The sequence below is a fragment of the Bufo bufo genome, chromosome 2 (genome assembly GCF_905171765.1).
Source record: "Bufo bufo chromosome 2, aBufBuf1.1, whole genome shotgun sequence".
Taxonomy (NCBI): Eukaryota; Metazoa; Chordata; class Amphibia; order Anura; family Bufonidae; genus Bufo; species Bufo bufo.
The window spans coordinates 127,440,069-128,593,501 of record NC_053390.1 but is presented as its reverse complement, the minus strand read 5'-3'; the positions used below and the strand labels follow the sequence as shown (position 1 = coordinate 128,593,501).

General features: G+C 42.8%; 1 protein-coding gene, 1 long non-coding RNA gene and 1 pseudogene across 3 annotated transcripts; 1 reads left to right on the top strand and 2 right to left on the bottom strand.

Annotated features, from left to right (window-relative positions):
• Positions 1 to 182,271: 182,271 nt before the first annotated feature.
• Positions 182,272 to 1,087,815, top strand: EDIL3 (EGF like repeats and discoidin domains 3). Of its 2 annotated transcripts, none has more exons than XM_040421516.1 (10): positions 182,272 to 182,588; positions 399,802 to 399,930; positions 592,765 to 592,827; positions 678,290 to 678,403; positions 774,465 to 774,646; positions 888,072 to 888,227; positions 931,133 to 931,277; positions 976,608 to 976,792; positions 1,079,309 to 1,079,464; positions 1,085,637 to 1,087,815. In XM_040421516.1, exons 1-10 carry the CDS (start codon positions 182,522 to 182,524, stop codon positions 1,085,784 to 1,085,786), a joined length of 1,347 nt encoding a protein of 448 aa, XP_040277450.1. In that variant the 5' UTR covers positions 182,272 to 182,521; the 3' UTR covers positions 1,085,787 to 1,087,815. The 2 variants fall into 2 exon arrangements, with proteins under 2 accessions (XP_040277450.1, XP_040277449.1); XM_040421515.1 differs by having other exon boundaries at positions 592,765 to 592,893.
• LOC120992986 lies at positions 662,818 to 662,994 on the bottom strand (annotated as a pseudogene).
• Positions 1,087,816 to 1,103,373: 15,558 nt separating the features above from the next.
• Positions 1,103,374 to 1,121,442, bottom strand: LOC120991369. The gene is made up of 3 exons (XR_005776645.1): positions 1,121,317 to 1,121,442; positions 1,109,139 to 1,109,144; positions 1,103,374 to 1,103,384 (listed from the first exon to the last, which is right to left on the bottom strand). It is a non-coding gene; the product is annotated as an uncharacterized LOC120991369 (long non-coding RNA).
• Positions 1,121,443 to 1,153,433: the final 31,991 nt, after the last annotated feature.

The window sequence follows — 1,153,433 nt, the reverse complement described above, 5'->3', positions numbered from 1 at the left end:
TGACAACACCTTGGGAAGGCCTTCTTTCTGTTCCACAATGACTGTGCCCCTGTGCATAAATAAAGGTCCATAAAGATATGCTTGGGTGAATTTCATGTGCAGGAACTCGAGTGGCTACACAGAGCTCTGACCTCAACTCCATTGAATACCTTGGAGATGAACTGTAATGATGAACGTGTGCCAAACCAATATCAGTGCATGACACACATGAAATGATCTTTTAGCTGAATGGGCACAAATCCCAAAAGACACCTTCCAAAATCTTGTGAAAAGCATTCCTAGAAGAATGGAGAGTATTATATGTATACCTGCAGATACAAAAGGAGGTTCATCTCTATTTTGACACCCATGGTATTGCATTGGGATATCCAACAAACTCATAGAGGAATGATTGTCAGTGGTTCACATACTTTAAGTGGTGAGTATGATGATCCATTTTAGGTAAAACAGGAACTAATTTCGACATACTGTACTGCAGAATAACTTAATAAATTACAGCACTTCTGCTACATTGGAAAAGTATCTCTATGTCCTATTTCAATGTGGCAGCTCCAGATTACATGTGAGGCTCATTTCTGAGATCTGTAGAGACGGGGCCGCTGACAGACACATATTAATTTTGACTTTAAGAACATAATTTGTCCATAGTAGAGGAACACTAAAGAAACTTATACTTTTTATTTTTTGGGATCAAGCAGAAAATCAGTGCAAATGTATTAGAATCAATTTTGAAATTCTCATATGCATTTCTGTTATCCTGAATTTTTCCTTTTATGAGCAGGGCAACTGCAATAATAGATATGGACAGATATGGATCATTGCCAATACAGCAAAGCAGAAGATAATATGCCTTTAATTGCAGCCTGTATTCTGCCCTTAGAATAGCGGTGAAAGTTTCTCATAAAATAGCCTATGTACTCTGCCAAGTAGCAGGAGACTCAAGGGGCATTTTATTTCCCTGCAGCCTGCCTGACATTTCACCCTCTTTAAACATTAGCTTTAAGAGTCAAAATGACATTTTAAGCATCAGTGATATTCCTGGATTTCCAGTTATGTATTTTTATGGTTTATTCCATACATTAGGCTAAATGGAAAAAAAAAATCTACAGGAGAAAAAGCAACATAAATGAAAACAGCAACAGCCTGTAGTGATCTACTGCGTGTCAGGGGTTATCTAGATAACAGCAGCAGTTGTGTGGACTTTATATTGCCTAGCAATATAAGGAGGTTAAATATTCCTTAACCTCAAAGAATGCTACTATCTTAATTATGCATGGTTCAGGGGATAAGATACACAAGACATAATTCTTCCATTTTCACACAGTGTATTAAAGGATCCAAATGACAAGATGAGTATTACCGAAGTTAAAAAGATTATTTGCTCAAAATTAATATTTTCCCTATGACCACTTTCTCATGACAGTAATTTTGATGTTTTGTATCAATGTTTGTAAGTCAAAACCAAAAGTGGTCACACAGAAGAAGTGCAAAATCTTTTCCAGTCAGGGGCGGACTGGGAACTTAAAGTGGCCCTTGAAAAAAAAAATATATAAGTGGCCCCAGATACCACAGTGCAGCACAAAATACTGCCTAAATGTACAAACCGGATTCCAAAAAAGTTGGGACACTATACAAATCGTGAATAAAAACTGAATGCAATGATGTGGAGGTGCCAACTTCTAATATTTTATTCAGAATAGAACATAAATCACGGAACAAAAGTTTAAACTGAGAAAATGTACCATTTTAAGGGAAAAATATGTTGAATCAGAATTTCATGGTGTCAACAAATCCCCAAAAAGTTGGGACAAGGCCATTTTCACCACTGTGTTGCATCTCCCCTTCTTCTTACAACACTCAACAGACGTCTGGGGACCGAGGAGACCAGTTTCTCAAGTTTAGAAATAGGAATGCTCTCCCATTCTTGTCTAATACAGGCCTCTAACTGTTCAATCGTCTTGGGCCTTCTTTGTTGCACCTTCCTCTTTATGATGCGCCAAATGTTCTCTATAGGTGAAAGATCTGGACTGCAGACTGGCCATTTCAGTACCCGGATCCTTCTCCTACGCAGCCATGATGTTGTGATTGATGCAGAATGTGGTCTGGCATTATCTTGTTGAAAAATGCAGGGTCTTCCCTGAAAGAGATGACGTCTGGATGGGAGCATATGTTGTTCTAGAACCTGAATATATTTTTCTGCATTGATGGTGCCTTTCCAGACATGCAAGCTGCCCATGCCACACGCACTCATGCAACCCCATACCATCAGAGATGCAGGCTTCTGAACCGAGCATTGATAACAACTTGGGTTGTCCTTGTCCTCTTTGGTCCCGATGACATGGTGTCCCAGATTTCCAAAAAGAACTTCGAATCGTGACTCGTCTGACCACAGAACAGTCTTCCATTTTGCCACACTCCATTTTAAATGATCCCTGACCCAGTGAAAACGCCTGAGCTTGTGGATCTTGCTTAGAAATGGCTTCTTCTTTGCACTGTAGAGTTTCAGCTGGCAACGGCGGATGGCACGGTGGATTGTGTTCACTGACAATGGTTTCTGGAAGTATTCCTGAGCCCATTCTGTGATTTCCTTTACAGTAGCATTCCTGTTTGTGGTGCAGTGTCGTTTTAGGGCCCGGAGATCACGGGCATCCAGTATGGTTTTACGGCCTTGACCCTTACACACAGAGATTGTTCCAGATTCTCTGAATCTTCTGATGATGTTATGCACAGTTGATGATAATAGATGCAAAGTTTTTCGCTGGGTAACACCTTTCTGATATTGCTCCACTATCTTTCTGCGCAACATTGTGGGAATTGGTGATCCTCTACTCATCTTGGCTTCTGAGAGACACTGCCACTCTGAGAAGCTCTTTTTATACCCAATCATGTTGCCAATTGACCTAATTAGTGTTAATTGGTCTTCCAGCTCTTCGTTATGCTCAAATTTACTTTTTCCAGCCTCTTATTGCTACTTGTCCCAACTTTTTGGGGATTTGTTGACACCGTGAAATTTTGAATCAACGTATTTTTCCTTTAAAATGATACATTTACTCGGATTAAACGTTTGATCTGTCATCTACGTTCTATTACAAATAAAATATTGACATTTGCCATCTCCACATCATTGCATTCAGTTTTTATTCACAATTTGTTTAGTGTCCCAACTTTTTTGGAATCCGGTTTGTATTAATTCTGAGAGCATCAGATCTTAATGTACCTGGCTTTTGACCAAGAGGAGGGCTTACGTCACCCTCTGGGCATCGGCCCACCAGGAAATTTCCCCGTAGAGTCAATGGCCAGTCCATCCCTGGTTCTAGTATACAATGTCTTTTCTAGGTATACTATAGGTTCCTCTTCTCCTTTTAATTTATGACCAGTGTAATATACTGACCTGAATACTGACATGTAAAAGTGTCCTAAAATGTGAAAGAGTTGTGAGTTAGATTCTCAAGCCAATCTAAAATCTTCAATTGGCTGTAAAACCTGTAAGCACATAGACCAGGGGTGTTGCTGGGGTCTCAAAAGATCCAGGGCCCAAGCCCCAATGCATATGGGCCAATTCTATACGTCGACCAATATTCCTCCGTTTACTGTCCTCAGAAATGATAATTCCTCAGCCTCTTCCACCATGCAGTCCCATGTAAATAACATTATTTCCCTCCTCCGCCATAGAGTCCCATGTAAATACCATCACATCATCGGTCCAACCCCCTCCAATATACAGTCCTATGTAAATAACATCCCTCTCTATCTACAGCCCCCTCCAAAATACAGTCCCATGTAAATATCATCACACCATCTCTCCTGCCCCTTCCAACATACAGTTCCACGTAAATAACCACCCCCTCCCCAGCTGCCTTCAACATACCGTCCCATGTAAATATCACCCTCTCAATATTCAGTCCCATGTAAATAACATCACTTCCTCCCCCAGACACCTTCAACATACAGTCCCATGTAAATAAAATCACCCCCTCCTCAGCCACCTCCAAAATGCAGTCCCATGTAAATAGCATTACCCCTCAACATTCAGTCCAATGTAAATAACATCACTCCCTCCCACAGCTGCCTTCAACATATAGTCCCATGTAAATAACATCACCCTGCCCCATTCACCTCCAACATGCATTCCCATGTAAATAACATCACCCCCTCAACTTTCAGTCCCATGTAAATAACATCACTCCACCCCACTGTCCCATGTAAATAACTTCCCTCACTTCACCCCTAACATACAGTCCCAGTTAAATAACCACAACTTCCAGCATTCCTCTGTCTCTTTCTTCACTTACCTCTCCTCATGTAGCAGACCTCACCACAGCTTCTTCCCAGGACTTCTCTTCACTGCTGAGCCATCCTCTCCTTGCACTGGTCACATGATGGTGACATCATCGCAGGTCCTTTTCAGCTACTGCACTTTAGAACTGATCACATGGTGTCACGGCGGACGTGCACTCAGACTAACAGATAAACCACCAACCAGGCTCTAGGCGAGAGGCAGGGGAAAGGTCACCTCCTAGCTAATCCCTGACCTCTCTCCCTGCACTGCTCAGCCCACATGCAGACCTTGGTGGTAGGTATGATGTGTCCCCGTGACTGGGCAACACCCTAAATTCCCTGAGATGGTGAAGAGGGGAAATAGGAGCAGCCTGCTCGCACAGAACCTGGATGGGAGAGATGACACAAAACAATCAAACTTGAAACCAGACTTATCTTTCTGAGCTGGAACAGACAACCTTCCTTCCTAGCTTCCAAGACCAAAGTGATTCCTATAATCCGCTCAGAGCACTGGGCTGGAGTGCTATTTAAACTAATGACCACACCCAGTGCACCTGATGGGAGGCGTATCCAGCATGGCTCCAAAACAAAACACTAAACTCGTGCTGCTATTCTGGCTGACCTCCGCACATAGTCAGGGCGGGGCATGACACATGGACTGTGATGTCATCACAGGTCCTTCAGCTCTTGCAGGGCATTAGATTAAATTGTATTGTCGTCCTGGGGATGGCAATACAGTTGGACCTAGCAAGCAGGCAGGATATTTGGGGCCTTAGACAAAACATCAGGAGCCCAGGCCCCCGAAAGTTTTAACCTAGCAAAGCCCCTGACATAGACCATCATAGACATTTGTCACGCCTTGCCCTGTGAATGTGCGGAGATCTGTCAGACTGACTGCACATGTCTGACTTTCAGGTGTACTGAGTTTCATTGTTAGTGAGGCTATTTATCCCTCCTTCCCCTAGTGGCCTGTGCGGGTTATAGTTCTTTCCTGGGAGCTCTTGATTTGCGGTGGATCGTCTGCTCCAGCTCTGCTCAAGATAAGTCCTATCCTTCATTTCCCTTTGTGTGTTTTATCTAGGCCTCTAGAGAGACGCTTGCTTCCTCCTGGTTTGAAGAAGCAGGTTGCCTCTTCCCTTTTTCCCTGCTGCTTAGGGTTTGCCCAGGGTATTTAGGTTTTGGCACGAGGGCATGTGCATATCTACCCTCAGGGTATGCACATGGGCACAGCAGTTTAGGGAAAGCTTTTAGGGATCGCTAGGAGGTGACCCTTTTCTCCCAAGCTTTTGGGCCTAGTCGTTTGTTCTGTTTGTTTTCCCGTGTTTGGTTATTTCATCGCTTACCTACCTATTGTGACATTATAACCCACATAAAAAAACAGTCATATTCCTGCTGTTTGTGAAATGGAGGCTATGGATGCCTTGGTTGATCGCATGCAGGGATTATCGCTGGAGGTTGCTGATCTCTGCAGTTCTGTTGCACGGTGTCAGAATGCTCTGGCGTCTGGCACCGTTGGAGGAAATCAGGTCTGCTTACAGCCTAAAGTCGCAAATCCACCATAGATCTTATTTCCCAGAGATTCTGGTGGCCAGGGTTGCGCAAGGGTGTGGAGGGTTATGTGACAGATTGTGAGACCTGTGCATGCGCGAAGGTGGCTCACACTCGGCCTTCAGGATCCCTTCCTCCTTTATTCATCCTGTCTCATCCTTGGACGCATTTGTCCATGGACTTTATTACCAATTTACCGAGTTCCTCTGGGAAAACATCTGTGCACATTCTGTATTTTGCGGAATGGAACAGCTGTCCCCTAATAGAACAGTCCTATTCTTGTCCATAATGCAGACAATAATAGGACAAGTTCTGTTTTTTTGCTGAACGGACACACGGAAATACGGAAACGGAATGCACATTGAGTAACTTCCGTTTTTTTTTTGCGGACCTATTGAAATTAATGGTTCCGCATACGGTCCGCAAAAAAACCATAACGGACATGGAAAGAAAATACGTTCATATGCATAAGCCCTAATGCTTCTTTTTTATCTTCTTCTTCTCCATATATAAATAATTAAGCCCACTGGACAAAATCATCAATTAGGGTAGAACACAAATCATGCAGTCTTCTTTAAAGGGGTTCTCCAGGAATTAAGAAAATAAAATACTTATTTATTACTTTATTATAAATATGTTCCCAAATACCTTTCATTAGTTATAATGTCTCGTTTTGTCTATGGAGCAATCATCTGAGGAAATAAAATGGCTATTAGTACACACAAAGCCTGTCACACAGCAGGACAAGTTTCTTCAGAGCAGTAAGCTAAAGAGCTGTCTCATCTTATATTTGTCATGGGTTATGATCCTGAATACAGTTTAATATGATCTTCAGCTGAAACTCTGTAGGAATTGAGTTCATGAGGAGACATTAAGGACAGAGATAATGAGGATAATGAGCAGCAGCACTTGTATGCAGTCTCCATTACCACAGCACCACATTACTACAGTCTGTCCTCTCTGTACTTCAAGTCTCCTCATGAACTCCATTCCTACAGAGATTCAGCTGAAGATTGTATCATCTGTATTCAGGATCATAATCCCTGACAAGTAGAGCAGGGAGGAGGATTTTGCTCAGTGTTGTGAAGTAACTTGTCCTCTTCTGTGATTAGCACAGGTATTGTGTGCACTAATAGGATGGCTGCCATTTTATTTCTCCTAATGATTGCTCCCCAGACAAAATAAGCCATTATAACTAATGAAAGGCATTTGGGAATATATTTATAATAAAGTAATATTTAAGTATTTTTAAATATTTATAATAAATTATTTTTAATTACTTTCAATTACTTAACCACCTCCGGACCGCCTAACGCAGGATCGCGTTCCGGAGGTGGCAGCCCTGCGCAGAGTCACGCATATATGCGTCATCTCGCGATGGCCGAGATTTCCTGTGAACGCGCGCACACAGGCGCGCGCGCTCACAGGAACGGAAGGTAAGAGAGTTGATCTCCAGCCTGCCAGCGGCGATCGTTCGCTGGCAGGCTGGAGATGTGTTTTTTTTAACCCCTAACAGGTATATTAGACGCTGTTTTGATAACAGCGTCTAATATACCTGCTACCTGGTCCTCTGGTGGTCCCATTTGTTTGGATCGACCAGCAGAGGACACAGGTAGCTCAGTAAAGTCCCACCAAGCACCACTACACTACACTACACCCCCCCCCCCGTCACTTATTAACCCCTTATTAGCCCCTGATCACCCCTGATCACCCCATATAGACTCCCTGATCACCCCCCTGTCATTGATCACCCCCCCTGTCATTGATTACCCCCCTGTAAAGCTCCATTCAGATGTCCGCATGATTTTTACGGATCCACTGATAGATGGATCGGATCCGCAAAACGCATCCGGACGTCTGAATGAAGCCTTACAGGGGCGTGATCAATGACTGTGGTTATCACCCCATATAGACTCCCTGATCACCCCCCCTGTCATTGATTACACCCCTGTCATTGATCAACCCCCTGTAAAGCTCCATTCAGACGTCCGCATGATTTTTACGGATCCACTGATAGATAGATCGGATCCGCAAAACGCATCCGGACGTCTGAATGAAGCCTTACAGGGGCGTGATCGATGACTGTGGTGATCACCCCATATAGACTCCCTGATCACCCCCCTGTAAAGCTCCATTCAGATGTCCGCATGATTTTTACGGATGCACTGATAGATGGATCCGATCCGCAAAACGCATCCGGACGTCTGAATGAAGCCTTACAGGGGCATGATCAATGACTGTGGTGATCACCCCATATAGACTCCCTGATCACCCCCCTGTCATTGATCACCCCCCTGTAAAGCTCCATTCAGATGTCCGCATGATTTTTACGGATGCACTGATAGATGGATCCGATCCGCAAAACGCATCCGGACGTCTGAATGAAGCCTTACAGGGGCATGATCAATGACTGTGGTGATCACCCCATATAGACTCCCTGATCACCCCCCTGTAAAGCTCCATTCAGATGTCCGCATGATTTTTACGGATGCACTGATAGATGGATCCGATCCGCAAAACGCATCCGGACGTCTGAATGAAGCCTTACAGGGGCATGATCAATGACTGTGGTGATCACCCCATATAGACTCCCTGATCACCCCCCTGTCATTGATTACCCCCCTGTAAAGCTCCATTCAGATGTCTGCATGATTTTTACGGATGCACTGATAGATGGATCGGATCCGCAAAACGCATCCGGACGTCTGAATGAAGCCTTACAGGGGCGTGATCAATGACTGTGGTGATCACCCCATATAGACTCCCTGATCACCCCCCTGTCATTGATTACCCCCCTGTCATTGATTACCCCCCTGTAAAGCTCCATTCAGACGTCCGCATGATTTTTACGGATCCACTGATAGATGGATCGGATCCGCAAAACGCATCTGGACGTCTGAATGAAGCCTTACAGGGGCGTGATCAATGACTGTGGTGATCACCCCATATAGACTCCCTGATCAACCCCCCTGTCATTGATCAACCCCCCTGTCATTGATCAACCCCCCTGTCATTGATCAACCCCCCTGTCATTGATCAACCCCCCTGTCATTGATCACCCCCCTGTCATTGATCACCCCTCTGTAAGGCTCCATTCAGATATTTTTTTGGCCCAAGTTAGCAGAATTTTTTTTTTTTTCTTACAAAGTCTCATATTCCACTAACTTGTGTCAAAAAATAAAATCTCACATGAACTCACCATACCCCTCACGGAATCCAAATGCGTAAAATTTTTTAGACATTTATATTCCAGACTTCTTCTCACGCTTTAGGGCCCCTAGAATGCCAGGGCAGTATAAATACCCCACATGTGACCCCATTTCGGAAAGAAGACACCCCCAGGTATTCCGTGAGGGGCATATTGAGTCCATGAAAGATTGAAATTTTTGTCCCAAGTTAGCGGAACGGGAGACTTTGTGAGAAAAAAATTAAAAATATCAATTTCCGCTAACTTGTGCCAAAAAAAAAAAAATTCTATGAACTCGCCATGCCCCTCATTGAATACCTTGGGGTGTCTTCTTTCCAAAATGGGGTCACATGTGGGGTATTTATACTGCCCTGGCATTCTAGAGGCCCCAAAGCGTGAGAAGAAGTCTGGTATCCAAATGTCTAAAAATGCCCTCCTAAAAGGAATTTGGGCACCTTTGCGCATCTAGGCTGCAAAAAAGTGTCACACATCTGGTATCGCCGTACTCAGGAGAAGTTGGGGAATGTGTTTTGGGGTGTCTTTTTACATATACCCATGCTGGGTGAGAGAAATATCTTGGTCAAATGCCAACTTTGTATAAAAAAATGGGAAAAGTTGTCTTTTGCCAAGATATTTCTCTCACCCAGCATGGGTATATGTAAAATGACACCCCAAAACACATTCCCCAACTTCTCCTGAATACGGCGATACCACATGTGTGACACTTTTTTGCAGCCTAGGTGGGCAAAGGGGCCCATATTCCAAAGAGCACCTTTAGGATTTCACAGGTCATTTACCTACTTACCACATATTAGGGCCCCTGGAAAATGCCAGGGCAGTATAACTACCCCACAAGTGACCCCATTTTGGAAAGAAGACACCCCAAGGTATTCCGTGAGGGGCATGGCGAGTTCCTAGAATTTTTTATTTTTTGTCACAAGTTAGTGGAAAATGCTTATTTTTTTTTTTATTTTTTTTTTCATACAAAGTCTCATATTCCACTAACTTGTGACAAAAAATAAAAAGTTCCATGAACTCACTATGCCCATCAGCGAATACCTTGGGGTCTCTTCTTTCCAAAATGGGGTCACTTGTGGGGTAGTTATACTGCCCTGGCATTCTAGGGGCCCAAATGTGTGGTAAGGAGTTTGAAATCAAATTCTGTAAAAAATGACCTGTGAAATCCGAAAGGTGCTCTTTTGAATATGGGCCCCTTTGCCCACCTAGGCTGCAAAAAAGTGTCACACATCTGGTATCTCCGTAATCGGGAGAAGTTGGGGAATGTGTTTTGGGGTGTCATTTTACATATACCCATGCTGGGTGAGAGAAATATCTTGGCAAAAGACAACTTTTCCCATTTTTTTATACAAAGTTGGCATTTGACCAAGATATTTATCTCACCCAGCATGGGTATATGTAAAAAGACACCCCAAAACACATTCCTCAACTTCTCCTGAATACAGAGATACCAGATGTGTGACACTTTTTTGCAGCCTAGGTGGGCAAAGGGGCCCACATTCCAAAGAGCACCTTTCGGATTTCACAGGCCATTTACCTACTTACCACACATTTGGGCCCCTAGAATGCCAGGGCAGTATAACTACCCCACAAGTGACCCCATTTTGGAAAGAAGAGACCCCAAGGTATTCGCTGATGGGCATAGTGAGTTCATGGAAGTTTTTATTTTTTGTCACAAGTTTGTGGAATATGAGACTTTGTATGAAAAAAAAAATAAAAAAAAAATCATCATTTTCCACTAACTTGTGACAAAAAATAAAAAATTCTAGGAACTCGCCATGCCCCTCACGGAATACCTTGGGGTGTCTTCTTTCCAAAATGGGGTCACTTGTGGGGTAGTTATACTGCCCTGGTATTCTAGGGGCCCAAATGTGTGGTAAGGAGTTTGAAATCAAATTCAGGAAAAAATGAGGAGTGAAATCCGAAAGGTGCTCTTTGGAATATGGGCCCCTTTGCCCACCTAGGCTGCAAAAAAGTGTCACACATCTGGTATCCCCGTACTCAGGAGAAGTTGAGGAATGTGTTTTGGGGTGTCTTTTTACATATACCCATGCTGGGTGAGATAAATATCTTGGTCAAATGACAACTTTGTATAAAAAAATGGGAAAAGTTGTCTTTTGCCAAGATATTTCTCTCACCCAGCATGGGTATATATAAAATGACACCCCAAAACACATTCCCCACCTTCTCCTGAGTACGGATATACCAGATGTGTGACACTTTTTTGCAGCCTAGGTGGGCAAAGGGGCCCATATTCCAAAGAGCACCTTTCGGATTTCACAGGTCATTTTTTACAGAATTTGATTTCAAACTCCTTACCACACATTTGGGCCCCCAGAATGCCAGGGCAGTATAACTACCCCACAAGTGACCCCATTTTGGAAAGAAGAGACCCCAAGGTATTCGCTGATGGGCATAGTGAGTTCATAGAACTTTTTATTTTTTGTCACAAGTTAGTGGAATATGAGACTTTGTAAGAAAAAAAAAATAAAAATCATAATTTTCCGCTAACTTGTGACAAAAAATAAAAAGTTCTATGAACTCACTATGCCCATCAGCGAATACCTTAGGGTGTGTACTTTCAGAAATGGGGTCATTTGTGGGGTGTTTGTACTGTCTGGGCATTGTAGAACCTCAGGAAACATGACAGGTGCTCAGAAAGTCAGAGCTGCTTCAAAAAGCGGAAATTCACATTTTTGTACCATAGTTTGTAAACGCTATAACTTTTACCCAAACCATTTTTTTTTTACCCAAACATTTTTTTTTTATCAAAGACATGTAGAACTATAAATTTAGAGCAAAATTTCTATATGGATGTCGTTTTTTTTGCAAAATTTTACAACTGAAAGTGAAAAATGTCATTTTTTTGCAAAAAAATCGTTAAATTTCGATTAATAACAAAAAAAGTAAAAATGTCAGCAGCAATGAAATACCACCAAATGAAAGCTCTATTAGTGAGAAGAAAAGGAGGTAAAATTCATTTGGGTGGTAAGTTGCATGACCGAGCAATAAACGGTGAAAGTAGTGTAGGTCAGAAGTGTAAAAAGTGGCCTGGTCTTTCAGGGTGTTTAAGCACTGGGGGCTGAAGTGGTTAAGTAGTTTACTATAGTAGTTTCTGATGTAGTGACTATTCCTATTCAGCAGAAGACTTATTTTATATTTCTGTGCAGGTTAACATGTAGCTGTATAGTGTACTGGTTAACATCCTTACCTCTGATGTACAAGCTTGGGAGTTTGAATCCCGGCAGAAACATTTCAGAATGTGTTTTATACATGTTTTTAGCCATGATATATTTACATATATTATTATATATTTAGAATATATAATATATTATAATATACACTCACCTAAAGAATTATTAGGAACACCTGTTCTATTTCTCATTAATGCAATTATCTAGTCAACCAATCACATGGCAATTTGTTCAATGCATTTAGGGGTGTGGTCCTGGTCAAGACAATCTCCTGAACTCCAAACTGAATGTCAGAATGGGAAAGAAATGAGATTTAAGCAATTTTGAGAGTGGCATGGTTGTTGGTGCCAGACGGGCCGGTCTGAGTATTTCACAATCTGCTCAGTTACTGGGATTTTCACGCACAACCATTTCTAGGGTTTACAAAGAATGGTGTAAAAAGGGAAAAACATCCAGTATGTGGCAGTCCTGTGGGCGAAAATGCCTTGTGGATGCTAGAGGTCAGAGGAGAATGGGCCGACTGATTCAAGCTGATAGAAGAGCAACGTTGACTGAAATAACCACTCGTTACAACCGAGTGTCATGGTCTTACCTGCTTGCTGCTCTCCTTCGTTTGACATGTGCTGGCGGCCATCTTGGTTTCTGGGTTTTTTGTAGCCTTCCACCCTGCGGCTCCTCCTTCCCCTGGGAGGAGCTGGATGCCTAGCTCATATATATAGGAGGTCTGTGGCTTCAGTTCCTTGCTTGGTCCTCTTGTGTTCACATGCTTCTAAGACTGCTGCTGCTTCTGGTTCCTGATCCTGGCTTCGTCTGACTACCCTGCTGGTTCCTGATCCTGGCTTCGTCTGACTACCCTGCTGGTTCCTGATCCTGGCTTCGTCTGACTACCCTGCTGGTTCCTGATCCTGGCTTCGTCTGACTACCCTTCTGGTTCCTGACCTCTGGCTTCGCAAAGACTCTGCTCGGTTTCACCATCCGTTTGGACTTTTGCTTTACAGCTTTATTTTCAATAAAGCCTTCTTATTTTCATTTATCTCTTGTTGTACGTCTGGTTCATGGTTCCGTGACATTAGGACCAAGCCATGAATTCTGACGGTACAGGGCCATCCTCGCTACCCACGCTGGTTGCCAGACTTGATCAGCAGGATCACCTGTTGGGTCGGTTCGCTGTGGCGTTGCAAACCCTGCTTGAACGCACGGCTCATTTCGCTCCCGTTGCCGATGGGTCGGTTGTCGCTCCTGGGCTCGCTCATACTGCCGCTCCGGTTGTTGCGCCAGAGTCTACCCCGACACCTGTTGTTGCGCCTGCGGTGTTTCGGGGTATGACCGGTTCTGCCCCTCTTCCACAGCGCTTTGGGGGAGAGCCAACTCAGTGCCGAGGTTTCCTTAACCAGGTGGGCATTTATTTCGAGTTGCTGCCACATGCCTTTCCTACTGAGAGATCAAAGGTGGGCTTCTTGATCTCGCTGCTCTCGGACAAGGCCTTGGCCTGGGCCAGCCCTTTATGGGAGAACAACAATCCGGTGGTTGCCGAGTTTTCCGGTTTTGTTGTTTCTCTTCGGAAGGTATTCGATGTGCCGGCTCGTGCTGCCTCTGCTGCGAAGCTCCTTATGTCCATCAGACAGGGTTCACGATCCGTAGCTGAATACGCCATTGAGTTTCGTACCCTGGCAGCAGAGGTGGGCTGGAATAATGAGGCTCTGGTCGCTGCTTTCTCTCATGGTCTCTCGGATGCGTTGAAGGATGAGGTTGCAGCTAAGGACCTACCAGTTGAGCTCGAGTCTCTTATTTCTTTCCTGATTTTGATTGACACCAGACTCAGGGAGAGACCTTCCTTTAAGGAGAACCTGCGGAGGTCTTCTAACAGATTGGTGCCTACGTTTGCTGTCCCACCCGTGCCTCCCTCTCCTCCCACGCCTCCTGGGGATGACTTGTCTGGGGGTGAACCCATGCAGCTGGGGTTTGCTCGCCTGTCCGAGGGGGAGAGGGCACTCCGGAGACGCGAGGGCCGATGGATGTACTGTGGTCTCGGTGGGCATTTTCGGTTGGCATGTCCGAACCGTCCGGGAAACGCTCGTACCCTGAGATCCTGTCGGGGGCAGATCTTGGGTGGAGTCTCCTCGTCCCCGGTTTCCCGTGTTGACAAACCACTGATCACTGTTGTCCTCTCCTGGGTCGGGGGCTCGGTGACGACCCAGGCGTTGGTGGACTCTGGTGCTGGTGGTTTGTTCATTGATAGTGTGTTCGCTGCCGCCAATTCCATTCCTCTGCAGGCTCGAGGTTCCCCACTGGCTCTTGAGGCGATAGACGGCAGACCCCTTCTGCCGCCACACGTGACTCATGAGACCCTTCCAGTGGGGATAGCCATTGGTGCCGTTCACAGAGAGTCGGTCTGCCTCCAGGTTATTTCGTCTCCACACTACTCGGTGGTCTTGGGGTACCCCTGGCTCCAGAAGCATAATCCGACTTTCGATTGGAGATCGGTCGAGATCCTCTCGTGGTCACCGCAGTGTGGGGCTAGTTGCATCCATGGGTCTGTCAAGTTGCTGTGTACTTCCTCGGACTCTCTGTTGCCTCCTGAATACGAGGAGTACCGGGATGTATTCGATAAGGTGCGCGCGGTTGCCCTACCTCCGCACCGCCCATACGATTGTGCCATAGAGTTACAATCTGGTGCCGTTCCTCCTCGTGGCAAAGTCTATCCACTGTCGGTAGCGGAGAATGAGGCCATGGAGGAGTACGTGAGGGAGGCGCTTTCACGCGGACACATTCGCAAATCTTCGTCCCCGGCAGGGGCTGGATTTTTCTTTGTGAAAAAGAAGGGCGGTGAGTTGAGGCCTTGCATCGATTACAGGGGTCTCAATCGCATCACGATCAAGAACGCTTACCCGATACCCTTGATTTCCGAGCTGTTCGATCACCTTAAAGGGGCCACGGTCTTTACCAAACTCGACCTGAGGGCGGCATATAACCTGGTAAGGATCAAGGCGGGCGATGAGTGGAAGACCGCGTTTAACACCAGGACCGGTCATTACGAATCCTTGGTTACAGTGGCGTAACTAGAGTGTTATGGGCCCCAGTGCAAACTTTGTATCGGGGCCCCCCTACCCCCCGATTTTTATAAAGAAGCGGCAGATTTTCTTACTAATGGCTTTCCCGTGTGGCTAGTCCGCTGCGTGAATGAGGGCCAAGCCCCATTCCGGACAGCAGAGACACGGAGCAGTAACACGATTGATAATTCTCCGTGCCTCTCTGTGACCTTTTTACTAAAAAATCACAGAGAGATAAAGTGGTCACCGTGATTTTGTAGCAAAACGATCATAGAGAGGCATGGAGCATTATCAATCATGTTACTGCTCGGTGTCTCTGCTGTCCGGAGCGGGGCTTGGCTCTCTTTCACACAGCAGATTAGCCACACGGGATCCGCTCGTGTGAAAGAGCCCAATGCATGGCTACACTCACCCAATCCTAATAAAATCTGGTCCTACCTCATCCAGGGTGTCGCTGGCGTCGGTGTGATGTCCGCTGGATCCAGAACAAGGTCCCTGTGGTGATAGAAAAAAAAAGAATAATCACATAAGGAAGGGATGGTGACTACCCCTGTGAAACTACCAGCTGGGGGCGCTCTGCTGGCCTGGTAGACTGAGCTATGCCAATGTATAGCAGGGTAATTTAGGACATTTCCCCTAAGTGCTACCACACAGTACTAATGTCCACATTGTGGCCCCTCACAGTAGTAATGCCCATCTTGTGGCCTTTCACAGTAATTAAGCCCACCTTGTGGTCCCTTCACAAAAGTTATGTCCTTCTTGTGGCCCCTCACAGCAGTTATGCCCACCTTTGTTCCTGTCACAGTAGTTATGCCCAGATATGTGCCCCTCACAGTAGTTATGCCAAATATGTGCCCCCTAACAGTAGTTATGCCAAATATATGCCCCCTCACGGTATTTATGCCAGATATGTGCCCCTCACAGTGGATATGCCCAGATATGTGCCCCTCACAGTGGATATGCCCAGATATGTGCCCGCTCACAGTGGTTATGCCCAGATATGTGCCCACTCACAGTAGTTATGCCCAGATATGTGCCCCTCACAGTGGATATGGCCAGATATGTTCCCCCTCACAGTAGTTATGCCAGACTATGTGCCCCTCACAGTAGTTATGACCAGATATGTGCCCCCTACAGTGGTTATGCCATATTATGTGTAGTGATGTCGCGAACATAAAATTTTCAGTTCGCGAACAGCGAACGCGAGCTTCCGCAAATGTTCGCGAACTGGCGAACCGGGCGAACCGCCATAGACTTCAATAGACAGGCGAATTTTAAAACCCACAGGGACTCTTTCTGGCCACAATAGTGATGAGAAAGTTGTTTCAAGGGGTCTAACACCTGGACTGTGGCATGCCGGAGGGGGATCTATGGCAAAACTCCCATGGAAAATTACGTAGTGGACGCAGAGTCGGGTTTTAATCCATAAAGGGCATAAATCAACTAACATTCCTAAATTGTTTGGAATAACGTGCTTTAAAACATCCAGTGTGTGTATACGATCAGGTATGATGTTGGCACTGGCAGTGGGCACACTACAGTCAGTGGAAGAGGGCCTGACACACTGACTGGCAGCAGGCAAGCAACTGAATTTAGACTACTGTCTAAAAATTAAATGCCTTATTTATCGGCAAGCTACTGTGCCACCCGGTATCAGTGGTTGGCACTGGCAGTGGGCACACTACAGTCAGTGGAAGCGGGCCTGACACACACTGGCAGCAGGCAAGCAACTGAAATTACACTAAAGTGTAAAAATTAAATGCCTTATTTATCGGCAAGCTACTGTGCCACCCGGTATGAGTGGTTGGCACTGGCAGTGGGCACACTACAGTCAGTGGAAGAGGGCCTGACACACACTGGCAGCAGGCAAGCAACTGAATTTAGACTACTGTCTAAAAATTAAATGCCTTATTTATCGGCAAGCTACTGTGCCACCCGGTATCAGTGGTTGGCACTGGCAGTGGGCACACTACAGTCAGTGGAAGCGGGCCTGACACACACTGGCAGCAGGCAAGCAACTGAATTTAGACTACTGTCTAAAAATTAAATGCCTTATTTATCGGCAAGCTACTGTGCCACCCGGTATCAGTGGTTGGCACTGGCAGTGGGCACACTACAGTCAGTTGAAGTCGGCCTGACACACACTAGCAGCAGGCAAGCAGCTGAAATTACACTAAAGTGTAAAAATTAAATGCCTTTTTTATGCAAAGTCCTGTGCCAGCCGGTATGAGTGGTGGGCACTGGCAGTGGGCACACTACAGTCAGTGGAAGTCAGCCTGACACACACTGGCAGGCAACTAACCTTAGATTAAAGTGTAAAAATTAAGTGCCTATTTTTTAAGCAAAGTCCTGTGCCACTCGGTATGACAGGGGTGGGCACTGGCAGTGGGCACACTACAGTCAGTTGAAGTCGGCCTGACACACACTAGCAGCAGGCAAGCAGCTGAAATTACATTAAAGTGTAAAAATTAAATGCCTTTTTTAAGCAAAGTCCTGTGCCAGCCGGTATGAGTGGTGGGCACTGGCAGTGGGCACACTACAGTCAGTGGAAGTCAGCCTGACACACACTGGCAGGCAACTAACCTTAGATTAAAGTGTAAAAATTAAGTGCCTATTTTTTAAGCAAAGTCCTGTGCCACTCGGTATGACAGGGGTGGGCACTGGCAGTGGGCACACTACAGTCAGTTGAAGTCGGCCTGACACACACTAGCAGCAGGCAAGCAGCTGAAATTACATTAAAGTGTAAAAATTAAATGCCTTTTTTAAGCAAAGTCCTGTGCCAGCCGGTATGAGTGGTGGGCACTGGCAGTGGGCACACTACAGTCAGTGGAAGTCAGCCTGACACACACTGGCAGGCAACTAACCTTAGATTAAAGTGTAAAAATTAAGTGCCTATTTTTTAAGCAAAGTCCTGTGCCACTCGGGATGACAGGGGTGGGCACTGGCAGTGGGCACACTACAGTCAGTTGAAGTCGGCCTGACACACACTAGCAGCAGGCAAGCAGCTGAAATTACATTAAAGTGTAAAAATTAAATGCCTTTTTTAAGCAAAGTCCTGTGCCAGCCGGTATGAGTGGTGGGCACTGGCAGTGGGCACACTACAGTCAGTGGAAGTCAGCCTGACACACACTGGCAGGCAACTAACCTTAGATTAAAGTGTAAAAATTAAGTGCCTATTTTTTAAGCAAAGTCCTGTGCCACTCGGGATGACAGGGGTGGGCACTGGCAGTGGGCACACTACAGTCAGTTGAAGTCGGCCTGACACACACTGGCAGGCAACTAACCTTAGATTAAAGTGTAAAAATGAAGTGCCTTTTTTTTAAGCAAAGTCCTGTGCCACACGGGATGACAGGGGTGGGCACTGGCAGTGGGCACACTACAGTCAGTTGAAGTCGGCCTGACACACACTAGCAGCAGGCAAGCAGCTGAAATTACACTAAAGTGTAAAAATTAAATGCCTTTTTTATGCAAAGTCCTGTGCCAGCCGGTATGAGTGGTGGGCACTGGCAGTGGGCACACTACAGTCAGTGGAAGTCAGCCTGACACACACTGGCAGGCAACTAACCTTAGATTAAAGTGTAAAAATTAAGTGCCTTTTTTTAAGCAAAGTCCTGTGCCACACGGAATGACAGGGGTGAGCACTGGCAGTGGGCACACTACAGTCTGTGGGCCTGCAGCTCCTCACACACAGGCAGGCCAGGCAACTGCAATATGTATATAAAGGAAAAAAAAAAAGCAGACTAATGTTGCAGCCCTAAAAAGGGCTTTTTGGGGTGCTGTCAGGACGCTGTCCTTACAGCAGAGATCAGATGAGTCTTTCAGGACTGGAGTGGACACTGAATTCACTAGCCTAGCTATCGATTTCCCAATTAAATCAGCAGCAGTTACAGTCTCCCTCCTCTCACTAAGACTGCAGCTTCAGAATGAATCTAAAATGGATGCTGTGCAGGAGGTGGGAGGGTCTGGGAGGGAGGGTATGCTGCTGATTGGCTGGAATGTGTCTGCTGACTGTGAGGTACAGGGTCAAAGTTTGCTCAATGATGATGTATAGGGGGCGGACCGAACATCGCATGTGTTCGCCCGGCAGAGGCGAACGCGAACAAGCTATGTTCGCCGGGAACTGTTCGCCGTCGGATAGTTCGGGCCATCTCTAATTATGTGCCCCTCACATTAAATATGCCCACATATGTGCCCCTCACAGTGGTTATGCCAGATTATGTGCCCCCCTCACAGTAGTTATGCCTTTATATGTGCCATCTCATAGTTATGCCTTTATATGTGCCCCCCTCACAGTAGTTATGCCAGATATGTGCCCCCCTACAGTGGTTATGCCAGATTATGTGCCCCTCACATTAGATATGCCCACATATGTGCCCCTCACAGTGGTTATGCCAGATTATGTGCCCCCCTCACAGTAGTTATGGCAGATTAGGTGCCCCCTCAGTAGAGATGCCCACTTTTGTGCCCCCTCACTCTAGTTGTGCCCATCAACCCCCCCCCCCCCCTTCCCCTTCCCCTTTGCCCCCAGTCTGCAGTGTTAGGAAAATAAAAAAAAACACATACTTACCCTCTTCCCTGATGTTGCGCTGCCACACTGACATCGCACTGCTGGCTGTACTAAAGGCAGTTTCCCGGGCCTTCAGAGCTCCTCCCACAGCCAGCAGCCCGATGTGCGGCCAGCAGAGGGAGCGCTAGAGCTCCTGCTTCACTGATGATCTGGAGACAGCCCGGCAGTGACAAGAACTGCCGGGCCGAGTGTATGTGAGTGAGTGCGCGCGTCCTCCCTCTTCCTCCCACCCCCTCTGCGCAAACCTCCCCCACCTTGCCTCATATTAAACATGTAATGGAGCGCCCTGACGGGGCCCGGCATTGTCACTGTACTTCATGCCGGGCCCCTTCACAGCGCTTCATTACATGTTAGTACAGCGGGCCCCCTCCCCCCGCCGGGCCCGGTCGCAGTCGCACTCCCTGCGACCGCGATCGTTACGCCCCTGCTTGGTTATGCCCTTTGGGTTGTGCAATGCGCCCGCAGTCTTTCAGGAATTCATCAACGATGTTTTCCGTGACCTGTTGCAGCAGTGTGTGGTAGTCTATTTGGATGACATCTTGGTATATTCTGAATCCATGGAGGCCCACATTCTGGATGTCAGACGAGTGTTGCAACGGTTACGAGAGAACAAGCTGTTCGGTAAGCTTGAGAAATGCGAATTTCACCAATCCCAGGTAACCTTCTTAGGTTACATCATTTCCGCTGAGGGGTTCTCCATGGATCCTGAGAAGGTTTCGGCTGTCTTACAGTGGCCCCAGCCCAGTGGTCTTTGTTCCCTGCAGCGCTTTTTGGGCTTCGCCAATTATTATCGGAAGTTCATCAGGGACTTTTCCATGCTGGCCAAGCCTCTCACGGATCTGACCAGGAAGGGCAGTAATTCTCAGGTCTGGCCGCTCGAGGCCATCCGAGCTTTTGAGGCCCTAAAGTCCGCCTTTGTGTCGGCTCCGATTCTGTCGCATCCCAACCCTGGGTTGCCCTTTGTCCTCGAGGTGGACGCGTCTGAGACGGGAGTAGGCGCCCTTCTGTCTCAGCGTAGAACACCAGAGGGTCCTCTGCTTCCTTGTGGGTTTTACTCCCGGAAACTGTCTTCCGCGGAGTGCAACTATCAGATTGGTGACAGGGAGTTATTGGCCATCGTGCAGGCCCTTAAAGAATGGAGGCACTTGCTCGAGGGTTCGGTGGTTCCGGTTCTCATCCTGACGGACCACAAGAATCTGACCTACCTTTCTGAGGCCAAGAGATTGACACCACGTCAGGCCAGATGGGCTCTGTTCTTGTCACGTTTTAATTACGTGGTCTCCTACCTACCCGGTTCCAAGAACATCAGGGCGGATGCCTTATCACGGCAGTACTCCGAGCTGTCCAGGGAGGAGTCGATTCCGACTTCGGTCATACCTCCGAATCAGATCCTGGCCGCCATTCGCACCAGCCTGACCTCTCCCCTGGGTGAGCAGATTTTGGCGGCTCAATCTGGTGCTCCCTCTGGGAGACCCAACGGCAGATGTTTTGTGCCTGAGGAGTTGCGCACTCGGTTGTTGCGAACCTACCATAACTCCAAGACCGCGGGGCATCCTGGAAAGAATCAGCTGTCCTGGGCTGTTTCACGTCTGTTCTGGTGGCCTTCCCTACGTTCCGACATCGCCGCATATGTAGCGGCATGCTCCGTTTGTGCCCAGAGTAAGTCCCCTCGGCACCTTCCGTTGGGCCTTCTGCAACCCATAGCCACCGGGGAGCGTCCATGGTCACACCTGGGGATGGATTTCATTGTGGACCTCCCTGCATCCCGAGGCCATACGGTCATTCTCATGATTGTGGATCGGTTTTCCAAAATGTGCCACTGTGTTCCTCTCAAGAAGTTACCCTCTGCACAAGAGTTGGCCACGATTTTTGCCAGGGAGGTCTTCCGGTTGCACGGTTTGCCTAAGGAGATTGTGTCGGATCGGGGGAGTCAGTTTGTGTCCAGGTTCTGGCGCGCCTTTTGCTCCCAGTTGGGGATTCATCTCTCCTTCTCCTCGGCCTACCACCCTCAGTCCAATGGGGCCGCAGAACGATCCAATCAGGCCTTGGAGCAATTCCTTCGTTGCTATGTCTCCGATCACCAAGACAATTGGGTTGACCTCCTGCCTTGGGCTGAGTTTGCCAGGAACACGGCGGTGAACTCTTCCTCTGGGACGTCTCCCTTCATGGCCAATTATGGGTTCCAACCTGCCGTGTTACCAGAGGTATTCTCTCCCCAGGATATTCCGGCTGTGGAGGATCACCTTTCCGTCCTACGTGCTTCTTGGGTACAGATCCAGAAGTCCCTTGAGGTCTCTGCGCAGCGCCAGAGACTCCAGGCTGATCGCAGACGAGCGCCTGCTCCTTCCTACCAGGTCGGAGACCGTGTATGGTTGTCCACCCGCAACCTCAACCTTCGAGTGCCCACTCCCAAGCTGGCGCCTCGCTTTGTTGGTCCCTTCCGAGTGCTTCGCAGGGTAAACCCGGTAGCCTATGCCCTTGCGCTTCCTCCTGGCATGCGGATCTCCAACGTGTTTCATGTCTCCCTGTTGAAGCCACTGGTGTGTAATCGTTTCACTTCCTCGGTTCCTCGGCCTCGTCCGGTCCAAGTGGGCAATCGTGAGGAATATGAGGTGAGCAATATCCTGGACTCACGCCTGGTCCGCGGTCGGTTGCAGTTTTTGGTCCATTGGCGTGGTTATGGTCCAGAGGAGCGTTCCTGGGTTCCCTCCGCAGATGTCCATGCTCCTGCCTTGCTCCGAGCCTTCCACGCACGCTTCCCTCAGAAACCGTTTTGTGCTCCGCGGAGGAGGGGCCCTTGAGGGGGAGGTACTGTCATGGTCTTACCTGCTTGCTGCTCTCCTTCGTTTGACATGTGCTGGCGGCCATCTTGGTTTCTGGGTTTCTTGTAGCCTTCCACCCTGCGGCTCCTCCTTCCCCTGGGAGGAGCTGGATGCCTAGCTCATATATATAGGAGGTCTGTGGCTTCAGTTCCTTGCTTGGTCCTCTTGTGTTCACATGCTTCTAAGACTGCTGCTGCTTCTGGTTCCTGATCCTGGCTTCGTCTGACTACCCTGCTGGTTCCTGATCCTGGCTTCGTCTGACTACCCTGCTGGTTCCTGATCCTGGCTTCGTCTGACTACCCTGCTGGTTCCTGATCCTGGCTTCGTCTGACTACCCTTCTGGTTCCTGACCTCTGGCTTCGCAAAGACTCTGCTCGGTTTCACCATCCGTTTGGACTTTTGCTTTACAGCTTTATTTTCAATAAAGCCTTCTTATTTTCACTTATCTCTTGTTGTACGTCTGGTTCATGGTTCCGTGACACCGAGGTATGCAGCAAAGCATTTGTGAAGCCACAACATGCACAACCTTGAGGCGGATGGGCTACAACAGCAGAAGACCCCACCGGGTACCACTCATCTCCACTACAAATAGGAAAAAGAGGCTACAATTTGCACAAGTTCACCAAAATTGGACTGTTGAAGACTGGAAAAATGTTGCCTGGTCTGATGAGTCTCGATTTCTGTTGAGACATTCAAATAGTAGAGTCCGAATTTGGCTTAAACAGAATGAGAACATGTATCCATCCTCTGATGGCTACTTCCAGCAGGATAATGCACCATGTCACAAAGCTTGAATCATTTCAAATTGGTTTCTTGAACAAGACAATGAGTTCACTGTACTAAAATGGCCCCCACAGTCACCAGATCTCAACCCAATAGAGCATCTTTGGGATGTGGTGGAACGGGCGCTTCGTGCCCTGGATGTGCATCCCTCAAATCTCCATCAACTGCAAGATGCTATCCTATCAATATGGGCCAACATTTCTAAAGAATGCTATCAGCACCTTGTTGAATCAATGCCACGTAGAATTAAGGCAGTTCTGAAGGAAAAAGGGGTCCAACACCGTATTAGTATGGTGTTCCTAATAATTCTTTAGGTGAGTGTATATAAATATATTATGGCTAAAAACATCAGGAGTAGTTCCCCACATATTATGCATTCATATATATCAGAAGTATGATTTTATCTATATATATATATATATAGAGAGAGAGAGAAAAATGGCGGCACTGGCTACAGAGAGAAATTGCGGGTGCACGTCCCAAGGGGAATAGACTGGTGTCCCCGATGAATAAATCCGGAAAAAAGAGCGGCACTCCAAAAAATAAAAGCAAGTGAACCTTTATTCACCCCAGTGGTGCAACGTTTCGGCTCTGGTCACGAGCCTTCCTCAAGCTTGAGGAAGGCTCGTGACCAGAGCCGAAACGTTGCACCACTGGGGTGAATAAAGGTTCACTTGCTTTTATTTTTTGGAGTGCCGCTCTTTTTTCCGGATATTTATATATATATATATATATATATATATATATATATATCTCAAAACATGCAATGCAACAGCTCTCTGCAAACCAAATAAAGTACAAAAATTCATAATAATTGCTAGTGCTAAACTTATAAATTAGAGATGCTTGGCAAATCATTTTGTACAAAATGATTTTAGCCCGTCTGCCGCACGTCAAGGCGATCTCTGTAAGACGGGTTCCTAAAACTAAATTCTACCTGTTATGTGCCATAACGGCTACCATTCAATTCAGGGAGTGTAGGTTCCACATGCATGCTGGGCCTGCTTTAATTTCTGTCATCTTTGGTGCCAAAATGGCCTCCATTATATCCAAGGAAATATAGGAATAGTCACTACATTAGAAACTACTATGAGTTTTTTCTGACACAGTTTAGCATTCAGCTTTATAGTTGAGTAGATAAGGTCCTTGCCTCTAATGTACAAGCTTAGGAGTTCAAATCCTGGCAGAAACCTTTCAGAAATTAGATTAAAATACACTGGGGTGTCCCCAGGCACTAAGTCCATATATGGATATAGCTATATATCGAGTCAGAGCAGGGACTCCTAAGCTGAACTTGAGTCCCGACACCCTCCCCTCTTCAGAGCAGGGGGTGACTGGGGTTCTTCCATTGAATTCCATTGTGCTTGGGTACTCGGTAGAACACCCGAGCATCGCAAAGTGTTCTACACTAGCACGTTGGTGTGGTCGCTCAACACTATTAAAGAGGTATTTTGGTTGTTAGAAGTTATCACCTATCCACTAATAACTATTGGATCGGTGGGGGTCCAATGGCTAGGACCCCCACCAATAAAATGACAGCACAGCAGACCAATGGATCCACAAAATAATCCAGAAGAAAGAAATTGCAGCACTCTCACAAAAAATGAGTCTGGAGCTCATTTATAGAGCCGATGTTAAAATGTGAAGAGCATGATGAGGAGGAATGTTTAAATACCAATTCTAATTAAAATTTATTGGGTGGTTCATAGTGAAGAGCGGCAGGGGCAATATTCGAATTAGCGATATATCATGAATATTTAGGCAAATATTAGTGATTTTGTGATATTCATGAAATTCTTTTCGATTGCACCATTATGCGCACGCACAAATGCACGCACTATTAGCTAATAGCTACATAAGTGATGAAAATGGTTGGCAGCAACTTTCGAGATAGTGAGGAAGAACTCCTGATCACGGTAACTAATTGTACATTACAGCACTGTTTTAGATTTTAATTCCATGCATGTCATAACAATAGTTTTATATACAGATAGAGTTTTTAAAAGTATTCGAGATCGAGCTAATCGCCACTATTGATTCGAATATTTTAGCGCAATACATACAACTTCACCTTTAATCAGGTCTGACAACATAATACTAATTGTTGAACTTAGTATTGTAGGGACATCACAGCACTATTCTGTATCATGTATGTATGTACAGCAGAGAAATCTCTCTCACAAGCACATTACACATTTATTTTCCTGCCACACACTATATATATAATAACACACATTATATACCCCACACATACATAGTCTATAGATGAAAGTTTGGGTCCTGTTGGTCAGGAGAAGCTTTCTTTGTCTGACCGCCATAATTTGCTGGTTCATTTAGCATTACCCAGGGTGCACCATGGGGAGGCGAGCCAGCTGTACACCCCATACCATACTGTCACTTCACTAGACAGGTACATCTGCTCAGCTGGCCAATATATATGATTGCTCAGACCCCACACACATACAAAAGCAATACAATGTGATCTTATAACGGTAACTTTACGAACGTGTGCACAACGTGTGCACCCTATTTCATGGATCACATACCCATTCACTTCAATGGGTCCGCGATCCAGGAGATGCGATGCGGCACCCCACGGAAGCACCTCAGAGTGCTTCTGTGGTGTTTCTGGCTGTGCCTCTGAACCACAAAAAAGTAGTTCATGCACTTTTTTTTTACGGAATGGACAGATCACGTACCCTTTCAAGTGAATGGGTCTGGGATACGTCTGCAGCAGACGCACGGATGTTGCCCGTGCATTGGGGACCTCTATTGTGGTCCCAATGCACGGAAGGGCCGGCACACTAAAAGCCTTTTTTTTTTTTCACAGACGGACAAAACAGACAGCTAAACCCTACACTATCGTATATCCCTATCTAACCTAAAGTACACCCTGCACTGGAAACTATCAGCTAAAATATTCCCTAACTAACCTACACTATCTAGCACTAACTATATGGATTATATATTTAAGCTAACTAACTCTATAACCTACACTACACCCTGCACTGGACCCTATCTGCTACAATATGCCCAAACTAACCTAAATTATCTAACGTAAACTATCTGGATAATATATTTCAGTTAACTATCTCTATAACCTACACTACACCCTGCACTGGACCGTATCAGCTATTCAGCTACACAATTCCCTAGAAGTCGAAACCTACCTGGCGATGTATGAGAAAGTGGCCACCAGGGAAAAGCTGCCCCAAGACCAGTGGGCTGAGGTCGTCGCTCCTTTTCTGGCATCAGAGTCCCTGCAGGTGTATTTTGACTTACCAGACGATCAAGCGGCCGACTACCCAAAAGTAAAGGGTGAGATTTTGGCAAGACTGGGTGTGAATGTGCTGGTCTGGGCCCAGCGGGTGCATCAGTGGGGGTTCAATCAGGCTGAGCCCGTGAGACCCTAGTATTATAACCTGCTCAACCTGTTGCAAAAGTGGCTACAACCTGACGTGCTTAGCTCCACTGCTATGCTGGACCGGTTGTTAGCAGACAGGTTCTGGAGGGCTCTGCCACCCCCTCTCCAATGGATTGGCCAGGTCTCTCCAGGTAATGCGCTTGAGATGGTCAACTTGGTGGAGCGCTATGAGGCGACCCGGAACTTGCAGGGGGGTTCTTTTGGGAGGGGTCAGTCAAATCCCGTAACTCTCCACCCCGGACCCGGCGACTGGTGCCCACCAAACCTGCCCGGGATGTAACCCCTGTGGACCCTGCTCCAATAATAAGCTTGCGGTGTCGGGACCCTGGCCATTTTTGAGCTGACTGTCCACATCAGGGGGAACCCATGGGCACGAACTATGGTTTCCGTCAATCATTGTATGCCATGAAACTGTGTGCAGAGGGTGCTCCGGAGTCTCTGAACCACCTGTGCCAGGTGGAGGTGGTAGACACTCCAGCGGAGAGTCTGTTGGACTCAGGGAGTCTAGTGACCCTGGTAAGGGCTTCCCTGGTATGCTCCGCTGAGTACACCGGCCGTAAGGTCAGAGTCATGTGTATACTTGGGGACTTAAAAGACTACCCTACTGCTATGGTGTCTCTGTCCACGGATTCAGGCAGGTGGACCCACGAGGTGGCTGTCACAACCAACCTACATTATGAACCCATTTTGTGGTTCATTAGGATATGTTGTATCGGGTAATTCAGCTGTGAGGTGAATCCATTGAACAGTTGGTGGTGCCCCAGGCTTATCGCAAACTCGTGTTAGAGTTAGCCCACCAGCATGTTCTCGGAGGTCATCTGGGAATGCAGAAAACACAGGACCGTATACTACAATGGTTTTACTGGCCCAGTGTGTTTAAAGAGGTGGACGAGTTCTGGAAGTCTTGCCCGACCTGCCATGCAACTAGCCCCCAGCACCTTTTTCACAGTCCCTTGGTACCTCTCCCGATCATTGAAGTACAATTTGAGTGAATCGCTATGGACCTAGTAGGCCCAGTACCGAAGTCCACTAGGGACCACCAACACATCTTGGTTGTCCTTGATTACGCCACTCGGTACCCGGAGGCAGTGCCACTGCAAAATACATTGGCGAAACTTATAGTTAAAGAGCTAGTGGAGATGTTCTCCCGAGTGGGGCTACCTAAAGAGGTCCTGACTGACCAGGGGACCTCTTTTATGTCCAAGGTCATGTGGGAACTCTGTAAGTTGCTGCATATTAAACAGTTACAGACGTCCGTGTACCATCCACAAATGGACGGACTGGTTGACAGGTTTAACAAAACACTAAAAACCATGTTAAAAAGGGTGGTGTCCAAAGATGGAAAGGATTGGGACCTTCTTCTGCCCTATCTCATGTTCACAGTGCGAGAGGTGCCCCAGGCCTCTACTGGGTTCTCGCCCTTCGAACTGCTATATGGCAGACATCTTCGTGGCTTGTTGGACGTAGCCAAAGAGGCGTGGGAACAACAACCCACTCCAAATAAAAGCGTCCTTGAATATATTACCAAGATGCAACAGCATATAGAGACCATTTTGTCTCTTGCCAGGGAGCATATGGAGGCCGCTCAGCAAGCCCAGAGTCGGATCTATAATCGGCAGGCTCGGGTCCGGATCTTTAACCCGGGTGATCGAGTTTTGGTTCTGGTCCCGACCGTGTACAGTAAGTTCCTAGCCAGGTGGCAGGGACCCTACGAGGTATGTGAAAAAATTGCAGAGGTAAATTACAAGGTACACCAGCCGGGAAGGTGAAAGCCGGAGCAGGTTTACCATGTTAATTTACTAAAACCTTGGAAGGATAGGGAAGCCTGTACGGAATACAGCCTGCGGCCGAGCTTTCTAGGGCAAGAGGTTCCGGCTCCTCTGTCTGATGCAAAGGAAGCTGTTGCCACAATAAAAATTGCTGACAGCCTCTCCTCTAAACAGGCTCAGGAAACCAGGGAGTTCGTTAGTCGGAACACAGATGTGTTCTCAGACCTCCCTTGACGCACTTCCGTAATCCAACATGATATTGTCACTGAGCCTCAGGCAAAAGTCCGGTTAAAGCCATACAGGGTACCCGAGGCTTGTCGAAAAGCCATCTCGAAGTGCAGCTCATGTTTCGGCTTGACGTCATTGAGGAGTCTAAAAGTGAGTGGGCCAGTCCTATAGTCTTAATTCCCAAGCCAGACGGGATGTTACGATTTTGTACCGATTTTCGGAAATTAAACAAATATCTAAGTTCGATGCATATCCCATGCCTCGGGTAGATGAACTTATTGAAGGTTAAAAAACAAGAAAACAGAGCTCATAGTACCAAAAGTAAAAATATTATTTTATTGTAATATAATTAAAAAGATATACAAAGCAATAAGTAATGTGCCGTTAAAAAGTGAATGGAAGCAGAAAAAAGAGCACCACCCTGGGATAGCACACAGGTCAAATGTAAAAAATGGTGATCAATGGAATGGATTATATTATATACGGTACAGTGACCAACCAGTGACCGAAATAAATGCAGCCTAAATAACGGATGAGTCAGCGGTCAGAAAAAAACTCACACTGATCCTGTACCTGTTGCTCTGTTGATTTGTTGACTACCTCAACCCACATACAGTAGATACATGTGTTGTATAGCTCTGTAATCCACATGTTTATGTCACACATGTGTTTATGTTATTTCTCTGTAATGTATTTGTCACAAAATCCATTGTAAGGTGAAACGTGTGACACACAGACATATCCTTCACCAACAGTATGTAATGATCCTATCCATGTTTAAAACCAAAAATAATAAAAATATAAAAAAAAAAAAAGAAAAAAACTCACACGGCAAAAAAGGCTGGAAAAAGGGGTTTGCATTGCAAGTGCAACATGAATGGAGTAAGAGCAAACCACAGTAGTGACTAGGTAAGGAATATCCTAAATCAGGTGCCGTATAGGTAAAACAGAGCAGAGACTCACCAAAAATGACCGTGTGCTATATCACCCAGGATGGCGCTACCCCAACGCGCGTTTCGGCGTGCCTTCGTCCCCTTTTTCTAGCCTTTTTTGCCGTGTGTTTTTTTTTCTGACCGCTGACTCATCCGTTATTTAGGCTGCATTTATTTTGGTCACTGGTTGGTCACTGTACCGTATATAATATAATCCATTCCATTGATCACCATTTTTTACATTTGACCTGTGTGCTATCCCAGGGTGGCGCTCTTTTTTCTGCTTCCATTCACTTTTTAACGGCACATTACTTATTGCTTTGTATATCTTTTTAATTATGTTACAATAAAATTATATTTTTACTTTTGGTACTATGAGCTCTGTTTTCTTGTTTTTTCGCCTGTTTCACTCGGGAGCTAGTACCGAGTTACAACTACGGGTGTCCTTTTGGTTATACTGGGTGGACACTGTTTTCCATTTTTTATCAATTGGACACCATTGGTCTTTATTGTTTTTCCTTATTAAGAGGTTAGGCCAAGCCAGGTATTTTCTGTTTTGGACCTCACCAAAGGGTACTGGCAGGTACCGTTGGCAGAGGCTGCCAAAGAGAAAACTGCCTTTGTTACATCAGAGGGGCTGTACCAATATAAGGTGTCACCCTTTGGCCTGCATAGCGCCCCTGCCACTTTCCAACGTCTAATCGATATTGTACTTCATCCACATCGGCGGTACACCTCAGCTTACCTGGACAATATTATCATTTACAGTACCGACTGGGAAAGTCACCTGCCCAAAGTACAGGCCGTAGTGGACTTCCTTCGAAAGGGGGGACTAACAGCTAACCCAAAGAAATGTGCAATCGGGTTAGAAGAGACTAAATACCTTGAGTATGTCATTGGGCGTGGAGTCATCAAACCCCAAGTAAGCAAAATAGAGGCGATTCGGAATTGGCCTCGACCTGCCACCTCTAGAAAAGTAAAGTCGTTCCTGGGAATGGTGGGCTATTACATGAGGTTTGTCCCCCATTTTGCCACTTTAGCAGCTCCGTTGACAGGACTCTTAAAGGGATGAAAGTCCGTGATAGTCCGCTGGAATGACCAGGCGGAAGAGTCTTTCTCCGCTTTGAAGTCGGTCCTGTCTGGGTCCCCGGTTTTGGTGATGCCCGACTTCAAGAGGGAATTTGTGGTACAGACTGATGCCTCCGAAGTAGGCCTTGGTGCGGTACTGTTTCAGGAAGACAATGGGGAGGAGCATCCCATTGTCTTCTTCAGCCATAAGCTCACTCCAGCGGAGACCCGGTACAGTATAGTGGAGAGAGAGTGCCTGGCCATCAAGTGGGCACTCGAGTCTCTCCGCTATTATCTGTTGGGGAGGAAGTTCCGTCTAGTGACCGATCACTCCCCTCTCAAGTGGATGAGCCATGCCAAAGAGAGGTATGCTCGGGTCACCAGGTGGTTCTTGTCTCTACAAAACTTTAAGTTTACAGTAGAACACAGGGCAGGCCAGTTACAGGGAAACACGGATGCCCTGTCCCGAGTACACTGTCTGGCGTGTGTTCACCCACTCAGGGTTGAACAAAGGGGGAAGGTATGTAGGAAGGCGCAGGGGTCCATCATTGACAGAAGGTACGTGTCACCGAGGTTCCTGGCCTCGGTGAGATAGGAATCGGTAGGTTAGTGTGTCAGCAGCAGCTACTTAGTGTGGCTGTAAAGCCGATCCGGGCCGGTTCTTATTGGGAGCAGCCAAAGAGCAGGGTGGGTGGCTGTTCGCCACGTTCCAGGCCAGGTTTTGGGCTGGGATTTAAAAACCCAGCCAGCAGCTCAGCTGTGTGTGGAATGATCCTCCAGGTGATAGTGGAGCTGTGGAAGCTCTGTGTTTGGGAGCTGAGGAGTTCCGCCATACTGCAAGGCTGAGAGCCGCATGAAAGCCGCCTGCTGGGAGTCAGGCGTCCTAAAGCCTGCTGTGGACTGCCAGGTGATTTATGTTTTGTTCTGTGGACTCTTACTGTGTGAATCAACTGTGGTCTTGCCTCTGTATTGCGTCCACTTACCCTACCTACCAGAGCAAATCCCTACTATATACAGTGCTGCCCATAATTATTCATACCCCTGGCAAATTTTGACTTAAAGTTACTTTTAGTCAACCAGCAAGTAATTTTTTGACGGGTAATGACATAGGTGTCTCCCAAAAGATAATAAGACGATGTACAAGAGGCATTATTGTGGAAAAAAACATTTCTCAGCTTTTATTTACATTTGAGCAAAAAGTGTCCAGTCCAAAATTATTCATACCCTTCTCAATAATCAATAGAAAAGCCTTTATTGGCTATTAAAGCAATCAAACGCTTCCTATAATTGCAGACCAGCTTTTTGCATGTCTGCATAGGTATTTTTGCCCATTCATCTTTAGCAATGAGCTCAAAATCTTTCAGGTTGAAGGGTCTTCTTGACATCACCCTGATCTTTAGCTCCCTCCACAGATTCTCAATTGGATTCAAGTCTGGACTCTGGCTGGGCCACTCCAAAACGTTAATGTTGCTGTGTGTTTTGGGTCATTGTCATGCTGAAATGTCCACTGGTGCCCAAGGCCAAGTTTCTCTGCAGACTGCCTGATGTTGTCATTGAGAATCCTCATGTATTGCTCTTTTTTAATGGTGCCGTTTACTGTGATTAGGTTCCCCTGTCCACTGGCTGAAAAAACACCCCCAAAGCATTAGGTTTCCACCACCATGTTTGACAGTAGGGATGGTGTTCTTTGGGTTGAAGGCTTCTCCTTTTTTACGCCAAATGAAGGAAACATCATTGTGACTAGGGATGAGCGAACCCGAACTGTATAGTACATTTTCGTAAAAGTCCGGGTTCGGGTTCGGTGTTCGGCGCTTTCTTGGCGCTTTTTGAAAGGCTGCAAAGCAGCCAATCAATAAGCATCATACTACTTGCCCCAAGAGGCCATCACAGCCTTGCCTACTATTGGCATGGCTGTGATTGGCCAGTGCAGCATGTGACCCAGCCTCTATATAAGCTTGGGTCACGTAGCGCTGCACGTCACTCTGCTGATACAAGCGTAGGGAGAGGTTGCAGCTGCGACGTTAGGGCGAGATTAGGCAGATTAACTCCTCCAAAAGACTTCATTCAGTGATCGATCTACAGCTGTGGATCATTGAAGTGCTGATATTCAATTGCTCACTTTTTTTAGGCTACCCAGAGCGTTTTTTATATCACTTTTTTCTGGGGTGATCGGCGGCCATTTTGTGGCTTGTGGTGTGCCAGCACAAGCTACCACCAAGTGCATTTAACCATCAATAGTGTGGTTATTTTTTGCTATATCCTACATCAGGGTCAAGCTTTCATCAAGTGCATTTAACCATGAATAGTGTGGTTATTTTTTGGCCATATACTACATCAGGTGCAGGCTGAGCCTGTGTCACCCAAGTGCATTTAACCATCAATAGTGTGGTTATTTTTTGCTATATCCTACATCAGGGTCAAGCTTTCATCAAGTGCATTTAACCATCAATAGTGTGGTTATTTTTTGGCCATATACTACATCAGGTGCAGGCTGAGCCTGTGTCACCCAAGTGCATTTAACCATCAATAGTGTGGTTATTTTTTAGCCATATACTACATCAGGGGCAAGTTGAGCCTGTCACCCAGCGCCTAAAAAATAGGCCTGACATTTATATTCCTCCAAATCAGTACTGTTTTAGCTGGTCAAGTTATTTTTAGTGACCGTAAAAGCACAGTTTTTGTTCTGGGTTAAAAAACAATTCCCAAATTTGCCATTCTCAAAATTAGTGGTTTCTGCTGTATCAGGCCTACTTTAAATCTATCCCTAAAAGGGTATATTAGATTCAAGGTGCTGATAGGGTCATTCTGAAAAACTTGACACACACGCTACAGTGCAGATACAAGTCTAATTCTGTGATTAAACGTATACCTGTCACCTAGCGACTAAAAAATAGGCCTGAAATTTATATTCCTCCAAATCAGTACTGTTTTAGCTGGTCAAGTTATTTTTAGTGACCGTAAAAGCACAGTTTTTGTTCTGGGTTGAAAAACAATTCCCAAATTTGCCATTCTCAAAATTAGTGGTTTCTGCTGTATCAGGCCTACTTTAAATCTATCCCTAAAAGGGTCATTCTGAAAAACTTAACACACACGCTACAGTGCAGATACAAGTCTAATTCTGTGATTAAACGTATACCTGTCACACAGCGCCTAAAAAATAGGCCTCACATTTATATTTAACTAAATCTGTCATTACTGGTGTGCCTGTATTAGTGTAATACGCTACCTAAATAGATAGCCAGACAGTGTTAGGTGTCTGTAAAAAAAGGCCTGAATTTTAATTCAATACATTGGCCCGAATAATATTTTTCTTATTGTGGTGAACGGTAACAATGAGGAAAACATCTAGTAAGGGACGCGGACGTGGACATGGTCGTGGTGGTGTTAGTGGACCCTCTGGTGCTGGGAGAGGACGTGGCCGTTCTGCCACAGCCACACGTCCTAGTGTACCAACTACCTCAGGTTCCCAGTAGCCGCCAGAATTTACAGGGATATTTGGTGGGGCCCAATGGCGTTCTAAGGATGGTAAGGCCTGAGCAGGTACAGGCATTAGTCAATTGGGTGGCCGACAGTGCATCCAGCACGTTCACATTATCTCCCACCCAGTCTTCTGCAGAAAGCGCACAGATGGCCCATGAAAACCAAGCACATCAGTCTGTCACATCACCCCCATGCATATCAGGGAAACTGTCTGAGCATCAAGTTATGCAGCAGTCTCTTATGCTGTTTGAAGACTCTGCTGCCAGGGTTTCCCAAGGGCATCCACCTAGCCCTTCCCCAGGGGTGGAAGAGATAGAATGCACTAACGCACAACCACTTATGTTTCCTGATGATGAGGACATGGGAATACCACCTCAGCACGTCTCTGATGATGACGAAACACAGGTGCCAACTGCTGCGTCTTTCTGCAGTGTGCAGACTGAACAGGAGGTCAGGGATCAAGACTGGGTGGAAGACGATGCAGGGGACGATGAGGTCCTAGACCCCACATGGAATGAAGGTCGTGCCACTGACTTTCACAGTTCGGAGGAAGAGGCAGTGGTGAGACCGAGCCAACAGCGTAGCAAAAGACAAAGAGGGAGCAGTGGGCAAAATCAGAACACCCGCCGCCAAGAGACTCCGCCTGCTACTGACCGCCGCCATCTGGGACCGAGCACCCCAAAGGCAGCTTCAAGGAGTTCCCTGGCATGGCACTTCTTCAAACAATGTGCTGACGACAAGACCCGAGTGGTTTGCACGCTGTGCCATCAGAGCCTGAAGCGAGGCATTAACGTTCTGAACCTTGGCACAACCTGCATGACCAGGCACCTGCATGCAAAGCATGAACTGCAGTGGAGTAAACACCTTAAAAACAAGGAAGTCACTCAGGCTCCCCCTGCTACCTCTTCTGCTGCTGCCACCTCGGCCTCTTCTGCTGCTGCCTCCGTCTCGGCCTCTTCCTCCGCCTCTGGAGGGACGTTGGCACTTGCCGCCCAGCAAACATGGGATGTACCACCAACACCACCACCTGCGTCACCAAGCATCTTAACCATGTCACACGGCAGCGTTCAGCTCTCCATCTCACAAACATTTGAGAGAAAGCGTAAATTCCCACCTAGCCACCCTCGATCCCTGGCCCTCAATGCCAGCATTTCTAAACTACTGGCCTATGAAATGCTGTCATTTAGGCTGGTGGAGACAGACAGCTTCAAACAGCTCATGTCGCTTGCTGTCCCACAGTATGTTGTTCCCAGCCGGCACTACTTCTCCAAGAGAGCCGTGCCTTCCCTGCTCAACCAAGTATCCGATAAAATCAAGTGTGCACTGCGCAACGCCATCTGTGGCAAGGTCCACCTAACCACAGATACGTGGACCAGTAAACACGACCAGGGACGCTATATCTCCCTAACTGCACACTGGGTAAATGTAGTGGCGGCTGGGCCCCAGGCGGAGAGCTGTTTGGCGCACGTCCTTCCGCCGCCAAGGATCGCAGGGCAACATTCTTTGCCTCCTGTCTCCTCCTCCTCCTACTCAGCTTCCTCCTACTCTTCTTCCACCTGCTCATCCAGTCAGCCACACACCTTCACCACCAACTTCAGCACAGCCCGGGGTAAACGTCAGCAGGCCGTTCTGAAACTCATATGTTTGGGGGACAGGCCCCACACTGCACAGGAGTTCTGGCGGGGTATAGAACAACAGACCGACGAGTGGTTGCTGCCGGTGAGCCTCAAGCCCGGCCTGGTGGTGTGCGATAATGGGCGAAATCTCGTTACAGCTCTGGGACTAGCCGGTTTGATGCACATCCCTTGCCTGGCGCATGTGCTGAATTTGGTGGTGCAGAAGTTCATTCACAACTACCCCGACATGTCAGAGCTGCTGCATAAAGTGCCGGCCGTCTGTTCGCACTTCCGGCGTTCACACCCTGCCGCTGCTCGCCTGTCTGCGCTACAGCGTAACCTAGGCCTTCCCGCTCACCGCCTCATATGCGACGTTCCCACCAGGTGGAACTCTACCTTGCACATGCTGGACAGACTGTGCGAGCAGCAGCAGGCCATAGTGGAGTTTCAGCTGCAGCACGCACGGGTCAGTCGCACTGCGGAACAGCACCACTTCACCACCAATGACTGGGCCTCCATGCGAGACCTGTGTGTCCTGTTGCGCTGTTTCGAGTACTCCACCAACATGGCCAGTGGCGATGACGCCGTTATCAGCGTTACAATATCACTTCTATGTCTCCTTGAGAAAACACTTAGGGTGATGATGGAAGAGAAGGTGGTCCAAAAGGAAGAGGAGGAAGAGGGGTCATTTTTAGCACTTTCAGGCCAGTCTCTTCGAAGTGACTCAGAGGGAGGTTTTTTGCAACAGCAGAGGCCAGGTACAAATGTGGCCAGACAGGGCCCACTACTGGAGGACGAGGAGGACGAGAATGAGGAGGAGGTGGAGGAGGATGAGGATGAAGCATGTTCACAGCAGGGTGGCACCCAAAGCAGCTTGGGCCCATCACTGGTGCGTGGCTGGGGGGAAACACAGGACGATGACGATACGCCTCCCACAGAGGACAGCTTCTCATTACCTCTGGGCAGCCTGGCACACATGAGCGACTACATGCTGCAGTGCCTACGCAACGACAGCAGAGTTGCCCACATTTTAACGTGTGCGGACTACTGGGTTGCCACCCTGCTGGATCCCCGGTACAAAGACAATGTTTCCACCTTACTTCCTACACTGGAGCGTGATAGGAAGATGCGCGAGTACAAGCGCACGTTGGTAGACGCGCTACTGAGAGCATTCCCAAATGTCACAGGGGAACCAGTGGAAGCCCAAGGCGAAGGCAGAGGAGGAGCAAGAGGTCGCCAACGCAGCTGTGTCACGGCCAGCTCCTCTGAGGGCAGGGTTAGCATGGCAGAGATGTGGAAAAGTTTTGTCACCACGCCACAGCTAAGTGCACCACCACCTGATACGGAACGTGTTAGCAGGAGGCAACATTTCAATAACATAGTGGAACAGTACCTGTGCACACCCCTCCACGTACTGACTGATGGTTCGGCCCCATTCAACTTCTGGGTCTCCAAATTGTCCACGTTGCCAGAGCTAGCCTTTTATGCCTTGGAGGTGCTGGCCTGCCTGGCGGCCAGCGTTTTGTCTGAACGTGTATTCAGCACGGCAGGGGGCGTCATTACAGACAAACGCAGATTCTCTGTTACGGGACCTCTCTCCTCTGTCTGGGTGCCGGGGCCTAAATATGTGACAGTGGCCTGTTCCAGTGGTGGGTGACGTGAAGCCTGATTCTCTGCTATGACATGAAGACTGATTCTGTGCTGACATGAAGCCAGATTCTCTGTTACGGGACCTCTCTCCTCTGCCTGGGTGCCTGGGCCTAAATATGTGACAGTGGCCTGTTCCAGTGGTGGGTGACGTGAAGCCTGATTCTCTGCTATGACATGAAGACTGATTCTGTGCTGACATGAAGCCAGATTCTCTGTTACGGGACCTCTCTCCTCTGCCTGGGTGCCTGGGCCTAAATATGTGACAGTGGCCTGTTCCAGTGGTGGGTGACGTGAAGCCTGATTCTCTGCTATGACATGAAGACTGATTCTGTGCTGACATGCAGCCAGATTCTCTGTTACGGGACCTCTCTCCTCTGCCTGGGTGCCTGGGCCTAAATATGTGACAGTGGCCTGTTCCAGTGATGGGTGACGTGAAGCCTGATTCTCTGCTATAACATGAAGACTGATTCTGTGCTGACATGAAGCCAGATTCTCTGTTACGGGACCTCTCTCCTCTGCCTGGGTGCCTGGGCCTAAATATGTGACAGTGGCCTGTTCCAGTGGTGGGAGACGTGAAGCCTGATTCTCTGCTATGACATGAAGACTGATTCTGTGCTGACATGAAGCCATATTCTCTGTTACGGGACCTCTCTCCTCTGCCTGGGCCTAAATATGTGACAGTGGCCTGTTCCAGTGGTGGGTGACGTGAAGCCTGATTCTCTGCTTTGACATGAAGACTGATTCTGTGCTGACATGAAGCCAGATTCTCTGTTACGGGACCTCTCTCCTCTGCCTGGGTGCCTGGGCCTAAATATGTGACAGTGGCCTGTTCCAGTGGTGGGTGACATGAAGCCTGATTCTCTGCTATAACATGAAGACTGATTCTGTGCTGACATGAAGCCAGATTCTTTGTTACGGGACCTCTCTCCTCTGCCTGGGTGCCTGGGCCTAAATATGTGACAGTGGCCTGTTCCAGTGGTGGGTGACGTGAAGCCTGATTCTCTACTATGACATGAAGACTGATTCTGTGCTGACATGAAGCCAGATTCTCTGTTACTTGACCTCTCTCCTCTGTCTGGGTGCCGGGGCCTAAATATGTGACAGTGGCCTGTTCCAGTGGTGGGTGACGTGAAGCCTGATTCTCTGCTATGACATGAAGACTGATTCTGTGCTGACATGAAGCCAGATTCTCTGTTACGGGACCTCTCTCCTCTGCCTGGGTGCCTGGGCCTAAATATGTGACAGTGGCCTGTTCCAGTGGTGGGTGACGTGAAGCCTGATTCTCTGCTATGACATGAAGACTGATTCTGTGCTGACATGAAGCCAGATTCTCTGTTACGGGACCTCTCTCCTCTGCCTGGGTGCCTGGGCCTAAATATGTGACAGTGGCCTGTTCCAGTGGTGGGTGACGTGAAGCCTGATTCTCTGCTATGACATGAAGACTGATTCTCTGCTGACATGAAGCCAGATTCTCTGTTACGGGACCTCTCTCCTCTGCCTGGGTGCCGGGGCCTAAATATGTTACAGTGGCCTGTTCCAGTGGTGGGTGACGTGAAGCCTGATTCTCTGCTATGACATGAAGACTGATTCTCTGCTGACATGAAGCCAGATTCTCTGTTACGGGACCTCTCTCCTCTGCCTGGGTGCCTGGGCCTAAATATGTGACAGTGGCCTGTTCCAGTGGTGGGTGACGTGAAGCCTGATTCTCTGCTATGACATGAAGACTGATTCTCTGCTGACATGAAGCTATATTCTCTGTTACGGGACCTCTCTCCTCTGCCTGGGTGCCTGGGCCTAAATATGTGACAGTGGCCTGTTCCAGTGGTGGGTGACGTGAAGCCTGATTCTCTGCTATGACATGAAGACTGATTCTGTGCTGACATGAAGCCAGATTCTCTGTTACGGGACCTCTCTCCTCTGTCTGGGTGCCGGGGCCTAAATGTGTGACAGTGGCCTGTTCCAGTGGTGGGTGACGTGAAGCCTGATTCTCTGCTATGACATGAAGACTGATTCTCTGCTGGCATGAAGCCAGATTCTCTGCTATGGCATGAAGAGACTGATTCTCTGCTGACGTGAAGCCAGATTCTCTGCTATGGGACCTCTGTCCAATTGATATTGGTTAATTTTTATTTTTTTTATTTTTATTTTAATTAATTTCCCTATTCACATTTGTTTGCAGGGGATTTACCTACATGTTGCTGCCTTTTGCAGCCCTCTAGCTCTTTCCTGGGCTGTTTTACAGCCTTTTTAGTGCCAAAAAGTTCGGGTCCCCATTGACTTCAATGGGTTTCGGGTTCGGGACGAAGTTCGGATCGGGTTCGGATCCCGAACCCGAACATTTCCGGGAAGTTCGGCCGAACTTCTCGAACCCGAACATCCAGGTGTTCGCTCAACTCTACTTGTGACCAAACAATTCAATTTTTGTTTCATCTGACCATAACACAGAAGACCAGAAGTCTTCTTCTTTGTCCAGATGAGCTTTTGCAAAGGCCAAGCGAGCTTTTGTGTGCCTTATCTGGAGAAGTAGAACCCAGAAGTGTGCAGTGTCCATTGGATTGTCTGCCTTGAGACATTGCCACCAGCAGAGCCCAGATTCACCAGGATGGCCTTGGTGGTGATCCTTGGATTCTTTTTCACCTCTCTAACTATCCTACTGGCCAGCACAGGTGTCACTTTTGGCTTCCAACCACGTCCTCCCAGATTTTCCACAGTGCGGAACCCCTTGTATTTTTGCTCAAATGTAAATAAAAGCTGAGAAATGTTTTTTTCCCACAATAATGCCTCTTGTACATCATCTTATTATCTTTTGGGAGACACCTATGTCATTTCCTGTCAAAAAATTACTTGCTGGTTGACTAAAAGTAACTTTAAGTCAAAATTTGACAGGGGTATGAATAATTATGGGCAGCACTGTGTATATATATATATATATATATATATATATATATATATTACAGAAATATCAAAAAATGCCAGTAGAAAATGTCCATAGACAAGTATTATAATAATGTTTGCCAGTAATAATAGTAACCATTATATCAGTAATACTGTTTGAATTCATCGCGTATGAAAATGAATATTCTAGCGAGCAACATAAAAATAAAATAGAAGAAAAGAACTAAAGGAAAAAAGCCACACAGCAGTCATCTGTCATGTCAGGAACAGCAGTTGTTTAAGTCCCACAGAAACACATTCACCATGACACCAAGGAAAATGGATAATTAATTTTAGTAATAGGTATCATGTTCAGGAGTTTCACCACAGTGATGTATGAGGCGGTTCAGATTATGATGCTGTCCAATACGCAATCTATAAAATAGCCTATTGACCATGCTGTATTGAATTATTAATAATCCTGGAATGCCATTTAGATATGTTTCACTGTGGAGCGAGATTTTGAGTTAAATTTCATATTGATCAAAAATGCGCTATTTTTGCCTAACAAATTGGTTTCCTGAAGGAAGAATATATGAGTGTTATGTTGTTTCTGTCCTATCATGTAGGATTAATTGCTCGTGAGGGGAATCGATTTCTACAGTTTCAGAATAATATTTTAGAGGGAAAATGGATTTATATATCTTTTCTTTCATATAACACTGATAACATCATTATGTGTTTGCACAAAATGTTTCAGTCTATTCATCTGGAAATTGCTGTTTTTTGTTTTTTTTTACATTTAAGGGAAATATGATGTGTTTCCATTCCATTCCATGTTGTTTTATTAAAGGGGTTGTCCAGAATGAATATGAGAAGATTGAAGCTCTCCATTATTCTTTTCTGATTGCAATTTCTTAAATTATTCATAATGAGTCCTTGGTTATATATGGTTATCTCTCAAAGTTGGTACTATAGAAATGAATGGAGCCGCAGTGCAACTCATACGTTTGTTGCGACCATGACTCCATAGACCCATAGGGTTGCGGTCGCAGCTAACAGGCAAGTGGCACTACTTGGGCGTAACACCTGTTGCGCAACCAAGATTGCCGCATAGCCCATCCCTTAGTGCAGCTGAGTTGTGGTGGCTGCTTTGCTTCCATCACTACAACTCAGCTGCATTAAGGGATGGGCTATGCGGCGATCTTGGTTGCGCAACAGGTGTTACGCCCAAGTAGTGTTACTTGCCTTTTAGCTGCGACCGCAACCCTATGGGTCTATGGAGTCATGGTCGCGGCAAACATATGAGTTGCACTGCGGCTCCATTCATTTCTATAGTACCAACTTTGAGAGATAACCATATATAACCAAGGACTCATTATGAATAATTTAAGAAAATGCAATCAGAAAAGAATGATGGAGAGCTTCAATCTTCTCATATTCATTTTACAGCATATATAAAAGCATTTACTCTAAATGCAACTGAATCATGGCTCAGATTCCGTAATCTTTTTATTCCTGGTCTGGCTTTAACTGATTGCGTTCGCCTTCTATGACATGTAAGCTGTGCGATCTACTCTCCCCTGTCCTGAGATTCCTCCCTTTACCATGTAGATTCTGCCATTTTGACACTGTTATTGACTATGTGATTCCTCTCCTACAGACTCTGCTGTGGGTGCTCTCCTCCTTCTCTAATACATCTTTCCCTCCTATCCCTATGGCTTATTTCACACAAGCTATATGTAACTCATCAGGGTTCTATCAGTGAAAATCTGAACTTTTTTTTTTACTTTTGGTTCAGTCTGCACCAGATTTTTATGTAATTGCATTCACTTTGTAATTTTTTTCCCACAAATGTCAGCAGTTTCCATAATTTTGTTTTCATCAGTAAAAAAAAACACTCAGGGGCACATTTAGTAAGAACGGCGTTTTAGATACCGGTCTTAGCAAAACCAACAACAAGTAGACAAACTGACAAACTTAAATGTGTGTTACACCATATCAACAACAACCAAAAAACCGAACACACATAAATAATGAATAAATATATATTTATCATTACAAAATAATTCATTAAATAATACAGTATAAAAACAGCAATGTTGGAGGTACTGATCCACACAGGTGTGTCACAAAGATACTACCAGTCCCAAGTATGAACTAACCAAGAGGCAGTAGGTACTGGTAGGTCTTAATATCATTTGGCCTATTGCACATTATAATCCAGGCCAATTTGTACCATAGATAGCTACCACACCATATGACTAATTACATATAATGTCTGGCAGGTTGGTTGCACTGTTGTAAGCATATACATAGGGAACAACCGTCCTCAATATGCAATCCACAGTATAAGTCCAACCCACAAGGCAATACTCTTAACAATAATGCATGTGAAAAATAGCTAACATTGTCATACAGACCGGGAGAGTCGCAGGGCACACCAACCCCAACGCACGTTTCACCTGAGCTTCTTCCTGGGGGGCGTGTCTACATATCCCACCCATCTCTCTTTTTATCCTACCTAAGATTGGGCCAGAGGTCCGTCATTATCCAAGTCACCTGAGGTGGGTTGAGCGATCCAGCTGTGCGGCGCCACTCCTATATATATATATATATATATATATATATATATATATATATATACACTGGGGTTTTGTTAGAAAAAGCTGTGAGAGTAGAGAATTGGTTGTGAGAGGAGCAGAACAGGCTTAGTCCACCATGTGGCTGCCATATTAGCCTCTTGGCTCTGGCCAAGCCAAGGGAACACATAGAACAAGAACAGTATTACAGCAGCACAGCACAGACTAATGAGTCTACGTCTGGTATAGAGAAACTCTAGTGGAGATTAGAGCTAAATTAGCCAATGAACTTCACAAGCACCAGTGACCAGGAGGAACCTAAAAGTACCTGGACACAGCCGGATGATTAATGCACAAAATTATCCTTTACCACATGCCTCTATGGAACCAATATTTATATTATTGCTTTACCGTATAAATGAACTGTACTGACTACCTGAAGACAAGTAACCTAAGTAAAAGTTCAACTGTTTCACTGCAACCGACTCCTCATATTTTCCACCACCGACCTTTGCACCTAACGGTGCTGAAGTCACGACCCTCAGGGTCCCAGCCTCCAAAGCACCCTAAACACCTAAGTGTACCTCCATCAAGGGCACCTCAACTACCATCTGGCTGGAGATCCCTGTACTAGAGAGTGCCCCAGAGGATCTAGTACTGTCTTCCCCATCACTGCACGCCGGCCCTGGGAGGCTCTGTTAACCATGAGTACAAACTATTACTACCCCCATCGGCCCACCGTAGCCCCACATGTTGGCCCTGTGGCCCGTTAGCTGCAAGAACTGTACTTGTTGTATGTCCAAATCCGTGCTGGGGAATCATGGTGGCTCAGTTGTTAGTACTGGTGCCTTGCAGTGCTGGGGTCCTGGGTTTGAATCTGCATGGAGTTTGTATGTTCTCCTTAAGGCCTTGTGCACACAAACGTGTGCGCCCCGTGGTCGTGCTGTGGTCCGCAATGCACGAACACCGTCCGTGGGCCCAGCGCAGCGGATCGCGGACCCATTCACTTTAATGGGTCCGCGATCTGGCCGTTCCGCAAAAAAGATAGGACATGTTCTATCTTTTTGCGGAACGGAAGTACGGGATGAAACCTCACGGAAGCACTCCGTAGTGCTTCCGTAGGGTTCCGTTCCGTGCTTCCATCCCGCACCATTCCCCATCTCCGGATTTGCGGACCCATTGAAGTGAATGGGTCCGCATCCGTGATGCGGAATGACCACGGAACGGCACTCGTGTATTGCGGATCCGCAAATGCGGTCCGCAATACGGCAACAGGAAGCACACGTTCGTGTGCAGGAGGCCTATGTCTGCATGGGTTTCCTGCAGGTAGTCTGGTTTCCTTGAACACTCCAAAGACATACAGATAGGAAACTTAGATTGTGAGCCCCATTGGGGACAGTATGTGATGCTAATGTCTGTAAAGGGCTGTGGAATATAGTAGCGCTATATAAGTGAGTAAAATAAATATCTCTATGTAGATAGCACATCAAGCTGACAACCAGAAGTATACCAGGTGACCTCGTAAGCATGGTGCACTCCTATTAATTTCTATGGGGATTCCGAAAATAGCCGAGCACACCTCTCGTCTCTTTTCGGAGGATTGGTGGTGGCTGGACTCGGCACTGCTGACTACCACCTTGCCAGATTTTTTTTTAGAGATAGGTGAGACCTGCACCTATCAGACAATGTGGGCATATCCTAGCGATATGCCCTCATTGTCTGAGATGGGAATACCCTTTTAAACCGCAATACACATGTTCTATAAAGTACAGTCTGATTAACACAGTTTATAGCCTTCCCGACTCTCCCGGCTTTCCACAATCTGCGCTGTTACTACATATAAATGATGGAGAAGGATCTATGATATGGATATTATAAATCTTTTAACATTTCCATTAAGTAAATGCATTTGAAAGATAAAAGTTAGAATGTGAGCCTCTATAATAGGTGGAACATTGCGTCTTTACTGATGTGGAGAAATAGTTCAGGAATATGCGTTGGTTTAAATCAACCCTTTAAAAAAGAGTTGTCAGTGTACGCTAGAATGAGAATATGCTGATAACAGGACTGAGATGGATTGGTTGATTGCAAATTAAAGTGAAAAACAAAACAAAGCATGATTTAGACAGAAATATTAACGATGGGCTAGCTTCATACAGTCCCTATTGTGTAATGACGTCATACCAATTCCCACCATTGTGCTTACATTAATAATGGATTTTACTTACAGGAAGCCATTAAAGCGACCTTGAACAGCAGTGTGGATTAAATGCAGGGGTTTTTAAGTAATGCTATCACTAACAAATGCAACCGCAATACGTGATGACACATCTTTCAATTTACCACATTTCTAGGAAAATTCCTGCCAAACATCTGTGAAGTCTGAAAAAATGGTAAGTTCTACAGAACCTGAGCTGAGCACATGGAGAAAATTTTGACATTGACTCCAGAGTTGAGGGTAAAAGAGGTTATGCTTGTTAGTTTTGAATGATGTTTTAAAAGATACACTAGACAGTAATACCACTTAAAGACAGCATACCGGTTCTGATTCTAAAGTAACTACTGTATGAGTTATGTCCTAGGCTCGGATACACATTGATGGTGCTCTGTAATATGTCCAGGGATGGGACAGGTTCTCTTGATGCCCAAGACAGCTTCTGAGCGGTCTTACATTTAGATCTTTTTATACGCCTAAAACAGGCATAGAAAATGGTGAAAGACACTGGCCTGCTGTCCGATCCCCCAAAATTTTAGACCTGGAATGCACTAACCATTGTGCCGCTATCTGCGCCTGAAATACGCCTAATTTAATCATATTTCCACATAGTAAATGAACCCCATAATTTATAGTAGATTTAACCCAAATACGCAGAAAATTGCCTTCTAAAAAGAATTGCAGGTAGTTTATGATCAGAGTACATAGTAACATAGTACATAAGGCCAAAAAAAGACATTTGTCCATCCAGTTCGGCCTGGAATTCTGCAAGTTGATCCAGAGGAAGGCAAAAAAAAACAACTATGAGGTAGAAGCCAATTTTCCCCACTTAAGGGGAAAAAATTCCTTCCCGACTCCAATCAGGAAATCAGAATAACTCCCTGGATCAACGACCCCTCTCTAGTAGCTATAGCCTGTAATATTATTACACTCCAGAAATACATCCAGGCCCGTCTTAAATTCTTTTAGTGAACTCACCATCACCACCTCCTCAGGCAGAGAGTTCCATAGTCTCACTGCTCTTACCGTAAAGAAGCATTTTCTATGTTTGTGTACAAACCTTCTTTCCTCCAGACGCAGAGGATGTCCCCTCGTAACAGTCACAGTCCTGGGGATAAATAGATGATGGGAGAGATCTCTGTACTGACCCCTGATATATTTATACATAGTAATTAAATCTCCCCTCAGTCGTCCTTTTTCTAAAGTAAATAACCCTAATTTTGATAATCTATCAGGGTACTGTAGTGCCCCCATTCTAGTTATTACTTTAGTTGCCCTCCTCTGAACCCTTTCCAGCTCTGCTATGTATGCCTTGTTCACAGGAGCCCAGAACTGTACACCGTACTCCATGTGTGGTCTGACTAGCGATTTGTAAAGTGGTAGGACTATGTTCTCATCACAGGCATCTATGCCCCTTTTGATGTAACCCATTATCTTATTGGCCTTGGCAGCAGCTGCCTGACACTGGTTTTTACAACTTAGTTTGCTGTTCACTAAAATTCCTAGGTCCTTTTCCATGTCAGTGTTACCCGGTGTTTTACTATTTAGTATGTACGGGTGACTTGTATTATTCCTACCCATGTGCATAACTCTACATTTGTCAGTGTTAAACCTCATCTGCCACTTATCGGCCCAAGCCTCCAATCTATCCAGATCCCTCTGTAGTAGTATACTGTCCTCTTCCGTGTCAATTACTTTACACAGTTTAGTGTCATCTACAAATAATTTTATTTTACTGTGCAAGCCTTCTACAAGATCAATAATAAATATATTGAAGGGGATAGGGCCCAGTACTGACACCTGAGGTACTCCACTAGTGACAGTGACCCAATCTGGGTGTGTACCGTTAATAACCACCCTCTGTTTTCTATTACTGAGCGAGTTACTTACCCACATACAGACGTTTTCTCCCACTCCAAGTATTCTCATTTTATATACTAACATTTTATGCGGTACAGTGTCAAATGCTTTGGAGAAGTCCAGATATACGACATCCATTGATTCGCCGCTGTCAAGTTTAGAACCTACCTCGTCATAGAAACGGATTAAATTAGTTTGACATGACCGATCCCTCATGTGCTCCAAGATAGCATCTCTTTTAGAACCTTCAAACAGTTTACCCATGACCGATGTTAAACTTACCGGCCTATAGTTTCCGGACTTTGTTTTTGGACCCTTTTTGAATATTGGCACCACATTTGCCATGCGCCAATCCTGTGGAACACTACCAGTCAGTATAGAGTCCTTAAATATCAGATAATAAGGGTCTGGCTATGACATTACTTAATTCTCTTAGGATACGGGGGGGGGGGGGGAGCATCCAGTCATGGCGATTTGTCTATTTTAATCTTTTCAAGACACTGCTGTACTTCATTCTGGGTCAGACAGGGCACTTTTAATGGGGAATTTAGTTTTACATTCTGCATTTCATCTGACAGTTTATTTTCTTCAATGAATACAGTGGAGAAAAAAATATTTAATAGCTTTTCTTTCTCCTCATCGCTCTCTGCAACTGCCCCCTCATCACTCTGTAAAGGGCCGACACCTTTATAGTTATACGTTTTACCATTTATATAATTGAAGAACATTTTAGGATTAGTTTTACTCTCTTTGGCAATTAAACTCTTGGTCTCTAGTAGAGTTAAGCGAACACCTGGATGTTCGGGTTCGACGAACTTCAGAAAAAAGTTTGAGTTCGGGGCCCGAACTTGACCCTGAACCCGAACCCCATTGAAGTCAATGGGGACCCGAACTTTGAGCACTAAAATGGCTGTAAAAATGTCATGGAAAGGGCTAGAGGGCTGCAAATGGCAACAAAATGTGGTTAAGAGCATGGCAAGTGCTTTGCAAACAAATGTGGATAGGGAAATGACTTTAAATAACATAAAATAGGTAAAAAAATAAATAATAATAATCTTGATCTAGGAGGACGAGGTCCATATGGAGTAGGAGGTTGAGGAAGTGGTGTAGGTGGAAGCGGCGGTGGAGGAGTAGGAGGTAGCCTACACTGCTTTTAAATATATTTGGGGATAGGACGCTAAAACAAAATAACAAATTCTTTATTAAATTGTCTCAATAAAATATAGGGGTGTCTACCCAAACTGCACAAAGCAGCAACTTGAACCGTCACTGATTTATGGGACCACCCTCACAGTAACCACATAGATAGAGGTGGGACCATATCGGGATGAATGAAGGGTGGATCCCACAAACTAGAACCCACCAACACTTAGGGGGGCCAAAACACCACAGGGTCCTAGGTGTGTGACCTGGGTGAGGTACTATCTATCTGGATATCTGGTACCAGGTGTGACACCAGGTATCACTCCTAACAGTGAATGTCAGCACGCAGACATCCACTGCATTAACAGGACTGTGGCAGGGCAAAACCGTTGATAGAACAGTGCAGAGGCCCAAGATCCTACTGTAGCTTGAAAGAGCACAGTGATTTTACACCGTTGTCCGCTGATTCCACAGATGTCTACAGAACCTGTTCTATTAATTGCCTATACAAGTAGAGCCCCCCAACAAGGTGCAGCGGGTGTCAGCAGTAAGTTTGTGTTGACGTCACTGATAGAGTTGAGCGAACACCTGGATGTTCAGGTTCGAGAAGTTCGGCCGAACTTCCCGGAAATGTTCGGGTTCGGGATCCGAACCCGATCCGAACTTCGTCCCGAACCTGAACCCCATTGAAGTCAATGGGGACCCGAACTTTTGGGCACTAAAAAGGCTGTAAAACAGCCCAGGAAAGAGCTAGAGGGCTGCAAAAGGCAGCAACATGTAGGTAAATCCCCTGCAAACAAATGTGGATAGGGAAATTAATTAAAAAAAAAAAAAAAAAATGAACCAATATCAATTGGACAGAGGTCCCATAGCAGAGAATCTGGCTTCACGTCAGCAGAGAATCAGTCTCTTCATGCCATAGCAAAGAATCTGGCTTCATGTCAGCAGAGAATCAGTCTCTTCATGTCATAGCAGAGAATCAGGCTTCACGTCACCCACCACTGGAACAGGCCACTGTCACACATTTAGGCTCCGGCACCCAGGCAGAGGAGAGTGGTCCCGTAACAGAGAATCTGGCCTGATGTCAGCACAGAATCTGTCTTCATGTCATAGCAGAGAATCAGGCTTCACGTCACCCACCACTGGAACAGGCTACTGTCACACATTTAGGCCCCGGCACCCAGACAGAGGAGAGCGGTCCCGTAACAGAGAATCTGGCCTTATGTCAGCGCAAAATTTGTCTTCATGTCATAGCAAAGAATCAGGCTTCACGTCACCCACCACTGGAACAGGCCACTGTCACACATTTAGGCCCAGGCACCCAGGCAGAGGAGAGAGGTCCCGTAACAGAGAATCTGGCCTTATCTCAACGCAGAATCTGTCTTCATGTCATAGCAGAGAATCAGGCTTCACGTCACCCACCACTGGAACAGGCCACTGTCACACATTTAGGCCCAGGCACCCAGGCAGAGGAGAGAGGTCCCGTAACAGAGAATCTGGCCTTATGTCAGCGCAGAATCTGTCTTCATGTCATAGCAGAGAATCAGGCTTCACGTCACCCACCACTGGAACAGGCCACTGTCACACATTTAGGCCCCGGCACCCAGACAGAGGAGAGCGGTCCCGTAACAGTGAATCTGGCCTTATGTCAGCGCAGAATCTGTCTTCATGTCATAGCAGAGAATCAGGCTTCACGTCACCCACCACTGGAACAGGCCACTGTCACACATTTAGGCCCAGGCACCCAGGCAGAGGAGAGAGGTCCCGTAACAGAGAATCTGGCCTTATGTCAGCGCAGAATCTGTCTTCATGTCATAGCAGAGAATCAGGCTTCACGTCACCCACCACTGGAACAGGCCACTGTCACACATTTAGGCCCAGGCACCCAGGCAGAGGAGAGAGGTCCCGTAACAGAGAATCTGGCCTTATGTCAGCGCAGAATCTGTCTTCATGTCATAGCAGAGAATCAGGCTTCACGTCACCCACCACTGGAACAGGCCACTGTCACACATTTAGGCCCCGGCACCCAGACAGAGGAGAGCGGTCCCGTAACAGTGAATCTGGCCTTATGTCAGCGCAGAATCTGTCTTCATGTCATAGCAGAGAATCAGGCTTCACGTCACCCACCACTGGAACAGGCCACTGTCACACATTTAGGCCCAGGCACCCAGGCAGAGGAGAGAGGTCCCGTAACAGAGAATCTGGCCTTATGTCAGCGCAGAATCTGTCTTCATGTCATAGCAGAGAATCAGGCTTCACGTCACCCACCACTGGAACAGGCCACTGTCACACATTTAGGCCCAGGCACCCAGGCAGAGGAGAGAGGTCCCGTAACAGAGAATCTGGCCTTATGTCAGCGCAGAATCTGTATTCATGTCATGAACAACAACTTGACCAGCTAAAACAGTACAGATTTGGTTAAATAGAGAGGTGAGGCCTGTTTTCTTTTTGCGCTGTGTGACAGGTATAGGTTTAATCACAGAATCAGACTTCTATCAGCACGCTAGCGTGTGTCTTAGGTTTTTCTGAATGACACTATCAGTACCTTCAATGTAAGATATTCTTTTTGGGATAGATTTCAAGTAGGCCTCAAATACCAGAAACTAGTTATTTTGAGAATGGCAAATTTGGGAATGGTTTTTCAACCCAGAATAAAAAGTGTGCTTTTACGGTCACTACAAATAACTTGACCAGCTAAAACAGTACAGATTTGGTTGAATAGAAATGTCAGGTCTATTTTTTAGGCGCTGGGTGACAGGCTCAACTTGCCCCTGATGTAATATATGGCCAAAAAATAACCACACTGTTGATGGTTAAATGCACTTGGGTGACACAGGCTCAGCCTGCACCAGATGTAGTATATGGCCAAAAAATAACCAGACTGTTGATGGTTAAATGCACTTCGGTGACACAGGCTCAGCCTGCAGCTGATGTAGGATATAGCACAAAATAACCACACTATCGATGGTTAAATACACTTGGTGATAGCTTGTGCTGGCGCACCACAAGTCACAAAATGGCCGCCGATCACCCCAGAAAAAAAGTGATCTAAAAACGCTCTGGGCAGCCTCAAAAAAGTGAGCAAGTCAATAATAGCACTTCAATGATCCACAGCTGCAGATCGATCACAGAATGAAGTCTTTTGGAGGAGTTAATCTGCCTAATCTCGCCCTAACGTCGCAGCTGCAACCTCTCCCTATACTGATCATAGCAGAGTGACGTGCGGCGCTACGTGACTCCAGCTTAAATAGAGGCTGGGTCACATGCTGCACTGGCCAATCACAGCCATGCCAATAGTAGGCCTCTTGGGGCAAGTAGTATGACGCTTGTTGATTGGCTGCTTTGCAGCCTTTCAAAGAGCGCCAAGAAAGCGCCGAACACCGAACCCGAACTTTTACGAAAATGATCGGCTTCGGGTCCGTGTCACGGACACCCCAAAATTCGGTACGAACCCGAACTATACAGTTCGGGTTCGCTCATCCCTAGTCACTGATTATTTTGCCCTTCCTAGGATCCATCAGAACAATAAACCCCAAAAAACGGATCCTGTCTGTTGAGCATCCGCCTTCACTCGGTCAGCATTTGGTCAGTAATCCATCAGTATTTTTAAAGCCAAAAAAAAAAACAGGAGTGGATCCAAAACTGAGATGACACGTAAATGTAATATTATCATGTCTGATGTGTTTTGTACCCACTCCTGCTTTTGGCTACCAACTCACAAGCCAATTCTGATGAGACCATACAGGCCTTACAGCCGCTACACAGAGAGGATCCGTTGTGCGTCTCATTTTTTATTCCTTCTGACAGATCAGAAGAAGGGTCAAATAAATGATGATGTCAACCAGGCCAAAAAGGCATAATAGTGGTTTAGTCCTAGAGTGGGGAGGGTGGAAGAACAGCTTGAGAAGTCCACAGTGTGGACTAATGACATAGTGTTGAGGTGGAAGCAGCATGAGGAGACCACCAAGTGGCCCAGTGACATAGTGGGGAGGTGTCAGCAGCAGCATTAGTAGACCACAGAGTGGCCCAGTGACATAGTGTTGAGTTAGCAGCAGCATGAGGAGGCCAAAGACTGGCAAGGTGACAGTGTTGAGGTGGCAGCAGTAGCAGCATGAGGAGGCCACAGAGTGGCCCAGTGACATAGTGTTGATTTAGAAACAGCATGAGGAGACCACAGAGTGGCAAGGTGACATAGTGTGGAGGTGGCAGCGTGGCGGTTTCCTCCCACACTCCAAAGATATACTGATAGGGAACTTAGATTGTGAGCCCCATTGGAGACAGCATGATGCTATAGTCTATAAAGCTATGTGGAATATGTCAGCGCTATAGAAGTGCATTGAATAAAAAAATATGTAGAAGTCTGTTTCTCACTCCCCTTCCATTCATTCACATCCCCTACCATCTCTTGGTTGAAATTGATGGACATGTCTTTTTTTTCAACTGCACTATGTAACCCTGATGCAGGTGTCCAATAAAGTAAGAAGTTGACTGTTATTACAGAAATAAATGAAATATCAGATTAATAATATTAAAGAATGACAGAACTTTACACCAATGATGCTACATAGTGGTGACTATACAGCAGAGTACATTTTTCTGTAAGATCACATGGTGCCCACATAGTGAAGTCCTATAGCCCATTTTTTTACAGCAATTCCTATGTGGTGGTTTCCAACCTACACTGTCCATGCTTATGCTGGTATTTTTCTGGCATTAACATTATTTTTTTCATAAACTAATGCCTACCTGTAATGGTACAGAACACCAAGCAACCAGACAGAGGTTAACCACTTCCCATCTGGGCCCTTTGCCCCCTTCCTGACCAGGCCAAATTTTGCAAAACTGACATATCTCACTTTATGTGGTAATAACTTTGGAACGCCTTTATTTATCCAAGTCATTCAGAGATTGTTTTCTCGTGACACATTGTACTTCATGATAGTCATAAATTTGAGTCAAAATATTTCACCTTTATTTATGAAAAAATCCCAAATTTACCCAAAAATTTGAAAAATTCGCAATTTTCTAAATTTCAATTTCTCTGCTTTTAAAACAGAAAGTGATACCTCATAAAATATTTATTATTTAACATTCCCCATATGTCTACTTTATGTTGGCATCATTTTGGAAATGTCATTTTATTTTTTTAGGACGTTAGAAGGCTTAGAAGTTTAGAAGCAATTCTTCAAATTTTTAAGAAAATTGCCAAAACCCACTTTATAAGGACCAGTTCAGGTCTGAAGTCACTTTGTGGGGCCTACATAGTGGATACCCCCATAAATGACCCCATTGTAGAAACTACACCCCTCAAGGTATTCAAAACCGATTTTACAAACTTTGTTAACCCTTTAGGCGTTCCACAAGAATTAAAGGAAAATGGAGATCAAATTTTTAAATTTCACTTTTTTGGCAGATTTTCCATTTTAATCAATTCTTTTCTTTAAGACATCGATGGTTAACAGCCAAACAAAACTCAATATTTATTACCCAGATTCTGCGGTTTACAGAAACACCCCACATGTGGTCGTAAACTGCTGTATGGGCACACGGCAGGGCGCAGAAGGAAAGGAACTCCACATGGTTTTTAGATGCCATGTCCCATTTGAAGCCCCCTGATGCACCCTTACAGTAGAAACTCCCAAGAAGTGACCCCATTTTGGAAACTAGGGGATAGGGTGCCAGTTTTATTAGTACTATTTTTGGGTACATATGATTTTTTGATCATTCATTATAACACTTTATGGGGCAAGGTGACCAAAAAATTGGTTGTTTTAGCACAGTTTCTATTTATTTATTTTTACAGCGTTCACCTGAGGGGTTCAGTCAAGTGACATTTTTATAGAGCAGATTGTTACGGACGTGGCGATACCTAATATGTATACTTTTTCTCATTTATTAAAGTTTTACACAATAATAGCATTTTTGAAACCAAAAAATTATGTTTTAATGTGTCCATGTTCTGAGAGCTATAGTTTTTTTATTTTTTGAGAGATTTTCTTATGTAGGGGCTCATTTTTTGCGGGATGAGGTGACGGTTTTATTGGTACCATTTTGTGGGACATACGCGTTTTTGATCACTTGGTGTTGCACCTTTTGTGATGCAAGGTGACAAAAATTGCTTGTTTTGACACAGTTTTTTTTTTTTTTTTTTACGGTGTTCACCCGAGGGGTTAGGTCATGTGATATTTTTATAGAACTGGTTTTTACGGACGCGGCAATACCTAATATGTATACTTTTTTTTATTTGTTTCACTTTAACACAATAATAGCATTTTTGAAACCAAAAAAATGATGTTTTAGTGTCTCCATGTTCTTAGAGCTATAGTTTTTTTATTTTTTGAGAGATTTTCTTATGTAGGGGCTCATTTTTTGCGGGATGAGGTGACGGTTTTATTGGTACCATTTTGTGGGACATACGCGTTTTTGATCACTTGGTGTTGCACCTTTTGTGATGCAAGGTGACAAAAATTGCTTGTTTTGACACAGTTTGTTTTATTTATTTTTTACGGTGTTCACCCGAGGGGTTAGGTCATGTGATATTTTTATAGAGCTGGTTTTTACGGACGCGGCAATACTAAATATGTCTATTTTATTTTATTTTTTCTATTTTTTTTTTTTTTTTTTATTCCTTACTTGGGATTTTTTTTTTTTTACATGTGAAACTTTTTTTTATTTTATTTTTTCAACCCTTTATTTTATTTTTATTTTATTTTACACTTTTCGTCCCCCATAAGGTCATACAAGACCTCTGGGGGACATTTACTTCACTTTTTATTTTTTTTTACACTGTTGATTTCTCCTGTAACTGGGGCTGACATAGTAGCCCCAGTTACAGGACAAATGCACCCCTATAGAGGCTGTACAGCAGCAATCCTGCGCTGTACAGCCTCACAGCAGGGCTGATCGAGGTCTCTGAGAGACCTCACACAGCTCCTGCACTCTCCGGTCACGGCGGTCAAATGACCGCCGGGCCGGAACAGGAAGCGCACAGCGCTTCCTGCTCTGCAGACACAGCGCTCGGTGAGCGCTGTGTCTGCAGCGATCGTGAAGGCAGGGACACCTGGGCACTGTCCCTGCCTTGTCTTAGGGTTGCCCTGCTGTCACTGACAGCGGGCAACCCGATCAGCAGCTGCACGATTAGCGTGCAGCTGCTATTTCTGACAGGACGTTTTAAAACGTGCTGACAGAAATAGACGTCCACCCATAGGACTTTTATATCCTATGGGCGGACGTGAGGCGGTTAAACAATATTGGATTTATTAAATAAACGGCAGTACAGTCCAAACCAGTAAGCATATACAGGTAACCAACCCGAATAATAACCTGTGCAGGGAAACGCCAAGGGGACAGTCAGTGACCAGGCCAAAGTTCATATGCGCAGTATTAGTCCATGTAACGTGGTACCTAGGGATGAGACGTCAGGATTTCCAGGGTCCGAGACAAGGTCATACACAAGACAAACTGTTCAGCAAAGATGAGGCATCCAGAGGCATTCTCTAGAGATAAATTGAGGAAGGCAGAGGTCATGCACAGGTAAGTCTGGGAGAATATGAACCACAACATACACCCGGGTTGTCAAATCAACAGTGGGCACTGACCAGCCAGGGAGATCACATTTTAAGTACCTACTAGCCAATCACAAAGTGCCATGTGTTTATTCCTCATAGGTCATATAATGATCCTAATCCCTGACACTTGTGCAGCCTAGGCTGGTCCTTAGTCACTTAACCCATGCCTGCCCTCTAATCTACTAGAATTTACGTACAAGTATTTTCCCTGTCAGCGGCCGGCGTAGCGAATAAGATGCGCGTACATTCGGCCGCGTATCCTTTTGCGTACCTCCTCTGAAGCGTGCACGCAGACGTTCGAGCAACCCAGCATTAATACACAATCGTGTCGGTACGGACACCGCAGTGGAACCTACAGGTGATACCGGAGACAGGACCGGCCACTGCGTGCCCCCACCAGTCCGGTCAATCTGCCTCCGAGATCCCGGCGGTCTTCTTCCCCGGCGACCATGCGGCCTCACTACCGCGTCTGCCCGCAAAGGAGTCAGAACCAAAGATTCCCTAGGCACATGCGTGACCTGTCCCTTATCCAATGGGGTTCTCCACAGGCCCAGCCCCACGAGGACCCCTGGGGGCCCCAGTGGATCGCGGAACAGGAGAGTATCTCACACTACCATATAGTAGTACCCATGTAGCAATGGTAGTGGTGCCATTTTGCTTGAACTATAGGTACATATAGAGAACACAACTACTTTTCCATCACAGAATGTTTTTATATATTGTGACATTGCTCCAAATGTAAAAACAGTATAGCCAAGCAACTGAATGTAACCATGCAATACAAATGCTGATGCCAATAATACAAACTGTGAACCTTTCTGCTGAAGACAAGTGTCAACAGAAAATGTTCAGCAAATTAATTTCACCTCGAGTATTACAGCAGAGTGCTCATTCTACACGCACAATGACAGATGTTTTACTTATACAATTTTAATTATACACTCTTCAAACTTTAGTGATGCTTCTGGGGATAGAGGAGAGCTGCTTCCTGGGAATACTGCATCTATAAACAGGAGGAAATACCGTATCAGTGGTATGTCATCTAGAGACAGAACGCTCTGGTGAAGACTGCGAGTGTATCAGCGTGCCATGATTCCGACAAAAGCCAAGTCTATAAGCATAAGCCATTTTGTCGCTTCGAAAAGACTTTAAAGCGGATGTATCATCTAAAAACTCCACCAGGCAGCGTATTGTTAAATGGAACACAAAATATAGAGGCACTTGACAAACAGAAGAGATCAAAGAATACAGCAGACTGAAAGTTATGAGTCTAGTGTATTTATGAGAGGAGCATTCTGCCCACCTCCCCTCGATCTCTTACCAGTGACTGCACACATAGAAATCTATCAATCACTATGAGGAGGGTGTGGAGAGGCAATGAGAATACTCTAAAGACATACAGTATATGTACTGTATAACTATGAGTTACTGTATTCTTTGACAGTCCCTTTCAGTCAAATGACAATTTTTTCGCCATGTAACTGACCTGTCCCTGTATTATGCTGCCTTTAACCCTTTCAAGACCAAACCATTTTTCACATTCGTGACCAGGTCTAATTTTGCAAATCTGATGTGTCACTTTATGTGCTATTAACTTTGGAATGCTTTTATTTATTCAAACCATTCTGAGATTGTTTTCTCATGACATCTTGTACTTGATGTTAGATGCAAATTTGGGATGATATGTTTTACCTTTCTATTATAAAAAATTTAAAATTTACTGAAAATTTGGAAAAATAAATAATTTTCTAAATTTGAAATTATATGCCTTAAAGGGAATCTGTCATGTGGATATTTGATTATAATCTAGCTAATTATATACAATCATTAACTACTAAAAAGTACCTTAGATGTATTCACTTACTGGTGTGACAGATGGTTATCTCATAATATACACACAAAGATGCCGCATGCCGCATGCTAATGAGCCGATTTGAGTCCTGCGTGATGTCATTGAGTCCAGCGTATATTTAATTCAGAGCTATAGCCACTCCCCTGCCCACCTGCTGCTGGTTCATATGGAAACAAACTGTCATTCAGCAGCAGGTGGGCGGGGAGAGTCAGGAGCTCATTAATATTCAGGACTCATCATTATCAGCTGGAGCTTTTCAATACAAGATGTTGGCAGATTGACTGGGTCAATTAAAGAAAGTGACCCAGCATTGTGCTAAGAGAATCAATCACTTATTTATGTTGCCCTTAGTTAGGACACCATAAAACTGGTGACAGGTTCCCTTTAAAGGCAGATAGTGATAACTCATTAGATAGTTTTTACTTAAGATTCCCTATATGTCTACTTTGTGTTGGCATCATTTTAAAAATTACATTTTATTTTTCTAGGATGTTAGAAGTCTTAGAAAGCATTTTTTTTCAAATTTTCTATAAAATTTTCAAAACTGACTTTTTCAAGGACCAATTCAGTTTTGAAGTCACTTTGAGGTCCTTATATAATAGAAACCACTCATAAGTGACCCCATTTTAGAAACTACACCCCTCAAATTATAGAAAAATGGTTTTACTAACTATGCTAACCCTTTTGGTGTTCCACAAGAATTAAAATAACATTGAGGGGAAATAAAAAAAAATCTGTTTTTGTGCACATTTTTTATTTTAATCAAATTTTTCCTATAACACATCAAGGGTTAACAGCAAAACGAAACTCAATATTTATTACCCTGATTCTGCCGTTTACAAAAACACCTCATTTATGTTTGTAGACAGCTGTATGGGCACACAGCAGGGTTCAGAAGGAAGGGTGTGCCATATGGTTTTTGGTGGGCAGATATTGCTGGAATGGCTTTTGGGTGTTGTTTCATATTTGAAGGCACACTAGGGCACCCCTACAGTAGAAACCCCCAAAAAGCGACCCCATTTTGGAAACTACACCCCTTAAATAACTCATTAAAGGGAGTCTTTCACCTAATATCACCATTATAGAACACTAACATCAGGATCTTCATTACATTCCCCATATTAGAATGCTACCTTCCATATTGCTGGCTATCGCCGATCTTCTCAGAAAAACACTTTTATTCAATATGTTAATTAGCTTCTGAAGGTGCCCAGGGGTGGCGTTCATGTGTCCGGTGCCCAGACCCCTCAGCGCTTTTCATACGAAATCCCTCCCCTTTAACAACTCTGGCCCACCCTAGGTTTTTCTGATTGCGTCCTCCTCTTAGTGAGAAATCCAGCGCCAGCGCCGTTCAACAGATTTGCTGCGCATGCGCACTTCATTCCCCATTGTGGGCAGAGGCACAAGGCTGGCTAGATCGGGATGTATGGCAGGCACATGCGCATTAAACGCTCTTCTGCCTCTGCCCATAATGGGGAATGAAGTGCGCAGGCGCGGTGAATCTGTTGAACGGCGCTGGCGCTGATCACTTTGACCTCACAGGCGTTTCATAATATTTAGAAACACTTGGCTGTGAAAATGAAAAAATATATTTTTTACAAGAAAAAGTCCCTTAAGGCCAAATTTTTCACTTTAACAAGGGATAACAGGAGCAAATTGCACCCCATATGTGGTCGTAAACTGCTGTATGAGCAGACGGCAGAATTCAAAAGGAAAGGAGCGGCATCTGCATTTTCTAACATGGAATTTGTTGAAATAGGTTTTAAGGGCCATAGCTTTTTAATTTTTTTTGTTGACTGAGCTGTGTGGGGGCTCTATTTTTTGCAGGATGGGCTATAGTTTCTAATAGTACAATTTTTGGGTGCATATTACTTTTTAATCGCTTTTTAATTAATTTTATGAGGTGAAGTGGGATAATATTGCAATTCTGCCGCAGTTTTTTTATTTTTTATGGGGCTTTCCACGTGGTATATTCCATAAGATACAGTACTTTTATTCTGTGTGTTTATATGGAGATGGTGATACTAAATTTGTATTGTTTTATTCATGGTATACCACTTTTATATCATAAAATCACTTTTTATTAAACTTTTTTTTTTTGCCTCACCAAATCAAAGACCCCAAACGACCCATCAATGTAGCTGTGTGAGAGTTTTTTTTTTTTTTTTGCAGGACAGGCAATTTTGGAGTCTATATGACTTTTTTAGTGGTTTTTATTCAATTTTTTAGGAGTTGAAGTTGCATTTCTTATTTTTATTTTTTATGGGGTTCTCCATGTAGTATATTTGATATGATAATTTTATTCTGTGGGTTGATATGGTTATGGAAACACCAAATTTTAATAGTTTTTTCATGTTCTACCACTTTTATATCATAAAATCACTTTTTCTTAAACTTTTTTTTTTTGCATCACCAAAATCTAAGACCCATAGCTTATTAATATTTCCACCAAAATAGTTGTATGAGGACTTTTTTTTTTATGGGATAGGCTGTAGTTTTTATTGGTATAATTTTTTGATTGCATATGACTTTTCTATTGCTTTTTATAAAAAAAAATTGGAAGGTGGGGCAAAAAAAATAGCAATATCACCATTTTTATTTTATTTTTATTTGGGACAGCATTCACTGCATAGTACCATGACAATTTTATAGATCAGGTAATTACAGACACGACAATACCAACTATGTATAGTTTATTTTATGTTTATCATTTTTAATCTCTTATAAATGTGTGGATATACGAAAAGGCAATTTATTTTATATTTAATTTCCCTTTTTAATTTCCATTTCTTTCCATTGCAAAGTATAATACTACCAGTTATTACACTGATAGATGGCAACACTGGACGCCTTTGCAAGACGTCCAGTTGCCATGGCAACCATCGGGCCGGAGCCCTCTCCCTCCATTAACCCCATGGATGCCACTGACCACGGCATCTAAGGTGCTACTGCAGTGTCAGCATACAGCTGACACTCACTGCTGATGGAGGCAGCTCAGGAATGGAGCCGCCACCATCACAAATAGCAGGGGGATCTAGCAGGGGGGCCCACCAGGGGTGGGGGGTCGAAATGGGGGCAGGGCCGGAACATATGGGGGCAGGGCTGGCATGGAGTAAACACAGCCAGAATGTATGGAGCATGGCCAGCACAGAAGGGGCACCCAGACCCCAGGGAGCAGCATGCAGGACATCAAGGGACAGACAGGCCACATCAGAGTGCAGAAAGCAGGGGCACAAAGCTGGGCATGGAGCAGCAAGTGCCTGATTTTAGGCTCCGATCTGTAAAGTGCAGATCAGAGCCTGAAACCGGCATTTTTACACTGCCGCGATCCGATTGGTCAGTCTGCACAGACTAACCAATCAGAGTGATCGCCGGCAAGGGACCACTCTAATTGGTACTTTGCCGGCTTAAATGGACTATATACTGTCTCTGACAGTGGCAGTCCATGGGCAAAAGCTTTAATCCAAGAATTTTGCAGCGCTTGGATTAAACAGGTGCCATAACGTTTATATATGTGCTATCTGCACGGGGCATGTGCAGATAGCACATATATAGCACGTATATTTTATATATAATGGTTCCCTCCCAACCTCCAGTCTCTCTCCTCGATTATGTGATTTTTTTCATTTTTGCAATTTAGTTTTTTGCTCCTAGCCTTCCCTGAGACTTCTTTTTTTTTTCCATTCACATAGCTGTGTAAGGAGATGTTTATTTGCAGAATAAGTTGTACGTTCCAATACCACTATTTAATATGGCATATAATGTAGAGGGAAGCTGGAAAATGGGGTGGAATTCGATGGGGGGAAAAAACGCAATTTCGCAACAGATTTCTGAGTTTTGTTTGTACAGAGTTTACGGCGGAAAAACTGATTTATGCTCTTCATTCTCCAGAGGAGCATGTATGGCCTATAAGCTTCATCACTCCGATTAAGGCACTCTCTCTCCAAAGCCTGACTTGTGTATAGATAAAAGAACTAAGAAATGGGGGTCATTCAAAAATAATGTTGTATTATATCTACTAAAAATGAAAAAATAGAAGCTTTTTGCGCTCATTTTTGATCAAACGTTTGTCGGGCCCATCTACCAGGCGTCAAGGTGGCTTCCACAGATGGGTTCCTAACACTAACAGAACTGCCTCTCTTGGACTTACCCAAGTCTACAATATTCAGGGCGATGTAGGAACCAGCTACATTTGTACTCTGTTCAGAAGCCCCAGGCAGATGGGCGTTGCTTAGTCTAAAAGAGGCACTATCCTCAATATATACTACAAGAAAATTTAGACTAACACAATCATGGTCACAGGTGTATATCCATCAAGCAAGCATATAAAGAACTAATAAAAGCATGCTGCCTAATATTTCACATGTAAACAATAGAACTGAGAAATGGGGGTCATTCAAAACTAATGTGGTATTATGCCTACTAGAAATGAAAAAAATAGAAGCTCTTTGCGCACATTTTTGATCAAACGTGTGTCGGGCCCATCTATTAGGCGTCAAGGTGGCTTCCGCAGATAAGTTCCTAACACTAACAGAACTGCCTCTCTTGGGCTTACCTAAGGCTACAATATTCAGGGCGATGTAGAAACTAGCTACATTTGTTCTCTGCTCAGAAGCCCCAGGCAGATGGGCGTTGTTTAGTCTAAAAGAGGCGCTACCGTCAATATATACTACAAGAAAATTTAGACCAAGGCCTCTTTCACACGGGCGTCGCGTATGAGAGCCGGATAGGATGCGGGACGCGATTTTTGGAGTTCTGTAGATTTTATTATTTTCCCTTATAACATGGTTATAAGGGAAAATAATAGCATTCTTAATACAGAATGCTTAGTAAAATAGGGATGGAGGGGTTAAAAAAATAAAATAAAATTAAACTCCACTTGTTCGCGCAGAGTACAAATGTAGCTAGTTTCTACATCACCCTGAATATTGTAGCCTTAGGCTTCTCTTCTTTCTTCTTCTTTGATGACCTGTGAGGAAAAGGACCTTTGGTGACGTCACTGCGCTCATCACATGGTCCGTCACATGGTCCATCACCATGGTGATGGATCATGTGATAGAAACGTAGAAATATAGAATGTGTCAGCAGATAAGAACCATTTGGCCCATCTAGTCTGCCCTATATACTGAATACTATGAATAGCCCCTTGCCCTATCTTATATGAAGGATGGCCTTGTGCCTATCCCATGCATGCTTAAAGGAACACTGACAGGTATATATATGACAGTACAGGTCTTATAAAGTGTATTAGAATCATCTAAGTATCCCCCCTGTCCACCTTATAATAAATACAGTAAAATGAAGTTTTATAACCTGCTTGAATTGTGTTCAATCTGCCCAAGGGGCGGCGTTTCATCTCCACTTGCGCCCAGCCAGCCTCGCCCCAACTGCCGTTTGAAGCGCCGCCCAGCTCATCAATATTCACTTCGCTGGGCGGCTACTAGTGTCCCCAACGCAAGATCCAGCGCATGCCCAATACAATACTATGGGCATCGGCCTCCGGCTCATCTTCAGCGCATGCGCCCGGCACCCTCACTGGCCGGGATCGCATCGCGCCTGCGCACAGTCTGATTCTCAGAGGCCGGTGCAGCCTCTGCTTTATGCGCATGCGCCGGGTACAATTCATAGCAGCGCTTCAGAGCGCTGCTCTGTTACATCTCAAAAGGGGTTAATTAGTGCGCAGGCGCGATATTAGTGCGGATTAGTGCGCCGCCCAGCGAAGTGAATATTGATGAGCTGGGCGGCGCTTCAAACGGCAGTTGGGGCGAGGCTGGCTGGACGCAAGTTGAGATGCAACGCCGCCCCTTGGGCAGATTGAACACGATTCAAGCAGGTTATAAAACTTCATTTTACTGTATTTATAAGGTGGACAGGGGGGATACTTAGATGATTCTAATACACTTCATAAGACCTATACTGTCATATATATACCTAAATATGCTTTTTGGGCCTGTCAGTGTCCCTTTAAACTCCTTTACTGTATTTGCAGCTACAACTTCTGCAGGAAGGCTATTCCATGCATCCACTACTCTCTCAGTAAAGTAATACTTCCTAAAATTACTTTTAAACCTTTGCCCCTCTAATTTAAAACAATGTCCTCTTGTAGCAGTTTTTCTTCTTTTAAATATTCTCTCCTCTTTTACCTTGTGGATTTCCTTTATGTATTTAAAAGTTTCTATCATATCCCCTCTGTCTCGTCTTTCTTCCAAGCTATACATGTTAAGGTCCTTTAATCTTTCCTGGTAAGTTGTATCCTGCATTCCATGTACTTGTTTAGTACCTCTACTCTGAACTCTTTCCAAAGTATCAATATCCTTCTGGAGATATGGTCTCCAGTACTGTGCACAATTCTGTAGAGCGGCATGAGCACCTCCCTCTTTCTACTGGTAATGCCTCTCCCTATACACCCAAGCATTCTTCTAGCATTTCCTGCTGCTCTATGACATTGTCTGCCTACCTTTAAGTCTTCTGAAATAATGACCCCTAAATCCCTTTACAGAGGTTAGGACTGTATCACTGATTTTATATTCTGCTCTTGGGTTTTTACACCCCAGGTGCATTACCTTGCACTTATCAACATTAAATTTTAGTTGCCAGATTTTTGACCATTCCTCTAGTTTTTCTAAATCCTTTTCCATTTGGTGTATCCCTCCGGGAGAATCAACCCTGTTACAAATCTTAGTGTCATCAGCAAAAAGACACACCTTACCATCGAGGCCTTCTGCAATTTCGCTGATAAAGAGATTAAATGAAAATGAAACAGTTGACGCAACCTCCTGTATATATTATTTCCAAGTGTGTGAAAAGCTTCCTTCACCTTTGAAGCCTCATTGCAAGCCAGATCATTTGTCTCAAGATGGACCATGTGATGATGTGATGAGCGCAGTGACGTCACTAAAGGTCCTTTTCCTCCCAGGTCATCAAAGAAGAAGAAATAAGAGAAGCCGGGCTGTGCAAACAAGTGGATGAGGTGAGTTTAATTTTATTTATTTTTTTAACCCCTCCATCCCTATTTTACTAAGCATTCTGTATTAGGAACGCTATTATTTTCCCTTATAACCATGTTATAAGGGAAAATAATAAAGATCGGGTCCCGATCGTCACCTAGCAGCCATGTGTGAAAATCGCACCGCATCCGCAGTTTGTGATGCAATTCCGATTGCACAAACAGTTTCCCAGAGGGACAAGAATCCGGTGTGTCTCGAGGGGCCTCTAACACCTTTACCTCTAGGTCAGGGTAAAGAGCGGATATCACCACCCCTTCCAAAAGTATAGGACTGGGATTTTCAAAATCACCATCTCCAGGAAAACTACATGACAACTGCCTTGATGTTTTTAACTCCAGGACAATAGATGACAATTAAATTGAATCTGTTGAAAAACAAAGACCATCTGGCTTGTCTCGGGTTTAGTCGTTTAGCTGACTCCAGGTAAGCCAGGTTTTTGTGATCTGTGAACACCGTGATCGGATGAATCACCAACAAATGACGCCATTCCTTAAAAGCCAACTTAATGGGCAGTAACTCTCTGTTACCCACATCATAATTTCTCTCTGCGGAAGAGTTTTTTTTTTGAGAAAAAAGCACATGGATGCCATTTACCAGGTGACGGGCCCTGCGATAAAACTGCTCCTACCCCCACCTCGGATGCATCCACTTCCACAATGAAAGGTTGTGATACATCCGGCTGCACCAATATAGGGGCAGAAATAGGCATTCCTTAACCACTTCACATCCGCCCATAGGATATAAACGTCCTATGGGGGGATGTTTATCTCTGAATGGATATTCTGGAACGTCCATTCAGAGATGGCAGCTGCACGCTAATCATGCAGCTGCCGAGCGGGGGGCCCACTGTCAGTGACAGCAGGGCAACCCAGAGAGAAGGCAGAGACAGTTCCCAGGTGTCCCTGCCTTATCACGAAGCGCTATGCCGCTTCCTTTCCCGCCCCGGTGGTCATGTGGCCGCTGGGGCTGGGAGAGTGCAGAAGCTGTTGGGTCTTCCATAGACCTCGATCAGCCCTGCACTGAGGCTGTACAACATTGTATTCTGCTGTACAGCCTCTCTGGGGGGTGTATTTCCCCTGTAACTGGGGCTACTCTGTCTGCCCCAGTTATAGGAGAAATCAATGGTGAAAAAAAAATGTGAAGTTAAATGCCCCCCAGAGGTCTTGTATGACCTTATGGGGGATGCAAAGTGTAACAAAAAATAAAACAATAAAGTGTTTTAAAAAATAAAAATAAAAAAGAGGTTTCACATGTAATAAAAAAATTCCCCAATTAAGTAATTAAATTATTTTTTTTTAAATAGAAAAAATTAAATAAAATAGACATATTTGGTATTGCCGCTTACGTAACGACCGGCTCTATAAAAATATCACATGATCCACCTCATCTGTTAAACACCATAAAAATAACGGTGTAAAAAAAAAGCCTTTTACATTACAAAAAGTGTAACTCCAAGTGATCAAAAAGGCGTATGCCCCCCAAAATAGTACCAATCAAACCGTCACCTCATCCCGCAAAAAATGAGACCTAAGACAATTGGTCAAAAATTAAAAAAAACTATGACTCTCAGACGATGAAGACACTAAAATATGTTTTTTTATTAGGTAACGCCGCATCCGTAACAACCAGCTCTATAAAAATATCACATGACCTAACCCCCACCATAAAAATAAAAAAATAAAAACATTGCCAAAAAAGCTATTTTTGGTCACCTAGCATCACATAAAGTGCAACACCAAGTGATCAAAAAGATGTATGCCCCCCAAAATAGTAACAATCAAACCTGATCCTGCAAAAAATTAGACCCTAAATAAGACAATCGTTAAAAAGACACTAAAGCATTATTATTTTTGTTTCAAAAATGCTATTATTGTGTAAAACTTAAAAAAAATAAGATAAAGTATACATATTAGGTATTGCCACGTCCATAACAATCTGCGCTATAAAATGTCACATGACCTAAATAAAAACTGTGCTAAAACAGCAAATTTTTTGGTCACCTTGCCCCATAAAGTGTAATAATGAATGATCAAAAAATCATATGTAACCAAAAATGGTACCAATAAAAACATCAACTCTTCCTGCAAAAAACGAGCCCCTGCACAAGACGATCGGCAGAAAAATAAAAAAAAATATGGTGTTCAGAAAATGGAGACACAAAAACTTTTGTTTTTTCCAAAAATGCTTTATTATGTAAAACTGAAACAAAGAAAGAAAGTAGACATATTTGATATCATTGTGTCCGTAACAACCTGCTCTATAAAAAATAGCACATGATCTATCCTGTCACATGAATGTTTTAAAAAATAGAAAATTAAAACAGTGCCAAAACAGCCATTTTTTTTGTTAACTTGCGTCACAAAAAGTGTAATATAGAGCAAGTAAGGGTACTTTCACACTTGCGTTTTTCTTTTCCGACATAGAGTTCCGTCACAGGGGCTCTATACCGGAAAATAACTCATCAGTTTTATCCCCATGAATTCTGAATGGAGAGTAATCCATTCAGGATGCATCAGAATGTCTTCAGTTCAGTCGTTTTGACTGATCAGGCAAAAGAGAAAACCGTAGCATGCTACGGTTTTATATCCGGCGAAAAAACTGAAGACTTGCCTGCATGCCGGATCCGGCATTTTTTCCCATAGGAATGTATTAGTGCCAGATCCGGCATTCAAAATACTGAAATGCCGTATCCGTCCGTCCGGTCTGCGCATGCGCAAACTGAAAAAAAGGTGAAAAAATTAATGCCGTATCCGTTTTGCCGGATGACACCGGAAAGACAGATCCGGCATTTCAATACATTTTTTCGACTGATCAGGCATTTTTAAGACTGATCAGGATCCTGATCAGTCTTACTAATGCCATCAGTTTGCATACGTTTTGCCTGATCCGGCAGGCAGTTCCGGCGACGGAACTGCTTGCTGGATCTCTCTGCCGCAAGTGTGAAAGTACCCTAAAAATTATATGTACCCTAAAATAGTACCAATAAAACTGGCACCTTATCCCCTAGTTTCCAAAATGGGATAAGGTGGGTCTTCAATGGGACATGGCATCTAAAAGCCAGTTCAGCAAAATCTGCCTTCCAAAAACCATGCGGCACTACATTTCTTCTGTGCCCTTACATCATTTTATGACCACATATGGGGTGTTTCTGTAAACCGCAGAATCAGCGTAATAAATATAGAGTTTTGTTTGGCTGTTAACCCTTGATGTGTTAAAGAAAAAAATGGATTAAAATGGAAAATCTGCCAAAAAAGTTAAATTTAGAAATGTCATCTCCATTTTCCTTTAATTCTTGTGGAACACCTAAAGGGTTAACAAAGTTTGTAAAATCAGTTTTGAGTAACTTAAGGGGTGTAGTTTCCACAATGGGGTCATTTATGGGGGGTTTCCACTATGTAAGCCCCACAAAGTGACTTCAGACCTGAACTGGTCATTAAAAAGTGGGCTTTGGAAACTTTCTAGAGGCGATATGGAATTTTAAGAATTGCTTCTAAAATTCTAAGCCTTCTAATGTCCTAAAAAAATTAAATGACATTTCCAAAATGATGCCAACATAAGTAATAAATATGTTATGAGGTATCTGTCACCAACTTGCCTGTAGGAGCTCCAGCGCTGCAGTCTGGGGCTCGGACACTGCAGCACGGTGCCAGACATGCTGTCATGCCAAGCCCCTTGGTGACTCTGAGTTTTGTCCACGCCCCTCTTGATGGTGTTTAGGCCACGCCCCCTAGATGCAGTGTAGGCCATGCCCCCTCCCGAACACTCGCTTTGGTCACGCCCCCTGATGATGTCACACAGGAGACACGCCCCCCCCCACCCCTAGTGATGTCAGCACTCAGGTGATTAGCTCCCTATTTAAGGCAACTACTGGCAATCATCTTTGCAAGTTGTAGGTTTGCAAGTTGTTGGCTTATTATTTGGGAATTTGGTATCTGATATTACTGTAGGGGAAAGTTTGGCATCTAGAAATTAGCTCAGTCAGTGAAAAACAGTGATAATATATTCTTCAGATACATAAATGAAAAAAGGAAACTAAAACAAGGAATTACCAAATTAAAAACAAAAGAAGGAAGGTATATGGAAGATGATAAAGAACTAGCTGACTGCCTCAATGAATCTTTCTGTTCAATTTTTACAAAGGAAAATGAAGGAAAATGACCTAAGTTAGGGAGGAAGACTAATGAATCTTTTGATGCATGTGTCTTTACAGAGGAAGAGGTTCTAAGTCAGCTGCCTAAAATTAATATGAATAAGTCACAGGGGCCTGATGGGATACACCCAAAGTTATTAAAAGAGCTTAGCGGTGAACTAGCAAAACCATTAACGGATTTATTTAACCAATCACTGGTAACAGGAGTCGTCCCAAAAGATTGGAAATTAGCAAATGTTGTGCCCATTCACAAGAAAGGTAGTAGGGAGGAATTGGGCAACTATAGGCCAGTAAGCCTGACATCAATAGTGGGGAAATTAATGGAAACCATACTTAAGGAGAGGATTGTGGAACATCTAAAATCCCACGGATTGAAAGATGAAAAACAGCATGGCTTTACTTCAGGGAGATCGTGTCAAACTAATCTTATTGAATTTTTTGATTGGGTGACTAAAATAATAGATGGGCAGTGGCTGAGGGACAGACAACAGGGGATTGTAGTCAACGGAGTATATTCAGACCATGGTCTTGTTACCAGTGGGGTACCTCAGGGATCTGTTCTGGGACCCATATTGTTTAATATCTTTATCAGTGAAATAGCAGAAGGCTTCGATGGTAATGTGTGTCTTTTTGCTGATGACACAAAGATTTGTAACAGGGTTGATGTTCCTGGAGCTATACACCAAATGGAAAAGGATTTAGGAAAACTAGAGGCATGGTCAAAAATCTGGCAACTAAAATTTAATGTTGATAGGTGCAAGATAATGCACCTGGGGCGTAAAAACCCAAGAGCAGAATATAAAATCAGTGATACAGTCCTAACCTCATTATCTGAGGAAAGGGATTTAGGGGTCATTATTTCAGAAGACTTAAAGGTAGGCAGACAATGTCATAGAGCAGCAGGAAATGCTAGCAGAATGCTTGGGTGTATAGGGAGAGGCATTAACAGTAGAAAGAGGAAGGTGCTCATGCCGCTCTACAGAGCACTAGTGAGACCTCATTTGGAGTATTGTGCGCAGTACTGGAGACCATATGTCCAGAAGGATATTGATACTTTGGAGAGAGTTCAGAGAAGAGCTACTAAACTAGTACATGGATTGCAGGACAAAACTTACCAGGAAAGATTAAAGGACCTTAACATGTATAGCTTGGAAGAAAGACGAGACAGGGGATATATGATAGAAACTTTTAAATACATAAAGGGAATCAACAAGGTAAAAGAGGAGAAAATATTTAAAATAAGAAAAACTGCTACAAGTGGACATAGTTTTACATTAGAGGGGCAAAGGTTTACAAGTAATATCAGGAAGTATTACTTTACTGAGAGAGTAGTGGATGCATGGAATAGCCTTCCTGCAGAAGTGGTAACTGCAAATACAGTGAAGGAGTTTAAGCATGCATGGGATAGGCATAAGGACATCCTTCATATAAGTTAGGGCCAGGGGCTATTCATAGTATTCAGTATATTGGGCAGACTAGATGGGCCAAATGGTTCTTATCTGCCGACACATTCTATGTTTCTATTGCTTCCTCCTTCCGCTTAGTGATTGTGTTGGTAATGATCTCCTGGTTTGACTCTTTCTGGCACAAGTTCCCTTGATGTTTGTTTGTCTGTTCCTGTGTGTGAACAGGTACCTGCGGTTTACGCGGAACTTGGAGTGTATCTCTGCACTTACCAGTATAGGGACTGTCGACCAGTTGTGGACTTGTCGCCTAGGATTTGTTCTGCAAGTATGCAGGGTCAGAGGGCTGAGTTCAAGTTAGGGCTCACTGTGTGATTGTGCGTCCCTGCCTACAGTCGTGACAGTATCACTTTCTGTTTTCTTTTCTTTTCAATTTTCTTTTTATTGATTTTAAATAAATTCCATTGCAAAAACGGAATATAAAGGAAACAAATAAACATTTGTGACACAAGATACATAATCAGTGAGGCAGTACAATGTTACATCAACAGAGCATGTCAATACCATATCAAAGCACATTGCAAAGTGTAAGACCTAGGCAGTGCAGCCATACAATCATGGGTATAGATTGGACAAGCACATGGAGCGCTTGGTTGCAGCTACCTTAAATAAAGTGAGGACGCAACTATAGAGCACAAGCCATGAAGGTTGCCAGGCCCGACCGCTTATGGTGAAATAACTACCTAGCTTTGCTGGATAGTTGCGCCGATATGACAGCAGAGCTATAGTCCAATACATTATATATATATATATATATATATGTATCATGTATGTAACCAATAACATAGGACATAATGCAACAAGGAATAGGAATTGGAATTAGGGAAAGGAATAGGGGTGGAGGGGGGAGGGTGGGGTCTGATGAGAGGGCTGGGATCTAAATCTGAAGTTTAAAGTCAGTCCGCAGTGGTTTGTGATAGAGAAGTAAGTTGATGCAGTACCTGAGAGGATGACCGGAACTCAATCCAGTCGTGCCAAATGTTTTGGAATTTGTAGTGAGATCGTAGTTCCCATGCTGATAATTCTTCCACTAAGAAGATGAAGTTAACTTTTTGTAGCCATTGAGCCGTGTTAGGGGTTTTCGGTTGGTTCCATTGTTGTGGTATTAAGGATTTGGCCGTGGCCATGAGGTGTTGGAAATGGATCCTTTTCCCGGGAGGGATGTTTTCTAATCTAATGTTGAGAAGGATGGAGACTGGGTTGGGATCTGAGGTTAGAGACCAGATTTGTCTGGACATTTTCAGAACATCAGACCAAAATGGAGTTAGAACAGGACATGACCACCACATGTGTAAGTATGAGGTTTGTGCAGAGTTGCATTTCCAACACACGTCTGTATCAAGGCAACCCATTTGTTTAAGCCTGACTGGATTACGGTACCATCTAGAGATGAGCTTAAAAGAATTCTCCTGCAGTCTTGTGCACCGTGAGATGCCGTGAGAATTCTTGTATATCTGTATGGATTCCTGCGGAGTCCATGTGGTAGCAAGATCTTTACTCCATTCTGAGATATAGTATCTGTCTGTAGGGGAGTTAATGATTTGTAACACAATTTGGATTAATGAAAGGATCCTCATGGTATTGTCTTTGCCCTCTCTTCCGGACACGAATCCAACCTGTTCGGGGGAGATCAAGTCGGGTATTATAGGTTTGAGTCTGTTTGCTAAGAGGTTTGCGTATAATTTTAGATCGGTGTTTAGGAGCGAGATGGGTCTTTAACTGCCACAGTTGGCAGGATCTTTGCCCTCTTTGTGAATAAGAGTAATGTAAGCCTCTAAAGCGTGTTGAGGTATATTTGAGCCCGAGAGATAGGAATTTAGCGTGTCCATTAGCTGAGGGAGGAGAACTGAGGAAAATGAGTCATAGTAGGAGCAAGGCAAGCCATCTGGACCTGGGGCCTTTTTCGTAGGACATTTTTTAAGCGCTGTGCGAACCTCATCTATAGAGAAAGGCTTAAGTAGAGATGAATGTAACTTGGGATTTAGTTGAGGGAGGTCAAGCCGTGAGAGGAATTCCGAGATGGCCGACTGGCGCGGACTCCGATCATGTACTCCAGTTTCTGAGGGGAGTTGGTACAAAGAAGTATAAAATCGTATGAATTCAGTCTCTATGTCTGATGGGGCTGATGTGATTTTACCTGAATCCTGTCTGATCTCTGAGATGTTGGTGTGGGTTTTTTTTACGTTTGATGAGGGAAATCATTAGTTTTGAAGATTTGTCCCCGTGTGAAAAATGCGTGCCTGGTTGACATATATATTTTTTGCGGAAGACAAATTCAGTGCGTCTTTGAGTTGGAGACGGGCTTCAGTAAGATTCTGGAGATGGGGGGTAGATAGGGATTGTTTATGAATTCTTTCCAGTTTAAGTATTTCGGTGTTTAGTGACAATATTTTTTGGTCTCTCTGCTTTTTGTGGAACGAACCTGCTGATATGAATTCACCTCGAACAGTGACCTTGTGTGCTTCCCAGACATAAGGGATTGAGGTGCCTTTGTCTCTGTTTTGTTGAAAGTATAGTTCTAGACGTGATTTAATCTTATTATGTATCGAGGAGGTAGATAATAATGTTTCATTAAGCCTCCAAGGAGGTTTAGCCTGAGAAGTGCTTGTAATAAGCAAGGACATTTCTACGGGCGAATGATCAGAATGGACACTAGGGCCGATCTCTATAGAGCGGAGTTTGGGGAGTGAGGATTGTTGTAGCAAAAAATAGTCTATTCTGTGGTAGGAGTTATGTGGAGTTGAATATAGGGTGTAATCGCGATCCGTGGGGTGATCGAAACGCCAAACATCTCTTAGAGAGAGAAGTTGAAGGGAATTTTTTATATGATTGATTGCCCTGTGAGATAGAGCAGACTTACCAGTGGACGTGTCTAACAAAGGATCTAGAGCTAGGTTGAAGTCCCCGCCAACTACTAACAGTCCCTGTGATAAGCCATTTATCAGTGTAAGAACGTCACGTAACCAAGGAGCTTGTTTTATGTTTGGGGCGTATAGATTAGCTAACGTGACTGGTATACCTTCTAGCTTTCCGACTAAAATCAAGAATCTGCCATCCTTATCTTTTTGTTGGAGGGCTAGGTCAAAAGATACACGCTTTGAAAATGCAATGGCTACTCCCTTCGAATTCTTAGTAGGAGTGTGGAAATGATACCATTTGTCAAAGAAATGCCCTCGCAGAGCCGGTGTCTTTTCTTCCCGAAAGTGAGTTTCTTGAAGGAAGATAATATCTGAGTGGGCTTTTTTCAAAGCGTGCAGGATCTGACTGCGTTTGATTACTGCATTAAGACCTCTGACATTATAAGAGGTAAATTTTATGTTGGCCATATGAAAGTAAGTTTAAACTGTATCGTTGGAGAAAGTGTGGACTGAAGGAAATTTTGTTGGATATGCCCAGCGCCCTTGGGGGTTAAAAAGGTGGAGGTGGGGGGGGGGGGGATGAATGAATGGGTGCGGAAAAGGTTTAGAACCATGAGAAACGTGTAAGTATCAACATAGCCAGATAAAGATATCAGAGCTAATAAGAACATAGGACAAAATTTCACAATCAAATAAACTGATAGCCATGAGGGTCATGGCTGAAAAAAGCACTGTTGTGTGAGTGATGAACAAACATAAACAGAAAATGTAGGTATTGCCTATAAGGCCCAATGCCCTCAATCAGAGAGGAGTGGGACTTATAAAGTGACTCGGTGGGGGAGCCACCTGGTCTCAAGGATTCTTGGTATTAGGAGGGCGGAAGTGTCAGGACTGGAGCAATGGGAGGCAGAGGTAACCCACTGCCCCGTCCCGGTCTCCCCCTCAGCAACCAAGCAATATCATCTTGTAGCAGTGTAACATATGGCATATAAAACAGAGTGAATATTAAGAGCTAATATTCTATATACTTTATGATCTGCCTGAAGAGGCAGTGGGGTGGAGGGATAGAGAGAGGAACCCGAGCGCCAGGCTGCTTTGTCTCCATAAAAAACAAAACAAAAAAAAAAACGAGATGCCTGGGCTAAAATGAGAATTATGGAGAAAGTGAGAATAAAAAGGATAATATCTCACCAGATCCGGGGCTCCCCAGTCCGAACCCCCGCAAAAGGGAAGACTAACAATATAGCAACAATCAACCATGAACAATAATGATTATATCGTAGTGAATCCCAAAAAGAATATGTCACCCAGCTCCACTGGGCTTCAGGTCGGGTCCATCTCGATTCTTCTGGGGGTCATCTTTCCTTGTCTCTTCCGATTTTTATTTCTTCTTTCTGATCCTGCGGTTTCCCAAGGAGTGGGTGGAGGGATCATAGGTAGACCTGTGAGGTCCTGGATCGGGGACCAATCTGGGATGTCAACGTCCGAGATATTAAGTTGTGTGCGGAGATCTGGTAACTCCATATGATTTCTAAGGATATATCTTTTACCCTCACGTGAGAGAGAGAGGCCAAAGGGGAAAAGCCATTTGTATGGGATGTTTCTTCTCTGCAGGATTTCGGTAAGAGGTCTCAGGATGTTTCTTTTAGAAAGTGTGACTCTTGCCAGGTCTTGAAAAATAGAGATCGCAGAGCCCTCTAGTGGGTTAGGAGGGTTTGTGCGAGCTAGTCGTAGTATGTCATCTCTAACTTTGGAATGGAACAGACGACAGATAACGTATCTGGGAGGTTCTTTTGGTGTAGGTTTGGCTCTAAGGGATCTGTGGGCCCTTTCAATGGTTATCTCCAGAGGGTAGTTATCTCCCAAAATCGCCATGAAAATTTGTTTAACAGTGTCAGGAAGGGTCTCTGGAAGGAAAGACTCTGGAATTCCCTTGATCCGTAAGTTGTTACATCTAGCACGATTTTCTTGATCCTCCATCCAAATTACAATCTTATTCATATGTGATTGGCAGGAAATAAATGAGGTTGTCGATGCTTCAGTGTAGGAGACAATTTGAGATTGAACGTTCTCTAGTTGTTCGACTCTGCTTCCAATGCTCCTGACATCTTGTTTTATGTCTTGTAATTCTTTGAGCACTGGTTCCAAAGCCTTAGAAAGGGCTTTTCCCAGGAAGTTTCTTGAAATTGGGAGGCCCCTATCCTCCTGAAATTCCTCCGTATCACTATCCATGTCTGAGGTATCACGTGATGTGTGAACACGTTTTTTATCTTCTGTAGGAATCTGTGCAGGGGTATGTTTGGTTGAGGAGGCCCCTTGAGTTTTTTGCATGTAAGAGTCTAGGGAGCCTGATACTTTTATAGAGGAGGATGTTCTAGATTTCCCTGGTCCAATTTTGACCATATTGGTGGATAATCAGGGATGGACCCGATATATTTTGTAGACGGGCAGTGTAGCTTTTGTGGATCACTCGCTGTAGGTGGCCCTCATTGGCCAGTCATTGAGAGACTATGAAAAGATTGTGCTTATGTAAACCAGTTCGCTTGCAGTAATATCACTGTAGCATGAAAAAATTGGGTCAGGGGCCCTTTAAGAGACAGATTTGTCGGTCTCTAAACAGAGACCTGTAAAAATTTAGGCTTGGCCTATATAAATTTGGTGTAAACGCCGGGGTAAGCGTTTATATTATTGCCTGAATGAAGAGGTGATGTAGTGTAAAGCAGGGATGAGTGTCTAATCAACTTTGCTGCTATCTCTACCCCCCGCTTGCTGCCCGGTAACTGACACTTCTTTTCAGCTGTATAATTAGTTAGGAGATAGCTGCACACCTATAGCTTCAGCTAATGGATCCACAGTAGTGTTAGGGATCCCTCTGATTGCAGGCAGCAGCCTGAAGTTTCTTATGTGAACAGTCCTGCGCTTAGGCACCAAGTCCAGAACCCTACTCTCACCACAGTCTGGGGCCCGATTATAGAATTTAGCTGAATGAGCTTACCAGCAAGTTAGGTGTCCCCAGCAGATGGTCTTAGGCTGCAGGTGAGGAATCTTTTCCGGTGCGGAGACTGTAATAATCGCAGGGCTGCTGGTGAAGAGTCAGGAGTGCCTCCGGTGCTTGTCTCGGATTTCTGTCTCCTCCGGTTCTGTCAATCAAGGTGTCGGTAGCTTGGTATTGCGGCGATTTTTCTTCGCTCTGTTTAGCAGGTATGTTCAGAATCTTGCAAACTTATTCGCGGTTATCCGATTATATTTCGGGCCACAGGTTACAAGTGAATCGTCGCTGCTTCTGCGCTGCTGCGCTCTTTTATAGCTGGCGGCAATTTAATACTGGCGGTATCTTGATCGCGGCAGTACCGGCAGCTATCTCTCTTGTTCAGCAGTGTGTAGAAAGACTCACTTTTTGCCATCCGGTCTCTAGGAGGCTTTTAGCTGTTAGCACTGAAGCAATCTAGGCCGCTGTATCACCGGAGTGCTTCACCGGGTTCTGTTGTTCCAGGCCTCGTGAGCGGGAAAGTTTAGCTTGATTATAAAAGTTCTTACACAATCCAGTGCAGTGTAGGCAAACCGCTGATGAATCTATGCGATAGTGGTGCGGGGTGACCCTATTAGTCTGCTTACGAGATGCGGCAAGGAGTCGAAATATAGGCCGGCGCTTCAAGATGTGCTGTAGGCCGCACTGTCCAACAACCTCTGAATCCAATAAAAATTGTATCAGTCTGTTCTGGTTGGAGTCCTGAGTCCGAGTATCTCGTTTTTCGGCAGGAATAGCCTAAATTCGTTGTTTTATAGTGATTATTTGCCACACAGCATGCAGAGCTCCACAAAGCTGCTTCCACTCGGCTCTGCAGCTAGCTCCGCCCCCATCACTTTCTGTTTTAAAAGCAGAGAAATAGAAATTTAGAAAAATGTGAATATTTCAAAATTTTGGGTAAATTTTGGATTATTTCATAAATAAAGGTGAAATATATTGACTTAAATTTACCACTGTCATAAAGAACAATGTGTCACAAGAAAACCATTTTAGAATGGCTTGGATAAGTAAAAGCGTCCCAAAGTTATCACCACTGTGACAACGTGAGAGGTTTGGTCTAGGAAAACAGGTATTTTCCTCCCAGCATGTGCTGCTGGGCAGATTTACAGCCAGGTGAGGTGTGATGCTTCAGGATCTCAGCAATACGAAGAAATCATGAATGCGTCCGGTTTTAAAATCACAAAAAATCACAAGACCCCTCTACTGCACACAAAGAGTTAAAATCATTATTATTTTTTTCAACCCAGAAGTAATTCACCTTGCTAGCACAGCTCATAGCTCATATTTTTCCCATATTTTCCTCATATTTTATGGGTTAGGAAAATATGAAAGGAACCATCTCTTCTGAGGTTGTTCGGGTTATTCTAACACACCTTCCTGGAAATCCGCAAACAAATCAGAAATTCCCTCTCTGAGATATGACGGTTCTCAGGCACACTGTATTGTTTTCCAGTCATATTTGATATCAGATGATGCACAAAATTGTCCTGATTATAAATATGAACTTTATTTCCTAATTTGACCTATGGGTACGGAGAAACTGGCAAAGCAATGATGCTGCCAGAATTTCTCCCTCTTGGGGCAAGGACTGCCCCACTTCCAATTACACAAGGCTGGACTTGTGCATGTCACAGCCACTCCCAGCTCCAGAGTGGGTAAAACAGGGTGACCCAAGCAGATCCTAGTCCTTCATCTACCATCTGACGTCGACTAACATCATGACCGCCTGCTGGACACGGCCACCCCGCCATCTTGGATTATTCCTTCAAAGACTTTATCTTTTACTGGACTTTACCACAGTAATTCTGAGCTTACAGACATTATATTCCCTTCCACCTCTTACCTACTTCTTTCCAACCAATCTGTTTGACTGGCAGGCATATTTATCTGTCAGTTTTAATGTATATATTTTTTGTGTATAGTTTTTAGAATAAAACTAACAATTTAATCGTTCCAGTTTTGCCCTTGTTACTTGACTATCTGGTCTATGCTAAGAATTCTGTCCTCAGAAGAGACATACTATTGCATTGTCTTATTTTTATAAATTGTTAATTGGTTAGCTAGGTTGCAAATAGCCGTTTCTTCCCTTTAGGATTAGCTAGCCAGGGTCTCTTCGCCCCGATTCAATATGAAGAGTGGTGGCAGCATATTAATTAGATTTCCAGCGCAAAATCAATAATTTTATTTTACCGATTGTATCATGTATGGGCACACGAACCAATCATAAACGTCTACTGTGCTCACAGTGGATTCGCCTCCAGATGTCTCTAGTGAACGAGACCTGTATGGCAACTGTGGCATAGTATGATGGGATTGGTGTGTGGTTGTCACATGAGGTTTTTTGGCAGCACATGGCTGTCTCCTCGCCATGCTGGATAGACTATTAGCCAATATACTGGATCGGTTAGGTGTCTCATGGCAATGCCCTTGAGTTGGTGGACCTGGTGGAACACTATGAAGCTACCAGGAATCTAAAGGAGGGTTCTGTCGGGAGGGGAATCGGCAAACCTCTGAAAACTCCACCCCAGGCCTGGAGATTTGAGCTGATAAAACAGCCCGGGGTATACCCACGGCAGACCTGGCTCCAATAGTCTGCTGGCAGTGTCAGGAGCCTGGCCATGTCAGGGGGGAGACCAGAACCCTCGGAACATGAGACCGAAGGGCCAGCGGTAGGGGTGACCTCCACTTCGGTGGAAGAGGGGGAGACAACCCCGCTAAGTGTGATGGTGGGAGACGTGGAGGACTTGCTGCCGGGTCCTGAATGGGCAGACCTCAATGTCTCAGGGGATAATTTTGGTACCGCCCAACGTCAGGACCCAACCCAATCCCATGCCTGGGAAAATGTGTTAACAGTAGATCGTGAACCACAACAACCTGGGGCAGAGTTAGTGTTTCTAGTGTTTCCCAGTTTTGTGATTCATCAAGATATGTTGTATCGGGTAAACCGAATACAGGGTGAGCCTATTTAGTGGTCCCCAAGGCTTATCGCAAGCTTGTGTTAGATATAGCCCACCAACACGTTCTTGGGGGTCACTTAACTTAGTACCATGTGGCAGAATAGCTCACATGTGACCTGCTGATGAAGGGACGTGCCTGTCCTGAAACGCGTTGAGCCGGATTTATACATGTATTGCAATAAAGACAAGTGAACAGAAGCACCCGTGTGATTGGCTGTCTTCATCTGTTAAGATTCTAGAACTGATCCAGGCTGGGAGGGTGTTTGGTTTACAGGTGTATTATGCTTATCCTAGTAAACCGCCTCCCTTGTGAAGTGAGTAAATAAGCATACGATACTATAGAATTTTTTTTTATATTTACTTGTATCCTTTTAAACAGATTTTGCTTATTTGTTACAACTCTCTTGCCCTACTATACCACACTATGACGTGTATGACACTACAGAAAATGGTCTCTTAGGCAATTGAGACACAATGTAGTGTACCTATGCTCATCCATATCTGAATTGTTCCTACCTTGCCTGTACATTTATATATATATATATATATATATATATATATATATTTTATTTTTTATTTTTTATATATATATATATACATTTATACACATTTTATTACACTTTTTAGAATTTTTAAGTATATGTAAAACCCACTGTACCCAAAAATATCTCAACACTGACCTACCACTATTTTGTGAGTATGTGCAAATATTTTTTTTTTATCAAACATCATCAGAGCTTCACTATTGCAGAAGCCACTTGTATTCACAGAAACCTCTAAGAAAAGAAATCGAAAAAAATAGTAGATTTACCTGGGGTATATCTGAACCAAGTCCGTGGTTAAATCCTGCGTGATTGCATGGGAACGTGGATCTCCGTCAGAATAAAACCAACCAGCTACCCTCCGTGGTTGGGTATTATATACACGCCTTGGTTGACATAGCGCTGTATAAGTATAATCTGTGCAGTGCAGGTCAAATAACCGTACGGACTTACACTATCTAAACTTTTATCAGTTGCAGGATATCCATATAAAGGATATTTGCAGCCCTCGGTTCTCTTTCAAAAGGGAGAAGGAAGAAGGAAAAATTATTTGCATACTGGCCTTGATGATATGCGCGGTCCAAACTCTATATTCAGACACTCTGGTCGACCTGACAAACCCCGAGCAGCCTCTAGCCTTTATCACTTCATTTCTTTCAGTCCACTCCTACAAACCCGAGGCGCCTCAAGTTTTTCAGATCTAGTGGAATCCCTTCCAACAGATCTGTCTGACCCTCAAACTCTCTCTCTCTCCCTTTATACCCAATATACGATTGCTCAGACCCCACACACATCCAAAAGCAATACAATTCGATCTTATAAATAACGGTAACTTTATGAATGTGTGCCGGCTGTGGCTATATTGCTTTACAGATCACGTACCCATTCACTTCAATGGGTCCGCGATCTAGGAGATGCGGTGCAAAACCCCACAGAAGCACCTCCGAGTGCTTCTGTGGTGTTTCTGGCTGTGCCTCCGAACCACAAAAAAGTAGTTAGTGCACTATTTTTTGCAGAACAGACAGATCACGGACCCTTTCAAGTGAATGGGTCTGGGATCCGTCTGCAGCAGATGCAAGGATGTTGTCTGTGCATTACGTTTGGTGCCTTAGCCCTAACTTAAATATGTGACCTTTAAATACTTAAATTGTTTTTGCTGTGTTGTGGATGACATTATTTTCAATCCGTATATGTAAAAAATTTTGAATTATATGCTTGCTTCTTTCTCCTGCAAAAGGTGCTTCAACAAAATATTAGTTTAAGGGTGTGCACACTTATGCAACCGTATTTATTTTATTTTTATCTTTTTTCTTCCCTCTATCTACAGTCGTGGCCAAAAGTTTTGAGAATGACAAAAATATTGGAAATTGGAAAAGTTGCTGCTTAAGTTTTTATAATAGCAATTTGCATATACTCCAGAATGTTATGAAGAGTGATCAGATGAATTGCATAGTCCTTCTTTGCCATGAAAATTAACTTAATCCCAAAAAAACCTTTCCACAGCATTTCATTGCTGTCATTAAAGGACCTGCTGAGATCATTTCAGTTATCGTCTTGTTAACTCAGGTGAGAATGTTGACGAGCACAAGGCTGGAGATCATTATGTCAGGCTGATTGGGTTAAAATGGCAGACTTGACATGTTAAAAGGAGGGTGATGCTTGAAATCATTGTTTTTCCATTGTTAACCATGGTGACCTGCAAAGAAACGCGTGCAGCCATCATTGCGTTGCATAAAAATGGCTTCACAGGCAAGGATATTGTGGCTACTAAGATTGCACCTCAATCAACAATTTATAGGATCATCAAGAACTTCAAGGAAAGAGGTTCAATTCTTGTTAAGAAGGCTTCAGGGCATCCACGAAAGTCCAGCAAGCGCCAGGATCGTCTCCTAAAGAGGATTCAGCTGCAGGATCGGAGTGCCACCAGTGCAGAGCTTGCTCAGGAATGGCAGCAGGCAGGTGTGAGCGCATCTGCACGCACAGTGAGGCGAAGACTTTTGGAAGATGGCCTGGTGTCAAGAAGGGCAGAAAAGAAACCACTTCTCTCCAAAAAAAACATCAGGGACAGATTGATCTTCTGCAGAAAGTATGGTGAATGGACTACTGAGGACTGGGGCAAAGTCATATTCTCCGATGAAGCCTCTTTCCGATTGTTTGGGGCATCTGGAAAAAGGCTTGTCCGGAGAAGAAAAGGTGAGCGCTACCATCAGTCCTGTGTCATGCCAACAGTAAAGCATCCTGAGACCATTCATGTGTGGGGTTGCTTCTCATCCAAGGGAGTGGGCTCACTCACAATTTTGGCCAAAAACACAGCCATGAATAAAGAATGGTACCAAAACACCCTCCAACAGCAACTTCTTCCAACAATCCAACAACAGTTTGGTGAAGAACAATGCATTTTCCAGCACGATGGAGCACCGTGCCATAAGGCAAAAGTGATAACTAAGTGGCTCGGGGACCAAAACGTTGACATTTTGGGTCCATGGCCTCGAAACTCTCCAGATCTTAATCCCATTGAGAACTTGTGGTCAATCCTCAAGAGGTGGGTGGACAAACAAAAACCCACTAATTCTGACAAACTCCAAGAAATGATTATGAAAGAATGGGTTGCTATCAGTCAGGAATTGGCCCAGAAGTTGGTTGAGAGCATGCCCAGTCGAATTGCAGAGGTCCTGAAAAAGAAGGGCCAACACTGCAAATACTGACTCTTTGCATAAATGTCATGTAATTGTCGATAAAAGCCTCTGAAACGTTTAAAGTGCGTGTAATTATATTTCACTACATCACAGAAACAACTGAAACAAAGATCTAAAAGCAGTTTAGCAGCAAACTTTGTGAAATCTAATATTTTTGTAATTCTCAAAACTTTTGGCCACGACTGTAAAAGATTTCAATTTGTTTTTCAATTCAGTTGTACAGTTTATAGGTCACATTAAAGGTGGAAAAGGTTCTCAAATGATTAGCAACCTAGTACTCCATGGGGTCGTCGGTGCTCATGTTGTCGGAAGCACCAACGGACCCCATGTAGTCTGCCATCATGCCGGCCAGCCGCTAATGGTGACTGCTGCTACTGGATCGCACAGACTGGTAAAACAACCTAATCTTACCCATGAGATCACCTGCTCGGCTGGAGCTGCTGGGGCCAGCCACCTGCTGGGTGAAATGGGCGGCGACAACTGGAGCGTGAGGGTTTGCTTGCTCAAGCCGGAGAATCAGACAGGCCCACAGGTTTTGCTTGCGGGCATCCCTCTGGCTGGATGGGATTAACTGCTCCAGTTTCCCCTTGCAGCGGGGGTCTAAAAGGGTGGCCAACCAAAACTCATCCCTCTCCTTAATTTTCCTAATCCGGGGGTCCCTCCTGAGGCGTTGCAGCATGTGGGCAGCCATGGAGAAGAGGACATACCACTGTGACTCTTCTTGGCTGCCCGGCACCATGACTTCTTGGTCCTCCTGCTGCTGCTACCGCCGCTTCTCCCTGTGGGAGCCAGCCCGCCCCCGGACTAACAGTGCCCCCAGCACCGGCACACCCTCCTGACCAGGCCCAGACTCCTGGGCGTCAGCAAAATCCTCCACAAATTCCTCTTCCTCCTCCTCGCCTCGTCTTGCTCCACCAAGGCACTCTCCCCAGCGTCTAGCAGGCGATCTAGTGTCCTGTCCAGCAGGGACACTATGGGGAGCACTTTATTGAGGCCGACATGCTTCCCTCTGACCATCTTGGTTGCCTGATCGAATTGGGCCAACATGTGGCAGACCTGGTGTATCTGCCCCCACTCCGCATTGTTGATGTAGGGGAGTGGATGTGATTGCCTGGAAGTGCCTTGGTCCAGCAGGTATTCCCTGACCGCCCGTCGCTGCTCCCACAACCTCTCCAGCATGTGGAGTTCCACTGCGTCACACTGTCCACAATCAGGCTGTGAGGGGGCAGGCTGTTGTCCTGCTGCAGTTTGGACAGGGACGCGGTTGCGGTTAGGGAGCGTCGGAAGTGGCTGGCAATCCTACGTACCCTTTGCACAATGACACTCAACCTTGTGTATGTGCGTAGGAACTTCTGTACTACAAGGTTGAGGACATGTGCCATGCAGGGCACGTGAGTGAGACTGCCAGCATGGAGGGTGGCCAGGAGGTTGCTGCCGTTGTCACAGGCAACCATACCTGCCTCTAGCCTACGGGGTGTCAGCCACTTCTGGACCGGAGCCTGTAGTGCGGTCAGAACATGAGGTCCAGAGTGTCTCCATTCTCCTAAGCTCACAAGCTGGAGCACGACATGGCATCGGATGTGCCCCACACTTGTGTAGCTACGGGGACGCTTGCTGGGGGGCTCAGCTGCGGAGGAGACAGTGGCTTGAGTGAGAGCAGCAGTTCTCCCCTGGACACCCTGGGGCGGCACCACAAACTCAGATGCCGCCACATGTGATGATGATCCCTCCACGGCGCCTCAGAGGGACACCCAATGAGTAGTAAAACTGATGTATCATCCCGGCCCATGTCTGCTGGTCCATACATCCATTGTCAGATGCACCCTGTCGCTGACAGAATGATCTAGCGACAGGGATACATTCTGCACAATGTGCTGCTGTAGGGCAGGGATGCCGGTCCTGGCAAAAAATGGTGGCTGGGGACACGCCATCTGGGTTGGCCTGCTCCAACATCTGCCGGAATGGATTGCTGTCCACAATATTAAAAGGCAGCAGATGTTGGGCGATAATCCTTGCCAGGAGCCCATTGAGTGAACGCACGCGTCGGTCCCCGGGGGCGTAGGGCGCGATGCGTTCAAATGCGTGGGCAACCGACAGCTGGCGCCGGATGGCATGCGAGGCGATAGAGGAGGTTGCAGTGGAGGAAGAGGTATGGCTGCCGGTATCAGTACCTCTAGGAGAGGAGGCAGGGGAGTGGGTACGCATTGTTGGAAGGGGTTGGGGTGGCTGCAGTACAGTGGCAGGAGCTGCTGTCCCCTGCACACTGCTGGTGGTGCTGCTGCTACGACCAGCCTACATCTGTTCCCACCCCCACCAGTGGTTTACTCTCATATGCTGGGTAAGGGCAGTGGTACCCAGCCAAGCAACAGACCTCCCTCTCCTCACCCTGGCACGTCAGAGCTGACAGATGGCAATTGTCACATTGTCTGCTTCCAGGGTGAAGTAAGCCCAAACAGGCGACTTACTGTCAGATGGGGTGGTGCTGACTTGCGCCTGTTCGGGCTTGGTGCGCACAGGTGGAGCTGGCTGCTGCTGCCTCCTCCTGCTGGCATTACCAGTGGAGACCCTGACACTGGGCTCACTGGTGACCTGGCCAACCATTTCCCTCGGGTGCTTACCTTCCTTATCAGTGCTGCTGTCGCCTGACAAGGGAGTTAGCACCCATTCTGGGTCACCCTCCTCTTTGCCCCTGATATGTCAGACCCAAGGCCAACCTGTGGTGGACTGAGGGGAACAGCAGACGTGGAGTCCCTGACCTTGCTCCGCTGTACCCTTTCTGACGCCTGGGTCTGACAAGGTGCGGGGGTTCTGTGGCTAAAACCACCCGCACCAGTTGGAAGGGATGTCACTGGGGTACTGACGGGAGGTACCCCCTCCTCCTCCTTCTCTTACATCCCTTCCAAAAGGTCCTGACCAAGCTCTAGCTCGCTCTCCTGCATTACCACCCCAAAAATGACGCTGTCAAACAGCATCAGGGTCGATTTTTGGGGGCTGGTCCTGCAGGAGGTGGTGAGCTGCTGCTGCTGAGAGCCAGGGCAGAGGACTCCATGCCACTGGTCTGGGTCACGAATGACACTGCCTTGGTGTCCTGCGATGAAATAGGGTGACTGCCATGCCCAAAGAAATCACGGATGAGGCAGAGGCCCCTGCCACCTGGGCCCGCCCCTCCGTGGGTAGAGGAGCGGCCCCGTGCTGGCAGCAGTCCAGCACTGAAACCAACTCCCCTACCATGACCACGGCTGGCTGCACGCCCATGTGCACTCATGATGAATATGTGGGTTTATATATACACCCCAAAAATACAATTTAATAAAGAGGGAATTTGGGCAAACTTTATTGGGGTGGGGAGAATGTGGCAATAAAGAAATTACATATACAATAAACCGAAAAACAGTAAAACTATATATTTTTTTCACACAAAAAAGACGCAGACACTAACTAAAGCCTAAAACATTGAGACTAAAAGACTGTTTTTTTGTTTTTTGTTTTTTTCATTGACAAAAGCCGAAAACACTAATCACATTCACTACACAAACTGGACACTAAAACACTAAGACTAATAAACTTTTTTTTTTTTTTTTCACAGACGGACAAAACAGACAGCTATACCCTACACTATTCTATATCCCTATCTAACCTAAAGTACACCCTGCCCTGGAAACTATCAGCTAAATTGTTTCCTAACTCCCACTAACTAACTATATGGATTATATATTTAAGCTAACTAACTCTATAACCCACACTACACCCAGCACTGGACCCTATCAGCTAAGCTAAACTATTCCCTAACTAACCTACACTACACCCTGCACTATCTGTATTATATATTTTAGCTAACTAACTATATAACTGACACTTCACCCTGCACTGGACCCTATCAGCTACATTCTGCTCTAACACTAACTATATGGATTATATATTTCAGCTAACTATCTCTATAACCTACACTACACCCTGCACTGGGCCCTATTAGCTATTCACCTACACTATGCCCTAATTACTATCTAACACTAACTATCAAGAGTATTTATATTCGATTGGAAATGATATGCAAAATAACCGTGGAGCCCTGTAACGGACCGGTTCAGCAGACAAGGGGTTAAAATCCGTTTAGGCGATATGCCCCTTTTCTGAGAGACAGGCCCAGCTACTGCAGGATACACCAAACTCCCGAACTGGATACAAAGTAGCACTCCAAACTGGAACCTCACGAATAGCTGCTAGCAGACGAACAGGAATCAGCTTACACTCCTGGCAATCAGTCTCTAACAGCATACAGCGGATCCCCCCAATAACGAGACAAGGCTCCGTGTTGAGGGTCAAGCAGTGGTCTGACTGTACTTCACGTACAGCCTCTTTTATTCATAAACCACAAACATAGTACTGCCCACAGGGTTTTGAAATGCAACCAATCAGTAATTTACAACACATACAATGTAAGTACAGCAACAAATCGTTCACGACCCCAGAGGACCAGAAGGGAGACTGCGTCACAGGACAGATACAACATATCCCCACAATGCATCATGGTTCCCTCCTCTCTGTCCCGGAGACAACCGAGGAGCAATCCAATTATCTCTCAGGACAAAGGGAGATCACCAATACACATGTGAGGACAACAGAACAGACATCACCATTTAAACACACAATGGGACAATGGCACAATAGAAACACACCCAGCATTTTCCTCCCAAGCTGACAAGTTACACTTATTATAAATTGTTACAACTTTGTGAGTTTACATTGGCCATACATATAACTAACATCAATTTAAACAGTATAACTTGGGGACAAACCTATCCAAAATTCACTTGAATAGGTTCAGGGGTTTAAAAGTTAGTATATGGCCCATAATCCTGGGGCAAGAGGCCGATAAACAGGCCTCTCCAAAACCCAGTGGCGTGGTTGGTTTCGCCACAAGCCCCAGTTATGGGTCTTCAACACAGTGAAAGCCAGATATCCTTCAAAGGAAGGAAAACCGAGCAAAGGGGTGTCCCCATTACAGAGATCACCAAATCCACCATATTAAGTGGCCCCTCTTTTACAAGCTGTGTTGAAGACCCATAACTGGGGCTCCACGGTAATTTTTCATATCACTGTTTCCCAGGGAGCTTTGCACTTTGGATTGCTGTGTCGAGACTCTTAAATGACGCTCCACAGTGTTTTCTGTAGCTGGTCTCCCTAAGATCAGCTATTGTTTTGTTTGAGTAGTCTCCAAGGCATTGCTCACGGTTAGCCAGAATCCTACTCCACACTGATGAGGGGCAACACCCCAAAACAGCTGTCTGTGGTTGGATAACTGGCTTAGGTTTTCCCCGTCACATCCTTAAAGCTAGTAAATGAGCGGGATCTTGACATAGGGGCCACTTAATATGGTGGATTTGGTGATCTCTGTAATGGGGACACCCCTTTGCTCGGTTTTCCTTCCTTTGAGGGATATCTGGCTTTCACTGTGTTGAAGACCCATAACTGGGGCTCCACGGTTATTTTGCATATCACTGTTTCCCAGGGAGCTTTGCACTTTGGATTGCTGTGTTGGGACTCTTAAATGAGGCTCCACTGTGTTTTCTGTAGATGGTCTCCCTAAGATCAGCTATTGTTTTGTTTGATTGGAAATGATATCATACAAAGCACAGCTCTAGAATAAAGCTCCTCTCTCTCTCTCACATCGAACTCCACAAAAAGGGCTGCTGGGGAGTGTCTTCATTTATATAGTGAAGGGGTAAGCAACTTTCTGATTGGTTGCTAGGGATGTTGCTAAGCTGTGACAAAGCCTTCTCATTGGCCCTTCAAGCTAGAAGAAGGGAGGTATGTGTACTGTGTTAAAAAAATGTGAATATTCGTCATTACGAATATATTGCACTATATTCTAAATATTTGCGAATTCTCGAAGTGCCGATATTCACGATAGAAATTCATAATACGAATATTCGCGATCAACACTAATAGTAAAACCCTAACCAAATCCTGACTGACTACCAGTATGAACAGACCCCAGAGGTAGGTGTGTTCATACGCAGGAATACCCTGGTACTAATGGCAAGGATAAGACTACCTGTTCCTCCAAAAGGAATGACGAACAGGAGTCTCCTTCAGGCCAATACAAACAATAGGGAAATGCAACACACAGAACCAAAACAAAATACAAGAAGGGAAAAGAAAGACTTAACTTCAAAGGGGCTATTGAAGCACCAGGATCTCTGCCGAGATCCACACACCAGCAATCCACAACTGAAACTTAAGCTATAAACAGCACAGCATTGTGGGAGAAGTAAATATAAATAAGGAAGATAAAATGACTACATTAACACCTGAGGCAAGGGGTGTGGTCATACCAGAAACAACACAGACGCCTATTGATCCACAGGGAAAACCTGTCAGATCAAACCACGTGTTGTCAGTCTCACCGATCTCTTGCCACCTGATGCGGGAATGTCCGTGACAGTACAATGACCTCTGCACAGGTCACAGAGCAGCCTAGAAAACTCTCCCATAGAAATCAGTGAGGTGCCCTCCTGACCATTGTGTCTATGGCCCATGGGGTCTTAATGCTTTATTTAACAGCTTAGACAAGATGCCCCCCCCCCCATAATCTTGTTCAGGAAATAGAATAAAATTCTATAATCAGAAAATAAAAGCAGATTAGAAAAAAAGGATATGTGCTACTTTCTAATTTTAACTGTCAGATAAAAATTTTGTGACACATTTCCTTTAATGCACAAAGACATAGGTGAACAGTGAACAGTGAATACATGAAAGTGTAAGTTGCATTACTGCTGTACTTACTATATGAAAAGCTTTTTGTACATATTTTTTAACAAGAATGTCGGCCCATCTACCAGCGACAAAGTGGATTCTAACAGATGGGACCTAAACTAACAGTCATGCCTCTCCTGGGGTATTGGCCTTCAAGGTTCAGGGCAAAGTAGGATCCAGCTCTGAGATACTCGGATAAAAGCACCAAGTAGATGGGCGGGAGAGGCATACATACAGTACAACATGAAAGAGAATAAGCCAGCACCTTCAAAATATATATTAAAAAGGGGCACAGGATCTATCTATCTATCTATCTATATATCTGTCTGTCTGTCTGTCTGTCTGTCTACAGTATCTATTTATTATATATGAAGACCTAGATTCCTTTTCTCAATGCAAAGAAATATACAGCAACAATTGCAAACCTTGTATTTCTAGACCCCAAGAGGCATTTGTCTTCAACATTTGTTGCTTTGCTGCAGTAACAGGTTAATATTTCATTATTTGGAGAAATGTTTAAAACTGTGGGACATGATTCAATGGAATGTGTAAAGACCTAGAATAGAATAAACTTGCTGAAAAATCTTTTCAGCAGTCATCGTAGACATGTTATCAATGTACATGTTGTTTTTTTCTCTAAAATATATCTGTTACTGCTCAAATCACAATAAACTAACAAACAGACAAGGGTAAATAGTGTATTAAACAATCACTAAAGGTGGATCTAGATGGGCAGATTATCAGGAACGAATGTTCCTGCGAACGCCCATTCCCGACAATCTGCCTGTGTAAATGTGCTGCCAATCATCCAATGAACGAGTGAAACGCTGTTCATCAGGTGTTCCTGTCTTTAGTGCAGGCACCTAAATTGTCGTTTTGTTGCAGTCTAAATAGGGATCTGCTGCATAGAAACAGTGCGAATGTATGAGGATGACCGATCGCAATAGCGATCCCTCGTCCTCATACTGTGGCCATATTCTTTTGCATTTTGTCTTAAGAATGCTATTTTCCAATATATCCATGTTATAACGGAAACTAAAAAAATGAAGTTCGGGTCCCCATTGACTTCAAAAGGGTTTTGGTTCGGAATCAAGTTCTGGTCCCAAAATCAAAGTTTGACCTGAAGTTCGCCCAAACCTGGCAAACCCGAACTTTCACGGGTTCACACATCACTATTAGGAATCTAAAGATGCTATGATCATAAATAACATCCTAGATCCTAACATAATAAGGCTAGATATACTATATTGAAGGCAGTAAATTTGCTGGCTGGCTTATGGAATATTCTCCTTGCTTTTAATGTTTTGGTCTGTGGTTGGGAATGGGAATGAAGAACAATAAGGTAAATTTGCTGCACCATTTGCTGCACCATGTTTTAATAACAGGAGAGCACATCTAATAAATTTCGCACATGCCTGCCCATGCACCAGAAACTGAGATATATGCCTGCTATAATTTTATACAATTTCTGGCAAAAATTTTAGTAAATCTGGTGGACTACAGGAGGTATGTCCTCTCTCGTTAAATCTCACCTACTTTTTTCATCACATTTGAAATGTGGTGAGAGAAGAACAAAACTGCAAATTTACAAATCTGTGCACAAACGTTGCAAGCTCCAAAAGTTTAAATTTTTTAATGCCAAAATTTAGGGCGGGTTGACATTGGCATTACGGAATTGCATTATAGGTTCTGTTATAACAGAGTTATAATGGAATTTACCCGTATATACTCGAGTATAAGCCGACCCGAATATAAGCCGAGGCCCCTAATTTTACCCCCAAAAAATGGGAAAAATTATTGACTCGAGTATGAGACTAGGGTGGGAAATGCAGCAGCTACTGGTATATACACACACACTCTGCATTAAATACAGGGAGTCAGACTCCCATCAACTGGGCATTTATTATTATTTTTTTTTTTAGATTTATCAGGTTGTTTATTATTATTTTTTGTTCCCCCCTTCATACTTGGCCAGGGAGGGGGGGCTGTCCAGGGGGAGGGGGGGATGTCCAGGGGGAGGGGGGGCTGTCCAGGGGGAGGGGAGGCTGTGCAGGGGCCGGTACTTACTGCCGGTGTAAATCTCGCGGTCTGCTCCCAGTGTAAATCTCGTGGCCCGCGTGTCTCGCGAGATTTACACTGGGAGCTTAACAGAGATGCCGCGCGGACGTGCTGGGAGCTGACCGGAGCAGCTGTAAAGGTAAGTAACAGCTTCTCCGGCCCCCAACATGTCATGGTCTGTATTATGGCAATGTAAGTTGCCATAATACAGACCTAGACTCGAGTATAAGACGAGGGGGCTTTTTGAGCACAAAAATATGTGCCAAAAAACTCGTCTTATACTCGAGTATATACGGTAACTGAATTTTAGGACGGAAAGCAAAACGAAAGCCTTTAAGATGATTCAGTTTTGCTCCATCCTAATACATGTCTATGGGGGCCAAATAACTATTTTGTTTGGTTCTGTTATACATGGCGGGAAAAAACTGTCCCCCAATGATTGTTCAGAGGTTTGTCTAAGGTTTTATATACAGTATGTGAAGATCATCATGAGAAAATATTTGAATCATACCATAAAATGACATGCCCAGAGACTGATAGGCTGTATGTTTGTGTGAGTATTGCACAATTTGCTCTTGGTTATTAACAAAAATTAAATATAATTTTAAATAATGAAGCATTTCATATCCACAGGTCCTAGGCAAATCTTTGTGTTTCCATATGTTACAGAGTATAAAATCAACCATACGTTTAGTCTGATTCTTTAATCACACTTCATAGCATCTAGTATCTACTTTTTGCTAACCTACTGTACATTAGAGGAGAATTTGTCATATCCTGATTGTGCATCAATTTATATTAACCCCTTAAGGACTCAGCCCTATTTCACCTTAAGGCCATTTTTTGCAAATTTGACCAGTGTCACCTTAAGTGCTGATAACTTTAAAACGCTTTGACTTATCCAGGCCATTCTGAGATTGTTTTTTCGTCATATATTGTACTTCATGACACTGGTAAAATGAAGTAAAAAAAAATCATTTTTATTTATAAAAAAATACCAAATTTACCAAAAATGTTTAAAAAATTGCTAATTTTCAAGTTTCAATTTCTCTACTTCTATAATACATAGTAATACCTCCAAAAATAGTTATTACTTTACATTCCCCATATGTCTACTTCCTGTTTGGATCATTTTGGGAATTATATTTTATTTTTTGGGGATGTTACAAGGCTTAGAAGTTCAGAAGCAAATCTTGAAATTTTTCTGAAATTTTCAAAAACCCAATTTTTAGGGACCATTTCAGGTCTGAAGTCACTTTGCGAGGCTTACATAATATAAACCACCCAAAAATAACCCCATTCTATAAACTACACCCCTCAAGGTATTCAAAACTGATTTTACAAACTTTGTTAACCCTTTAGGTGTTCCACAAGAATTATTGGAAAATAGAGATACAATTTCAAAATTTCTCTTTTTTAGCAGATTTTCCATTTTTATAATTTTTTTCCGGTTACAAAGCAAGGGTTAACAGCCAAACTAAGCTCAATATTTATGGCCCTGATTCTGTAGTTTACAGAAACACCCATATGTGGTCGTAAACTGCTGTACGGGCACACGGCAGGGCGCAGAAGGAAAGGAATGCCATACGGTTTTTGGAAGGCAGGTTTTGCTGGACTGGTTTTTTTGACACCATGTCCCATTTGAAGCCCCCTGATGCACCCCTAGAGTAGAAACTCCATAAAAGTGACCCCCATCTAAGAAACTACACCCCTCAAGGTATTCAAAACTGATTTTACAAATGGCGTTAACCCTTTAGGTGTTCCACAAAAATTTATGAAACATAGAGATACAATTTCAAAATTTCACTTTTTTAGCAGATTTTCCATTTTTATCATTTTTTTCCGGTTACAAAGCAAGGGTTAACAGCCAAACTAAGCTCAATATTTATGGCCCTGATTCTGTAGTTTACAGAAACACCCATATGTGGTCGTAAACTGCTGTACGGGCACACGGCAGGGCGCAGAAGGAAAGGAATGCCATACGGTTTTTGGAAGGCAGGTTTTGCTGGACTGTTTTTTTTGACACCATGTCCCATTTGAAGCCCCCCTGATGCAACCCTAGAGTAGAAACTCCATAAAAGTGACCCCATCTAAGAAACTACACCCCTCAAGGTATTAAAACTGATTTTACAAACGTCATTAACTCCTTAGGTGTTCCACAAGAGTTATTGGCAAATGGAGATGAAATTTTTGAATTTCAATTTTTGGGCAAATTTTCCATTTTAATCCATTTTTTCCCAGTAACAAAGAAAGGGTTAACAGCAAAACAAAACTCAATATTTATGGCCCTGATTCTGTAGTTTACAGAAACACCCCATATGTGGTCGTAAACTGCTGTACGGGTCACACGGCAGGGCGCAGAAGGAAAGGAATGCCATACGATTTTTGGAAGGCAGGTTTTGCTGGACAGTTTTTTTTGACACCATGTCCCATTTGAAGCCCCCCTGATGCAACCCTAGAGTAGAAACTCCATAAAAGTGACCCCATCTAAGAAACTACACCCCTCAAGGTATTCAAAACAGATTTTACAAACGTCGCTAACCCTTTAGGTGTTCCACAAGAGTTATTGGCAAATGGAGATGAAATTACAGAATTAAAATTTTTGGGCAAATTTTCCATTTTAATCCATTTTTCCCAGTAACAAAGCAAGGGTTAACAGTAGGGATGAGCGAACCCGAACTGTATAGTTCGGGTTCGTACCGAATTTTGGGGTGTCCGTGACACGGACCCGAACCCGAACATTTTTGTAAAAGTCCGGGTTCGGGTTCGGTGGTCGGCGCTTTCTTGGCGCTTTTTGAAAGGCTGCAAAGCAGCCAATCAACAAGCGTCATACTACTTGCCCCAAGAGGCCATCACAGCCATGCCTACTATTGGCATGGCTGTGATTGGCCAGTGCAGCATGTGACCCAGCCTCTATATAAGCTTGGGTCACGTAGCGCTGCACGTCACTCTGCTGTTACAAGTGTAGGGAGAGGTTGCAGCTGCGACGTTAGGGCAAGATTAGGCAGTGATTAACTCCTCCAAAACACTTAAGACAGTGATCGATCTACAGCTGTGGATCATTGAACTGCTGCTATTCAATTGCTCACTGTTTTTAGGCTGCCCAGAGCGTTTTTCAGTCACTTTTTTCTGGGGTGATCGGCGGCCATTTTGTGGCTTGTGGTGCACCAGCACAAGCTGCCACCAAGTCCATTTAACCATCAATAGTGTGGTTATTTTTTGCTATATCCTACATCAGGGGCAAGCTGTCACCAAGTCCATTTAACCATCAATAGTGTGGTTATTTTTTGGCTATATCCTACATCAAGGGCAAGCTGCCACCAAGTCCATTTAACCAACAATAGTGTGGTTATTTTTTGGCTATATCCTACATCAGGGGCAAGCTGCCACCAAGTCCATTTAACCATCAATAGTGTGGTTATTTTTTGGCTATATCCTACATCAGGGGCAAGCTGCCACCAAGTCCATTTAACCATCAATAGTGTGGTTATTTTTTGGCTATATCCTACATTAGGGGCTTGGCTGTGCTTGCTATTTTATTGAGGGGTGAAATACAATTGCCAAAATAGCAGTACCCAAAATCTGGTGTTTCAGCTGTGGCCAGCCAATTGTAATACTGTCTGCTGTCTGGCAAAGGATATATTTTTGTTCTGGGTTGAAATACAATTCCCAACTTAGCAATTTCCTAAATTAGTGGTTTCTGCTGTATCAGGGCTACTTTAAATCTATTCATTAAAAGGGTATATTAGATTCAAGGTGCTGATAGGGTTTTTCTCAATAACTTCACACACACGCTACAGTGCATATCCAAGTCTAATTCTGTCCGTAAACGTACACCTGTCACCCAGGCCTAAATAATAGGCCTCAAATTTATATTCATCCAAATCTGTGGTTATTGCTGTAGCTGGTCAAGTTATATTGTGTCCGTCAAAGCACAGTTTTTGTTCTGGGTTGAAATACAATTCCCAACCTAGCAATTTCCTAAACTAGTGGTTTCTGCTGTATCAGGCCTACTTTAAATCTATCCCTAAAAGGGTATATTAGATTCAAGGTGCTGATAGGGTCATTCTCAATAACTTCACACACACACGCTACTGTGCATATCCAAGTCTAATTCTGTCCATAAACGTATACCTGTCACCCAGCGCCTAAATAATAGGCCTCAAATTTATATTCAGCTAAATCTGTGGTTATTGCTGTAGCTGGTCAAGTTATTTTGTGTCGTCAAAGCACAGTTTTTGTTCTGGGTTGAAATACAATTCCCAACCTAGCAATTTCCTAAATTAGTGGTCTCTGCTGTATCAGGCCTACTTTAAATCTATCCCTAAAAGGGTATATTAGATTCAAGGTGCTGATAGGGTCATTCTCAATAACTTCACATACACGCTACTGTGCATATCCAAGTCTAATTCTGTCCGTAAATGTATACCTGTCACCCAGCGCCTAAATAATAGGCCTCAAATTTATATTCAGCTAAATCTGTCATTACTGCTGTGCCTGTATTAGTGTAATACGGTACCTAAATAGATAGCCAGATAGTGTTAGGTGTCTGTAAAAAAAAAAGGCCTGAATTTGAATTCAATACATTGGGCCAAATAATATTTTTCTTATCGTGGTGAACGGTAACAATGAGGAAAACATCTAGTAAGGGACGCGGACGCGGACATGGTCGTGGTGGTGTTAGTGGACCCTCTGGTGCTGGGAGAGGACGTGGCCATCCTGCCACAGCCACACGTCCTAGTGTACTAACTACCTCAGGTCCCAGTAGCCGCCAGAATTTACAGGGATATTTGGTGGGGCCCAATGCCGTTCTAAGGATGGTAAGGCCTGAGCAGGTACAGGCATTAGTCAATTGGGTGGCCGACAGTGGATCCAGCACGTTCACATTATCTCCCACCCAGTTTTCTGCAGAAAGCGCACAGATGTCGCATAAAAACCAAGCCCATCAGTCTGTCACATCACCCCCATGCATACCAGGAAAACTGTCTGAGCCTCAAGTTATGCAGCAGTCTCTTATGCTGTTTGAAGACTCTTCTGGCAGGGTTTCCCAAGGGCATCCACCTAGCCCTTCCAAATCGGTGGAAGACATAGAATGCACTAACGCACAACCACTTATGTTTCCTGATGATGAGGACATGAGAATACCACCTCAGCACGTCTCTGATGATGACGAAACACAGGTGCCAACTGCTGCGTCTTTCTGCAGTGTGCAGACTGAACAGGAGGTCAGGGATGAAGACGATGCAGGGGACAATGAGGTCCTAGACCCTACATGGAATGAAGGTCGTGCCACTGACTTTCACAGTTCGGAGGAAGAGGCAGTGGTGAGACCGAGCCAACAGCGTAGCAAAAGAGGGAGCAGTGGGCAAAAGCAGAACACCCGCCGCCAAGAGACTCCGCCTGCTACTGACCGCCGCCATCTGGGACCGAGCACCACAAAGGCAGCTTCAAGGAGTTCCCTGGCATGGCACTTCTTCAAACAATGTGCTGACGACAAGACCCGAGTGGTTTGCACGCTGTGCCATCAGAGCCTGAAGCGAGGCATGAACGTTCTGAACCTTAGCACAACCTGCATGACCAGGCACCTGCATGCAAAGCATGAACTGCAGTGGAGTAAACACCTTAAAAACAAGGAAGTCACTCAGGCTCCCCCTGCTACCTCTTCTGCTGCTGCCGCCTCGGCCTCTTCTGCTGCTGCCGCCGCCTCGGCCTCTTCCTCCGCCTCTGGAGGAACGTTGGCACCTGCCGCCCAGCAAACATGGGATGTACCACCAACACCACCACCTGCGTCACCAAGCATCTCAACCATGTCACACGGCAGCGTTCAGCTCTCCATCTCACAAACATTTGAGAGAAAACGTAAATTCCCACCTAGCCACCCTCGATCCCTGGCCCTGAATGCCAGCATTTCTAAACTACTGGCCTATGAAATGCTGTTATTTAGGCTGGTGGACACACACAGCTTCAAACAGCTCATGTCGCTTGCTGTCCCACAGTATGTTGTTCCCAGCCGGCACTATTTCTCCAAGAGAGCCGTGCCTTCCCTGCACAACCAAGTATCCGATAAAATCAAGTGTGCACTGCGCAACGCCATCTGTGGCAAGGTCCACCTAACCACAGATACGTGGACCAGTAAGCACGGCCAGTGACGCTATATCTCCCTAACTGCACACTGGGTAAATGTAGTGGCGGCTGGGCCCCAGGCGGAGAGCTGTTTGGCGCACGTCCTTCCGCCGCCAAGGATCGCAGGGCAACATTCTTTGCTTCCTGTCTCCTCCTCCTCCTACTCAGCTTCCTCCTCCTCTTCTTCCACCTGCTCATCCAGTCAGCCACACACCTTCACCACCAACTTCAGCACAGCCCGGGGTAAACGTCAGCAGGCCATTCTGAAACTCATATGTTTGGGGGACAGGCCCCACACCGCACAGGAGTTGTGGCGGGGTATAGAACAACAGACCGACGAGTGGTTGCTGCCGGTGAGCCTCAAGCCCAGCCTGGTGGTGTGCGATAATGGGCGAAATCTCGTTGCAGCTCTGGGACTAGCCGGTTTGACGCACATCCCTTGCCTGGCGCATGTGCTGAATTTGGTGGTGCAGAAGTTCATTCACAACTACCCCGATATGTCAGAGCTGCTGCATAAAGTGCGGGCCGTCTGTTCGCGCTTCCGGCGTTCACATCCTGCCGCTGCTCGCCTGTCTGCGCTACAGCGTAACTTCGGCCTTCCCGCTCACCGCCTCATATGCGACGTGCCCACCAGGTGGAACTCCACCTTGCACATGCTGGACAGACTGTGCGTGCAGCAGCAGGCCATAGTGGAGTTTCAGCTGCAGCAAGCACGGGTCAGTCGCACTGCGGAACAGCCCCATTTCACCACCAATGACTGGGCCTCCATGCGAGACCTGTGTGCCCTGTTGCGCTGTTTCGAGTACTCCACCAACATGGCCAGTGGCGATGACGCCGTTATCAGCGTTACAATACCACTTCTATGTCTCCTTGAGAAAACACTTAGGGCGATGATGGAAGAGGAGGTGGCCCAGGAGGAGGAGGAGGAGGAAGAGGGGTCATTTTTAGCACTTTCAGGCCAGTCTCTTCGAAGTGACTCAGAGGGAGGTTTTTTGCAACAGCAGAGGCCAGGTACAAATGTGGCCAGACAGGGCCCACTACTGGAGGACGAGGAGGAGGATGAGGAGGAGGTGGAGGAGGATGAGGATGAAGCATGTTCACAGCGGGGTGGCACCCAACGCAGCTCGGGCCCATCACTGGTGCGTGGCTGGGGGGAAACGCAGGACGATGACGATATGCCTCCCACAGAGGACAGCTTGTCCTTACCTCTGGGCAGCCTGGCACACATGAGTGACTACATGCTGCAGTGCCTGTGCAACGACAGCAGAGTTGCCCACATTTTAACGTGTGCGGACTACTGGGTTGCCACCCTGCTGGATCCACGGTACAAAGACAATGTGCCCACCTTACTTCCTACACTGGAGCGTGATAGAAAGATGCGCGAGTACAAGCGCACGTTGGTAGACGCGCTACTGAGAGCATTCCCAAATGTCACAGGGGAACAAGTGGAAGCCCAAGGCGAAGGCAGAGGAGGAGCAAGAGGTCGCCAACGCAGCTGTGTCACTGCCAGCTCCTCTGAGGGCAGGGTTAGCATGGCAGAGATGTGGAAAAGTTTTGTCACCACGCCACAGCTAACTGCACCACCACCTGATACGGAATGTGTTAGCAGGAGGCAACATTTCACTAACATGGTGGAACAGTACGTGTGCACACCCCTCCACGTACTGACTGATGGTTCGGCCCCATTCAACTTCTGGGTCTCCAAATTGTCCACGTGGCCAGAGCTAGCCTTTTATGCCTTGGAGGTGCTGGCCTACCCGGCGGCCAGCGTTTTGTCTGAACGTGTATTCAGCACGGCAGGGGGCGTCATTACAGACAAACGCAGCCGCCTGTCTACAGCCAATGTGGACAAGCTGACGTTCATAAAAATGAACCAAGCATGGATTCCACAGGACCTGTTCATCCCTCGTGCAGATTAGACATTAACTACCTCCCCTTAACCATATATTATTGTACTCCAGGGCACTTCCTCATTCAATCCTATTTTTATTTTCATTTTACCATTATATTGTGGGGCAACCCAAAGTTGAATGAACCTCTCCTCTGTCTGGTTCCCGGGGCCTAAAAATATCTGACAGTGGCCTGTTCCAGTGGTGGGTGACATGAAGCCTGATTCTCTGCTATGACATGAAGACTGATTCTCTGCTGAGTCGCTGACATGAAGCCTGAATCTCTGTTATGGGACCTCTCTCCTCTGTCTGGGTGCCGGGGACTAAATTATATGACAATGGACTGTTCCAATGATGGGTGACGTGAAGCATGATTCTCTGCTATGACATGAAGACTGATTCTCTGCTGACATGAAGCAAGATTCTCTGCTATGGGACCTCTCTCCTCTGCCTGGGTGCCTGGGCCTAAATATCTGACAATGGACTGTTCCAGTGGTGGGTCACGTGAAGCATGATTCTCTGCTATGACATGAAGACTGATTCTCTGCTGACATGAAGGCAGATTCTATGTTATGGGACCTCTCTCCTCTGTCTGGGTGCCGGGGACTAAATTATATGACAATGGACTGTTCCAATGTTGGGTGACGTGAAGCATGATTCTCTGCTATGACATGAAGACTGATTCTCTGCTGACATGAAGCCTGAATCTCTGTTATGGAACCTCTCTCCTCTGCCTGGGTGCCGGGGCCTAAATATCTGACAATGGACTGTTCCAGTTTTGGATGACGTGAAGCCTGATTCTCTGCTATGACATGAAGACTGATTCTCTGCTGACATGAAGCCTGATTCTCTGCTATGGGACCTCTCTACAATTGATATAGGTTCATTATTTTTTATATTTTTTTTAATTTTAACCACTTAAGGACCACAGGTTTATACCCCCCTAGTGACCAGGCCCTTTTTTACAAATCGGCACTTCACAAATTTAGCGGTTTATTGCTCGGTCATGCAACTTACCAACCAAATGAATTTTACCTCCTTTTCTTCTCACTAATAGAGCTTTCATTTGGTGGTATTTCATTGCTGCTGACATTTTTACTTTTTTTGTTATTAATCAAAATTTAACGATTTTTTTGCAAAAAAATGACATTTTTCACTTTCAGTTGCAAAATTTTGTAAAAAAAACGACATCCATATATAAATTTTTCTCTAAATTTATTGTTCTACATGTCTTTGATGAAAAAAAAAAATGTTTGGGTAAAAAAAAAAATGGTTTGGGTAAAAGTTATAGCGTTTACAAACTATGGTACAAAAATGTGAATTTCCGCTTTTTGAAGCAGCTCTGACTTTCTGAGCACCTGTCATGTTTCCTGAGGTTCAACAATGGCCAGACAGTACAAACACCCCACAAATGACCCCATTTTGGAAAATAGATAACCTAAGGTATTCGCTTATGGGCATAGTGAGTTCATAGAACTTTTTATTTTTTGTCACAAGTTAGTGGAAAATGATGATTTTTTATTTTTATTTATTTTTTCTTACAAAGTCTCATATTCCACTAACTTGTGACAAAAAATAAAAACTTCTATGAACTCACTATGCCCATCAGCGAATACCTTGGGGTGTCTTCTTTCCAAAATGGGGTCACTTGTGGGGTAGTTATACTGCCCTGGCATTCTAGGGGCCCAAATGTGTGGTAAGTAGTTTGAAATCAAAATGTGTAAAAAATGACCGGTGAAATCCAAAAGGTGCTCTTTGGAATGTGGGCCCCTTTGCGTACCTAGGCTGCAAAAAAGTGCCACACATGTGGTATCGCCGTACTCAGGGGAAGTTGGGGAATGTGTTTTGGGGTGTCATTTTACATATACCCATGCTGGGTGAGATAAATATCTTGGTCAAATGCCAACTTTGTATAAAAAAAATGGGAAAAGTTGTCATTTGCAAAGATATTTCTCTCACCCAGCATAGGTATATGTAAAATGACACCCCAAAACACATTCCCCAACTTCTCCTGAGTACGGAGATACCAGATGTGTGACACTTTTTTGCAGCCTAGGTGGGCAAAGGGGCCCATATTCCAAAGAGCACCTTTCGGATTTCACTGGTCATTTTTTACACATTTTGATTTCAAACTTCTTACCACACATTTGGGCCCCTAGAATGCCAGGGCAGTATAACTACCCCACAAGTGACCCCATTTTGGAAAGAAGACACCCCAAGGTATTTCGTGATGGGCATAGTGAGTTCATGGAAGTTTTTATTTTTTGTCACAAGTTAGTGGAATATGAGACTTTGTAAGAAAAAAATAAAAATCATCATTTTCCGCTAACTTGTGACAAAAAATAAAAAATTCTAGGAACTCGCCATGCCCCTCACGGAATACCTTGGGGTGTCTTCTTTCCAAAATGGGGTCACTTGTGGGGTAGTTATACTGCCCTGGCATTCTAGGAGCCCAAATGTGTGGTAAGTAGGTAAATGACCTGTGAAATCCTAAAGGTGCTCTTTGGAATGTGGGCCCCTCTGCCCACCTAGGCTGCAAAAAAGTGTCACACATGTGGTATCGCCGTATTCAGTAGAAGTTGGGCAATGTGTTTTGGGGTGTCTTTTTACATATACTCATGCTGGGTGAGAGAAATATCTCGGCAAAAGACAACTTTTCCCATTTTTTTATACAAAGTTGGCATTTGACCAAGATATTTATCTCACCCAGCATGGGTATATGTAAAATGACACCCCAAAACACATTCCCCAACTTCTCCTGAGTACGGAGATACCATATGTGTGACACTTTTTTGCAGCCTAGGTGGGCAAAGGGGCCCATATTCCAAAGAGCACCTTTCGGATTTCACCGGTCATTTTTTACACATTTTGATTTCAAACTTCTTCCCACACATTTGGGCCCCTAGAATGCCAGGGCAGTATAACTACCCCACAAGTGACCCCATTTTGGAAAGAAGACACCCCAAGGTATTTCGTGATGGGCATAGTGAGTTCATGGACATTTTTATTTTTTGTCACAAGTTAGTGGAATATGAGACTTTGTAAGAAAAAAAAAAAAAATCATCATTTTCCGCTAACTTGTGACAAAAAATAAAAAATTCTAGGAACTCGCCATGCCCCTCACGGAATACCTTGGGGTGTCTTCTTTCCAAAATGGGGTCACTTGTGGGGTAGTTATACTGCCCTGGCATTCTAGGGGCCCAAATGTGTGGTAAGTAAGTAAATGACCTATGAAATCCTAAAGATGCTCTTTGGAATGTGGGCCCCTTTGCCCACCTAGGCTGCAAAAAAGTGTCAAACATGTGGTATCGTCGTATTCAGGAGAAGTTGGGCAATGTGTTTTGGGGTGTCTTTTTACATATACTCATGCTGGGTGAGAGAAATATCTCGGCAAAAGACAACTTTTCCCATTTTTTTATACAAAGTTGGCATTTGACCAAGATATTTATCTCACCCAGCATGGGTATATGTAAAATGACACCCCAAAACACATTGCCCAACTTCTCCTGAGTACAGCGATACCTGATGTGTGACACTTTTTTTGCAGCCTAGATGCGCAAAGGGGCCCACATTCCTTTTATGAGGGCATTTTTAGACATTTGGATCCCAGACTTCTTCTCACGCTTTAGGGCCCCTAAAATGCCAGGGCAGTATAAATACCCCACATGTGACCCCATTTTGGAAAGAAGACACCCCAAGGTATTCAATGAGGGGCATGGCGAGTTCATAGATTTTTTTTCTTTTGGCACAAGTTAGCGGAAATTGATATATATTTTTTTTCTCACAAAGTCTTCCTTTGAGCTAACTTGGGACAAAAATTTCAATCTTTCATGGACTCAATATGCCCCTCACGGAATACCTTGGGGTGTCTACTTTCCGAAATAGGGTCACATGTGGGGTATGTATACTGCCCTGGCATTCTAGGGGCCCTAAAGCGTGAGAAGAAGTCTGGAATATAAATGTCTAAAAAAATTTACGCATTTGGATTCCGTGAGGGGTATGGTGAGTTCATGTGAGATTTTATTTTTTGACACAAGTTAGTGGAATATGAGACTTTGTAGAAATAAAAAGAAATATTTCCGCTAACTTGGGCCAAAAAAATGTCTGAATGGAGCCTTACAGGGGGGTGATCTATGACAGGGGGGTGATCAATGACAGGGGGGTGATCAGGGAGTCTATATGGGGTGATCACCCCCCTGTCATTGATCACCCCCCTATAAGGCTCCATTCAGATGTCCGTATGTGTTTTGCGGATCTGATCCATGTATCCGTGGATCCGTAAAAAACATACGGACATCTGAATGCAGCCTTACAGGGGGGTGATCAATGACAGGGGGGTGATCAGGGAGTCTATATGGGGTGATCACCCCCCTGTCATTGATCACCCCCCTATAAGGCTCCATTCAGATGTCCGTATGTGTTTTGCGGATCCGATCTATGTATCCGTGGATCCGTAAAAAACATACGGACATCTGAATGGAGCCTTACAGGGGGGTGATCAATGACAGGGGGGTGATCAGGGAGTCTATATGGGGTGATCACCCCCTGTCATTGATCACCCCCCTATAAGGCTCCATTCAGATGTCTGTATGTGTTTTGCGTATCCGATCCATGTATCCGTGGATCCGTAAAAAACATACGGACGTCTGAATGGAGCCTTACAGGGGAGTGATCAATGACAGGGGGGTGATCAATGACAGAGGGGTGATCAGGGAGTCTATATGGGGTGATCACCCCCGTCATTGATCACCCCACTGTAAGGCTCCATTCAGACGTCCGTATGTGTTTTGCGGATCCGATCCATGTATCAGTGGATCCGTACAAATCATACGGACCTCTGAATGGAGCCTTACAGGGGGGTGATCAATGACAGGGGGGTGATCAATGACAGGGGGGTGATCAGGGAGTCTATATGGGGTGATCAGGGGTGATCAGTGGTTCATAAGGGGTTAATAAGTGACAGGGGGGGTGTAGTGTAGTGTAGTGGTGTTTGGTGCTACTTTACTGAGCTGCCTGTGTCCTCTGGTGGTCGATCCAAACAAAAGGGACCACCAGAGGACCAGGTAGCAGGTATATTAGACGCTGTTATCAAAACAGCGACTAATATACCTGTTAGGGGTTAAAAAAATCACATCTCCAGCCTGCCAGCGAACGATCGCCGCTGGCAGGCTGGAGATCCACTCGCTTACCTTCCGATCCTGTGAGCGCGCGCGCCTGTGTGCGCGCGTTCACAGGAAATCTCGGCTCATGCGAGATGACGCCAATCGACGTTAGCGTAGCATGGGGGAGCCGCCGCAATGACGCCTTTCGGCGTTACAGTTGCGGGAAGTGGTTAATTAATTTCCCTATCCACATTTGTTTGCAGGGGATTTAACTACATTTTGCTGCCTTTTGCAGCCCTTTAGCCCTTTCCTGGGCTGTTTTACAGCCTTTTTAGTGCCGAAAAGTTCGGGTCCCCATTGACTTCAATAGGGTTCGGGTTCGGGACGAAGTTCGGGTCGGGTTCGGATCCCGAACCCGAACATTTCCGGGAAGTTCGGCCGAACTTCTCGAACCCGAACATCCAGGTGTTCGCTCAACTCTAGTTAACAGCAAAACAAAACTCAATATTTATGGCCCTGATTCTGTAGTTTACAGAAACACCCCATATGTGGTCGTAAACAGCTGTACGGGCACACGGCAGGGCGCAGAAGGAAAGGAATGCCATACGGTTTTTGGAAGGCAGATTTTGCTGGACTGTTTTTTTTTTACACCATGTCCCATTTGAAGCCCCCATGATGCACCCCTAGAGTAGAAACTCCCAAAAAGTTGCCAAATTTTAGAAACTACGGGATACGCTGGCTGTATTTTTGGTACTAGTTTAGGGTACATATGATTTTTGGTTGCTCTATATTACACTTTTTGTGAGGCAAGATAACAAGAAATAGCTGTTTTGGCACCGTTTTTATTTTTTGTTATTTACAACATTCATATGACAGGTTAGATCATGTGATATTTTTATAGACCAGGTTTTCACGGATGCGGCAATACCTAATATGTATACTTTTTTTTATTTATGTAAGTTTTACATAATGATTTCATTTTTGAAGCAAAAAAAATCATGTTTTAGTGTTTCCATAGTCTGAGAGCGGGCATCCTGATTTCAGCGGGCATCCTGTCCCGATTAACCCCCGCCGCAATTGCGGTTTAAACCCATGACGTACCGGTACGTCATAGGTCCTTAAGGACTCGGGAAACATGCCTTACCGGTACGTCATGCGTCCCTAAGGGGTTAATGGCCTCTCCTCCGGATAGGTCATCAATATCTTATCAGAGGGCTTTCGACACCCAGCACCCCGCCAATCAGCTTTTTAAAGAGGACCAACATATTTATCATTATTTACTCCAGAAACAGGGTCAAATAATGACTGAAATCTACAGCAGATCTGAGTTGCCATAGATTTTATACTGGTGCACTGACTGCCAAAGGAGGCATGTATAATTTATGATGAGGCCTGCGCTTCTTCATAAATAACGTGCCTCTTCCTGTAGACCGGGGCCCATCAAGACCTGTGTAGCTTGATAAATCAGGACCTAAGTGTTAAAAAGTGCACAAAGCCTTCAAATTTACCCCATCAGAGGAGCTATCTCATCTTAAATTTTATTTTAATGTAAGTGACATTGGATCTCCAAAGAAAATTTAGGGAAAGGTTTAGATATAGTTTACTACCTTCAACATAGAATGATTCCCTTCTATAAATCTGTGCGATATAAAATATTGCTTTAAAGGGGTTGTTCCATTATAACAACATCCCCTATCTACAGGATAGAGGATATGGGGTCCAACCACAGGGGCCTCCACAAGAAAAGGGCCCCATGGTTCCCCATTTGAATGAAGTGTTGGACTTGCATGAGCGCTACTACTCTATGGAACTGTCACTTTCGTTGAAATTCCAGCAGAATCAATAAACATTGATGTAGTGGGGTGCATATATATCAAAAGTTCCAGCATAGAAAAACAAACCCCTAAAATAACACTTTAATGGTATACTTTAAAAGGATCCCAATAGGGTCCACCATATGAAAACTAAATAATATACAGACGAAATAATGTGACCGATAACCACATCCAGCAAAAATTGATCACCTGGGGTGCGGGAATAATTGTCCCTATATCTACCCCTATCCTAATACCTCAGCCCAGGGAGGGCTCCTGATGGTGGAGGCCCCCTGTCCACGTACCTAAACTACTACCTCTTACAGGTCCCTATAGGGGTGTCGCAGGGATGGTTAAAAATTGCCCCAGGTATGAGGTATGGATATTAAACTGCCATATATATAGGTCAGCTGGATGGAAAAAAGAAACACAAAACATATAGTACAGACACATACAGAACATATGATTGGTCAGGGTTGACGTTATAGTCATACACCTTAGCTACCTCGACGCGTTTCCCCCTAGACAGTGCTATGGGATCATCAGGAGGTGCACTTTCGTTGCATTCAAATGGGGATCATGGGTTCCTGTTTTTGTGACCAGCAGAGGCTCCATACTTCGCACGCTTTGAATTTTTACAAAATTTGGATCAAAACTTACAGGTATTGGTTTCAAATATATTTATTCATCTTTAGTATCAATACTGCCATTTACAGGGCAAAGAAATCTACAAATAGGGGATAAGATATGAACATTAATACTCCATCCACAGTTGGTGTGAGCTCATTGCACAGAAGTGCCTCAAATCATGTTGGGATTATACCCTTCTCAAGTGGGTCCTTCATACTTGTGCTGGACCCTAAACATGGACAAAAACAAGGGTAGGAAGCTAAATTCTAAGGTCCATCATACTCCGGTACGCAAAAAAACTGAAGGAGGGAAATATCATTACTGGTTCCTGTCCTGGTGTGAGGTGGAGGGTATGAGGGTACTTTAGTGTGGGGTTTGTACCATGCAGCCTCCTCTCTTCTATGCATGCCTTTGCTTTATCTACTTGTGACATTTTGATCATGGCATGCCTATAAAACGCTATTGGCTATTTGGAATAAGAAGAGATTCTACATTTTCTGCTAATGATCTCAAATCAAAATGTATAACACTGCCGTTAAGAACTTACAAATGGCAACACTTATGTTGAATTCATTATTGGTGTTCATGTTTTCAGCAACGAATACAGAAAGCTAATCCTCTTTTACCATTCTTGTGATTGTGACAGACAAAAGATTCCATTAAGAGGTGATCTTTGCAGCTCAATGTTCAGTCTATTCAGCTAATCTTTAACTTCTTTTTGAGTCAAATACATTTATTGATACTAGGCTAAAATGATCTTCCAATAAATAAAGATAAACTGCAAATGGCAAGGCAGTCAATGTATTCAACGCTCAATAATAAAGTTAGAAATTATACTACATCGCCATATATTTTTTCTATTAGAACCCCTAAAAAATCTGCCAGCCCCAATACTTAAGCACATCATTTTCCCATGAAGTCATTAATTGTATACAATATTGCTCAGTACCAGTTCATTAGTGGATGTCCATAGCAATAGGTGAGATTGTCGTGCAGATTTGGCCCTTAAGCGGTTTTCCAAGATTTTTTAAAAATTAGCACAGAGCTGAAAAAATAAAGAAAAAAATTCTTCCCTATCTTTTAAATGTCCTTCACCTCCTGCAGCACTGCTCCAGTATCCACTGCTCCGATCCCTGCTGGGTCTGCAGCATTCCTGTGTCATTCATCATTCACATACCACTGCAGCCAATCACTGACCTCAGAGGTCACAGTACATGACCACTGCAAGGCCCAGCATGGACCAAAATGGTGGCATGGGTGCCGCAATTCTTTATGGATCACCCCTTTAATCCTTCCACCTTTATGCATTTGGGGCCTTAGTGACAAAGCTATTTTTTTCATTTTTTCATCCACTGAGCTGTATGAAGGCTTGTTTTTTGCTGGACAAGCTGTAGTTTTTATGGCACCATTTTGGGGTCCACACAATGCATCAGGCGCAGAAGAGGGGAGAGAAGGATAATTTGAGTTATAGTAGCAAGAATGGTGGTCGTATAACTCACAAGCACACTTGTTCTTTCCTTCGAGGTACTCTCTGGTTTCGGGGCTCTCCTGCCTGATGTTGGTTGAGGTCCTCTTTAATGTTGAAGGTTGTGGTGAGGTTCAAGGCATGGTCCCTTTCTGGAGCTGTGCATGTTGCTTTACAGGAAGCAATGTAGTGCTACAGGAAGGTTAACAGCAGAACGGTTCTTTACGGAAGGATCACATTCAGGCACATCAGTTACAGTTCTCAGCATGCAACATACTGGTGGGTGTTACATAAAATGTATTTTCCGCAGTTCTTACAGGTGAAACAGGTGCATAGCTCAGCATGGAGATTGCCATGGCAGGCCTGGAAACTTCAGCAGCATCCTGGCTGCCATGGCAACCGATCAGAGCCCCGTGATTTCACTGCAGGGGCTCCAATCAGAAGGCAGAAGGAACCGCATCTCTCTGCCTCAATCAGCATTGATTAAACACCTTGGAAGGAATTTATAATTTACCCCATGCCAGTTTTCTTGTAGTAAAAAGTCGCAAACTGTGTACAATAAGTGCAACTGTGTATGTGCATGTGGTGGTTCCCCGCAATCCTTATCATTTTTCAGAAAAGGGGGTTTGGCGAGAGTGGGACGGGGCCAGCGGGACTGACACATTTATCTTTTACATAATATTTTTTATGTAAAAGAATGGCTGGGCTGGATTTCAGTTACGGCACAAGAACTGCTAGAAATGCTCTTAATTTATGATGTGGCGTGTACCTTGTCATAAATTAGGCAAATCATCCAGCAGTGCAGGGGAGATCATAGACCAGCATACAAAAGGATCTCAACAGAGCTTCTAGTTTTCACTCCTGTCTCTCTTCTGGCCTACTTTTGTAGATGTTTCTTTTGGTTTTTTTGCTGGCCTTGCCATGGCTGGTGCCCATGGAAAAGGGGTAGTTTGTGTGTCAATGCTACATTTTGCATCTTCTCCCTTTGCAGTTGAGACACTAAAACACTTAGATTCTAGACCCTTGTAAACTCTTCCTTCCCTATGGGTAAAAAAAAACGGCACCCACTGTCACAGTGCTGTTCACTGTGACAGTTGTGGCCGTGTAGGCTGGCTGCATGCCCTCTCGCGTACTGGCTGCAGGCTGATTCCTGTGTATGCTGGTTGGGGCTGCGGGCTGGCCGCAGTGTCTTGTGTGAACTGTTGCCTGTGAATGTGTGTACTCCCCGTGTCTGCATCTATGTTAAGTTCTTGTCAATGTCGCCGTGTAGGCTGGCTGCAGGCTCTCTTGGGTACTCGCCGCAGGCTGACACATGTGTATGCTGGTTTCTTGGGACTACGTGATGGCTGTGGTGTGTATGTGTGTGTGAACTGTGGCCTGTGTTTGTGACTTCTATGTCTGCATCTGTGGTTCCTGTCACTGGTGCCGTGCAGGCTGACTGCATGCGCTTTGTGTCCTGGCTGTGGGTGCTCCCATGTATGCTGTTTCTGTGATGCGTGTTGGCTCTGGCATTCTGGGACTGAGTGTACTGTCACTTGTGATTGCATGTCTTGTGCTTCTGGTACTCCCTCCTGGTTCTGGTGGGGTTAACTTTCCCTGATCTGTTTTTGGGTGTGGCTTATCAGATGCCCTCGTTATCGTAGCTATTTCTACCTGCGAGCTGTGGGGCTTGTGGTCAGTCTGTCTATTGCCTTGCTGGGTGTAGCCCCTTGCTGCTGACCCAGGGGGGTTTTCCATCTGCCCTTCCATGTGGTGTTGCCTGCTATGGTGTTGGTGTTGTTGTATCCTTGCCTATTCCTTGTCTTATCTTCTGTACCGGTTCTGTGTCTTGATTCACTCTGTTCCATGTTTAGCCTAGCAGTGCTCTGTGTCTGATAGCCTGGCAGTGCCTACTGCTTCTGATCCAGTCTGTTCCATGTCTTGCCTGCAGTGCCTTACTGCCTCTGTTCCTGTCCTGTGTGTGTCCTGCCTTCATGAGAGGGTCCCTGGGTTCTCTAGTCTGTGTGCAGGTCTGCATGAGACTGCCGTGCTTCCATTCCGCTTGGGGTCTAGGCACCTGCTTCGGTGCTGGTTCCCGTTTGTCTTGCTGTCTGATCTATGTCCTGTGTTTGCTTGGGTTCCAGTTCTATTGTCTGTTTCTGCTGGTGGTTTCACCAGCGTGGTTCTCTGCAGTTAGAGGCCAAGTGTACCGTGACCTTCCTGGAAGTTCAAACAGTGACCCCTAGGCCCAGTTCATCCCCACCACCAGGGGCTCTGTGAAGAATGTGGCTCACTGTCTCTTTGCCCGCTGGGTTTTGCCTCTGGTCTGCTGGTGCACTTGGTTCTGTGGTAGTGCTACCACTATTGCCTAACCTGCATATGTTACTGTCAGTTGGTCCCTGGTCTGTTTTTGCCTGTGCCATGCTTGCATGACTTTATGGAGGTCTGCCCTGGGCTCCTGGCAAGTGACACCCATTTAGTGGCTGGTGGGTTTAAATATGGCATATTAATTTTATATGCATAGAAATACCAAAAATACATTAGTTATATGAAAGTACAGTTTTAAAGTCCTTTTGCAGTGTATGCCTGTTCTGCAGTGGGATGCTGCAATAGCTTACTGATTAACTTTTATTAACTTCCTGGGACGGACAAGAAAAAAACAGCAATACCGCCACTGAGTTTTTATGTTGTAAATCTTGCAACATTCACTTTGCAGCACATATAACATAACAATTTTGAGTACATAACACTTTTTGAACACTTTTTATTCAGTTCATTTTCATGGCGAGTAAGCAAAAAACATTTTTTGTTTACAGCTTTCACTGTGCAGGATATATTACATGATGATTGTATTGTGCAGGTTGTTATTGATGCATCAATACCAAATATGTGGAGGACATTTTATTTTTGCTATTTTTTTTCCATTAAAGCATTTATTCGATGTAAAAATTAGCATTTTTTATTTTGTTAACATGGATTTTTTTTTTATTAAACTTTATTTAACTCTTATTTTTTTCTGTTTATTAGCCCCGCAAGGGGACTGTGACCTGTGATCTCCTGATCACTTCTATAATACACTGTACTGCTTATGTAGTACAGTGTATTATACTGTCAATACTATACTGACAGGAACTATCAGGGTGTGCCAGAGAGGCCTCTGGATGCAGTGTACGGACATCAGCACCCCACAGTCTGACTTGCGGGGTGCAAATGTCTGACAGAGGGTGCTCCATCCCTCTAAACAGCTTAGATGCCACAGTTGATATTGACCGTGGCATCGAAGAGGTTAAGTGGGCCGGATCGGCACTTCTTTCATATGAGAGCAGAGTTCCTGCTCTGCACTGCACAGGAGACCAATGTGGCGTTTGTTCTAAGCTGCCGTAAAAAGGTGGTGGCCTAGAATAAAGCCCATTAATCACCATCGCAAATAAACATATCAGCAGTCATTAAGGTGTTTAAAACATTCTGGAATCAACTGATACGTGGAATTCCTTTGCTTAGGCTAAAATGACTAAGGAGACTTCTGAACAAAATTGGCAAGACACGATAAAGGACAAGGAAAGGAGAAAATGACAGAGAGAGGCTCAGAATGTTCGTCTTATGTTTTGACAGATTTCAGGTTGTCTGGTAAAACATTGAGATGGGTCTTCTACTAAATGTTTGTAGTTTTCATATTGTATATTAAAACAAGCAGTACAATACAATGAATAGATGAATATCAAAAAAGGTAAAGGTCCAATTTAATGACATCTAGTATCATATAAGATATGTTTTAGCTACTTTCCATTGTTTCCTCCTGAAGAAGATTTGATGGTGGTAATGGTGTGCTTGTCCTATGAAGTTATATTAGTATATTAGATTGTTCTATGAAGTTATGTCATAACTTGTGATTGGTGGAGGTGGAGGTCAGTGGCGTACATAGAGAAGTAAGGGCCCCATAGCAAGGATCAAACCAGGCCCCCCACACAGGACCGAAGGGTTTCCACCTAAACCCCTTTCAGTGACCCTTGGGCCATTTTTTCCACTGCTTCATTTGCTAAAAATTGTTCATTTAGAGGAGAGTCCTGACCAAGTTTTCGCCCCCAGTAGAAGAGGAGATGATCCCAACTGGGCCCACTCTTGCAATGGGCCCCACAGCAGTCGCATGGTTTTCCGCTATGGTAGTTAGTCCCCTGGTGGAGGTTCAGGTGATGAGACCCCATCAATTGTTGCAGCAAAGGGGCAGAAGCACTCTACTGCCTATCATTAGCTCCCCTTTATGAGTTTATGAGGCCATCGGAAAGACAGTCACAGGCACCAAAGGAACAAAGAGCTTGGCTGAGAACTTCTGCACCTTTGTTTCAGTAACAACTTCTGACATGTCTCTGTTTTGTAAGTTTATTTTTTTATTTTTTTAACTTCCAGAATTATATTTTAATTTAATATATTTAATATATTTTTAAATATCTTACAATGGCACTGTTAATGGAAATCCCTTTAAACTTGTTATTTCACACTTATTAGATTCCATCAAATAAAGTAAAACTGAGAGCAATAAAGTTATGATAAATGGCTATACCTGATGATTTACGGCATACAGCACTTCCTCCATTTTGTCTCTTAAAAACTGTAAACCGGTTACATTTGGTCCAGCAGCATCCATGGGGTTGCTTCTTTTGTGTTGCCTTGTTTTAGCTAAACAGAGGTGACATTTTCTCTTCTGTCAGCAGCACTGAGGAACCAGAATGACAGTTTTAATCCTGTAGCTATTCTACCACAGCTGTGGACCAGTCAGAGCTAGGGGCTATTCACTGACTGATTACAAAGGTCTCGGAATGTCATGACGAGATTTTGAAACTTTCCTACTATGCTCCAGGTCTGTCATATATCACTATGGATTTAACATATACTTGTTTACAACACCTACATTTCTGGTTTATGCAAGTATGAGCTATATAAACAACCTCAACAATGAAATTGCAATACTTTGAAGGAAAAGTCATGGAATTATTGAAATCACAGAATCGTTAGACATGTTACTGATATTCAAATAATAAAAAATGGAAACAAAATATTCAAACATATCGATTCATTCATTTTTGAGTCAGAATCGCATGCACTCACACGCCTTGACATGCTATCAATGAGGTTATTAATGGTAGTCCGAGAGTGTTCTACCATGCTGAAGCACACAAATTGTCAAGGTCTGCTGCTGGCAGCTCCCTTTGCAATTGCCGACCAATGGCATCCAAGATGTGATTAATCAGACATAAGTCCAGAGACAATGCTGGCCATAAGGCTATGCAGGCTGCTTAGAGTAGCAAGAGAAATGCGTGGCCTGGACTTTTTCTGTTAAAAGAAACTGCTCCTGAGACACTGTCACGGCTGGGGATGGGGGAAACCCTCAGCCGGGCGATGTCTCTTTGAAGTATAGCTGTTAGGCCAGGACAGGAATCAGGGAGCAGGTCACCTCCTATCACATCCCTAATTCTGACCCTGTCTCCTAGCCGTATGAGCCGACCCTGATGCTGGGAGGGCTCATACACTGGAACCTGTAATTCCTACTAGCCCTCAGGGTGGCCTTGGACTAGGAGAAAGGTAAGACGACCTGTTCCTCCTCGACACGGAGCAACAGGAGTCTCACTGGCCAAGCTATAAAGGAGAAGGGGAACATATACAGACATATGGCAATGGCAGGTAGTTGAAACTAGTATCACACCTACCTGCCACAGACACACAGCCTGGAACCCGTGCACAAGTGCTGCAGTCCACAACAACATAGACGGACACAGCACACACCAAACATCACACAGGAACCCAGGAACCCAGGAACCATACTCTGCAATAAACATAAAGACACCACTAGACATATAATATAAAAGAACAATAATGTCTAACATAAGTTTATGACCACAAGGGTGCCCTCACTGGCAGATGGTAAATACAAGGAGGGTGCCTCCAGCTTACAAACAAGGCTGGAGTACCCCTCAAACATAAGGTCTCAACTGAGGCTTTATAGCCCAAAGTAGCCACACCCATACTCAGACACACACAGTGTTCACACAGAGAAGGAATTAACCCTTCTCACACCAGGGAAGGGAAGACAGCAACTTAAAGGGAGAAAGTGCACACAAACACACTCACCTGTTACCGCCGGCAACGGCATGCGTGGCAATCATGTCCTGAGGAACAGCCAGCAGGCCGAGACACTGCCACCACATGCACACAACACCAGACGTTGCCGCGGACAACCACAAGTGAAGGGAGGCAGAGGCGGCTCTAGACTTTGTGAGGCCTTAGGCGAAACTCAAACATGAGGCCCCCACGAAGATCGTTGGGATGCCCGTGATCTCCCGTACGGCACCCCAGCTCAGTCCTCAAGAAATAAGCTGTGTCACATACCGCACGGAGCAGTGGTGTTGTCAACACTCCCCCTCCATGTATCTCTATGGAAGATTTGGAGATACGCAAGTGCTGTATCTGCGGCTCTCCCATAGATACATGGAGGGGGAGTGTTGACCACCGCTCCGGGCACAAGGAGATCCGCAGTACCATACATGAGATCGTGGGGGATCCCAACGGCCAGACCCCCCCGATCAGACACTTATCTCCTATCCTTTGGATAGGGGATTTATTTTCCTATCCCGGAGTACCCCTTTAATATGCAGTGACATCACAGTAAAGGGTTAATATGCACAGTGACAACACAGTACTGGCTTATATTCACAGTGCATATTAACACTTTGCATTAACCCTGGCCCAGTTCTCTAAATTGACCATCCCCCCACACACCGCATTTTGCTGTACTTGCTATACAGCAGCACATACCTGTCACATCCAGGGCCTCCAGGTGACGTCTCCTCGGATGTAGATCTTCTCTGTCATCGTCTTCTGCATTCAGTCCGGACTCTTCTCTCAGCCGCACCTCTTCTCTGCAGAGTGTGACACACAGACATCTTAGCTTCCTCACATTTCTATCATCATGCCCCAACCTGGAGTCTCCACAGTGTTATCCTGCTGCTTGATGTGCCCCCCAATACCCCCAAATACTATACTGAAGAAATAGTGCTCCCATAGTAATAGTGCTCCTCATAGTCCCACCAATAATAATTCCCTTCTAGAATGCCCTCATTAGTAACACTGCCCCCTACAGTGCCCCCATTAAGTAATTTGCCCCACACACTGCCCATATTAAGTAAGTTGCCCGCCACACTGCCCCATCGTGTAATTTGCCCCCCACACTGCCCCATTAAGTAATTTTCCCCATCATGTAATTTGCCCCCCACACTGCCCCCCATTAAGTAATTTTCCCCATCATGTAATTTGCCTCCAACACTGCCCCATTAAGTAATTTGCCCCCCACACTGCCCCATTAAGTAATTTGTCTGCCACACTGCCCCATTAAGTAATTTGTCCGCCACACTGCCCCCATCAAGTAATTTGTCCGCCACACTGCCACCATCATGTAATTTGCCTCCAACACTGCCCCCATTAAGTAATTTGCCCCCCACACTGCCCCATTAAGTAATTCCCCCCCCCCCCACACTGCCCCCATTAAGTAATTTGCCCCCCCACACTGCCCCATTAAGTAATTTGCCCCCACACTGCCACCATTAAGTAATTTATCCACCACACTGCCTCATCATGTAATTTTCCCCCACACTGCCCTCATCATGTAATTTGCCCCCCACACTGCCCCCATTAAGTAATTTGCCCGCCACACTGCCACCATTAAGTAATTTGCCCACCACACTGCCCCCATTAAGTAATTTGCCCCCCACACTGCCACCATTAAGTAATTTATCCGCCACACTGCCCTCATGTAATTTTCCCCCCCACACTGCCCTCATCATGTAATTTTCCCCCCACACTGCCCCCATTAAGTAATTTGCCCGCCACACTGCCCCCATTAAGTCATTTGCCCCCCACACTGCCACCATTAAGTAATTTTCCCCCCCCCACACTGCCCCCATTAAGTAATTTGCCCGCCACACTGCCACCATTAAGTAATTTTCCCCCCCACACTGCCCCCATTAAGTAATTTGCCCCCCACACTGCCACCATTAAGTAATTTGCCCCCACACTGCCCTCATCATGTAATTTGCCCCCCACACTGCCCATTAAGTAATTTGCCCCCCCACACTGCCCCATTAAGTAATTTGCCCCCCACACTGCCACCATTAAGTAATTTATCCGCCACACTGCCCTCATCATGTAATTTGGCCCCCCACACTGCCCTCATCATGTAATTTTGCCCCCCACACTGCCCCCATTAAGTAATTTGCCCGCCACACTGCCACCATTAAGTAATTTATCCGCTACACTGCCCTCATCATGTAATTTGCCCCCACACTGCCCTCATCATGTAATTTGCCCCCCACACTGCCCCCATTAAGTAATTTGCCCACCACACTGCCACCATTAAGTAATTTGCCCGCCACACTGCCCCCATTAAGTAATTTGTTCGCCACGCTGCCCCCCATCATGTAATTTGCCCCCCACACTGCCCCCATTAAGTAATTTGCCCCCCACACTGCCCTCATCATGTAATTTGCCCCCCACACTGCCTCACAAATTTTCCCACACACTAGTGCCTCATATTATGTAATTTGCCGCCCACCTTGTACTTGGCAAGGACATCCAGGAACATGGCAGAGATACATCTGGACCTGCTGGACGTTTTAAGTCATCCGGTGGTCTGCAAGTAGTTAAGTGAAACTTCAGAGCGCAACCGCGTCCTGCTGCGCGTAATCCTGCGAGACCTGTGACCTCCCGCAGCGGGTATCACGGATTATGCGCTGCAGGACGGAGGGTGGCCGATCAGTGGACAAGTACCGGGGGGGTGGAGAATAGCATTCTGGGCACTGGAGCTCAAGCCCCAAATGTTTTTGACTTAAGGATGCTCCCACCCGACACCGCCGCAAGTACAATTTGTACTTGCGGCGGTGTCGGGTGGGAGCCAGAGCGAGGCCCCCACCAGCGCGAGGCCTTAGGCGGCGGCCCTAAGTGGCCTAATAGAAGAGCCGCCTCTGAAGGGAGGTGACACAGTGCACACAAACACAACCTCGTGCACAACAAACAGACATACAAAGTGCATACATACATACACACCCAACCAGTGTAACCGCATGCACTTGACAGCAAGCTGCCCAGCACCAGGTCAGGCTGCCAAACTGCCACATACATTATGTTGCCAGCGGCAACCCGAGGTGAGGCAACATACTACAGCCCTCAACCTGTGATTGACAACAAGACAAGACAGCAGGCAACTGCATGCGGTTCCAGAGTCACGACCATGACCATAGGTCGTGACAGACACTTTGGAGAAATGGCTGTACCACTGGTTCCCGGCCAAATCAATGTTGAGCTGTTAGTGTTCCTGAAATGAAGACTATAGTGGTCTGGCTACTGTACATGATGCCACCCCACACCATAATCCTTGGAGTAGGAGCAGCGTAATGTTCTCTTGTGAAGGCATCTTTATGGCATTGCCCATGTGGTCTGCAGACCAATATCATCACGTCCGAGACAAAAGTGGGACTCGTTGCAGAAGAGGATAGATCTCCATTCTTCTATTGCTGTTTTGACAGCCAATAACATCAATGGAATACCTAAAGTTGAATGTCTGTCGTGCAGCCAAATGTCGTGAAAGCACCTTCTGATGGTTTGTGTAGACACTGTTTGCTGCCTAGACTTCAGATGTGTAGTCTAATTTTATTTGCAGTACAGAACGGATCAATAAGGACCATTCTTCTAATCAGAAGATCTGTCCATGCCTCTGTATACCTCTTGCTGTAACTCCAGGTTGTCATTGTTCTTCCAGAACACGCAAAGTTGAACAGTGCTGACATCTCAGCCTAGGCTCATTGTGATCTGCCATACTGATAAACCAAGCTCTCTCAGTTAAAAAATTCTGTCCCACTCGGTTTGCCACATGTGGTAATAACTGAAAAGTCGACAAACATGAGTTATCGCGCAATCATCTCTCATGATATAATCCAATTTTTGAGGTTTCATATGGTTATAAAAGTTTGTTTTTAATCTGGCTTTATGCCCCTTACACATGTGACAGATTAGAGCTAGGAACTTCAAAAATCTGATCATCTGCAGCATCCTAGTGACACCTGCTACTTCCTCGATTTTCACCAACCTTACGGCTTGTCCATCTTGATAGGCAAGACAGACCCAAGGACGAGTCATAAGATATGCACCGATAAATAACATACAGAAAATGCGAAGTAAGATAAGGCCACTAATGAATAAAAGCAGACCACAATGGGGTCAAATGATAGGAGCGGCTCTTAGTGGTCTGCTTTTATTCATTAGTGACCTTATCTTACTTCGCATTTTCTGTATGTTATTTATAGGTGCATATCTTATATACATGGTATTGATTGTATATCCTTAACTGTGGACGTTCAGTGGAGTCTGTATGTGTCGGTCCTATTTTGTCACCGACATGCTGTTTATATTGTATACAATTTTTAAATGTGTCTGTCTTTGGGTGGATTTAATAAACTTTATACATTTTTATCCATGAATATTTTGGATGTGCATTTATAGGGAGGTTCTTTTTGACTCGTCCTTGGGTCTGTCTTGCCTTGATTATCTTAACCACCCCTTTGCACTCCTTGGATTATTTGTATTTATTAGTGTGCCCCCTCCTTCCGTTACTCATAGGTTGTCCTTCTTGATACTGCAATTTCAATGTTGAGCAGTGTAGTTATTAAAACTGCCTTTTCCCTATCTTGTAAATTTACTGAAATGAATAGGCTCTTTTGAGTGTTTTAAAGGAGTTATCCCATGATTAATGTAAACCATATGTAACACCACAGAGTTGTGTTACTAAACTCTTCTACCCCGCTACAATCTTTTAAGAGCATTTACATTGTCATCTAATGTTAATTTTAGCTTACATCCTCACAAATGTGCATTGTAAGCCTTGTTAAATGTATGTTGCTGAAATTTCCATGTTCACCAGCAGGTGGCAGCAATGTGGAAAGGACTTAGTTTCAGTTTAGTGTTTCTAGACTGGAATAGTTCATTCCAGTTCAGCTCCCCTCTGTGAGCAGAGTGGATTATTTCCATATCCTGCCTCATGGGGAGGGAAGGAAGTTAATGTGAGTGTGCCAGCCACCCCTGCTAGGGGAAGGCTGTGCGTGTAGGAGCTCCCAGATATAGGGATCCAAAGCCAGGATCTGGTCTCGGCTGAGACATTGATCATCATCCCCAGCCTGAGCCTTGCAGCCTCAGCTGGAAGAAGCAAGCAGACAACTCCAGTTACAGGAAGAAACCATACCCTGTGAAGATAACTGAGTACAGACCAGAGACCCAGGAGAAGCCATATTCCTCCTCAGCTAGTCAGTCCCCAGACAGCAAAAGATAGAAAGTGCAGAAGCCAAATTCCTGCCACAGTTTAGAGCTAACAAGCAGACGTCCTTTCCTGCAAAGCTCCAGGTACATGATAGAGCAGAAGATATATTCCTACCACACATTGCCAATACCTGCTGGGACCAAAGACTAATGCTGTACCTTGCTTGGATGAAAGCTACAACCAGTAAAGACAAGTTTGAACTTTACCCAAGGTCTGGATCTCAATTACTGCTGCAAATTCCTCAATTACTCCTACTAGCACTACACTCAATTTATTGCAAGTGATCCAGGAGTCCAGCTGTACCCAGGTAGGAGACACCGTTGACACCATTACCACTACCATACAGAGACATTACACCACTCTGGCATTCCTAACCTGGTACGTGAGTTACAACACCTTAAAGGGGCCCTGTGACAGTACCCTGCGCATGCTGCAATTGGCGTCACGAACAAACTATAGACTATTATACCCATATCCTGACCCACTGCATAATTTGGCGTCCGTGGAACCGTACCATGGTCATTGCACATATACTGTATGACAATCTATTTCTACCAAAGATAGAACCAGCCCTTTACCTCACAAGGATCCAGAGATCTCCCCATTCATTACTCTGCTAGATTTATATCAAGCTGGACCTCAAGTGTCTTTTTTCTGCTGTAGCTCTGGAGGCGTGTCTTTTCTGCTGCAGCTCTCTATCTATCACAGCTAAGGAGGGTGTTGAGGGATGAAACTGAGCATGTGCGGCCATCTCAGTGAGCCAAAGAAATCAGAAAAAGAAACAAACAGCAGGTAGTGCTATACGGATACATTTTATTGAATAACTCACTGACTATACAACATTTTTAATTCCATTATAAAAGAATTCAGATCCAGGCGCTGGTTGAAAACTAGAATATTTTTGGTGGGACAACCACTTTAAGCATTTAGGTTATCACATTTAAATATATGCAATATTTTGGAAAATTGTAAACTCTAAATTGTTATACGCATATTTTATATTTTAAATGTATACTTCACATATAAATTAATCCATTGCTCAGATGCATCTTGGGGTCTCTACATACATGAAATTGGCACTGGCATTTTTTTTAACCACTAAACAAATGCCAGAAATAACTATTAGCATTATTTTTTTCTGGCATCTTTTGCAACCTGCGTGCCTAACAACTAACATTTTTTCATGGTATTTATTGCCCTATACAGAAGGTGTTGTCACAGTGTTTAAAAAGACACCAAGAACTCCAGCATGCTGTTTTTTTAGGAAACAGGAGAAAAAAAACTACCTTATGAATAAAAATGACAGGAACAAAAATATTGTGTGCCTTACATTTCATATTTCCCATAGACCTTTAGCTAATGTGTGGATCTGGCATTTATCTGTCAAAAATGCTGTAAAAAAGGCAGGGGAAGCCATTAAAAATGCAAATGTGTAGCAAAAACTTGTGTGAAAGGACCCATACATAGGTGGCTAGTAGGGATGAGCGAATCGAAGTCGACAAAGTGGAGTTCGATCCGAATTTCAGGAAAATTTCAATTTGCACCGAATCCAAATTTTTTCACGCTTCGTGGTAACGAATCAAATTTTTTCCTAAAATGGCTGCTGCACGTGTGAGGACATGGAGCAAGGAACTCTGGGAAGGCGGGATCACCCATAATGCCATGCATGCAGCCAATCAGAAGCCAGCCAGCCCTGTGATGTCACAAATAGCCTCAGCCATCTTGGATTCTGCCATTTTCCAGTGTACTTAGTGCAGGAAGAGATGCCAGCAGGATCTAGGTTACAGTACTAGAAAAGACTTCATTGTGCTAAAATAAAAGATTTACAAGTTCAGGGAAAGATTATTCAAGGTGTAGGAAAGGATAGGGAGGAATCATTCCACAGCATTTATGTAGAACAGGGTTCAGTAGGCGAGGTTGACTGGGTAATAGGAACAATCCTATTACACTTTGCTGCACTGACTGGGGATCCAAATTTCTATTATACAGCTCTGTAATTCCAGCAAACCGTTTTTGTTATTGGGGTGTAAGTGCTGTTTGATACAGCCATTAACAGGGTTTATTACAAGGAAATATTTATACGTCTAATTTGCCCTTGTGGGGTGCAGCTATATGTTATAAAGCATTTTTTGGCTTGTATTAGTGGGAAAAAAGGGCTTATTAGCCGTTGTGTGGCAAAGTGAAAAAATTACAGCCCTTTTTGTAGTGTATTAGTGGCAAAAGAAAAATGTATAAGTGGAAAGAAATAAGGGCCTATTTTCCATTCAGAGATGCAGTTATATGTTATAAAGCCCTTTTGTGGAGTGTATAAGTGGAAAAAAGAAAAATGTATTTGCCATTCAGCGGTGCACTTATATGTTATAAAGTCTTTTGTGGAGTGTATAAGAGGAAAAAAGAAAAATAGATTTGCCATTCAGCTATGCAGTTACAGTATATGTTCTAAAGCCTTTTGTGGAGTGTATGAGTGGAAAACAATAAGGGCCAATTTGCTGTTTAGCGGTGCAGTTATATGTTCTAAAGCCCTTTTTGTTGTGTATTAGTGGCAATAGAAAAATATATTTGCCGTTAAGCAGTGCAGTTATATGTTCTAAAGCCTTTTGTGAAGTGTATAAGTGGAAATAACAGTGCCATCACCAGATCCCCCATAACAGTGCCATCCACAGATCCCCATAACAGTGCCATCCACAGATCCCCCATAACAGTGCCATCCACAGATCCCCCATACCAGTGCCATACATAGATCCCCCATACCAGTGCCATACACAGATCCCCCATACCAGTGCCATCCACAGATCCCCCATACCAGTGCCATCCACAGATCCCCCAGAACAGTGCCATCTACAGATCCCCCAGAACAGTGCCATCCACAGATCCCCATAACAGTGCCATCCACAGATCCCCATAACAGTGCCATCCACAGATATCCCATAATAGTGTCATCCACAGACCACCATTAGTTCAAAAGCCACCAAAAGCACACCTTTTTGTTAAAAAAAATCATTCTTATTGCCCTCCTCTAAAACCTAGGTGTGTCTTCTGGGCCGGTGCATCTTATAGGGCGAAAAATACGTTATATGTTCTAAAGCCTTTTGTGTCATGTATAAGTGGAAAAAATAAGGGCCTATTGCCGTTCAGCGGTGCAGTTACATGTTCTAAAGCCTTTTTGTGGAGTGTATAAGTGGGAAAAAAATATATATATTTGCTATTTAGCAGTGCAGTTATATGTTCTAAAGCCCATTTTGTTGTGTTTTAGTGGCAAAAGAAAAATATATTGCCTTTCAGTTATATGTTCTAAAACTCATTTTTGCGTGTATTAGTGGCACAAAAAAAAGTATTTGCCGTTTGGCATGTATTAGTGGGAAAAAAAGGGCTTATTAGCCGTTGTGTGGTGAAGTGATAACATTACAGACTTTTTTGGGGTGTTTCTAATTTCCTTTTTATCTATTTATTTGATCTAATAGTATGTCAGACAGAGAAGTGCCAGGCCCTGCAGAGGGGAGTGGCAAAGGCCTAAATGTTTCTGCCGCAGGGACAGGTCACAGCAGAGTGACTGTTGCTGTTATTCTGTTGAAAGCAGATAGAGCAGTATTTCAGTAAAAAAAAAAAAAATATATATATATATATACATATATATATATATATATATATATATACTCACTGCCCTGTTGCAGCAGGAGTCACAGCGAGAGGCAACTGCCAGTGTCATCTATCGGTCGTGTCTTGACCAGCAACCCAGTGGTTCTTGAATGGTTGACTCGGTCATCCACTTTCTTCCCAAGAGACATCAGACACCCCATTCAAGAGTCAGTGGGTTCGTCAGACACAACCCTTAGTTGGCATGGCCCGGGAGCAAGCCCTGTGCCCTCACCTATCCTCAACCTGCCGCTGAACTTTTCTGTTCCCTCAGCCAAAGAAGCACTATATGCTGTGGGCTCACCCCACTATACAGCGAGGACGAGCTACTAGAGGACAGTCATCAGCTACTGGCCAGGCAAGATGTGGAGGAGACATACACCTCTTCTTCCCCTAGGTGGACAAGTAGTGCTGAGCAGAATGGCGTGGGCAATCGTGTTGTGAGCGGTGAGGCTCCTGACCCAGACACCGTTGAGGAGGACATCGGTGACAGGCAGAGAGTACTTGATGATTATGATGTAGCTGATGACACTTGCGAGCCGGGTGGATTAGGGGCTTCATCATCATCTGAAAAAGAGGGTGGTACGAGTAGCTTGCCCGTGAGGCAGCGGTGGAGCCAGCAAGTCGCTAGCGTAACCTGGAGTCAGCAGGGTAGCAGCAAGAGGTCGGTAGCGAAACATGCCCAGGGTAGACCACCCGTTTCGCAGGAGCCTACCTGCCCGGAAAGTAGTGGTGCATGGGTGCATGTGAAGTCTTGGGGGTAAAATTACCTACTCGGTGGTGTGGCAATTTTTTGTTAAGCCACCAGAGGAGGTGAACATGGCAATATGTAGAATCTGTGGGCAGAAGGTGAAGCGTGGCCAAGGTGCCAATTTTGGCACCATGGCCCTGTGTCAACATATGCAGCGTCACTATAAAGTGGCCTGGGAGAACCGTGGCTCCGATGTGGTGGTCCAGCCTGCCGCAGCAGCTGCTGCTTCACACAGTGGCACTCAACTAGTTTCAAGCAGTCAAGGCTCCACCACCTCAGCCAAAAGGGAGCTCTCTGTCCTTCTCATCTGCTGGTCCAGATGCTCCTGCTCATCGTCCACCTACTCATCGTCAGCCATTCCATCAGCAATCGATCACCGAAGCGATTGCCAAGAGAAAACAGTATGTGTGCACTCATCTAATGGTGCAGAAGCTGAATGTGCTCCTGTCCAAGTTGCTGGTGCTGCAGTCCCTCCCTTTCCAAGTGGTGGACTCTGCACCGTTCAGAGAACTGATGGCTTGTGCCGAGCCGAGGTAGAGAGTCCCAACCCATCATGTATTTGCCAAAAAGGCAGTAGCAGCCCTGCACTCACATGTAGAACAGAAGGTGGGACAGTCCTTGATCCTGTCGGTGTCTGCCAAAGTGCACGGCAGCGCCGACGTGTGGAGATGTAACTACAGGTAGGGACAATACATGTCCTTTATGGCCCACTGGGTGAATGTGGTTCCTGCACAGACACACCAACAACCTGTCCAGGTGACGCCGCTTCCGTCTCCACGTTCTCACGCCATCGGTTCTGTGACAATGTCTGCCTCTGCCTCCTCATCCTCCACTGTATTCTCAGCCTCCACTGCAGTGACAATCCACAGTGCCCCTCCAGCATACACATGTGCAGGGCACGTTGGTGTCACGCTGTAATGCACCTCGTTTGCCTGGGCAAACAGAGTACACAGGTGAGGAATTGCTTCATGTCCTTCATCAAGAAATCTAATACTGGCTATCTCCTGAAAAACTGAAAATCGGAACCATGGTGACCGACAATATAAGAACATGTTGTCAGCGCTGCATAAAGGAGGGCTGAGCCATGCGCCCTGCATGGCATACGTGTTCAATCTGGTTGTCAAGTGGTTCCTGAAGACGTTCCTCTGCAATGGCTGCTATGGCAGGGTGGGGGGTAGGGGTAGGAGCAGTTCCAGCTCCATCAGCAGCAACTTGAGTCTAGAATCGCTAATGAGCAGCTTTCTTCACCTGCCTAGTGAAGAAACTACTCACCAGCAGCAGCTAGACCTGGAGATGGACCTGAACCAGCAGGTGGTGGCATATTTGGACAGTACCCTGCTACCCCACATTGAAGATCCGCTGGACTACTGGGCAGCCAAACTAGATTTGTGGCCGAAACTAGCAGAGTTTGCCCTTGGAAAGCTATCCTTCCCAGCTAGTAGTGTGGCATCAGAGCGGGTGTTTAGTGCGGGGGGGCATAGTTACCCCAAGAAGAACTCACCTGTCCACCCAAAATGTGGAGAGACTTACTTTTGTCAAGAGGAATCAGGCGTGGATCAGCCAGGATTTCCACCCACCAATATCTGATGCATCAGACTAGATCATCCACGGTGCCACTCCAACACTTTGACTAAAGAGACCGGTTTCTTCTGGCTACCTGCTTCAGCTACTATTCTGATGCTGCCCTGCCACCCACCTGATGCCACACATTTGATGCCAAGTGCTCCTTCTTTCACCCACCATCTTCAGCTGGTTCTCGTATTGCCACCCACCTCCCCACTCTGTCACCGGGTCACTCTGTGGTCGTCATAATCAATATCACAATATAACAAAATAATAGCAAAGACAGGTGCACTCTGCGGTCTTACTAAACCCTCAAACTGATTTTAAAAATGAGAGATTAGTCAACATGTCCTACGGTGTAGGACATGTCTAAGCCCGGGCACCACTCCATGGTTTCTCAAGTAGCCCGGGACCTAACACTCTCCTAACTGAGCCGTATGGGCAATACCAGAAGCCAGTGGGCAAATTACAGGAGCATGAGGCCGACTCACAAACAACTCACCAGTTACCTCCAGCATGTAACCATGCTTGCAGTGGGAGGAGGGAGGAGTCTGCGAGTCCCACTCAAGACTGGCCGATATAGCCCAGGCCTCACAGGTGCACCTAAATGTGACCTGTAGATGGAAAACAGGCACATTTAAATTGGAGTTTAAATGTGGTCTCCTGATGCTGCTGCCACCTCCACGCTATGTCACCTTGCCACTCTGTGGTATTCTGATGCTGCTGCCAGCTCTCCACTCTGTCACCGGGTCACTCTGTGGTCTCCCGATGCTTCTGCCAACTCCACACTATGTCACCTTGCCACTCTGTGGTCTCTAGATGCTGCTGTCACCTCCACACTATCATTGTGCCACTCTGTGGCCTCATCCTGATGCTGCTGCAGCCATCTCCACACTCTGTCATTGTGCCACTCTGTGGCCTCCTTATGCTGATGTCACGGACACTCCCGTGACAGGTGTCAGGAGATCTGAGAGATTGGCAACACATGGGTTAGGGTGGGTTCACATCTGTGTTCTGGATTCCGTTACAGCTTTCCGTTATAAAATTGTTTTAACAGAAAATAACGGAATCTACAAGATGGAAGTCAAAACGGAAGCCTTTAGAAGTCTATCCGTCTGGGTCCCGTTATGCAAGACGGAAAACAAAGTCTTGTCAACAGGACTTTTTTCTCCATTCTGCATAACGGAAACCAGACGGATCCGTTATGCTTCCCCATAGACTTCTATTAAGACGGAAAGCAAAAGAGAATTATTTTCAAAGGCTTCCGTTTTACATTCCATCATAATACAAGTCTATGGGCAGCATAATAGATCCGTCCTCCCGTCTTATGGATTTCGTTATTTTCCGTTATAACCATTTTATAATGAAAAGCCATAACGGAATCCAGAACGCAGATGTGAACCCACCTTTAATCTGACTTGTTCCCTGTGGATCATTTGCGTCTGTGTTGTTTTGGCAATGCCCACACCTCTTGCAGATGTTGTTGGTTTGGCCATTTAACTTCCCCTATTTATTACTGCTTACCCCTTCTGGGGGTGCGGTTTATAGATTCAGCTTCTGGACTCTGAGCTAGCTAGTTGTTGGATCTCAGTTGGGCTCCTGGCATTGCCTTAGCTCCACGGGAAGTTAAGGCTCGTCTTCCTTTTGTATTTTTTTTTTTTGTATTTCCCTGTCTTTTGGATCTAGGCCTGAGGGAGACTCCTCATCATCCTACTGGTGGAGGAATAGATTGTCTCAAGTTATGTCACTATACCAGGGCCCTGCCCTACAGGGTGTGTTAGGGATCTAGGTTCCTAACTTTCCTATTCCTACCATCGTGGTCAGTTCATACTTATACACTAGTTATTCAGGACTTGGATTAGGGTTGTTCTAGGAGGTGACCTTCTCCTCTACCTTAGTTTCCAGGCTTAGTTCCTGTCCCCTTTCCTCCTGTGTTCTGTGTGGAGTTTCCCACCCACCGCATACATGACAGCTGCCCCCACCTCCGCACTCTGTCATTGTGCGACTCTGTGGCCCCCTGATGCTGCTGCCACCTTCAGACTCTGTCATTGGACCACTATGTGGTCTCCTCATGCTGCTTCCACCTCACCACTATGTTATAGGGCCACTCTGTGGACTTCTCATACTGTTCCCACCTTCCCCACTTCATGACTGGGCCACAATTTTGCCTGTCGGCCTGGCTGAAATCATCATTTATTTGACCCTTTTTCTGATCTGTCAGGAGGAAGGGAAGGGAACGAGGGATCACCCACAATGCCATGCATGCAGCCAGTCAGCAAATCAGCAGCTAGCCAGCCACTGCGATGTCACAGACCTATAAAAAAATCTCAGCCTGCTCGGTCTCCGCCATTTTACAATGAACTTGCAGGGAGAGACGTGACAGGCACTAGGGACAGTGTTTGGTAAAGACTTTATTCACAAAAAATAACTATTGAGCACTTCAGGGAAATATTATTCATATTGTAGGGATTTATTAATGAGGCATTAACCACACTGTATGGAGAGAGCAGAGATCAATAAGAGTGTAAAGCCTGGGTATTAAGATCTTTGACACATCAGTAATTCCAGTAATCCTTGATTCTGTTATTGGGGTGAAATTATGGTCTGATACTACAAGTTTTAAGGTGTTCATTTTGTATCTATCAGTACATTCATTCATCCATGATTCTGTAGTGAAAGTGCGGTCTGATACAACCAGTTTTGAGGTGTATTTAGTTTATGTATAAGTACATCCATCTATCCATCCATCCTTGCTTCTACTACATTTCCGGCCTTTGCTGCATTTCTGACAGTCCAATACAACCAGTCAATACTGCTGTTACATTGTCGGTTGACAAATTCACATTTTTTGTGACCGTGAAGTAATTGTATTAAATTTGCCTGTCACACTGTTGTGTGACCTCAATACATTTTTCCTCTTTATGACACCGGCACTGCCTTACTGTCAATGAACTTAATTGTTGACTATTGGCGGTTACATTGTCGCCTGACATAAACCATCTGTAAGTTTGGTGGGTGAACGCAAAGAATAAGGAGAGCGTCAAATAATGGACATGGCCCCGGTCGTGGTGCTGCTGGTGTTAAAGAGCTCCTGTTGCAGGGAGAAGACGTGGTCGATCTGTGCCAGTTACACGCACAAGTGAAACACCTTCCTTAGGTGCAAGTAGGTGTCACGACTGTGACTGATCCAGACAGGTCTGGGAGGAGAAGGTCGCAGCGACTTGCTACTCGCGATAGCTTGTGAGTTTGCTCCGTGGTTCAGGGTATGTCATCTGGGGTTTGCCTTGTGAACCTTTTTGTCCTGACTGGGAGTTTGTAGGCATCCTTCTCAGGTGAGTCCTGTCTGCCACTCCCAGCTACTATATTAGTTTCAGTTTCACTTGCAGTCATTGCCAGATATAGTCCTTACTTCCAGTGCTACTCTGACCTTGGAAGGAGATCGTTTGATGGTGTTGCTGTGGAGCTCTTGTCCGGCGTGGACTGTCGTGTTTGGGATCGCCTTCTCTGCTCGTGACTGGATAAGTCTATCTCTGCTGTTGTTTGTTTGTTGCTGTCTTCCCCTGTTGTTTTCCTAGACGTGAGTGATGGTGACTAGCGCTCCCATCGGCCTTTCCCCAGTCCAGTCTTGTTAGGGCGACTGAGGGTTTAGGCATCCTGCTCGCCGCACGGGTTCACACCCCGTCTAGGGTATCAGGGCAGACAGGTGCCAGCTTAGGGTTAGTCAGGGGTGGCCATTCTATTTCCCATCTGTAGATAAGGGTCCCCCTTCCCCTCCGTCTGGTGCGACACGACTGCTGCTGGATAGCGGTCGTGACAGTATATCTGGCCATTTAAAAAAAAAAAAAAAAAAAGGGACATTTCTTTTTTTTTTTTTTCTGCTTGCTGTTTTGCTTTGTATTTTGTCTGTTCCACTATGGATCCGGTTTCGGTTTTGGCGAAACAATTACAGGGGTTATCCCTTGAAGTGGCAGGATTAAAAGCAACAGTGCTGCAGCAGCAATCCTTGGGTTCCACCGTTGCTACGGGAAACCAAGGTACTCCTGAGCCAAAAGTGGCTTTACCTGATAGGTTCTCAGGAGGGAGAGACCAATTTGTAACCTTCAGAGAAGCTTGCAAATTGTTCTTCAGGTTACGCCCTAGATCCTCCGGCGGTGAGGAACAACGGGTGGGCATTGTATTTTCTCTCCTGCAAGGAGATCCGCAGGCTTGGGCTTTCTCCCTACCATCAGACTCTCCGGCCTTACGATCAGTGGAGGAGTTTTTTGAAGCCCTGGGTCTCGTATATGATGACCCGGACAGGGTCTCACTGGCTGAGTCTAAGCTACGTAGACTTCGGCAAGAGAACCGGTCTGCTGAACTATATTGTTCCGAATTCCGTAGGTGGGCTACTGATACGTTATGGAACGACTCGGCCCTTAGGAGTCAGTTCTGCCAGGGGTTGTCTGAAAAATTAAAAGACGCGCTGGCGGTATACGAGGTCCCTGGGTCTCTTGAGGCTGCTATGTCTCTGTCCATAAGAATCAACAGACGACTCAGGGAGAGACTATTAAATTTTACGGAGGCCTCTATAGGGCAGGGATCGGTCTGTTATGGTCCAGTCGAACCAATGCAAATAGGGGGCGCCACTAGACGGGTGAATCCTCCTAAGTTCCGCCGTAGGTCAGAGGTTTGTTTTCGTTGTGGGGGGAGGGGTCATTTTGTAAAGGTTTGTCCCTCAGAACCCAAGAGACCACAAACAAAGGAGCCGCCGGAAAACTAGAGTCCCCAGATTTTGCGGAGGAGAACAGTCTGGGCGTATTCGTTTCCTCCATACGCATGTCTCAGTTTTTGTTGTCCGCTACCGTTGAGGCGGGCAATAAAACTGAGATCTGTTCCGTCTTTTTGGACAGTGGGGCGGGGGTCAACTTGGTGGATTCACGGTTTGCTCAGGCTCTGGGTTTTACTCCGGAACCGGTATGCAGAACTATTCCTGTTTTTGCCATCGACTCCTCCCCTCTTACTCAGAAAGAGTTAACTCAGATCATCCATAATATCCATCTGCAGGTAGGGGACCTCCATAAAGAGCATATCTCTTGTTATGTCCTGGACGGTCTTCCGGCTCCTATGGTATTGGGGCTTCCCTGGCTGGTGACTCACAATCCAGTGGTGGATTGGCAGGCCGGGGAGATTGTGGAGTGGAGTGAACATTGTAAGGACAACTGCTTGAGTAGTAGGTTTTCTACACTCTCTGTAACATCTTTACCTGCCTTTCTGTCAGATTTTATGGATGTGTTCTCTGAGAAGGGTTGTCAGGGGTTACCACCTCATCGTCCATATGATTGCCCGATTAATCTATTACCTGGGGCAAAACTACCTAAAACCCGGTTATACAATCTTTCCGGCCCGGAGAGGAAGGCTATGAAAGATTATATTTCGGACAGTTTGGCTAAGGGACACATCAGACCCTCTTCTTCACCTGTGGCTGCAGGGTTCTTTTTCGTTAAAAAGAAAGATGGGGGGCTACGTCCTTGCCTGGATTTCCGGGAATTAAACCGGATAACTATCCGAGATCCCTATCCTCTTCCTCTCATTCCCGACATCTTTAATCAGGTTGCTGGTGCTAAATGGTTCTCCAAAATGGATCTCAGAGGAGCCTATAACCTGGTTCGCATCAAAGAGGGGGATGAGTGGAAGAAGGCTTTTAATACTCCGGAAGGGCATTATGAAAATCTGGTCATGCCATTTGGTCTTACTAATGCGCCTGCGGTATTCCAACATTTTGTCAACAATATTTTTAGTCACCTTATCGGGAGATTTGTTGTGATATATCTTGATGACATCCTGGTCTATTCCCCGGATCTGGATACTCATAAGATCCATGTGAGACAAGTGCTGCAGATATTAAGGGCCAACAAATTGTTTGCTAAGTTAGAAAAATGTGTGTTCGCCGTAAAAGAACTGCCATTTCTGGGGTATGTGTTGTCAGATTCAGGTTTCCGCAGGGATCCAGAGAAAGTCCGGGCGATTATAGACTGGGATCTGCCTGAGAACCTGAAGGCATTGCAACGCTTCCTGGGGTTTGCCAATTTTTATAGAAAGTTTATAAAGAACTATTCCTTGGTGGTCAAACCACTGACGGACATGACCCGAAAGGGATCCGATTTTTCCAAATGGTCACATGCAGCCAAAACTGCCTTTGCATCTCTGAAGGAGAGATTCACCTCGGCCCCTATTCTCGTACAGCCAGATGTCTCGCTTCTTTTATTGTAGAGGTTGACGCATCAGAGGTGGGGGTGGGAGCGGTACTATCTCAGGGCCCGTCCCCTGGTGAATGGCGTCCGTGTGCTTTCTTTTCGAAGAAATTGTCTACTGCAGAAAGGAACTATGATATTGGCAACAGAGAACTTTTGGCTATTAAGTTGGCTTTTGAGGAGTGGCGTCATTTTTTGGAGGGGGCGGTTCATCCCGTCACGGTGATTACTGATCACAAAAACGTATCATATCTGGAGTCTGCTAAACGTCTCACCCCTAGACAGGCTCGGTGGTCGTTATTTTTTACTAGGTTTAATTTTGTAATAACCTATTGCCCGGGGGCAAAAAATACTAAGGCGGATGCATTGTCTCGAAGTTTTCCTGGAGGGGGTGATGTTGAGGTACCAGAGCCCATTTTGCAAAAGGGGGTGGTGGTCTCTGCATTACACTCAGGTTTGGAAGGGAGGGTGTTGGAGGCTCAGGGGGACGCCCCGGCCTCCTGCCCCTCGGGTAAACTGTTTGTGCCAGAAAATTTACGACTGGAGATACTAAAAGAACACCATAACTCCACACTGGCAGGACACCCAGGTAGTAGGGCAACCTCTGAGTTGGTGTCTCGTCGGTTCTGGTGGCCTAAATGGCGCCAGGAGGTGTTGAATTTTGTGTCTGCATGTGCTACCTGTGCTCGTTCTAAGGTAGATCATACTCGTCCGGCAGGGCGTCTTTTACCTCTGGCCATCCCCAACAGGCCTTGGACGCACCTGTCAATGGATTTCATTATGGATCTACCAGTATCAGCGGGGAAGACTGTTATTCTTGTAGTTGTTGACAGATTCAGTAAAATGGTGCACTTTATTGCTCTTGCCGCATTGCCTAATGCTAACACACTGGCTCAGGTTTTTATTAACCACATCATGAAGCTTCACGGGGTCCCTTCCGATATTGTTTCGGATCGTGGTACCCAATTCGTTTCTAAATTTTTGAAAGCTTTTTTTTCTCGTTTACGGGTTCATCTGTCGTTTTCTTCATCTTTCCATCCGCAGTCCAACGGTCAGACTGAACGTACCAATCGAAACCTAGAGACATATTTGAGATGCTTTGTTTCCGAAAATCAGGAGGAATGGTCATATTATTTACCGTTAGCCGAATTTGCCATTAATAATCGTCGTCAAGAATCCACTGATAAGTCACCATTTTTTGGTGCGTATGGTTTCCATCCTCAGTTTTGTACGTTTAGTGAGGGGGGGGCCGTCTGGGATTCCTGAGGAGGAACGATTTGCGTCTTCACTTTCTTCAGTGTGGCAGAGTGTGCAAGAAAGTTTGAAGAGAAATGGTGGTAGATACAAACGTGCGGCTGATAGGAAGCGCTCTGAAGGTCCGGACCTTGGGGTGAATGACTTGGTGTGGTTGTCTACCAGAAATATCAAGTTGAAGGTTCCCTCGTGGAAATTAGGTCCAAGATTTATTGGTCCTTATAGGGTAATTAAGATCATTAACCCGGTGGCTTTTCGTCTGGAGCTACCTCAGACTCTAAGGATCCATAATGTCTTCCACAGATCTCTGCTTAAGAGATATGTAGAACCTCCTGAACCATTGCCACTACTGCCTCCACCGGTGGTTGTTGATGGCAGTCTTGAGTTTCAGGTAGAAAAGATTGTTGATTCACGATATGTTCGCCGCTCTCTTCAGTACCTGGTGCACTGGAAAGGTTATGGTTCCGAAGAGAGAATGTGGGTTCCAGCATCAGAGATAAAAGCGGACAGACTCATTCGGGCTTTTCATAGCTCCCATCCGGAGAGGCCTGGTCTTGAGGGTCCAGGGGCCCCTCGTAGAAAGGGGGGTACTGTCACGACTGTGACTGATCCAGACAGGTCTGGGAGGAGAAGGTCGCAACGACTTGCTACTCGCGATAGCTTGTGAGTTTGCTCCGTGGTTCAGGGTATGTCATCTGGGTTTTGCCTTGTGAACCTTTTCTGTCCTGACTGGGAGTTTGTAGGCATCCTTCTCAGGTGAGTCCTGTCTGCCACTCCCAGCTACTATATTAGTTTCAGTTTCACTTGCAGTCATTGCCAGATATAGTCCTTACTTCCAGTGCTACTCTGACCTTGGAAGGAGATCGTTTGATGGTGTTGCTGTGGAGCTCTTGTCCGGCGTGGACTGTCGTGTTTGGGATCGCCTTCTCTGCTCGTGACTGGATAAGTCTATCTCTGCTGTTGTTTGTTTGTTGCTGTCTTCCCCTGTTGTTTTCCTAGACGTGAGTGATGGTGACTAGCGTTTCCTTTGGCCTTTCCCCAGTCCAGTCTTGTTAGGGCGACTGAGGGTTTAGGCATCCTGCTCGCCGCACGGGTTCACACCCCGTCTAGGGTATCAGGGCAGACAGGTGCCAGCTTAGGGTTAGTCAGGGGTGGCCATTCTATTTCCCATCCGTAGATAAGGGTCCCCCTTCCCCTCCGTCTGGTGCGACACGACTGCTGCTGGGATAGCGGTCGTGACAGTAGGTGACAGAACCTTCAGCGTTATTTGGTAGGGCCGAATGCGGCTCTGCCTCTACGGATGGTGAGGCCAGAACAACTACAGGCGATTAGTAGATTGGGTGGCTGACACTGCCTCCAGTTTCTTCACATTGTCTCCCACCCAGTCCCTTGCTGAAAGATCAGAGTTGGCACCTGCAGTCCATGACCATCAGTCTTTCACCTCACCCCCTTGTAAATCAGCCAAGCAGTCTGAGACCCAAATCATGCAGCAGTCTCTGCTGCTTTTTGATGACTCTGCTAGCATGGTTTTCTAGGGTCATCCACATAGCCCTGCCCCAGAAGTGGAAGAGATTGAGTGCACCTATGCCCAAACATTTATGTTTCAGGATGAGTACATGGGAGGACCACAGCAGCACGTCTCGGATGATGACGAAACCCAGGTGCCAACTGCTGTGGCTTTCTGCAGTGTGCAGACCGACAAGGATGGCAGGGGTGAAGGCTGGGTGGAAGATGATGTGGAGGACGATGAGGTCCTCAACCCCACATGGAATCAAGGTCATGCGAGTGACCTGTCTAGTTCGGAGGAAGAGGCGGTTGTCGCACAGAGCCACCAGCACAGCAAAAGAGGGAGCAGGGTGCAAAAGCGGAGCGGCCGTCTCCTAGACAGTACGCCTGCTACTGCCTACCGCACTAAGGGACCGAACACACCAAAGCCAGCTCCAAAGAGTTCCCTGGTGTGGCAGTTCTTCAGACAATGTGCTGACGACAAGACATGAGTGGTTTGCACGCTGTGCAATCAGAGCCTGAAGTGAGGCATAAAGTTTCTAAACCTAAGCACAACCTGCATGACCAGGCATCTAAGTGCAAAGCACGATCTGCAGTGGAGTAGACACCTCAAAAATCAAGAAAGGTGTCTGGCTCCTCCTGCTTCCTCTTCTGCTGCAGTCTCAGCCTCTTCATCCCCCTCTGGAGTGACAGTGGCACCTGCCACCCCGCAAACAGAGGATGTGCCAGCCACGCCACCACCTGGGTCACCAAGCATCTCCACAATGTCACATGGAAGCGTTCAGCTGTCTATCTCCCAAACACTGGAGCGAAAGAGGAAGTACCCCCTACCCACCTGTGATCCCTGGCCCTGAATGCCAGCAATTAAAAATTCCTTGCCTTTAAAATGCTGTCATTCCGTCTGGTGGAAACGGAGAGTTTTAAAAGCCTTATGGCGGTGGCTGTCCCACAGTAAGTCGTTCTGTACTTTTCCAGGCGACCCATCCCTTCCCTGCACAACGAAGTGGGGGACAAAATCAGGTGTGCACTGCACAACGCCATCTGTGGCAAGGTCCACCTAACTACGTATACGTGGACCAGTAAGCATGGTCAGGGACATTATATCTCCCTAACAGCAAATGCAGTGGCGGCTGAGCCTGAGGGGGATAATTGCAGGGCGTTTCTCTTTGCCTCCTGTTGCTTCCTCCTCCTACTCCGCTTCCTCATCCTCTACCGCCTCCTCAGCAGGTCAGCGTAACACCTTCAGCACCAACTTCAAACGACAGCAGGCGGTTTACAAACTTATCTGTTTGGGGACAAACCACATAAGAGCTGTGGACAGGCATGGAACAACAGACCGATGAGTGGTTGGCACCAGTCAGCCTCAAGCCCGGCCTGGTGGTGTGCGATAATGGGCGAAATCTCTTAGCAGCTCTGGGCCTAGCCGATTTGATGCACATCCCTTGCCTGGCACATGTGCTGAATTTGTTGGTGCAGAAATTCCTGAAAAATTACCCCAATATGTCAGAGCTGCTGCAGAAAGTGTGGGCCGTCAGTGCGCGCTTTCGGCGTTCTCAACCTGCTGCTGCTCGCCTGTCAGCGCTGCAGAGTAACTTTAGCCTTCCTTCTCACCGCCTCATATGCAACGTGCCCACAAGGTGGAACTCCACCTTGCACATGCTGGCCAGACTGTGCGAGCAGCAGCAGGCGATTGTGGAGTTTCAGCTGCAGCACGCACGGGTGAGTCGCTCGGCGGAACAGCACCACTTCACTACCAATGACTGGGCCTCCATGCGAGACCTCTGTGCCTTGTTGAGCTGTTTCGAGTACTCCACCAACATGGCCAGTGCCGATGACGCCGTTCTCAGCGTTACTATCCCACTTCTATGCCTCCTTGAAAAAACGCTTCTGGCTATGATGGAAAAGGATGTGGCACAAGAGGAGGAGGAAGAGGGATCATTTACAAGTGTTTCAGGCCAGTCATTCACAAGTGGCTCCGAGGGTGGGTTCCTTCACCAACATACGCCAGGTACACAATTGTCCAGCTAGGGCACAGTTCTGGAGGATGACGAGGTGGAGGATGAGGAAGAGGAGATGGAGGAGGAGGAACCGTGTTCACAGCAGGGTGGAACCCAAACCAGCTCATGGCCATCAGTGTTGCATGGCTGGGGGGATACAGAGGACACAGACGATACACCTCCCACAAAGGACAGCTTATCGTTGCCTCTGGGCAGCCTGGCACACATGAGCGATTACATTCTGCAGTGTCTCTGCAACGACCGCCGAGTTGCCCACATTCTAACTTGTGCTGATTACTGGGTGGCCACGCTGCTGGATCCCCGTTACAAGGACAATGTACCATTCTTAATTCCGTCACTGGAGCGTGATCGTAAGATGCGCGAGTACAAGCGCACGCTGGTAGACGCGCAGCTGATGGCATTCCCACCTGACAGCGGGGGCTCAGTGGAAGCACAAGGCGAGGGCTGAGGAGGATGAAGAGGTCGCTAACACAGCTGGGACACCGCCAGCACCTCAGAAGGCAGGGTTAGCATGGCCAAAATGTGGAAAAGCTTTGACAGCACGCCACAACAACCAGCACCACCAGCTGATATGGAACGTCTTAGCAGGAGGCAGCATTTCAGCAACATGGTGGAGCAGTATGTGTGCACATGCCTACACGTACTGACTGATGAGTCTGCCCCCTTCAACTTCTGGGTCTCCAAATTGGGCACATGGCTTGAGCTTGCCCTTTATGCCTTGGAGTTTCTGGCCTGCCCTGCAGCCAGTGCATTGTCTGAATGTGTGTTTAGCACGGCAGGGGGAATTATCACAGACAAGTGTAGCCGCCTGTCCACAGCCAATGTGGACAAACTCACGTTCATTAAAATGAACCAGGCATGGATCCAACAGGACTTGTCCGTACTTTGTGCAGAATAGACATTTATACCGGCCTCACCCAGCCATTGTTAGGCCTCTTTCACACGGGCGTTGCGGGAAAATGTGCGGGTGCGTTGCGGGAACACCCGCGATTTTTCCGCGCGAGTGCAAAACATTGTAATGCGTTTTGCACTCGCGTGAGAAAAATCACGCATGTTTGGTACCCAAACCCGAACTTCTTCACAGAAGTTCGGGCTTGGGTTAGGTGTTCTGTAGATTGTATTATTTTCCCTTATAACATGGTTATAAGGGAAAATAATAGCATTCTGAATACAGAATGCATAGTAGGTGATCAATTGAGGGTTAAAAAAAAATAAAAAAATTAACTCACCTTCTCCTCTTGTTCGCGTAGCTCCCGGTCTCTTCTTTACTTCTCAAAAGATTAACTATCGGCTAGGACCTGTGGTGACGTCAGATCACATGCTCCAATCACATGGTCCATCACCACGGTGATGTACCATGTGATTGGAGCATGTGATCTGACGTCACCAAAGGTCCTTTAGCCGATAGTTCATCTTTTGAGAAGTAAAGAAGAGACCGGGAGCTACGCGAACAAGAGGAGAAGGTGAGTTAATTTTTTTATTTTATTTTAACCCTCAATTGATCACCTATTATGCATTCTGTATTCAGAATGCTATTATTTTCCCTTATAACCATGTTATAAGGGAAAATAATACAGTTTAGTCACCTAGCAACCATGCGTGAAAATCGCACCACATCCGCACTTGCTTGCGGATGCTTGAGATTTTCACGCAACCCCATTCACTTCTATAGGGCCTGCGTTGCGTGAAAAACGCAGAATATAGAGCATGCTGCGATTTTCACGCAAGGCATAAGTGATGCGTGAAAATCACCGCTCATCTGAACAGCCCCATAGAAATGAATGGGTCGGTATTCAGTGTGGGTGCAATGCGTTCACCTCACGCATCGCATTTGCGCGGAATACTCGCCCGTGTGAAAGGGGCCTTATACTCCAGCGCACTCATTCTCATTGTTTTATTTTTTATATTTCACAATATTTTGGGGTGTACCCTAATTTAAACAAAAAACAAACAAACAAAAAAAACATTGTTGGCTACCTCCTCCTTCGCCTCTTTCACCTACACCGCCACGTCCACCGCTTCCTCAACCTCCTACTTCATATGAACCTCCACATTCTAGATTAAGATTATTATTTTTTATTTTTACATATTTTATGTTATTTTAAGTCATTTTACTAATTCGTCTTATACATTGTTGGTGACATTCCCAAATTTTTGGCTGCAATATACCCCTGCTCTACATATTGGACAGGGAGATTAATTTAGCTAATTCGTCTGTTACTTTGTCGGGTGAAATTCACCAATTTTTGGCTGTGATATACCCCTTGCAAATCAGGCAAGCATTCTGAGCCCCAAGTCATGCAGCAGTCTCTTATGCTTTTTGACTCTGCTGGCAGGGTTTCAGTGGGCCATCCACATAGCCCTGCCCCAGAAGTGGAAGAGATTGAGTGCACTGATGCCCAACCACTTATGTTTCAGGATGAGGACATGGGAAGACCACCGCAGCACGTCTCTGATGATGACAAAACATTGGTACCAACGGCTGGGGCTTTCTGCAGTCTGCAGACCGACAAGGATGGCAGGGGTAAAGATTGGGTGGAAGATGATGTGGAGGATGATGACGTACTAGACCCCACATGGAATTAAGGTCATGAGAGTGACGTGTGGAGTTTGGAGGAAGAGGCGGTGGTCGCACAGAGGCACCAGCACAGCAAAAGAGGGAGCAGGGTACAAAAGCGTCTGTTACATTCTTGGGTGACATTTTACCATTTTTGATGTGAATAAACCCCTGCTTTGCATAGGTGACAGGGACCTAAATTTCTAAAAGTCGTCTGTTACATTCTCAGGTGACATTTTACCATTTTTGCCGTATACAAAACCCTGCTCTGCATAGGTGACATGGACCTAATTTTTGTAAAATCGTCTATTCAATTGGTGGGTGACATGAACCCAGTTTTACCGAGAATAAACCCCTGCTCTGCATAGTTGACAGGGACTGAAATTTTTTTAAATCGTCTGTTCCATTGGTGGGTCACATTAACCCATTTTTGCCATTCAAAAACCCCTGCTCTGCATAGGTGACAGTGACTTAAATTTATAAAATTTGTCTTTAATTGACTCGCGCCCCCTCCTTTCATTCAATCCTTCCGCTTTAATAACTTGTCCCACAATTCCGCCCGATCACATTTCAGCCATTGACCTGCCTTGGATGTGGTATCCCTTTCTCTTGGTGCTCCCTCTCCGGCATGGAACCCTGATTCCCCGTTACCCTTGATCACCATGGTAGGCGCATAAAAGAAAGCGGCAGCAGGGCCTCTCCTGTGTAACGTTTCCTAATCCAAAATACCACAGTGACATTCCTTGCAATTTTTTATTAATCATTCCAATAACAGGGCATCTTAAGAGTCCTGTATTGTTATTTATCGTCACTACCTCCCTGAGTCGTGAGTGAATAATTGACGCGCGCCCCCTCCTTTACTTGGATGCTTCTGCTTCAATAGCTTGTCCCACATTTCCGCTCGATCACATTTCAGCCATTGCCCACCCTTGGATGTGGTATCCCTTTCACAGGCTCCCTCTCCGGCATGGAACCCTGGTTCCCCGTTACCCGTGATCACCATCGTAGGCGCATAAATGAACATCGAAAGTTGATAGGGAAGATATCCAATTAGATCGTGGACATCACGGGGACGTGTAATATGGTGGAACAGTATGTGTGCACATGCCTACACGTACTGACTAATGGGTCTGCCCCCTTCAACTTCTGGGTCTCCAAATTGGGCGCATGGCCTGAGCTTTCCCTTTATGCCTTGGAGGTGCTGGCCTGCCCTGCAGCCAGTGCATTGTCTGAACATTTGTTTAGCATGGCAGGAGGGGGTTATAAAAAAAAAGCGCAGCCGTCTGTCCACAGCCAATATGGACAAGCTCAAGTTCATTAAAATGAACCAGGCAGGGATCCCACAGGACTTGAACGTACCTTGTGTAGACTAGACATGTATACCGGCCTCAGTCAGCAATTGTTGTACTCCAGCGCACTTTCTCTTTGTTTTATTTTTTATATTTCCCAATGTTTTGGGGTCTACCCAAATTTGAACAAAAATAAATAATAAAATAAAATGAAAAACAAAACCAAAAACCAGCGTTGGCTACTTCCTCCTCCACCACCGCTTCCACCTACACCGTCACATCCACCGCCTCCTCAACCTCCTACTCCATATGGACCTCCTCCTCCTAGATCAAAATTATTTTTAATTTTTACGTATTTTATGTTATTTTAACCACCTCAGCCCCCAGTGCTTAAACACCCTGAAAGACCAGGCCACTTTTTACACTTCTGACCTACACTACTTTCACCATTTATTGCTCGGTCATGCAACTTACCACCCAAATGAATTTTACCTCCTTTTCTTCTCACTAATAGAGCTTTCATTTGGTGGTATTTCATTGCTGCTGACATTTTTACTTTTTTTGTTATTAATCGAAATTTAACGATTTTTTTTGCAAAAAAATGACATTTTTCACTTTCAGTTGTAAAATTTTGCAAAAAAAACGACATCCATATATAAATTTTGCTCTAAATTTATTGTTCTACATGTCTTTGATAAAAAAAAAATGTTTGGGTAAAAAAAAAAATGGTTTGGGTAAAAGTTATAGCGTTTACAAACTATGGTACAAAAATGTGAATTTCCGCTTTTTGAAGCAGCTCTGACTTTCTGAGCACCTGTCATGTTTCCTGAGGTTCTACAATGCCCAGAAAGTACAAACACCCCACAAATGACCCCATTTCGGAAAGTACACACCCTAAGGTATTCGCTGATGGGCATAGTGAGTTCATAGAACTTTTTATTTTTTGTCACAAGTTAGCGGAAAATGATGATTTTCTTTTTTTTTTTTTTTTTTCTTACAAAGTCTCATATTCCACTAACTTGTGACAAAAAATAAAAACTTCTATGAACTCACTATGCCCATCACGAAATACCTTGGGGTCTCTTCTTTCCAAAATGGGGTCACTTGTGGGGTGGTTATACTGCCCTGGCATTCTAGGGGCCCAAATGTGTGGTAAGGAGTTTGAAATCAAATTCTGTAAAAAATGACCTGTGAAATCCGAAAGGTGCTCTTTGGCTCTTAAACACCCTGAAAGACCAGGCCACTTTTTACACTTCTGACCTACACTACTTTCACCATTTATTGCTCGGTCATGCAACTTACCACCCAAATGAATTTTACCTCCTTTTCTTCTCACTAATAGAGCTTTCATTTGGTGGTATTTCATTGCTGCTGACATTTTTACTTTTTTTGTTATTAATCGAAATTTAACGATTTTTTTGCAAAAAAATGACATTTTTCACTTTCAGTTGTAAAATTTTGCAAAAAAAACGACATCCATCCACCGCCTCCTCAACCTCCTACTCCATATGGACCTCCTCCTCCTAGATCAAAATTATTTTTAATTTTTACGTATTTTATGTTATTTTAACCACCTCAGCCCCCAGTGCTTAAACACCCTGAAAGACCAGGCCACTTTTTACACTTCTGACCTACACTACTTTCACCATTTATTGCTCGGTCATGCAACTTACCACCCAAATGAATTTTACCTCCTTTTCTTCTCACTAATAGAGCTTTCATTTGGTGGTATTTCATTGCTGCTGACATTTTTACTTTTTTTGTTATTAATCGAAATTTAACGATTTTTTTGCAAAAAAATGACATTTTTCACTTTCAGTTGTAAAATTTTGCAAAAAAAAACGACATCCATATATAAATTTTGCTCTAAATTTATTGTTCTACATGTCTTTGATAAAAAAAAAATGTTTGGGTAAAAAAAAAAATGGTTTGGGTAAAAGTTATAGCGTTTACAAACTATGGTACAAAAATGTGAATTTCCGCTTTTTGAAGCAGCTCTGACTTTCTGAGCACCTGTCATGTTTCCTGAGGTTCTACAATGCCCAGAAAGTACAAACACCCCACAAATGACCCCATTTCGGAAAGTACACACCCTAAGGTATTCGCTGATGGGCATAGTGAGTTCATAGAACTTTTTATTTTTTGTCACAAGTTAGCGGAAAATGATGATTTTCTTTTTTTTTTTTTTTTTTCTTACAAAGTCTCATATTCCACTAACTTGTGACAAAAAATAAAAACTTCTATGAACTCACTATGCCCATCACGAAATACCTTGGGGTCTCTTCTTTCCAAAATGGGGTCACTTGTGGGGTGGTTATACTGCCCTGGCATTCTAGGGGCCCAAATGTGTGGTAAGGAGTTTGAAATCAAATTCTGTAAAAAATGACCTGTGAAATCCGAAAGGTGCTCTTTGGCTCTTAAACACCCTGAAAGACCAGGCCACTTTTTACACTTCTGACCTACACTACTTTCACCATTTATTGCTCGGTCATGCAACTTACCACCCAAATGAATTTTACCTCCTTTTCTTCTCACTAATAGAGCTTTCATTTGGTGGTATTTCATTGCTGCTGACATTTTTACTTTTTTTGTTATTAATCGAAATTTAACGATTTTTTTGCAAAAAAATGACATTTTTCACTTTCAGTTGTAAAATTTTGCAAAAAAAACGACATCCATATATAAATTTTGCTCTAAATTTATTGTTCTACATGTCTTTGATAAAAAAAAAATGTTTGGGTAAAAAAAAAATGGTTTGGGTAAAAGTTATAGCGTTTACAAACTATGGTACAAAAATGTGAATTTCCGCTTTTTGAAGCAGCTCTGACTTTCTGAGCACCTGTCATGTTTCCTGAGGTTCTACAATGCCCAGAAAGTACAAACACCCCACAAATGACCCCATTTCGGAAAGTACACACCCTAAGGTATTCGCTGATGGGCATAGTGAGTTCATAGAACTTTTTATTTTTTGTCACAAGTTAGCGGAAAATGATGATTTTCTTTTTTTTTTTTTTTTTCTTACAAAGTCTCATATTCCACTAACTTGTGACAAAAAATAAAAACTTCTATGAACTCACTATGCCCATCACGAAATACCTTGGGGTCTCTTCTTTCCAAAATGGGGTCACTTGTGGGGTGGTTATATTGCCCTGGCATTCTAGGGGCCCAAATGTGTGGTAAGGAGTTTGAAATCAAATTCTGTAAAAAATGACCTGTGAAATCCGAAAGGTGCTCTTTGGAATATGGGCCCCTTTGCCCACCTAGGCTGCAAAAAAGTGTCACACATCTGGAATCTCCGTACTCAGAAGAAGGTGGGGAATGTGTTTTTGGGTGTCATTTTATATATACCCATGCTGGGTGAGAGAAATATCTTGGTCAAATGCCAACTTTGTATAAAAAAATGGGAAAAGTTGTCTTTTGCCAAGATATTTCTCTCACCCAGCATGGGAATATGTAAAATGACACCCCAAAACACATTCCCCAACTTCTCCTGAGTACGGAGATACCAGATGTGTGACACTTTTTTGCAGCCTAGGTGGGCAAAGAGGCCCATATTCCAAAGAGCACCTTTCGGATTTCACAGGTCATTTTTTACAGAATTTGATTTCAAACTCCTTACCACACATTTGGGCCCCTAGAATGCCAAGGCAGTATAACTAACCCACAAGTGACCCCATTTTGGAAAGAAGACACCCCAAGGTATTCCGTGAGGGGCATGGCAAGTTCCTAGAATTTTTTATTTTTTGTCACAAGTTAGTGGAAAATTATGATTTTTTTTATTTTATTTTTTTTCATACAAAGTCTCATATTCCACTAACTTGTGACAAAAAATAAAAACTTCCATGAACTCACTATGCCCATCAGCGAATACCTTGGGGTCTCTTCTTTCCAAAATGGGGTCACTTGTGGGGTAGTTATACTGCTCTGGCATTCTAGGGGCCCAAATGTGTGGTAAGGAGTTTGAAATCAAATTCTGTAAAAAATGACCTGTGAAATCCAAAAGGTGCTCTTTGGAATATGGGCCCCTTTGCCCACCTAGGCTGCAAAAAAGTGTCACACATCTGGTATCTCTGTATTCAGGAGAAGTTGAGGAATGTGTTTTGGGGTGTCTTTTTACATATACCCATGCTGGGTGAGAGAAATATCTTGGTCAAATGCCAACTTTGTATAAAAAAATGGGAAAAGTTGTCTTTTGCCAAGATATTTCTCTCACCCAGCATGGGTATATGTAAAATGACACCCCAAAACACATTCCCCAACTTCTCCTAAGTACGGAGATACCAGATGTGTGACACTTTTTTGCAGCCTAGGTGGGCAAAGGGGCCCATATTCCAAAGAGCACCTTTTGGATTTCACAGGTCATTTTTTACAGAATTTGATTTCAAACTCCTTACCACACATTTGGGCCCCTAGAATGCCAGAGCAGTATAACTACCCCACAAGTGACCCCATTTTGGAAAGAAGAGACCCCAAGGTATTCGCTGATGGGCATAGTGAGTTCATGGAAGTTTTTATTTTTTGTCACAAGTTAGTGGAATATGAGACTTTGTATGAAAAAAAAAAAAAAAAAATCAGCATTTTCCACTAACTTGTGACAAAAAATAAAAAATTCTAGGAACTCGCCATGCCCCTCACGGAATACCTTGGGGTGTCTTCTTTCCAAAATGGGGTCACTTGTGGGGTAGTTATACTGCCCTGGCATTTTCCAGGGGCCCTAATGTGTGGTAAGTAGGTAAATGACCTGTGAAATCCTAAAGGTGCTCTTTGGAATATGGGCCCCTTTGCCCACCTAGGCTGCAAAAAAGTGTCACACATGTGGTATCGCCGTATTCAGAAGAAGTTGGGGAATGTGTTTTGGGGTGTCATTTTACATATACCCTTGCTGGGTGAGAGAAATATCTTGACAAAAGACAACTTTTCCCATTTTTTTATACAAAGTTGGCATTTGACCAAGATATTTCTCTCACCCAGCATGGGTATATGTAAAATGACACCCCAAAACACATTCCCCAACTTCTCCTGAGTACGGCGATACCAGATGTGTGACACTTTTTTGCAGCCTAGATGCGCAAAGGTGCCCAAATTCCTTTTAGGAGGGCATTTTTAGACATTTGGATACTAGACTTCTTCTCACGCTTTGGGGCCCCTAGAATGCCAGGGCAGTATGTGACCCCACATGTGACCCCATTTTGGAAAGAAGACACCCCAAGGTATTCAATGAGGGGCATGGCGAGTTCATAGAAATTTTTTTTTTTTGGCACAAGTTAGCGGAAATTGATATTTTTAATTTTTTTCTCACAAAGTCTCCCGTTCCGCTAACTTGGGACAAAAATTTCAATCTTTCATGGACTCAATATGCCCCTCACGGAATACCTGGGGGTGTCTTCTTTCCGAAATGGGGTCACATGTGGGGTATTTATACTGCCCTGGCATTCTAGGGGCCCTAAAGCGTGAGAAGTCGTCTGGAATATAAATGTCTAAAAATTTTACGCATTTGGATTCCGTGAGGGGTATGTTGAGTTCATGTGAGATTTTATTTTTTGACACAAGTTAGTGGAATATGAGACTTTGTAAGAAAAAAAAAAAAATAATTCCGCTAACTTGGGCCAAAAAAATGTCTGGAGCCTTACAGAGGGGTGATCAATGACAGGGGGGGTGATCAATGACAGGGGGGGTGATCAATGACAGGGGGGTGATCAGAGAGTCTATATGGGGTGATCACCACAGTCATTGATCACGCCCGTGTAAGGCTTCATTCAGACGTCCGGATGCGTTTTGCGGATCCGATCCATCTATCAGTGCATCCGTAAAAATCATGCGGACGTCTGAATGGAGCTTTACAGGGGGGTAATCAATGACAGGGGGGTGATCAGGGAGTCTATATGGGGTGATCACCACAGTCATTGATCATGTCCCTGTAAGGCTTCATTCAGACGTCCGGATGCAGTTTGCGGATCCGATCCATCTATCAGTGGATCCGTAAAAATCATGCGGACGTCTGAATGGAGCTTTACAGGGGGGTAATCAATGACAGGGGGGGTAATCAATGACAGGGGGGTGATCAGGGAGTCTATATGGGGTGATCACCACAGTCATTGATCACGCCCCTGTAAGGCTTCATTCAGACGTCCGGATGCGTTTTGCGGATCCGATCCATCTATCAGTGCATCCGTAAAAATCATGCAGACATCTGAATGGAGCTTTACAGGGGGGTGATCAGGGAGTCTATATGGGGTGATCACCACAGTCATTGATCATGCCCCTGTAAGGCTTCATTCAGACGTCCGGATGCGTTTTGCGGATCCGATCCATCTATCAGTGCATCCGTAAAAATCATGCGGACATCTGAATGGAGCTTTACAGGGGGGTGATCAGGGAGTCTATATGGGGTGATCACCACAGTCATTGATCACGCCCCTGTAAGGCTTCATTCAGACGTCCGGATGCGTTTTGCGGATCCGATCCATCTATCAGTGGATCCGTAAAAATCATGCGGACGTCTGAATGGAGCTTTACAGGGGGTTGATCAATGACAGGGGGGTAATCAATGACAGGGGGGTGATCAGGGAGTCTATATGGGGTGATCACCACAGTCATTGATCACGCCCCTGTAAGGCTTCATTCAGACGTCCGGATGCGTTTTGCGGATCCGATCCATCTATCAGTGGATCCGTAAAAATCATGCGGACGTCTAAATGGAGCTTTACAGGGGGGTGATCAATGACAGGGGGGTGATCAATGACAGGGGGGAAATCAATGACAGGGGGGTGATCAGGGAGTCTATATGGGGTGATCAGGGGTGATCAGGGGCTAATAAGGGGTTAATAAGTGACGGGGGGGGGTGTAGTGTAGTGTAGTGGTGCTTGGTGCTACTTTACTGAGCTGCCTGTGTCCTCTGGTGGTCGATCCAAACAAAGGGGACCAAGAGAGGACCAGGTAGCAGGTATATTAGACGCTGTTATCAAAACAGCGTCTAATATACCTGTTAGGGGTTAAAAAAAACACATCTCCAGCCTGCCAGCGAACGATCGCCGCTGGCAGGCTGGAGATCAACTCTCTTACCTTCCGTTCCTGTGAGCGCGCGCGCCTGTGTGCGCGCGTTCACAGGAAATCTCGCGTCTCGCGAGATGACGCGTATATGCGTCCAGGCGGAATGAATCAACCACCTCCAGGACGCGTCTGTGCGTACAGCGGTCCGGAGGTGGTTAAGTAATTTCCCTATCCACATTTGTTTGCAGAGCACTTGCCATGCTCTTAACCATATTTTGCTGCCTTTTGCAGCCCTCTAGCCATTTCCATGACTTTTTTTAGAGCCATTTTAGTGCTCCAAAGTTCAGGTCACCATTGACTTCAATGGGGTTCGGGGTCAAGTTCGGGTCCCGAACTCAAACTTTTTTGTGAAGTTCGGCCGAACCCGTCGAACCAGAACATCCAGGTGTCCGCTCAACTCTAGTCAGAAATCATTTCACTAAATCCAAGCAGGTAAATCAATAAAAATGGGAAATATATTGAATTAAACTGAGCATTCTGTCAAGCAGGGTTTTCTCGTACTTCATCCTATGCAACATATAAACAGGCCAATAACAAACATGTAAAGTAGAAGCCATAAGTTCCAGATCTTCAGTAATAAAAATTGGCGAAGTTTTAAAAAATTTGATTGGGATGCTTTGCCAAATTTTCCCAAAATGTTCTGAATTAATTAATCAATAAGCGCGTTAAATCCGCTATATCCCGGCCTGCAGGGACAAAGTATCTCTATGTACATCACTGTGCATTGCAGCAACATACATAGCTAAACTTTTTTGGTAGTAAAACAGTTACTGTGCATCTGCATGACAGGTAGGATACATACAGTGTATACATGTGCGCATTGGCGTGCGTCACTAGGCTGAGTTAACATTTGGTCAGTTAAGATTCCAAAACACAGAACAGGTGCAGATCTTTTCATATGACCTTATCTGCGAGTAGGATTGGCTCCTGATTTTGTCTCACCATGCAGTAACTGCTGGAATTTCAGTTATTTGACAGTTATTTCAATCCAGCTATTATGAGCCAAATCATTACACCTGATCTCTGAGTAGGCTTTACTACTGTTTTTGGCTTGCAATAAATGATGGAAATAATTGACCAAATAACTGAAGTGTGAACTCAGCATAAATAATATAACAAAAACAAAGACAGGTGCACTCTGCGGTCTTACTAACCCTCGTACTGGGGTAAAATTGAGAATTAGCCAACATATCCTGCTTGGAGGACATGTCTGAGCCAGAGCACCGCGCCAAGGTTTCTCAAGTAGCTCAGGACCTAACGCTAAACCTACCTGGGCCGTATAGGCAATACCAGGAGCCAGTGGGCGAATTACAGGACCGCAAGGTCCTACTCAAAGCAATCTCCCAGTAACCTCCAGCATGTGACCATGCATACATTGGGAGGAGGCAAAGAGCTCTGAGCCCCACCTAAGACTGGCTGATATAGCCCGGGCATCATATGTGCACCAGAATGCTGCCTTTGGATGGAAATAAAGGTACATTTAGACTAGGAGTTTCTACACCTCCAAAAAATTCAAAATACAAACTACAAATGCTGAACTCAGTATAACTGAATAAAGTGGTGAACTCAACCTTACAGGTCAATGTCTGCATCAGGTATAGTGTACTTAACTCTGCAGTGGCCCAAGATTCTACAATACTATACAGTGAAAGAGTGGTCTCGTTTTACACCATCTGCTTTTCCACACAGATTGTTCATTAATTTGTTAATCACTGATTCAACGAAATTGCGAAAGAGTGGTCTCATTTCATTGTTTCTGGGATGTGCACATTGATTGATAGATAAGGTATTGTGGAGCAGTTCATTCCCGGCTTGACTCCGTGCATCCAGGCTGCCCAGGTGCAGAACAGCGCGACACTGCCATGGTCTGATTAGGTGGTATGCTGGAGGACCATTGTGCCTACAGTGGAAGCTGAGGACAAAGTTGAGTATGAAGAGGCAGAGGGGAACATTGTTGCTAAAATCACAGCATAAGAATGTGGAGGCAGCTTCACCACCACTTTGCAAAGTTGCTGGTGTGCCTGGGCAGGAATGACAATTATTCAGTGGGCTGTAAAAGATATACAGTATATATATTGTTTTTAACCACAGTTAAAGCTCCACACGTAAGCACTGCTGTGAACTGTACCGGACACTGACAGGCTCAAGGACTGGCCCACCTTCTGCTCAACATACAGTACAGACCAAAAGTTTGGACACACCTTCTCATTCAAAGAGTTTTCTTTATTTTCATGACTATGAAAATTGTAGATTCACACTGAAGGCATCAAAACTATGAATTAACACTTGTGGAATTATATACATAACAAACAAGTATGAAACAACTGAAAATCTGTCATATTCTAGGTTCTACAAAGTAGCCATCTTTTGCTTTGATTACTGCTTTGCACACTCTTGGCATTCTCTTGATGAGCTTCAAGAGGTAGTCCCCTGAAATGGTTTTCACTTCACAGGTGTGCCCTGTTAGGTTTAATAAGTGGGATTTCTTGCCTTATAAATGGGGTTGGGACCATCAGTTGCGTTGAGGAGGATACACAGCTGATAGTCCTACTGAATAGACTGTTAGAATTTGTATTATGGCAAGAAAAAAGCAGCTAAGTAAAGAAAAACGAGTGGCCATCATTACTTTATGAAATGAAGGTCAGTCAGTCAGCCGAAAAATTGGGAAAACTTTGAAAGTAAGGGCTATTTGACCATGAAGGAGAGTGATGGGGTGCTGTGCCAGATGACCTGGCCTCCACAGTCACCGGACCTGAACCCAATCGAGATGGTTTGGGGTGAGCTGGACCACAGAGTTAAGGCAAAAGGGCCAACAAGTGCTAAGCATCTCTGGGAACTCCTTCAAGACTGTTGGAAGACAATTTCAGGGGACTACCTCTTGAAGCTCATCAAGAGAATGCCAAGAGTGTGCAAAGCAGTAATCAAAGCAAAAGGTGGCTACTTTGAAGAACCTAGAATATTACATATTTTCAGTTGTTTCACACTTGTTTGTTATGTATATAATTCCACATGTGTTAATTCATAGTTTTGATGCCTTCATAGTTATGAAAATAAAGAAAACTCTTTGAATGAGAAGGTGTGTCCAAACTTTTGGTCTGTACTGTATGTATGCAGGGTAGGTACAACTTTTTAGAAAAGTAATGACGGCTTGGGACATGCCACCTTTGCACAAGCCATCAGTTCTCTGAAATGGGCAGAGTCAACCACATGGAAAGGGAGGGACCATAGTACCATTAACTTGGCCAGGAGAATGTTCAGCTTCTGTGCCAATGGATTGGAGTCCACGCATATTGTTGTCTTTTTGCAATCGCCTCAGTGATCAATTGCTGGCAAAATTGTGACAAGGAGTAGGAGGAGGAGCATCAGGACCAGTAGACTTCGTGAAGGAAACATGGCTCTCTTCTACTGAGGTGGTGGAGCCTTGACTGCTGGAGAAGGGGTGCAGGACCCTGGGAGATGCAGCGGTTGCTGCATGAGGCTGTACCACTACCTTAGTGCCACGGTTTTCCCAGGCCATTTTATGTTGCCGCTTAATGTCATGACGCAGGGCCGTGGTTCCAACATTGGCACCCTGGCCGCGCTTTACCTTATGCCCACAGATCTTACATATAGCCACACTGATGTCCTCCGGCGACTTGATGAAAAATCCCCATGGCAATTTACACCACTACTGCATGTTGACTGCCTGCCACTTCCTCTATGAAGCCATATACTGCTAGTTGTTTCCGGAAAGATAAGCTCCTGAGTAGCAGACGGTTTTCCCAGGGCATGTTTGGTTCCAGATTTCACACTGCTGCCACCCTGCTGGCTCAGCATCACGCTGCCACTGTCTCCCGAGCAAGCTTCCACCCTCACCTCCTGATGATGATGAGGATGATGAAGTCCAATCTTTACCTGGCTCCCACGAGCAATCTGTTACATCATCAGCCACTACTCTCTGCTCCTCACAAGTCTCATGGCCGCATCCCTGACTGCTCGCTACACCTGCTCCTATGCAACTCTCATTGTTGCTACTTGTGCATCTACAGGAGAAAGCAGCGCAAGTAGCTGGGCAGTAGCTGCTGACTGTCCTCAATAATATCTTCCTTGTCTGACAGAAGGAGCAGCAAAGGAAAGTGTGGTGTCAGAGGAACCCACCGATTCCTGGTTGTGAGTGTCTGATGTGAGTTGAAATTATGTTGAAGACCAAGTTAAACATTCCAGGATGGTGACATTGGTTGTCAAAACTAGTGTTGGGCGCGAATATTCAAATCGCTAATTTTAATCGCGAATATCTCCACTTCGAGAATTCTCAAATATTTAAAATATAGTGTTATATATTCGTGTTCGCGAATATTCAAGTTTTTTTTACTTGAACACCTGATCCCTTCCTGCTTCTTGCTTGAGGCTGCAATATCTTTGTCAGAGCTTAGCAACATCCCTAGCAACCAATAGGAAAGTTGTCTACCCCTTACTATATAAGAACCTCCCCAGCATCCATTTTCTGCATTTGTTTGCATTTATGAGAGACAGCAGTGTCATTGCTGTGCTCTGTGCTTTGGTGTGTCATTACATTAGTTAGTTAGTTAGTTCATATATACAGTCCTGATCAAAAGTTTAAGACCACTTGAAAAATGGCAAAAAATCATATTTAGCATGGCTGGATCTTAACAAGGTTCCAAGTAGAGCTTCAACATGCAGCAAGAAGAAATGGGAGTGAGACAAAACATTTTTTGAGCATTCGATTTAATGAAAACAACGAATAAACTGAAACAGGCTGTTTTTCAGCTGATCAAAAGTTTAGGACCACACCTCCAAAAAAAAACTAAACCCCCCCAAAACAGAAATCCAACTTCCAAACATAAACTCAGTAATGAGTAGCTCCGCCGTTATTGTTTATCACTTAAAAAATTTGTTTCGGCATGCTTGATGCAAGCGTTTCCATGAGGTGAGTGGGAACATTTCTCCAAGTGGAGAGTTTTTTTGCCTTTGCCATCACAACGTGTGACTACCTGGCACGAAGGCCATCTACTGTCTGGAACTGTTGTCCATTTTTGTAAGCTTACCTTGCCATCCATCCCCAAAGGTTCTCAATTGGATTTAGATCAGGGGAACACGCAGGATGGGCCAAAAGAGTGATGTTATTCTCCTGGAAGAAGTCCCTTGTCCTGCGGGCATTGTGTACTGTAGCGTTGTCCTGTTGAAAAACTGAGTTGTTACCACACAGACGAGGGCCCTCAGTCATGAGGAATGCTCTCTGCAACATCTGGACATAGTCAGCGGCCATTTGACGCCCCTGCACTTCCTGAAGCTCTAGTGTTCCACTGAAGGAAAAGGCACCCCAGACCATTATGGTGCCCCCTCCACTGTGGCGCGTAGAAAACATCTCAGGTGGGATCTGCTTGTCATGCCAGTAACGTTGGAAACCATCAGGACCCTCAAGGTTACATTTTTTCTCATCAGAGAATAAAACTTCCACCTTTGAATGTCCCATGTTTGGTGCTCTCTTGCAAAGTCCAAATGAGCAGTTCTGTGGAGTTCAAGGAGACAAGGTCTTTGAAGAAGTTTTTTGTTTTTGAAGCCCTTCAGTCTCAGATGCTGTCTGATGGTTATGGGGCTGCAGTCAGCACCAGTATGGGCGTTAATTTGGGTTGAGGATCGTCCAGTGTCTTGACGGACAACCAATTGTATCCTCTGGCTCAGTGCTGATAAAAAAAATTTGGGTCTTCCACTTGACTTTTTTGTTCCATAACCCTCCGGATCATTTAAGAAATTCCAAATGACGGTCTTACTGCGTCCCACCTCAGCAGCAATGGCGCGCTTTTAAAGGCTTGTGGTCCTAAAATTTTGATCAGTTGAAAAACAGCCTGTTTTAGTTTAATCGTTATTTTCAATTAATTGAATGCTCAAAAAATGTTTTGTCTCACTCTCATTTCTTCTTGTTGCATGTTGAAGCTCTACTTTGAACCTTGTTAAGATCCAACAATGTAAAATAAGATTTTTTGCCATTTTTCAAGTGGTCTTAAACTTTTGATCAGGACTGTATAATACAGATAGTTAGTGGAAGATAGTCAGTGTAGGTTAGACAGTGATATAGTGTAGCTGATAGGTTCCAGTGCAGGGTGTTAGATAGTGTGATAGGTTCTGCTGTCCATACATACATGCTACAGACATAGTTCTGTGATGTCACAAATTCCCAACAATGCTTAGTGCACCAATCAGTAATATGTAGTCAGACCTGATAAAATGTGAAGTTGGATGTATTGCGCAAAAATATGCGCATCTATAATTGCTGAATTGCTCAATCGCGAATATATTGGAGCACTCTATCTGCATATACAGGGAGTGCAGAATTATTAGGCAAGTTGTATTTTTGAGGATTAATTTTATTATTGAACAACAACCATGTTCTCAATGAACCCAAAAAACTCATTAATATCAAAGCTGAATATTTTTGGAAGTAGTTTTTAGTTTGTTTTTAGTTTTAGCTATTTTAGGGGGATATCTGTGTGTGCAGGTGACTATTACTGTGCATAATTATTAGGCAACTTAACAAAAAACAAATATATACCCATTTCAATTATTTATTTTTACCAGTGAAACCAATATAACATCTCAACATTCACAAATATACATTTCTGACATTCAAAAATAAAACAAAAACAAATCAGTGACCAATATAGCCACCTTTCTTTGCAAGGACACTCAAAAGCCTGCCATCCATGGATTCTGTCAGTGTTTTGATCTGTTCACCATCAACATTGCGTGCAGCAGCAACCACAGCCTCCCAGACACTGTTCAGAGAGGTGTACTGTTTTCCCTCCTTGTAAATCTCACATTTGATGATGGACCACAGGTTCTCAATGGGGTTCAGATCAGGTGAACAAGGAGGCCATGTCATTAGATTTTCTTCTTTTATACCCTTTCTTGCCAGCCACGCTGTGGAGTACTTGGACGCGTGTGATGGAGCATTGTCCTGCATGAAAATCATGTTTTTCTTGAAGGATGCAGACTTCTTCCTGTACCACTGCTTGAAGAAGGTGTCTTCCAGAAACTGGCAGTAGGACTGGGAGTTGAGCTTGACTCCATCCTCAACCCGAAAAGGCCCCACAAGCTCATCTTTGATGATACCAGCCCAAACCAGTACTCCACCTCCACCTTGCTGGCGTCTGAGTCGGACTGGAGCTCTCTGCCCTTTACCAATCCAGCCACGGGCCCATCCATCTGGCCCATCGAGACTCACTCTCATTTCATCAGTCCATAAAACCTTAGAAAAATCAGTCTTGAGATATTTCTTGGCCCAGTCTTGACGTTTCAGCTTGTGTGTCTTGTTCAGTGGTGGTCGTCTTTCAGCCTTTCTTACCTTGGCCATGTCTCTGAGTATTGCACACCTTGTGCTTTTGGGCACTCCAGTGATGTTGCAGCTCTGGAATATGGCCAAACTGGTGGCAAGTGGCATCTTGGCAGCTGCACGCTTGACTTTTCTCAGTTCATGGGCAGTTATTTTGCGCCTCGGTTTTTCCACACGCTTCTTGCGACCCTGTTGACTATTTTGAATGAAACGCTTGATTGGTCGATGATCACGCTTCAGAAGCTTTGCAATTTTAAGAGTGCTGCATCCCTCTGCAAGATATCTCACTATTTTTGACTTTTCTGAGCCTGTCAAGTCCTTCTTTTGACCCATTTTGCCAAAGGAAAGGAAGTTGCCTAATAATTATGCACACCTAATATAGGGTGTTGATGTCATTAGACCACACCTCTTCTCATTACAGAGATGCACATCACCTAATATGCTTAATTGGTAGTAGGCTTTCGAGCCTATACAGCTTGGAGTAAGACAACATGCATAAAGAGGATGATGTGGTCAAAATACTCATTTGCCTAATAATTCTGCACGCAGTGTAAAGCTATTGTAATGTTCTGCCGTGCCGACCATTTTCTCCAGTCTCAGGAAACATCTAGCAGCTTGAAAAATGTAGCAAAAGTGACCCATGCCCGTATTGCACACTTAATACGGGCATATTACATTGCCGATTTTCACAATCAAGAAAATGATCGCAAATTCTCCAATTTGAAAATTTATTACGAATATTTGCCTAATTATTCACGAACTATAGCAAATTCGAATATTGCCCCTTCCGCTCATCACTAGTCAAAAAACGACCACTGGATGACAGTGGCAACTCTGGCATGTTGCTGCAGCTGCTACCGCCCCCCTCCTTTCTGCTGCTACTTCTGCCGTCTCCAGCAAACAAGGTGTGCATCCCATTAAAAGTAAAAATAGACAGCTTAGTCAGCCCAATTTGAGAATCAAGGCCTAATGGAATTACTTATCTATAAAACAAGTGGAAACCACAATAACAGTTAAATTAGATTACTTATTTAGCTCAATTTGAGAAACAAGACATAATACATCTGTGAGGGGGAAGAGGAGGGGGTGGCAGGCCCATCTCATTCACCATTTTCTACGCCTGTTTTAGTCATAGAAAAAGGTCTAAATGTAAGACAGCTCGAAGCTGTCTTACATTTAGAACTGGCGCTGGATGCGCCGAAGTTATTGAGAGGCCTGCGATTCTTCATAACTTCGTTGAAACCACCGCCAGCTATAGGGCTTTATTAAGACTGGTGTCTAAAATGCTGATCTTAAAGGGGTTATCCGATTTCAGAAACATCCCCCCCATGTGCCGGGCCTCTCACAGGTAATATACTTACCCCGCTCCTTGCGCCGATCCTGGTCCCCGAATTGCCGCTGCTGCTTCTCCATGCACATGGATGAAAACATCCAGTGTCGGGGGGGGGGGGGGAAGGCAGCCATAGGCAGGGGACAAGGGATTTTAGATTGTGAGCCCCATGGAGGACAGCTTGATGCTAATGTCTGTAAGGCACTGCAGAATATGTCAGCGCTGTATAAGTGTGTATAATAAATAAAAAAAGAATAAAATATTATATCATGCAATAAACTTTTTTGACTACTTTTAAAGTTCATGTACAAACCGGATTCCAAAAAAGTTGGGACACTAAACAAATTGTGAATAAAAACTGAATGCAATGATGTGGAGATGGCAAATGTAAATATTTTATTTGTAATAGAACGTAGATGACAGATCAAACGTTTAATCCGAGTAAATGTATCATTTTAAAGGAAAAATACGTTGATTCCAATTTTCACGGTGTCAACAAATCCCAAAAAAGTTGGGACAAGTAGCAATAAGAGGGTGGAAAAAGTAAATTTGAGCATAATGAAGAGCTGGAAGACCAATTAACACTAATTAGGTCAATTGGCAACATGATTGGGTATAAAAAGAGCTTCTCAGAGTGGCAGTGTCTCTCAGAAGCCAAGATGGGTAGAGGATCACCAATTCCCACAATGTTGCGCAGAAAGATAGTGGAACAATATCAGAAAGGTGTTACCCAGCGAAAAATTGCAAAGACTTTGCATCTATCATCATCAACTGTGCATAACATCATCCAAAGATTCAGAGAATCTGGAACAATCTCTGTGCGTAAGGGTCAAGGCCGTAAAACCATACTGGATACCCGTGATCTCCGGGCCCTTAAACAACACTGCACCACAAACAGGAATGCTACTGTAAAGGAAATCACAGAATGGGCTCAGGAATACTTCCAGAAACCATTGTCAGTGAACACAATCCACCGTGCCATCCGCCGTTGCCAGCTGAAACTCTACAGTGCAAAGAAGAAGCTATTTCTAAGCAAGATCCACAAGCTCAGGCGTTTTCACTGGGCCAGGGATCATTTAAAATGAAGTGTGGCAAAATGGAAGACTGTTCTGTGGTCAGACGAGTCACGATTCGAAGTTCTTTTTGGAAATCTGGGACGCCATGTCATCCGGACCAAAGAGGACAAGGACAACCCAAGTTGTTATCAACGCTCAGTTCAGAAGCCTGCATCTCTGATGGTATGGGGTTGCATGAGTGCGTGTGGCATGGGCAGCTTGCATGTCTGGAAAGGCACCATCAATGCAGAAAAATATATTCAGGTTCTAGAACAACATATGCTCCCATCCAGATGTCATCTCTTTCAGGGAAGACCCTGCATTTTTCAACAAGATAATGCCAGACCACATTCTGCATCAATCACAACATCATGGCTGTGTAGGAGAAGGATCCGGGTACTGAAATTGCCAGTCTGCAGTCCAGATCTTTCACCTATAGAGAACATTTGGCGCATCATAAAGAGGAAGGTGCAACAAAGAAGGCCCAAGACGATTGAACAGTTAGAGGCCTGTATTAGACAAGAATGGGAGAGCATTCCTATTTCTAAACTTGAGAAACTGGTCTCCTCGGTCCCCAGACGTCTGCTGAGTGTTGTAAGAAGAAGGGGAGATGCAACACAGTGGTGAAAATGGCCTTGTCCCAAATTTTTGGGGATTTGTTGACACCATGAAATTCTGATTCAACATATTTTTCCCTTAAAATTGTACATTTTCTCAGTTTAAACTTTTGTTCCGTGATTTATGTTCTATTCTGAATAAAATATTAGAAGTTGGCACCTCCACATCATTGCATTCAGTTTTTATTCACGATTTGTATAGTGTCCCAACATTTTTGGAATCCGGTTTGTATAATCTTACAAAAGTGAATGCTATGCCAACTAACCTCAATAGTTTGTCTAGTTTGTCTAGACTGCTGTTTATAACATTACCTCTTTCAAGAGTACAGTTCATGTCACATTGTCTCTTTTACTGTTAAGAGTTGATGGTCTCTGCATAAAACCAACTTTCAAAGCACTTTCAAAGCAATGTAGCATTAAAAATAAGATTTTTTTTGTGCTTAACAGCATTCTTTATATGTTCTATCTTTTGTTGTATAGTACTAAGTAGGTGAAAAGTTTGAAAAGAGTATAAGCCTGTGTTATGAAACATAGTTCATTGAAAAGCAGAACTTACCAAGGTTTGGTTTATCTGTCAGATAAAACAAAGTGCAACAGTAAATAAAACTAAACCATTAGCAGGTTGGTTCAAGCTTGAAGTGTCTAAAATTGAACTAGAGGCAGAACACTTTGGGGTATTCACGTATTAACTGTAGTCTCATGTTATCAGTATTGGATAATTATTCTGACAATTCTCAAGTGCTACTGTCAGCTTTTGTTCTTCCAAAGAGGAGTTTGAACAGGACACACTGTGTGGGCAGAAATATCAGATCTAATAAATCTTCTGACTGCTATGCGCTGTACATTTATGTAATTTTCAGGCTGCATACTCACATTCCTCTCCCTTGACTGATTTGTGTTATTCATACAGGTGAAAAGAATTGTTTCAGTATAAATGGAACAATATGAAGATTTAGTGGTGATAGAAATAGCTGTAATTAATTAAAAACTATATGTAATAAATGTATCATTTTGTAATCATGGTTGATTAAAGGTAGTTTGTCCCCAAAAAATACTCTGACAAACCAGGCACCATACCTCCGATCAGTGATTTGGGGGTACATTTGTCATCTTTAAAGGGGTTGGCCACTTTCTGGCTACTGTTGATCAATGTGTTTGTTAGGTGATTATATGACACTTACTAATATAGTCTTTGTTGATATTCTGCAACATTTTGTACATTTCATAAGGTATTTTTCCTTGTTGGTCATCTTTTGTTCCAAAGGTTCTAAATAGAGAATTCTGGCAGCACTGCATTGCATTTCAAAGATATATGTGATTTATTGCAGAAGCCAGATTGCATATGGTTTCATCAATAAATCACATATCTCTTTGAAATCCTATGGATTGCTGCCTATATTCTCTAATTCGGACTTCACGTTTGGGGTGAGTTGGACCAAACCGCGTTGTGGTGTGCATCCACACTTCTACTCTTCTAAATTTTTTCACTTGGAGTGCTGTTCTCCCTGTTCTCAAACAGAGGTTCTGTCCATAAAATGGCTGCTAATGGAAGGTCAGGTGACCAGTCAAATCACTCAGCCTTCTACACTCAAACACACTGCACCTGCACTAAACTCTCACCATTGCAGATGGCAGATGTGGTGAATTTGAGTAGAGAAAGCTGAGTAACATGTCTGAAGTTATTTTTGCCTGGTCATATGACCTTCCATCAGTGGCCATCTTATGGATAGGTGGACAGCACAGAGGATTTGCCCAACAAGGGGACATGACTTGAACAAGGGGACTTGAAATATAACAAACGGTACGGGAAATTAACAAAGGTTATATTAGTAAGTATCATATAGTTATCTTACCTACACATTCGTCAAAAGTAGCCAGAAAGTGGCCAACACCTTTACATTTTTTTATTAGAACTGTATAAGTTTATGTTGGTATGTACGATGTACCATGGAATGTGTTTGTGGTATGTGAAAACGGCAATGGTAGTGACCAATTATAGAGAGTAAAGGAAAGATATTGGACAATTACGGTCAGATGACGAAAGAGGGGAGGAACGGTGCAGTTCCAATGGTCTGAGAGAGACACAGAGCAAGAAAAAAAGGGTCTTAGAGACCACAGGAGGCAGTAGGAAACCATGAGTAATGACCCTGAGAGATTGAAGCAGAAACAGGAGGCTTGGTCAAAGAAAGAGTCTCTGAAAATGTCACGATAGAGATCAAAAAGAGTGGAAACCCACAGGATTTCAGTGATAAACCACCCTGACTGATCAAACACTTGAGTATTTACAGACTAAAGGTGGATTTAGATGGGCCAACGAACAGCAGATTGATGGGAAGAAGGTGCCCCTTCCTGACAATTGGCTGCTCGTTAAGTGGACCTGAGCCGCTGCATTTACATGCAGCGATCACCTCCACAGTATGAGGATGAGGGATCACTCATCCTCATGCAACTGCATTGTTTTAGTGTTGGGCGCAAATATTCGAATCGCAAATTTTAATCGCGAATATCGCCACTGAGAATTTGCGAATATTTAGAATATAGTGCTATATATTCATATTTGCGAATATTCTAGATTTTTTTTTTACTTGAACACATGATCCCTCCCTGCTTCTTGCTTGTGGGCCAATGAGAAGGCTGCAATATCTTTGTCACTGCTTAGCAACATCCCTAGCAACCAATAGGAAAGTTGCCTACCCCTTACTATATAAGAACCTCCCCAGCAGCCATTTTCTGCATTTTCTTGCATTTATGAGAGAGACAGCAGTGTCATTGCTGTGCTCTGTGCTTTGCTGTGTCATTACATTAGATAGCTTATATATATATATATATATATATATATATATATATATATAATACAGATAGTTAGTGGGAGATAGTTAGTGCAGGTTATATCCTGATATAGTGTAGCTGATAGGTTCCAGTGCAGGGTGTTAGGTAGTGTGATAGGTTCTGTTGTCCATACATACATGCTACAGACATAGTGCTGTGATGTCACAGGTTCACAACAATACTGAGTGCACCAATCAGTAATATTTAGTCAGACCTGCTAAAATGTAAAGCTGCAAGTATTGCGCAAAAATCTGCGCATCATTAATTGCCGATTTTCTCAATCGCAAATATATTGGAGCACTCTATCTACATATAAAGCTATTGTAACGTTCTGCCGTTTTTCTCCAGTCTCAGGAAACTTTTAGCAGCTTAAAAAATGTAGCAAAAGTGACCCACGCCTGTATTGCGCGCGAAATACGCACATATTACATTGCCGGTTTTTGCAATCGAGAAAATAATGACAAATTTGTGAATTTATGATGAATATTTGCCCAAATATTGCAAATTCGAATATTGCCCTTGCGGCTCATCACTACATTGTTTCTGGGCAGCAGATCGCTATGTCTAAACAATGATCTGCTGCCCAGAATCAATAATTTAGGTGCCTGCATGAATTACATTTTCACCCGATGAATGAGAATTTCATTGCACCTTTACACTGTCAGATTGTCGAGAACGAGCGTTCACAGGAATATTCATTCCCAATAATCTGCCTGTTTAAATCCATAAATTTACACCCAACAAGATAACTCAGGAATGGATCTCCTCATACCGCTGTCTGCATATTATAATTCTGCATTACCATCGTAAAAAAAAGTGCCCTCCAGAAGCAGAGAAGCTGCTGACTGCTATTTAGTAAAACAATGTATATAAAATAAAAACATGTATTCATCTGTACAGAAAATGGATAAAAGCTCCAACATGTTTACAATCTTACAATGTTTCATTTAGGAGATCAAGTACTTTTTAACCTTGTGCAAATGAGCAGTTAAGTGCACAGAGGGCGGGCCCAAGCCACTCTTGCTCCCTGGCTTCTCTTGCTTTCTCTTCCAGCCCCTCCTTCTCCTTCCTGACAGGGTCGGGTTTCTGCATAGTCATCTCACCAATCAAGAAGAGGGAAAGGCTGGCAGAGGAAGCAAAGCAGAGCAAGGGGTTTCTGACTGGTCTGGGTCCTCCCCATGCACCTCCCTCAGACTTATTGAAAAGTTTAAACTATGCATAAATGGGTATGAATTCCGTAAGAACCTGAACCTGCATTTGTTCTGCATTTCTTGCAAATCAATCCCAAGAGACATGAGTAGGTAAAACTATTTTTTGGGACTGAAAATAATTTTCCAACTTTTCTTTGTTGTGTCCAGCACAAACACAGGCATAGCACATACTGATGTACTTTGGGCTATTTACCATTGTCGTGTTGCTCCAATGTATTATGTGGTTTTCGTTGAGACTGCAGAAAAACCTTGTTAACTGAAAGGGCCACCACCATCAGCATTTTTATCACATATAAGGAGCATATATGTGAATACTCTATGTAATGTGTTTTACAATAAAAAATAAAAAAATGGATGGATGGCTTTTTAGATATAATTTCTGGAAATTGCTCCATGTATTCTACTTTCTGTTCTGGCTCGGTAACTTCCTCCTTTCTTTGGTCTTATAACATTTTACTCAGCTCATCCTCTGTGGTCAGAGAGACCCCCTCTGTAATAATTCAATTAGAGCCTCACACATTACACTGATAAGTTCAATGCTTTTCTGTGGGCATCTTTATCTAGGAGTATTAAGAGACAAATTGGGCTGTCCTACTGTTATTCTCATTCTACATCTACTATCATAGAAGATAGCATTTTCCCCTCAACAGCAACAGTAAACTGACAATGGGCTCCCTATATATATAGGTGTTTTATCTCTCTATGCTGACTGCTACAGAAGGACAATATTTGGAATTTAATTTTCAATGGTATAGTATTGCTCAAATAAAAAAGAAATACAGCCAAAAATTATAATAAAATAAATAAAAAATACCCCTATTTCATGGAGATGTGTCAGTTTAGAGAAGTTTTCCAAGAGTCAATACTTATCAACTAATTTGAATGGAAAGCTGGTTCACTGATGAAGGGACCCATAGACTTTGAATAGAGCACCACACATGTATGACCACTGCTCTAATTAAAAAAGGGAGAATATGGGTCCCCTCATACTCGTGACCACTTAGGGTTCCTATGGTGATACTCACTGTGATAAGAATACATACAAACTGAAAAGAATGGCGTGGCATTAACCAAGCTGGAAATGCTCAAACCCACATGCAGTTGTGCATATATATAGGGGAGCAAATCCTGCACTTGTGGCCCGTTGCTAATGACGATCCCCAGCAAAAATGCATACAGTGGAGGATGTCCGCAGCGAACCACAAGTACCACAATAGACATCCTACACAAGATAGCAATTATGTGGATGTGGTAATCAATATAGCAATATAACAAAATAATAACAAAGACAGGTGCACTCTGCGGTCTTACTAAACCCTCAAACTGATTTTAAAAATTGAGAGATTAGCCAACATGTCCTACGGTGTAGGACATGTCTGAGCCCGAGCACTGCGCCAAGGTTTCTCAAGTAGCTCGGGGACCTAACACTCACCTACCTGCGCCGTATGGGCAATACCAGGGGCCAGTGGGCAAATTACAGGAGCACTGTGATAAGATACAAATCGTGTGAATAGATGGTAAGTTTTGGATTCAGGGAAATCCCCTTTAACTCATCAAAAATTACCCTTCGGAAAGAATTGAAAGTGTGACTTTTGCTCAGAGAGAACACACTCATCTGACCACCAAATCTATATTTGCCTGATTGGAGTTGTTGCAGAGATGGAGGAGGGTAATCATACAGATGTCTCCTCCCCCACGGTTGCCAGTTTAGATCCTGAGCAACACTAATTCATCTAGGAACCTCTGTCTCTGTACAACCTGAATGTAGCAAAAAACACTTTCAAAAATGAAGAATATTTAAAATAGTTTTTAATTGAAAAACCTTACAGTCTGCTTTGGCTCTGATGTGGACCTAGTAGTGATAATTATCTACAGGCAAACCCTGTGTGAAGTCTAATTCTCAGCATTTGTTACCTTTTTACATTATCCCTTCTTCTTACTAAACTAAAGATACCAAGAGAGAGCAGATGGAAGGAAGTAACACATGTCTGCAGAATCACACTACACAGGGTTTGCTTTCTGTTTGTACCCATGGAGACAAATAGATCTTTTTAAGCGCTGTACACACAAAACAGTAGGAGATTTAGAGATGAGCAAATTTCTTGAAAATCATTTAATGTCCAATTCAATAATGTATAGCAAAAATTGTGTGGTATTATGTTAGCCACAAATATCTATTTGATATTAAAGACTTTTGCATTAAAGGGTTTCTGTCACCTCGCAAAACTCATTATTTTTTTTTTGGATAGTTAGATTCCTCATAGCGCGATATAGGAGAATATAATAGTCTTACTTACTTTCATGCGGCCGATTCTTTATAAAACGAACTTTTATAATATGTAAATGAGGGCTCTACCAGCAAGTAGGGCGTCTACTTGCTGGTAGCTGCTGCAGAAATCCGCCCCCTCGCCGTGTTGATTGACAGGGCCAGCCGTGATCTCCTCCTCCGGCCGGCCCTGTCAGTAATTCAAAAATCGCGCGCCTCTGGTCATTCGGCGCAGGCGCTCTGAGATGAGGAGGCTCGTCTCCTCAGCACTCCCTCAGTGCGCCTGCGCCGATGACGTCTTCTCTTTCGGTGATGTCATCGGCGCAGGCGCACTGAGGGAGTGCTGAGGATACGAGCCTCCTCATCTCAGAGCGCCTGCGCCGAATGACCAGAGGCGCGCGATTTTTGAATTACTGACAGGGCCGGCCGGAGGAGGAGATCACGGCTGGCCCTGTCAATCAACACGGCGAGGGGGCGGATTTCTGCAGCAGCTACCAGCAAGTAGACGCCCTACTTGCTGGTAGAGCCCTCATTTACATTCCAAATTGATTCGACCTTGAATCAAATATTCTCAAATTGCTCTGAAAATCAGTATACAAGAGTCTTTGGTCTCCTAGGGCTCATACTTTTTTCTGAATGTCACCAGAATGTTCTCCCCCTGGTATCGGTGACCATGGTTCTGAACTTCAGTTGGCAAGGAGACAGCCAGGATTTGATTTCTTGGTTGATGACACTGAGCAGTTCCTCCCTGGTATCACTTAGTTCGCCCAAGTGGGATAGGTGCAGAAAAGCGTGACACTGCCATGCTCTGCATAGGTGGTTTGCTGGAGGACCACTGTGAACTGTGCCTACACTAAAGGCTGAGGACAATTTGAAGGATGAGGAGGCAGAAAAGGACATTGATGCTGGTATCACAGCATGAGAATGCAGAGGCGGCATTGCCAACACCTGGTCAAGGTGCTGGTGTGCCTGGGCAGGAACCACATTTGCCTGGTGGGCTGAAAAGGACATATATTATCCTTGACCATAGTTACAGCTCCACATATTGGCACTGCTGTGAACTGTGCCAGACACCGACAGGTTTAAAGACTGGCCCACCTTCTGCTGTATGCACGTATGCAGGCTGGAGCAGCTTTTTTAGAGAAGTAGTGACGGCTTAGGATTCTCCACCTTGGCTCAGCACAAGCCATCACTTCTCTGAAATGTGCAGAGTCAACCACATGGAAAAGGAGCACGTTCAGCTTCTGCACTGTTGGATAAGTGCACGCATACTGTTGTTTTCTTGCAATTGCCCCAGTGATCAATTGCTAGCAAAATGCATTACAAGGAGTAGACGATGGGAATGAAACATGGCTTCCTTCTGCTGAAGTGGTGGAGCCCTTGACTTGTGGAGAAAGGGTGTGGGCTGCTGGGACATGCATCAGGCTGTACCACTACATTAGCTTCACAGTATTCCCAAAACCCTTTATGGCGACGCTCCATGTGTTGACGCAGAGCCATGGTGCCAACGGTTCACCTTCAGCCCACACAACTTACATAGGGCCATGCTGACATCTTCCAGCAACTTGGAAAAAAATTCTCACACCGGTAGGTATGGCATTTTACCCCACCACTGCATGATGATTGCCTGCTGCTGCTTCTATAAAGCCATGCACTGTGAGTTGTTTCTGTACAGGTAGGCTTCTGAGTAGCAGACGGTCTACCGTAGGCACGCTTGGCTCCAGATTGCACACTGCTGCCACCCTGCTGACTCACACCCATGCTTGCCCCCTGCTGACTCAGCCGCATGATGCCACCCTGTCGCTGTCTCATGAGCAAGCTGCCACCCTCACCACCTGATGATGATGATGATGATGAAGCCCGATCTTTACCCGACTCCCACGTGCAATCGGCTAATATCATCATCCGCTACTGTCTGAATGTCACTTATGTCATCCTCACTAGTTTCATGGCCGCGACCCTGACCACTGGCAACAGCTGCTCTCATGCGACTGTCATTGTTACTACTTGCATTCCTACAGGATGAAGCAGCAGACCTCTCCTCCAAATCTGGGCTGGGCAGTAGCTTCTGACTGTCCTCAATATCTTCCTCACAGAAAAACGTAGCAGAGACGGCGGCATACATCAGTTGCCTGGCAGAAGGAGCAGCAAAGGAAAGTGGCAGGTAAGTCCACAGAGCTTGTTCCTGGGCCATGACAACTCAGTGTGATGTCAGAGGAACCCACCGACTGCTGGCTGTGGATGTCTGATGTCATTTGAGATGATGTTGAAATCCGAGTCAACCATTCCAGGACAGAAAGATTGGTCATTAAAACACGACCACTGGATGACACTGCTGATGCTAGTTCCTGCGGCTACAGGAACATTTTTTCCACTGCCCATTCCTTTGGAAGGCCCTGGCACCTTTTATCCACCCCAATTTGACAATCAAGGCCAAATGGAATTGCCTATTTACTAAACAAGGTGGACATTGTTCAGTTAGATAGCTCTGTGCCCTACACAGGAATTGATGCAAAGTGGGCTGTCTCCTATGGATCCCTTCAGCTTCAGGTTACAGAGCCTACGCTGTCCCTGAACTGTCCCTGCAGTCCCCCTGTGTTCTCCCTATGCTCACCCTACAGTGTGTGAAAACTCTTCCTATGATCTCCCTACACTATCCCTGTGTAGCTGGCCAGCTAAGACCTGTCCTAGGTTGCTAGTATAGTATACACAGTTTATGTGTATAAAGAAAATCCAGCTAGTAACCTTAATACAGTTCCTATGTTTATGTGTTAGATACAAAAGCAGAGTTATTTACTGTGACATCATGTTTTGGATGTCATATAACTGTTATATTTTGTGTTCACAGAAGTAGAAAAAGATAATATGCCTTTAAGATTCATTTTGTAATGTAAGGTAAGCTCAGTGACACAGCAGAAACAACAGAAAACTTAGTGTTAATCTGTTGTTTCTGGGAAGAAGTCTAGACGAATCGCAGCCAGCTTCTCACACAGCAAGAGTTTTCACCAATCACAGCCAGCCTCACACACAGCCTGTCTGAGAATTCCCCCAGCTCCTGCTGCTAGAATCATTATTCACCAGAGACAGGAACTGAAGAGACATTCACTCCACTGAGAGCTGAGTTTTATGGGAACAGAAGGCCAAAATAGGTAGTTAAAACAGTTATATAATGTTCCTGTTGTTAGTATTGTGTTTAGAACTGTATACTGAACCAGTTATTTGTGTGTTTACTTACAGTTCCACCAATTGCAAACCACAAATTCAATTGCATACAAACGGACTACTGAGCCATACAATCATACAATCCAAACAAATTGCATACAAATGCGAACTGCTCATACCAGATCATAAACAATTGTATAGAGATAACTGCAAACCAAGTAGAGCAAGTGAACTAATGGTTAACCTCAGATATACCTCTCAGAGAGATCATAAAGTGCTTAAATAACTTAAAGTGAGAGTACAGATACTGAAGAGAGAAATATATCCACCATTTTATGTTGAATGACAAGATTGAACAGTTGAACCACCATCCTATGCATACCGCCATTTTATGATACTTTATTAAACACGTGTTTTGTACATGGACTATCTGCTGCGGAGGCGGCATATTTATATATGAAGATAAGTTGAAGTTAATAAAGAAGTTATTTCAAACATTTGGTGTGCTCTTTAAACCTACTGCTTCCATAGAATGGAACTAGAGGAATTACAGAGTAACAGACAGTCTGGTTAGACTAAAAAGTCAGAGATATCAAAATTCTTCTAATGCCACAGTGCAAAAGGCACTTCAAAGTTCAGCGCCTGCCACACCCTTCACTGTCCTTGTACTGGGCCTGCAGTCTCCCCCCTCCAATATTCCACAATTAAAGGCTTCTTGAACACTGTCCCTAGTGCTTGTCACATCTATCCCTATACTCATATATCACAGTGAAATGGTGGAGATCGCGGGCGGGATTAAGATTTTTATGGGGCTGTGACATCACAGAGGATGGCCATCTACTGATTGGCTGGCTGCATAGCATTGTGGGTCATATCGCGTTCATGGACTTTTTACTTCCACCTTGTAACACATGTAGCTGACATTTTAGTAAAAAAAATAATTCTAAAACTATGTTCGAATTCCACTTTGGATGCTTTGTTTTGCTTAACAGTAATCATTGGTAATAGATGATGTGGAAACAAGTGGAAAAGTAGATGGCAGAAGGGATGTTTAACCTGTAGGGCAGGAGAGCTGTTGGGATTGGGGAAGTGGGTTTGCAACTAGGGGGTAAGGTTGGTGGGGCTTTCTTCTTCTGTCACTCTGGAAATGCCTCATGACCTTTTTTTCTCTCCTCTTTTAGTAGTTTGCTGGATCCAACTGCTGTTCACCTGCTGCAACACCTACTGTACTCTTCATATGTAGTTTCAGGATGCAAGGGATAAAGGTAACTGTAACTTTAATTATTAGGTTAACATCTATATAATGGTCAAGATGTATCGGCCCCATGTGGCTCCTTTATGTAATTCTCATACAAAAGGGGCTATTCTGGAAATTGCAAGCCACAACAGCAATAATGATATATTGGTATATTGTGCCATGAACATAACAAGCCAAACCCCATACCAGCAACAGCCCCTGTGTGGCTAACTTATTGTATGGCAGTTACTAGTTTTCTGGCTCCACTTCTTTATGGCAACAATCCTACGGCCATCTTTCATCCATCCACCATGTTCGGCCCATCTGGTATAAACAGTAGTACATGTTTAAAGATAAATACCATCCGGTTCATAGTATATGTATAGTTTTCCATTTTCCATTTGAAATATATGTCTACAGTGTTAAAACATAGGGGGAGATTTATCAAACTGATGTAAAGTAGAACTGGCTTAGTTGCCCATAGCAACCTATCAGATTCCACCATTTTCCAATGGAGCTATGAAAAATGAAAGGTGGAATCTGATTGATTGGTTGCTATGGGCAACTAAGCCAGTTCTACTTTACATCAGTTTGATAAATATCCCCCATAATTTATGTTCTTTCAATAGTTTTCCATTTGACTGAACACAGCCATTTTCAATTTTAGTGTGTACATTTTTATATTTCTTCTCAGTCCATTTTTGAAAGTTTTTTATTGTTTGTATTGTTTTTAGAGCAGTGGCAGACCACTGCTCTATAGGCAATATAGGCAGACCACGCACTGGCTATGGGGCCCGTGAGGTTAGGGGGCCCGGCCTCATGGATCCGCCCCCTTTCCGACCTGAATACACGCTGCATTAGTTAACAGTGGAGAGATAAATACCGGCAATGGGGCGTTCGGGTCGGCAGCCCTGGGCCCAGTGTCAATGAGGGGTACATTGCCACCCCAAACGCCCCAGTGCCATTACATATTTACATTTTCATTTGGCATTATACACAGCGCTAGTGCTGCGCTGACAACAGCAGGCTGGAAGGAGCAGGGAGAGTGAGCAGCCAATTCCTCCAATCAGGAAGCAGCTCAGTGCCTGATGTGCCCGCCCCTCTGTGAGGTCTTTGGTGGAAGTTTGCTCCCACAGCTAGCAGCTCGGTAAAGTACCAGCCCTGCATTTACTTTTATCAGCAGTGATGTCCCACATGCTGACCCTCCTCTGGGTCCTCCTGCCCCTCTCTTTGCTTGTTAACCCCCAGCACTGCCTTCACTATTCCTAGGCTGTGTGAGAGGGCAGAAGGAAGCAGAAGCGCTCTGCATGATAGAGCTGAGGTGAGAGGAGCTGATAGGAAGACGGGCTGTTTGCTGCAGCAGTGAGGGTCAGACAGGAGCCTCAGCTCTGCTCACTGTAGTGCATATGTATTCTTTCATATGGGACCTGTGGCATGTGCTGGATGCTCCAGATAGACTACCTCTGAGTGAAGGATGGGACATGACTAAAAATGCTCAGCTCTGCTCCCTGTTAATAACATAGGGAAAAGTTGAGCTGTGAGACAGAGCTCTAATGCTGTGGACCTGCAGAAGATCAGTCCCAGGGGTCACATTGACCAGTGTGGACAGTCCTGCTGCAGTAATAAACCCTATAGGCTCTCCTCTGATTTACACCCATCATAAAATAAATAAAACTTAAAGGGTAAGGACGAGTTCATGTCCCGTTTTTTCCATCCGTTTCATGTACATACAGTGGCATCCTTCATCATAGAGTTTGAAAGAAAAATGTATATTTTAACCTATACGGTTTTTCTATTGGACTCTGCAGGATAGAAAAGCATAGGGTGCAGCACTTTTTTATCCCTCCCCCCCCCAACATATAAGTAAAAACGGATGGCAAAAACGTGATGTGAACACAGCCTAACCTTTTATTTAGCTCCCGCACCTTCACTAATCAGCTTTAATAATTAAACTTTTATTGGGGGGGGGGGCCAATTCTGAGTTTTGCTATGGGGCCCCATTTCTATGTACGGCCCTGTTTTAGAGCATATAGTACGGGGCCCATTTCTGGTTTTGCATCTTCCCTTTTACCTCCCAATGTTCCAGTAGCCATAACTTTTTGAATTTTCCATTCATATAGCCATTTAAGGTTTTCTGGGTTTTTACATCACAGTGATCACTGTGCACTGAAAATATAATAATGTCCTTATTCTATGGCTCAAGGTGAATACAGCGATACCAAACTAGAATATTTTTTTATCTACTTTCAAAAAAATAAAAATCTTTAAACATTTTCTTTTCAACATCATTTTCTGACACACATTACTTTTTTTTATATTTCGGTCTATAGAGTCTTATGAGGGTTTGTTTTTGTGAGATAAAATTTCGATTTTATTGGTATGATTTTTGTATTACGTACGACTTTTTGATCAGTTATTAAATTTTTTTGTTTGTTTTTTTTCCATTATGGCGATCAGCACCCATTACATTTTTATTCATATTTTAGTAGTTTAGACATTTTCAAATGAAGCAATACCTAATGTTTTTTTATATATATATTTTAATATGCAAAATTGGGAAAGGGGGGCTAGAACCTGGGATCTTTTGATTTTATGCCCTATTCACTCTAATAGCCATTCCCCGTCATTGCGGTGTGATACAGCAGGCACTTGCTGGTTATGGAGCGGGTTCAATGCAGCAGCCCACTCCATACATTCTCTCAGCCACCATGACATATGGGTATACCTGATTTATAGTGATTTGTGACAAATTAATTCATAATGAATCAAATTTCTTGTTGAAATTCAGCGAATTGACCGAATCAAATGTTTAAAAACTTCTGGGGTCATTTATCAAACTGGTGTAAAGTACAATTGGCTTAGTTGCCCATAGCAATCAATCAGATTCCACCATTTATTTTTGACAGCTCCTTTGGAAAATGAAAGGTGGAATCTGATTGGTTGCTATTGGCAACCAAGTCAATTCTACTTTACATCACTTTGATAAATCTTGCTGATGGCTGACATGGGGGGCTGATGGCTGACATGGGAGGCTGATGGCTGACATGGGGGCTGATGGCTGACATGGGGGCATGATGGCTGACATAGGCGTCTGATGGCTGGTCAGACCTGAGGTGCAATGGAAAAAAAATAAAATTCTTATTATCCTCCTCTAAAACCTAGGTGCTACTTATGGGCCAGTGCGTCTTAGAGGGCAAAAAATATGGTCTTCAAACCAGCGATTGTCTGAAGCAGAGAGAAGATACCAGGACCACACAAAGGAGAAGCCAGCTGCTGCAGACGGGACCAGGGCCAGGTGAGCTGTGAGGGGGGGCACCAAAATGTAGCTTCGCTTGTGTTGGCAAAAATCCTTGCACCGGACCTGAACGGAATCCGGTATAATTTATAAATCAAAGCCTTGATACCAGTGTAGACAGAGTCTTATATCCTATATGAAAATAGAGAACAATCACATTCTCAATTCCATTTTTTTCTATCAGACTAACCCATATGAATCGACCCCTAAGAACTGGTTGCAATCAATATGAAACTGAGTAATTCTTTCATCATTCAATCTCCCCAGCACTTTACATGTAAAGTAATCTCTAGTGGCTACCATCCCCCTCCACGTATCATGGCAGCTCATAGGCTTGACATATAGGATCACTCCCAGGCATAGTGTTTTCATGTACGCGTTTTAATTCCTATGCTTTGTTCTACATCTCTGCTTCTGGAGAATATATTTCATGTAGGTTGTGATGGATATATGAGCAGTGAGTGAAGTTTCATTAATAATCTGTGCAGGACGGACAGGTTAACTGTAATCTATTTTCATACTGCTGTGATCTTTTCTGAATTTCAACTTCACTTCCTATAAGGATGATCCTGTAATTGTTCTGTGTAAATGACATTCTGCTATTAATGCAATGCCTTAGGAAAGGCACATCAGGAGACTCGCCATGGCCGGCCTGATTGCAGAATCCCTGCTAAGCAATGGAAAGGTGGTATAAAAGATTTTCGGCATTCCTCTTTCTGCAATCTGGTCCTGTCACCATTCTGCTCTCTACTGAAGTAAGACAAAAATTGCTTAATAATAACATGCCTTATACAGTGAGACCAGATACAACTCAATTTGTAGCACAAGAGGAGCTTTCTGAGGTTATGAAAGGATAAGACGTACGGACAGGTAATAGAAGAAGAAAAATAGCACAGAAAATATGAGACAAAAGCTGCGTTATGTTCCGAAAATTGTGTTAATTATAGAAGTGTACAGCGATGACTAATAGGAAGTGAGTGAGGGTATAAAAAGTAATAAAAAGCGAATAACAATAAAAGCACATTTCAAAGACAATAATAAAAAAAAGACTTTGTCAAAAAAGAGGAACATTTGAAAAAATAGCACAGGACAATGACTGCCACCTAGTGGAAAGCATTTTTGTTAATATACAGGGAAAAAAACAACATAATTTGGACATTTTCTCTTGATTTAATCGATTTTGCTGCAAACAGAACTACTTGCATTTGCTTTTTACATATACTGCACTTATGTGATGAATATAAATAAATCAGCCACAAAATATATATTTTTTAATTGTACTATAACTACACATTTGATCATACTGGTATTTTAAAGAGGATGTTCACCTCTGGGGACCTTTTCTGCAGAGGTGCCAGCATGGCTAGAACCTGTGGTGGGAATCATACTTACCTGATCCCACTGTTGGGTCCCGATGCACATTATTCCTTCTTAGGCTCAGCAGGTATGGGGTCTACCCGCATCAACATTTGGTTTGGGACAGGTCACATTGCTGCTGTAACCATTGACAAGGGGATACCCAAGACCTATGGCACCTGAGATATAGCAATGGAGCCATAACCCAGTGGTGGGAATCAGGTAACTATGATTCTCTCCCCAAGTCCAGCCATGTTAAGGGGGACAGGGTGTATCCAGAAAAGGTCCCCAGGGATGAACAACCCCTTTAAATGTAGCTTGTTCCCTCAGAGAAAAGTAGGGGGGGGGGGAGTTGAAAAAATTGCTTGTTTTTCTGTATGGTCAAAGGGCTAATTTACTCACTGTTCCATTGCATTATCCTATTATACATGACATTCAAATAGTCCAAATACATTTATTGGCCATTAACTTTTTATAAACTTTGCATAAATCAAAATTAAAGGTAAATATAAGAAACATGCAATCTATCCATGCTATTTTCTTCACTTATCAGCTCTCCCTCTCCCCAATTCGTAAATTAACATTAATTCTGAATTCTGTGATAAAGTAACATTAAGAGACTAAGGTGTACTGTAAGCTCACTGAAGTATTATAATACAAGCTTCTATAGAAGTCTGTGGAGAGAGAAAGAGAGGCGGAGAGGGCTGCAGAGTGATAAATAAGCTAAGACGCTGGAGCAGCTAATAATAAGTATTGAATCTATTCTCCACTATTTTATTCACATTAATACTGCCTAGTACTTCTGTCTTATTTAGTGATTCTGAGTGATTCTGAGTAATTAAGAGAGTATTAGGCAGCAGAATCTTCTGTTCTCTCCATGTGTACTCTGTGGGAGACATCACAGCAGCTAGTCTACATCCACTAACTCAGGGACAACTGAAAAGTAATAATTATGAGATGGAACCTGCAGAAGGGAAAATTGCAAATACGACCAGAAATACTGTTGTTCCTCATGGACCCACACATTGTAGCTTATTCTTGAATGTTATCTGAAAGGTAGATATGCTTTAAGTTTCTTTCTAACTTCTAATTGTACCACAATCGACGAAACTAAATTCCTTGATTAAAATATTTAAAAGCAGGGATCAATTTTGTTCTGGTGGTGAGTTAATGTGTACCTCAGGTCAAAGCTGAAACCATCTTAGAGCTTGAGCTGCAAAGCTTGGCAATGAATGCAACCGGTGTCCGCCAGCTGGAAGCAGAGTACAGTACTGAAGCAGCATGGTAAATGTAGCCTCACAGCTCGAAGCTCCATGGGCAAGCTAAAATGCAAGAGGAAAGATCCAAGATGAAGGATGTGGGGAATGGAAAGTAATTAGGCACAGGTACACCTTTGACAATGTTCACATAGTCAGTTATTATATCCATAGTCATGCAGCACAATTCAAGAAAAGATAAACTCTGGAGTGCTTCATGAATTGGAGAACAGCTTGGACCCTTTACGTGGCCACATACCTTAGATATCTGTCGACAGCTATTCTTCCCAATTCATATACGTACATATATTCTCAATAAGGGGAGGACAAAAATCCATTCAAGATTCCTCTAGGGGCAGATTTATCTTTCTTTAGAACAAAAGATGGAAATGATGAAATCCAACATTCCCTCCTTTACTTAAACCTCTGTTATGGGAGAATCAGGACACTCCCATGCACATTACTGGTTCCACCTACATTGGTGGGTTCAGATGTTGATTACCTAATGAGTATGGCCAACTTTGGTGCTGGGTGCTGAACATTACTCTACTCCTTCTGTTTCCCACATCATCTTTCTGTTCCAGTCAAGATAATGCAGGATTTAGAAGGTTCAACTGTTGGGCTGATACTCAGAAACAAGCATTATTACAAACTCGCATTCCTGAAATAGGCTTGTGTAAATGTGTTGCCAATCACCCGATGAGGTAAAATGCTCATTCATCGGGTGAAATGAACTGCAGCTCTTTACCTCCACTGACGAGCAGGTACTTATTAGGAAGGAACTGTTCCTTCCCCATAACTTCTTGCCAGGTCTGGCTGTGAAAATCCAGCATAAGAGTTGTCTCTTGTCCTTTACCATCTGGTGAGAGAAGAAAATGGGAGTCTTCTGAAAGCTTTCACTTTCTTCTACCACTTAATGTCATCACCTCCATGGCAGTGTCCTCCAGTAGTAGCCATAGGTGTTACATTCCTTCAGATGAGGCCATGGCTGAATCACTAAAACTGGAATGAACTGCAATACAAAGCATAGTCTAGAAGTGACTCTATGTTGTTGTTTTTTTATGTCAGACAAGCCTTCCCACCTTACCAAGTCATTCTGGTTTACAACCCAAGTATCCTGTCTACAGTCGTGGCCAAAAGTTTTGAGAATTACATAAATATTGGAAATTGGAAAAGTTGCTGCTTAAGTTTTTATAATAGCAATTTGCATATACTCCAGAATGTTATGAAGAGTGATCAGATGAATTGCATAGTCCTTCTTTGCCATGAAAATTAACTTAATCCCTTTCTGATTGTTTGGGGCATCTGGAAAAAGGCTTGTCCGGAGAAGAAAAGGTGAGCGCTACCATCAGTCCTGTGTCATGCCAACAGTAAAGCATCCTGAGACCATTCATGTGTGGGGTTGCTTATCATCCAAGGGAGTGGGCTCACAATTTTGCCCAAAAACACAGCCATGAATAAAGAATGGTACCAAAACACCCTCCAACAGCAACTTCTTCAAACAATCCAACAACAGTTTGGTGAAGAACAATGCATTTTCCAGCACGATGGAGCACCGTGCCATAAAGCAAAAGTGATAACTAAGTGGCTCGGGGACCAAAACGTTGACATTTTGGGTCCATGGCCTGGAAACTCCCCAGATCTTAATCCCATTGAGAACTTGTGGTCAATCCTCAAGAGGCGGGTGGACAAACAAAAACCCACTAATTCTGACAAACTCCAAGAAGTGATTATGAAAGAATGGGTTGCTATCAGTTAGGAATTGGCCCAGAAGTTGATTGAGAGCATGCCCAGTCGAATTGCAGAGGTCCTGAACAAGAAGGGCCAACACTGCAAATACTGACTCTTTGCATAAATGTCATGTAATTGTCGATAAAAGCCTTTGAAACTTATGAAGTGCGTGTAATTATATTTCACTACATCACAGAAACAACTGAAACAAAGATCTAAAAGCAGTTTAGCAGCAAACTTTGTGAAAACTAATATTTGTGTCATTCTCAAAACTTTTGGCCACGACTGTACAATTCCCAGGATCCTAGCAGTGCATATGTTAACAAGCTTATATATCTGTCAATGATCAGAATTGTTGGAAATATTTCCAAAAGCATCTTTTGGAGCTGGAGCTGATTATGAAACCAGCTACTGTGTCCACCTGAGATACATGTTCCATGAAATAAGATTATGGAGCTTATTGTATGCATATATTACATTTACCAACCTTTCCCTGTATGAAATGCTAACAATATATCTCAAAATTGAGCTTTGTTAACTGTTCTGCCAGCTTCTCAGCATGCACCAGATCTTTTTTTTGCTTAACGTTCTTACAATTACCATACCCCATCCTATTGAAACAATGCTATAAATACATAAAATCTTTATACTGGGAGACTCTGCTGAAATGAAATAAAACAAAAGTAATACAAATCAAATTAAAATGAGACTACATAATCCCTTCAGTGTCAGATGGGCACTGAGGGTTGCGCTGGATTCTGCTACTGGTGCTGCTGGCACTGGCAGGATTAAACATCCAATATGCATTAAAAGAAGGATTTAAGGCACAGAATAAAAAAAAGTCTTTAAACTTAAAAGTTAATGCAATCTTAGTGTAAATAGGGAAAAAAAGAAAGTGTTCTGCGTAATGTACCGGGAGCCATGACAATGCACAGGTGACAAAGCAATTTCTTTCCATGTCCGTTCTGTTTTTTGTTGCAAAACTATTCACTTCAATGGGTCCGGAAAAAAAAACTGAATGATGATGAACAGAAATGACTCTGTGTGCATTCAGTTTCCGTATGGGCCCATTCACACGTCAGTATTTAGTAATCCGCATTCGTTTCACAAATTTGCGGAACGGAATGCGGACTCATTCATTTCAATGGCCCTGCAAAAAATGCGGACAGCACTCAGTGTATTGTCTGCATCCGTTGTTCCTTTCCGTTATGTCAAAAAAATAGAGCTTGTCCTACTATTGTCTGCAAAATGCAGTCCGTGGTCCCATTGTGGTCAATGGGTCCGCAAAAATGCAGATGACATGCGGAATGCATCAATATTTTTTCCGCATGTCATCCGCAATTGCGCATCCGTTTTCAGGGAATAGAAAAAAAATTATGTTAATACCCTAGCAGCATATATTCCTGCTTCCATTTTTTGGGGGGAGGAGGAACGGATGCGGATGTACTGTACATTAGGTAAAAACTGAAGGTTTTTGTGGAAACACGGATCCGCAAAAAACGGAACAAAAAAATACTGACGTGTGAATGGACCCTATGTCCCCAAGTCTGTTACGCAAAAAAAAAATAGAACATGTCCTTTTCTTGTCCTTTTTGCGGACAAAGACAGGCATTGTTACAATGGATCCACAAAAAAAAAACGGATATAACATGGATGTCACATGGATGTCATCCATTTTTTTTTTTTTGCATATATGTGTTTTGCAGACCGCAAAATACATACGGTTGTGTACATGAGCCCTAACTTTGTATTGTGCTACTCCCGTTATTCCTATTGGAAACAAATGAGTATGGTCAGTATTTTCAGTCCGCGTCCCATCCACATTTTTTGCGGACTGCACATAGACTCATTAATTTCTATGGATAGCCACAAATTATAGAACATATCTTAATTTGTCCATTTTGTGGACAAGAATAGGCATTCTTTCAATGGGGCCTGCAAAAAATGTGTGAGTTGATAAATGACTGATTCCATTGTCAATGGCCTGCTTCCTGGGCACTTACTGGGAACACAGGGAGTGGTAAAGCCAAGTTGTCAATTTTCATCATTTATAAGGAGGAACAACAGAGGAATGGCACCAGGCAGAGTTCTAAGAAAAGATGCTGGAGCGCTGATATTTGTATGGTGAAACCAGACATGTAAAGATGACATGTATATTACCGCAGTTAGGACCCCTCATGTCAGCCAGCACAGAGAACCGCTGCAAAGAACGCCTCTGTGTTCACTGAGATCATCGGAAAGCCGCATGTGTAAATGAGATACAGTATAACGACGTATTCACATGTCAGCGAATCAAGGACGTGTGCTGCCCCTGTTCTCTACAGACACCACACGTACCAATTGATTTCAATGTGTTTTTTCACACATCAGTGATTTTATACTGATCATGGGTCAGAGGAAAATCCACGGCGGTATGCATTACCTTTGAAGTCTGTGAAAACCAGCTACACAACACGGATGGCGTCCATGTTCTGTCAGTGATTTTCATGGACTGAGGGTCCGACTGCCGGGAGGCCCATAATTCTCAGAATGAACAGACCATAAAGCAGCTTATGGCCTTAAAGGGACACTGACAGGCGAAATCAGCATATATAGTTAGATATATCACATTACAGGTCTTATAGAGTCTTTTAAAAGCATATAACTATCCCCCCTGTCCACCTTATAAAGAGCGAAATATAAAGTTTTATAACCTGCATCTGCGGTCAGCAATCTGCCCAAGGGGCGGCGTTTCATGTGAAAATGCGCCCAGCCAGCCTTCCCAACTGCCGTTCTTAAGCCCCGCCCAGCTCATCATTATTCACTTCGCTGGGCGGGGCTAGAACTCTCCCCAGTCCCGATCCTGCGCAATTCAATCCTCCGGGCATCGTTCATGCCCAATCTTCTGCGCCTGCGCCCCGCCGTGCCGTCGGATGCACTATAATTAACCCCTTGGCTTATATGATGTGAGTGAGCAGCGCTCTGAAGCGCTGCTCTGAACAGTGCATGGCTGAGGCTGCAGCTGCCTCGAAGACGCAGGCTGGTGTGTGTACGCAGGCGCGATCTAACGGCACGGCGGGGCGCAGGCGCAGAAGATTGGGCATGAACGATGCCCGGAGGATTGAATTGCGCAGGCGCAGGATCGGGACTGGGGAGAGTTCTAGCCCCGCCCAGCGAAGTGAATAATGATGAGCTGGGCGGCCTTAAGAACGGCAGTTGGGAAGGCTGGCTGGGCGCATTTTCACATGAAACGCCGCCCCTTGGGCAGATTGCTGACAGGAGAAGCAGGTTATAAAACTTTATATTTCGCTCTTTATAAGGTGGACAGGGGGGATAGTTATATGCTTTTAAAAGACTCTATAAGACCTGTAATGTGATATATCTAACTATATATGCTGATTTCGCCTGTCAGTGTCCCTTTAAAGTGCCTTTTCTGTACTAAAATATGACTATACATTTCTAATATATAGCCATCATACACAGATAATGGTACAACCACACAGCACTGTCCGGTACAGGCTGCTGCGGGCCCTCATTTAGTCTGCACAGCCTCAAGGTAACCGACCACAGCACAGCTACCTCGTAATTGCAATACAATTGCACTGTGTGGTCATAGCCTACCTCATATCCGTGCCTCCATTTTCGAGATCTTCTATCAAAAATAATCTCTGGAGTCTGTCAGCAGATTTGTACCTATGACACCGGCTGACCTGGTACTTGTGGACTTGGCAGCTGAAGGCATCTGTGTTGGTCCCATGTTCATATGTGCCCGCACTGCTGAGAAAAATGAAGTTTTATTATATACAAATGAGGCTGCTCGTCAGTGGAGGTGAAGACAACGCTGCATGTACATGCAGCAGTCACCTCCACTTCATGGGACGAGCGATGGCAGTCATCGTCGAAATGATTGTTTCTCGGCAGACACAATCTGCTGCCCAAGAAGGATAACTGAGGTGTCATTTTACCTTATAAGCAAGGGTTTTGCTTGATCATAGGCTGATCTGTGGCACCTTTACACAGGCAAATATTAGTAGGAACATTCATTGGGCCATCTAAATGCAGCACTAGACTTGCCGACGGTGCGGCTATTACTAAGTCTAAGACATAACCCCCCTCCACTGTCCTGGGATGAACCAGCATTGATGTGGTTGGCACTGTGTCCATCCCATCTGTGTTTTCCCCAGCAGGTGCCAGCGCTGGCTAATTAAAGAGCAATGGAGGGAGCGGGTTTTGGAGAGAGGGGCCCTGGCTTAGACTTGCTGAGAGCAGCTCTATTGGCATTGACTCTGGTGGTCATGTTTGTTAGAAGAAGTCAGGGGACCATATTTCAGAAACAAAGCCCCCATTATTCAAGTGGACGGCACCAGTTATCATGACTACACATTTCCAATGTAAAGTCAAATTTTAGGTTGGGATTAGAGGGTCATTTTAAGAAATGGGAATGTCTAAAGGGAATGCTGTCAGGGTTTTGAGGCAATTGCCTTTAAAGATATTAATTAATCTATACCAGGGATGCTCAACCTGCGGCTCCCCAGCTGTTGTAAAACTACAACTCCCACCATGCCCTGCTGTAGGCTGATAGATGTAGGCGGTCAGGGAATGATGGGAGTTGTAGTTTTGCAACAGCTGGAGGGCCGCAGGTTGAGCATGCCTGGTCTATAACAATACAGTAGAGCAGGCATTCAGGTGTGGTGCAACACTGCAACCTATTTTTCCAGACTACAGATTGTTAGAAATGTTAACCTGTAGTTTGCTGAGGGCAGATGTGGGGAATGCTGGATGACTACTACTGCCAGCAGTGATTATGTTCTATAGAACCATATCTATTATATTGTTATTATGTTGATTTGTAGGCTGTGCATTTGAGAGAGTGACTACATTTTCGATAGTCATGCCTTCATCTGGTTTTCACCTGGTCACCATATGTCATCAATGTCTTCTCTGTGTGTATCTGACCACTGTGACCCCCAGCAATACCTGGACTGAAGCAGGACTATTCCTAACCTGGTGGTGCCATGAAGTGTTAAGCAGCCCATTCACAATAGAGAATGGTCTCCAACATGGTCTCTGATGGCATAACTAAGTCTACTTTCACACTGGCGTCTTGGCTTTCCGTTTGTGAGATCCGTTCAGGGCTCTCACAAGCGGTCCAAAACGGATCAGTTTGCATTCTAATGCATTCTGAATGGAAAAGGATCCGCTCAGAATGCAGCGTTTTGGTGTCCGTCTGATGAAACTGAGCCAAGCGGATCCGTCCTGGCACACAATGTAAGTCAATAGGAGACGGATCCGTTTTCACTGACACAATCTGACAATAATAGAAAACGGATCCGTCCTCCATTGACTTTAAATGGTGTTCAAGACGGATCCGTATTGGCTATGTTAAAGATAACACAAACGGATCCGTTCTGAACGGATGCAGACGGTTGTATTATCTGAACGCATCCGTCATGCACAAAACGCGAGTGTGAAAGTAGCCTAACGCACAATCAGTTTTAATCGTGAGATAATCTGGATCCTTCTCGAAGAATTGCTAAAACATGACTATTTCCTCATGTTAGTGCAGGATCTTCCACACCTTCCTTGTCATAAATCAGTGAACCCATTCAAAACTTTAGCAAACTACAGCCTGCTGACAGAGGTCCATGGTAGGACTAGGAAACAGAATCCAGAAACCTTCACACCTCCCTGAATGAACCACTCTTCTCCAGAAATCTAATCCAAAGCTGCAGCACTACAGGACTGTAGGAGCAACCAGGCAGCTGCCAAGTAAGCATCACCCTACACAGCATCTTCATGTAGCCATCCCTATTCCTTCCATATCTTATCTAGCCCTTAGAGCGCACTAAAGCAAGGGTTCAGTTGTAGGACTTCTTCTCCCCCTCCTCCAGCCTCAGCCTCTCTGCCTGTATCAGAAGCAGCCCAGCTCCACCAGTCTGATGCCACTGGGATAAGCTATGTACCGTGCATGTAAATCTTCCTGCCTGATGTGTGGATGCTCTGCAGCACAGTCTGCAGCTCCCTCCTGCTGCATGCTGCTGGAGAGCCTTGAAGACAAGTGAGGAGGATGAAGTAAGTCAGCAGGAGGAGCAGGTGTCTGGGCGGTGCAGCCACATTCCCTTCTTTCCATTCTCTCTTTCCCAGTCTCTTCTCTTCATTCTTTCTTCCAGCAGAAGGAGCTACTTGTCTGACACAGGCTGGGAGGCACGCTGCCAGTGTTTGTACACACAGCCCTCTCACCACACGGACTGGGATATAAATCTCACATCATCGCGCAGGATTGCGCACAATCGCACCTCACGAGCACTGGCGACTACTTCCCCCATCAGCCAGTGAAGGTGGAGGAGAGGAATACTGCTAGAAGAAGCAGCTGCACGCTCTCCTCGTCGTACAGGGGCTTCCTTGGAGGGATCTATAGCTTTCTAGTGACCCAGAAACATGATCTTTAAGGAGGTCACAAGCCTCCTACTGAGTGTCAGCTTATGGGTACCACTCCTGGTGAAAGGTAAGTGATGCTGCACTTTTCTTTACTGCATGTCAACTCTCTTGGAGACACATACATCTTAGAGACCAGAAGGTGTAAAGTGCTCCACTGGGAATGGAGGGGGGTAAGGTAGGGAATTGGGCATTGACGTGGTGCTCCATCCCCATGTGGATTATCCTTGGTGCCATCTGCAGGATCTGGTGTCTAATGAGATGACGGGGAGAGAGCTTAATTGTAATCCCTCTCAGTGGTTAGCAGGATTGAGAGAGCAGTCCTTGTGCTTCCTTCTGCTGATGTGAGATGCTGCCATGCTTGGAAATGAGGACTATAGAACAGTCCCAAGTTATTTTGTGACCTGTAACTGGTGTCAGGTGTTCATAACTCATGTGCTGTGGAGTAATCCTATACCAGTTCCATGGGAAGAGTCTCATGAGGATGGAAGTTATGTTAGCACATAACATATTTGCCTTTCTGCATAGGAGTGATATGAAAATACCAACTTTAATTTTTTTAGCAAAAACAAGTGTACCTCAACATGCACCCCTTATGGGCAATTCTGCACCACCTTGAGCTTAGGTATCTATATACTGTACATTGGTGTCTTCCAGGCAGTACAGGTGCCTTTAATCTGTCCCTTAAGTTCTACTGAATATTTCCACCCTGACTACATTTCCTTTTTCATGGTTGTTCTCTACCACCTGCTCAGCCCCTGAGCTCTAAATCCAGCTGCACCTGTTCCCTGTGAGGCACCTACCCTTCTCCTGCCCTAAGCACTGCTTGGACTTTTCACCCCAGCCTGCACCCATGGCTTCTGGGCTGCCAGGCTCTCAGCACCTGTACTAAAGATCTGCAGCTATAGCCCTGCTCAGCATGTGAGTGGAATAGCCTCCGAACTTCTCCTAGTAGAGGGAGAAAGGTCTTCTCATACACAGACACTTTGTCATGGCTTGTAGGAGTAGGTCTAAGGATGAAAGGAGTGGATGCGATTAGTGCCTACCAGAGTGTGTAGTTCGTTTTCTCTGCCTGAAATATAATGAAGCCTTTGGGGCTTTAAATTGTGTGAACAGGCACTGATCTGATCTCCCAAATTAATATAAATATCACATAGGGAGTGACCGCTTCCGTGAAATAAATCCCTTCTCCCTCAGTACCGCTGCTTCATCTTGCTAGGTTGTCAACCTCTGTTCCCATGAAGAGTTGTGATTTAGAACATCTGTATCAATCTGCAGCAAAAACACCATTAAATGAGGGGGGATTGCACAGGAAGCCTGGATGCATATTGTTTACTTGGCCACAGTGCAGCCTATAGATTTATCTCGTAAGGAAACAAGAATGCAATCAGTAAAGCCAGCACTGCCGTCATTAGATTATAGATTAGAACAAGAAGTCAAAAGCCATCCAGAATAGCTTTAATAAGCACTTGAGCTGAGCAAATAATTTCTCTCTTAAGAGACATATTTTCCGGTGTGTTTCTTAGTATTGATTGTCCCAGCACTTAGGTCCAGAAATGAGAGGAAGTTTATTCCCCCGCCCCCCCCCCCCACCCCACACACACACCCTTTAGACTACCCAAGAGTGACCTCCTGCCATTCCCTGTAGTCCTGTAGGTTGGTTGATGAGGGCAAGAGAGGTCTTACTGCAGACTTACTGCTCATTGTCATAGGCCAATAAAAATAAGTTTATCTCAGACTGCTTTACCTCTGATAGATAAATAGCGATAGATAGATAGATAGATAGATAGATAGATAGATAGATGGATAGATATGGAGAGATATAGATAGATAGATATGGAGAGATATAGATAGATAGATATGGAGAGATATAGATAGATAGATAGATAGATAGATAGATAGATAGCGATAGATAGATAGATAGATAGATAGATAGCGATAGATAGATAGATAGATAGATAGATAGATAGATAGATAGATAGATAGATATGAAGATAGATAGATAGATAGATATGAAGATATGAAGATAGATAGATAGATAGATAGATAGATAGATAGATAGATAGATAGATAGATAGATAGATAGATAGATAGATTGATATTAGATAGATAGATATATGATGGATAGATAGATAGATAGATAGATAGATAGATAGATATATGATGGATGGATAGATAGATAGATAGATAGATAGATAGATATGAGATAGATAGAACAGATATATGATGAATAAATAGATAGATATATGATGGATGGATGCATATGAGACAGACAGACAGTGACAGTTAGACTGTAATCTTCTCAGGTGGTTATAGAACATGAACACTCCAGCATCAGACCGTCCATCTGATGTTTTCAGGACTTAAATTCCTATTAATATCATAGGACCAGCAGATGTGTTCCATACCTAAGACTCTACTGAACCTCCGTCTGCTGATTAGGAAGCCATTCATGTCATCTCTATAAACTATCCTGAAGAGTTTTCATCCATTAAGTAGAAAGATGCCATCCAAACCAGCAACCGACCTTCTAGAAAGTGAAACGCGTGGTGTTATTGTTGTGCTTTCTTTACTTGATAATATGTATTCTTTTAGCGTTACGCTGTGGCAGACGCTAGTTCCATCTCAGCCTATTCAGACAGATGTTATTTTAATGATGCTACACATTATAAATACAAAGGCGACTTCATAGATTGGAAGAGGAAAAATGAGCTTCATTAACATAGAAACGATTGTTACTCATGCAAGCCGGCCTGGTGGTTTGTCGGGTTCTTTTATTCTAAAGTCTTCATGCAGTCTAGGAACCATCACCAGTCCTCAGACTGTCCCCTCTTTAGTCCAGGGCTGTGGGATTCCTGATTCTGCTCTGGATCACGTCTTTAAATTATTTCTGCTTTCAAATGAAACCAATGGATCAGTCATCAAACTGAATATTGTATTAGCTATTTAATAATTCACCAGCATGGGCCGTTCTTAAAATTCAATAACATTAGACACAGTGGCGAGAAACACGTGAGATTATACAATCTGTCATGGTGGCTAACACTCATATCTTAATCCTTTAAGCAAAATGTACCCCATTAAGGTCTAGACAAATTCATTTGTTTTACAGATTGACTTCTCTGGGTAGCTTCAATTCCCTGCTCTGTCTAAAATGAACTATTGAAGGCTAGAGAGTGGATATTATTCACTTGCTGTGAAACCCACTCGTCAATTAAATATTCATTTGAAGGAAAATCTACTTTTTCATCCTTTTTTTTTTTATCCATTGTAGATTTATAATTTTAAAGGTAATGTAATAATCTCTAATGTAACATTTACCAAAGCATTAACATGTCTATCCTTCTTCTTTCTCTGAGAGAAGATCAATCAGTTTAATGTGGTCATTTCTGAAAACCTGCATAATAAGATCCGAATGGGAAAATAGATGATTTTATTTTTCTCTCTAGTAAGAATTTTCTTCTCTTAAAAAAAAGTGTCCAATTTTCCTAACTCAAAGTTGATGACTAAAAACTTTCGAATTATGATATCTGATTTTTAAGTACATTGGAATGCCAGTAGCCAGGCCAACGAGCTGTAAAATTGAATGTCGTCCTTCCTTAAAATGTGTTATTTGCCAAATTACTTAGTCTCCCAGGCTTAGTGCGCTTTAACATTTACATTCAGGAAGAAGTCAAGATTTTCTGTTTTCCCGATGAGTGGAAACTAATGGAATTTTTTAAGTGTGGTTGGTGCCCACAGTAGCCTTACCTTCAAATGCTTCCAAATGTTATCTAGTCTTAAATAAGAAGCCAAATGGTCTGTAGCCGTTTTCAATTTAAAGCTGGTATTTGTCATTTGCAGTTCTTACAACCACTGCCTTCAACTTATGAGATGACGGCATACTGTATGTATCAGTCAGTAATGGCCACATGCAGCACTGGAGAGAAATGAAGGTTTTTATAGGGTATATATTCCCGATAATGAGTATTCAGCTTATAACTTTCCAGCTGTTGTCAAACTACAGGTCCCAGAATGCTCTGACAACCACAGGTTGGGATCTGTAGGTTTAAAATAAGTAGAAAGCTCCAGGATGGAAACCACTGCTCCACATAATCATTTGTATGTAGGGTATAATATATATTAAAGGGGTAGTCCGAGTGTTTTATACTGATGATCTATCATCAGGATAGATCATTAGTATCTGATCAGTAGGGGTCTGACTCCCGGTGGTATGAAGAAGCCATGTGCTCTGATGAGTGCCGCGGCCTCTTCTTGGGCCAGTAACATCATGTTCATCAGTCGCATGGCCTACATTCACCTCCGTCTTATTTAAGTGAATGTGGCTGAGCTCCGATACCAAGTACAGCCGCTATATATTGGATGGTACTGTGTTTGGTAAGCTGCAAGAAGACCGCAACTCCCACAGGAGCATCACAGCATCTTCAAACAGCTGATCGGCAGCAGATGCGGATTGGCCATAGACCTTACAGGGAAATTTCCCGGTGGGCTGATGCCCACGGGGCGTTCTGGGCCCTCTTATCGGTTGGCCAGTGGAAGTTTTGGGGGATGTATTTTGTGCTGCTGGCAGTATTTTGTGATGGACTGTGGTATTTGACTCTGTTGGGGTGGTATAATATGCCACAATATGGTATTGCTAGCCCTGCCTTCCATCAGTTTGGACCCGACTACAAAACAGGGCCACTTTTAACATTTTTTCCAGGGCCACTTTAAGTTCCCAGTCTGCCCCTGATCAGCAGGGGTCCAAGGAGTCAGACCTCCATCGATCACATACTGAGGTTAAGTCATCCTTATAAAAAACCTGGAAAACCCCTTTTATGTTTCTCCGTTCTTAGTCCAGTTTACTTCAGACAAGGTTGTGCTTTATTGTCTTTTGCATCATACTTTAGTACTTGCTATGCTGAAAACTACTGTCTATGTGTTAAATAGATTGTCTAAGATAATTAAAAATCTTGGATAACCCCTACAATTGTTTTAAAAAATCATCTTGTACTTACCCCTTTCTGTAGCAGTGGTCCAGTCCTGCTATCACTGCTTCTCTGCAAGTTGCAGTGGGATAATGGCAGCGTATGACACTTGACCGCTGCAGCCAATCACTGTCCTCAGTGGTATAATGTTGAGTACAGTGATTGGCTATAGCGGTGACATTCCATACACCTGCACATCACAGTGTTGGTGACAAGCACAGTGACGTGCAGCTGTACGGAACGTCACCGCTATAGCCATTTGCTGCTCTTGGCACTGAACCATCTGTAAAAAGCAGCAGGAGGAGACCCGGAGAAGTGCTACAGAGAATGGCCCTGGGTTACATGATTTTTTTTTATTTTAGGCAATGGCAAGGCTTGTCTGAGATTTTTTATTTTCCCTGACAACCCCTTTAAATAGTGGTACGTCAGAATCAACTGGACTTGATTTAAAACCCTTCCACGTAGCGTCCTTATTTCAGCTAAGTAGTAAAGAGGTTCGCAGCCTTTATAACCTTGTGGGCAATATAACCATCTTAAAAGGGTTTTCCAAAATCAGAAAAAAATTGGACAAAGGGGGAAATACCATAAAATAACAAAATAGCTTGATAAATCCACTGCCAATCTAGTGCCAATCCGGTCTTTGTTTACTTTGCTGCAGTGATGATGTATCTGTCTATCCATGTGACTACTGCAACCAATCACTGACCTTAGCAGTGTACAGCCGACCAATGAGTGATCGACTGTAGTGGTCACATGGCTATACAAACACATCATCTTCTTCTTCTCAGCAAAGGGTTCTACAGAGCTAGATCATCAATATCAGATCTGTGGAGGTCCACCAGCTGTTTGAACAGGCCACAGCACTCTTGAGAGCACGGCATCCTCTTTACTATTTAACTGCAAGCCATCTAACTGGTAGTTGCGGTGCATTGCACTGTTTCAAGTGCAGTTGGACGAGCAGTTGTAATTATACTGCACAACTGCTACAAGCTGGAGGGTGTGCAATGCCCACATGAGCACATCGGCCTCTTCAAAAAGCTGCCAGATCCCAGCAGATCTGATATTGATGACCTATCCTGAGGATAGGTCATTAATATACTGAGGCTGCACAACCTCTTTAAACAAATACCAGTGAGGTACACTGGAACAGCAGCACTAAAGTGGTGGGAGAATTTTTTTTCTGTAAGTTTCCCACCTGTAACCATTTGTTTTCCAGTCTCAGAAAACCCTCGAAGCTATAGAGAGTGAGGTGTCTACATCAAACATCAAAGGGGCATAAACTTTTAAAGAGAGGTATCTTCAATAGGGTTGATGCCATCTTGGTGGTTGGAGAAAAACAGCATAAATGCTGTGCAACACATTTCCTAACACTTTCCTACCCATATTAGACAGATGAAGCCTTAGATGAGGATGATATATCATATATATGTATATATATATATATATATATATATTTATTTTTTTATAAGTCCACTAGAGTATCACTTACCACTGCTATATACTGCACATATCTTTCACTACCTAAACGTTCCAAATCTACACTAACATAGCTTTTGTCATTAGGTAACAAGCATGAAAAGCAATACCTCACTGTGTGAATGTAGAGGTGAAATCTAGAGCAAACTAAGAGTGTATCTGATGAAACTGGCTAAATGGGACATACTATAGAATCCAATAGCTATATTGTCAGCAAATATGTAGATAAAAAGCCATGGATCGCACATCTACATGCCTTGCATTGATCTATTGCATCTCAGCATAATTTATAACCCTCTCCATTGAGGCACTTAGTATACATTTTGATTAAAATGCATAGTCCCACTCACCAAGATAAATGCATGGTGTGGATGTTCCATCCATGTCTTTTTTTTCTATAGATTGGTAAATGTAATGTCAGCAAAAATATCACAAGCTTCTTCCAAATAACGTTTGTGCTCAAACATCTTACAGTATATCTAGCACCTGGTTTATGTCCCTAAGTACCTTCTAATAAAGAGCAGAGGAATAAGCACGCAGGTCACGCTTCCTTCTCCCTTACAAGTGAAGATCAAGCTCTGATGTGCTAGTCGTGTAATACGGACTGCATGGACCATTTATTATTAATAACGATTTCTAATCATGCTTATAACATGTACAATAGATAAGATAAAATTCTACTATCCTGGTTCATTGAGCCCACCAGAAGAAATGATCCAGAGGGCTCACCCTCATAGACTTCAAAGGGCCCCGGGGCAAGTATAACATGTGGCCTCCTAGTTGGCCACCTAGTTTCTTGAGTGTCTGGGCCATTTATTATTAATCACGTTTTCTAATCATGCTTATGACATGTACAGTAGATAAGATAAAATTCTACTACCCTGGTTCATTGAGCCCACCAGAAGTAATGATCCAGAGGGCCCACCCTCATAGACTTCAAAGGGCCACGGGGCAAGTATAACATGTGGCCTCCTACTTGGCCAGCTACATAGTTTCTTACAGTATATATAGCAGCTGGTTTATGTCCCTAAGTACCTTCTAATAAAGAGCAGAGGAATAAGCACGCAGGTCACGCTTCCTTCTCCCTTACAAGTGAAGATCAAGCTCTGATGTGCTAGTCCTGTAATACGGACTGCATGGACCATTTATTATTAATAACAATTTCTAATCATGCTTATGACATGTACAGTAGATAAGATAAAATTCTACTATCCTGGTTCATTGAGCCCACCAGAAGAAATGATCCAGAGGGCTCACCCTCATAGACTTCAAAGGCCCCTGGCGCAAGTATAACATGTGGCCTCCTAGTTGGCCACCTAGTTTCTTGAGTGTCTGGGCCATTTATTATTAATCACATTTTCTAATCATGCTTATGACATGTACAGTAGATATGATAAAATTCTACCATCCTGGTTCATTGAGCCCACCAGAAGAAATGATCCAGAGGGCTCACCCTCATAGACTTCAAAGGCCCCGGCGCAAGTATAGCATGTGGCCTCCTACCCAGCTACATAGTTTCATGAGAGTAAAGTGCTTAAAGGGAACTTGTCATCAACTTTTTGCTGACCTCACTAAGGGCAGCATAAATTTGTGACATAAATGCTGATTTCAGCGGTGTGTCACTCATGAGCTAAAAGTAAGTGGTTGCTGAGAACCATTGTCATAATCATTGCAGCCCAGGCCTTGAAAAGAGTCAAATCTACCTGAGAGGAGTCATGGTTATTCATAATCTCCTGCTCTCCCGTCCATCTGCTGATGATTGGCAGTTCTCTCCTAGACAGAGAGGGAGAAAACTAGGTAGAAGCCTGTCAATCATCAGCAGATGGGTAGGGAGAGCAGGAATTTATGAGTAACCATGACTCTTCTCAGGTGGCCGTGACTCTTTTCCAGGCCCAGTTTGCAATGATTGTGAGGTTGGTTCTCGGCAACCACTTACTTTTAACTTATAAATGACAGACCGCTGAAATCAACTCACCTGTCTCTACTTCATACTGCCGTTAGTATGGGCAGCATAAAGTTGATGACAGGTTCCCTTTATCACAGAGCTGCTTTGCAACAAGTTGTTTAATGATGTACGTAACAATTTCTCTTGAGAATTTTAATTCAACAGTAACAGTTATGACAATAGTTAAATAGTCCTTTATGTACAATGAAGCTGACATTAGCAATCACTGGTGTTTTCTTGATAAATTGCTGGTGGTCCCTTTTTCCTACTGGGCACCTGTACAGCTGGTATGTCCATCCCTGATCTTGCTTCAAGGTCAGCTACAAATTAAAAAAATTTCTGCTAAACCTTAGGGGCCCTATTTTATTAGAGGTTATTTATTGTGTCAGAGCTTGGGCCCACCCGAGGATCCTCTGTATTCTTGTGGGACTGTCCAACCCTGCTGGGCTGCTAGTGTCTTCTCATCACTTCTTCATGTCAACTGGGATTCTCCATTGAGGAAACCCATATTTTTTCTCAAATTTGCAATTTAAAAACACCATCAAGATTTTAAGATCCATAAATCCGTAGAATGACACTTGAGGGATACATATATTTTCAAATAATTTGCAATAAATTGTATATTCAGTGGTGCCGATAATTGCATAAACCTGGATCTTCCTTAGCTAAGGGCATTATACTGTATTTTCAGGTCTGATGGATTAACAGGACAATCACAATAACCTGTACATCTGGTGTATTCGTGATGATAGCGATGCCTCCACTTTAACCGTTTTCCTTCAGCCTGCCTCATATTTAACTGTCAATGTATTAGCCTGTATAGTCATAAGTGAGAGGGATGAAAGGAGTTGAGGAGAGAAGGGGACTGGGAGACCATGCTGGAGCCCTTTGGGATATCAAAGTTTGACATGGAATGAATAGATAATGATGAACAGAGAAAAATGTTAAAATCTTGAAAAAACTTAAAATTTGGAGTAAAAAGCTGAATGTACATGTTTATATTGGATTATGTGAAAAAGTAGTTTATGTCTGGAGCTGCCCTTTGAATATGAAAACCATTAAACTCTGTGTATTTGCATTTTGAATAGGAAACTTTTGTTCGTGATATGACTACATAATACCAGACACAGCGGTGTCATCGAATCTGCTGTCTCTCTGTAGAACTGTTTTGTTTGCGGCTTCCAGTCTGCCACTGTTCTTCGTTTCGGAAAGCATTGTACAAGACATTTTGCTTTGTGTTGCTATTTTAATGATTCATCAGACTGGTTTATGTGGTTAATGAAATCTACTTTATATAGTAAATTGACTTGTTGGTATTCAGCCTTTTTGCTGGAAGATCATGATACAGGATGTAAGAATGTTTCTTCAGGACAAAACTTGTAATGTCATTCATTTGGAATTTAGGATGTGGGCGCTCCAGATTTACTGGGGAAAGACTGGACAGCACCTAATAATACCCGAGGATGCAGCAATATAGCATGTTAAAACCATTAGCGATCAGTTTCATTAGTAAGCTGTGTGGGATAAGTCTTATCCAAGTATTTTGCAGGAGACAACTTATATAACAAAGGTAGAATTTCTAGAGTACTACCAAAAACCTGGCAAGTTGGCTTTAATTGGCTGCAATATCATAGGCAATATGTGTATGATGGTCCTCCGACTGTTATACTGCTGAAGAAATATAGGTATGTGTTCTTAACACTATGGGGCAGATTGATCATAGCCCAATGGCTTACACCTTGTCATAATTTAAATGTAGGATCCAGCAGTCTATGTGCCTGAACTGAAATCTACCCCTCCTCACCCTCACAGTGGAGAGGCCAGCGAAGTAATGGTACTTGCGAAAGTGCCATTGACAAAGTCGCAAATGTTTGTACATTGGGATGTACTTAAGCAGTTTTAGCCCTATATATATTCATACATACATTAGAAAATAAGTCTCGTACACACTTTTTGCTATTCTACATTTTAATACTTTTTATACCTAAAGGGGTTAGCCCATCTAGGACATTGATGGCATATCGCTATGGTGCTATCTAGAGAATGGGTCTCTTAAAGTGAAGGAGACCACGCCGCTCATGTTCGGCGTAGACTCCATTCATCGCTATGGGAGTTCTGAAAATAGTGCTTGGCAACAGTGATGGCCAGTTCGCATTGTTCGCCCGCGAACACATGCAGGCTGCCAGCTTTTCTCACAAGTCCGGCGAGGCGCAGGTAAGTCCTTACCTGTGCCTGTGCGCGAGCCGGTCTGAAATTAAATGCGGTCACCAAGAGCAGACAGTTCCGAGAACAGCCACTGGAGGCCTTCATCGGGCTGTTCTCGGAACTGCCTGCTCCCGGTGACCGCATTTGATTTCAGACCGGCTCGCGCACAGGCACAGGTAAGGACTTGTGAGAAAAGATGGCAGCCCGCATGTGTTCGCGTGCGAACAATGCGAACTGGCCATCACTGCTTGGTAATTTTCTTAACTTCTATAGTGGTGAATGGGGGGGGGTGTCATGTCAGGCTACTCTCTGTTCAGTTTGGTGTTTCCATTCTGGAGATAGTAGCACGTCCAAAACATGGGACTAGCATCTATCTGACATTGATGGCATATCCTAGTGACATCAATGTCCCAGATGGAAAACTGCTTAAAAGAGAAGCTTGAAACTAGTGTTAAGCAAACCCGAACTGTAAAGTTTGGGTCTGTACAGAACCTTGCGAGTTTGGGTACCCGGACCCGAACCTGAACTTTGCCGGAACAGTTTGGGTTCGAGTTCGGTGTTCGGGCATTTAATAAAGCTTTTGAAAGGCTGCAGGGCAGCCAATCAACAAGCTTTTAAGCTGTGGGCACTTTGAAGCCATCACAGCCATGCCTAGTAATGGCATGGCTGTGATTGGCCGGTGCATTATGTGACCCAGCCTCTATACAAGCACGTGTAGCACCGCCCATCAGCTCTGAGTAGTGCAGGAACAGGAAGCAGGCAGATGAAGCGAGGGAGAGTGTTAGGAATCTGGCTATTTGTTTTGTGGGTGACCTATAATAATTTTTTGTGTGTGTAATACACCAGCTTTGTACCCCTGACACAGAAATCTAATTTGGTTGTTAATTCTTTGGGTGACCTATAGCAATTTTTTGTGGGTGCAATGCACCATTTTTGTACCTCTGACACAAAAATATAATGGTTAATCTGTCTGTTAGTTCGGTGGGTGAAATATTTCCATTTTTGGTGTGAAGTACACCTACACTGCATACGCGACAGGGAAATTAATATAGTTAATCCGTCTGTTAGTTCAGTGGGTGACATATACCCATTTTTGGTGTGAGATACACGTGCACTGCATATGTGATAGGGAAATTAATATAGTTAATATGTCTGTTAGTTTGGTGGGTGAAAGAGGAAGTACCCCCCCCTACCCACCCACGATCCCTGGTCCTGAATGCCAGCATTTCAAAATGCCTGGCCTTTGAAATGCTGTCATTCCATCTGGTGGAGACAGAGACTTTTAAAAACCTTATGGCGGTGGCTGTCCCAAAGTACGTGGCTCCAAGCCGCCACAATTTTTCCAGGGTAGCCATCCCTGCCCTGCATAACCAAGTGGCAGACAAAACCAGGTGTGCACTGCCCAACGCCATCTGTGGCAAGGTCCACATAACTACCGATATGTGGACCAGTAAGCACGGGCAGGGACGTTATATCTCCCTAACAGCGCACTGGGTAAATGCAGTGGCGGCTGGGCCTGAGGTGGATAGCAGTTTGGCACATGTCCTACTGCCACCGAGGATTGCAGGACATTTCTCATTGCCTCCTGTTGCCTCCTCCTCTACAGCCGCCTCATCCGGTCAGCGTAACACCTGCACCACTAACTTCAGCACAGTCAGGGGGAAACGGAGGCAGGCTGTTTTGAAACTCATCTGTTTGGGGGAAAAAAACCAAACCACGCACGAGCTGTGGACGGTCATGGAACAACAGACTGATGAGTGGTTGGTGCCTCTGAGCCTCAAGCCTGGCCTGGAGGTGTGTGATAACGGGCAATATCTCGTAGCAGCTCTGGGGCTAGCCTGTTTGACACACATCCCTTGCCTGGCGCATGCGCTGAATTTGGTGGTGCAGAAGTTCCTGAAAAATTACCCCGATATGTCAGAGCTGCTACAGAAAGTGCGGGGCTGTCTGTGTGCGCTTTCGGCGTTCTCACCTTGCTGCTGCTCGCCTTCCTTAGGCCTACTTAGGCCTTCCTGCTCACCGCCTCATATGCGACGTACCCACAACTTGCACATGCTGAAGAGACTGTGCGAGCAGCAGCAGGTGATGGTGGAGTTTCAGCTGCAGCACGCATGGGTGAGTCGCTCTGCGGAACAGCACCACTTCACCACCAATGAGTGGGCCTCCATGTGGGATGTGTGTGCTGTGTTGTGCTGTTTCGAGTACTCAACCAACATGGCCAGTGTCACTGTCGCAGTTCTCAGCATTACTATCCCACTTCTAGATCAAATTTAAAAAATACTTTGGGCAATGATGGAAGAGGATGTGGCACGGGAGGAGGAGGAAGAGGGATCATTTCCACTTTTATCAGGCCAGTCAATCATGTGGCTCGGAGGGTGGGTTCCTGCACCAACAGTTCTGCAGGATGAGGAGGAGGAGGAACCGTGTTCACAGCAGGGTGGCACCAAAACAGCTTATGGGCATCAATGGAGCATGGCTGGGGGGATACAGAGGACACAGACGATACACCTCCCACAGAGGACAGCTTGTCTTTGCCTCTGGGCAGCCTGCACACATTTGCGACTTCATGCTGCAGTGCTTGTGCAATGACCGCCGAGTTGTCCACATTCTAACCAGTGCTGATTACTGGGTGGTCTCCCTGCTGGATCCCCGCTAGAAGGACAATGTGCTGTCCTTAATTCCCTCACTGGAGCATGATCGGAAGATGCTCGAGTACAAGCGCTCGCTGGTAGATGCCCTGCTGATGGCATTCACACCTGACAGCAGGGGCTCAGTGGAAGCACAAGGAGAAGGCAGAGGAGGAGGAGGAAGAAGTCCCAAACACAGCTGGGGCACCGCCAGCACATCAAAAGGCAGGGTTAGCATTGCCAAAATGTGGAAAAACTTTGTCAGCACGCCACAACAACCAGCACCACCAGCTGATACGGAACGTATTAGCAGGAGGCAGCATTTCATCAACATGGTGGAACAGTACGTGTGCACACATCTACATGTACTGACTGATGAGTCTGCCCCATTCAACTTCTGGGTCTCCAAATTGGGCACATGGCCTGAGCTTGCCCTTTACACCTTGGAGGTGCTGGCCTGCCCTGCAGCAAGTGTATTGTCCGAACGTGTGTTTAGCACGGCAGGGGGGGTAATCACAGACAAGCGCAGACGCCTGTCCACAGCCAACGTAGACAAACTCACGTTCATTAAAATGAACCAGGTATGGATCCCACAGGACTTGTCCGTACCTTGTGCTGAGTAGACAAGTATTCCGGCCGCATTCAGCCATTGTTATACTCCAGCGTGCTTTCTCTTTGCATTCTCTTTACTATTACCCAATGTTTTGTGGTCTTCCCAAATTTATATAAAAAAAATTAATTAAATGTAAATAAAAAAACAACAAAAACAGTGTTGGATACCTCTTTGACCTACACAACCACGTCCACCGCCTCTTCAACCTCCACTTTGGCCTCCTTGTTCAAGATTAGTATTATTATTTTTTTTTCTATTCTATGTAATTTTAAGTCATTTCCCTATCCATATTTGTTTGCAGGGCAACTGTTCTGCTCTTACCCCCATTTTTGCTTCCTTTTGCAGATCTCTAGCCTTTATTATGACTATTTTACAGCCATTTTAGTGCACCAAAGTTCAGGTCCTTATTAACTTTAATGGGGTTTGAGTCTGAGTCAAGTTTGGGTCCCGAACCCGAATGTTGACCCGAAGTTCGGCCGAACCCGGCGAATCCAAACATCCATGGGTCCGCTCATCCCTACTTGAGACATGTAGCCCACAGAAGGGAACATCATAACTGGGTTGCTGGGTTTCTGGGAAGATGATTCCGCCCAAACCAGACACACAGGGAAGTGTCATAAAATTGTTTATTGGCATAGTGTTATAGCATGATCGCACATGTGAGAGGAGTTTAGCTGAACAAGTCAACAAGAGGACTCTTAACGAATCAGCCTGAAATCAGTTCCAAAGCCATGGGAGACAGCCTTGTAGTTCGGATGCAGCATGTCTGCGGGAGTCACCATTACAATCACCACCTGCAGCAAAGCATTCCCACAACTGGCTAGATACCTGAGCCCCCAGACACTAGTAGAGAGCGTGCCCCAGTTTTTGAGACATATAACAGCAATGCAGCCCACTGGGGTTAGCCAAACAGAAAAGATCACCTGTGGTGAGTCAACGCTGAGTGCAAGTGGAAGTAAAGAGTACAAATTGCCTAAAGCATTGTGCTGGATTGCAGAAGACTGTTCAGAACAGTTCCCTTCTGTAATTCAGTTCAAGCTTCTTAAAGAGACTGTTTTTGAGATTGCTAATTGTGGTTTCAGCACAGTTCAGCTCTTGTCACTCTAAAGAGAGAGAGAAAAAAAAGGGTGGCTGTTGATGGTTGTTACGAACAAAGTTTACGAGTTACATTTTTAATTGTGAGTGTTGAAATGCATCTTTCAAATCTTTTTCAAAGGGTATGTCCAATTCTGCAACCTTCTACTGACTTCTTCACCCTACTGACATTTTCAATTGGATTGAAATTCATTTTGTAAAGAAACCGCCAACCATCATACTATTAGAGACCATACAATGTCTTGTCTGGCATCTACAGTGTTGTATACCTAAAGAATCATTAGTGATATAAACAGGGATGTTAATTACTGTGAAAAGAAGAAAAGGCAATTCCATCTGCTATAGATATTTGCAATTCCCAGTTATTTAATTTAGCTGAAAGTGTATTTTACAAATGAGGTCAGGTGAGAGATCATGACCGCCTCTGTTTAGAAGATTCCACTGTGACAGACAGCTGAGCAAATCAAGGGAATTCTGTACAGCAGAACAATCCCTGTTGGAGGAAGCTAGAAGTTAAAGGCTGTTGTACACGCCAAGCAAATTAACCTTCTTTGATTGTCATAAATAAAGCATACATATGGTGATGATTTACCTCCTGACTTGTCCAGGGTCGGAGGAATTCCTTTGTAAATGGAGGCAGCCTTTTCATCTGTACAGTGGGTGAGCACGAGTTATTTTTCTCTGAAGGTTGAAGCCGGTTATGTAAAAAAGCATTGCCATAAAGACACATCTGAGTTTTTAACTGCTTTGTCAAGACTTCAGTTTTATCTTCACACTTTGATACACTTTATCCAATTTTAGATCAAAATGCAAATCATGGAGGGGAATGTGTGAAGGTGCAAGGGTTTAGTTAGATGGAGGTAAAGATGAAGTAACAAAAGTTCTTCAGTTAACATGTACTTCAATGATATACTACCTTATTTACTTAAAATATACCATACCAACCATTTTTTATGCTTCAATGCATTAAAAAAATTGTAAAAAAATGAAATAACTTCTCAAATGGTTTTAAGATTCACATTAATTTTGTGTCTACAGCTTCTGTGCAAACCTATGCTTCTTCATGGATATAGACTACAAACTGGACATCCTCTAGCCATACTCCCGTTCATTTGACCCCCTACTTCTTGCTAACCTAAACCTACAGTATTTGTTCTGACAGCGCAAGGACAAACTAAGCAGATTAATGGGAGAACCTTGTGTATAATAATACTTGATTCTTGCACCCCTGAGGAAATGAATTGAGTGATTGGAGGAGGATATTGATATTGGCTCCAAAAAATTTATTTTAATGTTTTGGGAATGGTAGCTTCAGCACACCAACCTAATGTGTATGGGAAGCTTGATGCTCTCCCTCAACAGATGATGTCAGAGGAGAAAAGGATCAGGTGAAGTCAAAGGGTTATACCCAACTTAGATATTGATGGCACATCCCTAGGATATGCTATCAATGTCAGATAGGTGTGGGTCTCACTTCTGGGACCCACTCCTATTTTCAGAAAAGGATTCTCCAGTAAAGAAGAGCACACCACACATGCAGAGCATGTTCTCCATTTACTGCTATGAAAGTCCTGAAAATAGCTGAGCAAGTGCGCTCGGCTGTTTTCAGAAATCCCATAGTGGTGAATGGAAAGCGTTCTGCTCATGCACAGCTACCTCTCCGTTCACCGCTATGGAAAATTCTAGAAATAGTCCAGCCAGCACTTCGATATTTTCACAACTCCCATAGCAGTGAAAGCAGGATGCCTGCTTGTGCTATATGCTCTCCTTCACTTCAGGAGGCCCTTTCTATAAATAGGAGGTAGGACCCACAACGTAGAGATAATCCATCAATATCTGAGATGGGAATGCCTCTTTAATTTTTTTGTCCTCCTAGCTCAGGGATCATCAACCTTCGGCACTCCAGCTGTTGTGAAACTACAACTCCCAGCATGTCCTTTTACTTCTGTGGGAGTTCAGAAAACAGCCAAGCAAGTTTGCATGGTGGGAGATGTAGTTTCACAACACCTGGAGTTCCGGAGGTTGCTGATCCCTGTCCTAGGTGATAATCTGTTTCCAGAGGTGTCTGGTAGTGGCTTTCTCTTCTCTCCCCATTGAATACACATTCACATTTGGCCAAACTGAACGTGTATGGGGGAAGTCAGAATGGTGTCAGGAGAGATAACTTGGGCAAACAATTATTCAGCTAACAGCTAAGGAGTATGTACATGTACAGTATGCCTACCTGTAGCCCATTAGGTAAAGAAATTGTCACTGTTTCTGTATAGGATCTACTCATTGTGTGGACTAAACTAGCCTACCAGAAGACTAGGGGTAGTTAGATGATAATTTTTTTCAAATGCCCCAGTGTCTCAATAATAATATTAACATTCATGATTAAGTTTAGCACTTGCTCCACAGCAATCCCTTCTTCATACATCTTTTGTTGCCATTAGACTGGGTCTGTCTATTTGACCGTGTAATTGCCGGATGCTTCGTCCCACTTATTGAAGGTTGCACTATTGAGAAGATAGATAACATGTTCTCAAGTCAAGGTTAGTGTTTGATTTCAACATTTTGTTAGTGTTAGTGGAGATAAGGGTGGAACTGGTATGTGTGATTCTCCAACAACAGAGACATCTGGGTGATCCACATGTAAGAGTGCCTGGTTGAAGAGTGATGGTTGGTTCTGTGATTTCTAATTCCTGATCTGGCTTGGTGCCAAGGTGTTTTAAGAGATTGTGTTCTATGAAATGTGATGTTTGGGCTAATTGCCAAGAACTTTAATGTGCATCATGATTTAGTGTGTTCTAATGCGACTATAGGGATTTCTTTAGAGGCGTTATATATACTGATGAAATTCAACTTGCAGTGTGCTCTGTCTTCTGTCAAAGGTGTTATATTCCATTTAAGACAGTCTCTTCGAGACCTTAGAGCTTGGGAGAGCAAAGGTTTTGGTTAAACTTTTTTTCCTGAACCTTTTCATTTAAAATGCAGATTTGAATTTTGATGCTGGCTTGTAAGGTGTAATTCGTCTGAACCTCTTATATTAACTATACGTGACATACAACATCCACCAGTCCATGCTCTGATGTCTGCTGGTAGATTGTGACCTGTGATGATAGCCACTAACTGGTGTACAGCATTCTAAGCCTCATGGTGATACTCCCAGTAGACAGAATTAACCATAAGCCAGCATTGTCCCATTGTTATTTCCCCAGAATGTGCACTTTAAGTCTACTTTCACACTCGCGTTTTGGCTTTCCGTTTGTGAGATCCGTTCAGGGCTCTGACAAGCGGTCCAAAACGGATCAGTTTGCACTCTAATGCATTCTGAATAGAAAAGGATCCGCTCAGAATGCATCAGTTTGCATCAGTTCAGTCTCCATTCCGCTTTGGAGACGGACACCAAAACGCTGCTTGCAGCGTTTTGGTGTCCGTCTGATGAAACTGAGCCAAACGGATCCGTCCTGACACACAATGTAAGTCAATGGGGACGAATCCGTTTTCACTGACACAATCTGGCACAATAGAAAACGGATCCGTCCTCCATTGACTTTCAGTGGTGTTCAAGACAGATCCGTCTTGTCTATGTTAAAGATAATACAAACAGATCCGTTCTGAACGGATGCATGCGGTTGTATTATCTGAACGGATCCATCCATGACGGATCTGCACAAAACGCGAGTGTCAAAGTTGTTCATCCAGATTTGTTAAGTACCTGCACAGAAAGCTACTTACATCCACTATTATAGTAGATCTAGGTCTGACTAGAGACTGAAGAGACTGAATGCTGTATGTTGTGACGGCTCAGTGAAACCCGAAGACATACATTTTTTAACATCAGTCCATTTTCATAAATATCCTCTTGATAACGTTCACCATTCACAAACCTTAAAAGCCTAGCTCAGGCATGCCTTTATCCAGAAACCTCAGGGGAAGTTGAGCAACATGGTGACCTGAGGTTTCAAGCAGCTGAGGGTACATGAAAGGATGCGCAGCACATTTCATGCACATTCTGTTAATGACCGTTACAGTTTAATACAATTAATAAAATGTGTGCTTTAGCTCAGCAGCACTTCGGTTATATAGCAGAAAAAATGCAGAGGAAAGTTTTTTTGTTTTTTTTACATGATTTGCTAATTAAAATAGGGCACATTCAGACATGTCAGTATAGCACATTATGTCACGCCATGGAACTCTCCCTATGCTAGTCAATTACATGTATCTTGTTAGGGCAAAGGTGTAAGCCCGATTTAGTTGTTAAGTCGTGTTCACACATTACACGTGCAGCAGCCATGAGAGGAGAATGGAAGTGGTAGTAGTTCTGTCAATGATAATTGAGTGCATGTACCACAGTGGCAGTCCTCATACCGATACCACCTAGATCCATGCAGTGACTGGAGGGTGCACCCTTTCTTCACTCGGGGCACACCCTAAGGTTCAATTATCTGCCTGGTGGAGATTGGGGTGCCCTTGGTGCAAGGTGTTTTGTCAGGGTGCAATTATACAAAAGGTTAGGTGACACTCCAATAAAGTATTTTTGCGGGTAGCAGGAGACGGTTCCCAGGCCGAGTAGCAATGGTAGAAATAAAACTCCCGTACTCCACTGGATTGCTTCAAGTGTTACGTTTATTAAACAAGCGGATATCCAGTTTAAGATTGCTGAACGTTTTCGGCTATATGCCTTCTTCAGAGAACTGGAAATATATACATAGATATGCAATCAATAAACAATAATATAAAGGTGTGATGAGATATACAGAATCAGAGTTATACAACAGGTTAAACAAATAGTGTTAATCATATAGACATCCTACCGCAACAGGGGGACATCTCCGATTACTGCAAAACTATAGACAGTTGTGTTTCCAGGTAAATTCTGGATATTAATGTATATCAATGAAGGTGATGTCATCTGCTGGATCCTAGTAAATGGCTCCCCAAACTCACACGGTCCAAACAGATTGGTGTATGGCCACTCACCTAGCGCTACCTGGGGTGTTAACCCTTTGCAACAACTTTTTCTGCTTCAGGGCTCCAGCCCTCCTCCTCACCTCCACCAAGTGCAGCTCATCAGGTAAGTAACAAAATCATGAAATACGGTCTCAAGCTCTTTGTTCAGACATTTAATATCACTATTACTGCTGACGATGTTCTTCTTCTCACTGCTGTTGATGCTCTTCTGATGTTCTTCTGTAGCTCTAATCTATGCATTGGTGGTTGATATCCCCACTTGCTCCATATCAATCTTTCCTTATGTTGATGTACTTTAAGCACCGTTAATCGACAGATATTCTTCCTAACGAACAGCCATACACCAATCTGTTTGGACCGTTTGAGTTTTGGGAGCCATTTACTAGGATCCAGCAGACGGCGTCTCTTTCATTGATATACATTGATATCCAGAATTTACCTGGAAACACAACTGTCTATAGTTTTGCAGTAATCGGGGATGTCCCCCTGTTGCGGTAGGATGTCTATATGATTAACAGTAGTAGTACATCTGACACTATCAAGGCACATTTCCAAGTAAAACACAGTATGAGTATTCCCAAATAGCTAATTATGGATAGTAGCAGTGATGGGGGTTGTGGTGCTCCTTCTCTCTGTTTTTCTAAAGTCTATCTGCAGAACCTTAGGTATGCAGTTGAAGCTCTTAGTAGATGTTTCCGTAATTCCCAGGCTGAGGGGTACAAAATCAAGTTACAGTTGGCCAAACCTTCTGAAGCCATGGAAGGTGTGTTAGCAATGTTCCCTCTCATTTCAGTAAAGTTTCTTTCTGCCAAAACCAAACACAATACGTTGCTGTCTGACTCCAATGCAAGGCCTTGCAGATTATGGATCTTGTAATCTTACTTTCTCTTTTCTCTTTCTGGAGCACTTTGGATGAGGTAGCTTTAGATGTAGATGTCTGAGTGCACACAGGGGGAGATTTATTAAAATGGTGTAAAGTAGAATTTTCTAAGTTGCCAATAGCAACCAATCATATTGCGCCGTTCATTTCCCAAAGGAGCTGTGGAAAATTAAAGATGGAATCTGATTGGTTGCTATGGGCAAGTAAGCCAGTTCTATTTTGTACCAGTTTGCTAAATCTCCTCCACACACTCTACTGAATGGCCAACCCATGTCCATCTGTTGGCAACCTAAAAGGGGTTGAGTCAAGATGTTAACTCTGACATCCATACAATTCTGTTTGGTGCACTAGTACAAATCTATCTCCAATCCTAGTCTGATACCTACAGTAATACAATATGACCAAACAAGGGTGAAACAATATGGGTACAGTGGTAGCAATCAAAATGTACCCTCTGTATCAAACTGTTAGCTATGTAAGAAGAATTAGGTCAGAAGGGATTTTAAGCGTCTAAATTTAACTCCCTCCTGACCCACTTCTGCTTACGTAGCTGATAATTTGCTACAGCATAACATTATAATTTTCCGCTGTCAGTGTGGAGTCCAGGATGGACACATATTTGTACAAATGCTGTATTTTGCTGACATAGTATTGCCTAGGCTGGTAATGAACCCTCAGCTCTAAACGGGGACTATATCTGAACCAATTTTCAGTTCTTAAATTTAAATATTAAAGGGGTGTTTCTTTTCTCAGGGGGCATGTCCTTTCTTCTGCAGCTTTCTTTATTTTCTTGGTATAGCCTCATAACAGTAGATACAGCTGGTGACAGTTGAAGGATGTAACTGAGCATGTGTGACCATGTTCATTCAGTTCAGTAGAGGGATGTGCACATTAATATACATTAAACACCAGGGGGCACCATTATAATAAAATAAAGGGAATATCTCGTGACAAAAGCATTTCTGTAACAGAAGGTAAATTACAAAAGTAACTTTTTTTTCATGCTGAATTATAGTAAGAGACCTGAATTATATTACGAGACAAGCAGAGACCTCAAAAAAGTAAGTTACAGAACGTCTTATTATTCAATGATAAAGCTTAATCTACTTAAGACTGGACATGAACACTGGATCCGTTACCTATAGCAAGACTATTAGATGACAATATGGCACCTCATGAAGATACCATGTGGTGGCTCGTTGAATGTCTTGAATGGCTGAATAACACATCATATAGGCTCTGTGCACACCGAGAAGTATGATGCCTACTAAGGTTCATCAGTTGAGGAACTTTATTTTACCAGAGCATTGCATGCTTTATTACATTTGACAAGAAGTAATTAGTTTATCATTATTGGCTATTGATGTCGATAACAGTTTGAGGGTTATTATCTACTAAGCTTCCTAGCCATTTTCTCATCTCTTGCTGAATGTCAGGCTTTCGAAATTGCCAGCTGAACGCCCCCTTGCCCTGTCAGTATTGGCAAGCCCTATGTGTATCTTTAGCAATCTAGCCTTGAACAATCCAGACAGCCAGTGTGAATACTTATTTTGCTTACAGTCTGGTTTATCTGACACTTGACTTTGGGAATACACTTGTTTACTGCTTCAGTATGGAGTCTTGGCCTTCAGTATGCTCCCCAGTGATTATACAATCACCATTGTGCATAAGAAATAGAACTTAGGGCTTTCTCTTGGAAGTTAAATTCCATCTGGTCTGTAGGTGGTCGAAGCGGGCATTGATTTTACTATTCGAGACATATGGCTATGAAGTTTTCTTTTAAATGGTTGCATGAAAAGAATATCTCTAAGTGTTGGGTGTACTGTAAAGAATAGATAGGGTCACTGTGACTTAAGGGTCCATTTACACATCCGCAATTCCATTCCGGATTTTGCGGACCCATTCATTTTCAATGGGGCCGGATGCTATGTGCTGTCCGCATCCTCACTTCCTGATCCGCAATTCCGTTTCTGAAAAAAAAAATAGAACATGTACTATTCTTGTCCGCAACTGCAGACAAGAAAAGGCATTTTCTCTTATAGTGTTGAGGTCCGCGAAATGTGGAACGCACATTGCTGGTGTCCGTGTTTCGCGGATCAGCAATTTTCGGATCCGCAAAACACCTGTGGACGTGTGAATGTAATCGGTTCCTTACTATAATGCTGTATGGTAACACTTTTTCTAAAGCTGCATTTTCCTGTAGCAGGCAGATGTACAGTAGTGTGGAGTATATTGCTCAGTCAGCATACATCTAGTGGAGTGGTACGTTTCCCACTTCTTTTTGGTAAAATTGGGATTTGATCTAAAAATAAAGAGCAGAAGCTTCATAATGCATAATCTCTTATCGTCCAAATTTGGGCAAAAAATATAAAAAACAAGCAGTAAACATCAGGTTTGTGCTGCAGCTTTCTCATGATTTTGAAACCTCACTTACAAATTCATTAAACATATAGTAGAAGGTTTATCAATGCAATTAAATGGGTTTTCTGAGATATTATAACCAATGAGCTATGCTCTGGATAAGTCATCAGTATCTGAACCGTGGGGTCTGACACCCGAGACCCCTACCAATCAGCTGTTTGAGAGGACACATGTGCTCGCAGTAGTGCTTTGGCCTTCTCGTAGCTCTAACAACACCAAATGAACAAAGGGACACACATATTAGATAATCACAGATTTTTATTAAGTAATAAACATTACAAGTGACATAAAATAATAATAATATTAGCAGCAGCAGTGCAGACTAGAGCTACGACAAGCAGCTCATTTGTCGGATAGGGGGTACCTGATCCTAATACAGGGGGAACATAAATGCCGCAAAAGCAGGAAATATAAGGACAAGCCCCACTTAAATATAAGTAATCCCTATAAATATGTAAAACCACACTAATATGAGCATTATGAGGGCCAACTAGAAAGCACCTCCAATGAATAGGTCCTAGGCAGTATTAGAACCGGCATCAGTAGTAATAACAAACATGTAAAAACAGCAGCAAATTACCTGAAATTAATGGGATCACAAGAGGATCAGACCCTGAATCGACAAAGAGAGCTCCCCGACGTACGTTTCGCTCCGCTTCTCGCAGCTCTGCCTAAGCCAGGTGACATCACGTTCATTTGTAACATGGCCTAGGAGGAGCTCAGCCCCATTTACATGAATGTAAATTGCCATACCAAGCACACCCGCTGCCATACCAAGCACACTGAGTTACCATACCAAGCACACCCGCTGTACAATATATGGTACTGTGCTTGGTGAGCTGAGAGAAGGCCGAGATGCTACTACATTTGGATTATGAAAACCCATGGCCATGTTGAATGTACTGTATATTTCACAGTGTATATGGTGAAATTCTTACTCAAATGTAGTATACAACTAACAGCACATTCCATAAATATCAGATAGATGTGGGTCCCCTCGAGGAACTTCCATAGAAAGGAATGCAAAGAGCCCTTCGAGCATGGCCGACTCCCTATACACTGCAGATGGCAAATGGGGCCCAATTCTTTAGATAGATATGGTATGGCTCAAAATGGCAAATGAGAGAACACAACAAAGGCAGGCTCTCATAGGTAAGTATGTTTAAATCAGTTGTTGGTGGATGAGAGAGAAAATGCTCATCTTATTTTGTTGTGCAAAGATAGACACAACACTACTGTAGGCGTCAGAGTAGTCTTTGAAGGCCGGTGCTGCCGATGTCGTCACTGTATTGGAGGCCAACCATCAGAAGGTAGAAGTAAAATGGGGTTTTGCTGTTTTTTGACAGCAGAGAAGCCGGAGCTTCTGAGCATCTGGAAGCACCCTCGGGCTCCCACCCACAGACTTGAAAAATGAGTATATATGCTCCGAAACGCATAAACAATTTACCCTGATACATATGTCCCAGTTGTGTTAGCGCCAAATGATGTCCATTCAGCAGCGCATTTGATGTCTCTTGAACTGCTGAACCCCATTTTAGATAGATGTGTGTCCCAGAGGTAGAATCTAGTTTACATTTCTTGGATTTTTTTGGGCATAGCCTGTGGTTATGCCATAAACATCCAAGATGACAATACCCCTGTAAGAAAAACAGTGTAATCTGACAAGTTGGTATGAATGTGTACAGTAGGTTCTGGGAGAGTACACAATTTATTGCTTAAGATGAGTGTGGCGATGAGAATATTTTTATAGTTGTCATTTCTGTGAGTTTGTCCCATTGACAAGACATGGATGATTAATTGGATAACTTGCAGTAAATGTTCATATAAAAGCCTGGGCATTGTTCACTTTTCTGTAAGAGCTCAATTTAATCAGGCCCCTTGTAAATCCAAAAATGAGTTGATCTTCCAGAATTGTATTGGCCCGAAAACCAGTCATCTATATCAGACCAGTAATTGGTCCTACATGGGCATATCTGAAGTAAATTGGCTAATCACAAAATCTTTCACAGTGGTCCCTGTAGATAAATTTAAAAACCACTGCACTGTGCTTGCATCCGAGGCAGTCTGCGGCAACTCATTGCTTTTTATCTTTAGTTTTACTGATGTGACTGTAGGTCAGTTTACAGCATTAAACCTTATTCAGACTTATATATTATTTTTGAATAAGAAGTCCCAACTATGAATCAAATGTCTTTCTATGAAGATATTCTCACCTCTCTAGTTCTGAAGGGCTGTACATCACTTCTAATATGTCTCAATATGCAGCATGTGCATTCAGATGGCTGCATAGTCCCTATAGAGGTCCAAGGAGGCTAATAAACCAGATCAGTTACAGTGTATAGATCTGTGTTGGACATCAGTAGAGCATCCTTATTATGGATCAATATTTGTGCTTGCAGATTGAAAACCCTTACATGGAGCTTAACAAATGAACCTACTGTAACAATACTCTTAGAAATACTGGAAATTAATCTGTATTTGTGTCCTTTTTAGCTCCCCCTTTACTAGGGGATTATCATGAAGCACATATGACATGGTTATGATGAGGCCTACAAATAGACATTAAGAATCATGCCATGACAATGCAGTTTGCACAGATCATTTACAGCACACATGTCCACTTCAAGGTTACATGAGTTTTGCATGTGCTGATTAATGTTGAGCGAAGCGAAGCATCCGAAGATTAATTCAGTCTGAAATTTAGGAAAACTTTGATTCTAAATTAATCAATATTTCCTCGCACTTCATGGTAACGAATCAGTTTTCCTAAAATGGCTGCTGCATGTGTCAGAAAGCAAAACTAAGTGTAGAGGAGACAAGCCCAGGAACGCAAGATCACCCATAATTCCGTGCAGCCAGCCAAGCTGCAGATGGAAATCCCATGTGATGTCATAGCCCTATAAAACACTCATCCCGCGCGGTCTCCGCCATTGTCCTGTGAGCTGAGATGTGGCAAGTGCTTATGTGCTAGGGACAATGTTGCTGAAAATAATTACTAGGGGGAGACTGCAGGAAGACTTATTTCCCATCAGTTTTATTTATTCCTTCAATTGCGTATTCCTACATCAGCCGTTAACTAAGATATATAATTCAATACCAATAAGATGGAAGCCTTTATTATTACAGTGCCCTCCAGTCTGCACCCCTTAGAGGGGGCAGTTCTTAATGATGACCTTCCTCAGAAGGAGCTGGATGTTCCTGATGACCTATTCTCATCAATATTAGATGATGTGGAAAAGGAGGAAAAGCAGATGGCAGAAGAAGGGCTCCTATCTGTAGGACAGGAGAGTGCTGGGGTTGAAGAATATTAATATTCAGGGTTTACTGTTAAATAACCTGCAGGAGATTGCAGACAAGAACAGCAATAATATACATATTGTCCCCCACCTAACCAGCCAAACCCCATACCAGCAACAGTCCCTGTTTAAAGGTGCATTAAAGATGCCACGTGGCCATTAAAAATTGAGAAGGACTATACAGTGCAGTTTTTATTATAAAATGAAAGGCAGCTGAAGCTAATCAGCCTTGCGGTTCTTTACCGCAGCATTGCCACAAGCAGCCCGCAGCATGGCTGCTCTGTGGGGCTGTACTCTAAGGCAGAGGGGCCTGGGTATACCTGATTTTTAGCCATGAATTGATTCGGACTGAATCAAATTACTTGGCGAACTTCAGCGAAGTTGCTCAACCGAATTTTTCAAAACTTTGCTCATCTCTAATCCTGATTTATTATGCCAATTTAATGAAGTGTATTCTACTCTGGAAGCAATCCTTCAAAAATGGCATGGGTCTATAAGATTCTATGGGAGTCTAAATAATTAGATATTATAAACATTGATAGAAAGTTAGATCATAGATACTGTAGATACATAGATAGCTGAATAGCTAAATACAGTAGATAGATAGATAGATAGATAGATAGATAGATAGATAGATAGATATGAGATAGATATTGGATAGATATTGGATAGATAATGGATAGATATTGGATAGATAGATAGATTGATTGATATGAGATAGATTGATTGATATGAGATAGATAGATATGAGATAGATTGATATGAGATAGATAGATAGATAGATAGATAGATAGATAGATAGATAGATAGATAGATAGATAGATAGATAGATAGATAGATACAGCAATCTATTTTTTTCACCCCAGAATCTGAAGTGCTGCCTCATTTAAAAAATAAATATAGATAGCTAAATACAGTAGATAGATAGATTTATTGATATGAGATAGATTTATTGATATTAGATGGATAGATAGATAGATAGATAGATAGATAGATAGATAGATAGATATGAGATAGATAGATAGATAGATAGATATGAGATAGATAGATAGATAGATAGATAGATAGATAGATAGATAGATAGATAGATAGATAGATAGATAGATAGATAGATAGATAGATAGATAGATAGATAGATAGATAGATAGATAGATAGATAGATAGATAGATAGATGCAACAATGTGCTGTGCAACTGAAAACCCTACTTCACCTGTAAAAGCTGCACAACAAAATATAGTATCACAAAACTGGAATAATTTGCTGTGAAACCATTGCATTTTCCCTGCACTATGCACCACAGCCAGAACATGTAATAGCACCTTCTGCTATTTGCATTATTCAGGCTGGGAAAGGTTAGTTTTAAGTTAAATTTGGACTTTTCACCGTAATTACATTATACAAACATTGTACCAACACCAGCTGTATATTCAAGAAGGAAATTAAAGTAAAATTTATTGTTAAATCCACTTCAGCTGGTCCCGTGAGGACAAGAAAAAGCCTAGAATTCCAATAATGAATTATCTAATGTATTTGTGAAGGTAATGAACAGCTTCATTGTGCACAGGCAGAAGTGTCTCCACGTGGCTTCTAAGCCGTGGTGTTTTATGTCAAGGTGCCTCCTAATAGATCATTTAAGTGCATTCCCAGTTAAGAAAACTTTCTAGGTTTCTTTCTGTTAAAGTAACTAATGGATTTGTATTGCTATCAACTGGAATGACTATTTTTAATTTCTAGTGAAAACTACATACTGTATAGAACCTAGGGAATATTAAATGTAAAATCGTATTGCATTTATATCAATGTATTATTGTCTACTGGATTAAAAAGGACCTGTCACCATTCCGGACATATACATTTTAGTAACTGTTGCATCCTCCCACATGTATGGTCTGAGACTATCTCATCAGTACTGTCAGACTGTGCGGGGACACCCCCCAACTTGTCACACCCAACTGGATCTTTAGTGTCACCTGCTTCTATTTAATTCCTACGTTTTAGCAGGAATAATAAAGGAATAGATGCTCCAGAATGATTATTACACGGTGGAAGCAAGTAGTTACTAAAACAGAGGTTACAGGTCCTTTATACTGACATATAGAGCTTCATATTTAGCACATTGTACAGCACAAGTTTATTTTTATGTTACTTCATATTTAAGGCGGTGCTTTATGGATAATTAACCTTGTCAGTTGCTGTCGCTTTCTGCTTTAGTCAGCAGGTCACCCACGACTGAGACGTGTCAGTGTGTTCGGTTATATGATGGCACACGTCATATAATGAAGTGAATCTGTATACATGTATCCTGTGTCTATGTACCCTATCACCAAGTGCAGTTCATCGAACGGAGGCATTTGACATCATCATACCTTTGTGGTATGTAATACAAGTCAGATTTAGTGAAGAATAGAAGCTGACATAGCAAAAGAAAACCCTGAATTCTAATTGTGAGACCATTTAATATGAATTTAGAATTTGAATTGAGGAGAGACCTATCTATCAAGTTGAGCCTTGTGAGGAGGAGCCAGTGGAGACCAGCGCCATGACTCTTCTTCTCCCTGGTGCCAGGGATCTTTCAGTATTTCATGCTACCTCTAATTTTAAAAGGGTATTCTGGGACTTAAATATTGATGACCCAGCCTCAGGATAGGTCATCAAATCAATATTTGAACAGAGGGGTCCAGTTCCCAGCAGAAGCGGTGGTGGCACTCAGCTGAGCGCTGCATCCTCTTCTTCAGTCTGTGAAGTCACGTCCATCAGTCGTATGGCCCATTCATGCAAATGAGATTGAAATGCAATATCAAGCACAGCCACTATGCAATGTACGGTGCTGTGCTTTCCATACAAATCAGAGGAGGTTCAGGGAATTGGGCTTCTTCTAATCAGATATTGATGACCTATCCTATCCTCATTTACCTACAGTAAGTTTTTTTTTCTCCTTACTGTTGGTTTATAGAGATGTCATGTGTTCATTAAACAGAGTGCTTGAGCAGCGAGGGGCTGTCCTGCTACTCAAGAAGCTTTGTGCTGCCACTTGCATGGGGTTGTGCGTAGCGTTTGCATGGAGTGCAAACTCCTCTTCAAAAAGCTGACACCTGGCACCCCTGCAACTCAGATATTGATAACCTATTCTGAGGATAGGTCTACAATATATACCTTCTGCACAACGCCTTTAACAGGAACGGACAATTCACCCAACTCTGACAATCTCACGCCTGCTCCGCTGTTCCAAGTTTTGGTGCAAGTACTGAAGCTTTGCTGGCACTGTGCATGTGCCATTACCTAAAAGTGGTAGCAGCAGGGCCTCTGCATTCCAGTCAGGGGCAGATTGGTAACTTAAAGTGGCCCTGGAAAAAATACTAAAAGTGGCCCCAATTTGTAGTCGGGTCCAAATTGATGGAATGCAGGACCAACACAAGAATGCGTGGCCAGAAATACCATATTGTGCCACATTATACCACCCCAACAGAGCAAAATACCACAGTACCTCACAAAAATACTGGCCCCATCAGCACAAGATACATCCCCAAAAACCTCCACTGGCCAGCCGTAAGGAGGGCTCAGGCAGCCCCTTGGGCATCGTCCCACTGGGAACTTTCCCTGTAAGGTCTATGGCCAATCTGCCCCTGGCTCCAGTAGTAGCAGCAGAGCCCCTGCGCTTGCACTACTACTCAGAGCAGCAGCACAGCACAATTGTGAGATTTCCGGCCCTGTCAATCAAGAGGCAGTGGGGAGCTTGTAGAGCAGCGGGGACAGCCCCTCGGTTCTCCAGGACTCTGATGAACAGATTGATTCTTACAAATGTATTCACTCATCTCAGTTTTTTGTAGCTTATCATCACTTCCTTCTTGCTGTAAGCAAAATTATTTTAGCACCCCAACTTAGTAGTCAGCTTGTGCTGATAGTCGCCCATCAGCAGAGCTGCAATGTAAAGTATGGAAAAGGGACAAAACAACAGCCTGAGCTAAAACTGCCATTTTAGTTTATTTTTAATATAGTGTAGGGGCAGTGATGTGTGTAATATACTTCATTAGGGAAAGATGTTTCTTTGTTCTAGAAAACAGGATGTAAAGTTTTCTTAATAAAACTCTAAGAGAGTTGCTAATAGGAGTCTGTCTTCAGTAGTGATGAGCGGCAGGGGTCATATTCGAATTCGTGATATTTCGCGAATATTTTGTAAATGATTACAAAGGTAATGATTGTGTAATATGCGAATTTTCGTAATTCGAATTTTCGGATTTGAATTTTTATTGCGATTTTTTCAACTTACAACTATTAGACAAAGAAGATTATAACACTATATTAGCTAAATTGCTCTATATTCGATTTTTTTTGAATATTCGCTATATTGCTAGAACTTAGTTTTTTCGAATATTCGTAATATTCTAAAACAAGAATATATAGCAATATAGCGAATATTCGAAAAAAACGAATATAGAGCAAAATTCGCAAGCACTACTAATCCTAAAGTCAAGTATATTGCAGCCTTCTTATTGGCCCACAAGCTTGAAGCAGTGTACTGATAAAAAAATAAAATAAAAAAAATAAAAAAATATAAAAATAAAATGAAAATTTGAATATTCGAAATGACGAATATATATAACTATATTCGAAATATTTGCAAATTTTCGAAGTACCTATATTCGCGATAAAAATACGAAATTCGAATATTCGTGATCAACACTAGTCTTCAGCATTTTACTGAAGATGTCTGTGCGTAACACACAGAGGCTACCAGTCTGCGTCTTATCACTATGTACATGTGCCCCAACTATCATTGCCCATCACCCTGCCTATCTGATTTGTTAGGCTGAAGACAGACTTTCCTTAGCCACACTCGGTTAGAGCTCTGCTAAGAAGATGCTTTAAACTGAAACAGTTACACATTAACGAGGACCTTTCACCACTCCTTAGATGCCTGTTTTAATAGCTTCATGCATTCCCCATGTAATAACAATTCCGGAACATCTACTCTAATGTCTGAATCTTGTCCCATTCCTCTATTATTTCAACTAGAAGTTATGAATGAATTGCTAGCAGTCTGCAGTAAGGGTACAGAAGGGTGGTAACAAGTTGGGGGTGTGTACCTGATACCTCATACAACATAGAGCCATAAGAATGGATGTTCCAGAATTGTTATGACATGGGGAATTCAAGAAGCTATTAAAACAGGCATCTCAGGAGCGGTGAAAGGTCCTCTTTAAGGAAGCTGGGGTTGTTCCACAGACTACCTTACATTTCTTTTTCAGTTTAGAATATTATGCAGTTCAGCTATAGCCCCTGAAGAAAATATATATATCAGGTTATCGTTACCCATGGGGTACTAGTTTACAGATAGCCTTTCACCATGAAAATGCAGTTCAATGTGTGGGCAGCATGTTATAGAGCAGCAGGAGCTAAGCAGATTGTATATAGTTATGTGGGAGAAAATTCAGCAAACTTGTCATTTATGTTAAAATTTATACTCTTTCTGAGCTCAGTATTCATGTAGAGGGTCTTATCAGAGAGATTGACTGCTATCTATGTATACACACTAATACATAAAATGTTATCATTCATTAATAGGACCACTCAAGCAACTACTGTGCTCAGAAAGAGCAGAAATATACAACTTTTGCTGAATCTTTTCCCATATATCAATCTGCCTCTCTCTGATGCCCACAGTTTGCACTGCATTTTCATAGTGACAGGTCCCCTTTAAATAGAATTCTGCTTTTAGCATGGCCCAAAAACATTTAGTTGACATTGTGATGATATGCTTATTTTTTTATACATTGAACAAAAATATAAACACAACACTTTGGTTTTGCTCCCATTTTGCATGAGCTGAACTCAAAGATCTGAAACATTTTCTACATACACAAAAGACCCATTACTCTCAAATATTGTTCACAAATCTGTCTAAATCTGTGTTAGTGAGCACTTCTCCTTTGCCGAGATAATCCATCCAACCTCACAGGTATGGCATATCAAGGTGCTGATTAGACAGCATGGATATTGCACAGGTGTGCCTTAGACTGCCCACAAAAAAAGAGCACTCTGAAATGTGCAGTTTGATCACACAGCACAATGCCACAGATGTTTCTCTACCATAAGCCGTCTCCAAAGGCGTTTCAGAGCATTTGGCAGTACATCCAACCGGCCTCACAACCGCAGACCACATGTAACCACACAAGCCCAGGACCTCCTCATCCAGCATGTTCACCTCCATGATCGTCTGAGACCAGCCACCCGGACAGCTGCAGCAACAATCGGTTTGCATAACTAAAGAATTTCTGCACAAACTGTCAGAAACCGTCTCAGGGAAGCTCATCTGCATGCTCGTCGTCCTCATCGGGGTCTGGACCTGGCTGCAGTTCGTCATCGTAACCGACTTGAGTGGGCAAATGCTCACATTATATGGCGTCTGGTACGTTGGAGAGGTGTTCTGTTCACGGATGAGTCCCGGTTTTCACTGTTCAGGGCAGAGGGAAAACAGCGTGTGTGGCATCGTGTGGGTGACATCAACGTTGTTGATCGAGTGGCCCATGGTGGCAGTGGGGTTATGGTATGTGCAGGTGTATGTTATGGACAATGAACACAGGTGCATTTTATTAATGGCATTTGGAATGCACAGAGATACTATGACGAGATCCTGAGGCCCATTGCTGTGCCATTCATCCACGACCATCACCTCATGTTGCAGCATGATAATGCACGGCCCCATATTGCAAGGATCTGTACATAATTCCTGTAAGCTGAAAACATCCAAGTTCTTGCATGGCCAGCATACTCACCGGACATGTCACCCATTGAGCATGGTTGAGATGCTCTGGATGGGCGTATACGACAGCGTGTTCCAGTTCCTACCAATATTCTGCAACTTCGCACAGCTATTGATGAGGAGTGGACCAACATTCCAGAGGCCACAATCAACAACCTGATCAACTCTATGCGACGGAGATGTGTTGCACTGCGTGAGGCAAATGGTGGCCACACGAGATACTGACTGGTTTTCTGCCCCCCCCCCCCCCCCCCTCAGTAAGGTAAAACTGTGCACATTTCAGAGTGGCCTTTTATTGTGGGCAGTCTAAGGCACACCTGTGCAATATTCATGCTGTCTAATCAGCGCCTTGATATGCCACACCTGTGAGGTGGGATGGATTATCTCGGCAAAGGAGAAGTGCTCACTAACACAGATTTAGACAGATTTGTGAACAATTGAACAATATTTGAGAGTAATGGGTCTTTTGTGTATGTAGAAAATGTTTCAGATCTTTGAGTTCAGCTCATGCAAAATGGGAGCAAAACCAAAAGTGTTGCGTTTATATTTTTGTTCAGTGTAATAAATATTAATTCAGCATGGAAAAAGTCTAATTTGCACAACTAAACTTTTGATGTTATGTAACGATCTGCTGGAAGAATATAAGTTTTAGCTCCCGCTCTTTATTTCCTTAGTTTATCCGGCTGTACAGTACATTTGGCAAAGAATGCTGTCTTAAGGATTTGTAGCCTTGGTATATGGCAGAACCCTAAGGCACACAACTCTGTGCCTGGCAGGTTTTCTGATTGCTTGCTGTGATCAAAGCATATGTAAAAGAAACCTTGGTTTTCTGTGCCTGAAACAGTCCTTAAAGGGGAATTGTCATGAATCTTTAATATGTGATCAGTGTTATTAAAAGGAGATTTTTTCCTAATTGATCTCTATGTGTCTAGTGCTGAAAACATAATCTTGTATTACAGTAGTAACAAAATGCTGTCTCTACTCAAACTCTGCATTCCCCATCCCTTGGTGGGATCCAACATCATAATGGTATAGTAAAGAAATTGTGTGGTACCTGGAAAGGGTAATGAATAGCTGAAAACCATAGAAAGGTGTCTGAATTAGTTTTGTAACCTCTTCCACGTTTTTATTTCATGTCTAAGGGTTCTTTATTTTGAAGGTCTTGGAGAAGCTGTACTATCAGTTAATGTAGCTATTCATATACAATATATAAAGTGAATAACATTGATTATCTCATTACAATGCCACCCAACAAGGGATGAAAATATTTGGGGAAATCAAACAGTCAGTTATTGACGTTGATGTGTTAAAAGAAGAAAAAATGGTGAGTCGTAAGGATGTGAGAGACGTTGCGGGCCCTTTCCTAAAGATCTTAGTGAAAACCCCACTGGAGGAAGATCCAGCCAATTTATTATGACCCAGTGGTTCACTGCTTAAAGATTAATCCCAGGTTCATAGCAAAAGTGCTAATACCAGGTTCACTGCTAAAGAGTTAATTCTAGGTTTACTTGTAAAGGGTTAATATCCTGCTCACTGTCAGAGTTTGTCAGGATGTTTACTGTGATACTGATTCTGATCTACAGTATGCACTATGCAACCCAAAAAGGCTATGTATGGGTAGAAACAGTTAACTGACAGTTTCTTAGTTTCAGTTGCCAGGTGATAGGCTGGCACCATTTTCTCCTGGTTAGTGAAGTCTGCTAGTAAGCAAGCTGGAGTAAAAAACAGTTTTGTTGGTGCTACTGTCAAATTGGCCAAGATAGAACCCTCTCCAGGAAATCACAATTCCTGTTAGTGAAAGCTGCCAAAAAAGGCAACTTTGCCTGGAACTCCCTCTGAGGGCAAAAGCATTTGCAGATGGTTGAGGACCATGAAGCCTTGTTTGGACTAAGTCAGTAAAGGTAACACACACCTAGCGCCCTTAGACCTTACTGCCCACCATCTGGGTGTATTGCTTCTGGTGCCCGCCACACTTCTTAGATGGACTGGCCATCGGATCTAGGAGTATACACCGCAGTTGAGCACTAAAGAGAAATATTGAGGAATTGCATGCCTTTGGTCATTTAGAAAGATCATAGCCATCTCCTTTTTTGGAAAAGCCTAGTCTGTGAAATACTTCAGGACTATGCCTACTGCATGTATTTTTATTGTGACCCCTATCATCTATTCCGTAAAGGAGAGATGTTACTTTGCTATAACCAAGCCAGCCTGATCTGAGGTGTTTGTATCTTATCATCTACCTTCTGTTCTCCTGCCTTGCACTCCACTACCCATCCTTCTTAACATCAAGGACAACCCAGCCACCACCAGGCAGAAGACCCCAAAAGTCTAGGATGTGTCCCATGGGGAATAAAGGTTTCTCCCCTTCATTTACTTCCCACATGGCTCCGGTGAGTGTGGGAGCTGGGATTAAGCACAATTAGGACTACAAATACCCTCATTGCCTCAGTCGCCGCTCCCATCCTCACTCCTCCTCTGTGGGCTGGTGCATGGTAGATGTGCATGCCTCAATACATTTTTTGCATTTTCTTCTCCAGCCAGGAGCTGAAGTATATTTCTGGTATAGTATGCCTCAGTTTTCTGATGCACATTTTGTTAAATGAGTAGGGTTGTGGAGCTCCCACCTGTGACCCTCTCTTGCCTACAACTGGCAAAATATTTGGAAAAGTGGTGATGGTTTCATAAAAAGCTAAAAAGTTAAAAATGTTGTCACAAAGCGACACTTGCAACAAAATTTGTTACTTTTCTACATAAAAAAACTGACATGGGCCAAGAAATAAAGGTGTTGTCCCACAAAACAATATTCTACATTTTCAAACAAGCACCTGGACCTGAATACTTTTGTAATTGCATATAATTATATAATTAGTGTAGCCACTGATATATTCACTGAAATCTATCTGCATAGCGCCACCTGCTGTTTGATGTTTTTCTAAATTCTCTCTCCAGCTCACTGAAGTTCACATACTTGCTCAGTTACATCCTTCAACTTCCACCAGCTGCAGCAGAAAAAAACACTTTCCCTGAGAAAGTGAATGCCCCCCAGCTTGAAATAAATCTAGCAAAACAATTGCAGTAGTAAATGGGCAGTTCTCTGGCTCTATGTGAGGTACAGGGCTGGTTCTAAGTTTGTTAGAAAGAGACTATTGACAAAAAACTACAACAGCTCAGAGCACGGACTGCCGGAGGATCCTTCAAATTTATGACGAGGCCTGCACCTGGTCATAAATTAGGCGTATCCTCCAGCAGTGCAGGGGTTATCATGCCCCGGTGTAAATTCCCTCTAAAGTCTTTTACATCATCTGGACCATTGGGTGTGGCACCAGGCACCAGGATGTGTTTTCAAATACAACATGTTCTATTCATATTTAGCATGTGTTCTCCTCTGATAAAGACTAGTGGAGTATGATGGGGCAAAGGGGGCACTATGCTTGGGTGTGGGCTCTCACCTATTTGTTTTAGCAATTACTGATGGTCCCAGCAGTGCCACTTCACAGATCATACCGCTGCGATACATGGTAGATCATTTCCTTTAATGGCAATGAAAGGGTTCTCCCTGAATTACTATTGTTTTTTTTAACAAATATACTCATATAGTTGCTTACCTCGTGTACATCTTCCCCATGTTTTTTCTTTTCTTTAATTTGTACTTTCCTGTCCCAATTTCCCCATGCGAACCAATCATCCTTGTCCTGTATGTAGCACTTCCTGTAGCTGTAACCAACCAAACCCATGATGCACTGCTCTGCCATGGCTCCAGCACTGCCCTATGCGCCCAGCTAGTTTGTATCTTATTCCGACCAGCTATTAACATAGACACTACCCTATCACTGCCCCATCCATGGACATAACATCACAGGAAATGAGACAGAGCTGCATGGACATGGTCATGTGACTGAAGCCCAGAATGGAAGATAGGATCAATAAAGGTAAAATAAATACATTACAAAATTCCCTTCACAAATGATTATTTTAAAGGATGTTGGTGCAAACTGGAAAAAAACCCTCAAGGCTCCAACTGACCAGACATTTTTTTGTATATTTATTGGATATATGTCTGTTGCTATTATCCTTCTTTAGAGGTTCAAGATAGACACAAATATGGACGTGTCTGTATCTTTTTGTGTGATTGCCTTGTATCTGTAATAAAAGACGAGAACGGTCTATTTCTAAATGTCACAGCAGACAGGATTTTTGAAAGTGGATTTTAAACCTGTCTACAACATATATTTTTGCAAATGCAGTATATGTAAAATTAGCATTTCATCTCTTTCCTGCCCCTCACTGAGCAGTGGCCTCGAGGTCTCATGATCAAATGCACTGACCGACTTTTTGCGCCCCCTGCTTCTGGCATTTTTAATGCACAGTTTTGCACTTTCATGTTTTACCTCCTGTTTTCATTCTTCTTTTCTTGTTACATTGCTAGATCATCACCTCTGATAATATTACTTTGAAATGTAATAGACAAAAAAAAAAAAAAGCAATGCACAGGCAGGGGATGGTGTAAAATAACAAAAGAAGCGTAACTTGCTTATTGATCTCATGCAAATCCAGCACAGCCATTCTGTTCCTCCTCTCCTCCGCTCTTTGTTTACATAGCGGCAACGTCATTTTCAAAGCTAGTGACTGCAGCAGCCAATCATTAGCCTCAGAGGTATACTTTTGAAGATAGTGATTGGCTGCAGTTAGGGGTGGATTGGCCATAGACCTTACAGGGAAATTTTTCAGTGGGCCAATGCCCAGGGGGCCGCCTAGGCCCTCCTCACAGCCGGCCAGTGGAAATTTTTTGGGATGCATTTTGATTTTGCTGACAGTATTTTATGATGGACTGTGGTATCTGGCTCTGTTGAGGTTGTAGAATGTGCCTTTCATCAATTTGGACCTGACTACAAAACGGGGCCACTTTCAGTATTTTTTCCTTGCAAGGTATGCAAAGCATGTCACCTTGCAAAATGGATTGAACCATTAAAAACAATAGAAATTGCACATAATATCTATAAAATAGAGCACCATCTTACATGTCATACCAATGGCGTTATTTGTTTTATAAAATGCCCATGTACAAAATTATATGTTGGCAGAACTAAAAGAACACTACTAACTAGAATAGGGGAACATATTAGAAACATAAATAAAAAGTTTGAAGACCAATCGCTTTCACGCCACTATAAAGAGAAACACAATAGGAAATTTGCAGGATCAAAGTTCGGAGCATTAGAACAAATCAAACCTGACCCTAGAGGAGGGGACTTTGTTAAATTAATGTCAAGGAATTAGACAAAATGGATGTACAATCTAAATACCCCTGCACCAGCAGGACTCAACCGAGAGACTGAATTATTTGCATTTCCGTGAAGAGTACTTTGACAAGCCCACACTTGTATGTATTAAACATGGACATATCGAATCAAGTAACATCTATATAAATGTATGCCTGATCACCCAATTTCACACTAATAAAATGTACCTAAATAGTATTACTATAGGGGTTGATATGTGGATGCTGAGACATGCTGTTTGTAGCTGAGAATGGTGAGGAAAATAAGACTAGTAACCATAGAAACGGACGCCTATTTATTCATGAGCAGGAAGGACCAGAACTATCCCTGAGGAAGGAACTTGATAGTTACGAAACGCGTCGGGTGAGTTTTAGCCCAAACAGGCATCCGTACCTAGTGTGACATCAGACAGAAGATCCTCTCCATCGGATTACTAGCGCGGCTTCCCTCGCGCGCACGTGTCACCGGCCGGGACCGCGCGCGCTGGCAGTGGAGGCTGAAGATTCACCAACTTCAAGGTGGAACAGCAGAATAGCGCCACCATCCTCCCTTAAAAGTGGTGTATTTCCCCTGGATTAGCATTCTAAACCTGTGTAGCACCTATATCTTAGGAGCAGTGAGAGTAATCGGCTTTTAAAGAAATGTTATATTTTTAAATACTGCAGACAAATAAAGCCAATAAACTCCCTCATTAAGCATTCTTCTATCAAATATTGAACTGTAAATATGCGCAGATAATTTCCAGATCACGCTACTTTTTCCACTCTACTACATCAGCGTGGGTCTAGTTACTTACCTTTTTCTGACTTGAATTAAAACTGAGGGGCTAGGCAATTAACCCTCTCTAGACCGAGCAGCGACACACTCCTTTGGTGTGTAAATCAGTGCAGTACTCGTCTCCATTTTTTAATGCAGCGCGGGTTCCATGGATCTATTACAATTCAAATACGGTTAAGGGTATGGACAGGTCTGCAGGTGCAGATTATGTAGTATTGCAGTAAGGCCGCATTCACACATACGTGGACTTTCATGGTCCATGGTCCGTGAAAACCTTGCCTGCCGTTCTGCTGAGTGCACGAGTGCACGGCGTCATTGGTGGTCCGTGAAAATCCACGAATGCGTGAATGAGGCCTAACACAGCAGCTCACTAACTACTCACCTTTTGGCAACTCCAAGGGTATCACAAACTGTTAGGACTCAGCTGTGTTCACTCTACTTGCAGATGTGTTCCCATTGACTTAAATAGGTCAGCGATCTGCAACATACGGCCAAAGACAGAACATGTCCTATCTTTTGCAGTGCAGAGGCACAGGGCTGATGCCTACAGAAGCGCTTCACAGTGCTTCCATGGGCTTCCGATCCACGCCTTCACACCGCAAAAAGATAGGTGAAGTCCTATCTTCGGTCGTATCTGGGGGATACAGAGTGCACACGACCAGTGCCTGTATATTGCGGACTGGCCGTTTGCTCAGTGTCCGTGCTGCGGACCGTAATCATGCTCAGCCCTTAACCAGAGAAATTGTTAGTTCCCTTTCTACCATTTAAGTCTTCATAGAAAAAAATGACTTTTTTTGAAAAGGAGTCCCTCCCTGTAACCCATGGGATTCCTGAATAACCTGTACAGACTTTTTTTATTTTTTTTATCTACGACCAGTTTACGGTATACTTGCATTTGTAATTTTGCTCCATTTAACATGAACATCTTATGAAGAGCGTACAATATATGTAAAAATTGTTACACTATGATTTTTTGTAATAATAAAATATACACAGATTCACCTTGTTTGATGTCACTTGGTATTCATAACCCATTGGGAAGATTTTGATGGAGAATCCATTTCCATCATTGATGCTTTGTCAAGGCATTATGCGGAACATTATGCAGTACATTTTGTTTGAGTCTACATCCAAAGCCAATATTTTCTTTTTCTTTCTGTGTATAAAAAGGAGATTGCACAAAAACTGGAAAACACTTTAATATTTTATGCACCTGCATTTTGTATTATTGCATGTTAAAATGGAAATCTCATATCACATAAAAATGATAGATTTTTTTTTTCGCTAGAGTTATTCACATTCTGTTCAAAAGATTGCTCATCAATCAGGGAATAAATGTGACTTTTATTTTATTTATTGGTTGCCTTAAGCTACTATATAATCGCAGTGCAGTATTGCTATACGTGTAACGTTAGTTATGTCAAGGGCAATGACTGACATGTTACGCGACATGACAACAAGCATGCAAATGGTGAAGTGGGCCAGGAAAGTGCCCCAGGCAGAGAGGGGATTTCCTGTAGAGGGGAAAGTAAAATCGATAGCAAGACAGAGATCTGAGCTCATTATATATAATGCTGAATTTGTGTGCTAAATCACATGTACTATATATGGCTTTACTCTCTTGTACTCTCTAATTTGATTATGTAGTACAGAGGGGGGGGGGGGTAAAGCTTTCCATTTACAAAAATAACACCTGAGTGCAGTAGGTCCTAAAGGCTCTCATTCCCATATGAGAAAACCATCTTATAGTGGCCTCCCTAATATCCCCAGACAGATGTTGTCTGAGAAGAAGGATCAGACAGGTTGAATTTCAACACCTTTTCCTTTTGTTTTCAGGGCAGATAAGTAGCTGCTATTGGCTGGTAGCAATTTTCTCCCCTCTTCTCATTGATAGCACAAGTGTACTCAGCCGACCCAAGCAAGAATTGGAGTATCAGGAGGAATAACTATCAATTGACCAAGTGAACGTCAGCTATTGAAGGTGTGAGAGCCCCTAGGATCAGCTATTTACAGCTGGGCCTATCTAATAGATAAGGGTAGTCTAAAGGGAACAACTCTTCTTAAAAGGTTGTTTGAGACTCAAATATTGATGATCTATTCTCAAAATAGGTCATCATTTTCTAATGGGAGTCTGATATAAGGTATCCCAGAATGGGAAGATGTCTCTTTAACATATCCAGTTGGTAAATCATTGGACTCATATACCGTATTCTTCGCCCCATAAGACGCACCTGCCTATAAGACGCCTAGGTTTTTGAGGAAGAAAAAAAGAATAATTTTGAACCAAAAGGTGTGCTTTTGGTGGGTTTTGAACTAATAGTGGTCTGTGGATGGAGACTGTTATGGGGGATCTGTGGATGACACTGTTATGGAGGGGATCTGTGGATGACACACTGTTATGGGAGATCTGTGGATGACGCACTGTTATGGGGGATCTGTGGATGACACTGTTATGAGCGTCTGTGGATGGCGCTGTTATGGGGGATCTGTGGATGACACTGTTATGGGAGGGATCTGTGGATGACACACTGTTATGGGAGATCTGTGGATGACACACTGTTATGGGAGATCTGTGGATGACGCACTGTTATGGGGGATCTGTCGATAAAACTGTTATGAGGATCTGTGGATGACACTGTTATGGGGGATCTGTGGATGACACTGTTATGAGGATCTGTGGATGACACTGTTATGGGGGATCTGTGGATGACACTGTTATGGGGGGATCTGTGGATGACACTGCTATGGGAGGGATCTGTGGATGACACTGTTATGGGAGGGATCTGTGGATGACACTGCGATGGGGGGATCTGTGGATGACACATACAGATGTACCATGGTTAGCACTCCCGCTGTTAACTCAAATTTCTTAACTCATTTCATTATCTTGAGACAAAAGCCATTGAAAAGCAATTGAAGGTGTTTGCTTAGATTAGATAACCAAACTCAGAAATCTTAGAAAAAAGGAGTGCTAACCATGTGACATCTGTATATAGCATCTTATGCTATATTTGTGTCATCCACAGATTCCCCCCATAACAGTGTCCCTGTGTAAATAGTGATCACCAATACAGGGGGTGGAGGCCGGCAACTGGTGTTGGAATCACGGCGGGGCCCGATGCAGTCTTTGTACTCTATTACACCGGGCCCTGCTCAAATCAGTATTCATATGTAAAGTGTAGGCATGGAAGCTTTGTTAAAGTATTGCAATCCTCTGCAGCAGTATCACAATCCACTGTAGTACTCACTATGAAACTATTGTAGCAGGCAGGCTAGCCAGCAGCGTAACGTCACTCACTTCGTCACGCGCTTGCTCTGCCTGCTTCATTAATAAAGTGGGAGGAGCATGCGCGTGATGAAGTGAGTGACCGGACTGCATGCCAGCCTGCCTGCTACTGTAGTTTCATAGTGAGTAGTACTGTACAGTGGATTGCGATACTGCTGCAGAGGATTGCAATACTTTAACAAAGCTCCCATGCCTACACTTTACATATGAATACTGCTGTGAGCGGGGTCCTGTGTAATAGAGTACAATGACTGCACCGGGCTCCTCTGCGATTCCAATACCAGTTGCCGGCCTCCAGCCCCTCCTCCCACAGATACATCTCAGGTCGCGCTGTGCAGCATCGCGGCTGGTTATGTATCAGTGTTAGCAGAGTAAAAATGGCAGCATTCACCCCTTAAGATGCTTTTGGGGGGAAAAATGCGTCTTATGGGGCAAAAAATATGGTACTAGAGAGATGTGCTCATGTGCATCAGATGGGATAAGAGTAGTAGAGCAGTTGCTTTAGCTGTTGTAGCCTTCTAAATATTTCAATAGGATTTCTTCAGTATTGATATACCTTTCAGGCACTTCTTGGCTATAAAAGATCAGTATTCATGTTTCACAAGCGGCATTGGAAATATCGTTCCCTGTTTTATCACTTTGTGCCTCTGGTAACAGGTTAAATTTAGAACTTTAGCTGTGTAGCATCATCTGTCCTTATGTTTCTTCTCTTCTTACAAGACTGCACACATTACTGTGAGGTGTATAAGGTGTACTTTTAAGGGAAATTCTGGTGGCGGAGGGGAGACTTCTATCGACCATCTCAGGAAACAAGCAATGTTACTTTACGGTCTTCTTTAGTGGCATAAATCATGCAAGCAATATCATGCACTATAAGGTATGGTATAAACTTTATGGGCACCATTTTCAATGACCTCTATAGCTGTGTTAATTTCATTTTAATTGTCTTAATAACAGTCATAAATAAAGATGATATCCAGCAAAATGAATAAAGCCCTAAGGTGATAAGAGCCATTCATCTGCATTAATAAACCATCTGGTAAAAGCAGAAATATTGCAGCATTTCTTAATAAGACTGGTACCTCTAAGACCACCATCATACCATTATTTAACACCATCTAAACTCAGCTCACGCACGGAATAATATATGTCATTATGCATGTCAACTCTTTAACACAAAGGAATTTGTACAATTAGCGTGATTTGAATATAGTGTATCATATTCTTATCTCTTGAGTAATATTAGGGTGCAGCTAAGACTATCTGGTTGATATAGGGATAAACAAGAAGACATATAGAGTTCCAGTGAAAGTTTGGACACACCTTTTTATTCCATGTTTTTTTTTTTTTTTTACATTTCATATTATAATCAGTTTCATTATTTGAAAATTTTATGGTTTTCATTAGAGATGAGTGAAGTGAGCTTCCAAAGTCGCTTCATTCAAAACTTTGGATGAATATTGTACAGAGATCCGCCTCTGTACAGTATTAGAATGTATGGGCTCAGATAAGCTGAAGTTAGTTATTTGCAAAGTCGCGTGTGGCTTCGTTGAATAACTTTGGCAATTGAGTGGAAAACCACTTTTAAAACATGAAATCAAACTCGGCTTCGGTTCAGACTGGTACGTCGGAACCGAAGCTGAGTTCGATTTTAAAGTGGTTTTCCACTTTAAAAATCAATTACCGAAGTTATTCAACAAAAGTCACGCACGACTTTCTGAATCACTAACTTCGCTTCATCGGAGCCCATACATTCTAATACAGTACAGAGACATATCTCCGTACAGTATTAATCTGAAGTTTTGAATGAAGCAACTTCAGATGTAACATCCGAAGCTCGCTTTGCTCATCTCTACTTTACATGACTGAACTTGAGGATACCTTCAAAATTCTGGAAATTTTCCAGGTTGACTGGCCTTCATATTTCAAAGTAACGGTGGACTGTTGTTTTGTCTTTACTTTGAGTGTTTCTTGCCATTATGTAGATTAAAACAGTAGTACAATACAGCTAAGCTCCTTATGGGACTGTGTACCAATCCTACCTCTGCACAACACAACTGAAGGTCTCAAACACATTATGAAGGAAAGAAATTCCACAAATTTAGTCCTGAAAAGTCATACCTGTTAATTGAAAACCTTTTCAAGTGACTAATTCATGAAACTGATTGAGAGAATGCCAAAAGTCTGCAAAGCTGCCATCAATGCAAAAGGGGGCTACTTTGAAGAATCTAAAATATATTCCATTTCTGTTTCTTCATAATTTTCATGTCTTTAATATGAATCTACAATGTAGAAAAAAAATTAATGAAATGGAAAAGTGTGTCCAAACTTTTTCTGGTACTATATGTAAAGGGGTTGTTGGGAAGCAACAAAAAACAAGCTGGGGGACGGAGGATTTCATAAAATAATAAAACTGTTACTTAAGGCCCTTTGAACTGGCCAATTTTTGGGCCAGTTATCAGGCCTGTGTAAAGTTGCTGCTGATTTTTGATGAGTCATTGCTTGGGTGAAAGTTTTGAAGATGCTGCACCCAAAAATCATGGTTTCTGGGCAGCAGATCGTGTTGTATAAACAGCGACCTGCTACCCAGTAACAATGATTTTCTATAGAGATCAGCAACCAATGTAGCAGTTGCTTGTCCCTATACATCGGAGATGATTGCTGCATGTAAATGCAGTTGTCACCTTCTCTGAACAGCAGGCAGTTACCGGGAACAAATTATTAATTCCCGATAATTGCCTGTTCAGTCTGTCCATGTATAGTGACCATTTCCTGTTTATTCCGGTGCCCCCACTTGTTTTTATTCACAGTGCTTTGTTAATGATGTTACATCAATACAAGTAACTACAGCCAATCATTGGACAGAGCTGAACTAGTGCCCTTAATTGTACCCAATAAATAGAACCATAGAGTGCCCAAGGGGGATCATAATATTATTAGTTCAGCCCCTAACCTCTATAGAAAGTGAATTTTTCTAGATTCTTAGTTGTTTCTATGCTAATGGCTTAGGAAGCTCTCAGGAGTAGAGAAAAGGTATGGAGAGCAGGGCTTAACAGGGACAATGAGGAACAGGTTCCTAATAGGATCACCTTTTTGGGGCAATCACCCTATATTATACAGCACTTTAATGGATGCATTTGACGAAGAGTTCCAGGGAGAACATACAGCATCTATACCACAAAAGTCAGAACTGCACTGACTCACTTAAAATTAAATTTTATGCTTCTCAACAAAAAAGTTTTAATTATAAATGGAAGAAATATTTGCAATTGATTGTATTTATAGTACACATACCCACTAATTCATGTAATTTATCTATAGGGGGTCCTGTCTAGCGATTGCAGGGGCAGATTGGGAACTTAATGTGGCCCGGGAAAAATGTAGAAGTGGACCCCATATTGTAGGTAGAGCCAAACTGACAGAAGGTGTGGCCAAGCCAAGCAGGCGGGGTTTTTGGGGGGCACTGTGTATTTATTTATTTTTTTAATATACAATTTTAAAATGCATTTGCCATTTTGATCACATTTTATTCAGTTTTTTGGGGTAGATAAAGCGACAATAAAAAATAGCAAATGCTCAATTTTTATTTTTTTCCATTATGGAGTTTACCGTATGGAATAAATACACTTATATTTTAACCCATAGAGGTTAAAATATAACCCATACACTGGTAATACACTTACAGCCAATGATTTACAATACAGAAGTATTGTAAAGCATTGTAAAGGGGATCAGACCCCCAAAAGTTGAAGTCCCAGAGTTGGACAAAAAATAAAGTGAAAACAAAAAGTTTTACAAAAAAATTAAAAGCTTCAAGTAAAAAAAAAAGGTGTACTTTTCCCAAAATAAAGTAATTTATATATTTTTTTAAATAGGGAAAAAAAGAAAAGTAGACATATTAGGTATTGCCGTGTTTGTATCGACCGGCTCTATAAAAATATCACATGACCTAACCCCTCAGATGAACACTGTCAAAAAATAAAGTAAAAACTATGCTAAAAAAAAACATTTTTTTTTGTCACCTTACATCACTAAAAGTGCAACACCAAGCAGTCAGAAAGGTGTATGCCCCCAAAAATAGTACCAATATAACCGTCACCCCATCCCTCAAAAAATGATCCCCTACCTAAGACAATCGCCCTAAAAATTTAAATAAAACTATGGCTCTCAGAATATGGAGACACTAAAGCATCATTTTTTTTTGGTTTAAAAAATGCTGTTATTGTGTAAAACTTAAGTAAATAAAAAAAGTAAACATATCAGGTATTGCCGCATCCGTAACAACCTGCTCTATAAAAATACCACATGACCTAACCCCTCAGGTAAACACCGTAAACAAATACAAATAAAATTGGTGTCAAAAAGCAATTTTTTGCCACCTTTTTTTTTTTTTTTATATAATAATATTTTTATTTTGAAAGTATACAAAGTTAATACATAAACCAATTTAAAGGAAGTCAGTATATATAATAAGACAGACATACATATCCTGCCCCCCCCCCCATTGTCTGTCGTTCTCCTTAATTCTTCACATACAACATAACAGTGGATACATTCAGAAATAACTGCCTACGTGGCTCAGCGTGCTACTCTCCGCTGCCTTTCCATATCCTCATACATTTTTATTTGTTGAAGGTATAAATCCCACTCCCTTGAAGAGGGCTGGGAGGCTGAGCCCCAGTACTTCACCAATACAGCTTTCGCCACCATCAAACCCCTCATCCAAATCCATCTAACCTGGGGGGAGACTTCTGTTTCCGAACCATAATCTCCTAAAATCACTGTCGATATCCCCGGGTTGTATTTCATTAAAGATTCTTTTTGTAGAGCCAAGAATACCTCGCCCCAATATTTACTTATTTTATTGCAACTCCAGAGCAAATGGACATAGTTCGCATTAACATGACCACATTTAGGACAACAGCAGTCCCGACCCCTATTTTGGGGAAATTTTCCTTGAATTTGGGGCGTATAATAGAGCCTATGGAGGATCTTGAATTGTATTAGTCTATGTGCACTGGAGACTGTCGCCCTTCTCACGTTCCTATAAATAGAAGGCCAATGCAAAGGGGGGCAATTCAACTCTTGCTCCCATTTACTTGGGCTTTTGAAAGGCGTTATAGCCACCAGTGCCTTACGGAGTTTAGAGTAAAGACTAGATATTTTCATCTTCTCATCCTTCTGGGCATAACAATAATCAAAAAATATATTCTCGCGTGGGTGAATACACCCCCTATTCCTGGAGGCTTCAAATAAGTGTTTCAAACGTGTATACATAAATAGATCCAGTGGTGAACAATAATTAAATCCAAACTCTGAAAGTGTTTTAAGCCGACCTAAATAAAAAAGGTGAGACACCATATAGATGCCTTTCCGTGTCCAGTAACCAAAATCTGTAATTTTGAAGAACTCCTCCAGCGACCCGTTCCACCCCACAGAGGAGTGAAACCAAGCGGACCGGAGACTTTAAGAATCTCCTTCAGCCTGTTCCACACCCTCTGCAGTGAGTAAGGGACCAGCAAGGACCTCCTCATTCCCATAGTGCCAGTTTCCAAACATACAAAAATATTATCTATTGGTGTGTCAATCACTCTATTCAAGTATCGTGATAGTAAACTCTCTTTCCAATGACAACACCGCTGAATCTGTGCACAGAAGTAGTAACCCTGAAAGAAGGGTAGTGCCAGCCCACCATCTACCTCCGACAACCATAGATATCTCTGCTTTATACGAACTCTCTTCCTACCCCAGATTAAGTCATTAATCAGAGTCTCCAATCTATGAAAGAAGATGTCATCAATCCAAATAGGGGAAGCACACATCGGGAACAAGACTATAGGTAGAATAATCATCCTGATCAATGCAATTCGGTCTGTCTGTGCCAATCTTAGCTTCCGCCAAGCGCCAACTTTAGTTCTCACTTTATCCAAAACAGGAGCAAGATTCAGATCATAAAATCTACTTATTGGGAACCCTATCTTAACCCCCAGATACTTCAAAGAATCGTTAGGGGCCAAAATACAGACTAGGCTCCCCACATCTACAGCTTTCCGGTTCAGAGGGAGGAGCGATGACTTTGTCCAGTTGATCATATATCCTGATAATTTACCATAAGATTCTATTACCTCTACAACATACGGAAGGATTTTCCATCCCTGATCCAGGAACAGAATCACATCGTCTGCATATAGGCTTATTTTATCGCTCACTCCCGCCACTCCGAAGCCTTCTATACGATTCTCCAGACGGATCCGACAAGCCAATGGCTCGATAAAGAGCGCGAAGAGGAGGGGAGACAGGGGACACCCCTGTCTCATCCCTCTGAACATCGGCACAGGAGAGGAGCACATACCATTGATACTAATACGTGCAACTGGCTGTGCATATAACATTTGAGTCATTTCCAAAAATGGAATTCCAAAACCGAAGTGGGACATCGTAGCCCAGAGAAAAGACCACTCCATCCTGTCAAACGCCTTCGCGGCGTCTAATGACAGGATGGAGTGGTCCACACCACCCCCAACAGACAAATTAAGATAGACCCTATATATGCTCGTCTGAATTTGGCGGCTAGGGATAAAGCCCGTCTGGTCAGGGTGGACCAGACCGGCTATAACCCTCTTCAAGCGATTAGCCAAAATTTTTGCAAAGATCTTATAGTCCGTATTTAAGAGCGAAATGGGTCTATAAGACCCCACATCGCAAGGGTCCTTGTCCTTTTTCAGGAGCAAGATAATTACTGCCTCTTTGAATGATGATGGTAACGAGCCAGATATGCAGGATTCGTTAAAGACCTGCAACAAAATTGGCAAGAGAGATTTGGCATGGAATCTATAAGTTTCAAACGGTAGCCCATCTGGGCCAGGCGAAGAACCATATTTTAATACCGGAAGAGTCGCTTGAAGTTCCTCCAAGAGAATAGGGGAGTCCAACATCGCTCTCTCCTGGGTAGATAACTGGGGAAGCGCCAATTGTTGGAGATATTGATCCATATCCGTACGTCCAAACATAGAGTCAGATTTATAGAGGGTAGAGTAATATTTCACAAATTCCTCTCTTATCTCCTCTACGGATCTCACCCCAATTCCCTGGGAGTTCCTGATTTCTTTTATATTAGAGACCTCTCTCTGGTTGGCCACCAAACGGGCCAGAAATCTACCTGTTTTGCCGGACTCACAAAATCGGTTCTGACCTTGAAAGAAGAGCTTATGTTGTGCTTTTTTATATAACATTGTCTTCAGCTGAGAGTTGGCCTCCTTTAATTGAGCAACAAGATGCTCCTCATGAGAGTTAATCAATGCGTCACGCATACTCCCTATTGAGTCTGTCAACTGTTTTTCGCTCCGACGTATTTCAGTTCTAAATCTATGAATTTTATTAAAGTACAGACCCCTAATATGTGCCTTCAGCGCGTCCCACACAAAATGGATGTGTGTTGATCCTACGTTAAAGCCCCAGAATTCCTGAATATCATGGTTTACCCCGTCCTGCTCCCCTATCACCTCAAACCAGTGTGAGTTCAGTTTAAAGGCTCTACTTAAAGTTGGAGCCTCCACAAACATAATCAACATAGGGGAGTGATCCGAGATTCCATGAGGCTCGTACCTCATTCTCCGGACACGTCCGCACAGATCCCGACTAGCAAATGCCAGATCAATACGGGACATAGACCCGTGTGACTGGCTAAAGCATGAAAACATTTTTTTATTGCCATAGAGGTGGCGCCAGATATCAACCAGCGCCAGCTCCTGGAACACCGCAGTCAGAGGGGACCCAGTGCGAGCGCGCCCAGAGAGTGAAGAGAGCCGGTCCAGCTCAGGGTCTGGTACCGCATTAAAGTCACCTGCCACCAATAGAGCACATTGATTTTTTGTAGAAATATATTGAGCTAAGAGTGAAATGACATTTGATTTAAATGGAGGGGGAATATATATAAAGGCCAGTATCACCTCCTGCCCTTTCCAAAACCCATAAAGAAATACATAACGTCCCTCTTTGTCTATTACACTGTCTAGCGGTTGGAACTCTATCCCTCTATGTATGTATACACTGACGCCTCTTGAGTAAGATGAAAAACAAGCATGGTACTCCAGAGAGGCCCATTTCTTTTTCAGTGTATAGATCCTATCTTCTGTTGCATGAGTCTCTAATAATGCAACAATCGCGGGCAAATGACGAGTCACAAGGTCGAATACTACCGTCCTCTTTACTCTATCTCCCAACCCTCTCACATTCCAACATAAAATGTTACATGTCATAAATATGAGTAAGAATATCTACACTCTCAACGGAGAGGCACACATAGCCACGAGGCGGAGAACGACAGCCAATCCCTCCCTAAAACCCACCCCCCAAAACCCCCCTATGTGGTTGACAAGGCGTTTTACAATACCCATCAACCTCTCACCTACCACCAAACCTCCCCCCCGCCACCTCCCCTCACCCACACCCCTCCCCACCTCATCTTCATAATAATTCATAGACCCCTGGAATCCAACCATTGTGCCACCTCCTCATGACTAGAAAAGAAGCGAACAGTATCTTTATCTACCACTCTTAATTTAGCGGGATATAACATTGAGTATTTGATGTTGGCTGAGATCATTCTTTTTTTAACCTCAAAGAAAGTTCTTCTTTGGTTTTGCGTCTCTCGAGAAAAGTCAGGGTATATCGATATCAAGTTATTATCAAAATATGTTTCTAGTACTTCTCTTTTACGTTTGAAGACCCAGTCCCGATCCTTTGAACAAACAAATTTAGCTAGTATTGCCCTAGGAGGGGCACCTGGGGGCGGTTTTTTAAAAGGGATCCTGTGGGCCCTTTCCACACAAAAGGTAGATATATCATGCTCTGGCCCTAGGTTCTCTACAAGCCACTTCTGTATAAACTTCGGCGTATCATCCTGTTCCGCCCCCTCTGGGAACCCAACAAGACGCAGATTGTACCTACGTGATCTATCCTCCAATTCTACCACTTTCTTTCTTAACCATATACGATCCTCATCAACTTCTTTAAGTCTGTTCTTTAATATACTATTCTCTACACTAATACAATTAACTGACGTTTCCAGTTCCTTCACCTTTAATCTAAGCTTCGACATTTCATCTCTTATTATAGTTACGTCCCCCTGTACTACTGCAAGGGAGGAAGCCAACTCTGCAACCGAGGTGCTGGTAGCATTTACTACTCCCAGTATATCCTGCAATTTTTTATTAATACTCTCAAATCCGTCACTATAAGATGAAATGGTCTTTGATATCCCCTGCTCTGACCGCTCCACATTGTCAGGTCCTGTCTCAGCCTGAAGAGCAGACCTCTGAACCCCTCCTCTAGTTTTGGGGGGTGGTGATTTCAGAAATTTATCTAAACGAGCTTGTGGACTCCCTCCTGATCCACTTCTTGGAGGGGATAGACCACCTGATTTACGATATTTTGGAGGCATTTTTTTTTTTTTAAAAGACCAATATATTACGCCTATGAACACCGTACCTAGACGACTATATCTCTTATACAAATGTGTACAGGACACCCATCCAAATTAAGCTGGCATATAAAAGAAAGAGGCAAATACCAGACATGTACATATAGCATATCAGGAAATAAAACACTAAATAAGTGTGGTTGCCACAAGCCCAAAATATGTGCGAATTGACTGGCTACCACGCCCAATTAACCATCACATTAAAGTTACTCTAAACCATTATCTAATAAGGTTAGGGGAAATGAACCACAGACCGACCAAGAAGAGGTAGTCAGAGGTCATATAGTGGTCAAAAAATTATGAGAAAGATATGCAGGCATATTAACAAATTAATAACAGACAAAGTACAGAGTACAACAAAGTATCAGAGCCGGTTTTTTAAGGAATATGTCCCATAAACAATGTGCAGGAGGAGAGCACCCAATAAAGGGGGAGCCCTCTTACGCTTAGTATGAGAAGATCAAAGTTTGGCTTTTCAGATATATAGTTCAGGAATCAAATTGCCATTGGCAACTAGGTTTACCAGGGGGCAACAGTCCATCCAGGGAATCGGCGGTTAGAGTTCAGGAGTCTGAAAATTAAAGAAGAGATTTATGGGCCTTTACTGTTGGAATTACTTAGAACCACTTATTCCGCTGAGGTTTTTTTTTTTTTGGGCCTTTACATTCATTATTCGACGAAATGTCGCAGCCCCAGACCCTAGCGATCAGCCCCAGGTCCCACAGGTCTCACCAGCGAGGAAGGGAGCGCTGGCACGGAGGTCTAAGGATTCCACGCCACCACCATTGTCCGGCCGCGTCGGGGGTCAGCACACTCCACAGCACTCCATCTGGGGGTCCCAACAGCCAATTTAACCCGCAGAGTGCCTGAACCCCTGCTTCACCCACACGGGCAGCAACCTAGTTCAGCCACTAACTTTTCCAGCTCCAACTCCTCACACCCCCCAGGCAGCAGGGCAACGTAAAATCAGGTGCAGCAAATGAGGGCTAGGAGTGGACATCGGGCATCAGAAAGACAGTGGTGTAACAAGGGGGGCGCTGTACAGTAGGAGGCTAGGTACTGCAAACGGCTTAGGAGGCAGACATCGGGCATCAGGACATCAGTCCATCATATCAGAAGCTTACCACCGCCGGCCGGGACACGACACCTCAACAGAAGCAGGAGCAGGAGCAGAAGGCCAACCACCAACACCCGGCACCTCCACAAAGAGAGGAGCAAGACATCATGCTGGGGGGCGACTGCAGGGAGGCGGGCTCGAGCGACAGAGCAGGAACAAACAGCCCGAAGGCCAGAGCGGATCCCAGCATGCAGCAAGCAGGTAAGTCAAACTTCCAGCGGTAGTCGGCTAGCCAGGCCTGGCCAGGGGGGCAGCATTGCATCGGCGCTCCATGCGTTCCATGCGCACCTGGTAGCCGAACAGCGCGGGTGAGGCGGAGCCAGAGAGGAGGCGGCAGCCGAAGGAGGAGCGCGGCTGACCTACGTCATGCCGCTTGTGATTTTTTGCCACCTTACATTACAAAAAAGTAATAGCAAGCGATCAAAAAGTCATATGCACCCCAAAATAGTGCCAATAAAACCGTCATCTCATCCTGCAAAAATGATACATTATTTAAGACAATCTCAGACTATGGAGACACTAAAACGTTTTTTTTTGTTTCAAAACTGATATTGTCTAAAACTTACATAGATAAAAAAATAGACATATTAGGTATCACCACGTCCGTAAGAACCTGCTCTATAAAAATATCACATGAAGTAATCCCTCAGGTGAACACCGTAAAAAAAAATATGTATAAAAAATGTGAAAATAAAAAAAATATTTGTTACCTTACTTCACATAAAGTGTAATAGCAAGCGATTAAATAGTCATATGCACTCTAAAATAGTACCAATCAAACTGTCATCTCATACCGAAAAAAATGAGCCCCTACAAGAGACAGTCGCCAAAAAAAAAAAAAAATACGGCTTTCAGAATATGGAGACACTAAAATATTTTTTTTTCAAAAATTCTTTATTATGTAAAACTGAAACAAACATACCAAAAAAATCTATCATATATGGTATTGTTGTGTCTGTAACAACCTGCTTTATAAAAATACCACATGATCTAACTTGTCAGATAAACGTTGTAAATAACAAAAAATAAAAATGTGCCAAAACAGCTATTTTTTGTTACCCTGCCTCACAAAAAGTGCAATATAGAGCAACCAGATATCATATGGACCCTAAAATAGTACCATTAAAACTGCCACCTTATCATGTAGTTTCCAAAATGGGGTCTGTTTTTGGAGTTTCTACACTAGGGGTGCATCAGGGGGTCTGCAAATGTGGCATGGCAACATAAAATTATCCCAGTGAAATCTACCCTCCAAAAACCATATGGCGTTCCTTTCCTTCTCTGCCCTGCCAGCAGCTTACGACCACATATGGGGTGTTTCTGTAAACTACAGATACAGGGTAATAAATATTGAGTTTTGTTTGGCTGCTAACCCTTGCTTTGTTAGCTAAAAAAAAAATAGATTAAAATGGAAAATCGGCCAAAAAAGTGAAATTCTGAAATTTCATCTACATTTTCCTTTAATTCTTGTGGAACACCAAAAGGGTTAATAAAGTTTGTAAAATCAGTTTTGAATACCTTAAGGGGTGTAGTTTCCAAAATCCGGCCATTTATGGGTGGTTTCTATTATTTAAGCCTCACAAAGTGACTTCAGATCTGAACTGGTCCATAAAAAGTGGGTTTTGGAAATTTTCTGAAAAATTCAAGATTTGCTTCTACATAGTAACAGGGTAACATAGTACATAAGGCCTAAAAAAGACATTTGTCCATCCACTTCGGCCTGTCATCCTGCAAGTTGATCCAGAGGAAGGCAAAAAAAAAACTGTGAGGTAGAAGCCAATTTCCCCCACTTTAGGGGAATAAAAAATTCATTCCCGACTCCAATCAGGCAATCAGACTAACTCCCTGGATCAACGACCCCTCTCTAGTAGCTATAGCCTGTAATATTATTACGCTCCAGAAATACATCCAGGCCCCTCTTGAATTCCTTTATTGTACTCACCATCACCACCTCCTCAGGCAGAGAGTTCCATAGTCTCACTGCTCTTACCGTAAAGAATCCTTTTCTATGTTTGTGTAAACTGTCTAAACTTCTAAGCCTTCTAATGTCCCCAAGAAATAAAATGGCATTCACAAAATTATCAAAACATGAAGTAGACATATGGGGAATGTAAAGTAATAACTATTTTTGCAGGTATTACTATCTATTATAAAAGTAGAGAAATTGAAATTTGGAAATTTGCTAATTTTTCCACATTTTTGGTAAATTTGGTACTTTTTATATATATAAATACATTTTTTTGACTAAATTATACCACTGTCATAAAGTACAATATGTGATGAGAAAGCAATCTCAGAATGGCCTGAATAAGTAAAAGCGTTTTAAAGTTATCATATCACCACTCAAAGTGACACATGTCAGATTTGCAAAAAAATTACCAGGTCCTTAAGGTGAAATATGGCAGGGTCCTGAAGGGGTTAATAGTACAGACATTTTATGCACAACAATGACAGTGATCTTTATTGATATTTATTTTTGTCATTATTGTAATTAATATAGCGAAATAGGCTGATTAGATTTTTTTCTTTGCATTTTCAATTTTTTTATTGTTTTAAAAACTTTTTTTTTATTTGTTTTCACTTATTTTAAGTTACCCTAGGAGACTTTAACATGCAGTCATCTGATCGCTTTTCCCATAGACTGAAATTATTTGCCACTGCAGCCTAAAGGCGATTTGCTGTGTCTTACTAAGTCTTCTAGGAGTCTTCCAAAGGCTTAATGCTGCCATAGCAACCTCAATCTCATCACAGTGGATCCATTCAAGCGCTGAAGGTGCAGAGCTCCAGGGGCAAGATACCTCAGATGTTGTGGTCACAATTGACCACAGCATGTGGGGGGACAAATGTCCACGATTGGCCTTATTTCAGATCACAGACAATGCCTCTGGGTGTCTGCTGTGTAAACATTGAGTGAGGGTAATTTCTCTAACTAAAAAATACTAGTATTCACATATAATGCACTGGTATCTACAGATACACCTCTGTATACCAGGACATTGGGATAACAGCAAAAAGTCTAATTTATTTAGTAATCACAAAAATGTAATGAAGCAAAAACAATTCCACATTTTAGCTCTCTCTTAATATATAGAGACATTTTTTTCCATAAATAACAGTATGCTGCCATCTTGCTTGAAGATCTGGCGCGAAATCTTGCGCGGAGCAAGATTACGTCATCACGCCGGCTTACGTGGTGACGTCATATGTCACCACACACGGGATTTTGGCCAAGATCTTCAATCAAGATGGCAGCTGGCAGCCCATTGTGAGCAAATGGAGGAGGTAAAAAAGTTATTTTTTTTAATACTATTTCAGGTTAAATCGATTCGCTCAATCAAATCAAATCAAATTCATCCTGAAATTTGGATTGAAATCCACTTTGTGGATCTAAGGAAAGATTAATTCTAAGATATATTATATAACTCTGCTCAAATAAGCAGGACAAGTGCATAATGTTCTGTACTGTGCTCTGCTAAGAAAGACCTGGGTTCCTAGTATGAGACACATTTAGAAAGACAACTGGCTTAAATGTCTCTTTTTCAGAGAAGCATTACTTGGGGACACAAGCAGGGCAATGGATAAAATATTTTATTATGAAAATGCACTGATTTAAAGTTTGAGGCTGCCACCAAGGAAGAATGTTATTGTGAAAAAGCACTAACTGAACAGTGCAATGCTACCACCAAAAATTCAGTTGATAAAAAAATTGATCTATGAAACACAAGGAGATATGTAAAAGTATACTTACTGGTGATGAACAAATCAAATCTATTTACATTTTTTCCTGAATTCTGTAAAAAAATAAAAATTAAGCTGCTAATGAACCCAAAATTTTTAAGATCCATTTCGGCAAATAGAATCGGAAATGAAACAAGTTTTATGAAATTTGCTCATCTCTAGTAAGAGATTTCCTGAAAAAAAGATATTTTCCTTTTTCAATAGTTTTATTCCATAACCTACTTATCAATAAAAATCCAAGGTCACTTCTAACATTCACAATCATTTACAGTTGTACATTCAGTATCCTTTATGATGCATTTAGAGAAGTGACATCATCAGGTCATCATTACAGCCAATGACTCTCAAGCTTTTCAATCTTTTACAAAAGCATTGGGACTTGCTGTTCGAAATGATGTAATTTGCAAGGTATTTTGTTTGTATTGGTTTGGTATTATATTACACAATAAGCTGTGAGCTTCACCTGTAAATGGAGGGTAAGTTATAATCTGCGAACAAGCATTCCGTCACTTTGTGTTTGATAAGTTCACTTCAGTGCGAGAAACACAGTTATTGCCCCCAAGCTATTGAATTTTGTGTGGGAGAGTTGTGCTGAATAAGATAGTGGGAAACTGGGAATGATACATCAGTGGAAACAACAAAGAGGAATACAGAGATATTATTTGCTCTCTAATGTGCTTGCTGCCTAGACACATTAAACAAATGCTTAGCTATGCTATGCATAATTTAGTACACAATTGAGGTTACTGGTGCTTCTTTATTAGAGGTGCAGCAAGCTCATAACTGGTATGAAATTCATATAGTCTTGTGCTGCACAGAGATATGCTAGAGTGGTGCTTTCTAATGGTCTTAATTTTTTACATCTTTGAATAAACTGTGTTTATTTTGTAATTACATGTTTTTTAGCAGTTTTTAAGTAAAATATTTAGTAGTGATTTCTCATCTTGATAAATTCTTAGCCTAACATCAAATTATTATTTTAAATGCCTAAATAAGGTGTAAAAAAAAAAGATTATTTGATTTCCATTTCAACTGAGAATTACAAAATACAATCAATGACATGCTTATATTTCAGTCAGTTAACTGTATTTATTTAAAGGGGTATGCCAGCAAGAAAAATAAAGTGTTCTGTGTGTGTGTCTAATGAGTGCACTTACTGATATATTTTAGTGCTACAATCTTATGCTGTCAACCGCGGTCCTAGCATTCCACGTTCTTCTTGTGCTCAATACAGGAGAGAGTTTTCAGCTTTGGCATGTGACCTGTGCCATGTGTGAAGGGGGACTTTCCTGTTTCACTAGCTAAGCAAGCCCTTGTTTCTATCATAGCTCGTTCATAGTAAAAACAAATACATTCAACTCAAAAGTGAGTTTGTGATGCGCTTAAGGGTACTTTCACACTAGCGTCAGAATAATCCGTCAGGATCCGGAAATCAGTATGCAAACGGATATCTTTTTTTTCAGGATCCGGATCCGGACTTAATCATTGAAATACCGGATCTGTCTTTCCGGTATAATACGGAAAAACGGATCCGGTATTTATTTTTTTCACAGCTAGAAAGCACTGCGATTGCGCAGACCGGAAAACCGGATCCGGCGATGCAGTTATTTCTGGAACACTTGGTACTGGATCCGGCATCAATGCATTTCAATGGAATTTTGGCCGTAAAAAAAATGCAGCATGCTGCGATATTTTGTATTGTCAAATACCGTACAAGGGACGGAACGGAGGACATCCTGATGCATACTGAACGGATTCCTTTCCATTCAGAATTCATTTGGACAAAAAAGATGCATTTTTTCCCGGTATTGAGACCTTATACTGGATTTCAATACCGGAAAAGAATAACGCTAGTGTGAAAGTACCCAAATATAAGATGTAAATGATAGGGGAGACAATGATACTCAGGGGTACTCACACCATTTGAGGGACAGGAGGAATAAGTTTTGTGACAAACTCCCCTCTTTTGAGTTTGCCACGAGTACTTGGAGAGGACTACTTGCCAGCCTCTTACCATGTGATTACGGTCCCATGTTGAATGCATCGGTTTTATGCAATAGCTGCATAGTTATATAAGTTCATGTATTTTGCTGTCTTTTGCTACCATGTGGCTAATGGAGTCTTGCCCCTGTCATTGGGAGATAAGTGGATCACTTCTCAATTGTCTCCAGGACAAAAGACTGTGTAGAACCGGTTTTGGACAGAAAACCCATGAGTACAGCCAGGCCAAAGAGACTTTTACTAACTTTTGAATTCCTGGATTAATTCGTGCCATTTTGGGATGTGTTAAATGTCTATGTGTATTGTAAAGGGTGGGACATTGTATATTTGAGTAAGTGATGTCTATCCTATTGTCTCCCCGTGTGTATTGGCGATTTCCCTTTGTCCTGAGAGATAATGGAATTACACCTCAGTTGTCTCCAGGACAGAGGACATTGTGTATTGTCCTGCCTGGGATAATTATGTTAACCATTGTGCACCATAATTGTATCACAGGCAGAGGGGAGGATTTCTGATGTAATGAATGGGAGTGTTAGCTGTGTTGTAATATGTTTATTGGTTGTTTTATAAGACCCTGTGCCGAAATGGATCTTAAAAATTGTTCAACGGAGGTACCCAGTCGGGGTGCCAGGCGATCGGTTACAAGTTTTATTAGCAGTCAGTCCAGTATTGATTTCTACCAGTAATTGGTGGAAGCAAGAAATAGGCACGGAGCACTCATCACTTGGTAATTCAAGGGTATATTAACTCAAGGTGTTTCAAAGAAAACTAAATCTATCCCCTTTATCCGAAGTACATACAATACAAACTAGATGTCACAAAAAAAACTGAAACCAGAATCCAACTGCGCAGAATTTAGTAAGAAAAATCATGTGGTCTTGTTAGATGGTCTTATTTTTGCCCAACAGGGTTAGGGAATGTAAGAAACCTTTACTTGGGAGGGCAGTTTAGTGGTGAACACTAATTTTGCCTTGAGTTTGCATGCTCTCCCAGTGCTTGTGTAGGTTCCCATTGGGTACCCTACACCAAACATATAAAGATACTTTACGTCTTATGAAATTGTGTCTGTGTGCCTATGAGATAAGGAAATTAGTGATCTCCAGTGAGGAAGTGAAAAATGACAGTCATTACATTCTGTGTACAGTGATGTGGAATATGTTGATTCTTTGGAACAACAGGAAATAATGTCAAGTCATGAATATTCTAGATGAAGTTTGAAATTAGAAGACTGTATTAGATAATGACAAGCCAGGAACTAAGGCAGTACAGTGGTCCAGTGGTTAGCACTGTTGTCTTGCAGCGCTAGGGATCTGAGTTTATATTTGACCATGGGCAACATCTGTATGAATTTTCTCCCACAATACAAAAAAACATACTGATAGAATAATTTTAAATTTAGATTGCAAGCCCTAATGGGAATAGTTATCAATGTTAGTAATGACAGTCTCTATACAGCACTGCACAACATGGTGATGCCATATGACTCAATCAAATAATGCTATTGTGATCTATACAATGAATATGCTGATTATTTTGGTCCCCTGCTCATTAATGGGAATCTGTCAGTTCTGAAACATCCACCAAATTGGAGTAATCGGTGTATAGTGTAGCTGACGCCAAGTCCGGTTATGTAATTTGTATCTTCATACTCTCTTGCATTCCCATACTGTGCTCCCACAAACCAGAGTAAAATACATTGAGAGGGCTCCTGAGCTCATGCACATAATGGAGAGGACTCAAAGAGGAGTCCTCTCAATGCATTGTACTGCTGGTTTGTGGGAGGACAATGTCAGGATGCAAGTGAATATGCAGATAAAAATGACAGTATTCCTTACAGCATCCCTTACACTATACACCGCTCACTTGAGTGCTTTGGAGCTGACAGATTCCCTTTAATGCCTGTGTTGTAGCAGGAAGTATGACACATATTTTGTCTATGAAAAATCTGTGTTACCCATTTAGTGCTACAATGTAGAAACTATACTGTAACAGTGATCCCATGGAGTACAAAGTCTATGTAATGTGCACTTATTGACGGCCTGCAAACACCATCCCATCTTTCTTCATAATTAAGAATAATAGCCCAAAAGAAAGGAACGAGGATAACATATTTCCTGAAAAAAAAATAAAACTTTCTGGGATCTGCTCCTATTTTTAGTTGAAAAAAATAGGGAACAAGAGAACATATACCAGTATGTCAGTAGTTACATCCCCGGTTAGGCTCAATTGACACTAGTATCACTGTCCAGCTGCATTCTGCTATGAAACCTGTCAACCCACTTTGCTTCATTAAAAGAAAGTAATGCTAAATGTGCATATACCATAGGTTACACCTCCACTGTGGCCAATTTAAGCAGTCTCATGGCCTTTTCTTGAATCCCATACTATGTAATTAGTGCATTGAACCCGCCGTACAGGTAGCACTTTATTATTTGCATTGAGTGGGAATTCAATGCGACATCTTGTATATAAAACATATTTAAACAGTTCCTAGCATTCTCCCATAGTGCAAGGATGAAATGTCTAATTTCTGTGGCATTTATTTCAACAGCAAAGGTTTTCCACTTAAAAGAAGATGGCATTTATAAAATATCAGTTTAGGGGCTTAGTGGCTTTTTAATTAATGGGCTGCACGAGCCTTAAGACATGTTCTCAAGCAGTTAAACATTGCTCTGGAGACTTTGCACATTACTAAAGTCTGTAGAAAAAACACAGCAGAAGTCATTTACTGGCTAGCACTTGTGTTTAGGGACAGGCACAGTTTTTACAGATTTGTCCCTAGAACTGCTGTATTGTACAGCTGTACAAAATACCCCTGCTTTTTTATTTGACCACCTAGAAAATCAAGGTAATGTTTTGCTTTTCCTTCATGCTAAAATGGTTGACTTATTTTGGACTACATGTCCTCCTATAGTGCTACAGTGAGATAAATGGGGCATTTCACATAAAATTGATACTTTGGCCTACCTTCTCTAATGTAAATACACAGACTTTGTCATAAATGTTACGCAATTTGGGGTACCGATATTAACAGAAGTCATCTGCTCCTGGTCTGAAAAGAGGACGTGGTCTAGTGAGACATGGATGTGGCTTCACAGGAAATGGGCATGGGTTAATATGTGACATGTTATTCCAAAATTGCCCCACAATTCTAGTCTAAATTCTGTCATAAACTAAGCAAACAAATAGTTGGATAAAGTTAGGTAAAAATATTCCTGCACCAGATTTATCATCCAGCCTGAGCCCCTATGATAAATCTGGGGAAAGTCTAGACAGCTTGTCTATGCTTACACCAGATATAGGATTTTTAAATCCGCCCCATTGTATTATACCTATTGCAGGGCAAAAGGGCGGATTATGACTTAAATGGTTTCATGAACTGGATCACCTGTCCTCAGAATCTGCACCACCACAGTGTGATACAACTCTTCCACTAGGCCCACAGCCCTTTTAAACAGCTGATCATCAGGTGTGCCGAGAGTCATACTCCACCAATCTAATATTGATGACCTATCTGGAAGATAGGTCATCAATGTCATGAAACCGTAATTCATCCTTTAAAAAACATTAAATGCAGAAGTCATGCATGGTGTAGTTCTGCTGATGGAGTTACAAGATAACAGTTGATCAGCAGGGTTACTGGGTGTCAGCTCCGTAGAGATGAAATTGATGGTCTAGCCTGAGGATAGATCAAAAATATCAAAGTCTTAGACAACCTGTGTAAGCCTCAAATATACCTTAGTAGCATTAGGGATAAATAAATAAAAAATTATTAATAGAACAAATTAAACATATCCTTTTGTATCATGCGTTCATTAATGCCTCAGAACATTGCTATATTTATATATATCAGGTGAGCTTGGATTACTCCTTTGGAATATTATAAATATAGGAAACATTACTGAAATGTCAATTTATTTTTTTAAAATGTTTTCCATCAAATATTTTTGATTTATAATTTTATTTTAACCATAGACCATAAATACTTACTGTCAAAATGTCCCAGCTACGTTACCTTTTTTTTTGTAAAGCAAACCACACTACTGATCACCTGATTGCTAAGAACCTGGCTTCTAGTCAGTCGTGGAAGATATAAGCAATCACACATTTCCCATTTCTGACCCTGTAACATATTGTGGTACTATGTTAGTCAGATTAGAAGCTCCTCTTATTTAGAGCTCCACTGACATTACTAAGGGCTAGAGATGAGCAAATAAATTCTAAACAAATCAAATTTGTTATGAATTTCCCCTAACATGTTGGTTTTCTACTGAAAGCAGAGAAAAAGGCATCTGTCACCAAGGAAAGATACTTTTTGGACTGTTTTCTTTTTTTTATAAATAAAAGCAGACAGTGCAGTGTGTTATTAAACAGGCTATTTTTTAGCGCCAGTTACCATCCATTTATCCATAGCCATATGTCACTGTCACTATGTCATTACTAATATTGTCTTTGTGTTATAGAAAGTGGTTGAATACAGTCCTAGGAGACCTCAGCGTGTCACAGAAGACTTTTTTGGCAATTGGAGCTCTTTCTATTTGGACCAAATTTTTTTTCACGCCAAAACAAATCTGACAACCAATTCCACTGAATCAGACCCAAATCTAATCTTGTGAAATTGAATTAGTCCTGATCAGATGACATGTCTTCTCTACTGATTATTTCATGCATCTATGGATAGCTTGAGGAGTCATGCTGAGAAAGTTTCTCATAAATATATTTAAAGATTAATTGTATGGTTTTGTCTCCTTGCCATCAAATATCAAACATTTTTGGGGAGTGCATACTGTAGCAGCAAACAATTAAGACTATCTCATAGTACTCAATAAAATGTTCTCGTTGCTTCTGGTGTCTGTAGTACAGCAGCCATCATCTCCAGTAGATAAGGATAATCTTCATCCCCACCAAATGGTCCCTGCTCTGACCTCAATCTGTTCTTTCTTAGCAGCTGCAGAGTAGCTTCAATGTGTTGTGTCAGATGTTAATAATTTACCCTATTCTACACTTCTGTTATTCCTTATGGTTATCCAAAGGAATCTCACTGTGAAACATCTATTTTTTCCTGAGAAAAACAAAATTTATTGTGTGCACTAATATAATTCTTAGAGATCAGTTCTGAAAGGAAATCATTAGGATAGGCAATTAATTAAGATTGATCATAGTCATATATAATTCTACCCAAAACTCTGACTTTGTTACACTTTAAATCCATAAAATTAAAGATTATAAATGTTTATAGTGTAAGCTTATTTTATTAGCATTTTGGGAGGGTAGAGGGTTGGGGGTCCAGTAGAGCTTTAGGTAGAGCTTCCAACAGAATTTCTACCGCCTTCCACTGCATGCACCTTTATTATACATATTGCTATGTTGCTAGTTTGAAATTACTTTTATTATCTAAGTTGTTTGGCTTAAAATTTCCTTGTGCTCTGTCTTTGGAACTCTCTTCAGAAGACTGGACTTTTGCGTATGTGCAGGCTGCATCATCTAATTGGGTCCTTAGCCGAATATGACATACTTTAGACCTCCTCTTCCAATGTATGTTCTAGACTTGTTTGTAATCAATTTCTGGTCTCTATGGAATGCAGGGATCGGGTGGATGTGCAGATATGATGTAGTGGTACTTTCCCTTCCAGCACACTTGTCGGAGTTTTACAGATTAATTAAGGAAGTAATTATCTATATAACTACGTGACTGGCCACCTAGCATATAACACCACCCATATCTCATCCCATGGAAAAAGCCATCAGGCAAAACATTCATTGGGAAGGTGATGTTTGCGCCAGTTGGGCCTTATGTGTCTTATGCTAGTCTATTCTGCTGTTTGGGTTTTATCAGTTGCCTATACTCTAATTTACTATACTTATCATCTGGGCTGATCCCTAGGAAAGTGTGGACATTCATTATGGACTTTTGTGTACCCCTTATTTGTTTTAATTTGCATCTGTGGACTAGGGATTCCTGGTGATCTTCAGTAGTGAAAAGGTTAATTTCAGCATCCCTAATGCTCTAGCATAATCATTAGGTTATTTTACATCGAGCTTTCTCTGTGTAGCTTCACTCTACAGGCTGCATTTGACAGGAATCTGAATATAATAGACTGATTGCATTCAGTTTTCTTTTCTGTCATGAGTCCTCTGCTTGATCAATGAACATATGGCAAATGCAAGAGCTTTTCACCCTTGTGTGAGTTCACCCAGCACTTCCTTTAAAAGGGTATTTTGGTTTTGCAAAATATAAATTTACAGGAAACATTATCACATACTAATAGCGATTGTTTATCTGTAATGCCTCGTTTTTCTGCACTCCATCGTGATCATGTGACATTTTGTGCTGTGTTGGTTCCCTTACTCAATGACATCATATATATATCTGAGGCATGGCAAGGTTTTTAAGGCTCTGCCCTGTCAACACAACATCATTAATGACCTTGCCTCTGAGGTCAGTGTTCTGCTCATTCTCCTGGACCCTGCCCTGTAGGCGTGATTTCAGCATTAATACCGTGCCTTAGGCCTCATGCACACGACAGTTTTTCTCGGCCTCTGTTTCGTTTTTTTTGCAGGTACGATGGAGACCCATTCATTACAATGGGTCAGCAGAAAAATGCTGATAGTTCATCCGTTTGTGTTCCGCGTCCACTGTCTGTGTTTCCCTTCAGCAAAAAAAATTGTGCATGTCCTACTTTTTCACATTTGCGGACAAGGATAGGCATTTATTACAAGAGATCTGTGGGAAAAAAACGGATCCTCCAAAAAAAACAGATGCCGCATTTTGCGGATGCAAAAAACAACTGTCGTGTGCATGTAGCCTTAGGCCTCATGCACACGACCGTTGTTTGGGTCCGCATCCGAGCCGCTGTTTTGGCGGCTCGGATGTGGACCCATTCACTTCAATGGGGCGGCGGCAAAAGATGCGGACAGCACTCTGTGTGCTGTCTGCATCCGTGGCTCCGTTCCGCGGCCCCGTTAAAAAAAATATAACATATCCTATTCTTGTCCGCGCTTTGCGGAAAAGAATAGGCATTTTTTCATTGCCGGCACTCGTTACGTTCCGCAAATTGCGGAAGGCAACACGGGCGCCATGTGCATGAGGCCTTAGGGTAAGATTCTTATGGAAGGGCTTCAAGCATGCTTGGATCTGTGATTTCTGAACTTGGAGAAGCAAGAGAGGCAAGGATTGGTGCTATAGACACTACCTGTGAGTCCTGCGGCAGGATGTAAACACAGGGTCCAAGTGACAGATTGCAGGAGTCAAAATGTACTCAGAACTTTATAATATGACTTACATAATGCAGTAAGGTAGAATGCTGGTGTTATATTTTTTTTGTATGCAACCAGAAAACCACTTTAAATCACCCATCCCAACTCATACTGCTCTTTAACATGATCTTTGCGTATCTTGTATATGATGAGTGGAAGTCATGGCTAGTGGTAGCCTTCAAAGTAATCTCTTCTGTCACCTTTCTCCTACAGTGCATATGTGGCACCTTTGGTGCAATTTTGGAGACTGTGGGAAGTGGTTCTGATTAACAAACTGGGCCGATTTACTATTCCTGTCTAAAATGTAGACAGAGTAAACATAGGCAGTCTAATGAGCCACCAAATTTATAACAGTGGCTCAGGATGTTGTTACGTTTTGAGACAAAATCTAGGCAAAATCACTTGTGCCCTGTGGGCCCTAGGGCTGTATTGCACATTTTTGTTATGGTTGTATTACACTTCACAATGTTCGAGCAGTGTGAGCCCCAATAAATAACACATCTATCGATGCTCATGAAGCACAGGCCAATGCAAACTGAAGGTGGGAAGAACGCTTGCTATCGCATTTGTTTCTCTTTCATCCTGTTCTGTTCATTATTGGCAGCACAGTCCTGATTACACAGGGAGACATGCTGCTAATAATCTGGTATCTTTCATCCTGATAAAAAAAAATGCTCATCAGACAACAAACTAGTGTTTGCTCGTTGATCGGCTGCTCGATTGTATGGGCAAGTTATAAGGAACGAGAGTCCCTATGAATGCTGGTTCCCGATAATTGTCCCAAAAATAATGCATTCTAATAGGGCTCTTACAGCTTCATAACTAGACACAATATTTCTCTTCTGAATCCTCCTGTCCTTCTTTTTATCCCCATTCTCAGTGCATTTTATTATACCTGTAATGGCACAGATTCCAGCTATTGGAGTATGTTATTCAGCAACACCTCTGTGTGGATGGACAACTGAACTTGGCACTTCCATACACTATTACCACACTAATGCATAGAATTTGATTATATAATATATATATATATATATATATATATATATATATATATATAAAAGCTGTAAGATATTGTTTGCCCTTGTACATACATAAGAAGTTGAAGATAAGCTTTAATGAGTCAAAAGCTTAAAAGATTGTCATATTATTTGCATTCTGAAATATTGCCCTAGTAATCCTGAATTCTAGATCTCATCTACAGCACTGAAATACTAGCTTAGCGGAAGGCAGACATTTATTAATGTAGATTTTTTTTTATAAAAATGACTTTCATAGAAACTTTAGAACACCATGATGAACCAAGTATAATTGTGATAAGGCAATTAAGCATTGATTATGTTTGTCACTGTAAGATCAGACCCAGGGCAATTACTTCGAGTTATGTATAATGGACAGTTGCAAGAAAAAGTATGTGAACTCTTTGAAATGATATGTATTTCTACACAAATTGGTCATCAAATGTGATCTGATCTTTATCTAAGTCACAACAATTGACAATCACAGTCTGCTTAACCTCTTAAGGACACATGACGTACCGGTACAGCATGTTGTCCTGGTACTTAAGGACACATGACGTAATGGTACATCATGTATAGCTCCGATCACCGCCGCCCGGCGGGCAGTGATCGGAACCCGGTGCCTGCTCAAATCATTGGCGGTGCTTAGGGGGGCGGGCAGGCATGCGATCATCCGCCCACCCCCTCTCTCAGGATAGCCGAGCGGTTTGCAGAGTGTCAGCACATTGCTGACACTCTGCTTGAAACGCCTGACATCTGTGCTGGCACAGATGCCATGCGTTTAACTTCTTCCATGCCGTGGTCCGTTGGGACCGCTGTATGGGAAAGGTTAGGAGGGAGGGAGCTCCCTCCTTCTCCCATCGTGGGCTGCTGTGCCTTTTCATCCCCCGATGGGAGAGGGAGGGGGCCCCCCTCCCTCCCCATCACCCACTGCTCTGCTGTGGCAGCGAGTGATGGTTACCTTCACAGGCGTCCAGCTGTCCATGGTACTGATCAGAGGCTGTCAATGGTGCTGATTAGACTTCTGCTAAAAGGCATAAGTCTAATCAGACTTTGTAAAGTGAAAATACAGTACAGTGCACTATATAGTGTACTGTACTGTATTATACAGACATCAGACCATTGATTGAAAACAAAGTAAAAATCAAAAAACACATTTATCACTGATTAAAAATTAAAACAATAAAATTCCCTACACATGTTTGATATCACCGCGTCCGTAACGACCTGATCTATAAAACGGTCATGTTACTTTAGCCGCACGGTGAACGCCATAAAAAAACAAAATAAAAAACTATAATGAAATTGAAATTTTGCCCACCTTACTTCCCAAAAAAGGATATAAAAGTGATCAAAAAAGTCGTATGTACGCCAAAATAGTACCAATCAAACCGTCACCTCATCCCGCAAAAAATGAGACCCTACCTAAGATAATCGCCCAAAAACTGAAAACACTATGGATCTCAGAATATGGAGACACTAAAACATGATTTTTTTTTGGTTTCAAAAATAAAATAATTGTGCAAAACTTACATAAATAAAAAAAATGTATACATATTAGGAATCGCCGCGTCCGTAATAACCTTGCAGTTATCTTTACAGGACGGCTATTCCTAGGGAGAGTAGCAGCAGTGCTGAATTTTCTCCATTTATAGACAATTTGTCTTACTATGGACTAATGAACAGCAAGGCTTTTGGAGATACTTTAATAACCTTTTCCAGCTTTATGCAAGTCAACAATTCTTAATCGTAGGTCTTCTGAGAGCTCTTTTGTGCAAGGCATCATTCACATCAGGCAATGCTTCTTGTGAAAAGCAAACCCAGAACTGGTGTGTGTTTTTTATAGGGCCCGGCAGCTGTAACCAACATCTTCTATCTTATCTCATTGATTGGACTCCAGTTGGCTAACACCTCACTCCTTTTACCACCTGCACTGTGAATGTTTACATGGTGTGTTCAATAAAAACATGGTAACATTTAATTCTTTTGTGTTATTAGTTTAAGCTGTGATTGTCTATTGTTGTGACTTAGATGAAGATCAGATCACATTTTATGACCAATTTGTGCAGAAATCCATATAATTCCAAAGGGTTTACATACTTTTCTTGCAACTGTAGTTAAATATCTTGGCTCATCTTGGGCATAGTTTGCTGAGACAGTTTTGTATACATTTTCTGGGCCGGATTTTACTTGGACTGGCAGTTATGTTTGGCAGTGGGAGCTGCCAGTCCACACCCTTCCAGCACGGGTATTCCCTTTCCCCTGAGGTGATCGCAAGCGAGACCTGCTGAAATCAGGCTGGCATAAAGTACCTCCCAGTATGTAAGTGTGGGGGAGAAATTCTTTGTGCAACAAAGTCCTGCTGGAGGCTTTGTAAAAGTGGTCTCAGCTGGGCTGGCTGAGGGCCATGGGGCTAGGTGATAGCCTGAACTTTGGGGGATTCTGCGAGGTCTGGGAAACGACGGTTGCAAGTTCAGAGTCGGCAGGACTGCTAGACCACATACCCCCAAAGGTACTAGACTTGCTACAGCCTGAGAGCTGCATATTACCGTGTGTGAACGGTGCTTTAAGTGAGGTAGGGATATCATATGTTTAGAGCCCAGACAGGCAAGGTGTTAATTTATGTTTGTTCTGTGAAAATAAAGCTCATGTTTGGACCTTGAAATTGGTGTCTGGCGAAGATACTTGTGACCCCCGGAAGAAAGTTAATCCCTTACATATGGTGGAGGATGCGTGCAGGTGTCCCTGCTCAAAAGAGACCACTGGGAGGGTCCCTCTACTCTGCAGCAGTTTCACCTTAGGATTGGGAGGGTCCCTCTACTCCTTCAACATTCAAGTCAAGTTAGAAATAAGATAGTAGAGTTCAGTCTCAGTTTATAATTTACCACGGCTGCAGAGACCACTGATAGATGGGAATATGTCGCTATTTTTCATCATTGGCACCTTTTTTGACTGATTTATATGCTGTAGCTCAATCAATCAGAATTGATTGGCTAAATATGATCTTTTCCTACTATTCACGTAGGTTACACACAATGTTTTAGAGGGGATAAATTATATACTATAAATTCTGCATTCAAATGTGAACAGTTGTGGAGTTATAGTCCTCTGAAAAAGTATTTACCCTCTTTTAGATGTCCCCTGTTATAAGTATTCCTAGAAACTACTTACTTTGTTATTCAGTATTCTTAAAAACTATTGAACTTCTTTTAGATGTTTGCCGTTATTAAGTATTCCTAAAATATAAAGTATATACACATTTTAACAAATTGTATGTATGCACCCATCTTCTGCTTTACATCAGACTCATCCAGATGAGTCTGGGCAATTTGTAGAGAAGACAAAACTGAAAAACACTCTTCCATTAGCAACTAGTTAGATACTTGCTGTAATGCTTTAATTTTCTAACCTATATGCTGGAGTCTGGTTGTCATCAAGGGAATAAGAACCATAAAAGTCACTATGATTGCTTTGTGGCTGGTGGATATGGTAAGTGACTGTGTGCACTGATCATCAAAATATCCCAACTTTACCAAATTCGGTTAGTGGAGGTATTCATCCGGGTGATAAGGAAATAGCTTTTCTGTACCACGAGGAAAAGGGGAGATAAGGGTAATTATTATTTCTTCTGAGGTCCTCATTATGTATCTAGTATTCTTTATTATGCTCAGTTTCACTACTCTTGTTTGTTCTCATTTCTATACATAGGCATCAGTGAAATGCCTTTCATTAAGTAAGGAGTTAAAATGGTAAATGTTTGGGTCTAAACTGTATTTTTCTGTTCTATGTATTGCGGTGATGTAACTTTAAAATGTATAAATTGCTTCCAAAACAAAAACTTAGTGAAAATGTAATCAGAAATGACTTTTTTTTTTTACATTTCTTTAAGTAGATAAACCTTATTTAATTTCACATAGGCCCATTTTCTATTATTAGGGAAATCTTTATATATTTTTTTATTACAGGCTTTAAAGTCCTTTTTTCTACACCAATGTATAGTATTACTTAAAGCTCATGTCTGTTTTCAAAGCATCTACAAACATTTTGTGTAATCTTAAGCAAATTTTGTGTTACAATTTTCTAAAATATTTAATATAGGCAAATCTTACATTATAAAAAAAATCTTGCATTTGAATTCGTAAATTGGATGGGTAGAGGATCAAGGGAGTTCAAATGCATTTTGTTTTTCACATTACAATCAGAAAATTGCTTTCACTGTTGTGATTCCTTGGCTCAGTCCTGTAATGGCAATATCCAGTTCACAATTTAATTAAACCCTGCATGTGCATAGGAAAATCAACACAAATAAGGGTAACATTACATGAGCTATCAAAATGAAACCATTATAAATCATGGTGTCCTACTACCATTAATATGTATGAGGGCGAGAGGGCTTATTGGAGTGCTTAGATATAATCTTCACCAGTGGTGGTCCATATCCAATATAATGTGAGCAAACTGATCCAAGTATTTTGCAATCATTAAGATGATGATGCTTTGCTAATAAATGCAGACTTGAAAATTGTCCATGCTTGATTCTTGAAAATGCTTTAATGCTGCTCACAGAGGTGAAATAATAAGGGTTGCACAGCCAACAACTGCTCCATTTCCCAAGAAGCCTACTGTATCTTCCTGTATGACTTGAGAACACAACTTAGAATACTGATCTAAAGCCTGGACTTGTCCAGTGCCTGGTATTAGGGCAAACATATGACTGGAAAAAAGGAGGTCTGAATAGAGTCTTATTAATAGGAGATAAAGGGCTTCTCCAGGAATTTTAGGAAATCCCTAATACTGTCCTAAGAAAGATCCTTTAGTTAGTATTTATATTTACCCATCCCCGACTCCGCTGATGCCACCATCTCTGAGGCACTTACAAAAGCTGCAAGCTAATCCGGTTCCGACTAAATGTGTTCCATGGTCTTCCTGTTCAGCTGAATTTACTATTTTTCAGATGAACAGGAAGAGAAGGGCACACATTCCGCCATACCTGAGCAAAAGTGCATGCACGAGTGCAGTGGGGACTGGTAAGTATTAACTTAATTATCTTTCTTCCATAGGACAGTATGGTGGACCAATTTCTTAAAATGCTGGGAGAACCCTTTTAAGAATTAGGTCAATGTTTTAACTTGAAAAGTATAATTTTGAAGATGAAAAAATGAACTTGATTTCTGATGAATTTCATTTAGATATTTGCCTACATTGCTTTCTATATGGGAATGCCAATGTGGGACCCCCAAGGCTTGGGGAACTAATCCATTGATCACTGGAAAAACTGGGGAACAGCATCAAGTTAAAATAAGGTTTTTCTAGGTGCGATGTTGTCAACCCGCACAATAATGACATAATTTTAACTTTCACCATGGGGTTTTCTTACTTCTATGTATACCCTGCTGTCCATCCTCATGAACAGGAAGCCATTGATATACAATAGTTCCAAGATCCTTACTGCTATTACACTGCTGCATAAATATTACTCATCAAAGGACAGAAGATGGTAAGAGAGTAACAAATCAATTGTACTGATTGAGAGTTCATCTAGAATTTTCCCAAAGATTTGGATTATAAGAACCCGAATTTCTTGTTATTTGTTTCGAGAGAATAAGAGACAGAACCCTTATACATTATACTTCACTGGATAAGATAAGTGCAAGTCTGTTCTTCTTCCAGATTGAAAGAGAATCCCACGCATAATACTCCAATGGAAATGAGACGTGCAAGCCTCAAACTGTGCTTTTTCATGATAAGATTTTACCCTGGTGGTAGCCTCCAACTGTTCAATCAGTTCTTTTTCATAAAGAAAAGCTTTTTTTGCATACCTTCGGTTTCGCAAATATGTTCAAATTAGCTTTTCTTCCAAAAAGAAAAGAATACTAAGCCTGATGTAGCGTTTAATCTCTCATGGGCAACATCCTCTCTTCCACTGTACTTGTCTGTTTCTAAGTTTATGTTAATTATACTTGTATAGTTTTACATTGTGCACAGATACAGCTGTCACAGTCATAACGCGTTAACTAGATATGATAAGTCACCAAGTGGGTGTGTTAACCCTGCTACATCCATATGTGTACCACCTCTTAGATTTACAGTGTCATGGAATTAATGACTATTTAAAATAAATAATATTAATAATGCCAGTAGAAGTAACACATGCTAATTTGCATATACTTTCCTTAGAAATACAGCACAGAATTGGCTGGACTGCAATACTCCTCATGCATACTAGGTGGTCTCCTAAATGGGAAAGAGCACCCGACCTCGACAAAGACTACTCAGCTAAAGAAGTCAATTTTCTCTTGAGACACTCAGTTTCAGTATCCTTTTGGAAGGAGAACTGACTTGTGTGTCTTATTCAGAAAAGTATAATATGGGGTCATCCTTTTGGAAGGACAACGGACTGGTGTGTCTCTTTTCTAGTGGAGTGTTACTTCTCTCTCTCTTCCTCCTTCTCTCGAACTTTAATAGTTCTTTTGCTTTGAGTAAGAGCATAGTATCTGAAACAAATTTCAATAAATGTGCTCATATTTACAGGGAGTGCAGAATTATTAGGCAAGTTGTATTTTTGAGGATTAATTTTATTATTGAACAACAACCATGTTCTCAATGAACCCAAAAAACTCATTAATATCAAAGCTGAATATTTTTGGAAGTAGATTTTAGTTTGTTTTTAGTTTTAGCTATTTTAGGGGGATATCTGTGTGTGCAGGTGACTATTACTGTGCATAATTATTAGGCAACTTAACAAAAAACAAATATATACCCATTTCAATTATTTATTTTTACCAGTGAAACCAATATAACATCTCAACATTCACAAATATACATTTCTGACATTCAAAAACAAAACAAAAACAAATCAGTGACCAATATAGCCACCTTTCTTTGCAAGGACACTCAAAAGCCTGCCATCCATGGATTCTGTCAGTGTTTTGATCTGTTCACCATCAACATTGCGTGCAGCAGCAACCACAGCCTCCCAGACACTGTTCAGAGAGGTGTACTGTTTTCCCTCCTTGTAAATCTCACATTTGATGATGGACCACAGGTTCTCAATGGGGTTCAGATCAGGTGAACAAGGAGGCCATGTCATTAGATTTTCTTCTTTTATACCCTTTCTTGCCAGCCACGCTGTGGAGTACTTGGACGCGTGTGATGGAGCATTGTCCTGCATGAAAATCATGTTTTTCTTGAAGGATGCAGATTTCTTCCTGTACCACTGCTTGAAGAAGGTGTCTTCCAGAAACTGGCAGTAGGACTGGGAGTTGAGCTTGACTCCATCCTCAACCTGAAAAGGCCCTACAAGCTCATCTTTGATGATACAAGCCCAAACCAGTACTCCACCTCCACCTTGCTGGCGTCTGAGTCGGACTGGAGCTCTCTGCCCTTTACCAATCCAGCCACGGGCCCATCCATCTGGCCCATCAAGACTCACTCTCATTTCATCAGTCCATAAAACCTTAGAAAAATCAGTCTTGAGATATTTCTTGGCCCAGTCTTGACGTTTCAGCTTGTGTGTCTTGTTCAGTGGTGGTCGTCTTTCAGCCTTTCTTACCTTGGCCATGTCTGTGAGTATTGCACACCTTGTGCTTTTGGGCACTCCAGTGATGTTGCAGCTCTGAAATATGGCCAAACTGGTGGCAAGTGGCATCTTGGCAGCTGCACGCTTGACTTTTCTCAGTTCATGGGCAGTTATTTTGCGCCTTGGTTTTTCCACACGCTTCTTGCGACCCTGTTGACTATTTTGAATGAAACGCTTGATTGTTCGATGATCACGCTTCAGAAGCTTTGCCATTTTAAGAGTGCTGCATCCCTCTGCAAGATATCTCACTATTTTTGACTTTTCTGAGCCTGTCAAGTCCTTCTTTTGACCCATTTTGCCAAAGGAAAGGAAGTTGCCTAATAATTATGCACACCTAATATAGGGTGTTGATGTCATTAGACCACACCCCTTCTCATTACAGAGATGCACATCACCTAATATGCTTAATTGGTGGTAGGCTTTCGAGCCTATACAGCTTGAAGTAAGACAACATGCATAAAGAGGATGATGTGGTCAAAATACTCATTTGCCTAATAATTCTGCACGCAGTGTAATAGTAACCTTTTAGAGAGAGACACACATTGTGGCATCTGCATGTGGGAGAAACAACACAAACATGCGTCGGCCAATACACACAGTTTTACAGGTATGATTGGATGTTACCTAAAAAATGGTGATATGATGAGTGGTCTGTAGTTCTCATTGGCTATGACTGGACAATGCTTGCGTTTGTATGAACCATAGTTCAATCAACTATATGTAAGATCTAAATGTAAGGGTGAGGCCATACGGTCAGGTTTCTGCATGCGGTTTGAAGCCAAGATCAGGAGTGGATCATAAAAGGAAATAAAGTATAAAGGACAGCTATGACTTTTTGAGTACACTTTTGGCTATGGCTTTCAAAACTGCATCAGGAAACCTGACAGTGTGTCCGTATCCTAATAGTGAAACAGTGATGTCAGTGAAAGCCCATAACTCAGAGGATGATTCGATGTGTTATTTCTGGTAATTATATGATCAAGTATGTCCAAGTCTAAAATATATTATAAAAGGCTCCCGGGAGTCTTATCTGACAAGTTTCCTGTAAATGAAAATGTAACTGTAAAAAAATGCAGTGCAATAGCGTAATTCTTACCAATTGTCAGCTGCTTAAATCTTAATTAAAATGCAGTTGTTTTTTTTAAAGGACAAAAAAATTACATTAGTAAAAAAAAAAAATCAATAGGTTATAGTCTAACCAGCTGAGAGGATTAGCATGGGATTGCAAAAATAAAGCTGTTATTAAAAAGTTGATATATTTTTCAAATTGTTGTATTTGGGATTTAGTACATATGTGCATTAGGTAAAACATGTATTTTAGAATCTAGCATTTTTTTATAAAAAAATAAAAATAAACTCCAATTTCCATTTTACCGTTCACATTGTAATTAAAATCCAACACTGCAAATTGCTTTGTGATTCTTCATGCATCAAACTCTCACAAACTGCTGCATACTGTGAACCTTGATTAGACCGGCATATTCATGCTTACATTTATATCATCATCATCTCACGCAGAAATCTGCATTCCAGCAGCCAGGCATCACACTGAGAATAATATTCCGAGAAACATGTGCACATATACAATATGTGTGTGTAAATATAGACTCATATATACAGAAATAGCAACATATGTATAATGATAAAGTGCAGCACTGCTCTATCCCCTATGTAGGTATGAATATACAGTATTTATGTAAGTAATTTTCATCAGTGCTAAGTTCAGTTTTTGGAACTAAAATTAAGCTGGCCATACTTCAGATAGTTATCAGCTGACAGCCTCATGCACCTGCATGCTTGGCTAGGGGGAAAGGAGTAAGCCACTGCCAGAGACCTCTGGTTCCACACTGCTGCATTTTTTTTACAGATGAACCCTTAGCCAGAATTAAAGTAGACTTCTCTCGTGTGTTGGCGGTTTGTAAGAGGATCAGAAACTTGTAGGTATAGTCTATGACTAGAGTTGAGCGAACACCTGGATGTTCGGGTTCGACGAGTTCGGCCGAACTTTCGAAAAATGTTCGGGTTCGGGATCCGAACTCGACCCGAACTTCATCCCGAACCCGAACCCCATAGAAGTCAATGGGGACCCGAACTTTTGGGCACTAAAAAGGCTGTAAAACACACCCGGAAAGGGCTAGAGGGCTGCAAAAGGCAGCAAAATGTAGTTAAATCCCCTGCAAACAAATGTAGATAGGGAAATGATGAGTTAACATAAAATAAATAAAATTAAACAATATTAATTGGAGTGAGGTCCCATAGCACAGAATCAGGCTTCAAGTCACCCACCAATGGAGAAGGTCACTTACTATTATTTTGACCACAGCACCCAGACAAAGGAGAGAGGTCCCACAGCAGAGAACCAGGCATCATATCACCCACCACAGGAGTAGGCCACCATTAGTTACTTTGACCCCTACACCCAGACGGAGGAGAGAGGTTACACAGCAGAGAATCAGGCATTTAGATCACCCACCACAGGAGTAGGCCCCCATTGAATCAGACCCCGGCAACCATGTCAGATGGCACAAGCATAAGCTTTATATCAATCAGCACAGGAGAAGGCGACTTTGACAGACTTTGACCCCTACACCCGACGGAGGAGAGAGGTTTCAAAGCAGAGAATCAGGCATTTAGATCACCCACCACAGGAGTAGGCCCCAATTTAATGGGACCCCCGGCAACCATGTCAGATGGCACAACCATCAGCTTCATATCAATCAGCACAGGAGAAGGCGACTTTGAAAGACTTTGACCCCTACACCCAGACGGAGGAGAGAGGTTTCACAGCAGAGAATCAGGCATTTAGATCACCCACCACAGGAGTAGGCCCCCATTGAATCAGACCCTGGCAACCATGTCAGATGGCACAACCATCAGCTTTATATCAATCAGCACAGGAGAAGGCGACTTTGAAAGACTTTGACCCCTACACCCAGATGGAGGAGAGAGGTTTCACAGCAGAGAATCAGGCATCATATCAACCACCACAGGAGAAGCCACCATTTAGTTACTTTGACCCCTGCACCCAGGAAGAGGAGAGAGGCACCACAGCACATATTCTGGCATCATATCAGCCACCACAGGAGAAGCCACCATTGAGTTACTTTGACCCCCCGCACCCAGGAAGAGGAGAGAGGCACCACAGCACATATTCTGGCATCATATCAGCCACCACAGGAGAAGCCACCATTGAGTTACTTTGACCCCCGCACCCAGGAAGAGGAGAGAGGCACCACAGCACATATTCTGGCATCATATCAGCCACCACAGGAGAAGCCACCATTGAGTTACTTTGACCCCTGCACCCAGGAAGAGGAGAGAGGCCCCACAGCACATATTCTGGCATCATATCAGCCACCACAGGAGAAGCCACCATTTAGTTACTTTGACCCCTTCACCCAAACAGAGGAGAGAGGTTCCACATCAGAGAATCAGGCATCATATCAACCACCACAGGAGTAGGCCACAATTTAATGGGACCCCGGCAACCATGTCAGATGGCACAACCATCAGCTTCATATCAATCAGCACAGGAGAAGGCGACTTTGAAAGACTTTGACCCCTACACCCAGACGGAGGAGAGAGGTTTCACAGCAGAGAATCAGGCATTTAGATCACCCACCACAGGAGTAGGCCCCCATTGAATCAGACCCTGGCAACCATGTCAGATGGCACAACCATCAGCTTTATATCAATCAGCACAGGAGAAGCCACAATTGAGTTACTTTGACCCCTGCACCCAGGAAGAGGAGAGAGGCCCCACAGCACATATTCTGGCATCATATCAGCCACCACAGGAGAAGCCACCATTGAGTTACTTTGACCCCCCGCACCCAGGAAGAGGAGAGAGGCACCACAGCACATATTCTGGCATCATATCAGCCACCACAGGAGAAGCCACCATTTAGTTACTTTGACCCCTGCACCCAGGAAGAGGAGAGAGGCACCACAGCACATATTCTGGCATTATATCAGCCACCACAGGAGAAGCCACCATTTAGTTACTTTGACCCCTGCACCCAGGAAGAGGAGAGAGGCACCACAGCACATATTCTGGCATCATATCAGCCACCACAGGAGAAGCCACAATTGAGTTACTTTGACCCCTGCACCCAGGAAGAGGAGAGAGGCCCCACAGCACATATTCTGGCATCATACTAACCACCACAGGAGAAGCCACCATTGAGTTACTTTGACCCCTGCACCCAGGAAGAGGAGAGAGGCCCCACAGCACATATTCTGGCATCATATCAGCCACCACAGGAGAAGCCACCATTTAGTTACTTTGACCCCTGCACCCAGGAAGAGGAGAGAGGCCCCACAGCACATATTCTGGCATCATATCAGCCACCACAGGAGAAGCCACCATTTAGTTACTTTGACCCCTGCACCCAGGAAGAGGAGAGAGGCACCACAGCACATATTCTGGCATCATATCAGCCACCACAGGAGAAGCCACCATTGAGTTACTTTGACCCCTGCACCCAGGAAGAGGAGAGAGGCCCCACAGCACATATTCTGGCATCATATCAGCCACCACAGGAGAAGCCACCATTGAGTTACTTTGACCCCCGCACCCAGGAAGAGGAGAGAGGCACCACAGCACATATTCAGGCATCATATCACACACCACAGGAGAAGGCCTCTTCAGTGATTTAGGCCTTTGGACCCAGACAGAGGAGAGAGGCACCACAGCACATATTCTGGCATCATATCAGCCACCACAGGAGAAGCCACCATTGAGTTACTTTGACCCCTGCACCCAGGAAGAGGAGAGAGGCCCCACAGCACATATTCTGGCATCATATCAGCCACCACAGGAGAAGCCACCATTTAGTTACTTGACCCCTGCACCCAGGAAGAGGAGAGAGGCACCACAGCACATATTCTGGCATCATATCAGCCACCACAGGAGAAGCCACAATTTAGTTTATTTGACCCCTGCACCCAGGAAGAGGAGAGAGGCCCCACAGCACATATTCTGGCATCATATCACACACCACAGGAGAAGGCCTCTTTCAGTGATTTAGGCCTTTGGACCCAGACAGAGGAGAGAGGTCAGAGATTAGCTTCATATCCCCCAGCACAGCAGAAGACCGCTTTATTTGACTTAGGCCTCAGCACCAGACAGAAGACAGAGGTAGCATGGCAGAGGTTATGGCTTCATGTCACCCGTTAGTTTAAACCGGCCACTTTCATCTGGTTAGGCCCCGGCGCCCAACAGAGAAGAGTTTCATTCAACTGTGGGTTTCATAAAATTTGTATCAAATAAAGAAGTGGCCCGTAGACAACAAGACATGTTTTAGGCAGTTAATAAGGACTACTCTGCACAAGGGAGGGACAGGTCCTGTGGGATCCATGCCTGGTTCATCTTTATGAAGGTCAGCTTGTCCACGTTGGCTGTGGACAGGTGGCTTGCGCTTGTCAGTAATGACGCCCCCAGCCCGTGCTGAATACGCGTTCAGATAAAACGCTGGCCGCCGGGCAGGAAAGCACCTCCAAGGCATAACATGCTAACTCTGGCCACGTGGACAATTTCGAAACCCAGTAGTGAATGGGGCCGAACCATCCGTCAGGATGTGGAGGGGTGTGCAGACATACTGTTCAACCATGTTAGTGAAATGCTGCCTCCTGCTAACACGTTCCGTATCAGGTGTCGGTGCAGATAGCTGTGGCGTGGAGACAAAACTTTTCCACATTTCTGCCATGCAAACCCTGCCCTCAGATGAGCTGGGCCGTGGACACAGCTGCGTTGGCGACCTCTTGCCACTCCTCTGCCTTCACCTTCCACCTGTTCCCCTGTGACATGTGGAATGCTCTCAGAGCGCCTCTATCAGCGTGCGCTTTGTACTCGCGCATCTTACGGTCGGCGCTCCAGTTCAGGAATTAAAGTGGGCACATTGTCTTTATACCGGGGATCCAGCAGGGTGGCCACCCAGTAGTCTGCACACGTTAAAACGTGGGCAACTCTTGCTGTCGTTGCGCAGGCATTGGAGCATATATTCGCTCATGTGGGCCAGGCTACCCATGGGTAAGGACAAGCTGTCCTCTGTGGGAGGCGTATCGTCATCGTCCACCGTATCCCCCCAGCCACGCACCAGTGATGGGCCTGGGCTGCCACCCCGCTGTGAACTTGCGTCATCCTCGTCCCCCTCCACCTCCTCCTCCTCATCCTCCTCGTCCTCCAGTACAGTGCCTTGGCTGGCGACTTGTGAACCTGTCCTCTGCTGCTTAAACAAACCTCCCTCTGAGCCACTTCGAACAGACTGGCCCGAAAGTGTTAGAAACGAGCCCTCATCCTCCTCCACCTGGGCCACCTCCTCTAACATCATTGCCCTAAGTGTTTTCTCAGGAGACATAGAAGGGTATTGTAACGCTGATAACAGTGTCATCGCCACTGGCCATGTTGGTGGAGTACTCGGAAACAGCGCAGCAGGGCACACAGGTCTCGCATGGAGGCCCAATCATTGGTGGTGAAGTGGTGCTGTTCGGCAGTACGACTGACGCGAGCGTGCTGCAGCTGAAACTCCACTATGGCCTGCTGCTGCTCGCACAGTCTCTCCAGCATGTGCAAGGTGGAGTTCCACCGGGTGGGCACGTCGCATATGAGGCGTGGAGCGGGAAGGCCGAAGTTCCGCTGTAGCGCAGACAGGCGAGCAGCGGCAGGATGTAACGGCGGAAGCGCGCACAGACGGCCCGCACTTTATGCAGCAGCTCTGACATGTTGGGGTAGTGGTGAATGAACCTCTGCACCACCAAGTTCAGCACATGCGCCAGGCAAGGGATGTGCGTCAAACCGGCCTAGTCCCAGAGCTGCCACGAGATTTCGCCCATTATCGCATACCCACCAGCCTGGCTTGAGCCCACCGGCAGAAACCACTCGTCGGTCTGTTGTTCAATACCCCGCCACAACTCCTGTGCGGTGTGGGGCCTGTCCCCCAAACATATGAGTTTCAGATGGCCTGCTGACGTTTACCCCGGGCTGTGCTGAAGTTGGTGGTGAAGGTGTGTGGCTGACCGGATGAGCTGGGTGGAAGCAGTGGAGGAGGAAGCCGAGTAGGAGGAGGAGGCTACAGGAGGCAGAGAATGGATGCCCTGCGATCCTAGGGGGCGGAAGGACGTGCGCCAAGGAACTGTCCGCCGGGGGCCCATCCGCCACTACATTCATCCAGTGTGCAGTTAGTGAGATATAGCGTCCCTGGCCGTGCTTACTGGTCCACGTATCTGTGGTTAGGTGGACCTTGCCACAAATGGCGTTGCGCAGTGCACACTTGATTTTATCGGACACTTGCATGTGCAGGGAAGGCACGGCTGTCTTGGAGAAGTAGTGGCGGCTGGGAACCACATACTGCGGGACAGCCATGGCCATCAGCTTTTTGAAGCTGTCTTGTGTCCCACCAGCCGGAATGACAGCATTTCAAAGGCCAGCAGTTTAGAAATGCTGGCGTTCAGGCCAAGGGCTCGAGGGTGACTCGGGGGGAATTTGCGCTTCCTCTCTAAGGTTTGAGATATTGAGAGCTGAACGCTGCTGTGTGATATAGTGGAGACGCTAGTTGACGGTGGCGGTGGTGGTGGGTGTCGGTGGCACATCCTCTGTTTGCTGCTCGGCAGGTGGCAACATTCCTCTCGAGGCGGAAGCCGAGGCAGCAGCGGTAGAGGGAGCAGGGGGAGCCTCAGCGAGTGCCTGGTTTTTAAGGTGTGTACCCCACTGCAGGATCATGCTTTGCATGTAGATGCCTGTCATGCAGGTTGTGCTGAGGTTCAGAACGTTAATGCCTCGCCTCAGGCTCTGATGGCAGAGCGTGCAAGTCACTCGGGTCTTGTCGGTAGGACATTGTTTAAAGAAGTGCCATGCCAGGGAACTCTTTGAAGCTGCTTTGTGGGGGCTGGGTCCCTGTTGGCGATGTCCAGTAGCAGGCGAACTCTGGGGGCGGCGGCTCGTCTGCTTTGGCCCCCCCTGCTCCCTCTTTGGCTTCGCTGTTGTCTCGGTCTCACCACTACCTCTTCCTCTGAACTGTGAAAGTCATCGCCACGACCTTCAGTCCATGTGGGGTCTAAGACCTCATCGTCCTCTGCATCGTCTTCCACCCAGTCCTCCCTCCCTGACCTCCTCCTGTTGAGTCTGCACACTGCAAAAAGACGCGCGAGTGGGCACCTGTGTTTCGTCATCATCAGAGAGTCGGTGACTCTGCTGTGGTGGTATTCCCATGTCCTCTTCATCTGGAGACATAAGTGGTTGTGCGCCAGTGCATGGTAGTCTTCCTCCACTGGGGAAGGGCTAGGTGGACGCCCCTGGGAAACCTGGAAGCAGAGTCTTCAAACAGAAGAAGAGACTGCTGCATAACTTGTGGCTCAGACCGTTTCCCTGATATGCTTGGGGGTGATGTGACAGACTGATGGGCTTGGTTTTCAGGTGCCACCTGTGCGCTTTCCGCAGAAGACTGGGTGGAAGACCATGTGGTGAACGTGCTGGAAGCACTGTCGGCCACCCAATCGATTAATGCCCTGTACCTGCTCAGGCCTTACCATCCCTAAGAGCGGCATTGTGCCCCACGAGATATTGCGGTACATTCTGCCTGGCTAGTTGAGGGAGTTAGTTCCCTACTGTTGCGCCTGGGCCGAACGGCCACGGTCCTCTACCAGCAACAGAGGCTCCACGGACACCACCACGACCCGCGTCCTCGTCCCTTAATAGTATTTTTTCTTCATTGTTGCGATCCAACTCGCACCACAATGAAATATATTATTTTTTATAAGGCAAAATCCCTCACTGGAATACTTTCAGTCTTTTGACTGTATGGATTACAGATGGAATGACTGTTATATGTGAGTACCGCTTTCTTGACAGATTCTAGTATGGGTACATATATGTTTTCCCAACCCCAGCACATTAGTTTGCTAATTCCAGATGTATGAAACGCAGGCCTAACTGTATCTAGTATATTGAACGCCAGATAAACTAACTTGGCCTTTTTTAAATAAAAAAATTCCCTCACTGGAATACTTTCAGTCTTTTGACTGTATGGATTACAGATGGAATGACTGTTATATGTGAGTACCGCTTTCTTTGACAGATTCTAGTATGGGTACATATATGTTTTCCCAACCCCAGCAAATTAGTTTGCTAATTCCAGATGTATGAACCGCAGGCCTAACTGTATCTAGTATATTGAACGCCAGATAAACTAACTTGGCCTTTTTTAAATAAAAAAAATTCCCTCACTGGAATACTTTCAGTCTTTTGACTGTATGGATTACAGATGGAATGACTGTTATATGTGAGTACCGCTTTCTTTGACAGATTCTAGTATGGGTACATATATGTTTTCCCAACCCCAGCACATTAGTTTGCTAATTCCAGATGTATGAAACGCAGGCCTAACTGTATCTAGTATATTGAACGCCAGATAAACTAACTTGGCCTTTTTTAAATAAAAAAAATTCCCTCACTGGAATACTTTCAGTCTTTTGACTGTATGGATTACAGATGGAATGACTGTTATATGTGGAGTACCGCTTTCTTTGACAGATTCTAGTATGGGTACATATAATGTTTTCCCAACCCCAGCAAATTAGTTTGCTAATTCCAGATGTATGAAACGCAGGCCTAACTGTATCTAGTATATTGAACGCCAGATAAACTAACTTGGCCTTTTTAAATAAAAAAAATTCCCCTCACTGGAATACTTTCAGTCTTTTGACTGTATGGATTACAGATGGAATGACTGTTATATGTGAGTACCGCTTTCTTTGACAGATTCTAGTATGGGTACATATATGTTTTCCCAACCCCAGCACATTAGTTTGCTAATTCCAGATGTATGAAACGCAGGCCTAACTGTATCTAGTATATTGAACGCCAGATAAACTAACTTGGCCTTTTTTAAATAAAAAAAAAATTCCCTCACTGGAATACTTTCAGTCTTTTGACTGTATGGATTACAGATGGAATGACTGTTATATGTGAGTACCGCTTTCTTTGACAGATTCTAGTATGGGTACATATATGTTTTCCCAACCCCAGCACATTAGTTTGCTAATTCCAGATGTATGAAACGCAGGCCTAACTGAATCTAGTATATTGAACGCCAGATAAACTAACTTGGCCTTTTTAAATAAAAAAAATTCCCTCACTGGAATACTTTCAGTCTTTTGACTGTATGGATTACAGATGGAATGACTGTTATATGTAGTACCGCTTTCTTTGACAGATTCTAGTATGGGTACATATATGTTTTCCCAACCCCAGCAAATTAGTTTGCTAATTCCAGATGTATGAAACGCAGGCCTAACTGTATCTAGTATATTGAAGCCAGATAAACTAACTTGGCCTTTTTTAAATAAAAAAAATTCCCTCACTGGAATACTTTCAGTCTTTTGACTGTATGGATTACAGATGGAATGACTGTTATATGGTGAGTACCGCTTTCTTTGACAGATTCTAGTATGGGTACATATATGTTTTCCCAACCCCAGCACATTAGTTTGCTAATTCCAGATGTATGAAACGCAGGCCTAACTGTATCTAGTATATTGAACGCCAGATAAACTAACTTGGCCTTTTTTAAATAAAAAAAATTCCGCTCACTGGAATACTTTCAGTCTTTTGACTGTATGGATTACAGATGGAATGACTGTTATATGTGAGTACCGCTTTCTTTGACAGATTCTAGTATGGGTACATATATGTTTTCCCAACCCCAGCAAATTAGTTTGCTAATTCCAGATGTATGAAACGCAGGCCTAACTGTATCTAGTATATTGAACGCCAGATAAACTAACTTGGCCTTTTTTAAATAAAAAAAATTCCCTCACTGGAATACTTTCAGTCTTTTGACTGTATGATTACAGATGGAATGACTGTTATATGTGAGTACCGCTTTCTTGACAGATTCTAGTATGGGTACATATATGTTTTCCCAACCCCAGCAAATTAGTTTGCTAATTCCAGATGTATGAAACGCAGGCCTAACTGTATCTAGTATATTGAACGCCAGATAAACTAACTTGGCCTTTTTTAAATAAAAAAAATTCCCTCACTGGAATACTTTCAGTCTTTTGACTGTATGGATTACAGATGGAATGACTGTTATATGTGAGTACCCCGCTTTCTTTGACAGATTCTAGTATGGGTACATATATGTTTTCCCAACCCCAGCAAATTAGTTTGCTAATTCCAGATGTATGAAACGCAGGCCTAACTGTATCTAGTATATTGAACGCCAGATAAACTAACTTGGCCTTTTTTAAATAAAAAAAATTCCCTCACTGGAATACTTTCAGTCTTTTGACTGTATGGATTACAGATAGGAATGACTGTTATATGTGAGTACCGCTTTCTTTGACAGATTCTAGTATGGGTACATATATGTTTTCCCAACCCCAGCACATTAGTTTGCTAATTCCAGATGTATGAAACGCAGGCCTAACTGTATCTAGTATATTGAACGCCAGATAAACTAACTTGGCCTTTTTTAAATAAAAAAAATTCCCTCACTGGAATACTTTCAGTCTTTTGACTGTATGGATTACAGATGGAATGACTGTTATATGTGAGTACCGCTTTCTTTGACAGATTCTAGTATGGGTACATATATGTTTTCCCAACCCCAGCACATTAGTTTGCTAATTCCAGATGTATGAAACGCAGGCCTAACTGTATCTAGTATATTGAACGCCAGATAAACTAACTTGGCCTTTTTTAAATAAAAAAAATTCCCTCACTGGAATACTTTCAGTCTTTTGACTGTATGGATTACAGATGGAAGACTGTTATATGTGAGTACCGCTTTCTTTGACAGATTCTAGTATGGGTACATATATGTTTTCCCAACCCCAGCACATTAGTTTGCTAATTCCAGATGTATGAAACGCAGGCCTAACTGTATCTAGTATATTGAACGCCAGATAAACTAACTTGGCCTTTTTTAAATAAAAAAAATTCCCTCACTGGAATACTTTCAGTCTTTTGACTGTATGGATTACAGATGGAATGACTGTTATATGTGAGTACCGCTTTCTTTGACAGATTCTAGTATGGGTACATATATGTTTTCCCAACCCCAGCAAATTAGTTTGCTAATTCCAGATGGATGAAACGCAGGCCTAACTGTATCTAGTATATTGAACGCCAGATAAACTTACTTGGCCTTTTTTAAATAAAAAAAATTCCCTCACTGGAATACTTTCAGTCTTTTGACTGTATGGATTACAGATGGAATGACTGTTATATGTGAGTACCGCTTTCTTTGACAGATTCTAGTATGGGTACATATATGTTTTCCCAACCCCAGCACATTAGTTTGCTAATTCCAGATGTATGAAACGCAGGCCTAACTGTAATCTAGTATATTGAACGCCAGATAAACTAACTTGGCCTTTTTTAAATAAAAAAAAATTCCCTCACTGGAATACTTTATGGCTTTTTCACTGTATGGATTACAGGTGGACTGGTATTAGTAGGGGTGACACAAGCACACCCAAGTCCCTGATGTAGGATTTCTATGGCACAGACCACTATTACAAGTGATTAAATGGACGTTGGGAGAGATTGTGCTGCAGCACTAGTCCCAAGATAGCCGCCGCCGTATCAGCCCAGTAACATGTGCCCACAAAATGGTCTGCACAAACCTTTAAAAAAAATAGCCTGTGGACTGTGCTGCAAATCGCTATTGGTCTGAATCCCAGTGTAGATGTCTGACTTGTTTTGGAGCTTTGGAATGCACACTGTGGCAGCTTCTGCTGCAGCACTACAAGTCGCAAAAGGGCGGCCGGCGGTCAGCCCGGGTACATGTGGATGAAAAATCACTCAGGCCACTCTAAAAATAGCCAATCCTATCAAAAAAGAGCCTCAGCTGCAGTTGTTCAGATGAATCACAGGTGGAGGAGAGAAATTTGCTGTCCAGTTATTCAATTATCCCTGCCTATTCTCGCCCTAGCATCAGCGGCGTCTAACCCTGTTCTATTCACATCGGGAGTGAGCACCGTCCCGACGTGCGCACAAGCTTATAAGAGGCTGAGTCACATGCTGCACTTGGCCATCACAGCCTTGCCAATAGTAGGCATGGCTGCGATGGCATCTTAGGGGCAAGTAGTATGATGGCATGTTGATTGGCTGCTTTGCAGCCTTTCAAAATGCGCCAAAATACATGCCGAACGACGAACCCGAACTTTTACGAAAAAGTTTGGGTTCGGGTCCGTGTCACGAACACCCCAAAATTCGGTACGGACCCGAACTATGCTCGAACTGTTCGCTCAACACTATCTATGACCATTACACATGAGATAGCACAGTGCCAGAAACTTGGCAAAATTTAACTTAATCAGCAGATTACTCAGATTGAGGCAACAGACATATGATTATAAACTCTCAATGAGGGCACAACTTAAGCCTTTAGTAACCACCAATGGACATGTGTATTGCAGTCACTAAGAGATTTTAGGATAGGCAGCTGCTTCTTTATGGCTGCCTAGTTTAAATGTCAGCTCTCTTATGACAGCAAGGGTCATCCTCTAATGACTTGGATTAGCTGAACTGCCAGTCTTGGATAGTTAGATTCTTAGATGCCGCAGTCAATAGCATAATCTAAGTGATTTCAGAGGGAGGGAGGTTCTATTGTCACCCCTCTTCACAACTGTGAATGTGATTATCAGGTGCCATTGCTTCTAGATGGTAGAAAGGGGTCTATTAAAGGACCCCAGGTCTGCCATCTGTAACTGCAAATAGCAAACTATACTGTACTACATAAGTAGTACAGTGTATTGCGGAAGTGATCAAAGCATCACATGTTGAAGTCCCCTTGTGGAGCTAATGCAGTCCTGATCAAAAGTTTAAGACCACTTGAAAAATTGCAAAAAAATCATATTTTACATTGTTCGAACACTGTATTGTATATTACATTATTTTATTTATTTAAAATTTCTATCTTCATGTGCATTTTATTGTATTTATTTTAACTAGTATACATAGTTGTAATAAATTGTGAAGCTTGCTTCTGTGTGGCTTCATATGTAATAGTGTGCCAATCTATTGTCAGAAGCTTAATTTGAAAGGTGAATCTATTTAGATTGTGCACCTTTTCCGTGTGAGCTATTTCCATCAATTTATCCCAAGTCTGGATCTTAACAAGGTTCCAAGTAGAGCTTCAACATGCAACAACAAGAAATGAGAGTGAGACAAAACATTTTTTGAGCATTCAATTAATTGAAAATAACGATTAAACTAAAACAAGGCTGTTTTTCAGCTGATCCAAATTTTAGGACCACATGCCTTTAAAAGGCCAAATCTGTGCAAAGATGTGCATTCATTGTCATTTTTTGTCAGGTAGTCACACGTTGTGATGGCAAAGGCAAAAAAACTCTCCCTTTTTGAACGTGGTCGGGTTGTTGAACTGCATAAGCAGGGTCTCTCACAGCGCGCCATCGCTGCTGAGGTGGGACGCAGTAAGACCGTCATTTGGAATTTCTTAAATGATCCTGAGGTTTATGGAACAAAAAGTCAAGTGAAAGACCCAAAAGAATTTCATCAGCACTGAGCCGGAGGATCCAATTGGCTGTCCGTCAAGACACTGGACGATCCTCGACCCAAATTAAGGCCCTTACTGGTGCTGACTGCAGCCCCATAACCATCAGATGGCATCTGAGACTGAAGGGCTTCAAAAACAAAAAACGTCTTCAAAGACCTCGTCTCCTTGAACGCCACAGAACTGCTTGTTTGGACTTTGCAAGAGAGCACCAAACATGGGACATTCAAAGGTGGAAGAAAGTTTTATTCTCTGATGAGAAAAAATTTAACCTTGATGGTCCTGATGGTTTCCAATGTTACTGGCATGACAAGCATATCCCACCTGAGATGTTTTCTACGCGCCACAGTGGAGGGGGCACCATAATGGTCTAGGGTGCTTTTTCCTTCAGTGGAACAGTGGAGCTTCAGGAAGTGCAGGGGCATCAAACGGCCACTGGCTATGTCCAGATGTTGCAGAGAGCATTCCTCATGACTGAGGGCCCTCGTCTGTGTGGTAACGACTGAGTTTTTCAACAGGACAACGCTACAGTACACAATGCCTTCAGGACAAGGGACTTCTTCCAGGAGAATACCATCACTCTTTTGGCCCATCATGCGTGTTCCCCTGATCTAAATGCAATTGAGAACTTTTGGGGATGGATGGCAAGGGAAGTTTACAAAAATGGACAATAGTTCGAGACAGTGGAGGGATTGGAGAATGATGTGATAATGTTATTTATGCTGCAAAGAGAAAAAGTTTAGAAAAGTTAATCAATGAGTTACGTGTACTCCAAAATAGTGCTTTAAAAAAACTACAATTTTCCCTGCAAAAACAAGCCCTCATCAGTGAAAACACACTGAATTGTGACACAAATTGATTCACTGTGCTAAGTAAAAAGAAATAAAACAGTGTGTGCCTCTTACCATTAGCCATCTGGACGGTGCTTTTGTGCTATAGAATTACAGTGTCCTGGCCATTATGCAGTACCCCGATTCTGCATTAATTGTTAGGGTGATTCCCAAATGGAATGTTAATCATGGAGGAATGGGTGTGCTAATGGCAAGGGCACAACATAAAACAGAGCAGGTCAATATCCGACCTATAGCATATCACAGTCACTAATCCAGTTAGCCTAGCACCTGATCCCTGGTGTGTTGCTCCAGAAGAAGTCCAAAGTTCTATATGTAGAAATTCCAGCAACATGAATATATTCCTCAATGCTTCTTTATTACATCATGTAGAAAATTCATATACACTGGACGCGTTTCGGCCCATCCAAGCCTTTCCCAATGTTGTCCAGTGTATATGAATTTTCTACATGATGAAATAAAGAAGCATTGAGGAATATATTCGTGTTGCTGGAATTTTTACATATAGAACTTATAGCATATCACAGTGAGCAGAAAACAATACTCATTATCTTTGGTATAACAATACCTCCCTTTATTGTCCAAAGTACAAATAATTTCATCCAGGATGGCAATCACAGATAAAGCTGGGTCTTCAGTGAGTCCTCATCACTAGAGATGGCCTTGTGGTTCGCCCGGCGGTCGTTTCACTGCGAACTTTGCATGTTCGCGATTCGCAGAACATGCAAACATATGGAGATATTTGCGCCTGCCATATTCTTTTACATTGTGAAGAATTTTGACCCATGACACATCCATGAGGGACTACAGGACAGCCAATTGAGATGTTTCAGCACATGGACGTACCCCCTACCTTATAAATAAACCTGATCTGTCACCATTTTAAATTCAGTGTTTTGCCAGTGTAGGGAGAGGTTGCTGTGTGGAGCAGGGACAGGATGTTAGGGACACCAAACGCTAGCTAATAGGGCCACAAAAGTCCTTTTAAGGACTAGTATAGGTGTGCTATCGATAGGTGTGATACACAGAGGGGTGCGATAAATAATTTACTTTTATAATGAGTCAAAAACACATAGATGTATATAGTGATTACCTGGAAGTCAGGGGCCTGGGGCTAGGGGCTTACTAGGGCCATTTTTATATAGGGTAAGGTTCCGGACAGGGTCGCTCTTATCAGGGCGGGTGGTCTCTGGTTAGGCTATCAGGGCCAGAATTGCACCCCCCTGTAAGGGCAATATCAGGGACAGTTCTTTGCCCACCCTGTCCTTCAATACCACATCATCATCTAGCCCAGGGATAGATGGTTTTTGCTTTCCCTCCGGGATTCATGACGTGCACTGGAACCCTCTGGATTGTGGTAGGACATATGGTTTCTTATTTGGTGCCGCCGAGCACCTGATTTAGTGCCGCCGAGCACTTGTTATTGCCTACCACATCTATGCTTTTTGCTTAACTCTAATAATTTAATTTATTTTCAGTTTGAGGGATATCTTTTCCATTCACACGTCAGAACGGGTGCAGACCCATTCATTTTCAATGGGGCTGGAATGTGCTGTCCGCATCCGCATTTGCGGATCCACATCCGTATTTGCGGATCCACACTTCCGCATCCATGCTTCCGTTTCCGCAAAAAAATTGAACATGTCCTATTCTTGTCCGCAATTGCAGACAAGATTAGGCATTTTCTATGATAGTACTGGCGATGTGCGGTCCACAAATTGCAGAATGCACATTGCCGGTGTCCGTGTTTTGCGGAACCGCAAAACACTTACGGACGTGTGAATGGACCCTCATAGTAAAATTATTAAAGGTTAAGTTTTATTTTTATGTATATTCTAATGCCTTCCTTGTACAATGTTATAATATACTTTCTATGTTAGAAAGTATATTATAGTGCATTTGTATTGTGCGGCAGTTGTGTGCGGTTCTGCTGCGATACTGCAGGTATATAGAGGGACAAGCGTTATTAGAACAAATAATTATAACTGGTGTGATATATCAGTCGCCCCCCAAAAAAAACTGATTGAAGCGGGGTGTTATATACCAATATACTTTCTTTATAGTGCATTTGGGTACTGTATAGTGCAATTGCGCATGCGCGTAAGCGAAAATTATATTGCCGATATTTCGCATTGAAAAAAATTATGAATGTAGATCACAAATTCGAATAATACATCTGGTATGTCACTGTCCATGTTGTGGGACTATTTGTGCACTTCTAGTAATTATTTCTTGGCTGCAAATATGAGCTGAATGTTTTTCAGGTTTGCCTGCCATTAAAACGAATGGGACCCACCGCAAACTTGCGCTTTGCGAACAGATGTTCGTCCATCCCTACTCATCACATTCATGGTTCCAGGTGACACGCCCATGCTAATGGCAAAGACACTGTCACCTTACCAGCACCACCCACATGACTGTTGATGAGCAAATTTACAAATGGTGCAGGCTGTTGTCTAACTTCTTATTATCCAGTACAGGGAAATGATCAATGTTAAGGCTACGGCCAGGGCCGGCTCCAGGTTCATGTGGGCCCTTGGGCGATAAATCCCAGTGGGCCCCCATGAGGCATTTTTTTACATTGACATGTCCCCCTGTGGCTCCTACACGGTATAATGACCCCCAGCGGCCCCTATACAGTATAATGACTACTAGTGGCCCTTCACACAATATAATGACTACTAGTGGCCCTTCACACAGTATAATGAACCCCCAATCCCCCCCCCCCACTGTATAATGACCACCTGTGGCCCTGCATTCAGAATAATAACCCCCAGTCGCCCCCATTTAGAATAATGACCCCCAGTAGCCCCCACACTGGGGGAATACTGTATGGAGGGGGCTCTGGGGGTGATTATACTGAATGTAGGGTCATTGGTGATCATTATACTAAATGGGGGACACTGGGGGTCATTATACTATGTAAAGGGCCCTCACAGTATAATGACCCCACAGTGACCCTCCATTCAGAATAATGACCCCCAGTCGCCCCCACACTGGGGGTTATACTGTATGGAGGGGGCACAAGGGGTTATTATATTTAATGGGGGCTCTGGTGGTCATTATGCTAAATGGAGGGTCAATGGGGATCATTATACTAAATGGGGGGCACTGGGAGTCATTATACTGAGTAAGGGGCCCTCACAGTGTGATGAATGACCCCCCAGTGGCCCCCTCACATACCTATCATTGCAGGGGAGCTGGTGGTCCTGTCATTCACTAACCGCAGCTCCCTGCTCTCCTTCTCTACGGCGGCCCGCTGCAGCAGTGAGACAGGCCTGGAGGAGAGAAGGAGATGTGCAGTGATGTAGCTAGAACTGACTGGGCCCCACAGCGAAATTTAGTACGTTTTTCCTATCGGTTTGATGTATACAAATGGACGCCACTGTACGGCATCAGTCTGAGGCATCTGTTAACGCAGACATTTTTGGTATACATTAAATGGATGGAAAAAATAGGATGTGAACCCAGCCCTAGTGTCAGAATAAGGCTACTTTCACACTTGCGGCAGAGAGATCCGGCAAGCAGTTTCGGATCAGGCAAAATGTATGCTAACTGATGGCATTAGTAAGATGATCAGGATCCTGATCAGTCTTAAAAATGCCTGATCAGTCTAAAAAATGCATTGAAATGCCGGATCCGTCTTTCCGGTGTCATCCGGCAAAAATGGATCTGGCATTTATTTTTTCACCTTTTTTTTCAGTCTGCGCATGCGCATACCGGAAGGACGGATCCAGCATTCTGAATTCCGGATCCGGCACTAATACATTCCTATGGGAAAAAATGCCGGCATTCAGGCAAGTCTTCAGTTTTTTTAGCCGGAGATAAAACCGTAGCATGCTACGGTTTTCTCTTTTGCCTGATCAGTCAAAACGACTGAACTGAAGACATCCTGATGCAAACTGAACGGATTAATCTCCATTCAGAATGCATAGGGATAAAACTGATCAGTTCTTTTCCGGTATAGAGCCCGTGTGACGGAACTCTATGCCGGAAAAGAAAAACGCAAGTGTGAAAGTACCCTAAGCACCAGTACACAGCGGAGCAGTGTGGCGGAGAGGGGAGGCCGCCATGTACTGACAGAGCGCTAACTGGTCCTGGTGGTCAGGGATTAGGACTGTGCTTCCCAAGGATCATTTTCTACTGGGAAATACAGGGCACAGTATAATACACTAGAATCTATAAAATATAAAGATATTAGCCCTACCCCCGAATAATAATACAATTAGGGGGTCATTTATTATATAGAAATACGTCTATATTAGGCGTATTTCTGACACAGATGTGGCGCAAAGGTCCTTAACACCGCAATCTGTATCTTTTCCCGCTCATGCCAGGTCTAACAAAAGTGGTGTGGGCAGGGAAGGGGATACAGTTATGGCCATGCAGTTATTGGATACCACCGCCATATAGTGATAACACCGCCATATAGTGACCAGATAAAAGGGTATAAGAGGGCACAGTACAGGGTGGGGGGCACAGTCACGTGACCCTGTGACATTAGAAGGTCCTTTATGGTGAATGCGGTTCAGATGCCACCATAATGAGAGGCAGAGTGAGACAAGGGCCCTGGATGGACAGGAGGGGTGGACACAGCAAGTAGGTGGAAGGGGCTCTGAGGGGGATTCATACAACAAGTAGTGGCAGGAAGTCTGTGCAGGGCAGCAATAGGAGACAGGAGCTCTGGATACATGAGGGAGGAAAGGAGACAGCAGGGGCTCCATGAGGATGATATAGGGCAGGATATGGGGGGGCAGGTGTCATGGAGACAAACTGCTTAATAAAACAGTAACACAACTAAATAGAATGAAGCAGCAGTGTCCCCCCCCTTTCCTTCTGTCCCACAGAGAAGAGACAGTCACAGTGCAGACTCACAGACTGTCTCCACACTTCTCTGCTCCAGCTCCAGTCATGCGGTCTCTCTCCTCAGGCAGCGTGTGTCCTGTGTAGAGGGGGCGTGTCCTGAGTCTCTGCAGCTCAGAGGGCCCACCAGAGGGGTACTGCGTATGTGAATTGACAGCAGCGAGAGCTCCCATCTGTATTGATGGAAGTGCTCATAGCAGCTCAGTGGGCCCCCCCAGGAGCATTGGGCCCCGGCACTTGCCCGGGGATGCCGGGTTATGACGCCGGCCCTGGCTACGGCCACATGATCAGATTTCTGTATGTAGTTTTGTAACCCAAAAATCAGAAGTGGATAATAAAAGGAGATAAAGTATCAAGGATAGACATAACTTCTCCTCTTTATTGAATTCACTCCTGGTTTTGGCTTCTTAAACTGCATGTAGTAACCTGACTGTGTGGGCATGTTTAAAAAAGGCATTACCATGCACTATAACATCATGGCATTGGTTAACTCTCCTAAAATTTAGTTCCAGGTCCCTCTTAAGGACTTCCTAGCAGAAGCCATAAATAACCCAGGTAGTTATGTGTGCTTAGCGGTCACATTGACCTTACACACATATCTCTCACATAAACAGGTGTTGATAATGAATAGTACAGGTCATAGCTGTTAAACATCCAATACACAAACCAGCTTGAGCCTCGGAAATGTAATTAGAAGAACTGCTGTGTTTTGTATTTGATCTGATTTTGGACTACCTCTTTGCACAGTAAGCACAAAAGTACTAAATAGAAACCTGCTGGGTAAAAATAACTGCTTGGAAAATCGGTCTGTCTTTCAAGGTGTATAACAAGAGGTGTGTGTGACTGTGATTGTTTCCAGGTCGTGGTGTCTGACAACCATATAATAGTTAGAGTTACAGATCGAGTAAGCTTGGAAAATGTCACATAAAATACCATTTTATAGCGCTTTTCTTAACTGCTGCACATGCCTCAAATATTGACATCGACCATTAATTTATTTTGTCCCGATGGAGTTGAGTATATTACAGTATATTCTGCAGAATAGCAAAGGGATTAATTGAACAAAATGTTCTATAGTGTAACCGATCCTTCCCTATTCCAGCTGAGAATAGCTTGTGATGTTTTTGCATTAATTGCAAAACGTGCTATACTTTATACAATATCTAATGTGTCTTTGGGAATTCAGTAAAAAAACAAACATCGACTTTGTCTTTGTAATATATATATATATATATATATATATATATATATATATATACATACATAATACGGTTAAGGTTTCCAACTATACAAATCTTATCCCCTTATCTACAGGATGGGGGATAAGTATCTGACTGGTGGGAATCAACCATTGGAACCCCTAATGATCATGAGAATGGGGACCCCCTGTCCCTTTATGGAGTGGCAGGTAAAGCATGCATGATACTTTTCCATTTACTTTTTGTGGGACATCCAGAAATAGCCGAGTGTTGTACTGCCATTTTTGGCAGTCCGGTGGATTATGAATGGAGCAGAGGCATGCATGTTTGGTTCAGTTTGTTAAAAAAAACCAGTCTGTTTACCCTGTATATGCACCAGTCAAGTCCTCAGCCTGCCTGCCTTATGTTTACCTCATCACTATTAGCAGATCTCTAAAACCAGCACTCTAGGCTTGGGGACTGTTCAGACAATACCTGTTTTCTTCCATTTGTGGTGCATTTTCTGACCCTGAGCTTCTAGTGCTTCCACTGGATGAGATGTCAACTACACTGGGACTATCCCAGGAGGTAGTGGTCCGGTTGCTTCCCTGTAGCGAAGTTCAGATCCTTATATAAGGGTAAAGGGTGAATACTAGGGGAGCACCAGAATAATGCATTTTGGGTTTAGCCCAAAGCCAAACTGGTTAGGTTGCACAGTGAGTCCACACTCTCTGATTTGTAATGCTTTCTTTTCAAATTTCAGATAAAACAATTTGCAGATGCAACAAAATATAATTAATCTGAACAATAGCACAGTTTCTGAACAATTTAATGCTGACGATTTGTTCCAGGTTCTTATTATACTGAGGGTACTACCGTATTTATGAGTCCACATCCGTTCTGCAAATTAGCGGAGTGGATGCAGACCTATTGATTAAAATTCTGCCGCAAAAGATGCAGACAGCACAACGTGAGCGCCGCATTTGGGGAGTGCTGTGATCTCTTCGAAGCCTATGAAGCACAGAACCATACATTGTATAGTGGCTGTGCTTGGTATTGCAGCTCAGCTTCATTGACTTGAATAGGAATGAGTTGCACCCTGGTCATATGACTTATGTACAGTGACGTCACTGGCCTAGGAAGAGACCTAAGTACTAAGGGAACACACGGCCCTTCAAACAGCTGATCGAAAGGGGTGTCGGGAGTCATATCTCCCCGATCTAATTTTGATGACCTATCTTGAGTATAGACCACCAACATCAAATTTCCACATAACCACTTTAAGGCGTCTTTACACGGGCTAATTGGGAAGGCAGTCATCAGGAACAAGGGGGGTCATAAATACACCTACAGTACAGACCAAAAGTTTGGACACACCTTCTCATTCAAAGAGTTTTCTTTATTTTCATGACTATGAAGGCATCAAAACTATGAATTAACACATGGGGAATTATATACATATACATTGAAGGCAAAAGGGCCAACAAGTGCTAAGCATCTCTGAGAACTCCTTCAAGACTGTTGGAAGACCATTTCAGGGGACTACCTCTTGAAGCTCATCAAGAGAATGCCAAGAGTGTGCAAAGCAGTAATCAAAGCAAAAGGTAGCTACTTTGAAGAACCTAGAATATGACATATTTTCAGTTGTTTCACACTTGTTTGTTATGTATATAATTCCACATGTGTTAATTCATAGTTTTGATGCCTTCATAGTCATGAAAATAAAGAAAACTCTTTGAATGAGAAGGTGTGTCCAAACTTTTGGTCTGTACTGTATATTAGGTTTATTTCTGGTGCAGATTGCGGTGCAAAGTTTATTTGCACCATAATCTGTGTCTTTACCCTGCTCACGCCAGGTCTAAAAAAATGGGTGTGGCATTTATATGCCTGTTTTAGGGATAGAAAATGGTCTAAATTTAAGCCTGCAAGGAGGCTGAAGTTATGTAACTTCGGAGGATCCTCCGCCAGCCCAGGGGCTTATTAAGACCGGTGTGTAATAAGCCCCTGTGTGTCATAAGCCCCCAAAGTGTTTACGATAATTTCCTGCTTGTGATCACTACAGCAATCGTTAATGCAGCCGCTCATTCCCATATAGATTCATTAATTCTGGGCAGCAGATCTCTGTCTACACAGAACTATCTGCTGCCCAGAAACCATGATTTTGGTGCCTGTATCAACAATGCTCTCATATGTTGAGCGAGCAAATTACACATTTACACTGGCCAATTATTCAGAAAGAGCATTTGTGGGAATTTTCATTTCTGATAATCAGCTCATGTAAAACACATTTGTAGGGTAAAATTCTATGCAGTATCTGTTGCTTAGTCATATATTTTTGGCTGTAGACAATTAAGATATCTTCCAAATGAATTTTGCCTATTGCTGCATTTTGTTTAAACACATATTTCTTTTTGCTCTGAGGCTGCTTCATTGAGTCTGCTGCCTTGGCAATGTTGGCAGTATTGGTTGTACATTTGCTGTTAGCATCACTATTCTGCCAGCCTCATGGCTCTTTTCTCAGTATTTCTTGTTTCTAGCTTGAAATAAGAGATGGTGGACAATATACTAAAATATATTAATAAACCTAATTCTAATATACAGTATGTTGTCCACCATCTTAGATTATCCAATGGTTGCCAATAACACAAAGCATACTATACAAAGTGTTAACTGTAAGGTATTAAGCTCTGTTCAGCTTGAGTCTTGCCTATATTTCCTCCCCTTCCTCCTAATCCCCAGGTACGTAGATCCTCAGATGTAAGCTCCACATCGACGTTCTCTTCTTGACATGGCCCTCCTCACTGGAATTCCTCTCTTTTCCATTTTCCATGCCACAGACAAATACCTTCTACAACCCTGACTTTTTACAACAAGTTTCCAATGGTCCTTGATGGGGTCTGCCAATTATTCCTGCACCTACCCATTTGTCCCTATAGGCTGTAAACCAGTTTGGGCAAGTTGCTTTTAAGTTTCATCTGTAGACTTTTTTCCTAAGCTTCTTATTGTGGCCACACAATATAAATATTAATATAGCTGGAAGTGCATAATTTTTTATAATTTGTACATTTTAGGAAGGAATCATTTCCTTAAGGCTACATGCACTCGACCGTATATGTTTTGCGGTCCGCAAATTGCGGATCCGCAAAAAAATAAACGGATGACATCCATATGCCATGTTATATATTTTTTACGGGGCTACGGAATGGGCATACAGATGCGCATAGCACACGGTGTGCTGTCTGCATTTTTTGCGGACCCATTGAGATGATTGGGTCTGCATCCTATCCGCAAAAAAAACGGAACGGACACGGAAAAAAAATACGTTCATGTGCATGAGGCCTAAGTCTAAATGCCCACGACCATATGTGTTTTGCGGTCCTCAAATTGCGGATCCACAAAAAAAACTGATGACATCCGTATGCCATCCGTTTTTGTTTTTTTTGCAGATCCATTGTAGCACTGTGTAGGTCACTGTTAAGGGGGCAGGGGCCACTTTTAAAGGGGCAGCTGCTGTGAAGGTCACTGTTAAGACAGCAGGGTACTGCAAGGTTACTGTTAAGGGAGCGAGGTACTGTGGAGGTCACTGTTAATGGACCAGGGTACTGTGGCAGTCACTGTTAAAGGGACAGGTGCTGTGGAGGTTTCTGTTTAGGGGGCAGGGAACAGCAGAGGTCACAGATAAGAGGATGGTGCCTTATGGAGGTCAGTGTTAAGGTGCGGGGTGCTGTATAGGTCACTGTTAAGGGGAAGGGCCTCTGAGCAGATCAATGTAAAGGGAGTCGGGTGCTGTGAAACTCACTGTTAAAGGGGTGGGCTTCTATGAAGGTCGAAGTTAAGGGTATGGGCTGCTCTAAAGATCCCATTTTAAGGAGGCAGGGCACTGTGGGGGTTTAGTGTTAAGGGGTGGGGGGCTGTGGCGTTCACTGTTAAGGGGGAGGGGTGCTGTAGAAGTCACTGTTATGGGGGATACTGTCGATATCTTTTAACGACACACACAAACATTAAATGAAATAGATGAAATATACCCGTGTGAAGTTGGGTCCTTCTGCTAGTATATATTATATATATATATATATATATATAAAGACAAAAAACCGGCAGCACTCCAATTCGTGGAATAGTCACAGTCATTACCTCTGGCTGTGACCTTCTGTCTATGCTCTCGCTGCAGCTCCGTTTCTGTGTGTTCTTTGATTCCTTATGAGTTAACTCCCCTGTGTGCCTATTAGGAGTTAATCCTCTGTCTGCTCCATGGGTGTGGCTTCTCTGCTGCACCCATGGAACCTGTATATAAGGCTGAGGTTTCCTCAGTTCTGTGTCAGCTCTCCTGGTGTGTGTTTTCTTGTCCTGCTCCTGTTTGTACTCACTCTCCCATGCTGCTGACCCATGGGATCCGTGTCTGTCTGTCTGTGCTCTGTGGGTTTCCTACTTCTTCATTCCCATCCTCTTTGATGTCCTCTTTCCTATGTTTCTGTTATCTGTTCTGCCAGTTATGTTTGTTATGTTATATGTCTCTGTTCAGCAAGCCCTTGCTGCACCTTTCTTTGCAGCAGAGTGCAATGCGCAAGGCCATGCAGTTTACTACTGGTGGAGCAAGTCCTTCTCTGCTCATTGTCGCTCCTCTTTCCTTGCTATGTACTCCTGCTTGTGTTATTAGTTGCCCTGTTTGTATTTGCCTGTCCGTTATGTATGCCTATGTGCCGTCGGTACCTTCTGGTACCTGTTGTCCATTCGTTCCTGCTGTCACTGTCTAGTTCACGCTCCAGAGTGGACCCTGGCAACTTCCTGCTGCAAAGTCTAACCCTACCATCTGGGGCTCTATGAATACCAGGAGTTGCTTAGTCACGCCCCTCTGGAGTATTACTAGACAGTGGCGCAGTGGGGGTTTTCTCCCACTGTGCTGACGGTACATAGAGCTCATATTTTGTCTGTGCTGCCTTCCCTGGTTTTTGTTTGTGCAATAAACTCTTATGTGTCTGTACCTGATTTCCATTTATTGCTTGACGACGCGGTGGTCTCTCCTGGGACCTCCAACTCGTGACATGAACTCAAACTTTATTCACCCATGTGGTAAGGTGTTTCAGCTCAATACCAGAGCCTTTCTCAAGCAAAGAAATAGGACAAAGTGACCAGTATATAAATATCAAGAAACTTACAAATGTGCAATTATATCATTACAGCAAGTGTTCAATTAATTAATCAACGTCAAACCATAATATTTCATTATTCATGTAAAACCTGATTCAAAAAAGTGCATAAAAAACACATATCAACCAAGTGTGTAAATAAATACATGTGGATGATGTGCCAAACAGATGTGTAAAAGATTCCATATGTAATCAATAACAAGCTAATATGCTTATAGTGGACAGAGAATTTATATTTAGCAGAGTCTTTCAGATGCACTGACTGCAGGGGTCATCGATAGTGATCTTCTTGAGTATTTATCTGTGACACATCCGGTAACCCTAATAAAGCACCATGTGCAAAAGATCAAACAAAAGGGGACAATTAGGGATGAACGTGAATACACTGACCAGGAGCTCCATGACCTCGTGTCTGTAACTACATTGCGCATGCCTAAGGTTGCGTGCATGATTGTCAAGACGTCATGACGCTTGAACGTCTGTGGAGTTTGCGCACTGTGTACTTCTCACCTTCCACGGCCATATTGGAAAAGGCAAAGGATCACACGAGCATCATGTATATCCAAATGTCTAATTCCACACCGGTTGGGCAGCCATAATATAACTAAAAGTCAGGGCAATAGGAAAAATGGACCACGGAGTAGGATGAATGTCCACTTGTCAAGCGGGCATCACCCTCCACTCACCAGGGAAACAACAGGCGGAATCCCGCATGCCACTGCAGGCTCCACCTCCATCATCCCTGTAGATCCAATCCATAAGCCCATGAGGGTTCTCCTCAAGACATAACACCACAGAAATATCTAAAAATATATTTTTGTCATGGCGCAACCTGGGTATGATAAACAGTAAAAACAAACATCAAATTATGAAAGCTATGAAGTTGCAGACGTCTCCAGCCAGTGCAGCTCACGTCCACCCTTCATCTTGTCCTCCATCAGTATGTCATCTATGAAAAATAAAAAATTCTGTTAGGAAAATAATAATAAAAATTATATTAAATATATATTTTTATCCTAGACTAACTACCAAATAAGCAAGAGAAGTCCCTACCATACCTGCAGGGACAGAGGGCAAGCCACCATATCACAATACGTTCCAAATTTTATAATTAACATTGAGACCATTAGGCCTAAGGCTGTTGAGAGTATTGTGGGGATTTGCTGTGGTAGACAGGATAGCGGACACATTATAGAGGCAAGGAACCAGTGTTTTATTCACACTGAACAAAACATAACAGTCTTGGTGCTTGTTCTTACACAACAAAACAAAACAATGTTCACCTAGAATCCTAGGTGTCAGTTCACACTCGGTTAAATGCTCAGCCACAGAAAGGTTCACTGGCTGGCTTCCAGGCAGCCTGCATGCCTGTTTGCAGTCTTCAGCCTTCAGCACAGATGACTCTACAGCTTCACTGTCAGTTGGAGGTAGATCCACACCACCTGATAGTGCTGACTGCTTTATAAGCCTGCCAAGACCCAGCCTGGAACGTGGGGAGTAGCCACCCACCCAGCATTTTTCACAACTCCCAGTAAAAGCCATAGAAACATAGAATGTGTCGACAGATAAGAACCATTTGGCCCATCTAGTCTACCCAATATACTGAATACTATGAATAGCCCCTGGCCCTATCCCATGCATTCTTAAACTCCTTCACTGTATTTGCAGCTACCACTTCTACAGGAAGGTTATTCCATGCATCCACTACTCTCTCAGCCGTCATGGATCAGCTTTACAGCCATATTAAACAGTTGAAGTGTCAGACTGCAATCTGCAATAATGACACTTGAGAAAAACCGTCTCTTACCTCACCGAGGCCAGGAACCTCGGTGACACATACCGACCATCAATGACGGCCCCTTGTTCCTTCCTACAGTATGTATCCATTGTAATTCTTTTTTCTTAAGAAGATTTAATCTATTTCATCCTCTTCTGGGCATGGGGATGTGGTCAATAATCTAGCACCTTAAATCCCTCTGCGTATGTTTAAAATCAGAGAAATGTTTAGAGACAGATATGTCATGATGCTTTTTTTCTGATGGTATTGCGATGGTTGTTAAGACGAGTTTTTAAATCTGTTGAGGTTTCACCCACATACATTAGATTGCATGGGCATGATAAAACATAAATAACAAAATCAGAGTCGCATGTTAGATGGAAACGGATATGATATAAAAGCCCTGAGACTGGATGTAAAAAAAGATTGCCCTTACGGATATACCGACAATTAACGCAACAGAGGCACGGAAAACAACCAAATCCTGGTTGCGTTAGTGTGGACTGTCTGATGGTTATATTAGGACCTACAGTCGGGTCCATAAATATTGGGACATAGACACAATTCTAAATTTTTTGGCTCTATACACCACCACAATGGATTTGAAATGGAACGAACATGATGTGCTTTAACTGCAAACTGCCAGCTTTAATTTGAGGGTATTTACATCCAAATCAGGTGAACGGTGTATGAATTACAAAATTTTGCATATGTGCCTCCCACTTGTTAAGGGATCAAAAGTAATGGGACAATTGACTTATCAGCTGTTCCATGGCTAGGTGTCTGTTATTCCCTCATTATCCCAATTACAATGAGCAGATAAAAGATCCAGAGTTCATTTCAAGTGTGCTATTTGCATTTGAAATCTGTTGCTGTCAACTCTCAAGATGAGATCCAAAGAGCTGTCACTATTAGTAAAGCAAGCCTTCATTTGGCTGAAAAAACAAAACAAACCCATCAGAGAGATAAAAAAAAATTAGATGTGGCCAAAACAACAGTTTGGAACATTCTTAAAAAGAAGGAACGCACCAGTGAGCTCACCAAAAGACCCGGACGACCACAGAAAACAACTGTGGTGGATGACCGAATAATTCTTTCCCTGATGAAGAAAACACCCTTCACAAGAGAAGACTTCACCAGAGAGAAGACTTCACCAGAGCGAATAGAGAGGGTTTACCACAAGATTTAAACTATTGGTGAGCCTCAAAAACAGGAAGGCCAGATTAGAGTTTGCCAAACGACATCTAAAAAAACCTTCACATTTTTGGAACAACATCCTATGGACAGATGAGACCAAGATCAACTTGTACCAGAGTGATGGGAAGAGAAGAGTAAGGGGAAGGAAAGGAACTGCTCATGATCCTAAGCATACCACCTCATCAGTAAAGCATGGTGGTGGTAGTGTCATGGCATGGGCATATATGGCTACCAATGGAACTGTTTCTCTTGTATTTATTGATGATGTGACTGCTGACAAAAGCAGCAGGATTAATTCTGAAGTGTTTCGGGCAATATTATCTGCTCATATTCAGCCAAATGCTTCAGAACTCATTGTACGGCGCTTCACAGTGCAGATGGACAATGACACAAAGCATACTGCAAAAGCAACCAAAGAGTCTTTTTAAGGGAAAGAAGTGGAATGTTATGCAATGGACAAGTCAACCACCTGACCTGAATCCGATTGAGCATGCATTTCACTTGCTGAAGACAAAACTGAAGGGAAAATGCCCCAAGAACCAGAAGGAACTAAAGACAGTTGCAGTAGAGGCCTGGCAGAGCATCACCAGGGATGAAACCCATCGTCTGGAGATGTCTATGCGTTCCAGACATCAGGCTGTAATTGACTGCGAAGGATTTGCAACCAAATATTAAAAAGTGAAAGTTTGATTTATGATTATTATTATTATTATTATTATTATTATTATTATTATTATGTCCGATTACTTTTGGTCCCTTAACAAGTAAGAGGCACATATGCAAAGTGTTATAATTCCTACACCGTTCATCTGATTTGGATGTAAATACCCTCAAATTAAAGCTGACAGTCTGCAGTTAAAGCACATCTTGTTTGTTTCATTTCAAATCCATTGTGGTGGTATATAGAGCCAAAAATGTTAGATTTGTGTTGATGTCCCAATATTTATGGACCTGACTGTGTGTCTGCCCTAACCAATTGGTCACGCAGACATTTTGATTTCCGATACGAAAATAGTAGAGGCGACTTGAATTCAGGTACATTGCTGAGACATCCACCCAAGATGTCCCAATGTCGCCTAATAATTTAGCTAATTTCATTACTACGTTTAATATAAGTAGAGATGAATGGAATTCTGGCTTGTTTCAATTTAGATTTTTGATTAGTCAGAAATCAGGATGTTTTTCTATCCAATTTGCAAACTGCATTTTTATGTTCCTGAAGTAGCTTGTGTGGGTAGACCCTTTCTAAAAATTTGTCTTCCATGATGTTCAATGTGCTACCCAGCCTGCTAGCTCAGACACTATACGTCTGGCCCTAACAAATTTCGAATATGGAAGATGTTTTACCATCTGTCTAGGATGGCAACTGTTATAGGATAGTGTTCCTATCAGTGGGTTTGGTGTATGATTGAGTATGAAGTGTGCCATCGGAAAAAAACACACTGGCATCTAAGAATTGCACTTCTGTAGTAGAAAAGACCAAAGTAAATTGCAGTGCACTATCAATACCAATCAGAAAGGTTAGAAAGTCCTGAAGTACAACCTCACTAGCAGTCCATATGAGGAAGACATCATCTATGTATCTCCACCAACGCAAAACACATGCTGGAAGTGGTGGGACACATAATGTCATCCTCAAAACATCACATAAATATGTTTGCGTAAGTAGGGGCCACATTGGACCCCATGGCCACGCCCCTTTTCAGTACGTGTCTTGAAACAGAAAATACACTGCTCAAAAAAATAAATGGAACACAAAAATAACACATCCTAGATCTGAATTAATTAAATATTTTTCTGAAATACTTTGTTCTTTATATAGTTGAATGTGTTGACAACAAAATCACACAAAAATAAAAAAATGGAAATCAAATTTTTTAACCCATGGAGGTCTGGATTTGGAGTCACACTCAAAATTAAAGTGGAAAAACACACTACAGGCTGATCCAACTTTGATGTAATGTCCTTAAAACAAGTCAAAATGAGGCTCAGTAGTATGTGTGTAGCCTCCACGTGCCTGTATGACCTCCCTACAACGCCTGTGCATGCTCCTGATGAGGTGGCGGACGGTCTCCTGAGGGATCTCCTCCCAGACCTGGACTAAAGCATCTGCCAACTCCTGGACAGTCTGTGGTGCAACGTGACGTTGGTGGATAGAGCGAGACATGATGTCCCAGATGTGCTCAATTGGATTCAGGTCTGGGGAACGGGCGGGCCAGTCCATAGCATCAATGCCTTCGTCTTGCAGGAACTGCTAAACACACTCCAGCCACATGAGGTCTAGCATTGTCTTGCATTAGGAGGAACCCAGGGCCAACCGCACCAGCATATGGTCTCACAAGGGGTCTGAGGATCTCATCTCGGTACCTAATGGCAGTCAGGCTACCTCTGGCGAGCACATGGAGGGCTGTGCGGCCCTCCAAAGAAATGCCACCCCACACCATTACTGCATTACTGACCCAATGCCAAACCGGTCATGCTGGAGGATGTTGCAGGCAGCAGAACGTTCTCCACGGCGTCTCCAGACTCTGTCACGTCTGTCACATGTGCTCAGTGTGAACCTGCTTTCATCTGTGAAGAGCACAGGGCGCCAGTGGCAAATTTGCCAATCTTGGTGTTCTCTGGCAAATGCCAAACGTCCTGCATGGTGTTGGGCTGTAAGCACAACCCACACCTGTGGACGTCGGGCCCTCATATCACCCTCATGGAGTTTGCTTCTGAGCGTTTGAGCAGACACATGCACATTTGTGGCCTGCTGGAGGTCATTTTGCAGGGCTCTGGCAGTGCTCCTCCTGTTCCTCCTTGCACAAAGGCGGAGGTAGCGGTCCTGCTGCTGGGTTGTTGCCCTCCTATGGCCTCCTCCACGTCTCCTGATGTACTGGCCTGTCTCCTGGTAGCGCCTCCATGCTCTGGACACTACGCTGACAGACACAGCAAACCTTCTTGCCACAGCTCGCATTGATATGCCATCCTGAAAAGGCTGCACTACCTGAGCCACTTGTGTGGGTTGTAGACTCCGTCTCATGCTACCACTAGAGTGAAAGCACCGCCAGCATTTAAAAGTGACCAAAACATCAGCCAGGAAGCATAGGAACTGAGAAGTGGTCTGTGGTTACCACCTGCAGAACCACTCCTTTATTGGGGGTGTCTTGCTAATTGCCTATAATTTCCACCTGTTGTCTATCCCATTTGCACAACAGCATGTGAAATTGATTGTCACTCAGTGTTGCTTCCTAAGTGGACAGTTTGATTTCACAGAAGTGTGATTGACTTGGAGTTACTTTGTGTTGTTTAAGTGTTCCCTTTATTTTTTTGAGCAGTGTAATTATGTCTCTGAATAATGTTCAAAAGGACCACAAAAAAGTCACGAGCCTGTGCAGAAAGAGAAGACATCTCCAACATCCTCAATACAGCAGAAATCCCCTTGTCATGATCAATGGAGGTGTATAGGGAGGTGACATCGAATGAGGCCAAAATCACAGTTTGACTAGGAAATCAGATGTGTCACGTATATATGAAACACCCCCAGTTGAAAAGTTGCGCAATATTTTGTCAAGAAAAATGGCAATATGGCTGAATACAGAGTCTGATCCTGATACAATATGACATCCCGGGGGAAACAATCAAAGATTTATGAATTTTGAGTAGTATATATATTGCCGGGGTTACCGGATGTGTCACAGATAAATACTCAACAAGATCACTATTGATGACCCCTGTAGTCAGTGCATCTGAAAGACTCTGCTAAATATTAATTGTCTGTCCACTATATGTATATTAGCTAGGTATTGATTATATATGGACTCTTTTACACATTTGTTTGGCACATCAGTCACATGTATTTATTTATACACTTTAATCATGGTTGATATGTGGTTTTTATGCACTTTTTTGAATCAGGTTTTACATGAATAATGAAATATTATGGTTTGACATTGATTGGTTAATTGATCACATTAGTAATGATTTAATTGCACATTTGCCAGTTTCTTGATGTATATATACTGGTCACTTTGTCCTGTCTCTTTGCTTGAGAAAGCCTCTGGTATTGAGCCGAAACGTTGCCTTGCCACATGGGTGATTAAAGTTTGAGTTCACTATTCCACGAATTGGAGTGCTGCCCGTTTTTTATCTTCTGTATATTGGGTAAGCTTATTCCCATTGGGCTTTGCACCCTCTTGTTATTAAATATACATTTATAATTTTTGTGTACCATTGCTGTTTTGCTGTTTTTCATCTTAGGTTCCTATAAGAATTTTATGTAGTACATATCTTTTAATAGTGCAAAAGGAAACCCAAAAGTGAATAAAAACTATAATAAAGCTGGATATGCTGAATATTTTTCCAAAGCAGAATGAGTTCAATAAGGTAAAATTAAAGCCTAGTAAACATGAGAAGAGTTCATTTCAGAGCAGGTGGCAGTGCTGTTCCATGTACTTTTTGTCTCAGCTGAGCATTTTAGATGTTTTGTAGGTTTACCTAGAGCACAAAACAATGATATCCAAACAGCCTCTTGTGCTCTCTCAGATGCAGCTTGTTATATTTATTATAAAAAAAAAAACTTTAAGCACAGGAAATCCAGACAGCGAAACAAGGTCAGGACACAATCGACAAATGTGTAGGTTGTAAAAGTTTTGTATGTGGCCATATAAAGATTTATGCATCACATGATCATTTACCTGTATGGAATATTGATTTGATAATAGTTATTTCATATAGTGGCCAACATTTCAGCATTACATAGAGTTGCTTTTCTCAGTGAGGTATGTGATTTACATACATACAGTGGAACACTTTGGAAAACGTATGTGGTGCCTTAGACATCCCCCATCAAGTAGGCCACACTATATGAACATGTTTGTGATGCATGGGATAGGCATTAAGCCATCCTTCATATAAAATAGAGCCAGGTGCTATCCATAGTATTCAGTATATTGGGCAGACTAGATGGGACAAATGGTTCTTATCTGCCGACACATTCTATGTTTCTATTGCTTTAAAATCTATGTCACTGTGATTGTCAAACTGATTGATGAATTCATCAGATATAAATTTCCAATCCTTTCAAAGGCCGCATTTAGACTTCCTGCAAATATTTTTCTTCAGTATGGCATTTTTTTTTCAGCGATAGCAAACTGACCCTATAGGGCCATGCACACATCCATTTTTTGTATATTGATTGATGAGAATAGCCCTTTCCATTGACAGTAGTGAGAAAAAAAAATAGAATTGACTTGAAAGGTATCTGTTGTTTAAGGAAACAGCATACGGTAGCTCCCATACACCACCTGGTGTTCAGGAGATTGTCTCATTTTGCTTTAGTAATGGTGTGATGAAATAACTCACTGATCATTAGAACTTTCACTACTTACGTGGACATTTGTGATAGGGAGTAGACATGGTAGGAACCTACTGAAACATATGCTCACTCCCTAACCAATACAACATACAGTACATGTCCTCCTTACAACAGTCATTGTCAGATGACAAAGGTCTCCTGTTCTGTTGATCGTTGGGGTGCTTTTCATCATTTTTTCATTATGCTTTTCATCATTGTAAAATCAAGAGTCACCCAAATTTCTAATATCCTAGAACAGATTTACAGTATGAGTAAATTTACACCAAATTTCTGGCATAAACACATTGTAAAATATGACATTCATCCCTTCATATTTATGAAGCCCACACTTTCCTGAGTAAGCAAGGATTTAGATTACGTTCATAAAACATCTGTTTAAATATACACAATGTCAGTTTTTAAGGGGCTTTTTTTAACTGATGCCTTTCTGAGAAACAGATGTTAAAAAGGGTCCCCTTTAACTGTGCCACTGGAACTGGTTCTCTATATTGGCCCACCATTACATACATATATATATATATATATATATATATATATATATAAAAAAGACAAAAATTGGACTGCACTCCAAAGGACTTTCCAATGAGTCAATGTACTTTATTCACCCATCAAGTGGCACAGAGCGACGTTTCGGCTCATACATGAGCCTTTCTCAAGCGTTTGTGTTTCACCCATATGCTCCTTAGTTTGGGATCAAGCCAGTCGGATGTTTATTTATAAGTTCCAGCTTTCTGCAACATCATCCGTGACATTATAAACCGCCATAACCGTCTTAAGCATGGATCCGGTTTCAGCCTTGATTGACCGCATGCAGGGTCTTTCACTGGAGGTAGCAGATCTCCATAAAACTGTGTCTCCGTTTCAGGTGACCGGTTCTGCTGGCGTTCATGGAGTTTGTTCCGAGCCTAAGATCTCGCTTCCGGATACGTTTCGCCTACTTCCCCATTCCTCTGGTGATGAGGAGCAGAGGGTGGGGATCATCATCTCGCTGCTCAGGGATAACGCTCAGCCTTGGGCCTTTTCGCTGCCGGTGGGGGCATGGCCGATCCGATCGGTGGATACATTTTTTGTAGCCCTGGGGCAGATATATTATGACCCGGATCGTATTGCTCTGGCTGAATCTAAACTGCGTCTTTTATGCCAGGGTAAACAGTCCGCAGAGATATATTGTTCTGAATTTCGGAGATGGGCAGCTGATACTGGTTGGAATGATGCTGCACTCCGAAGACAATTTTTTTTACAGCACAGAAACCTGACATTTTAACAGGGGTTGGTAGACTTTTTATACCCATTTGCATATGTGGAAGGCACATATGCAAACTTTTGTAATTCCTACACCGTTCACCTGATTTGGATGTAAATACCCTCAAATTAAAGCTGACAGTCTGCAGTTAAAGCACATCTTGTTTGTTTCATTTCAAATCTATTTTGGTGGTGTATAGAGCCAAAAATGCTAGAATTGTGTTGATGTCCCAATATTTATGGACCTGACTGTATACATATATAGTGCAAGGTATAATAGATGCAGTGTGTACAGATATGTAAAATATACAGCAGTGTACTGATAAGGTAAGAGGTATAATAAATGCAGCGTATTAAGATATAGATGAGCGAATCGAATCAGACGAACTGGAATTCTATCTGAATTTGAGGAAAAATTTGATTCGCAACGAATGCGAATTTCCTCGTGGTAACGAATCACAATTTTTCCTAAAATGGCGGCTACACCTATGAGGACATGGGGCAAGGAACTCTGGGAAGGCGGGTTGACCCATAATGCCATGCATGCAGCCAATCAGCAGCCAGCCCTATAAATACGGCAGCCATCTTAGAGTCAGACATTGTCAAGCATTCTGAGTGCAGGGACAGGCGTAAGAAGGCGCTAGGGACAGCAATTGATAAAAACCTCATTGTGAAAAAAAAAAAGTGAAAAAACGATTTATAAGTGCAGGGAAAGGATAGGGAGGAATCATTTTACAGCATCTTAGTGCAGGGAGAGACTTCAAAAACGCTAGGGACAGTGCTAGAAAAGTGATTTACAAGTGCAGGGAAATATTATTTTGGGATCCAAATAGCCATTATACAGCTATGTCATTCCATCAATTTGTTCTTGGGGTGCAAGTGCTATGTTGAAAAGCCTTTAGTGGCTTATATCTTTTCAAACAAGAAAAATATATGCGCAGTTCACTTCTGCAGTATATGTGCATATGTGTTGAAAGCCTACAGAAAGAAAAAAATATATACGCCCTTCACTATTGAACTTATTTGTGGCAAAAGCGTTTAGTGGCCTTTTTCATTATAAAAAAGAAAAAAATATGTGCACTTCACTGATACAGTTATTAGTGGCATTAGTGGCAAAAGGGTTTAGTGGCCTATTTCATTATAGAAAGAAAAAAATATATGCACTTCACTGGTGCAGTTATTTGTGGCAAAAGCATTTAGTGGCCTATTTCAGTACAGAAAGAAAAAATATGTGCACTTCACTGATGCAGTTATTAGTGGCATTAGTGGCAAAAGGGTTTAATGGCCTATTTCATTATAGAAAGAAAAATATATATGCACTTCATTGGTGCAGTTATTTGTGGCAAAAGCATTTAGTGGCCTATTTTGGTACAGAAAAAAAATATATACGCACTTCACTGGTGCACTTATTTGTGGCAAAAGCGTTTAGTGGTCTATTTCAGTACAGAAAGAAAAATATATACGCTCTTCACTGGTGCATTTATTTCTGCTGAAAGCATATACTGGCCTATTTCCGTACAAAAAGAAAAATATATTCTCAGTTCATGTTGGTGGTTATTTGTGTTGAAAGCATTGCTGGGAGTCAGCAGTGTGACAGCAGTGGGAGGTCGGGAGCCAAACGTGCCCGGGATAGAACACCTGCTTCGCAGCAACCTACCTACCCGGGAAGTAGTGGTGCAGGGGTTCACGGAAGTAGCAGCAGTAGCAGTCAGTCAGTACGGCAGTTGTATGTGTTATTTTGTATTTCAGTACAAAAAGAAAAATATATTCTCAGTTCACGTCGGCGGCGGTTATATGTCTTGAAAACATTTAGTGGCCTATTTCAGTCCAAAAAGAAAAATATATACGCACTTCACTGGTGCACTTAATTGTGGCAAAAGCGTTTACTAGCTTATTTCAGTACAGAAAAAACTAAATACGAACTTCACTGGTGCATTTATTTCTGGAAAAAGAGTATAGTGGCCTACTTCAGTACAAAAAGGAAAAAAATATACGCACTTCACTGGTGCATTTATTTCTGCTAAAAGCGTTTACTGGCCTATTTCAATAAAAAATAAAAATATATACGCATTTCACATATTATTATTTCAGTACAAAAACAAAATATATTCAGTGTTCACTTTTGCAGTTATATATTGTAAAACCTTTAGTGACGTATGGTATTTTGGTAGAAAAACTAAATATATTACGCGTTCAGCACTACAGTAATATTTTTGGTAAAATCTTTACTGACATATTTTGGTCTTAAAACAAAATGTATTCAGCTGTCATTGCTGCAGTTATATGCAGTAAAATCTTTATTGAAGTATTTAGGTCGAAAAACAAAATGTATTCAGCGGTCAGTGCTGCAGTTATATGCAGTAAAATCTTTATTGAAGTATTTTGGTCGAAAAACAAAATGTATTCAGCGGTCAGCGCTGCAGTTATATGCGGTAAAATCTTTAGTGACGTATCTTGATGAACTTCGCGACTTTTCCGGGCTCAAAGCTATCTTGACGCTTTGTCTTCTCATTGTCTGTAGCTACTATAGGCCTGTTCATGCCAGACAGGTTCCCCCAGAAGTATCTGGGTCGATAAGCAGCCGATACCGCACTTGCATCAATCTTGACAGGATTTGTCTCCAGGTGGAGAGAAATAGTTTTTTGGAATGCTTTCTCCATCGTAACCCCGTCTTCGAATAAACGGAAGATTCTCTCCTGTCTTAGGCAACACTTAATTTTTATTATTACTTTTATTAAATATTGAATATTAAATTGAACTATTGAAATATGTTATCCCAATCTTCGAGGGAAAATCACAGACAATTAATTTGCCAAGCCTTTTGTGCCGGAGATTGTGTATTATTAAATCGTGTTCTAAGCAACACTTTATAAAGTTGAGAAATTTTAACCTTCTGTTCTGTTCCATATTCCCAATAAATGAATGGAAGAAGCGGCCACTCTGTGGCCTCCTCATGCTGCTGCCACCTCCACAATCTCTCGTCGTCATGCCAATCTGTGGCCCCCTTATGCTGCTGCCACACCCGCAATCTCTCGTAGTAGTGCCACTCTGTGGCCTACTCATGCTGTGGCCTCCTCATGCTGCTGCCACCTCCACACTATGTCACCTTGCCACTCTGTGGCCTCCTGATGCTGCCGCACCTTCACACTATGTCACCTTGCCACTCTGTGGTCCCCTGATGCTGCCAGCACCTCCACACTCGGTCATTGTGCCATTATGTGGCCTCCTAGTGATGCTGCTGCTGCCGCTACCTCCAGACTCTGTCATTGTTCCACTCGGTGGCCTTCTCCTGATGCTGCTACTGCTGCTGCCTCCACCTACAGACTCTGTCATTGTGCCACTCGGTGGCTTCCTCATACTGCTGCCACCTCCACACTCTGACATTGTGCCACTCGGTGGCCTTCTGCTGATGCTGCTGCTGCCGCCACCTCCAGACTCTGTCATTGTGCCATTTTGTAACTTCCTCATACTGCTGCCACCTCAGGACTCTGTCTTTGTGCCACTCGGCGGCCTTCTCATGATGCTGCTACGGCTGCTGCCGCAACCTATTGACTCTGTCACTGTGCCACTCTGTGGCCTCCTACTAATGCTGCTGCTGCCGCCACCTCCAGACTCTGTCATTGTGACACTCGGTGGCTTCCTCATAATGCTTCCACCTCTACACTCTGTCATTGTGCCACTCGGTGGCCTTCTCCTGATGCTGCTACTGTTGGTGCCGCCCCCTCCTGACTCTGTCATTGTGCGACTCTGTGGTCTCCTGATGCTGCCGCAACCTCCAAACTCTGTCATTGCGCCATTATGTGTCCTCCTGATGCTGCTGCAACCTCCAGACCCTGTCATTGGGCCACTCTGTGGTCTCCACATGCGGTTCCCACCCTCCCCACTTCATGACTGGGCCACTATTTTGCCTTTCGGCCTGGCTGACATCATAATTTGTTTGACTCTTCTTCTGATCTGTCAGAAGGAAGGAAAAATGAGACACACAACGGATCCTGTTTGTGTAGCATCTGTAAGGCCTGTATGGTCCCATCAGAATTGGCTTATGATTGGTAGCCAAAAGCAGGAGTGGGTACAAAACTCAGAAGACATGCAAATATTCCATTCACGTGTCCTCGTTTTTTTTTGATCCTGTCCTGTTTTTATTGGCATTAGCAATACTGATGGATTATTGAGCAAATGTTGACCGAGAGAAGGCGTATGCTCCACAGACATGATCCGTTTTTTGTGGGTTATTGTTCTGACGGATCAGAGGAAAGGCAAATTAATTAGTGACGTCAACACAAACTTAGTGCTGACACTGTCCACCGGGGGAAGGGGGGGGGGCTCTACTTGTATAAGCGTTTAATAGAACAGGTTCTGATAACATCTATGTGGAATCAGACGGTGTAAAAGGAGTGTGTTTCTTCTTGGCACTAACATCGACCTGTAAGGCTGAGTTCATACTTGAGTTATTTGGTCAGTTTTGGCCTTGTGACTGCCCAAATAATTGTGCATTGATTCTAAGAGCGACACCTGTCACCTGCATGTCATACCGACTCACAGTATTATTTCACTACCACAGCATACTCCCTATGAGTGTTACAGCAAGGCACAGTGTTCTACATCACTATAAAGGCTCTCAGCAGCCAGGAAATAGCAGTTTTTTTACGTAATTCCAAATATATTCGGATCGAACCAAATTTTTCCTGAAAAATTTGGCGAACCAGCGAGTCAAATTTTTGAAAAATTTTCTCATCTCTAAATAAGATATATAGTATATACAGCAGTGTACTAACATCTGAGGTAAGAGGCATAATAGATGTAGTGTGTACAGATACATAATATATACAGCAGTGTACTAATAAGTGAGGTACGAGCTGTAATTTATACCTCATACCTCACATATCAGTACACTGCTGGTCAGGAACGAATAGTGAGAGGGGCTAATAATGGGTTATGGGGGCCGAATTTAGATTCTTGCTATGGGGCCCAGTGATTTCTATTTATGCCCCTGATCTGTACTTATGAAAGTGTTGGAAACCATGCGATGCACTTTTTGAATGACTTTATATTGGTAGCTAGAGTTCATAACCGAAGGAACACATATTTCCTTAGAAAGTCTGAAATGCCTGAATAACCTTTCACTAATCAAGATTGACTCTGCGTCTGCTAAAATGTATTCACATTCTAGAAAAAACACTTATTCATTGTAGCATTTATTAACTAGCAGAACAAGCACAAGTGATTATAATTGAAATGAAAACCAGCAAAAGTGAAATCGAACTCAGCGGTAGCAGAGCTCTGTATTAGAATGATTGGACCAGAAATGACATTCCCAGATTTAGCAGATTTAGGCCTCTTGCACACAAATGTTTTTTTTCCCGTTTACATTGCGTTTTTTGCGTTCCGTATACGGACCGTATCTGGAACCATTAATTTCAATGGATCTGGCAAAAAAATACGGAAGGTACTCCGTATGCCTTCCGTTTCCGTATTTCGGTTTTTCTGTTCTGTTCAAAGATAGAACATGTCCTATTATTGTCCGCATAACGGACAAGGATATTACTGTTTTGCGGACCGCAAAATACTGAAAAAAACATACGGTCGTGTGCCAAGAGGCCTTAGAATTTCTCAAACATTCAGTTAAATGCAGTGATTTAATCTACTGCTAATTAGCCAATGTATATTCCTGAAAATAAGCTTTGGTGATTTGCTGAAGTACTGTATCTGGAAAAGAAAGCAAATTAAGTTCAAGCTAATATTAGACTTATAAGGGTACGGCCATACGGTCAGGTTCCCTGATGCAGTTTTGGAAGCCAAAACTGGGAGTGAATTCAAAGAAGAGGAGAAGTCGTATCTGCCCGTTAAACTATTTTTTATGATTCCAAAACTGCATTAGGAAAACCGACTGTGTTGTCATACCCATAGGCTATCTGCACACACATCTTAGTTTTTCCCATAGACTTCAGTGTTTTTTTTTAAATATAAACTTAAAATCCACGCCAAAATCCTTAACAAAAAACACATAAAAAATGCACTAAAACCATGATAAATAGTGCACATTTATGTGCCTTTTTTATGTGGTTTTGGTTCGGATTTCATGCATATTTTCTGCATACAATATAAATCTGCAACGTCTGAAGGCCTTAGGCCCCTTTCACACGAGCGAGTTTTCCGCGCGGATGCGTTGCGGGAGGTGAACGCATTGCATCCGCACGGAATCCTGACCCATTCATTTCTATGGGGCCGTTCACATGAGCGGTGATTTTCACGCATCACTTGTGCGTTGCGTGAAAATCGCAGCATGCTCCTCTTTGTGCGTTTTTCATGTAACGCAAGCCCCATAGAAATGAATGGGGTTGCGTGAAAATCGCAAGCATCCGCAAGCAAGTGCAGATGCGGTGCGATTTTCACGCATGGTTGCTAGGAGACGATCGGGATGGGGACCCGATCATTATTATTTTCCCTTATAACATGGTTATAAGGGTAAATAATAGCATTCTGAATACAAAATGCATAGTAAAACAGCGCTGGAGGGGTTAAAAAAAAAATAAAAAATCATTTAACTCACCTTAATCCACTTGATCGCGTAGCCCGGTATCACATCTGTCCCCTTTACTGAATAGGACCTGTGGTGAGCATTAATTATAGGTCAAGGACCTTTGATGACGTCACTCCGGTCATCACATGGTACGTCACATGATCTTTTACCATGGTGAATCACCATGGTAAAAGATCATGTGACGTACCATGTGATGACCGGAATGACGTCACCACAGGTCCTGTTGCTGCACAGAGATCAGATAAAGCCAGAAGGAGATGCCGGGCCGCGAACAAGTGGACTAAGGTGAGTTAAATTTTTTTTTATTTTTTTTAACCCCTCCAGCGATGTTTTACTATGCATTCTGTATTCAGAATGCTATTATTTTCAATTATAACCATGTTATAAGGGAAAATAATACTATTTACAGAACACAGATCCCAAGCCCGAACTTCTGTGAAGAAGTTCGTGTTTGGGTACCAAATACGCGCGATTTTTCTTACGCGAGTGCAAAACGCGTTACAATGTTTTGCACTCGCGCGGAAAAATCGCGGGTGTTCCCCGGAACGCACCCGCACATTTTTCCGCAACGCCCGTGTGAAAGAGGCCTTAGGGTGCCTTCACATGTGGAAGAATTTTCCACAACAAAATATAAACAATAAAGACATCCCTTTATCTTAACCTATAAAAAGGGATTAAAGGTGTCAATACCTGCGTTCTGTTCCTCTGTGGAATCAATATTCTGCAGTGAAACAGAATTACAAGTAAAGTTTTATTGCAGATTTCTTGTAACTGAATGCCTCCATTAATTTCAATGGAGATGTAATCTGCATAGAAATCCACATTACCACACATAAAATCTGCATTATAATCCACCACGAAAACTGCAACTTTGAAAAATCTGCACGTGTAGAAAATTCCACCATGTGTGAAGGCGCCCTTATGTGAAAAAGTTGCCGCTGGACTTGTGGCTTTGGAAGTTCCTAAAGGGTTTCTCTTTTTTCACTTCCACTCTCTTCTGGTGAGGGATAACCACTATTCAATGTAAAGTTAATGTATAGTATTTGTCATCATATAGCCCAACAGAGTTGCAGTCTAGTTTGGAACTTACAGGGCAATTTTTTTTTATATGGCATTTAAAAAAAAAAAAATTCTATCCAGTGAAGGCTTGTTGGCTTTTTTTTATTGCAGAAAAAGTTTAGTTTCTTAAAGGCATCATTTTGGACTATTATCTAAAGCTTTTTTTTAGAACTTGTTTTTTTTTTGGGGGTGACATCATGAAAAAACACTGCAATTTTGGCATTTGTTTTTATGGTGTTCACATAATAACTGAATTCTGCAGGTCGGTACGATTAGGGCAATACAACATTTGTATAGTTGTTTTAATTTTTTTCTACTTACGCAATACAAATGTTATTTTTTTAATATAAATATTTGTTTTTGTGGTGCTGCATTCAAAGATCCAGAAGATTTTTATTTTTTCATTGACCAAGTTTTTATTAGATCTTATTTTTTGCCAGATGAGTTGCAGCTTTCATTAGTTGGATTTTGATTACGGTACTTTTTATTGCATTTTTGGGAGGTAGAATATAGAAAACCCGGAATGTTTGCACTTTTATTTGTAAAATATTCATCCTTCTATTTTCACTAATATCACTATATGAGAATAAAAAGTGGTCATTTTATTGTAGGGGTCATTATGGCTGTGGTGATATCAATTATTACTTTATTATTTTTGTTGTTTTTCTACACACTTTTTTTAACCTATGATCTTCTGATCGCTCATACATTACATTATTTCTATACCACAGCGCATTATATCAGTTATTGTGAAAACTGACATGCAGCCTGTTCAGCCCTGCAGTAAGGTGCCAGCTGTATAGTACATGAAAGCACGGGCACAGGTCCTGAACCCATGCCACCACAGTGCCATACTGTAATGTCTCAAACCTACTTGAAGCCACCTAATAGTGCAGCACATGGGGGTAAGAAGTTAATAGCACTCCATGCAAACTTGGAAAGGGCATCTCTACTTATGAAGAAGCCTCCTAACAACAATGATGTTGATACTGTTAAGGAAGATCTAAATTAAGCAATTAGACTGCATCGAGCAGTTCTGTGACATGACTGCTAAAAGTCTCAAATACTCAAAAGTCTCAAAATTTTGTCTGGCAAAAGTTTGAAATAAAACTTAATATGGTTTTCTGGGACCCCAAAAATTGTCCTAAATGCCAGGACATGCCAGCATGGTATAAAATAAAACTTTAATTGCTTCATTCTCCCCACCTTTCCCCATTCAAGCTTCTACTGCTGCTCCTCCCAGTTGTCTTGGTTTCTGGCAGTGCACCAATGATGTCACTGACTATTACACCTTCTCGCTGCAGACAATCACTGACCTCATCGGTCATAGTATATACCCATGGCTGTTTTAAAGCTTATGGCTTTAATACAGCTGCAACAATATGCTCATATAATTATCATGAGAAACCAGTTTACATAATGGCAAATGTTTCCATAGGACCCTGTTGACTCAATGTATTCTGAAAGACATATGTTAGGGAAATTTCCATCAACATGCCTTTTTCAAACGACATTATTTGGTACAGAGGCATTTTGCAACAAAGATATACCAATCTGTATATATTTTTTTTACTAGGTGATGTACGCTGTGGTCGGTATGTTGGAAGCTTCTTCAGAGGTATATATCAGAAGTATCTCCCATCATACACCTCTCACACACACTGAGAGCATGGTGTGAACTAAGCATTAGGACTCGTTCACATGACCGTTTGGAGCCCATACTGTGGACCATAAATTGCAGTCCGCAATGCACGGGCACCAACCATGGCCCAGCCGCATGGGGATTGTGGACCCAATCACTTGAATGGGTCCGCAATCCCTCCGTTCCGCAAAAAGATAGAGCATGCTCTATCTTTTTGCGGTGCGGAGGCACGGAACCCCAGGAAGCACTCCGTAGTGCTTCCGCAGTGTTCCGTTCTGTGCTTCCGTTCCGCACCGTTCTGCATCTCCAGATTTGCGGACCTATTGAAGTGAATGGGTCCGCATCCGTGATGCGGAATGCACATGGAGCGGTGCCCGTGTATTGCAGATCCGCAAATGTGGTCCGCAATACAGCACATTGGGCAGCACACGTTCGTGTGAATGAGCCCTTAGAGAAATCCTCAGTGGTTCTCAACTTGGGTAGCTGTACTGTAGCTGTTCTGATTGGAATGCTCATGATATCTACCTTTTGTATTGCAGAAAACACACCAAGCTGTAGGTAACTGTATAAATGTCAAGGATTTTTAACCTTGCTCTTGTCTGTAAATGTCAAATGTGTTTGAAGGAAAGACACAGCGTGCTGTTTGTGATATTTTAATTTAAAGTCCACACATGTCCATTTTCTTTTCTGTTTCTTCCTGAAAATGTTCATAAAGATTTATTGAGATCCAGATGTTCTGATAATACTGTATGTGCTTTTAGCATGGAACTACTTTATCAAGTGGAATTTCAGAGGCATATAAGCAAATGGTTAAGAGACCTATCTGTTTAAACCTTTCATTTTATGGAGATTTTCATGACTGCATGATAATCCAGGGTTGTTGATCATTCAGTGCTTATAAGGACTCTTCCTACCTAAATGTGAATTTCTTAGTGCATTTTTAATAGATTTCAGAATATATTTATTTTAAGTAATTCCATGTATTCGTCTATATTTCCTGGCTCTATAATTTCCTCGTTGTTTGGCCTTACTTGCATACATCCTTAACCCCCTTCAGGTCATTGCCGTGGCCAGAGAGAGAAGGAGTTACTCAGTTACGATATTATACATTACCATAATAAATGCAATGTGTACCTTTTTCTAGGCTTATCAAGAAAAAGAGCTGCCACATTGGTTTCCCAATTCTACACCTCCCATTGTCATGAGAATTACCTTGCAGATAACATTTTCTCATAACAGCAATGAGGTTTTATAGTTTATGTTGACTTCTGCATTAAAGGGAATGTGTCATTAGAAAATGATCTGTTGTTTACATCATATTTTTATGTTAAACATATTTTGAAATTTTTTTTTTTTATGATGTTATTTTTAATTTTCCAAGTCTATATCTATATTTAAAAGAAAATCATAAAATCACACTGGCCACTAAGTCTAATAATAGACACCACTTACAGATCACTTTACTGCAGTTACCTGCTTATCTGTCATAATAAGCATGCCTATAATGATATCACCTCTGTGTACAGATAAGACAGGGTCCACCATTCACGATAGGTGATTGTCAGAGCTTATCTATTCTTTCCTTGTACAATGACCTCCGCACAGGTCACAGAGCATGCCTAGAAAACTCTCCCATAGAAGTCAATAGAATAAGATCCATTCCATTGTGTCTAAGGCCCATGGGGCGGCCATACAGCAATTTTCTTAATGTCTTATTAATGCTGTTAAGAACAGCTCAGGAAAGATGTCCTCCCCCATAATCATGTTCAGGAAATAGATTTAAAAAATTCCAATCAGAAAATAAAAACTAATTTGCAAATAATGAATGTTTTTCTATCTGATTTTAACAGGCAGATTTTTGGTGACACATTTCTTTTAATACAGTTTTGTTTATTTAATTTACAATGGTATAGCACTGTTAAAGGGTTTCTGTCACCCCACAAAACTCTTTTTTTTTTTTTTTTGGATAGTTAGATTCCTTATAGGGCGATATAGGAGAATATAATAGTCTTACTTACTTTCATGCGACCGATTCTTTATAAAACGAAGTTTTATAATATGTAAATGAGGGCTCTACCAGCAAGTAGGGCGTCTACTTGCTGGTAGCCGCAGCAGCAATCCGCCCCCTCACCGTGTTGATTGACAGGGCCAGCCGTGATCTCCTCCTCCGGCCGGCCCTGTCAGTAATTCAAAAATCGCGCGCCTCTGGTCATTCGGCGCAGGCGCTCTGAGATGAGGAGGCTCGTCTCCTCAGTGCGCCTGCGCCGATGACATCACCGAAAGAGAAGACCTCATCGTCGCAGGCGCACTGAGGAGACGAGCCTCCTCATCTCAGAGCGCCTGCGCCGAATGACCAGAGGCGCACGATTTTTGAATTACTGACAGGGCCGGCCGGAGGATGAGATCCCGGCCGGCCCTGTCAATCAACACGGCGAGGGGGCGGATTGCTGCTGCGGCTACCAGCAAGTAGACGCCCTACTTGCTGGTAGAGCCCTCATTTACATATTATAAAACTTAGTTTTATAAAGAATCGGCCGCATAAAAGTAAGTAAGACTATTATATTCTCCTATATCGCCCTATAAGGAATCTAACTATCCAAAAAAAAAAAAGAGTTTTGTGGGGTGACAGAAACCCTTTAAAGTGAAAAAGAAAAAGCCAAATAGTTTTTGAAAATTGTTTTCTATTGATATTGAGTTTAAAAAGCACATTTCCTCACAGACGTGTCCCTTTAAAGTGCTTTTAATCTAGTTAAAAAAAATAAAAAATTATCAGAGCAATTTGCTATAATCATTAATCATCCCTATTATCATTAGGATTACCTTGCAGATAGCACCTTCCCCTTACAGCAACAATATACTGACAATTGATTACTTATCTACATACAAGTTTTTTTTTTTGTGCTGCTTTGGCTATTAGTAATACTGACCTGTATCTGTGATATATTGCCCTTATTTAGGGCAGCATATTAAGATGGCAAATTCACTTTAAGGGAATTTTGCTGTAAAGAAATTTTGTTTTATATATTTTATTTTTGGATTGAATAATCTCATTTGTAAATTTAATTACTATTTTTCTCTCCATGTATAGTCTACACTTATAATTCACATTATGTTCTGATTAGATTATTCCAGAACAAAGGCTAATGCTGCTAGATAATCATGTAAATGTTTTAATGCAGCATTCGTGGGGCTGCCATACAATCAGCGATGCTTTCTAATGAAAAGCATCCATCATTCTTAATGAAAGATATTTGGTCTTATGTAGTTTTTATTTTTTGCCAAGATCTGTGCTCTATAAATCCATTTTAATACTCAGTTTACTCAAATGTAGTTGTCTGCAAAGTAAATTGCTAATCTTTGGTTTGAATACACGGCAATGTTCTGCATAATCTGTGCAGATCACTAATAATAATAGCAATAATAAAGTGAATTTTCAAGAAGTGAGAATGTTAATTGTAACACTAAGTAATGATTCAGATTGTGCTGAGGTTGTCAGATGACAGTGACGGTTTTGCTTAACAGTAGTGATGGACGAACATTGGCTGGGACGGTTCGTGAACGCAATCAAATGTACGCAAACCGCAAGTTTGCGGCAGGCCCCATTTAATGGCAGGTTTAACCTAAAAAACCTTCAGCTCATATTTGCAGCCACTAAATAATTACAAGAAGTGCACAAATCGTCCCACAACATGGACAGTGACATACCAGAGGGGGATCAATGGCAAAAATTCCCACAAAAAATATGTATTTTAATCATGGGCCATTTTTATGCGTCTTAAATTGAAACTCTCAAAAATGTGCCCTGCTGGAGCCTTGACAAATTTTATTTTAGACCACGGGAGTACAGGCCACAAACATTAGGCATGAACTCTGCCTTATAGGTCGATGTTAGTGTCAAGAAGAAGCGCACTCCTTTTACACCCTTGTCAGCTGATTCTACATAGATGTCTACAGAACCTGTTCTATTACACACTTATACAAGTAGAGCTCCCTAACAGAGTGGAGAGGGTGTCAGCAGTAAGTTTGTGTTGACATCACTGATTAATTTGCCCTTCCTCTGATCCGTCAGAACAATAACCCACAAAAAACTGATCCTGTCTTTGGAGCATACGCCTTCACTCAGTCAGCATTTGGTCAGTAATCCATCAGTATTGCTAAAGGCAATAAAAACAAGAGTGGATCTAAAACAGAGATGACACGTGAATGGAATATTTGCATGTCTTCTGTGTTTTGTACCAAGTCCTGCTTTTGGCTACCAAATTATAAGCCATTTCTGATGGGACCATACAGGCCTTACAGCTGCTACACAGAAAGGATCCGTTGTGTGTCTCATTTTTTCTTCCTTCTGACAGATCAGAAGAAAGGTCAAATAAATTATGATGTCAGCCAGGCCGAAAGCCAAAATAGTAGACCAGTCATAAAGTGGGGAGGGTGGGAACAGCATGAAGTCCACAGAGTGTCCCTATGACAGAGTGATGAGGTGGAAGCAGCATGAGGAGACCATAGAGTGGCCCAATGACAAAGTCTGGAGGTGACGGCAGCATTAGAAGGCCACAGAGTGGCACAATGACAGTGTGGAGGTGGCAGCAGTATGTGGAGGCCAGCAAATAGCCAGGTTATATAGTGTGGAGATGGCAGCAGCATGATACAACAGAGTGGCACTATGACATAGTGTGGACATGGCAGCAGCAGCAGCATGATACAACAGAGTGGCATGGTGATATAGTGTAGATATAGCAGCACCAGGAGGCCACAGAGTGGCAAGGTGACATAGTGTGGACATGGCAGCATCAGTAGGCCACAGAGTGACAAGGTGACAGTGTGGAGGTGAGTGGCAATACTAGTACTCGCTGAAGATGGTGGGTAAAAGGAGCACTTGGCATCAGATGTTTGGCATCAGGCGGGTAACAGCATCAGAATAGTAGCTGAGGCAGGTAGCCAGAAGAAAACGGTCTCTTTTGTCAAAATGTTGGTGTGGCACCATGGATGATCTAGTCTGATGCATCAGGCATTGGTGTGTTGAAATCCTGGCTGATCCATGCCTGATTCATCTTGATGCAGTGTCCCACTATGTGCTATATGTGGGCACTTTAAACTCTTGCTAAATGTCATATCAAATGTATTGTGGTATCATGTTGTAGTTCCCTTTAATAGGCTGGCAGTGTCATTTATCTTTATTCGCTCCTAGGTGGTGCAGGAACCACTTAGATAAATAGCTGGGGGGGGGGGGGGAGGTGTACAGTTAGTGTGTTCGATGTTAATGAAGAGATGAGGAAGTTAATGGAGGAGGTAGAAAGATTTTACCGCATATCAGTGCAGCGCTTAATGCCAAATACAAGTTTTTTTTAACAACCAAAATATTTCAAAAGAGATTTTAGCACATATCAGTGCAGCGCTTAACACTGAATACAAGATTTTTTGCCACCCAAATATTTCTAAAGAGATTTTACCACATATCAGTGCAGCGCTTAATGCCAAATACAAGTTTTTTTAACAACCAAAATATTTCTAAAGAGATTTTAGCGCATATGAGTGCAGCGGTTAACGCAGAATACAAGATTTTTCTCCCCAAAATATTTCAAAAGAAATTTTAGCACATATCAGTGCAGCAGTTAACGCAGAATACAAGATTTTTTCTGAAGTGAACGAGATGTAGCGGAGGAAGTAGGTCCTCGCTGGAAGAGCGAGACGCGGACCTTGTGCGGTTTCAGTGCTGCAGAAATGTCCCCGTAGTGTCCAGTAAGCAATAACGTAGATAGATGAGGGCTGGAGTAAATTATTATGCATTTTTGTGCAGGGTTAGTGCATAGTGTATTCACCTGTATTGGTGCGCTGCTCTTATGGATGTCGTAACGCAAGTGCGCAACATACGTAAATACAAAATTTTAACACAACGTAATTCAGTCCATACCGCAAAAAAGGACTTTCCCACATATAACTGCAGCGCTGAACGCTGAATATATCTTGATTTTTGTACAGAAATATGCCACTAAAGGCTTTACCTCATATAACTGCAACAGTGAAAGCTGAATATATTTTTATTTTTCTACTGATATACGTCAATAAATGTTTTTCAAGATATAAGTGAATGGCAGCAGCGAATGTATATTTCTTTTTCTACTGCTATACGCCAGTAAAGACTTTACCAGATATAACTGCAACAGTGAACTGAGAATATATTTTTCTTGTAGTACTGAAATGCGCCCCTATACGCTTTCACTAGAAATAACTGCAGAGGTGACCTGAGAATATATATTTCTTGTTGGACTCAAATAGGCCACTATACGCTTTTAACAGAAATAACTGCAGAAGTTAACTGAAAATGTATTTTTCACTAGAAATGAATGCAACCGTGCAGTGCGTTTAAATGTTTTGTGTATTACTGAAATAGCGCCCTATGCTCTTTCACAAGAAATAACTGCAAATGATTTTAGCGTAAATAACACCCCTGCTTCAATCAATTTTTTGGGGGGGGCAACTGGTATATCACACTAGTAGAAATTATTTGTTCCAATAGCGTTTGTCACTCTATGTAGATGCGGTAATGCAGCAAAACCGCAAACAAATGCTGCACTACCTAAATGCACTATATAGAAAGTATATTATTTGTATATAACACCCCTGCATCAATCAGTTTTTTGGGGGTATTTGGTAATTCACACCAGTAGAAATTATTTGTTCCAATAGCGTTTGTCACTCTATGTAGATGCGGTATAGCAGCAAAACTGCAGACAAATGCTGCACTACCTAAATGTAATATATAGAAAGTATATTATTGGTATATAACACCCCTGCTTCAATCAGTTTTTTTGGGGGGAAACTGGTATATCACACCAGTAGAAATTATTTGTTCCAATAGCGTTTGGCACTCTGTGTGGCTGCAGTATCGCAGAAGAACCGCACACAACTGCTGCACAATACAATTGCACTATAATATACTTTCTAGGTTAGAAAGTATATTATAAGTATATTACACCCCTCAGTGTGTTGCACCTATCGATAGCACACTTATACCAGTCCTTAAAAGGACTTTTTTAGCCCTATTTGCTAGTGATTTGTGTCCCTAACAGTCTGTCCCTGCTCCACACAGCAACCTCTGCCTACACTGGCAAAAGACTGAATGTAAAATGGAGGCCAGATCAGGTTTATTTATAAGGTAGGGGGTATGTCCATGTGCTAAAACGTCTCAATTGGCTGTCCTGTACCACCTGATGGATGTGTCATGGATCAAAGTTCTTCACAATGTAAAAGAATAGGGCGGGCGCGAATATCGCCATATGTTCGTCCGCGAATTCAACTTAAAGCTAAGTTCCTAATGGTTGATGGCTAGAATTGACAAATATAACGAATATAGCACTATATTCTCAATCTTCGTTATATTCTAGCAATACAACCATTAGGAACCCAGCTCTAAGTTGAATTCGCAATGCGTTGAGTTCACACGAGCGTGTCCGGATAAGGTCCGGATGCGTTGCGGCAAACCCACGCGAGTAGGTACCCAATTGCAGTCAGTTTTGACTACGATTGCGTTCTGTTGTTCAGTTTTTATCGCGTTCAATGCGTTTTGCACGCGGGTGATAAAAACTGACTGTGGTACCCAGACCCGAACTTCTTCACAGAAGTTCAGGTTTGGGTTCGGTGTTGTGTAGATTGTATTATTTTCCCTTATAACATGGTTGTAAGGGAAAAGAATAGCATTCTGAATACAGAATGCTTAGTAGGTGGTCAATTGAGGGTTAAAAAAAATAATATTAACTCACTTTCTCCTCTTGATCGCGTAGCTGCCGGTCTCTTCTTACTTCTTTAATCACGAGCTGTCGGCTGGATGATAATGATCAGGTACAGAGACCACAGCCCAGGCCGGCATAATAAAGGTTTTACTTTAATGAATACATAATAGGAGTCACAGTTCAAATAAATGCAGCAGGCATAGTTCTTAAGTATTTCAGAGAGTAGGTTTTTTCCAAAAAAGTTATTTATAGAAGGTGGCAATGATGGTAGTAGTCCTCCATGAGTCTCTCTCTCTCAAATAAAAACCAGCAATCTTCCCAAATGACCATAGGAATGCAATATTCAAAATATATCTGCAAAGCCCAGTCTGTGGGGTGTAGTCCTTGATAAGATGGCCAGTCTGTCTCAAAAGCAATAAACCCAGACCGCCAGCAGTAAAGTCCAAAGCAATAAGCATGTGTTACCTTTACTTTGTATCAAGAAACCACGGCACTCTATAGCTGCTTTTAAGTTGCTTGTTTTATTTCATTATATATCTTTTTTGATTTTTATATATCCATCCAAAAATTAGCCACTGGCCAACGTTTCGGTCTAGTCTTAGACCTTGTTCACGGCCTAATATATAAACAAGTAAATGTTTTAAATTAATATTTTAAATTAATATATACACCAATAGAAAATAGTTGTTTGTCAGGTAACATATAATATAATATAGTTGACAATGTATTTATAAGTATATCATTATTGGGAAGAAAATCTCTATCATATAAGAGAATACATAACGGACGCATGCGCCCGCACATAATCCATCCGGCACGAGTTTCTCCCCGCCCCTGACACTATCAAGTCTGCTCATGCGTCCGCTTGCGACGCCAGTTACCTGACATGGGATGAGTGAATACTATTGATTCGCTCTACATATGCGCCTGATTATGACGCCAGCTATCCCCTCGCTACCTTTATAAACTATGCAGACTATTAGCGTCCCTACACCATCCCAGAGACTCCTTACTATGCAGACTAAGGTATGTGCGCTCCTACAATTTATGCCTAAGGATCCTGCCACTATCTGTGAATATGTTCAAATACCAGGAATTCTGTTAGTTACCTGTTACCTTTATCTGTAGATCTGGCATTATATCTAAGTCTACTGGCATTATACCAAAGTGGTCTGAACTATATTAATTGTATTACCTACATGATAGAAATACTGTTTTAGTCTCTACCTAATATTATATTGTTTGGATTCCGCAGATACCCTACGTACATCCTGTTACTGCTATATGGATATCACTATCACAGCGTCCCAATTTAGACTACTGCTCTCATCCAGTGTCATACTATGTTGTTGATAGATCACCTAAATGTACATATGCTTATATGGCTTTGGTCCATTATGTATTCTCTTATATGATAGAGATTTTCTTCCCAATAATGATATACTTATAAATACATTGTCAACTATATTATATTATGTTACCTGACAAACAACTATTTTCTATTGGTGTATATATTAATTTAAAATATTAATTTAAAACATTTACTTGATTATATATTAGGCCGTGAACAAGGTCTAAGACTAGACCGAAACGTTGGCCAGTGGCTAATTTTTGGATGGATATATAAAAATCAAAAAAGATATATAATGAAATAAAACAAGCAACTTAAAAGCAGCTATAGCGTGCCGTGGTTTCTTGATACAAATTATATGCACCTTTACCACTGAGCACCACCCACCATATAAAGGAGTGCCGCTCAACCACCTTTTCTCAACATATGTTACCTTTACTGACTCAGTCTAAGCACTGCTTGTATGGTCCTCTACCATCTTTTTTTTTTCCCCTCAGAAGTAGTTGTCAGCAAGGTTGCTTTTTCTGGCAATCTTCAGCTCTCAGGAATGTTATTTTCCTAAAGAAGAGTTCTTTTAGGGACCTTTTGGTATTATAGAAACAGGTATTTTTTCTTGGCTTGGTAGGAACTTCCTAATGCTAGCCAGGGGAAAATGGGACCAGCCATAACATGGCAATGGTAAATAAGTTTACCTGCTTCTTGCCTACACATATACAGTACAGACCAAAAGTTTGGACACACCTTCTCATTCAAAGAGTTTTCTTTATTTTCATGACTATGAAAATTGTAGATTCACACTGAAGGCATCAAAACTATAAATTAAAAAATGTGGAATTATATACATAACAAACAAGTGTGAAACAACTGAAAATATGTCATATTCTAGGTTCTTCAAAGTAGCCACCTTTTGCTTTGATTACTGCTTTGCACACTCTTGGAATTCTCTTGATGAGCTTCAAGAGGTAGTCCCCTGAAATGGTTTTCACTTCACAGGTGTGCCCTGTCAGGTTTAATAAGTGGGATTTCTTGCCTTATAAATGGGGTTGGGACCATCAGTTGCGTTGAGGAGAAGTCAGGTGGATGCACAGCTGATAGTCCTACTGAATAGACTGTTAGAATTTGTATTATGGCAAGAAAAAAGCAGCTAAGTGAAGAAAAATGAGTGGCCATCATTACTTTAAGAAATGAAGGTCAGTCAGTCAGCCGAAAAGTTGGGAAAACTTTGAAAGTAAGGGCTATTTGACCATGAAGGAGAGTGATAGGGTGCTGCGCCAGATGACCTGGCCTCCACAGTCACCGGACCTGAACCCAATCGAGATGGTTTGGGGTGAGCTGGACCGCAGAGTGAAGGCAAAAGGGCCAACAAGTGCTAAGCATCTCTGGGAACTCCTTCAAGACTGTTGGAAGACCATTTCAGGGGACTACCTCTTGAAGCTCATCAAGAGAATGCCAAGAGTGTGCAAAGCAGTAATCAAAGCAAAAGGTGGCTACTTTGAAGAACCTAGAATATGACATATTTTCAGTTGTTTCACACTTGTTTGTTATGTATATAATTCCACATGTGTTAATTCATAGTTTTGATGCCTTCATAGTCATGAAAATAAAGAAAACTCTTTGAATGAGAAGGTGTGTCCAAACTTTTGGTCTGTACTGTACATAGCCTATTTGTGTCATATAGTGCATTGTATTGCAGTGAACACTTTAACCACTTTAGTAATTAGCTATATCTTCAATGGAGTTGTCTCATTTCAACAAATGGTGTTGATCATGTGGATAAAGTTAATAAAAGGCACTTACTATTGTACTATGATTGTCCATATTGCCTCCTATACTGGCTTGATTCATTTTTCCATCGCATTATACACTGCTGGTTTACAGGGGTTATGGCAGCAATGCAGATACGAGGTGGCTAGGATTGTAGTTGCTGCACATGTTTGTCTATGCACACTTCCGCTCTGTTCACCAGAAAAACTGGTGCTTTTTCCTATAGTGTGCAAGCACGACCACTGCTACTGGATTGCAGGGTGGTCATAACCCCTGAATACAAGCAATGTATAATGTGATGGAAAAATGAATCCAGCCAGAAAAGGAGGCAATATGGGCAATCACAATACATTAGTAAGTGCCTTGTATTAACTTTCTCTATATAATAATTACCATTAGCTGAAGTGAGACAACCCTTTTAACCCTTTAGGCTAGTTTCACACTAGCGTTCAGGTGTCTGCTCGTGAGCTCCGTTTGAAGGAGCTCACGAGCGGTCCTGAACGCAGCCGCCCGGCCGCAATGCATTCTCAATGGAGGCGGATCCATTGAGAATGCATCCGCCTGCCAGCGCTCAGCCTCCGCTCCGCTCAGTGAGCGGACACCTGAACGCTGCTTGCAGCGTTCGGGTGTCCGCCTGGCCGTGCGGAGGCGAGCGGATCCGTCCAGACTTACAATGTAAGTCAATGGGGACGGATCCGCTTGAAGATGACACTATATGGCTCAATCTTCAAGCGGATCCGTTCCCCATTGACTTTCAATGTAAAGTCTGAACGGATCCGCTCAGGCTACTTTCACACTTATAAAATTTTCTAAGTTTTAATGCAGACGGATCCGTTCTGAACGGATGCAAACGTCTGCATTATCGGAGCGGATCCGTCTGATGAAACATCAGACGGATCCGCTCTGAACGCTAGTGTGAAAGTAGCCTTAGCAATGAACCTGGTATTAGCAATTTAGCAATGACAGGTCATTGCAGATATGCATCATATTAAAGCAGATCTGACAGGTAAATTTTACTGGTATATCAGAGGGCAGCATGGGTTGAGAAATAGATGCTGAGGATATATAGTATCTATGACTATATTTATTAATTTTATGTAAAAAGCTATTTAAATTCTGTCAGGACTCTGAAAGAAAGCCTGTAATACCTGCTTCGCCAACCCACTTAGAGTGATTGACAACTTTTCTTAGAGGAATGCTATTTACAAAGTGGCAATGCCACAGACCATCGACGCTACTTAGTAACAATAGTGCAGCAGTGTCCCAGACAGTGCCGTACCTCCGCTGTAGTTACATACAGGAAACAACTTCAATTAGAATATGGGGATGCCGCGCACCTCTGATTTACCTACTATGTGTTATAATATGGGGGTACTGTTTAGGGATCAAGCCTAATGGGCTGTTTTACCAATAGTTGTGCTCTTTCTAATACCCTAACCTCCCCCTTCTGCACTGTTAGTTTATTCATTTCATATCCTTTATCCTCACTATAAAGAACGACATAGAGGTAGAGGTAGATTTGAAGGTTCATCCTTTTATGGGGTCGAAATAGTAAAGGCGGACATACGTGGAGGAGATCATATTAAATATATGTCAAAGAAAGAGACCCAGTGGATCTTTAACATAGATTCAATGGAACCAAGGGGGTTAAATAAAGAAATTGAGTTGTTTGGATTTGACTAAATATATTACAGCAGCTTAAGGGTTAAACATACAAGGATCGCAGCTGATAAAAGACAGACAAAGATGGCACCCAGAAGAATCCCTGACGAAGAGCACCACAGTGCTAGAAACGCGTTGGCTGAACTCCCCTTCTTGGTGTCTGAGAGGAACCGTAGCTCTGGTGACGTCACCTGCTCCACACTGTGATTCAAAAAGTAAAGGCTACGCCACCGGCCGGGGCGACCTTTTGAATAAGACTATTAAAAGAACTTTGTCTGCCTTCAGTGGAGACCGTTGGAGCCCCTTGAATAAGAGAAATAAGAAAATCAACAAAACCTGAACCAAACCCTCAGCGGACTTAGCAATCATCGCGAGGAGGATCTGGAAAGAAAATAAGGTAAAACAGCCCATTAGGCTTGACCTCTAAACAGTACCCCCATATTATAACACATAGTAGGTAAATCAGAGGTGCGCGGCATCCCCATATTCTAATTGAAGTTGTTTTCTTAGAGGAAGATGTTATCAAATAAAAAGTGACCATAAGACACAAATTAAATTATCTGCCCCTTTATTACTTCCGCTTTGGTGCTCCCATTGTTTTTTTCTCTATTTTGCAGCAGTGATGATTTACTATAAATCTGCGTGACTACTGCAACCAATTACTGGCCTCAGTAGTGATGCTTGCATGTATGGCACAAGGTCGCTGAGAACAGTGATTGGCCTGCAGCAGTCACATGGATGTGAAGTCATCACTGAAGGACATGTAAACAAAGACTAATGGGCTACAGGAATAGGGGATTTAGCAGGTAAATTATGGTTATTTTTAATTTTTTCATGTTGCTAGCTGTGTCCTGCTGTGTTGATTGCTTGTTCCCATAGGGAACTTTAGAAAAAAGTGTAAAAAAAAAAATCTAAATCACCCCCCTTTCCCCAGAATCAAAATAAAAATAAACAATAAAAAATAAACATCAGGGGCATCAACGCATGCAAAAATACTGGCATTATTAAAATATAAAAATATTTATCCCATAAGGCAAATGGAAAAATAAAATAAAAAAGTAAAAATAAAAAGTGAACAAAAAGTCATAGACAAATTGCATCACTGAAAAACACAGATCACCCCGCAAAAAAATGAGCCCTCATACAGTACAGTTCAGTATAAATAACTGCAACAAAGTTATAGGGATCAGAACATGGCAATGAAAAGAAAAAAAAGAAAAAAATTATTTTTTCAGTATCAAAATGCAAGAAAAACGATACATATGTGGTATCACCATAATTGTACTGACCTGGAGAATGAAAGTAAAAGGTCAGTTTTACTGCACATGGAACGGGGTTAACAAATAAGACAAACTATAAAAATGTGTTATTACTGTAATTGTACTGACCCACAGGATGCTTTAAACTGTGTCTGAATTGTGATTTTTTTTTTTCAATTATACTCCATTTCACATTTTTCCAGCTTTCCTCTATATGGTAATATTAAATGGTGCCTTTAGAAAGAAGAACTTGTCTCACATATTTTTCCATGTAAAATGCTGTCTCTTTACAGCATTAAAATGTATGTGCTCCGGAGAGGCTAAGTGAATTATCGTGAATAACTTTGGTATTTGATTATTAAACTTGAACACCATTTTAAAACAGGTATCCGAAGTCGACTTTCGAACCAAAGTTTTAAAATGGTTTTCAAGCCTTGCTGTAAAGCATTAGAACAAATTCTGGAGCAAAGTGACTTCGGATCTTGGAACCGAAGCACGTTTTGCTAGTCCCATAGTATGAAGCATTTCTAGTATGGTAAGTCTCCTTACAGGGTTGGTCTCTTTAATTAAAAATTTAAATAGTTATAGCTTATGAAGACTGAGAAAAAACTAAAATAAAAAAAGGAAAATTGCTTCGTCAGGAAGGGGTTAAAATACCAGAGTAACATTTTTATTTATCTTTGTATTTTGAAATTAAAATGATCTTTGCAATATAATTTGTAGACCAACAGAAGAAATAGCTTGTACATCATAGATGGTCCTATTTGTAGACTGCACAGGGCTTCACAAATAAACTGTAAAAGTAATTTCCAGAATAAATTTATTTAATTTCCTTGGCAAGGCTTTGATCAATAGTTGTAACTATAATGACACACAGCTAAGTAGCCTTAAGACAACACATACAGATTACACAATCAGAGCCGAGTTCTATTTCGAGACAGTACTCTGAATTCCAAGGAGAAAAGCTTTAAATTCCCTTATTTTTTATTCTGTTCGATATAATGACTCAATCAGTTCTTTTTATGAGCAATTGTTCCCATTTCATAAAGATTTGAATACTGGACAATTCAAGCAACTATGCCTTCACCTTTTGTCAAGCTAGGTAGATATTGTATTTTTAAACTCCATTTAACATGAAGAATTCTTTATAACTAGGTTATATCTTAGCAGCCAACTTTAAAACTTGTAACTTTTCTTCTGATATAAGGTGTCTTAAAAATGAAAGAAAAGAAACCACATTCTAGGCTAGAAGTATATCACACAGTCTGGCTCTGAATCTTGGCAAACAATTCATGTTGAATTAATGTATAAGTACCAGGCACTCAAGCTTGTAATTTGGTGATCTCCATTTAATGTGAAGAATTAATTAAGAATTAAGTTCTTGACATGCCTTTGCTAAATTCAGATATTTAGAACAAAGAAAAAACACTTGCCCATGAAAAATATCCAAAGTCGTCATTTCAGTTTCTTTCAAGGTTGTAGATTGTCTCCCTAGATTTTTCACATAAATAAGTAATTGACCTATTTTATAGGTGTTGCATTTGCATTATTTAGATGGAAGTGGCTAACTTGTAAGCCATTCTTTGGAGTGTCAGTAAATATCATGTCACCCTTGTTTAAACTGTAGGGTGCAAGAAGTTAAAATATTACATAAAATATGTCTTTAAAGTGTTAAAGTGCAAAGAGGACTTCTTCCTTGAAAGTGAAGCATAACTCCATGTTAACTTAGAGTTGAACAAAGCCATAATATGGCACTCAGTGCATACTTGTAACGGACCGTTTCAGCAGACAAGGGGTTAAAATCCGTTTAGGCGATATGCCCCTTTCTGAGAGACAGGCACAGCTACTGCAGGATACACCAACCTCCCGAACTGGATACAAAGTAGCACTCCAAACTGGAACCTCACGAATAGCTGCTAGCAGACGAACAGGAATCAGCTTACACCTCTGGCAATTGGTCCTCTAACAGCATACAGTGAATCCCCCCAATAACGAGACAAGGCTCCGTGTTGAGGGTCAAACAGTGGTCTCACTGTACTTCACGTACAGCCTCTTTTATTCATAAACCACAAACATAGTACTGCCCACAGGGGTTTGAAATACAACCAATCAGTAATTAACAACACATACAATGTAACTACAGCAACCAATCGTTCACGCCCCCAGAGGACCAGAATGAAGACTGTGACATAGGACAACATATCCCCACAATGCATCATGGTCTCCTCCCCTCTGTCTGGAGACAACCTGAGGAGAAATCCAATTATCTCTCAGAACAAAGGGAGATCGCCAATACACATGTAGATACAACAGGACAGACATCACCATTTAAACACACAATGGGACAATGGCACAATAGAAACACACCCAGCATTTTCCTCCCAAGCTGACAAGTTACAATTATTATAGATTGTTACAACTTTGTGAGTTTACATTGGCCATACATATAACTTACATTAATTCAAACAGTATGACGTGGGGACAAACCTATCCAAAATTCACTTGAATCGGTTCAGGGGTTTAAAAGTTAGTATATGGCCCATAATCCTGGGGCAAGAGGCCAGCAGCCAGTCCTCTCCAAAACCCAGTGGCGAGGTTGGTTTTGCCACAATACTGTACATTTATATGCCTCATAAAGAGGGATACATATATTTTCTCTGATCCATTTGGACATATATCATTCAATGTCATATTATGGAACTATAGGAATTTCTTTTAAAGCAATGCCTCTATCATTTAGTGTTCTATGAGCCCTAAATGTTAATCTGGAATGTTCAGGACTGAATGATGTTTTCCAGAATATCAGATATTTTGTTTTAGTCAGGTGTAATATTTACCAAAATTATATGTTATTTAACATGAAATATCACATATACAGTGGATATAAAAAGTCTACACACCCCTATTAAAATGTCAGGTTTCTGTTGTAAAAAAAAATAGACAAAGATAAATCATTTTAGAACTTTTTCACCTGTAATGTGACCTATAAACTGTACAACTCAATTGAAAAACAGACTGAAATCTTTTAGGTAGAGGGAAGAAAAAATATAAAAATAAAATAATATTGTTGCATAAGTGTGTACACCCTTAAACTAATACTGTGTTGAAGCATCTTTTGATTTTATTACAGCACTCAGTCTTTTTGGGTACGAGTCTATCAGCATGGCACATTTTGACTTGGCAACATTTGCCTACTCTTCTTTGCAAAAACACTCCAAATCTGTCAGATTGCGAGGGTATCTCCAGTGCACAGCCCTCTTCAGATCACCCCATAGATTTTCAATCAAAATCAGGTCTGGGCTCTGGCTGGGCTATTCCAAAACATTAATCTTCTTCTGGTGAAGCCATTCCTTTGTTGATTTGGATGTATGCTTTGGGTCGTTGTCATGCTGAAAGATGAAGTTCCTCTTCATGTTCAGCTTTCTAGCAGAAGCCTGAAGGTTTTGTGCAAATATTGACTAGTATTTGAAATTGTTTATAATTCCCTCTAGCTTAACTAAGGAGCCAGTTCCAGTTGAAGAAAACCAGCACCAAGAATGATGCTGCCACCACCATGCTTCACTGTGGGTATGGTGTTCTTTTGGTGATGTGCAGTGTTGTTTTTGCACCAAACATATCTTTTGGAATTATGGCCAAAAAGTTCAACCTTGGTTTCATCAGACCATAACACCTTTTCCCACATGCTTTTGGGAGACTTTAGATGTGTTTTTGCAAAATGTAGCCTGGCTTGGATGTTTTTCTTCGTAAGAAAAGGCTTTTGTCTTGCCACTCTACCTCATAGCCCAGACAAATGAAGAATATGGGAGATTGTTGTCACATGTACCACACAACCAGTACTTGCAAGATATTCCTGCAGCTCCTTTAATGTTGCTGTAGGCCTCTTGGTAACCTCCCAGACCAGTTTTCTTCTCGTCTTTTCATCAATTTTGGATGGACGTCCAGTTCTTGGTGATGTCACTGTTCTGCCATATTTTCTCCACTTGATGATGACTGTCTTCACTGTGTTCCATGGTATATCTAATGCTTTGGAAATTATTTTGTACTCTTCTCCTGACTGGAAGCTCTCTGTGGACCATGGCTTTTGCTGTGGGATGTGACTAAGAAAATTTCAGGAAAGACCCACTAGAGCAGCTGAACTTTATTTGGGGTTAATCAGAGGCACTTTAAATGATGGCAGATGTATGCTGACTCCTATTCAACAGGATTTTGAATGTGATTGCTTAATGCTGAACACAGCTACATCCCCAGTTATAAGAGGATGTGCACACTTATGCAACCACATTATTTTTTTTGTTTTCTTTTCTTCCCTCCACCTAAAAGATTTCAGTTTGTTTTTCAATTGAGTGGTACAGTTTATAGGTCACATTAAAGCTGGAAAAAGTTCTGAAATTATTTATATTTGTCTAATTTTTTACATCACAGAAACCTGACATTTTAACAGGGGTGTGTAGACTTTTTATATCCACTGTATATCAAGATTTTTATTATCCATCCTCTTTCTTTTAGCATGGCCTGTTTCAAAATATTAACTCTAGAGATGACAGAATCAATCTAAAACATGTCAAATTCAAATCAAATTTTGAAAAAAAAAAATTGTGAAAAAAAAGTGAAAGATTTAAAAAATGAGTCCTAGGAGACCTCACAATGTCAATTACAAATGTTCAGGTCAATTGGAGGTTTTTCAATTTGGGCGGAATCGATTTGTGCCATAATTTAATTTATAGTGATTCCCTATCTGTAATCAACATCTTATTTAGTTCTTATAATTTAATAATTTTATATTTCAAGAGCCTCTGTCAGCATCATCAACTCTATAAAACCATGGATATTGCCTGGTAGGGTTGATCACGCTGAGTAAAACTATGTATCTTTTTTCTCCTTAGAGTTAATAAGTGGCGGCATATATTATCTTTTATATTCATGTAGATTTGGTATTTGGAGAACCAAGGTGTGCCTATACCGCTAGGAGCACCACTAGCACTAGCACAATGCCCCTTGTACTTTCTGTAGTTACCCCTCCCCGTTAGTTTCACCTTAAGACCTTGCTTTGTTGTTGTTTTCCGGTATTGAGATCCAGCAGAGTATCTGAAAACTGGAAAAAAATTGGTTCTGTTTAGTCCTAATGCATTCGGAATGAATAAAGATCTGTTCAGGATGCATCAGGAGGTCTTCCATTCCGGCAGCATTCTGTTTTTAGAGGGACACAAAACCACTGCAAGTTGCGGTTTTGTGTCTGGTTATCGAAACAGAACAAACCTTATCCGTCCCTAAAAACAGTGTAAGTCAATGGTTACAGATGCGATTTTTTTAGGAGCCGGTTAGTTCCATTTTGATTTCAGACAACTGCACCCAAACAGAAAGCATGCGTCCTGATGTGCAAAATCAAAACTGATTCGTTTAATTCTGGTTTTGAGATCCTCTGCCAGATCTCAAAACCTGAATTAACAACGCAAGTGTGAAACAGATCTAACAGAAAACTCTTTTACACTTGTTCTGTAGCTTCTTCAGTGTGTGTTATGCATTCTGTTGCTGCTCTGACATATTATGGATCAATAGTGCATTAAATGTTAAACCCTTTTCCACTCTCTCAATCCATTTGGAAGAAAGAGAAAAGAGCGGAAAGAAACCAGGAGCATAAAAATGCTGCTCTAACCTTTTTGAAGTGGTAAACATGCTGAAAGGTGGGGCAAAATCCTTTTAGAGATGCAGACCCATCTAGCTTTAAACTTAGTGCATTAGGTTAACAACAGTAGCCATTGAAACGCATGGTGTAACTTCCTACAACGTTTATTTAGTGCATTGTGAGTGTCGAAATAGAGAAGGATATATCTTTTTAATGCTAAGAATTCTCTACAGTACTAAATTATAGTGGGGGGGAGGAGACAACATAATTCAAATGTAAGACAATTCTGTTCATATGAAATAGTAAACTGTATACCTAGACCCTTCTATATAGAAAAGATGAGTCTCATTGGTTCCATATGATTGCCCTGTAAAGTGCCATAATCTCAATGTTTTTATGGAGGGCACCTTAGCAATATGGCAGTAGAACATGTCACACATCTGTTTGTCTTCTTATGTTGCAAACAAAGGTGCAGCATGGACTAATAGCAGTCTATAGGCGCTATATTATGGATCTGTATTGAAGTATCTTATTATTACTAGTGTTGAGCGTGAATATTCGAATTGCGAATTTTTATCGCAAATATCGGCACTTCGAGAATTCGCGAATATTTAGAATATAGATATATATTTGTAAAAATGAATATTCGTCTTTTTTTCATCATCTGAACCCATTACCTACCTGCTTCTTGCTTGTGGGCCAATATGAGAAGGCTGCAATATTGTAGTCTGTAGTGAATTAGAATATTCTTCATTATTTAATTTATTTTATCTTATGCGAAAAATCGGCAATGTAATATGCGCGTTAATCGAGTAAGGGCGGGTTATAGGCAACTTTCCTATTGGGTTGGCTTGTTAGAATTCTCGAATATGTAGAATATAGTATGATATATATTAGCAAAACCAATATTCTTTTTTTTTTTTTTCATCTGAACCCATTACTAAATGTCATTGTAATTGTATTTCATATAGTGCTATATATTCGTTTTTTAGAATATTTGTCATTTTTATCCATCTGTAGTTATGATTCCTCCCTGCTTAAGGGCTCTTTCACACCTGCGTTATTGTCTTCCGGCATAGAGTTCCGTCGTCGGGGCTCTATGCCGGAAGAATCCTGATCAGGATTATCCTAATGCATTCTGAATGGAGAGTAATCCGTTCAGGATGCATCAGGATGTCTTCAGTTCCGGTACGGAACGTTTGTTGGCCGGAGAAAATACCGCAGCATGCTGCGCTTTTTGCTCCGGCCAAAAATCCGGAACACTTGCCGCAAGGCCGGATCCGGAATTAATGCCCATTGGAAGGCATTGATCCGGATCCGGCCTTAAGCTAAACGTCGTTTCGGCGCATTGCCGGAGCCGACATTTAGCTTTTTCAGAGTGGTTACCATGGCTGCCGGGACGCTAAAGTCCTGACAGCCATGGTAAGTGTAGTGGGGAGCAGGGGAGCAGTATACTTACCGTCCGTGCGGCTCCCCGGGCGCTCCAGAGTGACGTCAGGGCGCCCCAAGCGCATGGATCACGTGATCGCATGGATCACGTCATCCATGCGCATGGGGCGCTCTGACGTCATTCTGGAGCGCCCCGGGAGCCGCACGGACTGTAAGTATACCGCTCCCCCGCTCCCCGCTCCTACTATGGCAACCAGGACTTTAATAGCGTCCTGGGTGCCATAGTAACACTGAAAGCATTTGGAAGACGGTTCCGTCTTCAAATGCTTTCAGTACACTTGCGTTTTTCCGGATCCGGAGTGTAATTCCGGCAAGTGGAGTACACGCCGGATCCGGACAACGCAAGTGTGAAAGAGGCCTAAGTTGCTTGTGGGCCAATGACTGTTCACTTCAGATGGAAATAGATGACGAATATAAAAAAAAAAATATATATACTGTATAACACTATATTCTATAGTGCTATATATTCATTTTTTAGAATATTTGTGAATATAGTGCTATATATTAGTTTTTTAGAATATTCAGCATTTTTTGCATCTAAAGTCATGATTCCTCCCTGCTTAAGTTGCTTGTGGGCCATTGACTCATTGACCCACAAGCAAGAAGCAGGGAGGGATCATGTGTTCTTACGAATTCGCTTTACGCGATTTTTACATTGCCGATTTTTCGTAATCACGAAAATAATCTCAAATACGAACATTTGTGAATATATCACGTATATTCTACCACATATTTGCAAAATATCACAAATTTGAATATTGCCCCTGCCGCTCATCACTAATTATTACACTCTGAAGTAGTCTTCTGGATTTTTCTTTAAGATTTTAGCCCCCTACCTGTGAACACTATCAGCCTGATGACCACAGCAACTGAATTACAATTTTGTGTTACAGAAGACAAATGTTTTTGGAGCTGATAGGGATTTTAGATGGGTAATAGAAGTCAGAAAGAAATAAACAAAGGGACATATCTATGGTCACAATTACTTCTATTCTGCAATAAATAAATGTGGGTTCGTGACTTGTTTATTATTTGATGAGGGTCTATTTTTTATTCCATGTTTTTTGAGTTGGTACCCCTTTTGCCAAAGCTGGTCTGAGCTACAGTATAAACAGCAGGCAGCTCAATCAAAAACTCCTAATATTACCTAATTACTTCTGTAGAGGAATGTAGTGGGCATGCTCTGTGGCATGTGCTCTGCACAGGGGGAGATGAGCTGTTGAGCTGTCTGCACTGTGTTGTCAGCCTCCAGCTTTATACGAGAAACATTACCTTTCATTATAGTTCTTACCTGAGATGATAAGATAAATATTGATACTGCCCCCAGTGTACCCAAGCTGAAGAGTGATCTCTAGCAGGCAAGAGGCAAAAAAAACCTGTTAAAGGAGTTGAACAGGTTCTAGATATAAAAGGGCATATGTCACCAGATTTTTAGCTATGAAACTCGCTGACCTGTTATATGTCCACGCTCATATGCACCTGCATTGCTGAGAAAAATTATGTTTTAATATTTGCAAATAAGCATCCAAGAGCAACGGGGGTGTTGTTGTTACCCCTTTAGGCTTTGCTCTGTATAACTGCTGCACCCTCTCCACTTTGATTGACAGGGACTGGTAGTGAAAACATCATCACGTCTGACCCTGTTAAAGTGTAGAGGGTGTGGCAGTTGTAGAGAGCAGAGGTAATGGCAATACCCCTATTGCTTCCAGATGCTTATTTGCATAAATTAAAGGATAACTTTCATGTTTTCATAAAATATATATATATATATATATATATTAGCATATGTTACTGCTGCAGCAGCATAAAGCAATCTTTAGTTTCTTCACATACCACCGTTTTTCTTGAGTTATCCCCTTATTTACGGCTGTCTTGAATCTTTCAATACGAGGATCTTCTCAAGATGGCTCCTCTGCCAGTTCTCTGAGGCCAAAACTGCCTTCCCTTACTTCCCATACACACTTGCTGTAGCCAGCAGCTTCCTGCCAGCCAATCAGATTGGATTGCTGAAAGACACGCCTCCTCACTCTGAAGCCTAATGCAGGCATGCAGTGTGAAGGATCGCCCCTCTGTCTTCTGTTTACATTAAGTTGAAAGAAAGATGAGCCCTAGAGCCAGGTCTTTTAAGGGAGCAGTGGAAAGGGACAGGAGACATTAATGAAAGCTGTTATTATAAGGTAATTACAGATCTTTTTGAAATCATTGACAGACTAACTAAGGTATACATGCCTAGCTCTATTAAACTAGCAAATAAAAAATATGACAGTTACCCTTTAAACATAAATTTTTTCTCAGTAATACCGGTACATATAAACATGGGTCCAACACAGATGCCTTCTGCTGTCAACCAGACATACAAAAGGTCAACCATTTTCATAGGTACAAATCTGCTGACAGATGTCCTTTAATGACCCATTCTTAAGATAGGTCATCAATATCTGATTGGTTGGGATCCAACCTTCGGCATCCCACCAATGAGCTTTTCTCAGGAGCTTCAGGCAGTGTAAATAACAGATGATAGAGCTGTGCTCCCGCTCCAGGTGTTGGACCCCCACAGATCTGATTTTGATGACCTGTCCAAAAGATAAGTGATCAATATCTACTACTGTCTCAGTAGCCAGTGAGAAAATTGTAATAGTTCATGTTAATATATATATATATATATGCATTTTCTAAAATGTTTAAGGTTAATATAAAACTGATTTAGAATAATAGTGCATTTTCTGACAAAAGATTCACTTTTAATTAATCTAAATGTTAGATCTGTATAATTTTCTGCTTCTAAGACACTTATTCTAAATATATTATTAACTACCATATGTATACCCGGTGTCTGCCTGATTTTCTTTGATGAGGAAAATAAATTACTTTTAAACCTTTTCTGACCCCCTCCATACATGTACGGCAGAAGTCGAGTCTTTAAACATAGCGCCCACTCAGAAGCTGAGCGGACACCACAGCCACCAGCAGATATCTGAAGCTATTGTTTCTGATTGGCAATAATGCTGATCATTGACATATAACCCTTCAGATTCTGTGGTCAATTGTGACCATGGCATCTGAGAGGCTTTTCTCCAGAAGCATTGTGCTGCCGGGGCCCGAATGGAGATTGCAGGAGTCTTTCATTTGCTGTAGTAGCCTCAAGCCTTCTAAACGTTTTGAGGCCACCACAGCAATATTTTTTATAGAGGCCTGTGGCAGGGCTACATAATAATATAGCAAATGTCCCATAGACTTCTTGGTAGATAATTGATTTTCCTTGAAATGGCGGTAAAAAAATAATTTTAAAAATCATACTTACCTCATCCATTTAAGCACAAAGAGGCCACCGTGACCATCTTTCTTGAAGATCCAGACCGAAATCTCATGTGCGGTAACGTATGACATCACCACGCCAGTCGTGCGCCACACAAGATTTTGTGCTGGATCTTCAAGAAAGATGGCCTCGGCAGTCTCTTTGCGGTCAAATGGATGAGATAAGTAATTTTTTATATTTTTTATGAGCAAATGCTTTAATATTAATCTCAGATGCTGATGAACGTGGCATCTGATGCGGTTTAATGATGTGGGGTGGCACAATCACCATTTCCTGTCATTGCACCTGCTACTTACCAAAAAATGCACTTTGTGACGAAGTCATTCATCACAAAGCAAATTCTTTTGTAAAATTCGGTGAAGCAGCTGAATCGAATTTTTAAGAACTTTGCTCATCAGTAATAATCAGCCAGTGTGTAGTGAAGCTTCACAGTCTGTATACCTGGCAAGAGTAGTCTTGCAGTAACTTACTAAACTGCAGTCAGGGATCATCTGGTCATTTACCCTTACAGGGAATGATACGGACATTAAACTCATTGTCTGTGGATATATCTGACTTCACTGACTGTCTTAATACATTCCCCTTGTGATATTCTATCAATATAACCACACCTTGATTAGTACCACTATATAGTACCACTATATATTTGCGTCTAACAGCCATTTGCTGATTTTTTATACACTTGAAAATACACAAATACAGTTACATTTCAGTGGTGGAAATTGAGAGGGGGCTACACTATTGCACAAAATAAAGCTGTCTCCCCTTCCCCCTGGGGGAATGGCAGATATCCCTCTTGAAGCTTCTGGGGGCTGACAAACATGACCCCTCTTTCCACTTCTGCTTTATAATACCAGCTCCTCCCCACTTTTAAAAGTAATTGTGTAACGGGGTGCCGAAGGCGCACTCGGTCTCCCAATCAGTCGCAGACCTGCTGCTTAGCTTCGGGAGCGAGGATCTATGTTTGGCCTCATTCCTAGGGTGGTTTTGCTAGCTGGGAGGCTCCCTGCTCCTAGGTCTGCCTTGAGCAAACAAGCTGATCACTCGGTGCTCGACTTGTCTGTCTGTCGGTCATGTGACGCTGCCCACGTCACATGACCCTCACTCCCCACTATAAATACAGGCAGCCTGCTGGCTACAGGTTGCCTGTGATTTTCGTCCTATAGGCTTTGTACTTTATTGTTATTAAGCTATCTCTGGAATTGAACCTCGATCCGCCTCTTGACACCTCTTCTGCCTGCTCCCTGTACCTCTCGGATTTTGACCTCGGCTTGTTTACGGATTTGTCTTTGCCTCTTCCCTTGTTTTGACGTGACCTCCTGGACTGACCTCGGCTAGTTGACCCGCCTCGCCTTCCGTTTTTGTTCTACCTCTTGTCCGCTTATTGCAACTTCTCAGTGGCTGTCCTCTTCCCTGCTGTCTTTTTCTCTCTGCTTGCACTTAGTAGGTTAGGGACTGTCGCCCAGTTGCGCTCCGTCACCTAGGGCGGGTGGTGCAAGTAGGCAGGGACAGGGGACCGGGTGGCATCTCAGGGGGTGCACCTCTGCTCTATCTTGATACCCATTACTCTACCCGTGACAAATTGCTTAATAAAGTAAATAAAGTTTATTTTTTGATTTTAAAATGTTTCAATGGCTAGTGAACAGGGCAAATCTGTAATTACCCTGCGCTACTGGTACTATGTAAATGGAGTTCAGTGGTAAACATTAAACATGCTGCAGGGCTCTCACAAGTGCTGCAGTGCCTTAAAACAGTTTATGGAGGGGGGTGGGGTGCAGTGGGGGTTTGTCGAGCGTCAGATTACTACAAGCTTGACATTGATGACCTATTCTGAGGATAGACCTATATTATTCTGAACCTGAAACCCCCCTTTGAAGGAGTTCTCTGGGTCATTTTGAAAATGTTGCTGGATTCTGACCTATGGAGTGAATGTAGACTGCTCAGTACTTACCTATCTGTCATGCCACTGCTGCTGCTCATTTCACTGTGCTCAGACCACCTGCGGGTTCCTATGTTCAGGTGCCAACTGGATGGGTTCCCTAGTCTTCCTGTTCAGCTGCATATACAGTATATTCGGAATATCCTCCAGCTGGTATGAACAGAGTGGAGGCTAGAAGCATCAGCGGCAAAATGGAGAAGTAAATACTGAACTGATTATCAGGATTAGCACCCAGCAAGATTTTCAAAATAGAGAACCTCCTTAAGGCTGGATTCACAAATGCAGTTTGTGGCAGTTTGGGGTAAAGTTTTTGATTTAGCATTTGTAGACAAAGATTGGAGTCTGAAAAAAGCACCAAAATTCCAAATGTAAATTAAACCCAATGATGAAAGTGAGACAGTTTACAGTATGGTGGGTGGAAGTTTATTATTTTCTTAGGTTGACATCAATTTCTATATATTCAACTGATGCAATTCCCATCAAAACAGTTCCACATTGTAGAAAAAAAATCTAAACTAGCACAAATGAGAATGACAGTAAAATATGAAAAAGCAAAGTGCATATTGCGTGCAGATTGGTATTATTTGGTAAAGACAGTTTTTCCATTTAACCTTTTTTTATTGTGTATTTTGTCTTGACTGGTTATCTATTATGCCTTGACTTTTTATCTGCGTGCTGTCAAACACCATCATACACTTGACAGTTACCACATAGTAATTTGTCTCCAGTTCAGTGGGTGATAAAAGCAAGGATTTCGTTTTCTAAATGTGTCAAATGGTTCTCCTACTGTAGAAACCTGTCACCCGATCCTCAGGAGATGCACAATGGTGCAAAGCGAATCATTCCATTGAGGGTTTGGACACATGTAAAATGGTATTCTAAACATTACTTTTAATTAAAAAAAATTGTTATCTAAACCACTCTAAATGTAGTGTACGCCAGTATAATGGGGACTACATGTACAGTAAATAGGGTGAGCAAGCTGAATAAGAAAATTAGCAAGAACAAAATAAAGTTTGCATGTTTTTTGCAAAGTGGCAAGAGTATTATTAGAGCAGTATCTTATATCTATCCATGCTTCTGAATTAAATGAGCCTTCTATTCACATCTGCTAAACATTATATGATATAGCAGCTGGAGCCCCTACTAACAAAATGTTGTGGCTAGTGTTGAGCAAATCGAAGTTAACGAAGTGGAGTTCGATCTGAATTTAAGGAAAAATTTGATTTGCTGCAAAGCTACATTTCCTTGTGCTTTGTGGCAACAAATCTATTCTCTCTGAAATGGCAGTAAAAATGTTTAGAAAATCATACTTACCTCATCCATTGGAGTGCGAAGAGGCCGCCACAGACATCTTTCTTGAAGATCTTGTGAAATCTCGTTCGTGGTGACGTATGATATAATTTCACAGCTCTCAGAATCCTATGTATCATATATAATTTGTTTTCCATTTACTTCCACCATCTCTCACCATCAGATATATTCTCCATACACATCACTCAGCATAGGCTACACCATTCTGCCTCTAACTCTACGTGTAGTCTCAATTACTCAGTGCAAAGTCCCTTTTACATAGGCCGGTTATTGGGAACAAAGGTTCGTACAAATGCTCGTTCCTGATAATTGCCTTGTGTAGAAGTGCTTCTGATCATAGAAACATAGAAACATACAAACATAGAATGTGTCGGCAGATAAGAACCATTTGGCCCATCTAGTCTGCCCAATATACTGAGTACTATGGATAGCCCTTGGCCCTATCTTATATGAAGGATGGCCTTATGCCTATCCCATGCATGCTTAAACTCCTTCACTGTATTTGCAGCTACCACTTCTGCAGGAAGGCTATTCCATGCATCCACTACTCTCTCAGTAAAGTAATACTTCCTGATATTACTTTTAAACCTTTGCCCTTCTAATTTAAAACTATGTCCTCTAGTAGCAGTTTTTCTTCTTTTAAATATTCTCTCTTCTTTTACCTTGTTGATTCCCTTTATGTATTTAAAAGTTTCTATCATATCCCCTCTGTCTCGTCTTTCTTCCAAGCTATACATGTTAAGATCCTTTAATCTTTCCTGGTAAGTTTTATCCTGCAATCCATGTACTAGTCTCTGAACTCTCTACAAAGTATCAATATCCTTCTGGAGATATGGTCTCCAGTACTGCGCACAATACTCCAAATGAGGTCTCACTAGTGCTCTGTAGAGCGGCATGAGCACCTCCCTCTTTCTACTGGTAATGCCTCTCCCTATACACCCAAGCATTCTGCTAGCATTTCCTGCTGCTCTGACATTGTCAGCCTACCGTTAAGTCTTCTGAAATAATGACCCTTAAATCCCTTTCCTCAGATACTGAGGTTAGGACTGTATCACTGATTTTATATTCTGCTCTTGGGTTTTTACGCCCCAGGTGCATTGTCTTGCACTTATCAACATTAAATTTTAGTTGCCAGAAAAGTTTTCCTAAATCCTTTTCCATTTGGTGTATCCCTCCAGGAACATCAACCCTGTTACAAACCTACAAATCTTTGTGTCATCAGCAAAAAGACACACCTTACCATCGAGGCCTTCTGCAATTTCGCTGATAAAGATATTAAACAATATGGGTCCCAGAACAGATCCCTGAGGTACCCCACTAATAACAAGACCATGGTCTGAATATACTCCATTGACTATAACCCTCTGTTGTCTGTGGAAGTCTGTGTCTTGTCAGATCACTCTAACAAGCAATGCTCATTCACTAACCCTTAGGATACCGGAGGTTTATTTGCATTTTCATTTTTCTTCCCTATGTTCCTTGAGCCATAACTTTTTTATATTTCTATTCACATAGCTGAATGAGAGCTTATTTTTTGCAGGAAAAGTTGTACTTTCTAATGGCAGCATTATATATGGCCCACAATGTCGTGGAAAGCGGGAAAGAAATGAATAAATGGGGTAGAATTGGAAAGAATGCAATTCCTCTACTGTTTTACTGGTTTTGTTCACACAGCGTTCACACAACCCATGCCCTTAATTCTATGGGTCAGTATGATTGCAATGATACCCCATATGTATATATTTTTTTTATTTCTAAATAATGTAAAAATACATTCAAACTTTGGTAAAAAAAAAATTTGGGGACAATCTACATTTTTTGTGGGACAATCTATAGTTTTTATTGATACCACTTTGGAGTGTGTGACTTTTTGATCACATTTTATAACTTTTTTGGGGTAAGAGAAGCAATGAAACAATGGCAAATTGGTCATTTTGACATTTGCCGTATTGGAAAAATATTTTAATATTATAACAGTACAGGCGTTTTTGGTCACAGTGATACCCATGATGTTTATATTTTTTGTTATTTATGTATTTATTTTTTATTATGTGGAAAGGGGGTGACTTAAACTTTTATATATATTTTTTTTTATAAATATTTTTTTAGTTTTTTTTACTTTTTTGTAATAATTTTGAAGTTTTTTTTAATTTATTTTTTATTCATTTTTTAAATGCACTTATTACTGACTATTGCTCATTTCTTATTTTGACCACCTAGTGGCCAAGATAAGAATTGCAGCTTCAATGCTCTCAGCATCTTCATTGGCCACAGAGAATGCCGGTAAGATGCCTGGAAGCACAAGCTTCCAGGGTTTTGACCCTTTTGATGCCGTGATCATACTTGATCACAGCTTATAAAGGTTTTAATTACCATGATAGACAACAGCGGAGACCTGCAGGCCATGAAGCCCACTGCACGTGCGAGCAGGCGCCATGTTTGCCTATTGCTCCAGAGCTGTACATGTACGGTGCTGGTTGCGAAAGGGTTAAGTGAAAGCATTATTAATATAGACACCAAAATCATCTTTCTTGACATGTATCTTTTACCCACAAACAATGAATCTGTATGGAGATGAGCGATCACAGTATTATATAAATGCAGCTCATGATCAGACAATAATCGGGAACAAACGGTCCGTTCCCAATAATTGCTTGGTGTAAACAGCCTGTGTAAAGGGTCTTTAAACCGTATGTTATTGGTAAAAATAATACATACTGTATAGGCTATATTTCGTCCCATCTATGTCAAATATTTGATTACATTGGAGGAATTCCTATTTAATGTTGGGGTCTGAGTTTCATCTGTTTCAGTAATAAGTATATGTTTGCTTTGAACAGCATTATGTATGCAGTGCCTTTGTAGAAAAAAGTATCATTTTTCATGGTAGGCTTAAGCAGAGCCTTGCTTCATATCTGCTAAAGAAAATTTATCTATTTCTGTGTATAAATGAAATGGAGACAATTAGCATTTAAGTGCTCTTATGTATCAGAGTGAAGTAGAGTGGGATCTAATTTAGTTCTGTGGTTTTAGTTGAGTTTATTACATTTAATTTTATGTTACCTTTTTTTCTTTAGTTGTATAAGTTCATGAACTACATTAGAGAAAGTTTTGTTTGATTAAACTGTGTATTGTGATTGCTTCTTCTGCTTAAAGGGGTTGTCTGAGCATTTAATACTGAAGACCTATCCTCAATATAGATCATCAGCTGATCAGCAGAGGTGCCAGGTGTCAGACCCCCCCAAAAAAAGATCACATAGTGATGATCTAGGCTGAGTATAGGTCCTCAGTATTAAACACTTGGACAACTCCTTTAGGTTGTTGTAGTTCAAAGGAGCAAAGTATATACAGTATCTCACAAAAGTGAGTACAAACCTCAAATTTTGTAAATATTTTATTATATCTTTTCATGGGACAAAACTGAAGATATGATACTTTGATACAATGTAAAGTAGTCAGTGTGCAGCTTGTATAACAGTGTAAATTTGGTGTGCCCTCAAAATAACTCAACACACAGTCATTAATGTCTAAACCTCTGGCAACAAAAGTGAGTACATCCCTAAGTGAAAATGGCAAAATTGTGCCCAATTAGCCATTTCCCCTTACTGGTGTCATGTGATTAATTAGTGTTACAAGGTCTCAGGTGCGAATGGAGAGCAGGTGTGTTAAATTTGGTGTTATCGCTCTCACACTCTCTCATACTGGTCACTGGAAGTACAACATGGCACCTCATGGCAAAGAACTCTCTAAAGATCTGAAAAAAAGAATTGTTGCTCCACATAAAGATGGCCTAGGCTATAAGAATATTGCCAACATCCTGAAACTGAGCTTCAGCACGGTGGCTAAGACCATACAGCCATTTCACAAGACAGGTACTACTCAGGACAGCCCCCCCCCCCCCATGGTCGACCAAATAAGTTGAGTGAACGTGCTCAGTGCCATATCCAGAAGTTGTCTTTTCAAAATAGACTTATCAGTGCTGCCAGCATTGCTGCAGAGGTTACAGGGGTGGGTAGACAGCCTGTCAGTGCTCAGGCCATACGCTGCACACTGCATCACATTGTTCTGCATGGCTGTCATCCCAGAAAGATGCACAAGAAAGACCGCAAACAGTTTGCTGATGATAAGTAGACTAAGGACATGTATTACTAGAACCATATCCTCTGGTCTGATGATACCAAGATAAACTTATTTGGTTCAGATGGTGTCAAGTGTGTGTGGCGACAACCAGGTGAGGAGCACAAGGACAAGTGTGTCTTGCCTACAGTCAAGCATTGTGGTGGAAGAGTCATGATTTGGGGCTGCATGAGTACTGCCGGCTGTGGAAGCTATAGTTCATTGAGGGAACCATGAATGCCAACATGTACTGTGACATACCGAAACAAAGAATGATCTCCTCCCTTCGGAAACTGGGCTGCAGGGCAATATTCCAAAATGATAACGACCTTAAACCCATTTCCAAGATGACCACTGCCTTGCGAAAGAAACTGAGGGTAAAGGTGCTGGACTGGCCAAGAATGTCTCCAGACCTAAATCCTATTAAGCATCTATGGGGCATACTCAAACGGAAGGTGGAATAGAACAGGGTCTCAACATCAACCAGCTCCATGATGTCATCATGGAGAAGTGGAAGAGGATTCCAGTGGCAACTTGCGAAGCTCTAGTGAACTCCATGCCCAAGACAGTTAAGGCAGTGCTGGAAAATAATGGTGGCCACAAAAAATATTGACACTTTAGGCACAATTTGGCCATTTTCACTTAGGGGTGTACTCACTTTTGTTACCAGCGTTTTAAACATTAATGGATGTGTTGAGTTATTTTGAGGGCATGCCTAATATACACTGTTATACAAGCTGTACACAGACTACTTTACAATGTATCAAAGTGTCAGATCTTCAGTGTTATCCCATGAAAAGATATAATAAAATATTTACAAAAATGTGAGGGGTGTGCTCACTTTTGTGAGATACCGTAACTTTGTACATGATGCAAACAGGTTAACTTTATCAACATCCAATTTGTGAGATATGAATCAATTGCCAACTTTGTGTTACCATTCCCCTTGTCAAAGGGATGTGTACCTCTGTGAGCTCTGATTGAACAATGTCAGTCTGTGCAGGGACATACCCCAAACAGGTAACACCCAATTGTAAATTTAGTCATAAACCTCTAGTAGTAGGAATAATAAGGAATGGCACAACATAGAATCATAAGAAAAAAATGCTCCAGAATTATCATTTCATGTTAATGCAAGTATTTACTAAAGCAGACATGTTAAGAGAGGTTACAGATCCTATTTAACCACTTCCCATCTGGGCCCTTTGCCCCCTTCCTGACCAGGCCAAATTTTGCAAAACTGACATATCTCACTTTGTGGTAATAACTTTATCCAAGTCATTCAGAGATTGTTTTCTCGTGACACATTGTACTTCATGATAGTCATAAATTTGAGTCAAAATATTTCACCTTTATTTATGAAAAAATCCCAAATTTACCCAAAAATTTGAAAAATTCGCAATTTTCTAAATTTCAATTTCTCTGCTTTTAAAACAGAAAGTGATACCTCATAAAATATTTATTATTTAACATTCCCCATACGTCTACTTTATGTTGGCATCATTTTGGAAATGTCATTTTATTTTTTTAGGACGTTAGAAGGCTTAGAAGTTTAGAAGCAATTCTTCAAATTTTTAAGAAAATTGCCAAAACCCACTTTATAAGGACCAGTTCAGGTCTGAAGTCACTTTGTGGGGCCTACATAGTGGATACCCCCATAAATGACCCCATTGTAGAAACTACACCCCTCAAGGTATTCAAAACCGATTTTACAAACTTTGTTAACCCTTTAGGCATTCCACAAGAATTAAAGGAAAATGGAGATCAAATTTTTAAATTTCACTTTTTTGGCAGATTTTCCATTTTAATCAATTTTTTTCTTTAACACATCGATGGTTAACAGCCAAACAAAACTCAATATTTATTACCCAGATTCTGCGGTTTACAGAAACACCCCACATGTGGTCGTAAACTGCTGTATGGGCACACGGCAGGGCGCATAAGAAAAGGAACTCCACATGGTTTTTAGATGCCATGTCCCATTTGAAGCCCCCTGATACACCCTTACAGTAGAAACTCCCAAGAAGTGACCCCATTTTGGAAACTAGGGGATAAGGTGCCAGTTTTATTAGTACTATTTTTGGGTACATATGATTTTTTGATCATTCATTATAACACTTTATGGGGCAAGGTGACCAAAAAATTGGTTGTTTTAGCACAGTTTCTATTTATTTATTTTTACAGCGTTCACCTGAGGCGTTCAGTCAAGTGACATTTTTATAGAGCAGATTGTTACGGACGTGGCGATACCTAATATGTATACTTTTTCTCATTTATTAAAGTTTTACACAATAATAGCATTTTTGAAACCAAAAAATTATGTTTTAATGTGTCCATGTTCTGAGAGCTATAGTTTTTTTATTTTTTGAGAGATTTTCTTATGTAGGGGCTCATTTTTTGCGGGATGAGGTGACGGTTTTATTGGTACCATTTTGTGGGACATACGCGTTTTTGATCACTTGGTGTTGCACCTTTTGTGATGCAAGGTGACAAAAATTGCTTGTTTTGACAAAGTTTTTTTTTTTTTTTTTTTACGGTGTTCACCCGAGGGGTTAGGTCATGTGATATTTTTATAGAGCTGGTTTTTACGGACGCGGCAATACCTAATATGTATACTTTTTTTTATTTGTTTCACTTTAACACAATAATAGCATTTTTGAAACCAAAAAAATGATGTTTTAGTGTCTCCATGTTCTAAGAGCTATAGTTTTTTTTATTTTTTGAAAGATTTTCTTATGTAGGGGCTCATTTTTTGCGGGATGAGGTGACGGTTTTATTGGTACCATTTTGTGGGACATACGCGTTTTTGATCACTTGGTGTTGCACCTTTTGTGATGCAAGGTGACAAAAATTGCTTGTTTTGACAAAGTTTTTTTTTTTTTTTTTTTTACGGTGTTCACCCGAGGGGTTAGGTCATGTGATATTATTATAGAGCTGGTTTTTACGGACGCGGCAATACTAAATATGTCTATTTTATTTAATTTTTTCTATTTTTAATTTTTTTTTTTATTCCTTACTTGGGATTTTTTTTTTTTTTACATGTGAAACTTTTTATTTTTTTATTTTTTCAACCCTTTATTTTATTTATTTTTTATTTTACACTTTTCGTCCCCCATAAGGTCATACAAGACCTCTGGGGGACATTTACTTCACTTTTTATTTTTTTTACACTGTTGATTTCTCCTGTAACTGGGGCTGACATAGTAGCCCCAGTTACAGGACAAATGCACCCCTATAGAGGCTGTACAGCAGCAATCCTGCGCTGTACAGCCTCACAGCAGGGCTGATCGAGGTCTCTGAGAGACCTCACACAGCTCCTGCACTCTCCGGTCACGGCGGTCACATGACCGCCGGGCCGGAACAGGAAGCGCACAGCGCTTCCTGCTCTGCAGACACAGCGCTCTGTGAGCGCTGTGTCTGCAGCGATCGTGAAGGCAGGGACACCTGGGCACTGTCCCTGCCTTGTCTTAGGGTTGCCCTGCTGTCACTGACAGCGGGCAACCCGATCAGCAGATGCACGATTAGCGTGCAGCTGCTATTTCTGACAGGACGTTTTAAAACGTGCTGTCAGAAATAGACGTCCACCCATAGGACGTTTATAGTCTATGGGCGGACGTGAGGCGGTTAAGTTATATAACATCAGAATTGGGAAGTATATGACAGTACCACATGGCCCCATATATTTTTGCAGGTACTGTATTATTATTTTGTCCATTATGAAGACATAATCTTCCTGTGCATATGAGGTTTTAAACAAAAATTGTCAATATTAGATTAAAGTTATTCATTTTTTAATTTGCTGTTTTGAAGTGTTTTATTTTTTACTTTATTTTCACTATGATAAAGCAAGATCTCCTACCCAAATCAACTATACATAAGCAAAAACATGTCTACCTCAGCTCCTCCAAATCTTTATGGCTTTGCATATTCAATAGTCAAGGTAATTGGTAATGTTTTAAAGCTGCATTGGCTATTGGTAATTAGTGTTGAGTGAATCAAAGTTCACAAAGTGGACTAAGATCTGAATTTCAGGAAAAATGTTGCCACTTGTTTTGTGATAACTAGGGATGAGCGAACCCGAACTGTATAGTTCGGGTTCGTACCGAATTTTGGGGTGTCCGTGACACGGACCCGAACCCGAACATTTTCGTAAAAGTCCGGGTTCGGGTTCGGTGTTCGGCGCTTTCTTGGCGCTTTTTGAAAGGCTGCAAAGCAGCCAATCAACAAGCGTAATACTACTTGCCCCAAGAGGCCATCACAGCCTTGCCTACTATTGGCATGGCTGTGATTGGCCAGTGCAGCATGTGACCAGACCTCTATATAAGCTTGGGTCACGTAGCGCTGCACGTCACTCTGCTGATTCAAGCATAGGGAGAGGTTGCAGCTGCGACGTTAGGGCGAGATTAGGCAGATTAACTCCTCCAAAAGACTTCATTCTGTGATCGATCTGCAGCTGTGGATCATTGAAGTGCTATTATTGACTTGCTCACTTTTTTAAGGCTGCCAAGAGCGTTTTTAGATCACTTTTTTTCTGGGGTGATCGGCGGCCATTTTGTGACTTGTGGTGCGCCAGCACGAGCTATCACCAAGTGTATTTAACCATCGATAGTGTGGTTATTTTGTGCTATATCCTACATCAGCTGCAGGCTGAGCCTGTGTCACCGAAGTGCATTTAACCATCAACAGTCTGGTTATTTTTTGGCCATATACTACATCAGCTGCAGGCTAAGCCTGTGTCACCCAAGTGCATTTAACCATCAACAGTGTGGTTATTTTTTGGCCATATATTACATCAGGGGCAAGTTGAGCCTGTCACCCAGCGCCTAAAAAATAGACCTGACATCTCTATTCAACAAAATCTGCACAGTTTTAGTTGGTCAAGTTATTTGTAGTGACCGTCAAAGCAGACTTTTTGTTCTGGGTTGAAAAACCATTCCCAAATTTGCCATTCTGAAAATAACTACTTTGTGGTATTTCAGGCCTACTTGAAATCTATCCCAAAAAGAAAATCTTACATTGAAGTTATTGATAGTGTCATTCAGAAAAACTTAAGACACACGCTAGCGTGCTGATAGAAGTGTCATTCTGTGATTAAACCTATAACTGTCACACAGCGCAAAAAAAAAACAGGTCTCACATCTCTATTCAACCAAATCTGCACAGTTTTAGCTGGTCAAGTTATTTGTAGTGACCGTCAAAGCAGACTTTTTGTTCTGGGTTGAAAAAGCATTCCAAAATTTGCCATTCTGAAAATAACTAGTTTGTGGTATTTCAGGCCTACTTGAAATCTATCCCAAAAAGAAAATCTTACATTGAAGTTATTGATAGTGTCATTCAGAAAAACCTAAGACACACGCTAGCGTGCTGATAGAAGTGTCATTCTGTTATTAAACCTATAACTGTCACACAGCGCAAAAAAAAACAGGTCTCACATCTCTATTCAACCAAATCTGCACAGTTTTAGCTGGTCAAGTTATTTGTAGTGACCGTCAAAGCAGACTTTTTGTTCTGGTTTGAAAAAGCATTCCAAAATTTGCCATTCTGAAAATAACTAGTTTGTGGTATTTCAGGCCTACTTGAAATCTATCCCAAAAAGAAAATCTTACATTGAAGTTATTGATAGTGTCATTCAGAAAAACCTAAGACACACGCTAGCGTGCTGATAGAAGTGTCATTCTGTGATTAAACCTATAACTGTCACACAGCGCAAAAAAAAACAGGTCTCACATCTCTATTCAACCAAATCTGCACAGTTTTAGCTGGTCAAGTTATTTGTAGTGACCGTCAAAGCAGACCTTTTGTTCTGGGTTGAAAAACCATTCCCAAATTTGCCATTCTGAAAATAACTAGTTTGTGGTATTTCGGGCCTACTTGAAATCTATCCCAAAAAGAAAATCTTACATTAAAGTTATTGATAGTGTCATTCAGAAAAACCTAAGACACACGCTAGCGTGCTGATAGAAGTGTCATTCTGTGATTAAACCTATAACTGTCACACAGCGCAAAAAAAAACAGGTCTCACATCTCTATTCAACCAAATCTGCACAGTTTTAGCTGGTCAAGTTATTTGTAGTGACCGTCAAAGCAGACTTTTTGTTCTGGGTTGAAAAAGCATTCCCAAATTTGCCATTCTGAAAATAACTAGTTTGTGGTATTTCAGGCCTACTTGAAATCTATCCCAAAAAGAAAATCTTACATTGAAGTTATTGATAGTGTCATTCAGAAAAACCTAAGACACACGCTAGCGTGCTGATAGAAGTGTCATTCTGTGATTAAACCTATAACTGTCACACAGCGCAAAAAAAAACAGGTCTCACATCTCTATTCAACCAAATCTGCACAGTTTTAGCTGGTCAAGTTATTTGTAGTGACCGTCAAAGCAGACTTTTTGTTCTGGTTTGAAAAAGCATTCCAAAATTTGCCATTCTGAAAATAACTAGTTTGTGGTATTTCAGGCCTACTTGAAATCTATCCCAAAAAGAAAATCTTACATTGAAGTTATTGATAGTGTCATTCAGAAAAACCTAAGACACACGCTAGCGTGCTGATAGAAGTGTCATTCTGTGATTAAACCTATAACTGTCACACAGCGCAAAAAAAAACAGGTCTCACATCTCTATTCAACCAAATCTGCACAGTTTTAGCTGGTCAAGTTATTTGTAGTGACCGTCAAAGCAGACCTTTTGTTCTGGGTTGAAAAACCATTCCCAAATTTGCCATTTTGAAAATAACTAGTTTGTGGTATTTCGGGCCTACTTGAAATCTATCCCAAAAAGAAAATCTTACATTAAAGTTATTGATAGTGTCATTCAGAAAAACCGAAGACACACGCTAGCGTGCTGATAGAAGTGTCATTCTGTGATTAAACCTATAACTGTCACACAGCGCAAAAAAAAAACAGGTCTCACATCTCTATTCAACCAAATCTGCACAGTTTTAGCTGGTCAAGTTATTTGTAGTGACCGTCAAAGCAGACTTTTTGTTCTGGGTTGAAAAAGCATTCCCAAATTTGCCATTCTGAAAATAACTAGTTTGTGGTATTTCAGGCCTACTTGAAATCTATCCCAAAAAGAAAATCTTACATTGAAGTTATTGATAGTGTCATTCAGAAAAACCTAAGACACACGCTAGCGTGCTGATAGAAGTGTCATTCTGTGATTAAACCTATAACTGTCACACAGCGCAAAAAAAAACAGGTCTCACATCTCTATTCAACCAAATCTGCACAGTTTTAGCTGGTCAAGTTATTTGTAGTGACCGTCAAAGCAGACTTTTTGTTCTGGGTTGAAAAAGCATTCCCAAATTTGCCATTCTGAAAATAACTAGTTTGTGGTATTTCAGGCCTACTTGAAATCTATCCCAAAAAGAAAATCTTACATTGAAGTTATTGATAGTGTCATTCAGAAAAACCTAAGACACACGCTAGCGTGCTGATAGAAGTGTCATTCTGTGATTAAACCTATAACTGTCACACAGCGCAAAAAAAAACAGGTCTCACATCTCTATTCAACCAAATCCGCACATTTTTTAGCTGGTCAAGTTATTTGTAGTGACCGTAAAAGCAGACTTTTTGTTCTGGGTTGAAAAAGCATTCCCAAATTTGCCATTCTCAAAAATAACTAGTTTGTGGTATTTCAGGCCTACTTGAAATCTATCCCAAAAAGAAAATCTTACATTGAAGTTATTGATAGTGTCATTCAGAAAAACCTAAGACACACGCTAGCGTGCTGATAGAAGTGTCATTCTGTGATTAAACCTATAACTGTCACACAGCGCAAAAAAAAACAGGTCTCACATCTCTATTCAACCAAATCTGCACAGTTTTAGCTGGTCAAGTTATTTGTAGTGACCGTCAAAGCAGACTTTTTGTTCTGGGTTGAAAAAGCATTCCCAAATTTGCCATTCTGAAAATAACTAGTTTGTGGTATTTCAGGCCTACTTGAAATCTATCCCAAAAAGAAAATCTTACATTGAAGTTATTGATAGTGTCATTCAGAAAAACCTAAGACACACGCTAGCGTGCTGATAGAAGTGTCATTCTGTGATTAAACCTATAACTGTCACACAGCGCAAAAAAAAACAGGTCTCACATCTCTATTCAACCAAATCCGCACAGTTTTAGCTGGTCAAGTTATTTGTAGTGACCGTAAAGGCAGACTTTTTGTTCTGGGTTGGAAAAGCATTCCCAAATTTGCCATTCTCAAAAATAACTAGTTTGTGGTATTTCAGGCCTACTTGAAATCTATCCCAAAAAGAAAATCTTACATTGAAGTTATTGATAGTGTCATTCAGAAAAACCTAAGGCACACGCTAGCGTGCTGATAGAAGTGTCATTCTGTGATTAAACCTATAACTGTCACACAGCGCAAAAAAAAACAGGTCTCACATCTCTATTCAACCAAATCTGCACAGTTTTAGCTGGTCAAGTTATTTGTAGTGACCGTCAAAGCAGACTTTTTGTTCTTGGTTGAAAAAGCATTCCCAAATTTGCCATTCTGAAAATAACTAGTTTGTGGTATTTCAGGCCTACTTGAAATCTATCCCAAAAAGAAAATCTTACATTGAAGTTATTGATAGTGTCATTCAGAAAAACCTAAGACACACGCTAGCGTGCTGATAGAAGTGTCATTCTGTGATTAAACCTATAACTGTCACACAGCGCAAAAAAAAACAGGTCTCACATCTCTATTCAACCAAATCTGCACAGTTTTAGCTGGTCAAGTTATTTGTAGTGACCGTCAAAGCAGACCTTTTGTTCTGGGTTGAAAAACCATTCCCAAATTTGCCATTCTGAAAATAACTAGTTTGTGGTATTTCGGGCCTACTTGAAATCTATCCCAAAAAGAAAATCTTACATTAAAGTTATTGATAGTGTCATTCAGAAAAACCGAAGACACACGCTAGCGTGCTGATAGAAGTGTCATTCTGTGATTAAACCTATAACTGTCACACAGCGCAAAAAAAAACAGGTCTCACATCTCTATTCAACCAAATCTGCACAGTTTTAGCTGGTCAAGTTATTTGTAGTGACCGTCAAAGCAGACTTTTTGTTCTGGGTTGAAAAAGCATTCCCAAATTTGCCATTCTGAAAATAACTAGTTTGTGGTATTTCAGGCCTACTTGAAATCTATCCCAAAAAGAAAATCTTACATTGAAGTTATTGATAGTGTCATTCAGAAAAACCTAAGACACACGCTAGCGTGCTGATAGAAGTGTCATTCTGTGATTAAACCTATAACTGTCACACAGCGCAAAAAAAAACAGGTCTCACATCTCTATTCAACCAAATCTGCACAGTTTTAGCTGGTCAAGTTATTTGTAGTGACCGTCAAAGCAGACTTTTTGTTCTGGGTTGAAAAAGCATTCCCAAATTTGCCATTCTGAAAATAACTAGTTTGTGGTATTTCAGGCCTACTTGAAATCTATCCCAAAAAGAAAATCTTACATTGAAGTTATTGATAGTGTCATTCAGAAAAACCTAAGACACACGCTAGCGTGCTGATAGAAGTGTCATTCTGTGATTAAACCTATAACTGTCACACAGCGCAAAAAAAAACAGGTCTCACATCTCTATTCAACCAAATCTGCACAGTTTTAGCTGGTCAAGTTATTTGTAGTGACCGTCAAAGCAGACCTTTTGTTCTGGGTTGAAAAACCATTCCCAAATTTGCCATTTGAAAATAACTAGTTTGTGGTATTTCGGGCCTACTTGAAATCTATCCCAAAAAGAAAATCTTACATTAAAGTTATTGATAGTGTCATTCAGAAAAACCGAAGACACACGCTAGCGTGCTGATAGAAGTGTCATTCTGTGATTAAACCTATAACTGTCACACAGCGCAAAAAAAAAACAGGTCTCACATCTCTATTCAACCAAATCTGCACAGTTTTAGCTGGTCAAGTTATTTGTAGTGACCGTCAAAGCAGACTTTTTGTTCTGGGTTGAAAAAGCATTCCCAAATTTGCCATTCTGAAAATAACTAGTTTGTGGTATTTCAGGCCTACTTGAAATCTATCCCAAAAAGAAAATCTTACATTGAAGTTATTGATAGTGTCATTCAGAAAAACCTAAGACACACGCTAGCGTGCTGATAGAAGTGTCATTCTGTGATTAAACCTATAACTGTCACACAGCGCAAAAAAAAACAGGTCTCACATCTCTATTCAACCAAATCTGCACAGTTTTAGCTGGTCAAGTTATTTGTAGTGACCGTCAAAGCAGACTTTTTGTTCTGGGTTGAAAAAGCATTCCCAAATTTGCCATTCTGAAAATAACTAGTTTGTGGTATTTCAGGCCTACTTGAAATCTATCCCAAAAAGAAAATCTTACATTGAAGTTATTGATAGTGTCATTCAGAAAAACCTAAGACACACGCTAGCGTGCTGATAGAAGTGTCATTCTGTGATTAAACCTATAACTGTCACACAGCGCAAAAAAAAACAGGTCTCACATCTCTATTCAACCAAATCCGCACATTTTTTAGCTGGTCAAGTTATTTGTAGTGACCGTAAAAGCAGACTTTTTGTTCTGGGTTGAAAAAGCATTCCCAAATTTGCCATTCTCAAAAATAACTAGTTTGTGGTATTTCAGGCCTACTTGAAATCTATCCCAAAAAGAAAATCTTACATTGAAGTTATTGATAGTGTCATTCAGAAAAACCTAAGACACACGCTAGCGTGCTGATAGAAGTGTCATTCTGTGATTAAACCTATAACTGTCACACAGCGCAAAAAAAAACAGGTCTCACATCTCTATTCAACCAAATCTGCACAGTTTTAGCTGGTCAAGTTATTTGTAGTGACCGTCAAAGCAGACTTTTTGTTCTGGGTTGAAAAAGCATTCCCAAATTTGCCATTCTGAAAATAACTAGTTTGTGGTATTTCAGGCCTACTTGAAATCTATCCCAAAAAGAAAATCTTACATTGAAGTTATTGATAGTGTCATTCAGAAAAACCTAAGACACACGCTAGCGTGCTGATAGAAGTGTCATTCTGTGATTAAACCTATATCTGTCACACAGCGCAAAAAAAAACAGGTCTCACATCTCTATTCAACCAAATCCGCACAGTTTTAGCTGGTCAAGTTATTTGTAGTGACCGTAAAGGCAGACTTTTTGTTCTGGGTTGGAAAAGCATTCCCAAATTTGCCATTCTCAAAAATAACTAGTTTGTGGTATTTCAGGCCTACTTGAAATCTATCCCAAAAAGAAAATCTTACATTGAAGTTATTGATAGTGTCATTCAGAAAAACCTAAGGCACACGCTAGCGTGCTGATAGAGGTGTCATTCTGTGATTAAACCTATAACTGTCACACAGCGCAAAAAAAAACAGGTCTCACATCTCTATTCAACCAAATCTGCACAGTTTTAGCTGGTCAAGTTATTTGTAGTGACCGTCAAAGCAGACTTTTTGTTCTTGGTTGAAAAAGCATTCCCAAATTTGCCATTCTGAAAATAACTAGTTTGTGGTATTTCAGGCCTACTTGAAATCTATCCCAAAAAGAAAATCTTACATTGAAGTTATTGATAGTGTCATTCAGAAAAACCTAAGACACACGCTAGCGTGCTGATAGAAGTGTCATTCTGTGATTAAACCTATAACTGTCACACAGCGCAAAAAAAAACAGGTCTCACATCTCTATTCAACCAAATCTGCACAGTTTTAGCTGGTCAAGTTATTTGTAGTGACCGTCAAAGCAGACCTTTTGTTCTGGGTTGAAAAACCATTCCCAAATTTGCCATTCTGAAAATAACTAGTTTGTGGTATTTCGGGCCTACTTGAAATCTATCCCAAAAAGAAAATCTTACATTAAAGTTATTGATAGTGTCATTCAGAAAAACCGAAGACACACGCTAGCGTGCTGATAGAAGTGTCATTCTGTGATTAAACCTATAACTGTCACACAGCGCAAAAAAAAACAGGTCTCACATCTCTATTCAACCAAATCTGCACAGTTTTAGCTGGTCAAGTTATTTGTAGTGACCGTCAAAGCAGACTTTTTGTTCTGGGTTGAAAAAGCATTCCCAAATTTGCCATTCTGAAAATAACTAGTTTGTGGTATTTCAGGCCTACTTGAAATCTATCCCAAAAAGAAAATCTTACATTGAAGTTATTGATAGTGTCATTCAGAAAAACCTAAGACACACGCTAGCGTGCTGATAGAAGTGTCATTCTGTGATTAAACCTATAACTGTCACACAGCGCAAAAAAAAACAGGTCTCACATCTCTATTCAACCAAATCTGCACAGTTTTAGCTGGTCAAGTTATTTGTAGTGACCGTCAAAGCAGACTTTTTGTTCTGGTTTGAAAAAGCATTCCAAAATTTGCCATTCTGAAAATAACTAGTTTGTGGTATTTCAGGCCTACTTGAAATCTATCCCAAAAAGAAAATCTTACATTGAAGTTATTGATAGTGTCATTCAGAAAAACCTAAGACACACGCTAGCGTGCTGATAGAAGTGTCATTCTGTGATTAAACCTATAACTGTCACACAGCGCAAAAAAAAACAGGTCTCACATCTCTATTCAACCAAATCTGCACAGTTTTAGCTGGTCAAGTTATTTGTAGTGACCGTCAAAGCAGACCTTTTGTTCTGGGTTGAAAAACCATTCCCAAATTTGCCATTCTGAAAATAACTAGTTTGTGGTATTTCGGGCCTACTTGAAATCTATCCCAAAAAGAAAATCTTACATTAAAGTTATTGATAGTGTCATTCAGAAAAACCGAAGACACACGCTAGCGTGCTGATAGAAGTGTCATTCTGTGATTAAACCTATAACTGTCACACAGCGCAAAAAAAAACAGGTCTCACATCTCTATTCAACCAAATCTGCACAGTTTTAGCTGGTCAAGTTATTTGTAGTGACCGTCAAAGCAGACTTTTTGTTCTGGGTTGAAAAAGCATTCCCAAATTTGCCATTCTGAAAATAACTAGTTTGTGGTATTTCAGGCCTACTTGAAATCTATCCCAAAAAGAAAATCTTACATTGAAGTTATTGATAGTGTCATTCAGAAAAACCTAAGACACACGCTAGCGTGCTGATAGAAGTGTCATTCTGTGATTAAACCTATAACTGTCACACAGCGCAAAAAAAAACAGGTCTCACATCTCTATTCAACCAAATCTGCACAGTTTTAGCTGGTCAAGTTATTTGTAGTGACCGTCAAAGCAGACTTTTTGTTCTGGGTTGAAAAAGCATTCCCAAATTTGCCATTCTGAAAATAACTAGTTTGTGGTATTTCAGGCCTACTTGAAATCTATCCCAAAAAGAAAATCTTACATTGAAGTTATTGATAGTGTCATTCAGAAAAACCTAAGACACACGCTAGCGTGCTGATAGAAGTGTCATTCTGTGATTAAACCTATAACTGTCACACAGCGCAAAAAAAAACAGGTCTCACATCTCTATTCAACCAAATCCGCACATTTTTTAGCTGGTCAAGTTATTTGTAGTGACCGTAAAAGCAGACTTTTTGTTCTGGGTTGAAAAAGCATTCCCAAATTTGCCATTCTCAAAAATAACTAGTTTGTGGTATTTCAGGCCTACTTGAAATCTATCCCAAAAAGAAAATCTTACATTGAAGTTATTGATAGTGTCATTCAGAAAAACCTAAGACACACGCTAGCGTGCTGATAGAAGTGTCATTCTGTGATTAAACCTATAACTGTCACACAGCGCAAAAAAAAACAGGTCTCACATCTCTATTCAACCAAATCTGCACAGTTTTAGCTGGTCAAGTTATTTGTAGTGACCGTCAAAGCAGACTTTTTGTTCTGGGTTGAAAAAGCATTCCCAAATTTGCCATTCTGAAAATAACTAGTTTGTGGTATTTCAGGCCTACTTGAAATCTATCCCAAAAAGAAAATCTTACATTGAAGTTATTGATAGTGTCATTCAGAAAAACCTAAGACACACGCTAGCGTGCTGATAGAAGTGTCATTCTGTGATTAAACCTATAACTGTCACACAGCGCAAAAAAAAACAGGTCTCACATCTCTATTCAACCAAATCCGCACAGTTTTAGCTGGTCAAGTTATTTGTAGTGACCGTAAAGGCAGACTTTTTGTTCTGGGTTGGAAAAGCATTCCCAAATTTGCCATTCTCAAAAATAACTAGTTTGTGGTATTTCAGGCCTACTTGAAATCTATCCCAAAAAGAAAATCTTACATTGAAGTTATTGATAGTGTCATTCAGAAAAACCTAAGGCACACGCTAGCGTGCTGATAGAAGTGTCATTCTGTGATTAAACCTATAACTGTCACACAGCGCAAAAAAAAACAGGTCTCACATCTCTATTCAACCAAATCTGCACAGTTTTAGCTGGTCAAGTTATTTGTAGTGACCGTCAAAGCAGACTTTTTGTTCTTGGTTGAAAAAGCATTCCCAAATTTGCCATTCTGAAAATAACTAGTTTGTGGTATTTCAGGCCTACTTGAAATCTATCCCAAAAAGAAAATCTTACATTGAAGTTATTGATAGTGTCATTCAGAAAAACCTAAGACACACGCTAGCGTGCTGATAGAAGTGTCATTCTGTGATTAAACCTATAACTGTCACACAGCGCAAAAAAAAACAGGTCTCACATCTCTATTCAACCAAATCTGCACAGTTTTAGCTGGTCAAGTTATTTGTAGTGACCGTCAAAGCAGACCTTTTGTTCTGGGTTGAAAAACCATTCCCAAATTTGCCATTTTGAAAATAACTAGTTTGTGGTATTTCGGGCCTACTTGAAATCTATCCCAAAAAGAAAATCTTACATTAAAGTTATTGATAGTGTCATTCAGAAAAACCGAAGACACACGCTAGCGTGCTGATAGAAGTGTCATTCTGTGATTAAACCTATAACTGTCACACAGCGCAAAAAAAAACAGGTCTCACATCTCTATTCAACCAAATCTGCACAGTTTTAGCTGGTCAAGTTATTTGTAGTGACCGTCAAAGCAGACTTTTTGTTCTGGGTTGAAAAAGCATTCCCAAATTTGCCATTCTGAAAATAACTAGTTTGTGGTATTTCAGGCCTACTTGAAATCTATCCCAAAAAGAAAATCTTACATTGAAGTTATTGATAGTGTCATTCAGAAAAACCTAAGACACACGCTAGCGTGCTGATAGAAGTGTCATTCTGTGATTAAACCTATAACTGTCACACAGCGCAAAAAAAAACAGGTCTCACATCTCTATTCAACCAAATCTGCACAGTTTTAGCTGGTCAAGTTATTTGTAGTGACCGTCAAAGCAGACTTTTTGTTCTGGTTTGAAAAAGCATTCCAAAATTTGCCATTCTGAAAATAACTAGTTTGTGGTATTTCAGGCCTACTTGAAATCTATCCCAAAAAGAAAATCTTACATTGAAGTTATTGATAGTGTCATTCAGAAAAACCTAAGACACACGCTAGCGTGCTGATAGAAGTGTCATTCTGTGATTAAACCTATAACTGTCACACAGCGCAAAAAAAAACAGGTCTCACATCTCTATTCAACCAAATCTGCACAGTTTTAGCTGGTCAAGTTATTTGTAGTGACCGTCAAAGCAGACCTTTTGTTCTGGGTTGAAAAACCATTCCCAAATTTGCCATTTTGAAAATAACTAGTTTGTGGTATTTCGGGCCTACTTGAAATCTATCCCAAAAAGAAAATCTTACATTAAAGTTATTGATAGTGTCATTCAGAAAAACCGAAGACACACGCTAGCGTGCTGATAGAAGTGTCATTCTGTGATTAAACCTATAACTGTCACACAGCGCAAAAAAAAACAGGTCTCACATCTCTATTCAACCAAATCTGCACAGTTTTAGCTGGTCAAGTTATTTGTAGTGACCGTCAAAGCAGACTTTTTGTTCTGGGTTGAAAAAGCATTCCAAAATTTGCCATTCTGAAAATAACTAGTTTGTGGTATTTCAGGCCTACTTGAAATCTATCCCAAAAAGAAAATCTTACATTGAAGTTATTGATAGTGTCATTCAGAAAAACCTAAGACACACGCTAGCGTGCTGATAGAAGTGTCATTCTGTGATTAAACCTATAACTGTCACACAGCGCAAAAAAAAACAGGTCTCACATCTCTATTCAACCAAATCTGCACAGTTTTAGCTGGTCAAGTTATTTGTAGTGACCGTCAAAGCAGACTTTTTGTTCTGGGTTGAAAAAGCATTCCCAAATTTGCCATTCTGAAAATAACTAGTTTGTGGTATTTCAGGCCTACTTGAAATCTATCCCAAAAAGAAAATCTTACATTGAAGTTATTGATAGTGTCATTCAGAAAAACCTAAGACACACGCTAGCGTGCTGATAGAAGTGTCATTCTGTGATTAAACCTATAACTGTCACACAGCGCAAAAAAAAACAGGTCTCACATCTCTATTCAACCAAATCCGCACATTTTTTAGCTGGTCAAGTTATTTGTAGTGACCGTAAAAGCAGACTTTTTGTTCTGGGTTGAAAAAGCATTCCCAAATTTGCCATTCTCAAAAATAACTAGTTTGTGGTATTTCAGGCCTACTTGAAATCTATCCCAAAAAGAAAATCTTACATTGAAGTTATTGATAGTGTCATTCAGAAAAACCTAAGACACACGCTAGCGTGCTGATAGAAGTGTCATTCTGTGATTAAACCTATAACTGTCACACAGCGCAAAAAAAAACAGGTCTCACATCTCTATTCAACCAAATCTGCACAGTTTTAGCTGGTCAAGTTATTTGTAGTGACCGTCAAAGCAGACTTTTTGTTCTGGGTTGAAAAAGCATTCCCAAATTTGCCATTCTGAAAATAACTAGTTTGTGGTATTTCAGGCCTACTTGAAATCTATCCCAAAAAGAAAATCTTACATTGAAGTTATTGATAGTGTCATTCAGAAAAACCTAAGACACACGCTAGCGTGCTGATAGAAGTGTCATTCTGTGATTAAACCTATAACTGTCACACAGCGCAAAAAAAAACAGGTCTCACATCTCTATTCAACCAAATCCGCACAGTTTTAGCTGGTCAAGTTATTTGTAGTGACCGTAAAGGCAGACTTTTTGTTCTGGGTTGGAAAAGCATTCCCAAATTTGCCATTCTCAAAAATAACTAGTTTGTGGTATTTCAGGCCTACTTGAAATCTATCCCAAAAAGAAAATCTTACATTGAAGTTATTGATAGTGTCATTCAGAAAAACCTAAGGCACACGCTAGCGTGCTGATAGAAGTGTCATTCTGTGATTAAACCTATAACTGTCACACAGCGCAAAAAAAAACAGGTCTCACATCTCTATTCAACCAAATCTGCACAGTTTTAGCTGGTCAAGTTATTTGTAGTGACCGTCAAAGCAGACTTTTTGTTCTTGGTTGAAAAAGCATTCCCAAATTTGCCATTCTGAAAATAACTAGTTTGTGGTATTTCAGGCCTACTTGAAATCTATCCCAAAAAGAAAATCTTACATTGAAGTTATTGATAGTGTCATTCAGAAAAACCTAAGACACACGCTAGCGTGCTGATAGAAGTGTCATTCTGTGATTAAACCTATAACTGTCACACAGCGCAAAAAAAAACAGGTCTCACATCTCTATTCAACCAAATCTGCACAGTTTAAAGGTCTCACATCTCTATTCAACCAAATCTGCACAGTTTTAGCTGGTCAAGTTATTTGTAGTGACCGTCAAAGCAGACTTTTTGTTCTTGGTTAAAAAAGCATTCCCAAATTTGCCATTCTCAAAATTGTGGTGAACGGGAACAATGAGGAAAACATCTAATAAGGAACGCGGACGTGGACATGGTCGTGGTAGTGTTAGTGGACCCTCTGGTGCTGGGAGAGGACGTGGACGTTCTGCCACACGTCCTAGTGAACCAACTACCTCAGGTCCCAGTAGCCAGCAGAATTTACAGCGATATTTGGTGGGGCCCAATGCCGTTCTAAGGATGGTAAGGCCTGAGCAGGTACAGGCATTAGTCAATTGGGTGGCCGACAGTGGATCCAGCACGTTCACATTATCTCCCACCCAGTCTTCTGCAGAAAGCGCACAAATGGCGCATGAAAACCAAGCCCATCAGTCTGTCACATCACCCCCATGCATATCAGGGAAACTGTCTGAGCCTCAAGTTATGCAGCAGTCTCTTATGCTGTTTAAAGACTCTTTTGGCAGGGTTTCCCAAGGGCATCCACCTAGCCCTTCCCCAGGGGTGGAAGAGATAGAATGCACTAACGCACAACCACTTATTTTTCCTGATGATGAGGACATGGGAATACCACCTTAAGCACGTCTCTGATGATGACGAAACACAGGTGCCAACTGCTGCGTCTTTCTGCAGTGTGCAGACTGAACAGGAGGTCAAGGATCAAGACTGGGTGGAAGACGATGCAGGGGACGATGAGGTCCTAGACCCCACATGGAATGAAGGTCGTGCCACTGACTTTCACAGTTCGGAGGAAGAGGCAGTGGTGAGACCGAGCCAACAGCGTAGCAAAAGAGGGAGCAGTGGGCAAAATCAGAAGACCCGCCGCCAAGAGACTCCGCCTGCTACTGACCGCCGCCATCTGGGACCGAGCACCCCAAAGGCAGCTTCAAGGAGTTCCCTGGCATGGCACTTCTTCAAACAATGTGCTGACGACAAGACCCGAGTGGTTTGCACGCTGTGCCAACAGAGCCTGAAGCGAGGCATTAACGTTCTGAACCTTAGCACAACCTGCATGACCAGGCACCTGCATGCAAAGCATGAACTGCAGTAGAGTAAACACCTTAAAAACAAGGAAGTCACTCAGGCTCCCCCTGCTACCTATTCTGCTGCTGCCGCCTCGGCCTCTTCTGCTGCTGCTGCCGCCGCCTCGGCCTCTTCCTCTGCCTCTGGAGGAACGTTGGCACCTGCCGCCCAGCAAACATGGGATGTACCACCAACACCACCACCTGCGTCACCAAGCATCTCAACCATGTCACACGGCAGCGTTCAGCTCTCCATCTCACAAACATTTGAGAGAAAGCGTAAATTCCCACCTAGCCACCCTCGATCCCTGGCACTGAATGCCAGCATTTCTAAACTACTGGCCTATGAAATGCTGTAATTTAGGCTGGTGGACACACACAGCTTCAAACAGCTCATGTCACTTGCTGTCCCACAGTATGTTGTTCCCAGCCGCCACTACTTCTCCAAGAGAGCCGTGCCTTCCCTGCACAAACAAGTGTCCGATAAAATCAAGTGTGCACTGCGCAACGCCATCTGTGGCAAGGTCCACCTAACCACAGATACGTGGACCAGTAAGCACGGCCAGGGACGCTATATCTCCCCAACTGCACACTGGGTAAATGTAGTGGCGGCTGGGCCCCAGGCGGAGAGCTGTTTGGCGCACGTCTTTCCGCCGCTAAGGATCGCAGGGCAACATTCTTTGCCTCCTGTCTCCTCCTCCTCCTACTCAGCTTCCTCCTCCTCTTCTTCCACCTGCTCATCCAGTCAGCCACACACCTTCACCACCAACTTCAGCACAGCACGGGGTAAACGTCAGCAGGCCATTCTGAAACTCATATGTGTGGGGGACAGGCCCCACACCGCACAGGAGTTGTGGCGGGGTATAGAACAACAGACCGACGAGTGGTTGCTGCCGGTGAGCCTCAAGCCCGGCCTGGTGGTGTGCGATAATGGGCGAAATCTCGTTGCAGCTCTGGGACTAGCCGGTTTGACGCACATCCCTTGCCTGGCGCATGTGCTGAATTTGGTGGTGCAGAAGTTCATTCGCAACTACCCCGACATGTCAGAGCTGCTGCATAAAGTGCGGGCCGTCTGTTTGCGCTTCTGGCGTTCACACCCTGCCGCTGCTCGCCTGTCTGCGCTACAGCGTAACTTCGGCCTTCCCGCTCACCGCCTCATATGCAACGTGCCCACCAGGTGGAACTCCACCTTGCATATGCTGGACAGACTGTGCGAGCAGCAGCAGGCCATAGTGGAGTTTCAGCTGCAGCACGCACAGGTCAGTCGCACTGCGGATCAGACCCACTTCACTACCAATGACTGGGCCTCCATGCGAGACCTGTGTGCCCTGTTGCGCTGTTTCGAGTACTCCACCAACATGGCCAGTGGCGATGACGCCGTTATCAGCGTTACAATACCACTTCTATGTCTCCTTGAGAAAACACTTAGGGCGATGATGGAAGAGGAGGTGGCCCAGGAGGAAGAGGAGGAAGAGGGGTCATTTTTAGCACTTTCAGGCCAGTCTCTTCAAAATGACTCAGAGGGAGGTTTTTTGCAACACCAGAGGCCAGGTACAAATGTGGCCAGACAGGGCCCACTACTGGGGGACGAGGAGGACGAGGATGAGGAGGAGGTGGAGGAGGATGAGGATGAAGCATGTTCACAGCGGGGTGGCACCCAAAGCAGCTCGGGCCCATCACTGGTGCGTGGCTGGGGGGAAACACAGGACGATGACGATACGCCTCCCACAGAGGACAGCTTGTCCTTACCTCTGGGCAGCCTGGCACACCTGAGCGACTACATGCTGCAGTGCCTGCGCAACGACAGCAGAGTTGCCCACATTTTAACGTGTGTGGAATACTGGGTTGCCACCCTGCTGGATCCCCGGTACAAAGACAATGTGCCCACCTTACTTCCTACACTGGAGCGTGATAGGAAGATGCGCGAGTACAAGCGCACGTTGGTAGACGCGCTACTGAGAGCATTCCCAAATGTCACAGGGGAACCAGTGGAAGCCCAAGGCGAAGGCAGAGGAGGAGCAAGAGGTCGCCAACGCAGCTGTGTCACGGCCAGCTCCTCTGAGGGCAGGGTTATCATGGCAGAGATGTAGAAAAGTTTTGTCACCACGCCACAGCTAACTGCACCACCACCTGATACGGAACGTGTTAGCAGGAGGCAACATTTCACTAACATGGTGGAACAGTACCTGTGCACACCCCTCCACGTACTGACTGATGGTTCGGCCCCATTCAACTTCTGGGTCTCCAAATTGTCCACGTGGCCAGAGCTAGCCTTTTATGCCTTGGAAGTGCTGGCCTGCCCGGCGGCCAGTGTTTTGTCTGAACGTGTATTCAGCACGGCAGGGGGCGTCATTACAGACAAACGCAGCCGCCTGTCTACAGCCAATGTGGACAAGCTGATGTTCATAAAAATGAACCAGGCATGGATCCCACAGGACCTGTCCATCCCTTGTGCAGATTAGATATTAACTACCTCCCCTTAACAATATATTATTCTACTCAAGGGCACTTCCTCATTCAATACTATTTTTAATTTCATTTTACCATTATATTGCGGGGCAACCCAAAGTTGAATGAACCTCTCCTCTGTCTGGGGGCCGGGGCCTAAATGTGTGACAGTGGCCTGTTCCAGTGGTGGGTGACGTGAAGCCTGATTCTCTGCTATGACATGAATACAGATTCTGCGCTGACATAAGGCCAGATTCTCTGTTACGGGACCTCTCTCCTCTGCCTGGGTGCCTGGGCCTAAATGTGTGACAGTGGCCTGTTCCAGTGGTGGGTGACGTGAAGCCTGATTCTCTGCTATGACATGTATACAGATTCTGCGCTGACATAAGGCCAGATTCTCTGTTACATGACCTCTCTCCTCTGCCTGGGTGCCTGGGCCTAAATGTGTGACAGTGGCCTGTTCCAGTGGTGGGTGACGTGAAGCCTGATTCTCTGCTATGACATGAAGACAGATTCTGTGCTGACATCAGGCCAGATTCTCTGTTACGGGACCTCTCTCCTCTGCCTGGGTGCCGGGGCCTAAATGTGTGACAGTGGCCTGTTCCAGTGGTGGGTGACGTGAAGCCTGATTCTCTGCTATGACATGAAGACTGATTCTGCGCTGACATGAAGCCAGATTCTCTGCTATGGCATGAAGAGACTGATTCTCTGCTGACATGAAGCCAGATTCTTTGCTATGGCATGAAGAGACTGATTCTCTGCGGACGTGAAGCCAGATTCTCTGCTATGGGACCTCTGTCCAATTGATATTGGTTCATTTTTATTTTTTTTATTTTTATTTTAATTCATTTCCCTATCCACATTTGTTTGCAGGGGATTTACCTACATGTTGCTGCCTTTTGCAGCCCTCTAGCTCTTTCCTGGGCTGTTTTACAGCCTTTTTAGTGCCCAAAAGTTCGGGTCCCCATTGACTTCAATGGGGTTCGGGTTCGGGACGAAGTTCGGATCGGGTTCGGAACCCGAACCCGAACATTTCCGGGAAGTTCGGCCGAACTTCTCGAACCCGAACATCCAGGTGTTCGCTCAACTCTAGTGATAACGAATCAATTTTCACTGAAATGGCAGTAAAAATGAAAAATAAAAATTATACCTACCTCATCCATTTGATCGCGAAGAGGCCGTCGCAGACATCTTGCTTGAAGATCCCACTCTGCAGTGACGTATGACGTCACCACATCACCCGATGTGATGTCATCATGCGCCACTCAAGATTTTTTGCTGAATCTTCGCGATCAAATGGATAAGGTAAGTACAATTATTATTTTTTAATTAGAAAACACAAAAATGCTTTAATATTGATCTCAGATGCCGTGATGAACATAAATTTGAGTGGTCCAGTGATTGGAGGGGGCGGCACAATCGCCGTTCCCTGTCATTGCACCCACTATTTACAAAGAAATGTGCTTCATGACGAAGTCATTCATCATGAAGCGATTTTTTTTCATAAATTCGGCGAAGCAGCCAAATCGAATTTTAGAGGGCTTCACTCATCTTTACTGGTTCCGAAGGGACATAAGATTTACATTGGCCTCAAAAAGATATAAATCTATAAGGAAAAAGTTGATAGCAGTTTTCTCCTTTTGTTTGTGCATGCATTATATACAGTGAAGTAATGGTTTCAGTAAATAAACGGTAAAACCTAAAGGATAAAAGTCTGAATTGGTTTCGCTTCATTTCAGAGCATGGCGCCTTGTTAAGCTCGTTTGCTTTCAATAGATTTGCTAATTAGAATTTGTTGAACCTTTTGTATTTCTGATCATGAATTAAAGAATCAAATTTACTTGTTAGGCTCAAATGACAGCGTGCTGGGTCAAATTGCGAGCCCTCGTAAAGCACAGTGGAAGATGAACACATGTAAGAATGTTGTGACAGCAACTAATGAAACTTTCCTGTGCCCTACAATTATCCTTTTGCACCATGTGCAATGAATACGTTTGTACTGCAAGATTTCATTTATCAAGCACAAGCTACCTGACTTAACATCACACTGTGAAAGAAAAGAAAAAGTCAGAGTTAAATATTACACAGGAAAGGTTAGAAAATACTCAGATTTCTTTATTGTATTGTCATTGTGTACTAATTAAAGAATTTTTTGGTAAGAGGAATATATAGATTCAGGTTTAAATGCAGAGGTGCTTAAGCTGCTTGATATCTGGGAGGATAAATCATAGTTCACAGTGCACAATACTAATCGGATTATTCTATATAGACCTAAGCAAGCCGTTCTCTTGGCAGCACATGAAAATCCTCATTGACGTTTAGTATTTTGGGCCATTACCATTAACTCTACAGCGGTGCGTGCCCTTACTATTCCTTTGAGATCCAATGACCATAAAATGGTCATTTCATATTTCCTCTCAATGCTCAATTCAGTGTGGAATATTTTATACTCCTGTTTTATAAAATGTGCGGGTTGTGCCGTGGTTAATGTGTTCTTGGATATTAAAAACTGCAGTTTTCTGTGATATTAATATTGGATTTTGAGTCTTTGGTGTCAAAAGCATTTTGACTGATCATAGACATCCTGAACTTTCTCTTCAATCGAACTGAGCGTTAAGCTTTGTAGTAGATACTGAGCACTTCGGACCATCAGATTTGCTTAGAATTACTTATCAAGGTTTTATAAATCAGTTAATGTGATGATGTTATAGTAATGGAGTATAATAAGATCCAACAGGCATAACCAGCAAAAGAGAATTCCATGCACATAATCTGACCAAGTATTGCTCATCATATATATGGAGCTCTAAATCTGACCCCAGCAGAGATCTAGTGGAGGAAGCTGCTGCCAGTAAGAAGAGCACTGTAGGACAGAAGTAGAAATGCATGGTAGCCATTCATATTCATGTTATATAAAGACAGCTCAAACCCACCATAACTGGACCACACTCCTAGAATAGCTCTTTGTTCTGGCTCTAATAAGGTATATAAACAAGGTATGTCTTCATGAGAAAAACACTGTAAATGTTCCAACAGGTATCACAATACAGTGTCAATAGACAAAACAATTAACAATTATTAATGGTTGTCACATCTACTGTATATCAAGCTAAAGGGTTTACTCATGATTGACTAGGGATGGAATACAGGTTAGTAGCAAAAAAAGGTAGTAATATGCATTGAGCTAGTGGTTGTGTTACAGCATTGGACAGGTCCAGCAGAGTAACAGAAGATCCTCCCATGGGTCTACAGTCGTGGCCAAAAGTTTTGAGAATTAGATAAATATTGGAAATTGGAAAAGTTGCTGCTTAAGTTTTTATAATAGCAATTTGCATATACTCCAGAATGTTATGAAGAGTGATCAGATGAATGGCATAGTCCTTCTTTGCCATGAAAATTAACTTAATCCCAAATAAAACTTTCCACTGCATTTCATTGCTGTCATTAAAGGACCTGCTGAGATCATTTCAGTAATCGTCTTGTTAACTCAGGTGAGAATCTTGACGAGCACAAGGCTGGAGATCATTATGTCAGGCTGATTGGGTTAAAATGGCAGACTTGACATGTTAAAAGGAGGGTGATGCTTGAAATTATTGTTCTTTCATTGTTAACCATGGTGACCTGCAAAGAAATGCGTGCAGCCATCATTGCGTTGCATAAAAATGGCTTCACAGGCAAGGATATTGTGGCTACTAAGATTGCACCTCAATCAACAATTTATAGGATCATCAAGAACTTCAAGGAAAGAGGTTCAATTCTTGTTAAGAAGGCTTCAGGGCGTCCAAGAAAGTCGAGCAAGCGCCAGGATCGTCTCCTAAAGAGGATTCAGCTGCGGGATCGGAGTGCCACCATTGCAGAGCTTGCTCAGGAATGGCAGCTGGCAGGTGTGAGCGCATCTGCACGCACAGTGAGGCGAAGACTTTTGGAAGATGGCCTGGTGTCAAGAAGGGCAGCAAAGAAGCCACTTCTCTCCAAAAAAAACATCAGGGACAGATTGATCTTCTGCAGAAAGTATGGTGAATGGACTGCTGAGGACTGGGGCAAAGTCATATTCTCCGATGAAGCCTCTTTCCGATTGTTTGGGGCATCTGGAAAAAGTCTTGTCCGGAGAAGAAAAGGTGAGCGCTACCATTAGTCCTGTGTCATGCCAAACAGTAAAGCATCCTGAGACCATTCATGTGTGGGGTTGCTTCTCATCTAAGGGAGTGGGCTCACTCACAATTTTGCCCAAAAACACAGCCATGAATAAAGAATGGTACCAAAACCCCCTCCAACAGCAACTTCTTCCAACAATCCAACAACAGTTTGGTGAAGAACAATGCATTTTCCAGCATGATGGAGCACCGTGCCATAAGGCAAAAGTGATAACTAAGTGGCTCGGGGACCAAAATGTTGACATTTTGGGTACATGGCCTGGAAACTCCCCAGATCTTAATCCAATTGAGAACTTGTAGTCAATCCTCAAGAGGCGGGTGGACAAACAAAAACCCACTAATTCTGACAAACTCCAAGAAGTGATTATGAAAGAATGGGTTGCTATCAGTCAGGAATTGGCCCAGAAGTTGATTGAGAGCATGCCTAGTCGAATTGCAGAGGTCCTGAAAAAGAAGGGCCAACACTGCAAATACTGACTCTTTGCATAAATGTCATGTAATTGTCGATAAAAGCCTTTGAAACGTATGAAGTGCGTGTAATTATATTTCACTACATCACAGAAACAACTGAAACAAAGATCTAAAAGCAGTTTAGCAGCAAACTTTGTTAAAACTAATATTTGTCATTCTCAAAACTTTTGGCCACGAATGTAGGCTCTGACACCATAGTGGGTCCCAAAGACCCAAATGAAAAAAAAATAAAAAATGTATTTGAATTAAAACTTATAAGACTTCAGAATAATTTCCTCCAGTGGGCCCAAGAAATTGCAGTCTTATAAGTTTTTGTGGTTAAAATTGACTTTACGACTGTCAAAAGTAGCAATAAAACAATAATTATACTGCTTCATCATAGTTCATTTTTTGACCAATTAAACAGATACATTCTGAAATGATGATATTGGGCTTCCCCACACTAAGCTCTCTCCTCTACCATCTAAGCATCTGTCCAGCCACCCACCTCCACCTTATGCCAGTCATTGCACTGGTTGCCCATAAAACATAGAATTCAATATACTGCATATGTAATGCCCCAGAGTGGCATTACCACTTCTGCACCCTGCTGCTATCTCTAATGGGCTAACAAAGCGTCATCTTATGTATTTTGTTCAGGTCCTATACACTGTGCATTTTCTAATATTTGTAACTGTTATGTTCCCATGTAATGTGCCTGGTTCACCAGCAGGTGGCAAACATGGCAGAGCTGTATGTAGATAGAATGGAACCTTCCATTCCATTCAAACCCATCCTCTATGGAGGAGTAAGCTAGTCCCACTTCCTGCAGGAAGGGAGGGGACCAGTGAGAGTTAGTCTAGCTGTTAGGGGACAGGTGTTCAGGGGCACGTCTCTGCTGGACGTGCCCAAGCAAGCCAGGAAACCTCATCTCTGCTGGCCATGGAGGTCAAAGCTTAGAGCCTCAGGAGCCAGGAGGAAAGTTCCTTGGCATCACCTAGAGCCAGACCATACGGAGAGAAAATGCAGCATCAAGAAGAAAGCAAAGATTCTATTTAAGCCTATCAGTACAGAGCCAGAGAGAAATGTAGCAGAGTCGAATTTGTCTGCCAGTTTTAATGCGAAGCCTGCTGGGACCAAGACAAAGTCTGAAACTGTTTCAGAGAATGTTTATGCAAAGTAAAGCTGCTGTTCAACTACATACAAGGTCTGGACTCAATCTTTCTTTCAAATCCCTCAATTATTCCCCCTATTTGTTAAAATGATCCTTTACGGTAAGAGCAGTGAGACTATGGAACTCTCTGCCTGAGGAGGTGGTGATGGGGAGTTCACTAAAAGAGTTCAAGACAGGCCTGGATGTATTTCTGGAATGTAATAATATTACAGGCTATAGCTACTAGAGATGGGTCGTTGATCCAGGGAGTTATTCTGATTGCCTGATTGGAGTCGGGAAGGAATTTTTTCCCCCTTAAGTGGGGAAAATTGGCTTGTAGCTCACAGTTTTTTTTTTCCCTCATCTGGATCAACTTGCAGGATAACATGCCGAACTGGATAGACAAATGTATTTTTTCGTCCTTATATACTATGTTACTATGTTACTATTTATTGCTTCGAAGCCAAAGCCTGGGTTCCAGCCGTATTCAGGTAGGAGTACCGTGACATTTTAGTCTGTACTATACTCGGCATTCCTATACCTGGGTCGCGTTATATAGAGGGCCCTAGGGGGGAGGCCGCCCATTGCATATGCTTCTCACTTTTATCCTCAAAGCTATCTATGGTGCTGTACCCCGCCAAAATTGCTCCCTAATCTTTATCTACCCCCCTATCTGTGCTTTCCATTTCTCCAGTCTGTTACGACTACTATCCTCCATAATATGAATCTCTCACTCCTGCCTCCTAGACTTTTTTCTAGATGCACCAGTTCGCTGGAATTCTCTACTCCAGACAATTAGATTAACTCTCAGCAACCAGGAATATAGGTGTGTCCTGCAAACACACCTTTTTAGGATGGCCTATTACAATCCCTAATCTATATCTTCTCTATTCACCCTCCAAAATTATTCCTCAAAACCTGATCCCTTCACTCATCAGTATCTCCTACAACCTATGCACTCAGAAGCACTACAGATACTGGATGGTGCCTGGCTCGTGCAGCTTTAGATGTGCTTCCCTATTTAATTAAGATAGCTGGACCATTGCATAAAACAAGCACTTTTTACCTTTTGTGTCACCTTTTTTTCCTCATTGGTTGCAAAGTCTTGCAAGCAGGACTCTCCTATTATTTGAATTGATTAGTTTGTTACAATGTAATGTCTGATTTTGTTTGTACACATGCTCTCTAATTGTCAAGTGCTGCGGAATATGTTAGCACTTTATAAAGTAAGATTGTTATATTATTATACTGGGGGGTTGTTCAAAATAAGTTTAAAAAAAGCTAAGGGAAATTGTATAATACAAATCTAAGGGATAATATATAGTAAAAAGCTAAGGGTAAATATATAGTAACACTTCCAAAACACAACAATAAAATTTTAAAGTTGGTTAATAGACAATTTTTATTTTTTTCTCTAAATACTATATCATGGTCACTTAGAACACAGTATCTCTCATGGTCATAAAACCAGAGTATCTTCCATTAGTAATATGATAAAATAATGTATTTAAATGAGCGGTAAGCTAATTATTTCAGAGTTTAAAAGAACAAAGTAGTTAATGTTCTTATCACATTTTATTGAATTCTAATTACTATAGGTGTCCCCTACTGAATCTTTACACATTTTTTACATTTCTTGTTCCACTGTATCTAAGGATATGAGGTAGACACTAATCCTTTTTAACTAATTAAAAGTGACAAGTAATAGGGACTAGATGAGAAGATATACAAAATTACTTTTAAACAATTTTATTGAATATATTGTGTACTTCTACAGCTAAGTGGGTGACCAAAAGGATAAATATTGCATGTGCTACAAATGGCACACGATGAATATACCAATATTTGGGAACTATGCCAAGTACCTTTTAAAGGCTATGTTCTGGGCTGAAAAATGTTCATATTGCAATCTTGAAAGAAACATTGAGGTCGAAATATGGTTGCAGTGGTAAAATCCTAGGATTTTACCATGATTTCATCGACAAAATTTGTCACATAGTTAAAATTGAGTAAGGTTCTCTTTTCATTTTTAGGCCCATTATTTGCTAATTGGTTTAAAAATATGTCATGGTGACTTGTTTGCTTTTCTTCAAATAGTAAAGTAAAGTAAAGCAAATAGTACAAATGATAAAAGTCTGCCTGTTTGCACCGACCACTGGAAGGAGGAGACTTAGTAACTTACTGAATTTATTATAGTGTTCAATTGAAGCTATATATATCTTTATACTCGTGGTGATGGACACAAGCATCAGAAGCTCTATATCAGGCATAAAACAGAGCTTTAAGATTCTAGTATAAAATCATATAGAACGCTGAATTTTGGATGTAAAATAAAATGATAGATCTATGATAGAGACAGGTTCTCTTTAATTTTAAATGGACTTGTTAAATAACTTACATGTACACTACTGATTTGCCAGGTATAATTAGTTTGATCGGAATTTAAGCATATAATTTATGAATAACATTAATGTTTGCATTTGTACTTTTTTAGGTCTGATTAACATTTCCAGATCTCATGAAGTTAGTTTTGTTAATTTGTTATGGCACAGTACTTTAAGTAATGTAAATTAAAGTCAGTCTTCCATTTTAAGGTATTTTTTTTTTTTTTAAGTAAATCAAAAAAAGGTGATTTTCTTTTGATTCAAAGATGTTTGGTCTATTTTCTAACATGAAATTTTGAATAATCAACATTTTTCTGTACTTACACATTCTGGATAGTTGTCACATGCATCACTTGACATTTTTGTGCAGCATTAGAGCAAAACTTTGCCCTGACAAGGAAACCTACTTTATACATCCTAATTGCCCAAATGGGCAGTTCCTAAACAATACTAGATTATCTTTTTATGTGAGCTAGGAGCGAATCCATCAGCTGCCATTGTTCTCTTATGCCAACTGTTTTCTGAAAGGTGTAAGGCTACTTTCACACTCGTGTTTGGTGCGGATCCGTCATCCATTCAGATAACACAACTGCATGCATCCATTCAGAACGGATCAGTTTGTACTATCTTTAACATAGCCAAAACATAGACAATTTCTAATGTGCCATATTGTGTCAGTGAAAACGGATCCCTCCCTATTGACTTACATTGTGTGCCAGGACAGATCCATTTGGCTCAGTTTCGTCAGACGGACACCAAAACGCTGCAAGCAACGTTTTGGTGTCCGCCTCCAAAGTGGGATGGAGGCGGAACGGAGACAAACTGAGCCGAACTGATGCATTCTGGCATTCTGAGCGGATCCTTATCCATTCAAAGTTCATTAAGGGCAAAACTGATCCGTTTTGGACCACTTGTGAGATCCCTGAACGGATCTCACAAATGGAAACCAAAACGCCAGCGTGAAAGTAGCCTAAAATAATAAAAGACCTGTTAAGAATCCTAAGCAGAAATGACTAAACAATCTCAAGCATATTTTAGGTGGATGCTAAACATTTAAATACAATGGTTTCTTAATTTTTTAAGCTAAGCAATAGCTGTGCAGGTTACCCTATTTTGTGGGTGAATCAAATCAAACTAGTACTGCTGTCTTACAAAAGCATATTCAGAAATATTCATAAAGTATCACAGTTTGTCAAATGCTTGCTAGTAGTGATGGACCAATATATGCCGGGACGGTTCGCGAACGCAATAAAATGTTCGTGAACCCCAAGTTCGCAGCAGGCCCCATTTACTTTAATGGCAGGCGAACCTTGAAAACCTTCAGGTCATATTTGCAGCCATTAAATACTTACTAGAAGTGCACAAATAGTCCCACAACATGGACAGTGACATAGTAGAGGGGGATCAATGACAAAAATTCCAATAAAAAATATGTATTTTAATCAGGCACCATTTTTATGCGTCTTAAAGGGAAATTCTCAAAAATCTGCCCTGCTGAAGCCTAGAAAAATTTGATTTTAGACCAGTGGATTACAGGCCCCAAACATTAGGCATTCACTGGACAGAAAAGGTCAAGTGATTATGTGGCTGGAGGTATACTAGATGGTCATTGGGTAACAATTTTACTGCAGGCCAGTGGAGTACAGGCCCCAAACATTAGGCATTCATCTGACAGAAAAGAACAAGTGATTATGTGGCTGGAGGTATATTAGACAGTCAGTGGATAACAATTTTACTGTAGGCCAGTGGAGTACAGGCCCCAAACATTAGGCATTTACCGGACAGAAAAGATCAAGTGATTATGTGGCTGAAGGTATATTAGATAGTCATTGGATAACAATATTACTGCAGGCCAGTGGAGTACAGGCCCCAAACATTAGGCATTCACCATACAGAATAGATCAAGTAATTATGTGGCTGGAGGTATATTAGACCCTCATTGAATAATAATTTTACTGTAGGCCGGTACAAATACATGTCAAATACATATTTTTAAAAGAACTAAAAATCCCCCCTCTTGAATAAACCCCAAATGATAATAGGTGAAATTCGATAACACGTGGTCGTCTCAAGTGTTGAATTCTTCCGAGGCCCCAACATTTAGGCATTCACTGTACAGAAAAGATCAAGCGATTATGTGGCTGGAGGTTTTTTAGACGATCATTGGATAACAATTTTACACAGCCCAGTGGAGTACAGGCCCCAAACATTAGGCATTCACCGTACAGAAAAGATCAAGTGATTATGTGGCTGGAGGTTTATTAGACGGTCATTGGATAACAATTTTAATGCAGGCCAGTGAAGTACAGGCCCCAAAAATTATGCATTCACCGTACAGAAAACATCAAGTGATTATGTGGATAGAGGTATAATAGACTGTCATTGGATAACAATTTTACTGCAGGCCAGTGGAGTTCAGGCCCCAAACATTAGGCACTCACCGGAGAGAAAAGATCAAGTGATTATGTGGCTGGAGGTTTATTAGACGGTCATTGGATATCAATTTTACTGCAGATCAGTGGAGTACAGGCCCCAAAAATTATGCATTCACCGTAAAGAAAACATCAAGTAACTATGTGGCTGGAGGTATATTAGACGGTCATTGGATATCAATTTTACTGCAAGTCAGTGGAGTATACAGGGAGTGCAGAATTATTAGGCAAATGAGTATTTTGACCACATCATCCTCTTTATGCATGTTGTCTTACTCCAAGCTGTATAGGCTCGAAAGCCTACTACCAATTAAGCATATTAGGTGATGTGAATCTCTGTAATGAGAAGGGGTGTGGTCTAATGACATCAACACCCTATATTAGGTGTGCATAATTATTAGGCAACTTCCTTTCCTTTGGCAAAATGGGTCAAAAGAAGGACTTGACAATCTCAGAAAAGTCAAAAATAGTGAGATATCTTGCAGAGGGATGCAGCACTCTTAAAATTGCAAAGCTTCTGAAGCGTGATCATCGAACAATCAAGCGTTTCATTCAAAATAGTCAACAGGGTCGCAAGAAGCGTGTGGAAAAACCAAATCGCAAAATAACTGCCCATGAACTGAGAAAAGTCAAGCGTGCAGCTGCCAAGATGCCACTTGCCACCAGTTTGGCCATATTTCAGAGCTGCAACATCACTGGAGTGCCCAAAAGCACAAGGTGTGCAATACTCACAGACATGGCCAAGGTAAGAAAGGCTGAAAGACGACCACCACTGAACAAGACACACAAGCTGAAATGTCAAGACTGGGCCAAGAAATATCTCAAGACTGATTTTTCTAAGGTTTTATGGACTGATGAAATGAGAGTGAGTCTTGATGGGCCAGATGGATGGGCCCGTGGCTGGATTGGTAAAGGGCAGAGAGCTCCAGTCTGACTCAGACGCCAGCAAGGTGGAGGTGGAGTACTGGTTTGGGCTGGTATCATCAAAGATGAGCTTGTGGGGCCTTTTCGGGTTGAGGATGGAGTCAAGCTCAACTCCCAGTCCTACTGCCAGTTTCTGGAAGACACCTTCTTCAAGCAGTGGTACAGGAAGAAGTCTGCATCCTTCAAGAAAAACATGATTTTCATGCAGGACAATGCTCCATCACACGCGTCCAAGTACTCCACAGCGTGGCTGGCAAGAAAGGGTATAAAAGAAGAAAATCTAATGACATGGCCTCCTTGTTCACCTGATCTGAACCCTATTGAGAACCTGTGGTCCATCATCAAATGTGAGATTTACAAGGAGGGAAAACAGTACACCTCTCTGAACAGTGTCTGGGAGGCTGTGGTTGCTGCTGCACGCAATGTTGATGGTGAACAGATCAAAACACTGACAGAATCCATGGATGGCAGGCTTTTGAGTGTCCTTGCAAAGAAAGGTGGCTATATTGGTCACTGATTTGTTTTTGTTTTGTTTTTGAATGTCAGAAATGTATATTTGTGAATGTTAAGATGTTATATTGGTTTCACTGGTAAAAATAAATAATTGAAATGGGTATATATTTGTTTTTTGTTAAGTTGCCTAATAATTATGCACAGTAATAGTCACCTGCACACACAGATATCCCCCTAAAATAGCTAAAACTAAAAACAAACTAAAAACTACTTCCAAAAATATTCAGCTTTGATATTAATGAGTTTTTTGGGTTCATTGAGAACATGGTTGTAGTTCAATAATAAAATGAATCCTCAAAAATACAACTTGCCTAATAATTCTGCACTCCCTGTAGGCCCCAAACATTAGGCATTCACCGGACAGAAAAAATCAAGTGATTATGTGGCTGGAGGTATATTAGATGGTCAGTGGATAAAATTTTTACTGCAGGCCAGTGGAGTACAGCCCCCAAACAATAGACATTAACAGGACAGAAAAGATCAAGTGATTATGTGGCTGGAGGTATTTTAGACAGTCAGTGGATAACAATTTTACTTCAGGCCAGTTGAGTTCAGGCTCCAAACATTAGACATTCACCGGACAGAAAAGATCAAGTGATTTTGTGGCTGAAGGTATATTAGACGGTTATTGGATAACTAGTTTACTGTAGTCCAGTACAAAAACATGTCAAATACATTTAAAAGAACTAAAAATATTAAATTGGATTAAAGGGAACCTGTCACCTAATCTGAGACTTTTAGACCGCTCAGATCAGGTTATAGACTCCTTTGCCCACATTACAATCGTACCTTTATTTGTGCTGTCCCTCGCCGAAATCATCCAAAAAAGACTTTTAAAACTTATGCTAATGAGGTTCGGCAAGTGCCCAGGGGTGGCGTTACTGCAGCAAGTGCCCAGGCCCCTTGGCGATGTGCCCAGAAAACCACACCTATTTCACCCCTCTGGCCCGCCCTCCTTTTCTATTATTACCTCCTCCTCTCCCTCACAAATCCCGCTCCACACTTGTCCTGCACCTGCGCACTGCTGTGCCAAATATGGGCAGAGGAACACGGAGTTGAACTGCGCATGTGCCTGTCCGTAGCTTGAAATCCAGCGGGTGGAAGTAACCAGCCGCTGCAGAGGACTGCAGTGAAGCCAAAGAAAGGGCAGGTCGGCGCAGCAGTGTCTTTCCTCTAGCAGGCGCGAGATTTGTGAGGGAGAGGAGGAGGTAATAATAGGAAAGGATGGCGGGCCAGAGGGGTGAAATAGGTGTGGTTTTCTGGGCACATTGCCGAGGGGCCTGGGCACTTGCTGCAGTAACGCCCCCCGTGGACACTTGCCAAACCTCAGTAGCATATGTTTTAAAAGTCTTTTTTGGAAGATCTTGGAGAGGGACAGCACAAATAAAGGTACCACTTTAATGATGACACAGGAGTCTATAACCTGATCTGGGCAGTCTAAAAGGCTCAAATTAGGTGACAGACTCTCTTTAAAAACATGGCTAACGAAATCCCCCCTCTTGAATAAACCCCAAATAATAATAGGTGAAATTCGAAAACACGTGGTCGTCACAGGTGTTGAATTCCTCCGGGGCCCCAACAATTAGGCATTCACTGTACAGAAAAAATCCAGTGATTATGTGGCTGGAGGTATATTATGCTGTCACCATATAACAATTTTACTGTTGGCCAGTTAGACTACAAGCCCCAAAAATTATGCATTTACCGTACGGAAAAGATCAAGTGATTATGTGGCTGGAGGTATATTACACGGTCATTGGATATCAAATTTACTGCAGGCAAGTGGAGTACAGGCCCCAAACATTATGCATTCACCGTAAAGAAAAGAACAGGTGATTATGTCGCTGGAGGTACATTATGCTGTCACCGTATAACAATTTTACTGTTGGCCAGTTAGACTACAAGCCCCAAAAATTATGCATTTACTGTACGGAAAAGATCAAGTAATTATGTGGCTGGAGGTATATTAGACGGTCATTGGATAACAATTTTACTGCAGACCAGTGGAGTACAAGCCCCAAACATTAGGCATTCACCGTACAGAGAAGAACAAGTGATTATGTCACTGGAGGTATATTAGGCGGTTTCCGTATAACAATTTTACTGTTGGCCAGTAAGACTACAGGCCCCAAAAATTATGCATTCACTGTACAGAAAAGATCAAGTGATTATGTGGATGGAGGTATATTACACGGTCATTGGATATCAAATTTACTGCAGGCCAGTGGAGTACAGGCCCCAAACATTATGCATTCACCGTACAGAAAAGATCAAGTAATTATGTGGCTGGAGGTATATTAGACGGTCATTGGATAACAATTTTACTGCAGACCAGTGGAGTACAGGCCCCAAACATTAGGCATTCACCGTACAGAGAAGAACAAGTGATTATGTCACTGGAGGTATATTAGGCGGTTTCCGTATAACAATTTTACTGTTGGCCAGTAAGACTACAGGCCCCAAAAATTATGCATTCACCGTACAGAAAAGATCAAGTGATTATGTGGCTGTATATATATTAGACGGTCATTGGATAACAATTTTACTGCAGGCCAGTACAAATATATGTCAAATACATATGTTTAAAAAACAAAAAATATAAAATTGGATTAAAAACATGGCTAAAAAAATCCACCCATTTGAATAAACTCCAAATGATAATAGGTGTTGATATCCTCCGAGGCCCCAACAATTAGGCATTCACCGTACAGAAAAGATCAAGTGATTATGTGGCTGGAGGTATATTAGACGGTCACTGAAAATAAATTTTTCTGCAGGCCAGTGGAGTACAGGCCCCAAACATAAGGCATTCACCGGACAGAAAAGGCCTTTTATGCCACTGTATTTACGTAAGACAGGGCCTATTATTTGTTCTGGGTTGTGGCTCATATGTGTGGGCTGGAATGAGGAAATTCAATTAAACCTGGTCGTCACATGTGTTGAATTTCTCAGAGATCCATGCCTCATTCATTTTTAGAGATATGAGGTAGTCCACACTGTCGTGAGCTACGCGAGTGTGCTTATCGGTCATGATCCCCGCTGCTGCGCTGAGCGTCCTTTCGGACAGGAACTCGACGAGGGGCAAGCCAAGAGTTCCATGGCAAATTGTGCAAGCTCATTCATCCAGCACACCCAATAGTCCAGGGGTTCCTCGCTTCTCAGAGCGTCCAAACCGGCTGTTAACCGATGTAGTCGGACACCTTTTGGTCTAGGCATTCTCTGGGGCTGGACCCAGAGGGCGGCTGTCGATGGGTTGGCTGCAGGAATGATCTCATATCCGAAGTGACCAACACATCTTCAAACCGCCCTCTTCTTGCAGGCGCGGTAGGATTGGTACCCGCACCTGTTTCGCTGTGGGTGGAAATTCCTCTGCCAGCTCCCGCAACAGCAGAATGCAGCATCTCTCACAGCAAGGCCTGGAAATGCTGCATTATGCCAGCCCTCTGTGATGCTAGTAACATGTCTGCCATTTTGTGTTTGTACCTGGGGTCTAAGTACATTGCCACCCAGTACTGGTCCTTGCCCTTTATGATTTTTATACGGGTGTCCCTCTTCAAACACTGGAGCATGAAGGCCCCCATTTGCACTAAATATAAAGTGGCCGGCTCATCGCCCAGCAGAATGTCGTCCTCGGTCTCCTCCTCCCAGCCACGGACAACACCAGGGATCCCCGAAAATTTTCAAGTCTGCTCTTCTTGCTCCTTCTCCTCTCCCCAGACACCATCCTCCTCTGACTCCTCTTAAGACTACTGCTGACTTGCTCCCCATGGGAATTCATTCAGCATTGCGACTTTCTCATCTCCCAGCTCATGCTCCTTGAAGTCTTGATCAATGACATGATGCAATGCACGTTCTAGAAAGAAGGTGTAAGGAAGTCTGCATGCGTCACGATTAATCGGTCACTGGTACGGTGAAAAGACACCAAGCTCCCCAGAACCTGTCCTGCTGCAAAGTTAGTACAGGCAGTTAATGGCACGCTGCTGCTAGACCAACCTATCAAGAATTTACAAGGTGAAGTTTTAGCTCGTCGGGTTGTCACAAATCAGACGTCTGACGTGCAGGTGGTGTTGGTTGTGTTGCAGCTGAACATCAGAAAGGCGAGCCATGGCCGTGTAAGATATTCTAAAATGGCCAAAGATTTTCCTGGCCTAAGACGCCCTGGACTCTGGGGTATTTGGCAACGAATCGCTGCATGACTAAGTTCAGGATGTGTGCCATTTTGCCCTGTTTCAGCACGTTCAGCAGATTGGCACCGTTGTCGCACACCACTTTACCAACTGTCAAATTGAGCAGGGTTAGCCACTGATCGGCCTGTGACTGCAGAGCTGAAAGCAGTGCAGGACTGGTGTGGCTCTTGGCTTCCAGGCACAACAGCCGCAGCACAGCATGGCAACGTTTCACCTAGCACATCGAATAGGTTCTGGGGAGCTTAAGTGGTGCAGCGGAAGATGCAGTAGCAGTGGAAAAGGAGGAGTCAGCCGAGGAGGAGATGGAGGATGGAGTTGGAGGAGGAGAAGAAGAGTCAGGCCTCCATGCAATCCGTGGCAGTAACACCAAATGGGGTGCAATAGGTATATCACACCAGTTGCAATTAGTTATTCTAATAGCGTTTGTCCCTCTATATAACTGTGGTATGTCAGCAGAACCGCACACAACTGCTGCACAATTCAAATGCACTATAATATACTTTCTATGTTAGAAGGTATATTATAGGTATATCACACCCCTCAATCAGTTTTTTTGGGGGGCAACAGGTATATCACACCAGTTGCAATTAATTATTCGAATAGCATTTCTCCCTCTATATAGCTGCGGTATCTCAGCAGAACCGCACACAATTGCTGCACTATGCAAATGCACTATAATATGCTTTCTATGTTAGAAAGTATATTATAGGTATATCACACCACTCAATGAGTTATTTTTTTAATAATATTTTATTATTATTATTTTTTTTTTTGGGGGGGCAACAGGTATATCACACCAGTTGCAATTAGTTCTTCCAATAGAGTTTGTCCCTCTATCTAGCTGCTGTATCTCAGCAGAACTGCACACAACTGCTGCACAATACAAATGCACTAGAATATACTTTGTATGTTAGAAAGTATATTATAAGTAAATCACACCCCTCAGTAAATCACACCTATCAATAGTACACCTATACCAGTCCTTAAAAGGACTTTTGTGGCCCTATTAGCTAGCATTTGGTGTTCCTAATAGTCTGTCCCTGCTCCACACAGCAACCTCTCTCTACACTGGTAAAAAACAGAATGTAAAATGGCTGCCAGATCGGGTTTCTTTATAGGGTAGGGTGTATATCCATGTGCTGAAACGTCTCAATTGGCTGTCCTGTCCCACCTGATGGATGTGTCATGGGTCAAAGTTAGGCACAATGAAAAAGAATATGGCCAGCCATATGTTCGCATGTTCGGCGAACCGCGAACAAGCAAAGTTCGCCGCGAAATGACCGCTGGGCAAACCGCAAGGCCATCTCAACTTGCTAGTTCGTATTCAGTCTCTACTGCTGTCACTCAGATCAAGCGGTCGCCAGTGGAAATGGCGAAACACATTTCGATTGCATCTCCTATAGTCTTGTGGAGAAAGCAGGACTGCAAAAACCCTCACGTACAGGATCTATCTTGTTGCAGATAGATATATGCACTATTGGAGGTGCATATCTCTTGCAATAGTGTTTCACTATGAGAGGCATATGTCTTTTGCAGTGGTGTTTCACTTTTGTAGTTGCATGTTTCTTGCTTTCTGACTACACTATTGAAGGAGAACTGCGTGAGTATGAGTTTGCCTTAATTTGGCATTATAGTTTATAAAGATATACAATGTATTTCCCCAAAATTTCAGATATCTGTGTCAGCCAAAAGTTCATGGTGTGAAAAACTCTCATATACACCTAGACTTAGATTTTATTGACCTATCTTTATATGTCAGTCCTGGGGAGATGCACAGTGCAATATTAGTTATATACTTAGCAACATTGTACTTAATAAACTGGGGGTATGTAAGCCCCATCCTGGGAAGACCCAACAAACCCACCTGGGATGGCCTATTTATGCTTCCTATGAGCCCTAATTTCTCAGGACTGTTTGCCAGAACTGATTAGGGACAGTCCCTGCAAATTCATGACTGTTGCCAACCATGTAATTACACTCTTAAAGAGGTAGTCTCATCTTTCCATTACTAAGGTTTCCTTAACTTGGAAACAGCATAGCTTGCCGTGCTACACTGTTTCATTAGCTTCTGTGCACTGCATTGGACGTTACTCAAACAGTGTGCTGGATAGTTGGGGATTTGTCCCATCTCACCTTAGTAATGGCAAGATGAGGCTACCCCTTTAATTTAAGGAAGCATCATTAGTCTAAATACTATTTCTAGAAGCTGACTTATCCTTGTCTCTATGCGCTTTGCATGAGAAATAATACTAGATGTAGCATGAAAGGAGACACTGTATCTCTTATGCTGTAAAATTGTATTTATTTTCAACAATCTATGGGATACAGACATTTTCAGGAGATAAAGACTCGTTTTTTATGTACCTGCACATGCTAAAGGTGCTAGGTACCATTTGCAATTATAATCCTATGTACATTGACATTACATTCAGTGCTCTGTGTTTGTACAATTATCTATTATTCAAAGAGGGTTGATGTCCTTAAATATAATGGTTGTAAACTAGCAAGGTCATGGTTCTTAATGTTGATTTTACTACAACTACATTTACATATCCTATTTACCTGGGTCACTTCCAACCAGCTCAATGTGGCATGCACACGTACTATATATGAGATTGCAGATTTGTGTAACATGCACAAATATATCTTATAAAGCAAAGATTTGCTCAGCGTAGAAGAATTTTATTGATTTGTAATGCTTAGGCTAAGGGAGGGTAATTAACAACCACATATTTCTTTATTGGAAAGATAGTATGTTGTGATTTAGATGAGGTTTATATCATACAGCAAAAATAAGCATTTCACATTCCAGCTATTGGTATCAGCCAAAGCATTAAAACCTCTGAGAGCTGAAATGAATAATGATTATTATTATTATTTGGGAGCTATCTTGAAGTTGATGTTTTGGAAGCAGGAAAAAATCTTATTGTGTAAGGATCTGATTGACTTGTCCAAAATGGCAGGCCTCAGTACTAGTACCTACCAAAATAGTCCACAAAGGACAACTGGTGAACTGGTCAAAGGGTCATAGATGCCAAAGGCTCAATGCTTGGTCCCTGGGAAGCAAGACAAGCTTGTGTGGTCTGGTCCCATAGAAGAGACACTTTACCACAAATACTTTAAAAAGTAAATGCTGGCTATCATAACACTGCTTGTTGCTTATGTAAATGCTAAATGCCATGCTGACCCCTGTCCTTAACAACAAACTCTTACAATGGGCTTGTGAGGATCAGAACTGGATAATGGAGAGAAAAAATGGCTTGCCAGATAAATCACCAATTCTTTTACATCCATCAATTACTTGTGGGAGAGATGGCACTATAATGCACTATGGGAAGGTAAGACAGGGGAGGCATTATGCTTTGTGCAATGTACTTTATGCACCAGGCCAGCAGCCACAGGTACCCTCCTGAACTGTACTGTATCACCATCCTTAGAACGGTGATACAGTTGAATACAGTGGTGAAGGTGGTAGTATATTGTGCTTCACTGTGCTTTTTTTTCTGCTGGGGCGGTGTTTTCTTCTGCATAGTTGTATTGCAGGCCACACTTACTTTTGTTGTCCCTGCCTTCTTGTGTTGCTCTGCCTTTTGTCACTTTGGACCTGCCTACAATATGAGGCCACTTTTAAAGGGGTTCTCTGGGAATTGAAAATACTTAAATATTACTTTATTATAAATATATTCTCAAAATACCTTTTATTATTTATAATGGCTTATTTTGCCTGGGAAGCAATAATCAGGGGAAACAAAATGGCTGCTGTCCTATTAGTACACACAAAACCTTTCCTGATCACACATCAGGACAAGTTACTTCACATCACTGAGGTAAAGAGCCGCCTCATCCTCATCCTCCTTTCTACTCGTCAGGGATTATGATCCTGAATACAGTTGATAAGAACTTTAGCTAAATCTCTGGGGAATTTAGTTAATGAAGAGACATGAAGTACAGAGAAGACGGACAGGAAAGACTGTGGAAATGTGGGGCTGTGGTAATGGAGACTGTAAACAAGTGCTGCTGCTCATCAGTCACACTCTCACCCTCCCCTCATGTCTCCTCATCTTCTCCATTCCCATAGAGATTCACCTTATTCAGGATCATGATTCCTGACAAGTAGAGCAGAGAGGAGGATGAGGAAGCTCTTTAGCTCAGTGTTGTGAAGTAACTTGTCCTGCTGTGTGATTTAGGATCGGTTTTGTGTGTACTGATAGGAAGGCGGCCATTTTATTTCTCCTAATGATTGCCTCCCAGACAAAACAAGCCATTCTAAGTAATGAAAGGTATTTGGGAATATATTTATTATAAAGCAATATTTAAGTATTTTCATTTTTGCTTCAATCCAAATTTATTTGTGGTGAATTGCATTAAAAATGCCTTGCGGTAACACGCATAGGGAGTCTGCTGTGGTAGTGAAATAATACTGTGAGTCAGTATGACATGCAGATGACAGGCGTCACTCTTAGAATCACTGCACACTTCACTTATTTGGGCAGTTATGGGCCAAAACTGACCAAATAACTCAAGTGTGAACTAAGCCTTACAGGTCAATGTTAGTGTCAATAAGAAGTGCACCGTCGGCAGCTGATTCCACATAGATGACTACAGAACCTGTTCTATTAAACGCTTATACAAGTAGAGCCCCCTCGCCAGAGTGGAGAGGGTGTCAGCAGTAAGTTTGTGTTGACGTCACTGATTATTTTGCCCTTCCTCTGATCTGTCTGAACAATAACCCCCAAAAAATGGATCTAGTCTGTTAAACATCCGCCTTCACTTGGTCAGCATTTGGTCAGTAATTCATCAGTATTGCTAAAGCAAAAAAAGTGGATCCAAAACAGAGATGACACGTGAATTGAATATTTGCATGCCTTCTGTGTTTTGTACCCACTCCTGCTTTTGGCTACCAAATCATAAGCCAATTCTGATGCAAAATAGGGACTATTTAATGCCGCCCTTACAGCTGTTACATAGACAGGATCCATTGTGCATCTCATTTTTCCTTCCTTTTGACAGAACAGTAGAAGGGTCAAATAAATGATGATGTCAGCCAGACCGAAAGGCAAAATAGTGGCCCAGTCATGAAGTAGGGATGGTGGGAACAGCATGAGAAGTCCACAGAGTGCCCCTATGACATAGTGGTGAGGTGGCAGCAGCATCAGTAGGAGGACACAGGGTGGCACAATGACAGTGTGGAGGTGGCAACAGCATGAGGAGATCACAGAGTCGCAAGGTGACATAGTGTGGAGGAGGCAGCAGCATCAGAAAACCGCAAAGTTGCAAGGCGACATAGTGTGGAGGTGGCAGCAGCATCAGGAGACCACAGAGTGAACTGGTGACAGAGTGGGGAAGTGGGTGGCAATACCAGTACCAGCTGAAAATGGTAGGCAAACAGGCGAGTTCTTCTTGGGGTAACTATGGCCTCCGACGCACTAAACACCCACTCTGAAGCCACACTACTGGCCGGGCAGGACAGCTTTTCCAGGGCAAACTCTGCCAGTTGTGGCCACAAATCACGTTTGGATGTCCAGTAGTCCAGAGGATCTTCAATGTGGGATAGCAGGGTTCTGTCCAAGTATGCCACCACCTGCTGGTTCATGTCCTGCTTCAGGTCTTGTTTCTGCTGCTGCTGCTGCTGGCCAGTAGTTTCTTCAGCCCTTTAATGAGTAATGAGGGGGGAGTCGCAGAGAGCGACAAGGAGAAAGCAAAGCTGTAAAATATTTTAACTCTCCAATGTATTCACTGAGGAAAATAAACTGTCAGATGAAATGCTGAATGTAAAAATAAATTTCTACATTAAAATTGTCCTGTCTGACCCAGGAAGAAGTACAAGAGCGTATTAAAAAGATTAAAATAGACAAGGGAATTGAGTAATGTCAAAGCCAGACCCTTATTTCTGATATTTGCGGACTCTATACTGACAGGGAATGTTCGACAGGATTGGCACATAGCAAATGTGGTGCTAATATTCAAAAAGGGTCCAAAAACAGAGCCTGGGAACTATAGGCCGGTAAGTTTAACATCTGTTGTGGGTAAACTGTTTGAAGGTTTTATAAGAGATGCTATCTTAGAGCATCTCAACGGAAATAAGCAAATAATGCCATATCAGCATGGCTTCATGAGTGATCGGTCATGCCAAACTAATTTAATCAGTTTTGTATGAGGAGGTAAGTTCTAGACTTGACAGCGGCGTATCAATGGATGTCGTATATCTGGACTTCTCCAAAGCATTTGACACTGTACCACATAAAAGGTTAGTATATAAAATGAGAATGCTTGGACTGGGAGAAAGCATCTGTATGTGGGTAAGTAACTGGCTGAGTGATAGAAAACAGAGGGTGGTTATTAATGGAACACACTCAGATTGGGTCACTGTCACTAGTGGGGTACCTCAGGGGTCAGTATTGGACCCTATTCTCTTCAATATATTTATTAATGATCACGTAGAAGGCTTGCATAGTAAAGTATACATTTTCGCAGATGACACTAAACTGTGTAAAGTAATTAACACTGAAGAGGATAGTATACTACTACAGAGCGATCTGGATAGATTGAAGGCTTGGGCAGATATGTGGCAGATTAGGTTTAACACTGACAAATGTAAAGTTATGCACATGGGAAGGAATAATTCAAGTCACCCGTGCATACTAAATGGTAAAACACTCGGTAACACTGACATGGAAAAGGATCTAGGAATTTTAATAAACAGCAAACTAAGCTGCAAAAACCAGTGTCATACAGCTGCTGCCAAGGCCAATAAGATAATGGGTTGCATCAAAAGGGGCATAGATGCCTGTGATAAGAACATAGTCCTACCACTTTACAAATCGCTAGTCAGACCACACATGGAGTACTGTGTACAGTTCTGGGCTCCTGTGAACAAGGCAGACATAGCAGAGCTGGAGAGGGTCCAGAGGAGGGCAACTAAAGTAATAACTGGAATGGGGCAACTACAGTACCCTGAAAGATTATCAAAATTAGGGTTATTCACTTTAGAAAAAAGACGACTGAGGGGAGATGTAATTAATATGTATAAATATATCAGGGGTCAGAACAGAGATCTATCCCATTATCTATTTATCCCCAGGACTGTGACGAGGGGACATCCTCTGCGTTCTGAGGAAAGAAGGTTTGTACACAAACATAGAAGAGGATTCTTTACGGTAAGAGCAGGGAGATTATGGAACTCTCTGCCTGAGGAGGTGGTGATGGTGGGTACAATAAAGGAATTCAAGAGGGGACTGGATGTATTTCTGGAGCGTAATAATATTACAGGCTATAGCTACTAGAGAGGGGTCGTTGATTCAGGGAGTTAGTTTGATTGCCTGATTGGAGTCGGGAAGGAATTTTTTATTCCCCTAAAGTGGGAAAAATTGGCTTCTACCCTACAGTTTTTTGTTTTTTTTGCCTTCCTCTGGATCAACTTGCAGGATAACAAGCCAAACTGGATAGACAAATGTCTTTTTTCGGCCTTATGTACTATATTACTATGTTACTATATCCGAACTGACAACACATCTTCAAACCGCCCTCTTCTTGCAGGCGCGGTAGGATTGGTACCTGCACTTGTTTCGCTGTGGGTGGAAATTCCTCTGCCAGCGCCTGCAACAGCAGAATGCTGCATCTCTTGCAGCAAGGCCTGGAAATGCTGCATTCTGACAGCCCTCTGTGATGCTGGTAACATGTCCACCATTTTGTGTTTGTACCGGGGGTTTAAGTACCTTGCCACCCAGTACTGGTCCTTTCCCTTTATGCTCTTTATACGGGGGTCCCTCTTCAAACACAGGAGCAGTGGAGTGCCCTGGCTCCTGCTCATTGCCCAGGAGAATGTCATCCTCGGTATCCTCCCCCCCAGCTACGGACAACACCGGGGATCCCGGAAAAGTTTAAAGTTCCCCTCAAAGCCAGCTCTTTTTGTTTTTCCTCCTCTTCCCCCCAGCCACCATCCTCCTCTGACTCCTCTTCAGACTCCTGCTGACTTGTCTTAGATGGAGTAGCCTCCCCTGGGAATTAATTCAGCATTGCGACTTCCTCATCCTCCTGCTCCTCCACGGCTTGATCAATGACACAACGCAATGCACGCTCCAGAAAGAAGGCATAAGGTACAATGTCATTGATGGCACCCGGGCTGCGACTGATTAGTTTGGTGATGTCAGGAAATGGCCGCAGAAGTCTGCATGCATCACACATGAGCAGCTACTGGCTCGGTGAAAAGAAACTTTTCAGAACCTGTCCTGCTGCAGAGTTCGTACAGGTAGTTGTTAACGGCATGTTGCTACTGGAGCAGCCTATCAAGCATATACAAGGTGGAGTTCCAGCTCGTCGGTCTGTCACAAATCAGACGTCTGACGGGCAAGTTGTGTCACCGCTAAATGTCAGCAAGGCAAGCCATGGCCATGTAAGATGTTCTAAAATGGCCAGAGATTTTCCTGGCCTGCCGCAAGACGTCCTGGACCCCGGGGAATTTGGCAACAAATCGCTGCATGACAAAGTCCAGGACATGTGCCATGCACGGCACGTGTGTCATTTTGCCCTGTTTCAGCGTGCTCAGCAAATTGGCACCATTGTTGAACACCACTTTACCAAATGTCCAATTGAGAGGGGTTAGCCACTGATCAGACTGAGCTGAAAGCAGTGCAGAACCGGTGTGGCTCTTGGCCTCCAGGCACAACAGCTGCAGCGCAGCATGACAACATCTCACCTGGGACGTCGAATAGGTTCTGGGGAGCTTGGGGGGTGCAGCGGAAGAGGCGGTACCAGTGGAAAAGGAGGAATCAGCAGAGGAGGAGACGGAGGATGGAGTAGGAGAAGAAGAAGAGGCAGGCATGCATGCAATCCGTGGCGGTAACACCAAATCCACACAGGAGCCAAGGGTTATATGCTTGACAACCATCAGAAGGTTCACTCAGTGGGAAGTAAAAGTCATGTACCTTCACTGCCTGTGTTTGCTAGACTACGTGTCTGTGGTCAGATGTATCTTGGCACAAACACTGTGTGCCAGAGATATATTCACTTGCCGCTGAACGTGGCCATATAGCTCTGGGATGTCTTTCTGGGAGAAATATTTCCTTCTGGGGACCTACAATTGCGGTGTGCCAATGGCCACAAATTTTCTAAAGGCCTCAAAGTGCACCAGTTTATATGGCAGTTATTGGTGGGCTAGAAGTTCCAACAAGCCAGCAGTCAGCCTTTGGGCAAGAGATTTTTATCCGGCGTCATCAATTTTTTACTCTTGAACATTTGGGCCACGGAGGCCTGCCTTTTGCCAGATGAACGTGACGATGGGACTGTGGAAGGTGGAGTGGAGGAGAAATAGGAGGAAAGAGGAGAAGGAGAAAAGGCAGGACGTGGAGCGCAGGGAGTGTGGCTTTGTGGGCTCTGACGGCGTTTGCACCACTGGACTCGGTGATGGGAATCCAGGTGCCTTCTTAAGGCGGTCGTCCCTAGTTGTGTGTTGGACTTACCGTGACTTATGCATTGACAGCACAGGCTGCAGATGGCAACACTATTGTCACTGGAAGCAGGTATATCACACCCCTCAATCAGTATTTAGTGGAAGCAGGTATATCAAACACCTTAATCAGTATTTTGTGGAAGCAGGTATATCACAGCCCTCAATTAGTATTTTGTGGAAGCAGGTATATCAAACCCCTTAATCAGTATTTTGTTGAAGCAGGTATATCAAACCCCTTATCAGTATTTTGTGGAAGCAGGAATATTGCAGCCCTCAATCAGTATTTTGTGGAAGAAGTTATATCAAACCCCTTAATAAGTATTTTATGGAAGCAGGTATATCGCAGCCATCAATCAGTATTTTGTGGAAGAAGGTATATCAAACCCCTTAATCAGTATTTTGTGGAAGCAGGTATATTGCAGCCCTCTATCAGTATTTTGTGGAGGCAGGTATATCAAACCCCTTAATCAGTATTTTGTTGAAGCAGGGATATTAAAGCCCTTAATTAGTATTTTGTTAAAGCAGGTAAATCAAACCTCTTAATCAGTATTTTGTGGAAGGAGTTTTATCACAGGTCTCAATCAATATTTGGTGGAAACAGGTATATTGAACCCTTTAATTAGTATTTTATGGAAGCAGGTATATTGCAGCCCTCAATCAATATTTGGTGGAAACAGGTATATCGAACCCCTTAATCAGTATTTTGTGGAAGCAGGTATATCTCAGCCCTCAATGAGTATTTTGTGGAAGAGGATATATCAAACTCCTTAATCAGTATTTTGAGGAAGTAGGTATATCGCAACCCTCAATCAGTATTTTGTGGAAGCATATATATCACACCCCTCAATCAGTATTATGAGGAAGCAGGTGCATTGCAGCCCTCAATCAGTATTTTATGGAAGCAGGTATATCAAACCCCTTAATCAGTATTTTGTGGAAGCAGGTATATCAAACCCCTTAATCAGTAATTTGTTAAAGCAGGTATATCGCAGCCCTCAATTAGTATTTTTTGGAAGCAGGTATATCAAACGTCCTAATTTGTATTTTGTGGAAGCAGGTATATTGCAGCCCTCAATCAGTATTTTGTGGAAGTAGGTATATCAAACCCCTTAATCAGTATTTTGTGGAAGCAGGTATATAGCAGCCCTCAATCAGTATTTTGTGGAAGCAGGTATATCAAACACCTTAATCAGTATTTTGTGGAAGCAAGTATATCACACCCCTCAATATATATTTTTTTGCAACAACAGTTATATCACACCACCCTGTTTATTTGGGGCAAAATGTATATCACAGCCCTCAATCATTATTTTGTGGAAGAAGGTATATAACACCCCACAATCATTTTTTTGGGGGGGCAACAGGCATATCACACCCGTTGCAAATAGTTGTTCCAATAGCGCTTGTCCCTCTATATAGCCGTGGTATCGCAGCGGAAACGCTGTTAGAAAGTATATTATAGATATAAAAAGTGTTAGTGGAGTGCACACAAAATATCTGGTTCAATATGGACTTGATCAAATAAAATGCTTTTATTAAATATGCAACCCTAGAGTATATAAATAAATCATAAATAATAATAAAACCTACTGCACATTTCATAAAATTGATGTCAATCCAGATATATATGTAACACCTTATATGTAATCAAAAACACAAAAATCGCTCTCAGATCAATATATCCAATGATGGTAAGAATCACATATCATATATAGAGAAAATTTAGCTATTCATCCTAAGAGTATTATCAGTTCTTTAGTAGTTCTGGCGAATGCCACAAAAGTGAATCTCTTCATGCAGATAACTGTAAAAATTGTGGAAACACGTGCCACTGCACTTATAGTGGTATAGAGAATCGTTCATGTAAAGCAGCATATCCAAAATATATATCCTGCTTAACGGCTCCACACCTCAGATACAAGATACCAGAAAAGAAGCAGTTATTCTCCTCAGAATTTAAACAGCACTCCGTGGTCCACTTCTCACACCCAGGTAAGTTGCAATACGGACACATATACACAGACTTCTTTTGTGTACATTACCAGTCCGGCGGGAGTTGCGGCTACGCTCTTTGAGTTTCGCTGTGAAGCTGAGGAGTCGGCGTTGGGTCACGCTGTATTCGCACTACGTGGCATCCCACGTGTGCTGAGGTAAATCACATGACGACTATGTCCTCCAGCAGTATCGTCGTAGTGTGCTTTACTAGCAGTCTCCAAGCCGCTAATGCGGGAGGAAGAAAAAACAGGAAAATAATCTATAAATAATAAGTCTTTGCTATATATCTTTGATATAGTGGCTGCTTGTTGGTCCTTGCTGCACCCCAAACGCGTTTCGGAACAACACTGTTCCTTCTTCAGTGGTTAACCAACAAGAAGCCACTATATCAAAGATATATAGCAAAGACTTATTATTTATAGATTATTTTCCTGTTTTTTCTTCCATCTTCCATCTAACTGCATGGAGAGATGATCTTTTGTGGCATTCGCCAGAACTACTAAAGCACTGATAATACTGTTAGGATGAATGGCTCAATTTTCTCCATATATGATATGTGATTCTTACCATCATTGGATATATTGATCTGAGAGCGATTTTTGTGTTTTTGATTACATATAAGGTGTTACATATATATCTGTATTGACATCAATTTTATGAAATGTGCAGTAGGTCTGGTACTCTAGGGTTGCATATTTAATAAAAGCATTTTATTTGATCAAGTCCATATTGAACCAGATATTATGTGTGCCCTCCACTAACACTTTTTATACAAACATTTTCCTTGTCAGCTTGGGGTGGATTGTGGAGTGAGCACCATATTTGTATCCACTCACTAGGTGTAGCCACTGCTATTTCACTTGATTGTATTAATGATGTAGACGTACTAATCCAAAATATGTTTACTGCCTATATAAAGTACGCTAAAAACAGTTTATTAATTACTCTAAAAATCTCCACACAAATAGGCTTAATAGGGTCAATTGGAATGTCTCAGACTATATTATGCTGATTTCTATAGACACCCTATCACTGATACTCCTTTGTTTTTAGGAGTGTAAATAATTGGTGTAGTTCCTCTATTGATCAGCAGAAGCATGATACACATAACACATAACAGGGCTGTGAACCCATCAGGGCCATGTGATATCAAATCTAGTGCCTGGATAATCAATCCCAAGTGTATGTCACTGAATACAACCTCCTTTATATTAGGAGGATATACACTAGATATGGTAATCCAGGGAAGATCTCAGGTGGCGCTGTGTATATTGGGCAAAACCCTAAACAGATCGCCTCCTTAAGATGAATAACCTATAAGGCTCTAGATGTAACGACGAGAGTCAGTCTGCATATGTGTCAATGCAGATATGCTTTGCTCGACACGTTTCCCAATCCAACTGTCTGTTGGTTCACCAGGAGCAAATTTCTAAGTCCCCTGCTAACACTATATATTGCCACCCTAGCGCTGGGTGTGCAATAAGTGGCAAAAGACTTAGAGATATTACTGACTAAGAGTGCTGCACGCCACTGATGTCGTGCGTGCAGCAATGAGCCTCCGGCATGTATTGGCCGTGATGCGCGCGTAGTGCGAGCTTGTTTAAATGGAGGGGGCTCCTCCCATCTGTATACCAAACCTCCAGCAGACGTCCAATAGAAGGTAAACAAGCCGCATGGCTACGCCCTCTACTCACGTCATCACCAGGGGACACGCGATCCATTGCATTGTCAGACTAAGGACTAACAAGAAGCTGGCGCCGCCCCCCGTTGACGTCACTGCAGGGAGCTAAACCGCTCATTACTCGTAATCTATGTAATTCCGCCTATTCACCAGCGTCATCAATCAATATGGTAAGTGGGAGGATGAGTAAGTGACGTGTATTCCGTCTGCTTCCAGAGTATTGGTCAATACAGTGAAGGGGAGGAGAGAAGGTCTGTGACGCAAGCTTGAGTCACCAAATAGGCGGGGACAAAAGGCTGAACGGATACACTTAGCAGTCAGATGTATATAGTGATACCAGAAGAGACCATAAAGGTTCCCCATGATTACAGGGAGTGCAGAATTATTAGGCAAGTTGTATTTTTGAGGATTAATTTTATTATTGAACAACAACCATGTTCTCAATGAACCCAAAAAACTCATTAATATCAAAGCTGAATATTTTTGGAAGTAGTTTTTAGTTTTTTTTTAGTTTTAGCTATTTTAGGGGGATATCTGTGTGTGCAGGTGACTATTACTGTGCATAATTATTAGGCAACTTAACAAAAAACAAATATATACCCATTTCAATTATTTATTTTTACCAGTGAAACCAATATAACATCTCAACATTCACAAATTTACATTTCTGACATTCAAAAACAAAACAAAAACAAATCAGTGACCAATATAGCCACCTTTCTTTGCAAGGACACTCAAAGCCTGCCATCCATGGATTCTGTCAGTGTTTTGATCTGTTCACCATCAACATTGCGTGCAGCAGCAACCACAGCCTCCCAGACACTGTTCAGAGAGGTGTACTGTTTTCCCTCCTTGTAAATCTCACATTTGATGATGGACCACAGGTTCTCAATGGGGTTCAGATCAGGTGAACAAGGAGGCCATGTCATTAGATTTTCTTCTTTTATACCCTTTCTTGCCAGCCACGCTGTGGAGTACTTGGACGCGTGTGATGGAGCATTGTCCTGCATGAAAATCATGTTTTTCTTGAAGGATGCAGACTTCTTCCTGTACCACTGCTTGAAGTAGGTGTCTTCCAGAAACTGGCAGTAGGACTGGGAGTTGAGCTTGACTCCATCCTCAACCCAAAAAGGCCCCACAAGCTCATCTTTGATGATACCAGCCCAAACCAGTACTCCACCTCCACCTTGCTGGCGTCTGAGTCGGACTGGAGCTCTCTGCCCTTTACCAATCCAGCCACGGGCCCATCCATCTGGCCCATCAAGACTCACTCTCATTTCATCAGTCCATAAAACCTTAGAAAAAATCAGTCTTGAGATATTTCTTGGCCCAGTCTTGACGTTTCAGCTTGTGTGTCTTGTTCAGTGGTGGTCGTCTTTCAGCCTTTCTTACCTTGGCCATGTCTCTGAGTATTGCACACCTTGTGCTTTTGGGCACTCCAGTGATGTTGCAGCTCTGAAATATGGCCAAAACTGGTGGCAAGTGGCATCTTGGCAGCTGCACGCTTGACTTTTCTCAGTTCATGGGCAGTTATTTTGCGCCTTGGTTTTTCCACACGCTTCTTGCGACCCTGTTGACTATTTTGAATGAAACGCTTGATTGTTCGATGATCACGCTTCAGAAGCTTTGCAATTTTAAGAGTGCTGCATCCCTCTGCAAGATATCTCACTATTTTTGACTTTTCTGAGCCTGTCAACTCCTTCTTTTGACCCATTTTGCCAAAGGAAAGGAAGTTGCCTAATAATTATGCACACCTAATATAGGGTGTTGATGTCATTAGACCACACCCCTTCTCATTACAGAGATGCACATCACCTAATATGCTTAATTGGTAGTAGACTTTCGAGCCTATACAGCTTGGAGTAAGACAACATGCATAAAGAGGATGATGTGGTCAAAATACTCATTTGCCTAATAATTCTGCACGCAGTGTAATCGCGATAGAACTAATATAGAGAGATATAAAAGATGTATATTAGAGTAGCACTTAGAAAAAGTAGATAGAGGGATAGAGGACCCATTAGGCACTCCTATAATACACATGGGTACCATGGATATCAAAACTAAAGAAGAGAGATATTAATATTCCATAAACGGTTTATCATTTAGGAGCAAAAAAATCACATTGAACAGAAATGATATAGATGGCTATTACTAGACGGGAAATATTCATTCAATGAAGCATGCATATGAAATCGCATCATTGAAGCCCTTAGGCTTTACAGTGTTTAAGGTGAAAATCCACTGTGCCTCTTTCCTGAGGAGCAGTGTATCAATATCACCTCCCCTGGGTGGTGGTCTGACATGTTCTATTCCTTGGAATTTAAAGCAGTCCATGACACCCGGGTGACAGATGGCCACATGTTGTGCAATAGGGGTATCTCCAGAATTTTTGATTTTCAAATGATGCTCTCCTATGCGACCTCCTAAATTCCTGTTTCGTTTTCCATACATATTGTGAACCACAAACGCAGGTTGCCAGGTATACCACCCCAACTGTCTTACAGTTGATGAAGGATTTAATAGAATATTCATGTCCTGTGGCCGAGCTCCTAAACCGTGTGCTTTTCAAGATTACTTTGCATGCTATGCAATTACCACACTTGTATGTGCCATTTGGTATATTAGCCCCCAGCCGTGTAACATTTCTAGAGGTACTGAAGGCACTATGGACCAATTTGTCCTTGATGTTGCCACCACGCCGGTACGTAATCATAGGATAGCTGCCTACTAGATGTCCAACATCCGGGTCGGTTTTTAAAATGTCCCAGTATTCGGTAAGCAACGCACGCATCTCCCTATGTGCTGTATCGAAAGTACCAATTATCCGTACCTGTGCATCATCAGATGTTCTATTCCTAGGATGCAGAAGTTGTTCTCTATCACATGCTGCCACATGTTGATATGCTTCCTTCAAAACAGGTTTGGGGTAACCCTTCTCCGTAAACCGTTTCTTAAGGTCATCGGCCGAAGCCTTAAAATCTGACCACTGAGAACAGTTGCGTCTCATTCTAAGGTACTGTCCCTTAGGGATACCCCTCTTGAGTGGGTAAGAATGTCCACTCTCCCATCTCAAGAGGGCATTAGTGGCCGTGGGTTTACAAAACACTTTTGTTTTGATATGACCTGAGGGGTCAATCTCAATTGCAAGATCCAAAAAGGTAATCTGTTTTTCATCAATTACTGATGTAAAGAACAGACCCAAGGAGTTGACATTCAATCTTGATACAAAGTCAGAGAAACTCTTCTTCGTGCCCTTCCACAAGATAAAAATGTAATCAATGAACCTCATCCATAATAATATGGACGAGGTCCATTGTTCCATCTCCTCGTTAAAGACAACCTCTCTCTCCCACCATCCCAGGTGCCACTGCTATCACAATATTATAGGTATATCACACCCTTCAATCAGTATTTTTTGGGACAACAGGTATATCACACCTATTGCAATTAGTTGTTCCAATAGCGTTTATCCCTCTATATAGCTGTGGTATCGCAGCAGAACCGCACACAACTGCTGCACAATACAAATGCACTATAATATACTTTTTTATGTTAGAAAGTATAAGTATATTACACCCCTCAGTGTATGTCACACCTATCGATATCACACCTATACTAGTCCTTAAAAGGACTTTGTGGCTCTATTAGCTAGTGTTTGGTGTCCCGAACAGTCTGTCTCTGATTCACAAAGCAACCTCTCCCTACACTGGCAAAACACAGAATGTAAAATTGCTGCCAGATCGGGTTCTTTGATAGGGTGTGGGTGTGTCCATGTGCTGAAACGTCTCAATTGGCTGTCCTGTCGCACCTGATGGATGTGTCAAAGTTTGGCGCAATGCAAAGAGTATGGCGCCGGAGTACATCGCCATATGTTAGCATGTTCGGCAAAATGACCGCCAGGCGAACTGCAAGGCCATCTCTACCTATCAATAGCTTTTATTCTAGCCATTTTTTGGCTAATATAGAGCTTGACCTCTCCTACACATTACCAACATGAAGTTTTCCTAGCTGGAAGGCATTTTACCTAAACTAATACCTTTTAAAATTCTGAACCTTGCCAAATTTTTACATGATCACAGGTTTGTTTGCCATCTACTCTACTAGGAAAGACTTTATTCCCAATAATTGTAAAAAGTACAAATCAACATACAGGTTTTATAGGCGGAGATTGTTTTGTGAAGGAAGTTCAGATTTTTGCTTGATCTCTAGAGGACATAGTGGTGGCATGGACACTGAAGGATCAGCTCATAATCTTGAACAGATGAGAAGTCTCCTAGCTTGTAGATCTTATGACATCTAATTCAACCCTATACTTTCAGCTTTTTGACTGAGTTATGAAATCAGCGAAAAAGGGCAATGCTTACATAAAGGCTACAGAGACTGTTACTTGCAATGGATGTTTTTTAACCTTCATATTGTATCTTTTTTCTCTTAACTGTTGCTTGAGGCCTTTCTGGGACTCTGTCTTACAGAATATGCTGAATCAGTTTACCTAGGGGGGAAATGGAGTGGAAAATTGAATCTGCATTAATATGATATGCAAGCTTTAGACTTGTTGGCATTGCACTGAGAAAGTTTAAAGCAAACCTTCATGTTTTACTTCTCAAATTAACGTTATGCCTCATGATTAGCTGCTCTTAACAAAGATTTGAAATAGTTATTCAAATTTTATAGTATAGAATGTCTCTCCAGGTCTGCAGAAGGCATACGGAGAATAGTGAGCTGTGCACTGTTATATTTTAAGAGTACTTTATATATTTTATTTCAGTTTTATGCATATTTTTCAGCAAAAGCAGAGCCAGTTTACATATAAAGAAGACTACATCTAGAATGTAAATTATAGTCTAAGTTATTCCATAAATTTTTGCATGCTCACTGGGTAATGATGTGTTTAAGGAATATAGCTATATACTCTAGAAAGTATTTCCATCGAAGGCTGTTCATATCAGATGGCCACATTTGTTCTTTAATCTGTATTATATCAATAAACACTCATTTATATTAGTAAAACTAACCTTAGTTTCATGTTGCATTCTATATTCTACAGATGAAACAAGATTTATATATGTGGTAAAATTCCTTCAAACTGGTATTACAGGTAATAAATAGTCTAGTAGATAAACTCCAGGAAGAAAATGCAAAAAAATTATAATATTTATATGAATATATATATATATATATTTATTTATATATATATAAATATATATATAGCTGTTGGGTGTAATAAAAGATCCACTTTTCTTCACTGGAAGACCGGAGTGCTGACTTTCCATTATTTAAAAAAAATAATAATAATAATAAAAAATAAAAAAATATATATATATATAAACTCACCTAAAGAATTATTAGGAACACCTGTTCTATTTCTCATTAAAGCAATTATCTAGTCAACCAATCACATGGCAGTTGCTTCAATGCATTTAGGGGTGTGGTCCTGGTCAAGACAATCTCCTGAACTCCAAACTGAATGTCAGAATGGGAAAAAAAGGTGATTTAAGCAATTTTGAGTGTGGCATGGTTGTTAGTGCCAGACGGGCTGGTCTGAGTATTTCACAATCTGCTCAGTTACTGGGATTTTCATGCACAACCATTTCTAGGGTTTACAAAGAATGGTGTGAAAAGAGAAAAACATCCAGTATGCGGCAGTCCTGTGGGCAAAAATGCCTTGTAGATGCTAGAGGTCAGAGGAGAATGGGCCGACTGATTCAAGCTGATAGAAGAGCAACGTTGACTGAAATAACCACTCGTTACAACCAAGGTATGCAGCAAAGCATTTGTGAAGCCACAACACGCACAACCTTGAAGCGGATGGGCTACAACAGCAGAAGACCCCACCGGATACCACTCATCTCCACTACAAATAGGAAAAAGAGGCTACAATTTGCACAAGCTCACCAAAATTGGACTGTTGAAGACTGGAAAAATGTTGCCTGGTCTGATGAGTCTCGATTTCTGTTGAGACATTCAAATGGTAGAGTCCGAATTTGGCGTAAACAGAATGTGAACATGTATCCATCCTCTGATGGCTACTTCCAGCAGGATAATGCACCATGTCACAAAGCTCGAATCATTTCAAATTGATTTCTTGAACATGACAATGAGTTCACTGTACTAAAATGTCCCCCACAGTCACCAGATCTCAACCCAATAGAGCATCTTCAGGATGTGGTGGAACGGGAGCTTTGTGCCCCGGATGTGCATCCCTCAAATCTCCATCAACTGCAAGATGCTATCCTATCAATATGGGCCATTATTTCTAAAGAATGCTATCAGCACCTTGTTGAATCAATGCCACGTAAAATTAAGGCAGTTCTGAAGGCAAAAGGGGGTCCAACACCGTATTAGTATGGTGTTCCTAATAATTCTTTAGGTGAGTGTATATATATTGTAAGGGATCACTCTCTCAGGGGGTCACAATCACAGACTTCTCCTCTGACAATGGGGTTCGTGTCCAAAAGGTGCTTTATTTTGGCACTTCAGCACCATCACACACACAAACATAGAAAATAAACACCACACCTGCCCATCTGGGCTCTGCCTAATACACATGTTTTCTCTTCCTCACCTATAGAGTGCCATTCACACACGGAATTACATCCGGCTTTCTCAACCATATATGGTCTAGCAGCTTCCAGGATGTGACCACACCAGCACCCTTAAGTGAAGATGGTCAAGAAGTCCTCCCGACATAGGTGTCACTGGGTCCCCCAAACTTCAGGCTTTACAAAGCCTTGTGGCCCCCCAGCCCTCCTGGCTGAGACCACACAGAGCCTCTCTGGCTTCCTCAGCCTTTCTCCCACCACATCATACACAGAGGGTTGTTTTATCCCTCCTTGATTACAGCAGAAGGCCTCACCTGTAGGGTTGAGCGAACCCGAACTGCAAAGTTCCGATTCATACCGAACTTTGCGAGTCCGTGTGCCCGGACCCGAACCCAGACTATTTAACTGAAGTTCGGGTTCGGTGTTTGAGTGATTTTATTATTTTCCGTTATAACATGGTTATAACGGAAAATAATAGCATTCTTAAGACAGAATGCTAAATAAAATGGACATTGAGGGGCTAAAAATAATGTAAAAAAATTATAAAAATCACCTCATCCACTTGATCGCGCAGCCCGTAAACTCTTCTTTCTGCATGATCTGCAAAATGACTTGCGATGACGTCACCGCGCTCACCTTCAAGATAGAAGATGTGCGGTGATGTCCTTGAAAGTTCTTTTGCAGGTCCTGAAGAAAGAAGAGTATAATGGCTACGCGATCAAGTTGATGAGGTGAGTTTTTTTTAAATTATTTTAACCCCTCAAAACCATTTTATTTAGCATTCTGTCTTAAGAATGCTATTATTTTCCATTATAACCATGTTGAAGTCAGGGTCCCTTTTGACTTTAATGGGGTCCGGGTTCGTGGTCAGGTTTGGGTCAAGTTCGGATCCCGAACTCAAACTTTGACTTGAAGTTTGGCCGAACCCGGCGAACCCGAACTTCCATGGGTTCTACTCACCTGCGATCACCTCCGGCAAAAGACAATACATGTAGTGGAAGGGTGTGGACTGGCAGATCCCACTACCAAACCTATCCCCCAGTCTACATGAAATCCAGCCCAGAACAACTTCTACCAAAAACTGTCTCAGGAAACGACACTTTGTTGAAACCACTACAGCTTTCTGTATTTCAGTTGTCTCACCCAGCTAAGGTATCTGGGTGGGATATACACGCCTCCCAGCACTTATACTGTACACATCACCAGAATATATATACAGTATATACACTCACCTAAAGAATTATTAGGAACACCTGTTCTATTTCTCATTAATGCAATTATCTAGTCAACCACTCACATGGCAGTTGCTTCAATGCATTTAGAGGGGTGGTCCGGGTCAAGACAATCTCCTGAACTCCAAACTGAATGTCAGAATGGGAAAGAAAGGTGATTTAAGCAATTTTGAGCGTGGCATGGTTGTTGGTGCCAGATGGGCTGGTCTGAGTATTTCACAATCTGCTCAGTTACTGGGATTTTCACGCACAACCATTTCTAGGGTTTACAAAAAATGGTGTGAAAAGGGAAAAACATCCAGTATGCGGCAGTCCTGTGGGCGAAAATGCCTTGTGGATGCTAGAGGTTAGAGGAGAATGGGCCGACTGATTCAAGCTGATAGAAGAGCAACGTTGACTGAAATAACCACTCGTTACAACTGAGGTATGCAGCAAAGCATTTGTGAAGCTACAACACGCACAACCTTGAGGCGGATGGGCTACAACAGCAGAAGACCCCACCGGGTACCACTCATCTCCACTACAAATAGGAAAAAGAGGCTACAATTTGCACGAGCTCACCAAAATTGGACTGTTGAAGACTGGAAAAATGTTGCCTGGTCTGATGAGTCTCGATTTCTGTTGAAACATTCAAATGGTAGAGTCCGAATTTGGCGTAAACAGAATGAGAACATGTATCCATCATGCCTTGTTACCACTGTGCAGGCTGGTGGTGGTGGTGTAATGGTGTGGGGATGTTTTCTGGGCACACTTTAGGCCCCTTAGTGCCAATTGGGCATCGTTAAAATGCCACGGGCTACCTGAGCATTGTTTCTGACCATGTCCATCCCTTCATGACCACCATTTACCCATCCTCTGATGGCTACTTCCAGCAAGATAATGCACCATGTCACAAAGCTCGAATCATTTCAAATTGGTTTCTTGAACATGACAATGAGTTCACTGTACTAAAATGGCCCCCACAGTCACCAGATCTCAACCCAATTGAGCATCTTTGGGATGTTGTGGAACGGGAGCTTCGTGCCCTGGATGTGCATCCCTCAAATCTCCATCAACTGCAAGATGCTATCCTATCAATATGGGCCAACATTTCTAAAGAATGCTATCAGCACCTTGTGGAATCAATGCCACGTAGAATTAAGGCAGTTCTGAAGGCAAAAGGGGTCCAACACCGTATTAGTATGGTGTTCCTAATAATTCTTTAGGTGACTGTATATATATATATATATATATATATATATATACAGTACAGACCAAAAGTTTGGACACACCTTCTCATTCAAAGAGTTTTCTTTATTTTCATGATTATGAAGGCATCAAAACTATGAATTAACACATGTGGAATTATATACATAACAAACAAGTGTAAAACAACTGAAAATATGTCATATTCTAGGTTCTTCAAAGTAGCCACCTTTTGCTTTGATTACTGCTTTGCACACTCTTGGCATTCTCTTGATGAGATTCAAGAGGTAGTCCCCTGAAATGGTTTTCACTTCACAGGTGTGCCCTGTCAGGTTTAATAAGTGGGATTTCTTGCCTTATAAATGGGGTTGAGACCATCAGTTGCATTGAGGAGAAGTCAGGTGGATACACAGCTGGTAGTCCCACTGAATAGACTGTTAGAATTTGTATTATGGCATGAAAAAAGCAGCTAAGTAAAGAAAAACGAGTGGCCATCATTACTTTAAGGAATGAAGGTCAGTCAGTCAGCCGAAAAATTGGGAAAACTTTGAAAGTAAGGGCTATTTGACCATGAAGGAGAGTGATGGGGTGCTGCGCCAGATGACCTGGCCTCCACAGTCACCAGACCTGAACCCAATCGAGATGGTTTGGGGTGAGCTGGACCGCAGAGTGAAGGCAAAAGGGCCAACAAGTGCTAAGCATCTCTGGGAACTCCTTCAAGACTGTTGGAAGACCATTTCAGGGGACTACCTCTTGAAGCTCATCAAGAGAATGCCAAGAGTGTGCAAAGCAGTAATCAAAGCAAAAGGTGGCTACTTTGAAGAGCCTAGAATATGACATATTTTCAGTTGTTTCACACTTGTTTGTTATGTATATAATTCCACATGTGTTAATTCATAGTTTTGATGCCTTCATAGTCATGAAAATAAAGAAAACTCTTTGAATGAAAAGGTGTGTCCAAACTTTTGGTCTGTACTGTATGTATGAACAGCGTCCTGCTTTTCTGTGCATTGCACTGCCTGTAGTACATTCACTTTTCTACTGTTTTCCACTACTGTAGACTTTTGCTCATTTTCCTCACTCTACTTTGACATTCTATACTTGACTGTTTTCTCTGACGATTGCCAGAATAAAAAAATTCAGCTGTCGGCTGAATGTGTAAATAAATCTGATGATATATATAGAGGATTGGTACCAAAAAAGAGCTTGAAGGAAAGAAAGGATGCAGTTCAAATACTTTTATGGACAGCTCTGTATATTGTACTAGGACAGTTCAAGTTACTTTAATGTAGAAAGTTAATTTTTTAACGAGTAGAATTGTCTTGTTCTGGAGAATGAAAACTATTTAGACAGAAATGTGTTTTCTGCTCTCAAATACTGTAAGCATGGAGTTGGATATCCACATTATTGGAGGAACCACCAATTTTGTCTGTCTGTATTTTCTTATAATCTTATAATAGAAAGTGCTATAACATTATGACTAGTGGGAGTCCAACCTTTAGAACCTCTTCTAAAACCAAGAACAAAGGAATTGAGATTCCATGATTCCATCAGCTTTTTTTCCTGCACAATGGCGGGGAGTTGCATCTCAAAAAGGATATGCCATACATGTCTAATAGATGCTGGTCCTATCTTTGGCACTCACACCTATCTTTAAAATATGCCCTCCTCTACCATCTACAGCCAGGATGTAATCATTACAAACAGCTAAGTGGGCTATGTTGGCAGATACAGAAACGGTGTGTCATAGCATAGACCATTTAGCTGTTTCTGAAGCTCTGAGAGCATCTTCCAGCCACATCCAAGTTAGTTGAGGTTGGAGAGTGAAGTTAAGTTTGGGACTGCAAAAGCTATAAGGACAAAGCTGGTCCGCATTTAAATATTAGTTAATTTGTAGTTTATTGTCTAGCCAAATGCACTCCAGTTATATTTTTTGTTACATTGTGAGCCTAGTATATAATATATACTGGTAATGTAATGTATATAATTGCTAAGTTGGAATTACCCCTCTAACTTCATTCTGAGGACAGGTATGGGTCCAAATATTTGAACCCCTACTGAAGTAAAAACTTTTCTCATATCTTAGTGAAATGATAGGAAAAACATTTTAAGGACTTACAGTCAGCCATACAGAAACTTTAAGCAGAAGTGCTTTAAGTGCCTGAAAAATCTCCCTCTCCTCTTCAAAAATTCTACCCAAAGGAATTTGATTCTATCGAACCAGAATCTTTTCAGAAATTCAGGTAAAACTAAGATTCTAGCTAACCAATTTAATTCCTTAGTCCAGATGTATCTATCGCTACCTCTCCTCTAAGGATGAGTGAACTGGTTCTACTGGTTCATGATTCAGTCTAAATTTTTGTTGAGGGAGAGCGAGAGAATTATAAACGTGTATTCCTCAAAAATATATATGCATTGTCTAAGGGGTACTCTTTCTCATTATGGAGAGCCCCTAGTATGCAGAGTACAGTATGTGCACAAAATATTGTAGGCCAGGCGATGCCCCTCTGGGTTTGTGGATAACATATTCAAATTAGCTTTCCTAAACCTATCTGATGCCAGCAGATGTTAGACATGATAATTTGCATTTATTTTCTCCAGAAATCAAGTGGAGCATTGTCTATCCAACAATAGTCATCACGTTTATCAACCGGCCTCCATAATAGAAATAGTACCCACCCAGGGGTTCCCCATAAGGCCTTGCTGCTCTCACCAGCTTTTTACTGATAAAAGGTTCTTTATCCAGAAAGAACTATTTGCAGATGTGAGATTGGCTTAGCTATTTTCCTATCTTTGCTACATAAGCCTGTTTAAAAGGCTGGAAAATGTCTCTTCCATTCCACTGTGTGAAAGTACTCTGGATGCAGTACTTTGGATGCAGTGTACCATTCACTGTAACAGTTAATTGCTTTGCAGTTGCAGAAGTAGTTATAGCTTACAATTTTCCAATTCACCTTAATGTGACAGCTCCTTCCTATTCACATGAGGATACATCATCAGTATAGGAAAAACCGACAACTTTAGCTATTTTAATTCACCATTTTGGATCAACTATAGATTAACTAGACAGACCGCTGAAGTAACATTCATCTGAAAGTGAGACAAGAGAATTACAACACACACAAAGCTTACACTTTTCTCAATAAAACATGCTAGCTAGTTAATTCTTTAGAAGGATAAGAGAAACAGAAAGTCACAAGAGAAATTGTGGGGTACTCTTTGGGGTTCTCTTTATCATTTAGGAGACCAAAAATATTCAGGTATTGTATGCCAGGTGACTTCTTTCTTTCTTTCTTTCTTTCTCTCACTCTCACTCTCTCATTGATTTGTGCCTAAATCAATTTTTTTTAAAAAATATGGTGAACTTCAAACAAACCAAATCTTGCCTGGTTCTTCCATCTCTACTCTCCTCTTTTCTCGACATGTGCCTGTTTTTTTATTTTTTTTCCAAACCTTAGCAGACATCTGCATAGTTTTGCACACTGTACTCTCGACAAGCACTACCTAGAAATGCCTATGGGTCTTGTATTGGGTCAGGCAATATATTATTTTTTTCCTGTCACTCTCAAAATATACCATATTGTTAATCAGCTTATGTCTATATCTATATCTGTAAACTATTGTAACTGATGTTCCCAGCACCCATAGTTTGCATTGTGAGGCACACCAGATGCCTCAAAACTCATCAACAATTTGTCATTTGCTAAACAACCTATGCAAATTAAAGTGTGAAATGACTAGAAGTTCTTTAGAAGATGAATTTATAGCATTTCTTACAGATTCCTTGTAGAATAATTTAAAGTACAGTATTTTAAGTAACATTTATGTTATTTTAATTACAATTATATGATGTTTAGTTAAAGCTTTTCTTGGATGAACATTTAGCAGCATTGGTCATCATTAGTGATGAGCAAATTTATTGAAGTTCAATTCAGATTTGATTTAAGTCTGAAAAATTGCCCTGAAAAGCTGTGGATAACATTCCAGATTCTCCTAGGACCTTATATATTAAGCTCTTAAATGCCAAGCCAGCATTATCTTAAAGTGATAGCGACATATACTGTACGGCTATGGGTAAAAACATGGCTCCTGCCTTTTTTTATGTTTTAAAATGTTTTATTATTATTATTATTATTTTTTTTTCAGACACACTTCTTCAAATGTCCTGTCTTCTGGCTAATGTAATTTTGAGAAATTCACCTAAATCGAATCACCAAAAATTTTGATTTGACCAGATTTTTTTTATTCTTCATTATTAAATTCTGGTCAAATGACTAATACATTCTGGTCAAATTCAATTAGTTTAGAATAGAGTAGATTTAGTCATCATGGCTAAGACTTATCTTATATAAGAGCATAGCTACAATTCATTCTGGCACCATAACTGCTGGTTATAAAGAATTGGTGATGGACCCCACAAGGAACCTGTTAGCTAAATTATTGCATGCTTAATGGAAATTTCCACCCAAAAACATTATTATGGAGATGGTTAGTATTAGAGATGAGCAAATTATAAAAAAAATGGCATTTTCCCAGAAATTTGCTTTGTGACGAATTACTTTGCCACGAAGCGCATTTCTTTGTAAGTAGTGGGTGCATTGACAGAAAGTGCCGATTGTGCCGCCTCCGGTCACTGTACCCCTCAGATGCCGTGTTTATACATGATTGGTATAAATAACAGAATGTACAATAATAAAAAAAAAACTTTGTGGTCTTAGATTTGCTCACCACTAGTTAGTATGTTCAAATATGTCATCATTTGCAATTCTTCTTATAGGTGTTCAGAGATGCGCTGAAATATATTGTCTGGAAGCTATACATGAGCTCTGGAATTTTCTATATTATGGTGACATGACACAGCATACTGGATTAGGCATTATAGCGCAGCTTTGAGTTCAGGGAGTGGTAGGGAAAAAAATTGAGTTTTGCACTCCTTATCTGCAGTACTACTCATCTACAGTGTTACTGCATATAATAATCCAAGATCGTGGTGACAGATTCAAGGGTCGCTTCTATAGATGAGCAAATTTCTTAAAAGTTCAATTCGGATGATTTGCCGAATTTCACAAAAAAATTTGCTTTGTGACGAATTACATCGTCACGAAGTGCATTTTTTTGAAAGTAGCAGGTGCAAAGACAGGGAGCTGCGATAGCGCTGCCCCCATCATTGTTCCCCTCAGATGCCACATTTATACATGATCGTGGCATCCGAGTGTAAAATTAACAATAAAACATTTTTTTTTAATCAAACTTACCGCCTCCATTTTCTCGCGACGGGCCAGCCGCCGCCATCTTACTTGAACATCTCGGCCGAAATCCTGTGCGGCGCGATATTACATCATCATGCCGGCCTGCATGAAGATGTAATCTCGAGCCACATGGAATTTTGGCCGAGATCTTTAAGCAAGATTGAGGTTGGTGGCCCGTTGCGAGCAAATGGAGGAGGTGAGTTTGAATTTTTTTTGTACTATTGAATCGATTCTCTGACACGAAGTACGAGGAAATTCGGCTTCTAGGCGATTCAAATTTATCCTGAAATTTGGATCGAATTCCACTTTGTGGGATTTGATTTACTAATCTCTAGTCATTTCCACAGGACAGCCTTCTTTCATGAATCTCGCTGATCATCATGTATCTAGCTGATAAAACATCCATTGAGCAACTAATATGGGATTATGCATTTCACCTAAAGCATGCAAGGGGAATATTACATAGCACCCATACCAAATGCAGTCTCCAGCAAAATTGACTTTCAAAATTCCCCTCATTATAAATCTCCTTCACAGTTCTCAGCCCATGCCACACGCCAAAATCATCTGTTTTGTTCTATAGTTGCATAAATTATTACATGTAACAAACGAAATTAAACGTCTAGATAGAATAAAGGCTAGAAACTCCTTCATTTAAAAGAAAGGGTGTCATTTGTTTTGTTAGAAAGTTCTTGGGCTGCGAAAAGTGCTGTAGTGGTGATTTTCCAATTTATTCTTCACACCATTTGTTTACTATCAAGCTTATTTGTCTAGCATTAGTAAAGCCAAAAGTAACTTTTTAGAGATTTTTTTCTTCTAGATGTTTTCTTAAATGTTCACTATCCATTACTTTTCTTTCACCATTTTATTAACAAGGCATTTTCTTTCATAGATGTTACTGTTAACTGAGAAGGACTTATTGATCAACCATTCTATGTTTTTATTCACAGGGGATGTGTGTGAACCCAACCCATGTGAAAATGGAGGAATCTGTCTGTCTGGTTTATCTGAGGAAACCTATACATGTGAATGCCCAACTGGCTACAACGATCCCAACTGTTCTAGTATTGTGGAGGTTGGTAAGTGCAAGCTTGTGATCAAAATGCAGTTTTCTTGTTGGTACCATTAAGTTATATTGTGATATGAGAAGCTTTTATTTCATATTTGCATTACTTTCCGCTAGTCTAATTGTAATAGCGCTTGGCCTTTAGAGAGCCTCCATTAAAAAAATCTTATAATATGAATCTCTTTTATCTATAATATGTTTACTATATTCAGATCTTATTGTGGCTGCAATACACAGATCTTTTTTTTTTATTTTGACAGTGAGGTCTGTGTGTCTAGGTAGGACAGTTGTCTCCAATGGTCTCCAGGTCTATGTTCTGGAAGACATGGCTTGAAGGAAATGTGTCACCAAAAATGTTATCTGACAGTTAAAACCAGATAGTGATACATTTTTCTAATCTGTTTTTATTTTTTGATTACAGTTTTATTTATTATCTAATGTCATTATGGGGGCAGTCATCTTGCCTGAGCTGTTCTTAACAGCATTTAGAAAGCATTAACAAAAATTGCTTTACGGCAAACACATGGTCCATAGACACATTGGTGTGGAGGGGAGCTCAATGACTCTATGGGAGAACTTTCTAGACATGCTCTGTGACCTGTGCAGAGTCATTGTACAAGGAAAGAATAGATAAGCTTTTAAAATCAACTATTGTGAATGGTGGATCCTGTCTTATCTGTACACAGAGATGATATCCTTACAGGCAGGCTTAGAATGACAAATAAGCAGGTAAATGCAGTAACATGATTTGTACAGATCAAGAAGTTGTGTTTATTATAAGGCTTAGTGGCCAGTGTGAAAACTGCAGGATTTTATTATTTTTCTTTTAAATATAGATAGTGACTTGGGAAATTAAAAATAACATCATAAAAAAAACTTAAAAAATATGGTAAACATAAAAATATGATGTAAACAATAGATAATTTTCTAATGACACATTCCCTTTCAAATCCTGCCTGTAATAATATTACATTTGTATATAGATAAGCAGATAACTGCAGTGAAGTGATCTGTACAGACAAAAGAAGTGGTGCCTATTATTAGGTTTAATGGCCACTGTGAATCCACTGCAGGATTCATGGTTTTTGTTTAAATATAGATATTGAGATGGAAAATTTTAAATAGCATCACAATTATTTTTTTTTTATATATGTTGAACATAAAAACTTTATTTAAACAATAGGTCATTTTTTGATGACACATTTCCTTTAAGATAGGACATGCTCTGAATTTGAAAAACATTGTTGTGAATAGCATCACTTACTTTTTTGGGTCCGTGTGCTGTCTGTGAGCAGTCTATTGCACACATGATAACACATGGACAAGAACTACGGCAATGTGAAAAGACCCTAAAAAGGATTTTCAAAGTCCAAATAAGTGAATTTTAAGTGAATAGAGTAGGATACCCGGTCAGGACAATCATCTATTACCCAGAGCGGAGTTTGGAAACAAAGAGTGTGACGGACCCCCAGTACTCAGGAAGAGTATGTCCACCCCTGTATTCTTCCTTCCTCAGGAGATATTGCAAACCGCTGATCTGTAGCTCCCAGTTTCCCCAGTCACTGGACGAGAATCAGTGTAGGTGAAACAAATTCTGCTTTATTGAACAACTGCACAGACTTATATACAGAAAGTGAACAGATGAGACTATAATCTTATCCTATCCCCCTTCCCCTCCCCAGACATTCTGTCTGCCCCCACACCACAGGGGTCCACCTGCTAAAATAGCTCCAGACAGCCCTAGCAGGAGCCTGGCCAAAATGTCATTGTCCTGAGCTCTTTCAGAGTACAGTGGGAGATAACGAAAGGGGGGTGCTGACAGTCTTTTGAAACAAGTTACACAACATAACATAATTACACATATCCAACAACAGTACACAATTAACTCAAACTGATGACCATGTCGTCACATAGCTCCCCCAAGTTAAAGGATGGCAGACCCGGTGAGATCATCTACGGTCCACTTGGGGATGCCCATGAGGGTACAGTCACCCTCTTCCATTCCGTTTGCCGAGATGGTCCATGGTCATTGGCCCTAAGTTTCCAGAGCCTGTGTTGAAATGCATAATTGGATGGCTGTAGTGCCAGGCTCCACCGCAACATCCGTCCCTGGGCCCCGGACCCCCGATTCAACCAAAAAAGGGGGGTCTCCAAATTCCTTTGCCCTTAGTCGCTAGGAAGGAGGCTGGCCATCAGCTCCTTCCAGGAGCCCAGGTCACGGTGGGTTCCGTGACAAAGAGCTTCTCTTCCTTTGGTGGATGCAGTATAAATGTGCATGTGCCAGCTGAATTTTGGGCACAAATCATGCCAAAATTCCACTGCCAGCTGCTTGGTGTCTGCCTCCCATTGTTTTCAATGGGAAGCAGTGCTGCAGCTCAAGGGTCAGTGATTTCAAGCCATGAACATGCCAAGAAAGAACATGTTCTGTGCTTCAAGCCGGGTGTCCACTTGTGATTTGGGTCCATTCAGTGGAGCGGGTGCGCAATGTCCAGATGAACAACCACAGCAGAAACCATGGATTTTGACAGCATCAAATATGATTTTGACAGCATCAAAATTTGCAATGTGAATTAGCCCTTACACAGAATCCCTGGTCAATTCAATGGAAACTATGTAATTGCTAATATCTACTGTGGTGGTACTGCAGGAAAATTAAATATTTCCCCAAGTATTTACAGCACAAATCCACCTTGTGATCAGTTTATCACAATAGACTCTTCCAAAATATCACTCATACCCCTTTAAGATATGGTTATGTTTGGGTGCTTGGAGACAAGGACTGTATTGAGCCAATAAATCGATGCAATATGGTCATCATGGTTTATCTCTGATAATAAAAAGGGTATAACTTTTCGATTACTATACGGCGTGCATTTATTTTTAGTATGCGTGACCTTACCTCCGTGTTGTTCTTAACGTGAAGTTGTTAATGTTTAAATGAAGCCATTAGTGAAACAATGCTTTGTGTTTTTGCATTTTCATTCTTCACCTTCTAATTACTTTCTATTGAATCAATAGTTCTTTCAAAGTTTGTAACTTTTTATCTGTGCTAGTTAAGCCACATACTGTTTGCAGCCGTAATTAATTTGACCGTCTGTACCATTTCTCCTACCAGTCTATCATTATGTGTGTTTTTGTACAAGTGTAGAAAGAATATATTCTGTATCACCATTTTGTTTGTCAAACGGTGTGTTCTGCCTTTCTAATAAGTTGGGCATAAATTACTCCAGAGTAACAACCGAATCTACTTTTATTGCAAGTATAAAGTGAAACTGAAGAACAGATAGAAAATGGGGTAATTTATTAAGAACATCGTTTTACACAACGGTCTTAGTAAACCCCTACACCTGGCTGTGGATCCGCCAGAGTTACGAAGAGGCGCCGGTCTCATCATAAGTTTGCCGGATCCACCACTGCTTCAAATTTTTAGACCGCTGAAGAGCTATCTTACATTTAGACTTTTTTGTAAGCCTGAAACAAGCCCCTTCCCCACCCATACCACACCCACTTTTTTAGATCTTGCGTGAGCGGGGAAAAGTCAGATTGTGGAGCAAGTAACCATTGTGCCGCAATTTGCCTCTGAAATACGCCTAATATATGTAAATGTTAGGCCTGGTCCTTATGCCATACCTCCCGCTGTCTCATCTGTCATATCCTTAGCATCTCCTGCTTTGCTGCCCTCTGTCATTTATGCTTCCAGGGGCGTGTGCTTCCTGCCTCCCAGCATACTCCCTGGGTGGGCTTTCCAGTTTAAATAGCAGCTTCCTCTTCCAGGAAGTTGCCTGAATGTGTAGTTACTATTAGTAATAGCAAAGGTGTTCTGTTACGATCTTCTGTGTTTGACCATTCTGTTTGCCTGCTGCCTGCATCGACTACTGGACCTGTCTGACCCTGAGCCTTTCTGATCCTCTGTACCGCATTACTATCTGATACCGGCTTCTGACCTCTGGCTTGTCTATGACTACACTTCAGATTTTGCCTCTGACAATCATTATTATCATCAGTAACTGCTGCCTTTACTTCAGTCTTCTCTGCAATATCACATCTCACCAACATTTCTGTTATAGGACTCAGTTCACACTAAATGTGATTGTTACTGAAACTTGAGCTATTGGAGCGTTACCTGTTGTCTGATGCTGTGAGTTAGCTATCAGCCATATTAGCTAATCCTGTAGGTAGTGATTCAGATCCTCTCTTGCTGCGTTCTGTCCTATCTCCTGTGAGAGTGCTGAATAACACCTTAGGGCTGTGATGGCTAACCTCCGACAATCCAGCTGTGGTAAAACTACGACTCCCAAGATGCTCCCTTGCTTGGCTGTTCTCAGAACTCCATAGAAATAAATGGACCATTCTTGGGAGTCATAGTTTCACTATGGCTTCATGTGGTTTTAGAATCGATAGTAAATAGCCGCATGACTTTGCCAGTAAAGCCAGTTTTACCTGTGATACTTTGCAGCCATATCAGCAGCCATATACAGTAAATCACAGTAATGCCTGTGTGATCTTGCAGGTAAGGCTACATGTTACAGCCACAATTGTGCAACCATTTACTATCAGTTTGAGAACCGCACTGACCATATGTGGGCGTAGTTTTCGGCAACATGCAGCCTCCCCTACATGAATATTTGCCCCAAGGGAAATGCCAGCTTTAACAAACATTAAGTATAATTATATAGCTCAATACACTGTTGTATTACATGATAATCCACAATTCAATTGTAGAATGTGACTACTTCAGATAATATATGCATAAATCTTATTTATTCGACTCATGGTTATGGTATTTTAAGTCTTAAAGTCAGAAATTTTGACCATGCTAAACTGCTGCTAGCACTAGGTAAGGGCTGGGGAGAGCAATACAAACATAAGCTTTGATGGCGCTTTTCTCATCAGGAGTAGTAAGAATATGAAATGTTATTCTGCCAAATTCATTTCTCTCAAGTGCCCAGGACAAGTCTTCTCTGTGAAGTGTTCTCTACTACTTTGCTATCTGCATTGAGCTGCTTCAAAGCCCTTCCCATCTACTCTGAGTGTCAGCTGTGATGGATTTCTGGTTGGGTGCTACAGCTATTGCTCAGAGCAGAGAGTAGAGGATGTGAAGCTGCGTAAAGGAGTTTTTCTGGGGGTGATTTGAAATGGCCATTGGCAACCTGTCCTATAATGTCAGAAGGACTGGTTGCCTCCACTTGCAGAGCTTCCTTTCCATATACTACATATTGGTGAGATTTCCTGTCAGGCTGCTAAGCCATGATGGCATATCTTAGGCAGAATCACATAATTACCATCTATTGTAGACCAGCAATTTAGTGTGTAGTGAGGTCCTACACCTCACTCCCCTAAGCAGCTCTGCAAGTTGTAGCAACCAGTCTTGCTCACAGTTTAAGACAGGTTGCTGGCGGCTACTTAAAATTATTCCCAGAGAATCTCTTTAACATTGAGAAGACTGCACAGTGAAGTCCATCATGGTCACTTGAAAGAACAGAACCAGGCAGAATAAAAGTTCATATGCATACTACTCCTGATGAGAAAAGCTCCACAAAAAATATATTTGTTCTTTGATCATCAATCTCTACCTACAAAAGTTTAGCATGGTCAAACTGCTGACATACGTCCTTTAAAGGGCTCGTCTCATTTGGAACTATTTTGAATGAAGATCTGATAGTGAGTACTAGCAAAGAATTTCAATGAATATTTATGGATAAGTTAAAAACATTAAACCACTTTAAGTCTTTGAGGGCAGTTATGTTTTTACATACAGTAGGTAACATACAAGGTCTGACAATAAAGTTAGTGAACTTATTGCAGTCAAAGTGCCACATACCTCATTGTCAAATTTTATTGTGGTTGTCTTTAAAGTAGTCCTCTTGGATAGCTATGCACTCGTGTCAGCACCTTGCCCGATCTTCAAAGCAATTTTTGAACTGTTTTTGTAAAATGGCCTTCAGCGCTGCTATTACCTTTGATGTCATTAATATCATCAAAATGCCTTCCTTTCAATATTTCCTTTATCTTTGGGAACATAAAAATGTCATTGGGTCTTGATCTAGAAAATAGGGAGGGTGTTCCAAAAACAGGTATTTACTTACGAGTTAAAAAGTTGTATCCGCAGATTCTTGTTTCATCACCTGTGATGACATGACCCAACTTGGTCGGTGTTCATTGGTGAGCATCTTGGGGATCATTTTTGCAAACAACTTATGTAAGCCAATATTTTCAGTTAACTTGCTCTGCTATGCTCCTGTGTCACGGTGGGGAGTGGGGGAAACCCCCCAACCGTACAATGTAAAAAGGATAAGGGTAGCAACTAGGCCAGGAAGCAAGGAAAAGGGAAGCAGGTCACCTCCTATTGCATCCCTAATCCCCTCCCTAACGCCTAACCGTATGAGCAGACCCAGATGGTGGGATGACTCATACTTTGGATACCAAATATCCTGAGTCACCCTGGAAATCCCTCACATAGGAGCAGGGGAGAGACAACCTGTTCATCCACAACACGGAGATACAGGAGTCTCTAAAGGCCTAGAAGCAGGGAAAAGGAGAGACCATTCACAGCAAGAGGATCGGCAGGTAAGAACAACAAGACAACTCACTTACCTGCTGAAGCCTCCACAACTGGAACCCGTGCTTCAGTATAGGCGCCCCCCATGCTCACACAGTGCATGGCAACCCCAAGCAGTGCTGCAAACAGGCATCAACATACAGGGCAAACGTCAAACATACATGTAGGGACAAACACCAACAACAGCCCAGACATGTAACAACCATGAAGAGGTACAACACACCCTGAACATAAACCCACACCCAACAAATAACAAGTGAGGTAGGAAACTGGGAGAAAACACAAGGAAAGACAATTTATGTCCAATAAGGTGGCCCTCAGGGACTGGGCTGGAACACCCAGGCAAGGAGCAAAGCTCCAACACCAAGCAAGGCTGTAGTACAACTCCACCCAGCCAGCAAGCCACAGGTTTATATCAAGCTTGCGGCCACACCCAGGAAACACCTTAATCCCCACTAGCCAGAAGATTAACCCCTTTCTCACCAAACAGCAGGGTGGCACACCTTAATGGGGAAGTGCACGTGCAAAAAAACAAACTACACGTTACCCCTGGCAACGAGTCTGCACGGCAACGCGTCAAGGTCAAACACCAATATGACCGTGACATCCCGACAGTCAGCCGATGATCTTCATGCACAATTGGACTTGTTTTTGGTCGTCCCGAACTCTCTTCATAAATGACACGTTCTCTGCCTTTAAAAAAACATTTAATCCACAGCGTTATCTCCATAAACTTGCAACATCATCTCCCTTATTTCTCTTCCACAATTGCCATTTTTAACAAGAAATGTTATCACTGTTTGTTGCTCTAATTCAAGCTTTGACATTTTTGTGAAGGGATACAAAAACACATACTGACATTACTAGTCACCAATCAGAATAATATTGTTGTGGGTCTACAAAAACAGTGATGAAACGCAGATATGATAAGGTTATGAAACCATACTGTATAGTGCTGCCCCGACTAGCTGACAGTGAGAAGTTTGCAAACTTTATTGCCAGACCTTGTAGATAACTTAGTTTCCTAAAGGAACACTAAATATTCACAAAAAAAAATTAATTGCATAATCTTTGAGTCTTTGCTTTCTAATATTTCAATTTAACTCCTAAATATAAACAATATATCCAATAAGTCCAACTATTCTTAATGTTCTCCATACAGTCCTAACTGGCTAAAAGATAACTTGCTGCAGCCTTCACCCTTTGCTCTGTCTGCAGTAGGACAAAAATATAGCCAAGTCCTACCCCCTTAGCCATTCACCAGCTAAAAATGGAAGATATTAGCGAGAAATTAACCTTTTTTCTCAGTTTTTATATATATTTTTTTTATAATAGCGTCTCGGGAACATACAGAGCACCTTGCAGACTGACAAACACATGGGGCAAGTTTATCACCTGTTTAATTTAATATCTCATTTATAGGTTGTTTCAAATAGATATTGGCTTTGTTACAGTCCATCTCCTAGAATTTTTGACGATCAGGGGAAGTCTTTTTTGGCCATACATTTGAATGACCCACTTTCCACATAATTAGAAGGACAAAGCTCTCCATCTACCCCATTTTGGAGGTTCTTATTCCGAGACCTCACTCTATGGTGGTCTATGTCCTAAAATGGCATATGGAATGTGTAACCATCATGAGACAACTCCTTTAACAAAATATAGTAATATTTCAAAACAGTTCCTCCATCTTTATGAAGTTAGATATATTTGTTTTTTATAATAAATTCACATAAAATTCTGCAAATCATAGATCTAAAAGATCCAATACAAATATAGGAAAGCAAATGCTGCTGGTATCTGTTAATCAGTAAAGTTCATGACAATGATCATTTTCACACTTACAGATTATACCTTTATTCTGATTCTAGGGAAACAAAAAGTTGCAAATATAATTAAAAAAAATAGTCCAATTTCTCACCACGATGGGGATTTCTCAGCTAAGGAGACAGAAATATCCACAAACTAAACATTACATGTATATGTACTTTTTAATTGAATGAATGACATTATACTTGACCTGCTATTTATAGGTGGTAATTTATATGTACACACGATTATTAAATGGACCTCTTTATATAATGCATCGTATCTTGCAGATGCTCATAAATGTCATTAAGAAAGCTGGAGGATAGGCTTCATTAGATATTCACGAGAGCTGAAAGAGGTCACACAAAATATCTCCAGAACTGAATCCAAAGGAGTAGATCTGCTTCAGCTGGCCTCCGATTGACACTTTGGAAAGGCATTTAGTGCCTGCAACAGATTTCTGTGCATGGACTTCGTAGACCTGCTGACATGTGACTGATAAGAATACATTTCTAGGAATAAAAATGCATGATGGGAAGTCCATGCGTTTCTCTCCATACATTCAACCTTTTCATGCTTTTTGCATGAGCCTTACATTTAGAGCCCATTATGGGATTGGATCTTGTTCTGTGAGATTAATAAAGCCTTTGCCAAGGCAAACTTAAGTTATATGTACACAACTTCTACATTAAGCCATGCTATCAACTCCTATATGAAGACATGCTATCAACATGTGGATGAGTCCTCAGGCTCCTATATTTCATTGTTACAGCAGTTAAGTTTTTTTTCCACATTACTTAAAAAAAATATTGAAATTACCCTCACAATTCCCCATCAATGCCATTCCCATGCTCGCTTGGTCAAAGCTATTTGTGCTGGAAGGGCAAAGAAAGGTTTAATCTGCAAATCACTGGCCATACTAGTGAATTGCCTCAGGCAGTGATTGGCTGAATTAGTCGAAACCAGGAAACAAAGAGGGACAAAGACCAGATCAGGATTGGAGTGGCAGGGAATCGGTAACCGAATGTGTTTGAAAGGAAAACTCCTTTAATTAATCAGTTTATCTAGTAAGAAGTATTGCTATACCTTTTACGTAACCACTTTCACTTTATACATTTTTTTTATAATTACAGTGTACTGCTCTTTCGTCCACATGCAAGTTTTAACCACATGTACATTTTTTGGAACTACCCAATTTTTATGCAGCAAGATTCACTGTTATGCTTCTTTTGAAGAAGGTGTGCCATAACATTAGAAGGGTTACTAAAGGGTCTCTTGCTTATATACTTTACAGTGTGAACACATGAAATAGACACTAGATATGTAAGATATTGCTCTGAGTTCACTGTGCAGCATAGGAAAACAAGAAGATTATAGATTCTTTTCCTCAACTCACTGTAAAATCTTCAATCTCTCCTGCCTCCAGGATGAAAGATATTTCTGTCTGAGGCTTTCCATGTGAGACCGTGTTTTGCAATTTATTGAACAGAGTATGAATTCTTAGGTTTCCTGTCACTAACAAGCTGCAAAATGGTAGACAACAAACTTCATGGTCATCACTCATTGAAATATTGGGTTATCCAAGTTATAAATCAAATAGCCCTATCTGTCTCTCTATGTAGTATGTATGTATGTACGGATGTATGGATGTAGAAGAGTTAACAGTCACAGTTATAACACGTTAACTAGATGTGATAACCCGCCAAGCGTGTGTGTTAACTCAGCTACATTGTTTGTTCAGTTAGGTCCATACATATTTGGACACTGAGAAAAATTTAGTTTTTATTACCTGTTTACTAAAACATATTCAAGTTATAGTTATTTAATGGACATGAACATAAAGTCCAGACTTTTAGCTTTCAGCTCCTTTACATGTGGCACCCTGTTTTTAAAGGGACCAAAAGTAAATGGACAATTGACTCAAAGGCTGTTTCATGGGTAGGTGTGGGCAATTCCTTCATTATTTCTTTCTCAATTAAGCACATAAAAGGTCTGGAGTTGATTTGAGGTGTGGTGCTTGCATTTTGAAGATTTTGCCGAGAAGTAAACATGCAGTCAAAGGAGCTCTCCATGCAGGTGAAACAAGCCATCCTTTATCTGTGAAAACAGAAAAAAGCCATCTGAGAAATTGATAAACTATTAGCACTGGCAAAAATCTACAGTTTGGTACATCCTGAGAAAGAAAGAAAGAAAGCACTTCTGACCTCAACAATGCAAAAAGACCTGGACGCCCACGAAAGACAACAGTGGTGGATGATCGCAGAATAATTAATTAGCCATGGTGAAGAGAAACCTCTTCACAACAGCCAACCAAATGAACAACACTCTCTAGGATATAGGCATATCAGTATCCAAATCTACCATAAAGAGAAGACTGCATGAAAGTAAATACTGATGGTTCATTGCAAGATGCAAGCTACTCATAAGCCTCAAAATAAGAAGGCTAGGTTGGACTTTGCTAAAAAAAAATCTTAAAAAAACAGCACACTTCTGGAAGAACATTCTTTTGACAGATGAAACCAAGATCAACCTCTATCAGAATGATGGAGAGAAAAAAGTATGGTGAAGGCATGGTACAGCTCATGATCCAAAGCATACCACACCATCTGTAAAACTTGGCAGAGGCAGCGTGATGGCTTGGGCATGCATGGCTGTCAGTGGTACTGGGTCCCTATTGTTTATTGATGATGTGACACAGGACAGAAGCAGCCAGATTAATTCTGGGGTTTTCATCCAAGTATTAGAAATTAACATTTTATTTACAATTATTTAATTTTTTAATTACTTTTAAACCCCTGAAAGGAAGGGATCGAGTTCAAAAAATGCTTTAGTTCCTCACATTTTTATGCAATCATGTTGCTCAACCTACTGAATTAAAGCTGAAAGTCTGAACTTCAACTGCATCTGAATAGTTTTGTTCAAAATCTATTGTGGAAATGTACAGAACAAAAATTTGAAAAATGTCTCTGTCCAAATATATATGGACCTAACTGTACATATGTATTTATCTATGTATCTATCTACCTTCTTTCACTGGACAGAGATACTTCAGAAGGAGTTCTGCAGGAGTGCAGGGTAAACAACCACTGCCAATCAGAGTCTGTACTGAGGAGTGGACAACCTCCTTAACGGCTATTTACGTTCCTCTAGGTGTTGCCTGGCTTGCATGATATTTGAATTCCTAGTGTTGATACTAGTGATGGTACTAGTGATGAGGAGTGATGATGATGATACAGTCATCCAGTTATAATATACATAGGATGCTGTTAATATACTTACAGGAATGCTAGATCTTTTTTCTTCTGGTCAAATACATTATAGTTAAAGGAGTTATCATGGAAAAGATAATGACAACCTATCCTCAGGATAGGTCATCATGATCACATTGGCAGTGGTCTGAATCCAAAAAACCTCACTGAATCGGCAGTTTCAATAAGCCGCTGTGCTCAACGGAGCTCTGGTGAGTGCTGTGGGCTCCCGGGAGCTTACCAAGAACAGTGCCATACATTGTATAGCGGATGTGTTTGGTATTGCAGCTCAGCCCCATTAACTTGAATGGGGCTCAGCAGAAACTAGGCCATGTGACCAATGTATGGTGATGTTACATGGCCTAGGAAGAGACAGCTGCACTCACGGAGCATCCAGCCTCTTCTAACAGATGATCAGCATAGGTCCCAGGTGTCGAACCCCCACCAATCTGATACAAATCTCACCAATCCTAAGTATATGTAATCAATATCTTTTCCCGCATAACTCCTTTTAGTCTTGAAAAGCATTAATTCTGTCCATGAAATCCCTTCAAATGAAACTCCAACTGTCCTGGTACATAATTAACAAGAAATTGAGATATGTGGCGAAGCTTGAATGGCTCTGTCACCATAGGCATCCATATATCCAAATACAAAATTGGAGCTTTAGGACCCCAATGCAAAATCTGTAATAGGTCCCCAACCTACTTTTGGCCATTTATAATACTCCTGTCTTCTTATGTGGCAGAGGTGCCTTTAGACCCAGTTAGACACCAGAACCCATGTGCGACTGTTAATCCCTCCCATGATACATTCTTGTATAGTCCTCCCATTAGTTTCTTTCCTGAAGTCTACTATACATGTATGGGCCCCTGACTCAACCCCCAACAGATGATGTTGAGAGATAAAAGGATCAGGCACTTTGAATTTTAAAAATTTTGTTCTACGAGGAGATAGACCACTGCCAGAGCTTTCTCTTCTCTCCTCATTGAAAATACATACACACACTGCCAAACTCTGCAATTTGTATTGGCATCTTAACCCCTTGGTCCTTCTCTTCTTTATTCTTTTAAGGTGTTGTGTCAAGTTTATGTTATTCCTTACCTGACAGCTGAGACCCCCACTGATCCCTTCTCCACCATCTGATGGAGCAGCAGGTTAAGCATGCGCCCCACCACTCCATTCATTCTCTATGGGATCATGAGAGATAGCTGAGTACAGCGCTCAGCTATCTCCAGGGCTCCCACCAGAGAAGGAATGGAGCGGCAAGACGCATGTTCCACATGGCGCTTCATCAGAACAGCATCACCAGTCTTGGGGTCTGTGGGGGTCCCAGAGGGTAGATCCCCAACGATCAGCTAGTTATCCACTATCCTGTTGATAGGAGATAACATAAAACTGGAACAACCCTTTAACACATAATACCTTATAATATAGGGGAAAATGTATGACCAGGTGAGATGTTCAGCAATTTTAAGTTATTTTCATTTATTCCTATTGCAATCAGTAAGTCTATCTTAGACTCTGCATACTGTAATTGATTAATGCCTGGGATAAAAAAAAAAATAGGCTATTCCTCCACCCCTAAAATTATATTAGGATTTCTAAATTTTAAAAAATCTCTTTCCTTGAGTGTTGAGACTGAGTAACGTCTTCATATTCCTCTCAGAACAGCAAAGTGCTACATTTATAAAATCGGCTAATGTTCCAGTTTTGACTTGTAGAATATTCGTTTTCTGATTTGCATTGTAAAATAGGACAGAATGATGGAAGGTAAAATTCATACATGTCAACGACCTTCAGATAAACAGATCATAAATATCTTTCCACAGATTTTTAGCTGTGTGAAATGCGTGATAAAATATTACTATTTTCTTCTATGTTGGTTAAGTTATACTATTAGGAGAAAAATATTCAGTACCACGAGTTTTATTATGAATAATAACTCAGCCTGCTGGTTAAACGTAATGGAGGAATCAAAAAGATTGCAATCTAGGCAAAACTAGGTTTTTAAAGCACTAAATACATAATACAATGGTTGTGTAATGAGCCTTGTCTATGAAAAATGAGCCTCTTTATAATCAGATGTCAAAGAATTGATGCAAGTGTCTAATAGCACGTTGGGAATAGGGTTGATGCTTGATTTTGTTCAAACTTGGATGAAAATCCACTGAACGGCATTCATAACCAATTATAACATATCCAGTAGCACCTTAAAGCATGTTTGTAGTCTATAAAAAAAAGACCATAAATTGCTTTAACTTATTATCGCACCATGGCATATTTGGACCTCATGGGTTGATTTACATAAAAACACCATAACATCCAGATATGTCAGGAAGACGAAGCAAGCACAAATAGCTGGTCCTACTGTAACATCTGATCCCAGTCCTTTAACTCCTTAGAGGCCACAGTCCTTAGAAATAAAATTGTTTTTGTTGTGCAAAACGACTTAAACATAATAAAATGTACTTATTTGGTATTACTGTAATATTTGGCAACCCATAGACTTAAGCTACAGTATCGTATAGCATACATAGTATGTCTAACTTAGCTAATTCAGGCACAGCACATCTGTACTCTGTGCCCTGTACCGATGTGCTCTACCAGTTTTTAGCTAATCAGAGTGGGCTCCTGCCTGTGCCCACGCTCCTCTTAGCTCAAGGCTCTCGTACAGATGTGGTATAGAGAGCCTTGAGGTAAAAGGAGTGCTGGCACAGGCAGGAGCCCACTCCGATCAGCTAAAACTTGGCAGAGCACATCGGTACAGTGCTGTTCAAGAATTAGCTTGGGGGAGCGCAGGCAGGATAGCGATCTGTGCTCCCTCCTGTGCAGAGTTCTCCACAGCAGCAGAAATCTGTACACCGCACAGCACTGACAAGCCAGCGATGTATGGGAATGATGATTTTAAGAAGCAGTACTGTCATGAACTTTGGGTACCTTTTTAAGTTGCAAAACAACATAATTCATTAATAAAGTATATTCCAACATTATTTTGTGGGCTATTTAGAAGAGTTTAAAAACAACTTGTATAATTTTTTTTTACTCTTTAACCTCTTACGGACACAGGGCGTACCTGTACGCCCTGATGTCCGAGTCCTTAAGGACACAGGGCGTACACGTACGCCCTGTGTATTTCTGATCACCGCTGCGCGGCGGGCAGTGATCGGAACGGGGTGCCTGCTGAAATCATTCCTAGGCAACCTGTTAGTGTATGACTCAGTGTCATACACTACCAAGCAAAGAATTACAATACAGATGTATTGTAATGCATTGCAGAGGGGATCTGACCCCCAAAAGTCCCAGAGTGGGACAGAAATAAAGTTGAAAAAAAAGTGTTTTCAATAAAAAAATGAAAGTTTCAAGTTAAAAAAATAAAAAGACACCATAAAAAGAATAAAATAAAAACTGTGTAAAAAAAAGCAATTTCAACTTACATGACTAAAAGTGCAACACTAAGCGATCAAAAAGGCGTATGTCCCCCAAAATAGTACCAATCTAACCATCACCTCATCCCGCAAAAAATTAGCCCCTACATAGGACAATCGCCCAAAAAATAAAAAATAAACTATGGCTCTCAGACTATTGAGACACTAAAACATGATTTTTTTTGTTTCAAAAATTATATTAGTGTAAATAAAAAAGTAGACATATTAGGTATCGCCGTAAAAACCTTCTCTATAAAAATATCACATGACCTAACACCTCAGGTGAATACTCTAAAAATATAAAAATAAGCGGTGTCAAAAAAGCTATTATTTTGTCACCTTACATCACAAAAAGTGCAATAGCAAGCGATCAAAAAGTCATATGGACCTTAAAATAGTACCAATCAAACCATCACCTCATACTGAAAAAAATGCACCCCTACATAAGACAGTTGCCCCCCAAAAAAAACTAAAAACTAAGGCTTTCAGAATATAGAGACACAAAAAAATAATTGTTTTCAAGAATGCTTTATTATATAAAACTGAAATAAACAACAACAAAAAAGTCATATTTGGTAATGTCGCGTCCGTAACAACTTTCTCTATAAAAATACCACATGATCTAACCTGTGAGATGAATGTTGTAAATAACAAAAAATAAAACAGTTCCAAAACAGCAATTTTTTTTATTACCTTGCCTCACTAAAAGTGTAAGATAGAGCAACCAAAAATCCTCTGTACCCTAAAATATTACCAACAGAACTGCAACCTTATCCCATAGTTTCCAAAATGGGGTCACTTTTTTGGAGTTTATACTCTAGGGGTGCATCAGGGGGTCTTCAAATGTGACATGGCAAGTTAAAATTTTCCCATTGAAAACTGCCCTCCAAAAACCATATGGTGTTCCTTTCCTTTTGCGCCCTGCTGTGTGCCCTTATAGCAGTTTACGACCACATATGGGGTGTTTCTGTAAACTACAGAATCAGGGAAATAAATATTGAGTTTACTTTGGCTGTTAATCCTTGATTTGTTAGCGGAAAAAAATAATTTAAAATGGAAAATCTGCCAAAAAAGTGACATTTTGAAATTTCATCTCCATTTTCCATTAATTCTTGTGGAACACCTAAAGGGTTAACAACGTTTTTAAAATCAGTTTTTAATACCTTGAGGGTGTAGTTTCTAAAATTGGGGTCATTTTTGGGTGGTTTCTATTATGCAAGAGTCACAAAGTAACTTCAGACCTGAACTGGTCCTTAAAAAGTGGGTTTTGAAAATTTTTGGAAAAATTTCAAGATTTGCTTCTAAAATTCTAAGCCATGTAATGTCCCCAAAAAATAAAATGTCATTCCTAATATGATCCAAACATGAAGTAGACATATGGGGAATGTAAATTAATAACTATTTTTGGAGGTATTACAATGTATTATAAAAGTAGAGAAATTGAAACTTGAAAATTTGCTAATTTTTCCACATGTTTGGTAAATTTGGTATTTATTTCTAAATAAAAATGATTTTTTTTTTTTTTACTCCATTTTACCAGTGTCATAAAGTACAATATGTGATGAAAAAACTATCTCAGAATGGCCTGGATAAGTAAAAGCGTTTTAAAGCTATTCACACATAAAGTGACACTGGTCAGATTTGCAAAAAATTGCCTGGTCCTTAAGGTGAAAATGAGCCCGGTCCTTAAGGGGTAAATGGGATGTCGAGCAAAATCATGGCTAATTTCTTCCAACACTGGACCATACCTCTCCACGGGTTTTGTGTGGTATTGCAACTCCGCTGGAGTCAATGGGACAGAGCTTTTTTTTCTCCCCAAAAAGGCCCTTAAAAGTTTCCTGCTAGCACAATCTATAATCAATACCCATAAGCAGGTATATAGCGATAGGCGGAGGAGCAGAGGAACAAAGCATATAGCGCCTACTGTAGGTCTATAAATAGCCATAAACCATGATTGCAGTAAAAAGTAATCATTTGCCTTAGGTGATCATATACTGTAGCTATTAGATGACTAATACAACCAAAGACTCGCTCCCTATTTGATGACCAATTAAGAGAAATCTATATCTGAAAGATATAAAAAGTCACCTAACAATATTTTCATCTAATGTAAAGACATTTTCAATAGTTTTATGTAGTAAAGTTGCCATTTATAATAATATTCTTTATAGTTTAAGGTCTCTAAAACCCATTGAGATAGGTGATGTATACCCTTTAAGGGTGGTGCAGTTCCTGCTGAGGGCATAAAAATCATTAATGTCAGACGTTACTGAATCACATGTGAAAGCGGCAATGAAGCTGGTAATGGTAACATAATGGCTTACCCTGCAAAACCGTAATAAATAAATTTCATAAAACTTCCTGAAATCACATTAATTTCTCCCTCAAGCACTAAAGTGTTTTATTGTTTTCTCTGCAATATAATAACAGTTGCCATTGTTTTTATCATAAGTCAAACATGATAACAGTAATGTATGTTTTTCAGGTCATTATGTCAACATTATGGCAGAAAATTAGTTTTAAGCATTTCCTATCAAATGCTTGTAATTCTTCATTCCTGTTATTACACATAATATTAATACCTTGCAATATTTATCTTCAAAGAGCCCAATTCTTTATATATTTCCATATTCACTTGACATGAATTTAGTCAGCAAATTATTTGCTGGAAGAGGATTTTCCTCAAACAGTGCATTTTTTCATGGAGTCTATATTAATTTACTGGAGAACTTTACATAGATTTTATCAATGATAAATTGTGTTTGTGATGCTGTAATACACTTTGAGCATTAGCAACGATGGGGAAGAAGATGCCAGGGGCAGATTAAGTGCATATATACTCAGTATATACACAAACGCACACAGAGTTATGTACTTACAGGCATGATGGGGTTAGCCTGGGTCAGGGGAAGGAGAAGAACATGATCTGCTGATTTTCTTGGTTGCCACTGCTTTTCATTGCTTCCTGCCGGGGTAACAGGTCATCATATTCGTAAGCTGAAGGACTCAGGCAGTGGAGATGGGCAGTGAAGTGCACTCCTCATTAAACAGTTAGTTAGACAGGCTCTGCACTGGAGCCACTTATTAATTCTATTAGGATGGTGGACAGTTTGGGTAACCATAAGCTCCCCGGGCTACTTGGGTCTGGCCGCCCCCCCCCTCCAACAGACCATATTATAATCTTCCATTGGAAGATGTGCCCATTTATTCATAGCTAATTCTCCTATTTTTAAGATAAGTACTGCCAGAGGCGCCAGAAACCACCTACCCAACACCTCCTACGCAGAAACTATTGGATTCATAGGCACTAGATTTGGTGCAAAAAATAATAATCTGCAATTGAAAATCTGTTCGAAGAGTTTGTTTCTGTAGCACGGGCATAGATTCTGAAAACTCCAAATAGATGACATTTCTGCAATAAGTCTCAACATAATCATTAAAGATTTTGGCAAATTGCCTGTCATTTCCATAAGAGAATGCAGTAACATAATGTAATGTGCTACACATGAGAAAAAACTCTCATTTCAGATAATATTTATTTCATACGTATTGCTGGTGAAATTACTGGTCTAAACAACTATTAGGTATTTTTAGAAAGTGTATGGTCAATACAAATCCATTAAATAAAAGTTGGCCAAATTTCTTGATTTCTTACATATTTATATGGGGCCTCCTGACTTCCATGCAGATGTGAATGAAAAGAAGCTGGTAGGACTTACCCATGCCCGATCCTTTGTTCCTCTGGGAGATAAGTCACTGCCAAGCTCAGCATGTGTTTATAGTGGTGGTGAATAGTTTATAGTTTGTTCTCCCCATAGCTCAGCATTGGCTTTAAAGTTCAGACCATATAAATATTGGTGTAATGCAGATAAAAAACACACTCATCAAGGCTAAAATATTATCTTGGAATTTGCATAAATAGTATTAAAGCAATATTCATTCTAGGGAACTGTAGATAATAAATACAAAAGGGGAAGAGCATAAATGTACAATAAGCACAAGATTGAGTGACAGACTGGTACAAACAAGGCCTCGCTCGCAAGAGCTTACAGTCATCAATGGAATGGGGGGGGGGAGACAGTAGATGAGGGTAGAAACTGATCACATGGTAGTGTAGGTGCAGCATGGTTATTGTAAGTTATAAGTTTTTCTGGGGGAAAAAAACTGGTTTGACGATGAGTGGGAAGCTGATGTAGGGGTGAGCATACCATTTGAGCAACTGGTACAGTTGCACAGGGGGGCAGTAGGTAATGGGACCAATGTCACCCTAAAATCAGCATACTCATGGCTATTGCAGGAGATGGACTGAGACAATGAATATTATGCACACAGTTACTGGGGGAATGTTGACAGGATACAAAGACATAAAAAGGGTGTTCTGTTTTAGGCTATTCAAAAGCAAGGGGTCCATATGATTTTCTTGCATTGGGTTCATGGTGAACATTGCTGTCTGTGTTCACCACTGGGCTCAAGTGTTGGGATAGGGAGAGATAAAGGACAAAATCCTTTCCTACCCTAACTTACCTGTTAAGGTTTTGAATAATTTGTTATTGCAAAATAATGATGCAAAATAATGTCTGTACAATCTTTTCATTGTATGACTGTTTAAGGCTGCGTTCACACGGGCGAGATTTCCGCGCGGGTGCAATGCATAAGTTGAACGCATTGCACCCGCACTGAATACCGACCCATTAATTTCTATGGGGCTGTTCACATGAGCGGTGATTTTCACGCATCACTTGTGCGTTGTGTGAAAATCGCAGCATGCTCTATATTCTGCGTTTTTCACGCAACGCAGGCCCCATAGAAGTGAATGGGGTTGTGTGAAAATCGCAAGCATCCGCAAGCAAGTGCGGATGCGGTGCGATTTTCACGCACAGTTGCTAGGAGACGATCGGGATGGAGACCCGATCATTATTATTTTCCCTTATAACATGGTTATAAGGGAAAATAATAGCATTCTGAATACAGAATGCATAGTAAAATAGCACTGGAAGGGTTAATTTTTTATTTTTTTATTTAACTCACCTTAGTCCACTTGTTCGCGCAGCCCGGCATTTCCTTCTGTCTCCTTTGCTGAACAGGACCTGTGGTGACGTCACTCCAGTCATCACATGATCAATCACATGATCTTTTACCATGGTGATGGATCATGTGATGGATCATGTGATGACCGGAGTGACGTCACCACAGGTCCTGTTCAGCAAAGGAGACAGAAGGAGATGCCGGGCTGCGCGAACAAGTGGACTAAGGTGAGTTAAATAATTTTTTAGTTTTTTTTAACCCCTCCAGTGCTATTTTACTATGTACTGTATTCAGAATGCTATTATTTCCCCTTGTAACCATGTTATAAGGGAAAATAATACAATCTACACAACCCCGATCAAAAGGCGAACCTCTGTGAAGAAGTTCGGGTTTGGGTACCAAACATGCGCGATTTTTCTCACGCGAGTGCAAAACGCATTACAATGTTTTGCACTCGCGTGGAAAAAATTGTGCGTGTTCCCGCAACGCACCCGCACATTTTCCCGCAACGCCTGTGTGAACTCAGCCTAACAGTGTCAAATGTAAATTGCAGACCTAGCTATGTATTATTGATATTCTTCAATAAAAAGTAAAAAAATAAAAAGTAAGAAAGCAGAGAAGGATTTATGAGAACCAAAAGTTACGTATGAGTAAGTATAGGGAGATTAGATCAGAGATATACTGTATGAAGGGAACAGGTTATAGATGGCCTTTTATGTAACTGTTAATATTTCGAACTAATTCACTGGCTTGATAGTTGGATTGCTGGAGGAAGAAGCAGTGGAGGAATGAGAAAAGAGGTAGATTAAAAACAACAGCTCAGTTGAGGGTGAAAGTTTGCTAGATGGGGGACCAAAGAGAAATATATTAATTTGGCATCTTTGTTGATTCTAGGTTGAGGAAAGAGTGAACTTGAAATACTTTTGAGCTGAAGGTGGTAAGAGTGGAATCAAAGGTTTTCTCGAGGGCCGGAATCATACATTTTTCCAAGGCAGCAGTTATATGAGATTGTGGAAATTGTGGAGCTGTTAACTTTAATTACTAGTTCTGGTAAGGTGGTCGAGTGAGATAAGTGAAAGATAATAAGTAATTTTTCCCAGATTGAGTTCTAGGGAACAGGAGGAGAAGAAGGAGAATATATCTAATAGACACTCTGGATTAAGGAATATTCACACAAAGCACATATGTTGCAGAAATTTACGTGACTGTCCTATTCATGTGAATGTGGCTAAAAGAAATCCATGTTCTTCATGCAGAATCAAACAAATTCAGATATATGGCACTGATTTTTAGGACACTAATTTTCTGCAGCAAATCTTTTGCATATGAATGTATCCTTATGTCCACAACTTCTGGAATTTAGGTGTTGTGACTGTATTAGTGCTGAGTGAAACTGGCATTTCTATAGGAAATAGGAAAATGTAACAGACATTTCATGGAACCAGCACAACTCTACTTGACTCTACCCTGGTTTTCCACTGAGCAATGTCACATGACCACACTGCTGACCAGTGATTGGTCCGAGAGAATCATCACTAACCTGCTACGAACTTCTCTGGGAGGTGCCATATTACTAGTGGTAGTGGTAGAAAAACCTTCAACTAGAGTAGAATATTGTAGAACTGGTACCATGTAAGTTGATTTACAAAACCAGTTTTATGGGAACTAGGTTGTCTCCCACCAGGAATTAAGGCATTTATGGAAAGTTGACAACCAGGGTATATTTACACGAGGCAGATTTGGCTTAGAAATTGCTGTCACTATCTTATTCATCTGAATGGAGTGTTCAGAAATCCATTTGCTTGCTGTACAACAACCCCATTCAAATGAAACTGATTTCTGTCAGAAAGTTCTGCAACAAGCCTGCCATGTGTAAATATAGCCTTCAAGTGAAATCCACGACAGTTACATTGATGCTTAAGTGTATATATCTTCACTGTGTGATAACATTAATTTAATATGTGATTGATGTGTTTAATATGTTATTAATATAAAAATGGACTGCTGAACTTCTCCTGAGTAAATTGTAAACCATAGCAAATGAAAAGTGGAGAATCAGTTTGACAGTATTCCAATTAGTTTACCGTAGCTGTAAATAGTTTACTGGAGAATCTGTAGGATGGTTAATTGCTTAGTTGTGAAAGACTCAGGTTTGATTCCAGTAGATTGCAATGGACATTCCACGCCATGGTGTCCCTTCGAAAAAGCTTTCTCAGTCAGTATTTGTATTTGTATATTTGACGCGTGAGATATAGAATTCATTTCCCTTTGTCTTAGCTGCTGTAAGTTTTTCTTTGCCAGCTCACTTTCCTGACTTTGTACCTAAATCCCCTGGCCAAAAGAAGAACACCTTGCTGATACAGCCCTCGGCACCCAGTACCCAGGGTACATGCCACAGCAACCTTCCTCCCTTATCTATCAGAAAATATACTTTGGATGATTCTTTCATGTTTAGACCTATGATGTTGTAGAGTAACACTTTCTTTATGACAGCATCAGTCACTGCACTGCTCGTTTTTAATAGGTCAGAGAAATATTGTCTCTATTAAACTGCACAATTGTTGGAATATGCTAATTTTTTAAAATTATTTTACATCATAATGCAATTAGAAACATTGGGAATGTTTGTCATGTAATGTAGACAATGTGTATCATTACTTTTTTCTGTAGAATTTCAATAATATATCATTGTAGGATTAATTTTGTTTTGTTTTGCCAAAAGTCTTTCTAGAGAGTTATTTTACTTTCCAAGGATACTTTAAAGGAACACACCATCATATAAATCAGCCTTTAGGTGAATTTTCCATATAATTGTTTTGTATAAAATTGGTTGGGTGGTTTTCTAGGTATAATGTTTTGAAGTCACTGCGTGTGTTCTACTTCCTGTCCTGGCTTGTCAACTTCCTCTTTGTTTGGATTTTTGACTCCTACAGAAGGACAATATTTTGTATTTAGTTTTCAAAAACATAGGGGCTCATTTATCAAACTGGTGTAAAGTAGAACTTGTTTAGTTGCCCATAGCAACCATTCAGATTCCAAAGTAGCTGTTCAAAATAAAAGGTGGAATCTGATTGGTTGCTATAGTTCTACTTTACACCAGTTTGATACATGACCCCCATAGTGCTGCTGAATTGAAAAACAGGCAACAATTCTAAAAATATTTGTTTTCTATGAATATAGTATTTAAAAAAAAACACCCCTTTCTGAAAGTATCTTTATGAGTAGTAGGTAATTAATATGAATGATTGTTGCCCTTCTTATATTGTTACCATAGGTAAAGAAGGTATTTCCAAATCTCTTAGGACTTATGCCATTTTTTAGTATTATTTCCAAGGCTCTTAGGTGGAGATTTATCAAACTGGCGTAAAGTAGAACTGGCTTAGTTGCCCATAGCAACCAATCAGATTACACCTTTAATTTTTCACAGCTCCTTTGGAAAATTACTGAAGTCTTCATACACATATTAGACATATGCATCCAATGTTATCATTATATTTTTTTGGTATTTCCTATTCTGTATGGTTATCCTTTTCCCAGGGTACTTGTTATTCTACTCTATAGGGGGATTGTTTGTGATGCTGTACTTATGAGCATTGTCTCTATGATTTGATGTGATCCTCATGATTATTTATTGGGGTTTTGTATAATCTTACTCTTTCAATAACATTAGATTTTATATTTTCATATACCTCAAGGGTGTTTTCTCTGTTCCATGTGGGGAGTGTTTTTTGTAGGTTATGTATACATATATCAAGTTACCCTAGTTATACAGTTGTTAAAGTTGGAAAATGACCAAAGTCCATCAAGTCCAACCTGTAATCCTGCTATATTGATCCAGGGTCAAAGACAAAAAAAACAACTATGAGAGAAAAAAAAATCCTTCCTGACTCCATATGTAGTTGTTATTGTTTTGGAGGCACTTGGTGTTTCATAATCTATTTAATATCACTCAAAGTAATTAAGATGCTATTTCTATGAAATGTATAAATTGTTATTATGTATCTACTTTATACAGTAGATAACTAATTAAATTTCTCCTCAGATTAGCACAAAGCTTATACACTGTACTTTCTTTTATAGTTATGTATGCAATTCACGGGGTACATATTTTATCTCTTCAAAGTGATTTTGTATTCAGTTTTTGAAGATCATGCCTTTTATTCCCAGGAGCTATGGTAATAGCGGAATATTCTCATATATGTATGGCATGTAATAGTAAGCTTTGCTGTTGCACCTTCACCTCATCAACGTTTAGCAGCTCCTGTCTATAAGGAGAGTTAAACAAGTTGCTGCTACTATATGTATGGAAGCTCGGTAGTGATATATTTAAGGCAATTGGGTTATTCTACAGAGACCTAGATACAGAAGTATGAAAACTGTGGTGGATTATTGCTTAGATATAAATCATGCAAAATGACTTCAAATGTACTAGATCTCTCAGAGCTTTTCACATCTTATTTTTACCATATTTGTGGGGTGTATCCGTAATAAAATTTAAGGGGGTTTCCAGAGGGAAATTATATATATTTTTTTTAATCTCAGCAGGATGAAAATAGATAAAAAAATATATAGTCACCTCAACAATCCCCTGCTGCTCCTGTTCCAATCATTCCTGGTTCACAACCATTCTCTACTTTCTACTTCATGGATTTGAGGATGATCCAACCCAGGGATATATCTCTGGTTGTCACATGTCCCTAAACATCATTTCTGCAGAAGTGGATAGTAAATGGCAGTGGACCAGGCAATCTATAAACAGGAACAACATATGAGGTACGTTTGAGGTAAGTATAGGTTTTTTGGGGTAAGTATAGTTTTTTTTAAATCTATTTTTACCTGGCTGAAAAGTTTTAAATATATTTTTCTCCTGGAAAACTCCTTTAAGAGACCCAACAATTAATCTAGGGCAGGGATGCTCAACCTTCGGCCTTCCAGCTGTTGCAAAATTACAACTCCCAGCATGCCCTAATAGCTGTAGGCTGTCCAGGCATGCTGGGAGTTGTAGTTTTGCAACAGCTGGAGGTTGGGCATCCTTGATCTAGGGCTGTGAAGGCTAACCTCTGGCACTCCAGCTGTGGTGAAACTGCAACTCCCAAGATGCACATTTGCTTAGCTGTTCTCTGAACTCCATAGAAATGAATGGAGAATGCTGGGAGTCATAGCTTTACCACAGCTGGAGTACTGGAGGTTAGCCATCGCTGATCTAGGGTATTCCTGTTTAGAACATTGCTGCTTTTCTTAGCTATGTTGAAAGAGAAAAAAACCAAAAGCTCCTGTAAATGGGCATCATGTTGTCACCTCTTCTCGATATGAAAAGTGTGATCCAATCTCCCCTGCAAAAAAATTAATAACCTATATGGCTTGAATTATAGCTCAGGAATGGCAAATCTACCTAGTTATACAGTCATTTTTTCCATACCGCTAAATCACAATACCTGTACAGATTTTCTCTTATGAACTACACAAAAGTGGGCAATGGCTTTTTCAGGGCTGTAAAGATGGTCATCACAGCTTTCATAGAGAAAATGAATAGTGTTGAGCGCGAATATTCGTAAAGCAAATTTTTATCGTGAATATCGGCACTTCGATAATTCACGAATATTTCGAATATAGTGCTATATATTCGTAAAATCGATGATTCTTTTTTTTTTTTACACAGTACACATCTGGTGATCATCCCTCCCTTCTTCTAGCTTGTGGGCCAATAAGAAGGCTTTGTCACAGCTTAGCAACATCCCTAGCAACCAATAGAAAAGTTGCCTACCCCACGCCGGTATTTTGCGCGCATTACGCGAATAATACATTGCCGATTTTCGCAATCAAGAATATAATCTTAAATTTGCGAATTCATGAATATATGACGAATATTCTACAAAATATTTGCGAAATATCGCAAATTCGAATATTGCCCCTGCCGCTCATCATTTAAAATAAATGAAGACATGATTGGCTAGATTATTTAAAGGGCATCTATCAGCAGATTTGTGCCTATGAAGCTGGCTAACCTGTTACATGTGCGCTTGGCAGCTGAAGGCCTCTGTGTTGGTCCCATGTTCATATGTGCCCGCATTGCTAAGAAAAATGCAGATGTATGCAAATGAGCCTCTAGGAGCAATGGAGGCGTTGACATTACATCTAGAGGCTCTCTAAGCAACTGGCGTGACCTCTGCACTTTGATTGACCCGGCCAGGCAGTAAAAATTTCATTGTGCCTGGACCCAAGTGTAAATGTACATTGTTGTGAAAGACCCTGCTCTACCAGGGATATATTTTCCAGGCTTGCTGACAGCTGGTAATTTCATCTGCCAAGAAACATCCAGAAAGTCCTTTCCTTTGAGTGACATAAATTCATATATACATTTTCTTTAATAGCATCAGAGTAACAGTGCTATGGAACATAATGTTTATATAGTAGCCTCTCGACTGGACTATTTTTACTGTGTCATTCACTTTCTGAATATGGGAGCTCCTGAGTGCATATAACATCGACAGATTCTTGCTTGTTAGCTCAATGACTAAGACCATTTATTGGCTGTAACATCCAGACCCCTACAGTTCTACTGAACACCTACTGGTCTTATAGTGATTTTGTTTGATACTAATACTGATAAAATAGAGACACTTGACTGGTGTTTTCGGTTACTGTGGAAGGGGTCCTGTCCAATCCACAAGGCTGGGGATGCCCGGCAACTTTGGTAGCACTGCTTATATCAGAAGTACTGCAAGTTGCCGCTGATCATTTCCTGTGATTCTCAGTTCGCGGTTGTAGTAACTTGAAGGGCGCAATGCAACTCCCTTTACTTGCTTTACTTGCAATACAGGCAGTTTTACACAGCAACTGGTAAATTATACAGTTCGTCCAAAAATTTAATTCCTGCTGCTTGTAGAGCACCAAAATAATAACAGTGCATAGACGCATTGCTATATATAGACTATAATTACACATCGGTTCTTCACCCCAGTGGAGCGCACAGTTTCATTTAGGCACCACTTTAGCATGTCAACTAGTGTTGATCGAGCACCAAAGTGCTCGGGTGTTCGGGTGCTCGGGTAGAACACCTCAGGATGCTTGGGTGCTCTACCGAGTACCCGAGCACAATGGAAGTCAATGGGAGAACCCGAGCCTTAAATCAGGCACCCCCTGCTCTGAAGAGGGGAGGGTGTCTGGTTCATGGGAAAAGGTCAGAAATTGATGGAAACACCACCAAAATGGTTTGAGAGCAGCATGGGGAGGATGTCTAGATGCATCTTAGATTCCCAGATCGCTGCTGGGAACGATGTTGTCCAAGTAGTATGCCACTTTTACAGACTGACAATAATACGCACAAAACCGAAGATAAAATAAATTTTAGAGGAAAAATTGTTAGGTAATATTTACTTGTATATAAAGTGCAAGTGCTGCCAAAAATTACAAGGAAGAGGCTCTCCGATACAACCTGTATATCACATAATGGAGGGCCTCATTCACATATTGGTACAATTGATCAGGTAGTGGGACTCCTACACTCATAAAGCCTATGCACTAAGTGAAAGGGCTTCCAAAAACCAAGGAACCGGCACTCCAATACACCATTTATTACACATAAAGGAGGGCATCATACACCTTTGAAAAATTATGATTGATGGCCTGCTGGTGACCCTCAAAAACATTAGGAACGAGGGCCTGCTGCTGATGTGACCATCTAAAACATTAGGGGTGAGGGTCTGCTGCAGAGCGGACTCTCTAAAACATTAGGGGCGAGTGCCTGCTGCTGATCCGAGCATCGAAAAAATGATGGGCAAGTGCTTGCTGCTGAGAGGACCATTGAAAAAATGATGAGCGAGTGCCTGCTGCTTAGCTAACCATTGAAAAAATTATGGGCGAGGTAAGCTGGCCCTCTAAAAGATTGTAAGTGAGTGCCTGCTGGTGAGCTGACCCTCTAAAACATTATATGCAAGGGCCTGCAGGTGAGCTGACCCTATAATAGATTGTAGGTCTGGGCCTGCTTGCGAGCTGACCCTCTAAAATATTGCATGTGAGGGCCTGTAGGTTAGCTGGCCTTTTAAAAGATTGTACGTGAGGGTCTGCTTGTGAGCTGACCCTCTAAAACATTATATGCGAATGCCTTCAGGTGAGCTGACCCTCGAAAAGGATGTAGGTGAGGGCCTGATGGTGAGCTGACCCTCTAAAACATTAAATGTGAGGGCCTGCAGGTGAGCTGGCCCTCTAAAAGATTGTAGGTGGGGGCCTGCTGGTGAGCTGACCCTCAAAAACATTATATGAGAGGTCTTGCAGGTGAGCTGACCCTCTAAAAGATTGTAGGTGAGGGCCTGCTGGTGAGCTGACCCTCTAAAACATTATATGCGAGGGCCTGCAGGTCAGCTGACCATCTACAACATTAGGAGGGAGGGCAGACTAATAAGCATGTTGATATGATGGAAGAGGAGGAAGAGGAGGACGAGAGAAGGAAGATTGAACCATATACTCTTTTTTGTGGTGGAAGGGGTGCATGGGAATACAATGTATTCAGTACATTATAAAAAACACGTTTAAAGTGCTTTTATGTTCAGCCGCTTTCCTCTGGTGGAGTAGAGAAGTACGGGGCAATCCAGGCCTTATTCATTTTTATAAGAGTCAACCTGTCAGCATTTTTAGTTGACAGGCAGATGCGCTTATCAGTTATCATGCCCCCAGCAGCACTAAATACCCGCTCTGACAAAACACTGGCGGCAGGGCAGGCCAGCACCTCCAGTTTGTGCCATGTGTCCAGCTTGGACATCCAGTAGTTGTAAGGCACTGAGGGATCATTGAGGACGCTGACACTGTCTGTTACGTACTAATTCACCATCTTCCTTCACCATCAGGGTGAGGATGCTGGCGGGGTGTCATGAAACTATCCCAGGCTTTGGAGAATGTTGCCCTGCCTCTGTTAGAACTGCTGTGTGTTCCCCTCGTCTCCCCTCCTCGGTTGCCCAAGGAACTACGTACTCTGCCGCCAGCGTTGTTAGCTGGAAATATTTGGAGCAATTTTTCCACAAGGACCTTCTGGTATTGCACCATTTTGCTAGTCCTGAAGTTCTCTTTGCAGCGGGGTCAAGAAGGGTGAACAACCAGTAATCGGTGTTGTCCAGAATGCTTAAAACGCGTGGGACACGGGAAAGGCAGCCTGACATAAACTCAGCCATGAGTGCCAGAGTCCCAACAGGCAAGACTTTGCTGTCGTCATAAGAAGGGTGACTCTCAATCTCATCATCCTCTTCCTTCTCTTCTGCCCATCCACGCTGAATAGATGGAATTAAACTTCCATGGGTACTACCCTCTGTAGCAGAGGCAACCGTCTCCTCCTCCTCCTTATCATCATCATCATCCAATTTGCGCTGAGAAGACAAGCTGAGGGTGGTCTGGCTATCACCCTTTGTAATGTCTTCCCCCATTTCCACCTCTTACACATGCAAAGCGTCCGCCTTAATTGCGAGCAGTGAGTGTTTGAGTAGACACAGAAGTGGGAAGGTGACGCTGATAATAGCTCACCATCTGTATTGATTGCTCAAAGTTTCTTAAAACCTCACAGAGGTCAGACATTCATGCTCACTCGTCGCTTGTGAAGAGCTGAAGCTGACTGGAAAGGCGACGACCATGTTGCAGCTGGTATTCCACTACTGCCCTCTGCTGCTCACAAAGCCTGGCAAACATATGGAACGTCGAGTTCCAGCGCGTGCTCACGTCGCACAACAGTTGGTGATCTGGCAATTGTAATCGCTGTTGCAGCGTTGACAGACCGGCTGAAGCTGTCAATGACTTGCAGAAATGGCTACACATGCGGTGCACCTTCACCAGTAGCTCAGGCAAATTGGGGTTGGTTTTGAGATACCGCTGAACCACCAAGTTGAAGACGTGGGTTAGGCGTGGGATGTGTGTAAGCTTCCCGAGCTCCAAAGCCACCACAATTTACGGCCATTATCAGACACAACCATGCCCGGTTCTTGGTTTAGTGGCGAGAGCCACAGCTCAGTCTGGTCTCTTATCCCCTGCCACAGCTCTGCGGTGGTGTGCTTTTTGTCACCTAAGCAGATCAGCTTAAGCACGGCCTGTTGACGCTTCCCCACTGCAGTGCTACACTGCTTTCAGCTTCCGACTGATGGCTGACTGGTGCTTCAAGTGAATAATTCTAAGGTGGAAGTGAAGGAGGAGGAGGAGAAGTGGGGGTTGGGCCACTAACGTAGCTGGTGGCAGAAACCCTGATGGAATTAGGGCCCGAAATACTTGGCATCGGTAGCATCTGTGCCATCCCAGGGTACGACTTGCTCCCGGCCTCCACAACGTTCACCCAGTGTGCCGTCAGGGAAATGTAGCATCCCTGGCCGAAAGCACTTGTTCACCCAGTGTGCCGTCAGGGAAATGTAGCATCCCTGGCCGAAAGCCCTTGTCCATGTGTCAGTGGTTAAGTGGACCTTCCCAGTAACTGCGTTGGTTAGGGCACGGGTGATGTTACAGAACACATGCTGGTGTAAGGCGGGCACAGCACACCATAAAAAATAGTGGTGGCTGGGGACTGCATATCAAGGGCCGACATCAGGCTGCGGAAAGCCTCAGTGTCCACAAGCCTAAATGGCAACATTTCCAGCGCCAGTAATTTGGAAAGTTGCACATTTAGTGCTATGGCCTGTGGGTGGGTGGCTGGGTATTTGCGCTTGCGTTCAAATGCCTGGGGTATAGACATTTGTACGCTGCGCTGGGACACGGAAGTGGATGTGGTCGCTGATGGTGCTGGCGAGGGTCCAGGTGCAGGGCGGGAGGCATCCGGGCCTGCGCCTTCGACAGGGCATTGGCCAGCACGTAACACAGGGGAAGAAGAGGCAATGGTGTGACCCCCAGACACTGATTGTGGACCCAAGCGTTTGGCCCACCAATTACGGTGCTTTGATGCCATGTGGCGGATCGTGCTGGTGGTGCTGAGGTTGCTAGTGTTCACGCCCCTGCTCATTTTCATATGACACAGGTTGCAAATTACAATTCTTTTGTTGTCCGCACTTTCCTCAAAAAAGTGCCAGACTGCGGAACACCTACTCCTTGACAATGGAGATTTCCGCAAGGGAGTGCTCTGTGAAACAGTTGTGGGCCTGTTTGGTGTGGCCAGCCTTCTCCCTTTTGCCACCCCACTGCCTCTTTCAGCCTGTTGCGGTGCTGTGTATCCCTCCCCCTCTGTAATGCTGTCCTCGCTCGGCTTGCCACTTTCCCAGGTTGGGTCAGTGACTTCATTGTCCACCACCTCCTCTTCCACTTCCTCACTCTGCTCATCCTCCTGACTTGCTGTCCTAACAACAACCTCAGTTATTGACAACTGTGTCTCATCCTCATCAACAACCTCTTGAGACACTAATTGCTGTTGACTTTTTGGCAATTGTGTCTCATCATCATCATCCACCTCAAGAAACACTAATTGCCGTTCCACACCTTCATCTTCTTGAAGCTGTGGATGCTCAAGAGTTTGCGAATCGGGGCACAAGATCTCATGTCCCTCTTCAAGCAGGCTTGTCGAGAGGCCCAAAAGAAGGAATGGTGCTGAAAACAGCTCCTCAGAATATCAGTGTGGAATCACTTGTTTGGCAAGACTCTCCATGGTGGGAGGAAGGAGGATCAGGGTGAGGATTGTGTTGACCAGACTCTTGGCTACTCAGACTGGATTTGGTGGAAGACAGGGTGGTGCTTAACCGACTGGAAGCATTATCTGCTGCAATCCAACCAACCACCTGGTCGCACTCGTCTGACTTCGAGAGTGTTGTCCTGCGCCGCCCTGCAAACTAGAACATGAAGCTAGGTATCGTGGATGATTTTATTTCTTGTGCTCTGGCAGGCACAGTTTCACTGCACCCAGGGCCACGGCCTCTGCATGCACCATCAGCATCACGGCCACTTCGCTGTCCCTTACTGCTCGCCTTCTTCATATTAAATGTTATATATGCTTGAAAGTATGTAACACATACAATAGCATAAGATTTGTAAGTGTTTGTAAAAAAAAAAATTAAAAGGTATTTGTGATGTGGAAACGTCACACAGGCGACATTACCGCAGATAATGTCGCTGATGTCAGCAGCGGCTAATAGAAAATTACAGGGAATGTCACAGATATTTGGGATGTGGAAATGTTACACAGGAGATGTACCCCAGGTAATGTCACTGTCCGCAGCGGACACCGTCTATGGAAAAAGTACACTGGATGTCACTGATATTTTTGGGATGTGCATGCACACTTTACACAGGAGATGTAGCACAGCTAATGTCTCTGTCCGCAGCAGATACCGTCTATAGAAAAAATACACTGGATGTCAGATATTTTTGGGATGTGCACACGTTACACAGGAGAAATACCGCAGATAATGTAAGTCAGCAGTGGCTAATATGAAATTACAGGGAATATGACAGGTATTTGGGATGTGGAAACGTTACACAGGAGAAATACCGCAGATAATGTCGCTGATGTCACCAGCGGCTAATAAAAAATTACAGGGAATGTCACAGATATTTGGGATGTGTAAACGTTACACAGGAGATTTACCCCAGGTAATGTCACTGTCCGCAGCAGACACCGTCTACCGTAAAAGTACACTGGATTTCACAGATATTTTTTGGATGTGCACACGGTTACACAGGAGATGTAGCACAGCTAATGTCACTGTCCACAGCAAACACTGTCTATGGAAAACGTACACTGGATGTCAGATATTTTTAGGATGCGCACATGTTACAGAGAAGATGTAGCACAGATAATGTCGCTCTCTGCAGCGGCCTAACTATTGCACGCTATTTAGCACAAGATGCACTAAAAATAGATATTGCTGCCACACACAATAGTCCTTAAAAGGACTTTTGGGTCTGTAAATTTTAGCAATTTAGCGCAGGTTGCGCTAAAAATATATATTGCTGCTGCCACACACAACAATAGTCCTTAAACTGACTTTTGGGTCTGTAAAGTTTTAGCAATTTAGCGCAGACTTTTGGGTCTCTGACAAGTTTTTCAACTGCAAAAAAGAAAATTTCACTCCCTACACTATCTTTCCCTTCTTCAGCCCAGCTCTCCCTGACTAACACTGAGCTGAATAGCACCCAATGACACGTTCTGGCCAGCCAATCACTGTAATGCCAGTAACTAACATGGCTACGGAATGACAGTAAAGGGCAGTACTTACCTTCACGTTTATTGGCTGCATAGCAGCCAACAAACATGCGGGGAGGAGACTCGAGCATTGCGCTCGAGGACACAGAACTGGTATTCGGCAAAGCATGCTCGATTGACACTAATGTCAACCGACTCAGTATGCTTTAACCTACGTAATACTTTAACTGCACATAAACTTTAACCCTCCACCCATCAAACCCTAAGGTAGTATCCATAATCAATGTGGATTCTGTCCCTAATTGTATGGATAGTTTCCTTAACCACTTCCTGACGGAGCTATTTTCTGATTTTGCATTTTAATTTGTTATTGTTACCATTTAGGGGTGTGTATGACTTTTTGATCACTTTTTATTCCATTTTTTGGGGAGGTGCAGTGATAAAAAAAACTAGGAATCTGCCTATTTTTCTTTTTTTCAATACTCCATTTAATGGGATATTTAAAAATATATATTTTAATAGTACAAGAGTTTTTGTATGAGGCAATGCCTATTATGTTTATTTTTTGATTGGTTATATATTTTTTATTTTGATTTGGGGGAGAGGGGGGTGATTTCAATTTTTATTTTTTTTAAAACTCTTTTGCTTTTTGTTTTCTGTTTTTACTTTTTTTTAGGCCCCCAAGTGAATCCCAACATGCAATCATTAGATTGCAATTTGTGTAAAGTTATGGAATTTTATCCATTAACATATGCAAAGATCGGTATACGATATATCTATTCAGTGCTGCCACCTGCTGGCCTGAATTGTAAAAGTAATAACTGTGCAGTACTTCCATGGGATTCCCGAACACGACTAAACATGAAGCTGATTACATAACCAGGTCATGGCCTGGAACACCTCATATATAATTTATCCCTGTGGCTTATTAAATTAAGGCTACTTTCACACTAGCATTTTTGCTGGATCCGGCAGGGTTCAGCAAAAACGCTTCCATTACTGAAAATACAACCGTCTGCATCCGTTATGAACGGATCCGGTTCTATTATCTTTAACATAGCAAGGACGGATCCGTCATGAACTCCATTGAAAGTCAATGTGGAACGTATGTTTTTGGTGGCTCATTGACAATGGACAATTCAGAGACAAGCTAGGAAAAGAATTTTGTTGATCACCCTCCTAGACTTCTCCCTTGGATCATCATCATCCTTAAGGCCTCTCTCACACGGGCGAGTTTTCCGCGCGGGTGCAATGCGTGAGGTGAATGCATTGCACCCGCACTGAATACGGACCCATTCATTTCTATGGGGCTGTGCGGCTGAGCGGTGATTTTCGCGCATCACTTGTGCGTTGCATGAAAATCACAGCATGCTCTATATTCTGAGTTTTTCACGCAACGCAGGCCCCATAGAAGTGAATGGGGCTGCGTGAAAATCGCAAGCATCCGCAAGCAAGTGCGGATGCGATGCGATTTTCACGCATGGCTGCTAGGAGATGATCGGGATGGGGACCCGATCATTATTATTTTCCCTTATAATATGGTTATAAGGGAAAATAATAGAATTCTTAATACAGAATGCTTAGTAAAATAGGGATGGAGGGGTTAAAAAATAAATAAATAATTTAACTCACCTCATCCACTCATGACCAGGAGGAAAAGGACCTGTGGTGACGTCACTGCGCTCATCACATGGTCTGTCACATGATCCATCACCATGGTGAAGTCAAGGGGGGGCAAATACTTTTGCAAGGCACTGTATACTTGCCTACCAAGTAAATAAGAGCTCTGAGAACAATTCAGATTTGCGTCTCAGTCCTGTGTCTGAATACCCTGGCAAAGTTACAGTGGTAACTCTGGACAGATAACGGTGATTACTTTACCAGACGTGTATTATCTGTCTAGGGAAAAAAGGAAAAAGAAGGGTTTCAAGCACCACTCCCCGTGGTTTTTAAAATAGATGCACCTTATGTATTTTCTATGCCCTTCGGTTGCTGTAAGGCATCGAATCGGTGTGTAATGCACTTAACAGCAAGATGGGGTGAGAGCAGTGGTAAAGCACAAAGGTAAAGTAAAGTAAATGAACATTTATAAAAAGAACATGGACATCAATCATGCATACCTGTGGAGTTATGTTAAAATATACAGATGGGCCACTTGATGGCATAAAATCTGTTTCACATCAAATAAAAACTTATGGTATGCACTCACTTCGCTAGGGGGTTGTCTGCAGGATAAACTTAATACACCTGCAGGACTTTAAACCCTTCTGGCAAGGATCGCATGTAGATGTATAGAGACTGATGGCAGCACACTCTCAGGATTTCTGATCAACCTTCTTTACTAGGAATTTGTGGCTCAATGTGTTTCGGGGGTAAAATAATTCCCCCTTCCTTAGGAGCAATACATATATAATGAACATAAAATAACATATGAGCACTCACATATATATATGTACTAAGGCAGATTGCCTGGATTTGTGGGAGGGGCTGAGGTCCGCCTCCAGCCTATTTAGGGCACTCCCCTTACCTGGCTCCTGCATCATTGAGGTCTGAGCTTTGACCCTCCCACCACTCCACTCATTTACAACTCATTTCTTCCATATCTTTTCCTTGGGTAGGCCCTCTTCTTTCTCAGGCCTACCTCATCCTCGGTTTCGGCACACCACAACCGACTACACTCATTCCCTGCTTTCCCAGGGCTCTTCACTGTACTACCGTAAGCCCCTTACACAAATATATATATATATATATATATATATATAGTAGTAATCCATTTCCTGTGCCAGTACCGGAAGTGATGTCATCGGAATAAACTTTTCCTAATACATCTTATAGTGTTCCTGCATCTCACCCTGGAGCGCTCTGCGCCCAAGCCGGACGTAACGTCAACCGGAGGTGGCGCCTGATAACTCCAGAGTGAGAGCTAGAGATGGCCTTGCAGTTCGCCCGGCAGTCGTTTCCCGGTGAACTTTGGTCGTTCGCAATTCGCTGAACATATGGCGATATTCGCACGAGCCATATTTTTTTGCATAGCTCCGAACTTTGACCCATGACACATCCATCAGGTGGGACAGGACAGCCAATTGAAATGTTTCAGCACATGGACATACCCCCTACCCTATAAATACCCCCTACCCTATAAATAAACCCGATCTGGCAGACATTTTACATTCAGTTTTTTGCCAGTGTAGGGAGAGGTTGCTGTGTGGAGCAGGGACAGACTGTTAGGGACACCAAGCGCTAGCTAATAGAGCAACAAAAGTCCTTTTAAAGACTGGTATAGGTGTGCTATCGATAGGTATGACATACTGAGGGGTGTGATATACTTATAATATACTTTCTAACATAGAAAGTTCTGCTGCGAAACTGCAGCTAGATAGAGGGTCAAACGCTATTGGAATGACTAATTGCAACTTGTGTGATATACCTGTTGACCCCCCCAAAAAAACTGATTGAGGAGTGTGATATAACTATAATATACCTTCTAACATAGAAAGTATAATATAGTGCATTTATATTGTGCAGCAGTTGCGTGCGGTTCTGCTGAGATACCTCAGCTAGATAGAGGGACAAACGCTATTTGAAAAAACGAATTGCAACTGATGTGATATACCTGTTGCCCGAAAAAATAAAAACTGATTGAGAGGTGTGATATACCTATAATATACCTTCTAACATAGAAAGTATATTATAGTGCATTTGTATTGTGCAGCAGTTGTGTGCGGTTCTGCTGAGATACCTCAGCTAGATAGAGGGACAAACACTTTTGGAATAACTAATTGCAACTTCTGTGATATACCTGTTGCCCCCCAAAAAACTGATTATGGGGTGTAATATACCTGTTTCTACAAAATACTTATTAAGGGGTTTGATATACCTGATTCCACAAAATACTGATTGAGGGGTGTGATACACCAGCTTCCACAAAATATTAATTGAGGGGTGTGATACACCGTCTTCCACAAAATATTGATTGAGGCCTGCGATACACCGGCTTCCACCAAATATTGATTAAGGGGTTTGATATACCAACTTCCAGCAAATACTCATTAAGGGGATCTATATAACTGTCTCCACAAAATACTAATAGAGAGGATTGATATACCGGCTTCCACCAAATATTTATTGAGGCCTATGATACACCGGCTTCCACCAAATATTCATTAAGGGGTTTGATATACCTGCTTCCAGCAAATAATCATTAAGGGGTTCTGTATATCTGTTTCCCCTAAATACTGATAGAGGGGATTGATATACCGACTTCCACCAAATATTGATTGTGGCCTGCGATACACCGGCTTGCACCAAATATTGATTAATTGGTTTAATTTACCGGCTTCCAGCAAATACCCATTAAGGGTTTCTATATACCTGTTTCCACAAAATACTGATAGAGGGGATTGATATACCAGCTTCCCCAAATATTGATTGAGGCCTGCAATATACCTGCTTCTACAAATACTGGTCTTCTATAGGGACTTTGTCACAGGGTCATTATGAAAATGACAGGCAGAGGAAGAGGCAGGCCGTTCCGCAGGGGTGGTAGGGGTCGAGCAGGTGCACCAGGCTGGAGCATAAGTGGGAAGTTGGAGAAGGTGCGTGCGATCATGTCAAAGGACACACCAAAGTTGGTTGATTGGCTCACTCAGCCTTCCGTTTCTGCACCCTCCTCATCCTCTGTATCTGCACCCTCCTTATTCTCTGCTGTTTGCACCCCCAAAGACACCACCACCACCATAGCCCCTCCACTCGAGTCAGAGGAATTATTTTCCCATTCCCAGACCTTACTGATGCGCAGTCATTCTTGGCATCGAATCAGGAAGAGGAGGTAGCAGTGGCCGCCACCCAACGGTCTGACGACACTACCCAGATCAGCCCAAGGACGGAGGTCCCCGCTGTTGCTGCCTACTCCGAGATCTCTAATGTCAGTGGTGGTGAAGTTGACGATGATGACGTGTCGATAGATGTCACATGGGTGCCCACAAGAGAGGAAGAGGAGGGGAGTTCAGAGGGAGAGACAGAGCAGCAGATAGGAGGAGAAGCAGGCAGAACTCGCAGTGCACCGAAGGCAAAAAGGAGACTGCAAATGTATCTGGAGCGAGCCATCCACCATGCACGGTCACATCTGGCGCTCCCAGGACGCCGGCACATGGCCCTGCAGTGTGGGCTTTTTTTAACGTCTGCAGCCTATGCTGTCAACGCATAAGTCGCGGTAAGCCCAACACACCTAGGGACGACCACCTTAAGAAGGCACTTGGCCTCCCATCACCGTACCCAGTGGGATCAACACCGTCAGAACCCACAAAGCCACATTCACGGCGCTTCACGTCTATATATAGTACAGACCAAAAGTTTGGACACACCTTCTCATTCAAAGAGTTTTCGTTATTTTCATGACTATGAAGGCATAAAAACTATGAATTAACACATGTGGAATTATATACATAACAAACAAGTGTGAAACAACTGAAAATATGTCATATTCTAGGTTCTTCATAGTAGCCACCTTTTGCTTTGATTACTGCTTTGCACACTCTTGGCATTCTCTTGATGAGCTTCAAGAGGTAGTCACCTGAAATGGTCTTCCAACAGTCTTGAAGGAGTTCCCAGAGATGCTAAGCACTTGTTGGCCCTTTTGCCTTCACTCTGCGGTCCAATTTTTCGGCTGACTGACTGACCTTCATTTCTTAAAGTAATGATGGCCACTCGTTTTTCTTTACTTAGCTGCTTTTTTCTTGCCATAATACAAATTCTAACAGTCTATTCAGTAGGACTATCAGCTGTGTATCCACCTGACTTCTCCTCAACGCAACTGATGGTCCCAACCCCATTTATAAGGCAAGAAATCCCACTTATTAAACCTGACAGGGCACACCTGTGAAGTGAAAACCATTTCAGGGGACTACCTCTTGAAGCTCATCAAGAGAATGCCAAGAGTGTGCAAAGCAGTAATCAAAGCAAAAGGTGGCTACTTTGAAGAACCTAGAATATGACATATTTTCTGTTGTTTCACACTTTTTTGTTATGTATATAATTCCAAATGTGTTAATTCATAGTTTTGATGCCTTCAGTGTGAATCTACAATTTTCATAGTCATGAAAATAAAGAAAACTCTTTGAATGAGAAGGTGTGTCCAAACTTTTGGTCTATACTGTATATATATATATATATATATATATATATATATATATATCTTATTATCACTTACTTTCCCTCCTGGCTAACTACCTTGATTGACCAAACTTTCACCACTTCTGGCGCCCACGGTTCTTCATCTTTGTAGGGATTCATTATCCCAGAAGACTTGTTTAACCTCCTCCTGTTTTTCAATTTTTGTTTCTTTACCGTTCTCAAAGCCAGAGTGGACCATTGATGTCCACCCTGGCACCCCGCACTTAGAGCACAAAAACGTTTTGAATATTTTTCAATAAAAACTGAAAGCCTTTATTGTGCTCTGATACAAAATGTATCACTGTAGTGTTCATAAAATGACTCATTGTAAAATGCGCGCAATGTTCTGGGAGCTGTGGTGTAATGGGTATTGTAGACAATGCCTTGTACCTTGATACCGAACCCAAGTTCGGGAAATTGTTTTTTACAGTACAAATTAATTTACAAAGTTATTGCCTGAAGTCTCATCGTAGCCAATACATTCTAAAACTGTACGGAACTCATGCTCCGTACAGTATTAGCACAAAGTTTTATGCGAATCGACTTTGGATGTTTCATCCAAAGTTGATTCTCTCATCCCTAGTTACCACATGCACTGTGAAAAACATTAATATTTTTTATCTAGGCTTGTAATTATTAAATATATTGTCACAGGATTACCCTTTCTATTTTTGACAACATTGTTACTTTTAGAGATGAGCAAAGTTTTGAAAAATTAGGTTATGACAACTTTGGCAAAGTTAGCCAAGAAATTACTGTATATTTGTTCTGAATTAATTAATTATATTTGTTCTGAATTACAAATCAGATATACCCATACGTCACGTTGGCCATACACGGCGGGTGTCGGCTCTATCATACAGAAGTAAACCATCCGAAATGATGGGGAGCAGTGATAAAATGCTTCAAGCAACTCCAATCATGGCATCTGTGAGGTAAGGCAGAGGGATGTGGCTCCCTTCACCTTCCGATCGTCTGAAAGCTTCTGAAGCTTTTCCGACCTGTCATGTTAAGCTCCATGCTGCGCTGTGCACGAGACTCTATAGATCTGTATTAGGGTGAATAGGACAAGGTATCAAAAGATCCCAGGTTCTGGCCCCCCAAGTGGGCTAAAAGTTATTGTTAAAAAAGTAAAAAATATGTAAAAAACAAATATTAAGTTTAAATCACCCCCTTCCGAAATTTTACACATAAAAATATACAAACAAAGAAAAAAACATATCGGGCATCACCGCATCCGAAAAAGTCTGAACTATTAAAATATTTTTTAAATATTTAGTCATCTTTTCCCACAATGGTCAAAAAGTCATACTTACCACAATAATGGTACTAATAAAAACTACAGTTCGTCCCACAAAAAACAATCCCTCATACCTAGAAAATGGTAATGCAGTGCCAGTGACAGAAGTAGCCCCATGTCAGAGTGGGGATGATAGCAGCAGCAGTGGCATACATCACAAGATGGTGGTAGATCACAGTAGTAGCGGAACCCAACAACAGCAGTGTGATAGCAAAACCCAATGGTATGCATATCCTTGTAAAAATGTTAAATGTAGATAATATCTGTAGGCCAAGAAGCCCATTGTAATAATGGCAGTAGAGGTAGAAGGCAGGTGGCATCAGGCGGGTGGCAGCAGCATGTGGCCATTAGTAATGACTCATTTTGCTGCTCCTGCTCCTCTACTGTCACATGGGTAGAGGAATTATCTAATTGTGCATAAAATTCCTGGGTGTTTATGTCCTCCACCTCGTCCTCATCCTCCTCAGGGCTCAGGTGGCCGTGAGATGTAGGTGCCATGTCTTCTGTCCCCTTGCCATTCATATTTCTCGGCATCCCCTCCGGGATGTGAAGGAGTGGAATGACAGTTCTGCTGATTGACAAATAAAGTGGCCTTCTCAAAAGGCCTGAGCAAACGACACGTGTCACGCATGAGCTGCCACTGGCTAACGTGAGGTTACACTGGGGAGTAGACCTGTCCATCTGCTGCATTTAAGAAATCGTTGACCACCTTCCTCTGCTCGTACAGGCGGTCTAACAAGCGTAAAGTTCCAACAGGTGGAAATGTTGCATATGAGGCGATGTTAGGGAAGAGAATTTAGACTTTGCAGCTCAAGGAGGGGGTGTTTTGTATGGTAAGAGTGGCAGAAGTGCATGCACATTTTTTAAAGTTCAGTGGAAGACTTGAGGAACTGGGTGACAAAGAGATTGAAGATATGCGCCATGCAGGGCGCATGGGTCGGCCCTCCCTGACGCAATGCAGACAAAATGCTCTACCCATTATCAGGGTTCCTATCTCCAGTTGGTGATATTGTTCAATTTTTTATTGATTACAACGAGCATTTCCTCCCCGGTGTGGCTCCATTCGGCCAGGATGACAGGGTGCAGAACCGCTTGCAATGCCTACCTTTGCATAGGTGATATGATGGAAGACCACTGTGAACTGAGCATAGAGGGGAGCTTGATGACAAGGTGAAGGATGAGGAGGCAGAGGAGGACATTAACACAGAAATCCCACAATTACAATGTGGAGGCAGCAATGCAATACCCTAGCCAAGTTGCATGTGTCTTGCCTGGAATTACATTTACCCAGTGGGCTGAGAACAACATATATTGTCTTTGACCATAGTTATAACTCAGTATGTCAGCCTGAGGTGAACCCTACCAGACGTTGAGAAGTCCAAGGACTGGCATATGCAGGGCTGGTACAGCCTTTTAGGAAAATAAATGTTGTTTTGGAACTTCACACCTTGTGTGGGCTGAAGCCATCAGTTCTCTGAAATGTGCAGAGTCAACTACATCGAAAAGGAGGAACTGTAGTACCAGCAACTTTGCTAGGTGCACATTAGGCTTCTGCACCACTGGATGAGAGCATGCATACTGTGTGATTGATTGCTGTCTAAACAAGTGACAAGGAGAAGGAAGAGGAGCATCATGAGCAATAAACTACATTCACGTTGATTGGAAGGAATGACAGTTGATGTTAGAGCGATTGCTGCATCAGACTGTAAAACTAAATGAGTGGCACAGTTTTCCCATGCCACTTTATGGTGACGCTCCACGTGTTGATGCAGGGCAGTTGTGTCAACTTTAGCACACTTGCAGCGTCTCACCTCCTGCTCACACATCCTGGATACTGCCATGCTAATGTCTTCCACTGACCTTGTAAAAAATTTCCACACTACCGAGTATGGAATTTCCCTCCACCACTGTATGATGCCTTCCTGATGCTTCTTTTATGAATCCATGCACTGCTAGTGTGTCCCTCACAGGTTGTCTCCTGAGTAGCAGGTGGTGTACTGTATTCCTCCTGCATTTGGCTATAGATCTCCCACTGCTTCCACCCTGCTGCCTCAAGAGCATGCTGCCACCCTTGACCCTTGATGATGATGATGATGCCCCCTCTTCACCCATTTCCCAAGTGCAATCGGCTACATCATCATCTACATATGTTTGCTCGTCACTTGTGTCACCTTAAACTGTCTCTTGCACATGTCCCTGACCTCTCCCAACAAGTTCTCCCACTTGACTGTCATCACCGGTAGTTGCACACCTAAAGAAGTGTGTAGTGGACCTCTACGACTGTAACTGCTGACTTTCCTCACAAAGCTGATCATGACTGAAAAGTGGAGCATATCATAGGTAGGATTGCATCATTAGCATCTATTGTAGAGCAGTGTAATATGCTATGAGGCCCCGTCCCCTAAGCCCTAACTGCTCACATTCTAGGACAGGTTGCTGGCAGCCATTTTAAATCATTCCCGGAGAAACCCCTTCAAGTATCAGGTTCTGCATTGGTTGTGCTTTGTATTCTTAGGGCATGTGGATGTTATGGATGGCTCATGCTCTGTGCAAAAGCCGCTGTCACTGGTATCGGTATAGAATGTGGTGGTCATGATGAGAGGGAACTTTTAAGTCAGTTACCAAGGGCAGAAAAGGAAACAGTACAGGGAGTATTCTGCCTTCACAATATTGATTGCTCATCTTTAGGACAGGCCAATAATATCAGATTGGTGGGGTCTAACTTTCAACTCACCCACATTCAGTTGTTTGAAGGGGCCGTGGTGCTTGTGCGAATGCTGCACACACTTCATTGTTTACTTGCATGCTGTCGACATAGTAGTGGCAGTGCAGAGTAATTATAGCTTCGCTCTGTTCAAGTGATTACCCTGCTGCCGTTATTATAGACGGCGGTGTGCAGGTAGAAATTGAAGAGGCTGTAGCGTTCGCACAAGCATCATGACCCCTTCAAACTGTTAATCAGCTAGGGTACCGAGATTCGGAACTCCACTGATCTGATATTGATGATTTATCTTCAGGATAGGTCATCAATATTGTGAAGCCTGAATACCTCTTTTAACTCAGCTTTGCTACATCTGTATATGACTTTTTACGCTTTCAATTACAGGTTATTGTTATTTTTTCTACATCGAAAAAGACCCAAATGTCAAACAGGTCTTATTTGTGATGTTAATGGGTTCACCTACGATGGTAAAAGCCATTGCTTCAAATTTTTATAAATCTTAAATTGAAGCTGCCAAGATATGATAATGAAGCAGTGATAGATGGTGGTGGGATATACCCCTAATTGCTTTTACTCAACCTCTATGGTCTCTAACCTTCCCAGCTATAACAATAGGAGTCTCTGTAACCCACAGTTCATTGTGATTGTGATAAAGTGCTAAAGGAAAGGCATTTTTTACAGCTTTGTAAGGTCTCTGAACGGATGACATTCTGGGGCCTCCTAGAATTGAATGCAACTCATTTCAAGCTCTTAACACCAAGCAAGCATTAGTAATCTTAAAGTGATGGTGAAATATATGGTTTTGGTTTCATGGCATGGCTATTGGTGATAAGAAACAGCCTTTTTAAGACTTTAAAAACAAACTGTCCTGTAGGATTTTTAATGATTATTTTAAAATGGTGCTAAAAAATTTCTCTTTTTGTGGCAAATACCTGCTAGTGTGTATACATAGTCACCAACTGGGGTTATGTGATCCTTCTTTTTCATCTTTCCAGTCTTCTTATCTGAAAAATGTCTGACACAGTTTTGAGAAATTTTCCTAAAAAGAACCGCCCGAAATTCAGATTTTGATTTGACCCGAATAATAAAAAAAAATTATTAGAATACATTTTCTCATCTCTAGTTGATTGTTCTTCTCCTGTTCTTCTCCTGTTATAGAAGATGCACCAGAGACCAGAACCCTGGCACTTATAGAGACAAGTGATTCCCCACATTTCCCTTCCACCAGCTCAAAAGTAGATGCCAAATGTTATCACAGTCTAATATTTGACAGCTTGGCTCGGAGGCTCTGTTTTTTCAAGCTATATTTCCATCTACTGTTTCCTCAGACAGCAATTACCACAGCAAGATGCTATTCAGCATACACGAAGAAAGTGTTTGCACAGAATATGGCTAAGTAAGAATTTATTGAGTCATAATATAATATGCATCACAATGTGTAGATATTTCCATATACAAAAAACGTAGAAAGTCATAATCTAAGGAATTTGAAGGGAAATAGTCATACCTCGAGATAGCCATAGTTTAATGGACTGTGTAGAACGTATACAGTATGTTAATATTGCTTAGGATGAGAAAAAGACTTCAGGAAATCCATTGCTCAGACAAGACAAGGACTATTAATAAGGAAATGAGGGACTCAGCTCAAACACTGCAATTTCCAATATTTCCAATGTTCATTTTGTACAGTACAACGAAAGTGCAGCATTTTTTTGTTACTATGTCCTACTTTTAAGCTGACAGTCCCAGGCTATTTTAACAGGATATATATTTTTTCTAACCTGGGAAATGCTTTAAATAGAATTAAAAATACCCATTAATCCCCTCCATCTTCAGTTTTCTACTCTGATGGTCGCCGCAGGCCTCTGTTTACTTCTGTGTAGCTGATCACATGCCATCTACCTATGTCATTACTGCAGTCAATCACTAGCTGTCTCTTCAGTACTTACGGCAGAAGACTGTTGAGGACTAGAGATGGCCTTGCGGTTCGCCCGGCGATCGTTTTGCGGAAAACTTTGCAGGTTCGCGATACGCCGAACATGCGAACATATGGAGAAACTCGTGCCCGCCATATTCTTTTACATTATGAAGAACTTTGACCCATGACACATCCATCAGGTGGTACAGGACAGACAATTGAGACATTTCAGCACATGGACATACCTCCTACCTTATAAATAAACCTGATCTGGCCACCATTTTACATTCAGTGTTTTGCCAGTGTAGGGAGAGGTTGCTGTGTGGAGCAGGGACAGGCTGTTAGGGACACCAAACGCTAGCTAATAGGGCCACAAAAGTCATTTTAAGCACTAGTATAGGTGTGTTATCGATAGGTGTGATTATATATACTTATAATATACTTTTATAATGAGTCAAAAATACATAGATCTATATAGTGATCACCTGGAAGTCAGGGGCCTAGGGGCCTAGGGCTTACTAGGGCCATTTTTATATAGGATAAGGTTCCAGACGGGGTTGCTCTTATCAGGGCGGGTGGTCTGTGGTTAGGCTACCAGGGCCAGAATAGCACCCCCTGTAGGGCAATATCACGGACAGTTCTATGCCCACCCTGTCCTTCAATACCACATAATCATCTAGCCCAGGGATGGATGTTTTTTTGCTTTCCCTCCTGGATTCATCGATGTGCACTGGAACCCCCCGGATTGTGGTAGGACATATGGTTTCTGATTTGGTGCCGCCGAGCACCTGATTTAGTGCCGCCGAGCACTTGTTATTGCCTACCACATCTATGCTTTTTGCTTAACGTTAATAATTTAATTTATTTTCATTTTGAGGGATATCTTTTCCATTCACACGTCCGCAAAATGGGTCTGCATCCATTCCGCAATTTTGCGGAACGGGTGCAGACCCATTAATTTTCAATGAGCCGGAATGTGCTGTCCGCATCCGCATTTGCGGATCCACATCCACATTTGCAGATCCGCACTTCCGCATCTGTGCTTCCGTTTCCGCAAAAAAATAGAACATGCAATATTCCTGTCCGCAATTGCAGACAAGATTAGGCATTTTCTATTATAGTGCCGGCGATGTGCGGTCCACAAATTTCGGAATGCACATTGCCAGTGTCCGTGTTTTGCGGATCCGCAAAACACTTACGGACGTGTGAACGGACCCCCATAGTAACATTATTAAAGGTTACGTTTTATCTTTCTGTATATTCTAATGGATTGCCTTCCTTGTACAATGTTATAATATACTTTCTATGTTAGAAAGTATATTATAGCGCATTTGTATTGTGCGGCAGTTGTGTCCGGTTCTGCTGCGATACTGCAGGTATATAGAGGGACAAGCGTTATTGGAACAAATCATTTCTACTGGTGTGATATACCAGTCGTCCCCAAAAAAAACTGATTGAAGCAGGGTGTTATATACTAATATACTTTCTATATAGTGCATTTGGGTACTGTATAGTGCATTTGCGCATGCGCGTACGCGAAAATTATATTGCCGATATTTCGAATTGAATTTTTTTTTTAATAGAGATCGCAAATTTGAATAATACATATGGTATGTCAATGTCCATGTTGTGGGACTAATTGTGCACTTCTAGTAATTATTTATTGGCTGCAAGGTTTGGCTGTGTAGACAGGTTTTTCAGGTTCGCCTGCCATTAAAATGAATGGGACCCACTGCAAACTTTCGGTTCGCGAACATTTGATCGCGTTCGCGAACCGTCCCGGCAGATGTTCATCCATCACTATTGAGGACAGTGATTGGCTGCAGTGGTAACATGTGTAGACTGCACATAATCAGCAATGCTGGACCTGCAGGGAACTAAACAAGTATGAGTAGAGCAGCTGGATTTGAACCTATTCTTAGAAGGGTCCAGGACGGTCTACACATTTTTGTGTAAAACATCAGCATACTTCTAAATTCACATGTTTTCTATATAGGTATATTTATGTACAATTTTATGTGTGCAGCCATTGTTTGTTTGGGCTGTTAGCCACCATACAAGTAAAGTATATAGAAAATATCAAAACAAGAACTTCCATCTGAATTTCATATGGTTAAAAAAAAAATTGGTGATGTATTATGAAACAAGTGCTCTATGGCTTCCTTTTCGACCCTTCTACTCATCCATTAAAACAGGTGTAACCTCATCAAGTACAATATAGTGATGTCGAACAATATGTTAAGTATAAATCTAATTTATTGACTTTTATAGATACTAGTGTTGGTCGAGCACCAAAGTGCTCAGGTGCTCGGGATGAAAGTCAATGGGAGAACCCGAGCATTAAACCAGGCACCCCCTACTCTGAAGAGGTGAGGGTGTCTGATTCATGGGAAAAGGTCAGAAATTAATGGAAACACCACCGAAATGGTTCGGGAACAGCATGGGGAGGATGTCTGTTTGCATCTTAGACTCCCAGGTCGCTGCTGGGAACGAAGTTGTCCGAATAGTGCGCCACTTTTACAGACTGACAATAATACGCACAAAACCGAAGATAAAATCGATTTTAGAGGAAAAATTGTTAGGAAACATTCTTTCCTATATATTTACCTGTATATAAAGTACAAGAGCTGCCAAAAATGGAAGAGGCACTCCGATACAACCTGTATATCACATAATGGAGGGCCTCATTGACATTGTGGTACAATTGTTCAGGTAGTGGGACTCCTACACTAATAAAGCCTATACACTAAGGGAAAGGGCTGACAAAAATGATAAGGAAACGGCACTCCAATACACCCTTTATTACACATAAAGGAGGGCATCATACACACCCTTGAAAAATTATTAAAGATGGCCTGCTGGTGACCCTTTAAAACATTAGGAGTGAGGGCCTGCTGCTGAGCTGACCATCTAAAGAATTTTGTGGGGGAGGGCCTGCTGCCAAACTGACCATCTAAAAAATGTTATGGGTGAGGGCCTGCTGCCGAGCTGACCATTTAAAACATTATGGGGGAGGGCCTGCTGTAGAGCTGACCATCTAAAATAAAAATTTGGGCGAGGGCCTCCTGCCGAGCTCACCATCTAAAGATTTTTGTGCTTGAGGGCCTGCTGCCGAGCTTATCATCTAAAAATTTAGGGGTAAGGGTCTGCTGCTGAGCTGACCCTCTAAAACATTATGGTTGAGGGCCTGCTGGTGACCCTCAAAAACATTATTGGTGAGAGCCTGCTGGTGACCCTCTAAAACATTATGGATGAGGGCCCGCTGCTGAGCTGACCCTCTAAAACATTAGGAGCGAGGGAAGCCTAATAAGCATGTTGATATGATGGAGGAGCAGGACGAGAAAAGGGAGATTGAACCATATACCCTTTTTAGTGGTGGAAGGGGTGTATGGGAATACAGTGTATTCAATACACCATAAAAGCCACATTTAGAGTGCCTTTATGTTCAGCCGCTTTTCTCCGGTGGAGTAGAGAAGTCAGGGGCAATCCAGGCCTTGTTCATTTTTATAAGAGTCAACCGGTCAGCATTTTCAGCTGACAGGCGGATGCGCTTATCAGTTATTATGCCCCTAGCAGCACTATGTACCTGCTCAGACAAAATGCTGGCAGGGCAGGCCAGCACCTCCAAGGCTTAGTGCGCCTGTTTATGCCACGTGTCCAGTTTGGACACCCAATAGTTGTAAGGGATCACTGAGGACACTAACACGGTCTGCTACGTACTCCTTCACCATCTTCCAAAATATTTCCCTCCTTGTGACACTAGGCCGCGCATCAGGTTGAGGGTGCTGGCGGGGTATCATAAAACTGTCCCAAGCCTTGGAGAGTGTTGCTCTGCCTCTGTTGGAACTGCTGTGTGTTCCCCGTGTCTCCCCTCTTTCATTGGCCAAGGAACTACGTACTCTGCAGCCAGCATTGTCAGCTGGAAATTTTTGAAGCAATTTTTCCACAAGGAACATTTGGTATTGCACCATTTTCCTCGTCCTGAGAGATGAAAAGTTATCTTTGTAGCAGGGGTCGAGAAGGGTGAAAAACCAGTAATCGGTGTTGGCCAAAAAGCGTACAACGCGAGGTTCACGGGAAAGGTAGCCTAACATAAAGTCAGCCATGTGTGCCAGAGGCCCAACAGACAAAACTTTGCTGTCCTCATCAGGAGAATGACTCTCAATCTCCTCATCCTGTTCCTCCTCTTCTACCCATCCACGCTGAACAGATGGAATAAAACTTCCATGGATACTATTCTCTGTAGTGGAGGCAACCGTCTCCTGCTCCTTCTCCTCCTCCTCATTATAATCCAATTTGTGCTGAGAAGACAAACCAAAGGTGGTCTGGCTATCACCCTGTGTAATGTCTTCCCCCATTTCCACCTCTTCCACATGCAAAGCATCTGTCTTAATTGTGAGCAACGAGCATTTGAGTAGACACAGAAGTGGGATGGTTATGCTGATAATAGCGTTATCACCGCTCACCATCAATGTTGATTCCTCAAAGTTGTGTAAAACCGAGGTCAGACATCAATGCCCACTCGTCGCTTGTGAAGAGCGGAAGCTGACTGGAAAGGCGACGACCATGTTGCAGCTGGTATTCCACTACTGCCCTCTGCTGCTCACAAAGCCTGGCCAACATGTGGAATGTGGAGTTCTAGAACGTGCTCACATCGCACAACAGTTAGTGGGCTGTCAATTGCAAGCGCTGCAGCGTTGCCAGGCCGGCGGAAGCTGTCAATGACTTGTGGAAATTGGCACACACACAGTGCACCTTCACCAGTAGCTCCGGCAAATTGGGGTATGTTTTGAGAAACCGCTGAACCACTAGGTTGAAGACATGGGCTAGGCATGGTATATGTGTGAGCTTGCTGAGCTCCAAAGCCGCCACCAAGTTACGGTCATTGTGCTGCCACGCAGCTTTTACTTTCTAGCAGTTGTTATTACATGTTATGTTACTATATTATTTGGTATGATCCTTACACCCCTGCTGTTTCTGGCTAGTTGGTTGTTCCTACCCTCCATTTCCTGCTGTAACTCCATTTTGTATAGTTGTTATGAAGAGACTGCAGAGTGTGGGAGCTGTGTAACTTCATTAGAAATTTACCTATGAAAAAGCCTCTATGTTTATACCCTTGCTACCTTGAAGCATAAAAAAGCATTGAAAATCACCTCTGGAGTCTTTATTCATTGAGTAAGCTATCTGTTAAAGTGATCATTCAACCTGCCGCACACATCCTTACAGACTGGGTCTACAAGAAGCTTGTCGCAGGTACAACCGATGCTGAGACAGAATAGTAAATTTCTAGAAGAATCCATCACATGGCTATCTCTGCAGCTTCAGAAACGTGAGTAACCACGCGCCTGTGTGAAGAACTAACACCCTAAGACAGGAAGCCATCTTCAGGCCGTGCACTGAAAGTCAATGCCTGTGTGTCACTGCCGCAGTCAGCAGAAGCATTACTCTGCATATGAAGCCAGCCACCTACTGAATGCTCCATAACTGTTACAGCCTTTACTGCCAGGGATTTCTGGTCTGTGCTGTGAACCCATTTCTCTAGTAATACCAGCTTATACAAGTTTTGCCTTTATTGGGGAGCCATAAGTACCTTTTGAAGGACTGTGTATCATAGCTATATCAAGTCCCAAGGATTCATCATTGTCCAGCTGTTTGGGTTGTGAATCCAATACCTGAATCTACTGAAATACTGTATATTCCTGCCTGTATAAAGTGATAGTGAACTGTGCACTGAGCTGAGCTATCCAGTCTGAACCAGTTGCAGCACTAGCTGGCTCATTGTCACAAATATCCAGCTCCTCAGCTCAGCCTGCTTACTAACAGAAGTCACTACCTACAGAGCTGAGCTCTGGCAGATTTCTAAACAACACCAAAACTACAGCACTTGTCATTATGTCTGACAGAGATCCCACAGAGTTACCTGTATTTAATCAAGATAAAGCAGACTCCTTACTTCATTTTGTTCGTCCTGTTAGAGCCCCTCATCCATCCTTGAAGGCAAAGGAGGCTTATGAAGCAAGTAAGGAAGAAACATCTAGTAACTTGACTGCATTATGGGAGAAGACTTTAAGTTGTATAAAGACCACTAATGAAATTAGCAACAATTCTGAGCAATTGAACACTGCTCTCTCAAGGGTTAAGAAGGCATTTGAGAACTATAAAAGACTTTCTGAGAAGTACTATTCCCTATTGTCTCATTCCAACATAGAGGAAGCTGCATTGGAATTAAAGGACTTTACTTCTACTGACCAGCAGAGGCATAGCACATATCTTGAAGCAAAGGCACAGATAGAAGGTAGATTAGCACAGCTACATGAAACTACATCCTGTAAATCTGCTTCTTCCAGACACTCAGGAAAATCATCTAGATCTGCCCGCTCCTATCATAAATCCTCTTCTAAGTCACTGCGGTCCTGCTCTGTAAGGTCAACTCTGAGCGACCAAATAGTCAAAGCTCGCCAGAAGGTTGCAGCAGCCCAGGTTCAAGCCGCTTGTTCTGAAAGAGAAGCAGCCATCAAAGCAGAAGCTAAACGCATTCAAGCAGAAACAGAGGCTCAGCTAGAAATCCTTCAAAAGAGTAAAGAAAAGGAAGTAGCCTTAGCTGAATTATCTGTCTTGGAACAAGCCCTATTGGAAGAAGAAGGAGCAGCTTGTCCCAGCTTGGCTGCTTGTCAGGACCCTGTTGAAAGGACCCTACAGTTTGTCTTAACCCAGAACCACGACAATACAGTCCCACCTACAGTTGGAGATTCTTCTCATAATCATCCAGCAAGTGGATCAGAAGGCAACGTGTTGCCAAATCAAGCTTGATGTGAGTTCTTCACGCCTTACCCATGAAGTGCTCGCCACATTTCTTGCTGAGGTTGCAGCAATAATCAACTCAAGACTGTTGACAGCCGTATCTACAGACCCAGAATTTCTGACTATCTTAACTCCAGCTACATTATTGAGTCGGAAGATTGGACAGATTCCAGCGCCAAAGGGTATCTTCGATGAAAAGGACATATATAAACGTCAGTGGAGATACGCTCAATACCTTGCAGATTGTTTCTGGGACAGATGGAGGAAGGAATACCTCACACTTCTCCAAGGACGTAAAAAGTGGCAAACCCAGAAGCCTAACTTAAAGGAAGGGGACCTGGTCCTGTTAAAAGACCAGCAAGCTCACCGGATCCAGTGGCCAGTTGGACTTATTACAAAGGCCATTACTAGTGATGATGGAAGAGTCTGAAGTGTGGAAGTCAGGATCGTTAAGGATGGGGCATCAAAAACCTTCCTGAGACCAGTCACCGAGACAGTCCTAATTATGCCTGCATCCAAAAATTCTGATTCAACGTTATGTGAAGGAGTTACTTAAGACCTTTACTATAGCTAGCTTATAGACTTGAGAAGGTTAAATAGCATGTTACTGTATGCAATGTTAATAGTATGTTAAAAGAAAATAATGTAGTGTATAGTGGTATCTCTCGATACCAGGCGGGGAGTGTGCTGCCACGCAGCTTTTACTGTCTAGCAGTTGTTATTACATGTTATGTTACTATATTATTTGGTATGATCCTTACACCCCTGCTGTTTCTGCTAGTTGGTTGTTCCCACCCTCCATTTCCTGCTGTAACTCCATTTTGTATAGTTGTTATGAAGAGACTGCAGAGTGTGGGAGCTGTGTAACTTCATTAGAAATTTACCTATGAAAAAGCCTCTATGTTTATACCCTTGCTACCTTGAAGCATAAAGAAGCATTGAAAATCACCTCTGGAGTCTTTATTCATTGAGTAAGCTATCTGTTAAAGTGATCATTCAACCTGCCGCACACATCCTTACAGACTGGGTCTACAAGAAGCTTGTCGCAGGTACAACCGATGCTGAGACAGAATAGTCATTATCAGACACAACCATGCCTGGTTGTAGGTTTAGTGGCGAGAGCCACAGCTCAGTCTGGTCTCTTATCCCCTGCCACAGCTCTGCGGCGGTGTGCTGTTTGTCACTTAAGCAGATCAGTTTAAGGATGACCTGTTGCAGCTTTCCCATTGCAGTGCTACACTGCTTCCAGCTACTAACTGATGGCTAACTGGTGCTGCAAGATGATAATTCAGAGGTGGAGTAGGCGGAGAAGTGGGGGTTGCAGCCACTAACGTGGTGGCGGCGGAAACCCTGATGGAAGTAGGGCCCGCAATCCTTGGCGTCGGCAGCACCTGTTCCATCCCAGGGTACGACTCACTCCCGACCTCCACAATGTTCACCCAGTGTGCCATCAGGGAAATGTAGCGTCCCTGGCACTTGTCCATATGTCAGTCGTTAAGTGGACCTTCCCAATAACTGCATGGTTCAGTGCATGGGTGATGTTACGGGACACATGCTGGTGTAAGGCTGGGACTGCACACCATGAAAAATATTGGCGGCTGGGTACAGAGTACCGCGGGACATCCGCTGCCATCAGGCCGTGGAAAGCCTCAGTGTCCACAAGCCTAAATAGCAACATTTCCAGGGCAGTAATTTGGAAAGGTGCATTTAGTGCTATGGTCTGTGGGTGGGTGGCTAGGTATTTGTGCTTTCGTTTAATGGCCTGGGGTATAGACATCTGTACGCTGCGCTGGGACACAGAAGTGGAGGTCCATGTCACGGGGTTCCGAAGGTGCACTCGGTCCCCCATTGCCCGCAGAACTGTTGCTTAGCTTTTGGAATGAGGTTCTGTGTTTGACCTCATTCCCAGGGCGGCTTTACTAGCTGGGTGGCTCCCTGCTCCTAGTCTGCCTTGAGCGCCGAGCTGATCACTCGGTGCTCGACTGGTTGGTCTGTCGGTCATGTGATGCTGGCAACGTCACATGACCCTCACTCCCCACTATAAATACAGGCAGCCTGCTGGCTACATGTTGCCTGTTAATTTCTAGGTTCCTGGCTATTTGTTGGACTACTGAATATTTACCTGATCCTGTTCCCTGACGATCCTCTGCCTGCTCCTCCTGTACTGCGCATACATCCTGGTATTGTGACCTCGGCTCCCACCTGACTACTCTCTTAGGACTCCTCTTGTACTTCGCTACTCTCCTGGTATTTGACCCCGGCTTCTCCTGACCATTCTTTGCTTTATCCGTTGTACTGCGTAGCTCTCTTGGTTCTGACCCGGTCCGTTCATGTTCCGTATTTTGTCCTGTCTGTCTTCCCTGCACATATCCTAAGTTAGGGACTGCCGTCCAGTTGTCCCCTGTCATCAGGACTCGTGAGGCAAGTAGGCAGGGCCAGGGGTGAGGGTGGAGCGCAGTGGTCACTACCCTTCCCCCTGTGTGTATGTGGACGTGACCGTTACAGATTAACAGGCCCAATAACCACTGTATCATGAATCCTCTTACTGCCCTGACTGACCATGTCTCTAACTTGACACAGAGGGTGCAGGAGCTAGGAGAGAAACTCCGTTCTTGTGAGTTAGGGCAAGGTTCTTCCACTCCTCTGTCCTCCAGTCCATATTTTGAACCCCAGATCAAGCTCCCAGAACCCTTTTCTGGAGACCGGAAGAGGTTTCTCTCCTTTAAGGAGAATTGCAAACTCTACTTCCGTTTGCGCCGGTCCCGAGAGCCAACGCGTGGGGATTATCATTTCTCTACTACAGGGTGATCCCCAGGACTGGGCATTTTCATTACCTCTTGGGACCAGTTGTCTAACTTCTGTGGAGGTTTTTTTTTCAGGCCCTGGGTACCCTCTATGACGAACCAGACAGGGCCCTGGTAGCCGAGACTGCTCTTAGGGCACTGGTTCAGGGCCATCTCCCTGCGGAGGAGTATTGCACCCAATTCAGACGGTGGTGTGTCCCTCAGGATGGAATGAACCAGCCCTGAAGAGTCAGTTTAGGTCTGGTCTATCTGATAATTTAAAAGATCTATTGGTAAATTACCAAATTCCTGAGACCTTAGACGAGATGATGACCCTAGTTGTCCGACTTGACAGACGAGTTAGAGAGAGACGACAAGAACGACAGTTCTGTTCTCAGATGGTGGTCCAGCCAGAGACCTTTTCCAGGGACAACACTGAGGTCTCCACCGAGGAACCCATGCAGGTTGGCATGACCCGGGGTAATCTTCGTCGCAGACGCGGAGAGTGCTTCTACTGTGGAGATCCTGGCCATTGGATCAACAAGTGTCCTAAGAGGGACCTCTCTGACAAGTCTTCTAAGGCAAGACAACCTAAAGACCAGGTACACCCTGATTTTTCTAAAGGTAAGCTTTTGGTACCCATAACAATTTCTCTGGGGGTTAATAAGTGGCCGGGTAAGGCCTTTATTGACTCCGGTTCAGCGGCCAGCTTTATTGACTTTGAGTTTGCTTGTAAATTGGGTATTCCAATGTTTGCTTTACCTACACCTATCCATGTCATGGCTATTGATGCTACTCCGCTGATTGGTGGTACGGTGAGGTCATGTACCTCTGAAATTTCTCTGTCCGTGGGTGTGTGCCACTCTGAGAGATGTTCTCTTCTAGTCCTGGAGAACCTACCGGTTGAGGTGGTACTAGGGTTGCCTTGGCTCCGTTTACATAACCCCACCATTGATTGGTCCAAAGGAGAGTTGGTGAAATGGGGACCTAAGTGTGACTCATGCTTGTCCGTGGTCCAGGCTGGGGTTTCAGTAAGGTCTAATACATTACCCTCTGTTATTAAGGAATATTCTGATGTATTCTCGTCCCTTACTCCAGAGGTTCTACCCCCCATAGACCTTATGATTGCGCCATAGAGCTAATTGAGGGTGCCGAATTTTCTAAAGGTCGAATTTATAATCTTTCAGGGCCCGAACGCAAGGCTATGGAAGATTATATTAAGGAGAGCCTTGCTAAAGGGCATATTAGACCTTCAGTCTCTCCTATGGGAGCAGGGTTTTTCTTTGTTAAAAAGAAGGATGGTGGTCTTAGGCCTTGTATTGATTACCGGAGATTAAATGTTCCCTGACGATCCTCTGCCTGCTCCTCCTGTACTGCGCATACATCCTGGTATTGTGACCTCGGCTCCCACCTGACTACTCTCTTAGGACTCCTCTTGTAATTCGCTACTCTCCTGGTATTTGACCCCGGCTTCTCCTGACCATTCTTTGCTTTATCCGTTGTACTGCGTAGCTCTCTTGGTTCTGACCCGGTCCGTTCATGTTCCGTATTTTGTCCTGTCTGTCTTCCCTGCACATATCCTAAGTTAGGGACTGCCGTCCAGTTGTCCCCTGTCATCAGGACTCGTGAGGCAAGTAGGCAGGGCCAGGGGTGAGAGTGGAGCGCAGTGGTCACTACCCTTCCCCCTGTGTGTGTGTGGACGTGACCGTTACAGTCCAGGTGCATGGCGGGAGGCATCCGGGTCTGCGTCTTGGACAGGGGATTGGCCAGCACATAACTCAGAGGAAGAGGAGGCAGTGGTGTGACCTGCAAAGACTAGTTGTGGACCCAGGCGTTCGGCCCACCTATTAGGGTGCTTTGATGCCATGTGGCGGATCATGCTGGTGGTGGTGAGGTTGCTAGTGTTCACGTCCCTGCTCATTTTGGTATGGCACAGGTTGCAAATGGCAATTATTTTATTGTCCACACTTTCCGCAAAAAAGTGCCAGACTGCGGAACACCTACCCCTTGGCAAGGGAGATTGCCGCAAGAAGGTGCTCCGAGGAACAGTTGCGGGCCTGTTTGGTGTGGCCTGCCTTCTCCCTTTTACAACCCAATTGCCTCTTTCAGCCTGTTGTGGTGCTGTGGATCAATCCCCATCTGTACTGCTGTCCTCGCTCGGCTTGCCACCTTCACAGGTTGGGTCAATGACTTTATCGTCCAGCAACTCCTCTTCCACTTCTTCACTCTGGTCATCCTCCTGACTTGTTGACCTAACAAGAACCTCACTTATTGAAAACTGTGTCTCATCCTCATCATGAATCTCTTGATACACTAATTGCGGTTGACTTATTGGCAACTGTGTCTCATCATCATCATCATCATCCACCTTCTGAAACACTAATTGCCGTTCCCCACCAACATCTTCTTCTGACTGTGGATGCTCCAGAGTTCGAGAATCAGGGCACAAGATCTCCTCATGTCCCTCTTCAAGAGGGCTGGGCGAGAGGCCCAAATTAAGCAATGGCGATGAAAACAGCTCCTCGGAATATTCAAGTCTGGGATCACTTGTTTGCCAAGACTATCCATGGTGGGTGGAAGGAGTATCAGGGTGAGGATTCTGTTGACCGGACTCTTGGCTCGAATGAGATTGAACTTTGTGGAAGACAGGGTGGTGCTTAACCGACTGTAAGCATTATCTGCTGCAATCCAACAGACCCCCTGGTCGCACTCGTCTGACTTTAAGAGTGGTGTCCTGTGCCGCCCTGCAAACTAGGACATGAAGCTAGGTATCGTGGATGAGTGGGTTTCTTGTGCTCTGGCAGCAGGCACAGTTTCACCACGGCCTCTGCGTGCACCATCAGCAGCATGGCCACTTCCCGATCCCTTACTGCTCGCCTTGAGCATATTAAATGGTATATATGCTTGCAAGTATGTCACATGTACAAACCGTATTCCAAAAAAGTTGGGACACTATACAAATCGTGAATAAAAACTGAATGCAATGATGTGGAGGTGCCAACTTCTAATATTTTATTCAGAATAGAACATAAATCACGGAACAAAAGTTTAAACTGAGAAAATTTACCATTTTAAGGGAAAAATATGTTGAATCAGATTTTCATGGTGTCAACAAATCCCCAAAAAGTTGAGACAAGGCCATTTTCACCACTGTGTGGCATCTCCCCTTCTTCTTACAACACTCAACAGACGTCTGGGGACCGAGGAGACCAGTTTCTCAAGTTTAGAAATAGGAATGCTCTCCCATTCTTGTCCAATACAGGCCTCTAACTGTTCAATCGTCTTGGGACTTCTTTGTTGCACCTTCCTCTTTATGATGTGTCAAATCTTCTCTATAGGTGAAAGATCTGGACTGCAGACTGGCCATTTCAGTACCCGGATCCTTCTCCTACACAGCCATGATGTTGTGATTGATGCAGAATGTGGTCTGGCATTATCTTGTTGAAAAATGCAGGGTCTTTCCTGGAAGAGATGACGTCTGGATGGGAGCATATGTTGTTCTAGAACCTGAATATATTTCTCTGCATTGATGGTGCCTTTCCAGACATGCAAGTTGCCCATGCCACATGCACTCATGCAACCCCATACCATCAGAGATGCAGGCTTCTGAACTGAGCGTTGATAACAACTTGGGTTGTCCTTGTCCTCTTTGGTCCGGATGACATGGCGTCCCAGATTTCCAAAAAGAACTTTGAATCGTGACTCGTCTGACCACAGAACAGTCTTCCATTTTGCCACACTCCATTTTAAATAATCCCTGGCCCAGTGAAAACGCCTGACCTTGTGGATCTTGCTTAGAAATGGCTTCTTCTTTGCACTGTAGAGTTTCAGCTGGCAACGGCGGATGCCACGGTGGATTGTGTTCACTAACAATGGTTTCTGGAAGAATTCCTGAGCCCATTCTATGATTTCCTTTACAGTAGCATTCCTGTTTGTGGTGCAGTGTCGTTTAAGGGCCCGGAGATCACGGGCATCCAGTATGGTTTTAAGGCCTTGACCCTTACGCACAGAGATTGTTCCAGATTCTCTGAATCTTCGGATGATGTTATGCACAGTTGATGATGATAGATGCAAAGTCTTTGCAATTTTTTGCTGGGTAACACCTTTCTGATATTGCTCCACTATCTTTCTGCGCAACATTGTGGGAATTGGTGATCCTCTACCCATCTTGGCTTCTGAGAGACACTGCCACTCTGAGAAGCTCTTTTTATACCCAATCATGTTGCCAATTGACCTAATTAGTGTTAATTGGTCTTCCAGCTCTTCGTTATGCTCAAATTAACTTTTTCCAGCCTCTTATTGCTACTTGTCCCAACTTTTTTGGGATTTGTTGACACCGTGAAATTTTGAATCAACGTATTTTTCCTTTAAAATGATACATTTACTCGGATTAAACGTTTGATCTGTCATCTACGTTCTATTACAAATAAAATATTGACATTTGCCATCTCCACATCATTGCATTCAGTTTTTATTCACAATTTGTTTAGTGTCCCAACTTTTTTGGAATCCGGTTTGTACAGTAGCACAGGTATTGTAAGTGTATGAGCAAATAAGGTACACAGAATGTCACAGATATTTTTAGCATACGCACACGTTAAACAGGCGGTATATTGCAAGTAATGTCGCTGTCACCACCGCCTGATAAAAAATTACACTGAATGAATGTCACTGATATTTAGGATGTGCACACGTTATACAGGAGGTATAGCGCAAGTAATGTCGCTGTCCCCACCGGCTAATAAAAAATTACATTGAATGAATATCACTGATATTTAGGATGCACAAACGTTATACAGGAGTTGTAGAGCAAGTAATGTAGGTGTCCCCACCGGCTACTAAAGAATTACATTAAATGATTGTCACTGATATTTAGAATGCACAAACGTTATACAGGAGGTATAGCGCAAGTAATGTCGCTGTCACCAGCGGCTAATAAAAAATTACTGAATTAATGTCACTGATATTTAGGATGGGCAAAGATTATACAGGAGATGTAGCGCAGGTAATGTCGCTGCCACCAGCAGCAAAAAAATTTGACTGATTGTCATTGATATTTCAGATACGCAAACGTTATACAGGAGATGTAGCGCAGGTAATGTAACTGTCTGCAGCGGACACCGTCTACCGAAAAAGTACACTGGATGTGACAGATATTTTTAGGCTGCGCACACGTTACACAGGAGATGTAGCGCAGATAATGTCGCTGTCTGCAGCGGCCAAACAATTGCAAGCTATTTAGCGCAGGTTGCGCTAAAAATATATATTGATGCCAGATACAACTATAGTCCTTAAAAGGACTTTTGGGTCTCTAACAAGTTTTAGCAATTTAGTGCAGGTTGCACTAAAAATATATATTGCTGCCACACAAAATAGTCCTTAAAGGGCTTCTGTCACCCCACTAAACAGTTTTTTTTTTTTTATGTGTACTTATAATCCCTATCCTGCGATATTGCTATACCTTATGTTATTAATAATTTTCGTTCAGTAGATTTTGCAAAAAACTTACTTTTATGATATGCCACAGAAAACCGCGCCCTCCTCTTGTTGATTGACAGGGCCAGCCGCGATCTCCTCCTCCGGCCAGCCCTGTCAGCATTTCAAAAATCGCGCGCCTGTGTTGATTCGGCGCAGGCGCTCTGAGATAAGGAGGCTCGCCTCCTCAGCACTCCCTCAGTGTGCCTGCGCCGATAACGTCTTCTCTTTCGGTGAAGTCATTGGCGCAGGCGCACTGAGGAGCCAAGCCTCCTTATCTCAGAGCGCCTGCTCCGAATCAACACAGCCGCGCGATTTTTGAAATGCTGACAGGGCTGGCCGGAGGAGGAGATCCCGGCTGGCCCTGTCAATCAACAGAAGGAGGGGGCGGTTTTCTGCGGCTGCTACCAGCAAGTAGACGCCCTAATTGCTGGTAGACAGGTAATTAGCATATCATAAAAGTAAGTTTTTTGCTAAATCTCCTGAACGAAAATGATTAATAACATAAGGTATAGCAATATCGCAGGATAGGGATTATAAGTACACAAAAAAAAATATCAGTTTAGTGGGGTGACAGAAGCCCTTTAAATGGACTTTTAGGTCTATAACAAGTGTAAAAACTAAAATATTGCTATTTCAATCCCTACACTATCTGTCCATTCTGCTCTCCAGCTCTCCCTGACTAATACTGAGCCGAATAGGCGTCATCGGGTGCTATATAGCACCCGATGACACGTTCAGGCCAGCCAATCACTGTAATGCCAGCAGCCAACGTGGCTACAGAATTACAGTGAATGGCAGTACTCACCTGCACGTTTATTGGCTGCGTAGCCAACAAACGTGCGGGGTGGAGACTCGAGCATGGCGCTAGAGCACACGCAGTATTTCCCCAACACTAATAGACACATTTTCTGGACTTTTAACTCACTGGTAAACCAGACACAATAACTTGTAGGGCTAGTTACCCGTAATGATATTGTTCACTTAATGATCTGTCATTTCATTCTGGTAGAAAAACTACTTGTACTCTATAAGCAAATGAGCAGTTAAGTGCACTGAGGGTGGGCCAAATCCATTCTGTGCACCCTTGCTCTTCTGCTTCCTCTGTCAGCCCCTTCCTCTCATTCTTGATTGTCAGGACCAGATAGCTGAATGATCATCTCTGCTGGTCATGTCAATCAAGGAGAAGGAGCGGCTAGCAGAGGAGTAATGGTGCACAGAGTGGCTAGTATCCACCCTGGGTGCACTTAACTGCTCATTTGAATATGAATTAAGAGTACTTTTTGTCCAGATCTATGGCTTGTTCACACGTCAGTGTTTTGGTCAGTGATTTCCATCAGTGATTTTGAGCCAAAATTAGGTGCAGCTCTAAACACAGAACAGGTGAAGATCTTTCCCTTATACCTTATGTCTGTGGAGGCTTCACTCCTGGTTTTGGCTCACAATCACTGATGGAAATCACTGACCAAAACACTGACGTGTGAATGAGGCTTTAGGTAATGGAATGCTGTGAAAGTTAGCATTACATTCAGCTGAGCTACAGATGTAGCAGGGTTAACACACAAACTCTTAACTCAAATTTCTTAACTCAACGATATCTTGAAACAAAAGCCATTGAAAAGCAATTGAAGGTGTTTGCTTAACCCACTTAGTTTAGATAACACGTCTCATAAAGCATGTGTGTTAACTCTACTACATCCGTAGCTTTACATGGCATTGTGCCTGATTTAATAGTGACTTTCCTGTTGACATTGTCCCTTTAAAGAGATGTCAGGGGTAAATAAAGACCTCCAAGTAAGTGTGGTAAAGTAACAAAAGAAGTCATATTTACCATTGTTCTCCCCCTGCCTCTTCTAGCATTGCACGATGATCCTCTCTACCACTGTTTGCTTCTTTGGCTGCAGTAGTGACATTCTGTGCACACCATATCACTGCTCATGGGGCCAGTAATTGGCTGCATGGTGACATGGTGTGCACAGAAGATGACCGCTGCAGCCAGGTGGATAATGTCACTGCTGCAGGACCAAAGCACAATGCTGGAGGTGGCAAAGGAGAAAAATGGTATGTATGACTACTGTTATTTTCTCATTCACTGTTGCTGCTGGGTTTTTTTGTGCGTTTTTTTTTTTGCATTTAACTTAGACAACCTTTTAATCCATATAGCTATAATAGACTAAGGAAGACATTTAGCCGTAGGGTTATTGTGTTTATTTTGTAGAGTTAAAAAATGTAGAAGCGTACAAGACGCATCTTTATTGGATTCGCACAAAGCACAAATCTATGAATAGCCTGATAGAGGTAACAGAGCCGAACAAAATTATCTGGCTTTACTTTAATTTTAATTCTTCTGGAAAGAATCTGTTTTGAAAGCCCTGCAGACTCTGGAACCTTGAAAAACATGCAGTGCTGTTTGTTAATGGCACAAAGCGGATTAGAATATTTGGCTGCGCTGTCAGTGTAATGAAATGATGACATCTCTGGTGGATAAAGTGTTCAAAGCACAAATAAAGAGATGCTGTTTAACACCTGAAGACAACTGACTTAATGAATTGTACCAATCGAGTTTTGTTTCATCTGATATCTCTCAGTTCTTTCATTTACAGGTATTCGAAAAGCCTAGCATGCAAATCTCCACATGGCTTTCTTAGTTTCTTCTTCCATACTCTACAGTGTCTTGAAATAGTATTTATATCCCTTACACATACAAACTTAAATGTATTTTATTGGGATTTTATGTGAAAGACGAATACAAAGTAGCAAGTATGTGTGAAGTGAAAAAAAAAAAATTATACATGGTTTTCAAAACTTAATATAAATCTGGAAAGTGTGCATTTGTATTCAATCCCCTGTGCTCTGATACCTCTAAATTAAATCCAGTGTGACCAATTGCCTTCAGAAGTCACCTAATTAGTAAATATGTGTGTAATTTATTCTCAGTATAACTACAGATGTTCTGTGAAGGCCTCAGAGGTTAGTTAGAGAACATTACTGATCAAACAGCATCATGAAAACCAAGGAACACACCAGACAGGTCACATATGAACTTATGGAGATGTGTAAAGCAGGGTTAGGCTATAAAAAATATCCCAAGCTATGAACATCTCATGGAGCACTGTTCAATCCATTATTCAAAAATAGGAGTATGGCACAACTGCAAACCTAAGAAAACATGGCCGTCCACCTAAACTGACAGCCCAGGCAAGGAGAGTACTAATTAAAGAAGCAGCCAAGGGGTCCATGGTCACTCTGGAGAAGCTGCATAGATCCACAGCTGAGGTGGGAGAATCTGTCCACAGGACAACAATTAGTCGTTCTTGCCACAAATCTGGTCTTTATGGAAGAGTGGCAAGAAGAAAGCTATTTTTGAAAGCAAGCCATAAGAAGTCCTGTTTTCAGTTTGCCAGAAGCCATGTAGTGGACACGAAAATCATGTAGAAGAAGGTGTTCTGGTCAGATGAGACCAAAGTTGAACCTTTTGGCCTAAAAGCTAGTGATGAGTGGCAGGGGTCATATTCTAATTTGTGATATTTTTGCGAATTCGTATATTTGTCATATTCTACATTCTTTTTTTTATGCGACAATCGGCAAGGTAGTGATCGTGTAATATGCGAATATTGCGTGCTCAATATAGGCGTGGGTCAAAAACTAATATATAGCACTGTAGAATATAGTGCTATATATTCGTTTTTAGAATATTCGTCATTTTTCCATCTGAACACATGATTCCTCCCTGCTTCTTGCTTGTGGGCCAATAAGTCATTGGCCCACAAGCAACTTAAGCAGGGAGGAATCATGACTTCAGATGGAAAAAAATGACAAATATTCTAAAAACGAATATATAGCAATATATTGAATATAGTGCTCTATATATTATTTTTTTCGAATATTTAGCCATTTTTGTCACCTTACATCACAAAAAGTGGAACACCGAGTGATCAAAAAGCCGTATGTCCCACAAAATGGTACCAATAAAACCGTCACCTCATCCCACCAAAACAAATCCCCTACATAAGAAAATCATAAAAAAAAAAAAATAAACTATAGCTCTCAGAACATGGACACATATAAACATCATTTCTTTTGTTTCAAAAATGCTATTATTGTGTAAAAATTAAATAAATAAGAAAAAGTATACATATTAAGTATCGCCACGTCCGTAACGATCTGCTCTATAAAAATGTCAAATGACCTAACCCCTCAGATGAACGCTGTAAAAATAAATAAATAAAAACTGTGCTAAAACAACAAATTTTTTGTCACTTTTCCCCATAAAGTGTTATAATGAATGAATCAAAAAATCATATGTACCCAAAAATAGTACCAATAAAACTGGCACCTTATCCCCTAGTTTCCAAAATGGGGTCACTTTTGGGGATTTTCTACTGTAAGGGTGCATCAGGGGGGCTTCAAATGGGACATGGCATCTAAAAACCAGTTCAGCAAAATCTGCCTTCCAAAAACCATGTGACGCTCCGTTTATTCTGCGCCCTGCCGTGTGCCAGTACAGCAGTTTACGACCACATATGGGGTGTTTCTGTAAACTGCAGAATCAGGGTAATAAATATTGAGTTTTGTTTGGCTGTTAACCCTCGATGTGTTAAAGAAAAAAAATTATTAAAATGGAAAATCTGCCAAGAAAATTAAATTTAAAAATGTGATCTCCATTTTCCTTTAATTCTTGTGGAACACATAAAGGGTTAACAAAGTTTGTAAAATCAGTTTTAAGAAACCTGAGGGGTGTAGTTTCTACAATGGTGTTATTTATGGGGGTATCCACTATGTAAGCCCCACAAAGTGACTTCATACCTGAACTGGTCCTTAAAAAGTGAGTTTTGGCAATTTTCTTAAAAATTTTAAGAATTGCTTCTAGAATTCTAAAACTTCTAACGTTCTTAAAAAATAAAATGACATTTCCAAAATGATGTCAACATAAAGTAGACAAATGGGGAATGTTAAGTAATAAATATTTTATGAGGTATCACTTTCTAGAAAATTGCGAATTGAAATATATTGACTCAAATTTATGACTATCATGAAGTACAATGTGTCACGATAAAACAATCTAAGAAATGGCTTGGATAAGTAAAAGCATTCCAAAGCTATTACCACATAAAGTGACATATGTCAGATTTGCAAAATTAGGCCTGGTCAGGAAGGGGCAAATGGCCCGGATGGGAAGTGGTTAAATTATTTGATGAAAGCTAACATGACACAGTGATGTATTTTTTCTTCCCTTGCTTACATAGGACTGGCTGAGCTTCATTGTATTTGTGTTAAAAATCTGTAATTCACAATATAGCATTGGCACAATGTTTCAAAGCGTCCTCACTCCAGTTACTGCATGTGATTTTACCCTTTTGTTGGAGAAATTGGAATATTTCTAGGCAGAACAAAATAGTTTTCGTTTCTAGTAATTGATATTTCCCTGTTTGAGTGGGCATAGTTCGAGATAAAACCGCTGGCATGAAATGGGCTTGTACAGGTAGATGGCCTTGTGACTTGCTTTACTGTAAAATGACGGTATAATGGCATTTTGGCTGTGGCTTGTTTGTAGAGCATTACAAATGTGGCATTTATATTCTTTTGCACTTGGAGCAGCAATTTGAAATCCACAACATATGCTCATTAATCAATTCGCAAAACTTAGACAGAAAGACATTCATTCCATGGCGCAAACTTAGTATTAGAATTGCTGGCAGTGTGACAGAGTAGAAGATTGCTTTAATATACCTTTGTGCCTTTATATGTTAGAATGGGAAAGAAGTAGAAAGTTTTCAAAGTCTATGCCTGTGACAGCCTTGACCAGCAAGAAATTATAGTGTTTGCTTCTACACTGCTGAAATCAATATGAACACAAAATAGTATATGTTGGTATGGTAAAGGTAAAGAACAGCAGATGTATTCCCATATTTATTCTGATATTATCTACCATTATCTATCAGTCTATAGCTATCTTTCTATCTGAGGTGAGCAGATTTCTATAAAATCTGATTCTGGTCCTAATCGCCATTGTTATTGTTATTGAATTTTTTTTATTTAAAAAACTATTTTTAGAGATGAGCAAATTTTTGTAAAAATTTGATTCGGCTGGTTTGCCGAATTTTCAGAAACAATTAAATTTGATCCGAATTTATTTGCGGTGAATCGCGTAAAAAACAGCTATTTCATGGCTGCAGAGAGCTTGTATAGTGGTGTAGAACACTATGCCTTGCAGTAACATGCATAGGGAGTCTGCTGAGGTAGTGAAACAGTACTGTGACTCAGTATGACACGCAGACGACAGGCATCGCTCTTAGAATTACTGCACACTTTACTTATTTGGGCAGTTATGGGGCCAAAACTGACCAAATAGCTCAAGTATGAACTCAGCCTTACAGGTTGATGTTAGCGTCAAGAAGAAGCGCACTCCTTTTACACCGTCATCAGCTGATTTCACATATATGTCTACAGAACCTGTTCTATTAAACGCTTATACAAGTAGAACCCACCCGACTGAGTGGAGAGGGTGTCTGCAGACAAGTTTGTATTGACGTCACTGATTATTAGCATCCGCCTTCACTCGGTCAGCATTTGGTCAGTAATCTATCAGTATTGCTAATGCTAAAAAAAAAAAAAAAAACAGGAGTGGATCCAAAACAGAGATGACACGTGAATGGAATATTTGCATGTCTTCTGTGTTTTGTACCCACTCCTGCTTTTGGCTACCAAATCATAAGCTAATTCTGATGGGATCACACAGGTCTTACAGATGCTACAGAGAGGATCAGTTGTGCGTCTCATTTTTCCTTTCGTCTGACAGATCAGAAGAACGGTCAAATAAATGGTGATGCCATCCAGGCGAAAAAGGCAAAATAGTGGCCCAGTCATCGAATGGGAAGGTTGGTAAAACAGCTTGAGAAGTCCACAGAGTGGCCCAATGACATAGTGGTTATGTGGAAGCAGCATGAGGAGACCACAGAGTGGCACAATGACAGAGTGTGGACGTGGCAGTAGCAACATGAGGAGGCCACAGACTGGCAATGTGACATAGTGTGGAGGTGGCAGCAGCAGTAGCATGAGGAGACCACAGAGTGGCCCAGTGAATGGCTGTAAAACAATGTCTGTTCACTGCAGACTGCCTAATAAGACGTATTCTTTTTCCTATTAATACACCCCCAAAAAATAAATATCCATCACTATTCACCGCAGAACGGCTAATAGGACATACGTATATATTCTATTAATACACCCCGTAAATGGCTGTAGTACAATGGAACTTCACCGCTGAACGGCAATTTTTTATTTATTTTTTGCCACTAATTCACGCCAAAAAGGGCTTTAATTTTCTCACTTCACCACACAATGGCTAATAAGCCCTTTTCTTTTCCCCCACTAATACACGCCAAAAAGGGCTTTAGAACATATAACCGCAGCCGTGAACGGAAAATAATACTTTTTTTTGCCACAAATACGCGCCAAAAAGGGCTGTAATATGCTCACTTCACCACACAACGGCTAACAAGCCCCTTTTTCCCCCCAGTAATACACAACAAAAAAAGACTTCAGAACATATAACTGCGCCCGTGAACGCCAAATTATATTTTTTTTGCCACTAATACTGTACATGCCAAAAAGGGCTGTAATTTTTTCACTTCAAAACACAACGGCTAATAAGCCCCCTTTTTTCCCCCACGAATACATGGCAAAAAAATGCCTGTGCATATGTATAACTACACTGCACAAGGGCTAATAAGTAGTGATGAGCGGCAGGGGCAATATTCGAATTTGCGATATTTCGCGAATATTTGGCCGAATATTCGCCATATATTCGAGAATTAGCAAATTCATGATCTCTAAGCATTATTTTCTTGATTGCGAAAATTCGCATAAAATTCGCCTAAAGAATTTGCATAAAAATTTGCATGAACTGGTATTTAAAAAAAATTGAATATTCGCGATTACGAATATATTTTGCGATATTCTAAATATTCGCGAATTCTCGAAGTGCCGATATTCGCGATTAAAATTCGCATTTCGAATATTCGTGATCAACACTACTAATAAGACCCAAATAACAAGAACGGTTTGCTGGAATTACAGATGAATGGCAAACCTGAAATGAGCAGAGGTATAATAGCAATTTGGATCCGCAGTCAGTGCAGCAAGGTGTAATAGGATTGTTCCTATTATCCAGGCTGTACACTCCCCTATTGAACCCTGTTCTGCTTCAATACTGTGTAATAATTCCTTCCTATCCTTTCCCTACACTTCTAATTCTCTTTCCCTGACCTTATATTGAGCAAAATATAAGTTTTCAAGTCTTTCCTAGCACTTTCCCTAGCGCCTGCTAACTAAAGTCTCTCCCTGCACTAAGAACACTGGAAAATGGCTGAATCCAAGATAACTGTAGGCTATTTATAGGACTGTGACATCACAGGGCTGGCTGCTTATTGGCTGCATGCATGGCATAGTGGTTGATCCCTTGTTCCCAGATGTAACGGTCCGTTTCAGCAGACAAGGGGTTAAAATCCGTTCAGGCGATAAGCCCCTTTCTGAGAGACAGGCACAGCTACTGCAGGATACACCAACCTCCCGAACTGGATACAAAGTAGCACTCCAAACTGGAACCTCACGAATAGCTGCTAGCAGACGAACAGGGATCAGCTTACACCTCTGGCAATCGGTCTTCTAACAGCATACAGTGAATCCCCTCAATAACGAGACAAGGCTCCGTGTTGAGGGTCAAACAGTGGTCTGACTGTACTTCACGTACAGCCTCTTTTATTCATAAACCACAAACATAGTACTGCCCACAGGGGTTTGAAATACAACCAATCAGTAATTTACAACACATACAATGTAACTACAGCAACCAATCGTTCACACCCCCAGAGGACCAGAATGAAGACTGTGACATAGGACAAATACATATCCCCACAATGCATCATGGTCTCCTCCTCTCTGTCCCGGAGACAACCTGAGGAGCAATCCATTTATCTCTGAGGACAAAGGGAGATCGCCAATACACATGTGAGGACAACAGGACAGACATCACCATTTAAACCACAATGGGACAATGGCACAATAGAAACACACCCAGCATTTTCCTCCCAAGCTGACAAGTTACACTTATTATAAATTGTTACAACTTTGTGAGTTTACATTGGCCATACATATAACTTACATCAATTTAAACAGTATAACTTGGGGACAAACCTATCCAAAATTCACTTGAATAGGTTCAGGGGTTTAAAAGTTAGTATATGGCCCATAATCCTGGGGCAAGAGGCGGATAAACAGGCCTCTCCAAAACACTGTGGCGAGGTTGGTTTCGCCACACATCTCCCCCCCAGGGAAGACTAACCAGATACCTGACCTCACGCTGGTCGGTACCTGAGTTAGTCTGGCAGCCCACCCACAACCCAATACTGGACCTGTTGCATTTGGCAGCCTGTCTCTGTCCAGTGAGTCCACCAAGGTTATGTTGGAAGCTGGTACTCCCGGTCTCTGTGTTGCTCCCTGGCTTGGAGTCTGGTTGTTGGAGGGGGAGACCGACTGTCTCTACCCCCTGTGCTGTAAGTGCAGAGACCACGGTCCCATCTGCACTGTTGTGGGGCTTACTGTCTCCCCCTGGTGCATTAAGCTGCCGCTGGGGAGAGGGGGTAACGAGCTCCTCTCCCATACATACTTCCAGCCGCTGGGGAGGGTGACCGACCGTCTCCGGTTCCAATACAGTGTCCTGCTGCTGGGGAAAGGAGACTGGGCTCTCTATTCCCTGCTGGACACTCTGCCGCTGGGGAATGGAGACTGGGCTCCCAATTCCGAAAAAATCACTCTGCTGCTGGGGGTCAGGAACAACTACCTCTGCCCCCTGTAACTCAGCCTGCCGCTGGGGAGGGAGGACGCTGCTCTCCTCTCCCTGCACTTCACACTGCCTTCCCGGCATATCACTCTGCTGCTGGGGGGCAGGAACAACTACCTCTGCCCCCTGTAACTCAGCCTGCCGCTGGGGAGGGAGGACGCTGCTCTCCTCTCCCTGCTTTTCACACTGCCTTCCCGGCATATCACTCTGCTGCTGGGGGGCAGGAACAACTACCTCTGCCCCCTGTACCTCAGCCTGCCGCTGGGGGGGGGGACGCTGCTCTCCTCTCCCTGCACTTCACACTGCCGCTGGGGAATGGAGACTGGGCTCCCAATTCCCTGCAGGACCGGTGGAGAGACCTCGGCCCCATCTCTACCGGCCACCTGGGGTCCTTCCCAGTAACACTCTACAATATCTGCCCAGCTGAATGGGTCTGGATCTGGGTCTGTCACCTTACTGTCCTGCTGAGCCTTCTCAATGGAGTGGAAGAGATCTCGGTAGTCCTGCTCCAGTTCCCACTCCAGGGTTGCTAGGTGAGCCAGGTCTTGCTCTACCTCATGGGGGTCATCGCACACATGCCTAGCCTCCCTCTCATAGAAAATGTCCTGAAGTCTGGACTGTGCAGGGCTCCCGAAGTCAGGCTCTGCAAAGGACTCCCATAACAAGCCAGGACCATCAAACGCCTCTCCCTCTGGCTTGTCATGTTCGGCTGTCCAGGGTATATACTGTGCCATATACCACCAAAGCGCCTGGTAGGCATCCTCCAGCCATAGCTCCTGCCATACCCGGTGCTCTAGATCCTTCACCCATTCCTCCAGGGGCTGCTCTCCCAGGAAGGGCATCCGCAGGGCCACTTCCTTCTGCAACCGCTGCTCTTCACTGGGGAGACTCTCACCCCGCTGGTATTGTACACTATCCAGGGCCTGGTACCAGATGCCTTTCCTTAATGCATCTCGGCCATCCAGGTCCTCCTCCTCGTATAACACTGCTGGTTCCATCCTGTTGCTTTTAGGGTCGCTGTACTGGGACATGCGTTGACTTTAAATTGTAGAATCCAAAGAAATGGTGTCTCCTGTAGCTGTCCTTCTGGCTGTAGGAACGATCCCGCTGCTTGCCACCAATGTAACGGTCCGTTTCAGCAGACAAGGGGTTAAAATCCGTTCAGGCGATAAGCCCCTTTCTGAGAGACAGGCACAGCTACTGCAGGATACACCAACCTCCCGAACTGGATACAAAGTAGCACTCCAAACTGGAACCTCACGAATAGCTGCTAGCAGACGAACAGGGATCAGCTTACACTTCTGGCAATCGGTCTTCTAACAGCATACAGTGAATCCCCCCAATAACGAGACAAGGCTCCGTGTTGAGGGTCAAACAGTGGTCTGACTGTACTTCACGTACAGCCTCTTTTATTCATAAACCACAAACATAGTACTGCCCACAGGGGTTTGAAATACAACCAATCAGTAATTTACAACACATACAATGTAACTACAGCAACCAATCGTTCACACCCCCAGAGGACCAGAATGAAGACTGTGACATAGGACAGATACAACATATCCCCACAATGCATCATGGTCTCCTCCTCTCTGTCCCGGAGACAACCTGAGGAGCAATCCAATTATCTCTGAGGACAAAGGGAGATCGCCAATACACATGTGAGGACAACAGGACAGACATCACCATTTAAACACACAATGGGACAATGGCACAATAGAAACACACCAAGCATTTTACTCCCAAGCTGACAAGTTACACTTATTATAAATTGTTACAACTTTGTGAGTTTACATTGGACATACATATAACAATTTAAACAGTATAACTTGGGGACAAACCTATCCAAAATTCACTTGAATAGGTTCAGGGGTTTAAAAGTTAGTATATGGCCCATAATCCTGGGGCAAGAGGCGGATAAACAGGCCTCTCCAAAACACTGTGGCGAGGTTGGTTTCGCCACACCAGAGTTCCTTGCTCCATGTCCTAACATGTACAGCAGCCATTTTAGGAAAAAATACGATCTTTTACCATGAAGCGTGAGGAAATTTGGATTCGGTGCAAATCAAATAATTCCTGAAATTCGGATCAAATTCCACTTTGAATTCAGCTTTGATTTGCTCATCTCTAATTATTTTAAATTGCAAAAGGAAAAAAGAAATTTAATTTTTTTCCAATTTTTGCAAGTTTTCCCCATATAAAACTGAAAAATGAAAGGCCCTGGTGTGTTTTAGTCATGCATTTTATAAAGGCCCACCTGTGCAGCAATAAAGGAAAAAAAACATAGCAAATGTATAAAAATTATTTTAAAAAATGATTCACCTTCTTTGTCATACCAAAAGGTGAAATGTACAAAGTCTGATTGCACAAATGTTTTCCATATATATATATATATATATATATATACAGTATATATACAGTACAGACCAAAAGTTTGGACACACCTTCTCATTCAAAGAGTTTTCTTTATTTTCAAGACTATGAATGCATCAAAACTATGAATTAACACATGTGGAATTATATACATAACAAACAAGTGTGAAACAACTGAAAATATCTCATATTCTAGGTTCTTCAAAGTAGCCACCTCTTGCTTTGATTACTGCTTTGCACACTCTTGGCATTCTTTTGATGAGCTTCAAGAGGTAGTCCCCTGAAATGGTCTTCCAACAGTCTTGAAGGAGTTCCCAGAGATGCTTAGCATTTGTTGGCCCTTTTGCCTTCACTCTGCGGTCCAGCTCACCCCAAACCATCTCGATTGGGTTCAGGTCCGGTGACTGTGGAGGCCAGGTCATCTGGCGCAGCACCCCATCACTCTCCTTCATAATCAAATAGCCCTTACTTTCAAAGTTTTCCCAATTTTTCGGCTGACTGACTGACCTTTATTTCTTAAAGTAATGATGGCCACTCGTTTTTCTTTACTTAGCTGCTTTTTTCTTGCCATAATACAAATTCTAACAGTCTATTCAGTAGGACTATCAGCTGTGTATCCACCTGACTTCTCCTCAACGCAACTGATGGTCCCAACCCCATTTATAAGGCAAGAAATCCCACTTGGAGGTCTAAGCAATATGAAGGGGCACACTCAGAAGGGAAACACAGTGGTGGTGACGAATAATGGACTTTATTAGTCTAAAAACATATACCTAAAAAATATATATAAAAACATACATGTAGACACACATATACCTATGCAAATAGTAACAGATAGTGTGAAACTATAATAGGGAGGAATTCCTGTGGGTGTATTGAAGTCCCAAAGTTCTATATATACAACAGCGTGCCCGCAATTTCCTATAAATACACGTGGATGCTGATAGTATGGCCGAAACCACAATGCACAATGTTAGTGCTGCACTGGATTCTGTAGCGTGCAAGAAACACAACTGGTACCGAATGTCAGCTGAATCCGAAGTATTCACTTCACAGTGCAATTGATTAACTTATAATTGCTCCACAGGTTCTGTAATGCTCACGAATGAGCGCGGTCTTACCCCTCTTCACTGCTCTCCACAGCGTTGTATCGAGGCGGCCGTGCACTCACAGCATCCCACGTGATGTGCTGGCCGTACGTGGCGTCCCACCTGACCTGGTTGTCTGGGGGACCGGGTAGACGCTTTGGTGACGTCACTGTTTGGCGACTGCTCTTCCAGCTTTTGGATTCATCCCACTTATTAAACCTGACATGGCACACCTGTGAAGTGAAAACCATTTCAGGGGACTACCTCTTGAAATTCATCAAGAGAATGCCAAGAGTGCAAAGCAATAATCAAAGCAAAATGTGGCTACTTTGAAGAACCTAGAGTATGACATATTTTCAGTTGTTTCACACTTGTTTGTTATGTATATAATTCCACGTGTTAACTCATAGTTTTGATGCCTTCAGTGTGAATCTACAATTTTCATAGTCATGAAAATAAAGAAAACTCTTTGAATGAGAAGGTGTGTCCAAACTTTTGGTCTGTACTGTATATATATATATAAAGAAAAAAGTGGCGGCACTGTCTATTGAAAAGACAAGGGGGTGCAGCTGGCCCAGTTGGGATTAAGCAAACCTAATATATAAAAGTCGAAAAACGGGCAGCACTCTATAAAATAAAAATAGAAAAAAGTTTATTCACCCAAACAGGACAGGCATGTCCTGTTTGGGTGAATAAACTTTTTTCTTTTTCTATTTTATAGAGTGCTGCCTGTTTTTCGACATATATATATATATATATATATATATATATATACACAGGAAAAATGGCGGCACTGGAACACAATCAAAGAATAAGAGGGTGCACGTCTCCAGGGGAATAGGCTTCTTACCCCAATATGTAATCCAGAAAAGTAGGCGGCACTCCGAGAAAGGTGACAAGTGGACTTTATTCACCCAGGTGGTGCAACGTTTCGGTTCTTCACTAGAACCTTTTTCAAGCAAAGTAACAACTCAAATCACAGCATTATATACAGGTGAATTAATTAGCATGTTCAACATGTGACTACACTCCACCCAGTGGGTGTGTTACAAAACATGATCAGCCAATACCAACAGTGTATATATCCAAAAAGAAAAAAAGGAAAACTAAATGTACATACATTGAAGCATACGTGAAAAAAATTGCATATAGAGATCATTAGTGATATACATATTTGTAGACAGTGTATCCATAATCACAAACTATACCGATCAATTACAGAGTCGATCTGCCCAATGGTGCACTGTGATGTGATAAAGTGAAAGGAGACATAGCAGAGAGGATGGGGAAACGATCGAAAAAACATACAAGAGGGACAAGAAGAAACCTGCCATGCCGTTGTTCCGCGTTGTTTATATTCCACTGCGCAAACGCAATATGTAGATTATAATTTTGGGGATGTTTTATAGGTTGGCTTGCCCCTGAAGTCAGGTCGGATGTCAGTAGGCGTCTCGTGTATACACTAAGGGAGTTAATCAACTCAATTAAAATATATTTTTTTTTCTCGCCTAACAATTAACTATTTTTTCTTCTCTTTTTCATATAGATCACTCACACTTCACCATTTGAGGATTGGCATAGACGGTCGGGGTGATCGAAACATACTATAGAGAAGAGGGTTATGTGGGACGTTTTTTTGTCCTTCATGGTTATTTTCATTACTTTTTAGTCACCTGCAAAAATGTTTTATACTTGCCGTTTGCGCATCCTGATAAGCACCAGGGGCAACTTGAGTTATAAGATATTTAGCTGCTGTCCATACTTTGTGACATCCGTATGCCCAATAGAGGAGATCCCTCTTGGGTATGAGGGCACTCAGTAACCACAATGTCGTTCTTGCAGGGACCGCGAGATTCGTGACCGCAGCATGACTTCATGTGGATATGATGGGTGACATTCTGGTTTCTAGACTGTCCCCTTCTTTCTGGGCTGCCCATACCCTTTGATTAAGTGGCTAGGATGTATTACACTGAGTTAATAGATGCAGCGATCTGTTTCCATCAAGTAAGATGGTGCCGGGAACAGACCGTATCCACTGAGCATGCGCGTGGGGCGAGACTCTGTAAGATGACGCTGCGGCCGGTTTTTGATGACATCAGAGGTCCTCGGCCTGGATATCCGTCAATGGTGCGATATTGCGTTTGCGCAGTGGAATATAAACAACGCGGAACAACGGCATGGCAGGTTTCTTCTTGTCCCTCTTGTATGTTTTTTCGATCGTTTCCCCATCCTCTCTGCTATGTCTCCTTTCACTTTATCACATCACAGTGCACCATTGGGCAGATCGACTCTGTAATTGATCGGTATAGTTTGTGATTATGGATACACTGTCTACAAATATGTATATCACTAATGATCTCTATATGCAATTTTTTTCATGTATGCTTCAATGTATGTACATTTAGTTTTCCTTTTTTTCTTTTTGGATATATACACTGTTGGTATTGGCTGATCATGTTTTGTAACACACCCACTGGGTGGAGTGTAGTCACATGTTGAACATGCTAATTAATTCACCTGTATATAATGCTGTGATTTGAGTTGTTACTTTGCTTGAAAAAGGTTCTAGTGAAGAACCGAAACGTTGCACCACCTGGGTGAATAAAGTCCACTTGTCACCTTTCTCGGAGTGCCGCCTACTTTTCTGGATTATATATATATATATATATATATATATTATTTTTTCTCTTTGCAGCATAAATTACATTATATCAGATATTCAATGACTGATATGCTAATTGCTAATCCATGATTTAGATGCAGCTTCAGCTACATTTATATTAATGCTACATAATAAAATAATGTATTTAAATTATTCAACCATTATAGTTAATTAGCATTGGCAGAGTGTTAAAATTACTTGTACAAGGAAGCAATTGGAGCATTATCCAAATTTAAACCTGTTAAACATTATGGATTAATTTAGTCATTCAAGTAACAGCAGATGCAGAAGGAGAATACATTCATGGTGTAACGGTATCATGCTTGCAACATTTTGCACTAAATGTGTTAATATACTCCAAAGTATATATTTTTTTCTGGTTATAGTTTTTATGCATTTCTGCGTAAAAAAAAAAATATATATATATATTTTTATCTTTTTAACTTGTCTATTAAGTAGCCACTGCATGGTGTGTGGGGGAGGAGTATAGGAAATATTCTACTTCTTATTTTTTTTTATCCACTCCTAACTTTGACTATAGAAAACTGCATAAAATATTGCATCAAATGACATTCCTAAAAGCACACTTACACTTGAATGAAATCAGGTGAGGAAGCATAAATGTTTTCTATGTGCAATAAACTTTCTTTAATCCAGAATCCAAAAATCCTTCCCCCCAAAAGTCTGATAATCTGGGACTTGTTTTCAGCATGGAACTGCATAATCAATATTATTCTACCAGTGCATGAACAGATATAGCCTTAAGACCCCAAATAGTAATTGCAGTCCAATTTCAGTAAAATCTAAAGGGGTCATTTACTAATCTGAAATACGCCTAAATTTGGCGTATTTCTGGCACAGTTGCGCCGCTATCTGTGACTTTTCCCTGTTTACGACAGGTCTAAAATTGTGGGTGCGGCGTGGAAGGGAATGGGTTGGCAGACCTGTCGTATTCACCATTTTCTCTGTTTTAGGCCTCATGCACACGACCGTTGTGTGCATCCATGTCCGTTGTTCCGTTTTCCGTGATTTTCTGCGGACCCATTGACTTTCAATGGGTCCGTTGAAAACTCGGAAAATGCACCGTTGTTCATCTGCGTCCGTGATCCGTGTTTCCCGTACGTCAAAAAAATAGGACCTGTCCTATTTTTTGGACGGACAACGGTTCGCGGACCCATCCAAGTCAATGGGTCCGTGAAAAAACACGGAGGCACACAAGCTTGTCTTCCGCGTCCATAATCCGTGTCCGTAGGCTACTTTCACACAGACGGATCCGCAGATCCATCTGCATTAAAGCTTTTTCAGATCTGAGTTTTCACGAAGTGAAATCCGACAGTATATTCTAACACAGAGGCGTTCCCATAGTGATGGGGACACTTCAAGTTAGAATATACTAAGAACTGTGTACATGACTGCCCCCTGCTGCCTGGCAGCACCCGATCTCTTACAGGGGGTTGTGATCAGCACAATTAACCCCTCAGGTGCCATACCTGAGGGGTTAATTGTGCGTATCATAGCCCCCTGTAAGAGATCAGGTGCTGCCAGGCAGGAGGGGGCAGACCCCCCTCCCTCCCCAGTTTTAAATTCATTGGTGGCCAGTGCGGCCCCCTCCCTCCCCTGTATTACATTCATTGGTGGCCAGTGCGGCCCCCCCTCCCTCCCCTGTATTACATTCATTGGTGGCCAGTGCGGCCCCCCCTCCCTCCCCTGTATTACATTCATTGGTGGCCAGTGCGTCCCCCCCTCCCTCCCCTGTATTTAATTCATTGGTGGCCAGTGCGGCCCTCCCTCCCTCCCCTGTATTTAATTCATTGGTGGCCAGTGCGGACCCCCCTCCCTCCCTCCCCTGTATTTAATTCATTGGTGGCCAGTGCGGCCTCCCCTCTCCTAATTAAAATCCCCCCCATCATTGGTGGCAGCGGAGAGTTCCGATCGGAGTCCCAGTTTAATCGCTGGGACTCCGATCGGTAACCATGGCAACCAGGACGCTATTGCAGTCCTGGCTGCCATGGTTACTTAGCAATCTTAGAAGCATTATACTTACCTGCGCTGTCTGTGACCGGCCGGGCGCTCCTCCTACTGGTAAGTGACAGGTCTGTGCTATAAGCAATGCGCCGCACAGACCTTTCACTTACCAGTAGGAGGAGCGCCTGGCCGGTCACAGACAGCGCAGGTAAGTATAATGCTTCTAAAATTGCTAAGTAACCATGGCAGCCAGGACTGCAGTAGCGTCCTGGTTGCCATGGTTACCGATCGGAGTCCCAGCGATTAAACTGGGACTCCGATCGAAACTCTCCGCTGCCACCAATGATGGGGGGGGTTTAATTAGGAGGGGGGGAGAGGGGAGGCCGCACTGGCCACCAATGAATTAAATACTGGGGAGGGAGGGCACTGGCCACCAATAAATGTAATACAGCGGAGGGAGGGGGGCCGCACTGGCCACCAATGAATGTAATACAGGGGAGGGAGGGGGGGCCGCACTGGCCACCAATGAATTTAAAACTGGGGAGGGAGGGGGGTCTGCCCCCTCCTGCCTGGCAGCACCTGATCTCTTACAGGGGGCTATGATACGCACAATTAACCCCTCAGGTGCGGCACCTGAGGGGTTAATTGTGCTGATCACAGCCCCCTGTAAGAGATCGGGTGCTGCCAGGCAGCAGGGGGCAGTCATGTACACAGTTCTTAGTATATTCTAACTTGAAGCGTCCCCATCACTATGGGAACGCCTCTGTGTTAGAATATACTGTCGGATCTGAGTTTTCACGATATAACTCAAATCCAATGGTATATTTTAACATAGAGGCGTTCCCATGGTGATGGGGGCGCTTCAAGTTAAAATATACCATCGGATTGGAGAAAACTCTGATCCGATGGTATAATAGGGACTCCTGACTTTACATTTAAAGTCAATAGGGGACGGATCCGTTTGCAATTGCACCATATTGTGTCAACGTTAAATGGATCCGTCCCCATTGACTTGCATTGTAAGTCAGGATGGATCCGTTTGTCTCCGCACGGCCAGGCGGACACCAAAACTTTTTTTTTACTTTCCTTCATGTCCGTGGATCCTCCAAAAATCAACGAAGACCCACGGAAGAATAAACGGACACGGATCACGGAACCCCTTTTTGCGGACCGCAAAAAAAACCGGTCGTGTGCATGATGCCTTAGGCGTAGAAAACGGTCTAAATGTAAGACAGCTCGGAAGCTGTCTTACATTTAGAACTGGCGCTAAATGCGCCAAAGTTATGGAGAGTCCTGCGACCCTTCATAACTCTGTCTATCCACCTCTAGCTATGGGGCTTTATTAAGACTTACTAGGGTTGCCCACTTACACTGTCACAGGCAAGTTTTAGTCAGGGTCAATGACCATAAAAGCAATTCAGTGTTGACTTTAGACCTAGCTTTATATTACATGACTTCTAGTGTGTGTGTGCTTGTTTCCATGCATATGTGGATATATCGATCTGCCATAACAGGTGTAGATTGCTCTCATGCTGCCAAAACTGGCAAGTTGAAACATGGACTCCTCTTGACCTCTGATTGTGACCTGTGGTATCTGTGGCATCTAGGCATTGGAATCAAATTATTTAAGCCCTGTAAATTGAGATGTAGAGCCTCCCTGGATCAGACTTTTTTTTTTTCAGCACACCCCACAGCTCGAGTAGATTGGGATCTTGGGAACCATGAAGGTCAGGTTAATACCTTGTACTCTTTATCATGCTCCTTAAGCAATTCCTGTACAATGTTTGCAGTGTGGCAGGGTGCAATCTCCTGCTCAAAAAGGCCAGGAAATACTACTGCCATAAAGGGGTCTGTTAGGTCTGCAATAGTTTTTAGCTCAGTGTTAACTTAAACATAAATGCTAGTTCCCTAAGTTTCCCAACAAACATTTCCCAGCACATCACACTGCTTCTTGTCTTTCTCTCATAGTGAATGCCAGGGCAACCCACATACAATTGATCATCCACATTATTTAAAGTAATACATGATCCACCAGACCTGGTCACCTTTTTTATTATTAAGTTGTGATACACATATGCCCATTGTAGAAACTTTCCATGGCGGGCAAGGGTCAGTAAGGCACGCTGACCAGCCCGCTTCTATGCAGCATACTGTGATGCACTGTATATTCTAATATCTTTATATAGTTGCCAGCTTTAACCTTTTTAAGAGTTTGTGCTACAGTAGCTCTTCTGTGAGAGCAGGAAATAGCCTTTAACCCCATCAGTGAACCTTAGGCGTCCATGTACCGGTTACCAGTTCATAGCTTGACCTTCCTTCCTGCATTTTTGGAAAGTACTAACTGCTGTATACCAGGAACACCCTACAAGACTTGCAATTTTGTAGATGCTAGTCTTTTAATCATCACAATTTGGTCCTTGTCAAAGTTGCTCGAATCCTTTTACTTGTCCATATCCAGCCTCCAACACATCAGTACATATATATATTCTCACTGCTTCAAGAGCTTTCCAGCCTTTGTGATAGGCTTGTCAGCTCAATAATACTTTGTGTCTCAGTATTGAGACATGTTGTTTGGTTTTCTGTATACCCGATGCAGCTCCCTCTGTACATAAAATGGTAATTAAAACTGAAACTAGCTATTACCTACCAAACAAATGGCTGTGTGTACGTTGCATAATATGGTAATGATGTAAAGCCTTACTGCAATGTAATCCTCAAAGAAATAAAAAGTCATAAAATAGTAAAGTCAAGGTTATAATTGAGAAATAGATCAAGATGAAAGCTTATTCTGTAAGCCTTTTAAAGCAGCCAACTCTGTGACATCCATGCTACTCAACAGTCTATTCATGTGCTACGCAAAATCTCTAAGAGGAAAATAAATTGATGTTTTAAAATGTGTTTCGTATCAGTAAGTCAGATTTATCCAAAAGAATTACATAGCCTACTAGAAACGTCAAAATCTTTAACCCTTTCCTTCATACGGAAATACAGGCATAGCTGTGGTGCAAATGAACTGATCCCCTTGGATGGGGACAGAGGGAATAAAACTTAGCATTTAATAGGTAACAATTAGAATAAATGGCACAAAAAGAAAATATTCAAAAAACACACATATATGACAAGCCCATGTGGGCCTAGACAAAAGCAAGGTATTGCCAGTATAGAAAAGGAACGCTCTCACCCATGATGGACGCGATGAATAGAACTCATCAGGAGGGTGCCAAATAAGGAACCCTGGAAAGGCGTCTTCCGTTTCTTTCTGCTGGTGGTTACTGGAAACCATGCGAGGAAGATGTCAAAGAAGGAGTTGCTGTAGGCATAGGCAGTGGTCGGGAACGATTTCCCTATACAGACCCTAAGACAAGGAGGGGGCTAATGCGACCCTGCCTACCTACACAGAGTTCTTGCCCCGCAAGGAGCGACCCCGTCCGGATACTTGTCCCTGGTGGAGGCCGGTATCCCTGATATACCCTAGAAAATTCCCGTCGTGACACGTATCATTTACATAAAACTCATCAGGGGAAGTATATATTTGAGGGTAACAGGCAAACCAAGCCTGTGGTTTAGTGGGAAAAAATAATTAAAAGTCAACAATTAAAGCCAAAGGGCTAGCAACTCTGAGCTGGGCCAGTTAAGGCCAATGTGGCTCAAAACAGGCAAGAGAGTGGACCAGTGGGACCATTCAGGCTTAGAGAAAGAGTGGTCGCGCCAGTAGGACCAGACAACAACAAATACAAACACAGGCAGACCTATGGTGCCGGCGTGCCAGTGGGCCGCATCAGCAAAATGGTATAGGGCAATGGTGCCTAATGAGGTCCCTGTGGGGCCCAAAACGTTGGGTACGTAATATCTGGCTGTCGTCCTGTGGTGCCAATTCAGTTCACTAGCAGCTGGGTGGCTGATAACGGTCAAGATAAGGGAAGCCTCTGATATTGTCATGGTCCTTTATGGTGTTGACAAAAGGACTTTGCTGCCTAAAGGGGTTATCCAACTGTTGCTGATGAACCAAAATAACAAGTAAGCACATCATCCACTTAAAATCTCCTTCCACTGCCTTACCGGTGGTCCCATAATCTCTTGCCGGTCTCTTTTTACATTGCTGCACCAATGACGTGCCATGCTGACATGACTTCTGCCGCCAATGACAGTCTGTAGTCAGTATGTACAAGACATGGCCTTTGTAGCTATTGACTATCTCGTTCTCAGTGCAGTGATTTAAATGAAAACTGTATCGGGACCTTAGAATGACCTCACTAGACTGGTTGGGATTGTATGTTATTGTGCTGTTTTAGCCCATAAGCGGCTCCAGAAACTTTAAAACTGAAAATCCTTCTAACTCTGATGGTTGGCATTGTAATCAGCAAGACTTAAAAGTGGAAATTATAGGGCATTTCCTGAAATTATTGAATGTCTATTACATTGCTTGTTTTTAATGGGCACTCTGGGCTTTTTCAGAGTCAGTAGCTGCTGGAGAAGGGGGAGCTGTCAGTTTTAGCTAAGAGTATTATTTAATAAGTTACGGTATGTTACTGAATATGTCTAACTGACTTTCGATGCTGTGTTGTGTGTATATAGATAAGGGAAATGGGGAATACGATGCAAGACTGTTGTATCAGCAAGTTTTAGTGTTGTGTTTAATCATTATTGTAATGTATGATGGGAGATGTATTTGCATGCACTTGACCTAGTTTCTTTTTTCTCAATAAGCAATCTCTGAGTGTGGATTAATAGGAACATATTTTGTGTAATTACATGGATGGGTCATTATGTTATTATTATTATTTTTTGCTTCTGCACAGACGCTACCCATTTGTTGGTTCATATCACCAAGGAACTCTGGGTTCACATTTTTAGCCACCATAATGTTATAGATGATAGTAACAGATTTCTAAAGATGCTACTATCTGATATGTCCCCTGCAGCATAAAGCAAAATGAAGTTATAAAGTAGCATGTGCTACCTGTGATGAATCATTTGGGTGGTCCAGGTACCGCCTAAGCTGACATAGCCTTAGGCTATTTTGGGGGTTAATAGAAACATAAATCAAACCTCCCATTAATACAATTAGAATACTTATTGCACCATATCACTGTAACACCAAAATAAGTAAATCAATTAAACAACAGAGCTCATAAAAACAAAACGTGGCCCACATTTACTAATGTGAGTGAGCCTAGATTTTGGCGAAAATGTGCCAAAATGTAACTCAGTTTGGTGCATCTAGGTTGACAATTAGCAATTTTGTGGGAAATAGGGCATGGCTTAATATGTGCTATTTTCCACCAAAATGAGGTTGAATACTGCAACGTTACATGTACTCAGCTAAGAAACGTCAAGTCTTCAGCATACACAGTGTGGAGTTATCTAGAGCACATACAATTGCTCAGAAGTGTAAGTGGTTTAATTGAAAACATGTCTATTAAGCCAGCAGCAAGCTTTTAGCTGCTATAAGGTCACTGTAAATTATTGCTTATTAGAACATAGATTTACAGTTCTCTTGAAGGAGTCTTGCAGCATCCCTCAGATATTAGCTAAACACCTGGCTCTATCTGTGGTCAGATCTGTGTTTGTCTTTTAGACCTCGTCAGCACCACAAACTATGCACGTTGCCATTTGAAATGCTTTACTAGAAGAGTAATTATAATTTTTAAAAAAGTCTCTAGATGATATTTTTGAAAACATTTCAGCTCTTGGCTAGCCAAATAAATATCTGTGGGCATGCATGTTTCTTTCTTTTTGGCCTCATCAGCACAGAGCTGTGATGTGGACTCCCAGAGTGAGACTTTGATTTAAAGGGATTTACATAAGTGTAATAAAATTACATAACTGTATTGATCAGCAAATACTTATTATTTCAGATGCCTATAATACTGAAAGACTGAGAACACAACATGAATTTCCATATTTAACCACCATTTTTTATTTAGATAATTTACAATTTATTCCTATTAATATGTCTTTATAGAAATCCTAGAAAGTTCCATTGTGTACATGTGGCTCTTCAAATCACTTCCATGAAAATGATACAGGGAAACCTCTTTTGAGACAACCAACCACAATTGCCTTGTGGTTGCAATTGGACTTTTAGGGATAATCTTTATGTTATGCAAGAGATATGTTGGAATTGGAAATGAACATTTTTCACAGAAATGCTGATTAAGGTAAGGGGGTGGTCTTCTAAAATCGGTGGGTTATTGGTGGGGTTCACTGTAATTAAATGATAAAATTATGTAGCCACTATTTGAGGGAATATAGGACAGTACTGCATCTGTTTATCTATTTAAATGTGTTTTCTGAGACTTTATCATAAGGATAGGCCAACAGTATCTTATCAGTGGGGGTCTTACTCCTGGGACCCACTCTGATCAGTTGTTTAAGAGGGCACAGTGGCTGTGCTTGGTATCGCAGCTTAGCCCTATTCACCTCAATGGGTCTGAGCTGCACCTTGGCAATGTGACTGATGAATCTGACGTCAAATAGACGAGGAAAAGTTGTGAGAAGGCCGTGGAACTATTGAGAGTGCCATTGCCTTCTCAAACATCCTGTTTGTTGGACCCCCACTGATCAGATACTGATCACTTTTCCAGAGGATAGGTCATCAGTTAAAAAATGTCAGAAAACCCCTTTAACTCAGTAATAAAACAAGATGCAGAGAGACTTCGGGTTCCTCCTAGTGGTAGATGAATGTAGACAAAATGTATATTGTAGACAAAATGTATTATATACAGTATCTATGCAGGAGATTTGGAGCTCTGTATAAAAAAAATGGAGCTCTTCCAATATAAAAGATATATTAAGTAATTAATCAGCATAACTTCTTGAATCTAAATACTGCATTGTGCTGAAAGGTGAAAATGTGCTATATTAAAGGAGTTTTCCCATTAACAGCACTTATCTCCTAACTACAGAATAGCAGATGTGTCCAATCTCTGGGGATCCCCAAAACTAGATGAAATCACAAGAATGGGGGTTCACCAAAGAGTAAAATTGGCAGTACACAATGCAAACCAGGAGTTAAGTATCCTTTCAGTCCTTAACTCCTAAGGAGCGTGCAATGTGAGTCTTCAGCCTCTGGGACCCCACAATATCCAGGAGTAGAAGACGGAAACACAGTAGCCATATCCAGTTTTCCATTAAATATATGCAACATGTGGCACTTCAATCCATTGTGGGTGCTTCTCTAGCAGTTAAGGCTACTTTCACACCTGCGCTTTCCCTTTCCGCTATTAAGATCCGTCATAGGATCTCAATAGCGGTGGAAAACACTTCAGTTTTGTCCCCATTCATTGTCAATGGGGACAAAACTGAGCTGAACGAAACAGTATGCTCCAGAATGCATTCGATTCTGTTTGGTTGCGCCCCATCGCAAACAGAAAAACGCTGCAAGCAGCGTTTTTCTGTCCGGCATAAGATGCATAGCAAGATGGATCCGTTATGATACACAACGTAAGTCAATGGTGCCAGATCCATTTTCTCGAACACAAAAGAAAACGGATCCATCCCCCATTGACTTACAATGGTTTTAGAGACTAATCCGTCATGCCATTTTAGAGATAATTCAACCGGATCTATTTGTAACGGATTCAGATGGTTGTATTATCATGACGGAAGCGTTTTTGCTGATCCATGACGAATCCAGCAAAAATACAGATGTGAAAGTAGCCTAACTTCAGTGCATAGTGTAATGTATACACAGAGGGGATGTGAAAGAAGCAGTGGTCACCCATATACACCACAATTGTTATTCTGATCAATGGGTGTCCCAGTGGCCGTACCACCAGAAGTCTGTAAATTATCTCCTGTGTTGTGGGAACATCCCTTTAAGGTCTGTTCGTATGTAACATTTTTTTCAAATCAACTAATTTAGGTTACAGCGGGTTACAGTATGTACTGTATATATTTGGTAACATTCACATTATACTGCTAACGATAATTATTTTTACGTATGCAGATAGTTTTGGTAGATTCTAAGCAATCTTTTTTGTACCTTAAGCCATATTCTTTGTGATGGCTCAGAAGCCAATATTAACTGTTATTGCCACATCTAAACGAGCCTTTTGTATCCTCCTTCTCTATGAATCTTTACAATTTTATATTTTTATTCAACAATTGAAAGTAATGAAAATTGAAATGTTTCTGGCATTATGTTTCAGTGAGTAAAGACAGATAAGAAAAATAAATACAACTTGTATTTAGCGTTTTCTGATTTGGGCTCTTACTAATTAAATAGAATATAAACTGTAAACCAGAGGATTAACTTTTGAACACATCCAACAACAAAAAAAGTAAGACTTCGGGGTTGCATTTAATCAGCGACGTCATGCAGCTTTCAAGTGCTTCCCTTCATTTTAGGTAAACTATTTGGTTGTAGTAATAGTGGTAAACATGCAATTTTGAAGACACAATGTGCAAAATTTTACAGAACTCTAAACAAATAATATATTAAAGTGTTGCTAAAAATACAAACAGCAGGTGTTTATGTATCTTTTTCTCCCACCTTAGCAGTTTTTGCTTGCTAGATTTCTGAGTAACCCTTTACAGTAAAATGCTGAAAGTGTTGTTTAAACAAAGCCTTGAAGAACACTTTAAGGGCGCCTACACACATAAACTTGCTTCAGTGTTTTCTTGTTCACTCAAAAAACACCACAGAAACCACAGGTGTCTTATTACATACTGCATGGTGTTTTGTTCAATGCTTGATTGAAGATCCACCTCTAAATCATGTGTGGTACGTGATGACATCATCAAGCTGGCCGGCGCACAAAATTTTTCGCAGGATCTTCAATCAAGATGGCTGCACACAAATGGATGAGATGAGTATGATTTTTTTTTTTTACCGCCATTTTGGGGAAACTTGATTCATTACCACGAAGCAAGAGGAAATTTGGCTTCATGTAGAATCAAATTTTCTCAGAAATTCGGATCGAAGTCCACTTTGTGAACTTCGATTTGCTCAACATTAATCATCAGTATAGAGCCCAGTATTAGGCCCCTTTCACACGGGCGAGTATTCCGCGCGGATGCGATGCGTGAGTTGAACGCATTGCACCCTCACTGAATACCGACCCATTCATTTCTATGGGGCTGTTCACATGAGCGTTGATTTTCACGCATCACTTGTGCGTTGCGTGAAAATCACAGCATGCTTTATATTCTGCGTTTTTCACGCAACGCAGGCCCCATAGAAGTGAATGGGGTTGCGTGAAAATCGCAAGCATCTGCAAGCAAGTGCGGATGCGGTGCGATTTCCACGCATGGTTGCTAGGTGACAGTCTATTCACTGTATTATTTTCCCTTATAACATGGTTATAAGGGAAAATAATAGCATTCTGAATACAGAATGCTTAGTAGGTGATCAATTGAGCGTTAAAAAAAATAAAAAAATAAACTCACCTTCTCCTCTTGTTCGCGTAGTTCCCGGTCTCTTCTTTACTTCTTTAATGATGAACTACCGGCTAGGACCTGTGGTGACATCAGATCACATGCTCCAATCACATGGTCCATTACCACGGTGATGGACCATGTGATTGGAGCATGTGATCTGACGTCACCAAAGGTCCTTTAGCCCACAGTTCATCATTAAAGAAGTAAAGAAGAGACCGGGAACTACGCGAACAAGAGGAGAAGGTGAGTTAATTTTTTTATTTATTTTTTAACCCTCAATTGATCACCTACTATGCATTCTGTATTTAGAATGCTATTATTTTCCCTTATAACCATGTTATAAGGGAAAATAATAACATCTACCCAGCACCTAACCCAAGCCCGAACTTCTGTGAATGTTTTGCACTCGCGTGGAAAAATTGCGGGTGTTCCCGCAACGCACCCGCACATTTTCCCGCAACGCCCGTGTGAAAGAGGCCTTAGTGTTGAGCACGAATATTCGAATAGAGAATTTTTATTGCGAATATCGCCACTTTGAGAATTCATGAATATGCGCTTGGGGCGCCCTGACGTCACTCTGGAGCGCCCGGGGAGCCGCACGGACGGTAAGTATGCTGCTCCCCCGCTCCCCGCTACACTTTACCATGGCTGTCAGGACTTTAGCGTCCCGGCAGCCATGGTAACCACTCTGAATAAGCTAATGCGCCGAAACGACGTTTAGCTTAAGGCCGGATCCGGATCAATGCCTTCCAATGGGCATTAATTCCAGATCCGGCCTTGCGGCAAGTGTTCCGGATTTTTGGCCGGAGCAAAAAGCGCAGCATGCTGCGGTATTTTCTCCGGCCAACAAACGTTCCGTTCCGGAACTGAAGACATCCTGATGCATCCTGAACGGATTTCTCTCCATTCAGAATGCATTAGGATAATCCTGATCAGGATTCTTCCGGCATAGAGCCCCGACGACGGAACTCTATGCCGGAAGACAATAACGCAAGTGTGAAAGAGCCCTAAAGTATAGGGAATCAAGATAACACATGTTTACATAAGATATTGACAACCCATATGACTATAAGGACTACTACTCCATTTGAAACTTCTTGGATTAAAGTAGCAAGCCGATTTCCAGTTCTATTATCTAAATGTTTTTGAATAAAAAAAACGTGATTATGGTTCAATATACAGTATATTACAGTATATATCAATCTGCTCAGCTTCTCCTGCTCTATATAACGCACATTTCCCGCAACGCACCCGCACATTTTCCCGCAACGCCCGTGTGAAAGAGGCCTTAGTGTTGAGCACGAATATTCGAATAGAGAATTTTTATTGCGAATATCGCCACTTTGAGAATTCATGAATATTTAGAATATAGTGCTATGTATTCGTTATATCGAATATTCTGCATTTTTTTCCATCTGAACACATGATTCCTCTCTGCTTCCTGCTTGTGGGCCAATAAGAAGGAAGCAATGTCAAGTTCACAACAATACTTAGTGCACCATTCAGTAATCTGTAGTCAGACCTTCTAAAATATTCAAATCACTGCCGATTAGCGCAATGCGAATATATATTGGGGCACTCTATCTGCATATAAAGCTATTGTAATGTTCTGCCGTGCCAACCATTTTTTCCAGTCGCAGGAGAAACTCATGAAACTTCTAGCAGCTTGAAAAATGTAGCCAAAGTGACCCACGCCTGTATTTCGCGTTACAAATTCGCATTACGCAATTTTTACATTGCCAATTTTTCGCATTCAATAAAATAATCTCAAATTCTTGAATTCGCGAATATATGATGAATATTCTACATCATTTTAGTGAAATATCACAAATTCGAATATAACCCCTGCCGCTCATCACTAGCCAGTATATTTGGGCTTGTGCCCAAATGAAATCCTATAAATTGCCCAGTGCAGGGGGTATGGTAGCAGTGCATGGTCTGTTCAGCTAGGAAGGATGGAGCAATCAACTTCTGCAGACAGCATGTAACTAATTAATTTACATTAAGAACTATGGAAAGTTGCCCTCTGTTTTTCTTCCTAATCTACTTAATGCAATTCACTGATCCACATCAGAGTGAACTTTAATTTTAATTTGATTTTGTATGCTCTCACATTAATTTAAGCTTAATCTTTTGCCTCTCATCGGGATGAAATAAAGTCTAAAAAGTGAGACCAACTCTTCTACATGTCCCACATTGATGGAATGGCATGCTTCTATAAGAACAAAAAGAAAAGCATAAACATACTTGATTCATAGATCATATCATCTATGCAAATACATTTTACTAATAAACATAAATGCTAAATGCATAGACGTTTAAGGCAAGGACATTGGCCACTCTGGGGTTAAGCCTATTTGATTTGCTAAACCTTAAACCTTCTTTAGATGATTGAACTAGTCAAGCTACTACTCATGAGAGGATATCATGGTATTACTGACTTAGTAGTGTTGCCTGAGCCTCCCGTAAAGAAGATAAACCTTTTATCAGCCTAGAGAGCTTTGCATTTCAGGCAAAGAAGTCAACATGAATGACATTGATTTAACCTGCTAAACTGTGACCTTGACCTAGATGAATATTGCATCGTAGCCATAGACACAGAGATTATCCAGGTTAACTCTTGAAAACATCAACTACATTTGGTCCATATGACTCTTACAGAGTTGTACCCATACAAAAATGTAATGTATATTCAAAGTAAGGCCTCTTTCACACTTGCATTGTTGGGATCCGGCATGCACTTCCGTTGCCGGAGGTGCCCGCCGGATCCGGAAAAACGCAAGTGTACTGAAAGCATTTGAAGATGGAACCGTCTTCCAAATGCTTTCAGTGTTACTATGGCACACAGGATGCTATTAAAGTCCTGGTTGCCATAGTAGGAGCGGGGAGCAGGGGAGCGGTATACTTACAGTCCGTGCGGCTCCCGGGGCGCTCCAGAATGACGTCAGAGCGCCCCATGCGCATGGATGACGTGATCCATGCGATCACGTGATCCATGCGCTTGGGGCGCCCTGACGTCACTCTGGAGCGCCCGGGGAGCCGCACGGACGGTAAGTATGCTGCTCCCCCACTCCCCGCTACACTTTACCATGGCTGTCAGGACTTTAGCGTCCCGGCAGCCATGGTAACCACTCTGAAAAAGCTAATGCGCCGAAACGACGTTTAGCTTAAGGCCGGATCCGGATCAATGCCTTCCAATGGGCATTAATTCCAGATCCGGCCTTGCGGCAAGTGTTCCGGATTTTTGGCCGGAGCAAAAAGCGCAGCATGCTGCGGTATTTTCTCCGGCCAACAAACGTTCCGTTCCGGAACTGAAGACATCCTGATGCATCCTGAACGGATTTCTCTCCATTCAGAATGCATTAGGATAATCCTGATCAGGATTCTTCCGGCATAGAGCCCCGACGACGGAACTCTATGCCGGAAGACAATAACGCAAGTGTGAAAGAGCCCTAAAGTATAGGGAATCAAGATAACACATGTTTACATAAGATATTGACAACCCATATGACTATAAGGACTACTACTCCATTTGAAACTTCTTGGATTAAAGTAGCAAGCCGATTTCCAGTTCTATTATCTAAATGTTTTTGAATAAAAAAAACGTGATTATGGTTCAATATACAGTATATTACAGTATATATCAATCTGCTCAGCTTCTCCTGCTCTATATAACATGCTAGGGGTGCAGGGGTGAACCTAGCCTTTTTACTGCCTGAGGAAAAAACTGAACCGGGATGCCCAATTGCGGCCCTCCAGCTATTGCAAAACTACAACTCCCAGTATGCCTGGACAGCCGACAGCTACTAGGGCATAATGGAAGTTGTAGTTTTGCAACAGCTGGAGGGCAGCAAGTTGAGCATCCCTGGTTTATGTTATAGACAAAAGTACAAAAGTTTGGTGCTCTTCAACTTGTGCTTGCCTCCGTGCAAATATAAAAAATCTGCTGTATAATAAATTAGATTGTTGCTTGTAATATTATAGGTAACCTGAATCCTTCCAACGCTGCATGTAAAGAGAAAATGAGACTATATGGAATGAAGAAGTAAGGGAATTATAAAATAAAAAAATATAATTGGATTAAACTAAACACTAACATTTAGAGGCATTACACCATTGGAGGAAACTGGAGTATGGGGCTGCATGTGGCCCTTGTATGCTTAAAGGGAACCTGTCACCTCCCCAAACCATCCTAAGCCGCCAGCAGTACCTGCGTGTAGCCAGCAGTGTGTTTCTGATGATGCCTTTCTTCCTGAAGGCAGATGCAGCAAAAGTACTGAAAACGTTGTTTTATCCCCTGCCCGACAAACTTCTCCACACATGCTTGAAGTCAAGGAGGCAGCGGCCTCCTTGCTTCAAGTCACGGTAACCACGTCCCCTTCCCTGCCCCTTCGCTGTGACTGACAGCCGGCTGTTCGGCAAAGGCAGCCGAACTCTCGTGCGTAAGCGCTGTCAGTCACAGAGAAGGGGGCACACAGGTACTGCTGGCGGCTTGGAATGGTTTTGGGAGGTGACAGGTTCCCTTTATCTTTGGCATCTGTAAAATCTAGGCATGCACTCTGCTGTCCTATACACATACACTACTCTCTGATTTGTGTCATAAATGCTTGATTGTTAGGAGTCTGACTTTTGGGACCCCCCCTTCCCATCCAACCCGACAACAGAGATTGTGCTTAATTTGCAACAGAAAAGTGGTCATACAGGCAGTGGTGTACATTGAAATCATTGGGCCCCATAGCAGTAATCTAAATTGGGCCCCCATGCCTCATCCATAGCCCCTCCCAATATCCATTCCAGGTCTATGAATGGTACTTGCAGCTGCATGTTATGCACGTTATGGACTACACTGATGACAGGGACTTTGGGCGGGAGCCTATATTAAATGTAATTAGGGATCGGGCATTTTGTCATTTACAGTGTCTTTTCATTTGTGAGGGACACAAAACATTTGAGGGGATTGAGTGAAGTTCACAACTGAAGTGCATATTATGTGGTTGATTGGCCACTATGACTCTATACCATTAATGATATGGAGAATTCTGAATTCTGAATAGCTTAAAGGGCTTCTGTCACCCCACTAAAGTAAAAAAAAAAATTTGGGGCTAGTTAAATTCCTGCCACTGCGATATATGAAAATATAATGGTCTTACTTACTTTCCTTCAGCAGTTTCTTATAAAAAAAAACTTTTATGATATGTAAATTAGGTCTCTACCAGCAAGTAGGGTGTCTACTTGCTGGTAGCCGCGGCAAAAAAACGCCCCCTCCTCTTGTTGATTGACAGGGCCAGCCGCAATCTCCTCCTCCGGCCGGCCCTGTCAGCATTCCAAAAATCGCGTGCCTGTGTTGATTCGGCGCAGGCGGTCTGAGATGAGGAGGCTCGCCTCCTCAGAACTCCCTCAGTGCGCCTGCGCCGATGACATCATTGAAAGAGAATACATCATTGGCGCAGGCGCACTGAGGGAGTGCTGAGGAGGCGAGCCTCCTCATCTCAGAGCGCCTGCGCCGAATCAACACAGGTGCGCAATTTTTGAAATGCTGACAGGGCCGCAGGAGGAGATCGCGGCTGGCCCTGTCAATCAACACGACGAGGGGGCAGTTTTTTGCGGCGGCTACCAGCAAGTAGACGCCCTACTTGCTGGTAGAGACCTAATTTACATATTATAAAAGTTCGTTTTTATAAGAAACTGCTGAAGGAAAGTAAGTAAGACCATTATATTTTCATATATCGCAGTATAAGGAATTTAACTAGCCCAAAAAAAAATTATTACTTTAGTGGGGTGACAGAAGCCCTTTAAATCTTCGCCAACTCATAATTGCCATAGATTTGACTTTTAGGGTCATGAGGGGTCAGATATGGACCTTGTTTATTAAAATACCTGCACCTCTTAATAAATTAGGTGCATCTCATTCCAGCACAAAGTAGATCAAGACTAGCATATGAAACATCAGTTTTGATAAACTCCCCCCATGTTACCTCTTGTAGCACAGGTGGAAAACGTAGGAAATAAAGCAGTTAGAAATAAAGAGAATTATGAGCTGGTTCACCTTTCATGCACTTACAGTAATGGATTATTAACTCTATAAACTGCGATTTACTAATGAGTGTCTATTATTGGAAGCAGTGGAAGCAATCAAATAACTGAACTGAGGAACATGGTTAGTTCCCCGCTGCTTTCATGGCAGTGGAAAAGGCATAAGAATAAATCCTTGATGCAGGTCTGTCTGCAAACAAGGGCCTTTATTTTGTTACATACAGTTAAAAAATCCAATAAAGCAATTCGGGGAGAATCCCTACTTCAGATGAGGACATGCCAGATGTCCTGATAAGTTTAATCACATACCACAGAACAAGCCAAGCCAGCTAAACTGTAATCTGCACATTTCTATCTAACTATTGCTTAGAAAGATCGAACCATCCCATCCATCCAAAATGTATACTTTATAAAAAATTATTATTTCTGTTAATCAACAATTAACAATTGGGTTAATTATCACAAACAAAAAACAGTGAGCAAAGAATCATATAAATGGAGCAATGACCTGGCAGATTAGCTTGTTCCGATCATTGCCCGGTGTAAGCAGGGCAGCAATCAGCTGACAAGCAAGTCTATCTGTCTATCTATCTATCTATCTATCTATCTATCTATCTATCTATCTATCTATCTATCTATCTATCTATCTAATCTATCCATCGATCTATCAATCAATCAATTGATCGATCTATCACGGTGGCTCAGTGGTTAGCACTGGTGCCTTGCAGCGCTGGGGTCCTAGGTTTGAATCTGACCAAGGACACATCTGCATGGAGTTTGTATGTTCTCTCCATGTTCCCCCCATACTCCAAAGACATGCTGATAGGGAACTTAGATTGTGAGCGCCACTGGGGACAGTTGGATGCTAATGTCTGTAAAGCCCTGTGGAATATAGTAGCTCTATATAAGTGCATAAAATAATAAATAAAATGTATCTACTCCAATCTATCTATTAGCTAGGCATCAGCTAGCATGTAGTGTTCTGGACATTTTCAGCTAAATAGATATTATTCATCAGTTTTTTAATATGATCTATTGCTCTGAACAGCATAGTGACTTAGAAACGTATTAAAACAAACCTCACCGCTGACTCCAGAGAACATGATCAGATGCATCGTATTTGCATTACTATAAAGCATTCTGAAATATTATAAGGAAAAAACAGCAGAAGTGAATTACGTCTGCAGTATCACCCAGCAATCTTGTATACATTTACTTTCAAACACCAGCCCCAAAAGAAAATTGCCATTTTATGTGAATTGAATAAATGGATCAAATAGATGAAAGTATGCGGTTACTGAAATTGGCAAACATAAAAAGCTACAACAGGAATGCACCACAATATGGATACATCAGCAGAGAGAATATTTACCACTTATAAATGTCCTTGCTCTTTTTAAAACCTGTGATGGTTTATATCAGACTGGAATTGGCTGATTTGTCAAATGGCGCTCTTATATCCACTGTTAGAACAGTTTGACTGTAAATTAACCTGCTCGACCATTTCGCCGGACTTTCTCCCCAAAGAGTTATTCGTCTTTGGTTTTCAGCGGAGCTGCTATGTCATTAATCAGAGCACAGCTCTCTACCACTTAATACGTTAAGGAAGGCGCACATGTGAATATGATGATCTTTAGGTAATTTATATTTGTCACAAAACGGCAAAATAAATTTGTTTCGTCTCTAAAGAATGCAAAGGTTTCGCACAGGCAATGTTACATAAAACCTCCTTTCACTCACATGCCAAGCAAAATGTTTAAAAGCCATTTATCTCAGTGGCTGTCACTGAAATTAATGACATTGAGCAATGCAAACCAAGGAGTATTTAACATGCTGTGAAAATGCCATTAGTTTTGCTTTAATTTGCCTAGAAATGTTGTGTGAACCACTATTTATCAAAAAAAAAAATAACATAAATAATACACATTATAGAGTAACACGGATATAATTGTACAGTTAAAGGGTATCCCTGAGATCTCACTCATGCCTCATTGTACCCCACTTGAAAAATCATTACAGTGGTCTCTCAAGTTACATTATTAATTGGTTCCAGGATGACCATTGTATGTTGAAACCATTGTAAGTTGAGTAATCAGTTCCAAAGCCCCAAAATGTCATCCAAGATAAAAGAAAATGAAGATTTAAGGAAAATAAGCAGATAACTAAGACAGACAAAACGCGTCCTTACATATAACAGTCAGAAATAGCTGCTAACTAGCAACTAGTACCGCTATTTTACCAGAGAAGTCGTCTTGATTGGTTGGATCTGAGTCTGAGACATTGTATGTTGAGTCTAGTTTCAAGTTACGATGGGTCGGAATAGACTATTGTATGTTGAAGACATTGTATCTTGAAAGATCACTGTAAATACTATATGGCCTGTATCAAAAGATCTCACCCCGGAAAGTACAGCCAGGAACCCTACTAGTTCTTATTGTTAGCGAGATAAGCACAGGTCTTCTTTCCTGTGTAAGCATAGAAGATCACTTCTTGTGTACTGTGATGGCGCATGTGCAGTCTTTGCTTTCTTACTGCACATGGCAGTCAGGAACAGTTTATGAGAACTTGCTTGGAGATGGCCTTGCGGTTCGCTCGGCGGTCTTTTTGCGGTGAACTTTGCTCGTTCGCGATTCGCCGAACATGCGAACATATGGCAATGTTCGCATGCGCCATATTCTTTTGCATTGCGCCGAACTTTGACCCATGACACATCCATCAGGTGGGACAAGACAGCCAATTGAGACGTTTCAGCACATGGACACACCCTCACCCTATAACAGAACTCGATCTGGCAGCCATTTTACATTCTGTGTTTTGCCAGTGTAGGGAGAGGTTGCTGTGTGGAGCAGGGACAGACTGTTAGGGACACCAAATGCTACCTAATAGGGCCACAAAAGTCATTTTAAGGACTGGTATAGGTGTGCTATCGATAGGTGTGATATACTGAGGGGTGTGATATACTTATAATATACTTTCTAACATAAAAAGTATATTATAGTGCATTTGTATTGTGCATCAGTTGTGTATAGTTCTGCTGCAATTCTGCAGCTATATAGAGGGACAAACTATATTGGAATAACTAATTGCAACTGGTGTAATATGCCTGTTGCCGCCAAAAAACAGATTAAAGGGTGTGATATACCTATAATATACTTTCTAACATAGAAAGTATATAGTCCATTTATATTATGCAGCAGTTGTGTGCGGTTCTGCTGCGATACCACAGGTATATAGAGGGACAAGCGCTATTGGAACAACTATTTGAAAAGGGTGTGATATACATGTTGCCCCCCAAAAAACTGATTGAGGGGTGCAATATATCTGTTTCCACAAAATACTAATTGAGGGGTGCGATATACCTGCTTCCACAAAATACTGAATGAGGCCTGCGATATACCTGCTTCCACAAAATACTGACTAAGGGGTGCAATATACCTGTTTCCACCAAATATTGATTAAAGGATTCTATATACCTGCTTCCACAAAATAGTGATTGAGGGGTGCAATATACCTGCTTCCACAAAATACTAATTAAGGGGATTAATATATCTGCTTCCACAAAATATTGATTGAGGCCTGCGATAAACCTGCTTCCATAATATATTGATTACGGGGCTTGATAAACCTGCTTCCACAAAATACAGATTGAGGGGTACGATAAACCTGCTTCCACCAAATATTGACTAAGGGGTTCTATATACCTGCTTCCACAAAATACAGATTGAGAGGTGCGATAAACCTGCTTCCACCAAATATTGATGAAGGGGTTCTATATACCTGCTTCCGCAAAATACTGATTGAGGGATGCGATACACCTGCTTCCACCAAATATTGATTAAGGGGTTCTATATACCTGCCTCCACAAAATATTGATTGAGGGATGCGATTATACCTGCTTCCACAAAATACTGATTGCGGCCTGCGAAATACCTGCTTTCAACAAATATTGATTGAGGCCTGCGATACAACTGCTTTCACAAAATACTGATTAAGGGGATTGATATACCTGCTTCCACCAAATATTGATTGAGGCCTACGATACACCTGCTTCTACCAAATACTGAATGAGGCCTGCGATATATCTGCTTCCACCAAATATTGATTAAGGCCTGCGATACACCTGCTTTCACAAAATACTGATTGCGGCCTGCGATATTTCTTCTTTCACCAAATATTGATTGAGGCCTGGGATACACCTGCTTCCACAAAATACTGATTGAGGGGTGCGATACACCTGTTTCCACCAAATATTAATTAAGGGGTACTATATACCTGTTTCCGCAAAATACTGATTGAGGGTTGTGATATGCCTTCTTCCACCAAATACTAATTGAGGCCAGCAATACACCTGCTTCCACAAAATACTGAATGAGGGGTGCGATATACCTGTTTCTGCAAAATACTGATTAAGGGCTTTGATATAAATGCTTGCACAAAATAAAGATTAAGGGGTACGATATACTTGCTTCCACCTAAAATTGATTAAGGGGTTCTATATTTCTGATTCCACAAAATATTGATTGAGGCCTGCGATTTACCTGCTTCCACAAAATACTGATTGAGGGGAGCGATACACCTGCTTTCACCGAATATTGATTAAGGGGTTCTTGTCACGGCCACGGTTCTGGCCGTGACTCCTTGTGAGCCGCATACAGTTGCCCGCGGTTTGGGTTGTTGTTTCAACCGCAGCTTGGGGCTTGATGTAGTTTGCCTCAAGTGCGGTTGCCGCGGACAACAGGTATGTGTGCGGTCCCCTTGGAGTTTTGTGCGTGTTTGTATGCACTTTGGTATGTTTGTGTGCACTCTGTGTTGTGTGGTGTGCACTTACATGTTCCCCTCACTGTGGTTGCCCGTGGCAACGTTTAGTCGTTGTGTACATGTGGTGGCAGTGTCCCGGCCTTCGGGCTGACTCCCAGGACATGAGTGCCACCCATGTCGTTGCCTGCGGCAACAGCCACAGTGTGTCTCGTGTTTTGGACACTTCTCCTTTAAGTGTGTGTTTCCCTTCCCTGGCTTGGAAGGGTTAACTTCCTTCCTAGTGTGTGTGTGCACTGGGTGTGTCCGTTTGTGGGTGTGGCTGCATGGGCTATAAAGCCTCAGTTTAGACCTGATGTCTGAGGGGTACTCAGGGCCGTCTTTAATATTGATTGGACCCTGGGCAAGAATTTACTTGGGCCCCCTGGATGCCGCCTTCCCACACCTTAAAAAAAAGCAAAAATCTTATACTCACCTGTTTCCTTTCACTGGCGCTCACTAGCTGCTGGTACGGCGAGAGATGGTGCAACGCAGACGCGCACACCTCACCGCGTCCTGGCACAGGCGGGCGTGATGACATCATCACGCCTGCCTGCGCTGGGATTTCACTACCAAATAGACCTCAGGCCAGTAGCCTATGACAAGTCTTGTCGCCATCTGCAAATTTTAATGCGCATTGGCAACCATTTTGGTCGCCATCTTGAGCGCTGTATTGCATCAGTGACATGAACACTCTCTACATATAATGTTATATTACATCAGTGACATCACCGCTCTCCACATATAAGTGATATTTTACATCAGTGACATCACCACTGTCCACATATAGGCGATATATTACATCAGTGACATCACCGCTCTCCACATATATGTGATGAGCGGTGATGTCACTGATGTAATATATTACTTACCGGTATATGTGGACAGCAGTGATGTCACTGATGTAATATATTACTTATGTGTGGAGAGTGGTGATGTCACTGATGTAATATATCACTTATAAGTAATATATTACATCAGTGACATGACCGCTGTCCATATATAGGTGATATATTACATCTGTGACATCACTGCTCTCCACATATAAGAGGCATATTACATCAGTGACGTCATCCCTTGGCGCTGGGGTGCGCAGCCAGGGCCGGCCTTAGGTGTTCAGGCGCCCTGTGTGAGCTAATCTTGTGGTAGTGTTACCTGCAGTCCTATGTAAAACCACAGATAACACTAGTGCTAAATAATGTAGTAGTGTTACCTGCAATCCTATGTAAAACCACAGATAACACTAGTGTAGATCATGTGGAAGTGTTACCTTCGTCCTTAGTGTGCCTCCCTGTGTCTATCGCACGGACTCCATGCTGGCGCTGCCTCCTCTTCCATCTTCTTCCTCTTCCCCCACACAGAACGTTCTGAAGCAGCTGTGTCAATACATAGGAACACTGTGGGCATGGTGATACACACAGGGACGGACACACACACACACAGGGATGGACACACAAAGGGACAGACACACAAACACACACACACAGGGACGGACACACACACACACACAGGGACGGACACACACACAGGGACAGACACACACACAAAGGGACGGACACACACACACACAGGGACGGACACACACACACACAAAGGGACGGGGACACACACACACAGGGACGGACACACACACACAGGGACGGACACACACACACACACACACAAAGGGACAGACACACACACACACACACAGGGACAGACACACACACACACACGGACGGACACACACACTGGCACACTCAACATCAGCAGCAAGTCCAACCCTTAATGGCCCCCAAAATCCCTGGGGGGGGGGGTTGATGTAGTAGCAGGAAAGCACACACTGTCCCCCCCCCCCCCCCCATGGCTACCAAATACCTGTAAGTTCTGTTAGTTGCTTGGCTGTGTCTGTTGGGGCTGCTGGCTGGGGCTCGCTCCGCCTCCTTCCTCTCTCTGCCTGTGCGGCAGCTGCATCACGCTCCAGCAGCCACTGGTCTGCTCTGTTAAAGAGACAGGCAGGCCAGGCAGCAGAGCGGAGCGCAGAGCGGCCGCGGGCCCCGCCCCCTCCTCACTCAGTCTCTTTCTATAGTCCGGACCGTGACTTTGTGATGTTACATGGCCGGCGGGCGGCGGCGGCAACAAAATATAGGGGGCCCAAGTAAAATCCAAGTAAAATGCTGCTTGGGCCCCCCAGGAGCAACTGGGCCCGGGGCAGCTGCCCCTTTTGCCCTGCGATAAAGACGGCCCTGGGGGTACTCCAGCCTTGTTGTAAGCTGGAGGAACTCTCCTGGTCACATTTCCATCTGTCAGTGAGGGCCACCCTTGTGGTCATAAATTGTGATACACCATGTTATGTGATGTTCAGTTGATATTTTCCTGTTGTATATTGGTGCAGCTATGGATCTGGGTTCCTGTGTGTGGTTGTGTGTTTGCTGGGTTCATTGAATGTTGTGTGGACTTCAGCTTGCCTGCACAGGGATCCAGTCAGCAAGGCTGTGGCAGGTAAGTGGAACTAGTTCACATTACCTGCCATATCTATAGGACTGTTTGTGTTCCCCTTTTTCCCAGCAGCTTGGCCAGTGAGACTCCTCTTCCTTCGTGTCCAGAAGGAACAGGTCGTCTTACCCTGCTCCTAGGTGAGGGCCATCTTGAGGGCTAGCAGGGACTTCTAGGTTCCGGTGCATGAGCCCTCCTACCATTAAGGTTGGCTCATGTAGCTAGGAGTCAGGGTCAGGTTAGGGATGCGTTTAGGAGGTGACCTGCTCCCTAATCCTGTCGTCCTGGTCGAGGATCGACCATCATCTCTGTACATCGCACGGCTGAGGGTTTTCCCCGTCCTCAGCCGTGACAGTTCTATATACCTATTTCCACAAAATGCAGATTGAGGTTTGCATTATACCTGCTTCCACCAAATATTGATTGAGGCCTGCGATACACCTGCTTCCACAAAATACTGATTGATGGGTGAGATATACCTGCTTCTGCAAAATACTGATTAAGGGGTGCGATATACCTGCTTCCACAAAATACAGATTGAGGGCTACTTACACCAAATATTGATTAAAGGGTTCTATGTACCTGCTTCCACAAAATATTGATTGAGAGGTGTGATATACCTGCTTCCACCAAATATTGATGAAGCGGTTCTATATACCTGCCTCCTCAATTTACAGATTGAGGGGTGTGATATACCTGCTTCCGCCAAATATTAATTGAGGCCTGCGATACACCTGCTTCCACAAAATACTGATTGAGGGGTGTTATACACCTGCCTCCACCAAATATTGATTAAGGGGTTCTATATACCTGTTTTCACAAAATACTGATTGAGGGGTGCGATATACCTGCTTCCGCAAAATACTTATTATGGGCTATGATATACCTGCTTCCACAAAATACAGATTGAGGTGTGCGATATCCCTGCTTCCACCAAATATTGATTAAGGGGTTCTATATACCTGCTTCCACAAAATTCTGATTGAGGGGTGTTATATACCTTTTTCAACCAAATATTGATTGAGGCCTGCGATACACCTGCTTCCACAAAATATTGATTAAGGGGATTGATATATCTGCTTCCACTAAACATTTATTGAGGCCTGCAATACATCTGCTTCGACAAAAAATACTCATTAATGGGTTTAATATACCGGCTTCCACCAAATACTTATTGAGGCCTTCGAGATACCTGCTTTAACAAATACTGCTCTTCTCTAGGGGTAATTTTGAAAATGACAGGCAGAGGAAGAGGCAGGCTGTTCCGCAGGGATGGTAGGGGTCAGGCAAGTGCACCAGGCCAGGTGCACCAGGCACCAGGCCGGAGCCTAATTGGGAAGTTGGAGAAGGTGCATGCGATTACGTCAAAGGACTCACCAGAGTTGGTTGAGTGGCTCACTCAGCCTTCCGCTTCTAAACCCTGCTTATCCTTTGTATCTGCACCCTCCTCACTCTCTGATGTGTGCACCCCCAAAGACACCACCACCACCACCATACCCCTTTCACTCGAGTCAGAGGAATTATTTTCCCATAAGCTCAACACACACCTAGGGATGATCGCACCTGGCCTCCCATCACCGAGCCCAGTGGGAGCAACGCTGTCAGAACCCACAAAGCCACACAACCGGAGCTCCACATCCTGCCTTTTCTCCTTCTCCTCTCTCCTCCCATTTGTCCTTCACTACACCTTCCAATGTGCCGTTGGCGCGTCCATCTGTCAGAAGGCAGGCTTCAATGGCCCAAATGTTCGATCATAAATAGTTGATGACGCCGGATAACCCTCTTACCCAATAGTGATGAGCGGCATAGGCAGTATACGAATTTGCGATATTTCGCGAATTTTAGGCCGAATATTCGCCATAAATTAGCAAATTCGAGAATTCGTGATCTTCATTCATTAATTACTTGATTGCAAAAATCGGCAATGTAATATATTCGCGATCAAAATTTGCGATTAAAATATTTGCGATCAACACTAAGGGGTAGGCAACTTTCCTATTGGTTGCTAGGGATGTTTGCAGTAAATTCGCATAAAATTTGCGGTAAATTCAGAATCACCATATTCGTGAATACGAATATATAGCACTATATTCAAAATATTCGCAAAATTCTCGAAGTGGCGATATTCGCAATTAAAATTCGCAATTCGAATATTCGCGCTCAACCCTATTGGCCAACGGCTGGCCGCTGGCTTGTCGAAACTGCTAGTCCGCCAACTACTGCCATATAAACTGGTGGATTCGGAGGCCTTTAAAAAATTTGTGGCCATTGGCACACCGCAATGGAAAGTCCCCGGATGGAAATATTTCTCCCAGAAGGGCATCCCAGAGCTATATGGCCACTTTCAGCTGAAAGTAAATATATCTCTGGCAAACGGTGTTGGGTCCAAGCAGGGATGGTGCAAGGATTTTTGCCACCCTAGGCAAAAGCTAATTTTGCCGCCCCCTTGACTCCGCCCATTGACCACACCCTTTGACCCGCCTCTTTTTTTGTTGGCCACCTATTTAATGATTTTTGCATGCAACATTTTACTTGACCAGTTAATTTTAGATATTCTACAGCAGTCCCATTACAATGACCCCTCCTCCCTAATCAGCCTTTCGACCAAAAAATAAAAATAGTAAAATAGAACATTTAATTAAAACAGTTTAATTGTAAACATTTTCTCATATGCAAAACATAAAATTGCAACATTGCACATATACAGCAGCACGTACCTCTCACATCCAGGGCCTCCAGGTGACGTCTCCTTCAATGTAGATCATCTCTGTCATCATCTTCTCCATTTGGTCCGGACAAATTCTCTCAGCTGCCTCGTCTCTGCAGAGTGTGACACACAGACATCTCAGCTTCCTCACTTTTCTATAATCATCCCCCAACCTGGAGTCCCCAAAGTGTTATCTTGCTGCTCGCTGTGCCCCAGTCCTCATAGTCCCACCAATAGTATTTCCCTTCTAGAATGCCCTCATCAGTAATACTGCCCCCTACACTGCCCCACATTAAGTAATATGCCCCCACACTGCCTCACATTCAGTAATTTGCCCCCACACTGCCCCACATTAAGTAATTTGCCCCCACACTGCCCCACGTTATGTAATTTGCCCCCAACACTGCCTCACATTATGTAATTTGCCCCCACACTGCCCTACATTAAGTAATTTGCCCCCCACACTGCCTCACATTATGTAATTTACCCCCACACTGCCCCGCATTAAGTAATTTGCCCCCACACAGCCCCCATTATGCAATTTGCCCCACACTGCCTCACATTATGTAATTTGCCCCCCACACTACACTACATTAAGTAATTTGCCCCCACACTGCCTCACATTATGTAATTTTCCCCACACTGCCCCCCATTATATAATTTGCCCTCCACACTACCCTACATTAAGTAATTTGTCCCCACACTGCCCCCATTATGTAATTTTCCCCCCACACTGCCCCACATTATGTAATTTGCCCACCACACTGCCTCTTATTAAGTAATTTGTTCCCCACACTGCCCCACATTATGTAATTTGCCCCCCACACTGCCACACATTATGTTGTTTGCCCCCACACTGCCCTCCATTATGTAATTTGCCCCCACTAAGTACTTTTACCCCCACACAAGTTAATTTTGCCCCCAGACTGCCCTCCATTTTTTAGTCCCCCCCCCCATTCTTGTGTTGCTGATCCTGTACAGTCTGTACTTGTCGGCTGCGAAAGCATGAGTTCAGTTACTTTTCACTGCGTTAGTGGCTGCTCATGCGCGACGCATGCAGACTTCTGCGTCCATTTGATGAGATCACCAAACTGGTCAGTTGCAGCCAGTGCATGTTACGCCTTCTTTCTGGAGTGTGCATTGCGTAGTGTCATTGATCAAGCCGTCGAGGAGCAGGAGCTGGAAGATGAGGAAGTTGCAATGCTGAATGAATTCCCAGGGGGGCTACTCTATCTGAGACAAGTCAGTAGGAGTGTGAAGAGGAGTCAGAGGAGGATGGTGGCTGGGGGGAAGAGCCAGAAGAGCAGGCTTTGAGGGGGAATTTAAACTTTTCAGGGATCCCTGGTGTTGTCTGTGGCTGGGGGAGGAGACCGAGGATGACATTCTCCTGGGTGATGAGCAAGAGCCAGGACGCTCCACTGCTTCAAATTTAGTGCAAATGGGAGCCTTCATGCTTCAGTGCTTCAAGAGGGCCCCCCGTATAAAAAGCATAAAGGGAAAGGACCAGTACTGGGTGGCAATGTACTTAGACCCCAGGTACAAAGACAAAATGGCAGACATGTTACCAGCATCACAGAGGGCTGGCAAAATGCAGCATTTCCAGGCCTTGCTGATAACCCATCGACAGCCGCCCTCCGTATCTATCCTCAGGGAACGCCTAGACCAAAAGGTGTCCTCTTGAAAGCGAGGAACCCTTGGACTACTGGATGTGCAGGCTTGACATGTGGCCAGAGCTGGCGGTCCATCACTAAACTTGCTTGTCCTGAATGTTCTTCTCTTTGCCTCTCTTTGAATGTTCTTTTTTTTCTTTTTTTTTCTCAGCACCTGAGGACTGTAGCTTTGAACGCTGAAGTTTACATGATCTGCAGTGCTGGACCGCTCATTCTTCACTTGTTCAAATGAGACTGAGCCTCAGGGAAGCACATAGGTGATAGGTAAATCAATTGACACTAAGGACATTTAGCATCCTCTGTATTAGGCCTCTTGCACACGACCGTATGGATTTTGCGATCCGCAAAAAAAACGGTTGACATCTGTGTGCATTTTGGAAACAGATAAGCTAGCTCCTAATAGAACAGTACTATGCTTGTCCGTGATGCAGACAATAATAGGACATGTTCTATTTTTTTTGCGGAACAGAAATACCAAAATGGAATGAACATGGAGTAACCTTCGTTTTTTTCTGCGGACCCATTGAAATGAATGGTTCTGCATACAGTCGACAAAAAAAAACCCGGAACGGACATGGAAATAAAATATGTTTGTGTGCAAGAGGCATTACAGACAACTGGCGTTAGACAGTCACAAGGTTTGACGCGGGCCATACTTGCACAAAATGTTATGACTTTTTAGGGGCTTAGAGCCCCGATCACCATTTTTCTAAAAAGTGAGACAGCCATAGCTGACCCAACACATTTATTATATTGTACAGTATGCTAGGAAACTAGTGTAGATTTTACTGGAAATGTACAACAGCTCCCTTGCTGATACAGGGAGTGCAGAATTATTAGGCAAGTTGTATTTTTGAGGATTAATTTTATTATTGAACAACAACCATGTTCTCAATGAACCCAAAAAACTCATTAATATCAAAGCTGAATATTTTTGGAAGTAGTTTTTAGTTTGTTTTTAGTTTTAGCTATTTTAGGGGGATATCTGTGTGTGCAGGTGACTATTACTGTGCATAATTATTAGGCAACTTAACAAAAAACAAATATATACCCATTTCAATTATTTATTTTTACCAGTGAAACCAATATAACATCTCAACATTCACAAATATACATTTCTGACATTCAAAAACAAAACAAAAACAAATCAGTGACCAATATAGCCACCTTTCTTTGCAAGGACACTCAAAAGCCTGCCATCCATGGATTCTGTCAGTGTTTTGATCTGTTCACCATCAACATTGCGTGCAGCAGCAACCACAGCCTCCCAGACACTGTTCAGAGAGGTGTACTGTTTTCCCTCCTTGTAAATCTCACATTTGATGATGGACCACAGGTTCTCAATGGGGTTCAGATCAGGTGAACAAGGAGGCCATGTCATTAGATTTTCTTCTTTTATACCCTTTCTTGCCAGCCACGCTGTGGAGTACTTGGACGCGTGTGATGGAGCATTGTCCTGCATGAAAATCATGTTTTTCTTGAAGGATGCAGACTTCTTCCTGTACCACTGCTTGAAGAAGGTGTCTTCCAGAAACTGGCAGTAGGACTGGGAGTTGAGCTTGACTCCATCCTCAACCCGAAAAGGCCCCACAAGCTCATCTTTGATGATACCAGCCCAAACCAGTACTCCACCTCCACCTTGCTGGCGTCTGAGTCGGACTGTAGCTTTCTGCCCTTTACCAATCCAGCCACGGGCCCATCCATCTGGCCCATCAAGACTCACTCTCATTTCATCAGTCCATAAAACCTTAGAAAAATCAGTCTTGAGATATTTCTTGGCCCAGTCTTGACGTTTCAGCTTGTGTGTCTTGTTCAGTGGTGGTCGTCTTTCAGCCTTTCTTACCTTGGCCATGTCTCTGAGTATTGCACACCTTGTGCTTTTGGGCACTCCAGTGATGTTGCAGCTCTGAAATATGGCCAAACTGGTGGCAAGTGGCATCTTGGCAGCTGCACGCTTGACTTTTCTCAGTTCATGGGCAGTTATTTTGCGCCTTGGTTTTTTCACACGCTTCTTGCGACCCTGTTGACTATTTTGAATGAAACGCTTGATTGTTCGATGATCACGCTTCAGAAGCTTTGCAATTTTAAGAGTGCTGCATCCCTCTACAAGATATCTCACTATTTTTGACTTTTCTGAGCCTGTCAAGTCCTTCTTTTGACCCATTTTGCCAAAGGAAAGGAAGTTGCCTAATAATTATGCACACCTAATATAGGGTGTTGATGTCATTAGACCACACCCCTTCTCATTACAGAGATGCACATCACCTAATATGCTTAATTTGTAGTAGGCTTTCGAGCCTATACAGCTTGGAGTAAGACAACATGCATAAAGAGGATGATGTGGTCAAAATACTCATTTGCCTAATAATTTTGTACAGGGTGTAGATTCCTGTTCTTCCATGGACCTGCACACACGCATCACAATTATTAAGAAGCGTGCACCTTTTAATAATTATGGTGCATCTGACGGCAGAAGAGAACAGATTAAAATGCTGGTGGTGCACTGGCTGGCATTTGGGCTTCAGCTATTCTGAAGTATGTTAATGTGCTGGGCAGAATGAAAGAGATTTTCGAGGGTCTCTAGGTTGGGCCATCAATTTGTGATTGGCATGGTAGGACTGGCCAACCAGAGTACCAGAGGATACCAAGCTCCCAAGGTCAGTGAGCCCAAGCTCTGACAGAAAATGAATCTCTAATAAAATTAGGGCTCTAGTCTTAACATCCTATATACACAGAGTTTGGCCCTCAAAATAATTTTCTCTGGTGGGCCCAAGGGACTTCAGGCCGATGCTGGACCGTGGCCCTTTCTGAATTCTCCACAGTCCTCAGTGCCATCCATGCCATTGCTGGGGCTGAGCTACATTACCAGATTCATGAATGAGAATGGTTCTGCAGTGAAGATGCTCCAGCACTATAAGGTATGCTCATCAGTGAGTGCCCTGGGAGTTAGACTGTCATTTATTATACCTTAGAGCTGTTGCCTCAACTTTTGGTGAAACTACAACTTCCAGCATATTCTGACAAGCCTTGGCTTTCTGGGCATACTTTTGCAGTCAATGTTTGGCCTCAGCTGTGACATATCCCCAAGTGGCACACACACTGCTGGATTACATACTGCTTAGGGACACGTCATCACTGAGGCCAGTCATTAAATGCAATGACGTATGTGACTCCATCTGCATTAATGTCTGCTGAAGAAATCCCAGGCACCCAAGGAGCAAGTTAATTAGATTATTATTATTTTTTTTATATATATATAGGTTGTGTATGCTGCTATGAATTATTTAGTTATATTTAAAAATCTCCAAAAATATGGACAACTCCTTCAAAAGCCACTTTGGAGCCACTTTTGGTCCATTGGAAGCTCTTTTCTTAGACGCAGAGGCAAAACTTGAGGCTCCTGGCCCCAAATGCAAAATATGTACCAGGGCTCCCCAATTTTCATGTACCATTTATAATATTACTGTCTTCTGTTCCCCTCAGTCATCAGGAATTAGGTGTGACTGCCATCTTTACAACCCTTACATTACTGCTTATGAAATGCAATGGTTTCCACTTTAGAAATCAAAAGAACTTGTTTGGACTGGGTAAAACTGGTAGTTTAGGGACTACCTTCTTCAATGTTTGTTTTATTTTATTTTTTTACTTTGCCTTGGACGTCTAAATGAAATGTATGTTTGCCATAGATATCAGTACTGTTGATATATGATCTATGGTATTTGAAGGTACTAGGGAATTAGGATATATGACAACTCTCTGAACTAATAATACCAGTAGTAATAGAGTAATACATACATGAACAGGTGGAGGTAGACATGCTCCTCCATGAGACCCCATCCTAGAGGCGTCAGAGGCAATGCAGTTGTTTTTTCTTCTTCTGCCCTCAATTATTTTGTTCTTTTATCATGCTGTCACTTTCCTGAAATATTTGTGCTTGCCTGTCACTCTTCCAGAAATCAATGTGTGGCAGTTTTTCTGATCATCTCTGTATTAGCAGTGTGATCCTCATCCAGCTTATAATACCTTTATGCACACTTTTAATAAGTATTGTGTCACTGATCAATTCTTCAGCCAATAAGAACTGGTGATAAACTGCTTATGAAGAGCTTAGGAGGCTTATCAGAAATAATGTTTTGAGTAAACATGTCTGTGCACTATTAATTGTCTTTAAATAAATTTTACTTTTTAACACCTGAGGTAAAGGCATTCATTTTTTTTTTATCACAACCCAAATACAGATCCAAAAAATACAAGTACAGTTATTTATTTTAGGCTGTATGCATATCACAGAGCCATTTGTATTGATGGACATGGCATCCGTACTAAGTCATGGTTTGGCATGCTATTATGGACAAAAGCAGTTGTTCTGTAACTGAAACCACAAAAACAAGCCATAAACCATAAAACATGCCACAATAAAATCAGAAACCTCCATATAATTATACGATGTACAGTATATTATATCACAGCTAGAATCCCTTTTCCAGTTTTTAGAACATCTAGTTTCATTTTTAATACATGATATTAGTGTTGAGAAATTTGTCTGCTTCATGCCACCCTGTGTCATTGAACACCTCAGATGCTGCGTTCATTGCATTAATCACATCTGAGATTTATACTGAAGGCTTTCTCTGGGTTCATCTAGTTAAAAAAAAACAAAAAACGTATCCATTTGATCCCATAGAGACCGTTGTGGCAATCTTGATTGAAGACACTATACGTATTCTTGCGTGATGATGTGATGATGCCCTAACCGCTGTGGTGACATTATACGTCACCGCGCGAGAGATTTCACGCGATATCCTCAATCAAGATGGCCATTGCAATGAATGGGAGACTTTTTAGAGGCGTTTTTGGCACAGACTCTGAATGGAAAATGCGTGAAAAACAGCACCAAAAAAGTGAATGGGCCCTTAGAGTAACTATAACCTACATCCAGATTGTTTGCTATCTTCAAAACTTTTTATTTAATCTATGTTCCCCCATGTGAGTTGTTTTACTTCCTTTACCTGTTGTTTTTCTAGACTTCTATGTTTATTCTTCTATTGCCTAGTGAAGGCCATGCTAGTGATATTTCTCCTATTTTTGGCACAGTTAATGATGTCACATGTATTAAATGCTAAAAGTAAAAAAAAAAAATACTCACGGTATATGAATCACCCTGGAGTCATTAATCACTTTCCCTGCACACCTTAATCCAGTCACTGGAAACTATTGTTCTTTATTGTGTAGGAGCGCTGCCAAATGAATCACATATTCAAAGATGCATTCAATATGAGCACTACATTTTAATGAGAGAATGAGAGGAAATAATGAAATGTTTTAGATATTTCATGAAAAAACTCATTAGCCATTAGAGTAAAATGACAAATATGTATATTCCAATACACTTACATCATATCATATAGAAAACACAGTTATAAATGACATGATAATAGTATATTTGTTATAAAATATAGATTATGAATCTAGTATATTCAGATAAAAAAAGTCCCATATTTCTCACACTTTTGGATGCACCCATAATTAAGAGTAAAAAAAAAAACTATTTTTTTATGGTACATTTCCTATGTATGTATATTCTAATACAACTAATTCATATAGAAATACTTTACTAAAACATCATATAGAAAGTGCAGTTATAAATGACATGACTGTATATTGACTCTAAAACCTAGATTATTAATATAGTATATACAGATTAAAAAATAAAAATAAATTCACACTATTGGATGCACCCAAAATTAAGAGTTAATGATTACTGATGACCTATTCTGCTTCTCAGGATAGGTCATCAATATCAAATCGGCAGTTGACTCCTGGCACCCTTGTCTATCAGCTGTTTGAAGGGAAAGCAGCGGTTGTATGAGCGCTGCCTTCTCTTTATTGTTTACCTGCTCGCTGTTGCAACTGCAGCGGTGAGCTGGTGTAATTCCAGCTCTGCCATCCCATTCACTCCTGTGCTTTACTTGAGCAGGAAGGAGCTGTCCTGTTAAAGTGAATGGAACGGTGTAATTACACCTGCTCACCGCTGTGATTGCGACAGTGAGCAGATAAACAGTGAAGAGAAGTCAGTGCTCATATGAGCGCTACCTTTTCTTCAGACAGCTGATCAGCGGGGGTGCTGGGAGCTAGCCCCTCAAAAAAAAAAAAAAAAAACTCTTTAAGCTCAATCTTATAAGTTTTAATCTTAGCAACTCTTTGTATTTTACCGGTGATCAAAAACTAAATGTGGTCAACCTATAACAACCTGAATCCTCCTACTCACTGATCATGAACTGATTTGGTAGAACATTGTGGTGATCTATAATATGAAAATATTCCGCATCTAGAGAAGAGCAGCATTTATACCTTTGTGCATGTGAGCAGTCTCCCCATTCTCTCCAAAGTCCCCAAGATTTGGAGACCTTTGGACAAGTGCACAATTCTATCTTCTATATTCTATTTTGTCTTGGGATGCAAATGTTTTTCTATTTAAGCTAGCATGAAACATATATTGCAAAGACATAGTCTTCCGTGTGAGGCTTGACCTTTAACCTGCAAGACTAAATCATTATTTCACAAATCTCCCTCTGTATTCCCAACGCTATTTTGATCTAAGCTTCTGGTTCTCAGCTGAACTCAGATACAGGACCAGGATCCCGATCCTTTCATCTCCGCCAGCTGGAAACTGAGTTATTGTGTTTGCTTTCTTCAATTTTTCTTTGCTTCTCCACTGCGTGAGAAATCATTTTCACATGGGCAGGCAATTAGAAAGGTGACATCTACAGTTATAAAATTTCATAAAGTAACTTTTGGATGGAATTGAGAGCAAAGGAATGTGTGTTTGTGGAAAAGGGGGCTCACATAATAGTTCTGTTTTTAAGAACATTGTAGTATCTGTGTAGTTCACAGGGAAATAATACTTAGACCAAAACCAGTGCAATTCATTTCTCCAAAAATAAAGACAACTCGTTCATTACTGAAACCTTATTACAGGAAAAAAGGAATTTATATCATATACTGTATACACATTTTGTAATTATTTGTAAAAATGTAGCTAAGGCTAGTTTCACACTAGCGGCAAGGAACTCAGGCAGGCTGTTCCGGCGGGTATCATAGTTTTATTCCGGCTGCCTCTCGGCATGTTTGCCGTGCTGCCGCCGTAACTCTGGGCCGCCCCTATTATAGTCAATGGGGCCAGAGTGGTAGCCCGGGGGCACACGTGCACTAGCAGCAGCACGGATCCGGCAGGCTGTTCCGGAGTTCCTTGCCGCTAGTGTGAAAGTACCCTAAGGCAAATCACCATGCTATTGACCCCTACAGTGTCCATCTCAATTTGCAGAAATGGGACATGATTGTTGATTATATGTTATTGGCACACTTTGCAGATGCAAAAATGGCAAAATGCAAGCTTGTGATCTGGTGATTTTGTGAGGAACACAGTGGCTGTAACATGGCTTCACTCAGTTCTAGTGAACTAATCTTAGATCACCATAGAACCCTTTGGTTTAGTAGAATCAGGGGGGTCTAGTCATTAGGTCCATTAGATGGCCTGTAAAATACATGTACAAAATGCCCATACAAAATCCTACCTGAAAGTCTAATGCTTATAAAAGTGATACCTACATATTAAAAAATCCTGGCGGGGAAGGCATTTCTTGACTTGCTTTCAATAATCAGGTGTGAGCAATGTAAAAGTTACCTAAAAAAAGTTTTTCTGAACTACTGTAATAATGGCCAGCAGCGTACCTGCCATGGGGCCTGAGGGAAGAAGGTCCTGGCGTTATTTCCAATGTACATGTTCCCTCCTTTTAGGATCCTTGGTATCTAAAACTGCAATAAAAAACACACGTAAAAGCACCCATAAATGTGTTTTAACTCGATGAATGAATTAGATTTTTTTTGTGTAATTAGTAACATCAGTGTCCAGAAAGATCACCTTGTCTGGCATCTAAAACCTCCGCTTTCTGTCTTGATTACAAGATGTTTTACCAGACAGAAGCTTAATGATTTGGCCTTTATACTGTCTGAATGCCTGTCTGATTAGCTGCCTTTATTTAATATCTATGTGTTTTATTGCTCTACAAGCCATTATGACCCGCATCACTACAAGGGAGTCTGTCTCATGTGATGGCTATATTTTGTCTCGCAAAAAGAGGCAAATTAATTGCAATATATTTATGATCTATTAGGACTTCAAGAAATTAGAACTTTTAATTCAAATTAAGTTCACCCTCTGTATTTGAATGGTATTTGCATGGTGACAATTTTTTATTGGGATATTGCCTTAGCAATCAGTAGGGGCATTTTGGAGTTCAAGAACTGGCAAAAAGAAAGACTATAAAAACTAACAAAAAGTATAATAGAGCTAAGAACTGGCTCATTAATTAGACTGAATTAGTGAGATGATGAACTTTCATTGCGATATAACCGTTGCAATCAGTAGAAGTTTAAGGACTAGCAACAAAAACAACAAAAATCGAAAAATAGCAAAAAAAGTCCATCCCCCATTTTTTTTTACAGTAGAATATTACACTGTTTTTCAGTTACTTGGTGTATCAAGAACAAGAATAAATAAATAAATAAATTGAATATATACAGTACAGACCAAAAGTTTGGACACACCTTCTCATTCAAAGAGTTTTCTTTATTTTCATGACTATGAAAATTGGAGATTCACACTGAAGTCATCAAAACTATAAATTAACACATGTGGAATTATATACATAACAAGTGTGAAACAACTGAAAATATGTCTTATTCTAGGTTCTTCAAAGTAGCCACCTTTTGCTTTGATTACTGCTTTGCACACTCTTGGCATTCTCTTAATGAGCTTCAAGAGGTAGTCCCCTGAAATGGTTTTCACTTCACAGGTGTGCCCTGTCAGGTTTAATAAGTGGGATTTCTTGCCTTATAAATGGGGTTGGGACCATCAGTTGTGTTGAGGAGAAGTCAGGTGGATACACAGCTGATAGTCCTACTGAATAGACTGTTAGAATTTGTATTATGGAAAGAAAAAAGCAGCTAAGTAAAGAAAAACGAGTAGCCATCATTACTTTAAGAAATGAAGGTCAGTCAGTCAGTCGAAAAATTGGGAAAACTTTGAAAGTAAGGGCTATTTGACTATGAAGGAGAGTGATGGGGTGCTGCGCCAGATGACCTGGCCTCCACAGTCACCGGACCTGAACCAAATCGAGATGGTTTGGGGTGAGCTGGACCGCAGAGTGAAGGCAAAAGGGCCAACAAGTGCTAAGCATCTCTGGGAACTCCTTCAAGACTGTTGGAAGACCATTTCAGGGGACTACCTCTTGAAGCTCATCAAGAGAATGCCAAGAGTGTGCAAAGCAGTAATCAAAGCAAAAGGTGGCTACTTTGAAGAACCTAGAATATGACATATTTTCAGTTGTTTCACACTTGTTTGTTATGTGTATAATTCGACATGTGTTAATTCATAGTTTTGATGCCTTCATAGTCATGAAAATAAAGAAAACTCTTTGAATGAGAAGGTGTGTCCAAACTTTTGGTCTGTACTATATATATATATATATATATATATATATATATATATATATATATTTAAATATTGTGACACAGTGAGAGGTTTCATCTGGGAAAACAGGTATTTTCCTCCCAGCATGTGCTGCTGGGCTGATTTACAGCCAGGTGAGGTCAAATACCAGACCGGATTTTAAATGCCGGTCCGGGTTTTGGCAGCACCTGGCTGTCCTTAAATAGACAGCTGGGCTCAGAAGCCATGTCTCTGTGTTGGGATCTGGGAGCCTTGTGTCTGGATGAAGGGAAGGCTTGCTACCTGTTTGGCGTGAAAACAGGTTGGTGCTGCTATCAGCAAGAACTCTTTGAGGCAGAATTACCGCAAGGTGTGAATTACCACCAACACCACAAGGTGACTTTTTGTTTGAATATGACTGCTTGTTTTGTCACTTGCCTAAAGTGTGAATATAACACTGAACTGTTTGATCCAAAGAACCTGTTGTTGCCTTTATACTATATACGCAAGAGGGCATCAACACATCTTAGTCATTCTAGACTACGCCACTTGGTACCCGGAGGTGGTGCCACTGCCACATACCTCGGCCAAACTCATAGCTAAGGAGTTAATGGAGATGTTTTCCCGAGTAGGACTACCTAAAGAGGTTCTGACCGACCAAAGGACCCCTTTTATGTCCAAGGTGATGAGGGAACTCTGTAAGTTGCTGTACATAAATCAACTACAGACGTCCGTTTACCATCCTCAAACGGATGGTCTGGTAGAACGGTTTAACCAAACATTAAAAAATATGTTGAAAAGGTAGTGTCTAAACATGGGAAGGACTGGGACCTCCTCCTGCCCTATCTCATGTTCGCAGTGCGAGAGGAACCCGAGGCCTCTAGTGGGTTCTCACCCTTCGAACTGCTATATAGCAGACACCCTTGCGGTATCTTGGACGTGGCCAAAGAGGCATGGGAACAACAACCCACTCCACATAAAAGTGTCATTGAGTATGTTACCTAGATGCAAGATCAGATAGAGACAGTGTTGCCTCTTGTTAGGGAGCATATGAAGGCAGCTCAGCAAGCCCAGAGTAAGGTCTATAATCGTCAGGCTCCAATCCGGATCTTTAACCCAGGTGATTGGGTTTTGGTTCTGGTGCCATCCGTGGACAGTAAGTTCCTGGCTAGGTGGCAGGGGCCCTACGAGGTACTCGAGAATATTGGAGATGTAAACTATAAGGAACACCAGCCAGGGTGGTGAAACCCGGAGCAGGTTTAGCATGTGAATTTACTCAAACTGTGGAAAGATAGAGAAACCTGTACAGAAGACATGGTTTTCTAGAAGAAAAGGTACCGGCCCCTCTATCTGATGCAAGAGGGTTGGCTGCCACAGTAAAAATTGCTGACAGCCTCTCCTCTATACAGACTCAGGAGGCCAGGGAGTTTGTTATTTGGAACACATATGTGTTCTCGGACCTCCCTGGACGCACTTCCATAATCCAGCATGACATTGTCACTGAGCCTCAGGCAAAAGTTCGATTAAAACCATACCGGGTGCCCGAGGCTCGACGACAAACCATATCGGAGGAGGTTGCAATGTTAATGTTGCAGCTAGACGTCATTGAGGAAAAAAGTGAGTAGTATAGTACAGACCGATGCCTCCGAAGTAGGCCTTGGTGCTGTACTGTCTCAGGAAGTCAACGGGGAGGAGCATCCCATTGTCTTCCTCAGCCATAAGCTCACCCCAGCCGAGGCCCAGTATAGTATAGTATAGTGGAAAGAGAGTGCCTGGCTATCAAGTGGGCACTAGAATCTCTCCGCTATTATTTATTGGGTAGAAAATTCCGCCTGTGACTGACCACTCCTCTCTGAAGTGGATGAGCCAGGCCAAGGACAGAAATGCCCGGGTCACCCAATGGTTTCTCTCCTTTAAGTTTTTTGTGGAACACAGGGCAAGCCGGTTGCAGGTAAATGCGGATGCCCCGTCCCTGGTACACTGTCAGGCGTGTGTTCACCCCCTCAGGGTTGAACAAAGGGGGTATATGTGACACAGTAAGTGGTTTCGTCTGGAAAAACAGGTACTTTCCTCCCAGCATGTGCTGCTGGGCTGAGTTACAGCCAGGTGAGGTCAAATACCGGGCCGGATTTTAAATTCCGGTCTGGGTTTTTGCAGCACCTGGCTGTCCTTAAACAGGCAGCTGGACAACAAAACTTGTTGTGTCTGGATGAAGGCTTGCTACCTGTTTGGTGTGAAAACAGGTTGGTGCTGCTATCAGCAAGGACTCTTTGAAGCAGAATTACTGCATGGTGTGAATTACCACCAACACCGCAAGGTGACTTTTTGTTTGAATATGACTGCTTGTTTTATCACTTGCCTAAAGTGTGAATAAAACACTGACCTGTTTGATCTAAAGAACCTGTTGTTGCCTCTATACTGCGTCCCCTAATCCTTTCTACCAGAGCGAGTCCCCACAATATATATATATATATATATATATATATATATATATCCTATATCCTGTGGGTACTCCGGTTTCCTCCAACATTCCAAGGACAAGGACATACTGATAGGGACTTTAGATTGTGAGCCCCATTAAGGACAGCTTGATGATAATGTCTGTAAAGCGAATCAGAATATAGCAGAGTTATACAGGGAGTGCAGAATTATTAGGCAAGTTGTATTTTTGAGGATTAATTTTATTATTGAACAACAACCATGTTCTCAATGAACCCAAAAAACTCATTAATATCAAAGCGGAATACTTTTGGAAGTAGTTTTTAGTTTGTTTTTAGTTTTAGCTATTTTAGGGGGATATCTGTGTGTGCAGGTGACTATAACTGTGCATAATTATTAGGCAACTTAACAAAAAACAAATATATACCCATTTCAATTATTTATTTTTACCAGTGAAACCAATATAACATCTCAACATTCACAAATATACATTTCTGACATTCAAAAACAAAACAAAAACAAATCAGTGACCAATATAGCCACCTTTCTTTGCAAGGACACTCAAAAGCCTGCCATCCATGGATTCTGTCAGTGTTTTGATCTGTTCACCATCAACATTGCGTGCAGTAGCAACCACAGCCTCCCAGACACTGTTCAGAGAGGTGTACTGTTTTCCCTCCTTGTAAATCTCACATTTGATGATGGACCACAGGTTCTCAATGGGGTTCAGATCAGGTGAACAAGGAGGCCATGTCATTAGATTTTCTTCTTTTATACCCTTTCTTGCCAGCCACGCTGTGGAGTACTTGGACGCGTGTGATGGAGCATTGTCCTGCATGAAAATCATGTTTTTCTTGAAGGATGCAGACTTCTTCCTGTACCACTGCTTGAAGAAGGTGTCTTCCAGAAACTGGCAGTAGGACTGGGAGTTGAGCTTGACTCCATCCTCAACCTGAAAAGGCCCCACAAGCTCATCTTTGATGATACCAGCCCAAACCAGTACTCCACCTCCACCTTGCTGGCGTCTGAGTCGGACTGGAGCTCTCTGCCCTTTACCAATCCAGCCACGGGCCCATCCATCTGGCCCATCAAGACTCACTCTCATTTCATCAGTCCATAAAACCTTAGAAAAATCAGTCTTGAGATATTTCTTGGCCCAGTCTTGACGTTTCAGCTTGTGTGTCTTGTTCAGTGGTGGTCGTCTTTCAGCCTTTCTTACCTTGGCCATGTCTCTGAGTATTGCACACCTTGTGCTTTTGGGCACTCCAGTGATGTTGCAGCTCTGAAATATGGCCAAACTGGTGGCAAGTGGCATCTTGGCAGCTGCACGCTTGACTTTTCTCAGTTCATGGGCAGTTATTTTGCGCCTTGGTTTTTCCACACGCTTCTTGCGACCCTGTTGACTATTTTAAATGAAACGCTTGATTGTTCGATGATCACGCTTCAGAAGCTTTGCAATTTTAAGAGTGCTGCATCCCTCTGCAAGATATCTCACTATTTTTGACTTTTCTGAGCCTGTCAACTCCTTCTTTTGACCCATTTTGCCAAAGGAAAGGAAGTTGCCTAATAATTATGCACACCTAATATAGGGTGTTGATGTAATTAGACCACACCCCTTCTCATTACAGAGATGCACATCACCTAATATGCTTAATTGGTAGTAGGCTTTCGAGCCTATACAGCTTGGAGTAAGACAACATGCATAAAGAGGATGATGTGGTCAAAATACTCATTTGCCTAATAATTCTGCACGCAGTGTATAAGTGTGTAAAATAAGTAAATAAGAATAAAAGTTGTAAGTAGGGATGAGAGAATCGACTTCAGATGGTACATCTGAAGTCGATTCACAAAAAAATTTGTTGTAATACTGTACGGAGTTCCCGCTCCGTACAGTATTAGAATGTATTGGCTCCGATGCCCGAAGTTATTACTTCGTGAAGTCGCGCGAGACTTCATGTAATAACTTTGGGAATTAATGATTACTGTATAAAACCTTGGTGTTACCTTGGAACCGAACCCGAGTTCGGTACAAAGGTTTTTTCCGCAATAATTAATTCCCGAAGTTATTACACAAAGTCTCACACGACTTCACAAAGTAACAACTTTGGCTCATCAGAGCCAATATATTCCAATACTGTACGGAGCGGGAACTCCATACAGTATTATTACAGCAAAGTTTGTTGTGAATCGACTTTGGATGTACCATCCGAAGTCGATTCGCTCATTCCTAGTTGTAAGGGATCATGTACTTGCGGTGGGGTTGGCAATGACAGACTCTCAGACTCCGGGGATTAAAAGTACAAGTAGCGCTTTATTTTCTACTTAGTACAGCACAACTCAGTTAACGGTCACTTTGGTGAATCCATGGAAATACACACCTACCCATCTGAGCTCTAACTAAGGCCTCATGCACACGGCCATTGTCCGGCTGTGGCTATATTGCGGCCCGCATACAGCACCCTGCACCACGGTTGCCGACCCGTTCACGTTGAATGGGTCTGGAACGGCCGCACAAAGGCCCTGTACATGAGGCCTAGTACAGAGAAACGTCTCTCTCACCTAAGCTTTCAGCTTTGCACGGCCTCACAGTCAGATAGCCAGCAGACTCTGACCCTGTCTGAGGGTCTAAGGCCTGTATTCAGCTCCCATTAATGATACCAGTAGCCATACCTGGAATCTCTTCAGTCTAGGGGGATTAGCCGTATTAGCGTAAGGGTGTGGACTAGTCGGTCTCACTTCCAAACCTACCTACCAGTCCAAAAAATTGCGCCCATAACAAAGGCTTAAATAACCTTTCTCAGCAAACGATGCTTTGCTGAGTCGGCATAACTTTCTGGATTCTCTTATCTCACCCGGCTGAGGACTCTGGGTGAAATATACACCTGTTCCAGCACTTTACCACACATTTTGGTTATATATATAAATATATATAAAGACGAAAAGCGGACAGCACTCCAAGTAAAAAAGCAATTGGTGTTTATTCACCCATGTGGAAGGCAACGTTTCAGCTCATACAAGAGCCTTGAGAAAGGCTCTTGTATGAGCTGAAACGTTGCCTTCCACATGGGTGAATAAAACACCAATTGCTTTTTTACTTGGAGTGCTGTCCGCTTTTCGCCTTTATCTACATGGGGTAAGCAGCTATATCCCTGGACTTAGCACCCGCCAGCATTTGTTTTTCCAGTGCCGCCATCATTTTCCTTTTTTTTAATAAATATATATATATATATATATATATATATATATTAACAAAACAGGGCAGCACTCCTTGAATATAGCAATCCGGGTGTCAGCATTACACCCTTGATCCTGGGTACGTATATATGCAAAAAACTTTTTTGTATATATATATATATAAATAGAAAAAATATGGCAGCACTCCGGTCTTGTGAAGAAATTCAGTGACGTTTATTCACACTTATTTGCAATGCAGCATTTCAGCCCTCTCAATGGAGCCTTTGTTAGCTTGACAAAGGCTCCATTGAGAGGGCTGAAATGCTGCATTGCAAATAAGTGTGAATAAACGTCACTGAATTTCTTCACAAGACCGGAGTGCTGCCATATTTTTTCTATTTCTATTGAACGGCTCCTATCCAAGAGCAACTGTGGAATTGCACCCGGAATCCAATAGAGTGCTGCTGATTTATTTTCTATTTTTATATATATATATATATATATGTTTTTATTTTTGGCTTTTTTTTAAAGAGGGATCTCTAGTTTTTGTGATGTGCAGCCAAAACTCAGGTAGTTTTTTTGTTTTTTCATTTGAGTGGTTAAAATGAGCATCTGGTATTAGAAAAAAAATAGTTTTTTATTCTTTTTTAGTGTTGAGAGCGGATATTTGAATCACGAATATCACCACTTCGAGAATTCTCGAATATTTAGAATATAGTGCTATATATTCGTATTAGCGAATAGTGTTGAATATTCTAATCGTGAATTTATCGCCAATTTATTACATTGCCGATTTTCGCAATAAAGTAAACAATGACTGGAGATCACGAATTCTCGAATTTGCTAATTTATGACATACAGTATCACTCCTGTTCATGGCCAGAATCTGGTATTGAATAGTGCTCTTTTAAGAAAAAAAAATAAAAAATTCTAATCAAACTTTTTAAGGGGATGTATCCCCTATATTTTATTTACTAATTCATACTAGATAGTAAAATATACTCATTTATGCTAATTTGTTTTATTTTATGGCTGTACCTTGGAACCGAACATGCTGGGTGAGAGAAATATCTTGGCAAAAACAACTTTTCCCATTTTTTGATACAAAGTTGGCATTTGACCAAGATATTTATCTCACCCAGCATGGGTATATGTAAAATGACACCCCAAAACACATTGCCCAACTTCTCCTGAGTACGGCAATACCACATGTGTGACACTTTTTTGCAGCCTAGGTGGGAAAAGGGGCCCACATTCCAAAGAGCACCTTTAGGATTTCACAGGTCATTTTTTACACATTTTGATTTCAAACTACTTCTCACACATTAGGGCCCCTAGAATGCCAGGGCAGTATAACTACCCCACAAGTGACCCCATTTTGGAAAGAAGACACCCCAAGGTATTCCGTGAGGGGCATGGGGTGTCTACTTTCCGAAATGGGGTCACATGTGGGGTATTTATACTGCCCTGGCATTTTAGGGGCCCTAAAGCGTGAGAAGAAGTCTGGAATATAAATGTCTAAAAATTTTTACGCATTTGGATTCCGTGAGGGGTATGGTGAGTTCATGCGAGATTTAATTTTTTGACACAAGTTAGTGGAATATGAGACTTTGTAAAAAATAAAAAAAATAAAAAAATTTCCGCTAACTTGGGCCCAAAAAATGTCTGAATGGAGCCTTACAGGGGGTGATCAATGACAGGGGGGTGATCAATGACAGGGGGGTGATCAGGGAGTCTATATGGGGTGATCACCCCCCTGTCATTGATCACACCCCTGTAAGGCTCCATTCAGATGTCCGTACGTGTTTTGCGGATCCGATCCATGTATCCGTGGATCCGTAAAAAACATACGGACGTCTGAATGGAGCCTTACAGGGGGGTGATCAATGACAGGGGTTGTGATCAATGACAGGGGGGTGATCAGGGAGTCTATATGGGGTGATCACCCCCCTGTCATTGATCACCCCCCTGTAAGGCTCCATTCAGATGTCCGTATGTGTTTTGCGGATCCGATCCATGTATCCGTGGATTCGTAAAAAACATACGGACGTCTGAATGGAGCCTTACAGGAGGGTGATCAATGACAGGGGGTGATCAGGGAGTCTATATGGTGTGATCACCCCCCTGTCATTGATCACCCCCCTGTAAGGCTCCATTCAGATGTCCGTACGTGTTTTGCGGATCCGATCCATGTATCCATGGATCCGTAAAAAACATACGGACGTCTGAATGGAGCCTTACAGGGGGGTGATCAATGACAGGGAGGTGATCAGGGAGTCTATATGGGGTGATCACCCCCCTGTCATTGATCACCCCCCTGTAAGGCTCCATTCAGATGTCCGTACGTGTTTTGCGCATCCGATCCATGTATCCGTGGATCCGTAAAAAACATACGGACGTCTGAATGGAGCCTTACAGGGGGGTGATCAATGACAGGGGGGTGATCAATGACAGGGGGGTGATCAGGGAGTCTATATGGGGTGATCACCTCCCTGTAAGGCTCTAGTCAGACGTCTGTATGTGTTTTGCGGATCCGATCCATGTATCCGTGGATCCGTAAAAAAACATACGGACGTCTGAATGGAGCCTTACAGGGGGGTGATCAATGACAGGGGGTGATCAATGACAGGGGTGTGATCAGGGAGTCTATATGGGGTGATCAGGGGTTAATAAGGGGTTAATAAGTGACAGGGGGGTGTAGTGTAGTGGTGTTTGGTGCTACATATTACTGAGCTGCCTGTGTCCTCTGGTGGTTGATCCAAACAAAAGGGACCACCAGAGGACCAGGTAGCAGGTATATTAGACGCTGTTATCAAAACAGCGTCTAATATACCTGTTAGGGGTTAAAAAAATCGCATCTCCAGCCTGCCAGCGAACGATCGCCGCTGGCAGGCTGGAGATCCACTCGCTTACCTTCCAATCCTGTGAACGCGCGCGCCTGTGTGAGCGCTTTCTCAGGAAATCTCGCGTCTCGCGAGAGGACGCGTATATGCGTCCAGGAGGAATGAATCGACCGCCTCCAGGACGCGTCCCTGCGTTCGGCGGTCCGGAGGCGGTTAAACAAAGTTTTATCCAAAGTAGATTCGCTCATCCCTAATGGTAATGATTTGACTGATGAAAAATGATCTGAACAGAACAGGAAGTATCAGGTATTATTAGGCTTAATGGCCAGTGTAAAAACTGAATATTTAGGATTTTAATATATGTAGTAGCATTGAAAGTGAAACATAACATAACTAAAAATATCTAAAATATAAACTTCATTTAAACAATATGTCCTTCTCTAAAGATACACTCCCTTTAAGTAGACAATGCTCTATTCTTAATAGGCAGTGTAAGCGGAATAGTATAGCCATTATTCTAAATAATAGGTATTGTGCTAGATTCAGTAATCACACCGCTTTCATTTGGTAGTAATTTTCACCAGTGAAAACCTGATGAATATAATATACAGCATTCAAAGGGTATATTGTCCATTCATTGTCATGTGGAATATCCTTATCCATTTTGTTCATTTGTTCCTGCTTAGGCAGCACTGTGAACAGAATCATAATTAAAATGTCCCCATGGGCAATTTGGTGGTTATTACTGGGGTACATTACTTTCATTTAAAATGTATTTACAGATACAGAGAACTAGCTCATTATCTACATTGTAGATTTCAGAATGACTGTTATAATCACTGACCTGCTAACCTCTCCGTATTCTATAAATTGAGATGTGTTTGGGACCAATTGCTGTGGCCTCCCATTATTTAATATCATGTAGTCATTTTTTCCTTGGTGTTGTAAAAGCTTCAGGCATTTTTTTTCTACATCAGTGAGAAAGTATCTTTGTTCAGAAAATGGGAATCAAAAGAGAAAATCTGCTGTATTTTCTTTGGCAACACAGTTCTTTTGCTATTTATTTTATTATATTGTTGCCAGTTATAGAAATAATTCAAGATCATTATTTAAAATGTAATTTACAAAAATGTAAATAGAATGAATATTCATTACCTTACTAACCTTGCTTAAAGCGGTTTTGCCAAGTTTCGAAGTTATCTGGACCACTGGGACTACCTCTGATTCTGAGAATGGGATTACCATTCTCCTGATCTGATGGAACTGTAGTTCGAGCATACACCTTGCCGCTCCATTCATTCTCTGCCAGAGATAACCGTGTACAGTGCTCAGCTATTTCCAGGCGTCCCATGAATGAATGGAGCTGCAGGGTGCATGCTCGACTTGCCACTCCTTCAGATTGGGGGATTGGAACCCCCATTTCAGGATCAGTGGGGTTCCCAGCAGTCAGACCCCCTCTCTGCCTATCCTGTAGATAGGGTATAACTTCAAAACTTAGCACAACCACTTAAACAATAGGCAACGCTCCTCTGGAATATGTAAGAAATCGAAGAGCCCATGAAGTGGACTTTAAACCGAATTTTTGCGAAAATTTGATTTGCCTCGAAGCCAAATTTCCTTGTGCTTGGTCGTGGTAGTGAATAGATTTTCCCTTAATGGTGGTAAAAAAAAATAAAAAATCATACTTACCGCATCCATTTGATCGCGACGGGCCATCTGCCGACATTTTAATTGAAGATCTCGTGCGAAATCCTGTGCTCGGTGACGTATGAAGTCACCACACCAGCTGGTATGATGACGTCATCATGGGCCGTGCGACATTTTAGGCTAGATCTTCAAAAAAGATGGTGGTTGCCAGACCCTCGAGAGCAAATGGATGAGGTAAGTATATATTTTTACACTGTTATTACTGTCAGATGCTGCTATCAGTTATGAACAGGGCATTTGAGGGTACATCAACTGGGAGCGGCGTAATCGTTGTTCCCTGTCATTGCACCCACTATTTACAAAGAAATGCGCTCCGTGACAAAGTAATTAGTGACAAAGTGGATTTTTTGGTAAAATTCGGTGAAGCAGCCGAATCGAATTTTGGAATATTTTGCTCATCTCTGGAAACTTGGTATTACGTCTTATTTAAGAAAATGCCTCTTTCTCCACTTTTCTCTCCATCCCCACATCCTTCTAAACAGGTTACTCATTCTGAATTTAGTGGTAACATGCTTCTGCTGGGCTTCTGTAGGAGATCTGATTACATGATAATTATAGAAGTCTACAGAGAGGGGAGAAGAGGTAGGCACAGAAGACTGGCTGTCATGATGTCCCCCAGATATAGAACACATAGAGGAGAAGAGATCCTATTCTCCTATCTCTCTGTACCGCACCCTCCTAAGAGGCAGCTGAATGGTGGACTATATCTTCACTTTGAATCAAGCACATTGGTGAGATAGAAAACGTACAACCTGTGTTTCTCTCTGCCCCTCTCTCACTTGCAAGTTTTGCACCCTCCACAGACTTCTCTAAACAGCGTTCACCTGATCTTTCACTGAAGCTAAAAAACCATCTGCTTTGTGGAGATAGATTTTTACCAGTGATCAGTTTAGGAGGCAGAAGAAGGAAAGTAAAGGAGCCCGATAAGCTGGCATAGTATACATTATATTAGAAAGTTTCCTATATTTTCCTGTACTATTGGTTTATTAATTGTTGTTTCTAATTAGAGTTACACTTTAACTAAAGAAAGCAATCTGAAGGAATATTTATCATAATGAGTATATATATATATATATATATATATATATATATATATATATACCCTATTTTAATAGTATTGTAGATAAATATGTTTTACTTTACAGATCTAAAAGTCAGACAAACCTAAACCATTCCCTACAGGGATACAAATGTAAAGGCACATGGACTGAATTTTATGAAAACCTATAATAGATCTGTGATTAGAAATGAAAATGGCCAAAGTGCTAGTATATGAAACAGAAAAAACAGCATAGCCATTTCATTTTACAAAAGAAATGATCCTTTGCTGACTCAACATGATGACAGAGGAACAGAACAGTACAAAGCATTTCAGTCTATGTTTGCTGACAACAGTGCAACCCCAGGATTGCTACACTGAGCTCTGCTCACGTCTTAATATTTCACAGATGATTTTCCCTCACATATTGTATCATTTGTACTACCGTATGTTTTATTTAAAGTGAGAACTTACAGTGCCCTTGTACTTTGGAAAAACTTTGATATGTCATAGCAACATATCAAAAGTTTTGTTTACTGGGTATCAAAGTGTTGAGACCCCCACTAATCACTAGAACAAGGAGATAGAAATGTTCACACAGCACACCCTCTCTCCTTCCTGCAGGAGATAGAATCGAGACCAGTCCATAGACCTTCTGTTGAGTTCGTCTCACTTCTGTTTCCTGCAGGGAGGACAGAGTGTGCTGTGAAGTGACACAGTCACTGTAAGCATAAACAGGCAAATAAATTGTACATCCAGTTATACTGTACATAAAACATAATGTACTGGGGTACTTACTATAAGCTTAAAAGGCGACCTGTCAGCAACTCTGATCATGTAAAATTTATGCCAGCAGTAGGTAGGGGTTGGGGAGAAGAGTACAAGCAAAATATTTACAGAGCTTTTATTATTAGGAGTAGTGAGCATATGATGCTTTATTCTGGCAGATTCTACATCTACAAGTACCCTAGGGAGGGGTTTTTATTATCAGGAGTAATGTGATTATGAAGTTTTATTCTGCCAGATTTTGCTGCAGCAGATGCACAGGGAAGGGCTACACTGTGAAGTGCTCACTGCATTACGCTGCTTTACAACTCCTGTTCTCTGCTCAGTGACAACGGTAGCCCCAACCAGGAGACCACTACAGCTGTCACAGCAGAGGCTGGGAAGAAGCTCAGGGCAGAGACCAGAGAGCACTACCCCGTGGACCACTACCATGTTTACTTGCTGTAGCAAAATGTGGCTAAATAGACTTCATAATCACACTAATCCTGATAATAAAACAGCCACAGCTGCTCTCCCCAGCCTCTAACTAGTATTGTTAACAGTTTATCATGGTCATAACTGCTGACAGATTCCCTTTAAAGGGTTTCTGTCTACAGAAATACCTAAATTAAACTGGCTGACCTTAGCGATGTGCTAATGTCATCTGAACCTAATTAGCCTTTTCCTACTTTTATCAATGCCCCCGTTACTTCATAAATCAAACTTTTATAATATGAAAATTAGCCTCTAGGAACGGGGTGGTGTTGCTCCTGCTCCTAGAGGCTCCGTTCTCCCACCTTTGTCACTTCCTTCCAAGTCTTGGTTGACAGGGCCAGGCAGCGCTCGCTTCCTCATGCCGGCCCTGAATGCATGGTAAATCTCACGTCTATGACAAACTTTAATAACAGTTAAAGAGGACTTGTCCCGACTCCTGACATGTCTGTTGTAGTAAACAATTATATTCCATATGATTAGAAAATTCTGGAGAATCCATTCTTTTGACTATGTTGTGCCATTCTTCTACTATTTTTGCTAGATGTTTGTGGATAAAGGTACAGATGGGCATTACCAGTTGAGAACGTGTTCCTGCATAATCTGACATTGTCCAATGAGACCTGCCACTGTCAGTCTGGGCAGCAACAGACACCCACCTGTACATTTATCTATAAACTTCTAGCAGGAATAAGAGAAGAATGCTACCACATAAAACCATAAGAATAAACGTCCATGAACTGTTATTACACAGGGAATGTCAGTAGCTACTAAAACAGACATGTCAGGAGAAGCGACAGGTCCCCTTTAAAAAAAAAAATGGTAGCGACGTATCACAGATTTGTAATGGTGGCGATCTGAGTGCTGAGACCCCACGATCACTAGAATGAGGAGAGAGAAGCACTCACATAGCGCGTTGTCTCTACTCGCTGCCGGAGATGGGCTGAACAGAAAGTCTCAGTCCATTTTTATTCTGTCTCCTGCAGACAGGAGAGAGAGCACGATATGTAAGCACGATATGTAAGCACGATATGTAAGCACGATATGTAAGAACGATATGTAAGCACGATATGTAAGCACGATATGTAAGCACGATGTGTAAGCACGATATGTAAGAACGATATGTAAGCACGATATGTAAGAACGATATGTAAGCACGATATGTAAGAACGATATGTAAGCACGATATGTAAGCACGATATGTAAGAACGATATGTAAGCACGATATGTAAGCACGATTTGTAAGAACGATATGTAAGCAAGATATGTAAGCACGATATGTAAGCACAATGTGTAAGCACGATATGTAAGCACGATATGTAAGCACGATATGTAAGCACGATATGTAAGCACGATATGTAAGAACGATATGTAAGAACGATATGTAAGAACGATATGTAAGCACGATATGTAAGCACGATATGTAAGAACGATATGTAAGAACGATATGTAAGCACCATATGTAAGAACGATATGTAAGCATGATATGTAAGCACAATGTGTAAGCACGATATGTAAGCATGATATGTAAGCACAATGTGTAAGAACGATATGTAAGAACGATATGTAAGAACGATATGTAAGCACGATATGTAAGCACGATATGTAAGAACGATATGTAAGAACGATATGTAAGAACGATATGTAAGCACGATATGTAAGCACGATATGTAAGAACGATATGTAAGAACGATATGTAAGCACCATATGTAAGAACGATATGTAAGCATGATATGTAAGCACGATATGTAAGCACAATGTGTAAGCACGATATGTAAGCATGATATGTAAGCACAATGTGTAAGAACGATATGTAAGCACGATATGTAAGCACAATATGTATAAGCACGATATGTAAGCACGATATGTAAGCAGATATGTAAGCAGATATGTAAGCACGATATGTATAAGCACGATATGTAAGCACGATATGTAAGCACGATATGTATAAGCTCGATATGTAAGCAGATATGTAAGCACGATATGTAAGCACGATATGTAAGCACGATGTGTAAGCACGATATGTAAGTACGATATGTAAGCACGATATGTAAGCACGATGTGTAAGCACGATATGTAAGAACGATATGTAAGCACGATATGTAAGCACGATGTGTAAGCACGATATGTAAGCACGATGTGTAAGTACGATATGTAAGCACGATATGTAAGCACTTCTCTCCTCCTTCTAGCAATTGAAAGGGTCTCAGCACTCAGACTCCCACTGAACAAAATCTTTGATATGCTGCTATGCCATATCTAATGACATTTAAAATCAAGTGCCGGTTTAAGTTTGATTTCCTACAGTACGTCTATAGTCCCACTGTGAGATATAAAATATATAGGGGGTCATTTACTATGCTGAAATATGCCTAAATAAGGCATATTTCAGGTGCAGAGAGCCGACATCTGAAACTTTGCCCCCCTAAAATTGTTGGCATGACATGGGTGGGGAAGGGGTCGGGCTGGTAGGCCTGTCTCATTCACCATTTTCTACACCTGTTTTAGGCGAAGAAAAATGTCTAAATGTAAGACAGCTCGAAGGTGTCTTACATTTAGAACTGGCACTGGATGTTCCAAAGTTAGGATCCATTCACACACCCGTGTCCATTTACACGGAAACCGGCATTGTGCGTTCCGCATTTTGCGGACCGCACATTGCCGGCACTAATAGAATATGCCTATTCTTGTCCGCTATTGCGGACAAGAATAGGACATCTTCTATTTTTTTCGGGATTGGAATTGCGGACCCTGAAGTGCGGGTCCACAATTCCAGATCCGGGCCACACATCGTGCGTCCCCATAGAAACGAATGTGTGAATGGAGCCTTATGGAGAGGCCTGTGCCTCTTCATAACTTTGGCGGATCCACAGCCAGCTATATGGCTTTATTAAGACTGGCATCTAAAACACTGGCCTTCATAAATGTGCCCCATAATCCCTATAATCCTTTACTTGGGGTGCAGCAAAATTGAAAAACAGTGTCCCATTTCCCCATGGGCGTGGGCACTGAAGCTCAGCTTCGCTTACTTGAATAAGCGGCATCGCTTGTGGAAAAAATCGGATTTTGTTTCTCCTTCAACAATTACGCTCTTGTATAACTTCATGGAGCCAAGAGAGCACCCAGAGATGAATAATAACATAGCAACCGAAAATCATACGCTTGAGTTTTCTTGGGGTCCTGAAAATCTGAAAATAAAGAAATTGCTGGTAAACAATGAGCGTTTCCACTGAGATCTTTACATCTATTCACGGCTTAAGGGACACAGAAAGAATTATTGTACATGGAAAGAGACACAGTAGGCATTTCTGACAACAAAAATAAAAATTATTTCTGACCCAGATTTTCGGCAGTACTCAGAAAAGCACATTTAGTCCCGAGTGGGAGAGAATCTCCTCTTGGCCAGCCTTTTAATCGAAACTAGTTTGGGCATCTCAATATGCACAGCACAGTTTGGTTACAATGCTTCATTTACTGCGTGAAAACAGCATTAATATTTAACCAGCTTGCTGTCACAATTTCCTAGTATGCAGTTCTTTTTATGCAAGCTCGCATTCAAGCTATGCAACCTATTCTTAATCTAAAACCCAAAAATCCTATGAAATAATAGCAGTATATTGTCTCTGCTTCTAATTCCAGGGATTCTTCTCAATCACAATTAGGGATCATGCACACAAACGTATTTTCTTTCCGCTTCCGTTCCGTTTTTTTTGCGGACCGTATGTGGAACCATTCACTTCAATGGGGCTGTAGAAAGTACGTGCATTCCGTTTCCGTTTTTCCGCAAAAAAGTAGTGCATGTCCTATTATTGTCCGCAAATCACGGTCCGAGACCCCATTCAAGTCAATGGGTCTGCAAAAAATATGGAACGCACACGGAACACATCCGTATGTCATCCGTATTTCATCTGTATTTTACGGCTCCATACTGTAGAAATGCTATGCTCAGCCCATAATGCTATGCTCAGCCCATGTGTTTGGTGATTAAGTTACTGTTTCTGTATACGATCCACAAAAAATGGATCATATACAGAAACCATATGGATATGTTTTGTGCAATAACGGAACGGAAGAGGACTTAAAGGGGTTCTGCACTTTCATTTAACTGATGATCTATCCTCTTCTGATCGGCGGGGGTCCGACACTCGGGCCCCGGGCCTCTTGCGTAACCGCCTGTAATTCTCCCAAGGAGATGGGGGCACACAAGAGGGCCGAGTCCGGGTCCGACAGCACCGGGATCTTAACCTGTTTTAGAAAGTCGTCTATCTTTGTCCCTGTGTCGCCGGGGCCGGAGCAATAAAGATTGTTAAAGTATTTTAAGAATTCTCCCTCCATCTCCACCCCTCCTTCCAGTCTACGACCATCACCTGCCAGAATTTGTCTAATCTTTTGGGGGGCCTTTTGATTCGTTATTATGGAGACCAATAATTTACCCGGGGTGCCTCCCTCACAAAAGTGTTTGTAACCCCTAAAAAATAGTTGGTTCTGGGCTTTTTTCTCCATAAAAGTTATATAGTGGTCCTTGGCGGCTTTTACCTTGGCACGTGTGTTCGCGTCATTATTAATTCGAATCCTACCCTCCCAATATGCCATATCTGCTTCCAAATTTTTTTGCTCTTTAAAAAATTCATTTTTTTCCTTTTTAATTCTGCTAAAGTATAACCCGCGAATAAAAGCCTTCATGGCGTCCCATACAAAATGTATATGTGTTGTGCCAATATTTTCTTGCCAGAATTGTGTAAGTTCCTTATCAATCCCTACGGAATCATTTAGTATGGTTAACCAGTGCTCGTTCAATCTGAACGAGCTGGTAGTGCCGGATTGTTGCCCTGTCTTCATCACCAGTAGGATCGGTGAATGATCAGAGATACCATGGATCTCATACGTCATTTTCAAAATGGCGTCGAGCATCTCGCCACTGGCCAAGGCAATATCAATTCTGGACATAGCGCTATATGTTTTACTAAAGCAAGAAAAGACCTGTTTGTTCCCATAAAGCCATCCCAGACATCCTATATTCTCACAGAACCCTCGTAGTAGGGCGTGCTTTCCCTGCCCACTTATCCCCACAGTTGAAATTCTATCCAGCGCGGGGTCCAATACACAGTTAAATTCACCGCATATTAATACCGGGGACCGGTCTCTATTATGCAAAAAAATTGTCAACTGGTTTAGGACTGTCATTGCAAATGGTGGGGGGATATACAGAAAAGCTAATACACACTTTCTACCATTCCATCGAGCATGGAGGAAGATATATCTCCCGTCTCTATCAATTGACTGGTCCAATAGGGTAAAGTCAATACTCTGATGTACGTATACACTAATCCCTCGAGAATATGTCGAGAAACTGGAGTGGAACTGATGGCCCGCCCATCTCTTTATCAGATATGCTGGAATCTCTGGTGTAGCGTGCGTTTCAAGTAGAGCAACTATTGCAGGGAGGTGCCGAATAATCCGGTCAAAGACCATGACCCGTTTTGTTCTATCTCCCAATCCACGCACGTTCCATATTACTACTTTATTATTCGTCATGTTATGGAGCTATAAAGGAGTCGTCCGCCGCCCCCCCCAAGGCAGCCATTCCCATGCCAGATCCCACCCCCTCCTCCACCCCATACCCCTCCCCACCCGAGCCACCCCCCACCCCTCTCCCCCACCCCCACGTAACCCCCTACTTGGTTCACTGATGCAGAGCATCTTGTCAACCTCTTACATTACGCCCATTCGTCCATGGGCCGCCCCCCCCCCGTCCCCCCACCTCCTCATCGGACCATCCTCCCACCGAATCAATCAGCGTCATAATGTCTAATCCCTGACCGTATCTAACCATTCTAGGGTTTCTCTGGGTGAGTGGAAGAACATTACAGTGTCCCTATAAACCACTCTTAACTTAGCGGGGTATAACATGGAGTTTTTAATATTACCTTCTCGTAGTCTTTTCTTAATATCGAAATATTCCCTACGCTTATTTTGAGTGTCCCTAGAAAAGTCAGGGTATATTTGTATCCCATGCCCATTAAGGGCTACCTCTTTTAGTTCCCTCTTACGCCGTAACACCCAGTCTCTATCACTAGAGGAAAGTATTCTAATTAGGAGGGATCGAGGGGGGCCGCCCGGTGGGGTTTTTTTTTGCGGGAATTCTGTGCGCTCTTTCCACACAGAGCGCGGGGGTATCCCCGCTAGTTCCCAACGTATCAATCAATCATTTTTGCATAAACTCCACGGGGTTCCCCCCCTCCACGCCCTCAGGGAAGCCCACCATTCTCAAGTTGTTACGGCATGTTCTATCCTCCATATCTGTTAGTCTCGCGTTAATCCGTTTATTTTCTTTATCCAAATCATCTATTTTTATGATCATCTTTCGCTGTTCTATTTGAACCTCCGATAGACCAATTTCTACATCCTTAATGTTGGCCCTAATTTTGTTCATGTCGTCTCTAATAAGTGTTAACTCCAGCTGTAATGTCTTTACCGTGGTGGAGAAATCTGAGACTGATTGATTGGTGGTCTGAACAAGCGTCAGTATGTCCGCCAGTTTGTTGTCTATAATATCAAGTCTACCCCTGTCAGATCCCATATGCTGTTCCACCTGCGCCGGTGGGTCCACCTGCGTCTCCGCAGGATCTGGCATTCTCTTTCCCCCTCTGTGTTTGGGTGGGGGCGATTTCAAATATTTGTCTATTTTCGCCTGTGGACTATTTCCGTCGCCCGCCTTAGGGGACCCCACTCCCACAGATCTCCTGTTATATTTGGGAGGCATATTATCTCAGATCTGGCCTGCAAAAAACGGATCATATACAGAAACCATATGGATATGTTTTGTGCAATAACGGAACGGAAGAGGACTTAAAGGGGTTCTGCACTTTCATTTAACTGATGATCTATCCTCTTCTGATCGGCGGGGGTCCGACACTCGGGACCCCCGCCGATCAGCTGTTTGAGAAGGCAGCGGCGCTCCAGCAGCGCCGCGGCCTTCTTACTGTTTACCGCCGGCCCAGTGACATCACGACTAGTATCAACTAGCGTGGGCGGGGCTAAAGCTCCATTCACTTGAATGGAGCTTAGCCATGCCCACGCTAGTTGATACTAGCCGTGACGTCAGTGGGCCGCCGGTAAACAGTGGGAAGGCCGCGGCGCTGCTGGAGCGCCGCTGCTGGAGCGCCGCTGCCTTCTCAAACAGCTGATCGGTGGGGGTCCTGGGTGTCGGACCCCTGCCAATCAGAAGCTGATGATCTATCCAGAGGATAGATCATCAGTTAAAACAGAACCCCTTTAAATCAGAGAGAAAAAAAAACTCAGATACGGAACAACGGATCAGTGAAAAACGGACCGCAAAACGACAACGGTCGTGTGCATGAGCCCTTAACATGAGTTGTAGCAGTTGAGGATACATTTAGACCTCTTTCACATGAACGATACGGATTGGCTCAGGGTGCGTTCAGTGAAACTCGCACCATTTTGCAAGCAAGTTCAGTCAGTTCAGTCAGTCACTTGATTCTGGATGCAATGGATTTTTCACTGAAGCCCCATTCACTTCTATGGGTCCAGGGCTGTGTGAAAAACGCAGAATATAGAACATGCTGCGTTTTTCACGCAACACAGAACTGATGCGTGGAAAAAATGAATCGGTCCAGATTCAGTGCGGGTGCTAAGCGTTCACGTCACGCATTGCACCCGCGCAAAAAACTCGCTTGTGTGAAAGAGACCTTAACTAGATAAGGTAAAAAGCGCTTCAAATCCAGCCATTATCTGCAGTCGCCACAGTAAACCACTTTGGGTCTTCGTCTACCTGTCTCTATGAATTGACCATTTTGATTTTTGAGCATTTAACACAGGGCAGTATATAGACAAATTATTTACTGGCCAGAGAGGGGAAAATGGAAAAAAAATAAGTTTTGAATATTTGACAAAAAAAATACATTAATGTACTGCCAAACCTATATTCTACAGCACAATATGAGTAAGGACTGTCAATATATGCAACATGGCAAAGTTTAACCACTTCATTATCAGAGTGTTTATCCCCCTTCCATACCAGGCCAGATGTTCAGTTGTAGCAATGCGTCTATCTAACTGCAAATAACTGAATAATTTCTGAGCCAGCCTACATGTATTTGATATTATTTTTCTCGGGACACCTTAGATCTTTCTTTTCTGCCATCAGGTGATTTATATAATATTGAAAAAAATAATTTCAAGGAGAAACTGTGAAAATTATTCCCGTATGCTTGTACTCTGAAAATAAGTGCTGCTATTTATGTAATTTATCTAATGGCTGGGCCCCTCTGCAAGACTTCAAAAGACTGGAGTGCATTTTGGATTTTGGGGGCCTATTTTTCTATTGCTCGTTCTATAGCACTGTACTTCCAGAAAAATGCTACAAGACCTTTCAAAGTTACTTTTTCATGTTATTCGACTAAGGTATTCATCTTGGGGAAATTTGGACATTTTAAGATTTTTTTTTTTACCATTTTTGTGTGCAGTGTATATTATACACAAAAAAAAAAAAAAAATGCTATGCAAAATATTGCCAAAACAAATACCTAGATTTTCAAAATAAACAAATGCGTGTATGTTTGTATATTTTACACATACAAATTCCACTATACTATTGCTAAAACTAATAAATATATACACTGAACAAAAATATAAATGCAACACGTTCGGTTTTGCTCCCATTTTGCATGAGCTGAACTAAAGATCTGAAACATTTTCTACATACACAAAAGACCCATTATTCTCAAATATTGTTCACAAATCTGTCTAAATCTGTGTTAGTGAGCACTTCTCCTTTGCCGAGATAATACATCCCACCTCAAAGGTGTGGCATATCAAGGTGCTGATTAGACAGCATGACTATTGCACAGGTGTGCCTTAGCCTGCCTACAATAAAATTGAGAAAGCTCATTGGAAGAACAAACCTGAGAAGACTGAGAAGTCTGAGAAGACTGCGCACTCAGAATTGAGAAAGCTCGTTGGAAGAACAAGTGAAACGTTTTCAAGAAATCTACAGTAAGTCCAGTTGCCTTGATTTATTCTTTACAGATATACCATGACCTGGATAAATGAGAACCTTCACAGACACAATAAAAGGCCACTCTGAAATGTGCAGTTTGATCACACAGCACAATGCCACAGATGTCGCAACTTTTGAGGGAGCGTGCTGACTGCAGGAATGTCTACCAGAGCTGTTGCCCATGCAATGAATGTTCATTTCTCTACCATAAGCCGTCTCCAAAGGTGTTTCAGAGAATTTGGCAGTACGTCTAACCAGCCTCACAATCGCAGACCACGTGTAACCACACCAGCCAAGGACCTCCACATCCAGCATGTTCACCTCCATGATAGTCTGAGACCAGCCACCCACTAACCAGACAGCTGCAGCAACAATTTCTGCTCGAACTGTCAAAAACCGTCTCAGGGAAGCTCATCTGCATGTTCATTGTCCTCATCGGGGTCTGGACCTGACTGCAGTTCGTCGTCGTAACCGACTTGAGTGGGCAAATGCTCACATTTGATGGCATCTGGCACGTTGGCACATTGGAGAGGCATTCTGTTCATGGATGAGTCCCGGTTTTCACTGTTCAGGGCAGATAGCAGACAGCGTGTGTGGCATCGTGTGGGTGAGCGGTTTGCTGACGTCAACGTTGTGGATTGAGTGGCCCATGGTGGCGGTGGGGTTATGGTATGGGCAGGTGTATGGACAACGAACACAGGTGCATTTTATTGATGGCATTTTGAATGCACAGAGATACCGTGACGAGATCCTGAGGCCCATTGTTGTGCCATTCATCCTCGACCATCGCCTCATGTTGCAGCATGATAATTCACGGTCCCATATTGCAGGGATCTATACACAATTCCTGGAAGCTGAAAATATCGCAGTACTTGCATGGCCAGCATACTCACCTGATATGTCACCCATTGAGCATGTTTAGGATGCTCTGGATCGGCGTATACGACAGCGTGTTCCAGTTCCTGCCAATATTCTGCAACTTCGCACAGCTATTGAAGAGGAGTGGACCAACATTCCACAGGCCACAATCAACTACCTGATCAACTCTATGCGACGGAGATGTGTTGCACTGTGTGAGGCAAATGGTGGCCACACCAGACACTGACTGTTTTTATGACCACTCAAGTAAGGGAAACCTGTGCACATTTCAGAGTGGTGATTTATTGTGGGCAGTCTAAAGCACACCTGTGCAATATTCATGCTGTCTAATCAGTACCCTGATATGCCACACCTCTGAGGTCGGATGGATTATCTCGACAAAGGAGAAGTGCTCACTAACACAGATTTAGACAGATTTGTGAACAATATTTGAGAGTAATGGGTCTTTTGTGTATGTAGAAAATGTTTCAGATCTTTGAGTTCAGCTTATATTTTGTTCAGTGTATAAATATAATAAATGTATATTTTATTTTTATGAAAAAGGGGAGGGATGTTTGTATGGGTGTGTATGTAGTCTAATTACTATTGTTAATACTAGTAACTATTGCTATATCTTTTACATTTTCTATTTCTTTTTTATTATTTTTTATTGACTTTTTTTTTGTAAATTAACCCCTTTCTGCCACAGTCAAGGCAGGAAGAGGTTAATTTCCAGCCTGCAGGCTGACATTTCATTTTAAAGCCAGCGGGTGGCGATGTTACATAAGAAAAAGCGCTCTCTGCAGGCTTTCAACTTCTTCAATGTAACACACTCTTGTAGCAGGGTGCTATAAGCGTGTATTACAACCACACTGCTCCCGCTGGCCACGGCAAACCTCCCTGTGACCACAGCTGTCTAATGACAGCGCTTTCACAGCGATCTGCGGCAGCAAGGGCCACTGGCTGATCACAATGTAACCCAGCACTTTTATACATCGGATTACAGATAACAGTCTACCGCCTCGACGTAGAAAGTCGTGCAGCGGTAGAAAAGTTGTTAAAAACAAAGGACATGTGGAAGAAATGAGTATTGTCAGAGTATGCTTGAAGAAGCAATTCCGCAAAAATCTTTATTCTCTGACCTGTTAGAAAGGTACATGGTGTAATATCTAGTGAAAGTAATTTTCTTACCAGTGACTGTATTTGTGAGTTATAACCTCCCTTCTGATCCTGTGTCATGTGAACAGCACTCAGATCTCCAACTGACACAGGATAGGAAGTCAACCCAGACATCCACAACTCCACTTGCCTCCTTGCTCCGTACTCATTGTGCTGAAGAAGGTCTTATGACCGAAAAGTCCAATTGTGTAATGAGTATTTCTGGCAATTACATATTTTACGTTTGTCTGGCTTTATTGTGACTATATGAACCAATAAAACTTTCTGCTTAATATAAACTGATGAGTGCATGGTACTAACTATAGGACAGGATGTCAGTAACTTGTCTATTCATTCCTATGAGTGTGACATTGAGGCTACCATAGGAATACTTATAGAAACTGACTACCTGTCCACACATAAGACACTGTGTTATTTGGAAATTTAATTCTGGAGAAATAGTAATTTTTATCCATATGCAAATGAGCACAGAAACGGTGCACAGAGGATGGATCCAAGCCACTCTGTGCACCCTTGTTCCTTCTGCTTCCTCTGCCATCCCCTCTCTATCCTTCTTGATTGACAGGGCCAGGTTCCTGCATAGTCATCTTGCCTCACTATGTCAATTAAGGATGGTTGATCAAAGAAGCAGGAGGAGCAAGGGTACACAGAGTAGCTTATGTAAGAAAGTCTGGAGAAAGTTGAAAGGCTATGTACACCTTCGGGGACAGTTTTTTTATGATTATATTTTATTAATTTTGGGCTAAAAATAATTTTTTTCATTTGGTCTTTTTAAAAATATTCAGCCATTCTGTCAAAAAGGGTTTACTGTTTTTCTAGCTGTGTGAATCTTACTTTCTCTTTGGGTGGGTCATATAATACACCTTATTTCTGAATTACTAAAGGTCATAAACACTTAAATAAGCCACATTGTTATCAGTAAGATAAGAATTGAGCTATAATGAGTGTTTAGGAGGTCAGAGATAAGGAGCCATCAGCTGAGCTGCATGACAAAAAAAGCGTGAAAACAGACAGCATGTTACTAGAGAATCTCAAGGCTATGAAGAGAAAAGTGCTAAAAGTTTTTAATAAAGACCAATTAAAAAATTGGACCCAAAGGTGTACATAGCTTATTTAAGCATGGCAAGTAAAATTTTGACAAATATTACAAGTTTTAATATAAAGAGCTTTCCAGGATTTTGATATTGAAGTCCTATGCTCAGGATCAAATCAGCATGTGGTCCAACACACCACACCTTTACCAATCAGCTGTTACCTTGTAGCTCTGGTGTTGGAGGTTGGTGCCGTATCTACACAGCTCCATCTATTGTGTAATAGATGGAGCTAGTAACTCCAGCACTGCTCTCTTGAAGTAAATCAGAGCAGGGCACAATGGATGGAGCCCTGTAGTCCCAGCTCTGAAGGTGCGGAGGGTGTGGAGTATTGGATCTCCTGCGACCTGAGGATACGCCATAGATATCAAAATCTTGGAAAGCCCATTTAAATGTTTTAAGCGAGTTGTGACTCCTTTTGCATTTATGAAGTGATTCTTTAAAATTTCCAGTCATCTGTTTGAGTACTTGGCTTTGTTTTTCTATGTGCGTATCCAAATTTTTCCACTCTTTGTCCTCAAACTTTCCAAACATATTTGTCTTTTGTAGTATGTCCAGGACAGTAAATTGTAATTATAAGTACTAGAAGAGTATTGTTTTACAAGTGAATGAAATGACTTTACTTAATTAACGATTCAAGTGTTTTAAATAAAATAAAATAAAAAAAGAAAGAAAGAAAAGGGATCAGCCAGTTCCTAAGATACTTTTCCAGTGAAACAGTTAGTCTTGGATATCTTATGTTACAGTTTTGTATCCCTTATACCACCCCTAGATAATGTGGAAAACATACACTGTTAATTGATCTTGAAATCCGGTAAACTTGTAACCATTATTTGTCTTGTGTTAGTTTAGCTTCACTTGGATCCCTATTTATACCATTAAGTTCTACAAAAATGTATGTAATTGTTATTGCCACTTCTTTGTATATCCATAGTACAATACCTTGAAAAAGTATTCATTCATACCCGTTGAACTTTTCCAAATTTTTTCATGTTACCCCCACAAACTTAAATGTATTTTATTGGGATTTTACGTGATAGACCAACATAAAGTAGCAAGTACGATATGTGTGAAGTAAAAAGAAAATGATAGATGGTTTTCTAAAATTATAATAAATAAAAATCTGAAAAGTGTGAAAAATTTTATTCAGCGCTAGTGATGGCCTTGCGGTTCGCCTGTTGGTCGGTTCGCTGTAAACCTTGCGCATTCATGATCCGCCGAACATGCAAACATATGGCGATGTCCACGCGTGCCATATATTTTTGCATTGCGCCGAACTTTGACACATCCATCAGGTGGGAAAGGACAGGTAATTGAGACGTTTCAGCACATGGACACCCCCCCAATCCTATAACAGAACCCGATCTAGCAGCCATCTTACATTATGTGTTTTGCCAGTGTAGGGAGAGGTTGCATTTCGGAGCAGGAACAGGCTGTTAGGAACTTAGGGACACCAACTTTAGCTAATAGGAACACAAAAGTCCTTTTAAGGACTGGTAAAGTTGTGCTATCGATAGGTGTGATACACAGAGGGGTGTGATATACTTATAATGTACTTTCTAACATAAAAAGTATATTATAGTGCATTTGTATGCTTCCAGAAAATACTGATTGAGGGCCGCGATCTATCAGCTACCACAAAACAGTGATAGAGGTTTTCCATATACCCGCGTCCACAAAATTACTGCTTGAGGGTGATATACCAACTTCAACTGACAACTGATTGAGGCCTTCCATATATCAGCTTCCACAAAATAGTGATAGAGGTTTTCCATATACCTGCATCCACAAAATACAGATTGCGGGTTTTGATATACCTGCTTCAACTAACAACTGAATGAGGCCTGCCATATATCAGCCTCCACAAAATAGTGATAGAGGTTTTCCATATAGCTGCGTCCACAAAATTATTGCTTGAGTGTGATATACCAGCTTCAACTAACAACTGATTGAGGCCTTCCATATATCAGCTTCCACAAAATAGTGATAGAGGTTTTCCATATACCTGCGTCCACAAAATACAGATTGCGGGTTTTGATATACCTGCTTCAACTAGCAACTGATTGAGGCCTTCCATATATCAGCTTCCACAAAATAGTGATAGAGGTTTTCCATATACCCGCGTCCACAAAATTACTGCTTGAGGGTGATATACCAGCTTCAACTAACAACTGATTGAGGCCTGCCATATATCAGCTTTCACAAAATAGTGATAGAGGTTTTCCATATACCTGCGTCCAAAAAATAAAGATTGCGGGTTTTGATATACCTGCTTCAACTATCAACTGATTGAGGCCTGCCATATATCAGCTTCCATAAAATAGTGATTGAGGTTTTCCATATACTTGTGTCCACAAAATTACTGCTTGAGGGTGATATACCTGGTTCAACTATCAACTGATTGAGGCCTTCCATATATCAGCTTCCACAAAATAGTGATTGAGGTTTTTAAATATACCTGCATTCACAAAATTACTGCTTGAGAGTGATGTACCATCTTCAACTAACAACTGATTTTTAAAAAAGACCAATTAAAAAATTGGACCCAAACGTGTACGTGTTCTTTAAGCATGGCAAGTAAAATTTTGACAAATATTACAAGTTTTAATATAAAGAGCTTTCCAGGATTTTGATATTGAAGTCCTATGTTCAGGATCAAATCAGCATGTGGTCCAACACACCACACCTCTACCAATCAGCTGTTACCTTGTAGCTCTAGTGCTGGAGGTTGGTGCCGTATCTACACAGCTCCATCTATTGTGTAATAGATGGAGCTAGTAACTCCAGCACTGGTCTCTTGAAGTAAATCAGAGCAGGGCACAATGGATGGAGCCCTGTAGTCCCAGCGCTGAAGGTGCTGAGGGTGTGGAGTATTGGACCTCCAGCGACCTGAAGATACGCCAACAAAATCAAAATCTTGGAAAGCCCATTTAAATGTTTTAAGCGAGTTGTGACTCCTTTTGCAATTATGAAGTGTTTCTTTAAAATTTCCAGTCATCTGTTTGAGTACTTGGCTTTGTTTTTCTATGTGCGTATCCAAATTTTTCCACTCTTTGTCCTCAAACTTTCCAAACATATTTGTCTTTTGTAGTATGTCCAGGACAGTAGATTGTAATTACAAGTACTAGAAGAGAATTGTTTTACAAGTGATTGAAAATACTTTACTTAATTAATTATTTAAGTGTTTTAAATAAAAATAAAATAAAAAGAAGGTGCGTGCGATTATTTCAAAGGCCCCACCAGAGTTGGTTGAGTGTCTCACTCAGCCTTCCGCTTCTGCACCCTCCTCATACTCTGTATCTGAACCCTCCTCACTCTCTGCTGTGTGCACCACCACCATAGCCCCTCCACTTAAGTCAGAGAAATTATTTTCCCATCCATTCCCAGACCTTACAGATGTGCAGCGATTCTTGGCATCGGATCAGGAAGAGGAGGTAGCAACGTCCGCCACCTGGCGTTCTGACAACAGTACCCAGATCGGTCCAAGGAGGGTGGTCCCCGCTGTTGCTGCTTACTCCTAGATCTCTAATTTCAGTGGTGGTAAAGGTGACGATGATGATGTGTCGATGGACGTCACGTGGATGCCCACAAGAGAGGAAGAGGAGGGGAGTTCAGAGGGAGAGACGGGGCAGCAGATTAGGAGGAGAAGGAGGATAAGAAGATAGAACTCGCAGTGCACAGGAGGCAAAAAGCAGACTGCAAATGTATCTGGAATGAGCCATCTACCATGCACGGTCATATCTTGAGCTCCCAGGACGCCGGCACATGGCTCCGCAATGTAGGCTTTTTTAACGTGTCAGCTGATGACAATAGTGTTGCAATCTGCAGCCTGTGCTGTCAACGCATAAGTCGCGGTAAGCCTAACACTCACCTAGGGACGACTGCCTTAAGAAGGCACCTGGCCTCCCATCACCGAGCACAGTGGGAGCAACGCCATCAGAACCCACAAAGCCACACTCTCGGTGCTCCACGTCCTGCCTCTTCTGCTTCTCCTCTCTCCTCCCATTTGTCCTCCACCTTCCACCATGCTGTCATCGCGTTCATCTGGCACAAAGCAGGCTTCCATGTCCGGAATGTTAGAGCGTAAAAAAATTATGACGCCGGATAATCCTCTTGCCCAATGGCTGACTGCTGGCTTGTCGGAACTGCTAGCCCACCAACTACTGCCATATAAATTGGTGGACTCGGAGGCCTTTAGAATATTTGTGGCCATTGGCACACCGCAATGGAAGGTCCCTGGAAGGAAATATTTCTCCCAGAAGGGCATCCCTGAACTATATGGCCACGTTCAGCGGCAAGTTAATATATCTCTGACACACAGTTTCGGTGCCAAGATACATCTGACCACAGACACATGGTCTAGCAAACATGGGCAGGGAAGGTACATAACTTTTATTGCCCACTGGGTGAACCTTCTGATGGCCATCAAGCATGTAACCTGTGGCACCCGTGTGGATTTGGTGTTACCGCCATGGATTGCATGCAGGCCGGCCACTTCTTCTCCTCCTCCATCCTCTGTCTCCTCCTCGGCTGACTCCTCTTTTTCCACTGTTACCGCCTCTTCCACTGCACCCCCAAGCTCCCCAGCCCAGAATCTATTTGACGTGCCAGGTGAGACGTTGCCATGCTGTGCTGCGGCTGTTGTGCCTGGAAGCCAAGAGCCACACCGGTCCTGCACTGCTTTCAGCTCTGCTGTCACAGGCCGATCAGTGGCTAACCCTGCTCAATTTGACAGTTGGTAAAGTTGTGTGCGACAACGATGCCAATCTGCTGAGCGCACTGAAACAGGGAAAAATGACACATGTGCCATGCATGGCACATGTCCTGAACTTACTCGTGCAGCGATTTGTTGCCAAATACCCCAGGGTCCAGGACATCTTGCGGCAGGCCAGGAACATCTCTGGCCATTTTAGAAGATCTTACACGGCCATGGCTCGCCTTGTTCAGCGGCGACACCACTTGCCCATCAGACGTCTGATTTGTGACTGCCCGACACGCTGGAACTCCACCTTGTATATGCTTGATAGGCTGCTCCAGCAGAAACATGCCGTTAACGACTACCTGTACGAACTCTGCGGCAGGACAGGTTCTGAGGAGCTTGGTTTCTTTTCACCGCACCAGTGGCTGCTCATGCGCGATGCATGCAGACTTCTGCGGCCATTTGATGAGATCACCAGTCGCAGTCAGGGCGCCATCAGTGACATTGTCGAGGAGCAGGAGCTAGAAGATGAGTAAGTAACAATGCTGAATGAATTCCCAAGGGGGGCTTCTCCATCTGAGACAAGTCAGCAGGAGTCTGAAGAGGAGTCAGAGGAGTATGGTGGCTGGGGGGAGGAGGAGGAACAGGAGCAAGAAGAGAAGGCTTTAAACTTTTCTGGGATCCTTGGTGTTGTCCGTGGCTGTGGGGAGGAGACAGAGGACGACATTCTCCTGGGCGATGAGCAGGAGCCAGGAAGCTCCACCACTTCCAATTTAGTGCAAATAGGGGCCTTCATGCTCCAGTGTTTGAAAAGGGACCCCCGTATAAAAAGCATAATGGTCAAGAACCTGTACTGGGTGGCAACGTACTTAGACCCCCGGTACAAACACAAAATGGCGGACGTGTTACCAGCATCACAGAGGGCTGTCAGAATTCAGCATTCCCAAGCCTTGCTGCGAGAGATGCTGCATTCTGCTGTTGTGGGCACTGGCAGAGGAATTTCCACCTACAGTGAAACAGGCGCGGGTACCAATCCTACCGTGCCTGCAAAAAGAGGGCGGATTGAAGATGTGTTGGTCACTTCGGATATGAGATCTTTCTTGCAGCCAACCCATCGACAGCCTCCCTATATATTCAGCCTCAGAGAATGCCTAGACCGACAAGTGTCCGACTACATCGGGTTAACGGCCGATGTGCACGTTCTGAGAAGCGAGGAACCCCTTGAATACAGGTTGTGCAGAGCTGGCATAATTTGCCATGGAACTCTCTGCTTGCCCCTCGTCGAGTGTCCTGTCCGAAAGGACTTTCAGCACAGTAGGGGGGATCGTGACCGATAAGCGCACTCGCCTAGCTCACAACAGTGTGGACTACCTCACATTTTTTAAAATGAATGAGGCATGGATCTCGGAAGAATTCAACACCTGTGATAACCACGTGTAATTGAATTTCCTCATGCCAGCCCATACATATCCGCCACCACCCAGAATAAAGAATGGTCCTTGCCTTATGTATATACAGCGGAATAAAAGGCCTTTTATGTCAGGTGAATGCCTAATTTTTGGGGCCTGTACTGGCCGACAGTTACATATTTATCCTGTGACCGCCTAATGTAACTCCAGCCACAGAATCCAAAGTTCTGTGCTGTCAGGTGAATGCCTACTGCCTAATTTCTGGGGCCTGTACTGGCTGACAGTTACATTTTTATCCTGTGACCGCCTAATGTACCTCCAGCCACAGAATCCAAAGTTCTTTGCTGTCAGGTGAATGCCTATAGGCTAATTTTTGGGGCCTGTACTGGCCGACAGTTACATTTTTATCCTGTGACCGCCTAATGTACCTCCAGCCACAGAATCTAAAGTTCTTTGCTGTCAGGTGAATGCCTATTGCCTAATTTATGGGGCCTGTACTGGCCGACAGTTAAAAAAAAAATTCTCTAGCCACATAATCACGCCCTTGTCTCATTTCTCTGCCTCATGGACAGCATTCACCATAAGGACCTTCTAATGTCACAGGGTCATGTGACTGTGCCCCCCACCCTGTACTTTGCCCCTCACCCCGTACTGTGCCCCCTTATACCTTGCATTGTGCCCTCTTACCACACCCTGTGCAGTGCCCCAGTCATTCCCTGTACTTTGCCCTCTTATACCCTTGTTTCAGGTCACGGTATGGCGGTGTTATCCGGTCACTGTACAGAGGTGTTATCTGGTCAATGTATGGCGGTGGTATCCAATAACTGGATGGCCATAACTGTATCCCTTTCACTCCCCACGCCATCATCTTTATACCTGGCATGAGCGGGGAAAATATGCAGATTGTGGTGCTAAGGACCTTTGCGCCACAATCTGTGTCAGAAATACGCCTAATATAGATGTATTTCTATATAATAAATGACCACCTAATTGTATTATTATTCAGGGATAGGGCTAATATCTTTATATTATATAGATTATAGTGTATGATACTATGCCCTGTATTTCTCAGTAGAAAAATGATCCTTGGGAAACACAGTCCTCATCCCTGACCACCAGGACCAGGTAGCGCTCTGTCAGTACATGGCGGCCTCCCCTCTATGCCACGCTGTTCCGCTGTGTACTGGTGCTTATTCTGAAACAAGGGCTGGGTTCACATCCGATTTTTGCCATCCATTTAATGCATACCAAAAATGTATGTAACATATGCCTCAGACTGATGCTGTACAGTGGCGTCCATTCACCATTAAGTTCCATGGTAGAAAAATAATTTACGTTAACATATGCATTCTTTTAAATGGACTCTGCAGGATACAAAAACGTGGAGTGCTGCACATTTGTATACATCAAACTGCTAGGAAATAAAAAAAATTCTAGGCTCCAGCAGGGCACATTTTTGAGAGTTTCTCTTTAAAGGGTTTCTGTCACCCCGCAAAACTCATATTTTTTTTTTGGATAGTTAGATTCCTCATAGTGCGATATAGGAGAATATAATGCTCTTACTTACTTTCATGCGGCCGATTCTTTATAAAACGAACTTTTATAATATGTAAATGAGGGCTCTACCAGCAAATAGGGCGTCTACTTGCTGGTAGCTGCTGCAGAAATCCGCCCCCTCGCCGTGTTGATTGACAGGGCCAGCCGTGATCTCCTCCTCCGGCTGGCCCTGTCAGTAATTCAAAAATCGCGCGCCTCGCGTCATTCGGCGCAGGCGCTCTGAGATGAGGAGGCTCGTATCCTCAGCACTCCCTCAGTGCGCCTGCGCCGATGACATCACCGAAAGAGAAGACGTCATCGGCGCAGGCGCACTGAGGGAGTGCTGAGGAGACGAGCCTCCTCATCTCAGAGCGCCTGCGCCGAATGACGCGAGGCGCGCGATTTTTGAATTACTGACAGGGCCGGCCGGAGGAGGAGATCACGGCTGGCCCTGTCAATCAACACGGCGAGGGGGCGGATTTCTGCAGCAGCTACCAGCAAGTAGACGCCCTACTTGCTGGTAGAGCCCTCATTTACATATTATAAAAGTTCGTTTTATAAAGAATCGGCCGCATGAAAGTAAGTAAGAGCATTATATTCTCCTATATCGCACTATGAGGAATCTAACTATCCAAAAAAAAAAAAAAGAGTTTTGCAGGGTGACAGAAACCCTTTAAGATGCATAAAAATGGCCCCTGATTAAAATACATATTTTTTGTGGGAATTTTTGCCAATGACCCCCCTCTGGTATATCACTGTCCATGTTGTCAGAATATTTGTGTACTTCTAGTAAGTGTTTGCTTGCTGCAAATATGACCTAAAGGTTTTTCAGGTTTGCCTGTCATTAAAGTGAATGGGGCCCACCGCAAACGCGCGGTTCGCAAACATTTGAGGCCGATGTTCCACCATTACTATTCAGCGCTTCCGAGTTGGACTACCTTTCGCTGCAATTGCAGCTGCAAGTCTTTTGGGGTATGTCTCTACCAGATTTGCACATCTAGAGGCTGAAATGTTTGCCCATTCTTCTTTGCAAAATACTATAGCTTAAGCTTAGTCCGATTGGATAGAGAGTGTCTGTGAACAGCAATTTTCAAGTATCGCACACAGATTCTCAATGGGATTCAGGTCTGGACTTTGACTGGGCCATTCTAATACATGAATATGCTTTGATCTAAATCATTCCATTGTAGCTCTGGTTGTTATCCTGCTGGAAGGTGAACCTCCGCCCCAGTCTCAAGTCTTTTAGAGCCTCTACTAGGTTTTCCTCCAGGATTGCCCTGTATTTAACTCCATCCATCTTCCCATCAACTCTGATCAACTTCCCTGTGTTTGCTGAATAAAAGCAGCCTTACAGCATGATGCTGCCAACACCATGTTTTACGGTGGGGATGGTGTGTTCAGGGTGTTGTGCAGTGTTAGTTTCCACCACACAGCGCTTTTGCATTTAGGTCAAAAAGGTAAACTTTGGTCTCATCTGATCATAGCACCTTCTTCCATATGTTTGCTATGGCTTGTGGCAAACTGCAAACAGGACTTTTTATGGCTTGCTTTAAAAAATGGCTTTCTTCCTGCCGCACTTCCATAAAGACCAGATTTGTGACTAATAGTTGTTATGTGGACAGATTCTCCTACCTGAGCTGTGGATCTCTGCAGCCCATCCAGAGTGACCATGGGCATCTTGGCAGCTTCTCAAATTAGTGCTCTCTTTGCCTGGGTTGACAGTTTAGGTGGATGGCCATGTCTTTGTATGATGGATTGAACAGTGTTCCGTTAGATGTTCAGAGCTTGGGATATTTTTTTTATTACCTAGCACTGCTTTACACTTCTCTGCAACTCTATCCCTGACCTGTCTGGTGTGTTCCTTGGTTTTCATGATGCTGTTTGATCACTAATGTTCACTAACAAACCTCTAGACCCTTCCAAGAACAAGTATACTGTAGTTAGGCCTCCTGCACACGAACCTTTCTGTTTTTCCGTATGGCATATACAGTATACAGTAATTACATAGATAAAATTGGGCTGGGCACAACATTTTCAATAGATGGTTCCGCAAAAAACAGAACGGAAACAGGAGACATACGGATGCATTTCGTATGTGTTCCATTTTTTTGCGGACCCATTGACTTGAATGGAGCCACGGAACGTGATTTGCGGGCAATAATAGGACATGTTCTATCTTTAAACGGAATGGAAAAACGGAAATACGGAAACGGAATGCATACGGAGTATATTCCGTTTTTTTTGCGGAACCATTGAAATGAATGGTTCCGTATACGGACCGTATACGGAACGCAAAAAACGGCCAGTAAACGGGGGGGGAAAACGGTCGTGTGCAGGAGGCCTTATACTGAGAATAAATTACACACAGGTGGACTTTATTTACTAATTAGCTGACTTCTGAAGGCAATTGGTGACACTGTATTTTATTTAGAGGTATCAAGGTACAAGGGGCTGAATACAAATGCATGACACACTTTTCAGATTTTTATTTATTAAAAATGTTGAAAACCTTGTATTATTTTCTTTTCACGTAACACATACATACTTGCTACTTTGTGTTGGTCTATCACATAAAATTCCAATAAAATACATTTAAATTTGTGCGTGTAAAGTGAAAAATTGAAGAAAAGTTCAATGGGTATAAATACATTTTCAAGGCACTGTGGATATCTGAAGAGGATATACAGAACCTGTTACATGAAATAGAATCGCTCTGTAATATTTTGGAACTAAGCAGATATGTGATGTGGATTGTAATGTACGAGCTCAGTCACAGACTGTATTTTGTATGGATAGACCAGGGATCAGCAACCTTTGGCACTCCAGCTGCTGTGAAACTACAATTCCCAGCAGGTTCCATTCATTTCTATGGGAGTTAGGAGAAAAGCAGAGTAAGTATTCATGCTGGGAGTTGTAGTTTCACAACAGCTGGAGTGCCGAAGGTTGCCTACCCCTGGGATAGACCAACACCACTTTTCCTACATTTTATTATATTTTTTATAGTATGATTCTGTATGGTGTTACATGTAGATAAATAGTGAGTTTCATGTACTTTTCTATGGATTCTATGTGGTGGTAAAAACGTGCACTGTCTAAGGCTCCATTCACACGTCCGCAAATGGGACCCATTCGTTTTCTATGGGGACGGAATGGATGCGGACAGCGCACAGTGTGCTGTCAGCATCCGCATTTGCGGAGCGCGGCCCCGATCTTCAGGTCCGCAGCTCCGCAAAAGATAGAACATGTCCTATTCTTGTCCGCAGCTTGCGGACATGAATAGGCATTTCTATAGGGGTGCCGGGCGGGTGTGTTGCGGGTCCGCAACACACCACGGACGTGTGAATGGAGCCTAAAGCTCAGAAATGAAATAGGTCCTACTTCCCTCCCGCCCTTACCATTCCCGTTTATCCAAATGTGTACTCCATATGATTTTCAAAGTATTACTGCTCAATCCAGCTCTTCTAGCCAATAGTTTAAGGGAAAAAAACTGTAATCATATTGTACAGGTGCTGTACAAAAGATTTTATACTGATCCATATACACAATGAAGTGTACATTAAATATTTGTTTATACAGCTGGTATGCAGATCTATGTGTCTCTATGGCAACAGACTATAAACAATGCATGTGTAGTCTGATCGTGCAATCATACTTACTTTCATTCACCCACTTTTCTTGCTAACCAGCTAAATATATGCTAGGAAAAGTAGGTGCAAAATAGAAAGTCTTATGTTTGTAGGATCAGACTACACAGACTTTGTTTGTAGTCTGTTACCATACAGATGCATAGATTTCCATAGCGACTTTAGACAAAGAATGACAGGGCAAATGTGTTTCATTCTTCATTTTACATACAAATGAGCAATAAAAAGGGTAATGAAGGCTTATGTAGTCTTTAAAAGTTTTAATGAGGAATACAAATGACCTTTCCATAATATAATGTTATCCCGACTCACTGAACTTACCTTGTAGAACTATCAGCAGACACAAATGGCTTTAGGTCTGCAAAAGTTATGAAAATACATTAGCCTTATAGTATGTAGTGGCTTTACATAAAAATGCAATTTATCCAATTCCCTAAGATATAGTTGAAAGTAATTCTTTACCAAAAATCACATTAAAGGGATTCTCGGATTTAGTTATTGATGACCAATTCTAAAGATAGTTCATCAATATCAAATTGTCTGGAGTCTCACTCCTAGCACTCCTGCTGATAAGCTGTTTGTTCTACCCGTGGCTGGAACCACGCACTGAAACGACACACTATGACTGGTTACAGCAGTGTTGCTCCCATTCACCTGACTTGAAAGCATAATTTCATTAACCATACACATCAACTACACAGTGTGCACAGTTGTGTAGTCTGAGTGCCTGGTCAGGCATTGGACCCCCAGCAATGAGATATTCAGGGGCAGATTGGCCATAGACCATACAGGGAACTTTCCTGGTGGGCCAATGCCCAGGTGGCTGCCTGAGCACTCCTCTTGGTTGGCCAGTGGAAGTTTTTTGGGGATGTATTTTGTGCTGATGGATAAAGTATTTTGTGATGGACTGTGGCATTTGGCTCTGTTAGGGTGGTATAATGTGCCATAATATGGTATTGATGACCCCACCTACTTGTGTTGGCCCTGCCTTCCATCAATTTGGACCCGACTACAAAACAGGGACACTTTTAGTATTTTTTCCCGGGCCACTTTAAGTTCCCAGTCCGCCCCTGGTGATATTGATGACCTCTTCTAAGGACAGGCTATCAATAAGTAAGTCCTGGAAAACCCCTTTAAGGCTACATGAAATACTTAAATAGAGGTTTATGGCCAGTGACGTAGCTAGAAATGACTGGGCCCTACAGCAAATTTAGGAATGGGGCCCCCCTCCCCCAGTAATTTTTTTACAACCCCTTCCTTTCATGCCGCCCCCATTCCTGTGGCTAGTAAAGATCGCTTTCTCAGACCAGGCCCGGTAGCTGTTCCATCCGTTTCCTACATAATAAGGACATGGAGGTCCCGTATTATAGCTATGTGCAATTTGGAACTTGTAGAATGCCTTAATATGCCCATGTGCATGAGGCCTAACAGACAATATAATTTTTTATACCTATAATTCATGTTATTTATTGATATAGTTCAGCTATCTAATGTGTTTCATTAACACCATAACATTAGACCATGATCATTAAGGACCACAATTTGCATGTTTATGATAACTTAATTACATTTTATTATAATTTAATGTATCAGCCTGTGCATCATTCAGTATGTTAATGCTCACATTTATCTATAATCTATTCTATGCAAACTATTTTGTCTCCGTTTATGCTTTATGAGAAGAGCTGTTCCGTTGTCTTATTTTTGCAAACGTTTTCATCTGATACTTCTGTATGTATGAATCTATCACAGCCACCTTATAACATAACCCACCTATATACTGTGACCCAGAGACCTACATTACTATATTAAGTGCACATTCTACTGCTTATAAATCCATTAAACGCCACTGAAGAAGCCAAAGTGTTAGCTATTCAATAGTGCCTAATTATTGTATGGTAATTCATGTGTAATATTATGCAAAGAATGCTTATCTGTTATCAGCTCCAGGAATGTTACAGTATAATTTAAAAGTCATTGAAGTGAACAGACCCATTACTTTTGGAGAGATTAATCTTCTTGGCACTATTCACATAAGCAGGCACAAATATGCTTTCAAAGCATAGTATTTAATTCAGCCACTCATTATTATTGATTGGACATGGCTGGTTTCCTTGTATAGGCAGTTATTTAAAGACTACTGTATTATTGATCCCAATTTTATTATATTGGAGATTGAAAGCAAAATTTCTTATATTAAGTTAAAAGTTAGAAAATATTTCATACTTTACACTTCAGGCATAGGTTTACCTACGGATGCGCTGGTCAATAGCTGAGGTGATTCATTTGACTACAGTGGACTTAGTATGCTGACTGTACTCTAGGGCTTGCTCATCAGAAACTACGCCATCCTCCATGTAATCTTCGGCAGCCTGTCATTATGGCCGTGAACAAGGTCTAGGATAGATCGAAACGTTGGCCAATGGCTCCTTGTTAATGTTTAGATAGAATAAAAAAATTCTTACTACTACTTATTACAATTGATTGCCGTGGTTTACTCTGTCTGATTTTATTCATCAGAAAAGACCTATAGTTAAAATCATTTTTTATGTAAGCAGTTTTGTTCATGTTTTTATTTTTTTTCAAATTTTCCATTTCAGTAACTATATTTAAAATAGTGTTCTTACACACTGGTGATCGAAGCTTGTGATAGGCTGACTTTTAATGTTCTGCAGAGATCAATTCTCAGCAGTCACCTCATTATCATCACAAGCAGAATTACAGTATGTATATACTACACTGCTCAAAAAAATAAAGGGAACACTTAAACAACACAATGTAACTCCAAGTCAATCACACTTCTGTGAAATCAAACTGTCCCCTTAGGAAGCAACACTGAGTGACAATCAATTTCACATGCTGTTGTGCAAATGGGATAGACAACAGGTGGAAATTATAGGCAATTAGCAAGACACCCCCAATAAAAGAGTGGTTCTGCAGGTGGTGATCACAGACCACTTCTCAGTTCCTTTTCTTCCTGGCTGATGTTTTGGTCACTTTTGAATGCTGGCGGTGCTTTCACTCTAGTGGTAGCATGAGACGGAGTCTACAACCCACACAAGTGGCTCAGGTAGTGCAGCTTATCCAGGATGGCACATCAATGCGAGCTGTGGCAAGAAGGTTTGCTGTGTCTGTCAGCGTAGTGTCCAGAGCATGGAGGCGCTACCAGGAGACAGGCTAGTACATCAGGAGACGTGGAGGAGGCCGTAGGAGGGCAACAACCCAGCAGCAGGACCGCTACCTCCGCCTTTGTGCAAGGAGGAACAGGAGGAGCACTGCCAGAGCCCTGCAAAATGACCTCCAGCAGGCCACAAATGTGCATGTGTCTGCTCAAACGGTCAGAAACAGACTCCATGAGGGTGATATGAGGGCCCGACGTCCACAGATGGGGGTTGTGCTTAGAGCCCAACACCATGCAGGAAGTTTGGCATTTGCCAGAGAACACTAAGATTGGCAAATTCGCCACTGGCGCCCTGTGCTCTTCACAAATGAAAGCAGGTTCACACTGAGCACATGTGACAGACGTGACAGAGTCTTGAGACGCCGTGGAGAACGTTCTGCTGCCTGCAACATCCTCCAGCATGACCGGTTTGGCATTGGGTCAGTAATGGTGTGCGGTGGCATTTCTTTGGAGGGCCGCACAGCCCTCCATGTGCTCGCCAGAGGTAGCCTGACTGCCATTAGGTACCGAGATGAGATCCTCAGACCCCTTGTGAGACCATATGCTGGTGCGGTTGGCCCTGGGTTCCTCCTAATGCAAGACAATGCTAGACCTCATGTGGCTGGAGTGTGTCAGCAGACGAAGGCATTGATGCTATGGACTGGCCCGCCCATTCCCCAGACCTGAATCCAATTGAGCACATCTGGGACATCATGTCTCTCTCTATCCACCAACGTTACATTGCACCACAGACTGTCCAGGAGTTGGCAGATGCTTTAGTCCAGGTCTGGGAGGAGATCCCTCAGGAGACCGTCCGCCACCTCATCAGGAGCATGCACAGGCGTTGTAGGGAGGTCATACAGGCACGTGGAGGCCACACACACTACTGAGCCTCATTTTGACTTGTTTTAAGGACATTACATCAAAGTTGGATCAGCCTGTAGTGTGTTTTTCCACTTTAATTTTGAGTGTGACTCCAAATCCAGACCTCCATGGGTTGAAAAATTTGATTTCCATTTTTTTATTTTTGTGTGATTTTGTTGTCAGCACATTCAACTATGTAAAGAACAAAGTATTTCAGAAGAATATTTAATTAATTCAGATCTAGGATGTGTTATTTTTGTGTTCCCTTTATTTTTTGAGCAGTGTATATATATATATATATATATATATATATATATTATACTGTAGATAACACAAAATTGCATCATTCCCCACCCTAAATATTTGTTAATCGTCAAAATGCTTTACATGTATTCAGAATAAATAATCAAATCCACAAGATCCTTGGTGTTGGGCACCCATATATTTAACTTTTCTTTGGGGTTTTACCTGTATACAAGTTTGATGTCTGGAAGGTATTCATGACATGGAATCCACACCTGAAGCCAGGTTGTTATGACTGTTTAAAACCAAAAAAGGTGAAAGCAATATCTTCAGCTCTAACAAGTCTATACTTACCTTTCGTTCATACCGTACTTCTCTATGTAGCGTTTGGCTTTGTCATTTTTTTTATTCCAGCGTAGTCTACACAGGTCACAAGGCATGTCTTGGACACTTTCCCACATATGTCAATGAATAATTTCCAAATTACAATTTTAAAATGTCCTGCTGCTGTAAAAAATATCTATGGATTATTGTTCACCGATTTCAATGGGGGCAAGATGACAGCTGCAATAATCATGTACAGAAAACAGAATACAAATATCTACATTCGGGGTGTAGCATAGAGTTTTAAAAAAGGTCAGTGTATTGTTCCCTGTTATAAGGCAGGGACAATGGGCCCAATAATGAGTCTGACACTGTGGGTCTACCATTAGACCATGGGAAAAAGTGGTTTAGAGAGGACTCATCTCCAAAATCATCCTCAATCATATAAAAGACTATTTTGGTGTCTGAATTCACCTTTATTAAGAATACTGGATTATATATTGATCAAAAGAATTAAGGACACTAAGGGCTACTGGATGTAGGAGTCTCTACTAACCCATCCCATAGCTCTCCTGTAAACCCTGGCAGGGCTAATAAAGCTGAGATGACTATAGTATTATTTCGGTGACTCATTATAGTATCATTTGAGCACTACATTGTCTACTATATACTGTATATGTATAAAAAATTAATAAATAGTATGGCAGTTCACCATAGCAAATGATAATGGAGACTTACATGAGAGCTCAGTCAGCTTTGTACCCAAAAAGCTAAAATGTACTGTCAAATTAGGGAATAAAAAAACGTGATAGGCTCTCAAGTTGTTAAGCCCATAATTAGATTTATTTGTTATGCCTTGTTAATTTATTTTTTATGCCTTTGTCATGCTTGACAAAGGGGAAAGACCCCCAAATGTAGCTGCTACATGCTTTCTTGGCACCATGTCCACTGAATCCCGATGTGAACCCTTTCTATGCAATGGACTATATGTAAAGTATGGACTGTTGCATGAAAAATGTGCTCATACTATGAAATGATGATTGTATGCACAAAGGGGATGATTTATCATTCTAAAATATGCCTATATTAGGAGTATTTTTGGCTCAGATTGCTGCACAACAGCTAGTTGTACTGCAATTTGCGACTTCTCCACACTCACGCCAGGTCTAAAAAAGTGTCCGTCGCGTGGGCGGGGATGGGGACGGGCCAGCAGACCCATCTCAGTCAACATTTTCTACTCCTGTTTCATGTGTAAAAAAAGGTCTAAATGTAAGACAGCTTAGAAGCTCTCATACATTTAAGACTGGGGCTGGATGAGCCGAAGTTATAAAGAGGCCTGCGCCTCTTTATAACTTTGGTGGGTCCTCCGCCGGCTTAGGGCTTTATTAAGACCGGATTCTAAAACGCTGGTCTTAATAAATGTGCCCCAAAGTCTTTTGGATAAAGCATTTAATGGAAGATGCGTGCGGGTTGAGTATGTTTTCTTGATGTGAATCTGAATTGTGGTTGGTTGGGGATATTGACATATACGCACTTGCTTGTCCATTGGGATTGTAAATGTAAGTGTCACACGTTCATTGAAGATTGTTAATAAATGAAAGCACTTGTAAGAATACCAAAAATATATTAGAATTAATAATATGGATGAATTATTTAATATAGCATGTAAATCACATATCTTGCTGGCAAGAAAAATAAAAAGACACTAAAAACACAAAAAATATTAATGCCTGATAGCTAAAAAAAATAACATGCAATCCTGGTCCAAAACATTGTCTAGATTCGAGGACCTCACAATTGGGGCTACTGATATCTATATCTATAGACACAGCAGAAAGTGTAAATGATTTTGTTTACATAATCAGTCATCAATTGGAAAACACTGTCTCCTCAGTGGGAGGTTTATATAGTTATATCCACACATGATAGGTTTTAAGTTTCTCCTTATTTGGGTAATTACCGTATTTTTCACCCTATAAGACGCACCTAGGTTTTTGAGGAGGAAAATAAGGAAAAAAATATTTTGAACCAAAAGGTGTGCTTTTGGTGGGTTTTGAACTAATGGTGGTCTGTGGATGACACTATTATGGGGGATCTGAGGATGACGCACTGTTATCTGTGGTTGACACTGTTAAGGGGGATATGGGGATGGCACTGTTATGGGGATCTGTGGATGGCACTGTTATGGGGATCTGTGGATGACACTGTTATGTGGGCATCTGTGGATGGCACTGTTATAGGGGCATCTGTGGATGAAACACTGTTATGGGGTCTGTGGATGACATCGTTATGGGTATCTGTGGATGGCACTATTATGGGGGCATCTGTGGATGGCACTGTTATGGGTGCATCTGTGGATGGCACTTTTATAGGGGCATCTGTGTATGGCACTGTTATGGGGGCAACTGTGGATGGCACTGTTATGGGGGGCATCTGTGAATGAAACTGCTATGGGGGGGATCTGTGGATGACACATATATAGCATCTTATGCTATGTGTCATCCACAGATCCACCCATAACAGTGTAACTGTGTAGTGAAGGACTGGGGGTGGGGGTAGGCATGTGGTTTTGTAATGGCAGCGGGGCCAGGTGCAGTCACTGTATTCTATTATACCGGGCCCAGCTCACTGTAGTAATCATATCTAACCTGTAGACAATGTAAAACTATAGAAATCATGTGCAATCCAGCCTGTAGTACTTACTACAATCTTCTGTAGCATGCAGGAGGCCGGGTGGGCGGGAGGCAGCAGCTTAACTCACTACGTCATGCGCCTGTGCCGCCTGCTTCATTTATAAAGTGGGAGGGGCAGGCGCGTGACGTAGTGAGTTACACTACTGCCCGCCCGGCCTCCTGCCTGCTACTGAAGATTGTAGTAGTACTACAGGCTGGATTGCACATGATTTCTAACGTTTAAGGTTGCCTACAGGTTAGATATGATTACTACAGTGAGCGGGGCCCGGTATAATAGAATACAGTGACTGCACCTTGCCCCGCTGCCATTACAAAACCAGATGCCGGCCCCCAGCCCCTCCTCCCTCCCCGATGATACACCCGCTGGCTGCGCTGTGCAGCATCACGGCGGTGGTGTATTAGTGTAAATTGCAGCATTCGCCCCATAAGACACACTGCCATTTTGCCCCCACTTTTGCGGGGAAAAAGTGCGTCTTATAGGGCAAAAAATATGGTAGTTAATGTTCTGTGGCACTTATTCAAGCATCTCTGGAACACTGTGCACGTGACTCTGATGTATGTTTTTTTTTTTTTACCAATGTCCTCTAATATATTGTATCCTATAGTTAATAGATGAGGTTAATTATAAACATGAAAGTGGATGTGGAGCCTCTGTGCCACTGAACAGATCAGACTTGAGTTACTCCTAAGAATGTTATCTAAGTGGCCCACCCAATCTTCATAATTTAACCCCTATACAGAGGTCTGGACTGCTGCCAGGGAGCCACCAAACGATTACCTCTTGGAGTAGTCTTGGACTGCCTGCTGATGGACACAGGTCAATAGGCAACAGTGTGGAGTACCAGAAGTGTGTAATGGTGCCCCGTTGGTATCCCCGGTGTAGAACCCATATGGACAGACCATGGCGCCGTATGTGGTATTACGGCATGCAGGAAATGCCATTTGTGTATGCGCAAAATGTCGCCGAATCGGAAGTTTGACCGCAATGCGCTCCAATGCGTTCCGGTTCGGTGACATTTTGCGCATGCGCAAATGGCATTTCCTGCACACCGTAATACTACATACGACGCCATGGTCTGTCCATATGGGTTATGCACCAGGGATACCAACGCGGCACCAGTACACACTTCTCTGTCCTCCCTCCAATCAAATCTACTACAGGTGATTTCTATTGTTTGGGGGATTCAGTGTGCCTGGCGTGCATACTGTACCTGCGCTCCCTGGACTTTGTGTGGCTATCATGGCCCATAAACAGGTAGGAACTAGTGTTAGGGACCACTCATAGAGGCGACCTTGACGTGGTGAGTGGCTTATTACGCTTTGGCCAAAATGTACACCAATGCCTCATTCAACATCCAGCATGGAGGCAGGGCGGAGTGCTGGTTGCAGAGTGCTATTGCATTTGTGTTGATTTCTATTGTTTCCCTATTAAAGATGTATTTATATTGGACACTTTTGCCCTAGCACATTGACTCCTGAGGAAGCCAGCATTGCCTGGTGATACCCGTGGGGCGTTCTTATCTGTGTCCCATGTCCATCATATTGTGCAATTGATAAGTATTGTGTACTATCTGATGTTTTATTGTGCATTATCTTTGGCGGCATATGTTTGTTCCTACTTGGAACCTGGTTGTTGCAGGTAGTCCACACACAATGATGTAAATTGTATACAATGATTTTGATGTCTTGGGACTTTGTGTTTTTTTTAAATAAATTATAATTTTTATATAAGAGGTGCAGCCTTGTTTGCGGTAGTTCTTTTCTTTGGTTTTCATATAATTAAGGATGGACATGCATATAATTTTTAAATAAAGGATAAGTGATTATAAGTAGCAAAGATATAGAGATCGAGAGGGATTTTATTGACTTTCTCTAGACCAAATCAAGCTTCAGTCTACATGGGTTATAGTCTTTGATATAATAAATAGTTCCTCTGGTAGGTAATATAGGATCCAGTAGATGGATTCTTTATTCATAGAGGGCAGACTGATGCTGACAAGCTTCTGGATAGACCCCAATGATGTGACCATGATGGGGAGGCCAGAGGAACTCCCTGATAGTAATATCTTTTCAGGTCAGAAATTAAGCTTGAAATATATTTTCAATTTTTCCCAGATTTTCACTTCAAGAAATTAAGACAAGACCCAGACAAACAAAACTTACAGTTCACAATAAATTAAGCATTAATCATTTTCATCTGAAACAAAATTACATTTCTATGCTGTACATTTCTAGTAAGAGTACAATGCATGATTCAGTGGGGCCATAGAGTAGAACATAGTGAATCATTAAGGCAGAAAACAAGCTAATTAAATTAATCTATTGGCACAATGAAAATGCCTGTACTTCTGAGTTGCATTATTTTAGACTTTTAGTCATCTCTATTAGTCTATGTAAGAACTTTTAGTTGTTTTTACGTGGTAAGCAATTTTATGAATATCAGTATTACTCTGTTGTTTTATTCAGTGTGGAAAGACAACTTAACATTTATTTTAATGACTTTAGAGATATTAGTGATTTATTAATGGAGTGATCCACTCAATATACCGTAATAAAGTTATAGCCTGTTAAAGAGGACCTGCAATCTGTCCAGGCATGTCTGCTTTAGTGAGGCCTCCTCTTTCACACGTCAGTAAATCAAAGATGTGTCTGACAGCACACGTACTCAATAACTGTGATGTAGAGATGAGCACATTTTTGGGGTGTTCGATTTGTTTCAGGTGCAATTTAATTTATTTTTGGAAATTCAAATAAAATATGCTCCAATTACTCTGAAAGTTGCTGTATAACACTTTTTTGGGGGGATAACTAGTATGCTACTCTGGGATTCTGGGTAATATATTCAAATTACTTTCTAAGTTTATCTGATGCAGGCAGGAGCATAGACTGGCTTACAGTACCCCTGATGCATACTCAGAGAAATAGTACCCAAACCAAGGCCTCTCAGGTAGCCAAGCAAATTTTCTTCTCTCAGCTCTGTTAAAGGGTAGGTACCGAAAAGAGCTGGGTTCCTATATGGGACACTCAGTTTTTCTTTTGGAATGGAATTTAAATTGCTCAGTGATATGTTCAGGGCATCCTGCGGCCACATGCACAGTGTATTGTCTCTCATGGCAGGGCATCCACATAAGAAGGGTTTCCCTTGAATGTCTTTGTCAGATTGCAGGACTTCTTTGGCTGCCCGGTCACCACATTTATCAACAGTCAAGCATTTATTTATATTCAGCTGAGATGCTAGCTTCAGCAACCTAAGGCCCAGCTGCAACATCTGTGGACAGGATAACATACAGAACCTATATGCCTCCATACCCAACCAAACCCAACCCAAACATATCTTACCTTGATCTTGTATCCAGGCTAGAGTTGGCCCAACAGGGTACTAGAGCCTCCTCCAATAAACTTATCCTTTGACTCTAATATTGTAATCAATGCAAATATTGTCATTACATTCACATGTATAAAGTTGCATTCCATTCCAACTCCTACTTTCTTTGTCAGTGAGTGTATATCTGTATGTGTATTAAGAATAATGGAACTATTTGTTTTACCAATATTTGTAACTAGAGTTGAGCGGACACCTGGATGTTCGGGTTCGACGAGTTCGGCTGAACTTGAAAAAAAAGTTTGGGTTCGGGACCCGAACTTGACCTCGAACCCCATTGAAGTCAATGGGGACCCGAACTTTTGGGCACTAAAATGGCTCTAAAATAGTCCTGGAAAGGGCTAGAGGGCTGCAAAAGGCATCAAAATGTGCTTAAGAGCATGGCAACTGTTCTGCAAACAAATGTGGATAGGGAAATGACTTAAAATAACATAAAATACAGAAAAATTAAAAATAACAATCTGGATCTAGGAGTAGGAGGTTGAGGAGGCGGTGGATGGGTGGATGTGGCGGTGTAGGTTGACGTGGGGTTGTAGGTGGAAGCGGCGGTGAAGGAGGAATAGGTAGCCAACACTGATTTGTGTTATTTTTTATTTTTAAATTGGGGTATCCCCCAAAATAATGGGACATATAACAAAATAAAACAAATAATAAGTGCACTTGAGTACAAGAATGGATTGTTGAGGCTGGTATAAATGTCTATTCTGCACAAGGTACGGGCAAGTCCTGTGGGATCCATGCCTCATTCATTTTAATAAAGGTATGCTTGTCCACATTGGCTGTGGCCTGTGATAATGCTCTCTGCCATGCTAAACACACGTTCACACTATACACTGGCTGCAGGGCAGGTCAGCACCTCCAAGGCTGACAAAGCTTTTCCACATTTGGGCCATGATAACCCTGCCTTCTCAGGTGCTGGCGGTGCCCCAGCTGCGTTGGCAACGTCTTCCTCCTCCTCTGCAGTCGCCTTGTGCTTCCACTGTGCCCCCGCTGTCAGGTGGGAATGCCATCATCAGCGTGCGCTTGTAGTCGCGCATCTTCCGATCAGTAACAGATGTTTTCACTAAATTTAGTTCCCTGTCAGCAATGCAGAGCAGGGGTTCATTCACGGCAAAAGGGGGTTCATGTCACCCAGCAATACAACAGAGGATTTTGAGAGATTTAGGCCCCTGTCACCCAGGCACAGCAGGGGTTCATTCACGGCAAAAGGGAGTTCATGTCACCCAGCAATAGAACAGAGGATTTTGAGAGATTTAGGCCCCTGTCACCCAGGCACAGCAGGGGTTCATTCACGGCAAAAGGGGGCTCATGTCACCCAGCAATAGAACAGAGGATTTTGAGAGATTTAGGCCCATGTCACCCAGGCACAGCAGGGGTTCATTTACGGCAAAAGGAGGTTCTTGTCACCTAGCAATAGAACAGAGGATTTTGAGAGATTTGGGCCCCTGTCACCCAGGCACAGCAGGGGTTCATTCACGGCAAAAGGGGGTTCATGTCACCCAGCAATAGAACAGAGGATTTTGAGAGATTTAGGTCCCTGTCACCCAGGCACAGCAGGGGTTCATTCACGGCAAAAGGGGTTTCTTGTCACCCAGCAATAGAACAGAGGATTTTGAGAGATTTAGGCCCATGTCACCCAGGCATAGCAGGGGTTCATTCACGGCAAAAGCGGGTTCATGTCACCCAGCGATAGAACAGAGGATTTTGAGAGATTTAGGCCCCTGTCACCCAGTCACAGCAGAGGTTTGTATACGCCAAAAATGGTAAAATGTCCCCCGACAATTGAAATTAAGAATTTTTTCAATTTAGGGCACTAAAATTGGCACTTTTTTGCATTAAAATGGCTCTAAAATAGTCCTTGAAAAGGCTAGAGGGATGTAAAAGGCAGTAAAATGTGCTTAAGAGCATGGCAACTGCTCTGCAAACAAATGTGGATAGGGAAATAACTTAAAATGAAATAAAATAACAAAAAATTACAAATTATTAACTCAGAAAAGGAGGTGGATATGGAGTCGGAGGTTGAGGTGGCGTTGAATGTGGTGTTGTAGGTGGAGGCAGCATAGGAGGAGGAGGAGGTAGCCAACAATGTTATTATTATTTTTTATTGGGTAGGTAGCCCCAAAATATTAGGACAAATAAAAAAAAAGAAAACAAAGAATCATTGCACTTGACTTGAGTACAAGAATGTATGTTTGATGGTGGTATAAATGTCTATTCTGCACAAGGTAAAGACAAGTCTTGTGGGATCCAAGCCTGGTTCATTTTAATGAACGTGAGCTTGTCCACATTGGCTGTGGACAGGCCGCTACGTCTGTCTGTAATGACGCCTCCTGCCGTGCTAAATACACGTTCAGAGAGTACACTGGCTGCAGGGCAGGCCAGCGCCTCCAAGGCATACAGGGAAAGCTCTGGCCATGTGGACAATTTGGAGACCCAGAAGTTGAATGGGGCAGAACCATCAGTCAGTACGTGTAGTAGTGTGCACAGGTCCTGTTCCACCATGTTGTTCAAATGCTGCCTCCAGCTAACACGCTCCATATCAGCAGTTGGGGCCGGTTGTTGCGGCGAGGTGACAAAGCTTTTAGACATGTCGGCCATGCTAACTCTGCCTTCTGAGGTGCTGGCGCTGACACAGCTGCGTTGGCGACCTCTTCCTCCTCCCCTGCCTTCGCTTTGTGCTTCCACTTGTCCCCCGGCGTCAGTCGGGAAGTCGGGAATGCTCTCAGGAGCGCGTCTACCAGCGTGCGCCTGTAGTCGTGCATCTTCCGATCACACTCCAGTGAGGGAATTAAGGACGGCACATTGTCTTTGTAACGGGGATCCAGCAGCGTGGCTACCTAGCAGTCAGCGAACGTTAAAATGTGGGCATCTCTGCTGTCGTTGCGCAGGCACTGCAGCATGTAGTCGCTCATGTGTGTCAGGCTGCCCAGAGGTAAGGACAAGCTGTCCTCTGTATGAGACGTATCGTCTGCATCCTCAGTATCCCCCCAGCCATGCACCCGTGATGGGCCCGAGCTGCATTGGATGCCACCCCGCTGTGAACATGCTTCATCCCCATCCTCCTCCTCCTCCTTATCCTCCTCCTCCTCCTCGTCCTCCAGTAGTGGGCCCTGGCTGGTCAAATTTGTACCTGGCCTCTGCTGTTGCAAAAATCCTCTTTCTGAGACATTTCTAAAAGACTGGCCTGAAAGTGTTAGAGATGATCCCTCTTCCTCCTCCTCGTCCTGGGCCACATCTTCTTCCATCACCGCCCTAAGTGTTTTCTCAAGGAGACATAGAAGTGGTATTATAACGCTGATAACGGCGTCATCACCACTGGCCATGTTGGTGGAGTACTCGAAACAGCGCAACAGGGCACACAGGTCTCGCATGGAGGCCAAGTCATTGGTGGTGAAGTGGTGCTGTTCCGCAGTGCGACTCACCCGTGCGTGCTGCAGCTGAAACTCCACTATGGCCTGCTGCTGCTCGCACAGTCTCTCCAGCATGTGCAAGGTGGAGTTCCACCTGGTGGGCACATCGCATATGAGGCGGTGAGCGGGAAGGCCGAAGTTACGCTGTAGAGCAGACAGCCTAGTGGCGGCAGGATGAGAACGCGCACAGAATTTCTGCACTACCAAATTCAGCACATGCGCCAGGCAAGGGATGTGCGTCAAACCGGCTAGTCCTAGAGCTGCAACGAGATTTCGCCCATTATTGCACACCACCAGGCCGGGCTTGAGGCTCACTGGCAGCAACCACTCGTTGGTCTGTTGTTCTATACCCCAACACAACTCCTGTGCGGTGTGGGGCCTGTCCCGCAAACACATCAGTTTCAGAACGGCCTGCTGACGTTTACCCCTGGCTGTGCTGAAGTTGGTGGTGAAGGTGTGTCGCTGACCGGATGAGGAGGTGGTAGAAGAGCAGCAGCTGCAGCCTCTCCCTACACTAATCCGAGCAGAGTGACGGGCGGCGCTACGTGACTCCAGCTTAAATAGAGGCTGGGTCACATGCTGCAGTTGGCCAATCAGAGCCATGCCAATAGTAGGCATGGCTGTGATGGCCTTTTGGGGCAAGTAGTATGACGCTTGTTGATTGGCTGCTGTGCAGCCTTTCAAAAAGCGCCAAGAAAGCGCCGAACACCGAACTCGAACTTTTATTAGTTATAGTTATAGTAGCTACACTCTTAACAGAAATCATTAAAGAAACGACATTGGTTTGGTGCTACACCAGTCTTCAAAATAGGAATGCTATTAATGTAATAATGTACCTAGCCATTTATCATCATACATGCAGCTTGTTGTATCGGCTAAAGAAATATAATGGAGGACTGCAGCCAGTATAAGAAAAAATGTAATAGAACAATTGAATACCAAGTCAGAACAAAGCAAATTCTACTCCACTATTTTTCACATCTACTTAATGTTTTATTTTTTTTTATTTGTAACAGAAACCCCAACCTAGTGTCAAGTCTGTAGTGTGACAGATTCCACCAGCACTCGACAGACTCTGCTGACTTCCAGTGGGGTCCAATGGGTTCAGCTGTTTTGTGCAGCATTATGACAGGAAAAATAGTGATGCATGTGGGTACTATTCTTCACATTAAGTATGACAAAATCTGCAATGTGACCTCTGACACATATCTGAACATAGCTTAAGATCCAAAAAAACATTTTTTTTTTGTGCTAAACAGAAAATGTCAAAGTTATTCAGAGTGTTCTGTATCTTAGATTTTGTTGTTAAAGGTTTTATTCACCTTCACAACTAAATATTATTACTATTATATTATACATATTATACTATATAATAGTAGTATACTGCATTTGTTCCAGATGATAGTTTGCCTTAAAAGGCACCAGTGTGCCACCCTTTTGGTTCCACAGTTTCTATGAAGATCTGGTGAAATTTATCATAAAGTGGCATTTTACACTGGCGCAGATATTGTCATACATTAGACGCATCCTTTGGTGGTCCGTGCTCCTAGAATAAAATCCACAGCAGCTCGTAGCTATCATGGATCTCAGTCTTTTCTTACTCCAGTAAAATGGTATAAAAGAAAAGATAAACATGCCGAGTCCATTGGCCCAGCTCCCTCTCCACCCTTGCCACATACCCTTCTTGGAAGGTGGTGAGGGTAGCATAGAAACAGCACTTGCACCTAGACTTAGACGCAATGGCGTTTACAAAGTTGCGAATAAGGGGTTTAATGCTTTTTTACGCCAATAAACTAGCATAGGGAGAATGATGGCTTCCTCCCTATGTGTCTTTATGTTAACAGGCTACAAGCCAACTCTGTGTAGTATGGTCCTGTAGTCATTTTCCCCTCCATCTATCCCTTAAAGATTCCACCTGTCTCACTCATTAGGTAGAATTCAAGAAGTAGGCACAAGATGAAAGAAAATGACTGCAAGATCAGATCACACACTTTGTATAGGTCTGCATTGGAGCTGTAGATGCAGTGACCCAGATGACAGGGACAGGTCATTTCACAGCATCTTAGTGCAGGGAAAGACATCAGAAGGTGCTAGGGACATTGATAGGAAAGTGATTTACAAGTGCAGGGAACGATTATTTGGGGATCCAAATAGTCATTAGACAGCTCTATCATTCCAGCTTTTTGTTATTGGGCTGCAAGTGTTATATTGGAAAGCCTTTAGTGGCTTATATCTTAGTATATTATTCAGTACGACAAGAAAAATATATACGCATTTCACTTCTGCACTTATTTCTGTTGATAGCATATAGGGGCGTATTACAGTACAACATGAAAAATATATTCTCAGTGCATGTATGCAGTTAATTCTGGTGAAAGCGTATAGGGGCGTATTTCAGTAAAATAAGAAAAATATATGTGCACTGCACTATTTAATTGTTTTCTGGTTAAAGCGTATAGTGGCCTATTTCATTCCAACAAGAAATATATATTCTCAGGTCACTTCTGCAGTTATTTCTGGTGAAAGCGTATAGGGGCGTATTTCATTAAAAAAAGAAAAATATATAGGCATTTCACTGGTGTACTTATTTGTGACAAATGCGTTCAGTGGCCTATTTCAGTATAAAAAGAAAAATATATATGCACTTTACTAAAATATATTCTCAGTTCACGTTGGCGGTTATATGTGTTGAAAGCATACCTAGGAGTCAGCAGGGTGGCAGCAGTGGGAGGTCGGGAGCCAAACGTGCCCGGGGTAGAGCACCTGCTTCGCAGCAGCCTACCTGCCCGGGAAGTAGCAGGGGTTCATAGAAGTAGAGGCGGTAGCAGTCAGTCAGTGCGGTGGTTATATGTGGTAAAAACTTTATTGAAGCATTTTGGTCGACAAACAAAATTTATTCAGCGTTCCGCGCTGCGGTTATATGCGGTTAAGGCTACATGCACACGACCGTATGTGTTTTGCGGTCCGCAAATTGCGGATCCGCAAAAAAAGGATGACGTTCCGTATGGCATCCGTTTTTTTTTGCAGATCCGTTTTTTTTGCGGATCCATTGTAATAATGCCTATCCTTGTCGGCAAACTAGGAAAAAATATTACATGCACTATTTTTTTGGCGGAGCAATGGAACGGACATACTGATGCAGACAGCATACGGTGTTCTGTCCGCGTTTTTTGCAGACCCATTGAAATGAATGGGTCTGCATCCTATCCGCAAAAAAAAACGTATCGGACACGGAAACAAAATACGGTCGTGTGCATGAGGCCTAAATCTCCATGATATCTCCATGATAAATCTGCAGTGCGGGGCCCCTTGTGTGGCTTATGCCACTTTCAAAAGAATCCTTTAGCGGAGCAAATAGATTTCTGAGATGTACGTATAGTACTTGGGGAATCCGAAGACGCTTTCCATCTCCATGCTCCGTTATATGTGGTAAAATTGTTATTGAAGTATTTTTGTGGAAAAATTAGATTTATTCAGCATTCAGCGCTGCACTTAAATGCGCTAAAATCTTTTGTGACTTATTTTGGTGGGAAAAAAATTGTATTCAGTGTTAAGCGCTGCACTTATATGCGGTAAAATCTTTTGTGAATTATTTCGGTGGAAAAACAAATTTCATGCAGTGTTCAGCGCTGCAGTTATATGTGGTAAAAGTCAGTTGGCCGCTGCCTATCTGCGCCATCATCCATCCTCTCGCAGGTCTGACCAGGGGGGCCCTCTGCGCTCACGTTCCACTGCCATGGCTGCTGGGGAGGAGTGGGGTGGCAGGAGCAGTACCAGCTCCATCAGCAGCAGCCTGAGTCTACAGTCGCTGATGAATAGCTTTCTTCACCCGCATAGTGAAGAAACTACTCACCAGCAGCACGTAGACCTGGAGCAGGACCTGAACCAGCAGGTAGTGGCATACTTATACAGCACCATGCCACCCCACATCGAAGATCCACTGGACTACTGGGTAGCCAAACTGGATTTGTGGCCGCAACTACCAGAGTTTGCCATGGATAAACTGTCCTGCCCGGCCAGTAGTGTGGCATCAGAGCGGGTGTTTAGTGTGGCGGGGGCCATAGTTACCCCAAGGAGAACTCACCTGTCCACCCAAAATGTGGAGAGACTGACCTTTGTCAAGATGAATTAGGCATGGATCAGCCAGGATTTCCATCCAACAATTCCTGATGCATCAGACTAGATCATCCACGGTGCCACACCAACACTTTGATAAAAGACTGGTTTCTTCTGACTACCTGCCTCAGCTACTACTCTGATGCTGCAACCCGCATGATGCCACACATCTGATGCTAAGTGCTCCTTCTTGCACCCACCTTCGTCAGCGGCTACTGGTATTGCCACCCACCGCCCCACTCTGTTACCAGGTCAATTTGTGGTCTCCTGGTGCAGCTGCTGCTGCCATATCCAAACTATGTCACTTTTTTACTCTGTGGCCTCCTCATGTTGCTGCCATATCCACACTGTCACCTTGCCACTCTGTAGTCTCCTGATGCTGCTGCAGCTACTGCCATCTCCACATTATCTCACCTTGCTACTTTGTGGTCTCCTCATACTGCTGCCATCTTCAAACTATGTCACCTTGCCACTCTGTGGTATTCTGCTGCTGCTTCCATCTCCACGCTATGTCACCTTGCCACTCTGTGGTATCCTACTGCTGCTGCCATATCCACACTATATCTTCTTGCTACTCTGTGCCCTCCTGATGCTGCCACCACCTCCAAACTATGCCACCTTGGCACTCTGTGGCCTCCTCATGCCCCTGCCATCTCCACACTATGTCACCTTGCCACTCTGTGGTATCCTGCTGCTGCTGCCATATCCACACTATGTCACCTTGCCACTCTGTGGCCTCCTAAAGCTGCCACCACCTCCAAACTATGTCACCTTGCCACTCTGTGGACTCCTCATGCTTATGTTCCACAGACAGGATCCGTTTTTTGCGGGTTATTGTTCTGATGGATCAGAGGAAGGGCATATTAATCAGTGACTCTGTCCGGGGGGCTCTACTTGTAGAAGTGTTTAATAGAACAGGTTCTGTAAACATCTATGTGGAATCAGTTGACGACGATGTAAAAGGAGTGTGCTTTTTCTTGGCGCTAACATTGACCAGTAAGGCTGAGTTCACACTTGAGTTATTTGGTCAGTTTTGGCCCCGTGACTGCCCTAATAAGTGAAGTGTGCAGTGATTCTAAGAGCGACGCCTGTCATCTGCATTTCATATGGACTCACAGTATTTCACTACCAAAACAGACACCCTATGCGAGTTAATACAAGGCACAGTGTTCTACACCACTATAAAGGCTCTCAGCAGCCAGGAAATAGAAGTTTTTTTAAGTAATTTGCCGCAAATTTATTTGGATCGAACCAAATTTTTCTCAAAAAAGTTCGCCGAACCGGCGAATCAAAGTTTTTAAAAATTTGCTCATCTCTAGTACAGATCTTTGTAATTCGACCGGCAGGCACAAGATGCACAGTGAAGTTTTTCTTATTTTGCGGAATATTCCCATGCCACAAAAACTCAACAGTGACTAGAGTTTAAACAAAAGAAAGTTTGACCATGAAGAAATATAAAAACAATTGCTACTCTTATACATCTGACAGGTTGGCATATGTCAGAATCATACATTCATGCCAAGTGTCATAGAATTGACAGTTGTCAATCTATTGGTTGGCAATGCTCCATTAGATGCCATTTTAACACATCTTCAAAACCATGTCACTGAACATTGAATTAATTTCTATGTTTCTCAAACAAAATCCATATTTTACAATAATCATCCTTTTTACAGTATTTACATTTCAGGAACAATGTTTTATCTATACGCACAGAACTGCATTAATACAGTTCTAAATATTTACAAGAACTTTATATTTCATCAAAGTCATTTCATCGCCCATCATTGTCTGTCATGTATATAGATTTTTTTTTATGTTATACTGATATTCTTAAAATAAAGATAATGCATTATTCATTGTCAGGAAAATGTTCAATTGGTTGATATTAGGAATTTGCATTACAATAAATGACTGTCGTCTGCACATCATATTTTCATCTATTACATCTTTTCTTGCTACCGTCTACTGTATTCATGAAATAAAATGTAGATATGACAATGGAAATAGCCTGATTGCTGAGGGCATGTACTATATAATATACACTCACCTAAAGAATTATTAGGAACACCATACTAATACGGTGTTGGACCCCCTTTTGCCTTCAGAACTGCCTTAATTCTACGGGGCATTGATTCAACAAGGTGCTGATAGCATTCTTTAGAAATGTTGGCCCATATTGATAGGATAGCATCTTGCAGTTGATGGAGATTTGAGGGATGCACATCCAGGGCACGAAGCTCCCGTTCCACCACATCCCAAAGATGCTCTATTGGGTTGAGATCTGGTGACTGTGGGGGCCATTTTAGTACACACTTTGTCATGTTCAAGAAACCAATTTGAAATTATTCGAGCTTTGTGACATGGTGCATTATCCTGCTGGAAGTAGCCATCAGAGGATGGATACATGTTCTCATTCTGTTTACGCCAAATTCGGACTCTACCATTTGAATGTCTCAACAGAAATCGAGACTCATCAGACCAGGCAACATTCTTCCAGTTTTCAACAGTCCAATTTTGGTGAGCTCGTGCAAATTGTAGCCTCTTTTTCCTATTTGTAGTGGAGATGAGTGGTACCCGGTGGGGTCTTCTGCTGTTGTAGCCCATCCGCCTCAAGGTTGTGCGTGTTGTGGCTTCACAAATGCTTTGCTGCATACCTCGGTTGTAACGAGTGGTTATTTCAGTCAACGTTGCTCTTCTATCAGCTTGAATCAGTCGGCCCATTCTCCTCTGACCTCTAGCATCCACAAGGCATTTTTGCCCACAGGACTGCCACATACTGGATGTTTTTCCCTTTTCACACCATTCTGTGTAAACCCTAGAAATGGTTGTGCGTGAAGATCCCAGTAACTGAGCAGATTGTGAAATACTCAGACCGGCCCGTCTGGCACCAACAACCATGCCACGCTCAAAATTGCTTAAATCACCTTTCTTTCCCATTCTGACATTCAGTTTGGAGTTCAGGAGATTGTCTTGACCAGGACCACACCCCTAAATGCATTGAAGCAACTGCCATGTGATTGGTTGACTAGATAATTGCATTAATGAGAAATAGAACAGGTGTTCCTAATAATTCTTTAGGTGAGTGTATATTGTAAGCTATATAAACAAAATAGAAATTCATCCTTATGAAAACAATAGCTTTATTGACTACAATTTTAATTTGAGATACAAAATTTTGTTGTCTTATGACATTATAGATTAGATCTGATACAAGTATTCAGACAAATAGACCATTGGATAGAACTGCACAGGCTAGAGACCTGTTTATCCCCAGATTGCGACACTTTAGCAACATTTGGAAAATTTTCCACATTTTCTAATACAGAGTTATATATTTTGCACACAAATCAATGAAAACTAAGAATGACAGTTTGATAACAGCTGTTCATTTCAAATCATATAGACAATTTCCTGGAACTTCAGTACAATTTGCTGTAGCAGCAATGTTCATCTACATGCATTCCTGTAATCTATTATTGCTCAACCAATTAATGGATAATTCTACATTCCTTTTAGCTGAGAATGATCAAATATGAATTAGATATCCTCATTGCTACAAAGACTCTTTGCCCTATCATATAGTCCATAGTAGGATATCAACAGTGTTGGACTGAGGTTCCCTGGGCCACCTGGAGGCAGTGATTCTGAGGGACCACCCTCAATCTATACAGAACATGTGCATCTCCTCTTTTGATTGCATCACAAGCATTACTATAAGTGCATGCATAGGACATGTCATAAGGTCTATTGTTCATATTCGACTGAATGAGAGTTGAGTTGCAGTAACCCAACATGACCACTATATTTTGAACAAAGCTATTTTTCAGGCTCTAATCATAGTGCTTGTTCTGGAGTTAGAGGCTGCAGGAAATGGCGAATCAGTGAGGGTATCAGGTGTTGGACCTCCACCAATCAGATATAGATGACCTATCCTGAGAATAAATCATCAATGTGCCTGGAAAACCCCATTAATCTAATCTAAATAATGTCGATTTCTGCCACATTACTCTCATATCACCATTACAAGTACTGGTAATTGCAAATATGTGATGTTTCTAGGCCAATACACCCCTGTCTGTTTGAATTAGGCACATAGCCCTTGCCACAAATTTTATGACCTAGTAGATCATTATATTTGATATCTTTTCAATTTGAATATACAGCATGCAGTACATTTTAAATGGCTACATTGTTTCTTTTACTGATGTGTTTAGTTTATTGGAGGCTACAATGAATGTGTCTACTGTTTCTGACTTAAAGGGACACTGACAGGCCAAAACAGCATATATAGTTAGATATATCACATTACAGGTCTTATAGAGTCTTTTAAAAGCATATAAGTATCCCCCCTGTCCACCTTATAAAGAGCGAAATATAAAGTTTTATAACCTGCTTCTCCTGTCAGCAATCTGCCCAAGGGGCGGCGTTTCATGTGAAAATGCGCCCAGCCAGCCTTCCCAACTGCCGTTCTTAAGCCCCGCCCAGCTCATCATTATTCACTTTGCTGGGCGGCGGCTAGAACTCTCCCCAGTCCCGATCCTGCGCCTGCGCAATTTAATCCTCCGGGCATCGTTCATGCCCAATCTTCTGCGCCTGCGCCCCGCCGTGCCGTTAGATCGCGCCTGCGTACACACACCAGCCTGCGTCTTCGAGGCAGACGCAGGCTGGTGTGTGTACGCAGGCGCGATCTAACGGCACGGCGGGGCGCAGGCGCAGAAGATTGGGCATGAACGATGCCCGGAGGATTGAATTGCGCAGGCGCAGGATCGGGACTGGGGAGAGTTCTAGCCGCCGCCCAGCGAAGTGAATAATGATGAGCTGGGCGGGGCTTAAGAACGGCAGTTGGGAAGGCTGGCTGGGCGCATTTTCACATGAAACGCCGCCCCTTGGGCAGATTGCTGACAGGAGAAGCAGGTTATAAAACTTTATATTTTGCTCTTTATAAGGTGGACAGGGGGGATACTTATATGCTTTTAAAAGACTGTATAAGACCTGTAATGTGATATATCTAACTATATATGCTGTTTTGGCCTGTCAGTGTCCCTTTAAAAGGTTGTTCTTTTTTTATATTGATGATCTATCCTCAGGATAGGTCATCAATATCAGATCAGAGAGGGTCCGACTGCCGACAACCCTGGCGATCAGCTGTTTGAAGAGACCGCAGCGCTCTTCATTGTTTATCTGCTCGCCGTTGCAACTGCAGTGGTGATAAGCTGTAATTACAACTCTGCCATCCCATTAATTTCAATGGGATGGCTCCTTCCTATTCACTTGACTGAAGATCAAGATAAGATCCCCCCTCATAGCAGTAATAAACTAACAATAGATTAACTATCTATTTAAGTGGTATTATAATTTGTACTGACTGCTACAGAAGGAAATATTTGGTATTTAATTTTCTGTTGCAATGTATTGTCAAATAAAAAAGTGGAACATCCGAAAAATTTAAAAAAATATGTTTCCTAGGAATATGAGTTAAAAATACTCCTTTCTGCAGAAACTGTCTCTTTAAGAAAAACACAGTCAGTCATTTTCATAATCTGTGTTTTCTGATTTAAAAGAGGCAAGCTAATGAAATTGGGTATTGGATGTTCGCTCACTCTGGTTATAGATAAACTTGTGTTTTTATTGAATCCCCACAAAACCTGTTTATTTACGTTCCTGAAGTAAACTTTAACCTTGTAGATCATTCTGACTGAGTCTATCTGTTTGTTAAATGAAAAAGCGAAATGTGACGTAAACTAAAATGTGACATCCTTACCACATAGAATTTAAAGAAAGTAGAGATTTATCCATATATTAGACACATGCACCTTCTTTCACAAAAATATCTCCATCACTTGAATCATTTATCTACATACACGTTGACTTAATACACTTGCATGGATATATACAGAGGTACTGTGGCTCCATGGCAAAGATTAAGTTAGAGCCCCCTTTGGTGCTGGTAAAAATCACCTAACCACTTGTGAAAGGAGAATGCTATGGTTACCTCCCCATCTTTAAATCTATTTTACAACCCCTTGTTCTAGCTCCAAGGATAATGTGTAAATGATATCATCTCAACCAGTTTAACAGCTACCTTTTGACTTGACCATTTTTATTGAACCAGTTAATACTTGCCTCTCTCCAGATCTCACTGAACCAAGAACAACAAATATCATAGCCTAAAAGGCCACTTATCTAGTTAGATTTGCATGGCAGTATGAGCATCAGTTTTCTCCAAGGTGGTCTGTAGCTTATCGATGGGATCTACGCCCAACCAGTAGGAATTCCTCTCTCTGAATATTCTACTTCTGAACATTGTGACAGGACCACGGGGAAAGTAGTAGAAGGAGTCTACTTTTCACCTAGGTTCCTGTCTTATACGTTCTAAATAGCAGCCAGGGAATTGAAGCAGCAAAGAAAACTAGGTTTTCTGTGTGTAAGGTTTTATTAAAAACCTGGTTAGAAGGGCCGTCCAACTTATACTCAGATGTTGTAACATCACAGTCTATCTCTGACTCTGTATCTTGTATCACAATTGTTCAATTGTTTTTCCGTATTTGTTACGGACTTTACTATAAAATTAATAAAAAGAGAATTGAAAAGAAAAGAAGGGCCTGGCTGTTTGGAGCCGGGAGAGTTGGGTGGGTCCTTGCTCCAATTAGCCACTCCAGGTATTCATGGTAAATGTGGTTAATCACCTGAGCACAGGGGCGTAGCTATAGGGGGTGCAGAGGTAGCAGTCGTTACCGGGCCCAGGAGCCTGAGGGGGCCCAAAGACCCTTGTGCTGCATAAGAAGACACACAAAGCACTGAGGGAAGGGGGGCCCAAGCCTAACTCTTGCACCAGGACCCATGAGCCCTTTAGCTACGCCCCTGCCTGAGCACCTGGGTGTGCTATAAAAGGGCAGACAGCTCACTAGCTGATGGCTCTGCTCCTGGGAAAAGCTCTGATGTGAGTACAAAGTAACCGTGTGTTTTGGTTTATGGTGCTCGGCATAAGGCTCAGTTTCCTGTAGTTAGCAACTGCTGCATGTATAGACGTAGCGGCCAGATGGCCAGGTATTTCTCTTATGTTGTACTGTTTTGTTTAATATTTTTGCAGGCAAAAGCCAAATAAAAACTGGCTGCGGTCATTTGCACCATACTTGCTTGGACTGGACTGTGTTTTGTGTGCCTACAGAGCCCGTCTATCCCAGGAGACGGTGATCCCGTGAGCTAATCCCGTTACAACATGTATCAGTGGAGTGCTTACAATACAGTAGCTTGTTATCCCATGTGCTTCCAAACAGGAGGTATTCCTCAAGTCAAACATACCACTGAACATCTTATTGGGCTTAGGTCGGATTTTAATGAGGACTTGTGGGACACTGAAAATGACATTGAGTATTGTAAAGATTTGTGTTCAGTGGTCTAGTGGCTAGAAAATTTAAGCTTTGCAATATTCCCAAACATGTATCTTCAACACTAAAGCAATGAGGTTATTGTGACATGTTATCAGATATCACTACCTCACGTCCCAGATACCACAAATTCCCAGTGGGACATTAGTGACATATTTGATTGATGTGACAATAAATGCAGTAATTAAAATATCTCTTCATTGCAACTAAGGAGCTTCAAAATGTAGGCAAACCTACTATTTTTAATAGCATGTCCTATGTGTACAAGAGCAATAGTGAAGATATACTATATGTGTTACTTTTGGATAGAATAAGAGATGGCATTATCGTAAAGATGTGACATCCAGAGCTCCTACACATTCAGAGAAATGAGTAGAACCATCTGAGTTTGAATCTATAAAATCTATAATATTTATGATATGCTTATTGAATTATTATAATTTGCTTTTAGAAAAACTTTTGTAGAAAATATGGATGAGATAAAAAAAATGGAGAATTATTTTTGAATTAAAGACTTATTTATGGGTGTAGCAATTAATGCAAAGTACAGTATGACTGCTATGTTCCATGTATACTGTTGAATGGAGACATTAGCTTTCATTAGTGGTTATTTTGTACTCTGGAATACATAAATATACATTTTCATTGTAGTATTTTTTTCTACCTATTGAGAAACTCTACTGAAAAACCATGATCTTTACTATTGTGTAGCCTGTGCAGCTGACATTAGAAATCCTCTCAAATCACTCTACTGAATGAAAAAATATACATACATGAAGCCCAAAAAGATGTCTCAGTTTAAATGATATCGAAATAGTCTATTATGCAAGTGTATATTTTCTGTGGTTTGCATTTTTTTACATTTATTATTGCTGTTTTATTGGTGATTTGATTATAATTAGTTATCTTTGTCCAGAGAAGATTCTGATGAATTTCTATTTTGTGGGATTGAATATTAGTTATACAGGCTCCATAATAGTTTGGTGGGACCTGAATTCATTGAAATTGCTGTAAATTTCCCCAAAATTCTTTGGTATTTGTCCCTCACGAATCGTTCAAAATGGTGTCCACCATTTTACATATCAGAATACAGGGAAGATGAGATGATGAAGGAGAATTACATGAACCAGTCCTGGCCGACATGCCCATAATGCCTTGCAATCAGCCTCAGTCAATCGAGATTGGCTATAGCTCTGAAGTCAGTGTACCAGTCATAAGCGCCATATCAGATTCCAGCCAGGATCTGCCATGTTCTACTGGGCTTGTACATTGGAAGGATAGTATGTCAGTAAGACAGAGGACAGCAAAAACAAGTTGTGTAAATGCTCTTAAGAACAGCTCAGGCAAGATCTCAGCCCCCGTAATCATGGGGAGGAAATAGAAATGAAAAAATCTGCAATCAGGATATAAAAACTGATTACATAAAAAGGATATATGCTGCTATCTGGTTTTAACTGGCAGATAACATTTTGGTGACACATTTCCTTTAAAGACCAAGCTGTGTCTTTCGAAATCCTTCTTTGTGAATGTCCATGTGCCGGAGACTGGTGATTGTGTGGAGTGATTTCCATCTGCAGAGTGAAAGAAAAGATGGTGCTGGATAAACGACTAAATGTGTTAAACACCAAGCTGTCTGGAGTTCTTTAACAGCTGCATCATATACAGTATGGGCCTTTTACATAAATTATGGCTGAAGATACAGGATGTTGTTTAACCCCTTCAGGACCCTGCCATTTTTCACCTTATGGGCCAGGCCATTTTTTGCAAATCTGACATGTGTCACTTTATGTGGTGATAACTTCAAAACACTTTTACTTATCCAAGCCATTCTGAGATTGTTTTTTCGTCACATATTGTACTTCATGACACTGGTACATTTAAAGTCAAAATATTTCATTTTTATTTATTAAAAAAAATCTTAATTTTTCTGCTTTTAAAACAGATAGTGATACCTCTTAAAATAGTTATTACTTGACATTTTCCATATGTCTACTTCATATTTGGATCATTTTGTAAATGACATTTTCTTTTTTGGGGACGTTAGAAGGCTTAGAAGTTTAGAAGCAGGGGGCATGGCCTGATGCCCTGCTGAGAGCGCGCGCGGTTTGAGCTGCGGCAGCTTCAGCTGAATACAGCATTTTAAAGATACCGCTGAGTTCCCTAAGCTGCCCAAACCTTCTCCACAGACTTCACAGCAGACAAGGGAGTGCAAGTATGATGAGGACGAAGAAGACCCCAGGTCCTCCAACCAAACTCACTTCCTTCTTTACCTCTGTGCCGATCCAAGTTGGCGCCCACTCTCCACACGAGGCAGCACAAGAAGCGCTGGGCTCCACAGCTAAGCAAACCACGAGACAACAGATCCCCTCAGGAACAGCAGATCAAGCGTCTCCGGCAAGTAAATCCTCTATTTCAAGTGGGGATTTGGATCAAAGATCGCCATTAGGAGGCACTGGGAGTGTACTAAGATCTGAAAGGGAAGACATAATCGCACTGTCCACCATGCAGGACCTAATGGCAGATTTAAAGAACTATATCCACTCAGACATACAAGCAGCCCTAAGCACCATTAGAGCTGACATTATAGCTATTGGGGATCGAACTGCCCATCTAGAAGAGAAAATGGAGGAGTTTAAGGAGGTACACAACTCCATGATGTCACAGCTATGAAGCTAAAACTAGCAGACCTTGAAGATCAGTCTAGGAGAAACAACATCAGACTCAGGAACATCCCTGAAACTGTCACTAATAACGCTCTATTAAACGCGTATACAATGATTAATATATACAGGTTACAAAATGCAAAGTTCACATAGACTTACAAATACTGTACTTAGGCCCTATGTAAGATAAAACCCAAAAATGATTTTGCAAAAGAAGCTATACATTAAACGACGCATATATCACTCAGCTATAAAACCTACAAAGATATACGAGTCTCCATGTAAAGAACTATATCAACACCATATACGTATCAAAAAATATATATTTTATTATTATCAATTTATAATATCTGTTCACATGATTGACAATACACAACAATTTAAATCAAAATGAAAACAAAAGTGACCGATGGTGCATGACTGTAAACAGGATAATAAAGTGCTAGTGCAAGTTTATCACGGTCAGTAAATAAGCTACTCAGTGCAAACTATATAGCTAGCTCAAAAAATGCTATGAGATTTTAATATCTACAGCCAAATTTAGTGCCTAATGGAAGCCCAGGCTACATACATAAATAATAAAAGAATATATCACACCAGTGAGCAATAACTACTAGGACTAGATTTGTAAATAACATATCATGAAATCCCCACAGAGGCTGTATATAATGGCAAAAAGGAATTCATCAAGCTGAATACACAGATAATGTGTGAATAAGTCACAACAGTAAATTTAATTCCTGACTAACATGTAAGTAAGTCATAACCAAGAGAAATGTACTGACCCGGTGTGGAAAACTAACTGGCTTCATTTACTATATGGCGCATGGATCTCCCGCCATGCAAACAGGGAGCGCACGAGGTCCGTAGGAGGGGAGTCACGCGAGATTATGCACGACGACCGTCCTCACAGAGCCCGGAGTATTGTCGCAACCCGACAAATGCGCTGGAGGTACATGCGCACCACAAAGCCATATTTGGTGAAGGCAACAGAGCTGGAAATAGTCTCAATATATCGATATATGCAGTGCCAAAAAAGCAATGAAGTTGGCAATAATGTCAATATGGCGGCATGTATAGTACCTTAAATGGAGGTAATATGTTGTGCCTAGATATTGATATCCTTGTGCTAAACGTGAAAGTTACATAGAAAACAAAATGACTAAAATGTACTAGTGTGAAAATGAGTGAAATGAATGAACGTGAACACAGCAAAACTAAATAATGTTAGTGAAAAACATATAAGGTGCAAGGTGTATTAAGAAAAATTGTTTTAATATAAAAATGCGTGAAAACAATTAAAATAAAAAGTGTCAAAAATAAAATATAAAAAGTGTGTGGTGTGAAAAACTGAATGAAATAAGTATAAGAGTGAATGAATATATTACTATTGTGATTGATGTGAGTGATATCACAAAGTGAGAGCAATAAATATAAGAGGTCTTTTCTTTTTTATGCATTGATATTCCACAATCGCTGCACAAGACACCACATCACCTCAAAACTACAAAGGGACATGGAATAGGTAAAAATTCATATATACAAATGATACGTAATGCACACGTGATGACCCTAATCTCAGTAAAAACTTCATCGTAATTTTAACCCATAAAAAATATTCCTCGTGCCCAAGCCATTCAGAGACATTATGCACTTCCTTCATTATGAGACTGAATACACCCGCATCCAAGGACATAGGTGATCTATATCAAATCATACCTAGGGACCACCAACATGAGGACCTTCATCTGAGATAGGGAAGGATGGAAACACCTGGATACGCAAACCTCTGGGGATAAGTTTCCGTTGGACATAATTCTCCAGGAAAGCTTTATTCCACCATGTTTTCATTCTACGGTGGAGTTGTGTTTTCAATGTGCCCTGAAGCTCACTCACATTTCTCCGAGTACCACAACAATCTGATGAATTCACATCTCTAAATACTTCTGCAAGATCAGATTGCCAAGTACGTTCTCTTGCCTTCAAATCCATGGGGTTTGTAACCAAAGAATTGTGGGAACCACAGCAACCAGAATGATTAATATATACAGGTTACAAAATACAAAGTTCACATAGACCAACAAATACTGTACTTAGGGCCTATGTAAGATAAGATGCCTAAAGTAAAAAAAAAAAACACTCAGTGTACATAAATACATCTATACCGAAAATGAACTGAGACTAAACTGGTTTAACATCAAAATGTATGTATGTATGTGTGTATATGTGTATATATATATATATATATATATATATATATATATATATATATATATAAAGAAGGAAACACGATGGCGGCACTGGACAATAGGAACAGGCGGGTGCTAGGTCCAGGGATATAGCTGCTTACCCCGTGATGATAGAGAAGAAAACCGGACAGCACTCCAAGTAAAAAGCAAATGGTGTTTATTCACCCATGTGGAAGGCAATGTTTCAGCTCATACAAAGAGCCTTTCTCAAGCAATGAACACAAGTGCATCATGGGGTATATATAGTCCAACCCCTATCATATCACAATAAACATCAATTAACACATTATACAAAAATGAAGTGCAGACAGTGTCTAAAAAATTCATAAATTCATACAGAGTGCATACGGTCCAAGTGTTGGACAAATTGCATAAAAATTCATTATATGTATGACAATAAACATACACAATACAGTGCCAAGTGCCAATAATTAGATACATCTGTGCATCGTTATAAATGTAGGAGGAGTGATGCCATGCTGAAATACAAAGAGAAAGTGATGACATACCCCACGCGATCACCTGAGTCTCACACGCCAGCAGCCGCCGAATCCGGCGTTTGGAAGTTGTCACTGCGCAAGCGCCAAGTTGCGTCAAAGGCCCACGGCATGACGTCACCACGTGCCGTTTCGGGAGCATGCGCATCAATATTCCGCCATGCTGGCGGCCATTTTTCAATAGGTAAAAGCATCTTGTGCCATATGTGCATGCCCATATATAATGTAAACAGGGCAGCGCCATCGCAGAGTGTATTCCGCGTCCTGGGTCATGGATATACTGGAGAAAACGGGAAGGCTGTATCTCGTCAGAGGCACAGACCCTCTGTCCATGCAGACATGATGTGTCTGTGAGCCTGACGGGACTCGCCACGCCCACCTCCACACAGTCCACCATGAACCTCCAATAACCACCCCAAATGGAGAGCACAAAATGAACCAAAATAGTAAAGGGCTAATCTGTAATAAAAATGCATATTTGACAAAACTTGGAGAGTAGCAGAAATATTAACAATGATATATATTAACATAGGCATGTGGACACAGTGTTCATAAACAGGGCACGTCCCACTTCTCAAGTCTTCAGCATCCATTCCATCTGTGAAAATATAGAAAAAAATATAAGAAAAAAGAACAAAAATGGCTTGTTTGTGTTCATGATTCACTATGTGCACCCAAGGGCACGACCGTGTCACACACACATTTTGCAGGGCAAACCACTTCTCTAAGAATACACCCCCGGATAATAATCCATATTGAGCCCATTTGGTTTCAGACTATCCAGAGTGTATATCCAAAATAGCTCCTTCTTTTTCAACATCAGTACTCTGTTGCCCCCACGTCTAGGCATGGGAACGTGGTCAATGGCCCAACATTTGAGATCCTTTTCAGAATGTTTGAGATCAATGAAATGTTTAGGGACTGGAAGATCTTGTCTTTTTTTACGTATAGTATATCGGTAGACGTTTCCCCCACATATAACAATCTGCACGGGCAGGTCAAGACATACACTACAAAATTAGAGTTACATGTGAGATGGAAACAAATCGGATAAGAGACTCCTGTTACTGGATGGACAAAGGCTCTACCTTTACACATCAACTTGCAATTGACGCAACTTAGGCAGGGAAAACTTCACTTGCCAAGTGTAGTCAAAGCAGTTTGTGTCGGTCTGGATTTGGGACTAATATCCGCTGTTACTAGCTGATCCCGTAGATTTCTTGATCTACAGTATGAGAACAGTGGAGGAGATCTAAATTCAGGGACCTCGCTTAAACATCCTCCCAGAATCCCCCAATGTCGTTTAATAATGCAATTGATGTCCTCACTCTGTTCAGTATATTTGGAGATAAAGGGGATCCTGGTCCGAGACTTGTTGATCCCCCTCCTCTCCAAAATACTACTTCTATCCAAGGTGTGGATCTTGGCTATATGGGAATCAAGTAGCTGGGAGGGATATCCCCTTTTCTGGATTTTTTTTGCCATTGCATTTAGGGAATAATCCACAATTTCTGGTTCAGACAATTCTTTTGACTCTGAGAAATTGAGAAAAGGGTAAATGTTTTATCATGTTGCGCGGATGACCGCTATTAAAACATAAGAGGGTGTTTTTATCTGTAGGTTTTGTAAACAATTGTGTTTGCAACCTGCCCTCGCTGTATTTGACAGTAGTGTCCAGAAACTGTAATTCAGTCTCTGAATGAACCAGAGTGAATTGTAAATCTTTGTTCACACTGTTCAAGAATGTGTGGAATTCTGTCAACTGAACAACGCTGCCAGTCCATATGAGGAAGATGTCGTCGATATGTCTCCACCACCGCAGCACATGGCTGCGGTGGTGGGACAGATAGACGACATCTTCCTCAAAGCACCTCATGAAGATGTTTGCATAAGTCGGTGCTACGTTCGACCCCATAGCCACGCCTCGTTTTTGCTGAAAAAATACATCCTGAAACAGGAAATAGTTATATCTCAGAATGATTTGCAATAAATCGATAATAAATGTCCTAGCAGGTACAGTGTAACTTGAATCATCTAGCATACGTTCAATGGCACTTATGCCCAAATTGTGGTCAATGGAGGTATACAAAGAGGTTACATCAAATGATACCAAGTGGATGTCATGGACACCAGTGAGATCAATCATATCAGCTTGCATAGGAAATCAGTCGTATCCTGTATATACGACTCAGCCCCCATTACAAAGTCACGCAGAACTTTATCAAGAAACACTGCAATGCTGCTAAAGATAGAGTCCGATCCGGACACGATCGGGCGTCCAGGAGGGTCACTGAGTGATTTGTGCACTTTAGGGAGTATGTATAAAACAGGCGTGACCGGATGGTCAACAGTGAGAAATTCGCACAAATCATCATCAATAGTGCCCGCCACTCTTGCATCCACCAGACACCTCTTGATCAGCCTTGCAATGTCAAACTTAGGATCAGCCTGAAGGACAGAGTATACCTCTGTATCATCAAGCTGACATTTGACCTCGGCTACATATTTACTGGTGTCCATGACGACCACTGCACCCCCCTTGTCGGCAGGTTTCACTGTCAGCAGGGGATCCCTTCTTAATTGGTCCAATGCCTCAACCTCCAACCTAGAGAGGTTAGGATGTTTGAGTGCACTGTTGTTACATCTCGATTTATATATTGCTACATCAGATTTTACAGCTGTAATAAATGCATCCACAGAGGACTCATTGACATATGGAGTGAAATGACTTTTCAAGGACAGATCGAGGCATCCCAGGGAGAACTCACTAGCCTGGGGCGCCGCGGTCTGTGTCCTGTTGTTGAACCAAACCTTGAGCTTGATCCTGCGAAAAAATGCATGCAGATCAGCATCTAGCTCAAACCAATTTAAGGAAGACATTGGACAAAAAGATAGTCCCCTGTTCAGAACACTCACTTGAGCTGGAGTGAGCAACCTGCATGACAGGTTGATCACTGTCACTTCCTCTTGCTCGTCTGGATTCGGCGGCTGCTGGCGTGTGAGACTCAGGTGATCGATTGTCATACATATAATGAATTTTTATGCAATTTGTCCAACACTTGGACCGTATGCACTCTGTATGAATTTATGAATTTTTTAGACACTGTCTGCACTTCATTTTTGTATAATGTGTTAATTGATGTTTATTGTGATATGATAGGGGTTGGACTATATATACCCCATGATGCACTTGTGTTCATTGCTTGAGAAAGGCTCTTTGTATGAGCTGAAACATTGCCTTCCACATGGGTGAATAAACACCATTTGCTTTTTACTTGGAGTGCTGTCCGGTTTTCTTCTCTCTCTCTCTCTCTCTCTCTATATATATATATATATATATATATATATATATATACTTTATTGAATACAAATTATATAGATAAAAAAGAGAACATGATACATGAGAGAAAAAAGTGGACTACACTTGAGGAGGTATTACAAGGTATACATGTGGCGGAGAAAGCAGAAATGATAAAAAAGTCATATAAACTGGCACAATACTGTATATACACCTATGTCCACAATTGACATGTATGAATATATATGCATATGTAACACCCAGCAGGACTAAAGTGAAAGTGCATATTATCAGTTATGTCTCCATGTCAAAAAGTAGCCGCCAATAGCATAACAATAAGGCTACCAAAATAGCCCAAGTATATATGTTGGGGAACAATCTATTAAGAGCCAAGACTGGAGTAATGTATATCAAATCTATAAACAATCAGAACACTAATAGCTTAAACCTCGCAGTAGTACATAGTACTGTATTATCACATACTCATCATATTAAGGATATCCACCCCAGGAAAGACCTACTTACCCCAACGCGCGTTTCGGCGATGCCTTCCTCTGGGGGTGCGGCTCTCCTTGTAAGTGTGCTCCTTTTAAAATACCCATCTCACCTGTATGTAATGTCATAATCATGCAAGAAAGCGCTTTTATACGCGCAGCTTGTGAAGGTCATCAACCCAGGAAATAGATGGGAGAGCGCGCACGGCCGCCCGATGGGCAGTCAGGCGATCGCGCACACAACCCCACCACCATGACGCGCCGGATACGTGATGGCCTGTCACGTGCCCGCCTGCGTCACGACCAGTCAACCCCTCCCACAGGAAGGTCCTTAAACCATAGTACATGGATGCTAGTATATGTAATGGTACAAACAGGGCAGAGACATAGTTCAAACAGCCTTTAAAGAAACCCATATGGCGAACATACACTAGATATATGGTACAAAGAGTAAATGATACAAAAACTAATGATACAAAATGTTTTGATAACATAAGAAATACTGGATATTGAAAATTAGGGGCGGAGTATAAAAAAACAGGTGACATAACAAAATATGCTACAATGGGTTAAAAAGGTAAAAAATGCCAAGCAGCCAATGGTCTTTCAATATGTCCTGCTTCCTGGATTTCTCCTGGAGTCACCAAAGGATAAGACCACACAGGCATGAAACCAAAAACTGGGTGGGCATTTCAGCGGGTTAGTTCTTTAATTTCAGATGCACCAAGCTCTCCCGTGGTGTATTCTTGGCCCTGTTATAGGCTTTCTTGATAGGTCTTTTACTATATCCTCTTTCAAGGAACCGGTTTCTCAGAATATCAGCTTGTCACTCAAAATCAACATTGTTGGAACAAATCCTTCTTATCCTAATGATTTGGCCAGTTGGAATTCCTCTAATGGTCTGTTTTGGGTGTGACGATGATGCATGTAATAGCGCGTTCACAGATGTCTCTTTCCTGTATACATCCATCTGTAAATAACCATAATCATCAATAGTGTTGATCACGAATATTCGACACTTCGAGAATTCACGAATATTTAGAATATAGTAATATATGTTTGTAATTTCGACTATACAAGATTTTTTTTTTAAAGAGTACATGATCCCCCTCTGTTTGTTGCTTGTAGGCAAATGAGAATGCTGCAATATCTTTGACTTTAGGAGTAGTGTTGATTGCGAATTTTCATACTGCAAATTTTAATCGCAAATTTTTCAATTGCCGATTTATGCAATCAAGAAAACAATGACTGAGATAACGAATTCTCGAATTCGCAAATATATGGCGAATATTCGCCCAAATATTAGCGAAATATCACGAATTCGAATATTGCCCCTGCTGCTCATCACTAATCATCAACCTTAATCGTAACATCAAGAAAATCAACTGTCTTAGAATCATAGTTGCAGGTTAAGTGGCTGTTATATCCATTGTCATTAAGGTCATTGATAAAACCCTGAAGCCCATCCGATGAACTTTCAAAAAATTTTGTCCCTCACCGATCATGCACATCACCTATCCACTGGTAACTGCTAAGTTGTCATTCTCGTATAACCACCTTGTCTTAAACTCTTCAGTCTGACTGTAGATACAGGTTCAGTGAAGCCAGGCCTTTATCAGATTACTTCAGAAAGATTGAGGCATCGATTTTTATGCAAAATTGTTTTTAATTTTACTTATTTTATAATATTTGTAGCTATTACTAATAAAAATGAAATGTTTATTTCTTGAATAAAACAACAACTTTTTTATAAAAAGTTTCTGGCGGGATTCAAACTCACAACCTTCTACATTACAGTCAAATATCTTAACCACTACACTATAGAGCTGCATGCCCAGTTCTGGATAAAAAATAAAAAAAAATACATAAATATGAGACATCTGCTGTATAGGAATACTTACTAGTAGTAAGCATTCCCATACAGCAGAAGTGTCATTTTTATTTTTTTAAGTAATTGGCCATGCAGCTCTATAGTGTAGTGCTTAACATTCTGGGCTGGAATTTAGAAGGTTGTGAGTTTGAATCCTGTCAGAAACTTTTCAGAAATAGAGGCTGAATTTATTTGAAACATATACATAAGTTTTTAGCCATAATATATTTACATATATTATTTTATATTTAGAATATATAATATATTATAATATATGTAAATAAATTATGGCTAAATATCAGTAGTAGTTTCCTACATATTATGCATTCATTTGATTCCCGCTAGAAACTTTTCAGAAATAGAGGCTAAATGAGATTTAAATACACTGACTCGAGCATCGCGCTCGAGCACACGGGATATTCGGCCGAACCCTGCGATGTGCCAAGCAGACAGTGGGACTCTGTCAAACTGACCTTTTTTTAAAAACTTTTCAAAGTTAACATTAATTAAATAATTATTACATCAGAGCATGCAGCCTATAATAGTGTTTTGTTACTCATAGTGGACCATTTTGATCATGTCTTATCCACCCCGCAGTGTACTGACAGAGAGGGTATTACGTGTGGCAGGTCACGTCATCACACCCAAGCAGACAAAATTGTCCTCCACAAAATTGGAAAACATTACATTTGCGAAAATGAATCAGGCAGCAAGGATCAGTGAGAATTTTCACACACCTCCAGCTGATGCCAATGAATAGATCTGCCATTGCTGACAGTGGGGACTGGCTATTTATCAGCGCTCCGGTGATGAAATTGCTGCAGATGTAGCCAATACTGTTCCTACTGCCACTACTACTAGTGTTACAAATTGTTGTTACGATGAATTATGATGAAAAATGATGAATGATGATGGCAGCAATCCTTAGTTATTTTCCAGATATGAAGCTTTATTCCGATTAACAGGCCAAGATACACAAGGTTATAGCTCTTAAGATGAATGAACCTACTTATACCCAGAATTATGTTACCTCAGTTCATCCATCACAGTTCATGCCTCTCAGTCCATTCTCCTCAGTTCATTCCACATAACCTTCAGTTCATTCCCCCTTCTTATACCATTTTTACCCATTGACTTACATGTGGAGGACATCTAATTGGCTAGTACCAAATTCCAACCCTAATCAGAAGTCTATAGGCCGTTTTCAACTAAACTGATATTCTGATAGGTTGATTGTCTAATCCTGTTTTAGTGGTGGCAGTTGTATAACTTAAAATGTGGAGGGAAAACTCTTGTCCGGCCACTTCTAGGTGACATACAATAGTCCCTTTTACTGTAAACAGAAGGTCCTCTAGACAGAAACTGTTATCCATTGTTCTCACAGCCAGAGAGTCTCAGCTGGCCTAGAAAACCCTGAGGTCCACATTTTTCCATTTGATTTAAAAAAAAAAGGCTCTTGTCTCACCTCTAGACATCACCTAGGAGATGTAAATAGCTTCTGACTGTAACTATGATTATCTGATTAAATGTCCTCCAATGTTAAATCCATGTCAATGGCCATGTGTCAATATTGTATAAATATGTAATATACCAATACAAAGTAGTACATTACCTTCCTTCATGTTCCATACTGTATTGCTACTACAAGCCCCACACAGCCACACATCTCCTGCCCTGTCCATCATGTTCCATACTATACTTCTACTGCTGGGAACCTTATCATACACATTATAACAAACCTGAAACTTGTCCCAAAAAGGGATCATTTTGACTGCTTTTGTAAAAAGCCATTGTATCTTCACTTTCCAGGATGATATATATTTTCTTTAAAATAACACCAAACCTGTTGCTACTCCCCAAAAAGAGATCGTTTTTTCGACTGCTTGTTAAAAGCAACAAGCCATTGCTTCTTCCTATACCAGTGTATGTCTAAACACCAGCAGGCATCTGCCCCAAAAAGGGATAATTTTTGGTTTGTCTGTTAAAAAATAGGCCATTGATTCTTCCTATACCGCCATAACTACACCATAGCTACCACATGCAGCCATGTGTTTACCCATAGTCATTTATGTTGTTATCACATTGTCATTACTCATCTGAGACTTTTCAGTGCAATTGGGGCTGGTCGAATTCTGGTCAAATTTATTTGGATTGAATTGAATCTGATGGCTGAATTGATACAATTGTAAACAAAACATAAATTTTAGGAAATTTGCTCACCTCTAGTTCCAATACTACAATGTCAGAATGGTCTTAGTTTATGGCTAGTCAAATGTTGAAAGCAGTGCTATAGCAATTTGAACATTTTGCCATGAGACACAAAAATTTTGAGTCGTTGAAGGGAAAAATAACGGATGCATATTATTTTTGTAACAGTTGTTCACAGTACTTGGGGCATATGGGCACTGAAAAGCACAGCTGCATCATAAGAAGTCACCAGAATTGCAAATGGCACATGGAAGGAAAAGAGGTGGGGGGAGGGGTTTCATGTTAAAGATTTTGCAGAACCTTTAACCTTTGAGTCTAAACAAGAGCAGATGCATACTAGGGTCTGCTCTCTGGTGGACTGGAGATTGCAGTGGGTTTCCATAGGTATAAACTTGTAGTTTCATACTATTAGCAAAAGTTAAGATTGCAGAGGGCAGATCAAAGTTGATGCTGAACTAATGTGCTATACACAGAACACAGAACCAGGTGCAATGACAAGAAAAATGTAATGGTCAGGGATACAGACAGGGATACAGACACTTAAGCAGAACCAATGCAAGACAAAGATAACTTTACTTTCCATACATGCAGGGGCGTACAAAGAAATCACTGGGCCCCATAGCAAGAATCTAAATTGTGCACCCTATTCCAGGCCTCTCCCTTTGTTCCATGAACTATTCTTGCTGCTGCGTTTTATAATGTATGCCATGAGGGCCGGATTGGGATCACAAAACAGCCCTGGCACACAGGGCATGGGAGAGGGATAAATAACGAAAAGTCAAGGACCTCCTCTTACCACTACATTCCAGTCTGTGTGGACCAATGCAGAGCTGATTGTGAACTTCTAATACTTGCTGTTAGGGGTTGAAGGACCTGTGATTATGTCATCACAGGTCCTGGCAGATGTACCTTTCAAACCTAGGAACTACACCATTTTTGATGCAGTTCCTTTGCTAGATCCTGCAGGACTTGTGATGACCTGAAGATGATGTCATCACAGGTCCTGGCAGATGCAGTGTTCTAACCTGGGAACTACACTTTACACTGTGTAGTTCCCTTACAGGACCTGTAATGACATCATTTAGGAAGATAGATGGGAGCAATAAGATGGTGGGGCCTACCCTCCACTGCGTGCCCCGTTTCCTCACGGGCCCCATAGTAGCTGCCTGCTCTGCCAATATGGAAGGTACACCACTGCATACATGTTATTTGAAGATATAAAACAATTACTGGAATGTTATTAATTAAATCATTAAATCCTGAATAAAAAATCTATAGTACAAAATATGAAAAAAACATATTTATATTGGATAATTTATCATAAGTCTGTGTATCATAGACAAGCAATCAAAGCTATACCTGAAGTAAAGCTGCATAGCTATAATATACATAGCTAGCTTATATATTACAAGTGGATGTCATCCTCCCCTCCAGCAATAAAATAATGGAAACTGATACTGTATTAAACTGTACAATTTGAATGTAAGATACGTACAGTATGTAATGAGGAATCTACCTTACCTGAAGATGACAGACACTATATTAAAGAAATAGTGGAGGAATATTCAACTCAAAAGAAGGATCAGAGTTAAAGTGGCCAGACGTCCGGTTTTAGGCCCAACAGTCCGGTTTTCTGGCTCCCTATGCTCCGTCCGGCGCAGGGCCTGGACGGACACAGGATGTCCACCCTTTCAGTAACTCATGCTCAGACAGCAGCATTGCGCTGTGTGAGCGTGAGCTGTAGCAACTGACTGAGGCTTCTCTCATTCAGCAAGTTCTTCCCTCTCCTCCCCCCGATTTTGTTCTCCGGCTGGCAATGGGGGGAGTGGCTTCATGGAGGCAGGGCGTGGCTTCATGGAGATGGGCGTGGCCTGTGAGGTCCGGCTTTCTGGGGTAAAGCCAGTGGCCACCTTAATCAGGGTTGGAGAAAAGAGAGAAAAAGGAAAATTATGTCACTCGGTCTTGAATGTCACACACAACAAACTTTTGAAGCTTCTATCTCAAGAGGAACCCAGAAGTTGACCGCAAGACAGTTCTCCCATTCATTTCCTATGGGAGACTCTGGTGCCCCGAGTTCTTCCATTTTTCAGTTCAAACTATTTAATGTTTAATTTTTTTTAGTTTTTTCCTTTAACTTTTTTACTTGAAGGGGTGTAATTGAGAAGAGAGTTTTTTTTATTAATTGTTAAAATGGACGTTAGAAACAACGGAGTGTTGTGAATGTTTTAAAATAGCGGAGCTGGTCACGGAATCCAAAGCGAGCTAATGGCTCATTGACAGATGATAATATATCTGACAAGCATTAGCAAAACACTATGGGGGTCGTTTATCATTTAAGCTTGTTTTTATGTCAGTTTTAAATCTGGCTTTGCTTTATGTGCCTGCACCAAATTTATAAACTGATGCACCTTAATAATATATGTGGCGTGGGTGTAATATGGTTTACACCTTTAGTTATAAAAGTAGACCAGGGGGCTGCCTGGTGAGTTGTGACTTTTTTGCAATTTTTGCATATTAAACTAGCCATAATCCAGGTCTAATCTCACTTTTAGTTCTTAAAATAGACAACTGTGAAAAGTGACAAGGAACACGAAAAGTTGCAAAAATGTTGCAGTTGCCATGGAAATGTCACAGTTGGCATGACTTGTGACTTTTTTACACCACAAATCTGACACACTGTAACTGCTTTCATAAATGACCCCCATAATTTTAGCCAGTGATAAAAGTTTTCTTTAGTAAAAATTTTCTTCTGTGCATTTAATACATCAGGGGCAAGGTCGTCATTTACAGCTTTTATTTTGCTTTGAAGTTTTTATCGCTAAGGGTACTTTCACACTTGCGGCAGGACGTATCCGACATGCTGTTCACCATGTCGGATCCGTCCTGCGGCTATTTCGCCGTGCCCCCGGGCCGCCGCTCCGTCCCCATTGACTATAATGGGGACTGGGGCGGAGCTCCGGCGCAGCACGGCGGTGCACGGAGAAAGCCGCCGGACTAAAAAACCTGACATGCAGTAATTTTAGTCCGGTGGCTTTCGCCGTGCACCGCCGTGCTGCGCCGAAGCTCTGCCCCCGTCCCCATTATAGTCAATGGGGACGGAGCGGCGGCCCGGGGGCACGGCGAAATAGCCGCAGGACGGATCCGACATGGTGAACAGCATGTCGGATCCGTCCTGCCGCAAGTGTGAAACTAGCCTTAATTCTTAAATTATCTGCAAAGCATATCGACATCAGAGAAATTAGTATTTTTTCTAACCAGTTTTTTTTGTTTGTTTCAGATCCTTGCCATCCAAACCCCTGCCATAATGGTGGATTTTGTGAAATAAGTGCAGCATATCGAGGTGATACATTTATTGGATACTTCTGCAAATGTCCTCATGGCTTTAATGGAATCCACTGCCAGCATAGTAAGACACCCTTTCAACTATAAATCCCTCCTATCTAATAATTTGATGACTATGATGATTTTATTTTATTTTTTTATATGTTTTGTTTTTCAAATCTTTGTTGTATGATGTTTTTCCGGGAGCCTTGTAGTTAAGTTTGTGAAGGGATCTATTCTATAAAAATGCTTTATGCTACCTGCATACTGTTGCCAGTTTGAAAACAGAAATTCTGCACAGATTTCCATGTGTTTTTTCAGTATTTTCGTATCAAATCCCCCCCAAGTGTTACTTGTGGATTTTGTTTTTGTTTGTGATGCAATTTTCCCGATCTTACCCTTCGCAATTTCTTTTCCAAAAGTGAAATCTGCTTAAAATTCCTCAGAAACAACTGATATGCTATGGATTTCAAAATCCAGATGCCGGGTCAATTTCTGCATGGAAGAAAAAAGCTAAGTGTACATGAGATTTGTCTAATCTCATTCACTTTCCTGGTATTGTATTATGCTGTGGTTTTTCAGGATGAGAATCTGTGTGGTAAGACCCTACATAATCAACAGCGTGTGCAAATAGCCTTGTGTGGTGGGGACTAAGCAAGTGTATAAAGGTATGAGAGAAATTGGGACTATGCTAAGACACATGAAAGCATTTTATCTGTATACAAAGGCAAACTTTCTTTTACACAATTCTGTATCATTACTCAATGTTAGATAAAAGGTAGCACTTCATTAGAACCGTCACGGAATAGAGAAAGCTGAACTGGAGGCAAGAATAAAGTATTCTGACAGCTCACCTTAGGTTTCAAATTGAACTATCAGCATGAGATCACATTTAGGCCTCATGCACACGGCCGATGCCCGGTATGCTCCCCGGATCATGGATGCAGAGCCATTCACTACGGAGTGCTTCCGCGGTGTTTCTGTCCGTGCCTCCACACCTCAAAAAAGGGAGTTTCAGGAGAGCATTTTCCTGCATTTTATAGAAGAATAAGAAAATCCCATTATTGTCCCTTAGTGGGGGAATTTTGGCATAACAGCATCAATCACATTCACAACAGGAGCAAAAATAAGAGTAATTAGAAATTAAAGAGTAAAAATACAAGAAAAAACATAACACAGAATTTACTTAAAAAATTCACTATTGGGTTTTTGGGAACAGTGGTGGTTATAAATCCTAACCGCTGCTGGGAGGAAGGACCTCCAATAACGTTCCTTCATGCACCTAGGATGCAGCAGTCTGTCACTGAAGGAGCTCTCCAGCTTCACAACCGCTTCATACATGGGGTGGGAGACATTGTCTAACAGTGATGTTTATTTTGCTAAAGTTCTTCTGTCACCCACCGTCCTGCACTGGACCAAGGGGACAACCTAGGACAGAGCTGGCCTTCTTAATGAGCTTATCTAATCTCTGTCTCTCAGCCACAGATAAGGCACCCCAGTCAGACACTAAGGACAGCATAAAAATGGCACTTACAACTAAATTTGTAGCAAGTGGTGTTTAGAAGTTGCAAACACAGTGTTTGGGACTTTTTAATGCCAGAAAAATGGCACAGGGAGAGGATAAATCTTCCCCGTTGTTTTTAACTTACTAAAAGGAGTGGGAAGTAAATGACAAATCTAATATATCATAGCTGGGTATTATTTCACCTGTTATGTATGCTCAGCTGAACCCTTCTTTAGGTTGATCTGTCTCCTGGCCAGTGATGGCCAGTTCGCCGTGCTCGCCCGCGAACACATGCGGGCTGCTATCTTAACTCACAAGTCCGGCGATGCACAGGTAAGCCCTTACCTGTGCCTGTGCTGCGAGCCGGTCTGAAACAAATGCGGTCACTGGGAGCAGGCAGTTCCGAGAACACCCGATGAAGGCCCCCGGCGGCTGTTCTCGGAACTGCCTGCTCCCGGTGACCGCATTTGTTTCAGACCGACTCGCGCACAGGCACAGGTAAGGACTTATCTGTGCATCGCCGGACTTGTGAGTTAAGATGGCAGCCCGCATGTGTTCGCGGGCGAACACGGCGAACTGGTGATCACTGCTCCTGGCTCTACAGCCTTCTCATTAGGCTCCCCTAAAGGTTCGGCACCAGTCCCTAGTTTCTCCCTTTCTCTGTACCGCCAACAATTGTCTTGTATCTTCCATATAACTTTTGCTCCAGTTCAGTTTGCTTTCATTACCAGGAGGGAACAAACCATGCTGACAGATCATATTATGACTTGTGAATAACCAGGGAATGAACAGACATCAATCTGATGCTCATTAATACTGTACATGAACACCCAAATAGCCTGACTGACATCTGAACAACTTACAATTGGTTTGCATAGTTTAGCAGAGTTTAGAAGAGGTGAAAAATATGTAAAACATATTAACCCAAAAACAATTACATAGTAACCAGATAGTAAGAAAAGACAACAACCCATAGCTCTATATATTATTACTTTTAAAATAGGCAGTTTAACAGTATAGAATTAAAGTTTACTTTTGGTATTGTGAAGTTATGCAACTTCTATGGCAGTTATAAAATGACCATACACATTAGACTAATATTAGCCAAACCTGCTTATTTCAGCAGGGACAGACATCAATCTAATCGGCAGCATGGTGGCTCAGTGGCTAGAACTGGTGCCTTCCAGCATTGGGGTTCTAGGTTCAAATCTGACCAAGGACAACATCTGCATGGAGTTTGTATGTTCTCCCTGTGCTTGCATGGGATTTCTCCAGGCACTACGGTTTCCTCCCACACTTCAAAGACATACTGAGAGGGAACTTAGAATGTGAGCCCCATTGGGGACAGCTTGATGCTAATGTCTGTAAAGCGCTGGGGAATACAGCAGCACTATATACAGTTCGGTCCATATATAGTAGGATAGAGACAAAACAATTCAGTTGAAGTTCAGACTTTCAGCTTTAATTCAGTGGGTTGAACAAAATGATTGCATAAAAATATGAGGAACTAAACAATTTTTTAAACTGAATCCCTTCATTTCAGGGGCTCAAAAGTAATTGGACAAATTAAATAATTGTAAATAAAATTTTAATTTCTAATACTTGCTTTAAAACCCTTTGTTGGCAATGACTGCCTAAAGTCTTGAACCCATGGACATCACCAGACGCTGTGTTTCCTACTTTTTAATGCTCTGCCAGGCCTTTACTGCAGCGGTTTTCATTTGCTATTTGTTTGTGGGCCTTTCTGTCTGAAGTTTAGTCTTTAATAAGTGAAATGCTCTATTGGGTTCAGATCAGGTGACTGACTTGGCCATTTAAGAATATTCCACTTCTTTGCTTTAATAAACTCCTGCGTTGCTTTGGCTTTATGTTTTGGGTCATTGTCCATCTGTATTAGGAAACACTGACCAATCAGTTTGGCTGCATTTGAGCTGGATTTAAGCACACGGTATGTCTCTGAAAACTCCAGAATTCATCCAGTTGCTTCAGTCCTGTGGAAATGCAAAAATCCGCAGCACTCGTCAGTATAGTAAATCCAGTAGTGATTTATTCACAAAACAGCATGGTGATGCGACGTTTCGACCTTCATCGGTCTTTCTCAAGCTTTGTGTATGCTTCAGTCCTGTGTCACGTCATCAATAAACACTGGCATCCACACATGCCCAAGCCATCACATTGCCTCCGCCGTGTTTTACACATGATGTGGTATGCTTTGGATCATGAGCTGTACCATGCCTTCGCCATACTTTTTTCTTTCCATCATTCAGGTAGAGGTTGATCTTGTTTTCATCAGTCAAAAGAATATTCTTCCAGAAGTGTGCTGGTTTATTAAGATGTTTTTTAGCAAAGTCCAATCTAGCCTTCCTATTATTGAGTCGTATGGCTTGCACTGTGCAGTGAACCCTCTGTATTTACTTTTATGTAGTCTTCTCTTTATGGTAGATTTGGATATGGATAAGCCTATATACTTGAGAGTGTTGTTCACTTGGTTAGCTCTTGTGAAGGGGTTTCTCTTCACCATGGTAATTATTCTGCGATCATCCACCACTGTTGTCTTCCGTGGGCGTCCAGATCTTTTTGCATTGTTGAGGTCAGCAGTGCTTTCTTTCTCAGGACGTACCAAATTGTAGATTTTGCCACTCCTAATAGTGTAGCAATTTTTTGGATGGGTTTTTTCTGTGTTCGCAGATGAAGTATGGCTTGTTTCACCTGCATGGAGAGTTCCTTTGACCGCATGTTCAATTCTCGGCAAAATCTTCAAAATGCAAGCACCATGCCTTAAATCAACTCCAGGCCTTTTATGTGCTTAATTGAGAATGAAATAATGAAGGAATTGCCCACACCTGCCCATGAAACAACCTTTGAGTCAATTGTCCAATTACTTTTGGTCCATTATATAACTATAACTTGAATAGGTTTTAGTAAACGGGTAATAAAAACTAAATTTGTGTCAGTATATGTGCCTAAAATAAGTTTTAAAAAATGGACATCCTTACCCTAATGGTAGTTGGCAGTGGAGAGAAGGTTTGAGCAGTTAAATTTCAGCATGCCCAATCACTTTGTTCTTGAGGGATGAAATCATCACTATGGTCTGGCAGCATCTTACTCCCCTCTCCCCATTGTGTAGACATACACAATCAACCAAGTGCAGTGTTGATACTGTATGTATTGAGGAGGTCGGAAGAGATAGCTAATGGCCTAACATGCATTCAGCTGACAGCTTTCTAAAGTGTACGGCCAGACTGAACCAAACATTGATCACCATAAATCCCTTAATCAACATGTAAGGGCTGATTAACGTTTGCGTTTAACAGATCCGGCAGGCTATTCCAGAAGAGGAACCACCTGCTGGAGTTCTCCAGATCAGGCATAGCCGTGCACCACCAGACCCCATTGATTATAATAGCATCCAGTGGTGATCTAGCCTCGTTTTGGAAAAGGGCAAGCTTTAGTTTTACAAAAAGCTCTTAGAGTCCTAACTAAACTTCGAAGACCACACATGTAATACAAAATCATTCTTTATTATGTCATTCCAGAAGACATACAATACATACAGACTAATATATAAAAAGCAGTGCAGATAAGCGCTGTGGCGACTGATGCCCCTACCGGACTCCATACATACATAAATTGGTCACACCTGGAAATGTATAAAACCAGTAGTACTAATAATCCAATAAATGGTCCACAGGTGTGAACTATACCGCTCACTACTACCAGTGCTAAAAATACTATTGAGATCCAGTCCCCAACATATTGCAATATTGTCTTAAACATAAGTTTATTAATGGGGATATGATCCAACAAAAATACAAATATTATCATCCAGATATCAGGATAACCTTCCTAATGAGAATAATAAAGGAGGGAACAAAGAAACAATAAAGAAAGCACTGAATAAATGAGACATACAGACCAGGAGCCAGGAGGGCCAGGTGTGACCAATTTATGTATACAGGTCTGGAGACCGCTAGGGACATCAGTCGCCACAGCGCTCATCTGCACTGCTTTTCATATATTAGTCTATATGTATTGTATTTCTGCTGGAATGACACAATAAAGAATGCTTTTGTATTGTATGTGTGGTCTTTGTAGTTTGGTTAGGCGATTATGGTTCCCACACATGACTTTTTTGTCTTACTGCTGTTTTTGTTGGGTTTTCCTTTTTTTGGACAAAAAGTTGTCAATGCAGGTCTTTTAGTCCAGCCAAAGCCAGCATTTAAGCTGGAAAGTGGCGAGATCACTGCTGGATCCCATTATATTCAATGAGGTTCTGCGGTGCATGGCTGTGTCTGGCTATTCCAGATCCGCTGAACTTATCAGTTAAACATTGATGTGAATCAGCCCTAAGCAGAGCTAATGTCCTATTACTTGGACAGATTGAGTGGGCAATGTTCACGAATAGAGTTGAGCGGACACCTGGATGTTCGGGTTCGGCAGGTTCGGCCAAACTTGAAAAAAAAGTTTGGGTTGAAGTCAATGGGGACCCGAACTTTTGGCCACTAAAATGGCTCTAAAATAGCCCTGGAAACAGCTAGAGGGCTGCAAAAGACAGCAAAATGTGCTTAAGTGCATGGAAAATGCTCTGCAAACAAATGTGGATAGGGAAATGAATTTATAAACCATGAAAGACCTTAAAAAAAAAATTTGGAATGATGTAGGAGGAAGAGGTTGAGGAGGCGGTGAATGGGTGGATGTGGCCGTGTAGGCTCAATTGGCGGTCTAGGTGGAAGCGGCGGGGAAGGAGGAATAGGTAGCCAACACAGATATGTGTTATTTTGCATTTTTACATAGGGGTATCCCCCAAAATATTGGGACATACAAAAAAAAAAAAAGGAATAAGTGCACTTGAGTACAAGGATGGATGGTTGAGGCTGTTAGAACTGTCTATTCTGCACAAGGTACAGACAAGTCTTGTGGGATCCAGGCCTGGTTAATTTTAATGAACGTGAGCTTGTCCAGATTGGCTGTGGACAGGCGGCTGCGTCTGTCTGTAATGACGCCTCCTGCTGTGCTAAATACACGTTCAGAGAGTACACTGGCTGCAGGGCAGGCCAGCACCTCCAAGGCATACAGGGCAAGCTCTGGCCATGTAGACAATTTAGAGACCCAGAAGTTGAATGGGGCAGAACCATCAGTCAGTACGTGTAGGCGTGTGCACAGGTACTGTTCCACCATGTTGTTCAAATGCTGCCTCCTGCTAACACGCTCCATATCAGCAGTTGGGGCCGGTTGTTGCGGCGAGGTGACAAAGCTTTTCCACATGTCTGCCATGCTAACCCTGCCTTCTGAGGTGCTGGCGCTGACACAGCTGCATTGGCGACCTCTTCCTCCTCCCCTGCCTTCGCCTTGTGCTTCCACTTGTCCCCCGGCGTCAGTCGGGAATGCTCTCATGAGCTGGTCTACCAGTGCGCGCCTGTAGTCGCGCATCTTCCGATCACGCTCCAGTGAGGGAATTAAGGACGGCACATTGTCTTTGTAACGGGGATCCAGCAGCGTGGCCACCCAGTAGTCAGCACACGTTAAAATGTGGGCAACTCTGCTTTTGTTGCGCAGGCACTGCACCATGTAGTCGCTCATGTGTGCCAGGCTGCCCAGAGGTAAGGACAAGCTATCCTCTGTGGGAGGCGTATCGTCTGCGTCCTCCGTATCTCCCCAGCCACGCACCATTGATGGGCCCGAGCTGCGATGGATGCCACCCCGCTGTGAACATGCTTCATCCCCATCCTCCTCCTCATCCTCCTCATCCTCCTCCAGTAGTGGGCCCTGGCTGGCCAAATTTGTACCTGGCCTCTGCTGTTGCAAAAATCCTCTTTCTGAGCCACTTCTAAAACACTGGCCTGAAAGTGTTAGAGATGACCCCTCTTCCTCCTCCTCGTCCTGGGCCACATCCTCTTCCATCATCGCCCTAAGTGTTTTCTCAAGGCGACATAGAAGTGGTATTGTAACGCTGATAACGGCGTCATCGCCACTGGCCATGTTAGTGGAGTATTCGAAACAGCGCAACAGGTCACACAGGTCTCGCATGGTGGTGAAGTGGTGCTGTTCCACAGTGCGACTCACCCGTGCGTGCTGCAGCTGAAACTCCACTATGGCCTGCTGCTGCTCGCACAGTCTCTCCAGCATGTGCAAGGTGGAGTTCCACCTGGTGGGCACGTCGCATATGAGGCGGTGAGCGGGAAGGCCGAAGTTACAATGTAGAGCAGACAGCCGAGCGGCGGCAGGATGAGAACGCCGGAAGCGCGCACAGACGGCCCGCACTTTATGCAGCAGCTCTGACATGTCGGGGTAGTTGTGAATAAATTCCTGCACCACCAAATTCAGCACATGCGCCAGGCAAGGGATATGCGTCAAACTGGCTAGTCCCAGAGCTGCAACGAGATTTCACCCATTATCGCACACTACCAGGCCGGGCTTGAGGCTCACTGGCAGAAACCACTCGTCGGTCTGTTGTTTTATACCCCGCCACAACTCCTGTGTGGGGCTTGTCTCCCAAACACATCAGTTTCAGAACGGCCTGCTGACGCTTACCCCTGGCTGTGCTGAAGTTGGTGGTGAAGGTCTGTCGCTGACCGGATGAGGAGGTGGTAGAAGAGGAGGAGGAAGCCGAGTAGGAAGAGGAGGCAACAGGAGGCAAAGAATGATGCCCTGCGATCCTTGGCGGCGGAAGGACGTGCGCGAAACAGCTCTCCTCCTGAGGCCCAGCCACCACTACATTTACCCAGTGTGCAGTTAGGGAGATATAGCGTCCCTGGCCGTGCTTATTGGTCCACGTATCTGTGGTTAGGTGGACCTTGACACAGGCTTTAAACAATTGTGCACTGCACCCACAAAACACATTTGCTGTTCTTCATAAGATTTCTCCCTGATCTCTCCCTCACAGCAGCTGCAGCCGATCCCTACACTAATCCGAGCAGATTGACGGGCGGCGCTACGTGACTCCAGCTTAAATAGACACTCACTTATGCACGTCTAATTCTAGATGTGCACTATATGAAACTGATGGGTTTTTTTTCTCCCCAGTAAGCAAAAAGCTGTATTTCTGGCCTAAATGTGACACTCACTTATGCACGTCTAATCCTAGATGTGCACTACACTATGTACAGAATTATTAGGCAAATGAGTATTTTGACCACATCATCCTCTTTATGCATGTTGTCTTACTCCAAGCTGTATAGGCTCGAAAGCCTACTACCAATTAAGCATATTAGGTGATGTGCATCTCTGTAATGAGAAGGGGTGTGGTCTAATGACATCAACACCCTATATCAGGTGTGCATAATTATTAGGCAACTTCCTTTCCTTTGGCAAAATGGGTCAAAAGAAGGACTTGACAGGCTCAGAAAAGTCAAAAATAGTGAGATATCTTGCAGAGGGATGCAGCACTCTTAAAATTGCAAAGCTTCTGAAGCGTGATCATCGAACAATCAAGCGTTTCATTCAAAATAGTCAACAGGGTCGCAAGAAGCGTGTGGAAAAACCAAGGCGCAAAATAACTGCCCATGAACTGAGAAAAGTCAAGCGTGCAGCTGCCAAGATGCCACTTGCCACCAGTTTGGCCATATTTCAGAGGTGCAACATCACTGGAGTGCCCAAAAGCACAAGGTGTGCAATACTCAGAGACATGGCCAAGGTAAGAAAGGCTGAAAGACGACCACCACTGAACAAGACACACAAGCTGAAACGTTAAGACTGGGCCAAGAAATATCTCAAGACTGATTTTTCTAAGGTTTTATGGACTGATGAAATGAGAGTGAGTCTTGATGGGCCAGATGGATGGGCCCGTGGCTGGATTGGTAAAGGGCAGAGAGCTCCAGTCCGACTCTGATGCCAGCAAGGTGGAGGTGGAGTACTAGTTTGGGCTGGTATCATCAAAGATGAGCTTGTGGGGCCTTTTCGGGTTGAGGATGGAGTCAAGCTCAACTCCCAGTCCTACTGCCAGTTTCTGGAAGACACCTTCTTCAAGCAGTGGTACAGGAAGAAGTCTGCATCCTTCAAGAAAAACATGATTTTCATGCAGGACAATGCTCCATCACACGCGTCCAAGTACTCCACAGCGTGGCTGGCAAGAAAGAGTATAAAAGAAGAAAATCTAATGACATGGCCTCCTTGTTCACCTGATCTGAACCCCATTGAGAACCTGTGGTCCATCATCAAATGTGAGATTTACAAGGAGGGAAAACAGTACACCTCTCTGAACAGTGTCTGGGAGGCTGTGGTTGCTGCTGCACGCAATGTTGATGGTGAACAGATCAAAACACTGACAGAATCCATGGATGGCAGGCTTTTGAGTGTCCTTGCAAAGAAAGGTGGCTATATTGGTCACTGATTTGTTTTTGTTTTGTTTTTGAATGTCAGAAATGTATATTTGTGAATGTTGAGATGTTATATTGGTTTCACTGGTAAAAATAAATAATTGAAATGGGTATATATTTGTTTTTTGTTAAGTTGCCTAATAATTATGCACAGTAATAGTCACCTGCACACACAGATATCCCCCTAAAATAGCTAAAACTAAAAACAAACTAAAAACTACTTCCAAAAATATTCAGCTTTGATATTAATGAGTTTTTTGGGTTCATTGAGAACATGGTTGTTGTTCAATAATAAAATTAATCCTCAAAAATACAACTTGCCTAATAATTCTGCACTCCCTGTATATTAAACAGATGGTTTTTTTTTTACCCCAGGAAGCAAAAAGCTGTATTTCTGGCCTAAATGTGACACTGACTTATGCACGTCTAATCCTAGATGTGCACTATATGAAAAAAAGGTGTTTTTTTTTAACCCCCGTGTCTCAAAGCAGTATTTCTGGACTTGCAGACATGCAGATATCCTGTGCTGGTGCACTATCGTTGCATAAAATGGCTGCCGATTATGTATTGATATTGACTAACTGAAGGAAAAAAAGTTTGTTTTCAGCAGTAGTTGGCTCAGGGCAGGCTTAAAACAATTGTGCACTGCACCCACAAAACACATTTGCTGTAGATCGCTGAGTAAAGAAGCAGTTCTTCATAAGATTTCTCCCTGATCTCTCCCTCACAGCAGCTGCAGCCTATCCCTACACTAATCCGAGGAGAGTGACAGGAGGCGCTACGTGACTCCAGCTTAAATAGACACTCACTTATGCACGTCTAATCCTAGATGTGCACTATATGAAACAGATGGGTTTTTTTTCTCCCCAGTAAGCAAAAAGCTGTATTTCTGGCCTAAATGTGACACTCACTTATGCACGTCTAATCCTAGATGTGCACTATATGAAACAGATGGGTTTTTTTTCACCCCAGTAAGCAAAAAGCTGTATTTCTGGCCTAAATATGACACTCACTTATGCACGTCTAATCCTAGATGTGCACTATATGAAACAGATGTTTTTTTTTTCACCCCACTTAGCAAAAAGCTGTATTTCTGGCCTAAATGTGACACTCACTTATGCACGTCTAATCCTAGATGTGCACTATATGAAACAGATGGGTTTTTTTTCACCCCAGTTAGCAAAAAGCTGTTTTTCTGGCAAAATGTGACACTCACTTATGCACGTCTAATCCTAGATGTGCACTATATGAAATAAAGGTATTTTTTTTAACCCCCGTGTCTCAAAGCAGTATTTCTGGACTTTCAGACATGCAGATATCCTGTGCTAATGCACTATCGTTGCATAAAATGGCTGCCGATTATGTATTGATATTGACTAACTGAAGGAAAAAAAGTTTGTTTTCAGTAGTATTTGACTCAGGGCAGATTTAAAAGAATTGTGCACTGCACCCACAAAACACTTTTGCTGTAGATCGCTGAGTACAAAAAACTGTTCTTGATAAGATTTCTCCCTGATCTCTTCCTCACAGCAGCTGCAGCCTATCCCTACACTAATCCGAGCAGAGTGACGGGCGGCGCTATGTGACTCCAGCTTAAATAGACACTCACTTATGCACGTCTAATCCTAGATGTGCACTATGTGAAACAGATATTTTTTTTTTCTCCCCAGTAAGCAAAAAGCTGTATTTCTGGCCTAAATGTGACACTCACTTATGCACGTCTAATCCTAGATGTGCACTATATGAAACAGATGGGGGTTTTTTCACCCCAGTAAGCAAAAAGCTGTATTTCTGGCCTAAATGTGACACTCACTTATGCACGTCTAATCCTAGATGTGCACTATATGAAAAAAAGGTTTTTTCTAACCCCCGTGTCTCAAAGCAGTATTTCTGGACTTGCAGACATGCAGATATCCTGTGCTGGTGCACTATTGTTGCATAAAATGCTGCTGATTATGTATTGATATTGACTAACTGAAGTAAAAAAAGTTTAATTTCAGTAGTATTTGGCTCAGGGCAGGCTTAAAAAAATTGTGCACTGCACCCACAAAACACTTTTTCTGTAGATCGCTGAGTACAAAAAACAGTTCTTGATAAGATTTCTCCCTGATCTCTTCCTCACAGCAGCTGCAGCCTATCCCTACACTAATCCGAGCAGAGTGACGGGCGGCGCTACGTGACTCCAGCTTAAATAGAGGCTGGGTCACATGCTGCAGTTGGCCAATCACAGCCATGCCAATAGTAGGCATGGCTGTGATGGCCTTTTGGGGCAAGTAGTATGACGCTTGTTGATTGGCTGCTGTGCAGCCTTTCAAAAAGCGGCAAGAAAGCGCCAAACACAGAACCCGAACCCGAACTTTTACATAAATGTTCGGGTTCGGGTCCGGGTGCCGAAAAACCTAAAGTTCGATACGAACCCGAACTTTACAGTTCGGGTTTGCTCAACTCTATTCGCGAATGAACGTTCAGAGGAATGTTCATTCCTAATCATACATTGCTGCTATATGGGGATTGAATAATCATTTCTATGACTGTCTGTGCCCATACCGCACTTTTTGTGGCAGCACATCACCTGTTATCAGTGTAAGATGTAAACAACTAGAGGTCAGATGACCAAAAATTCCCTTTAATGGTCCTAACTTATATTTATATAAAACTACATTCTTTATTGTTTATATTAAAGCCATTCACCATAGAAAAGAAAAATAATGTGCAGTTAAAACTATCAGGGCGTAGCAGGGGAGAATTATATATATCTTCACTAGTGTTGGGTGAGCATGCTCGGCCGAACACCAGTTCGTCTCGAGCATCGCGGTGTTCGAGTCAGTGTATTAAAATCTAATTTAGCCTCTATTTCTGAAGGGATTCGAACCCACAACCTTCTACATTACAGCCAAGCATGTTAACCAGTACACTATAGAGCTTCATGGCCAGTTACTTTACTCTATAGTGTAGTGGTTAACATTCTAGGCTATAATGTAGAAGATTGTGAGTTCGAATCCCGCCAGAAACTTTTCAGAAATAGAGGCTAAATTATCTCCTTCCTCATCTCTATAGTGCACTGTTGTTGATAGGTAGGAAACCTATACTACAAGCTAACATATACTGTGAGATAAAACAGAAAAGATAAGGAAAATATATATTAAAAAAGTTCAAATGTATGAAAGTTATGAGGTTAAATAATAACACCACACAATTGACCTCAAAAAAGTGTTTATTAACAACACAGTGTTACAATATAATGCACTGATTCCATAGCTGCTATCATCAGTGAATATATATAATTTTCTCCAGCTACGCCCATTTCTATGGTGAATGGTTTTAATGTAAACAATAAAGGATGTTGTTTTATATAAATATAAGTTAGGACCCCTAAAGGGAATTTTTGGTCATCTGACCGCTAGTTGTTTATGTGAATCTATCCCAAGGGTTCCAGCAAGGGCCCAATTGCGTGTTTGTTCAGTGTAAGATGTAACTCACAGATGGTTGAATAGAATGATTCTCATGCGTGAAATACAAAAGTCTGCTCCTTATCTACCTCAACATCTCATTTGTTAAAGGGCCCTTTACATGGGCTGTTTATAGGAATGCTCATCATTGATTATCTGGCAATGTAAAGATGCTGACGATTACCCAATGAACAAGCGAAACGCTCGTTCGTCGGGTAAATGGATCGTTTGAGTAGGCACCTAAATTATCATTTGCCGGCTGCAGTTCGTGCTGTCTAACCACGCTCTGCTGTTGGCAAATAACAAGTCTGTAGGTAAAAGAGCGATGTCATTAGTGATCGCTGATCCCCATACTGTGGAGGAGATTGCTGCAGTCACTGACAAGCAGGCGATTGCTGGGAAGGAACTCTTCCTTTTAACAATTGCCTGCTGAATTGTCTCGCTGGTCAAATGTTGTTTGTAAACCCCTCAATGGTGGCAAACCTATGGCACAAGTGCCAGAGGTGGCACTCATAGCCCTCTCTGTGGTCACCCACGCCCTGGAAAAAGTCTATGGTGTACAAATTTTATCAAAACTGGTATAACATAAAACTGGCATACTATTTTCTATAGCAACCAATCAGATTGCACATTATATTTTCCAGAGCTCCTTTGGAAAATGAAATATGGAATCTGATTGGTTGCTTTGGGCAACTAAGCCAGTTTTCCTTTACAACAGTTTTAATAAATTTCCCCCAGTGATGTTACAGTATACAGATTACTAACAATATCCCACTAAGTTTCTGGGATATATATTGAAATTAGCTTTCCTAAGATGCCAGCAGATGTAAGATGCACAAATTTTCTGATATTTTTTCCAGAAACCCAGAGGAATGTTGACTGTCTTATAATACTAATCATGCATGCTCGGCATCTTCCATAAGAATAAATAGTACCCCAACCAAGGCCTCTCAGGCAGCCAATCAAAGTTTATTTGCTCAGCTCTGTTAAAGGGTAATTACCCAGAAAGAATTGGATTCTTGGTATGAAACTGATTTCTTTTTGATAAGGAAACTAAGGCCAGGTTCACATCACCATTTAGTTGTTTGTTCTTCTGATACATCAAAACAACAGAAAAATGATCCTGTATTTTAAGCATCCATTATCTCTGTTAATTTTGGAAATTACTCTGTTATTTCTTTGGAAATTTGGAAATTTCCCTTGGGTTTCTGGCTAAAATATCTGAAAATTCAAAATGTCCTCGAGTGCGATCCCACCCCATATACATAGTGTCATTGATGATAACACGTACATAGGAGGTGGTGTTTGCAGTGGGGACAGATCATGTTAGCAATGTATGATGCATTATGTACAAGTTATTTAGGCGGAAGTGAAGAGAGGTCATTTGGTACAGTCTGAAACATGTAAAAGTTATAAAATAAATTTAGAAAAGTATATATTTTTTTAGCATGTAAGGCTATACCTAAATTCAAGAAAAAAAATCCTGGGTAACCCCTTAAAAAATTCCTAGTAGTGTGCTCAATGAAACATGCTCCTGTCTGATCCTGTCATGACAGCATCATGTCTCTGTTAAATATTTCTCATTTTAATTTGTTTGAATTCACAAACTTTCACCAGAACATGCTTTTTTATTCTCATGATTACCATTTGCCTTTATTTATAACTTTTTTGTGGGTAATTGTGCTCTCCGTATTCTGCCATGTTAGAAAGAAGTATACACAGATGACAGTGATAATCATTTAAGATTCATACGGTTAGGAGCCTGGGAGACAGAGATTATTACAGTTTGCCTTTGGGTTGTTATTCCCTGCAGCACAGCTACTATGGGAACAGGATGCTGGCAAATTATTCATTGCCAATAATCTGTGCTACCTTGCATGCACAAATACCTTACTGTGCGCTAAGACACAGCATATAAATACAGCTGTTAATTAGACTTTCCATCTCCAAACAGTGAAATAGTCAGACATTATTAGTCTATGAAAGTTTTCACACCTGCTTATTTCCCCCACACTGTGTAAACTTACTGTACACCTCATTATCTCTTCTCTAAATAATCAGCAATAGCACTTAGGTATATTGTTTCTGTAATCAGACTTAAGTTAATGCAATAACTTTTGCTTCACATTAACATTAAGGCTTAAAGAAAAACTACCCCTTTTGGAAAGCCAACTGAAACCATGGGCTAGTAAGAAAATAAAAAAACAACTGTACTGTAAAGTTTATTGCAAGCAGTTGGCGAAAGAAATTTTTTTTTGTGCCATACTATGGCACTAAATTTAACAACTTTCTTTTTAGTGCCATACTATGGAAAAATGAATATCCTTGAATGATAACTCTACCCTAACAGAAAACAGAATGTATGAATTTATTAAAGTTAAAAAAGAATGCCCAATCAAGACCTCAAAAATGATATGTATGTCAGTACCTATAGGTGATGATCACCTGTCATTTTTTCCTCATTATTTCCCATTTGCCGGTGTGTTGAACCAGTGTGTCAACCAACAGATTTGGCAGTCCCTTGGTAATCACCATTTAACCCCTCTACAGGGATCTGGACTTCACTGCAGAGGACAACCAGGCCCCTCCCTACCTTCTGGAGTAGTCCCTGTGTGGTTGACAGCTGACCTACTGGGGTCAGAGACACTGTTGTGGAGCACTGAGGGGGCAGACAGCAAAGGGTCAGTATGAAGGATCGGCACAGGTCAGGCAGCAGAGGTTCAAAATCTAGGAATCAGGCAGAAATTGTTACAGAAGTTGGAAGACAGACCAATAGAGCACACCTTTGCAGGTACTAGAAAACCTATTGCTCAGGCACTCTCCCATAGGAGAAAGTGCCCTAAGTATCCAGAGATGGCCATCCATAGGCTATAGTAAATAAGGATGTTTGTGCACTGACCTTATTATTGTGGATTTCATCACAGACACTGATGTGTGAATAAGGCCCAAGGTAGTCCTAAAGGGATGCCTTAACGTTGACCTATTAACCCTATTATAAGGGCAGACTCATTGATTACAAGTTTGAAGATACCTGTGATGCTTATGACAAACTGCAAACAGGACTTCACATGGCTTTCTTTCAAAAAATGGCTTTCTTCTTGCCAGATTTGTGAAGTACACAACTAATTGTAGTCCTGTGTACAGATTCTCCTACCTAAAATGTGGATCGCTGCTTCTCCCCCATGGTCATCTTGGCTGCTTTTATAATTAGTGCTCTCCTTGCCTGGGCTGTCAGTTTAGGTGCATGACCATGTCTTGTTAGGTTTCCAGCTGTGCCGTACTCCTTTCATTTTCAGATGATGGAATGAACAGTGCTTCATGGGATTTTCAGAGCTTGGGATTTTTTTTTATAACATAACCCTGCTTTAAGGTTGCCGCCCTCATACTCCATGGAAACGCCCTCTGACACAGGTGAAAATGATTGTTAATTAGTTACCATGTGCATATATACTAGTTTATGTGCCATTTAGGCACAGGCACCCCTGAGGAAGCCAGCAGAGCCTGGCAATACGCGTTGGGCCCTTTTCCTGACCGCCACGCACACCCCCACTTTTGCTACTTTGAATGCTAAGTATTACAGCTTTCTACTTTGTTGATGGATTTCATGCACTTTAAACTGTTATACATCTATTCATGTGGGGGTATGTTCATGCTTTTGTGGTGAGTCAGTGTGGCATGTGTAATTGATTCACATGGCCCTGATATATTGTATACAATAATTTTAACTTGTCTCTTGTCGTGTCTGTTGCTTTCAATAAATTTGATACAATTTTTAGATGTGCGGCTTTTATCTCGGTATTCTTTTCCTTTTTTGAATCCCATTGTGTATTATATACCGTGTGCCGGCATTCTTTCCTTAATCCTCCTGATGTGCCCCCGTTCTTTGAATTACATAACCCTGCTTTACAGTTCTCCACAACTTTATCCCTGACCTATCTGATGTGTTACTTGGTTTTCAAGATGTTGTTTGATCACTAATGTTCTCTAACAAACCTCCTAGGCCTTCACAAAACAGCTGTAGTTATACTGAGAATAAATTACACACAGGTGTAACTAATTAGGTGTTACTAATTAGGTGACTTATGAAGGCATATGGTCACTCTGGATTTTATTAAGGGGTATCAGAGTACAGGGGGCTGAATACAAATGCACGCCACACTTTTCACATTTTTATTTTTTAAAATTTTTGAAAACCATGTACGATTTTCTTTTCACGTTACACATACTTGCTACTTTGTGTTGGTCTATTACATAAAATTCCAATGAAATTTGTAGGTGTAATGGTGTAATGTGAAAAAATGTGGAAAACGTCAAGGGGTATGAATACATTTTCAAGGCACTGTAAATACATAATGAATTACATCTTAATAACCTCTGCGCTGGGGGTGGATCCGCCAAAGGTATGTAGAGGTGCTGGCCTCTAAATAACTTCAGTACATCTACAGTCGGTCTAAATCTATACCTAAAACAGGAGTATAACATGATAAATGATATGGGCCTGAAGCCCTGCCCCCTTCCCTTCCGTCCCCCTTCCACAGCTCCTTATTTAGACATGGTGTGAGCACTTTTTCACCACAATCTGCAACAAATATACGCCATAAAACTGTCAAATATCAGTTGGTAAATGACCCCCTTAGTGTTTTTATCCTTTTGGAAGGAGAACTGGTTTGCATGTCTCACTCAGAGAAGTGTAATGCTGTGTAGTGTTGATCGAGCACCAAAGTGCTCAGGTGCTCGAGTAGAACACTTTGCGATGCTCGGGTGATCTACAGAGCACCTGAGCACAATGGAAGTCAATGGGAGAAACCGAGCATTAAACCAGGCACCCCCTGCCGGCTCTAGGGCTGCAGTAAACGATTTTTTTTAGTAATCGAGTATTCTACCGATTTTTTTTTACGATTAATCGAGTACTCTAATAAGAAAAAAATGAATTAATAGACTGTTTTCCTTTATAAAAACTCATCAGACCCCCTGACATCAGTCCCCAACACCCTTCATTCCCCCCTGTGCGATCAGCCCAAGTGCATCAGTTCCCCCCAGTGCCATCAGCTCCACTATCCCCCAGTGCCTTCAGCACTACCCCAATGCCATCAGCTCTCCCCAACCCCAGTGCCATCAGCTCTCCCCCACCCCAGTGCCATCAGCTTTCCCCCACCCCAGTGCCATAAGCACTCCCCCACCCCAGTGCCATCAGCTCTCCCCCACCCCAGTGGCATCAGCTCTCCCCCACCCCAGTGCCATCAGCTCTCCCCTACCCCAGTGCCTTCAGCTCTCCCCCACCACAGTCCCATCAGCTCCACTCCCCCAGTGCCTTCAGCTCTCCCCCACCCAGTGCCATTAGCTTCCCCTCAAATGCCACCAGCTCCCCCATGTCATCAGTTGCTCTCCCTCACACTGCCATCAGCTCCTCCCCCAATGCCACCAGCTCCCCCCACTGCCATCAGTTCCTTTACTCTGTCAGGACTGGAATAGTGGATCAGGTATGGAATCCTTTGGCAGGGACGAAATAATCCCAAAAATTAGCGTAGTACAAAAAGGTCAATCCAATCGGGTAGTCGGTTCCAGTTCCGGGTCGTGGCGGGCAGCAGAAATCGTAATCGAGGAAACAGGCAAGGAGTCGGTAGCTGGGAAGTCAGAATAAACAGTGGATTCACAGGGAAGAGCTGGGTGTTCACCATGAGGTTGAATAACTCAGCAATGAGTCAAGGCTCTGACTGGCTTTAAGTACACAGTGAACCCAGGACCGCCCCCCTGGTTGCCGGGCAACCAGGAGGCTTCCTAGTCAGAAGCCAATCATAAGGCTGAGGGCGGTGACGGAGGCTGAAGCCCTCCCCCATCTGAGTAGCACCTGTGATCTGAAATGGCGCATGTGCACTACGCTCGTATCCCCGCGCACACGCGTGCGGCTTGTGTACCGCGCACGTGCACCCGGCGTCCGACTCGCACAGGCGCACTGGCCACATTGACGTCAGGTGTCCTGTCAGGAGGAGCTATCTGCGTCCGCCGTTTGCGCCTGCGAACCCGATGCGAAAAGGCACCCCTGCTTCCCTGACAGAGCCCCCCACCAAGGAGAGGCCGTCGGACGCGAACCTGGGATGGCCGATCAGGATGAGCCCTGTGGAATGCCCGGACCTTGTCGTCTGCATGAAGGTTACCTGCTGGTTCACAGGAATGCTCCTCTGGCCCATATCCCTTCCAGTGGACAAGGTATTCCAAGACTCCACGGCGTCTGCGGGAGTCCAAGATCCCCTGGACTTCATATTCATCATTGTTATCCACCTGAATGGGAGCGGGTGGCACCGGCACTCTGCCCACAAGGGTGTTGGCACGGTAGGGTTTCAGTAGTGATACATGAAACACCGGATGAATGTTAAATGAAGTGGGCAGGTTTAGTCTCGCCGCGACGTCGTTGACCATTGAGGCGATGGTGAATGGTCCCAAATAGCGAGGGCCCAATTTCTTGGACAGGCAGGTCAGTTTAAGGTGCTGAGAAGATAACCATACTCTATCCCCACTTCTGTACTTGGGGCTCTCGGTGTGTCTTCGATCGGCCTGAGTTTTTTGCTGTTGCTGGGTAGTGCAGAGCTTCCGCACTAGGGTACATAGCAAACCCCGGAGACGACAGAGGCGCTGGGCCACTTCAGGTACGGGATGTCCACCGGAAGGTCTGGAAGCGTCAAGGGATGGTACCCGTAATTCGCATAAAAGGGTGAGAGTCCTGTAGAGGTATGCTGCTGTTGATTATATGCATATTCTGCCAGAGGAAGAAGGTCCACCCAGTTGTCTTGTAGGTATGACGAATAGCAGCGGAGATACTGCTCCAAGGTTTGGTTCGTCCTCTCCGTCTGGCCATTGGACTGGGGATGATAAGCAGAGGACAGGTTGCGGGGGATGTGGAGGCAGCAGCAAAATTGGCTCCAGAAACGGGAGGTGAACTGCGAACCCCGATCAGACACAATAGAGGAGGGGAGTCCATGTAGGCAGAACACGTGCTGTAAAAACAATTTTGAGGTATGTTGGGCTGTTGGAAGGCCGGTAGTTGGAATAAAGTGGGCCATCTTGGTGCATCTATCTACTACAACCAAGATCGTAGTGTGGCCCTGTGAAGGAGGTAAATCCACCACAAAATCCATGGCTAGATCCATCCAGGGCACCGTTGCCACGGGTAGAGGTTGTAGTGGGCCGACTGGCCGGGTGTGGGGTCTCTTGTGCATGGCCCAGGTAGTGCATGAGCCCACAAAGGACCGTACATCCGCTGCTAGGGAAGGCCACCAGAACTGCCTCTGCACCTACTCTAAGGTATTGCGTATTCCCCAGTGACCTGCGGTTTGGTGGTCGTGATGATGTTGCAGGATCGGCACCCGATGGGAAGTAGGCATGTAGATCTTTCCCTGATGGTAACGTAGACCCTGCCTTTGTGGCAGGTGTGCTGCTTCTGACGGTACAGTCACGCTGGCTTGTCGGATCTCTTCGAGTAATGAATGTTGTGTGGCCAAAAAGTAGGTGCTTGGAAGGATGGTCTCTGGAGGTGAAAACACGGCATCTGAGTCGTGAAGACGGGAGAGGGTATCGGCCTTCCCGTTCTTTGATCCAGGACGATATGTTATCTGGAGGATGAAGCGGGAAAAGAAGAGGGCCCACCTGGCTTGCCGGGGCTGTAACCTCTTAGCAGTACGAATGTATTCTAGGTTACGGTGATCAGTATAGACAGTTAACGGGTGCTTGGCTCCCTCCAGCAGATGTCGCCACTCCCCCAGCGCATTTTTTATGGCCAGTAGTTTCCTCTCGCCCACATCATAGTTTCGTTCCGCCTTGGTTAACTTGCGGGAGTAGAACGCCACTGGGTGTAGGAGTTGTTTCTCCCCTTGTCTTTGGGAGAGAACTGCCCCGACGGCTTTCTCTGATGCATCTGTCTCCATGTAGAAGGGAAGAGCAGTGTCAGGTTGCGCCAGTACGGGAGCTTGTGTGAAGAGCCTTTGGAGGGTTTGGAAGGCCTTATGAGCGGCAGGGGTCCATACAAATGGAACGTTGTTCCCGGTTAGGACCGTAATAGGAGCGCATATGGCCGAGAAATTCCGGATGAAGCGACGGTAGAAATTTGCGAAACCGATGAACTGTTGGACCATTTGTCGGTTTCGTGGGATAGGCCATTCTAGGACGGCCTGAACCTTCTTGGGGTCCATCTCCACTTTTCCGGGGGACAGTATGTATCCCAAGAATTCAATAGAAGGAACCTCAAAGATGCTCTTCTCCAGATTCCCATAGAGTCGGTGTGTCCGAAGGCGCTGGAGGACTACCTTCACATGTCTCTCATGCTGCTGGAGTGTGTGGGAAAAAATAAGGATGTCATCCAGATACACTACCACATATGTGTCCAGAAGGTCGCGGAAGACATCGTTGATAAAGCTTTGGAAGGTAGCTGGGGCGTTCCAAAGCCCAAAGGGCATCACCAGATACTCATAATGGCCAAATCTGGAACTAAAAGCCGTCTTCCATTCATCGCCCTCACGGATCCGCACAAGATTATAGGCCCCCCAGAGGTCGATCTTGGAAAACACTCTAGCATCCTTCACTAGGTCCAGGAGATCAGGGATTAGAGGGAGAGGGTATTTATTTTTCCTGGTGATGTTGTTAAGGCTCCGGTAGTCCACACAGGGCCGAAGACCCCCGTCCTTCTTCCCCACAAAAAAGATACCTACACCGAATGGGGAGGTGGACGGCCGGATGAAGCCCTTTGCCAGGCTTTCCTCAATGTAATCCCTCAGCGCCTGGGTCTCAGGCTCAGACAAGTTGTATAACCGTCCGTACGGCAGCGGGGCCCCAGGGAGTAGGTCAATGGGGCAGTCATAAGGTCTGTGGGGAGGTAAGGTGTCTGCCCCTGCTTTCTCACAGACATCTGCATATTCTTCGTATTTAGCGGGTAATACCCGAGGAGATGAGGCCAGGACCAGCAGAGAGCCAGGAGCGGAGGAGATGCAGTGGGAGATGCAATAAGAGGACTGAAATGTGACACGTCCCAGGGCCCAGTCTATTTGGGGGTTGCGCTTTCTAAGCCATGGAATGCCCAAGATAACAGGAAACAAAGGAGAGGGTACGATGTCCCACACGATCTCTTCACGGTGGTGGCGACCAATGGAAAGGGTAAGAGGGTGTGATTTCAAAGAGACAGGTCCGGTGTTTAATGTACTGCCGTCCACCATGTGGAGTCGGGATGGGTGTTCCTTGGGGTGCAAGGGTATTCCTAGCTGCGTGGCAAGTTTGGAATAAAAAAAACAGCTGCTTGCGCCCGAATCGATTAAGGCCGTGAGTTCATGGCCAGTTCCGTTCAGCTGCAGAGAAACACATAGAGTTAGATGTGAAGAACCGTGGTATACAGGTATGTTCAAGAACACAGCGGAACTGACAGTCCTACCTGTAGGTGGTTTGACAGGACAGTCTCTCAACATATGCCCGGATTTGGCACAGTAGAGGCAGAGATTGAGAGTTCACCTTCTGGACCTCTCCACTGCTGAGAGTGGACCCCTGACTACTCCGACCTGCATTGGTTCGTCCGGGGTGAGGTCTCCCACTGTGGAGGATTGCCCAAGGACTGAAACTGGAAGAGGATTGGATCGCCGTGCAGGAGGAGGCAAAGCGTGCTGTCTCTCCGTCCTTCGTTCCCAGAAACGGCGGTCCAGTTGGGTAACCGTGCTCATCAGCCCTTCCAGGACCTCCGGGACCCCGATACGAGCGAGTTCATCTTTTAATTGGTCCGACAGTCCAATCCGGAACTGGTCGATAAGGGCCACTTCATTGAGTCCGGTATCTGGTGCGATCTCCCGGAACTCTGTAATGTAGTCCTCCACTGGACGCCTTCCTTGTCGCAGGGAACGGAGAGTGTCCCTAGAGGTGGAAGCACGCAAGGGGTCGTGAAAGAGTGCCTGCATGGCGGAAACAAAGGAGCCCCAAAAGGACAGCACTGGGCTATCAGTTTGCAGGAGCTGATGGGCCCAGGTCTGTGGGGGTCTCGTGAGCAGGGAGATGGCTGTCCGTACTTTGACGTAGTCCGAGAAGTAAGTGCGGGGTTTCAAGGAGAACAGTAGCTCGCAGGAAATAATAAACGAACAGCATTTCTTCCTGTCTCCAGAAAAGCGTTCTGGTAGGGCTACGGCTGGTTCACTGTTCACCACTTCTAGTGAGGTGCGTGGAGCTGGAGGAGGTGAGGGTGGTAGTGTAGTGAACTGGGCCTGGCGCAGCTCCTGGGCACTCATTCTCCCTAATAGATGTGCATGGCTGGCCTGCATGTCCTGAAGGGCTTGTGCCATCATCGTCAGTTGTTCAGACAAAGAAGGGGCACCGTCTGCAGGTCCCGCGGATTCCATGGTATGGCTGAGTTATTATGTCAGGACTGGAATAGTGGATCAGGTATGGAATCCTTTGGCAGGGACGAAATAATCCCAAAAATTAGCGTAGTACAAAAAGGTCAATCCAATCGGGTAGTCAGTTCCAGTTCCGGGTCGTGGCGGGCAGCAGAAATCGTAATCGAGGAAACAGTCAAAGAGTCTGTAGCTGGGAAGTCAGAATAAACAGTGGATTCACAGGGAAGAGCTGGGTGTTCACCATGAGGTTGAATAACTCAGCAATGAGTCAAGGCTCTGACTGGCTTTAAGTACACAGTGAACCCAGGACCGCCACCCTGGTTGCCGGGCAACCAGGAGGCTTCCTAGTCAGAAGCCAATCATAAGGCTGAGGGCGGTGACGGAGGCTGAAGCCCTCCCCCAGCCTGAGTAGCACCTGTGATCTGGAATGGCGCATGTGCTCTACGCTCGTATCCCCGCACACGCTCGTGCGGCTTGTGTACCGCGCACGCGCACCCGGCGTCCGACTCGCGCAGGCGCACTGGCCACATTGACGTCAGGTGTCCTGTCAGGAGGAACTATCTGCGCCCGCCGCTCGCGCCTGCGAACTCTATGCGAAACGGCCCCCATGGTTCCCTGACACACTCCCCCTCCTAGCCATCAGTGCCTAGCAGCAGCGTCAGTGAACTAAAATGTCCTGATGATGTGTGTACGTCAGGATCCAAAGCATTGTGAGAGCAGGCAGGTGACCACAGAGCATGAGTATTAGCAAACTCTTCACTTACACTCTCGGCAGAAACTATTTCTGAAAAGTTTCTCACAGGATTTGAACTCAAAACCTTCTACATTAGAGTCAAGAAACTTAAAGAGGACCTTTCACCAGAATAGAAAATTTAAACTAAGTACACAGACATGGAGAGCGGCGCCCAGGGATCTCCCTGCACTTACTATTATCCATGGGCGCCGCTCCGTTCTCCTGGTATAGGCTTCGGTATCTTCACATGTTCGGTTCCACCCAGTGGAGCCTGCCGGCGTCTCCTTCTCCCATGCTGTAGCGCTGGCCAATCGCAGCGCTCAGCTCATAGCCTGAGAGAAAAAAAACCTCTCAGGCTATGAGCTGAGCGCTGCGATTGGCCAGCGCTACAGCATGGGAGAAGGAGACGCCGGCAGGCTCAACTGGGTGGAGCCGAACATGTGAAGATACCGGAGCCTATACCGGGAGAACGGAGCGGCGCCCAGAGATAATAGTAAGTGCAGGGAGATCCCTGGACGCCGCTCTACATGTCTGTATACTTAGTTTAGATTTTCTATTCTAGTGAAAGGTCCTCTTTAACCACTACACAATACAGCTACAGGTTAACCTGCAGTGAAATATGAAATGATACTTCTGCTGTAGAGGAATACTTACAACATGACAAATTACTATGATGTTTTTCTAACACAGTTTATCATTCAGCTTTATAGCTGAGTGGTTAAAGTCCTTGCCTTTAATGTAGAAGGTTGTGAGTTCAAATCCCAGCAGAAACTTTTTAGAAATAGAGGCTAAATTGGATTTAAATACACTGACTTGAGCATCTCGCTCGAGCACACGAGGTATTCGGCCGAGCATCGTGATGCTCGAGCCGAACTGGTGTTTGGCAGAGCATGCTCGCTCAACACTAATGCTGTGGCATTCAGTCTTTTTGGACGGAAGGCTGGCTTACTCAGAAAACTATTATGTTTCTCTCTCTTGTCTTCTAGGACTCATATTTTGTCTCTGATTCTTTCAGAAAAAAATTAATTCTAGGAGACATAGAGAGATAATATTTGCAGACCAGTTGGAGCATAATTGATTTGGGTTCAAATCAAGTTTTAAAAAAAAGTTTTTGCTGTGTTTTCAATAAATGTTTTTATTCTCTACTGAGAATGTTAAATTGTCAGCAAATTCTTGATTTTCTTCAGCAAAATGTAATGGTAAAGTTAGAATTAGCTGTAAATTTCAACACTTCATTCTACCTATGGGACTCGTTATAAGATATGGTATAGAAAACCAAAAATTGCATTGACACACTTAAGGTATTTTATTTACTGTGTGGCTCTGTGGTTAGCACGTGCAGTGCTGGTACTGGGCTAAAATCCAAACCAGGACAACAACTGCATGGAGTTTGTCTGCATTGGCTTTCTATGAAATTGACCCTATTGTGCATTGTATGTTGGGGTCGAGTATCTTTATGGCAGCTATTGACTTCCCAGGGAGTCACCCCAGCCACATAACTTTCCCTGCACATTACAAATGTTTGTCATTGTTTCCTGTGCCATATAATAAAGGATGTGTCATTTCAAGCTGGTTTCATAAACATGAAAATTCTGATAAACAATATGCTAGGTCACAGGCAGGGAAGCTTTGAAGTAGGATAGGTGGCAGATTTGGGCATGATTGTGCATCTTGTTAACCTACAGTTTGTCTGATACTATCATGAATTCAGACTGAAGTAAAATCTCCAAGGGATGCTTCCAAGAATGTGTTAAAACTTGCCAATAATGAAGGCAAAAGTGGGCTCAACCAAGAACTCATAAGGTATATAATAAGGTGCCACTGACTATATATGACTGTATATACACTCCTCAACATTGAAATTGCAACACCAAGAAGGAAGAGTTGTGGATTTATAGAAATAACAGGATCGATCGACATGTTAATAATATGCAAATGATAAAAATAGAAACAAAATATTCAAAACATCTAAATTTATTCAGTATCAAGTATGAGCACCACACACAGATATACACATGCTTACATGCCTTGGCATGCTATCATTGAGGTTATCATTGAGGAATGTTCTGTCATACTGAATGCACCTGGGCATGCAAATCATCAAGATCTGTTGTTGGCAGCTCCCTTTGCAATTTCTGACTAATGATGTACCAGATGTGCTTGATGGAAGATAAGTCTGGAGATGCTGAAGACCATGTTAGCACACTTAGCCCACCCAAGCATCTCAAAGTAATATGCAGCCTGGTGTTGTCCAATTGGTAAATGGCTCTTGGGACACTTTGGAGAAATGGCAGTACCACTGATTCCACGGCCAAATCAATGTAACGGCAATCTACTGTATTAGAATACCTAAAATGAAGACTAGAGAGGTCTAGTTACAATACATTATGCATAGGGATGAGCGAATCGACTTGGAACCAAACCCAAGTTTGGGAAATGTTTTTTTACAATACATATTAATTTGTGACGTTATTACCCGAAGTCTCGCGAGACTTCGCGAAGCAATAACTTTGTCTCATCGGAGCCAATACATTCTAATACTGTACGGAGATCCTGCTCAGTACAGTATTGGAACAAAGTTTTATGCGAATCGGCTTCAGATGTTTCATCCAAAGTCGATTCGCTCATCCCTAATTATGCCAACTCACACCATAATCCTGGAAGTAGGACTGGTGGGCCGTTTCATCGTGAAGGCCTCTCCATGGTATTGCCCACATGGTCTCCAGGCCAATCTACACCTATCATTGTGTCCGAGACAAAAGTGGAACTCATCGTTGAAGAAGATTCCATTCAAACCTCTATTGCCAATTTGCTGTGCACCATGATAGCCGTGGAATGAAGTCAATGGGACAACTGTAGCTGAACATCTGGCTCGTAGTCTAATGTCCTGCAAACACTGTCTGATGATTTGAGTAGACACTGTTTGCCACCCTAAACTTCGGATGTTATGTCCAATTTACACTTGTACAGAATGGATCACTACATGACATTCTTCTAATCAGACAATCTGTCCATGCACACATTTGCCTACATGCACCTTTTGCTGTCATTTCAGTTCATTGATGTTCTCCCAACTAACAGCACACACAACATTGAGCAGAGCTGTTATCTCAGCCTAGGTGCATAGCCATCTGCTGGCCTTTCAGTTGAAGGATTCTGTTCCGCTCAGCTTTCGACAAGTGGCGATAACTGGCATATTGACGAACAGGAGGCACTGCACAATCATCCCACAAGACTTGATCCAATTTTTGAGGTGTTATGTGACAAAAAAATGTTGCTTTAATCTGGCGTTTATGCCCCTGCCACAGATTAGAGTTAGGTGCTGGAAAATGTGATCATCTGCAGATCTTAGTGACACCTGCTACTTCATCAATTTGCATAACCTTACGGCTTGTCCTTCTTGGTGTTGCAACGTTTCAGTGTTGAGGAGTATAAGTTTAACTCTAAGGGCTCATGCAGAAGGCCGTAGCCATTTTTGCGGTCTGCAAATTGCGGATCCGCAAAAACAGACACCAGTCTTGTGCCTTATTCATTTTTTTTAACGTCCGACCCAAAATAGAACTGTCCTATCCTTGTCCATAATGCGGACAATAATAGGGCATATTCTATTTTTTTGTGGGTATAACGGAATGCTGTCTGCATTTTTTGCAGCCTGATTGAAGTGGATGGGTCCGCATTTGACCCGCAAAAAATGCGGATTGGATGCGGACATAAAATATGTTTGTGTGCATGTGCCCTAAAGCTAAGAGTAAAATCCAAGTACATAAAACTTAGCGGTTGCGATCTTAATTTTCACCCTGAGACAGACCTTCCTGTCCTGACCTGGGCTAGTGAACAAAAAATGCCTGAATTATATTCTGAAAACTGTAAATGATATACTGGCTAAAAGGACAGTGATGTAACTAGTATGTTCTTGGAAGTTTCCTTTTCTGTTTGGAGAGGTGCCCAGTAACTGAACTCATAAATCTGCTATTAAATCAGCCCTTGGCAATACCCAGGCTTTCTAATTGTGTTATATGTGTCTGCATTTGCATTCCTGTACTTTCATACCCAGTCTCTTATTTTAAGAATTATCTTTACTTACCTTACAAATGCCTTCTGAAGGGGTCTCTGTCCTAAAAGCAATAAAAAGCAGTATAAAGGTTTCAGTTTTAGTAACAGTTGACAAAAATTACTCAATTCCATAGTTTTTACTGGCTAACCCCATAGTGACTAAGCTAATTTTGGTGTTAAGGATCACAGAATTTTATTTTTTTCTAATTTTTGTGTTTATCCATTCAAAGGACCAGAAGTATTTTTGGGGTCATTTATCAAACTGTTGTAAAGTAGATTGCACCTTTCATTTTTCAAAGGAGCTGTCAAAAATTAAAGGTGAGATCTGATTGACTGCTATGGGCAGCTAAGCCAGTTCTACTTTACACCAGTTTGATAAATGACCCCATTTGTTTTTCCTTTGACACCATATTCATGTCATGAGGGTTATGTTGGAATTGCCGCAGTCACTGTTGACTGTGGAATCTATACAGTTAAACATATACTAGCAGTTGTTACAAGAACCAGCTAATCTTCTAGTTAGACTTTGTTGTGCCCATGACATCAAAGTGATTAATGTATACAGGATTAACCACTTAACTAAAACATACACTGATGAGCAAAGGGTAGCAATGGGACACATTTATTAAGAGCAGCATTTTTATACACCGGTCTTAATAAACCATTAAGCTGGCGGCCGTTCCGCCGAAGTTATGAAGAGGCGTCAACCTATAAAATGACGGTAGCATCACGTTCGAAGCCATAGTAGATGGTGAGATATGGAGCCTGAAAGTCAAAAGTTCAAAACATTGTTACCCTTTTACTCATCAGTGTATGCATCAGTCAGTGGTCATTAAGGGGTTAAGTCGGTGTTTAGTCTTGCATTACAGCTTCTGTTCATACCAGAAACATCAGAGTTATGCTAGGTCCATTTGTGATGAGGTACCAATAAATCATAACTGGCACCAGTTTTCTGCTGGCTTTCTGGTATTTTTGACAACACTGGTACTAACTAATCCTCAAGATAGGTCATTAATACCCAATCAGAGAGGGTCTGACACCCAGCACCCCCACTGATCAGCTGTTACCTGCAGCCCCTGTTGCTGGAACTAGTACTTTAAATGGAATGCACAGCTCCATTCAAAGTGTAGTGGCCGTGGGTGGTTACTGCAACTCAGCTGCCCTTCTCTTCAATAATGTGACATGAGCTGCAGTAACTCAGCACGGCCACCACCCTTTGAATGGAGCTGTGCTCTCTGTTCCATTCAAATCAATACTTGTGCAGAATAAAGGAGAATGGAGGTTATTTCATTTAATGTTATACAGTTGTGTGCAATGAGACTTGTGTATTCAATTTTCATGTGATGAATACCACATAATGGATGTTAATTTCTGTAAGTGGATAATAGAAGCTAAAGCTTTTAGAAATAAACAGCATTAAAAGTATTTACCTGAATTATGTAATTTTAGAATCTAATGTAAGAATGATTTGTTTTTGTTTATGCTAGTTCTGTCTGAGCTGCAGACATATTATATAGAGAAGAAGACCGTATTTCAAAGCAATGGTAACAGCATGATTACACTTTTTTTTTAACATGCTTATTAGTTTTTTTTACTATGCAAAAATAAAGATGGGGTACAGAAAAGAAGAAAGGAGAAGGGAATGTGCATACTGAGCAAAAAAATCAATTACATACATGAGCAGCAATAGTAGCATTGCACATATTGGGGGAGATTTATTAATAGTGTGGTATTTTGCACCAGAATATTTGGCCTCCACCATACTTATTTTGTACCATATTTAAGAACAATGGGGGAGAATTTTCAAACTGGTGTAAAGTGGAACTGGATTAATTGGCAATAACAACCAATCAGATTCCACCTTTCATTTTTGACAGCTCCTTTGGAAAATGAAAGGAGGAATCTGATTGGTTGCTATGGGCAACTAAGCCAGTTCTACTTTACACCAGTTTGATAAATATTTCCCAGTGTGTTATATGTTTGTTAAATGTGTTGTATATTGTGAATGAACGGTAAAAGGGATGTTGATTGAGCACCAAAGTGCTCGGGTGCTCTACCGAGCACAATGAAAGTCAATAATAGAACCCAAGTATTAAACCAGGCACCCCCTGCTCTGAAGAGGAGAGGGTGTCTGGTTTACAGAAAAAGGTTAGTAGTGAAAGGAAACACCTCCAAAATGGTTTTGAAACAGCATGGGAAAGATATCTGGATGCATCTTGGACTCCTAATACCTATGACATACAATACACAACGACTATATGCCAAAAGCCAGGTATGGGCAAGCCAACAATCTATCCATGAGACAGATACAGTCAGCACACCTTACAATGGCAGCCTTGTGCACTATGAGACATTCAAAACCAGCTCTCATCTAACTGAGAGCCAGTAAGCCTCAAAGTTGCTTCATATCTGTTGAATGGCTTGGGTGAACCTGCACACCTAGATCATTATCATTACGGTGACAAAAAGTTTTCTGATTGTCCTAACATAATATTCAATAACCTTTCTATACAGTTTTGTCATGTAAACTCATCTGCATAAACATGAGCATATGGGCAAGACATGCAAATGAGCAGAATTAGCTTTGTTTTTCAGCTGAAAAACCATTTGCATGGAAATTTTATGATTACAATATTCACAATTACAATATTTGCGATCTGCACTACTCATGAACAGCGCCATCTATTGGATTCATAATCTTATGATAAGACTATGACTCCAATTGATGGTGCTGTTCATGAGTCATGAACAGTGCCATCAATTGGAATCATAGTCTTGTCATAAGACTATGAAAAAAATAACATATAAAGCATCATCAATCCTCATATAAAGACGCACTACCATGAGACTACCTGACAATAAATTCACATGAAATCCGAAATGAGACACTGTACACCACCAGGAATACCTATAATAAAAAGAAAATTTTAAACAACATCACCTGTATAGAAGGGGGGGGGGGAGGTTAGGGGGTGAAGGGAAATGTTTTGGGAAAGGATTATTGCGCTGTTTATATGTGTTTTATATTTGTTTTCACCGCACATATCTTTAAAAAAGGAATATGACCTTTAATTTGATCCAATATGTACCTTTGAATGTAAATGTGCAAATTGTATCAAAACCTAATAAAATGTATTTTTAAAAAAATACTATGAAACCAATAGATGGCGCTGTTCATGAGTCATAAACAGTGTCATCTATTGGATTTATAGTCTTGTTTTCCATGCAAATCAGATTCAGCTAATTTGCATATGCCCACGATTATGCAAATAAGTTTACATGACAAAACTGTATAGAAAGGTTATTGAATATTATGTTAGGACAATCAGAAAACTTTTTGTCACCCTAATGATAATGATCTAGGTGAGCAGGTCCACCCAAGCCATCCAACAGCTATGAAGCAACTTTGAGGCTTACTGGCTCTGTCAGATGAGAGCTGGTTCGGAATGCCTCAGACGTGACGTGCAATAAAGTCAGATGTTAATGGACTGAAACGTTTATGAGTGATAGATCGTAAATATTCCTATCTGGGGGGGGGAAATGCTGGTTTTGAATGTCTCATAGTGCACAAGGCTTACATTGTAAGGTGTGCTGACTGTATCTGTCTCATGTATAGATTGTTGGCTTGCACATACCTGGCTTTTGGCATATAGCCTTTGTGTGGTTGTCTATTGTATGTCATAGGCAATAGGAGTCCAAGATGCATCCAGACATCCGTCCCATGCGGTTTCCAAACCATTTTGGTGGTGTTTCCATCAATTTCTAACCTTTTTCTGTGAACCAGGCATCCTCTCTTCTTCAGAGCAGGGGGTGCCTGGTTTAATGCTCGGGTCTCCCATTGATTTTCATTGTGTTCAATTGTGCTCGAGCACAAAATCTGTATAAGGGTGCTCTACATCTAGGTTTTTAGTTACATTTTTGTGCACTTTCATGTTTTCTGCAGTGATTTTTGCACCAAAGCTTAATGTCACTTTTTTTAAGCTAAAAACACCATCTACACATGTTAGCTTGAGGTCCATGGGATATACATATGAAGTGCAGGACTCAAAAACACTTTTGTTGTTACTGAAATTTTTTTGGTTAGGTAGATTGTGTGGCTATTTTTATTTATTTTTTATTTTTGGGTTTTCAAAATCCAGCATACTGCAGCTCTTGGGATTTTTTCATGCCATGAAGACACAATGGCCCAGATTTACTAATCCTATAGATGGCCTAAACTTCAGCAGGCTGTCTAGACCTGCATCTGATTTATGACAGCAGCTCAGGCTCTGTGCTAAATCAGGAGCAGGGATAGAAACTTTTATCTGACTCTACCAACTATTGGTTGACTTACCTTGAAACAGAATTGTATGCCAGAATTTTTGTGCAAAATTGTGCATCTTAACCAACATCCCTTTCTGTGAGGCTCCATTACTTTTCACTAAGCTCTGCTTTTTTGTTGAGCTTGTCGGAAAAGAGGCACTCTAAAAAAGGTGTGACAGGGTACAAGACGCAAGAATGGCAGAAAGAGTAAGGAGGTAAAACAAGGAGAAGGTGCATGGGGACAAAGGAGAGAAAAGAAACAGGAAAAAGAGATATAAAAAAAAAATGTGTCTTCTACTCTGTTTTGCAGATTAGCAAATCCTAAGCATCCTGAGGAAGAAGATGTCTATCCTCTATAAGCGTTATACTGTACCATTCATACATTCATACCATGGTTGCAAGCTTTGGCTGCATTAAGCAGAGATTTCTTATTACTTACACATATTTATATATGCTCATAATAAAATATAGGGAATAGTGGGGTGGGAGTGAGTGTTCTTCAACAAACCGGTGTCGGGGGGGGGGGGGGGGAATGGCAGCCAATGGCAGGCGGGGACAGGGATGAGCCTCCCTAGCATTGCGGGTGATGCTAGGGAGGCTTGTCCCTGTCACCGCTTGCTATTGGCTGCTTTCCCCCCGACACCAGATGTTTTCATCCGTGCACGGGGAGAAGCAGCAAAGGCGCTGCGGGGACCAGGAGCGGCGCAGGGAGCGGGGTAAGTATATTCAATGTGGGGGGATTGGGGGGCTTTTCATACTGTCGGATAACCCCTTTAACTGCAGTTCCCGATACAAGATTACTGTGGTTATGTCTGGTAATGCAATTTAGTTGTAAAGGACTGCAGTACCGACAAAACAGCATGAGTACATATTGTTATGTCAGTACTGCAGTGACAGGGCTTTGGAGCTGCACTTCCCATTCATTAGGCTTTCCTCTGGGGATACCGGGGATAGAATTGCCACTGATCACAGACTTAAGCAATTAAAATTATACAAATGAAGCAGCTTTGTAAATAGTGCAGATTAAAAGTATCACAGGCACTAAAGACACTTGAAATCATACTCATACTGATCTTAAATTCATACTCCCTATCTATTCCCTGCTGACCAATATGCCACCAAATTAAAGTTAGCAAGAAGTATGGGATAGATGTTTGGCTGCACATGGTTTGTTTGTAGTTTGCTGACACGACATACATAGGTCTACGTAGGAGGTGTCCACATAAAATGTTGGGATATTTATTATTATTTTTTTATTAAGATTCTTTGCGCAGTTGTGCAACAGGCACGTCACCCCAGGGCCTCTATATCATGTCCCAGGTGTAGTAGGAATGCCGAGTTGTGTAGTACAGCCTAAATGTCTCTTTATGTGTAAAGGTGCTCCTACCTGGATACTGCTGGACCCCAGGCTTTGGCTCCGAAGCAAATAATAGGGGGAATAATTGAGGGATTTGAAAGAATAACTTGAGCCCAGACCTTGGGATGAAGTTCAACGGCAGCTTTACTTGAAAAAAAGGTTTCTTCAAACAGTTTTCAGGCTTTGCCTTGGTTCCAGCAAGCTTTAGCATGAACTGGCAGGCAAACTAAATTCTGCTTTCTCTCGTTCTCTCTGCTGTAACTGACAGGCTAGCTTAGTAACTTTGATCCCTTCGTTATGTTGCACTTCACTCTTTAGTCTGACCTAGTTTCAGCCAAGGAACTATTCTCTTGGCTCCTGAGGGTTTCAAGCTTCTGCCTCCATGGCCAGCAGAGCTTAGGGTGCTGTGTCTGGCGTGGGCATGACAGGCAGTGACGTGTCCCTGCACTCCCTTCCCCTGTCTAGGGAAGACTAGAACTAACTAGAACTAACTGGAAACTTTTCCCCCCACCCTTTGGCAGGAAGCAGGACTCGCCCACTTCAGTCCAAAGGGGGGGGGGGGGGAATGGTGAGTTCCATCCTTTCTAACTATTGCTCTACCATGTTTGCTGCCACCTGCTGGTTACCCAGGCATATTACATGTATAACAGTTGCATAACAATATTATAGATGCACATTGGGGTGAACCTGAAACAGAATACATAGATGACATTTATGTTAGACCATTAAAGACAGTAGCAGGGTGCAGAAGTGATAACACCACTCTGGGTGTTACAGTTGCAACACTTTTAAATCTTAGATGCATAAGAGCAATAAAAAGTGGATCCATGGGTGACATGAACAGTGTATTACCTAATATATATGCCCTAATATTCCCCCAGCCATAACAGCTGATCCATCATCTACTTAAAATAAATTGTCTTTATGAAACAAACCCTTTAAGTTTGATAACGCTGTCAGTTCACATACTGAACGTCTGTAAAGTATAAGTGTCAAGCACACTCTGTGTGCAGTTGCATTGTATGTTCAGAGCAGGATATTAGCTAAAACCGCTCACATGTACATTTAGAAAAGCATTAGAATAGCAACAAGTGCAAGGTCAGATCTTTACTGTTTTCATTTAATGTAACATTAATTTTATTAGGTTTGTGAAATATGTTGTACATATAAGGGCTCTTTCACACTTGCGTTGTCCGGATACGTCGCGCACTCCATTTGCCGGAGGTGCCCGCCGGATCCGTAACACCGCAAGTGAACTGAAAGTATTTGAAGACGGATCCGTCTTCAAAATGCGTTCAGTGTAACTATGGCACCCAGGACGCTATTAAAGTCCTGGCTGCCATAGTAGTAGTGGGGAGCGGGGGAGCAGTATATTTACCGTCCGTGCAGCTCCCGGGGCGCTCCAGAATGACGTCAGAGCGCCCCATGCGCATGGATGACGTGATCCATGCGACACGTCATCCATGAGCGTGGGGCGCTCTGACGTCACTCTGAAGCGCCCCGGGAGCCGCACGGACGGTAAGTATACTGCTCCCCACTACACTTTACCATGGCAACCAGGACTTTAGCGTCCTGGCAGCCATGGTAACCATTCAGAAAAAGCTAAACGTCGGATCCGGTAATGCACCGAAACAACGTTTAGCTTAAGGCCGGATCCGGATTAATGCCTTTCAATGGGCATTAATTCCGGATCCGGCCTTGCGGCAAGTGTTAAGGATTTGTGACTGGAGCAAAAAGCGCAGCATGCTGCGGTATTTTCTCCGGCCAAAAAACGTTCCGTTCCGGAACTGAAGTCATCCTGATGCATCCTGAACGGATTTCTCTCCATTCAGAATGCATGGGGATAATCCTGATCTGGATTCTTCCGGCATAGAGCCCCGACGACGGAACTCTATGCCGGACACAACAACGCAAGTGTGAAAGAGCCCTAATATATGTTAACATGTAGTATAAATAAATAATTTTATTGTATTGCAACAAGATACATATGCAGTGTTATGGCCTGCAGGGTAGGCATGGTGTGGCTGGAGATTGAAAAGGATAGCAGTGGTGGCAGTGTCAATGAGAGTGGTTGTAGTCCTCACAGTGGCTAATCCTTCTTCCTTTAGCATTCCCTAGACCGCGTGTGCAGTGAAGAGAAGATGCATCCTTTTTTCGCTTGGGGAGCACCCTGGGCTTTTGGAGTCTCCTGCCTTTGATGGTGATTGTTTGGCAGGGTGGGAGGCAGGAGAGAAGGTGTAAGGGGCTAGTGGATAATGGTGAAATCAAAGTCTCTCTTTACTGAATAAATTATAGGAGTTGCAGTACAAATAGTAGAAATAGGCACAGTTCTGAGGTATATTACACAGTAATCTTGTCCCAATAGCTGTGTATAAACAGCAGAAATTAGTCTTACTCCAAGTATGCTTTTCAATATTCCCAAATAACCACAGGCATGCAATACAATTCTCATTAAGTCTTTCTGCAATACCCAGGTTGTAGGGTGCAGATCCCAGATCCAGATGACCAGTCAGTCTTCAAAGTGAGGTGGGCACTGAATCAATTTACCCTTTCCACATGCAGTAAAGTCTTTTGCCAATAATCAAATACCTTACTGTCTTTGTCCAATACAGCCTTGAAATGGTTCTAAACCTTTAGTGAATGACTATTCTTTCTCTCAGGGGTAGTCTCTAAGTTCATTTGATCTCTGGCAGCTTTCAGTCACAGGAGCTCACACATACATACCTCTAGCTTTGATAACTAGACAGGGGTAGGTACAGACTGTCTTCCAGCCTTCTAGCTAGGACTGCCAGTGTTAACTACCATTTAACAAAAAAAATCACATCAACTCTTTAGCATAAGGTTATTCTTTACCAATGATCCTTAATTACTTTTTTTCCACTGGGTTACTTTACATAATTAAGTACAGAACCTGTAAACGTAGAATGGGGAAGTAATTAATATATTTTTATGAAAAGAGAAACAATAACCAATAACACTGGTGAAAAATTACTCAACATGGATAATGATATAAACAAAAGGGACCCAAGGTAGAGTACCGTAGTATGAGAGTATGTTCACTATTACAAGACTGAGGCCTAATTATTAGTGGTTAAAGGGGTTGTCTGTCCCTTTAAAAATGATGGCCTATCCTTCGGACAGGCCATCAGTATCTGAACGGGAGGGGTAAGCTAATCAGCTGTTATGCAATAGCTTCAGCACCATGACTACACAGCTCTGCCTGTTGTACAGTGGATGGATGTGGTTATTGCAGTGCTCAGGCCTGCAGTAAGCAGCTCTGACCACTGTGCAATGGACTGAACTGTGAAGTTCTGGTGCCAAATTCAGCAATGGAGTTTCTGTAGCACAGCTGATCGGTGAAGGCGTGGTGTGTTGGCCCCCTGCTGATCAAATATTATTGGCCTCTCCTGTGGAGAAATGGTTGGACAACCCTTTGAACTCTTGTAACCCTATTTTAGAAGGAGGATAACCATTTTTTTACACTTAATTTTTATACATAATTTATTTAGACTTAGGACAATTAGCTTCTCAGAGATATTTCACTGATGGAATTAACAATTTTAGTCAGGGTCGGGGAATCTGGATTTTTTCCAAAACATGCTACAACTATGGTATGAGTAATTATTGTCCTGCATTCAAATGGGGGAAAAAATCTATGTATATCGAATCGATTGTTGAAAAACATTTGAGATGGGTGAAGACAATTTTGGTTGTCGAATAATAAATATGGCTGTTGATAAGGGGCAGATTTAGCGCCAATTTGTGGCATTAACTCATTGATAAAGTTTTCATAGTTTTTGAAGCATGTAATATCATCTTTATAACAATTTCCTGGAATTTCCCAAAATTATTTGCACACCTTAAGATTTTGGGGATTATGGCAAATGATTCCAGCCATTGCTTTGCTTTTAAAGTAAAGTTAAAGTAAAGTTCTGGTTTCCATTTCTTTCTGCTTGCTACATGAATTATTTTATGCTACCATTGCAGCATTAAAACTGAAGGATTTCTAGGAATATACAGTTTTATTATTGCAATAGCAACATAAAATACCAGAAATGATTAGCCAGATAAACAGACGGATGGATAGATATACACAAATATGGATAGTAATATAATAAATTGAATAACCTGATACCTTTGAGGTCTAATTAATGCCAGATAGTGTTGGTCGAGCACCAAAGTTCTCTGGTGCTCTAGTAGAACACTTCCTGATGCTCAGGTGCTCTACAGAGCACCCAAGCACAATGGAAGTCAATGGGAAAACCCGAGCATTAAACCACACAGCACCTGCTTTGAAGAGGGTAGGGTGTCGGACCTCTAGTCCGGGTGAGGAGTCCCTGCTCTGACTCCATATATAGCTATGTGGAATATATGGAGTCAGTGCTTGGGGACACCCAGTGTATTTAACTCCTTAAGGACACAGCCTTATTTCACCTTAAGGACCAGGCCATTTTTTGCAAATCTAACCAGTGTCACTTTAAGTGGTGATAACTTTAAAATGCTTTGATTTATCCAGGCCATTCTGAGATTGTTTTTTTGTCACATATTGTATTTCATGACACTGGTAAAATGACATAAAAAAAATTCATTTTTATTTATAAAAAAATACAAAATTTACCAAAAATGTGTAAACAATTGCAAATTTCCAAGTTTCAATTTCTCTACTTCTATAATACATAGTAATACCTCCAAAATAGTTATTACTCTACATTCCCCATATGTCTACTTCATGTTTAGATCATTTTGGGAATGATATTTTATTTTTTGGGGATGTTACAAGGCTTAGAAGTTTAGAAGCAAATCTTGAAATTTTTCAGAAATTTTCAAAAACCCAATTTCAGAATTTAGATTTTTGGGCAAATTTTCCATTTTAATACATTTTTTCCAGTAACAAAGCAAGGGTTAACAGCCAAACAAAATGCAATATTTATTGCCCCGATTCTGTAGTTTGCAGAAACACCCCATATGTGGCTGTAAACTACTGTACGGGAACACAGTAGGGCGTAGAGGGAAAAATGCGCCATATGGTTTTTGGAAGGCAGATTTTGATGGACTGGTTTATTTACAACATGTCCCATTTGAAGCCCCCCTGATGCTCCCCTAGAGTAGAAACTCCATAAAAGTGAGCCCATTTTGGAAACTATGGGATAAGGTGGCAGTTTTGTTGGGACTATTTTTAGGGTACATATGATTTTTGGTTTATCTATATTAAATTTTTGTGAGGCAAGGTTACCAGAAATGGCCTCAAACCGGGAGCGTGTCATGGCCGTACTGTAAAGTGGGGCCTGGTAGAGGACGTCCTCACTCCAGTAATGCCTGACACTAGGTTTCTTGACTAGGCCCATATGCAGCACGAGGCCCCAAAATGTCCTCATCTCGGCTGCACTGACCGGAGTCCAGCCACCAGGCCTAGCCAAAAAGGAGCCGGGTGTTGAGCAACAAACTGTTGGGCGTACAGGTATGTTTGCTCCACCATTAGATTTACAAAATGGTCACTGAAAAAAAGACTAAAAAAATCGTATTCAGTGAAGCCCACTGTGGAAATCTGGATTTCTGGTTGGCCTACAAAATCAGGAATCACGGGATCATAACGCTCTGGGGTATACCAGACAAGTTCACAGGCAGGGTCTCCGGTGAATTTAACTGGTGGGCCGGAAAACTAGTACGAGCCCCAGAGCTGCTTGTACTAGGGTGGGCCACAGGGTCCCTAGCATGGCGGTCCCCTTGCTCCGCCTGGCGGCGTCTCTGCCGCCTTGGGGGCTCATTATCATCGCTAGCCTTTCCCTAAATACCTGGTGGTGCTGGGGGTGCTGGGGCACAGATGGGGTGCTGGCTGGATCTTGGGCTCTGAACAGATGGGGGGTGCTGGCTCTGAGACACATGCAGCGCTCCTCTCTCCTCGGGCTCCGGACTGAAAAGGAGGAGGAGAGGAGCGCTGCGATGATTTGAATGAACCGCCCGCTCAGCCGACCAATGAGAGCGATCCTGAGAGTTGATGTCACCATCACCTCTAAGGATCTTAGGATGGTGATTGGTGGTGTATTATCACACCACCGATCACCATCCTGTTCCGGGTGACCCGAATAACCCGGAAACGCAGCAAACCGCAGGTCTGAATTGACCTGTGGTTTGCTGCGATCGCCTATACGGGGGTCACAAGACCCCCCTCGCATTTAGCTAAGTTGCCTGCTCAATGATTTGAGCAGGCACCGGGTTCCGATCACCATCCGCTGGTGATCGGAAATACATAGGATGTATCGGTACGTCCTGTGTCCTTAAGGATCAGGAAGTCAGGGCGTACCGGTATGCCCTATGTCCGGAACAGGTTAAATCAAATTTAGCCTCTATTTCTGAAAAGTTTCTGGTGGGATTTGAACTCACAACCTCCTACATTACTGCCAAGAATCTTAACCACTACACTATAGAACTGCATGACCTGATGCTTTTAAATAAAATAAAATAAATAAATTATAATTACTAGAAGTATTCCTATACAGCAGAAGTCTCATATTATTATTTTTTTTAGTAACTGGCCATGCAGCTCTATAGTGTAGTGGCTAACATTCTGGGCTGTAATGTAGCAGGTTGTGAGTTTGAATCCCGTCAGAAATAAAGGCTAAATTTAATTTAAACACATATATAAGTTTTTAGCCATAATATATTTACATATATTATTATATATTTAGAATATATAATATATTATAATATATGTAATATATGTAAATATTTTATGGCTAAAACATCAATAGTAGTTTCCCACATATTATGCATTATATATCAGAAGTATGATTTTATATATATTTTTAAAATTACACATTTTTTACAATTACAAAAAAAAAATACACACATTTAATTTAGCCTCTATTTCTGATGGGATTCAAACTCAACCTTCTATATTACAGCCCAGAATGTTAACCACTACACTATAGAGCTACATTGCCAGTTACTCAAAAAATGAAAAATATGAGACTTCTGCTATATAGCAATACTTACTACTAGTAAGTATTCCTATAGAGCAGAAGTCTCATATTTTCTTTTATTTATTTATTTTTAAAAGTAACTGGTCATGCAGCTCTATAGTGTAGTGGTTAACATTCTTGGCTATAATGTAGAAGGTTGTGATTTTGAATCCCGACAGAAACTTTTCAGAAATAGAGGCTAAATTAGATTTAAATACATTGACTCGAGCATCGAGCTCGAGCACACGTGATATTCGGCCGAGCATAGCGATGCTGAATCCGAACTGGTGTTTGGCCGAGCATGCTTGCCCAACACTAATGCCAGATCATAGGAGTTTTTCTGTGCACATAATAATCCCACACACTCACGTATACACAAATATATAATCTTCTGAGCATACAAATATGTTGGAAGACCAATTAGAATAATGTGATCAGAACTGCTTGGTGTTTAGTTAATTAGACTGTATTTTGTTTCCTCGTTGGTCTACAATGTGTTCATTAAAAATCTAATCATTGATAATCTGCTCTGTATTTCTATCTTTGTGATATAGATGCTTCCCAGGATTCGAGCTGTAATAGTGGGTAAGCACGGGATCTGCTAATGAGCTCCCTATAGTGTGTTGACTCGGCTATGTTCATAGATCCCAAGGGCAGTTTTGTCAAAAGAGCATAAAGATTTGTGTTTCCCAAGGTGGCCTATACTCCTACCTAGAAAGCATCATTTTCTGAAACAAGTTAATAAGGCTGCACTGTTTATATTTGTCTTACAGTTACAGTCATAAATGTTTAGATATTTTTCTTCTTTCCAGTTCCTAAACGCCTAATTTAAATGCTTAGTTACTACATATACAGTAATAATGTGCACTAGTTTGTCAGAACTTGTAAGTATTACTCATTATATAATGAGCTCCCATTCACTTCTAAAGGATGGCTCCTTCCTCTTCAAGTGAACAGGAAGGAACCTTCCCATTGAAGTAAATGGGGATGGCGGAGTTCTAATTACACCGGCCCCCCGCTGCAGTTGAAACGGTGAGCAGGCAAACCACGAAGAGAAGGCAGCACTGAGGTCTCTTCAAATAGCTGATTGGCGGGGGGTGCCAGGAGTTGAAACAACACAGATCTGACATTGATGACCTTTCCTGAGGATAGGTCATAAATAGGGTTGAGTAAACCCGAACTGCAAAGTTCGGGTTTGTACCGAACTTTGCGAGATCGGGAACCCAGACTTTTTCACTGACGTTCGTTGTTCGGGTGACTTTATTGTTTTCGATTATAACATGGTTATAATGGAAAATAATAGCATTCTTAAGACAGAATGCTAAATAAAATGGCCATTGAGGGGTTAAAAATAATAAAAAAAATTCACTTGATCGCGCAGCCAGTATCCTCTTTTTTCCTCAGAACCTGCAAAAGGACCTGCGATGACGTCACCGTGCTCGCCAAGTTGTGAGTGTGGTGACGTCATCGCAGGTCCTGCTGAATGAAGATAGAAGGACCTGGTGAGCATGGTGAGCATGGTGACGTCATCACAGGTCCTTTTGCAGGTCCTGAACAAAGAAGAGGATACCGGCTGCGCGATCAAGTGGATGAGGTGAGTTTTTTATTATTATTTTTAACCCCTCAATGGCCATTTTATTTAGAATTCTATCTCAAGAATGCGATCATTTTCCGTTATAACCATGTTATAGCAGAAAATAATAATGTGAAGTTCAGGTCCCTATTGACTTTAATGGGGTCTGGGTTCGGTGTTTGGGTCAAGTTCGGGTCCCGAACCCAAATTTTGACCTCAAGTTTGGCGAACCGAACCGAACCCAAACCTCACTGGGTTTGCTCATCCCGAGTCATAAATATAAAAAAGCGGTTAACCCCTTTAAAGGCTATAGACACCTTTGGGGCGAATTGTTTTATTATTGCATTGTACTTATTTTGAGCTAAAAATTAAAAAAATTTCAATTGGTATTTTTCTGTAATGGGTTGAGGTTCTCTATTACCAGTCTCTGTGTTTACACTGTGTCCTGTCAGGGAACTCAGCTGTTTGTAGTTCAGAGAAAAGGAATATACCTAGCTGTCAGAAGACGGCTCAAAGTGACATTGAAAGTAAAATGCTCAGAGCTAGGCTTAAACCCTTTATGACAAAAGCTGCTGAAAAAAAAAAAAAGCACTTAATAGAAAATGCCTAATCTTGTGCGCAATTGCGGACAAGAATAGGACATGTTCAATTTTTTTCAGGAACGGAATTACGGACCCGGAAGTGCGGGTCCGCAATTCCAGATCCGGGCAGCACATCGTGCTGCACCATAAAGATGTATGGGTCCGTTGAAGTATCATTTGCAGATGTTTTTTCTTCTCCATTTACAATTGTAATTGAGTAAATCATAGTGCCATTAAAAACTTACCAAGTGCTTATTCCTGATTTTCTTTCTTTGTTTGATCCTTCCATTATATCACATGACTCTGACTATCCCAATCCTACAGCATCTTATGTCTGGACTGGTTGTCAGTTTCTCTATGCATTCCAATAAGACTCACGGTGAGTGTCAGTCATTTGGTATAACAGAAGGACCAGCTCAAAATGTTTTCTGATTTCACTTCTTTAAAGGGGTATCCTCATTTCAGACATTTAAGGCTTATCCACAGGATATATACCATTAATGTCTATAAGAAGCAGGTTCCATTTCTAAGACCCACACATATTTTGACACAACTTTCTTTTTTGTCCTGCATAACGGAAACCAGACAAATCCGTTATGCTTGCCAATAGACTTCTATTTTTAAGGATCAAAACGAAATTCCTCTAAAGGTTTCCGTTTTGAATTCCGTCTTGCGAATAATGTTATTTTTTGTTATAACCATGTTATAACAGAAAGCAATAATGGAATTCATAACGTCAATGTGAACCCCGGCCTTACTTGCATTATATTATTATTATGATTAGAGATGAAAGAAGTTCTCAAAACTTTGATTCTGCTGCTTTGCCAAATTTCACAAATAATTTTTTTTTTCATGAATTACTTTGTCATGAAGCGAATTTCTTTGTGAGTAGCCAGCACAATGACAGGGAGCGGCAATGGTACCGCCTCCTCATCACTGAACCCCTCAGATGCCATGTTCATCACCGATTGAGGCAGAGATGAGATGACCATTCAGGGTTGTCAGGTGTTAATGTGTTAAAGAAAAATACTCACGAAGAGTCAGTCACGGCCAACTTGATTGAAGATCCAGTGTGAAATAATGAGAATTTGCGCGCAAATGCATGAGGTGAGTATAATTTTTTTTTATCATCATTTAAGAGAAAATGTATTTGTTACCACGAAGCACAAGGAAATTCGGCTTTACGCCGAATCAAATTTTCCCTGAAATTCATATCGAAGTCCACTTCGTGATCTTCGATTCGCTCAACACTAATCATAATCATTTTGCAGACACAGCTCCATCCAGCTGAACTGGACTTAGTCGCAATGCCAGTTACAAGCTATGGAAAAGAGTGGAAGTTTTTTGAGAATCTTAACTTTTCTGCTCTAGACCATCCCTAAGAGATAATCCTATGCAACTAATAAAGACAAAGATGTTTCACTTTAAAAGCAAGTTGTCTTCTCTTTGTTGCTTCATAGCAACAAAGAAGTTTTCAAAACTAAAATCTACATTATCATTACATTCTTGTGACTTGCATTTGTTGAGGTTATTGAGGAAACTGTCTCTAAAAAATGTATTCTTGAAATGTTAAAAGTATGTTTTTGTCTGCAAAGTTAAGACTTTTTTTTATACAATGATTCACTCCTGGACAGGAAAGATTTTCTGACTTGGCAGGAATAAATGGAAATGAGAGCATAACAACTCCAAACCAAGCAAAACTAATTTTCTGGTACTAGTTATGTTTGTCTGGCTTAGCTATTTGTCTTATTGGTAGGTATTGGTTTATTTTAGCTTAACATGAATATGATATTTTTTGTACTCTAGGAAGAAAAAGCCATTGCTATAAATATAGTCGACCATATTAGGAATTTTTTATGTCTCAGATGGAAATACCACTTTAAAGGAGAACACTGTCTAGACTGTTTGACAGCTATAAACTGAACATGAATAAACGTGTCTGTGACCTGATGTTTGGGTGCTACACATAACAGCTTTGAGTGCTACATGTCGCCCCAGGCCTCTGGTTGTGCATCTCTGTTTTAGAGGAACCTATCAACTTCTGGGAAAAATGTAAAAAAATATAATATTTCAAGTGAAGGAAAAACACAATTTAACAAAAAATAACCGACCCACTGAGAAGATTTTTCTTCGCTCTCCTGCCCTGTCATACAAAACATGATAGGACAATGGTATGCACTGATTCTTTGCACATTGGGCTTCAGTTCAGTTCAAACTATAGAAAAATCTGACTTGGATTTACTCCTGCTGTCCAGAAGTATGCTGACGAATGATTGGCATAGCAGATGTGCTCCTGTATTAGATAAACAAGATTGAATGCACCCTTGAAGCAGGAACATTCATAAAACAATTTTGTACCTATAACGATTATAGGTATGGATAGATGTAGCAGAGTTAAACGGCATCTGTCAGCAGATTTGTGCCTATGAACCTGTCTGACCTGTTGAATGTGCGCTTGGCAGCTGAAGGCACCCGTGTTAGTCCAATTTTCATATGTACCCACATTGCTGAGAAAAATTACATTTTAATATATGCACATGAGCCTCTAGGACCAGCGGGGGCGATACACCTAGAGGCTCTGCTCTCTATGCAAATACTATGCCCTCTGCACTTTGATTGACAGGGTCAGGCAGTATAAACATGATCACTAGAGATGGACTTGCGGTTCGCCTGGCGGTTGTTTCGCAGTGAACTTTGCGTGTTGCGATTTGCCGAATATGCGAACATATGGTGATGTTTGCATGCGCCATATTCTTTTGCATTGCACCAAACTTTGACCAATGACAGATCCATCAGGAGGGACAGGACAGCCAATTAAGACGTTTCAGCACATGGACACACACCCACTCTATAACAGAACCCGATCTGGCAGCCAATTTACATTATGTGTTTGGACAGTGTAGGGAGAGGTTGCTTTGCGGAGCAGGGACAGACTGTTAGGGACACCAAACGCTAGCTAATAGGGCCACAAAATTCCTTTTAAGGACTGGTATAGGTGTTCTATCAATAGGTGTGATAAATACCGAGGGTTGTGATATACACATATATATATATATATATATATATATATATATATACAGGGTGGGCCATTTATATGGATACACCTTAATAAAATGGGAATGGTTGGTGATATTAACTTCCTGTTTGTGGCACATTAGTATATGTGAGGGGGGAAACTTTTCAAGATGGGTGGTGACCATGGCGGCCATTTTGAAGTCGGCCATTTTGAATCCAACTTTAGTTTTTTCAATAGGAAGAGGGTCATGTGACACATCAAACTTATTGGGAATTTCACAAGAAAAACAATGGTGTGCTTGGTTTTAATGTAACTTTATTCTTTCATGAGTTATTTAAAAGTTTCTGACCACTTATAAAATGTGTTCAATGTGCTGCCCATTGTGTTGGATTGTCAATGCAACCCTCTTCTCCCACTCTTCACTCACTGATAGTAACACCGCAGGAGAAATGCTAGCACAGGCTTCCAGTATCCGTAGTTTCAGGTGCTGCACATCTCGTATCTTCACAGCATAGACAATTGCCTTCAGATGACCCCAAAGATAAAAGTCTAAGGGGGTCACTGTATATGCGAAATTGCTACATGATGATGTGTTTCCCTCTTTATGCACTGAAGCTGGCACGTTCCCTGAGTTTTTCCAGCAAGATGGTGCACCACCACATTATGGGTGTCAGGTCCGAGCATTCCTAGATGAACAGTTTCCTGGAAAGTGGATTGGTCGTCGTGGGCCAGTTGAATGGCCACCAAGGTCTCCCGATCGGACCCCCTGCTTCCACAAAATACTGATTGAGGGGTGCGATATACCTGCTTCCACAAAATACTGATTATGGGGTTTGATATACCTGCTTCCACAAAATACAGATTGAGGGTTGCGATATATTTGCTTCCACCAAATATTGATTAAGGGGTTGTATATACCTGCTTCCACAAAATACTGATTGAGGGGTGCGATATACCTGCTTTCACAAAATACTGATTATGGGGTTTTTATATACCTGCTTCCACAAAATACAGATTGAGGGTTGCGATAAATTTGCTTCCACCAAATATTGATTAAGGGGTTCTATATACCTGCTTCCACAAAATACTGATTATGGGGTTTGATATACCTTCTTCCACAAAATACTGATTGAGGGGTGCGATATACCTGCTTCCACAAAATACAGATTGAGGGGTGCAATATACCGGCTTCCACCAAATATTGATTAAGGGGTTCTATATACCTGCTTTCACAAAATACTGATTATGGGTTTTTTATCTACCTTCTTCCACAAAATACTGATTGAGGGGTGCGATATACCTGCTTCTACAAAATACTGATTGAGGGTTGCGATATACCTGCTTCTACAAAATACTGAATATGGGGTTTGATATACCTTATTCAATAAAATACTGATTGAGGTGTGCGATATACCTGCTTCCACCAAATATTGATTAAGGGGTTTGATATACCTGTTTCCACAAAATACAGATTGAAGGTTGCGATATATTTGCTTCCACCAAATATTGATTAAGGGGTTCTATATACCTGCTTCCACAAAATACTGATTGAGGGGTGCGATATACCTGCTTTCACAAAATACTGATTAAGGGTTTTTTATATACCTGCTTCCACAAAATACTGATTCAGGGGTGTGATATCCCTGCTTCTACAAAATACTGATTAAGGGGTTTGATATACCTGCTTCCACAAAAACAGATTGAGGGGTGCGATATACCTGCTTCCACCAAATATTGATTAAGGGGTTCTATATACCTGATTTCACAAAATACTGATTAAGTTTTTTTTTTATATACCTGCTTCCACAAAGTACTGATTGAGGGGTGCGACATTCCTACTTCTACAAAATACTAATTGAGGGTTGCAATATACCTGCTTCCTCAAAATACTGAATAAGGGGTTTGATATACCTGATTTCACAAAACACAGATTGAGGGTTGCGATACACCTGATTCCACCAAATATTGATTAAGGGGTTCTATATGCCTGCTTCCACAAAATACTGATTAAGGGGATTGATATACCTGCTTCCTCAAAATATTGATTGAGGCTTGCGATACACTTGCTTCCACAAAATACAGATTAAGGGGATTAATATACCTGCTTTCACCAAATGTTGATGGATGTCATGTGGGTGCCCACAAGAGAGGAAGAGAAGGGGAGTTCAGAGAGAGAGACGGAGCAGCAGATAGGGAGGAGACGGAGGAGAAGCAGGCAGAAATTGCAGTGCACAGGAGGTAAAAAGCAGACTGAAAATGCATCTGGAGCGATGCAGGACGCTTCCAGGACGCCGGCACATGGCTCCGCAGCTGCTGACACTAGTGTTGCCATCTGCAGCCTGTGCTGTCAATGCATAAGTCGCGGTAAGCCCAACACTCACCTATGAATGACCGCCTTAAGAAGGCACCTGGCCTTCCATCACCGAGCCCAGTGGGAGCAACGCCATCAGAACCCACAAAGCCACACTCCCGGCGCTTCATGTCCAGCCTCTTCTCCTTCTCCTTCTCCTCTCTCCTCACATTTGTCCTCCACTCCACCTTCCACCGTGCCATCGTCACGTTCCTCTGGCGGAAGGCTTCCGTGGCCCAAATGTTCGAGCGTAAAAAGCTGATGATGCCGGATAACACTCTTTCCCAACGAATGACTGCTGGCTTGTCGGAACTGCTAGCCTGCCAACTACTGCCATAAAAACTGGACTCAGAGGCCTTTAGAAAATTTGTGGCCATTGGCACACCGCAATGGAAAGTCCCATTGGCACACGGCAATATTTCTCCCAGAAGGGCATCCCAGAGCTATATGGCCACGTTCAGCTGCAAGTGAATATATCTCTGGCACACAGTGTTGGTGCCAAGATACATCTGACCACAGACTTGTGGTCTAGCAAACACGGGCAGGAAAGGTACATAATTTTTACTGTCCACTTGGTGAACCTTCTGACAGCTGTCAAGCATGTAACCCGTGGCACCCGTGTGGATTTGGTGTTACCGCCACGGATTGCATGCAGGCCTTCCTCTTCTTCTCCTCCTCCTACTCCATCCTCCTTCTCCTCCTCGTCTGACTCCTCCTTTTCCACTGCTACCACCTCTTCCGCTTCACTTCCTAAGCTCCCTAAAACCTATTCGACATGCAAGGTAAGAGGTTGCCATGCTGTGCTGCGGCTGTTGTGCCTGGAAGCCAAGAGCACACCGGTTCTGCACTGCTTTCAGCTCTGCGGTCACAGGCCAATCAGGTGCTAACCCCGCCCTGCGATCAGTGGCCGATCAGTGGCTGGCATCTAATAGAACAGTACTATCCTTGTCCATTATGTGGACAATAATAGGACAAGTTCTTTCTTATAGCGGAACGGATATACGGAAATATGGAAATGGAATGCATACGAAGTGCCTTCCGTTTTTTGTGGACCCATTGAAATAAATAGTTCTGCATACAGTCCGCAAAAAAATGGAATGGACACAGAAAGAAAATATGTTTGTGTGCAAGAGGCCTTAAGTCAGTTATACAAAGCATAACTGATGGTCAGGATAAAAATCAAGCCATTGATAGCTTTTTGTAAAAATAAATTGTACATGTTAAAACTTGCTGTTCCTGTTCCTCTTCCTGAAGACTCTCTGTAACTATTCAGAAACCTCCTAAGACACCAAAAAGGATCTCTCTAGTAAATAAATAAGCAACAATGTTAACTTACATTTTTTTTTTATTCTGATAGAAGCTTTGAATTGATCTAAACTGCTTGGTGTTTAGATAGCTGACCAATTAATACAAGACCAGTGCACTCCAGATATGTTGGACTTCAGTGAATTACCGTGGGTTTCAGGATATCATACTGTCATAATAATGCACATAGAAGAATCCCATGCCCTCAAAAAATTCTAATACAAAGTTTGTGATTTACTGTATGTAAAGTTGATAAACTGTAACAGAAAAGCACATTCAAGGTGCTTATATACTTCAAGGTGCTAACAGAATATACAATGAAGTGATAAATTCTCACAATTCCTTTTGCATTAGAAGTTGCTCGTATGGTGACACGTCAATCTAGATGTTTTGGTCCAATATGTGGACCTTTAGATATCTGATGTTATGAGAGTCTAGATTATTTTGACATCCTCTAGCAAAAACTTGTGTAGATTTATAGAATTTTAAAAATATTTTTTTTTTTCTCATTATTAAGTGAGGTTCACTTTATAATGAATTTTATATTGTTTTATAATATATTCTAGCATTTTAATTTAGTGGTTAATTGTCTTTTAATATCTGAGTGCAACCATTCAGTTGTAGGCTTTTAATTACAATTTCTTTCCATTCTGTTCTTATAGATATATATTTTAATACCATTAATTATTACATTTACCCGTGAAATAGCTTTCAACTCCCAGAATAAGTCATTGCTTTGCAGAGAATAAAATGCTACAGACCAGCGAGGCTGAAGCTCATTAAAGTTCATTAGAAGTTGAACAAAGAATGAAGAAGGAGGGGATGTTAGTTGAACCATTATAGCATAAAAATGGTTTTGTGGTGTAAAAAATGTACAAGTAAAATGCAATTAAATTATTCATACTTAAAGGGCATCTGTCAGCAGATTTGTACCTATGAAACTGGCTGATCTTACCTGTGCACTTGGCAGGTGAAGGCATCTGTGTTGGTCCTATGTTCATATGTGCCCGCATTACGGAGAAAAAATATGTTTTAACATATGCAAATGAGCCTCTAGGAGCAATGGGCTCAGCTATCTCTGGCAATGTCCCCATTGTTCCTAGAGGCTCATTTGCATATATTTTTTCCCAACACAGATGACTTCAGGTGCCAAGCGCACATGTAACAGGACAGCCAGTTTCAAAGGTAAAAATCAGGAGCTCTTTAAATATTTTTCATATTCATTCCTTCTTCAACACATTAATTTTCCCTGCAGTGGCCTAGCTGAATGCTAGTCTATACCAAGACTAGGGGAATCTTACATCATGCATTCATACTGTGCTCATTTAAAGGGAATTTGTCAGGTTCAAAATAGTGACTGATAAACAGGCAGCATGGTGTAGAACAGAAAGAGCTGAGCAGATGGATATACAGTAAAATTTCAGTATACAGTAACTTGTATTTCATGCATTTCAATTCCTGCTCTCGGTATGCTTAGAAGTCCAGTGCGTGGTCTTAAAGGGGTTGTCTGGGCTTTTAATATTGATGACCTCACCTCAAGATACTCAGACTTCATATACAATTCAGCCATATAACATTTTGAATATTTATTGTTAGATGAGAAGGATACTATTCACGCTTCAGAAGACCTCATGGTACTTTCTTTACTTTATTTTTCACAATTAAAAGGTGTTGCATGGCTCTCAGGCCCACTTGTTCAGAGTTTGCCAAGTTGTAAACCACATATTCAAGTGTAACATTTCGAGGGTCACGCCCCCTTACTCATGCGTGACCCCCGAAACGTTGCACTTGAATATGTGGTTTACAACTCGGCAAACTCTGAACAAGTGGGCCTGAGAGCCATGCAACACTTTTTAATTGTGAAAAATAAAGTAAAGAAAGTACCATGAGGTCTTCTGAAGCGTGAGTAGTATCCTTCTCATCTAACAACAAATATTCAAAATGTTATATGGCTGAATTGTATATGAAGTCTGAGTATCTGAGTAAAAATTAGACTGTAAGGCTGAGTTCACACGGGTGTTGCGGGAAAAGGTGCGGGTGCGTTGCGGCAACATGCACGATTTTTCCACGCGAGTGCAAAACATTGTAATGTGTTTTGCACTCGCGCGAGAAAAATCGTGCATGTTTTGTACCCAAATCCGAACTTCTTCACAGAAGTTCGGGCTTGGGATCGGTGTTCTGTAGATTGTATTATTTTCCCTTATAACATGGTTACAAGGGAAAATAATAGCATGGTTACAAGGTTATAACATGGTTACAAGGGAAAATAATAGCATTCTGAAAACAGAATGCATATTAAAATAGCGCTGGAGGGGTTAAAAAAAATAAAAATAAATTTAACTCACCTTAATCCACTTGCTCGCGCAGCCCGGCATCTTTTCTGATTTCATCTTAGCTGTGTGCACGAAAAGGACCTGTGGTGACGTTACTTCGGTCATCACATGGTCCGTCACATGATCTTTTACCATGGTGATGGATCATGTGATGGACCATGTGATGACCGGAGTGACGTCACCACAAGTCCTTTTCGTGCACACAGCTAAGATGAAATCAGAAGAGATGCCGGGCTGCGCGAGCAAGTGGATTAAGGTGAGTTAAATTTATTTTTATTTTTTTAACCCCTCCAGCGCTATTTTAATATGCATTCTGTATTCAGAATGCTATTATTTTCCCTTATAACCATGTTATAAGGGAAAATAATAATGATCGGGTCTCCATCCCGATCGTGTCCTAGCAACCGTGCGTGAAAATCGCACCGCATCCGCACTTGCTTTCATCCGCACAATATAGAGCATGCTGCGATTTTCACGCAACGCATAAGTGATGCGTGAAAATCCCAGCTCATGTGCACAGTCCCATAGAAATGAATGGGTCAAGATTCAGTGCGGGTGCAATGCGTTCACCTCCCGCATTGCACCCGCGCGGAATACTCGCCCGTGTGAACTCAGCCTAAGTCAGCCAGAAGTGGAAAACACATGGGAGTACCCTGATTGATTATACTCACCTCAAGATAGGTAATCAACATCAGATCGGCATGGATCCGGCACCCCTGCCAATCAGCTGTATAAAGGGAAGGCACCCGCAGTGTACTTGTGCCGTCTTCCTTCTCTCTTCCTGCCCGCTGCTGCTTTGTCATAGACAGCAGCAGACAACAGGAAGAGAGAAGGGAGACGGCACATGCACACTGCGTGCACCTTCCCTTCATGCAGCTGATCGGGGGGGGGGTTGCCAAGTGTGGACCCCCACCGATCTGATATTGATGACCTATCCTGAGGATAGGTCATCAATATTAAAAGCCCGGACAATCCCTTTAAGCAGTAGCTGGCAGCCTTCCCTATATGACTGTGTATGCAGTAATAGCTGCCAGTCACTTATCGGAGCCTTCCAGTGGACTTCTAGTCATAGGAAATAGCAGAAAATGAATAAATTACAAGTTTTACACAAATCTATATATCAATCTGCTCAGCTGCTCAGCTGCTCTCTGCACCATGATTCCTACACATCAGGTATCATGTGTAACCTGCCAGATTCCCTCTAACTCAATAGGAACAATATTAGTGCATATGTTCCTCTGCTGGACTGTAATGTATGTGGATTGTGGAATACCATACTGGTGGGTAGATATTTCCATCCAATTTACCTTTTGCAAGGTTTTTCATTTATCCTATATAATAAAATCCCTCTATGCCTGTGATGTGTCTGTGCGTGTGTGCCAAAGTTAAATGCACATGTGCCAAGTTAAATGTGCAATGCGCCAATTTAAATGTACATGCGCAATGCGCCGAGTTGAATGCGCACGCACGGCGCGCCAGCCAATAGAATCAGACAGCTGCCCAGACCTCCCACAAGCGCTGCCATTACAGTCATGTCAGACACAGATACAGACACAGATACTAGCAGTATTAGCCACCAGTTGCTGCCAGTGGTCTCAGCACCACCAGTAAGTGCCAACCATCTCAGCCAACAGTGATTGCCACCAGTCACAATGCCAGCAGTCTCAGGACCACCAGTCAGTGCCAGTCCTCTCAGCCACCAGTCACAGTGCCCGCAGTCTCAGCCACCAGTCAGTGTCAGTCGTCTTAGCCATAAGTCAGTGCCAGCCGTCTCAGCCATCAGTCAATGACACCAGCCACAGCCACCAGTCACAGTGCCAGAAGTCTCAGCACCACCAGTCAGTGCCAGCCATCTCAGCAATTAGCCACAGTCAACAGTCTCAGGCACAGCCACAGTCTCAGCACCACCAGTCAGTGCCAGCTGTCTCAGCCACCAGTCACAGTGCCCACAGTCTCAGCCACCAGTCAGTGCCAGTCATGTCAGCCACCAGTCAGTGCCAGCCGTCTCAGCCACCAGTCAGTGCTAGCCGTCTCAGCCACCAGTCACAGTGCCCGCAGTCTCAGCCACCAGTCTGTGCCAGTCGTCTCAGCCACCAGTCTGTGCCAGTCGTCTCAGCCACCAGTCAGTGCCAGCTTTCTCAGACATCAGTCAGTGCCACCAGCAACAGCCACCAGTCACAGTGCCAGTAGTCTAAACAATTAGCACCACTCAACAGTCTCAGCCACAGCCGCAGTCTCAGCACCACCAGTCAGTGCCGGCAGTCAGTTCCAGCTGTCTCAGCCACCAGCCACAGTGCCCACAGTCTCAGCCACCAGTCAGTGCCAGCCGTCTCAGCCACCAGTCAGTGTCAGCCGTCTCAGCCATCAGTCAGTACCACCAGCCACCAGTCATAGTGCCAGCAGTCTCAGCACCATCAGTCAGTGCCAGCTGTCTCAGTCATTAGCCGCAGTCAACAGTCTCAGCCACAGCCGCAGTCTCAGCACCACCAGTCAGTGCCAGCAGTCAGTGCCAGCCGTCTCAGCCACCAGTCAGTGTCAGCCATCTCAGCCACCAGTCAGTGTCAGCCGTCTCAGCCATCAGTCAGTGCCACCAGTCACAGTGCCAGCAGTCTCAGTACTACGAGTCACTGCGAGCCATCTCAGCAATTAGCCACAGTCAGCCACAGCTGCAGTCTCAGCACCACCAGTCAGTCCTGGCAGTCAGTGACAGCTGTCTCAGCCACCAGTCACAGTGCCTGCAGTCTCAGCCACCAGTCAGTGTCAGCCGTCTCAGCCACCAGTCAGTGTTAGCCGTCTCAGCCATCAGTCACAGTGCCAGCAGTCTTAGCCAGCAGTCAGTACCAGTCGTCTCAGCCACCAGTCAGTACCAGCCGTCTCAGCCATCAGTCAGTGCCACAAGCCACAGCCACCAGTCAGTGACAGTCATCAGCCATCAGTAAGTGCCACCAGCCACGAGTCACAGTGCCAGCAGTCTCAGCACCATCAGTCAGCCGCAGTCAACAGTCTCAGCTACAGCTGCAGTCTCAGCACCACCAGTCAGTTCCAGCAGTCAGTGCCAACCGTCTCAGACACCTGTCACAGTGCCCGTAGTCTTTGCCACCAGTCAGTGCCAGCAGTCTCAGCAATTAGCCCCAGTCAACAGTCTCAGCCACAGCCGCAGTCTCAGCACCACCAGTCAGTGCCAGCTCTCTCAGCCACCAGTCACAGTGCCTGCAGTCTCAGCCACCAGTCAGTGCCAGCCGTTTCAGCCACCAGTCAGTGTCAGCCATCTCAGCCATCAGTCACATTGCCAGGAGTCTCGGCCACCAGTCAGTGCCACAAGCCACAGCCACCAGTCAGTGCCAGTCGTATCAGCCATCAGTAAGTGCCACCAGCCACGAGTCACAGTGCCAGCAGTCTTAGCACTATTAGTCAGTGCCAGCAGTGAGTGCCAGCTGTCTCAGCCACCAGTTAGTGCTAGCCATCTCAGCCACCAGTCAGTGTCAGCCGTCTCAGCCATCAGTCAGTGCCACCAGTCACAGTGCCAGCAGTCTGTTCCTACTAATGTCTATGCACTACTGCTCTAGTGCCCGTTATTGTAAGGGGCTTAATGTCTAGTGTATTATAATAACATTGGAAGAAAAAAAGTGGAGTTAAAGTGGAGGACCACCTTATAACCAATCAAGATGATACTTTTCTTTTTCCGAATAGTCTCAGACAAACAAGACCTGAAATCTGGTAGCTTCTCCATCACAATTCCTTGATGTAAATACCTTAAGTTAAAAGGGGCTTATTTAAAGGTGTAAATAATGCAAGCCAATGTAATTTCACCTTATTGTTTGCACAGAGTCTGTAGAATAATCAAGTCATTCATTACACAGATTGTCAATTTGCTAGTAGCTTGTAAGGGACAAAAGCTGAGAGAACAAGCAGATTTTACTGGGGTCACTGCACTGGTGACCATGAATTGGCTCCCTTCAGTGCAATCATTTGGAGCCATTTTCTGATGGGAGTCAGAACAGACATGGTGTCTATTGATTAAACTGTCACATGCTATGCTGGATATAAATCACTTAATCAAGTCATTTCTAAAAAAAACTTCTGCGAGCAAAGTGTTAATGGCATTCATAGCACTGTACATGGCAATGTGGAAAATTAGCTCAATACCTGGAAACTTCCACATGTGCTGTGCAATTTTTTATGCAGTATTTAGGAATGATTTTTTTTTATTGTAAAAGACTGTTAATTCAAATGTTAAAGTACATAAATACCATAAACGGGAAGGAATAGAGAGACACAATAGTTCCGCAAAAAAAAAACCTGAATGTACTCCGTATGCATTCTGTTTCCGCATTTCCATTTTTCCGTTCCGTTCAAAGATAGAACATGTCCTATTATTGCCCGCAAATCACGTTCCGTGGCTCCATTCAAGTCAATAGGTCTGCAAAAAAAAAGGAACACATACGGAATGTACTCCTTATGTCTTCCGTATCCGTTTCGTTTTTGCAGAACCATCTATTGAAAATGTTATGCCCAGCCCAATGTTTTCTATTTAATTACTGTATACTGTATATGCCATACGGAAAAACGGAATGAACTGGAAACACTACTGAAACAAAAATGGAAAAACGGATCCGTTAAAAACGTCAAACATTGAAAAAGCCATATTGTCATGTGAACAAGCCCTAAAGATGAGAGAGACTCTATTCCCAGATTTGGAGATTTATTCTGAATCTCCAATTTTTTTTGGCACCGAATCGAACCTGAATCTTTTCTGGTTGGATTCGGTCGAACGTTGTAAATCGGCGCAGTCAATATTGTTCTGTCACCACCAGGCAGGAGGTAATTGCAGTCAGTTGCAGCCAAGCAATAACTGCAGTTTGCGGTGGCAACGATAAAAGTAGATACAGTTACACCTGACGCTGTATCAGACCGAGGAGACAGTTGAGAGAGAATGAAAACATTTTTTAAAAAGTGAGATAGGAGCTTTTCATACAAAAATCAGTGTTTTACACCAGGAAACTGGCGTACATATTAGTGAATTTGCCAGGGGCGATGGCCTTGACCACACCCCACCTGCTAGCTGAACCGCCTAAATTTGCTAAATGTTGCTAAATGGAGCCACACATTTTTTTACGCTACTTTCTGGTGTAGGGGGTCATCATAAATGACCCCCAATGTGTTAATGCAGATTGGTAGTTGTATGCATTGTAAAGTTTAAAACCCACAGTGAAATCTGCAGCTTTTCCATCACCTAATGACCAAACTGCATATTTAAAAATGCCCAGCAAGCTCCTATTACTGTACTGATTTCTGGTGTTGAAGACCCCTTCACACGCTGTGTATTGCCGAATCTGGAAAAACAGTGACGTGTGCATGGCCCCATAGAAATGAATGGATCATTGTGCCGTCCTCAAACAATGCGGCTGAAAAATATGGACGTGTGTGCGCAGCTTAAACTTTTGTTACTGGATCCCAGACAGAACATCTAAGTGGGTCGGTATCTAGCTGTGTGCAATATACAGCGTGTGTTTGTTCGTCGTTTCACAAATCAGGCTTGAAACTGCCATATACAAACCGTTCTCAGCACAACGCGTCCCAGACCCAAACTGAGAGCTGTATGCATAACTGTCTGTATTATAACCTGTCGAACAAAAGAGATGAAAATGGGATTCTGCCGATATAAAATGTTATAGCAACAAGGCAAGGTACAATTAGTAGTCCAGAAGCAGCAATTACCAAAAAATAAAATATCCATGACACATCTCACTATGGAGAAGAAATAATTTCCGGCAATGTAGAGCTGGGTCATGGTAATAGAGGCATCCCATGTAGCCTCAGCTGAATAATACCGCTATGTACTATTATGCGTATGAGCGGCAAGGGACAGTTTTATAATGTAGCATATTTCATCAATTACTCCCTTTATTGGTAGAGCAGCTGTATTTTCTCAGCAATCTCCCATTGACAGCGAGCGGTTAATATGCTTTAACACTCTATGAAGATAGAATGGAGAGAAAAAAAATACAACCGTTTATGAGTATTTATCATTTTTCACCATGCAATAGTTTATTAACCCTCTTGGTGAACAGAATTTTCTTTTTTTAATCCATTCCATTAGTCATATTTTATTTAATTTTTTTTTGCTGTATTTAAATGTATGATTTTTATTTTATTTATTTTTAAGTTGTACTTTATGTGAATGCCTTTTGGCAATATATTAGCATTCATTTTCATTTTTAGCGTGCCTGCACACTAGGGGTGAGCTGGGAACTTAAAGAGCCCTGGAAAAAAATAAAATAAAATGGGCTGGTCCAAATTGACAGAAGGCAGGTCCAATATAAGTAGACAGGGCCAACATACAGGTGAAACTCGAAAATTAGAATATTGTGCAAAGTTCATTTATTTCAGTAATGCAACATAAAAGGTGAAACTAACATATGAGATAGACTCATTACATGCAAAGCGAGATATTTAAAACCTTTATTTGTTATAATTTGGATGATTATGGCTTACAGCTCATGAAAACCCCAAAGTCACAATTTCAGGTCCCCTTTGCTCAGGGGGTATGGATTAATTAGCTGACTAGAGTGTGACAGTTTGAGCCTAGAATATTGAACCTTTTCACAATATTCTCATTTTAATTTGCATTACTGAAATAAATGAACTTTTGCACGATATTCTAATTTTTCGAGTTTCACCTGTAAGTCGGCGGGGCCAGCAGTACTGTAGTGTAGCACAAAGTACAGTCCCAGAAGAACCAAATACACAGTGCAGCACAAAATACTGCTGCCCCCGCTGCAGTATTTAACTCTGTCACCATCCTGAGGATGGCAATACAGTTGGATGTACTGTAGGAGGGCACTTTCTTCTGCCCAGCCAGGTGCAAAAGTACCTGATGCTACTAGCATTAAATAAAGCTGAGAGCATCAGATCGCTATGTACCCAACCACAATTTGTGGTTTACTGTAAGTGAGGACCTTGGTACCAATAATTACAGCATCTTCTTGACTTACTACAGCAACCGGACCACAGGGACATGCGTGAGTGTGGGTCGCCAGATGGGTGTGGTAGTAGTTGTACTGAAGCCCCCTGGACTGGGGTGCTGTCATGGGAATGACACATCTTCTCTTAGTTGCATGCTCTAGTTCTGGGATTCTACTGCCTGATGACGGTTGAGGTGCCCGTTATGGTGGTACTTTTGACGAGCAAGGCAGAGTTCAGATGTCATGATGCCAGCACTTATTAGAGTGTAGGAGACAACGATGAGCAAAACAGTTCTTTTACTAAAGAATTCAAATACAAAGCATAGTTCTTATCTTGCCATGGACCAGCAGTAGGTACAGAATGCACTTTACCAATTAGGCTACTTTCACACTTGCGTTCGGGGTTCCGCTTGTGAGCTCCGTTTGAAGGGTCTCACAAGCGGCCCCGAATGCATCCGTACTGCCCTAATGCATTCTGAGTGGACGCGGATCCGCTCAGAATGCATCAGTCTGGCAGCGTTCAGCATCCGCTCCGCTCAGCAGGCGGACACCCGAACGCTGCTTGCAGCGTTCGGGTGGCCGCCTGGCCGTGCGGAGGCAAACGGATCTGTCCAGACTTACAATGTAAGTCAATGGGGACGGATCCGTTTGAATTTGACACCATATGGCTCAATTTTCAAACGGATCCGTCCCCCATTGACTTTCAATGTAAAGTCTGGACGGATCCGTCTGAAGCTACTTTCAGACTTAGAATTTTTTATACAATATAATGCAGATGGATCTGTTCTGAACGGATCCAAACGTCTGCATTATAGGAGAGGATCCGTCTGTGCAGACCCCAGACGGACCCGCTCTGAACGCAAGTGTGAAAGTAGCCTTAGCTGGCTGCTTTGTATTTATTTAAAGTGACAGTTCATAACAATGGTGTATATTTTGGTAGCTGTTTGATGCAGAGGCGTAGCTAGGCTTTCCAGCATGTAGGGCAGTGTTGGCAAACCTTTTAGAGACTGAGTGCCCAAACTGCAACCACTTATTTATCGCAAAGTGCCACCACAGCAATGTAACCTGAACACTACAGCCCAGTATAGTGTATCTTCCATGTACATTTAGCTATAATAGCTGCCTACATTCAATGTGCTGCCTCTGCTGTTCATAGTGCGCCCTGCGCTGATGAATGGCAGGAAAAGTCTAAGGCATATTGGCACACCATATTTTCAGGGTGCGGGTGACCACAGAGAAGGCTCTGAGTGCTGCCTCTGACACCCGTGCCATAGGTTTGCCACCACTGACCTAGGGCAAGGATTTAGCATTATGCACGCCCCCCCCCCCCCTCCAACTTGCCACTCCAATTTACACAAAGATAAAACATTTCAGCGGCACGCCACAGCAATGTTTTTTTTACACTAAGTCACTCCTGTAACTCCGCCCAATGCATAACTATACTCACCCATTCCCACTTACCTCATTAGACCCTTATTACTAATGCCAACATTGTGCCTCCATTAGAGAAGAAAAGCCCACATTGTACCCCCTCACGGCAGTTTTACCCACATTATGCCCACTCAGAGTAGTTATGTCCTCCTTGTGGCCACTTCACAGTAGTTATGCCCACTTTTGTGCCCCTTCACAGTAGTTATGCCCACCTTTGTGCCCCTTCACAGTAGATATGCCCACTTTTGTGCCCCTTCACAGTAGTTATGTCCTCCTTGTAGCATCTCACTGAAGTTATGTCCTCGTTGTGCCCCCTTTCGGCCCCTAGTGCCCTCTTCAGCTCCATAAAAAACACAAATACTTAACCTGCTTCACTGATGATCGGCACATCCTGCGTTACCCAGCAACAGCTGCACGATGTGCTCACACACCCACTTTCACCCCTCCTCCCACACAGTCAGCAGTGGTATGATCATCTGAACAGTGGAGCAGGAAGCAGGCGGCTCCCTGCTTCACCATGTAAATGAGCTGCCTGGCGGGTTTTCCCCCCAGCCTCTGCGCCTGGGGCACATGCCCTAGCCGCCCCATCCCTCACTATGCCCCTGGTTTTATGTATTGATGTTCATTCATATTACTGTACCTCATTGATTGAATTGTTGCCATTTATTAACATTGGATCCTTATGTTATTATGTGAAATTTATAATAGTCTTTAAATGGCTTTTGTCACGAGATAACCGAGAAAACACGGTGATGTGTTATCAGAGTCAATTTTAGCTCAGCGACATCTGTTTACAGTAAAGGCATACATTACACAGAAATATATTGTTTGCAATTTCTTTAGCAGTTTGCAGTATAATGCAACACCGGAGAAGGATGTTGCATTACACTTATAACTGACCAACAATATGTAAGATAAACTTTTGATAGATTATGAATAAAAATTATATTTTGATTGGTTTGATTGTGTGTTCCATTGCTATATCTATTCAATTTTGACCTTCAGTGATATGCATACTAGGTATGAGACTTGATTGAGTCACTGAGATTCATTGTGGGGGATCCACAATGCAGTGATCAGCATTGATTGCAGCATTCAAAGGGTTAAAACAAAGTTCACACTTTTTAAAGAGCCTATTAGATGGCGCAATCCTTATATAATTGTTCAAATTTGAGCACCTATTATCACTGTAACAGAGTGTGGCAATTTTAGTTTTTTGTGGATCTGACAAATCTGCCAGACTGAAAAAAATTGTTAGTCCCTGCCACAGCCTCTAGTCTAATCAGAAATCTGGCAATCATTTGTAATCTAGGGCGAGCAATGAGCACAATAAAAAACACACAGCAAAAATTATTTAGCAATTATTGTTTTGTGTAATTGAATGTCTTTTGAACACAAATGACTCATCTATCAATGGTGGTTAATGAAAAAAAAAACATCTAAAAGGACCCATAGCAAGGTTTTTTTGGAAAGAAAAAAAAGGCATGTATTTTTTTACTACATTCATCTTTTTTGTGCCAGTTTTCAGTGTTTAACTGCATTTTTTCTTGTACCTCTTTACAAATGCATTTTTCCTGTTTTTCAACTACTATAGAGATGCCTACGTGAAGTATACATGAAAAAGACAGAATATCTAGAGCATCAAAAAAAAATGCAATGTTGTTCAAGGCCCGTCCACAACTCCTGCGCGGTGTGGGGTTTGTCCCCCAAACGGATAAGTTTTAAAACTGCTGGTTTTTTTAAACACAGAATATTATTGCTGTATTTCAAGCCTATATCTCACACTGACAGATGCAGCAAATGCTGCAAAATTAAGTATTTTGCCCAAAATGGGTGTTTTTTTATAACAGAATAGAACACCAGTATCTAACGCGTGTATCTCACACTGACAGAGGCAGCAAAGGCTGCAAATTAAGTTTTTTGCCCAAAATTGGTATTTTTTTAAACCCAGAAAATTATTGAAGTATTTAAAGCTTGGATTTCACACTGACAAATGCTGTAAAGGCCCCCGATGTAGGGTCTTGCAAAAAATGGGTGATTTTTTAAACCCAGAAAAATTATTGAAGTATCGCAAGCTTCTATTTCACACTGACAAATGCTGAAAAGGCACCAGATGTAGGATATTGCCAAAAATTGGTGTTTTTTTAAACCCAGATTATTATTGCAGTATTTCAAGCTTGGATTTGAAAGTCACAAATGCACATATGCTGTGCTGGTGCACTGAGCTTGCATAAAATGTCCGCCGCCGCCCACCTAACTAACATACGGATAAAGGTTCTTTTTCTGTGTTACTGGGCTCAGTGCAGGGTAAAAAGATTGTGCACTGCACCCACAAAACTAAATCTATGTAGATTGCTGAGTTAACAAGCACTTCAGATTAAAGATTCTTTCCTATTCTCTCCCTCAAAGCAGCAGCATCCTATCCCTACACTAAGCACAGCAGAGTGACATGCAGCGCTACGTGACTCCAGCTTATATAGAGGCTGAGTCACATGCTGCACTGGCCAATCACAATCATGCCATTAGTAGGCATGGCTGTGATGGTTTCTAAGGGCACAAGAGTAAAACGCTTATTGATTGGCTGCTCTGAAGCCTTTCAAAAAGCGCCAATAAATCCCTGAACACCGAACTCGAACCCAAACTTTTACTGAAAAGTTTGGGTTCTGGTCTGGGGTCCAAAAATCCTAAAGTTTGGTACAAACCCAAACTTTACAGTTCGGGTTCACTCAACCCTAGTTAAAAGTTCATGCCACGTGTCCAGCTTGGACACCCAGTAGTTGTAAGGCATTGAGCGATCATTTAGGACGCTGACACGGTCTGTAATGTATTCCTTCACCATCTTCCAAACTTTTCCCTCCTTGTACCACTAGGCTGCGCTTCAGGGTGAGGTTGCTGGCGGGGTGTCATGAAAGTGTCCCATGCCTTGGAGAGTGTTGCCTTGTCTTTGTTGGAACTGCTGTGTGTTCCCCTTGTCTCCCTTCCTTGGTTGCCTAAGGAAGTATGGACTCTGCCGGCCGCCTTGTCAGATGGAATATTTTGGAGCAATCTCTCAACAAGTAACTTCTGGTATTGCACCGTTTTACTCGTCCTCTCCACCACACGAATGAGAGATAAGAAGTTCTCTTTGTAGCGGTGGTCGAGAAGGGTGAACACCCAGTAATCCGTGTTATCTAAAATGCATATAACGCAAGGGTCGTGGGAAAGGCAGCCTAACATGAAGTCAGCCTTTTGCTTCAGAGTACCAACAGGCAAGACGTCGATGTCGACATCAGGATGACTCTCCATCTCCTCATCCTCCTCCTCTTCTGCCCATCCACGCTGAACAGATGGAATTAAAGTTCCACTGGTACTACCCTCTGTAGCAGAGGCAACTGTATCCAGCTCCTCCTCCTTCTCTTCATGGTCCAATTCATGCTGAGAAGACGAACTGAGGGTGGGCTGGCTATCACCCTGTGTAATGTCCTCCCCCATTTCCTCATCTGCCACATTCAGAGCATAGTCCTTAATTGTGAGCAGCAATCATTTGAGTAGACACTCTAATAATAATAGTGTAATCGCCACTAACCATCTGTGTGGATTCATCAAAGTTTTTAAAACCTCACAGAGGTCTGACATCAATGCCTACTCCTCGCTTGTGAATAGTGGCAGTTGACTCGAAAGGCGACGACCATGTTGCAGCTGGTATTCCACAACTGCCCTCTGCTGCTCACAAAGCCTGGCCAACATGTAGAATGTAGATTTCCAGCGCTTGCTCACGTCGCACAACAGTCGGTGAGCTGGAAGCCGCAAGCACTGCTGCAGCGTTGACTGACCGGCTGAAGCTGTGGACGACTTATGGAAATGGGCACATACGCGGCGCGCCTTCACTAGTAGCTCTGCCAAATTGGGGTAGGTTTTGATAAACCGCTGAACCACTAATTTAAGATGTGGTCTAGGCATGGGATGTGTGTCAGGTTGCTGAGCTCAAAAGACGCCACCAAGTTACGGCCAATGTCAGACACAACCACGCCTGGTTGTAGGTTGAGTGGCGAGAGCCACAGCTCGGTCTGGTCCCTTATACCCTGCCACAGCTCTACCGCAGTGTGCTTCACTGCTTCCAGCTAGCAACTGATGGCTGATAGAGATGTCCCGAACTATTCACCGGTGAACAGTTCCCGGCGAACATCGCTTGTTCGCGTTCGCCGCGGTGGGCGAACATATGTGATGTTCGATCCGCCCCCTATATGTCATCATTGAGCAAACTTTGACCCTGTACCTCACAGTCAGCAGACACATTCCAGCCAATCAGCATACCCTCCCTCCCAGACCCTCCCACCTCCTATCAAAAAGCAAGGACAGCATCCATCTTAGATTCATTCTGAAGCTGCAGTGTTAGTGAGAGCAGGGAAAGTGCTGCTGCTGAATGAATAGGGAAATCATTAGCTAGGCCAGTGTTCTGTGTCCACTCCAGTCCTCAAAGACACATCTGCTGTAAGGACAGCATCCTGACAGCACCCCAAAAAGCCCTTTTTGGGCTGGTACATCAGTTTGCTTTTATTTTATTTTTTTCTATATATATATTGCAGTTGCCTGCCCGTGTGTGAGAGGCCACAGGCCCACAGACTGTACTGTGTGCACACCACTCATATAGGGTGACACAGTACCTTGCAGATAAAGAAGTCATTTAATTTTTACCCTTTAATATAATTGCAGTTGCCTGCCAGTGTGTGTCAGGCCCACAGACTGTACTGTGCCCACTGCCAGTGCCCACCACTCATATTAGGTGGCACAGCACCCACAGAAAAAAAAGTCATTAAATTTTTTCTCTGTAATATAATTGCAGTTACCTGCCAGTGAGTGTCAGGCACACAGACTGTACTGTGCCCACTGCCCACCACTCATATTGGGTGGCACAGCACCTTGCAGATAAAAAAGTCATTAAATTTTCCCTCTGTAATATAATTGCAGTTACCTGCCAGTGAGTGTCAGGCCACAGACTGTACTGTGCCCACTGCCCACCACTCATATTGGGTGGCACAGCACCTTGCAGATAAAAAAGTCATTAAATTTTTCCTCTGTAATATAATTGCAGTTACCTGCCAGTGTGTGTCAGCCCCACAGACTTTACTGTGCCCACTGCCCACCACTCATATAGGGTGGCACAGCACCTTGCAGATAAAAAAGTCATTACATTTTTTTCTCTGTCATATAATTGCAGTCGTCTGCCAGTGTGTGTCAGGCCCACAGACTGTACTGTGCCCACTGCCCACCACTCATATCTGGTGTCACAGTAGCTTGCACGCATAGTACCACTAATCTAAAAAATGACAGGCAGATGCAGGCCACCCCGTAGGGGCCGTCGTGGTGCTGTGATTTCCTTTGGCCCTAGAATAATGCCCAGTGTTCAGAGGCCACGTACCCTGAACTCGAAAAATTCTGAGGACATAGTTGACTGGCTTAAACAGGACACCTAATCTTCTACAGTTTCCGCTCTGAACCTTGACGCACCATCCTCCTCCAGCTCAGCTTCGGGCACCTCTCAAGTTACCACTCGCCCGCCCACCGCCACCACCAACACTAGCACCACAGCCGCTTCACTTGATCTGTCAGGGGAGTTATTTACACATCAGTTGGAAGAAATGAGTGATGCGCAACCATTATTGCCAGAGGATGTAGATAACAGGGATATGTCTCAGTCAGGCAGCATTACACACATGGATGTACGGTGTGATGATGATGATGTTGTACCCGCCGCTGCTACCTTTGCTGAGTTGTCAGATACAAGTGAAGAGGTTGATGATGACGATGTGTCCGTGGATGTCACGTGGGTGTCCGCTAGAAGAGAAGAAGAACAGGGGCAAAGTTCAGATGGGGAGACAGAGAGGAGGAGGAGACGAGTTGGAAGCAAGGGGAGGTCATCGCAAGGAGCTAGTGGCACAATCAGACAGCATGTATCAGCACCCGGGGTCAGCCAGACAGCACGCCAATCAAGGCATGCTGTTGCCACCACCAGAATGCCGTCATTGCAAAGCTCAGCAGTGTGGCATTTTTTTTGTGTGTCTGCCTCTGATAACAGCAATGCCATTTGCAACCTGTGCCAAAAAAAACGGAGTCGTGGGAAGTCCAACACACTCCTAGGTACAACTGCTTTGCGAAGGCACATGATCTCACATCACAAACGCCTATGGGATCAACACATGAGTACAAGCAGCACACAAGCTCAAAGGCACCATCCTCCTTCCTGGTCCAGTATCTTCAGCCACATCAACCACTGCTGTCCTCCTTGCCCCCTCTCAACCACCCGCCACTCCGCCTCTCACCTTTAGCAGTTCCTGCTCATCTGCCCACAGTCAGGTGTCTGTCAAGGAAATGTTTGAGCGTAAGAAGCCAATGTCACAGAGTCACCCCCTTGCCCGGCGTCTGACAGCTGGCTTGTTGGAACTCTTAGCCCGCCAGCTTTTACCATACAAGCTGGTGGAGTCTGAGGCCTTCAAAAAATTTGTAGCTTTTGGGACACCGCAGTGGAAGGTACCCGGCCGAATTTTCTTTTTCACAAAAGGCAATCCTCAACCTGTACTCTATTGTGGAAAAGGAAGTCATGGCATGTCTGGCACACAGTGTTGGGGCAAGGGTCCATCTGACCACTGATACCTGGTCTGCAAAGCACGGTCAGGGCAGGTATATCACGTTCACTGCGCATTGGGTAAAACTGCTGATGGCTGCCAAGCATGGAATGCGTGGCTCTGCAGCGGAGTTGGTGACACCTCCACGACTTGCAGGCAGACCTGCTGCCACCTCCTCTACTCCTCCTACTCCATCCTCTTCGCTAACCTCCTCGGCTGAGTCCTCTTCTGCTGCTGCGTCTTGCTCCACATCAACTTCACCCCCCCCAGCTCCCCAGGGGCTATTCCACATCCCGGATACGACAGTGTCACGCCGTCTTGGGGTTGACTTGCCTAAAAGCAGAGAGTCACACCGGACCAGCACTCCTGTCCACCCTGAACACACAGGTGGATCAGTGGCTGACTCCGCACCAACTGGAGATCGGCAAAGTGGTGTGTGACAACGGAAGCAATCTGTTGGCGGCATTGAATTTGGGCAAGGTCACACATGTGACGTGCATGGCACATGTGTTGAATCTGATCGTACAACGCTTTGTGTATAAGTACCCAGGCTTACAGGACGTCCTCAAGAAGGCCAGGAAGGTGTGTGGCCATTTCAGGCGTTCCTACACGGCCATGGCGCACTTTTCAGATATTCAGCGGCGAAACAACATGCCAGTGAGGCGCTTGATTTGCGACAGCCCGACATGTTGGAATTCAACACTCCTAATGTTCGACCGACTCCTCCAACAAGAAAAAGCCGCCAATGAGTATTTGTATGACCGGGGTGCTAGGACAGCCTCTGCGGAGCTGGGTATTTTTTTGCCACTTTACTGGACTCTCATGCGCAATGCCTGTACGCTCATGCGTCCTTTTGAGGAGGTGACAAACCTAGTCAGTCGCACCGAAGGCACCAACAGTGACATCATCCCATTTGTTTTCTTCCTGGAGCGTGCCCTGCGAAGAGTGCTGGATCAGGCCGTAGATGAGCGTGAAGAGGAAGAGTTGTGGTCACCATCACCAACTAAAACAGCCTTATCATCATCGCTTGCTGGACCTGCGGCAACGCTGGAAGAGGAGTCTGAGGAAGAGGAGTCAGAGGAGGAATTTGGCTTTGAGGAAGAGGAAGACCAACCAAAGCAGGCATCCCAGGGTGCTCGTTGTCACCTATCTGGGACCCGTGGTGTTGTACGTGGCTGGGGGGAAGAACAGACCTTCAATGAGATCAGTGAGGACGTGGAACGGGACATGAGTAGCTCAGCATCCAACCTTGTGCAAATGGGGTCTTTCATGCTGTCATGCCTGTTGAGGGACCCTCATATAAAAAGGCTGAAGGAGAACGACCTGTACTGGGTGGCCACGCTACTAGACCCCCGGTATAAGCAGAGAGTGGCTGAATTGTTACCGAATTACCGGAAGTCGGAAAGGATGCAGCAGTTCCAAAACAAGTTAAAAAGTATGCTTTACACAGCGTATAAGGGTGATGTCACAGCACAACGGGAATCTAACAGGGGAAGAGGTGAAAGCAATCCTCCTCCTACCACGACCACGCCGGCAAGGACAGGACGCTTTACAGACGTGTTGTTGATGGAGGACATGCAGAGCTTTTTAAGTCCTACGCATCGCCACAGCCCTTCGGGGTCCACCCTCAGAGAACGACTTAACCGACAGGTAGCAGACTACCTCGCCTTAACTGCAGATATTGACACTCTGAGGAGCGATGAACCCCTTGACTACTGGGTGTGCAGGCTTGACCTGTGGCCTGAGCTATCCCAATTTGCGATAGAACTTCTGGCCTGCCCCGCTTCAAGTGTCCTGTCAGAAAGGACCTTCAGCGCAGCAGGAGGTATTGTCACTGACAAGAGAAGTCGCCTAGGTCAAAAAAATCTAGATTACCTCACCTTTATTAAAAAGAATGAGGCGTGGATACCGAATGGACTGACAGTGGGGGATGCATTTGACTAAAAAAGGCCTGATGAGATGCCTTGGGCTAAAAATGGTCCCCACGCTGCTGTATTTAATCTCTGCATGCCGGATGACTTTCGTGACTTGTCCGCCACCAACTAGGGTTAAAGCCGCAATGTTTTAGTACACTTTCTGCCTGGAAAACATAAATTTTTCCGGCCGCTGCTACAGCACAGCTGCAGCTGCAATAATACCAAATTTTTCAGGCATGTGTACATGCCTAATTTTTTGGGCCTCTGGTGCTGCACTGTGGCTGCAAAAACAAAACAAAAAAAAGGCACATACATGTGTCAATTCCCCTTCGTGATCGTTACCTTGTTGTGGTGAAGGGGCTTGCGTATCACAATGAAGCGATCTCCTCTATGAGTGTTTTGGCAATGTTGGCACACCCCAGATGATAAGGTCGTTGCTTCATTGTGAACAGACCAAAAGTGATCGGCTGGATAATTTTTCATAGAAAAAACATTAATTTTCTTTGTGATCATCTAAGGTGATCATTATAGCCTACTAGGCCAACAATGGGCCCACACTGCAGAATAATTGCACAGTCATCACTACACCAAGATTGATGCATAGAGGAATAAAATTTATGTCATGAGTGTGTCAACTATTGACAACTCTTTGCGGTTTTCTAAAATCTATTCGATACACGTCCCCTGATAGGGGACGTAACAGGGATTAAACTGATAAGAATAGTACTACTTAACACACCACTCATATAGGGTGTTACAGTACATTGCACGGCGCACGCGCCGTGCCCCAAATTGGAAGTAAGAGGACCGACCAACCATCTTTTTCCATCTCCCGGTTCCTAAAATCTATTCGATACATGTCCCCTGATAGGAATAGTACTACTTAACACACCACTCATATAGGGTGGCACAGTACATTGCACGGCGCAGGTGCAGTGCCCAAAATTGGAAGGAAGAGGATCGACCAAACATCTTTTTCCATCTCCCGGTTCCTAAAATCTATTCCATACACCGGCCCCTGATAGGGGACAAAACAGAGATTAAACTGATAAGAACAGATTTTTTTAATTAAAAAAAAAGAGGACAGCCTTTTGGCCGCGTTACTGAACGCTCATGCACAATGGCTGTAGGCTCATGCGTCCTTTTGCGGAGGTGACAAACCTGGTCAGTCAAACCCAAGGTAACATCATCGACCTCATCCCATATGCGTTTTTTCGGGAGCGTGCCCTGCGAAGAGTGCTGGATCAGGCCGTAGATGAGCATGAAGAGGAAGAGTTGTGGTTACCATCACCACCAGTAGCAGCCTTGTCGTCGTCGATTGCTGGACCTGCGGCAACGCTATCACGGTCGGCGTGACTATCACATACGTGACACAGAGGGAGGGAACAAGGAAAGCCCTGCCCAAGTGAGAGGGAAGGTGGTGACCCCTGACTCACCTAGCGGCTGGCACCTGGCTGCCCTGACGTCCCTAGACGGGTTCCTCACCCGAACGCCGATCATGTGCCTAAAGCCCTGGCTTTCCCTAAGCTGAGCCCTAGATAGTGAACAGGGCGGTGGGAACACTAGTCCGCACCACTAGCTCTAAAGGAAAACACCAAGGGAAGGACAGACAATACAAACTCAACATATAATCCCAGATGGGCGACAACAGGAGACAACAAGAAGCCCAACAGGGATCCGGAGGGTAGCACTCTGGAACGACAACCAGGATTCACAACTCCAGTGGGTCAGTATAGATGTCCAGGCAGGAAGCTCTATAACTGGCAACTAGAGAAGAGTGAGGGGAGAATATAAGGAGGTTAGGAGTGGCAGACAAGAAACAGCTGAGGAGGAGAAGCTACGGATCCCTGATTGAGACAAAAAGGATAGCAAGGCAAACACAGAAAACAATCACTAAGAAACAACGTGATCTTTAGATATAGAGCGCACAGCCACCCGCTGCGACCTCATGACCCCGGGTATAACAGAGTCAGACTTGGCTCTTGATACCCTTGTGACAAACGCAGAGAGAGGAGTCTGAAGAAGAGGAGGAAGGTGGCTTTGAGGAGGTGGAAGACCAACCACAGCAGGCGTCCCAGGGGGCTTGTTGTCACCTTTCGGGGACCTTTGGTGTTGTACGTAGCTGGGTGGAGGAAGAGACATTCAATGACGTCAGTGAGGACAAGGAACGGGACATGGCTAGCTTGGTATCCAACCTTGTGCAAATGGGGAGTTTGCGGTTGTGCAAATGGACTGTTTGCGGTTGTTTGCGGTGCATTAAACGGGGAGTTTGGTCTGTCAGAGTTTGGTCTGTCACTATGAAGCGGGCGTAACCCTTACACTACCTGATCGATACAACATCATACCTGATCGTATACACACACTGGATGTTTTAAAGCACGTTATTCCAAACAATTTAGGAATGTTAGGTGATTTATGCCCTTTATGGATTAAAACCCGACTCTGCGTCAACTACGTAATTTTCCATGGGAGTTTTGCCATGGATCCCCCTCCGGCATGCCACAGTCCAGGTGTTAGTCCCCTTGAAACAACTTTTCCATCACTATTGTGGCCAGAAAGAGTCCCTGTGGGTTTTAAAATTTGCCTGCCTATTGAAGTCTATGGCGGTTCACCCGTTCGCGAACATTTGCGGAAATTCGCGTTCGCCGTTCGCAAACGGAAAATTTTATGTTCGCGACATCTCTAATGGCTGACTGCTGCTGGAGGTGGAAGTGGAGGAGGAGGCGGCGGAGGAGGAGAAGCGGGGGTTGGAGCCAGTAACATAGCTGCTGGTGGAGACCCTGATGGATGTAGGGCATGCAATCTTGGGCGTGGGTAGCACCTGTGCCATCCCAGGGTACGACTCACTCCTGGCCTCCACAACATTCACCCAGTGTGCGGTCAGGGAAATGTAGTGTCCCTGGCCACTAGCACTTGTCCATGTGTCCGTGGTTAAGTGGACCTTCCCAGTAACTGCGTTGGTCAGGGCATGGGTGATGTTCTGGGACACATGCTGGTGTAAGGCGGGCACAGCACACTGTGAAAAATAGTGGCGGTTGGGGACTGCGTACCGAGGGATGACCGCCAACATCAGGCTGTGGGAAGGCCTCAGTGTCCACAAGCCTAAATGGCAACATTTCAAGGGCCAGTAATTTTAAAAGTTGCGCTTTTATTGTTATGGCCTTTGGGTGGGTGGATATTTGCGCTTGCGTTCAAATGACTGTGCTATGGACATTTGGACACTGCGCTGGGACAGGGAAGTGGATGTTGTTGCTTATGGTTCATGCGAAGGTGCAGGGCGAGGGGCATCCGGGCCTGCGCCTTCGACAGGGTATTGGCCAGCAGTGCGTAACACAGGGGAAGAGGAGGCAGTGGTGTGACCCGCAGACCCAGATTGTGGACCCAGGTGTTCGGCCTTCTTATTAGGGTGCTTGGATGCCATGTGGCGGATCATGCTGGTGGTGGTGAGGTTGCTAGGGTTCACGCCCCGGCTCATTTTGGGATGGCAAAGGTTGCAAACGTTCACTCTTTTGGCACAGGTTGCAAACTTTCACTCTTTTGTCGTCTGCACTTTCCTCAAAAAGGCACCATACTGCGGAACACCTACCCCTTGGCAAGGTAGATTTATGCATGGGGGTGCTCGGTGTAATGGTTGCGGGCCTGTATGGTGTGAGCCGACTTCTCTCTTTTGCAAACCCACTGCCTCCCCCAGCCTGTTTTCCGTTTGCTGTATAGGCCGAATTATGCAGTGGTGAAATTTTTCATTTCAAAGCAAACTCCGCTGCTCTGTATCTCTTGTGAAATCAATGTCTCCAACTATGCCCCTCGCGCGATTTACACCAAACACATTATTTTCATGTAGAGATCCAAGAATTATGTTAGAGGCATGTAGTGTATGCAAGCCATGTGCGACCCCTCTCATCACTATCAAGCTGTTCTACACCTGGGCAAACAGAGTCACACAGGGGAGGAACTGCTCCGTGTCCTTCATCAATAAATCGAATCCTGGCTTTCTCCAACACAAAATCAGAACCATGGTGACCAACAACAGGAATAACATGGTGTCTGTGCTGCGTCAAAGAGGGCTGAGCCAAGCGCCCTGCACGGCACACGTGTTCTATCTGGTTGTCAAGCGGTTCCTGAAGTCTTCCACCCATCTGCAAGACAACCTAAAAATGACCAGTAAACTTTGCATGTACTTCAGCCACTTGTACACTGCAAAGCACACCCTCCTTGAGCTGCAGTGTCAGAACGGCATCCCCCAACATAGGCTGATATGCGACGTTTCCAACCGTTGGCATTCCACCCTCCATATGTTGGACCGACTGTACGAACAGAGAAAGCCCATCAACAAATTTCTTGATGATCCAAGAGAACAGGGGTAGTCCCCTGTGTAACTTCGATGTCAGCCAGTGGCAGCTCATGCGTTACACCTGCCATTTGCTCAAGCCCTTTGTGGAGCCCACGTTATTTGTCAGTCGCCAGGACTTTGGGATGAATGATGTCATTTCACTGACTCAAAGGTAAGGATGTAATTCCTGGACTCAAAGGTAAGGATAGAGATCCACTGGCTGTGCTCATACAGATTTCATCCAAGCCTCCACTCACCAAGGCAAGCACAGAAGACCGGATTGTGTGGACAAGTTGGTTCTGCGGGACGTACAGAGAGGACGATCTATTGGAGGTGTTAACAAAGAAATTTACTTGGCTCCCGCTCTTCCTGTATAACTGCTCTGAGGCGCTCACGGCTATCGTAGGGACGTGGTTCCAAAGAAACTTTGACAGTTGTTTCAGTAAGCTGGTGATCAGTTCTCAGGACCTTATGTGGCTAGCAGCGATGTGGACCGGGTATGACTTGTCTGGATTAGTGTCGGCCACAGAGTTTGTTTTCTCTGTGCCCATCAAACCTCGCATGGACATTTCTTATGCCATCCACGCAGAGGACTTAAAGACTTTATGGAATGATATTCATAAATGAAAGGATGAGGTCACGTTAGAGGAAGTGGATAATTTATTCCAATGTCTTTACCCCGCATTTCTTCAGACACTTTAGAATCCACTAATAAGCAACCCAGCTCATCAAGGAATGAGCTGGAGTGGGCTTGTTTGCTGGACTATACTCCAGTTATCAGCCATAACCCCATACATTTCATGATTAATATGCATTACCATCCTGGTCACCCCAACACTGGTCGTCAATCCATTCTTGTTGATGAAGCACTTTGTTTTCTTCAGTTTGTCTTTTAAATCTTGTGGTTTTGCCCCTTCTGTGTTGTATTTTATGTGTGTTAATGTCCTGTTTGATAAAATAAAGTTTTTTTCTCTCCATTCAAAAAAAAAAGAAGAAGAATTGGCTTGTGATTTGGTAGCCAAAAGCAGGAGTGGGTACAAAACACAGAAGACATGCAAATATTCCATTCACGTGTCATCTTTGTTTTAGATCCACTCATGTTTTTTTTTTGGCTTCAGCAATACTGGTGGATTACTGACCAAATGCTGACTGAGTGAAGGCGTATGCTCCACAGACAGGATACGTTTTTTGGGGGTTATTGTTCTGACTGATCAGAGGAAGGGCAAAATAATCAGTGACATCAACACAAACTTACTGCTGACACCCTCTCCACTCTGTCGGGGGGCTTTACTTGTATAAGCGTTTAATAGAACAGGTTCTGTAGACATCTATGTGGAATCAGCTGGGGACCGTGTAAAAGGAGTGCACTTCTTATTAGTGCTAACATTGACCTTTAAGGCTGAGTTCATACTTGAGTTATTGGGTCAGTTTTGGCCCTGTGACTGCCCAAATAAGTGAAGTGTGCAGTGATTCTAAGAGCGACGCCTGTCATCTACATGTCATACAGACTCACAGTATTATTTCACTACCACATCAGACTCCCTATGCCTGTTACTGCAAGGCACAGTGTTCTACACCAGTATAAAGGCTCTCTGCAGCCCGTAAATAGCAATTTTTTAATGTAATTCGCCGCAAATTTATATGGATCGATCAGAATTTTTCCCAAAAAATTCGGGGAACCAGCTAATCGAATTTTAAAAAAATTAGCTCATCTCTACAAATGACTGGTTTTACTTAGGGCCAAACCCTAAGGGCAGTATTCTGGTGCTCTCCTGGTTGCACCCAGTTCCGCATAACCAGGGGAGCACTGGAATAACGTCCTTAGGGTTTGGCACCCAGAATGTTGGCACCCAGACCCAAACCCGGTCTTCTTTACTGAAGTTCGGGTTTGGGTTCGGTGTTCTGTAGATTTTCTTATTTTCCATTATAACATGGTTATAATGAAAAATAATAGCAATCTTTAATACAGAATGCTAAGTAAAATGTCCATTAAGGGTTAAAAAAATAATAAAAAATTACCTCATCCACTCGATCGTGCAGCCATCATCATCTTCTTTCTTCTTTTTGCAGGACCTGCAAAAGGACCTGCGCTGACGTCATCACGCTCACCACGTGGTGAGCACGGTGACGTCAGCTCAGGTCTTTTTGCAGGTCCTGCAAGAAGAAGAAAGAAGATGAAAATGGCTGTGCGATCAAGTGGATGAGGTAAGTATTTTTTATTTTATTTTTTAACCCTTAATATAATGGAAAATAATAAAGTAAATGGACTTTAATGGGGTCCCGGGGCTAATCTCATCATCTCCTTAGCAACCATCCGTAAAAATCGCATTGAATCCACACTTGCTTGCGGATGCAATGCGAGTTTCACGCAGCCCCATTCACTTCTATGGGGCCTGCATTGCGTGAAAAATGCAGAATATAGAACATGCTGTGATTTTCACGCAACACACAAGTGATGCGTAAAAAACATTGCTCATGTACACAGCCCCATTGAAATGAAAGGGGCAGGATTCAGTGCGGGTGCAATGCATTAACGTCACGCATTGCACCCGTGCGGAATACTCGCCTTTGTGAAATGGGCCTTAAAGGGGTTTTCCCATCTCAAAGAATGGGGGCATATCGCTATGATATGCCTCCATTGTCTGATAGGTGCAGGTGCTATTGCCGTCTGGCCCATAGAAATTAATAGAATCATGGGCCGCGCATGCGCGGTGCGCTCCCATTCACTTCTATGGGAGCAGCGCTTGGTGGTGGACGGACAGCGCTCCCTGCTTCGTTCTCATTATAGGTGTGGGTCCCAGCGGTGGGATCCGCACCTATCAGCCAATGGTGGCATATCTTAGCGATATGCCCCCATTGACTGAGATGGGAATACCCCTTTAATAACTTTTCTCCAAAGTGCTTAATAATGACATATTTTCCTTAACCAGTAACACAGGCTTTTTTTTTTTTCTAAAGTCAGATAACTAGTCACTAATTTCTTCGCAGGAAGCTTTATTTATTCTATAGAAAATAATATGAGATCACTCTCAGAGAATTGTGGAGGAATGGGTCAACAGTTCTCCTGAATAAACTATCTAATGATAATTTCTAAATAGCTCACCTTGTTACAGACACATTTAGTTAAAGAACATTTTTCCTGAATCACTGAGTTAAGCAATTTGTGAAAAAGCACTTGTGACAGAAATAGCCAATTACTTTAATCAGGTTCAGTGGAGATGATGATGGTATTTTTGCCCTCCAGCTATATTTTTGCAGTGCTAAATTATATAGTATATACCATTCTAAAGAATTTCTTAGTGCTTTTATTTAAAGCAATTACATATGAAGTGACATTCCTGGAGTAACTAAGATAATGTAACCAGCAGAAGGATGCGGATGGATGAAGCAATGGGTATTTGTATATATTTCTAGGCCACATTATAATAACAGGCAAAATGGGAGGTTTGACTCTATAATTAAATGACAATCATTCTTGCATGTTTAATGTGTATTCGCTAGATATGATCAGTACATTTTCATGAAACATAGTCTGCACGCCTTTCTACTTTACTTTCCGGCTTTGTCTGACATTTCTCTTGAGCTCATCCATAATTTGAAACCAGTGTACAACACAGTGTAGATAATTATAGCGCATAATCCGTCTTGCTCATTCACAAAGAATCTGCCTATCCAAATTAGGGTTTTTATTAGAAGTCCTTGTAAAAGGGGATATTAATTATTAATATTTTGCTTACTATTAATAATAGGCGTAAGTCTTCTCTTGATGACTCCGCCTATTTATACTATAAAATAACTAACCCAGTTGTTGCTTTAACTTTGAACTGAACTACATGCGAATTACTACTACGGCGGCGACTACTACAATAAATGACTATACGCTGTACTATGAATAATAACGTATTTATTATACAATAACAAGTCTACCATCTAATTATTGCTATAACTATATATATTTATATCAATGGACATATAAATATATATACTTATAGTCGCACACAGTAATATATTAACAACACTCTAAAACACCTAACTACACTAAACACAATACAATATCTTACACAATTACACCCCAAACTCTACCTAAAAATACACTTACACACACACTATTAGCAGCTCCCTCCCTCCTGATGCTAGACTGTTCCTACGGCGTATCAAGGGGTTAAATACCAATTGGTGGCAGTGGAAATAACGAACAGGGATCAGGGCAACAGGGGTTAATGGTAATGATCAGGGCAGGGCAGCAGGGGTATAGGCAGGTCAGCAGTGAAGAGGTTACTGCAGGTGAATGCAGGACAGGGTATGTGAATTGCAGGGGTACAGTGGGAATGCAGGGGTTAATGAATATTGGTGGCCGTGGGAATGCAGGGGTTATCAGGGGAAACAAAGGGTTAATATTCGTTGGTGGTATAAGGAAAGGGTTACTCAGACATCCAGGGGTTAATGCTCATCTCCAGGGGTTCTAGCACGTTGTAGGGGATCATCCTTGCTTCAATGCTCGTTGTCCAATGGCTAATTCTCGCTCCAGAGGGGCTGCAGGGCTCAACTGATGAGCGCAGCGCCGCCAAACTATTTAAATCCAGCGACGCTCGATCCCGAGCGGCCCGTGCTTCAGGCATGCACACACGCCTGCAGGCAAGTCCACATGGGCTGGCACGGTAATATGACATCATCGCACCAGCCCGCGCGACCTGGCACGCGCTTCCAGGCTGAAGGATGATTTGATCCTCCCGCCTGTGAATTGTCCACGTATCAGTGGTGTAGTAGTTACTATGCGATTGGGGGAAATCTTGGCCGCATAACAAGTATATATATACTGTATATATCTATATACATATATATACACATATATAAATGAAATAAATCTGGGGCATAAATGGGCAGCAAATACCCATATACAATGAGCCCCACTGGACATTCAGGACCAACAAATCCTCACTGGCCATTCAAGGCCAATACATATAAGTATATTACAATGTATATATAAATATATATATATATATATAAGTATCACCCTTCCCGTGCCAATACACGTGGAGGTAGTGTGACATGGGTAAGAATCTATGACACAACTAAACATATCTTTAATGTGAATTATCTTGTGACGCAATTACAAGTACAAGTGAGGCACATTGAAACAATGTGCGTCATCTGTACAAGTCGTGCAGCTGATGACCACATTGAAAAACCGTGAAAATTCTAGCTAAAACCACGTGTTGTTCTGCTCACATGGCTCCCAGATATGCAGTCATAAGAAGCAATTTGTATGGACACCCTAACATTTAGTTAACCCATTAAATGAAACACACCTTTTGGAGTAAAATATAATTTATTGTATTATGTATCCAACTGGCTAATATAGTGAACCACCACTAGCAGCCTGATTTCCATTTCTGGCCTTCATCTGCTTGTTACGGGATCCTCAGGGGAAGGCAAATACATTTTTATTTATTTATTTATAAATACACATAGGCAAATATCTATTTATAAATAAACTTAGGCACATACTGTACATTTATATTTATTTATTTATTTATAAATACATTTAGGCAAATACATTTGTTTGGATATCCTACTCTAGGATAATGACATGAGCACCCCTGCACAGTGTGTGCACCTCTCAGAGCTACTTTGTTTAATCGTCTGTTAGGGGGCACCGAAGCAGCATTCTAATGTAAAGATGTTGTGTTGCTATTTCACACAGAATTTAAAAGTAAAAAAAATATACCCCTAAAATAATTAAAACATATGAATGTTAAAAAATATTACATAAAAGAATATACTTCATATAGAATAAAGGTGAGTTTGATGAGTCCCAGATCAGCTGCTTAAAACACGCAGCGTATTGCAGTGTTAGAGTCCGGATCTTTTGATCGTCAGCCGCTTGTTTCAATATAATCCAGTTTGTTCACATGGATAATTTCATAAATACAGTGCTGATATGACAAGTTCATATATACTAGTCCAGACAGTTATTTTTGTTTTTCATATGTGTGCTAGTATTTCTAGAGGATTATTGGGTCTAGGTTTTACGGACACTGTGTGGTCAATCACATACAGGAATTCCACTTTATATAGATCATGCCCGTTTCTCATGGATTATAGCATATCCACATAGTAGAAATGTTCAAATCGGAAGTTTTGTCAACTTGAATATGGATAATACTCACAATTCCAAGGGTCTGCGAGCTGTGGCGTCCCACTTCAGTGGGCTTACCTGGACTTGTGAGTGGTTACAGTTCTTTCATGTGTTCGCGGATGGCGCCTGTTTTCTCCATGTAGGAGTTTCAGCCTAATGCGGCTGTAATGAATCTCGGCGTCCCACGCTGTGCTCGATGTTGGCGTGAACACCTCCATTTTCTGGATATTGCAGATAGAGATAAATAAAGTTCTCAAAAACTTGATTTGGCCGCTTCAGTGAATTTAACAAAGAAATTTTCTTTGTGAAGAATTACTTTGTCACAGAGCGCATTTCCTTGTGAGTAGTGGGTGCAATGACGGGAAACGGCGATTGTGCCGTCTTCCCGTCTTTGAACCCCTCAGATACAGCGTTCATTGGTGATTGTGGCATCTGAGATGACCATTGAGGGCTGTCAGGGGTTAATCTGTTAAAAAAAACAAAAACTTATCCATTTGATGTAGAATAGTCTACTGCAGCCATCTTGATTGAATATCCAGCGCAAAATCTTGCGCTGTGCGTGTGGACGTAACCATGCTGACGTCATTTGTCACCACGCATGAGATTTTGCAAGGGATTTTCAGTCAAGATGGCCGCGTCAGACTCTCTGCTCACACGTGGATGAGGTGAATATGATTTTTTTATTTTTTATTGTCATTTTAGGGAAAATTGATTTGTTAGCACAAAGCATTTTCCTTGAAATTCGGATCGATGTCCACCTCGTGAACTTTGATTTTCTCAACACTAACTGCAGACACACAGCACATACACATTGTGACAAGCTCTTCATGCATGGTTAGTTCACATAGCAACAACTGGGTGGCCACACATCGACAATATATACCGTATATCTCCTGACAGAGTATTGTGAAATTACAGTGTGTTTGGTTTTTCAAAGTTGGTTATCTCATGCCTTAAATTTTGGCATATGTTAAGCCAATGAGGAACGGTAAGAAGGAACAAATATATATGTCATCAGATGAGTCAATATTTATTGCCATTTTTTACTTAACTTTTATTGGATGCTACATAATATAATATTAACATACAAGATCACAAGACTTCCCATTACCAGAATTTTATGCTATATTTCAGCATCTTGATAGATCTGAAAGTTGGCTCTTTAAACTTAGCTTGTGCCATACCAATTATCTAGGTTTCACTACAAACAGCATGAAACAGTCTATCCACAATCAGGACGATTTGAGTCCCCATTATGGATTTCGCTATAGAGAGAGGTATATTCTGCCAGACAGAATTGGCACCCAAGCAGCAGATCTCTCCTCTGTATCTGAACATTGTTTATTACACATCATGTTCATTACCTGCATTGATTTATTATATCTATACACAGCAGACCAGAATGAATAAATTGTCTTCCAGCTCTAAAAAAAAACTTTGCAAATCTACTAAAATGCCAAACTCACCTCGCAAAGACAGATAGCATTGAAAAAGAAAAAATAGCTATATGGTTTATTGGACAAGTCCATGAAATCTCTATAGAAGTCCAGGTGAAGTTTTATGTTTTGCTATTTGAATTTCTGTTTATTAGTGCTCCTGGTCAATCTTTGATGTCTGCAGTATTATTGGTGCAATTGGTTGACTGAGGATGGCCATGCACTTTAGATAATTGTCAAATGAGATTTAGGTAGGATTGGCTGACTATTAAATATGTATTGTTTGTGAGCCACCCAGCCATCCCACAACAGCTGATGTCAGGGGAAAGAACGACTAGACTGTTGGATTTCAACATTCCTAATTATTTGTTCCCACTACAGATAAGCTGACCTGTTACTTTCTTCTCGTAACCTATAATAGAGCCATCCTATATTTTATCTATGTATCTTATCAAAATGGCTGAATATTCAGTTCAGGTCCATTATATGACCTCACATGTTCCAGTAGAGGAACAGCCTGCCGGATTTCATTGCATCCAGCATAGTCGGAAAGAGTCATAGCACAACCAGGCCGTATTGAGTATATTGGGACCTGGCAGGGACCAGGCCTGTTTACAGCATTAGTGATGAGATTCGGCCAGAAAAATACTTCTGCAAGTAGCAATTTTTGTCCGGCTGAATCCCAGCACTAATGCTGGAAACAGGCCAGATCACTGCTGGGTCCCACTATAGTGAATGGGCTCTGGCGGGGAAAGGTAGTGCCTGGCAATGCCAGATACAATGAACTCCAGATTTTTACCACAGCTCTAACCTTTGGACTCATTAAGGCTCCATTCACACGTCCGTAATAATGGGTCCGCATCCGTTAAGCAAATTGCGGAACAGGTGCGGACCCATTCTTTCTCTATGTGGACGGAATGGATGTGGAAAGCACACTATGTGCTCTCCACATCCGCATTTCCAGAGCTCGCCGCCGATCTTCCGGTCCGGGGGCTCCGGAATAAAATAGAACATGTCCTATTCTTGTCCGCAATTGCGGACAAGAAAAGACATTTCTATGGGGGTGCCGGCCGGGTGTGTTGCGGGAACGCAATTTGTGGATCCGCAATGCACTACGGACGTGTGAATGGACCCTTACACACAGACTGACCCTTCAGACCAGTGATTGTGAACATTTTAGAGACCAAGTGCCCAAACTGCATCCCAAAACCCACTTATTTATTGCAAAGGGCCAACATGGCAACTTAGCCTGAATACCAATATAGTATATATTCCATGTACTTTATCATTTAGCTATAATAGCTGCCTACATTCAATGTGCTGCCTGTGCTGTTCATAGTGCGCCCTGTACTGATGAATGGCAGGAAAAGTCTAAGGTGTATTGGTACGCCATAGACTTTTTCCAGGGTGCGGGTACCCACAGAGAGGGCTCTGAGTATCGCCTCTGGCACCCGTGCCATAGGTTCACCACCACTGCTTCAGACTAATTTGCATTGAAGGGGTTATCTGGTTTCAGAAGGACACTGGACAACCAAGGGAATCCACCTTCAATAAAAAAGTTATCATTACTTACCTGGCTAACCTGAATGCCACTCCCGTTCTCCTAACCAGGATTGTTTACCCAGTGTTCTAACAAAAATTCTTACTTCATGAAAATACCTTACCCCTCGTGACTTCTGGGCGTGTGCGCCTCAACCTCCGGGGGTGTGCACTACCACGGCACGGGTAAGCTAAAATTACAGGGTGCCCTTAGTCACGGACAATGCGTGTGCACCCTTAGGGGTAAGGAGATCTGACAGTCTTTTTCCTTTACCCTCACACGGCACACTCGTGGATTGTGAAATCTCGTTACCCTCACAAGGGTTAGGATTATGCCCCCCAATATGCTGCACTCACCACCCACCCCCCTTGATGGCTGATAGTGCTGGGAGCAATAGGAGACTTCCCAATCTGCGTGTGCGCAGTGGGAGGGTAAGGAGAAAAGACCGTCAGATCTCCTTACCCCTTTGGGTGCACGCGCGGTGTCCGTGAGTCGGCGCTCCCTGTAATTTTAGCTTACCCGTGCCGTGGTATTGCACTTGCGCACCCCCGGAAGTTGAGGCGCATACCCCCGGAAGTCACGAGGGATAAGGTATTTTCACGAAGTAAGGATTTTTGTTTTGAACACCAGCTGTACTGGTGATGTCACACTGACCACATGTGACCAGTGCAGAAAAGTTAACAGATACTGGCCAGTATAATGGGAGCGACGGCACACCACTTCTTTATTGCAAGCAGATCTCCTGTGTTGTCCAGTTTCCTTCTGAAACCGGCCAAACCCTTTAAAGTGAAAGTTACTGAAAAAGCACAAATGAGACAATAAAGAGCTAACAGATATAATGTAACTGGAAATATATCCGAAACTGATGCTGAATAAATCTCAAAAATTGGTGACAGTTTCCAAACTTGTGATTATTGTCTGTTATAGTCTACAGCCAATGTATTTCAGAATGTAATTAAAAGGGGTTGTACAGGATCAAAAATGCTGCTTTCTTCCCAAATTAGGGTTATGTACCATTGTAGCTTAGTCCTAATTCCGTCAGTGGAGCTGAGTTGCAGTACAAGACTCAAACCAGGCACATATGTGGCACTATTTCTGGAAGAATGCAGCCATGTTTTGCTCTTGAAAGCTTAAAGTGTATTTTTACCAGAATAGAATGTATCCCCTATCCACAGCATAGGGGAGAAGCTTCTGATTGGTGGGGTCATTCATAAGAATGGAGCCAATAGAGAATTAATTAATTGGCAGTGTGCATGTTTTACTACTGCTTCATTTATTTGTGTAAATCGGGACCACCGTTTTTGTCTTAGTACAAGTTCTTTAAGTTATATTTTCAAGGCTCTTTAATGGGTCTGTACTGCTGCAGTTTTTTTTGTACTACAGTACAGACCAAAAGTTTGGACACACCTTCTTATTCAAAGAGTTTTCTTTAATTTCATGACTATGAAAATTGTAGATTCACACTGAAGGCATCAAAACTATGAATTAACACGTGTGGAATTATATACATAGCAAACAAGTGTGAAACAACTGAAAATATGTCTTAGGTTCTTCAAAGTAGCCACCTTTTGCTTTGATTACTGCTTTGCACACTCTTGGCATTCTCTTGATGAGCTTCAAGAGGTAGTCCCCTAAAATGGTTTTCACTTCACAGGTGTGCCCTGTCAGGTTTAATAAGTGGGATTTCTTGCCTTATAAATGGGGTTGGGACCATCAGTGGCGTTGAGGAGAAGTCAGGTGGATACACAGCTGATAGTCCTACTGAATAGACTGTTAGAATTTTTATTATGGCAAGAAAAAAGCAGCTAAGTAAAGAAAAACGAGTGGCCATCATTACTTTAAGAAATGAAGGTCAGTCAGTCAGCCGAAAAATTGGGAAAACTTTGAAAGTAAGGGCTATTTGACCATGAAGGAGAGTGATGGGGTGCTGCGCCAGATGACCTGGCCTCCACAGTCACCGGACCTGAACTCAATCGAGATGGTTTGGGGTGAGCTGGACCACAGAGTGAAGGCAAAAGGGCCAACAAGTGCTAAGTATCTCTGGGAACTCCTTCAAGACTGTTGGAAGACCATTTCAGGGGACTACCTCTTGAAGCTCATCAAGAGAATGCCAAGAGTGTGCAAAGCAGTAATCAAAGCAAAAGGTGGCTACTTTGAAGAACCTAGAATATGACATATTTTCAGTTGTTTCACACTTGTTTGTTATGTATATAATTCCACACGTGTTAATTCATAGTTTTGATGCCTTCATAGTCATGAAAATAAAGAAAACTCTTTGAATTAGAAGGTGTGTCCAAACTTTTGGTCTGTACTGTATATACTGTACTTGTATGAATGCTTGCTAATTCTTGACCATAGTCCTCCCCTATTTGTGAACCTGCCCCAAGGCTACCTTCATCTTTCACATTTTTTTTTTCCACATACAGTTTTTATTTTAGCCAAAGCTAGGATAAAGTCAGGAAAAGATAAGATGCCTAGCATTTCCTTGAGGCCATGTGCACTGGAACTTAAATCCTTGTCAAAATCCATATGTCTTAGAGGAATTTCATGCAAATGTCGTCCTGGATTTCACCTTTTTGCATTGTAATCAGAAGCAAATCCATTGCAGATCATAGCATGTTGCAGATTTTAAAACCCTCAGCATGTTCTAAATCAGAAAGGAATTTTTCAGCTGCCTGTAGATGGGGATTTTTCTAACCTCCTTTCACTTGCATTATATTGTACTTTGATGCTGATTTTTATTCTGGAATACAGACTGAAATCCTCATCACTTCCACTGTGAATGCGCTTGGCATTATACTTTTTGCGGTGTAGAATCTACTGGTTATAAAACATCAAAAAAAATTGCACAAAAACTGCAATATGTGAACTTATGTTATAATATATACAAGATCTTTACAAGTAAATAAATAAATAAATACTTTGTTTCTTTAGATGTAAACGAATGTGAAAGGGATCCATGTCGGAATGGTGGAATTTGCACAGATCTTGTGGCTAACTACTCTTGTGAATGCCCTGGTGAATACATGGGAAGGAACTGCCAGTACAGTAAGTAGATCTATTGATGGTTTGATACAATTATACCTGCAAGGTTCCAGTGCGGACAGACAAATTTATCGAAACATTTCCACAATTACTTAAGGCGTAAGGCTCATCTTGTCTTGGAATCCCGCTTTTACAACACGATCAGGCTGAGAATGTGATTTCTTTTGTAAGAGGCATGTTGCGTCTGATGAATAGAGGAGATATCAATCATGTGAGTCTGGTGTCTGCTTAATTTACTATCCAAATGCTCTGCATATCAAACATAATGCAGGCTCCTATCAGCTCTGCAGATCTGTGCTGTCTTCATGATAGGGACCAACATCTATTTTTCTATTACCGTGCTAAGGCAAATGCTTTCTTGTTAATCTCTTGAGCCTTCCATTGTAATCTTATATTGATGTATTGTGCTGCTGGAATGTAGCGAGCTGTATAGTTAATAGGATGTATCACTTTACACCATATACATACTGACAACCAAATAATACTGATGCTTCCATCAGGAAAGGGGTACAGATTTTTAAACTGAGTGGGGCAGATTTACTAATGAAAATGCACAATTCTTTGGCACAAAACTGGCGTGCCTGCCTAGCATCACATTTACTGTTTTACCAACTTTTCTAACCTTTGTGAGACTCATCCGACAATGGGTGTAGCCTAACTAGAAAAGGGGTGTAGCTTTGCTAGAAAGGGACATGACCTAAAAATGTTGTCACATATTTGGAATAAAACTAGACCAACTAATGATGGTGTAAACTGAGGCCTTGATTTATCATACCTTCACACCAGAATTCTGGCGTCAAAAAGTCGAAAAAATAGGGCTTTTGCGACTTTTTGCGCTCACGTGCACAAAATTTAAGCGATTGAACAAAATTTTGAGACTTTTTTGCACTCGCTTTTGCGCAATTTTGCAACTTGTCGCATTTTTACACCACTCACTCCAGTTTTGTAATGTGGTTAGAAAAGTGAATGTGGTTAGCGATGTTAATGAGTTTCCCTCCAGATTTTTTTATATTTTATTTTTTTAAAAGCTGCAAGGAGGAGTAGGAAAACTTGTCGCTTCTCTAGACAAAAGTGTTAGGTCTAAGGATAAAAACAATTTTATCAAGTAACATGAGACATTTGATAAATGTGGCTTAAATTTGATAGATGTGGCTTAAAAGTAACACAGATTTAAAGGGAGTCTGTCACCAGCATTTCACTTTTTTAACCCTTCCCACAGCCCCCTAGCATGCTTACAGTTAATAAAAACGTTACCTCTGGCATCAATCCTGGACTTATAGAACCATCAAAAACAATCTTTATAAGATATGCAAATGAGGGCTCGCAAGTGCCCAGGGCGGAATTACTCTCTTAGGTGCCCTGCTTGCTCAGCCTTTTCATTGTGTCCCCCCGCCCATTCCTACCCTCCGCCCGCCCATCCTTTCCCTCTGACCGCCTTTGTACTAACTTGTTATGCTGCCGATATCCCGCGCCTGCGCACTCATTCCTTTGGCCGCCACATGCGTACTGCGATGCCCATTCCTTGTACGGCATCACAGTAATTAATGCGCATGCGCCGATGGACCGCCTCCTTTGTTGTGTTTCCGCGTCGTTAGCCGGAGCAGGCGCGGCCAAAGGAATGAGTGCGCAGGCGCGGGATATCGGCAGCATAACAAGTTAGTACAAAGGCGGTCAGAGGGAAAGGATGGGCGGGCGGAGGGTAGGAAGGGACGGGGGGACGCAATGAAAAGGCTGAGCAAGCAGGGCACCTAAGAGAGTAACGCCACCCTGGGCACTTGCGAGCCCTCATTTGCATATCTTATAAAGATCGTTTTTGATGGCTCTATAAGTCCAGGATTGATGCCAGAGTTAACGTTTTTATTAACTGTAAGCATGCTAGGGAGCTGTGGGAAGGGTTAAAAAAGTGAAATGCTGGTGACAGACTCCCTTTAAGTAAAACTGACTTCAAATTTTCCCCTCATGATAAATTCCCCCTCTAGACTTTACCACAGTAGACAGTTTTCATGGCGCATGGACAGATTTTTTGGTGCATGGAAAACATTTGTGGCGCACAGACAAAATTCTATCATAAATCTGATGCAGAATTTACGACAGTGTAGTAAATTTCTCTAACATTAAGGGTTTGTTCACACGAGCGTGTGAAGCCCGTGCTCGTGCTGTGGACCACAAATTACAGTCCGCAATGCAGATTGCGGACTGTAATTCACTTGAATTGGTCCGCGATCCGTCCGTTCCGCGAAAAGATAGAGCAAGTTCTATCTTTTTGCGGTGCGGAGGCACGGAACGGAACCCCAGGAAGCACTCCGTAGTACTTCCGTAGTGTTCCGTTCCGTGCTTCTGTTCCACACCGTTCCGCATCTCCGGATTTGCGGACACGATGCTCGTGTTTTGCGGATCCGCAAATGCGGGCCTCAATACGGCAACGGGCAGAACACGTTCATGTGAATGAGCCCTTAGACTGTGTAAAGTACGGCACTATTAGTAAATTTGCCCCATTACTAAAAAAAAAACTTTTTGGATGTTTTTCTTTTCAGTATTATGCCAGTATTATGTAATCTTTGTAAGAGACATGTTGCGTCTGATGAATAGAGGAGATATCAATTATGTGAGTCTGGTGTCTGCTTAATTTACTATCCAACTGCTCTGCATATCAAACATAATGCAGGCTCCTATTTTATAATATTTTGGAAGTTTATCTTTTCAGTATTATGCCACCGAAAATTAAATACTAAATACTGTCCTTTTGTAGCAGTCTGCGCAAATGATAACATGTCCTATGTACATAGGTACTCCATTGTCAGTTTACTGCAGTTGTGAGGGGGAAAATGTGAATGTGTCTGCCATGCTAAAAGTTCAAACAAAGAGGATGTTAAAGAGCCAGGGCAGGAATAGAATACATGGAGTGAAATTAACATTTATTGGGGTAATTTACGTTCAGAAATACGCCTATATTAGGAGTATTTCTGGTGCAGATTTCAGCCCAAAGGTAATTTGCACTGCAATCTGCGACTTTTCCCTGTTTACGTTAGGTCTAAAAAAGTGGTTGTGGTGTGGGCGGGGAAGGGGACGAGCCAGCAGTTCCATCTCATCCACCATTTTCTACATCTGTTTTAGGCCTCTCGCACACTAACGTTTAATTTTCCGTTTCCGTTCCGTTTTTGCAGATTCCGTGTGCGGTCCGTATGCATTCCATTTCCGTATATTCGTTCCGCTGAAAGATAGAACTTGTCCTATTATTGCCCGCAAATAACGATCCGTGGCCCCATTCAAGTCAATGGGTCCGAAAAAAAATACGGAATGCATACGGAACATATCCGTATGTCATCTGTTTTTCGCGGATGCATGCCCGCTTTGCCCATGTGTTTACTGTTAAAAACCATTACTTTACATTACAGTAAAACTACCCAAACAACGGATCGCATACAGAAACCATACCAAATTTTTTTGCCGAACTACGAAACGGAACAGAAACACATTGGAAACAATAAGCGGAACAACAGATGCGTTAAAAACGGACCGCAAAATACAGAAAAAGGCCTCTTGCACACAAAAGTTTTTTTTCTGTTTACGTTCCGTTTTTTTTTTCTGTATACGGAACCATTCATTTCAATAGATCCGCAAAAAAACGGAAGGTACTCTGTATGCCTTCCATTTCCGTATTTCAGTTTTTCCGTTCCGTTCAAAGATAGAACATGTCCTATTATTGTCCGTATAACGGACAAGGATAGTACTGTTCTATCAGGGGCCAGCTGTTCCGTTCCGCAAAAAACGGAATGCACACGGACGTCATCTATATTTTTTGCGGATCCATTTTTTGCGGACCGCAAAATACTGAAAAAGCCATACGGTCGTGTGCAAGAGGCCAAATTCATATGGTCGTGTGCAATGGTCTAAATTAAAGGCAGCAAGGAAGCTGGAAGGGTCTACAGGCCGATCCATTGCCAGTGCAGGGGTTTATTAAGACCGGCGTCTAAAACATCCATCCATTTTTTTGTAAAAAAAATGACATAAAATATAATAATACAATTGATGAAAGTGTCCCTTTAAGATTCTTATTGTATTTGTTTCTTTGTTTGTTTTACTCCTTTGGGACTCTGCTGATTGTTGTATTGACTCCATACTACTTCTAAGTTTTACAAGGATCCTATTGAGATTTAAGAGTTCCTATTGTACAGTACCTTAGTAAGCCTATGATTTCCGGTAGGCATATTTATACCAGTTGAATTGCATGTCAACTGTTAACTTCTTCTCTAGAAGTATTTCTCCTAGGGGAAAAAAGCCCCATACAACGCTGAACATAAGCGCCATATTGCTCGGCCCATTAAGAACCCAAAGCTCCCTCTATGGGACCCTACTGTACATCCGTAGGCCTCTGATTTCAAGAAAGCCCTTTTCTCTGAGGGATCCCTTATGTATCAAACAGGCAAAAGATGCAGCAGATGCCATATTTTGAGGGGTGTTCTTATACTCTAAGCATTGTGCCTAGGGGAAAATACTATTATATATTAATGCATGGAGATATAATACAGCATTCTACACTGAACAAAAATATAAACGCAACATTTTCAGTTTTGCTCCCATTTTGCATGAGCTGAACTCAAAGATCTGAAACATTTTCTACATTCACAAAAGACCCATTACTCTCAAATATTGTTCACAAATCTGTCTAAGGCCTCATGCACACGACCGTTGTTGTGTTCCGTTCCGCAAAATGGGGTTTCGTTGTTCTGTGATCCGTTTCCGTTTTTGTTTCCGTGTGTCTTCCTTTATTTTTGGAGGACCACCAGACATAAAGGAAAGTAAAAAAAAGTCTAAGACAGGTTTGCCATGCAAATGATAGGAAAAAAACGGACACGGACGTGCGGACGCGGATGACAATCTTGTGTGCCTCTGCGTTTTTCAGCGGTCCCATTGACTTGAATGGGTCCGCAAACCGTTTTCCGCGAAAATAATAGGACAGGTCATAATTTTTGACGGACTGGAACCACGGATTACGGACGCGGATGGCAAACGGTGCATTAGCCGAGTTTTCAACGGACCCTTTGAAAGTCAATGGGTCTGCAGAAAATCACGAAAAATGGCACAATGGACACGGAATAAAACAACGGTCATGTGCATGAGGCCTTAATCTGTGTTAGTGAGCACTTCTCCTTTGCCCAGATAATCCATCCCACCTCACAGGTGCGGCATATCAAGGTGCCTTAGACTGCCCACAATAAAAGGCCACTCTAAAATGCGCACAGTTTTGCCTTACTGGGGGAGGGGGGGGGTCAGAAAACCAGTCAGTATCTGGTGTGGCCACCATTTGCCTCACGCAGTGCAACACATCTCCGTCGCATAGAGTTGATCAGGTTGTTGATTGTGTCCTGTGGAATGTTGGTCCACTCCTCTTTAATAGCTGTGCGAGGTTGCAGAATATTGGTAGGAACTGGAACACGCTGTCGTATACACCGATCCAGAGCATCCCAAACATGCTCAATGGGTGACCAGTGCGTATGCTGGCCATGCAAGAACTGGGATGTTTTCAGCTTCCAGGAATTGTGTACAGATCCTTGCAATATGGGGCCGGGCATTATCATGCTGTAACATGAGGTGATGGTCGTGGATGAATGGCACAACAATGGGCCTCAGGATCTCGTCACGGTATCTCTGTACATTCAAAATGCCATCAATAAAATGCACCTGTGTTCGTTGTCCATAACATACACCTGCACATACCATAACCCCATCGCCACCATGGGCCACTCGATCCACAATGTTGACATCAGCAAACCGCTCACCCACACAACGCCACACACGCTGTCTGCCATCTGCCCTGAACAGTGAAAACCGTGACTCATCCGTGAACAGAACGCCTCTCCAACGTGCCAGACGCCATTGAATGTGAGAATTTGCCCACTCAAGTCGGTTACGACGACGAACTGCAGTCAGGTTCAGACCCCGATGAGGACGACGAGCATGCAGATGAGCTTCCCTGAGACGGTTTCTGACAGTTTGTGCAGAAATTCTTTGGTTATGCAAATCGATTATTGCTGCTGCTGTTCGGGTGGCTGGTTTCAGGCGATCATGGAGGTGAACATGCTGGATGTGGAGGTCCTGGGCTTGTGCGGTTACACGTGGTCTGCGATTGTGAGGCCGGTTGGATGTACTGCCAAATTCTCTGAAACGCCTTTGGAGACGGCTTATGGTAGAGAAATGAACATTCATTGTACGGGTAACAGCTCTGGTAGACATTCCTGCAGTCAGCATGCCAATTGCACGCTCCCTCAAACGTTGCGACATCTGTGGCATTGTGCTGTGTGATCAAACTGCACATTTCAGAGTGGACTTTTATTGTGGGCAGTCTAAGGCACACCTGTGCAATATTCATGCTGTCTAATCAGCACCTTGATATGCCACACCTATGAGGTGGGATGGATTATCTCGGCAAAGGAGAAGAGCTCCCTAACACAAATTTAGACAGATTTGTGAACAATATTTGAGAGTAATGGGTCTTTTGTGTATGTAGAAAATGTTTCAGATCTTTGAGTTCAGCTCATGCAAAATGGGAGCAAAACTGAAAGTGTTGGGTTTATATTTTTGTTTAGTGTATGTGGCGTCTACAGCTCCTTTGTACAAAGCCACAGGGATTCCCTTCCATAGTACAAAGTAACAGGGACTCCATGTGTCCTATACAGGCTCCGTGCATGCAGTTCTGCCTTGGATTTAATATGAAAAGCAAATATTACTGTGAAATGTGTCATGCTCCAGGTGTTCTGACCATTTTTTAACCTTTACAGTGGGAACGCAGTCCAATTATTATTCATGTGTTGATCCCGGTGTGCATATTCTCTCTCCCTGCTAGAATGTTGATACTAATAGGGTTTAAATTGTATTCATATCTACCATTTCATCCCTGTTGTTATTCCTCACACACATTTTTATTTTGTTGCTTAAGGTAAAAATCTGCCTTTTCTTGTAGTATGGTTTGTTTTCACTGATGTTGGGATTTAAATGTATGAATAGAAAATAATGCCTTTCCTAAGAATTTCAACGATAAGATTTCTGCTATTTTCGTGTTGTCGAAACAAATGGCAAAGACAATGGAGGAGATTTATTAATACTGGGGAGATTTACTAAGCTAAATGCACCAGAATTCTGGATCAATTAGCGCCCCCAAAGAACAGTTTTGTGCAAGATGCGTTAGGTGTTTAAGATCCTTTTTTGCACCTCGCTGGACAGAGTCTAGAAAATGTTTGTGGCTTAGAAAAAGGTGGGTGTGACTTGTATGTGCCAATAATTTCATCATACAGTAAGCCCACCAAGAGTCCAACGTGTCTAGCACGATGCAGCAACTTTGAAAGCCACAACTTTCATTTGGTTATGTTAATGATTTTTGCGCTTTTTTCAATGATACATGGTCCTTTATTGTTGTCATTTTTATTTTAGTATTTTTTGCTTTTATTTTTCTTTATAACTTTAACAGTCATTTTAATATATGGGATGTATAGGTTATGGTGGCTGGGGCTAGAAGCTGTGGTGACTTTTTTATTTTGTCTTATTCTATTTTTATTTTTATTTTACACTTTGTACTGTCATGAAGTAATACAAGATCTTTGGGGGACATTTAACGTTACATTTAACTATTTTTTTTTTTGCTGTTGATTTCTCCTGCTGACTCAGTAGCACCAGTTACAGAGGGAACACAGCCCTCAGAGCGGTTGTACATCTCTCTTTAACAGTTGTGGCGAATCTATGGCACGGGGGCCAGAGGCTGCACTCACAGCCCTCTCTGTGGGCAACCGCACCCAGGAAAAAGTCTATGGTGTGCCAATATGCCTTAGATTTTTCCTGTTATTCATCAGCACAGGGTGCACTATGAACAGCACAGGCAGCACATTGAATGTAGGCAGCTATTATAGCTACATGATAAAGTACATGGAAGATACACTATATTGGGCTGTAGTATTCAGGTTAAATTACTGTGTTGGCACTTTGCAATAAATAAGTGGGTTTTGGGTTGCAGTTTGGGAGCCTGGTCTCTAAAAGGTTCACCATCACTGTTCTACAGTCCTGATCAAAAGTTTAAGACCACTTGAAAAATGGCAAAAAATCATATTTAGCATGGCTGGATCTTAACAAGGTTCCAAGTAGAGCTTCAACATGCAACAAGAAGAAATGGGAGTGAGACAAAACATTTTTTGAGCATTCAATTTAATGAAAACAACGAATAAACTGAAACAGGCTGTTTTTCAGCTGATCAAAAGTTTAGGACCACACCTCCAAAAAAAACTAAACCCCCCCAAAACAGAAATACAACTTCCAAACATGAACTCAGTAATGAGTAGCTCCGCCGTTATTGTTTATCACTTCAAAAATTTGTTTCGGCATGCTTGATGCAAGCGTTTCCATGAGGTGAGTGGGAACATTTCTCCAAGTGGTGAAGACGGCCGCACGAAGGCCATCTACTGTCTGGAACTGTTGTCCATTTTTGTAAACCTCCCTTGCCATCCATCCCCAAAGGTTCTCAATTGGATTTAGATCAGGGGAACACGCAGGATGGGCCAAAAGAGTGATGTTATTCTCCTGGAAGAAGTCCCTTGTCCTGCGGGCATTGTGTACTGTAGCCTTGTCCTGTTGAAAAACCCAGTCGTTACCACACAGACGAGGGCCCTCAGTCATGAGGAATGCTCTCTGCAACATCTGGACATAGCCAGCGACCGTTTAACACCCCTGCACTTCCTGAAGCTCCATTGTTCCACTGAAGGAAAAAGCACCCCAGACCATTATGGCGCCCCCTCCACTGTGGCGCGTAGAAAACATCTCAGGTGGGATCTGCTTGTCATGCCAGTAACGTTGGAAACCATCAGGACCATCAAGGTTAAATTTTTTCTCATCAGAGAATAAAACTTTCTTCCACCTTTGAATGTCCCATGTTTGGTGCTCTCTTGCAAAGTCCAAACGAGCAGTTCTGTGGCGTTCAAGGAGACGAGGTCTTTGAAGACTTTTTTGTTTTTGAAGCCCTTCAGTCTCAGATGCCGTCTGGTTATGGTTATGGTGCTGCAGTCAGCACCAGTAAGGGCCTTAATTTGGGTCGAGAATCATTCAGTGTCTTGACGGACAGCCAATTGGATCCTCCGGCTCAGTGCTGATGAAATTATTTTGGGTCTTCCACTTGACTTTTTTGTTCCATAACATAGAAACATAGAAACATAGATCCGTCAGGATCATTTAAGAATTTAAGAAATTCCAAATGACTGTCTTACTGCGTCGCACCTCAGCAGCGATGGCGCGCTGTAAGAGACCCTGCATATGCAGTTCAACAACCCGACCACGTTCAAAAAGAGAGAGTTTTTTTGCCTTTGCCATAACAACGTGTGACTACCTGACAGAAAATGACAATGAATCCACATCTTTGCACAGATTTGGCCTTTTAAAGGCATGTGGTCCTAAAATTTGAATCAGCTGAAAAACAGCCTGTTTCAGTTTAATCGTTAGTTTCAATTAATTGAATGCTCAAAAAATGTTTTGTCTCACTCTCATTTCTTCTTGTTGCATATTGAAGCTCTACTTGGAACCTTGTTAAGATCCAGCCATGCTAAATATGATTTTTTGCCATTTTTCAAGTGGTCTTAAACTTTTGATCAGGACTGTATAACATCCTTTCAGAGCTGATTTATGTCTTATAAGACCCAGCCAGCTTTGCAGACTCCTGGCTTAGGTTATGTGACCGCTGGGATTGGAGAAGGAAGTAGCATAGCCACTTCCTGATCTGTATACACTGCGCTCGTGGAGCACTCTGAATAAAGCAATGGGGCAAGGCAGGGATAGTGAAAAACCATCCCTGTCTTCTCTATGAGAAGCCTTGTTGTCACTGACAGTGTACTCTGAGCAACCGTGCAGAGATATAGGCCACCACCGGGATGTATATAGTCAACGGACGGTCAGCAAGGTTAAATAGTCTGCCCGATTGTTTTAAATTTAGACATCTTAAAACTAGACTAGGTAGGCAGAACAAACACAAAATTTATCACTGAGGCACATTAAAGCCATGTCCGTTTTCGAAACCACACCCCTTTCCCTAGACTTTTTCAATAAGTGACTATAGAGATACATTATGCGGAAGATTTATCAAAAACAGGCCAAAAAACACTGCTTTATTTGCCCATAGCAACCAATCAGAATACACCTTTCATTTTTAAAAGGAGCTCTGATTGACATGGGCAACTAAGCCAGTTTTCCTTTGCACTAATTTTGATAATTTGCATGTCTAAAACACATAAATGTGATGCAAGTGATGCACTACACAAGTTTATGGCATAAAAGGAGGCAGAATTTAGCTTAGAAAAGCTCTCTCATTGTTTTTATTTTTTTATTTTTTTATTTCCATTTTAGTTTTATAGTTTCAGTATATACAACAGTTTGATCTATCTGAAATGTTTTTGAATCGTAGGCAGACATTTGGAGAAAACCCACATGAAAACACAGTCCATGCAGATGTTTCAATGCTTGAACTGACACCATACTTAGGGCTCATGCCCACGACCATGTGCCGGCCAGGCCCCTATTGTGGGCCCCAAACAGCGGGTCTGCAAAATAAGGGCCCTGGTCATTCTGGCACCACATCATGGATGTGGACCTATTCACTTGAATGGGTCCGCAATCCGGAAGGTCGGTACAGAACGGAGGCACGGAACCCCATGCTCTACTTTTTTGCGGTGCGGATGGTCAGATGCGGATTGCGGACCCAATTTAAGTTTGCAGCATGAGCCCGGCTGGCACGCGGTCGTGGGCATGAGCCCTTAATGATTAAGACTAGGTTTACATTATAGAGGAGTGAAGTGATTCTGACTGATTCAGATTTGTTATGAACTTCACAAAATTCTGCTGCCAAATGAATCTAAAGTTTTGCCAATTTGCTTTGGACCAATAACGCAAGGCAGCACCCATGGAGGATGGTGGATCATATGAACCTGGGAGGGAGGGAGGGCTCTTACCCTGATTGGCTCAGAGGCTAACATACAGCTATGAGCCAATCAATGGGCAGGATTCTGACAGGTCTTTGAGTCTATATGCTTGCTCAAAAGCTACATATGCCATTCTGAGGGCAGCTTGCAACGTGAGAGGATGTGTGTTAAATGTGTCTGACAAAAAGCAATTACAGACACAAGCCAGCAATCTTAGCATGCTGTAGGAACAGTTTACTGACATATTTAGTTACTGTAGGTAGATTAAATCAATAGGTTGAAAAGTCAGGGTTTTATAAGTCAGAGAAAGTATAGGGTCACTGTGTGTTTTAAAGTGCAGTGCTGCAAGTGAAATGGTCAAATCATGCAGTGTCGATAGAAACTTAATTTTTTTATTTTTTTTTAAACCTGAAGCTTCTACAGTTCATAAGTGTTTTTTATAGCTATACTACCAGGCAATCCCAGCACCTCAACATACTTGCACCTCGCTGGATACGCTGCACAATTGTGCCTTTTTCTTTGTAAAAACCAGTAGCTAATATACTACAGGGTGGTCCACAAAAAATTAGCCCTCCTCCAGCCATAGTATGACAGGATGAATAAGCAAGTGTATTTTTATTTTATTTTTTAATTACCCACAAGGTTAATTTGCATATGTATCAAATCGTTTTTTTTACACAATAAAAGCACACAGAGCTATGGGGAATGGATATTGCGGATGTGCTAGCGGCCATCTAGCAACCCATGTCCTCACCTCTATAAACAAAATCCAAGTGACATGTTCCCTTTAATATATCAGTTCAACACATTATACTGTTGCGATAATAAAGCATTTAAATTTAACGCATTATACTGTTGCATTGATAAACCCATTGCAAATAATGAATTATACTGTTGTCTAAGTAAAGCATTTCAGTTTAACACATTCTACAGTTCCATTAACATACCGAAGAAATTTTACTCACCTTATATATAGACTTGAGCGGACACCTGGATGTTCGAGTTCGGGACCCGAACTTGACCCGAACTTGACCCCGAACCCGAACCCCATTGAAGTCAGTGAGGACCGGAAAATACACTGGCTGCAGGGCAGGCCAGCACCTCCAAGGCGTAAAAGGCAAGCTCAGGCCATGTGCCCAATTTGAAGACCCAGAAGTTGAAGGGGGCAGACCCGTCATTCAGTACGTGTAGGCGTGTGCACACGTACTGCTCCACCATGTTGGTGAAATGCTGCCTCCTGCTAAGACGTTCCATATCAGTCGGTGCTGCTGGTTGTTGTGGCGTGCTGACAAAGCTTTTCCACATGTCGGCTATGCTAACCCTGCCTTCTGAGGTGCTGGTGGTGCCCCAGCTGCGTTGGCGACCTCTTCCTCCTCCTCTGCCTTCGCCTTGTGCTTCCACTGTGGCCCCGCTGTCAGGTGGGAATGCCACCAGCAGAGCGTCTACCAGCGTGTCTCCAGTGACGGAATTAAGGTCGGTACGTTGTCCTTTTAATGGGGATCCAGCAGCTTGGCCACCCAGTAATCAGCACAAGTTGCGAAGACACTGCATCATGTAATTGTATCCCCCCAGCCACGCAACAGTGATGGCCATGAGCTGGTTTGGGTGCCACCCTGCTGTGAACACGGTTCCTCCTCCTCCATCTCCTCCTCCTCATCCTCTACCTCATCATCCTCCAGAACTGTGCCCTGGCTGGACAATTGTGTACCTGTTTGTGGGTGCAGGAAGCCACCTGCCGCTGCTTGCACAGTCTGGCCAGCATGTGCAAGGTGGAGTTCCACCTTGTGGGCACGTCACATATGAGGCGGTGAGTGGGAAGGCCGAAGATACACTGCAGCTCTGACAGGCGAGCAGCAGCAGGGTGAGAACACCGAAAGCACGCACAGAAGGCCCCCACATGCAGCAGCTCTGACATATCGGGGTAATTTTTAAGAAACCTCTGCACCACAAAATTCAGTACATGCACCAGGCATGTCCCAGAGCTGCTACGAGATTTCTACCATTATCACACACCACCAGGCCGGGCTTGAGGCTGACTGGCACCAACCACTCATCGGTCTGTTGTTCAAGGCCCGCCCACAGCTCCTGCACGGTGTGGGCTTTGTCCCCCAAACAGATAAGTTTTAAAACTGCCTCCTGTCGTTTACCCCTGACTGTGCTGAACTTGGTGGTGAAGGTGTTACGCTGACTGGATGAGGAGGCGGTAGAGGATGAGGAAGCAGAGTAGGAGGAGGAAGCAACAGGAGGCAAAGAGAATCACCCTGCAATCCTCGGTGGTGGAAGGACATGTGCCAAACTGCTATCCGCCTCAGGCCCAGCCGCCACTGCAATTACCCAGTGTGCTGTTAGGGAGATATAACGTCCCTTACCGTGCTTACTGGTCCACATATCCGTAGTTAGGTGGAACTTGCCACAGATGTCGTTGGGCAGTGCACACCTGACTTTGTCCCCTACTTGGTTGTGCAGGGAAGGGATGGCTCGCCTGGAAAAGTTGAAACGGCTGGGCACGACGTACTGGTGGACAGCAACCGCCATAAGGATTTTAAAACTCTCTGTGTCCACCAGACGGAATGACAGCATTTCAAAAGCCAGTAATTTTGAAATGCTGGCATTCAGGGCCAGGGATTGCGGGTGGGTAGGGGGGTACTTCCTCTTCTGCTCCAGTGTTTGGGAGATGGAGAGCTGAACGCTTCCGTGGGACATTATGGAGATGCTTTGTGATCCAGGTGGTGTTGATACTGGCAGATCCTCTGTTTGCGGGGTGGCAGGTGCCACTTTCACTCTAGAGGTGAATAAGGAGGCCGAGACTGTAGCAGAATAGGAAGCAGGAGGAGCCAGAGACCTTACCTGGTTTTTGAGGTGTCTACTTCACTGCAGCTCGTGCTTTGCACTTAGATGCCTGGTCATGCAGGTTGTGCTCCGGTTGAGAACGTTTATGCCTCGCTTCAGGCTCTGATTGCACAGCGTGCAAAGTGTCATGTCGTCAGCGTATTGTCTGAAGAACTGCCATGCCAGGGAACTCCTTGGAGTTGGCTTTGGTGTGCTCGGTCCCTTGCTGTGTTGGCCAGTAGCAGGCGTACTGTCTAGGGGACGGCCGCTCCGCTTTTGCACCCTGCTCCCTCTTCTGCTGTGTTGGTGGCTCTGTGCGACCACCGACTCTTCCTCCGAACTACACAGGTCACTCGCATGACCTTGATTCCATGTGGGGTCGAGGACCATATTGTCCTCCACATAATCTTCCACCCAGTCTTCACCCAAGTCCTCCTTGTCGGTCTGCACACTTTTGAAAGCCACAGCAGTTTGCACCTGTGTTTCGTCTTCTTCCGAGACGTGCTGCGGTGGTCCTCCCAGGTGCTAACTCTGATCTTTCAGCAGGAAACTGGGTGGGAGACAATGTGAAGGAACTGGAGACACTGTCAGCAACCCAATCTACTATCGCCTGTACTTGTTCTGGCCTCACCATTTGTAGAGCCGCATTAGGCCCGACCAAATAATGCTGAAGATTCTGTCGCCTACTCGAACCTGAGGAAGGTGTTTCACTTGTGCGTGAAGCTGGCACAGATCGACCACGTCCTCTCTCTGCAACAGGAGCTGCACCAGCAGCACCACGACTAGGACCACGTCCCTTATTAGCTGCTCTCCTCATTCTCCGCAAATGTAGTATTTTTCCCAAAATGGGTGTTTTTTTTTAATAACAGAAGATAGCAGCAGTATCTAACGCGTGCATTTCACAATGATAGATGCAGCATAGGCTGCAAATTTTGTATTTTCCCAAAATGGGTGTTTTTTTAATAACAGAAGATAACAGCAGTATCTAACTCTGTAAAGAATAAATCAAGGCAATTGGACTTACTGTAGATTTCTTGAAAACATTTAAAAAAAATCTACAGTAAGTCCAGTTGCCTTGATTTATTCTTTACAGATTTACCATGACCTGGATAAATGAGAACCTTCACAGACAGCAGTATCTAACGCGTGTATTGCACACTGACAGACGCAGCAAAGGCTGCAAATTTAGTATTTTTCGCAAAATGGGTGTTTTTTTTATAACAGAAGATAACAGCAGTATCTAACGCGTGTATTTCACACTGACAGATGCAGCAAAGGTTGCAAATTGAGTATTTTTCCCAAAATGGGTGATTTTTTCAAATAACAGAATATGACAGCAGTATACACTCACCTAAAGAATTATTAGGAACACCTGTTCTATTTCTCATTAATGCAATTATCTAGTCAACCAATCACATGGCAGTTGCTTCAATGCATTTAGGGGTGTGGTCCTGGTCAAGACAATCTCCTGAACTCCACACTGAATGTCAGAATGGGAAAGAAAGGCGATTTAAGCAATTTTGAGCGTGGCATGGTTGTTGGTGCCAGACGGGCTGGTGTGAGTATTTCATAATCTGCTCAGTTACTGAGATTTTCATGCACAACCATTTCTAGGGTTTTCAAAGAATGGTGTGAAAAGGGAAAAATCCAGTATGCGGCAGTCCTGTGGGCGAAAATGCCTTGTGGATGCTAGAGGTCAGAGGAGAATGGGCCGACTGATTCAAGCTGATAGAAGAGCAACGTTGACTGAAATAACCAATCGTTACAACCGAGGTATGCAGCAAAGCATTTGTGAAGCCACAACACGCACAACCTTGAGGCGGATGGGCTACAACAGCAGAAGACCCCACCGGGTACCACTCATCTCCACTACAAATAGGAAAAAGAGGCTACAATTTGCACGAGCTCACCAAAATTGGACTGTTGAAGACTGGAAAAATGTTGCCTCGTCTGATGAGTCTCGATTTCTGTTGAGACATTCAAATGGTAGAGTCCAAATTTGGCATAAACAGAATGAGAACATGTATCCATCATGCCTTGTTACCACTGTGCAGGCTGGTGGTGGTGGTGTAATGGTGTGGGGGATGTTTTCTGGGCACACTTTAGGCCCCTTAGTGCCAATTGGGCATCGTTTAAATGCCACGGGCTACCTGAGCATTGTTTCTAACCATGTCCATCCCTTCATGACCACCATGTACCCATCCTCTAATGGCTACTTCCAGCAGGATAATGTACCATGTCACAAAGCTCAAATCATTTCAAATTGGTTTCTTGAAAATGACAATGAGTTCACTGTACTAAAATGGCCCCCACAGTCACCAGATCTTAACCCAATAGAGCATCTTTGGGATGTGGTGGAACGGGAGCTTCGTGCCCTGGATGTGCATCCCTCAAATCTCCGTCAACTGCAAGATGCTATCCTATCAATATGGGCCAACATTTCTAAAGAATGCTATCAGGACCTTGTTGAATCAATGCCACGTAGAATTAAGGCAGTTCTCAAGGCAAAAGGGGGTCCAACACCGTATTAGTATGGTGTTCCTAATAATTCTTTAGGTGAGTGTATAACGCTTCTATTTCACACTGACAGATGCAGCAAGGGCTGTATAATTTAGTATTTTGCCATAAAAGGGTGTTTTTTAAAACCCAGAAAATTATTGCTGTATTTCAAGCTTGTATTTAACAATGACAAATGCAGCAAACGCTGCAAAATTAGGATTTTGCCCAAAATGGGTATTTTTTTAATAACAGAATATGACAGCAGTATATAACGCTTGTATTTCACACTGACAGATGCAGCAAGGGTTGTAAAATTTAGCATCTTGCCCAAAAAGGGTGTTTTTTAAACCCCAAAAAATTATTGCAGTATTTCAAGCTTAAATTGCACACTGACAAATGCTGCATAGGCCCCAGATGGAGGGTATTGCCAAAAATTGGTGATTTTTTTTTAAACCCAGAATATAATTGCAGTATTTCACGCTTCTATTTGACTGTCACAAATGCACATATGCTGTGCTGGTGCACAGAACTTTCATTAAATGGCCACCGCCCACCTCACTAACAGACAGATACAAGTTATTTTTCTGTGTCACTGGGCTCAGGGCAGGGTAAAAAGATTGTGCACTGAACCCACAAAGCAAAATCTAGATAGATCGCTGAGTTAACAGGTACTTCAGATTAAAGATTCATATTCTCTTCCTCACAGCAGCAGCATCCTACCCCTACACTAATCAGAGCAGAGTGACGTGCAACGCTACATGACTCCAGCTTATATAGAGGCAGGGTCACATGCTGCACTGGCCAATCACAGCCATGCCATAAGTAGGCATGGCAGTGATGGCTTCTAAGGGCACAGAGTTAAACGCTTGTTGATTGGCTGCAGCCTTTAAAAAAACACCATTAACTCGCTGAACACCGAACCTGAACTTTTACTGAAAAGTTCGGGGACGGTTCCGGGGTCCAAAAATCCTAAAGTTCGGTACAAACCCGAACTTTACAGTTCGGGTTCGCTCAACCCTACTTATATACCCATCAAATCCAGCGCCCTGCAAATGTGGAATAGTTAATAAAACATATTGTCCAGACTGTTTAGCTCACTTACTCAATTGTTTTTGAATCCCTTATTTCCCCTGGGCCTTCACCATGTGTCAGGCAACTCTCGTTTAATATGATTCTAGTGGGTTCCAAGCTCCCCCCACTCTCAGAGATAAAATGCAATCTCGTTCTCTCAACCTTTTGTGGCTAGAATATACACAGATTTGCTCTTACTTGACTTCCAGTGGAAGAAGAGGTTCCCTCACTTTTTTTAATACAGTTTCCACCTGCTCATGAGATTTCCTTGATATATATATTTTTTAACTACAGATGAAGCTTGGGAAAAGAAACTAAATATTACCCTGTCCTCATTAAATAGGAAGAAATTCTTTCTTTTTATGGATAAGTTGTTTATAAGAATTATAAAATACTATCTCAATGGTATTCTATACCTGTGAAGTTACATAGTCACATTGTACATAAGGCCGAAAAAAGCCATTTGTCCATCCAGTTCGGTCTGTTATCCTACAAGTTGATCCAGAGGAAGGCAAAAAACAAAACTGAGGTAAAGCCAATTTTTCCTACTTTAGCGGAATAACAAATTCCTTCCTGACTCCAATCAGGCAATCAGAATATCTCCCTGGATCAATGACCCCTCTCTAGTAGCTATAGCCTGTAATATTATTAAGCTCCAGAAATACAGCCAGGCCCCTCTTGAATTCCTTTATTGTACTCACCATCACCACCTCCTCAGGCAGAGAGTTCCATAGTCTCACTGCTCTTACCGTAAAGAATCCTCTTCTATGTTTGTGTACAAACCTTCTTTACTCCAGACGCAGAGGATGTCCCCTCATCACAGTCACAGTCCTGGGGATAAATAGATGATAAGATAGATCTCTGTACTGACCCCTGATATATTACCGTATTTTTCGCTTTATAAGACGCACTTGATTATAAGACGCACCTAGGTTTTTGAGGAGGAAAATAAGAAAAAAAATATTTTGAACCAAAAGGTGTGCTTTTGGTGGATTTTGAACTAATGGTCTGGGGGTGACACTGTTATGGGGGATCTGTGGATGACGCACTGTTATGGGGTATCTGTGGATGACACACTGTTATGGGGCGGAATCTGTGGATGATGCACTGTTATGGGGGGGATCTATGGATGATGCACTGTTATGAGGATTGTGTGCTGTGACACATAGGGCCATGAGGGGGGCCAGGATAAGATGCTATATGTGTGGATGACACACATATAGCATCTTATGCTGGTCCCCCTCATGGCCCTATGTTTCACAGCATTACAGTACTTTATTCTTTGTATGTAAAATCTTTAATCCTGAATCAATCGCTCTTCTTTTGATAAACTAGCTGACACTGATATATATCGTCGGCCGCTATGCTGCACAGCGTGGCCGGCCATACATCAGTTACAGTGCGGGGAGGGAGGAGGGGCTGGAGGCAACTCACAGCGGGGCCCGATGCAGTCACTGTATTACACCGGGCCACACGCACAGAAGACTCTTTGTATATAAAATCTTTCATTATTCCTGAATCCATCGCTCTCCTATTGATAAACTAGCCTAATCACCTGCATCAGTACTCACTATGAATGTAGCGTGCAGTCCGGCCTGCGTGTGACTGACGTCACTCAGTCAGTCACGCTCCTCCCACTTCATTAATGAAGCAGGAACAGGATGAAGTCATGCGCCGGAAGGACCGCACGCTACATTTATAGTGAGTACTGATGCAGGCGATTAGGCTAGTTAATCAATAGGAGAGGGATGGATTCAGGAATAATGAAAGATTCAAAGAGACTTCTGTGCGCGGGGCCTGGTGTAATACAGTGACTGCATCGGGCCCACTGTGAGTTGCGTCCGGCCCCTCCTTCCTCCCCGCACTGTAACTGATGTACCGTATCGCCGGCCACGCTGTGCAGCATAGCGGCCGGCGATATATCAGTGTCAGCCCTGTAAAAAAAAGTCAACCATCGTTTTATAAGACGCACTGTCATTTCCCCCCAAAAAAGTGCGTCTTATAAAGCGAAAAATACGGTAGATCTCCCCTCAGTCGTATTTTTTCTAAAGTGAATAACCCAAATTTTGATAATCTTTCAGGGTATTGTAGTTGCCCCATTCCATTTATTACTTTAGTTGCCCTCCTCTGGACCCTCTCCAGCTCTGCTATGTCTGCCTTGTTCACAGGAGCCCAGAACTGTACACAGTACTCCATGTGTGGTCTGACTAGCGATTTGTAAATTGGTAGGACTATGTTCTTATCATGGGCATCTATGCCCCTTCTGATGCAACCCATCAGTGGCGTACCTACCATATAGGCAGACCACGCAGCTGCTATGGGGCCCATGAGGAAGGGGGCCCGGAGCGCATGGAAGGCCCCGCCCCCTACATCTGCAGACAGTTTATCGGGCATTGAGGAAGCACGCCCACTTGTCCTCCGTTCAGTCCTGGCCGGGCCCTGCTTGCTTCCTCTATGCTCAGGGCCCCCCCCCATTCTGTACACAATAGAGCACACGCTGCTGATGTTCCGACCCTCCGTGTCAGGCTCAAGCAGACAGAACTTCACCGGTCACGCCCACATCCATGAAGCCACGCCCCCAATGCCAGTCGCGGGAAAAAATACTGCAGCAGTAAAGAATCTCAGGTAGGACACTAGCTGTCTGCCACTTCCCTCTATCCTGCTGCTGTTACCTATTATCTCCCTCCTGGCCCCCACAGAACCTCTCTTGTATGCCCCTCTACTACTCTCCCCACAGGCCACAGAATAGCTGCAACTTCAAGCCTGCATCCATCTGTGGCCTCCCAGCCACTATCATCTCCTATGTTCCCTGAAGTCCCCAGAGACTCCTTGCCACCTTCTGTGACCCAAAGAACCTGTACCAGTTTCTGTGCCCCCTTCTCATAACAGAGCCAATGCCACTTTTTGTATTCCTTGTCACCACCACCCACTCACAAAGCCCATGGAACCCCCTGGCCTCCTCCAATCTCTTTCTGTCCACCCATCAGTAACTGAGCCCCTATCACCTATTGGACTTGATGTGCCCAATCCCTTAGCACAAAGCCCTTGTCAACTTCTGCCCCCTGATCTATCAGAGTCCATGCCACCTGCTTCTTTCCCCTTTCATATAAAAGAGCCCATGCCAGCTGCTGCTCCCCTCCCTCTAATAACAGATCTCAATCACCTTTTGTCTTTTATGTTCACTCTGTTCTGTCAGAATACTATTCCTTATCAGAATGCTGTACTCTTGTCACTTCCGGTGACGTGGCCGCACCAGAAGTGACGAGAATCAGTTGAAGGAGGGGGTGTGTGGCGCTGCGCAAGCGCAGATGCACGGGTAAGTCAAAATTATAGCAGCGCCGCAGGAGAAGCGCCCACTTAATGCATATGCGCGAAACCAGCCGGGACACACTGCACCTGCACCTGGAGCCACGGCTGGGTAGGAGATGGTGCGCACGTGCGGCTATATACTCAGGTCCAAATCTACCTACCCCTGAGTGCGCACGATTGGTGTAATCCTGATGTGTGTGGCCGACGGGAGTATATAGCCGCACGTGCACACCCTCTACTACCCAGTCATGGCTCCGAGCGCAGGCGCAGTGTGTCCTGGCCGGTTTCGCGCATGTGCATTAAGTGGTACCTGATAAGGTATAGTATTCTGACAGAACACACTCCCCTCATAGAGCCTCTAGCAGCTTCTAATCTCCCACCCACTGCAGTGTCCCTGACATCTGCCACCTCTAACAGTGCCTAGTAGCACTGACTCAGGCAATTATGGGACAAAAAATTGCTAATAGCTGCCCTGTCCCACTGGGTGCAGGATATGGTGGCTTTATCTGTGCACATTGTATAAGGGTCCATTCAGACGTCTGTTGAATGGGTCCGGATCCGTTTCGCAATTATGCGGAACGGGTGCAGACCCATTCATTTTCAATTGGGCTGGAAAAGATGCGGACAGCACACAGTGTGCTGTCCGCATCCGCATTTCCTGTCAACTGCCCCGAACTTCCGCGGTCCGCGGCTCCGGAAAAAAATAGAGCATGTCCTATTCTTTTCCGCAGCTGCGGACAAGAGTAGGAATGATCTATTAAGTGCCGGTGATGTGCAGCATCAGTGTTTTGCGGTCCGCGATTCTCATTTTACATACTAACCTTTTATGTGGTACAGTGTAAAAAACTTTGAAGAAGTCTAGATATACGATATAACCTGCACGTCTGTTGTTGTCAGGCCTATTGGTTAATACTAAGTCCAGTATGGCCGTCCCTCTAGTCAGGTCCTGAACCAGTTGGGAGAGGTAATTGTCTTTGTTTATTGCCAAGAACCTGTTTACTTCATGAGATATACAAATTTCAGTTTCCCAGTCTATAACTGGGTAGTTGAAGTCCACCATAATAACCACCTCATTATGATTTGCCGCCTTGTCTATCTCGTTTAGTAGTAGATTTTCTGTGGACTCTGTTATATTAGGTGGTTTATAGTAAACTCCTATTAGTAATTTATTGTTGTTTTTACCTCCATGTATCTCTACCCACAGTGACTCCACATGTTCATGTCCCTCACTTATATCTTCACGGAGTGTGGGCTTTAGACAAGACTTTACATAAAGGCAAACCCCTCCCCCTCTCCGGTTTTGACGATCCTTTCTAAACAGACTGTAACCTTGTACATTAACTGCCCAGTCATAGCTATCATCCAGCCATGTCTCAGTTATTTCCACTATGCCATAGTTCTCCTCACACATCACTAATTCCAGTTCCCCAGTTTTATTAGTCAGGCTTCTGGCATTAGTATACATACATTTGAGAGGTTTATGTATATTTTTTACCCTACACCTTTCCTTCTGAGCTGTTCTAGTCCCTCCTTCCATTCCTCCCCCAGTCCCATTACCTTGCCCCGGTCTCTATCTGCACTATCTTCCCCTCCTATAATGTAATTTCCCTCCCCCAGTCCCTAGTTTAAACACTCCTCCAACCTTCTAGCCATCTTCTTCCCCAACACAGCTGCCCCTTCCCCATTGAGGTGCAGCCTGTCCCTACGATAGAGCCTGTAGCCAATAGAGAAGTCGGCCCAGTTCTCCAGGAACCCAAACCCCTCCTTCCTACACCAGTTCTTGAGCCACTTGTTAATCTCCCTAATCTCCCGTTGCCTTTCTTGTGTGGCCTGTGGTACAGGCAGTATTTCGGAAAATACTACCTTTGAGGTCCTTGCCCTAAGCTTTTGACCTAAATCCCTGAAATAATTTTGTCATTTTTGTAATTTTGTCAATTTTGTCATTGCCTCTAACTTTGTCATTGGTTCCAATATGGACCATGACCGCTGGATCTTCTCCAGCCCCTCTCAGTATTCTGTCAACCAAATCCGCGATGTGTCGAACTCTAGCGCCAGAAAGACAGTACACTGTTCGGCGATCATGGTCTTTGTGACCGATTGCCCTATCTGTTCCCCTAATAATGGAGTTGTATTCATTTTATCCTTCAGTTCCAGAAACATGATGGCATTGTGGAATAGGTAGGGGCATTATGGTAGGTATGTGTGATCAATTTAAATCCTTTTGGGATGTTATTTTAATTTGTATTCTCTCATTACTAGTAAGAAATTGACTTGTTCTTCACTGGTAGCATTGTTATCTGTTTTTCCAAGCTATATTGGTCATACCATGTCATTGGAGATCTGTCAGAGTGCCCATGTGGAAATGTCCCACTTGTTCTGCATGGAGAAACTCTCTGCTGAAGCTTTTGGTTATTCTGACAATTATTATTGCAACTTTGGCAAGCCTGGAGCATCTTCAGGAATTCACCAGAAGTTTTGGCCCTGCTCCCTGTGGCCCCAAGACAGATAAAAGTTATTTTTCTATGTCACTGGGCTCAGGGCTCCTGTGGGCATCCTCTAGGCCAGTGTTTCCCAACCAGTGTGCCTCCAGCTGTTGCAAAACTACAACTCCCAGCATGCCCGGACAGCCTTTGGCTGTGCGGGCATGCTGGGAGTTGTAGTTTTGCAACAGCTGGAGACACACTGGTTGGGAAACACTGCTCTAGGCCGTACCTTTATTGTAAAGTTGAACAGAAATTATTTGATGTAGAGTTTTTTTATTGGCCTTCAGTAGCAGATTTTACTGTTGAGCAGTACGAGATTGCAGTGTGTGTAGACTGGGGGGGAAGGTGAAATTGTTAAACTCTTCTTGCTTTTTTGTGTTGGGGAATCTAAGTGAAAGTATGGGGCTAGATTTGTACTGGCCAGGATGTTCTATTTAATGTTCCTACTTTGTTTGTTTGGCCCTGTGAGACACTTTATTTTTTCTTTATTTTTTTAAATTTCTTGAATAAACACTTATTAAACATACTTTTGTGTAAATAAAGACTTTCAATTTAACGGATTATACTATGCTGTTAGAGTAATATTCCAGAGAAATGTAATGAATTATACTGCTGCATTAATATATTAGTTAAATTCAATTCAATTGGATTGCATCAATATACCATTGTAACATAGTAACATAGTACATAAGGCCGAAAAAAGACATTTGTCCATCCAGTTCGGCCTGTTATCCTGCAAGTTGATCCAGAGGAAGGCAAAAAAACCCTGTGAGGTAGAAGCCAATTTTCCTCACTTTAGGGGAATAAAAAATTCCTTCCCGACTCCAATCAGGCAATCAGAATATCTCCCTGGATCAACGACCCCTCTCTAGTAGCTATAGCCTGTAATATTATTACACTCCAGAAATACATCCAGGCCCCTCTTGAATTCCTTTATTGTACTCACCATCACCACCTCCTCAGGCAGAGAGTTCCATAGTCTCACTGCTCTTACCGTAAAGAATCCTTTTCTATGTTTGTGTACAATACCATTGTCAATACCAGTGTTCAGTTTGTTTGTAGAAGGGGATTGATGTTTTAGTGTGCCTCTTTCTGTGAATTGCAGGAAAAAAAACACTTGCCATTTTGCAAATTTTGCAACTAATAAAAGCTGAGCAAATTAAGTGTTACTTATGTAGACCTAGAGATGAGAAAATTGAATCTAAACACATCAAATTTGTTACAAATTTCTTAAAAAGTTTGGTTCCCAACAAATTTGCACAAAAATGTCAGCCACTATTTTACAATAATTATTAAAACAGAGAAGAAGGCATCTTCTACCAAGAAAAGGACAATTTTGGGGCCATTCTTTAATTAAAAAAAATATGACAGTGCAATGTGTTATAAGTAGGGTTGAGCGAACCCGAACTGTAAAGTTTGGGTTCGTGCTGAACTTTAGGATTTTGGGACCCCGGACCCGAACCCGAACATTTTCGTAAAAGTTCGCGTTCGGGTTCGGTGTTCGGCGCTTTCTTGGCGCTTTTTGAAAGGCTGCACAGCAGCCAATCAACAAGCTTCATACTACTTGCCCCAAGAGGCCATCACAGCCATGCCTACTAATGGCATGGCTGTGATTGGTCAGAGCAGCATGTGACCCAGCCTCTATATAAGCTTGAGTCACGTAGCGCTGCACGTCACTCTGCTGTTACAAGTGTAGGGAGAGGATGCTGCTGGACTTGTGATTTCAGGGAGAGAATAGGAGAGAATCTAACTCAGCAATCTACAGACAAATAGTTGTGTGGGTGCAGGGCACACTCGTTTTACCCTGCCCTGAGCTCATTGACTAAAAATACTAACTTTTAGAATTCTGTTAGTTAGGTGGGTGGTGGCGGCAGCCATTTTATGCATGCTCAGTGCACCAGCACTGCATCTGAGCTTTTGGGACATTGCAAATCACAATTTTTTTGGGGCAAACTACAACATCTGGATTAGTCAGTGTGCAATTTAAGGTAGAAATACACCCATCATTTTCTGGGGTTTGAAAAACACACTTTTTTTCTTCAAAAAACAGTATTTGCCAGATCTGCAAGTGTTAAATTCAAGTTTAATATAAACAGCATTAATATTCTGTTAGCAAAAAAAGACTTTTTGGGCAATCTACAACATCTGTATTAGTCAGTGTGCAATTTAAGGTAGAAATACACCCATCATTTTCTGGAGTTTGAAAAACACACTTATTTGACAAAAAACTACGATTTTAAATACCGCCATTTGGTGCACCAATATTGAATTCAGGCCTACAGAGGTTCAGGCCCTGTGAGATACCACCTCTACATACAGGGGTTAGAATTAGGCATTTGAAATACAGCCATTTGAAGTACCGCCTTTTTGTGCAAAGATATTTTTACTTCAGTCCTACACTGATTCAGGGCGTGTGTGATCCCCACCATACATACAGGGGTTTTAATGCCTGGGTGACAGGGGCCTAAATCTATCAAAATCCTCTGTTCTATTGCTGGGTGATATGAACCCCCTTTTGCCGTGAATGAACCCCTGCTGTGCCTGGGTGACTGGGCCCTAAATCTCTCAAAATCCTCTGTTCTATTGCTGGGTGACATGAACCCCCTTTTGCCGTGAATGAACCCCTGCTGTGCCTGGGTGACAGGGGCCTAAATCTATCAAAATCCTCTGTTCTATTGCTGGGTGATATGAACCCCCTTTTGCCGTGAATGAACCCCTGCTGTGCCTGGGTGACTGGGGCCTAAATCTCTCAAAATCCTCTGTTCTTTTGCTGGGTGACATGAACCCCCTTTTGCCGTGAATGAACCCCTGCTGTGCCTGGGTGACAGGGGCCTAAATCTCTCAAAATCCTCTGTTCTATTGCTGGGTGACATGAACCCCCTTTTGCCGTGAATGAACCCCTGCTCTGCATTGCTGACAGGGAACTAAATTTAGTGAAAACATCTGGTTCTGATCGGAAGATGCGCGACTACAAGCGCACGCTGATGATAGCATTCCCACCTGACAGCGGGGGCACAGTGGAAGCACAAGGCGAAGGCAGAGGAGGAGGAAGAGGTCGCCAACGCAGCTGGGGCACCACCAGCACCTGAGAAGGCAGGGTTAGCATGGAAAAAATGTGGAAAAGCTTTGGCAGCCTTGGAGGTGCTGACCTGCCCTGCAGCCAGTGTATAGTGTGAACGTGTGTTTAGCACGTCAGAGAGCATTATCACAGGCCGCAGCCAATGTGGACAAGCTTACGTTTATTAAAATGAACCAGGCATGGATCCCACAGGACTTGTCCGTACCTTGTGCAGAATAGACATTTATACCAGCCTCAATCATCCGTTCTTGTACTCAAGTGCACTTATTCTTTGTTTTATTTTGTTATATGTCCCAATATTTTGGGAAATACCCCAATTTAAAAATAAAAAATAACACAAATCAGTGTTGGCTACCTATTCCTCCTTCACCACCGCTTCCACCTACACCGCCACGTCAACCTACACCACCACATCCACCCATCCACCGCCTCCTCAACGTCCTACTCCTAGATCCAGATTGTTATTTTGAAATTTTCTATATTTTCTGTTATTTTAAGTCATTTCCCTATCCACATTTGTTTGCAGAACAGTTGTCATGCTCTTAAGCACATTTTGATGGCTTTTGCAGCCATCTAGCCATTTCCAGGACTATTTTAGAGCCATTTTAGTGCCCAAAAGTTCGGGTCTTCATTGACTTCAATGGGTTTCGGGTTCGGGGTCAAGTTCGGGTCCCAAACCCGAACTTTTTTTTCAAGTTCGGCCGAACTCGTCGAACCCGAACATCCAGGTTTCCGCTCAACTCTAGTTATAAGACATTTTATTTGTCATCTCCTACTAACATCCATAGTCATATGTGTCATTGTCACTTTGTCAATAGCCAGCATTAAAGTCACATCTGGTGCGTTATCACACTAGCTTATCACACTGGCTTAGTTTAACTATGTGCAAAGCTTCTAAGGCTTAAAGTATGTGTAGAATTACAGTACACTGTCAGAATGGCACTATCCCACTGATTGTGGTGCTGGCTAAATCTGTAATTGTGTCTTGGTGTTAAGGAGTTAGAAAACAACAACGCATTATACATTAATTTTCTGGGCAATTAGTGGACGTTTGGTTCAGATTGAATTTATTCAGACTGAATCTAATCTAAGGCCTGATTCAATCGAAACAGACATGAAACATATTTTGGAAAATGTACTCACCTGTAAAAGGATCTCTCCCTGAACATTTTCTACCCACCCTCCAATCTTTCATGTCCACAGTCCTGTATGACTGGATCAAGAAATAATGATGTGGCCTGTTATAAAGACAATTAAAAAGCGTAAAAATGTAAGCTTGTGCATATTATGTTTTCCTTCCCCTGATTATTTTAATGGAACATTTAGTATTCATTAATTGAGGGAGTACCATTCCCGCTACTATAATGTTTCCCTTAGGGAAGTACAGTTGTGGGTGATCACAAAAAGGTTCACTGTCTGAACTGTTTCCAATTACTCCTTTTCTACATAGAGTTTCCTTGCATGTCTTCATTTTCCAAATCAATTGTTTACATTTCTTTTTCTTGTTTAGCTAATAGAAATTTGCCAAAAATGACCTCTATACTCTTGCAAAATGTGTTGAAAATAAAAACTGTTGAGTCACATGAATATGATATGACCACTTCCATTGATATGAGAGGTGAATGATGGTTGGAAGGTGAGCAAAGCCAAACCGACACGTTACGGCGGAGCGTTTCACCACCAGAATTAATCGGGGGCTACCAGATGTGTGTCTAAAACATTTCACTGCACCTCTGCTAACGAAGTTGCATCAGGAGAAAAGCCATCATTTTTCATGGCAGTACTGGAATTGGACCTTCTCTGATTGGCCAAATGTTGCCTTCTCCAATAAGCCATGTTTTCTGCTTCACAGGTGGACATTGGCGTGTCAGGTGAGAAACATCAGAGATCAAACACCCAGAACCATTGCTAAAAAAAAACACAAGCTGGTGGTGGCAGCATTATGGTTTGGGGGATGTTTTGTGCCATTATCTGGGCCCACTCATCCATGCGGAAGGCACCCACAGCCAATTTGTATAATAATCCATCCTTACAGATCATGTAAACTCAAAAGTGCTGATTGGTAAAGATGGCCTTGCGGTTTTGCGGCGAACTTTGCTCGTTCGCGGTTCGCCGAACAGGCGAACATATGGCGATGTCCGCAGGTGCCATATTATTTTACATTGTGAAGAACCTTGACCCATGACACATCCATCAGGTGGTACAGGACAGCTAATTGAGACATTTCAGCACATGGACATACCCCATACCTTATAAATAAACCCGATCTGGCCGCCATTTAACATTTAGTCTTTTGCCAGTGTAGGGAGAGATTGCTGTGTGGAGCAGGGACAGACTGTTAGGGACACCAAATGCTAGCTAATAGGGCCACACAAAAGTCCTGTGTTATCGATAGGTGTGACTTACTGAGGGGTGTAATATACTTATAATATGCTTTCTAACATTTGTATTGTGCAGCAGTTGTGTGCGGTTCTGCAGCCACACAGAGTGGCAAACGCTATTGGAACAAATAGCAGGGGTGAAGCGGGGTGTTATATACCAATAATATACTTTCTATATAGTGCAGTTGCGTAGTGCAGCGTTTGTTTGCAGTTTTGCTGTGTTACTTCAGCTACAGATAGTAACAAACGACATTGGAACAAATAATTTCTACTGGTGTGATTTACCTGTTGCCCCCCCAAAAAACTGATTGAATCAGTGGTGTTATATACCAATAATATACTTTCTATATAGTGCATTTGGGTAGTGCAGTATTTGTTTGCGGTTTTGCTGCGTTACCACAGCTACAGATAGTGACAAACACTATTGGAACAAATAATTTCTATGGTCGTGATATACCAGTTGCCCCCCAAAAATCTGATTGAAGCATAGGTATGCACAGGAATGGGGTATGCTGACGCCACTTTAATGCAGTGGTTGGGTCAGGTGGATAATAGTCTGTATTTGTTTGTGACGCCAATTGCAGCGTGTTCAGGGTACCATCCCAGGGCCCTTCCAAGGTGCTATAACGCACGTCCCAGATTAGGAATGCCAGAGTGGTGTAATGGCCTATAATGTCTCTGTAGGATAGTGATAATTGTGTCATGGTGTCTTCTACCTGGATACGGCTGGACTCCTGGCTCCTGGCTCACTTGCAATAAATTTAAGTGTAGTGATAGTAGGACTAATAGATGAATTTTGCAGCAGAAATGATGTCCAGACCTTTGGATGAAGTTCAAACTTTTCTTTACTTGACATAACTTGTATCCAAGCAGTATACAGCTTTGGTCTCTTGGTCCCAGCAGGTTTTAGCAATCATTGGCAGGAATGAATACTTCTGCTTTAAATTTGGAGCTTTCAGGATAAGTCGTCTGCTTGGTAGCTCTGTAATTATGACAGGAATTAATCTTCTGCACTTTTCTGTAACTTCTGCTTTGTGGGGACAGACTAGCTGAGGAGGAATGGCTTCTCCTAGGTCTCTGGACTTAACTCACAGATAGATTCTCAGGGGATGCTTTCTTTACTGGAACTCTGGAGGTTGTAGTTTCTGCTTTCTTCATCCAGCTGAGGCTGAAGGTGCTCAGACTGGGAATATGACCAAGTTTTAGCCGAGACAAGATCCTTGCTGTCTTCCCTGTGCAGGGGTTCTCCTAAACGCTATCACACAGCCTTCCCCTAGCAGGGGGGAGGCTACACTAACTCTAACTTCCTTCTCCACCCATGCTGCAGGATGGTGGAACAGCCCACTTAACTCACAGAGGGGGAGCTAAGCTGGAATAATCCATTCCAGCCTAGATATACTAAACTGGGACTAGTACCTTGCCAATGTGTTGCTGCCACCTATTGGTAACCAGGTAAATTACAGGAACAATGGTATTTAACATAGATTTATATGCACATTTGTGGAGGACATTATATAAATTACATCAGATGACAGTATAAAGCTCTTAGAAGATAGTAGTGAGGTAGAGGCGTGTAGTAACATAATTCTGGGGTGTTACAGGTGTTATATACCAATAATATGCTTTCTATATAGTGCATGTGGGTAGCGGTTTTGCTGTGTTACTTCCGCTACAGATGGTGACAAAAGACATTGGAACAAATAATTTCTACTGGTGTGATATACCAGTTGCCCCCCAAAAAAACTGGTGAGGCAGGGGTGTTATATACCAATAATATACTTTATATATAGTGCATTTGGGTAGTGCAGCATTTGTTTGCGGTTTTTGCTGCTTTAAAATTGATATTCAATAACTGTGTAATATACCTCCAGCTACATACTTACTTGTTCTTTTCTGTACTGTGAATGCCTAATAGTTGGGGCCTCGGAGGAATTCAACACCAGTGACGACCACGTGTTATTGAATTTCAACTATTATAATTAGGTTTTTTTTCAAGAGGGGGATTTCGTTAGCCATTTTTTTTATCTAATTTTATATTTTTAGTTCTTTTAAACATATATATTTGACCTGTATTTGTACTGACCTGCAGTAAAATTGATATCCATTGACAGTGTAATATACCTCGAGCCATATAATCACTTGATCTTTTCTGTCCGGTGAATGCCTAATGTTTGAGGCCTGTAGCCAAGTGGCCTACAGTAAAAATTTTATCCATTATTGCATAATCTACCTCGAGCCACATAATCAGAATTTCTTTTATATCAGGTGAATGCCTAACTTTTAGGGCCCGTACTCCTGTGGCCTAAAATAATTTTTTTCTAGGCTCCAACAGGGCACATTTCAGAGAATTTCCCTTTAAGACGCATAAAAATGTCCCCTGATTAAGATACATATTTTCTGTTGGAATTTTTGTCATTGATCTCCCTCTGGTATGTCACTGTCCATGTTGTGGGACTATTTGTACACCTCTACTAAGTATTTGGTGGCTGCAAATATGAGCTGAAGATTTTTCAGGTTCGCCTGCCATTCAAGTGAATGGGGCCCCCCGCGAACATTTGATCGTGTTCGCGAACTGTCCCGCCCGATGTTAGTCCATCACTACTGATTGTGTTCCCTGTGGCAGATGGGATCATCCAACGAGAAAATGGGACATGTAATACGCCTAGAAATGTCTGACTCTGGTTAGAAAAGCATGACCAAGGCTTCCAATTATTACCCTAGCCCCATCATTTCCCAGACTTGAACCCAATTGAGCATCTGTGGGAACACCTTGATCATCGTGTTCATGCACCCTCCCGTAGGATCCTATGCAGTCGGTGTGGCTCTACATACCTGTGACAACCTACCAGAACCTTATTGATTCCCTCACAACCCTTTTAGATGCTGTACATGCTGCACACGGTGGTTACTCTGGATATTACCTGGTGGTCATAATAATGTGACTCGACTATGTATATGGATCGTACATTTCACATCTTATAAAAGGTTATATTTCTTATTTGTGAAAATCAACTGATTGCTGTGTTTGTGTGGGTAGAATAGATGTCATGGCTAGTTAGCTGGAAATTTCACATCTTTACTGCTTTAGCATTCCATGATTGCTTTGTGTAGGCTGGCTGAGTATTTGGCTGTTTACTAATGCACAAGAAAAAAGGTCATTATAAGTCTGCCAAAGTGAAAGACAGTGATTGCAGTGACACTTCATTCTGTGTGACAGATGGGGGTTCAGAGGATTTCCCCCTCCACACACACAGACACCGTATTACATGTATAGAGAAGCATTTTCAAGACCTTTAATGAGGATCTGCATATGCAGTGCACTCCTGGGAGATGCAGCCTATTGATAGTCACGTGACAAGCTGCTGCCTTCCCATTCCTTGTGTCAGATAACCCATTATCATAATGCAAGGGGAACTCTTCACTGCTGTTGCCAGCAATTGGCGTCAGCAGCCATCAAACGGATGTTGACATGTGGATACAGGAGTGCTGTATCTGTGACAAGCGAACAAAGGAGTCAAAACCTCTCAAAGTATACCTTATTGTGAAGGTCTGGCAATGGGAGGGTATGTGGGGAGGGGGATATTGGAGTCAGCTCAAAAGGAGGAAAACCCCTTTAATCGTTACAGTTTAATCACAAATATTTAAAATAGTCACTGAACCATAAAACTTCACTTGAAAGGGGTTCTCCAGGAATTAAGAAAATGCAAGTACTTAAATATTACTTTATTATAAATATTGCCAAATACCATTCATTAGATATAATGGCTCATTTTGTCTAGGGAACAATCATTAGGAGAAATAAAATGACTGTCGTCCTATTAGTACACACAAAACCTGTCCTAATCACACAGCAGGACAAGTTACTTCAGAGCTAACGAGCTGCCTCATTCTCCTTTCTGCTCTACTTGTACGGAATTATGATCCTGAATACAGATTATAAGATCTTCAGCTGAATGGAGTTCATCTGAAGGAATGGAGTTCATGAGGAGACAAGACGTACAGAGAGGATGGACAGGACAGACTGTGGTAATGGAGACTGCATACAAGTGCTGCTGTTCATTATCCATACCCCCATCTTCTCTCTGATATTTACTGTAAGTCATAAACTTGGTGAATGAGTACATTAATGTCCAACATTTTTAGCCAGGGAGATGCAAACAAACTGCGGGGACCATAAGTGTACGGTTTCTCCATGCAGGGACGTTTTTAACTATAGGGCATATGGTGCATGTACACCAGGCCACCCATGGCAATGGGCTTCCTGGCAGTTGAAGCATCATTTTCAACTGTGTTTGCATCCTCTAGACACAAACACAGTTGAAAATAGTAAGCAGCAGACGGCTGCACATGTCTGTGAGCAAAAATGTACTGTCAGGTTTTGCTGCCACACTGCACAGTACCACTTCTCCTGTCTGTATACTGGGTGTAATTCTCAGTATCTGCTCTTATTCTGTATATCTGCTCTTATTCTGTATATATGGACACTGCACAGAACCACTTCTGCTGTCCTGTATACTGGGTGTAATCCTCAGTATCTGATCTTACTCTGTATATATGGACCCTGCACAGTACCATTTTCCCTGCCCTGTATACTGGGTGTAATTCTCAGTATCTGCTCTTATTCTGTATATGTGAACACTGCACAGTATCACTTCTCCTGCCCTGTATACTGGGTGTAATCCTCAGTGTGCAGGAGCCAGTGGACGGGTGTGGTCGTGTGTGCAGGAGTCAGTGGACGGGTGTGGTCGTGTTTGGAGGAGCTCCTGCTGATTGTCCAGCCGCTTCCAGGGATTTTTCCATCTATCCCAGCCCAGGCCCTGCCTCTCTCCCCAGGGAGGTGGTGGGGTCCTGGGCAATGAAGCGACTGAAGACCCAGGATCCTACTTCCCGGGGTAGGCCGGCGGGAGGTAGGGGAGGTGAGCTACCGGCCTCAGTTCCATCTCCCGCCTCGGGGGTCAGAAGATCCAGCAGGAGTCGTGGTGCAGCGGCCCCTGCAGCCCCCGGAGGTGAAGCCGTGTCCATCGCCGGCAGTTCCAGGAGGGCGGACAGTAGCCCTCCAAGAGGTACGCGGAGTGCTCCTGGGGATGGGACGGTTCCGGTTCAGGCTGACTGGGGCAACATGAAGCCCCGGGAACTAATCGCTGTTTACAGCTCCCGGATCACAGCCTATCTCCGGGAGTACGAGGAAGCGAATAGGACCCTCAAGAAGGTGAGGGAGAACCTGAAGCTTGAGAGGGGGAAGGTGGACAAAGCGGAAAGAAAAAACAGGCCAGAAATATCAAGAAAAATAAAAATCTTAAAAGAAGTCATTAAAGAGCTGCAGGAAAGAATGGGGGCTATTCTGGATAACAGTGGTCCCTTCAAGGAAAAACTCATGAACGATCAAAGGTTTAATGAAATGGCTGGAAACCAAAAGCAGCAGGAAGATGACTCCTCTAGTGAGGAGGAAGAGTCGGACATGGGGGGGCAGCCTGCGGAAACTGGCATCACCGCAGAGCAGGTATGCCTGCCCCCCACTAGCTCTGACGAAGAAGGCGGGTACAGTGAGAACAGCGGAGTTGGGGGGCAGCTTATGGCCGAGATACGCCACCTGGAGTCCCCCAAAATTAGTGAGGACATTTGTTTTGGTGACGAATTGCCTGAAGATGAGCCGATGGGAAAAAAGAGAAAGGCAAAGACATTAAAGCCAGAGGTGAGGTATGTCTATGTGACCCACCCTGCGTGCCCTGGGCCAGCTGAAAAGCCAGCTCGGGGCACGAACCCCACCATCCTCCCTGGCCCGGTCTCTGCTGTGGGATCGGTGCATAGGAGTGGGGAGAAAGACGTGGCAAAGATGGCGCAGGACGCCGTCCCTGTTTGCGGTAACAGGGGCGGTGAGGAAAAGCTGGAGGGGCCAGACAGGAAGGCTCCCGGGGCGGGCGGCGAGGGGGACATGGTTGGTGGTCGGATGGCTCCGCCCGCCTCTGCTGGGGCACTGGACAAGTGCCGGGTGGAGGTGCGGCGGGGCGGTGTGGCTGCCACTGACCCCCTTGCAGAGGTTGTTGCCGGGATCCCTGTCCTGGGGTCTGCCTCCTCTGCCCCGGTCTGCTTCGCCGCTCCCGTGCGCCCTGCAGCCCCCCCTGCCGGTTTTGGCATGGCGGTGGGGGACAGGGGGGCGGGGGTGGTGGGGACCGCTGTGGGTGGAGGGGGTGGGACCGCGGGTACAGCGGTGTCCCGATCCGGAGTTGCAGGGGGAGGGTGCGAGGTGGCTGCCTCCGCCCCTCCCAGTTTGTATGCCCAAATCCCTGCCGGGGTTCCCGTCTCCTCTGCCCCGGTCTGCTCCGCTTCAGTCCCTTCCGCTGGTATTGTCGTGGCGGCGGGGAGTGGAGGCACAGTTGGGAGTGGTCAGGGGTGGAGGGGGTGGGGCTTCGGATGTCCAGAAAAGAGCTCAGAGCAGTGTGTGTGTAGGCAGAGAGGGAGGGGGCGGTCCTGATGAGAGTGTGGTGCGCACCGCCCCTCCCTCCTGCACTGTCCGTCAAGTGGATAAGGCCGGCGTGGCTGGGACCAGTGGTTCTACAGCCCGCCGGCCCGAAAAATCAGGAAAGACTGAAAAATCTGAAAAGACTGTTAAAAATGTGTCCAGCAAGGAGATGCTGGACAAAACAAATAATGTGACCTCGGTCCCCTCTGGCCCAGCAGTGTGTGTGGGGGGAGGGGAGAGTGCGGTAGTGGCCACTGAAGAAGTGGTCACTTGTGTAAATACAGTTTTTGTTAGTGGTGTTGGTGTTGCCCTGGGCCCTGATGGAGGGATGAATGTTGGAGGTCGGCCGCCCACTGTACAAGTGGCCGGTCCGCCTCATGTAGCCCCTTCAGAGGGGTCTGGAGTGGCACCTGCTGTAGATAGGTCTGGGGGGGATGGGGGTGGGCCCGGTCCGGCTGCCCCTCCTGCGTCGGTTACGCCTGGCAGAAGTTATGCTGGTGTGGTTGCCGGCGCAGGGGGGGAGGGGCGGTCCCCATTGTCCTCCCCATTACCAATGTCTGGTGACGGTAACTTGCAGCGGCAACTTCTAGAGGCTCTTAGGAGAGGGGAGAATTCCATTACAGTAGGGGGGAAGCAGGTGGATCTATCCTTCTGGATAGACAGGCATGGCCTGCGTGCCTTCCGAGAGCAAGGCGGGGGCGAGACCACCTGGTCCTCACCCACAACCGTCCCCGGGTCAACCAGGCGGAATGTTGTCTGTCTGAAGTGGAGAGGCAATGAAGCGTGCCCTACCAGAAAGAGGGTGGCAGAGCTTCTCTTTCGGATGGGCATCAGGGCATGTGACATCTTTGCCCTGATACATCCGTATGGCACCCGGGAGTTTGATGTCAGTTTTGCCCGGCCAGAGGGTCTTGAACTTTTCTGGTCTGGGTATGAACTGGCAAAAGACCAGCCGGACTGGCAGGGGTTTTTTGTGCAAGCGATAACCCGCCAGAATGAGGTCAAGAGGGTGACCGTTCTCACCCGTAACGAGTCACTTTCTTGTGTTGACATCTTGACCTGGTTGAGCAGGTACGGGGACGTCCAGGGTCTTCCTAGCAAGAACCTGGATGAGTTTGGCATCTGGTCGGGTGCCTGGACGTTTCAGATTAAGTTGAAACATTCAGGGGGGTCGGTTTCCCACATACCATCATCTGCTTTCCTTGGTCGGGATAGGATCATGGTGTTCTACAGGGGGCAGCCTAAGCTGTGTTACAAGTGTGGCAGCCCTTCGCACTTCAGCGCCAGCTGCCAAGTGCAGAGGTGCGCGTTGTGCGGGGGTGAAGGCCATCTAGCTGCATCTTGTGGGCAGATTAGATGCAACCTGTGTGGTGAGCTAGGGCACCCGTTCAGTCGTTGCCCTCGCTCTGTCGCCAACGTGGCTCGTGCACGCGCGGAGGCGAGCCGGGAGGCCCCCACCGCCGAGGCGAGTGCTGGCGAAGGCGACAGGGCAGTGGGGTCGATGAAGAGAAAAGACGGCCCGTCCCAGCAGAGACGGAGGGAGAGGCGTCAAATGGAGAGGAAGCAGGTGGAACCCCGTCCTGGGGTGATGCCTGGGCCCTCCCAAGAGAATGCCTCTCCTAGAGCTGAGACCCTGGGGGATATCGAGGGGAATGAGGAACTCAGGAGACTAGACCGTTCCGAGGTGACTCTGTCCTCTTGCTACGAGAGTGCAACAGAGGGGAGTGAGACAGAGTCTAAAAGAAGGAAACGTCTGACCAAAAAAAGATCTAGCCCGACTAGAGTGCCTGTGGAAGGCAAAGCCAGCTCCCCCCTGGACCTCTCTAATTCTGACTCTCTTCCCCTGGATCTTTCCAACCGATACCTCACCTTGGATGAGATCTCCGCCTCCTCTTCTTCCGGGGAGGAGGTTCAAGGTGGGGAGCCGGAGGGGCAAGAGAAGGAGCCTCTGGAAGGGCCCGCGCCTCCCTCCGGTGAGGATGCAGGGTCCTCGGGAGGTGGGGCGGGTCCAGACACTGGGAATGGGAATGACAAGGGTGGTGCGAAGGGGGAGGCGGTGGTGACTAATGAGAGGGACACCACTGTCTCTCTCAAAAGAGATCGTGCCACCTTAGGGGGTAGCCCCAAGAGGGGTAAGAAGAAGAACAAGAAGGGGAAGGGAAGGAAGAAGGCCGTCTAACTTAATCACTCTGTATGGCGGCACTCACTCCGTTGACGCTGGCGACCATTAATGTCGCCAGTATTAAATCGGATGCGGCTAGGTTTGCAGCCTTTGATTTTCTCAGCCGGGTTGAAGCTGACATTTTATTTTTGCAAGAGACCAGGCTGCCAGATTTGGCAGCTGTGTATAAAGCAAAAAAGGAGTGGAGGTGTGGTCCATCATATTGGTCTCTTGCGGCTGAGCCGTATAGCGGAGTGGCGGTTCTTTTTACCGCACCAGTAGAAAGCCGACGAGTGATTGAGTTAGAAATGGGGAGGTGTTTGATTTTAGATGTCCTCATGAAGGGTCAAGAGCTTCGCCTGATAAACATCTATGGTCCCCAAACCAGGTGGGATCGGAAGCGTCTCTTTATGAGGATCAAACCTTTCCTTTTTACGAGTCGGCAGGTGGTCTTTGGCGGGGACTTTAATACAGTCACAAGGTCCCAAGACCGGGGAGGCGCCAGAAACCGGCTGGCTTATGATAGTGTATCCCTGAATAGCATAGCTAGCGAGGCTCGCCTGGTGGATGTCCACATTAGGCACACCCCAGGCCACGGTGGTTTCACTTATTATAGAGGTAGTCAGATTAGGTCTAGAATAGACAGGTTTTATTTAAAGGAGGAGACTACTTTTTCACCTTTAGAGGTGGTAGAGGTGGAATTCTCTGATCACTGTCTAATTATGTTCTCTTTGAATGTTGCAGAATCCCCCCAAATGGGAAGAGGCTATTGGAAGCTAAATTCGGCCCTCCTGGAGGAAGCAGAGGTGAGACAATCATTTAAGGACTTCCTTCAGAGTCAGGTAGAGTTGCTGGATCTTTGTGACACTAAGTCTGAGTGGTGGGAGATATTCAAAGATCGGGTGGCAAAATTCTTCCGCCAGCTCTCGAGCCTCAGGTCCCTGGACAGGTACCGCTTGTATCAGGGTCTGAGGAGGAAACTCGAACAACTGGTCTCGACTGGAGGTAGCCGAGAGGATATCTCCAGGGTGAAATCTTTGCTTAAGAGGTGCCAGTACGATAGGCACACATCTTTGGTTTTTGAGAGGGATTTCGGGAAGTACCGCTCGCCCGACCCTTACAGAAACTGTAAGATGTCAGTGAAAAGTAAGTTGGTGACGGGACTGGTCGATGGTACGGGATCTCTGGATAGGTCCAGATCAGGGATCTTGTAAATCATCAAGTCCTTCTACTCGTGCCTCTTGAGGAAGAAGAATCTGAATCGGGACAGGATTTCGGCTTTCCTGGCTGAAACCATCCCTGAGTCAAGAGTAGACCTCTCTCTTGGCGTTTTGATAGAAGAAATCAGAGAAGAGGAAGTCAGCCTGGCGATCGAAGGGCTTGCCCTAAAGAAGTCGCCAGGCCCGGATGGCTTAACATCCGAGTTTTATAAGACCTTTAAGGACTCCTTGGTTCCCCTCTTGACTAAGGTATTCAATGAGTGCCTTTCCTCGGGTACTCTGCCGAAGTCAATGAGGAGGTCAGCTCTGATCCTTATATCAAAGGGTAAAGATCCGAGCCGTATTGAGAATTGGCGTCCCATAGCGCTTCTCAATACGGACAGAAAGATCCTGGCCAAGATACTGTTTAAACGGTTGGTGCAGTTTGCGCCCCGGCTCCTTTCGGAGACCCAACATTGCTCAGTTCCAGCCCGAAGCACGTTTAGTGCTGTGCTCGGTGTCCGAGAGGCAGTGGAGCAGAGTAGGGCGGGTAACTGGAAGGGGTACATGCTGGCTTTAGATCAGGCAAAGGCTTTTGATCGGGTTAACCACGAGTACCTCTGGGCAGTCCTTCTGAAATATGGCCTGCCGGGAGGGTTTGTCGATTGGTTAAAGATCTTGTATACAGGGGCAGAGAGTTTCCCGCTGGTGAACGGTTGGTCTGGCAGCCCTTTTGAGGTCGGGTCTGGAGTCCGCCAGGGTTGTCCATTGAGCCCGCTCTTATACGTGTTTGCGATTGATCCTTTTATTAGGAGGATTGATCGGGGACCGTTAGCGGGAGTCAGGATGAGTCTGGAGGAGCCAGAAGCCACTCTGAGGGTGGTGGCGTATGCCGATGACGTCACTGTTTTCGTGTCCTCGGGAGGGGAGGCGGAATACGTGATGTCGGAGGTAGAACGCTACTCGGAAGTCTCCGGGTCCATGATTAACCGGGATAAGTGTGAGAGTCTCTGGCTGGGAGGGGGCGATCCATCTTTCGGTCTCCCGGACACCCTCCCAGAGCCCCAGTCGTCAGCCAAAGTCCTAGGCGTTCATTTCGGCCATGGGGATTATCCCACCCAAAATTGGGACAGCAGGCTCACGATCGCCGCTCAGAAGGTTGACCAGTGGAAGGGTTGGTCTTTGACCCTCAGGGAAAGGGTGAACCTGATCAAGACTTACCTTCTCCCTTTGCTTATCTATTTGGCCAGTGTATGTTTCTTGCCAGAACCTCTCTGGACTCGGGTTTACAGTCTGTTCTTTCAACTGTTATGGGGGAATAGGCTGAACCTAGTCAAGAGAGAGGTGACATACCGTACGAGGAGATTAGGGGGGTTGGGTATGGTCAACCCAGTGGTGTTCCTTGTGAACACCTTTGTTAAGATCAACCTGGCAAACCTCTGGAAAGAGAGGGCTCCTCCGTGGGTAGTCTCTTGCAGGGGTTGGTTTCGGCCTTTCTTCCAGGAGTGGGAGACAGGAGGGCAAGTGAAGGATTTGCGTACACCTCACGGATATCTTCCGGCTTATGTCACCCCGATTCTGAAGGTGATCCGCCAGTGGGGTTTGGGAGTGAGGGAAATCAAGACCCAGTCAAGGATATCCCTTGACGAGAGGGTCTTGTTGACCCACTTCTGGAAGCCCCTGGCCCTTAAGGATTGCCCAAGCCGGGATGTAGACAAGGGGTTACAGTTGTTAAATTCGGCAAGGATCCCCTTGAAGTTTTGGGACTTGGCTTGGCGCTGCTTTCACGGGAAGCTGTATGTAAGGGACAACTTGAAGTACAGGAACTCTGATGAAAGGGGTTGTTCCCGGGAGGAGTGTGGCGACATACTGGAAAGTATGGAGCACTTCCTGCTTCAGTGTCCCTTTAATACAGAGGTATACAAACGGGTGGGTGCATCCATTGGCTGGCCTAGGCTAGCCAACCTCTCCTATGCGGAATGGGCTTATGGAGCATTCAAAGGTTTGGGAAGAAGGGACCCATGCACAGCTTTTATAGTTAGCATAGTGATCAGGTACTTCACATGGAACGCACGGTGTTTAGTTTCAACCCAGCAGAAAGTCCTCCCTGTGGAAGAGGTGTGTAGGAACATTCTAGGTGACCTGGCGAAGGTTCGCTCTCTTGAGTGCGAGAAGGTGGGTACGGATGGGGTCTCTTACCTCTGGAGAGGCTTCACCTTTGATGTGCCTTAGCCTCAGTAGCACTTTTCCTGGTGTTGGGCTGAGGCTTTCACATTAGGTTTTTGTTTTGTATTTAAGATGAGTTTTTGAAGAAAGGTTTGCAAATGACTGAACTTGGGCCTTCGGGTGGATTTTAATATTGGTTTGTATAGATTGATATGGTTGTTATAAGATGTATATATTGTATGATAGGGTAAGTGGGGTGTAGTTAGGTTGGGTGGGATGGGGTGGGGGGGTTCATATTTTTGTGTGGGGAGACCTGCATCCAGCCCTGGACTATGCGGACATAGGAGGACATGAGGCGAGGGGCTGGGTGTGGGTGGTGGTGGAAGGGCTGGCCTCATGGAGGGACAAGAGGCGGAGGTTGGCCCTGGGTAAAGGTGATGGGATAGATAGATTGGTAGGGTTAGAATAGGTTTGTTTTCTCATATATGTGTGTAAAATTAAAAATTAAAAATAAAAATAAAAATATAATATATAATAAAAAAAAATATATATATATATACAGTATATATATATATAAAATAAAATAAAATTTAAAAAATTTTTTTTTTATAAAAAAAAAATATTATTATAGTTATTTGATATTTCTATTATGATTATTTTATGTTTATTATTTTTTATTGTGAAGTTGTAATTTATTTTCTGTTCTGAGCAATTTGTATAAATTTGTATATAGTCGGGGCTCAGCCGGATCGGATGTTTACGTTAGGCTAGGTTTCATTTTCTCCTTTTTTTTAGTAGGTATGAATGAGATAGTATGCATGTAGCTGGGCCAGTAGGGTAAGTGTATATACTTTATACCTTGTTTGGAAAATTTTATGGCAACGTTTTTGTATTTTTGTATAAAATAAAAAAGAGTTCCTCAGTGTGCAGGAGCCAGTCGACGGGTGTGGTTGTGTGTGAAGGAGCTCCTGCTGATTGCAAGCAGACTTCCAGTGATTTTTCCACCTTTCCCAGCCCAGGCCCTGCCTCTCCCCAGGGAGCTGGTAGGATCCTGGGCCATGAAGCGACTGAAGACCCAGGATCCTACTTCCCGAGGTAGGCCGGCGGGAGATAGGGGAGGTGAGCTACCGGCCTCAGTTCCATCTTCCGCCTCGGGGGTCAGAAGATCCAGCAGGAGTCGTGGTCGAGCGGCCCCTGCAGCCCCCGGAGGTGAAGCCGTGTCCATCGCCGGCAGTTCCAGGAGGGCGGATAGTAGCCCTCCAAGAGGTACGAGGAGTGCTCCTGGGGGTGGGCCGGTTCCGGTTGAGGCTGACTGGGGCAGCATGAGTCCCAGGAACTAATCGCCGTTTACAGCTCCCGGATCACGGTCTACCTCCGGGAGTATGAGGAAGCGAATAGGACCCTCAAGAAGCTCAGAGGGGTAAGAAGATGGGACTAGTCGATGGTACGGGATCTCTGGATAGGTCCAGATCAGGGATCTTGGAAATCGTCAAGTCCATTTACTCGTGCCTCTTGAGGAAGAAGGATCTGAATCGGGACAGGATTTCGGCTTTCCTGGCTGAAACCATCCCTGAGTCAAGAGTAGACTGCTCTTTTGACGTTTTGATAGAAGAAATCAGAGAAGAGGAAGTCAGCCTGGCGATCGAAGGGCTTGCCCTAAAGAAGTCGCCAGGCCCAGATGGATTAACCGAGTTTTATAAGACCTTTAAGGACTCCTTGGTTCCCCTCTTGACAAAGGTATTCAATGAGTGCCTTTCCTCGGGTGCTCTGCCAAAGTCAATGAGGAGGTCAGCTCTGATCCTTATATCCAAGGGTAAAGATCCGAGCCGTATTGAGAATTGGCGTCCAATAGCGCTTCTCAGTACGGACAGAAAGATCCTGGCCAAGATACTGTTTAATCGGTTGGTGCAGTTTGCGCCCCGGCTCCTTTCGGAGACCCAACATTGCTCGGTTCCAGGCCGAAGCACGTTTAGTGCTGTGCTCTGTGTCCGAGAGGCAGTGGAACCGAGTAGGGCGGGTAACTGGAAGGGGTACATGCTGGCCTTAGATCAGGCAAAGGCTTTTGATCGGGTTAACCACGAGTACCTCTCGGCAGTCCTTCTGAAATATGGCCAGCCGGGAGGGTTTGTCGATTGGTTAAAGATCTTGTATGCGGGGGCAGAGAGTTTCCCGCTTGTGAACGGTTGGTCTGGCAGCCCTTTTGAGGTTGGGTCTGGAGTCCGCCAGGGTTGTCCATTGAGCCCGCTCTTATACGTGTTTGCGATTGATCCTTTTATTAGGAGGATTGATCGAGGACCGTTAGCGGGAGTCAGGATGAGTCTAAATGAGCCAGAAGCCACTCTGAGGGTGGTGGCGTATGCCGATGACGTCACTGTTTTCGTGTCCTCGGGAGGGGAGGCGGAATACGTGATGTCGGAGGTAGAACGCTACTCGGAAGTCTCCGGGTCCGTGATTAACCGGGATAAGTGTGAGAGTCTCTGGCTGGGAGGGGGTGATCCATCTTTTGGTCTCCCGGACACCCTCCCAGAGCCCCAGTCGTCAGCCAAAGTCCTAGGCGTTCAATTCGGCCATGGGGATTATCCCACCCAAAATTGGGACAGCAGGCTCACGATCGCCGCTCAGAAGGTTGACCAGTGGAAGGGTTGGTCTTTGACCCTCAGGGAAAGGGTGAACCTGATCAAGACTTACCTTCTCCCTTTGCTTATCTATTTGGCCAGTGTATGTGTCTTACCAGAACCTCTCTGGACTCGGTTTTACAGTCTGTTCTTCCAACTGTTATGGGGGAATAGGCTGAACCTAGTCAAGAGAGAGGTGACATACCGTACGAGGAGATTAGGGGGGTTGGGTATGGTCAACCCCGTGGTGTTCCTTGTGAACACCTTTGTTAAGATCAACCTGGCAAACCTCTGGAAAGAGAGGGCTCCTCCGTGGGTAGTCTCTTGCAGGGGTTGGTTTCGGCCTTTCTTCCAGGAGTGGGAGACAGGAGGGCAAGTGAAGGATTTGCGTACACCTCACGGATATCTTCCGGCTTATGTTACCTCGATTCTGAAGGTGATCCGCCGGTGGGGTTTGGGAGTGAGGGAAATCAAGACCCAGTCAAGGAGATCCCTTGACGAGAGGGTCTTGTTGGCCCACTTCCAGAAGCCCCTGGCCCTTAAGGATTGCCCAAGCCGGGATCTAGACAAGGGGTTACAGTTGTTAAATTCTGCAAGGATCCCCTTGAAGTTTTAGGACTTGGCTTGGCGCTGCTTTCACGGGAAGCTGTATGTAAGGGACAACTTGAAGTACAGGAACTCTGATGAAAGGGGTTGTCCCCGGGAGGAGTGTGGCAACATACTGGGTGTAATATTCAGTATCTGCTCTTATTCTGTATATATAGACACTGCACAGTACCACTTCTCCTATCCTGTATAGTGGCTATAATGTTTGGTATCTGCTCTTATTCCATATATCTGGATTTTGCACAATACCACTTTTCTTGTCCGATATGCACTGCAGTGGTTCATAGTGAAATATAGCTGTTTGTTACCAGGGAGCCTGTTTGAATTTCATGCTCCCTGTGGTTCAGTATATACAAACCAACAGAAAAAATAGCGTGGTGTTAAACAGGCAGGAAGTGTTTAAACCCATATGCCGTTGTGCATGTGTATATTGGGGAGCAAATTCTGCACTTGTTGCACGTTGCTAATGGCGATCCCCAGCAAAAATGCATAGAGTGGAGGATGCCCGCAGCGAACCACAAGTACCACAATATACATCCTACACAATATAGCAATTATGTGGCTGTGATAACCATAACAATATATAACAATATAATAACATTTGCAAAAACAGGTGCACTCTGCGGACTTACTAAACCCTCAAACTGATGTTAAAATTGAGAGATTAGCCAACATGTCCTACGGTGTAGGACATGTCTGAGTCTGAGCACCGCACCAAGGTTTCTCAAGTAGCTTGGGACCTAACACTAAACCTACCTGTGCCGTATGGGTAATACTAGGAGCCAGTGGGTGAATTACAGGAGCGTAACGTCCGACTCAAAGCCAACTTACCAGTTACCTCCAGCATGTAGCCATGCTTGCAATGAGAGAAGGGAGGAGTCTGCGAGTCCCACTCAAGACTGGCTGATATGGCCCAGGCCTCACAGGTGCACCTAAATGTAGCCTGTAGATGGAAAACAGGCAGATTTTAATTGGAGTTTATGCACCTCCAAGCATCTCTATATACGAACCAACAGAAAAAATGGTGTGGTGTTAAACAGGCAGGAAGTGCTCAAACCCATATGCAGTTGTGCATATATATACAGGGGAGCAAATTCTGCACTTGTGGCTCGTTGCAATCCCCAACAAAAATGCATACAGTGGAGGATGCCCGCAGTGGACCACAAGTATCTGAATAGACATTTTACACAATATAGAAATTATGTGGATGTGATAACCAATATAACAATATAATAACATTTGCAAAAGAGGTGCACTCTGCAGTCTTATTAAACCCTCATACTGATGTTAAAATTGAGAGATTAGCCAACATATCCTACTGTGTAGGACATGTCTGAGCCCGAGCACCGCGCCAAAGTTTCTTCCTGTGTGTTACGGAACCATGAACCAGACGTACAACAAGAGATAAGTGAAAATGAGAAGGCTTTATTGAAAATAAAGCTGTAAAGCAAAAGTCCAAACGGATGGTGAAACCGAGCAGAGTCTTTGCGAAGCCAGAGGTCAGGAACCAGAAGGGTAGTCAGACGAAGCCAGGATCAGGAACCAGCAGGGTAGTCAGACGAAGCCAGGATCAGGAACCAGCAGGGTAGTCAGACGAAGCCAGGATCAGGAACCAGCAGGGTAGTCAGACGAAGCCAGGATCAGGAACCAGAAGGGTAGTCAGACGAAGCCAGGATCAGGAACCAGAAGCAGCAGCAGTCTTAGAAGCATGTGAACACTAGAGGACCAAGCAAGGAACTGAAGCCACAGACCTCCTATATATATGAGCTAGGCATCCAGCTCCTCCCAGGGGAAGGAGGAGCCGCAGGGTGGAAGGCTACAAGAAACCCAGAATCCAAGATGGCCGCCAGCACATGTCAAACGAAGGAGAGCAGCAAGCAGGTAAGACCATGACAGTACCTCCCCCTCAAGGACCCCTCCTCCGCGGAGCACAAAACGGTTTCTGAGGGAAGCGTGCGTGGAAGGCTCGGAGCAAGGCAGTAGCATGGACATCTGCGGAGGGAACCCAGGAACGCTCCTCTGGACCATAACCACGCCAATGGACCAAAAACTGCAACCGACCGCGGACCAGGCGTGAGTCCAGGATATTGCTCACCTCATATTCCTCACGATTGCCCACTTGGACCGGACGAGGCCGAGGAACCGAGGAAGTGAAACGATTACACACCAGTGGCTTCAACAGGGAGACATGAAACACGTTGGAGATCCGCATGCCAGGAGGAAGCGCAAGGGCATAGGCTACCGGGTTTACCCTGCGAAGCACTCGGAAGGGACCAACAAAGCGAGGCGCCAGCTTGGGAGTGGGCACTCGAAGGTTGAGGTTGCGGGTGGACAACCATACACGGTCTCCGACCTGGTAGGAAGGAGCAGGCGCTCGTCTGCGATCAGCCTGGAGTCTCTGGCGCTGCGCAGAGACCTCAAGGGACTTCTGGATCTGTACCCAAGAAGCACGTAGGACGGAAAGGTGATCCTCCACAGCCGGAATATCCTGGGGAGAGAATACCTCCGGTAACACGGCAGGTTGGAACCCATAATTGGCCATGAAGGGAGACGTCCCAGAGGAAGAGTTCACCGCCGTGTTCCTAGCAAACTCAGCCCAAGGCAGGAGGTCAACCCAATTGTCTTGGTGATCGGAGACATAGCAACGAAGGAATTGCTCCAAGGCCTGATTGGATCGTTCTGCGGCCCCATTGGACTGAGGGTGGTAGGCCGAGGAGAAGGAGAGATGAATCCCCAACTGGGAGCAAAAGGCGCGCCAGAACCTGGACACAAACTGACTCCCCCGATCCGACACAATCTCCTTAGGCAAACCGTGCAACCGGAAGACCTCCCTGGCAAAAATCGTGGCCAACTCTTGTGCAGAGGGTAACTTCTTGAGAGGAACACAGTGGCACATTTTGGAAAACCGATCCACAATCATGAGAATGACCGTATGGCCTCGGGATGCAGGGAGGTCCACAATGAAATCCATCCCCAGGTGTGACCATGGACGCTCCCCGGTGGCTATGGGTTGCAGAAGGCCCAACGGAAGGTGCCGAGGGGACTTACTCTGGGCACAAACGGAGCATGCCGCTACATATGCGGCGATGTCGGAACGTAGGGAAGGCCACCAGAACAGACGTGAAACAGCCCAGGACAGCTGATTCTTTCCAGGATGCCCCGCGGTCTTGGAGTTATGGTAGGTTCGCAACAACCGAGTGCGCAACTCCTCAGGCACAAAACATCTGCCGTTGGGTCTCCCAGAGGGAGCACCAGATTGAGCCGCCAAAATCTGCTCACCCAGGGGAGAGGTCAGGCTGGTGCGAATGGCGGCCAGGATCTGATTCGGAGGTATGACCGAAGTCGGAATCGACTCCTCCCTGGACAGCTCGGAGTACTGCCGTGATAAGGCATCCGCCCTGATGTTCTTGGAACCGGGTAGGTAGGAGACCACGTAATTAAAACGTGACAAGAACAGAGCCCATCTGGCCTGACGTGGTGTCAATCTCCTGGCCTCAGAAAAGTAGGTCAGATTCTTGTGGTCCGTCAGGATGAGAACCGGAACCACCGAACCCTCGAGCAAGTGCCTCCATTCTTTAAGGGCCTGCACGATGGCCAATAACTCCCTGTCACCAATCTGATAGTTGCACTCCGCGGAAGACAGTTTCCGGGAGTAAAACCCACAAGGAAGCAGAGGACCCTCTGGTGTTCTACGCTGAGACAGAAGGGCGCCTACTCCCGTCTCAGACGCGTCCACCTCGAGGACAAAGGGCAACCCAGGGTTGGGATGCGACAGAATCGGAGCCGACACAAAGGCGGACTTTAGGGCCTCAAAAGCTCGGATGGCCTCGAGCGGCCAGACCTGGGAATTACTGCCCTTCCTGGTCAGATCCGTGAGAGGCTTGGCCAGCATGGAAAAGTCCCTGATGAACTTCCGATAATAATTGGCGAAGCCCAAAAAGCGCTGCAGGGAACGAAGACCACTGGGCTGGGGCCACTGTAAGACAGCCGAAACCTTCTCAGGATCCATGGAGAACCCCTCAGCGGAAATGATGTAACCTAAGAAGGTTACCTGGGATCGGTGAAATTCGCATTTCTCAAGCTTACCGAACAGCTTGTTCTCTCGTAACCGTTGCAACACTCGTCTGACATCCAGAATGTGGGCCTCCATGGATTCAGAATATACCAAGATGTCATCCAAATAGACTACCACACACTGCTGCAACAGGTCACGGAAAACATCGTTGATGAATTCCTGAAAGACTGCGGGCGCATTGCACAACCCAAAGGGCATAACCAAGGATTCGTAATGACCGGTCCTGGTGTTAAACGCGGTCTTCCACTCATCGCCCGCCTTGATCCTTACCAGGTTATATGCCGCCCTCAGGTCGAGTTTGGTAAAGACCGTGGCCCCTTTAAGGCGATCGAACAGCTCGGAAATCAAGGGTATCGGGTAAGCGTTCTTGATCGTGATGCGATTGAGACCCCTGTAATCGATGCAAGGCCTCAACTCACCGCCCTTCTTTTTCACAAAGAAAAATCCAGCCCCTGCCGGGGACGAAGATTTGCGAATGTGTCCGCGTGAAAGCGCCTCCCTCACGTACTCCTCCATGGCCTCATTCTCCGCTACCGACAGAGGATAGACTTTGCCACGAGGAGGAACGGCACCAGATTGTAACTCTATGGCACAATCGTATGGGCGGTGCGGAGGTAGGGCAACCGCGCGCACCTTATCGAATACATCCCGGTACTCCTCATATTCAGGAGGCAACAGAGAGTCCGAGGAAGTACACAGCAACTTGACAGACCCATGGATGCAACTAGCCCCACACTGCGGTGACCATGAGAGGATCTCGACCGATCTCCAATCGAAAGTCGGATTATGCTTCTGGAGCCAGGGGTACCCCAAGACCACCGAGTAGTGTGGAGACGAAATAACCTGGAGGCAGACCGACTCTCTGTGAACGGCACCAATGGCTATCCCCACTGGAAGGGTCTCATGAGTCACGTGTGGCGGCAGAAGGGGTCTGCCGTCTTTCGCCTCAAGAGCCAGTGGGGAACCTCGAGCCTGCAGAGGAATGGAATTGGCGGCAGCGAACACACTATCAATGAACAAACCACCAGCACCAGAGTCCACCAACGCCTGGGTCGTCACCGAGCCCCCGACCCAGGAGAGGACAACAGTGATCAGTGGTTTGTCAACACGGGAAACCGGGGACGAGGAGACTCCACCCAAGATCTGCCTCCGACAGGATCTCAGGGTACGAGCGTTTCCCGGACGGTTCGGACATGCCAACCGAAAATGCCCACCGAGACCACAGTACATGCATCGGCCCTCATGTCTCCGGAGTGCCCTCTCCCCCTCGGACAGGCGAGCAAACCCCAGCTGCATGGGTTCACCCCCAGACAAGTCATCCCCAGGAGGCGTGGGAGGAGAGGGAGGCACGGGTGGGACAGCAAACGTAGGCACCAATCTGTTAGAAGACCTCCGCAGGTTCTCCTTAAAGGAAGGTCTCTCCCTGAGTCTGGTGTCAATCAAAATCAGGAAAGAAATAAGAGACTCGAGCTCAACTGGTAGGTCCTTAGCTGCAACCTCATCCTTCAAGGCATCCGAGAGACCATGAGAGAAAGCAGCGACCAGAGCCTCATTATTCCAGCCCACCTCTGCTGCCAGGGTACGAAACTCAATGGCGTATTCAGCTACGGATCGTGAACCCTGTCTGATGGACATAAGGAGCTTCGCAGCAGAGGCAGCACGAGCCGGCACATCGAATACCTTCCGAAGAGAAGCAACAAAACCGGAAAACTCGGCAACCACCGGATTGTTGTTCTCCCATAAAGGGCTGGCCCAGGCCAAGGCCTTGTCCGAGAGCAGCGAGATCAAGAAGCCCACCTTTGATCTCTCAGTAGGAAAGGCATGTGGCAGCAACTCGAAATAAATGCCCACCTGGTTAAGGAAACCTCGGCACTGAGTTGGCTCTCCCCCAAAGCGCTGTGGAAGAGGGGCAGAACCGGTCATACCCCGAAACACCGCAGGCGCAACAACAGGTGTCGGGGTAGACTCTGGCGCAACAACAGGAGCGGCAGTAGAAGCGAGCCCAGGAGCGACAACCGACCCATCGGCAACGGGAGCGAAATGAGCTGTGCGTTCAAGCAGGGTTTGCAACGCCACAGCGAACCGACCCAACAGGTGATCCTGCTGATCAAGTCTGGCAACCAGCGTGGGTAGCGAGGATGGCCCTGTACCGTCAGAATTCATGGCTTGGTCCTAATGTTACGGAACCATGAACCAGACGTACAACAAGAGATAAGTGAAAATGAGAAGGCTTTATTGAAAATAAAGCTGTAAAGCAAAAGTCCAAACGGATGGTGAAACCGAGCAGAGTCTTTGCGAAGCCAGAGGTCAGGAACCAGAAGGGTAGTCAGACGAAGCCAGGATCAGGAACCAGAAGCAGCAGCAGTCTTAGAAGCATGTGAACACAAGAGGACCAAGCAAGGAACTGAAGCCACAGACCTCCTATATATATGAGCTAGGCATCCAGCTCCTCCCAGGGGAAGGAGGAGCCGCAGGGTGGAAGGCTACAAGAAACCCAGAATCCAAGATGGCCGCCAGCACATGTCAAACGAAGGAGAGCAGCAAGCAGGTAAGACCATGACACTGTGGTTAGGCCAGCATGAAGCTCTTAATAGGTTCCATTCAAATGACTGTGAAGTTTTAAGAAAAAATATCAATGTTGAGGGAAGGCACTCATAAAACCTTTGCACTGGGCCCACTAATCCATTAAAACGGCCCTGTCTCCATGGATCCCGATGTCTGGGGGCTTAATTTAAGAAAATACCTGTATAACATCTTTAAGCCCAATCATTTTACAAAGTAATTTATAATCTCATGTTCTCTCATCGATATTAGGCTACGTTTTTCAAAATGACCACAGTTTGCGTACACTGCCTAACATCCTGCCTAAATGGAGCTTATTATTCATCTCTCGATGTACTGAAACTATATGTAGAGACTCTAAACTAATACAATTATGGACTCCTGTCTGATTAGAACATCAGAGATTTAGCCTCAGGAAACCAAATTTCACTGGAACATCTGTGACCTAGGGCATTTGGATACTGTAGTGAAAAGTGAATGACCACAAAGATTAAAATTGCAAATTGCCATCTGCAAGACTTAGCTCTCAGATTTTCCTACAAGTGACTATTGAAACCAAACAAAGAAGCCAAGCCAGTGCAAACGCCAGAAATAAGTGCCAGGACATAGGACCAAAAGAAAAGATCATATGTTAGGATTGTGCTGGAATCCCAGACAAGAGATCATAACCCATTGGGAGTGTTTAACACAGAATATGAGCCAACATACATATGTAATAAGTTGGAGAGGTTTGTCGCTGACTTGAGCTGAATGGGCACAGCTCTGCTGACACTTTAGTCTGGTGATAGACAGAGAGCATATCTACTGAAAGCCACCGCTCCAGAACTTATATATTATAAACAGTTAATTTTGTTGCATAGTTTGCTCGTGTTGTATTATGTCATATTCTTTTCAACGCTTATGCAATGCAGGAATAACATGACAGCCAATAGTACCAAGGGACTTGCACGTCCATATGGTGAGGATTTGTTGTTTACATGTTTGCTATCTGTTGGCATTTTAAAGGAAGCAAAATGTGACAGCCGAGGAAAGAAAAGTCAGACTATGAAATAAAGAAGAGATTAAGATGGAGAAGCTACGTTGGAATACCCATGCAAGCACATCATTACGAGGGGTCATTGCAGTTTGGCTTTTACTGGATACATATGTTTGCCAAATTGAAATAGTCTAGTAACAAGCAATGTACAAAATTATGTCCAATAAAAACAGTAATAGCACACATTTTATGTCCCTGCATGCTTAGTGTATTAGAAGAGGCTCTTGTGGTTAAATTAAGCCGAAGTTACCTCTTGACCTACTCTAATCCAGCACATTCAGTGGCAGAAAAACTCGAAGAAACGTGGAAATTTTTCCTTCTGCTAGTACTGTAAATCAAGATATGGCAGCGTTCACATTGCTGTTCTTTTTTCTATTGTCTTGCTCCATTTTAGGAGCAAAAGAATGAAAACAATGAGCTTGATCTTAAACAGCTCCCAACAGACCTCGAATAATGGAGTCTGTCAGGTCCCTGTTATGCAACCTAGTATTTTACTGCACATAGTAATGCAGCATGCTGTGGTATATTTTCAGGTATTTTTGATGGAATCTATAGCGGAGGCCCCAAACGGATCTTCTGGCAAAGATGTGAATGCACCCTAAGGCCTCATGCACACGACCGTTGTGTGCATCCGTGGCCGTTGTGCCGTTTTCCATTTTTTTTTCGCGGACCCATTGACTTTCAATGGGTCCGTGGAAAAATCGGAAAATGCACCGTTTTGCAGCCGAGACTGTGATCCGTGTATCCTGTCTGTCAAAAAAATATGACCTGTCCTATTTTTTTGACGGACAACGGTTCACGGACCCATTCAAGTCAATGGGTCCGTGAAAGAACACGGATGCACACAAGATTGGCATCCGTGTCCGTGATCCGTGGCCGTAGGTTCGTTTTTATACAGACGGATCCGAAGATCCGTCTGCATAAAAGCTTTTTCATAGCTGAGTTTTAACTCAGAACCGACAGTATATTCTAACACAGAGGCGTTCCCATGGTGATGGGGACGCTTCAGGTTAGAATATACTAAAAGAGCTGTGTACATGACTGCCCCCTGCTGCCTGGCAGGTGCTGCCAGGCAGCAGAGGGCAGTTCCCCCCCCCCTGTAGTTAACACATTGGTGGCCGATGCGGCCGCCCCCCCTCCCTCCCCTGTAGTTAACTCATTGGTGGTCAGTGGGCCCCCCTCCCTCGCCTGTAGTTAACTCATTGGTGGCCAGTGGGCCCCCCTCCCTCCCCTGTAGTTAACTCGTTGGTGGCAAGTGCGGCCGGCCCCCCTCCCTCCCCTGTAGTTAACTCGTTGGTGGCCAGTGGGCCCCCCTCCCTCCCCTGTAGTTAACTCGGTGGCCAGTGCGGCCGGCCCCCCTCCCTCCCCTGTAGTTAACTTGCTGGTGGCCAGTGGGCCCCCCCCCTCCCTCCCCCTCCTAATTAAAATCTCCCCCCTATCATTGGTGGCAGCGGAGTGTACCGATCGGAGTCCCAGTTTAATCGCTGGGGCTACGATCGGTAACCATGGCAACCAGGACGCTACTGCAGTCCCGATTGCCATGGTTACTTAGCAATTTGTAGAACCATTATACTTACCTGCGAGCTGCGATGTCTGCGTCCGGCCGGGAGCTCTTCCTACTGGTAAGTGACATGACCTGCACCACCAACGAGTTAACTACAGGGGAGAGAGGGGGGGGCCCACTGGCCACCAATGAGTTAACAACAGGGGAGGGAGGGGGGGCCCACTGGCCACCAATGAGTTAACTACAGGGGAGGGAGGGGGGGCCCACTGGCCACCAACGAGTTAACTACAGGGGAGGGAGGGGGGGGGGCCATTGTCCACCAACGAGTTAACTACAGGGGAGGGAGGGGGGGGCCACTGGCCACCAACGAGTTAACTACAGGGGGGGCAGCAGGGGGCAGTCATGTACACAGTTCTTTTAGTATATTCTAACCTGAAGCGTCCCCATCACCATGGGAACGCCTCTGTGTTAGAATATACTGTCGGATTTGAGTTTCACGATGTAACTCAAATCCGACGGTATATTCTAACATAGAGGCGTTCCCATGGTGATGGGGACGCTTCAAGTTAAAATATACCATCGGATTGGAGAAAACTCCGATCCTATGGTATATTAACTCCTGACTTTACATTGAAAGTCAATGGGGGACGGATCCGTTTGAAATTGCACCATATTGTGTCAACGTCAAACGGATCCGTCCCCATTGACTTGCATTGTAATTCAGGACGGATCCGTTTGGCTCCGCACGGCCAGACGGACACCAAAATGACTTTTTTTTCATGTCCGTGGATCCTCCAAATAACAAGAATGACCCACGGACGAAAAAACGGTCACGGATCATGGAAAAACGGAACCCGTTTTTGCGGACCGCAAAAAAATACGGTCTTGTGCATGAGGCCTAATGCCTATTTTCCATTTCAAGTATTGTTTTTATTTTTCGAATAAATGCAATTGTGAAATTTATTAATCTTTTATTGCAATATGTACAATTCTGAAAGAAATCTATTATTATTGGCCAATAGTGGAACAAGCTGTCACGGTGTCCAAATAAGGTGTCTTTTAAAAATGTTCACTTACCCACACAATTTCAGGCACTGTGTAGTGCCCTGGAGCAGGGGTACTGTGAAATTTGAACATTTGTGGACATTTGCCCCTGTTTCCCCAATGCAAAGTTATAAAGTTCTTACCTTATTTAACTTGAAAGGGTTAACGTGCAAAGGCCATTTTTTGCAAATCTGACATGTGTCACTTTATGTGGTAATAACTTTTACTTATTCATAGCCATTTTGATCCTGTTTTCTCGAGACACATTGTACTTCATGACAGTCATAAATTTGAGTCAATATATTTCACCTTTTTATTTATGAAAAAATTGTAAATAAAAAAAATTCAATATTTACATTTCTCTGCTTTTAAAACAGAAAGTGATACCTCATAAAATATTTATTATTTAACATTCCCCATATGTATACTTTATGTTGGCCTCATTATGTAAATGCCATTTCATTTTTTCCGGACGTTAAAATGCTTAGAATTTTAGAAGCAATTCTTAAAATTTTGAAGAAAATTTCCAATACCCACGTTTTAAGGACCAGTTCAGTTCTAAAGTCACTTAAATAGTAGAAACCAACCATAAATGATACCTTTGTAGAAACTACACCCCTCAAGTTATTTAAAACTGATTTAACAAACTTTGTTAACTCTTTAGGCAGATTTTCCATTTTAATAAAAAAAAATTCTGTAACACATCAAGGTTAAACAGCCAAACAAAACTCAATATCTATTACCCTGATTCTGCGGTTTACAGAAACACCCCACATGTAGTGGTAAACTGCTGTAATGGCAAATTGCAGGGCACTGAAATAAAGGAGCGCCGCATGGTTTTTGGAAAGCAGATTTTGCTGGACTGGTTTTTAGACACCATGTCCCATTTTAAGCCCGCCTGGTGCACCCCGACAGTAGAAACTCCCCAAAAAAGACACCATTTTGGAAACTACGGGATAAGGTGACAGTTTCATTGGTATTATTTTGGGGTACATATGATTTTTGATCGCTTTATATTACATTTTTTGTGAGGCAAGGTAACCAAATGATGCACAGTTTTAATTTTTAGTTTTTTTTACAATATTCACCTGACAGGTTAGATCATATTTTATTTTTTATAGAGCAGGTTGTTACAGATGCAATAATATCAAATATGTCTACTTTCTTTGTTTGTTTCAGTTTTGCATAATAAAGCATAAAGTCTCCATTTTCTGAAAGCCATATTTTTTTTTTTCTGCCAATCATCTTGTGAAGGGGCTTGTTTTTTTTGGTACCATTTTTGAGTACATATGATTTTTAGATAATTTTTTGATCATTCATTATTATACTTTATGAGGCAAGGTAACAAAAAAATTGGTTGCCTTGGCACAGTTTTTATTTATTTATTTTCATAACATTTACCTGTGGGGGTAGGTCATGTGATATTTTTTATAGAGCAAGTCGCTATCGACGTGGCGATACCTAATATGTCTACTTTTTTATTTATTTCAATTTAACACAATAATAGCATTTTGTAAACAAAAAAAAATCATATTTTAGTGTCTCCATAGTCTGAGAGTCATAGTTTTTTTTATTTTTTGTCCGATTGTCTTGGTATGGTCAAATTTTTTGCGAGATGAGGTGACGGTTTGATTGGTACCATTTTGGGGGACATACACCTTTTTTATGTTTTGGTGTTGCACTTTTTGTGATGTAAGGTGACAAAAATTACCCAAAAATTTTTGCCACAGTTTTTATTTAGTTTTTTTTACGGTGTTAATCTCATTGGTTATATTATAGGATATATTTATAGAGCTGGTTGTTACGGACGTGACAATACCTAATATGTGTGTGTTTTCTTTTTTTTCTTATAAAATAAGAGGAAAGGGGCATTTTGTTTTTACTTGAACCTTTATTTTTTATTATCAAAACACTTTCTTTTTTTTTTCTGTCCCAATCTGGGACTTCTACTTTTGGGGGTCTGATCCCCTTTGCAATGCATTACAATACATCTGTATTGTAATGCATTGCCTGTTAGTGCATTACACTGAGTAATACACTAACAGGTTGGCTAGAAGACCCAGCCTGGGCCTGGATCTCCTCAGCTTCCATAGAAGGCCGGTCCCTATGTGTCATCAAGGCATCGGGCTGCCTTCTCACCCATCGGGTCCCCGTCACCTCATAGTGCGGACCCGATGGGATTACTCACTGACTGCAAACAGTGACTGCGGCATAGAAGGGGTTAATCGTCCGGCACTGGCTTTTACAGAGATGCTGGTAGATACAGCAGGAGCCCGACTCAGTGACTACATCTCTCTCAGCATCTTGTTGACTTTTCTAGGAAGTAAAGCCAGCTAAAGATGAGGATAATCATCATTAAGACATGGCCCCCCTAAGGGATACAGACTGGATGGTATTGGTTGGCACACTCGACACTATTATTCCGTTTTATTATTTTTCTCCGCCCCCCCCCCTCCCCCTTTTTTTATACGCTACTCCTGCTACAGTTTTGGGGCTACAAATGCCAAACTTTCCACACTTCTTCGGCCTATATTGGGCAGACTAGATGGGCCAAATGGTTCTTATCTGCCGACACATTCTATGTTCTATGTTTCTATGTTTCTATAGTGAGGTAAGTTGCTTGAGCTTTAATAAGCGATCCCACCCTCCGGGCCCCTGTGGCGGACCACCAAAACCCCTTTTTTGCCATTGACTTTGACATGGAAAATTTTCAAATCGCTCCCACTCGCACAGTTTTGAAGCTACACTCCCCAAACTTGGACCACATATTGTTGGTGTCAACCCGAATAAAAGGGTAAATTTTTAGGGGACACCCCAAAGTGGGCGGAGCTACCAACAGCCAATGAAAATGTAGCTATTTTCTACACGCTACTCCTCCAACAGTTTTAGGAGTACAATTACCAAACTTTGCACACTTGTTGGGCACATACCCAAATAGGTTTCTTGTGCTTTGTTAACTGATCCCACCTTCTGGGCCCCTAGGGAGGCCCCCCGAAGACCCCACTTTTTGTCATAGACTTTCATTGGAAAATTGTAAACTTTTGCCACTCGTAGAGCTTTGAAGTTAAACTCACCAAACTTGGGTCACTTAGGTCACTTGGGTCATGGGGTCAACTCTAAAAAGTGGGCGGAGTCGCAAACAACCAATCAGATTTTCCCTATTGACTTCAATGAGAAAATTTCAATTGCTGTCATTCTCACAGTATTTAAGCCAGAATACCCAAACTTGGCACCGTGGGTCACAGGGTGACTGGGGTTAAAATCTATAAAAAGTGGGTGGAGTCTACAACAGCCAATCAAATTTCAGCCTAAATTTTTTAAAACTGCCGCTGCTCTTAGACTGTTAATGGCAGGGTACTCAAACTTGTCACAGTTGGTCACTGGAGGAATAGGATTAAAATTCTGAAAAGTGGGCCGGGCCAAAAACAACCAATCAGATTTATTTGATTTATTTAAATGGGAAAAACGCAAAAATGCTGCCATTCTCACATTATTGATGTCATGGACCTCTAATATCACAAATGCAGTCATTGGTTGTTTCCACTTCAAAATTAGAAAAAGTGGGCAGAGCCACCAACAACCAATCAAATTTCACTAATTGATTTTCAATAGAAAACAATAAAACTGCTGCCATTTTTACACGTTAAATGCCATAATTCCCAAAACCTTAAAGTGTTAGTCACTAAGTGACTGTGGTTCACAATTAGGAAAAAAAGGGGCGGGGCAACAACAGCCAATCAGATTTCAGCCTTTGACCTTAATGAAAAGCAGATAAACTGCTGCTATTATCACAGTTTAAATGCCAAGTATCCCAAACTTAGCACAATTACTCACTGGGTGACTGCAGTCAAAATTTAGGAAAACTGGGTGGAGCGTAAAACAGCCAATCAGATTTCACTTATTGACTTCAATGTAAATCTTTCAAATACTGCCATTCTCACAGTTTTAAAGCCAGAGGCCCCAATCTTAGCACAGACCATGACTTGGTGACTGGGGTTTAAATTCGGAAAACTGGGCGGAGCTTAAAACAGCCAATCAAATATTACTATTGCTATTCAAAGGGAATATTTAAATAGCTGCCAAACTTACACTGTTAATGGCAGGGTCTTCAAACTTCGTACATTCTGTTATTGGGTGACGGGAATTCAAGTTAAAAAAAATGGGCGGAGCCACAAACGACCAATCAGATTTTCCCTATTGACTTCAAGGAGAAAATGTAAAAAGCTGTTATTCTTACAATATGAAAGCCAGAGTCCCCAAACTGGCACCATGGGTCACTGGGTGAGTGTGGTTAGAATTTAGGAAAAGTGGGTGGAGCCTTTAACAGCCAATCACATTTCAGCCATTTATTTTATATGGGAAAATTTTAATTACTGCCGCTCTTTCACTGTTAATGGCAGGGTCCTCAAATTTGGCACAGTCAGTCATTGGGTGACTTGGGTTCAAATTTTAAAAAGTGGTTGGAGCCACAAACAGCCAATCAGATTTCAAGCCAAAATCCTGTGGTTTCTTCAGAAACGACACCATCTAGTTGGCATTGAAATCTTCTATTAGGCTACTTTTAGACTAGCGTTTTTGCGGATCTGTTATGGTTCTGCAAAAACGCTTCCATTACAATACAACTGCATGCATCCGTCATGAGCGGATCTGGTTGTACTATGTCTTCTATAGCCATGACGGATCCGTCATGAACACCATTGGAAGTCAATGGAGGGCGGATCAGTTTTCTATTGTGTCATAGAAAACGGATCCGTCCCCATTGACCTACATTGTGTGCCAGGACGGATCCGTCTTGCTCCGAACCGCATCATGGACAGAAAAAAGCTGCTTTCAGCGTTATTCTGTCCGTGATGGGAGTGCAACTGAACGGAATGGAATGCATTTTAGTGCATTCCGTTTCTTTGATTTCGGTTTTGTCCCCATTGACAATGAATGGGGACAAAACTGAAGCGTTTTCTTTGGCTATTGAGATCCTATGACAGATCCTATGCTCAGCTCATAGGACAATGGTAGAGACAGCGGGGAATGAGGGTTTTATACGGCTGTGACATCATACGGGATGGCTAGCCGAGGATTTGCTGGCTGCACTGCATTATGGGTGATCTTGCGTTCCCAGGCTTGTCTCCTCTATACTTAGTTTTGCTTTGTAACATGTGCAGCTGCCATTTTAGAAAAACCTGATTCATTCCCACAAAGCGCAAGGAAATTCAGATTCGTTCAAATCAAAGTTTTCCTAAAATTCTGACCGATTCCACTTAGTAAGCATTTGGGTCTAACTTTAGTAATAAAGATAGTATGACCAATTAATTTTTAGGGGGATCATATTTTTTTTCAAATGGGATCATTGACTGTAAGATAAGTTTATTACTCCAGTAAACTCAGGTTCATTTTGTATACTACTATATTGGGATTTACGATTATAAACTGAGTGTGACAACTATATAAGAAGTCATTTGCATGGGGGGCAAATACTATTTTAATGCCATTGTGAATGCATGTGTAGCCTTGTATTTAAAACAACATAAAACCAATAATGGTTTTAATCTGTCAAACAGAAAATCTAATGTTACACTTCAAATACACTGATCTATTCTGAAAGGGTAATAGGCTCTTTACTGAAAATAATGGTTAGCTGAACACCTCTCAGCGTAATGTAACATTTAGTCCTTAACCGAAAACAATAAAATCAAGCATATAAAAAATGATGCAAAGACTAGTTGTCTATACCATTATTCCCTGAGGACAGTGGATTGTTCAACCCTTAAATTCTCAAAATAAAATGTCTTCTTAAAAAAAAAAAAAATAATAAAAGTTTATTTTTTTTTGTCTGCAGTACCAAAGAGCTTATCAGTGGAGTTGCCAGGAGTTGGAGCCCTACTGATCTGATAAAAATATGTTAGTCCAGGAAAATCATTTTAAAGTTTGTTTAGGTCTAATCTCCTGCTCTGCTAATTATTAGACTATATGTTATAGTAGTGAGAGAACCATTCGTTTGATACAGTGCTCCAAATCCTATGCGTAGACATAAAGTTACAGTAAATAATACAACTGTAATTTCCAGCAGCTGGCACTAGATGGGGCTGAGCGGTTTACTGCATACAGATTTACTAATGACTTGAATATAGTGAATAGATTATCCAACTTCAAATTTAAAAACAGCTGACAATAAGTGACTGCCATGATGATGTCCCTTACAGACCCCATTATAGTCATTTGGTCTTATTGAATGCTATTTGGATTTGTTGTACAACAGACCTGGCACAGAGTTATTGCTTCCACTACAAATAAAAACCACAATACAAATGTGAACAGAACCTTACTAATGACGTTTACTTGGCAAGGTTCTGCAGAAATGGGCAGCAAAGTGAACCCCCTGCAGTAAAGGAGGGACAGTGCCAGAGACAAGAGCTCTCCCCGTTTCATGGAAAATGTGCCCACATTTATTATAGTCAATAACCAGTAGGGGACACTACAAAAAAGGAGTATATTGAAAATACCTGTACACAGGAAAATAATCACACTACTATAAAAAATGCAAGCTTTGTTTCGTTGCTAATGACTTACTTCTCAAATTGGCAGCAGCAGTCACATGGTGTAACCACTTCAGCCAATCAGATGCAGGTTGAAGCACACATACATAGGGGTAGATTTATCAAAACCGGTTAAAAGGAAAACTGGTTTAGTTGCCCATAGCAATTAGAGATGAGCGAAGTTTGCAAAAATTCTATTTGGACGCTTTGCCAAATTTTCCAAAAATATTTGATTCGATACAAATTAATTAGTGACAAAGCAAGTTAAAAGTCAGCTATTACAGAATCAAGGATGTGTGGATTCTCTTATGTGTAAATGAACATGAACAAAATCAGTAGTATTTTTCTTTAGAAAAAATCTGATTCATTACAACAAATCGCCAGGAAATTCTGATTCCTGACGGATTGAATTTTTCCTGAAATTCGGATCGAATTCGATTTTTGTCAACTTCAATTAGCTCAACACTAATGGCAACCTATCAGATTCCACCTTCCATTTTCCAAAGGAGCTCTGATAATTGAAAGGTGGAATCTGATTAGTTGCTATGGGCAACCAAGCTAGTTTTCCTTTACACCAGTTTTGATAAATCAACCCCATAGTGCTAACTATGACGGCTGAGGCATGGTTTCTCAACCTGCCTCTCATTTCCCTGTGTTGACAATTCTAATAAATGAGCTGTTTTCCATGTAATCTGTATTTTATGCAACAGATTTATCAAAACCAATCAAATCATCACTTTTATTTCACCAAAATAGTTAAAAACTGAGCTCTAATTTGTTGCTATGGGCATCAAAACAGTTTTTTTCACTACTCAATACCACCTATTCCTTCTACTCCTCCACGGGAAGAAAGCAGGTTATATTGCACCAGTAGAAGAGCATTAAGTAGTGGATTATTTGGGCGTGGGTTGCCTTGTTACTCCTTCTTTAAGTCGCGGTCTATCGTGAAATATAAAGCTGTGTAAAAACCCACAAAAATATAAAATGTGAATGGGTTCGTGATCAGCATGCGGCTGGCCCAGGGTCAGTGCCCGTGCATTGAGGACCGCAATTTGCGGCCGCAGCTCGGCCAGCACACGTTCATGTGCAAGAGGCCTAAAGGTCACATTAAAACTGGAAATATCCTCCCAAAAATTTCACTTTTTTATTGTAGATTTTTAATTTGTGTTTGCAGTAAATCTTATTGTTGCACAACTCAAGGGACACAATTGCATTTTTAACCCCTTAGGGCTCATGCACATGAACGTTTTTTGCGTTCCATATACGGACCGTATTTTGATCCTGTTTACGGTCCGTATACGGAACAATTCATTTTAATAGGTCCGCAAAAGATGCAGACAGCACTCTTTGTGCTGTCCGCATCCGTTGCTCCGTTCCGTGACCCCGCAAAAATTATGAGACATGTACTATTCTTGTTCGTTTTGCGGACAAGAATAGGCATCTCTATAATGGGCCTTTTGTTCCATTCCGAAAATTGCGGAAGGCACACGGGCGGCATCCGTTTTTTGCGGATCCGCAATTTGCGGACCACAAAAAACGGCACAGTCGTGTGCATGAGCCCTTAGTGAAATAATTAATTTTAGCTTTAAGGACCAATAATATTTTCTCCCTTTGTGTTCCAGCAGTCATAATTTTCCCACAAAAATATATATTAATCTGATCGGCTTCTCCTGGTCTTGTCAGGTCCTTTTTAAGCACTTTTCCCACAGCCCCAGCTGAGCTCGGGCTAAACAGTTAGGTAGTTAATAGAGTTGAGCGGACACCTGGATGCTCGGGTTCGGCAGGTTGGGCTGAACTTGAAAAAAAAGTTCGGGATCGGGACCCGAACTTGACCCGAACTTGACCCCGAACCCGAACCCCATTAAAGTCAATGGGGACCAGAACTTTTGAACACTAAAATGGCTCTAAAATAGTCCTGGAAAGGGCTAGAGGACTACAAAAGGCTTAAAAATGTGCATAAGAGCATGGCAACTGTTCTGCAAACAAATGTGGATAGAGAAATGACTTAAAATAACATAAAATACAGAAAAATTAAAAATAACAATCTGGATCTAGGAGAAGGAGGTTGAGGAGGCGGTGGATGTGTGAATGTGGCTGTAGGTTGACGTGGCGGTGTAGGTGGAAGCGGTGGTGAAGGAGGAATAGGTAGCCAACACTGATTTGTGTTATTTTTATTTTTAAATTGGGGTATCCCCCAAAATATTGGGACATATAACAAAATAAAACAAAGAATAAGTGCACTTGAGTACAAGAATGGATGGTTGAGGCTGGTATAAATGTCTATTCTGCACAAGGTATGGACAAGTCCTGTGGGATCCATGCCTGGTTTATTTTAATAAACGTAAGCTTGTGCACATTGGCTGTGGCCTGTGATAATGCTCTCTGCCGTGCTAAACACACGTTCACACTATACACTGGCTGCAGGGCAGGTCAGCACCTCCAAGGCTGACAAAGCTTTTCCACATTTTGTCCATGCTAACCCTGCCTTCTCTGCTGGTGGTGCCCCAGCTGGGTTGGCGACCTCTTCCTCCTCCTCTGCCTTTGCCTTGTGCTTCCACTGTGCCCCCGCTGTCAGGTGGGAATGCCATCAGCAGCATGCGCTTGTAGTCGCGCATCTTCCGATCAGTAACAGATGTTTTCACTAAATTTAGTTCCCTGTCAGCAATGCAGAGCAGGGGTTCATTCACGGCAAAAGGGGGTTCATGTCACCCAGCAATAGAACAGAGGACTTTGAGAGATTTAGGCCCCTGTCACCCAGGCACAGCAGGGGTTCATTCACGGCAAAAGGGGGTTCATGTCACCCAGCAATACAACAGAGGATTTAGAGACATTTAGGCCCCTGTCCCCCAGGCACAGCAGGGGTTCATTTACTGCAAAAGGGGCTTCTTGGTACCCAGCAATACAACAGACGATTTTGAGAGATTTAGGCCCCTGTCACCCAGGCACAGCAGGGGTTCATTCACGGCAAAAGGGGGTTCTTGTCACCCAGCAATACAACAGAGGATTTTGAGAGATTTAGGCCCCTGTCACCCAGGCACAGCAGGGGTTCATTCACGGCAAAAGGGGGTTCTTGTCACCCAGCAATAGAACAGAGGATTTTGAGAGATTTAGGCCCCTGTCACCCAGGCACAGCAAGGGTTCATTCACGGCAAAAGGGGGTTCTTGTCACCGAGCAATACAACAGACGATTTTGAGAGATTTAGGCCCCTGTCACCCAGGCAGAGCAGGGGTTCATTCATGGCAAAAGGGGGTTCTTGTCACCCAGCAATACAACAGAGGATTTTGAGAGATTTAGGCCCCTGTCACCCAGGCACAGCAAGGGTTTGTATACACCAAAAATGGTAAAATGTCACCCGACAATTGAAAATAAAAAAAAATTCAATTTAGGGCACTAAAATTGGCACTTTTTTAAATTAAAATGGCTCTAAAATGGCAACTGCTGTGCAAACAAATGTGGATAGGGAAATAACTTAAAATAAAATAAAATAACTAAAAATGACTAATTATTAACCTGCAACACAGAGAAGGAGGTGGATATGGAGTCGGAGGTTGAGGAGGCGGTGAATGTGTTGTTGTAGGTGGAGGCAGCAATGGAGGAGGAGGAGGTAGCCAACAATGTTTTTTTTATATTTTTTATTGGGGTAGATAGCCCCCAAAATATTGGGACAAATAAAAAAAAAAGAAAACAAAGAATCATTGCACTTGACTTGAGTACAAAAATGTATGTTTGATGGTGGTATAAATGTCTATTCTACACAAGGAACAGACAAGTCTTGTGGGATTCAAGCCTGGTTCATTTTAATGAATGTGAGCTTTTCCACGTTGGCTGTGGACAGGTGGCTGCGTCTGTCTGTAATGACGCCTCCTGCCTTACTAAATACACGTTCAGAGAGTACACTGGCTGCAGGGCAGGCCAGCACCTCCAAGGTATACAGGGCAAGCTCTGGCCATGTGAACAATTTGGAGACCCAGAAGTTGAATGGGGCACAAGAATCAGTCAGTACGTGTAGTCATGTGCACAGGTACTGTTCCACCATGGTGTTCAAATGCTGCCTCATGCTAACACGCTCCATATCAGCAGTTGGGGCCGGTTGTTGCGGAGAGGTGACAAAGCTTTTCCACATGTTGGCCATGCTAACCCTGCCTTCTGAGGTGCTGGCGCTGACACAGCTGCATTGGCGACCTCTTCCTCCTCCCCTGCCTTCGCCTTGTGCTTCCACTTGTCCCCCGGCGTCAGTCGGGAATGCTCTCAAGAGCGCATCTACCAGCGTGCGCCTGTAGTCGTGCATCTTCCGATCACGCTCCAGTGAGGGAATTAAGGACGGCACATTGTCTTTGTACCGGTGATCCAGCAGGGTGGCCACCCAGCAGTCAGCACACGTTAAGATGTGGGCAACTCTGCAGTAGTTGCGCAGGCACTGCAGCATGTAGTCGCTCATGTGTGCCAGGCTGCCCAGAGGTAAGGACAAGCTGTCCTCTGTGTGAGGAGTATGGTCGGCGTCCTCCGTATCCCCCCAGCCACGCACCAGTGATGGGCCCGAGCTGCGTTGGATGCCACCCCGCTGTGAACATGCTTCTTTCCCATCCTCCTCCTCATCCTCATCGTCCTCCAGTAGTGGGCCCTGGCTGGCCAAATTTGTACCTGGCCTCTGCTGTTGCAAAAATCCTCTTTTGAGCCACTTCTAAAACACTGGCCTGAAAGTGTTAGAGATGACCCCTCTTCCTCCTCCTCGTTCTGGGCCACATCCTCTTCCATCATCGCCCTAAGTGTTTTCTCAAGGAGACATAGAAGTGGTATTGTAACGCTGATAACGGTGTCATCGCCAATGGCCATGTTGGTGGAGTACTCGAAACAGCGCAACAGGGCACACAGGTCTTGCATGGAGGCCCAGTCATTGGTGGTGAAGTGGTGCTGTTCCGCAGTGCGACTCACCCGTGCGTGCTGCAGCTGAAACTCCACTATGGCCTGCTGCTGCTCGCACAGTCTCTCCAGCATGTGCAAAGTGGAGTTCCACCTGGTGGGCACGTCGCATATGAGGCGGTGAGCGGGAAGGCCAAAGTTACGCTGTAGAGCAGACAGCAGAGCGGCATCAGGATGAGAATGCCGGAAGCGCGCACAGACGGCCCGCACTTTATGCAGCCGATCAGACATGTCAGGGTAGTTGTGAATGAATTTCTGCACCACCAAATTCAGCATATGCGCCAGACAAGGGATGTGCGTCAAACCGGCTAGTCCAAGAGCTGCAACGAGATTTCGCCTATTATCGCACACCACCAGGTCGGGCTTGAGGCTCACTGGCAGCAACCACTGGTCGGTCTGTTGTTCTATACCCCGCCACAACTCCTGCGCGGTGTGGGGCCTGTCCCCCAAACACATTAGTTTCAGAACGGCCTGTTGACGTTTACCCCTGGCTGTGCTGAAGTTGGTGGTGAAGGTCTGTCGCTGACCATATGAGGAGGTGGTAGAAGAGGAGGAGGAAGCCGAGTAGGAAGAGGAGGCAACAGGAGGTAAAGAATGATGCCCTGTGATCCTTGGCGGTGGAAGGACGTGCGCCAAACAGCTCTCCGCCTGGGGCCCAGCCGCCACTACATTTACCCAGTGTGCAGTTAGGGAGATATAGCGTCCCTGGCCGTGCTTACTGGTCCACGTATCTGTGGTTAGGTGGACCTTGCCACAGATGGCGTTGCGCAGTGCAGACTTGATTTTATCCGATACTTGGTTGTGCAGGGAGGGCACGGTTCTCCTGGAGAAGTAGTGGCGGCTGGGAACGACGTACTGTGGGACAGCAAGCAACATGAGATGTTTAAAGCTGTCCATCTCCACCAGCCTGAATGACAGCATTTCAGAGGCAAGCAGTTTAGAAATGCTGGCATTCAGGGCCAGGGATCGAGGGTGGCTAGGTGGGAATTTACGCTTTCTCTCAAAGGTTTGTGAGATGGAGAGCTGAACGATTCCGTGTGACATGGTGGAGATGCTTGGTGACGGAGGTGGTGTTGTTGGTGGCACATCCTCTGTTTGCTCGGCTGCAGGTGCAAACGTTCCTCCAGAGGAGGAGGAAGAGACCGAGGCAGCAGCAGAAAACGGAGCAAGAGGGGCCTGAGCCCTTTCTTGGTTTTGAAGGTGCTTACTCCACTGCAGCCCGTGTCTCGCATGTAGATGCCTGGTCATGCAGGTTGTGCTAAGGTTCAGAACGTTAATGCCTCGCTTCAGACTCTGGTGGCACAGCGTGCAAACCACTCGGGTCTTGTCGTCAGCACATTGTGTGAAGAAGTGCCATGCCAGGGAACTCCTTGAAGCTGCCTTTGGTGTGCTCGGTCCCTGTTGACGGTGGCCAGTAGCAAGCGAACTGTTTTGGCGACGGCTGCCCTGCTTTTGCACCCTGCTCCCGCTTTTGCTACGCTGTTGGCTCGGTCTCACCACTGCCTCTTCCCCTGAACTCTGAAAGTCAGTGGGACGACCTTCATTCCATGTGGGGTCTAGGACCTCATCGTCCCCTGCATCGTCTTCCACCCAGTCTTCCTCCCTGACGTTCCTTTTCCGTATGCACACTGCAGAAAGACGCAGCAGTTGGCACGTGTGTTTCGTCATCATCAGAGACGTTCTGAGGTGGTATTCCCATGTCCTCATCAGGAAACATAAGTGGTTGTGCGTCAGTGCATTCTATTTCTTCCACCCCTGGGGAAGGGCTAGGTGGATGCCCTTGGGAAACCCTGCCAGCAGAGTCTTCAAACAGCATAAGAGACTGCTGCATGACTTGAGGCTCAGACAGGTTCCCCGATATGCACGGGGGTGATGTGACAGACTGATGGGCATGGGTTTCAGGCGCCACCTGTGCGCTTTCTGCAGAAGACTGGGTGGGAGATAATGTGAACGTCCTGGATCCACTGTCGGCCACCCAATTGACTAGCATCTGTACTTGCTCAGGCCTTACCATCCTTAGAACGGTATTAGGCCCGACCAAATATCGCTGTAGATTCTGGCGTCTACTGGGACCTGAGGTAGTAGGTTCAGTAAGACGTGTAGCTGTGGCAATATGGCCACGTCCTCTCCCAGCACAAGAGGCTCCACCAACACCACGACCATGACCGCGTTCACAAAGCAAAGTAAAAAGTGGTTAAATATGTTAAAAATAATTAATCGCCAATATAAACCCTGATGTAGGGTATTGCACTCTATTATTTTTTTTAAAAAACTCTATATGACAGCGGTATTTGTGACCTAAATGTGACAGTCACCTATGCACGTGTAATCACAGATGTGCAGTATATGAAAAAAAGGTTTCTTTTAACAACAAGAACCTAATAGCCATATTTGTGGCCTAAATGTGACAGTCACCTATGCAAGTGTAATCCCAGATGTGCAGTATATCAGAGGGATTTTTCACCACAGTATCCTAAAAGCCTTATTTGTGGCCTAAATGTGACAGTAACCTATGCACGTGTAATCACAGATGTGCACTATATCAGAGGGTTTTTTCACCACAGTATCCTATAAGCCTTATTTGTGGCCTAAATGTGACAGTCACTTATGCACGTCTAATCCCAGATATGCACGATATTAGAGGGTTTTTTCACCCCAGTAACCAAAAAGCCGTATTTCTGGCCTAAATGTGACAGTCACTTATGCTTGTCTAATCCCAGATGTGCAGTATATTAGAGGGTTTTTTCACCCCAGTACCCAAAAAGCCGTATTTATGGCCAAAATGTGACAGTCACTTATGCATGTGTAATCCCAGATGTGCAGTATATCAGAGGCTTTTTTCACCCCAGTATGCCAAAGCCGTATTTATGGCCTAAATGTGACAGTCACTTATGCATGTGTAATCCTAGATGTGCAATATATTAGAGGCTTTTTTCACCCCAGTAACCAAAAAGCCGTATTTCTGGCCTAAATGTGACAGTCACTTATGCTTGTCTAATCCCAGATGTGCAGTATATTAGAGGGTTTTTTCACCCCAGCAACCAAAAAGCCGTATTTCTGGCCTAAATGTGACAGTCACTTATGCACGTCTAATCCTAGATATGCAGTATATCAGAGGCTTTTTTCATCCCAGTAACCAAAAAGCCGTATTTCTGGCCTAAATGTGACAGTCACTTATGCACGTGTAATCCCAGATGTGCAGTATATTAGAGGGATTTTTCACCCCAGTTACCAAAAAGCCGTATTTATGGCCTAAATGTGACAGTCACTTATGCACTTGTAATCCCAGATGTGCAGTATATCAGAGGCTTTTTTTCACCCCAGTATGCCAAAGCCGTATTTCTGGCCTAAATGTGACAGTCACTTATGCACGTGTAATCCCAGATGTGCACTATATTTAACAGATGTATTTTTTTAACCCCAGTAAGCAAAAAGCTGTATTTCTGGACTTGCAGACATGCAGATAGCCTTTGCTGGTGCACTATTGTTGCATATAATGGCTGCCGATCATGTATTGATATTGACTTTCTGAAGAAAAAAAAGTTTGTTTTCAGCAGTAGTTGGGTCAGGGCAGGCTTAAAAAAATTGTGCACTGCACCAACAAAACACTTTTGCTGTAGATCGCTGAGTACAAAAAACAGTTCTTGATAAGATTTCTCCCTGATATCTCCCTCACGGCAGCTGCAGCCTCTCCCTACACTAATCCGATCAGAGTGACGGGCGGCGCTACGTGTCTCCAGCTTAAATAGAGGCTGGGTCACATGCTGCAGTTGGCCAATCACAGCCATGCCAATAGTAGGGGCAAGTAGTATGATGCTTGTTGATTGGCTGCTTTGCAGCCTTTCAAAAAGCGCCATAAAATCGCCGAACACCAAACCCGAACTTTTACATAAATGTTCGGGTCCGGGTGCCGAAAAGCCTAAAGTTCGGTACGAACCCGAATTTTACAGTTTGGGTTCGCTCAACTCTAGTAGTTAATGTTTCATAAAAAATTTAAGAAATGACCAACAATAATTTTCTAAAGCCCATTGTATTTTTGCGCAGTGGGCATACAGTAGGCAGAGTCTTGACTTGCAGGGCACAGTGACAACAGACAGGGAACAGAAGGGTGGTATGCAGGTGTGATTGCATATTAGGGAACAAAGGTTTCGGGAGTCTGTTTTTTCACAATACAGGCTTTATTGCTAGTTAATATATTTCACTTAGCTCCACTACTTTAAGAAACAGATATGTGTCTTTGAAGAGTAACTCTCATTTCATTTTTTTCATAAATCAATATACAGGCAAATATAAGAAACTTTGGAATATACCTTATAAAAAAATGATAAATTCTTCTCTTTCACTATTTAGATCCATCTATAGTGTGAAAGACTGCCTGCTCACTAAAGTATTAAATGACATAGAAGATTATGGAGAGGGGAGGAGGAAGGAGGAGAAGGGAGGGACTGTTTAAGACATGCAATAACAGAGAGACTCTGACTGGTTTCTAATTGATTTACTGTCTTAATTAATAGCTGGATTCACATATAAAGTGCTTAGTTCTGTTATGTAATGACCTCCATTGCTGCTCCTGCATTTGATAGCGAGCTATTGTTTTCCATGTTCTGTTAATGGGCAAACATTAAACCAGCTAGTCTCCATCCACTAGATTAGAAAAAATAAAATAAAAATAGAATTACAGATTGCAGTGGAAAAAAAATTCAAAAAAATGCCTGATACAAGTCATATAATGGCCAAAAACAACATTTACACTTGAAAAGTATTATTCATGAGTAGAGATGACCTAAGTTATCTTACATTCCATTCAGCTGATTTCCCAAAGTTCACAATGAAATTAGATTAATTAAGAATTACATAATCATGAATGGCATTACATTGTATGTAGCGGGTGCAATGACAGAGAATGGTGATCGTAAAGCCCCCCCCCCCCCCGTCATTGAACCCCTCAGATGCCGCGTTCAATGTTGATTGCAGCATCTGACAGTCACATTCAGGCTTTTCAGGAGTTGATCACGGCGGCCTCTCCGCGAGCAAATGGATGAGGTGAATATGTATTATTTTGTTCTTTTCCACTATTTCAGGAAAAATGTATTCGTTACCACAAAGCACAAAATTCAGATCTTTGTTAACTTTGACTCGCTTAACACTATTCATGACCTCTCACCCCTCCTGACATGTCTATATTAGTAAATAGTTCTGTTCCCAATGAAATAATTCTGGAACATAATTTCTTAGAAATATATGAATAAATTGGTAACTGTGTGTTACCATTTTGGTTTGTGTCCCGGCATACTCTGCCATTATATAATCAGTGCCAGCCAGCATCAGATTGTTTATGGACTCAATCCTTTGACAAGGTCAAGGGTAACACTCAATAGCCAGTTTATTCAAGAGGAAAAAATGCAGTGTTAAGAGAAAAAAATGAATGTTGTTTTATGGTGAATGCAAGTATTTGCTAAAACAGACATGTCTGGAGTGATGAGAGGCAAATTGTTCTTTCTGCTGTTTGTAAGATATTTCTATTTAGCTAAGCAATGATCATGATTAACACTGGCATCTGTTCTTGCTGATTGCATCTTGTGAGATATTGGATTAACACCAGTGCTATTTGTCATGTAATTTATGATTGTAGATGAAAAATAACTACAGCTGTATGGATGAAGTGTTCTGACTTTCCTACCATGAAACACAGTTGTCTTTCCAATAAAGCTGATCACCTTGACAACACAAAAAAAAAAAATCCCGATATGCTTGGCTTTCAGGAAGATCTGTGTAACACTACCAAGAAAACGAACAATCTGTATTTTCTGTATTATTTGTCTGAAATTGTAAAATTGAATTTTTTCTTCTGTCCTGAAAAAATACAGATTGATATCAGATTGATAAGGGTCCAACACTTGCCCCCACTGATCAGCTGTGTGGGGTAGTCACCAGCATTGGAAATCCAACAGCTTTCTGAAACTGCTGATTTGCTGAGGGTGACAGATTTCAGATTCCCAACAATCTGATATTTATTACCTATCCTGAAGAGTCCTAGAAAACGAAATAAATGTCAACTCATACTTACCAACATTCCTGATGGTAAAATCAAGACATTTAATTCCTGCTTCTTGGCATTCCATAAACCCACTAAAAATGTCTACTTCTGGAGAGGTATGCCCTACATTTATGTAGGGGTTTCACAAAATCTGCAGATTTTTAGCCCAGGAAAATCCAAATTTGCCAGGATTGTCTATGAAAATTCTGTACACGCCTGGCAAATTCAGGACTATCACCAACTATGCCACATAGATCTAAAGGGATTTTCCATGATTTAAATACTGATGACCTATGCTCAGGTTAATTCAAAAACATCAGATTGTGAGGTTTGACTCCTAATACCTGTGCCGATCTGCTGTTTGAAGAGGACAAGGTGCTCAGGTGAGAACTATAGCCTCTGCCTCAGCCTGTTATGTGAAATCCATTGGTATCTTGACCTTTGTGCAGCTCTAATTAATGGGATTGATCTGCAATACCAAGTACAGCTACTATGAAAAGTATGGTGCTGTGCTTGCCATACTATGAAAGGAGATAAAGGGCTGGACTTTTGCTCAGTGGTCCAGTCCTCTTTTCAGATGAAAGTACATTTTGCATTTAATTTGAAATCAAGATCTCAGAGTCTGGAGGAGGAGTGGAGAAGCACACAAGCCAAGTTGCTTGAGGTCCAGAGTGAAGTTTCCACAGTCAGTGATGGTTTGGGGAGTCATGTCATCTGCTGGTGTTGGTCCTCTGTGTTTTATCAAGTCCAGGGCAGAGCAGCTGTCTACCAGGAAATTGTAGAACACTTCATGCTTCTCTCTGATGATAAGCTTTATGGAGATGCTGATTTCATTTTTCAGCAGGACTTGACACCTGCCCACATTGCTGAAAGTACCAGTACCTGACTTAATAATCACGGTATCGCTGTGCTTGATTGGCCAGCAAACTTGCCTGACCTAAACCCCATGGAGAATCTATGGAATATTATGTAGAGCAGTGGTCCCCAACCTTTTTTGCACCAAGGACCAGTTTCCTGCAAGACAATTTTCCTAGGGACCAGGTGGAGTGGGGTTCTGGGGTGGGGCTTAGGGGTGGGAGGGGCTTAGGGGGTGCTGGTCGGTGATGACTGATTCATGCGCATAACAAAACACAAGGTGCATATTAAAATATATAACACTACATAAAGATTACATTTATTATTTAAATGTGACTCAAAACTGACTAGGGTCTCTGCTGCACTGGGCTCTGCTGCACTGGGCTCTGCTGCAATGGGCTCTGCTGCAATGGGCTCTGCTGCAATGGGCTCTGCTGTATTGGTCTCAGCTGTACTGGGCTCTGCTGCACTGCTGATATTTTCAAGGTGACATGGAAAAGGAACTGCAGGTCATACTCTCACTCCCTCCCTCGGATACTAGCTGAAAGTGGATGCCGACAACCCCCCTCCCCCCTCAGGCCGTCATGTTTATTTTCATTGGTGGGGCAGTGGGATCTAACCAATCCCTACCTCACTAGTCCTTTTCAAGCATTTTCATTGGTGGCAGTGGCTGGCCGGCATCACAGTTGGAAGGAAGGAACGCTCTCCTTCCTTCCCACTGTACAGCTACGCGCTGTGTGTGATGTGCGCGTCGGGTGCGCATGTGCCTGGCGCAGTGGCATAACTAGAATTCTACGGGCCCCATGGCAAATTTTGAATTTGGGCCCCCCTTACCGTGGCAATAATAACCATGAGCACCGCTGTACCCCTCACAAAACCTGGAGAGGCATATATTAAAATAACATTTGGACTGCCAGCTTTCACCACTAAAAGGAGTATAAGGGCTTGTGAAGCCCGTGCTCGTATTGCAGACCTCATTTTCAGATCCGCTATACACGGGTCCCGTTCCGTGGCCATTCCGCATCAAGGATGTAGACCCATTCATTTCAATGGGTCCGCAAATCTGGAGATGCAGAACGGTGCGGAACGGAACCACGGAAATTACGGAAGCACTACAGAGTGCTTTCTGAGGTTCCGTTCCCTGCTTCAGTACCGCAAAAAGATAGAGCTTGCTCTATCTTTTTGCAGAACGAAGGGATCGCGAACCCATTCAAGTGAATGGGGCCGCGATCCCTTAGCGGCTGCCGCACGGCAGGTGCCCGTGCTTAGCAGACCGCAGTTTGCGGTCCACAGCACGGGCACGGGCTTCACACGGTCGTGTGTACAAGCCCTAAGACCTTAATGCTTACAATGAACTCACTGAAAGGCAGTATACAGTGGGGCAGATATATTAACATGGGGTTATTTTGTGCCAGAATATTGTGCTTGCTCCATTTTTAATTTGTGCCAAATTTCTGTGATGTTGTTTAGCAAAGTGGTGATGGGAAGATGCAACACAATGTGCCTCAAAAATTGTGTAATCAAAACAGTCCAGATCACGGAAGCTGACAAAAGCACGTCACTTTGCTGCCATAACGTTTTTTTTTTTGTGGGGGGGTGGCCCCTTCTTCAGACATGCACAGTGTGCTTCTCAACGTGAATAAATAGCCCTCTTTAATACATAATTATTATCACATGTAACAAAGATGTGATTAACATATATTTACCATTATAGGCATCCCTAGAAAACACGATACGGAGTATAAACACAGATAAGGTCATGTATTAAAACTGGGATTTTAGACGCTGGTGCTTGATACGCCTAAGTTATGTAGACTTACATCTATATAATTTAGGCACATCCACCACCTGCGACTAACAGCCTTAAGGCTAGGTCTACACGACGACATTTGTCTCTTGAAATTTTGTTGCACCAATGTCGCGCGACAATTTTTATAATGGTAGTCTATGGTGTCGCACTGCAACATGCTGCGACTGCAACGCGACAGTCGCAAAAAATCCATTCAAGATGGATTTTTCTGCGACTGTCGCAGTCGCAGCATGTCGCATGTTGCAGTGCGACACCATAGACTACCATTATAAAAATTGTCGCTCGACATTGGTGCAACAAAATGTTGCGCAACAAATTTTGCAGTGTAGTTGTGCCCTTATTCTCGCGCGACAAATGTCGTCATGTAGACCCAGCCTAAATCTACGCCAGCTCCCCTGGCGTCGATTTAGACTTTCAACACCAAAAACGGACGTAGAAAATGATAAATGAGACGGGCCGGGCCGCTCTCTTCCCAGCCCACATCACGCCCTCCTTTTTTAGAACTGGCATACGTGGCGTTGAAGGGGAAGAATTTGCAGATTTGGCCGCAAATCCCATTTGCGACTGAATCTGCGACAGATATACAGCAAAAAGTGGCGGATATCTAATCATAAATGACCCCCAGACTGTTCTTTACTATGTAGGATAGTGGAACATACAGCATATATGCAAAGGTTTAAATTAAATATAAATGTAGCATAAAGTCTGAATATTTCTCATTTAACCCCATAGGGCTAACCGTATTGCAAAGAGGTTTTATGGATCTTCTCCCTTGATACGATCAGCCGTAAGGGGTTAAATTGAGGACTACTATTTTAATGTATTCCTTTGAAATATTCTGACTTTATGCTACATTTATGTTTACTTTAAACCTTTGCACATGTGCTGTATGTTCCAGTATTATACATAGTAGCGAGCAGTCTGTGTTTATACTCAGTATAGTGTTTACTAGGGATGCCTATAATATGGTAAATATTTGTTAATCACATCTTTGTTACATGTGCTAATAATTATGTATTCACGTTGAGAAGCACACTGAGCATGTCTGAAGGAGGGGCCACCCCCCAAAACGTTGTGGTAGCAAAGTGATGTGCTTTTGTCTGCCTCCGTGAACTGGACTTTTTATATGGACTTCGGTATGAATACATTTGTGTACTTCTATCTGTGGAATGAAGAAGATTAATAATAATATTTAGTGTGCTCTGATACTGTTTGTTGGAAGTTTGCAAGAGAACTTCTGAGCTACACCATAACCGATTTTTGGTGCACCATATGTGGACTCAATTACCATAGGGCTAAATTGTTCATCACTTTTGCGCAAAGCCTCTAGGTGTAATGACAACGCCCCCGTTGCTCCTAGAGGCTCATTTGCATATATTAAGTCTTCAAATTTCTCAGCAATGCGGGCACATATGAACATGGGACCAACACAGATTCCTTCAGCGGCCAAGCGCACATGTAACAGGTCAGCCAGTTTCATAGGTACAAATCTGGTGATATTATAGTGTTAAAAAGTAGAGAGTCACTATATTTTTTTCGATACATTTATAATAATCATAATAGTATTATTAATCATTATCAGCTCTATGTATAGGCTAATAATAGTGCCACGGTAGAGACAGACATAGCCAGAATGCTATTCAATGGAGGTAAAGTGTTCAAATACACAGTCACAGACACTAGTCCATACATTTCTAGGAGTATTTTACATCGCATTTTTGTTGTTAAAATCAATATAATTTTGTCAGGTTGATGTGCATTTCATTTTTGATTGTATCTGATTTCTGTGCCTCTCATGCATGTGATCGTAATAGAGCTGGGAACCTATAAATTGTATCAAGGGATCAATGATTTTATTTTTTACATGTCATGCTACAGAATAAATCAATAACCAATTAACCAGGGAGCGCACAATGAAGCTGTTACCCATTCAGATCGTATTTCTCATAAAGCCTGAATGCAATTACTTCCTTTTTCACATAGATACTGTTGCGCATCATTGTTATCCAGTGTGGTAGGCTTAAATCACATATCATTACATTTATCAGGATTCTCAAAATATACTAGCTGTATAAACTTAAAGGTCATGGTCAGTTTTTATTGTTTATTTGCTTCCCAAATGCAAAACTAAGCAACTTTAAAAAAGATAATGTTGATTGACAATTTCGTAGCATTTTGCTTCTGCAGGGTGTGTGTAAGTCCTGCTCCTGTTTCTAAAGGCTCTCTCTGCTCTTTCATGGAGGAGGGGGGAAAGCATCCAAGTAGTGCAGCTTACGCAAGCTGTAGATAGGGAGGAAAGCACACACAAGGCAGTTTGCTGAGTGAAAGCAGCATCATCCTGAACACACAGGCCTAGCATGTATTACTGGGAGGTACATGTCCAGATGAGAAAAGTCTGAAACTAGGAGCAGGTTGCAAACTGAATATCAGGGGTCTAAATATTAAGTACAGCTTTGCTTTCTCAAAGTAACCGCTAACATATGTTAAATCATTTTCCCCCAACAAAAGTGTCCATAGCCTTTAGCATACAATGCACCCTATTTACCACTGGAATATGGGCATCAAGATGCTTATGGCTATAGTTAACTATTGGCAGTCACTATGATGGACATGAAGCTCCTGGCTTGGAAATCAGTTGTACTAATGTTTTTTTGGCAATCATTTACAGTATGCTGTATTTGCTTTTTACACAGGACTGCAGGCAAGCCTAGTTATTTACTTCAAAGTGCATATAAAATAGAAGATGACAAATTTATCTCTGCAACTTAAGTGTACAAAGTGTGGTAGATGGTAGGAGATTTTGTTTCTGCAAACCAGAAAACCCCTTTAATTCTAATTGTGATATATAGTATAAAGTCCTAGATGCAGCATTTAAATCCCCAGATGAGCATAGAGATTTAAAGGGGTTGTGCAAGAATATAGGGGGGGGGGGGCAGTCAACTCCCTCCCCACTTGGCCAGCTCCCATTACATCATGACAAATGGTCACATGATGCAAGGTCATCCGGTCACCCCTGAAGCCAGTGATTGGCTGCAGACGGCATCAAACCATATGTTTTTAGTGAAGGAGCAGTGAAACATCACAGTCCGGGAATGGAAGGAGCAGGGAGCCAGCACCAGGAAGCAGTTAAGTAGGCTTCCCTTTACAGGTCCAGCCAAGTATGTGTGGGGGGGAGAGGTGCACCCCTCCTCCATTCTTGCACAACCTCATTAAAGCTTTTGAGAGAGTATAAAGATCATTTTGCTTCCTGGTTCGCTCTACATATGTGTATAGATTTTTTTCTTCTATGTCATACAGTAGATAGTATACTGTCAGAGTTTCTATGTTAGCAGATGTCAAATTGACAATCCAATGAATTAATCACCGCAATGATAATTACCTTTTCTCTGGATGTGGGCTGGAGAAATAGTCTAAGTTCTTTAAATATTTGCACAGTTCCCGTTCCTGTGTGTAGAGGGGTGTGAAGAGAGGCAAGAACTTCACTGCTCACCTGCTAGCATTCACACTGCTCCGGCCGGTAGCTGTGTGGTGCGAGGGAGCAGACTATGGTTTCGGCGTCCAGGATTTTCTGTGCGTGTGACGTCACCGCGAAGTACTACTGGTGCTCCCAGAGATCAAAGTTCATCCGACGCGTTTCTGAGCCGTCGGGCTCCTTCATCAGGGATGGTCTCCTTCATCAGGGGTGGTCTGACCCTTCAAAAGGATTTGAAGGGTCAGACCATCCCTGATGAAGGAGCCCGACGGCTCAGAAACGCGTCGGATGAACTTTGATCTCTGGGAGCACCAGTAGTACTTCGCGGTGACGTCACACGCACAGAAAATCCTGGACGCCGAAACCATAGTCTGCTCCCTCGCACCACACAGCTACCGGCCGGAGCAGTGTGAATGCTAGCAGGTGAGCAGTGAAGTTCTTGCCTCTCTTCACACCCCTCTACACACAGGAACGGGAACTGTGCAAATATTTAAAGAACTTAGACTATTTCTCCAGCCCACATCCAGAGAAAAGGTAATTATCATTGCGGTGATTAATTCATTGGATTGTCAATGATATCCATCTTTTACTAAATCGGAATATTCATCCAGCCACTGTATTTTATGTGTCACATTTCTACCTACCAGCGCCAGTGTAAGCTTTTACCGTAAGGTAAATCAATATTTAATCAATTTTGTACCCTGGGCGTCAGCAGCAAAGCCCATTATATACACTGTGCAGCGGACCTTCAACTATAGGTTGGTAGATTTTTTTGTATGGGAGCGCAGGAGTGTTTTTGATTTTCTCTAAGATGTCAAATTGCCTTTGGTTATCTGGTTACACAAATTATTATGACCTCTTAGTTTTCTTCTATTACTTTTTTGAATATAGATCTTCTTATCTAGGCAGGGGTGAAGGTTTGATGGAAGAGGAAAGATGCCTAGTTGAAGCTAGCCATAAAGATTTGTACTGTAAAATTTTACAGCCAGAGAATATATTTTACTTTTATTGTCATCACCATAGAACAGACACAGCTTTTCCTTACATTCAATGGCATTTTTAATCTTTTCTATGTAATGTGTGTCTTTAATGTCTCAATTTTTAGCTTGTAACCCACTAACAACATCGATGCTAACCTTTTGATTTTGAGATCTAAATTATACATAACCTTTCAAATGCGAACAAAGATAATGTTTTCATTTCTATTCATTACTGCATGATCATGGCAGATATTTCACTTTTACATGCAGCCTTAGACACCAGGAAAGTATATTTGTGCAAAAGTGAAGTCTTCTGATCTTCTAATCATTGGAAATGCTAAGCAGCTGCCCAAAGCACATAGACCTCATTTAGCTTTTTTTTCCAGGTAGGTTACTTTCACACTGGCGTTTTGGCTTTCCGTTTGTGAGATCCGGTCAGGGCTCTCAAAAGCGGTTCAAAACGGATCAATTTTGCCTTAATGCATTCTGAATGGAAAAGGATCCTCTGAGAATGCCTCAGTTTGCCTTCCTTCAGTCACCATTACGCTCTGGAGGCAGACAGTGTTTTGCCTGTCTGCCTGACGAAGTGGAGCCAAACGGATCCGTCCTGGCACACAATGTAAGTCAATGGGGATGGATCAGTTTTCTCTGACACAGTCTGACACAATAGAAAACGGATCCGTCCCCCACTTTCAATGGTGTTCAAGACTGATCCGTTATGGCTATAGAAGACAAAATACAACCTGATCCGTTCATGATGGATGCATGCGGTTGTATTATTGTAACGGAAACGTTTTTTGCAGATCCATGACAGATCCGCAAAAACGCTAGTGTGAAAGTAGCCTTATAAAGAAAGTACACTGAAGGCTCTCCTTTCCTCAAGACTTCCAGTTCTAGCCATGCATGATGGGTTGATCGGCATTGAACTCAGGTGAAGAGGCTAGAATTATCTGGGCACCTAACTGTTTCTTTTTGCTCAGAACTGGTGCAAAAACTGGGGAAGAGTTCTAGACAGCATGGAACGCCTTATGGGCAAATACTGTATCTATTGCGCAGTGGAGCACTTATCAGTTTATCTCTTCTTTCACAAAGAGAGACCATGACACCTCATGACACATGGCATCTGAACCACATTTGACATGAGAATGAGATCCCTGCCAGTCAGGAGCAAAAAAGTGAAGGGGAGAACATCTTTCCAGAATTGGATATTTCATGCAAACATCTAGCTATTGAGGTTGCAAAACACTTGGTCCTTGACATTAAGACCCCCTTGGAGGTTATGGTAGCATCCACACTTCACCAAATACTTTACAAGGTAAAGTAATAGGCTAGCCCACTCTGAGCAGATCTTGGAGCTGGAGATCTTAGAGCTGGAACAGTGATTAAGACTGATGGAGGACAAAATCAAATGAGCACATCTGAAAAAAAAGGCAAGTTCTCAAATGCAATCAGAAGCTTCTACATAAGATAGACAATCTTGAAAATAGATCGAGGAGAAGTAGTTCCCATATCATAGACTTGCCAGAAGATATTGAACAGGGCCAGTTGGCAAAAATTAGCTTTACTGACTTACCTCAAGGTTTTGGCCTAGATTTTCCATGTAAGGTGAAAAGGGCTCATCGAGTCGAGCCACCACTCAAAGCTCTGACAGATGGAGGCTCTGTATGGTCTCGCCCAGGGATTGCAAAATATTGGACTATGCAGACAAAGCCACCATTGCAAGCTTACCAAAAAAAGCATGGTCTTCTACCAGACAGAGAGGCAATAAGGCTCTGATATTTGGAGACTACTCGGCTGAAGTCTCTAAGATATGGAAGATTTCCAACACTGTCTGCTCATTGTTAGCTAAGAAGTGATTTGACTCTACCTTCAATACCAGCAATGCTGTGAATATTCCACCGAGAGGGTAGCACTAAATCATTCAGCACTCCAGAGGAGGCCATGCAATTCATGGAAACATTGTTAAAAAAAAAACAGGTACTTCGCCTGCTGTTCCAAGGAAGATGAAGTGGATCACCACATAACCAGGATGAGTTTATGCAGGAAGATAAGGAAATTATTAACAGCCATTTAACCATTATTTGTCTGTACTTTCTATTTGACTTGAGACAAATTTCTGAGATCTTGGATCCTTGGAACACGGGGACTTAGTCTGTACTTGTTTCATCACACAAAAACTTTATTTTTGATCAGTGTGATTTGAGGGAATTGATTTGTTTTACATATATTGTTTAGACAGGGATAGGAAGGATGGTAACTGAATGCTTGAATTAAAACAGCAGAGAGAAACAGTTTTACGTTCTTAAAAGATAAAACAGTGGGAGGAGAGTTGAGTTTGTTTTGTGAAGTTTTATTATATTTTTTTCTGGATTAAACACTATGTCTGAATTCAACTGTATTGCCACTCTCAAGACCATGATACAGTTTCAAACTGTGGCATGGATGGCAGTATTTCAGGCTGCACTGTGGTATTTGGTTTTGCAGAGGCAGTGTTTTGTGCTGAACTGTGGTATTTGGTTCTGCTAGGGCAGTATTTTGTTCTGTACTACAGTATTGCTGGCCCTATCTACATCTGTTGTCTCTACCTACATGTGTTACCATGCCTTCTGTCAGTTTAGACCCACTTACAACATGGGGATACTTTTAGTAATTTTTTTTTCCATGGCCATTTAAAGTTCACAGTCCGCCCCTGCTAAGAAGAGACAATAGGTGTACAATTTGTTGGAATGTAAAGAGTTTACAGCCCCTGAAAAAAGATGATTCTCCAAAGAATCCACTACCCCTGTATTAACGAAAGTACATGGGGGACATTTATTAAGAATTCCATTTTCCAGATCCCTCTGTGCTGCCATAGGCAGCATCATAGTTATGTAGAGGTGCAGGCCTCTACATAAGTTTGGCACTTCATCTAGCAGGCTGTGCAACAAAGTTACCGTAAGTCTATGGCAGCCCTCTTGCTGGCATAGATTTAAGCCATTTTCCATGCCAAAAACTTGTGTGGAAAATTATAAATGAGCCGGCCTGCTGGCCTACCCTCTTTGCTGCTCACGCCAAACCCCCATTTCTTGCAACTTTGGAAGAGTGACGTGACCAGGAAAAAGTTGCTAATTTTATTACACAAATGGCATACAACAAAATCTGCGACCTATTGTTACCACAAACTAGATGGTGGAGTAAATAGATAAGTCAATGACCCCCAAAATGACAAAGAAAATTATATTTTATGATGATTTTCTATGGCCATAGCTTCAGATGAGGACTTTTTGGCAAACGTGAGGGTCTTAGGTGGCATGAATACATCCAAAATAATAGTATTCAGACTGATAATCCCTCCTTACTCTGGGATACAGCTAAAGCTCTTATTAGAGGATGCATTGAGATACTTTTATTAAAATTGGCATACCTATACGCAAGTCTTGATCTCCCTGCACTGGCATGAGATGCACCTAATTTATTAAGAGGCATATGCAATTAGAGATGAGTGAAGTATAAAAAAATTCAATTCGGCTGTTTCGCCGAATTTTACAAAAAAAATCGCATTTCTTTGTAAGTAGTGAGTGCTATTTCAAGGAGCAGTGATTGCACCGCTCACCATCATTGTAACCCTCAGATGCTGCGTTCATAGCTGATCGCAGCATCTGAAAGTAATAATACAGTGTAAAATGTAAAAAAAGAATATATATACCTCATCCATTTGATCGCTAAGAGCCGGCTGCTGCCATCTTGCTTGAAGATCTAGCGTGAAATCTCGCGCGGCCTGTTTTTAGACTCAAAAAACCTGCATCAGAAGCCATGCCAAGTACTGCATATGGGATTTCAGCCTTAGACTTTCATAGTATATCCAATGAATATACCATAAAAACAACTTGTTGTAAAGAGTGCCCATTCAAAATATCTGCCCAAAGGCCTATGAATGTTAATATTAATATGCCAGCTGTATCAATATTAAAATGTATGTTAATTTAAGTGTGCCATTTGTGTAAAATTAAAATGCGTAGTAAGTAGACAGCACCATGCATTAAAGTTTTCTTGTCATAGAGAATTGGAAAATTCTTCAAATGTAAAATGCTGTTGTTGTTGTTGTTATTATTATAAATGAAATTGTAAAACATTACTGAAATCTAATTACAAAATAGATTTATTATATAGATTCACTGTTGTCGAATTCACCAAACGCGTTTGGAGTTACATGCTCCTTCCCCACTGAGGAAAGAGTATGTAACTCCGAAAGGCATTTGGTGAATTCTACAAGAGTGAATCTATTAGCGGCACAAAACAAAGGAATCCTTTGGGGTCACCAGCACATCTGATACAGGAGGAGATACGAGACGGCAAACTTAGATTTGCTCTGATCCTTCCTACAGCAAGAGGGATAACTGAGACCGGCAATCCTCTGACAGGTGGGACACCACGTGGGACGCCAAGGTTCGGCAACTAACAACGCTCAACAATTGCAATAACAGCTTTCAGCTGGGACATACCGAATACATGTGGAAGCGTACGTTGTTATACTGAATATGACACACACTGTTATTAATTGATCCCAATAGGATGTTCTGTCAAATAATTTAAGCAGCCGCTACTATGCAAGGATTTATGTACTGATGTCAGTTTTCCTTTTTTATAAAGAGGCCTCTTTTTGATGAAATTTGCTTTTAATATATCTCTTTAAGATTTATTTTAATTGATCTACATTAAGGACGAGATCCATATCAATTGATAAAAATAAGGACAATACTTCTATAACATTATTTAAAAGTAGATATAAGATTACTACTCTGACTGAAGGATTATTGTTACGCTAACTGTAACAAGCTCAAGTGTGAACCTAGGGATATCTACTTCGGTACAAACAGAGCTCTAAGGATATACATGGAGTCCTAAGGACATACAGTATACAATGTTATGAGCTCTTTACAATTATTATCCACATTTCACAGAATTACAGTTCAAGCATAGATTCTAAACATGAATTTTATCATTTATCTTATTTTAATTCTTACTAATCAAGAAATGTGTATTATGTTAATCAATAGACATATGTGAATCGAAGTTGACGAAGTGAATTTCGATCCGAATTTCAGGAACAATTTGATTCGCACCGAATCCGAATTTCCTCACGCTTCGTGGTAAAGAATTACATTACGAAATACACTAAAATGGCTGCTGCACATATTAGGACATGGACCAAAGAACTCTGGGAATGAAGGATCCCCCACAATGCCATGCATGCAGCCAATCAGCAGCCAGCCAGCCCTGTGATGTCACAGCCCTATAAATAGCCTCAGCCATCTTGGATTCAGCCATTTTCCAGTGTACTTGGTGCAGGGAGAGACGTCAGCAGGCACTAGGGACAATGTTAGAAAAAACGTTATTGTGCTAAAAAAAAATATTTACAAGTTCAGTGAAAGATTATTCAAGGTGTAGGGTAAGTATACGGAGGCGTCATCCACGCTATAAAAGGAGAACAGGGTGCAATAGGAGAGTGTACAGCCTGGGTAATAGTAACGATTACTATTACACCTTGCTGTACTTTTTGGGGATCTAAATTGCTATTATACTGCTGCTTTTAGGTTTGCACCAGATAATACCTCTGTAATTCCAGCAAACCTTGTTTGTTATTGGGGTGCAAGTGCTGTGTTGCAGGGTGTATTTATAGGAAATATACATACGCCATATTAACCATTCTGCGGTGCATTTAAATTGTTCTACAGTTTCTTTTGGGGTGAATTAGTGTAAAAAAAAAAGGACGTAATATTTGCCGTTCTGCGGTGCAGTTACATTCTACTACATCTTTTTTTGGTGTGTGTAAGTGTAAAGAAAAGTACATCTTAGGGTGGGTTCACGCTAGAGTTATGGAGTCCGTTATGTCTTGTTATAACGGAACATAGCGGAATCCATATTCCATATCCATATAAGACGGAAGTCGGATCCTTTTGCTGCCCTAGACTTGCATTATGACGGAGTGCAAAACGAACACCTTTTAAAGGCATTCTGTTTGCTCTCCGTCCTAATAGAAGTCTATGGGAATCAAAATGGATCCGTCTGGTTCCCGTTATGCAAGATGGAAAACAAAGTCCTGTCAACAGGACTGTTTTCTGTCTTGCATAAAGGGACCCAGACGGATCCATTATGCTTTCCAATAGACTTCTATTAGGACAACGCAAAACGAAATGCCTCTTAAAAGCTTCCGTTTTGCATTCCATCCTATGGATTCCGTTGTGTTCAGTTATAACCCTGTTATAATGAAAAGCCATAAAGGATTCCATAATGCTAGTGTGATCCCACCCTTATTTGTTGTTCTGTGGTGCAGTTACATTGTTCTACAGCTTTTTTGGGGGTGTATAAGTGTAAGAAAAAGTGCGTCTTATTTGCTGTTCTGCGGTGCAGTTAAATTGTTCTACAGCATTTTTTGGGGTGTATTAGTGGAAAAAAAACAAGTACATTTTATTTGCCGCTCTGTGGTCATGTTACATTGTTTTCTGTCGCAGACAGCAGAAGAGGGGGTGGTGGCGGCAGGAATCGCAGCTAGAGGCCTGAGCTCTCGGTGTCATCTAGCGGTTGTGTCTTGACCAGCAACTCAGCGGTGCTTGAATAGTTGGCTCTGTCTTCTACTTTGTCACAAGTTCATCAGACAACCCCAGCAAAGACTCGGTGGGTTCTTAAGACACAATGCTTAGTTGGCATGGCCCAGGAGAAGGCCCTGTGCCCTCACCTGTCCTCAACCTGCCTTTGTCCTTTTATGTTCCCTCTGCTAGAGAAGTATTATATGCCGTAGGCTCCGCTCCACTTTTCAGCGAGGATGAGCTACTAGAGGACAGTCAGCAGCTACTGACCAGCCAAGATCTGGAGGAGAGAGCTGCCGCTTCCTCCGGTAGATGGGCAAGTAGTGATAATGAGAGTTGCGTGGGAGCTGATGTTGCGAGCTGTCAGATGAGACCATTGAGGGGAACAGTGCCGAGCAGACAGTAGTGGATAATGATGAAGCCGATCGCACGTGGGAGCTGGGTGAAAAAGGGGCTTCATCATCATCAGGAGAAGAGGGTTGCAGCTTGCGTGTGAGGCAGCGGCTGAGTCAGCAAGTTGGTAGCGTGGCCGGGAGTCAGGAGGGTGGCAGCAGTGGGAGGTCGGGAGCCAAACGTGCCTGGGGTAGACCGCCTGTTGTTAGGACGCCGGAGGAGGTGAACATAGCCAATTTCCGAATTTGTGGGCAGAAGGTGAAGCATGGGCAGGGTGCCAATGTTGGCACCATCGCGCTGCATCAACACATGCAGTGTCACCATAAATGCTTGGGAGAACCATAGCTCTGAAGAGGTGGTCCAGCGTGCTGCAGCAACCACTGCATCACCCAGTGGCACGCACCCAATTCCATGCAGTCAAGGCTACACTACCTCAGCCGAAGGGAGCTGTCTGTCCTTCCCATTATCTGCTGGACCTGATGCTCCTGCTCCTCCTCCTCCTACTTATTGTCAGTCATTCTGTCAGCAATCGATCACCGATGCGATTGCCAAGAGACTACAGTATGCGTGCACTCATCCAACGGCGCAGAATCTGAACTTGCTCATGTCCAAGTTGCTGGTGCTGCAGTCCCTGCCATTTCAAGTGGTGGACTCTGCACCTTTCAGAGAACTGATGGCTTGTGCCGAGCCGAGGTGGAGAGTCCCAAGCCATCATTTCTTTGCAAAAAAGGCAGTACCAGCCCTGCACATATATGTAGAACAGCAGGTGGGCCAGTTCTTGAGCCTGTCGGTGTCTGACAAGTGCACTGCAACACCAACATGTGGAGCTGTAACTATGGTCAAGTACAATATATGTCCTTTATGGCCCACTGGGTAAATGTGGTTCCTGCCTAGCTAAAATAGCAACTTGGCCAGGTGACACCGCTTCTGCCTCTACGTTCTCACGCCATTGGTCCTGTGACAATGCCCGCCTCTACCTCATCATCTTCTACCTTGTCCTCAACGTCCACTGTAGGGACAATTCACAGCGCTCCTTCAGCATATCACATGTGGCACGGCGGTGTCATGCTTTTCTGCACCTAGTTTACTTGGGCGAACGGAGTCACACAGGGAAGGAACTGCACCTCGTCCTTCATCAAGAAATCGAATCTTGGTTTTCTCCTTAACAACTCAAAATCGGTGTTCAATCTGGTTGTAAAGTGGTACCTGAAGACTTCCTCCCATCTGCAAGACTTCCTGAAAATGGCCAGGAAACTTTGCATGCACTTCAGCCACTCGTACACCGCAAAGCACACCCTCCTTGAGCTGCAGCGGCAGAACGGCAACTCCCAATATAGGCTGATATGCAACGTTTTAAACTGTTGGAATTCCACCCTCCATATGTTGGACCGACTATACGAACAGAGAAATGCTATAAACAATTTCTTGATGATCCAAGCAGACAGGAGTACTCCTCTGTGAATCTTTGATGTCAGCCAGTAGCAGCTCATGCATGACACCTGCCATTTGCTCAGGCCCTTTGAGGAGGCCACTTTATTTGTCAGTCGCCAGGACTACGGGATGAACAATGCCATTCCGTTGATTCATGTCCTGGAGAAGATGCTGCTAAATCTGACTGGCCAGGGGACAGGAGACATGGCGACATGAGCCCTGTGGGGGCTAAACTATTGGAGGAGAAGGAGGAACAGGAGGACATTCAAGCACAAGCAATGTGTAGAAAAATTTGTGTTTTTTCTACACAGGTGACAGGAGAAGGAGAAGGAGCAGCCAGAGGAGCTACAGGGTGATGAGGAAGAGAAGGCAGAGGACCCAGACACACTGTGGCAGTATGCAGTGGAGATGAAGGCAGGGAGTCCCTCCGAGTCACTTACGCAAATGGCCCACTGCATGCTCACTTGCTTGCGTAGTGAAAGCCAAAATGTCACCATTCGCCAGAGGGATGACTACTGGCTCTCCACCATGTTAGACTCTCGCTACTGGTCCAAAATAGGGGCCTTTTTTGCACCCGCTGAGAGGGAGGACAAACTGAACTACTATCGAGGCATCCTATGTAGTCAGTATGTGCGTCATCGCCCATACTAACGTAGGTCTGCCAGGGGGGGCCCTCTGCGTTCATGTTCCACTTGCATGGCTGCTGGGGGAGGGGGCAGAAGCAGTACCAGCTCCATCAGTAGCAACTTTAGTCTAGAGTCACTTATGAGCAGCTTTCTTCACCCGCCTACTGAAGAAACTACTCACCAGCAGCAGCAGGTAGACATAGAGCAGAACATGAACCAGCAGGTTGTGGCATACTTGGAATGCACCCTTCCACCCCACATCTAAGATCCTCTGAACTACTGGACAGCCAAACTCGATTTGTGGACTCAACTGGCCGAGTTTGCCCTGGACAAGCTTTCCTGCCCTGCCAGCCATGTGGTTGTTTAGTGCGTCGGGGGCCATAGTTATCCTAAGGAGAACTCTCCTGTCCACCCAAAATGTGGAGAAACTGACCTTTGTAAAGATGAATCAGGTGTGGATCAGCCAGGATTTTATAACACAAGTGCCTGATGCATCAGACTAGATCATCCATAGTGTCACACCTACACTTTGACAAAAGAGGCCTGTTTCTACTGGCTACCTGCTTCAGCTACTATTCTGATGCTGCCACCTCAACACTATGTCACTGGGCCACTCTGTGGTCTCATGTTTCTGCCACCTCAACACTTTGTCACTGGGCCACTCTGTGGTCTCCTCATGCTGCTGCCACTTCACTACTCTGTGGTCTCCTTAGGCTGCTGCCACCTCACTACTCTTTGGTCTCCTCATGCTACTGCCACCTCAACACTATGTCACTGAGCCACTCTGTGGTCTCCTCATGCTGATGCTACCTCAACACTATGTCACTGGCTCATTCGGCCACACTGTGGTCTCCTCATGCTGCTGCCAACCTTACAGCCTGTCACGGGCCACTCTGTGGTCTCCTCATGCTGCTGCCACATCACCACTCTGTGGTCTCCTCATGCTGCTGCCACCTCACCACTATGTCACTGGACCACTCTGTGGTCTCCTCATGCTGCTGCCACATCACCAATTTGTGATCTCCTCATGTTTCTTCCACCTCAACACTATGTCACTGGGCCACTCTGTCATCTCCCCATGCTGCTTCCACATCACCACTCTGTGGTCTCATCATGCTGCTGCCACCTCAACACTATGTCACTGAGCCACTCTGTGGTCTCCTCATGCTGATGCTACCTCAACACTATGTCACTGGCTCACTCGGCCACTCTGTGGTCTCCTCATGCTGCTGCCAACTTCACAGCCTGTCACTGGGCCACTCTGTGGTCTCCTCATGCTGCTGCCACATCACCACTCTGTGGTCTCCTCATGCTGCTGCCACCTCAACACTATGTCACTGGACCACTCTGTGGTCTCCTCATGCTGCTTCCACATCACCAATCTGTGATCTCCTCATGTTGCTTCCACCTCAACACTATGTCCCTGGGCGCCTCTGTGGTCTCATCATGCTGTTGCCACTTCACCACTCTGTGGTCTCTTCATGCTTCTGTCACATAAGTACTCTGTGGTCTCATCATGTTGCTTCCACCTCAACACTATGTCACTGGACCACTCTGTGGTCTCCTCATGCTGCTGCCACATCACCAATATGTGATCTCCTCATGTTGCTTCCACCTCAACATTATGTCACTGGGCCACTCTGTCGTCTTCCCATGCTGCTTCCACATCACCACTCTGTGGTATCCTCATGCTGCTGCCACCTCAACACTGTCACTGGGCCACTCTGTGGTCTCCTCATGCTACTGCCACCTCACTTCTCTGCGGTCTCCTCAAGCTGCTGCCACCTCACTACTCTGTGGTTTCCTCATGCTTCTACCTCAACACTATGTGACTAGGCCACTCTGTGGTCTCCTCATGCTGCTGCCATCTCAACACTGTATCACTGGGCCAATCTGTGGTCTCCTCATGCTACTGCCACCTCACTACTCTGTGGTTTCCTCATGCTTCTACCTCAACACTATGTCACTGGGAGACTCTGTGGTCTCCTCATGCTGCTGCCATCTCAACACTGTATCACTGGGCCAATCTGTGGTCTCCTCATGCTGCTGCCATCTCAACACTATGTCACTGTGCCACTCGATGGTCTCCTAATGCTGCTGACACTTCACTACTCTGTGGTCTCCTAATGCTGCTGCTACCTCAACACTATGTCAATGGGCCACTCTGTGGTCTCCTCATGCTGCTGTTACCTCCCCACTCAGTCACTGGGCAACTCTGTGGTCTCATGCTGCTGCCACATCACTACTCTGTGGTCTCCTCATGCTTCTGCCATCTCACCACTCTGTGGTCTCCTCATGCTGCTGCTACCTCAACACTATGTCAATGGGCCACTCTGTGGTCTCATCATGCTGCTGCCACATCACTACTCTGTGGTCTCCTCATGCTGCTGTTACCTCCCCACTCAGTCACTGGGCCACTCTGTGGACTAATGCTGCTGCCACATCACTACTCTGTGGTCTCCTCATGCTGCTGCCACCTCCCCACTATGTCACTGGGCCACTCGGTGGTCTCCTTTTCTGATCTGCCAGAAGGAAAGAAAAATGAGACGCACAACTGATCCTGTCTATGTAGCAGCTGTAAGGCCTGTATGATATGGTCCCATCAAAATTGGCTTATAATTTGGTAGCCAAAAACAGTAGTGTGTACAAAACACAGAAGACATGCAAATATTCAATTCACGTGTCATCTCTGCTCTGATCCGTCACAACAATAACCCACAAAAAACGAATCCTGCCTGTGGGAGCATTCACCTTCACTCGGTCAGCATTTGCTCAATAATCCATCTGTATTGCTAATGCCAAAAATAAACAGGAGTGGATCTAAAACAGAGATGACACATGAATTGAATATTTGCATGTCTTCTGTGTTTTATAACCACTCCTGCTTTTTCTACCAAATTATAAGCCAATTCTGATGGGACCATACAGGCCTTGCATTATGCAATTTTTTTTTCATTACAGATTTTTTGCGATAAAACGAATATCTCAAATACGAATATTCACGAACATATGACGAATATTCTACCATATATTCGCGAAATATTGCGAATTCGAATATTGCCCCTGCCGCTCATCACTAGTCACCAAGTGGCACAATGACAGAGTCTGGAGTTGGCAGCAGTATGAGGAGGCCACCGAGTGGCACAATGACAGAGTCTGGAGGTGGCGGATGCAGCAGCAGCATTATGAGAAGGCCACCGAGTGGCATAATAACAGAGTCTGTAGATGGCAGCAGTATGATGAGGCCATCGAGTGGCAACGTGAAATAATGTGGATATGACAGCAGCAAGAAAAGACCACAAAGTGGCAAGGTGACGTAGTCTGGAGATGGCAGCAGCAGGAGGAATCCACAGAGTGGAAAGGTGACATAGTGTGGTGATGGCAGCAGCATCAGGATCCCACACAGTGGCAAGGTGACATAGTGTGGAGATGGCAGTAGCAGCAGCAGCATCAGGAGGATACCATAGAGTGGCAAGGTGACATAGTGTAGAGATGGTAGCAGCAGGATCCCACAGAGTGGCAAGGTGATATAGTGTGGAGATGGCGGCAGCAGCATGAGACCACAGAGTGGCAAAATTACATATTGTGAAGATTGCAGCAGCATGAGGAGACCAGAGAGTGGCAAGTTGACATAATGTGTAGATGGCAGCAGCAGCATGAGGAGACCAAAGAGTACTAAAATAGGCCACTAAATTATTTCTGCACAAATAACAGCAAACATGACCTGCATATATATTTCTCGTATTGGACTAAAATAGGCCACTAAACGAATACAGAGTAAATAACAGAAAAAGTGAACTACGTATATTTTTCTCTTTTTCTACTGAAATATGGCAATAAAGGCTTTTAGCGCAAATAACACCAAATATGAACTGCGTTTATTTTTCTCATATTGTGGTGAAATATGACAAGAAACGCTTTTAGCGCAAATAACAGCAAATATGAACTTAGTCTATTTTCTCTTTTTCTCTATAAATATGGCAATAAACGTTTTTGGCGCAAATAACAGCAAATGCGTACTGCGTCTATTTTTCTCGTATTGGAGTGAAATACATCAAGAAACGCTTTTTTTTGCTCAAATAGCAGCAAATATGAACTTAGTCTATTTTTCTCTATAAATATGGCAATAAACTCTTTTAGCGCAAATAACACCAAATGTGAACTGCGTCTTTTTTTTTCTCGTATTGGAGTGAAATATGACAAGAAACGCTTTTAGCGCAAATAACACCAAATGTGAACTGTGTCTATTTTTCTCATATTGTAGTGAAATATGACAACAAACTCTTTTAACGCAAATAACACCAAATATGAACTAAGTTTATTTTTCTAATTTTCTCTAGAAATATGGCAATAAACGCTTTTAGTGCAAATAACATTAAATGTAAACTGCGTCTATTTTACTCGTATTGTAGTTAAATATGGCAATAAACGCTTTTAGCGCAATTAACAACAAAAATGAACTGCGTCTGTTTTTCTCGTATTGGAGTGAAATACGACAAGAAACGCTTTTAGCGCAAATAGCATCAAATATGAACTTAGTCTATTTTTCTCTTTTTCTCTAGAAATATGGCAATAATCGCTTTTAGCGCAAATAACACCAAATGTGAACTGTGTCTATTTTTCTCATATTGTAGTGAAATATGAAAAGAAACGCTTTCAGCGCAAATAACACCAAATGTGAACTGTGTCTATTTTTCTCGTATTGGAGTGAAATATGACAAGAAACGCTTTTAGCGCAAATTACACCAAATATGAACTAAGTCTATTTTTCTCTTTTTCTCTAGAAATATGGTAATAAACGTTTATAACACATATAACACCAAATGTGAACTGGGTCTATTTTCTCATATTGTAGAGAAATTTGACAATAAACGCACGAGTGCAAAACATTGTAATGCGTTTTGCACTCGCGTGAGAAAAATCGCGCGTGTTTGGTACCCAAACCCGAACTTCTTCATAGAAGTTCGGGCTTGGGATCAGTGTTTTGTAAATAGTATTATTTTCCCTTATAACATGGTTATAAGGGAAAATAATAGCATTCTGAATACAGAATGCATAGTAAAACATCACTGGAGGGGTTAAAAAAAAATAAAAAAAAATTTAACTCACCTTAGTCCACTTGTTGGCGGCCCGGCAACTCCTTCTGGCTTCATCTGATCTCTGTGCAGCAACAGGGCCTTTGGTGACGTCATTCCGGTCATCACATGATCCATCACCATGGTAAAAGATCATGTGATGGATCATGTGATGACCGGAATGACGTCACCAAAGGTCCTATTGCTGCACAGAGATCAGATGAAGCCAGAAGGAGATGCCGGCTACGCGGTCAAGTGGACTAAGGTGAGTTAAATAATTTTTTATTTTTTTTAACCCCTCCAGCGATGTTTTACTATGCATTCTGTATTCAGAATGCTATTATTTTCCCTTATAACCATGTTATAAGGGAAAATAATAATGATCGGGTCTCCATCCCGATCGTCTCCTAGCAACCCTGCGTGAAAATCGCACCGCATCCGCACTTGCTTGCGGATGCTTGCGATTTTCAATCAACCCCATTCATTTCTATGGGGCCTGCGTTACCTGAAAAACGCACAAAGAGGAGCATGCTAAGATTTTCACGCAACGCACAAGTGATGCGTGAAAATCACCGCTCATGTGAACAGCCCCATAGAAATGAATGGGTCGGTATTCAGTGCGGGTGCAATGCGTTCACCTCCCGCATCGCATCCGTGCGGAATACTCGTTCGTGTGAAAGGGGGCTAAATACTTTTCAACATAGCACTCGCACCCAAATAACTAATTGCTGGAATGACAGAGCGGTATTAGGAGACTATCTGGATCCCCAAGTAATGGTTCTCTGCACTTGTAAATCGCTTTTTTTCACAATGAGGTTTTTGCTATGAATCTCCCTAGCATCTGCACATGTCTCTCCCTGCATGTGAAATGATTCCTCTCACTATCCTTTCCCTGCACTAGTAAATCGCTTCTTTCCTTTTTTTTTTTTACAATTAGTTTTTCTTTCACTCTCCCTAGCGCCTGCATACACGTCTGTCCCTGAACAAAGTACGATAGTGAATGACAGACTCTAAGATGGCTGCCATATTTATAGGGCTGTGACATCACCGGGCTGCTGATTGGCTCCATGCATGGCATTATGGGTCATCCCACCTTCCCAGAGTTTCTTGCTCCGTGTCCTTACACGTGTAGCCGCCATTTTAGCTGGCTAGCAGCCATGTTAGGAAAAATTGCGATTTATTACCACGAAGCGCGAAGAAATTGGCGTTTGTTTAGAATCAAATTTTTCCTGAAATTCGGAACGAATTCGACTTCGTCAGCTTTTATTCGCTCATCTCTAAAATTCACTAAAGTAGTTATGACATTCTAATACATGTTGGGATTTAATTAAGCCATATCTATTTCCTATATCTATCACATTTTCAGGGTGTTAGGTGTATATATTTATATAAATTTCCTATGTTTTAATATTTTTACATTTGCTAATAAATTATTCCAATAAATGAAACAGTGTAGTAGAACCAAGTTGTATTTGTTTCCATGCAACAACAGATAGTTGAGTGCCTTCCTAACTAATAACTGACTATTAAAGTTAATACAAGGCAATTGTAATGCGAATGTATAGTTATTATACATATTGCCTCTTTTCTTGGCTTGATCATTTTTTCATCACATTATAGACTGCTTTTATCCAGGGGTTACGACCACCCTGCATTCCAGCAGCAGTGGCCGTGCTTGCACATTATAGGAAAAGGCACCAGCCTCTCCGGTGGCCGAGACTGCAGGAGTGTGCATTGGTTGGCGCTTTTTTCTGTAGTGTGTAAGCCCATCCATATCTGCTGGATTGCAGGGTGGTCGTAACTAGGGATGAGCGATTCGACTTCGGATGAAACATCTGAAGTCGATTTGCATAAAACTTCGTTCTAGTGAGCGCGCCGTACAGTATTAGAACAAAGTTTTATTTGAATCGACTTCGGATGTTTCATCCGAAGTCAATTCGCTCATCCCTAATCATAACCATAGAAACGAGCAGTGTATAATGTGATCAAAAAAAGAATCAAGCCAGCAAAGGAGACAATATGGACAGTCACAGTACATTAATAGGTGCCTTGTATTAACTTTCTCTACATGATGAATGTCATTTGTTTAAGAGAGGCAACCCCTTTAACTGTGTCTTGTGTGCCCTAGGAATAGGGTGTTAATAGTCCCAAACAAGTGTAATCGCCCTAAACAAGTGTATTCCTAAACAACAGCTCCTCATTTTAAAATTTTACAAGGAAATAAAGGTAGTAACTAAGGGTACTTTCACACCTGCGGCAGAGGATGCCGGAACTGCCTGCCGAAAAAACGGATCCGGTATTTATTTTCTTCTCACTTTCAAAGGTCTGCGCATGCGCAGACCGCAAACCCGGATCTGTTTTTCCGGAACACTTGGGCCGGATCCGGGATTAATACATTTCAATGGAAATTAATGCTGCATTCGGCATTCCGGCAAATGTTCAGGATTTTTGGTCGGAGAGAAAACTGCAGCATGCTGCAGTATTTTCTCTGGCCAAAAAACGTAAGAGGAACTAAACTGATGCATCCTGATGCATCCTGAACAGTAAGCTCTCCATTCAGAATGCATTCGGATAAAACTGACCCTATGACGGAACTCAATACCGGAAAAGAAAAACGCTAGTGTGAAAGTACCCTAATACTAAGCAATAGTAAAGAACTAAACAATAAGTGATGTTGAACTTTTAAGAAACTTTTTGTACAATTGGTGGAACATCATAGTATAATGAAATACTTGATGGTTGTGGAATAAAAAAAAACATCATTGGCACAGTATACTGCAATGTCATAGATTACTGAAGAAGTGACTATTGATCCAGAGATTTTATCTGATTGACATTTTTTGAGTCTTTCTCTATTCCACAAATACTAACTATTAACATAATGTACCTAGTCTGCCTTTCCTACTGAGAAATTGATATTTACTTGTTCCCTGCCTCAACAGCCCTGCATGTTCGCTCCTATTCCCCCATATTCTGGTCCCTAATCTGTTTTCCTCCAGCCGGGGCATGAACATAGTTCCCAAGCGACACAGCACTGCTGAGGTCAGTTATTGGCTAAAGTGGCTCGGGTGATGATGTTCATGCCCCAGCCAGAAGAAAAAAAAAAGTTTTGAATGGCTTACTGTATCATCAAATGATGTCATTATGGGCAGTTTATCTGCCTGAGCAAATGGGTCCTGAGCTGTGTTTGACATTGGACTGCTACAGTAGTAGTAACAAAGTTGGTAAAACAGAGGGACTTCCTTTTGCACTGTGTTTTAGATACTATGAGATACTAGAAAATGATATTAACAAATATTCATATATGACATACAGTATCTTGTCTTGCTTTCTCATTTACCAGGATGCTCTGGACCTCTTGGAATGGAAGGAGGTATCATCTCCAACCAACAAATAACAGCATCCTCAACTCACAGGGCTCTTTTTGGATTACAAAAGTGGTACCCGTATTTTGCAAGACTTAATAAAAAGGGTCTTGTAAATGCTTGGACTTCAGCAGAAAATGACCGGTGGCCTTGGATTCAGGTAAGACATGTTTATGACAGTAGTCACTAAAACTGGTGCTAAGACAAATGGCCTGCTATCTAGTCTACAGTATGACACTTTAGGAACTTAAGAGATTACCATTAACCTTCCTGACCTCCGCTATATATGTATGGGTAGAAGTCAGGGTATGCTAAAAGGCTGATAGCCGCCAGGTACTTGCTGTTTTACAAAAATCAATAGTGGAAATTTAGCCACTCAGATGCCATGGTCAATTGTGACAGTGTCATCTGAGAAGTCTTTTCCCAGGAGTGCTGCACTCCCTGGCACCGAACAGCTCCACACTGAGATCAAAGGAGTCATTTGGTTGATGTGGCAACCTCAGGCCTTCTAAAACCTCAGGCCTTCATAATGAATATCCCATAGACTGCATTGGTAATTTTTTGCAGTCTATGGGACAAGCGATCTCAAGATCTCATGTTAAAGGGGTATACCCATCTCAGACAATGGGGGCATATCGCTAGGATATGCCCCCATTGTCTGATAGGTGCGGGTTACAATGCTGGGACCCGCACTATAACGAGAACAGAGCGGGGAGAGCTGTGGCTGGAGGACCCCAGATTTCCCGGGGTCTGTCCACCACTAAGCGCTGCTCCCATAGAAGTGAAAGGGAGCATACCGCGCATGCACAGCCGCCCTCCATTCATTTCTATGAGGCCAACGGAAATAGCCGAGCCAGCGCTCGGCTATTTTCAGCGGCCCCATAGAAATGAATGGAGGGCGGCTGTGCATGCGCAGTGCACCCTCCTTCACTTGCGGGGCCCCGTTCTCGATATAGGTGCGGGTCTTAGCGGTGGGACCCGCACCTATGAGACAATGGGGGCATATCCTAGCGACATTAACACTGGTAAAATCTATCGCCCACATAACAAAATGAGCTGTCATACAGTTCTATAGATTGAATAAAAAAAAAAAAAGGTTATGAGGGTCAGAATATGGTGATGCACAAATATATCTATTTTACCAAATTTGTACTTAGCATTAAAACAAAAGAAAAACTATAAAATGTCTTATCACTGTAATCTTGCAGACCCAGAGAATGAAGGTAGCAGTTCAGTTTCACCACATTGGGAATCCAATGAAACTGCGGCGTAGTTGTTTTTTTTTTTTCAGTTTCAGCCCTATTAGAATTTTTTTCCCCCAGCTTCCTACTACATCATATGCAATATTAAATGCTGACATTAGAAAGTGCAACTTGTTAAGCAAAAAAAAATATTTAAAAAAATGAATGGAAACATAAAAAAGTTATGGCTCCAATATGACAGGGAGTAAAAAACAACAGAGCAAAAATGGAAAATTGCAGAGTCTTGAAGGTGTTATGGAAACCTTCTTTTCTGGAGTTTTAGAGAGCCTTTAAAAGTCCTCCAAGTCTTTCAGCGTGGTTCAAATTGATTCCTTTATGAAGCATCAGAGAGAAAGAAAGACATAGATACAATGTTTCTATGTATCTGTCTCTAGGTAACAAAGCCCTACAGAGAATTTTAATAGCAGATATAATTAGGTGGGATTACATTTATATTCATCAAATGTTGAATCAAATTTTAAATTTAGAGATATCACTGAAGGCAAGAATCTAAAACGTAACTTTTATTAAATACAATAAAATCATATAACTTGGATCCATAAAGGTCCTATACACCGCAATAAGCTATCACCAAAAACAACATGGGCTCAAGCAGTGGGATGAGTACTCAGGGAGACTGTGTGAAAATATATAAGACTGTCCCTGATCTCACCCTCCAAACTGCTCAGCCCAGGGACGCACCTTAGTGGTAGATGCTCCCCATCCTCGTGCCTAGGACTGCACTTTCCTTATTATGTCCTTGGCCTATCCTTCAGACACTGTTTATTATATCTAAGTACAGCCAGTCCAAGATTGCACACCTAAATAGTCAGTCCCGACGCGTTTCCTCCTCCAGATGGACAGAGGATTCCTCAGGGGATTAGACCGAAAAGTTAAACTGCAAAAAACAATAAGATACAATGGAACCAGATCCACAAATAGTTAATCATACCATGTGTCATTATAAGGCCACCATATATGTAGAGGATAGCAGATAATAAGGTTATCCTACCATTATGCTGGGTGTTGCCAGATGAGTCATATACTCACAGACCCAATATATGGATCAACAGATTCCTGGGGCAGATGATAGCTCCAAACATACTTTAAACTGAGACACAGTTAAAGAGGATGGGTGGGAACTTGTTTAGCATTCATCAGGGCCTGATAGGTGGAAATAGCCATCCATCAAAAAAAAAAAGGAGGGGGTGCCCTCGTAGGTGCATTGAAATGTCAATCAAGAGCAATGCTTGTAAAACCTCCATCCGGGCACAATAGGTGTACTCAACAAGATAAGAGTGCCCTCATAGGTGAGATAATATGTCCATTACAAGCACTGCTTATTGCACACCTAAAAGGCCCATTACCAGGGCTGTCAGATAGAGCAGACCCACCCCTCAGCACACCTTCACTTCCAACAAACTTATTGCGTGCCAAGCCTCTGTTCCAGCGAGGCACATGGACAAGCAAGGGATGTGTCACGACTGTGACTGATCCAGACAGGTCTGGGAGGAGAAGGTCGCAGCGACTTGCTACTCGCGATAGCTTGTGAGTTTGCTCCGTGGTTCAGGGTATGTCATCCAGGTTTTGCCTTGTGAACCTTTTCGTCCTGACTGGGAGTTTGTAGGCATCCTTCTCAGGTGAGTCCTGTCTGCCACTCCCAGATACTATATTAGTTTCAGTTTCACTTGCAGTCATTGTCAGATATAGTCCTTACTTCCAGTGCTACTCTGACCTTTGAAGGAGATCGTTTGATGGTGTTGCTGTGGAGCTCTTGTCCGGCGTGGACTGTCGTGTTTGGGATCGCCTTCTCTGCTCGTGACTGGATAAGTCTATCTCTGCTGTTGTTTGTTTGTTGCTGTCTTCCCCTGTTGTTTTCCTAGACGTGAGTGATGGTGACTAGCGCTCCCATCGGCCTTTCCCCAGTCCAGTCTTGTTAGGGCGACTGAGGGTTTAGGCATCCTGCTCGCCGCACGGGTTCACACCCCGTCTAGGGTATCAGGGCAGACAGGTGCCAGCTTAGGGTTAGTCAGGGGTGGCCATTCTATTTCCCATCCGTAGATAAGGGTCCCCCTTCCCCTCCGTCTGGTGCGACACGACTGCTGCTGGGATAGCGGTCGTGACAGTATATCTGGCCATTTAAAAAAAAAAAAAAAGTGACATTTGCTTGCTGTTTTGCTTTGTATTTTGTCTGTTCCGCTATGGATCCGGTTTCGGTTTTGGCGAAACAATTACAGGGGTTATCCCTTGAAGTGGCAGGATTAAAAGCAACAGTGCTGCAGCAGCAATCCTTGGGTTCCAACGTTGCTACGGGAAACCAAGGTACTCCTGAGCCAAAAGTGTCTTTACCTGATAGGTTCTCAGGAGGGAGAGACCAATTTGTAACCTTCAGGGAAGCTTGCAAATTGTTCTTCAGGTTACGCCCTAGATCCTCCGGCGGTGAGGAACAACGGGTGGGCATTGTAATTTCTCTCCTGCAAGGAGATCCGCAGGCTTGGGCTTTCTCCCTACCATCTGACTCTCCGGCCTTACGATCAGTGGAGGAGTTTTTTGAAGCCCTGGGTCTCGTATATGATGACTCGGACAGGGTCTCACTGGCTGAGTCTAAGCTACGTAGACTTCGGCAAGAGAACCGGTCTGCTGAACTATATTGTTCCGAATTCCGTAGGTGGGCTACTGATACGTTATGGAACGACTCGGCCCTTAGGAGTCAGTTCTGCCAGGGGTTGTCTGAAAAATTAAAAGACGCGCTGGCGGTATACGAGGTCCCTGGGTCTCTTGAGGCTGCTATGTCTCTGTCCATAAGAATCGACAGACGACTCAGGTAGAGACTATTAAATTTTACGGAGGCCTCTATAGGGCAGGGATCGGTCTGTTATGGTCCAGTCGAACCAAAGCAAATAGGGGGCGCCACTAGACGGGTGAATCCTCCTAAGTTCCGCCGTAGGTCAGAGGTTTGTTTTCGTTGTGGGGGGAGGGGTCATTTTGTAATGGTTTGTCCCTCAGAACCCAAGAGACCACAAACAAAGGAGCCGCCGGAAAACTAGAGTCCCCAGATTGTGCGGAGGAGAACAGTCTGGGCGTATTCGTTTCCTCCATACGCATGTCTCAGTTTTTGTTGTCCGCTACCGTTGAGGCGGGCAATAAAACTGAGATCTGTTCCGTCTTTTTGGACAGTGGGGCGGGGGTCAACTTGGTGGATTCACGGTTTGCTCAGGTTCTGGGTTTTACTCCGGAACCGGTATGCAGAACTATTCCTGTTTTTGCCATCGACTCCTCCCCTCTTACTCAGAGAGAGTTAACTCAGATCATCCATAATATCCATCTGCAGGTAGGGGACCTCCATAAAGAGCATATCTCTTGTTATGTCCTGGACGGTCTTCCGGCTCCTATGGTATTGGGGCTTTCCTGGCTGGTGACTCACAATCCAGTGGTGGATTGGCAGGCCGGGGAGATTGTGGAGTGGAGTGAACATTGTAAGGACAACTGCTTGAGTAGTAGGTGCTCTACACTCTCTGTAACATCTTTACCTGCCTTTCTGTCAGATTTTATGGATGTGTTCTCTGAGAAGGGTTGTCAGGGGTTACCACCTCGTCGTCCATATGATTGCCCGATTAATCTATTACCTGGGGCAAAACTACCTAAAACCCGGTTATACAATCTTTCCGGCCCGGAGAGGAAGGCTATGCAAGATTATATTTCGGAGAGTTTGGCTAAAGGATACATCAGACCCTCTTCTTCACCCGTGGCTGCAGGGTTCTTTTTCGTTAAAAAGAAAGATGGGGGCCTGCGTCCTTGCCTGGATTTCCGGGAATTAAACCGGATAACTATCCGAGATCCCTATCCTCTTCCTCTCATTCCCGACCTCTTTAATCAGGTTGCTGGTGCTAAATGGTTCTCCAAAATGGATCTCAGAGGAGCCTATAACCTGGTACGCATCAAAGAGGGGGATGAGTGGAAAACGGCTTTTAATACTCCGGAAGGGCATTATGAAAATCTGGTCATGCCATTTGGTCTTACTAATGCGCCTGCGGTGTTCCAACATTTTGTCAACGATATTTTTAGTCACCTTATCGGGAGATTTGTTGTGATATATCTTGATGACATCCTGGTCTATTCCCCGGATCTGGATACACATAAGATCCATGTGAGACAAGTGCTGCAGATATTAAGGGCCAACAAATTGTTTGCTAAATTAGAGAAATGTGTGTTCGCCGTAAAAGAACTGCCATTTCTGGGGTATGTGTTGTCAGATTCAGGTTTCCGCATGGATCCAGAGAAAGTCTGGGCGATTATGGACTGGGATCTGCCTGAGAATCAGGCATGGCAACGCTTCCTGGGGTTTGCCAATTTTTATAGAAAGTTTATAAAGAACTATTCCTTGGTGGTCAAACCACTGACGGACATAACCCGAAAGGGATCCGATTTTTCCAAATGGTCACATGCAGCCAAAACTGCCTTTACATCTCTGAAGGAGAGATTCATCTCGGCCCCTATTCTCGTACAGCCAGATGTCTCGCTTCCTTTTATTGTAGAGGTTGACGCATCAGAGATGGGGGTGGGAGCGGTACTATCTCAGGGCCCGTCCCCTGGTGAATGGCGTCCCTGTGCTTTCTTTTCGAAGAAGTTGTCTACTGCAGAAAGGAACTATGATATTGGCAACAGGGAACTTTTGGCTATTAAGTTGGCCTTTGAGGAGTGGCATCATTTTTTGGAGGGGGCGGTTCATCCCGTCACGGTGATTACTGATCACAAAACTTATTATATCTGGAGTCTGCTAAACGTCTCACCCCTAGACAGGCTCGGTGGTCGTTATTTTTTACTAGGTTTAATTTTGTAATAACCTATCGCCCGGGGGCAAAAAATACTAAGGCGGATGCATTGTCCCGAAGTTTTCCTGGAGGGGGTGATGTTGATGTACCAGAGCCCATTTTGCAAAAGGGGGTGGTGGTCTCTGCATTACACTCAGGTTTGGAGGGGAGGGTGTTGGAAGCTCAGGGGGATGCCCCGGCCTCCTGCCCCTCGGGTAAACTGTTTGTGCCAGAAAATTTACGACTGGAGATACTAAAAGAACACCATAACTCCACACTGGCAGGACACCCAGGTAGTAGGGCAACCTCTGAGTTAGTGTCTCGTCGGTTCTGGTGGCCTAAATGGCGCCAGGAGGTGTTGAATTTTGTGTCTGCATGTGCTACCTGTGCTCGTTCTAAGGTAGATCATACTCGTCCGGCAGGGCGTCTTTTACCTCTGGCCATCCCCAACAGGCCTTGGACGCACCTATCAATGGATTTCATTACGGATCTACCAGTATCAGCGGGGAACACTGTTATTCTTGTAGTTGTTGACAGATTCAGTAAAATGGTGCACTTTATTGCTCTTGCCGCATTGCCTAATGCTAACACACTGGCTCAGGTTTTTATTGACCACATCGTGAAGCTTCACGGGGTCCCTTCCGATATTGTTTCGGATCGTGGTACCCAATTTGTTACTAAATTTTGGAAAGCTTTTTGTTCTCGTTTAGGGGTTCATCTGTCGTTTTCTTCATCTTTCCATCCACAGTCCAACGGTCAGACTGAACGTACCAATCAAAACCTAGAGACATATTTGAGATGCTTTGTTTCCGAAAATCAGGAGAACTGGTCATCTTATTTACCGTTAGCCGAGTTTTCCATTGATAATCGTCGTCAAGAATCTACCGATAAGTGACCATTTTTTGGTGCGTATGGTTTCCATCCTCAGTTTTGTACGTTTAGTGAGGGGGGGCCGTCTGGGATTCCTGAGGAGGAACGATTTGCGTCTTCACTTTCTTCAGTGTGGCAGAGTGTGCAAGAAAGTTTGAAGAGAATGGGTGGTAGATACAAACGTGTGGCTGATAGGAAGCGCTCTGAAGGTCCGGACCTTGGGGTGAATGACTTGGTGTGGTTGTCTACCAGAAATATCAAGTTGAAGGTTCCCTCGTGGAAATTAGGTCCGAGATTTATTGGTCCTTATAGGGTAATTAAGATCATTAACCCGGTGGCTTTTCGTCTGTAGCTACCTCAGACTCTAAGGATCCATAATGTCTTCCACACGTCTCTGCTTAAGAGATATGTAGAACCTCCTGAACCATTGCCGCTACCGCCTCCACCGGTGGTTGTTGATGGCAGTCTTGAGTTTCAGGTAGAAAAGATTGTTGATTCACGATATGTTCGCCGCTCTCTTCAGTACCTGGTGCACTGGAAAGGTTATGGTTCCGAAGAGAGAATGTGGGTTCCAGCATCAGAGATAAAAGCGGACAGACTCATTCGGGCTTTTCATAGCTCCCATCTGGAGAGGCCTGGTCACGACTGTGACTGATCCAGACAGGTCTGGGAGGAGAAGGTCGCAGCGACTTGCTACTCGCGATAGCTTGTGAGTTTGCTCCGTGGTTCAGGGTATGTCATCCAGGTTTTGCCTTGTGAACCTTTTTGTCCTGACTGGGAGTTTGTAGGCATCCTTCTCAGGTGAGTCCTGTCTGCCACTCCCAGATACTATATTAGTTTCAGTTTCACTTGCAGTCATTGCCAGATATAGTCCTTACTTCCAGTGCTACTCTGACCTTTGAAGGAGATCGTTTGATGGTGTTGCTGTGGAGCTCTTGTCCGGCGTGGACTGTCGTGTTTGGGATCGCCTTCTCTGCTCGTGACTGGATAAGTCTATCTCTGCTGTTGTTTGTTTGTTGCTGTCTTACCCTGTTGTTTTCCTAGACGTGAGTGATGGTGACTAGCGCTCCCATCGGCCTTTCCCCAGTCCAGTCTTGTTAGGGCGACTGAGGGTTTAGGCATCCTGCTCGCCGCATGGGTTCACACCCCGTCTAGGGTATCAGGGCAGACAGGTGCCAGCTTAGGGTTAGTCAGGGGTGGCCATTCTATTTCCCATCCGTAGATAAGGGTCCCCCTTCCCCTCCGTCTGGTGCGACATGACTGCTGCTGGGATAGCGGTCGTGACAGGATGAGGTGTCACTAGACCCGAACAACAAGCCACACTCAATCCGCCGGCACATACATAGCAGAGACAACGTGAAGCACATGCCAATGCAAAGACAGAGGGCATGTGCTCGATGGGCGGTTACGCCCCCTCTCCTAGTCATCGGAGTGCACACCAATAAAGTATTACAGGGGTGCGCTGCAGGGCTTAGACCATGGCACGGGAGGCGTGCCAGACCATACCCCAGAATAAATATGCATTCCAGGGTGGAACGCATAGCTGTAATTGCTCCTGCAGTTACTTCAGATAACACAGAATGCTCCCAGTAACACAAAATACAATGAACTAATACTCAACTCATACAGAATACTAATGTGCAATTGGATAAAGTAGAGTACCTACATATTATAAGGTATAAGACATACTAGTAATGCAGATACTGGGATGTATAGTGATAAATAAAGTTCAATGCACATATAGAGAAAAATAAATAAATAAATAAACAACAACGACTGGGAGCATTCATATATATAGGATCAAGATATGATTAACGGGGGGTGGTTACGAACATGTTCATAAGATATAATTTATTCCTATTAGATTCTAAAAGGATTTGTCAACCCAGAAAGGAGTATGTCTAAAAGGGCATGATACAGATTAATGAAAATAGCTGATAAGATACAAACTCAGCCAAAAGTATATATATGTAAATTTGCGCTTCACGCGCGGATGACATTATTCCAGTGGTACAGGAGGTGGGGCTACCTTTCTGGGGGATGGACGTATCAATTCTACAGCCGAAAAGGAGATGGCTTTAGGGTCACCATTATGGCATTCCCGGACGTGATCTGCCACCGGGGTATTATTTTGTTTTTTTAATATCATTAATGTGTTCCAGAATTATCCGACAAAATTCTTTAAAGGTTTTTCCCACGTAGTCAAGGGGGTATGTACATTGGCATACATATATCACTCCCTTGCTACGGCAATTAATGAAATCTCTTACTACAAAATTCTGGTTAGTTACCGAACAGGTCACATTTTTAGTCCTATTGATGTAACGACATGCTGCACATGAGCCACATTGAAAAATCCCCAGTGGTTTGCGATCTAACCACGTCCCTGGCGGTGTTGGGCGTGTGAAATGGCTATGGACCAATCTATCTCTGAGGGACCTCCCCCGCCTGAATGTGATACCGGGCCTAGGTGGTAGAGCATCAGCCACATCCGAATCCATAAGTAAAATGGGCCAATATTTTTGAAGTATCTCTCTAATCTGTCTGTTATTCACATCAAACGTGGAGATAATTCTGATGACCTCCTTTTCCGAGACGGATCTCTTCGGAACTAAGAGACAGCTTCTGTTATAGTCCCTCACTTTTTGAAATGCATCTCTCAATACCTTTTGTGGGTACCCTCTAGCCTTAAAACGATCTTGCAACCTCCTGGATTCATGATGGAAATGTTCCATCTCCGAACAATTTCTCCTGACTCTCAAAAACTGACCTCGGGGTATCCCCTTCTTTAAATTTCTTGGATGGAAGCTGTCCCAATGCAATAGGCTATTAGTTGCAGTGGACTTCCTGTAGAGAGTAGTGGCCAATTTGTCGATTTGTTTGGTCACCTTCACATCCAAGAAAGTAAGCGTATCAGGATGAAATTCGAAGGTGAATGAGAGACCTACCTAATTTGTATTAAGAAATTGCATGAAAGATTTAAACTGGTCCAAATCGCAATTCCACACCAAAAACACATCATCTATATATCTGGCCCAAAAAATTATTCTATCACACCACCAGGGTTAAATTTAAAATTTACCTATTACTGTGAATACTAGACATGATGCAAATCACATGGGGTACAGGAAAAATTGTACAGATATGTCCATACAGAGGTTTTCCTAGCCCCCAAGTTATGGTTTTGTCCAGTTATCACCATCCTATGGACATAGCTTATGATCTATAAATGACTCTACAATAAGAGAGATGAAGGGGGATGTGTAATAAGTATTGTAAATGCAGAATCTTATCTTTATAATTTCCCCCTCACCTTTTTCTCATTTACATACATTGACAACCATCTTCTTCCCACTACCCTAGTGGAAGCTGTTTTTTTTTTCTAACTCTTTACCCATTCATTGAGCTGTATTCTGTATGTAAACAGCATCATACCTGGGAAGAGTAGCACCAGTCATCATCAGCTTCTTGTTCTGCGTAGCTGGATGGTATTGTTCTAGATACTTAGCCTTTTTGTATAGCTTAGGAATAAGCCAAAACAAGAATTTGACAACTCTATCAAGGTTCAGTGACAGGCATGGTTCCAAGTGTCTGTGCCTTGGAGCTTCACACAGGTGGCTGTAGTGAGCTGTTTTGGGGCTGACTCACTTTATCTGAGCTCTAAAAACTTCCTGACATGTCTCTTTACCACCATGCAAGTCTCCAGGTTTTAAATCATGAGTTCCTTGGATACAGTTGGGATCTGGGATTGAAGAAAGAACACTGTTATGAGTTTCAATTTGATGCTCATGCAGTTTCTGGACATAGCTGGACGGTACGCCATTAGCAGCTTGTAGCTGCTTGTAGCTGCTGAACAAAACTCTCAAAGAGTATCTAATATAGGACAGTCTTTATCTCCCTCTTGGGGTGGTTCTGACAGAATTCAATGCAATAGGTAAATGTTCCACCCAAGGAAGCTGAGTTTCCTTCATACACTTCTGAATGTTCAACTTCAGGGTGCCACCCTGCCACTACTATGGGGGTGCTAGGGCATATGAAAGGCTTGTTCTATCCCTAGGGTTCCTGTGGTCTCCTTCACCTACTAATTTCTTTACCTCTGGCAACCCATGTCTGCAGACCACTTCACTCACTAGTTTCTTGGCCATCATCTTGTTGTTCATTTTGGTCATGGGCCAGGCTTAGGGCAATCCTAAATACAAATCTACACAGACCAAGACATATTTGTAAGTAACCACTAGAGATCAGTGAAATATAAAAAAAAAAAATGATTCGACTGTTTCTCTGAATTTTACATAAAATTTGCTTTGTGAAACAATTTTTCATTTTTTTTCTTCTCATTTCTCAGAATGACAACTGTGTTTTTTTTTTTCCATAGAAACATAGAATCTGTCGGCAGATAAGAACCATTTGGCCCATCTAATCTGCCCAATATACGGAATACTATGAATAGCCCTGGCCCTATCTTATATGAAGGATGGCCTTATGCCTATCCCATGCATGCTTAAACTCCTTCACTGTATTTGCAGCTACCACTTCTGCAGGAAGGCTATTCCATGCATCCACTACTCTCTCAGTAAAGTAATACTTCCTGATATTACTTTTAAACCTTTGCCCCTCTAATGTAAAACTATGTCCTCTTGTAGCAGTTTTTCTTCTTTTAAATATTCTCTCCTCTTTTACCTTGTTGATTCCCTTTATGTATTTAAAAGTTTCTATCATATCCCCTCTGTCTCGTCTTTCTTCCAAGCTATACATGTTAAGGTCCTTTAATCTTTCCTGGTAAGTTTTATCCTGCAATCCATGTACCAGTTTAGTAGCTCTTCTCTGAACTCTCTCCAAAGTATCAATATCCTTCTGGAGATATGGTCTCCAGTACTGCACACAATACTCCAAATGAGGTCTCACTAGTGCTCTGTAGAGCGGCATGAGCACCTCCCTCTTTCTACTGGTAATGCCTCTCCCTATACACCCAAGCATTCTGCTAGCATTTCCTGCTGCTCTATGACATTGTCTGCCTACCTTTAAGTCTTCTGAAATAATGACCCCTAAATCCCTTTACTGAGGTTAGGACTGTATCACTGATTTTATATTCTGTCACTGATGTTGGAAAATAGAGCTTTGTAGGTTTATTTCCAGCTTATTGCTAGTACAGAGGCCCAACAGCATTCTGTTGCACAGCAACCATTGTACTTTTTCTTTCACTGAATCATATTCATCCGTGCTAAACATGTTTAATTATAGCTAAATCATTTTATAGTTATATCTATAGTAATATCTATTGCTGCTGAGCAATAGTTTTTTTTTCATTGCATCATATCTGTGTTGTATTGGAATGTGTTACGTTGTAGCAAAAGCAATAATGCAATTTTTCTACCAATGAAACTTTAATGCAAATTACACCATACAGAAAAATTAAACTGCCTTCCCTGCAAAGTTCAAGTGTTGGTATGTGCTGGGGGGAGGCGGGGATAATTGCAATACAAGTGTGCAACACATATTTTACAATCCAGAGAGTACTGTGTGTTTGTGTAGGGGTGTGTGTGTGTGTGTGTGGGGGGGGGGATAATTGCAATACAAGTGTGCAATATGTGTTTTGCAATCTAGAATAAACTGTTTTAAATCTCTATGTGAACACACTTCAAAGAGTTGGCCCAAATCTGTAACAGGGCATCGCCAGACAGTTCAAGTGTTGGTGTGTGTGTGTGTGTTTGTGTGTGTGGGAAGGGGGGGAGAATAATCTCATAGTAGGTTGACATCTTGTGATTTACGCTAGAAAAATCTTTTTTAAAAATCTGAACGCACATAAGACATTAGGCCCAAATCTCTTGGCAGTGGCACCGAGTACATTATTTCCAAAGTAAATTGTCAGTAGCAGTGTCTTCAGTGTGTTTGTGGAAAGAGAAGGAAATTTTATTGTTCCTCTCTGTCTTTAAGTTTCAGAACTGTTCTATACTTTGTGTGACTGTGTACATTAAGTCAAAAAATTCTAAGGGTTCCAAATGAAAGACCCAGTGCCAGAATGTGGGTAGTAGCAGCACCAGCTATCCCATCTGGCAACACAAACATAGACCAATTTGCTGGTGATTCAGTCGCTGCTATGCCATTTAACAGAGTCTGCTGCCTTGAGGGGAGTTGATGGAACGAGCTCAGCCTCGCTGGAAGTTACATAGCTGGCATTATTTCTCCCAAAAAGCCATCCCTGTACTCTCATGTGGTGGAGAACGTGGGCAGCTTCCTGTGATTCTCGTTGTGTGGCAAGGTTGACACCACGGTGGACTCCTTGTGGAGAATGCTTATGGAAAGTGACAGTATATGTCTTTCACAGTGCACAGAGTCAGTGTTTTTTACCGACAGTGGCGAGGTAGCACCCCAGAAACAAAGCTAGGTCCTTTTGACACCTCCACGTTTGTGTCGGCTTGGCTCCCACACCAGGAACTTATCTCCCTCCTCCTCTATGGATATCCTCCTGTCCCCAACAGCAGCATGGTAGAGCATTGCTGCAACTCTTCCTCCTATCACATATGTCAAGTCTAGCATTGCCATGCAGTGTTAAAGCTGATAAGCCTGGATGGGAGTAGCCACACAGCCGATCACTTGCTAATGTGCATCAAGCAGCAAACATCCTGTTGGCTGCCTCCATGACATTGTGGACAGGCTAAACCTGGGGGAAATAACACATGGTCACTGCATGGCGCACATGAATAACCTAGTTGTGCAATGCTTTTTGAAAAAAAGTTGAAAATATTGTAATAATAAAATACTAGTAAATATACTACCTCAAAGGTAGTATTTTCCGAAATACTACCTGTACCACTAGCCACCAAAGAAAGGCAGCAGGAGATTAGGATGATTAACAAGTGACTTAATAACTGGTGTAGGAAGGACGGGTTTGGATTCCTGGAGAACTGGGCCAACTTTTCTGTTGGCTACACTCTCTATCGTAGCCAACAGAGGTGCATCTGTTTGAGGGCAGAAGATGGCTAGAAGTTTGGAGGAGTGTTTAAACTAGGGACAGGGGAGGGTAATTACATCATACAAGGGGAAGATAGTGCAGATAGAGATGTGGGGCGAGGTAATGAAACCGGGGGAGGAATGGAAGGAGGGACTAGAACAATTCATAGAAAGGTGTAGAGTTAAAAATATACAAAAAATGCTTAATTGTATGTGTACTAATGACAGAAGCCTGACTAATAAAACTGGTGAACTGTAATTAGTAATGACTGAGAAGGACTATGACATACTGTAGTAGGAATAACTGAGAAATGGCTGGAGGATAGCTAGGACTGGGCGGTTAGCAGGGTTACAGCATGTTTAGAAGCTATCGTCAAAACTGGAGAGAGGGAAGGGTTTTCCTTTATGTAAAGTCCTGTCTAGAACCCACACGCCGGGAAGATATAAGTGAGGGAAATGAACATGTGGAGTCACTGAGGGTAGAAATACATGGAGACAAAAACAATAATAAAATACTGATAGGAGTATCTTATAAGACCCCTATTCCAGAGTTCACAGAAAATCTCCTAGTAAAGGAGATAGAAGAGGCAACAAATCATAATGAGGTCATTATTATGGGGCACTACCCAGATATAGACTGGGAAACTGAAACTTGTAGATCTCATAAAGGAAAAGGTTCTTGGCAATAATCAAAGACAATTACCTTTCCCAACTGGTTCAGGACCTGACTAGAGGGACGGCCATACTAGACTTAGTAGTAACCAATAGACCCGACAAAGCAACAAATGTGCAAGTTGGGTGACACCTGGTAAATAGTGACTATAAAATATTAGCCTTCAAATTGTCATTTAAAAGAGTGTTTCTTCAGGGAGGCACAAAAATACCAAACTTTAAAAAAGGTAAATTTGACCAGCTAGGAGAGGCCATTGGCCAATGTCCTCCAAAAAAAAAAAAAAATGCAGCCACAAAATGGGATATTTTTAAAACCATCTTAAACTCAAATTGTGAGTAGGTACATACCTTATGGGAATAAAAGGGTAAGGAACAAGAAAAAAATAATGTGGATAAATAGAAATGCAAAGAAAAAAAAAATAACGTGCAGCAGCATCTTAAAAAGATTAAAATAGACATACATCCGGGACCAGATGGCATACATCCCCGTATTCTTAAGATAATTAAGTAATGTCATGTCAGACCCTTAATTCTGATATTTAAGGACTCTATATTGACGGGGAGTGTTGCACAGGATTGGCACTTTGCAAATGTAGTGCCAATATTCAAAAAGGGGTCAAAAACGAAACTTTGAAACTATAGGCCAGTAGGTTTAACATCTGTTGTGGGTAATCTGTTTGAAGGCGCTCTAAGAGATGCTATCTTGAAGTACCTCAATGAAAGTAAGTGAATAACACCGTATCGCGCAGCTTCATGAGGGATCGGTCCTATTAAACTGGGGTCAATAAATGGATGTCATATATCTTGACTTCTCCAAAGTATTTGATACTGTGCCACATAAAAGTTAGTATATAAAATGAGAATGCTTGGATTGGGAGAAAATGTCTGTATGTTGGTAAGTAACTGGCTTAGGCTACTTTCACAATTGCGGCAGTGTGATCCGGCGGGCAGTTCCGTCGTCGGAACTGCCCGCTGGATCCGCCGATCTGCATGTGATTGAAAGCATTTGTGAGATGCATCCAGATGCGGATCCGTCTCACAAATGCATTGCAAGAACGGATCCGTCTCTCCGCTTGTCATGCAGACAGACGGATACATCTTGTTCTTTTTTCACATTTTTACCTGTCTGCGCATGCGCAGACCGAAAGGACAAATCCAGCATTCCAGTATTTTGAATGCCGGATTCGGCACTAATACATTCCTATGGGGAAAAATAGCGGGATCCGGCATTCCGGCAAGCCTTCAGTTTTTTTCGCGGGAGATAAAAAATGACTGAACTGAAGACATCCTGATGCATCCTGAACAGATTACTCTCCATTCAGAATGCATGGGGATATGCCTGATCAGTTCTTTTCCCGAATAGAGCCCCTGTGACGGAACTCTATGCTGGAAAAAAAAAACGCTAGTGTGAAAGTACCCTTAGTGATAGAAAACAGAGGGTGGTTATTAATGGTACACACCCAGAATGGGTCACTGTCGCTAGTGGGTTACCACAGGGGTCAGTATTGGGGCCTATTATGTACAATATTTTTATTTATGATCTTGGAGTAGGCTTGCACAGTAAATTATACATTTTTGCTAATTACACTAAACTGTGCAAAGTAATTAAAACAGATGAGGACAGTATACAGCTGCAGATGGATCTGGCTATATTGGAGACTTGGGCAGAGAAGTGGCAGATGAGGTTTAACACTGATAAATGTAAGGTTATGCAAATGGAATGTAATAATGCATGTTACCCATACATACAACATGGTAAAACACTGACATGGAAGAGGATTTAGAAGTTTTAGTGGACAGCAAACTAAGCTGTAGAAACCAGTGTCAGGCAGTTGCTGCCAAGGCCAATAAGATAATAGTTGCATCAAAAGGGGCATAGATGCCCGTGATAAGAACATGGTCCTGCCACTTTACAAATCACAAGTCAGACCACAAATGGAGTACTGTGTACAGTTCTGGTCTCCTGTGAACAAGGCAGACCCAGCAGAGCTGGAGAGGGTTCAGAGGAGGGCAACTAAAGTAATAACTGGAATGGGGGAACTACAATACCCTAAAAGATTATCAAAATTAGGGTTATTCACTTTAAAAAAAGATGACTGAGGGAGCAGTACGGAGATCTCTCCCATCATCTATTTATCCCCAGGACTGTGACGAGGGGACATCCTCTGCGCCTGGAGGAAAGAAGGTTTGTACACAAATGTAGAAGAGGATTTTTTACGGTAAGAGCAGTGAGACTATGGAACTCTCTGCCTGAGGAGGAGGTGATGGTGAGTTCACTAAAAGAGTTCAAGAGGGGCCTGGATTTATTTCTGGGGTGTAATAATATTATAGGTTATAGTTATTCGATTTCTGGAGAAGGGTCGTTGATCTTGAGAGTTATTCTAACTGCCTGAAAGGAGTTGGAAAATTGGCTTCTACCTCACAGGGCTTTTTTCCCTTCCTCTGGATGGATGTCCTTTTTCAGCCTTGCAAGCTATGTGACTAAGTTACTATGGTGCCCAAAGTTTTGCTTCATCTTCAACTTGATTAACTGTCCACGGCAACAGTAATTTTGACCAGGGGTGACCAAACTATTGTATGCCAGTATATATATATATCAGATATCAATTAAGGTACTGTGAAAATATTCTTGTATATACAGGTGTCAAGAGATTAGCGTTTGTTTAAACGTGTTAAGAAAAGGTTAGTTTCTATGGAAACAGAATTTAAATTAGGCAAAAGACATCACATTCTTTGAAACTCGCATTTTCTACTGGATAAGCTAATATAAAATACAGGACTAAAAATATTAGGGGTAAATTTATTAATGTCTTAAGATTCTGTTGGTACTTTGTATTGCAGCTAATAATGACATCTATCATGTAGACTTAAAAATTTGACATTTAAGTTGGGGGTATTTCATGGTGTATATGGAAAATAAACATGAAGAAATATTAAGGGTATATATGGCCTAATAGTATGCTACAATGCTATTGGGACTTTATATTGCATTCAAAGAAAGTGGCCATTTTATAGCGTTAAAATTTTACATAAACATTGAGGTGATTTCAATGTGTGTACAGCAACACTAAATGTGATGTGAACAGCCTTATCTTTAACAGTAGTATTTGAGATAGTAATGACTATGGATGATGGAAGGGGGTGTGAAAAATTCTATTAGGCGCTACTTTTTCTATGGCGCTCAGTGGGTATTTGTGGGATCCATGCTGGTTGCATTATTCTTCTGCAGCATTATAACTAGTGTTGAGCGAACAAATTAACTTTGATCTGAATTTCAGGAAAAATTTTATTCACCACAAAGCCAAATTTCCTCGCGCTTCATAGTAATGATTCTATTCTTCCTGAAATGCAATAAAAAAAATAAAAAAAACATGCTCACCTCATCCATTTGCTCACGGAGAGGCTGCCTCGGACATCTTGATTGAGGAAACCACGCAAAATATTGCGCGGGATGATTGTGAAATCACAAAGTCAGCACGCTGACCGGGCGCGGTAATCACGTCACCGCGCGAGATTTTGCACTGTTTCTTCAATCAAGATGGGTGCGATGGCCTCTCTGTGAGCAAATGGATAAGGTGAGTATGTATTTTTTTTAAACCTGATAGGCCTCAATTTAAATGGCAGATGCCGTTATCAGCAATGAGCGCGGCTTCTGGGGGGTGCATTGACTGGGGCAACACGATCACCGGAACGGGAACCAGTCATTGAGCCCGCTACACAAAAAAGAATGCGCTTCGCCACAAATTGAATTTATTTTTGAAATTTTTCATAGCTTCGCTCATTAGTAATGGTAACATATTTAGGTGTTTTATTTGTTTTTTTACCTGTGCTAGGAGTATATCATGCACACAAAGACATTTTTGTTTTAGCCCTGACTCCTGTGCTATATCACCATTGCAAGCATCATCATTAGGGTTGAGCAAATCGAAGTATCCGAAGTGGACTTTGATCCGAATTGCAGGGAAAATTTGATTCGCTGTGAATTCGAAATTCCTTGTGCTTTGTGGTTATCGATGAATTTTCCCTGAAATGGCAGTTAAAAAAAATCATACTCTCCTCGTCCATTTGACTGCGAAGAGGCTGACTGCGGCCATCTTTATTGAAGGTCCTGCACAAAATCTCGTGTACAGTGATGTATGATGTCATTACGCTGGCCAGCGTGATGACATCATCATGCACCACAAGAGATTTTGTGCGGGATCTTCAATCAAGATGACCCAAGTCGGCCTCTTTGTGCTCAAATGGGAAGGGTAAATATATATATATTTTTTATTTTTTTAACCGATTAACCCCTGAAAGCCTTCATTTTTCATCTCAGATGCCGTGATCACTGATGAACGTGGCATCTGAGGGGTTCAATGACGGGGAGTGGTGCAATCGCCGTTCCCTGTCATTGAGCCCACTACGTACAAAGAAATGCACTTAGTGATGAAGTAATTTATTGCAAATGAAATTATGTCATAAAGTTAGCAAGCACATACTGAACAACCATCATATTATGTAAATGTAAACTTTCTATGTGTGTTTATGTATGGTTACTTAAGCAGAACATGCCTCTGGTCTTGCACGTCAGGTTTGATTTACTTCATAGAAACAAAAGCCTGGCAATAAAAGTCAGAATAAACTAAATCCTCAGCTGAGATGCATCTATCTTATTACCGCTATGGGACAATATGGTAAATTGAAATCATGTCTGGTTAGACATTCCTGAATTTAGCTACTTTATTCATATTACATACATGATAATAAATGGACTTCTAAATTGACTTGTCATGTAAGTGAAGAATCTAAATACTGCCGTGCAAAAGGACAGGCATGAACAACACTTGACTGACAAAGTTGTAATATTTCATTCTGGGTTAAATAGAAAACTAACCAAGAGATCTCGATGGTTGTACCTTTACCATTCTTCCAGATTGTACCTCAGTTGAAAAAGCTTTAGGGGACTTCCATTACAATCCATTACTTGTGTATCTCTTTGCACTAGCATCTTGGCTTCCTGTCATATTGAGATAGCCGAGTGCTGTACTTGGCTATCTCTGGAACTCCCAGAGAAATCAATGAAGCCGCCATGTGCATGTGCAAGCAGCCACTACGTTTTTTTCAGGGAGGCTGCAGGAGGTACAAGGCTCCTGTTTTTGTGAACAGTGGGGGTCCCAACCTAATAGTTATCCGCTGTCTTGTGGATAAGGGATAGTTTGTAACAACCATAATACCTCTTTAAGGATGAGTAAATCCATTCTACCCGTTCAAAATTTTGTCCCAAATTTTCAAAAAACTTTGAATTCTAATAAACAGCTAAAGTGAATTTTCTCAAAAATTCTGTGAACATGAAACAAAGTGAATCTTGAAAGGTTTGCCCATCAAAGGTTTTCTGTAACTGGGATCTGTCAAGTACTTCTAACATCAAGAATGCTGGGTCTTATGTTGGAAAGAGCACAATGCACATGTGAATAAGGCCTTATGATAACATCTATGTATCACAGGGTTAGGTGTCTAACATTCCTGGACCAGCACTTCCTTTTCCTGATTTGCTGAGATTAATATCCATTGACGGTGGGGGGGGGACACACATGACTGATGTAGCCAATCACAGGCTCCCCTTGTGTCACAACAACAGGTCACGCAACATCATGTGTTTCTCCATCAATGGATTTTGATCTCAGCATAGCAGAGAGAGGAAGAGGCGGCCCAGGAACGTTAGGCACTAAACCCAGTTGGGGAGTTCCTGGATGCATGATCTCCACCATAAGTCGGTCATCATGGCTGTAGAAACTTAGAAGCCATCACAGCCATGCCTAGTAATGGCATGGCTGTGATTGGCCGGTGCATCATGTGACCCAGCCTCTATACAAGCTAGATCACGTGTAGCACCGCCCATCAGCTCTCTGTAGTGCAAGGACAGGAAGCAGACAGCTGAAGCAAAGGAGAGAGTTAGGAATTTGTTTTGTTGGTGACCTATAATGATTTTTCGTGGGTGCAATACACCAGCTTTGCACCCCTGACACAGAAATATAATAATTAATCTGGCTGTTAGTTCTGTGGTGACCTATAGTGATTTTTTGTGGGTGCAATGCACCATCTTTGTACCCCTGACACAGACATATAATAATTAATCTGGCTGTTAGTTCTGTGGTGACCTATAGTGATTTTTTGTGGGTGCAATGCACGATTTTTGTACCCCTGACACAAAAATATAATAGTTAATCCGTCTGTTAGTTTGATGGGTCACATATACCCATTTTTGGTGTGAGATACACCTGCACTTTATATGTGACAGGGACATTAATATAGTTAATCTGACTGTTAGTCCGGCCGGTGACATATACCCATTTTTAGTGTGACAACACGTGCACTGAATATGTGACAGGGAAATTAATATAGTTAATCCGTCTGTTAGTTTGGTTGGTGACATACACCCATTTTTGGTGTGAGATACACGTGCACTGCATATGTGACAGGGAAATTAATATAGTTAATCCGTTTGTTAGTTCAGTGGGTGACATATTCCTATTTTTGGTGTGAGGTACACATGCACTTTATACGTGACAGGGAAATTAATATAGTTAATCTGAATGTTAGTTCAGCCGGTGACATATTTCCATTTTTGGTGTGAGGCGCACCTGTACTGCATATGTGATAGGGAAATTAATATAGTTAATCCATCTGTTAGTTCGGTGGGTAAAATTCCCATTTTAAGTAATTTCCCTATCCACATTTGTTTGCAGGGGAACTGTCCTGCTATTACCCCCATTTTGCTTCCTTTTGCAGCCCTCTAACCCTTACTATGACTATTTTAAAGCCATTTTAGTGCACCAAAGTTCAGTTCCCCATTGACTTTAATGGGGTTTGGGTTCGGTTCGGGTTCCGAACCCGAACTTTGACCCGAAGTTTGGCCGAACCCGAACATCCACTGGTCCGCTCATCCCTACTAGGGATGTCAATGTGGAGGCGGTGTCACGGTGGGGAGAGGGGGAAACCCCCCACCGTACAATGTTAGGTATAAAGGGGAAGCAGCTAGGCCAGGATGCTGGGATAAGGGAGCAGGTCACCTCCTAAAGCGTTCCTAATCCTCACCCTAACTCCTCACCGTATGAGAGGACCTGGATGGTAGGACGGCTCATACCTTGGATACCTTTGGCCCTGAGTCGCCCTGATAATCCCTCATAGGAGCAGGGAAGATTCCTCCTCCTCCTCTGCTGTCGCCTTGTGCTTCCACTGAGCCCCCTCTTTCTGGTGTGAATGCCATTAGCAGCGCATCTACCAGCGTGCGCTTGTACTTGCGCATCTTACGATCACGCTCCAGTGATGGAATTAAGGACAGCACATTGTTCTTGTAGTGGGGATCCAGCAGGGTGGCCACCCAGAAATCAGCACTGGTTAGAATGTGGGCAACTCGGCGGTCGTTGCGGAGACACTGCATCATGTAGTCGCTCATGTGTGCCAGGCTGCCCAGAGGCAAAAACAAGCTGTCCTCTGTGGGAGGTGCATCATCTGTGTCCTCTGTATCCCCCCAGCCACTCTCCATTGATGACCATCAGCTGCTTTGGGTGCCACCCTGCTATGAACACGGTTCCTCCTCCTCATTATCCTCCTCCTCCTCATCCTGCAGAACTGTGCCCTGGCTGGACAGTTGTGTACCTGGCCTCTGTTGGTGCAGGAACCCACCCTCCAAGCCACTTGGGAATGACTGGCCTGATAATCGTGGAAATTATCCCTCTACCTCCTACTCTTCCTCCTGTGCCACATCCTCTTCAAATCACCCAAAGTGTTTTTTCAAGGAGACATAGAAGTGGGATAGTAACGCTGAGGACTGCATCATCGGCACTGGCCATGTTGGTGAATTATTCGAAACAGTGCAACATGAGACAAATGTCCTGCATGGAAGCCCACTCGTTGGTGGTGAAGTGGTGTTATTCCGCAGAGCGATTCACCCATGCGCGCTGCAGCTGAAACTCCACTATCGCCTGCTGCTGCTCACGCAGTCTCTCCAGCATGTGCAAGGTGGAGTTCCACCTTGTGGGTACGTCGCATTTGAGGCGGTGAGTGGGAAGGCCGAAGTTACGCTGCAGCACAGACAGACGAGCAGCAGCAGGGTGAGAACACCGAAAGTGCTCACAGACGGCTCGTGCTTTCTGCAGCAGCTCTGACATATCGGAGTAATTTTTCAGGAACCTCTGCACCACCGAATTCAGCAAATGCGCCAGGCAAGGGATGTGCGTCAAACCAGCTAGCCCAGTGGCTGCTATAAGATTTAGCCCGTTATCGCATACCACCAGGCTGGGCTTGAGGCTCAGCAGCACCAACCACTCATCGCTCTGTTGTTCCATGCCCATCCACAGCTCCTGCACGGTGTGGTGTTTTTTCCCCAAACAGATGAGTTTCAAAACAGCCTATTGTCGTTTCCCCCTGGCTGTGCTGAAGTTGGTGGTAAAGGTGTTACACTGACTGGATGCAGAGGTGGTAGAGGAGGAAGTGGAGGAGGAGGAGGCAACAGGAGACAATGAGAAATGTCCTGCAATCCTCGGTGGCGGTAGGACATGTGCCAAACTGCTATCTCCGTCAGGCCGAGCCACCACTGCATTTACCCAGTGTGCAGTCAGGGAGATATAACGTCTCTGCCCATGCTTACTGGTCCACATATCAGTCGTTATGTAGACCTTGCCACAGATGGCGTTGTGCAGTGCACACCTGATTTTGTCCCCCACTTGGTTGTGCAGGGAAGGGATGTCTCGCCTGGAAAAGTAGTGGCAGCTGCGAAACATGTACTGTTGGACAGCAACCGCCATAACGTTTTTAAAAGTCTCTGTCTCCACCAGACGGAATAACAGCATTTCCAAGGCCAGGAATTTTGAAATGCTGGGATTCAGGGCCAGGGATCACGGGTGGGTAGGGGGGTACTTCCTCTTTCTCTCTAGTCTTTTGGGGATGAACAGCTGAACGCTTCCATGGGACAGTGTGGACATGCTGGGTGATGGTGGTGGAGGTGGTGGTGGTGTTGCTGCCACAACCTCTGTTTGCGGGGTGGCAGGTGCCACTATCACTCCAGAGGGGAGGAAGAGGCCAAGACTGTAGAAGAAGAGAGAGCAAGAAGAGCCTTAGATCTTTTGTGTTTTTTCAGGTGTGTACTCCACTACAAATCGTGCTTTGCATTTAGATGCCGGGTCATGCAGGTGGTGCTCAGGTTTAGAACATTTATACCTCGCTTCAGGCTCTGATTGCACAGCGTGCAAACCACTCGCGTCTTGTCCTCAGCATATTGTCTGAAGAACTGCCACACCAGGGAACTCCTTGGAGCTGGCTTTGGTGTGCTCAGTCCCTGGGTGCGGTGGGCAGTAGCAGGCATACTAGCTAGGGGATGGCCACTCTGCTTTTGCACCCCGCTCCCTCTTTTGCTGTGCGGCTGGCGCTTTGTGACCACCATCTCTTCATCCGAACTGCACACGTCACTCACTTGACCTTGATTCCATGTGGGATGTAGGACATCATCATCCTCCACATCATCTTCCACCCACTCTTCAACCCTGCCCTCCTTGCCGGTCTGCACACCGCAGAAAGCCGCAGTAGTTGGCACCTGTGTTTCGTCCTCATCATCAGAAACGTGCTGCAGTGGCCCTCCCATGTCCACATCCTGAAACATAAGTGGCATCAGTGCACTTAATCTCTTCCACTTCTGGGGCAGGGTTAGGTGGATGGCCCACGGAAACCCCACTAGCAAAGTCATCAAAAAGCATAAGAGCCTGCTGCATGACTTGGGGCTAAGACTGCTTGGCTGATTTGCAAGGGGGTGAGGTGAAAGACAGATGCCTATGGGCTGCAGGTGCCAACTCTGCGGTTTCAGCAGGGGACTGGGTGGGAGACAATGTGAAGGAACTGGAGGTACTGTCAGCCATCCAATCTACTATCGCCTGTACTTGTTCTGGCCTTACTGTTTGTACACCGGTATTCAGGCCTACAAAATGACGCTGAACGAAGGTGTTTCATTTGGGCGTGTAGCTGGCACAGATCGACCACATCCTCTCTCTGCAACAGGAGCTCCAGCAGCACCACGTCCAGGGCTTCGTCCCTTATTTGATGCTCTCCTCATACTTTGAGTTCACCCACCGAACTAACAGACAGATTAACTATATTAATTTCCTCGTCACGTATGCAGTGCAGGTGTACCTCACACCAAAAATGTGAATATTTCACCCACCGAACTAACAGAGTGATTAACTATATTAATTTCCCTGTCACGTATAAAGTGCAGGTGTACTTCACGCCAAAAATCTGACTATGTCACCCACCGAACTAACAGACAGATTAACTATATTAATTTCCCTGTCACATATGCAGCGCACGTGTATCTCACACCAAAAATAGGTATATGTTACCGGCCAAACTAACATTCAGATTAACTATATTAATCTCCCTGTCACATATGCAGTGCAGGTGTACCTCACACTAAAAATGGGTATATGTCACCCAGCGAACTAACAGACGGAGTAACTATTATATTTTTTGTCAGGGGTACAAAAAGGGTGCATTTCACCCACAGAAAATCACTATAGGTCACCCACAGAATTAACAGCCAGAATAATTATTATATTTCTGTGTCAGGGGTACAAAGATGCTGTATTGCACCCACAAAGAATCATTATAGGTCACCCACAAAACAAATAGCCAGATTCCTAACACTCTCTTCCTCTCAGCTGCCTACTTCTTGTCCCTGCACTACTCAGAGTTGATGGGCGGTGCTACATGTGATCCAGCTTCTACATGATGCATCAACCAATCACAGCCATGCCATTACTAGGCATGGCTGTGATTGTTTCTAAGTGCCCACAGCTTAAAAGCTTGTTGATTGGCTGCCCTGCAGTTTTTCAAAAGTTTTATTATATGCCTGAACACCGAACTCGAACCCAAGCTTTTCCGGAAAAGTTTGGGTTCGTGTCCAGGTACCCGAACTTGCAAAGTACGGTACGGACCCGAACTTTACAGTTTGGGTTCGCTCAACACTACTTTGACATTAAATAAAATAAAATGACACTACTACTACTACTAATTATTAATTATTATTATTAATATTATTATTATTATTATTATTACTACTACAGAGAAAAAAAGCTTCTGCTTGTTCAAATCATGCCAGCCCTGAGTGCTTAAACCTCGAAGTATCGTACCACTAACTGGACCTTTATTTTTAAGTAAATCTTTTGCAAAACATTTAACATTTCTAATATATGTTATGTAAATTTATATGATAATGAAAATTTATTTAAAATAAAAAATAATAAAACTATAAAAGCAGGTACTTTTTATATTTTACATTTTCTCGCTAATATTGAAAACACAGAAATAAAGTCCCAAGTATCACATCTATGACATCAAATATAAAGATTATTTGGGCAATCTATGAAAAATATATAGGCATTAAACCTTTACAGTTGCTCAGCTGGGTCTAACCATTCTTGCCTCAAAATCCCTTGGTACTGATGTGGCTAAATACATTGCAGAAATGCTCATATTTGCACCCACTAATGATTTTTGCAGTTTAGAAGTCACTCCTTCAGACATTTCTGCTGTTTATATGCTTCTATGTGCCTTATTTGCAGATTTACTAGCTTTTTCCTCTGTACAAATGTGAGCTCAATAAAGAGCTACTCCACTTGTAAATTGTGGTTATCATATAGATCAATGATCCCTGAAATATAATGGTTTTTGCACATTAGGCATAAATAACATTGTATATATTAGAATATAATGTATATTTTCCGGATGCATGTCATATACAGTATATATATACACATATATATATATATATATATATATATATATATCTTTATTGAATTCACGGAAGATCAAAAAAGAAAAAATAGGCTTTAGAATTCCTGACAACCACACACACAATCCATACTAAGCTAGCAAAAAAACTAAATTAAAACAAAATTAAAATTGCATTTTCAAATATATACCAATACAGCTGCTAGAGAAAGTATGTGAACCCTTTGGAATGATATGGATTTCTGCACAAATTGGTCAGAAAATGTGATCTGATCTTCATCTAAGTCACAACAATAGACAATCACAGTCTGCTTAAACTAATAACACACAAAGAATTTAATGTTACCATGTTTTTATTGAACACACCATGTATACATTCACAGTGCAGGTGGAAAAAGTATGTGAACCCCTAGACTAATGATATCTCCAAGAGCTAATTGGAGTGAGGTGTCAGCCAACTGGAGTCCAATCAATGAGATGAGATTGGAGGTGTTGGTTACAGCTGCCCTGTCCTATAAAAAACAGACCAGTTCTGGGTTTGCTTTTCACAAAAAGCATTGCCTGATGTGAATGATGCCTCGCACAAAAAGAGCTCTCAGAAGACCTACGATTAAGAATTGTTGACTTGCATAAAGCTGGAAAGGGTTATAAAAGTATCTCCAAAAGCCTTGCTGTTCATCAGTCCATGGTAAGAAAAATAGTCTATAAATGGAGAAAGTTCCGCACTGCTGCTACTCTCCCTAGGAGTGGCCGTCCTGTAAAGATGACTGCTAGAGCACAGCGCAGACTGCTCAATGAGGTGAAGAAGAATCCTAGAGTGTCAGCTAAAGACATACATGAGTCTCTGGCATATGCTAACATTCCTGTTAGCGAATCTACGATACGTAAAACACTAAACAAGAATGGATTTCATGGGAGGATACCACAGAGGAAGCCACTGCTGTCCAAATTGCTGCACGTTTACAGTTTGCATAAGAGCACCTGGATGTTCCACAGCAGTACTGGCAAAATATTCAGTGGACAGATGAAACCAAAGTTGAGTTGTTTGGAAGAAACACACAACACTATGTGTGAAGAAAATGAGGCACAGCACAACAACATCAAAACCTCATCCCAACTGTGAAGTATGGTGGTGGGGGCATCATGGTTTGGGGCTGCTTTGCTGCGTCAGGGCCTGGACGGATTGCTATCATCAAAGGAAAAATGAATTCTCAAGTTTATCAAGACATTTTGCAGGAGAACTTAAGGTCATCTTTCCACCAGCTGAAGCTCAACAGAAGATGGGTGTTGCAACAGGACAATGACCCAAAGCATAGAAGTAAATCAACAATAGAATGGCTTAAACAGAAGAAAATACGCCTTCTGGAGTGGCCCAGTCAAAGTCCTGACCTCAACCAGATTGAGATGCTGTGATATGACCTCAAGAAAGCGATTCACACCAGACATCCCAAGAATATTGCTGAACTGAAACAGTTCTGTAAAGAGGAATGGTGAAGAATTACTCCTGACCGTTGTGCACATCTGATCTGCAACTACAGGAAACGTTTGGTTGAAGTTTTTGCTGCCAAAGGAGGTTCCACCAGTTATTAAATACAACGGTTCACATACTTTTTTCACCTGCACTGTGAATGTTTACATGGTGTGTTCAATAAAAACATGGTAACATTTAATCTTTTGTGTGTTATTAGTTTAAGCAGACTGTGATTGTCTATTGTTGTGACTTAGATGAAGATCAGATCACATTTTATGACCAATTTGTGCAGAAATCCATATCATTCCAAAGGGTTCACATACTATTTCTTGCAACTATATATTAGGTAAAATCCCAACCAATGTGCTGGTGCATCTCCAATTCTATCTAAGGGAGAAGGCAATATTCTTGCATGCTTCTATAGGGCTATACAACTACAAGTTCGGCTTCCAAGCCTCTGCCTAAGCATTTGTTACTGGCAACATACAGAGTAAAGATTAGCGAATTGAAGCTGACGTAGTGGAATTTGTTTAGTCTTCAGCAAGTGAAATGCATGCTCAATCGGATTCAGGTCAGGTGATTGACTTGGCCATTGCATAACATTCCACTTCTTTCCCTTAAACTCTTTGGTTGCTTTTGCAGTATGCTTTGGGTCATTGTCCATCTGCACTGTGAAGCGCCGTCCAATGAGTTCTGAAGCATTTGGCTGAATATGGGCAGATAATATTGCCCGAAACACTTCAGAATTCATCCTGCTACTTTTGTCAGCAGTCACATCATCAATAAATACAAGAGAACCAGTTCCATTGGCAGCCATACATGCCCACGCCATGGCACTACCATGCTTCACTGATGAGGTGGTATGCTTAGGATCATGAGCAGTTCCTTTCCTTCTCCATTCTCTTCCCATTAATCTGGTACAAGTTGATCTTGGTCTCATCTGTCCATAGGATGTTGTTCCAGAACAGTGAAGGCTTTTTTAGATGTCGTTTGGAAAACTCTAATCTGGCCTTCCTGTTTTTGAGGCTCACCAATGGTTTACATCTTGTAGTGAACCCTCTGTATTCACTCTGGTGAAGTCTTCTCTTGATTGTTGACTTTGACCCACATACACCTACCTCCTGGAGAGTGTTCTTGATCTGGCCAACTGTTGTGAAGGGTGTTTTCTTCACCAGGAAAAGAATTCTTCGCTCATCCACCACAGTTGTTTTCCGTGGTCTTCTGGGTCTTTTGGTGTTGCTGAGCTCACCGGTGCATTCCTCCTTTTTAAGAATGTTCCAAACAGTTGTTTTGGCCACACCTAATGTTTTTGCTATCTGTGATGTTTTTTTTTTTTTTTTTTTTCAGTCTAATGAGCCTAATGATGGCTTGCTTCACTGATAGTGACAGTTCTTTGTATCTCATCTTGAGAGTTGACAGCAACAGATTCCAAATGCAAATAACACATTTGAAATGAACTCTGGACCTTTTATCTGCTCATTGTAATTGGGATAATGAGGGAATAACACACACCTGGCCATGGAACAGCCGAGAAGCCAATTGTCCCATTACTTTTGGTCCTGTAACAAGTGGGAGGCACATCTGCAAACTGTTGTAATTCCTACACCGTTCACCTGATTTGGATGCAAATACCCTCAAATTAAAGCTGACAGTCTGCAGTTAAAGCACGTCTTGTTCGTTTCATTTCAAATCCATTGTGGTGGTGTATAGAACCAAAAATGTTTGAATTGTGTAGCTGTCCCAATATTTATGGACCCCACTGTACGTCGGTCATCTTACAGTCAGATATATTCCAGCGTTCAGAGTGCAGGGACAGACGTGTGAAGGCACTAGGGACAGCGATTGGAAAAACGATAGTGGGAAAAAAAGACAGAAAAAACGATTTATAAGTGCAGGGAAAGGATAGGGAGGAATCATTTCACAGCATCTTAGTGCAGGGAGAGATGTCAGAAGGTGCTAGGGACATTTATAGGAAAGTGATTTACAAGTGAACGATTATTTGGGGATACAAATAGTCATTAGCACGGGCGTTGCTAGGGTCTCAAAAGATCCGGGGCCCAAGCCCCAATGAGTATTGCCCAATTCTCTAAGTCAACCAATCACCCCCCCCAACCCCTTCCCCTGCAAACACTAGCACTGAAGACATTTTACTGTACTTGCTATACAGCAATACAGCAGCATGTACCTTTTACATCCAGTGCCTTCCAGGTGACGTTTCCTCTGATGTTGTCACGGTCCCTCAGGTGACTGATGTCAGGAAATAAAAAAGATTTGCTGAGCGTGGAGGAATCTAACAGCCTCCTTGATTTCTCTTGATTCAGTGTTGATAGGGTAGTGACCACTTCCCTTTTCTCAGCTGTTGCTCAGTGGTCATCACTTCTACCCTTTTTAGTCTCACCCCACCCTTCTGATTATGTGGTTGATAGCTTCATTTGGGTTTGGCTGAGCTGGTGTGAGATCCTTTCTGTTTTTTCTGTTCTTCCGTCTCTACAGAAGTTAAGTGTTGCGTTTGTTTGTATTTGATATATTCCCAGTTGTTGTATCTGGGCCTGAGACAGAGACTTCCATTTGTTCATCTGGGGAGGAATGGGTTGTCTCTGGTCCTATACTTATTCCAGGGCCTTATAGGGAAATCAGGGCCTAGGTATACTGCTTATGAATATTCTTACCTTTAAGGTCTATTCATATTGATAGGTAGTCAGGTCCCGGATTAGGGTTGTCTAGGAGGTGACCGGTTTCTTCCCTAGTTTCCAGGCCCAGTTACTGTTCCCCTTCCCTCCTGTGTTCAGTGTGGTTCCCCCCCCCCCCCCACACTGATCGTGACGGATGTAGATCTTCTCTGTCATCAGAGCATAAAGGGAAAGACCAGTTCTGGGTGGCAACGTACTTAGATCCCCGATACAAGCACAAAATGGCGGACATGTTACCAGTATCATAGAGGGCTGTCAGAATGCAGCATTTCCAGTCCTTTCTGTTGCTGGAGCTAGCAGATGAATTACCACGCACAGCGAAACAGGTTCGGGTACCAATTCTACCGCGCCTGCAATTACAGAGCGGTTTGAAGATGTGTTGGTCACTTTGGATATGAGATCATTCTTGCAGCAAACCTCTAGTCCTAACATAAAAATGACAGAATTACTTGTCGTTACCACCCTAAACTTTTAATCTGTTTTCTGACATATCTCACTCCAACATAATATTAGTTTGGGGTAACTCCACATTACATTCAGGAGGTCCTCCTTATGTATTTTTTTTATACCTGTCTGATCTAGTCAACCTATTCTTTACATCTTCAAGGGATAACAGTAAACCCTATACACGAAGAATATCTGGGAAATTCGGTACATTGGAATGTACATTGAGAATTAAACACAGACATTAAAGGGATTAGCCATGATTGATGAAAATTGGACATGATATAGTGATGACAATACTTTTCTAACAAAGCTAGAACCAGCCCTGCACCTCACATGGATCCAGAGATCTCCACATTCACTGCTTTAATTGCTCTGCTAGATTATCTTCAGACTGGCACCTCAAGGGGCGTTTCCTTTCCACAGCTCTCTCCTGGTAACTGCCACAGCTTCTAACAGAACATATGGCTGGTGGCATTTAAAGATTTAAAGTAAGCACGTTCGATCAGCTCAGTGACACAGACAAAAAATGAAGAAAAGAACAAACAGCAGGTGGCGCTATACAGATACATTTTATTGAACAGCTCATTGGCTAATGGCTATACTAAATGTACAGTGGATATAAAAAGTCTACACACCCCTGTTAAAATGTCAGGTTTTTGTGATGTAAAAAAATTAGACAAAGATAAATCATTTCAGAACTTTTTCCACCTTTAATGCGACCTATAAACTGTACAACTCAATTGAAAAACAAACTGAAATCTTTTAGGTGGAGGGAAGAAAAAAAAAATATTGTGGTTGCATAAGTGTGCACACCCTCTTATAACTGGGGATGTAGCTGTGTTCAGAATTAAGCAATCACATTAAAAATCAGGTTAAATAGGAGTCAGCATACACCTGCCATCATTTAAAATGCCTCTGATTAACCCCAAATAAAGTTCAGCTGCTCTAGTTGGTCTTTCCTGAAATTGTCTTAGTCGCATCCCACAGCAAAAGCCATGGTCCAGAGAGAGCTTCCAAAGCATCAGAGGGATCTCATTGTTAAAAGGTATCAGTCAGGAGAAGGGTACAAAATAATTTCCAAGGCTTTAGATATACCATGGAACACAGTGAAGACAGTCATCATCAAGTGGAGAAAATATGGCACAACAATGACATTGCCAAGAACTGGACGTCCCTCCAAAATTGATGAAAAGACGAGAAGAAAACTGGTCTGGGAGGCTACCAAGAGGTCTACAGCAACATTAAAGGAGCTGTAGGAATATCTGGCAAGTACTTGCTGTGTGGTACATGTGACAGCAATCTCCAGTATTCTTCATATGTCTGGGCTATGGGGTAGAGTGGCAAGACGAAAGCCTTTTCTTGTGAAGTAAAACAACTAAGGTAGGCTACATTTTGCAAAAACACATCTGAAGTCTCCCAAAAGCATGTGGGAAAAGGTGTTATGGTCTGATGAAACCAAGGTTGAACTTTTTGGCCATAATTCCAAAAGATATATTTGGCACAAAAACAACACTGCACATCACCAAAAGAACACCATACCCACAGTGAAGCATGGTGGTGGCAGCATCATGCTTTGGGGCTGTTTTTCTTTAGCTGGAACTGGGGCCTTAGTTAATCTAGAGGGAATTATGAACAGTTCCAAATACCAGTCAATATTGGCACAAAACCTTCAGGCTTCTGCTAGAAAGCTGAACATGAAGAGGAACTTTATCTTTCAGCATAACAACGACCCAAAGCATACATCCAAATCAACAAAGGAATGGCTTCACCAGAAGAAGATTAAAGTTTTGGAATGGCCCAGCCAGAGTCCAGACCTAAATCCGATTGAAAATCTGTGGGGTGATCTGAAGAGGGCTGTGCACAGGAGATGACCTCGCAATCTGACAGATTCAGAGTGTTTTTGCAAAGAAGAGTGGGCAAATCTTGCCAAGTCAAAATGTGCCATGCTGATAGACTCATACCCAAAAAGACTGACTTTAATAAAAACACCATTCCAAATGCAGGTCCATTCCTGGTCAGATTTACAAGAAGCTCTGATGTTCTCATCTGATTTTGCTTTATCAGATATTGGAGGAACAAACCTCTTGCAATTCATTAAAAGCTTATATAATTTCATTTTAAGAATGCTTTCTCTATTGATTTAGTGTTGATGATTAATCCTGGTCTTTGGAGGTTACTTAAAGTCAAATCTTTATTCCACCCCACTTTCTTCAACCCCCAATTTCACATGTAGACTCAAAAGATCTACTTCTCTTTGTTTGTAGAACTGACTGAGCCTTGTTACCCATTGTAGAATATAATGCGGCAGTTTCAAAATAACATTAAAGGGGCTGTCTCACTTCAGCAAATGGCATTTATCATGTAGAGAAAGTTAATACAAGGCACTTACTAATGTATTGTGATTGTCCATATTGTCTCCTTTGCTGGCTAGATTCATTTTCCATCATATTATACACTGCTTGTTTCCAGGGGTTATGACCACCCTGCAATCCAGCACCAGTGGCTGTGCTTGAACACTATAGAAAAACGGGCCAGTCTCTCTGGTGTCTCGGACAGTGGGAATGTGCATAGGCACGCATGCGCAGTGACTTCCATCAGAGTCACCTCATATCTGCGCTGCAGAAATATTTCACTTTAAAACATCAAGAAAAAAACTATTCCCCCTCTGATTCCCTTGGATAAAGGGTATACAAAATCAATATATCATATACAAAATTTCCCTTTTCCCTTTCCCATCCTCCCCATAAAGCAGAGAAGTCATAAAAACACAAAACAAGAAAAAAATAATTGTTTAAAGATTTTCTTCATTCTTGTGAGGTTATGAACATGCCACAGCAGGAACACTGATAGGTGACATTGGCACTCAGGTGGCCACTGGTTGGCAATGTGTGGTGCAGGTGATGCAATCAAAACAAGAAAAATCAATTGGTCATTGAGCTGGCTTCTTTAAAAAAAAAAGTGTCTTGTTGATATACAGTAAGCTCTTCAAGATTAAATTTTTATAGATGCAACATCTAAAAGTTAGTGATGTGGACTACAAGGCTGATCGGAATAACACCACATTCCCCCACCTGCACACATTTTTCTCACTTCCTACCATCATAATGACCTTTTAACCCCTTAGGGACTTAGGATGTACCGGTACGCCATGTTTGCCGAGTCCTTAAGGACCCAGGACGTACCGGTATGTCCTAACTTTAAAACGGCATTGCAGCGCGGCAGGGGTTAATCGCAACAGTATGTCCGCTGAAATCATTCAGCGGGCATCCTGTCACAATTCAGCGGGCATCCTGTCACAATTCAGACCTGCGGTTTGCGGTTTTACCTTATTTGGCGGGCAGCGGTGCCATTGGGTCCCCATGCGGCTGTAGGGGGGATCCGATGGCATGGAAGGCAGCGCGATGCATTCCTGAGGCATTGCCGCTGCTTTCCGGTGACGTGCCTGTGAGATCCAGCCCCCTGGATCTCACAGGCCGGAAGCTGTATGAGTAATACACACAGTATTACTCATACAGCCAATGCATTCCAATACAGAAGTATTGGAATGCATTGTAAAGGGGATTAGCCCCCCAAAAGTTAAAGTCCCAAAGTGGGACAAAAAATAAAGTGGAAAAAAAAAGTTGAAAAAATAACGTTTTCCCCCAAAAATATTAAAAGTTTCAAGTAAAAATAAACAAAAACTTCATTTTCCCCAAATAAAGTTAAAAAAATTTGGTAAAAAATAGGGATAAAAAAAAGTATGCATATTAGGTATTGCCGTGTCCGTATTGACCAGATGAACACGGTAAAAAATAAAAAATAAAAACTGTGCTCAATAAACCATTTTTTTGTCACCTTACATCACAAAAAGTACAACAGCAAGCGATCAAAACCGTCACCTACCAATCTAACCGTCACCTCATCCCGCAAAAAATGAGCCCCTACCTGAGACAATCGCCCAAAAAATAAAAAAACTATGGCTCAGAATATTGAGACACTAAAACATCTTTTTTTTTGTTTTAAAGAAGCTGTTATTGTGCAAAACTTACAAAATAAAAAAAGTATACCGTACATATTAGGTATCGCCGCATCCGTATCGACCGACTCTATAAAATTATCACATGATCTAACCCCTGAGATGAACACCGTAAAAAATTTAAAATAAAAACTGTGCTAAATAAACCATTTTTTGTCACCTTACACCACAAAAAGTGTAATAGCAAGCGATCAAAAAGTCACACGCACCCCAAAATAGTGCCAATAAAACCGTCATCTCATCCCGCAAAAATCATATCCTACCCAAGGTAATCGCTCAAAAACTGAAAAAATTATAGCTCTCAGACTATGGAAACACTAAAACGTTTTTTTTTTGCTTCAAAAATGAAATCATTGTGTAAAACTTACATAAATAAAAAGAAAGTATACATATTAGGTATTGCAGCGTCCGTAACTTTCTCTATAAAATTATCACATGACCTAACCCCTCAGGTGAATACCGTAAAAAAAAAAACGGTGTAAAAAAAGCCATTTTTTGTCACCTTACATCACAAAAAGTGTAATAGCAAGCGATCAAAACTTACATAAATAAAAAAAAAGTATACATATTAGGTATAGCAGCGTCCGTGACAACCTGGTCTATAAAAATATCACATGACCTAACCTGTCAGACGAATGTTGTAAATAAAAAATAAAAAAAACGGTGCCAAAACAGCTATTTCTTGTTACCTTGCCTCACAAAAAGTGTAATATAGATCAACCAAAAATCATATGTACCCTAAACTAGTACCAGCAATACTTCCACCCTATCCCGTAGTTTCTAAAATGGGGTCACTTTTTGGGAGTTTCTACTCTAGGGGTGCATCAGGGGGGCTTTAAATGGGACATGGTGTCAAAAAAAAACAGTCCAGCAAAACCTGCCTTCCAAAAACCGTATGGCTTTCTTTCCTTCTGCGCCCTGCCGTGTGCCCGTACAGCAGTTTACGACCACATATGGGGTGTTTCTGTAAACTACAGAATCAGGGCCATAAATATTGAGTTTGGTTTGGCCTGTAACCCATGCTTTGTAACTGGAAAAAAAAATATTAAAATGGAAAATCTGCCAAAAATGTGAAATTTTGAAATTGGATCTCTATTTTCCATTAATTCTTGTGGAACACCTAAAGGGTTAACGATGTTTGTAAAATCAGTTTTGAATACCTTGAGGGGTGTAGTTTATAGAATGGGGTCATTTTTGGTTGGTTTCTATTATGTAAGCCTCGCAAAGTGACTTCAGACCTGAACTGGTCCCTAAAAAGTGGGTTTTTGAAAATTTCAGAAAAGTTTCAAGATTTGCTTCTAAACTTCTAAGCCTTGTAACATCCCCAAAAAATAAAATATCATTCCCAAAATGATCCAAACATGAAGTAGACATATGGGGAATGTAAAGTAATAACTATTTTTGGAGGTATTACTATGTATTATAGAAGTAGAGAAATTGAAACTTGGAAATTTGCAATTTTTTACAATTTTTTGGTAAATTTGGTATTTTTTTTATAAATAAAAATTAATTGGCCTGGATAAGTCAAAGCGTTTTAAAATTATCAGCACTTAAAGTGACACTGGTCAGATTTGCAAAAAATGGCCAAGTCCTTAAGGTGAAATAGGGCTGAGTCCTTAAGGGGTTAATATCTTTCTGTAGTTGATTTTCTTTCCATGGATGCTGAGAATATACTGTATTTTTTGCTTGGAGGTCATTAGTTTCCATTGAGCTTAGAAGCCTTGTATTTGATAGATGCTAAACATCATACAAATACTTGTAACCACCAAGTTCCTTTCTAAGTGTGTTCTGATTAGACCCACAGAAATAACATGCTTGTCAAACCTAGGAACAGTCTAGGCTCAGGAGAAAGTCTGATTGAGCATGACTAACATCTATTATGGGTACAAGTAGATTAGAAGTCAATACAAGCTTTTTCTTATTTCTAGTACAAGAAAAATACTCGAAGTCCATACAGAGTATTGCTGATTGCATCCATAATATGCCAAAATGTGCAGAGATGGAGAGGAGACGCAATCAGGAAAAATCCATTACGTCTGCTTATTTTTTTCGCAGAGCACTTATTGACCGTATTTCTGCTATGTGCAGTTTTGGCATAAGTCCACTGATTACTTTCACCATGTTGAAATCTGCTGGTGTGACATGCTACATTTATAACAGAAAGCAATCAATTTGTTAGTATTATTAATGGGGCTTATTCATGTAAAACTTAGATATTTGTAACTCTTTTCCCTGTATTTGGGATTTTTACAATGTAGCATCCATTGGAAACATCCATGCATACATTTACATGTTCATAGACAATGTACGCTCTCAGTCCTACATATCCACCTGACCTTTCATCATGTGAACACGAGTCAGAGGTTAACTAAACCTAATGTACACGCAAATAAAATAATTGTAGAAAAGAGCTGCAAGCATCATTTCCATACGGTATATCTATGTAAATGTTTCCAGAGGTGACTGAAGCTGGAGATACTTAGATGAAACTGAGGAAACTATGTGTCTAGAATTTCTACTAAAGGACAATCAGTCTCTTGCCACCCTGCTTCAGAGAAAATGTAGACCCTGGCTCCTTATAAGGCTCCATACACACAACTGCGTTTTTCATCCATGTGCTAGCTGCATTTTTTGCAGATAGCACACAGACCCATTCATTACTATAGGGCCATGAACATATCTGTATATTCTCCGGATCCGAGTGGCCGTCCCACAAATTATAGAACAAGTCCAATTCTGCTTCATATTGCAGATGAGCCCTTCCAATTGATGCAAGTGGGAAAAAATACTGAACACACATAGAAAGTATTTGTATGTTGCATGTGGACTGAAATATGGACACGGCCGTGTGCATAAGGCCTGATTTAAATTGAAACTGTTGGCTTCAGATTACAAACCTGAAGCATGGAGGGAGGTGGAGAGAGATAAACCCCATGAATACAGTGTATTCACGACTATGAGTCCATTGTATCAGGTACTGTATTTTCTACACAAAGTATGGACCCATAGCTGTAATATGCCGCCCATATACAGAGCATCTGACAAATCTGGTATGATTGGGTTTTACAACCTTTTCAGAACCATCAATGTAACCTGTTTATCAGTACAAATAACAAGTTTGATCTTTGAATGCACCAACAGATCTATAGTTGACCCCCAGTCTGCTTTCTTGGGCCCATTGATGGCATGCCATATTTGACACGCAGTAGTGATTTACCATTTAGTTTGACCTCTCCAGTGACTGACACAGTAACATTATAAATTCTGCTTTTTATTGCTGCTGTCTGATGAACAAAGACCAACAGGGATCTACTGTAAGTAATTGGCATGAGACTTGTGAAGCATTGAATGGCAGCTATTGAAATTAGAAGTTGTTCATAGATTTTTAAATGGGTATTCCCATTGTGGAGTTTTATGGCATATTCACAGGATATGACATAAATGTCAGATAGGTTTAGAGTCCTACCACTGGGACCCGCTCATCTCCAGAATGGGGTTCCATCGCAACCATCTGGGATTGGAGAGTTGGTTGAACTATCTCTATACACTTCAGTAGCATTTCCGAAAACAGCCAAGTGCACCACTAACATGGCAGTAATGGCACCCGCACCTATCGGACATTTATTGCTTATGCCTTATTCACACAATCAGTGTTCGGTCAGTGATTTCCATCAGTGATTTTAAGCAAAAACCAGGTGCGGCTCTAAACACAGAACAGCTGCAGATCTTTCCCTTAGACCTTATCTCTGTGTTGGCTCCAATTCTGTAGGACCTCTGTGTGGACAGCACAAAAGACTTTCTAAACAAGGAGGCATGGCTTATGAAATATAGACAATGGTGCAGAATTTCAACAAAGGCTATATTAGTAAGTACCACATAGTCATCCTACCTACACATTGGTAAACAGTAGCCAGAAAGTGGCCAACCCCTTTGTTTCCTGTAGATCCGTTTTTGCCCTTTGCTCACGTTGCTCCTCTAGAACCTTTGCTTGGGCTTTGTTAAAGTTTATGACTTAAAAACGGGGTTGGATTTATGACTGAAAAATTCTGCACAGTGCGTCACATTCTCCAGTATTGACACGTATAATTTACATGGCGGTAGTGATGATATTCTGTATTTACAGGCATCACTGCTGCCATGTAAAGAGATACTGGTGGTGGAGTGGTGGAGGATTTAAAGGGGTTGTCCAGGTTTTCAAGTTATCCTCTCCACACCATAGGGCATAACTATATGATTAGTTGAAATCCAGTAGAAAAAAAGGTAATCCAGCTCAATACGCAGACGGTGCAACGGTACTTTATTTCAGTGGTTAAAAATCAAACATCCAGCTAAACAGAATCCTCGTCTACCGGTTTCGGGCTGTTGTTATGTCTGCCCTTAGTAAAAACAAACATCACAACAGCCCGAAACCGGTAGACAAGGATTTTGTTTAACTGGATGTTTTATTTTTAACCGCTGAAATAAAGTACCGTTGCACCGTCTGCGTATTGAGCTGGATTATCTTTCATTCTACTGGATTTCCACTTACCAGCATCCAAGTGTGGTTGTTCCGTGCTCATAGCAGATAAAGAGCAGGTGAGAGCCGTTTCTTCTTTTTTGCTGTGTATATGATTAGTGGGGTCCGATTCTGCGACCCCCCCCCCCCCCACTGATTCCAGGAATGGGTCCTGTTCCCCCTTTTTGATGGTGTGGCAGGCTACACATATGCCCTGCTGTTCCATTTACTCTCTTTGGGACCACTGGAATTAGCCAGAGTTGTACTCCGGCATCTCAAGTGACCCCATAGAGAATGGATAGAAAGGCAGGGCATATGCTCGACCTGTCACAAAATCGAGAAGGGGGATCAGTGGGAGCTCCAGCATTCAGACCTCCACGGATCACTTAGTTATCCCCGATCCTGTGGATAGAGGATAACTAGAAAAGTGGACACAGTCCCTTTAACAGGAGAGCATTTCTATTTTTGTTAGACACATATTTTGGGACAGATTTTAATTTAAAAAAAATTTACACCCAAAGAAAACCTTTAAGGATAGGGAATGTGAAAAGGTCCAACAGCTATGACAAGACAGATGATAAGTGTCTGATTGATGGGGGTCTGACTGCTGGGACCTCCATGATCAAGGGGACGTGGTCTTAAGACTCTTGTGTACATAGATTGGCGGTACTGTAATTGAATGTCTCAGGACCCCTTTTTTCATGTTCAGTGGGTGTTCCAGCAGTCAAACCCCAGCAATCTGATATTTATCACCTATCCTGTATATAGGCAATAGGTCATTATGGTAGGAGAACCCTTTTAAATATACTGTAGATTATGTGCAATCTGAGGAGGTTACAATTTGGTAAATTTCATGCTTAAAGGGGTTAAAGGGTTTTCTCACTTCAGTAAATGGCATTTATCATGCAGTTAATACAAGGCACTTACTAATGTATTGTGATTGTCCATATTGCCTGCTTTCCAGCACATTATACACAGCACATATCCATGGTTATTACCACTGTGTAATCCAACAGTGGTGGCCGTGCTTACACACTATAGGGAAAGGCTGGAAGTCTGCATAGGCCAACACCTTTACCTATAGTGTGCAAGTATGACCACCACTGCTGGGTGTAGAGTGGTCAAAACCATGGATATGAGCAGTGTATAATGTGATGGAAAAGAGACAATATGGACAATCACTAAACATTAGAAAGTGCCTTGTATTAACTTTCTCTGCATGATAAAAGTCATTTGTTGAAGTGAGACAACCCCTTTAACTGTGCTACACTTAAGAGGTTTAGGCATACATGTATTGGTGTGTGCATTGTGTGTTTCCTATGTGTGATCGGTGTGTGCTATATATGATCTATGTATCAGTGGTATATGTGCAGTATGTGACATATGCATCAGTGGCATGTGACCCATGTATAGGTGTCTTGTGTCCCACATCTGTCCTATGAGTGATTGGTGTGCGCTGCAGGTGTCTTGTTTCTGACTGACTTAAGTGCAGGATATCCATATATGTGTAAATTCTGCCACATGTATGTTTGTGCATTTTGCTGTGAATGTCTGCCATCATACTTCATCTTTAATATTTCTGTTATCACTGTAAGTCCTCATGAACACGACCATTGGATTTTTTGCAGTCTGCAAATTGCGGATCCGCAAAACATGGAACATGGTGTGTGCATTCCACATTATGCGGAACAGAACAGCCGGTCTCTAATAGAACCGTCCTATCCTGGTCTGTAATGCCGACAATAATAGGACATGTTCTATCATTTTGCAGAACGGCCATGTGGACATACAGACACGGAATGCACGCAGAGTCATATTTTTTCTTTCCAGCCTCATTGAAATGTAGGGAACGGTACAGATATGGAAAAAAAATAAGTTAGCGTGCAGGAGCCCTAAGGTGGGCCCCCAGAATCAGTTACACTGGTGGGCCCTAAGTACCCCAGTCCAACACTGGTGATACCTGCAGAAAGTCTGCATCAAATCAGTATCTTAACCCACATTAAAATGTGAGAAACATTAAATGATACCATGTAGGAATCCATCCTAAGAGTATATTCACATGCAGAAGATTTGTTGCAGATTTTTTTATGACTGAAAATCTTTGTATTCATTTAAATGGGGTTGTTTTGGTTTTAAACACATGACTTTCTGAAATAAACCTTCATGTGTGAAACCATCCTAAGGGCTCATGCACACGACCGTATGTATTTTGCGCTCCTCAAAAAACGGATCCGCAAAAAATACAGATGATGTCCGTGTGCATTCCGTATTTTGCGGAATGGAACAGCTGGCCCCTAATAGAACAGTCCTATCCTTGTCCGTAATGCGGAACGGAAACACGGGCATATAAAAATTAATGCACACTTTTTTTTGCGGACCCATTGAAATGAATGGTTTCGTATATGGTCCGCAAATAAAATGGAACGGACACGGAAAGAAAATACGGTCGTGTGCATGAAGCCTAAGAGTAAATGCGCACAACCATGTCCATATTTCAGTTTGCAAACGACGAACACACAAAATACAGGCACCTTCTGTGCGCATTCTGCACATCAATAGATAGGGCTTTTCTTGTCCTCTTGTTCAGACAAGAATGGGACATGTCCTATCATGGGTTTATGAGCCTTTAAAAATAAATCAGTTTGTGCCATCCCCCCAAAAAATTTAGATATTACGTGGATAAAAATACAGTCGAGTGCATGAGGCCTTAGAGTAAATGATGTTCTTATGGGGTGTATACCACTTACCACTACCCATAACCAGTGCAGATCATTACAAGAAATGTATCATGCCCACAACATTAGAAAAGTTGCATCAAAGAGTTGCAAATTTTTGCATAAGCCCCCTTTTTTGCAAATATTTTCTACTGGTTGCCCTTTACGCAGCACTTAATAAAAAGCGGGTGGGCAGGAGAGTGTGGGGCCTCTATGACCCATCGGATTTAACAGTACGTACACCAGAAAACTGGAGTGTATTAAGCAAGGCATACATTTCAGTTCCTGACCATATGGACCTTCTGAGATGTGGCAAAATAATTTAGAGTAGTGTACCTCAAGGCTGACATAGGAAACACCAGTCTTATAAATCCCCCTATTGCAGGGATCAGCAACTTTCAGCACTCCAGCTGTTGTGAAACTACAACTCCCAGCATGCTCCTTTCACTTCTGTGAGAGTTCAGAGAACAACCAAGCGAGTGTGCATGATGGGAGATGCAGTTTCACAACAAATGGAGTGTCGGAGGTTGTTGACCCCTGCCCTATTGTCTCCGCCACCACAGAGAAGCTCACGACATATAAAAACCACAATATGTTAGAGGAGTTGTCCACCTCTTATTTAGTGTTGAGCGCGAATATTCAAATAACGAATTTTTATCTTGAATATCGCAACTTCGAGATTTCGCGAATATTTCGAATATAGTTCTATATATTCGCGAAATCGAATATTCGTTTTTTTTTCATCTGAAAATATATGATTCCTCCCTGCTTCTTGCTTGTGGGTCAATGAGCCATTGGCCCACAGGCAACTGAATTGAAGCTGGAAGGAATCACGTTTTCAGATGGACCAAATATGACAAATATTCAAAATAAAGAATATATTGCTGTATATTAGATTTTAGAATATTCGTCCTATTCTAATCTAAACCAATAATCTTGGTTCTAATATTCGAGTTCACGAATATTACAACAGAAAAATCGTAATGGTTAATTTGTGTGCCCGACCGCATGACAAAATCATTATTTAATCAACTTCAGCATACACCTCCCCGACAAGCGTCCCTGTCACCATGGGAATGCCGGTGGGTTAGAAAATACCATCGGATCTGAGTTTTCCCTGAGATCGTAAAAACTCAAATCCGATGGTATATTCTAACCCACAGGCGTTCCCATGGTTACGGGGACGCTTGTCGGGGAGCAGTATGCCAAAGTGGAATATTATTGCTCTAACTTCGTCTTTTAGAATATTCGTAATGTTGCTCTAACTTCGTCTTTTAGAATATTACGAATATTCTAAAAGACGAAGTTAGAGCAATATTAAGAATATTCGTAAAATACACATATTAGCCTAGCCATAGGCAATTAGTCGAACGTTGCCTTATACTGTCAAAAGAAGATTAATTAAATCGCATATTATTCACGATAAATGGAATAATGACGAATATTTGATTTTGACAAATATAAGACGAATATTCAATAGAATATTCGTGAAATATTGCGAAATCGAATATGGCACCTCCCGCTCATCACTACTCTTATTAAGAGATGGCCTGTTGTCAAGATAGATCATCACTAGCTGATTGGTGGGGAGCAGTGCTCCATTGACAAGCTCGGTCCACTACAAAGTATACAGAGCTGTCTGCTTCCAGTGCCTGAGCTACAGCTGAATAGCTGATTGGCGAAGGTGCGGGGTGTTAGTCCCTGGCCAATCAGCTAGTGATGGACTATAATAAAAAGTGGGCAAACTCCTATAAGATAGTGAATATGAATATTATAGTGCTATTGGGTTATTTTACCTTTTTAAGCATTATAAGATAATTAGGGTTGAGCAAATAGAATCCAACTAAATGAAATTCGATCCGAATTTCAGGATATATTTGATTCGCCGCAAAGCCTAATCGATTTAACCTAAAATAGTGTAAAAAAAATAAAATAAAAAAAAAACATACTTACCATTTGCTTGTGATGGGCCAGCCACCACAATATTCATTGAAGATCTGGGGCTAAATCCTGTGCGTGGTGACGTCATCTCGGGCTGCGCAAGATTTCGTGCCAGATCTTTAATCAAGATGGCAGCAGCCGGCCCGTTACGAGCAAATGGAGGCAATAAGTATGATTTTATTTTTTTCTGTTAATTTTCCACAGTTTTTACTCTCAGATGCCGCAATCATGTATGAATGCGGCATCTGAGAGGTACAATGATGGGGAGCGGTGCTATCGCAGCTCCCCATCATTGCACCCACTTACTTTCAAAAAATTTGCTTTGTGATGAAGTAACTCACCACAAAGAAAAAAAAATTGTCAAATTCGGCGAAACAGTCGAATCAAATTTAGAAGAAATTTGCTCGTCTCTAAAAATAATCATTCTACAGGCAGAGATAATAGAGAAAATATTACCTTGCAGTATAATATGCTGTAGCCTTGCTTATGTCTCTTTTATATCTTTGTATATGCATTTTAGTTCCTCATTCAAGAGCCTTTAAGTGTTTCACTTGAGTGAATTTCTAAGTTTTTTTTTTTTACACTTATTCAGGTGCGCATAGACTCCTGCCAATTAGAGTATAATTTCATTGACTTCCCTTTACATAATAAGGGGAAAATGAAAAGCATTATTTAAATATTCATTCAAAGCATGTAATTAGTTATGGTGTTATATTAGTGATAATTGGTGTGAGAACCAAAGGGTCAATGATTCTGTTTGTTAAGGAACTTCAGTTCAGACTCCCATCATGTATTTAGAATATTTAATGTGCCGTCTCCATGTATTAGACTAATGTATTCTGTGTTTTTGTTATTAGTCTTCAGCATGAAGTGTCTGCATTTAAAATAATAAAAACATGGTTGATTGCAATACACAAAAATATACAGAAGTATGATGTAATAAATATGTATTGAAATAACAGGCTCAAAATAGACTGTAGTTTCAAAAGAAACTTGTTCTTACATTTGGAATTTTTAGTTTTTAATGAATTCATAAATTTTTGTGTAAAAGTTACTGCATTTGAATGTTTTATGTGACTAATATCAACTTTAATTCCCATCACTCAAAATAGCATAATCTATTAAGTCCGCAAAGACTTGCATTGTGGGTCATGATGGATCCGTCTTGCTCGGCATCCAATGACGCTTGACAGCTTGCTGCGATTTGCTCTTCGGTATGGGAACGCAACCAAACAGAATGGAATGCTTTATGGAGCATTCCGTTCTGTTCAGTTATGTTTTGTCCCCTTTGATAATGGATCTCAATACCGGAAAATAGAAACGCTAGTGTGAAAGTAACCTTAGAAATCCTTTTACTTATCCAAACCATTCTGAGATTGATTTCTTGCGATACATTGCACTTTATGATAGTGAAAAGTATTAGTCGATATAATTCACCTTTATTTATAAAAAAAATCCCAAATATACAGAAAATTTGGAAAAAATTAGCAATTTTTACCCCATTTTGGAAATTATAGGAAAAGTTGACACTTTTCTTGGTACCATTTTGTGGTACATATGAATTTTGATTGCTCTATATTGCACTTTTTGTGAGGCAAGGTAACCACTAAATGGCTGTTCTGGCACAGTTTTTATTTTTAGTTTTTTTTATGGTGTTCATCTGACAGGTTAGATCATGTGCTATTTTTATAGAGCATGTTATGGAGGCGACAAATATGTATACTTTTCTTTTTCTTTTGTTTCAGTGATACATAAAAAAAATTGAAAAAAACAAACATGTTTTTGTGTCTCCTTTTTCTGAAAGTCATATTATTTTTATTTTTTGGGGCTCAGTTTTTGCATCATGAGGTGAAAGTTTGATTAACAGTATTTTGGGGTACATTCTATTTTTTGATCTTTTGGCATTACACTTTTTGTAATGTAAGGCGACAAAAATGTGATTCTTTTTGGCACTTTATTTTTTTACTGCGTTCACCAGATGGGTTAGATCATGGGATTTTTTTATAGAGCAGGTTTTTACGGACTTGGTGATACCAAATTTGTATTTTTATTTATTTATTTTGGTTTTAAACGATAAAAGCAGTTTTGAAAAAAAAACAACCATGCTTTTATGTCTCCATTTTCTGAAAACCATATCTTTTTTATTTTTTGGGCAATTGTCTTAGTTATTTTTTGCAGGATGAGATGAAGGTTTGATTGGTACCATTTTGGGGCACATATGACTTTTTGATTGCTTGGTATTACACTTTTTGTGATGTTAGGTGATAAAAAAATGCCTTTTTTGGCATGTTTTTTTAAATTTTTAACAGCGTTCACCAGATGGGTTAGATCATGAGATATTTTATAGAGCAGGTTGTTACGCATGTGGCAATACCCAATATGTTTTTTTTTTAAATATATTTGGTTTTAAACAATAAAAACATTTTTGAAACAAAAAAATGATGTTTTAGTGTCTCAATTTTCTGAAAGCCAAATCTTTTTTATTTTTTGGGTGATTGTCTTAAGTAGGGTCTCATTTTTTGTGGGATGAGATGACGGTTTGATTGGTATTATTTTCTTATCGCTTGGTATTATACTTTTTGCGATGTAAGATGACAAAAAATTGCTTTTTATTTGTTTTTTGTTTTTTTAAGGTGTTGACTAAACGGGTTGGATCATGCAAAATTTTTGTAGAGCATGTTGTTAGAGACTCGGTGATACCTAATATATCATTTTTTTTTCCTATTTTTTTACAATTTTATATGTGTTTTATTTATGGGAAAAGGGCTTTTCTTTTTTTTTACTGGAAACTTCAATTTTATTTATTGTTAAAACACTTTTGTTTACTTTTTTTTTGTCCCACTATGGGACTTCAACATTACAGTGTCTGATCCCTGTTTCAATGCAGCACAATACATCTGTATTGTACTGCATTTACTATCAGTGTATAAGGCCTCTTTTACATGACCGTATGGCTTTTTCAGTGTTTTTCGGTCCGGTTTTCATGGATCTGTTGCTCATTTTTTTTTGTTTCTGTTGTGTTTCCGTATCTGTTCAGTTTTCCCATTCCGTTTTTCTGTATGGCATATACAGTATACAGTAATTACATAGAAAAAATTGGGCATAACATTTTCAATAGATGGTTCTGCAAAAACGGAACTGACACGGACGATGCATCTCCGTATGTGTTCCATTTTTTTGCGGACCCATTGACTTCAATGGAGCCACGAAACGTGATTTGTGGGCAATAATAGGACATGTTCTATCTTTCAACGGAACGGAAAAACGGAAATACGGAAACGGAAAGCATTCCGTTTTTTTTGCGGAACCATTGAAATAAATGGTTCTGTATATGGACCATATACGAAACGCAAAAAACGGCCCTTAAATGGAAAAAAAAAATGGTTGTGTGAAAGAGGCCATTCACAGTGTGATACACTGATAATTTGCCTATGAGTCAAGGCCTGGGGGCTGGGCCTCATAGTCCTCCATAGATGCCGGGCCCCAACGGCTTGGGGCTGCCATGGCAACCATCGTGTGTGGAGTATGAAACGTAAGGTAGTAACGGAAATTCATTTTTATAGCAATATATGTGCAGTAAATCTTTTAACTGCAATCAACATGCACCAACATGTCTCATTGTCTCCTGCATAATTTTGTGCAGCCCCTAATTTATATCGGGACTCACAGGTGCGGTATGGCATCGGTTGCCAGTCATGTGGTTGGCAATAAGATGCATGAAACCGGAACGGAAAAACGGAAATACGGAAACTGAATGCATATGGAGTACATTCCGTTTTTTTTGCGGAACCATTGAAATAAATGGTTCTGTATATGGACCATATACGGAATGCAAAAAACGACCCTTAAATGGAAAAAAAAATGGTTGTGTGAAAGAGGCCATTCACAGTGTGATATACTGATAATTTGCCTATGAGACAAGGCCTGGGGGCTGGGCCTCATAGTCCTCCATAGATGCCGGGCCCCAACAGCTTGGGGCTGCCATGGCATCCATTGTGTGTGGAGTATGAAACGTAAGGTAGTAACGGAAATTCATTTTTATAGCAATATATGTGCAGCCCCTTATTTATATCGGGACTCACAGGTGCTGTATGGCATCGGTTGCCTGTCATGTGGTTGGCAATAAGATGCATGAAACCTTAATTTTTTTATCCATTTCATGGGTGCGCAGGAGAAAAGCTGTATCAGATATGAGACAGCATTGGACCAGACTATCGGCATATATTACATTCATGGCTGGATGACTGCATACAGGCTTCCAGACGTAAGTGTAATCTGCACATGTTATAATTTTACAACTCAACAGTTATGGATGCAAACTTCACCACCCACAACTTGCAGAATACAGTAAGTCCGGGTCAGCAACCTTTAGCATTCCAGCTGTTGCAAAATTTAAAGTTCCAGCATGCAAACTTCCTCGGCTGTTCTCTGACCTTCCATAGAAGTTGAACAGAGCATGCTGGGAGTTATAGTTTCACAACCACTGGAGTGCTGGAAGTTGCTGACGCCTTCTGCAGATAATTACATCATAAACTGGCATGAAACTCTTTTCTTAGCACTAACAGAATGACAAGACTGACAGATGCCAAAGTAAATTTTTGCATATTGGTAAAACCCCTATATAACAACATTGTAAACGCCATCTGCATGTAAAGTACACTTTAAAAGCGCACTCCTTTGTGCTAAATAGAAAAACTCAATAGCCTGTGTAAGCACTTAATTTTTTTTTACAAATGGCTGACAGTCAGTGATGATACGGCAAAGTTATGGTTATGAAGAACACAAAAGTCATTGAAATCATCTCCAAGTGGATTTCAATAACCTAGAGCAAGTACATTTTAATTAATAATTAACTTGGCTAACCTCTTAAAAAAAAATGTAGGTCATAAAACGTGTATCTGGTCTACAATTACATTATTTTCAGCCCCTTAGGTCTTTTAGTTATTATAGTTGATTAATTTCCTGCTAGGTTTTCAATTCTTCTTGAAGTGATGAAGTGTGATCCCAGATGGAAGAATACATGTTTTATTATTTTCTTTTAGAACTTACCGTATATATCTTGTAATGTAGTGCAATACAAAAAGATTTTTAAATGTATGAGACGGGGCAGAAAGTAATTTCACAGGGGAATTTATGGGGGATTAACAATATATTAGCCAAGTAGGGATGGTAGGTGTCAGAGGTGGGAGAACAGCAGATGAGAAAATATGTCAATCTACCACAGGGTAGGTGGATTAAATGTTAAAGCACTATGTGATGCAATCAAAATCTAGAAATGAGCTATTGTTTAATAGAAGAGAAAAAGAATATATTACATTTTTTTCTATCTATTTTTAGACTTTTGCTGTAGAAATATTTCTTGCTGGGAAAGGCTTTTCCGTGATTTTCATTGTGGGAATTCATCCCGAACTAAGGGATTTGTTCAGATAAGACAGTAAAATATTTGCAGTGACATTCTCTCGGTCTGGACTCTTTAGGATAAATTAGGGTGTCACTTGATGGAATAATCAACTTGGAGCTGTTATAAAATGTGGTAATGGTCAACAGGAACCTCACATGTGGTTATAGTAAATCTGGCCATACATTATGCAATATATTGGCTTAAACTGGCCACATATTTGAGATGGGATGGGAAAATATATAGGAAAAAAAGATTAGGCATGTTGAAACCCAACAGACCATTTTTTTATTTCCCTCAGAATACCGTCAAGGAGAGTCAGAGGGCCCTGGTGGAGAACTTTAAACTGATCCCACTGAATTATCTGGTTAGCTGACTTTTGACTAATTTGATTTATATAAAGATTTATTTTTGTTTTAAATTGATGGAAAGGGTTGCCAACCATTCAAAAATTACTGAACAGTTGGTAAAATTGGTAAATCTTTTCCAGTTTCTATGTATCTTACTAGGGCATTGAAAAAAGAAAAAAATCATTTTTTGAGCTGAGCAGATTTCTTGAAATTCAGTTTGAGTCTGATTCGGCAAAATAGCTAGTCAGATTTAATTCTGGTGCAAATAAGTTTGATACCAATTGAAAGCGCTCAGACTACCTGAAATAAAAAGAAAAAAAACCTCTTCCTTCCTTCCTTGCTCTCTTTATGACTTTCCTTGATTCACGCAAATTGAATAACACAAAATTCAAATTTAGTAGAATCAGAAATTTTTGACGGATTCACATAAAATTTCCAAATTTCAGAATTGATTCCCTCATGTCTATTCCATAATTTTGTTTGCTGAATAATCTTGTACAGATTATTGTTATTGTAATTAGTGATGAGCGAAGTATTCTAAAATTCGATTCGACTACTTCACCGAATTTCACTAAACAATTTGCTTCCTGTCACCCCCCCCCCCCCCCCGTCATTGTAACCATCAGAGCTGATCACGGCATCTGACATTGATGTTACAGCTATTCACACCATTTAAAACATAGCCTTTAATCTACATAAAATTAAAATAAAAACGCATTTCAAAAAGAGAAAAATAACATAATGAAAAAAATAATAATGAGTAGACAGATAATGATAAATGGGAGTAGACTGATTGTTTTGTGGGCCTCTATCCCTGAGTATACCCCTATATCTTGGTACCCTGCCTACAAAACAGAATGGCCACCCCGATAGGGGCGATCTCATATCAGGAACCTCCTATATGCCCCTGGGATAGCCATGATAAAGGGATAAAGAACCAGCTAACATAGGTTGGCCAAGAGACTACTATAAATGCCAAAAATATTAGACAAGGTCAGGAATGAAAGCTTAAAAAATACATAATCCACCCCTAAACAGTACCAAGAAGTGATATCTTTTATCAAACAATTACAGTGACCCAGATAATTTACACTGGTAACTCTGTCACTGTGTGTTTCACCCAATTAATCAAAGGGCTCTTCAGGGGACATATTTATTTTAACAAAAAATGCTTGAAACCATCGCAAATTGTTTGCAAAATAGTTGTAGTTATCCTCTAGGTGGAAAATAATAGTCAACACATATGAATGCAGTATCCCCCCCCCCTTCTTTACAAATGACAATGGATAGACGCTTTATAGTGGACCTAACATGACCATAAGTAACACTGTCAAATAGATGGCTCTATCAAAGTATACTTGTGTGCCCAGAAAGTGATGGTCAAAGATTGGATAATCCAGAGATGTCAAACATATTTTGTAATAGCTAGCTTATCAGGAGGAGGAGGGGTCCAGGTGTGGCTAGTGTCCTCCATGGTGTCTATCCATTGTCATTTCTGGAGAATGGGGGGGGGACCTTCTTTGGCATCATAACTATTAAAGAGCTGGCATGTTTACTGTATCATTGGACTGCATTATATGTGTTGACTATTATTTTCCAACTAGAGGATAGCTAAAACTATTTTGCAAACAATTTGTGATGGTTTCAAGCATTTTTTCATAAAATAAATACGTCCCCTGATGAGCCCTTTGATTAAATTATCAAAATGCGTCGGGACAGGGATAGAGTTACCACTGTAAATCATCTGGGACACTGTAGTTGTTTGATAAAAGGTATCACTTCTTGATACTGTTTAGGGGTGGATTATGTTTTTATGAAGGTTTAATATCTGACTTTGTCTGTTTATTATTTTTGGCATATATGGTAGTCTCTTGGCCAACCTATGTTAGCTGGTTCTTTAGCCCTTTATCAGGGCTATCCCAGGGACATATAGGAAATTCCTGATACAGGATCGCTCCTATTGGGGTGGCCATTCTGTTTTGTAGGCAGGGTACCAAGATATAGGGGTAGACTGAGGGATAGCGGCCTACAAAACAATCAGTCTACTCCCATTTACCATTATCTGTCTACTCATTATTATTTTGTTCATTATGTTATTTTTCTCTTTTTGAAATGGAGAATTATTTTAATTTGATGTAGATTAAAGGCTATGTTTTAAATGGTGGTCATCTGTGAATACTTGAAACTCTGGACACCATTTTCTGGACCACACCTTCTGGCAGGTTACTGTCTTAGCTGTAAAACATTGATATTACAGCGTAACATAAAAATAAAAATTAAAAAAATCATACTTACTTGAACCATTTGATCGCAAAGAGCTGGCCGCGGCCTTCTTGATTGGAGATCTAGCACGAAATCTTGCGTGGCCCAATATGATGTCAACACGTCAATCGGCGTGATGATGTCATACGTCACTGCACATGGGATTTCATGTGAGATCTTCAATCAAGATGACGATGGCCGGCTCTTTGCAATCAAAAGGTTCAGGTAAGAGCTTGTTCATATCACCGTTATGTACTGTATTCCGTTATGGCCTTCCGTTATAACATGGTTATGACGTAAAATAACTGAATCCATAAGACGGAAATCAAAACGGAAACCTTTAGAGGCATTCCGTATTGATCTGTCATAATAGAAGTCTATGGGCAAGCATAATGGATCCATCTGGTTTCCATTATGCTGGACGTAAACAAAGTTCTGTCGACATAACCATGTTATAACTGAAAGCCATAACGGAATACATAACGGTGATGTGAACAAGCCCTAAGTATGATTTATTTTTATTTTTTTACCAGCATTCAGGGAAAATTGATTCGTTGCCATTAGAGATGAGCAAATTTATTGAAAATTCGATTTGGCTGATTCGCCGAATTTCACAAAAAAATTTGCTTCATGGCGAATTACTGAGTGTAAAATTAACAATATTTTTTTTTTAAATTAAACTTAACGCCTCCATTTGCTTGCAATGGGCCGGCCGCCACCATCTTGCTTGAAGATCTCGGCCAAAATCCTGTGCGGCGCAAGATTACGTCATCACGTCGGCTGGCGTGGTGATGTAATCTAACACCGCACTGGATTTCGGCTGAGATCTTCAAGCAAGATAGAGGCTGGCGGCCCATAGCGAGCAAATGGAGGAGGTAAGTTTGATTTTTTTTGTTTTTTATACTATTTCAGGTTAAATAGATTCGCTGACACGAAGCACAAGTAAATTAGGCTTCTAGGCAAATCAAGTTTATCCTGAAATTCGGATCGAATTCCACTTCGCGGGATTCGACTCACTCATCTCTAGTTAACATGAAGCATGAGGAAATTCGGCTTTGCGGCAAATCAAATTTTCCCTGAACTTCGGACCGAATTCCACTTTGTGGAGTTCAATTCGCTCAACACTAATTGTAATTATCATGTTTGCACAGTTCACACTAAGGTTGAATTCACACAGTTTTTTTGGTGTGCACAGTAAATTTGTGAAAACCACAAAGTGGAAAAAAGGAGTGACTTATTCATTCTTGGTGTGGATTTCATGTCAAATCTACATAAAAATTTCCTGTTTAAATAGGTATCAAAAACCATGTTAAAAGCAGCACCGAATTTTGAAGGAGATTCTGCAACATTTTTATTCAACACAGAAAAACTCTGTGTGAACTCTAAATTCTGTTTACATATTATCAGTATTCTGGGCTGCAGTAGATATCACTTATAATCGTATGATACATTATGATTTCCAATATGTCCATAAAAAATACAGTATATTAGCTGTCTATGATTTTTTTGATAGGTTATCCAGAAAAAAAATTATCTTGTCAACCTGCTGCTGGAGCTCAGATTTAGGGCACTAAAAGCACTCAAAGACTGGTTAAAATCAGCTTCTCATCCCAGAATGACTCCACTAAAGGTGCTGCCACACGTTGCAGAGTTTTTGTTGTGGCAAAAAAAATGCACAAAACATGTGGTTTTTGCAACAACATACTTGTGTCTAAAGGTATGTTGTTTTTTGCCAAACCAAAAACTCAGCACAGCCACAGCGTGTGGCATCATCCAATAACTGAGTCTATTTAGAGAGATTGAGTGATATAATCGGGATAAACTACATATGGCCGCTGCAGCTGAAAGTTTTTATTACTTACAATAATTATTGTTGGTAGCCATACATTAAATGGCTATGTTGAGTCTGCCAGAGTGGGTGATGCCCTTTCTGTGGCTCACTTGTTTGGTTCGAAGAGGGGGATTTTTAACAGAGGACTGCCTTATGTGAAATTTAAATGCCCTAGTAGGGAAAATAGACATAAATGGTCTTACCCAGTGGTCCTTCCAATAGGAAAACCACTATGACCAACCTGATAAGAAAAAAAGCAGAGCTGCTGGACCTGGAAAATGAAAAATTAGTATATCACAGGAAGAAGTAGACTTTACACTTAAAAGTCACAATATGCTTATATTAAAGGGGTTTTCCTGGCTAGAAATATTGATGTCCTATCCTCAGAAGATCAGATTGGTGGGAATCCGATACTCTACACCCCTACTGATCAGTTGCTTCAGGCTGCTGTGGCTCCAGAAACAGTGTATTGAGCTCCATAGGCTGTATAGTTTCCAGCACCATAGCAGCCAGAAACAGCAGATCAGAGGAGATTCCAGTTGATGGAACACCATGATCTGATATTAATGGTCTATCCAGAGAATAGACCATCAGTATCTGTAGCCCAGAGAACCCCATTCATGTACCTAATAACTGTAATAATAAGGAAAAGACAGACATTTCTCCTTTACTTTTAACTATCCCCAATAACTGATCATTGTTTTCTATTAGGTTGTCTATTGTGAGTACTGTACAATAGGCCAGCTCTTCTGTAATACTCAGTAGGGAAGTTCTCTGACCTTTTCATACACCCTATAAAGAATGATATCATAGAGTAATGGTTGTATTCACTGACAATTATAGCACTACACTCTCTTGGGCAGGAGAGCCCATAGAAAGTACAGCCATAGACTTTTCTAATGCAAAAGCTAGTTCCTATGTATATTATCATTAGACACTCTGTGTATGTGGTGCTAGCAGTTATATTGCAAAGAATAAATTTCCTGTATTAGAATGAATAATTGATCATACAGTGTACATAGTACACTGTATATGAATAGCTATAGCACAAAAGGAATTAAGGATACAACTAATTGACCATCACTATAGTGTTATTCTGATCAACAACTAAACTATCCTATTTAGTATATTTGTCCTTTTTTTTAAACTTATTTGGTACAAAACACATTGCTGTCTAGAGCTACCTCCTTACAGGAGTTGTCTCATCTCAGCAGTGTTACGGAGAAGACCGAGCGGCCAGTGTTTCACTGTTTCTATAGCTCCCATGGCAGTGTACAAGAGTTAGGGAAATACAAACAGACTGGCACAGCAAGAAACACTGTTTCTATAACTCCCAAATTACAGAAACCGTGTAGCTCGCTGTTTGTGTGGCTCAAATTCACTGCTTATATGGTGTATCTACCTTGTGAAGGGGACGGTTTGGCCCCGAAATGCGTTACTTTTATAACCTGCAAATGAATAAAGAGAATTGCTTGAAGAATATATACTGCTTACCAGGTTTGCACTGCTGTGAAGCTCCCATCTGTCCTCTTCTGTATTCACTGCTATGGGAGTTATGGAAACATTAGAGGGATGTTTCCATAATTCTGGTCACCCCATGCCTATGCTTATTGTAGTTATTCCCATCTCAGCCATGAAATTCCAAGATAGGACAGTCCTTTGTAATTGTGGACAGTTTTGGAATTCATGTATAATTAAGGTGGCCATCTTATGATAGACAAACCCTTTCATATGGTATCTCCAAAGGAATGGTTCCTGTCATTTTCTTCTAGGGAGCTATGGCCAGCTAAAAAATTTCCCTGTAGCTGTCCCTGCTTTTGTCTAGAAAAGAAGGTGTCACTCTTTTTTTGTGTCTTTGTATTCTAGCTCAGAGAAGGGGCTCCAAGCAGGAGTTACTCTTTCCCCTATGATTACCAAATACCCTAATAGGGAATACTGTATGGACAGAGGTTGTCTTCATGAGACAATCTCTTTAGTTTTTTTCTGATCAAACTTTGTCAAACATTTTTGAAAACTCAAACTTTTGTTCTAAACAGCTATATCTACATGGCATACATACCATAGAGGTAAACCTGGGGGAATCTTGTGGTCCTTGGAGACAGTGGGTTCATTCCTCCTAGTGGTAAGAATTTTTGCAGGACTTATTTATCAGTGCAATGTTAGCAGGAAAGAGGTGGACATTCAACTCTTATGGAGACAGAAGTTTATGAACAAACATACATGCATATGATATCAAGGAAAACCTTAATGTCTAGAGTCTGATATTTTGGTGCTGCAGGATCCACAGAAGTAGGCAACCTTCACCACAAACAATTTCAAATATTCAGATCCACGCTGCAAATATCACTCCTTTCTGCTCCACATGATCACACAGATAATCACTGTAGTTGGTCTTCAGTAGTTCCCACACTCACGATCTTCACCTATGTTCCTTCTCAGAAACACAATAGAGGAGATCCGAATAGTGAAGTACAGTGTAGGATTATGGCTTGCCAAGTGCGATCTCTCAGAAGCAGCTTAGGCAGTGGATGAGGGGCAAAACAACCCAAAACTTGGTTATTTTTCCTTGTCATGTACAAGGCTTGTTAAAAAGTCAGCCTTTGACTCATAGGGAACCACTTCCAATATGTGGTGTTAGCAAGATGGTTCTCTTTCCCTGGGAGACACCTATTTGCATATTATTTTCCCATAGAGCATTGCCAATAAGTCTATATACACAGCTTTTCTCTTTAAGGAGAGCCAGTAACCTATAAAACAAAGAAAAAACATGCAACTTTTTGCCCTTCACCTGTTACACTCAAATGCTTTTAGAACTGACTTTTATATCTAAGCTGAGAAAAATAAATGACTTTATTTCAGTTCTTATGTCTGATAATTGCACCTACTCTACAAGAGTTTTGAACAGGGTAATTTAAACCTGGATCATCAAACATTTATTTATCCCATTTATCCTTGGAGTTCTAGCGTATAATGTCAAATGGTGAACATTATGTATATTGTTTGTTACATGAAATTATTACCATTATTATTTTAGTAGGCAAATATATTTCTTGCTTAGTATGAATCCTAAGACTAATCTATGCACTTTTTCACCCAGTCTTACTATATAAAATACACAAAGGGTGATATATACTTCAAAACTGCTAATTATCCTTACATCATGACCTTAAAGATTTATAGTAATTAAATGGCCAAGTAGAACATGATATGGGCTTTTTTTTCTGGTGTTTCGAACTTTTGTTATATAACCTATTCCAACTCTTATTTACAAAGTCTTCAATGCATTCAGCCACCGGAGATAAAAGCACTTCAGAATATAATTATATTTATCTAGTGCTAGGAGCATCATAGAAATATGTCTGAGTGGACTGTTCAAGAGCTGTGTCTGTCAGGCAAAATGCATTTTACATCTTTATTTCATTTTTGCCATTTGCTAGATAAATGGATATACTTTTTTTCTGGTAATTATATATTTCTTTCAGGACTTTTCAAGCTATTTTTGTAGTGTTATTAATGTGTTATTAGCACTAATGTGATCCAAAACTAACTGAGAAAAAATGTCTCTGCTGAAGTTTTATGTAGGCAGGTTGAACGGCACCCATTCTACCAGAGTTGTTATGGCCGACCTTTATCATATCTTTATTAAAGTTTTCTCCCCTGAATAAGTTTCTAATATTTTTAGAAAGACCTCACTTGCACAAAAATGTGTGTTTTTTTTTTTGCTCGTCACTTTTCCAAAAATTATGTAAAATGACTTGTAATGCTGATGTTTATGGAGGTTTTCCACAATTGGTTTTGTTGTGGTTTGTTGTCTCCTAGTGAGATGGGATGGGAGACTCCTAGTGAGTAGATTTTGTAATAATGATGTGACTAAGGTGAAGCTGAGCTTGGGAATGTGTATTAGAGGTTCTCCTGTTAAGTGTGATGTAATGGAGTGAAGGAATGATGAGGTGATATGTGTAATGTGAGAGATATCTGACTGGCCAGTGTTTTTTTGCTTGTGGCCTGAATTGAGGGTTGCACCACAGTTGTAGAGTGCGAATCGGCTGACGATATGATGAGTAGGCCCAGTGAAGGGGGTAAGATAATTGCCATCCAAAAGAGCAGTGCAGAGGACAGAGTGAGCATGAATGAGCGAGAGCAGTGTGGAAACGCTTAGTACTAAACCAAAGTAGCCAGACATGTCTGAACTAAGGATGACCAAATCAATTCTGCCAGTTTGAAATTTGCCCCATATTTCCCCAAAAAATCAGATTCTAACAAACCCAAGAAAGAAAGAGACTAATTGGTTCTCTTGTCCTTTTTGAAGGAGTGCTATATAGTACTTCTTGTTGAGTGAAGCATAATCCCAAGTTGGATATCCTAGTTCTCTTGTCCTTTCAGATGGGGATCTGGCCTGTGTGTCTCAATTTCAGTGGAGTTATGTGCTGTTCTGTATGTCCTTTTTTTGGCCTCATGCACACGACCGTGGTGTGTTTTGCGGTCACGGATGGCGCCCGTGTGCATTCCGCAATTCACAGAACGGCACGGACAGCCTTCAATATAAATGCCTATTCTTGTCCGCAAAGCGCAGACAAGAATAGGGCATGTTATATTTTTTTTAGCGGGGCCACGGAACGGAGCAATGGATGCTGACAGCACACGGAGTGCTGTCCGCATTTTTTGAGGCCCCATTGAAGTGAATGGGTCCGCATCCGAGCCGCTAAAACGGCAGCTCAGATGCGGACCAAAACAACGACCATGTACATTAGGCCTTTCTCTCATAATATTTTCTGAATAGTAGGATACTGTCCCCATTAAATGTATTATTTTATTTAGGTCTATGGGTAACACAAAGCAAACAGTTTCAGGTTTTTGCAGCTTCCTATCATCCCAAAAATAATTATGAGAAGAGAAAGTCATGCAGAACACATAATACTCCACTGAATATGAGAATGCAAGCTGATTCTTCGTCCAAAAGGACAAGAGAACTACAATGTCCCAGCCAGAATTATGCTTTTCTAAATAACACATGCAAGCTAGCTCTCCTTCTTTAAGGAGAAAATTGCCTTCTTTAGCTGACTGGCCTTGGGAGGGCACTCTTTGCGGTGCTCTTAGGGAAACAAAAAAAAATCATGCTCCACTCTCTCCCCTTTTAGATAATTATTTGCTGAGTTTTTTTTAGAAAAAATATATGACTCCTAGGAGACTAGTGGATGTCATATACCAATTTTTAGGCTGGTTAGAGCATATTTGGAGCTCCTTGAAACAAATTCCAAGTATGCTCTAGTCCTATATGTACATAGAAGTCCCCTAGTCTGAGGAGTGAAGCTGTGGAAAGCCACTGTCTGGAGCAAATTAACTGCAACATTTTATCTTAAAGGTGTTTTCTGGGATTTTGATACTGAGGACCTGTCCTCAGGATAATAACCAGAAAGAAAACGATGGCAGAATCTCCAATCCAGCAAGATTTATTCACACATGGTGCATGAGACAGTACAAACGGTCCAGGTACAGCAAAGTTTCGGCTACATAGTAGCCTTTTTTAAGCTACTTCAGAAGTGTAAGATAAAGCACATTTAATCCCTTCCCCCATCCCAATATGCCAATTAAATGCCTAATTGCATCTTACTGAAATCTGTGTTAAATGTGTCCTCCAGTGATCTCTATGCAAATCCCAAACATCATTACCGATAACCAATCAGTAAAAGCATACAGTATTTCCTTAAAAAGGATGTCTGCAGCTGGACGTCCCATCGCGCTTGCAAATATGTCAGCTTGGCGTTCTCTTATTCCCAATGCGCACACTCAGTATATTCCTAAACCCCCACCACTAACACTGGTCACCTGACAAGGTCCAGCCCACCTGTCTTCATATGCTATGACGTATCGCAATCATGTGACTACACGTAGACCACATGATCGCACAACTCCGCTCACGTGATCTCATCCGCAACTTACTCAAACTGGAAGCGTCTCCATCCCCATAAAGACCAGACGCTTCATATAGTGTATCAGTTGATCCACACGGGTAATGGATATAATAACTATACTAAATGTCTTTACAAAATATTCCCTATAAACAAACCATAAAGTCTATTGGAAACATATTAATTAATCCTTTTTCATATTTACTGGGTACATGTCGTGCTTTATGGGGAAATCCAGATACCATACAACCTTCACCTATGAAACACAAGAATAGAAAAGACGTATTAAAACCTACTTCAAAAAACAAGACCGTTAACATTATTATGACTGATACACATTATTCAATACCACTCACATTAAAATCTATATTCAATCCCTATGGTTGCAACGCCTTCAAGGTAAAGATCCACTTCAATTCCTTCTTCCAAAGTATTGCCTCTCTATCTCCACCCCTCCTCAATATTCTTACTGAATCAATCACCCAGAATCTGAGTTGATTAATTGAATGTCCACTCTCCACAAAATGTTTACCCACAGTTTTTTCCATATTCTTCTTCCTGATGGTACTCTTATGTTTATTTATTATTTCCCTGACCTCTATAGTGGTCTCCCCAACATAGATTAAACTATATGGATCATATACACTCACCTAAAGAATTATTAGGAACACCTGTTCTATTTCTCATTAATGCAATTATCTAGTCAACCAATCACATGGCAGTTGCTTCAAGGCATTTAGGGGTGTGGTCCTGGTCAAGACAATCTCCTGAACTCCAAACTGAATGTCAGAATGGGAAAGAAAGGTGATTTAAGCAATTTTGAGCGTGGCATGGTTGTTGGTGCCAGAAGGGCCGGTCTGAGTATTTCACAGTCTGCTCAGTTACTGGGATTTTCACGCACAACCATTTCTAGGGTTTACAAAGAATGGTGTGAAAAGGGAAAAACATCCAGCATGCGGCAGTCCTGTGGGCAAAAATGCCTTGTGGATGCTCGAGGTCAGAGGAGAATGGGCCGACTGATTCAAGCTGATAGAAGAGCAACGTTGACTGAAATAACCCCTCGTTACAACCGAGGTATGCAGCAAAGCATTTGTGAAGCCACAACACGCACAACCTTGAGGCGGATGGGCTACAACAGCAGAAGACCCCACCGGGTACCACTCATCTCAACTACAAATAGGAAAAAGAGGCTACAATTTGCACGAGCTAACCAAAATTGGACTGTTGAAGACTGGAAAAATGTTGCCTGGTCTGATGAGTCTCGATTTCTGTTGAGACATTCAAATGGTAGAGTCCGAATTTGGCGCAAACAGAATGAGAACATGTATACATCCTCTGATGGCTACTTCCAGCAGGATAATGCACCATGTCACAAAGCTCGAATCATTTCAAATTGGTTTCTTGAACATGACAATGAGTTCACTGTACTAAAATGGCCCCACAGTCACCAGATCTCAACCCAATAGAGCATCTTTGGGTTGTGGTGGAACGGGAGCTTCGTGCCCTGGATGTGCATCCCTCAAATCTCCATCAACTGCAAGATGCTATCCTATCAATATGGGCCAACATTTCTAAAGAATGCTATCAGCACCTTGTTGAATCAATGCCACGTAGAATTAAGGCAGTTCTGAAGGCAAAAGGGGGTCCAACACCGTATTAGTATGGTGTTCCTAGTAATTCTTTAGGTGAGTGTATATCACATCCCTTGATCTACAAGTGTAGTAACCATTTATCTTAAATGCTTGTCCAGTATATGATGCCCAAAGGTATTCCCTTTAATCATATTGCCACAATTGCAGCAACCCAGACATGGAAAATTGCCTAGCTTACATGGGGCTAGATATTGTCGTCTTTCCACCTGTGCACCTCCCACATCAGTTTTCACCAATCTATCCCGTAGATTAGATTGCCTTTTATATGCCATCACCGGTTGTAACTGATACTCGTTCACTAAAGATAAACCCTTTTGTAGAATATGCCTTTATTTTTTTTATTTGTGCTATTTGGCCACTAATGGTACTATAAGTAGACACAAAAGGAATCTTTTGTGTATCACTCACTTTAGGATTCCCTAATAGAGTGGTTACCCTCACTGTATTAATTACCCTCTCTCGGGATCTCTGTAGCAATCTATATGGATTAACCCTGTTTTTAAACTTACTGCACATTTTATCTATTCTCAAAACAGATCGTTGTTCATCAGACACTATTCTCCTAACTCGAAGTAATTGGCTCCATGGAAGTGATTCTATCTTTCGTTGTGGGTTGCAACTATCATACCTAAGTAGATTGTTTCTGCCTGTAGATTTTTGGTACAAGTCAGTTCTAATATGACCATCTTCAATATAGACCATAACATCCAAAAATTTTAATTGTTCCCGTGAGACTACCTTTATAAATTGTAAACCAGGTACCCCTGTATTCAGATGGTGCTGAAACCTTTCAAGTTCTTCAAGAGTACCACACCAAATCAAAAAAATATCATCGATGAAGCGCCACCAGCACTGGACACTCTCCTTAAATAATGACTGGTACACTAGTCTGTCCTCCACCCCAGCATAAGTGGGGGCCACATTCGACCCCATGGCCATCCCCCGTTTCTGTTGGTAAAAAGTATCCCCAAAGAGGAAATAATTCCTCCTGAGGACCACCTCCAGGAGCTGGAGGACAAACTGTGCACCAGTCAGAGAGAACCCTGCAGTAGATAGCGCCACATCGACCGCTCTTAAACCCAAATCGTGTTTAATAGATGTGTAGAGTGAAACCACATCAAAACTCACAAAATGAAAACATTCCGGTAACACAATGTCTCTTAGTTGTAAGAGAAAATGACCTGTATCCCTGATATAGGAGGGTGCATTAGTGGCATAGATACGCAGCAGTCGGTCAAGAAAGATGGCTATGGTGCTGAATATTGAGCCCCTCCCCAAGACAATTGGTCTACCCGGGGGGAAGAGGGGTCACTCAGACTTTTATGTATTTTCAGAAGTGTATACAATAAGGGAGTAATGGGATGCTCTACCATCAAATACTCCCCTAATTCCCCATCAATGACATCCCCTTCAAGGGCTTTGTCAATGATGTCACTTATACACTTCGCTATGTCACCCTTTGGGTCCCGTTCAAGCACCTCATAGACATCTCTGTCAGCCAACTGCTTGCGTATCTCTTCCACCTAGTTACACGTGTCCATAACAACAACAGCACCCATAATCAGCAGGTTTTGACATTATATCCTTATTCTGCTCAAGTACTGTTAAGGCCATTTTTTCTTGTCTAAACATATTGTATGGACAATACCCCTTTCCATTTTCCCTTAATTGATTAATCTGTCTATTGACTATTTCAATGTATGACTCAATAACATGGTTATTCTGCGGTGGGGAAAAATCGCTTTTCTTCCTAAGGTCAAAATCCTTCAACCGCAATTTATTAACATTCTTATAATCAATGGTTGTTTTATTATTTACTTCCCTAGTAGGAAAAAAACCTTTAATTCTTAATTTACAATTTTTTTTTTGTAAATCCAGTTCAATGTCAAACCAGTTAGTGGGAGCTGATGGACAAAAGGTCAATCCACGTCTCAAAACCGTTACCTAATCCTTAGTTAGTTCGACGGACGAAATATTGACCACTAGGAGTCTCCCTTCTTCAGGTTGCATCTCGTCATCCTCCCTTGTGTCTCATTTGATCGTCCCAGGTGAAGGTTGGATTGCATCTGGATTTCCCCATCAAGCGCGACATGTACCCAGTAAATATGAAAAAGGATTAATTAATATGTTTCCAATAGACTTTATGGTTTGTTTATAGGCAATATTTTGTAAAGACATTTAGTATAGTTATTATATCCATTACCCGTGTGGATCAACTGATACACTATATGAAGCGTCTGGATTCTATGGGATGGAGACGCTTCCAGTTTGAATAAGTTCCGGGTGAGATCACGTGAGCGGAGTTGTGTGATCATGTGGTCTTCGTGTAGTCACATGATTGCGATACGTAATAGCGTATGAAGACGTGGACTGGACCTTGTTAGGTGACCAGTGTTAGTGGTGGGGATTTAGGATTATACTGAGCGTGCGCAATGGGAATGAGAGAACGCCAAGCTGACATATTTACAAGTGAGAGGGGGCGTCCAGCTGCAGCCATCCTTTTTAAGGAAATACTGTATGCTATTACTGATTGGTTATCGGTAATGATGTTTGGGATTTGCATAGAGCTCCCTGGAGGACACATTTAATACAGATTTCAGTAAGATGTAATTAGGCATTTTATTGGCATATTGGAATGGGAGGAGGGATTAAATGTGTTTATATACTCCTGTCTTACACTTTAGAAGTTGCTTGAAAAAGGCTACTATGTAGCCAAAACGTTGCTGTCCCTGGACCATTTGTACTGTCTCATGCACCATTTGTGAATAAACCTTTTTGGATTGGAGATGCTGCCATCACTTTCTTTTTGGGTATTATCGTATTGACCCCCATGAATCTGGGGCTTTGGATTGGCTGATGCATTCCTAAAATTCCACATTAAGGTACTGTTGTGCTGCTCTATATATCACAGTATCTGTCCTCAGGATAAGTCATCAGTATCTGGCTGGTGGGGCTGAGCGTGATACCAAGCACAGCGCACTATACAATGTCCATTGCTGTGCTTGGTGAGTATGGAGAACGCCGCGGTGCTCACAGAAGCACCGTTGCCTTCTCAAACTGCTGATTGGTTGGGATCCCAGATGTCGGACCCCCACCAATCAGATATTGATGACCTATCCTGAGGATAGGCTATCAGTATCAATATCCCCGAAAACCCATTTAATAACAAAAATTTGTACTTTAGAATGTCAGAGTTTGAATTAGTGTCATATAGTGTTTTGTTACATGTTCAGTAAACTGTGTCTGGCATACCGCCCATAGAGGCAGAGCACGCACCTGCTATGGAGCCCGTGAGTCTGAGGGGCCCAGTGAGGCTGAATAGCTCTGCCTCTTTTCTGACTAGAATACCTGTCTCCCTTCCTCCTTGCCTCTGCTGCTGCCCACCAACTGCCTAATCTCAAATCTTATTGGTTCCTCCATGGTGTGTGTGGGATACACAGCTGGTCAGTAAGCATGAAGATGGTTGGCTCCCTGCACTGCTTATTGGTCAGCTGATATTTAAACACCTCCTCCAGATCTCGCTCTGGGCACTGCTGCTTCACCTGGCTGCCGTATCTATCATTACAGAGAATAAGCAGCAGAGCCCTTTGAGAGAGAGAAATAGAGGTCCCAGGTAACATCCAGCAGCGCTCTGCTGCTCTGACCTCCTGACCATTGTGATCTGTAGCCTGGAAACTGGACTGGAGACAGCGCAGAAAGAAGCCATCAGATGCACTTGTCCTACTCTGGTAGCCCATCCTCAGCCAGCACAGATGGGGCAGACAGCCATTAATTCTGTAAGTGACTGTTAGCGTAGTCACACACTGTGCTGTAAGTGTGTGTATATATATATATATATATATATATATATTTACATAAACACATATAGGACATACACAGTATCCATAACACCAACCATAGACCCCTTATTTGTTCAAGTTCTGATAGGTTCAGTCCCTGCTCTTTAATGCCCTATTAAAAATATATCCTATTTCTATAGGACACTGAGAGGCAGGGACTGCTACCTAGATGTGTAACACAGTGATGGCTTAGGCTCAGGGGTTAAGCCTCTGCCATCAACTGTTGGTGTCAGCTACAACCTACAGCTGACACATAGGTTAAGCTGGCAGGACTGGAGTAAGTACTAATTCTGTGCAGCTTGGAAGCTGCCTTTCATTCAGAACTGGCGCTGGATGTGCCAAGGTTATGGAGAGGCCTGAGCCCCTACATAACTTCAGGACCACTGCAAGCAGAGTGCCTTTATTAAGACCAGTGTCTAAAACGCCGGTCTACATAAATGTGCCCAATAAAATTTATCCATAACATTCTTATTAGGTTAGTGCAATAATGATACTTTTTAGGTCTCATTCCCATTCCATTTTTCACGAACATGTGCTGTCCGTATTTTCTGCAGCCAGCACACGTACCCATTGATTTTAATGTGTCTCACTGACACATCCATGGAAGTCTATGGGTCTGTGAAAATCACGGACAGAACATGGATGGCAGCTGTGTTTTTTGCCCATTTTTCACTGATAGGAGACACTTAATTTTCAGCTGAGCATTGTCTGTGGAATACAGATGACATGCGGAGGGCAAAAAATGAAAACACATGGACTAAACACGGATCCTTCACAGACATTTTCACAGATGAAACGTGAATAGTTGTTTTAACATCAAACAGACACGTCAAACAGGCCTTACTGTGGGACGGGAGGGGGCCCAATTCAGAATTTTGCCCTGGGTCCCCATGATTTCTATGTACGCCCCTGTCTGTGGTACATTTGACAATGCACATATATTAACCCTATATTTGCACTGGCATACCTTTTTCCCTTGTACTGAAAAGCTTAGTAGTGGCACTTCACCAATAAATGCACTCTGCAATTTCATTAAAGGGGTTGGCCACTTTCTGGTAACTGTTGATCTATGTATTTGTAGGATGACTATACCGCACTTACTAGTTAACAAACATGCTTAACTAGATGCGTTAACTAAACCAGTTATGTTAGGCCTCTTGCACACAAACATATTTTCTTTCCTTTTTTTTCTGCAGACCGTATGCAAAGCCATTCACTTCAATGGGTCCGCAAAAAAAAAAACGGAAGTTACTCCGCGTGCATTCCGTTTCCGTGTGTCCGTATTTCCGTTCCGCAAAAAATAGAAGATGTCCTATTATTGTCCGCATTACGGAAAAGGATAGTACTATTCTATGAAGGGCCAGCTGTTAAGTTCCGCAAAATACGTAATGCACATGGATGTCATCCGTATTCTTTGCAGATCCGTTTTTTGGGAACCGCAAAATACATACGGTCGTGTGCAAGAGGCCTTAAGCTGACACCAATTGCTTGCTTTTTGATCGCTTTTGTTACAGAATATCACGATGAGTTATGAAATTTGAGTTAAAAGTTTGAGTGTTAAATCTATTACATCTGTATTCCCCTTGTTGGCCAAGTATTTTGTGCTGTCCACTGGGAGGTCCTTTCCATAAAATGGCTGCTGATGGAGACCAGAAAAATCACTCCATCTCTTCCATTCAAATATAATACAGCTGCCATCTGCACTTGCAGTGTTGGGAATTTAGTGCTGGTGCAGTGTATCTGAATGGAAGAGGCTTAGTGATGTGCTGGTAACATGACTCTCCATCAGTGGCCATCTTATGGACAGGACCTCCATGTGGACAGCACAAAATATTTGCCCAACAAGGGAACATGGCTCATTAATATACAGCAAATGGCACAGAATATCAACAAATGCTATATTAGCAAGTCCCATAATTTTACATACACATTGGTCAACAGTAACCAACCCGTTATATATAGCCTACAGTTGCATATGTCCATATACATCTGTATAAATTTGGCATATATGTTGGGAAATTTTCCTGAAGCACTGAAAATACATTATCTACTATGGTGGGATTTTTTTTTAAGACTTTTTAAAAAAGTCAGTTGGCACTGGTCTAATAGACCTGATGTGGTCAGGTGAAAGGATTACTGAAACACATTGCATTTTTACAATACAGAGAATCTCACTGTTATCCGCCTGGTGAGACTATCACTCTTTACACTTCAATCATTACTATCAGCACCCATTCAGAGGAATACCCCAGCTGAGATTGGGGACCAGCTCTTGTTCTACAATATATGGTCCCTAGGGCAAGGACTGACGGTGTTGGAGTAGTTCTCTTTAAATCTGTAGATGATGACTACAGAGCTTCTTTTCATCTGGTGTTCCAAATCTTACAAAGATATACAGTGGTCACCATAGTTCAGAGAGAAGCCAGATAGAACACAGAGATATGAATTTATCCTAGATCAGCAAGCTTCTTTCTCTAATAGCTCACCACCCATTTATTTTATGAAAACATTATAGAAAAAAGTAGTTAATCATCTTTATACAGTTTTATACATTTTATCTTTTTATCATTCTCGCAGCAAAATTTTGCCAATCAAAAATGAAATTGTCTGTTTATGTTCAGTACCCATGGCTGTCTACACTGAACAGTTCCCTAACCCTTCCCCAGTTCTGAGTTATGGCTGAAGCGTCCAAATAAGAGACTGTTAGAGCTGCCACTATGAGTACTTTCACACTAGCGTTTTTGTTTTCCGGTATTGAGTTCCGTGACAGCCAGGAGCTCAATACCGGAAATAAACTGATTAGTTTTATCCTAATGCATTCTGAATGGAGAGCATTCTGTTCAGGATGCATCAGTTCAGTCCCTCTTACGTTTTTTGGCCGGAGAAAATACCGCAGCATGCTGCAGTTTTTTCTCCGGCCAAAAATACTGAACACTTGCCGGAATGCCGATTTCAATTTACATTGAAGTGTATTAGTGCCGGATCCGTCATTAAGTGTTCCGGCAAAACTAAACCGGCTTTCCAGTCTGCGCATGCGCAGACCTTTAAAAATGCAAAAAATAATAATACCGTATCCATTTTTCCGGATGACACAGGAGAGACAGATCCGGTATTTCAATGCATTTTTCAGACGGATTCGCATCCGGATCCGTCTGACAAATGTCATCAGTTGGCGTCCGGATTGCCGGATCCGGCAGGCAGTTCCGGATGCAGAACTGCCTGCCGGAATCCTCTGCCGCAAGTGTGAAAGTAGCCTAAGAGCAGAGAAACCCGAGGGCCCTGCACATAGCTCCTGTGACTTATATAGCAACGTTAGCAGTTTTAACTCTTCAAACTCCTTTTAAGCATGCCATACATAAAAAGATACTGTATACTGAAGAGATAAATATTTAATTTGTGTGTAGATGGGGGTTGGGCAGGGGTACCAACTCTCCCCTGGCAAGATGTGTCAGGGGTTATAAGGGTCAGGTAGTTGGATCTTAACAAGTCCAATCCTTTCGTCTGACAGCAGCTTTTTCCGCATTCACAACACATGCATGCTTGGCTGCCAAGATTGGGAGAGATAGCTGTAACCGTTATGTGTATGACCAGCCGTACTTCTTTTATCAAAGGATACAAATTGCATATAAAACATTTATAATCCCATAATTATCAAGTTTGATTCTGGTGACCAAATACTATTTCTTCCCTAAAATCCTGCTTCTTCTAGAAGCTATGTTTCCATGTCTGCTCTTGAATGCTTAATTTCCGTTTTTACATATTCTCACATTCCTTATACATGACGAGAAAATTCATGGAAATATATGCAGGATAGGTTGTTATAGTTGGCATTGGCTTGTCATAATGCACATTACCATACACTGGATTAATGTAAAAGGTGCAACTTATTCATTTCAATTAGCTTTTCAGGTGGTGGTGAGAGACATGGATGCTATCACAAAGCAGACTTTGAAGAAACGAGAGTTAGCTGATTAGTTTCATGTCTATACAGTCTAAAACAGCGCTGCACAACATGTAAACCAGTAGTTTCATTAATGAAATTAAAATTTGACCTTTTCTTTGCTCATACTGTACATAAGTAAATGTTTTTTTTTTTTTTTTTTTTTTTTTTTTTTTTTACCCATGTCCCTATTCGTGAAGTAGGCAGCTGGCCATATTACCTCAGTGAAGCTACCAAGGGTTTATTATAAGCTTTTAAACGATACTCATTGTATGTATGTATGTGTACTGTGTATATATATATATATATATATATATATAAATATCCTTTTAACCTTATAATGGGTTGTTCCACCATAAGAATAGGATAGGGGATAATTATCTGATCGTTGGGAGTCTAACACTGGGACCCCCACGGATTACAAGAATGAAATGCCAGAGTCCCGAGAGTGAAAGGCAGGCATGCCACCACTCCATTTACCTCTATGGACTGCCAGAGATAATCAAACACTGTACTTGACAATCCTATAGAGATGAATGGAGTAGCAACGTACATGCGTGACTTAAGTCACTCCTAACTCTGGCATTTCATTCTTGTAATCCATGGGGGTCCCAGTGGTTAGACTCCCAACGATCAGATACTTCATACTTATCCACTATCCTGTGTGGAGGGGATAAGTTCTTATGGTGGAACAACCCTTGTAAGTTCTGTAAGTTGCAAGGTTGGGCCTGGATTGTACTTGCTTTTTCAACACAGATGCTAGATCAGATTGAGATCTGGGGAATCTGTAGACAATGAAACACCTTGAACTATTTATCATGTTCCTCAAACCTTTCCTAAACAATTGTTTTGCAATATGGCATAGGGCATAATACTGCACAGAAGGACACTGACATTAGGAAATAACATTGCCATGAAGAAGTGTAATGTACTTCTCCTTGGTATGGACCAGTTTTCCGTAGGTGGCACATATCAAAGAAGCATCCACAGAAATGCAAGGACCCATGGTTTTCCAGCACAATATCGGCCAGAGCATCAAAATGCCTCTGCTTGAGTTTAGGAAGATAGACGCCGCTCTAAATAAAGCTCTAAGCTGGCGGTGGATCCGCCGAAGTTATGAAGAGTAGCAGGCCTCTCCATAACTTTGGCGCATACAGCACCAGTCTAAATGTAAGACAACTTCATTGCTGGCTTACATTTAGACCTTTTTCTAAGCCTAAAACAGGTGTAGAAAATGGTAAATGAAGAGGGCCTGCTGGCCTGTCCCCTACCCCACCCACGCCATGCCCATTTATTTACACCTGGCGTGAGCAGGGCGAAGTTGCAGATTGCGGCGCAACTAACTTCTGCGCCACCTTCTGCGCCTGAAATACGCCTAATTTAGGCATACTTCAGCATGATGAATGACCACCATAGTTTTAATGTAATGGTTCATTTATGACTTTTGGTGGTACCAGCAGTGGATAAAGAATTGAGAAGACCCCCCCTGCAAGAACACCATATGGTTCTCTCAATCACTATGGAACCCATAATTTTGCGCAATTAATTTTACTAGCTTAAGGTCCTTTGTTGTGGACTATGTATTGGGTGAAAAAATACTATTCTTAGGCAATCATTGATAAAAAATGATATTGTGTCGGAAGTAACATTAATTAATCTGATTGTTCGTTCGGACAATTATCTGCCCCTGTGAAGGTCCTTAAATGAGCACTCATCAACATGCTACAGTATATCATTGATCAGTTACCTGGCAGAATTCTTCCCATATAAAACCATCCCTAATCCTTTACATGCAATCTATTCTAATAGACTTGATGGCAGGGGACTCTTACTCACTGGACCCTTGTATGTCTAACAACAAGGTTAGTACATACAAGAATTCACCTGTGTTCTGATGTCTTGGTGAATTATAAAAAAAAAAGGTATTTTTCCCTTTGCAGACAGAACAAGCTTGTTTTCCTGAGCATCTGTATATTGTCAGCGCTGGAACTGTATCAGCTACACATATCCGTACACAGCTGTCAGGCCAAACAAGGGTACTATCTAAATATACACATGGTGCTAGTGACAGGCTGAACATCTAGAACACAAGTTTATGCTGAGGAAAAGACCTTTAGCAGCAGTGACAAGTTGATGTCAAGAAAAGAGTTGTTTTCTGAACTCCCTGTCTGGTGCCTGCGCACTCCATCATGAGAACAGAAAATGATTCTGTCTACTGCACGTGCTGCTTATTGCAGAGGAAGAGACAGGACAGAAACAAAGTTTATGACTTATTGGGATGTAAGATTACCTCAGCCAACTACCCACCAACCCCACCAATACGTTTGTCCCTATTTCACCCCCCCTCCCCCCGGAATTAATACTCAGAAACCGTCTCCTTGGTATAAATGGCCGCAACGGCCCGTTTATTAAAAACCACCACATTCTCCTCCAACTTTTAACACTGATAAACATAACAGTGAACACATAACACAAAATTAATGTGCAATAACATTCCAACACTGTGTAAAGGATCCTAGAAGGCAACCCAAGCAAGCTGCGTTCATCACACCCCATCTTCACTTGACTTTTTACCTTACCCTCGGCCGCAGTCACCGACCCAAGGGCACCAAACCTTCCAAAATTCTCTCTCGATAAACCCCTGTAGGCCTTTTATCCCCCAACAGGAGCCCCATCCGTCGGCTTACCGACTTCCTGAGATGCACGCTCCAACGTGTCATGCACCTGTTTAAAACATTGAATTGCCTTCCAGGACCCTCCATTAACCTGCCACAAACGAACATTGGTGACACCTCACCTATGGACGTCCTGCCACACCTTCAAGGCTGTTTCCAAGCCCTCTAGGATCCCCAAGGCCCACATATCTGTGCCGACATCATTCAAGTGCACACCATCGGCCCTCAAGAATTGAGGCGAGGCAGCCTCCAAATCCTTATGCCGCACCACAAAGCCACCCTGCCGACGAACAAAATGACAATCAGACCTCAGACCAGACAAAAATAAATATGTCACCGCTCCATAGTGTGCAGTAAAAAAGAATAGACCCTCGACCCCGCAGGCCCCAAAAACAAAAAATCATCAAGATAGTGCAACACTGAGTTCCAACCCGCCTCACGCTTCACCACCCATTCCAAAAACAAACTAAACTTTTCAAACAAAGAACACGAAATAGCACAGCCCATCGGCAAACAACAATCCATATAAAACTGCCCGACCCATTTAAATCCCAACAAATAAAAACTATCCAGATGAATGGGCAGTAAACGAAACGCTGCTTCAATATCAGTCTTTGCCAACAGAGAACCCTGCCCGAAACGGCGCACCCACCGCACCGCCTCATAAAACGGCGTCTACGACACAGAACACAACTTGTCGTCAATACCATCGTTTACTGAATCCCCCGCTGGATATGACAGATTATGAATGAGCCAGTATTTGTTCGGCTCCATTTTTGGGACCAACCCCAACGGTGACACCCACAAACCCTGTAAAGGACACTCCGCAAACGGACCAGCAATCCTCCCAGCAGCGACTTCCTTAGCAATCTTGTCCCCAACCACCTCCGGACGCTGCAACGCGGAAGACAAGTTGCGAGCCGCAACTCCTACACCCTCTAAAACACACAGGATCCTAAAACCATCCCTAAAACCAGCTAACCACAACTCTGCCGCCTCCCTATTTGGATAAATCCTTAGAAACGGCTCCATCCCATCCACCCTCACCGGAGTCACCCCTCTTCTGCAAAGCCTCATATTTCTTTCCTTTCCCACGCCTAAAACACTGCGACAAGCTGTGGGCACCTCCGCAAACTGAACATTCATGCTTGAACCGGCAGAATCAGCCAAATACCTACAATATCCTTCGTTGAATTGCCAACGGCATCCCTTTTTTCCCCCACTATTGGAATCCGCCGCCGAGGAACCCCCGGCCGCACCCCGAAAGGGCTGGCGGTATAAGTCTATACCGCCGCTTCTCCTCCTCCTCTCTTTTGCTCTCCTCAGGCTTCACCCTATCCAAATGAAACTTTTCTAAAGGGAGTAAAGAAAATATTTCTACGTACTCGTACTTCCAAATCTTCTCACAGACCTCAGGCTTCAAGTGGGCCCCCATTGTCCCCTCAAAGCAGACATAAACCTCCCCCTTTGCTGCGTCCGCCAGCCTAACATCTTCACCTTCCTTAGGTTTTCCTCCCCCAATAGCCTCAGTTTCTACTACCGCTCCCCCGGCCGCCGCATCAGGCAGACTCACCACATGAACCACACTATCCCGCTCCCCAGCCCCCGCCACCGGCGCAGGTGCCCAAGCCGCAGCTGGAGATGTGACCGCCCCAGACCCCAAACGCGACAATAGTGACAACATGCCCGACAACAATTCTTGCGCCAAACCCTCCGACCCAGACCTGCCCAACTGATCAGATGTGACCCCACCCAACACATGAGCCTGACTCGACGTCCTCCCACCTGGCTGACCCTGGGGTATCCGCCCAGCAGCCGCAGACCGCGCTGACACTCCACTCGGCGTAGCTCCAACCGGTGATGAAGATGTCTTCGGACAGGTGTCTTCAGCGTTCACCGCTCGAACGTCCTCTTCCCACTCTTCTTGGCTAAGTTCCCCTTGTTCAAGCGACCGTTCCGGCAGAAGATCCCCGTCAACGTCCGAAAGACGGGGTCGCGGCTCTGCCGATTCGATGTCCAAGTGCCCACCACCTTGTGGCTGTCCCCGAACATCCCTGGCCTCCTCCACGAAATCCCTGCGAACGGGCTCTCAGGCCTGCCAGCCAAGAGCCGCACTGCGCCGTCCAGACGTATCCGATTCAACCTGCTGCACTGTGGGTGGAGCTAAACAGATTCCAACAGCCAGCGCTCTTCCCCTTGTACTCCCGCCTGCAGTACCAGGCCTCGCCACTGGTGTCGCTGTTGCTCCTCTCCTTGACCTCAGGCCTGCAGTACCAGGCCGCACCACCGGTGTCACTGTCTCTCCTCCACTTGACAGCAGGCCTGCAGTATCAGGCCGCACCACCGATGTCGCTGCCGCATCCAACCTACTCTCACTCTGGCAGGGAGAAGACTGTCGCCGACTGACCGATACAGGCCGCAGCACCACCCGCTCCGACCCGGTCACCAGCAACGCAGGCAGGCCCTCACCACAGGTCAGTGAGGCCGCAACCGCCGCCATCCTCCCGACCGGACTCCCGCTCACCGACACAGGTAAGGCCCGATGCGCCCGCTCCTCCGATGGGTCAGTCTGCGCCGATGTCGCCGCTCCGCGCCCCCATCCTGCCGAGAAGGAGACCGAAGAGGGGTGCTAGCCCGTCTTCCCCCTGCAGGTGCCCGACGGTGTATAGGATTCCTCCCGCTGCGACGGCCGACCATAACCCTTTCAGCGCCAACCGACCACAGCGGAGGGTCCCTAGTGGGGCTCCTTAAGCGTCGCCAAACCCGGGGGGTCGCCTCAGGGCTAAGTCTAACCGGTGGCCCTGACCTCCGGGCCCCGCTCCTCACAGTCGGCGCAGCCTCTATAGCGCCGACTCGCAGCCTCTATAGCCTGTGCCTCTATAGCCGCTTGAAAGCTCTGCTCCAACCAGGCAGAGCCATGCTTCTCTGCCGCTGCCCTGACCGCCGCAAGCAACTCATCCAGAGAGGACATGCCGCAAAAACTACGCTACCTCACACTACTCATGTTTTTTTTTAGCCCAACTCGCAGGTCTAACCCCGGACACTAATGCACGTGCCCCCCCCAAACAACCCTTCATATACAGCCCGTGAAATTAACTGATACCGCCCCCCCCTTTCCACCAATCAGACTACAGCACCGGAATCCCATAAAAATTAACACCTTCCTGCCTTCGTACTTCCCCCCAAGTCAGTATGCACTTCGCTACTGGCTGCGCCTCGCTCCATTGCTCCAATTCTCTGTGCATTACTTAGCAGGCAGAACACAGGCTGCAGTAGACTGACTGGTGGGTATATAGCCTAATTCTTTATGCCTCTTTACACTTGCGTTGTTAATTCCGATATTAATGTCTGACAGAGGATTTCAATACCGGAATTAAATGGATCTGTTTAGATTTTGCACATAAGGATGCAGTTGTTTGAAATCAAAACGGAAAATAAGGCATCCATCACTAAATACGTTGAAAGTCTTTGGTTGATGCATCTGTGTTTTAGGCTCACGCTGTGTGATGTCAGGTCACAGCACAGCGCGGCAGGAAGAGTTATGGATCTCAGGAGCGGTGGCGGCATCCAGAACAGGACAGGTGAGTTGGCATTTATTTTTTTTGTCTGGTCTGAGGTCTGATTAAGGGCTCATGCACACGGCCATGGCCCCGCCATGGCCGTATTGCGGCCTGCATATGAGGGGTCCGCAATACACGGGGCACCGGCCGTGTGCACCCTGCATCATGGATGCGGGGTGTTTCTGCCCGTGCCTCCACAACCCAAAAAAGTAGTGCATGCACTACTTTTTTGCGGTGCGGACCATCGATTGCGGATCGCGGAACCCATTCAAGTGAATGGGTTCGCGATCTGCATGCGGCTGCCTCACGGCAATTTGTGGTCCGCAGCACGGGCACGAAGCCCTTAAATTTGTGGGCATGAGCCCTAACATTCTAGGTCTAACCTGAGGTCTTTTTGGAGGCCTAAACTGCAGTTCATTTAGCATTGGTGGTCTAATCTGAGGTCTGATTGGGTGTCTGAGCTGTCTCTGGTCATTTTTCTGGACCTCTGATTCTTGTCCCTGTCATTAACCTAACCAATTGCATCTTTATCCTGATTCCATTATTGGGTGTTTTTAGTGGGTGCCACACGCCCATTTGTTTTTGGGCTATATTAATGCCCTTGTGTATATTTTTGTTTGTCCAAAATTATAGGGTGACCTTTTATCTGATGTAGATTAAAAGTTAAGTCTTAAGGGTCATGAATTATATTACATTATCTATACTCAGTTATGACTGTGTTATCTGTGGTGTTACATCGGACTGCAGATGACAACTACTGCATTATCTGTATTCAGATAGGAAAAATCAGGATCATAAATCAGAGAGGGAATACCCATGCTGGTGAGATAATAGGAATGGTCAGTAAAAAAAAGTGTTAATAAAAGATGTTAATCAGTCTGTTTGATGGTGCTCATAAATTGTCTATAGTTGTTTTCTTTATTTACCTGTCCGGACAGGGGGTAGTAGGTGGATCATAGGTGGAAATATCTTCTTTCCTCCTCTGCTTGGCTGCAGTGCATGTCAAGGGTGTAAATTACTTCTTGCTCTAACCTTCAAGTGTGGCGTCGCTCCGGACGGCAGCAGACGCTCGCGCGAGGGAGCTACAGGTCTGTTGCTAGGTAACTTCAGCTAGTGACATCACAGCCCTTGCTATGGATGCTGTAGAGGGACAAAAAGAGTATCCAATGCGTTTCTGAGCCAAACGGGCTCCTTCATCAGGGAAGAGAGAGTTATCACTGTGTTATCTGTGGTGTTACACAGGACTGCTGATGACATCTACTACATTTTCTTGTGGTGTCTCACATGTAATTGAGGGTATATGTGTCTCCCAGGTTCCTAACAAATGCTGAGGAAAGCTATTTAGGAAAGGGTTAAAACCTAAGCCTGGGTCCTGATGAGGTGCACATGGCGAGTTGCTGTCTGCATCCATTCCTGCCCCATTGAAAATGAATGGGTCCGCATCCGCATAATTGCGGAACGGGTGCAGACCATCCATACTGACATCTGAACCACAAAGTCCTTTACCTGTTCCCTGCGACTCGGGCGGCGCATGAGGCAGAACTGGGAAGGAAATTTTAATAAATAAACTGACATACAGTGAGGATTACACTGTATCAAACCAAATCACCTCATAGGGATCATTCTCCAGTGCCCTGCCTGCCCTTTTACTGTCATTTCTGTCTGGAAATTTTTCAGCCATGGCATCCAAAAAGTGTCAATTGAGTGCAAAAGCAGTTTAGACCAGATAAATGACAGCGACTTAGAAGTACTCGCTGAATTGAGCAATAGTGTTTCATGGGGGAAATTCCTCATCCGACACTGAACAGACAAGTGACAGTGACGAATCTGCACCTAAGCTCAGCGATGTGCGAACCTGGTGCCCTATTGATTGTGGTACGGGTCAGGTAGCGCCCCCCAAGATTCCCGTTTACTGGAACACCTGGTATCAAGTAGACGTTGAGCACAACCCTTTAGCATACCTACAATTATTTCTGACCGATGAGGTAATTGAAAAAATTGACAAACCGTTACAAAGAGCAACAATCCGCTACTCTGTGTCACAAGTTTTTAAGAAGCAGAAAGTGGGAACCAGTGACCAAAGATGACATTTGGAAATTTCTGGGCCTAATAATACTTCAGGGAGTGGTGGTAAAACCCCTGCAGAAATGGTATTGGACCACTAATAAATTACTTGCAACTCTATTTGTTGGCACAGTTATGTCAGAGTACAGATTTTCCCTGATTATGAAATTTTTTCACTTCACAAACAAAGAAAAATTTGATGAAACTACTCATCCTGCACCAAAACTAAAGAAAATTTGGGAAATATATCAAGTGATTGTGAAGATTTTCCAACAAACCTATGTGCGAGAAAGAGACATCAGCATAGATGAAAGTCTAATGGCCTACAAGGGACGGCTCAGCTGGATACAATACATCAAAGAGAGCATTATTTGGCATAAAATCCTATATGCTCTGCGAATCGTCAACTGGCTACATTTGGAATTAAGTTATATACACTGGAAAAGGCACAAAATTCAATCCATCTGAATGAGCCCTTAGGAAAATACCTGCATGATATGGTATATCATGGAAGATCCCACTTCTTTATTTACATATGAATTCATAAAAACTATTTGTGCCCCCATATTTAAGTGAACCTGTCACGTCGAACATGCTATTTGAGCTATAGGCAGCAGTGATGGACGAACATCGGCCGGGACGATTCGCGAATGCACATTCGCGATCAAATGTTCGTGCACCACGCGTTCACAGCGGGCCCCATTCACTTTAATGGCAGGTGAACCTTAAAACCGTTTAGGTCATATTTGCAGCCAGCAAACAATTACTAGAAGTACACAAATAGTACCATAACATGGACAGTGATATACCAGAGGGGGATCATTGGCAAAAATTCCCACAAAAAATATGTATTTTAATCAGGGGCCATTTTTATGCATCTTAAAGGGAAACTCTCAAAAATGTGCCCTGCTGGAGCCTAGAAATTTTTTATTTTAGGCCACGGGAGTACGGGCCCCAAAAATTAGGCATTCACCTGACAGAAAAGAACTTGTGATTCTGTGGCTGGAGTTACATTAGGCTGTCACTAGATAAAAATAGAACTGTAGGCCACTGGAGTAGAGGCCCAAAAAATTAGGCATTCACCTGACAGAAAAGGCCTTTTATGCCGCTGTATATACATAAGACAAGGACCATTCTTTGTTCTGGGTGGTGGCGCATATGTGTGGGCAGGTATGTGGAAATTCTATTACACGTGGTCGTCAGAGGTGTTGAATTACTTTGAGATCCATGCCTCATTCATTTTTAGAAATGTGAGGTAGTCCACACTGTCGCAAGCTAGGCGACTGCGCTTATCGGTCACAATCCCCCCTGCTGCGCTGAACGTCCTTTCGGACAGGACACTCGATGAGGGGTAAGCCAAGACTTCAATTGCAAATTGTGCCAGCTCTGGCCACAGGTCAAACCTGCACACCTAGTAGTTTAGGGGTTCCTTGCTTTTCAGAGCGTCCACATCGGCCATTAACCCAATGTAGTCGGACACCTGTCGGCCTAGGCATCCCTGAGGCTGTATCCGGAGGGCGGCTGTCGATAGGTTGACTGCAAGAATGATCTTATATCCGAAGTGACCCACACATCTTCAAACCACTCCCTTCTTGCAGGCGCGGTAGAATTGGTACCCGCACTTGTTTCACTGTGGGTGGAAATTCCTCTGCCAGTGCCCGCAACACCAGAATGCAGCATCTCTCGCAGCAAGACCTCGAAATGCTGCATTCTGACAGCCCTTTGTGATGCTGGTAACATATCCACCATTTTGTGTTTGTACCGGGGGTCTAAGTACGTTGCCACTCAGTACTTGTTCTTGCCCTTTATGCTTTTTATACGGGGGTCCCTCTGCACACTGGAGCATGAAGGCCCCCATTTGCACTAAATTTGAAGTGGTAGAGCGCCCTGGCTCCTGCTCATCGCCAAGAAGAATGTCGTCCTCGGTTTCCTCCCCCCAGCCACGGACAACACCATGGATCCCCGAAAAGTTTGAAGTCCCCCTCAAAGCCTGCTCTTCTTGCTCCTCCTCCTCCTCCCCCCAGCTACCATCCTCCTCTGACTCCTGCTGACTTGTCTCAGATGGAGTAGCTCCCCCTGGGAATTCATTCAGCATTGCGACTTCCTCATGTTCCAGCTCCTGCTCCTCGACGGCTTGATCAATGACACAATGCAACGCAGGCTCCAGAAAGAAGGCATAAGGTACGATGTCACTAATGGCGCCCTGGCTGCGACTGACCAGTTAGTTGATCTCATCAAATGGCCACAGAAGTCTGCATGCATCGCGCATGAGCAGCCACTGGCGCGGTGAAAAAAAAACAAGCTCCCAGAACCTGTCCTGTCGCAGAGTTCGTACAGGTAGTCGTTAACTGTACTTTTCTGCTGGAGCAGCCTATCATGCATATACAAGGTGGAGTTCCAGCGCGTTGGGCTGTTACAAATCAGATGTCTGATGGGCAGGTGGTGTCGCCGTTGAACATCAGCAAAGCGAGCCATGGTCATGTAGGATCTTCTAAAATAGCCAGAGATTTTCCTGGCCTGCCGCAAGACGTCCTGGACCCCAGGGTATTTGGCAACTAATTGCTGCACGACTAAGTTCAGGATGTGTGTCATGCACGGCACGTGTGTCATTTTGCCATGTTTCAGCGCGCTCAGCAGATTGGCACTGTTGTCGCACACCACTTTACCAACTGTCAAATTGAGTGGGGTTAGCCACTGATCAGCCGGTGACCGCAAAGCTGAACGGAGTTCAGGACCAGTATGGCTCTTGGCTTCCAGGAACAACAGCCGCAGAACAGCATGGCAACGTCTCACCTGGCACGTTGAATAGGTTCTGGGAGCTTTGGGGTCGCAGCGGAAGAGGCGGTAGAAGTGGAAAAGGAGGAGTCAGCCAAGGAGGAGACGGAGGATAGAGTAGGAGGAGGAGAAGAAGAGGCAGGCCTGCATGCAATCCGTGGCGGTAACACCAAATCCACAGGATACATGCTTGAGGGCCATCAGAAGGTTCACCCAGTGGGCAGTCAAAGTGATGTACCTTCCCTGCCCGTGTTTGCTAGACCACGTGTCTATGGTCATATGTATCTTGGCACCGACACTGTGTGCTAGAGATATATTCACTTGCCGCTGAACGTGGCCATATAGCTCTGGGATGCCCTTCTGGGAGAAATATTTCCTTCCGGGGACCTTCCATTGCGGTGTGCCAATGGCCACAAATTTTCTAAAGGTCTCCAAGTCCACCAGTTTATATGTCAGTAGTTGGCGGACTAGCAGTTCCGACAAGCCAGTGGTCAGCCGTTGGGCAAGATGTTTATCCAGTGTCATCATCTTTTTACGCTCGAACATTTGGGCCATGGAATCCTGCATTATGCCAGATGAATGCGACGATGGCACGGTGGAAGGTGGCATGGAGGACAAATGGGAGGAGAGAGGAGAAAAAGAAGAGGCAGGACGTGGAGTGCCGGGAGTGTAACTTTGTGGGTTCTGATGGTGTTGCTCCCACTGGGCTCTGATGGCGTTTCTCCCACTGAACTCAGTGATGGGAGGCCAGGTGCCTTCTTAAGGCAGTCATCCCTAGGTGAGTGTTGGACTTACCACGACTTATGCGTTGACAGTACAGGCTGCAGATGGCAACATTATTGTCAGCAGCTGACACGTTAAAAAAAGCCCACACTGCGGAGCCATGTGCTACCGTCCTGGAAGCGCCAGAAGTGACCGTGCATGATGGATGGCTAGCTCCAGAAACATTTGCTTTTTGCCTCCTATGTCCTGCAAGCTGTGCCTGTTTCTCCTCCTTCTCCTCCCTTTCTGCTGCTCCATCTCTCCCACGTGACAGCCATCGACACGTCATCATCGTCACCTTCACCACCACTGACATTTGAGGTCTCGGAGTAGGCAGCAACAGCGGGGACCTCCCTCCTTGGTCTGATCTGGGTACTGTCGTCAGACCACTGCTACCTTCTCTTCCTCATCCGATGTCAAGAATAGCTGCACATCGGTAATGTCTGGGAATGGGTGGGAAAATAATTCCTCTGATTCGTGTGGAGGGGCTATGGTGGTGGTGGTGGATTTGGGGTGCACACAGCTAAGAGTAAGGAGGGTGCAGATACAGAGGATGAGGAGGGAGCAGAAGCGGAAGATTGAGTGAGCCACTCAACCAACTTTGGTGTGTCCTTTGAAGTAATCGCACACGCCTTATCCAACTTCCCGCTTAATCTCCAACCTTATCCAACTTCCCGCTTAATCTCCAGAAGAGCAGTATTTGTGGTAGCAGGTATATTGCAGGCCTCAATCAATATTTGGTGGAAGCAGGTATATGTAACCCCTTAATCAGTCTTTTGTGGAAGCAGGTATAACACACCCCTCAATCCATTTTTTGGGGGGGCAATTAGTATATCACACCCATTGCAATTAGTTCCAATAGCATTTGTCCTTCTATATAGCTGCGGTATTGCAACAGAAACGCACACAACTTCTGCACAATTCAAATGCACTATATAGAAAGTATATTATAGGTATATCACACACCTGCCTCAATCAGTTTTTTTGGGGGGCAACTGGTATATTACATCTGTTGCAATTAGTTGTTCCAATAACGTTTGTCCCACTATATAGCTGCGGTATCGCAGCAGAACCGCACACAACTGCTGCACAGTACAAATGCACTATAATATACTTTCTATGTTAGAAAGTATATTATAAGTACAAACCGGATTCCAAAAAAGTTGGGACACTATACAAATCGTGAATAAAAACTGAATGCAATGATGTGGAGGTGCCAACTTCTAATATTTTATTCAGAATAGAACATAAATCACGGAACAAAAGTTTAAACTGAGAAAATGTACCATTTTAAGGGAAAAATATGTTGAATCAGAATTTCATGGTGTCAACAAATCCCCAAAAAGTTGGGACAAGGCCATTTTCACCACTGTGTGGCATCTCCCCTTCTTCTTACAACACTCAACAGACGTCTGGGGACCGAGGAGACCAGTTTCTCAAGTTTAGAAATAGGAATGCTCTCCCATTCTTGTCTAATACAGGCCTCTAACTGTTCAATCGTCTTGGGCCTTCTTTGTTGCACCTTCCTCTTTATGATGTGCCAAATGTTCTCTATAGGTGAAAGATCTGGACTGCAGACTGGCCATTTCAGTACCCGTATCCTTCTCCTACGCAGCCATGATGTTGTGATTGATGCAGAATGTGGTTTGGCATTATCTTGTTGAAAAATGCAGGGTCTTCCCTGAAAGAGATGACGTCTGGATGGGAGCATATGTTGTTCTAGAACCTGAATATATTTTTCTGCATTGATGGTGCCTTTCCAGACATGCAAGCTGCCCATGCCACATGCACTCATGCAACCCCATACCATCAGAGATGGAGGCTTCTGAACTGAGCGTTGATAACAACTTGGGTTGTCCTTGTCCTCTTTGGTCCGGATGACATGGCGTCCCAGATTTCCAAAAAGAACTTCGAATCGTGACTCGTCTGACCACAGAACAGTCTTCCGTTTTGCCACACTCCATTTTAAATGATCCCTGGCCCAGTGAAAACGCCTGAGCTTGTGGATCTTGCTTAGAAATAGCTTCTTCTTTGCACTGTAGAGTTTCAGCTGGCAACGGCGGATGGCATGGTGGATTGTGTTCACTGACAATGCTTTCTGGAAGTATTCCTGAGCCCATTCTGTGATTTCCTTTACAGTAGCATTCCTGTTTGTGGTGCAATGTCGTTTAAGGGCCCGGAGATCACGGGCATCCAGTATGGTTTTACGGCCTTGACCCTTACGCACAGAGATTGTTCCAGATTCTCTGAATCTTCGGATGATGTTATGCACAGTTGATGATGATAGATGCAAAGTCTTTGCAATTTTTCGCTGAGTAACACCTTTACGATATTGCTCCACTATCTTTCTACGCAACATTGTGGGAATTGGTGATCCTCTACCCATCTTGGCTTCTGAGAGACACTGCCACTCTGAGAAGCTCTTTTTATACCCAATCATGTTTCCAATTGACCTAATTAGTGTTAATTGGTCTTCCAGCTCTTCGTTATGCTCAAATTTACTTTTTCCAGCTTCTTATTGCTACTTGTCCCAACTTTTTTGGGATTTGTTGACACCGTGAAAATTGGAATCAACGTATTTTTCCTTTAAAATGATACATTTACTCGGATTAAACTTTTGATCTGTCATCTACGTTCTATTACAAATAAAATATTGACATTTGCCATCTCCACATCATTGCATTCAGTTTTTATTCACAATTTGTTTAGTGTCCCAACTTTTTTGGAATCCATTTTGTATATCACACCCCTCTGTGTATCATACCTATACACCTATACACACCTAGCACACCTACACCAATACTTAAAAAGACTTTTGTGGACCTAATAGCTAGTGTTTGGTGTCCCTAACAGCCTGTCCCTGCTCCACACAGCAACCTCTCCCTACACTGACAAAATACAGAATGTAAAATGGCAGCCAGATCAGATTCTGTTATAGGGTGGGAGTGTGTCCATGTGCTGAAACATCTCAATTGGCTGTCTTGTCCCATCTGATGGATAGTCATGGGTCAGGGTTCGGCGCAATGCAAAAGAATATGGCACGCACGAACTGTAGGCAGCATGTTATAGAGCAGGTGGAGCTGAGTAGATTGATATATATATATATATATATATATATATATATATATGTATATATAAAATGGAAAAGATGGGCAGCACTCCAGAAAGTAAAAAATACAAAAAGTCTTTATTTACCCCAGTGGGACATGCGACGTTTCGGCTCTAGACAGGAGCCTTCCTCAAGCAGTGTACAGAGACAAAATGCCAAGATTATATAGCAACACACTCATTCATTAAAATGGGCAAAACATGTGCAATTAATTCATAGTGATTAATAAGTAACAAAGTAAGTGCGATTAATTCATAATAATTGATGACAAATCTCACAAAATGAAAAGATACAGACATATAACAGTGTAATTCGTATTAAGTATAACCCATATTACATATATTTCCCTAATGCTATAATCATAACTTGCATATAATAAAAGAGAAACCTCATTACAATTTCATTACATTAGATATAGTGATCAGTGTCATGTGAGAACAATAATCCAAAAGTGCCAAGTGCTTACTGAGAAGTATTGCGAGCGGAGGATGGAGGAGGAGTAAGAGGATGAATGGCTGCCATCCAGGATACCGCATGTTGCTCGGCGTGTCTGGAGCGTCTCTGCGCATGTCAGGATGACTTCCATAAACTACTTCCGGCCGTAACTGCATACATCTTTGTGCGTCTGCGCACTATGACTTCAATGCTGCGTCCACCATGTTTGACAAGGGCAACATGTCAATGCCAGTATAGTCCGCTGCGCACAGGTACAGGGTGTTGTCAGCACTTGTACATGCCAACATGCCTAAGGTGGCAGTGCGGGATCGCGTGACAACCACTCCCATCAAATATAGGTGCAGTTTCCACCCGTGACCCGCGGTCAGCAATGAACCTACATGTTAATGCAGGGTCGTACAATATAATTTTGGCATTTTGTCTCTGTACACTGCTTGAGGAAGGCTCCTGTCTAGAGCCAAAACGTTGCATGTCCCACTGGGGTAAATAAAGACTTTTTGTATTTTTTACTTTCTGGAGTGCTGCCCATCTTTTCCATTTTGTATTTTTGGATTGGCTTTAATCCTTTAATCCACATTGGGCTGTTGCACTCACCAGCTTGCATCAGGGACGGTGCTGCCACTACCTTTTCTTTTATATATATATATATAGTTTTATGGGAAAAGATTCAGTAAAACTTTTATTTCATTCATTTAAATTCCTGCTCATTCTGGGCTTTGAAGTCAAGGAGGCGGTCCTATCAGTGATTGACATATATCCCTGTATACACAGTCATAGAGGAAAGGCTGTCAATCACAGATAGGACCACCTCCTTGACTAAAAAGCCCAGAATGAGCAGAGATTTAAATGTATGAAATACAGGTTTAACTGGATTTTTTTAAAATAATAAAACTGTATATCAATCTGCTCACCTCTTTCTGCTCTATAACATGCTGCCTGTAGCTTATATTGCAATTTCATGATGATGGTTCCCTTTAACCCCTTCGCTACCAGCACAGTACATGGAATGATGGGCGTGCAACGGGCACCATGGTGGGCGGGTCTCCACTGTTTAAAACAGCAGAGATCCGTGGCTAATGACTATGACCAGCAATAATGCCGATTGCGGTCATTAAAGCCTTTAGATGATGTGATCTCACTTGCTCGTGCTTCCAGGCTTCTTACCGGCATCCTCTGTGGCCAATGAAGATGCCCATAATTGATTTCAATATGCTGAGTCTCTCTGAACAAACTCAGGGTATTGAAGCTGCAGTTCGTATTTTGGCCAGCAGGTGGCATGCTATCATAAGAAATTAGCATTTCTCGTACCAATATGGAGATATAATAAACATAATAGTAAAGAATTAGTGTTGAGCGGACCCGTGGATGTTCGGGTTCGCCGGGTTCGGCAAAACTTCAGGTCAAAGTTTGGGTATGGGACTCGATCTTGACCCAAACTTGAACCCAAATTTGAACCTCATTGAAGTCAATGGGGACCCGAACTTTGGTGCACTAAAATGACTGTAAAATAGTTGTAGTAAGGGCTAGAGGGCTGGAAAAGGAAGCAAAATGTTGTTAAGAGCAGGACAATTCCCCTGCAAACAAATGTGGATAGGAAAATGACTTAAAATAAAATAGATTAAATAAAAAAAAAAAAAATATTGAACTAGGAGGCAGAAGTCAAAGAGCAGTAGAAGGTTGAGGAGGCGGTGAAAGTGGTGGTGTATGTAGAAGCGGCAATGGAGGAGGTAGCCAACACAGTTTTTTTTTTTTGTTTTGTTTTTTTTTTCCCTTAATTTTTTTAATTAATTTATTTTATTTTTATAAATTTGGAAAGGCCCCAAAAGATTGGGAAATAGAAAAGAGAATGCACAAATTGCGCTGGAGTATAACAATGGCTAGGTGCGGCGGGTATACTTGTATCCTGTGGGATCCATGCCTGGTTCTGTCACCCACAGAACAGATTAACTATTTTATTCCCCTGTCATGGATGCAATGCAGGTGTATCTGACACCAAAAATGGGTTTATGTCAACCACATAATTAACAGGCAGATTAAGTATTATATTTCTGTCAGGGGTGCAAAGCTGGTGTATTGCACCCACAAAAAATTCATTTGGGTCACCCATAGAATTAGTAGCTAGATGAAATTCCTCAGTTCAACAAGCTTTATTACTTTTGCAGCAACACTTTTTTTTTGCTCAACACTATACAGAATAAAAATAAATAAATATTGAGTTTTATACCCTCAAACACGAGCTACAAAACAATTACAAAGTTTAAAAAAACTGTTAAAAATATATAAAAAACATAAGTTTAAATCGCCCCCTTTTTGTAGAATAAAAAAATACATAAATAGCAAAGTATAAACCTCATGGGCATCACCATGTCCGAAAACACCCATACTATTAAAATAAAATTAACTCTGCATATTTGGTATCCTTGTAATCATACTGACCCAGAAAATGAAAGGCATGGGTCAGTTTTGCAGCAAAGGGAGCGCTGTAGGGACAAAACCCATAAAACAGTGGAGGAATTGTATTTTATTTTTTCCAATTCCACCCCATTTAGAATTTATTTCCTGATTTCCACTACATTGTATGCCATATTAAATGGTTGCATTAGAAAGTACAATTCGTCCCACAAAAAGCCCTCATACGGCTATGTGAACGGAAAAATGAAAAAGTTGTGGCTCAAGGAACATAGAGAAGAAAAATGGAAAGGCAAAAATGAAAAAAACCTCTGGTATCCTAATGGTTAAATGAAGGACACTCATACTGTATGTGCAGTGTAGGCCCATAACAGGCTAAATACAACCTATTCGTAATATGGCAATATGCTTTATAACTTAGATATTTGCTTTTAATATTAAATAATGTACACCAGCCTCAGAAGCCGATTTACTTGGGCTTCCTTTGACCTTCTGAAGTTCTGACATTATTGCATGTATGATACAGTATATTATATTGTATGATATATTAGAAAACTAGGAACCTCAAATGAAATTGATCTTAGACAATCTGCAATATATTAATAGTAGAGATGAGCGAATGTCATGAAATTCATTCACGCTTCATTTGGTGGTAAAAGCAGAATTGCATTATGGATTCCGTTACCACGGACCATAACGCAATTCTATGACAGAATGCATAATCAAATTCCTTTAGAAGCATTCCGATATTCATTCCGTCATAATAGAAGTCTATGGGCTGCAAAATGGATCCGTCCCGTTTCCGTTATGCATTCCGTCATAGAATTGGGTTATGGTCCGTGGTAACGGAATCCATAACGCAATTCTGCTTTTACCACCAAACAAAGCGTGAACGAATTTCAAAATATGAAATTCTCTCATCTCTAATTAATAGTTCTGATACCTTTCCTGCGGTGCTGAATTGTCCTCCAAACTTTGACCACTGTCAGAGACTTAAAACTGACCAATATATCACATTTTCTCACATTTTGTATCACATTTATGTTTTAATCCATCACTGTGTTTGTAGGTCAGAGGCATCGCTGTGGATGGTAGAATCACTTGTGCTCGGTCCACGGTCCCACAATGAATATTTTACAATGTTACAAATGGTGCAGAAGTTATTCTGGTGAGAATCAGGCGGTGCATTAAGATGATCTGTTATAATTGCACCGGTGTCTTTACTGGCTATGGAGTAATGATAGGGCTTAGAGGAAAATTTAATTAGCATTTATTACTGACACTAGGAAGGGATATAGAAATGGGAGACAGTAGTCAATTACCTCAAACAAGACACAGGGAATCACTTAATTACCTCTGCACATTATAGACTGCTTGGTTTTCTTTAAAGAGAACCTGTTAGCTCTCTTGACTTGTCAGCTTCAGTAGAAACTTAATGTTGCAAGAAAAAGTATGTGAACCCTTTGGAATGATATGGATTTCTGCACAAATTGGTCATAAAATGTGATCTGATCTTCATCTAAGTCACAACAATAGACAATCACAGTCTTCTTAAATTAATAACACACAAAGAATTAAATGTAACCATGTTTTTATTGAACACACCATGTAAACATTCACAGTGCAGGTGGAAAAAGTATGTGAACCCCTAGACTAATGACATCTCCAAGAGCTAATTGGAGTGAGGTGTCAGCCAACTGGAGTCCAATCAATGAGATTAAATTGGAGGTGTTGGTTACAGCTGCCCTGCCCTATATAAAACACACACCAGTTCTGGGTTTGCTTTTCACAAGAAGCATTGCCTGATGTAAATGATGCCTCACACAAAAGAGCTATCAGAAGACCTACGATTAAGAATTGTTGACTTGCATAAAGCTGGAAAGGGTTATAAAAGTATCTCCAAAAACCTTGCTGTTCATCAGTCCCCGGAAAGACAAATTGTCTATAAATGGAGAAAGTTCAGCACTGCTGCTACTCTCCCTAGGAGTGGCTGTCCTGTAAAGATGACTGCAAGAGCACAGCGCAGACTGCTCAATGAGGTGAAGAAGAATCCTAGAGTGTCAGCTAAAGACTTACAAAAGTCTCTGGCATATGCTAACATCCCTGTTAGCGAATCTACGATACGTAAAACACTAAACAAGAATGGATTTCATGGGAGGATACCACAGAGGAAGCCACTGCTGTCCAAAAAAAACATTGCTGCACATTTACAGTTTGCACAAGAGCACCTGGATGTTCCACAGCAGTACTGGCAAAATATTCTGTGGACAGATGAAACCAAAGTTGAGTTGTTTGGAAGAAACACACAACACTATGTGTGGAGAAAAAGAGGCACAGCACACCAACATCAAAACCTCATCCCAACTGTGAAGTATGGTGGTGGGGACATCATGGTTTGGGGCTGCTTTGCTGTGTCAGGGCCTGGATAGATTGCTACCAAATAAATAAATTGTCATTTGGGAATTGCCAATGCCAATAAGGAGCGTTCCTCTAATGTCTTAAAATGACTGCCCTGATTGGTCAGTTCCAGACTGTATAGGGATATTTCTACAGAGGGAATAGTAGCACCAAGTTGTCGATTTATTCTCACATTTCCAGGAGGAATAACAGAGTAATGGAACAATGGACAGTACAAAGAATAGGTCATGCAATTTTACTCTTTACTTAATAGACATCTCAGGATAGCTGATAGGTCCACTGTAGTAGCTCGAAGGTTAATAAACTAGAGTACTAGCATTTTTCAATTTAGTTTACAAGGCAAGCTTTCTTCAATTTCCAAAAACCTTTGGCCTTAGGAACACAGCCACAGAATACTATGGGTCAATACTGCACCTTCAATTTCATACACAATCTGTAAGAAAATGCTTCTTGCTTATAGAGGACAATACAGCCCTCCAGGAGGCAGGACACAGCGTGCCTACAGGTACATAACAGACCCATAGAACCTGCGCTGCTGTACAGGGTCCCAGCAAAGATAAAAGCTTCTTAACTTCATATTGATCCTCTTGCCTTCTGTCCTAGTTGCCTACTCCTTTGTGTCTCTTAAACTTTATTTTCATTATATATTTTAATATTTTGTAACTAAAACAACATAAAAGAAAGTTTGGTCAATCTGCAAGCCAAAAATATAAAAAATAGTTCATATCGGCAAGTTACGACAAAAATCTCTCTTTAAGGGTCCATTCACGCGTCCTTGTGTGTTTTGCGGATCCACGGATCCGCAAAACACAGACACCGGCAATGTGCGTTCCCCATTTTGCGGACCGCACATCGCCGGCACTTAATAGAAAATGCCTATTCTTGTCCGCAATTGCTGACAAGGATAGGACATGTTCTATTTTTTTCGGGATCTCATTAGAAATGAATGGGCAAAATGCGGAACAGAACTGAGGATGTGTGAATGGAGCCTAAAGGGCATCTGTCAGGAGATATATACCTATAAAACTGAATGACCTGTTGCATGTGTGCTTGGCAGCTGAAGACATCTGTGTTGGTCCCATGTTCATAAGTGTCCACTTTTCTGAGAACAATTAAGTTTTGATATATGCAAATAAGCTTCTAGGTGCAATGGGGGTGTTTCTTTTACTCCTAGAGCCTCTGCTATCACTGCAACGGCTGTGCCCTCTGCACTTTGATTGACAGTGTTAGGCAGTGAAAATGTCATCACGTCTGGCCCTGATTTCTCTTAAAGTCAATCAAAATGGAGAGGGTGCAGCAGTTGCAGAGAGAGCAGAGCCTGTAGGTGCACCAGCAACACCCCCATTTCTCTTAGAGGATCATTTGCATATATTAAATCAGGCATGCTCTACCTGCGGCCCTCCAGCTGTTGCAAAACTACAACTCCCAGCATTCTCGAGCTGCCTACAGCTATCAACCTACAGCAGGGCATTGTGGGAGTTGTAGTTTTGCAACAGCTGGAGGGCCACAGGTTGAGCATCCCTGTATTAAATCATCATTTTTCTCATATGAACATGGGACCAACACAGATGCCTAAATCTGCCAAGCGCATATGTAACAGGTCAGCCAGGTTCATAGGTACAAATCTGCTGACAGATGGCCTTTAAGGTTAAGTTCAAAAAGGGCACTTCAGAAAAACCTTAAAATCCACACAGATTTTATTTCTCAATGTACAAATTGTTTTTAAGGCTTCATTCACATGCATTGTACTGTTCCCTAAAGATTTTCAGTGCAGAATCCATATGGAAAATAAGCAGCAAATCCACCCTGTGCAAACATAGCTGCAGCATATGTCTCACCCTGATACCTTTATGCTACACAGTTTTTTAGCATGATGTATGTATACAAGCTGCATATTGATTTTCACTAGATATATTTTTAATTTCATTGTTAGACCCCAATAGACAGGCCAGTGATCAGCCGAATGAACAGCCCAACATACAAATGCTGGTTCCCAATCACTGACCAGCAATCAGACAAGCTTGATTGTTGTTGATTGTGTCTTTTTTACTGGCAAAAAAATGATTGTCAGCAGCACATTTGCTTGTGTGAACAGGGGATGTGCCACCAACAATATGCAAACGGTGTGAGATCGAGACCTGCTAAGGATCACTCATCCCCATACAGTGGGATCCACATGCTATATCATTGATTGGCCCCTCCTTACCAGCAGATGACTTGGCTTTGTTAATGACCTATTAGCAGCTCACTGAGTGATCAGGTTACATGCTGGCCAAAGAATTTCTCTGGAGAGCTGAAGTTTAAAGGAGCTGCTGGAGAGAAGACACAGAGTAGGTGCTGACTTTAGAAAGTTTTCTGTCTCATCTCAGTTTTGGATTAACAGCTACACTGCTAATTACTGGTGTGTAATAATGAACTCCATATTTGTGCTACGCCAAAACTTATAGACTGGTCAAGAAGAGTGTTACTCATAGATTTAACACTGGCACCAATGATAATACTGAAGGAGCTCCTAGGATCTACAGCAGCGATGGAAGTCTCTAGGGCCACTACAAGCCATTCACTTCACAGAGTGAGGCTTTATGAAAGAGTGGACAGAAAAAAAACATTTATTAAAGAAGAAGAAGGTTCTCTGGTCAGATGAGACCACAACTGAACTTTTTGGCCATAAGCTGATCCTGAAAAATGCTATGTGTGGTGCAAACCCAAAAATTCCCATCAACCTACAGTAAAACACCATTCCTACAGTTAGTTGTGGCATGTGGTGGGGAAGCTTTTCATCAGCCGGGACTGAAAAACTAATAAGCTAATAGAGATATAACCCAAGAGATTTGCATCTGTAATAGCAGAAAAAGGTGGCCCCACAAAATATCAATCTTCAAGGAAAAATGCACATTTAATTTCTTTTATTTTTTTCTTTTTTATAAATTTTCTTGTCACAGTGAAAATATATTTTGCATCTTCAAAGTGGTAGGCATGTTGTGTAAATGAAATTGTACAAACGCCCCCCAAAATTCCATATTAATTGCAGGTTGTAATTAGAGATGAGTGAATTTCTCACAAATTCGTTTCGGCCAGTTCGCCGAATATCTGGAAGAAAATTGGTTCAATCCGAATTTATATGCAGCGAATCGTGTTAAAAAAACTGCTATTTCCTGGCTGCCGAGAGCCTTAATAGTGGTGTAGAACACTGTGCCTTGCAGTAACGCGCATAGGGAGTCTGCTGTGGTAGTGAAACAGTACTGTGAGTCAGTATGACATGCAGATTACAGGCGTCGCTCTTAGAATCACTGCACACTTCACTTATTTGGGCAGTTACAGGGTCAAAACTGACCAAAGTGTGAACTCAGCCTTACAGGTCAATGTTAGCATCAAGAAGAAGCGCACTCCTTTTACACTGTCGGCAGCTGATTCCACATAGATGTCTACAGAACCTGTCCTATTAAATGCTTATACAGGTAGAACCCCCCTGACAGAGTGGAGAGGATGTTAGCAGTAAGTTTGTGTTGACGTCACTGATTATTTTGCCCTTCCTCTGATCCGTCAGAACAATAACCCCCAAAAACGAATCCTGTCTGTGGAGCATCCGCCTTCCCTCGGTCAGCATTTGGTCAATAATCCATCAGCATTGCTAAAGCCAAAAAAAAGGAGCGGATCCAAAACAGAGATGACACGTGGATGGAATATTTGCATGTCTTCTGTGTTTTGTACTCCCTCCTGCTTTTGACTATCAAATCATAAGACAATTCTGATGCAAAATAGGGACCATGTCATGCAGGCCTTACAGCTGTTACATAGACAGGATCTGTTGTGAGTCTCATTTTAGGATGCGCAAACGTTATACAGGAGATGTAGCACAGGTAATGTCGCTGTCACCAGCGGCGAAAAAATGACACTGAATGTCACAGATATTAAGAATGCGCAAACGTTATACAGGAGATGTAGTGCAGGTAATATCACTGTCACCAACAGCCAAACAATTGCGCTGAATGTCACTGATATTTAGGATGTGCAAATGTAACATAACAGATGAAGCAGAGGTTGTGTCACTGTCAGCAGTGGCCAAACAACTGCACGCAATTTAGCGCAGGTTACGCTAATAATATATATTGCGGCCAGATAAAACAATAGTCCTTAAAAGGACTTTTGGGTCTCTAACACCTTTCAACACTAAACCCTGCATAAAAAAATTAAATAAATTCCTGTCCCGACACTATCTATCTATCCCTTCTACTGCAGCTCTCCCTGTCTGTACTGAACCACGTGTCATTGGGTGCTATATTGCACCCGATGACACGTTTCGGCCAGCCAATCACTGTAATGCCAGTAACCAACATGGCTACGGCATTACAGTAAGTGGCAGTACTGTTGCACAAGTTTATTGGCTGTGTAGCAGCCAACAAATGTGTGGGGAGGAGACTCGAGCATCGCATTCGGCTCAACACCGCGATGTGCTGAGCATTACGATGCTCGATTCAAAATGGTGTTCGGCCGAGCATGCTCACCCAACACTACTGACGAGGAGTCGGAGGAGGAGCAGGAGCAATAAGACCAGCAGATGATGGAAGGACAGACAGCTCCCTTCGGCTGAGGTGGTGCAGTCTTCACTGCCTGAAATCGGTTGTGTGTCACTGGGTGATATAGTGTTTGCTGTGGCAGGCTGGACCACCATGAAGACATGGTTCTCCCAGGCCACTTTTTGGTGACACTGCATATGTTGATGCAGGGCTGTGGTGCCACCTTCACCTTCTGCCCACAGATTCTACAAATGGCCTTGTTCGCCTCCTCCGGCGGCTTAACAAAAAACTGCCACACCACCGAGCAGCTGATTTTACCCCCGACACTCCGAACTGACTGACTGCTACCGCCGCTGCTTCCGTCAACCCCTGCACCATTACTTTCCGGGCAGGTAGGCTCCTGCGAAGCGGGTGGTCTAGCCCGGGCACGTTTGGCTTCTGACCTCCCACTGCTGTCACCCTGTTAACTCCCGGCCATGCTAGAAACTTGCTGGCTCCGCTGCTGCCTCACGGGCAAGCTGCCACCCTCTTCTCCCGATGATAATTAAGCCCCTAATTCACCCAGCTCCCATGTGCGATCAGCTACATCATCATCATCGAGTACTGTCTGCATGTCACTGATGTCCTCCTCAACGGTCTCTGACCACTCGCAACACCAGCTTTTATGCCACTCTCCTCATCACTACTTGCCCTTCTACCGAAGGAAGCGGCAGATGTCTCCTCCATATCTTGGTTGGCCAGTAGCTGCTGACTGTCCACTAGTAGCTCGTCCTCGCTGTATAGTGGAGCTGAATGCACAGCATATAATTCCTCTCTGGCTGAGGGAATAGTAAAGGACAGAGGCAGGTTGAGGACAGGTGAGGTCACAGGACCTGCTCCCGGGCCATGCCAACTAAGGGTTGTGTCTGATCAACCCACCGACTCTTGGCTGGGGGTGTCTGATGTCACTTGGGACGAAGTGGATGACTGAGTCAACCATTCAAGAACCACTGGGTTTCTAGTCAAGACACGACCGCTAGATGACACCAGGAGCTTAGGCCTCTCCCTGTGACTTCTGCTGCCACGCCCCCTTACTCTGCTGTGACCTCTGCCTGTGCCAGAAACATTTAGGCCTCTGCCACTCCCCTCTGCAGGGCCTGGCACTTCTCTGTCTGACATACTGTTAGATCAAATAAATAAATAAAAAGGAAATAAAAACATCCCCAAAAAGTCTGTAATTTTCTGACTTCACCACACAACGGCTAATAAGCCTTTTTTCCCACTAATACACACCAAAAAGGACTTTAGAACATATAACTGCATTGCTGAACGGCAAATATATATTTTTTTGCCACTAATACAGGCACAAAAGGCTTTAGAACATATAACTGCACCGCTGAACGGCAAATAATATATATTTTTTTGCCACTAATGCAAGACTCAAAGGGCTTTAGAACATATAACTGCACTGCTGAATGGCAAATGTATATTTTTTTGCCACTAATACATGAAAAAAAGGGCTTAAGAACATAGTGGTTCCATGGTGTTTATGGCCGTGCCTCCGCACAGCAAACAAAGTAGAGCATGCACTACTTTTTGCGGTGTGGACGGTCGGATACGGATCACGGACCCCAATCAAGTGAATGGGTCCGCAATCTGCATGAGGCTGCCCCACGGTCGGTGCACAGGCCTCGCCAGCACACGGTCGTGTGCATGAGCCCATAGACTATGACTTGAACATGGTACCGCAATAATTCTCTGATTTTCTGATTTTATTTTTAATTTTTTTTATTGTATCATATCTCAAGAGTCTTATGTCAATTCATGCCTGTAGGATCCGATCAAATCTTATGACTTTTCATAGCTTCATTAAATTGTATTTTAGGACTTAATCTGCATACATGATGTGGTTATTAATACCATATAATCCGTGGAAATAGAGGATCCCACCCAAATTTGCTTAATCCTCTTATCGAATGAGTTTTAGGAAACTGCACAAGATATATTGGATTGATGGCAAAACAAGCACAAAGACCTCCTGTCCCAGGTTCTTAAAGTGGCCATACACATTAGATAGAAGATGGTTGATGGTTGAAGAGTAGTGTTGATCGTGAATATTCTAATTGCAAATTTTTATCGCGAATATCGGCACTTCGATAATATTCTAGATTTTTTTTTCATCAGTAACCTCCCTTCTTGCTTGTGGGCCAATGAGAAGGCTGCAATATCTTTGTCAAAGCTTATCAACATCCCTAGCAACCAATAGGAAAGTTGCCTACCCCTTACTATATAAGAAACTCCCAGCAGCCATTTTCTGCTGTTTTTTGCAGTTCTGAGAGAGAGAGAGCAGTGACATTGCTGTGCTCTGTGCTTTCATCTGGATCCTATTCCTTATCCAATGTCATTAGTTAGTTAGCTCATATATATAATATAGATAGTTAGTGGGAGATAGTCAGTGTAGGTTAGAAAATGATATAGTGTAGCTGATAGGTTCCAGTGCAGGGTGTTAGGTAGTGTGATAGTAATTACTGTTTCTCTGCTGTCCATACATACATGCAACAGACATAGTGCTGTCATGTCGCAACAATACTTAGTGCACCAATCAGTAATACTTACTCAGACCTGATAAAATTTGAAGTTGCATGTATTGCTAAAAAAAAAAAAATGGCTGCACATACATATAAGCAGTAAAGCTGAGAAATGGGGATCATTCTAAATCCAAGTGGTACTATACCTACTATAAATGGATCAATGGAAGCTCTTAGCGCACATTTTGATCAAACTTGTGTCGGGCCTATCTACCAAGCGTCAAGGTAGCTTCCGCAGATGGGTTCCTATCACTATCACTTATCGAAGTCCACATTATCAGGGCAGTGAAGGAACCAGCTACATTTGTACTTTGCTCAGAAGCCCCAGGCAGATGGGCGTGTGCTCAGTCTAAAAGAGGCGCTACCCTCAAATAAATATTACAGAAAAATTTTGACTGGCAAATTCTAATTCATAGTTATAGGTGCATATCCATAAAGCAAACATAATTAATAAAAAAAATAATGACTGCACATACATATAAGCAGTAAAGATGAGAAATGGGGATCATTCTAAATCCAAGTTGTATAATACCTACTATAAATGGATCAATGGAAGCTCTTAGCGCACATTTTGATCAAACTTGTGTCGGGCCCATCTACCAAGCGTCAAGGTGGCTTCCGCAGAGGGGTTCCTATCACTAATATACCGCCTCTCCTGGACTTATCCAAGTCCACATTATCAGGGCAGTGAAGGAAACAGCTACATTTGTACTTTGCTCAGAAGCCACAGGCAGATGGGCGTGTGCTCAGTCTAAAAGAGGCGCTACCCTCAAATAAATATTACAGGAAGTTGCATGTATTGCGCAATAAATATGCGCATCATTAGTGCCGATTTGCACAATAGCGAAAATAATGACTGAAGATCCCGAATTCTAGAATTTGCAAATATTATGCAAAAAATTTGTGAAATTTCGTGAAAACTAATATTGCCTATTTTGCTTATCACTATTGAAGAAAGGTTGAATAAACAAACATCTGGTGAACGTTCCTTTCACAGACATGGCCATACACATTTTAGTCGATATTGGCCATTACCTAGACACATTTAATGAAACCGGTGATGGATGAAAGATCTTTCTGGGAGCATTCATGCAAAGAAAGACCTTTCGTTCATGAATGATCTGTCTTTGAATGAAAGATATTTTGCCTTACTATCAGAGAAAAATATTAAACACAACCAACTTTTTTTCAAACCATTTATCATTTGTTGGCTAAAATGATCGTTTGTTGTTGAATTTCAAATGATGTATATTTGTTTTAGTTGAAATCGTCTGTTTGATCAACTTTGTTTTGAGCCAGACCTAGAAAAGAGGCCCTATTTTATCATTTCTCAGGGTGACCTTTTTTCTTAAACCTAGATGGCATGAGACCATAGGGTACATTCACATGATAGTAAAAAAAAAAAAATGGCAGTTTTTCACAGATGCCTTCCTGGAAAAAAAAAAGCCTATTAAAAAGGTCTTCTTCAATAATATGTAGCTGTCAGCCGTGAAAATTAACAAAATAGAATGAAAATGTGAATACACCCATCCTTCTATTATGCCTTATCTCTGTGTAGCCTCCACTCCTGGTTTTGGCTCTTAGTCACTGACCAAACAGTGGCCAACTGTGAATAATTCCTTAGTCCTTTATTCTGTTGTATGTTGACACTAGACAGATTTTATCCGGGAAAACATAAAACAACTTATCAGACTTAATTTCCTTATTTAAAGTGCAGTGCAATTACAATTCAGGGCAGGGTAGGATACAGCCATAGTATACTCTATTTAAAAGATTTGGGCAGATGGGCTGGAGTGAAAGGTCCAAACTGAGACAGACACTCTCCAAAATGTACAACGCAAAAAAATACAATTACACCAGGACCTGCTAACAATATGTAATAAAGTGCAGGTGCACACCACTATGGCCGACATGAAGAAGCAGACAAATAGTATTTTCAGTAGTACCTTGCTCCAAGAGCAGATACAAATTCAAATCACCGGTTTCCACTGTGCATACCTGCCCATTTACCCAAGGCTTTTAAATAGGGTACACTATGCATGGATCCCTGAACATTGGAGGCAATTCTTATAGTGTTAGGTTCCCATGTGTAGAAGCCACCTTGCCATTTGTGAATGGACCAGACACAGTTTTGATCGGAGATGTGTGCAAAGATCTTCATATTTTTATGTACTGTATAGTAAGTATAGCACTGTAGCAGTAATGTAATTCACAGTAATCCACATTTCCAGTGTTTACATTTGTCTTTGCACTTGGAGCTACTATGCTACTACATATACTGTTTCTTTCAAAGTGCACAAACAAGTCATCTATGTCAGCTCTGGCATAAAACAATTGGCTGAGCACAATTTATATATGTGAATCCACCCTAAGCTGGTACAGAGAAAGCTGTCATTGAAATTTACTTTACTTTATTCTCGACTTTTTGATCAACATTTAATCTATATATATAAAGAAGGATGTATGTATGTTCCGCGATCACTCAAAAACTTAACCATTGATTTCAACAAAACTTGGTTTACACATCCCTTGTTACCTGGAAAGAAATCTCGTGGGGGTTACAGCTCTCTAGCACGTACCATTCCTGAGATATTTCCAAAAAATACAAATATGGCACATCACATTACCTACATTAGCCAATAGAAGCCTGCAGGTCTTTCCCTTCATATACCAACTGGTCGCATGTCCCTTATCAGCCAATAGAAGCTTGCAGGCCCTTAGTCTCCACATACACACAGTTTACACCAGGTTTCCATAACAACCCAGCCATTTTTCTTCACTGCTGCAGGTCAGCTTTAAAGGGGCATTTTTCTTCACTGCAGTAGGTCAGCTTTAAAGGGGCAGGGTACTGTAGATGTCACTGTTATAGTGGATACTGTTGATATCTTTTAATGACACACACAAACATTAAATGAAATAGATTAAATATACCAGTGCGAAGCCGGGTCCTTCTGCTAGTCAAATTCTAAAGATGATCTAGGAGCTGCAGAATTCATGCTAGTGCTGTATATGCTATGGCGGTACTGTTATAAAATGGCCTATCAATAGAGATTTTTTAAATACTTCTACTAGTTTCTTTTCAAACCACTATTATCGGTCACATAATCTAAAAGGTCATTTGAGAGTTAGTTTTACTTTTTTTTTTTTTATATACGATTTGTGCATTTATCCACAGTCAAGACATTGCTTTTAAATCACTAAAGAAATAAGAGATGCTCACTCAGGGGACTATTGCAGGAAAGTCACCATTATGGTTTCATAGGAAATCCTTCTTCTTATTTGAGGAACAATATGTTGATGGAAAGGTGGCAGATAGCAAGAAAATCTATTTCAATAATCACAGTGGAATTCAAAAATGTGAAAAGGATACAAATGATAAAACTTTACAATATGAGCATGAACAATAAAAAAGTATATAAAAAATGAACATGAAAAGAAGGAAATCCATTTATAAGATTGGAAAAGGAAGCAGTTGGTGCTGCATCCTAAAGATCATGGTTTATAATACGGTCCTAGGAAATAAAAGAGTTGCTCACTCAGGGGAGTATTGCAGTAAAGTCACCATTATGGTTTCATGGGGAATCTTTCTTATTATTTGAGCAACAATATATTGATGGAAAGGCACCAGATTGCTAGACAATTTCTCTCAATCACAGTGGAATTAAAAAATGTTGAAAGAATACAAATAATAAAGACTTACAATATGGGCATGAACAATACAAAAAAAAATCTAAAGTATATGAAAATCTATTTCTGAAGTAAAGGACATTATGGGCTGGAAGCAGTTTGTGCTGCATCTTAAATTAGTTATCCCAAGACTAATGTAAAAAATGAAAATCAGACATCATATAGCCCATGACAATACCTTTCTAACAAAGCTAGAACCAGGCCTGTACGTCACACTGATCCAGAGATCTTCCCATTCATTCCTCTGCTAGATTTATATCAAGATGGAAGCTCAAAGGCAGTGTCTTTTCTGCTGCAGCTCAGGGGGTGTGTCCATGCTCTGCCTATCACAGCTCAGGAGGCAGCTGAAGGATTAAACTGAGCATGTGCGGCCGTCTCAGCGAGCAGGTCAAAGAAATAAGAAAAAAACAGCAGGTGGCGCTATACAGATACATTTTTTTGAATAACTCACTGGATATGCAAAATTTTTATTATATTCAATTACAAAAGTATTCAGATCCAGGTGCTGGTATGAAAACTGTAGAATATTTTTTGTGGGACAACCCCTTTACTTACCATGTATTACATACAGGGCTAGGAACAACTAAGGCTACTTTCACACTTGCGCTTGATCGGATCCGTTCTGAACGGATCCGATCATATTAATGCAGACGGAGGCTCCGTTCAGTACGGATCCGTCTGCATTAATAACTTAGAAAAATTTCTAAGTGCGAAAGTAGCCTGAGCGGATCCGTTCAGACTTTCAATGTAAAGTCAATGGGGGACGGATCCGCTTGAAGATTGAGCCATATGGTGTCATCTTCAAGCGGATCCGTTCCCATTGACTTACATTGTAAGTCTGGACGGATCCACACGCCTCCGCACGGCCAGGCGGACACCCGAACGCTGCAAGCAGCGTTCAGCTGTCCGCCTGGCCGTGCGGAGGCGAGCGGAGCGGAGGCTGAACGCCGCCAGACTGATGCAGTCTGAGCGGATCCGCATCCATTCAGACTGCATCAGGGCTGGACGGAAGCGTTCTGCTCTGCTCGTGAGCCCCTTCAAACGGAGCTCACGAGCGGACAGCAGAACGCTAGTGTGAAAGTAGCCTAATCCAGGTCTAAAAGCAAGCTGATGGATCCAACATGGTCAGCTGGTGGGAAACAAATTTCTCTTCCTGACTTCAGATGTCATTGTTATGTATAGTAGCTAATGAAAGCGAAATGTAAACTGGCTGCTAGAGATGAGCGAAGTTTGTGACAAATTTGTCACAAAGCACATTTTTTTGAAAGTAGCGGATGCAATAATGGGGATCAGCAATTGCATTCCCCCGTCATTCAACCTCTCAGATGCTGCATTCATCGATGATCGCGGCATCTGAGATAAAAAAAAAATTGGGCTTTCAGGGGTTTATTGGTTAAAATAATAATACTCACCTTATCCATTAAAGCGCAAAGAAGTTGCTGCTGCCATCTTTATCAAAGATCCGACGCAAAATCTTGTGCAGTGCGTGATGATGTCATCAAGCTAGCTGGCATGGTGACGTCATACGTAACGGGCACAAGATTTCGCATGGGATCTTCAATCAAGATGGCTGCTGCACTGAAATGTATGACACAAGTATGATATTTTTTTTTTTTTACTGCCATTTCAGGCAATAGTTCACTCAGCACTATTGGCTGCCATTAGCAGGAATCCTTCCACAGAACCCCAGAAACCCTTTTATTTAACCATGACGTTCTGTAGGATTCAATTTAGGAAATACTTATATAGTACATCACTGACTATACAGGGAACATTGTGGCTTGCTCGATAGGTTTGCACTGTTTATGGTAAATAATTATATGAGGTCAATCCTACACGGCCATACACTAGTAACCCTTTGATTTATCTGAAAAACACCTTCTGACTGTATTGTAATTGCTTCTATCAAGCACATCCATCCAGTACAAGATTAATAGCGGCAGCATGGTTATTAATTCACTTGCAGCATCCAAATAAAAAGTGAGCTTTGCAATGGCCCGAGAATTTGTAAATGAAGCATTTGCAATCTGTTCGCTTGCCAATGATTGTATCAGAAACAATACAAATTTAAATGGGGAGCAATGTGTTGAAGCTGGCAACTTTTCTTCTGATATAAATAGGTGGTGTAGACGAGAGCAGCTGTTTAAGTAGATAAGACAGTGTTGCATTGCTGGCTACATTGTATTCATTGTTTCCAAAAAGAAGACAAAAATATTGCATAGGTTTAGATATGTATCTTCTAAAAATGGACATTTTCAATTTACTGTTATCTAGAATACATATTTATCAAACTATCACCAGCCTCTGATCAGTTGTTAGAGTTGGCAGTGTTGTACTCAGAATAACTTAGCAAACCTTTCTGCAGTGTAAGTTAGCCATGAAATAAACCAGAATTGGAGAGTACAGAACATGATCTAAGCAGGTGCAGGACTTAAAGACGATCTGTCACCACAAAATGCAGTGCAATCTGGAAGCACCATGTTAGAGCAGGAGGAACAGAGCAGATTGATATGTCGTAAAGGACATTATGGTCTGGAAGCAGTTTGTGCTGCATCTTAAATGAGTTATCCCAAGGCTAATGTAAAAAATCGTATAGCCCATGACAATACCTTTCTAACAAAGCTAGAACCAGTCCTGTACCTCACATGGGATATATAGATTTATATCAAGCTGGAAGCTCAAAGGAAATGTATTTTCTGCTGCAGCTAAGAGAGATTGTCCATGCTCTACCTATCACAGCTCAGGAGGCAGTTCTTGGTTCAAAACACCAGTGTTTATTCACACGTGAAAGCAAAACAAAAACGCACCTTTGCAGTGTTGGTGTTACTTCACACCCAATGGCAAGTTAAGAAAACAAAAGCCACCTTGGTGGCAGTTCTGCCTCAGAAAGTTCAAATGCAGGCTTTAGGTGGCATGTTCCCCTGACACAAGGGTCTCCGCTTTCCAGCCCAGCACAGGCCTCAGATCCCAGCACACAGACCCCCTGAGCTCCACTGTCAGACGGAGGTAATCCACCACACCTGGCAGTGCTGGCTGCTTTTTATGCCTGGCAAATCCCGGCCTGGAACATGGGGAGTAGTCACCCACCCAGCACTTTGACTACTCCCAGTAAGATCCGTCCCGGATCAGCTATTACAGCCATGCTAAATCTCACGGTATCAATTAGCAATAGCTGTTGCTGACACATAAAATACAGGCTCTTACTTCACCGAGGCCAGGAACCTCGGTGACACATACCTTCCATCCACGATGATTCCAGGTACCTTCTTACAATACCAAATCAATATCTGATGACAGATTAAATATGCATATCTTTATCCGTGTTCTATATATTTTTATCAGTATCACAAGCAACTTCAAAGTAAAGTAGTTACTAATTTTGTTTGGGTGGTTCCCATGCAGCTGCCATGTATCTGACTCTGGGTTTGGTTATCACCTTGCTTTGCCTGATTGATGAGGGTTGCTGATTGTCTAGCCTTTATACATTCAGGCCTTACTCCATTCTGGTTGTCATATATACGTTTCATAGGTACATTCACCTTCAGATAGTTTGTACTTTGTTCTGTATTATTGAATTTGTAGTTACACAATTGTATCTTGTTCTAGCCTGGTCTGTTTCTGTGCATTCTGAAATGTATAGTTCTATGATCTTTATTTCTATGTTTTGGATTTGTTTGTTGCTGTGCTGTTGTATTGACCTGGCTAATTTGCTTACTTAACTTCAGCAATAAGTATTGTACAGTATTGCTCTGTTTCTGATCACAGTAATTAATTTGCTCTGGACCTGTGTGCCGTACATCTGCCATCCACTCCGTTGCTGGATAGTCTCTTCCTTGTGTCCCTCAACATTCAATTACTTTAATACATTAGTGGTCTTGTTTTTTACAGTATTGATATGTACATTGCTTTTGCAACCACTTGGGTGTTGTACATTTCAGTCCTTCTGTAGGTCCTGTGGGTATCTGAGTACCAAGAGCCACTGTTAGAACTTGCGAAAAGCAGCTGAGGTCTGGTTCTGCTGTCTTGCACATAACTGGTGTTGTTGCAATCAGATGCAAAGAACAATACCTAATTTACAATATGCCAAATATATGTGGACACCTGATTGTCACATCTATAAGAGCTTCCTGGATATCTCTTTCCAAAACCATAGGCTTAAATATGCTTGAGTCTCCTTTTGCAGCTTAAACGGCCTGCACTCTTCTGGAAAGGCTTTAGATAAGATTGTGGACAGTCTCTGTTGGAAGTTCATTCAGCCAAAATAGCAATTTTCAGGTCAGACACTGATGTTGGATAAAACGGTCTGGCTCGCAAATGGCAGTCCATTTTATCCTAAAAGTGCTCATGTGGTTGAGGTCATGCACTTAAGTAAAACCACTTCAGTTCCTCCACTACGAACATCAGCCCTTGTGTTTATAGACCCCACTTTGTCCACAGAGGTGTATTCACACTGGAAAGGGAAATTGCCTTCCCCAAACTAGAAGTGACAAATGTCCTACAAATGTTTGCATGTTGTAGCATTAACATTACTCTTCACTGAAAATTAGATGCCCAGCCTAAGCTCTGAGTCTGAAACTGTTTCTTGCCATTATTCCTCCTCCACCAAATTCTTCATACAGTAGGATGTATTTCATAACTATACACCATACAGTATATGGGACAAAGTACATGTGGAGACCTATCACATCTGTACGAGACTGGGCCCTGTTTGCAATCAACTATACAGCAGTCTTACATTTTCTAGAAAGGCCATAAGATTTTATTGTGTCATTGTATGTACTTGTGCTCATTTAGTGAAAAATGCATTTGTGAGGTCACCCATTGATGTTGGATGAGGAGATCTGGCTCAAAACAACCATTCCAATAATATGCACAAGTGTAAAGATATAAAGAACATCCACATACTGTTATCCTTCCCCTACCAAATCTGGCCTTATGCATTCCAGTAGGTAGCATTCTCCAAACCTAGACTCATCTCTCAGATGGATTTTGAAATATGATTCATTACTCCAGAGAACAAAACACCATTGCTCCAGAGTTCAGTGATGTTACACGGTCCATCACTTCTGCCAGTGTCTGGTATGTAAGAATTGAATGGAGACTCATGTACCATCTGCCATAGCATAGAGTACCAGGCAACCTTTACTGCAGGGGCCTTAATGGAAAATAAGGCCCTGAGGGTTAGCTGCAATATTTGATTAAGAGTGGGAAATAAATGAAAACTTCCTACTTATGCTGACAAAAGTCTAATGGCATGATTTATTTTATTTTATTATTTTGTAATGACACCATCAGTGTAGCTCAAGAACCAGGACAACATGTAGTGATAGCTGTACTGAAGACAACAGATTGTCAGAAGGCTAGAATATATTAAAGTATTACAGTGATATGAGTGATTCCGGACAGTCTAGGAAAATACCATTACATATTATTTGCATAATGTTTGTATATTTTAATGCTAAAAATATGGCATAAATATTAATAGGATAAAATACAAATGTTCAAGCTTTTGTCTCGGATAGGGTTTTAAAAGAATAAGATCAATGTGGGCAGCTGAAATCAAACTAATTTGGGTCACTAAAATCAAATGTTAAAGGCCGAAGCCAAATATGTTCAGTTTAGAATATTTTAGTAGGTATTATAACTTGAATCCAACTCAGATTACGTGTAGAATAAAGCTGGCCATACACATGAGATATTTGTCAGCCGAACCCTTTTAACTCTCTCATGGACAGCAGATGCCACTGATAATAATTAGACATGAGCGAAGCACGCTTCGGATGTTACATCCGAAGTTGCTTCATACAAAACTTCAGATTAATACTGTATGGAGATTCGTCTCCGTACAGTATTAAAATGTATGGGCTCCGATGAGCCGAAGTTAGTTATTCATGAAGTCGCGCGTGACTTTGTTGAATAACTTCGGTAATTGTGGAAAACCACTTTAAAACTTGAAAGCAAACTCAGTTTTGAGGTACCAGTTGGGACCGAAGCCGAGTTCGGTTTCAAGTTTAAAAGTTTTCCACTTTAAAAATCAATTGCCAAAGTTATTCAAAGAAGTCACACGTGACTTCGTGAATAACTAATCGGCACATCATACATTTAATACTGTGCGGAGACTGATCTCCGTACAGTATTAATCCGAAGTTTTGAAGGAAGTGACTTTGGATGTAACATCCGAAACTTGTTTCATTCATCTCTAATAATAATGGTTGGAATTCAACTGCCCAATCCTTTTGTTCTCAGAGAGATAATCCATTGCCAGAAGAGATTGGCAGCTGTTTTTCACCTCTTCTTATTGAGAAACCATACATGTTCTACCAAGTTGCAAATGCATGGGTAAGGGAGGATTGGGATTGATAGCTGACAGCAGAAACAGTATTCAGGTGACAACTAGAGTTGTCGCGAACATAAAATGTTTGCGAACGGGCGAACCGGGCGAACCGCCATAGACTTCAATAGGCAGGCGAATTTTTCAATCCACGGGGACTCTTTCTGGCCACAGTAGTGATGGAAAAGTTGTTTCAAGGGGACTAACACCTGGACTGTGGCATGCCGGAGGGGTATCCATGGCAAAACTCCCATGGAAAATTGCGTAGTTGACGCAGAGTGTGGTAAGTTGAATTTGCAATGCGATTAATATAACCTGCATTAATCGCATTGCGAATTCAACTTAGAGCTAAGTTCCTAATGGTTGTATTGCTAGAATTGACGAATATAACGAATATAGCACTATATTCTCAATCTTCGTAATCTTCTAGCAATACAACCATTAGGAACCGAGCTCTAAGTTGAATTTGCAATGCGATTAATATAACCTGTATTAATCGCATTGCGATTACAACTTAGTCAAATTTGTGACACTGCAGCTTCAGAATGAATCTAAGATGGATGCTGTCCTTGCTTTTTGATAGGAGGTGGGAGGGTCTGGGAGGGAGGGTATGCTGATTATCTGGAAAGTGTCTGCTGACTGTGAGGTACAGGGTCAAAGTTTGCTCAATGATGATGTATAGGGGGCGGACCGAACATTGCATATGTTCGCCCGCCGTGGCGAACAAGCTATGTTCGCCGGCGAATTGTTCGGGACATCTCTAGTGACAACTAACAAGTGTAGAGCTGGCCGAAGACAGTCCATACTTTTCAACCTCATATAACTATGTAAATAAAGTCCACATTCTTTTTACATAACTATAGGGGTATAGAGGAATTTTTCCCCACAGATCTTCTGCTACAGAGGACACATAGTATTATAAATGAAATCTCAGAATTTAGGGACCTACATTGGTGCTCATGTGCCTTATGAGTGTATTCTTAGATTTTAAAGTGAAGAGTCAGTTTAAAAACTTACAGTATTTAGGTAATTCCTTAAAAGTACATGACCAACTGTAAAACTATTTCTGGTCGTAGCCTAGATGCACTGTATTCATTGTCTCATTGTGATTCAGACCATCCTGGGATCTTATATGATTATTTAACTATTATATTCATTATATTCCTAAGGCCAAAGAGTCTATTAAACAGATCATCTATCATATTAAAGACGTTGTAGATGCATTAGCAAATACAGATAATATATGAGATAAATATTTATCTGTATTGTGAATATTGAACTGAACTTTCCAGCTACAAGTGAGACACAATTAATTCTCATCAGCCGTATTGAAATGGGTTAGTACCTGCAGAAATATAACCCGCCATAATGTATTGTCATATGTGACACTGATTAAAAGCTGCAAGGCACTGCTTTCATATTTGTTTTGCCAGTTATTGGACTTTTAATTAAAAGGGTGAAAGGGAAAGAACAGCAAGTTTAATTATGATGAGTGTTACAGTGTTGATTTTGTGTGTGAACACTCTTGGCCAAGGTGGTTCATTGAGTGTTGTAAATGGTAGTTTCATTATTTAAAAGCAGTAAAGATTAACTTGGCTCAGGCAAATAATCAGTATAAACTTACAGTAAAAGCTGTACAGTAAAAAGTAGTCTATTGAAGCTAGGACTAAGCATAGAAATGTATTCAAAAGCAATATCTGAACTAGTGTTGATCACGAATATTCGAATTGCAAATTTTTATCGCGGATATAGGTACTTCGAAAATTTGCAAATATTTAGAATATATTGATATATATTCGTAATTTCGAATACTCAAGATTTTTTTATAGCGGATTTTCGTAATGCAAATTTTTTGCGCAAATTTTTCAATTGCCCAGTAAAAACATGATTCCTCCCTGCTTCTTGCTTGTGGGCCAATGAGTCATTGGCCCACAAACAACTTAAGCAGGGAGGAATCATGACTTTAAATAGGAAAACTGATGAATATTCTAAAAAACTAATATATAGCACTATATCGAATATATTTGTTTTTTCAAATATTCGTAATATTCTAAAACAAGAATATATAGCAATATAGTGAATATTCGAAAAAAAACGAATATAGAGCAATTTAGCTAATATAGTGCTATAATCTTCTTTGTCTAATAGCTGCAAATTTTTTCTCATCTGTAGTTCAGATTGTAAAAAAATTTCAACTATTGAAATAAAAGATTATAGCACTATATTAGCTAAATTGCTCTATATTCAGTTTTTTTTTCGAATATTCGCTATATTGCTATATATTCTTGTTTTAGAATATTACGAATATTCGAAAAAACTAATATATTTGATATAGTGCTATGACTCATTGGCCCACAAGCAAGAAGCAGGGAGGAATCATGTTTTTGCTCGGCAATTGAGAAATTTGCGATAAAAATTCGCATAACGAAAATCCGCATATTGCGCGATCATTATCTAGTCGATTTTTCAAGTAAAAAAATATTGAAGAATATAACGAATAATCAAATTTTCAAATATTCGGCAAATATTCTACAAAATATTCGCAAAATATTGCGAATTCGAATATGACCCCTGCAGCTCATCACTAATCTGAACCACGTTTCTCATTGTCTGGCTTAAAATTCAAAGAAGAGACATATCTGCTTTCTAAGACTTATCTTGCTGAAGGGGTTTCCATTTCCTTTATTTGTCTACGGCATTGCCCTCAGGCCTGTTCTGACCTTTCTCATCCCTCGCTAATCAAGTTATATTGTTCAAAACCAAGACTTTCTTCCTTGATGTATTAAAGTCAGTAAACTGTTTCACTGCGGAGCAAAAAGACAACTTGTTATTCGTCTGTCAGAACTATTCATAAGTCTAGACTGCATTAAACAGCTAGAAGAAGGTGGGAAATCCCACATGAGCAGGCAATTTGCCTTGCATACTAAGATTCGGATTTTACAATGCATGGCGTACAAGACAACTTGCACTTCATCTATTCATCTCACATCCTTCATAAAATTAAGTCCCACGCGCTGCTTAGTATAAGCTCAAACTATTTATCATTAAAAAGGATTCCAGGCTCTGTGTAGAGAATATTGCTGTAAGATTTATTGCCCTTTTTGCTCAGTCCTCACCTATAAAGAACCACAGTTGTCCACCTCTCAGTAATTTGTCACAAACATTGATCAATCTCTTCAGGTTGAAAATTTAACCCAAATACCTCTACACTTCCAAGGTTCCTTCCATTCTTTTTTTTATTTTTTTTACGAACAAGGAAATGGCAAGGTTTCTAATCCTCATCCAATTACCAGGGCAAAGACTGGTGGTTGTTGTCCTTGAGCACTGAACTTGAAGAACGTTGTGGCATAAGACAAGTGGTTTCATTGTAAGACAGGAGTGAATAAAAATATTGTAGCAGTATGTGATTTATTCGAAGCCATCCTCATACATATAATACATGCTCTAATTCAACATTACACTTGAAGGACAGACTGCCACTAGCATTCAAATAGTGAAAGAGATTTTAGAATTAGTCAATGGCGTTATGTGTACAATTTGTGTATCAGTCATAACTATATAAAAGTGCAAGATCTGCTAGAAATTTGCTGTTTACAGTATGAATTAGTGCAGTGATGTTTTTTGATGTTTCTGTAAAAACACAGGAGCCCATTCTGTCATGCAGCTTCTGGTCATGTGTCCGGCTACAGAGACAGTTGGGCATCCAACAGGGAAGACATAAGTGGTAATTAGACATGAGCGAACATTGCAAGTTCAGGTACCCGGACCTGAAGCCAAACTTTTCACTGAAGTCTCGGTTCGGTATTCGGGTGATTTTACCATTTTCCCGTTATAACATAGTTATATCGGAAAATAATAGCATTCTTAAGACAGAATGCAAAAGAATATGCTCATTTAGAGGATAAAAATAAAATTATAACTATTCACTTCATCCACTTGATCGTGCTGCAGCAGTCCCTTCTATGATCATTCAGCAGGACTTGCTAAAGGACCTGCAAAGTGCGCGATGATGTCACCGAGCTTGCCATGTTGAAGAGCGTGGTGACGTCATCGCACACATTTCAAGTCATTTGGCAGGTCCTGATGAATGAAGATAAAAGAAACTGCTGCAGCGCGATCAAGTGGATGAGGTGAGGTTTTTTTTTAACCCCTAAATGGCCATATTCTTTTTCATTCTGTTTTAAGAATGCTATTATTTTCCGATATAACCATGTTATGATGGAAAATAATAGGGTGAAGTTCGGGTCCCCATTGACTTCAATGGGGGTTCGGGGTCAAGTTTGGGTTCGGGTTTGACCTGAAGTTCTTCCGAACCTGAACTTCCACGGGTTTGCTCATCCATAGTGGTAATCACTTGCTTCTCACTTTTTTTTTGTTTGTTTTATACACAATCCTCAGTGTTGGTTTAGTGCAGCAGTCCCTTCTGTTTCCCCTGTACAGTGGTGCTCCCGACCATCCAGCTATGCAGGGAAAACCAGATGTTATGACAACATTGGTGTATTGACTGTGATCTGTCATAGGAGGTTTCATTGTGCTGCCTCATAGGTTTCAGGCCAAGTGGCTTGTGGCCTATAAGAATGAATGATGGGGACTGAAGCCATAGGCTTCTGTGCCCCACTGTCAACTCCTAGCGTCTCAGTGGCAACTGAGCCGCTGCTTGAGGCAAGATTCTGATCTCGCCTCATGGTAGATGCGGCCCTGATTAAACTAGAGTAAGCCTCTAATTATGAATAAAACTGAGCTATAGAAGGTACAGTAAGTTTTATTATGTTAACTAATCTTGTCAACCCTTCTCTGTAACACTAAAACCACTGGCTAAATAAAAGATTCAGATCAGATGTCCCCCCTACACTTGAAAAATTAGAAAGCAAGAAAGAAAGGTGGAATACTTTGGTAAATTCAGAGAAAGAGGGGTAGTAGACGGCTCTACTGCTCAAGCAAATGGTCGAGGTGCAAGGCTGCTGAAACTGACTCACCCAGTCAGGAGTGGATTAATAGTAGGAAAATAAGTAAGCAGGCACACTCTGATTTGGGTCAATATATTAATTTATTTATATATATATGGTCGATGTAGGGTATTTTAAAAAGGTATAAAATCAGGCAAAGATGGGGTAAATAAATTTCCTTTTAGATCGGTAGAGAAAAAATGAATGTCATTCAATGGTAACCAGCTGGTATTAGAAGTATTGATGTAATAACATATAAAAGTGGTAAAAAATGAAAAAGATGAAAAAAAGATGAAAAAATTGTAAAAATAGTATAAAAGTGCGCTAGTAATGCGCTGAAAAAGTTGTCCTTTTATAAAAGAATGTCTTTTCATAAAATAGTCTCAAGAATCATGCGTTTATATTCCTATATAGGATAATATACTTTTGTGTTGATGTCCTCTGGGTGAGAGATAGATAAATGGATACTGTGCCTTATGACTCGTTATGTGGTTCCCGCTGTAAATGGAGAGAACGTGATATGCCTTGTTTGGTATATGTAGGTAGGTAATTTATCAAAGAACCGCAGGCATATACATTACTAGAGTGCAGTAGTGAGTAAACCGCAGGCTTATACTTTGCAGTAGTTAGTAAATGTAACGCTTGTATGCAGATGCTGTGGGAGGAAGGGGCGCTCTGTGCCTGAGTGCGGCGTCCCGCACTGTCTCTGGCGACAGAGATCACTTACCCTTCACCCGGCGCTGCTGTCTTCGGTCCTCTGGCCTTGCTCAGTTCTCCCTGGGCGGCTGTCTTGAATCCAGGAGTCGGCGGTGTAACTCGTTGCCAAGGACGCCGGGAGGCGTGGTTCGCACGTCTGTGAGGTGACGTGTGTAGTCACGTGATCGCGATCCTCAGAGGATTGTCTGAATACCCTTCACTTGGAACGGAGCTAGAAGAACAGGCCGGGACCATTTAGCACAAGCCGGGAAAGATCGCGATCACGTGACTACACACGTCACCTCACAGACGCGCGAACCACGCCTCCCGGCGTCCTTGGCAACGAGATACACCGCCGACTCCTGGATTCAAGACAGCCGCCCAGGGAGAACTGAGCAAGGCCAGAGGACCGAAGACCGCAGCGCCGGGTGAAGGGTAAGTGATCTCTGTCGCCAGAGACAGTGCGGGACGCCGCACTCAGGCACAGACCGCCCCTTCCTCCCACAGCATCCGCATTCAAGCGTTACATTTACTAACTACTGCAAAGTATAAGCCTGCGGTTTACTCACTACTGCACTCTAGTAATGTATATGCCTGCGGTTCTTTGATAAATTACCTACCTACATATACCAAACAAGGCACATCACGTTCTCTCCATTTACAGCGGGAACCACATAAGGAGTCATAAGGCGCAGTATCCATTTATCTATCTCTCACCCAGAGGACATCAACACAAAAGTATATTATCCTATATAGGAATATAAACGCATGATTCTTGAGACTATTTTATGAAAAGACATTATTTTATAAAAGGACAACTTTTTCAGCGCATTACTAGCGCACTTTTATACTATTTTTACAATTTTTTCATCTTTTTTTCATCTTTTTCATTTTTTACCACTTTTATATGTTATTACATCAATACTTCTAATACCAGCTGGTTACCATTGAATGACATTCATTTTTTCTCTACCCATCTAAAAGGAAATTTATTTACCCCATCTTTGCCTGATTTTATACCTTTTTAAAATACCCTACATCGACCATATATATATAAATAAATTAATATATTGACCCAAATCAGAGTCTGCCTGCTTACTTATTTTCCTACTTTGGTAAATTCACCTCGGAAAATCACCATGGCTTTTTGTGACATCTAGAAAGTCTTTAACAAAGATATTATCTATTTTTGAGTGTTACATTATGTAAGGATTACCTAAAATTGGTGTTTCATGCAAAAAGATGTTTGTAAAAGCCTCACAGTATGTCACCTGAAATTATAATATCTTACTTTTAAGAAAAGTTATACAGCTGTACTTAGACATGACTCATATTTATTATTTCTTAACAGATCAATTTACAAAGGAAAATGAGAGTCACTGGCGTTATTACTCAAGGAGCAAAAAGAATAGGAAGCCCAGAATACATAAAAGCATACAAGATTGCATACAGTGATGATGGAAAATCATGGTCAACATATAAAATAAGAAGAACCAGTGAAGACATGGTAAGTTCTTTATGTATACTATTTTAGCTGCATTTTTTTCTATATTATTCTAGTGGTTCAATGGGATTTAATACTCCCTAAAATATTCTGTGATAAAGGATGTGTATACAAATATTATGGGGCACATTTATTAAGACTGGTGTTTTAGACACTAGTCTTCTTAAAAGCCCTGTGCTGACGGTTGTTCCGCTGAAGTTATGAAGAGGCGCCGGCCTCTCCATAACTTCGGCGGATCCTGCTACAGTTCTAAATTGCGGATCCTGCGCCAGTTCTTTCATTTATACCATTTTCTGCGCCTAAACCAGGCATAGAAAATGATGAAGGAGACAGGCCTAATGGCCAGTCCCCTTCCCCGGCCACTATTTTAGACCTGGCGTGAGTGGGGTGAAGTCGCAGATGGCGGCAGAACTAAATCACCCCCGTTGTGTCTAAAAAATGAGCTCACTTTGTAAAATGTATGTGGTTCTAAACATACCAGGCTTAGAACAAGGCAGTCATATAGTCCTTGTCCTGTAGGTGCAATAGTGAAGACAAACAGGAAGATTTATCAAAGTGATGGTTTTTCCATTGCCCTCACCACTTTTCCAAAAAGGGAGAATGGCAAGCAGCTGGCATAAACCTTATGTTTATTCACACTGTTTACTGGTTGTCATGGTAACGTGATGACATCACTGGGTGGAGTGTATGTGTTTAAATCCTGTCTTGCTCACTAATGGAGTATTGCAGTTTGAAAAAGGCTCAGGCTTGAGCCGAAACCAGTCACGGATAATGCTATTATGCGTTAAATAAACGTCTCTTCATATCATCAAGAAAGTGAGTGCAGGTCCTTCTGCGCTATATAGATTTCAGTTTAGGCATACGGTCTGCCAGAGATAAATTAGGCGCAACCTCTGGCAGTGCATGGAGATATCATAGACCAATGCAAAGCTCTGGTCTATGATAAATTCTCCCCCTCCACTGTGTCCTGCTGTACAAGTAGGGAAAACCCATAGTAGAAGTAAACACATTAGGTAAAAACATGCTCCTGTTTCTGCCCATTTTACTCCATAATAAAAGGGGTAATATGGTTGCATGTTATTGGTAACAACAGGGTTGATTTGTTGAGTAAAGATTTTGCATTGTAGTTCAGGAGGTACTGAACCTTGGATTATAGCAGTTTACTAGAGCATGAGGACTGTCACTTGGTGAAAACATAATGTCACCTTTAATACTTGATTGACTGCCTCCTTTTATTTTTAAAATTAGGGTACACCCCAAAACATTGGGAAATATAACCTGTGATAACCCCCTCCTGTCATGCTAAACACACATTCAGATAATACACTGGCTGCAAGGCAGGGCAGCACCTCCAAGGGGTAAAGGGGAAGCTCAGGCCATGTGACCAATTTGGAGACCCAGAAGTTGCAGGGGATGACCCCCGTCAGTCAGTTCGTGTAGGCGTGTGCACACTTACTGCCCCATCATGTCGCACGTCCCAGTGATGTTCACGATCCAATTTGATATCTGCTCTATCAACTTTCGATGTTCTTTTATGCGCCTACCATGGTGATCACGGGTGGCGGGGAATCAGGGTTCCAGGCCAGAGAGGGAGCATGAGAAAGAGAGACCACATCCAAGGGAGGATTCATTTTTTCAAATTTAAAATTATAGAGTTGAAATATGGGAGAAATTATTAAAGCATAATAGTGTGACAACTTTTCAAAGTTTAAGCATTGAATGAAAGGATGTGGCGCGCATTAAATACTGAATAATATATTAAATTTTATTCCCTGTCACCTATGCATAGCAGGTGTTTATTCACGTCTAAAATTGTATAATGCTACCTCCAAACCCTCCCTATCCATCTGCCTCGTCCTTTTTTCGCTAAATTAGAGTCAATACTTTCTAAGTTTTTATGGATCAAGAAGAAACCTAGACTCACTAAACAATACACCACCTTACCCGTCAGTCGAGGAGGTATGGGGGTACCGGATTTTAATGGATACTATCTAGCGGTCCATGGGATGAGATGTTTAGAGTGGCTGCGTTACAAGGGAGATAGACTTGATATTCAATCTGAGATGGCTATTAGTCACTCCACAGTGCGACCATTACTTCTACACGGGAAATGTGCCACCGGAGCATCTATTTGAAACCCCATTACTAAAACTACAATCCAATTATGGAAACAAAAACTGAGTACTCCCCTAATCACTACTACACTCTCCCCTCTGACTCAACTCAGAGATATTCTATACGATGCACCCCTGCAATTTATACATGACACTTCCTGAGTGGGTGAACACATATACTTCACCAGTGGTGGACTTATTAGACACGTGGAGTGGACTGAACATCGAATGGGATAAAGGAGATAATATATCCTCTTTGTCATTTTTACAGCGGTCATATATTAGGGACTATCTAAAACCGGTTTTACCAATAAATAAAACAAACCCAACAAGGTTTGAAAAAATGGTTCTCCAGAGGAAGGAACCTGATAAAAAGATCTCTACACTTTACTCTATGATACTAACGCATTCGAGTCCGAAAATCAATCCTTATATAAAAAGATGGGGATCGGATTTACAATTAGATCTGAAGCAAAACTCCCTGCATAAATGTCTCTCGCTCACCCTGAAAATCTCGACTTGCGTGAGATTACAAGAAAATTACTTTAAAATACTCACCAGGTGATATTACACGCCAGTTGTTCTTCATAAAATGTACCCTGAGGTCAGTGAAATATGTTGGAGATGCAGCAAGGTAATAGGCACTTTTTTACACATCTGGTGGCAGTGTGATATAATTACAAAATATTGGGAACAGATATGTTTGGCTGTCACGAATGTCTGCAAGAATGAGGTTCTGCCCTCTCCACAGGTATGTCTAAATTTACCAGACCAGATAAGGTGCTCTGTTTTCACCAAACGACTCATTACTCACCTTCTGGCAGCTGCACAGATTTTAGTTGCTGTTCAGTGGCGAAAAAATACTCCTCCTTCAATGAAACAATGGGAACTCAGATGTGACGACATATACAGGATGGAGCATATTACACGATGGGAGAATAGACGTACCCCTGTGTTCCAAAAAGTCTGGGGCATTTGGGAGGCTCATAGAGGATTTCATCTTCCTCAGTGAATTTCTTCCCTCTTTCCCCTCTCAGGGCTTAAGAGGATGAAAAGATTATTACTCGTAACATGTCGAAACGGTGGTTGCAATACTCCCCACTCCCCCCCTTCATCCTATCCCATCCCTTCCTCCCCCACTCCCCCCTTACTATGTTATGATAATGCTTCTACATTTCTATATGCAAGTGTGAAATCTAACTAAAGAAAGCCATATATAATGTCATTATCATTTACATTGACAATTGCAACAAATCTTTGTTAAATGCTTGCATGTGTGAGTTTTTTCTGAATAAAAATTGTTTGAATGTAAAATTGTATCATGTCAACCCAAGAATGTAACAGAAAAATTATTGAAATTTATCAATCTGTCAACTAGGTAGAGGAGGTGTATATTACACAAAAAAAATTGTGAATTTCACCAAAAAATGTAACTATTTATTTATTTTTATAACCTGTCTACTAGGTATAGCAGTGGTACATCACACCCAAAAATGTATGAATTTCACCAAAATATATAACTGACAATTTTTTGTTTTGTTTAACCTGTCTACTAGGTATAGCAGTGGTACTATACACTCAAAAATTGGTGAATTTCACCCGAAAATGTTAATGACAATTTTTTTATTTTTTTTAACCGGCCTACTAGGTATAGCAGTGGTATGTAAATGACAAAGTAGTGAAATGATATAAAATAAAATACGTACAAATAAAAATAAATAAATTGATTTATGAGGTGGAGTTCCATATGGAGTAGGAGTTTGAGGAGGCGGTGGACGTAGCGGTGTAGGTGGAAGCGGCGGTGGAGGAGGACGAGGTAGCCAACACAGATTTTTGGTTTTAATTTTATTTTTAAAAATTAGGGTACACTCTAAAAGAGTGTGAAATATCCAAAATACAAGAATAAGCAATTGCGCTGCAGTATAACAATGGCTGGTTAGTGCTGGTATACATGTCTATTCTGCACAAGGTATGGACAAGACCTGAGGGATCCATGCCTGGTTCATTTTAATGAACGTGAGCTTGTCGACATTGGCTGTGGACAGGCGGCTGCGCTTGTCTGTGATGATGCCCCCTGCCATGCTAAACACACATTCAGATAATACACTGGCTGCAGGGCAGGCCAGCACCTCCAAGGCGTAAAAGGCAAGCTCAGGCCATGTGCCCAATTTGATGAAGTTGAAGGGGGCAGACCCGTCATTCAGTATGTGTAGGAGTGTGCACACATACTGCTCCACCATGTTGGTGAAATGCTGCCTCCTGCTAAGACGTTCCATATCAGCTGGTGGTGCTGGTTGTTGTGGCATGCTGACAAAGCTTTTCCACATTTCGGCCATGCTAACCCTGCCTTCTGAGGTGCTGGCGGTGCCCCAGCTGCGTTGGCGACCTCTTCCTCGTCCTCTGCCTTCGCCTTGTGCTTCCACTGTGCCCCCGCTGTCAGGTGAGAATGCCACCAGCAGCGTGTCTACCAGCGTGCGCTTGTACTCGCGCATCTTACGATCACGTTCCAGTGACGGAATTAAGGATGGTACTTTGTCCTTGTAATGGGGATCCAGCAGCGTGGCCACCCAGTAATCAGCACAAGTTAGAATGTGGGCAACTCGTCAGTCGTTGCGGAGACACTGCAGCATGTAATCGCTCATGTGTGCCAGGCTGCCCAGAGGCAACGAAAATCTGTCCTCTGTGGGAGGTGTATCGTCTGTGTCCTCTGTATCCCCACATCCACACACCAGTGATGGCCATGAGCTGGTGTGGGTGCCACCCTGCTGTGAACATGGTTCCTCCTCCTCCATCTCCATCTCCTCCTCATCCTCCACCTCCTCATCCTCCAGAACTGTGCCCTGGCTGGACAACCCAATTGTGTACCTTGGGTTTGTGGGTGCAGGAACCTACCCTCAAAGCCACTTGGGAATGACTGGCTGGAAACCCTACGAAATGATCCCTCTTCCTCCTCCTCCTCCTGTGCCACATCCTCTTCCATTATCGCCAGGAGCGTTTTTTCAAGGAGGCATAGAAGTGGGATAGTAACGCTGAGAACGGCGTTATCGGCACTGGCCATGTTGGTGGATTACTCGAAACAGCGCAACAAGGAACAAACACAGGTATTGCATGGAGGCCTAGTCATTGGTGGTGAAGTGGTGCTGTTCCGCTGAGCGACTCACCCATGCATGCTGCAGCTGAAACTCCACAATCGCCTTCTGCTGCTCGCACAGTCTGGCCAGCATGTGCAAGGTGGAGTTCCACCTTGTGGGCACGTCGCATATGAGGCGGTGAGCGGGAAGGCTGAAGTTACGCTGCAGCGCTGACAGGCGAGCAGCAGCAGGGTGAGAATGCCGAAAGCACGCACAGATGGCCCGCACTTTATGCAGCAGCTCTGACATATCGGGGTAATTTTTAAGTAATCTCTGCACCACCAAATTCAGCACATGCGCCAGGCAAGGAATGTGCGTCAAACCGGCTAGTCCCAGAGCTGCTATGAGATTTCACCCATTATCGCACACCACCAGGCCGGGCTTGAGGCTGACTGGCACAAACCACTCATTGGTCTGTTGTTCAAGGCCCCTGCGCGGTGTGGGGTTTGTCCCCCAAACAGATAAGTTTTAAAACTGCCTGTTGTCGTTTACCCCTGGCTGTGCTGAAGTTGGTGGTGAAGGTGTTACGCTGACCGGATGAGGAGCTGGTAGAAGATGAGGAAGCAGAGTAGAAGGAGGAAGCAACAGGAGGCAAACTGAAGTGCCCTGCAATCCTCGATGGTGGAAGGACATGCGCCAAACTGCTATCCGCCTCAGGCCCAGCCGCCACTGCATTTACCCAGTGTGCTGTTATGGAGATATAACGGCCCTGACCGTGCTTACTGGTCCACGTATACATAGTCAGGTGCACCTTGCCACAGATGGCGTTGCGCAGTGCACACCTGATTTTGTCTCAATTAAAGATTTTTTTGCCCAAAATGGCTGTATTTCAAATGCCTGAATCAAACCCCTGTATGTAGAGGGTGTATCTCACACGGCCTGATCCAGTGTAGGCCTGAATTAAAGATTTCTTTGCCCAAAATGGCTGTATTTCAAATGGCTGAATCAAACTTCTGTATGTAGAGGGTGTATCTCACACGGCCTGAACCAGTGTAGGCCTGAATTAAATTTTGGTGCACTAAATGGCGGTATTTCAAATGCCTGAATCAAACCCCTGTATGTAGAGGATGTATCTCACACGGCCTGAATCAGTGTAGGCCTGAATTAAAGATTTCTTTGCCCAAAATGGCAGTATTTCAAATGGCTGAATCAAACCCCTGCATGTGGAGGGTGTATCTCACACGGCCTGAACCAGTGTAGGCCTGAATTAAAGATTTCTTTGCCCTAAATGGCTGTATTTCAAATGGCTGTATTTCAAATGCCTGAATCAAACCCCTGTATGTAGAGGGTGTATCTCACACGGCCTGAATCAGTGTAGGCTTGAATTAAAGATTTACCGTATATACTCGAGTATAAGACGACCCGAGTATAAGCCGAGCCCCTAATTTTACCCAAAAAAAATGGGAAAAATTATTGACTCGAGTATAAGACTAGGGTGGGAAATGCAGCTATAATGCAGAGTGTATGTGTATATAATGCACACACTCTACATTATATACACACATCTGCAAGAGGGTGACTCCCTGTATTTAATGCAGAGTGTGTGCATTATATACACACACACTCTGCATTAAATACAGGGAGCCATCCACAGATCTCCCCCCTAAACAGTGCCATCCACAGATCCCCCCTAAACAGTGCCATCCACAGATCCCCCCTCCCCTAAACAGTGCCATGATGGCACTGTTTAGGGGAGGGGGTATCTGTGGATGGCACTGTAGGGAAATCTGTGGATGGCACTGCCATCCACAGATCCCCCTACAGTGCCATCCACAGATCCCCCTACAGTGCCATCCACAGATCCCCCTACGGTGCCATCCACAGATCCCCCTACAGTGCCATCCACAGATCTCCCTACAGTGCCATCCACAGATCCCCCTACAGTGCCATCCACAGATCCCCCTACAGTGCCATCCACAGATCTCCCTACAGTGCCATCCACAGATCCCTCTACAGTGCCATCCACAGATCTCCCTACAGTGCCATCCACAGATCTCCCTACAGTGCCATCCACAGATCCCCCTACAGTGCCATCCACAGATCCCCCTACAGTGCCATCCACAGATCCCCCTCCCCGACGCTCACAGCAGTATTCTTACTTTGTCTTTGCTCCGGTAATACAGGCAGTGCGGGGAGCGGCGCTCACTCACTGACGTCACGCGCCTTCTCCCACTAGGCGGCGCAGGCGCGTGACGTCAGTGAGTGAGCGCCGCCCCCCGCACTGCCTGTATTACCGGAGCTAGACTAGACTCGAGTATAAGACGAGGAGGCTTTTTGAGCACAAAAATATGTGCCAAAAAACTCGTCTTATACTCGAGTATATACGGTATTTGCCCAAAATGGCTATATTTAAAATGCCTGAATCAAACTCCTGTATGTAGAGGGTGTATCTCACACGGTCTGAACCAGTGTAGGCCTGAATTCAATATTGGTGCACCAAATGGCGGTATTTCAAATCTCTGAATCTAATCCAAATGTATTAAGAGTGTATCTCACAATGATATCTGCATCAAAGGCTGCCAACAAGTTTTTTTTTGCCTAAACGAGTGTTTGTTTAACAACTGAATTTGACAGCAGTATATAAGCCTGTAATTTCACACGTGCTGATGCTGCAAGGCCTGAAAATAGTGGTTTTTGGCAAAAAAAAGTGTGTTTTTAAAACCCCAGAAAATGATGGGTGTATTTCTAACTTAAATTGCAGACAGACTAATCCAGATGTTGTAGATTGCCAAAAAAGTGTTTTTTGGTAACAGAATATGAAAGCTGTATATATTAAACTTGAATTTAACACTTGCAGATCAGGAAAATACATTTCTTTTTTGCAAAAAAGTGTGTTTTTAAAACCCCAGAAAATGATAGGTGTATTTCTAGCTTAAATTGTAGACTGACTAATCCAGATGTTGTAGATTGCCAAAAAAGTGTTTTTTGGTAACAGAATATGAAAGCTGTATATATTAAACTTGAATTTAACACTTGCAGATCAGGAAAATACTGTTTTTTGGTAAAAAAAAAAATGTGTTTTTAAAACCCCTGAAAATGATGGGTGTATTTCTAGCTTAAATTGCAGACTGACTAATCCAGATATTGTAGATTGCCAAAAAAGTGTTTTTTTTTGGTAACAGAATATGAAAGCTGTATATATTAAACTTGAATTTAACACTTGCAGATTAGGAAAATACAGTTTTTTGGCCAAACAAAGTGTGTTTTTAAAACCCCAGAAAATGATGGTTGTATTTCTAGCTTAAATTGCAGACTGACTAATTCAGATGTTGTAGATTGCCAAAAAAGTATTTTTTTGGTAACAGAATATGAAAGCTGTATATTAACCTGTTCAGGACACAGGGCGTACAGGTACGCCCTTATGACCTGGTACTTAAGGACACAGGGCGTACCTGTACGCCCTGTGTATTTCTGATCACCGCCGCTCAGCGGGCGGTGATCGGAAGCCGGTGCCTGCTCAAATCATTGAGCAGGCACCTCGGCTAAATGCCCGGGGGTGTCCCGTGACCCCCCCCATGTCGGCGATCGCAACAAACCGCAGGTCAATTCAGACCTGCGGTTTGCTGCGCTTTCTGCAGTTTCTGATCCCCGCGTATTATACAGACATCAGACCCACTGGATCTTCAAGAACCAAGTGGGTCTAAGTAAAAAAAAAAGTAAAAATAACGCATTTATCACTGATTAAAAATGTAACAAATAAAATTCCCTACACATGTTTGGTATTGCCGCGTCCGTAACGACATGATCTATAAAACAGTCATGTTACTTTACCCGAACGGTGAACGCCATAAAAATAAAAAAATAAAAAACTATGATGAAATTGAAATTTTGCCCACCTTACTTCCCAAAAAAGGTGATAAAAGTGATCAAAAAAGTTGCATGTACGCCAAAATTCTAACAATCAAACCGTCATCTCATCCCACAAAAATCATACTCTACCCAAGATAATCGCCCAAAAATTGAAAAAACTATGGCTCTTAGACTATGGAAACACTAAAACATGATTTTTTTTGTTTCAAAAATGAAATCATTGTGTAAAACTTACATAAATAAAAAAAAGTATACATATTAGGTATCGACGCGTCCGTATCGACCGGCTCTATAAAAATATCACATGACCTAACCCCTCAGGTTACCACCGTAAAAAAATTAAAACGGTGTAAAAAAAGCAATTTTTTGTCATCTTACGTCACAAAAAGTGAAATAGCAAGCGATCAAAAAGTCATATGCACCCCAAAATAGTGCCAATCAAACCGTCATCTCATCCCACAAAAAATGAGACCCTACTTAAGATAATCTCCCAAAAACTTAAAAAACTATGGCTCTTAGACTATGGAGACACTAAAACATTTTTTTTTGTTTTAAAAATGAAATCATTGTGTAAAACTTACATAAATAAAAAAAATTGTATACATATTAGGTATCGCCGCATCCGTGACAACCTGTTCTATAAAATTACCACATGATCTAACCTGTCAGACGAATGTTGTAAATAAAAAAAATAAAAAACGGTGCCAAAAAAGCTATTTCTTATTACCTTGCCGCACAAAAAGTGTAATATAGAGCAACCAAATATCATATGTACCCTAAACTAGTACCAACAAAACTGCCACCCTATCCCGTAGTTTCTAAAATGGGGTCACTTTTTTGGAGTTTCTACTTTAGGGGTACATCAGGGGGGCTTCAAATGATACATGGTGTCAAAAAAACCATTATAGCAAAATCTGCCTTCCAAAAACCGTATGGCATTCCTTTCCTTCTGCGCCCTGCCGTGTGCCCGTACAGCAGTTTACGACCACATATGGGGTGTTTCTGTAAACTACAGAATCAGGGCCATAAATAATGAGTTTGGGTTTGTTTGGCTGTTAACCCTTGCTTTGTAACTGGAAAAAAAATATTAAAATGGAAAATCTGCCAAAAAAAGGGAAATTTTGAAATTGTATCTCTATTTCCCATTAAATCTTGTGGAACACCTAAAGGGTTAACAAAGTTTGTAAAATCAGTTTTGAATACCTTGAGGGGTGTAGTTTCTTAGATGGGGTCACTATTATGGAGTTTCTACTCTAGGGGTGAATCAGGGGTCTTCAAATGGGTCATGGTGTAAATAAACCAGTCCAGCAAAATCCGCCTTCCAAAAACCAAACGGCGCACCTTTCACTCTACGCCCCGCTGTGTGGCCGTACAGTAGTTTACGGCCACATATGGGGTGTTTCTGTAAACGGCAGAGTCAGGGCAAAAAAGATACAGTCTTGTTTGGCTGTTAACCCTTGCTTTGTTAGTGGAAAAAATGGGTTAAAATGGAAAATTAGACAAAGAAATGAAATTTTCAAATTTCATCCCCATTTGCCAATAACTCTTGTGCAACACCTAAAGGGTTAACGAAGTTTGTAAAATCAGTTTTGAATACCTTGAGGGGGTAGTTAATAGAAACCACCCAAAAACGACCCCATTCTATAATGTAAGCCTCGCAAAGTGACTTCAGACCTGTAGAGGTCCCTAAAAATTGGGTTTTTGTAAATTTATGAAAAATTTCAAGATTTGCTTCTAAACCTCTAAGCCTTGTAACATCCCCAAAAAATAAAATATCATTCCCAAAATAATTCAAACATGAAGTAGACATAAGGGGAATGTAAAGTCATCACAATTTTTGGGGGTATTACTATGTATTACAGAAGTAGAGAAACTGAAACTTTGAAATTTGCTAATTTTTCAAAATTTTGGGTAAATTATGTAATTTTTTTACTAAATTTTACCAGTGTCATGAAGTACAATATGTGACGAAAAAACAATCTCAGAATGGCCTGGATAAGTCAAAGCGTTTTAAAGTTATCAGCACTTAAATTGACACTGGTCAGATTTTCAAAAAATGGCCTGGTCCTAAGGTGAAATAAGGCTGTGTCCTGAAGGGGTTAAACTTGAATTTACCACTTGCAGATCAGTAAAATACTGTTCTTTGGCAAAAAAGTGTGTTTTTAAAACCCCAGAAAATGATGGGTGTATTTCTATCTTAAATTGCAGACTGACTAATCCAGATGTTGTGAATTGCCAAAAAAGTGTTTTTTGGTAACAGAATATGAAAGCTGTATATATTAAACTTGAATATAACACTTGCAGATCAGGAAAATACTGTTCTTTGGCAAAAAAGTGTGTTTTTAAAACCCCAGAAAATGATGGGTGTATTTCTAGCTTAAATTGCAGACTGACTAATCCAGATGTTGTGAATTGCCAAAAAAGTGTTTTTTGGTAACAGAATATGAAAGCTGTATATATTAAACTTGAATATAACACTTGCAGATCAGGAAAATACTGTTCTTTGGCAAAAAAAGTGTGTTTTTAAAACCCCAGAAAATGATGGGTGTATTTCTAGCTTAAATTGCAGACTGACTAATCCAGATGTTGTAGATTGCCAAAAATTAGTTTTTTTGGTAACAGAATATGAATAGAGTTCAGCGGACACCTGGATGTTCGGGTTCGGCAGGATTGGCCAAACTTGAAAAAAATGGTTCGGGACCCGAACTTGACCCGAACTTGACCCTGAACCCGAACCCCATTGAGGTCAATGGGGACCCAAACTTTTGGGCACTAAAATGGCTCTAAAATGGTCCTGGAACGGGCTAGAGGACTGCAAAAGGCATCAAAATGTGCTTAAGAGCATGACAACTGTTCTGCAAACAAATGTGGATAGGGAAATGACTTAAAATAACATAAAATACAGAAAAATTAAAAATAACAATCTGGATCTAGGAGTAGGAGGTTCAGGAGGCGGTGGATGGGTGGATGTGGCGGTGTAGGTTGACGTGGTGGTGTAGGAGGAAGCGGCGGTGAAGGAGGAATAGGAAGCCAACACTGATTTGTGTTTTTTTAATTTTTTATTGGGGTATCCCCCAAAATATTGGGACATATAACAAAATAAAACTAAGAATAAGTGCAATTGAGTACAAGAATGAATGGTTGAGGCTGGTATAAATGTCTATTCTGCACAAGGTACAGACAAGTCCTGTAGGATCCATGCCTGGTACATTTTAATAAACGTAAGCTTGTCCACATTGGTTGTGGCCTGTGATAATGCTCTCTGCCGTGCTAAACACACGTTCACACTATACACTGGCTGCAGGGCAGGTCAGCACCTCCAAGGCTGACAAAGCTTTTCCACATTTTGGCCATGCTAACCCTGCCTTCTCAGGTGCTGGTGGTGCCCCAGCTGCGTTGGCGACCTCTTCCTCCTCCTCTGCCTTCGCCTTGTGCTTCCACTGTGCCCCCGCTGTCAGGTGGGAATGCTATCATCAGCGTGCGCTTGTAGTCGCGCATCTTCCGATCAGTAACAGATGTTTTCACTAAATTTAGTTCCCTGTCAGCAATGCAGAGCAGGGGTTCATTCACGGCAAAAGAAGGGGTCATGTCATACAGCAATAGAACTGAGGATATTGAGAGATTTAGGCCCCTGTCATCCAGGCACAGCAGTAGTTCATTCACGGCAAAAGGGGGTTCATGTCACCCAGCAATACAACAGAGGATTTTGAGAGATTTAGGCCCCTGTCAGCAATGCAGAGCAGGGGTTCATTCACGGCAAAAGGGGGTTCATGTCACCCAGCAATAGAACAGAGGATTTTGAGAGATTTAGGCCCCTGTCAGCAATGCAGAGCAGGGGTTCATTCGCGGCAAAAGGGCGATCATGTCACCCAGCAATACAACAGAGGATTTTGAGATTTAGGCCCCTGTCAGCAATGCAGAGCAGGGGTTCATTCACGGCAAAAGGGGGATCATGTCACCCAGCAATAGAACAGAGGATTTTGAGAGATTTAGGCCCCAGTCACCCAGGCACAGCAGGGGTTCATTCATGGCAAAAGGGGGTTCATGTCACCCAGCAATAGAACAGACCATTTTGAGAGATTTAGGCCCCTGTGACCGAGGCACAGCAGGGGTTCATTCACGGCAAAAGGGGGTTCATGTCACCCACCAATAGAACAGAGGATTTTGAGAGATTTAGGCCCCTGTCACCCAGGCACAGCAGGGGTTTGTATACGCCAAAAATGGTAAAATGTCATCTGACAATTGAAAATAAGATTTTTTTCAATTTAGGGCACTAAAATTGGCACTTTTTTAAATTAAAATGGCTCTAAAATAGTCCTTGAAACGGCTAGAGGGATGTAAAAGGCAGTAAAATGTGCTCAAGAGCATGGCAACTGCTCTGCAAACAAATGTGGATAGGGAAATATTGCACATTTAACTTGAGTACAAGAATGTATGTTTGATGGTGGTATAAATGTCTATTCTGCACAAGGTACAGACAAGTCTTGTGGGATCCAAGCCTGGTTCATTTTAATGAACGTGAGCTTGTCCACGTTGGATGTGGACAGGCGGCTGCGTCTGTCTGTAATGACGCCTCCTGCCGTGCTAAATACACGTTCAGAGAGTACACTGGCTGCAGGCCAGGCCAGCACCTCCAAGGCATACAGGACAAGCTCTTGCCATGTGGACAATTTGGAGACCCAGAAGTTGAATGGGGCAGAACCATCAGTCAGTACGTGTAGGCGTGTGCACAGGTACTGTTCCACCATGTTGTTTAAATGCTGCCTCCTGCTAACACGCTCCATATCAGCAGTTGGGGCCGGTTTTTGCGGCGAGGTGACAAAGCTTTTCCACATGTCGGCCATGCTAACCCTGCCTTCTGAGGTGCTGGCGCTGACACAGCTGCGTTGGCGACCTCTTCCTCCTCCGCTGCCTTCGCCTTGTGCTTCCACTTGTCCCCCGGCATCAGTCGGGAATGCTCTGAGGAGCGTGTCTACCAGCGTGCGCCTGTAGTCGTGCATGTAACAGATGGACTCTTTTATATTATTTTATGTTCGGCTGTCCATACACCCCTCTTCCTTTCTCATTTTCCTGTCCCATTGTTTCCCAAGAGCAGGGTGGTGTCCCAGGGACACTGCCAGACCTGTTTAAACTAGCTGCCGTGCCCCCCCTCAACCTCCCATCAGCCCTTGCTATTGTCTGACCCCACCTTTCCTTGTATTATAGTAATCTATTCACCCTATTGTATGTAAATGAGGCTGTTGAGGGGTTTGAAACATGTGTGCTATGCCTAGTAAAGTTCAGTTGACTCCCAGACTGTGTTTCGTCCGGTTATTGGGAGGATTGGGAACATTGCCTTACTGTTCAGCGCTGACTGTGGATTTACCTGTTATACCAGCGGAGATCGTGGATTCTAATATTGCACTCCGCTACAATTGGTGGCAAGAGACGGGATCCAACCTTACAGCTGAAAAGCGGTGTTCGTGTAAATTGAAACTACCGAACAAGGAAAGTGAAGGGCAATTCGTATGGAACAAAGGAACGAACAACGAGGTGAATGTAGATTGATTATGCTGCTTTGAAACGGCAGACATTGAAAGAGCTATTGAAAGCCAGGGGTAAAGTAGCCAGCAACAAACCCAAGGACGTACTAGATGCCGAGCTGAGGGAGGGAGACAGAGCCCGCAGCGCTACACCCCCAGCAGCCATGGAGGAGACACTCTACCAGAGGGAAATGAGAACCAGGCTGGAATTTCTGCCACAGCCTATATCAGAGGCCATGATGCAAATGGTAATGGCAAATGTGCAGGAGTACGTGATGGCACACAGCTCACACTGGCGGATCAGTGGCCGTAAGGGTGGCAGGGGGAGCAGTGTACCGACTACCCACTGCTAAAGTGCATTTGGATTGGGGTGTGGGAGAGGGGGTTGTGGAAGTGGGCCTCATGCAAAATCTACCAGCAGATGTTGTACTGGGGAATGACTTGGGCCAGATGACCTCTGCTTTTGTGCCCCAGGCTCCACACCAGGAAGCTCATCCAGTGACCACACGACAGCAGGCTCGCATCATGGCTCCACTAGCACACTCTGAAGCTCAGGTAAGAGACCATGACCCCCACACGACACGTATGTCCTGGGATACCCCAACTACATTTGAGGCAGAGGTAAAGTCAGACCCCATGCTACAGATATATAGGGACAGAGTACACACCGACCAGGCTGGGTTAGAGGGGGAGCGGTACACATGGGAGAAGTGGCTACTGTACCGGATTGCTGAAAGAGGAGTGGGGGGGTCAGTCACAGTGACCACCAAACAGTTAGTGGTTCCCCAGAAATATCGGCAAGAGCTACTTAGGATTGCGCACGATATTCCCTTGTCTGGGCATCTAGGGATGACCCGTACCCGATATAGGTTAACCCATGCATTTTTCTGGCCAGGGATTTCTAAAGATGTGAGGCAGTACTGCACCTCCTGTGATATATGCCAGCGAGTAGGCAAGCGAGGTGACCGCCACAAAGCTAAATTATGTCCCCTCCCTATTATTTCAGAACCTTTCAGTAGGGTGGCCGTCGACATAGTGGGGCCCTTACCCAAATCCAGTCCCTCTGGGAAAAGGTTTATCTTAACAGTAGTGGACTATGCCACACGATACCCTGAGGCCGTAGCCCTCACTAATATCCATGCTGAAACGGTGGCCGAGGCTTTAATGAAGATATTTTCCCGGGTAGGGTTTCCCCAAGAAATAATATCGGATAGGGGCACCCAATTCACTGCCGAGGTCACCCAACAAACTGTGGAGGATATGTGGCATTAAGCCAATAATAAATTCGGCCTACCACCCCCAGTTCAATGGGCTGTGCGAAAGATTTAACGGTACGCTGAAACAAATGCTCCGTACGTTTGGAGAAGCGCACAAAGACTGGGAGCGGTTTTTACCCCACCTGCTCTTCGCATACAGGGAGGTACCCCAAGAATCGACAGGGTTTTCTCCTTTTGAATTACTGTTTGGAAGGAGGGTACGAGGGCCGTTAGACCTAATTAGGGAGCATTGGGAGGGTGAGAGTAGCCCAGATGGAACCCCTATCGTATCTTACGTACTGGAGTTCCGGGACCGTCTGGAGGCGCTGACTCAGACTGTGCGTACCAACCTCCGGGCGGCCCAGCAACGCCAGTGCCGCTGGTACGATAGGGGAGCCAGAGACCGCAGCTTTCAAGTGGGGCAGAAGGTTTTGATTTTAAAACCCGTCCGCACAGACAAGCTGCAGGCCATCTGGCAAGGCCCATACCAGGTGGTGAAGCAGAGATGTGACACCACCTATGTGATTGGCCCCTGCTCAGGGGTAGGGAAGAAACGCATGCTCCATATAAACATGCTCAACCCCTACCATGAGAGGATAGAGAACGTGGCGGCGATATGCGCCTCAGCCTCTGAGGATCAGGAGAATCTGCCCCTACCTGACCTATTAGAACAGGAAGAACAGACAGAGCCCTCCAAGGGGGTTCAGCTGGGGGAGCGGCTAAGCCCTCAGGAGCGTGCCCAGGTACAAGAGCTGATTATAGCTAAAGGGGCTACCTTCTCCAATTTGCCTGGGTACACTCCGCTAGCCACCCACCGAGTCGAAACCCCGGGACAGCTACCTATGCGGCAGACTCCATATCGCGTCCCTGAAGCAGTCAGGACACATATGAAAACTGAAATTGACGAGATGTTGCAGCTAGGGGTTATCGAACCTTCCGATAGCCCCTGGGCATCGCCGGTAGTGCTGGTACCCAAGAAGGACGGCACGACACGTTTCTGTGTCGACTACCGGAGGCTAAATGACAAAACGGTGTCTGATGCCTATCCGATGCCTCGGATAGACGAGCTGCTGGATAAGATGGCACGGGGCCAGTATCTCACTACCATAGATTTATGTAAGGGATACTGGCAGATTCCACTAGCCGAGGATGCCATCCCCAAGTCGGCGTTTGTCACCCCGTTTGGCCTGTATCAATTTCGGGTCATGCCATTTGGGATGAAAAACGCTCCGGCAACTTTTCAGCGGATGGTAGATCGGTTACTGGACGGATTCCAGGAATACGCCTGTGCCTACTTAGATGACATCGCTATATTCAGCCAGACCTGGGCAGAGCACCTACAAAACATAGGGGCCATCCTAGATCGTATTGGAGAGGCAGGGTTAACGCTGAAACCCAGCAAGTGTCATATAGGGATGGCCGAAGTGCAGTACTTGGGCCACCGGGTGGGAAGCGGGCAACAGAAACCGGAACCAGCTAAAGTGGAAGCTGTAGCTAAATGGCCCACCCCTAGGACAAAAACCCAAGTGCTAGCGTTTCTGGGTACCGCAGGGTACTATAGAAAATTTGTGCCCAATTATAGCGCTCTGGCCAAACCCCTGACACGTAAGAATCTTCCTCAACAGGTTGTCTGGGCCCCAGAGTATGATCAGGCCTTCCAACAACTAAAGACTGCTCTAACTTATGCTCCCGTACTTGCTGCTCCGGATCCAACCAAAAGATTTCTGGTTCACACAGACGCTTCAATGTTTGGATTGGGAGCAGTGCTGAGCCAGGTTGGAGCCGATGGCGGAGAACACCCCGTAGCTTACTTGAGCCGAAAGTTATTGCCACGAGAAGTAAGCTACACCGCCATTGAGAAGGAGTGCCTGGCCGTGGTGTGGGCCCTCACAAAGTTACAGCCGTATTTGTATGGACAACCTTTTTCCTTACTCACAGATCACAACCCGTTGGTGTGGCTAAACCGTGTGGCTGGAGACAATGCCAGGCTGCTGCGCTGGAGTTTGGCGCTGCAGCCGTTTGACTTTACCATCCACTACCGCCCAGGGAAACAAAACGGTAACGCCGACGAGTTATCCAGACAAACTGAACTTGAAAAGTGATCGGTGAGTACTCTCCCGGACATCCCCAAGCCGATCCGTTGGGATCAGACTGTGTATGCCGGCTTGTGGTTAAGGGGGAGCAGTGTAACAGATGGACTCTTTTATATTATTTTATGTTCGGCTGTCCATACACCCCCCTTCCTTTCTCATTTTCCTGTCCCATTGTTTCCCAAGAGCAGGGTGGTGTCCCAGGGACACTGCCAGACCTGTTTAAACTAGCTGCCGTGTCCCCCCTCAACCTCCCATCAGCCCTTGCTATTGTCTGACCCCACCTTTCCTTGTATTATAGTAATCTATTCACCCTATTGTATGTAAATGAGGCTGTTGAGGGGTTTGAAACATGTGTGCTATGCCTAGTAAAGTTCAGTTGACTCCCAGACTGTGTTTCGTCCGGTTATTGGGAGGATTGGGAACATTGCCTTACTGTTCAGCGCTGACTGTGGATTTACCTGTTATACCAGCGGAGATCGTGGATTCTAATATTGCACTCCGCTACAGCGCATCTTCTGATCACTCTCCAGTGAGGGAATTAAGGATGGCACATTGTCTTTGTAACGGGGATCCAGCAGGGTGGCCACCCAGTAGTCAGCACACGTTAAAATGTGGGCAACTCTGCAGTCGTTGCGCAGGCACTGCAGCATGTAGTCGCTCATGTGTGCCAGGTTTCCCAGAGGTAAGGACAAGCTGCGTTGGATACCACCCCACTGTGAACATGCTTCATCCCCATCCTCCTCCTCATCCTCCTCCTCCTCCAGTAGTGTGCCCTGGCTGGCCAAATTTGTACCTGGCCTCTGCTGTTGCAAAAATCCTCTTTCTGAGCCACTTCTAAAAGACTGGCCTGAAAGTGTTATAGATGACCCCTCTTCCTCCTCCTCGTCCTGGGCCACATCCTCTTCCATCATCGCCCTAAGTGTTTTCTCAAGGAGACATAGAAGTGGTATTGTAACGCTGATAATGGAATCATCGCCACTGGCCATGTTGGTGGAGTACTCGAAACAGCGCAGCAGGGCACACAGGTCTCGCATGGAGTCCCAGTCATTATTGGTGAAGTGGTGCTGTTCCGCAGTGCGACTCACCCGTGCGTGCTGCAGCTAAAAGCTCCACTATGGCCTGCTGCTGCTCGCACAGTCTCTTCAGCATGTTCAAGGTGGAGTTCCACCTGGTGGGCACGTCGCATATGAGGCGGTGAGCGGGAAGGCTGAAGTTACGCTGTAGAGCAGACAGCCGAGCGGCGGCAGGATGAGAATGCCGAAAGTGCACACAGACGGCCCGCACTTTATGCAGCAGCTCAGACACGTCGGGGTAGTTGTGAATGAATTTCTGCACCACCAAATTCAGCACATGCGCCAGGCAAGGGATGTGCGTCAAACCGGCTAGTCCCAGAGCTGCAACGAGATTTTGCCCATTATCGCACACCACCAGGCCGGGCTTGAGGCCCACTGGCAGCAACCACTCGTCGGTCTGTTGTTCTATACCCCGCCACAGCTCCTGCGCGGTGTAGGGCCTGTCCCCCAAACACATCAGTTTCAGAACGGCCTGCTGACGTTTATCCCTGGCTGTGCTGAAGTTGGTGGTGAAGGTCTGTCGCTGACCGGATGAGGAGGTGGTAGAAGAGGAGGAGGAATCCGAGTAAGAAGAGGAGGCAACAGGAGGCAAAGAATGATGCCTAGCGATCCTTGGCAGCGGAAGGACGTGCGCCAAACAGCTCTCCGCCTGGGGCCCAGCTGGCACTACATTTACCCAGTGTGCAGTTAGGGAGATATAGCGTCCCTGGCCGTGCTTACTGGTCCACGTATCTGTGGTTAGGTGGACCTTTCCACAGATGGTATCCGATACTTGGTTGTGCCAGGAGGGCACGGCTTTCCTGGAAAAGTAGTGGCGGCTGGGAACGACGTACTGTGGGAGAGCAAGCGACATGAGCTGTTTGAAGCTGTCTGTCTCCACCAGCCTGAATGACAGCATTTCAAAGGCCAGCAGTTTAGAAATGCTGGCATTCAAGGCCAGGGTTATAGGGTGGCTAGGTGGGAATTTACGCTTTCTCTCAAAGGTTTGTGAGATGGAGAGCTGAACGCTTCCATGTGACATGGTGGAGATGCTTGGTGACGAAGGTGGTGTTGTTGGTGGCACATCCTCTGTTTGCTGGGCGGCAGGTGCCAATGTTCCTCCAGAGGCGGAGGAAGAGGCCTAGGCAGCAGTAGAAGAGGGAGCAGGATGGGCCCTTTCTTAGTTTTGAAGGTGCTTACTCCACTGCAGCCCGTGTCTCGCATGTAGATGCCTGGTCATGCAGGTTGTGCTAAGGTTCAGAACGTTAATGCCTCGCTACAGGCTTTGATGGCACAGCGTGCAAACCACTCGGGTCTTGTCGTCAGCACATTGTGTGAAGAAGTGCCATGCCAGGGAACTCGTTGAAGCTGCCTTTGGTGTGCTCGGTCCCTTGTGACGGTGGCCAGTAGCAGGCGAACTGTTTTGGCGACGGCTGCTCTGCTTTTGCACCCTGCTCCCGCTTTTGCTACGCTTTTGGCTCGGTCTCACCACTGCCTCTTCCTCCGAACTCTGAAAGTCAGTGGCACAACCCTCATTCCATGTGGGGTCTAGGACCTCATCGTTCCCTGCACCATCTTCCACCCAGTCTTCCTCCCTGACCTCCTTTTCGGTCTGCACACTGCAGAAAGACGCATGCAATTGGCACCTGTGTTTCATCATCATCAGAGACGTGCTGAGGTGGTATTCCCATGTCCTCACCAGGAAACATAAATGGTTGTGCGTTAGTGCATTCTATGTCTTCCACCCCTTGGGAAGTGCTAGTTGGATGCCCTTGGGAAACCCTGCCAGCAGAGTCTTCAAACAGCATAAGAGACTGCTGCATGACTTGAGGCTCAGACAGGTTCCCCGATATGCACGGGGGTGATGTGACAGACTGATGGGCATGGGTTTCAGGCGCCACCTGTGCGCTTTCTGCAGAAGACTGGGTGGGAGATAATGTGAACGTGCTGGATCCACTGTCGGCCACCCAATTGACTAGCGCCTGCACTTGCTCAGGCCTTACCATCTTTAGAACGGCATTAGGCCCGACCAAATATTGCTGTAGATTCTGGCGGCTACTGGGACCTGAGGTAGTAGGTTCAGTAGGACGTGTAGCTGTGGCAGAACGGCCACGTCCTCTCCCTGCACCAGAGGCTCCACCAACACCACCACCACGACCATGACCGCGTCCCTTATTAGATGTTTGCCTCATAGTTAGCATTTACAAAGCAAAGTAAAAAGTGGTTAAATATGTTAAAAATTATTAACCGCAAATATAAACCCTGATGTAGGGTATTGCACTCCATTTTTTTTTTTAACTCTATATGACAGCGGTATTTGTGGCCAAAATGTGACACTTACTTATGTACGTCTTATCCCAGATGTGCAGTATATCAGAGGCTTTTTTCCCCCCAGTAACCAAAAAGCCGTATTTATGGCCTAAATGTGACAGTCACTTATGCATGTCTAATACCAGATGTGCAGTATATTAGAGGGTTTTTTACCCCAGTATGCCAAAGCCGTATTTATGGCCTAAATGTGCCAGTCACTTATACACGTCTAATCCTAGATGTGCAGTATATCGGACCTTTTTTCACCCCAGTAACCAAAAAGCCGTATTTCTGGCCTAAATGTGACAGTCACATATGCTTGTCTAATCCCAGATGTGCAGTATATTAGAGGGTTTTTTCACCCTAACCAAAAAGCTGTATTTCTGTCCTAAATGTGACAGTCACTTATGCTTGTCTAATCCCAGATGTGCAGTATATCAGAGGCTTTTTTCACCCCAGTATGCCAAAGCCGTATTTATGGCCTAAATGTGACAGTCACTTATGCACGTGTAATCCCAGATGTGCAGTATATTAGAGGCTTTTTTCACCCTAACCAAAAAGCCGTATTTCTGTCCTAAATGTGACAGTCACTTATGCATGTGTAATCCCATATGTGCAGTATATTAGAGGGTTTTTTCACCCTAACCAAAAAGCTATATTTCTGTCCTAAATGTGTCACTTATACATAGTACATAAGGCCGAAAAAATACATTTGTCCATCCAGTTCGGCCTGTCATCCTGCAAGTTGATCCAGAGGAAGGCAAAAAAAACCTGTGAGGTAGAAGACAATTTTCCTGACTTTAGGGGAATAAAAAATTCCTTCCCGACTCCAATCAGGCAATCAGAATATCTCCCTGGATCAACGACCCCTCTCTAGTAGCTATATCCTGTAATATTATTACACTCCAGAAATACATCCAGGCCCCTCTTGAATTCCCTTATTGTACTCACCATCACCACCTCCTCAGGCAGAGAGTTCCATAGTCTCACTGCTCTTACCTTAAAAGAATCCTTTTCTATGTTTGTGTACAAACCTTCTTTCCTCCAAACGCAGAGGATGTCCCCTCGTCACAGTCACAGTCCTGGGGATAAATAGATGATGGGATAGATCTCTGTACTGACCCCTGATATATTTATACATAGTAATTAGATCTCCCCTCAGTCGTCTTTTTTCTAACGTGAATAACCCTAATTTTGATAATCTTTCAGGGTACTGTAGTTGCCCTATTCCAGTTATTACTTTAGTTGCCCTCCTCTGGACCCTCTCCAGCTCTGCTATGTCTGTCTTGTTCACTGGAGCCCAGAACTGTACACAGTACTCCATGTGTGGTCTAGCTAATGATTTGTAAAGTAGTAGGAATATGTTCTCATCACGGGCATCTATGCCCCTTTTGATGCAACCCATTATCTTTTTTGCCTTGGCAGCAGCTGCCTGACACTGTTTTTTGCAGCTTTGTTTGCTGTTTAATAAAATTCCTAGATCCTTTTCCATGTCAGTGTTACCGAGTGTTTTACCATTTAGTATGTACGGGTGACTTGCATTATTCCTTCCCATGTGCATAACTTTACATTTGTCAGTGTTAAACCTCATCTGCCACTTATCTGCCCAAGCCTACAATCTATCCAGATCCCTCTGTAGTAGTATACTGTCCTCTTCAGTGTTAATTACTTTACACAGTTTAGTGTCATCTGCGAAAATTGATATTTTACTATGCAAGACTTCTACAAGATCATTAATGAATATATTAAAGAGAATAGGGCCCAATACTGACCCCTGAGGTACCCCACTAGTGACCGTGACCCAATCTGAGTGTGTACCGTTAATAACCACCCTCTGTTTTCTATCATTGAGCCAGTTACTTACCCATTTACAGACGTTTTCTCCCAGTCCGAGCATTCTCATTTTATATACTAACCTTTTATGTGGTACAGTGTCAAATGCTTTGGAGAAGTCCAGATACACGACATCTATTGATTCGCCGCTGTCAAGTCTAGAACTTACCTCCTCATAGAAACTGATTAAATTAGTTTGACATGACCGATCCCTCACGAAGCCATGCTGATATGGCGTTATTTGCTTATTTCCGTTAAGATGCTCTAACATAGCATCTCTCAGAAAACCTTCAAACAATTTACCCACAACAGATGTTAAACTTACCGGCCTATAGTTTCCAGGCTCTGTTTTTGGACCCTTTTTGAATATTGGCACCACATTTGCCATGTACCAATCCTGTGGGACATTCCCTGTCAGTATAGAATCTGCAAATATCAGAAATAAAGGTCTGGCGATGACATTACTTAATTCCCTTAGGATACGGGGGTGTATGCCATCCGGTCCTGGCGATTTGTCTATTTTAATCTTTTTAAATCGCTGTTGTACTTCTTCCTCGGTCAGACAGGAAACTTTTAATGGGGAATTTATTTTTACATTCTGCATGTCATCTGACAGTTTATTTTCCTCAGTGAATACATTGGAGAAAAAAAATATTTAACAGCTTTGCTTTCTCCTCGTCGCTCTCTGCGACTCCCCCCTCATTACTCTTTAAAGGGCCGACACCTTCAGATTTATACTTTTTAACATTTATATAATTTAAGAACATTTTAGGGTTAGTTTTACTCTCTTTGGCAATTAATCTCTCGGTCTCTAGTTTGGCCACTTTTATTTATTTTTTAAATGTTCTATTTTTTTCCTTATAGTTTTTCAGTGCTTCCATGCTACCCTCCTGTTTTAGTGTTTTATATGCTTATGCTTGTGTAATCCCAGATGTGCAGTATATTAGAGGGTTTTTTCACCCCAGTATGCCAAAGCTTGCAGATAGCCTATGCTGGTGCACTATCGTTGCATAAAATGGCTGCTGATCATGTATTGATATTGACAAACTGAAGAATAAAAAGTTTGCTTTCAGCAGTAGTTGGCTCAGGGCAGGCTTAAAAAAATTGTGCACTGCACCCACAAAACACTTTTTCTGTAGATCGCTGAGTACATAAACCAGTTCTTGATAAGATTTCTCCCTGATCTTCCCGTCACAGCAGCTGCAGCCTCTCCCTACACTAATCCGAGCAGAGTGACAGGCGGCGCTACGTGACTCCAGCTTAAATAGAGGCTGGGTCACATGCTGCAGTTGGCCAATCACAGCCATGCCAATAGTAGGCATGGCTGTGATGGCCTTTTGGGGCAAATAGTACGACGCTTGTTGATTGGCTGCTTTGCAGCCTTTCAAAAATAGCCATAAAAATCGCTGAACACCGAACCCGAACCCGAACTTTTACGTAAATGTTCGGGTTTGGGTCCGGGTGCCGAAAACCCTAAAGTTCGGTACGAACCCGAACTTTACAGTTCGGGTTCGCTCAACTCTACCCCTGACTTCTCCACTCCACCAGAGGAACGCTGAGCTAATGAGGAACAAGCACGCAATTGAAATGTATGCTCTACAATGTACTCAATCCACAAGATTCAGATGCACCCTTTTCACCTCCAAAAAAGGGTATATGTTTGAATCTTGTTTACTCATCCTCCTCCTCCTCCTGTTCCATATAGGATATATGCCCTCAGTACAATGTTTCATATGGTCTGCTCACCTGTTGGCCCTCATTCCAATGTTTCATATGGTCTGCTCACCTGTAGGCCCTCACTACAATGTTTTATGGGGTTCGCTCACCTGTAGCCCTTCACCTCCAATGTTTCATACGTCTGCTCAGCTGTAGGCCCTCACCTCCAATGTTTTATGTGGTCTGCTCAGCTGTAGGCCCTCACCTCCAATGTTTCATATGGTCTGCTCAGCTGTAGGCCTTCACCTCCAATCTTTCATACGGTCTGCTCAGCTGTAGGCCCTCACCTCCAATGTTTCATATGGTCTGCTCAGCTGTAGGCCTTCACCTCCAATCTTTCATACGGTCTGCTCAGCTGTAGGCCCTCACCTCCAATGTTTCATATGGTCTGCTCAGCTGTAGGCCTTTACTTCCAATCTTTCATACGGTCTGCTCAGCTGTAGGCCCTCACCTCCAATGTTTCATACTGTCTGCTCAGCTGTAGGCCATCACCTCCAATGTTTCAGACGGTCTGCTCAGCTGTAGGTCCTCACCTCCAATGTTTCATACAGTTTGCTCAGCTTTAGGGCCTCACTACAATGTTTTATGGGGTTCACTCACCTGTAGGCCTTCACCTCCAATGTTTCATATGGTCTTCTCAGCTGTAGGCCCTCACCTCCAATGTTTCATACAGTTTGCTCAGCTTTAGGCCCTCACTACAATGTTTTATGGGGTTTGCTCACCATAAGGCCATCACTACAATGTTTTATGGGGTTCGCTCACCTGTAAGCCCTCACCTCCAATGTTTCATACGGTCTGCTCAGCTGTAGGCCCTCACCTCCAATGTTTCATATGATCTGCTCAGCTGTAGGCCCTCACCTCCAATGTTTCATACGGCCTGCTCAGCTGTAGGCCCTCACCTCCAATGTTTCATACGGCCTGCTCACCTGTAGGCCCTCACTACAATGTTTTATGGGGTTCGCTCACCCGTAGGCCTTCACCTCCAATGTTTCATACGGTCTGCTCAGCTGTAGGCTCTCACTACAATGTTTTATGGGGTTCGCTCACCTTCAGGCCCCCTTATCTCCAATGTTTCATACTGTCTTCTCAGCTGTAAGCCCTCACTACAATGTTTTATGAGGTTTGCTCACCATAAGGCCCTCACTATAATGTTTTATGGGGTTCGCTCACCTGTAGGCCCTCACCTCCAATGTTTGATACGGTCTGCTCACCTGTAGGCCCTCACTAGAATGTTTTATGGGGTTCACTCACCTTCAGGCCCTCATCTCCAATGTTTCATACGGTCTTCTCAGCTGTAGGCCCTCACTACAATGTTTTATACGGTCTGCTCAGCTGTAGGCCCTCACTATAATGTTTTATGGGGTTCGCTCACCCGTAGGCCTTCACCTCCAATGTTTCATACGGTCTGCTCAGCTGTAGGCCCTCACCTTCAATGTTTCATACGGTCTGCTCAGCTGTAGGCCTTCACTACAATGCTTCATACTGTCTTCTCACCTGTAGGCCCTCACCTCCAATGTTTCATACGATCTGCTTAGCTGTAAGCCCTCACTACAATGTTTTATGGGGTTTGCTCACCTTCAGGCCCTCATCTCCAATGTTTCATATGGTCTCCTCAGCTGTAGGCCCTCACTACAATGTTTTATGGGATTTGCTCACCATAAGGCCCTCACTACAATGTTTTATGGGGTTTGCTCACCTGTAGGCCCTCACCTCCAATGTTTCATATGGTCTGCTCAGCTGTAGGCCCTCACCTCCAATGTGTCATATGGTCTGCTTACCTGTAGGCCCTCACTACAATGTTTTATGGGGTTCGTTCACCTGTAGGCCCTGACTACAATGTTTTATGGGGTTTGCTCACCTTCAGGCCCTCACTAAAATGTTTCATATGGTCTGCACACCTGTAGGCCCTCACTTCAGTGTTTTATGGGGTTTTCTCAGCTGTAGGCTCTCACCTCCAATGTTTCATACGGTCTGCTCACCTGTAGACCCTCACTACAATGTTTTATGGGGTTCGCTCACCTTCAGGCCATCACCTCCAATGTTTTCCAGGGTCAGCTTACCAGCAGGCCCTCAACCATAATGTTTAAGAGGGTCAGCTGAGCAGCAGACCCTCACCCGAAATGTTATAGAGGGTAACCAGCAGGCCCCTGCTCCTAATGTTTTTTGAGGGTCAGCAGCAGGCTATTATTAATAATTTTTAAAGGGTGTGTATGATGCCCTCCTTTATGTGTAATAAAAGGTGCATTGGAGTGCCTGTTCCTTGTAATTTTTGGCAGGCCTTTTACTTAGTGCATAGGCTGTATGAGTGTAGAAGTCCCACTACCTGAACAATTGTAGCACCATGTGAATGAGGCTCTCCTTTATGTGATATAGAGGCTGTATCTCTTTTTCCTTGTAATTTTTGGCAGCACTTACGCTGTGTATACAATTGAATCTACAGGAAAGAATGTTTCCTAACAATTTTTCCTCTAAAAAGGATTTTTTTTTGTGGGGGCGGGGTTTTGGGCATTTTTTTGTCAGTCTGTAAAAGTGGCGTACAACTCGGACAACATGGTTCCCAGCAGCGACATTGGTGTCCAAGATGCATCCAGACTAGGTCCCCCTGATCGATTTCAGAGGTGTTTCCATCACTTTCAGACCTTTTCCTATGAACCAGGCACCCTCCCCTCATCCGAGCAGGTGGTGCCTGGTCGCCTCCCATTGACTTCCATTATACTCGGGTCCTCGGCCGAGCGCACGAATATCGTGATGTGTTCGGACTGAACACCCGAACACACGAACACTTTGGTGCTTGCTCATCACTAATATTAACTTTTATCTAGATAAAACATTTTTGTGTTTTAATAAATCTCTTAGATATTCAATGTAAAAATGCAGAGCTCAAAATAATCTGCTCTTGCGTGTTCTCAAGCCTTAGTACTAAGTAATCAGGTTTCTCTTACTTAAGTTAAATTGACAGTGTTAAAATGAGTTAATGATTTTCTGTAACTCAAGCAACTGCACACACTGGGAAAGGACAGCTAGTTTGGTATTTAGGACTAGAAATTAACTTCTCACTTACATTACTAGAATTACTTTTATAAACCCACATCTTTAGGTTTCGCTTCTTCTGTCACAGTTACACACTCACAAAGATTTATCTATAGCATCTTTATTTTCTTTTCCTTAATAATCCTGTAAAAATATATTCCTTTTTTATACAACTGATATTGCATATGTATATACAGTATAAACATTTTATGACTTTTTATGTTTATGTACCTGCTTTGAAGTTAATACATTTTTATTGTTTAATGAAATATAAAACCGTATCTTGTTCCCACCTTCACCTCTTGAAATGTCACATCAGAAGTTTTTGCAATGAAACTCAACGTATAATTATTGTATTTCAATTAAAGTAATGCCACTTTATGTAATATGGAAAGTACTGACATGTAGAAAGGTTCATTATTATAAGTAAGGTTATCTAAAATTATCCCATCGACAATAATCTGCAGCCCAGTAAATAAATCCAGGTTCACATAAACACATGATTGCCTCCTGATGGGGTTGCCATCTAAGAAGACACCCGTATTATATGACAGAAGATTGGGCCCCAGTAATTCTTATGTCTTAAGGACAAATTTTGCTAGCCGAAAAGTATCCAAATTTATGTTGTGCTTTCTATAGATAAAACATGTTATAAATGAGTGCTGTTTTGGCATATGTGTATATGTGTAACCGGACAGCGCCTGCTGATTCTTAGGTAACCTGTTTTAGACATACTGTATTTTAACAATAAGGACCTAGACCTGGGTAAAGGTTCATTAACTACATAATTTATTAAAGCTAAAGGGGGGCTATCAACCTATCTTGACCCAGGTTTGGAGTCAAATTAAAATATCACTTTTATTAATACAGTTTAAAACGACTGTGAGCCTGGACACAGATTTAAAAACCTTGTTTGCCACTCCTGTGTATATCTGGACTGTCTACCTAAAGAGTGGTGGAGATGTGCACCCTCTTCTGCCACTCTACAGAAACCTACACAGTATTGCCTAGTAAGCCAGTTAGGTCACTGACCTCTAATCACATTGAAACAGAGCATTGAATCTCAGTGACAGTATTAGTCTGTTAGCCCAGTGCAGCTCAAAATTAGTCAGCCAGCATAGCAGAATGCTAGGCAGGGCAGTGTATGCAGTGTGACTGATTTGGTGTGACTGTGGCTCTGACAGCTATTGACATAGTGTCAGACAAGATTGCTATGCCTCAGATGTATGTGGATGCCAGTGAAACAACTGATTCACGATTGTATAACAGACGTCTTGCAGTATAGTGCTAGACTCGACGTGCTGCTGATCAGTGATGGAGGAACATCGGCCGGGACGGTTCGCGAACCGCGATCAAATGTTTGTGAACCGCAAGTTTGCGGCGGGCCCCATTCATTTTAATGGCAGGCGAACCTGAAAAACCTTCACCTCATTTTTGCAGACACCAAATACTCAGTATAAGTGTACAAATAGTCCCACAACATGGACAGTGACATACTAGAGGGGGATCAATGACAAAAATTCCAACAAAAAATATGTATCAGGGGACATTTTTATGCATCTTAAAGGGAAATTCTCTGAAATGTGCCCTGTTGGAGCCTAGAAAATGTTTATTTTAGGTCACCTGACATAAAAGAAATTCTGATTAGTTGGCTCCAGGTACATTATGCAATCAATGGATAAAATTTTTACTGTAGGCCACTGGACTACAGGCCCCAAACATTAGGCATTCACCGGACAAAAAAGATCAAGTGATTATGTGGCCCGAGGTATATTACATGGTCAATGGATATCAATTTTACTGCAGGCCAGTACAAATACAGGTCAACTACATATGTTTAAAATAATTAAAAATAAAAAATTGGATTAAAAACATGGCTAACGAAATCCCCCCTCTTGAAAAAACCCTTAATGATAATAGTTGAAATTCGATAACACGTGGTCGTCACTAGTGTTGAATTTCTCAGAGGCCGCAACAACAAGTGAGAACGCGGCTGCAGGTAGATTACACGGTCATTAGATGTCAATTTTCCAGCAGGCCAGTGTACTACAGGCTCCAAAAATTATGGACTAAATAGGCAAGCACTCAGACCACCAAGGAGCAGGCACACTATTTAATACTAATAATATAGGGTAGATTACAAAAAAATCACAATAAAATCCAACAATAAAATATACAATGAATAAAACTATAAAATGTGCTATAAAATCGCTAAGGAATAAGGTGCAAGGTAAGTTCCTGTCGAAATAAATATACCAATAAATGTCCTTATTGATGCATCTGGTATTACTGCTGAATTGCTGGCAGCCTATTTCTTGTGCACACTTTGGTCTAGAGTTACATCCAAACCACAAGTAACAGTTTTTTGTAGCCGCAGTATAATAGCAGTGTGCGGATAAATGGTTGCTCACTGAGCACTCACCCCACCTGATGGTATGCGATCTTCACACTGGCTGGTGTGCGCTCAGGTGTATGCATTCCGGGCGGATCGATACCTGTATCGAGGTCAGACTGCAGATGCCTGGACTGCTTCTGTGTCCCGCTCTGTGCACAGTTCTCGCGGGAATTTGAATGTGAGGTCACGGGTTCAGATCACTTCTTGCCTTAACTTCTCGTATTGCTGAAGGATCATCTCTCTAGATTCGGTCGTAGAGTTTAAAATCGCATGGCCATGCTTCGATTAATTGTAGAATCTTTCAGAGCATCGGTGTACAGCACCGATTTCGACAGGAACTTACCTTGCACCTTATTCCTTAGCGATTTTATACCGCATTTTATTGTTTTATTCATTGTATATTTTATTGTTGCATTTTATCGTGATTTTTTGTAATCTACCCTATATTATTAGTATTAAATAGTGTGCCTGCTCCACGGTGATCTGAGTGCTTGCCTATTTAGTCCATTGTATCTATTGTGTATTTATTGAATAGGGTGATTCAATTTCAGGTTCAAGCACCTATCCAAAGTCATAGGGGGTGAGCCACCCTAACATTTCCTTTCCAAAAATTATCCATTCAGTGTACATAAAAGAACAAGTAAGTAAGTGGCTGAAGGTAGATTACACGGTCATTGGATATCAATTTTCCAGCAGGCCAGTGTACTACAGGCCCCAAAAATTATGCATTCAGCGTACATAAAAGAACAAGAAAGTATGTGGCTGGAGGTCTATTAGACGGTCTTTGGATATCAATTTTACTGAACGCCAGTAAAAATGTTTAAAATAACTAAAAATATAAAATTGGATTAAAAACATGGCTAATGAAATCTCCCCTCTTGAAAAAAAACCTAATGATAATAGTTGAAACACGTGGTCGTCACAGGTGTTGAATTCCTCCGAGGCCCAAAACAGGTATTCAACGGACAGAAAAGGCCTTTTATGCCGCTGTATTTACCTAGGACAGGGACCAATATTTGTTCTGGGTGGTGACGAATATTTGTGGGCTGGCATGAGGAAATTCAATTAAACGTGGTCGTCACAGGTGTTGAATTCCTCTGAGATCCATGCCTCATTCATTTTTAGAAATGTGAGGCAGTCCACACTGTCGTGAGCTAGGCGAGTGCGCTTATCGGTCACGATCGGGAGGAGTCTTTGGGGGTGCACACAGCAGAGAGTGAAGATGGTGCAGATAGAGAGGATGAGGAGGGAGCAGAAGCGGAAGGCTGAGTGAGCCACTCAACCAAGTCTGGTGTGTCCTTTGGTGTAATTGGACGCACATTCTGCAACCTCCCACTTAGGTTCCGGTCTGGTCCACCTGCCCGACCCCTACAACCCCTGTGGAATGGACTGTCTTTCCTCTGCCTGTCATTTTCAAAATGACCCTGTGACAAAAGTCCCTATAGAAGAGCAGTATTTGTGGAAGAAGGTATATCACACCCCTGCTTCAATAATTTTTTTGGGGGGCAACTGGTATATCACACCAGAAGAAATTATTTTTTCCAATAGCATTTGTCACTATCTGTAGCCGAGGTAATGCAGCAAAACCGCAAACAAATGCTGCACTACCAAAATGCACTATATGGAAAGTATATAATTGGTATATAACACCCCTGCTTCAAACGTTTTTTTTGGGTGGCAACTGGTATATCACACCAGTAGAAATTATTTGTTCCAATGGCTTTTGTCCCTATCTGTATCTGAGGTAATGCAGCTAAACCGCAAACAAATGCTGCACTACCCAAATGCACTATATTGAAAGTATATAATTGGTATATAACACCCATGTTTCAATCACTTTTTTGGGGGGGCAACTGGTATATCACACAAGTAGAAATTATTTGTTCCAATGGCGTTTGTCACTATCTGCAGCAAAGGTAACGCAGCAGAACCACACACAACTGCTGCACAATGCAAATGTACTATAATATACTTTCTATCTTAGAAAGTATATTATAAGTATATTACACCCCTCAGTAAGTCACACCTATCAATAACACACCTATACCCATCCTTAAAAGGACTTTTGTGGCCCTATTAGCTAGCGTTTGGTGTCCCTAGCAGTCTGTTTCTGCTCCACACAGCAACCTCTCCCTACACTGGCAAAAGACTGAATATAAAATGGTGGCCAGATCGGGGTTTATTTATAAGGTAGGGGTATGTCCATGTGCTAAAACGTCTCAATTTGCTGTCCTGTACCACCTGATGGATGTGACGTGTAAAAGCAGGTTGTTTACTGTATAGACAGAAAAACAGGGCGCACCATAGGGTAAAAACGTTTGGGAATTTGAAATATACTCCAATTTAGGAGGCTCACCTTATAGGGTTGTGCAAATATAGGCACAACGCTACTGTAGACGTGTCGGAGATAAATTCAATCCCCAATGTAAAGGTAGGTATGCAGGTGTCCTCAGATGAGCGTGCCAGGGCCCACACACAGGATTAGGATAAAGTGAAAAGAAGGAGCATCGCTCGGCGCAAGGAACCAACCAATTGCGGATGATGGATCTTCAGAAATATTTATTGCAACCACACTACGCGTTTCGGGGAAAGAATCCCCTTCATCATGCAATATTCTTCAACTGATGAAGGGGATTCTTTCCCCGAAACGCGTAGTGTGGTTGCAATAAATATTTCTGAAGATCCATCATCCGCAATTGGTTGGTTCCTTGCGCCGAGGGATGCTCCTTCTTTTCACTCCACCTGATGGATGTGTCATGGATCAAAGTTCTTTACAATGTAAAATAATATGGCGTCGGCGGACATCGACATATGTTCGGCGAACTGCGAACGAGCAAAGTTCGCCACAAAACGACCGCCTGGTGAACTGCAAGGCCACCTCTACTGCTAATTTAAGCCATCTTAATGTCAGTGCATTAACTGACTCATAGTCTCATGTCTGACAGCTATTGGCATAGTGAAACAAGACCGGCAGGTGGTGGTGACAGGTGACAGGTGGTGGTAAACAGGTGGTGACCGATAATGGCTGACAATAGCTAACAATGGTGTAGTTGGCACTTTGTTGATTCAGTGGCGTGGCGCTCATCAATCTCCCATGGACGCAATGCAAAACAAGACCGGCACTCACTAGATGCGATATCTCTTCTCTTTTTAGTTGTCACATAAAGAACAACTGTGACACGTTTCGGCTCGTGAGATGAGCCTTTCTCAAACAGACAAAGTACAATGAAACACAAAGGTTTTAAATATTCTGTGGCAATACCGGATATTACTTCAGGTTACTATGACACTATCCTGCGGACTATCTGTAATTGTGAGAAAGGTAATCATTTTTTTACTGCCGGGGGATGATTGCTAGTAAAATGTAATAAGCTATTTCTATCCGTGTTTTTGACATATACATCAGTATGTATCAAGCCCCTCTCATCCTTAATTATCCAGGTGTCTAGGAAATAAAATTTTTGCAATGTACCATAAATTGGAGTTCCTTCCAGATAGAGTTTATGAGTACACCTCAACTTCTCTACATACTTAATACATACATACATAATATTTTGTATTTCTAGTGTATCTAGTTCTACGTGCTAGTTGCCTTCTCTGATAAATAATATTGTATGTCAGTTTTACATTTACCCTAAGTGGCTTGCTCCTGCCGCTTTGGTTATTCTGTTTTGTTTGTATGGTTACTATAGTAACCTGTGACGGATATTTATAACCTTTGCGTTTCATTGTACTTTGTTTGAGAAAGGCTCATCTCACAGATGTTCTTTATGTGACAAATAAAAAGAGAAAAGATATCGCATCTAGTGAGTGCCGGTCTTGTTTTGCATAGCGTCCATGGGAGATTGAACCGGGACACGAGCACCACGCCACTGAATCAACGGAGTGCCGACTACACCATTGTTAGCTATTGTCAGCCATTATCGGTCACCACCTGTTTAGAGGTCAGTGACCTAACTAGCTTACTAGGCAATACTGTGTAGGTTTCTGAAGAGTGGCAGGAGAGGGTGCACATATTCACCACTGGCAGATGGTCCAGAGATACACAGGAGTGGCAAACAAGGTTTTTAAATCTGTGTCCAGGCTCACAGCCGTTTTAAACTGTATTAATAAAAGTGATATTTTAATTTCACTCCAATCCTGGTTCAAGTTAGGTTGATAGCCCCCCGTTGGCTTTAGTAAATTATGTAGACCTACTGTATGAGACAGTTGATTTTTGCAGTTTTGTCTAGAATTCTTCATTAACTCTTTCATTACTGGGGGCTCCTATTCTAATGTCCCGGATAGGCAAAATTGCCATTCCTGGCTGTTTAATCACTTAGATGCTGTAGTCAATAGTGAACATAGCATCTAAATACACTGCTCAAAAAAATTAAGGGAACACAAAAATAACACATCCTAGATCTGAATTAATTAAATATTCTTCTGAAATACTTTGTTCTTTACATAGTTGAATGTGCTGACAACAAAATCACATAAAAATAAAAAGATGGAAATCAAATTTCAATTCAACCCATGGAGGTCTGGATTTGGAGTCACACTCAAAATTAAAGTGGAAAAACACACTACAGGCTGATCCAACTTTGATGTAATGTCCTTAAAACAAGTCAAAATGAGGCTCAGTAGTGTGTGTGGCCTCCACGTGCCTATATGACCTCCCTACAACGCCTGTGCATGCTCCTGATGAGGTGGCGGACGGTCTCCTGAGGGATCTCCTCCCAGACCTGGACTAAAGCATCTGCCAACTCCTGGACAGTCTGTGGTGCAATTGGTGGATAGAGCGAGACAAGATGTCCCAGATGTGCTCAATTGGATTCAGGTCTGGAAAACGGGCGGGCCAGTCCATAGCATCAATGCCTTCGTCTTGCAAGAACTGCTTACAGACTCCAGCCACGTGAGGTCTAGCATTGTCTTGCATTAGGAGGAACCCAGGGCCAACCGCACCAGCATATGGTCTCACAAGGGGTCTGAGGATCTCATCTCGGTACCTAATAGCAGTCAGGCTACCTCTGGCGAGCACATGGAGGGCTGTGCGGCCCTCCAAAGAAATGCCACCCCAACCATTACTGACCCAATGCAAAACCGGTCATGCTGGAGGATGTTGCAGGCAGCAGAACGTTCTCCACGGCGTCTCAAGACTCAGTGTGAACCTGCTTTCATCTGTGAAGAGCACAGGGCGCCAATGGCGAATTTGCCAATCTTGGTGTTCTCTGGCAAATGCCAAACGTCCTGCACAGTGTTGGGCTGTAAGCACAACCCCCACCTGTGGACGTCAGGCCCTCATATCACCCTCATGGAGTCTGTTTCTGACCGTTTGAGTAGACACATGCACATTTGTGGCCTGCTGGAGGTCATTTTGCAGGGCTCTGGCAGTGCTCCTCCTGTTCCTCCTTGCACAAAAGCGGAGGTAGCGGTCCTGCTGCTGGGTTGTTGCCCTCCTACGGCCTCCACCACGTCTCCTGATGTACTGGCCTGTCTCCTGGTAGCGCCTCCATGCTCTGGACACTCCGCTGACAGACACAGCAAACCTTCTTGCCAATAGCTCGCATTGATGTGCCATCCAGGATAAGATGCACTACTTGAGCCACTTGTGTGGGTTGTAGACTCCGTCTCATGCTACCACTAGAGTGAAAGCACCGCCAGCATTCAAAAGTGACCAGAACATCAGCCAGGAAGCATAGGAACTTCAGAACCACTCCTTGTCACGGATGGTGTACAGGAAACAAGAAGATACAAATACAAACGATGACTCACTGGATCCACTACTAAGGAACAAAAAGGAAGACCCCTGCAATCGACCTGCCGCTCTCCCTTATTGCTCAGCCTATGCGACCACTCCAAAGGTGAATGGGCGCATATCCACGTACCTTGGCTATCTTAACCTGAAGGCCCTACAATAGTGAGGGGACACGACCACCGGCTCCCTACACAGACACGGAGGGAGTCAGGGTCACCTGGACCCAGACAACAGAAAATCATAAATACTTAAACAGAACTTATCTGCAGACGACTGTGGACTGGGAACTGGGAACTGGGAACTGGGAGCTGGTAGCTGGGAGCTGAGGACAGCATGCACACACATTCCAGGAAGTTGTATCAGCCGCACCCTACTACCTTATGGGGAAGAATTTAAAGGGAGTTAATGAGTCTGACTGCATGACAGCTGAGATAGCCTAACGAGGTGAGGAACAGAAACCAAAACAAAGAAACTCAAGGGGGAGGATCTGAACGGCTCCTGTCAGAGCTTCTCAGCTGTCTGGTTGTGACAGTACCCCTCCCTCTAGGAGTGGACTCCGGACACTCAGGGCCCACCTTCTCAGGATGAGACCTATGGAAAGCCCTGATGAGGCGAGAGGCCTTAATGTCCGTCACTGGGAGCCACATCCTCTCCTCAGGACCATAACCCTCCCAATGAACGAGGTACTGGAGGGAACCGCGGACAAGACGAGAATCCACAATCCTAGAGACCTGAAATTCAAGATTCCCATCAACCATAATCTGAGGAGGAGGCAAAGGTGAGGGTACAATAGGTTGAACATAAGGTTTCAATAAGGACTTATGGAAAACATTATGGATCTTCCAAGTCTGAGGAAGATCAAGACGGTAGGCAACAGGATTGATGACAGACAGGATCTTGTAAGGCCCAATAAACCTAGGACCCAACTTCCAGGAGGGAACCTTCAATTTGATATTCTTGGTAGACAACCACACCAAATCACCAACATTCAGGTCCGGACCAGGCACACGTCTCTTATCCGCCACACGCTTATATCTCTCACTCATGTTCTTTAGATTATCCTGAATCTTTTGCCAAATAGATGACAAAGACGAGGAGAATCTGTCCTCATCAGGCAAACCAGAAGAGCCCTCTCCAGAGAAAGTCCCAAACTGCGGATGAAACCCATATGCACCAAAAAATTGTGACTTATCAGAGGACTCCTGACGACGGTTATTTAAAGCAAACTCAGCAAGGGACAAAAAAGAACACCAATCCTCCTGATTCTCCGCCACAAAACAGCGCAGATATGTCTCCAGATTCTGATTGACACGCTCTGTCTGGCCATTCGACTGCGGATGGAAAGCAGAAGAGAATGACAAGCGAACCCCCAAGCGAGAACAGAAAGCCTTCCAGAATCTGGAAACAAACTGCGTGCCCCTATCAGAGACTATGTCTGAAGGAATCCCATGCAATTTGACAATGTGGTCAACAAATGCCTGCGCCAGCGTCTTAGCATTGGGCAAACCGGGAAAAGGGATAAAGTGCACCATTTTGCTAAAACGGTCCACCACCACCAGAATCACAGACTTCCCCGAGGAACGAGGCAAGTCCGTTATGAAGTCCATGGACAGATGTGTCCAAGGACGGGAAGGAATGGGCAAAGGAAGGAGAGGACCTGATGGTCGTGAGTGAGGGACCTTGGCACGAGCGCAAGTCTCGCAAGCTGCCACAAAACCCTCAACCGACTTACGAAGCGCAGGCCACCAGAATCTCCGAGCAATGAGATCCAGTGTGGCTCTTGTCCCCGGGTGGCCAGCAAGGACCGTATCATGGTGTTCTTTAAAAATCTTGTGTCTCAAAGCGAGAGGCACAAACAACCTCCCAGGAGGACAAAGATCAGGAGCTTCTGACTGGGCTGCCTGCACCTCTGCCTCCAATTCAGGAAAAAGAGCCGAGACCACCACACCTTCAGCTAAAATGGGACCCGGGTCTTCAAAATTCCCACCTCCCGGAAAACAACGTGACAGAGCATCTGCCTTCAAATTCTTAACCCCAGGGCGGAACGTAACAACAAAATTAAACCTTGAAAAGAACAAAGACCATCTGGCCTGTCTCGGGTTCAGACGCTTGGCTGACTCCAAGTAGGCCAGATTTTTATGGTCAGTAAACACGGTAATAGGGTGTCTGGCTCCCTCTAGCCAATGGCGCCATTCCTCAAAAGCCAACTTGATGGCCAACAATTCCCTATCTCCCACATCATAATTTCTCTCTGCGGAGGAGAGCTTCTTTGAGAAAAAGGCACACGGTTGCCATTTGGCAGGAGAGGAACCCTGAGACAAGACCGCACCCACCCCTACCTCAGAAGCATCAACCTCAACTATGAAGGGTAAGGAAACATCAGGTTGTACTAGGATGGGAGCGGAAGCAAAACTCTCCTTGATATTAGAAAAGGCCTTACGCGCCTCTACCGACCAGGAAGAAAAATCTACCCCCTTTCTGGTCATATCCGTGAGTGGTTTAACAACAGAGGAATAATTCAAAATAAATTTCCTGTAATAATTAGCAAAGCCCAAAAAACGCATCAGCGCCTTCTGATTCTCAGGAAGCTCCCACTCAAGCACAGCGCGAACCTTCTCGGGGTCCATGCGAAAACCAGAAGCGGAGACAAGAAACCCCAGAAATTGGATCTCTGGAACCGCAAACACACATTTTTCCAGTTTCGCGTATAATTTATTCTCCCACAGGATGAGTAAGACCTGACATAAGTGTTCCTTATGAGTCTTGAAATCAGGAGAAAAAATCAAAATGTCATCCAAATACACTAATACAAATTTTCCCATTAAATGATAAAAAATGCTGTTGACGAAATGCTGAAAAACGGCTGGGGCATTCATCAAACCAAAAGGCATAACTAAATTCTCAAAATGGCCCTCAGGGGTATTGAAAGCCGTCTTCCATTCGTCTCCTTCTCTGACCCTAACCAGGTTGTATGCCCCTCTTAGGTCTAATTTGGAAAAGACTTTCGCCCCAACAACCTGGTTAAACAAATCCGGGATTAGAGGAAGCGGATACGGGTCACGAATAGTGATACTGTTCAGCTCCCTGAAATCCAGACAAGGTCTTAAAGAACCATCTTTTTTCTTAACAAAGAAAAAACCAGCGGCAACAGGTGACTTTGAGGGTCGTATGTGTCCTTTTTTCAGACTCTCAGAGATATAAGCACGCATCGCGACCCTCTCAGGTTGGGAAAGATTGTATAAACGAGATTTAGGCAGCTTGGCACCTGGGATGAGATCAATAGGGCAATCATACTCCCTGTGCGGAGGTAAACCCTGAACTCCACTCTCAGAGAAAACATCCAAAAATTCAGAGAGGAAAGGTGGTACAGTCTTAGTAGAAACCTCAGAAATAGATGTTATGAGGCAATGCTCTCTGCAAAAGTTACTCCAACCTTTTATTTGCCTCGCTTGCCAATCAATGGTGGGGTTATGTTTAGTGAGCCAGGGTAGCCCCAACACTAGAGGAGTAGGCAAACCGCTAAGGACGAAACATGACACATCCTCAACATGAGCATCATTCACAATTAAACGGATATTGTGAACTATGCCCTTTAATGATTTCTGAGAAAGTGGAGCTGAATCAATAGAAAAAACAGGAATATCTTTTCCCAAAGTGCATACCTGGAAACCATGAGTTATTGCAAATTGGTTATCAATGAGGTTGACAGCTGCTCCACTATCCACAAAAATCTCACAAAAAATGCTCTTGCTCTCTAGCGCCACCCTAGCAGGCAGGACAAAACGGGAACTACAAGCAAAAGAAAAATCTTCAATTTCCGCCTCAACCCTGCCAATAGTAACAGACGGAATATTCTTAAAAGATTTCTTCCTTTTTGTCTCTTTATTACTCCCAGAAAACTGCCTGAATCTCCTAGAGGGACAAACATTTGCCAGATGATTTATACCTCCACAACAAAAGCAAACCCTCCCCTGCGGGCTGAATCTTCTATTGTCAGAGGCAATCAACCCCAGCTGCATGGGCTCCTGCTCAGAAGGGGCTGACAGCGACTGAGACCCCTGTGCACAGAATGACACCGCTGCACTGTCCCGGGACTGAGTATGACAAGAAGGAGAGATCTCTCCTCTTTCTCTAAGACGCCTGTCAATACGAACAGCCTGAGACATAGCAGAATTCAAGGAGGTAGGTCTTTCATGAAAGGCAAATGCATCTCTCAATCCCTCAGAAAGACCATAGCAAAATTGACTTCGGAGTGCAGCATCATTCCAACCCGTATCTGCTGCCCATCTCCGAAATTCTGAGCAGTATATCTCTGCGGATTGTTTACCCTGGCATAACAGACGTAGTCTAGACTCAGCCAGAGCAATACGATCCGGATCATCATATATCTGACCCAGGGCTAAAAAGAATTCATCCACTGAACAGAGGGGCCGTGCCCCCTCCGGCAGCGAAAAGGCCCAGGACTGAGCATTACCCCTGAGCAGCGATATAATGATGCCCACCCTTCGTTCTTCATCACCGGAAGAATGGGGAAGAAGGCGAAAATGGAGTTTGCAAGCCTCTCTAAAACGTACAAAATTCTCACTACCCCCGGAAAACGTATCCGGGAGCGAAATCTTAGGCTCAGCACAAACTCCATGAACGCAAGCTGAACCGGTCACTTGAAACTGAGAAAAAGTCTTACGGAGATCAGCTACCTCCAAAGAAAGACCCTGAAAGCGTTCAGCCAAAAGTGTAACCGGATCCATGCTTGAGACGGTTTTGGCGGCTGATAATGTCACGGATGGTGTACAGGAAACAAGAAGATACAAATACAAACGATGACTCACTGGATCCACTACTAAGGAAAAAAAAGGGAGACCCCTGCAATCGACCTGCCGCTCTCCCTTATTGCTCAGCCTATGCGACCACTCCAAAGGTGAATGGGCGCATATCCACGTACCTTGGCTATCTTAACCTGAAGGCCCTACAATAGTGAGGGGACACGACCACCGGCTCCCTACACAGACACGGAGGGAGTCAGGGTCACCTGGACCCAGACAACAGAAAATCATAAATACTTAAACAGAACTTATCTGCAGACGACTGTGGACTGGGAACTGGGAACTGGGAGCTGGTAGCTGGGAGCTGAGGACAGCATGCACACACATTCCAGGAAGTTGTATCAGCCGCACCCTACTACCTTATGGGGAAGAATTTAAAGGGAGTTAATGAGTCTGACTGCATGACAGCTGAGATAGCCTAACGAGGTGAGGAACAGAAACCAAAACAAAGAAACTCAAGGGGGAGGATCTGAACGGCTCCTGTCAGAGCTTCTCAGCTGTCTGGTTGTGACACTCCTTTATTGGGGGTGTCTTGCTAATTGCCTATAATTTCCACCTGTAGTCTATCCCATTTGCACAACAGCATGTGAAATTGATTGTCACTCAGTGTTGCTTCCTAAGTGGACAGTTTGATTTCACAGAAGTGTGGTTGATTTGGAGTTACATTGTGTTGTTTAAGTGTTTCCTTTATTTTTTTGAGCAGTGTAGTTTCAGATGGACGGAGCTCCTCTGTTACCCATTGGAACCCCTGCAAATGTGATTGCCAGGTTCTGATGTCTTTACTAAGCAGCCGGGCATCTAATAAAGGCTCCCAGGTTTGACGTATGTGTATGCCTATTAGGCCGCCATATAGACCTGCAGCTTGTGGCCGCAATTCTGCCATGGCTCAGCTTTGTGATAGCCGTTTGGTGGCCGCTACATAGGTGCTTTTGACAGAATCAAGTAAAAAGAAAGAGGAAAGTAAGGCTGCATTCAAATCTGCATTTCAGAGATCTGGCTGCCTGATCCTGTGCAAATGCCGGCTTTCAGACAGACAAAAAAACTATTGCATGCAGCAGTTTTCATCTGGCCGAAACCCAGCATTTATGCCGGAAATCAGTTGAATCACCATCGGACCTTATTGCAGTCAGTGGGGATCCGGCAGTGAAGTAAAGGACCTGGCAGGCTGCACTGCGCTGGAACAGCCTGCCGGATACCCTAGTGGAGATGTGAACAAATCTTTAAAGGGGAGGTCACCTCATGGGGGGACCCGCACCTACAGGTATCTGTAGAACAGAGCCCACAAAGTACAGAAGGGCACACTGCACATGTGTGGCTGCCATCCATTCATTTCTATGGGAGCGCCGAAAATTTTCAGCAGTCCCATTGAAATGAATGGGAAGTGCACTGCGCAAGCATGGCCACCACTCCATTCACTTCCATGGGGATGACAGAAATAGCTGTGTCAGTGCTCCTTTCTAAAGATGGGCATGAGTTGGGTCCCGCACCTATCAGACATTGGGGGCATATCCTAGTGATATGTCCTGTGCAGTTTTGCTCTGGTAGATAGGGTAAACTGGCACAGTGCAGAGGCAAAATACAAGTTCTTAACTCAAAACATCAGTGTTTATTCACACTTGAGGCAATTGCACAAAACAGCACGTAACTTTGCAGTCTTGGTGTTAATTCACACACAATGGAAAGTTCATATAACACAAGTCACCTTGCTGGTAGTTCTGCCTCCAGTAGTCCACAGCAGGCTTTAGGGGGCCTGTTTCCCCAGCATGCGGCTCTCAGCCCCCCAGCACGGCACAAAGCCTCAGATCCCAAAAACAGAGACATCTCTGCTGAGCCCAGCTGCCTATTTAAAGACAGCCAGGTGCTGTCAAAACCCGGACCGGCACTTAAACTCCGGTCCGGTATTTTACCTCACCTCGCTGGAAACCAGCCCAGCCGCACATGCTGGGAGGAAAATATCTGCCTTGCCAGACACAACCCCTAACTGTGTCACACAGAGTTGAGACAACCTCTTTAATGCACAAGAAGATGGATATAATAAATAGCAATGTATACTTAGGACTAAACTATCCTGTTTATTTTAACACAGGTATTTCGAGGAAATGTTGACAACAACACGCCATATGCTAATTCTTTCACGCCACCCATTGAAGCCCAGTACATTCGCCTGTATCCGCAAGTTTGCAGACACCATTGTACTCTGAGGATGGAACTTCTTGGATGTGAGCTATCAGGTTAGTCTAAATTTGCCATCCCTGAAAGCATTGCTTATGCTTTGTATCCCACACTCTGAAGCCATTCCTATTTGTATGCATTCTCCACAGTAGAACAGGCAAGCAGATGTCTGGTGGGCTGAGGGTGCGACAGAATGAAACACTGCATAGAGATGCTAGAGCCTAGAGAATACATATGGGGAGTAGAATATTTGCAGCCAAAGGTGAAAAAATGTCTGCAGCTGACAGATTGTCCTGATTTATTTTAGGCGATGTTAACATGTCTGAAGCTGCTGGATTGCCCCTGTTTAGTTTTACAATTTAGCTTTCTTTTCCTGCTGTACTGTGTTGTCAAGAATCTTATTAGTGTTTAGCACGAATATTCAAAATGCAAATTTTTATCTTGAATATCGCCACTTCGAGAATTCACGAATATTTAGAATATAGTGCTATATATTCGTTATATCGAATATTTGTCATTTTTTCCATCTGAACACATGATTCCTCCCTGCTTCTTGCTTGTGGGCCAATGACTCATTGGCCCACAAGCAACTTAAGCAGGAAGAAATCATAACTTCAGTTGAAAAAAAAAAGACGAATATTCAAAAAAACGAATATATAGCACTATATTCAATATAGTGCTATATATTTGTATTTTAGAATATTTGCTCATCACTAATTCTTATAAGGTAACACTAACAAACATAGACATCGATAGGAATGTTTATTTCCATTAGCAGAATCCTTTTTATTTCATATTTCTCCCATGCTGCACATTTCACTGTAAGACTGAATATTAACCAGCAACCAAGTGATTCATTTTATCTTTTAAATGCTAAAGCTCTACCATTCCATGTGCGGCTGCTCCAGCAAATAGATACATGACCTAGCTCATTGACCCTCCGACAAAGTTTGGCGAACAAAACCTAAAGTTTGACCCCTTTGTCACATATTATCTTAGACCTACTGCCTCTAACGCTGTAGCAATTTCATTTTGCACATTTTTTTTCCCCTCTGCTAGAGTAGGCGGTAAATCCATTTACAGGTAACGTTTTAGATGGCTACTCTTATTGTATAAGTGGCGGTCGCTGAGTTTAAGTGTGATACAGCAAAACAATTTGCGTTAAATGATTTCTGGCCTTCCTGAGCCACACAAAAATGACACAGAATTGAAAATCGGCTGCATTAATCTTCCCTTTTTGAGTGTATCAGGATTTGGAGAGGTGAACAGAAGGCTTAATAAAGGTACTTCAGAAAATTAGCTTTTTGTTGTCTTTCATTCCTGACACGCAATTTCAAAGCCGCCCAGGTTATCAGTCATGGACTTGCTAAGTTAATTGGATTCCTGCTTCATTTTGATTTTCAAGGTCATGACATCTCACCTCAGAGGCAGCTCTTGTGTCTTATACTAATGCACCCGTTCCTGCCTCCTACTCTGTATATTGGTGGTGTGCACTACACTTATAGGAAAGAAATGTTTTGTGTAATGGAAGTTGATTTTCTCTGAAGGTGATATTTCTTTATATATATATATATATATATATATATATATAGAATCGAAAAAAATTGGACTGCACTCCAAGCGTATCTTCAAACAGTGTGTGTTTATTCACCCATATGTGGCATAGCGACGTTTCGGCTCCAACTGAGCCTTTCTCAAGCATTGGTGAACAGTTAGTGACAAGTATATAAAGGTGTATCACAAATACAATCAATGAAATTACATAATTGGTACTTTACAGATAATACCTGTAAGCGATATACAAATGTGCAATAAAACAGGACTTTCATATTACATAAAGTGACTAGTGCTTAAGCTGTTAACAAAATATTGTATAGTGTCATATTGTACATAAACAACCGAAAGATACATAATTAATTGCACCTGCAGCTTATCACCATCTCATTTATATATAGATTTGAGTGATAACCATGTGCAAAACATAAAAAGCTGATGAATAAAAACCTGATAGAAGGATGTAGCCCACGTGTACTGTAGCGCCGATCTGCGCGTTCTGTGTAATCCAGTGCGCATGTCCCAGCCTACCAACGTCATCCACAGGAGACACATGCGAACATCAATCCGGTGTCGCCCGTCGATGACTGCGGCGAGCATCGCCTACGCAATATTGTTGTCGCCAACTAGCGGCCATGTTGCTTAAGGGAATCCTCTATGGGCAATTTTTTATTATTTGTTTTTATTTACTACGATGCCGGGGAACGTTCTATGAAGAAGGTTGCTATGGTTGCTTACCAATCTAGTACAGGGGGGCTGTGTCACCATCCTTTTCGAGACGGTAGACGCAGCACCAATGTTCCCACAGACACCCTCGGCATGTCCGTGCCGTCGGCCCTATGGGATCTTACCCTGCGTCATTTTGCAGCCGTGAGGGAACTCCTCATTATAATAGAACGATGTCCATTAGTGACAATACCGGACCACGTAGAAAAATATCTAGGTCGCTATCCCTTAAATTATAGCTTGATGGGACATACGTCTGGACTCCACAGATAAAAAATCTAAATAATTCGACAGAATAGTTTTCCTCGGGCTCATCATCCACTCACAGGTTCATCCATCTTCCAAAGTATCGTCGGCATGAATATGGCTAAAAGAACAATAGAAAAGTGTTAATTAAAGTGACTTACAAAAATGTGCATGGATACATTTCTTATTTTTCATTTTTTCTTTTTTATATATAAAACCAATGAATCAGTCCTACACAGAAGATAGTGAAGAGCGCACATCAATGTCATTAGAGGGCAAACTAACAACCTCACATTATACCACCGTATCTATAATCAATATTTAAGCCCTTTGGATGAAGGCTTTTTAAGGTTTGGATCCATTGCATTTCTTTTTTCTTTAATAAAGCTATCCGATCCCCCCCTCTCCGTGGCATCGGAACATGATCTATGATCCAGCACCGAAGGTCTTTTTCTTTGTGTTTAAGTAGCGAAAAATGTCTTGGGACTGGTAAGTCCTTGCGCCCTTTTCTAATTGTATGGCGATGGTTGTTTAACCTAGTTTTCAAATCTGTAGAAGTTTCGCCTACATACAATATTTCACAGGGACAAGATAATACATAGATTACAAAAGAGGAGTCACAGGTGAGATGGAATTTTATGGGAAATACTTGACCAGTTTCAGGGTGTGTAAATATTTTAGATCTACGAATCAGGCCACAATTAACACAATGAAGACACGGGTAACAACCCGTGCCCGATGGTGCCAATGTGGTCTGTATCCTCCTTGATTTGGGCCCAACATCGGCCCTAACCAATTGATCCCGGATGTTCCGAGGTCTACGGTAGGCACACAGGGGAAAAGTTGAAAATTCCGGTACCATTTTTAGGCAACTACCTAGTATTGGCCAATGTTTTTTTAAAATTTTATTAATGGGGTCACTGTATTCAGTATACGTAGAAACAAACGTGATTCTTTTCTGTATCTCTTTGTTAACATTATCGTGCAGCAAGGAATCACGATCCAAAGCTAACACCTTCTGTTTCTGTTCATAGAGCAATTTATTGGGATAACCCCGCTGTCTAAATTTAGTGACCATTTTGTCCACAGTATGCTCAAGTACATCAGTATCCGAAACAATCCGCCTCGCCCTCAAAAATTGCGAATATGGGAGGTGCCTGACCATACTGCGTGGATGGCAACTCTCGTACCTCAGTATCACGTTCCTATCAGTGGGTTTTGTGTATAGCAGTGTGGTAAGTTTACCGTTGGAAACCACCACGTTGGTATCTAGGAACTGAACTGAGGTATCAGAGTGTATCAAGGTGAATTGTAAATCACTGTCTACTCCATTCAGGAAGTGGTGTAAATCCAGCAATTGTTCCTCTGTACCTGTCCATATGAGGAAGATGTCGTCTATGTATCGCCACCAGCCCAAAATATAGTGTGCATGGTGGGACCCGTAGACGACATCTTCCTCAAAACGGCGCATAAATATGTTGGCATACGTAGGGGCCACATTGGACCCCATCGCCACGCCGCGTTTCTGGACATAAAACGTATCCTGAAAAAGAAAGTAATTATGTTCAAGTACGATCTTTAAGAGTGAAATAATAAAAGAGCTCGCCTCAGGCGTCATTGATGACTCATCCAACATGTTTTGGACCGCTGCAATACCCTTCTGATGGTTAATAGAAGTATACAGGGATACGACATCAAATGACGCCAAAATTATCCTGTCTGTCATATCCAAATTCACAGCATTGAGCTTTCTCAAGAAATCAGAAGTGTCCCTAATATAGGACTGGCCCCCTGTGGAGAAATTACGTAGCACTTTGTCAAGGAAGACAGATACATGGCAGAACACCGAATCAGTGCCCGAAACAATGGGGCGCCCGGGTGGGTCCACCATTGTCTTGTGCACTTTTGGCAAGACATAGATCACTGGTGTAATGGGGTGTGAAACTATAAGATATTCCCTAAGGCCCTCATCTATGATACCTGCCCGTGCTGCCTCTGTCAAACATTCATCAATTAAGTGCATAATAGAGAACTTGGGGTCATATGCTAACTCTCCATAAACATTCTCATCTCCAAGTTGCCTCAAGATTTCTTTGATGTATTTGGGGGTATCAAGTACTACAACGGCACCGCCTTTATCGGCTGGTTTTATCGTGAGCTCCGTATCACTCTTTAGCTCCATCAATGCATGTACCTCAGCCACGGTGAGATTGGGAAATCTAAAACTCTCTGTACAAGGGAGAGCCCTAAGAGATCCGATCTCATTTTTAACGGCAGAGATATATGCATCAACGGCGGGTTCATTTACAATTGGGTTGAAGTAACTTTTTTTATACAAGTCAAACATTTTATTTGTAAACTCACTGGACCTTGCTGTCTGTTCAACACCCTTACCCTGAAACCACACCTTGAGTTTAATGGAGCGAAAAAAATTGCAAAGATCTGATTCAACATCTTGCCAATTGGTCTTAGCATTTGGACAAAAAGATAAACCCTTAGATAAAACAGATAACTGTGCAGATGTCAACAATTTGGAAGAAAGGTTAATTACCGCTATTTCTTCTTTTTTTGTTGTTGTATTTGAGTCCTGGTTTTCATATTGCGGCCTTTGTTGGTCTCGTCTACGCCTGCGGCCACCTCTCCTGGTTCGTCTCCTTTTTCTGTATGAGAATCGATTTTGTTCCCTAAAAAAACTTCTGCTTCCCCTTTGTACATCTGGTTATTTTTTCTCACTTTTTGTTTATCCCTCATGTTGTTGAATGTGGAATTGCCCGGTTGCCAGCCGTAGATGTCTCCTTTCTTATAGTCATCGATATCACGTGCCCATTTAATCCGTTTTCCATCCTCTAGTTCGGTCTGTAGCTGTTGTAATTGCCCCTTTAAATTATCCTTGAACTCTGTGACTTGTTCCTCAGTCATGTGCGTACTGAGTTGTTGTTCAGTCTGTATCATATCAATGGTCAATGCAGTGACCTCCTCTTGTAAAAACTCAATATTTAATAGTATGAAATCCATGGAGTATTTAGCATATGACCCCAAGTTCTCTATTATGCACTTAATTGATGAATGTTTGACAGAGGCAGCACGGGCAGGTATCATAGATGAGGGCCTTAGGGAATATCTTATAGTTTCACACCCCATTACACCAGTGATCTATGTCTTGCCAAAAGTGCACAAGACAATGGTGGACCCACCCGGGCGCCCCATTGTTTCGGGCACTGATTCGGTGTTCTGCCATGTATCTGTCTTCCTTGACAAAGTGCTACGTAATTTCTCCACAGGGGGCCAGTCCTATATTAGGGACACTTCTGATTTCTTGAGAAAGCTCAATGCTGTGAATTTGGATATGACAGACAGGATAATTTTGGCGTCATTTGATGTCGTATCCCTGTATACTTCTATTAACCATCAGAAGGGTATTGCAGCGGTCCAAAACATGTTGGATGAGTCATCAATGACGCCTGAGGCGAGCTCTTTTATTATTTCACTCTTAAAGATCGTACTTGAACATAATTACTTTCTTTTTCAGGATACGTTTTATGTCCAGAAACGCGGCGTGGCGATGGGGTCCAATGTGGCCCCTACGTATGCCAACATATTTATGCGCCGTTTTGAGGAAGATGTCGTCTACGGGTCCCACCATGCACACTATATTTTGGGCTGGTGGCGATACATAGACGACATCTTCCTCATATGGACAGGTACAGAGGAACAATTGTTGGATTTACACCACTTCCTGAATGGAGTAGACAGTGATTTACAATTCACCTTGATACACTCTGATACCTCAGTTCAGTTCCTAGATACCAACGTGGTGGTTTCCAACGGTAAACTTACCACACTGCTATACACAAAACCCACTGATAGGAACGTGATACTGAGGTACGAGAGTTGCCATCCACGCAGTATGGTCAGGCACCTCCCATATTCGCAATTTTTGAGGGCGAGGCGGATTGTTTCGGATACTGATGTACTTGAGCATACTGTGGACAAAATGGTCACTAAATTTAGACAGCGGGGTTATCCCAATAAATTGCTCTATGAACAGAAACAGAAGGTGTTAGCTTTGGATCGTGATTCCTTGCTGCACGATAATGTTAACAAAGAGATACAGAAAAGAATCACGTTTGTTTCTACGTATACTGAATACAGTGACCCCATTAATAAAATTTTAAAAAAACATTGGCCAATACTAGGTAGTTGCCTAAAAATGGTACCGGAATTTTCAACTTTTCCCCTGTGTGCCTACCGTAGACCTCGGAACATCCGGGATCAATTGGTTAGGGCCGATGTTGGGCCCAAATCAAGGAGGATACAGACCACATTGGCACCATCGGGCACGGGTTGTTACCCGTGTCTTCATTGTGTTAATTGTGGCCTGATTCGTAGATCTAAAATATTTACACACCCTGAAACTGGTCAAGTATTTCCCATAAAATTCCATCTCACCTGTGACTCCTCTTTTGTAATCTATGTATTATCTTGTCCCTGTGAAATATTGTATGTAGGCGAAACTTCTACAGATTTGAAAACTAGGTTAAACAACCATCGCCATACAATTAGAAAAGGGCGCAAGGACTTACCAGTCCCAAGACATTTTTCGCTACTTAAACACAAAGAAAAAGACCTTCGGTGCTGGATCATAGATCATGTTCCGATGCCACGGAGAGGGGGGGATCGGATAGCTTTATTAAAGAAAAAAGAAATGCAATGGATCCAAACCTTAAAAAGCCTTCATCCAAAGGGCTTAAATATTGATTATAGATACGGTGGTATAATGTGAGGTTGTTAGTTTGCCCTCTAATGACATTGATGTGCGCTCTTCACTATCTTCTGTGTAGGACTGATTCATTGGTTTTATATATAAAAAAGAAAAAATGAAAAATAAGAAATGTATCCATGCACATTTTTGTAAGTCACTTTAATTAACACTTTTCTATTGTTCTTTTAGCCATATTCATGCCGACGATACTTTGGAAGATGGATGAACCTGTGAGTGGATGATGAGCCCGAGGAAAACTATTCTGTCGAATTATTTAGATTTTTTATCTGTGGAGTCCAGACGTATGTCCCATCAAGCTATAATTTAAGGGATAGCGACCTAGATATTTTTCTACGTGGTCCGGTATTGTCACTAATGGACATCGTTCTATTATAATGAGGAGTTCCCTCACGGCTGCAAAATGACGCAGGGTAAGATCCCATAGGGCCGACGGCACGGACATGCCGAGGGTGTCTGTGGGAACATTGGTGCTGCGTCTACCGTCTCGAAAAGGATGGTGACACAGCCCCCCTGTACTAGATTGGTAAGCAACCATAGCAACCTTCTTCATAGAACGTTCCCCGGCATCGTAGTAAATAAAAACAAATAATAAAAAATTGCCCATAGAGGATTCCCTTAAGCAACATGGCCGCTAGTTGGCGACAACAATATTGCGTAGGCGATGCTCGCCGCAGTCATCGACGGGCGACACCGGATTGATGTTCGCATGTGTCTCCTGTGGATGACGTTGGTAGGCTGGGACATGCGCACTGGATTACACAGAACGCGCCGATCGGCGCTACAGTACACGTGGGCTACATCCTTCTATCAGGTTTTTATTCATCAGCTTTTTATGTTTTGCACATGGTTATCACTCAAATCTATATATAAATGAGATGGTGATAAGCTGCAGGTGCAATTAATTATGTATCTTTCGGTTGTTTATGTACAATATGACACTATACAATATTTTGTTAACAGCGTAAGCACTAGTCACTTTATGTAATATGAAAGTCCTGTTTTATTGCACATTTGTATATCGCTTACAGGTATTATCTGTAAAGTACCAATTATGTAATTTCATTGATTGTATTTGTGATACACCTTTATATACTTGTCACTAACTGTTCACCAATGCTTGAGAAAGGCTCAGTTGGAGCCGAAACGTCGCTATGCCACATATGGGTGAATAAACACACACTGTTTGAAGATACGCTTGGAGTGCAGTCCAATTTTTTTCGATTCTACGATTGGGTAAGCACCTGCTGCCGTGCTTGGACTTTGCACCCACCTTGTACGTTAGGTGGTGCCGCCTGTGTTTTTTCTTTTTATATATATATATATATATATATATCACAACTTATATGTTATTAGTGTGATTAGTTTTACTCCAAAAATAGAGCAAAATGTTTTCATTTTTTTGCGTATGTTTTTAAAGATCATGAATCCATGCCTCTTTCCACCAAGCCATGCCTACTTGTTGAGTGAGGCATGAAAGGTGCAAGCATGCAAAGAGTGTACGCCAATTTTTTTGTGCAAATTGCTACAAAAAAATGGCACATTTTCAATAGTACTGTATTTTTCGGACAACAAGATGCACTGGACTATAAGGCACAATAAGATGCACCCCAGGTTTAGTAACAGAAAATTAGAAAAAAATATTTTCTACTTATTCAACCTTCTCTGGTGGTTCAGTAAAGTGGAGGGTCCCTTCATCACGCTTTACACAACAGTTATAAAGACATGCATGGATATATATATATATATATATATATATATATATATAATGGAATAATATATATATATATATATAATGGAATAAAGAATAGGAATGAAGAGCTACCCGGTGTATACCCCATAAGTGCCTAATATGATGAAAACCAGGAGAGGCTTGCATTAACCCCTTTCCAGCTGGCTTAGGTCATAAACAGCTTAAGGGGAAGGGCTGCTTTAACCATTCCTATTTCCTAATATCTGCTAGTTCTGGAAGCTTTACAACAAGATCAGAATCATAGCAGTATCTCCTCTACATCAGGAGATGTAACTGTTAGAAATAAGGTTGTTAATTAAAGCAGGGGAAACCTGCTTTCACTTTCACCTGCTATCAATCCTGGCCAGATTTCAAATAGTCTGATCGTGCTTTAAAGATTAACCACAGCTGCTCCCAGATATAAGTAGTTAAGACAGCCTGCCCCCTGCTGCCAGAGCTCTGAGGCCAGTGAGCGATCTCTGCTGAAAATCTCATGGTTGCCTAGGCAACTCTGGCGCACTTCAGTCCCAGCAAGCTCTCAAGCTCTGAAATAGTGCTGAGGGGCCCTGCTGATAAATAAGACATGGGGCCAGTACATAATTATATTACCTTCAGAAGATTTTTTCTTGATAAAAAAGTGCATCTTATAGTCCGAAAAATGAAGTACGGTAAATCTGCATGACAGTGCTTCATCTGTTTCATTAGTCTATATTCAGTTTAAGGGTCCATTCACACATCCGTGTGTGTTTTGCGGATCCACAAAACACAGACACCGGCAATGTGTGTTCCGCATTTCGCGGGCATGTTCTATTTTTTTTGGTAACGGAAATGCGGACCCGGAATTGGGGGTCCGCATTGTTGGATCCGGGCCGCACATCGTGCGGCCCCATAGAGAATGCGGAACAGAATTGTGGACGTGTTTATGGACCCTTAGGCCCCTTTCACACGAGCGAGTATTCCGCGCGGATGCGATGCGGGAGGTGAACGCATTGCACCCGCACTGAATACTGACCCATTCATTTCTATGGGGCTGTGCACACGAGCGGTGATTTTCACGCATCACTTTTGCGTTGCGTGAAAATCGCAGCATGCTCCTCTTTGTGCGTTTTTCACGTAACGCAGGCCCCATAGAAATGAATGGGGTTGCGTGAAAATCGCAAGCATCCGCAAGCAAGTGCGGATGTGGTGCGATTTTCACGCACGGTTGCTAGGAGACGATCGGGATGGAGACCCGAACCTTATTATTTTCCCTTATAACATGGTTATAAGGGAAAATAATAGCATTCTGAATACAGAATGCTAAGTAAAACAGGGCTGGAGGGGTTAAAAAAAAAAAAATAAACATTTAACTCACCTTAACGGACCAGACGGAGATGCCCGGCATCGCGAGCAAGTGGATTAAGGTGAGTTAAATGATTTTTTTTTTTTTAACCCCCTCCAGCCCTGTTTTACTTAGCATTCTGTATTCAGAATGCTATTATTTTCCCTTATAACCATGTTATAAGGGAAAATAATACTATTTACAGAACACCGATCCCAAGCCCGAACTTCTGTGAAGAAGTTCGGGTTTGGGTACCAAACACGCGCGATTTTTCTCACGCGAGTGCAAAACGCATTACAATGTTTTGCACTCGCGCGGAAAAATCGCGGGTGTTCCCGCAACGCACCCGGACATTTTTCCGCAACGCCCGTGTGAAAGAGGCCTTATAGAGAACACGACATGCTTGTCGATCCTGCTCTCCTAGTTCTCCTCCCTTACTTGGTTGTAATTAGTTGTTCTGCTTCGCACAATGCCCATGCCCACCCATCAAACATTTACGTTGTGTCCTAAGAATTTCACATAAGATCACATAACAGCCTTACATACGTAAAATGAACCTTACCTTAGAATACAAATACGGAAGCAAATGGTGGATTTCCATTTGTATAGTGTAGATTTCAGTGATAAGTTTGTCATAAGACATCTGAAATTTCTAGTTTCTTGGCGATATATCTGATAAAGGAGTTAATCACTAAACATTGCTGCAGGTAATATACAGGAAATGACTAGCTGTTGGCAAGCAGAATATCTTCCACTTTGCAGGTAGATGCAGTTATTACTAGCTTTTGGCTAGACATCTATACCGTACTGACTGAAACAACATTGTGCATTTTCTCAAGTCATTTTACATTTGACTTCTGCCACAGGTTACAGTAGATCTTAGCTTTGTCTATGAGTTATTTAGGGATATAGGGGGGATATTTATCAAGACTGCCGCCTTCTTTACCAGTCTAAATATCTCCTGCTTTCCTGGAGGATGCGCCTAACCATAAATTAGAAGCATCCTCCTGCAGTCTGTGTGCCTAAACTGGACTTTCTGTCATGAGTGAAGATAAATATGTCAGGCCCACGAGTCCTGTCCTCATCATGCACCTTTTCAGAAAAGTGGTGAGGACAGTGTACAAGCATCACTACCACAAAATTTAGTCACAGTAGTGTTTAAAAAATGCCTCAAACATAGGGGATCATTTATGAAGTCAGATATGTCAGTTTTGTGGCGTAAAAAAGTCATGGCAATTGCAACATTTTCACGACATTTTGTGATTCTCGTCACTTTTCACAGTATGTTCAAGAGCTAAAAGTGAGATCTGGATAATGGCTCATTTATTATGTGTGACTTTTGCAAAAATCGCAAAAACGTTGCAACTCACCATGCAACCCCCTGGTGTAAGCCACATTATACTCACCATACATATATTATTAAGGTGCGCCACTTTTTAACCCCTTCCTGAACACCGTACAGCTATACACGTTGGCGGTCGGGACTTTAAAGATGTCGCCCTCTCCATAGTGGAGCGGGCGCCATAGCCACTGGCTGCCTACTGTTTCATACAGCAGGCACCCATGGCTAATGTGAATGGTGAATGCTTAAAACCCAGAAGTGGGCACTTCCAGGTGTGCTCCGGCTCCCCCCAGCTGGGATCGGGGGAGCCGGTGTATTAGCAGCAGTACCTCTCCTCCTGTGTGACAGGAGGCTGCTGCTTAGTAATTTCTACTGAGCCCCTGCCTGTAGCAGGGCTTCATAGAAATACAGTAAAATCCTGCATTGAAGTCTACAAGAAAAGCAATCCAATGAGTGCTTGTTATAGTTCCCTATGGGAACTATAAAAATCAGTGGAAAAATAAAAAAAGATGTTTAATAAAAAAAAATATATATATATAAAATCTGAATAACCCCCATTTCCTCAAAATGAAAAACAACATAAAGATAAAAAATACACATCATAGGTATCCCAGCATGCAACAATTTCCATACTGTTAAAATAATTTTTTTTTATCCCATACGGAAACAGCGAAATGGAAAAAAGGCAAAATGGCCAATTCGTCGTTTTTTGGGTCGCTTCTCCTCCCACAAATTTTTTTTATAAAAAGATCAAAAAGTTGTACCAATATGGTACCACTGAAAAGTGCAGATCGTCCTGCAAAAAAATTAGTCATCTCATAACTCCGTATACATAAATACAAAAAAGTTATAGGGGTCAGAATATGGAGACTAAAAGAGAAAAAATATTTTTTAAGGTTTTTATTTTTATTGTTTCAGTATAAAAAAACACAATAAAAAATATACACATTCGGTATTACCGGATTTGTACTGACCTGGAGAATGAAAGTAACTGGTCAGTTTTATAATATAGGGAACGCCGTAAATTTCCCCCCATTTATCATTTTTTTTCCTGGTTCCCACCACATTGTTTTCAACCGTCAATAGTGCCATTAGAAAGGGCATCTTGTCCCGCAAAAATACAAGCTATGTGAGCAGAAAAATGTAAAAAGTCATAACTTTGGGAGGGCTGGGAGTAAAAAAACTAAACTAGAAAACAGAAAATTGCCCAGTCATGAAAGGGTTAAAGTTGATGCAGGCACATAAAGCAAAGTCAAACAGACATAAAAACAACCTTAATTGATAAATGACCCCCATAGTGTTTGGTGACTGTGTTTACACCATAAAATGGCAAATGGTAAATCTCCACTTTAGTTTGAGGAGAAGAATAATATTGAGTGCAAGCAAGCCGTGTTCAGATAGATACTGTATGTTAGTGGGAAACAAGACTGTTAGGCAGTGGTTGCAAGCTTTACAGGTTCTGTAGATATCATCAATCACGGATAGAACTAAGAAGTCCTGAAAGCAAACAATTAAATCCTGCTTAACTGGCCAATAAAAGTTACATTTAATATCATTATGTCTTGTTTTGTATCTTGCTAAAATAGAAATGTCTTATTTCATCTGGAGTAGCAAGTATTCTAGCAAAAAGAAAGGCTGTACCATTATGCATCAGAATGTTATAGCATATCATAATGATATGTTATAGTGTATCAAGATGTAATACTCCTGTAAGTCGATGTGGAAGGTCAAGCTGTCATGATGTTTCAACCTTTATCTCTAGAAAGTTTCATAATTTGGAATGACACTTTCTAGAGGTGATTTTTTTTCCCCCTCTCTACTTTTACACTAGCGTTTTTCTTTTCCGGCACTGAGTTCCGTCCTAGGGGCTCAATACTGGAAAAGAACTGATCAGGCATATCCCCATGCATTCTGAATGGAGAGCAATCCGTTCAGGATGCATCAGGATATCTTCAGTTCAGTCATTTTGACTGATCAGGCAAAAGAGAAAACCGTAGCATGCTACGGTTTTATCTCCGACTGAAAAAACAGAAGACTTGCCTGAATTCCATAGGAATGTATTAGTGCCGGATCCGAACATTCAAAATACCGCAATGCCGGATCCGTCCTTCCGGTCTGTGCATGTGCAGACCTTTAAAAATGAGAAAAAAATAAATACCGGATCCGTTTTGCCTGATGACACCGGAAAAACAGATCCGGTATTGCAATGCATTTTTCTGACTGATCAGGCATTTTTCAGACTGATCAGGATCCTGATCAGTCTCAAAAATGCCTGATCAGTCAGAAAAAATGACATGTGTTTGCATACAGTTTGCCTGATCAGGCAGGCAGTTCAGGCAACGGAACTGCCTGCCGGAATCAAACAACGCAAGTGTGAAAGTAGCCTAAGATAAAATATTTAGTCTTTGCTATTAATAAGAAACAAAAAAAATGTAGATATCTCTGTACAAACTTTTCAAGATGGGTGGTGACCATGGCGGCCATTTTGAAGTTGGCCATTTTGAATCCAACTTTTGTTTTTTTAATAGGAAGGCTTCCAGTATCGGTAGTTTCAGGTGCTGCACATCTCGTATCATCTGAAGGCAATCGTCTATGCTGTGAAGATATGAGATGTGCAGCACCTGAAACTACGGATACTGAAAGCCTGTGCTAGCATTTCTCCTGCAGTGTTGCTATCAGTGTGTGAAGAGTGAGAGAAGAGGGTTGTATTGACAATCCAACACAATGGGCAGCACATTGAACACATTTTGTAAGTGGTCAGAAACTTGTAAATAACTCATGAAAGAATAAAGTTACGTTAAAACTAAGCACACCATTGTTTTTCTTGTGAAATTCCCAATAAGTTTGATGTGTCACATGACCCTCTTCCTATTGAAAAAACAAAAGTTGGATTCAAAATGGCCGACTTCAAAATGGCCACCATGGTCACCACCCATCTTGAAAAGTTTCCCCCCTCACATATACTAATGTGCCACAAACAGGAAGTTAATATCACCAACTATTCCCATTTTATTAAGGTGTATCCATATAAATGGCCCACCCTGTATATGTGTGTATGTGTGGCTACCCGGTGGTTATGTTGCTAACTTCAACCTTTCAATGGTTTTGCTAGCATATCACTATATTGTGTTGAAGTGAGAGTCTTTACCAAATTAGAGCTAATATAAGGGTAAACACATCTTGACATTGGTGAGATATACCTTTTTAAACTATCCAAATAGAATCTATGGGAAATTTATGCCACTGTGTGACTATTGAGTTGAAGGTGTTGGTCCCAATATATACTTCAATATACACTGTGAATGCAGTTGCAAGATTGGGAATCATTACTGCAGACACTGCAAGACAAATGTGTAGAAGGTGTTTAAGATGGCCTCGCTCTGTCTTCATATCTGGAAAAATGTAGTTGCAGTCATATTGGTAAAAAAAAAAAAAGCAAATTAACTTACATTTATTTTTCATTACTTATATAGCATTAACTTTTTCTACGAGATTTCCATTTTTTACATTGGTCACTATACCCAGTCAGTTTTACAGTCTAATTTCTCTATCTCCGTAGCAAGTAACATAGTTTGTAAGGCTGAAATAAGGCATCTGTCCTTCCAGTTCAGACTGTTATCCTGCAAGCTGATCCAGGGGAAGGCAAAAAAAAAACAAAAAAAAATTGAGATAAAAGCCAATTTTCTTTATTTAACCTCTTCACGACCGCAATCTGTATATATACGTGATAGCTGCACATACCCCGTGCAGCTATCACGTGTATAGACGTCAAGCCAGCTCTTTAATCCAAGCGCTGCAAAGCGCTTGGATTAAAGCTTCTGCCCGAGCCCTGCTGCTGTCACGGACAGCATACAGTCTAGTAATGCCAGCAAGGGGCCAATCAGAGTGGCCCCTTGCCGGCAATCGATCCGATTGGTTAGTCTGTGCAGACTAACCAATCGGATCGCGGCAGTGTTAAAATGCCGGTTTCAGGCTCTGATCTGCGCTCTGCAGATCACAGCCTGAAATCGGTAATGTGTCCTGAAGCCCCCGATCTGTGCCCCCTTCTTGTCCTTCTTCTTACCCTGCCCCCGATGCGGTCCGCCCCCTCCTGCCCCGATCTGTAATAAATAAAATGCTGCGCCCTGCCCCCGATGCGTCCGCCCCCTCCTGCCGCCATCTGTAATAAGTAAAATGCTGCCCCCTGCTCCAGATGCGTCCGCCCCCTCTTGCCCCGATCTGTTATAAGTAAAATGCTGCCCCCGATGCGGTCCCCCTTCTGTGAGTGATGGCGGCGTCTCCATTCCTGAGCCGCCGCCATCAGCAGCGTGTGTCAGCTCTATGCTGACACTGCTGTAACCGCATAGATGCCGCAGTAGCGGCATCCATGGGGTTAATAGAGGGAGGGGTCTCCCTCTCTCTCAACCATCAGGGCTGCTGCGATCGCAGCGCCCGATGGTTGCCATGGCAACCGGACGCTTTGCAAAGGCGTCCGGTTGCCATGGCATAGGCGTCCGGTGCTGCCACCTACAGGCATCTGATTGTATTATACTTTGCAATGCAAAAGCATTGCAAAGTATAGTACAACCATCAGCCCCACTGGATCTTCAAGATCCAAGAGGGAACTGATAAAAAAAAAATTGAAAATAATAAAAGAAAAAAATAAATAAATAAAAATGTAAAAAAAAAAATCCCTTTCCTATAAAAAAAAAACAAAAAAACGAACAAAAACCACACATATTAGGTGTCACCGCGTCCGTAGCGACCATCTCTATAAATATATCACATCATTAACCCGTCCAATAAACACCATAAAAAATAAAAACGGTGTAAAAAAATAAGCCATTTTTGTCACCTTACATCACAAAAAGTGCAACAGCAAGCGATCAAAAAAGGCGTATATACCCCAAAATAGTACCAATCAAACCGTTACCTCATCCCGCAAAAAAAGCCCATATTTAAGACAATCGCCCAAAAAATAAAAAAGCTATGGCTCTCAGACTATAGAGACACTAAAACATCATTTTTTTGGTTTCAGAAATGCTATTATTGTGTAAAACCCTAAATAAATAAGAAAAAGTATACATATTAGGTATTGCCACGTCCGTAACGATCTGCTCTATAAAACTGTCACATGACCTAACCCCTCAGATGAACGCTGTAAAAAAAAAAAAAAAAGGTTCCAAAACAGCCAATTTTTTGGCCACCTTGTCCCATAAAGTGTAATAATGAATGATCAAAAAATCCTTATGTACCCAAAAATGGTACCAATAAAAACCTCAACTCTTTCTTCAAAAAATGAGCCCCTGCACAAGACGATCGGTAGAAAAATAAAAAACATATGGCGTTCAGAAAACCAATCCAGCAAAATCTGCCTTCCAAAAACCATACGGTGTTCCTTTCCTTCTGCGCCCTGCCGTGCGCCCTTACATCAGTTTACGACCACATGTTGGGTGTTTCTGTAAACCGCAGAATCAGAGTAATAAATATTGAGTTTTGTTTGGCTGTTAATTCTTAATGTGTTAAAGAAAAAAATGTAATAAAATAGAAAATCTGCTAAAAAAGTGAAATTTAGAAATTTCCTCTCCATTTTCCTTTAATTCTTGTGGAACACCTAAAGGGTTAATAACGTTTGTAAAATTGGTTTTAAGTAACTTGAGGGGTCTAGTTTCTACAATGGGGTCATTTATGGGGGTATCTACTATATAGGCCCCACAAAGTGACTTCAGACCTGAACTAGTCCTTAAAAAGTGGGTTTTGGAAATTTTCTTAAAAATTTTAAGAATTGCTTCTAAACTTCTAAGCCTTGTAACGTCCTAAAAAAATAAAATAACATTTCCAAAATGATGCCAACATAAAGTAGACATATGGGGAATGTTATGTAATAAATATTTTATGAGGTATCACTTTCTGTTTTAGAAGCAGAGAAATTGAAATTTAGAAAATTGCTAATTTTTATTTATTTTTGGTAAATTTGGGATTTTTTCATAAATAAAGGTGATATATATTGACTCAAATTTATGACTGTCATGAAGTACAATGTGTCACGAGAAAACAATCTCAGAATGGCGTGGATAAGTAAAAGTGTTCCAAAGCTATTACCACTTAAAGTGACGCATGTCAGATTTGTAAATTTTGACCTGGACACTGGGGCATCAATGACCTTTGGTCATGAAAGGGTTAAGAGAAAAAGTTCCTTCCCAACTCCAATCAGGCTATCAGAATAACTCACTGGATCAACAACCCATCTCTAGTGACTATAACCTGTAATATTATTACACTCCAGAAATATATCCAGGCCCCTCTTGAACTCTTTTAGTGAATTCACCATCACCATCTCCTCAGGCAGAGAGTTCCATAGTCTCACTGCTCTTACTGTAAAGAATCCTCTTCTATGTTTGTGTACAAACCTTCTTTCCTCCAGACATAGTGTCACCGCCGACACTGGGAGAGATCTTAGAAATTCAAATAGACGGAAGACTCAGGAGTCTATCTGACAGATCTCTCTTGTTTTCATTGTTGCTGACAGGTTTCCACCCCTTCGCAGATGCTGCTCATTATCAGTCAGGTGGCTCTTTATATGTTCCGCCTCTCACTTGTTTCCCTGTGGCTGATAGCTCTTCTGCGGAGTGCTCTGCTTGTGTGGTGGTTCTCCTGTTCCAGTTTCTTCTCAAGCTAAGTCCTTTCCCTTTTCTTGGTGTGTCTGTCCTGACTAGGCCTTAGGGAGACACTAGCTCCTTGAGTTTGGAAGAAGCTGGTTGCCTCTTTCCCTGTTCCCTAAGCTGAGGGTTTGGTGCAGTGTTTCAGCAGTCTCAGGTTCCTGTGCATGTGCATTTCTACCATTGAGATTTGCACATGTGGTTAGCAGCTTAGGGAGAGTATCATGGAATGCTAGTCGGTGACTAGGCATGAGCGAACCCGAACTGTATAGTTCGGGTTCGTACCGAATTTTGGGGTGTCCGTGACACGGACCCGAACCCGAACATTTTCGTAAAAGTCCGGGTTCGGGTTCGGTGTTCGGCGCTTTCTTGGCGCTTTTTGAAAGGCTGCAAAGCAGCAAATCAACAAGCGTCATACTACTTGCCCCAAGAGGCCATCACAGCCATGCCTACTATTGGCATGGCTGTGATTGGCCAGTGCAGCATGTGACCCAGCCTCTATTTAAGCTGGAGTCACGTAGCGCTGCACGTCACTCTGCTCTGATCAGTATAGGGAGAGGTTGCAGCTGCGACGTTAGGGCGAGATTAGGCAGATTAACTCCTCCAAAAGACTTCATTCTGTGATTAATCTGCAGATGTGGATCATTGAAGTGCTATTATTGACTTGCTCACTTTTTTGAGGCTGCCCAGAGCGTTTTTAGATCACTTTTTTTCTGGGGTGATCGGCGGCCATTTTGTGACTTGTGGTGCGCCAGCACAAGCTATCACCAAGTGTATTTAACCATCGATAGTGTGGTTATTTTGTGCTATATCCTACATCAGCTGCAGGCTGAGCCTGTGTCACCGAAGTGCATTTAACCATCAACAGTCTGGTTATTTTTTGGCCATATACTACATCAGCTGCAGGCTGAGCCTGTGTCACCGAAGTGCATTTAACCATCGACAGTCTGATTATTTTTTGGGCATATACTACATCTGGTGCAGGCTGAGCCTGTGTCACCCAAGTGCATTTAACCATCAACAGTGTTTTTGGCCATATATTACATCAGGGGCAAGTTGAGCCTGTCACCCAGCGCCTAAAAAATAGACCTGACATTTCTATTTAACCAAATCTGTACTGTACAGTTGAAGCTAGTGATAGTGTCATTCAGAAAAACCTAAGACACACGCTAGCGTGCAGATAGAAGTCTGATTCTGTGATTAAACCTATACCTGTCACACAGCGCAAAAAAAAAACAGGCCTCACATCTCTATTTAACCAAATCTGTACTGTTTTAGCTGGTCAAGTTATTTGTAGTGACCGTAAAAGCACACTTTTTTTTCTGGGTTGAAAAACCATTCCCAAATTTGCCATTCTCAAAATAACTAGTTTCTGGTATTTGAGGCCTACTTGAAATCTATCCCAAAAAGAATATGTTACATTGAAGCTAGTGATAGTGTCATTCAGAAAAACCTAAGACACACGCTAGCGTGCAGATAGAAGTCTGATTCTGTGATTAAACCTATACCTGTTACACAGCGCAAAAAAAAACAGGCCTCACATCTCTATTTAACCAAATCTGTACTGTTTTAGCTGGTCAAGTTATTTGTAGTGACGGTAAAAGCACACTTTTTTTTCTGGGTTGAAAAACCATTCCCAAATTTGCCATTCTCAAAATTGTGGTGAACGGGAACAATGAGGAAACCATCTAATAAGGGACGCGGACGTGGACATGGTCGTGGTGGTGTTAGTGGACCCTCTGGTGCTGGGAGAGGACGTGGCCGTTCTGCCACAGCCACACGTCCTAGTGAACCAACTACCTCAGGTCCCAGTAGCCAGCAGAATTTACAGCGATATTTGGTGGGGCCCAATGCCGTTCTAAGGATGGTAAGGCCTGAGAAGGTGCAGGCATTAGTCAATTGGGTGGCCGACAGTGGATCCAGCACGTTCACATTATCTCCCACCCAGCCTGAAGCGAGGCGTTAACGTTCTGAACCTTAGCACAACCTGCATGACCAGGCACCTGCATGCAAAGCATGAACTGCAGTGGAGTAAACACCTTAAAAACAAAGAAGTCACTCAGGCTCCCCCTGCTACCTCTTCTGCTGCTGCTGCCTCGGCCTCTTCTGCTGCTGCCGCCGCCTCGGACTCTTCCTCCGCCTCTGGAGGAACGTTGGCACCTGCCGCCCAGCAAACATGGGATGTACCACCAACACCACCACCTGCGTCACCAAGCATCTCAACCATGTCACACGGCAGCGTTCAGCTCTCCATCTCACAAACATTTGAGAGAAAACGTAAATTCCCACCTAGCCACCCTCGATCCCTGGCCCTGAATGCCAGCATTTCTAAACTACTGGCCTATGAAATGCTGTCATTTAGGCTGGTGGACACACACAGCTTCAAACAGCTCATGTCACTTGCTGTCCCACAGTATGTTGTTCCCAGCCGCCACTACTTCTCCAAGAGAGCCGTGCCTTCCCTGCACAAACAAGTGTCCGATAAAATCAAGTGTGCACTGCGCAACGCCATCTGTGGCAAGGTCCACCTAACCACAGATACGTGGACCAGTAAGCACGGCCAGGGACGCTATATCTTCCTAACTGCACACTGGGTAAATGTAGTGGCGGCTGGGCCCCAGGCGGAGAGCTGTTTGACGCACGTCCTTCCGCCGCCAAGGATCGCAGGGCAACATTCTTTGCCTCCTGTCTCCTCCTCCTCCTACTCAGCTTCCTCCTCCTCTTCTTCCACCTGCTCATCCAGTCAGCCACACACCTTCACCACCAACTTCAGCACAGCACGGGGTAAACGTCAGCAGGCCATTCTGAAACTCATATGTTTGGGGGACAGGCCCCACACCGCACAGGAGTTGTGGCGGGGTATAGAACAACAGACCGACGAGTGGTTGCTGCCGGTGAGCCTCAAGCCCGGCCTGGTGGTGTGCGATAATGGGCGAAATCTCGTTGCAGCTCTGGGACTAGCCGGTTTGACGCACATCCCTTGCCTGGCGCATGTGCTGAATTTGGGGGTGCAGAAGTTCATTCGCAACTACCCCGACATGTCAGAGCTGCTGCATAAAGTGCGGGCCGCCTGTTCGCGCTTCCGGCGTTCACACCCTGCCGCTGCTCGCCTGTCTGCGCTACAGCGTAACTTCGGCCTTCCCGCTCACCGCCTCATATGCGACGTACCCACCAGGTGGAACTCCACCTTGCATATGCTGGACAGACTGTGCGAGCAGCAGCAGGCCATAGTGGAGTTTCAGCTGCAGCACGCACGGGTCAGTCGCACTGCGGATCAGACACACTTCACCACCAATGACTGGGCCTCCATGCGAGACCTGTGTGCCCTGTTGCGCTGTTTCGAGTACTCCACCAACATGGCCAGTGGCGATGATGCCGTTATCAGCGTTACAATACCACTTCTATGTCTCCTTGAGAAAACACTTAGGGCGATGATGGAAGAGGAGGTGGCCCAGAAGGAAGAGGAGGAAGAGGGGTCATTTTTAGCACTTTCAGGCCAGTCTCTTCAAAGTGACTCAGAGGGAGGTTTTTTGCAACACCAGAGGCCAGGTACAAATGTGGCCAGACAGGGCCCACTACTGGAGGACGAGGAGGACGAGGATGAGGAGGAGGTGGAGGAGGATGAGGATGAAGCATGTTCACAGCGGGGTGGCACCCAAAGCAGCTCGGGCCCATCACTGGTGCGTGGCTGGGGGGAAACACAGGACGATGACGATACGCCTCCCACAGAGGACAGCTTGTCCTTACCTCTGGGCAACCTGGCACACATGAGCGACTACATGCTGCAGTGCCTGCGCAACGACAGCAGAGTTGCCCACATTTTAACGTGTGCGGAATACTGGGTTGCCACCCTGCTGGATCCCCGGTACAAAGACAATGTGCCCACCTTACTTCCTACACTGGAGCGTGATAGGAAGATGCGCGAGTACAAGCGCACGTTGGTAGACGCGCTACTGAGAGCATTCCCAAATGTCACAGGGGAACCAGTGGAAGCCCAAGGCGAAGGCAGAGGAGGAGCAAGAGGTCGCCAACGCAGCTGTGTCACGGCCAGCTCCTCTGAGGGCAGGGTTAGCATGGCAGAGATGTGGAAAAGTTTTGTCAACACGCCACAGCTAACTGCACCACCACCTGATACGGAACGTGTTAGCAGGAGGCAACATTTCACTAACATGGTGGAACAGTACCTGTGCACACCCCTCCACGTACTGGCTGATGGTTCGGCCCCATTCAACTTCTGGGTCTCCAAATTGTCCACGTGGCCAGAGCTAGCCTTTTATGCCTTGGAGGTGCTGGCCTGCCCGGCGCCCAGCGTTTTGTCTGAACGTGTATTCAGCACGGCAGGGGGCGTCATTACAGACAAACGCAGCCGCCTGTCTACAGCCAATGTGGACAAGCTGACGTTCATAAAAATGAACCAGGCATGGATCCCACAGGACCTGTCCATCCCTTGTGCAGATTAGATATTAACTACCTCCCCTTAACAATATATTATTCTACTCCAGGGCACTTCATCATTCAATACTATTTTTAATTTCATTTTACCATTATATTGCGGGGCAACCCAAAGTTGAATGAACCTCTCCTCTGCCTGGGTGCCTGGGCCTAAATGTGTGACAGTGGCCTGTTCCAGTGGTGGGTGACGTGAAGCCTGATTCTCTGCTATGACATGAAGACAGATTCTGCGCTGACGTAAGGCCAGATTCTCTGTTACGGGACCTCTCTCCTCTGCCTGGGTGCCTGGGCCTAAATGTGTGACAGTGGCCTGTTCCAGTGGTGGGTGACGTGAAGCCTGATTCTCTGCTATGACATGAAGACAGATTCTGCACTGACATAAGGCCAGATTCTCTGTTACGGGACCTCTCTCCTCTGCCTGGGTGCCTGGGCCTAAATGTGTGACAGTGGCCTGTTCCATTAATAAACAAAACTCCAGCGTGATTTGCAAGTAGTGTTACTTTTATTGGAATCGCGGCTTCAGCGTAACGTTGATTGGCCTTCTTCAGACTAATGCCGCTGGTGATGGTGAGAAGAAATTGGCGCTCTGTGGCAGTGTAATGCGGAAGTACCGCTGGTGAGAGTGGCGCCACTCTCACCAGCGGTACTTCCGCATTACACTGCCACAGAGCGCCAATTTCTTCTCACCATCACCAGCGGCATTAGTCTGAAGAAGGCCAATAGGCCGAAACGTTACGCTGAAGCCGCAATTCCAATAAAAGTAACACTACTTGCAAATCACGCTGGAGTTTTGTTTATTAATGCTTAATTGGGGCGGGAACCCTACTCCAAGCCACAACAGAGTGCGACAAGGTTACAACCAAGAGTGGCCTGTTCCAGTGGTGGGTGACGTGAAGCCTGATTCTCTTCTATGAGATGAATACAGATTCTGCGCTGACATAAGGCCAGACTCTCTTTTACGGGACCTCTCTCCTCTGCCTGGGTGCCTGGGCCTAAATGTGTGACAGTGGCCTGTTCCAGTGGTGGGTGACGTGAAGCCTGATTCTCTGCTATGACATGAAGACAGATTCTGCGCTGACATAAGGCCAGATTCTCTGTTACGGGACCTCTCTCCTCTGCCTGGGTGCCTGAGCCTAAATGTGTGTCAGTGGCCTGTTCCAGTGGTGGGTGACGTGAAGCCTGATTCTCTGCTATGACATGAAGACAGATTCTGCGCTGACATAAGGCCAGATTCTCTGTTACGGGACCTCTCTCCTCTGCCTGGGTGCCTGGGCCTAAATGTGTGACAGTGGCCTGTTCCAGTGGTGGGTGACGTGAAGCCTGATTCTCTTCTATGAGATGAATACAGATTCTGCGCTGACATAAGGCCAGACTCTCTTTTACGGGACCTCTCTCCTCTGCCTGGGTGCCTGGGCCTAAATGTGTGACAGTGGCCTGTTCCAGTGGTGGGTGACGTGAAGCCTGATTCTCTGCTATGACATGAATACAGATTCTGCGCTGACATAAGGCCAGATTCTCTGTTACGGGACCTCTCTCCTCTGCCTGGGTGCCTGGGCCTAAATGTGTGACAGTGGCCTGTTCCAGTGGTGGGTGACGTGAAGCCTGATTCTCTGCTATGACATGAAGACAGATTCTGCGCTGACATAAGGCCAGATTCTCTGTTACGGGACCTCTCTCCTCTGCCTGGGTGCCTGGGCCTAAATGTGTGACAGTGGCCTGTTCCAGTGGTGGGTGACGTGAAGCCTGATTCTCTGATATGACATGAAGACAGATTCTGCGCTGACATAAGGCCATATTCTCTGTTATGGGACCTCTCTCCTCTGCCTGGGTGCCTGGGCCTAAATGTGTGTCAGTGGCCTGTTCCAGTGGTGGGTGACGTGAAGCCTGATTCTCTGCTATGACATGAAGACAGATTCTGCCCTGACATAAGGCCAGATTCTCTGTTACGGGACCTCTCTCCTCTGCCTGGGTGCCTGGGCCTAAATGTGTGACAGTGGCCTGTTCCAGTGGTGGGTGACGTGAAGCCAGATTCTCTGCTATGGGACCTCTGTCCAATTGATATTGGTTCATTTTTTTTATTTTTTTTTTATTTTAATTCATTTCCCTATCCACATTTGTTTGCAGGGGATTTACCTACATGTTGCTGCCTTTTGCAGCCCTCTAGCTCTTTCTTGGGCTGTTTTACAGCCTTTTTAGTGCCCAAAAGTTCGGGTCCCCATTGACTTCAATGGGGTTCGGGTTCGGGACGAAGTTCAGATCGCGTTCGGATCCCGAACCCGAACATTTCCGGGAAGTTCGGCCGAACTTCTCGAACCCGAACATCCAGGTGTTCGCTCAACTCTAGCGGTGACCTCTTTATTCCCTAGTTTTGGGGTCTAGTCTGTTGTTGTTAGTTGTGTTTCCCTTTGGTTGTCTTTCCTTCCCTGTACTTCCCGTGACACATAGAGTATGTCCCCTCTTCACGGTCACAGTCCTGGGTATAAATAGATCATGGGAAAGCAATACTATCAATAATAGCAAACTGTTAAAGAAGTAGACTCAATTTTTCATACTGATTTTTGTATATTTGTTTTATTTCTGCTCCACTTAGTATACACCGACCTGTTAGTTCTCAATTATCGTAGCATATTATGATGTTCATGAACAGATTGTCTATGTTTTATATGCAGTAAACCTAAGATTCAAAGTAGATTATGTATTTAGAGTTCTGTTTTTTAGAGACATAATTACAGAACATCAAGGTCAATAATTTTGGATACAAACCCTGCTGAAAGGGATCAACACACAATCATACAGTATTACAAGCTGCTGTTAGATAAAACCAAGTAATGAGAAACATCTGCAGCTTACATTCAGATGTTTTCTTCCACTTATTAAATGAAAGATTTCCTTAAGTGATGAGGCTTAAGCAACTAGGAAAACATATTCTTACCTTTGTCTTAAGAGTTGATTTATTTTCTCTTTATTTGGGTGGACTTTTCACCAGAGACGACAGGACTAAGTGGCAAATACAATTTGTAGTAACAAATGTCTGATGACTATAATAAAGTTCTAACCACATGATAGCTACAAGATGTAGAAAATAATTTAAAGGGGTTATTTCATGAAAGACATTCTACATTTTCCAAACCAGAACCTGCATCTGAATACTTCTGTAATTGCATATAGTTTAAAAATGTGTAAAGTCACTGAGTTATACAATTAAACATATCTTTATAGTGCCACCTGCTGTTTGTAGTTTTCCTTATTTCTCTGTCCAATTTAGTAACATTGCTGAGGTGGATGCACATGCTCAGTTTCATTTTTTAACTGTCACCAGCTTTACTTACTGTTAGAAGGATGAGAGCTGCAGCCAAAAGGACACTGTCTCTGAGAAAGGACACTGCCCCAGAGAAAGGACACAGTCACTGAGTTATTAGCCTGAAATAGCAGAGTAATTGGAGTAATGAATGTGGAGATCTCTCTATCCATGTGAGGTACAAGGCTAGGTCTAGTTTTGTTAGAAAGAGACTGTTGAATGTTGTGATGCTTGATTTTCATTTTTTACATTAATCACTGAACCCCTTTAAGTTGCATTGCAACTCCAATTTTACAGTGACCACTTTGTTCCATTCCTCCAATGTTATCTGTATTCATTTAAGTAACATAGTACATAAGGCCGAAAAAAGACATTTGTCCATCCAGTTCGGCCTGTTATCCTGCAAGTTGATCCAGAGGAAGGCAAAAAAAACCCTGTGAGGTAGAACTTAATTTTCCCCACTTTAGGGGAATAAAAAATTCCTTCCCGACTCCAATCAGGCAATCAGACTAACTCCCTGGATCAACGACCCCTCTCTAGTAGCTATAGCCTGTAATATCATTACGCTCCAGAAATACATCCAGGCCCTTCTTGAACTCTTTTATTGTACTCACTATCACCACCTCCTCAGGCAGAGAGTTCCATAGTCTCACTGCTCTTACTGTAAAGAATCCTCTTCTATGTTTGTGTACAAACCTTCTTTCCTCCACACGCAGAAGATGTCCCCTCGTCACAGTCACAGTCCTGGGGATAAATAGATGATGGGATAGATCTCTGTACTGACCCCTGATATATTTATGCATATTAATTAGATCTCCCCTCAGTCGTCTTTTTTCTAAAGTGAATAACCCTAATTTTGATAATCTTTCAGGGTACTGTAGTTGCCCCATTCCAGTTATTACTTTAGTTGCCCTCCTCTGGACCCTCTCCAGCTCTGCTATGTCTGCCTTGTTTACAGGAGCCCAGAACTGTGCACAGTACTCCATGTGTGGTCTGACTAGCGATTTGTAAAGTGGTAGGACTATGTTCTTATCACGGGCATCTATGCCCTTTTTGATGAAACCCATTATCTTATTGGCCTTGGCAGCAGCTGCCTGACACTGGTTTTTGCAGCTTAGTTTGCTGTTTAAAAATAAAAATAAAATATTGCAATGAACAGATGACTTCAATTTTCTAAACTCTATTACATTGGAACCCGTTATCTGTCCACTATTCTATTGTTGTATATTTTTGACATTGATAAACTGCTCAAATGTAAATTTCCATATAGACCAGTCTTTCAGTTTAATCCATTTGGCGTCTATGGGAATTATAAAAAACTGTAATTTAAGTGTTTTCATATATAAAGTAGTGTTGATCGCGAATATTCTAATTGCAAAATTTTTTTGCGAATATTGCCACTTCGAGAATTCGTGAATATCTAGTCTATAATATAATCTTCATAATCGTGAATATTCTAGATTTTTTTTCATCAGTACCCATGATCCCGCACTGCTTCTTGCTTGTGGGCCAATTAGTAGGCTGCAATATCTTTGACTTTAGGAGTAGTGTTGATTGCAAATTTTTGTGTCACAATATTTTTTTCTTTTATCGCTAATTTTCCGATTGCAGATTTTCTCAAACAAGAAAATAATGACTGGAGATCACGAATTCTTGAATTTGCAAATATATGACGAATATTTGCCCAAATATTTGAGAAATATCACAAATTCGAATATTACCCCTGCCGCACCATCACTGAAGATACATCATTGTTTTTATTGTTCTTCATACAGCATTGTTCCTACTACTGCAATACAAATTGTTATATAAAATGCTTGTATTGGGAGGAAAAACAGGAAAAAGGCAAAAAACATGATCTCATTAAAAAAAGAATAGGTCAACTTCATTAACTGGATAACATGATTTTAAAAAAAAGGGTTAATTTACTGGAATTAAGATTAGGTGCAAAATTATGACTAGACCATAGCAACCAAAAAATAATAGATTGTTCATATGTATCATACAATGAGGAAAAACGATCATGAAATTATCATGTTCAAATTAAGCAAAAGTAGCAGGGCTATATCTAGAGATGAGGGGGGCTTTTAACAGCAAACAAAATGGGCTCTATCTCTTCTCTATTCAGAGATGATACCAACGTTTGTCACAATCCTTTCCTCCTTCTTGTAAGAGGTTAGAAGGCCAACATGGCACTCAATTTTTTTCCTTCGATCTTTTCTACAGTGGGTGGTTGATTACAGTGGGGATCCATGTACAAGCATCACATTGCCAATGGGTTGGGGGAATCCTTTTGAAAGGCCCTGAAGTCAATGTCTATATAATACACTGCCTCTCCAAAAAAAAAAAAATCGCCACCATTTAACTGAGCAAATAGTTATGAGCCTACTATTGGATAATTACGGCAAAAAATTATTTAACCCCAACTCTTGCAATGAGTTGCTTCTCATTTCTTAAACAACCATGTTGAAAGACACATCTCAGGGGTCGTGGAAAAGATGTTAGTCTGTTTGAGAAGGGTCAAATCATTGGCATGCATCAAGCAGAGAAAACATCTAAGAAGATTGCAGAAACTACAAAAATTGGGTTAAGAACTGTCCAACGCATTATTAAAAACTGGAAGGATAGTGGGGACCCATCGTAAGAAATGTGGCGGGAAAAAAATCCTGAATGATCGTGATCGGCGATCACTTAAACGTTTGGTGAAATCAAATTGAAGAAAAACAACAGTAGAACTCAGGGCTATGTTTGATAGTGAAAGTTAGAGCATTTCCACACGCACAATGCGAAGGGAACTCAAGGCATTGGGACTGAACAGCTGTGTAGCCATAAGAAAACCACTAATTAGTGAAGCAAACCAGAAAAAAAAACTTCAATTTGCTAGGGAGCATAAATATTGGATTCTGGAGCAATGGAATAAGGTCATGTGGTCTGATGAGTCAATATTTACCCTGTTCCAGAGTGATGAGCGCATCAGGGTAAGAAGAGAGGCAGATGAAGTGATGCACCCATCATCCTAGTGCCTACTGTACAAGCCTGTGGGGGTAGTACTATGATCTGGGGTTGCTGCAGTTGGTCAGGTCTAGGTTCAACAACAGTATGTGCCCCAAGAATGAGGTCAGTTGACTACCTGAATATACTGAATGACAAGGTTATTCCATCAATGGATTTTTTCTTCCCTGATGGCACGGTCATATTCCAAGATGACAATGCCAGGATTCATCGGGCTCAAATTGTGAAAGAGTAGTTCAGGGAGCATGAGACATCATTTTCACAAATGGATTGGCCAGCAGTGTCCAGACCTTAACCCCATTGAGAATCTTTGGGATGTGCTGGAGAAGGCTTTGCGCAGAAGTCAGACTCTATCATCATCAATGCAAGATCTTGGTGAAAAATTAATGCAACACTGGATGGAAATAAATCTTGTGACATTGCAGAAGATTATCGAAACAATGCCACAGTGAATGTGTGCCGTAATCAAAGCTAAAGGCGGTCCAACAAAATATTTTGGACAGGCAGTGTATATTACTTCTGAGAGTCGTCAGTGGAACAAAAGGTGGAATGGACCAATGGTGATATCTACAGTAACATCTTCATTAATTGAAAATTTTTGTTCCAATTTCATCGATAAACTCTTACATGTATTTAGGGAATGTAGATGCCATGAAATGTGATATAAATGTTGATGAACACGAGCATCCATAGCAGCCAAGATGACCTACCCTATAGTAAATATCTCCACCGCTGCGGTAAATGTACATGACATCTTACCTTATTCTGCTGCACATATATCCTGAAGTCAAGCTCAAACAAGAAAGAGTCATGACTGCAATTTTTTTGTGAAATGAATTACAAGCTCTCCAGTGTCTGACCTTTCACCTCCAGTAACTCCCCATTCTATATAGTATATTGACATGATGACTTGTGCGATTTGAACTCCCAGGTCTTGGCATTTATAAAAAATATTATAGAAAATTCTGAAACATGGTACAAAGGCTAGGAAAATGTGATTTTAGAATTGACTCTACTGTGCTGTAGGGCTTTTTTAGCAGCTACACATTTAATTCTGTTAAATATTTAATGAAAATTTAATTTAGAAAAATTCATTTCACGTTTCCAAGAAAATAATATTTAACTCCCTAGAACGATGCATTTGCACAACTGCAGTTTACCAGGAAGGCCTGCCGCCCTAGCACTGCTGTAACAGCATTTTAACATATGGTTTTGTTAATGAAGAATTTTCCTTGGGGCTCATAGAAAAATGCAATATAATTTTCTGTAATCCTGATGTTCCATCTTGTTATGTCTGAAAAACAAATGCTTTGAATCATAGTTTTTTAGCAGTTTTTTTCATGCCATGACTGACTGGCCAAAATAAAGTTGCAAGAAAAAGTATGTGAACCCTTTGGAATGATATGGATTTCTGCACAAATTGGTCATAAAATGTGATCTGATCTTTATCTAAGTCACAACAATAGACAATCACAGTCTGCTTAAACTAATAACACACAAAAAAATTAAATGTTACCATGTTTTTATTGAACACACCATGTAAACATTCACAGTGTAGGTGGAAAAAGTATGTGAACCCTTGGATTTAATAACTGTTCAACCAGTTATTAAATCCTCCTTTGGCAGCAATAACTTCAACCAAATGTTTCCTGTAGTTGCAGATCAAACGTGCACAACGGTCAGGAGTAATTCTTGACCATTTCTCTTTAAAGAACTGTTTCAGTTCAGCAATATTCTTGGGATGTCTGGTGTGAATCGCTTTCTTGACGTCATGCCACAGCATCTCAATCGGGTTGAGGTCAGAACTCTGACTGGGCCACTCCAGAAGGCGTATTTTCTTCTGTTTAAGCCATTCTGTTGTTGATTTACTTCTATGCTTTGGGTCGTTTTCCTGTTGCAACACCCATCTTCTGTTGAGCTTCAGCTGGTGGACAGATGGCCTTAAGTTCTCCTGCAAAATGTCTTGATAAACTTGGGAATAAATTTTTCCTTCGATGATAGCAATCCCTCCAGGCCCTGATGCAGCAAAGCAGCCCCAAACCATGATGCCCCCACCACCATACTTTACAGTTGGGATGAGGTTTTGATGTTGGTGTGCGGTGCCTCTTTTTCTCCACACATAGTGTTGTGTGTTTCTTCCAAACAACTCAACTTTGGTTTCATCTGTCCACAGAATATTTTACCAGTACTGCTGTGGAACATCCACGTGCTCTTGTGCAAACTGTAAACATACAGCTATGTTTTTTTTGGACAGCAGTGGCTTCCACTGTGGTATCTTCCCATGAAATCCATTCTTGTTTAGTGTTTTACGTATCGTAGATTCGCTAACAGGGATGTTAGCATATGCCAGTAACTTTTGTAAGTCTTTAGCTGACACTCTAGGATTCTTCTTCACCTCATTGAGCAGTCTGCGCTGTGCTCTTGCAGTTATCTTTACAGGACGGCCACTCCTAGGGAGAGTAGCAGCAGTGCTGAACTTTTTCCATTTATAGACAATTTGTCTTACCGTGGACTGATGAACAGCAAGACTTTTGGGGATACTTTTATAACCATTTCCAGCTTTATGCAAGTTAACAATACTTAATCGTAGGTCTTCTGAGAGCTCTTTTGTGCGAGGCATCATTTACATCAGGCAATGCTTCTTGTGAAAAGAAAACCCAGAACTGGTGTGTGTTTTTTATAGGGCAGAGCAGCTGTAACAAACACCTCCAATCTCATCTCATTGATTGGACTCCAGTTGGCTGACACCTCACTCTAATTAGCTCTTGGAGATGTCATTAGTCTAGGGGTTCACATATTTTTTCCCCCTGCACTGTGAATGTTTACATGGTATGTTCAATAAAAACATGGTAACATTTAATTCTTTGTGTGTTATTAGTTTATGCAGACTGTGATTGTCTATTGTTGTGACTTAGATTAAGATCAGATCACATTTTATGACCAATTTGTGCAGAAATCTATATCATTCCAAAGGGTTCACATAATTTTTCTTGCAACTGTATCAGTGTGTTTTATAGCATCACAAGTAAAATGCTATATGAAGCAATTTTTATTTTTTATTTTTTTATAATTTTTTTGTTTATAGACTGCTCAGAAACATTGAAGAGATACTTTGTAGATACCGAAGCCTTTTAAATTTTTTTTTAAATATTGCAATATATTAAGGGTCCATTCACACGTCCGCAAAATGGATCCGTATCCGTTTCGCAATGTTGCGGAACTGATTCAGACCCATTCATTTTCAATGGGGCCGTAAAAGATACAGACAGCACACAGTGTGCTGACAAATAGTAGTGTAGAAGCAGCACTGTGCGGTCTCAGGATAATGCGTCTATGTCAATGCAGCAGCCTAACCGTAGGCCCTTGATCCATCAGGCCAAATCGTATACGTGTAGAAAAGAAGATGGCTTCGGCAGCATTCCGCAATATCAAAAATACTTTAATCGTACCTCCAGACACAGATGGCAACGAACGTTTCGACTGTGTAACAGTCTTTGTCAAGCCTAATGACACAAAATCTGATAGGCATATATATACCCCCCTCATATAAAATACACACCCCGTTACATCATTAGTGCAGATCACTACACAATAGGATACACATGTTCATACTTTAACTCACAGCTAACGACATGTCCAACGAACTCGTGTAGTTCTCCTCGGCGTTCCCTTATCTGTAATGCGCAGTCGCGTCTCAACCCATCTAAAACCCGGAAGTATCATACGTCGCCATGGCGCCCAGAGGCGCACGTGTCTCTAGCCAATGAGCTGCCAGAGGGCCTCACTGACGTCACAGACTGCGCGTCAACCTCGTAACACTCACCCAAGAGCGCACATCCGTGCGTCGATGGCGTGGGTCACATGAGGTACGCAGCCAGTAACAACATCGCGCAGGTACCGGCGCCATGACAACGAAGACGCCACGATCCACGCTGCTTACTGTGGAGTAAATATGTGCTATCCGTATCCAAAATGAACTGGTTTGTGCAACATATAGACAACACAGATAATAGCCCGATTACAGAGGGACATCAAGCCGGACTGTACATATTCATGATCATAACAGGTATAGGGCAAAAACATATCATAGCAAGTACAGATAGCAATACAAACAGTGTATCCCATGTATACTTCACATATGGATCATCATCATAGCACTTTGACATATAAATTTGGGGACCAATCCCCCGGTGGATGCGCTACATATAGGTTAAAATCATAATGTCCCTATACTAAGAGGACAAAACAATGACACACATCAATCGATGGATGAGACATTGAACTCTAGATTCAACCCTTTGGTTTGAATCTAGAGTTCAATGTCTCATCCATCGATTGATGTGTGTCATTGTTTTGTCCTCTTAGTATAGGGACATTATGATTTTAACCTATATGTAGCGCATCCACCGGGGGATTGGTCCCCAAATTTATATGTCAAAGTGCTATGATGATGATCCATATGTGAAGTATACATGGGATACACTGTTTGTATTGCTATCTGTACTTGCTATGATATGTTTTTGCCCTATACCTGTTATGATCATGAATATGTACAGTCCGGCTTGATGTCCCTCTGTAATCGGGCTATTATCTGTGTTGTCTATATGTTGCACAAACCAGTTCATTTTGGATACGGATAGCACATATTTACTCCACAGTAAGCAGCGTGGATCGTGGCGTCTTCGTTGTCATGGCGCCGGTACCTGCGCGATGTTGTTACTGGCTGCGTACCTCATGTGACCCACGCCATCGACGCACGGATGTGCGCTCTTGGGTGAGTGTTACGAGGTTGACGCGCAGTCTGTGACGTCAGTGAGGCCCTCTGGCAGCTCATTGGCTAGAGACACGTGCGCCTCTGGGCGCCATGGCGACGTATGATACTTCCGGGTTTTAGATGGGTTGAGACGCGACTGCGCATTACAGATAAGGGAACGCCGAGGAGAACTACACGAGTTCGTTGGACATGTCGTTAGCTGTGAGTTAAAGTATGAACATGTGTATCCTATTGTGTAGTGATCTGCACTAATGATGTAACGGGGTGTGTATTTTATATGAGGGGGGTATATATATGCCTATCAGATTTTGTGTCATTAGGCTTGACAAAGACTGTTACACAGTCGAAACGTTCGTTGCCATCTGTGTCTGGAGGTACGATTAAAGTATTTTTGATATTGCGGAATGCTGCCGAAGCCATCTTCTTTTCTACAAGCACACAGTGTGCTGTCCGCATCCGCATTTCCATTCCACAAAAAAATAGAACATGTCCTATTCTTGTCCGCAGACACAGACAAGAAAAGGCATTTCTATTAAAGTGCCGATCATGTGTGAAAAAACACTTGCGGACGTGTGAATGGACCCTAATGCTAACATTTTCAGTAGACTGTGACACTATAAAGACTGCATACATATAGTTACATTAGTATTAGCTACCGTACTAGTGCAGAATGTTATTATATGTCCCTTCTTGCAGTACCCTCTTTAGTTTATTCTGCAGTTATTTAGTTCAGGTTGCCTAGCAACTACTGGAATTGAAGTCTGGGTGACCAGCTATTAAGTTCTGTATTTTCTATACTGTTATATTCTTATTATTTTCATAATTATGTATAAGCCAGGAAATATATTATGGCTGCATATTACCAGGAGAGAAAACTTCAAACAGTGCATATGATTGATACAAGGGTTGGTTAAAACACCACTTCCAAGCAGGATTTAGATAGACCTTAAAGGGGTATTCCCATCTTAATGATCACTGTTAAATCTGTTAATGATTTAACAGTGATCATTTTTCTAAATATAATTAATTAACTAATTCCCACCCCTTAGAAGAAAATAAACATATACTTACCTGACTGTTGTCTTCCGTCTCCCCTGGTTACGGCCACCTCTCTTCTCAGGAATCGCGGTGGCCGCGCTTGCGCAGATGACCTCTTCTCATCTCCCGGCCGGCCGCGCGCAGTCCCGAAAGCGCACGCAGAGGCCGCGCGCGCATGCGCTATGGTGATTTCTTCCTGGCCAGGCAGAAGTCACCAGGGCGCATGCGCGGCGGCATGCACGTTCAGTCCAGCGCGCGGCCCGTCCGGGAGAAGACTTCAATCAAGATGGAGCCCGTCCCCTGCCGAAACCAGGAAGTGGACAGCGCGCCAGGAGCAGGTAAGTATGAAACTGCGTGATGAGAATGCCCCTTTAAATGAAATGTCACCAAAACTTTTATCAGTTAAAACCAGGTTTCCTTTTTTTTTCTAATTATTATTATTGTTATTATTTTTAATTTTCTGATTACATATTTTTTATTCTATTTTATGAACATGATTACGGGGGCAGCCATCGTGACTGAGTTGTTCCTAACAGGATTTAGAAAGCATTTAGAAAATTGCTTTATGGCATGTGGGCCATAGACAAAGGTCTGGAGGCAACCTCATTGACTTCTATGGGAGAGTTTTCTAGGCATGTTCTGTGACCTGTGAAGGGGTCATTGTACAAGGAATGAATAGATAAGCTTTGACAATCACCTATTGTGAATGATGGATCCTGTCTTATGTATATACAGAGGTGATATCATTATAGGCAGGATTAGAATGACAGATAAGCAGGTAACTGCAGTAACATGATCTGTACCGACCAAAAAGTGGCACCTTTTATTAGGCTTAGCGGCCAGTGTCAAAACTGCAGGATTTTGGGTTCTTTTGTTTAAATTTGGATATTAACATACAAAGTAAAAAAAATATATATAAATTCTTTGAAAATATATTAAACATAAAAATGTGATTTAAACAATAGGTAATTTTCTGATCATACATTCCATTTAATGTTGTATCAGTTATAATGCACAGACTCAAAAAACGATGAGTATCCACTCACATACATAATTTAGATCTTAGTAAGATTTTAGTGTTATATTGGTTTAGCAATGTCATACTTATAGGTCATGGTCACACTACATAAATATTGTGCAGAATTCACTGCATGTTCCATGGAAAAATCCACTTGGAATAATTTCCTCATTGTTTTTAATAGGAATCCATTTAATGGTTCATATGAAGTTATCTGCCATGGATTTGAAATTTGTTACAATAAGTGTCTCTTACATAAGTGTATTCCATGTAGAACCAGTGGCAGGTTGCCACATGCAGATTATCCCCATTGAGTGGGGCTAATTCATGTGCAGATCTGCGCCATATCAAACAGCAAATCCATGGTAGATATGCAAGGGTCAATAAAGTTGTGCAAACATGTCATTCAGGGTACGGCCACATGTTGCACATATGCTGTGGATTTTCCTTTGTGGAATTGGGTGCTGAAAATCTCCAGTATGTACAGAAGCAGCAAAGTGGATAACATATATAATTTATGTTGTGGATTTCTGTCATGATTTAATGGCTATGGACACCTTAAGGGCAATTTTATAATTGCATTTTACTCATATTGGGCTATAATTATTATTATTTTTTTCAATTGGTCTTCATTAAAAAGTTTCAACTGTTTTTAGCTACAGGGGTTAAAATCTGTCTTTTTTTCAGACTATAACTTCTAAGTCTAATCTCTGATCTCCTGACCTCATAAACACTCATTTAAGACATATTTGTAATGATAAGTAAAGAACAATGCAGTCCTAAATTCCACCCATACCACTGTCCCTACTTACGTACTTGGATGATAGGGGACCCAAACTTGGTAACGGTCCCTGTTCATGATGCCTAACTAGGAAAGAAGGGGTGAAGTGACTAATCAGGTCAGAAAGCAACACCAGAAATAAACACAGTCCATTACCAAGCTTTGTCAAATCCAGAAAAAAGCATCTTTAGCAAAATTTGTCAGGTCAAATAAAGTCAAAGTCAAATAACCATCAATTCCAGAGAGTAGTAACACTAGTGATGAAGGAACAACAATCAGTCAACTTTATCCAGCAGTTGCCTGTTTAAATCTCCTTCTGAAGGAAGCATGTGATGCCAGAACCGTGCCTGATTGGTCGGACGGACCTTTGCCCTTATAAGCCAAGCAGCTCTTGTGTTAGTGAGCCTTTCTGCCACTGCAGCAGAGCACTGTCGGCAGCAGTGACATAGAAGGATGGGGACTGCCATAGGAGTGCCACCAGGTGAGTCCCGACAATATTCTTATCAGTTTGATAGGAATTTAGATATAATGAGTGTTTATGAGGTCAGGAGCTCGGAGATAAGGCTTCACACCAGATGATAGATTCAGAAGTGATAGCCTGTGAAAAGACTCATTTTTAATCCCTGTTTCTCTAAAACTGTGTGCCCAAAATGAATAAAATCTAATCATTAAAAAAAATGCCCTGAATGTGTCCATAGCCTTGAACCCACTTCAATACAGAGGGTGAAATTATTTGGTGTGGTATTTGCTGCTTTGGCAGATTAGCAGATGCAGATTTTCCATGGCGGAAAATCCACAGTGGACCTGCCACATGTGTCCATCCTCTTATTATAATAGTCCCCCCTTAGGCTACTTTCACACTCGTGTTTCGGCTTTCCGTTTGTGAGATCCGTCATGGGCTCTCACAAGCGGTCCAAATCAGTTTTGCCCTAATGCATTCTGAATGGAAAAGGATCCACTTGCCTCCGATCAGTCTCCATTCCGCTCTGGAGGCGGACACCAAAACGCTCCCTGCAGCATTTTGCTGTCTGCTTGACGAAACTGAGCTAAACGTATCCGTCCTGGCACACAATGTAAGTCAATGGGGACGGATCCATTTTCTCTGACACAATCTGAAACAATAGAAAACTGATCCATCTCCCATTGACTTTCAATGGAGTTTATGACGGATCCATCTTGGCTATGTTACAGATAATACAAACGGATCCGTTCATGACGGATGCAGGTGGTTGTATTATTGTAACGGATCCGTTTTTGAAGATCCATGATGAATCCGCCCAAAACGCGAGTGTATAAGTAGTCTTAGAGTAATTACAATGCAGGACATACAGGGAGCTAAAATTGGGGTCTGTGGGTATAAAGCTTAGGAAAATACATAGAGCATATTGACATCTTGAAAAACATTTCAATGGTACAAGCTAAAAAGATATCTGTGTAGAAAATGTTCTCCTACTCACTACGACACTAAACATATGGCTGTAGAGTCTTTAGCAATCAATGTTTTTTAGTAGCATACATATTGCATTAAAAATGCCATGAAAACCTGACCGAAAGTAAATATTGTGTGTAAAACCAGCTTAATAGTAAGGACGCGGTTCCTCTGTAATTATTGTACCAAAAGGTGAGCACATCCAGTGTACTACTATTATTCCCTTAAGGTGGCCATACACATTGATCAAAATTGACTATTCCAGCAAAACAATCGTTTCTCGGTTGGAATTTAACAGCAAGCGATCATTTTAGCCGACCGATAACAGTGCATTGTTGTTTGAGGTTGGATGTTTTAATATTTTCATCTGATAGGCAAAAAATTCTTCATTTAAAGAAAGATTGTGACGAGCGAAAGAGCTTTCTTTGAAAGAACATTCTCAGAAAGATCTTCCGTCCATCGCCTGATCTCACTGAACATGTACGACCATTTTGAACAAAGGTAACGGCCAAGATGGACTAAAATGTGTAGGGCCTTGTCAGCTCCTATCTAATCTATGTATCTTACTATATACTTTATCTTTTCAGAAAGCTCCCTTAAGAAGTGATGTTTTATGAAACTAGTCAGATAATTTATTAGCCAGCACTATCCTATCTTATTGCTGCTGAGGAACTTGGGCCACAATTTTAGAGTATACGTTTCTGCAGTAGAACTAAAAGTCACTTTATTCTATTCTTTGTTCTTAATTATTATATTTTAATCTTTCACCAGTGCAGCACATTTGTAGAAATCAGCAGGAAAGAAATAGCACTTATAAATACAGAGAGAGCTGACCAGATGGTCAAACAGTTGGGTACGGTGCTGGCAGTTTGGATGTATTCAGTTACAGCAGGGTTTACAAATGGATGCATGTGAAAGATATACACAGAGCTGTAGCTAGGCAATTTGTTCTCAGGGCAAAGATTCAGTGGTGTGTCCTCCCCCTATCTCACAGACACTCAAATACACACACTTCTAGTACTCAACTAAGGCCCTCTACACATATCTTCTGTTATACGGCTTAGTTCCCCTCTGACGTGAAGCAGAAAAGGCCTGAGGGCAACTGAACCAGAACAGATCCCATAGCTGTCTATGGGATCATGCATATACATCCGGTGCATCAGTTGTGACCCTGGATGTCAAATAGTGCAGGAGCATGCAACTTTTTTCTGTCCAGGGCTATTAGTGTACAGATGCCGGATTTGTGCTACTGACGTGCAGTACACGTTTATCAGTTGTGTCCGGCTCCAGCATAAAACAACTCGGCAGGCACAACTGATATACATATGTGAACCTAGCCCAAATAGCCCCATATATACATAGTATCGCTATACCGGACACAGTGCTATACTCCTATATGTATGCACATGTATACACATTACAAACCCCTATACATACAATACACTTATAGGTACACACATGCATAGGAGCAGTGCTGACAATCTGATACTGATGGCCCATCCTCAGTATACATAGCCAATATTACAATTCTGGACAACCCCTTTAAAGGAAGTGTGACTTTTTTACTATTTCTGGGGTTGTTCTGTTCCAGCAAATTCTAATATAGCTATACAATATTATGTAAAAACCAAATTAACCTGATGCATTAAGGATGAGGAGTTTGTCATAGGGAACAGGAGTAATGACTGCTAAAAACAGGTCTATGCAGTAGAACATGGAAAGTCATAGTCATGAGCAAATATATAACAATAAGTCTGTACAAATGGAATTATAGTATTCAAAATAATGAAAAAAAAGCATTTTTAGGCTATCTTCACTTATGGAGAACATGTTTTATTTTTAAGCAGGGAAAAGCTCTTGGCGTATATGGGTCAAGTATTTCCGTTGGGCTCCATTGACTCAGTGCAGGTGAAAATAGTGCTTTTTTCAGCCATCGTTAGGTACTGTATACCTTTCTTTTGCTATGAATGGCATACTACTCTGTTATTACATACAAAAGAATAATATGAAAAAAGGTACCATACAGTATACTTATTGTATTTTCTATATTGGAAACCTATTAGTAACATATCCCATGATATGACTGTACAGTTGGGTTAGTTACATTCTTCCATAGCCCTTACCTTTAAAAAAACGCATGACTGATGTCAATAAGCAGCAAGGAGTACTTTACTACATATAGACACATAATATACAGGTGTACATGGAAATCATCAGTAGGCGATGCATACTGGTCATATCAATAAGCTAGTTTTTGGCTCATGAGTGCATGTTATATGTGCAAAGTATATAAAATTCTGCACCATTCTGTTTATTACTCATAATTTGTTTCTATAAATGACATTAAATTAGGAAATTGCTATGTACACTTCAAATTAGAACTTTTCTAGAACATGTCTGATATTTACAGTTCTTGGCTCTGTGCTTCCTACATCATCACCTTTAAAAATACCATGCAATAATAAAATTTATTCACCCCTTGTTATAGCTTTACATGTGTAATTGCGCTTATTGGCCTACTCTGCTAAGACCTAGCGGCTGCCTCCCACAACTTGTTTTTGTACTTTGTTATTTATAGTATTGATTGCCTAGGAGTCTGAGTGATTTTGTTTCCAGACAGTATAATCTGACAGTAGATTTCAGATGCAAATCACATCCCAGAGCTCATTGTGTCATTAAGCACAAGCGTCTGATCAATTTCAACCCATATTGTATCCTCAACATTGAAATTGCAACACCAAGAAGGACAAGCCAAAAGGTTCTGCATATCAAGGAAGTAGCAGGTGTTGCTAAGATTTGCAGATGATCAAATTTTCAAGCACCTAGCTCCAATCTGTGATATGTAGGAGGGGCATAAAAGCAAGACTGAAAGCAAAACTTTTTTAGCCACATGAAACCTCAGAAATCAGATCAATTCATGTGAGATGATTGTAGAATGCTTCCTGTTCGTCAACGTGCCAGTTATCACAACTTGTCACAAACTGAGATGGACAGAATCCTAGAACTGAGACAGCTTGGTTTATCCCTCCAACAGATCTCCACATGTCTATGCTGAGTTGTCAGCCCTGTTCAACATTGTTAGTCCCAGTGGGTGGAAAAATGACATACTGGAAGGACAGCAAGGAGTGCACACGTAGTGATCCATTCTATACTGCTATCACGTCTGATTAGGCAGGTAACAGATGTGTGGCGCAGAGGGGAGGGAAGGCGAGTACCCTACCACTAGGGAGAGGGAGTGGTGACCCCTAACTCACGTAGCACTGGCAACTGGCTGCCCTGATGTCCCTAGATGGGCTGCTAACACGTACAGTGATCACGTGCCTTCTCCCTGGCTTACCCTGAAATAAACCCTAGGTAGTGAGTAGGGCGGTGGGAGCACTAGTCCTCACCACTGACAGCTTGTGTAACAACAGGCAAACACCACAAACAGTCCCCGAAGGGAGACAACAAACAGGAGAAAACCTGAGATCTGACAGCAACAGTTCCAACAGCTCCACGGCAACTCCAACTCCACCAGAGGTCAGAATAGAAGATCTGCAAAGAAGGTCTATATCTGACAACAAGGGAAGCAGAAAGAGAAAATATATAGTAGCTGGGAGTGGCTGACAGAACAGCTGAAAGGAAAAGCTACAGATTCCTAAAAGGGACAAAAAGGATCGCAAATATAAGCAGGAAAACCTGGACCAGAATCCATTCCCACCACTAGGTCATGGAGCGAACTCTTGAGAAACCGAGCCAGTAGCCAACCACTGAGACCTTCTAACCCCAGGCACAACAGGGTCAGCAATAGGTCGTGACACCATCGTGACAACTGCAAGTGAAATTGGACATCACATCCCAAGTCTAGTGTGGCAATCAGGGTCTACACAAACCATCAGATGGTGATTGCACAACATTGGGCTATGAGCCACAGGTCCAGCTACAAGTGTTTCATTGACCTCATGTCACTGCTTTTGAAGACTATCTTGGTGCACAGCAAAATGGCAGTGTAGACTGGAATGGAAGTCTATCCTGTTCAGCAATGGGTTGTGCTTTTGTCTCGGATGTAATGATAGCCAGAGATTGGCTTGGAGATCACCTGGGCAAAGCCATGAAGAGGCCTTCACAAGGGAACATCACACTGGTCCTACTTCCAGGATTATGGCATGGGGTGGCATAATGTATGGTAGCTAGATTCCTCTAGTCTTCATTTCATGTACACTAAAACAGTTCGGTGTCCCATTGATTTGGTTGTGGAACCAGTGGTACGGCCATTTTTAAAGTGTCCCACAAGTTTTCAACAGGTTGCATGTTTCTGTGGCCTAAACGTGCTACCATAGCATTCAACATCTCCAAACTTGTCTCCCATTGAGAACATCTGAGATGTCATCGGTAGACAATTGCAATGGGAGATGATCTTTATGATTTGTGTGCCCATGTGCATTCAGCATATCAGAGCATTCCTCAGACAACCACTAATAACCTTGCTGATAGCATGCCATGGCATGTGTGTGTGTGTGTGTGTGTGTGTGTGTGTGTGTGTGTGTGTATTTCTGTGCATGCCACACATACTCAATACTGGACAAATTGAGATGTTTTTACTATTTTGTTTCCATTTTTATATAATTTGCATATCATTAACATGTCTATACAATCATGTGATATGCATAATTCCACAACTTTTGCTTCTTGGGGTTATAATTTCAATGTTGAGGAGTGTATTAAGATTATTACAAATGGACGACTTTCCTCAGATACAGTTGAAACCAAAAGATAATTTAATGGATTAAACTATACAGTGACCTCAAGTAATTGTAGCAGTACCAAATACATATCCAATATTTATATGAGCTCCCCACAACAACAGCTTGATGCAGCAGCAAGGGCAGCAAGACCTTAGTTTTATGTGTTTGGTATGGGTTCCTTACATCATCTGATGTTTTGGTTAATTTACTGTTTCTATACTTCAGTTTATGTGAAGCTTAATCTGAGTTTTGCAAATGAAAAATTAACACCTTACAAAATTCCCACTTAACCCCTGAGTATCCTGTTAGATCCCTCTTGATTCAAGCCCCTATGTAGATATGGTCCTGGCTACTGATGGTGCCCATATGTTAATTTACTGTGGTTTTCCCAGGGGAGGGTAACTACATCTTTTTTCTCAAGGAGAAATCTTCTGACCTAGTGTTATGCAGATTCAATTTTTCCACAAAACTGCTTAAGAGCCCAGCTCAACCATGCTTGCAGCGAGTCTTCCATATTGTAATTTAGTAGAGAACAGATGGCCATATAACCTGTGAAAACATCTGAGGGATCTTACACGAATATAGTGACTTGATTTGCTTGCCAATTAAGTATTCTGCTTTCAGATTGTAAACTGGAGGAAGTGTTGGGCAGAGCATTGTTTGTGTTGTGTGGAAGAGCTGGAGAGACAAAACTGAAAGAGAAGCACTGCTTTTACAGCAGGCACATTGTCTGTCATGCAGGGCTAGGCTTTTATGGGATATAGTCATTAATATTCTAGCTCTGATTTTCAGATTGATGGCCCTTGCTCAGGATCAATAATCAATATGAGACGGCACGTGTCAAACTCCCAACACCCTTGCAGATTAACTTTTTGTAGAGGCCACTGAGTTCTATGTGATGTCACATTCATTGGTCACATGGCCTATGTGCAGCTCAGTCCATTCAAGTGAATTGAGCTAAGTTGTAATACCAAGCACAGCCACTATCAAATAATAATTGGCGAGGGTGCTGGGAATCAGACCACTGCCAATCTCATATTGATGAACTATCTTTAACTATCCTTACAATTACTGTATTAAATGGACAGCCCTTTTAAATTTCAATGGACATGATGTAATGCTTTCATTCTCTTGTGGTGGTGCTGCGAGGAAAATGAACACTTGCTTCCCATATTTATATTATCAGATTATTTTTAAGATACCCTTCTAAGTAAATCACAATTGAAATCTATTCCAGCCTGTGCCTTTATCCATATGCAAATGAGCAGGTAAGTGTACCAAGGATGGGACCAAGTCACTCTGTGCACCCTTGCTATTCCTGCTTCCTCTGTCAGCCTCCCCTTCTTGACTGACAGGGCCAAGTTCCATACATAGTCATTTTACCTGGCCTCATCAATCAAGAAAGAGAGCGAGGGACCGGCAAAGGAAGCAGTAGAAGCAAAGGTGCACAGAGTCATTGGACCCACCATTCTTTCTCCTAACTGCTGATTTGCATATGGAATAAAAGTACCTTTTCTCCAAAATGAAGTAGCAGATCATGGTGAAGGTAGCATTACATTCAGCTAGCACTCAATTTCCTAGTGACAGACTCAGTAAAGGACACCCAACCGACAGGTACTTGTGAAGAGATCTAGAGTTACCTGCCCCCCACTGTTCCGTTATGGCTCCATTGATCTTGGGATGTCTGTGCTAGACATCTAGTCCACGCCTGTCAATTTTTCCATGGACTGGGTCATATGTGCCACTGCAGCCAATGACTGGCTTTGGTGGTGACAAGGCAGGGATTAGGTAAGTATTGATCTCTTCACAGAGACTGCTGGGGAGATTTAGGATAAAAAAAAAATTCGGGACAACTCCTTTTAGCTATGCATCTTCAAAAGTTCAAATTTACTGCTATTTAATACCAATACATCTTCTCATTATGCAATCATTTTTCCACAAGCACCCTCCCAAAAAAGATAACAAATTGGATATGGACTACAAATTACTAACAGGTTTACAGGCCGTTATACTGTTTCTGTTAGAGAACGGAGCTGAATACCATACTTGCTAGTTCTTTCATTGGTACCACTTTCCAAACTTTTTGCAATTCGTATAATCAAACATTTCCTGTGCATATCAAGAAAATAAATGTTTATTCCTGGGTGTACATGATTTAAAGATAGCTTAGTATAAAGCACAACCAAGAGGAACACTGAGTTTTTGAATGAATTAAGAAAAAATGTTCTATAAAAAGTCCTTCCGAAAGTGATTGTGGGCATCATCGTGTGGGAACAAGTACTGTAGAACTTTGGAAGTGGCTCATTTTATTTAGACTCTTTCTTGAGGCAATTATGATTAAGCCTTTTTATATTCACCATCTGAGGGTCCTTCTAGAGATAATACTTCATTTCATTTATCTGCTCTCCCGCTGTAATAGACCCTTATTTTTCTCCCAGAACAGTTCATAGATTTTAAAGAACACAAATATGTTTGTTTTCTTGTAAGCCATTGTTATTATCTGTTCCACTTGATGCTTTTACAGGCTGCTCAGAACCACTAGGAATGAAATCAGGACATATACAAGATTACCAAATCACAGCCTCCAGCGTTTTCAGAACATTGAACATGGACATGTTCACTTGGGAGTCCAGAAAAGCTCGGCTAGATAAACAAGGCAAAGTGAATGCTTGGACTTCTGGAAGAAGTGATCAGTCACAGTGGTTACAGGTAATTGCATCTTTTATTCTAACTTTAGAAAATGGAACCAAATTTCTTTTTCAACACACTGGAGAAAAATGTATAGTACAACATTATTGTGTAGGAGAAGAGGAAAATTCATCAACACGGAATCCATTGTGAAATCATAGAGAATATCTACGTAGATATTGCCCCCTTGTATTCAGAATCATGACTCTTGTGTCAGCTACTGTGGGCCACCTATGCCCACAGTCAATTAATAGCAGGAGTATAAGTATTATATCGAGAAGACAGGTGGCCCCATGGCAGAAACATGACCTGGTGTTTATGACCCCCATAACCACTAGATGATTATTTTTGTTTGCAAATAATTCAGGTCCCCTAGAGAGTAGACTCTGGCGATGTTTCTTAACACCCTATATCAAGGTTGATAGAACCAACGTAGGCTGGGTGTTTATAATGGTGTGCCTCTGTTATGAGTAAAACCTTGGAGCACAGCTCAAATAGTAACTAAGTATCTGGATAGCATGGAAAGGGCAATGACATTCCTTTATTTATTTTCACATGTAAAAATAGCTATCAGACCATGACTTGTCTCATAAATGGTTGTCAGAAATGGAGGAAAACAAGCATTTTTTCCAAAATGTGCTAGTTGTAGGGTTAGTGACATCACTCAGCAACAATGAGCCTATACTAGTTTTTAGGATTTCAGATGGGGTGCCTCTTACTGACAACACCAAGTTTATGTCATTCTCTTAAGTTTCAGGAGGTGCCAAAGTGAATTGAAAGTACACAGAATAGATAGAAGCAACACTTCAGTGGGTTCCAGCAACCATAACCTTGATCATGTATCCAGGGCAAAGGGGAAAGAAATCACAGCACTCCCAGTAGAACCCATCAAAGAAGTAGCTCATTTATTAATGCCTATGCAGTGCTTCAGTAAGGGCAGTTGTCTCTGTCCCCTGAAGTGTTGCATTGACATGTATAAATAAAGGAAGGAAGTTATCATTAGTGGTGTTCTTTGTCTTATTTTATGTCTGTATTTGGTTTATGCCACTGTGTATAATTTCTGAAATGGCACATGGTAATAATGTATTTGGCACAAGGGTGAAGTGGTTTACGCCTATATCTTATAAAGTATGCCTGGGGATTTCCTGGCATGACGTTGTGACATTTTTCTGACTTTTGTGACTGTCATAGAAGATAAATGAAACTTAAAAATGGGCATAAAAAAGACCATAATCCCAGCTCAATTTTAAAAGTGGCATGGGGTGGTGCAGGAGGCCAAATACACATGCACCATTTCATCAATGTCCCCCAAAGTAGTTCCTTGATTTGACATGTTGGAAGTGCTGATATAGACAGATAGATAGACAGATAGATAGATAGATAGATAGATAGATAGATAAAGAGATAGATCAATATAGATTCCAATGCCTCAAATTTTCACTTCCCAATATCTCCCATTGTTTCACCACAGTTGTACAAGCTTTGATTGTCTGTTTCTTTATATTTCATCTGCTTATCAGTCTCACACATTTTCTAGTGATGTAATTTATTGACTCATTTTACACATTTCTTAATTACTTCAAGTAAACAAGTGTTTATTCATCTAACGTAGAATAATGATTTTACTGGCAATGTTTCTTAAATTAGACATTTTTGTGCTGTTTAAATAAAACCTGTTTTTCTTAGGATTTGTTACATGGAAATTACTAGCTGTGCACAAATTGTGTAGATAAAAATTGCAAGTTAGCTGGATTTGTAAAGAGTTTACACAGTTGTAGACGTTTCATTAAGGAAGTTTTTAATGTACGTTCAGGCAGCTTCAATAGAAATAATAATATACTGTATGAAACTCAGAGCGTGAATATAATAAATATTCTTGATTTTGATTGTCATTTCATAAATATGGCTTCTTTTCTCAAATATGTTTTCCATAGAAATTAGCTTTTTATGGATCACTTTAGGCATAGTAATTAAAAATAAATATGCTAGAAAATCAGTTTTTTCTTAAAGCAGCCATACCATAGAATTTGGTTTATTCATGCAAGATTGTCTTGGCTAGGTATGAAGAGAAACTCAGAAATTGTGAAGGCTACATGTTTGACTTACAGTACAGACCAAAAGTTTGGACACACCTTCTCATTCAAAGAGTTTTCTTTATTTTCATGACTATGAAAATTGTAGATTCACTCTGAAGGCATTTAAAACTATGAATTAACACATGTGGAATTATATACATAACAAACAAGTGTGAAACAACTGAAAATATGTCATATTCTAGGTTCTTCAAAGTAGCCACCTTTTGCTTTTATTACTGCTTTGCACACTCTTGGCATTCTCCTGATGAGCTTCAAGAGGTAGTCCCCTGAAATGGTTTTCACTTCACAGGTGTGCCCTGTCAGGTTTAATAAGTGGGATTTCTTGCCTTATAAATGGGGTTGGGACCATCAGTTGCGTTGAGGAGAAGTCAGGTGGATACACAGCTGGAAGTCCTACTGAATAGACTGTTAGAATTTGTATTATGGCAAGAAAAAAGCAGCTAAGTAAAGAAAAACGAGTGGCCATCATTACTTTAAGAAATGAAGGTCAGTCAGTCAGCCGAAAAATTGGGAAAACTTTGAAAGTAAGGGCTATTTGACCATGAAGGAGAGTGATGGGGTGCTGCGCCAGATGACCTGGCCTCCACAGTCACCGGACCTGAACCCAATCGAGATGGTTTGGGGTGAGCTGGACCGCAGAGTGAAGGCAAAAGGGCCAACAAGTGCTAAGCATCTCTGGGAACTCCTTCAAGACTGTTGGAAGACCATTTCAGGTGACTACCTCTTGAAGCTCATCAAGGGAATGCCAAGAGTGTGCAAAGCAGTAATCAAAGCAAAAGGTGGCTACTTTAAAGAGCCTAGAATATGACATATTTTCAGTTGTTTCACACTTGTTTGTTATGTATATAATTCCACATGTGTTAATTCATAGTTTTAAATGCCTTCATAGTCATGAAAATAAAGAAAACTCTTTGAATGAGAAGGTGTGTCCAAACTTTTGGTCTGTACTGTATGTTACATGTACATGACAGAGTATTAATGTATATATATATCATACAGAATTATATTAAGGCCCTTTGACTTCTTTTGAAGCAAGCCCACCTATGAAAGGCTTAAAAGAAACAAAATTAAATGGTTTTGCCCTTTTCAGACATTGATTGTACACTGCTCAAAAAAAATAAAGGGAACACAAAAATAACACATCCTAGATCTGAATTAATTAAATATTCTTCTGAAATACTTTGTTCTTTACATAGTTGAATGTGCTGACAACAAAATCACACAAAAATAATAAAAATGGAAATTACATTTTTCAACCCATGGAGGTCTGGATTTGGAGTCACACTCAAAATTAAAGTGGAAAAACACACTACAGGCTGATCCAACTTTGATGTAATGTCCTTAAAACAAGTCAAAATGAGGCTCAGTAGTGTGTGTGGCCTCCATGTGCCTGTATGACCTCCCTACAACGCCTGTGCATGCTCCTGATGAGGTGGCGGACGATCTCCTGAGGGATCTACTCCCAGACCTGGACTAAAACATCTGCCAACTCCTGGACAGTCTGTGGTGCAACGTGACGTTGGTGGATAGAGCGAGACATGATGTCCCAGATGTGCTCAATTGGATTCAGGTCTGGGGAGCGGGCGAGCCAGTCCATAGCATCAATGCCTTCGTCTTGCAGGAACTGCTGACACACTCCAGCCACATGAGGTCTAGCATTGTCTTGCATTAGGAGGAACCCAGGGCCAACCGCACCAGCATATGGTCTCACAAGGGGTCTGAGGATCTCATCTCGGTACCTAATGGCAGTCAGGCTACCTCTGGCGAGCACATGGAGGGCTGTGCGGCCCTCCAAAGAAATGCCACCCCACACCATTACTGACCCAATGCCAAACCGGTCATGCTGGAGGATGTTGCAGGCAGCAGAACGTTCTCCACGGCGTCTCCAGACTCTGTCACGTCTGTCACATGTGCTCAGTGTGAACCTGCTTTCATCTGTGAAGAGCACAGGGCACCAGTGGCGAATTTGCCAATCTTGGTGTTCTCTGGCAAATGCCAAACGTCCTGCATGGTGTTGGGCTGTAAGCACAACCCCCACCTGTGGATGTCGGGCCCTCAGATCACCCTCATGGAGTCTGTTTCTGACCATTTGAGCAGACACATGCACATTTGTGGCCTGCTGGAGGTCCTTTTGCAGGACTCTGGCAGTGCTCCTCCTGTTCCTCCTTGCACAAAGGCGGAGGTAGCAGTCCTGCTGCTGGTTTGTTGCCCTCCTATGGCCTCCTCCACGTCTCCTGATGTACTGGCTTGTCTCCTGGTAGCGCCTCCATGCTCTGGACACTACGCTGACAGACACAGCAAACCTTCTTGCCACAGCTCGCATTGATGTGCCATCCTGGATAAGCTGCACTACCTGAGCCACTTGTGTGGGTTGTAGACTCCGTCTCATGCTACCACTAGAGTGAAAGCACCGCCAGCATTCAAAAGTGACCAAAACATCAGCCAGGAAGCATAGGAACTGTGAAGCGGTCTGTGTTCACCACCTGCAGAACCACTCTTTTATTGGGGGTGTCTTGCTAATTGCCTATAATTTCCACCTGTTGTCTATCCCATTTGCACAACAGCATGTGAAATTGATTGTCACTCAGTGTTGCTTCCTAAGTGGACAGTTTGATTTCACAGAAGTGTGATTGACTTGGAGTTACATTGTGTTGTTTAAGTGTTCCCTTTATTTTTTTGAGAAGTGTATATCTCTAGATTATGCCAACAATGTCCGATAAGTGCAGGTCCCACTTCTGGGACACACTCTTGTCTCCAGAACAGGGCCCCCGAAGTGAAGAAGATAACACTGTGCATATGCAGCTCCCATAGTGGTGTAAGGAGAGTTGCCGCACTTGCAAAATGTGGTCTCCTTTTTTTTCTGGGGGCTCATGGTGTAAATGTTTTCTGCATATCCTGATCTTTTTGTAAATTCTTTTGGTAGATGAGTACTTCTCATATGAATTCTTCAAATTCTAGAAACGATTTCAACCTTGGAAGGATTTGGTAAATGACTACTTTGGGAGGGTTTATTAGGGAGATAGGAGTGGGTCTCAGAGGTGGGACCTTCACCTATCTGACATTGATGACATAACCATAAGATATGCCATCAATACCTGAGGTGTGAATACTAGTGTTGAGCGAGCATGAGCGACCGAATACAGCGTGTGCTCGAGCGCGATGCTTGAGTCTCCTCCCCGCATGTTTGTTGGCTTCTACGCAGCCAATAAAGTACTGCCACTCACTGTAATGCCGTAGCCATATTGGTTACTGGCATTACAGTGATTGGCTGGCCGGAACGCGTCATCGGGTGCTATAAAGCACCCGATGACACGTGGTTTGGCTCAGTCTTAGTCACGGAGAGCTGTGCTGTAGAAGAGACAGATAGTGTAGGGAATTGAATTTTATTTTTTTGTTAGGCAGGAGTGGTGTTAGAGACTAGAGTTGAGCGAACACCTAGATGTTCGGGTTCGGGGAGTTCGGCCGAACTTTTAAAAAAAGTTCGGGTTCGGGACCCGAACTTGATCCGAACTTGAACCCGAACCCAATTGAAGTCAATGGGGACCCGAACTTCACTTTATTAGTTTGCCGTTATAATATGGTTATAACGGAAAATAATAGTATTAGCTTTTTCAGATCTGACAGTATCCCCAGATCCGACAGTATATTCTAACACAGAGGCGTTCCCATGGTGATGGGGACGCTTCAAGTTATAATATACTAAGAACTGTGTACATAACTGCCCCCTGCTGCCTGGCAGCACCCGATCTCTTACAGGGGGCTGTGATCCGCACAATTAACCCCTCAGGTGCCGCACCTGAGGGGTTAATTGTGCGGATATCAGCCCCCTGTAAGAGATCGGGTGCTTCCAGGCACCAGGGGCCAGACCCCCCTCCCTCCCCAGTATTAAAATCATTGGTGGCCAGTGCGGCCCCCTCCCTCCCCAGTATTAAAATCATTGGTGGCCAGTGCGGCCCACCCACCCCTATTTAAATCATTGGTGGTTAGTGCGGCCCCCCCCTATTAAAATCATTGGTGTCCAGTGCGGCATCCCCTCTCCCCCCACCCCTAATTAAAATCATTGGTGGCAGGTTAACAACCCCCCTCCCCCCCATCATTGGTGGCAGCGGAGCGGCAGTTCCGATCGGAGACCCAGTTTAATCGCTGGGGCTCCGATCGGTTACCATGGCAGCCAGGACGCTACTGCAGTCCTGGCAGCCATGGTTACTTAGCACTTTTTGCAGCAGCATACTTACGTGGCCGGTCGGGCGCTCCTCCTACTGGAAAGTGACAAGTCTGTGCTATAAGCAATGCGCCGCACAGACCTTTCACTTACCAGTAGTAGGAGTGCCGGCCGGCCACAAACAGCGCATGTAAGTATAATGCTGCTAAAAGTGCTAAGTAACCATGGCAGCGAGACCTGCAGTAGTGTCCTGGCTGCCATTGAAACTGATCAGAGCCCCAGCGATTAAACTGGAACTCCAATCGAAACTGCCGATCCGGGGGGGAAGAGGGGAGGCCGCACTGGACATCAATGATTTTAATAAGGGGTGGGTGGGCCGCACTAGCCACCAATGATTTTAATAGGGCGTGGGTGGGGGGCCACACTAGCCACCAATGAGGGGTTAATTGTGTGGATCACACAATTAATTGTGTGGATCACAGCCCCCTGTAAGAAAGCAAGTGCTGCCAGGCAGCAGGGGGCCGTTATGTCCACAGTTCTCAGTATATTCTAACTTGAAGCGTTCCCATCACTATGGTAACGCCTCTGTATTAGAATATACTGTCGGATCTGAGTTTTCATGATCTAAATCAAATCCGATGGTATATTCTAACATAGAGGCGTTCCCATGGTGATGGGGATGCTTCAAGTTAAAATATACAGCTGTGGCCAAAAGTTTTGAGAATTACATAAATATTGGAAATTGGAAAGGTTGCTGCTTAGGTTTTTATAATAGCAATTTGCATATACTCCAGAATGTTATGAAGAGTGATCAGATGAATTGCATAGTCCTTCTTTGCCATGAAAATTAACTTAATCCCCAAAAAAACTTTCCACTGCATTTCATTGCTGTCATTAAAGGACCTGCTGAGATCATTTCAGTAATCGTCTTGTTAACTCAGGTGAGAATGTTGACGAGCACAAGGCTGGAGATAATTATGTCAGGCTGATTGGGTTAAAATGGCAGACTTGACATGTTAAAAGGAGGGTGATGCTTGAAATCATTGTTCTTCCATTGTTAACCATGGTGACCTGCAAAGAAACGCATGCAGCCATCATTGCGTTGCATAAAAATGGCTTCACAGGCAAGGATATTGTGGCTACTAAGATTGCACCTCAATCAACAATTTATAGGATCATCAAGAACTTCAAGGAAAGAGGTTCAATTCTTGTTAAGAAGGCTTCAGGGCATCCAAGAAAGTCCAGCAAGCGCCAGGATCGTCCCCTAAAGAGGATTCAGCTGCGGGATCAGAGTGCCACCAGTGCAGAGCTTGCTCAGGAATGGCAGCAGGCAGGTGTGAGCGCATCTGCACGCACAGTGAGGCGAAGACTTTTGGAAGATGGCCTGGTGTCAAGAAGGGCAGCAAAGAAGCCACTTCTCTCCAAAAAAAACATCAGGGACAGATTGATCTTCTGCAGAAAGTATGATGAATGGACTGCTGAGTACTGGGGCAAAGTCATATTCTCCGATGAAGCCTCTTTCCGATTGTTTGGGGCATCTGGAAAAAGGCTTGTCCGGAGAAGAAAAGGTGAGCGCTACCATCAGTCCTGTGTCATGCCAACAGTAAAGCATCCTGAGACCATTCATGTGTGGGGTTGCTTCTCATCCAAGAGAGTGGGCTCACTCACAATTTTGCCCAAAAACACAGCCATGAATAAAGAATGGTACCAAAACACCCTCCAACAGCAACTTCTTCCAACAATCCAACAACAGTTTGGTGAAGAACAATGCATTTTCAAGCACGATGGAGCACCGTGCCATAAGGCAAAAAGTGATAACTAAGTGGCTCGGGGACCAAAACTTTGACATTTTGGGTCCATGGCCTGGAAACTCCCCAGATCTTAACCACCTCAGGACCGCCGAACGCAGGATAGCGTCCTGGCGGCGGCCCTGTTATGCCTCCTGGACGCGCCGATGCGTCCTCTCGCGAGACGCGAGATTTCTTGTGAACGCGCGCACACAGGAGCACACGTTCACAGGAACCGGAGGTAAACAAGTGGATCTACAGCCTGCCATCGGCGATCATTCGCTGGCAGGCTGTAGATGCGATTTTTTTAACCCCAAAAAGGTATATTAGATGCTGTTTTGTTAACAGCGTCTAATGAACCTGCTACCTGGTCCTCTGGTGGTCCCTTTTGCTTGGATCGACCACCAGAGGACACAGGCAGCTCTGTAAGTAGCACCAAACACCACTACACTACACCCCCCCTGTCACTTATTAACCCCTTATTAACCCCTGATCACCCCATATAGACTCCCTGATCACACCCGTCATTGATCACCCCCCTGTAAGGCTCCATTCAGATGTCCGTATGTGTTTTGCGGATCCGCGGATCCACGGATCCGCAAAACACATACGGACGTCTGAATGGAGCCTTACAGGGGGGTGATCAATGACAGGGGGGTGATCACCCCATATAGACTCCCTGATCACCCCCCTGTCATTGATCACCCCCCTGTAAGGCTCCATTCAGACGTCCGTATGTGTTTTGCAGATCCGCAAAACACATACGGACGTCTGAATGGAGCCTTACAGGGGGGTGATCAATGACACTGGGGTGATCACCCCATATAGACTCCCTGATCACCCCCCTGTAAGGCTCCACTCAGACTTCCGTATGTGTTTTGCGGATCCGTGGATCCGCAAAACACATACGGACGTCTGAATGGAGCCATACAGAGGGGTAATCAATGACAGGGGGGTTATCACCCCATATAGACTCCCTGATCACCCCCTGTAAGGCTTCATTGAGACGTCCGTATGTGTTTTGCGGATCCACGGATCCGCAAAACACATACGGACGTCTGAATGGAGCCTTACAGGGGGGTGATCAATGACAGGGGGGTGATCACCCCATATAGACTCCCTGATCACCCCCCTGTCATTGATTCCCCCCTGTAAGGCTCCATTCAGACGTCCGTATGTGTTTTGCGGATTCGCGGATCCACGCATCCACAAAACACATATGGACGTCTGAATGGAGCCTTACAGGGGGGTGATCACCCCATATAGACTCCCTGATCACCTCCCTGTCATTGATCACCCCCCTGTAAGGCTCCATTCAGACGTCCATATGTGTTTTGCAGATCCGCAAAACACATACGGACGTCTGAATGGAGCCTTACAGGGGGGTGATCAATGACAGGGGGGTGATCACCCCATATAGACTCCCTGATCACCCCCCTGTCATTGATCCCCCTCTGTAAGGCTTCATTCAGACGTCTGTATGTGTTTTGCGGATTCACGGATCCACGCATCCGCAAAACACATACGGACGTCTGAATGGAGCCTTACAGGGGGGTGATCACCCCATATAGACTCCCTGATCACCCCCCTGTCATTGATCACCCCCCTGTAAGGCTCCATTCAGACGTTCGTATGTGTTTTGCGGATTCACGGATCCGCGGATCTGCAAAACACGGACACCGGCAATGTGCTTTCCGCATTTTGCGGATCCGCACATTTCAGAACTATATAGAAAATGCCTTTTCTTGTCCGCAATTGCGGACAAGAAAAGGACATGTTCTATAGGCTCTACAAAAAATGCAGTGTTCGCCCGATCAGGCCTGATCTTGTGCGCACACTTGCGTTCAGTCCGCCCCACCGTAAAATCGCTGCGGCGCTATAAAAAGATCACTTTTGAGGGGCATGGCGAGTTCATAGAAGATTTTTTATTTTTTTTGTCACAAGTTAGCGGAAATTGATTATTATTATTTTTTTTTCTTACAAAGTCTCATATTCCACTAACTTGTGACAAAAAATAAAATCTCACATGAACTCACCATACCCCTCACGGAATCCAAATGCGTAAAATTTTTTAGACATTTATATTCTAGACTTCGTCTCATGCTTTAGGGCCCCTAAAATGCCAGGGCAGTATAAATACCCCACATGTGACCCCATTTTGGAAAGAAGACACCCCAAAATATTTCGTGAGGGGCATGGCGAGTTCATGTAAAATTGTATTTTTTGTCACAAGTTACTGGAATATGAGACTTTGTAAGAGAAAAAAATAAAAATAAAAATAAAATAAATCATTTTCCGCTAACTTGTGGCAAAAAAAAAATATTCTAGGAACTCGCCATGCCCCTCACTGAATACCTTGGGGTGTCTTCTTTCTAAAATGGGGTCACTTGTGGGGTATTTATACTGCCCTGGTATTTTAGGGGCCCTATAGCGTGAGAAGAAGTTTGGAATCCAAATGCGTAAAAAATGCCCTGTGAAATCGTAAAGATTCTCATTGGAATTTGGGCCCCTTTGAGCACCTAGGCTGCAAAAAAGTGTCACGCATGTGGTATCGCCGTACTCAGGAGAAGTAGGGCAATGTGTTTTGGTTTGTATCTTTACATATACCCATACTGTGTGAGATAAATATCTCTGTAAAAGACAACTTTTCCCATTTTTTTATACAAAGTTGTCATGTTCGGCACCCGAACCCGAGTAAAATGTTACACCGTAAAGTTCGGTACGAACTTGAAAACAAATATTCGTGTCATTCTCCAAACTTTTGGCCATGACTGTACCATCGTATTGGAGAAAACTCTGATCCGATGGTATATTAATATTACCCGAACACCGAACCCAAACTTTTACTGAAATGTTCGGGTTGGGGTGCCGAACACCGTAAAGTTCGGTACGAACCCGAACTTTATAGTTCGGGTTCGCTCAACCCTATTAAAGACCCAAAAGTCCTTTTAAGGACTATTATTGTGTCTGGCAGCAATATGTATTTTTAGCGCAACTTGCGCTAAATTGCGTGCAATTGTAGAGACCAAAAAGTCCTTTTAAGTATAACTGTATCTGGAAGCAATATATATATTATTAGTGCAACCTGCGCTAAATAGCTTGCAATTGTTTGGCCGCTGCAGACAGTGACATCATCTGTACTACATCTCCTGTGTAACATTTGCGCAGACTAAAAAATATCTGTGACATCCAGTGTACTTTTCCCGTAGACAGTGTCCGCTGCGGACAGTTGCATTACCTGCGCTACATCTCCTGTATAACTTTTGCACATCCTAAAAAAATCGGTGACATCCAGTGTACTTTTTCCGTAGACGCTGCGGACATCAAAATTATCTGTGCTACATCTCCTGTTTAACGTGTGCGCATACTGAAAATATCTGTGACATCCAGTGTACTTTTTCCATAGATTGTGTCCGCTGCGGACAGTTACATTACCTGCGCTACATCACCTGTATAACATTTGCGCAGCCTAAAAATATCTGTGACATCCAGTGTACTTTTTCCGTAGCCACTGCGGACAGCGACATTACCTGCGCTACATCTCCTGCATAACGTTTGCGCATCATAAATATCAGTGATATTCCCTGTAATTCTTTCTTAGCCACTGGTGACAGCAGCGCCATTACCTGTGGTACCTCTCCTGTATAACGTTTCCACATCCCAAATATCAGTGACATTGACTGTAGAGATGGCCTTGCGGTTCACCGACGGTCGTTTCACGGCGAACTTTGCGCGTTCACAATTTGCCGAACATGTGAACATATGGCGATGTCCACCGGCGCCATATTCTTTTGCACTTTGACCCATGACACATCCATAAGGTGGGACAGGACAGCCAATTGAGACGTTTTAGCACATGGACACACCTCCACCCTATAACAGAACCCAATCTGGCAGCAATTTTACATTCTGTGTTTTGCAAGTGTAGGGAGAGGTTTCTTTGTAGAGCAGGGACAGGCTGTTAGGGACACCAAACGCTAGCTAATAGGGCCACAAAAGGCCTTTTAAGGACTGGTATAGGTGTGCTATTGATAGGTGTGATATACTGAGGGATGTGATATACTTATAATATACTTTCTAACATAGAAAGTATATTATAGTGCATTTGCATTGTGCAGCAGTTGTGTGCGGTTCTGCTGCGATACTGCAGCTATATAGAGGGACCAGCGCTATTGGAACAACTAATTTCAACGGGTGTGATATACCTGTTGCTCAAAAAAAAACTGATTGAGGGGTGTCATATACCTGCATCCACAAAATATTGATTGACGGCTGCAATATACCTGTTGCTCCAAATAAACAGGGTGGTGTGATATAACTGTTGTGGCAAAAAAGAATTATTGAGGGGTGTGATATACCTGCTTCCACAAAATACTGATTAAGGGGTTTGATATACCTCCTGCTTCCACAAAATACTGATTGAGAGCTGTGACATACCTGCTTCCACAAAATACTTGTTAAGGGGTTTGATATACCTGCTTCCACCAAATATTGATTGAGATCTGCGATATACCTGTTCCACAAAATACTAATTAAGGGGTTTGATATACCTGCTTCCACCAAATATTGATTGAGGGCTGCGATATACCTCCTTCCACAAAATACTGATTAAGGGGATTGATATATCTGTTTCCACCAAATATTGATTGAGGCCTGCGAGATACCTACTTCCACAAAATACTGATTAAGGAGTTCGATATAACTGTTTCCAACAAATATTGATTGAGATCTGCTTTATACCTGCTTCCACAAAATTCTGATTAAGGGGATTGATATACCTGTTTACACCAAATATTGATTGAGGCCTAAGAGATACCTGCTTCCACAAAATACTGATTAAGGGGAGTGATATACCTGCTTAAACCAAATATTGATTGAGGCTTAAGAGATACCTGCTTCCACAAAATACTAATTAAGGGGATTGATATATCTGCTTACACCAAATATTGATTGAGGCCTAAGAGATATCTGCTTCCATAAAATACAGATTTAAGGGGTTGTCCTGGTTCAGAGCTGAACCCAGACATCCCTCCATTTTCACCCCGGTAGCCCCCCTGACAGGAGCATCGGAGCAGTTTATGCTCTCCTTTGCCCTGCACTAAATCGCTCAGAGCAAAGGCATTTTTTGGAGATCTGGTGACGTACCGGGGCACTCCATGGGGCTGCCAGGAACTCCGGTGACGTCACTGGCACTGTTGGCGGGATTTAGCGCTGCCCTAGCCAGTAAAACAGCTAGGGAAGAGCTAAAGCCCGCCCATCAGAGCCGGAGACGTCACCAAACACACTGCCGGGCGGAAGTTTCCGCCCGACAGTGTCTTATTAAAAACAAAAGAGCCCGTGCCCTGCGCGATCTAGCGCAGGGCAAGGGAGCGCATCAGAGCATGAGATGCTCCGATGCTAGGCTCAGGGGGCTGCCTGGGTGAAAATAAGGGTATGTCCGGGTTCAGCTCTGAACCCGGACAACCCCTTTAAGGGGTTTGATATACCTGCTTACACCAAATAATGATTGAGGGCTGCGATACACCTGCTTCCACAAAATACTGATTAAGAGGTTTGATATACCTGTTACCACCAAATATTAATCAAGGCCTGCAATATACCTGCTTCCACAAATACTGCACTTCTCTAGGGACAAAGGCACTGGGTTATTTTGAAAATGACAGGCAGACGAAGAGGCAGGCCGTTCCGCAGGGGTGGTAGGGGTCCAGCAGGTGCTCCAGGCCGGAGCCTAAGTGGGAAGTTGGAGAAGGCGCGTGCGATTACATTAAAGGATGCACCAGAGTTGGTTGAGTGGCTCATTCAGCCTTCCGCTTCTGCATTCTCCTTATCCTCTGTATCTTCACCCTCCTCACTCTTTGCTATGTGCAACCCCTAAGACACCACCACCATCACCACCATAGCCCCTCCACTCGAGTCAGAGGAATTATTTTCCCATCCATTCCCAGACCTTACCGATGTGCAGCCATTCTTGACATCGGATGAGGAAGAGGAGGTAGCAAAGGCCGCCACCCAGTAGTCTGACGACAGTACTCAGATCAGCCCAAGGAGGGAGGTCCCTGCTGTTGCTGCCTACTTCGAGATCTCAAATGTCAGTGGTGGTGAAGGTGACGATGATGACGTGTCGATATACGTCACGTGGGTGCCCACAAGAGAGGAAGAGGAGGGGAGTTCAGAGGGAGAGATGGAGCAGCAGAGGGGGAGGAAAAGGAGGAGAAGAAGGCAGAGCTCGCTGGGCACAAGAGGCAAAAAGCAAAAATGTATCTGTAGCGAGCCATCCACTATGCACAGTCACTTCTGGCATCCCAAAACGCCGGCACATACAGTAGCTACGCAGTGTAGGCTTTTTTTAACATGTCAGCTGCTAACAATAGTGTTGCCATCTGCAGCCTGTGCTGTCAACAAGTCGCGGTAAGCCCAACATTCACCTAGAGACGACCGCCTTAAGAAAGAACATGGCCTCCCATTACCGAGCCCAGTGGGAGTCACGCCGTCAGAACCACTGCACTCCACGTCCTGCCACTTCTCCTCTCTCCTTTCATTTGTCTTCCACTCCACCTTCCAACGTGCCGTCGTCGCGTTCATCTGGCAGAAGGCAGGCTTCCATTGCCCAAATGTTCGAGCGTAAAAAGATTATGACACCGGATAACTCTCCTGCCCAACGGCTGACCGCTGGCTTGTCGGAACTGCTAGCCCTCCAACTACTGCCATATAAACTGGTAGACTCGGAGGCCTTTAGAAATTTTTTCCCAGAAGGGCATCCCTGAGCTATATGGCCACGTTCAGCGGCAAGTGAATATATCTATGGCACACAGTGTCGGTACCAAGATACATCTGACCACAGACACGTGATCTAGCAAACACAGGCAGGAAAGGTACATCACTTTTACTGCCCACTGGGTGAACCTTTAGACGGCCGTCAAGCATGTAACTCTTGGCATCCATGTGGATTTGGTGTTACCGCCACGGATTGCATGCAGGCCTGCCCCTTCTTCTTGTTCTCCTACTCCATCCTCCATCTCCTCCTCAGCTGACTCCTCCTTTTCTGCCTCTTCCGCTGTGCCTCCCAAGCTCCCCAGAACCTATATGATGTGCCAGGTGAGACGTTGCCATGCTGTGCTGCAGCTGTTGTGCCTGGAAGCCAAGAGCCACACTGGTCCTGCACTTTCAACTCTGCGGTCACAGGACGATCAGTGGCTAACCCTATTCAATTTAACAGTTGGTGTGCGACAACAGTAACAATCTGCTGAGCGCGCTGAAACAGAGCAAAATGACACACGTGCCGCGCATGGCACACGTCCTGAACTTACTCGTGCAACGATTTGTTGCCAAATTCCCCGGGGTCCAGGACATCTTGCGGCAGGCCAGGAAAATCTCTGGCCATTTTAGAATATCTTTTAAGGCCATTGCTCGCGTTGCTGACGTTCAGCGGCGACACCACCTGCCCGTCAGACATCTGATTTTTGACAGCCCGACGCGCTGGAACTCCACCTTGTATAAGCTTGATAGGCTGCTCCAGCATCAACATGCTGTTAATGACTACGTGCCCGAACTCTGCAGAGGGAACGGTTCTGGGGAGCTTGGTTTCTTTTCACCGCGCCAGTGGCTGCTCATGCGCGATGCATGCAGACATCTGTGGCCATTTGATGAGATCACCAAACTGGTCAGTCGCAGCCAGGGCACCATCAGTGACATCGTACCTTACGCCTTCTTTCTGGAGCGTGCATTGTGTCATGTCATTGATCAAGCTGTTGAGCAGCAGGAGCTGGAAGATGAGGAAGTCGCAATGCTGAATGAATTCCCAGGGGGGGCTACTCCATCTGAGACAAGTCAGAAGGAGTCTGAAGAGTTGTCATAGGGGGTTGGTGGCTGGGGGGAGAAGGAGGAGGAGTAAGAAGAGCAGGCTTTGAGGGGGACTTTAAACTTTTCGGGGATCCCTGGTGTTGTCCATGGCTGGAGGGAGGAGACTGAGGACGACATTCTCCTGGGTGATGAGCAGAAGACAGGGCGCTCCACCACTTCCACTGAAATTTATTTACTTAGGTGATAAACAGCACACCGCCGCAGAGCTGTGGCAGCGTATAAGGGACCAAACTGAGCTGTGGCTCTCGCCACTCAACTTACAATCAGGCATGGTTGTGTCTGATAATGGCCATAACTTGGTGGCGGCTTTGGAGCTCGTCAAGCTCACACACACCATGCCTAGCCCACGTATTCAACTTAGTGGTTCAGCAGTTTCTCAAAACCTACCCCAATTTGCCTGAGCTACTGGTGAAGGTGAGCCGCGTGTGTGCCCATTTCCAAAAGTCATCTACAGCTGCCGCTGGTCTGGCAGTGCTTCAGCAGCACTTGCAATTGCCAGCTAACCGACTGTTGTGCAATGTGAGCATGTGCTGGAACTCCACGTTTCACATGTTGGCCAGGCTTTTGTGAGCAACAGAGGGCAGTAGTGGAATACCAGCTGCAACATGGTCGTCGAGACTAAAAGACTCATTGCAGGTTATCGCTAATGTTTGTTTGCCACAGTGGCATAACCTCTTCTTAGGTTTCGGGGGCAATTACTTTTTCAAATCATCCTTTTGAGAAAAAAAAAATGTCTTCAATAAATAAAATGACCATTTAAAAGCTGCATTTTGTGTTTCCTCATATTTCCTTTATCTTTTATGTTAAAATGAGTTTGGTGATCTGAAATATTTAAATGTGGCAAATTAGCAAAAAACAGTAGAAGTTAGGTAAATATTTTCACAGCACTTGTAGTTACTACAAACTAAAAATCATATGCCGGTATATTCATTTGCATAGGAAAAGGAAAATTTACCTGGTTAATATAAAAATACATTTTAGAGGGATAGCTGAAGATTAAAAAAAAGGCAAACATCTTTAAGGATGTCATATTGATTGATTCTTCCTTTTCACCCTTTCCAAGAACATGCAATACATCAAAATCAATGATCACCACTATAGATGAATTCCTGCAAGGTTTTATTAAGAACTCCTAATAGAGCCAGGAATAAATGCAGAGTAAGGTGAAATTCTCATTACATCATAATTTTTTTAATATTTTAGCAGAAAATTTCAATATTCTAGTCTATCAGTTTACTGCATCTCCTGATCTATAACTTAGTTTTCTTTTTTTTTATATAATTTTAGTAGATAGGTACTTCACGTATAAATTCTTCATATCCTAGAAACTATTTCAACCTTGATAGGATTTGGTAAACATTAGAAATAGATTTCCTGGAAGCACTGTTGCTCTCAGCATCTAATTTTCACCCACCATAGAGCATTTATTTATTTAAGTCATTTTTAAAACAATATGTGAAGCTTCCAAAGGGTACTCCCTGGTGGCAGAAAAGAATCAAACAGCTGAAGAATATTATGTAACATTGCCTGCATGCAGGACCATATCTAAAGGTTTTGGACATCTTTGCATCATTTTTTTTTTTTATTGAATTGCATTTCTTATGTGATATCAATTGATTTTTGTCTTTGGTTTTCTTAACATATTCTCAACCGTTTGTCTTTAGCAGCCTGAATATGATCACATACTTTATAGGCTATCTGAGAAGTTCTCTAACCCTGCAGTCCTTATTCTCTGCTCCTTGAATGATCTGTTAAGCTGATATCTTTTTGATTTAAGTTTAAAAAAATAAATTATTTCTGACAAAATAATACAATTCTCAGAGTACTTATCCCTTATAATATTTAATTGTTCCTTTACTACTGCTGTTTGACTTTCCCAATGCATCTAAATTGAAAAATGATCAACTTATCAAGCAGGAGAGATGAGTGAATTGCTCCAAATTTAATTAGTGTTTGCTTCAGTTAAAAAGGTCCACCAATTAAATTCAAGCCCGGATCAATTTTGCCCAATTCAAAAGTGCTCAACTGCCCTGGAAACACTGAAATGTTTTAAGACTCATATTTTTTTCTCTTTATCTCCCACTTTTTAATAATTCATGTTCTCCATCTCAAAATTTACCCAAATTAAATCACTAGAAATTCATATTTGGGTGAAAAGTTTTGATTAAAGTCAATTGATTTACAATCAATTTACTCATCTCTATCAAACAGTCATCACTTAATAAAAAATAAAAAATAAAAACCACTGCCTTCATTTTTTTTATGCGCATGGTTGTCAACAGAACAGAAATGGGAGGAAATGAAGTGATGTTGACCAAAAACAGGCAAGAATGTGGCAAGGTTTCTTAAAATGTACTTCTACGTGGGCAGTTTGTGGACATTTCCTGGCTGCTTTTGGTGCTTTCACGACAGAGGGTAGGGATAAGTGCAGTCCTAAACTCTTCCCCACCTCTGTCCCTACCTACTTGCATGGCCCGTCCTAACCGACGGCGTACAACTTGGCGGCAGTCCTTTGCATAAATATGTGCAGGGGCCTAAGAAGATAACAGAAGTACCGTAACAGAGTAAGACAAGCCAAAGTCAAAGCCAGGAGGTCACGCAGGTACACAGGGAGCAATCCGATAACAAAGTCAAAACACAATCCGGAGTCTGAAGCCAAGAGGTCACGTCAATTCCAGGGAGGTCACAAGGTCAAGGTCAAAAACAGAGCCGAGGTCCAAAACACACAGAAGGCACAATACGAAAATGCTGGTGAGGGTAGCAAGACCATTCACAGGCAACCTGTGGCCAGCAGGCTGCCTGTTTAAATAGCAGAACAACCTCTTTCAGCCAAGAGGATGTTGGCTGCGCTGAGGAGTCGTGCGTGGCCAGGGTCCTCCCTGCCCCCTGGTCCCCATGGAGATACGGATGCAGGCCGTGTCCTCGCTCCTGCACAGATGCAGGATGCCGGCAGTGCCGCAAGGAGGAAGCGTGTCGCCGGCTCCCCGTTACAGGTGCACTCTTCTTAATAGATTTGGCACTTCTTTGATTGTCCATGTCAAGTATTGAAATCCATAGCTGCTATGATAAGGCTTTGATTCCGACTATAATGTGAAGCAATTTCAGGAAAAAATTATATTAACTATGTCTGTCCCACTAAATCAGCCCACTGTTGTAGTCACTTTTGAAATTTGTCATAAAAAAGCAAAATGTGCCTTTCCAATGTCAAAATTGTGGCTAAAATGTCATCAAGAACCCCCCTCCCCTCTGTGTAGAGATCAGCAAATCAATTCTTTAGAATCCAAATTCTGCCAGACTTAAAAAAAAAAAAAAATTGGAGTCTTTAGAATAACAGTTTCTTAGGACAAAAATTCCTGTGAATTTTGATTCTAAGAGAGAGAGTGGGAGAGAGAAAGGAAAAGAGAGAGGAAGACAGAGGGACAGAGAGAGAACTGCATTACTTGGTCAATTTGAATGAAATTGACCCAAACCAAATTTTAACACCTTTGCTTATCTCTACCACTGTGTCTTTGCATGCATTATCTGAGTACTAATATTATATATTTGACAGTTATTGTGCGTAGTTTGTGATAAACATTACATTATGAATCCTATATATATAAATATATAAAATGTTTTGTAAGCTTTGATACAAGGCTTCGTACATTTCCCATGATGCAGCTGTTCTTTGCTTAGAAAATACATTACTGGCTTGTTACTTTCATTCCCACATGCATTGTACAAAAGCTACTTTGTATACTTTCTCTGCACTTAGTGATTTTAGTTTTTATTTCTTTGCCAAAATGTACAGCCAGAAATATATATATATATATATATATATATATAGTTGACTAGACCATTTCTGCATTCAATAAACAGGGACTGTGGGGGTCAATTACTAATCTGAGGTGCAAATGGTGGTGCAATGGTTAGTTGTGCCATGATCTGCGACTTCATCCTGTTCATGCCAGATCTAAAATTGTGGGCATGACGTGGGCGGGGGAGGGGACGGCCCGTCTCATTCATCATTTTTTATGCCTGTTTTGGGGTTAAAAAATGGTCTAAATGTCTAAAACGCCAGTCTTAATAAATGTGCCCCTATGTTCATACAGGTCTGGAAGAGGTGACATTTGCATTAAAACCCTGCTTTTTAAGGGGATCCAGTATTTTAAGTAGAACAGAAAAGGTGGAAGCCCTTCAGCCTCTAGATGTGCAAAACTTGTAGAGACATACCCCAAAAGACGTGTAGCTGTAATTGCCGGGAAAGGTAGTCCTACAAAGTATTGACTCAGGGGAGCTGAATACAAATGTACGCCACACTTGTATTTATTAAAAATGTAGAAAACTTTTCACTTTACACATACTGTACTTGCTGCCTATAACATAAAATACTAATAAAATACATTTAAAGAGGACCTTTCACTGGTCCTGACATTTACAATATTAGTACCTGGCAGTGAAGGTGATGATGAGTAGATGTCTGTACACAATTTTTTTTCAGATGCGTTGCTCCATTCCCCCTCTGTGCCCCCATTCTCTTTTGCCGCCCTGCATGCTAGGGAACCTGTCATCAACTTTATGCTGACCTCACTAAGGGCAGCATAAAATAGTGACAGAAATGCTGATTTCAGTGGTGTGTCACTCATGAGCTAAAATTAAGTGGTTGCTGAGAACCAGCATCATAATCATTGCAGCACAGGCCTCGAAAAGAGTCAAATCTACCTAAGAAGAGTCATGGTTATTCATAATCTCCTGCTCTCCCGTCCATCTGATGATTGGCAGTTTTCTCCTAGCGAGAGATAGGGAGAAAACTAGGTAGAAGACATCAACAGAAATCCTCAGCAGGTGGGCAGGGAGAGCAGGAATTTATAAATAACCATGACTCTTCTCAGGTGGCCAAGACTCTTTTCCAGGAGCAGTCTGCAATGATTGTGATGTTGGTTCTCGGCAACCACTTTTAACTTTTAAATGACAAATCGCGGAAATCAACTCGCCTGTCTCTACTTTGTACTGCCGTTAGTATGGACAGCATAAAGTTGATGACAGGTTCCCTTTTGTACAGGGAGGAGGATATGGCCGTGTTTCCCAAGGGGCATCTCCTTCTCCCAGGCTGTGAGCTGCCCAGTCGTAGTGGAGAGCGTCACAACCAGGGAGAAAAAAAAAGCTCACCTTCTCCCTGTGATTTTTGCACCAGAATGCAACTAAAAGGCACAGGTCATATTACGCTGAAGGAGTCAAAATGCACTCAGAATTTCATCAACTGGCTTATATAATGCAGCAAGGTTAAAACCCCTTTAAAATTATATACTCTAGTGATACATATTTTTCCAAGCTGTTTTTATTTTCTGATTTTAGATTTTTTTTTATTCTTTTAACATGGAAAATTAAAAATATGGCTACTTTCACACTAGCGGCAGGACAGATCTGACAGGCTGTTCACCCTGTCGGATCCGTCCTGCCGCTATTTTGCCATGCCGCCGGACTGCAGCTCCATCCCCATTGACTATAATGGTGACAAGGACGGAGCTCCGGCGCAGAACAGCAGTGCACGGCGAGAGGCCGCCAGACTAAAAGTACTGCATGTCCGACTTTTTTGTCTGGCGGCCTCTCACCATGCACTGACGTGCTGGGCCGGATCTCTGCCCTGTCGGATCCGTCCTGCCGCTAGTGTGAAAGTACCCTAACATCACCAATTACTCTTTAAAATATGTTTAACACTACTATGTGATGTAAAGAATAGGTCATTCTCTAATTATGCAGTATATTCCTAGTGAGAGATTGCAGTTATCTAGTTTGGGTCCCCGTAAACAGATATGCAAACAAAATGCCTTTTCACTGGGAGGTTGAATTTTGTGGTAAAAGATTTGTTTTTCAGTTCTTGGTCTGTAAAGCAGATATACTGAAGGACACATTTTAATTGTGTAAATAAAATAGGCACATTCAGATATTGGCTCTAAACACTAGAAATGAAAATGTGGATCGACATTTAGCTAAATAGAAAAAAAACATATTCATGATTTATGTTTGTTTGTGCAGCATTTTTGACCTTTCATTAAGTCTGCAGTGAATTTGCTTAAAAATATGCATTATTCTCAGCACCACCAACCAATTAGTGAGCTTGTAGGGGAAAAAATATTTTCTGCGTTAGTTGTTCATGGTGTCTTGTGATATACTGCACTTGCCTGACTTCAAAAAAGTAATTATGTTGAATTCTAATGTGTATTTGCTTGTAAAGATGGGAACAAAGTGGGATGGCTGAGCAAAACTGTGAAGCTTCTTCTCCAGTACATTTATTCTTATTATCTAAAATGGGAAAGTACTTTACTGCTTAGGAAGTTTGCCTAGTGTTCTTACAAAAACTGTATTCAAAATATGTTCAGTTTTAATTTTAAAAAAATGTTCTGACAATTGAGATATCTTATATTTTTATGAGGAACTTTTCCCCAGGACAGTTTCCATACCAAAGCTGATTAGAACTGAATACAACCCACATGTATTTCCACCACAGGAATTTTAGGCTACTTTCACACAAGTGATGTTTCGATGAGCAGGTTTAGAATGGACAGCACCCAGGCTGAACACTGACCCATTAAGTTAATGGGTACATTCCCATGGTCAGTTTTCCACATGGATCATGCAGAGAAAAGTGTTTTACATTCTGTCTTCTGCATCTTCATACTTCATTTCTGTGCAATCCGCCACTTTCAGGGGTAATGAGAACCACTAAATGCATCACAAGTGAAATCAGACAAAACTTTAAGACACAGGCTAGACAAAACAACTGGTTTATTCAACAATGGTTAAACCTAAGCATTGTCCCTACCTGTTTTAAATGACAGCCCCCAACTGGTTGACAGTCCCTATGCTGACTAAGTACATGGACAAAGTACAAGCACCTGAGGGACCTGTTCACACAGCCGGAACCCAAGCATACTAAACAGACAGGAAACAGAAAGGCCAGACCAAAGACACAAAATCAGGAACAAAGCATAAACTGAAAGCCATGCGGATCAGAACACAAACAGGAAGCATAGCATTCACAGGCAGACCAGGATATAACCAAAAACATGACGTACAGTATCAGACCATACAGATGTATGCAACATCGATGAATAATCAGGCTGACCACATGACTCAGGGGAGAAGTATGAACAGTTTGTTCAGGATAGCAAACATCGATAGGTAGGTAAGCAGGGAAATAACTAAACATGGTAAAACAAACAGAGCAAATGACTAAGCCCAAAAGCTAGGGAGAAAAGGGTCACCTTCTAGCGATCCCTAAAAGCTTTCCCTAAACTGCTGTGCCCATGTGGATACCCTTAGGGTGGATATGCACATGCCCTCGTGCCTAAACCTAAACACCCTGGGCAAACCCTAAGCAGCAGGGAAAAGGGAAGAGGCAACCTGCTTCTTCAAACCAGGAGGAAGCAAGCGTCTCCCTAGAGGCCTAGATAAAACACACAAAGGGAAATGAAGGAGAGGACTTATCTTGAGCAGAGCTGGAGCAGACGATCCACCACAAATCAAGAGCTCCCAGGAAAGAACTATAACCCGCACAGGCCACTGGAAGAAGAAGGGATAAATAGCCTCACTAACAATGAAATATAGTACACCTGAGGGAAGGTGGATCCAGCTCAAACCCAAATCAAAACAAACAAAGAAGTCAGACATGTGCAGCCAGTCTGACAGATCTCCGCACATTCACAAGGCAATGTGTGACAAAGACAGACTGATCCCAGGTACCCAGCTGACAGATCTAAATAACAGAGTAATTACGACTCCTGACCACCTGATATTCAGACACAGACTAGAAACATTGACTCTTACATGAACAAACACAGAGAGCATACAAGTCAAAGAGAACTGTTCACACACACCAACAGAAGTCTGCAGCCAGCACGCACAACACAAGCAACCAGCCTACACTGGAACACGTCATCTATAGCCAGTACGCAAAAGCGCAGATGGGCAGCCTACACGGAACGCAGTACCACAGTGAACCACACAGTGACACTGTTTAAAAACACACATGAGTTTCATACGATTCATCTGAAAGGGGCGTAAGGTTGTACCCTCAAATTTGCTGCAGATTTGGTGTGGGTGTGCTGTGTATGTGCAACAGATCATCAGCAGATTTCTGTGAAGATTAGCCCCTTTGTCATTCAATAGGGCTAATCCACCATTGAACTAAGTAGTAAATCTATTTGGAGAACCGCATGGAGATTTTACTGGAGTTGCTGAAACTTCTTTTGCAGGCCTGGGATAAGGATTGCATGTGGATTTAGATGCGCCTTCATCACAGTTGATTGTTTTATCAACCCTGAAGCATAGAGAGAATAGAATCCAATAAATTTAGGCATTCTAATTAGTGTTGAGCCAATCGAAGTGTCTGAAGTGGACTTCGATACGAATTTCAGGAAAAATCGGATTCACCGCAAAGTCAAAAATTTCCTCATGCTTCGTGGTAACAAAACGATTTTTCCTGTAATGGCGGTAAAAATAAAAAAAAAATCATACTTACCTCATCTATTTGAGTGCAAAGAGGCATATCCTGTGTAAAATCTCATGTGCTGTGATGTATGTATGCCAGTGTTTTGATGTCTTCACGCACTGCGCAAGATTTTGGGTTGGATCTTCAAGCAAGATGACCATGGCGGCCTCTTCTGGCTCAAATGGATGAGGTAAGTACAATAATTTATTTATTTATTTAAATAATGAACCCCTAAAACTCTCAGATGCCGCAATCAGTGATGAACACAGCATCTGTGGGGTTCAATGACGGGGGTGGCACAATCGTAGTTCCCTGCTATTGTACCCTCTACTAAAAAAAATTTTTGCTAAATTCTGTGAAGTAGCCAAATCAAATTTTTTAGAACTTCGCTCAACACATAATTATTATACTGATAATGGGTAAATCTGTTCATACCTCAACCCTCATTTGGGAGTTTAATTTCCTATACTTAAGTCTGGCCCTGAGTTTACTTCACAGGGGAAGAATCGATAAAAGATTTTGGTATGGTAAACAGAATTGTCTACCTTGGATATATACTTTACCGGTAAGTATGTGCCTTCAAGTGAGTAGATCAGAACTGCAGAAGTGTGACTATGTTCTCTGTCATGTATAGCCATACCTGTTCAGACGCAGTATTAAAGAGGTAAAAAACAGGCACAAGTATATGGTCTCCTATGAGAGATTGCAACCCCTTCTATAGAAACTTCTCCCAGGTCATGTCACCTGTTTTATGTTTTGGTCACAGTGTAAGGTATGCCATACTTTTCTCTCCATACAGTTGAGTATGAAGAATAGATCAGCTCTAAATAATATAAGTATTATTTATAATTTTCTGTTTGGTTACTATTTTTGAATCTTCTATTTGTAACATGAAGTGGTCCTTATGGTTTTATAAGCCAGCTGTGGTTATGTTTTATAAGCCCTCACATGATTTATTTAGGCATGTGATATAATTTTTTTTTATGTGATTTTTTTTTTCTTAGACTTCAGCGATTGTGGTAAGGATATTTGTCAGGTTTATCTTTTCTTTTGCATTCAGTATTTCCCACCTGACTACTTCTATATCCACATAAAACAATAACATAGCTATATAAAGTACAGAGCTTGGATAAGCATGCACATTATTTACCGGGTAATAGAATACAATATAAACTGGAGGGAATCACAGACGTATAAATAACACATAGTAAAAATCGTCAAAGCATCACTAAAGGATCAGTTACGTTTCCGAGTTTATTAATTTGGTTTTCAGGCAAATAAGAAAGTAATGTTGTGTGAAAGATACTACATCGCTACAATTTGCATATCTAAGCAAGTTCAAATGTAGACATGTAGGGGCTCATTTATGAAACTGGTGTAAAATAGAACTGGTTTAGTTGCCCATAGCAGCCAATCAGATTCCAACTTTCATTTTTTACAGCTCCTTTGGAAAATGAAAGGAGGAATTTGATTGGTTGCTATGGGCAACTAAGCCAGTTCTACTTTTCACCAATAAAGCCTCATTTATGAACTGATATACGCCACAAAGACAAAATATGTGACTTTTTCCCGCTCACACCACTTTTCCGACAATTTGAGAAAAGGGGACGTGGCATGGACGGGGAAGAGGGCAGGCCGGCAGGCACATCTCATTCATCATCTTGCCACTGTTTGCCACTGATAATGATCAAACGAGTTGTGCCATCACTAAATGTTATTTTAATATAATTCAGCATGAAAAACTATTTACTTTTGTAATTCACTTTCTTTTACAAAAAATGCTCCAGTTGTGAGATATTCTCTTTGCTTCATTATAATGGTGCCACCTGGTATGTACTTGGTATAGTAATGTGCAGGTCCACCTACTGAGGTGGACGCACATGCTCAGTTCTGTCCTTCAACTGCCATCAGCCACATCTACTGTTAAAAACTGTGATAGATACAGGGAGGGAGCTGCAGCAGAAAGGACAAACCTTATGAGAAGTACAGGGTGGGCCATTTATATGGATACACCTAAATAAAATGGGAATGGTTGGTGATATTAACTTCCTGTTTGTGGCACATTAGTATATGTGAGGGGGGAAACTTTTCAAGATGGGTGGTGACCATGGCGGCCATTTTGAAGTCAGCCATTTTGAATCCAACTTTTGTTTTTTCAATAGGAAGAGCGTCATGTGACACATCAAACTTATTGTGAATTTCACAAGAAAAACAATAGTGTGCTTTGTTTTAACGTAACTTTATTCATTCATGAGTTATTTACAAGTTTCTGACCACTTACAAAATGTGTTCAATGTGCTGCCCATTGTGTTGTATTGTCAATGAAACCCTCTTCTCCCACTCTTCACACACTGATGGCAACACCGCAGGAGAAATGCTAGCACAGGCTTCCAGTATTCGTAGTTTCAGGTGCTGCACATCTCGTATCTTCACAGCATAGACGATTGCCTTCAGATGATACATGCATGCATATGACAGCGAAAAAAAAGTACGTTCAAAACAGATAAACTGTAAATTTTTAATGGACTTTTTTTTTTTTTTTTTACTGATTCCTTTCTGAGAACCAGACGTTAAAAGCAGAGCAATTCAATTGTCTGGGGGCAGTCAGTCAGTGAAAAACCGACAAGATAGAAACATGTTGTATTTTGTTACATCTGTTATTCACTGGCCATCAAAATCTGGTCTTAAAATGAATGTGTGATAGCCGTTAAAAACATTGTCCATCGCATGTCGGTTTTTCTAGCCTAAGGCACTAAAAATTTTTTTTTTTTGCAACTCTTTTTTTGTTAAAAAAAATTTGCAACTTATTGCCCCTTCTTCTCTGAAATTGATCCCGGGAGGGGCCTGGGAGATCTGAGACATTTACCTTTACTCATGCCAGTTTCCTGGTGCAAGTAATACCTAAGATCTACGCCAGCTAGGAAGCTTTCAGATTCTGGCACACAGATCATCCGAGTTTGCCTCTTAATACTTTCACTTCTGTATTTTTTCAATTCCAGTTTCCAGATCTAGCAGAGGAATTAAATGGTTCAGTTTTGTTCCCATTCATGGTAATAAATATGTATCTGTTCCGTTTTTTTGCATTTTGGTGCTGAACATAAAACTGCTGCAAGCTACGGTTTTGTGTCCGGTTTGCAAGACGAACAAACCTGATCCGAAATGAAAATCAATGTATGTCAATGGTGCCGGACCTGTTTTTTTTTTTTTGTTAGCAATAATTTTTTTTGTTAACAATAATTTTCATGCCGGATCCGGTTTGTTCAGTTTTGATTTATTACAATCGGACATTAAATGGCACAGATCTGTTTAATTCTGGTTTTGAGATCCTCTGCCGGATCTCAAAACGCAGATGGGAAAGTAGCCTAAGTTACTCCATTTTTGAAGCCAGAACAACTTTTTCAAGCCTGAATTCTGGAATGCAGACCTTGATAAGTCCCCATTTACCCTATGTTTCTATATGTGGTCACCCAGTGGTTGTAATCTGAGTTGCAGCATGTTAAGGGTTTTGATAATGTATTGCAATATTGTACTGAAGTCCTTAATAAAACTGGCGGACAGGTAAGGGTCCATTCATACGCCCATGTGTGTTTTGCGGATCCACGGATCCGTGGATCCGCAAAACACGGACATCGGCGATGTGCGTCCGCATTTTGCGGACCGCACTTCGCCGGCATTCTCATAGAAAATGCCTATTCTTGTCCGCAATTGCTCCTCTTTGTGTGTTTTTCATGTAACGCAGGCCCCATAGAAATGAATGGGGTTGCGTGAAAATCGCAAGCATCCGCAAGCAAGTGCGGATGCGGTGCGATTTTCACGCACGGTTGCTAGGTGATGATCGGGATGGGGACCCGATCATTATTATTTTCCCTTATAACATCATGGATCATGTGACTGACCATGTGATGAGCGTAGTGATTTCATCAAAGGTCCTTTTCCTCACAGATGAAGACAGAAGAGATGCCGGCTGCTCGAACAATTGGATTAACGTGAGTTAATTTTTTTCTTTTCAACCCCTCCAGCCCTATTGTACTATGCATTCTTTATTCAGAATGCTATTATTTTCCCTTATAACCATGTTATAAGGGAAAATAATACAATCTACACAACCTTGAACCCAAACCTGAAGTTCTGTGAAGAAGTTCAGGTTTGGGTACCACAGTCAGTTTTTTATCACGCGCGTACATAACACATTGCACATGCGCGATAAAAACTGAACAACGGAACGCAATCGCAATAAAAACTGACTGCAATTGGGTACCTACTCGCGCGGGTTTGCAGCAATGCACCGGGACGCATCCGGACCTAATCCGGACACGCTCGTCTGCAAGGGGCCTAAGAGTGACTGATCTGCATGAACTAATCCTATGGCAAACAATTCAGGAAAACGGATAAAATGTGATGCAATAAAAGACAATAGTTATGCTCTGTGTTACATGTACTCTAGCATAATTTGCTGTCTCGTTTCTGCATCTTGTTCTAGAGTAGGCACCCTAGTTGAGCTAGAGATCTATGGTAGTAATACATAAGTTACCAATAATACAAATGTCCTGTTATCTTACAGAAGAGAAGTCACCGTGCTTAGGTCACAGACTGCACTTGTCCTTGGAGCTCACTATTAAAAATAATGGGGCACATTTATAAGGACTGGCATTTTAGATAGCCTCTACATAACTTTGGTGCATCCAGCGCGGATTCTAAATGTAAAACAGCTGTCTTAAATTTACACTATTTTCTACATCTAAACTAGGTGTACAAAATGATGAAGACCCGTTACCCTTCGGCACCACGCCCACTTTTTTAGACCTGAAGTGACCAGGGAAGAAGTCGCACAATGGCGTGCGACAAAATCTGCCCCAGATATATGCCACAAAGTGGTGTATATCTGGTCATAAATGATCCCCAATGTTTTTTACATGAATTTTGCTTATTTTTTCCACACATTTATTATAAAATGGAGCAAAGACAGGACATAAATGCAGCATATTATCATATTATCACCGAAGAAAGTATTCTTTATTCAGATCTACCAGTAGATCCCAGTCTACAGCATGCGATACAGTATGTGCAATAGGATGGGAATTATGGACAAAGCAAAAATTTATCATCCTTTTTAGTGCTTGGCACAAATATTCGAATCGCAAAGTTTAATCGAGAATATTGCCACTTCGAGAATTTGCGAAGATTTAGGATATAGTGTTATATATTCGTATTCTCCAATATTCTAGATATTTTTTTTTTCCCATCAGTAACCTCCCTTCTTGCTTGTGGGCCAATGAGAAGGCTGCAATGTCTTTGTCTGAGCTTATCAACATCCCTAGCAACCAATAGGAAAGTTGCCTACCCCTTACTATATAAGAACCTCCCCAGCAGCCACTTTCTGTAGTTTTATGGAGTTCTGAGAGAGACAGCAGTGTCATTGCTGTGCTCTGTGCTTTGCTGTGTCATTACATCAGATAGTTGGTTAGCATATATATATATATATATATATATATAAATTCGGAAACGGACAGCAACTCCAATGGTACAAGTAAAGATTATTTATTGGCCCACAGTGGCACAGTGAGGCGACGTTTCGGCTCAAAATCCAGAGCCTTTCTCAAGCATCAAAACACAAGAGCAAGTGCACATTATAAATAGTGTCATTGCTGTGCTCTGTGCTTTGCTGTGTCATTACATCAGATAGTTAGTTAGCATATATATATATATATATATATATATATATATATATTACAGATAGTTAGTGGGAGATAGTCAGTGTAGGTTATATCCTGATATAGTGTAGCTGATTCTACTGTCCATACATACATGCTACAGACATAGTGTTGTGATGTCACAAGTTCACAACAATACTTAGTGCACCAATCAGTAATATGTAGTCACACCTGCTAATATGTAAAGTTGCTAAAATAGGCGCATCATTAATTGGCTATTTGCGCAATTGCGAATATATTGGAGCACTTGACTCTGCATATAAAGCTATTGTAATGTTCTGCCGTGCCAACCATTTTCTCCAGTCTCAGGAAACTTCTAGCAGCTTGAAAAATGTAGCAACAGTGACCCATGCCTGTATTGCGAGTGCATTACATTGACGATTTTTGCAATTAAGAAAATAATCGCAAATTCAAGAATTTATGATGAATATTTGCCCAAATATTCGCAAAATATGCTATGACTCATTATGGTTTTAAGAATGTCATCATGACATTAATGTATTGCCACAATTAAACTTTAAAAAAGACACAGCATAAGTCTCATATCAAGTATATCAGTGCTATTAAGAAATGACATAATTATAGTAGTAATAGTAGTACTACTACTACTAATAATAATTACTTTAAAAAAAGCAGCAGCCAGGGGGTAAAATGTTAACAAGAGTGCATACATACAGTGCTGCAAATAATTATTCATACCCCTGGCAAATTTCGACTTAAAGTTACTTTTATTCCACCAGCAAGTAATTTTTTGACGGAAAATGACATAGGTGTCTCCCAAAAATGTTCCACAGTGTGGAACATCTTGTATTTTTTGCTCAAATGTAAATAAAAGCTGAGAAAGGTATTTTTTCCACAATAATGCCTCTTGTATATCGTCTTATTATCTTTTGGGAGACACCTATGTCATTTCCCATCAAAAAATTACTTGCTGGTTGAATAAAAGTAACTTTAAGTCAAAATTTGCCAGGGGTATGAATAATTATGGGCAGCACTGTATATAACAATGTGTGTAGATAGATAGTGTGATAAGGTAGACAGTGCGAAAAGAGGTGTACTTCCCACTCAGATACCTCCGCTGGGTGGGATAGCTAAAATACGGGAGGTAATAGTCTCAAGCAGCATGTAGGTTGGTGAGACAAGGTTCTTGTTGGTGTAGTCTGGGCCAGATTTTAGTTGGATTGGCAGATAGGATTGGAAGTGGGATCTGCCAATCCACACCCTTCCAGCACGGGTGTTCCCTTGAACCAGAGAGGATCGCAGGTGAGGTCTGCGATAATCAGACTGTGATAAAGATCCTCCCAAGGTGTCAGTTAGTGGGGAATGTACAGACAGAGGCCTGTCAATGTGGTCTTATCAGGGCAAGGCTGAGGGTCCACGGGGCAAGTCGCTAGCTGGAGCTTTGGGGGACGCCTTGACACCTGGGAACAAGGGTCACGAGGCCAGAGTTGGGAGGACTACTGGGCCACAATCCCCCAGAACGTGTTGAAGGGTCACAGCCGGGAAGCTGCTGGACTGCATGTCTTGAGAAAGCCGTATTTAGGTTCCATGTGTGAACTGCGCTCTGTATAGGTGAATCAGGGATCATATTATATGTTTAGGTAGAGCACAGATGGGAAGGTTTTCATTTTGTATCGTGTTTGCTGGTGTCAAAATAAATGCACTGTTTGGACATTCAACACGGTTGTCAGCGAGAATATTGTGACTGATTCCCCAGAGATAGAGATAATCCCTCACAATAGATAGACAGATAGATACTGTAGATACAGACATATATGAGATATAGATAGATAGATTGATACAGACACATAGATAAATATAATATAGATAGATACTGATAAGATAGATATAGATAAGATATAGATACGATAGATAGATAGATAGATAGATAGATAGATAGATAGATAGATAGATAGATAGATAGATAGATAGATAGATAGATAGATAGATAGATAGATAATTAGCCACAAAACTGCCAAGCTAATGCAAGCACTACATATCAGGTACCTGAGTTTCACCATTGCTTCTTCTTGGGGACATTTTAGAAGGAATACATGATCTGATTGAATAAGCCACAATTCATTTTATGATAGATTCATTCAGAATCAGAAAAACTGCTTCTGTATGAAATTACTGGAGAGTTTACGTCTCTTTACAAAAGTAACCATCGTCCTGCTGTATGCATAGGCCTTATCATGTGTACAAGGCCATAATGTGGCAGCCAGAACTTACAGTTCTGGTCTCCTCGGATGGAGAAGAGAGACCTTATGGCCCCCTCAGCAAATTCTCAGCACCCTCTATATTTTTATTGCGAATATCGGCACTTCGACAATATTTAGAATATAGTGCTATATATTCTAAATGACTAATATTTGTTTTAGTTTTTTTTAAACAGTACACATTAGGTAATCATCCCTCCCTTCTTCTAGCTTGTGGGCCAATGAGAAGGCTTTGTCACAGATTAGCAACATCCCCAGCTACCAATAGAAAAGTGGCCTACCACTTAGTATATACACTGCTCAAAACAATAAAGGGAACACACAAATAACACATCCTAGATCTGAATTAATTAAATATTTTTTCTGAAATACTTTGTTCTTTACATAGTTGAATGTGCTGACAACAAAATCACACAAAAATAAAAAAATGGAAATCAAATTTTATAACCCATGGAGGTCTGGATTTGGAGTCACACTCAAAATTAAAGTGGAAAAACACACTACAGGCTGATCCAACTTTGATGTAATGTCCTTAAAACAAGTCAAAATGCAGTAGTGTGTGTGGCCTCCACGTGCCTGTATGACCTCCCTACAACGCCTGTGCATGCTCCTGATGAGGTGGCGGACGGTCTCCTGAGGGATCTCCTCCCAGACCTGGACTAAAGCATCTGCCAACTCCTGAACAGTCTGTGGTGCAACGTGACGTTGGTGGATAGAGCGAAACATGATGTCCCAGATGTGCTCAATTGGATTCAGGTCTGGGGAACGGGCGGGCCAGTCCATAGCATCAATGCCTTCGTCTTGCAGGAACTGCTGACACACTCCAGCCACATGAGGTCTAGCATTGTCTTGCATTAGGAGGAACCCAGGGCCAACCGCACCAGCATATGGTCTCACAAGGGGTCTGAGGATCTTATCTCGGTTCCTAATGGCAGTCAGGCTACCTCTGGCGAGCACATGGAGGGCTGTGCGGCCCTCCAAAGAAATGCCACCCCACACCATTACTGACCCAATGCCAAACCGGTTATGCTGGAGGATGTTGCAGGGAGCAGAACGTTCTCTGCGGGATCTCCAGACTCTGTCACATCTGTCACATGTGCTCAGTGTGAACCTGCTTTCATCTGTGAAGAGCACAGGGCGCCAGTGGCGAATTTGCCAATCTTGGTGTTCTCTGGCAAATTCAAAACGTCCTGCACGGTGTTGGGCTGTAAGCACAACCCCCACCTGTGGACGTCGGGCCCTCATATCACCCTCATGGAGTCTGTTTCTTCCGTTTGAGCAGACACATGCACATTTGTGGCCTGCTGGAGGTCCTTTTGCAGGGCTCTGGCAGTGCTCCTCCTGTTCCTCCTTGCACAAAGGTGGAGGTAGCGGTCCTGCTGCTGGGTTGTTGCCCTCCTACGGCCTCCTCCACGTCTCCTGATGTACTGGCCTGTCTCCTGGTAGCACCTCCATGCTCTGGACACTACGCTGACAGACACAGCAAACCTTCTTGCCACAGCTCGCATTGATGTGCCATCCTGGATAAGCTGCACTACCTGAGCCACTTGTGTGGGCTGTAGACTCCGTCTCATGCTACCACTAGAGTGAAAGCACCGCCAGCAATTAAAAAGTGACCAAAACATCAGCCAGGAAGCATAGGAACTGAGAAGTGGTCTGTGGTTACCACCTGCAGAACCACTTCTTTATTGGGGGTGTCTTGCTAATTGCCTATAATTTCCACCTGTTGTCTATCCCATTTGCACAACAGCATGTGAAATTGATAGTCACTCAGTGTTGCTTCCTAAGTGGACAGTTTGATTTCACAGAAGTGTGATTGACTTGGAGTTACATTGTGTTGTTTAAGTGTTCCCTTTATTTTTTTGAGCAGTGTAATAACCTCCCCAGCAGCTATTTTCAAAAGTTTATTGCAGTTATGAAAGAGACAGCAGTGTCATTTCTGTGCTCTGCGCTTTGCGTTATTACATTAGACAGTTAACTTATTTGTATAATTCAGGTAGTTAGGAGTAGATAGTCAGTGTAGGTTAGATTGATCTATAGTGCAGCAGATATTGCTGAAAATTTGCAAGCGCAAATATATTGGAGCACTCTATCTGCATATAAAGTGATTCTAATGTTCTGCAGTGCCAACCATTTTCTCCAGTCTCAGAAAACTTATGCCAGCTTGAAAAACGTAGCTATAGTGACCCACGCCTGTATTCCGTGCTCATTACATGAATATTACATTGCCGATTTTCGCAATCAAGTATATAATCTCAAATTCGTGAATTTGCAAATATGACGAATATTCTACAAAATATTTGCGAAATATCGCAAATTCGAATGTTGCTCCTCTTGGTGGCAACTTACAGTTTCTGGAGAACTAAAAATATATCATATAGGTAATTCATCAGAAATATAAACTGGCATTTTAGGCGTCGGTGATAAAACCCCTTGCGCTAAGTTATGTAGAGGTGTCGGCCATTTTTGCTTCTCTGTCATCTTTCAGAATGATGGACTGTATCACACAAATGGTATTTATTTGCTTGTGACAATATTTTACGTTTCACAGATGACAATAAGCTATAATTTATATTGCACAATGCATGCTCAGAGACGGCTTATTCAGAGGCATTGTGTAAGCATATAGGAGGCATAACTTTATTTTCTGTATTATCTTGCGTGTTTTAGTCTTCACATCTACGATTCTGTTTTTCAGGATAGCTTAAGAGCATGGATTACAATAGCTGCTGAGGTATTTGGGCTTAGGAAGGGCTGTAAACCCAGATGATAATTAACTATGGACTGGTTCAGCATGAGAGAGGATTGGAACTTTATGCTCACAGCTCTGATCTGGTTATAGCAAAAACTGATCTAAAGGTTGAGCTAGAAGCAGAAATAAGAACAGGGTGAAACTTTCTATGATACCCCCGCTCGAATTCTCCTTGCACCAATCTTGAATTTTATGGGAACGAAACTGTGCAGACCTAAAAATGCCCTTATCTGATGACAAAGCAGGACTTGTACCAGGCAGATGGTGCAGGGATGTAGAATTGAGTAAAGGTGTATATTACAAAAATCACAGCTTTTTTTTTACGTATAAGATCACTTCACACTTGCATAGATTTATCTCTTATATATAGAAAGCAGTGTAAAAATATCCGAACAGTCATATGTGCTAACAATGTGCAAGATGGCAGCACCTCGTGTTACTGCAGTGTCATCTTGTGGCCATTACCATCCAAGCAGTGCACTTGACATTGAAAAACCTTGATGTTCACTTAAGAATATTATCTATCTATCTATCTATCTATCTATCTATCTATCTATCTATCTATCTATCTATCTATCATTTCTCTATGTATCTATCTGGTGATCTTATTTTGTGTGATAAATAGAAAATATATGCTCATGTCTAGTATATTACACTAGTACAGGGATAGTCAACCTCCGGCACTCCAGCTGTTGTGAAACTGCAACTCCCAGCATACACACTTGCTTTGCTCATCTATAAACTCTCATGAAAATGAATAAAGTATGCTGGAAACTGGAGTGCGAAGGTTGCTGAACCCTGCACCACTATATTACATACATCTTAAGGAGTAACCCACATGGTATTACTTGACTATCTATCTATCTATTTATTTATCTTATTATGTGAGATAAGGGGAAAATACACAGCATGGTTATGTCTAGTATATTACACTAATATATCACATAAATCTTAAGGAGTAACCCACGTGGTATTACTTGACTTTTCCCAGCAGAAACATTTAGAGAACACATTGCCTATATATACCCTGAAAGCAGCCTATTTAATGAACTTGTAGTTAAAAGAATGAAACATATCAATTTTCTAGAAGCCAATGATTTTAGAGTGTCATTTAAAGACTGATATTCATGAGGTTCTGTACCCTAGTGAATTCTTCAGCTGCCTGAACATTGATTGCACAGAATGTCTGCCTGATCTGTGTGCAGATGCGGCATTACATTTGGTATGCATGCGTTCTTGTTATTTATTCCTTCATTTGCCAGTATAAGAGTTATGTCTACTACCACAGGACACATACCAATAGTAACATGAAGGTATAAATAGTTAAATTGTTGATATGGTTGAAAAAATACATAAGTCATTAAGTTCAATCAAGGGATTGTTGGGGACGTGAATCCCAGAAGAAAGTGAGACTCAGATTTCTACACATTTTCATAAGCATTAATGTTTTTTACTTGTAAGAATTCACCTAAACCCTTTATAAAACTGTCCACTGTTCCTGCTGTGACCACGTCCTGAGGAAGTCTATTCCACAGATTCACAGTTCTTACAGTAAAGAAGCTTTGACGCTTCTGGAGACTGAACTTTTTCTTCTCCAGTCGGAGGCAGTGCCCTTAATCTTTCTTCATAACTAAGACCCTCCAGGCCCCTTATTAGATTAGTCGCTCTCCTCTGTACTTTTTCCAGCTGCAGAGCATCCTTTCCATGGACTGGTGCCCAGAACTGAACTGCATATTCCAGATGAGGCCGCACCAACGCTTTGTAAAGTGGTAGTATTACCATCCACAAGGACACCCAAATCATTCTCTATAAGTGACTCTCCCAGTGTTACATCACCAAGATGCATAACTTGACATTTATCCACATTGAACCTTATTTGCCAAGTTGATGCCCAAGCACTCAGAGTGTTCAAGTCAGCTTGTAGCTTATGGACATCTTCCATAGACTGTACAGTACTACATAGCTTAGTATATTCTGCAAAAATAGAAATGGTGCTATAAATCCCGCCCTAGATATCATTAATAAATAAATTAAATAATAGAGGGCCCAGCACTGAACCTTGGGGTACACCACTTATAACCTGGGACCATTCTGAATAGGAATCATTGACCACAACTCTCTGGACACGGTCCTTCAGCTAGTTTTCACTCCAATTACAAACTATACTTTCCAAGCCTATAGACCTTACTTTACATATTAAACGTCTATGATCCTTTTCTGAATATTGGCACCACATTTGCCTTGCACCAATCACTTGGCACTGTACCAGTACCTAGAGAATCTTTAAAATGATAAACAGGGGCACAGCAATGACTGAACTGAGCTCTTTAAGCACTCTTGGGTGTAATCCATCTGGACCTGGAGCCTTGTTCACATTTACCTTATTTAACTTATCTTGGACCATATCTACAGGTAGCCAATTGAGTATATTACTGGATGTACTAACAGCCCCAGCACCACAGATATCAGCTATTTTATTTTGTATATACAGAGCTAAAAAAAACATTTAGTAACTCTGCCTTTTCCTTATCTTCAGTGACTAACCCCCCTTTACGAGTATTTAGGGGACCTACGTCCTCGGACCTTGTTTTATAGCATTTACATATTTAAAGAATTTTTGGGGATTTGTTTTGCTCTCTTTTGCTACCTCCTGTTCGTTTTGTATTTTTACTAATTTTATCTCCTTTTTACAGATTTTATTAAGCCCTTGTAATCTTCAAACGCTCCAGCTGACCCCTCAGATTTGTATTTTTCAAATACGCTTTTTTTGTCTTTTATTGCCCTTGTTACAGTAGCTGTAAGCCATGGGGGGTTTAATTTTAGCCATTTATACTTGTTACCTAAAGGAATATTTTTTTTTTTGTGCAATTACTCAATGCCAGCTCCTTTTCTATTGACCCTGTCTTTCCTAAATAGTGTGAAACCCTGAATATTAACAGCTCAGTCATGCGAAGAATCCAACCATGTCTCAGCCACACCAACTACATATATGTGTTCTTCTAGTACCATAGTCTCCAGCTCCCCCACTTTGCTAGCTAGACTTTTGGCATTTGTAAAAATACATTTTAAATTACTATTACCTATAAAGTGAATATCTTGCATTTTTGGGTTACCTTGGTTGATGTTTGTATGTAACAGGTTCTTGTTACAAGCAGTTCTATTTTTTATTGGTGTATAGTTCTGCCCAGTCTTCTCCCTACTTTCCTCACTAACCCCAGCCCCCACTAAATCGCCACTGTCCCCTCCTATATCCCACTCTATTTACACTATCTACCCCCTTATTAGTATGACCCCCACCCTCCCCCATATCCTAGTTTAAAAGCTCCTCTAGCCATATAATCATTTTTCCCCCCAGAGCAGTTGCACCCTCCCCATTAAGGTGCCTGTCCATATTGTAGAGCCTGCAACCGACAGAGAAGTTGGCCCAGTTCTCCATGAACCCAAACCCTTCCTTCCTGCACCAGCTTCTGAGCCACTTATTTAACTCCCTTGGCTCCCGTTGTCTCTGGTGACGCTCATGGCACTGGCAGTATTTCTGAAAACACTACCTTGGAGGCCCTGAACTTGAGCTTCTCTCCTAGTTTCCTAAAATCAGGTACCTGAGTAGAACCAGAAGTACAAGCGTAGTCAGGCAGGCGGAGTCATTACCAGGAGCAACAGTGCAGGACCGAAGGATGAGGCAAAGGCGTAGTCAGACAGGCAAAACGTCAGGGCAGGCAGAACAGGTCAGGCAATCCGGGTCGGCAACAGGAGAGTCAGGGCAAGCAAGCAGGGATCAGACAAGAAGCAGAATCCAGGAACAAGGTATAAGTCAGAAGCACACATGAGTATCAGGAGCTTAGCAAACACAAGGACCTTGACACTGAGGCATCTGGGAAGGGGGCTGAGTGACTCTATGGTACCTGCAGGAGAGCCTAGGTGGGTCAGTGAGGTCACATGACACAACCCATGCAGCCCAGGGAGTGATGCGCGCCGCCCCTAAGGTGCTGTATCAAGAAACCAGCAGCAGCAGTAACCATGAGTAAGGATCAGAACCTGACGATCCGAAACGAGTAGATGTACATGTTGGATTTTTTTATGCACCCATGAAATAAAGATTATCACGTTTACTACTGTCATCCTGGAAGCTGGATTACTTTCTTCTGTTGCTTTCGTCCACGCCTGGTTCCTGGCATTTTTTACTGGCTTCCACTGGTGGTGATTCAGGTGAGCTCCGCCACATTCCATTGCATCCCTAAGTGGTGGAAAAGTGGCGTACAGCAGATCCGCAATATGCAGAGCCCTAGCACCCGGAAGACAACACACCGTTCGGCATTCACGGTCTTGGCAACAGATGACCCTGTTTGTCCTCCTAATAATAGAGTCCATTACCACCAGCATCTGTCTGACCTTTGCTGCACTCCTTTTCCCATCCTTCCTGCAGCGGTCATTCTCCTGGTTGCTAGGAGAAATGCTGTGCTGCAGTGTGTCGGGCCCTGGGCTTTCATCCCAAATATCATCCAAACAGGTATATTTACTAGGGTGGTCCAGCTCAGGACTAGCCTCCCTGGCACTTTACCCTTTCTTCCTACATTAACCCAACTGCTGACCTGATAGTCCTGATCTTGCCCTCCTCCTCCCACCTCCATTTCACTGACCCCAGTCAGTGCCTGCACAGTGAGGTCTAAGCCTCTCTCTAGTTTTGCAATGCCCCTAAGTATTTCAAACTGCTTATTTAGATCCAAGATCTAGGCTTCCAAATATGCAACATGCTTGCATCTAGTGCAAATGTATTCACCCTCGAATGGCTCTTCAAAGATTGCATACATTGCGCAGGACACACACTTAGTAGCATTGTCCATGGAGCACATGTTTAGATGGGGATGAACATTAAAGAAGGAAAACAATAAATATGAGTTAGAATTAGACCCTGTCTGCTGTAGTTGGAGGACTAGCTAGAATCAAGCAAACAACACACAAGGAAAATCTATCAAACCTTAGTATCTTGCTCCTTGTCTTAAACTCCGATTCTTTAAACTCCACTTATTCACAAGCCCACTTAGTACAGCAAGCCCAGGTAGAGCGACATACAGGTACATCATGACCGCAGCCAAACATGCCATTATATGTGCAGCGGCGGGGAGCATCAAAGCATTGGTGCTGGAGAAGCGGGGGTTCAGAACAAGGGATATAACTTTGTATTGCTTTAATAACTTTACCATTTTTTTAACAGCTTCTTTAAGTTATTGATGCGTCATCATCAAAAGTAATTGTATGGTTTTGCCCAAATCATTTTAGAATGATAACAAAGCCATTTCTGAAGTGGGATAATTTATTATCTTATATATAGCCATATCCACCTCAATTTCACCTGTGCTTCTTATTGAGGCTCTTGAAAGTTTTTAGCGATGTTGAAGGGTTTCTTTGGGTTCAATATTGATGGCCGGTGGAGGTCTGACTCCCAGCAGCTCTGTTGATCAGTTGTTTGAAGAAGCTGCATTACTCTGGTGAGTAGTGTTGAATTTCGGGGACAATTTGATTCGCCACAAAAGCCAAATTTCCTTGTACTTCATGGTAACGAATTGATTTTCCGTGAATGGCGGTAAAAAACAAACAAAAAAACCCCACCCCATCCGTTTGAGAGCGAAGAGTCGGCCGCCGCCATCTTGATTGAAGATCCCGCGCAAAATCCTGTGCGCGGTCACGTATGACGTCACCATGCCGGCTGTCGTGATGACTTCATCATGGACCGAGTGAGATTTCGCTCTGGGTCTACAATCAAGATGGCAGTGGCCAGTTTTTCGTAATCAAACGGATGATCAAACGGTAAGTATGATTTTATAAATATTTTATAAATATTAAAAAATTTTACACTGTATTATTGCTGTCCGATGCCACAATCAGCTATGAACGCTGCATCTAAGGATTATAATAACGAGGGGCGCCGTAATCGCTGCTCCCTGTCATTGCACCCACTACTTACAAAGAAATGTACTTCATGACAAAGTACTTAGTTACAAAGCAAATTTTTTTTTTTAATTCAGCTAAGCAGCCAAATCGAAATTTCTAATACTTTGCTCATCACTACTGGTGAGCCCTGCCATCTCATCACAGGATACCAAGGATAGTGCCCGACATTGTATAGCAGCTGTACTTGGGACAGCAGCCAAGGCCCATTTACTTGAATGAGACTGAGATGCAAATGGGCCATGTGACCAATGAATGAGACATTGCTGGAGCTCCACGGATCCCCACCGATCTGCTATTGATGGCCTCGCTCACATTTCCATTTTTCATTGACATGTGCTGTCCACATTTTCTGCGGACAGCACACGTACCAATTGATTTAAATGTGTCTGTTCACATTTCAGTATTTTTCTTTACTGACCATGGGTCAGTAAAAAAATCACAAGGACATGCACTACTTTGATCCGTGATGCAAACAAGCACGCTAATTGAAGTCTATGGGTCCGTGAAAATCACTGACCCACATCTGTGTTGTGTCCGTGTTGCGTCCGTTTTTCACTGAAGACTAATTGGAGATTTTTTGGAAATACATTTTCAGCTGAACAACGTCAGTGAATTACAGATGACACAGATGGTAAAAATGGACACACGGACCAACCACGGATCCTTCATGGACAGCTTCACGGATGAAACACGTACGCTTTTTTTTCACGGAAGTGACACTGACACAGAAATGTGAACGATGCCTAATACTGAATTTTTGCAAAACCCCTTTAACTCGTATAGTGTTCTTCTACAGTAAAGGTATAGCAACAAGCAATGGATATTCTGTCATGGATTTGCGTGCAACAACTCTAGAGATTTTCGCCACTTTCATTCTCTTACTGCTGAAAAAATACTGCAGCGCAAATTAACCTGCAATAAATGTCAATGTGTTCTGCAGATTTCTACCACTTTTCAATATAGAGGGGAAATTTATGGCATATCTGCAGCAAATTCCATGACAAATTGACGCAAAACTAATGGAAAATCCACCCCTGCGTGGCCTTGCCCTTAAATAATTGATGCTTGCCCAGAATAGTTTTAGCCACGCTGGATGTATGTAACTGAAGTTTCTTTTTTTACTACTTCTAATGTCTTTTTGATTGTTCCGTCCCCAAATCCATGTAGTCTGCTCAGGCACATTTACGGTTATTATGATTCCAAGTAAGAAAAAGTTGTGATAAACCCCCATTAGCATGCCACTTATCTTACGTTCCTTTTCTTTTGTGTGCGTTTTTGTGTTTTAATTTAACTTTTCCTTCAATTGTTTAATCTCATTTGTGAAGGTAGGTAGTTGGGAAGGGAATGAAAGTGGGGAAGCGGGTTGCAGAAAGCTAGCTATTGTTGAGCATGTGCTTATTTGTTTTCATAAAAGAACTAATTTTGTCAAATGGTTCTTTCTGGCTTTTCGACCTACAATTTAAATAGAATTAAATGGATGTTTACTAGTCGTTACACAGGCTTGGTAGTTGAAGCATGCAAGTACAAGAGATACTTGTTTTATATCTGCAAAGAAACAGAATAAGGCAATGAATTTTTATCAGCAAGACGCTCCGCTTCTTGTAAGAGAAGCCGATCTGCATGTGAAAAGAGAACAACTTTTTTTTTTTTTCCCAAGAAAGCATTTACTGAGCCCCAGACAATATGTGTGTTAATAGAAAACCGTACCCCACTGCTTCTTGCCAACATCTGAAGGAAGACTTCCGGAGAACTTTGAAGTTGGTGTGATGCATCTACATGGCACAAATTGCATTTTCAGAGAACACAAGGTACTGCACTTAACATATTATGACTAGCGTTAACGAAGTGGACTTCGATCCGAATTTCTGGAAAAATTTAATTAGTTGCAAAGCCTTGTGCTTTGTCGTAACAAAACAATTTTCCCTGAAATGGCGGTAAAAAATAAATAAATCATACTTACCTCATCCATTTGAGTGCGAAGAGGCCGCCGCAGCCATCTTGCTTGAAGATCCCATTCAAAATCTCATGCGCAGTGACATACGATGTCACCACGCTGGTCGATGTGATGATGTCAGATTTCGCGCAGGGTCTTCAAGCAAGATGGTGGCGGCGGCCACTTTGTGCACTAATAGATGAGGTAAGTGCAATTTATTATATTTTTTATTTTTATGGGAAACCCCTAAAATGTTTTAATAATTGTGATCAGCGATGAACACAGCTTCTGAGGGGTTCAAAAATGGGGGGCAGCGCAATCGCCATTCCCTGTCATTGCACCCACTACTTACAAAAAAATGTTCTTCGTCATGAAGCAAATTTTTGGGGAAAATTCAGCGAAGCAGCCCAAATAAATTTTTAAGAACATGGCTCATCTGTAATTGTGACCTTACTGAAGTCAATGTTATTTTCCTTTTTAATTAGAATAAACTCTCTTAGAGATGACCACCAAAACTTGCACTTAAAAGTGGTTTTCTACGAGGAATGATCCTCTCAAATAAGATAGCAATTGTGCATCACATAAAACCCAGACTGCATAAACTAGGATGGAACTGAGAATCTGTAAAAGGAAATTTTGCCTCGAAAAGGTGGTGGTTTTCTCAAAGTGATGGTCTCTTGGAAAGGTAATTTTACACCTATTTGACACAGCAATTTTCAAGTTTTTTGTTTTTGTTTTTTTATTTCCCGTCTTTCCAGTGCCATAACTTTTTTACATTTTCCATTCACATAGCCATATGAGGGCTTGTTTTTAGTGGTACAAGTTGCACTTTCTAATGGCATCACTTAGTATGGCACAAAACATAGTGGGAAGCTTAAAAAAAAATCTTAAATGGGGTGGAATTGGAAAAAAGCAATTCTGTCACAGTTCTGTCTCTAGTGATAATGCTCTCTTCTGTTTTCTTTGACTACTTGAAATCTGAACATGTGAACAAGATTAACAAAACAGCTGTGACATTAATTACAGAGGAAAGAGCGACAAATTTACTCATCCATGTCATTAATACAGATTGAGGACTGAACCACCTCTGTTTATGGCTCTGTCTAGCAAGAAAATGATTGCTGCAATTGCTAGATTTATTTTAAACTGAAAGCTCAGGGGAAGTGGACTTTCTCACGGAACATGTCCTTTTTGCTGAAACTGGTGGCAGGTAAAGGATGGAACTGACCATGTAGGTCAAGCTTAGTGAGCTGGACAGAGAAGTTAGAAAAAGAGCAAACATTGGATGGTTCAATACAAATAGATTTCAGTGAATAACTCAGCATCCCTGCTAAATGTTTTATTAAATGCATTTACAAAAGTATTCCGATCTAGGTGCTGATTTGAAAAACGTAGAGTATTTTTCATTGGATAACTTCTGTAATACTGCGATAGAGCCATTGTTTTCCATGACAATAGAAAGTAGTGGCAAAAAAGCACAATACTGTAACAATAAACATCTACATGAAATATAACCTTTCACCTGCGCTCTGTTTTGTGGTTCAACTTTTTTACGTTGTTCGATTCCGTTTCCAATCTTATTTAACTATTTTTGACATTTAACCTATCAATTAAAGAGGTAGTCCCATCTTGCCATTTCCAGGCTAGACTTGCAGAAACCACGTTTGCACTTTCTCAAGTTTTCCTGATTCTGACACCATCTATAAATATAGATAGATAGATATGAGATAGATAGATAGATAGATAGATAGATACTCCTTGCGAAAAGTCCCAACAGTCACTCCTTGAGAAAAGTCCCAGTAAGAGGACTGAAACATTGCTTCTGATGATTAAAGAACACCACTTTTACTTTTTTGGGGAGTGCTGTGGCACACCATAACTATTTGACCTCAGTGCCGCTCACAACACTTTGGACTATAAAGATAGATAGATAGATAGATAGATAGATAGATAGACAGACAAAAGTAAAGGGTGTGATACTGTGGGAAAGTGGGAGTGGCCTAAATGTGCCTTGATGCACCAAAAATGCACCAACGTTTTGGTGCATTTTTGGTTTAAAACTGCACAAACTCATAGGTGTTATAAACCACCAGCTTGTTTTTTGCACACAGACACATTTTTTTGTGCACCAGATGGAATTTGTGGCATACGGATGGCACTCTAGCATAAATCTGGTGCTGGATTTACTATACTTCTAATTTACATAGGTCCATGCACCAGATTAGTAAATTTGTCTATATTAGGACTGTGATTTGTATTCTTAGCCTATTTTCACATCAGTGGCCCAGAGATCCAGACACCTTATCAAGCAAAAATTGTGAGAATTGGCCGGACACAAAATGCAGCATACAGCGGTTTATGTCTAGCCGATTCTCTACATTTTTGCCGAAATGCGGCAGGATCTACTTCCAGACCTCATTATACTTAATAGGCATGGCGGGCACTGCGGTTGCATTTGGCAGTGCCAGATCTAGAGAATTACGGCAGGCTGTTCTTTGCAGCAGATGTGAAAGTAGCCTTAGACAGTTTAAAATGTAATACTGTTAGTACATCTGACCCTCTGTCTTTATATACCTAATGTGACTTTTTATAGGTGTGGTTGTGTTAATAGAAGGGCCTAAAAAACTAGACATTCTGTGACAATAGATATCTTAGAGGAGATGCTGGTGGGTGAATTTATTGACTCTAGTACACAGTGCCGTAGTAAACAGAATGGTACAGAAGACAGTACCACAGTACAAATGATTTGGATGAATGTCAATGTTCTAATTGCTGTGAAAAGAGATTTACATCTTTTATGATTTCAATTTTTCTACTGAGAAATGAGCAGGTGGTTCAAATAATCTAGTTTGGTTTCAATGGCAAAGTTATCTCAGAGGATGAATTAAAGTTAAACAGTAAATGAAGCGTTTTATCAAATACATCACACATGTTCTGAACACATGCCATCATTGTGCATGGCACATCGCCCTGTGCCACATCACTTTGAATTTTCTGGAGTCACTTGCTTCACATCAAGCCTTTCTCTGAACATGTTTAATTTTATTTTTTTTTTTCATTTTTATTACATCTTTTTTTATTAAAAACATAATTCTATTTCATTTTTTATGTATTATACTATATGTGTTGGATACTAGATATCTACTCTATCTATCTATCTATCTATCTATCTATCAAGTGAGAGGTCCAGTAAACCTTATCCGTGTTCTGTGGCATCATGAGTAGAGATGAGCGAATCGATTCTGATGAAGTGGAATTCGATCCGAATTTCAGGAAAAATTTGGTTCGCACCGAATCCGAATTTCCTCATGCTTTGTGATAACGAATCACATGTCTTACTGAAATGGCTGCTGCACGTGTGAGGACATGGAGCAAGGAACTCTGGGAAGGCGGGATCACTCATAATTCCATGCATGCAGACAATCAGCAGCCAGCCCTTGTGATGTCACAGCCCTATAAATAGCGTCAGCCATCTTGGATTCTGACATTTTCCAGTGTACTTAGTGCAGGGAGAGACATCAGTAGGCGCTAGGGACGGTGCTAGAAAAAACTTAATTGTGCTAAAAAAACTATTTGCAAGTGCAGGGAAAGATTATTCAAGGTGTAGGGAAAGGATAGGGAGGAATCATTCCACAACATTAATGTTGAACATGGTTCAGTAGGGGAGGTTACAGCCTGAGTAATAGGAACAATCCTATTATAGCTTGCTGGACTAACTGGGGACTTAAATTGCCATTATACAGCTCTGTAATTCCGTTCTTGTTATTGGGGTGTTACAGCCATTAACAGGGTTTATTACAAGGAAATATTTATATGTCTTATTTGCCCTTGTGCGGTGCAGTTATATGTTCTAAAGCATTTTTTGGCTTGTATTAGTGGTAAAAAAGGGCTTATTAGCCGTTGTGCAGTGAAATGCTAAAATTACAGCACTTTTTGTCGTGTATTAGTGGCAAAAGTAAAATATATTTGCCGTTCAGCGGTGCAGTTATATGTTCTAAAGCCTTTGTGGCATGTATCCTAAGAATTCATGCACACAATTGTATTTTCCTAAGTGTGCCATCCATTTTTAAAACAGATAGCTCACTCACCCACACAATTCAATGGGGCAATATGCTCATTATTTTTTTCTACTGATCCATGTACCCAATCTGAGAATTTCAATGCAGGTCCCATTCGTCTCCATTTTTGTAGATGACAATAGCCCTTTATATTGGAAAAAAACAGAATGGATGCAAAAGCTATTTTTTACGGATTCATTTTATTTCGGGAACAAAAATCAAATATGGCTGTGAGCATGAGGCCTAAGAATTTTATTCCATTGCAGTGTAGCTTCCCTGCTTTAGTTTAATGTTTCCCATTCTTATCAATAAGGCTATTTTCCACACAATGATAAGCCACTTTTTTTTGTGGCAATTTCGTTTCTCTTTTTGGGGTGGCTGGGGAGTGGCTGAATAATGTTAACTCTTAGTAGTTCATAGTAAGATATGATTGGCTTCATATATGATATGGCTTCATACAAAGCAGTTTGGTTTGTGGCAATTTTTATTTCTATTTCTTTAGATGATACATTCAGGATATGGCTTTTCTAGGAGTCGTCACAGCCAAATAGACAAAATTGTCCTCCACAAAAGTACAAAACATCACATTTGTAATGGACCTGTGAGAATTTTCACACACCTCTGGCTGAGGCCAATGAATAGATCTACCATTGCTGACAATGGCTATTTATTACCAGCCCGATCATGTCACTGTCTGTCCTCCTACATCATGTTCCGTACTATATGGCTGCTGCAACTGCTACTCGCCCTACTGCCACTACCACTACACAGCCGTACATCTACTGCCTTGCCACTACTACTATTACTCCTTCATAGCAGCACATCTAATGCCTTGTCTGATCCATTCAGTGCTGATACTGCTGCCACTGCCATAGCTGCCACTATTACCCCTTCCACATCCACAATGTACTGCTGCTGCTCCAAAAATAAAGGGAGAACATTTGTGTGTTGTAAGAAGGTACAAGGAATCATCGTGGATGATAGGTACGTGTCACCAAGACCCTTTACTCAGTACTTAGTTGAAGCACCTCTGCCATTTATTACAGACTCCAGTCATCTTGGCTATGATGACACAAAGTATGCACGCCTGGATTTGGGGATTTTCTGCCATTGTTCTCTGTAGGAACCCTTGGTAGACAGCCATTAGAGTTCTTTAGCTGTATTTTTGCCAACTCCAGGGGGCTTTCATGTGACTTTTTCTGAGGAGAGACTTTGTTCTGGCCACTATGCCATAAAGCTGCTGTGATGGTTGACATTCTAGAAGTTTCTCCCATCTGCACACAGGATCCTTGGTACTCAGTCAGAGTGAAAATTCAGATTCTTGGTCATCACTTTTACCAAAGCCTTTCTCCTCTGATTACTTAGTTTGGTGGGCTTGCCAGCTTTAGGAAGAGTCCTGGTTCCTCCAAACTTCTTCCATTTAATTATTATGGAGGCCACTATGCTCTTGGGAACTTTCAGTCTAGCAGAAATTCTCTTGCACCCTTCTTCAGATCTGTGCTTCCACACAACCCTCTCTCTGAGCTCTAGAGGCAGTTTTTTCTCCTCAATGCATTTTTACTGTGATATGCATTTGTCAGTTTTAAGACCTTATATAGGTAAGGGTGCGTCTTTCCAAATCATGCCCAATCAACTGAATTTATCACAGTTGGATTTCAATCAAGGTATAGAAACATCTCAAAGATGATCAAGGGCTAAATGGGGCTAAATGCCGAGAGGCGGCTAGAATAAAACTACGACATGTCATAGTTTTATTCTGGCCGCCTCTCGGCATGTTTGCCGTGCTGCGGCTGGACCTCCGGCCTGCCCTCATTATAGTGAATGGGGCCGAGCGGACCTCCGGCGGCATGCTTGCACTAGTGGCAGCATGGATCCAGCATGCAGTTCACCCGCCGGAACAGCATGCTGGAGAAGGCTGCCGCTAGTATGAAACTACCTTTAGCTGCATATGCCCATTCATGTTTGTTTTGCAGTTGGTAACTTTTTCCACTAGGAAAAAGTGCAATTTCCCTTTATCCAGCTGGAGACGCCATTTAGTTCCAAGTGATCTAAGCCTGACCCATGTTATATAAGCAGAAGGAATGATTTAGGAAACCTCGTCTTCTGGTGTATCTGTGAATAATTAAAGTTTATGTATACAATCTGTATTTCTGCGATATGTTGATTATGGTTTTGTTTTTCAGTTTTATTGTAAACATTTACAGTGATTTATGGCTACTGTTTCATGGTGATAAAGCAACCTTGGAATGTGACGTGATTGCAATTGTGTCTGCTGCGTTGCTATAAACACTTACCATATGTGCAATAAATCAAATGTTGTCGCTGTGACTTTTATCATATCCCTTTAACATTTTAATCTTTGGAAGAGATATTGCTAAAAGTCATGAACAGTAAAGAAGGTTGTAGATAAAAGATTAATAAATTGAATTTCAGGGGGTGGGGGTAAACCAGGAAATGGTCTTCAGTATTGTTTAACACCTGAATGTTAATTTTAATCTCTTCGACCAGCAATGCAGCTGTGTGTTGCTAGGGTTTGCAAGAGGATGAATATTACACTGTAAACATTAGCATTACTTAATGTAATGAATCTAGAACCAATAATCCATTTATTTCTCTGGTTTATACAGTGCTGACACATTCTGCAGTGCTGTACATAGATTAGCACTATGAACTAGAGATGAGTGAATTTCCCAGAATAGTTTTTTGATCCATTTCAGTGAAATCACCCATCTAATTTGACTTGGTTTGAATATATTTGGTCAGTATCATAAGTGACCCAAATGCACTGGTGGATTGGCCATCTACTTTAAAGGGAAATTTCCTGGTGGGCCCATGCCCAGTGGGCCACTTAATCCTTCCTCTTGGCCATCAAGGTACAAAATATAGGAGCATCAAGCACTTATGCACCTGGACAATGGCCACAGGTGCCCTCCTGATTTTGGTTATATTGCCATCCTTAGGACGATGATACAGCTTCGTATTGTGGTGTGGGCAGCAGTATTTTGTGCTGCACTGTGATATTTGGTTTCCCAGAGGCAGCATTTTGTGCTGCACAATGGTATTGCTGGCCTCACCTGCTTCTGTTGTCCTGCCTTCTGTTATTTTGGACTCGCCTATTACATGGGTCCACTTTTAGTTTTTTCCAGGGCCACTTTAAATTCCCATTCCTCCCCTGCCAAATTTCACTGACACTTTGAGATGTCCTACGATTGTATCCAACCCCTTTAAAGCTCTTTAATACAAAGACAGCATTAGTAATGGCCATGACAGCGAGTTACATGGCTATAGGTAAACAGGTGGCAGCTGGTGGTAACAAACAGCCTTTAATAACAAATAAATAACAGATGAAGGCTCCAGCACTCACTTTTGTTGAAGTGTCATTTTCTCCATTCTTTATTGGTAGGTATTAACAGACATATAGGACATAATAAACTCACAGGTGTATCGGCTGTTGAAGCGTTTCGAAAACTTCTTATTCATAACAGTAGTGTACGTCTGGTGTTCTCAGGTGTATATAGCCATATGCCTGTAGATAGGTAGGTGTAGGTTCACTCCCACTCCAAAATCGTGGCGGAGGGAGTTGGGAGGTGTATCTGTTTAACCACTTCCCAAAACACTAATTGCTATTAGCCATCACCTGGAACACCAGACTCCTTCCAGCTCGGTTCTCTAACATACAAAAGTTACCATTAAAGCCTTTAATAACACACTGCACTGTCAGATTTTTTTTTTTTTTTATTAAAAATAGTCCAAAAAATTTTCCTTCTTGGTGGCAAATGCCTTCTTCTTTGTCTTTTGATTTGTTAAATTGTGGCCACCGTTTCAAGCAATTTGTTCAGACCTAATAACAGTTCAGTTGGTAACAAATGTTATTTGAGTAGAATCAATTGCTCATCTCTACTATTCACATCAAAACCTGTCCACACAGGCTTACAATCTAATTTTCCTAACTCAATCAATCTATCAACATGTTCTGTAGATATAGAAGAAAAGCTACAAACATAGTGGGAGAACATACAAATGGTATGCATCTGGTTGGATTTAATTCCAGGACCCCAGTGCTGCCACCATGCTACCCGCAGAGGAACCATAGATAACATAATTTATTGTGTAGCAAGTCAAGCTAAAAAAAAAGAAGTAAAAATAATAATAAAAAAAGGAAATTCAGTAAATTCCATATTAGTGTGGTCTCAGCTCGTTGTTTGATTTTGATAACTGTTATATAACTTATTAGTAAAGTCCAGGATAATAGAGATGGGTTTTCTATTCAGTATCTTCATCTATTGGCCAGAGTACAGAGCTACAAGTGGTTACAAGTGGTTCTTTCATTTGGAAGGTCCAGTTTGTTCATTACATGGACCTATTATTTTAATTGAGAAAAGCAAGTGTCTGTCTTTGGCAGATTGGAGGCTGCTTTACATATTGAAATCCACTACAAGTTTGTAATTGGATGATGCAGGTGCTGAGCTGCAATGTACGAAATACAAAAAACAGTATAAATAATAGAGGCGAATCAGCCCTTAAACTGAGGTTGAGGACATCAAGCCCCACCATTTCAGGTTACATTGTCTCCACAGCCTAGCCAGCTGTGTTGCTATGGGTCTCTGAGGGGCTTTCCTCTTCCCCACAGCCTACCCATCAATATTGTTTGCAGTGTGGCATACCTGTCAATTCTGTGGCTCTACTTTGGTGGTGAGTGTGGATAAAGCTATTCATCTTGTAAAACTAGGAACAAGCTACTTTCACATCTGCGGCTGGATGTTCAGACAGAAAATGCTGGGAATCAGACAGATAAAAAACGTTCCATGGAAGCATTTTTGTTTGATCGATTCCTGGCATATTTGCCAGATAGCGGTCAGATCTCTGCCGGATTCCATTATAGTCAATGGAGTCCAGCAGGCAGGCAGAAGTATCTGGCAATGCCTGATCCGGAGAACTCTGGCAGGCTGTTCTGTTTGAGTGTGAAACTAGCCACAAAGAATGGTCCTAAAGTTAGGACTAGGCACAGTTCAGGTATCATCCAAAGCTGCTCAAATGGGAAAAACAATGAGTTAACAAATAACCACATAGTGGTGTACAAATAAACACTTTGCAACGTCATTTTAGGTTGACTATCCTTTTAGCCCCAAATTTATCAGGAGGTGAAGGATTTGCATAGATCATACTGTAGTTCATAGTGAACCCACCAGCACACATACTCACTCATCTTAAACATGGTCCTGATCAGGCTGCAAATGGGGGAAAGACAAGGTAGGGCAGAAACAATAAAAAAATGAAAGAGTGAGACTCAGGACAAAGAAAGAAACATAGACAGGACACTTCCATGTGTCTGTTGCTCTCACTGTCCTTTAGTTGTTACAGAAACAGTCCTGTTATGAAGGAAGTGATTCTGCTAGTAACATTAAGTCAGGATTTTGTTCTTGTAATACCAGTAATTAGAACTACGTGTAGATACATGGTTTAATAAAATAGCTTCCACTATCTAAGAGTACGGCTACACGACAAAATTTGTTGTTGAATGGACTTTTGTGCCACTGTTGTGTCGCAGTATGTTGCATGCCACAGTGCAACACCATAGACTATCATTACAAAAAATGTCCTGCGTCATTACTGCGACAAATAGTGTAGCCCTGGCCTGAGGTTGTGATTATATAGATTAATGCATAGTCTGTGGCTAATCTAAACATGTATGATCACACTTGCTGTCATGGGTATGTCTGTCAACAAGTTAGTCTGTTTCTGTTGGCAACCAGCTAAATTGTATCCACCAGAATTCTGAAATTGAACTGAACTGAATTTTAGTGAACATGCCTTCCTCTCATTTGCAAAGTGTCTTAGGCACTTTTAAAGGTGTAGCTTTATTAGTTGGTGGTAGGGATGAGTGAATTAAGCTTCGGATCCAAGATCTGAACTTGATTTGCTCAAAAGTTCATTTTAATGCTGTACGGAAATCCGTCTCTGTACAGCATTCAAATATATGAGCTCAAGTGAGGGAAATTTATCACCGAAGTCTCGCGGGACTTTGGTGAATAAATTCAGGATTTGATTTTTCAACCTAAAAACCATTTTAAAACTTGGTTCTGAAGTCGGCTTCGATATTGAGTTACCAGCCGGTACCGAAGCCGACTTCGTATTGCTGTTTTAAAATGGTTTCCAATTTTACAAATCGAATGCCAAAGTTATTTACTGAAGTCTCACCAAAGCACAAACATTTGAATACTGTATCGAGAAAGATCTCTGTACAGTATTTAAACAAAGTTTTGACCGAAGCTCGCTTCGATCATCACTAGCAGGTGGTATAACTGTAGTCAACACTCTTGAAAAATGCTTCAAATTGATCACCCAGCAAGAAACATTGTGATAAACCTGACACTTCTTTACTATTTAGTCTAGGGGGTTTGTATAAAGGTAACATTTGAAAGTATTTTTTAATTGGAGCGTCTGCTGTTGGCTGTGTCATTTTTTGCAACAACTTTAACAAGTGTCATGCACCAGTTTTTGAGCTCTGGGAAACAGGTGCATTATTTGGAAAGTGTCTATGGTGTTCTCTGCCTATTGGGAAAATTCACAAATCAGGTGACACATGTGGAACAATTTGTGCCAAATGCCATCAGTTTTATTCTAAAAAGAATCCACAACATCCTAAAGAGTGGCTGATTGATGCATAGCAAATCAAGCTAACATTTTTTTTTAAGTTTTAAAAATATAAAAAAAAATAAAAAAAATATTGAAATCACCCCCTTTCCCAATTTACGGATTAAAATATATAATTAAAAAACATTATTGGTATCTCGGACCTTAAAAATATCCAAACTATTAACAGCCCCCTCCTTTCTGTGACAATTTATGGCACAGATCACAGGTAAATAATGTATTGCACAGCTGACACCTGGCTCTCAACTGCCGAGATCGGTGATAACATTGATCCCGGCAGTTTAGTCCCTCAGATGCCACAGTGAATAGTGACAACAGAATATGAGAGTTTAGATACAGAGAGAGAGCTCCTCTGCCCTCCGATCAGAAATCCACTGAACACAACCGGTGGTGACGAGTATTTGAAATGCCAACTAGGGGACTTCTGTAGGTCTCCAGGCCTGCCATTCCTTAGTCACTTTTATATCCCGCTTCTGGCAGGATGTAACAGACTGCGTGCCATAATAACTATGCTGAGTGTTACTGTGCATAGTACAAGTGATCAGAAGATAAAGTACCCTAATGAGACTACAAAAAACAATGGTGGAATTGCATTGTTTTATTACACTGTTACCCCAAAAAATGTTTTCTCCTGATGTACCCCGAAATGATGCCTATAAAAAATACAACTTGTGCCGCATAATACAAGCATGGCAGAGCTAGGCAGTGCCAGTGCCAGTTGGAGCAAATGCAGAGCAGGGGAGGGGGGCCAAGGAGCCCACCATGTTATCTCACAGTTTGATAAAAGTGGCAGGGAGGGTGAGGACCATGATAATGATTGTCTGTTGGACAGGACCTGGAAGCCAGATTGGCATTCTGAGGAAGAAGTAATATCAGAGGCACGGGGTGGTGGCATCAGTGGTGGAAACAAAAAGCAGAGGCAACGTACAGCCTTGAACCTCCCATAAAACTACCATGGCCAGATCTGCTTCTATTATGATCAGCTCAGGAACCATGGATACTGTGAGCACAGGATAAAAATGTACCATACTTAAGCCAAGCACTGCTGCCGGTAGCTCTGTATGGGGTGTGCAAGTCTCTCCCTTTTGGCAGTTTTTTCCACAGTGTTGGAAGACAAAAACATTGCCCTGTGCTATATCTGCTAGATTCAAATAAGCCAAGGGTTCAAACACAAACGTAGGCACCAAGGCTCTATTGCAGCACATGATGCGGCATCACCATTTACTGTGGGAAAATAGCAGAAATGTAGTCGAGCAATGCATTTTGAAAACAAGATAGTAGGGACAACTGCGGCATCAACAATGTCATCCCCCTAATATGTATCTTAGAACAGATGCTGATGCAAAAAGGGATGGTGGAAAAAGAACAGCTTCCTTACCTTGCTAGCCACCCCGTAGCTGTTGGGGACCCACAAAGAGAAAGTCCCATGGAGGAGGAAGTGGAAGATGAGGAGCTGCCACTGGAGGAGGAGTCCTTTGTGCAGGACGACAAGGCTGATGATGACAATGATGACACTGGCCATATTGTCCAAACATCTCAGTGGGGAGAGGAAGTGGGGGGGGGGAATGGATCCCCGGGCACGCTGGCAGAAATGGCAAGCTGTATACTTGCTTTCTTACGTAATAACAGGCTTATCCTTATCCTCAAGCAATCTGATGATTACTGGATAGCCATGCTTTTATAACCTCGTTATCAAAGCAAAATGGGGGAATGTTTTCCTTTTGCTGAAAAAGAGACCACATTACTTTATTATCTGGATACCCTGTGTTAACAGCTTACAGCAGCTTTCAACAAGAAGACATCTGCTGCCCGTGTGTCTGACCAGGATGCCCCTCTCTGCCCCCACAGAGTCACCCACTACTGCTATCTTTTCTACCACAAGCAGGAGAAGCCGAAGCATAGTTACATACAGTAGTTATATAGTTAATACGGTTGAAAAAAGACATAAGTCCATCAAGTTCAACCAAGGGATAGGTGGGGATGCGAATCCCAGAAGGAATTGAGACTCCGATTTCTACACGTTTTCATAAGCATTAATGTTGTTTACTTTTAAGAATTCATCTAAACCCTTTTTAAAACTTTCTACTGTTCCTGCTGTGACCACGTCCTGAGGAAGTCTATTCCACAGCTTCACAGTTCTTACGGTAAAGAAGCTTTGACGCTAACGGAGACTGAACTTTTTCCTCTCCAATTGGAGGTAGTGCCCCCTTGTTTTTTGAGCGCATTTTACATGTAACAGTTTTTCACAGTATTTTTTGTATGGCCCTGTAAGAAGGTACAAGTAATCATCGTGGATGATAGGTACGTGTCACCGAGGATCCTGGCCTCGGAGTAAGAGCCAGTTTTTATGTGTCAGCAGCAGTTGCTGTTTGACACATTGGTACTCGGCATGGCTGTATAGCTGATCTGGGATGGCTCTTACTGGGAGTAGTCAAAGTGCTGGGTGGGTAACTACTCCCCACATTCCAGGCCGGGTTTTGCCAGGCATAAAACCAGCCAGCACTGCCAGGTGGAGAGTATTATCTCCGTCTGACAGTGGAGCCCAGGACGTCTGTGTGCTGGGATCTGAGGCCTGTTCTGGGCTGGAGAGCGGAGACCCATGTGTCAGGGGAAGAGGCTGCCTAAAGCCTGTGTTTGAACTTTCTGAGGCAGAACTGCCACCAAGGTGACTTTAGTTATGTTAACTTGCCATTGGGTGTGAAGTAACACCAACACAGCAAAAGTGACATTTTATTTTTGGCATCATGTGTGAATAAACACTTTGAATTCCGAACTTGTATTTTGCCTCTGTACTGAGCCTGTTTATCCTAACTACCAGAGCGAATCCCCACAGGCCCATTTATATATTTGTAAAGGTTAATCATGTCCCCCCTTAGACGTCTCTTCTCAAGACTAAATAAATTCAATTCTTTTAATCTTTCTTCATAACTAAGACCCTCCATGCCCCTTATAATTTTAGTCGCTTTCCTCTGTACTTTTTCCAGCTGTAGTACGTCCTTTCTATGGACTGGTGCCCAAAACTGAACTGCATATTCCAGGTGAGGCCGCACCAACGCTTTGTAAAGTGGTAGTATTACATCCCTGCCCCGCGAGTCCATGCCTCGTTTAATGCATGACAATATCCTGGTAGCCTTAGAAGCAGCTGATTGACATTGTATGCTTTAATTTAATCTACCATCCACAAGGACACCCAAATCTTTCTCTATAAGTGACTCTCCCAGTGTTGCATCACCTAGGACACATGAAGAACAGAGATTATTACTACCAAGATGCATAACTTTACATTTGTCCACATTGAACCTCATTTGCCAAGTTGATGCCCAATCACTCAGAGTGTTCAAGTCAGCTTGTAGTATATGGACATCTTCCATAGACTGTACAGTTCTACATAGCTTAGTATAATCTGCAAAAATAGAAATGGTGCTATTATTCCCGTCCTCAATATCATGAATAAATGAAATTAAATATTAGAGAGCCCAGCACTGAACCTTGGGGTACACCACTTATAACCTGGGACTGAATAGGAATAATTGACCACAACGCTATAGACACGGTCCTTCAGCCAATTTTCAATCCAATTACAAACTATACTTTCCAAGCCTATAGACCTTACTTTACCTATTAAACATCTATGAGGGATAGTATCAAAAGCCTTTGCAAAATCCAGAAACACTACATCCAGAAGCCCCTCTGTCCAGGCTACTACTCACCTCCTCAAAAAAACAAATCAGGTTAGTCTGACAACTTCTGTCCTTGGTAAACCCATGTTGTTTATCACCCGAACCCGAACATTTAAGTAAAAGTTTGGGTTCGGGTTCGGTGTTCTGCAAAGCAGCCAATCAACAAGCATCATACTACTTGCCCCAAAAGGACATCACAGCCATGCCTACTATTGGCATGGCTGTGATTGGCCAACTGCAGCATGTGACCCAGCCTCTATTTAAGCTGGAGTCACGTAGCGCCGCCCGTCACTCTGCTCGGATTAGTGTAGGGAGAGGCTGCAGCTGCTGTGAGGGAGAGATCAGGGAGAAATCTTATCAAGAACTGGTTTATGTACTCAGTGATCTACAGAAAAAGTGTTTTGTGGGTGCAGTGCACAATTTTTTTAAGCCTGCCCATAGCCAACTTCTGCTGAAAACAAACTTTTTTTTCTTTAGTTAGTCAATATCAATACATGATCGGCAGCCATTTTATGCATCGATAGTGCACCAGCATAGACTATCTGCAAGTCCAGAAATACAGCTTTGGCATACTGGGGTGAAAAAACCCTCTAATATACTGCACATCTGGGATTAGACAAGCATAAGTGACTGTCACATTTAGGACAGAAATACAGCTTTTTGGTTAGGGTGAAAAAACCCTCTAATATACTGCACATCTGGGATTACACGTGCATAAGTCACTGTCACTTTTAGGACAGAAATACAGCTTTTTGGTTAGGGTGAAAAAACCCTCTAATATACTGCACATCTGGAAATACACGCGCATAAGTCACTGTCACATTTAGGACAGAAATACAGCTTTTTGGTTAGGGTGAAAAAACCCTCTAATATACTGCACATCTGGGATAAGACATGTATAAGTGAGTGTCACATTTAGGCCACAAATACCGCTGTCATATAGAGTTAAAAAAAAAATAGAGTGCAATACCCTACATCAGGGTTTATATTGGCGGTTAATTATTTTTAACATAATTAACCACTTTTTACTTTGCTTTGTGAACGCTAACTATGAGGCAAACATCTAATAAGGGACGCGGTCATGGTCGTTGTGGTGGTGTTGGTGGAGCCTCTGGTGCAGGGAGAGGACGCGGCCGTTCTGCCACAGCTACATGTCCTACTGAACCTACTACCTCAGGTACCAGTAGCCGCCGGAATCTACAGCGATATTTGGTCGGGTCTAATGCCGTTCTAAGGATGGTAAGGCCTGAGCAAGTACAGGCGCTAGTCAATTGGGTGGCCGACAGTGGATCGGTGGCGCATGAAACCCATGCCCATCAGTTTGTCACATCACCCCCGTGCATATCGGGGAACCTGTCTGAGCCTCAAGTCATGCAGCAGTTTCTTATGCTGTTTGAAGACTTTGCTGGCAGGGTTTCCCAAGGGCATCCACCTAGCTCTTCCCCAGGGGTGGAAGACATAGAATGCAGTGACGCACAACCACTTATGTTTCCTGATGAGGACATGGGAATACCACCTCAGCACGTCTCTGATGATGACGAAACACAGGTGCCAACTGCTGCGTCTTTCTGCAGTGTGCAGAATGAACAGGAGGTCAAGGAGGAAGACTGGGTGGAAGAAGATGCTGGGGACGATGAGGTCCTAGACCCCACATGGAATGAGATGTGCCACCAACAACACCACCTCCGTCACCAAGCATCTCCACCATGTCACACGGAAGCGTTCAGCTCTCCATCTCACAAACCTTTGAAAGAAAGCGTAAATTCCCACCTAGCCACCCTCGATCCCTGGCCCTGAATGCCAGCAGTTCTAAACTGCTGGCCTTTGAAATGCTGTCATTCAGGCTGGTGGAGACGGACAGCTTCGAACAGATCATGTCGCTTGCTGTCCCACAGTACGTCGTTCCCAGCCACCACTACTTCTCCAGGAGAGCCGTGCCCTCCCTGCACAAACAAGTATCGGATAAAATCAAGTGTGCACAGCGCAACACCATCTGTGGCAAGGTCCACCTAACCACAGATACGTGGACCAGTAAGCACGGCCAGGGACGCTATATCTCCCTAACTGCACACTGGGTAAATCTAGTGGCGGCTGGGCCCCAGGCGGAGAGCTGTTTGGCGCATGTCCTTCCGCCGCCAAGGATCGCAGGGCATCATTCTTTGCCGCCTGTTGCCTCCTCTTCCTACTCGGCTACCTCCTCCTCTTATACCACCTCCTCATCCGGTCAGCGACAGACCTTCACCACCAACTTCAGCATAGCCAGGGGTAAACGTCAGCAGGCCGTTCTGAAACTGATGTGTTTGGGGGACAGGCCCCACACTGCGCAGGAGTTGTGGCGGGGTATAGAACAACAGACCGACGAGTGATTGCTGCCAGTGAGCCTCAAGCCCGGCCTGGTGGTGTGCGATAATGGGCGAAATCTCGTTGCAGCTCTGGGACTAGCTGGTTTGACGCACATCCCTTGCCTGGCGCATGTGCTGAATTTGGTGGTGCAGAAATTCATTCACAACTAGCCCGACATGTCAGAGCTGCTGCATAATGTGCGGGCCGTCTGTGCGCGCTTCCGGCATTCTCATCCTGCCGGCCGCCGCTCGGCTGTCTGCTCTACAGCGTAACTTCGGCCTTCCCGCTCACCGCCTCATATGTGACGTGCCCACCAGGTGGTACTCCACCTTGCACATGCTGGAGAGACTGTGCGAGCAGCAGCAGGCCATAGTGGAGTTTCAGCTGCAGCACGCACGGGTGAGTCGCACTGCGGAACAGCACCACTTCACCACCAATGACTGGGCCTCCATGCGAGACCTGTGTGCCCTGTTGTGCTGTTTTGAGTACTCCACCAACATGGCCAGTGGCGATGACGCTGTTATCAGCGTTACAATACCACTTCTATGTCTCCTTGAGAAAAAACTCAATGATGATGGCCCAGGATGAGGAGGAGGAAGAGGGGTCATCTCTAACACTTTCAGGCCAGTCTTTTAGAAGTGGCTCAGAAAGAGGATTTTTGCAACAGCAGAGGCCAGGTACAACTTTGGCCAGCCAGGGCCCACTACTGGAGGATGAGGAGGATGAGGAAGAGGAGGAGGATGGGGATGAAGCATGTTCACAGCGGGGTGGCATCCAACGCAGCTCGGGCCCATCACTGGTGCGTGGCTGGAGGGATACGGAGGACGCAGACGATACGCCTCCCACAGAGGACAGCTTGTCCTTACCTCTCGGCAGCCTGGCACACATGAGCGACTACATGCTGCAGTGCATGCGCAACGACTGCAGAGTTGCCCACATTTTAACGTGTGCGGACTACTGGGTGGCCACCCTTCTGGATCCCCGTTACAAAGACAATGTGCCATCCTTAATTCCCTTTCGCGTGATCGAAAGATGCGCGACTACAGGCGCACGCTGGTAGACACGCTTCTAAAAGCATTCCCGATTGACGCCGGGGGACAAGTGGAAGCACAAGGCGAAGGCAGGGGAGGAGGAAGAGGTCGCCAACGCAGCTGTGTCAGCACCAGCACCTTGGAAGGCAGGGTTAGCATGGCCAACATGTGGAAAAGCTTTGTCACCTCGCCGCAAAAACCGGCCCCAACTGCTGATATGGAGCATGTTAGCAGGAGGCAGCATTTGAACAACATGGTGGAACAGTACCTGTGCACACGACTACACGTACTGACTGATGGTTCTGCCCCATTCAACTTCTGGGTCTCCAAATTGTCCACATGGCCAGAGCTTGCCCTGTATGCCTTGGAGGTGCTGGCCTGCCCTGCAGCCAGTGTACTCTCTGAACGTGTATTTAGCACGGCAGAAGGCGTCATTACAGACACACGCAGCCGCCTGTCCACAGCCAACGTGGACAAGCTCACGTTCATTAAAATGGCTTGGATCCCACAAGACTTGTCTGTACCTTGTGCAGTATAGACATTTATACCACCATCAAACATACATTCTTGGGGGCTACCTACCCCAATAAAAAAAAATAAAAAAACATTGTTGGCTACTTCCTCCTCCTCCATTGCTGCCTCCATCTACTACACCACATTCACTGCCTCCTCAACCTCCGACTCCATATCCACCTCCTTCTCTGAGTTGCAGGTTAATAATTTGTAATTTTTAGTTATTTTATTTCATTTTAAGTTATTTCCCTATCCACATTTTTTTGCAGAACAGTTGCCATGCCCTTAAGCACATTTTTCGGCCTTTTACATCCCTCTAGCCTTTTCAAAGACTATTTTAGAGCCATTTTAATTAAAATCTTAGTGCCCTGGGGCGTGGCCTGACTGTCATGGTGTGAGGACGCAAGTCGTTTCAGCTCCGACACTATCCTGTATTATCCTGATCGTCTGATCATTTGGCCGGATAGAAACACCCCTATGTGATCCACAGCCTCACGGTTTACCGGTAACCGGTTTTTCTGCTCTGTGGCTGCTGCGGTCACTGTCTGTTTGATCCCTTTGAGCGAGGCCTGTGAACGGAGCAGTTCCCGGCACTGCGGACCCCTCGGTGAGAGCGGGAGAAGATTATCATACTCACCGGTTCTGGTGGTCGGGTGGAGTCTGGAGCTGCAGGTTGGTGTGACCCCCGGGCTCTCTCCCTGCTTCCCTACTGGACTGCCGGCTTGAAGTCCCCCACGTGTCTGGCGGTGCGGGCGCCATCTTACCTGTGACGCTAAGGACGGTCATCTTCATGCTCCAGGGCTGGCGCGGGATCTTAGCTCTCCTGTCTACAACCAACTGACGTTTGGGAGGATTATATCGGGTGGAGTGTGCGGCTCGTCTGAAGCTGTGGGGCAAGTACCCCCTGATTCAAGGAAAAGAATCTTTCTAGGGAGTGGTGGAGCTGCTGACCTGTTACCCCTGAGTGAGGGTGCTGATTAAAGGGCCAGTATTCCTATTACTGGTGAAAGGGTGATCACCTTATGGGCCGGAAAACGGGCACTTCAGGGCCAGCTATTCCACCTAAACTAATGCTGGACAACATGAGCCAAACAGAAGATCGGGAGGTTGGGACCTCCTCTGGGCACCCAGAAGTGGACCTTGCAAAAGTTATGGCGGCCATCACTAACTGTCAGACGGCGCTCACGGTCAAAATTGACCATGTCCAGGCTGATTTTACTCTCCTCAGACATGATATTGATAAAATCAGAGAGAGAACAACTGAGGTGGAAAGGAGGGTGAGTGACGTGGAGTACAGGGTTCAGCGTGATGACTCTGCGATAAACGCTCTGCAGAATCAAGTCAAGACTCTGATGGCGAAGGTAGAAGACGCCGAGAACCGTAACAGACGGAACAACATCCGCATTATGGGTTTACCTGAAAGAGCAGAGGGGCCCTCTCCTGAGGAGTTTGTGGAACGTCTTATAAAGCAAGTCTTTGATCCTATAAATCTCTCAGGGACTTTTGCGGTGGAACGAGCCCACAGGATTCCCACTCGTCCCCTACCTCCTGGAGCCCCATCTCGTCCTTTCATCTTTAAGGTCCTAAATTATAGAGACCGAGATGCTATTCTGGCAGCAGCTCGCCGACTAAAGGACATTCATTTTGACAACACCCGGATTTCCTTCTACCCGGACTTTTCAACAGAAGTGCAGAAGCAACGTAGGCAGTTCACGGCGGTGAGAACCCGATTAAGAGAGAAGGGACTTATTTATGCCATGATGTATCCGGCACGGCTCAGAGTACAGGAGGGAGAGCAGGTGAAATTCTTTGCCACCCCTGAGGAAGCATCGGACTGGCTTGACCGCAGGGGCTGAATACTACATATCTGATGTTTTGGGGTGTCTCATCATATGTTTTTAGATGATCGCAATATCAATGGAGCTGAATGTGTGATGGTTGAGGTAACCTGCTGCATAGGTTCAGTTTAGGGTTTACCTAGAGCAGTGGGGTTAAAAACGGGTTTCCCGTTCCCCTTTTTCTACTAACGAGGTAAATGGGGGGAGGGTTATTAGGCTTGGATAAGTTGGGGTCATCTGGGCAGGGTGGGGGGCATTGCCTGATGTTACGGGCTTATTTGGGGGATCTAAATTTGGGAAGTTGGTATGAATGTGTGAGTGTATGGCTTGGGTGGTGCAGTTACTTCTGGGGTTACTGTCTTAACAAGCCGCCATGATGTCGGTCTGTCAATTTGTCTCCTGGAATGTCAGGGGTCTCAACCACAAAATTAAACGATCTCTGTTCTTTAATTTTCTGCGAAACCACAATCCGGACGTTCTGATATTGCAGGAGACACATTTGCAGGGGCGGAAGCTTTTGGCGTTAAAGAAACCCTGGGTGGGCTCAGCATACCACGCTGTTTATAACTCTAGGGCCAGAGGTGTGTCAATTCTGGTAGCGAAGTCCCTTCCTTTCCGGTTATATTCTGTGCATACTGATACGATGGGGCGTTTTGTGATCCTCCATGTTGCAATCAGGGGCATTGATTACCTTGTGGTGGGTATTTATATCCCCCCCTCCTTTCGGAGGGAAATATTGGATGAGATTATGAGAAGAGTAGCATCTATGCCCCCGGTGCCTCTGATTGCATTTGGGGATTACAATGCGACTCTAGACCGGTCATTAGATCGACTTCGCCCTAGTGATACCCATAATGAGGCGTTAAGCTCCTGGGCGGATGTATTTGATTTAACAGAGGGTTGGAGGTACTTGCATCCGGGATTACGCCAATATTCCTGTTATTCTGCCCCACATGCAACGCTCTCACGGATAGACTTAGTATTCCTTAGTAGAGATCTATTGCCCTCTCTGGTGGTGGCTGACTATTTGCCACGAGGTATTTCTGACCATGCCCCCCTGTTAGTAATTCTGAAGCAACCCATTGCACCGGCTGAGAGAGTATGGAGACTCAATAGTAAATGGCTGGAGGTCCTACCTGTTGTTTGGGCTGTACAGCAAGGTATGAAGGACTATTGGGATTTCAATGAGGGCTCAACTAACCCGTTGATAGAGTGGGAAGCCTTCAAAGTTGTAATGAGGGGTACTCTGATTCAAGCGATAGCTACGTATAGGAAGGAGATGAGTGCTACTAGGACTAAGTTAGAGGGGGAGGTGGTAGAGAAAGAGCAGGCTTTTATTGCAAATCCGGATGGAGAAGGCCGTAGATTATGGGATGAGGCTCAGAGAAAACTTAGTTTACACCTAACAGAATATACCCAGAAGAAGTTATTGTATCAAAGGCGTTTAATATTTGCTGATGGGGATAAGAATGGGAGTGCTTTAGCGTTCCTGGCTAGGACTGAGTCGTCTCAGACGGTGGTCCCACACATCACTTGTGGGGATGGTGTGAGGGTATACTGGCCGGAGGACATATGTGAGCAATTTGTTCAATTTTATGCGGACCTGTATAGCTCCAAAATTGGGTTGACCCCGGATGAGATCCGATCTTTCCTTCAGACCATCCCCCTCACACCATTGGCAAGGACGGATAGTAAGTTTTTAGAGGCTGCTATTGATGTAGAAGAAATTAAAGCTGCGATTGGAGATATGGCAGTAGGGAAATCACCTGGTCCGGATGGGTTCCCAGTCGAATGGTACAGATTAGATGTTGAGTTGCACTCTACACGTCTACTGAAACTTTTCAACTATGCGTATGATGCCGGTGGTTTGCCTTTATCCTTTGGAGAGGCTACCATTGTGGTAATTCATAAAACTGGGAAGTCTCCGGACCACTGTGCGTCATATAGACCTATTTCCCTACTGAATACTGACGCCAAAATCTTGGCTAAAATCTTGGCCAAGAGACTTAGTAGGGTAGTCTTATCTATTATTGATCCTGACCAATCTGGCTTTATGCCTGGGAAGACAACTGATATCAACCTTAGGAGATTTTTTACGAACTTGCAGGTCAGGCATCATAATGCGGGTTCAAGAGTCCTGGCATCTCTCGATAATGAGAAAGCCTTTGACTCGGTAGAGTGGCATTTTATTTGGGAGACAATGTCCCACCTTAACTTCCCTCCCTCCTTTATTCAATGGGTTCAACTATTGTATCAGGCGCCTACAGCGCGCATCAGAGTAAATGGCTTTCTTTCCCGACCTTTTAGGCTATTCAGAGGTACAAGGCAGGGTTGCCCCCTGTCCCCGTTGCTGTTCGCTCTGATAATGGAACCTCTTACCCAGTTGATCAATAATAGCTCCTTGATAGAAGGGTGGACGATAGCTGGGATACAAGAGAAAGTATCGCTGTACGCGGATGACCTGTTGGTATACTTAGCTGACCCTGGCCCCTCCTTAGAAACCCTGCTAGATGTGGTGAATGGGTATGGTAGGTATTCAGGATTGCGAGTGAACTGGGCTAAATCCAGTCTATGTATGGTGGACATGGAGGAAGGAATGGATATCTCTCCGGTATCCCCCCTGAAAGTGGTAGATAGCTTCCTTTATTTGGGGATTCACATACATAGAGACCCTCGGCAATTCTGTCATCTGAATCTGAGACCCACTATGGAATATGTCACACGCAAGTTAGAAGCCTGGGAAAATCTCCCCTTGACTTTAATAGGCAGGATTAACATCTTTAAAATGGTGTTGCTACCGAAACTATTATATGTATATAGAGCGGCTCCAGTGAGGGTCCCGAAGTCCCATTTTGATGCCTTAGACAAAGTCATGTCCCGATTCTTATGGTGCCATCGGACCCCTAGGATAGCAAGGAAGACGTTGAAAGCCTCCTACTTACAGGGGGGTTTGCAACTTCCTGACTTATATGTTTACTATATAGCGACACGCCTGATGTACGCATCCTGGTGGATTAGAGCGGATCCCAACAATCCAGCGGTGGTGCTGGAGGCAGCGCTAGTTGGCTCATATGAAGCTCTAACAAACTTGGTTTATAGGGGAGGCGGAGTTTTGATCGATGGGAGATACACAGAGGCTATGGTGACGGTTATAGAGGCCTGGGCAAGGTTTGTGAATACACATATGGATACTCAAACAGGGGACATCTGGTCTCCATATATCCCACTATGGCGTAACAAGCACCTCCCTGAGCTTTTACATTTGCCAGATTTTGAATTTTGGCCTAGGAAGGGGCTTAAGTACTTGACACAGCTGTTCCAGGAGGGGGTCTTTCGCTCTTTTGAGAGTTTGCGGTTGGACTTCCTGTTGCCTCGGACGAGTTTTTATCGGTTCCTCCAACTGAGACATGCTTGTGATAAACAGTTCCACTCCTTGACCCTGAGCTTGGAGTGTGGTCCTCTAGAATCGGTAGCTAGGAGGGAACAGTCATATAAACCAATTTCTTCCTTTTATGGTGAAATCATTAAGATGCAGGAGTCTCCTATTCAGCGATCATTTGCTAGATGGTCGACGGATAGCCCAGAGTTGGAGGACTCGCATTTGGAGGAATGGCGTCTAGGGTGGAGGAAGTCTGTCGTGAGCGCTCGAGATCAGCTCATTCAGGTCAAATGGATGCATAGGGTATATCTGAGCCCGGTGCGTCTATATCAGATGCGGCAGATACCGAGTCCTGGGTGTGACAGATGTGGAGGTGATAGAGGATCCTTTTTCCACTTGGTTTGGTTATGTCCGTCTTTACAAATATACTGGAAAGGGGTGTGCAACTTCATTAATGATAAGTTGGGTCTACCAGCGATCTGTAATCCTATAATATGCGTTATGGGATTAGTTGCTGATGCGACTCCATCCAAGTATAGTAGAATATTGCTACGACTATTAATGTTCTATGGTAGAAAGAACATACTTTTGAACTGGAAACCTCCCAAGTGTCCCACGGTAAACCAGTGGGTGCAACTTATTAACAAGGATCTTCAGATGTACAAATTGACGTATGAAGCAAGAGGGGTCCCTGATTGGTTTGACAAAATCTGGGGTATATGGGTGCAGGCGGAGGGTACGGTTTGAGGCCCACTACTGGTTGGGACTGCATCACCCAAGTGTGTGGCTGTGTGTGTGGATGTGGAGTGAGTGAGTACAGACCTTTGTTTTCCTTTTTTTTGTAACAGCAGTGATGTACTGTAATTAATTACATTTATATCTTTTACTGTTGTACATTATGACATTGATGGAATTGTCGGGTCTTGCTTGCATGTGTGACTGTCATGCAGAACTGTTTTTTCCCTTTGGGATTGTTGTATTAACTCGAAAAATGTTAAATAAACGCTATTAAAAAAAAAATCTTAGTGCCCTAAATTGAAAAAATTCTTATTCTCAATTGTCGGGAGACATTTTACCATTTTTGGCGTATACAAACCCCTGCTGTGCCTGGGTGACAGGGGCCTAAATCTCTCAAAATCCTCTGTTGTATTGCTGGGTGACATGAACCTCCTTTTGCCGTGAATGAACCCTTGCTGTGCCTGGGTGACAGGGGCCTAAATCTCTCAAAATCCTCTGTTGTATTGCTGGGTGACATGAACCCACTTTTGCCGTGAATGAACCCCTGCTGTGCCTGGGTGAAAGGGGCCTAAATCTCTCAAAATCCTCTGTTGTATTGCTGGGTGACATGAACCCCCTTTTGCCGTGAATGAACCCCTGCTGTGCCTGGGTGACAGGGGCCTAAATCTCTCAAAATCCTTTGTTCTATTGCTGGGTGACATGTACCCCCTTTTGCCGTGAATGAACCCCTGCTGTGCCTGGGTGACAGGGGCCTAAATCTCTCAAATCCTCTGTTCTATTGCTGGGTGACATGTATTCCCTTTTGCCGTGAATAAACCCCTGCTCTGCATTGCTGACAGGGGCCTAAATCTCTCAAAATCCTCTGTTCTATTGCTGGGTGACATGAACCTCCTTTTGCCGTGAATGAACCCCTGCTGTTCCTGGGTGACAGGGGCCTAAATCTCTCAAAATCCTCTGTTCTATTGCTGGGTGAAATGTACAAAACTTCAAAAAAGCTAAATTTAGCCATCTAAGAGAGGCCATAGGCCTAACTAACTGGGACAACGTCCTCAAAAATAAAAATACAGCCACAAAATGGGATATCTTTAAAAACATCCTAAAATCTCATTGTGAGAGGTACATACCGTATGGGAATAAAAGGTTAAGGAACAAAAAGAAACCATTGTGGATAAATAGAACTGTAAAGAAAGCAATAAATGACAAAAAGAAAGCATATAAATCACTAAAACAGGAGGGTAGCACGGAAGCACTGAAAAATTATAAGGAAAAAAATAGAACATGTAAAAAACAAATAAAAGCGGCCAAACTAGAGACTAAGAGATTAATTGCCAAAGAGAGTAAAACTAACCCTAAAATGTTCTTCAATTATATAAATGTTAAAAAGTATAAATCTGAAGGTGTCAGCCCTTTAAAGAGTAATGAGGGGGGAGTCGCAGAGAGCGACGAGGAGAAAGCAAAGCTGTTAAATATTTTTTTCTCCAATGTATTCACTGAGGAAAATAAACTGTCAGATGACATGCAGAATGTAAAAATAAATTCCCCATTAAAAGTGTCCTGTCTGACCCAGGAAGAAGTACATCAGCGACTTAAAAAGATGAAAATAGACAAATCGCCAGGACCGGATGGCATACACCCCCGTATCCTAAGGGAATTAAGTAATGTCATAGCCAGACCCTTATTTCTGATATTTGCGGACTCTATACTGACAGGGAATGTCCCACAGGATTGGCGCATGGCAAATGTGGTGCCAATATTCAAAAAGGGTCCAAAAACAGAGCCTGGAAACTATAGGCCGGTAAGTTTAACATCTGTTGTGGGTAAACTGTTTGAAGGTTTTCTGAGAGATGCTATCTTAGAGCATCTCAAGGGAAATAAGCAAATAACGCCATATCAGCATGGCTTTGTGAGGGATCGGTCATGCCAAACTAATTTAATCAGTTTCTATGAGGAGGTAAGTTCTAGACTTGACAGCGGCGAATCAATGAATGTCGTATATCTGGACTTCTCCAAAGCATTTGACACTGTACCACATAAAAGGTTAGTATATAAAATGAGAATGCTCGGACTGGGAGAAAACGTCTGTATGTGGATAAGTAACTGGCTCAATGATAGAAAACAGAGGGTGGGTATTAATGGTACACACTCAGATTGGGTCACTGTCACTAGTGGGGTACCTCAGGGGTCAGTATTGGGCCCTATTCTCTTCAATATATTTATTAATGATCTTGTAGAAGGCTTGCATAGTAAAGTATCAATTTTCGCAGATGACACTAAACTGTTTAAATAATTAACACTGAAGAGGACAGTATACTACTACAGAGGGATCTGGATAGATTGGAGGCTTGGGCAGATAAGTGGCAGATGAGGTTTAACACTGACAAATGTAAAGTTATGCACATAGGAAGAAATAATGCAAGTCACCCGTACATACTAAATGGTAAAACACTCAGTAACACTGACATGGAAAAGGATCTAGGAATTTTAATAAACAGCAAACTAAGCTGCAAAAACCAGTGTCAGGCAGCTTCTGCCAAGGCCAATAAGATAATGGGTTGTATCAGAAGGGGCATAGATGCCCGTGATAAGAACATAGTCCTACCACTTTACAAATCGCTAGTCAGACCACACATGGAGTACTGTGTACAGTTCTGGGCTCCTGGAAACAAGGCAGACATAGCAGAGCTGTAGAGGGTCCAGAGAAGGGCAACTAAAGTAATAACTGGAATTGGACAACTACTGTACCCTGAAAGATTATCAAAATTAGGGTTATTCACTTTAGAAAAAAGACAACTGAGGGGAGATCTAATTAATATGTATAAATATATCAGGGGTCAGTACAGAGATCTATCCCATCATCTATTTATCCCCAGGACTGTGACTGTGACGAGGGGACATCCTCTGCGTCTGGAGGAAAGAAGGTTTGTACACAAACATAGAAAAGGATTTTTTACGGTAAGACCAGTGAGACTATGGAACTCTTTGCCTGAGGAGGTGGTGATGGTGAGTACAATAAAGGAATTCAAGAGGGGCCTGGATTTATTTCTGGAGCGTAATAATATTACAGGCTATAGCTACTAGAGAGGGGTCCTTGATCCAGGGAGTTATTCTGATTGCCTGATTGGAGTTGGGAAGGAATTTTTTATTCCCCTAAAGTGGGGAAAATTGGCTTCTACCTCACAGGGTTTTATTTTTTGCCTTCCTCTGGATCAACTTGCATGATAACAGGCCGAACTGGATGGACAAATGTCTTTTTTCGGCCTTATGTACTATGTTACTATGTTACTATGTTACCCCCTTTTGCCGTGAATGAACCCCTGCTCTGCATTGCAGACAGGGGCCTAAATTTCTCAAAATCCTCTGTTCTATTGCTGGGTGACATGTACCCACTTTTGCCGTGAATGAACCCCTGCTCTGCATTGCTGACAGGGGCCTAAATCTCTCAAAATCCTCTGTTGTATTGCTGGGTGTCATGAACCCCCTTTTGCCGTGAATGAACCCCTGCTGTGCCTGGGTGACAGGGGCCTAAATCTCTCCAAATCCTCTGTTTCATTGCTGGGTGACATGTACCCCCTTTTGCCGTGAATGAACCCCTGCTCTGCATTGCTGACAGGGAACTAAATTTAGTGAAAACATCTGTTACTGATTGGAAGATGCGCGACTACAAGCGCACGCTGATGATGGCATCTCCACCTGACAGCAGGGGCACAGTGGAAGCACAAGGCGAATGCAGAGGAGGAGGAAGAGGTCACCAACGCAGCTGGGGCACCGCCAGCACCTTAGAAGGCAGGGTTAGCATGGCCAAAATGTGGAAAAGCTTTGTCAGCCTTGGAGGTGCTGCTGACCTGCAGCCAGTGTATAGTGTGAACGTGTGTTTAGCACGGCAGAGAGCATTATCACAGGCCACATCCAATGTGGACAAGCTTACGTTTATTAAAATGAACCAGGCATGGATCCCACAGGACTTGTCCGTACCTTGTGCAGAATAGACATTTATACCAGCCTCAACCATCCATTCTTGTACTCAAGTGCACTTATTCTTAGTTTTATTTTGTTTTATGTCCCAATATTTTGGGGGATACCCCAATTTAAAAATAAAAACTAACACAAATCAGTGTTGGCTACCTATTCCTCCTTCACCACCGCTTCCACCTACACCGCCACATCAACCTACACCGACACATCCACCCATCCACCGCCTCCTTAATCTCCTACTCCTAGATCCAGATTGTTATTAAAAAAATTTCTGTATTTTATGTTATTTTAGGTCATTTCCCTATCCACATTTGTTTGCAGAACAGTTGTCATGCTCTTAAGCACATTTTGATGCCTTTTGCAGCCCTCTAGCCCTTTCCAGGACTATTTTAGAGCCATTTTAGTGCCCAAAAGTTCGGGTCCCCATTGACTTCAATGGGGTTCGGGTTCGGGGTCAAGTTCGGGTCAAGTTCGGGTCCCGAACCCAAACTTTTTTTTCAAGTTCGGCCGAACCTGCCAAACCCGAACATCCAGGTGTCTGCTCAACTCTAGTTAAGACTTGTTGACATGACAATATTTTTGCAAATGTCTGTAAGGGTACTTTCACACTAGCGGCAGGACGGATCCGACAGGCTGTTCATCCTGTCGGATCCGTCCTGCCATTTTTTTGCCGTGCCGCCGGACCGCCACTCTGTCCCTATTGAATATAATAGGGACTGGGGCGGAGCTCCGGTGCAGCACGGCAGTTCGTGGTGAGAGGCCGCCGGACTAAAAAGTCGGACATGCAGTACTTTTAGTCCGGCGGCCTTTCGCCGTGCACTGCCGTGCTGCGCCGGAGCTCCGCTCTAGTCCCCATTATAGTCAATGGGGATAGAGTGGCAGTCCGGCGGCACGGCGAAATAGCGGCAGGACGGATCTGACAGGGTGAACAACCTGTTGGATCCGTCCTGCCACTAGTGTAAAAATAGCCTAAGCAGCAGCAGAAAGAAGGGTGAGGTAGCAGTAAATAGTAAAATATAGTAGTTGCAAACCTACCATAGACTGTAGTGAGAAAGCAAATTGAAGTTAAATGTTTATGCTATTTAGATTTAAGGAGAGACCACTTGATGGCCGTAGACGTCTAACACCTTAGAAAATGTTCTGAGACGCAAAATTCTTAGGAACTTACAAAAACAAATACATCACCTAATGCAACAAGACTCCAGTATAACTCAATACAAGGGCCAGTGTTTTCTCAATCAAAATGCAAATGTCTGCCTCAAGACCTTTGACGTAGTTTATTTGGGAAATATATTTGTTTTTATTTCTTTTATTTTGCCTTGAATTTTCATTATTTCTTGGAAATAGATCATGCACATTAACATGCATGCAAGATAAAGAGGTGTAAACATTTCAGATTTATGACCTGTCTTTGAATCATTAAGTGTTTGCGGAGAAGTCTAATTTTAAGTATTTTAACTCATAATAAAAAAAAAGCAAATGAAAAGAACAACCATATGTGAATGAAGACACAGACTTTCTTTTGTTGCAGAAACACAATGCTAGTTTCTTCTGCCACCAAAGAAATATAATAGAAATATGAATGGTAATAGTGGGTTTTATTATGTGATCCTGACTCCTGGTTTGCCTAGTATCAACTGCAATTAATGTAATTCAGTGCCTGGTGCAAAGTGTTAGGTAATGCTGTGCCATCCATTGGGTAAACTAAGGCATAATAGTATCTGCATACAGAAGGGTATATTCAAAGCTAATAGACCCCAATGCAAAATTTGTAACAAGATCCCTTAACAGTCATGTAATTTCTCTTATGGGACCATTTGACACCTCCCCACCTTAAAGGGGTTGTCCGAGTTATTTTTTTGTTCTTTGTATGTTTCTAACTAATCAAATGTAAAGGCTTTACCATGCACTTACTGCATCTGTAGTGGCCCCTTTCTAAGATTTCACTGAGGGTCACATGACCTGTGATGTAAGCTTCTCTCCGTGCTCTGATTATGTTTTGTGCACAAGCTTGAGAGAGCAGATATGTGTCTGTAAACGATGTCTATGTGCTGGCCACACCCCCTGCACTGCCTTCCGCTGCTGTCCTCTCTCTTCTTGGACTATTCAGAAAAAAACTTTAATCCCTTCAGCAGCAGAGAGGGCTGGAGGCTTTACTGAGTAGCTGCAGGCAGTGAGGAGACAAATGCTGGGCACAGGAGCTGACAGACTACAGGGAGTGCAGAATTATTAGGCAAGTTGTATTTTTGAGGATTAATTTTATTATTGAACAACAACCATGTTCTCAATGAACCCAAAAAACTCAATAATATCAAAGCTGAATATTTTTGGAAGTAGTTTTTAGTTTGTTTTTAGTTTTAGCTATTTTAGGGGGATATCTGTGTGTGCAGGTGACTATTACTGTGCATAATTATTAGGCAACTTAACAAAAAACAAATATATACCCATTTCAATTATTTATTTTTACCAGTGAAACCAATATAACATCTCAACATTCACAAATATACATTTCTGACATTCAAAAACAAAACAAAAACAAATCAGTGACCAATATAGCCACCTTTCTTTGCAAGGACACTCAAAAGCCTGCCATCCATGGATTCTGTCAGTGTTTTGATCTGTTCACCATCAACATTGCGTGCAGCAGCAACCACAGCCTCCCAGACACTGTTCAGAGAGGTGTACTGTTTTCCCTCCTTTTAAATCTCACATTTGATGATGGACCACAGGTTCTCAATGGGGTTCAGATCAGGTGAACAAGGAGGCCATGTCATTAGATTTTCTTCTTTTATACCCTTTCTTGCCAGCCACGCTGTGGAGTACTTGGACGCGTGTGATGGAGCATTGTCCTGCATGAAAATCATGTTTTTCTTGAAGGATGCAGACTTCTTCCTGTACCACTGCTTGAAGAAGGTGTCTTCCAGAAACTGGCAGTAGGACTGGGAGTTGAGCTTGACTCCATCCTCAACCCGAAAAGGCCACACAAGCTCATCTTTGATGATACCAGCCCAAACCAGTACTCCACCTCCACCTTGCTGGCGTCTGAGTCGGACTGGAGCTCTCTGCCCTTTACCAATCCAGCCACGGGCCCATCCATCTGGCCCATCAAGACTCACTCTCATTTCATCAGTCCATAAAACCTTAGAAAAATCAGTCTTGAGATATTTCTTGGCCCAGTCTTGACGTTTCAGCTTGTGTGTCTTGTTCAGTGGTGGTCGTCTTTCAGCCTTTCTTACCTTGGCCATGTCTCTGAGTATTGCACACCTTGTGCTTTTGGGCACTCCAGTGATGTTGCAGCTCTGAAATATGGCCAAACTGGTGGCAAGTGGCATCTTGGCAGCTGCACGCTTGACTTTTCTCAGTTCATGGGCAGTTATTTTGCGCCTTGGTTTTTCCACACGCTTCTTGCGACCCTGTTGACTATTTTGAATGAAACGCTTGATTGTTCGATGATCACGCTTCAGAAGCTTTGCAATTTTAAGAGTGCTGCATCCCTCTGCAAGATATCTCACTATTTTTGACTTTTCTGAGCCTGTCAAGTCCTTCTTTTGACCCATTTTGCCAAAGGAAAGGAAGTTGCCTAATAATTATGCACACCTGATATAGGGTGTTGATGTCATTAGACCACACCCCTTCTCATTACAGAGATGCACATCACCTAATATGCTTAATTGGTAGTAGGCTTTCGAGCCTATACAGCTTGGAGTAATACAACATGCATAAAGAGGATGATGTGGTCAAAATACTCATTTGCCTAATAATTCTGCACGCAGTGTAGAGTTCTGCAGAGCATTGCACAAGAACAGGTAGGGAGAAGATCGTGTATGTATCCTCAGTGTCATTGTACAGCTGTCAAGCCAGCAGTTCATGGAAGGAAACCCACCAACATAATAGGGTTGAAACTGTTTTGTGCAGAGGAATGGGCTAAAATTCCTCCAAGCTGATATGTAGAACTTTTCAACAATTACAGGAAACATTTATTTGCAGTTTTTGCATACACAAGGGGGTCACACCAGATGCTGAAAGGTGAGGCTCACATACTTGTGCCACTCATAGATATGTGATATTGGACCATTGTCCTCAATAAATAAATGGCCAAGTCATTAGGTTAAATTTACCGTATTTTTCGCCCTATAAAACGCACTCCTCCCCCCCAAAAAAAATGGGGGGAAAATAGCAGTGAGTCTTATGGGGCAAATGCTGCAGCCATCAGGTGTATACTGGCTGAGAGGGAGGAGGGACTGGGGGCCGGCATCTGGTTCTGTAATGGCAGTGGGGCCCATTGCAGTCACTGTATTCTACTACACCGGGCCCAGCTCACAGTAGTATAATCATATCTAACCTGTAGGTATTGTTAAACTATTCAAATCATCTGAAATCCAGCGCTTGTAGTACTTACTACTAACTTCCTAGAAGTCATGAGACTGGGCGGGCGGCAGCGTAACTGGGCGGGCGGCAGCGTAACTCACTACGTCATGCACCTGCTCCCCCCACTTTATAAATGAAGCAGGCGGCACAGGTGTGTTATGTAGTAAGTCACGCTGCCAGCGCCCGCCCGGCCCTTGGTTGCTACAAAGTTCTGCTACAAAATTAGTAGTAAGTAGTACATGCGCTGGATTTCAGATGATTTGAATAGTTTAACAATACCTACAAGTTAGATATGATTATACTACAGTGAGCGGGGCCCGGTATAGTAGAATACAGTGACTGCACCGGGCCCCGCTGCCATTAAAAAAACTGATGCCGGCCCCCATTCAGTACACAGGGACACTGTTATGGGGGATCTGTGGATGACATTAGATAAGATGCTATATATGTGTCATCCACAGATCCCCCCATAGCAGTGTCATGCCATCCACAGATGCCCCCATAACAGTGCCATTCACGGATGCCCCCATAACAGTGCCATCCATAGATGCCCCCACAACAGTGCCATCCACATATACCCCCATAACAGTGCCATCCACAGATGCCCCCATAACAGTGCCATCCACAGATGCCCCATAACAGTGTCATACACAGATGCCCCCATAACAGTGCCATCCACAGATGCCCCCATAACAGTGCCATCCACAGATCCTCCATAATAGTGTCATCCACAGACCACCATTAGTTCAAAACCCACCAAAAGCACACCTTTTGGTTCAAAATATATATTTTCTTTTTTTCCTCTTCAAAAACCTCGGTGCGTCTTATGGGCCTGCATCTTATAGGGCAAAAAATACGGGTATGTAGAAATACTGTATAGAAAATTCTGAAGGGATCGCAAACTTTCAAGCGCAACTGTATATGCATGCTCAGCTGAGCAACTGTATGGCCAGCTTTGGACTCCAGGACCCATTAATCACCACAATATATGTGCCCTCTATGGTTATGTTAATATCTGCCTCTGACATTAGCTAGGAACTAACAAGCCAGTTAATTATTGTCAAATATTTACCTATATCTAGAGATCAGCAAAAAGATTATAAAATTAGGACATTTGAAATTTTTTATTCTAAAAATCTCAAATTTTGTGTGATCCAACAAGAGTGAGAAGAGGTCAAATCAGACAAGAATCGAATATTAAGAATTTAGCTCTACCAACCTGTTCTACCAACATCATACGGGAATCTATGAAGAACTGGTTGGCAGATAACCAATAATTAGACGTTAACCCAAGGTTTAAATTGCAATGTTAGAGGCCTACTGTCCAGTTTGATTCCACATCACAACTTGGTGGAAATCCAACAATTGTGTAGTCAGTCTGCAGAGTTACCGGGCCAGACACAGATCATATTTACCCATGCCTCATAAAGAGTCTAGGAACCTAGAATAGCCTAAATAGTAACTGAAATGTCACTCACATACAAAGGAAAAGTACAGCCATGAATTTCATTACCTCAGGCTACTAAATGTGCCGCTCATATGTCTTGAGGACAAGGAGTGTGCTTACTTCTCTCTTCAATGCCAAGTTTTGTATTGTTTTATGTTTTATGGTTAGGAAGCATTCCTTAGCATTCTCATCTTTATAGCACAATAAGGTAGGTTACGTTCAGGTTTCTTGATGCAGTTTTGAATAATAAAAAAGGGAGAAAGTTGTCCCTGTCCTTTATAATTTTGTTCCTTTATGATCCACTCCTGATTTTGGCTTCCAAAACCGCATCAAGAAATGTGAACGTGAATGTGTGGTCGTACCTTAATGGTGCTTTGTCGATTTAATGAGGTGATTTGTAATCGTATACAGTAATCGTATACAATTAGAGAACGCAGTATAATTAGAATGCTTATCTATAGTAGGAGCAGCACTGGCATCTTTATTTTGATAGTACTCATGCATTGATTTTTGTGACACACATCATCAATGGTACATTATTTAGAATGTTCATAATTATCTAGAAATTGTAGATGAAGAATTTCTAAATTAATGGTGATGTCAATCTTCAATGTGTGAACCAGTAGATCTTGATTTTAGACCACCCGGGTGTTTTCCTGCTGACTTCTGCCTAGTAAAGTAAACAAATGACATCCTTAGGGTAGACACACATTGTAGTGTAGTTTATGTAACTTTTCATACCAGATTTTCATGCATTTCTGTACCAAATTGGGATTTGGTGAGGGGGGGTGTACTATCTCTCCTTGGGGATACAGCTCCTCAATCGTTGTGAGGAGACTTCTAGGCTATACATGCCTCTCTGGAATTCGGGGAAGAAAGGGATCCAAATAAGTTCTTAACAAATGATCTCTCCCCGAGAGAGAGATAGTACCCCCAAAATCCTGACTTGGCCTCACACAGTTAAGCCAGTAGTCTCTGCTCTGCACTGATGAGGGGCAATCATGCTGAAGCAGCTGTCTACAGATGAGGTGCTGGCTTATTTAATATCCAAATCGTGTCTCAAAGCCTAGTTAAAGGGTCAAACATTGACTTATAGGATAGCTGCCTTACATCTGGTGGCATTAGTGGCGGAGCTTGTGAAGAGCTCATTTGCATCCATTTCTGTGCCAAATCTTCATGTGTTACTTGCGGATTTGCCCCACCTCTGCTTTGCAAAGGGTTAAATCTGAAAATTCCCACAAAAAGAAGATTGATATGTGGATCTCAAAATCCACACAGCACGTCAATTTCTATGCAGAAAATTCTACACACTGTGTAGATGAGATTTTGGAAATCTTGACTCCTTAGCTGGTTCTGTATCACACTGTGGATCTTCCACACAAAAATGTGGACATAATAAACACTGAGTGCATATACCCTTATAGGTTTATGCTGTAGTTTGCCTGTCATCACTCATTTCTCATTGTCTAATCATACAATAGATTTAAGCTATTGCAAGTCATTCACACAAACTCTAATGGCTAATGTACCGATATAAAAAAAAAAATAACTGCCATTTAAAGCAGTTGTCTGAGGCCATTCCTCCTCCTGCTACTTTTTTTTTAAATAAACTGCAGCAATGTTGTGTAGGGCACATGACTGCTGCAGCCAATCACTGTCCTCAATGGTCCACTGTCCTTATTTGCCATTCCCCAAAATTTGTTTCTGGTCCGATTCAGTCAAATTAGATGTCACATTTGATCCAGATCTGAATAAAAAGTTCTCCAATTGCCCTGAAAAGTCATGTATAACACTCTAAGGTCTCCTAGGATTGTATCCAACCCCCTAAGGGCTCTTTCACACCTGCGTTCTTTTCTTCCGGCATAGAGTTCCGTCGTCGGGGCTCTATGCCGGAAGAATCCTGATCAGGATTATCCCCATGCATTCTGAATGGAGTGAAATCCGTTCAGGATGCATCAGGATGTCTTCAGTTCCGGAACGGAACGTTTTTTGGCCGGAGAAAATACCGCAGCATGCTGCGCTTTTTGCTCCGGCCAAAAATCCTGAAGACTTGCCGCAAGGCCGGATCCGGAATTAATGCCCATTGAAAGGCATTGATCCGGATCCGGCCTTAAGCTAAACGTCGTTTCGGCGCATTGCCGGACCCGACGTTTAGCTTTTTCTGAATGGTTACCATGGCTGCCGGGACGCTAAAGTCCTGGCAGCCATGGTAAAGTTTAGCGGGGAGCGGGGGAGCAGCATACTTACCGTCCATGCGGCTCCCGGGGCGCTTCAGAGTGACATCAGGGCGCCCCAAGCGCATGGATCACGTGATCACATGGACACGTCATCCATGTGCATGGGGCGCTCTGACGTCATTCTGCAGCGCCCCGGGGAGCCGCACGGACTGTAAGTATACCGCTCCCCCGCTCCCCGCTCCCACTGTGGCAACCAGGACTTTAATAGCGTCCTGGCTGCCATAGTAACACTGAAAGCATTTTGAAGACGGCTCCGTCTTCAAATGCTTTCAGTACACTTGCGTTTTTCCGGATCCGGCGTGTAATTCCGGCAAGTGGAGTACACGCCGGATCCGGACAACGCAAGTGTGAAAGAGGCCTAAAGCTCTATAATGCCGAACAGCATTAGTAATTTCAAATTGACAATGACATATATGGCTATGGGTAAATGGATGGTAGCCGGCAGTAACAAACTGCGGATGTCCAATTATTATCTTTTTTTCTGTGTTTTTCTCCCATAAATGTAGCCACGGACATCTGCATAATTATTTATCATATTGTGCAGGATGTTTTTCTCTCTGTTCTGTGATTTCTGTTTATTATGTAGTATATGCTTGAGGGAGTGGCACCTTCAAGTGTGAATGCGCTCCTATTTTATCTTGGGAGTAGCATTTCTGTGCACTTTTGCCCTTCCTATCAAACAGACCGCCTTGATTAGGTGGTACATATAGGTGTGCTTTCTCCTCCCCTCATTGGTTGCTGGATGCACATAGAGGTGACTAGGAGCAGCAGACTATACTGTATGTGCAGAGTCTGTGCTCCTGAACATAGATTCCCAATGACATAGGTAGGTTTAGCGTAGGACCTGCCTGACCTGAGACCACCTTGGTGGGGGTAGGTGGGCACAGATGTGTTTTAATCAAAATATATTGGCTAAGAGTCTCAGATTTTATTACATCAGAGTTAGGGCTTAGTCCATATATAATGCTTGCATCTATTTTGTTAGTGCATTATTATCTTTTTTTTCTGTGATTTTTTTTTCCATAAATGTAGCCAGGGACATCCGCATATTTATTTATCATATCGTGCAGGATGTTTTTATCTTTGTTTTTTTCTCTTTTCTGTGATTTTTGTATACTAGGTGGAGCACCCTAAACCCAGGGCAAAACAAAAAATGTCGGTTCACACCAGTCACAGAAGGTTGCCGCCGGCACGCCCAAAACAACAATCAGGCAGCCAGCCTACCAATCAACCAGGAGTGTCAGAACCGCACACTACATCCATACTCAAACCCTGTTCACACACTAGGCCGCAGATAGCAAGCATCACCGAACCAGTAAACACCAAAGCCAGTGCACCAAGTGCATGCAGCTAGCAAAAACAGCACCAGAGACAGGAGCCACTGAGAAATGGACAAGGGGAGACACAAACACAGGCCACAGTTCACACCAATACGGCAACCACTGCCACAGTCAACCGCACTGTAACAGTATCTCCCCTTTCACCCTCCGGAGGACAAGCATGAACACCAGAAAACAGCAGGCGAAGCATGCAGACACCCTCTTGCCAAAGGCACAAAGAACACGGAAACATAACAGAGCACAAAACATGCTGAGTGGCCTAGTAAGACATACTGTAGTGTCACGGTCTCTGTGTGCTTCATTATTACATGGGTTCCATGTTGCTCACTGTTGTGCTCTGGTGTACTGGCTGCGGTTAATGCTGTGTATGCTGGTTGCCAGGGGCGACATGCAGTTTTGGTAGCCTGTGTGTGCACTGCTCCTTGTATGCTTGTTCCTTTCCCTGTATGGTTCATGTGGGGTTAAGATCTTGGTCTGGGTGTGGTCTCTAGGTGCTCCTTAATCCTGTTGCTGTTAGCCAGGGAGTCAGTTGTTCTCCAGCCTTGTTGGGTGCTGGAGCTATGCACCTTACCTGGGTTTCCTTCTGCCCAGTCTTTGTGGCCACCTAGTAGACTGTCATGTCTAGGGGTCAGTTGGACCCTCACAACTGCAGTTTTGGTGCATTCTCTGTATCCTGAGCTTTGAGCTTCGGGTTACATAGAAACATAGAAACATAGAATGTGTCGGCAGATCAGAACCATTTGGCCCATCTAGTCTGCCCAATATACTGAGTACTATGGATAGCCCCTGGCCCTATCTTATATGAAGGATGGTCTTATGCCTATCCCATGCATGCTTAAACTCCTTCACTGTATTTGCAGCTACCACTTCTGCAGGAAGGCTATTCCATGCATCCACTACTCTCTCAGTAAAGTAATACTTCCTGATATTACTTTTAAACCTTTGCCCCTCTAATTTAAAACTATGTCCTCTTGTAGCAGTTTTTCTTCTTTTAAATATTCTCTCCTCTTTTACCTTGTTGATTCCCTTTATGTATCCCCTAATTCAAAGTGGCTGGTTAGCACAGTGGTTCCACACTCACTGATCTGTAACAATATACACTGCTCAAAAAAATAAAGGGAACACTTAAACAACATAATGTAACTCCAAGTCAATCACACTTCTGTGAAATCAAACTGTCCACTTAGGAAGCAACACTGAGTGACAATCAATTTCACATGCTGTTGTGCAAATGGGATAGACAACAGGTGGAAATTATAGGCAATTAGCAAGACACCCCCAATAAAGGAGTGGTTCTGCAGGTGGTGACCTGACCACTTCTCAGTTCCTATGCTTCCTGGCTGATGTTTTGGTCACTTTTGAATGCTGCCGGTGCTTTTACTCTAGTGGTAGCATGAGACGGAGTCTACAACCCACACAAGTGGCTCAGGTAGTGCAGCTTATCCAGGATGGCACATCAATGTGAGCTGTGGCAAGAAGGTTTGCTGTGTCTGTCAGCGTAGTGTCCAGAGCATGGAGGCGCTACCAGGAGACAGGCCAGTACATCAGGAGACGTGGAGGAGACCGTAGGAGGGCAACAACCCAGCAGCAGGACCGCTACCTCCGCCTTTGTGCAAGGAGGAACAGGAGGAGCACTGCCAGAGCCCTGCAAAATGAGCTCCAGCAGGCCACAAATGTGCATGTGTCTGCTCAAACGGTCAGAAACAGACTCCATGAGGGTGATATGAGGGCCCGACATCCACAGGTGGGGGTTGTGCTTACAGCCCAACACCGTGCAGGACGTTTGGCATTTGCCAGAAAACACCAAGATTGGCAAATTTGCCACTGGCGCCCTGTGCTCTTCACAGATGAAAGCAGGTTCACACTGAGCACATGTGACAGACGTGACAGAGTCTGGAGAGGCCGTGGAGAACGTTCTGCTGCCTGCAACATCCTCCAGCATGACCGGTTTGGCATTGGGTCAGTAATGGTGTGGGGTGGCATTTCTTTGGAGGGCCGCACAGCCCTCCATGTGCTCGCCAGAGGTAGCCTGACTGCCATTAGGTACCGAGATGAGATCCTCAGACCCCTTGTGAGACCATATGCTGGTGCGGTTGGCCCTGGGTTCCTCCTAATGCAAGACAATGCTAGACCTCATGTGGCTGGAGTGTGTCAGCAGTTCCTGCAAGACGAAGGCATTGATGCTATGGACTGGCCCGCCCGTTCCCCAGACCTGAATCCAATTAAACACATCTGGGACATCACGTCTCGCTCTATCCACCAACATCACGTTGCACCACAGACTGTCCAGGAGTTGGCAGATGCTTTAGTCCAGGTTTGGGAGGAGATCCCTCAGGAGACCGTCCGCCACCTCATCAGGAGCATGCACAGGCGTTGTAGGGAGGTCATACAGGCACGTGGAGGCCACACACACTACTGAGCCTCATTTTGACTTGTTTTAAGGACATTACATCAAAGTTGGATCAGCCTGTAGTGTGTTTTTCCACTTTAATTTTGAGTGTGACTCCAAATCCAGACCTCCATGGGTTAAAAAATTTGATTTCCATTTTTTTTTTTGGGTGTGATTTTGTTGTCAGCACATTCAACTATGTAAAGAACATAAGTATTTCAGAAGAATATTTAATTAATTCAGATCTAGGAAGTGTTATTTGTGTGTTCCCTTTATTTTTTTGAGCAGTGTATATATATATATATATATATATATATATATATATTTATATATATATATATATATATATACTGTGTATATATATATATATTTTTTTTTTATATATATATTATATACTATATACATACTGTATATATAATGTATATTCAGACACTGCAGCTTGAGTGTATACAGTATTAGGAAAAGAAATGAGTTTCTGGGTTTACATCATAAATATAATTATTTATATGTCATATCCTTGGCATCCTTGGTGCATTTCCAATATTTGCTGTACTAAAATGTGACTTTGGTCTTGATTAAACCTAGTTTACCATGCAACGCAAGCAAATGTAATCAGTTTGTTAGATGTGCCGAGGGAACACACTATTGCTTCCATTACAGTGTTATCTAATTCAGATTATAAATTTATAAATTACTTGATTTCTCCAATTTTACTCTGCATAACAATTATTCAATGTTTTATTCCCCTGTAGGGAAAATACCTTTGGATTCACCCACTTTCTTCCTCCTGACACTAGATTTGCAGAGTGCAGTTATGTTTTCCCATATGAGAACTCAGTAATATATCATAGTTTATGTTTGTGGAGTGATATTTTTTTTCAACTATTACTTCAAAGCAATCGAATAACATTTTTTATGCCTTTGCATCCCAGCGGAATACTGACTGTAGTTTCCAGCAGAATAATTAGACTGCTTTCCAGTGAACACAATCATTCTTGCAGCCAATTATTAAGAAAGTAAAGGGTTTATTAAGAATTCAACTAATTTGTAATACCTCCTGGTATAAAAGAGAAGAAGCTGGTGGATGATTGAATTAAAGGAGAAATGTATTTTTGTAAAAGGAACAGGAGTATTACTTAGTACATGGGTGTCTTAGGTGGATACATGGACTGCTTTGTAGGTCAGCTCATTTATTGTGGCAGATACATCAAAACAATGTTTTTCTTGGTTGCCTTTCAAGAACTGGTTCTTCAATGGCTTGAGGAAATGAGGCAGGGGAGCAATCATGTGAGGAATGCCATGGCCTCATTTCCACATATAATGTAACTTCATTTATATTACAACTAGCCTTGGTTTTGTTTTTAAATAGCATGACTTACATTTCCCTGCCTTGCTATTATTTTGTTCTTCATTTAATTTGCTTTTTAAGAAACCTCACTTTAAATATTTATTTGATATTGTTTGTGCATGTTTTATATTTAGCTTATTATTTTTATTGGAGAATTTAAAGGAGTTTCTAAAATTGTTTTTAAGACAAACCAAATAAAAAAAGATCTGTCCCAATTTGTCCTTGCATCAATGTGAATCTTAAAGACGTTTTCCAGTTTTCCATCAACATCTTTTAAAATAATCATTTATGAAGGTAGCTGTAAATTTGTAATGTATTTCTTTCACACTAGCGTTTTGGCTTTCCGTTTGTGAGATCCGTTCAGGGCTCTCACAAGCGGTCCAAAACAGATCAGTTTTGCCCTAATGCATTCTGAATGGAAAAGGATCTGCTCAGAATTCATCAGTTTGCCTCCGTTCCGTCACCATTCCGCTTTGGAGATGGACACCAAAATGCTGCCTTTTTTCTGTCCGCCATGTGGTGCAGAGCAGGACAGATCCGTCCTGACACACAATCTAAGTTAATGGGGACTGAACTGTTTTCTCTGACACAATAGAAAATGGATCTGTCATTGCTATAGAAGACATAATACAACCGGGTCCGTTCATGACGGATGCATGCAGTTGTATTATTGTAACGGAAGTGTTTTTGCAGATCCATGACGGATTCACAAAAAAAGCTAATGTGAAAATAGCCTTACATGTGCGCTTGGCAGCAGAAGACATCTGTGTTGGTCCCATGTTCTTATGTGCCCACATTGCTGAGAAAAATTATGTTTTAACCCCTTTGCGACCTCCGCCGTATATGTATGCCGGAAGTCACACCTTTAATCATGCATGCAGCTGGCATCATAGCCACCAGGTTTTTGCTGTTTCAAACAGCAGAGACCAGCAGCACGTTAAGGTAATGGCATACATTTCATACCTCGGATGCCATGGTCAAATTTGACCACGGCATCTGAGCATTCCGAAAGTGGGTGCAGCGCACTCCCACTCCTGTAACCACGTTCCCTGGCTGAGATCGGGGGTACCTGTTATGTGGCACTAATAGACCGAAGCCTCGAACAGGCTTCAGCATTTATTAGTGAAATATCGCAATACAGGACACTAGGTGGGAATGAAGGCAGTTCAAAATGAAGTGTTCAAAAAATATATACTTTATATATAAAAGTTCAAATCACCCCCTTTTCTCAAAATCAAAATACTCAACCAATAAGACAAATACATATCATGGCATCACCGCATGTGAAACTGCCTGTACTATTAAAATATAAGAATAATAATCCCATATGGCGAATGGCGCAACGGAAAAGAATAAAAACAGGCAATTCGCCAGTTTTTGTCTCTACAACTCCCCACAAATGTTTTATAAAATGTGATCAAAAAGTCACACACATTTCAAAATGGCTTCACTGTAAAGTATAGATCGCCCTGCAAAAAAATAAGCTCTCACACGGCTCTGTAGGCATAAATACAAAAAAGTTATAGGGGTCAGAATATGGTGATGAAAAAATATGTTTAAAAAATAATTAAAATGCAACAAAAACTACATATGTGGTATTCTTGTACTTGTACTGACCTGGAGAATTAAGTTAACATGTCAATTTTACCGCAAAGAGGGGAATGAAAAAAGAAAATGCAAAAAGGGAAAATCACCCAGTCCTCTAAGGGCTAATATATGCAAATGAGCCTCTAGGAACAATGGGTGCATTGCCGCTACACCTCTCTCTAAAGCAGCAGCACCATCTGACTTTGATTGACAGGGCCAGGCAGTGACAATGTCACACCTGGCTCTGTCAATCAAAATGGAGAGTCAATCTCATTCACAAATTCACAGATGCTCTTTAAGATTCCTGCTCATTCTGGTCTTTGAAGTCAAGGAGGCGGTCCTATCAGTGATTGACAGCTATCTCTGTATATATAATCACTGATGAGACTGATCAGATTGTCTATAGTTTTATGGGAAAATATTCAGTATAACTATATAGTATTTTATTAATTTATAGTCGTGCTCATTCTGGGCTTTGAAGTCAGGGAGGTGGTCCTACAGCTATCTCTGTATACACAGTCATAGGGGGAAGACTGTCAATTACTGATAGGACCTCCTCAAGGACTTCAAGGCCCGGAATGAGCAGAATATAAATGTATAAAGTACAAGTTTTGCTAAATCTTGCATGGAGGACACATCACTGCTCCAGCCAGTCATTGGCTGCTGCCTCCATGTGACCCGCATAAAACAGGACCAGACTGAGGCAGCTGCAGCAGGAGACAGAAGGATATGGAACCCAGTGGTGGGGAGCAGGTAAGTATAATAGCCTTCGCAGGTCCAGCCATGCATTGTGGTCTGCCAGAAAGCACCCCCCCCCCAAGATGAACACTTTGAATTGCAACTTGAATGGAACTCTGATGAAGGAAGTAGACAGCAAAGTCACATATATGGAGCCTATCTTGCCCCCAATTATCCCTTTATACAATGATAGCTGATAGTATTTGCTGAGCCTCTACAAATACTTCTGTAGTGTTTCCTGCATGGTCTCCATCATGTTATTGGGGTGTATGTACCATCATTTTCTCTGTAAATACTATCTGTAGAATGCTGAAACTGACACTTTTGGCTTTAAAGATTTTAAAAACCTTTAGTTACACTGAAAAAGTATTACTTTTCCAGCCTTAAGTCCTAGAACAGTCAGGGCTGTAATAAAAGTAGCAAATATTAGTTAAGGGGCTCTTTTAAAAGGATTGCCGATGCTTGCGTCACTGTAACAAAGGAAGAATGAATTTAAGATTGCAGATTTATTTTTCTTTTAAAGGTTTAATAACAAAAAATATTCATTCATCGTTTTCTTCTTGTGCAATATGCATCTTTGTGGTTGGTAAGACTTACCCCTTTATTAACCCTTTATTAAGTATAAGCCTACACACGGCTTATGGACAAGAATAGGATATGTTCTATCCTATTTGCGGGTCGGACATGCGGACAAACAGATGTGGACAGGACACGGATGTGTGGCCTGATAGAAATGAATGGGTTTGTGTTCGATCTACAAATAATATGGATCGCACGCAGACCCAATATATGGTCATGTGCATGAAGTCTAATAATGTAAAAGTAATAAATGAATGTGAAGTAAGTAACCTCACAAAAGGTGCATTTTTCCAAAGCAAATTTGCAAAGAATCCATAGCAAAATCTGTGAGCATTATATGTTCTGTAGAATTGCCCTGTACATTAGAATGGTGACTTCCGCAATGAAAGGGTCCATTCACATGGTCCATTTTGCGGAACGCACATGATCAGCCTTATGATGGAAATGCCTGTTCTTGTCCGCGATTGCGGACAAGAATAGGACATGCTCTATCTTTTTTGCAGGGCCGCAAAACGAAACTACGGATATGGAAAGCACACAGTGTGCTGTCCACATCTTTTGCGGCCCCATTGAAATTAATGGGTCCACACCCGTTCCACAAAATTGCAGAACGGATGCGGACCCAGAAATACGGTCATATGAATTGACCCAAACTCTGTGGAGTTTCCATAAAATAATGAGTATGCTGCTGATTCCAAAATCACACATTTTTCTTATTATAGTATATTCCCTGAGTGTATATTCACACTGGAGATTTGTTGCAAAAGTTTCCTTAAAAATCTGATTTGTACAAGCTTCATTAGTATGTAAAAATCAGAGGTTTGAGCAGCTCTCACCTGCCAGGGATTCCACTGGTATAGCACGGACCGGCTCCTTCACCCGAAATAGGAGAAATGTAAGTATGAAGAAAATAAATTGGTTGATCCAGCTTGTATTCGTGGTAATCCAAAGGCTTTATTCAATATTCAATAAAATCCAGGTACAGGAATGCAGGTCTACATGTTTCGGGCACAATACAATCTTAGCCCTTACTCATGACAAGAGTAAGGGCTAAGATTGTATTGTGCCCGAAACATGTAGACCTGCATTCCTGTACCTGGATTTTATTGAATATTGAATAAAGCCTTTGGATTACCACGAATACAAGCTGGACCAACCAATTTATTTTCTTCAAGCTTCATTAGTATGAATAAAACACTAACCAAAACTTCTGCAGCAAATTTACCACTTATGAATATACCCTTCAAGAGATTGGCCACTTCTTAACAATATGTCTTAAAAGCTCCTAAACTGCGTAATATATCACAGTGAACTGTAAAGAGGCTTTTTTTCAACTCAGCGGCTGATAAAATGGCCCCCGGGTGCCTGTTCATGGGTGTATCTTATGTCTTAACAAATTGGCCCTATGTGAAAGGTAATGATAAAAAAAAAAAAAATTGTGATTGGATTATTGTCAACTTTATTAATGAATCACTTGATATAATTGTATGGGTTTATTATACATCCCAAATAGTACAGTTCAGTACCATGATAGCACTATTAAAATTTTTACTAACAATAATGACACTTTGTAATTGTTAGATGTTTTCTATTTAAAGGGGTTGTCTGCTAGTAATATTGATGACCTATCCTCAGGACAGGGAACAGCGATTGCGCTGCCTCCCATCATTAAACCATCGCTGATCATGGCATCTGACAGTAACATTGAGATCTTTTAGGGGTTAGTCAGGAGTAAAAAAAAATAAAAAGTATACTCACCTCATTCATTTGCTCATGGAGTGGCCATCACGGGCATCTTGATTGAAGAATCCACGCAAAATCTTGTATGCGGTGACGCCACCACACGTAAGATTTTGCGCAGTTTCTTCAATCAAGATGGCCACGACAGCCTCTGCGCGACACAAATGGATGAGGTTAGTATGTTTTTTTAAACCATTTCAGGAAAAATTTATTCGTTACCACAAAGGCCAAGGAAATTTGGCTTTGTGGTGAATCAAAGTTTTCCTGAAATACAAATCGAAGTAATTTCATTTCACTAAGATTTGTTCAACACTGCTAAATAGTTTTTTCTTTACTTTAACATGTGGTTTTTGAGGCCCTATACAAAATAACAAAAATATCAATATCAACCAATTATAAATGAAAAAATATTTCCTAGAAAGGTTGTATCATTGTTTCCGTATTTTCCTTTAGTAATATTTTGGAACATTATCAATGTATTATTTTTGTTGTTGTATATACTGTTTATTTGAATGGAAAATCTTTCAGATTTCAGTGCCATGTTCTGTTGGCCAGAAGAGAAACTGAGAGAGCTTTTAAAATACCAAGCGTCATTCCACCCTGCTTTCCAGAATGCTTGAATTGAATTTTATACTAAACAATGAGGGATCTGTATGTCTACTTTTAACATGTGTATAAATGTCAGCATAAAAACAAGTTAAAATATCAGCACATTCAGTGAATATTTATAAGACAGAATACAAAACTAGCAATGTTCACTTGGTTCAGGGATGGTTATTAAACAGGTAGGTATAAAGTAAAATACACTGGCTGAAAATTACAATGAACTGACCCATTGACCACAGTGAGGCTCAGTGGTTAGCACTGCTACCGTGTAGGTCTGGAACTGCAAGGATAACCTCAAGGAATTTGCATGTTCTGTGTATGTTTGTTTGTACTTATTCTGCATACCCTAAAATATATTTCTTCTAAACATAAACTATGCAAAGGAACTTTTTTTTTTAAAGCTGTCTTTTGGGCCACCAATTGGATGCTAGCTATTCTATATTTCTGCTCATAACTTACATCTTAATAATACTGCATTATAGTTAAGTATAGGAGAGATACATGTATGATCAAGGATATGATCATCATATATTATCCTCTGAGGTTAGCCAAGCCCTTTTGTATGCCACTTATAATACTGATACATCAGCAGGATCCTGGGACCTCCCTGGCACCAGGGCCTGGATGTGACTGCTAATTTCTTCTTGAGTGTTGTAAGAAGGTACCTGGAATCATCGTGGATGGAAGGTATGTGTCACAGAGGTTCCTGGCCTCGGTGAAGTAAGAGTCAGTATTTTATGTGTCAGCAGCAGCTATTGCTAACTGACACCGTGAGATTTAGCATGGCTGTCATAGCTGATCCGGGACGGCTCTTACTGGGAGTAGTCAAAGTGCTGGGTGGGTGACTACTCCCCATGTTCCAGGCCGGGTTTTTTTTAGGCATAAAAGCCAGCCAGCACTGCCAGGTGGGTGGATTTACCTCCCTCTGACAGTGGAGCTCAGGAGTCTGTGTGCTGTGAACTGAGGGCTGTGCTGGGATTTGAGGTTTGAGCCAGGCTGGAGGACTCAGACCCCTCTAAAGGTGAACAGGCCACCTATGGACTTGATGAAGCTGAACTGTTAACAGGGTGTGAATTAACACCCAGGAGAAAAGGTGACTTTTATTGTTTATGGACTTTCCTTGTGTGTGAACAAACACCAAGCCACCTGCGTTTTGTGATACACCTTATCTGCATTTTGTTATACACCAATTGTGAATAAACATCGCTGTTTGATTCAAGAACTGTGTACTTTGCCTCTATAGGCAATCCACACAGTGTACAAATACAGAATGGCCACCTTAAAATGTAACCTCATAGGGGTTATCCAACCCCTATAATGACCATGCCCCAATGCCAGGGCCCCTCATATAGCTTATACTTACCCCACTCCCCAGAACCTGCATTACTCCTAATGGTCAAGATCCTTAAGAACACTAGAGACAACCCTTCCCCCCAAATATATGAATAACAGTGATTAAAAAGTTGTACATACCCCCCAAAAAAATTGTAGCAATGAAAACTACAGTTCATCCTTCCAAAAACAAGCCCTCAAAAAGCTCTGTAGACAGAAATATAAAAAAAGTTATGGATGGTGATGCAGAAAATTTTGTTTTTTTCAAAGGTTTTTATTTTTTAAAGTAGTAAATCTACTAATAGTAGTAGTAAAAACTATCAAAAAGCAAATTTGATATCCCCATAATCATATTGACCCACAAAATAAGAAGTCATGTTATTTGGAGCACACAGTGAACGCCATAATGTCAAAACCCCAAATCCTTGTTGGATTATTTTTCCTGTTTTCCAACACATGGTAAATTAAATGGTGCCATTAAAAAATAGAACTTATCTGGCAAAAAGTGAGCACATGGCTTAAAGTTATGGCTTTTGGACTTTTGGTAGAAAAAATAAAATAAAATGCAAAAACAAAACTGGGCCCAGTCCTTAAGGGGTTAATAAAGATTATGTTTGGGTGGCTATTCTGTGAATTATTGTTGTTTCTGACCACCTGTATGTCGGACTAATGACTGAAAAATAGAACTGGATGCTTATGCACTCGTCTGGGTTCTTCTGCATTTTCTCTTTTTGAATGTAGACTTTTGTTCTGTATGAGCCGTGCTGTTAATGACACAATGCCTGGCAAAAATATTCTGAAAAGCAGCAATGCACAGCCTGAGTATGCAAAAATACATCAATATGAAATTCCATAAACTGAAAATCCTTATTCAGCACCAGCCGCATAAGGAGTACAGTTATTCACATACTTCATGCCGTCTGTGTACCTTATCAAAAAGGAGAAATGCAAACTGTAGACACATCACATATACCACCTGCTAAGCAGAGAGAACAGTGAGCAGCAAATGTGTCATACTAAACTGAAATCTGGCAATAACTATATATCCTCGTCATGAAATATAATTATGGCTCTGTGTCTGCAAATAAAACCTGTATATTGTGTAGTTCTGTTAATGAATAGATAGTGTCATATACAGAGTTGTAGTAAAGCCTTTTTTTCACCCAAGTCAATGGTTTAATTTGGCGCCCCCACCTCACATGCATATACATCCAAGCACATCTAGATTTTAGCAAAATTTTTCCCTGCACAATGTAACATACATACACTATATGACAGGTGTTCAATAAGTTATTTACCCCAGCATCTTCTGTCAGTGTTAGAGAGCTGAGCTTGTCTATGCAGGTTGAGACATGCCTGGACATGCAACACACACAGTAGCAGTTTAGTCAGATGAAAGCACTGGAAGTGACAGGATGGCAAGTGCAGTACAATGTGGGTCTACAAAGAAAGTGAGGAATTTGGAGCTTTGTTCTGTGATTACATAACTTTCAAAAGAAGAACAGAAACCTAAAGAAATCCATGAAAGGATGATTACTGTACATGGTGCTGATGCACCTTCCTACTACCAAGTAATGTTTTGGGCCAAGCAGTTTAAATCAGGTAGGTAATCAATTGAAGATGACCTCCATTCAAAGCATCTTCAGAGGAAATGTGCCCTAATGGGGAGGCCATGATTTTGGATGATCATCGGGTTAACATCAGTGTTATAGCTCACGAATTAGGCATTTCAGTTTCCAGGATTATTCATAAGGTTTGGATGATGTCATAAGTCAGTTCACGATGGGTACCACGAATGTTGACGCCTGAGCAAAAACTTGTCACCAGCAATGTAGCCAAGAGAATTTAGACATGCTTAGAAAAAAGTCCAGGAGACTTCTATTCTCAAATTATTAAGGGTGATGAAAGGTGAGTCCACCACCATGATCCGAGACCAAACAAGAGTCCATGCAATGGAAGCACAAGGAGTCACTACTAACTCCCCAAAAAAAGTGCAGCAGTGAGCTGAAAAGATCCTGGCAACAGTTTTTGGGATACAGAAGTAGTTTTATTGCTAGAATTCATGCAACACAAGATATTAATTACTGAAGACACCCATTAATGAAGGCATTGCGTGAGGCAATCACAGAGAAACACCGTGGGAAGTTGTCGGCAGGTGTGTTGCTGCTTCACAAATGTGCCAGCTCACAAGTCTCGAAAATCACAACCTGCTATCAGGGAATGTGGCTTTATGGATCTTTACAATCCACCCTACAATCCAGACCGGGCTCCTAGTGATTAGTTTCTCTTTCTGGGCCTAAAAATATTGCTGCCGGGGCAACGATTTTCTGATGATGATGCACCCAAAGAGGCGGTAACAGGGTTCCCGCAGCAGTAAGATGTCTCCTATTTTTAGGGCATCCAATCACTGGAGGCCAAGTGGAATAAGTATGTTGAAGTCAAGAGGGATTATATTGTACTGCACACATACATAGTACCGCTATACCATACAATAATTAGGATGGATATACCCCCTATATTGGACACATAGTACTACTATGTGGTACACATGCATTGCTTACAAACGCATATATACGCATGCACATTACACATATTGTATACACGTACATTACACACAAATACATATTAAATTTATATACCGAATACACTCAAATACACACATATGCATACATAACATAAATATACAGATAGCTCAAATCCACCAGAATGGGAGTTACTCTCATTACAGGGGATACACTTCTGTGATATTCATATGCATTAATAGGGCATACAGCCGTCAGAGAGATTTCTTCCTCTACTTCCTCTACAACACAGACAAATTGGTAGAGCAGAGATGCATCGCATTATAGTCAATGGGGCCAGTGGGCATTGTGGTAACATCCGTCTATGCCAGATCCAAAGAGCTCCTGCCGGAGACCTCTAACACAACTGTGACTGTTAATAGATCCTTTTGAAATCAGAAATAGGAGTGGTTTACACTGGTTATGGTTTCAAATATTATATAACCATTAGGGTAAGGCCACATGATCAGGTTTCTGGAAGCCAAAACCAGGAGCAAAATTTAAAAAGAGGAGAAGTAGTATCTGTTCTTTATACTTTCTCTCATTCTATCATCCACTCCTGATTTTGGCTTCCAAAGCTACATACAGAAACCTGACCATGTGGTTGTACCCTCAGGACAGTCTCTCATTGGTCACATGACGGGCACCATCTACTTGAAGTAAAAGCATCAAATAGGCTTCCCTATTTCAGATCAGCATCATTTGGTGTTATATTGCCAAGAAAATAGCCTGAAAACTTTTGTACTTATGAAAAAGATCCCACATTTCCTCAAAAAACTTTTCATTTGCTACTTATTTACTCAGTACTTATGCATACAGCTAAGAGTAAATTGCTGCATTGTGCAATGTTATCAGACTAAGGAAAAGCAGGATATAGTTTGCAGCTAAGAGGCTTCTGAACAGGAAGTTTGGTGTTTATTTTGCTTGTCCTAGGAAATGGCACAGTTCTGATGTGCTTTGCAAATTTGATACAATTGTGTTTTAAAAAGATTATGTTGCAACCCAGACTGATATAATGTAGCTCTGGTGATAAAAATGAACTGCCAAACAACCCGAAAAAAAAGAAATCGATAAACATTATGTGAGGTGAAAAGATAACACTGCACATCACCTGTACACACTGTCCCCACCGTGAAACATGGTGGTGGCAGAATCATGGCGTGGGGATGCTTTCTTTCAGCAGGGACAGGGAAGCTGGTCAGAGTTGATGGGAAGATAGATGGAACTAAATACAGGCCAGTCCTTGAGGAAAACCTGGCAGAGGCTGCAAAAGACTTGAGATTAGGGCGGAGGTTCACCTTCCAGAAGGACAACAAACCTAAACATACTACCAGAGCTACAATGGAATGGTTTGTAGCAAAGCATATTTGTGTGTTAAAGTGGCCTAATCAGTCCAAACCTAAAATCAATGGCAAGACTTGAAAATTGCTGTTCATAGACGCCCTCTATCCAGTCTGAATTGGAATTTCAGCCTCTATATGTGTAAATCTTATAGAGATTTTTCCAACAAAGTTTTGACTTAGGGGGGCTGAATACAAATGCATGTCACACTTTTCAGATTTTAAGGTGTAACTGCCATTTAACTACCAAAAATGAAATTCCGAACATATGTGATGCTGAAGGGAAGGTATTCATGAAGCTTTATTTTTCAGTTATTTGACCTTTCTGATATCTGTATTCAGCCCTTAGCAACCCTATTTCTCTGTGCCTCTATTCCAGTATTTTCCTAGAATGGCCTCTGCTGCACTTCCTATGGTGATCTTTGCCATGTCCTTGAGGCCATCCTGTATTTCCCTCACTTCCCATAACCCCTTGCTCTCCTTAAAATAACTAGCAGGACCAATCAGAATGCACATAACCTCCCCCACTACCCCAGAGCAGTGTGTATCCTCTCACATACAGCTAACCAGAGACAAGCCCTGCAATTACATGAAATCAGTAAGCATTTGTTTTTAGCCTCTAGTCACATTAAAAGGTTTTTAGGAACCAGCTTGGGATATTTATAGTGTATTAAATAACTTTTATAATTTTATTTTTAGGCTAAAAGATAAAAAACATAAATTTTTACATTATTTTGGAATTTTTTATGGCATTTACTGTGTAGTAAAAATAACGTAATTTTATTATGTGGGTCACTACACTGATAATAATGTCACATTTTTACATTTCTATATATTTGTTTATTATCTTTCTCTCCTCCTGTCAGCTATGCCGGTGCTTCATCATTCTCCTTCACTCTGACAGGGGGGGGGGGGCTGCTATAGCTGCTTATCTCTGTTTGGTATTAGCTAGAGATATGGACTTTGTACTGTTTGGAAGCTGACATTCCAAGATTCCAGATAATGACAGAATGACAGCAATATGTTCAGTGCAGGGGAAGATATCACTGATAGAAATCGGGATGCAGTGGATACAGCTGAAAGTGAAAGTAAAAGCAGGTTTTACGCAGGATTATTCCTGACTCGATTTGTAACAGTGATTTTTCCACTGTTGCTTGGACTTTAGCTGTCCGGTCTTGCATGAAAGCCTGGAATGTCAGCTTTCAAACAAGACCAGTTGGATGTTTCTAGCTGCTACCATTCACGAGAAAGCAGCATCTAAAGCCGCACTTTCCCCCCTCCACTTTCTTCCCGAGCCCAGGCACTCAGGGCTGTGCTCCTCCTCCCAGTGCTCTCCTGTCTCTTGTTTATATCAGAGAGGAGACGGCCTGCATATGAAAATGCTGTGAGAAGATGCTGCTCAATGTGAAAGTGACACGCATTTCTGGGTGTTATTATGAGGTGAAACTGAAAAAGATTAAATTATAAAGCACAAAAGCATTTGTACAGAAGGGTGTACTATACCATTAGGGCATAAAAAAATGAAGCAGCAGTTACACTTTAATTATTAAAAATGTTGAAAACCATGTATCATTTTGTTTTCACTTCAGACATACCGCATTTTTTGCCCTATAAGATGCACCAGCCCATAAGACGCATCTAGGTTTTAGAGGATGACAATAAGAAAAAAATATTTTTCATTAGACCTCAGATAAGACCAGCAATCAGACCTGTTGATGAAGGCACATTGCCGAAACCTGGTCCTGGTCTATGGAATAAAAGACATCTGATTCACAAAGACGCGACTGCTGGGATCCTTTGTTCATTTTACTGTGGATTGACGTCCTCTCCCGTGCAGCGTGCATTTGAGTGAGTGCTGGTTTCTCCATATCAAAAAGACCAGCAATCAGACCCCCAATATTAATCAGACCTCAGCTCACAGCCCCAATCAGACCACCAATGTTAATAGGACCCTTAACCAGACCTCAGATCAGACCCCCAATATTAATAAGACCCCAATCAGACCTCAGTTCAGACCCCAATGTGAATGACCCCCAATCAGACCCCAGATAAGAGTCCCAATATAAATAAGACCCCCCATTCAGACCTCAGATCAGCCCCTCATGCCTCAGATCAGCCCCCATGCCATATATCAGCCCTCATGCCTTATATCAGCCCCCAGACCTATATTAGCCCCCATTACACAGAGCAAAATATAAATAAAATCCACTTACCTCTTCTGCTTTGGATGTCGCCGCTCCTTACCTCCAGCGCTTTCTCTTCTTCCTCCTGCCGTCAGCTGTGCTGTGATCCAATGTGAAGAGAGTGAGGTCACAGAGCGTCCACACGCTGTGCGCAGTCACAAGAGCAGTCACAGCAAACAGCCAAGGACCAGGAAGCGCAACATTCCCTGCTTCCCTGTCTTCCGGTACTAATGAGCACTTCCATAATAGGGGGAAAAAATGGTGTCTTATGGGATGAAAAAATTGTACTTACTACTTTGTGCTGGTCTATCACATAAAATCCCAATAAAACATATTTAAGTTTGTGGGTGCAACGGGAAAGAATTTGGAAAAGTTCAAGGGGTGTGAAGGCTTTTTCACGGCACTATATATCATGTGTTAGTCCTCTGTAATGATCATATATACATTAGATCCCCATTAAGATGTCTTTGTTTCCAAGCTGAAGAAACCTGTTTTTTCTTTATACGAGAGACATTCCATCCAATTTAACAATCTAGTTGCCCACTTATGAACCCTTTTCCAGCTCTCTTATATTCTATTTAGTTTGTGGACTCCAAAACTGAATCTCATGTTGAAGATAAGGCCTTACAATTGTTTTATACAGGGTGTGGGTAACTAACAGAGTGATTGATGGCAGGTACTTTTCCCCCAGAATCCTGTCATATGCACCTTAAGGGAGGGCCTAGTATGCAGTGGAAAGCCCAAGCTTTCCTGAGGTGGCTTTGTAGAAAAGCTAGAATAGGGCCTGGAGTTTTGGATTGGGGAAGAGTTGGTTGGGTTTCCCAATCCGCAGTCCACTTCTGGGAAAGGTCTAGCTTGCTGCCTGATTAGCTGCACCTGCAGCTGTTTGCATGAAGATAACCCATGGAAAAAAATCTGGTCCTGAGAGCTGGATTATATCTGGAACTAATATGCTGGTGTTTGTGAGTAACTTGCTGTGGTGAACTTCAGTGCCGACAGTACAGTACCGAGTACAGTCTGGGTGATACTGTTTAGTTAGTGCTCAGACAAGCAGGATTTGTTTTGTGTTTTGCCCGAAATGTAAAGGCCGTTTATTTTTGCTGCTTAAACCACAATAAAGTGGACCTTTGTTTGGACTTTATCTTGTGTGTCACTGTCTCTGACTGGCCGCAAGCCGGTCAATCCTGCCTCTATCAGAGCTAATTCCCACAAGGGGTAATATTACATTGGGATTACAGGTTCTTATCTCTTTTTTATATACTCTGAATTCTTGTCTGCCTTTGTAACTGCTGCCTGACATTGAGTACAATTGCTTATCTTACTTGTAAAGAGAAAATACTAATCCTTTTCATGTTTTCGTGCTTTTTCTATGTATATGTATTGTATATAGTAATATAATTCATGTGGCATAGGTAAATTACTTTACATTTATCAACATTAAACAACATAATTTTAAAATTAAAATCATCTGCCACCTTCTTATGTAAGTATTTCAGTATTATTTGACAATTAAGTTGAGTTTGAAGCATGCACAGTTTTGTGTCATCAGCAAAAAGTAAACTTTACTGTCAATCCAAGTCTATAAAGCTGAGTGCTTAGTCAACTAAATTTTGCTTTTGCAAAATTTCAGGATTTTGTTGCTCCTAAATTGTTAATAAAACTTTATTCTTTTTATATCTTCAGCACATTGGCGTCTCATGTTTAACCTCTCAATCCTCTTGGACATCCCCGTTAACAGATGACTGAATAGAGAGCTGTAAACTGAATTGTAAACTGAGCTCCACTTTACTTATTTGATGTTGAATTTGCTACCAATATGAATGCAGAACTTTCATTAGTTTTTAGAACCTATCATGAAGCTATCATACACATTAGATAACAAGGGATGGATCCTGGCCAATTTGAAGAATTTTATTGTATTTTATTCATTTACATTCATGCTCATTCTGAGCTTTGAAGTTAAGGAGGCAGTCCTATCAGTGATTGACCGGCTTCCATCTATAACTGTGCATACAGAGATAGCTGTCAGTGACTTCAAAATTAGCAGGAATTTTGATGAATAAATTACAAGTTATACAGAATCGTTTTACATAAAACTATACTGTATATCAATCTGCTCAGCTACTTCTACTCTACAACATGATTTCTATAGCTTACATTGCATTTTCATGGTGACAGGTTCCCTTTAATGGAGAATCCAAACTACCCACTCATAGTCGATATGACGGGAATTAGGATTTGGAATTAAACTTTAGCATGTCTGATGCTTTTGTTTGTCCAGTGTTAAAAATACCAAAATTGGAGCGAAGGAGCATCTTGCCTTCCTCACACCTTTTGAATGAATATACACTTGACAAAGGCATGCAATCATGTGTGTGGGTGAAAGTTTAGCTGAATGCTCAGCTATCTTATGTGTATAACCAAATTTAAAGTCAAATCTACTTTGAGTGACCATGTGTATATTGTTCCCTCTAGAATTTTGTTCCTTGAAGATACCTTAAGTTGCCCATACGCCTAGCTGCCAGCTAAATGCTGCTTCTTTTCTGACTCACCCATGCATATTTGAGTCAGCCAAGCATGCGCGTGTGGTCAATTGGAAGAGAGCATCTACCAGACATCTTTAGTAGTGGCTTATCTCCCAGAAGAACAAAAGGATTTGGAGAAAGAATTCAACTTGCTTAATACTTCTCTTTCCAACATCATTAGAAAACAGTTAGAAGTCCCTATACACAATAAATTGTTGTCCGGTTTCACTGAAGATGGTGGGTTTGGCAGACAATGCACTAATGCTGATGTTTAGAAAGCAGTAAGATCACTGCTTCTCCTCCATTTCTCACTTTTGTTTATTGTTATGGGCAGTGAGTTTGGAACCACTGCACCAAGGTGCTACGCCTAAGGGAGGCAACCCCTATACACGGATCTTGCCTGTAGCAGAGGGTCATACAAACAGAATAGAACACCGTCACTAGTTAATTGCAAGTAGGAAACCTAAAGCTTAGGCTCCTTCCTCCAGGGAAGAAGCCTTATAAACCCAACAAATCACACTCGAACAAATCAGAGCACACACCCTGGCCCTTTAAGAGTCAGCAGGAATGCGTGCAGCTTCTAGAAAGCGGGAGGAACTACGGCAGGTGCAGGCCATGACCTGCGGGCAAGAGGCATATGGGAGTCGCAGGAACAGAGCCTCGGGACCCTGGCTTCATCAGCCCTAGGCAAAGGTTAAAAGATGCCTGCCCCGAACAGGAAGACAATGGCGGGCACAGAGAGCCACCATAACATTTATTTCACTATTGCAAAGCTCATTGTTGATGTTTCTGAACAATCTTGTATTCAATGAGTTTGGCTTCACTTACGTGATTGTTGCGGAAGGCATAATTTCATAGGAACTAATCAAATTCCGAAATTAGACATTTGTGCAGAAAGAAATATTACTAATGACTTCAGGAAAGATACGTTGCCTGCATCTCCCAACAAGCACTACATCTTTCTTTTTCCAGCAGTGCATACCAGACAGCTCATCAAATTGATAGATCATATGACAGCAAATGAACGCCATAAACCTGCCCATTACTTGGAGTGATAGAGAATCCCATCCACTGTAGCTTTAGCTGGAAAATAATGCTCTATACTATGTGTTCTCCCAGGTTTCAAAGAACATTAAGCTGTTTACCTAAAGTTCTACAGCATGTTTTCTTTCCAAAGGTTGTTTAATGTCAGTTTTATATACTAAAGGGGCTGCATTACAGTCATGGATACCAGCTTCATAATTATTAATGGCTATAAGGAAACGTTGTAAAAGAAATTTCAGCTATGTTCACATTGAAATCCTTTATGGCTGATTTAATTTCTCTGGAGACCATTTACCATCCAAGTTCTTCATTGATCAGTTAGAGGAAGGGTGGGTGTATAATGTATACATTTGTACTGGTGTGTAATAGCATTTCATTGCAACAAAGATGTTTTTTGTTCCTTAAAGTATTGATCCACCAAAAGAGTTTTTCTATGTAAACAGAGTAAAACAAGGGTAGCATTTATGAGTTCTCCTGAAAGCTGTGGCTGCATACAGTACGGCAGCTCGATAAATAGAGCTGGAACATCATTCCTTTTATTCATGAAAGAAAATTGGTTTTAGCTTATACTGTAATTTGCTTAAAAATGCCAACTGTGAAAAGAGCTTGGTCCAATTTAACCCATCTGTCTAAGACTAGACTAGCGCAGTAATAATGACATTTATACAAAATGGGACTGATTACAAGAAGTCTGCTGGGAATACGCAACATTCTCCAACATATTTAATATATTTTACCAATCTCAGAAATTTCCTCTTATGAATACTAATTTATAAAGTACTTGAAAAGAATAAGTTGCACTTTAAATGTCACACTCATTACGACAGGCTTCTTGTGCTATATTAAACAAGTGCAATTAGTGACATTAGGAATGTGGCAATAATTTGTGGCAAATCAATAAAAAAAAACTGAAACGTGTGTGTGATGTCGAGCAATGTTTTCAGGCTTGGTTTTACCTTTAAGGAAGCATTATAAATGATTTATGTTCAACATGATGACTGAAGGGATAATGGGAAATGTCAATGTATGTTTATCTGAGCTTCTTAGGATATAGTCACATAGGGTGACATTTATTAAGACCCCAGTCTTAATAAAGGCCCATAGCTGGTGGAGGATCCACCAAAGTTATGAAGACGAGAGGCGCTGGCTTGATTTTGTTAATGCATACTTTATTGTATACTTTTTCTTTTACTGGATGGCACAAGATTGTATTGCATTGGGGTTTTGGCAAATTGTATAACTTAAAGAGGCATTCCAGCATAAAAAGATATGGCCTGCAAATTGCTAGAAAATAAAATTACTTATACCCTGCTGGCTGGTTCCCTGCAGGTCATTCACGCATCCAGTAATTGGCTGAGCAGTATTCCCAGCCACTTCCAACTGTATCAGGATGTAAGTGTTGCACAGCGGGACCCAAGCACCATCAGCAAGGCAGCAAAGGGGAAGTGTATAGCTGAAAGTAAGCTATTTTTTTAACCATTTGTTAAAAATAGGACGTCATTTAATTGGGCTGGAATATCCTTTTGACACAATTCAAGAAAGGGGGTTAGTATCAAGACGAAAATGTATCCGCTATCCTAGCATCAGGATCCCCACCACTACAGAGAATGGGACAACTGGTTCCCCAAATTAATGCAGCAGCGGTCGAACATGCATGATGCCAGAGATATCCATGTGTTGTACTTTGTATGTTGTTCTTTTGATTTGTTTTTAACTTGGTACAACCCCTTTAAGGGTGGATTTATCTGTAACTTTTTTTTACCAGGCATGTCCAATCTATGGCTCTCCAGCTGTTGTAAAACTACAACTCCCACCATGCCCTGCTGTAGGCTGATAACTGTAGGCTGTCTGGGCAGGCTGGGAGTTGTATTTTTGCAACAGCTGGAGAGCCTCAGGTTAGCCATGCCTGGTTTATGCTTTTGTTGCATTTGAAACCTACGCCACTTAGAGTAGCTGTGTTCATAAAGGATTAAAAATCATTGCAGTGTTATTTAGGTGTCAATAATAGAAGATTGTGTTTTCTTATAGGTGGATCTTCTTCGTCCTACAAAGGTCACTGGAATTATTACACAAGGAGCTAAAGACTTTGGCCATGTGCAGTTTGTAGGCTCTTACAAGCTTGCTTTCAGTATTAATGGTGTACACTGGACAGTGTATCAAGATGAAAAGCAAAGAAAAGACAAGGTAATGTGAGGGTAATGATAGACCCATGATTTGCTGACTTGTAAATTAATTTTGCACGTACAGTATGTCATGCATTTCAGCAGTAAATCTGGTCTATTGAGTGAACTTGACCAAAAAAGCTACTGGTCTATTGAGTGAACTTGACCAAAAAAGAACAGATGGCATAAAAAATAAAATGATAGAAAATCTAAAGTAAAAGAAGAAGAGTAAACTTGTTTCAAGGATATAAATATGAAAATGTAGAACTTGCAAAATGTATTTAAACACTGTGTCAAACTTTTTCTGCAGTCAGTGGCCACAATCCAGGGTCTATGTAGTGTGAGGGGTTGAGTATATTACATGGTATGAGCATTATGACTATTTTATAGGAGTTTACTGCTGTGCTTCTTTAGTGATTTTGGCTTTCTGTTAGACTTTGGGGTATGTGCAGAGTTGTTAATTGTGAAAGTCACTGCCTCTATAAAGCCAGATACTGTAGGTAGCCTGATAAAGATTTTGAGTTCTGACCTGTGCCATAATTGACACTAGAAAAAGCAATAATAATATGAATTCTGACCACAGAGCGCCGACAGTGACCAGGATAACAGAAGATACTGGTGAACTTCTAATATTGCATCTATTTGTTTCTATAAGGGATCCTTCACACGAGCGTGTCCCTTGTGGGAATCATGCTCTATGTGAGAGAGGGATTCTGTGTTCTGAACTTAGGAAGCATGGCATTATCCTGATTGATCACGCTGTGTGCCTCTGCCTGACCTTTCTGTAACGGATAATCATACTGACAGCTTTATCAATCATGATAATTCTGTGCGCTTCCTAAGTCTCACATGAAGCCTGGTTCCCGCAAGGGACACGCTTGTGTGAAAGAGCCCAAACCGTAGTTCGATTTAGAAAGGAGGCTGATAACAGAAAGACCATTTAGACTTTCTAAAGAGCACTGCTTTGGAAAGATTGAAGATGAAATAATCCTAGTGGAACAAAGCAAATATTGAGCAATGTTGTTTGCATTGACTTTACTTATTGAGGCTTCCAGATATTACTAAGTAAGTGACTTAATGTGGCATATTAAGCAAGAGTTACAATAATTCTTAAAAGCTAAGCACGATTGTATATAATTGTCATTTAGATGGATTAATGCCATGTAGTCGCGTGTGTTTAGTTACCATATGGTTTTCAAGAATAGAATTATATATCCTTTGAGAAACATCAAGTTCCCAGACCCATCAGTATGTTTTAAGCCAGCTGCTATCTAACTTATGATTGCCTTGAAGATATAGTTCAGAACAACAACTGTTTCCTACCGGGAATTCTCTCATTCACACTTATGTTTAAATTGTTGTTTTTTAAGAAACTCAGATTTACTTACAAATGTGTTGTTCTGTTTTAAGCAAGATACCATTATGGAAGAGCATAACATTTGCATTTGTAGATATTCTACCGCATTCTGCAAATCCCTGTTGCCTGGAAAGTGCAACTTAGATGTAATGTACTTGTTTTAAAATTCTTTCAATAAACATTTAATAAACTAAATGGTGGTAAGAAGGGCTTTCAGGTTCCCAGTTAAGTGACAATAAAAGTTGTACTAGCCATTTACTTCAAAATAGAAGTTAAAAGGAGCCTGTCAACTCCAAATGTACTTCCAAGTAAGCATGTAGGTGCCCCAAAATATAACCATACCTTTCTTGTGAACATGTAACCTCCTAATCCTAAGATTGCAATGCAAATATGATTTTTGGCTCACCATGGGCAGAGCCGCTTAGTTTGGTGCACCATCGCCCCCAGGTTACAATGTCCATACCTCCCTTCTTGTCTGATTGATAGTTTGAGATTGCAGAGCTGGTAGTGATGAGGCAATGAAAACTTGGTGCACCGAAAAACTAATTTGCATATAAATAAGAAAAAGCATTTTTCTGGATTAGAGGACCAGATTTTCAGATGAAAGGCATGGTTATGTTTTGAAGCACTTATCCTATTGTAAGAAATTATATATATATATATATATATATATATATATATATATATATATATATATATATGCTATATACAGTCATGGCCATAAATGTTGGCACCCCTGAAATTTTTCAAGAAAATGAGGTATTTCTCACAGAAAAATATTGCAGTAACACATGTTTTGCTATACACATGTTTATTCCCTATGTGTGTGTATTGGAACAAAACCAAAAAAGAGAGGGGGAAAAAAGCAAATTGGACATAATGTCACACCAAACTCCAAATATGGGCTGGACAAAATGATTGGCACCCTTAACTTATTATTTGGTTGCACACCCTTTGGAAAAAATAAATGAAATCAGTCGCTTCCTATAACCATCAATAAGCTTCTGACACCTCTCACTTGGAATTTTAGACCACTCTTCCTTAGCAAACTGATGCAGGTCTCTCTTATTGGAAGGGTGCCTTCTCCCAACAGCAATTTTAAGATCTCTCCACAGGTGTTCAATAAGATTTAGATCTGGACTCATTACTGGCCACTTCAGAACTCTCCAGCGTTTTGCTGCCATCCATTTCTGGGTGATTTTTGACGTATGTTTGGGGTCATTGTCCTGCTGGAAGACCCAATATCTCAGACGCAAACCCAGCCCAGCTTTCTGACACTGGGCTCTATAGTGTGACCCAAAATCCATTGGTAATCCTCAGATTTCATGATGCCTTGCACACATTCAAGGCACCCAGTGCCAGAGGCAGCAAAATAACCCCAAAACATCAATTAACCTCCACCATATTTTACTGTAGGTACTGTTTTCTTTTCTTTGTAGGCCTCATTCAGTTTTCGGTAAACAGTAGAATGATGTGCTTTACTAAAAAACTCTATCTTGGTCTCATCTGTCCACAAGACGTTTTCCCAGAAGGATTTTGGCTTACTCAAGTTCATTTTTGCAAAATGTAGTCTTGCTTTTTAATGTCTCTGTGTCAGCAGTGGGGTCCTCCTGGGTCTCCTGCCATAGCGTTTCTTTTCATTTAAATGTCGACGGATAGTTCATGCTGACACTGATGCTCCCTGAGCCTGCAGGACAGCTTGAATATCTTTGTTTGGGGCTGCTTATCCACCATCTGGACTATCCTGAGTTGACACCTTTCATAAATTTTTCTCTTCCGTCCACACCCAGGGAGATTAGCTGCAGTGCCATAGGTTGCAAACTTCTTGATAATGTTGCACACTGTGGGCAAAGGCAAATCTAGATCTCTGGAGATTGACTTGTAACCTTGAGATTGTTGATATTTTTCCACAATTTTGGTTCTCAAGTCCTCAGACAGTTCTCTTCTCCTCTTTCTGTGGTCCATGCTTGGTGTGGCGCACACAGGCACACAATGAAAAGACTAAGTGAACTTCTCTCCTTTTTATCTGCTTTCATGTGTGATTTTTATATTGCCCACACCTGTTACTTGCCCCAGGTGAGTTTAAAGGAGCCTCACATGCTTGAAACAATCTTATTTATCCACAAATTTGAAAGAGTGAAAATAGCTGGAATGAAAGAGCTGTCTAATGGCTATTTGGATCCCCAAATAATCTTTCCCTGCACTTGTAAATCAATGTCCCTAGCGACTTCTGACATCTCTCCCTGCACTAAGATGCTATAAAATGATTCCTCCCTATCCTTTCCCTGCACTTATAAATCGTTTTTTCTGTCTTTTTTTCCCCACAATCAGGTTTTTCAAATTGCTGTTCCTAGCACCTTCACATGTCTGTCCCTGCAGTCTGAACGCTGGAAAATGTCTGACTGTAAGATGGCCACCGTATTTAAAGGGCTGTGAGTGACATCACAGGGCTGGCTGGCTGCTGATTGGCTGCATGCAGGCATGTCAGTCTGGGTGATCGAGCCTTCCCAGAGTTCCTTGCCCCATGTCCTCAGTCCTCACACATGTAGCCGCCATTTTAGGGAAAATACGATTCGTTACCACGAAGTGGGGAGGAAATTCGCATTCATTGCGAATCTAATTTTTCCTAAAAATTCTAAACAAATTCCACTTTGTCAGCTTTGATTCGCTCATCTCTAGTTCTGAGCATTACAACAGGTAATTTTACCTGATGACTGAATGGCTGTAACTAGTGATGCAGAGAAATCAAGATAGATTTTAATCTGACCATTTAGTATTTTGGTCTAGTGCATAACAAGCAAATTTAGATCCTTAGGCCTCATGCACACGACCGTATTTTTTCACGGTCCGCAAAACAGGGTTCCGTTGGTCCGTGATTCGTGACGGTTTTTTCGTCCGTGGGTCTTCCTTGATTTTTGGAGGATCCACGGACATGAAAAAAAAGTCGTTTGGTGTCCGCCTGGCCGTGCGGAGCCAAACAGATCCGTCCTGAATTACAATGCAAGTCAATGGGGACGGATCCGTTTGACGTTGACACAATATGGTGCAATTTCAAACGGATCCGTCCCCCATTGACTTTCAATGTAAAGTCAGGAGTCCCTATTATACCATCGGATCAGAGTTTTCTCCAATCCGATGGTATATTTTAACTTGAAGCGTCCCCATCACCATGGGAACGCCTCTATGTTAGAATATACTGTTGGATATGAGTTAGATCGTGAAACTCATATCCGACAGTATATTCTAACACAGAGGCATTCCCATAGTGATGGGGACGCTTCTAGTTAGAATATACTACGAACTGTGTACATGACTGCCCCCTGCTGCCTGGCAGCACCCGATCTCTTACAGGGGGCTGTGATCCGCACAATTAACCCCTCAGGTGCCGCACCTGAAGGGTTAATTGTGCATATCATAGCCCCCTGTAAGAGATCAGGGGCTGCCAGGCAGCAGGGGGTAGACCCCCCTCCCTCCCCAGTTTGAATATCATTGGTGGCCAGTGTGCGGCCCCCACCCCCGGACCCCCCTCCCTCCCTCTATTGTATTATCATTGGTGGCCAATGATATTAATACAATAGAGGGGGGGCCGGGGGGCGCACACTGGCCACCAATGATAATACAATAGAGGGAGGGAGGGGGGGCCGGGGGGCCGCACACTGGCCACCAATGATAATACAATAAAGGGAGGGGGGGGGGGCCGGGGGAGGCCGCACACTGGCCACCAATGATATTACAATAGAGGGAGGGGGGGCCAGGGGGGCCGCACTGGCCACCAATGAAATTAAAACTGGGGAGGGAGGGGGGTCTGCCCCCTGCTGCCTGGCAGCCCCTGATCTCTTATAGGGGGCTATAATATGCACAAGTAACCCCTCAGGTGCAGCACCTGAGGGGTTAATTGTGCGGATCACAGCCCCCTGTAAGAGATCGGGTGCTGCCAGGCAGCAGGGGGAAGTCATGTACACAGTTCGTAGTATATTCTAACTAGAAGCGTCCCCATCACTATGGGAACGCCTCTGTGTTAGAATATACTGTCGGATATGAGTTTTCACGAAGTGAAAACTCATCTCTGAAAAAGCTTTTATGCAGACGGATTCGAAGATCCGTCTGTATGAAAGTAACCTACGGCCACGGATCACGGACACGGATGCCAATCTTGTGTGCATCCGTGTTCTTTCACGAACCCATTGACTTGAATCGGTCCGTGAACCGTTGTCCATCAAAAAATTAGGACAGGTCATATTTTTTGGACGGACAGGAAACACGGATCACGGATGCGGCTGCAAAACTGTGCATTTTCCGATTTTTCCACAGACCCATTGAAAGTCAATGGGTCGGCGAAAAAAAATGGAAAACGGCACAACGGCCACGGATGCACACAATGGTCGTGTGCATGAGGCCTAATGCAGATTTAGTCAGCTATACATTTCTTTCAAAGAGTGTTATCATTTGTAACATTTTTGTAGATACAAAGCATATTGTTAATATGATGAAGCAAATGTCCATTTTCACCATCTGGGACTTTTTAAAGTGACCCTCAGTAAAAATTTCACTCCACATGCAAAATTTATAGTTAACTTATGTATTTTCAGTTTTGCAGCCAAAGTTCCAGTATATTCTTCTTGAACGTAAAATGGTCACCAGATTCTGAGACTATTCTCAGACTCTTTATCAAACTTACAAAAGTTTGGGGACCCCTGCACTGCAGGTTTCTCCAATCTTCAGTTATTATGGGAATACTCCAGAACTTTCTTTTTTGCCAAAATAGAACATCATTTTTAGATTCAGTTAACTCAACATGTATCTTCCAATAATAAAGATTTATTTTTTTTATTCCCAGGTTTTTCAGGGAAATTTTGACAATGACACACACAGAAAGAACGTTATTGATCCACCGATCTATGCAAGATTCTTAAGGATCCTACCCTGGTCGTGGTATGGCCGAATCACATTAAGAGCTGAGCTACTAGGTTGCACTGAAGAGAACTGACCACTTTCATCATCTGACGATTAAATCAAAAAAAAAAAAATCATCATTTGAATATTTTAAAAACTGTGCAAAACCTGAAAGAAAAAAAAATGAATGGATTTTCATTTGAACAAGTGCTCACTTTTTGGTAGGCTGGTAACTGTTTTTGCAAGGTAGTCTGTGCCTGCCCTTAAAATGATCCCACCAGTAAATGTCCTTTAAATACTGTCCCTTTGTATTGAAATGATTTCATTTTCTTCTACGTTGTTCACACTGGTTGAAATACATTAAGGAGAGAGGCAGCATCATTTTATTTTATTTTTTACCTTTCACATGTCTATACTTTTATGAGCTAAAAAAAATGCAATTATAGAGATTTTTTGCTTAAGCTAAAGAAATTAACAACTGATTTTTATTTTATTTTATATCTACTTTACACTTTTAAGCCCGATGCTGCAGAGTAGCAATAAGATGTCTCTGGGATGACTGCATTATCCTCAATGCTTCCCTTGTGCCTATCAAAATATTAATATTTACATCGCAGATTTTGGAAATCCATTTTATTTACACCTGTGAAATTACAAACTTTCAATATTGTATTTTCCTCTTAATTTCACTCCAATCGTGCATGTTCTTGAGGCATGTTATTACTTGTGTTCGAAACATTTTCTTCCTCAATGACCTGAACGCTAAATGTGTGCAAAGACTCGGATTTCTTTTCTGCATGTCATAAACTTAACAATACATCAATATCCCAATCCCTTTTAGTTCATTACATAGAATGCACTAACGTCCAGGATGATTATACTAGCAAATCTCTTCTGAATTAGCCCAAGGCATTATATTTCTTAGCAAATTATTTTCTTATGCATAAGAACAGTACTAAAAGTTTGACTTACTAAGCAGAATTGCATATGCATACAGTATTAATATACATAGATATATTTAGTTTACTCGGAATTATTTTAGGTGCATACAGTAGCATGGAGGGAGATGATAAAACTGATAGGCTTGTACACATAATACATTTCATATGTCAATAGGCGTGTCTTCTAGGTTTCAATTTGTTAAACATAGTCTTTATACATAGGAAAAAATGGAAAGCAAATGTATTGTATTAATGACATAGAACCCATTTTTTTCCTAATTGTGGACCTACATATTCTATGTGTTCGTGTTGGTAACACCAGTTGATACAGACTGTGATAATGTGGTGGTATCTGCTCAACTTGTTCTGGTAACTTGAATTATTACATAGTTACATAGTTGCATAGTCAATACGGCTGAAAAAAGACATAAGTCGATCAAGTTCAACCAGGAGAAAGGTGGGAACGCAAATCCCATCCCTATTGAACTACTTAGGTTGTGTCTATACACTCCCATATTCTGTAATTTAATATGCATCAGTTCAGATCTGAAATTGACATTATATTTACAATATAATCTCTAAATCGCATTACTGTGACCGTACTGGGGTGTAGAAATAGGGGAATGCGAAGGTAGAAGTCACACCTGGGCCTTGGTATCTGATGGGGCCAAAAAGTCCATCTACTGTGTGAGAAGATGCCAGTGTTATATTATATGGTACATGATAAGTGGGGGCTCTTCTAAAGATTGGATTGGGCCCCATGGCCCAAGGAAGCTATGATTTTCAACGTAGCAACTCTGGGTCATCAAGTGGACATGGCAAAGGAAGAGATATCCTGAAGAAGACTTGCCCAATAAAAAACAGCATGTAAACAATACTACTAATAATAGTAAGAATAAGAATAAGAATAATAAATATTAAAAACATAATTCTGACATAGAAGCTTACAATATCTATTGAGTGCAGACTGAGGAATAAAGAGGTTTTATTATTTCTGAACTGATCCCCTAAATGTATTAAAGAAATATGAAAACGAGGTCATGTGATCCATATTTTTAACATATTTGTTTTATTTGTCCTACATATCTATTGCCACTAGATGTCAATGTCCTGTCTGTCTGTATAATGTCCTTCAAAAATGTATATTGTGTATGATGTTGTATTCAACCTTGGTGAACAATATTAAAGAGAAAGTCAAACATAACAATGACTCTTGGCTGTAAAATAGTTATTTAAGAACACTGCCCACACTTTGCACTTTAAGATATGATATTTGTTAAATATTTTTGTGTTGTTTTTTTTTTTAATCTACTTGAATATGCTATGATTTGGTGACACACTTCTATTCAATTTTCAATATTTTTTTTTATTACAGAAGAACCACATGTATATAAATACACAAATATATGCTTCCTTTCTTGTGTTATATATGTATGCAAAAGCTTTCATAATTCTCTTGAAAAATATGCTTAATGAGTCAAACTGAATGCATTTATGTAGCAATACTGCAGAGGGAATCTTTATTTTGTCTTCTTGGTTAATTTTGAATCACTGGGGGTTTAAAGATTAAATGTCAGGGCATGAATTAACTAATTTATCACTGATATTGACCCTAATCTAAAAAATAACTTTTATTTATTCAATTAAAATATTTCCCACACAAATAAGATATATGTCTAAAAATATAAGAGGAAATATAAGGAATAATGCAAGGAATAAAGTACCACTGTGGTCACTCACGGTTCCTGGATGATGATAAGATTATTCGATCATTGGATTCCAGGTCCCAGTAGTAAGTCCAAGAATAGGTTCTCTTGGTTATGCGGATGATAATTGAAAGAGGGAAGGCTCTGAAGGGGAAAATGGTAAGTGTCCTATCAAATCTAATCTCCTGTCATGGCATCTATCCCTCAAATCTCTAATTCTGCCCACTCTTTTTAGTCTATAACTGTTCCGACGTGTTTCCCTGGTATACTTAGCTATCCAGGTTCATTAGGGAACAAGGTAAGTATCTAGCACGACGGCTTACATATGTATAGTGCAAAGATAGGTCCAGGGTGCGGCCACGAGTTGTGGGCACCTCTGTATGTTTAAATAGCCCCGGTGTTGCGTGGCATGTCCCAGGCTGGCGTGTGCATGCGTGCTAAGGAGCCAGTCCATATCAGGTTTTCCCTGACATGCTGTTAGTGAGGGCATGTAAAGAATGACGTGTGTGTTACGAGACTGTCACATGATAATCACGTGACTCGGATTGTCATGACTACATCGTTGTAAACCCAGAAATATGTTGAAACTATGCTGCTCTCGCCATGATAACAGTTTGTTGCTATTTCATGCAAATAGTATTATGTATTCCCTAATTAGATTCCAAGAAGGGAAAAAAGGGGCAAAAGTGTTATCTGTTAAGGTAACCTTCTTTTTGACTGGAGAGGCATAATTACATCCCTGATTTAAAGTAGTCACATAATTGTAACTGTGCTATTTATTCAAGGATGCATTTTCACAATTGGGATGCCATTTAGTTGCTCTAAGTATGGCTCTTAGCATTAATCCCTTGTGCCTAACCTTGGGCCTTATTAAACATTAGATAAAAACACTATTTAAAAGAATGTGGGTTAGTTGTGGGGGGAGATAAGAAGGACTATAAGTACATAGTCCCAAAGATAAACCTCCACAAATGATAGTACAAAAATGGGCCAGTTTTGGTCCGATGAATAGTAAAAGGCCAGTTTCTAATCGATAAGAGTATAGCAAATACCTTATAGGTTTAAGCTCACTAGTCTCTCAGATAAAGCTGGTAAATGAAATAATTTCATTTAATCCCAATGGCCTAATGGTTTTTAATCTGAATTGCCATTGAGTCTCTTTCTGTAGTAGACGTTTAGCCAGGTCCCCCCCTCTAAGTGAGGGACGGACAACCTCCATCCATATTTTAATTGACTAAATAAAAGTTATTTTTTTAGATTAGGGTCAATTTCAGTGATAAATTGGTTAATATTGATTGCTATAATATGAGGGTCTTTGACATTTTTACTTTTACTATTAGAGGTTTTTGTATATTAATTATTTAAAAAAGTTAAGCAAAACATTTTTCAGAAGACTCCATTTGCACTTTTGAAAAGTATTTGTGTATGCTCAGAGTAATATGTACACATGACCAGAAAAACATAAAAATTACAGCATTTCTAATAATCTTTGAGCTAAAGGGATTGTGTGAGATTTGAAAAAATTCTGCTCTCTTCCAGAAACGGCACCACTGATATATATATGGGATGTGTGTGGTACTGCAGTTTAGTCCCCTTCTGTGTATGAGGCCGACCTGATGTACTAAACACAACCCCTGAACGAGAAAGGCCAAGTTATTCTTCGTCATTAAGTCCTTTTAATACGCAAATAATATTAGTGCTTAATTAGAACTGAGTTTATCAAGATAACAAAGTTTATCTAAAATGTCAGAATTATTCATTAGCGCTGCATATTATTTTGCATTTTGTCCCCATATGTGTTGTAAGTTACCATTCACCCAAAGGGCTCATGGCAAAACCCGATTGTAGTTTTATGTTGACTTTCTCTTTTCATGCAATTAATTCGGCTTTGAATTCGAAGGGGTACTATATAACATATAAAATATAAAGTGATGGTTAGGGGTCTCAATAAGCATGAAATCAAACATGTTAACCTTTGCAACTTTTCAAACTGTGGAATATTGAAATGTTTTTTTGTAAATAATAAGATCATGTAGGTTGATGTAAAATCAGTATGACATTGTCTAGTCTTCAAGCCTAAAATAAACTTTTGATAATGTAGGCCATTTTATATGGTTTCTGTGGTTTTATTGTTTATTAGATATTGGGTAAATAATGGCCAAATATTATAATGAAGTGTAGGAATCAGGACCAGGCACGCTGCTGTGTGGGGGGGGGGGGGGGGGGGGCATCATTTGAAAACACTTCAGCCTGTGTTCAAGGTAAGGTAACTTCAGCTCTCTTCTAAAGCCAACAGACAGATAAGCACTTATCTCAGCTGTGATCTGCACATAATTTCCTGTTTCACAGTGCTCATACAGGTTAAGAACAGAGCTTGCTAAGGGATCTTGCTCTGTGCTCTACATTTTCACACTGGCCATTCTGCAGTGTCATTAGGAAGACGGATTACATGCTCACAAATCTGATGGCGGCCTCCACTGTTTGTCCCCTAGACAAAATGAGCCATAATAAATAATTAAATGCATTTAAGAGTTTATTTATAATAACATGTTTTTCAGTATTTTCATTTTTTTTCTTTCCTAGAGAACCCCATTAAAGTTTGTCGACGTGAATCAACACACATACAAGGGCCTAGTGCCAAGTGGCTAGCTCTGGAGTCATCTCCAAATTAGGTTTTTCGTTGTTAAACCTTTAGGATGAAAACATACAGTTATTTTATGGTGTTTTTCTGCACTTTTGCTCCAGTGATGTTTTTAGTATATAATATATATGACCGCGGCACTCGATTTTAGTAAATATTTGTATTTATTTATTTTCCATCCAGAAATAGGCTAAGGCCAACGTTTCGGTCTCATCCCGAGACCTTGTTCACGGCCTGAATATAGAAAGCGTCTGGTGCGGTGGATGGCCATGTTTTTAGTATATACGCCAGCTCCAGACCTTAGACGAAAGTCTATGGAAATATGAAATGCAGGGCAGACAAGCATTTTTTTTGCCTACTGTTGTTTTTTTCTAAGGCTGCATTCACACGTAAGTGAAAAAAAGTCTGTTAAAAATGGCAAAACGGTCTGTTTTATCTAACTTTTTTTCACTGATGCCTTTCTGAGAAATGAGCATTAAAAATCGCCTCCTACAACTGTATAGGGGCATTTGGCCCATGAAAACAGACAAAATGGAACTTGTTACATTTTTTGGATGTCATGTTATTCAATGGCCATCAAAAAAACATCTGTTGAAAAGCCGCATATACTACCATTGTTCATAAACGTGTGATGGGCGTTAAAAAAGAGGCCATGAGGGAGGAAGAAGATGAAGGATAACATGACACTGGGAGGAAGTGGAGGGAGGAATTGGCTCAAAACTATCATACAGCCTGATCAGCCAATCAGGGACGAAATTCAGGAATTTAACGTCATAGAACACCATTCTGTTTTCAGCTTCTGACCTGGAAGGATGTCAAGTAGCAATGTCTAACAAGACGACTAATGTAGCATGATAGGCACACTGTAGGGATATAATACAGAGATACAATTGGGAAGATTTTAGAGAATTTGATCAGGCACCCATTTGTTTTTAATATAGCTGCTGGCTGAAAGCTAGCATCATAAAACCCCCTGCAAGAAAAATAAACTTTTTTTTTTTTCTATATATAGACAGATAGCTTGTCGTCACCCCAATAGCATTATGGCAATAACATCATTATACCTGTGTTATTAAACTCCTTGCATTATAGCAAAGGTATTTTGAGGCAATTACTCCATTATTGTACCCATGTTATTTAAGGCATATTTCAAAGACATTTTATGCAAACACTGCATTGCTATACCCATGTTAGTGAACGCATTGCTGTGTCAAACCATGCAGTTAAAATACATTTCACTGCAAAAATGTAATTGTTATACCTGTGTTATTGAATAAATATTTCAAATACATTTTCAGCAAGAATTGCATTGCTATACTCGTGTTAGTGTACATATTACTGCATCCCACCATGTAGATCAAAGACATTTCACTGCAAAGAATTTTTATTATTATACCTGTGTTATTGAGCTAATAGTTCAAATACATTTTACTTCAAACATTGCATTGTCATACCCATGTTATTGAATGCATAGAAATTGCACTTTAAAAATTGCACAGCAGTAGTAGTAACAGTTTTCCCTGGCTTTTGATAGGAACCTCATTATTATTGAGGACTAGTGATGAGCGGCAGGGGCAATATTCGATGTCACGATATTTTGCGAATATATTGGCGAATATTCATCATATATTCGCGAATTCGCCATCTTTGTTCACTTATTTTCATTGCAAAAATCGCAATGTAAAATTCGCTAAATGCGCATGCGCAAAAATGGGTGTGGCCTAGCAACTGTTTTCGAACTACCCGAAGTTTGAGGCGATTGGAAAAGATGGTCGGAAGCAATTTTCGCGACAATGAGGAAGAACTCCTGATCACTGTAAGTAATTTCACATTACACCAGTGTATTTGATTACATTTCACATGCAATCGCTTTATATGCAGATATAGTGTTAAAAAATATTTGCGATTGCGAAAATCACCATGTTTTTTTCGCAATACATACTACTTCACTTTTTATCAGGTCTAAGTAGATATTACTGATTGGTGCACTAAGTATTGTTGTAACATCACAGCACTATGTCTGTAGCATGTACGTATGGACAGCATATAAATATCTATCACATGCACATTGCACATCTATTTTCCTGCCACACACTATACACCCCCCCACACACACACACAAACACAGTCTGTAGATTAGAGTTTGTGTCCTGTTGGTCAGGACTCAGGAGAAGCTTTCTTTGTCTTACTGCCAGTATTTGCTGGTTCATTTAGAGTTACCCAGGGTGCACCACGGGGAGGCGAACCAGATTTACACCCCATACCATACCGTCACTTCACTAGACAGGTGTATCTCTGCTCAGCTGGCCAATATCCGATTGCTCAGACCCTACACACATACAATCACAATACAATCCGATCTTATAACGGTAGCATTAAATCTAATATTTCCCCTTCAAAGACAAAATACTTTTTGATGTTTTGCTGAGGGCATTATTTTCAATACTTGTATTAAAAATAATTTGGATTATACGCTTGCATCTTTATTCTGCAGCGCATGTTGGAGCGGGGCTATGACCGCATCCGCGTTCACGCCGAGAAGCAGCGTATTGTTCTGGAGATCCGTTATGAACTTTGGAGAAAGTCCAACGCTAGGCACCCGGGGATGGCCATATTAAAAAAGTGGTCCAATTTGAAGAAAAGGAACTCGGAGCAGATCAGAGAGATCCGCAATAGAATATGCCCAGGAACAATGCTTACATTACTTTTGTATCTCTCACCAACACTTTGGTGAAATAAGTATTTCATCCCTTTACAAATGATTACTTATTAACTGGTGTGACATGTAGCAAATCAGCAGGTTACATCATACATCGCCATGAGTATATATATATATGAAAAAGGCTCTTGTATGAGCTGAAACGTTGCCATCCACATGGGTGAATAAACACCACTAGCTTTTACTTGGAGTGCTGTCCGTTTTTTCATCTCTAATTGACGGGGTAAGCTGCTACATCCCTGGACATAGCACCCTCCTTGTGTTTTTTCCAGTGCCGCCATTATTTTCTTTTCTATATATATATATATATATATATATATATATATATTGCAGTTTTATTTCATTGTAACAAAAAGGTGGTGGAAATGGAACAATGCACAAGTGTATGAAAAGACAACAGCTGTTTTGCGCTAATCCGCGCTTTGTCAAGCCTCCTTTGACGTGGAGTGGAGGAGGATTTAAATACCTCCTTCCCATACACATCACTGCTATACATGTGCATAAATATACAAAAACATATACAACCTTTAAAAGCATTCATTTTTATCATTTAACCCTAAAGGTCCCATAGCTTGCGTTTTGTCGAGATCACAATGGACACAATGAATGTCACAGCACTTGACTCGTGTGATGCAGCAATTAATGAAGGACGGGTGGAAAAAAAAGAGAAGAAAGGAGGAGAAAGAGGGAGAAAAGGGAGAAAAGGAGGGAAAAAAAATATAAAAAATAACCCCAAACAATAGTAGGCGCTCGGCGGATCTCTCTGGTCAGAAACCGAATGCGACAAAAATAGACCAATTCTTGAGGTCTCCAAGGGTGAATACAAGGGGGGGACAAAAGGACATTGGTTCCAAAAAAAATGATAATTCTGGGGGGACGGAAATAGAACCACAAAAAGCCTCTCAAAAAGCCTCTCAAGAAGAGGAGGGAATGGAGGGAGAAGATATGCTCAATGGCAGTCCCTCTCCGTTAAAAGAAATATTGTTGGCGGTAAAACAAAACGGGGACTTAATACAGGGCATTACAACGCAGCTTGGGTTCATCCAAGTTGATGTGGGATTGATTAGAGACGACATGTCAAAAATCCGAGACAGAGTCAAGATTGTGGAGAGCGCCATGGCTCTTACACAGAATGAATCCCAAACAACAAACACTGAAATCTCCACTCTGAAGACAAAATTTAATCTTTTGAAGAAAAAGGTGGTGGATCTTGAGGATAGATCGCGAAGATATAATGTGAGAATCCTGGGGGTCCCGAAGATAAGAATTCAATACAATTTATACAGACGTTAATCCTGGAGAATTTTGGGAGGGATCTGTTTTCTCCTCTATTTATGATAGAAAGAGCTCATCGGGTCCCAGGTGGTAAACCAATCCCTGGGAGACAATCACGGACATTTCTTGTTAGATTATTGACCACTGGGGACAGAGATATGCTATTAAGAAGGGCGAGGGAATGCTCACCAGTTGTATATAACGAAAATAGATTGGCCTTTTTTCCTGATTTTTCAAAAGACATCCAAGAAAAGAGACGCTCATTTATGATGGTAAAAAAGAAACTAAGAGAAAGGGATATCAAATGCTCCCTTATTTTCCCAGCAAAACTTCGGATTATTTTCAAGGACACAATCCTATTTTTCGATACTCCAGATAAAGCCGTGGATTGGCTTGAACGTAATGACATGTGACTCAGCTGTTCTAGGACATGCGGGAAACGATAACTACTAGAGTTTTTTTTTTTTTTCCCTACCCGCAATATATATTTTGTATTTCTTTTGCTCTTTTTTGTTTTCTCCATTATATAGTTGGGAGGAGCCGAGCAGGGGGGAGTGAGGGAGGGATGGTCACAGGAGAGAAATCTGCTACAATATGGGGTGGATTATTTGTATGGGGGGTGGGATCTGGACTGTGGTGCGTCCATTTTTTTTTCTCTTTTCTTCCTTCTTTCTCTACCTCACCTAACCGCTTTTCATAATGTCTATTAGAATTCTCACTTGGAATGTACGCGGTTTGGGGGATAGAGGAAAGAGACAAGCGGTCTTTGATTTGACACGGATCCCCCTCCCAGCAATAGTATGCTTGTTGGAAACACATCCTACTGGGGAGACCTCCAGGGTGGTCGGCAGGGGATGGGCTGCGCATACGTATCATTCTATTTTTTCCAGCTACTCCAGAGGTGTTACTGTTTTGATACATAGAATGATTGATTTCGTGTGCGAGGCATCCTCTGTCGACCAGCAAGGGAGATTTATCTTCCTATATTGTAGGTTGAGGGGGAAGACATGTATCCTGGCTTTTGTCTATATTCCACCGCCATTCTCCTTTTCAGTCCTTAATTCTTTGCTATTATTTATGGATGAATGGCCAGAGTGTCCAACATTGATTATTGGTGATTTTAACTGTGTCATTAATCCTCTATTTGATAGGGTCTCTACGAGTGTCAAGGGAGATAGTCCGGTTCAGGGGTCCCCCTTGGCACAGTTTTGCTTTGAGGCTGGGTTCGAAGATGTTTGGGGACACCTAGGACAGGGGAAAAGGGCTTTTTCATGCTTTAGCAAAGCAGGTAAATCTATGTCTAGAATAGATCTTGCACTGATAAATAGTAAATATGTGAGACTGGTAAAGCGAATGAAATACGAAACAAGGTCAATCTCGGACCATTCGCCGCTACTCCTTGAACTCTGTTTGAACCAGGAAAGGCACACACAAAGACCCCCTTTTAGATTAAACCCTTATTGGTTATCAGTAATAAAGAGACATGAAATAATCCAGAATTAAATTAACCGATTTTGGGATAACAACTATGGCTCAGCAAAAATTCAAGTGGTATGGGACACTTTTAAGGCGTATATGAGGGGAATGATGGTCAGTAACATTGCGAACCTCAGAAAGAAGTACGGGAAAAACAGAAAAACCTAGAAGAACTTGCATCTCTGGCGACACAATCCTTCTATACAAATAAGACGGAGGAGAATAGGGAAAGTATGCAAAGGACCACACAAGCATACTCTAACTTCTTGTTGGACAAGGCCCAACAGAGCTTATTTTTCAAAGGGCAAAAATATAGAGTCAGGGCGACCTGGTAAAATTCTGTCCAGAGTGTCCAGAGTGATCTTGAGTCAAGAATCCAAAAAATATATAGATAATGTTCGACTGGCTAATGGTAGGACGGTTAGTGGACAGGGTCCTGTAGAGAAGGCCTTTGTGGACTACTTCCTGGTTCTTTATAAAGCTGAATCTAAGATTACAGATGATATGATGGATTCTTATCTTGATGGCATTGTTTTTCCAACCATTACTGGAGCTCAAAAGAAAGCACTTGAACTAGAGTTTTCAATTCAGGAACTTGAGGGGGCTATTAAATTATGCTCGGCCAATTCCACCCCCAGTTCAGATGGACTCCCATACGAATTCTATAGTAAATATAAGGAGTTTATTCTCCCTAGACTGCTAGGGGTCTTTTCTGAATCGGTGGAGGAACGGAAACTGCCAGATTCAATGATGGAAGCCAATCTCACTGCTTAATGCAGATGTTAAGCTTCTTGCAAGGATTTTGGCCACAAGGCTTTCTAGGCTTTCTAGAGTTATTTCCTCCATTGTCCATCCAGATCAGAATGGCTTAATACAAAACAAGGGTACGCATCATAATCTGTATCAGCTCCTTGCTAACATACAGGCCCCTGGGGGGACTACCCACTCCATCCTGTCATTGGATGCCTCTAAGGCCTTTGACAGGGTGGAGTGGCATTTCCTCTGGAGGGTTCTGGCAAGGATGGGCTTTGGGGAAAGATTTATAGGTATCCTCAAACTATTGTATAGATCTCCCATGGCAAAATTGAGTCTTAATGGGATCCTGACTACTAGTTTGGATTTAAATAGAGGTACGCGCCAGGGCTGCCCACTATCCCCACTGTTATTTGATATTTACATTGAACCCCTTGCTATGGCCATTAGGCAGGATGATCAGGTTAAAGGATTTGGTACGCTAGGAGTGCAAGACCGTATCTCTTTATATGCGGATGATGTTCTTTCTTTTATAGACCACACGGAAACAACTCTTCCCAGAATTATTCAAATGGTTAAATCATTTGGTGAGGTGTCCGGTCTTCTTATAAACTGGTTTAAGACCAGTTTGATGCCAATAGACCCGTTACCACAGAAAGAGGTTCTTGTGACTCAGTTGGACATTGTTGACACTTTTCAATACTTGGGCTTGATTATATCGCCCAGGGTTGAAAATTTTGTACAACTTAATTTGATCCCCATAATAACGAAAACTAGAGCTAAAATAGGGATCTGGCTGAGACTTCCCCTATCCAGAGCTGACCGAGTTTCACTGGTCAAAATGGTGATATTACCACAATTCCTTTATGTGCTTAGGAACACACCTATTTGGATTGTAGATAAATATTTTAAACTCATGGAAAGAATAATTAACGATTTAGTATGGGGAAGAAAACGAGTTCGAATAAAATTGGAATATCTGTATAAACCACTGGAGTGCGGGGGTTTAAACCTCCCCTACCTTAAAGGGTATTTTATTGCTGCCCAGTTATTGATGTGCTATGAATAAAAAAACAGTGCACTTTTAGGGAGGTTAGTAGGGAGCTACGCTCATAATAATATATTCACCCTGCTAGAATCCGGGCTACTGAGGAGCCAAGAGCGGGGCTACAGAGAGACTATAAAACTACTTCTGAAAGTGTGGGCTATTACTAGAACATGGTTGAAGGTAAAGGGTTCACTTACATTCACGCCTCTTTGGCATAATGTACACTTACAAATGTTAGATGGTATTGCAGTGGACACATTTTGGCAAAAGAATATAATTTTGTATATCTCACAAGTAATTAAGGATAGAGAGATTAAGTCATTTATAGAGTTATCACACAATGTAGAAAACCTTTCATGGTTTAGGTACTTTCAATTGCGTTCAGCATTATCTAGTCTGGACGATAAACTGGTGTTAGATATAGATAGTTCATCCTTCTTGAATGATTGGACAGGGAGGACACTGCCTAGAATGAAGATTTCAAATATATATAAGCTATTACTTAAGGCACGGTTTAGTGATACACAGTCACCAGGACAAAGAGCCTGGGAGATGGATTGTCCGAATATACAACCAGAAGGGTGGGGGAATATTTTTGGGAATCTAGGTTCACTATCCCAGAACTTTAATCATGTTCTAGTACACTTTAACATTTGCCACAGACTGTATGTCACCCCTACATGGTTAAATAAATGTGGGCTAAGAGATACGTCTAAGTGTCCTAAATGTGACACCTTAGATGCGGACTATCTCCATATGATCTGAAACTGCCCAGAACTTATAAAATACTGGAATAGCATTAATAACTTCATCACCTACAAACTAAAAATACGAATGCCCTTCGAACTACAAGTGTTTTTGCTAAACGATTTTTCCAAAATAAATAGCCATAAGTATCAAAAGATCTTCCTAGGCAGGATACTGCTGTTGGCTAGAGTTCTGGTTAGTCGGACCTGGTTTGCTCGACATACTCCAGAGCTAAATATATGGATAAACCTAGTTAATAAGGTAAAAAACTACGAGCAAATCTTGTATAAACAGAGGGAAGCTGATGAGAAGTGAATTAAGATATGGGGTGGTTGGAAGATTTGATTAGTTGTGACAATTGTTTCTTTCTCCTTTTTTTTTTTTTCTGGACGCATCATAGGTATGGGGGGTGGGTGCAGGCAATTGGCATAAGGGGAAAATATATTGAAGTTGGGGATTATTTATTTAATCCTTTTGTATTGTAATCTGTTTTGATACATCAATTAATAAAGATAATTAATAAAAAAAAAAGGACGGGTGGACGCGAACGTTTTTTGCACAGTGTGAACGTGGAGACAGCACACAAATTATGAGCATTAAACTGCTGGAATTAAAGGTCTCGCATTTAGCAGAAAGAGAGATGCGTTTATTCTGGACAGTCCCCTCTCTTAAGTCGTATGTTGCTCAAAATAGGGTCCAAAGGGGACTCAGGATGTATAAAGAGGTGTCCCAATTTAACGATGATCCGGTTTTTGTCGAGCAATGGCAATCTATTCACCTTAAATACTCCTCTGAATTGATGCAACTTGTTTTGGCACGTAATGAAAAAGAATACGATAATGTATTGAAGGAATTGAATAAAGTAAAAAGTGATTTGAAAATGAGACGCACAGAAAATCAATACAAGGTATTCATAAAAAAGCTGGAAAAACATCTAATACCTATACAAGCTGCGATCAAAGAGCAGAAAAAAGATACAATTTATGAGATAAAGATGATTTTGATAATAACCGTGTCTTCGATTGGAAACCTGTTAGAGGACGCTACAATGGGAGGAGCCGACGCAGGAGGAACAAACGATCACAAGATTATTGGACATCCGAGTCTGACTCAAGCACATCGGAGGAACTTAATAATGCTAGAACAAATATAGATGACGGACAGACAGAGGGTCAGGACACAGCGAGACAACACCCTCCTTTAGCAGAGGAACAAGGAGGGGGAGAACAAAACACAGGTCCCCGCACGAGCGGAAGAGGAAGCAGGTGGCTTGAAGACGGTATTAGACGTGGGTGAGATATTCCATCCCCCATTGGGACATAATGTGATGAATTTGACTGACATTACTCTCAATAGTGATTGCCTTTCAATATTATCAAAGGGTTTGAATTATGGATTGGTATCTGAATTTGATGTGGTAAACTTTGAAGTAGACATGTTTAAAGCCATAAGGAAATTGAATCTGTTTAAACATTTTCAGGTCAACAAGTTTAACACGGCAGACAATATACTTGTCACGGCCTATGGTGTATGCTGTGACACTGTTGCCACACTTGCGGTTGCCCGCGGCATCGTGTTGCTTTGAGAGCATGCAGTGGCAGAGTCTCGGCCTTCTGGGTGATTGCCGTGACATGGTTGCCACGCATGCTGTTGCCGGTGGTTACATGTTTTAGTATGCTTGTGTGTTCACTTCCCCTTTAAGTTGTAGCCTTCCCCTGTCTGGTGCAGTAAGGGTTAGCTACCTTGCTGGTTGTGGTCATCAATGTTATCCCAGTGTCTCCTTCCCTTCCTGTCCCTTTTTGTATGGAGTGGGTTATGTTCAGGGTGTTTGAATGTCTAGTTTGGTGTTACATGTCTGGTGGTGTTTGGTGTCCAACATGTTTACTAGACATTCCCCTGTCTCATGTTTATTGCAGCTATGGATATTCTGTGTTCCTGTGTGGTTTGTGGTGTGTGCTGTGTCCTTTAATGTTGGTGTGGACACTAGCACTTGTGCACGGGTTCCAGTTAGTGTGTCTGTGGCAGGTAAGTGTGTTACTGGTTTCACTTACCTGCCATCTCTATAGCTGTATGTGTTCCCCTCTCCTTGCAGCCTGGCCTCAGATAGAGACTCCTGTTCCTCCATGACTGGGATGAACAGGTCGTCTCTTCCCTGCTCCTTGGTGAGGGATTACCAGGGCGACTTAGGGTCTCTAGGAATCCTGAGTATTGGTCGTCCTACCTTCGGGGTCCGCTCATACGGTGAGGAGTCAGGGAGAGGATTTGGGATGCTGTAGGAGATGACCTGCTCCCTTAATACTCCTTTTGGCCAGGCTGATCCCCTTTTACCCTTTGACACCGCACGGTGGGGGGTTTCCCCCACTCCCCATCGTGACAGTATGACCGCAAGGGTGGCCCTCACTGGACAGATGGAACACCCTGGACTGGAGCAGAGCTCCAGCACCAACAACAGCTGAAGTACAACTGACTCCAGCCAGGGAGCAACAGGGGATAATAGCCAAGTGACCACACCCAGTCAGGGAGTTAACCCTTACCGCACCAGACAGAGGCAGGCAACAACTTAAAGGGGAGGTGCACACACAAGCATACCAAACACGTAACCACCGGCAACAGCATGCATGGCAACCATGTCACGGCAATCACCCAGAAGGCCGAGACACTGCCACCGCATGCTCTCACAGCAACACGTTGCCGCGGGCAACCGCAAGTGTGGCAACAGTGTCACAGCGTACACCATAGGCCGTGACAGTACAAGCAGCAACACCCCTACCTGTAGGAACCTTAGCTTTTCATCTAGGGGAAGGGGTGGAGAAACAGGATAGACAGGTGGTTCTTACACTATTAGATTTACACAACAGTGAGGATTTCAAGGCACCGGAAAGTGTAGAAGAATCTGGCCCTTTATACAAGGGATTAAATCCACATTCCCTCCCTCCTTGTCGGCTGGAGGCAGCTTAGATCTATTTCAAAAGCATGTCCTTAAAGAAACTAAAGCTCTGATATATCCACAAACAAAATCAAACATCAGTGATGGTGAGAAAAGAGCATTAGAATGGCTTGCAAACTGTAAGGAGATAATTGTCAACCCAGCCGACAAGGGGGGCAATGTGGTTGTTATGTATAAAACCCAATATATGAGAGAAGCTGCGGAGAGACTCTACCCCCAGTTTCCCATTAAACCAGTATGGTACATGGTACCCAAGATCCACAAGTCGATGATGCATCCACCTAGGAGCCCCATAGTATATACACTGCCTGTTCAAAAAAAAAGTCGCCAACTGGATTTAACTGAGCAAATAGGTATGAGCCCCCTATAGGATAATTAATGCATGGGCAATTATCTTTCAGCTGGCAACAAGTTATTTTCCGTAACCCCAACTGGTGCAATGAGTTGCTTCTCATTTCATAAACAATCATGTTGAAAGACACATCTCATGGTTGTGGAAAATATGTTAGTCTGTTTGAAAAGGGTCAAATCATTGGCATGCATCAAGCAGAGAAAACATCTAAGGAGATTTCAGAAACTACTAAAATTGGGTTAAGAACTGTCTAACGCATTATTAAAAACTAGAAGGATAGTGGGGATCCATCATATTCGAGGAAGAAATGTGTCTGGAAAAAAATCCTGAATGATCGTGATAGACGATCATTTAAACATTTGGTGAAATAAAATATAAGAAAAGCAACAGTAGAACTCAGGGCTATGTTTAATTGTGAAAGTAAGAGCATTTCCACATGCACAATGCGAAGGGAACTCAAGGGATTGGGACTGAACAGCTGTGTAGCCGTAAGAAAACCATGAATCAGTGAGGCAAACCAGAAAAATTTGCTAGGGAACATAAAGATTGGACTCTGGAGCAATGGAAATAGGTCATGCCTACTGTACAAGCCTGTGGGGGCAGTGCTATGATCTGGGGTTGCTGCAGTTGGTCAGGTCTAGGTTCAGCAACAGTACGTACTCAAAGAATGAGGTCTACTGACTACCTAACATACTGGTTTTCCATCAATGGATTTTTTCTTCCCTGAGGCACGGGCATATTCCAAGATGACAGTGCCAGGAATCATCGGGCTCAAATTGTGAAAGAGTAGTTCAGGGAGTATGAGACATAATTTTCACATATGGATTGGCCACCGCAGAGTCCAGACCTTAACCCCATTGAGAATCTTTGGGATTTGCTGGAAAAGGCTTTGCGCAGCAGTCAGACTCTATCACCATCAATACAAGATCTTGGTTAGAGTTGAGCGGACACCTGGACGTTCGGGTTCGACGAGTTCGGCCGAACTTAAAAAAAAAGGTTCGGGTTCGGGACCCGAACTTGACCCGAACTTGACCCCGAACCCCATTGAAGTCAATGGGGACCCGAACTTTTAGGCACTAAAATGGCTCTAAAATAGTCCTGGAAAGGGCTAGAGGGCTGCAAAAGGCATCAAAATGTGCTTAAGAGCATGGCAACTGTTCTGCAAACAAATGTGGATAGGGAAATGACTTAAAATAACATAAAATACAGAAAAATTTTAAATAACAATTTGGATCTAGGAGTAGGAGGATGAGGAGGCGGTGGATGGGTGGATGTGGCGGTGTAGGTTGACGTGGCAGTGTAGGTGGAAACGTCGGTGAAGGAGGAATAGGTAGCCAACACTGATTTGTTATTTTTTATTTTTAAATTGGGGTATCCCCCAAAATATTGGGACATATAACAAAATAAAAGAAAGAATAAATGCACTTGAGTACAAGAATGGATGGTTGAGGCTGGTATAAATGTCTATTCTGCACAAGGTACGGACAAGTCCTGTGGGATCCATGCCTGGTTCATTTTAATAAACGTAAGCTTGTCCACATTGGTTGCGGCCTGTAATAGTGCTCTCTGCCGTGCTAAACACACGTTCACACTATACACTGGCTGCAGGGCAGGTCAGCACCTCCAAGGCTGACAAAGCTTTTCCACATTTTGGCCATGCTAACCCTGCCTTCTCAGGTGCTGGCGGTGCCCCAGCTGCGTTGGCGACCTCTTCCTCCTCCTCTGCCTTCGACCTTGTGCTTCCACTGTGCCCCCGCTGTCAGGTGGGAATGCCATCATCAGCGTGCGCTTGTAGTCGCGCATCTTCCAGTAACAGATGTTTTCACTAAATTTAGTTCCCTGTTAGCAATGCAGAGCAGGGGTTCATTCACGGCAAAAGGGGGTTCATGTCACCCAGCAATAGAACAGAGGATTTTGAGAGATTTTGGCCCCTGTCACCCAGGCACAGCAGGGGTTCATTCACGGCAAAAGGGGGTTCATGTCACCCAGCAATAGAACAGAGGATTTTGAGAGATATAGGCCCCTGTCACCCAGGCACAGCAGGGGTTCATTTACGGCAAAAGTGGGTTCTTGTCACCCAGCAATAGAACAGAGGATTTTGAGAGAACGAGGCCCATGTCACCCAGGCACAGCAGGGGTTCATTCACGGCAAAAGGGGGTTCTTGTCACCCAGCAATAGAACAGAGGATTTTGAGACAACGAGGCCCATGTCACCCAGGCACAGCAGGGGTTCATTCACGGCAAAAGGGGGTTCATGTCACCCAGCAATACAACAGAGGATTTTGAGAGATTTAGGCCCCTTTCACCCAGGCACAGCAGGGGTTCATTCACAGCAAAAGGGGGTTCATGTCACCCAGCAATAGAACAGAGGATTTTGAGAGATTTAGGCCCCTGTCACCCAGGGACAGCAGGGGTTCATTGACGACAAAAGGGGGTTCATGTCACCCAGCAATACAACAGAGTATTTTGAGAGATTTAGGCTTATGTCACCCAGGCACAGCAGGGGTTCATTCACTGCAAAAGGGGGTTCATGTCATCCTGCAATAGAACAGAGGATTTTGAGAGCTTTAGGCCCCTGTCTCCCAGGCACAGCAGGGGTTCATTCACGGCAAAAGGGGGTTCATGTCACCCACCAATAGAACAGAGGATTTTGAGAGCTTTAGGCCCCTGTCTCCCAGGCACAGCAGGGGTTCATTCACGGCAAAAGGGGGTTCATGTCACCCAGCAATAGAACAGAGGATTTTGAGAGATTTAGGCCCTTGTCACCCAGGCACAGCAGGGGTTCATTCAAAGCAAAAGTGGGTTCTTGTCACCCAGCAATAGAACAGAGGATTTTGAGAGATTTAGGCCCCTGTCACCCAGGCACAGCAGGTGTTCATTCACGGCAAAAGGGGGTTCATGTCACCCAGCAATAGAACAGAGGATTTTGAGAGATATAGGCCCATGTCACCCAGGCACAGCAGGGGTTCATTCGCGGCAAAAGGTGGTTCATGTCACCCAGCAATAGAACAGAGGATTTTGAGAGATTTAGGCCCCTGTCACTCAGGCACAGCAGGGGTTCATTCACGGCAAAAGGGGGTTCATGTCACCCAGCAATAGAACAGATGATTTTGAGAGATTTAGGCCCCTGTCACCCAGGCACAGCAGGGGTTCATTCACGGCAAAAGGGGGGTTCATGTCACCCAGCAATAGAACAGATGATTTTGAGAGATTTAGGCCCCTGTCACCCAGGCACAGCAGGGGTTTGTATACGCCAAAAATGGTAAAATGTCACCAGACAATTGAAAATAAGAATTTTTTCAATTTAGTGCACTAAAATTGGTACTTTTTTGCATTAAAATGGCTCAAAAATAAAATCCTTGAAATGGCTAGAAGGATGTAAAAGGCAGTAAAGTGTGCTAAAGAGCCTGGCAACTGCTCTGCAAACAAATGTGGATATGGAAATAACTTAAAATAAAATAAAATAACAAAAAATTACAAATTATTAACCTGCAACTCAGAGAAGGAGGTGGATATGGAGTCGGAGGTTGAGGAGGCGGTGAATGTGGTGTTGTAGGTGGAGGCAGCAACGGAGAAGGAGGAGGTAGCCAGCAATGTTTTTTTCTTATTTTTTATTGGGTAGGTAACAAAGAATCATTGCACTTGACTTGAGTACAAGAATGTATGTTTGATGGTGGTATAAATGTCTATTCTGCACAAGGTACAGACAAGTCTTGTGGGATCCAAGCCTGGTTCATTTTAATGAACGTGAGCTTGTCCACGTTGGCTGTGGACAGGCGGCTGCGCTTGTCTGTGATGACGCCCCCTGCCGTGCTAAACACACATTCAGATAATACACTGGCTGCAGGGCAGGCCAGCACCTCCAAGGCGTAAAGGGAAAGCTCAGTCAATGTGCCCAATTTGGAGACCCAGAAGTTGAAGGGGGCAGACCCGTCATTTAGTACGTGTAGGCGTGTGCACACATACTGCTCCACCATGTTGGTGAAATGCTGCCTCCTGCTAAGACGTTCCATATTAGCTGGTGGTGCTGGTTGTTGTAGCGTGCTGACAAAGCTTTTCCACATTTCGGCCATGCTAACCCTGCCTTCTGAGGTGCTGGCGGTGCCCCAGCTGCGTTGGCGACCTCTTCCTCGTCCTCTGCCTTTACCTTGTGCATCCACTGTGCCCCCGCTGTCAGGTGGGAATGCCACCAGCAGCGCGTCTACCAGCGCGCGCTTGTACTCGCGCATCTTACGATCACGCTCTAGTGATGGAATTAAGGATGGTACGTTGTCCTTGTAACGGGGATCCAGCAACGTGGACACCTAGTAATCAGCACAAGTTAGAATGTGGGCAACTCGGCGGTCGTTGCGGAGACACTGCAACATGTAATCGCTCATGTGTGCCAGGCTGCCCAGAGGCAACGAAAAGCTGTCCTCTGTGGGAGGTGTATCGTCTGTGTCCTCTGTATCCCCCCATCCACGCACCAGTGATGGCCATGAGCTGGTGTGGGTGCCACCCTGCTGTGAACATGGTTCCTCCTCCTGCATCTCCTCCTCCTCAATTTCTACCTCCTCATCCTCCAGAACTGTGCCCTGGCTGGACAATTGCGTACCTTGGGTTTGTGGGTGCAGGAACCCACCCTCGGAGCCACTTGGGAATGACTGGCCGGAAACCCTACGAAATTATCCCTCTTCCTCCTCCTGTGCCACATCCTCTTCCATCATCGCCAGGAGCGTTTTTTCAAGGAGGCATAGAAGTGGGATAGTAACGCTGAGAACGGCGTTATCGGCACTGGCCATGTTGGTGGAGTACTCGAAACAGCGCAACAAGGAACACAGGTCTCGCATGGAGGCCCAGTCATTGGTGGTGAAGTGGTGCTGTTCCGCCGAGCGACTCACCCGTGCCTGCTGCAGCTGAAACTCCACTATCGCCTGCTGCTGCTCGCACAGTCTGGCCAGCATGTGCAAGGTGGAGTTCCACCTTGTGGGCACGTCGCATATGAGGCGGTGAGTGGGAAGGCCGAAGTTACGCTGTAGCCCTGACAGGCGAGCAGCAGCAGGGTGAGAACGCCAAAAGCTCGCACAGACGGCCCGCACTTTATGCAGCAGCTCTGACATGTCGGGGTAGTTGTGAATGAACTCCTGCACCACCAAATTCAGCACATGCGCCAGGCAAGGGATGTGCGTCAAACCGGCTAGTCCAAGAGCTGCTACGAGATTTCGCCATTATCGCACACCACCAGGCCGGGCTTGAGGCTGACTGGCACAAACCACTCATCGGTCTGTTGTTCAAGGCCCGTCCACAACTCCTGCACGGTGTGGGTTTTGTCCCCCAAACAGATAAGTTTTAAAACTGCCTGCTGTCGTTTACCCCTGGCTGTGCTGAAGTTGGTGGTGAAGGTGTTACGCTGACTGGATGAGGAGCTGGTAGAGGATGAGGAAGCAGAGTAGGAGGAGGAAGCAACAGGAGGCAAACCGAAGCGCCCTGCAATCCTCGGTGGTGAAAGGACTGCTATCTGCCTCAGGCCCAGCCGCCACTGCATTTATCCAGTGTGCTGTTATGGAGATAATACGGCCCTGACCGTGCTTACTGGTCCACGTATCCGTAGTCAGGTGCACCTTGCCACAGATGGCGTTGCGCAGTGCACACCTGATTTTGTCCCCTACTTGGTTGTGAAGGGAAGGGATGGCTCGCCTTGAAAAGTAGTGGCGGCTGGGCACGATGTACTGTGGGACAGCCACTGCCATAAGGCCTTTAAAACTATCCGTCTCCACTAGACAGAATGACAGCATTTCAAAGGCAAGTAATTTAGAAATGCTGGCTTTCAGGGCTAGGGATCGTGGGTGGGTAGGGGGGTACTTCCTCTCCCTACCAGTGTTTGGGATATGAAGAGCTGAACACTTCTGTGGGACATTATGGAGATGCTTGGTGACCATTAAATGCCTGGTCATGCAGGTTGTGCTCAGGTTGAGAAGGTTTATGCCTCGCTTCAGGCTCTGATTGCACAGCGTGCAAACCACTCGTGTCTTGTCGTCAGCACATTGTCTGAAGAACTGCCACGCCAGGGAATACCTTAGAGATGGCTTTGGTGTGCTCGGTCCCTTGCTGCGGTGGGCAGTAGGAGGCGTACTGTCTAGAGGACGGCCGCTCCGCTTTTGCACCCTGCTCCCTCTTCTGCTGTGCTGGTGGCTCTGTGCGACCACCGCCTCTTCCTCCGAACTACATCTGTCACTCACATGACCTTGATTCCATGTGGGGTCGAGGACCTCATCGTCCTCCACATCGTCTTCCACCCAGTCTTCACCCCTGACTTCCTTGTTGGTCTGCACACTTTCGAAAGCCCCAGCAGTTGGCACCTGTGTTTTGTCATCATCCGAGACGTGCTGCGATGGTCCTCCCATGTACTCATCTTGAAAAATTAGTGGTTGGGCTTCAGTGCACTCAATCTCTTTCACTTCTGGGGCAGGGCTAGGTGGATGGCCCTGGGAAACCCTGCTAACAGAGTCATCAAAAAGCAGAAGAGACTGCTGCATGACTTGGGGCTCAGACTGCTTGGCTGATTTGCAAGGGGGTGAGGTGAAAGACTGATGGACATCAGCTGCAGGTGCCAACTGTGGTCTTTCAGAATGAGACTGGGTGGGAGACAATGTGAAGGAACTGGATCCATTGTCAGCAACCCAATCTACTATCGCCTGTACTTGTTCAGGCCTCACCATTCGTAGACTAGCATTAGGCCCGACCAAATACCGCTGCAGGTTTTGTCGCCTACTCTCACCTGAGGAAGGGGTTTCACTTGTGCGTGTAGCTGGCACAGATCGACCACGTCCTCTCCCTGCAACAGGAGCTCCACCAGCAGCACCATGACCTGGGCGCCGTCCCTTATTTGACGATCTCCTCATATTTTTTTAATTTAGGATCTTGCCCTAAATGGGTGTTTAATTAATAGTAGAATAGAGCAACAGTATGTAAAAGGTGTATCTCACACGGCCTGAACCAAACTAGGCCTCAATAAAAGATTTTTTTGCCCAAAATGGCTGTATTTCAAATGCCTAATTCAAACCCCTGTATATAGAGGTAGTATCTCAGAGGCCCTAAACCTTTGTAGGCCTGCAGTAAATATATCTTTGCACAAAAAGGCTGTATTTCAAATGGCTGTATTTCAAATGCCTAATTCAAACCCCTGTATGTATAGGGGGATCACACACGCCCTGAACCAGTGTAGGCCTGAAGTAAATATATCTTTGCACAAAAAGGCTGTATTTCAAATAGCTGTATTTCAAATGCCTCATTCAAACCCCTGTATGTATAGGGGGGATCACACACGCCCTGAATCAGTGTAGGCCTGCAGTAAATATATCTTGGTAAAAAATGGCTGTATTTCAAATGGCTGTATTTCAAATGCCTAATTCAAACCACTGTATGTAGAGGGGGTATCTCACAGGGCCTGAACCAGTGTAGGCCTGAATTCAATATTGGTGCACCAAATGGCGGTATTTAAAATCTCTGAATGTAATCCAAATGTATTAAGGGTGTATCTCAAAATGACATCTGCATCAAAGGCTGCCCACTAAACTTTTTGTGTCCAAATGAGTGTTTGTTTAAAAACTGAATTTGACAGCAGTATATAAGCCTGTAATTTCCCACGTGCTGATGCTGCAAGGCCTGAAAATAGTGTTTTTAGTCAAAAGAGTGTGTTTTTCCAACACCAGAAAATGATGGGTGTATTTCTACCTTAAATTGCACACTGACTAATATAGATGTTGTAGATTGCCAAAAAAGTCTTTTTTTGCTAACAGAATATAAAACCTGTATATATTAAACGTGAATTTAACATTTGCTGATCTGGAAAATACAGTTTTTTGAAGAAAAAAAAGTGTGTTTTTCAAACCACAGAAAATGATGGGTGTATTTCTACCTTAAATTGCACACTGACTAATACAGATATTGTAGATTGCCCAAAAAGTCTTTTTTTGCTAACAGAATATGAAAGCTGTAGATATTAAACTTTAATTTAACATTTGCAGATCTGGAAAATACTGTTTTTTGGGGAAAAAAAAGTGTGTTTTTAAAACCCCAGAAAATGATGGGTGTATTTCTACCTAAAATTGCACACTGACTAATACAGATGTTGTAGTTTTCCCCCAACAAATGGTGATTTGCAATGTCCCAAAAGCTCAGATGCAGTGCTGGTGCACTGAGCATGCATAAAATGGCCGCCGCTGCCACCACCCACCTAATTAACAGAATTCTAAAAGTTTGTATTTTTTGGTCAATGAGCTCAGGGCAGGGTAAAACGATAGTGCCCTGCACCCACACAACTATTTGTCTGTAGATCGCTGAGTTAGATTCTCTCCTATTCTCTCCCTGAAATCACAAGTCCAGCAGCATCCTCTCCCTACACTTGTAACAGCAGAGTGACGTGCAGCGCTACGTGACTCAAGCTTATATAGAGGCTGGGTCATATGCTGCTTTGGCCAATCACAGCCAAGCCATTAGTAGGCATGGCTGTGATGGTCTCTTGGGGCAAGTAGTATGAAGCTTGTTGATTGGCTGCTGTGCAGCCTTTCAAAAAGCGCCAAGAAAGCGGCGAACACCGAACCCGAACTTTTACGGAAATGTTCGGGTTCGGGTCCGGGGTTCCAAAAATCCTAAAGTTCGGTACGAACCCGAACTTTACAGTTCGGGTTCGCTCAACCCTAATCTTGGTTAAAAATTAATGCAAAACTGGATGGAAATAAATCTTGAGGCATTGCAGAAATTTATCGAAACAATGCCACAGCAAATGCATGCCGTAATCAAAGCTAAAGGCGGTCCAACTAAATATTGTGTGGTGTTTTGGTGCCAATTTTTTTTTTTAGACAGGCAGTATATATATATATGGGTGAATAAACCATCCACTTTTTTCACTGATTTGGAGTGCTGCCTTTTTTCTTCTATATGTACTTGGGACCTTGGTCAGAGGCCCCCATAAGGACTTGCACCCGCGTTTAATGTGTGCTGCTTTTTTCTTTTCTTTTCTATATATACACTGCTCAAAAAAATAAAGGGAACACTTAAACAACACAATGTAACTCCAAGTCAATCACACTTATGTGAAATCAAACTGTCTACTTAGGAAGCAACACTGAGTGACAATCAATTTCACATGCTTTTGTGCAAATGGGATATACAACAGGTGGAAATTATAGGCAATTAGCAAGACACCCCCAATAAAGGAGTGGTTCTGCAGGTGGTGACCACAGACCATTTCTCAGTTCCTATGCTTCCTGGCTGATGTTTTGGTCACTTTTGAATGCTGGCAGTGCTTTCACTCTAGTGGTAGCATGAGACGGAGTCTACAACCCACACAAGTGGCTCAGGTAGTGCAGCTTATCCAGGATGGCACATCAATGCGAGCTGTGGCAAGAAGGTTTGCTGTGTCTGTCAGCATAGTGTCCAGAGCATGGAGGCGCTACCAGGAGACAGGCCAGTACATCAGGAGACGTGGAGGAGGCCATAGGAGGGCAACAACCCAGCAGCAGGACCGCTACCTCCGCCTTTGTGCAAGGAGGAACAGGAGGAGCACTGCCAGAGCCCTGCAAAATGACCTCCAGCAGGCCACAAATGTGCATGTGTCTGCTCAAACGGTCAGAAACAGACTCTATGAGGGTGATATGAGGGCCCGACGTCCACAGGTCGGGGTTGTGCTTACAGCCCAACACCGTGTAGGACGTTTGGCATTTGCCAGAGAACACCAAGATTGGCAAATTCGCCACTGGCACCCTGTGCTCTTCACAGATGAAAGCAGGTTCACACTGAGCACATGTGACAGACGTGACAGAGTCTGGAGACGCCGTGGAGAACGTTCTGCTGCCTGCAACATCCTCCAGCATGACCGGTTTGGCATTGGGTCAGTAATGGTGTGGGGTGGCATTTCTTTGGAGGGCCGCACAGCCCTCCATGCGCTCGCCAGAGATAGCCTGACTGCCATTAGGTACCGAGATGAGATCCTCAGACCCCTTGTGAGACCATATGCTGGTGCGGTTGGCCCTGGGTTCCTCCTAATGCAAGACAATACTAGACCTCATGTGGCTGGAGTGTGTCAGCAGTTCCTGCAAGACGAAGGCATTGATGCTATGGACTGGCCCGCCTGTTCCCCAGACCTGAATCCACTTGAGCACATCTGGGACATCATGTCTCGCTCTATCCACCAATGTCACGTTGCACCACAGAGTGTCCAGGAGTTGGCAGATGCTTTAGTCGAGGTGTGGGAGGAGATCCCTCAGGAGACCGTCCGCCACCTCATCAGGAGCATGCACAGGCGTTGTAGGGAGGTCATACAGGCACGTGGAGGCCACACACACTACTGAGCCTCATTTTGACTTGTTTTAAGGACATTACATCAAAGTTGGATCAGCCTGTAGTGTGTTTTTCCACTTTAATTTTGAGTGTGACTCCAAATCCAGACCTCCATGGGTTGAAAAATTTGATTTCCATTTTTTTTTGTGTGTGATTTTGTTGTCAGCACATTCAACTATGTAACGAACAAAGTATTTCAGAAGAATATTTAATTAATTCAGATCTAGGATGTGTTATTTTTGTGTTCCCTTTATTTTTTTGAGCAGTGTATATATATATATTGTTATTAATATTTTTTCCAATCGATTAGTTTATTTATCTTTTTTTTCCATTAATTTATTCATTTAACTAATTGTTGAAATATATATATATATATATATATATATATATATATATATTTCGACAATTAGTTAAATGAATAAATTAATGAAAAAAAAAGATAAATAAACTAATCGATTGGAAAAAATATTAATAACAATTGTTGCCAAAAAATACGTAAATAAATTCAACAATACGGAAATATATAAATAAAGTCATAAATAAATAAATATAATAAAAAAAAATTCATCCATAAATAAATACATAAATAAATTCATCAATAAATACATAAATAAATTCATCAATACAGAAATATATAAATAAAGTTATAGATAAATAAATATATTAAAAATTTCATCCATAAATAAATAAATACATAAATAAATTCATCAATAAATACATAAATAAATTAATCAATACAGAAATATATAAATAACGTTATAAATAAATAAATATATAAAAAAATTCATCCATAAATAAATAAATAAGAAATATATACAGAAGTTAAAAACAACGCAGTTTGGGAGGGAGAGCCAAGGAGAGGGATTGACAAGGGACCCTTCAGCGCCCGGAACCGACGTTGGGGCCAGCAAGTCGCTGCCAATCCAGGACTCTCATTTTTATAAATGTCAGTCTGTCCACAAAGTCAGTGGACAGACGGGTCTGCTTGTTGGTGACCACCCCACCTGCCACGCTGAATGTCCACTCAGACAGTACATTGGAGGGTCCAAGACAGTACTTCCAGCGCATACTGAGCGAGCGCACGGCAGGTGTCCAGCCTGGACACCAAATACTCCATGGGGTCGTCGGTGCTCATGCTGTCGGAAGCACCGACGGAACCCATGTAGTCTGCCACCATGTGGGCCAGCCGCTGGTGGTGACTGCTGCTACTGGTTTACGCAGACTGGTAGAACAACCTCATCTCACCCATAAGATCACCTACTTGGCTGGAGCTGCTTGGGCCAGCCACCTGCTGGTTGAGATGGGCAGGGAGAACTGGATTGTGAGGCTGAGGGTTAGCCTGCTACAGCCGGAGGATCAGACAAGCCTGCAGGTTATTCATACGGGCATCCCTACAGCTGGCTGGGATGAACTGCTCCAGTTTCCCTTTGCAGCGAGGGTCTAAAAATGTGGCCAACCAAAAATCATCCCTTTTCCTTAATTTTCTTGATCCGGGGGTCCCTCCTGAGGCATCGCAGCCATGGGGAAGAGGAAAGCACACTGTGACTCTTCTTGGCTGCCTGGGACCATGACATCTTGGTCCTCCTGCTGGTCTTGGTGGAGCATTGTTGCCTCTTCTTGTTCCACCCAGGCACTCTCCCCAGCATCGAGCAGGCGATTTAATGTCCTGTCCAGCAGGAACACAATGGATGGTATTCTCTTACCGCCCCCGTCGCTGCTCCCACAACCTCTCCAGCATTTGGAGGGTGGAGTTCCACCGCTCCACGCTGTCCAGAATCAACCTGTGAGGTGGCAGGCTGTTTTCATGCTGCAGTTTAGACAGGGATGCAGTGGCGGTTGGTGAGCATCGGAAGTGGCTGGCAGTCCTACTTACACATTGCACGATGTCGCTCAACCTTGGGTATGTGCTTGGGAACTTCTGTACCACAAGGTTGAGGACATGTGCCATGCAGGTCACGTGTGTTAGACTGCCAGCATGGAGGGCGGCGAGGAGGTTTCTGATGTTGTCACAGACAACCATACCTGCCTGAAGCCTTCGGGGTGTCAGCCTCTTGTGGACTTGAGCCTGGAGGGCGGCCAGAACATCAGGTCCCGTGTGTCTATCTTTCACTAAGCTCACAATCTGGAGCACGGCCTGGCAGCGAACGTGCCTCACACTTGCTGGGGGCTCAGCAGTAGTGGAGACAGTGGCTTGAGGGAGAGCAGCAGTTCTCCCCTGGAAGCCCAGGAGCGGCACCACAAACTGAGATGCTGCCACATCTGGTGATCCCTCTCCGGCGCCTCGGAGGGACACCCAATGGGTTGAAAAACTGATGTATCGTCCCTGCCCATGTCTGCTGGTCCAGGCATCCATTGTCAGATGCACCCTGTTGCTGACAGCATGATACAATGACAGGGATACATTCTGCACAATTTGATGGTGTAGGGCAGGGACGCGGCCCTGGCAAAGAAATGGCGGCTGGGGACACGCTATCTGGGTTGGGCCTGCTCCAACATTTGCCGGAATGGATTGCAGTCCACAATATTGAAGGGCAGCAGATGTTGGGCGATAAACCTTGCCAGGAGCCCATTGAGTGAACGCATGTGTTGGTCTCCGGGGGCGTAGGGTGCGGTGCGTTCAAATGCATCGGCAACAGATGGCTGGCGCCAGACGGCAGTGGAGGAGATAGAGGAGAGTGCAAAGGAGGCAGAGGTCTGGCTGCCGGTACCAGTACCTCTAGGAGAGGGAGTGGGGGAGTGGGAATGCATTGTTGGAAGGGGTTGGGTGGCTGCAGGACAGTGGCAGGAGCTGTTTTCCTCTGCGCACTGCTGCTGGCGCTGCTGTAACCACCCTGCATCTGTTCCCACTCCCACCAGTGGTTGACTCTCAGGTGCTGGGTAAGGGCAGTGGTACCCAGCTGAGCAACAGACCTCCCTCTCCTCACCCTGGCATGGCGCAGCTGACAGATGGCAAATGTCACATCGTCTGCTGCCAGGGTGAAGTAAGCCCAAACAGGTGTCTTACGCACCGACCTCCTGTCAGATGGGGTGGTGTTGGCTTGCGCCTGTTCGGCCTCGGTGCGCACAGGTGGAGGCTGTGCCGCCGCCTCCTACTGCCATGACCAGTGGAGCCCCTGCCACTGGGCTCCCTGGTGACCTGGCACACCATTTGCCTCAGGTGCCTACCTTCCTCATCATCTCACCTGACAAGGGAGGTGATACCCATTCTAAATCACCCTCCTCTTCATCCCCTGCAATGTCAGACCCAAGGTCGACCAGTAGTTGACTGAGGGGAACAGCAGACGTGGAGCCCCTGACCTGGCTCCGCTGTCCCCTTGCTGACGCCTGGGTCTGACTAGGTGCGGGCGTTCTGTGGTTGAAACCACCCACATCAGTTGGAAGGGATGTCACTGGGGTACTGACGGGCGGTACCCCTTCCTCCTCCTCCTCCATCCCTTACAAAAGGTCCTGAGCATCCGGACCAAGCTCTAGCTCACTCTCCTGCATTACCACCCCCAAGATGTTCCTTTTACTATCGGTGTCAAACAGCATCAGGGTAGATTCTTGGGGGGTGGGGGCTAGTCCTGCAGGAGGCGGAGAGCTGCTGCTGCTCAGAGCCGGGGCAGAGGACTCCGTGCCACTAGCTTGTGTCACAAATGACACCACTGCCTCGGCGTCTTGAGATGAAATGGGGCGACTGCCACGCCCTAAAAAATCATGGATGAGGCGGACGCCCCTGCCACCTGTGCCCGCCCCTCCGTGGGTAGAGGAGCAGCCCCGTGCTGGCAGCGTTCCAGCACTGGAACCAACTCCCCTACTACTGCTGTTGGCATGCCCATGATCTGTTTTTCTATAAAAAAAATATATATAAGGAAAATAATGAGGGAATTTGGGCAAACTTTATTGGGTTGGGGACAATGGGACAAAAATGGTAAAATAAAATATACACAAAACCCTAAGACTTTTTTTTTTTTTTGTTAGTTAGTTTTTTCACAGAAAAAAGACGGTGACACTAATCACTACCTTTTTTTTGCATAGACAAAGGACGCTGGCACTAATCAATACCCACACAAATCCCTAAAACACTAACCCTAAAACACAGAAAAATATTTTTTGTGTGTTTTTTTCTTCACAGACAAAGGACGCTGACACTAATCACTACCCACATGAAACCCTAAACACTAACCCTAAAACAGAAAAATACTTTTTTTTGTTTTTGTTTTTTCACAGAAAAAAGACACAGACACTAATAACTACCCACACAAAACCCCAAAACACTAACCCTAAAACACAGAAAAATATTTTTATTTTTTTCACGGACAAAAGACGATGACGCTAATCACTACCCACACGAAACTCTAAAACACTAACCCTAAAACACTATCTCTAAAACACAGAAAAATACATTTTTTTTCACAGACAAAAGACGATGACACTAATCACTACCCACACAAAACCCTAAAACACTAACCCTGAAACACAGAAAAATACTTTTTTTGTGTTTTTTTTTTCACATACAAAGGACGCTGACAATAATCACTACCCAACGAAACCCTAAAACACAGAAAATGACTTTTTTGGTTTTTTATAGTTTTTTTTCACAGAAAAAAGACGCTGACACTAATAACTACCCACACAAAAACCTAAAACACTAAAGACTTTTTTTTTTTTTTTTACAGACAAAGGACGCTGACACTAATCACTACCCACATGAAACCCTAAAACACAGAAACAAACTTTTTTCACAGACGAAACAGACAGCAAAAGCCTACACTATACTATATCTCTATCTAACCTACACTACACCCTGCACTGGACCCTATTAGCTACATTATTCACTCACTAACCTACACTGACTATCTACCACTAACTATCTGGATTATATATATGAGCTAACTATATAATGTCCCTAACACCCTACACTGGAACCTATCAGCTACACTTTTCACTCACTAACCTACACTGTCTAACACTATCTGGATTATATATATATATATATATATATATATATATATATTATATATATATGAGGTTTTAGAATTCAGCACAGCACAAAGATCACACTCCTCTCTCTCTTAACTGCATGAAACAGCACAACATGGCTGTGGAGAGGTTCTCTTATATATTAAGGGGTAGGCAACTTTCCTATTGGTTGCTAGGGAAGTTGCTAAGCTCTTGAAGCCTTCTCATTGGCCCACAAGCTAGAAGCAGGGAGGGATCATGTGTACTGTGAAAAAAAAAAAACTGAGTATACAGCGCTATATTTTAAATATTCACGAATTCTCGAAGTGCCGATATTCGCAATTAAAATTTGCAATGCGAATATTCACGCTCAACACTATTGAGGACAAAGAGTCTGAGAGTATGAGATTGTGGACTGATTATGCGGCTGTCACCTCTGTGTCTAACATTATGCCTTAGAGGCAAAGGGTCATAGCATTCCTCCTGCTCCTCTGCATTGAAACTCCAGAGTAGCCTTCATTTGCATCCCTTATTTTATCCCAAGTTGAAGAAACTAAATTCCATGTGATATGGAAGATACCCAGGATAGATGACAACAGTAAACATTTGTACTCCCATAAGAAGGAAATTCAGGCAGAGGTGGGGGACCCAATGCATAAATGTGTTGGTGGTGGTGGTATTAGTTGCACCTGTAGCCTCGGTGGTGGCGTTAGGGGCAGTCGTAGCGACACTCAGAGCAAATAGAGAGCAAGGAATCGGGAGATGGTCAAGGAGCCAACGATGATATATGGCAGCCTGAAAAAAATGGCAGGGAAAGTGAAGGTGACGATGATGATGCTTGTGTGTTTGAAAGGACCTGAGAGCCAGATCAGGGTTCTGAGGAGGAAGTATCATGAGAGGAAGATGGTAGAGGCAGTGGCAGAAATAAAGAGTAGAGTCAATATAGGGCCAGAAGCTCCAAAGAAAACTGCCAGGGCCATATCTGCATCTATTATGGTCATATAATTCAACTTGAAAGAGAAGCGGTACTCTATAATATCCTTTAAAATAATTTGTTATTTTTATTAAATGACATAAAAGACATGTACATAAAACACATTTACACAAACATGAATCAAAGTCTCTTAGTTCTTATCCTGTATAGAGTGGTGTGTCAATGTGGATAAGTTCTGTTTGGCGTGCTCCTCGACGCACGTTTCGCTTTATTGCTTCATCAGGAGGGGCTAGCAATAAAGCGAAACGTGCGTCGAGGAGCACGCCAAACAGAACTTATCCACATTGACACACCACTCTATACAGGGTAAGAACTAAGAGACTTTGACTGGCTTGCGAGATAGATATGGTAGCACCTGCGATGCACCTTATAATTATTCTATGTCGGCCGTAGTACCCCCATACCATCTAGACCTGTAATATATTTATGCTATGCACTTTAAGCTTAGATAGCTGTGAGCACATCCAGAGCCAGCTGCTATATTCATATGCTGACCTGGGCGTCTTCACACAGCTCTCATATAGCAAGATAATTTATTAATTAGCAGCTATTTTAGTGATGCCTATGAGGATAAGTTTTATGGCACTCTGTATGGTCTCTGCATTCATGTTTGTGTAAATGTGTTTTATGTACATGTCTTTTATGTCATTTAATAAAAATAACAAATTATTTTAAAGGATATTATAGAGTACCGCTTCTCTTTCAAGTTGAATTATATGTATATGGTATATCCCTGTTGATAACAGGCTGTGTTAATCTAGTTGAACTATCTATTATGGTCAGCCTGGGAACTGATGATGCCACTGATACTGTGGTTAAAGGCTCAATGTGCCAGACCTAAGTCAAGCTTGGCTGCTGCTAGCTATGAGCAGAGTTTGTGAGTGTCTCCGATCTGGCAGATTTTTTCCACAATAGAAGATAAAAATCATTGCTGTTTGCAAGATCTGCAGGCTGAAAATAAGCCGTGGGCATTCAAACACAAACATAAGCACCACGGCTCTATTGCAGCACATGAAGCAGCATCATTAGATTCTGGGGGAAAATTTAAATGCCTGCCAGGTAGCGTAAGAAGAGTTTCCTCCTTCTCCTGGACTCCTTTGCAGGCCACATCCACGTGTAGTACAGTGTCCTTGTCATTGTCATCATCAGTTACTGCTTCTCCTGCTTACACTACTCCTCCTCCACTTCCTACTCAGCTCTGTCAACAGCCATCTATAACAGAATGTATGGCCAAGAAACAACTGCATGCGCTCAGCCATTTGCAGGTGCGCAAGCTTAAAGGGGTTATCCAATTTCAAGAAATCCCCCCACATTTGCCGGGCCCCTATATACTTACCCTTCTCCCTGCAGCAGCAGCAGTGGTGCGGGAACCAGGAGCGGAGCCGGGAGCGGGGCAAGTATATTACTGGTGAGGGGCACGGTACATGTGGGGGGGGGTTTCTTGAAATTGGATAACCCCTTTAACACCCACTTGGCCAAGTTCCTGGTGGTGCAGTTGCTGCCATAACACTAAGTGAAACGATGAACAAGGCATTTTCACACAGCTCCGGAGTCGGATAAATAGACCTGCCATTGCCAACGGTGCTCCATTATGCCACTGCCATTGTCTATTTGCCCAACATCTTCTCTCATACCGTATGGTTGTTGCTACTGCCGTCAGCCTAAAATCATGTTCCATACCATATGGCTGTTGCTTCTTTCATCATGCCACTGAAACTCTGCCATCTTTTTCACTGTATGGCTGCTGTTGCTGCCACCATCATGCCTCTGTTGCTGTCTGCCTGTCTATCATTATGTTCCATACCATATGGTTGCTGCTGCCTCCATCATCACATTGTTGCTGACCATTATGTTCCATACCATATGGCTGCTGCTGCTGTCATGCATGCCACTGACACTGCCTGCGTACAATCATGTTCTGTACAATATAGCTTCTGATGATGCTGCCACCATAATTCCACTGCCGCTGTCTGCCTGTGTAACATTATGCTGAGTACAGTATGGCTGCTGTTCTAATGCCATTGCTGCTGTCTACCTTGGTTGCTGCTGCTGTCATCGTGCCACTGCTGCTGTTTGGATGGTGCAGTGTGCGGTACGCCAGACCTGCAGGGTAATGCGATTGTGAGGTCACGGTCAATGGCAAGCGAGGGTCACTCACAGTTATATATGGAAACCCTGGGCAGGCATACAGCAGTGAAGGAGAGGCCGGCACAAAAGTCCTCTGGGGCACACTCTGTGTTTAGGGACCAGGCCTGGTGTTGGATGAGGTGCCCTGGATGTTGCAGGTGTTTTATGTGCCTGGGGCAAGGTCCCTTTAAAGTTCGTGACGCCAGTGCCAATTGAACGGTGGCACGCCGTTTGCTGATAGCAGGAATAACTGAGGAACCACGTAATAATAAAACAGAACTTATGCTTTACTTGTTCTCCAGTGGTTGTCATACACGGACATAGTTGGAAACGCAGTTCCTTTGAAGACAGTTAGTTTTGGTACATTTAATGCAGGCAATATGTAGCAAGGTGATTTCAGAGGGTTAAACACAGGACTTGCAGTACAGGCGGCTTGCACTCTATTCCTGACTGATCCTGGAACATTGAAACTTTTCCCCAAGGCCCAATGCCCTAGCTCTGGCGTATATCCTTGGGTCTATAAATATCAAGTACCTCCTCTGCTGTCTTTAGTACCTCTTGCTTTCCAAGACTTGACTCTGCTCTCAGTGTCCTCAGGCTGGTTAACCGTGGTGTTCCTGCTTCTGCAAATATGGACTCAGGAGGGGAACCTTCTCCTTGGATCTGGAACCCGGTTACAGGGACTGCAATACCCTCTCCTAGTCTGCAGGCTCCAGGCCTGCTCTGCTCTCACAGGCCCATGGCCTGGCCTTTTCTCAGACACGGTCTAAACTAACTTTCCCTTCCCTGACTGGGCCTTATATAACCTAGGGCTCCCTAGCTCCCTCTAGTGACTTAGAGCTGGAATGACACCCCTAGCTGGCCTGCACATGCAAATTTCACAGTAACATGGAAGTACATAGCATTACATTATGAAGATGACTTATACCAACCTCCCCATAAATAAGGGGAAACGACAGCACAACAAGTGACCCTTCTGTAGTGACGGGCATTACAGCTCCCGTACACTACAAGTGTGTTTGTAAACAAACTGGTTAACACCATCAACCATGTTTTTACCTACAGCTTTGTATGCATGTGTGGAAAAAAGCTACAAAGTTAGATTGCTTCAAGCTTAGATGTGTTAATGGTTTATTTTTAGCAACACAATGTGCACCATAGAAATCAAAATCAAATCAATATTTATCTCAAATCCTTCTATCTTTTCATGTTATCCCAGATAGGATCTATGATGTTGAGATCAAGGCTCTTTGGGGGCCATGGTATGACTTCCAGTCAGAACTCTTTGTTCTTTTTTTTTCACTATGAAGATAGTTCTTAATAAATAAAATAAGAAATACATTAATAAGTGACATTGGCTGTATGGTTGATGTCCTACTGCAGAATACATTTAGAGTCAATCATACTAGAGATGAGCAAACTTTTTGAAATTCTTTCATTTTGTTAATTTAAAAAAAAAATTGGATTTGTGTCTAAATCTATTGTACACGAATAAAGTGCAGGTGTTCTAATTGTCTTCAAAAATTTGTATACAAAAACCTACACAGACGACCTATGAGGGCCACATATATTTATTAAATCACAACCTATAACACTAAGTGCATAACCAGATCACCAAAGAAAAAGCGACCATATGTAAGCAAAAAAATATATACTTTATTAGAACAACACAATAAAACACATATAATGGAATCTTACATCATTGGGTGGAATAAAATAGGTATAAAAGAGGGACACCGGGGGGGGGGACCGATAAATGTGAATACATATAGGGGAAACAACAAATGTAATAAATAAATAAATACACAAGTGTAAATGTTGCCCCAAGTTAGTAACAGAAAATGAAGGAAATAGATACTACAGCAGGTTTCCACACACACAGGCAAAGAGCCTAGTAAAGTACATAGCAATAGTGCCTCAGGTAGACCAGGAACACCATATATTAGCTCATTCAATTGTAAACTAATGTATTAACGGTCACATCACCCATCTAGTGTCCCTCACTTACCCTACGCGTTTCACCGAATGGCTTCATCCCCTGACAAAGCCATTCAGCGAAATACGTAGGATAAGTGAAGGACACTGGATGGGTGATGTGACCGCTAAAACGTTTATACTTTACTAGGCGCTTTGCCTGTGTGTGGAAACCTGCTGTAGTATCTATTTCCTTCATTTTCTGTTACTAACTTGGGGCAACATTTACATTTGTATATTTATTTATTTAATTACATTTGTTGCTTCCCCTATATGTATTCACATTTATCGGTTTTATTGTGATGAAAATTAGTATGTGGCACTCTAAAGGTCTCCTAAAACTCAATTTATTTTTATTTTTGCTCTTTCTACCCCTCCCTCCTCCCAAGCTTTTTAACACAATGACAACAATAGCAAATAATATTACAGTGAGACTGAAATACATAGCTATGGTTAAACGCATCTTTGAAGGTTTTAACAAACAGCATGTTTAAAAACACACTGCATCATCACATTTGTCATGCTTTTTAATATTAGAAACCTTCTAAATATTTTATTTTATTGAGGGGCAGATAGTGATTAAACACATGTGGTGTTTTCGGGAAAAACAGTTACTTGTTGGGACCAAGCATCCAAAAATTATGCCTTAACTGGGCAGATCCCTGCCCATGTCTATACAGTCACATCTTAATGTTACTGTATGAGAAACAGTGGCTTGTTCTGTGTAGAGCAATGGCAGATCTATTCACTGCCCTCAGTCAGAGGTATCTAAAAATCTTCATGGCTCCATACCCATTTTATTTTGATAAAACTGATATTTTGTACATCGGCGGAGGACAACTTTGTTCATTTTGACACAGCAATATTATATACATGTGCGAGGGACAATTTGCCATGCAGAAAAACCCTCTTTAAGATGACACTGGAAGCTGGACAAGACAGTACAGAGAAAGCAAACTGGGCCAGCTTGGCTGTGAGCTGGATTTCATCACCTTCAGACCGTGTTCACACCATAGTTAGCGTAGTGGTAGGTCCCTTGCCATGCTGAGAGACCGTGACGTGGTTCATGTTGGGCTCCGATATTTTCCTGACAGGAATATATTGGCAAAAGTCTCAGCTTTTAATATCTGCTTGTATGACTAGCGAGTATAGTCAGTGGCATATCCGTTTGGTGCATTTTTTCTGTGATTTATATAATTATATTTTCATCCGCAGAATGCTCCGTTTTGTGTAGTATGTCTTTGTGGTGCATGTGGACCGCGCCGGCATCCTCCATTGTACGCATTTTTTGCTGGGGATGGTCGTTTGCTGCGGTCCACATGCGGTGGGACTGCTCCCCCAATGAGGAACACGCTACAGTGTTTGGGGTTTGAGCAGTTCCCCCATATTTGGCACTATATTTCTGTGATTTTGTTTTATATGTATTGAATGTGCCTTTACCTGGCATTTAAACATTCTTTTGTCACCTGGTAGCCTCCATCACATGGTTTGATATGGGTGTGGCTTACAGTCTTGCTTTATTCACATTGCATTAGTTGTCCTGCTATGCGGTTGTGTGGAAGCTTGGCTGTGAGCTGGATTTTATCACCTTCAGACCGTGTTCACACCAAAGTTAGCGTAGTGGTAGGACCCTTGCCATGCTGAGAGACCGTGACGTGGTGCATGATGGGCTCCGATGTGTTCCTGACAGGAATATATTGGCAAAAGTCTCAGCTTTTAATATCTGCTTGTATGACTAGCTAGTATAGTCAGTGTCATATCCGTTTGGTGCATTTTTTTCTGTGATTTATATGGGCCAGTTCATGAGACTGAACTCATTGATGCTGCTGTGGCTTCTGCTGCTTGTGGTAGTGGAGACAATGGGAGGTTAGTGACCTGGCTGGGGGCGGAGAGGGGGCTCTTGGTCAGATATGCAGGCAGTAGGCATCTGCTGGCAGAAAGCTTTTGCAAGCTGTATACACTGGTAATAGGGCAATTCAGCCTGCCTCCCTTTCAGCAATGTGTTTTCTGTAGCTGGTCTCCCTAAGATCAGCTATTGTTTTGTTTGAGTAATCTCCAAGGCATTGCTCCTGGTTAGCAAGAATCCTACTCCACACTGATGAGGGGCAACACCCCTCTCTGTGGATGGATAACTGGCTTAGGTCTTCCCCATCACATTTTGAGCCCGTTATTCCTGACTTTGTTGGCCAATCAGGAATCCAGATTCCCACAGTGGGCTTTACTGAATAGGACTTTTTTAGTTTTTTTTTCAATGACCACTTTGTGAATCTGATGGTGGAGCAAAAACCTCTACCAGACTCCACTCTACTGTATGGCCATGACATGTTCCCGTTTTGAGGCCATTTGGAAATGTCTGCATTATGCAGATAATGCAGCATGTCCCCCGGAGGTAATCCAGCCTATGAGCACCTGTACAAAATCAGGCCGGTCATCGATCACTTGAGGGCCAAATTTTTGGAGGCCTATATACCTGGAAGGGAGGTCGCTATTGATAAGTCTCTCATTGCTTTCAAGTGGAAACTCATTTTCCGCCAGTATGTTCCCTCTAAGTGGGCGAGGTATGGCGTGAAGCTGTACAAACTTTGTGAGAGTACCTCAGGGTACACTTAGAAGTTTTGTGTGTACGAGGGGCAATATTCCCGTATTAAACCCCAAGAATGTCCCCCCACTCTGGGTGTTAGCGGGAAACTTGTGTGGGACCTTATGCACCCACTGCTAGATAAGGGTTACCACCTGTACGTGGATAACTTTTATACTAGTATCCCCTTGCTCCAGTCCCTCACCGCCAGATCCACGTCCGCTTGTGGGACCATGCGGAAAAATCAATGCGGCCTCCCTACCTACCCCCTCCAGGTACCTATCCCCAGGGGTGAGACCCATGCCCTTACCAGTGGAAACCTGTTGCTGGTCAGATATAAGGACAAGATGGATGTCCTTGTACTGTCCACAATTCACGGTAACGGCATCACCCCTGTCCCTGTGCGAGGTACCACGGCAACGGTCCTCAAGCCTAATTGTATTGTGGACTACAATCGGTATATGGGAGGAGTTGATCTCTCTAATCAAGTCCTCAAGCCATATAACGCCATGCACAAAACCCGGGCATGGTACAAAAAAAGTTACGGTCTACTTGGTACGGGTTGCCTTGTACAACTCTTTTGTGCTGTCCCGGAGTGCTGGCAACACAGGGAAATTCTTGCATTTCTATGAGGCAGTCCTCAAGGCCCTGATCTTTTCTGACCGGGGAAGAGCAGGCCAGAGTACCTCGGGAACTGGAGGCGCCTGTATTGTCCCTGGCCAACACTTTCCAGGTGTGGTTCTCCCATACTGGAAAGAAGGGACGGTCCCCAAAAAAAGTTCAGAATGTGTCACAGGAGGGGGATACGGAAGGACACCACCACTCAGTGTGACACGTGCCCCGATCATCCGGGCCTCTGAGTACGGTTGCTTCAGGGAGTACCACACTTCCATGGAGTACTAAATTTATAATCCCCTTCCCCAATTTTAATTCTATTTGGCCACAGACAATCGCCCAAAAAATAAAATAAAACTGGCTCTCATGACCTAACCCCTCAGATGAACACAGTAAAAAAAAAAAAAAAAAAGTGTAAAAAAATAGCCTTTTTTTTTACACGTTTTTTATTTTATTTTTTTGACTGTGTTCATCTGAGGGGTTAGGTCATGTGTTATTTTTATAGAGCAGATTGTTACGGACACGACAATACCTAATATGTGTACTTTTTAAAATTTATTTAGGTTTTACACTATAATATCCTTTTTTAAAAGAAAAAAACATTTTAGTATCTCCATAGTCTGTCAGTTTATTTTTTTATTTTTAGCCTATTGTCTTAAGTAGGCACTCATTTTTTGTGGGATGAGAGGACGGTTTTATTGGCACTATTTTGGGGTGCATATGACTTTTTGATCGCTTGCTATTACACTTTTTGTGAAGTAAGCTGACAAAAAAATTGCTTTTTTTTGTCACCTTACAGCGCAAAAAGTGTAATAGCAAGCGATAGCATAATATCCGTTTTTTAAACAAAAAAATATACATTTTATTATCTAACTATGGAGATAATAAAATGTATATTTTTTTTTGTTTAAAAACGGATATTACAGTGTAAAACCTAAATAAATTTTAAAAAGTAGACATATTAGGTATCGTCGCATCCATAAGAATCTGCTCTATAAAAATAACATATGACCTAACCCCTCAAATAAACACAGTCAAAAAAATAATTAAAAAGCGGTGCCCAAATTTTCAATTTTAATCCATTTTATCTATTAACAAAGCAAGGGTTAACAGTCAAACTAAACTCTATATTTATTGCCCTGATTCTGTCGTTTTCAGAAACATGAAAAAAATTCGTAAAATGCTGTATGGCCAAACGGCAGAGCGCACATGGAAAGGAGCACAATATGGTTTTTGGAAGGCAGATTTTGCTGGACACCAAGCCCCCCTGATGCACCCCTAGAGTAGAAACTCCATAAAAGTGACCTCATCTAAGAAACTACACCCCTCAAGGTATTCAAAACTGATTTTACAAACTTTGTTAACGCTTTAGGTGTTCCACAAGAGATATTGGCAAATGGAGATGAAATTTCAGAATTTCAATTTCAATACAGGGCTTATATTCTTCTATTAATAAAACACCCTTTTTGGGGCAAAATACACAATTTTTCAGGCCTTGCACCATCAAGACGTTCGAAATTCCAGGGTTATATACTGCTGCCATATTCAGTTATTAAACAAACACCCGTTTGGGCAAAAAAGTTTATTTGGCAGCCTTTGCTGCATATGTCATTGTGAGATACAGCCTTTACATAGTGTGGTTCTATTCAGGTATTTGAAATACCACCATTTGGTGCACAAATCTTTAATTGAGGCCTAGTTTGGTTCAGGGCGTGTGAGATACACCCTGTATATGCAGGGCTTATATTCTTCTATTAATAAAACACCCTTTTTGGGGCAAAATACAAAATTTTTCAGACTTGCAGCATCAAGACGTTCGAAATTCCAGGGTTATATACTGCTGCCACATTCAGTTATTAAACAAACACCCGTTTTGGCAAAAAAGTTTATTTGGCAGCCTTTGCTGCATACACCTTTTATATATTTGGGTTATATTCAGATATTTGAAATACCGCCATTTGGTGCACAAATATTTAATTGAGGCCTAGTCTGGTTCAGGCAGTGTGAGATACACCCTTTAAATACAGGGGTTTGATTCTGGTATTTTAAATACAGCCATTTTGGGCAAACAAATCTTTAATTGAGGCCTAGTCTGCTTCAGGCCGTGTGAGATACACCCTTTAAATACAGGGGTTTGATCCAGATATTTAAAATACAGCAATTTTGCGCAAACAAATCTTTAATTAAGCCCTAGTCTGGTTCAGGCCGTGTGAGATACACCCTGTACATGCTGTCGTTCTATTCTACTATTAATTAAACACCAATTTAGGGCAAGATCCTAAATTCGAGAAATATTAGTTAAGCGTCAAATAAGGGACGTGGCCCAGGTCGTGGTGCTGCTGGTGGAGCTCCTGTTCCAGGGAGAGGACATGATCGATTTGTGCCAGCTACACGCACAAGTTAAAACCCTTCATCAGGTGCGAGTAGGCGACAGAACCAGCAGCGGTATTTGGTCAGGCCTAATGCAGGTGATAGTAGATTGGGTTGCTGATAGGGATGAGCGAACCCGAACTGTATAGTTCGGGTTCGTACCGAATTTTAGGGTGTCCGTGACACGGACCCGAACCCGAACATTTTCGTAAAAGTCCGGGTTCGGTGTTCGGCGCTTTCTTGACGCTTTTTGAAAGGCTGCAAAGCAGCCAATCAACAAGCGTCATACTACTTGGCCCAAGAGGCCATCACAGCCATGCCTACTATTGGCATGGCTGTGATAGGCCAGTGCACCATGTGACCCAGCCTCTATTTAAGCTGGAGTCACGTAGCGCCGCACGTCACTCTGCTATGATCAGTATAGGGAGAGGTTGCAGCTGCGACGTTAGGGCGAGATTAGGCAGATTAACTCCTCCAAAAGACTTCATTCTGTGATCGATCTGCAGCTGTGGATCATTGAAGTGCTATTATTGACTTGCTCACTTTTTTGAGGCTGCCCAGAGCGTTTTTAGATCACTTTTTTTCTGGGGTGATCGGCGGCCATTTTGTGACTTGTGGTGCGCCAGCACGAGCTATCACCAAGTGTATTTAACCATCGATAGTGTGGTTATTTTGTGCTATATCCTACATCAGCTGCAGGCTGAGCCTGTGTCACCGAAGTGCATTTAACCATCAACAGTCTGGTTATTTTTTGGCCATATACTACATCAGCTGCAGGCTGAGCCTGCGTCACCCAAGTGCATTTAACCATCAACAGTCTGATTATTTTTTGGCCATATACTACATCAGCTGTAGGCTGAGCCTGTGTCACCCAAGTGCATTTAACCATCAACAGTGTGGTTATTTTTTGGCCATATATTACATCAGGGGCAAGTTGAGCCTGTCACCCAGCGCCTAAAAAATAGACCTGACATTTCCATTCAACCAAATCTGCACAGTTTTAGCTGGTCAAGTTATTTGTAGTGACCGTAAAAGCAGACTTTTTGTTCTGGGTTGAAAAAGCATTCCCAAATTTGCCATTCTGAAAATAACTAGTTTGTGGTATTTGAGGCCTACTTGAAATCTATCCCAAAAAGAAAATCTTACATTGAAGGTATTGATAGTGTCATTCAGAAAAACTTAAGACACACGCTAGCGTGCTGATAGAAGTGTCATTCTGTGATTAAACCTATAACTGTCACACAGCGCAAAAAAAAACAGGTCTCACATCTCTATTCAACCAAATCTGCACAGTTTTAGCTGGTCAAGTTATTTGCAGTGACCGTAAAAGCAGACTTTTTGTTCTGGGTTGAAAAAGCATTCCCAATTTTGCCATTCTGAAAATAACTAGTTTGTGGTATTTGAGGCCTACTTGAAATCTATCCCAAAAAGAAAATCTTACATTGAAGGTATTGATAGTGTCATTCAGAAAAACCTAAGACACACGCTAGCGTGCTGATAGAAGTGTCATTCTGTGATTAAACCTATAACTGTCACACAGCGCAAAAAAAAACAGGTCTCACATCTCTATTCAACCAAATCTGCACAGTTTTAGCTGGTCAAGTTATTTGTAGTGACCGTAAAAGCAGACTTTTTGTTCTGGGTTGAAAAAGCATTCCCAAATTTGCCATTCTGAAAATAACTAGTTTGTGGTATTTCAGGCCTACTTGAAATCTATCCCAAAAAGAAAATCTTACATTGAAGGTATTGATAGTGTCATTCATAAAAACCTAAGACACACGCTAGCGTGCTGATAGAAGTGTCATTCTGTGATTAAACCTATAACTGTCACACAGCGCAAAAAAAAAACAGGTCTCACATCTCTATTCAACCAAATCTGCACAGTTTTAGCTGGTCAAGTTATTTGTAGTGACCGTAAAAGCAGACTTTTTGATCTGGGTTGAAAAAGCATTCCCAAATTTGCCATTCTGAAAATAACTAGTTTGTGGTATTTGAGGCCTACTTGAAATCTATCCCAAAAAGAAAATCTTACATTGAAGGTATTGATAAAGTCATTCAGAAAAACCTAAGACACACGCTAGCGTGCTGATAGAAGTGTCATTCTGTGATTAAACCTATAACTGTCACACAGCGCAAAAAAAAACAGGTCTCACATCTCTATTCAACCAAATCTGCACAGTTTTAGCTGGTCAAGTTATTTGTAGTGACCGTAAAAGCAGACTTTTTGTTCTGGGTTGAAAAAGCATTCCCAAATTTGCCATTCTGAAAATAACTAGTTTGTGGTATTTGAGGCCTACTTGAAATCTATCCCAAAAAGAAAATCTTACATTGAAGGTATTGATAGTGTCATTCAGAAAAACCTAAGACACACGCTAGCGTGCTGATAGAAGTGTCATTCTGTGATTAAACCTATAACTGTCACACAGCGCAAAAAAAAACAGGTCTCACATCTCTATTCAACCAAATCTGCACAGTTTTAGCTGGTCAAGTTATTTGTAGTGACCGTAAAAGCAGACTTTTTGTTCTGGGTTGAAAAAGCATTCCCAAATTTGCCATTCTGAAAATAACTAGTTTGTGGTATTTGAGGCCTACTTGAAATCTATCCCAAAAAGAAAATCTTACATTGAAGGTATTGATAGTGTCATTCAGAAAAACCTAAGACACACGCTAGCGTGCTGATAGAAGTGTCATTCTGTGATTAAACCTATAACTGTCACACAGCGCAAAAAAAAACAGGTCTCACATCTCTATTCAACCAAATCTGCACAGTTTTAGCTGGTCAAGTTATTTGTAGTGACGGTAAAAGCTGACTTTTTGTTCTGGGTTGAAAAAGCATTCCCAATTTTGCCATTCTGAAAATAACTAGTTTGTGGTATTTGAGGCCTACTTAAAATCTATCCCAAAAAGAAAATCCTACATTGAAGGTATTGATAGTGTCATTCAGAAAAACCTAAGACACACGCTAGCGTGCTGATAGAAGTGTCATTCTGTGATTAAACCTATAACTGTCACACAGCGCAAAAAAAAACAGGTCTCACATCTCTATTCAACCAAATCTGCACAGTTTTAGCTGGTCAAGTTATTTGTAGTGACCGTAAAAGCAGACTTTTTGTTCTGGGTTGAAAAAGCATTCCCAAATTTAACATTCTCAAAATAACTAGTTTGTGGTATTTGAGGCCTACTTGAAATCTATCACAAAAAGAAAATCTTACATTGAAGGTATTGATAGTGTCATTCAGAAAAACCTAAGACACACGCTAGCGTGCTGATAGAAGTGTCATTCTGTGATTAAACCTATAACTGTCATACAGCACAAAAAAAAACAGGTCTCACATCTCTATTCAACCAAATCTGCACAGTTTTAGCTGGTCAAGTTATTTGTAGTGACCGTAAAAGCAGACTTTTTGTTCTGGGTTGAAGAAGCATTCCCAAATTTGCCATTCTGAAAATAACTAGTTTGTGGTATTTGAGGCCTACTTGAAATCTATCCCAAAAAGAAAATCTTACATTGAAGGTATTGATAGTGTCATTCAGAAAAACCTAAGACACACGCTAGCGTGCTGATAGAAGTGTCATTCTGTGATTAAACCTATAACTGTCACACAGCGCAAAAAAAAACAGGTCTCACATCTCTATTCAACCAAATCTGCACAGTTTTAGCTGGTCAAGTTATTTGTAGTGACCGTAAAAGCAGACTTTTTGTTCTGGGTTGAAAAAGCATTCCCAAATTTGCCATTCTGAAAATAACTAGTTTGTGGTATTTGAGGCCTACTTGAAATCTATCCCGAAAAGAAAATCTTACATTGAAGGTATTGATAGTGTCATTCAGAAAAACCTAAGACACACGCTAGCGTGCTGATAGAAGTGTCATTCTGTGAATAAACCTATAACTGTCACACAGCGCAAAAAAAAACAGGTCTCACATCTCTATTCAACCAAATCTGCACAGTTTTAGCTGGTAAAGTTATTTGTAGTGAACGTAAAAGCAGACTTTTTGTTCTGGGTTGAAAAAGCATTCCCAAATTTGCCATTCTCAAAATAACTAGTTTGTGGTATTTGAGGCCTACTTGAAATCTATCCCAAAAAGAAAATCTTACATTGAAGGTATTGATAGTGTTATTCAGAAAAACCTAAGACACATGCTAGCGTGCTGATAGAAGTGTCATTCTGTGATTAAACCTATAACTGTCACACAGCGCAAAAAAAAAACAGGTCTCACATCTCTATTCAACCAAATCTGCACAGTTTTAGCTGGTCAAGTTATTTGTAGTGACCGTAAAAGCAAACTTTTTGTTCTGGGTTGAAAAAGCATTCCCAAATTTGCCATTCTCAAAATAACTAGTTTGTGGTATTTGAGGCCTACTTGAAATCTATCCCAAAAAGAAAATCTTACATTGAAGGTATTGATAGTGTCATTCAGAAAAACCTAAGACACACGCTAGCGTGCTGATAGAAGTGTCATTCTGTGATTAAACCTATAACTGTCACACAGCGCAAAAAAAAACAGGTCTCACATCTCTATTCAACCAAATCTGCACAGTTTTAGCTGGTCAAGTTATTTGTAGTGACCGTAAAAGCAGACTTTTTGTTCTGGGTTGAAAAAACATTCCCAAATTTGCCATTCTTAAAATAACTAGTTTGTGGTATTTGAGGCCTACTTGAAATCTATCCCAAAAATAAAATCTTACATTGAAGGTATTGATAGTGTCATTCAGAAAAACCTAAGACACACGCTAGCGTGCTGATAGAAGTGTCATTCTGTGATTAAACCTATAACTGTCACACAGCGCAAAAAAAAACAGGTCTCACATCTCTATTCAACCAAATCTGCACAGTTTTAGCTGGTCAAGTTATTTGTAGTGAACGTAAAAGCAGACTTTTTGTTCTGGGTTGAAAAAGCATTCCCAAATTTGCCATTCTGAAAATAACTAGTTTGTGGTATTTGAGGCCTACTTGAAATCTATCCCAAAAAGAAAATCTTACATTGAAGGTATTGATAGTGTCATTCAGAAAAACCTAAGACACACGCTTGCGTGCTGATAGAAGTGTCATTCTGTGATTAAACCTATAACTGTCACACAGCGCAAAAAAAAACAGGTCTCACATCTCTATTCAACCAAATCTGCACAGTTTTAGCTGGTCAAGTTATTTGTAGTGAACGTAAAAGCAGACTTTTTGTTCTGGGTTGAAAAAGCATTCCCAAATTTGCCATTCTCAAAATAACTAGTTTGTGGTATTTGAGGCCTACTTGAAATCTATCCCAAAAAGAAAATCTTACATTGAAGGTATTGATAGTGTCATTCAGAAAAACCTAAGACACACGCTAGCGTGCTGATAGAAGTGTCATTCTGTGATTAAACCTATAACTGTCACACAGCGCAAAAAAAAACAGGTCTCACATCTCTATTCAACCAAATCTGCACAGTTTTAGCTGGTCAAGTTATTTGTAGTGACCGTAAAAGCAGACTTTTTGTTCTGGGTTGAAAAAGCATTCCCAAATTTGCCATTCTCAAAATAAATAGTTTGTGATATTTGAGGCCTACTTGAAATCTATCCCAAAAAGAAAATCTTACATTGAAGGTATTGATAGTGTCATTCAGAAAAACCTAAGACACACGCTAGCGTGCTGATAGAAGTGTCATTCTGTGATTAAACCTATAACTGTCACACAGAGCAAAAAAAAACAGGTCTCACATCTCTATTCAACCAAATCTGCACAGTTTTAGCTGGTCAAGTTATTTGTAGTGACCGTAAAAGCAGACTTTTTGTTCTGGGTTGAAAAATCATTCCCAAATTTGCCATTCTCAAAATAACTAGTTTGTGGTATTTGAGGCCTACTTGAAATCCATCACAAAAAGAAAATCTTACATTGAAGGTATTGATAGTGTCATTCAGAAAAACCTAAGACACACGCTAGCGTGCTGATAGAAGTGTCATTCTGTGATTAAACCTATAACTGTCATACAGCACAAAAAAAAACAGGTCTCACATCTCTATTCAACCAAATCTGCACAGTTTTAGCTGGTCAAGTTATTTGTAGTGACCGTAAAAGCAGACTTTTTGTTCTGGGTTGAAAAAGCATTCCCAAATTTGCCATTCTGAAAATAACTAGTTTGTGGTATTTGAGGCCTACTTGAAATCTATCCCAAAAAGAAAATCTTACATTGAAGGTATTGATAGTGTCATTCAGAAAAACCTAAGACACACGCTAGCGTGCTGATAGAAGTGTCATTCTGTGATTAAACCTATAACTGTCACACAGCGCAAAAAAAAACAGGTCTCACATCTCTATTCAACCAAATCTGCACAGTTTTAGCTGGTCAAGTTATTTATAGTGACCGTAAAAGCAGACTTTTTGTTCTGGGTTGAAAAAGCATTCCCAAATTTGCCATTCTCAAATTTGTGGTGAACGGGAACAATGAGGAAAACATCTAATAAGGGACGCGGACGCGGACGTGGACATGATCTTGGTGGTGTTAGTGGACCCTCTGGTGCTGGGAGAGGACGTGGCCGTTCTGCCACAGCCACACGTCCTAGTGAACCAACTACCTCAGGTCCCAGTAGCCAGCAGAATTTACAGCTATATTTGGTGGGGCCCAATGCCGTTCTAAGGATGGTAAGGCCTGAGCAGGTACAGGCATTAGTCAATTGGGTGGCCGACAGTGGATCCAGCACGTTCACATTATCTCCCACCCAGTCTTCTGCAGAAAGCGCACAGATGGCGCATGAAAACCAAGCCCATCGGTCTGTCACATCACCCCCATGCATATCAGGGAAACTGTCTGAGCCTCAAGTTATGCAGAAGTCTCTTATGCTGTTTGAAGACTCTGCTGCCAGGGTTTCCCAAGGGCATCCACCTAGCCCTTCCCCAGGGGTGGAAGAGATAGAATGCACTAACGCACAACCACTTATTTTTCCTGATGATGAGGACATGGGAATACCACCTCAGCACGTCTCTGATGATGACGAAACACAGGTGCCAACTGCTGCGTCTTTCTGCAGTGTGCAGACTGAACAGGAGGTCAGGGATCAAGACTGGGTGGAAGACGATGCAGGGGACGATGAGGTCCTAGACCCCACATGGAATGAAGGTCGTGCCACTGACTTTCACAGTTCGGAGGAAGAGGCAGTGGTGAGACCGAGCCAACAGCGTAGCAAAAGAGGGAGCAGTGGGCAAAAGCAGAACTCCCGCCGCCAAGAGACTCCGCCTGCTACTGACCGCCGCCATCTGGGACTGAGCACCCCAAAGGCAGCTTCAAGGAGTTCCCTGGCATGGCACTTCTTCAAACAATGTGCTGACGACAAGACCCGAGTGGTTTGCACGCTGTGCCATCAGAGCCTGAAGCGAGGCATTAACGTTCTGAACCTTAGCACAACCTGCATGACCAGGCACCTGCATGCAAAGCATGAACTGCAGTGGAGTAAACACCTTAAAAACAAGGAAGTCACTCAGGCTCCCCCTGCTACCTCTTCTGCTGCTGCCGCCTCGGCCTCTTCAGCTGCTGCTGCCGCCGCCTCGGCCTCTTCCTCCGCCTCTGGAGGAACGTTGGCACCTGCCGCGCAGCAAACATGGGATGTACCACCAACACCACCACCTGCGTCACCAAGCATCTCAACCATGTCACACGGCAGCGTTCAGCTCTCCATCTCACAAACATTTGAGAGAAAGCGTAAATTCTCACCTAGCCACCCTCGATCCCTGGCCCTGAATGCCAGCATTTCTAAACTACTGGCCTATGAAATGCTGTCATTTAGGCTGGTGGACACACACAGCTTCAAACAGCTCATGTCACTTGCTGTCCCACAGTATGTTGTTCCCAGCCGCCACTACTTATCCAAGAGAGCCGTGCCTTCCCTGCACAAACAAGTGTCCGATAAAATCAAGTGTGCACTGCGCAACGCCATCTGTGGCAAGGTCCACCTAACCACAGATACGTGGACCAGTAAGCACGGCCAGGTACGCTATATCTCCCTAACTGCACACTGGGTAAATGTAGTGGCGGCTGGGCCCCAGGCGGAGAGCTATTTGGCGCACGTCCTTCCGCCGCCAAGGATCGCAGGGCAACATTCTTTGCCTCCTGTCTCCTCCTCCTCCTACTCAGCTTCCTCCTCCTCTTCTTCCACCTGCTCATCCAGTCAGCCACACACCTTCACCACCAACTTCAGCACAGCACGGGTTAAACGTCAGCAGGCCATTCTGAAACTCATATGTTTGGGGGACAGGCCCCACACCGCACATGAGTTGTGGCGGGGTATAGAACAACAGACCGACGAGTGGTTGCTGCCGGTGAGCCTCAAGCCCGGCCTGGTGGTGTGCGATAATGGGCGAAATCTCGTTGCAGCTCTGGGACTAGCCGGTTTGACGCACATCCCTTGCCTGGCGCATGTGCTGAATTTGGTGGTGCAGAAGTTTATTCGCAACTACCCCGACATGTCAGAGCTGCTGCATAAAGTGCGGGCCGTCTGTTCGCGCTTCCGGCGTTCACACCCTGCCGCTGCTCGCCTGTCTGCGCTACAGCGTAACTTCGGCCTTCCCGCTCACCGCCTCATATGCGACGTGCCCACCAGGTGGAACTCCACCTTGCATATGCTGGACAGACTGTGCGAGCAGCAGCAGGCCATAGTGGAGTTTCAGCTGCAGCACGCACGGGTCAGTCGCACTGCGGATCAGACCCACTTCACCACCAATGACTGGGCCTCCATGCGAGACCTGTGTGCCCTGTTGCGCTGTTTCGAGTACTCCACCAACATGGCCAGTGGCGATGACGCCGTTATCAGCGTTACAATACCACTTCTATGTCTCCTTGAGAAAACACTTAGGGCGATGATGGAAGAGGAGGTGGCCCAGGAGGAAGAGGAGGAAGAGGGGTCATTTTTAGCACTTTCAGGCCAGTCTCTTCGAAGTGACTCAGAGGGAGGTTTTTTGCAACACTAGAGGCCAGGTACAAATGTGGCCAGACAGGGCCCACTACTGGAGGACGAGGAGGACGAGGATGAGGAGGAGGTGGAGGAGGATGAGGGTGAAGCATGTTCACAGCGGGGTGGCACCCAAAGCAGCTCGGGCCCATCACTGGTGCGTGGCTGGGGGGAAACACAGGACGATGACGATACGCCTCCCACAGAGGACAGCTTGTCCTTACCTCTGGGCAGCCTGGCACACATGAGCGACTACATGCTGCAGTGCCTGCGCAACGACAGCAGAGTTGCCCACATTTTAACGTGTGCGGACTACTGGGTTGCCACCCTGCTGGATCCCCGGTACAAAGACAATGTGCCCACCTTACTTCCTACACTGGAGCGTGATAGGAAGATGCGCGAGTACAAGTGCACGTTGGTAGACGCGCTACTGAGAGCATTCCCAAATGTCACAGGGGAACCAGTGGAAGCCCAAGGCGAAGGCAGAGGAGGAGCAAGAGGTCGCCAACGCAGCTGTGTCACGCCCAGCTCCTCTGAGGGCAGGGTTAGCATGGCAGAGATGTGGAAAAGTTTTGTCAACACGCCACAGCTAAGTGCACCACCACCTGATACGGAACGTGTTAGCAGGAGGCAACATTTCACTAACATGGTGGAACAGTACCTGTGCACACCCCTCCACGTACTGACTGATGGTTCGGCCCCATTCAACTTCTGGGTCTCCAAATTGTCCACGTGGCCAGAGCTAGCCTTTTATGCCTTGAAGGTGCTGGCCTGCCCGGCGGCCAGCGTTTTGTCTGAACGTGTATTCAGCACGGCAGGGGGCGTCATTACAGACAAACGCAGCCGCCTGTCTACAGCCAATGTGGACAAGCTGACGTTCATAAAAATGAACCAGGCATGGATCCCACAGGACCTGTCCATCCCTTGTGAAGATTAGATATTAACTACCTCCCCTTAACAATATATTATTCTACTCCAGGGCACTTCCTCATTCAATACTATTTTTAATTTCATTTTACCATTATATTGCGGGGCAACCCAAAGTTGAATGAACCTCTCCTCTGTCTGGGTGCCGGGGCCTAAATGTGTGACAGTGGCCTGTTCCAGTGGTGGGTGACGTGAAGCCTGATTCTCTGCTATGACATGAATACAGATTCTGCGCTGACATAAGGCCAGATTCTCTGTTACGGGACCGCTCTCCTCTGCCTGGGTGCCTGGGCCTAAATGTGTGACAGTGGCCTGTTCCAGTGGTGGCTGACGTGAAGCCTGATTCTCTGCTATGACATGAAGACAGATTCTGCGCTGACATAAGGCCAGATTCTCTGTTACGGGACCGCTCTCCTCTGTCTGGGTGCCGGGGCCTAAATGTGTGACAGTGGCCTGTTCCAGTGGTGGGTGACGTGAAGCCTGATTCTCTGCTATGACATGAATACAGATTCTGCGCTGACATAAGGCCAGATTCTCTGTTACGGGACCTCTCTCCTCTGCCTGGGTGCCTGGGCCTAAATGTGTGACAGTGGCCTGTTCCAGTGGTGGGTGACGTGAAGCCTGATTCTCTGCTATGACATGAAGACAGATTCTGCGCTGACATAAGGCCAGATTCTCTGTTACGGGACCGCTCTCCTCTGTCTGGGTGCCGGGGCCTAAATGTGTGACAGTGGCCTGTTCCAGTGGTGGGTGACGTGAAGCCTGATTCTCTGCTATGACATGAATACAGATTCTGCGCTGACATAAGGCCAGATTCTCTGTTACGGGACCGCTCTCCTCTGTCTGGGTGCCGGGGCCTAAATTTGTGACAGTGGCCTGTTCCAGTGGAGGGTGACGTGAAGCCTGATTCTCTGCTATGACATGAATACAGATTCTGCGCTGACATAAGGCCAGATTCTCTGTTACGGGACCTCTCTCCTCTGCCTGGGTGCCTGGGCCTAAATGTGTGACAGTGGCCTGTTCCAGTGGTGGGTGACGTGAAGCCTGATTCTCTGCTATGACATGAATACAGATTCTGCGCTGACATAAGGCCAGATTCTCTGTTACGGGACCGCTCTCCTCTGTCTGGGTGCCGGGGCCTAAATGTGTGACAGTGGCCTGTTCCAGTGGTGGGTGACGTGAAGCCTGATTCACTGCTATGACATGAAGACAGATTCTGCGCTGACATAAGGCCAGATTCTCTGTTACGGGACCTCTCTCCTCTGCCTGGGTGCCTGGGCCTAAATGTGTGACAGTGGCCTGTTCCAGTGGTGGGTGACGTGAAGCCTGATTCTCTGCTATGACATGAAGACAGATTCTGCGCTGACATAAGGCCAGATTCTCTGTTACCGGACCTCTCTCCTCTGCCTGGGTGCCTGGGCCTAAATGTGTGACAGTGGCCTGTTCCAGTGGTGGGTGACGTGAAGCCTGATTCTCTGCTACGACATGAAGACAGATTCTGCGCTGACATAAGGCCAGATTCTCTGTTACGGGACCGCTCTCCTCTGCCTGGGTGCCTGGGCCTAAATGTGTGACAGTGGCCTGTTCCAGTGGTGGCTGACGTGAAGCCTGATTCTCTGCTATGACATGAAGACAGATTCTGCGCTGACATAAGGCCAGATTCTCTGTTACGGGACCTCTCTCCTCTGCCTGGGTGCCTGGGCCTAAATGTGTGACAGTGGCCTGTTCCAGTGGTGGGTGACGTGAAGCCTGATTCTCTGCTATGACATGAAGGCAGATTCTGCGCTGACATAAGGCCAGATTCTCTGTTACGGGACCGCTCTCCTCTGTCTGGGTGCCGGGGCCTAAATGTGTGACAGTGGCCTGTTCCAGTGGTGGGTGACGTGAAGCCTGATTCTCTGCTATGACATGAAGACAGATTCTGCGTTGACATAAGGCCAGATTCTCTGTTACAGGACCGCTCTCCTCTGTCTGGGTGCCGGGGCCTAAATGTGTGACAGTGGCCTGTTCCAGTGGTGGGTGACGTGAAGCCTGATTCTCTGCTATGACATGAATACAGATTCTGCGCTGACATAAGGCCAGATTCTCTGTTACGGGACCGCTCTCCTCTGTCTGGGTGCCGGGGCCTAAATGTGTGACAGTGGCCTGTTCCAGTGGTGGGTGACGTGAAGCCTGATTCTCTGCTATGACATGAATACAGATTCTGCGCTGACATAAGGCCAGATTCTCTGTTACGGGACCTCTCTCCTCTGCCTGGGTGCCTGGGCCTAAATGTGTGACAGTGGCCTGTTCCAGTGGTGGGTGACGTGAAGCCTGATTCTCTGCTATGACATGAATACAGATTCTGCGCTGACATAAGGCCAGATTCTCTGTTACGGGACCGCTCTCCTCTGTCTGGGTGCCGGGGCCTAAATGTGTGACAGTGGCCTGTTCCAGTGGTGGGTGACGTGAAGCCTGATTCTCTGCTATGACATGAAGACAGATTCTGCGCTGACATAAGGCCAGATTCTCTGTTACGGGACCTCTCTCCTCTGCCTGGGTGCCTGGGCCTAAATGTGTGACAGTGGCCTGTTCCAGTGGTGGGTGACGTGAAGCCTGATTCTCTGCTATGACATGAAGACAGATTCTGCGCTGACATAAGGCCAGATTCTCTGTTACGGGACCTCTCTCCTCTGCCTGGGTGCCTGGGCCTAAATTTGTGACAGTGGCCTGTTCCAGTGGTGGCTGACGTGAAGCCTGATTCTCTGCTATGACATGAAGACAGATTCTGCGCTGACATAAGGCCAGATTCTCTGTTACGGGACCTCTCTCCTCTGCCTGGGTGCCTGGGCCTAAATGTGTGACAGTGGCCTGTTCCAGTGGTGGGTGGCGTGAAGCCTGAATCTCTGCTATGACATGAAGACAGATTCTGCGCTGACATAAGGCCAGATTCTCTGTTACGGGACCGCTCTCCTCTGTCTGGGTGCCGGGGCCTAAATGTGTGACAGTGGCCTGTTCCAGTGGTGGGTGACGTGAAGCCTGATTCTCTGCTATGACATGAATACAGATTCTGCGCTGACATAAGGCCAGATTCTCTGTTACGGGATCTCTCTCCTCTGCCTGGGTGCCTGGGCCTAAATGTGTGACAGTGGCCTGTTCCAGTGGTGGGTGACATGAAGCCTGATTCTCTGCTATGACATGAAGACAGATTCTGCGCTGACATAAGGCCAGATTCTCTGTTACGGGACCTCTCTCCTCTGCCTGGGTGCCTGGGCCTAAATGTGTGACAGTGGCCTGTTCCAGTGGTGGGTGACGTGAAGCCTGATTCTCTGCTATGACATGAATACAGATTCTGCGCTGACATAAGGCCAGATTCTCTGTTACGTGACCGCTCTCCTCTGTCTGGGTGCCGGGGCCTAAATGTGTGACAGTGGCCTGTTCCAGTGGTGGGTGACATGAAGCCTGATTCTCTGCTATGACATGAAGACAGATTCTGCGCTGACATAAGGCCAGATTCTCTGTTACGGGACCTCTCTCCTCTGCCTGGGTGCCTGGGCCTAAATGTGTGACAGTGGCCTGTTCCAGTGGTGGGTGACGTGAAGCCTGATTCTCTGCTATGACATGAAGACAGATTCTGCGCTGACATAAGGCCAGATTCTCTGTTACGGGACCTCTCTCCTCTGCCTGGGTGCCTGGGCCTAAATGTGTGACAGCGGCCTGTTCCAGTGGTGGGTGACGTGAAGCCTGATTCTCTGCTATGACATGAAGACAGATTCTGCGCTGACATAAGGCCAGATTCTCTGTTACGGGACCGCTCTCCTCTGCCTGGGTGCCTGGGCCTAAATGTGTGACAGTGGCCTGTTCCAGTGGTGGGTGACGTGAAGCCTGATTCTCTGCTATGACATGAAGACAGATTCTGCGCTGACATAAGGCCAGATTCTCTGTTACGGGACCTCTCTCCTCTGCCTGGGTGCCTGGGCCTAAATGTGTGACAGTGGCCTGTTCCAGTGGTGGGTGACGTGAAGCCTGATTCTCTGCTATGACATGAAGACAGATTCTGCGCTGACATAAGGCCAGATTCTCTGTTACGGGACCGCTCTCCTCTGTCTGGGTGCCGGGGCCTAAATGTGTGACAGTGGCCTGTTCCAGTGGTGGGTGACGTGAAGCCTGATTCTCTGCTATGACATGAATACAGATTCTGCGCTGACATAAGGCCAGATTCTCTGTTACGGGACCTCTCTCCTCTGCCTGGGTGCCTGGGCCTAAATGTGTGACAGTGGCCTGTTCCAGTGGTGGCTGACGTGAAGCCTGATTCTCTGCTATGACATGAAGACAGATTCTGCGCTGACATAAGGCCAGATTCTCTGTTACGGGACCGCTCTCCTCTGTCTGGGTTCCGGGGCCTAAATGTGTGACAGTGGCCTGTTCCAGTGGTGGGTGACGTGAAGCCTGATTCTCTGCTATGACATGAAGATAGATTCTGCGCTGACATAAGGCCAGATTCTCTGTTACGGGACCTCTCTCCTCTGCCTGGGTGCCTGGGCCTAAATGTGTGACAGTGGCCTGTTCCAGTGGTGGGTGACGTGAAGCCTGATTCTCTGCTATGACATGAATACAGATTCTGCGCTGACATAAGGCCAGATTCTCTGTTACGGGACCTCTCTCCTCTGCCTGGGTGCCTGGGCCTAAATGTGTGACAGTGGCCTGTTCCAGTGGTGGGTGACGTGAAGCCTGATTCTCTGCTATGACATGAATACAGATTCTGCGCTGACATAAGGCCAGATTCTCTGTTACGGGACCGCTCTCCTCTGTCTGGGTGCCGGGACCTAAATGTGTGACAGTGGCCTGTTCCAGTGGTGGGTGACATGAAGCCTGATTCTCTGCTATGACATGAAGACTGATTCTGCGCTGACATGAAGCCAGATTCTCTGCTATGGCATGAAGAGACTGATTCTCTGCTGACATGAAGCCAGATTCTTTGCTATGGCATGAAGAGACTGATTCTCTGCTGACGTGAAGCCAGATTCTCTGCTATGGGACCTCTGTCCAATTGATATTGGTTCATTTTTATTTTTTTAATTTTAATTTTAATTCATTTCCCTATCCACATTTGTTTGCAGGGGATTTACCTACACGTTGCTGCCTTTTGCAGCCCTCTAGCTCTTTCCTGGGCTGTTTTACAGCCTTTTTAGTGCCCAAAAGTTCGGGTCCCCATTGACTTTAATGGGGTTCGGGTTCGGGACGAAGTTCGGTTCGGGTTCGGATCCCGAACCCGAACATTTACGGGAAGTTCGGCCGAACTTCTCGAACCCGAACATCCAGGTGTTCGCTCAACTCTAGTTGCTGACAGTGGATCCAGTTCCTTCACATTGTCTCCCACCCACTCTCCTGCTTAAAGACCACAGTTGGCAACTGCAGCCAATGTCCATCAGTCTTTCACCTCACCCCCTTGCAAATTAGCCAAGCAGTCTGAGCCCCAAGTCATGCAGCAGTTTCTTCTGCTTTTTGATGACTCTGTTAGCAGGGTTTCCCAGGGCCATCCACCTAGCCCTGCCCCAGAAGTGGAAGAGATTGAGTGCACCGATGCCCAACCACTTATCTTTCAAGATGAGTACATGGGAGGACCATCGCAGCACATCTCGGATGATGACGAAACATAGGTGCCAACTGCTGGGGCTTTCTAAAGTGTGCAGACCGACAAGGAATTCAGGGGTGAAGACTGGGTGGAAGATGATGTGGAGGACAATGAGGTCCTCGACCCCACATGGAATCAAGGTCATGCGAGTGACCGATGTAGTTCGGAGGAAGAGGCAGTGGTCGCACAGAGCCACCAGCACAGCAGAAGAGGGAGCAGGGTGCAAAAGCGGAGCGGCCGAACTCTAGATAGTACGCCTGCTACTGCCCACCACAGCAAGGGACCGAGCACACCAAAGCCAGCTCCAAGGAGTTCCATGGCGTGGCAGTTCTTCAGACAATGTGCTGATGACAAGACACAAGTAGTTTGCACGCTGTGCAATCAGAGCCTGAAGCGAGGCATAAACGTTCTCAACCTGAGCACAACCTGCTTGACCAGGCATTTAACTGCAAAGCACGAGCTGCAGTGAGGTAGACACCTCAAAAACCAAGAAAGGTCTCTGGCTCCTCCTGCTTCCTCTTCTGCTGCAGTCTCGGCCTCTTCATCCACCTCTGGAGTGACAGTGCCACCTGGCACCCCACAAACAGAGGATCTGCCAGCAACACCAACACCTGGGTCACCAGCATCTCCACAATGTCCCACGCAAGCGTTCAGCTCTCCATCTCCCAAACGCTGGAGAGGAAGAGGAAGTACCCCCCTACCCACCCGCGATCCCTAGCCCTGAATGCCAGCATTTCTAAATTACTGGCCTTTGAAATGCTGTCATTCCGTCTGGTGGAGACGGATAGTTTTAAAGGCCTTATGGCGGTGGCTGTCCCACAGTACGTCGTGCCCAGCCGCCACTACTTTTCCAGGAGAGCCATCCCTTCCCAGCACAACCAAGTAGGGGACAAAATCAGGTGTGCACTGCGCAAAGCCATCTGTGGCAAGGTACACCTCACTATGGATACGTGGACCAGTAAGCACAGTCAGGGACGTTATATCTCCATAACAGCACACTGGGTAAATGCAGTGGCGGCTGGGCCTGGGGCGGATAGCAGTTTGGCGCATGTCCTTCCACCACCGAGGATTGCAGGGCGCTTCAGTTTGCCTCCTGTTGCTTCCTCCTCCTACTCTGCTTCCTCATCCTCTACCAGCTCCTCATCCGGTCAGCGTAACACCTTCACCACCAACTTCAGCATAGCCAGGGGTAAAATGACAGCAGGCAGTTTTAAAACTTATCTGTTTGGGGGACAAACCCCACACCGCTCAGAAGCTGTGGATGGGCCTTGAACAACAGACCGATGAGTGGTTTGTGCCAGTCGACCTCAAGCCCGGCCTGGTGGTGTGCGATAATGGGCAAAATCTTGTAGCACCTCTGGGACTAGCCGTTTGACGAACATCCCTTGCCTGGCGCATGTGCTGAATTTGGTGGTGCAGAGATTCCTTAAAAATTACCCCGATATTTCAGAGCTGCTGCATAAAGTGCAGGCCGTCTGTGCGCGCTTTCGGTGTTCTAACCCTGAAGCTGATCGCCTGTCAGCACTGCAGCGTAACTTCGGCCTTCCCGCTCACCGCTTCATATGCAACATGCCCACAAGGTGGAACTCCACCTTGCACATGCTGGCCAGAGCAGCAGCAGGCGATAGTGGAGTTTCAGCTGCTGCACGCACGGTTGAGTCGCTCGGCGGAACAGCACCACTTCACCACCAATGACTGGGCCTCCATGCGAGACCTGTGTTCCTTGTTGCGCTGTTTCGAGTACTCCACCAACATGGCCAGTGCCGATAACGCCGTTCTCAGCGTTACTATCCCACTTCTATGCCTCCTTGAAAAAACGCTTCGGGCGATGATGGAAGAGGATGTGGCACAGGAGGAAGAGGGATCATTTCGTAGGGTTTCCGGTAAGTCATTCCCAAGTGGCTCCGAGGGTGGGTTCCTGCACCCACAAACGCCAGGTACACAATTGTCCAGCCAGGGCACAGTTCTGGAGGATGAGGAGGAGGAGATGGAGGAGGAGGAACCATGTTCACAGCAGGGTGGCACCCAGTCCAGCTAATGGCCATCACTGGAGCGTGGCTGGGGGGATACAGAGGACACAGACGATACACCTCCCACAGAGGACAGCTTTTCGTTGCCTTCGGGCAGCCTGGCACACATGAGCGATTACATGCTGCAGTGTCTCCGCAACGACCGCCGAGTTGCCCACATTCTAACTTGTGCTGATTACTGGGTGCTATTCCACTAATTAGGGCAAATAAGTAGAAGGTCACAGAAGTAAATTACCCTTAAAATATAACTTTCTAACTTGTGCTGATTACTGGGTGGCCACGCTGCTGGATCCTCTTTACAAGGACAATGTACCATCCTTAATTCCGTCACTGGAGCGTGATTGTAAGATGTGCGAGTACAAGCGCACGCTGGTAGACGCGCTGCTGGTGGTATTCCCACCTGACAGCGGGGGCACAGTGGAAGCACATGGCGAAGGCAGAGGACGAGGAAGAGGTCGCCAATGCAGCTGGGGCACTGCCAGCACCTCGGAAGTTAGGGTTAGCATGGCCGAAATGTGGAAAAGCTTTGTCAGCACACCACAACAACCAGCATCACCAGCTGATATGGAACGTCTTAGCAAGAGGCAGCATTTCACCAACATGGTGGAGCAGTATGTGTGCACACACCTACACGTACTGAACGATGGCTCTGCCCCCTTTAACTTTTGGGTCTCCAAATTGGGCACATTGCCTGAGCTTGCCCTTTACGCCTTGGAGGTGCTGGCCTGCCCTGCAGCCAGTGTATTATCTGAACGTGTGTTTATCATGGCAGGGGGCCTCATCACAGACAAGCGCAGCCACCTGTCCACAGCCAATGTGGACAAGCTCACATTCATTAAAATGAACCAGGCATGGATCCCTCAGGACTTTTCCGTACCTTGTGCAGAATAAGATAAGATAAGATAGATAAAATGCCTTTATTGTCACTGTACAATACAATGTAATACAATGTACAATACAATGAAATGTTGTTTGGAGCAATCCTAGATGCCATGGACAGAGGAACAAGAACTGACATTTAAACTAAAGCATTACAATAGAAAAAAAAACAAAAAACATTGCACTAGAAAGCATTACTATTCCCAGTTCACAGCATATATATATATATATATATATATATAGCAAGAGCAAAGTAGGAAGTGCTTATGAGTATATATACACACTGATTCAGACACCACTGCAGACAAGAGATCATCATGGGTTCATGAATGCAGCAGTCACTTTTAGTCTGTGGTAGTTTCTATCCTTGGAAGGGGCAATAGTCTCAGAGCATTTAAGAGACTGGAAAGGAATGAGGGTGGTCCCTGGAGAGAGAAGGTGCAGAGGCACCTCTCTCAAGTGTACTGCTCTGTGAAGCAAATATGTAAGAAAAAGGGCCAGTAACGTTTTAAAATCTATCTTTTATTCGGACGATTAAGAACTAAGATGGTGAGCCCCTACTAGACAAACCACATAACAATGACGAACATTAATAAGATCACTTAAGGTCAGGTCCATTTAGGCCCATGGATAGGAGCCAAAGTGGAGGTGACCAAGATACATATACACTATTGGAAGGCCCTGGGTGGTGTACCCAAGGTCTACTAGTATGCCAACAGGCAGAAAAAACAGGGTGGGTCTTACCGGTAAGGATGCCCGGGTCGTATGGTCCACTGTTCAAAACAGGTGTCTTTGAACCTGGTTGCGACCGTCAGTCGGTTAGGTCTTGATGGCTGAGGGCAACAGGGAAATATCTAACCCTGTTACTGCCCTACTTGGCCTGTTGTACCCTAACCACCTAACACGAGGTCCTGGCCCCGCAAGGGGTGGCCCCGTCCGGAACCTGACCCTGAAACATGCACCCTAGATGGCCCTGTGAAAAGAGGGAAAAGGCCAAAGAGGGGCTATGACTATCAGGATGGTACGGTGTGTAAAGGGAAAGAAAAAGTCCTTAAGGACTATTGTAAGGATATATTCATAGTCCCAAGGACAGATATGGGGATATATTCACGGTCCCTACGCGTTTCATTAATGAATATATAACACCTTATGATAGATACAGTTCATCTACTTCTACACGACCCCCTAATTCATCAGGGGACAGGGGTCATGGAGAGAGGAAAAGTACCCCACTCCTGTGTCGGCTGTATGATGTTAGCGGACAGAGGGGAGGGGAAAGGAACAGAGATTATACCAGCTTGAGTGGACGTATACAGTCCAAGTCAGCACAAGTACTGTGTCTCACATGGAATGCGTATGGCCTATACCAAGGAGGATTGCAGGGCAGCTAGATACACTGCCTGTCTGCCGGCGTCTGTTAGCGCCAGTGGTGTGCGCTCAGGGGTTTAAATGTGCGGCCAGCCCCCTCTGCACATTTAAACCCCTGAGCGCACACCACTGGCGCTAACAGATGCCGGCAGACAGGCAGGTGGGTGATCAATGACAGGGGGGTGATCACCCCATATAGACTCCCTGATCACCCCCTGTCATTGATCACCTCCTTGTAAGGCTGGCTCCATTTAGAGGTCCGTATGTGTTTTGCGGATCCACGGATCCATGGATCGGATCCGCAAAACACATACGGACGTCTGAATGGAGCCTTACAGGGGGGTGATCAATGACAGGGGGGTGATTACCCCATATAGACTCCCTGATCACCCCCTGTCATTGATCACCTCCTTGTAAGGCTGGCTCCATTCAGAGGTCCGTATGTGTTTTGCGGATCCACGGATCCATGGATCGGATCCGCAAAACACATACAGACGTCTGAATGGAGCCTTACAGGGGGGTGATCAATGACAGGGGGGTGATCACCCCATATAGACTCCCTGATCACCCCCCTGTCATTGATCACCCACCTGTAAGGCTCCATTCAGACGTCCGTATGTGTTTCGCGGATACGATCCATGGATCCGTGGATCCGCAAAACACATACGGACCTCTGAATGGAGCCTTACAGGGGGGTAATCACCCCATATAGACTCCCTGATCACCCCCCTGTCATTGATCACCCCCCTGTCATTGATCACCCACCTGTAAGGCTCCATTCAGATGTCCGTATGTGTTTTGCGGATCCGATCCGTGGATCCGCAAAACACATACGGACCTCTGAATGGAGACTTACAGGGGGGTGATCAATGACAGGGGGGTGATCAATGACAGGGTGGTGATCACCCCATATAGACTCCCTGATCACCCACCTGTCATTGATCACCCCCCTGTAAGGCTCCATCCAGACGTTCGTATGTGTTTTGCGGATCCGATCCATGGATCCGTGGATCCGCAAAACACATACGGACCTCTGAATGGAGACTTACAGGGGGGTGATCAATGACAGGGGGGTGATCAATGACAGGGGGGTGATCACCCCATATAGACTCCCTGATCACCCCACTGTCATTGTTCACCCCCCTGTAAGGCTCCATTCAGACTTCCGTATGTGTTTTGCGGATCCGATCCATGGGGAATGTGGGCCCCTTTTCCCACCTAGGCTGCAAAAAAGTGTCACACATCTGGTATCGCCGTACTCATAAGAAGTAGGGAAATGTGTTTTGGGGTGTCTTTTTACATATACCCATGCTGGGTGAGAGAAATATCTCGGCAAAAGACAACTTTTCATATTTTTTTATACAAAGTTGGCATTTGACCGAGATATTTATCTCACCCAGCATGGGTATATGTAAAATGACACCCCAAAACACATTGCCCAACTTCTCCTGAGTACGGCGATACCACATGTGTGACACTTTTTTGCAGCCTAGGTGGGCAAAGGGGCCCAAATTCCAAAGAGCACCTTTAGGATTTCACAGGGCATTTTTTTACACATTTTGATTTCAAACTACTTCCCACACATTAGGGCCCCTAAAATGCCAGGACAGTATAACTATCCCACAAGTGACCCCATTTTGGAAAGAAGACACCCCAAGGTATTTCGCGATGGGCATAGTGAGTTCATGGAAGTTTTTATTTTTTGTCACAAGTTAGTGGAATATGAGACTTTGTATGAAAAAAAATAAAAAATAAAAATCTTTTTCCGCTAACTTGTGACAAAAAATAAAAAGTTCTATGAACTCACTATGCCCATCAGCGAATACCTTAGGGTGTCTACTTTCCGAAATGGGGTTATTTGTGGGGGTTTTCTACTGTCTGGGCATTGTAGAACCTCAGGAAACATGAAAGGTGCTCAGAAAGTCAGAGCTGCTTCAAAAAGCGGAAATTCACATTTTTGTACCATAGTTTTTAAACGCTATAACTTTTACCGAAACCATTTTTTTTTACGCAAACATTTTTTTTTTATCAAAGACATGTAGAACAATCAATTTAGAGAAAAATTTATATATGGATGTCGTTTTTTAAAAAAATTTTACAACAGAAAGTGAAAAATTTCATTTTTTTAATTTTTTTTGTTACATTTCGATTAATAACAAAAAAAGTAAAAATGTCAGCAGCAATGAAATACCACCAAATGAAAGCTCTATTAATGAGAAGAAAAGGAGATAAAATTCATTTGGGTGGTAAGTTGCATGACCAAGCAATAAACGGTGAAAGTAGTGTAGTGCAGAATTGTAAAAAGTGGCCTGGTCATTAAGGGTGTTTAAGCTAGGGGAGCTGAGGTGGTTAATCATTTTCAGCAGCACTGTCCCTAGCGCATGAGCTCTTGCTATGACTCTCCCTATGCTCAGCTCACAGGACAATGGTGGAGACTGTACAGGGTGAGGGTTTTATAGAGCTGTGACATCACAGAGGATGGCTGGCTGCACGGCATTTTGAGTGATCTTGTGTTCCCAGGTAGAGATGGCCTTGCGGTTCGCCCGGTGGTTGTTTTGAGGCGAACTTTCCTCGTTCGCGTTTCGCCGAACAGGCGAACATATGGAGATGTCCGCCGGCGCCATATTCTTTGCATTTTGCAGAACTTTGACCCATGACACATCTATCAGGTGAAACAAGACAGCCAATTGAGAAGTTTCAGCACATGGATACACCCCCTACCGTATAAATAAACCCGATCTGGCAGCCATTTTACATTCAGTTTTTTGCCAGTGTAGGGAGAGGTTGCTGTGTGGAGCAGGGATAGACTGTTAGGGACACCAAACGCTAGCTAATAGGGCCACAAAAGTCCTTTTAAGGATTGGTATAGGTGTGCTATCGATAGGTGTGACAAGCAGAGGGGTGTGATATACTTATAATATACTTTCTAACATAGAAAGTATATTATAGTGCATTTGTATTGTGCAGCAGTTGTGTGCAGTTCTGTTGCGATACTGCAGCTAGATAGAGGGACAAACGCTATTGGAATAACTAATTGCAACTGGTGTGATATACCTGTTCCCCCCCCCAAAAAAAAAAAAAAAAAATGATTGGGCGGTGTGATATACCTATAATATACCTTCTAACATAGAAAGTATATTATAGTGCATTTGTATTGTGCAGCAGTTGTGTGCGGTTATGCTCAGATACCGCAGCTAGATAGAGGGACAAACGCTATTGGAATAACTAATTGCAACTAATGTGATATACCTGTTGCCCCCAAAAAAACTGATTAAGGGGTGCGATATAGCTGCTTCCACAAAATACTGATTGAGGGGTGTGATACACTGGCTTCCACAAAATATTGATTGGGGCCTGCGATACACGAGCTTCCACTAAATATTGATAAGGGGTTTTATATACCAGCTTCCAGAAAATACTCATTATTGGGTTCTATATACCTGTTTCCACAAGATACTGTTAGAGGGGATTGATATATACGCCGGATAACCCTCTTGCCCAACGGCTGACCGTCGGATTGTCGGAACTGCTAGTCTGCCAACTACTGCCATATAAACTGGTGGACTCGGAAGCCTTTCGAAAATTTGTGGCCATTGGCACAGCGCAATGGAAGGTCCCTGGAAGGAAATATTTCTCCCAGAAAGGCATCCCAGAGCTATATGAACATGTTCAGCAACAAGTGAATGTATCTCTGGCACACAGTGTTGGTGCCAAGATACATCTGACCACAGACACATGGTCTAGGAAACACGGGCAGGGAAGGTACATAACTTTTACTGCTCACTGGGTGAACCTTCTGACAGCTGTCAAGCATGCAACCCGTGGCACCCGTGTGGATTTGATATTGCCGCCATGGATTGCATGTAGGCCTGCCTCTTCTTCTCCTCCTCCTACTCTATCCTCCTTCTCCCCCTCGGCTGACACCACCTTTTCAACTGCTACCGCCTCTTCCGCTGCACCCCCCAGCTCCCCAGAACCTATTCGATGTGCCAGGTGAGACGTTGCCATGCTGCGCTGCGGCTGTTGTGCCTGGAAGCCAAGAGCCACACTGGTCCTGCACTCCTTTCAGCTCTGCGGTCACAGGCTGATAAGTGGCTAACCCCGCTCAATTTGACAGTTGGTAAAGTGGTGTGTGACAATGGTGCCAATCTGCTGAGCGGGCTGAAACAGGGCAAAATGACACACGTGCCGTGCATGGCACATGTCCTGAACTTAGTCGGGCAGCTATTCGTTGGCAAATACCCCCAGGTCCAGGACGTCTTGCGGCAGGCCAGGAAAATCTCTGGTCATTTTAGAACATCTTACACTGACATGGCGACACCACTTGCCCATCAGACGTTTGATTTGTGACTGCCTGACGCACTGGAACTCCACCTTATAGATGCTTGATAGGCTGCTCCAGCAGAAACGTGCCGTTAACGACTACCTGTATGAACTCTGAGGCAGGACAGGTTCTGAGGAGCTTGTTTTTTTTTCACTGCGCCAGTGGCTGCCGTTGCGCGACGCATGCAGACTTCTGCGGCCATTTGATGAGATCACCAAAACTGGTCAGTCACAGCCAGAGCACCATCAGTGACATCAAACCTTACACCTTCTTTTTGGAGCGTGCATTGCGTGGTGTCATTGATCAAGCCGTCAAAGAGCAGGAAGATGAGGAAGTCACAATGCTGAATGAATTCCCAGGAGGGGCTATTCCATCTGAGACAAATCAGCAGGAGTCTGAAGAGGAGTCAGAGGAGGATGGTGCCTGGGGGGGGGGGGGGAGGAGCAAGAAGAGAAGGCTTTAAACTTTTCTGGGATCCATGGTGTTGTCCGTGGCTGGGGTGAGAAGACCGAGGACGTCATTCTCTTGGGCGATGAGCAGGAGCCAGGCCGCTCCACCACTTCCAATTTAGTGCAATTGGGGGCCTTCATGCTCTAGTGTTGGAAGAGGGACCCTCGTATAAAAAGCATAAAGGGCAAGGACCAGTACTGGGTGGCAACGTACTTAGACCCCAGGTACAAACACAAAATGGCGGACATGTTACCAGCATCACAGAGGGCTGCCAGAATGCAGCATTTCCAGGCCTTGCTTCGAGAGATGCTGCATTCTGCTGTTGCGGGCGCTGGCAGAGGAATTTCCACCCACAGTGAAACTGGTGCGGGTACCAATTCTAGCGTGCCTGCAAGAAGAGGTCAGTTTGAAGATGTGTTGGTCACTTCGGATATGAGATCATTCTCGCAACCAACCCATCGAGAGCCGCGATCCGATACAGCCTCAGGGAACACCTAGACCAAAAGGTTAACGGGTTAACGGTCATTGTGGACGCTCTGAGAACAGAGGAAACCCTGACTACTGGGTGTGCAGGCTTGACCTGTGGCCAGAGCTGGCACAATTTGCCATGGAACTCTTGGCTTGCACCTTGTCGAGTGTTCTGTCCGAAAGGACGTTCAGGGCAGCAGGGGGGATCGTGACCGATAAGCTCACTCGCGTAGCTCACGTC

Bases quoted from the DNA above. Each gene is read 5' to 3' on its own strand.
- EDIL3 (XM_040421515.1), top strand. From the start codon at position 182,522: ATGATCTTTAAGGAGGTCACAAGCCTCCTACTGAGTGTCAGCTTATGG. The intron at 399,931-592,764 runs GTAAGTGCAAGC...TGTTTGTTTCAG, and splicing joins TTCTAGTATTGTGGAGGTTG to ATCCTTGCCATCCAAACCCC. The intron at 592,894-678,289 runs GTAAGACACCCT...TTGTTTCTTTAG, and splicing joins TGGAATCCACTGCCAGCATA to ATGTAAACGAATGTGAAAGG.